The following is a 930,923-nucleotide window of genomic DNA, read 5'->3' on the forward strand; positions in this document are numbered from 1 at the left end:
TTGTGTATCTCTGGTGGAGATTATATTTAATCCTTAACACTCTGTGCATTTACTTGGTACTCAGGATTTGTAGCATACCTCCTGATCGGTTTTATATTTCATGTTTTAATTAAAACTTTGAAAGCATGCTAAGGTTTCTCTCTACCTCTGAATGTCAATTTACATTTATGTTAGGGCATTGTGTTAGGCAAATGTTCACTCACTGAATGAGTGAACATTGTAGAATATTTTAGAATATCCCCTTACTCCTAAATACAGCTAAAAGGTTTTTGAGAAATAAAGGTAAGTTTTAAGAGACTTTATCCTCTACTTCCCTTGAAAACAACTTAGACTAACAGGATCAGTGTGAAAAGTTTCTGGCTGCCAAACCTATGCACACTAGATCATACACACTAAATCTGTCCAGGTACCATTAAACTGCACTTCCTCCTATGCACAAAGTGCAGCCCAGCTCACGCAGCCTGTCTGTTCTAACACCAGTGTATAAAAACCTTCAAAGGCATATGACTTTTCGCTGTCATGCCTGAAAAATGAGTGAGAAGGTCCATAGTTACAAAAAGGAAATGTAATCTTAGATTATAGTGGTTGTTTCTGCCTTCTTTTTCTCAGAGAGGGAGTAATAATTTAGCTAACAGTGAAGACTTAATTTTGAGTTAATCGTTGCATTAAACAATTGAATTACTGAACAAAGACTTTGAGAAATCAATTCTAAAAGGAAAATTCATATTTCTTTTCCACCAAATATCAAAATATCAGTGATTTGGACTGGTTTATTTCTTGCTCAAAGGAAGCATACAATTCACAGAAAACTACCATAATAAAACTTGTATTTTTAAATCTTTGAATGAATACCTTGCCAAAGACCTTGCTGGGATTATAAAATAAATTGAGCTTGTTCGAGAAGATATAGGAGTCATCTCACCTAAATTCATTCTTCCATAAAAAAACATATTTGGTCCAAGCTTGTCCAAACATTCTCTAAGTCAACTGTGAAACGTTTGTAGTACACGGCATTTTAATACCACCTTATGTGACAGGAAAAATGAAGAGCCCCCTGGAGATGCACATCCTCTTCAACTCACTCTAAAAAGAACTTAGATTATTAAATTACATAAGATACTGAAGTTTTTGGATAGTAAATAACAAGATCCATCCCTACCTAAGGTATCCAGCATGAGCTACAGAAGTAGCACTGCCTTAATGACCACAAGGAATTCCAAATATAATTATAATTATTAAAATTGTTTTTAGAAAGGTGTTTATTATTATTATGCAAGGAAAATAAATTAATGATAAATATAAAGGATAAAATTTTGCTGCCTTTCCAAGGTCTAGAGACTAAATAAAAAATATCGACCTAGCTGCATCTATGAACACAATTTTTTCCAATCTGTTGATTACAGCCAGCCAACTCTGCAGCTATATCAACCCCACAGCAGTAATGACTTGAGAATAGGACTTTGGATTGGTTATATTCATGAGGCCATGATTGGAACAGGAAAAGAAAAAAAAATTCAGAAACCTGTCCTTCCAGCTTCCAACAATTAACTTTGCTACAAAACCAATTTGACAGGAGCACACATAAATTCTTTCTGCTACCAACTGTAAACTTCAAAAAAACCCAAAAACATTTCCGAGGGATATTAATAGAGGCGTCCTGGATCTAAAAAAAAAGTTGGTGCATTTCAGATCTTTGCTAATGAAATTAATGAACAAAGTCATAATGTGTAATGGCTTAAATATTGCATTAGCAGTCCATTTCCAAAGGACTGATGAGCTTATTGCATGTTTCAGACATTATTTACAACTGAAAAGTAAGGTTGACTAACAATCTGAAGATCTGAACATGTCTCATTTTGTTTTCCAAAATGTAGTATAAAAAGCACCAAATCCACCGCGACCAACAAAAACAGAAGGTTTTTTGCTCATAAGTTCTGCTTGAAGCAAGACTACAAAGTTGTGCTGCCCCAGGATATGATTCAGTATCACAAATGCTTTATACAAAGGCTAATGAGCCTGTTGCCAGTACTGAAAACACTATTTGCCAGTGGCAAAACTAACAGTAATTCTATATTACTGCTAATTTGCTGACTATTTTTCTTCATTCAATATCTCATAAATTCCAACAGTGTTGCTTCTAGGGAAATATCAATTGCTATGAAAATGGCATGTAAAAGTGTCATAACACTAAGTGCTTTTGTGACAGGATTATTAATATTTGCAATTCATATTTATCATAGAAGATGATAAGTTAAAATTTTCCAAAATATTGAGTCAGGGAAATCTGCTTGCTTGGATATAGAAATGAAGAATAAAGAAGACTACATATAAATCCCAAACTGTTGTAATATCTTGAAGTGGTTTTTAGTTTAATTCCTTGAGAGAAGGAGGAAGAGCTAATGACTTGCCCACTTTAAACACAAAAGTGTGTTTGTGCCCACTATTGCAAATATATTCTTAAAGGGTAAATAAAACATGCATTTCTGTAAGAGTTATTTTTGTAAACTACTACTACCCTCATTGAAGGATAATCCTCTTAAAAAAAGTAATATAAAAGTTAGTGGCAAGAAGTTTTTTTATACTGAGTAACTGTTTTACTAAGGCAAAGTAGAAATTAGTAAACAGAGTTATTAGCATTACCCTGTACTGTATCTCCAAAAAGCTCTCTTCGTTAAACAGTAAAGATCAGCTTGTATAACAAGCATAATGTGAATTTAATGATACCTACTAACCAATAGATTTTTTATTGGAACAGCTTGTTTTAAGTCTAAATTTAGAGACCTGTCTCTGCCAAAACATACAGTTGACAGTGTGTTTTCTTCCTTACTATAAAAGTTAACCATATCTCCAGGAAATTTTTTTTGTGACATGTATTAACAGCTGTTGTCAAATGAGAGAGGGTGTGAGAGCAGGAAGGAGAGAGGTGAGAAGGAGAGGATAGAAGGGAGGGACAGAAGGAGAGAGGGGAAAATTGAGAGAATGGATGGGGCAGAGAACAAAATATGGAAAGACAGAGAGGAGGCAAGGTGAGGCAAGGAAGGCAAAAGGTGAGGAAAGGAAATAGTACAAAAAGAAGAAGGAGAGAGAAGAGGGAGAGGCGAGGAGAGGAGAGGAGAGGCGAGGAGAGGAGAGGAGAGGAGAGGAGAGGAGAGGAGAGGAGAGGAGAGGAGAGGAGAGGAGAGGAGAGGAGAGGAGAGGAGAGGAGAGGAGAGGAGAGGAGAGGAGAGGAGAGGAGAGGAGAGGAGAGGAGAGGAGAGGAGAGGAGAGGAGAGGAGAGGAGAGGAGAGGAGAGGAGAGGAGAGGAGAGGAGAGGAGAGGAGAGGAGAGGAGAGATTTCTCTTGACCTTCTATTTTATAATATTGTTCATACAAACATCCCACTCTCTGGATTTTGTTAAGATTTTGCCTTGGTGTTATTGTGAACAATAAATTCTACTGGTTGATTGTGCATTTCACAGAATCATAGATTCATCAAGCTTAGGAGAGATCTTCAAGGTCATCCAGTCCAACCATCAACCTAACACCACTATTCACCCCTAAATGCTCTGCCCAAGAGCCACATGCAGACACCCCTTGAATACTTCCAGAAAGAGTGACTAGGTCACGTCCCCAAGAAATTCATTACAATGCCTAACACTCAGTGATTTATTTTAATGTCTAATCTGAACCTCCCTTGGTGCAACATATGCCATTTCCTCTTGTCATTTTACATGAGACATGGTAAAGTAGACCTATCCCCACTTGATCAAAACACTTCCTTGATTTTAAAGCTATTGACACTTTATAGGCAACAGCAACCTTTATTTTCTTTACATATTTACACTGACAGAGAAAGGAGTAAGCCTCCATTTTCCTTTCTCTGCTGCCTTCAGAGGCAGGATAAGCCTATTAAGAATTCACTGGCACCTTTAATGTTTTTCCCTTTTAGATCTACAGTGGATGGCTAATGTTGCAAGATCTCAGGTAACATGGCACTGAGAAAACATATTGCAATTAAAGAGACATTTAAATAATATAAAATAAGGTCTAACAGCTTTTACAGAGCAGTTAGGACTATATTTAATACTTCGAGGATGAATTTAGCATATGTATTATAGTTCATAATCTGAACTCCTGTAAAAAGCAACCACAAAATCCTATAGCTCCCTAATGAAAGGGAAGCATAAAATTCTGACAGAAAATGCTGTAATAAAAACATTTATCCTTGGATAGTAGGTTAAAAGCCCCCTATATTATATTTTTTTCAAATAAAATGAAAATTTCTGCTGAGTTGCCCAACATCTTAAGCAGTGCATTTTGCCTATTTTCTGTTGACTTGGTTAAAGGCTAAAAAATATTTGTGAATCATTTTGCTTGGGTTTCCTGCATAGAATATATTGAGAACAGCAAGCTGTGTTGGATAACATGGTGAACCCTGTAAGTGCTCTCCATTTTGTGTAACCAAGATGTCCAGAGATTCCTCTAAACAGTAAGCTAAATGGAGATCACTGATTTGATTGAAAGCATACCTGGCCAAAATGGGCTACCTGGAAATGCATCACATGTGACACTGGTGAAAAATAGTGAAAACATTTCTTTCTCCATGGCTGCATCAGGTTTTCCACTGCTCAGCACACTTCAGTACATTCATCTACAGATCTGTGTTTCTTGGAAGAGCCAAGTGACCACATGGCAGATTAAAGATCCTCCTAATAAATATTAAATGTATCTAAGAATATCTTTCCATCAACTTATTTGTTTGTTTTCTAATATAGCTTCCTGGTTCTCAAAACATCTGGGTCTAACAATGAGGACAGCGTACATTTTGCAGAGAGATTCTTTATCCCTCTATTATCTGCATAATTTCCTTTCAGCCTTACTCTATTTTTTTGCTTAGTCTATTTTTCTGCTGATACATATCTGTCTCTATGAGATCCTGAAAAAATGAAATTTAAAACAAAATGAGATGCCATGAGCAAAACAATTAAGTTATGCAGTGACTGTGGGCTTTTCTTCCTTTTTTGTTTTAAATATTTTCTCTTTCAAGCATCATTTATAAGGAAAATTTTCATCCTGATTGTAAAGACAAAAGTTAGAAGTAAGTGGAAAAATAGAAAGAAATGGATTATTAGACAGGATATACACTGCCTTCCATCAAAACTAAACAGCTACCACATTTAGGATTTCCAGGACAGCTCCTCTTCCATAAAATATTTGAAAAATATTATTAAAATATTAAAAAATAATATTATTTCTAATTTGTCACATATTCAAATTATCTACATGCAGTCGCTCCATAAAAAACTATGTGGCATCAAGGCTGTTATATATTGTCTAATATATGTTTATGTTTAATAACTACAAATTAACACCTTTGTCACTATAAGCATTTCTTTAGTAGAAAATAAATGTTATCAGCACAATATACAAAATTAACATATTGTGATTTTATTATTGAATAGAAGACACAAATCAAGCAAAGTCAATCAAAAGCAATCGATTTTCAAATAATAATGATACACAGGAGGATCAGGTAGTAACAGCTCATGGATCTGGAACAAATACTGGTATGTCTTCATATTCACTAATTCCCCTTTACTGCCTCTGGGTACATCTGTTACACTGCAAAAGGAAATCTCTATTCTCTGCCTGTCCTTTTATTCACTTATCAGAATATAGCAAGATATGTATTACTGCAGATATGTCTTGATTTCTGATGTACAAACATAAAGAAAACAGATTTTTTTGCCCCCCTTTCTTCCTTTTTCTCTATAAGGCTTCCTTTCCAAAAGAGTTCAAGTTGTGTCACATATCTTTTGTGCTTACCTCTACTTGCAGCCATAAGAGCTGTTTCTGGCAGCTATCCACCCATCACACATGTGCTCCCTTATGTAGTTACTCTTCAATAAAATATAACACAATATTTTTCTAAATATGTTGTTCAAATACACCAGCTTCTGGAATTTGCTTTGCTGTTTTATTTCAGTTGTACTATTTGCCCCATTTGCATTTTTTTCCATTCCTTACTTGTTCAACCTGATAGAGCATGATCTGCTCTCTTCCTGTCCCCACTGGCAGTGAGGTTCCTTGAGTGCCCCAAGCCCATGTGGGACAGTGTCTTGCTGGAAGTGCCAACCTCCTCCACATCTGCAACAGCACATTCTGTCTGCCTTCTGCATTTTGGTTAAACAAGCAGTGAGGCAGGTCAATTTGTTGATCCCCTGGAAATTCAACCAGCTGAAAACCAACACTTGCTTTTGGTCTCAGTGCTACTTTCTCTGGCAGCAACTGCTTTGGCAGGAACAGCACTTCAGACTTAGAAGCGAACAGTATCCCCATCTTAGAATGGGGTAGGTTGTAGCCTGAAAAATTAGGTTAGTAAGGACACTCACAGATCTTAAAAGACATGAAATTGGACCCTCATGGTTTGTAGATGTAGGAGTCCTTCAGAGATCAGTCATTCTAACTGCTTCATTGTCAAGTAAGAGTGAACACATCAGCTGTCACCGCAGTCTGTTTAGTCAACTGGCACCCACGGTGCATTTACCATCTCTGGCTCTTGAAGAGATAAAAATGTACACACACAAACATGTACACTGACAGCCCTACAGAACACTGGGATTTCTGATATAGCTCTACATAAAAGGCAGTTTCTTACACAATGTGTGGAATTTGAGGTCTTCCTTTATAATACATAGGGAAATTAGCTACTCAACAAAATCTGCAGTCTTAAATGTCAGGCTTTATAGAAAACATTTAAATCCCTATTTGAATATTTTACTCCAAGAACTTGGTGTTACCTATAATTTGTTTAATTTGTCATTCATCATATCAGTCCCTTAGTAGAATGTAGTACAGTTTTCTTTTAGAGCTCATTCAAAACCAGAGGGAGGAGAATGCATCACACCTAAAGCTCTAAAGGGTGCACCTATTTTCTGTCTTCAGAATTGTGATCTTTCCGTCAGCATCTATCTCTGGAAGTCTGACATGCAGACAGTAAAATTATGTTCTGGTTTGTCATTCGGAACTTGTTTTTTATCTTTCTGCAATATGGTCACTGACTACCCTAATTTAATTTCACATTCACTGTTTTTGAAGCACTCCACCTTCTCTGCCATCTCTCATTTTTATTTCTTTCTGTTAAAATCAGAGAATCTTTCTCCTGACACAATCCACTGTGCACGTTCTATTAAATAACATTCTGTGTTGCAAGAGCAAGCTGATAATAATCTTCTAAGTGACCTTCTTCTTTGTCAAATTGCTCCCTCAACCCCACTTACCCTGTGAGAACTGTTCTCCCTGCTAAGTGTACTGTTATGGGTTTCCATTGTCCATTACTTGCATTCATTGCAGTGAATGTACTTTAATGTTCTATACAGCAGTACTATAATGAATACATTTTTTTGCATGTCTTGGCTTTCTCTATGCTCACTGAAATCAGTATTTTTTTCTTTCTTTTTTTTTCTCTCAAAGGATTTCAGTGATTCAGCGAGTTTTGGATTAGGATTTTATGTTTGCTTTCCATGAACAGCAACTTTGTCTTTTGGATATGACATTTGCACTCAATGTACTATTAGACACTGGGTGCATCACCAATGAGGTATGGTAGGTCATCTCACTAGAGGAGAAGGAAAAACAAGGGAACAATTCTCTCCACATTTTGAGTGAAACCCTGTTAAAGAAATGGGTGTGCTTACAGGACATTTATAAAGGTCATAAAGAATAAAAAAGGGCTGCATGCTTAGTAAACACAGTCACTGGAAAACTTTAACACCACAGCACTTCAGGACTCTAGGAGAAAACTGTTCTGTAAAAGTTAAGCATCTTTTTGATATACCAGTCTGGTACCACTAAGTCTCTTCAGCTGTTCATTAAGTAATGGTGTTACTTTAAGTGTTGGTACTAATAGTCTTCCTCTAAGTGCTCCTGCTTGTAAGATTTCCCCATAAAAAACCCATATTTTGTAGAGAATACTTGATGATGTAAGCGGGAATTGTTACAGCTAAAATCATCACGATGATGAAATTACTAATTTAAGTAATTATTTAGCTATTATCTATTAATATTTTTATGAACTATTCCTTCCCCTTCCTGTTTCTTTCTCCTTTATGACAGCTATCATTTATTTAAATTGAATGTAAAGTAAAATTTATTGTATCCTGTAGGCCTATAACCAATCCCTAGTGAATATGATTGTTTATTCAAATCACTGTGTTTTCCTTGTCCATTTTATTTTGCACTCTTTTGGAACATTATAGTGAAAAATTTTCCTGGAGAGAGACCTGGTAATGTTTTATGAGACCAACAACTTCCAGAATTCCTTTTGAGCTATGCAAAATTGAACATGGGAAAAGAAAGTTGTCAGGTGTAAGAGCAGTGGAGCATTTTTTCCAGTCTGGTTTGGAGGATGAAACCACATGGTGCCGTTCTGGGAAAACTGATTTTAGTCACTGAAAAGTGCATCATTATTATCCAGTCTGATTGATCAAGGTAAGTATATTCACTTCATTTAGATCAAATAAAGTCACAGCCAAATTATTCTGTACACAGTCAGGTGCATGCCATCTATCTGATCTAAACCAATCTAATACACTTTTCAATTTTGTTATAAAAAAAGGTAGACTGGTTCCCACAGCACAGACACAGTAAGTGAATGATAAATAACTCAGTGACTCACAGGCTGTATGAGCAAGAAAAATTAAATACTAGGAGAATAAAAAAATAGAAAACTCTTAAATCTTGCAAGTCACATGGAAGAAAGGAGGCATTTCATATAATTTTATTTGAAATATTGCTTGTATCAGGTAAATTTAAAGTACGTTCTGCCAAACTGTTCACCAAGTTTTGAAAGCAGATGGAATATTTTGATATTATCAGAATGACTAGTTAAGAAATACTACAATGAGGGTATTTGGAAACAATCCTAATTCATTCCATTATTTTATTAGACAACTTTCAATGAGACTTAAAATGTTGTATGATTTGGCTTTGGAAGTGTTGAATTGGCTGGGCCCTGAAGTGCTGAATTGAGACACAAGCCTGACAGAGTTCAGGAAATATTTGGATGATGATCTCAGGCACATGGCATGGTTCTTTGGGACAGTGCTGTGCAGGGCAAGGGTTGGACTCAATGCTCCTAGAGGGTCCCTTCTGATTCAGCACATTCTTTGTGATTCTTTGATTCTGTGAATATGACTATAAGAGTTGAGAGGAAGTGACAAGCATGGTGAAACTACTGTAGTTTTTTTATCCACAGTGATAGCATTACTAACACCGATTACATTTTTTCAAGCATTCATGGACACATGCAGGAGTAAGCATATGTTTTCTTATGGATATTTAGGGGAAGGAGAACTTATTTATGCTTCCCAGTTTGGTCTGGTATATTCAATAAATAGTTCTCCTGTTTCCACTGTGAGAAAGATGGTGTGAGTTTGACAGGGAATGGATTCAAAGGGGCCAGTAACCAACCTTATAAATGCTAGAAGGTGTAGCCAATACACTTTTTAAAGAAAGTTGAGCAATATAGAAAAGTACAACCTTATTTATTCTTACCCAAAACATGAGAAAACAGGGAAGAACAGTATTTGATACTTTATACTAGCCAGACAGTAAAGGTAAAAATTAATAAATAAAAAGCTACTTGAACAATTAATTTCTGATTAGTCTAGTTAAGTCAAGAATACCTTTATGACCAATTTTATTTAGTGGTGTGTCCTGGTGTCAGTATGCATACAGTTAATTTTCCTCACAGTAACTTGTACAGTGCTGTGTTTATTAGGATGAGAACAATAACACACTGATGTTTTAGTTGTTGCTAAGTAGTGCTTATTCTAAGGCAAAGACTCTTCAGCTTATTCTATTGCACTGCTAGTGAGGAGGCTGCTTGGCATAAGAAGTTGGGAGGATCCATAGCCAGGACAGCTGGCCCCAGTGGGCAAAAGGAATATTCCCTAGGAAATGACAGCATATAAACTAGGGGGAAAGTTGACCAGAAGCTGCTGCTCAGGGTCGGGATGGGCACTGGCCAGCAGGTGGTGAGCAATCATCTGTTCTTCATCAATTATTTTGTATATGATAATTCTTTCATTGTTGTTTGCTATTAGTTGCAGTAGTAGTAGTAGTAGTAGTAGTAGTAGTAGTAGTAGTAGTAATTTTATGTCCTATTAAGCTGTCTATCTCAACCCACAGATTTTATTCTTTTTTTCTCTCCATATCCCACTCTGAGGCCAAGAAAATTAATGTGTGGTGTTTAGCTACCTGCCATGTTAAATCATGACATTGGGATATTAATGTTTCCCTTCTCCCAACATGGACAACTGGTTGTGATCCTTACACATTTTTTTTTCTCTATGGAAGTATTTAGTGTATCTTATCCTTCATTCCATGCAACTTGCCATAAAATGAAAGAAAAATAAATAAAAACAAACAATTGCAACTAAAAAAGGAACCCCCCTCAAAAACTTACGAAAGTAAGTTTGTATGGCCTATGCCAAAATACCCAAAAATATGTAATTTGCAAAAGCTGATCAATTATATACATGGCTTATGACAGATATTGTTTAAAGATTGACAATATTTCTATATTTAGTATTTCACTTAAGAGGAATACATAAATGACTTTTTGAATAATTTACATTTTCTTGATTTTTTTGGCATGACATGACAATTGTTAGATGTAGAGCTCCTATTAAAGGACTTTTTCATCAGGTTTATCATTCTGAGCTTGCTGCAGCAACTGCTAGCACTAGCACTACCAGTGAACAGAGAAATTGAGAAGGATACAGCTGATAGGTTTTACCCTTTATCAGCCTCATGCTGATTTAATGCAACACAGAATATTATTTGCATTACTTCAAAAGTAAAAAGATGCTCCCCATGGGATTACATCACTATCAGACATTTCTTGCTCTATTATGTGTGAGTCAACACAGCAGTCAAAACAGGGTTTGTACAAACTTCATTTGTGATAATAAACTTAATGAGCAGCACTAAGAAATGTCTGAAGAACTGAATTATGATGACATAGTATTTGCAAAATAGAGCTGTGTGGTTTTTTTTATAAAGACACACCAGCTTTTTTGGCATGAAATGGAAAATAAGAATAACAATGTGCATTTTAAACATCTGTCTTGGTAGGCAATCCCTGGAAGGGAAACAATTCTAAAACACATGTAAGAAGCAAAATTAGAACATTCAAACTTGTTTCTTGTAAAAGAAGATGGTTATAGTGTTTTGTGATGTTTTTTGCTGCCATCAGTAAAATTCCTCAGTTTTACTGTGCTTCAAAAACAGGGAAAGGGAGAAGTAAAATAAATATTGATTTATTTTGTTAGAAAGTCTAATTATAATAGCTCAGTTTATTTAGTACCAGTCAGAATGGCTGAAAATGCTGGTACACCAACCAAAGTGAATTCACCTAACTTGGTCATTAGAGAAAAAACCCCAGAAAGAACCACAGACAAAGTCTTATAAAGCCATATATGTACAGGCTGAATTTTGCCTGGTACTCCATAATCCTTATGGATCCAGCCCTGACAGGGATCCTCTCACACTGAAACTGTCTAAAGTTGAAATTTTTAAAATAATTTAGGCATTGTTTTTCATAAACTGAACATACTTAAACAAAAACAAAAACACTAACAAAAAAATTTAATGTTTGGTTTTCAGCATACTTTTTTTTGCTTATTGTGTCTGACAGTCTTCCCTCTGTCATTTCATTTTCTACTTCAATATTTATAACCACACTCTCACTGTCCCCATCCTTTTGTTCCTATTTCTGTCAGTCTGCTCTCTACACACATAAGCACATCATCACCTGTTTACTCTGAATGAAATAACCAGCATGGTAGGCCTTGGGGCTGTCAATAATTTATATTGCACAGCAAAAGGATTTGATAAATACTTGTGATCACTGTAAATCACCTTGAAAACTGATTATATCTAGGATGATAGAGATCAGAATGACCTGTGAAACTGGAAACTGCATTTGGGGACAGAAAGGTGAAAAGAGAGTTTTCCTAGTGTGAAGGACAAACCCATATTTTTTTATTTCTTTTCTAGAAGCGCTTGTGCAACTTCACCTGGTACGGCTTTTATTCCAATCACTTCCCTTAACTAATATTCTCCTCCTTCTATGGTAAGTCATCCAATAAAAAAAACAAACAAAACAAACAAAAAACCAACTAAACAAACACAAACAAACCCCAAGAAAGACATAAAACAGAGAATTATTTCAGACTGCATTGTTTACCTGTGGTTTTGTTGCTGGATGTTACATATTAATTTTTTCTAGTTATGTTTGCTTTGTTTCACAGAACTTTGACAAGGCTTTATGTAAAGGATCAGTGTCTCCTGTTCAATATCAAATGCTTCTGAAAATTACTCATTTGTTTTCCTTCGTTTGTTGAATCCATTATCTAATTTGCTTAACACAAATTGGTTAGTGCTGAAGACAATGAATTCTTGAGTGGAATATGCACAAGATAGTCCTTTTCTACTGGAACAACAGAAGGTTACAGCAGACATTCAATGGGGAAAATTCTAAAGAAGCAGTTGTGAATTAACGGAGCTGTGATCAGTGTGATCTTCTAAAAAACTCCAAAAATTATGAGTTATAAAGTAAAAAACAGAGTTGACACTATTGATGGTAACCACAAAACAAAAGCTAAAAGCTAAACCATGTGATGGGATATTGTTTTAATATTTGCTTCTCTGATTCAAGGTTGAGATAATTTGGCACATGACCCTTGTTATTTGTATCTTAATTACTCCTGCCCATGTTATAGCAATAAAAACTTTGATCTACAAACTTCTCATTTATTTCATCACCAGATTCCATCTCTGTCAAGCAAATAAAAGCCTACATAAATAAAATATCTACATAAAATATCCATGCTACTGCAAAAGACAGCTTTTCTCTGGTTGCTGTGTCTTGGTGAACACCCAAGCCATAGTCCAGCCACATATTAGGACAAGTTACCAGTATGTAAAAGCCTTGTCCTGTACTCCCAGTTACACCAAAGTGGACCTTTGGAGCACAGGAACCACTGTCTGTTAAAAGAGTGCAGGCCTGCTTGTCTAGGATGCAAGGCTTAGGAATGCAGCCACAGCTGAGCTGGTGACAGCCGCAGAAAGCTGAAGACAACAACCAGTGCTGGAAAAAGGCCAAAGCTTTCTTATTTCTCTGCATACACTCTTTGAGCTTACTGTAAGAGAAAGCGAGAGCAAGAGCACTTCAGATTTGATTACCTTCAGTCTGAAAACAAGCAAGTAATGGAGACAAGGTAACAAAGAGCAGAAGTCAATCTGTGCTACAGTGCAGTCAAGAACTGTAGTCCAAAGGCTGTCTCCTATTAATGAACTAATGATTTAGACTTCTTCCAAAATTTCTCTGGTATTTCTGCAGTGCATACTTCCCTAGGGGAGGCCTCCCATATGCAAAAAAAAGTGGAAAATATTCAGATGCTTTTTATTAGGTAAGAAAACATTCAAAAGAGGACGTGCTGTATCAATGTCATACCTATATCCTTAATTTTTCTGTAATGAGATTAGTTGAAAAATAATTGCATCCAGGTACAAATTTTTGCTATTCAATCAAGCAGTTATCATATTTTTTTATCCTAATATTTATCTGCTGTTTAATGTCAGTTGCTGAAATACTTCTGTTACTTTTTTGTACTAATATTCCTTTGATTTAATAACATGACAGCTGATGGTATGGATTATCCCTTCAGTCAGTTGGAGTCATCTGTCCCAGCTGTCCCAGCTGAAGGTGAGCTGTCTCTCACCTTCTTTTGAACAACCAGCCTTCTCACTGGCATGGCTGCATGGGAAACAGAAGAGGACATGACTCTGTACAAGCACTACTCAGCAATAGCTAGAGCAAAATTGGTTTATCAACACTTTTTTTCAACACAAGTCTGAAACAAAGCCCCATACAAGCTTCTGTGAAGACAACTAACTCTAGCCAAACTAGAGTTTCTTTGCCAACACCAGCACACCCCAATTTTTGAAAGCACACCATGCTTAGGGGGTGTTGTCATAGTCTACCAGTAGCTAAGTATTTCAGACTTATTAACTTCTTTGTTCAGCTTCAAACCTGGTTAGAGGAACCTACGAAAATCATCCTTTTATCTGTTATACAACTGATAATCATGGGGAGCTTTTTTTTATGTCTTTAACATATGTAGAACAACTTAGATAATCCTGACATGAAATTTACAGCAAAAAATAATGAAACTAATTGTTTAATTCTTGCTTTTGTTGAAATAATAAAAATTATACCCAGTAATTTTAATACCTCAGTTGATAAGTTTTTGCTTTCCAACACACCAACCCTTATATTGGAACATGTAAATATACAAATACTGAGCTAGACTGCCTCAGTATAATGCAATTCTGGGAAGACATTCAAATTTGGGAATCCTGTTTTACAATACCACCTCAAAAATGGACAGATAACTCATACCATACTCAACTAAGAAAAGAATATAACCAAGGAGTTTGAAGCTGAGATTGTGTTATATAAAAATGATGCAAGAGACTTTCATATCTTCTTACAAATAGTGCCATAGTTTGTATTCTTTGAAAGACCCTTTTCCATTTACAGTTGATTTATTAATGGGCAATACAGTTCAAACACCCTGTTATTCAGCCAAGATTTCTTCTACACAAATATTAAAGATTTGTGGACAAAAGCAGCACAAGACAGAGTGGTGTTGTCTACAGTTTCAAATTTGCCAGAGCAAAGCTGTAATTAAACAATGTCTCATTACTTGCAAAATCCTTCCAGTCTAACAGTCTTTCTGCTTCAGTAGTTTACTGATGTCCTCTTCCTGGAATCCAAAGATTATTTGAAAAAAGCAGACAGACAATTTGTCTTTGCAGGAGGAGTAGATTAGGGAAACCGTTTAGAAAATATGACCTCTGGAAGTGGCAGATTTGAGCGTCTAAAATAATATTGAAAATTGCTTTCCAGTGAAGTTTATGTTCTCTGGCTTCAAGAACATGCAGGGCAAGATGATGAGTGTCAGAAAATAATCATGACAACTCCAAGAGGGAGCCATGAAATGGCAGTAAAAGCACCTGATAAGTACAGCAGTACCCAGAAATCCCAGAACTTCCAAATCATAGATTTGTAACAACTGAGGAAGTAGCAAGATGTTGAATGTGCAGCCATTCTTTCACACATCTGTAGCAGGTTACTTGGCATGGGAAATAAGCTTCAAGTCAGGTTATCTTGTTTTTGAGCATTCTGCCTTTCTGATATTTGTGCTTGTATCGTACCCAGAACACAGTTCCCCAGTTCAGGTTACATTACCATTTATAGAGCTTTTATCAATGAATCACCTTAAATAATATACTTAGCTTTAGTTACAATATACACTGATTGCCAATGGTTGTCTTAAAATCCTCTGTTCAACCCTTAAACTACTTCTTGCAACCAAAAGGGTAATTTCAAGAGTAAGGTTCATTATTATACAGGTGGATGAAAATAATTCAATCTTCTCAAGTAAAATTTGCTCTGTGCAGATCACCCCTGTCAGAAGATGAAATGCACTAAATGGTGTTTTTATTACTTTTGCTAGCAATTGAATAAAATCAAGGCTTTAATCCAGAGAATAAAGACCTCCAAAACCATAAAGGGACAAAAGTGACAAGCACTCTATACCTAAAGATTTTGGAACAATATACCCAACATAATGCACATATGCACACACAAGATTCAAAACACTGTAGCCTCCAATAAAGATAAAATCTAAAGTGTTTCTGGGAGAAGTTGAATAGAATAGAAAATAAAAGGAAAGGAAAAAAAAATGAAACAGTTGGATGAACTTGATTCAAAACATCATTTCTTGTCACGGAGTTTAAATTAATTCAAATCAATTTCTGATCTCATCTTCCCATCATATTCTGTGAGGGCATTTTGAACCTGAGGCTAAAATTAATGGAACCAACAATTTGTAGAACAACTTGAATTACCTTTAAGAAGGTTCGTGCATATCAAAACAATCAAAAGATAAAGGGGTAGGGACAGAGATAGGAGAAAAAGGTAATAGGGCAAAAAGCAGTCTATTCTTTGGTAATGTCATTTTTATATTGCATTTCATCTCACAGAAATAAATGTCATTTAAAATATTGAAATGACAGGCAAGTAATGAGAAACTGTGCCCTGGGAATATGACTAAAAAAAGAGGTGAGGTGAGGTAAGGCAAAGAGAGGAAGAGAAGAGAGGGAAAAGGGACAGGGAACATGGGAAGGGGCGGGGGGAGGTTGGGGGTAGAAGAAGAGAGGGAGAGGAGGAAAGAGCAGGGTTATTTCTAATTCCACTTTCTAATTCAGTTTCTAATTCTTCAGCGCAACAATGTACATCTAATAATGTCGTTTCATGTACTATTTGAGACTATGGAAAACACTGGCCTGGTTAGAGAGGAAAATCAGGAATAAGACATCTGTATGTTGCATTTCAAGGTTAAGAAAACTGTAGCAGATTCTATACAGCAAATCATGGATGGAATATAATTTTAGCAATATAATACAGGTATTATAGTCAAATGGGAAGTATGCCAGCTACAATTTGAAAGGGACAGAAAGAAGCTGAACCTGAAGACTTTATTTCCACGTTAATTTCTGAGGAGTTATCTATATACTGCAGCAGCTATATATGAATATATATTAATTTAACTTAGGATTCTGAATTCTGTGTTATGAATCATCGAGTGTTCTGATAAGCAATGCAGAGGTGGTGACAAATGATAGGCAAATGCATATGCCTTTTTATTAATTACAAACTTAGAAAATGCATTTATTAATGAAAATAGATGTTGTCAGAAGGACTATATTTCCATCACTTAAGACCATTTATAGTGAAAGTTATAGTACAGAAGTGAAACATGACAAGGTATGTGTATCTTAGAAGCGCACTGCAGAATTAAATATGGGAGATAGCAAGTGAACTGAATTTGTTAATGGTAAAGGATATAAATGACATCCCAAGTGTTATTTTACATCAAGATTCTTCTTTCCCTCTCTCTTCCAAACTTTTCTTCAAAACCATTCATATGTACATTTCTGTACATGCTGGAAGAGGAGCTCCAAACTTTCCTTCTGGAAAGGACTTCAAGATGCAATTACAGTAGTCAAGATTATAAATTTGTGTAGACTAATCTGTTCCTGGAAACAAAACTTTTTTTGTGTACTGTGTACTTTGCTCTTGTTCAGAAATGTTGGTTTTATGTTAAATTTTAGCTGCCAGAAATGCCATTCACAGTATTGAGATGGTAGATTGGCAAAGAGAGACTGTCCCTTTAAATGGATATTATGGCAAATGCAAAAGAGATAAGATCTCTTTTGGAAATCTGTTTAGTTTACAGTGCCTGAGTATCTGATCCAATATAGAAATTTTTGTTTCTTTAATTTTGCATTTACTTTTGCTTGAAGAAGCAGAAAACATATGGGGAAAAAAAATTGGAAGTCACCCAGGCTCTTGTTTTCTCCACATGTTGCTCAGGAATGCAGAAGAAAAAGAGAAAGAAATGATTTGCTAGCAATAAGGAAATAGTACACAAAAAAACAAAACAAAACAAAACAAAACAATATTCCCATGAATCCCTGCTGCACAAGTTTGGCCTGGATACAAATTTCTGGGTAATTTGAGATTGAACAATAACTTCAGAAATCCAGAAAGAAACATCAAAGTATACTTTAGGCCATAGTGTTAATCATGCTACCAATCTCATTTTTACTCTTCTGTTGAAAAAGCTTTTATGGGAATGAAGTTATTACATTTTAAGAAACACATTTTAGGCTGCAGATTCAAAAGCAGCTGAGCTTACTCAAAATCACAAAAATGTTCTTCCTTTTTTCGAAAGAAGATGGTCCCTATGTCTTGCAAAGTTTTGCAATAACTAGTGCTAGAAAACAGAGGGAAATGTGGCTATGGGCAGAAAAGTCTTACACAGGAAATATCACAGTAGAAACACTTGCATAGTTCAGCATAACCTGTAAAACCAAACCCTAAAATAAGTAGAGAGAACTATCTTATGGAAGCGCTTAAAATTACCTAATAACTATAAAAAGTATGAAAAAATTATCTCGTTCAGATTTTGCATAGGATTACCTGAGCTAAATTTGGGGTTCAAAATCAAAATCAAGACTTAAAGACGTGATTTGCAACTGAGTTGCATATTTACTCTTTTTGTCCAGTAGAATCTGTAGATTTCTGTGCAGGCCATTGGTTAAAATGCTCCTTATTGAATCCTATTGAATTGCTTGTAATAATGGTCCATGGTGATGAAAACATTATGCAGTCCATTTTATGTTACTAAATTAGGTACTACCGTATTTAAAATATGAGATGCTAATGTGAGCCATGACAATCCTGATAATCTAACATTTCTGCCTAGATTTTTCATAAAGTCAATATACAGAAAAAATAGCTTTGATGTTTGAACATTTTGGAAATTAGACACCTAAATTAGATTGCTCAAATGGAATAATCTGGGCAAATACCTCAAAGAGATTAAAAATTCAGAAATCCCAGAAGGTATTAGATCTCAAACTCAAATAACGTATTTTGGGGAAAAACAGTTTCTTTGCTTTTTTATGGTTGTAAAAGAGATTCTATCACATTACTTAGGAATTAAAACATCAGTGAGGGACATGTTATTCCTTCATCAAGGTCTGCATCTTGGTGTCTTCTTGATACTGCAAGTTCTGCGTTGTGGGATATACAGGTATGCTGCTTCAGTGTATGATGTGTATGTAAGGGATACTCTGTTAATTCCTTTGGTCTGCAGACTGTCATCACCTAAGAAAAAAAATAAATAAATCTATGTTTCAGTTTCCTTGAGCACTTCTTAAAATGCCTGCAGCAATGAGAGACTTTTGAAGCAGACCAGACTATGTCTCAAGGGTAGATGGTCTGTGTTGTTACCCAGGGCTGAACCTTCTACATTTGACCTCAGTGCAGTCAGAACTATTTTGCCTGGATCTAGCCTACTGGAATTAATCTATTTGTTAGCAAAGCAACTGACAGTTCAGAATTCTTCTGCTAATTGGAGTTGCTCTGAACCCTTTTTAAGATCTTCAGCGATGTACATGAAATCTGATTTGTATTCTTTACCTTTTAAGAGATTGGAAGCATAAGCAAAAGAGTAGTCAGTGTCTCATTTTGGCCTGATAATTCTACAGTTGTTTTCCTCATCCACAGCAACAGGAAAGGGAATAAAATTTAAATCTCTCATGTTTCTCAAAGATTTCTCTAACATGGAAGATGAAATCACATTCATATATGTCAGAAAAGATCTCCAGAGGTCATGCAATTCAACCTCTTACACAGAGCACATCCAGCAGGCCACGTATAGTTAGTTCATTTTTAAATATCTCTGAAGATGCAGGTTCCACAGTCTCTCTGGGAAGCCTGTTACAGTGCTTGACCACCTTTATGACATTTTTTTCTTACATAGAAAGATTTTATTTCATTTTCTTATGTTATGTTCCAGGTTGTATCTGTTTTCAAACATGCATATATGAACAACTTTTATTGGTATTTTCCTTTAAATTCAGTGCAAGTAAGCTAGAATAGCTCAGACTCCTTGGAGCCAAAGTTTAATGAAGTGCTAGAGCTTACCCTAGTTTCATTATTTCTAAATTTAGCTCTAGTATTAAACAGCAAAGCAATGGGCTTTTCTTATAGCATCATATCTTAACTACTACTAAATAAATTATTTGTACTAGTCTACACAGAATGCAAAATAGAAAACTAAAAAAGTTTCCCTTTTACAAACCAGAATTAATTTTAATTAATTAAAATTAATTAATTTAATATTCTTTAAATTTCACATTTCTTTAAATGAAGAGTATTCCCATTTTGTAAGATTTCTGGATTGTGAATGTTTGCTATATTTAACGAGGTATGAGACTTCGTAAATTTTAGAATGGAATCATACAATCACAGAATGATTTGTGTTGGAAAAGACTTTAAATATTGTCTGTTTCAAACCCCCTGCTATGAACAGGGACACCTTTGAGCAACGTGGTCTAGTGGAAGGTGTTCCTGCCCAGGGCAGAGGAGTGGCAAAAAGACTGGTCTTTAATGTTGCTTCTAATCCAGGCCATTCTGTGATCTCTTGCTCTTGTGACAACTTAAGTGAGCCGTATACTTCCACAGTTAAAAATTCAGTCTGGTCATCTAGTCTTCCTGTAGGATTTGTACAACTTTTCTGTGAACAATATCACAGTTGCCCATTACTCCAGAGAAATCCAGCAAGAAATCAAGGGGTTTATAAAATATTTTAAAAAAAAATCATATCTAGACTGTAGACGCTCATAATCATAATAATTTACTATACAGTTTCTGTTGTCTTATTTATTTTAACTGACTCTACCTCTTTAATTTTTACCTCCATTAAAGTAAAATTTAAAAATATTAAACCCCCAACATTTTGGTAAAATCTGCTAGCAGCTCTATATCCCACATGATACTGCGTTTTGAACATTGGTTATAATTAAAACCACTAAGTATTGACTTTGCATTAAGTACTGTATTGATAATATTAAATATATCATCTATTATATTTGAAGATCTGCAAAGAGCTCAGACAACTGTAGAAAACTGAAAAGTTTGATTTAGAACTTAATACTAGTTGAGGGTACAAGGTTTTACTCTTCAGTAATAGGTGACAAAAATGTTTCATCAACAAAACTAAATATGACAAAAAATAACAATGCTGAAAACCTTGTTTACTACATCTGATTCCTACAAAAAATATTTGTATACTTGATTGAGCTTTATATAATCTCTAAGGGCAGAATTTCTTTATTCCTATATTCCTTACTGGACAGAAACATAAGGCACTGCCAGGTGATAACTTGGTCATCTTGTGCAAATGAAATGTCTACCCAGTTATTTCAGATGGCTAGGCTGAGAAACATCCTGTCTAATTTTGGGCAGATACTCAAGGTACTCCTTCTTTAGCTGATGATGATTCTTTCCAAGACTATGCCTGAAATAAACATAAACCTGATGCAAAGCCTATGGCTTTTCTTCAGCTCTCTGGACAGAAAAGGGGAGCCTAGAACACTAAATGCACAGTGGCATTATCTGTAGTCAAGGTTTGGCCAACAGAGCTCAAAAGAGTTGAATTTCTAGGAAATGAATTTCAAAAAACAATCTGAAATGAAAAAAATAAATATAATCTAAGTGTTCTGGCGCAAGAGCTTGATGAACTTGAATGTTAAAGGACAACTCAACTTTTCTTCAAATAATTGTTTCATGAGTATAGTTCATGTAGGAAAATCATGCATCTTCAAATGTTCTGCTGGCTATTAAGGTCAAAATTAAAAAGCTCTAATTCAAAGACAAACTGGTATTTCACAAGAACAAGAAATTAAAGAAGGCATAATAAACAATGGAAACATTTGGTTACACAGCAGTTTCAAAGCAGTAATTCTCAGACATGAATCAAATCCCTTGAGAGAAGCAAACTGCATTTTAGAAACACCTGTTTCTTCATCTCAGATTTGAAAGGACAGTTTGTTAAGTTCAGAAGGGAGACATTGTTTTGCAGCTATTCCATGGGGGTTACGCAGCTACTCCCACCAGAGAAATAGCTAAAGCTAGTTGCACAGTACTAAAACTCAATATTTAAACTTTGAAGACCTTAGTTAATGAAGTCAATGAGGAAGGTGAATCCTAAATACTGAGTTAATGATTCATGGTTGAATATATACATGTAATTAAATAAACATTGTGCTCTCTATATCAGATCTATTAAAACTATGATAACTGTTACTATGAAGGTGCTTAAATAATTAATATTCATACTGAAATGATAATTAATGTATTGAATTACTAATAAAGGATGGCCAAAAACCATTCAATTAATCAAACTGCTTTATTTATGAAAAAACTCTTTGTCCCCTTTTCTCTGCTGCTCTGTTTCAGAGGTTTCATGGAATTTCAATGTTTTTTCTTTAATTGAAAAATAAAATATTGAAAAAAAGGTGTATTTTGAGATGTAATAGTAAAAACTAAAGTAAAGCATTTAAAATTGCTAGTATTCTATGGATTGTTTACTTGATTTTAATATAATTATGTCAATTTTATTTAATACAATGTTATATTTTTTATTCTGCAGAAACTGCTGTCTCATTATTTTCAAGGAAAACATGAGTCAAGGGAGATTAGTACTAAATAAGAAATTAGCAAAAAGTAATTAGACAAATGAAGTATTTGTTTGGGGTTTATTCCCATTTCTGTTTCTATAAATATCTGTTTTTTTCAGAGCATTCTATCTGACTACAGTACCTGTTTGCTCTTGCTTTTCTCAGTCTTTGAGTGAAGCAAATAATTAGGCTTGAAATCTTTTATTTGAGCTGCTGTCATGGGATAGTCTACTGTATACTGCAAATAGCACTGGTTAAAATCCCACTTTTGTGGGAGGAACAGGAAGGCAGTTCCCAGAATTATCATGCAGACATACAATCTTCCCCTTCTCAGAGTTGGCATGAGGCTCTCTAAGCAAGTGTGTCTTATTGGAATATCGAAAGCTTGCAAAATAAATCTCTCTGTAGCTGAACATAGTATAAACTCAAAGTTCATTATTTCAGATCAAATTAATTCAAATTCTAAGCTAATTCATTCAAATAAGTATTAGCCTAAAGTTTCCAACTGAATAAGCCCTTTAGAGAATTTCAGCCTCAGTGACAAGGTTTGGGCAGAAGAGTCACTCATAGAATATTTTTTTTTTGCTTTAAAAGAATGCTAGTTCATATAATACTACATTCTTTCACCCATTTTAATACATATCATAATTCCAGATTTAGTATTATGTACAAAAGTATATTCTGAGAAAAATCCTATTGATTACAACTTGTTCTGTTTACAACATATGATTTAGGTACAAATGAATATATGCAGCAACAATTTATTTTACACATAAATTCGGTTTCAGATGTAATTCAGTTTTGTTCCTACAGCTGTTTTCAGAAAACATGTATGATGTTGCCTGAGAGATAGCTGATAAGGAAACTAGAGTCCAATACAGAACTATCAATTTGATTGAAATATCAAAAATCATTAAAAATAATATATGCATTATGTGTTCTTCATATATTTTCCCACCTTTAAAACCGTAAGCATCCAAGAAAACATCATTCAATCAAATATTTGAAGTCATTATTATAGTTCCTTTCTTCTCCTGGTATGTTTCCTTCTCTTCAAGTATTGGCAGTTCTTCAGTTATTGCAAACAGCATTCATGGCAATAGAGTGATTTGAACCTTTAATAACAACTCTGATTGCCCTTCTTACAAGTTATCATTCTTACATCTACAGAAAAAGATTTGCAGTTTCATGCAAGATGAGTCTAAAACACTGATTTATTTTTTAAAAGCAAAACTAACAATCTAAGGCATTCAAAAGAAGAAACATCAGTGAGGTCTGCCTTTCCTGTCTGAAAGGAAAAAAAAAATCAAAACAACAACAACAAAAAAAAAAAAAAAAAAAAAAAAACACCAAAAAAACAGCAACATCACTCACATTCCTTTTTAGGGCAAACAAGAAGTCAGACTCACTTCAAGACCTGGAAAGGTTATGGGCTAAATTGTCTAGGAAAACTTGTTGAGGCACATGAAGATCAAGGTATCAGGAGTAGCTCATATGGCTTTTCCATGAGGAAACCATGCCTAAACATCTATTTGGCAGGGGTGGCACCCGTAAAATCTCTGTACCTCCTACCACTTCCCTGCAAACAAGGTGAAAATGGCTGTGTGAAATCTTTCCACAGGGCTAAGGTGACAGCCAATTATCTTTTATTATAGGGAAAATAATTTAACTTTTAGCATATTATCATATGTTACCATAAGAGACAGAGAATGCAGAAATTTGATTTGCAAGTTTGTATTTCTGGTTAACAAGACCCAGTAACTGCAGAGCTATATAAGCTATTTGAGAATGGGTATGGGAAGACCCCAATCCCTTATATTAATCACTGCACTGATATGATGAAATTCTCCTTTATTAAAACCTGCTAAAAGTTCAGGTGCTATTTTGGATTCAGGAACAAAGTCCTATCAAAAACTTTTTCAATTTAAAAAAATAATAAAATATAAAAGCTTTATTTCCCTTTCTTCCCCCCCCCCCGCCCCCCCGCCACCTAAAGTAGATAGTAAAGCTGAAAGAAAATATTATCTTTTTTTACTGCTTCATGTTACAAAGTCTCCTACAATATGCTAGTCTTGGTGAAAACCTCTTACACAGAAACATTTTGTGAAAAACTGCAAAAGAAAGTCCTTTTCATCACTTTTCAAGATTAAGCATGGGTTTGAACTAGAATCAAAATGGATAAAATTCTTATAAGTGGGCATCATTAACTTCTTGATTTCCTCATAAGTCCCTGTAGTTTATAGGTTTCAATACAGTGGGAGCTCCTGACACATCTTGTCTGATCTTCAGAGATACTGCAAAAGCAAAACCAGTGTTTCAGAAAGCTCCACTTTGTTCTGTGAATGAACTTTTTCAGATAACTTTGGAACAGTGATCAGAACATAAGACAAATTCTGTTCATACCATGAGTAATTAAAAAAAAATTGAAATATTGGTAAGGAAAGAGTCTTATCTGAGAAGGTATTTTTCTAGTGGATTTTGGAATGAAATCATCAGTAACAATTTGGACATCTGAAGATTTGTCAGTACCTCAGCTTATTTCAAGAAACTCCTCACCTCCAGAAAGAAGCAGTCCAGGAAAAATCTCATGTTTTTACTTTCTAAGGAGATGCACTAAAATGTGTATACTTATGTAATAGTTTATCAAACTTTATATAAAATCTGCATAATGCATTAAGGGAAAACAATCTTTTCGATCATATATAACTCAGCAATGCACTCATTGAAATTTGCATTACATATAGAAATTTGCATTAGATATAGACTTTGTTTTCTATCTATATATTTGATTATTTTTCACCTTATTCATCGAAGTGCCAAAATATTTAGTTTGATTATATATCAATAATATATAATTATTATATTTAATTATATTGATTATACATCAATAATTGTGAAGCTGGGCTCCACTATTTACTTTTTTTTTTCCCTTCAGCTATTGCCAAAGAAAGGATAGGAAGCAAGATAATCTTTAACCCAAATCTTGAAACTCCAGAGCTTTCAGAGGAACTATGATAATTGTGATGTATACTGAGAACACACAGATTTATTTCAATGACTCACTTCCTGGCACACTGAAAGAAATTATTTCCTGTCAGGAAAGATCAAACAACTTTATATAGAGAACTACATAAGGCAAATACAAAAAGAGAAGAAAATAGTGTATCAGGTGTTCCTCTCCCCACAGTAGTTAGAAAAGCACTGCAGGAGCCAGGAAGAAAACACATGTCTTTAGGGAAAACAAAAAAAACAAACAAGCAAACAAACATTTTTTTTAATAATTAAGTAATTAGCTAATCATAACTATTCCATTAAAAATATAATGTTGCCAGCAGATATTTCCCACATACGACACTGAGATTTATGAGAAGAAGCTGATGTCTATGTTAATATAGCAAATACCAACTCAATGACAAAGTTCTTTTTTTGCATCTCATAGAAGTATTGTATATTGTGACATATGAAAGAAATATCATAAATGGAATTAGTCGCAAACTTTCACGTAAAATTTTTCGAATTAGAAAGTCATGATTTATTGAAACAATCTCTTAGTAAAATTGTCGCTGAATTTTCTGGGTAAAAATAAATTTATGACTGTTAAAGTTTTATAGCTTTTCAGAATCTATTTTCAGGTCTTCAGAAGAAAACTGCTTTTAATACCAAAACATAAATGAATTTATAAAGAGAGAAATAAAAGCCAAAACTGAGAAGAAATATTTTAGAAATCACTGAAGCAGAATGTTTTGATTAATCTTTACAGATGTTTTTCTTTCTTGCGCTTGCATTATGACATATTTCTCATACATTCAGTGTTTATTCCCAACTCAGAAAAAAGAAACTTGGTTCTTTAAAAGTGGGTGACTAATGTCATGATGAATGCTGTAATATTTTTTTACAGATATTTGCATGGAGCTAGAATCATTTAAGGAGAGGAGCAGCAGATGGGTACTTGAAAGAGCTCTACAAGTCTACATTTAGGAAACTGAATCCTGCTTTCTGAGACCCTGTAAAACAAAATTACTTTTTGTATATATGCAAACCCATCTTTGTATACAACTATGTCACTTCTGACTCGTTTGCTTCTTCTCAGAAACCAAGTGTAAAGCTACCCTTTCCTTAAGTGTAATGCTATATAAACAAGGGAATTTGCATAAAGATTACCTACTTCTACTGTGATCAAGTTAAAAGAATGTTTCAGCTGTTTGATTGTTTTTAAATACTTCATTATATTGATCCCAGGTTTTGATGCGCAGAACATGCAAATTGAAACTTTAACACCTCAGAGTATTATTCTCTACAAAACAAGAGGAAAAATCAACAGGAATTAAGGAGAAAAGCTAAATGCTTTGGAGAGTGTTCTGAATTTAGATGTTATATCAATCCCAAATTTGATACTATTAAATACAAAATTTGATATTATTAAATACAAAATACACAAGGAAATCAGCTATTAGACTTTTCTTTGTTGTTTATAAGAAGAAAAAGTAGTAAAAATATTGCACAAAATCAAATAACTGGCATTTTTGTGCTTAGTGGTTTGTGTTCTGATCCTCAGTTCACAATGTTTTCCTTATGAGCATCTGAATTTAAAATTGGAAAAGTTAAAAACTATTTTATGCTTACATCAATGCTTGCTACAAATAAATACTGCCTGAAACCAAAATTCATAATTCAGCCATAGCAAAATACAGTGAAACACAAATATAACATTAATTCTAGAAACTTGTTTTCATTTTATCCTTAAAGCTAATTCGCTTTTAGTTATTTATCTTTTTGATTTATCTAACCTCAATTTTAAACAGATCTTTTCTTGGATATATATGTGTCCCAAACATAGGTATGGATGTACATATACTGAATCAGCAAAACATCTGCTGCCAGTGCAATCAGAAGGAGTTAGAAGAGTACCCTTACAATAACTGGAACACTCAGGAAAATAATATAATTACAGAGACCAGCATTATAGTTCTACAGAAATAGAGAAAATAGATAAAACCATGAAAAAAATGTGAAGAATTTGGGGTTTTTTCCTTCCCATTCCTTGGAAAAAAATATTTTGTACCTTCAACTTTTTTTCTTGAACAGTTTGAGAAGATCCTCTGAATTATGCACTGAAAAAAAATGTGCATCCTCCACATTTATTTCGTTCAAATTAATCATTTCTCTGAAGCAAAATACCAGATCTTAATATATATTTATCTTCACTTTACATAGAACTACAACTTGGCTGTATAGTTTCTAATCTATATCACAGGCCAACCCACAGCTCTGTATCTCAGCTTTTAGCAGCTTTGGACAACTGAGAACACAGAATTTCGTAGGGCTAATCTCTTTTGCAAACTGTAAAATACTGATATATTCAGATACCTTCCCTAGTTTAGAACTAATAAAAAAGCAAGACATGTATTTCTGAACTAAACTAATAAACGTTTTTTGTACATATAGTGCCTTTCCAGTCAGAAAAGCAAAGTTCCAAGCCTACTAGCATTTATTACAGGTTGGACAGAAATAAAAATAGCAAAAATTCTTGACTGTTTTTAATAAAAGGGTAAATGCTTCACAGTATGTATCATTATATCTGTAATGACAAACAAATGCTTCTAAAAAGGCACTAGAACTGAACTAACTTGTTGAAGAACTTGAAGGTCAGTTTGAGACAAGGGACCTGGTAAATAAAAGTAGTCACATCACCAGACAGAGTTGCCCTGTCATACAAAGTACGACATTCCAGCACCCGAAAAAGTCTTTTCCAACACAATGCATCCTTGATTTGTCAGGAATGTGACACGCTCTATTAGAAGAGGATACGGGTAAGTGTCTTCACAGAGCACGTTCTGCAAAAGTGTCACATTTTGTTAGAACTGCTACCCTGTCCTCACCTGTCATTGTGTGTGGAACACTGTACTGGATGGTATCACTTAATGAAATTAGTGCTGAAAATGAAACTAAACCCGAGATTATTGCATGACAATGACATAATACATCTTCCTGCTTTAGAACGTGTTACAAAGCAAAGGTACATCTCTCATTATTTCAACTGGCTTCATTGTATTGTAATTGTTTTTGATGTACTTGCAAATCACTTTAAATGGCTGTGGAAGGAATATTTTACCTTTGTTATTGAATTTACACAAACGTGTCTGAATTTACTATTCTCCTTTCTGTCTCCTTTATATTTCCCTGTCTTTTTAATCTCCTATTGTGACTTTTTAGACACAGACTTCTTCCAGTATTTACATTCCTTGTCTATACTGGCTTGAATAATCTAAAATGCTTAGGAACTCACTGCTACTACTCACAGTATACTAAAAAGTAACAACCTAAAACAAAGGAGAATATAATGCAAAATATAGGAGGGTCCATAATACAGTTCTAGTCACACTGAAATTTTTCCACCTGAATATTCCATGTAACAGTTTCAGAGACTTAATTCTTGAAAGAAGGGTCTGTCACAGTGGTGTCTGATAGATCATATCTAAGACAACATTCAGGATGGTTTTAGCATTGTCAGAGTGTGTTACTAGAGTTTCTGAATAAAGTGGCCTTTATCAACTGCAGCTACTCTTTGCAGCATTTAGGCAAGGAAGTGTCTTCCAGCATTTTTAATGCAACAGAGGAATCTTGGGGGCATACAAGGGAATCCACTAGTTGCCTAAAATGGGCTGATGTGTACAATCTTTCTAAATGACAACTCCTACTGCTCTTGGATTAAAACACAGAGCAAAATGAGCCATTGGTTTGACTTGAGAGAGGATTTCTTACATTCCTGTGAAGCCAAAATTCACCCAAATAATGTCATCTTTCCTCTACCCCACACTCAGTATGAAAGACATAAAAGGAAGGACAAACATGGAGAAGATTTCCGGTTGAAAATGCACCATTCAAATGCTAAGCAGAAGAGATTTGCAAGATAAAAGGGATCTTCAGTTCACAGTGTAGTGGATAAAACACTTTGTCAGGCTGTGGAGTCCTGGGTAATGCTCCCTGTTTTGTTTTCTATATTTAAGAGTCATTGATTTTAAAATACCCATAGTAGTTTAAAAGAGTGTCTCCCATCTGGATTTCCTAGCCATTAGGATAGTTAATAATGCTTTGGGGCCTTTAGTTATGAAGATGGGCAATGAGGTATTCTGGGACTCTTGTTAAATAATGATATAGGATCTTTAGGTTTTAAACTTGGATCCTACATGGCTCAATCCTACTGAGATAATAATTTATGATAGTCATAATCTTTGTTATCATCATGCAATTAATTTCATTCTCCCCTTAGCTCAGCTCTCACAATTATAACTTTTATAATGTAATTTTAGTCAGTATTCGGCAGGACCTTCTACACAAGGGCATACAGGGATGGGGAAGAAGATGTAATATAATACAAAAAAAATCCAGCTTTATATTCCTTGGTTGTTTAGTTCACTTCCTTTTCTACTCAGTCAAGATATGTAATCTGCTGGATGTGTTTTCTCTCTTAGTCTTAGGTAACATGGGAGGAAAGTAATTTCACAGTGTACAGCATATTTTCATTTGTTGTTTCTCAGGTAATGAATGAAGTTATGCACACTTGGCATTTATCCAGCTCATATGTGTTAGATTGTACTTTTTGAATAATTCAGTATTCTCCTTACACTCCTGTAGAGAAATCAGAGTAGGTAAGGAAATCTGTGGAGAGATGTGCAACTGCTGATGAGTTGCTGTCATCTGAGCAGAGGTTATGAACGAAAGGGGGCCTCTAGTAAACTAAACATGTAAAAATGGTGCAGAACTGCAAGATCTTTCCTATAAAAGCTATACATCAAGGGACTCACAATATGAAAATTTCATGATGCAATTCTCTCAACAGAAAGGTCATAAGAGATTAAAAGATGGCACTACAGAAGCACTACACTACAAATGTTTGACCAGTGCCTCTCAAGCACAGCCTTTTTTAATCAGAAAGCTAACTGCTGTTCTAAAAATACAAAACTTATCTTGTGCAATGTCGGAAAAAATGTTTTGTTTTTTTTTTTTTTTTTATCTACAACCCATGAAAAAAACTAAACTTAGCATGGGATGCTCAAATTTTATTTTTTCATTTTCCATTTCATTGCCTGTATGTGAACACATGCCATTTCATGAACCAATTGCTCGAATCCTATGGATCACTGGCAATACAGAGACCATGAGTTGAGAAATAGCCTTAGATTTGGCTATTCCTGCACCTCCTTTGATTTGTCCTACTTAGATGAAATGTCACAAGTAACACTGGCTGATGTAAACCTATAGGAGTTATTTTGGTCCTTGCTAGAAGCTGTCTGATGAAGCAAGGGACCAAGATCAGTTTTCTGCTAAATTGTTATTGTGTACTGCTCATCTTCACACGGATACACGTGAAGGTATCTCACAATGTTTTCTCTTGAAGTTTGATAGAAGCTGATCAGTTAAATAGGTGCTCTTTGTGACTTGGTCCTAAAACATTAATGGTCTCTTTGAAGGTGCTAAGGGTTTAAAAGATGTAAAATGCATTCGTATCACACCTGATACCATCATCAGAAGAATATTTCTGCAACCATGAAATCTGTGATTTTTTACAGACTTCATGGAAACTGAACTGTATTCTTATATCAAAGTAAGGAGAGTTAGCAGAAAGATTGACGTTTATGTGAATTCATAGATGACTGGAAACTAATAATTATTTCATTCTGTACTCAATATATTATGAGATGGACTTTTGTACTGTTTTAAGCATTGTGCAAGAAATAGCATGACATGAGGGGAATATTCCCTGCTAAAACCCCCACAGAGCTCATTATAAAGATGAAGTGATTGCAATACTGAAAAAGGAATGAAAAATTAGTCTGAAAACAAAAGTGAATATCACATGGGGTTCAGCCTTATGTTTTAGGGCTTCTTTTTAATATGCTTTTGTTTCATTGTATTTTGACTTTTTTGTTACTTGGTTATCAATAAAAAATTTTTTGTGGTGCCAGAAAACATTTGGAAAACAGAAGAAAGGCTGAGAGAAGTGTTACAGAACTCAAATAGTTGAACTGGTGTTTTGCAGGAAAGTGACTTTTCATGTTGTTCTTCAATGAAATTTTTACTTGGTAATCCTATAAAACAAAATCTTTACTGCACTCACAGTGTCAACATATGAGGAAAAACAATAGGAAAAACAAAATAAAAGTCCTACAAAATTTTCCAGACACAACACTAGATCTCAGGTGGCAAGAGCAAAACATTTATAAGATTTTTATTTCTGTTTGTGACTTTGGTTATGAAGTCTTGGAGAATTGGCTCCAGGTGACCCTAATTGAGCAGTGGGGTTACACAGGATCACCTTCAGAGGCCCCTTGCAACCTCAATATTTCTAGGATTCTGTGGTTAAGAACATTAAACACATTTATGTTTGACACAAGTCAATGAACTATAGATTTTTAATATTATTATTATTATTTATCTTTAGATAACTGTAAGGACAATTCAGAGGGAAGTCAAATTTGTGTCATTCACTCTGTTTCTTCGGAAAAATGTGAGTAGCTGGGGAGTGTAGCAGAACTCATTGTGAAGATGCCTTTCAATTCCATAAGAAATGGAGCTGGTATGATAAAAAAAATGTTTTCATCTCAGTAAAATAGTGAAATATTCTTCAATGAAGTGAAATAATTATGAAGTCCAGAATTTCTCTGCCACATTTCCTTGCTTCAAACCCTTATAATGGCTAAAGTGATCCCTGAATTGCTGCAATGTATGAGAGAGAAGAAACAGTCTTACAATCCACTCATAAGACCTTTGGGAGGCAAACATAACCCTCATCTATATTAGTAGATTAGTAAGTCAAATGAACTCAGGTACTGTTATTCTAATGATTTTTCAAGATATTTTCATAGTGAATATATTTTTAAAAATATACATATATATTAAAAAGTATTTAATGACCACGTGTAAAAAAGGTAAAAACATTTTGACATAAATTATCCACTATGACACTATGAGAATATTTTGCTCATTTTCAAATACTTTTTATTAATTTCATTTGAAATTCTGTTTATTATACTGTATTACACTCATTCATTTATGAATTAATATTTTATTATGCTTAGTAATATCTATATTCAAGTGTGTTTTTTATTTCCTATCAAAATTAATTCCCTTTAATCAGTATGGAAAACCATTATAAATAAGATCAATTTGCATTAACATATTAAGAATATATTCTGTGTAATGCAGTAGTATATTCAGGCACAGCATCACCAGCCAGCCTGTTGAAGGTGATTGTCCCAATATGTTCTGCCCTGGTCCAGCCTCTGCTTGAATATTATTTTGGGCACTAAAATGTAAAAAAGACATTGAGCTCTTGAAGAGTGTCCAAAAGAGGGAAACAAAGATGGTGAAGGGCCTAGAGGGGAAGCCGTATGAGGAGTGGCTGAGGTCGCTTGGTCTGTTCAGCCTGGAGGAGACCAAGGGGAAACCTCATTGCAGTCACAACTTCCTCATGAGGGGAAGAGGAGGGAGAGACACTGATCTCTTCTCTGTGGTGACAGTGACAGGACTGAGGGAATAGCCTCAAGTTGTGTCAGAGGAGGTTTGGATTGGATATCAGGAAAAGGTTCTTCCCCCAGAGGGTGACTGGGCACTGGAACAGGCTCCCCAGGGAAGTGCTCACAGCACCAGCCTGAGAGAGCCCAAGAAGCGTCTGGACAGTGCTCTCAGGCACAGGGTGAGATTCTTGGGGATGCCCTGTGCAGGGCCAGGAGTTGGACTTAACGATCCCTGTGGGTCCCTTTGAATTCAGCAGATTCTGTAATTCTGTGATATTAACTCCAAAATACAAGTATTGAAAGATTTCATGTAAATGCAAACCATATATTTTTAGAGTGAGGTTCAGTTACCAAACAGACATCATGTGCCATTTGAGCTTCTTTGGGATAGTCCTCCTGGTCTACAGACATTTCTTTAAAAGAGCATGAGCTATCCATAGATCTATCAGCTAGCCCTGTGTAGGTAGCTGAAAGGGCCATGAAATGAATATTCAAAAGGTCCAGTTCCTCTGTACAGGCACTCAAATCTTAATCTAAAGTTATTATTCACTTAAGCATCTACCTTTACATTACACACAGAGCTGGTATAATTTTGTCAGTTGGACCATTCTGTAGGTTATTGGCCGTAAAGCAGTTGAAAAAACATTGATGACTGATGTAATTTGAAATACCATACTGTATTCTATTCATCCTTTACTCCTGCAACAGACATGGGGCTTCTGGAGACCTTGTGTAAGATCTGTCAGTGTATCTGGCATCTCAAAAGGCACTAAGAGCCTTTGAGGGGGCACCTGAATCAAAACTAAAATCTTCTAAAAATACAGTGGAATCTTGGATACTAGCTTGCAAATGGACACCTAAATGTAAGTGTCTACATCTTTGCAGCATGTCCACATTGGCAGTTGTCTTACTTTCTCTATAAAGGTGAACACAAAACAGCTGCTTTAAAATTGAAGGCATTACATTTAATGTCCCTACAGTGCACAGTGTTTGTGTTACTCTTCTATAGTCATTGGCTAGAAGTCCCTACAAATTGAAAATAGAGCATCAACTCACACTACACGAAATTACCCCTAAGAAAAAAGTTATTGTAGAATGAAAAAATAATCAAAACTGTTATTAAAACTATCTCTTTTTCAGAAAAAAACTTCTTTGTAATGTAATCTCAATTGAGATGCTGTTAATTACAGATGCAAGATTACAAGAAGCATTAAACATGAAGACCTTCTCAAATAATTTGCATTAAACTTCTAAATCACTTTGCCTAGAACCCCTTGTTTTTATCACACAGCATGTGTGCTTAACAGCATTTTGTATCTGTTGGATTAAAAGCAAAAATATTTATTTCCTTTTTTATTTAAATTGTCAAAATACAAAAATTAATTTATCAATTCAAATTTTGAATTTCTTGTGCACTTTGAAATAGATAGGAAAGTGAATTTTTAATTCATTGTTAGGTAGTCACCACTTGATATGCACCACAACTAAAGTATAGTAAGTACCTGCAGCTGTTTTGTAGCAGATGGTTATAGTCAGCATCTGATATTTTTTTACTGCTAGCAAGTGCACAGCACTCTATTCAATGGCCCAATTAACAGCAACAAAAACAAACAATCAAAAAAAAAAAAAACTACCTGAAAACCCACAGACCATTTTAGAAGATAATATGTCTTTTCTCTTCTTTCTCCTTGTAACTGCCCTGTAGCTTCATTGTATTATTTCCTCATCTTAGTTAAGATTATTTTGGCATTGGCATCTTTCAAGACTCCTGCTTGATAGTTTTTAAATTAGCATTGTATGTGCCTCCTGCAGACATCCTCTCCTCTGAAAGGAACTTATGCTGATATTCTTAAGACTTCATTTCACAGCTTGAAAAAACTTACAGATGTTTCAATCTTGTTTGGAGAAGAGCTGGGAATCTGGAAGGTAATAATCCTGTCAGATTTTTTTTCAAGCACATTATAAACATAAAAATGATACGTTTTCTCTGAAACACTGTGAAATTAGTACAAGCTACCTTGCTCAATTCCAGCCCCATTCCACTTGGAAGGAAGGTGGGACTCAGATTATGAGAGGTTGTTCTACAGCCTTCTTAAAAAATAGTCTGTAATCAGCTATAGATCAGTAATGAGAATTAAAGCTGATAAAAACTGTACCATCCTCATAACTTCTTTTTTAAAAAAGGTTTATATGCAAGTGTCTATAAAATTGTGTATCTTAATTGCATGTCTCTAGTTTCAACAACATCTTTTACAATAATTTTAAAGTTTTTTTGAGAATTTAGTTATTCTTCCCCTTCCCACCCAGTAGATGAACTAACCTAACACAGGGAGAAGTCAAAATCAGGATTCCATTATGGAAGCTGCCATAATATATATTATATAATATAATTTGCATATATAATATAATAATAAATTTGGGATGCGCTGCTTTTAAAAACAGTTGTCTTACTATCACTTGGAAAAATGTGGTCCTTCTTTGAGTTGGATTTTTGGGAAAATGAACTTCAGAAGTCCTTTTCAAGAAAATAATTTTATGAATTTGTGATTCATAAAAAGCCGGTTTTATCTTTCAAGGAGTTTGTGGCTTAACTGAACAAATCACAAGGGCCCATTCTGGAAATAAAGTAAGGATCAGAACAGTACAAGACAAATTACATCATGCGATGGTCCTCACATGCAAATCAGGGAGAATGCAAGGAAAACGAGCCATAAGACTAATTTGTTCAGCTGGAAAATTACACTGATAACGGTTCCCTGCTTAATTCAGGGCTTATGCACAGCTGAAAGAGGGGCAGACTTGAGTGCAAAGTCTTGTGACAGCACTACTGAGAGCTGTCATGCTTGTTACTTCACAGACAAATCCACTGAAACTCAAGACTGCCGCTTCCAAATATGTAAGTACCCTGGCAGACACCACTGCATTGGGTGGCCTTAGTACAGGCTTTTAGTACCTTCTTAAATGTTGTGTGGGTTAGAAAGGGGGCATAATAAAGGAAGGTTATTTTCCCTTCTCTTCACAGCATTCTTCTGTCTTCTTTAATGAAAAGTGGATGCTTCAAAAATCCTTCAGACCCAGAAAGTAAGACCTAAGTTTAAGTTAAATCTGCCCTTGGAATTTCAAAACATGATGAATGTAATAGAAATATTTTTTCATTAAAGCACTTATCATTTTTATGCTCTTCTAATATACAGGACATAGTTTACTATCTTGCATAACAATACTAAACCCCATTGATCTTGCATTGTATCTTCCATCACTGTCTAGTTAAGAGTAAACCAAATAATTTCATTTGGTAGGAGCAGACTTACTTGACTATATTTCTCTGAAATTGTTATGGGTGCTTGAGTGATAATGATTGGATGACCTACCTACACTCTAATAATGAACAGACTATAGAAAGTAATACAGCATATTAAATTGAGGATATAAATCTTTTTCTATTACTACTGTCTTCCTCAACACTAATGGAAAGTTCAGCTTTTTATGGCAGCTTAAATAAGAACTGGAAAATCATGGAGCAGGCAAGATTAATTTAATACCCAGGAGATGGGCTGTTGCTGGTCTACCTCCTCCTGTTGGTCTCTTGGACTCACCTTACAGTACATCTGTACATTCACCCTTTATTTAAATTACATATTTGTGGCAGGTTTGGAATAAGGGTTTTATGCCTTTTTGGACTAGATTAATTTTCTACAAACTTCAGGGCGCATTCTTTTGTTAACATTACATGTTTGTATGTAAACCTCAGAATTTCCATTTAGAATACTTCCTCACTTTGTAACTATGATGAATCAGCAGTGTCAGACTAAAAGTTTTGTTTCTGAAAAAAAAGGTTGTGGTGATTCTGTGTCCACTAAGAAACTGTGTCTCAAACTTCTTCTTTAACCTCAGGTGCATAAACTTCAACAAAACTTAATGTTCTTACATTTACACTAAATAACATCCCATCTGATGTGCATATAAATAAACTCTGTAAAAAAATACCCATTTGTAAAGTTTAAAAGAAACGACTATATTCAATGCTGCCAGTTTACTGTTTCATAGAAGTCTTTCTGATCTTCCCCCACCCCCCCCCCCCTCCGCCCCCCGGGTTAATTTGGTTTTATTAATAAGAAATAAAGGGGTTTTTTGCCTTATTGAACTCTTTTGTTGTAGTATATTGACTTAAGGTTTAACGCCAACAGTCAAGGTAAAAGTTAATTACTATTCAGTAGCTTTAATTGCAAGCTACAGTTCAAATACTTCAAGACAAGGTAAAGCAAATAACACTTGTCACCAGTAATTACAGCGAGTTTTCACCACCCTGCCTTAAAGGCACTGAGCTGCTTCTTTCTTAAGAGGTCACAAAAGATAAATGACCAAAAAGATCACACTTCTCAAACATCCAAACAATACTTCACTTTGATAAATCTTTTCTTTAGCTGCAATTATGCTCGTGTTCACCATTAAAATTAAGACCCAAAAAAACGCCTTTCTATTGCTTTCTATTCTTTCTGTTGCTGCGCATTCCAGGAAGTCTCCAAATAATTAATTTTTGCTTACTGTGTAATACTCACATACCTCACCAAGGTCTGAGTTTAGGAATAAGGGAGTAGTTGTGTTTCTTTTCTTTTTAACAAAGTGCCATAAGGATCTAGTAGGTAAAGAACACCCCTATAAAAAAATCCACAAGAGAAAAATAAACAGAAAGCTGTATAAAATGAAATGGTCAAAGGGAGACTGGCGTAGTTTCTAAAATTCACAGATACCTCCGTTTTCTCCTATGCAGCATATGTGAAAAACATAAGCAAGTAAATGGAAGAAGAAAATTTACATCAAGCTGTTTCTTAATTGAGCTCTAATGGATCCCCTTTGAGACTCATCATAACAGAGAAATTCGTATGCAGTCTGATTTGCATCTGTGCCCTGAATTGGCTCACAGGTGTTTACCTTTGCTGTCTAGTAAAAACAGGCAGTTTTTAGGACTGACTTGCAGTCTAAATCTTCCTCTCATCTCTTCTAAGCAGCACTGCCAAAAGCTTTAAAAATAAGTTTGCTGATTACTCTCTGTGAAACATATTTCCCTTTAATATGTGCACCTAAGAAGTACAGTTTTTAATCTTTCCTCACAAGGTATCTGTGATGTGTAGGTGAGTTGGATAGTTAAGAGTAGAAAACAGAAAACAAAAAAAAACTCTGCTGAATGGTCCCTACCACCACCAACAGCTCTAGCTGCTTACTAGTGATTATAAATTGTCACTGACAGAATTGTGTGGTTCCAAGGTCAGTGTCCATCGAAATAGAAAACATTGTAAATTCACATTTGCAATGTATTTGTCATTTTGTTGCATGTGTGGGTGTGTTTCCATTGCACACACAGCAATGTAAATTGTTCTTGTAATACATTGAACTGAAATATTCATCCTGTTGGGAGAAGAAATACTGCAAAAGGGATAAGTAGAGCTGATATTGTCATTGAAACCACTTCATGTCTAAGGAGAATGCTTTTGTGTTCTGAACTTCCTTCACCTATGGACCACAAACTATACGAACTTCCTGGAATTACTGGCACCTTCCTATGAGGCTCTTAATTGACTTTGTTCAGATCATTTAAGTAAGGTATGGTCTGCTAGGACAAGCTCTTAAATGCTGCTTACATAAAAGGAAACTTACCTAACTTTTGGACTGGTCAGCACTCATTCCCCTGGGTCATTTATTTCCCTTGAGCTTTCAGGGGCCCCCTACTTTCTCTGTACTAAGAAAGGAGTTAGTTGCAAAGCAGTTTAAAAGGAGTAGCAGGACATATTGGCAGATTTAGAACCATAATGTCCTCTTCTTATATGAGATGTTTTGAGCACTTTTATTCAAGCTTCATCATATAACTTTATTTTGATATGATTTAGGTACCTGTGACATTCAAATCTATAGTTAATACTTTGATAGAAAGGAACTAATTTCAGTCAAATAATCCCTATGAAAGTCTTTTCAATGAAAACATAAATTGAATGATCACAAGAATTGCTATACTTAAATTAATTTCCTAAATATAGGACTAACAGTGATTTGGAGTTATGGAGCTCATCAAAATTATATATGCATGTATAATCTTAAATATGTCATATCTGTATAATCCTTTGATTTTTCTCAACGTTTTCAATTAAAAAAAAAATAAAAATGTGCAGAATTGTCTGGAGTCAGATTCCTGGGGAAGAGCACATGGGAAAGTGTGGAGAGAAAGGGGATGCCTCTTTATCTAGGCATTCCAACTGTATCTTTGTTACAGATGCAGAAGATGCTTATATGTCAGGCAGGAAGTATTTAAAGTTTATTGAAAGAGTTTTCTTCTAATGGATTGTCAAAAGCAAATAATAATTTGTTTTAACTGCAGAGGACAACTAGCAGTCACAGCTTCCTGAGAGGTCTGGAGAGCCCAAGTATTGAATCCCATGAATAGTTTTCATTTAAGTAAAAACAGAATCACAGAAATGGAGATGGCAGCCAGGAGTTTGAAACTAAATTATGTGACTGCAAAAATTTTGTTTTCAACACAAATAAATGAAGATGCTAGCCCCAACTCCAGGCTGTAATCTGTGTACAGTGTGTTCAGGTGCTACTAAGGTTTTATTATAATGCCTCTGCCAATTCAATCCTTAGATTAAAGGTATCAGATCATTGCTTTCTTAGTGACTAAAGTACATGAAAAAGACACCTTTCTCTTTCAGTAAGGTGTACCACAAACATGTTTTTAGAGACCTGAAAGGATCTTGTTTCTCTTTCATCTTCCTGGCTTTTTATATAGAGGCAATAATGCATAAATTGTCCAAAGATTTGGACATAGATTAAGAGAACAAAAAGATCTTTGAAAAATATCAGGATTTAGGATGGCAAGCTAGTCTCAGACTATATCTTAATTTTTATACCCTGTGAGTTTTTATGCTTCCTTTCACTGCATGAGACTCTTCAGCACCCACAGCAGGTTAAAACTTATGTGGTGCTGACTGTGCACCAAATTTGAGCAGAGGAGAGATATCAACAAATCTGAGCTGATGCCTTCAGTCACTGGTTTGGTTACACCAAGTATTTGTCAGCAGAGCCCCCAGCGTACCTGCAGAGCATGGCAGCAAAAAGTGTTTTTCTGCCATCATCATCTCACTAATCCTCTCAACGACATAAACTAAGTATGACAAAGACTCTGTCAGCATAAATGTCTCTGCATAAGGTATTTTTCTAACATAGCAGTGTCAATAAGGAGTGAGATTTTTTTTTTTCACATCCTCAGCTATGAAAGCTCTACTGATCAAAATTCTGTGTGTAATTTTGACTGAGATACAAGACTAAGAAATCAACCATAAAATGTCTAAGAACACTTTCCCCCTTCCATCTGCCCAGAGAAAAAACTGAGATGGTAGGAGCAGGACTTGTGAGCCACAGAAGGATCAAGATGAATTTTTTGTGGGGCTGTAAAATTACATGGTTGTGTCACCCTCGTTCAAAGATGATATCAAGGAGTTTGGGGAGAATTACATAGTGTTTGGGGACTGCAGTGGTGTTAATCTGTGATGTGGTTATAAGGATGACCCTTTCTGTACCCTGTTATACTAGAAAGCTGTTTTTAGGAAATTGTCCAAATAATGTACTCTTTTCTGTAGGACATCACTGGGCCTGTTGCAGTTGCTCTAAGTATATTGCCAGTAACAGTGCTCTGTAGTATAAACTGAATTTCTTATGAATAATAATAAGAAATTATTATAAGAAATTATGTAAGAAATATGAAATATTTCATATTTCCATTCTCAGTTACCAAAAGTGTGTACTTTATTGGGTACATGAAAATATGCACAAATAATGTATGTTATATAACATGCATACACATAGAAATCTAGATAGACTACATACTTCTATATTATTTATAGTATATGTAAAGATGTATATATGTGTATGTATGTATGTGTATCTATATATAAATCATGCCTTGAGATGTTAAGATTTAGCTGAATTTTTAGACTAATTCAGGTAAGCATAAAATGCAATTTTGCTGGAGAAACTCTGATATTCTACTCCCTTAAGTGACAGATTCTGATGCCATTAGAGACACTTCAAGGTCTGATCTACAAAATTTGCACGTCACTTAGTGAAGTGTTTGTTTATAATTACTGTTGTACTCAGATATATAGCCTTGTACCAATGTATTTGAGAGAGTCAATTTCCTCACAGACAGGTTCTTCTCATTTTCTACATTTAATTTTACACCTGTAAAGTATCCTGCTAAGATGCAATTGAGAGATATCTCCACCCAAATTAAGGGGCAAACAAGGCCATATGCTGAGGCTAATGGTATGAATTTTATTTAACAGTAAATGTGAGGTACAGAGATAGAAAGAAATATAAAACTAGAGGTGGGGGGTGGATGGGGGGGAGAGAGAGAAAGACAGAGAGATGGAGAGAGGGAGAGAGGAGGAGAGATCAAGCAGAAGATGGTTGGCTATTCTTCACCCTGAGCTTCCTGATTGCGGTGGTCCTAAGGCTGTTCAAAACTTTTCACTATTTATACATTTTTGAAAACAAAGGACTTAATGGTCAAACATTTCTCTTATTCTATTGGCTGAATGATTCCCTCACTTCTACTGCTAATTAATTCCCATGCTAAATTTTTCTCTTCTTGTGAGTCAGTGGGTTTCTGAGTCAGTGGGTCTGTGCTTGGCAGTCGCAATCTACTCCTGGTTAATTACCTTATACCCAGCCTGAGCTCATTTCAGCACCCAGTTACTGAGTCAACTTTCCTTTTGGCCCATAAATTCTGCATTCTTTAGGTCCATTTTCCGTGATACAATCTTCTGTCCCAGATTTGTGAACCTTCCCCTAGGTCTGAGTCAACAAATGGACAATAGCACCACCTTTATCTTGCCTCAAGTTTCTGTCATGGTGACTGAACTGACAGCCCGGGTTCCAGGCATTCATGGAGGCATATTCAGGTGGGGAGGCCTCAGTGGCTGCAGATGCCATCTGTCCCATAACGTGGTGTAATCTTTGTTTGCCTGGTGATATGTGTGTGAGCAGTTGCTGCTTTACACAGTTTGCCACAGTGGGAATTTTTGCCAGGGTGCATTACCCAGGATGTGTCAGCCAGACTTTGCCTCAGCCAGGCCTGGAGTCAGTGCCATCCAGTCACTCCATTCTGTGCTTATCTCATGGCAAAGTCCTCCTGTGGTAACAGTGTTTGAGACAGGAAACGGTGTTCTTTAAGTCTTTACATATCACTGGAATAATTCTAGCAAAGTTCAAGCATTTTGCCCTCATTGTCTGCAATTACAGTTCACATTTAATGGTTCTATTAAAAGGCATTGCTTTATTCATAGCATTCACCCCAGTTTTCAATTTTCTGCCTGTTTGCCTTTGACTTCAGGTGCTTTGTATTAACTATTTGTATTTATTTAACTTGGCATGGCTGTTTTATCTGCAATTCATATACACTTAATTACTGCAATTAGGTGATTGAACCTATGAACTTGAACGTATCACATGGGTAGTAAGTAACAGATTTTCTGGCTTGAGTGCTTTTTTCTTTGAGTGTTTTCTTCTAGACTGCCTATTATTTAGACTGCCTAGATATTTATTGCCTGAGTAGTTGTTTTATTCATTGTTATTCTCTTGAGAGTCTTCTGACACTACTGCCACAGGTTCATTCACACGCAGATATGACTTCTATTGCCTGTTCGCTACGGACCCTTCATTTCAGACAGTGTCCAGTAGCATAGAAGTTGTTTTTACACTCAGACTTCCTTGCTGCTCATCTCTGGCTCAATGTTTCTTGTATCACAGGTTACAGATGTAAAGAGGTTTTCAAAAGAAGAACAGGAAAGCTCTGTCTTCAAATACTCTTTTACTTAGGGTAATAAGGTAAAGAATTTCTTTCCCCTTTGGAGGGGAAAGAAGAGACTGAGACTCCTCCAGGGAAAGCTGATATGCCAAATGTGGAAGCTTAGAGTCTTTGTGAGTTATTTCAGGCACTTATTCGTTCTCTAGAGCATGAATAGTAGAGAATAGACTGGAATAGACTAGACTAAGCTAGAATGCAAATAGAAGAGTTTGGGTTGGAAGGAACCTTAAAATCATCTAATTTAACACATCCAACCTGGTCTTGATCACTGCCAGGGATGGGGCATCCACAGCTTCTCTGGGCAATCTGTTCCAGTGCTTCACCACTCTTAATCTGGTATAAGGCAGTCCTTTCTGTTGGGTGTGGAAGGTCCTTCCTCAGCTGGAGGATTTGCAGCATTCTCCAGAGGAAGCTACCTGATCTCATAGCCTAAATACCAAACCTCAGGTCTAAATCATCAGCTAGTGACAGTTTCCTCATGAATGTGTCTAGTTAGAAAAATGAATCTCACTTTTGGCTGATAGAATATACAATAGACTGTCGTTTAATGAGGCACTTAACTGTAGTATTCATCCAGTTAAATTAATACATTGCTGTCAAGAAATTATTGCCTTTAAGAAAAAAATGTATGATCTTGAATACAATATACAGAAGCCTTTAGTAAAATTTTTATTTTACTGTTGCAAATATTCAATCTGTAACTTCACTTACATTTTTTTTTTGTTGCATTTCGTGATTTAAAAATGGGGCTATTTTAGTCCTCCTCTATACTTAACTAGTGAAGTAATTTAGATAATACTACTTTTATTGCTAATATATAGTTATGGAATGCTTATCAACACTCTTTAAATTAGCAAAGGCTTAGCACTTACAAATCTTTCTTCAGGGATGTATAGGTGCTTTCTTTTCATTAGGTTTATCAATGATTTTTACATCAATAAAATCTCAAGTGCACCAATATTTACACCAAGTTGCTAAGGCCTGCATTTCAGGTCCAGATTTGAAATTCCAGGAAAAGACAACAAGGGTTGGGTTAGTTATTTTAGAACCTGATGACAAAAGGAAAAGGGAAGTGCTGTCCTTGAGTCAGCCGTTCCTGGTGTTTGAAGTCTGCAGAAGCTTCTGCTGCAGCTTTAAAGCACATGAGCACAAAGAGTATATACTATACATTATTCATCCTCTGAAACAGAGCTGAACAAAAGTGTCCTCCTGAAGAGCTCCTCACATGAGTAAGCATAATTTGTATTTGCACAGCACAGCATAACACAATGCCAGGCAGGGGAAGTGTCCCAGCTAGCTCTGAAACTGGAGGCACCTTTGTGCTGTGCCTATGCCTGCCAGGGGTTACCTTAGTGCACTTATGTTGCTTCCAAGGTCTAATGTAGCATAAATCTGCATTCAGAGTATGGTACTGCACTGTGCAGTCACATTGCATCATTTAGAGCTAGCTGAGGTGCTCATAACACTGTGGTATTACTTTTTCTAAGCTTGTCTTTAGAGCTCTGAAAGCTTGGACTGAAGACAATTCATCTGAGATACTTGACACCTCTATTGGTTACAATGACAATGTTATGCCAGAGTGTGATAGTATTGCTGAATGCAATTTCTTCCTAGAAAGTAGAAATGTCAGTTCTGTGGATGGACATTGCTCTTGGTTCCCTAATGTACCACATTATCAGGAATCTTGAAAATCAAGGACTGATAGTGCAACTGTGGCTTCCAGACTATGCAATAAGAGTTTGAAAAGAAAAACTAATCTAATAGCTTCCCTATGAATACGAACAAGCAGATTTTTAATTATGCTTCAGTAATTTCTCAAGAATGTGTAGATTGTTTCTTTTTCATGTACCTGTAGCTGTAAGATCACAATTCCATCAGCATGTTTTATATTATATTTAATAGACCTTATTAGACTCCATTTTCTGTCTGTTCTAACCAGTTACAATGCCAGCCTGCCTGAGTGTTTTGATTTGTATCTTCTAATCACAGGTTTCTGGATGGTGTTCTTGTTACAATATCTGTACATGAGGTAGTCAGTCAGTATTTTCTTGAATTGCATCAGTAAAACTTCAATATTCGGTCTCTCATTTCTTATAATAGTTACTTAAATAAATATTCTATCCTAGAGTGGAATTAATTCTAGAGTTAACTATGGGGTTTTGATTTATTTTCATCCTTGACAGAGTATTGTTCTCATTCCACTAGTGTTGGAAATATAGTTCCTAACACTTTCCTCCAGCAACTGGAATTTCTACACATAATCCAAAAATATTATACTGATGATCATGTAATAGATTTTTGTGTGTATAGTTTCAGGCAATAAGTAGCTTAACAGCTAATGCAACCTTTATAAAACTTTCTTGGAATTGTTTCTTGGAATGCCATGCAGCATTGCTTTTAAATTAATATTTTTCAGGAAGCTGAATCTTTTTCAATATGTCTAAACATCGACAACTGCTATCCCTTGAGACCACATGAAACTTTTGCACAGAGCTGGCAGGCAAATATGAAGGTAGAGGATAGGTGCAGGCCTGTGCTTCTGGAGTGGCAACAACAGGCTGGGCATTATGCTCCTTGATTATAGAGATGACATACCTTAAAACACCTGAAGCAATCCCTAGCTGCTCTTTTGCCATGTGGTTAAAATTTTTGAATAGCTGTAGTTTCAAAACAAGATTTAAGAGTTAAAATCCTTTACAATGAATTGTAAAATTCAAAAGCAATTAAAAAGCATTACCGCAGAGAAAATTTTATAGGCATTTTAAATTAAACACTTTTTTTCCCCCTATGGATTTCATTCAAACATGCAGGGCAATGTGTAGCAGGGCCTTGCGTAAATGTATGCATTAGCCACTTCATGGAAAAAATATGTGCAGATTATTTCTGCAGTAAAAAAAATTATGCATCTAAAAAAATGTACACACCTTTGAAAATTACACACCTTTGAGATAAAAATTATGTATCAAACAGTAACCATTTAAGCCTGTGCAGCTCAGCTTGTATAGGGACAACTGAGAACAAAGTCTTTCTTGTGAATGTTAGTTGGAAGGTGATGAGATGCGTTATGGATTAAATAATTGTAATTAACTTCTTCCAGCAATTATAAGAAGTCCTCAGAACAACAACAAAAAATCATTTACTACAATAAATTCAGTGTTTGATGTTGATGTCCGAATTCTGCACTGAATTAAATTTATCATTCACTTAGCACTTCTGAAATGAACCATTTATACATGCAACAATGGTCTGTAATTAAAGTATTTCATGATCTCTACTATCTGCCTTACAGAAAGGTTCAGGAGAGTAATTAATACTCTTCACAATAGCAGAAAGAGTTATTAATCAACACTAAAATAAACACATGGAATCAATTGTAAATTAATAAGTTTAGAAATTAATAGGTTTGTAACATGAAGACCAGCAAAATTTAACAGCTGTTTAAGAATTTACTGTAAAAACACTGAAATATTTTTACATTCCTAATAGCAAAAAAACCCATAATTAGCAAAGGTGATCCTAATAGAAAATTCGGACCTACTAGACAAGTGTCTTGTCTTAGGTAGCTACAGAAACATTTCTGACTTAAAATTTAAAGACAAAGTTGAATATCTGGTTTGATAGCACTGTCTCAGCTGTTTTATTTGTTAATAGAAATTATAATTTTGAATGGTTCATATACCTCTCAGTAGTTACGTGGGATTTATAATATTTTTCAACCAGCCTGTAGATACAACTGTAGGTAAAATGAATATATTAGAGAGTCCAAATTCTTACTTTACAGGTTTAATTTCTATTATAAAAATTATTTTTTCTAGGGTTTTGCATAAGGTCATAGCATTTTTAATCTAAATTGTATGGGTGGGAGTGTTTCTGAGTTCTTTGCTTGGATTTTCTTAGAGATTTCATGGAATGAGGGCAGAAGATAAGCACTGTCTACTTACTGTAAAGTGCCCTTCCTGCACTTTAATGCTACCCTGAGTTCATTGCCCCTGCCATGAACATGAGCCATCGTTTCACTAATGATATGACTGGGAAAAGACCGAGGTTGGCATCATGGGGCTGAATCTTCAGGGGCTCTGTAGCCCGCCTCCCTTCTAGAGGTCAGGCTGAGTGTGCTCAAAGCCAGTGTTGATGTGGTACAGCTGCCTAATCTTCCAGCAAATCACTGGGAGGGGTCTTTGGGTGGCAGAAGGACCTCACAGAGGTCTTGCTGGAGGGCTCTACCCTAGGGCACCGAGGCTGCAGCTCTGCTCAGCCCCACAGTCACGACCTTTGCCACAGGTATGGCCATGCAACCCTGCTGGCTCGACTTCATGTGTCCACTTCAGACTGCACTCCTGCAGACACCACAGTAACTACAGCACTCATCTGACCATGGGGACAATCAGTGGTCCTGCTCTGCTCTTTCTGTCACATACTATTGGGTGCTTTCCTCCCCAGCAATAACCCACTGCTCTGACCACCTCTTTTTGGATTTGCCACCAATGCAGGGAGCAGAGGCATAACCTTCAGAGGAGCCACTACTCCTGCTCTCACCACTTCTCTCCCAGATGGCAAAGTTTTCCTTGTGCAGGTGTAGAAGGACAAGGGCTTAAATGTAGCTCCTGAACAATGAAATGAGGACTGCTCAGTGGACTACCTGGCAGGTAACTAAATCACTTGTCCAAAATTGCAGACAACCTTTTCTCTCACTAATGATTTACCAGAACCACTACCTTTTTTTTTTCACCCTTTATTGAGGATTTGTGCTTGTTTTCTCTTCCTCAGGATAAAACAATCTGTTACTGTTGTTGGCATGGTGTTGTCATCCTCTGGCTTTCAAAAATTATTCTGAATCAAAAGGTAAAAGCAGCTCTCTTAGTTCTGCTTTTGCCTTTGGTCATCTTGATTTATGTATTAAAGTTTTTATGTCCAATATTTTTTTAATTTCATGTTTTCTTGCCACTTTTTGGTTAGAAGCTCACATTCTTAGGTAATAGTACAGAAGTGAGAACATAGGAAATGAAACTAATTGATTTTATGAAATCTGGTGAGTCTGAGTAATGGTTTCATGGACTTTATTGGTGTAGCAAGTTTGGAAAAATCCTTTACACAGAATTAAACATTGCTTCCCTATCTCCTCCATGTCATATTTTTAACACTATTTTTATTTTCTATGAAAAAAAAGTTTTCGTTGAAGTACTTGTCTCTCCTATGCACTGGCATTCAGCTCACACAAAGGTTGATACTGTAAATGATTCTGTATTTCTCTGAAATTGTTCGAAAATAAATCAGCTGAGCAGACAATGTTTACGTAGACCAGCCGAAGATGCTGGAACTTATTTTTGCTGTCTACCTCAACTCACACATGAGTTAGCAGCAGTTCTGCCAGTCGAGGCAAATGTCTTGGAAAAAGATGTAAAACTGTCAGTTCACACAACAAAAGTTGCAGTTTTAAAAGTCTGTCTGTAAGCAACAAAAAGTTAAACACAGAATTAGATGTTAGATAGGTTCCATTGCATTTTTTAAGCATGCAATGTATCAGTTTTATTTCCGTGGAGCAGGATAAAAAGAAAACATAAAACAGTTTTAAAACTTGGACAAATATTCTAGATATAATTGCTCAACTTTGTGAACACCATTATTATCCATTATGAGCATGGTATCCTGAACAAAGCATTCAGTCTCTTTTTGATGGTGTGGTTTGGGTCTTTTTTATTTTACAGTACAGGCATACATTTCACACATAGATTCATGTTGTTATAATTGTGCTTTTATGAACAAATAAGTGCTCAAACATTTACTTAATCACAAAGAAGTAGGAAAATTATTAGGGTCAACAGCATATCTTCCACAACATCTAGAAACTTCTTCCTCACTCATATTTTATTTTTAGCGGTAACTTTACTCCAGTGTCCTGGGGTGGTTTGGGAGATCTGGGTTTGAATGTTCAGGGAACTCAGAGGTCCACACCAAGTGCACAAGTAGTAGGGACAGGACTGAGAACAGAGGAACTTCTCATTCTGATTCACTGGTGCACCCATTTCTCCAATGCCCCTGTTACCTATGGAGTGTTTCTCTGTTGCATAATCCCAAGTAGCTGAATATCAGGGTTATTTATGAAATGCTTTTATTTTAATTTAGAGAATTTTGCATACTTTTTCCTCTTCTGTATTTTAAACTTTATTTGGTTTTGTCAAGAAATTACCTAAAAGCAAGATAATACTAATGTGGAAGTACAATTGGGAAATGGTGGGAACAGTTTTTTCATTTAATACTTGAATTCTTTTTTTCCTTAATACAAGTACAGTTAACGATTAGGCTCTAATGAGTTCAATCTGATTTAAATATGAATGAGAAAATTTTTGGCACTGTAACTTTTAAAAATATAATCTGTGTGACCAATATTCCTAATTTTCATTAATCTCTTAAATTTACTTTTATTACCAGAGAAGTTGCTTTGTTACAATTAATAAAAAAATTTGGGATAATATAATCTCTTCTTTTACCTGGATATCTTTAATGATTTACTTCCTTGAAAAACAGTGGATGACAGAAGATTCAAATGAAAACCATCAATCTCTGTATAATGCTTGCTGAGTTTGGACTGTATCCAGGAAGTATCTTACTTAAATATACTGGTCAAGACAAAAATCTTTGAAAATTACTGTTACTGAGTTTGGAATGCAATAAAATAAGAAGTAGCTGTCCCATTCCTACAGGTTACCGGAGAAAATGTGTCTTTCCAAAAATCTTCATGTCTAAATTCAGGTTTAAACTTTATATGTTGATATCTTCCCATTTTACCCTAATTATCTTGCTTTCATAAAAAATGGATGAATAAACAGTTAACAATAGTAGTAAACAAGATCAAAACTTGTACAGCAGATGCAGTAATGCTCATTGTTGCAAATAATCATCATCTGGATGTTTGTATTGAGATTTCTTTATTTCCTGCATGCTGCATAAGTCCATTGAATAGGTCTGCCCTTGAATAGGGTGTTTGTGGGCATTTTTGGATTTTTGTTTGGGATTGGTAATTTTATTTTTTTTTAGATTTTTTTTTTTCACTTATTTCTCTCATAACTCTGTAGATCAATGCAAGTTTTCTGTTCCCAAATATCTCACGTTTATCTTATAGATACCTGATTTTTAGGGTGTTTCTGACTTCAGACATTGCATCTTTGGATTTGACATTATGCATGCATGCTCACATTTCCATGTGCTGTTCCACACATGTTTTATGCTGTCTTCCTGAGAGCAAATGCAGGGGGCCAGTATACAGGTTTTGCTCGAGTGCAGTGCCAATGCAGTTGGACTGTTTCTGGTGTATGAGGTAGGTCTTTCAAGCTGGGTTAGGTTTGTTGTTTTCTGGTGGGTTTTTTTGTTTTGTTTTTATTTTTATTAATGGATATTTAAAAAGCTAAAATGGCCTTGGGATTTTGTTCTTATTCCATTTGCAGCAGTCTAACTTGGACTTACAGCAGAAAATTTATACCTACATGTACTATTTTTCTTTCCTAGCTAGTGTTTTCTTCCTTTCTCCTTCCAAGTGTATTCCTGACAGCCTTGCAGTTGATTTTTCAGTGAGAAAACTCCATAATGCATTTTCATAAAATTTTTCCAGGACTCTGATAATTTTTTTAAATGTGAAGTGGTCCCAGAATTTCTGTGAATTAATACACTTAGTTCCTCCATTAGCATCACTAATTCCCTAAATTCACTGAAATATAACCACTTCAAACCAAAAATATTTGGTAACATTTACAGAACTCTTTTTTTTATTAATATAATTAATTTAAATTGACATTAAAAAAAGTTATTCTCCATTAAATCCTTACAACGATAACCAGATTAGTATAAAGTTAGCACGGTTGATTTTTATTGACTTAGCAAAGAAATCTGCCAGCTGTCAGAAATCTGAATAGCCAACACTATTCAATATTAATGCCATTATCAGTTGCATTTGTTCTCCAACACTTTATTTAGGAAGTTAAATACTTCTATAATGATACTGTTCCCAATTCACCATCTGTTGAATGATGATAGGTCTTTATCCAACAGTTACAGCTAAATTAATTTTGAAGTTTTCTATGGTGATTAAAAAATTGCTGTTTCTTGAGACATCAGCTATACAGTTTCACAAACATGTCTTTATAAAGATAAGAGTGAGAAAACAGCTTAAAACCTTTGAGGAGATTGTAAACAAATCAGACATTACTGTAGAAAATGAAAATCAGGAAATGCTGGTAAGAAAAAGCTAGAAGACACAGCCTAAAAAATAAAGAAACAGTAGGATTGCCCAAAAGCCAAATAACAGAGAAGTAGGAATGAAATTCTTGTAAAAGCAAGTTGGATACTTCAGATTAAATACGTTAGAAAGAAAATGAGAGACAGCACACATTCCTAAATTAGCTAAGAGACAGTGAGGAATTTCAGGAAGTACTTCAAGGATTATCTGCTTTTGCATTTTATTGCCTTAAAGTTTCTTTTGTAATATTTTTTTAACATAATGGTATTTTTTTACTTTTAATCCCTCTCAGGCACAGAGCAATTCTTTTGAGATCTGACAGCACCATATGGGTGAAAAAATGGTGGCTGTGTAAGCAGTGACCTCATTCTCCAGTTGAGGACTGATACAGTGCTCGAGTCTTTGCTTAATTAATTTATTTCTGTGTTCTCAGGCTTATATGAGAAAGGAGGGTCCCAGAGACCTGGCACATCTGCATCCAGTCAAAAAGGATCATTTTGGGTTGGGATTCCCAAATGTCTAAGTTTTAAATGTTGCTTTGACAGACAAAAAGAGTCTCAAAATGACTGTGATGTATCCAGTTCAATGGATGAGAACAGACTCACAAGACAAAACAGTAAAATCTCATTCATTATTTTTTATTCTTTTGTCCTCAAAAGATTGTCCACTGTGCTCAGATTCTGTGTGCTGATGCTTCTAAGGCAAGTAGGATTCTTGCAAGAGAGTTTCTGATAAAAGGAAACGTTTAACAGAAGCATCAATTGGAATGAGTGATAAAGGAACATCCATATTTTCAAGAGCTAAATCTTTTGAGATCAAAATTCCTGAAACAAGCTAATTTGTCTTCAAAATATGCATAAAACATAAGCCTGTACTATTTTCAGGACTCAACCTCTGTGTCAGACATAGATTTCCTAACCTGCTGTGATAAAGCAATTACCTCAGGCTTTGAAGTCAGCTATGAGAAAGTTTTTAAGGATTCCGTAGTCTGGTGGAGACATCTGGCTGGAAAACAGAAATTAGTGCAAATTTATTGCAGTAACCTAAGAAATATTTGAGCCAACAGCCTCAACAAAATGACTGATACTTATTAAGGCTGAAAATATATTTTAGAACATAGAATAAATACACTATAAATACACTGGATGTTCAGACCCTAAAACTAAATGACGTTATTTACTTGTTTTGAATTGTCTAAACCACCTCCTCTTAGGCAGCACAGCCACTGAGAATAACTCTTCAGTAAAATGTAAGTATTATTTTTTCAATTTGTCTTTTACCTCTTTTATTGGGTCTGACAGATGGAGTTAATTTTCCCCATAGCAGCCCACATCCTGCTGTGCTTTGGAGTGGTAGCTGGATAGGTGTTGGTAACACACACCAATGTTTTGGCTTTGGCTGAGCAGTGTTTGCACAGCATCAAGGCTGTACCTCCAGCCTTACTTTCTCTCCAGGAGGCTGGGAGTGGGCAAGATCTTAGGAGGGGACACTGCCAGGACATCTGATGCCAACTGGCCAAAGAGTTATTCTATACCATATGGTGCCTGCTCAGCAATAAAAATGAAGAGAAACTGGGAGGCAAGTGGGATGGCATTTGCTATTATGACAATTGACTTCCAAGACAAATGTTATGTGCACTGAAGCCCTGCTTCCAGGCCAATGGCTGGACATGGCTTGCTACTGGGAAATAGAGAATAAATAATTTGGGTGTGTTTTTTGTTTTGCTGTTGTTGTTTGGTTTTTTTGTTTGTTTGTGTTTTTTTTTTTTTTTTTTTTTGCTTCCACACTTCCACATGTAGTCTTTGTTTTTTATTTAGTAACCTGCCTTTATCTTGAATCATGAAGTTTTCCCACATTATTTTGTCCTCCACCCTGCCCTGATGAGGAAGGCAGTGGTAGCACATGCTAGTGGTCCAGCCAAAATCATCATACCACAGTCCTTACTGGCTCACAAACAGGGACATGGGGAATTTGAAATAAGGCAAAGGAATGTATTTGAGGTTTGTGGCAGGGTTTTAGTAGCAGGGTGGCTTCTGTGAAGAGCTGCTTGTAGCTGCCCCTGTATTTGACAGAACCAATGTCAACCAGCTCCAAGACAGACCCACTACTGGCCAAGGCTGAGTCCGTCAGGGATGCTGGCATGACGTATCTAAGAAGGGGAAAAAGTCCTGTGCAATTCAGCCAGAGGGGTGATAACATGTGAGAGCAACAGCCGTGCAGACACCAAGGTCAGAGAAAGAGGATGGGCATGAGGTGCTCCAGGTGCTGGAGCTGATTCCCCCATAGGCCGTGGTGCAGACCATGGCGAAGCAGCTGTGCCCCAGCAGCCCATTTCATTATCATACTCCGGCTTAATTGACAGTAAATTAAACTAATTTCTCCAAGTCACATCTTCTTTGCCTGTGAGAGTAACTGGTGAATGATCTCTCGTGTCCTTATTTCAATCCATGAGCTTTGTGTTATGTTTTCTTTCCCCTTTCCAGCTGAGGAGGGGAGTGATAGAGCTGCTTTGGTAAGCACCTGGCATCGTTCTTCTTTATTTTTATTAAAAGCAGACCACATATATTGATAACAGCATGAAAATTCTCCTCATTCAATGATTTTCAGGTAAATAGGTGGGATACATAAATCTGGATGATCTCTCTGTGCCTTGCTTATGAATGTAGTTTAAAATAAATAAACCCCAATTTTCAGGGAGTTAAAACTTAATGAGACAGATTTAACCTTTATGATTAATTTGATATTTGTAAATTTTTCCAGTTTTTCTTTTAGACTTCTATTAACATTTTGTCATGGTGCTTAAAACAATGCATCTTGATCTCTTTCTTTCAAAGAAAATTAAGTCAGATGATGACATCTATAGAAGGTAATTTTTATAATCTGCAACCCCCTTATTTACTAAAAATTACAAATGGTGCAAAGAAACCAAAAAACACCCACAATACCAAACTCCACCAAATAAAAGCCCACAATTGTTTTCTTAATCTGTAAATATGCTTGTATGGAAAACTGAAAGATTTTCCTGTCTTCACTAGCAGAGAAATCAACCATTTTATCTGAGCAAATGTATGGAAAAGATGAGATCATAGATGTAATCTGAAAGATTTCCTCTTTACCTTCAGATTTTAAACCTTCTTCAATCCTTAGTTTAATCCTAAAATTATAACCTTTTAACATTCATTTTCCATACATTTTTAACTTGACCCATTTTTTCCCCACCATGAATGACTCATAAAATAAATGTTACTATTTTTAATTTTAAGTTATCTAATCCATTTCCCTTCTGAAGGTTCTACTGACACTCAGTGATTGTGAACAGGACTATCCTAGAGCCTTCAAAGAGATTATTTCCTTTGGGTGGTTACCTCTTCACAAGCAGAATAGTTTAATCTTTACTTTTTAATTTAGTAATTAACTAAATAAGAGAGAAGTTGTTTTAAAGGTTGATTTGAAGTCTTAGAGTTGGTTCTACCTCCACCAAAATTTTTTTCCAATGAGCAGTAAATTATTTAATCACAGTTTTCACAGTTTTGGTGGAAAGTATTTTTTTTAAGGCAAAAATCTAGTAATTTAATTAAACAACACCCTCATAAGGTGCTTGTTTAAAATCTATATTTGGTGTTACAAGCCAATTGTATGAAACCGGTATATTATATGTGCTTCTTTTTTTTCACATAAAAACTGTTCCATTAACTTTTCTAGTGGAACTTCAGATCATCTATTTTGCCTTTAATCTCCACTTATACTGTTTCTGCTGGCAGAGAGAGTTGATATGCAATTAGCTGTTCACTTAGAGCACCTTTGAACTTATCACCTTGCTATCTTAAGAAAAACAACGTGATAATAAAAAAGTGCCATTTTTTCATGCTGTGCATAACTGGTAGTTACAAGAGAGGTGCACAGGCTAACAACTCATACAGAATCCTTATTTTCTGAAGTGACTCTGTTGACTTTGAAATATGGTGAACTATTCCTAAAAAAAAATTATGGACATTGAAAATAAATGTTAATCACTTCTGAAAAATCTGTGCTTTATTTTGAAGTGACTAATGTGTTTCCTTGAAATTAAAACTTTTAGCTCTCTGTATCCTTAATTTTTAACTGTGTGTGTATAGTGTGTCAGCTTTTAGTGTAAGTGATTCAAATGCTACTACCAGGCAGAGAAATACAAATAATCTACTATTATTTGATCTTTTTAAAGCACCATTCATTTTTAGATTAAAAAGAGCTATGTATTTTCATCATTTGTGGAGGCAGAATGTTATAAACTTCTAACATTTGTAAAAAAAACCTGTATTCCTCTGATTATTTGGAATACCAGAAATAAAAATAAATGTGGCAAAGTACTTCAGGACTAAAGAATTGACATCTAGCTTGAACTAAAAACATAGGTTTTGACTCTGCAATAATTTTTAATGAGAAATTGTATCTAAGTACTCCGAAAAAATGGAGAAAGGAGAAAGAAAATAAACATGGGCAAGGAGATGAACTCAAGATGATTAATACAAGCTTGCTTACATGGTTAGCTGGTCCTACAAAAGGATGAAAATCCTTTTGCCAATACAAGAGAAAAGGGAGTGCGCAAAGATGGTTGATAATTTTCCAGTATAAACGGATTCTTTTCCTCCCTTAAATGATTTTTTTCCTTAATTGCCCTAAATTGGAATTATTCTCTCCAGTAAAAAGCTGACACCTTTTTGTACCAAAAGAATGATTATGTACAGTGATGATACAAGCAACTTTTACTGTCTGACCTGGAGGTAATATTTTACAGAATAAGAGGTGAAGAGAGAAAAGCTTGAAGTGTACATAAAGACTGGAATCTGGGGAAGGTTTTTGACAAGTCTTACATATTTAACTGTGTGTTCTCTTTTGTTAAAAGACAAGTCTTCAGGGAATATCTCAATAGTGCTAACGAAGTCTAGTCCCTTGTATAATTGATTGAGAGAAAGACAGGATCCTGCTTTGAATCATCCTTTGGAAGAACCCAACTTTATAGACTAAATTAACAGCTGAGAAGCCTTTGTCTCTCTTCATTGGCTATTAAAGAAGAAATGAAGAGCAGTGTCTCTAAGAACAAATTAATCCTTAAGAAGATGTTTCACTTAATTAAGTCATGCCTCTAGATGATGCCACCTTGTAGGATGGTTCTTCAGTGGTTCCTTAATGCTGGCAGCCCTGTGTGACAGCTGGTTGTAGGGACAAGGCTGCAAAGGGAGGGGGTAAAGGGAAAAGGTAGCAGGCTCTATCATGGACTGTAAGGAAAGGATAAATGCAAGGTATTTCAGAATTATGAGAACTGACTGCTCTGGAACACAGGACTTACTCAAAAGCACGAGAATTTTCTTACTTCAGATTGTTAAGCCTTTCTGCAATTTTGCTCCCATCGTGTAGAGAGAAACAGGACTGTGAACATATTTTTTCAAAATAGTGTACTGAAAAAACACACAGGTTCCATTTCCAGAGGATCCAATCAAAGGTAAATTAATTGTGTATGCTTATAGCAAATATTTTCAAGACTGCTGATAGCCTAAAATTTGTGTTCAACGTGATTTTATGAACTTGGAGCTACATTGATTGCTTTCCTTCATGATTGGAAAGATTGAAAAGCTCTGCGTTGGATGTTGTTTTCTTCTGACACAGTTGGAATAAGATGCATTTCTAGTCAGTGATACAGGTATTTGAGACTGCACTGAATATGCATTCCATTGCACATAGAGAGATGAAGGCTGCTTTCAGATGGAAATTATTTTTCTCCAGTGACACTCAGTTCTGCATTTATATGAAAATACAGGGGTGAATGTATGATGTCTATAAGCAGTCTTAATAATCCATGTCTCTGATACAGATACAAAGATTTTTATAGATATTTTTCCCTGCTAGTGTATCCTGTCAAGACACTAATTACTTTCAGAAAATAAGCATTTCACTAACAGCAGAAAATAAGCATTTCACTAACAGCAAGGTCACTTGCATAGAATTTTTCACATTTGGTTATATCTATGCTCCTGCAGGCCAGCTCTAATACATGACAAATTCACCAGATCACTGTATCCAAGATTCATCAACCAAAATACCTGTCTTGTGAAACTGTATCATTACCAGCAAAATCTGAGAAGTTTTGCCTGCCAGACACCCTAACCAGACAGGTTATAATCATGTGTCCCACCATACCAGGCTGTGGCTTCCAGCCACCTGCTGTGGGAAGCAGAAGCAAAGACTGCAGCAGTCAAAGACTTAGCTTTAAGCTCTTGGTTCTGCATCAACTAGGACACCCCACTTCCCAGAAGTGAGCTTCTCTTTCTAGCTGGAAACAGGATTGCATCCTGACATGCTGAAGTCCTCCCTCCTACTGCACATTTTTTGCTCAGATCTATTAGCAAGGTCATTTTGTGCCAACTAAATAAACTCTTACAATATAAATTATATTGTATTTAGAACACATTTTTACCTATTTAAACTCTTAACTGCACAGGTAATAATATACATTACAAAATTATGATCCTTTTGATATCATCCAATAAAATAGCAAGTAAATCACACTTCAGTCTTAAGGCATGCAAATGATATAATTAATGGTGCTAAAGTTAATTACGATTATTTCATTGGTGTAGGAATTCTTATATTATACAGTTCTTTATGTTCTTCAATTTGTTTGTAATAGTATGTTTGCACCTTTACTAGTGGGGGAGCATTGTAGTAAGCAACAAAAACATAGTTTTAAATTTAATTTTTTTTGTCAGGAATACTGAGACAGACATCATTCTGTTCTAACATAGCTCTTTAAATAGTGAGCGCGTGTGTGTGTGTGTGATTTAGCCCAACAGTAAACATATTTTCATAAAGCATCTCCAGTAAAAATTTCAGTTATTAGTAATGCTTACATTTTATTACAATATTGTGAACTTTATTAATGTCTCAATATTACTGGAGTTGATCTGTTAATCTGAGTGTGTAACGATGGATAATACTGGGAAGCACGTCAAAAAAGTCTTTCTCTAAAGAGATAATGCTCATGAGTAACTAAGATCAATTAATTGAAATGTAGCACAATGACATTTCCCGAGTTTATTAATGAACATTGATTTGTTTAGTGGCTTCAAACATCTAATGCCCAGTCAGTTTCCAAGTAATTAAACAGCATTTGAATAAAGGAAAGGATTTTTAGACTATGAAAAGAAAAACAATAGACTAAATTCTGTGTATATGTTTGTATGACTGTAACTAGAAAAAAAGAAGAAAATAAAGTTAGGAATAATGTATATGGAAAGGAAAAATATAATGTGATATATGTTTTTTGGCTGTTTTATAAGCTAGGTGCCTAAGTCAAAACAAGAGTTGTGAAAATGAACATATTAAAAGTAGCAGTCTGTCCCATTTGTAAATTCCTATGTTAACATTTATATTGAGACAATCACTTTATTTCTAACTACTGAATTTTTAAAAACTTTGAATATACTATATATCCTAGCTCATTCTAAACTATCTTTGATTTTCATTGCAGCCAATAGGCAATTTTTTTAAGAATTTATCAGCAGAAAAGAAAATAAATATAAGAAAACCTGAGCATGTTTCAGTGGAGAGAAAAGACAAGTTATTACAACGAACATTACATTGAAGTAAATACAAATTCAAGTTATTTCATGTTGGACACACTTGAAAACATGCATGAGGAGCACTTCAGTCTCCACTGGGCTACATCCATATTTCAGTCTCTTTGAAATACGTGTGACAATAGTGGAGACATTGTCCCAAGTGTGGGCAGCTCCTCTTCACAAACTGAGGAGAAGTATTTCTATTTTCCATTTTAGGTGGCACAAAGCTGGGTGTTAACCAACAAATGGCTAACTCATCTATCATCAAAACCTTCCACTATTTATACATTTGAACAAACAAACAAACAAACACATCAGTATTTATTGGTTGCAAGGTACCTAACTTTTATTAATTGTACTCAAACCCCAGTTTACCGGCTGTATCTCTCACTTCTCATGCTAATTGGTCCTCATGTCAAGTTCTTTCTTCCATTTGATTCTGGAGTCCATTTTGAGTTGGCAGTTAATAAGTTGGTGGTTGCAAACTCACCTTCCAAGCTTACCTTTCCCCCAGCTACTGATCAGCTCTGCTCCACACTGCACCACACACTCCTAGTGGCTCTCATCCAGACAGCCCATTCATCTTGGGATTGTCTTCAGTCTTCCTTAAAACAAAAGATCAGCCAAACAGACGGTGTTCACAGTGCAACTGCTTTATCATAACTGCTCATCTATAGCTACTGATTAATAAATAAAAAAATTCTGCAAAGTTTGATCCAAATATTTAGGGGCCCAAATCTTGGGGGACTCGATATCAGAAGTAGTCCTTTTGGTACTGCTGCTGGGTATCAGTTCTCATACAATTGAAGTCAAAACAAACAGGACTGTAGCTCACCTGAAGACAAACCCTTTGCAAGCAACATTGCAATGCACATCAAATAAGGCCCTTATAAGGGATGACAATAAAATTCGCACATATCTCTCTGTTCTCATGTCTGTGCTGTGATTCAACTCATCCTATATAAGTGTCAAAACCAGATTATTTCTTCTTAAAAGTGTTCCACTTGAACTTAGACATCCAAAATTAAGTATATATTGCATCCTGTGTGAGTTTGAAACAAGTTCTGTTTAGGCTGTTCCTCTTGCTGAATATCTACCAACAAGGAAGCTTTTTTCAGTAGTGAAACGTTTTGTTCTCGTGGGTAGGATACATCTCACTTAAGTTTAGACAACTACAATTGAAGTAGTTTGCAATGCTTACTTAAGAGTTAATAGAGATAAATAGGCATCTTGAATCAGACTCATTGCCTATGAAGACAGTCTGGACAAATAATCAAATGTAGACATCCTAATTCACTTATTTGTATTTGAAATACATTCCTGATTGCAGGTACAATGTTTGCAGTGACAAACAAAGGCATCTCTCTTTTCTTTTTGTCTCTCCTCACAAATTCTTATTCCTCACTATATTATGAAGATACTTTGCAGTCCAATTAAGAGTGATTAAATACTAGTTTAAGTAGATAATCAATGTCTGCTAAGACAGATTACCTTATTAAACAGAAATTTAATTTTAGCCATCTCCAAAAACTGGGACATAGTATAGAATAAAAAACCAGGGCAACCGTCAAGGTCATGGTCAGAATGAAACATATCAGTTCAAGCATAAGCAGAAATAACTACACACAAACAGCCCAAGTAAAAGTAAAAAGCACAGACATAGGGGTAATTTATGTCTCAACACAGGCAGAGCAAGACTATGTTTTATGAATCTCTTGCTTAACTTTAATTGACCTCTTTGCTCTGCAATTAAATTATCCAGAAAGGAAGAAAATTTAATTCTTTATAACAGGGAATGATTTTATTGCTAGGCTCATGACAAGGCTTGTACTGAGACATCAGTTACTTCAGTTGACTGCTTAAATTCCAAGTATTTTCTTTCTCTCTGACTAATGGAAGTTACATTTTTCTTTTTTCTTTTTTCTTTTTTCTTTTTTCTTTTTTCTTTTTTCTTTTTTCTTTTTTCTTTTTTTTTTAATGTCTTCAGACATCATCTGATATGTTTCTTTAATGATGCCAAATTCATATGACATTTTTCTTCCTCTGACATACAGGTGGGTCCCAAAGAGAACTTTTTAATGAACCCTATTTTGTGCTTAAAAAGCAAAGACCAAATGATGGGTAAGAATTTGTGTACCATGAAACTGGAAAAACCCTGACATTTTCCTTGTTCGTAATCCTTTTGCGCATTAATAGTACCTTGATGTGGGCTGGCTGTAGGGGTTAGCATGAATGTTATAGCTGCCCAGACAGTATCCTCCTTGATTCTAATGGTCCAAAGGGAAGGATTGGATTACAGAGGACGCACTAGGTATTTAACTTCCAGCTGATCAGCTGATGGTCGTTGGCAGGTCTTTGCTTCTTAGCCTGTCTGAGCCCACTCAAGGGATGAGAACTTCTGCAGAAAGAAGATACAAGATTATAGAATCATAGATTTATACAATCAGAGGATCATTTACATTGAAAAAGACCTCCGAAACTGAGTCCAATTGTTAACACTGCCAAATTTACCCTGAAACTATGTCTATAAGTGTCACATCTCCACATCTTTTAAATTCTTCCAGGGATGGTGACTTCCCTGGGCAGCCTGTTCCAATGCTTGAGAAACCTTTCAGAGAACAAGTTTTTCCTCATATCCAATCTAAATCGCCCCTGGTGCAACCTGGGACTGTTTCCTCTCATTCTGTCACTTGAGACTTGGGAGCAGAGACTGACACCTGTATCACTATAGCTTCCTTTCAGGCTCCTGTAAAGAGCAACAAGGTCTCCCCTGAGCCTCTTTTCTGCTGAGAATTTTTGGACTTGATCATGACTACATTCAGTACCTCAAAATTTGATTTCCCTGAATTCAGATCTCCTGTATACCTCACAGCCTTATAACTTCTGCATCTGCAAATTGATGTGGCAGCAGATGAATAAGCAAAATTCAGGATAGGTATCTGTGTCGTTCCACCCATACATCACCTGAGAGTCTCATGTCTTTAAAGCTTTCCATGGAGAGCGTTCATGGATAGTTGGAGAAGGAAACAAATCTCACAGGACGGGATGACATTATTAGCCTATGGCTTCCATAGGCTACCTGCTAATTGATACTGCTAAAAATTTAGAAATAAGAAGGCCAGGTTTTTTACGGCAAGGGATGGCATACATGACCAAAATTTTTAATCCACAGCTTCCCCACATACTTTGGCATAGATTGCCACAGCATCAGACATTTTTATATGAACTAAGGCAACGTTACAAAAATCCACCTTTTGTCTCTGATCCTTGTACAATCATTCTAGAACAGAGTAGAAATCTTTAAAAGCTTACAGAAAGAACATACACAATTTTTTTGTATCTTTCTCCTACTCATGCCTCCATCTGCAGAACTACCACCTTTACACTTATTTCTGTGATAGAGAACTCTAATAACTGGCAGATCCTTTCTAACACATGTACAGATGGGACAGAGACTTTTCTTTTGTAAACTTAATGCTTGGAACAATATGTTATTTGAATTATACCAGTTTCACAGAATAATATGGCTATGTACACACTAGAGTACTGATATCTCCTTCTACTTCTTCTCCCTCATAACCAGCATCTCTCTAATTAATTCCTTTTTTTAATATACTTTAGTTATGTTGTTAAGATGCAGACTGTGTCTGCTTTTGCTAGGCAGAGGGTGGGAGAGGAGGAAATGACTCTATTTCTACAACAAACACGCACACAGAATGATTTTTCATGAAGTTATCAAAAGGCAACATTTGAACAGATTTTGGTATCATTTACGAGTAAAAGCATGTTGGGCAATAGGCAACTGTGGTCTGTTGTCCAACAAGTGAATAAGATAGAGGCAGATGGCAAGACATTAACTCTAACGTGTTTGTTCCAAGGCATCCAGTGCCAGCTGCACTCACCAGAACTTCCCAATATGAACTTCCTTCTCCTTCATTGCCACATGCCACCTGGCGACTTGACACTGAATCACAGCCTCAAAGCTGCTGACGCTGAGAATTACAGCGTGCCACGAGGACACGGGCTTGTTCCTGAATGCTTAAGGAGGTAAAACTGGCCATGGAAACAGCCACATGCACAGCATGAAGCACAGCTTTACTCTGAGAGCAATTTCTCTCACACACCACCACGGACAAAGAAGCAAAACAAACAAACAAAAAAAATCTGGTGTACCTGAATGATGCAAATTTTTGTCTTCCAATACTTGTGCCTGTGGAACACTAAAACAGAGATCAGGTCATTCAGACATTAAAATAACAACTACAAAAGCAAGACAAGATGTCTGCTAAGGAATAAATTCAGTCAATGTCTAAAAATAACAAACATTCCATTCTGACTTAGACTTCCTAAACATTTTACTAAACTTTCTTATTTATCTCCATATATTTTAAACCTTTAAAAGTAATGTTTTCAGTCATATGAGTTATGGGGGTTTCTTTTATTTTTGCATTCTCAGAGAACACAAAAAATGGTGAAGAGCATCTCTTCCTGAGAGCAATCTAAGGCCATGTTACAGATATGTTTCGCCTTTTGAACACATTATCACATTTCTTACAAAGAATAGTGGCATGTTTTTCTGTTGGATAAAATTAGAGCTATTTAAATAATTATTTTAGCAGTTATACCTGTAACAGAAACCATAGAAACTCACCTAATGATTTCCTTGCAATAGCTCTTGTGCTTGAGCAGGTAGTTCTAAGAAGAAGAGATGTGGTGATCTATGGATTCTTCCTGCTTAGGAACCAAAAAACCACAAACAAAATAACACTACAGGGTACTTGTGATGCTTATCAAAACACTGTGTCTGCTTTCTCTCAAGTGTATTTTGATTGAACACTGTCTGAGAGGTTCTTCATTACACAGGCAGTCCAGACATTAGAGATTCAGCATGACTTTATGTAATGCAGATCAGAAAGCATTTGATGGCAACTTAATATTTGAAATGCAATGAATAATTCACTATGTAGATCCAAGGCACCATTTTCTAACTTGCTACGTTAATAAAATTAAACTGCAAAGAATTATACTCTCAAGACAAAACAGTGTACCAGACCAAATCAAAATGACATTTATCATACACGACTGTTAAAATATCTTATAAATGAATATTGCAATATATTCTCCTTTGAGGGTGTGCTACTGTGTTACTGTGACTGGTAACATAATAATTATACCATGTTTGTGTATAATATTTTTTTCATCTGACAACTCCTGGCCTGCTAACCTAGAATCAGCATCAGGGAAGCTAAAGTCAAAAGAAACAAAGAATCTGTTAATTATTTTCCTCTTGCCTGATTCGCCTGCAACGGCATGCTATTCAAATCAGCCTGTATTACAAGATTTAGAAATTCAAGTCTGAAATATTTTTTCTTGCTCTTTGGACAGTTTTTAAGGTTCATACATACCATGACTCCACAGTTTTAATGATACAAGGTATTTCCTTGCCAAGCAGTTGAATGCTTATGGATGTTTCAGGCAGCACTCCATAAGCATCAGTATCCATAGTCTTATGTCCTGTCAAGATCAAGTGCAACTGCATTTTAGAATTTGAACACTTGGTCTTATTTGCACTGAATAGGACTGACCAAAATTCTTTTCATTATAGTATTTAACCACAAGTCTTCCTCATCTATGAAGTCTAAGTTTTACAAACATGAGTAATGTAATTCTGAGAGCAAATTTTAAAAATTCTCAAATATCTAAATATAAAACAAGTTTGTAATGCTGAAAACAAGCCTGAACTGGTGCTACACACCTAGCCTGGTGCTTTATCAGTATTGACAAAAGAAAGAGTGGGGGAAAGGCAGTTTTGTGAAGCTTAGGCACTGATGAAAAACATTCAAAATGCTTGTTTAATTCAGAGGCTAAATATTCTAACTGTTGGTTCTCCTTCAGCCTGTCATGGGCATCAGTCTTGATAAATGGGAGGATAGGAGTGATTCATCCTTCCTAATGCTGTGCTCTATAGCTGACCTCAGCCTCTCCTGTGAGTTCCCAGAGTCTGCTGAGTTTACTGGTATAACCTATGGTTCATAACAAAAATTTTGAAATAATTTTTACTGCAACTTAAATATGTTGTATATGTATGTATCTTGGTGAAGTGATATCAGAGAGGCTAATGAGGCCAAGAAACACTGTGCTATGAAGGGAATCTGCCTTTGAAAGGCTACTTGTTCATTTGGTATTTTAAACCCTTCTGTTCTACAGGAGAAGGCAGCAGCACACAGTGTAGTACACCACAGGCTGTCAATTCTGTGTTTGCTAGACAAGGACAATGCCAGTCTAATTTTAATGATAAGCTATTCTGGTTGAAGCTAGGAAGAACAGCTTCCTCCAGCTTCTTTGCAGGTGTGGCAGTTTGGAGAAAATCTCCGAGGGTCTGACAAACTAACAGAGTTGTTAATATCTTCCAGAAACCTCACAGAGAAAAAGGAGAAAGAGAAGAAAAAGAAAAAGGAAGAGAGAGGCTTTGTGTATTCATTACCAACTCTGGCAGGGGAACAGGACCCTGAGCTCCTTGAAGTCTATTTATCTACACATGGAAGAATTTTTCCAAATGATAAGCAGACTGTGGCAATTCTTGCCTGACATCTGTTACTTTTTGGTTCATGGCAGAAGCATTGTGTCTCACTCAGGCCCTGAGTGGGTTGAAAGGTAAGAATCCCTGTAACAGTTTGAAAGTGCATGTCAAACCTACAAGGGAATTAGCAAAGTTCAGATCTTTTTACAAATAGATAGTAGGTTAATAGCATGATTCAGGCAACCTGTTTTTTTTCCCTGAATCCTAAAGAAGAACTACATGTTATCTACACTGGAAAGCACAAGAGGCTAGGGAGCAAACTCAAGCACTCACTCCTGATTATCCCATTACATAATCAAAACACCCCACTAGCTCACTATTCGACTGTACCAGCCAGCTTTTTTCCAAGATTAAACCTGAGCTGGAGGAGCAATATAGTCAATTCCCAAACACGTAAGAAAAACTTATACTAGGATTGCTTTCCTTCTTTCTTCATATTCTCCAATACTATCCAAGGACACCTTGCAGTCTCAAACATAGCTGAAAGACCTTATCCCTTCCCCAAAGCATGCAAACAGCACCTTTCCTTTCTCTCTAAGACATCACTCTGGTGAGCTGCATCACAGCCCTACATTAATTCAGACACTCCTGGTGGGAGCAGAAGGGTGGGCAGTGCAGATTGTGGGTGAAGACTGTAGGTAAACTCCCTTGGACCATACCTTATAGGGAAGTCCAGTCTTCCCTTTTATAACCCATGTCCAGGACATTTAAAACAAATTAATCATGCCATATGTAAGGAAAATTGTCTTGTTTGAGCTATGCTGCAGCTTAGTGACGGAAGTGGAGGAGCCTAAATTACTTTTCAGCCTCTGGTGCTTAGGGTAAAACTGGAAAACTCCAAGCAAGTTCACATGAATTCTAACACAGCCAGTATTTTTGTGTAAAAAATACACAAGTGACACTGAGTAAACAGCATCAGAGCTGTGTGAAGAAGGCACGTCCTAACTAAGAGCTAAACTTTGTTCATATAGCAAGCTTGGAGTTAAAGAATAATGCACTCTATCACAAGTGACTAGCTACACAGAACTTGTATGTGAAACTTCAGCAGGCCGAGTGCTAGAGAAAGCATGAATTGAAAATGTGGGTTGTATACAACGTAAGAGTATTAAATTAGCTACTTCTAGGCTGACTCATTATTAATAGTCAATTTTATACCACTAATGTGTATCACTCTACATACACATTTTTAATCTAACACTGAACAAAATAATACAAATCAGCTAAGAACTTTAAATGAAATCAACATAACCATGAATATGAGAGGGATTTTTAAATGCAGTAGTTTAATGCAGTCCAGGCAGAGAAAATTGAACAGTAAAACATAGCAGAGAAATAGTGTATTAATTATGCATTTACAACCTATGATGCTTACTATAACAAAACAGCAGATTTCAAAGCACAGTAAAGGGCTTATATAAATGAACAAGTTGTGGTGCAACAGTTTCACACACTTCACCTTATTTGTGGTAGCTGCTTGTATAGAGGCTCTTATCTTATGCTGAAGTAACTATAGCTAGCTTGGCCTTGTTTCGTTAACTTTGTACACAGTGGGAACTTTTTTCATGCATTTGAACTTTTCCCTGACACCTAACTTTCAGATTAATGCAGATCACTGAAATATCACAGCAAGAGAGTTACAAAAGCCTACCCAGACTTGAAAACATGAACATTATTTTAACCTATACTGACTTAAAGAAGAACTCATGGGGTCACACCATCTTCTGTTTATCTAGGTAAAATAATTAAATCGTATGACAAAGAAAGTGAAAAAAAATCCAAAAGAAAGTGAAAATACTCTGCACATAGTTTCTAAACCAAGGGATATCTTGGTAAGAACAGTGCTCTCTAACTCTGTTAAAACTCCTTCACCTTATGAAGCTGTCTTCAAGGACACAAAAGAAAGACAGGATGCCGTCTAGAGGGACAGACTTGAGAGGTGAGCCCACAAGAATCTCATGAAATTCAGTGTGTCTAAAAACAAGAATCTACACCTGGATTGGTACAGTCCTGCATATGAGTGCAGACTGGGAGAATAAGTGATTGAGAGCAGTCCTGTGGAGAAGGTTTTTAGGGTTGTCATGGATTAAAAGCTGAACATGAGCCAATAGTGTGCGTCCAGAAGGAAAATCACAACCTGGGCTGCATTAGAAGTATGGGCATCAGGTTGAGCAAGGGAATTTTCCCCCTACTTTGCTCTTGTGACACCATACTGGGTACAATTCTGGGGTCATCAGCAAAAGAAAGATGTGGACCCATTATTTCTGGTTCAGAGAAGGGCCATGAAGATGATCAGAGGGATGAAGCACCTCTCATATGAAAACACATTGAGAGAGTTATGGTTGTTCAGCCTGAAGAAAAAGTGGGAGAGACCTCATTGCTGCCTCCCAGTACCTGAGGGGGTCTTCAGGGGTAAGCATTCTATAATGTATATAGTCTCAGTACTTTAAATAGCCCATTGTTTTTATATATTTTGAATAATTTATTTAGAAAAGCCAGCTAGTTACCTTTTATATTGATCTCTATAGCTTTGTTTTCTTCTCCCATAAATGCAGTCTTTTTTCTTTCTTCTTCCAAACTATTGCATCTGAAAATTCTTGATATATGGCATATTCCTCTTAGTACCCCTCAATCAAAATGCAAACTATCTCCAGATCATAATTTGAAAGGGCATTGTCTCTGCAGTAATCCTTAACTGGCATCTATTAACTACACAGAGAAGTCTTGAATTTTCCCAACAAAGCTAAACTATTAAAATATGTGATTTATAACTAAATTAACTATATTTTAAATATGCATTATTTAAACTCCTTCTTGTCATGATATCAAAAAATACTTTTAGAAGACAACAGGACTTCAGTGTTACCTCTGTAGAACATTTCTGTAGCTGTTACTTTAAGTAAAATGGGCATGGACCAAATGAAAATATTTATGTCTAAGCAGAACCTTGCAAAAATATGTTATGTATGACTAGGAAAGGAAAAATGAGCAGGGCTTGGAAGAATAACAGCAACAAGAGATACCACTATCAGAAATAAAATTAAATGTTGACAGGAACATCAAACAAGAATGTTGTATTATAAATAACCACGTCCCTAACTGAATTCATAAATCAGACTTTACTTATCTTTAATCTCTCTCTTGAGCATTGTAGATGTAGCTTCAGCTGCCTAACTACAGCCCTGACTGGCATTTGATCCCTGGGACAGTCCGGTCAACCTTGAAGAAATGCATTTTTCCCCACATTAATCCACACCCTGGACCAGATTTAGGCTTCATTTCTGCTCTAAGCCATATCTCTTTCCAGGCTGCTATCAAATGACTTTCCTGGTTCACCTCGAGGAAAGTGTTGAGGCTGTGCATTCTGCACGGTTCCTCGGCAATTGTCATGCAGCCAGCACAGTCCACCCTGGCACCGGCCCATTAAGGCTCCAGTCGTGCCTCCAAGGTCTGCCCCTGTCGGCATTTCATCTTCAGCTCCCACTTCAGCCCAACTGCCTCTGCCAGTTCCATGAGCCTTGAAGGTCACTTGGTCAATAAAAAGATCAAAAGTGAATAATGAAGCCTAAATGTACAAAAGGCAGCGGAAAGAAAGCAATACAATTGTATGACAGGAAATAACTGACACAACTTTTGCCAGAGAAGTGGATCTAATGTCAGTTTTAGCTGATAAATAGACAACTGCCTTTATTACTTACAGATTTCTTATGCATAATGTTTCTTAGCTGATGCCTTTCTTACCCATCTGCAAAAGAAAGCAAGTAAAAAACTTGATTTAATTTCTTCATCTCTCATTTTCACTAATGATCTTTTTTGCCTTGAAAATGGTACTATTGGCCAAAAATATTAATTCTAGGTGCTCTTGGAAAGTCCCTGCTTCTCTGAGTTCCTTATCTGACTGCCCATTCTTAGCTCAGATATAAGCTATTTGTCTTTCAGAGGAACACTGAACTGCATTTTGTGCTATCTTAAATACGTAGCTATCAATATATTCAGGCAACCCCCACTAAACTGTTCAAAATACCTTTATTTCTTAGCATTGTTAGAAGGTTTGTTTCAAATTGCCTGTAACTGTTAATTACTCTTGAAATACAACCAATTCAAAAATGAATGATAGAAATAAAGGAAAGCTCATGCGCAATAGAGCTGAAGAAAAATCAAACCCAAAGATTTGTCTCCTGTTGTAGATTACTTGTTTCAAAAATAAATAATGCTGACATGCCTTCTTTACATGAAAAAAAAAAGTCTTTGGTATAAAATTATTTGAACTAATTGCACTACAATTTTAATAGTACTACACCTATAAATAGCCACATTAAAATTAAAACAAATTAAATTAAATATGAAAAAAATCTGATTTATGAAGTCTCTAAGTAGTGAACTGCTATAAAGTCAGAATAGAAACAGTGATCAAGCTAATAAGTAAGAATGAAGTATGGAAAAGAGAAATATAAGATTAAAAAAGAATTAAATTTATACTACACCTGAGTTCATTAGTTCTTAATTTAAATTGATAAATACAACATGTGCAGATTTAAAACAATAATTTCCCCCTGTATAAGAAAAAATCTGGGTCCAAAAGCTATGCACCTCTATCCTTTATTAAAGACTCCTCTCTTCAGACCTGCCTAATCTGCAAACTAACTGGAATGAAAGTTCAAAAAATACATGGAACTCCTGGAGCAGGAGGCTCCAAAGATGCTGAGAGATCTGGATCATCTCTCTTATGGGCAGACACTGCTGAATCTGGCCTGTTTAGTCTAGAGAAGAGGGAGAGGAGGTTTCATCAATGCACATAAATATCTCAAAGGTTCATGCCAAATGGGTGGTGCCAGACTCTTTTCAGAGGTGCCCAGTGACAGGATGAGGAGCAATGGCCTTAAATTAAAACACAGGAAGATTCACCTCAAATGAGGAAGAGCTTCTTTACACTGAGTGTGGCAGAGCCCTGGAACAGGCTGCTAAGGGAGAGGGGGGAGTCACAGACACTCTCTCTGAACGCAGTCAAAACCTACCTGACACTCTCTCTGAACAGTCAAAACCTACCTGGACACGTTCCTGTGCAACCTGCTCTAAGCAACCCTGCCTGGGCAGGGGGATTGGTCTAGATGATCTTCATAGGTGCTTTTCAACCCTAAAAATTCTGTGCTTTTGTGATTCTGTGAATGAGGCAAGAGAAGGTAATAAATATTAAATCAAGGTATTAGGTTTTGACTACTGTTTTCAGCAGAAGTCATGTGAAGAGCATGGCATGTCAATGGAAGAATTTCAGAAACAAATGTAAAGAAGAGAGGCAATTCTCAGTCATCGAATCTTACAGTGTTGTGAATTGAAGAAGGATATACTACAATTAAAATCTCTTAGTTTTATCAAGCCAAGTGCAAATGAAAAAAAGACAAAGCATAATAGATGTGTACTTCAGCTTCATGGATCAAGATATAAATCCAGCATTGGGATTCCCCTGTGGATTAGCACATTATGCCTTTTGGGGATTCTATTTAATTTTATTTCAAACTTAACACAGTCATTTGCTTTCCGAAATAAAGTTGTGCCTGCATTTTGTGTATCTTCCACATAAAAGAAGACAAAAAATGCACTTTCCCAGTGTGTTTCATTATTATTATTAACAAACATTTATTCAGTGATCAGTTTTCTGCATTTTTTTCTAGAGCAATGTAGTGAGAAAGGCTGCCAGCATTTAAAGAAGTTCATCATTATTAGCTGGTTTTAAATAAATGAGCACAGGAAAAAGCTCTTGATGCAACTGAATACCTAGGGCTGGACACAAACTCAAAGTGAAGTGGAAGAATTATTTCAGGAAGCTAAGTGTCCACTAAGGACACTTTGACAGCAAGAATGTGGATATTTGCTAAATATGTAAAGTGAATCTTCACTTGTCACATATTCTATGCAACAGATACTTTGTTCTGAAAGGCTGAGTACTATGTCAGTGGAAATAAAACAGACTGGTCATCTGCCAATATAGTCCTATCTTTTGCAAAATATTTTTCTGCCTAAACACAAGTGGAAAAATAAAATTATTTTTCTAAATTTTGCTTTATTAGTGGAAAGTCTTGAATTGCCATTTAAGACAACAAAGATCAAGAATATTTGAGCCAAATAAATTGCCATATCAGAGAACTGCAAGAGTTAATACTATAATGAAAAAATGTATATAGGATTAAAGCAAGATTTCAGAAAGTTATTTGACAAGTGAACAAGAGTCAACTCCTGAACCTTGGAACTCGAGTATTGTATTTTCTGTCTGGGCCTTAACATCTATGACTGCTGAGCGCTCATTCAGTTCATTTCAGAAAATTCGTGACAAAAGACTAATTCAGTTCTCTTACAGCCACTTTTGATAGATGAATAGGTTTTATTCTGACACAGCCATTAAAATCAACTTGGAAAATAGAAAAAAGAGTGCTTTTAACTGTCGTATAGACAGCTGTTCCCTGATAGCTCCAATTCCAATTTGTGAACGTCTTTATTGCAGACCTTCAGTTTCCTTGCCATTTTATTTTGAAAATTAATTAACAAACACACGTAATAAATGCAAAATTAAAAATGCATTTGCTTTTATATTGCTGTAGATACGAAACTTGAGGAGAAAACCATAAGCTTATTGTAAATGTTATAGAACAAAAGGGTAAGCACATATTGAAATGTCAAAAATTATTCTCAGTGTGTCTCAAGGCAGTTTTAAATGCCTGGTCTTGTTAATGTGATTAATGTGCTAACTTTGAAAAGATATTCTCAGACAAAAAGTGTGGCAATAAATTTGGTTACAAATATCTAGAAATATTTCTGATTCTGTTCTTGATTTCCATTACCTATAATCCCTGACCAATATTTGTCCTCTAAAAGTTTCAGAATGCAGATCCTGCAGTTTCCTTAGTGTTTAAATTGAGCCATTTTCATATTGTAAAGTAAATCTCTTAAATTAAAATGAAACCCCACACAGTCTGTGTATTAAACAGATGGAAAATGTTTTTCTTCACATCTAGCACTCGCAATTGTACCTTAACTTGCTTGAACTGCATTACAGGAGCATTTCCTTGAAGGATCATTACAGCTGCAGCCTTCTGGACTCCCTCTACCTGGTGTTTATCTACTCTACAGTGCAGGTGAAAACATTTCTGCCACGACCACACAGAAAGGAGCTCTACTAGAAGAAGCCAAAAAGGTGTACACTTTGTGCCATTGGGACAGTTTTCCTGTTTATATTTCCTGATAATAATGATAATTACAGTTTTTGCAATTGCATTACATTAGTCACTGTTGTTTAGATTTGACCCTAATACATTTTTGCATAATGCTACCAAGGCTGTCATTCTTATTTTGGTGAAGTAACGCAGAATTTGGAGAACTGTGCCCTGTTTGAATTCAGGATCAGTTTCCAGATTATTTATGCAGTTTGTCAACAAAATTATGTGTCTAAATCTTATCTAACAGTGTGCTTTGAGAAACTCCTAGGTGATAAAGATACATTCTCTTCTATCATGAAGTGTTTCAAGGCATTCAAATTTAAACACTTACTGGTGAGAATTCATTTTTCCAAAGTGAAATATTTAGACAAGATTCTAAATAAGGGAGATAGAAAAGAACTTTTCTGAAAGAACAAATTAATATGTTGATAAATGATCAGTGTCAGTGCTCAATACTGGCAATTCTGCAAGAAGTGACACTTTGGAGTAGTCAAAATAATTTGCTATTTTAGACTAATTTAAATAAAAACATTAAAAGATATATCCTCTGAATGAGTTGCTTTGTCTTCAAACTAACATATGTCATATTTTAAATTAGGATTTTTAACATATTGTTTCTTTTGAATATTTATCTCCATTAAAACCAGAAAGAGCTCAATAACTTGAAAAGGAAACTAGTATTTCCATATCACAAAAAGAAAGTGTAGATTAGTCAGATTAGTAAAGTTATTAGTCAGATTAGCATAGTTATCATGTTTCAAAAAGAAAAGGGAGGAAACCCAGAAATTTGATGCATGAGAAACGTATTTCCCACACCTATTTAGAGAAACACTGAGTATTTAACAAACATTTTAAAAATACTATCGTATTTGTCTTATATATTGTATTTTCATTGTCACATCATAGTATTGAAATCAAAAAACTTCCATTCACATTTTTAAAATACTGATAATTGTAAAATTAGTATTTTAAGAGTTATATACTTGGTCAGAAACCATGTCAGATATTTTAAACAATATTTTAAATAATAGAGTTCAATTCTAGGATAAAAAGATTAAGGCAGACATAACTAAGATAACCCTTCATTTTCTTCTCTGTTCTCCCAATAAATAATCTGCTACTCCTACCTCAGAATAAATATCATAGTTAGTCAAATAAATGTATAAGAGATTTTACTGGAATAAATTGAAAATTAATATAATAAAATCAACCCAGTGTGCGAACACTGCTTCACCTCTTGTGACAAGTCTGATTTAATTACGGACTGACTATTCAATTTGGGATAGAGGTAAACAACAACTGATTCACCACAGCAGTAGCTAATTTCTCATCATCCGTTCCTTTCATTCCGTTTGCTTTGGTCTGGGAACTCACCTCAACACCCAAGCAAGTATCTCGCCTTCCACTATCACCACTAGAGAAGTGGGGGCTCTTTGGCAAATGACTCTTCCCTCTCACAAGCCCTGTCAGAGCAGAGACACAGCCATGCTGGTGACAATCCCACTGTGAGACCCAGGAGTCCAGCACCTTCCAGCTGCAGGTCTGGGACAGCATTAGGCACCTTCATGGCCCTTATAATTGCCATTGGGAAACTATTTTTTGCTATCACAGGTGCAAAAAAGGAGACTTCAGTAGGTTCTAACATTCTTTTGGTGAGAGGCTAGGACTGCAAAATGACCTGGGGAGATACACATAGCTCAAAATCAGCCACAGAAAATGCAGTCGACACATTAATTTATGCATTTAGTTTTATGATTTCAAGACAGTGCTTTGAACTGGTAAGAAAGTTTTTCTGCATTTACTAGTTTCAGATATTTGCAAGATGACTGCAGTCATTTGGTTACAGTGCAGGAGCACTATCCAGTAGTACTGATCCCTTGAGAGGCTGACCTAGAACAGAGGTCAGTGTTAAAGGAATAAAGTAGGTATTTACTAAAAGGCCTTCAAAATATAAACCTTGGGCAGTACAAAAGCCCGGCTGTGGCTCCACCCAAGATGCACAGTGTGTCATGAGTTCTCACACTTTTATAAGTTTTGGTGCATTTACATATTGGGATTAATTGTCCAATTACAGTTTCAAGTTATGAAATCACATCTTCCCAGATTTCTCTCCTCAGGTGGCTGTTTTTTATACTTTTTGGGCCTGAAGCTACAATGGTGGTTCTCAGGCTGGAAAAGGATTGCTTTGGCTAACCAAACTATGAAGACAACTTACTAACACTTTATATGAAGTTCAGAATTGTATACTAATGTAGTACAGAATTTGGAAAATATGAAAGTTAAAACTTACAGCATCAGTATAATAATTATCTCCAACTGAAATATTTGCTACAATTAGTTATGTGGTAAGAGCTGATATTTATCAATATTTTAGGAGACAAGTCCTAACATAAAGAAAAAGTTTCAGTACAGGTCTTCATCCCAACAACAAAGGTTTAGCCATGACCTGAGACTGTACATTTACTGTATAATACACAGGTAACATGTGGTTATTCCTGAGAGCAGCAGTCTGGGAGCTTAGAAACACACTGTAACTCTGTGTGGGAATAAATTCAACTAGAGTCTTGGTGAATTGATGTGCTGTTCTTTCCTGAGTACCGCTGATACTGACTGCTTTGAGCTGTTCTAAGGAAAAGACAAAGGATCATTTATAGTAAACCACCTATGGAAATGAACACTGTGAAATAATGAAATAAATTGCTGAATTCCTACATTTCACTTCTTAGATTTCAACAGAATTTTCTCCTGAATATACCATGAGCTACGTAAGAATTTGTAGCTATCATCAACAGATCTTATTCCCATATAAAAGCAGAACTATTTCCCATTATGATTTCCTCCTGGAAATACTCCCTGCAGGAGGATAAACATATGGTAAATGTGAAAAAGTTAATTGCCTATATATTGGCTGTAAAAGTTAATTAGCTGCATAGTCTTCCATATATTGGTATTTTAACAATTTACCTTCAGATGTCAAAACTGACGCTTTCATTTTCCTGTGTCTGTTACCTCAAAATTAGCTTTCAAGAAATTTTGTTGCAATAAGCAGATCTTTCTGTCCAGAGACTGCATCACTTAACAGAGCAGTTATATTCTTTGTCAGTCAACCCAGTGAAAAGAAGTTCATCCTTAGGATTCTTGCCATCTGATTGCAAATGGTCAGTCGAAAGCTAGACTGAAAAAAACACTTTTTAAACCAAGTAAGTTGCCTAAAGAAATTGCTTGTCTGGTCATGTAACCATAAGAGCTCAAGTAAAAAAGGGAGGAAAATAGTGTCAGACATGATTTGTGTGGCCCTAATCTGCCAAGAAGCCACAGCTTAGTTCTCATATTATGTTGTTACAACTACTTGCACTCGGGTTTAAGTTAATCTTGTATCCAGGCTTTGAGCAAGTGCCAAAACATGGAGCGTGTGGGAGAGAGGAGAGTTTCAGCTCCAAAGACCCCTTAGGACAGTGCATTAAAGGCCAAACTGAGATATGCAGACACCTGGTAAGGGCCACAGCCACACTCATTTTCTCTGATTCTCATGCTGTCTGCAGATACAACACATAGCTAATATCAGGCAGAAAATTATCACTCTTCTTCATTAGAGGCCCAGTAGGACAAATCAGTTTTTGAAATCCTGTACAGCTGAACAGAAACCATCTGTAGGTCCATGCCCTTTGATATGCCCTTTAGTTATGCTTCTGGGAAGGGCTGCTTATGTAAGAGGATGTGGATCCCACTGATTATACCAAATACTTGAAAATGAGGTGCAAAAAACACTATACCTCCTACTTGGTCTAGACCCTACCATTGTCCAGAGTCCAAAGTTTGACACAAAGTTGGTGTTTTTAAGTTTGGCACCATTCTGAATGTCAGACTGGTCAAAATTCTGGGCAATGCCAGCAAACCCTGTCAGGACAGAACTTGTATCTTAAACTTGATCATCTGTTTTAAACCAGTCCTTCTTGTCTTTTATGGACTGCTCCAGCTAGCTATTTCCATGACAAAACTGCTGTAGAGACAGATAGAATCAAGAAGGCTGGAGGCAAGACTCCATCATTTGGCTCTGATGTTCTCTTAAAATACTGTAAAAACTTGTAACAGTATAATAATCAATTGTTTCTCTTTTACTTACTGGAGCCTCTGGACCTATCAGTGAGGCCCCTGAGATCTTTAATTAGCAATAAATGAACAGCCCAGAGGAAGCCTGATAAAATTTGATCTATGGGAAGGTTCTTTACTCCTCTCTCTTTTGGGAAAAGGAAAGGTAGAAAGGGGACTGCAATGAAAAAAAAAAAAAAAAAGAAAATATTTTTACATTTTCAGTGTTTTTTTATGTGAGAACCTTACAGTAGTTATGGATTTCAGGTACGCATTCAACTTACATGTGGAAGTTCACCTTTCCTTTGTGGCTGAGGGTTAAGAAGATGTTGTCAATGGCAGAACATGCACTAGATCACCACACACTACCTGATGCCAGTTAACTAATTATTTCAGATGGAACAAAAAGCACTGGAAGGTACAAGTTTGTAATTTGGACTTGATCTCAACTTTCATCACAGACAGAACTTCATTTGTAATCAAACTTGTAAGTTAGTAGGAATTCCCCTCTTCAACTTCATGTCTATGATTTTTTATACTATTGATAAATGTTTCTGAAGTTATTTTTCAAATTAAAACTTCTTCCCATCAGAGTCTGAAAACTCGGAGACTGAGCATCTTTTCCATTCCATTTGCTGCCTTAGTTATCATGAACCTGGGGAAAATAAATTACTAACAGTAAATGACTGTCACTGACTGCCATCTCTTAACACCACTGCCTCTAGTCTGACTTAACTGGCTAGCAACTGCATGAAGAGTGCTTTCTGCACCTCTTAATTCCTTCTTTCTATGCAGATTATTCCCAAAGAAACAGTAAAATTTTCTAAAGCATGTTAACCCTGTTTATTTCCCTATATTTGAAACAATTCTCATTGGATCTGATACGCAATTCCAGTAAGCTTTTAAAAAATTTACAAAGCTGAGAAAATCTTTTTTTTTACTGCTCCTTTGGCAAATCTGAAGTAGTACAAAATAATCTTGTGATAGTCAAAAAACTGACCTATTTGTTCCATAAGGGTTTGTCTTTGACAAAGATATTCAGGACTATAAACAGTTGAGTAAGAAGAAAAATTTGGACCAGCACCAAAGAAAGGATTATTCTTCTTATATCAGTATAAGGCAAATTTAAATGCCCAGGTGCAAAATTAAGAGTTGGCCACCTCTACAAGCTCTTACAGGTGGGCATTACTTTGTCTACCTCTGATGGTTTCACCATCAAGTTAGCTCTGCAGCAACAGCAGCACTTTAGATCCCCACAAGCATGATAAAGTTGTGCTTTAAACACTTCTTGTACGCAGATCTTACAAAAGGCAAATTATTTTCTTTTTAGAATTCTAAGGATGAATACACCTGCTAGCTTATCAAACGGATGTAGGTGATCTAGTTTCCTCTCCCTCCTTCACACTAAGGAGTGATAAATCCACATCTTAAAGCTACTATTAAAGCATCAAGACAGAAACTAGTTTCCATTCTATACAATGAGGCTGTGGCAGTATAGAATATAAAGTTGAAGAGCTGTGGCAGTTGAAGGATATAAAGTTCCAGGGGCCAGAAAACAAGTTAATCAATGTATTCACTGTGAGATGATGCTCTGATTTAATTTTACCTGAGCAGGGAATAGAATCTGGGCTTTTTATTTTGTGGTTGAATTGTTTAATTATTTTGTAAATACAAGTCCTGCAAAGTGGAAAGTGTGTCACTGCCATGTTCTCCTGGTCCTTCATCAGCTGACTGAAGTCTTTCAGTCTGCCAACAAGAAATTTAGTTATGCCCTTTACAAAAAAACTGATTAAAAAAACAAACCAAAACAAAAAAATCCAACCAACAGATAAAAATGCAAGTTGCTATACCCTGAGATGCTGTATGTAAACACAAAGCCTCTAACTTTGAATAAAAGCTACCTGTCCTACAGGCAGCCTGAGAGAGCCTGTAGGTCATTCTCTTATGAATGTCTCCTCACAAATGCACTTGGAGGAGTCTCCAAAACACTAAAGGCCACAATTCTTGGATTGTCTTGTAGCTGTATGCATCAATGCTTTTTTTAAGAAATGGGGGCTGGCTCTATCTTTCCCGTAAGTGATGTAAAAGATTTTGTGGGTTTGCCAAGTCAATCTGGCCATCTCCAACATGAAGGAAAGCTCTCCTTCTGCTGCCTGGATGAAGTCCTCAGGTACTATGAGTTGTAGAGATTTATGACCGATGTCAGGGTCTCAAGCGAAGCTTTTTAGCACCTCACACGAGACAATTTTATTAATCTCTCCTCAGCTGGTACACATTTACAGAGGGCTACTGAGCCTCATTACCAAATCAGGCAGGCAGGCAGACAGGGCAGACAGCCCCAAGACTATCTAAAAGCCCACTATCAAAAATCATAGAGAATACTAGACTGGGCAGAATGGGAGAGAGAGAGATGCAGATCTGAAATGTTGCCTGAAGAAACCAGAAGCTATGGCATAAGAGAGTTTTAGTAAGCATTTATACATTTTTGTTTTGTTTTGTTTTCCTGGAACATAACTGAAGTTAGTAACATTACATACAGCTGGTCTAGTGCTTGGACACTGTGAACTTCAGAAAGCTGCCACTGGACTCCAGGTCTGGTATTTATTTCCATGCCCCTAGGTCCGAGTATAATGGAGATAGTGACACTTGCTGGTTTAGCATATTATGGATAAACACAATCTTACTAGAAACTGCAATTTATTTAGTTTACCTGTCTTCCCTGAGTGGAGACTGATCTTTGCTTTTTTGCTTTCCCTACTTATACTTCTACATGCTATGGGAGTTAGACAGTATGGCTAGAGTACCTGAGTTACTGAAAGTCAAATACTCTCATCCCAAGCCATCCAGCTGTAAATCTGAAAACACAGCTTGTATTTATGTTGATAAACACTAGCATATTCTTACATCTAAAAGCTTTAATTGCTGTAATATTATTACTCACCATGCTGCCATTTTAACTCCTATTTGTTGTTTTGTTGGTAGACAGTAGTGAAACAGCAGCACTGAACAGAAGTTCCTAATTTTTACATCCCATAATCACCAAAGTAAGCCTATTTACATCTAATTCTCTTCTTCATGCTCTTTTTGCCTATCATTTCTTTCAAAGCAGCTATGTTTTACAAAGACATGTAAATATAATGGCAGTAGTATTGATCCTCTGTTCCAAATTCTTAAGCACTATAATCATTCTAAGAAACAAGTTTAGATAGGAAAAAAATCTCTGCCACCCCCAATTTGATTTGGGGCAGGTAGCCTGGGATTGTTTTGCAGTTTAAGATGAAAAAGAAAAAATATCTGAAATAGCAACATGTCATGGATGTCTAAATAAAACATTCCTGTTCTAAAAATAGAATGTGCATATGCGAACTGAACAAAAAATAAAGAAAAACATGATTTCAATTCTTGTTAGGCTGACAAACTAAAAATAAGTCTCAAGCTAAAATTGTTTAAGTATTAGTTAGGGATAAAATCAATGCTGGACTGTGAGTAGCAAAACTCCAGAAACTCAGAAATAATTTGTTTTTCAGAGCTGAGGAGAATGGAAAACTGAAATAAGGTGTAGTTTACCATAGGAACAAATTTGTTTCAATTTTTTAAAATTATTTTCCTTTTACTTAGGTGCAAAAACTTTTCCACTCTATCTTAAAACTTCTAACCTTAGAAACTTGCAGAATTATTACAGCAGACTATTTTTTTTATTAATACTTTTTAAAGCAACTTTTTGGACAAGAAAGTGGTATCCACAGATACCACTAGGACTCTATTTGGAAATATATGAAATGAATATTATGAAAACTGTCAGATACAGGAAGGAGCAACTTCCTTGTTGGTGTACTGGTTTATCATTCCTTCTACTTATAGCTTTGTGAAAAACTCATTCTGTTTGCTCATAGAGAAATGAAAACAAAATTCCTAGGCTGTATCTATGAGATTACATATTTGACATGAAGGGAGTCAAGGTGTGCTTTGCACTTCTCTTGTTGAGTTTTGGCAGTTCTTACAGTTAGGATCAACAATTTTTTCCAAAATCAGCTTCTGGCACTCAGACTGAGTTTAGTAATTCTTTGTGGCTCTCTGCTGATTCAAGTTTCTGTGGCTCATTGATTGAACCCTGTGTTAAACATACTTGGTCATGCTGACTTTTTTCCCAGCTCCTTCAAATCATAATGTGATGTATGTACTTGTATTTACTGCCGTAGATTTAATATTTTTTATTTTATGAATTATGATGAGTAGGGAATTTATAAAACTAAAATAACAGACACAGGAAAGCAGGAAAGTACGTTTCAATAATGTTTTGAGATTTTGATTCAAATCTTGAAAAGAATGAAGATTTTGTACTGATTTTGTCATTTCTGAAGGGGAGTCAGTTTATTATTCAACATTCTGCAGCCAAGACCATTACTCTACACAATTTAACACATATGCACAAGAAATTCAGTTGAGGAAAATGTTATCTACCAGTTTTTCTGCACTTCTACTTAAAGGCAATGAATAAGCAAATAAGCTGACAAACTTCAGTGAATATTTCCTGATTATTTTCTTCTGTTACACCATAGAATTATTTCAATATAGATTTTTTTTCATGTTTTTATTTAGAAAGGAGGATATTGCTACATGCTGAATTCAGAATTCAGATGACTTCTAGCTGCTGTAAAAATTTGGTGTATTTTATTTAAAAAGTGAACTATGTTTATCCTTTGGAAGATGGGTTTTGTCAAATAATTTCCAATTATTCAAAATCAATTCCAAATGGGAAAAAACCGAAGATTTTATATCATGCTAAGATTACTTTTCTGTATATAGTATCCCCCCATATTACAAGACAAAATTATTTTTTAATATAAAGTGAATGTTTTTAATTATGTTTTCTGCTTTCGAAAGATAAAATCAGTCTAATCAGCATGCTGAAGTTTAATTTATAATCTGGTGATGTCCATTTTGCATATTTGGATACTATTTGCATAAACGATGTAGCTTCTATTATCAGCTTTTCCCAAGAGATTACAAAAACACTAATTAATCTAATTTACATGAGAATAAAGGTAGTTACCTGAGTGTATTTTCTATTTTCCCTTTTTTTTAACCATAGCAAAATGTTGTTTTTGGGTTTTTTTAAAGATTCACACTGTACCCTTACAGAATTGTGTTCTAATAAACATTGTTGTTTGAAGTTTTCAAAAATAGGACTCAATTCTCTCAAAATGGATTATTCTGTGATTATATTCCCTGGATATTGACTGATATGAGGTTCCCACTCAGATGAAAATAAAATCTTGGAGTCCTGAGCACTCTCGTCACTATAAATAACCTCCTTTTGGTCTTATATTCTCACATGCTCATAAATGAGAAATTTGTGGAACAGGTTAACCCCGCTGCCATGTTTGCCTTTGAAAACTAAATTTCTCCTCTCCCCACCCCCCCCCCCCCCCACCCCCCCCACTTTTGTGCTTCTGGATATTTCTATATTCATATTTTTCAAAAAGGAAGTGCAAGGCTATATTAAAATCTGTGTCAGTGAAAAGGCAGTGTTTGATAGATTTAAATCCCTGGATGATTGACAGGTACCTTCTTCACATTCAGCATCACTGCAGTCAGTGAGCTAGAGGATTTCAGAGAGAGTGAAAACAAAGATCATACCCAAAGGATTGCATCTCCCAGTACTAGCAATAATAACCCTGAGTTTTGTCCTCAGGCAACACAAATGTAAACACAAACAAAAACAAAAATAAAAAGGAGTATATAAATTATTTACAACTATTAAACATTAAAACAGCAAAGTGTTTTTTTTTAGGGGATTTGATGTGTCAATAAAATAACAGAAAAGGAATAACAACCTACTTTGCTTTGTTGTCCTACTGACATCCAAATTGAAGGGAAAATGGCAGGGACAGAATTTCTATAGATTCTCTGTGTGTAGTTACTTGAGTTAAAAATGTGGGTGCAAATATAACGCAATTCTTCTGTTACATGTGGTGCAACCTTTTTCCATTGGTACACAGGTCACATTGTCGTGGGGGTTTATGGAATTTCTCACTGCTTTCCCAGGTATAATAGAATCACTATGCCTGAATAAATTTTCCTGATTTTTGGCTATTGCTGCATCTCACAAATATGATGCAACTATCGATTTTCGCTGCAGAGGTGGAACAGTTGCACAGGGCTAAGCTGTGTCCAGTACTGTTTGCAGTGACACCAGCTACACATCCCTTAGTGTCACGTTTCCTGTTTTTGCTTACCCGGACAAGATCCCACAGCTCTGTTATTTTTGGGTCAGGCCTTCTGTGCCATCTCTTGTACTGTATTGTACATCCTTGTGGTTACTGTGATGGTCTGTGTCTGGCCCCTGAGATCCTGCAAGGATGCTGGAGCAGACTGATGAGACAACTTTCCTAATGCCAGCAGAAACAAGGTTTGCTAAGGATCTGAAAAGTAGGCAAACGTGCATGTCTACCTTTTCTTTCCTTGAAGTGAACAGACCCTTTAGACAAAGTACATTTTTGCCCAGTCTAGTTCTTATGGCATTCTGGACAATTAAGCATGAATCATCTCAGTCTTTGACCTTTTTCTTACCTGTAAAACATCAAAAATGTTTTTCTGTACAGCTCTTTTCAACCTGCAACTTATAATTCCTGTTGCTTTCCTGAAAATTCTGTGAGCTCTCTCCAATACCATGTACAGTACCATGTCATTTTCAGTCTTGGTCCTTCAGAGCTGCTGTGCTCTTTTATCTGTTTCTTCTTCCCTTACCCCAAATTTTCCCAGAGAACTTCATTTTGCTGGCATTTTTTAATTTTTTTTTTTTACTGGAATTTTGGAAAGAGAGGGAACAAGACTTCAGCAGGAACAGATCCCTGAATAAATAGGTTTGCTGCATTGCTTCTGACGGACGAATACTCAGAGGGGTAGGATGTGATGGAAGAATGATCAGGTTTTGGCAATTATCTTGCAAATAAACTAGTTTTCTAGTTAATAATTTTTCCATGTGGAATTGTGGAATAGCTCCATGTTTATAAAGAAGCTATTATCTTGTCTTACTGGTATAATTTACTAATGATTTTTCATTTAGTTTAATGTTGAATTAAAAAAGCTAAAATTGCTTTGGTTTAGAATAAATAGAGATTGTTTCATTGGAATAAAATTGCAGCAAGGATTTTAAGATGACCTAAGATTGGCTTTATTAATCAGCAATGCCTATTCATACAGCAGATATATTTTACATTCATCTGTTGTGTAAAGACTTATCTCTTGAGAATTGTCTCAGCTTGCTTATTGGTCTGCCACTTGTCTTGTGTCTTAAGCAGTGTCCTGATTTCAGCCAAGGACAGAGTGAATTTTTTGCAGTAGCTGGGAGGGGGTGGAGGCTGGAACCCTGCGGGAATGGCCAAGACCCTACTGTTATTAGGTATCACCTTATGACACTGCCAGGGCTGGGGAAAGGCACTCTCTCTCCCTTCCAAAAAGAAGAGCATTCCTTCCTGGTGGAGCAGGAGGGATGGGGTAACGCTGGTCCTGACTGGAAGGAGTGGTTTGGGTGGCATGGCTGTAGTAGGGTCTAGTCTCCACACTCTTTCTTTTGTACACTTCTGTTATTAATATTGTTGTTGTTAGTTTGTTTTCCTATCTTATTGCTGTTTCCAGTAAACTCTTCTTATTTCAACCTGTGATCTTTGCATTTTGTGCTTCCAGCTGGAGAAGTAGCAGAAGCAAGTGGTGGAGTGGGGTTTCCTTTAGCAGGACTACGAAGTTGGAGTTCCTAACACACAGGTACCTCTGTGAAGCCTCAGCCTGGACTACAAGGAAAAAACAACAAAGCATTTGAATCCAGAATAAGATGAATAGTATATTGTCAAATACCAACAAGGCAGAATAAGTTTTATCTTCAGTAAAATTAATATTTTTCTATTATTTTTAACCACAATTTGGCTTTAGTTTATTAGAAATTTAAAATGTTGGACCTTTTCTACATAATATGCTAAAATAAACCACCAAAAGGAAGAATCCTACATTTTTCATGATTTTTATAAATATTATTTGAGAAAAGGACAACCAACCAACCAACCAACCAACCAAGAAACAAAAAAAAGCCCCACCCAATTAAAACATCCAATCAAATCACAGCCCTGTGACTCCTTGGAGGAACTACAAATGTCTTAGTCATGTAGTCTTGGCTTTTTTATTATTATTATTATTAATGCTAAACGATAATGCTTTCTGAGTTTTGTCCTGTTTCAGGCCTTAAGGTTGCTGCAAGGTAGTATATAGCAGCACAGTAACCAAGGGAGGTTAGACCTTCAGTAGGTTCTCTAAAACTCTCCCTGACAATCCTGATGTCACCAGAAGTTCCTGGGAACTTGTCATTACCCATGTTGGTTGGACTGCAGATGCTCTCAAGGATGCAAATCCATTATGCCAGCAAATAATGCTGTGCTTTTGAGTGTGAACAGTAGAGCCATGAGCGTCCCTGAGCAGCAGCTGTAAGGAGAATTTCTAGAAGGCTTTGAGATACTGAAATTCCTAAAGATGAAATAGGAGCTATGTGTCTAAAAGTCAGAAAAAGTGCTTTGGTCTTTGGTCCTTGAATGAGGAGCATGGTCAAAACTAATGAAGAACGAACAACAGTGTTATTTTCACATTTTATGCTGCCTTAATTTTAATTTTGTTTACTCAAAATAAGACTTAAAGAACAAGTGAGAAAATTCAAATCAGCTATATACAACTTAAAGGTTTCTTAGACCGTGAGAAATAATATACATGCAAGCTTTTCAAAAACATCTATCAAGTATTCTTTCAAGAGAAAAAGACAAAAGAAATGCAAAATTAATTTTTTGAGTAGTCTTCTAGTCTTAAAAAAAAGAAGCACCCATTAGTGCCTTATTTCCTTATTTCAGTGGGATAATTTCATGTTGCATGTTACAGGTACAAACCACTGTGTGGCTTGAACACATGCATTTACTTGGAATTTAGGCAGAAATCCTGTTGTCAACTTGTTGACAAGGTACTTCTTACAGACTTGGTATATGTTGGGGAAGCTGCAGGTGTGGCAGCCAGAGTGAACCTTGAGCTTTAGAAAAATCATTGGTATTTTTGATTTAATAAGTTTGAGAGGCTTTACTTGGTGTAATGAGATGATTTAATAATGTATGTTTGCAATTAAAGACACAAAAACATAGCTCAGTGTTTCCAGGTTTCCTACCTGTCCCAATGAAAAATCAAGTCCTTGGTTTAACTCATTACAGATCCTGTGGTTTTTTTAATAGAATTTGCATTATGTAAGTAGGTCACCAATAACCTCAAAGTTTCTGTGCAGTTTGAATCCTGTTGTGTGAACAGAAAATGGAAATTCATATGAAGATATGTGATTTGCTAAAGGGGTTCAGAAAAATCATGAAATTAAGCTAAAGTTTTGTGCTGTACTGCATCCTTGTTTTATTCATTCTCTTCTTTACTGAAATAAGCTTGAATGGTCAGAATGATAAATTATCTGAATCAGCTAATATTAAATTTCTGTTAATTAAACTACTTCATAACTTTACCTACTGATTTTTATTAATGTCAGCTCAAGTTTTTCGTTGTTGCTTGATTAACATTCTATCTCTCCATTTACTAGCTCAACTACAAAATGTCAGTAAAAGGAAGTATTTCAAAGTAACCTGGTTATACCTTTAAAATCCCCCCCCTCCTCCCCCAGTCAATTTAACCGAATCCACAGTGTATTTTATGTCAATAAGTGACAGTCTTTACAACCTCACAATACAGTCAAGGATAAAAAGTTTCATGGAAATTAAGTAAATTGATTTGAAATATTGTTCTGTTATGGCAAGAATGAGTTACTGGTGTTTCTCTTAAGGGTTTGCTTCTGTCTTATGCTACCAACGTATTTTATGTTGTCTTATGCTACCAATGTTTTTTTACATTATGTACTGCCCAGTGAGTTGTTTTCTGTAATCCTCTTATTCCTGATTAAAATATAGCAAGTGCTGAGCTAAATTTTTATGATTTCAGACTGCATCAGGTAAGTGAATAAATAGTTTCTTTGTTGATTTTATTGTACTTATCACATATTTGAACCCCGAATTGCAAGAATAAGATAAAGAAATACCAGCCTCAAAAAATACTGAATATTTTCTGGAAAAAGTCATGTCTCAAAAATCAGAGTATCTGAGGCTGACCAGGTTGTTCAAGTCTGTCTCCTCTCTGCAGACAAAAGGGAAGTATTGCTATTTAGGATAATAAGGAGTAGGTGTGGAAAGATGTATAACAAGTTTTCTGATTTGGGATTGCTGAACTCTAAAAAAATCTTACTTGTACATTTTTAATGCACTCATTATCACACTTCTCTTCAGCTATTGGACTTCTTTGTAAAACCATATTTCAGAAACTGATTAATCTGATAAAATCTGTTTTGTAAAGCATAAGTACTCTATCTTTTAACTTATCTGTTTTAACTATTATCGTTAACTCGGCAAAGATTAGTACATTAATATGTGACACATTAATACAACCTGGTACTGCAGACTGCAGACACTGAGGTTACAGCAGGAGCAGAGGCTGCCCTGTAGGGAAAAGGTTAGGGAGGGAGCGTATCTGTGTCAAGAGAATGCTCCCTTTGCCAGACCACCCAGGGCAGGAGAAGAAAACGTGATACAGAGCTGGGTGGGAAGAGCAATTGTTCCCTCTCCCATTATAATTGCTATGGGCTATCATGTTTTGCTACTGCTTGGCATTTGTTAACAAAAGAGGAGCTCAGACTTTCTGGCTATGTGTGGAAATCCAGCTTATTTTAATTAAGATACATTCCCTTCAGTGGAGCATATGCATGTCTGCATTTTCATTCAAGTTTTCCTGGGTAGAAAAATAGGATGCAGGCCCACCACCTGCTATCCTAGTAGCCCTTTTCCTTGTTTTTACATTGTTGGGTTTCCATCACTTTTTTTTTTTCCCCAAAGCATGATCAAAGTTTGTTTTGTGACATTATGGAGCTGCAGAAGGACGTCATTTGGGAGAGCAACCTATGCTGGTGATCCACGGAGTGGAAATAGCATTAAAGTAAATGGTGTGGGAGTAATGAAAACACAGTGAGATATATTATTACATCCTCAGGATGGATGAAAAAGTGACATTTAAGAAAGATTTAAATATTTAAAAAGCCATACCAAGAATTTGTCCAAATTCTCTAAAGTGTACACAGTATGAAGAAAATAAAAACCACCTCTTATAGACATTAAAAAGTGGGACATCTTCCAGAATAAACCATACTATATCTGCCAGGCAAAAGCATGAGAAAGGACATTTAACTCTTCTTTCTGCATGACAATCACTTTGTATCATGCTGGATTGAACAGGTACAAAAAACAATGCCAAGAGTGCTTTGCTGCTGGGTAATGTTTACAGTCACTGGTGCTCTCACCTGCTTGCTGTGAGCATGTCAGACTTCACTGCATCAGGGAGAGAGAAGGGGCTTACATGCACCCTGATAGATCACTTGTATATGAGAAAATCTGTTTTCTGTCTGTAAAGAGGACTACTACCACTGGCAGTTTCTGCCACAGCTCAGTTGTACGCAAATAAAGGCTTAAAAAAGTGAAAGCAGGAAGATTGTTGCCAATGTAAAATTTACATTCTGTGTCTCCTGTATCAAAGAGATGAGATGTAATCACTGACACTCGTTCCTGTGTTGGAACTTTGAATTTGTAAGTTGGGATTTGGTGTACTAAACCACCTCAGATGAGTAATAAAATTGAGATGATGTAATACTATGTACTTTTGTTGGCTGCTTTAAATAGGTAAATATTTGTGAGTAAAACTGTCCTTTTCCAGCATCTGCAGAAATATGCTGTGATTCAAATGGCGTTATTCTACCACCCACAAAATGTTTTTTCTCAGAGATCACAGAGATTAAGATGATAAAAGCATATTCTACTAATAAATATGTTAGTGGACCATTTCTATTACAAGGATGATGCAAGTTACATCAGAACATCTACCTTAAGCACTTTTTTTTCCCAAATCAGATTATAGCCTTTTTTTTTTTTTGTCTAGTAAAGAAAAGGATTTATTCATCCTGCATAGTATTATTTCTGAAGAAGAAGTATTTTTTTCTCCATTCTCCTCCTGTTATCCAAGGTTGTGATCTCTTGATGTGAACATTCATTTTATATATTTTCAATTGTAATATTAAAATTAATCTTGTTATTAGTCTGTTAACATTTCATTTCATCAGCATACTCCTTAGTGAGAAATAGCATCTTGAGTGAATTTAACACAGTTAGTTTTAAAAGGATTTTTTTCTTCCTGAAAAGAAAAGCTACCTTTGTTTTGTTTTAAGCTGGTGTTGATGAAACAGATGTACTCTGTACCTTATGCTTTGTGGCATTCACAGAACATCATATATAAGAAAACTAGAAAAGGAATAACTCTGATACGATGAAGGGTGGCCTCCAGGAGGAATATTAGTTCCACATACATACATGCAGTCTTTTCCTTCACAACGTACCAGATTGGATAACAGATACTGGGAGTTTTATACAATGAAAGGCTTATCAGTTTATCTTTTGTGGGATGATTTAGGTAAAAATGTCTGGCTTCACTCTCCAGCTAAAATCACCAACATTCTGGATTTGACCATTTAGAGATTAAGATGTATTTTGTGACTTAATAGATAAGGTGGAATGGAAATATATGGGGTCACAGTGTGGGGTTGTAGAATATGTCACTAAAATTCCTTTAGCAATCATTTAAACTGAGGTCACTGTCTTCCTATTTAGACACTGTAAATATAATCTTCCCCTATTGAGCCTAAATAACCTAGTTACTTTCAAAAGGAACTATCGTGTAAAATTCCCAAGTGCTAATTCTTTAGCCAAGATTTGCTAGCTGCAGAGCATTTCACCTACTGCTATACTAACACGATCATAAATATTTCCCTGGTACAGGGCTGATGGTAATTTTATACTGAGAATATTTTTGCAGTGATCACTGTCAGGAGAGATAGGATCTGATTAACACTGGTCACCTTTGCCAGTTGGTTCTTTAATCACAGACTCTGCAATAAACAGAGAATGTAATCAATAGAATTGCAGATACTATGAAGAAATATAGGTGGGGACTAAAAGTCTATTGATAAAATGTGGTGATTATTTCTTATCAAGACTTTAGGCTGTTATCTTCTTTACCTGCAATATTTCCAAGCAGAACTGAGTGGACAATTATTAATAAACATTGCAAAGAAATAAACCCAAATGAAATAGATCTTCTAAGCTATGTTTCTTAAAATTTACTTTTATTTACTTGATGTATCTTTTTTTCCTGTATGTATTTCTTCTGCTCCTTATCATGGGATCATTTGGTAATGGCAAATGTGTTATGCAAAATAATTTGAAATTTGCACCTTTCCTCATTATAATTTTATTGTAACTTAATGTTTCAGGGGACCGCATAACTTAAAGCCTTTCTAGAAAGTGATCAAATACTTTCACTTAACAAAGATATTGCATATTTGTTTTGCTTTTCAATTAATAAATAATATTTTATCCTGTTACAGTATATAAACTTTGAATAAAATCACATTCCCTCACAATTTATAGAACCATCTGACTTCCCTATGTTTCCTTAAGCCTAATATTTCTTTTTCCTCCCTCAATTTTTTGTAAGTCTTGGAGAAAAGAAACCCCGACCCCAAACAGCAACAACAAAATCAAATAAAACTCCCATGTATTAAATGTGGTAAATGAGATTTTGACTTACAACTCTTTTGTTTCTTTTCATAGAAGTTACACGCAACTGTCAAGGATTTTCAGGGAAAGAAAAATGGAGACATGTCTTGACTTCTTTATTAGACAAAAATATAGTAATAAATCTCTCTATATCACAAATGCCCAAACTCAGATCATAATATAAAGAATATGTGCATCATCTATAGAATACATGTTTGAAAAGTCTAAACCTAAAGCATCACTTTAAAGAAGTTTATCATTCAAATCACCTTTGAAACCAAGGAATGGCACCATTTCTCTTGATGATTTGGAACATATTTTCTTGATTTTTAAATCAAATATAATAAAAATATGATAAATATGACTTTAGCTTCATAAATTCATGGTAAACTGTCATTCTTTTCTGAAAACAATTTATCATTGATAATCTGAGATAGCAATTTGAGCATAAACTTCTTAGGGATAAGCATAATTTCTATAAAGACAGTTACAGGAATATTTGCAGTATTCAAGGCAGTATTCAGTACTTTTTCATTAATTATCTTTAAAACAATATCCTATATATTTTAATATTCAGAAACCTGACACAGTCTCTGCAGGTGCAAAGCAGAATTCTTTCTTATGTTTTCTGTGCTTACTTCCACAAATACTTTAAAAAATGCGAAGTAAATCATGATTTTCAAATTCAGATGATTTGCCACTTTTATGAGAGTGCATAAACATATTTCTAGAAGCTCTGCAAAGGTATTTCAGGGATGAATTCAGGATGACAATAGAGTTAGTGAGTGAAATCTTTCTTACCCACCACAGCAGAAAATGTACACTGCATGGTATTCATCATGCTCATTTTCACTCCAGTAATCACCCTGTATTTCAAAATGCCAGTGTAACTTTATTACCAACTGACAAAAAAAAGAGAAGATCATGTGGTGGACAGATAGCATAAGGGGTATGGAAATGTGCTCTTCAGCTAAATATTTGCATGTGCCTTACACATCCCCAATGCTTTGATTTATGTTATTAAGTCTCTTGTTTAATCCCTGCATTTTTGCAAGATGTGCGTGGTTTGATATTCAAGTGATGTTCAGACTTGTAGATTACAGATATAATGCAGCGAAGCTCTGCCCTAAGCTTCCCTGACAAGATGGTATAAAGTTTTTAGGCTGCATGCAGATTTAGTCCTTGAGTAGATGCACAAAGGGGAATTACTAGGACTCAGACAGGACACAGACAAGCACAACTTCAGGGGCTCCTCAACGCTCTTGGCTGTAGCCCTGGGGATTAGGGGCATGACACTTCTTCCATACCAGAAACAAGGGGTGGACTGGTTGGGAACACTGCTTTCAAATAATCTGAAAGAGTGCAAAGACTCATTAGAAAAAGGAATGTGTAAATTCTTGCAATAGCAAGGAATATTTTTGCATTTTCCTTCATTTTTTGTTCTTCACACATTTTGTTCTATTGTCTGGTTAAATATCAAAGGTGCATTAGCCCATTCTATACATGTCAATTGTTCTAGTTGTTACTATCCATTGTTTGGCAATATGTTTTTGCCTGTTATTTGAGTTTTCACTGGCTGTTGATCTGGAATTTTTTAGCAGCTGGAGTCATAAGACTTCAGTAAATCTAAACTGAAATCCAGACAAAAGGATTCTGCAGGTGGATGATTTATGTATGCCCAAATATGATTTACTGCACATGGCCAGACTAACTATGCAACATTTAGCATATTCATCTAAACATATGCAATTTGCATACATCTAGTAAATTACAAGCAGGGACAGTATCTGTGAGGAAATCAATTGCAATAGTTCTACTGAGATTAGAGCATTTTGATATTTTTTAAACTCATTTCTGGAAGAGCTTTGCTTGGTTTCTCAAGCTTTGCTTCATTTTTTTTTTTTTTTTTTAATTTTGCATTTAAAAAAAAAGGTACATGATGTAGGAAAAGCATCATAAGACTATTCCGTCACTCTTCTCTGGAAGTAATAAATTTACAAAAGGATCTGCACAGTATATGCACCAAGATACCAAGGCTCACTTCAACTGACAGTAAGATACGTGTGGTTTCTAAGGGGGTCTCCCAAGGCACTCTTGAGAATTGTGAGATGTGTTAGCTGTGTATTTGGAAAATATTTATTTTGTAGGATTTAAACTCATTTTAACTTGAAAGCAAGCAGCAGGAAGCCTTTTTAGGTAGACAGAGGAACACTCTTGTTAAGGAAGCGTAAGAAGGGTATGAGCTAATGCTTCTTCCTGATTTGAGAAGAGTCCAGTCACTACATGTGCACTGAAAGACATCAGGATCCAATAAAATGTCTAGAAAGGGGAAAAAAGATACAGAAGATTGGATTCTAGGTGTAGATATCACAGCACTGTTCTTCTGCTCAGCCTCAAAGAAAGACTGTGAAGTCATCCCAAGTTTCAGTCACCCCAAGCCAATTTCATTGTTCCAGTTTCACAAGCCACAAGAAAGGAGCCATTATTGTCATGCTCACAGTTCCTATAGCTGAGACTTTTCCTATGGAAGAACAAAGAAATATGGAGCTGGGTACCAAGTTCTTTTCAGAAATATTCAGAATTTTTTTTCTTTGTAGAACTTCATATCTCACCCAAGAATTAGAATATCACATTGAGGACTCAGAGTTATAGAACAATATATGTTACAAGGCACCTCAGAAAGTCATATGGCCCCACCCCTACTGAAAATAGCAATACTAAAGTTAGGAATTCCAATTTTTTCTAACAATCATGGAAAATAATACGAATAGGCTTAATGGATTTCTGCATATTCATCAATCTTCATGTACAAAACTCCCACTGAATTACAGATAATACAGAAAAATCTCTTTTACATTTTTTTCTGTTTCTTCTTAAGGAATTGATACCTGACCTTCTGACTGCTAAGAAGCTTATCTTCAAAGGTTTGAGGCTGAAAGTGACTCCACAGCCACAGATTTCCACGCTGTCTCTTCAGCACCTTCTCTTGACTAGGGAATGAAGGGTGCAACTCTGTTGTCTTCACAAAGACACAACCCTAAGACTTTGTCAAATAACTTAAGTGTGTTAGTCAATCATCTCTGCCTTGTCTGATTAAGCAAATGGTTTTACAAAGGCTGCCTGGAGGCAACTGGCCACCTGTCATGCTGCCTTACATACCCATAGGGTCCTATGCTCCTTTGATGCCACTGGAGAGCAAACTATCTATAAGAAGTAGGAAGATTGATGGCTCCTATACAAATATTCATCCCTTTATCTGCTGGGTTCCCACAATCTCTCTGCTGTGTTGTATCTGCTTTGGAACTGATGTATTTTTAAGGGTCACAATTTTGAACTTGCTGCAGAGGAAACTGCAGTGGGAAATCAAAGTGTCCCTCTTTTTTTTCTTTCTTTTCCTTTTTTTTTTTTTCTTCCTTTCATTCTGCAAATAAACTTCTTCCCTCTGTTAGCACTTTTTTGAAATCTTAACATTAAGGCTGTGAGCTCTGGAAAAAAAAAAAAGAAGGTGGTTATATGGTTATACTAATGATAATTTTGCTGACAGAGGTGAAAATTATCAAAAGAAGATAAACTGCAGCACTTTGATGAAGGGTTCATGTAAGGATAATGAAAATAATCTCCAAAGAAAAAGGCATTCTCCTAAAACCTGTGAGCCTGGAAATAAAAATAAAGCTTCTGAGTTGTTTAACAAATACATATTTGATAATTAAAGCCAGATACTGTCTGAAGATTGGAGGGGAGACTGAATACAGTACCTAAGTTCCACAGAAGAGTTAAAGGTAATGCTGGGAACTACAAAGCAGAGCTGAAGCAGTACAGGAAAAGCTAGCTGCCACTAAATAAACCAACAAAGAATTGAATAAGGACAGATCAATACCCATAACTGATTTTTCTGTTGAACATGAGCATTGTTAAGAGAATACAGTCCTTTTCTTTGTAATATCTGCAAAAAGTTTTCTGAAGAAAGTGGGGTAAACTTTGCATGAATTTTTTTTGTTTTTCTCCTCGCTAAGATTGGATTTGCAGCTTGCTGAACAAGAACATAAGGTTATTTATCTGGGCTGTGTGCAGGTAAATATAAAAGAAAGTTTCTGTGAGCTTTCCTTAGGAGAAGTGATTCTTTTATTCAATTATATATGTGGGATTTAGTGTCCTGAGGAGAGAAAAAAACCAAAACAAACTAAGACTTTTACAGATATTAATAAAACCTTCTGAGTTTTGCCATTTAAAGGTCAAACAGACATGAGCTGTGTTGAATCAAACTACAAAATATTTCTTGGACTTAGGAAAGTTTTCCGTCCATGGAATTCCACTCAGTAACAAGTCAGAGGGACTTGAAAAGATGAGAGGGAGGAAATGAGCTTTCCCATGAAGCAAAACATACTTTTAGAAGGAAGTGGCTGTATTTGTCGAGCCAGTGATCTTGTAGAATATGGTAATTCCTGTGAACTGCCCTGACTGTGGGAAGTGGAAAGAAGAATAGGTTTTGACAACCTCTGTAACACTTGCAGGGTGTAGTTGGCAAGCTGGAGGTTTATGAGGGATTTACAGAGCATGCACATTCAGTGGAGCTCTGCACTGCTTCCTGCTGGAGCTCTGAATTCACTGAAGACACTTTATAAACTGGTACATTTTCCCAGATCCAAAAATATAAGCATTTACTTTATATTTAGGTTATCTTCTGTTCTAGGCACCTAAGATCGAAACCAAATTAAGAACGTAATATTTGAATGGTTGCATTGGCTCTGACCAGAGGGTACACCTAACAGGCTGCTCCTTCTCCAGCAGTGGCTCAAAGCACATGCCAATGCAAAGTACAGGAAAAGGCAAATGTTTACAGATAATCTCTCATCTTGACCATTTGGTTGCTGAAGTTATTCCTGAGCCAGTAGTCAGCTGTGTATTTAGAAATTCTTAGGTAATTTATCTTCCATTGCTTTGTCTAATGTCCCTATGGTCCCATGAAATCTGTATTAAACATCCACAGGAAAGAGACCATAGTAGCAATTAATTTACATGCTACACAATACTCAATTTTGATTATGGCATGTCATGCCCACTGCATGACAACAAGGTGATGACATAATTCTGTTTAGACTACCAAGGAAAGTGAAATTATATTACCTGTGCCTGAGGTGTATCTTCCTTTAATCCTCAGGTTTCTTGCCTGTCATTACCTAAGAATGTGGCTTTTCTTCTCTCACAGCCTTCGAGAACACGTGTGTGTACAGGAATGAATGCAACATTGCAACCTCCTCCCACCCTTCATTTGCTGATGTTCTAAAATATATTTGGTTTAGAAACCTAAAAAAACCCAAGAAGACTGACAAGGTAAGCATGCTAAGAAATAAAAGAAAATTTGCTCTCCAGTAAAACTGCAGCTATTATCGTAATGCATATTCCAAGTCAAGTCAAAGATGTCCCGTATTTTTGCTGAATGTGTCAGCTTGTGTGACTCGTTAGGCTCCCATTCATTATGGAAATAGACCAGTAAATTACAGCTTTTGCAAATGCAATCATTATAGCTGTAACTTACAAAGTATATTAAGCCCTTTGATCTTTATCAGAGAACATATCATATACTTTTAAGCACATTGCTCGGAAATGGCAATTTAAAAACTATAAACCTTACATTCACAGCTTTAATGCATATATTATGCTGTGCATTTATATCAGAAATAATGTCCATATTCTGTCTATTGCAAATTATTGCCTTAAATTCTAGCTGAACAGAAAAAAATATGATACTGAAAATTGTTAAAATATGAATGAAAATTGTCACCAATGGATACCTGTGGGTTTTTGCATTGCTCAGGACTACGATCTAAATAAAGCTAAGTTTTTTCTTCTAGTCATAATGCATTGCAAATTGAATATTGTTAACTCTTTGATTTTGCTTCTGTCTACTCTGTTGTTTAGTATTTTATATATCCGGGTTTAGCCAAATTAAATGGCACTACCTTAAATAAGAAGATAGAAAAAATATATTTTAAAATTGTTATTACAGCCCTGGATTGTTTGCTGTGGCCTCACCTGAAAGGAGCAATGGTTCTGTCCAGATATTTTGATTTACCCATTCAGTTGCTGTGCATAAACTTCTAATATTTGTTCACAAAAGGTTTCATAAAATGAACAGCTAATATTAAAAGCTGCTATTTGCCCAAAATAGCATAGCCTGCAGATTTCAAGAGCAACCACTACTGCTTACTGCTTATAATTAATATGACATCACTGATTACCACTTATAAACCATTTCTATGGGAGCCTAAGCCTCCTATATTATGCATAACTGAGCATATGGAATGTTAGATCATTTTTTGCCTTCTGTCTCTGAAAATTTTCAGAAGAAAGAAAGCTAGTCGTATTTCATTATTTGTATATTTAGCAGCTCTGTTTTCTTGGCCAGGAATCTGAAAACCTTTTCTGAGAGGACTTACCTAGCAGCTGTGTTGACAATTCTATTTTTGAATGCAACTTCTAGAGCAAGATGAGTTTTTCACACCTGTGCCTCTGGAGCTCACTTTTTGGAAAGAACTGGGCTTTGCATTAATTTTGCAGCAAATAACAATTCAGTACAAAGAAAAAACCCAACGTTTCCCCTTCTAGCACAGACTGATAAGGAAGAGCAGTCTGTGCTATGTGGAGAAAGTTTTTCTATAAAGACTCTCTCTGGATGGAACATGAAAACTCAGTTAAAAGGCAGTTTTTGATGCTGCAATGTATGCCTTCATTGAACTGCTCTTTGGAAAGTTTCATTGGAACAAACTCAGAGATCAGTTTCAATCAAAGTGTTACCTCATTACCATGCAATTAACTATTTCTGGACTTTTAAATAACAACATCCACCGGGAGTAGACACTGTAGACTTAAAAAAAAAAAAAAAAAAAAAACCACCAAGTACTTTCATATTTGTCCTCATGGTTTTGCAGGAAAAGGAGCATGTTTGGATTTCCCATTTGGTGTGAGCCTGGAGTGTGAGTGACTTGCTCCTCAGTATCAAGGATGTGTTCTGTAGTCTAAATACTTTGGCAAAAATATGTGTGGATGGATCTGTCCCTAAAATTAAGGCAAAATCCTAGAAGCCCTCCTGCCTCCAGAGCACCTGCAGTGGTGCAGGGGCTGTTGGTGTGTACAGAGGCAGCCGTCTGCCTGCAGAAATAGCTGGAACATCAGAACCACTTCACCAACAGAAATTCTATCGGACATCTGAGAATCTTAGTGATTATTTCCTCAACCAGTGAAACATTCCTGCTAGAAATCCATTATGTGAAAGCTGCAAAACTATGGAGTGCATAGGTTTAATGGAGAATCGAAAAGTCAGCTTCTCTTTTTTTGTGAAGCTGAGTTATGGAGCATTTTGACATTTGCCAGAGCTTTATTGTCAAGTCAGGTGAAAGATGCTTTTGTCTATTCAGTCCCCTTAATACCTATGACAACAAGGAGAGTTTTTTGATAACACCTGAAAATAAATCAGTGTATCTTTCAAAGTAACATAATTTATCTAGTTTCTAAAGGGAAACAACACAAAAACATGAAAAAAGGAGAAAACAATCCTTGTACAATCTCAATCTCATGCCTATCTACTACACAGTACAATGTTAAAGATCTATGATCATGTTTTTCCATCAAGATGATGGCTGCTTTGCAAATGATATAGTAATTCAATACTTATCTTTTTCCTTCTTGTTTAGAGTCCTTTACTGCACACCATGGAACTGTCTCACCCATGTGAGACAGAGTATTCCAGCAGAGGAAGGAAGTAATGCCGGCTGCTGCTCCACTTTCTATTGATGATTTTTATGATGATTGGGTGTGAATGATTAGTTTTAATTATTTTTTTATAGAAGTATTTGGAAACAAAGGTTAAAAAAATCATGTTTTCTACATTTTTTGCAGTTCTTTTGGAAAAACATTGCAAAAAAATCAGTCAGTAGAACTTGAATTGAGTGAACACCTATTTAGAATAACTGAGGGTGGAAAAAAAGCCCACTTGTGGTAAACCTGGCCAGCAGATGCATTGCAAAGTCTTCATTTTAACCAATCATTTATGGTACCACACTGAATGTGTTTGATGAAGGGGGTTCTCCAAGAGGGTAAAAGATTGATTTTCAGTCTGACTGCCAAGTATGAAAAACATTAAAAATTTATTTTCAAGAGCTATTATATATTTTCAGAGAAATATAAGAGACAGAAAATCTTTCCCTGGTGATCAAAATATTCCATATAACTAAAAAAATATATTTTATTTTCGTGCTTATGCAAATGAACTGAGTTGTTGAAAAGTGTTCTTACCCAAAATCAGTGTAGGGAAAGCCAGTGTTTTACCCAACAATTTAGTGGTCTAAGCTCTCTCACCAATGCACACCAACTCAAAATCAAGTCCATTGCTTCCAGAGAATGCTTTAAGTTGGAAGCCACTAATCACCATGTCAAGAAGGAAGGAAAGAAGGCTTTAAAATAAAGTTAGAAGTCTTGTCATTGGTTGTGAAACACCAGTTTACAGATTTATTTACAAGGTTCAGCTGGAAAAGGATGGGTGTGATGCGACCACCTCAAATAGCCCTCCAGTGTGAGTCCTGAAACAGGAGAGCTTTTAGCTCATGCCTGTGATGTGCTGGGCAGAAGATGTTATGTTTCCAAGGGATTGCTAAAGCCACTGGCTTAGAGTGCATTCCGACCTGGGCTTTCTTTGGAGCTCTTCTACTTCGTAGAAAATTAATTACATGCATACTGAGAACACAAAATGATTCTCCCATGTGATGAGTAGGAGATTTGTTGAAGCCGTAGAATTACCTGTGTTTAAACGTGAGCTCCTGGGAGAGTTGGGCATTCCTTCCACATCCAGAACTACAACACAACTGACTGTCTTAGGCCACTTGAATCTGAAGCAGGATTCAAAAGTGGAACTGAGCCTGACTTTCTCATAGCAAGTTTCCCATGTTATATAAAAGTTATATCATGCTGTCATTGTCTTATGTAGAAGTGCTAATTATACTAACAATGGTATGAATTCAACTGGTATTCACAACAAATGCAGGGGTGAACATGGTCCTTTTTTTTTTTTTCCTGGCATATTTGCATTTTTCTTTAAAAAAATTACCTAGAGGCACCCCTGAATTAATCATGGGATCTCTTTTTCTCTTTTACAATGATTTGTGCACTTCAAAACAGCTTGCTGATTTTCTTATTTGCATATTTGAATCTGTGTCAACTAGCTTTCCTGTAGGTTGGAGAAATGCTGAAGAGTGGATTGCGGGGGAGTGTGTGATGCACAATATGTGGTAAACTAAAGCTCAGCTTTGACCACCTCCTAGAAGACTGTTGGAGCAATCCAGAAGAAATGTGGTGTGTGTAACATTTGTAACATCCTTCTGATCCTATCTTCGGGTGAACTGTGAGTACCTTTCATGTATCTCACACCCTGAGATCTTACTTGCAGATCTGTCAAAACTTTTCCGCACAGTAAATATACAAACCTTGTGTAACTCTTCACTTATACGGGGCACTAGCATGTACTAACAGCTTGTTATTTGTAGTGGGCTGGTAAGACACTGAGGTCCATGTTTGTAGGTTGTTATAGAGGGGTTACTTGCATCCTGTCCTACGCTGGAAGAGGCTAGGTGGTAGCACTTGACACTGTTACACTCTACACAAACGCTACTTACCAGCTGTGTGCACAGGCAGCGTCAGAGCATCACCACCCGGTCACGGCGTTGGGGAGGAAAGGAGAGGGAAGAAGAAGGAATGACAATGTGGGAGAGGTAAACCAGGAAGGGAGGCTAGAGGAACACACAGCACCAGGTGGGACCAGGTGGCTGAGTATGCTGGCCCAGACCCAAAACTAACACTGCAGTTAATGTGACACCACAGCAGTATTGGCACCTAATAATTTCTGTCTAAATCTGAAAGTATCTTGAATTATGATAGTGTCATAATACTGCTCTGTGGCTCCTCACTGATAAGTCAGTTTTCAAGTTCATGGTCTTTTATTTCTTCTGTTGGGCATTCTTCACTTCATCCTGTGTCCGACATCTCTCTCTGTACTTTGGACAAGCTATCACACTTCTCTGTGGTACTCATAAAAAACACTGCAATAGCTTTCAAAACCGTAAATTTGGATTTTGCTATCAAATACTTTTTGAATATTTTCCTCTCTCCTTAACCCAAGACAAATTCACCTTGCAGGAATTATATTCACTTCACCCATTCAGTTTTTGCAGATGCTCAGCTGCAGAAAGGAACTTTATGGTTTTGCTCCCCTGCTCTCCTCTCCTAGGTTGGCAGGAATTATCCAGGTCAAGGACTATCTTTCTTGTTTTCTCATTCTTTGTGTGATGCACAGAAACATCTTTCCTTTTCTCTTTCCTTTAGATGATGGAGTAAACTCATTCTAGCTTGTCAGCTCAGGTATTTATGTGTGCAACAAATAATAATTAATGGGGAAAAAAAGTATTTAAGGCGCCCAGTCCAAACCTGGTACTAGAGAGAGCAGTACTGCCCAGGAGTAGTACCTTTTTAACGTCTTGCTAGAAGGCAATTTGTAATTCTGGATCTAGGAGCAGCTGGATTTGTGGTGGGGAGGAAGTTTTCGGGGCTGAGGGTGCTTTTCCTTCCTTCTGCCAGCAAACAGCGATCCACGCCAGGATTTGCTTTCTGCTCCTGTATTCAGTATTTCGGCGATGCAATGTGTAGCACGTTTCTCTCTCTCTCTCTCTCTCTCTCTGTGTGTCCGTGTGTGTGCCTGTGTCTGTGTGTCTGTGTGTGTGTCTGTGTGTGCGTGCATGTGCGGCTCTCCCTCGCTGTGTCTTGTCTCCAGGATTTCTCTCTGCCTGGCTCCGGAGGCTGTTCCAGCGCTGCGCGGAGCAGAGGTTTCCCCGGCTCCCGTAAATACAGGCACACGCATCCAGTGCACCACACGCACGCACACCACACACACACACACACACACACACACACACACACACACACAGAGGCACACAGGCACGCTCCGAGCCGCTGTCCAGTCCATCCCCACGCCGGCTCCTTTCCCCACCGTCTCCATCCAGCCCGGCAGAGGCGGCAGGCACAGCTCCGCGGCGGATCGCGCTGACGCTGCCCCGGGACTCCGCTCGCAGCAACGCGCCCGCGGTTTTAATCTTCACAAGCTACATTTTTACTCTCCTTTTGTCCTTTGCCTTTTTTCTTTTTTTTTTTTCTTTAATATATATATATATATTTGGTGGGGCAACTGCTTGTGGTTTTGTTTTTTTGTTTTTTTTTTTTTTTTCTTTCGGCGCGGGGCGAGCGCTCTGCGTTTGGAGAAGGAGCCGGAGGGATAAGGCTACCGCTCTTCTGCCCCCGCCGTGCGCGCATGTGTGTGTGTGCGCACCCATCTCCCCCCCGCCTCGCAAAAGTTTGCCTGGGCGGCCGGGGGGCTCCCGGGCCGCCGCCCCCGCAGCCGGGGGGCGCGGCGGAGGCTCGGCGGAGCGGCGGAGGCGGCGGCGCGGCACTTGCGCGCCGTGCGGCACTTGCGCTCCGCGCCATGCCGGCGGCGCTGGGGGCTGCGCGGCGCTGCGCCCTGGCGGGGCCGCTCCTGCCGGTGCCGCCGCCGCCGGTGCTGCTGGTGCTGCTGGTGCTGCCGGTGCTGCCGGCCGCGGGGACCGAGGGGAAGGCGCGGAGCTGCGGCGAGGTACGGCAGGCGTACAGCGCCAAGGGCTTCAGCCTGGCCAGCGTGCCCTACCAGGAGATCGCAGGTACGGACGGGGCCGGGCGCGGCGGGGAGCGGGCAGGGGCCGCGGAGCGGAGCAGGCGCTGCCGCCGCCGGGCTGCGCGCACGCCCCAGCGGAGCGGGGCCGGGGATGGCGGAGGTGTGCGCGGAGCGGAGCGGGGAGGCTCTGCCGGCCCGGGTGGCACCCGGGGGCTTCCCGGAGGAGCGTGTGTGTGCGTGTAGATAAAGATTAAAAAAATACAGAAACTAAGGGAGTGGGGGGTAAAAAAAAAAAAAAAAGGAAAAAAAAAGGCTGAGAATGACGGGGACGCAGGCAGGCTCAGCCGCGTTTTTGTTCGCTGGCTGAAACTTCTTGAGAGTTGCAGCCGGGCGGAGAGAGGCAGCGGTCAGGTCCGCAGTGGCCGCTGCCCCCGCTGCCTCCCTGTGCGGGGGAAAAAAACTTTGCCTTCTGCCCGCGGGTACAGGGCGTGAAGGATGCTGTGGAGGAGGAGGAGGGCGAGCAAGGCTGCCCTGCTCCGCTCCGCTGCTCTCCGCGCCCCTCCGCGGCCCCGGGCCGGCCGGGTCGCCCCTTGGAGGCGCCTCCGCCGCAGCACGGATCGAGCAGAGGCACCGGCTGCCGGGGAGAGGCACCCACACGCATCGCACACACCCGCCCCGCAGCCCCGGCAGCCTGTTACTTGGCTCTTCCGTCTGCTGAAACATGCCTACAACAGGTTATATCGCAATCCGCCTACGAAGGTGTTGGGAACGTTTTTTTTTTGTTGTAATTCTATTTCCCTGCTTTTCCATACAACCTTATCAGTATTTCATCTTTAAGACTGAATGAATAAAAATACTTTTGGGGCTGAGACTCATTTAGCAGTCAGAGAGCACCACAAAAAGAGAGCTATTATACGTGAGGGTATGAGCCGGGGCTGCTTAAATCGGACTGTTTGAGCCCTCGAAAAAGGTTTATGCTTCGCCACTGGCACTTTGCTGTTAGGTCCTGCTATTTTAGAGTGAATTAGATGCTCCTCGGTTTGCTCGCTTCCTCTTAAAAGTTGGAAGCAGTAGATTTATCTTCCTTGAGGTGAAATAATGCCACAGTTTTTCACTGTGCAACATTTAGCACTTTACATGAGGAATGATAAATGTGGAAAATCTCAGGACAGCGAGGCTGTACTTCACAAAGATACAGGGAAGGTTGTTCCATGTTGCACCTTCATCCCTCAGGCTTACTGATTCTCTGGTCTTTCTGTGCTTTTGCTCGCTGTAATTTATATTCAGGTTGCTCATCAGTTATATGAAATCATGAAATCTCTCCCGAGAGCTACAGGAGATCCTTTGAATATGCAGTCATGCTTTCCCTTTGCTCACGGTTACACTAGCTGCTTTCAGACAGAATGGCAGGATATCCTCTGTTCCATAAAAAAAAAAAAAAAAAAAAAGAAAAGAAATTCCAGTAAATTTCAGACTTCTAATAACTTTGGGTAAAACACTTGTTGCTTTCAGCTCACAGAGAAGTTTTGTTGTTTAGTATATTTTCAGTGCAAGGTCAACATGCAAGTAAGCCCAGCATTTACAAGTTTCTGTTGGCATGTGTCAGTACAGAAAGACTCAGATTAATTAAATATTTAACAGTAGTTCAATCCAAAATTACTCCACAGTTGCATAAGTAATTCCACTTTTATGATTAAGTACATGATTTGTGATGAACGAGTTATTTTTTTCTGAGCTTCCTCTTGAAGTAGTTTGGTTTTTTTGTGGTTTATCTTTCTTTTTTGCTAGTTGGTGTATCAACTTTTAAGCAGTTTTGTGCGTAGCTGTTCAAGTGAGTTGTTGTAAGTCTAGGATTGTTTTAAAGTGTATTTCTAAATTGCTGTTCTTGTACAGTGCTGCAGGGTGGGGTAATAGCTGTTCATATAGCATGGGCTCTTGTTAATGTTAAAGCTCTGTATTTGTTACCTGGTGTGATGTTGGAAGTGTAGTTAAAGCAATCAATGTACAGGCTTGAGAAGCTTTTTTTTTTTTTTTTTTTCCCCATTCTGTCTTTTTCCATCATTCTGACTTGGTTAAGGAAGCAATTTGTTAGTGTTACAAGTGTAGTCTATCAAAGGCCTCATGTTTTAGGGAGTTGGAAGAACTTATTAGAGTCATATTTCTGAAAAAAAAAAACATTGTGTTTTCAAAGATTTTACATCAATGTCATGATAATATGATGATAAATAGCAATACACAGTGTGGTTTTTGTGTTTTGATTTAACAGTAGTCATGTCTTTTCGTTGTCATTTGTTTAAAAGCTATTTTCTAGCTACAGCTGTTGACATGGATAAACTGAAGACAGTGTGTATGTACTGAGGCAAAGTGTGTATGTACTGATGTAAAGAGCTGTGAAGAATCTGTTTAAATTATAGAGGCTATGGACATAGAGGTATCTCTCTGTTGAATTGAACTGCAATGCACGAGACTTGTTAGCTAACTTCTGTGACGTTATTTATACTGTCACTCACTTTTGCACAGAGAAGGTAGAAGTGACAGATTTAAAAAGTTGTCAGTTTTTGCTCTGCAAGGGAGAGTTTTCCTACAGTATTTTGTTGCAGATGAAATATGTTGAAGTTGGCAGTAATGTGACTACGGTTGTTCACTGTACTTTTACAACAGTGCTGAATTGTTCCATGTGATTGTACAGAATGTATTTGTAATCACCCTTCTGTGTCTGACGTCTTGTCTGATCACCGCATTCTGGTGCTGTGACCTTCACTGGAGTACAGCACATAAAGTAGTTTTCTGACACAGTTTAGCAGAGTAAGTCCTCAATAAAGGAACTTTACCTGGGAATGGGGGGGCAGAGGAAGAAAATTGGAAGTATGCTTGATAAGCTGCTGCAGGCTTAATTCTGTGCATGAGTCACATGCAGGGCAGGTAGCAGGAGCTTGCAGTGTGTGCTGGGCTGTCTTTGTAATGGACTCCTCTCTGAGAGCTGCTGTGGAATGTCATGAGTGTTCAAAAGAGTTCTGCTCTGAGACTCAGGTTGCCATGACGCAGCATCCATGAGTGTCAGTGGAGTTCCTGAGGACCTTGTAGGAAATGTTTTGCCGTAGGAAAATCTGTCATTTGAAAGTCAACACACGAGAGAAAAATCATAGAACATATCTTTTGGCAGTACTTGTTTAACTACAACTGTGCCTCCAGTAACTTACATTGTCTTAGAGGAACATCAAAGTTACAGTTAAAGTTGGATTGTGCCCTTGCTTCATAATTTTCTGAATGAAAATGAATGTCTGACTGTTTAAAGTAATGGATGTGTCTGCTTTGTGCCTTTCACTTCCAAAGTGAAGAGTGTGGGGGCTTTGGATGTTGTAGTTTTGGTTGAGATATGTTTTTTGTTTTGTTTTGTTTGGGGGGGGGGGGGTTACTATTTGCTGAGTAATAGTTTATTTAGATAAAGACTAGAACTGTTCTGATAAAGCATCCAACAGTAAAGATGTTGAGTTCTAAGTGCTGTGAAAGAAGTATGTGAACTTTTATCTCCTGCACAGATGATGGACAAAGGGGCAGTCTGGCAGCACAGTCACCATAGTCAAAGTAACTGAAATGAAAGCAGAAGCAAACCCTTCATTTTGAAGGTCAGGAGTCACTTGAAATTATGCTTTGATGAATAGGCTTTATACTGGCATACTACAGAGATGTTGACTGAAGCAAGAGAGCATACGTAACGCAGTTGCTTGTAGGTCCTAAGTGGTAACAACAACAACAGCAACAACAACAATAACAATAACAATAACAATAATAATAATAATAATAATAATAATAATAAACCTCAGTAATCATCCATGCAATGCAGCTATTAGTCCATGTCAGATATTCCCAAGATACTCTTTCTGAATGTTTTGCTTTCATACTCTAAAATGCAGTAGTAGATTGACAGAATAGGGAAAATCCTCCTGACTGAGTCTGTATCCAAATACTTGTTCATTAATGCCTTCTTTTACTGTTTCTCTGCTGCTCTCACTGAGAACTGCATGAAGAAAAGGCCTGTAAACCAGGAGGTAGATGGGGATTCACAGACGCCTTGTGTGGTTGCCTCAGCAGTGTTAAAAAAGAGATAGCCTTACTGAAATAAACACTACATTCAGTGCAAATTTGTGAAATCTGTTTTGGGCCATTAGACATTAATACACTCCTGATCTCCATGATAGCAGTGAAGATGGACATGTAATTTCATGTAAACTTTGTATTTCCTTTTTGTTTTAGCACTGTTGTAGTTGTATCCTCCACATTGTGTGTGATCCCCCCACCTCTGTTTGCAGTTGCAGTAATTGCAGCATCAAGAGTCTCTCTGGTCACCTCTTCTTATAGCCTCCCTTACTTTCCAGTTGGGGGTGCATGGTGCATGTTAATGAATTGGCATGTGTGTGTGGGTAGGAGGAAGAGCAGTTTTCCTAAGACCTGTCTTTGCTGTCACTTCTGTTCATATTTATTGGTTTGTTTGTGACTGATGCTGTTAAAGGAAATACAAGTTATGTATGCACATCTAAAACCTAAAGGTAATGTTTGTAAGATCAGGGCCTTTGAGAAGAAATAGCATGTTTTTAATGCTTATAAATAATTCAATTTTGAATGAGAATTTTAAATCTCAGCATCTGGAGTTTCCCAGTGTGACTTCATGCTAGAGTATCTTGGAAAGAGTGACTTTAAAATAGAAAAGGCAATGTTTTAATAATTAATCTAATGATGAACTTCAGTGTATTGTCTCTAATAATCTCTTTCTGTTGTCTGTCTGATTTATAATCAAAAAGCTTACCTAAAGCTATAATATTTTTCTACACTTCTAAGTGCTAATGTGTTAAACTGTTTTAAAGCTGTATTAGTACTTGTTTCATCATATGCTGTTGTGAAATACTCCTGAGATTAGGTGGTGTTCAGACACCAGAGGTCAAGCACTATGTTAAAAGCTCAGGCCATTCTTTTTTATATTACTGCAATAAAGAATATATTCATTTCATTTATATTACCACTTGGCTCTCATAAAAGGTCAGTTTCAGCTGAATGTACAATTACTTGCAAATGGCAAATCTTATAACAAGCGATCAACAATAAAAGCTTTTCTGGGTAATTTGTCTTTAAAACTACTACCTGCTATTTCTTTTGAATGACTTGAGCATCTTGCAGTATCACTTGGATATCTCTGTCTTATTCCCCATGATACATGTAAGAAAACTGTGCATACTAATCTTCCCTTCTGCTTAGTAAAGTAAAAATGCATAATTACATTAAAATTTCTAGTTGAAATAACAGGCTTGGTGCTTAAAACTCCATTATGGTATCAAAGTATCAGCACTCCCATTACTAGCATAATGAAATTACTTTTCTAGTGAACTATGACTGTATGCCCCTTTTTGTACCTGGTTAATGGGTGCTATCTCCCTGTGAAGGGAACCCACATTCTGTGGTTTTGACTGTTTATGCTACCAGGCATAATTATTTTAGCAGCTTAAATATGTGTAAAAGAATTAACACTTCTTCAGAAATTCCTAAGAGCAGCATATAAAGGTTGGTGTTTAAAGGCAAAATTGTTATACTAAAGAGAGAGAATACATTATTAGATGCAAAAGGAATTTAAACTGTACTGCAGATGACAAGAAAACATATGCTGGTAAAATTCATAGCACTTGATTCCTCAATGTAAATGTGAAATTCCTCAATGTATGTAAAAAAGGCCTAAAACCTACTGAAACCAAGATTTGTTTTCTTCACTACTTATTGCTCTAGAGCTCCAGCACACATCAAAAAACAAAAAAAAAAAAAGAAAAAAAAAGAAGTACCTTCCTTAGTAAGAACATTTCTAGCTCTTATTATAGGAGGCTGTCACAAAGACCACCAGCTCTCTCCAACGAGCTTCTTTCAGCTAACGTGCCTTTTCCTTCCAGCAAAGTGGAACAGCAGCACTTTATTCTGCTGAGTGATTGTGAAACACAGGAGACATTTGGAGGCAGGTGCTGCCAAAGATGTGCTGGAAGAGGTTCCCTCTGACTGCACAGGTGACAGCAATTTGGGTCTTACTGTGACACCCACCTAGCAGAGGCAGTCTCTGTGGGCAAAGTCAGGGGTTGTGGGTAGTGCTGGAAGGGTTGCTGTCCTCTCCACACACTGTGAAACCTGGATGTGCAGGGAGAGGCTCTGCAGCACAACCCCAGCTCTGAGATGGGATGGAGCTCTGCTGGCTGCCTGTCCTGGTCCTGATTTTCAGGGTTGCATACAGGAGCTGCTTTCAGTGCATCAAAAAGAAGCAGCCAGGGCTGATATACTAATGCAAACAGCAAATTGCTCTCCAGCTCATCTGGCCTGTGAGGTCTGTCACCTTGTGCTTCTAATGGCCTTTTAACTGTGTCTCCAGCTGAGTAGCAGATGTAAAGGGTACTGAGCATCTCGAGCTGGGTTTTTTTTGCCTCCTGAAAGAAGCGTTTCTACAGATGCTCGACAAACAGTGGAACCTCGAACCTGCTTACTGACCTGTTGAGTCTAAAATAGCAGGGCAAATCTCCCCAAAATAAGTGGAAGTGTTGCCTACTTTAACAGACTCTGCGTAGTGGCATTAAATAAGTTTGCTTACGGAGTTGCACAAAGTATCCCTGTGTGTTCTTGTGTGTGCATGCAGAGGTAAAGTTACAGCTTTTACAGGAGCGGCTCCAAAGTCACATTTCAGGACTGAAAGAGCTAGAGAAATTGCACATTACCAGAATAGGTACTTGAAAACCAGGTTGAAATTTTGTTTTATGGGCCCATCTGACCAACACATGAATGCAAACATATGCACAATACAAAACACCACAGGACTCACTGCATATACGTCAGAAAGATCACAGGCTAAGTCAACCATGCTAATCCTACTGTCTGGGAAGTCCAATTAGTTCAAGCTTGATGCTTGACTAAGCAGTAGGTCGGTCCTATAACCTGTCCTGTAAGTCAAAGCCGAGACTTTTCTGTTGCCAGAAACAGTTTCTTTGCCCATCTGCACAGCTTTTGATGTGTTTATAATGACAGCAACATATTAATCTGATCATTTTAGCCTTGTCCCTCTGGCTCATGTGTGAGTTTCTTACATGCTAGAGACTGCAGGAGCACCCTTCTGGCATTTGTATGAGTTGGCCTTGGAGGGAAGGCAGTGCATGGGGTGAGGCTTTCATTCATCTTGGTGTCAGACTGTGATGTGCTATAGTGGGAGGTTGTTTGTGGATACTGCTGTGGCTGGAGAGCTGTAGAGGTAAGTGGAAGTACTCCAGGTCTGGCAAAATACAGTCTGTAAATATCTTCACTATGGTTCTCATGTCAAATGTCTGTGGATAGCTTTTGAGTTATTGTTGGTATCCCTTGCGACCTTGGAGTTTGTCTTTGAGTGCAGTAATTAATACAGGAAATTAAAACGGCTTTCTTAAATAGGATGTATATTTTAAGAAGTGAAGCCTAACAGTGGGAAACAGATCTTCATGTGCAGTTATCCTACCAAAAGTATGACAGTGGTGACTGATGGTCACGTGGCCAAGGAGGCTCTTGTCAGATCCTGTCTACATTTCCTGTAAGTTCTTTTCAGTTCAGAATTCAGGTTTCCCATCTGAAGGAAATGTTCTTCTGAGATGCTGACCTGAACTAGAAAACTGATCTTATAGAAAATCCATCAAAAATGATGTTGAAGCTGCTCAAGATGGTATATGGGAATGTCTACCCGAAATCATGATGAGAACATGGGGCTTACAATCTGATGGTGTCTTTCAAGTAGATGTCTTACTATTCTGTTGAAACTTCTAGAGAAAGACTGTGCATCTTTTCTCACGTGTCACTGAAGCGCAGTGTGGCAGTAGTATAGTGTTCTTAGCAGTATAGCTCCGAAGGAACTATCAGCAGCTGAACATTCTTGGCTATTATCCCCATTTCTGTGCTTGGCTTTCTAATTGCATCACCATCAACTTTACAAGCCATACTAGCAAAGTCATCTGTTTTCCAAAACTTATGGAGCTGAACACTTTCCAAGGAGGAAGAAAAGCACTGAGAGGACTTTACTACCTTAGGAAAACTCTTGTTTGTTACCATGTCAGTGTGTGATAGTTAATGTGGTAAGTTTAGTGGGTGTCTGCTGATTTCATGGCATGTTGAATTTGGGGGTTAGGAGGCAAATGGATGAGATTGTTAGACCTCATGTTAGTATACTTTTATGTATTGCTGTTTTTCTGTTTCAAATCTTTTCTATACTGGGGGTGCCCATTCCCAACTCTTTGCACCTTTGACCTTACAGTTGTGCTCACAGTAGCACTGAAACAGAGACTATTAAAAGAATTGGCAAAATGTTTCTTTATATGTCCTAAGTATCCAATTGTCAGCCATTAGACTTCGGAAGTTGAGCAATTTCTAAATGCCTTCCAGTTTCTAAACTTCCCTTGTTTTTAAATGAGTGTTTGTCCTTAAGAAGCTTAAACAATGCAGTGACAAATCAAAGGCAAGGACTGATGAACAGCAGTGTCCAGTGGCTCAACCTGATTTGTTTTCTATCTTTTCTCTTAAGCTGATGTAGCTTTTCAGAGAGAATGGAGCTGTAAATACGAACAGCGACTTCATCTTCTTTGCTTACACAGAATTGATTCACAGCATAAACACAAAATATGAATACTTAGTTTTCTGATATTAGCTTTTGGCTTTACAACTTTAACATATAAGTTAATACTGCATATGGGCAATTTAGGCTCCTTGGATGAGAATGGCTTTATATAATTTTATCTGTCAGCACTGTATTTGTTGTAGAAGTACATGGAAAATACCTCTTGAACTGTTTCTCATCCAGGACATTTTCCCATTAACCAGTTAGAGTCATTGTGAGTTACAGTATTCTTATCTGGTTCAATCTTTGCATAGCATGCATGTATTTAAAACTGTTTCAAGAATTTGATGCTGAAGATGACTCACAGTAAAACCTTCCTTAATAAAACAGTTTTTATTTTGTGAAGTAGTCTATCCTTGGCTAGCAGTCCTGTTGCAAAATAAAGCAGGGAGGACTGATAATGCAAATCAAAATTGCAAAGTAAGTAATGTTGGCTCAACAGAGGTTTAGGTGGTTTTGAGCAGAAAATGAAAATCTAATTTAAAAATGAAGGTGTTTAAAAGAATGGCACAGGGGATCCTTATTTATTGAATTGGTGACAAGCAGAATCAATATTCCTTGACCATTGCTGTTCCCAGAGATGGTCTTTGATTATGGCCTGGCAATAAACACTGTTAATGGAATACCTGGAACGTAACTAATATTCACTGATTAAAGACACACACCTGTCTTTGCTATGTAGCATGGCTGATGAAGTGGAAGGACTCCCAGAAAGGACTTCCTGAAACTGAATGCTGAAACAGTGATTAGCTTGTTCTTAAAGCTGATCTTCAGAAGTCCTCTTCTGTTCTTTGTATGAGAACTCCAAAGCCTCTTTCTTCTTTTACTACTGAGACAACATACTAAAAACCGTGTGTGAATTGATTGTAGTCAGATTAGCTCTGAGGCACGTGCATGCTTCTCATGCTTCTGTTATTAGTTTTTTTGAGTTAAGTACTTCCCCCCCCCCCCCCTTTGATTTTTACCTATCTCTCTCCACTGAATGCAGCCAATGGAGGAATTTGATTGAGAATTAATTGCAGGGGCTTTTTTTACAAAAGTAAATAGAGCATTAAATAGAGCAGTAAATGATCAAAATTCAAAATTGCAATTTAATTTTGAGAAGCACTGAAGAAATGAAAGGAAGCAGCAGTCCTATCTGCAAAGAGGTTCAATTTTGCATTTATGTCAGTATTTCTTCATGAGACTTACAAAATCATAATGTCATAGATATGTACGTACTGTTTAAACTTTACTCTGTTACATAGACATCAAACATAAGACAAATAAATCTGCTTCTTAGTTTTTTATTTGTCCTTCTAAAAGATGCCAGCTTCATATCCCGGTGAGATTCAACAGTAATTGATGGATCATTTGTGGATGCATCTTTGTATCTTGTTAATTAGTAATCTAGAGTTTGAGTTTGCTTCTTAAAGCACCTCCAGCTGGACACTGCAAATCATTGTTTTGAGCACAGTGTATGCTTGGTACAGAAACTGGCCAAACCACAAATTCTTTCCACCTTGTATACCAAAATCTGGTTGCTGGCAAATACTTAAACACATAAATACAGATCTCTTCTGAAGTAAGGTTTTTTCCATATCTGATAAATGTATTTAAATTGCTCTTCTCACAATCTACCCAATAGACTAATTTTGTCTCTTCAACCTAGAGGAATACATGGAAGTATTATGTCCACAGTGTATGGACGTATGTATATAAACCTTTGTACCCAAACAGCTCCTTACATTGTAAAAGTGTGCTGAGATTGTATCATGTTCTGAGGTATATGTAATACTGCGGATAAAAAGTGGATTACAAATTTGGATTATAAGTGAAGTCCAGTTGTCTTTTTGATAGTTGCATGATTTCCTATCATTGTTAGTTTTTTCTCTTCTTTGAGTATTCTAGAGTCATTTCCATTTTTCAGTGATGGGAGGGTCACTGCCATTATCTCCATGCCTAATGGACCTCCAGCTAAATCTGGTTTTGACCAAAGAGGAAATGCTACAGATGTTCCTTGTTTTTTTCAACTGCAAGAAGTGCAAAAAGCCAACTCAAGATGAAACAAATTTACACTTAAGAATGGATTAATCCAGATTTTATTCTGCAATGCCGAACAAATTTGATATCAGTCCATAAACTCCAGTTGGGTTAAAGAATCATGTGAGTCACTTTGCTATTGATTTATAAATTTTAGGTTATTTTTTATAGTCCTTTCACCATCATTATTACATTTATTATACAGCACAGATAAAAAAACCTTTCTAGAAAGAGTAATGGCATTGGAGAATTAGGAACATCATAATTTTAATGGCTGTTACCTAAGTGTTCATCATTTTGTTCTGTTCTGTGACTTGCCTGATGTTCAGAGTTGATCAACCTGTTGCATCCAGTGACTATTCTGATGAATCATAAGAAAAGGACAGATGTAGCAAATAAAACTTCTCAAAATGGATCATAAGGTTTCTATATGTTAATCCAACATACAGACACAGAAGCAAAATCTTAATTAGTTGAAACTGGCAAATATGAGATGAGCAGTTTAAAATTTTCAATAATCATTTTGGGAAGCTGATACTAGCAGCTAACAGCCACATTTTCTGATTAATACCTATTTGTAGTTTTGACGTGTTCATATGAAAGGAAAATTTGTAAACATTACCAATATTTATTCCACAAATATTTGTCTCCTTTTTATTTCACCCTCCTGCAATCTGCAAGTGCTAATCATTGGAACCCTTTGGAGCAAAGGAACTAACCAAGTTGCATTGGATATAACAGGAAGAAAATATTCCAACAAATTTTTGTGGAAAAAGTGTCTTGGTCGATCTAATTTTGCAAGTGCATGTCTTTCAACAGTGAGGAGTTAATATGCAAAGGCAACTTACAGAATATATTCTAAACATTTTCTCAGTTCCTTACCGGGAACTTCCCTCTTCCAAATCATTATTTTCCATTCTGTCCAGAACATTTCTTATTTATGCTACACAGACACATACATATATCCTCATTTCAAAATAAGAAAAAAATACAGATAATTTAATTTTCAAAGTTGCTTGTCATTGCTGAAATACTGCTTCCAGAAAGAGTTAGGCCACCATTGTTTTTACTGATACAGTCCCTTATTTTAATCATCTTCCTGCCTTGCAGGATAATTTTTCATACAGGTGGTTAAGGCTACAGGATACAATGCATGAAGGAAGTTAGAACAACTGAGTAATCAGCCAGTCAATGTGATGTAGGAGAAAAATCCTGTATGTGACACCTGCTGATGAGTGAGAGAGTCGAGTCCTCCCTCCACCTTTTGAGACAGCATCTTCAAGGCCCTTTTTTGGAGGGAAGCCTGTGATCTCTCTTTATGAAGCAATTCCACTGTGGATAAATTGTATCATATAATAACAAGAAATAAGAGAGGGAAAGTGGAGGGGGACCTTGTACAATATGCATGCAGTGACCGGACAAGGCAAAATGGCTTTAAGGTGAAAGAGGATAGGTTAAGATTAGATTTTAGGAAGAAATTCCTTAGTGTGAGGGTGGTGAGGCACTGCAAAATGTTGCCCAGGAGAGTTACATATGGTCCATCCCTGGAAATGCTCCTGGCCAGGCTGTATGGGACTTTGAAGAACCTGGTTTAGTGAGAAGTGTCCCTCCCCATGGCAGGGGGCTTGGAACTAGATAATTTTCAAGTTCCCTTCCAACCCAAATAATTCCATAATTCTATGATTCTGTGTGCATTGAGACAGAGAGGATGTTTTGTTTTGGGCCTGGTTTTTAACACATCAGTGTTTACTATTGGAAGTACACATGGTTGTTTGTTGAAGTTGAGTTTTGGGTAGGGTGTAGTTCCAAAAATGATTTGAACATTCCTCAAACATGTGCATGAAACAGAAAACATTCTTGGAAGATGTTTTTATTTTCCTGTTAGTGGGAGTGGGTGGTGGTGCAGAACGGTTCCTTATATACCCTGAGAAGAGGTTTAACATTTTGTGTTCTATAAATATAGATATATTTTAAGAATAATAATAATAATTTAAGAGTAATACTGTAAAAAAAACACAAAAATATTCCATGGAGACTCAGCAGCAACAATCTTGATGTTATTTGCTGAAGATGTAGCTGTTCTCCTAAGGTGTTCCACTAAGGTCAAGGTACCAGAGAGAGGTCTTGAAAGTCCTGTGGGTTCTGTCTGTTTCTACTCCAAGTTTTATTTTCTTTATGAGCCTAGATATAAACTTGGTACTGGGAATAGTAGCAGCTTTAAAACTTTCTCCTGGGGAAATTGTTTGACTTTCGAAGCACCTTAGAAGGCTGCAAAGGTATTGCTGGCCAACAGGCACAAAATAATTTGATATAAAACTGAGCTCTAGGTTGCTGTTGGAAACCACCAAGATAATGAGTCAGTTTAGAAAAAACAGGTTCATTATTTTTTAATTGGGCTGCTCATCAAAAATGCAAGAGGTGTTCCAAATATCATGAAGTTTAAGGAAATTAAGTTCTGATGAATTCCATATGCATAACATGATACATCTATTGATTATACACTGCTGACCCTCACAAGTGAGTTCTTCCTCCTTTTCAAATGTCTTCTCAGGTGAAAAACAACACAAACCTCAATTTAAGCAGTAAATAAATATGAACTGAAGTAAGTACTTAAAGTGAAACTTTAACAAGACCAAAAGCATTTTGGCAAGATTATTTCAGGGAACAGTTAAAATAAATGAGAACAGCTTTCCTTTGTGATTAACACCATTATATTCTCATTCATTTATGACATTATATTAATTCAGGATATTATATTCATTCAAGACTTACACAGCAATTTTCAGAGGAGCTGTGTAACAACAAAATGAGAAAAGCAATAAAAGACACAGAACTAATAATACATTTGATATTGAGAGAAAGGAGGATGCAGAGTGGGCTGAGAAAATTGGGGCATATCTACATTCAGCTTGCTGCAGAACTCTAATATAGGAAGATGTAGGAACTAAAGAAGCATTTCTTGTGCAGTTACATATACATAACCGTGGCAGAGGAGGTGGATATTTGGTGGAATGCTGATGAGTGGACTTACAAGGCTTTCTGAGATTGTTTTTTTGATTTCACTTTCAATATAAATTCTCTCCTTGTTGCCATCAATCCCAAAAATAATACCAGGATTAAAAGTCTCTTTCTAAGAATTCTGTAGTCTTACAAAAGCCCCATTATATAGGGGGTTAATACTGAACTCAAAAGTGACTGTGATGCTTCTATCACTTATCTGACTCTGTGCTCCTGAGTGACTAACAACTGCAGAAGGCTTGTGTGATGTCTTTCTGAAAGTGTCTCCCCTTAGGGTCTTGCCTTTCTCTTCCTTTGGCCCTTCCCTGAACATCTCCTAGGTTTCAGCATCTCTGCAGCCCCCCATTAGCACATCTCAAAACACCTGATATAGTCTCAAAATGCTCATGCTTCTGCACCCACCCTGTCAGAGGCTCCCATCAGCAGTCCTTTACCTCTGTACACAATTACCCTGTTCCATGTGCATGGCATGCTGGTGGGAGAGTTTCTTTCTTTGACTTCTTTTTTTGTTTTATATCAGATACAACAATCTCATCAAGAATCATTCTCCTTGGACACTCATGAGTAGCTGACTCAGTGTCCTCTAGTTTTCACTGACCAGGTTACTAGAATTCTTCCGCTTTTATTGTTTTCTTTGGCCCTTGAGTTAGTATTTAATTTGTATTGCCTTTATTATAGAGAAAATCTGACAGTAAATTTCCAACAGCTTCAGTCCATGTTACTGTTTTTTCCCAGTTTCCTGTTTTTTTTTTTTTTTTTTTTTTTTTTTTTTTTTTTTTTTTTTTGTTTTGTTTTGTTTTTTGTTTTTGGTGTATGTCCATGTCCTGGCACTACCCCCCGCTTCTCTCCCTTCCCCTACTGCTTTTTAAAAATTTCTCTTATTATTGTGCATCTGCAATTCTGTGCTTCTTCTTCAGACTGTAGCTTTAGCTGTAGCTGTAGCTTCCACCAAAAGAAGATATAATTTAGTGTGGTCTTCTTATATTTAGGATTTAGCCTCCTTTCAGTGAATTTTCTGTCTTTTCTTGCAGCACTCTCTGACTAAAACCTGTCAAAACTTTTGAATTTTAGAAGGGCCAGGACTTCTTTCTTTGCCCAGAATTTTATTTCTGAACTATTTATTTTGGAAGATCATTTTCTTGAAAGTTAAACCATATGTAAGAAACTCCTGGGGATATGGAGAGGAGTCCAGTCAGTTCAGTCTTTGAGAAGGAGCAAAGCAGTGAGGAACAAAAGCATGAGGCACACAACTATGGAAAAATAAAGAAACACAGGCTGAGTTTAGCAATATCTCCTGGAACCAAAGACATAGTAACAAAAGTAATCTTTTGTAATTTTTACATGTGTTAGTGCAGCAATTTTGCTTAAATTTGGACAGTATCAGAATCTTATTTTCAGAATCTAATTTTACAGCCCATCTGTAATTAGTGTTTTATTCTTACACCGTCAAGTTATACCCCGTGGAGTTCCTTTTTAAAAAAAACACTAGCTGTCCATCCATATTCCTGCCACATTCAAGGCTCCAAGAGTTTTCATCTAAAATCCTCATATGCTCACAAGAGCTGCTGCAGAGGCATCCTTTGTGAGCCAGCAGAGGAGGCATGTACGTGAGGGCATCGGGTAGGAGATGGCAACAGCTTCACAGTGCTCCCCTCACTCTGCTGTGAGTAATTAAAAAATCATGGAATGTTTTGTGTTTGAGGGCACCATGAAAATCATCTAGTTCCTTTCTTGGTCTGGGACACCTTCCCTTACACCATGTTGCTCAGAGCCCAAACTAAACTAGCCTTGAACAGATTGAGGGATGGGGCAGTCAGAGCTTCTCTGGGTGACCTGTTCCAGTGTCTCACCACACTGCTCCAGGGTCTCACTGCCTTCCCAATGAAGCATATCGTCCTAATATCTAATCTAATGCTAGATTAGATTAGGTATTTTGGTTTAAAGCTATTCTGCCCTTGTCCTGTTGCTATATGTCCTTGTAAAAAGTCCTTCTCCAGCTTTTCTATGGGCCCCCTTTAGGTACTGGAAGACTGCTATAAGTTTTCTGTGAAGCCTTCTCTTCTTCTTTAGATTGAACAACCCCAAGTCTTCACAGGAGAGGTGCTCCAGCCCTGTAATTATTTTCATGGCTGTCCTCTGGACATGCTCCAGCAAATCCATGTCCTTCTTATGAGCCATTACTGTAATGAGCTTTCCTGGCATCTTGAGTCCACTCCAGGCATCAGTGCCTTGCAGCCCACCTACCTATCATGTGCTGTGGTCCAGGTGGGCCAGGATGCCCTACCTGGCCTGACTTACATTGAATAACAGCACCTCTTGCCTTAGGGAGTAATTTAGTACTGTGTGCAGTAGAAGAAGTTGTTGGATTGGTTTGGACTGGGGAGTAGGACATTACTTCAAATAAAGATGTTAGGAATGAGAGGTTTATTGCATTTTTTCTTCCTCACTTTTGGAGGACGGAGAAATATGAATAGCAAACAGCAGCACAGATGTATTTTTGCTTCTCAATCATCAGCACTTTGGGAAGAGTACAGGCAAAGGATAAAAACAAGAAAAAAACAGCCACAAGATAGAAGTGGCGGGATGTGCAGAAAAGCATTGCCTTTGCCATTCTGCTATAGTCAGAAAAGTCAAAATCCACATCAGAATGAAAATGACAGGTCTTCTAGACTGAAGCCTGACAGAATTGCAGAGAATATAAGCTAGCTCCAAGCAAAGCACTGCTTATCTACCATTTATCATGATGTTGACTCTTAAGATGAAAAGTGTAATACTGTATTTGGGGAGTGAAATTTTTGTTTTTCATTATCATGGCAATTTTTAATCTCATAATTTCATAATTATTTCACAAAGTTTAGAGACATTTAGCATTGCCAGTAGATTTTTCATCTTATCAGATAGCACTGAAAAGGAGTCAACATATTGAAATCCAAATACAAAGTCAATATGAACTTACCAAAGATTTTGCTTTTTTGTTTGTTTTGTTTGGTTTTGATTTAAACAGATACACAGGCTTTGAAAGACAAAAAGGCTTTTAAATTAAAAAATAATTTTTAAAGGTACAGTTTTGAGTAATGTATGGAATAAGTTGCTGCTACCTAAAAGTGTGGAACACCAGAGGTAAATGCAACTTCAGTCTAAATCAGGACTGAGGAAGCACACAGTATGAGGCACCACAGGGCTAACTGATGTATTTACTGCTGCTTTAATCTGCTTTACTGGCCTGCACATGGCCAACAGGCACAAACTTTGTTTGTTGACATTTTTACGTTAACTGTGCTTTTTGTGGCAAATAAATCCAGAATTAGGAAAGAAACACCAAAACAGGTTTTTTCACGGAGTAAATAAAATGTAATTTAACATGGTAGCATACTGTGTGTATAACCTGATGTGAAAAGTATTGTATCAGCAAAATTATTCTTATGTTCTCTTCTGGGGTTAACATTAAATAGTTGATAAGGACTCAAGGACTGAAATTGTGAAATATCAATTGTTCATGATCCTGTATGTAAATAGTGATAGTACTCCTTGCCACTGTTTTTACCTGTGACTAATTTGCCTTAACAGTCATGATATAAAAACCCCACATGGTCAAGATATACAGCTATTTTAGTAACTCAGATAGGCAGAACAGCCTGGAGTTTTCCCTTTGGCATTATGCTGTAGAGCAAGGAGATAATTTATTTAAAAATGAAAAATCCATTTACTCATTCTTTACAGAAAGTTGGTAGTTACCAGTGATGCAGATTCTGGACATAAATGAAACAAATGCATTTAATGAACCAGGTATTGTGATGACTGTTGCTTAAAACTTATTTCTTACACTATAATTCATGAGCAGATACTGGTAGAGAAAGCATTACTTTGAACAGAACCAGAGCTGGATAAAAGCCAGGAGAGAGAAGTCTGTGAATTGGGGCTGAGATGTATGTTTGATAAAACCAGAGATTACTTTGTATTTTTGTATGATGCTAGGGAAAAGTAAAAAGGATGGATCCAAAAAGAGAGGTACTTGAAAGCCCATTGGCGATAGGATCAAAAAGAAAGCAAATGGGAAATAAAGAGGAGAGTGAGGGGGAAGAGGTGCTCCATAACAATGTGCAGCAGCCTGTGGAGGGAAGTGGAGGTGAAGGAAATGTCATGTGGTAGCTTCCCTTCAGATGTGGGTCTTTTATCTTTTTCTGTATTTTTTGCACATGAATTCTGTAGAATTTTATTTGCTTTTAAAATTTCATCAGGCACGAGTGCTTGTTGGAGTATTTCTGACAGTATTCCTAGTGTTTGAACTTCATAGTTGTCATTAGTTCCTTCAAAAATATTCCCTGCTGTTGCTTTGATTTTCATAATTAGTCACTCTCAATCAAGTACATATCTCAAGGACTGAAATCATGAAATATAAATTCTTCATGATCCCATAATGAAAAGACAATTTTAAAGGTTTTGTTTCACAATGTATGTTCCAGCTAAGAAAAGAACGTGACTACTTGAGAAAGAACAAAGAGCCGGGCTCCAAGATACTTCCATTTTAGGATAGTTTAGGGATTTTTTTAATAACTTCTTAAGGTATTAAATACCCAAATACTTGAAAAACTTGGAATAGATTTATGAAAGTTAGAAGTCCATATCTTCTTTGTGAGGTGCATATCTATCTATCTGTCTGTCTGTCTGTCTATCTATCTATCTATCTATCTATCCCTCAATGTATCTATCTAGAGGTGATTAAAGCAAAGCTGTTAATTTGCTGTGGAACAATGTTTCTTACTATAAATGTGACACCAGAGGGTTTCAGCATATGAAATGATGTGTGATTCTAGCAAACAGAAAAGCAAGTGAAGTGAAAGGTGTTGTTCTACTCAGAAATGAAGGCTATATTGCAAGTACTTTATTGCACGCAAGTCCAATGTTACATGTGTACAGAAATTATGAATGTGCAGACCTCCAAAAGGTCCTAGAAGGATTTTATGAAGGATTTAGATACTAAAATCTTAGAGAGCAGTTTGAGGCAGTGTCTTCTTAAGAACCCCAAGACCTCTGTAAAAAAACCCATTAAAAACAGCTCCCCTGCCCCAAGCAGTAGCATTGGCTATTTTGGGGTAGAAACTTCAACTTGCTTGCCATGAGAGAGCAGTGCTATTCTACTGTGTATGTTCATCACCAAAAAAAGAGGTGTTTGGCATTTTGAATCTTGCTGGATTTAGGCATCTGCTTAATCAGGTTTACGAGACTGGCATTCTGGTGTATGGATACCCTGCAGTTTCCCTTAGAAATATATAGATTTATATGGTTCTTATGTTTTCTTTTTCCTTGTTATAGTACATGACAAGAAAATAGATAGTGTGGGGTGCTTTTTTTATTTTTTTTTTCCTGTTGTAGTTACTTGTAGTAAATGGAGAAGGGAAGACTTCTAATTAAGATGTTCTACATCACTCCCTGGAAGCATTCAGGGAATATACCTGCATTAGCATTTCAGTATGAATTAGGAACGTGCTTTTGAAGTAAAGCTCCCCATTGTCTCTACTTGCTGTGCTTGGATTCACATTATAAAGTGGCCTTGGAGAGCATAAGATGGACTTTTTTTGGGGTAACCAGACAACGTGCTCCAGCCATCTCCAGATAATCAAATTCCTAGTCCCAGGTCAAAATAAATCCAAACCCTTTAATAAGTATAGTGTGGATGTCAGTGTCTCATCAGCCATGCATTACCCTAAGGAGTTGCTTCTATTGAACTGCTCCACTTGCTCCTCTAGGTGCAAGCACGAATTTCTTCAAAGCTTTCTCTCTTTTAGCTACAGGATGAGTCTGGGTCCTCAGCAGAGGCAGTCAGAATCGCTCTGCTGCAGGAAGAGGCCTACATTTGAGGCACTAAAAGCTCATATTAGCTGCCTAAAAGTAGGTGATATAAATACTGTTCATAATGTTTATATAAAAAAATAAAGCAAGGCAGTGCAGGCAGCAGCTGTGCATGACTTCTTACTTTAGACCCCTCTGGTGAGTTATTCTCCCTTGGGCAGGATGTGATGGGGATTGCACCCCATCTGTGCTAATCCAGCTCTTGACTATTTGTTCTTTTAGAGAGACGTGATAATATTACAAAAAATTAAACAATAGAAAATAGGCAAAAGACTCTTTTTTTTTTTTTTGAAACACATCCTTCTCCACACTTGCATTCAGCTGTTTGTAATCACTAGGCTAGTGCAAAACAAATACTTTGGTCTTGCACTAGGACTACTAAGTAAACCAGCTGAATTGTTACTAGTATTAACTCCTATTTTCTCGCATGTTCTCTCAAAAGCAGTTTGGTAAATCTTGTTTCACTGTAAATTTAGGTATTGTTTCTCCCTCCCAGAAAACACAGACCTCTCAGTTCATTCAAAGAATGAGTACACATTTCTCATGTCAAGGCCATAATAAATCAAGTATGGAAGGGTGCAGGCATGAGTCATACTTTTCTATAACTTTCTCATTCTCACATCCTTTGTAGCATGTATTTCTATTTAAAACACCAAAAAAATACTAGCTCATAGCTAAGATCAAAGAAAAAAAAATACTATATGCTAGATTAGTATTAGAAATTTGAACTGTAACATCAAAGGTTAAAAATCTAAGTAATTATGATTGTTGTAGGAGCTTTGTTTGGCTCCCTTGTACCTATGAGTAAATACAGCCCTAGAAGTATACTCATGCCCAAATCGTCATACATGATCACTTACCGTACTTAGACAATTAATTATTTTCTCTGTCTTATACTAGTTCTTATTCAAATTCTGTTCTGAAGATAAACTATAAATATTCTTATATCCTCTTCTCTTACAACCAGTATATCTAGAAACTTAATTAAATCCTTTTTCATAATTTTTCCTGGGCTATTATTGTCCTTTTACTACTGAGAAAGAAATACATATTTAAAGATTCAGATGTTCAGTTTATATTTTTAAAGTACACAGCACTTTGGATTTTCAGAATATCACTAACTGGCTTTAGCTCCAGTCTCCAAGCAGATCTTCTGCATAACAGGCTCTATTGTGTCTGGTATTGGACAGCAGAAAATGATTAAGGTAAATGAAGAATCATTTGTACAAGCCTAGCTGAGATACAGGAACCTATAGGAGGAAGAATGCTACTAAGCAGTTCTCCATGGAAATACTTTTGCTATGATACTCCTGAGATTATGCTTTCTCTAGCTGCAACTCTCATCTCCATTCACTAAGGACTTTCCAAGTTTGGCAAAAAAATAAAGACGCTTTTATCGGTCAGACTGAACAGTACCCAATCTTGCTTACACTAAACCTATACCACCCACCGTTGTGATGCAAATGCATGTAAGACAGTACGAATGATGTTACTGTATGAATATTTCCTTTCCTAACTTTTGTCATGATCTTTAAACAAGACTCCTTAGTTGCATAGAAAAGTTTCAGTGTAGGTGCTTGAATTTCGACTTTCGTATTGCCATGTCAGATTTTTGTATAAGTATAAAATTCACTCTGTATCTGTTTCCCTGTGGCCTTTGTTCTGACCAAAACACATCTTGGTTCCTTTTAAAAAAAAGTCCTTTATGGACCTTTTGTACAGTGATGAATTTTCCTGGTATTCATACAGTAGCAGCTTAATGGAACTGTAGTAAAATGAACAGGAAATATGATGTCATTCATTGAAAAATGTGAGATCAGATGCATCCTTAAGTGTTCTGTGACTTTGACTGGTTGATAGGATTGGAGGATGTGCTTCAAATGATACCCAAAACAGCACCACTGGATACACTATGGCCCTCTTGCCCTAGCAAGGTTAGGAGGAGCCCTAGAAGGACATCTACAGCGAAAGAAAAACAAAAAACCAAAACAACCAAACACCTGGTGTAGAGTTTGACTCTCTTGAGCATCTGACTTGGATTCAGGTCCACAAATGCATAAAGAAGATGGTTTGGGATTTGACTCACAGGTCCTCGTTTTCATGAGGCCTGTTCTGCTGCAAGAGTTTGTCACTGCAGGCTGAGGGGACAACTAACGTGAACAGAGAGTTTGCATGTTGAGTGGACTTGTCAGCAGGAAGACTAGGCAAGGCAGGGTTGAAAAACGAATGTTTGGTTTATGTCTGAGCTCTTCCAGAGAGAGGAAAACCACAGTTTGTTCAGATCAAGTGGCAGCTGCTGAAGTACTGCTGTAAGTGTATTCAAGTGCCAGGTTCATATGGGACGCAGACTTATTTTAAACACTCCACAAAAATGAGAACAGTACTTCAAAGTTGAAAGCTAAAGCGTTCATTTATTTCAAATGTTTCTCTTGGAACAATTTAGTAGACTAGACTCTTGGTTTACTATTGAGTAGTTTATTATTATTTCTGTTTCCTTCTGAGGGTTGCTTTGAATATTGTACTGAAAAGTTCAGAACTTCCTTGAAAATTGCAAGAGAGAGAGAAGCCTGGCTTATCTTCTCCTTGCTGCTTAGTGATGTTACAGCTATGATTGAAGTACGTGAGATGAGCAGTTGGCAAGGTTTAGGAGCCATACCATATTGTGATCCCCCTCACCTAATGCCTTTGACTTAGTACAAAACTCTCCAGTATTACTGATTACATTCCTATTTCATATATCTGCCTAACAAGCTTTTTTCCTATTATTTTTTTCAGCCTTGTAAAGCTTTTGTTTTCAGTGTTCTTGGAAACATTTTTCATTATAGCGAAGTTTGCAGCATACAATGCAGCTTCTACCCATATTACCATGACCTTGCACCAGCCAACAATGTGCTATCAGTAACAGGTGTCACTCATTGTCAACAGATGTTCCTCCTTCATAATTTTACCTGTCTCCACAGAAACTGATAGCTCAGATGGATTTCGCAGAAGCAGAGCTTTCGTGTTGAAGGCTTAATTTCAAATTATAATTCTAAAATGTGTGTGCTGCACACATATAATTCCATTTGTGCCTTGCCGGTGTGCTGAAAAAAATTCATCTTCTCTCTTCTCCCTCCCATCTTCTGACATAATTGTAGTAGCTGCTGTCCCAGAAGATTTCAAGGAGCATACTAGAGGCAAAAACACAAATAAACAAACAGAACAAAACAAAATAAAAAACACTCTAATATGTTTTCCCCCTTTAGCTTGCATCCTTAAGCCCTCTAATCACATACAACCAAAGAGACAGATATCCTGGAAAGGGAGAACTAAATCAGAACTAGATGGTTTACCCCAAGACATGCATACAGCAGACAGGATTCTTAAACTAAAATGCAAAGCTATCTGTTTTTTGTTTTTTTAATTCAAGCTTCTTAACCTATTTAATATTTTCAAAGATGAAGTTAACTCATTGTGGTCTTCTCTATACCTGTGCTAAATATACCGTCCTGTTGAAATTGTGCAGAAATTTTGCATTTAAGGTTACATAGGTTACATAGTAAATATTTTTCTCTTTTGGTCTATTTCTTGTTGCATAATAATTCTTAAACTTATATTTAGTTTTTAACAGCTACTGGACATGAAGAGCAGTAATCAAAGGGTTTAAATTTGCTATTAATACTAATGAAAGTTACAGCAGTACAAGGCTGTCTGTGGTTATGACTGTCCTTTCTTCCCCTGCATATGCAGTAACTAGTTTCACAAGTAACTACTTTGAATTTAATCTGTAATTTCTTTGCCAAGTGATCGAGTACTGTAAGATACTCATACAGCTCTTCAAAGGCAGTTTTATTTACTCCTGTTCCAGTTAATTCTTCGCTATCAGACTTTCTCTTCACGTACCATTCTCATTTCTCAGATGCTAAAAAAGAAAGTTCAGTGTCATGAGACCTGAGAGAAGTTGATGGGAATGCTTTCTTCTCTGTTTATTCACTCTGTGAATAGTGACCATTTTATTCCTAACATGCTTCCTGTCTGCTAGACAGTTACCAAGCCAGAAGACACTCTTGCCTCTCCTTCCATGACAGTCAGGTCTAAGGCTCTTCAAACTATGCTATCTGAAAGAAGGCTTTTGGAAATTCAGCTGCTTTTTTTGCAAATCATTTGCATCTTGTGCAAACTTTATTAACTCTTCCAGAGAAGTAGTAGCTTCTAGTAGAACTAAGACAGGACTTATTATCATGCATTTAACGATTTTCTGTTCATTTTGTTCATTAGGCAAAACTTCTGTTGGTGGATCTTATACAGAGGCTGTCTGCAGCCTTCTTCTTGATTTTACTGACAAAACCAGTTGCATTCTGTGCTTTCACATGTTATAGACTAGTTTGGAGTGCAGTCCAAGTTATAGGAGATAGAATCAGTGGTCTCTGAAGAATTAGGAAACCACTGTTTTGATAACTGAGCATTACCAGAGGTCTCATTCTTAATTCAGAGGAAAGTTATGTCAAACAGGAAGTTGAACTCATCCCAATCATGATTAGGCATAAGCAACGCACTTCTTTTTAGAAAAGTCAGAACTGTGTACTAATCACAATGAAAAATAAACAGAATCATAGTTTTCAGAAGACCAGTGGGAAGGACTTATGTAGCTACATAGGTTGAGCACAGGAGCAGGAAGTGAAATTGCCATCCTGCCTTCCAAGTATATTCAAAGAAAAGCTTTTTTTCTTAGGATTGCCAATATTAAGTTTACTGTTAGGTTTGCTTCATTTATTTCAAACTGGAAAAGCTAAAAACTTGTAACATTTATTCTTATAGAACCATAAGGAGCAGAGTGAGCTTTCCAGAGAAACCACTGTAAGGAGATCTGTTTGTCTAGAGAAGTATGGCCATGGTCTTCAAACAGACATCTTTTTAGAAGCTAGAAGCATTTACCAAAAAAATATGGGATTATACTATTAATTCCGATGAATATTTGCTGTAACTAATTTGAAAATCATTTTGGAAGTAAATCCAAATAGCTTTCTTCCTTTCAGCTAAGTGTCAAAGCTTTTGTAACAGCACTATCAATCTGAGGCAGAGAAGTCATGACTTCTATTTGGAGGTCAGTGGAAGTGAATACATGGCTACCAGTACAGCAATTTACTGTTTTGCTATTGGTCTTACCAGGTAGAGGAAAATAGAAATTGTATATTATACAGAAAGTTTGTTTTGAATTTTCATACTGGAGTAGGAACTTGCTTTCCAAGCAAGATAAATCTTTCCAAGCTCATATCTGTAAAAAATTGCTCTATGGTTGATTTATGAACCGTAGTGTGATGGAAGGTAGAAGTGTATAACTGTGCTTACTTGGAGATTTCCTATATTCAGCAACAAAATCCTCAAATCAGAATATTCTAGAATTGCTGTGTAGAAATATAGATATTTATGTTCTGAAGTATTAGAAATATTTTCCTTTTTCCTCAGTTCTTTTGTTATTTAGTAACATTGAATTAGCTGTGAAAGTGCGGATACCAGGCAAAACTTGAGGGAGTGAGACATGGTATCACTTGTTTGATTTTGCCCTCTTGTCGTAGGGACCAATCTGTGTCAGTCTTAAGAGGCTTATGATTTTCTAAGGGAAAATTCATTAGTTTTCTGTGACTTAAGGTTTCCATATTTTAACCCATTTATTAAGAAAACCCTTCAGGTATGTGTGGCCCACTGAATAGCCCGATATCACTCCAGTTCTTTTTAAGTGTCTGAAATGTTGGCACTGGAAGACATGCAACTTTCAAATGTATGAAACTTGAATATCTGCTTTCTCTGTTTCTGGGGGAATTTTATGACAATATCCAACTGTGGTGTGTTTGCTTTGTTGAAGTTTTTATTACTTTGTTTGCATGTATAGTATTTTTCCCCTGGACTTCCACCTTCCATCCTCACTCAATAATGTAGTATGTTAAGATGGGGATTTTGTTCGCCAGCATTAATGGTAATCTGCTTTCAGTGTTTTTTTATGTGGCCACATCTGAAATGCTGATAAAAAGTTATGAGTTCCACAAGATGAGGACATAAAAGATGCAAAATCCGATCCTCTGCCTCCTAGTCTTTTAATTACAATATTATCTGAATCAAGGACACTATCATGTGCCATAAGACCCAGTGTTTTTAAAGAGTATTTCCCAAAGTAATTCTGAAAGATTTGACAGATGAAATCTTTTTACCAGGTCATCACCTGCCAGGAGTTTTTAAGTACTTATGTATGTCTTAAGATAGAGTAAAATAGTAAAAGGGAGACCCAGCACTGTAGGTACTACAACTATCATGGTGATCTGGGCTCTAGCCTTTCTCAGGAGCTACAGCACAAACCAGTTAAAAAGCTACCACACCTACCAGAGATTACTGAAAAGCAGTTGCTGTGCCTTGTCTGTATCCTAGTACAGCAGTCAGGGATGTGTCTTAGCCTAACCCAGAAAGGTGTGTCATAAAGGACTCTAGTTAAGTTAATTTAAATAGTCTTGGAGCGAGATACTATTTAAGCACTGTGTAATTAGTGCTTTGCTACATTACATAGCCTTCTATTTTATTTTTAAAATTATTTAATTTAATTTAATTTAATTTAATTTAATTTAATTTTTTTTAAATGCTAAATTCCAAATATATGGAGAACACTGCTAGGTGATTTAGTGGCCCTAAATCTTTTCTCCTAGCACCAGCACTCAAATTTATCCTCCTTCCTCCACACTGTGATAGTGCTCCCCTCTCCCCCTTTCACAGTCTGCTGAATGCTCCTTTCCTCTCCGGAGGAAATACCTCTCCTTGTTTTGTTGTTTTTGTTTTGTTTTGTTTTTCTGTCAATATTAACACTTCCCCTGCAGTCTCTTCTTGCTTCGGTTCCTTTTCTGCCCTCCAGTAAATGTAACCTTGATCAGCATCTAGTCCGTTCATTTCCAAAGAAACTTCTCTCAGCTTACTCCTCAGAAACTTCTTTAATACCATCTCATGAAAACAGTTCATTGTGCCTTGTTCATAAGCTAAAATAATTCTAAAATCATTCTTTAGGCCCTGGGGAACAGTTGCCCTCATTTTCCCCATATTTGTGAGAGTAAAAGGAGTCATGGAGTGGGATCAGATATCCCTAGTGGGTGGAATCTTCACACTTGCCCCCAGTTTGTAAGGTCTTGGGACCACTAGACAGCCCTTGTATAAGCACTTGTCGTGAACCAAAACATCCTAGCCCTAGCCAGCAGGAGCACATAACTCTCTGGTTAAAATGCTCCGAATTGGTCACTGAAACTTAGGAATAGATATCTATAGGTTTGCATATGAATGCATACATACATAGACAAATATATGCATATATAACATATATTTGTGTATCTACATATACCTATATATCTAAGTGTGTATAGAATCAGAGTATCGTGCCTCTTCTATGAAGGTAGGCTGAGCAGATTGGGATTGTTCAACCCGAAGAGAAGGCTCTGGGATGACCCTGAAGCAGACCCCCGTTACCTAAAGGGGGGCACAGGAAAGCTGAAAAGGGACTTCTTGTAAGTGCATGTTGTGATAGGGCAAGGGGAGTGGCTTTAAGCTGAAAAAGGGTATATTTAGATCATATAACAGGAAGAAATTCATTACTCAGAGGGTAGTGAGACACTGGAAACATTGCCCAGAGAAACTGTGGATGTCCTGTTGTCACCAAAAACTGGAAAACAGACTCTCCAATCAGTCTAGGTTAGAAAGCTGATATTACTTTATTCAGCAGTAAGGTACATAGGAATTGCTCCACACAATATGTACTCCAACTGTCAAATTTTTAATTGTCTATACATTTTAGCAAACAAGGGAGTTAGTCTTCACTGGAATTAGTATTCACTGCATACAAGTTACAAGTTCTCTTGGTACTTAGTATTCTATCTTCTATTGGTTTATGATTCTCTTACTTCTCATGCTAATTTGTTTGCTTGCTCAGTTTCTCTCTTCTTTTATGTTGGTGGGTTTCCTGGGTCAGTGGTCTGTGGGTTCGTGGTTGCAGTTTCCCCCTGCCAGAATTACTTTTTACCCACTTGGAGCTGATTTCAGATAAGTTTCTTCCTTATTTTGGGAGTCCTGCCAAATGTCCCTGTTGCCCATAAATTCTCCATTCTTTGTGTCCATTATAAGAGTTGCATCCTTCTTCGTAAACTATGTAAACCTCCTCCCCTTGGTCTCAGATCACTGGACCATGTTGAGTCCTAAACTTTAATTTGTTTTTGTAATGGACATCAATTCAAGGTTGCTTTCTGAGCTGCTATTGGTTTCATGGACTAAATCTTCCTTCTTGTTGGTTAGGTCCCAGCATTTTCCCCCACTGCTGCATGGGCTCTTTTATAAAAGAAATAGAACTTGTTCAGCAACACCATCCCTGGGAGTGCTCAAGATGACACTGGGTGGAGCTTTGAACAATCTAGTCTTGTGGAAGATGTCTCAGTCCATGGCAGGAGGAGCTGGAACTAAATGGTCTTTAAGGTTCCTTCCATCCCAAACCATTCCTATGTTTCTGTGATATCATCATCAAAGGATAGTGTTTTCACCTGGGATACCTCTGGCCACAGATCAGAAAATTAGGAAGGACCTCACTCATCAGGCTGAGAAAATAAATGGCTAAAACCCCTTTTTATAAGGTGGGAAATATATGTAAGAAACTCCTCATTCTTTCCTTCTTTCTCCTAACAAAACTGTTTTACAGAGAAATCTGCTCTGCCCCTTTCTCTGATTCTGGTCCCTTGCAGTTTTCTTATCAGGCAGGCAGAGTTCCTTGCTGATTCCCAAAACCTTAGCAAAGCGTTTGTTGCAGGATTGAATCTGGCTCTTTCCCAAACTTCTTTAAGGGACTCAGGTGCAGTGCTTCACTGACCATTACTGAAAGCAAGTTAACTGTGGAGGATGGATCTTCTTTAGTAATGAAATTACCAATTTTCAAGCACATAAATTCTTTGAGAAGAAATTGTTTTCAGCTGCAGTGAACTTGTGAGGGACTGTGCAGGCAGAGCAAGTACAATGATGTGTTGTGTTCTCAGTGTAATAGTGTTTCATACACTGGACAGCAGGATGGATGCTACAGCTGGTGACTGCAGAGTAGTGTGAGGTCAAAAATTGAGTGAAACATCTGAGGTCAGGTAATGGCATTGAGATCAGAAAAATTAAATCTAGTTAGACAAGTTTCTTGCTAAAAGGCTGGACAGGATTTAAAATTCTTGGGGGGTGGGTGGATGGTGGAAATTGTGCACATCTCAGAATTTTATTAGCTTGTTTTAAATCTTTTGTCATACACTAGCTCAGCTTTTAAGTATGTTTACTATTTCTGTGCAATGTGCTGGAGAGATTTTCCTCCCTGTTGACAGGAAACTTGGAAAATTTTTCTTCTTTCTTTCCTGTTTTTTGTTGTGCTGATTCTTAAAATAACTCATTCTAAAAATTATATATATTTTTATTCTCTGGATGCCCTTGAAATAGTCCATTGTGGGGCTGGATTCTTTTAAGTGTTTCAATATATGTGTGACATGTTCGTTCATCAAGAATTTCTTCTTGTTTTTCAGGTCACCCAGACAATGTTTCTACTTTAAGATTCAAATAGAATTTCTTGAAAATATAAATTTGCAGAAATGGGACCTAAATACAGAATGATACATTATACACAGAATTAAGACTATGATTAATAAGAGCAATCTTCCTTGCCTGTTGCAGCCTCTCTGAAGATTTCATTGCTCTTGCTTTTTGTCTCTACAGACTCTCCCTCTATGAATTAAAGCTTACCTGCAGACCCTTTATCGTTTGCTTACATGGAAAAAATTATCTCAAAGTAAAAAAAAAAAAAAAAAAAATACAACTGCTTTCCTCCTCTGATATCCTAAGCTAGAGTGTTCTGTCTGTTTACTCGCTGAGGAAGAGGTGAAAGGATTACTTTACTTTCTTCCTAAGGTTCTTGGAGTAATGCTTCTGTGTCTGCTTACTTCAAAGTTGTGAACATAGCAGTGCCTGATGGAGACGTGTGCTTAATTCATAACAGAACCATTGCTAAGATAATTTATAAGGATTTTCCTGGGATCAATGCACTTTATTAATATGCCTCTCATTCACAAGAAAAGTGAATTTTGTGTCTTTTCTTTTGTATTAAAAACATAATGACTTAGCCCAATATGTGGATTTGGGGTTTCTTTTGGTCTTTAAAATTATATATCTTTAGCTTTTATGCACCTTAAAAAACAAAATGTTAAAACAAGTGCGAAATCTCAGACTGGAAAAGTTAAAAAAAGAAAAAGTAACAACAAAACCAAGAAAATCTGAATGTGTAAAAATCTGTGTAAATGAATGTATAATAATTGTGTAATAATAAATGTAGAAAAAAACCACAATCTTGATTAACTATCAGGGATGTAGCTGTTGTATCTTTCCATATTTTATTTCTGAATATTGATAAATCATTTTAGCAATTGGGAACCCTCACCTTCAGCCACGGTTTTGCTCTTCATATATCTGGGAGTAGTTCAGTAAATTAGGTCATAAAAGTTCATCCATTTTTGTCTGGCAACTCTTCAAAACCAGCAAGTCCACAATCACAAGAATACACTAGGAAGACCCTTATCATTGAGTTCATCAAGTTTGTGCATGTCATAATAAGCCACTTGGGAAACCCATCTTGCATCCCCTCCATATTTATTTAAGTTAGGCAGATGCTGGTACAGTTCAGCTGACTGCAGTAGATGAAGAAGGATTGCATGACTTTTGTAAAGGCTTTGATTTCAGCCAGTGAGTCTTTCAATGGCAATGTCAATGGACAAGAAATATTAAAACAAGGCGAAACAAAGCAAACTTCCTTCTCCACCAACAAAAACTATTTAGGAACACAGATTTCTCACAAAATTGGAGTGATGATCTAATGGCAGTTTTTGCAACAAGACGGGATAAAACATACCCTAGGTCTACCTTTAGATCCCTTTCAAAACTGCTAGAGAATGTGTCATTTCAACAGCATTTTCTGCAATTGCTCTCTGTGAGTAGACAGCACTGCTTTTAAATGGGAAAAAAAAAACAACTCTGTCCCTTCATATACATGCGTAGTTCCCTAAAAAAAGCAATGTCTCTATATAAAGGAGTTTCTTGAAAAGGTTTTCAGGTGCTGAGAGGCTTTGAAAGAAAAGATTGATGAACAATTACTGGTGACCTAAAAGCTGTGCTTTCAGGATGCAGTTTTCAAAAGTTCTTATTGGGGACCTCCATAAAAACTTGTGAGAACAAAAGTAATTCTCTTTTGAAAATCTGCCCTAAACACGTGAGATTTCCAGATGCTGTGGAAGATTGTGTTTGGACTGTCTTTTGCCCAAACCTGTGTGACCACTACTGCTATGCCCTTACTCTGTTGTTGGATATTTCTGCATTCTGCAAGCATTGCAGAAATGGAAGTTGCCACAGCATCCAAGGACTGTCATAAAATTAAAAATTAGCAATTGAAATAATGTGGAATCAACTCAGTTTTCAGTTGTCTGCTTCTGTCTAACAAGCAAAGCGTGTTATTCCTTCAAGAAAATGAATTTCTAATGTAATTGCTTAAATTAAATAGTACTAGATCACTAGCCATATAGAACAAAACTACTGCTATATTAGACATTCAGGGGCATACAGACATTCAAAAGAGCCCTGGGCAAAATTTGAAATCGGGGTCTTTTCTAAATTTGTATTTATTATTAGCATCATTGCACAAAGCTCACTGTGCCTCCTCAAAATATTGCAAACTGTCATTCCTTCTTCCTGAACATCATCTCTCAGGCAGCCCTGGGCTGTATTTATGAATTATTTTTTTTCTGGTTTGGTTGTTTCTCTTTGTTTTTGTTTGCTCCTTTGTGATTTTTTTTATTATTATTATTTACATTTCTCAGTATCCTTTTTCTAACTTGAAATGTAGTCTTTGCTCTAGAGGCAGTGGACTGCGCGGTGGAATGGGCACTTTTGGTTGGATTTAATAATATCTGGGAGGACAGTGTGAGGTCCATTTATAAATTATAGCAGCTTGAGAATCTTTGTGTAAGATAGCTTGGGAAATACAGCAAATGTATTGCCCATGTTCAAGAGCACTTGATTAAAATACTATCAAGAGAAACATACTTGCTAGAGTGCAGTAACTCTTGAGTCAGTGCTTAAATTCCATTTTCCTGACTGCTAGATCCAACTGTTGCCTCTCATTTTCTATATGCATCATAAAAGCTGCATGAATATGTTGCTGTTTCTCCCAGCCTGATAAAAGCTGGAGCCGTGGTCAGGGACACCAGGTTTTATCAAATTCTAGATAATAAATGTATCACAAAATGAAAGGAACAATCAGTACCTATTACATAGATTTTGTAGTGGTGCCATCTTTCATTTCTACACTATGCTTTCTACTTATGTTTTATCTTCTCATACTACCTGAAGTATTTTATCCTCTGCATTATATATTTGGTTTAAAATACTATATTAATAAGTATTTAAATATTTTATAAACATACAAGCTTTCTAGTTAATATTGTTCTTGCTCTTTCTGCTAGTTGACATAGATTATTTGCTCTTTCTAGACTGGAGAACACTCTGACTCAGGATTACACACATGGGCTCCAATGCTCAAAGGGGAACCACAAAATGCAGAGGAGGTTCCATGGATTTCAGCAAACCTGTTGTTTATTCATGGGGGAATGATGCTGGCTGTGGACTGCACATCAACACCCATCTCTCACCTATCCTTCCTTTTTAAGTAAGGTCAAATCAAGTATGCAGCAAGTTAACCACAGTATCCTGCAGGCCTTAGTGTCTGTAAAAATGCTGCCTGCAGATCTCTCTTTTAAGTACCACGGTCAATGTCACCGCTTTTATTCCCAGCAAATATATATTTTATTCCAAGCCTTCTGTACTTTTCATGACTGCTAATTTTGTCCCTTTTGTAATGTTGTTATCTCATCTTTTTCTTTGGATGGCTTTTTTAAGGAGACTGGAAATAAAGTTGCCTTTGCCATCGTGACAAGAATTAAAACAACTCAAGAAATCAAAACACCCACAAATAAAAGGAAGATTAGGCTACTGGATGCTGAGCATAGCCAGCATAGAAATTTTGTTAGCAGCTCTTTATCATGTACTGCAGAAAGTATAGGCTGCAAGGGTAAGAACTGAGTGCAGGACAGCAGAGCTGCTGGGGGACAAACACAGAGTGGAGGGATTTAAAACTGCCTCTAGGATATGTCTAGTTCCTTATGTTAATCAATTACTGAATACATTTCATAAACAGTTATGGCAGAAGGATCTGGAGCATATTTCTCTCACACACAGCTGGTCTATCCTCAAAACAACAGACTCTTGCTCTTTTTTCTTTCTCATCTTTACTAAGGAAAGGCTGGAGGGGGCTCTTTCCCAGCCAGAATAATGTACAACCCATTTGTGAGGATACTTTCCAAGGAAATTAGATGTTGCAGATAAAGCTTCAGCTCTCCCACCTCAATGAAGCACTGAATCCATTAGACAGGTGTATTTAGGAGACCTGAAAACATCAGATGGATTTTTACAAGTGCTGCCTGAAGGAAAAGCGTGATCCCAAGCACATTTTTAAAAGGAGTTTCTTCATTTTATGAAAGTTGCTTTTATATCTCTTTAGAGATATAGAGAGAGATATCACTTAAGATATATATGGGTCCCCTTTGCTAATTGCTGGCTACCTTTGGGCTACTTCATCACAATTCTCTGAGGTTAATTGGATCCTCCATCAGCCTGGATTGACTATCTACTTCTGTCATATACAGTGTACAGTGTAAGGAGCTGTGTGTCCCATACCTGATTTCTCTCTCAGGTCACATAGCCTGATGCTTTGCATAACCTGCAGAGTAGTAGGAGACAGGGGCTTGAATTGCAGTAGCCAAAGAAAGGAGCTGAACTGTTATGTCTGAAAATATCCTGAGTATGTCTTTGTATCAGAGTATATCCAATGAATGAAGATTGTGATTTTTTTTTAAAATGCTCTTCTGGCTGAGACGTATATCCATCCATAGCAAACTTAAGTCTCATTGATGATTGAGATGCTCTTAGTTATTCTTTATGGATTACACCAAGACAGTCTGTTCTTGTATAATGCCTGCAGACTACAAAGTGAAAATAGGCTCAGCTACATTCAGCTACTGAAAAAAAAAACTGGAACCAGCACTTTGTGTTACATTTTAAAAGTGTTGGTTAACACTGTACTTCAGACATGCTTGATCATGATCCAGGGTGTCATAAAAATATCTAATGAATTCAGCTGTTCATGGAAGGTAGGCAGGAGATTATTAACTTGATTTTTATGTTTCATTTTAGCTAAATGCTGGCTTCTCAGCATTCCCAAACCTGGAAAATATCTTTGGATGTATTAAAGGGACATTTTAGGCACCCAGGAACTTCTGAATAGTAAAAGTAGATTGCTTGAGTAAACTTTCATCTGAGTTCATTTCTTCTGGATTGCTTTCTTGACTAAAGGCAACTCTGATTTTTTACTGAGGCTAATTTAAGTGCTTGATATCCTTCTTCACTTCTTTTAGTTTTTTTCCATTTGGAGTGACATGAATTAACCTTAGAGCGTGCCTACAAATGAGTGAATTAATACCTAGACTGTGCTGCTAATGGTGTTGCATTTACTGCTAAACTAGGAAGGAGAATTAGGTATCTTAGTGTCTGGCTGTCTGTGATCTGGCAGTAAGCTTAATTGGACAGCATCAGCTCCTTGAATTAACAAGTCCTGCTGGCAGGACGCACCTGATTCCCAGCATGAGCAGAGGGGATGCAAGGGAAAAGAGATCTGAACAAAAAAAAAAAAAAAAAAAAAAAAAAAAAAAAAAAAAAAAAGTTGCTGCAAAAATGAGTGAAAACGAAGGTAATTTTTTCCATTTAAATTTTTTTTCCCTACATAATTATTTGGTATTGATCAAATATTAACTATATTTCAAGAGCTGCTAGCTGAGAAATACTTCTGAGATTTTGAAAATTTTTGGCAGAAAGCTTGGAATATGTATTTTTCTTGTGAAATCTTGGAACAGAACAGTCTTATTTATAGTAAACACTGACAAATGATTGGATATATAATGAACAATTACGCTACTTTGTGGAACAAATAACTTTTCGTACCACTTTCTCTAGTCAAAGCATGGATTTTGACAGTGAATCAGTGAGTATTTGGTGGTGGTTTTTTTATGTATTTTTGACACAGGCAAGGAGAAATTATGGCAAAGGTAATTATGCTAGACCATCTCAAATTAATCACTCAAGCGTTGCAAAAATGGTTTTGGTAGGGGAGTCCCAGTTCTTTAACCATTATGTGTTTCCTTGGCTGTGGAATATAGGAAATGAAAATTATTTTCAGCTTTATGTCATTTCTATCTACATGAAAGAGCTGAATCATTCAATATGTTAGTTAGTTGTAGCTGAATGTGATGCTTATAATCTCCTTCCTGTGTCTGTGTTTGTCTGTGTATGTGTGTATGTGTAGAACTTCTGAACTTGGTAAAATTGTAAATGTACTTATATGTAGGACATAACCTTAAAAGTTGTCCATCCTTATAGTATAGTAACTGATAAACTCTCTATTCCACCTATTTACTCTTTTGCTACAATATGGATTTTGTATGCTTTTGGTTTTCATTTAAACTGTTCCTCCTTTTTATTTGACTTTACTCCTCATCAGCCTGGTATCTTGGCTGTCTAGTTAAAAGAGAAAAGGCCTAAAAACCCCAAAATTGAAGAGGACCAGTTTCTTGTGGATTTATGTCCCTTGGTTAATAATTGAATTATAGAGGTCTTCTTTTATCTCTGAATATGCACGTATCCTAGTGATGGTATGCTGGCTGCCACACTTGACAGCAGAAATGGGCTGATAAGATTGTTAGCACCCTGCATGTTAATACAAGGATCCTGGTCTCTCTTCTCTCCAGCAGCTGTCGCTTTCAAAATTCATAAGAGTGTAACTATCTTTGAGACTTCTATCTCCTCAGTCACATTTACTTGAAAGCAGGGTACTTAGTTCAGAAATTACGAGGAGAGGACACACAGACTGTGTTATATTGTTGCTCAGTCTTGTTTCCATAGGAAACCAGGCTAAAAACAGCCTGAAAAAAGTCATCTTTTTCTTTTGCTAAAAAAAATATAATCCCCTCCCAATCTGAATGCTGTAGATCATAAGATAGTTGAGGATACTCAGGAGAAATTACTTTAAGGTAAATTACTTTTACTGTATGCCTAATCACACATCACCTTGTGTTAGAAAGAAGCTTTTTACCTGACCTGGAGCAGGTAGGAGTAATGCAGTTATGGAGAGCTTTTCTGCCCAAATCTTTCCATGCTGTCTCCCATGGATGAAGGCTGACATCTTGTTACATGCATCTATGAGGAGGAAAAGTAGATGAAGGAAGGGAAGACTACAGAAAGGTAAAACATTGTTTCTCCCCTACCTGCTGCTGAAGATACAGATAAGTCTTCTGCCTGCACTCTGCTTCTGTTCAAAGCTCCATTTCTCTACAGGTGTGCAGGGAACATTATTAAAGTAATTGGAAGTACATGATGAAATAAATCGAAGGTACAACCTTTCAGTTTTATGCTGCAGCAAGAAGCAACCTGGGTTGTAGAATTGAATATGATACATATGTCAAAATGAAAAAAGGAATATTTACCTAATCATAAAAGACCTATCAAAACCCAGCATATCATTGAGCGGCATGATTTGGGAAAAAGGAACTTCTAAGAACAGTTTCACCTCAGAATAATATTACATACAAAACAATGTTGAATTGTTTACTAACATGACTTTAGACATCGCCGATCATATTTTCAGGAAAAAAAACTGCCACTGTTTTAATGGTAAAAATGAAACTGAATTAAAAAGCAGTCAAAGTCTATTTGCCAAGTACAAATAAATCAATAAATTAGAATAGCTTAACCTGAACTGCAAAATTTGAAGACTTACGGCTTGGCAGGCTTGTTGGAAACTTGTCTAAGTGCTAATTTGTTCTGTTTGTTTTTTGTGTTTTTGGTTTTTTTTGTTTTTTTTTCTGGGTTAAACATATTTTTTCTGATCTGTTAGTGAATTATTGAGTCTTTGGGGCAAGCTTTGGTTACTCAGGTCTCATAAAAATAACACACATTTTCTGTCCATTACATATAACAGGCAAGCTGTGCGCACACCAGCTTGCTACCCACAAATACATGCAAACTAAAGGCTTAGTAAACTGAAAGCATCCCTATATTTTTAGAAATTCACATAATGTTTGTTTATACAGTAATACATTTGGAAGTATAAAGCTCTGAAAATGACCTAGTTACATGTAAGTGAAGACTCTCTTAAATTGAATGCAGCTATAGATAATCCACTTCGTTTGTATTGGATGGGCTGAGTGCAGTTGGTTGTTTAAGGGTTAAGCATCAAGCCTCAAGTGAGTTGCAGTTCCCTCAGCTCCTTCTGTAGGCAATGGAGAGAAAGGGGCATCTCCAGAGTGTGGCTCATCCTGTGCCAAGTGTGTGACTGGCATGAATGTGGGGAAAAGTGAAAAAGAGAGATAATCTCATTCTGAAGATAAGGAGTATTTTAAAAATTTGTCACTGATCTTAAAGCATATGTTTCACCTTCAGATCTGGACTTCAGACACATGGTGAGTTTTATTGCGACATTTGCAACTTGTTATATACAAAAAAAATTAAGATAAGTTTAGGCACTGGCATAGGAATTGTGTCAGGTAAGGGTCTTTTTTCTACAGCATTTTGCAAATGGACTAAGGTTAAGACAAAATGCAGGTAGGATATATCTTTCTCTCCAGTTTGCTCAGAGGTAGTTTGATTGGCTTATTGAGTTCTACAAAGCCTTTTTCTCTATTATTACTTAATCAAACTTAGTACTAGCAAATATATTCAATAGCAGTTTTACCAACTGAGGAGCAGAATCTGATTGCTGATTCCCATGGTAATGTATCCAAGAGATGATGTTATGACAGTCACCATTTTTATTTCATTGATTGAGGACAGTAATGAGGTCAAAATCATACATCTAAAACTGGTTCATTTAAGCCTCTAATGAGCTGTGTGATATGAAAGCTTTTTCCATGTCTTCCGGTATAGACACTGTGCAGTAGGAAAAATACAGATAAGCAAGACATCTGAAAGAAGTACATAATTTTAAAGTCTACAGAAGTAGTTATGTTTTGAATTTTTTAATTGTTCTAGTAAATCTGTGGTTGATCAAGGACTGATGGTGCAGTAACATGAGGCTGCAATGTCACACTGGCTTGCAGCCAGAAATGATTTGCCATCGTCACCCAAGGAGGGTATGTGTACTGCAGCATGTGTTTATGGAGTTTGTTGGTGCCCACTGGTTACGCTCTGTATGGTCAGGGGTCCACTGGAGACCTGGGAGGTGCTGATCAGAAAGCTATGCTGTTTAGATTGCAGTCTAATTTAAGATGTGATTAAAGAGGTAGGAAGTGCTCCTAGGAGGACAACTGAGGGCGGGAAGCTTCCAGTACCAGGGAAACAAAGACATGAAAAGTAATGCTGTGAAGAAGTATCACATGCATGTTTTTATTCATTTACTTATCTGTGTGCCATTTTAATTTTTTATTTTTTAAACTTTACTTTACAGGCCCTTTCTTTTTTGTATCTACCAAATCAATATGTATGTAATTTTTCAGGCATATCACTCTGCTCTTATGGGATTGCCCTCCCTTGGTGTGCAGTTTCTAATGGGCTGATATGCCAGTTATTGATACTGTACTTAAATACATAATCTTTAGTATATTGCAGTAGAACTCTAGATGTGCGTTACTGTCCTAAGAGCTTGTCTTGAAACAACCCTTCCCTTGGTTTGGTATCTTGCTTCTTGAATTTATGGGGTGTAAAACAGTCTGTGAAATTAATCACAGCTAAAAGAATTGCAGTTCAGCTGTATTGTGTAGGCTAAAACCTGCATTTATTCATGCAATATAGCAGCTACCCAGGAAGTCTGGCCTGCTAGTACAACATATTGATAGGCTCATTCAAATGTTCCAAATCCCATGAAGAACAAGACTAGAAATTAGTTTTATTTAGTTGATGGTATTTTGTCTTAAAAGTAAGAAGATACAAGAAGATCAGTATCTTTCCAGTCTTAATATTATAATAAGAATAATTTTGAAAAAAAAACCAAACCCAAGCAAAATCATCCACCAAACCCACAGGCTTGAAATTTCTCCAAGCAGTAACACTGTCAATGTCACATTTGCCCGATTTGTCTATAAAATCATTACATATGTTTCTAACCACAGTGTTTTATTCTTTATTCTCTTCTCTTCCTGTCACTGTTTTCCCCTGTCTTCTAAGGAGATGTCAATCTGCTTATCCAAACCTTTTTCTATTAGTTCAACCTGACATTTTTCTTTTTCTCAATAACTCTTCGTTATATGGTTTTTAAAAAAATGTGTTTCAGGTTGAAACACATTCTTGACACATGTTATTTCCCTCTCAAATGCCAGTAGAAGTGTAAAGAACAAATTAAAACCCCTTTAAGTTAATGTTGATAAATGAAGGTCAACAACTGTTTCCCTCACCTATATTCTTTGGATGATAAACTGTAATACAGAATATATTCACTGTTTCAGCACTGGGTTTCAAAACAATCTCATTATGTTCCAATCCTGAAACCTGCTTTTTGCATTTTGAAAAAAATCCCACTGAATCAATGCCAAGTTGACTGTATTTAAATATTTCAAGAGGTCTTCTGAAAGGGGAGTGGAGTCTTGCAGTCATAGACTGTCTTGCAGTGTAGAGCCAGGCTGTCACAGCTGTTTGTGTTGTACATGCCTCAGTGATTTTTGTGGGAACACAAGGCACTAGATGATTTCTGTCATCAGCATACCAGCCATGATTACAGGACCATTCTGTTGATCTCAGCCTCTTCCAGTGCTTTCTGTGTCCAAGTTTCCAGCCTGACCTGCCACAGACGCCAAGCAGAAGTCATCCCCTCTCCTCAGCAGAGCCTGTATACAGGGCAAAGGAAAGGGAAGCAGCCAGTGCCATTGTGACAGAAAGCTGCAAGACCAGAAAAAGCCTTGCATTTTTGTGGTGATGCTCTTTCCCCATCGCCAATTTTTCTTTTTGAAGACTTTTTAAGTTCATTCGCGTCTTTATCTTTGGCTCTCCACGCCTGGAAGAGGAGAGGGAAGATTATGACCAGTTTGAGCCAAGCTCTCTCCAGGCCTGAAGAGAGGTCCAGGATGACTACGGATAAAGGTGGATGTGTTGGATATGGATGTAGATAACCTGAATGTTCCCAGGTATGGGGGATCCACCACTTCTCTGGGTAACCTCTCTGAGTCTTCACTGCCTCATTATCAGGTTTTTTTTCCTTCTATTTAGTCTGAATCAACTCTCTTTTAATTTTAATTTAAAACCTTCACTCCTTGTTCTCTTGTTACAGGTTCTACTAATGTCCTGATTAACCACAGTGGCTTTGAACGAGGGCACATTCAGGCACTGAGGGACTTCTTGGAGCATCTAGTTGTCAAATCCATTTCCACAGTGTGTCAGGAGAGAAATCTTCCAGAAGAGTTTGTGTTTTGTTCAGAGGCAGTAGTTTTTTTTATAGGGACCACAAAAAGCAGCTTTGTTGACACATTTCAGTTTGCTGCTGCTCCAGAATGTGAAGTGACAAGTTATCTGATGAGACCGGAGAAGAAATTCCTAAAGCTATTGCATAGCAAATCTTTTCTGCCTTTTCTGATCTGATTTCAGTCTGGAATGGAATATCTGAAAAATTGTTGCATACTTAACCAACAGACCTCAACCAGATATTAAAGATTTTTTTGTTGAAAATTTATTGCCAAAATTTGAAATTCCTGGAAATAAGGAATGCCATAGAAAATTTTGAGTAATACAAAGACTAAAACTTTCCATCTCCATTAAATAGCTCCATGAGTGTGCTTGTAGCAGTGTCTCTAGAAATAATAAGAGATGGCACAGAAGATAAATGACAGTGCCATTATCATAGTGCTGATTATAACTGAATATACATTAGAATTGCTTCACATTGTGATCAGCTGTTCAGATTAGAACTATAATAGGTTTAGAGTTTTTTAATTTTAAAAAGGTTTGCCATGGTAGTTAGTTTCTTTCTGTGGCATATTTATCATAGGTTTTCCAAGATTTAACAGGGAAGTGATACAAAGAAATGTTCTTTCTTTATGTAGACTGCTGTTATTTCATTTTCTGTTTATACACTTATAAAAGTGTCAGAGCAGTACACCAATAAAAAACCCTTTTGTATCTTGCATGTTGAAGACATTTGTAAAATTACTGCATGCTATATCCCTCTTAGTAACAATATTTACCAGTTGAAACTAGATTATTACAAGGCTTCTGTTAATGATTAGCCCACTTTCCAGCTCCTTTGAACTTGTTTTTAACATGTGGGTAGGCACATATAAATGGGTATTAGTAAAATCTTTCTTGGTTTCTATTTGCTGGAGAGAGACAGAGTGAGAGAGACAGGTGCCTCTAATATTGTACAGGTTGTATTTGATAGTCACATGTCCTCCAGCACTGATCTGGGATATAATTTTTTAATGTATTCAACGTAATACAGGATAAATGTTTTTTTAATAAACATGGAAATGCTTTTATCAGATGTTTCCTTGCAGAATTTTAATTTAGTTGTTAGTAATTTCCTGAATCCTTTAGAAACCAGTATTTTTTAGCTACCATTAATCTGTATCACTCACTGTCTTCCAACTCCTGTTTTCCGAGGGGAGTTCAGAAACCCAGCAGAAAGTTTTAACAGCCTTATTGGAAAAGTAGCAGTAAACAATAATGTTTACCAAAGTGATACTTCATATGTAAAAGTATAAAAAACTGGTAATTTTTTAGTGAGAAGACACTATCACACAAACCCACTTTTAAATGGAAATACAATTCTTCAAAGCATTTTTGTTACTATTTTGTTGCTATTCGGAGAAATACAGGGAATGCATAAGAGATAAAGAGAATTTTAGACATTTAGACATTTAGAATTTGTTAAAATGCTGTATTACTAGGTCTTAGCCTCCTGAATAAGCATGTCCAGTATCTACCACAAAAGGAAGATTTTGCGGTCCCTTCTGTAAAAATACGGCAATATATTTTCAAAATAATGACCCCATTTTGCCCACTTACATTTTTTTATCCTTCATGTTATCCCATTGTCATGGTTTAGGAATGACACTCCAAGACACAACCTGCTCCTTCCCCACCCTCCTGTGGGAGACAAAAGGCAGAGATTGTGAGTTGAGGTAAGAGCAATTTGCTGGAAGCAGCAATGAGATATGAAAAGGAGCAGTAGGAGCAACAATATTAAAACAAAAAGTATACAAGGAGAGGGTGATTTACATGCAAAAATGCTCACCAAGCCTGGGACAATGAAAAACGGTGGTGGACAGGCCCTGCATGATCAGTTGCAAGCCATGCATCTTCTTCTTCTTGGGAGTGGGGAGTCCCTTTCTCCTGCCCAAGCACAAGATGCTGTCAGATAACACCCCATGAAGACATGCCATGTGGCTATCAGGCAAAAGCATTCCAAACAGGTTGCATTATGAAAAAGTACAGACTGTTCAATTTGATTTCTGGACCAGGTACTCCTAAGGTACTGCTAGCTTTTGTTTGCCTTTTTAAAAATTTTTTTATTTTTTCTGTGTGATCATATTGCCATCTCCTAATCTTCTGGGATGGATTTCATAATGAGTCACCTAAAAGGTGACCATCCTCTCTTAAACAGTAGTTGAAGTGGAGAGAAGATGAACATCTAGTATGTGTGATTCATTCCACCTCAGATTTCAGTTTTAGTTCAGTATGAATCATCAGCTAAAGATACTCTCCACTAAATGCAGAGAAATCCTTCATGACTGGCTGAGACTAGACATCTTTTAGATGTCTGAACTAGATCAGTTGCATGTGATGGTCTGTGATCACTTAGCACAAAGACTTTTTCTTGCTTCTCTTGGTCACAAAGAGAGCTCTTTTGTGCAAGGCAATAAATATACTTATTTAAAGTATTCTGCCAAGCAAAAAAGTTATGCAAGAGCCAGAGCATCATTGCCTTTATTCTTGCATCTCTGTTCCCTCTTCACAAGGCCATGCAGCACCAGCAATGCTGGAATTAAATGTGAGTCTACTGAAAACATGATTACTGTCAGATTTTGAAATAGCACACCACTCTTCTAATAAAATAAATTTTTCTGTATATAGAGTTTCCCTCCAAGATTAGTCTTGGGATAAAGTGGTGAATTTAACCTAACATGACAGCCTGCAAAGGGATACATGGGAAGATAGAATACTGTTATCATTCTGAATAACTGAATTTAATACAAAGAATCTGCATCTAGAACTCTCTGATGGTTTTCACGGTTTTCAAAATTTTCAGTCTTAGTGATGCCTCACATTGCAGAAACATTTATGAGTTTTCCCTGATGCTTTATATATTATTACCAACTTAAAAATACATTCTTTTAAACTTAAATAATTTTTAGACTGTGTAAAACAAGGTCTTAACATTGGCAAATATCGAATAAGTTACTGAATTATTTTTTTTTAACTCTTAGAGAGCTTTTCTTTACTGTCTTTATGAGCCTGGCAACTTGTTTAAGCACTGCAAGATGATTGACTAAATTCCCAATTAAAATCAACATTTGATAGTTAAATGCTGATACTAAATTGATAACCAGTTATGATGTGAAATGACCTTTCAGATTCTATACATAGAACAGTCTTCTTTGCACTTGATAATGACATGCTATAGTATTGCCATTCTAGAATTTGCTGTATTAGAAGCAAGAATTTTTATCTCAATATTGAAGCATTCATTAGATATAGGAATAATTTCCTGTGGAAATATAGTATTGCAGATAAAAACTGTAAGTACTTTAGAATTTGAATAGAGAATATAATTCTTTTGGGCAATATTTGTCTAGGTTATCTAAAAGTTGTACACATACAAATGAGTACATCTTAAATATCAGTTAGCCTTAGAGAAGCTCATGATAAGGTAACTCTAGAAATCAGCACTTACAAGAATAAACTTATTTCTTACACAGCAACCAAAAATAAGTCTTATCTATCTTACATTAACAAGAAATAATGATGTCCTGGTGTTTCCCTTTAATCTGGAAAATGCTGTCATTCCCACATTAAAATGGTCTCTTATCTATACTATTCTAATTTTCCACTAGTTTGCAAATACTTGAAGACAAGCACATAGTTAAAAAGTCTGTAGCTATGTTTCTTGAATCTTTTGTGCCCGGATGATGGCAGGGGATCAAGACATCCAGGCTTTGTGACTCTTGTTGTCAAGCAAGATGTGGGAAATCATGATGTCTCTATAACCACAGTCATCTGCACTTGTGAAGTAAAATACACAACCTTAAATCAGGGGCACTCAACCTTTCTAATTAGGAAGGCAATGCTTATTATAGGGCCCTAGTGACTTCAGTCAAGAGGCACCAATTAGGTGAACAACATTGGTAGATACTAGGACAGAAGAAGGCTAAAGAGATGGAGATGTTCTGGTGGCTATAGAATATGGTAAATGTTTGGTTATTCAGGTGTTTGCTTAAACCCCTTTGGAATCGATGATGTCAGTTTTAGCTTTTAAGTTTGACACCTGAGTAAAGCATTTTTTTTTCTGACTTTCCATCATTTTGAAGGTGCCAGCATCTGCTTCCAGGCATTTTTCTGTGGTGTCTTGTGCTATTCACTCATAGAAAATCCTGAGTTGGAAGGGACCCACAGGAATTATCAAAGTTCAATTCCTGGCCATGCACAAGACCACCCAAAAATGAATAGTGAAAACACCCATACAAACCTTAGTCTTTTTATTATATGTTAAATGTGTTGGCATGAGATTTAGCGTGAGCTTTGTGAAGCCAGTGGGGTCTGTATCCTCTGGGCTTTCCTGGCAGATCTGATCTCTTGGTTATAATTTCTTCACTACTATTGTTAGAGGATCACCTGTATTAAAGGTAGTGTGAGCATTCCTGTCCTGATTGTAAGGAGAGCAGTGTACATACACTGTGTACAAATGCTCTGTTCCTAGTCAGGGGTCATCAGCTTCTCTTTCATAGTGGTGGGGGGGTATTGTTTTGGTTGGTTGATAGTTGGTATTCATAGGAGGTGATCAACAGCAGTTCTGCAGTTTTTGAATGAAAAATTATATTTTTAACTTGTGCAGAAGTTTAAAATTTTTCTGTTGTAACTGACTTTTGCTATATGCAATTAAAAAGCTATACCAGAGTATGTTTATTTGAATTTCTTTTGAAAGTCCTAATTCCTTTTATGCTTAGAAAAGAGAACTGGTATGTTCTATGTACTAGTGGTATTTTCTATGTACTAAATCATGTTCATAACATATATTATTCCATATTGCTATTTCATGGAAATATGATATATTTCATGGAATTATGAATTTGTAATTTAATCAGCCACTCAGTCATCACTTGTAATTATGCACAGTAAAATAACTTCATGTATTTGCCTTTGCTTTTATTTATTGATATGTTTGTTGTTTTTTTTTTTATTCATTTGAGCCCAAGGATGAAGCTGTAGCCTCCATAAAGATATGTTGCATATCTTTTTAAGAAGAAGAATATTTAAGTTCTGTTTAGTTTTGGGGTTTTTTTTGTTTGTTTGTTTGTTTTTAAAGAGAAAATTGTAAATATAGAGGCATGCAGTTGGAATCACAACTTTTTCCTTAAAAAAGCTGAAGTAATGCATGTTTTGAGTAATCCAGAATGTCTGTCCAAGTGACTGAGAGTATTCTCAAGAGACCTGTTAGAAACAATTTAAAAATCTAACAAAGATGAATACTGTATTGATACTGAAAGGTGTAGAAACAACCCTATAAGGGAAAGCTGTCAGTGGACACTGACATGGGTGAAACTGCAGAGCACTTGTTTGCACTTGTTTGTTCCAAGTGTATGAGCAGGCAAATTACTGGTACCTGTGATATGGGACTGAGAGTCGTGGAGAAATATAAAATAATAGGGATCATTCAGCAGTACTTTTGTGGAAGGATGTTACATCACTGCGCTCTAAAAGTCTTCTAAAAGAAGTAAAGGAGCACACAGACAAGTTTTTGCATTATTAGTGATGAACAAAGAGAAGCGTTGTATCACCTGCAGGCAGGCCCGTGGACCTCATGAGTGATGTAAATTAAGCAGATATGCTTAATTTACAGATGTGTTTTAAAAAGAGCAGAAATGTCTCTCACTCCTCTGGGCAGAGATAAACTGGGCAGAGATACAGGACTGTCATTGTACTGAGGTTTGCATCAGAAATTCCATCAGAGAGGAATGCAGGAGTAGAATACAAACAGTTTAGTTGTCTTAATGAAAAAAAAATATTTGGAAATATTTTTTATTTCAGTTTTTGCAGTTACTTCTAGTAATGTAATTGCCATGATTTGCAATGATAAAATGCATGTAAAAGTTGGTGAAGATGGCCAAGGAGTGTTCTCTTGCGTCTTCATATGGTAGCTTACTGGCCATCCATGGTTTTGGATTAAATGGGGTTCAAACATAGCAGGTATTTTTGGTCCTGTAGTCAAAAAGCAACTGTTTTGGTGTAGCTGAAGAAAAGATTGATGGAGGAGGTCACAGGTCCTGTAATACAGGTTTGTGTGCAGAGCTCCTCTACCCTTGTACTTGCATGTAGGTGTCATGGAGAATGCTGCTGAGATGCCTTCTTTAATTCATTGCAGAGCAGCTTTTCAAAACAAATCCTAGCGAACCTGAGGCCACAAATATCACGTTTCTCAATGTTATGCCCTATGTTATTGTCAAAGGTTGACAAAGATATAGGAAGGCTTTCCCAAACTTAATACTTCTATAATTGTGTGATTCTGTGGTTAGGTCTGTGGTGGCTTAAAAAAAATGTGGTAATTAAACTCCAAATAAGCCATTCCCTTTCCCCTCTCTCTGATGAGAGAGGGACAAAGGGAGAGACTATGGGTTGAGATAATAATTTACTGAAAAAAAACAGCAATGGGATGAAAATCAGTATCGGCAGCAATATTAATAATGAAAGTATACAAAAGAGAAGGTGCGTTACACACAAAAGGTATTCACCACTGTAACTTTTTCTTCTCTCCCTTGTCCCTGTTATTCTTGGGCAAGGGAAAGTTACAAAATATTTAACCTTTTCCAGCCAGTGTAAAAAGATCTGGAGAGCAGCTCAGAATTTTTCAATGTCTGTGAAGGGGTCAGGCTACAAATCCAAAGATGGGGGAATCACACATGTAATTTTATAGGGTTTGGGGGGATCACAAGTAAACCAATAAAAAACAGGGTTAACACATTTTGGCCAACTACATTATCTTTCTTTGTTTGGGACAACCAGTTATAAAGAATCAAACCTAACCCATAATATTCTAAAAAGATAAGAGGAAGAGCTTACATTTTTTCTAGCATGAGTCATTCTAAGCAAGTAGTTTTTCTTATCTTAGAGAAAGTGCCAGGGGGACCTCACAGGAATGTCTGCAGAGGGATTCATCTCCTCTACACACCAACTCGACGTAGTTCTGTGTGACCACCAAGACAAAGACAAGATGGTGGATGCTCTCCATGGCTCGTGTTCCCTGTCCCCGAGTCTGAGATAATGAAAAACAATGATGAACAAACCTCCTAAAAGCCATGCTGCACATATCCATGCTGCAGCACCCACTCCTGGACTACTGGGCTTGGCTGTGGCTGGCAGTATTTGCCTTGGCTCCTCTGTACTCACCTCGGGCTCGGCTGGGCTTGGGCTTGTCTCCACTGCTCTCTGCTCCACACGGCTGTTTCCCACACTGATACCCCAGCACTCACCTGGGCTCAGCTGGGTTTGCCATTTAGAGCTGGGTTCTTCCCAAAGGAAGGCACAGGACTCGGGAGAAAACAGAATAAAATGGTGCCACTTCCAGGGTGTGCTCACCTTTTCTTCCCCCCGAAGCTGTGCCCCAGGGGTGACCGGGTACAGAATAGAAATACAACCACAGCCACACAGTTCAAGGCTGTGCTCCTTCTTGGCACCTGCAAGCAAAAGTAGGACAGGTCATAGATCATACCTGGTCTGGGATTAATCTTAGCAAACTCAATGATTGTTCCTGTATTTCCAGTACTCATCCATACTGTTAGCTGTATTAACCTGTATTCAAAAGTAGTATTCTTTCCTCATGTGTTTGTTCCTCCAGAACAGTGCCTATCAGGAAAAAAAAAAAATCTTCTTTAAAGCATCCTTTGCACTTCAAATTATTTTCTTGAAATTCATTACAAGATTTGTAAACTCTTTAATTGCAACATTAATCACTTAATGGATTTCTTGTTCCTGATCTATTCTTTTTGCATTTTTTGTATTTTCTTAGATTGTAGCTTTTTGGGATGAAATAATAGAAACAAAAGTTATAAATCGGAATGTCCTAATAAAAAAATTGTCCTAAAATTTTATTGCAAATAACGTGTAGTGGAAGAAAGACCATGCTTTTATTTTTTAAGGAAAGGACTGTTGAACTGTTGGCACCGAAGGCCAGTGTTTTCTTAAATGCTCCTTTGTTTCATGTGTGTACTTTTATAGAAATAAGTAAATAAGAACATTCACTTTTTATAGTATAAGAGGGAGTACAAGCCAAGGTAAAATTTTAAATTTTAAATTGATTATTTTGTGGTATACCATCATGAATTTACTTTCAAAAGATTACTGTGAGTGTTTTTACAAAGGCATAGCATACTTGCTAAAAAGGACTCTAGTTATATGCTGGTCTAGATTTTGCTGGGATTATTTTTTTCCCATAAATACTGCTATTTATAGAAATTGTATTAGTATATTGCTGTATTTTCATTTACATTTGATTTACTGCATGTACTCAAGCTAAATAGGTACTTTAAATTTATAATTAAACAGAATCGTCTGTTGTGTGCAATTTAAGCAAAAAAATGGAATTATTTCTAATCCTCTTTGGTAAATGTGTGCAAGTATTATTTTTCAAAGTGTAAGTTGCAACCCTGAAAAAATATTTTTAAAAAATATTTCAAACCTGATATTATGTAGATGTTACTGCTTTAAATGATGCTCTCTGAAAGGTGAACAAGTAAAATGCAGCAAATCTAGTTTCAAGACTAATGCCTTTTATTTGTATTTTTGTGATACATTGTGTTCAATTATATCAAACCCAGACTTTTCTTGGAGATTCTACTGATTTTCCAGGAATTTAGATTACATTCTTTAAGAACCAATTACTCTGAAAGCATTGACCCACTGCACTGGCCCATCCCTCGCTGACCCTTCTACTTATTTTTACGTTAGATTCAATTTGACCTGAACAACACAAAACAGATTTTATAACATGATTAAAAGTAAAATGTATTGGCAGAGAGGGAGGTTTGTGTTACCTGAAGTGGAGCAGGGTAAATAAATACACTGCTGATATCTCCCATTAGCTTTCACTGCTTCATGATTTGTGTCTTATGGCTTCAAAGAAAGAAAGAAAAACAGGCACAAAAATTGCCCCCTAGCAAGACCAAACGCTCAGTTCAGTTACTTGCATTGTGTAGTACAATAACAGTAGTTGTTGGTTGCAGTTAATGCTCCTAGGCAGCAAACACTCAACTGCCAGCATCTATGTTGGTTTGATGTAAGGCTAAGAACACAACTGCTGCTTCCAGTAACTGGAGAGTAGCTAAAATTCATAATTTCATTTCCTATGAACTATGCAGAAGGAATTTAACCTCTCAAAATCCCCTTGTTTGGTTTGGTTGTATAAAAGTAAACTAAACTTCTTTATTCTTGATTTTCTTGCATTACTTAGAGTTGTTGCAGGTTTTCCTTTTCCCCCAGCTGCAATGAAACACACTTGTTGAAATGGACGTTTGACCTGTGCACAGGATTTCAAGCCATCATGCTTAGCAACATGGTACACCAAAATGCAGGACCAGGATGATGTCTTGATGGCTGGTCCCTGAAGTTGGCACAGCTTTGGTTTATAGAAGGTAGTCAAGCCCACTAGAGGGCTCACAGTGTGTGAAGACACACAGCTTTCCTATCAAGACACCAGCTTTCCTGTACTTCCTTGCAGGATCTGACTGAGCTGAGAAAGAACCCTCTAGCACCTGTAATACAGGCATAGTGAGTACAAGTAGAGAGCTCTCAAATTGTTTTAAGGAGTACTATTGACTACAAATCCTCATTAGTTTGGTGTGTGCACCAAGACTCTGTAGTATCCTTGGACATTCTGCATGCACTGATGCATATGGCATTTCCCCTTGCCAGGAGCAGTTCAGTTTTCTGCTCTGCCTGTTAGCACACGATTGAAACAATAAAGATTTATTCGGCTTCAAACAGAAATATGAGTGTGAACCACAGGTCCAGGCTTCTAGTATAGAAAGCACACTTTTAGGCAAACCAGTCAGTATGGCTGGGAGCAGTAGCTGGGCTACAGTAAAGTTAACACACTGAATATGATTCAGCTGCCTGCAGTGGTCCTATCTAAGATGCTCTGATTGTTTACAGATGCTAGTTTAGCAGGTTATGTGTGTTCTACCTGTATCAGCTGCATTGGATTGGTTTGGATTGTTATAAAACCTTAGAACAAAACTCCAGAGGAGGCAGCTAAAGCAATTGCCTTTGGTCAGCTGAGTAACTGTTAGGGTTGAGTTACAAATTTCTAGACATTATGACTAGTAGAATGTCTATCTCAGTATGCATACAGTTTTTAAGTAAAGCTAAAGCAATTTCATATAACTTATTTCTACCCCTCTACTGCTCTCCAGAAAAAATAAATTATGCACATGTTTAATTTTTAAGCATGTTTGGTATAATTCAGTCTTTGTTTATTATCAAAGCAAAAATTGCTGCTGGTACAGAGAAAGGACTGGAGCTCCTTATCCCAACTATGATGGGCTGTCTTCCCCACAACCAGGATGAAGATAAGCTGTTCTTTAGAGAAGACTTCCTATTTCATTCAGGATCTCTGTATGTTAAACAGATGCAGTGGGTTCATCAGGACTGACAATACCTTAATACCTTTGTATTGTATATCAACATAGTTTGGCCCTCTTGACAAAGAAGAAGCATCTTTTGTAGCCAGAAAAGTCCTACATAACCTTTGAATAATATTATTTTGAAGCCAGTATTACCAGAATAGTTTCAAATCTCTCTGCTTCTATCTGAAAACTGAAATATGAGTGTTTGGAAAATCTATAGATGTTGATAAGTATCTAAACCTCGATATCAAAGTAAGACACAAAGAGCCGTGGTTAGTTTGTTCCTATTTATACTAATGATACTATTTTAATTTTTAATACGTTTTCTTTACAAGTGGCTGGTGTGTACTTAGAAGGGAACAAAACTTATCTTTAATATCTTCTAAAAATTTCCACTTGAGAAAGAAAAGGATTTCTAAGCCCTGAAAAATCATTTGGAAGCAAATGAATGAAGAACCAGAATAAAGTCAGGATAATCCTCTCTCATTTATTATGCAGCAGGTCAGATTAGAGGATCACTGAGACCCTTGTGGCTTTGTAATATATGATTAACATATTAATTTTTAACTGCATGCTTTAGATCAGTTCTTTGCAACAATGCATATACGTGTGTCTTTATTTGGAACAGGTGGAGCCAACACCAGGGGTTAAAATAAGGCAGATGTTGAAGTGCTTTGCAGACTGGAGCTTGACTCCTGACATTCTGAACTCTTAGTCTTTCAGAATGTTTCCATTGAAATGTATTTTTTTTTTTGAGTGGTGGTCTTCTTGACTTTCACTGTATTTAGAAAAATAAAAAGAAGTAAAAGTATTAAGGTTTAGTACCTTTTCTTTGTTTAAAAAAACCTATTTTATGAATTAAAAAAATATTTAGGTGGAATAATTTTTTCCCCTAGGTTTGAGTTTTAATTTTTTTTTTTTTCATTTTCATAGTATTGTAGAATAATGGAATACAAGTTGGAAGGAACTTCACAGGTTATCTGGTCCAACCCTTCTTGCAAAAGCACAATCTAGACCAGATGGCCCAGCATCCTGTTCAGCTGAATCTTGGAAGTACCCAGTGTTGGGGAATCTCCCACTTCCCTGGGGAAATTATTCCAGTGTCTGATTGTTCTGAATGTAAAACTGTTGGGCAGTATTGTCAGGGCCCATTAATTTGTAGGGGACAAGCTGCCACAGCAGTTCACAAACAAACTCCTGCTCCATGACAGTGAGTCTATGTTTGTGTCATCCTGGATTTTTGGTCCCAAGGTCTGGAGCCCAACAGAGAAGGTAAAGACAGAAGTGAAGAAAGTGTAGAGAAACTCTGCCTTTACAGCATTCTTGGTGATTAATTCACCTCTCTTGTTTAACAGCAGGTCAATATTTTCCTGCCATTTCCTTCATTTTCAGAAAAAATAATAAAAAAAAGATATCTCACCTGTAGAAATATTCTGAAAGTTCAGTTTTTCATTTAGAGAAACAGTAAGAGAATGTAAATTATGGAAAAATTGTCAGCCTGAATTATGTATTTCAGTATCTAAATTAAATCTATGAAGAATAACAGCACAATTACATAATAGATATTTATGTTTCTAATAACCTGTTAAAATTTTAAAAGTGGTAAATTGTGGAGGCCCATGGGCCTGCCCCGGCTCCCCCCATGGCCTTGCCCTGGAGGGATGTCCTTTGAGTGGGCTGTGATTAACTTGGAAGGATTCTCCTTAGGTTGGCATACCTTTTCTTGCTATGGTGAGCTATCCCACCATGCCATAGTACCCATGTTAATCCTTTGTAACCCATTGGTCTTACCCCCTTGGTACCACCCTTGCTATCCCCCATAAAAACCCCAGTATTTTCCCAGTTCTGGAGGGAGCAGTCGTTCCTGGCTCCCTTCACAGAGCTGCTGGATAATAAAGGAACCTCAAGATGTTAGCTTGCTATCATTCTTAGCTAATTTATTAAAAGGTAGCATTTAACTAAAATATTCTGACCCCTGAAAAATATACCTTTGACAGTTGTAATGTGTGACTTTTAAATATGTCCCTGGAGGTATTAAAAGACATGAAGATGTGGCACTTAGGGTTAGTTTAGTGATAGATTTGGCAGTACTGGGTTAACATTTGGATTCAGTGGTCTTAAAGGTCTTTTCCAAACTAAACGATTCTATGACTGTATTCTCCAGATGTGTTGGAGTTATTGCTCCCACTACAAAGTGCCTGGGCCAGTTGAAATCAGTAAATTCATAGCAATGTGGTGCAACTTGAAATGTATCAAGAAGAGAAATAATAAATACATAAGCAAATAGTAAAAAGGACCTACATCTTCCAGTAGGAAGTATTCATCTCTCCATCTTTCATCCCTTCTCCCCTTGCTTCTGTAGTTTACATCTCTCAGAATGCTTCTATTACAAGCAGAGTTATAAATGTAATTCATAGACAGCGATATGATCAACAAATTGCTTTACATTTGCTAAGTTTCTGTCAAGATTTCTGCCACTGTTTTGTTATTCATATACCCAGTACTTCCGCATAACTTTTTTTGTGTGCTGTTATCTGTCTTGAAGAATCTCAGATGAGCTTGGTTTACTGGATTCTCAGCAATTTTTCAGCTGCCATTCTAGCCACTGCCAGTGTTTTCAGTTACCCAGATGCTATGAGTAGGATAGCTGCATCTATTCTGGTGAAATACACACTTTCTGACAAACTTTGTCATTTCTGTCATCACAGAATTCTCTCACATTTTGTTTCATTTCCATTGGTCTCCTTTCCTGCCGTGCTTTATCTTTCTCCCAGTTCTCACTCTACTTTATCCCTCCTGTCTGCACTTCCACTTGCCACAGTTTTTCCTGAAACTTCATTTTCCTGCTTGCCTGTTAGATAGATTTGCATCTGTGTAGCATTTTGCTCTCTGCAACGCTATCTCTAACTGTTGACCAAAAACCTGTTGACTAAAAACTAAACCACCAGATAATGAGCAAGAGAATGAGCAGAATTTATATAAAAATGTAGGTGATTTCAGATGGCTGGCTGATTTGTAAAACCATCCTGAGAGTGTCTTATAACATTATGGCAATGAATAATTTTTGAGGTCCTGTTTCTCCTTGTGTGAACAAGTTCTGGGTTTTGAGCTGGTATGGTTGTCAACAGAGATGGACTGTTAGGACTGTTCACAGACAGCAGTGGGAAAAAAAAAAGTATAGAAGCAGCAAGAGTGTCTTTCCTGCATGCCCCTACCTTTTTGGCAAAATTGCACTTTTACAGTGGTGCTGTTGATTTGCGATTCTTAGCAAGTCTACATTAGCAGCCCAAAAGTCTACTCCAGAGCTAAGGTTGCCAAGGGCACTTTCAGCTCTTGTGTTCAATTACTTTAAACTCTCATACAATATAGTAGTATATTTTATAACACCAGAAAATGATGAATTAAAGCAATGTTGACTTCAGCTCAAGAAAAGCACTTGCAGGTATGCCCCAAAATAATCTAAGGCTGCCCTCCTGAATAGACAGGCAGTTACCGGAAAAAGCGGTAGTTGTACAAAGGTACACCTAATAGCAGTGGAATTACTTGTGTTGTATGCCAAGTTTTTCAGTTCAGCATATGCCTTGTTTATTATCCAACTTCCAACCACAGCATTGAGTTCAAATGTACTGAAGAGAGGGGGACTGTTTGAAGGAGCTTGTCAGTGTTGTGAATGAATATGGAAGCCTGAGGCTTCAAGTTATTGTCACCAAAATATGAGTATCAGCAAGTGAGCTTCACAAGCAAGGGTAGAACTGGACTCTGTTACCTCAGTTTAGGTGTTGAGTACTATTTGAGCTGTCCTGCCATATATGAGGCAAGAATGTAGGGCTAGTGAATGTGGCAAGGCCCCAATGGAGATTGGAGTAATGGACTCTTTTCCCTGTGTCTTTGAGAACATCTGGGGCAGAGTTTTTATCACAGGTCATAGTTGAAGTAACCCAGTTTATCCCATTGATGGGAATCTAATAAATACTAATGAAGTTTACAGGTCTTTGCAGAGCCTGTCTTTTATCATCTTTGTGCATGTGTTAAGGGTGCCACATAGCTTCTCAAATTATTTTAGATGCCTGTATTGAAGTATTCAATTCTGTCCATAACTATTTATAATGGTGGGAACTTGTTCATATTTAGACGCCTAAATGTACTTCGATGAACTGTGTATGTCTCACATTCAGTATTAAGATTCCATATCACTGATGAAAGTAGGGTGGCATGTATAAATTGTGATGGGAAACAAATTAGGAATGATTCAGATCTCTGCAATAACATAGAGGCAGTTAAGGAAAATATTCTTGAGCAAAGGAGAAGTGATGAAGTTTGTAAGGGCTTTTAGATGAGTATTAGATTTAGAGTGGAAACCATACTTAAAGGAGTGGCTTTCTTTTAGCTTATACCTAATGCACTCCTCTTAATTACACATAATGATTTCTTTTCCCATGATTTTTCTAAACCATCCTTCAGCATCTGTAGTGGAAATGTTCTGACCCCATTATTAAAGGAGGCAGAATTGAGGTTAACATTGTTAAATACACTTTCTTTGATTTTTCTTGAGGCTTCAGGATATTTTAGTTGAGATTGTGACATGATCAGGTGACCCTGACTGTGCATGAGCTGCTGGGTTAACTTTAGCCAGCAGTCTGATGCCCATCCCGTTCTCTTGCCAGAGTCCATTCCCTGCAGCCTCTCACATCTACACAAGCCTTGGGACCTACCCAGTACAGTCAGAAATAGTATATTCCTTTTTGTGTTGATGCAGGAAATATCGGTTCTTCCCTCTGTTCCCTGTAGTTGTTTGAAAATTGTTCTGGTGGCCAAAATTAACCCCTTTTCTGCTTATTCTATTATCTCTACTTAGTTTTTGACCTTCCTCTTCTGAGGTGAGGAAGTGCTCTGAGTACATAGGGTTTGATGAACTAAAGAAAATAGACAAGGAAATTACTGAGTGAGATGAGGGATGGCATACTATGTGCAAGAATGGAAGGGAAAGGGAAATCATCATGACAGGTACATCCCATGTGTCCAGTCTTACTCTCCTCTTTGTATTGTCCTGTGTTGTGCTGGCCATAACCATATCCCATGAAAAAATTGCTCACTAGCAATTAGAAGAATAAGGGAAATTTGGGGTTCTTTCCTCTAATCACAGAGCAACAAATGATTCTCACAAGAGATGCTGAAATAGATGCTGAAATTAAAAAAAAAAAATACAGACAGATAGTACTTCTAAACGTTTATCCATTAACAGTCTCTTGTCTGTTTCTCAATATTTGTAGGTTTTCCCTGCCAGAATTACCAGAAAGCAAAAGCCAGTTTTGATGGGCCTTAGATACAGAGTATTTTTTAAAATCTACTTCTTCATCATGACAATAATCATATTGTATTATGAGCCCTGCCTTGCAGCTTTGTGGGGAGTCCTAAGTCAGGTTCTCATTGATAGAAGAGTATTGTTGCATCTGTTTGTTGTTTGGAGTGATAGCAAGTAAAGAAGCAGGAAGGGCCTTTTGCAGGGGTTTTACAGAGATGTTTGTTTTAGCCACGCGTGTGCACTGTTCATGGTTCAGAGAACAAAAGGCCAAGAGGGCCTGAGAGGGTCCAGGTTAAGAAGTCTCAGTGACCAATTACCAGGGGACATGGAGGTATCACAAAGGTGGGGTTAGGGCAGAGGGCCAATAGGGAAACAGGGTGGGAGTGACCGAAAGGCTGATGGAGGGGGAGAGGGCACCCTTAATTGGGAATACCTTTCTGGGTCTCCACAGAGTATGATGTCGTTTTATCCATATGGCAATGGAAAATTATTATTAATGATCTCTTTTGAAAGTGCTTGTGTATAAGTTAGGTGTGTTTCTTTAAAGCATGTTCCTATACTTACGTAGTTTGTCTGTGGAAGGATTTTGAATTTACATACAAAGTATCTTTTGAGAAAAAAATCATAAGACAAATCTTTTTTTTTTTTAATCATCTGTTTAAAATGATACATTTCACATTCTTGAATATATATGCAATACTGAGTACTAGATTAGTTTGCATGTATAATCATCTTCTTTATTGCATTAATTTGGCTTGATGAGAACAATAGTTTATGTACATGTGGGAAAAGGGATAACACCCTTCAGTCTTAATCTAGAGGGGGAAAAGCCCCAAACAAACCATGTGAATACAGCTATAGCATATTTGCTGGTTGTGCATTAAAATACATATTTTCAATTACATCTTGCACTAGGGTATTTCAGCATCAGTAATATAGTTATTCATGCCAGGATACAGTCTATGGTCTCAAATGATAGCTGGCATTTTCTCCATTCTCTCAAGAGATAATACAGAGGACTTTGATCATTTACTTTTCACACAAGAAGTATTTTGCCATCGGTAGCTTTACAAGGTTATCTGATTATAATCCCTCCTCACTTCTTGAACATAATTTTGCTCTTAAGGATAATGCCAAACCTCTGTGTAAGGATTGTCTTCAGATTTTGTTACAGAGGTTTTAAGTAGGGTAATAAAATCTAGTGATGTGGTCATTGTCGTATACTAAAAGCCTAAGGTACCACAACTTCTGCCAGAAGTAAAATTGAAAGCATAATCAATGATGATGTTTTGTAAGGTAAGATGGGCTTAATAATGTTTTATAAGCGCAGATGAAGAAAACGTGTTAGCTACCTTTTCATTCCATCTATTCACTACACTTCCTCCATACAGCATATGTTTCACAGGAAGCTCTCCAAAGACAATATTTTGAAATTAATTATTGTTACAGCTTAGGTTTTTTGCTTTTTAAGAAACAGCACTTCAGAGAATCCTTGGATTTTCCAAGGGCACTGCACTTTGAGGCCCTATGATGCAAGGAGGTTTGGGGGACAGCAAGAATGCAAATTGTGCTTTTCCCTGTTTACAGACCCTTTAGAAGGAAAAGATCAGTGAAACTATTGTTTAACATCTGGTTGCTGGTTTGTCTAAATTGTGTCCCATGGGGGTAATTCCTATTACTTCTTGTTAGCAAAGAACTACTTTGGTGAATTTGATTTTTCTGATTTGGTGGTGCACTTCTTCATTTACTTATTCTCCTTCCTCCCCCCCAGAAATGCTAGGTCTGTTAACTGCTGTTCAGTGAATACCATTGTTACCTGTTTTGTGTTCTATATTGTAAAGCTTGCAACGAAAGATTTGAAATGCTCAGAAAATATGAACATTTTTAGCAGGGATGAAAGTCTACTAAGAACTAACAGAAAGTTAAAGCCTTGATTTTTCTTCTTATAGTTTGATAAGTGAGTTAAATTTTAAATTCTATATTCACAAAATATTCCCAGTGTGTTAGTTTATACAGTGCTCTTCAGGTGAACACCACCTTTGCCAGAAGTTCAGCTTCTGCTTGCTAAGCAGTATTGGTGGCAAAGTAGTAGGAACCCAAAAAGAACTCTTCTCACCTTACTTTAGATGGCTGCATCAGAGATTAACTATAAATGATATATAATGGAAAGCAATAAACACCTCTCATTTTTAGCAAAATTCCAGATTGCTCCAGTTGATCTCTGCTGATCTGGTCAGCATTAGGATGGGATGCCTTCTTCTCTTCTGTGACTGGAAAAAGTGCCTGCAATGAATTCCTTGAAGGTAGATGTGTATGGCATAAATATTGGGACAGATAAATTCCCATTCCAAACTTCACAACACTTCATTAATGCTAAATTATATTTTGCATAAATAGAGGCAAATAGAGATACATAACCTATATTTTTGTGTAATTTAGGAGATATTCTTCTTCTTACTAAAAGTTCTATTTAAAGATGAGTGCTTCTGAAAATCAAATTTCAGCTTGTTTATGGGAGGTTTGATTGAGTTGAGCAGATTCTGCATGTAATGACAGAAAAAAGTAAAATTGTAATATTTTAATTCCAACCTAAGCTTCCTTTGTAAAATACTTTAAATATGATTGGAGTGCAAAAGGAAGTTATTATTAAATGAAATGGAAGTGTTTTAGTGACACAGAAGAACTAGGCAGTAAGTGACAGAGTAAGGATAGGGAACTAAATCAAGATTAAAACTGTTTTCCAGAATATGTAAAAGATTATAAGCTCCTGATTTTCAAGAATGTATATATCAAGTTAAATGCAGTATGAATGCAAAAAAATTAGCAAAGTTTTTTTTTACTTGCATCTTCTGAAAATTTATGGCCATGTGCAAAATATATGTGGAGAAAATTATATGTTTAGCTTTGAATTTGAAAATTTTAATTTCTATTTTAAGTCACTTTTCTTTTTCCATACTTTTCTGAGGTAAAAAAGGGTTTTTTATATGGACTATTTTAAATTAGAATGTTTGAATCAAATGCAACAAATTAAATTCTGTGATACTATCTTGTATATTTCTTCAAACAGAGACTGTGAACCAAAACATGTTTTAGGAAAGCTCTTAAGCTTATTGGCAAAGCCATTCATGTAGATACCAGAAAATTCATGCTTTTGAAGTAAAAATTTGAAATTTCTCCAACAAGTTGCTGAGTTTAATTTTGTTTTATAAGTTGACAAATTCCAAGAGCAGAAATTTTCAAAATGTCTTCTGGCTAAGTGTGCAGCCATGGTAAAGCCTCAAATATCAATTATTAAGATTTCTTTATGGAGCATTTCTAATCTATCAGGAATCATCAGAACCCATTCTGCAGGGAAAATACCACATAGCTTCTCCCTGCTCTTCCTGGCTATCCAGGTTAAACTAGGTATGAGCTAAAATCCATGGAATTTATCAGAAGGATTCTCTTGTACCTCAGCACCTTGGATTTGGCTTGCTGCCTCTTGACGCATCAGAACTAGCTGCATGTTTTAATTAAGGTTTATTCAGTGGCAAGAGGCCTTTCTGTGCAATGGGGAACAGAAAGTAGCAGTATTACTACTTCTTCAGCATGGCCTACTTTCCTGTCCAAATCACGCTGTGCTTTTCATCTTTCAGGAGCTGTTTCCAAGCCAAGCAAAATGGTTGTAGTGCTGATGGAGGCATTGCTTTTCTCATCAGACTGAGATGTTTCAGCTTTTGGAAAAAGGAATAGATGAATGTGGACTCTTACTTCTCTACTTCCTTTGGACATTCCTTTGCCTTCTCGTTGCCATATGACAAGCTTCTGGGTTGGGAAGGAGCTTATGTGTAGAAATCAAACCTGACATTAATGGTTCATGTTTGATTTTTTCTCTTTTAAATCACAGAATAATACAACAGCACAGGTTGGAAGGGACCTCAAAAGACCATTTGGTCCAATTTTTAACAGAATCGCAGATGCTCCACTTGATCTCTGTAGACCTGCAATACTGATCCTTATCATAAACACTCCTATTGACTGATTTTTAACTATCACTTGTTGAAAAGACTGAGATGGCTCTCTGGGACAGCATCAAGGATCTTTTGACATTCACAGAATCCCAGAACGGTGATTTTCCACATGAACCTGACCCAACAAGAGTAGTTAGCGTCGTACAAGATTGTGTAGCAGCATGTGGCCACGCCACCATCAGTCTGAATCCTTCAGTGGGTCAGTTTTGTGCCCTAGCTGATAAGCTTTAGTTCTCCATTGCTGGTCTCCCCAGACAGATTGTTGCAGTAGCACCATTCTGCAGCTGGTGGTAAAACCATTCTACTTCTGGCACTGCACCTTGTGTGACTCGTGGCACCTGGCTTGAACTGGTCATTGAATCTTCCTTGATACTGGTATCACGTTTGCCTGTAGTTCCTAAGAGGTTTGCTCGTTTGAGGTGTGCTCAAGCATCTGTCTCTATCTATGCATCTGTCTCTATGGATGTTGCTCTTGCAGCTGATGGATGCATCATCGTCTGAGCCACTATTATTTTCATTAACAATTACGCATTGTAAACTGGCAATTTTGCATAAATTATGACATATAAATGACATATGTAAATTTATTACATAAATTATGACACTGCAAGTCTTTGACAGACCTATATCTAGACCTATATCCTATTTCCTAGTTAACATAGGAAACATTTATAATCCATCCTAGAGAAGTTTTCAGTTGAAGTAAAAGACCACAGAAAAACAAAGAAATCTGAAATCCCTTACTATATATATACACACAATATAAATATTTGAAAATAGATGTAAAACCAGTTTATATCCTTTGCAACAAATGAATGTTGAAATAAGAAATAGCACACTAGTCACAAACAGAAAGCTGTACAAGAGAAAGCTGATTATTAAGCTTATGTTTACCATAAAATGCAGGATTTTGATCCAGTAAGGCAAAGTCTAAAGAGCAAACAGTGGTATCCAATAGTGTGGTTTCTTGTGATTAGTGTGACATTCTGGTGACTGTAATATGCTCCTTACACAGTTTTGGGGAATATTTGCATAGAATATGTAAAGTGCAAAACAATATTGTATGGAGATAGCTTTCAGAAGTTATTCAGATCCTCTTTCTTACATGTTATTTATTTTTGTGTACTTTTATTAATTGCATAACAATAAAATTGGTCAATATTTCTCTAAATGAATTACAGAATAGTAACCAATTTTTTGTGCCAACTAATCTATGAATAAAAAAGATGGATTTACTGAGTTGAGTTGCAAATTGAACAATTACTTCTGATTATGAAAAATACTATGTTTTATCAGCATTGTTTGCCTAGATATCGAAGTGGAACACTTATGTTTTTTAAACAGTACATTCTGCAAATCCTTAATACAAACAAAAATATATAGCACAAAATTTTTTTGGAACTGATACTAAAAGAGATTGATAAAAAATTTATAGGATATTTAAGATACATTTACTTATAATTTTATTTCTTGATTATGTCATTAATGAATAGGATATAAGTAAAATTTTCTCCATGCAGTCTGGGCTACTGAATGAAAAATGTACCTGCTTAGGGTCATTCTCCCCCTCTCCCAACATCAGTCAAAGGCTAAACATTATTTATAGAATCAGATGTACTTCCTAATAATCATTTGCATGTAACTGTGCACTTTTTCACTTGATTTGTGTGAAGGTTCAAGCATGGATCTTGTTCATATATGCCTTGGTGATAAATTGGGTTAGGGATTGAAAGGAGCATCCGATCTCATTGATAAAAGCTTGTTGGTTTTATTAACAGCTGAATACTTCCGCTGCTTCTGATGAACACTGCCTTAATTCTCAGGCCATTTTACTGAAATGAATAGGCTTTCCTCCTGAAAGAAGATGACAAATATGGTAGAAAGCAGGCCTTAATTTAGCCTGATAAAATGAGAATATATAATTTATTTCATACTTATTACTCTAATTCTCCAAATGTTTTGGGAAATAGCAATAAGCCATACATCCTTTAACAGATTTTACTGGTGTGTGTATATGCTTTGCATGTATATTTGTGCAATTAGCTCCTGGCAGTGGACAGTAAAATGGCTATTAAGTACTCTCCTTTCCATATGGGTATGAATTTCAGAATTAAATTTAGCTTATTGCAGAGGAAATGTGCTGATCCACTGGCAGAAGAGTGTCATCTATACCAATGACTATCAGCTCCTCAGCAGATCAGGGGCAGTGGTAGTGCTGGCATGGTGGCCAACAGCAACACCTGAGAAGCACAGGAACACTGGCAGGAGAAAAAAGAGAGGCCAGGGAACACAGAAACAGTACTTATTCCCAGAGAGAAAGATGAGAGATTTTAGCGTGGCTTTTTTTCATTATTATTATTTCTCTTCTGAGATCACACATCAGAAGAAAAGTTAAAACATACTCAACCCTGAAGCAAAAGAAAGAGAGAGTCTACTTAACAGGCACCAATCTGCAAAGGGAATAGAATATGTTCTAGGACAAAGACGAGAACCTACTGGCATGTATGCATCCAGCCTCTGGTACAATGCAGGTCTCTAGTTCAGTGGCACATATAAAAGCTGATTCACTTTCCTTAATATTGATTTAGACCATATTGTGTAAATCTTGGCCTTCAAAAGCTTTTTATGCTTTTTTTTTCAGAACCTACTCCCTTCTCTTTTGTCAAAAAAAAAAAAAAAAACAAAAAAACCACAGTCAAAACCACACCTAATTTATACAGGTAACTCCTGAAAAACTCTCCTCTGTTAGGAGTTCTCAAGACAGTAACCTCTGCCACTGCTCCAACTAAATTCAAGAAACTGCAGTACTCTAAATCCCTCATCTTCTTTCTCTCAGAGGAATAGGAAAATGTATGAGTTTTATTCGATATTGTTCTAATATTTAAGATACTTCTGTAGAAATTCCACCTTGGACAAAAAACTTACTGCAGTAATAAGCAAATGGAAACACATCGGAAATTATGTGCAGCTCCAATGAAGGGGATAATAGTTTATCCCCATCCACACAGGAATAATAGTTTATAAAACTTCATCATGGTGTTACTTTTTAAATAATGAGTTGAACATTTGTGATGACAGTACTTACAGTATCTGTCAATAGAAATTCTGCTTTGATGCATCAAGACAGGCATGAGGTGGAGTGGCGCACAGGATTAGAAATGGGATAAAAACAGTAAACTTTGCATTAGTAATTCAGGAATGTTGTGTTCTTAGTACCTGTTATTGGTATCATATAATTTGGGTTTTCAGCTAATTTGCCATAGAAGCTATTGTTGGTGAGAAAATGTTCATATTGCAAGTCCTAAGTTTCTCAGGCAGCTGAGATCATTAAATCACAGAAATCTAAAGCTCAAACTGTCTTGAAGAAATCATCTAATTCATCACCTCTACTGAAAGCAGGATCAAGTACATCCATATATGACAGATGCTGGTGTATATTCTGTTCTTAAAGTGAGAAAGCCGTTCCTTAGATCAAACATAAATCTTCTTTGTTGCAAATTAAGATAATCTCTTTTTATCTGACATGGTCACAAGGAACAATTGATCATTGTGTTTTCTACTCCAGCTTCTGCTTACTCTACTCAAACACCTCTCCCCTAGCAGCTCCTTCCTGCTGCTGCTTCCTCTCAACTGCCCCTCGTGGGATCACTTTTGGTGCTTTTCTTCATTAAAATTGCATGTTTTTGTCTTTTAGTGTTTTCTTGTTTTCATTTGGGCCCTTCAATTTGTCTAGGCTAATTTGCCCCAAAACACTGACAGTCCTCTGGAAAAGGTCCACCAGTAATAAGTAAAAGAAAGTAAATATTTCCAGTGTGTCATATGAAGTACTTGTTAGTAAACAAAAGCAAAGTGACCCTGCTTTTGTTCTGTAGCTGTGGCATGTACAGATAGTGATGACTCATGCATTTAGGGAGCCCTTTTTAAATCCCCAGACCCTTTCTATCATTCTGCTGAGTGTCCAGACTGTTGTCATTTGATCATTTGGTGTTTTACTTGACACCGTGCCCCTAATCCCTCTTTTCTTTAGTATCACACTTGTCCCTATGGCAGTAGACTTATTAGGCTCCCCAGGTTCATGTGGCATTCTGGTTGTCTGCACAATTTTGCAGAACCTTCCCCATAGTTATGTGAGCGCTGTAAGCTGAGTTTCCTCTGCATCACTGCGGACTGAAGCTGGGTCTAGGACAGACTTGGGTAGTTGTGGTTGTCCATTGTCCTCAGCTCAATAAAGAAACACCAGCAACATTTCATGTGTTGTTTTTTCAATGTGCTTTGAAACACATGGTGATCTGGGGTTGCACTCATTTGTACCATGTAGACATTAGATCTTTTTGGAAGGTCCTGTGTTTTCTGCCAATCTTCCAAATGTTAGATTTTGTGGCCAAGCAGGGTAGGATGCTCCTAGTAGGTCTGTGTCATATCTGTGAGCCTTGTCTTGTGTATGGAAACTTAACATGTTTCAGGATACCTGACCCTATTTAAAAACAAACAGTATTTTCCATGAATGGCCTTTTGTTTTCTCACAGTGTCAAAATAAACATATGTATAATTTGAGAGATTTGGCATGTTTTCTTATTTTCCTCAAAAATGGATAAAGAAGCCTTTGCTCCAGAATTCTTTTCTTACATGCTTTGTTAAAATCAACTGGTAAAGATTTTCCATTATTGCATTAATTTCTTAGAGTCACATTATTTAAAAATGAAAAAAAAAGGTCTAGGTATTAAAAATGCACTTTGTATTTTATCTCCTCATCTGTATAGGGAAACTATGTTGCACAAAGCATGTAAGTAACTTGAATTATTGTTAGTCTGCAATGTCTTATGTACAGTGTTGTCACACAGAAGTAAGAGACTGATATAATTAATACAAGATAAATTTCTATTTTTCTGACTTTAATTATTCTTTATGTTTAGAAAGGATTAAGTGCTTTCAGAAGAGATCCTTTCAAACTATGTATAAACCCTGTGTTGTAAAGACAGTCAGCAAAGTTGATAAGGATAATTTTAGAAGTGAAGCTGAGTGGCTCAGTTTTTGCTGTGAAAGAGATGTAACTTCAACAAATGAGAAAATTTGTATGTGGCTTGTGGGAAGAACCTTTTGATTTAGTTGAGGCAGTTGTTGCTGATCTTACAGTTTAATTTCTTAATATAAATTGAAACATTTCCAGTAATTACATGTATGTTGATATTAAACCTTTCACTGAAGATAGTAATCATATTGATATAAATACATTGCACAAGGATAGTAATACTTGAAGTAGCTTATTTTATGGTAATCCAAAATTAATAGCTAGAAATAAGTTGAAAACCATTCATTTTTCAATGCTATTTGAAATAAGAGGGAAATTGTTTCAACCTTTTTTATCAGTGTGGTTCCAGAATACATGCACTAATTTTAAATCACTTTGGCAAGGATTGCCACAGGAAATTAGCATTTATTATTACATTGGCCTTATGCAGCTGAATAAAGATTGAAAAAACAAAGATCAAAAAAGGAAAAAAGTACTTTTTCTACTACACTTTCATTTTCTTCTCCATCTTTTCAGTGGAAATCATCGGTTTACTTCTGGTGAAATTGCTTCCTTCTGACTGAGCAGTGTTGTTAAAGTAAGTTTGGAATTAAATGAGTTAGCTATAGATTGGGTAGATACTGCTGAGACTTAGAAGTTGGATTCTTTTAAATATTTGAATGAGCTCGTATTATTGAACCTGAGAAAGCTTTGTCGAACATCAGGAATTACCATCCATATAAAGAAATTTTTACCTTCCTAAATCACTTTTTCTTTCAAGTGTTAAGACTCCATGTAAAGTAAGAAAAAAAATAGCAGTGGGACCTCTGAAGGTAAATTCATACCGTGCTTCTTGGTATGTTTTAAAGTATGGCTGAATTTTATTTGCATTTTCTTTATTGTTTCTCCTGAAAAATTAATGTTTACATACATTTTAAAGCACCTGTACAGCAGACACAAGCCAAAACATACTGTTGTCATTTAGCAAATTCTGAGGACCTTTCCATATTGTGCTGGGGAAGCATCATAGAAAACAGAGAACAAATGCAGTTCAAAGGATTTTTTCTGGCTGCCTTGGTGGGCTCCAGTCCTGATTTGTATTCAGTGAGCTGTAGTGGAAAAGTGTGACTTAAGACTGATGAAGTAGATTAATGTTGCTGTATTCAGAGGTTTCAAAAAATCATTTTGTCTGAGGAGGCAGTGGATTGTGCAGTCTGGCAGTTGGTGATGGTGGTAGCGTAGAGAGCCCTGTGGGATGCACTGTATCCAGACAGAGTTAAAAAGCACCACAGGCCATCTTCAAGTTACTGGGTCCAGTCTCACCCCTATCATTTGTTTTGACTTCCATTATTTACTCATTTCCAGTGGTTGGCAAAATACTTTCAAAATTTTTAAAGTTGTACATGGGTGAGGAAAAAATTAATTTCATGTGGTGCTTCCTAAAAAAAACCCCTTACTTTGGTTCTAGCATTACAGAGAAAAAAAGAAAGAAAGTTTGTTTTTTCTTTTACAAAGAAAAAGACCCCATCTTTTTATTGCAAAGGTAGTTGTCTTTTAGATATGGGTGCCTCAGTTCTACATTCTTCATGTGGAATTTTGCTGTAGAGGCTATGTTTTAGTGAAAGTTTTCTTTCTTACTTACCTACTTACTTGACTTGTGGTTTAGGTAGGAAGTTGTTTCTCTTTGCCATAAAAGGAATATATTTATTATGAATCCTAAACATATTAGCCCCTGGCAAGTATTGCAATTGCCTGGAGAAAATTTTTTGAAGTGTTTTAAAGTGCAGTTTTGTGAGTAGATGGTTTGCAGTATTCCAGTTTCCATCCCAAGCTTGACTCCAAAATGCACAGTGTTCTGTGCTTTTGCACAAGAATAAATGTTAATTTACATAAGCAGCTGATGTTACTCAAGTGGAGGAAAGGCAGCTGACAGGCTGGGGGGCATGGCCACATTTTGGAGGGCTTTCTCTAGACCAGGTTGCTCAGGTGTCCCTGCCCATGGCAGAGGGCTGGAACTAGATGATCTTTAAGGTGCCTTCCAACACAAACCATTCTGTGATCTATGATTCTGGCATGCAAATGCAGTTTTTGCCCCTACCTGTAGGACATTACAGAGAAAACAGACTTTCAGCAGTGTGTAATGGAAGAACAAAAAAACAGCTGTCACAAGCTGCAATGCAAAAGATTTCAGCCGAGGATAAGAAATAACAATAATTTAGAGCAAAAGTGGTTTACAGTAAGAAAAAAAACAGAACAGGGAAGTGGTGAAATAAACTTCAGTCTATTCCCTGGACAATTTCAAGTCTACTGGCTTGAAGCACTGAGCAATCTCATCCAGTTTTTCCATTAAGTGCCGTTTGGAGCGGAATTTGGAACTAATCCCCTCCAGAGGTCCCTCCCAGCCTCCATCTCTCTGTGGCTCTTTGAAGGCATCTAGCAGGAAGCCTCTAGAAAATGTAGTTGAAAATATAAAGGGAGTTTGCTCTCACTTTCTTTAACCTGCTTAGGGAGGACATAACATGATTTATTACATCAAGAAACAGAAAGTGCAGATCATAATAAAACCAATAAATTATAAGAGAACAAACTAGTAGGGCTGATGAGTCAGATCTCATTGCAAATAAATCTAAGAGAAAAACATTTACAAGCCCTGGCAGTTCCCCCTAGAAATTATATTTAAGGGGGAAGCACAAACCATCTCAATACTTGTGAAGCCTTGGAAGTAGCTCCCATAAGTAAGCCTTGACTGCAGTGGCCCAAAGCCCAGGAAAAAAAAGAAGCCCTCAGAAAATGGAAACTAGGTCAAATTTCCAAATTAGTATAGATGAAATAGCACTAATAGGAAGAGTGACAAAACTGGAAGGGCCAAGACACAGAATTATGTATGACATAAGAAAAAGGACATAAAAAGAAACTAAGTAATTTGCTAAATGCATTAATAATCAGAGCAAAGTAAATAAAAAGGTTAATATGCTATCAAACAGGGAAGGAAATAAATTGAAAAATGGTATTAAGCCTGAAAAAATGTTTAATACCTTTCTCACTTTTCCTTAATTGGAGCTCCTGTGCATTAATGCAACTACTAAGGCTGTGAAAGGGCTAAACTGTGAGATTGGAATGATAAAAGCACTTCCTGAAGAATGCATAGAACAATTACATATTTGAAAATAATTTAGGTTTAATGAAGTTTATTGTACAATATTTAAGTAACTAGATTAAGCCTTCTGAAGATGCTGAAGCAGTTCTCTGTTGTGAAGAATGGAGAAAGTTTCAGAAAATTCAGGAAGAGCTGACTCAGTGCCTGCCTTTATAAAGGAGAGGAAGGAAGAGCTGTGGAATTACAGACCCATCAGCATAATTCAAATGTCATTAAAAGAAACCAAAACAACTGGAACAAATAAATGAACTGTAAGCACCTGCAGAATAGTGGGAGATGAGTTACAGCCAAAATGAATTTATCAAGGAGAAATTTTGTAATACCAGTCTGATACCCTTTTGTGACAGAGTAACAATTCTTGGGAAGGTGATGAACCAGAAGATGTCATCTGTCTTAACAAGTAAATCTTCTGACATTATTTCACATGACATTTTCATAAGAAAGCATTAAAAAAAAAAAAAGAAAGGAAATTGCATTCATTGTGATCATATAATTAGTAAGGAAGCTCTGCAAAGTGTATTGTTCCCTGTCAAGCTGATGTATGTACTGTAGGAATATGCCCTCAATCTTGTACTATTGCAATTTTTAGTAATGGTATGGACTGTGAAATAAAGACTAGTTTAATGAAATCTCTGCCAGTGAATCAGTGGGAAAGCAGGATAAGATGAATCAGCAATCTGGATGAGAATTAAAAGATTTATAAGTTTTAAAAAACACCAAACCACTAAACACCACAATTCTGTGATCACAAAGGCAAGTTCTTATTTGAATGAGAAAAATCCCGATAGAAATACAAATGCAAACATGTTTAGAATTGATCTTTAGATGACCTGGGTTTCTCTCTTACAGTCACTAACTTTATCTCCATGACTGTAATGATAACTCTTCGTTTCATTTTTTATGAAAAATTTCAAGTAATGTAAATGAATACTTTTAGAGTACATAATTCATTATGAAGATAAATAGGGTAAAATTACATATAGATTTGCAATGTCCTTAAATTTGATCTTATTACAAGTTGATAATATAAGAGAAGTAGAACTTAAGCTTTTGAATTTTAGGAAAACATGCTTTGCCTTTTTCCAAAACTTAGAATCCAGTGCATTTTCATCCTACCCTCATAACATTTTGATTTCTAGATTATTATAATTTTTCCCGTGCTCATCTTGAACAATTATGACTGGTTTATAGTCATGGAGTTCAGACTACAGCTTCATAATATTTTTAATAACTAACAAAAAAAAGGTTCAGCTTTTATAATGTTTTCAATTAAGATTTTTCTAAAATATATTCCTGAGGAGTGTTAAGGGCCCAGAATTTTTATCAAAGCTTAACAGATACCCTAGAAATTCTCTCTGGTGGATGCAAACACAAATTTTTGGGCATGGATTTTCATCATTTTTAAAAGACTCTAATAATCTTCTACATAATTACAGTCTTTTACTAATTGAAACAGTATTAATTCAGTTAAAATTATATTTCTATATGTGTGGTTATTGTAGACAATATTGTTTATATTTTTCCACTTCTACACATAGAATATCATAGCATTTTTTGTCTTATTTTCATATTATAGCCAGCTTGAACAAAGTGTATGTCCAGGAGATGTCAGATATACAATGCAAAAGGGAGAGTAAAATTTGCATATTAAGCTCACCTAGACTGAAAAAGGTACATCAAATAAATATATATTTTATATAGATATAATTTGTTGGTGCTCTTTAATTTTATTAAGGGTTAGGTAACCCCTACTATAACATCGATAAACTAAGACAATTGTCAACCTAAGAATTCTGAAATCTCTGTTCAAAATAAATGATAAATTTAGAAAAGAGGCATTATCTCTGGTTCATATTTGCTATAAATACCACCATATTTTTTAAGAGGAGACAAAGCATTCAGTTCTAGTTCCTCCATATTTGAAGCCAGGGGAGGGAAAAAAGGGAGAGTCAAGGCACTTCCCTCTTACTTTCCTATTCCAGAATGTATGTACATGCAGACAGTTAAACATTTTTAAAAATCCTTGAGCAGGATATGCCAAAAACCAGGAAAGGAAACCAACAGCTCACTGGTAGAGTCAAGAAGAATTTTGTCAGATAAGTGATATTCAGGTTAGACTCTGGGGCCTGGATTTATGTCACCTAATTATAAACAGCTGGGTATCATACCTCATTTAAATCTGGCTGGCTGCTTTCAAAGGTGCAGTATAGAAACCAGGCATTCCCACACAAATACATAAACTAGTAGTGTTGCTCCACAATAACAACTTAATCATTGACAATTCCTTTGGAATTCATTTTAATAAAATTAATCATTAAGTACTCAGTTGGGATTAGTATGGATGAAGTACTTAAGGATTTCAGAGCTAATTGACCATTATACTGAAATGTCCCTACATGAATTTTGAGCTTGGGAGCATCAGCATAAAGATGACTTGGTTGTAAGTTAGCTCTAGAGCTACAGAGGTATGAGCATGTCATTTAGATCTGGGGATGGTTCTGCATCCTCACTGCACAAACTGAAATCCATGTGTAAAGTTCTTTGCAGTTTGTGTTGGAACTTAATTGAAGTTGCTGGATCAATTAATGTAGATTTGTTTAAGTCAGTGAGTGCCTGTGCATAAAGTCATGGTAAGTTTAACCAGCAGGAGTAAGGCATTTACAAATAAATTGCTTACATTTTGCAAAAGTTATCAACCCTGGGCTTTTGAGTGTTGCTCTGCTTTGGATAACTTTGTCTTGATGCTAAGCAACATAGAGTCAATATGGATATTTGAACTGTGAAAATTGCCCTTTTGATTCAAGATCAGCTTCTTTCATACTGAGCACCTATCAATGGGCAGTAGATTAAGATCATCTGAAATCAAAAGGAACAGTGGTGGCAGTAGCTGCAAATGGCTATCTTTAGGGTGGCAGATTGGTTTTATATCTACCTCCTTCTTTTGATTGTCTCATTCTCACATCTTAGTGAAAATACCATCTCTTGGATTGTGCAAATTTAAGTCTTTGTGAATGTGTGTTTTAATTTTTTATAGACTAGTTAAAGGCACTTCTACTGTGTGCAACAGAACATAGAACAAAGATTACTGACCTTAATCTGACTTGCATCTACCACATGTCACAGTGCAGTACTCTACAGAGGCACCAGCTGGCATCCCAAAATGCATATTAATGGCAACAGCTAAAATAGCCACCATTTTCAACAGAGGTATTGAAAGAGAAATGTGTTTTCCAGAAATGAGTTTGAAAAGGAGAGGAGAATACAAAAATAGTCTACCCAAAAATTTATACCTGCCAAGTCATTAAGGAGATTTTTGGAGGGTACTAGAGAAGCAAAAAGAAGAGGTTATCAGCCATTTTGCCCAGGAAACAGAAGGATTATAATTTTTTTCTCTCCAGTGTTTGAAAGGAAGTCTACAGTTTGTGTGTGAGCAAGAATATATGTGGTGCTCTGTGTTTTGGGTCTGAAGTAATGGAATCTGGCTTTTGCAATTGAAAAAGTCGGAAAGCAGACTAAACCCATAAAGCATTAGTGTTGCTTTGTTTTAAAATATTTTGCTTTTTATTGTGCAATTGTCAATCTTACTTAATTGACAGCTGAGAGGAAACCTGAGCAAAATTCAGCGCTTCCCATGTTGTAATTAAAAACTAAATCAGAAACTTATAATTTTAATTTATTTTTTTTTCAGTTATCAAAGTGCATGGGCAGAGCAGACTGTGCTGTCCATATCATCAATAGATTAAGCAATAAATACGAGTCTAGGCCAGGGTGACTAGCTTGAGTTCAGAAATTTTAGACAGTTAATTCAGGTCAGATCTGGTATAGTGTGAAATATTATTTAGGAAAACATAGAGCACTATTTATAGCTTTTCAGGTTCCCTACTTTACGCATTTTGCAAAACTCCTTCTCTACTGTAACATGGAGCAATAAATGTTTCAGGGTAGACTTTATGAAGAAATGAAGCGGTAAATTGCATTATGTTTTGTATTATCTCTGTCTGCCACTAAACAATGCAGCATCAAATTGAGCTCATATGTACAACAGCTTTTACTAGAAAAAAGCCTCGGTTCTGATAAACTCATTCTGTAAATGGCAGGTTTTCTGTCTCATGCAATCTCAAGTTGTTTTTTGCTGAACTTTGTGAGCATGTTGCACAGGACTGAGCCCAGGTCCATTAGTTTTTGAAGTCTGTGAAGACATTTCTTTTAGTGCATCAAACCAGTCAGTCCTTCAGTTCCTGAGAGCTGCTTGAGATGAAGAGGGAGGGTGCTGTGGTCCCAGTGAATCGTGCCTGCTGTAGCATTCCACTGAATGCCCTCTTACAGTATGGGCCCTCACTGCTCATGTGTGCTGTGGGCAGCATACATGTATATGTTGTGTATAGATATATATACATATGTGTATATATATATATATATATATATATATATATATATATATATATACACACACACACTCAGTACAGGCCTAAGTGCTAACAGCTTCAGTGCTGGATGTCTGCTGCAGCCTTCATCTTGTGTCAGGAAAGGGCTACAACCCACCATCCTCAGCTGCTGATAAGGAGACATGTGACTCTGGAAGTCAAAGCAGCTGAACCAAGAGTAAGAATTTAAAATGCATTACTTCGGCAATGCTAAGTCCCTGTTTGTTAAATTAAGTAGTCTTTCTTCTGAAGAAACTGGTCTATATCTGTCTGGTTGCATGCACATATGTATTCAATATATATTAAAGTTACACTCAATTGGCTTCATGTCCCATCTAGAAAAAAAATTATTTGCTGTGGAAAAAAAAAATAATGATATAAAGACCAGGCTGTTCAGTACTTTCACTAAGCCCTGAAAATGTCAGAGCAATCATAGAGCTGTTGTCTGGGGTTACTCCTTTATCTACCTCTAAGCTGGCCAGTCTCCCCAAACTGCAAGAAGACAAATAAATAAGAGGAGCTGGAATTAAACCCCTGACTGTGATGTACTGTTTAATATACACTCTGTCCATGGTGACTCACAAGTTAGAGATGACCAATTCCAGTCATCACAGAGTACATTATTCTTCATTACCACCCATTTAAAGATCATTACAGTGTAAGTAAAAAGGACTTCTGGAAAAAAAGAGAGATGACTGAAACTTAAAATGGTAAGCACCCAGAGGTTTTTATGTTTCTTTGCTCTGTGATACTTTTTAGTGGCCCTTAGGACACATTTTCTTCCATAAAGTAAATCACTTGAAAAAAATTTGCTACATCTTTCACCTCTGAAAATGAAGATGCAGTGCTCTGCATCTCAGCTCACCAAAAAAAAAAAAAAAAAAAAAAGACCTTGAAAGCCTTTTCTTGACCAAATGCTTTCAACCTGTGGGAGAGGACAAGATGAAAATGAATTGCATTGGTCTTCTAAGAAGAATTTTCCTTTTCACATGTCTTTCATCTAGGCAGTCATTTCCACAATTTCTTTATACATGTTTTAGAAACCTTTCTTTTATTGTTTTAGTTATTTCAAAAATAATTGGTAAAGAAGCCTATTAAGAGCAAAAATATTAGCCATTGTACACTTATTATTAGGAATTAAAAATCAATTTTTATAAATAAAAAGCTTGTAGCAAAATCATGCTCCAGAACCTGCATTACTTGAGCAAAAAAGCCTGTACAGATGGAACAGTTTAACTGTAAAACAGCTGTGTGCACTGATGGTTGAAGAAATTCCCATTTCAGCGTAACGGCTCATATTGTTGAAAAACTCCACTAAAGATGATGGAAAAAAAAGAACAGTAAATGTTTTTTTTTATTATAAAATATGATTAACTTTTCACATGATTGGGCCATATGAAAGAAATGGAAGAGGAAAAGGTAATTTAAAAAATAATTAAAATTGATATTTGCAAAAGGTTTATTACCTTGATTTTTAATAAGGTTTTCTACTAGCTGCTCTACTCCCTGCTGTTTCAGATTTTTCTGCTAGAAATCAGTCATAGATTTTAACAGTAATTCACCTGTCACCAGGAATTTTAATTGTCAGTGTGATCATTTATTAAAAACCAGAGGTTGATCTGCCTTCTATGCAGGGTGCATTTCCATAGATTCAAATTAAAGAAGTTGTGCAAGCATGTCTTACACAATAGAAATAATACTACAGGAAGAAAAACTGCTGTGCATAGATAGTTCTCTAGTGCTAGTAATGCAGAAGGTGCCGATACCAGTGAGGGGGTCTAGTACTATGGGCTATGGTATAGGCTGCCTTGGAGGAACTTCTTTTGTGCCACTAAGGATATTTGAAAAGTCTTTTCTCTGGAGGAGTCTATGTACTAAGGAAGAAAAGGGACTTTTAAAGAAGGCAGTTATGGGGCAGGAGTTGGATGGGGGCAGATTCTGCTCTCCTGAAGTAGTAAATGTTTGGGTTTGGGATTTGAAATCCACAATCTGGTCTAAGAGACCACATGGCTAAGTGTATATAGATTGTCACTGATAAAGGCTGGAAGTAAGTTATTTTTTGCAGTGATGCAAAAAAAAAAAATCAACAAAAACCAAACAAACCATAATGAATAATAAATCAAGAAAATAGGTTCTAGTAAATTGTAAATAAGATTTATTACTATTTAATAGTAAATAGTAATAGTAGCTTACTAGTTAGTAATTTATTAATTAGTAAATTGAGTACTAAATAGTAATTGAACAGTAAATCAAGATCTTTCATTTTCTAGTCTTGTTTAGTCATGGGAAAATACTGTTTCACCTTTTCCTATATGAACTAATATTTAAAATATGATTTTAGTACCTAGCCTGCATGTATAAAGAAACGTGAACTCTTAACTCTTAGTAGCACTTATTCTTAACTTTACTTAAGGCACCTGCTTGAGTCACTATGTCTAGAAGGGTGTTTTGCTGTAAGCTCTCTACCATTAGAGGAATTACAGCCTGAGATGCTCTGAGGAAGATGTGTGCATCTATCTTCACTGGCCCTAGAAGGAATCGAGGTCATTAGAATTCGAACTTGTACAGCTCAGATTTTGTAAATGTTGGTTTTATTGTAGCCACATTTGAGACACCGGACTCTGTGGTTCTGTATTGAAACTTTTATTCTCTTCATTTCCACCTCTTTCCTATAATTTCTCTTTTGTGATGACAGGAACAAGGATGAGGGATTAGAAGAATATATAGGTGAAATCTTATTTACCTGTCTCAAGACCATCCATCTTTATACACAGTGTTGACTCAAGGAAAACTGTGCAAGTAGTCTTCAGTGCAGAGTATCTCTTTGCTCACTAATGAATGGAGAAATTAGCATGCACTTCCAGCCATACAAAGACTGAGATAGACTCTGAAACTTGTTAATTTATGGAGATTGCTGGTTCTTCTTTCACATTCTTAATAAAACAGCCTTACACTGGTCTGATTCTGCTAAACCAAGTGGAATCACTGAAGTTAAACTGCATCAGCACGGGGGCAATCCAACAGTCTTTTGAAGTCATACAAAAGTACTTAATTAAAACAGAATAACTTCATATTAAACATGAAAATGATCAGTGCCCAAGAGTGGCGTATCTTTTACCATAATTCTCTGTACCTGTGGATGTTGTAACTTTCTATAGAAAAGGCTTCCTTTCATTGTGGACTTGGTGGAGTCCTTCCTAGAACCAGAAATTGAATATTGATATTGATGATATTGAATGCAAAGGATTAAAGCACTAATTGTCAATAAATGAGTATAGAAAGGACAAATAATACCTGAGCCAAGAGCTAGGAGAGCTGCTACTCAATGTCTTCTACCAGGAACATCATTTTTTGAGGTTTCCTTTCACCAGAGATCCCTCACATCTAGGAGAGGGGATTATTTAGGCACTAAAATACAACCACCCTATGAAAGAGAGTAAAACCCATCTCATGTCCTGAATTTACCAAGTTTTGTCTAGGAGGATATTTAAACTGCAGAGTTTAAGACATCCCTCCAGCAGAAGCTTATGTTAGACTGGCAAATAAAAAATACTACTCTGCAATGTGATGTCTGGAGCCTGCAGAATACAGAATGAGTTCAAAAAGCCGCTTCTCTCTTCACCTTTGGACACTAACCAGGTTTATGTTTTCCTCTCTGTTAGTGGACACTCTTTTTTTTGTTCTTTTTTATTCTTTTGTGCTTCAAAAGGTTTTTCTACAATATATACTGAGGCCAGGTTCACACATACTTGGGTGACTTCCAGGAACTCAAAATTTTACTTAAACACCAAAACTTAATCTAGTTCTGATCAGAAAAGTATTTTATTAATGGAAGTGGTAGTTTGGAATATTCGTTTATTAAACCCTCTCCCTTTCAAAGTCTGGGTTTAAATTAAAACCAAAGGATTACGTAAGCTATTTTATCATTTGTATGGAACATTGCTTAAGTTAAAATTAAAAGGAAATGCCATTAAATTAAGCAGCAGTCTAAGCAATTTTTATATGACTCCTAGCTCTTAATAAAAACATACCTGTTCATGTAATTCACTATGATGTTGGATAGCAATAAAATGTCTTCCTCATTACAATCAATACCTATGAATAACAAAGACCTGCAGTGTGCCATGGCCTTTCTCAACAGGCAGCCTCACTTGGTGGTAAGGAAAATTGCTATTGTCTTATATGAAACCATTTTAACATCACCCTGAGCTTAATAGAGCAGTCTTTCATTGCCTGTTAACAAGCTGAGCTATTGCCAGGAAGTGTTTAAACTGACAAATGTTGTCAACGCTCTCTCCTTGCAAAGATTAATCTTTTTTGGGGTGTGTAGTGTGTTAACATTAGTTTGATTTCTATCAAAACATATGTTGATTATTTTATTCGACAAACCTGTCTGTTAGTTCAGGAGAATACAGAAAGTCACTCAGTTACAAACAGGTATCAGCACACCAGTGATAAGTGGAAGTTCCCGTGTTTGTCCTTAAATTCATCATAATTTCAGCAGATACAAACGTTAAGGGCTGCACTGTGCAGCCCAGTCCTGTGCTCAGTAGTCACAAATTGTTCTGTGCAATACACAAGACTTTGCTACTATAGTGACAACCCACATATATCAAATGTGATGGAGTGACAGACGTCTCATAAAGGCCAGATGTGCTGACATTATGTAAGCATTTATAAGTCCTATATGTACTTGCAGCTGCACAAAATGCATACTGATAATAGCGTACATAAAGCAGGACAAATGAAGGTACACAATATTTATAGAGGTTTGGTGTAAGGTGAGAATGGTCACATAAAGAGTTTCAAGAAAAGGATCAGTGCGTTACTGTATTCTGGAAAGGGAAAGATCAATCCTAAAAAATTGTTAACAGGAGAAAAATGAAAAGTAGGCTTTTTGGGAACATTCATCAGTTTTATGATTTCATCATTTGGATGTATTCTTTATGCTGCAAAATCTTCCAAATTCCACAAATGGTCAAGCAGACGTTGCCCAACTGCCTTCCATTTCTGTAAAGCTTTACAGGCAGTTAGAGACAGTAAGAGGCAAAAAGTAATACTGAAGAAGAATATGGGCTGGTGTGTGCTGCTGTAGGCACCTTCCTTCCTGTTTTATTTTATTACAACTATAATTTATCACAAGGTAACCCCTTTCAACCCCCATGGCACAAAGCTGTGCTGTACTTACCTTGCTGCCTCTTTTGCTGAGTGCTCTTCGGGTAGACCCAATGGATGATACCTATTATTTTTTGAGTGTCGTAGAACCAGTAGTGATTTGACTTCTAAGCCTTACAGTTAGGATTTTACTTTTCAGTAAAATGGAGTTGGATGTGAAGGGGAAGGATGACTCAATTAGTTGTCTGGACATTCTAATTTCAACTGGTTTTCATGAAATAATTAGCAATTTCACAATGTCTCTTTATTTGAGCTGGAACATCATCAGCCATTATTAGGTTCTTCCAAGAAAATCTTCTATTTTCATGAAATCCAGAAGCAACAAAAAGCCCCCTTGAAATCAAGTAAGGATCTGTCCTTGACTGTTACTTTTTCATTCTGCTTTCCAATATAAACTTAAGTTGTTGCTTTTCTGCGACAATAATAAATAAAATAAATAAACAATAAAAATTAATAATTTTCTTATGCCAGCTGTGGGTTCAAATCCATATTTCTTGCTACTTTTCTCAAGATACGCAGACCTAGAAATAAGGTTTCAGAGTAAGAAAAAAGTGAAAATATAAAGAAATACAGAATCTCACAAAGCGGGGGATTGTTTTCTTTTTCACTTGAAAAATCTCACAGAATCAAAAGGAGGACAGAGCAGTGCTCTACAGTGCCCTGAAAAACAGTCCTCCTCTATATCCTGGAGAGGGAGGATTTTGCATCAAAATCAGGCTCATGCTACAGTAAGTCTCAATACAAGCACTGTATTAGTTGAGACATGGGGAAAATGAGAGGAGGGAGCAATCACAAGGAAAACATACAGGAAACTCCCACTTAATTTAAAACACTGCCAAATCACTAAGTTCCTGAAATAATGTTTGAGACAAGTCTGAAATTTCATGCATTCCAATTACATACCACAAAATAAGATAAAGATTTTTCAAGAATCTGTTCTTGATTTTCCCGTTCCATGTCTGTGAAATGCCAGTGATTGTTGAATGTACTGCCCTCCAGATCAGGAGGCCACGTTAAATTGAGTGCTGTCACTGCATAACAACAATATTCTTTTTCATAAAGTTTTTGTTATTTTGTGGGCCGAAGGTTTCCTGTTTCCCCAAGCTGTGGGATTTAGCACAGTTGTGTTAGTTCTGAGAATTTTATGCAGGAGCCAGTGGTTATGCTCCTGATATGATAGAGATATCCGAAAGTTCAACCTGCTATACTTCATGCAGCTCGTGAGAAAAATTTGGGCACATGTAATTTAATTTCTAGTTCTTTAAAGACAGAGTTTGAAAGACACTTTCCAATATGCCAAGCTGATTTGTGTTTTGGAAATAAAATATATTTTTGCTAATTTATAACTTTTTACCTGCGATACGTTATTTGAATATGTAAATGAGAAACAGCCTAAACCAAATGATAAAAATAGTGCCTATGGTTACACCACGCAGATAGAGCATACAAGGTTACTATATTCTAAAAAGTTTGCATTCCACTGGGGATGAGACCAATGTTTTTGTCATCTGGTCCTCATGACTATTTAAAAAAATGCATAAGACGTTTCTGTGCAATGTACCATAAAGCAGTTTGGAAGCAGAAATTTTTTTGTTCATAATCACATAATTGTACTTCTGTTCCAAAATATGTTTACCCATATTCTGAAGTTTTGGAGCCTAGCATGTTATAAGTTCTGGACTTCTGAACATTTCCACTTACTTTGAGCAGACTTTAATTTTTGTAGAAGATTCTAAATGCTAAACAGAAGCACTTTCACTGAAGATTGCATTTGCTGTAAAGGAACAGCAAATGGGTGTTAATATCAGCGAAGATATTTACACATGGAGACTTTTCTTGGGTTTTTTGTTAAGTTTGCATAATGTCTCTGGAACATTTCTCCCCTTATCTTCCTCCACCAATATACTAAAGCCTTCCAGAGCAGCAGGAATACTGTATTAGCATTTGCACTGTGTTAGTAAAATTATCATCAGATTCCTTTTGTTCAAGTAGATCTTATACAATCTTTCTGAATACCTGAAGAAATAAAATCAGCTTGCTGGCTGCAATAGGGAAGGATTTGCTGGGAATCAGAGGGTAGCCCTAGCAAAAGAGCAGTGCTAGGGGGTTTGAATCCAGATCAAATTGCAATCTTAAAAGTGTGGGGAACACGGACAAACACAGGAGCTCTGTCTTCTGAGAACTGGACTGAATCCCTTTATTTAAGTCTGCTGTGCTAATTGCTTAAGAAATCGCTTTTATATTGCTTTTGTCTGCATGCAGGTGAAACTTCATTAATAAAAAAAAAACCGGAAAAAAAAGCCCATTGTAGTTTCAAGTACTTTGTGGCCAGTCTGTGGTTTTTGCTGCTTTATGCGTTGATCTGTAAGCAAAATAGCTGGCTAAACAAAGGGCAAAAAATCCTATGGTTTGGAATCAGATAGCTGAAACAATATACATTTATTTTCCTGCTTCAGTAGTTTAGTATTGTTTGGAGAAATAATTTAACAGTGTGATTAAAAGAAAATATATGCACAATTTAATGTGCGTAACCAAGGTAATGCTGAGGTCTGCTAGGAAGGAAGAGGATTTATTTTGGAGCTTGTTTATAAAAATGTGTATTAATTGGTATCTCAGGATTGTGTCTGAAATTCAGTTTCCTGTTTTGACTTCCATTTTCACAGAATCTGTCTGTGTGAGAGCTGAATCTCTCCAAAATGCTGATGTTAATTTTAGGCTTTGAATCCAGTTTTGAAGGAAGCTTTTACTGCAGGGAGTTGAATTAAAGCCTATAAGCTGTACAGTCTGTGATGACACACAGAAGAGATGTGGTAGATTTTTATAATAAGGGCTTGTGTTTTCAAATACTTGACACTTCTTGAAACTTTATAAATGTGGTTTCTCTTCTCTTTTGTGGTCCTCTGAATTCATGCTGCCACATGCAAACTTTGCCTGCATTAAAAAAAAAGCCCAAAAATTTTCATTCTCTTTTCCCATCTGGAAATGTTGATTGGAAACATAAGGCAATTTTGCTTGTAGATAAGTGTCCAGGCTTTCAGAACAGGTTTCAGGGAGAAGTTTAAGGTCCAGCCTTGCACTAACAGGTTGAATTTAGTGCTGTTAAAAAGCATGCTATCCTGTTGCAGTAATAAGTTCCAAACTGTCTGCTACTTTTCTGCTCATTTTAATTTAAGGTGTCTTTTATCATGGCTGCCTCAAAATCTGTAGCTTGTGGATCTCAAGCAGACTTTTGCCCTTCCTATAGTTTTCTGTTTAGCTCTGATAGTATATGCATTAGATAGTATATACATTAGTTTCGTAAGAATACAGTCATGAGCAATGGCCATGCTGGAAATCCTTGGAACTGTGCATGGCATCTGAAATTGCTGTCTAAAATCAGAAATTCATGTGTAGTGTTTTTGAAGTCAGCCATCCGAAGCAATTACATCATTTTTCATTGATGCAATATTGCATTAGTAATATGCATATGTTGATGAAGTGTTATTGACTGTCATTGGTAGCTTGCTTTTGCTGCTGCTGCTAAAAACTATATATTTCTGCAGACTTCTTACAGCACATGTAAATGGTTTTACATAAAAATTCGGTGATCACTTAGAGAGTCACCTAGAGAGCTGCTTGCCAATATGTTAACTAATGATTCAATTGTGTCTCATTTATAAAATTTGAGAAGCCTTTTTTTGTGTGTGTTGTTAGATTATTTTTTTTAAGGGATTTGAGGAAATGAATTCACAATACTCAGTTCCCCTAAACGTACGGACATAAAAATATAATTTTATTTCAAGCACAAAATAAGTTGTCCACTTGGATGGGACGTAGAATGACCAGGTCTGGTAGGAGATGACCCTGTCTCCCTCAGCGTGGTTGGAACTACATGATCTTTAAGGTCCCTTCCAACCAGAACCATTCTGTGATTCTGTGATTATTAAACCCATGATTATAGAAAGGCAGTGAGAAGATCTTAATCCATCTATTAAGAAAGAGGTCCAAAACCAGCTCCTTGGACTTCTTTGGTTTCCACAAAAGCTCTGTTTCATAGTCACTGAAAGACACACCTTCATCCCTCAGCCCTATTGCTGAAAGCTCTGATTTAGGTATTTGCTAAGGAGAGACTTTTTTTTGTTGTACTTTGGATATTCTGAAATTGTGTGGAAGAGATAAAGCATTTGTTACAATGTCACAATACACAGTTATAAATCTGCTAAACAGTCCTGGACGAAAAATCCTGGCAAGCACACCTAGCTCAAATCTGTGTAAATTAAAAATGTTTTTAAAAGCTTGTTCCCATGCTGCCTACTTTGCATATTGTAAATGTTTCTAAAAACTGATCAGTAAGCAGAAGCAAAAAAAAAAAAAAACAACCAACTTTGCCTTTTGATATCAGCATTAAAACTGAAAGGTGTCTCTATGTCTCTATGCATTACATAGAAGATTATGCTTTCTACATACCATTCAGGTTCCTTTTGGGAGAGAACTGCTTCCAAGCAGAAGTGTTAGCTTTATAGTTAATCTTTCTTGAATGTCAGTAGGCATGTGGATAGATTTACTTGCTTTCCTTCACTTCCTCCTGCCTTATTAGCTTCTGCTTTTGTTAGTACCTAGTTTTACATTTCCTCCAATTGAAACAGGCATTTCTTTAAGGGAGCAAAAATAATTTTGATGACTCAGATATCAATTCCTGTGTTTGATGGTCACCTCTGAGCGAATGAGGTGGGCTCTTGCACTGCCCTCCTGTCTGGTGACCTGCTGAAAAGTGTCTCCAGCCAACAGACCTAATGTCTTCTATGTCCACTTATGTAACCTGTGAATCTGTGAATGCAATTGATGCAAATATGTATGGGAAATAATGTGTGGGGTCATTACTGAGTCATAATAGTTCCAAGACACAGTGATAGCTATCCACTTTGAGAGGACAAACAATTTATATCCTTGCCAATCTCCACACTATTTTTTCTAAATATACCATTCTGAATCCCATAACCCAGTAATGAATCTAAAATCTAAGAGATAGCTTTAAGGTTCGTAACACTCAAATGTGTGTTAACACAACATGTTGCAATTTTTGTACTGCTGATGTGAATAACAATAATTCAGTCTTAAGGTGTTGCAAATGTTTAGACATGAAATAAAGCCATAGTTTAACTTAAGTAGTGAGAGAGTGAAGAAGAGGGCTACTGTTGTCTCAAAAAGACAGATGAGGGAGAGTAATGCTGTACATACAGTAAGATTCATAATATAAATACTGTAGGATTCAGCTGGAAAGTGAAAGACATTACAGCATCTTTTGTTTCTGCTGTTCCTGCTTGCCTTTTTGCAGTTTTCTCAGACAGAGAGGTAAAACATGAGGATCCGTGTAGTGTACTGTGCAGCCCTGGGGCCCAACTCATGGAGCAGATTAAAGGATCCCATTAGTGCTTGCTTGTCACATCATCCCATCACCCAGAGCTGGTAAGCCTGGTTTAGTCCCTTTCCCTCTTTCAAGCTAGTTTGAAGCTCTGTCAATGAGCTATACCTATCTCCTGTGCTAAAGGTCTTTCTGCACTCTGAGATATGTTCATCACATCAGGTGTTCGTAGGCCAGGTGTTGAGGAGGTCATCCCATGGATATTTATCCTATTTGAAAAGTTACATTGTAAATGTAACTACTTTTTTTTTTTTTCAAAGAATGCAGTCATGTACCATTCTTAAGTAGCAGATGAGATTTTAATTTGGGTTTGGTGAGGACAATTTGATTATTACCTATGGGAATTGCAGACAAAGGTCATGTCTGACTACAAGTTTGGGAAGATACTTTTTGGATTTTGCTATGCCAGGAAAGCTGGAAAATGAATGAGCTAACCTAGAATTAGTTGAACACATGATTGCTTCATATTTATACATGAAGAGAGCAAGAAAGGAATACTTCTGGTGATCTGAGGGCTTTGAATTCTCATGAATGCCATCAAGTGCCCAAGTTTTTAAATTGCATACTTTAGGAAGCCAGTCAATCATATCCCAGTAGTGCTTTCTATCTGTACTTTTCACTTTATGCTCTAAGTAGAGGAATGAATTTGTACCTAAAGGATAACTATAAACATTCTGATTGCCTGTAATGGGAGTGATAGATTTTATGTTGTATATCATGTCAGAGAGTTTTCACAGGGACTCTCCCCCTCCACAGTATTTTAAGATTTTATGGATTGATTACTAAAGCTAAGAAAAAAAAAATAATTCTGTTTCATGACCATTTCTGCTACATCTTGCCCTTCTGTCAAATTGATAAATGGGCCATAGGACTTTAGTGGAAGGAACTTTCAGACGCATGAAAATGGACTGTTTGAACTCTTCCTTCCCTAGTGTAAAGTGCATGTAATTATTTTATTTTGTTATTTTTTACAGTGAAAAGAGTTATATTATAGAGAGGTGAATAAAGGATGAAGAAAAAGAAGTTGTACCAATGAAGGCACAGAGTCAGAATCTGAGGATTGCACAGGTTGTGTGTTTGGATGGGAAGGGCTGCATCTCTTAAAAAGTTTGGTGAAATAGTCTGCAAGGTGAAGATACATCCTGAATATAGGGAACTAGACACACCACTTGAGACAAGTTACAGACTTTATATCTGAGGAGGATGGAGTTGTTCGCAGATATAGAGAAAAGAAAGTAAAGATCTTCTCAGGCCAGAAAGTAAAATTAAGAGTTCTCTTTTGAGCCATTATTATCTTAGGCCAGTAGTTAAGACCCCTGTGAAATGTATTGGTGTTATGTTAAAGCAAAATTAGAGAAGTAAGAATAAAAGCTGAAAGGAGTGATCCCAGAAGCTGCAACCTGACTGTAGTTCGAGAGACAAAAACTTGTGCCAGAAGCATTTGAAGATTAGGAGGGTGAAAATTAGGCATTGATTTTGCTTTTGGCTAATAAAAACTATAAAGAATCTTTCTGAGAAAGTTGTGTCCATGGAATATAAGAACAGAAATCATGCTGAAGTAAAGAAGCTACAGACACTAAGTGTAATTAGAGAAAAACAAGAACTCAGAGATAATTGTTAGAAAAGAATATAAGACACTGGCATCAGGGAATGTAGGTGGTTGATTATGACTTGTTTCTGTAGTGGTTTTTATCAAACTGAGATGACTGAGCATTTGGACAGATAGTATCTGCCTAAAGAAGTTACCATATGAGTCTTTTGTCTTCAAATGTTATGAGGAGGACTGGAAATAGCTTATTCAAGTATTAGTTTCCTTCATACAAATATTGCAGCCCCAGGATCCAGAGCACTCTTAAGTACACTACTACTACTACTACTACGACTACTACTACTACTACTACTACTACTACTATTATTATTATTAATAATAATGATGATGATGATAATGATAATAATAACAAAAACAACTCTGTTGGCAATAAGAACATAGTGATAGCACTGGATCAATCTGAAGAGACATTTTACTATAATACTGTGCATCTGAGAGCCACCACTATCAGATGCTTAAGGAAGAGTAAAAGTTCTAGGGAGCATACAATGATGTTTGCATATTTGCCCAGCCTCCAGCAATTTATAGGTCTTAGAGTTTTGTTTTGGTGTTTTATTAATATTTCTTTAATTAATTTCTTCTGTGATTTAGGCAGCATTTAATTTCACATTTCAGTAAATTTGATGATGGGCCTAGCCTGACATAGACAGTCATTTTTCAATGGAAATCATAGCTAGAGGTAGAATCTGACATATACTTCACTAGTGGTCCTCCCTAACTTCTCCTTGCAGCACAGAACTTTCTTTTAAAGATGTTTACTCAGTCTATTTGTCTTCACATGATTACCCTGTGCAAAGTACTGTTCTTTTTCACTTACTATGATTTGCCATGTTCAGAAAAGGCAGGAGAGACAAGAAGATTTCAAAGGGTGACAAAAGATAAGGGTATTGTGGCTTTTTTTTTTTTGAAGATGAGAAAGTGAGAGATAGTTCTTATGTAAAAGATTGTGTCACTGCATGTTCTTTTTTGTCTATCTTTGTAGCTTTGGACTTTACTAACTGTGGTTACATAGCTAAATACCTGTCAGATTTCAAGAATTTGGTCTGAGAAGCAATATTTTAGTGTCGGACTTTAAAACCTGTTCCTCAAATCTCAGACCTTAGAATAAAACTCCTAAACAGTTGAATGATGTAAGATACATCATACTGCTCCAGTCTGGAAATAGGATGAATGTCCGTTGTTTCTTTTTAATTTTTTTGAATTTTTTATTTTACAGAGGGGCTTTTGAGAGTGTTACTTTAAGTAGCTTTAGTTTTAGTTCGTTAGTTTTATTTCTTAAAAATCTGTTAAAACTTAAGATGAGTCATTTCTCAGGAGTGACTTTCTGAGTGTTTTTTTTCAAGAGCAAGCTCATTCCTTTTCTTAAACCAGCTGGCTTTCAAGTCTATTCTACTGCCTAACATTCTACAGAGTGAAGCATCTAATGTGCTTTCTGAGCACGTGGTGCTTGAATATATTGTAACAGCAAATTTTTTCCTTTTTTCTGTTTTTTTTTTTTTTTTGACAGGGAAGTTTGATTTATTTCATTGAAAGAATTATATGGTAAAGACTCAGAGAGCTGAAGAGTGGTGTGTACTTTTGGAACTCTGCTGTGCCATCTTTACTGAATCATGACAAATATGTATCCAATGCTCCACATCCAAATTCAGGATATACTGACAGTGTGATGTAATTTCTTAAGAATTGCTTAGGATCTTCTGAGTCTTGTCAGTGAACGTTTTTGTGAGCTAAATTTAAAGAAGCTAAGTCCAGAAAACTAATCAATCCCTTTTAAGTAAGATGTGACAGAAAGAGCAGTAATCCATGGCATTGATAACAATAGGTCTGTACTTGAGTGAAGCTACGGAATTCACTTTGTTATTGATAAATCTAGTCACATTGATTATGAAATGTTTTCGAAGCCATACACTTCTAATTTTTACTTTGTTCCCACTACTGCAAAGAACTAATATGGCTAATGCATTCAGAAGTCTGATTGGTTTGGTTTGGTTTGGTTTGGTTTGCTTTGCTTTGCTTTGAACTCCCATAAATACTAATTCAGTTGTGAAATTAGAGGGCTGACTTTAGCTGAGTTATATCCACATACACAACATTTGGCCTAAGTGAGGTGGTACAGGGAAGCACCATGTTGAAGAGTAAATGGGTTTGAAAAATATCTCTCTCCCAGCAATGGCCAGACTGCCAGCTTTAATGTGTTAGTGGGAATCAGAATGGGAGACACAAATATAGTGGGACACAAAAAGCTTGCTATGGTTTACATTCATTCTTAAAGAAACCAAAACCCTCTTTTTGTCATTTCAGTGTAGGTATCTTTATTTTTGAGAAACAGTAACAGTAGAAGTATGGAGAAAGCAAATATAGTGGGACTAAGAAAATATATAGCGACTAAAGATTACCATATGAATATCATGACCTTCTTTAAGTGATCATGAAAAATACAACAGCCAAATTTTTCACTCATTTGAATGCAAAACAAGCTATGTAGCTGGAAAAATGCATTGCCAATAGCAGAAATAAAAATCAGTGCTGAAATGTAGCAGGCATTGCAAAATAATTCCTGGAGTTGTCGCTAACAAAGGATGGATAATTTCTACCATGTGTAGAAGTTATCTGAAGAGCCAAATGTTTGTGCATACAAGAAAAATTAGTCTAGGACCCATTTATTTCCATGTCTCTTAAGGTCATTCTTTATAGATACTGAATACTTTTCATTCTGTTCAGTCTGTTTTAGGGTATTTTTATGTTCGCTGCCAGACAACACTTAAAATTAGTTTAAGCAAGTTGATAACATTTGGTTGCATTTTATTCACATAATATGCTTGATTTATAACTAGCTGTTTTATTAACACCATGGCAGTTACAGCCTGTTTGCTTGGAGGGATTTTGAATTATAGAAAGCAATTATTTTATTTTGCCATATACAGAATCTGTAAAACTGCTAACCTACAATTTGAGGAAATCCTGAAATCACTTGGAAACTCCTTATAGGCAGCAGAGAACCTGCCAAAGCCTCTGAAGATTCTTACCACACATGTAAGTTGTTTCCTCAAGGCAGTCAGCTTTCCAGTTTTGTGGAATGATCTGAAACTGCAATTCTGGGAGATTTTGTGTTTGCTTATGCCCTTTTTGCATTATTTTGTAACCTGCAGGAGCAAAAATGGTGGTCTGTAGGAGAGTATTAAGGCCCCTGGCTCACATTCACAGATATTTTTCAGGATGACTAAAAATGTTTATTTTTAACTTTACTGCCATACGTAACACTCAGCTTTACTAATGTAAAGTTCTGTTACTTTTAACTTAGAAAATACACAGGACTGTATTCTATGTATTTATATATATGTATTTATGTATATGAGCACCAGTGGAATAGGAAGGTTTCCCTTTCTGCTGTTCCCTGTGTAACGTCCAGCTGTGAGAGGAGTGTACAGACAGGATGGTCCCTGCTTTAGCCCTTTCAGCACATCCCATTTGCAAGCATTCCCCCTGCAAGCCTGAGCCCTAGTTTTTAACCCCTGAAACACTGCTTTGGTTTTGAAAGGTGCTGAATTCTCAGGCTCTCTCTACTCTACTACACCGTAATCACAGCTATTGTAAGCAGTCCTCTGTTTCTTTCATTAATGAAACTTAGCTTTTCAATACAAAAGAGTCTTCTAAATGGTGAGTTTAGTTGCTTCTGCACATTTTCTGAAAAGTGTAATATCGCATTATTAAGGAGTCACCCAGGTGTGGAAGTGTTAGATAGTGCTTATATATCTCCATCTTAAAAAAGAAAATAAGCTTTGAGAAAATTGTCTGCCACCTTATTGTTCCTGTTTGAAATTGTAGGATGTGGCTCAAATATATGGGCCTATATGGGTGGAGCACTTAAAACGCTACAAATGGATCTTGACAAGCCAAATTAATTTGTCTTGGAGTCGCAAAAACTATCAAGTGCTATTTAAACCAATGATCTGAAAAAAGTAAAGAAAAAATATATGGGTCATGAGACATGGCAGAGAAATTATCTTCTGAGGTAAATTAGTTGCATTGTAATTTCCATCAAGAGAACTGAATGATTATTTGATTTCTGCATATTTGGGGATTGGTAAATACTTTATTTTTTTTCCCTAGTACCATGAAAGAATACCCATTTAAAAATATTTTATGCGCAGCCTCTTGTATGATTTTTTAGTTTTTTTTTCCTCCTAGACTGATACTTTTAAGTAGAATAAATAAAAACCTATAATAAAAAGTAAAGTAGTTCTGCAATGGTTTAATAAGAATAGAAAAAGAAACTATTTTATTCTACTCTGAATGTGCTGAAAGAAAAGTCTACTTTTGCAATACTGCATATATTTTTGCAGTACCTGAATAGATTCAGATTCTCTGAATACTTAAAACACATATATTTCCAGGAATTGCTTTATAGTTCGGTACAAATAGATGTTTCAAAATTAAAGGTATTGGTGTAAAATATTTGCATCAGACATGAGGATAAGACAGTCTCTAAAATTTCCTCCAAACATTATGGTGCCTACAATTTGTTCATCCTTGTGGTGCTGTGAGAATCACTGTGGGTTGGTTGTTGGCCATGTGCCTAAATGTTGTTTCCAATATTGCTGCTTTCTGATCTGATATATATAACACAATCTTAAAATCACTGTAAAGATGCATTTCTACATGACAGCGCACTTAATACTTCCATGCATACCTGTGAAGGAGGTGGTATTTTCAGTAAGTTATTCAAGAAGGGCATGCTTTGCATTGCCACCTGAAATAATCAAGTATCTTGTTTGTGAGTCATATCGTGTTGGATTTTTTTTTCACCCTTTTGCTCTTGGAATCTCAACTATATGTGTTATGCAGCTCATAGATCATAATACAGTTTTTTTGCTTTTTTTAAGGAACTTGGATTTTCTTTTCTGGATACAATAATGATTTATGGAGCATATGATAGTTGAACTCCTATAACTTTTCTTTTTGAGTAATTTTTAAATTATTCCATCCTTTTTATGATCAAAAATATGAGAGAATATGAGAGATACTTGAAAATAATTTATTCCTTAGCCGAATTTTGAAGAAATACTATGAATTAATTTCCCGTCTTTTAAACATTGTTCAGGTGACTAGCATGATAAAATCAGCTTCATTGCTGACCTTGATATGTGACTTTTAGGTGAAAGACCAGCAACTGTCTCATGTGGAAAGCTACAACAGTAAAGGCTATTCAATAAGGTAATTGAGAAAGGGACACTATCTGGGTGCTTTAGCACAATATGAACTTATTTCTGTACTTGATATTAAAAAAAAAAAAAATTATTTGGTGTCCTGGCCAGGTTATGCTCTGGCAAAGTCCATTAACTTACCTCCCACTACATGAACGAACCCATGCACCAGGGTGGTTTGCTACCTTAAGATCTCTGCCAGAAATGGATCTCAACATGCAGGATCTATTACCAGTAGCAATATCCTAGCACTCTTGTTAGTGCTTTCAACCAGAAGTTAAGTTCCCTTTCCAGCTTCTTTACTTGGAATTACAGGTTTCAAGCTCAGTGCCATCCTCCCTAATTAGGAGGCCCTGAAGATCTTAGCCTGAGGGCTGTTTGAGCAAAAGCTATTCTTCAGCACAAACATATTTTTATCTCCAATACAAGTCTGCTTTCAGGGTCTAACTGCAGTTAGTTATTACAGTCATACACATTTAGCTTTGGGCAAACACTGTGAGAAGCATTTGTATTCAAGACAATAGGCACTCATGAGTGTAAATTCCTGTCTGCTATGCAAGGTGCATCTTTGGATCTCTTAGGAAGAGCTGGAAAATTGGATGGTATTTGCAAAAGTCTTTCAGCAGAGCAATGTCAATAAAATAATCATGTTGAGACCAGTGTGTGGAATCGACCTCTTGGAGGGGCCACAGGGATGGTTATAGGTGCAGGAATGAGTTGTGCAGCTTTTGATTACCTAGTCTGAAGTTCATAGATGAGAAATTGTGCAAAGGCTCAGCATCTTCAGGCTGTATCGGTGTCTCATTTGACATGGCGAATTGAAGGTTTTGCCACTTTTTTTTCTTTTCTTTTTTTTTTTTTTAATACAGTGTATATGGATGCACACTTTGTAAATACTTTGCCTTCAGCACACTAATAAATAAATGAAGGAAACACTAAAATGCAATTGTACTGCTATGGATGGTGCATGTTAACAAATGGGAGTAAATGTCTAGTTTAATTTCTTACTGAAACATTATTTCACAGACTGGCTACCCACAAACACTTCCTGTGCATAGTTTTGCAAATCTGCAGTGTTTAATGTATCTCTCTACAGGTCACTGATCCCTAGACATGCTACTTCAATAAATAAATATTATTATTGTTACGTATTAATATTATTAATCTGTTGCATGTGTTTGTTGTTAAACAATTAACTTGAACACATTGCAGTTGTGGAGGGGTTTTTTTGGTTGTTTTTCTTTTTTTTTTTTTTCCAGTTCAGTGTATCTGTTTAGTTATAGGATGTATCCATTATCCCTTTGAGATTTTCACATGTGAGTTCTGGAATAGAAAAAGTTCATCTTTTTATTTTGCTTCTGTATGTATTAGGCAAAGAAAATTATTTAAAAATAGCAAAACCCAGGAGACACATAGTTTTAAAATTCTTGGAGATTTTAAAGCACCAGACAGTGTCATAAAAACATATTCAGGTGCATATCAGATTAGACCTAATATTCAGCCAATTCATATCTTGAATAAAATGGATTAGTAATAAGGTAGTGAAAAACCAAGGAATAGTCTAAGCTGGAAGCAGCATTGCACAGAAATTTTTCCAGGGTTTCCTGAGCCACAGTGGTAAGTTGGTATTTAATGATTCCAAACCGAGCTTTTTGTCCATTAATTTTTCCTGCTAATTTTGAAACACTGTAAAAATTTACAAACACTTTCTCAACTTAATTTGCTGTTTGATACAATTCATGTTTGTTTTTCTTCCTTGCTTTTTCTGGTGTTGTGGTTTTTGGTGGTTGGTTGTTTTGGTAGTAAGTCATTCCCTTACTCCCTGTATGAGAAAAAAGAATGAAGTCTGTATGCGCCTTCTTGAAACTGCTGAGAATTTAAGAGACCTCTGTTATATCTCCCTCCTCTATTTATCTCTCATCCAGCTTGAAGCATCCTTGACTGTTTGGAAGTTCCAGGTACAGAAAAGCATAAAGAAGACTAATATGTTAGGTAAAATTTAATCATCCAAAAAGCCAAAGCTGCATATTTTAAGCAGCTGAATTGGGAGATCTGTTGACTTTCTAGAGTTCTCCCAAGCTTTAGCTGGTATTGCTTATTGGAAGTTTACTCAGTACTGCAGTGCTCATTCAGGAAATGTATACATCTGTGAATCTGGTCTTTGTAGTTATTCCTAGAAATGGAGGTTTGATAATAAGACACAGCAGACCTCTATGATTCAAATGTAGTCTTTGTGATAATTCAAAATTAAAAATACCAGACAGAGTCCCTCAGCTTCTCCCTTTGACATGTGCATACCTAAATAGGGCAAGATTACCTTACATACACTAAAGTTTATTAACTGATATGGTGTGCTATTGACAGTGACACTTCCCGACTGGATGTTACTGACAGGGGCTTGATTACTTAATTCAATTTTTCAGCCTTCATGTTTTGGAAACATTTGTCTGATGGTTCCTGTGAAAATGTAAATGGAAATTAACAATGAAAGTAGAAGGACTTAAAAAAAAAAGATCTTAATTGGATTTTAAGGTTTGGGGGTTTTTAACAATACAGAGTAAAGCAGAATTAGGGAGATTACATTTGTTGGCAGATGCCATGCAGGATTTTCCATTTCCCAATTCCTAGCTTTGTGCTGAATCTTGTTAAATAAATACTACTAAGCTCTCAGTTTCCAAATTTGATCAGGATTTTAAACACAGTGTTGTCAATGTAATCTTCCAGTCGTATGGATCTTGTGGAAACACAAACTATGGGAAGGTGAGAAACACATGTAGTCATTCTGCAGTTCTCGTCTTGCTGTGATTCCTTACCACAACACATCCTTCTTGGGTTTGTGGTGGGAGAAATTATGTTAACAGTCTCCCCCAGCTCTTTGGAAAGTTTAGCAAGATCCACACCTTCTCTGAATGACTCTACTTGTTTGAAAAAAAAAAAAAAAAACCAACCCTGTAATACTTGTGTTCAGAATAAAATCACCCGAAACAACTGGGCTGGAAATGGGATCAAGAGTCCCATTGCAAGAGTCTTTGGTATGGTCAGCATGGACAAGACTCCGCAAACATACTGGCCTGTGGTACTACTTGGCAACCCCAGTGCATGCATGGCACATTTTCAAGAGCTATCTCAAACGACATAGAAAACATCTTCCAACCATTGAAAAAATGTGATCAAAAAAGACTGTCCTACAAGGACGTTTCTATGTCTGCAGCAAGTTTCTACAGGCTGTTTTCACCTGGCTTACCTACAGATGGTTGGATTAATTCCCCAGTAGGATCTGACTGGGACACTATACTCAGGACACTAATCAAGACATTTAAGCTCACAAATTGAGAGAAGCACTGAAGGAACTGCCTGGGGCAATCTCTACATCCCTTTAAAATTCCCATATGGAGAGCTCACGTATCTGCAGTTCTTCAGTCAAACAATTAATTGTGACAGAAGATGGCCCAAAGATCAGTGAGTTGCTTAGCTTGAAGTCAGTCTCCTGTCTCCAGCCAGTCCATTAGCTCATCTGTGTAAAGACTGATCTTGGAAGTCCCGGGCTTCTCAGGGAATTCATTGCTGGGTGTGAATGAAGGCACAGCTGTGTTAGCCAGCTGCACCACTGTTGCAATGGTGGACAAACTTGAACTTCATACTCAGAGTTAAACTTCAATAGCTTGTGCCCCAGAAGAACAACAGGGGGAGGTGGCTCAGCAGGAAGGGCCATGGAAATGCAATAGTCAGGGCTTTCTACTCCTTCAAATCTCCTGCAAACTGTTACCTAATATCGGGAATCACCTGGCCAGTCCTGCAAACCAAAAATACTTTGGTTTCTTCCATTATATTCACTAATGTGACTGTGTTTCTGTAAAAAGATGCAATTTCCCATAAAATTATTTCCTCAGGACCATCTGGTTTAAGGGAGAATTTTGGATTGCTCTTAATTATAGAGTGGCCGAGGTTGAAAGGAACCTTAGAGATCATCTAACTGCAATCTCCCTGCCATGGGAAGGAGCACCTTTCCTAATAGTTGCACTGGCATTATTGGAGGTCTATCTTCAGGTTTAGAGGATTAATTAGATAATGGCTAGAAGCGCTTTTTTCTAAATTAAGAGAGTGTTGCCAGTTATCAGCTTAGTGGGTGCAGAAAACTTTGAGTATGAGAAGCAGAAGTGAAGTCTTTTAGGTCTATTGCATTGTTGAGACCATGTCTCTTTGTTTGCCTTGAAAATCGACTTGGAATACTATATCCATTCTTCATGCTGGTTTTGGCTGGGGTAGTATTAAATTTCTTTACAGTAATACAGCTGTGAGTCTGTGGTGTGGACTTGTGACCAAGACAGTGTAACAAGAAAGTTAACAAAATAGCAAACATGTATTTTAGCTGCTGCTGAGCAGCTCTTATACAGTACCAAAGCCTCTTCTGCCTCTCTCCCACTCCAGTGAGCAGGCGGGGATGTGCGAGGAGCTGGGAGGGGACACAGCTGGGACAGGTGACCCCAGCTGACACAGGGGATATTCCCTTTCATATGGCACCGTGCTCAGCATGTGAGGCTAGGGGAAGACAGAGGAAAGGGGGGGCATTTGGAGTGATGGCCTTTTCTCATCCTAATCTGTTACATGTGATGGAGCTTGGCTTTCCTGCAGATGGCCAAACTCCTGCTTGCCCATGGGAAGTGGTGAATGAATTCCTTGGTTTGCTTTGTTTCTCTGCATGGCTTTTGCTTTACCTATTAAACTGTCTTTTAGCTTAACCCATGAGCTTTCTCAAATTTACCCTTCCAATTCTCTCTCCCATCCTGACATGATGGCTGCATGGGATTTAATTGCTGGCTGGGGCTAAACCACAACATTATTTCAGGCAATTGCCTTCCTACTGAAATTTGACCCACGTTTTATGTGGGATTTTCTGAAAACTTACAAATTCCCATTTGTTTGAGGTTGCTGCTTAAAATTATGGTTCTTTAACTGTTAGATTGGTGACAAGATGTCACATATGGAATATTTGTTATCTCAAAAAATATCTTGCAAGCCTTGTATTCTTCTGGGACTGTGAGCTGCTATTTACTACACTGAGCTTCAGAAACAGACTTGTAACATGCCACAGCTGAATTATCGTCAGACAAGAATGCTGTTAAGTGCATGCCTTCCTGTCAAGAATTTTAGTTGACACAGTAGCTTTTTTCTTTTTTTTTTTTTTTTTAATCTGAACAAAATTTAAGTTTAACATAACCTGAAAAGTTGACCTCTTCCTAATTGGCTGATATGCTGGAGAAATGCTGTAGCTTGTATGCCAGGAAAAGAAAACAAAGTCTGCCAATGAATATAAGTTGATAGGAATTACCACATGTGTTTGCATAGATTAAGAGTGGTCTGTGTAACAGTATGTCTGTGATATATTTAAGCAATTAGCTGTGTCTCTATTTCTGGTCCAAAGGGCCTCTATAACTTTTTAATTCTTTTTGTTTGTTTTTTCTTTGTGTTGTTTCATCTGACCAGTCTCCTTGTATTTTTTTATTTTTATTTTTAAATAGTTGATCCCAGTCTTGCTGCTGTGACACTAATTAGTTTTGTTGCTGAAGTAGCATGATCTAAGATAAAACATTCTGTGCTTGAAACAAGGACCTCTCACATATGCTTCACTATTACTAGGGACATACTCCCTTACATTATTAAAAACTGTACAAACCCTTCCTTTAATTGCCAAAATCTTTTGAATTAGGGCAGAATATATTCACTGGTCTGTGAGGCTTTTTTCATAATTGATATTTTTGTATAGGCACTTCTAATGACTGGTGGTGTAGCAAAATATTAAATCTTGGTGGCCCAGTTATGCAACTTGTTATACAAATGTTTCCAGAGTGTCTCACATTTCCTAACTTGGATAGTAATTTCTCATAAACAGTTTCAAGTTCACAGCCTGCAGATCAGAACTCTTTGCATCATTTTTTCCCCTCCTCGTCCCCTATTCCATATGGTTGGGGTCCTTATGTGTCACCCCTCCAACTCACCACCAGGTTTTATCCTGCTGAGGTGCAGCATCTCCTGATTTCCCACCTCTCCCTCCTCCATTCCCACCTCTCTCTCCCTTGGGGTTCCACCACCAAGGCAAGGAGCTCCATGTATGCCTCCTTCCCCCCAGCACTTTTTAAACCCCTCCCCTTCTATTTTCCCCTTCCCACCTTCAGGGGTCTTCTTTGCTCCCCTGTTGGGATGCCCAAAAACTCAGATGTACCTCTGTACAACAGCTTTCCCTGACAGATTCCTGAGTCTCCCTCTCTTGTGGAAATCTCCTATTCCCCACCTCCTTAGTGATGGTGTCCATGCAAAGTAGCCTTTAAAGGTTCATTCAATTAAAGAATGAAAGTTTTTCTTTGGACAGCTCCTTCTTTTCTGACACTCTTTCCCCCATTTTTCCAATGGGAAGGGGAAACCAAAGTCTCTGTTAGTGCCTTCTACTTTTACCTAACACAGTTCTTATTGAACAGAACTTTTTTCTCTATACAATGATCACCAATAATATTCACATTCTAGGAACAAAATTTGAGGTATAACTGATGAATCTTTATAGTAAGTTCTGAAAAGACATGAAAATTTTGGGAATATGAGCAGAAGTTAGGGTTTTACTTTCTGTCAGTGTATATTTTGGTTAAGCTGTTTTCACAGAATAGCATCATGAGAGTAATAATATTTGAATGAAGTAGCAGTTGTTTTTTATGTAGAAATGGAGGAAACCTGGTCTGGATTGAACAATCAGAAGAATACACTGGGTAGATTAAAACTCCATAAAGCAGAAATGCATATAGGGTGATAGGAATTGATCTGACACTTTTTGCCAGAAACATAAACATGAAAATGCCTCCCACAAACACATCCATACTTGCAAATACACCAAAGCAGATATGCCAGCATATAGAACAGAAGAAACTTTGGTTTTTTTAAATGATGATAGGGTAGCTGCTCAGAATATAGATTATCTCAAGTGCAATAAAGACATTTTTCCAAACCTAATCTAATCTTGCATTGACAGGACTGTACAACTATGCTGCATAATGGTAGCCACTGCAGAAATGCTGAAGCTGGCAACACGTCACACCATCTCTGGAGTCATGGGATGCAACATACAATGAAGTAATTTAAAAGCAATGCAACTGAATTTGTATGATGCCACATTCAAACTGTTTTCCTGCTGAGAAATCTTCTGTCTGAGGTGTAATGTTACATTTTTGCTAGAACATGTGCATCATGCTGAGCTACCTTGTGCAGACACAGGAGCTTGGTCAGCATTAGCTTCAGGACCTCAGTGATTTGCAGCATGGTGGAAGGATGCCCTGTGGAGCCCTTTGCTTATACATTAGAGTGCTTTCTCTGACTCTTCCAAAAAAGATGTGTTTACAGTGTGATAATGCTTCCCTTTACTTTCCTGTTTGCAATGACTTATAAGTTATCAATATTGTCAACAGTTAATTGCTGTTAAAAGTCTCGGAGTCATCTAAATCTGAAAAGAAACTTACTTTCTCTTCTCCAGCAGAACATTCATCTTTGCTCACCTGAATTTTGACAAGACCTCTGCAGTATTTTTCACTTTCACAGGGCTGTGTCTCACTGGGAGACATCAGCAACATAAATACTGTACTGGGAAAAAAAAAAGAGAGCTAAATTGTTGCTCCTTATGTAGATATCAAGCTTTGCATTTATCTTCTCCTCTCTAACTCTCTAATTTAGATTTCTGTGCCTGCCATCAAGCATGCAATGTACAGAATCCTGCAACACAGTGAACTAGTATGTGAATTGAGTTGTGCAGAGAGCCAGGCTTTTGTGATGGGAGAGTGGTTCCTGAAGGACATAGTAATTTGTGCATTGTGTTTGCATGTAATTCTGCTGTGACTAGACAGATGGGTGGCTATAAATGAAGTATCTTCCTATTCCCTCAGAGATGTATGTGGTAATGTCCTTCTTTAGATGTTCTGTCATGGCAGTGCACACAATTAGCTACAGAATATTAGTTACTCTGCAGGATGCAAATCAACATCTTTCTGTAAGTGTGGTAAAGGCACAAACCTATCAAATGGTATAAAGCTTGTATTAGTGATTTGGTTACTCATCAGCTGAGTCAGGGGAAGAGAGTATAACAAATGGACAGACTTAATGTTTGTCTGTAATGAACTACATTTTAATGTTTTCATCTCGTTGCCCATTTAAATGCAAAAGAGCACATTTCACTTTGCAATATACCACATACACTAATGTACAACTTCAATGAAATATTGGTTTCTTACAAAGCTTCTCATTGAGATGTAATAGCAGCATCACAGCAAGAATGACATTGTGGTTAAACAACAAGGATCTAAGGATCTAAGTCAGAAGTAAACTCTTCTTTAATGTTCTTTATATAAAGAGAAATACATTCTCTCATGCACTTTAATATTTTATCAATTGGGAGGACTTCCATAATTCTTTGTGACCTTAGCTATGCCAATAGATGTCTGACTGTTAAGGTACCTGGGGATATTGTTGTAATTGAAAAATAGATGAGCTTGATTAAACACCTTAATCTGATATGTTCATATAAAGAGTCACCTGATCTCTGCCAAAGACCATCAGCTGACTGTGGATCTATCACTTTGTTCTTAGACAAGAAGTCTTAACTCATTTATGTTGTTCAATCTGAATCTGAAATTCAATTTGAATGTTGAGTGGCATTGCAGTCCTGAGAATTAAACTCAACTGGGACTTGAAACCCAGGATATGACCTAATTTTGAAGGCTTTTGATGGCCTCTGTAAAATTTATACTTTTCTCAGTCATTGTGAAAATTTAGCAGTTCTGTTCACACTTACTTTATTGTGAGGCATGTTGTGGAAAGATCTAGCTCACTCTTCTTGCATCAGTTCTGTCTTAAAATGTTCAGTCATCTCACATTTCTCAGACAAAATAAAATTAATAACCCTCTGGATGAGCCAATTTATCTCTATTGATTATAAGGTAGCATAGGGATTACAGGCTAGATGAAAGTGTCTGAAGGCTTGTTTTATAAATTAGTTTTTAATAACCTTACCCTTGAATGCAGCAAAATCTTTAATGATAACAGTCTGTGTCTCCATAATCAACTTTCTGTTACCATTTCACACAACAGAAAAATGTATTTGTCCTAAAGCCTGAGTATGGCTTTTGGAAGCCAAGTCACCAGCAATTTTGAAATCACAGTACAATTTTGTAACTTTCTTTGTTAAAACATTTTTTTCATTCCTTTTCGCAACCCATAGGCCTTTTCAAAGCTTCCTCTTACCTACTCCTATATAAGACTTCTGAATATTTAGTTCTATTTTAAACTTTTTCCTGATGTGTCATGAATCCTTAGAATTTTGCATCCAAAAATTACAATTTATCTCATATTAAGCCCTTAAAAAAGAAAGACAATGTTATATTGTTAACAATCCATTTTTTCTTATTTCTACAAGAATTTGCTGATGAGTCTTGATGACATTGTAAAAGTAGGGGAGAGAAAATACAGCTGTAATATTTAAAATGAAAAGGCCTTTGAGAAATTGACTCTTCAGCATGTTATGCCAAGAAGGATCTTGATCCTTTACTCAGTACTTGTGGAAAACCAGAGAGCTGCTCTCCATATGAAAGCTAGATAGAGGCCTTTTATAGCAAAGCAAGACAAATTTTAAGACACTTCAGGGAGTCTGAGTGGATTAAGCAGTTCATTTAAAGATTTTAAAGATCCCTAGTACAGTCTCCTTTCCCTGTTGGAAATGTTGATTGTGTTACTCCTGGTAGATTAAAGTCACTGGGTTTTCTAACCTTTTCATTTTTTTCTTTTTTTTTTTTTTTTTGTTTTGTTTGTTTTGTTTTATTTTTTATATTTACTGACAAATCTATCTGACTTTTGAGGTTTTGTTGGTAGGTTGATTTGGTCTATTTGTTTCTTGTATGTCTATTTTGCAGTATACTTGTATTTGTTTTGGAAGAAGATTCTGTGCTGTGATTGTTGAGACAAGTAACCATATTTTCAGAGGCAAAAGTGTTCCTTCCAATGGTGAATTCTTTTTTTCTTCTACTTATAGTAATATTTGTGGTTGTTCAGTGGGTAAAGAAAGCTTTAGCATTACCCTACTTAGCTACGTTAATGCAACATTGTAAAATCTCCATTAAGTTCTTTCTAAGGTTCTTCAGTCAATAGAGTTCTTGAAGGAGAATAGAGCTCACCCTGGCCCTGAGCTTCTCCCAACACAGATAACACTGAAAGCAGTGAAGCAGTATATTAATTTAAGCCTTACCATAATTTTCTGTTGGATTTTCTTCCCAAAAAATCAGACAAAAACAACCAAAAAAACCCAGACAAAAACAACCAAAAAAACCCACCCAACAAAACCCCCCAAACAAAACAAAATATCTACCCTCAAATCTAATCATCACTTCCTTGTGCTGGTTTTTTTCAGCTCTAGAAAGATCTTGAAAGCAGGAATGCTGAAACAGAAGCACCAGCAAGAGTTCTCTTAATGCATTCTCTTTGCTCAAAACAGAAATGGTTTTTTATGCAGTCTGTGCTGAAATTGATGCAAGAATGGCAAACTCAAATCTACACTAGTAAGACTAGAATATGTAAAACTCCTCATTTCTGCAAGGATCCACTGAATGTCGTAATTTTGCACCACCTCAGTGTTCATTTTGCATGGGTGAAGTCAGTGTGAATCACTACTTTGAAACAAACTGGGTCTATTTCCATTCAGTTTGAGGAGAAGTTAATAGCCTCACATAATTTTTAAATATGTTGCTTCTAGTATAGTGTACATAAGCTTTGTCTAGGAATTACTAACCAGACTAAAAGTAGCAAGTCATCCAGTGATTCTTCATTTAATTCTTTGAAGGCACATAGTCTGGTAGAGATTATACCACGCTGAATTTGTCAGTGCAGCCTTCACATTCATTTCTGTTGCCTGACAGCAGCTTCATTGTCTTGCTTGGTCTTTGGCCAACTCAAATTAACTACTTAGACTGAAGCATCTATTACAAGGATTGTGCCAGATCTGCACAGTACTGGCAAGTTTATGGAGACCACCTTGTGCCCTAGAGGTTTAACATGTTTTACTGATTAGGAGTGACTGTTAGGAACCCCATTCCTGATCCCTACAACCATTTGTTCTGGCTGTAATTCAAAGAAAGCTCTTCCTCTAGTAAAAAAAAAAAAAAAAAAAAAAAAAAAAAAAAAAAAAAAAAATGAAAGAATGAAAAGAAAGAAAGAAAGAAAGAAAGAAAAAATGTTTCAGTTGGAACAGCATCATGTCTCATCCTTTGAGTGTTAGTATATTATGAATAGATGTCTTTTATAAATAAAAAATCTGTTAAGGAACTATTGCAAGCTCAATTTTCTATCCAGGTGACTGACTTACACTGTATTCATGAAACATGATTTCTGAGCTTTGAAGTTCAAGTTATAGGTCACTTCTATTAGCAATTTCAGAACAAAAGTTTGACTAGCATTGGTTACTTCACAGAAAACTTTTTAAGTTATGACAGGGAGTCTGCTGGTCACTTCATCAGTTCCTCTGATGCTTTTCTACTGATGCCTTTGATAACAGCTAATCCAACAAAGGTTTAACGGTCTTTTAAAAGTCAGCTTCTCTTTTTCTCAGAAATCAGCAGATGCTGCTTTGATCCCTGTTTGCACCTCTTGTCTTTTAGTCTTATTTAAAATTACTCTGTCTGTTTTGGAGTTTTTTTGGAGTTTTTTAAACATGCTGGCATCTGCTCTTTTGTGGCTCATCAGAAAAACCTGCTCACAGTTTTTATCTTCTTAAACATAAATTCCATGTCTCCTACCAGCATTTCCCTTTCTTGATGTGAGAAGCTAGCTAGTAATTAGAGTCCCGAAGATCTTTTGTGTTAGAGGAGAAAATGACAATGAGGTTGAATCTGTCTTTGTACTTCCTTTGGGAAATAAATAGGGTTGTGTCAAAGTACTGTTCCTGAAGCACAGTATGTAAGGAGATGTGCTTTTATTTGCAGATTCCATTCTTCCACCTGGCTGCTTTGTTGTCTGCTGCCTATGCTTCACTCTGCATTTTTTTAATTACCCTACCTCAGAGATGGGCAGGCCTTCATACCATCCAGCAGAGCTGTTGAAGCACCGTGTCCATGTCTGCCTGGCACCTGCCTTTGCGCAGGGGAGTGGCCTGGCTTTGTTCTGTCCTGAATCTCCTGTTTTAGCACTTTCCTTCCCAGGAACTGCTCAAGGCCTATCCCAGCTGTCAGGGTAACAGAGCTTTGAGAACAACTCTCCATTCCTAAGTCATTTCACCAAAGCATAACCTACCTGAGAACCTTTTTTAGGAATTGGGCGAGATGACCTGCAAGGGCCCCTTCCAACCTCAACCAATCTCTAATTCTGGGATTGTGATCAAACACTGTAAAGAAGTGGGAAATGTGGCCCTCAGCTATTCCCATAAAAAGTGAAACCAGATACACATTTCCAGACAATGACCTACTGAAGATCTAATTGCTCTTAGCAAAACACTGCCTTCTTCCTCATTGACAGCAGTGGAAATGTCCCAGCTACCGCCCTGTCAGCACTTCATTTAGCTTGTATGACTCTCCCTTGATCTCCAGTTGTAGATGAAGGTATTGGAGTAGTGCATCTGCATGAATTTGAAGGGATATCTGATTTCAGGAGACATGTTTGAATTATTCCAATTACACTATGAAACAGTGGATCTAGGAGCTGTCTATATTAATTTATCTTGTCATCCGGTCTGATGACTAAATAAGTACATCTTCATCCCCTCCTTCATACCTCAACTTTAGTCTTTGCTGCTAGAATATTTGTTTTCTTTTTCTGGTGTTCTGCACATCTTTTGGTATTAAGAAATTATCTTAGTTGGTTTGAATATGAGAGCAAAATAAAAACAAATACTAAACAATCTGTAGAATGTTAGAATAAAGATAGAGTATAAGCATATATAGTTTTGATGAAATTAATAGCATGAATTTGTTTTTCATAATACCCTATCTTGGTAATTTTAGAATAGAAAGCAGATTGTAAATCATTTACATTTTTCTGTATCTACAGGTAATACTTAAACCTTGAAAGCAAAGCAAAGACGAAAAAAAATTGCACTCCTAAGACACTTCTGGTATTTCTAAGCTTTTCCCAGTACTACACTGGAGTAAAATCAGTGTCTTTAGTATGAAAACAGGAGAATAAAGATGAAGTTATATGTCTGAATCAGGGAGAACAGCAGTATCAACCTGTCTCAAACATCACCTATGAGCTCTGTGACCAGCTGCTTACAGGTCTGTGTGTTGCACCCTTTCACAGGTGATCCTAACTTTGCTAAAAGCAACGCCTCATCTTTCTGGAAAGTTTCAGTTCTGCAAGCCAAATGAGAACTGAGTTTAGATTGAAAATTCCAAGTGCTTTCATCTGCAACATTTTCCTTTGAAATGCCAGCCTATATTATCATAGAAAAATGGGCATCCATGCTTTTATCTTTTGCTGCTTTTAAATACATTTTAAGTATCAGTTTCACGTGCTACTACCTGAAAGAAACACAAAACCAAAAGCTGCTCCTTCAAATTCCCTTTTGTAGCATCTCCCCAGTCTTTAACTGGTTTTAGTCAGTTGTTCTGTTTCCATGGAGCTGTATGAATTGGTAGACATCTGGGTAGGGAAACAAGAAAAGAGGTACAAAACCAGAGCATGTGTCTTATCTGACATTTTCAGAAGAAAAACACTGTGTTTCCTTTCACTATCAGGAGGGTAAAAATGGGCACATCTTGAGTGTTTTGAAAGTTTCAGTTACTCTTCAGGCAGAAGGATCATTACTGGAGCACTTCAGCACAGCTCTTTTCTCCCCATTGAATTGTAAGCTCTCAGCAGATTATGGCAGCTGCAAACAGGGTCTAGATTTCACTCCTTTTGTTGAGAGCAAAATAGTTCCCTTTCAGTGGAAATAGTATTAACAGTACTTCTCTATGTTGGTGATACTTTTATAATCTTTTTGTTGTTGAGGACACCGTTTCTCACATATGAATTTCCTTGTCATTCAGGTATGCTGTGGCATGATTGCAGGGGAAGGATTCATCAATCAATCAATCAATCAATCAATCCATCAATCAATCCATCCATCCATCCATCCATCCATCTCTGTATGCCTATGCAGTAACACAGCAGTTAATCAGTGTGCTTATTTAATTGCTACTTGCCCCTTGGCAGGTTAGTAAAAATGCTATTGTGGGCCCCATAAATTAAAAATAGTATTGTGCTAATATAACAGCAGTTGTGATTAATCATTCATACATTCTTATTTATGTGATTATTCTTCTGACTGTGATGTAAATGATATTTAAACCCTAGGATCTATTTTAGGGAAACTTAATGACAAAGAAGAGAAAGAACTTCAGTTTAATCTGAGGTGAATTGAATCTCCAAAGAATAAAGAGAGAAAAATAAAAGGAACTGTGATCCACATCCTATTCTTTTCTTCAAGTCCATGGACCATTACATAGTGAAAAGGTTAACAATTTACCTCTAAAATAACAAGCTTCAGATTTTTCTGCTTTTAAAATGCATTTTTCTCTTCTCAATACTTGAAACTACACAGATGTCTTTTATGTCCCTATAGCCCTCAAATAATACAGGGACCTACAGAAAGCAAAAGGGTGGGAGTTGTGCCTATTAAAAATAATTCAGGACAGAAATACCTAAGGAGAGGTGACAAAGTAAGACTCTCTGTCTGTGTATATTTATGCTTTTCAGTGATTTTGTGCTGATTCTAGTAGGAATTATCTCTTGTAGCAAGGTAGGGCTCTCGCTGCTACCCTGACTCTTCCACCCATGGAGGATGCAATGAAATCTAGAGGTATTTTGTTGCTGACACATATATAAAGGCGGTATACGCAATCTCTGTATTTCTGGGATTTGGAATAATGCCATCTGGAATGCTGGAAAGGTACTAGATTTTATTCAGGGTGAGAACTACCCAGGTTCTTTATTCATGTGGACAGTATGGATAATTTCTTCAGCAGTATTATTCATATGGACAGTGTGGATAATTTCTTCAGCAGCATAAGGTGCCTTTCAGGCCAGGGCATGTCCTTTGACCCTGAATCCAGAGCCCTAGTATAACTTTTCCTTCCAATTCCATTCTCCTTTTTTTTCATATTCCTCAAAGTAAAATGACCAAAGTTTTGCTGAAAAATGCATCAGCTGCTCAATGTGGCAAGTTTTAACTTCACTCACTTCTTAACTCTCATTAGTTGCTGAAGAATTGTATCAGAAATCCATGTTGGTGGAAAGCACAAAGTACTTTGGAAGAAATATTGAAATGACACATGCAGTAAAGAAAAGTAGCTGCTGGATTCAGTAGCCCTAAAAGGAGCTGAACAAAGGAAGATTTCCATCTGCTACTCAAACTTAGTTTTGCAAGCTCTCTTAGGGTGACAATCCACAGCATATTCCCTACATTAAAAGCAGTAAAGACCTGAACCCCAGGAGTATACTTCTTCTAAGAGCTGGCAAAAACTTTAAGTATACAGTAAAATTAAATCTCTTCTGCAGGAATTACCAGACCTATAATGGGTAAATGATTGTTATGAAGAGTCTGCAGAATCTTATCTTCTTCTTCTGCTTTGGGTTGCTATGATAAATGCATGCTGTTTTTCTAAAGTAAATGGGTAATATATGTTATAGGAAACGTTATAGGAAAAAAGCCCAGGTTTTCTCTTCCTGGTTAAAAACAGCATCTCTCACTTGTTCTGCACTGCCTAAAGTGCAATTTCAGGTCTTTCATACACTCTTTTGAATTAGAAGCACTACATCCTTTCCCATTAGCAGCATGAGAACGGTGGGGTTTTGTTTTTTCTTACTATCAGCACTAGAAAGAACATGGACTCTTTTCCCCCAGCAGCAATTTAAGGGAAAAAAATAGATATAATGAAATTACCAGCCCTGGAGTCTTTCCAGGATGCTGGGCCTCTCTTTCCTTGAATTCCTCAAAAAAAAGTGTTTTAGGACCATCTGATTATAAGCAACTAAGACCACAGTTCTGTATCTGACATGATGGACTCTGCCTCTAGCAACACAGAACATCAGTCTGTGCATTTCCTCAGAACTGACTCAGAAATGCCCCCCCAATGACTCATATTTTCTCTTGGTTTTGTTAATTTAAAGGTTTTTTAATATGTTTTATGAAGTATCTAGAGCTTGTCAAAATATCTTAATAACCAACATATGTACATTTTCCAATACACTCTTTTACAGCCAGTGAATCGAGATATACCAGTACATATAATCCAGCCTATGCTCCTTAGCACCATTATGGAATGTACTTACTCCTGGAGTGTGGAAAATTTAGGGCAATATTCTTTTTTCATGAAAGTTCATGTGATAAATGTAGAATGAAAATGGTATTTTAATTGCAAGGATTTTTAAAAACATTCATGTTCGATAAACAGTTACAAAGTCAACAGGAAAGAACTGTAAATTAGAAACAAATGTCCCATCATATTATCCTGACTATAAAATGTGTCACAGATTCTGTTTTAAAACATTTTGAGAAAAGCTATATCCACACTCCAATAACAAAGCTGATCAGCATCAACCAATAAAAAAAATTACTCCTGTGAAATTTGAATTTCCTTACAAATTTGGTATAGCAAGCCCTGTTACTTTTGTGCAAAAAAGGAAACTCTGGTATTTCAAAGAGGAGGACAATGAAAACAACCAACTAAACAAACAAAGAAGCACAAAATCCCAAAAACGCAAATAAAACAAACAAAAAAAAAACCTCAAAGGAAATTAAAAAGGAAACTGAGTGGGCTTGCTCTCTGAATTATTTTTACAACACATGTCGAATAGTTGACAAAATAGAATAAATAAAGCATGGTTGATGCATCAGTTCAATTAAATACCTTTGTAAATCCCTGACTTGAGGTGTCTAGGTGAAAGGAAGCATATATACGTGAAAATCTTCCCATCCTGAATCTAAACAAGTCTAGTTTACCCGCAAAAGGGGTAATAGTCTGGTAACAGAATATTAATGGCAGAAAGCCTAAAAAATATCTTTATTCACATACTAACTAATTAGAGGAAAACACCAAAGTTATTAGATAGAACGTGTACTTACTTATAATTGATCTCATTTCCATTAATATGCAGAGGATGTGGTGAAATCAATGATCTGCATGGGTAAACGAAATCAACATCAACATGATGACTTCATTAACATGAGATTTCTCTGGTTGTTTGCCATTTTAGAAATCATGCAATGTAGGTTTTCCTTCTCTAAATTTCCTGTCAAGCTGTAAACTATATAAAATAGAAAACTCCCAGTTAGTGGATGCCTGGAGAGAAGGAGATGGGGATCTCAGTTATTTTCCTCTCTCATGGACTGTGCTTAAGGAGGTTCCTTTCTTCATATGAGGAATCTGTAATGATTTTAATCCTCTGTTTATTCTACTTCCCTGACTATTCACTTTGGCTTAAGTTTGGCTTGGTTTTGGTTTACAGCTTCTATACTTGTAGGGCAATAACAACAAGCACCTGTGTAGTAATAATTTTAAACAGAAGTTCCATCACTTTTGGAAAACTGGTTTAAGACAGCTGTGGTAAGAATACTGTGCCCAGTAAGATTAGAGGTTATGTGGTTACCTTCAATATCTCTTGAGTTTTTGGCTGGTGCTCAGTGCATTGAGAGCCTTTTTGAAATGATGCTGAAGTGCAGTGGACATCAGTACCCTTAAAAACTGGTCACATCATCTTTGATTTCAGAATTTAGAAGGATCAGATCTCCAGAATATACTCAAAGTCCTTTAAAGAAGCTTGCATATATGAAAATAGAACAGAATAAGATAGTATTTAATCTAAATTTAATAGTTATTTCTGGCAGAAATTTGCTGTAGCAGTATGGTAATCTAGGCAAATTCTTGTCTGTTTGTCTCAAATAAATTTAGGTTATATTCCTCTTTGTGGGGATGTCAAGCTGAAAGCAGGTCAGGACATGTATGCACAGATATAATTCTCAAATTTTCAGGATATATCTAGATGGCCTCCTATGAGGGGGACTAAAATTTAACGAGCTAAGATTTAACAGATGAATAAAGTGGCATTCAGCAGAAATGCAATTATATGTTGTGTAAAACTTTTAATAATCTTGAAAAAGAAGCCTGACAGCATGATATTATAGGGATAATAATACCAAGTGCCTCCATATGTTTAGTTGAAGTATGGGTTGTTGTTATTACTATACTGCTGACTTTTAATCAAATTATAATATAGTTTTGGAGCATTACCACAAAGGTGCTCCACAGAAGGATTTACTGGAATAAAGATATATTAGGCCATTAATTGTTAGTGATTTAGTTGTAGTTGTGAAATACTACTTCACTGGATGAATGAAAGAAAAGGGCAAGTAATGGACGATGGGCTTTAATGAGAGGACCCACCTCCTCTTTTAGTCAGCCAATGGTTGTTATACCTTTATTTCCCTGAAACTTGAAGGCAAGTTCAGTGAACAACTGTGGAGACTATTCTGAGCTGTCATGGAGAATTTATTTGCCTTTGAATAGAAGGTGGGTGCATTATGGTACAGGTTGTGTTCTTCAAAATAGGTAATTCTCCTTTTGCTAGGTTTTTAATACTGTGTTTACTGTTTCCTAGTTCATCTCCCTAGACTGTTTTTTGTTGCCTTTGCTCCTCTTGTCAGGAATAAAATTTATAGAAGTGTGGCCCAGGAGAACCAATCTTATTTAGTGTAGTGACTATGCTAGCAGCCCACAGAGTCTTACTGGAGACTCACAGAAATCAGTAAAATCCACACCTCTTCAGAAGCTAAAGGTCTGGTGACATTTTTTCCTTCATTGCTGTAAAATGCAGGTAGTTGTGGTAAAATAGACTCTTTTTCCAGTGTTTTAACTCCAAAGCAAATCTCATAAAAGCTTGTAAAAGCCAATTAGTCAGCTAAGCTGTTACATCCCAGTTTGACGACTGCACTTCTGACTTTGTAGGAAGCAGTTACTTTGCTCGTGCATTTCCTGAAGTGTGATAGACATCTTGAACACACAAGAAAAGCTTGGTTCTTGTTTTGAATAATAGTTTATATGAACTTAAAAGGCATGAGAAAATACAATAAGTTAGAAAAGAGACTGACAGCAATACATTCATCCAGTTAAGAATTCAGGGGACCAGTGAAAGAACCAGTGCTGCTCAAAATGTGGAAGCAAGAGTTTTGTTCAGTGTTGTGAAGGTAGACAAGGGAGAGAGGGAGATCCTTTTTTAGGAGACAGTTGATATTGGATGTGAAAGATCTCTCTAATAAAGACACAATTTCTAAAGCTCACGTCACCAGTACTCTTATGTAATTCACATATCCTGTGGATGTATTCTGTTGCAGGAGTGTTGTGGGATGTATTTTATTTATTCTAAGTGAAATTAATCCTTGAATTTTGATCTGCTTTACAGGCATGCAATTTCCTTACCAGGAAATGCAAATGCAAATGTCTCAGAGAAAGAAAATTAAAACCCATAAATGAATATGAAAGTATCTGAAGATAAAAAGGTTTTCAGATACAAAGTCAGACAGTGACTGACCTCAAATGGTCATCTAGACCTAGGTCTGAATTGTGTGTCTCTCTTGATATGACTTTGGTTACCACTCATTATTCTAAATGTATGGGATATTATGGTGACATTGATACTATTTACACAAGTAAATATAAGTTGACATTTGCAGTACATTTGTGTGAATTTATACCAACCAACCCATTCTTCCTAATACTTTATCAAAAGGGGGATTTTTAAATGAATGTCTGTTTATTCACTATAAGGTGTACTCTCAGAATTCAAACACTGCTTTCTTTCCTGAAAAGTGTCGTGTTGTTGAAATATTGCTGAATGAATCTAAATTCTCTAAAACTTCTAGCTGAGTAAGTCACTGCTGACATTCATCTGAAAAAAACCAAAAAAAACCAGATGCACAAATGTCCTGGTTGGAAAGACAGGTATTTGCTAAGAAAGGCAGAAGCCTCCCTTTGAAATGAAGAGTGTGATCCCTCCTCCCTACAAATTATTATAATTTTGGAATTAAGGGAGCTCTCAGGCAAAGATATGGGGATAGGAATAACAGTTCTTTACTAATATATCTAACAAGACATATATCTCCTGCCCAGCAATGCTCTACAGTTACAACATGAACTGTTAATGAAGTTGATATACCAAATCTAGTCCAGACAGAAGTACACAGTTCCAAGTATTTTATTAAATGTTCAGCTGCATTCAATGAATTACAAAAATTCTGGTGCTATTTTTTTTCCTCTTAGTTGGCTTATTAAGAAGGATGAATTAATATGAATTTTCAATTGGAAATTTCCACAAGGCATGTACTTATTCCATTCATAAGTACCTAGACTTTATTTAAAACATTTCTTTCAACCACTGGCTTTTAAGGCATATACATTTCCATTCTGCTTTTCTTCTAGTTTTCCTTTATTCTTTCATCTTCAGAGTTTTAAACAATTTCTAGAGGCAGCAGCAGAGGTTTCTTGTGATGTTATTGATAGCCTTGAGGGCAGTGTACAGAACAGCAATAGGAGTTATAGTCAAAGGTAGAATGATAACTATTTTAAAATTTAAACAACTTGATCTTCCAAAGGACAAACAACAGTCATATGCTAACCATGAGTTATCAGTGGAAAGGTTATTGTGGTGGTTTTTAGTTCTATCCTAATCTCTCTGTGGCAAACAGTTACCAAAATGTATCTATGAAGCTCTTAACCTCTGTGTTCAGTTCTGGTGAAGAAAAACAATTCCTTATGAGCAATGTGCTCACCTAGGGGCAAATCATCAAGTCAGTATTGGGAGAAAAAAAAAGAGAAACTCCTGAACATATGATCAGGCATTATCTGACGCTCCCAAGTCATCATGAGTCTGAGCTTACCTTTCACATATTCATTTGTTCAGCTGTTGCCATTTGTAGGCTGCACCTGCAAGGGTAAATGCACATGTTCCTGAAGCACTCCCAGCTCCTCAGAGGAGTGCACGGTGGTCTGGCCCATGCCAATCATGGCTGAGCTCTGCTGAGGGTAAGTGATGATATCGTGTGAGAGAATGCTTGGCTGTGGGGGCTGTCTGAGCCCCACATGGTGCCCCATGATCCTGCTGACATTGCTCATACTCATGTGTGCATGTGGGAGGCAAAAGCTCTTTTCAGTTCAAAGTGTTGTTTTGCACTACAGTGTTTTTTTTAGCAACATGTAGAAGGTACAATGCTAAAAGCCAGGCAATCCTCTTGTTCTATATGTTGAAAGTAGAATCCAGTTGCTCACGTGCTACCGTGCATAACCCCTGCTAGAGGCACTGAGTTGCTTTCCTGGTATTTAAGTTTTAAAATAAACAACAGTGGACTGCTGGTACTCATGCTCATATTTCCCAGGTAGGCTGCTCCTTTACATACTTTACATACACTCAGTCCCACAGGGCATGATTAAGGACAGCAGGAGATGGCATTTCCCCAGTAACAGTGTGAGCAGTGTTGGAGCTGTTTGGTGAAGCTCATTGCCATCATTAACAGCAACCACAGTTTTCCTACCATGGCACAATTCCACTGCTGCTGTCCCTAACCCCTGTTGTGACCCTGCTCCTACCCTCACGTTTGTTTTACAGAGCTGCTGGCAGAACAGATGCATTACTTACACAACTGGCTCCTGCAGCTTCAATGGAAAAGGATGCCTTGTATGTGTTAGCATTGTCAAATAAATCAAATGCTTCTTTGTGAAGTGGTGATACTTTACTTGATTCTTAGGCTCTCTGGTGAAGCAAATCAAAGTGTTTCTTCCCTCCAAGGTGAAGCCAGGTGGAGTTCAGGAGATGCTTCTTCCTGAGGACAAATCATTCCTCAGCCATGACCATTCCAGATTTGGTTTCTTCTGCCCTACACAGTCCTCTATGCCATCCCAATGGGCCATGTACTTTGAAACACACCATATGTTCTGGTGCCATATCCTTCATTCCCTTAGCAGCATGCTGTGTACACACAATTCTGTGGTGACAGATTGCATGACAGCCTTCCTGTTATTTCAGGTATTTCAACTGAAACATCTTAAAGTCCAAACAATTATTTCTAAGAGGCAGAAAGATGGCATGAGCAAGTGGGACTGGACTGCGGGCTGTGGTACTTCCAGCCCAACCAAGAAGTTTATTCACTGCATGGCCTGGGGCACAGGAATGTTTAGCAGAATAGATGTTTTTTGGTCCCTAACTGGCAGATGCAATTAATCTATCTGCTGCAGGATATTTACTTTCACAGTGCAGCTCTGTTAGCAGAATGATGTGAAAAAGTGCATCATGTATGAGAGGGGGAACAATAGCCTTACAGTGGCTCATTTTTTTCAGCTGTCTACATTCCAGTGTCTGTAGCCAGTATTAGAAAGATCTTAGACCTCCTCACTTCCCTTGTATCAGTAGGAAGAAGTAGGGCTTGCAATCAAGACCTGAAAGAAGACCTGCTTTGAAGTCCTGCTCACACATTAGGCCTTTTGATTGCTTGATTTTCACAGAATGGGTTGCTCTTGCATGTCCACAGGGCATATCAGTGTCACTTTATGATGCATCATAGCCCCAAAGTGCACTCAGAGGGAAAGGCACTCATTGAAAAGATGAACACTGACTGCTTTTCAGCACCTATTACTATCAAGATGTCTGAAATATGCAATGCACATTCTTAATGGGTACTGACAAAGTACTTTAAAGCACACTGATGTTTTAGCTGTATATTTAGACTAATGAACAAGATGTAGCTGAAGATTAACCTTTTGAGTCTATCAAATCAGTGGTATAGTCCCTTCCCCCTCCCCCCCCCCCCCCCCCCAATTCAACTATTTTCTTTCTTAATATTTTATCCATACAGTATACATTAGGGAAATATTGAGGGTACAGCTCTCCATAAAGCATCCCAGATTATAGAGAGAAAGAATGATAATTTAGCAGGGTAAAAAAGAACCTGCGTAATAATGGCATAAAGGACAGATTATCGAAATTATGATTTTGACCCTGGCAGTGATTTTGCAGGAATGGCATTGTAGACTCCATATTTCATGTGTCACCCAGATTTTTCAGCTAAAACTTGCTTAGCTGGAGAGTGAGTAAAATCTTACTCTTCTAGACCAGCCAGCCCTGCTGATGCTGTCCCAGCTCTGTTGTCTCAGCTGGGCTCTCTCTGGCAGAAGCCCCCTTAGCAGTAAGAGCACTTAACCACCTGCTGATTACCATCCTTACTTACCACCACCCAGCCATGTGTAACCTTCCCCTAAGGGTTTATTTTCTGCAGTTCCTATAAAAGCCCACTGCAAGGTTGTGCTCATGCTCTCACTGCCCTTGATGGATGGGTATGAGCACAACAGGTTATAGTCATGCCTTGAGTAGGACTAGCAGGCTCTGGGAAGGTACAGAGAGAAGGGCAGGTAATAATGATGGCAAGGCATGATGTGAGCAATATGTCAGGGTTTTTTTTTTTTGTCTCTCTGGGAGAGACTGAGTGCACAATTTGTCCTGGCATGCAATCCACATGTACCCATTTAGTTAGAACAGAGAGCAGAACTTTGATTGCTTGACACTAAAAATGGAAAGAGAGCCTGTTCAGTCTGAAGTACTGTTGGATGTATCAGTCCAAAGGAAGAGTTCCATGTTAGAGTAATTTTGTCTAAACATGGGACTGGGGGAAGAATTCTCTAACTCCCCTAATTTCTTTTCCCTGTTGCTGAATGTTCAGTTGTTCTTGCAAATTGCTAGACCCTGCTTTCTGATAAGGAAAGTCCACACTTTACTGCCATGTGTTTGTAAAACAGACCATATTGTGACTTCCAGGCAACAGGTTCTAAGTCCTTGGATCACCTGTCATAAATGCATGATCACCCACCAAGACTGCATGATGTAGAAGACTGCCTGGATTACCAGTGATATTGGAGTGCAGACTACTTAGAGATAAGCCTTGAAAATACGTGACTTGGATTACAAGCTTTGTCTTCTATCTCTTGTCTTAATAGAACTTTTCATCACACCTAGCTTTAGGAATATTTTTGATATTCTCAAATGAGGAGGTTATGTGCCCTAGGCCTGCTTAGTAATAGCTGACAAAGACAGAAATTTTTAACAGACATTTCATGCTTAAATGTAAACATTAAATTTTGTATTTTCTTTATCACTGCAGAGAAAAATTAGAATTGTTTTTAGAATAGGCATTATTAAAACATGTGCCCTGGGGACTCTCATGCCAAGGCTTGCTGTGGTGGTTTATCTTGTATGCTTGAATTCTCAAAGATACAGAAGTAGGAGTTTTGTGACCTAGCTGGATCCCTCTGAATATTAGTAAAATAACTCACAATACATGAGTAACTGCTTTAACAGTATGGAGCTTTTACATTCATTGTGATAATAAAACATGAACATTCTAATTAAGTACCTAAACTCTCATATAAGTATACATGTGATGTTCTTATCCATTTTTTAAAAAAGCGGGGAATGAGAGAGGCCTCAGTAATATTGCAGCCACTGGATATTTGTGAGTTACATTTACAATATTGGTGTTCATTTCCAGTCTCTCACATCCTTAATGAATAGTTTTCCTTTTTGCAAATTTTTCTCTTAATCACATTCTTGATAAAATGCAGAAGATATATTGGGTTTCCTTTCAATCTCATTTGTGTTATCTTGCATCTTTATATGTTTAAGAACCAAAACAAGCAACAGAGAAAAGGGCCTCAGAGCATGCAAATTTCATTGCAAAAATATCCTATTGCAAGCCATGTCAGTGAAAGATTAACTAGTTAAAAATTGAAACAAATGAAATTGAAACAAATTGAAACAAATTGAAACAAATTGAAACAAATCATTATGATATTTGGATCTTTCAAATTATTCTCTTGCATTTTTGAAAAACTGTGGAAACCTGAAATTGCACTGGAACTTTGTAAAACAGTCATACCAGTACATCTTAATTCCTTTATTTTGAACTTGCACATGTTGTTTACTGATAAGTTTAATGTAATTTCTAGATAAATGTCCTATTTCAAGCTAGAAGTATTAGGCATTTTATTCCTGATACAAATGACCATTTACTTTACCAGAAACCAGTGTTTCTCATTTAGTCTCCTATCTTGTGCAAATCTGTGTGAAGTTATTTACAATCTTCCATACTTCATTAACTGAAATTATTACCTACAGGCTTCAACTCTTTAGTCAACTTTCTCTCACGATACACTAATGAATTGATCTACTTAGCATACTGACATTAACTGTCTCTTTCAGAAGAGCAGTCTTTATTAAATACCAGAAGATATTAATTTATTTTTTATTTACTTGATAATCTCTCACAAGATTATGATTTTTAATACTCTTTTGAATGCTAGGCCACATTTTGTTTGCATCTTTTTCTAAAAAGAAGCAGGCACTCTACTGTTGATTCTGTAATCTTCAGTACAGTATATATACTCACTGCAGAGGAAAAAAAAAATTATTCCTTGTGCTGAATAGATAGACAGAAAGGACTTTCAATGAAATGGGGCCCTTAATCCATGATAGTTGCATGAGTCAAGAAATGTGGTTTTGGTTTGATTTGATTCTAGGTTTTTTGCAACTATAAGCACAAAGACTGCTCTAATTTGTTCCAGTGTCCTGTCTCAGGAACTATAGACACTTCTCCTTTGTAATGATATTGCCCTTATACTCCTTCCATGATTTGTGACTTCATGGCATAACTTATTCTGTAGTGAATAATCTTTTTACAGAGTTATCCAAGTATCTGATCTGCACTCAGTGATTTGCTGCACTTAAGATTCTCCCTAGGGATTTCAGTTTCTAAGGATCAGTTCCTGAAAAATATCTTTAAGAGAGCATACAACTCCTCTCCCACTGTTGAAGACTGAGAGGGGAAAAAAAATAGCACCGCTCTGCTTGTTATCAATCTCTTTTAGATAAGTATTTCTTCATTTGAATGTCATCGTATTTTCTGAGGTGTATTTAAAAAACTCTCAAACTTACTTTGCCATTAGTTTCATCTTATTGTTTGTCTTATTAAATAGAGTAATCTGTGACATGCATTTTCTGTGATCTTCATTGCTCTTGATAAATCCATATGCCTGCACAGTTCTACTTTCTGCTTCAGGAAATAGGAAGAGAGGCCAATTGTTTCAGTGCTCAGCAGCAAACTCCTTATTAAGGAAGGAACAGAGTAAGGTAAAAGCATGTGTAGTAGTTGCTGTCATCATACCTCCATCTTTCACTCTTTTAAGTTATCAGTTCATTTCAGATATAATTTCCTCTTTTTGGTACAGTATCTTCTCTTACAATGGAGCAGCTCTGGATGTATATGCAGTTTGTTATCCTTAACTTCCTAATGGTCACTCAAAACCAGGCATCATCAGAAATCTTTAGATAGAAATTTCAAGCCTGTTGCCCAAATGATAAGAAACTAATGTGTGATTTATTTTACTCAGAGCCCCAATTTTTTTGCTTTACATTTTCTATTCAATGTGCCCTAACTGGGATGGATGATGGGGGGGGGGGGGGGGGTGAACTGTATCAAAAGTAACTGGACAGTTTAATGTCTTGACCAGTTACTTCTTTCTTTACCTCATCCCAGTATATGGCCAATCTGATCTGAGCTGTGACATTTACATGTGTTAAAACTGATGGAAGTAGTGTAGGTTGCACTAATATTTCTGAGGCGTACCAGGAGAGAAACCTTGAAACCCACCTGGGATCCCACAGGGATGTATCATGTGTAGGGAAGAGGCAGTAGGTTGAACCTTTCCTACTAACTCTGGCTCAGTCTCATTTTGGGCCTGAATTAATCAGTAATGGGGCTGCTGTGCCTACGCCTTGCATTTGCTCACTCTGCAAGAGAACTTCTGGCAGATCTCCTGCTGACAGGGGCCTTTGTTCTGATGTCACTAAGATTGAAACCTGCCTATAAATGTGACAAATGTCTCCCAGGCATCATTCCCCTGGCTTCAATAGAGTTACACAAGGGATGATTTTGGAAATTTTCAGCAGTACTTTGTGATTTTAGTACCTGTGCGCATGCAGTTTGGAACACGTATTTAATCTGCACAATCACTTTGATAGGTGTCCCAGAAAGATAAGTCACCTTTTGTCAGAATTACTGCTCTGTATATTCCACAGTTAAGAGACTATTAAATCATTTTCTCTAAAAGCTTAACATTCTCCAACTTTGAGACTTTGCTTCTTTCAGGAAAATATAAAGTCTAGTCCAGTATATTGTAATTTTTTTCCTCTTGTTTTTTAATAATTTCTTGAGGAACTAAATAATGCTGTAGTTGCTTTAGGACCTAAGGCAAATACAGTTTATTAAGCCAAAGACCAGAAATGCAAAAATTCTTTTTTTTTTTTTTTCTTGAAGTGCTCTATTTCAGGGTGTTTGTTAGACTGTTGTCTGATGTCCACCCCTCTTGTGACCAAATTACTGTATCAAGTCCTCTGTATGTGACCAGAGCCCAGAGTGAGCTAACAATTAGCAACTAAATGGGTGTTGAGAGTTCCTGTGACTGAGCTTTCTCCTTGCCCTCTTGTAGTTTGCAATGTAAATGTACTCAGTGATTCAATTACAAAAGCTTTTAAGCTGTGTCTGGATATGGTGTGCATTTTTAGGTCTATGAAGCCAAGTCTCAGGTTCAGAAATCCTTTTCGTGTGCCCTTCTATCACTGAATAGCTCTGCCTCAGCTCTGAAAAATAATTTCTGATCCTTCTTAGTCCTCCTAGAGGTTGCAGCCAGGTTTGTTAACTCTGGAAATTCAGGCTGATTCATTAACATAAAGATGTTAGGCAGTAAAACAAGGCTCAACAAAGGCTTATTCGTTGGTATTTTGCCCTTAAAACATCAAGACATTTTGTAGTATCCCATATCCTTCTGTTAGTGGCCCTTCAGTGAGTGTGATGATTGGAGTTCAGGCATAGGAGACACCAATCAGTCCTTGTTTCCATTGACAGCTGTGGGGCAGCCAGGGGTGCTTGGACTTGCCTTTACAGAAGATATCTTTCTTTATTACCAGCAGCTTTAAATTCGGGAATGCGCCAAGCAGTCCTATTCATAATATTTCCCGCACAGCCATGTATACAGCATATGCTTTTTTGTTGTGGTATTTGTTTGTTTTTGTTATGTTTTTTTTTGTTTGTTTTTCTTTGTTTGTTTTCCTTTTTCCCAGGGAGTTTAGTAGGGAAGGAGCAGCAGTAGCTTTCAGGCTATTTTGTAGCCTTTTCATACATGACCAGTGTGATTTCCAGGGTAGAAAAGGTGCATAATGTGTTTTCGAGGTTATATAGGCCTGTAGGGTCACAGTGTGCCAACACTCCCAAACTCAGACTTGCAAGATACAACACATATAAGGGCAATCTGTGCTGTAACATTTGTTTCTCTTCCTATCAGTGTTACAGGCTCTAAATTACTCTGAGCTGGCTGAAAAGCGGATGTACTTCACTTAGGTACAGGTTGTGACAAGTTAAAAAATGTATTGCTTTTAGTGAATTTCTGTTGGAAAACTGCAAGGGAATGGTCCTAGAAACATGATAAAGCACTTTAATGCACCATATGCATAAGAAGGCAAAGTTGTTTCAGCAGAAGTACAGGTTTTATGACCATTAGCAGCAGCAATGCTGACTATTCATTAGGGTCCTCCAGCTCACTGGTACATTGCATGGGAACAGTTTATTTTGTATTCTGGGTTTAATTACCGCATTAGACCTTAGACCTCTCAGCAAATGAAAGCTTCCTGCCATTCTGACAGATTATTTGATAGCTATGACTGTTAACCTTGAAGGCACCTCATATGACATTTGAATAGTGTTTATGGATTTATGCCGCTCATCGGGCTATTTTGCTCGCTTTCCATTAAACCAAACGAGACACCTCCAGAAGCCTGTATTGATTCTTGACCACAGATCCTGGCTCTGCAGGATACCAGTCTATTCTTCAGAAAGGTCGTGCTCCCTCGGAAGCCCTTTTTTTTTGCAGAAAACACACATTGCACTGCAGCCAGGAGCTATGCAGATGACCATGTAACCCAGTTTTAATGAAGGTTACTGTCCTTCTGCTCCTACTACATCAATAGTGCAACACCTTTTAAAAAATGTATGCATACAGGATTTTTTCAAATTCAGCTTTATTAGTCTAACAAGTAGCAGACACATTAAACCTGTGGTCATTTTGTACATGCTTCAGTGAGTTCTACATGAATTTTAGGAATAGAAATGTCTCACTTGAAGCTTTTTTGTCTGTTGACCTTTAGCTCTGCCAGGCAACACTTCCTCCTATGTCTGTAATCTTTTCCTGTTTATGTTCTATTTCTTTGCCCTTGAAAGAAAATACTGGGAGAAGCGACTACTCTGATCACTTTTGACTCACCTTACAAAGAAGAAATGTACCTTTTGAAATTCTTCTGTACTTTGGAGAGGTTTGAAGGGCTTTTCTGCATTAAATGTGCCCTATAGACATTTGCATCTAGACTTTCTTTACAATTAGGAGCTCCATGTTCAAATAAGTAGTTTCTGGAACATATTTTATGCAGCAACACATAAAAGCAGACAAGACAGAAGAAAACAGGCAATCATATTAATGATAAATAACTTCCTGGATTTTTTTAAAATTATTATTATTTGTCTGTATTCAGACTACAGCTGAAACTACATTTCAGCTTTGTAGCCTCAGCTTTTACTTCCTGTAAGGGACACTGCATCACCCTTTCAGACAGCTCCTAATATATGCCATCCAGTATAAATTTAAACCTCTCATTTTCACAGAAAGACATGACTTTGAATTCACTGTAAACTATCCAGACATTTCTGATGGACTTTTCAAAACACAAGTACATTTTTGGCTAAGTTATACATACCAGTCACAAAAATGAACCCTTCACTCATACGGCACAGATTCTCTTGCAGGTGTCTAAATAGGTGTCAAATTATGTGTCCAGTTCTGGGCCTCTCAAATCAGGAAGAACATTGTGGTGCTGGAGTGAGTCCAGAGAAGGGAAAAAAAGCTGCTGAAGGGTCTGGAGTGTGAGTCCTATGAGGAATGACTGAGGGAGCTGGGGTTGTTTAGCCTGAAGAAAAGGAGGCTTGGGGAGACCTTATTACATTTAACAATTACCTGGTAACCAAGTGAGGGTCAGCCTCTTGTCCCAGGCAACCAACGACAGGACAAGAGGACATAGACTCAAGCTGTGCTAGGGGAGGGTTATGTTGGACATCAAGAAAAATTTCCTCACGGAAAAGGTGAGGGTATTGGAATGGGCTGCCCAGGGAAGCTGTGGAGTCATTGTCCTCAAAGGTATTCAAGGAATGACTGTACATGGCACTTAATGCCACAGTCTAGTTGACAAGGTGGTGCTCAGTCATGGGTTGGACTCCATAATCTCAAAGTTCTCTTCCAACCTAATTGATTCTGTGACTCTGTGATAATACCATTTGCTAAATTATTTTATAATTCCACTGCACTAACATAACCTTTCAATATTCTGTCAAAACCAAATTTAGTTTTCAAAAGAACATACTAGTTCTTAAATGACTTGTCCCAATTGACTATTCGAGTTGGTGATGCCAGTTTAACTATTTGCAGTTCATAGAATATTATCTAGGGGACTGGAATTAGATGGTGTCACAGGAATGTAGTAGACTGAACCTCCAAAGACTGATGAGAAATCAGTTGGTTAAAACTCCAAGGAGAAAAAAAGCCAGACTCTGACAGCAGCAGCCACTGCTGCTTAAAATAGTATCAGGGAATGAGTAGCAGTACTCAGGATGTTGGAAGTTTGATCTTCAGAATGACTGCCAGGTTTTACCATGCATTATCGACATTTTTCATTATTATATTTTTTATAATACTAAACTAATTTTGACACACTTTATTTTCTTACAGCTGTACCAATAGATTTTCAACTACTTTGCAGCAGTGTTAATTTATGTATTATGCAAACAATTTGGTCTGCAAAAATGTTCTTAAATCTGCTTAAAATTGTTGTTAAAGCAGTATAGTGGAAAAGATCTTCTGTGGATGGCAAGGTGTGTTTAATGTAGCATTTTTGAGCCACCATGAGCATATTGCAGTTCCCTACTAGCAGAGACCTCTGTGACCTTTAAGTAGTGTTTATCAAGCCCAGTCCTGAAGTTTTGAAGTCTTCCTGGTGAAAAGTAGATATCAAGACTGAAGGTAATGATCAGAAGTGTATGGGTATTGATACATAAAAAGAAAAAATTTAAAAAACCCCTTAAATTAAAAAAAAGAAAAAAAATTACTAGGGAAGAAAGGAAACAGAAAAGCATTTCCTAGAACATGTTCACATTAGTTCTCTTATCTTGATGTTTTAGTCAAACAAAGGAACTCACAAAAAAAAAGATGCCTTAATTCTGAATACGTAAATTCATGGAGTTGGATGGAACACAAAGCAAGAAACTAGAAAGTTTCTAAAGTTATTTCTTCTTTAAAAAGTTATTCCAAAGAAAATTATTTTTGAACTGCAGTCTTCATATTTTGTGTCTGCTATCTATATAAATGTGTTCATTTGCTTTGATCCTAATGACATGATTTCCCTATTTATAACAATCTAATGTGATAAGTGTAGTGAACCATGAATTTTATTTCCTCAAGCTCTGGAGTCCTTTGTATGTAAACTGAAGCAGTTGCTGATATAAACAGAATAATCAAAGCTACTAATCTGAACATCAGGCCTGAATTAAGGCCATTAAGTAAAACAAAGACATTAGAGAGCTGAAACTATAATTTACTTTAAATTAAATTGAAAATGTTAGCATTATTATGCTGTGAGAAATTAAGTACTTGTACCTTCTAGAGATGCACAAATGCTGGTGAATTTCCCTAGTTGTTTACTGTTATTGTTCTAGGAAAAAATGCAGTGTAACACAAGTTTCAGAAAGTTATTATAAGTGATTCTTGCCTATTGAATAGCACTATTATAGAAAGGTATATGTATATTCTTAGAGAATATATTTCATCATATATCCTTAGAGAAAAAGGTAATTGTTTTCCTTTTCCACATACTGCTACTAATTATGGCCTAAAGTTAACCAGATATGGCTAAAAATTCCCGATTTTTGATTTGTTATGAGTTTATTAGAAAATGCTGAACTTACCTATAAAAAATATTTGACAAAAAATAAAAATAAGTTGGTTGCTCTTTCATATTCTTGTAAATGAAAATCTTTCACTTTTAAATCACAAAAATTTAAGTTATTAAATTATGAACTATAGGCACATAATTGCTTCTCTCTAACAGTTCATATCCTAACCAAGAATCCCAAGCATTTTCCATCAATATTTCTCATAATTAAGAAATTTTTTGAAAATGCTAGAGTTTCTCAGATGTTTGGTTTGGATTCTTTTATACTCTGAGGTATGGGTCACTATCTAATTTTGACACTAGCAACTGGCTACTTGGAAGAAAAAAAATATATCATTTATACGTAGAATTCAGAAACAAGTGCTTTGCTACTAATTCTTCCCAGGCTGTCCCTAGGGACAGTACCAGTGTAGATAACCTTTTCCACCATCACTTCTGTGCTTAGAAAAAGCAGTGAAACACCTTGGTCAAGAGGTTTGATCCTTCTGCTTAGAGTTCGGCCATTCTGCAGACAAAACATTTATGTGAGTTGGGGATAAAAACCTGTGGAGAGCACGTTGAGACAAAGGACTGTTCAGCCGCTATCACAGCCTGCTCTTGCTTTTCCTGATGACATAGCTGCTTGAAGACTACTTCTTCTCTTGCTGCCCCTACTGCAGTTTACATTGTGAATCTGCTTCCAGTGTTGCAAATAAAGCTGACATGGCCAGATTAAAAGGCACAGGCAATAACTAACTGGAAACACTGCGCGAACATTCCTGGAAGTGCTGGGTTGACAGTTGTACTTTGTGATCCTGGAGGCCTTTTCCAACCTCTAACAGTTATATATTTCTGTATTTCTATAACATGAATGTGGTGATTATACCCTGCAAGCAGATAAAGGCATATTTTCAGAGTTGAGACAATAGCTCGCTATTAATAACTGCTTTACTTAGTTGAATCTCAGTAAGAGTGTTTGGTCCTTTGTGCAAGGAAGGCAATTATAATTAGTGAAGGAAGCACTGACTTACAATATTGAAACTACCATCCATTGTATGCAACTAGTAATAAATGAAATAGTTAAAAATATATACATAAGGAAGAAAAAAGTAAAATGGAAAAAAACTATGAGAATAATTAATAGAAGCATCCTCTTCTGTTGCAGCAGACCTCTCTTTAAATGTAGAAATGAGCCAAGACACAGACTCGCATTCAACAACATGAAAAGGGTCCCAAGTTTGTTCTTCTTTACAGTTTTGCCATCCTGACTGTGACTACAGCAAGCTCCTACTGTAGGGTCCAACTGCAGGCTCTGACTGTGGCTATTTCCTGCTGGACTGTGACTGCAAGTATTGGTTTGCAGACTCTGAACTCAGCTTTCACCCAGCTCAGCTGTGACTGCAGGCTCCAACAGATCCAGAATGGCCTCACAGCAGATCTTTTACTGCAGCAGCTCTCTTCCTTGCTTGGCTCTTCTTTGTGCCTCTCTGAATAACTCCTTCTATCCTTAGGGCCCCTCTACCTCCTCATGGTCCTGTTCCTCCAGAATCCCCCCTAACCAGCCAACCCACCCCTTTTATCACACTTACCTTTGTTAGTCACAGCTGTGACCCATTAAAGTCAAGGCTGTTCCTCTTCTTCGGTAATTAGTACAGCTGTGACTTCTCAGGGGCAAGGTCACCTGTAATCCCTTCTTCTACACCTACCCTCTTCTAATAGTTAAATATTTACATATTGATTACTATGGTATAATATGAGTTTCTCAGAACAAACTGAATTTGTCTGGCCAGATAGAAATTAGTCTTCAGATGAAAAAAAAACAAAAACAACAAAACACACCGCACGTTATCTCAAAGAATATTTAATCTATTTATTTATTTATTAATTTCACTTTTTATTAGTCTTTCAGATGAGAGAAGCATGCAGGGTCATGATGCTCTGTGTATGCTGTTTCTACACACACATTGCACATCAAGCTACCCAGAGGCACTGGAGTTTGTGTGCAGCACTTGGTAGTCCTGTATGTTCAACCTGAGCATTTAGGAAAGTTGCTGGTGACATTTAGGAGACACAGTTTATCTCTGGGATCAGCAGCTGGAGGCTGTGAGGGTTTGGTTCCCTGGAACATGCATCAGACACATATGTGCAAGGAAGTGAACACTCGATTAATACTGAGGAAAAAGAACCATTCTTGAGGTCCAGGAATGTTCAACTTGTGGCTGACACTGCTTTGGGCAGGTGGCCGGACAGATATTTGATGCTCCCTTACAAACTGAATTATCATGGGATCCTATGAAAAGAAGTTAATTTTTGCTTTTGCGCTGGTTTCTGATTACAGAATATCTAGAGTGGAGATGTTCCTGAGATTTGGGTATTAACATAGAGTTTAAATTCCTAGAGGAGACTCTCCTAAAAGGCTGCCTGTCTTATTTTAGCACTCATGTTTATGCATAAGTGAAATTAGTGACTCTGAGATTATGCACGTATTCTACATCACTCTTGTCTCTTCTGCTGGGATACTGAAATGAATGGTTTGTGCTTTTCCACTGAGACCAGAATTATACGTTACAGTCCTTCCATTCTCTGTTGGCAAGTTCACCCAGGCACTGCAGAAAACACAAGCAAGATCTGTCACTGGTCAGCAGTAATGGTTTCCTCTGACTGCTGCAGAAAATTATCTCAGATAAACAGCTTGCTAACTCTATTTCTTTTAAGTGCTGAAAAACTTCCTGGAATGAAACGACAATAAACTAAATTGAGCTTTGCTCCTATCGTGAAAATACAGCCAATATGAGCAGTCAGATATGCTTAGTTAATTAATCACTGCTTGATGAATGGCATCCTTCTGTTAATTTCTTTTTAGCTGAGCAATAACTTGGTCAAGAGCTGACTGATATTTTCAAAAACACACACCTGAATTTTCTAATGTCTGTGATTCACTTGCAACTAAATTGTAAACTTATTTCTGAAAAAAAAACCCACAACAAAAACACCTCATATCATGCAAATAATTGAGCCAATAAAAGCAGCAAGAATGCTGCAACTGTAAAAAATTGAAACAGAGGGTCGTACATTGTGCAACAAGGCAGTAAAATGTCAGCAGAAACAAATAGTGCATACTTAAGTATTTACAGGGTAGAGGTGTTTCACACTCCTGGTGATTTCTGATTTCATCAATTCTGCCAAGATGTGCACAGAGGGGCTGTGTGGGGATTGCCATGCAGAGATCTCAGGAGGCCAAGAAGATAAGCTGGGTCATTTTAATGCCATGCATGCTGTCTTCAGAGATTCATTCTCATCTCTAGAGAATGGTGGGTTATGAAATAAGTAGTTGTCATCACCATTAAAAAAATAATAATTTCAAAATGGTGCTATGGAAATCTATGTTTAGTAGTTAATTAATCGTATGGGAGAATATTAAGGAAAAAAACCCCTCTAAACTGCTAGTTGTTATATTTAAGATTATCGAGCTTGCTCAAATCTTTCTCATAACTCAAGAGAAAAGCTTAAAATAGTTATTTATTTAAATAGACTCATCTTTCAAGTATTTTAGAGATTAATATTCCTTTTACTGAGAATTTCTAAAGGAAATGTTATAAGAATTTTTATTTTCATAATGATGCCAGAACTCTCTGTCCAGGGTCATATGGCTTTACTGTTGTGAGGTAGAAGTTGAAGATATGAGTGCAATATGATTCTTGAATAATTTTATTTGCTGTTCTTGGAAAAATCAGAAGTAATTTAGGACATATATATTTATGAATGACGTTGCTGCCTGAACAATTTTACAGAAGTACAGAAACTAACATGCCCTTTCTAGCAAATTATGACAATTTTTATTATTGACACCTTGTCATTTATCAGACAATTTCGAGCTTTTTTAAAAAAAATTCTAACGAGTAAACATTCTCATTAGTGACAAAGTTATATGTTTTATTCATTTGAAGTAAATAATTTGTAGTGTAAATTCGTTCTGGTGTGATTCTGGTTTTGCTATACCATAAAAAATATATGGAAGTAGAAAACTATTTAATCACAGATAGATAATTAATAACTAAGCCAAACTTGTTGAAATGTTTATCTTTTTTTTTTTTTAATAGACATTTTGAGCTCAGTGAAAGAATTCATTAATATGGTCAATACTGGTGAACAGTTTTCCCCAAGATGTAAAAAAAACATTAAAAACCCCTCATTTTCTTAAGACACCTTGAAGTTCCATATCAAAGAATTTTAGCCACTAACTAACAAACTAACTAGTTTACTTCATTAAAAATCTTTAAAGAAAACTTTTTAGGGAGATCGGTCACACCAGATACTGGTTGGAAATGAAGAATGTGGAAAAGGGCTTCAGTTGTGAAACTGGAGGCAAAGCTGTCATCATACTGAAATGAAAATTAAGCAGTACTTGGTTTTTCCTGGTTTCAGAATCACAATACTTAATACATTGAGCACTTACCCAGAATGTTCAATTAGCAGATCTCAATGCATCAAGTGAGGATTTAATTGCAATTACATTAATTCCACCAAATACCTCTTAAAATAACCAAGTATTAAAAATCTAAAAACACAAAAGAAATCAAGGAAATCTCTAATGAGACATTAGGTCTACCTCCTGAGGGCAATTTCTGCCTGGGACAAATTTTATGCAGAGATTTTTTCCAAACTCTCAGAAGCAGGGGAAAAAAAATCTTCATGTTTTGTCTTTTTAAAACCTACTTTGTCAGTGACTTCAGACAAGGCAAGCAAAGATCAAATAAAAGAGAGATCTGTGACCAGACATTTGGTCTTTAAGGCACCGAGCAGAAGTTACCTATGTAAAAGTAACTGTCTGCCCACACTGCACTGCTGAACATTCTCTCTTCTCTGTACTATTTTCTATAGTCATTATTCATCTTATTTACCAATTATGCTTGATGCTTGCAAAGAAAAGCAATCATTTATTATACCAGTAATACAGGTATTATGATTTTATGCTTGGACTGTGTGATCTCTCAGCACACAATGTTGGCAAAGGCAGGAGATCAAAGCGGGTCCAAGAGTACAGCACATACAAAATATAGCTGCAGAGTTATAGAAACTTGTCAGTTATGCTCTACTGTGAGAATAGTTTAGTTAAGCAAACCTTATTTCTGTGTGTAAATGTTGTTTGTAGAGATCTTTCATCCAGCTGCCATACGAGGGACAAAACAATTCAATCATGTCCTCTGAAGTCACATTCTAGACTTTGGCAGTGTGAAGACTAAGGCAAATAAAATAATGGGGAAAATTCAGTTTACAGCTAACATTTATTTTTTTTAAGGCACTCAAAGGCTAATTTACATTTGTTCTTAAAGCTTTTTCAGAGCCATATCTTTAAGTATATCTACACCGCACTGTTTAGCTGCTCAGAATAACTCTGTTGCCATTATAACTCAGTTAGCAAATATGTTCTTTTATTTCACTACAAATAACAAAAAATACTGCAAAACAATATCTAGGCAGAGAGTCTTTCAAAATATTATTGGAATATTAGTATCAAAGGTATTTTTTGTGTCTATTAGAAGCTTCAGTCACCTTCAAAAATCTAGCTTGATGGTATGTTTGTTGCTTCATTGCAGTAAAATCTTGATGAGTTCAAGATAACCTGATTTTAGAGAGCTCTGAAAGGAGGTTTATGCAGTCACACAGCTTTCACACTTATATCTGAAGCCCACTTGCTATTTTCCACAAGTTTAAAGTGTAGCAGAAGTCTGATAGTCAAATTCACAAATTTGGGGGGAAATTCAGTGCTACACAATAAGGGACAACCCAAAATTTATTACATTGGTGCAATATTGAAGAGAATTCAGCCTGGCAGTGTCTGGCTGTCCAGTTTTGCCATCTCCACAGCACACCAGTGGACATGGAGAAGGAAGTAAACTTTGCAGTGCTGAAGGAGAAAAGGAGAACTATTCTGTATTTCCTACTGTATGCAAAAAAACATGTTACTCTTCAGTGCTGTTTTTCCAGGGTTATCACAGAGGTGCACTTGGATCTAGTATTTCTGTGGAGTCTATCTATTGGAGTGTTAACTATATGATGGTCCATCATACAGTGGAGCACTCCCATTGAAGAGTGAAGTGGCAGCAGCTTACTAATTCAGGTGTGGGCAATTTAGGAAGATCAATAGGTTCCTGACCACATAATTGATTGTGTGAGCACCAAAACACTCTGCTCAAATAGTATTTTTGTTATCATCTGCCAATTTTAACAGCTTCTCTGGGTAGTCAGCTGAAAGCCTCTTTAAAAATAATGTATAGGTTTCATGCTCTAGGTTTTCCACAGGTGATCACCATTTGAAATCAAGAAATAAATTTCCTTGAAGTAAAAAAAAAAAGACTAATGAAGAAATAAGCAAGAAAACAAAAGTATTTTTTTTCACAATGATATTTTATATGAAATAAAATCTGTGGTGTATTTAGAGATGAAACAACCTTTGTACACAAATATTTTCACAATTGTTCTGATAGCTAGTTCATGACATTTAACAGAAGCAAGAAGCCAGTGAAAAAAATTCCTATGCCTCTGTCATTTATTGGAGATCTACCTATTGTGCTATTCATAAAACAAGCTTTATTGGTGAAAGAGGTAGTTACATATTAGGGAGCTCATAGCCTGAAGACCTGGTATAGAACTGTAATTAAAGTGAATACTAAATGAAGTTCATTCAGCTTACTTTATATACTATGCCAATGATTGATTTTCACACCTGGGCTAATAGAACAGTTTTCATCAGTCCTGCTATTACATTACTGTTAGAGCATTCTTAGATTTTTTTTTTTTCTTTTGATACTGTGGATTTCTGAGTCTCTTTTGTTGCTTGTAAATTTCAGTTTAATTGGATCATGAGATCTCAATATTGAAAATGCAACCTTTTATTCTTTGGAAATAGAATTGGTTTTTTGTATTTCCAGCTCCTCAACTGACTAACCTCAAAAGGGTAATAAATGCTTTTATGATGGCATGAAAGATATTTCAAGATACTTCAAAAATTAAAAATGGCTTAAATGCAGTCATATAAAAATAAATAATAACAAAAAGCATATAATGCTTTATGAGGATTAAAAAAATATTTCTCTGTCTTTTTAAATAAATTTGGAAGTTTGCACGATTGTATCAATTTATAATGAGAAGATATTTTGTCATGTTTGGTGAGCCACAGAGGTTGAACAAAAAGTATTTGTTTTCACCAGTTTGCTTGAAAACATGCTGGTTTTTTTTTCTTTTTTCTTTTTTTTTTTTTTTTAATAGCACAGATGAAATTGACCCATAACAGAAAGATATAAATCCAAAGCAAAATAAATTATTTCAGATTGATTAAAAAATTAGCAATGGCACATGAGATGTTATTGGCTCTGAAAAATCAGCAGAGCTGTCTCATCAATCATGTTGTATTGTCAGGTACATATAGGTGGAGAACCTGCATATTTGTTTACCAAAAAAGTAGCAGGAAAAATCCTGTTGCTGTGTTAGAGATTGTATTTCTGTTAAGTGACAGTCAGTGCTGGTATCTTTTAATGCAAAGCATTAAAAGCAAGAGTTGTCAAGGAGTTGCATAGTAGTTCACTGAAATAATGTTGAAATACTATTTTGATTTTTTTCCCAAAGCATAGGCATAATGAAACAAAGTGTTTAGAAGTGTTACCTGCGGTGTCATCACAATCCAAAGCATAGCTGGAACAACCTGCATGGTGCAAAAACAGAGTGTCTCCTTTGGAGTCACTTGATCTCTGTGGTTTATAAACCATGAAAGCCAAGAAAGGGCTGAATGAGAGGGCAATGTGTGTTGGCCTTGAAGATAAATTCTTCAAAGGGAATACAGATTATGGAGTGGCTTGTCTGAAACGTACAAATGATCACTGACAGAAAGATTTTCATATACTAAAGCAAAAGACTTTAGTATATTAAAATGTTGTTATTCACTCTAGTTACCCTGGCACTAAGGCCAGTGAATAAGAAGTAAAAAACAAAATTAAAAAATAGCATAGTCACATGATAATTTGTACAAGACCTGGGAGTAGGTTCTGTTTTCAGATAGATGGAGAGAAATGGGTCTCACTATGATTTTAAGATGTAGCCATGTAAATATAATGGGGATAATTTGTGCCATGTAAGTTATGTGCCTGGTGCAATAAACTAATAATCAGCTGTACATTTGCCAGAGGAAGTAGCATGACCTTTTCAGAAAGTATTTGGGTCTGCTTCCCAGCTGGTGAATCTCACAAGACCATCTTCATGTGTGTTTGCCGATTGTATTAGAAGGTGTTAAAAATTACAAAGAGGTCATTGTTTTGAAAATAAAGCAAAGTAATTTATTATTTTAATGTAAAAATTTGCAATTGATGTAAACATGATGCAATTCCAAAAGGTGCAATGTGAATGGAAATACTGAAAGCAAAAAAGTCAATATATGTTTTCAGTGATTGTATGCGAAAACTGGACATTGTTTGAGTTCCTTGGCCCAGAAAGACCTGTAAAATGATACAAGACAGCACAGCTGTTGAAGATGATCCGTGAAAAGGAGAACCCTTATCAGCCAGTTTTTATTTTTTCCGAGTTCCCTCATACCCATCTCTCAATTTCCACAGCTGTCTTCATCAGAAAGAGATATTGGTTCTCTAGCCAAGGGATACAGGGAGACTTTGTGTGCCCACTGATTTTGACCAGGAGGACTGTGTTGCTGCTGCAGAAGTGGCATCTGTGCCCTGGGACCTGCACACTTAGGTGCAATGATTGTCTCATGGATGTTTTCTGAAATCCCTGAAATAAAGTGAAAGCCTAATTGGAGCTCAGCAAAGTGCTGTTTTCTTAGTGAAATGGTCAGTGCTTCCTTGCCTGTCTTAGGATGTGTCCTGAGAACAGCAGTGGCTCAAGGTCTCGTGGTGAAATGTCAAAAGTGCAGTGGATAGAGCAAAGGAGCCACATCTACAATCCCAGGACTGGAGAAAGGGAGATCCCATCGACTTCACTGACAAAAGGGGGTCTCAGTGGAAGTTAAAGATTGCCAAAAAAAAAAAAAAAAACCATCAACATAGACCAAGAAACAGATTGCTCTTTGTGGATTACTTTTATAAACTGTAAAACTGTTTGCCACAGGCCATTACGGATACCAAGACTGTGCAGGAGTGCAAGGGACAATTTCATTAAAAAGTTGATGAAATACATTCAAGTATTTCAAATGCAGAGGTGTCATCCCAGAACTGGGAAATCCATGTGCTGCACAAGGACTGACTGAGTGTTCCAAGTGTCTCCCTGTGTGCCCACCTGAGCCATATAGTTTGATTTTAGACATTGTTGGAAACAGTTTATAGGGCTAAATACAATTGCTTATGCTGCTATGCTCAACTGTGTCAAGGTTTCCTCCTGTGTCTTTTGGTTCTTCAGATGGAAGTGACCTTTGTTGCCTGTGTTTGTTTTTTGCTGAATTTAAGAGGGAACTCCTTATCTACATGATCCAGAGGAAGATACCGCAGTAATTATTTAGGAAGAAGGGCAAACCTGAGGGCTGCACTCAAAAAGCTACAGAATTTTGAAACAGTATTTCTCAGTTTTCTCTGGGAAGAAAGAGATGTTTAAATCAGTCAAAAAAAACCCACGAACAAACAAACAAACAAACAAAACCCCCCAAAAAACACCTTAATGAGGAGCAGACTCTGGGAAAGCAACAATTGGTCAGTAACAACTCTAGTATGCCCTTGGGCAAAAAAAAGTGAAAATCTGCTTTCTGGAAGGTCTAAAATGAGTTTTAAGATGAGGAAAAGTAAAGGGAAATTAATTTTATGGAACATGGAACAACTAGCAATTTTATTATTGGGACTGAATTTCAGGAAAAGATCTCCCTATATGTGTTTTGCTTTAAATCAAGTATCTCAGTCATAATGTGGAAAATACAGGACATCCTTTAACTCAAAATATTTGTTAACAAACTTTTAAATACATTCATTGTGGTAGCAGTTATAGATTTAAATAATACTTAAACTTTGATGTAATGTTCAGTATTGATTAAAATGTAAAAGTGAAATAAGTTTCAGCAAAGGTCAGCTTGCGGTCATAGACCTTAGAATGTATTTTTTTCAAGCCATCCCAATAAATAAAAAAATAATAAGACAAAGTACCTTATATTAATGAATTCTGAAATATTCTGAATAGTTATTTGTCATAACACTGTGGGAATAATATCTATGTACAGCACACATGAAAATCAAGTGTCTTATTGAGGACAAAATTGCTTTGTATATTTTTCAGTAGTGGACATGTGCAGCTGACTTCAGAAAGGTTGGTAAGGAAATCTTTTTCAAAGTTTTATTCTGTAGTTAGGCATCTGGATATGTATAGTTGCCACTGAAGGACCATTAAAATAGTCAAAAGCCTTCTAAGGCTCTTAAGTATTAGAGTACTTTATTATAAGTACTCTAAAGTACTCTTGAGAGTTAAAGAAGGCATGATGTATGTGTAAAGTAATCCATAAAGTCAAGGTACAAGCATTTTCAACAAATAGTGATAACAACTGACATTTCATAGAATTCTAAAAATATTTCATGCAATGAATGTTTCTGAGAAAGTTCTAGAAACTGGAAGATGATTGCAAGACAGAACAAGATGGATAGGTACAATTAGGCATGGATAGAGAAGACAGTAAATTAAGGTCTATGTGTAGTTTCCAGAGCATAACAGTAAACATGGAGTAGACTGTCAGGGAGAATACCTGCTCTAAAAAATGTGAACTGAGAAGGGCTGGAACTAACTTTAATTTGCTGCCTCATAAGTTGAGCTTCTTTCAATATTAAGAGGATGTAGCTGTAGCTTGCTTTATTTTAGTTGAACATGCAGATGTTCAGATAAGTACAGTGAAGACTTACTAAAATAATAAATGTGCTTTTGAGGTAGCCATTTATTTGTGTATTTAAAAGGAAAACATGGATGTATAAAGAACAATAGATTGTCATGCAATTTTAATGTAATTATACATCTGTATTTGCAAGAAACCCTTACCAAGGGAAAAAAAAAAAAAAAAAAAGAGAAAAACAGATTTCTGAGAATACAATTGTGAGTACAAGCCAGGAAGGCTCTTTGGAAGCAAATGTGCCAATAAATGACAAGCTGTATTTTAAATTTTTTAATAGCTTTTTTTCCCTGTAAAAGTCAAAACTGTACATTTTTGAAATTTAGAAGACAGAGAAAAAGAAAGATGCTCTCAGGCAATGGGTCAGAGAACTAAATCTGGCTGTAAAGTATTTGCTATGCTGTCAAGTTTAACTGGTCATTGAAGCAATTTATCTAAGGTTGTTTTCATGTTTCCATTTTACTGTATTTTGAGTAATACGATTTAAAATCCATTCAGATAGTTTTTCTTTGACATCAGAGGAGGAAAGGCTAGGTAAACATTTCATATCCTAGAGGCTGGTATCATAAATTACAAGTTGTAGCAAGGTCCAATAAAACCCTTCATATTCAGACCCGGGTTCTGCATCTTCCTTCCAGCACTGCAATGTTGATAAGTTTTGAAAGTGCCTGCTTAAAAAATGTGTAGAAGTTAGTACATGTGAAATGTCCTTTTGTTTTCATATAATGTTAAATCCTCTCTTGGTGTCTCCCCAAACTGTGACATTCAAACTCTGTTTTATGAGGGCTCAAAAGGAGGGAAGTGTCTACTGGGGTGCAAAAGATCTCACAGAGTCAATGCCTTAAAGTGAAGGTATCATCTTTTCCCTTCTACCTTTGCTTTAAAGTTCTCATCTCTGAAGTCCTGGCAGATTGGATATTTTATGTCAAAATTAGTTGAGTATTTCAAGGTAGTAAGGGAGGTTTCTTTCCTTGCTCAGCAAGTGTTTGTTCAAATGCTTGTTCAAAAATGTGGTTCTGTGGAAATTATTGCCCACAGAACTCCCCAAGCCCCTTTTTTCCCCTTTTTTAAAACCCTTTGGGAAACCTGACCTCATTCTCTAAGACTATTTAGTATACTGAATTTAGATCTGTATTTTCAGAATGTTTAATAGCATGAGCTGAGCATCATGATTCAATTTTATTTGGTGCTGTAAAAACACAGATGGAAAAAGCAGGTCCCCAAAATATGCAAAAGACAACTACCAGATGGACAAATTTCAGTTGTGGAATACAAGGAATGAATTAGCTAATGCGAGTACATATTGCTGTCAGAGGTTTCAGTGCAGTCTTGGGTTAGACAGTGACTTCAAATGAAAGGTTGTTTCTAATCTGGAAGTGCAGTTGGTAGGGTGAATCTGAGGGTTAGGCCTGGGAATCTGAGTGCAGTTTCACTGCTCAAAGATTGTACATCTGTGCAGTTTTAAAATTTATTCTTTCTAAGTTTCTGTGGTCTTTTTAAATGTTAAAATGGTTTCCTTGCCCAAGTTTTGTATTCAGATTACTATGTGTCAAGAAATAATAGCAAAAAAGAAGAAAGGTGAGGGTTGCCTGAGTATTCTGAAGAAAAATAAAGTAGAAAATTAAAGATATTTATCTCCATTATTCTGTTTTAAACATATTATTAACAAATCTGAAAGTACAAAGAAATTGTTATTATTCAGACTGTGAGAGATATATTTTAATGGGAAAAAAAAATTAGCCTACTTCTTGCATATTGTGATCCTCTCTGTTTTTTTGCTGAAACAAATGAGATTGCAACTGTTCTGTTGCACATCCCTACCTATTCCAAGCAGTTTCTAGATGCTGTGATATGTTTTCATAGCAGACAGTACCATTTGATGCCAGGGGAGAGATCATTAATAACAAAATAAGACTTCCAGTGACATGGAAACATGAATTGCCTCACAAGCTCAAACTGTTAATGGCATTAAGCCATGAATTTTTCAAATATTGGTATGTGATAGGTAAATTTTAAAGGAAAAAAAGCAAAGAGACTGTAAAAATTATATTTCTGAATATGTTATGTGTGGGATGACATACTCAGTGCTGCTTCCCTTACAAGCTGCACTTGGTGAAGAGCTTTTTATAATTTGGTTGGCAGCTTTTTCTCAGCCTCAGAAGGAAAGCTGTAGACTGTTTCTCTGCTGTTGAAATCTCTAAGTCATGCTTGCTGGGTAGGTTTACAAACACTTCAGCGGGCAGCACACCAGACTGTCTCCAGGTGATGATTCCTCTGCTGCTCTGGTGGGATGTTCTGGCAATGCCTCTGGTCCCACAGGGACCTCAAAGGGAGCTGGGTATTACCAAGGAGTCTTCAGGGCATGAAACCAGGTCTCTCAAATCTGCTCTTTTTGCTTGCTGATTCCTGGTATTAACACTGTGAGTATTTGGTTCCTCAGTAAAGGAAGAATGCTGGTCATGTGGATTAGAAATGCCTTGATCTCCCTGGACTCAAAACCACCCAAAACTTTTCTATCTCTCTAGGCTGCACACTGTGCAAAAGGCCATAGACCATTGAAACAGAAAGAAACATAGACCATTGTCATAAAAACCAGGAAAGAAGTGCCATGTTTTATCAGGGCATTAGTATACATTTCTCATCTTTCAGAGATTTAGTAGTAGTTGCTCTTAAAATAAATCTGCTTGTTGTCAATTCAGCCATCTCAGCTGACATCTTCTTATCAGTGATCAGTGTCAACTGCCCAGCTGCAAACAAGCTTTTTTTTGGTCAAAACATCTATAAGAGTAACCCCTGAAAATTGTTTCAGCTCGTACTGTACTGATTCAATTACTGCATATTTTTCTTTTAAATGTATTTTGTAAACTTCAGTTATAATGTTCCATGTTAATATTTTAAAAACTACTCTAGACGAATTGTTTGTCATCGAGGAACGTTGGACTATCAGGTAGTCCTGATGGATTAATGTGTTTGTTAAAAGCGTAATGAAGCAGATTTTACCTGAAAAGGTTTTAATTACGAAAGCATCAGAGGTTTGTATAATGCAAAACCATTAATCTGAAAATGAAATTATAACAAAGCCATATGAACACACCTCAGCAACTAAAACCAAATTTGCTGTAATTATAGAAAATTACATAGTCTGTTTAATATATAAATTGCAAGATAATGAAATTAGGGATCATCTATTTGAATAACAGTGACTGTTTTTGGGAAAAAGGACAGAAGCACACATAATGTACTGGAAAAGGGGTTATGCTACAAGCTTATCTAAGAGTCTCTGCTCATGCTTATAAGCTGAAAAAGACAAACACGATCTTGAGGAATATTTCTAGAAAGACATTATATCAGAATAGTTGTAGATTATACTGCTGTGCTCACAGTATGTTAAATTTAAGAAGTTTTGGTAATTCAAAGACAAAGATGTTTTATAAAAGGTCTCAAAGCTCATATTCTAGAAATGGTTTTGCTTTATTCTGACTTATTCATAAAACGTACAATAGAAGGGCAAAAATTTAGCTAATGGAAGGAGTGACTTAGTGACCAAAGTAGCTCTGTAAGTAACTGACTTTCAAAGAGAAAGGCTAAATGTGTTAATGATAACAGTTAAAAGTGTGTTTGTTCTGTAAACTCAATATTGTTTACTTATTTAATGAAAACCATGTCTTTGAATATCCAATTAGATTGCAAAATAATTACTGTTCTGTATAACCAAGGGAGTTCAAAAGACCTGAGATAATTTGTAGGGATTTTTTTTTAAATTATCAGGGCTTGGCTATTCATGAAATTTGTTCTGTAGCTTCCATAAATCTTGTAGGCATTTTGGAAAAGCTGGTGTATTTTTCCCTGAATCATAGATCTTTGAAAAGTAATAAAATGTATTGTCACTTTTGCCCAGGTACAGAGACCTAGGTAAGACAAATGGTGCAGCAGGTGACCTCATACAAGGTTTTGGGACTTTCTTTGTGATTCTGATGCAGAGCCAGGTTCTGAGTCACTATTTCCTTTCTGCACTAGCCCAATGGTCATTGCCCAAGTCCAGATATTCTACAGCTTTATTTCTACTTCTGATATAAACCGGCTTTTATTTTATTTTGGAAGACAAGAGTAAAATTCAGTGTTGTCCCAGTGGATTAGCTATTATCAACATTGTCTAAACTTGGTAGTTTATTGAAAAGCTTGGCATAAAGCAAAGACTTTTGATATGTTTTGACCACATTCGTGACAAATTGTCACTGAAGCTATGTCAGCAGCTGTAATTCCACTATACAGTAAAGAAATGTGCTACATATTTGAAATTAAATCTCTGATACCAATTATCAGATTCCTTTTGTACCTTGTAAAGTGACAATGTAATTAGATATACCAGAAGCCAAGTCTTTGATAAGAATGCAAATGTCTTGAAAGGCCTGAGTTTCCTCTCATGCAGATTGGTGAATTACCTTCTCAAAGTACATGTTTTTCATCAGAGAGAAAAAGAAGCAATATTGTATCAGAATTCAATCTTTATACACAATTTTCCCTACTTTTAAAATGTGTATATATATATATATATATATATATATATATATACTTAGGCATACTTTCCTAAATCAAGAAGTAAAACCCATTAAGTGGAATGTGACATTTTTTGATATTACAATTGATTGATCAGAAGAAATACAAGCATGAAATCGAGAGACATTAAGAAGTTTTCTGAACTATGCAGTCTGGTTCTAAAGACATCACAGCAGCTGCACAAACATAATTGCATTAAAATGCCTTGACACAAAAAATGCTATCTCAGCATATTACTTTCTGAAGACCTCTTGCCTTGTAATATTGTTACAGAGCTGCCAATGCAGTAAGTTCTTTGAAAAATCAGCCTTACTATTCTGTATGCCTCAATGGTTCATATGCCAAATGAAATTACCATACATGCTGTAACAGAGTTGCAAATATATTATTCATAGAACTTTTTATGACAACACTGAACTGTATTTATTTCCAACTGCTAATTTTTTTTTTGCTTTCCCTTAGTTGATTCAAACCAATCATTCAAACTTATTTAACTTAGATAAAATGACTGATGGAAAGGAAAGGTAAAATGCTGAGATATGTCAATAAAATGTTCATATTATAATATCTTTAAAATGTATACATAAACATATGCATAAAATATGTATAAAATTGCACACATATACAATGTATGTGTGTAAGATGTCTCCTCTGAATATGTTGGTCAGCCATGCAAATATGCAGACAGTAGTCTAATGGCATTTCAGTTTCTTGGAACATCACAGCTGGTCTCCAGCTGCCAGTCTAGAAAGTCTTGATGCTCACATTGTACCTCTGTCATATCTGTGGCTGGCTCAGGTACTCCAGGACCTCTCAAGCAGGACTACATGTCCCTATTTAGGTAGAAGAATCCAACACTGGAGTTTGTAAGCTGGAGCTGGCGTTATTTTGACACACACTGATCACTCTTTACCAGGAGCAGATCTGTGGTCAGGCTTTCTAGTTTGGTCACAGATATGTCTGGTTGATTTTGGGGTGCTCTGTATCGTTTGTGTTGTTTTTTTACAGCTCCGTTTTTCTCACGGTGGTAGGCATGATGGAAGAACTTAAGCAGATAAGGGAAAGTAACAGAGTTACATCATGCTTGGGAAAACTGAGAAAATTGCCAGGCAGCTAAATTACAGAAATATTGAATAAACACAACTGCTTTGAAAAGGACTGAGATTTCTTGTACGTTTGTTCAGGTTGCCTGCTTTAGGCCTATAGCATTTATAACTGGTTAGATTATTTCATCCTGATGAACTTCAGTTTTATTTATAAGCAGTTATATTGTTTCCAGTTTTCTACAAACCAAAACACCTGAGAGACAGAGATGTTCAGGCTCAATATCATGATTTGGGAGGAATTTTGATTCTTCCAGTCATTAATGGAAATATCAAAGAACCCCAAAGAAGGCTTAAAATTGATACAGGATATAGAGTTGTTGCCTCTTTTTTTTCTCTGTTCAGGGAAATCAGGTACCTTTATATAGTGATTTATTTTTCTTGAGTACCAAAAAATGGGCCAGCCAAGGTCATATAGAAGAAATTCAAACATGTATTGGTAAGGAAGAGAGATAGAAGTGATATTTAAATTAAACGAGTTACTGTGTAAATGTAAATTATTAGATTTTTTACAAGTATTTTTCCTTCCTTATTAAGAAATTAAGAAATTGTCTCAGTTTAGAGACAAGCTCAGGAGAAAAACACTCTGGAATGTATGTTTCCTCTAAAAAAGAGTTCCAACAATCCTTTTCCACCAATAAGGAATGAATACTAGTGGATGAAAGTGAAAAAAACCCAACTGTTTATTGACAAATAGAGTACCCACACAGCATGGGGAAAAAGGTAAAAAAATGCTAGTTGTTGAACTGTCAGAAACCTCACACATACAAGCCAGAAAAAAAAAGAAAAACAACCCAACGTGCCAGGGATAAATGGCTGCTGAAGAGCCCCAAGGCTCCACCTGCACCCACCTTAAAGATGCAGCAACCAGTTTTGGACATAAACCAGACCATCAGGGAATACACTATCATTAAATCACTAGAAGACAGAAATTTCATAAATATTATAAGAAATCTTAAGTGCAAAGAGCTGCTTTAGAACTTCATCGCGTGCATGTTTGTCCCTGATGCCTTCAGGACAAAGTGTTAATCAAATGTATTAATGTTTATTGCTGCTTTAGTTTTTTTTTCTTCCCTCATTTGTGAAAAGAGATGTCTACTGCACACTTATTTAGTCTAATTCCTCTAGGCTAGTGACATGTTAGAGATGCTATAGAAGGGTAATAAAACATATGGGTTGACTGCATAGTATTAAACAAATTGATTTTTTTTTTCCTTTCAAATCAACCAGGGGATATTTATTTCATTATATTCCCTTAAAAGTTACATAAACAGATATTCTCAGTCTCAGATCTACAAATGGTCTGTCCTTTTTAAAAAAAAAAAAAAAAATTACTTTATTTCAGTCTGGACTGCAATAAAAAAGTTTATTTGGAAAAAAATTCTGTCTTTCTAGATGGTAGCTCTACATGCCTCATCTTTAGATTAAAAATTTATCTTCTCTTTAGATTAAAAATTTATTTTCTATTCCAGTGTACTTCTAATGTTAACTTTTCCATTAGAAGTAGGATTTTAGGTTAATGTTAAAGAAGACAATGCATCATCAATAATTTTAAAGCTGTTGGGTCATCTTAATCTTGTCCTTAGCAATGAAGAGCTTAGCACAGGTTGTAAACCTTGACTAAGAAGCAGATGGACTCTTCATAACGCGCTGTGCGTCATCTTGTGTCATCATGGCCTGAACTGAATGCAGTTGTAAACTACATCTTGGACTGCAAACCATACAGTTATTTTTTTATTTTTACTCTTTCTTTCATTTCTGTTTTCAGCCATCTGAAATTGCATAGCAATTCATATCCATTCTTAGTCAAGATTTGACAGAAAATATTGAGTCTCTTATGAGGAAAGTTTTTTGTGATGGGACCTGTTCCTCAATTAGCCTTCTGTACACCAGTTTCCTCCACTAATTCATTAGGGGTTTGCATATGCAAATGTCAGCCTTGTGTAACATCTACAGAAAAGCTGTGCACAGGTCAACCAGGGATGCATGCTTAGCCTTCCCTGTCAATCAAACATGGATAACTAGAACCTCAAGTGCTTCATGAATATCAGTATTGGTTCATACCCTTTTTACAATGATGTAAGTTTGCTTTCACAACAGGAATTGAAAACATGTCCCAGGAACAGCAGCTAAGAGGGGCTGCGTACAAAAATAGCAACATTTTAGAGTTTCCTTTCAGACCAAAATATTTTAATGTCTTTAATATTCCCCAAATGCCCTTCCCACTTTCCCTCTTCATGACAGTTTATGAAAAAGTCAGACAATTAAAAAAAAAAAAGAGGAAGGAATCAGAAAACAGTCTGTGTTCAGAGTCTTCAAATTTAAACCATTTGTGAATCTACATTCAGAAAAAATCACAGCAAATGTAAAGAGTCTAAAACACAGAAATGCATAACAATTAATGTAACTGTAATAGATACTGGAGAAAGTCAGGAATTTATGGCCCATTTGACGTCATGTTAGAACACACTTACTTGCAGAGAAGCAATCAATCAACTAAACAGCACAGTTCTTTGAGCACTCCACAACTTCACAGTACACACCAAAATGTGATATCTATCATCATTCAGATTGTTGTCTTTGTTTATATTGTTGTATTTATGTACATGGCTGAAAAAAAAATTCTATTAATAAACAAAATTATTTTGGGTTATTTCAGTGAGTAAAATATAAGAAACAAGTCCAGCAACCCTTCTAAACTCAAGTCTGTCTATTCATATATGCAAAGACTTTGCATAATCATGCAAAACTCTTTTTCATAATGATTAAGACATTTTATTTTATAGAAATTTTATACTAAATACACTAATATGCTACCATTACAGGGATTTAATGCGTTCAAGAAATGTCACAGAATGGTTCTGTATATTATTATTATTAGAAATAAAAATATTCAGAATGACAGGACAAGGCTGAAAAATAGCAAAACTGTGTGCAGTGTAGTAGGCAAAAAATGTGGGTTTTCATAAATTTGTTTTTATTTTTTCCCCTGATATTGTTCATTGAAAAACAGTTCTAAGATGCCTGAAATGTTGTCAAATGTAACTCACAAGGTCTGAAAGGTTTACCACAAGCTATATTTTCACATTGTTTCTTGAAGCTTCAGAAAATACTATGGATGCCTGTAGACAACCATCGTTTAGCTCTCCTGGGAGAGCAGCAAGAGTAGATCAGGTGTAGTCATAATGATGCTTTGTTGCCAAAGAAAAGCATATAGACAGACTTTACAGTTTCCTGGATCTCGGCAGCAAAAATATCTTTCATGATCTGTGTCAGGGCTTTCACACTGTCCTGATTGTTCCAGATGAACTGGGAAGATATTTGTATTTCATGCTTTAAAAGGGAGAGGCATTTTTTAACTTTTATTTTGCTAGCATCTCACTGAGGTTATTTGTCTGCTCACCTGGGAAAGTTCTCAAACCTGTCACTCATGAGACTCTACTTGGAAAGCATGATTAGACAGCCTTTAGAAATGAAAGATGTAAACAGTGTAAGAAAGATTGCTGTCTCTTGGGACATACATCCTCATTTTTCCAGAGGAGTGGAATGTTGCAGCTGGACAAGTGCAGCCCCATTCTTGCTTTCAACTGTGATGACTTGCAAATGTGGGAAATAGGGAAACTTGCTGTGTCTGGAGGGCACATAAATATGACCTAGTGATAATAAGCAAATCTCATTCGCTACACCTCAGAAATAGTTTTTCTTTATAAAAATTCATGGAGAGATAACAAGTGGCAAAATGCCTATAGCATGCTTAAGGATGGTACAGTGTTTTCTGTTTTTTTCATTTGCAGAGTGCCTAACAGAAACCCAGCAAATGAAAATGTATAGCTTTGCTATGTCTTCAAAATTAGAGATTATATGGCCTGTTAACTCTGATAGCTATTAATAGATTCAATATTTTTCTTTTTTCCTTCTCTTCTCAAAATTGTCACTTAAGTGATGTACCTTTAGTTTTCTAAAATAAGTGCAATTGCTGGAAGATAAAGGATAAAATCCTGGCCAACAGAGTTATCTGTGACTGCAGTTCCCCTAGGATGTACATTAAGTTGCTGAGTCTCTCTTTAAGGACAAAATTTAAATTTCTGAAGGAATTCATAGAGAACCACTAGGTATTAAAAAAAAAAAAAAGTTATTTGTTGTTAGCAACTAAACTCAATGCAGAGTTGTAGAATGCACCAAATGCACCAAAGAAAAATATCATCCAAACTTTAGATTTCCCCAGCCTTATCACTCTAGGTGATTTAAAGTATGGAGTTCTTTTTATCTTAGAGCATGTTTTTGTTTAGTTTTACCCTTTTATCTGAATGTATTCAACATGTTTTCAAGATTTCAGAGTTTGCAGTCAGGCCAAAAATCATGGTAAGTGCAGCTGTTGTTTTCAGCAACTGAAAGGAAGTTTTTTCCCATAAGATTGCAGAATGGATCGGAAGGAACCTTGAAGATCATCCAGTTCCAGCCTCCCCACTGTGGGAAGTGACATCTTCTATTATACAAGGTTGCTCAAGACCTCATCCAAACTGGGGTTGACCACTTTCAGAGATTAGGCATCCACAGCTTCTCTGGGAAACCTGCTTCAGTGCCTCACCACCCTTACAGTAAAGAGTTTCTGCATAATATCTAATCTAAACCTACTCTCTTTCACCTTAAAGCCATTCTCCCTTGTCCTTGTAGAAAGGCCCTCTCCAGCTTTCCTGTAGGGTCCCCTTAGGAAGTGGAAGGCCCCTGAAAGGTCTCTGGGGAGGCTTGTCTTCTGGGTGATCAGCCCCAACTGTCCCAGCCTGTCTTCATAGGACAGGTACTCCAGCCCTCTGATCATCTTTGTGGCCTTCTCTGGACACATTCCAAGAAATCCGTGTCTTTCTTGTGTTGGGCAAATTTTAATGCTACCCAGATAAAATGGGAATGCAAGCAAATTTATAGTTTTCTGAGAATATTCCTAGAAATTCTGACATATGAAAAATGCTGACTAGGATAGATTCTGAAAACCAGCAGGAAAGATTAACAGATCATTTTATAGAGAGTATCTTTTGCCAAAATATGACTAAGAATCAACTCAGCCTTAAACATAACTAGCTTAACTCTATAGGGAAAATAAAGGGAGTTCTAGAATTTATTTTGCACTTTCGTGATTCATTAAAAGATTTCAACTTGGTTTCATGTAGAAATATACCTGAAAAGATGATCATCAGAATTACAGCGCTGCTCAGATTTTTATAATTATGGCTTCATAATATGAGGGAAGTGTGTGAGTGTGTGAATCAGCACGTACAGGTAGCCAAGGCAACTACCAAGCCAGAGCTAAAATGTAAGGAGTAGATTTTTTTCATTACCTTGCTAGCAACCCTGGGCAGCACTGGGGACACATGGGGACACCAGCTCCTCTAGACTTAGTTCATCCTAGCAGGAAGCAGTGGGGAGAGGGAAGCCCAAGATAAAAAAGGGCTTCCACATGTCTGGGAGAATGTGTTATCTCTCTACAAGAATTCTGCTGCTCAAAACAGGCAGAGGGTAAACCACATTAAGCATAAAAAATGGAGTTTTCCCACGCCAACGTTTTTATTTATAGCATTTTTTAGCATTCCCAGCTGCAAGGTCAGTTTAAGTGAAACTATTCCCTCCTCCTCACCAAATCTTCCAGTTTTAACCCTTTTATCCCAATAATGAGGTTGAACACCACAAAGCTTTTGGATTTTCTGGTTTTATGTTTAGAATTGTAGTTGGATTTAGGACTTCTGAATTTGATAAATTAATAAATGACAAAATCTTGAGGTGATCTTTTCATATCTATCCATCAGCCTTAGGAGTGTTCCCACTGCTGCTGCTGTTCTGAGCTGCTTTGGGCAAAGGTTGGTTATCAGAGTGCCAGTTTGTGGTCTGTGAAACTTGAAGCAACCGAAGCAACATCAAATTCATCTTTACCTTTTTCCTTAGGGCTTAACCTTCACGCAGAAGTGGAAGTGGTATTGTCATTCTGAAAGTCTCAGCTATAATGTCACAAGGCCATTTAGTGGTGGAGACTCCATTTCCTAATATCCGGATCCTCTTATGGAAGTTAAAGCTTTATGCTGGTTTTCACTCACCCACAAAAATAAATGGCACAAAAAATAAACTCATTTTTTTTAGTTTAGGATGGGTAGAAAGAGATCTAAGAAGATCTTTTACACATTTATACTGTGCATAAAAGTGTACTCGTGACAGTTACAGATATCAAAAGGTTCTTAGAGTTATATTTTTTAGTGTGTGTGGGGGGAAATCACAGTAAATCCCTTACAGTTATGTATAGATGAAGACATGTAAAAAAAGACAGCGTTATATACAAGAGGAAAATTATTCAGGACACCATCAGCACACAAAAGTGAGCAAGATGAGGCTATTTACACTCTGAAATCAAGCGTAAGGTTTTTATTCAGAAGTTTCCAACTCCTCTCTTGAGTTACTCAACAATACTGTGGGTTGCCATTTATTGTCTGCCTTTCTTTTTTTTTATTCTCTACTGGGAACAGAAAAGAACTATGGAATAATTATTTTCATGAAACTGAACAGTTGATTTTTGTTCCTTTTTCTATTATATTGATCACTACAGTGATATATAAATAAAAATACTGTCCTCTAGAAAAGGCAGAATTTTAGAAAACAATAAAGACCCTTTGTTCAAATGAATGATGAAAATGTCCTTTTTGTCTGAAGATCTTAATGGTAAATCTTCTCTCTCTTCTTCTTTCTCTGTTCTTTGACATTTAGCTGCTAAATTCAATAGCTTTCATTAGGAAGAAGGTACTATTTCTGAAGAAGAATGTGACTCTTACCTTCCTTTTGCCTTAAGATTTGGCACTGGCATTATTTATACTTTTATCCAATAAAGAGAAGTTTTCTGGAAAGTGATTCATGTTCTGTCTGTTTAAAGAATGCAGTGGCATATACTCGCCTCAAAGGGAAAAAAAGAAGGATTTTTAGGTTTTTTTATGTCATGTCTCTCCTCTTTATATCATTTTAATGGTTCCTTCAGTTTTTATGAAATGAAGGCTTTATTGACTAGTCAGCCTGCAAACAGTGCTAAATATTATATACGAGCTAAATAAGTTGATTGTTATTTTGCCAACTAGATGTTTGAAAAATATGTAATTCCCCATTGTGATCATCTAAGGAGAAAACTCATTTAGTCTCTGAACAATCGATAGTGATGCTACATTTTGGTTTTGTTTGTGTTTATTGCCAGAAGTGAACTGAAGAAGTACAAAAAAATTAGGGGAGAAAAATCAATATTTTAGGAAAATTAATTATTGCTTTAATTGTGATAATAGCTCATTCCTTCCATGTTGGGGGTTTATTTTAGATGGACCTTCCTCCTCTAAAATAAACAGTGGGTTGCAGAGGCAAAATCCATGGTAAAACAAGAATTAATATTGGCTGTTTGCCTAATGTTTTTCTTTTTCAAAAACACCCCTTAAACTTTATAGTTCCTTGCAAATAGTTAGGAAATAACAAAAGCCTCCAGACATACAACATGCTAAGCTGATTCTAACTCTTGAGATACCGTATTTTTAGAATAACAACTGTAGTAGTCCTTAGGACAGCAAAACAAGGAAAAGATTTTCCAGCTAAGGAGAGGAAACTTATGCTAAAAGGCTGAAGGCTGTTCCTCTAAATGAACTTACTTGCAAATGGAACTTTGGTGTTCCTTGTGTGCAGAAAAGATTTTTAAGGTCTCAGTGGAAGAGTTAACAGGGTTAACTGGAACTGCAAGGTTCCAATGTTGATAAAGCTGGACATTTAGTTTCTGTCTCCAGAATCAGATTACCAGTCAACTAGAACAATTCTTTTTTTTTTTTTTAAGTTGGACCATTAAGAGGAATGTTTCCTTTTTAGGGAATTGAAATGCACAGTATCAAGTTTTGTATACAACTGAGTTGATTAATCTTTTCTTCAAAGAAAACTGCAGGGATTACGTAATTGTGTGACTGCAGATGCCAGTGGTTCTAAGGAAAACATTAAATACTATAAATTCCTGATAAACCCATGGGAATGACTGCCCTACCGCAGAGACTGTGAGTTACATCAACTGAAAACAGGAATTATCAATCAAAATCATTTGCTGAGCCAGAATATGCCTTATTCTTCTGAAGAAGGAAAAAAATCACCCACTTTTGCAGTAGAACAGGAGTGTAGGGAAAAAGGCCAAAGTTCACATGAATCCTAGAAGGCTCTTTAGGAAATCACAGAATATTTGAGGTTCAGAGGTGCTGATGGAGATCAACTACACCAACTCCACTTCTCTAACTGAGGTCAGCTACAGCACATAACTCATGTTGAGTTCTGAGGATGTCTGACAATGGAGACTCCACAAACTCACTGGGCAACATGTGCCAGTGCTTTGTCACCCTCACAGTGACAAAGTCATTCCTAATGTTCTGAGAGAACTTCCTATGTTTCACGTTTTGCCCATTGCCTCTGGTCTCATCACTGAGCACCACTGAGCAGAACCTGGTTCTGTCCTCTTCACATGCTCCCTTCAAGTACATCTATACATTGATGAGATCCTACTGAGCCTGCTCTTCTTCAACAGTCCCATCTCTTGAAGCCTTTACTTACATGAGAGATGCTCCAAAACTTTGGTCATTTTTGTGGCCATTTTTGGGCCTCCTGTAAGTAGCTTACAAACTACTGGGTATTTTTCAAGTATGCACAGATAATAATCAAAGCAACTCTATAAAGCTTATTGTAAGAGGAGTAAGGCTAATTACAAATGCTTGCTTTTTCAAAAATCAAACTATATTTTCATTAGCTTTAATGTACGGATAGACTTTGGGTGCTGTTAACCAGTCTTTAGTCATTTGGATAGGCAAAAGAATTGCAGGGTGGAATTGGTGAGAGAATCATTTTGTGTCTGTGAGGAAACAAAAATTATTAATTCATAAAGAAGGAGGGGCCCAGACTTAGCACCTTTGAAGCTCTTTCAAGCTATTTCTGAATTCCTTTTCAAGCAGTGCTGAGTTTTGGAATGAGCTGTGATGGATTCATGTATGGGTATGTGTAAAACTCGTATCAAGAGAAATGTTCATAGCTTCTTTAAAGGGCTTTGTAAAGCTTTGGTTCTTGCTTGGTGTTTATTTAAAGGGAGCTTAAAGTACTACTTTTTCCTGAGGTGAGCACACAGGAGAAACACAACAATATTCTCAGAAGGCTAAAAAGCAAACTTTACTAGCAAACTTTTGAAGGTCGTGAAGTTGGCAAAATTTAAAGCAAACATTCAATCAAAACAAAACATTTCACAAAGCATTGACTTAGCAAGCTCTAACCCATCCAACCTTAAGAAGAAATAAGGTGCAGAAAAGGACAGGAAGAGAAAGAGAGAAAAGCAAGATGCAGCTACTGCCTCTTGGATCCTAGCATGGATCATGGAAACAGTGCTGGATTTTATAAAGTGAAGATTTTTTTTGGATTAAGTTATCCAGATGTCTTTTAGCAAATCCTATGTGTGCCACAAGAATGAACTAGAATGAATGTGTAGTAAAAGCTTCCAAAAACTCAGCAGAAATTACTTTGTTCTTCAGAGCACCTTGTTGCAGTGCACCGAATTGCTAATGTAAAAGACAGCCCACAGTGCACGCACACATGCCCAGGAACTATTTTTTTTGTCATTCAGGGACAGACCATTTGAAGGTGGAAAGCCTCATCTTTTCAAGAGAGAAATTGACCAGGTGATGGATCATTTGTAGTAGCAAATTTGCTACTGGTGGTGTACATTTGGGGATATGGTTTGTTTTCTTTGCAAATGTTGACACTGTTAAACTACTGATCTGAGCAAACTTTACATATTTATGTGTATGAGTAAATATGCACACACACACACATGCAGTAGACACGTGCACACCAAACATGCTGCAGTGTTCATAGAGCCCTCTACTCTGCCTTTCTTCAAGTGTTTTGTCACTGAAATCTTGCTGCAGGAGCTTTTGCTGGCACAGGTGAAAAAAAAAAATCAACGTCTCCTCAAACAGCTGTTTCTATGTAAAATACATTAATGTAATTAATTAGTACTGACCTTTTAGAATATTCATCATGCCATTGCTTTATTATCCTGAAAGTTCACTTTAAAGGAGGTATAGCTGATCCTGCCGGGAAAGGCTGAAGGAAAACACAGTTGGGTTTTAATTTTATGCTAAAGTAACCAGTTTCTGCTGGATAGCCTTAATTTGCATCATCATTATACATACTATATTTATTTTGTGCTGCTGTAAACTTTCTTAGATTATATTATTCTTTAGATGGTTACTTTGGTAGAAAACAAAAGTTCTTTTTACTGAAATTGCTTAAAAGTCATACTTTAGCATATTTTCATGCAAAACCAAATATTTTCATCCAAATAAGTAAACCAATAAAGATTCTTCAAATACCGTCACCTGTCAATTGAAGAATAATCATCAGGATTACTATTAAGGGTCTATTTAATACCTTATGTGAATGATTTCTTATGAGCGTTCAGTCGCTTTATGTAAAGATGCCTAAGGTTATTGTTGCTTACTTAAGTGTCCCTGTTTTCTGTTAATATTTATCTGGAGCTCTACTGCACAGGCTTCATCTGCTGTGTCAGAGAGAAACTCAAACATTGATTATCTAATAGTAATCCTATCAAAAAAAGAGCTGATGCAGGTCATAGCCATGGATATTTTTTTATTTCCCTATTTAGACTTTCCACATGAAAATGAAAAATCTTTGACAAACTTTCCATATCCAAGTCACAAACAAGAGGTGCAGACAAATGACTGAAAATCTACATGGATTCTTATATACATATTCTTCTTTTTCATAATTTTCAGAGTGCTTCTCATTGCATTGGAGGCTTGCACCTTGCATAATGCTAGTCTGGATTTCTGCAGTTTTCAAATTAGTACTGCTGTATTTGGGTCATTCCAGTGCATCTTGCCTTACTACCTGGTGGCGCTGCTAAATTTTCCAGTTTTCAAGTTACTAACTACCAAAGATAGGTTTAAGGTACAGTCACTCCAAAACAACAGCCATCTCAGCAGAGTTAATTCAAGAGTTTCATATTTATCTATGGGGTCATATAGTGAAATAAACACATTTGTCTTGTTTTCATATAAGTATCAAGTGCATTTGATAATCTGCAAGCTACCATAGAAATGCATCTGATTTCATAAATGTAAACAGAGACAGTGAAATTTCTGCTCTGGCATTTTTACACAGGCTAGAAAAGGAATTATTCATGAGTCAAAAGGCTTGTAGTGGGTCACACACAAGTGCAGGAAGCAACAGTGCTCTGCCTCACCAGTGTTTCCATCTCTACGGCAGCAGCAGGACACACTTCCTTTGGATGGGAGGGCTGTCTTGATCATCTCTCTAATAAGTCAAAGAGTTAAATAAATGTGGGAACTGGGAAGGAATGAATATGTATAAAAATCCAAGAGAGCACACAGAGAAATAGTCTATAAACCCAGTGTGTTTAAGTAGGAACAGATGCTCAGTAAGGGCATACAGTGGGAATGGAGGACAGCAGGATTCCTGAGACTATATCCAGGAGCTGGATATACAGAGAAAGCTGTTAGATTGGGTGTTCACTCATATAGCTTAAATATGGGTCACTGTAAACGTTTGCAACTGTTTTCTATTTTATATTTGCTTTAAAGTTTTGTTTTGTTTTCTTCTACCCTTACTGAGTTAAAGAAAATGTTGAGATGTGTCAAAATGCTTCTCACTCATTTGGGGAAGAAGAAAGGCTTGAACACAAAACCTGGACTGCTGGAGACAGTTTTTTCGATAACCTGCCTTTGCAACAAGTTATTTTCAGGCTTGACACATAGGCAAAACTTGTCCCAGTCTGAAAATTAGCATCTCAGAAGCCAGGAAAGGGACTTTCTCACTCAGAGATTTGTGAGAGCTCTTTTAATGTGAAAGTAATAGAAAGTTCAAGTGAATGTCTCAAACCAGAAAGGTCCTTACAGTTGTTCATACTTGAAAATAGAAATACAGCCCTTTACTACGTGTATTTTCAAAACTTACCGCAGAGGGACCACAATTTACCCCTAGTCTCTCTGTGCTGCTGGTCTGCTGTACAAAACAATTTTAATGGAACCACATGAGAGTAGAAGTGGGCAACTGGGGCAGAGCTAGGCAGGTAAATGCAAGGATGCACAGAGATACCCATATTCCCCTGAACTATATTGTTCCTCAGTGTGTGGTTTAGATTCCAGCACCAGGCATCAAATACAGCATAATTAAAACTCCAAACCTGATTTTGCCACTGCTGTTGTTTCTGCTGCTGCCATTCATACTGTCGAAGGATAATTAATCTCATTGACCGAATGAAAGTACTTTTTAGAGGGATGAAAATTCAATGCATCTTACTCAGCCCTTGGTCTGTCATAAAGGTAAGCAATCTCTGACTGTATGTGGAGATTTTACACTTCCCATGGGCAGTAAAGAAGTGAATTTTTAACCAGTGTCATGCTTCTTTCTGTACCTGATGATTAATGTGCTGGTAAAAACTTCATGCACGCTTAATCATTCATAACCAAATATAACAGATTCTGTGCTGCTAAAAGCTTCAGCATTTATAATTAAATGACAACAGTGGAAAGAAACCAGTAAAATCTGGAACTAGACAGTTTGAAAGCTTAATAATAATGTTTAAATCTTCCTCCATATTGCGCAGTGGTATTTAAGGACATTTCTTGGTGGATTTTATATTGAGGAAGGGGCAGCTCTTTCACAGTATTTTCTTGGGTACACTCTGTTTCCTTGACTAGGGATTAAAAATAATGGGGCAATGCCAGAGCTGTCTAAACATCTTTACAGAAATATATATTTCAAAGTTTGGTTGAAGCTATGGGCATGAATTTTCAGCATGTAACTTTGAAGAAAATGCTCAGGAAGAAAGCTTGTTAGCTGTGAAGAATGTAAAGGGGAGTGGGGCAGTCTTAAGATTCTGCTTTCTCATCTAGGAACTCTCTTTTACTAAATTAAAGTGTTTGTTCATCAGAAATAAATTATTCTCAACATTACAAGCCCTATCAGTTCTTCCTTCACCTGCCTCACCTTAAAAGAAAAGGAAATTTAACTTTAATCTCCCAGCATGTGAGAGGGGGATTCAGACTCTGAAGGACTAGATAGAAGGATGTATATGTTCTCAGGTCACATGTTCCCAGCCTGAGTACATGCTTGGAGTAGAAAAAAAGACAGTTCATGAATTTTGTCTAAATTTAGATTGACTTGCTCTTTCTCACAAATTCAACAATATAGACTCATTATTTTTAAAACTGTTCCTTCCTGTGACCTTTATGATTTAGCATAGCTCCTCAAAAGTTGATTATCTTAGATAAAAACTGAATATTACCTAAAACATATATATGTATCTAAGACAATTTGCCTATTGATCTAAACTGTTTTCTGAGGATGATCGGTATTATACTTTTAGTATTTTCATATAATCTGATAAAAGAAATAAATAAACCCACTTCTAAATTCATGCCTTTAAACAGACTTTTTACTGTTTCACTCAGTCAGGAAGATGCCAAGCAGTAGTAGAAGGGAATAAATTACAAGATGTTTCCACCCTGTGGGGTTTTTTTTTCCTTTTTTTTTTTTGTGCTCCCCCAAAAAAGGTGTAATAGATAGATCAGTGGTCTAATTTATTAATTCCCTGAAGCTTGAAAGAGATATCTTAGGGCAAAAGAATGTGGAAGCTATCCAAAGCAATGCAGTATTCAATTATTTATTTGCCTCTGTTCTTAAAAACTGCTCTAGTTCCAGATCTTCCCATTTCTCTTATATAATTAATGGGGGTATAAAATACAGCTCAGAGAAACTTGGCTGGGCTTGAAAGCATAAGTACTTTTTGTCCACCATAGAAAGTACACAGGCATATGCATACCAGCTTCTGTTTGTTTGGTCAGTAAATACTTGACATATGTCATGTATTTCACTGTGTCCTGAAAGGGAAGACACCTTTCACCAAACACATTACAATTTGTAGGATTGTATCTGAAGAGATGTATAAATTATATGTATAAATTTGCAACTGGGTTTATTTATAATATATTTTTAGGCCTAAAGCGTTATTTTAACTTAGTTGTACTGAGATAGACCTCAGAAGGTGACATATTCCTATCAGTTTAGTCACCATAGGCAATGTTTTGCAAAAGGAACAGAAATCTTCACTCCAAAATACAGAATAGATAATAGATGATGGCATGTTCTTGGAAAGGAAAAGGTTTAGGCATGTTCTTCAGGCTGAAGAAGTGTTGAACCCAGATCTTCCATTTAAGGGGTAGACTTTAAGGTGAGAACCACCACTACATTCTTCAGGTGCTTTTTTGCTTCTCTTTCTTGGAAAAAAAAAAAAAGAAATCTACTGATTGCCTCAAATAAGATGTGCAAAATCATTGTGTGTCATTGCAGAAATTCCAAGTTGTTCATCCCTCCTATTCATAAATCCCCAAATACATTTCAGATCCCATCTCTCTTCTGCTTTTGAGTCTTTTTTAGCTTGTCATAATCAACAATGAATAAGCACCTTATTCCTAAACACTCTCTTTTCCTCACCAGTGGGAAAGCCCAGATGGGAATACGTAGCTACAAACTCACACAACCCATGCTCTGAACCAACTTGGCAGAAGATTTCTGAAATTAAAACTCTCAAAATTCAGTGGCAATACATCTGAAAGCATGTATGTGCCAAAGATTACTTTAAATCTCAGGCTTTGTACAGTGAGGACACAAATATCACAAATATCAGCTGAGTATGTCACTGTTTGATACCTGCAGAACTTTGGCTCCTAAAGACACAGGGGACTTTGAAAGACATTGACTTGTACATCCATTGACGGCAGTAAATTGTAGATATTTTTATGTTATAATAAAAATAAGCCTGTGTCAAGTAAGATTTTAAAAATATAGCAAATGCTTATGGGGTTTGATTTATTTTTTTTTTTTTTTGTTAGTTTGTTTTTTTTTGGGGGGGGGGGTTTGTGTTTTTTAAAAGCTGATGTTGGACACAGATAAATGTGATAAAGAATATTTAGAGCATTTTTACTAGATAAATCATGGGTGTCACATATATTATTATACATACTGAGAAAAAATGTGTGTGTGCATTTATGAAATTAATTAACTGATTTGTAAACTAAGAGTTCTCTAGGAAATATAAAAAACTAAGTTACACAGTTGAACACACACTGTATTTGGATTCCCTGTGTAGTTTTAAGATAAGTAAAATGCAATAAATATAGCATTTCAGGACTGATGAAGTCTCCAGTTTCTAGAAATCACCCATCTCCAGTAACTGAAGACTGACCAGTCCAGCTAGGGACACTTGTATACACTGTTTGCCACTACAAATATTTTAAAATGCAGCACATGCTTTTTTCTTCTATCAAGAAACCTGTGATAAAAGAAAATGTGCCCATGGATAAATGCATCCTGTTTCAGAGGATCCCTCTCCCAGGCTTGCTAGACTGATCTGCATAACTCACAAGATTCTCTCTAAGGAGACAAATGTTCTATTGAGGTCACAAGGACTACTGTCTCCTTAAAATTCAGGTCCTGTTTTATACTCTGATTTACTAATCTGAGGCTTTCAACGGGAGAACATGGATGCAAAAATCATACTATCAGGTATGGTAAATATTGTAACTTATAGGATTCAGCCCTTGCAATTTTCCTATACAGAGGTTACAAAATTACTTATTTCTCTGTGTCTGGGGCTGATTTAATACTAGAAACACCGAAGTAAATGCAGTTTGCCCTTGAAAAGCACCATGGTTTAGTAAAACAAGGCAGGACCTTTATTTTGAGAACTGCGTAAGCTCTGTGGATAACAGGTTTCACAATTTGCACACATTAAGTAGACCTTTCATATTGTTTATAATGCTTACTTTACAGTAACCCAGGTCATGATGTGTGGTTCTGGAAGCAGAGTGAATGAAAGCACAACTTTTCCTTCCCTTTGGTGAGAAACAAAAGAATGGGGAGGAGGGAAGTGTCTTAGCAGCTGTCATTGCCAAAGATTATTTAAAAGCTGTAAAAGCCTTCATTTGCCTTCAGGAGCTGTGACATATGGTCAGAAATGGTTTGAAGATTTATTGTCATCTTTGTTGGATGAGATTCAAAGTGTTCTTTAACAAGGATCTTGTCCCTCATCATCCTTGGAAAAATCCTTCAGAAATTGTAAAGCATACACAAAGCAGGCAGACCATCAGAGTTTTTAATGACTTTTTTTTCTTTTTTTTTTTTTTTCTTTTCAAGAAAGGCATTAAGCAGGGTTTCCAGATAAAAGAAAGAAATAATTCATGGTAAAAGTGAAATTTATTCTTCACTTGCAATCCATTTTTTTTTTTTCATGGGATACCATTTCATTGCATGCGTTAATGATAGATTGTTCCTTACACAGTTAATTAAAATTTCAGGTGCAAACTGTGCATGCTACATGTCATAAAGCCATCCAGCTGTGGTTTGAAGGCATAAAGCTTCTCCTTGCAATTACTGCTATCCATTTTGTATGGACCTCTATCCCCCAGTAGTTAGCAGATGTGGATTTCACATTTTGAAGGCATGATGAGACCTTTCTGCCCATAAAAGCCCATCAAAACATGTAAGACCAAGAAAGCAACAGGAAGGTACCAAATGACAGGCTGCTTGATCAAGCAGAGTAAAGGCTAATAGCAAAGGGAAGACAATTGCCTGAGCGCAGAAATACTTAGAACCAAAAATAGCCCCAATTGCAGGTCTGGAAATGGTAATGGACAAATCATCTCTAATTTAATTTTCCAGGCTGAAGGGACATGGAACAGTACTGTGCCTGCTCTCACTCCCACTGCCTGCTGCACCTGTGGGGATTTAGGATAAAGCCTAACACAATGAATATTGAAAGGCACATTGATCTCAAGGTATATAAGGTACCAGTGAGATATGGCAAAGGGCACCTTTCTCATCCCTCTCAAATTTTGCATAAGTCAGACTGATTTAAGCTTTAGCTGAACAAAATCCTTCAATCTTAGCAGGCTTGACAAGAATTTATTGTGTTCCAGCAAGACAATAACATGGAAACATAATACTCCAATCATATTTTTAAAGGTAACTTCACAGTATAAAGTTATAGTGCTTGCATGGTAGAATTATAGTTACTTTCAGATTCAGTGTCCTTGGCTGTTTTCTGAATAACAATAATATATCACATAAGCGGGAAGTGACTGTTTACTTATGTAAAACTTCTCACTGTCTCCTAAATTCAGAGTGCTGCCACGTTACTGCCCACGGTGGGAGGAGGTGAAACGCACCGTGCAAACCTTTCATATGTGTGTGACGACTGTGTGAGGAGCATGAGGAAAGTGATCTGGTAGTAGTGACAGGCAGAGAAGCTGAGTAAGTTCATTTTCATCACGGCTTCTTGGAGCACTTGGAAAAATGAAGATCAGTAAGGGAAAGACAGACTTGGTCTGACTCTTGAACAGGGAGTTTTATCACACCTTTGATTGTGTTGCTGTTATCACTGAAGTTTTCCCATCCTTTTGGTAGGAGGTAAGGTATCTGGCTAACTTCTTGTCATGCTGTTTGCTGTGTTTCCAGGTGGAGTGAAATCTCAGTCAGAATTACATAAAAATAAAATCACTCATTCTGACATCCATTTACCATCCAGGAAAAGAAAAAAAAAAAAGTTTGAACAAAAACTATTTCATTTAATCTTCTAGGTTCCGGCTACATGACTGATGACAAATCAGGTCTGGATGGGGGGCCATTGCACCTCCATATTCAGTTCTCTTCCTCAAGTTGTTGCTTCATGCAACATGCCCATGGGTGTAGTGGCTGCCCTGTGCTATTCATAACTCTGTTTTTTTCCATGAATGCCACTGCAAAAAGGAAAATGGTCCATAATTGTCCTGCTTTGGGGTTCTTCCATGTTTTTACCTGTTTTATTCTTTCTTCAAGTGCCCCAAACATTCTACAGAGCTTCATTCTTCCTGGCAGGAGCTATATTTTCCTGGCAGCAAGACCTTCCTAACCCTTAGACTGTATTTTTTTAGTCCTGATTTACATAAATTTGCAGAAACCCACCAATATAGGACTTCCCATCTGGTTGCACTATTATCTCTGAGTGGTAGGAATAACACAAATGTTCAAAACAGAGCTGCCAGACCTGCCTGAGATGCTCTCCTCTCTCATACAGGGGCTGCTGCACTGCAGCAAGTTGAAACCAGACTTCCAGGCATGAGTGCCACTCACCACTGTGAAAAACTCTCCCTTCCAGTCCATCCAAGGGTTGAGACTGACAAATGTGTTACTAGAGGAGCACAAATGCAGTGGGAATGTCACCATCAAGGAGAAGTCAAGCAGTATAGTTCCTCAAAGAGTGTGGTGGTATTCCTGAGTGTGCTGGCATGGAATTCCCTGCTGTCAGAGAAGCATGGCCATGCCAAACACCTGATTGGCAAGGCCACTGCCGTGTCCCTGGAGAGAGCAGTCTTCCTAGTGCCCATGTCCATGTCAGAACTGTGGGGTGGAAATCAGGAAGGAGTACACAGTAACAGAGATGTTTGCTGCGGAGTGGGAGGGTAAGCAGCCTTGGTAAGGAGCAAAATAAATCCTTTCCACACCTACATCTTTAAAAACTAGGATGAGCTATCCAAGGTGGCAGTGAAGCAGCCTGCGCTGCTGCTTTTCTTTGACGCCAGAAAGATGAATCAATGCAGGCCCATGTACGGTGCCTCAGAAATTGCTCCAACAGGATATGCCTCATGGTTTCTGAGATGCAGAACTAAGCCCTAACAGTTTTCTGAATCATTTGGGATTTGTTCCTTATTAATGTTAATTTAAATTTTCTCAAGAACATTGGTAGCGAGTCTGTCACAGGCAAAAAGTCATCCTTTTTATTTTTAAGGATGGAAAGATTATTCTTGGAAGGAAATCTAGTCCTTTTCGTTTGATTTTCACATGAATCACTCAGGTACCACTCCATGATTTAAATTAACCTTGTTGCTACAGTTACACAGATACTTGTGCTCTCTGATGGCTTTTAATTCCTTGTCTATCTTCAAACACCTGTTTTTGAACACAGAGACAAGGCATATATACGGCATATACCAGCTCAAATCTATTACTGGGAATGTCTAATAACCTGTCCCATGGATACTTATTGTCTCATTAAATAACTTACAAAAAGGAGTTTGAATTATCCACATTAAATGATAGCTAGGAGACCTGCATAATGAATTTATAAGTTTATCCTAATCAAATGCTGTTTTCCAGATATAATTTCTTGACTGAGCCTTGGGCTAAGGACAGCTCAGTAGGGGTCTAATTATAGTGATGTTTCTAGCATGAGAAATAGTTGCTTTCCCTTATGGGAAAGTTTCTGTAGACTACTAGGTCAAGATAATGAAACACTGTTTGTAAGTCTGGAAAACTGCAAGTAATAGCTGCTTTTCTTAGAAGCTGATGTAGATGGTTTTGAGGAAATTTGTGAAATACTTTGCAATACTTGTCATTGCTTCCAGAAAGTTAATTCCAGTGAGTAGGATGAATAGTTTACTGTACTTTATTTAACTGCATTGGAAATGTCAGCATGCATGAGAATAACAGATCATGTGGCTGAAGGAACTTATTGCTTCTAAAAGAAAATCAATATATAGCCATTAAAATAAAGTCTCTTTTCAGTATAATAGAGGACAACATTTTCAAAGAGCCTATAATATGCCTACAAAGAGCATTCACTCCAAGAATAGGTGCTATAACTGATCTTGCCATTCATGCACCATAAAACTCTTGTCTCTTACACAGTGAGCTGCAGGTCTGTAAATACAAATGAAAATGGGAAATTCTTTGTAGCTGTACAAAAATAGTGATTAATTCTATTGTTGTGCATACATTTTAGGAAATGAGCAGAATAATAGTTATACTCTGAATCTGTGGCATTGGGCATTTTGGAGAGAGCTAAATTATGTGGGTTACAGAACATTAGGACAATCAGGCTTTTAACTTAGCCCTTTTCTGCTGCACAACTATTAGCAGGTTGCATACCAAGGTCAGGGAATATTTTATCTTCTTTCTCTGGTGTGAAGACATGTGGTCTCAGAAGAAGAAAAGGGCAAGCAGATCTGTGTTTGAATCCTTAGGTATTGATTTGAGGCAGGGTTCTGCAATTATTTTGCATAGTTTTTGTTGCCACTGCATCTATTCTGTTTTAGTTTCAGTTTCGGGAATAGCTTAATATAGTGCTATCAGTAGATCATTTATTTACCATTAAACACTGCCATAATTTGGAGAACAATGTTTAAAATTGATGAAAAAATACTGGTATGTGGTTCTCTAGCATCAGCCATAGCTGATTATAGGTTTCTTAAGAAAATTAGGAAGTCAGTTAGAAATTATGAGAAAACAACATGATCTTCCCAATATGTAAAAAAAGTGTCAGGTAATTTCTTTCTTACCTTTAATTTGGCTCTGATAGACTCTCCCATATTTTTTTCTCATATCTCTTGTCACTGAGAACTATTTCTTAGAACTGGTTTTAGAAAAGTTGTCAGACTAAATCCTTCAAATTGTTCGAGAATATTGGAGTAATGTTGACGACTTTTGTCTAAGAAAATATTGCAAAGTCGGACCTTCAAGATATATGGGTTTCAGTTTCTTTTACCTGTTACTGGAGTGTGTAAAGAGAAAAAGGTTGATAAAATACAGGGCCATTAGCAGCTTTGAATTAAGGGCTGCTTTCAGATCTCAATACATAACCTGAATTGAATATAAGGAGAAGAAATGTAAAAATAGGAAATCCCATAAATACCATATAAAATATTTGATTATACTCCCAGAATTCCTGTTTTACCTTAGGAGTTCTATGAATTGACAGTTTTGCTTCTGTTTTATTATCAATGAAAAATATGCTTGTGAGAGTCAGACAAAAACCTCAGGAAAAGGAAACTGGAAATGCAGAACATGAAGTCACTTATGTTAGAGACAAGGATAAAATAAAGACAGACACAATCTTTGTTTTGGCATTTTTGATAGTCTTCCTAGGACTTCACTACAGCTCTGAGGGTTTCTTTGCTGCAAAGTTTTGACCACATGCAATTTTGAAGAATTCATACAGTTTACCCTTCACTGGATTTGAATGTCAGTAAGAGCAGTGATAACTTGGCATTTGACAGTTTATTTCAAAGAAATTAGAAGGTAATAAGTGTATATTTTTCTCCTTGTTGCCCAGGCACCATAACTGTGATGAGCTTTGGAGATACAGAGTTTTGAAGCAAACCCATTTTCATTCAACAGTATGAAAAACAAACTGATGTGTAGGTCACTACAGTACAGGCAAGGTATGAGTAACCCTGTCAGATTTACTCTTTCAGCATTCAGCAGACTACTTAAGGAAAGATATTAATTCATTTTTAATGTTATGAAAATACTGTCATTAAAAAGTAGATAACGTAAAATGCCAGAAATGCTTTTAACATTACACGAAGTGCACTACTTGCCTAAATAGCTTGCTACTTTTGGAGATCTGGATATGCTGAGGTATTAAATATTAAAATAGAGGTTGCTTTTTAAAATGCAGTGTTTCTTATCAGAAAAAACAGTTTGAACAAGCACTGCTGTTGTATAATGCATGATGCTGCTAATAAGAAAGTCTTGGAAAATATTTTTTTATGCTGTAAGAGAGACTAGTGTTCTGAACAAAAAAGATTCTTTCATTGTTCGTGTTCTTTTAACATATATATATATTTATATATATTATATATATGTTTATATATATATAGATAACTGTGCTTTCAAGCTGGTTGCAATTATAAATTTACAACACAGTCTGAGTCACATGGGGTCCATACTGGGCTTTTAACCTATTTTTGTTTATCTACTGGTTATCAGTTCTGTTATCTGGCCCTACATAACCTTGATTGGAAAGTCATTCTGGATGAATCGTTATCAGCACTTCAGTGGTGGTTTTTATGAATGTGTTGGAAGGGCTCTGCAGCATCTGTACTATGTCTGGTGTTATTTAATATTCATGGTATTGATTTGGATGAGACAATAGGAGCAATACTTACTGAATTTTCCAATTATACTAACCTGCACACAGTTGAACCTTCAGCATCAAAGGAAAAGATTCTGAAATGGTTGTGGAAACGATTGTGAAGAAAATAGGAGGAATATAAATGAAAAAGAGTAATCTAGAAGTAAGGGCAAGTGTAAGTACAGACTAGGAAAAGGTTGATTATGTAACATTTTAAAGAAAATATTTTTTTAAATTAAAAAAAAAATAGGAAAAGTCAAAAATTGCATGATATTGCCAAAAAACTCGCAAAGTATATAGTGAGATGGATGGGCAGAAGCACTTTGGGAAAGGTACATGCATATAAATATATATGTATATAATAATATACACATATATATATATCCCTTGTGCTGTGAGGTAGGGGCATTTTGTCCAGATTGAACACAACCAAGAACGAGCAGTTGCAGATAGTCTATTGCTCTTATGCAAAGCAATAAGAATTATGACACCTTTGAGAAAAGGGAAACTTAAATTTCTCAGTTAAGAGAAAGTCTTGGAATATAAAAAAGTATTTAATAAATTCAAATAAGTTCTCAAAATGTATGAAAGTAAAATTAAATAGGCATTCATAATCACAATTTTTCTAATACTGGGGCAACTGAAGCATTGGAATAAGACTTCATGAACAGATTAGAATAAAATCTTTCAATGAAGGCACAGACACTGAGAAATGGGAGATGGCTGAGAGCGGTGTATTTGATTCTGAGAGATAATTAATTGTCACAAAGAGCACTTCTGGTCCACCCCAGATGCCATTCTTCTTCTTACAAAAGACAGTAAGCCACAGTCTAACATCAGGATGGACTTGGAATTGATTACAGTGCCCAAAACTTCGACCTTATGAATCAGTGATATTTAAACTTTGTTGTGATTGTTTCATGGTAGAAGTACGTGTTAGTAAGAACTAAGTAGTGTAGGTATGTGGGCTTTTAGGGTGTGACTTTGAATTTGTATTCAAATGGAGAGATGAACACACTTATTAACTACTCACGTATTTTTTAAGCAAATTCCCAAGGCATTGGAAAACTTTCAGAAAAAGTAATAAGGCTTTTGAAACAGATGGGAATAATGTATTTGTTACTGTGAAAGTCTGTGTGAAAGATTTTGTTTTTTATTTGTGTGGTTTGCTTCGTCTTAGTGACAGCACAGTGAAATGGCTTGAGAACACATACAGTAACATTTTCACTCCACACTAACCTATAAGGGATCACTATTATGGAAAACTGAGAGGCTTCAAACAAGCCATAAGATAACATGGAGCTAAATGACTTGGGAGGAAGGGACATCAGACTGAAAGGATCTGGACTTTTTTTTTTTCCCTTGACTTGTCTCTGACTTTGAGCAAAATCTTTTGCCTAGGGTAATTCTTTAGAAAGTAGTGCAATGAGTGCATCTCACTGCATGTTCAACAACATGACCACCCTTGTTCCACTGGGTACTTAAGGGAACTATTATTATTTAATAACATAAACAATGTAAGTCTGAAAAGGAAAGGTTGTAAGGTCTGTATGCACAGCACACATGTAGTCTGGTTAAACATGAGGTTTTGCAGTGAAAGATTAGTACTATTCAGCCAGAACCCAGTTTTTACTTATTCCCTTTAAAATATTAATATTCACTTGCACTGTTATGCACAGCAGCAACAATAAAAATGAATTGAATAAGAAATTTTCATAAAATTGACTCCAATAGTCTGCATCTATTTCCTGTGTAATCCAAACCCTGTTATCTTTCATCTCTTCTAGTATTATATAACTCTTTTTCAATATGAACTTCAATTGACACCCAAACTTAATGCTTTAACTTTAATGTTAACATTGGACGTTGTGTGATAGCTCAAAGAAGGCAGGCCTATAATCTCCAGACCATTTTATGTATACAGGTCTATATTTACATTTTGCATTCATTCTTGCTCTGAATCAGACTTATTGATGTGGTAGTTCTTAACATGCTGTTTTTAAAGACTTTAATTCATAGTAAATGTAAACTTTCCAGTGATCCATTATTTTCAAGCAATGTAAGGGAAAATTTGCCTGCGTGTGACAGGGATTATATCCCTTGAGACAATTTTTGGGTAACAAAGGTTCCCTCAGTAGAAAATTCAAGTAGAAATAATTTTCTGAGTTATGTCAGTAAACTAATGATTCCAACCTAATCAGTTTTTCTCACTTGGGAGCATATAGTGAGTCACAGTCAGGATTTTCAGATAGGACAACATGTAGGACATTCTAGGAATCAAAAATATTCTGGATTCTGGTGCATTCTTGACCAGTACCTTAAGTGTAAAGCATCAGAATTAACCATTCAAGAGAATATTAAAGCTTATAAGATTGTACTAACCTTCTGTGAAAAGAATTCGAATTTGATCTGAACTATAATGAAAATAATTAAATATATTGGCCTTTATATAGCACATAGCATTTGGAAAGCAGAAAACGAATTCTGGAAGAATGAATTGTAATCACGCAGCCTGCTTTCATTTGTTTCTTTCCAAAAATTAGAAATACTGACACGTGGGATGGGGAGGAATGAAAAGCCTGAGATCTTTACTAATGCTTGATTGAATATTTACTACTGCTTGTATGTCAGCACAGGGAGATCTAGTATCCTACCTAGTCCAGATTTCTGCTGCACTTTAGGTCTGCTCACGACTTTTCATGAGGAAGGCAGGGGCTGACCTGCAAGTTCAATTTCAGCCTTCAACTAACCTTTCTGATTGAATGAAAAAAGAATGACTGAGGAAAACTGAACTTGGCCACACTGAGATACTGAGGAGTCGTGTTCTCTAAGTAGGTCCATTGACACTGCATTCAATAGGACTATATCAAAGTGGTAATGAAGCAATAAGGTTTTCAGATCTTACTCAGGATAAAGTCTTCAAAAAATAACAGATTTCTTAGGGGAAAATATATCTCTTTTTTAACATTTTGATGCTGCTTTTAAATTTTGGATGATACTGGTACAAGATTTTGGTACAACAGACTCACTGTTTCACCCATTTATAATTTAAATTGCTCTCAAACTTTTCAATATATAATAAAATTTCTCTCAAGATTAATGTTTACTTTCTGTGATGACCACATACTATTTATAGACTGTTTCAGCTCGGTACTTTTACATTCACATCAAGTCGCAGTTGTTTGAATAGTCTTGTATCTTGTAGTCACCATTAATAACTTTGCACCATAATTTAAGCAAATATAATTTTAGTAACTAAGCCTGAACTCCCGGCTTCCCTTTACAGTCAAGGAAAAGCCATTTCCAGGGAGTAATTAATCCCATTCTGAAATAGGAATCTGTGGGGGTCGAACAAATTTCCTTCAGGTGAAGTCTAGTTTTCTTCATTGTTTATGTATCCAAACACTCAGATGGGTTTAAATCTGAGTTTAACATTTAGATGTCTGAAATTGGAGGAGATAAACCTTAGCCCTTTAGACAATCTGTACTGCACAGAGAAAAATATTTATTTATTTATTTATTTATTTATTTATTTTATTTATTTTATTTAACAGAAAAGCCTTACCTGGAATTTCAACTGTTTTTCTTGGTGAACTCCATTACTCATTGGTTGAATTACTGATGGGATCATACCTTTTACTAAGAACAGCCTGCGGTATTCAACAGCTGAGGAACATTCTGATTTTCTGCTCTGAAGTGTTGGAAATCTCTTATTCCCAAGATAATATTGTATGACTGTGTTGCTGAAAATTATACAGACATTTTCCATGGCCGATTTCCAAAGATGAGAAAGTCATATTTTTGTTTTGTATCAACAGAGGAAGTAGTATTTGATTTTCTGCTCTTTCAATTGGTAGTCATTTACATGTGTGCCAAGAACAACTTTAGCAAGTCAAAACAGTTGGCTTTATGCTGCTCCGATCTGTCAAATCTCACATGCTGAACATGAGAGTCCTGCCCTTCTGTTCTGATTATTTTCTTGTGTTTCTTTACCACTACACCCCTTTACCATTACACTACTTTTGCCATCAGATACCGTGGTCTCTCTCCTCCTCTATGAGTCCCTGTATAAATGCTCCACCTCCTGGTCAGGGGTCTACTGACCAGCTACGTATACAATATGAGTCAATAAAGACATAAATTATTATAAAGTAACGTACTGCTGCCAGGGCATTTCTTGTAGCCTGGTTTTGCTTCAAGAGACTGACAAAAAGGCATTTTCCCTTTTTAGAGCCCTGTGTGCAGTTGTGTAGATGTTGTGATAACATATAGAATATTAATAATCTGCTATAATATTGTAGGAGAAAGATAAGAAAAGTGTACATTTGTCTTTACTGCAGAGATTAAAATGGCAACTAAAGGTGTAACAGAGACTCTAGTGACTCAGATCCAAACAATTTTTGGAGATTTTATGGCAATACAGATATAAAACAAATATGAAACAAAAGTCTTTGATTCTCTGTGAACCAGCACATTCAGGATGTTTTCTCATATCTACGTAGGAGTATGAGGCTAAAAGAGGCAATGAGATGTATGAAAATACAGCATAAAGAAATTGGTAAAGGAAAGACAAACTGAGAGAAGCCCCTCAATGCAAAGCAAAACTACTGCATAGTCACCTGAGACCCAAAAGCAAAACTCTTCAAAAGAGAAATCAGGGAAACCACTGCCTATCCCCTTCAAGGGGGGAAATCTACCCACACGAAAAAGAAATAAATGGGATGTTCAAATAATGGAAGAATCTCCATATTCATCACTTATATGGAAATGAAATTTGCTATGCAGTCATGATAAGACCTGCATTTCAGTAGCATTGATAAGTGAATGTCAAAATATACATTTTTAGGAGACAATGTGGTTACTTTGGCAACTCAAGCAGTATTAGTCACTTCTGATAAAACATCCTTCTTTCATTACCACCTGTGGCCTTTGTCACTCTGTTTCCTAGTAACATCAAGTTGTTTTGATAAATGTAATTAACATATTCAGTTGTAACAAGACAGTACATAAATTTGATAGTTCTTTATTTTTTCTTTTCAAAGCAGCATAATGAAATTGAAATTTGTTTTCTTTTTTCCTAACCAAGCTGAGAAAATTACACTAAATTACTGAAGCATCTATATATCGAAGCTCATTAAAATAATATAATTAGGTTTTAAAATGCTAGTTAGGATTGCTGCTTTAGATCAGGGGATATTTGATTAACAAGGAGTAAAAAATACCCTTGAGTTGTAATGAAATAAGAAATAATAATTTTGTGTATTTGAGAAAATTGCAACAATTCAGAGATCCAGAAAATATTTTAAAGTCCTTTCAAAATGAAATTTCAAATTATTTATTTTGTAAATTGCCTTATTTTTTTAAACCACATTTTAAAGTCCTGATAGTCCTAGGTCAGAAAAAATACTAACTTTTAAAAACTTCTATATAACAAATACTGTTATATTTTATTCAGGTGATTAGTCCTGCTGACACACAGAAAGAAAAAATACACATTACTGTGCATATATGTGTGTGCTAGGGACTCCATTTCAAGATGTAAGGTTCTTTTCTTGCTGGTGAAAAAGTCAAGCCAGAGAAACTATACCTCTGGTGGCAGCAACAATTCCCTGAATCAAATTACTGGTGGCCTCAATATATTACAGAATTGCAGAATGGCTGACGTTGGACAGAGTTTTAAAGATCATCTAGTCCATTGCCTCTGCTTCAAAACAGACTCAACAAGAGCAAACTGCCAAGGATAGAGTCCAGCTGGGCATTGGATTATGTCAACGTTGGAGTCTTCAAGACCACTCTGGGCAACTTCTTCCAATCACCCTTTCAGTACAAATTTTTTTTTACTATTTAAATAAAATGTATCAGTTTGTATTATTTGCCTCTTTTTCTACAATTGGACGCCACTGAAAAGTGTTTGGCTCAGTCTTCTTTACTTCCATCAAATTCACACTGAGTTCACCCTGAGTCTTCCTTCTCCCGTTAAACATTTGTGGCTCTCTCAGCCTCTTCCCCTATAAGACATGCTCTAAACCCTTAATCATCTTTGTGAGCATTTGTTCTACTCCCTCTTGTGTTTCCATGTTCCTCTTGTATTGGATAATCAGAACTCAACACAGCACTCCAGATGCGGACTCACCAGGACTGGGCAGGGGGCAAGGTCATTTTCCCTCGGCTTGCTGGCAACACTCATGATAATGTCCATGGAAGCTGTTGGGGTTTTTTTTGCTGCCATGGCACACTCCCAGTTCTTATTCAACTTCCTGACTGTCAGATGGTTGTCTGTAAAGCTTCTGGCTATTCAGCCCTAGTCCATACTGGGGCTATTCTTTCCCATGTACAAGACTTTATTTCCCTTTGATGAACTTCATGAGGTTCCTGTCAGTCCATTTCCTCATCCTGTTGAAGTCCCTCTGGATGGCAGCACAACCATCTGGTGTACCAGATATTCCTCTTTGCTTCTTATAATGTGCAAATTTCCTAAGAATGCACTCTGTCCCATCATCCACGTCATGTCTTTGCTGAAGTCAAGATAAAATACACCACTGTTCTTCCTTCATTCAGAATTCTAATCCTTTCACTCTAGAGAGTTATTGGTTTGATCAAACATGCTTTCTCTTCCATAGATCTATGCTGACTACACCCAGTCACCTTTTTGTTCTTCCTATGTTTAGAAATGGCTTTCAAGATTATCTGCTTTATCACCTGCCCAGATAGCGTGGTGAGACTGGCAGTTCCCTGGGTCCTCCTTCTTCCACTTCTTGAAGATAGAAATGACATTTGCTTTCTTCCACACCTCAATGCCCCCACCCCGTGTCGCCCTAACCTTAAAAAGATATTTAAGAGAAGTTTTGAATGGTGGCAGCCATCTCCCTCTGCACTTATGACTGCATCCCATCCAGATAGAGCTTGTCTCTGTCCATTCAATTTAAATGTTCCCTGGCTTGATCTTCCTTCATCAACCTTTAATTTTCCTTGTTCCAGTAAGTCTCAGGGAAGAGATTAATAAAGTCTGGTCTTGCCAAGATCACCTTGTCAAGGTTAAGAAGGTGTTGGACACCTCAGCCTTTGCCGTATCCTGTGTACACAGGTACCCATTCCCATTTGGCAGTGGGCCCACTTTTTTTCGTTTACTGTTGATAGACCTCTAGCAGTTCTTGTGGCCTTTCCAGCATGCATTCAAATTCAGCTTCATATGGGGTCTTGACTTTCCCAGAAAGACATGCCTTTACTTGAAAACAGCTAAAATCTTTAGAAGAAAAGGTTATGCAAAATATGTTAGTGTACACGTGGGTGTATATTTATGTGTTAGTATATGCGTATGCATATGAGCCTGTATATATTTCTGTTGGTAAATTCTAGTGACTATTCCAATATCAAAATTAATTTTGTCCAGTTCCATATACATCACAGATTTCAGGAAGCTAAAAGAAACCCCCAAAATTAGTGCAGATAAAAAACCTGAGTTTTGGCTGGCTGCCAGATTTCTGGAGCAGCAAGAAGTAACTACTCCATGTCCTTGAAACGTGACCTTCCTGCTCTAGAAAAATAGCTGTCATGGAGGGATTTATCCATATAATTCATTTGAAATTTAGATAAGTGTAATTCAATTTGTAATGTAGAAACAGCAACACAACTAATTAGCCAACACCTTATGTGTTAGGCACTATATTAATGGAACACAAAAATCAGAGAGTTTGTGTCCCTATATGAGTGTGATTTTGTACTTTAGTAGTCCAGAGAGTATTAGAGTGTTGCCAGTATATATCCCACTGATTATAATCCAATAGCAAAAGTAAATAGTGCGGAGAGTTGAGAGAAATTATTTTTCTTTTGCATTTTCAGGTATATTAAATATTTCTAGTTTGCCATTGTTTTGTTTTGAGAAAAGTGAGAAAATCTGAATATTTTTATTCATAAAATAAAGCACTCTATTAAAACATTATCAAAATAGCTACCATTTTATGATGTCGCATAATTATTTTTGAAAGCTGTCATACACATTTGTTTTTCCTTTATTTTTATTAATTATTTCCTTTCTTTTATTAATTATTTATTTATTTAAGATTTATTAGTTGCTAGAAAGTCCTGCATATTGTGATCATGGCATCTTCTGATCTACATCTTTTATGAAGACTCTGTGATTTTATCTAAGTGTCCAGAAAATTTTCAGTACATTCCTACTGAGAATCAGCACTTGCTGGGTATTGATATTGATTGTGGTAGCATTTTTTGGTCTGCAATTGAGCTCTCAAAGACTGCAAAATATTAAAAAACAAAGAAACCTGTGAATAGTCTATATGGAATTTAATCTTATGTTAAGTTCTCTGTACAATGGCATGGGGTAGAATAGGAGTTCTTTTTGATATTGACATTGAATATTGTTCATTTTTAAATACAATTGATTGCTATACTTCCTGTGTGAATTTCCATGTCATTGGGCTACTTTTTCTGGTTACCCTGGGGAACAAAAGTCTCTGTATTCTTTGGAAGAGTGAAAGGAAACAGGTCATTTTATGTTATAGGAGCAAGGTAATTGCTTGCTATTATCACTTTTATTTCATATTGATAATAATTTGAAACATAATGGTATTTGTAGTAGTTATTCCATTTCCTTAAAAAAAAAAAAAGACAAAGCCAGAAACATTTTTTCTAACTAGATATTTCTCATTTTGAACAACTGCTGCAATTGAACTGCAAAGAAGTGTAATGCAATTTGTGAATTGTGTACAAATGTTACACATTATTTCCAGAAAAAGAAACACTGAAATTTTAATTTTTCACAAGCTATTTCCTTCACTCACAAAATACAGTGTAAATTTCTAGTCAAATTTTATTTAAAATAGAAATATTAAACTCTCAAATCAGTCATAAATAATTCAAAACACAACAAAAAAATGTATTATGAACTTTCTGTAGCTCAGTCTTGATTGTTGTTGCTCAGACTTTGAGAAAAGTATGAAGCCTTCATGACCAGAGAAAAGGAAAATATTAATCAAATAAATTGTTCTTTAAGAGTTATTGCTAATCTATAGTGACATCATGGAGGATAGTTCTTTTTATTTTTCAGGCCAAACTAAATTCAGTGCATTAATATTTGAATTTGATATTCTGAATTAATTGAGTCATCATTAGGAAGGTCAATGGGAAAGACAAGATCTTGATCCTGGTATCTTGTACTTAAAAATAGACTGTTGAACCCTTTAAACTAGATTCTTTCCAGTCTAAGACACTACAGGAAAGGTTGGTGAAAATTCAGAGTAATGTAGTAGTGGTAAACATGGGAACACCTTCTATCTAGCAATTGAATCTAAAATGATGATGTTTTACATAGGAAAAAATCACTGGTTCAAATATGGCTGAGATTAGCAGAGGTCCTTACTGTCTGTAGAAATACTGACTTTGGGTCTGAAGCAGTAAGGAATGATTCAAGTACACACTAGCATATGGTCTAAAAGAAATATTTTTCTCATCTTATCTAGAAGTGAGAACTATGCTTCAATTCATCTAATTTCTAATTAATTTAAATTACTCATTTTGTCTAAGTTGTCAGATTTGTTTTTGCAGACAGGAGAGACAGTCAAGAACTTCTAAAAGCAACTAAGTTATCTCTGTTAACTACAGAGAAATTACAGTGATGGATGCACATATATATATATATATATATATATATATATATATATATATATATATATATATAAATCTGGTAGAAGAGAACCAAAAGATGTTCTACTGTGTTTGTATGGCCAGTTTTTGTTAGGGGAGGTCTACAGGGGTGGCTTCTTTGAGAAACTGCCAGGAGCTTCCCTCGTGTCTGGAAGAGTCAATACCAGCCAGACATATAATATGGTTGTTACTATGTAAGATATAATTATGGTTCAAGACTTAAAATTGGAAGCAAAAATCAAACAAACTTTTCAATCTCAAGCCAACCAATCTCAGTACTGAAAAGATGCTTCAGAAGGAATTCCATCCCTTTAAACTGAGAGAAGTTTGAAAACTATGTTTCTAACAACCACAGTTTTGTGGCAATAAATTCAGGTACACTTTTAAGTCAGTTACTTGGATAAGGTAGCAACTGCAGTACCTCCCTTTTCAAAGAGTAAGAAGATGGGGGAGGAATTGAATATTTATGTATTTGAGGGGAAATGTTATTAAAATTCCATAATTTAATATGTCAAAGTTAGTAATTCCTATGTTTATCCATTTGAAAATGATAATTTCTACACGTGTTCCTATAGAGGGCTGATTAAGTTACCTCATATGTTTGTAAGTGCTATTTCATTGAAAGAAATCCATTCAAATGTCGCTCTCTGTTGAAGCCGAGATTTGATTTAAAAGCTACGTATACTAACAGTGTTCAGGTTTTCAGCAGTAAAAATACATTATCGAAAAGAATATCTGTGCTTTGAAATGTTTTTCTTTCTTATTTTTTTGGTTTGGTTTGAATTTTGTTTAAATAAGTGAAAGTATCCCATGGACAATATTTACATAAGGAGAGCTGAAGACAGGGATGACATCAATATCACAAAAAAACATCTGAATACAGTTAATGCAGCAACATCACCTTGAGGTAGGGAGGCTGTATTCAGGGGCAGCAGGGTATAAGGACAGCAGAACTGTGACTGTAAGTAGTTTTTTAGAAAGAATAAGGAGTCTGGTAGGTAAACAGATACTGAGCTTTATTCTCCTGTGTCCCTGGGAGTTGATGTAGTGGAACAGAGTACTCTGCTAGGATCAAGGAGAGGTGACATGGCCATCGTGAGTAAGATCAGATGCAGCTGACTCAAGAAATTTCCTTTACAAATAAATCAGTCTTCCAGGCTAAGAAAATAATTTTGCAAATACTCTGACTGTCACTGCAAGAACACAATGTTCCTGCCTCATCTGAGGGTATGGTCAAACTCTTTGATGAGCAGTATCATTTATCTCTATTGACTGATAAACAGGGAGTGCTAGCTTTAGGAGGCCCAAGTGATGAAAAAGAGCGAAGGATGATTTTGGATGCCCCATCCCCGGCAGTGCTCAAGGCCAGATCGGATGGGGCTTTGAGCAACCTGGTCTAGTGGAAGGTGTCCCTGCCTAAAGCTAGGAGGTTGGAAATAGATGATCTTTAAGGTCTCTCCCAACCCAAACCACTCAATGAATCTATAAAGGAAACAAGAAATAAAAGACGAATAAGCTTTTGTTTGAAATTAAGTATATTATAGTTTTACTACTTCCTGGTTAGGTTCTGCTTTGGAATATTTCTCTACACACTTTTGAAAAACATGCCAGAGGAAAATACAACCAAAAGTGAAAAAAATTGAATTGCAGTTGAGTGGTGCCAGAACACCAGTTCATGGCTAAATGGCTTTCCTTTTTATTTAATTTTCCTTTTTTTCTTTCCTTGGGATGGAGTTAGAAGGAACTGCCTTAATTTCATGCCTTAATGCTAGCAAAAAGTGTTGTTAAAACTAATAGAAATTGTATACTCTCCTGCTTACATTTCCCCAGTTCAAGAGTAATGGGAGATGGCAAATGGAAAATGACTGCTTAGAGGTGACCTTCAAAGGCTGAGGTGGTTATAGAGCTGTTAGTTTGACTTCACTACTGGAAGAGAAGTTATAAAAATATGTATAATTGTCATAGAGAACTATTCATATTGTTTTTCAGAAGATGACAAAGTGATTTGTGTTTATAAAGGTGTGAAATATACTTGGTTTTCAATAACAAAACATCTCTCAGTCTTGTTCAGGTTTTCTAGGTGAGTAATAACTGTTTCAAGGATAGGAGGCTAAAGATGGGAATAAGTAGTCAGTTTCTCCAAAAGAGGTGAAACTTATGAAACTTGTGCTCTTTAACCTCTCTATGATTGAAGAAAATAATTAGAAAAAATATAGCAGAAGGCAGATAAAACTAAAGGGATAAAGTTGTCAATGCTTTCAAATGAGGGATGGTAGAATTAAAAGAAACCTATTTAATCTATATTTTACTTATAGCATTATGTAGTAATAAGAATATCAGTGCACAGTGATGGTCTACAGATTATATATTACTTTCCAGGAAAGAGTTTATTAGAGGACAGTTATTAAATCTCACCTCTCAACAGCGGTTAAAAAGACAAAACCTGTGGGATTTTTAAGAATGGCCAGTCAAAAAGAAGCTATCACTTCTTTCACTGTACTAGTATCCAAACAAAATTTTGCCTTCATTTTGAACATTCCATTCAATTCTGCTCATATCTAATTAAAAATAACAAATACAAAAAAATCCCAAAAAACCCTAAAACACAAAAAAACCAAAAAAGATAAACAAACAAAAAAATCACACCCCAACAACACCAAATCCAAACCAAACATAAAAAAATAATAAAAAATACACTGAACAACAAACCACCAAGAAAACACCCTAAAGATCTTGTAAGTGTGCAAAGGTGCTTGGAAAAAGATCATTAGAAATACAGATTCCCATGCAACCATAATTATTAAAAAGAGTAAGAGTATTCAACGTTGAAAGGAAATTATTGATTCAGGTCAAAGGACATGCTGGAGGTCTCTGTAATATATGGTGAAAACAGTCAGGTCATTGTGGGTCAGTATGTTTTATTGTACAAGGAAAAGTTATTGACATTCAATTAAATTGTTGGGCATGAAGTTGAAGAGAAACACAAGTACATTTCTCACAGTTGGAAAAGTGCTGAATAAAAGTATGGCTGTGCATTTCCCCTGCTCTTATACTTCTCTAGGTATCTGCTATTTACTCTAATGGCCCAAGGTTCTGAAGGTTAAGTAACTTATAGACTGGCTCATGTCTATTTTTGCACTAGTCCTTCCAGAACAGATTGGCTAAGTCTCTTCTCAGCCCTGTATGGTGCTCCTGTGGCCCCAGCACATAATTCTTATTTTGTGTCTGAGTACGTTTGTGGGTTTTTTACTAAGAGTGTCTGAAATAGCACAAAGACTGAGTTGTAACCTGCCAGAACATGCTTTCAGGTATACTGTGGAGAATATGAGTTGCATGATATCAGGTATGGAAAATAATTATTCTGTCTACTCTGCAAGGAGTAGAATGCTGTCCACTTTTAGGATACCCAGTCTCAAACAGACATTGTCATGTTGACATGCCTTCTACCAGGGCCCTGAAGCTATTATTGGAGCTGCTGCAGTTGCATGTTGTTGTTGCACTCCAAGATGCACAAGCTTGCTAATTTGTCTTTGCTGAATTTCATGAAGTTTATGATGGCCCTTTCTCCATCTCTTTCTGAATAGCAGCTCTGACCTCAAGCAATCAGATGTTCCCCCACCTGCCATTTGTTAATATACTGGAGGTTTGTTCTGAGTGATCATTCTCATCACTCTCAGAGTTTCATTGATTCATTCAGTTGGTTCATTAGCTTCAGAATCAACTCTTGAGAAGCAGTACCCCAAACAGGTTGCCTGTTAGACTTTGAACTATTAGCCTTGGTTCTAATTTGCACAGCCAGTTTTTCATTCACCCTGCAATTCACACATCTTTGCCCAGTTTGGTTACAAGGAGACATTTTAGAAGCTCTACTAAAATAAAAAAAATGTTGTTCAGTGCTTCCTTCCCACCAGCTCTGTGATCCACAGAGGCTGTAAACTTCTCATAGAAAGCAATAAGGTTGGTCAAGTACAATTTGTTCTTTGTAGATCTGTGATGGTTGTTCACAGTCACTTGTTGTCCTTAATGTGCTTGGAAATGGATCCGTGGGGACTTGTTCCATAAACTTCACAAGGCTTTTATATTTTCAGATTAAATGTAATCCAAAGGAAAAATTCTCTTCTAAAAATTCTTCTTTCATTCAGGTAGCACTGCTTCAGACTTATTTGAGTTTGCATTCATCTGTTTCTTTTTGTAAATGATGAATTATGCATAGAGTATTCTTGATAAGGTTAAATATTTTTCTTTACAAAGCTGCAGTAATAGTTTCCTTCAATTCTGAAAATGCATAGTGCGACACATTATATATGCATGTTGTAGCCTTCATTATGCTGGTCTTTTTCAGTTATCCTCTCTTCCATGAGTAAACCTATTTCTGTCTATCTTTTGCTATTCCTCTCAGTAACATTATTTCCTAATTCTATTACCTTTTTTCCAAATTCTATTATTCTTCAAGATTTACATCTCACTCTATGGTATTCATATCTTCCTGTCTTGTTTCTTGAAAACATTCTTTAGTGTATTTCTGCTCTTTTTTTGCCAAAATCATTATTTAAAATATTCTTAAGGAACTTATGAGCAACTTCCTTCCACCAAGGTATGTTGCTTTCCTCCCTTGTCTCCATCTAAATTATTGCAGTAATAAATGCTAAACATTTTTATAAAACTAACAATTTTTCAAGTGTTATCATATCTAATGCTTAAGGAAGTCTGAGAAAATACATCCGTATTTTCCAAAATATATTAATATTGTATAAACAATTTATTTTCTAGATATAAAATCAGTCTGGCATCCATTCTTAGCCCATACATATTATAACCTTTTTTCTTGGAAGCATTCTTTTAAAATATTATTTCTTTCAAAAATTGCCCTAAAACATACTTTTTTGACATTCATCCTCAAGGCACATACATCCTTATAAGTATTTTTTTCTCTTTCTTGTAGGTTTTAAGATGTCTAGTCATATGAGACACTGTGCAAGATACTGGCATTTCCTGCTAGACAAGTGAGATCATCACAAAAAAAAAAAAAAAAACAAAAACAAAAAAAAAAAAAAAAAAAAAAAAAAAAAAAAAAACAAGACAGAGAATTACAAAGTTTCTTCCTGGGATTAGAAAGGAGAAATAAGTGGGGCAGTTTGTCCGGGTGAGCAAGAGGAGGCAAATCTGCTCACAGACAACAGACTAGTCCAATCTATTGTGGAGCTTGGCTTGTTTTCACTTACCTTGAAAGACTGAGAACTACTCTAACTTCTTGAACCTGCATGATGGATGCACCTATTTGTCAGACCCCAGAGGAGATTTAGGGGATGGAGAGAGTGTGTGTGTCAAGCTTTTCTTACAGATGCCTACAAATGTAGCACAGTAGTGTGTTGAGGTCATAGCTAAACAGATGCTGGGTACAAACTGTGACTCTGCCCAAGATAGGACTGGTATAACAGCCCTCACAGGGCAGGTGGGATCACAGGGGTGAAAATATGCTGGATTGCAGATTTCAGGGATGTAGGGATGCTGGCATATCTCACTGAACATTAACACCTTAAACTTAACAAGATCTTGATCCACACTTACTAAACTATTACATTACTTGGCATCCCATGGCTATAGTAGCAAAAAAAAAAAAAGAACAAAAAAAACCCCAGTGGTGCAAGTATACCAGCAATAGAATTTTGTCCTTAATTAATTCAGGGTGAGTTTCACCATTTAATTCAGAAGCTAAGACATATCATGATTTTAAAGAACTCACCTGGCTCACTTTTATTTTCTGGAATTATTAATCAAGAATAACATGTAAATGATAATAAACAGAAAATATGTTAGAGAATTGCCTTGACTACACTTCCCAGATGCCATTTTCATATAAAAAGAAATCCTGAAAAAAACTCAAAACATTTCCTTGTGGCTTAAACAATATTATCTTCCTAGCCTTTCTGAAAAAATAGTAGCTTATCACATTTGCATTCCAACAGTGTTCAGATCAGCGAAGTGGAAGTAAAAGTAACAGGGTTATTGGGTCCTTTTATAATTGTGTGAAAGGAGCAGTCACGTCACTTTATGAACAGCAAGTTCTTAGGTCAGGGAGCATTCAGAGACAAGACATAAAATAAAGAGCAATATAGTGAGGATTTCAGTAAAATAGTAGAATCAGCACTTCTTACTCTATTTAACTGGAAAAGGATGAGGCCTGCCCTGGGAGCTAATGCTTCTTAAGAGTATTTGGGCAGTGAGCCAAGAGGAAAATGCATTTCAGAAAGAAAAAGACAGACCAGTAGTTGGTAGGATAGGTAAACATGGCAGGCCACCCTAAAGCACCTAAATCCAGGATTTTAAATTGAGCGTGAATGAGACTTTTAAGTCCTTGTGGCTGAAACTAGAAATCAGTAGTGTATTTATCAGATTACTAGTGAAACAGAAGCTTGAATTTTAGGGATTCACTTACGTTACAATGCAAAACTGAGTTTATGTAAGTAACCTAACTGGTTAAATAGAGGTGTTTTTATAAAAATACTGTTTTTGGTATTTAGTTAGATCTCCATGGGCTTTGCAAGATGTAACAGGAAGATCTATTGCTTCAGAGATGTGTCCATGTCTGTACAATGCATGAAGAGTTCAGAAAATCTAATTTGTCAGTGTGTTCCTGCTTCATTTTATTGTGTAGCTACTTTATTTGGAATTTATTATAAAGAGCAATCCATTAAAATAGCCTAAGTATAAATGCAGATTAATACCCTTCCATCATCTTCATCCTCAAGTTGTTTTCACCTTTAATCCAAGATTATAAGTGCTTTCATAATAAGAAGCAAACATAAGTCTTTAGGCACTTTAGGGATTTTTTTTTTCCTCAAAAGTAACTTAATTTCCAAGTTCAAACATATATGAAGAGCTGTTGGAACAGAAATCTGTGTTCATGCTGATGAAAATCTCACTGTAGTAGCAATAAGTGCTCTTACGATACATAAATAGCAAAGCTAACATCTGAAAACTGCTGTTATTAGAAAGAGTGACAATTGAGGAGCAAGATAATATTAGAATATTTGTTTCCTTTTAAGAAATATTTGCCATTGCTTTTGGCTCCCCAGTAGTGTTAGACGTTCATTAACTTTGACATCAAGACTAATTTTAGTTCTTACATGTTAGTCTTTTAAAATAGATCATGTTTTGTTTGTCTTTATTCATATGCCTGTAAGCAGCATACTCAAGAAGAAATCCAAGCATTTGCAGTCTAAATCCATCTTTGTATGCTATGGATGTTAAAAAGCATTTTAACTTTCATACCTTTCTGTCAACTAACTGCTCCCCCTAATTCATTGCTCATTTCTTTTAAGAAAGAGAGTCTAATGTGATTCTAGAAGTACATGTTTTTGCTGTTTTGATACAGAATATTTACCCCACCATTGAAAAGCCATGCATTTTTAAGATAAGACTTTTTAGGCATTCAGTTTGTAATAATTTATCTTAAAGCTACATCATTTTCTTCTATTGCAAAGTTATAACAGTCCTTCAGTCTGCTACCAATAGCTCTGTTTCCAGAGAGAGATGCAAAGAAATCTTGAATGTTGCAAATTCTCCAAAGCACCATGTTACCTCCTTAATACCTCAAACTGCATTGTATCTTATGCACACTCTCCCTGTGAGACAAGTCTCTGGATTTGTACAGACTATGATGTAATTTCTCATTTGGAAGAGAGGAAAAGAAAAAGCAGCAGCCAACATTGAAAATTTCACAGCATCTATAATATTTCTTCTACATGAATGTGCAGTTTTCCTTGTCACTGAAAGTGATCATATAACCATAGCTGTCACAAAAAATAGAAATAAATAGGCATATCAGTCATCAGTTGGTCTTCAGAGTTGAAAGACTCACAATACTCCAAATTACTAGTGATGTTTTTAAATGTTATTATCAAGTTCTGATTTTAGAGCTTGCCCTCTGTTTATTTAAATTCACATCCAAAGATAAAAAGTAATGCAAGCAGTTTCTTTATTAAATAACTTTTTGTGGGTTCATTTTATTATCTTATGATAGTAATTTTCATACTCAATTATAGAATCTATTTTCATTTTTTGGCAACTTAGCATCCACCTTACTCAAATCTAAATATGGTCCTTTGATTTCACTCTTTTGTGTAAACCTGCACAAGCACAGGCAGAAGCTAACATGCAGCTGTATCAGATACATGTAGGAGATAGTGGAGAAATCATTAAATATATTATGGCTTTCTTTTAGGAATGGTGCAGACATTGTACTCTTTGTTTTTTTCTACAAGTAACCAAAAAAAAAAAAAAAAAGCTGAGCAAGTACCTAGAAATTTCCAAGTCAGGTACTGATTTTAATGTTAAAGTAGATAATTATCCTGGGATTTTTGTCCCTCTGACCTCACTTAAAGAATACTGCATATTTTCTAGAGAAATATTCTGAAGGATTGACATGATTTTTAAGTGTGTTATCCCCGTATTCACTTTTATTTGTCTCATGGCTTATAAAGACTAGCAAGACTTGAACTCTTCTTCGTTTTGGGAAAACTATCAAAAGCTACTAATCCAGATCTTAGTAGAGGTCTTAAGGGATAAATGTACTTATCTCTCCTGATTTGTGTCATAAGTATGCTATAACCTTTCTTCTGAGATCAGCTGCTTTACAAGTTCATCTTTCATCATCTTCCTAAGTAAACCTTTAATGAAGCAATTGATCATGAGAGATTGTATAAACAGTTAAGTTTTGAACATTTTTCTGCTACCACTTCAGATGAGCTGTATGTATTACGCTGCTAGAACAATTGTGGAAAACAACAGGGTTTAACAACCCTTTTGACCTATTTTATTCAAAAGCAGTATCAAAATGAGTTATGTGGCTTTATTGTTATTGTTTCTTTTGCTTTGCAATTATTTTAAAGGATATTCAGTAGGCACAGAAATAGCATACAAAAATAGTCGTGTAAACAGTAGAAATTAGTTTCACAGCAGTCTTTTGCATGCACCTGTAGGAAAAATAAAACAATACTTTCAGCATGAGAGAAAATTGCAAGTATTGCCCATAAACATTTATTTAAACAAAAATTCACATTTTCTAAAATTGTCTAAATATTTTCAAATCAGTAGCCTTTTCTCCATAGGATTTCCTGTGTATTATAAACTGTGGTGCAGAACAAATGCTTGAACTCTGTCATTATCTGTCTTACATGTCTTACATATGTCAAGCTATTCCACAGAAGGTAGTTTTCGGAGGAGAGACTGATAGAGAAACAGTGTTTGGCATTAAATATCCTGCCTGAAATTCAACTCATGAAACTTTAGGCCAAAAACAGCCATTAAAGATTTCAGCAGTTAATAGGAAGAGTTAGCTGATGGCAAAGAAATTGAAATAGCGTAAGTTAAAGGACTCCATCCTAAGTGGTCATCAAGAATAGATTGCCATTGACAACTAACAATGCTTGTCCAGCTGAATATAGGCAGGATGTATCCAGAATGGATAATATGAGTACTAGAAGAATTTGGATCCGGTTCCCTCAGGCAGAGGTAGAGAACTGAACTTCTCTTTCATCTGGAGTAACTGTCCAGTTACTGACAATACTGACAAAGAAGCATCTCTTAAAGCACATGTTCACTTTAGTAATTTAAGGAATGTAAGGGAAGGAATACTGAATTTATGACCCCAGCAGTGATTATCCCTGGGCAGAAATCTGCCAGCTTGCTTTGCTTGGAGCCTGCAGTCTGAGTGAGCTCAGAATGGGAGGCCGTGCAGCTGGAAGCACATCTGTGGTACTTCAGAGCCCTGGGGAAGTCATGTACTGCTGGTGTTAGGAAACACTGATCTCTGGGTTTGGAGTGGCTTAGTTTTCAATTTAGGCATTTCAGAAAATGGCACCCAAATGCTTATGTCCCATTTGGGATTTCTGTGTTAAAGAACTAAATCTGTTCTAGCTCTTTCCTAAATCGAGTGGGCATAAAAAGTTTTTATTTGGCATATAATTTCTGATTTATTTGGATGGAAATATTGCCATACCTTATTCCATTCCCAAGGGACGATCATAAGAAACTATGTTCTTTAGTTGCTATTAAAAAATAACTGTTTTTATTTTGGTTTGTATTTTTTGTAGTTTTGTTTGTTTGGGTTTTTTAGGGAGGGGGGTGTGGGTTTTGCTTTTTTTGGTGGTTTTTTGTTGGTTTATTTGTTTCTTGTTGGCTTTTTTGTTGTTTTGGATTTTTTCGGGTTTTTTGGGGGAGGTGTTTGTTTTGTTGGGTGTTTTCAGGGGTTTTGTTGTTGGTTTTGTTTTATGATGGTTTTTTTTTTTGGTTTTTTTGGTTTTTTTTTTGTTAAAAAAGTATATCCAGAGACTGTGAATATATTTGAATATGTCTTTAATAAAGAAATACGCAATGGGGCAGCTCTTTGCTTTGGCCACTATAATGAACAATTGTGGTTTAGTCATTGAAATTGAGTTAATATACTTCCTATACTGTACATCTCTGTGTACTTTATGCAGTTACCTTTACGGTCTGAGTTCAGGAAACCTAATGGGCTAGTTTTGGAGCACTTGGGTTAGTCACTCAAAACTTGAAACATATCAGCTCAATGCTTCTGATTGCATCCCTTACTCTTCAGTCCTCAGTCATGGTTTTGGAGAAGGATACTGGGAGGTTAGGAATCATCACTTAACACAGGTTCCCTGTCTTGACACTTGCAGAATATGGCAACAGTCACATTAATGATCCATACTTTTTCTTCCCTCAAATAATTTCATACTGAGTCTTCAGAAGGATAGCAATTCTCTGGCTAATCATGATCTCTGATGTTAATTTTGGTCTCTGTTGCCAAGCCAAGGGCTATTTTCCTTGGCTACACTTTCATTAGTCCTAGTAACCAATAACAATAAAAAAATAAGTATGGGAAGGTGAGTGATAAAGAATAAAACAGCATACAGAAAACTAATATCTAGTGGAGCAGTTTAGATGTCAATATTTGATGCCATTATCTTCTCTCTCAGATCATTAAACAACTGATGATACTGAAATGGAGCAAAGAACTGCTTTGACAGTATTTTGTCTGTAACTATTATGTTTCCCTTCCTAGACCATTTGCAGAAGCATTGGTTGGAGTTCTTTCTTGCCCCAAGGAAAACTTACTTTACAATTTAATAAATAGCTATTAAATGCCCAAGAATTTTCAAACTTTATGGATATTTATAGGCTGAGTCACTCTACTCAAAACTTTACAAATGTACAGACATTTGTATGAAAGAAAGTTAGTGTTTTTTTCATCTTGTAGAGGAGACGGTATATAGGAAGCAACCAATAATTATTGAATAAAGCATGTGAGTTACAACATTTGACTGGGAAATGTGAAAACACTAAAGTACAATGGTAACAAAGTAACAAGAAAGGTAACACTATGACTATTAACTGCAATAGTACCATAACTAATGAACACTCGGTCTGTAAAGCTGTGATCTCATAAATAGAGTAAAAACTTACTTTAATATGGGCTTTCACAAAAGCCCGAGGTATGCAATAAAAATATATTTAGGAGCCTGTATGTTCCAGAAGGATGAAGTGCCTGGAAAGAACAATTATGCCAGGAATTTCAGTAAAATGCCAGTACCTTTTGGGACTGGATTTAAAACCACTGCTGGAGTGCATTTTAGGTATGCAGCAAAGTTTTAGAATATAAGTTTGTGCAGTGAAAAAATTATAGGATTCCTGACATATAAAGGTGGTGTTGTCACCTGAATTTCTCAAAATGTCAGTGGGACTGCAATGTTTGTGTCCTTCACATTCTCATGTGTCCTTTCCATTTTCAGTGAATGAGTACAACTCCATCATATTCTGTTCATCTTTCCTCTCTCTCTCCCATACGATGTTTTGGAAAATATCAGCTGGTTTGTTTCTGAAAGGTCTTTTAGCCTCATGCAGGTTACAGGTGATGCACTAAACAGTCTTCTAAGGATTTATGAATGTACCAAAATAATGATATAAGCAAGGAATTAAATAACAATAAACTGACCTGCTAGATAAAATTTGGAATAGACAAAATTCCACCCCAAATTCAAAATAAGGAACTAAGATGATAAAAGTGCAGCTCCTTGCTTTAGACCTGTTGAGCTGAAGAGATAAATACCAAAAGAGTCCCCCCTCCAGAAACCCCAGGCTCCTAGAAGGAATTTCAAAGGTTCATGTTCCCCATTTTGATCCAGCAGAATCCTATACTTGTAAAACTGCACATCTAACCTTTTAAGATTCCATAATTTCCACAGACAAACTATTCCCATATTCAAATATATTTACTCTGAGAAAATGTTCATATTTCTTACCTAAATTTTTTCTTGCTGGAGTGTAGTACCATTTTTCTTTTCTTATATACCAAGAACAGGGAAAGTATCTTTTTTCCTTTCTCTTTACAACTGCTTATTAATATTGGAGATCATTCTTCTATTCCAGCTTCAATAATTTTTCTTCTATGACCAATAAATCTGGTTGTTTCTGTAGGTTATGTTTATTAGACATCTGGGTGCTGCCCTGTAGGATCTAAGCGGCTGATTTTTTTGAAATCCAAGGCCTAAAACTAGACTCAGTAGAGAGAACAAACTTTGCCAATCCAAAAGAATTATTTCATGTGGCTTGCAAAAAGATTTTTATATGACTCAGTGTGATAGCCTTTTACCAGTTGGCTGGCATTGTCAGCTTACTGTCACCTGAGAATTCATTATATGCCTTAGATTTTTCCTTTTACAGCTGCCACCCTGCCTCTTGTTTCCCATCCAGTATTTCTGCAACTGTTTATTCTGCCTCACTGGAGAACATTGCATAGGGGACTTTTTTTCCATAATGAATCCCGTCCTGATTCATTTAGAGCACTTTTTCAATTCTTTGGTTTTGTTTTCTAGGCATTTTTTTTTCATTCTGATGCCTGTGAATTCAATAGATATATTCTCTGCTCTGTCACTATGTTGTCAAAGAAGTATGAAGACTATTGATGCAGTGCTGTATCTATATCTGTTGATAGTCACATACCTTCCAGTCCTACAATGAACTATTGATAACTGCTCCCTGAGTGCAGTTCTGAAACTGATATTGCACAGCTCTTAGAATAGATTTGTCTGTAACATTCTCTGCCTATCAAAATGTCTCTTGAAGCAATGCCAAAAGCATTTTTAAGTTAGTGTATTTTCTGCTATTTTGTTTTTTATAAGGCCTTATTCTTAGAAGGAAGATTGAATTGGATTTGTTCTTGAGAAATACATTTTGGCTGCTGTTCATCTATGTTGGTGTCTTTATGGTTTCTAAAATTCTTGATTTCTTCCAGTATTGTTTCAGGTACTGAACACAAGTTGAGTAGTTAGTTTATAAATCCTTGTCTCTTCCTTTTGCCACTTTCTAGTGATAAAGGTTGTGCTTGACCTTTTTAAATCTTTTGAATTGTCAACGTCCTCTCAAAATTCTGAAAGATAATTAGAAATGCTTCTGACTTTGTTGTAGTCAGTGTTTCATGTACTCTGAGGCAAGTTTCCTGAGATTCAGTCGATTTGGCAACATCTAATTAAGCCAGATGTTCCCTCCTCAGTTCTTTTTCTGTTCTCACCTGATTACATGTCCCTCTGTTAAAAACGTTAGTTGCTTGATACGTCCCTGGTAAATGCAGTAACCCTTTCTGATCTCTCCAGAACTGATGAGATAGGCTGGTACTTAGGAAATCAATACAGACTGATCTTTGGTGTCCTTGTATCTCCTTAATCCAAATCTGAACCCCTGCTTACACATGCTTTTCATGCTCAGATAGGACTAATCTCTCTCCAGAGAGCCATCAAAAATTTTTCTAAAAGCAGGCAGAAACTTCCTCAAGGTCCCTGATAAAACACTGTTGGTTTCATTTTGTTGATTTGTTGTTGTTGTTGTTGTTGTTGTTGTTGTTGTTGCTATTGGGTTTTTGGGGGATTTTTGTTTGGTTGGGGTTTTTACTGAAGTCCAGTCACTGAAATGAAGCATGTCTCTAAATTTCTAAATTGTCATTAAAGGAAGGAGCAAGACTGCGATTCAAGCATCTCCTTGTAGGGACTCAATCCACCTGCCTAACATAAATGCTCAGGTTTTTCTGATACATGCTACAAAATCCAGAACACCCTTTTAATGCAGGACTTTGGTCTTTGAGTGTCTGTTCAGTTCAGGTATCTGGAACCAGCTGAAATGTCCTACTACGTCCTGCCTGACTTCAGCTGCAAATTCAGAAGGCCACACATCTCCTTTATGTCTTCTCCCTTATTTGATAGCTCATGCAGATATTGCAGGCACTGCAAGATGTCTCAGATGCAGCCTGGCACCTACTTTAGGCACCTGATTTCCCCCCATACACACACACACATATAGCCTGTTAGTTGTCTGATGTATAACTTAAATCCCACTCTAGATTTCATAATAATAGAATTCTTACTGGTTGAAAATAATCCTACTTCTCATGAAAAGTGCTTGCATGCCTTTTCTTTAGAAACTGTTTAATGACTGCATATATATGATTATTTTCCTTTATTGTTTAGTACTAGGGAAATTAAATAAGACCACCCCTCCCCCAAGGTGTTTCTAAAACTTAATCTTCTTGCTGCTCCTTTATATACTGAAGTCATAATCCTCCATTTGTGACAACTAAACTGGTTGTCGTGGAAATAATTAGACTGTTGCAAACCTGATTAAGAGCTCAGGTACAGAAGCAGCTGGAGAAACAAACAAATTCTTGGAAATAAATATTCTACCTTACCATTAATATCCTTGGTAAGGAATACAGTATTAAAACACAAATATTTCTAAAAAGGATGTCTTTTTCCAAATTTCTCCAAGATATGGGACTCTTTTTTTCAGCCATCATCAAACTCTTTTCCCCCATAATTTTATGTAAGTATCTTTAATAAGATAAATAGAAACAAAACAGAGAATATCTTGAATACAATGAACAAAAGTGTTTCTAATATATATTCTGAAGTGGTAGAAAAAAATCCTTGAGCTATGGTTGCTGCTGGTATGAATTATTTTTCTCCTCTTGCTGCAGATTAAAGCATCCAAAAGTATTTTTCTCTTAATCCCTTTTTTTTCAGATTAGTGACTTTTTCTTTTTTTGAGAAAGCATATGGTTTTCTTCTTTTGTGATAAGCCTAAAATTAATATGAATTTAGAAGGAAAAATAAATAATTAAATAATTAATTAAATAAATAAATAAATTAAGTAAAACTAGAACACTTTAATAGTAAACTGCAATAAGGAGAAAAAAAAAATCTTAATTAGCATCCCAAAAGCACTTCTTCCTTTAGGGGAAAATGAGTAATGTTGTTCATTGATCATCATATGTAAATAATATTGTCAGGCCTATCTCTTGTATGCTGTGAGCACCACCGAACATTCAGTCACAGAGGTTGACACTAAAACACTTTGACAGCTTGCAGACATTTTAACCCACAGACAAGTATCTCTGTGTGACCACTAATGATTCTGATGCATGGTAAAGCAGCAATTGAGCTGAAACTGTAGGAGAATTAGATAAAGCTACTAAATTAGAACTAGCAATCAGATTCTTGAAAGCTTGGCTTGCAGTTTCTCTGAAGTAGGTGCACACACTAAATATGAAGCCTGAAATCCAGACTCCCAAGTGCATATGATTTATTTGTACTTAAAAAGTAAATCATGTTGATGTTCTGTGCACTACTTTGGCTAAATGGGTAAGTCAAGAGGAGATGAAGTCTGAGGTTTTGTTTGACCAGGTGAGCTAACCAAACAAAAGTTAGAGAATTAAAACTTTCAGTAACAGTCTTTAACACTTGAGTGAACTGGCTGATCAAGTGTAATTAACGTATCTTGTTTCATGGTGGAATCCAGCTTTAAATACACTGCATCCTCCAACTGTAAAGGAGTATTACATTTGCTCTTTGAGAAAAAGCCCTATTCAGCACTCCACTGAACATTAAAGGAAGCTCTTCCCAACATGGAGGAATTTACATTGCAGTCAGGTTAACTTGTTCTTGTTTCTTTGTTCCTTTCTGTTGTCAGCATCTTTGCTCCTCTGTACCTCTGTTAGTCTCCTGCTTCTGTGTCAGCACAGCTTCAGCTCCAGCTGCAGGAGATGTTTTGCAGACATGCACAAAGAATGAGGGATCTGAGAATACAAAGTGAAATGTGGAGGCTGGAAAGAGACAGAATCTAAAAATGTGGGAGAAAGGGGTTGTTATGAATCATCTGTGTTTCATCTGTGCAAATTTATATTCTGGACCAGTCATTAAATGCAAACTTCTGAAAATCATAGCAGTTTAAGCTGTGCTAGACTCACTCCCTCCCCTGTTGCTGGCCACAGCACAAGGCTGTACTTCTAGTCTTAGAGTTTGTGTAGCAGCACCTAATCACTATAAATCTGCATCTTTCAGACTGAACTGGCTTAAAAAAATCTCTCCAGCTTGCTGTGTAAATCACAAGACTGTAAGATTTATTTAAGAGAAACAAATTTTAGCATTCCTACCAATGCATATAGGCAATGTAAAATTTCTAATACTCATTGAGCAATAGCGACCACTCGGCTTTCCTCAAATTTTAACAGATTTCTTTCAGGAAATCTGTGTGTAATTGACCAAGGAAGCTAAAATGTGGAACAAATTTCAGCTTATTGACTACATTGGCAGTCAAGTAGTTTTGCTACACCTTTATTGGGAGCATGTTTGGCTGTGGAACACTTACAGAGAAGTAATAATCTGAGCTCGTTTTGATTTGAAAAGTGTAAAATCCTGAATATGTAGTAGATTTTGACTTTTCAATTCCTGGTGCAACAACATGAAAAGATTAGGTCAAACCTTAACATACATTACATTTAAATAAATTGAATTTGTGTAGATAAAATATATTTTTTCTTAAGTTGTATATCAAATTTTGATTCAGGTTTAGGAAATATTTGGTCGTTGCAACCAGCTTGTTTACACATACCTTAATTGCTCCCTCGGGATCTTGTCTGTAATTTGCAAATGCTGCCCCTGGTTGTCAGTGGTGCCTTTTAAATTTGTGACTTCTAACATTGCCAAGAGAACATTCATCATTACCTTTCCTATCACTGCTTTCATTTTGAACCTTCTGTTGTTTTTTCTTTTTTCTTTCATTTAATTTTATCAAAGTCAAAATGAAACTAAACAGCTCATTATTGGTTAGCAAGAAATGCAGTCCAGTAAGAGTGGATCTGTAGAGTGCAATAGCTGCTGCTGAGGACCTGATGTCTACATTATATGCATTTTCAGGGTGTTTATTTCACTTGGGCTGTAATGTTTCTGTGGACTGTATTTGTCTTAGATACTTAAGGTAAAGTCTTGGAGTGCAACTTTTCACTTTCTGCAGTTTAATTGGAAAGAAATGCAAATTGTGCCTGGTGTTTGACACATGACATGAACCAAACTATCGCAGGGGCAGAGACTGCAATATTCTCTTCAAAAATATCCTTCCTGGTCCAAACCAAAATGCTGAAGAAGCACACCTAAGGAATAAACACATACAGAAGCTCAAGGCAAAAATACCTGGGGAAGAAATGTTATTTTTTTCAGAAGAAAAGGGGTCCCATGATTGTTGATAAAAGCATAGGAACTCCAAAATGTCAGCCTATGCTCAAGGTGCTGTTCAGCTGTGTGTAGTCATCCAATAGCACAGAAAACTTGCTTAATTTTGTACTTGGTGAATGGTGTTCTGCTGTGCCTTGAGAATACCAGGAAATGTTTGCTAGTCACCACTGGAGAGCCATCTTGCAAGTAATGGTCATTAAGCAAATCAAGTAGCTAGGGAACTCTGAATCTTGCAGATCTATTGAAACTGAATTCAGGGTACTCAGCTTGAAAGAGAAAAGGACTTTGTGATGTGCTTGACAAAAACGGTACAGTAATGTGACAAGCATGGAATGACCTGTGCAGTGGTTAGATTTGCTGATAATCTGCAATCTGTGTGCTTTCTGAGCAGGAAATTGCATCTGTGTCAATATGTTCTGCAGACATCTTATTTGTCCAATAACTCCTGAACCCTTATAGAATTTTGCCACCCAAATAAAATGTACCAATGAGCCAAAAGAGAGTATCTGCTTTTTAAAGTCTCTGCTTGATTTAATGCTTTCTGGTTTTTGCAATATAGGATATGCCTTCCCTAGCAAGTAGTACAGTGGAATGAAAGTGAATATGTAGAATGAAATGATTCATGTTTGTCTTGGATGACCTGATAGCCTAAAATATGCATTTGAAAGGATTTTACATCAAGCTAACAGTAGTCTAGTTTTAGGCACACCTGTTAGTGGCAGACTCATTTTAGGTGAGTATATGGAGTGCATCTTTCAGTTTATTTTCCTTTTAGAGGAATCTATTTAATGTGCATTGAAGCTCCTCTATAGTGGGAACCAAAGAGGATATTTGGTTCAAGTACTCTCCATATCAAAACAAAACACTGATGTGGTTTCACATCACTAGTAAGAGTTCCCTACTCTTCTTTCTGCTATTTGTCATCTTCAAGATCTGCCTCACAATTTCCTCAGTAATCTCTTTTCCTAGCAAGAGTCCTAGTATATCTATTTCCTCCTTGTATAAAAATATTCCATTCCTTTTAAAATTTTTGTTGCCTTCTTACGTTTATTGTTGTCTTGGGAACTGAACTGAAAAAGTCAAATCCTTCACCACTACAAGACCTCTCTGACTGTGCTGCAGCAGGGTTAAAGAAGTGGATTGCTCTGCCTCACTTATGGGACCCTGGAGTCAGACCCTGGAAATGAAGGTTTGTCCTGTTCTTGTTCCTTAGCTTGGTACCTGGTCAGTGTGGAGTAGAAGGCTTATTCAAATACTGGGACAAAGTGGAGAAGAAGTGGAAGGAGGCAGTCAGGTAACTGTCAGTTTGCAGGACTAAAGAAATAGCAAAAATGACAAGGGGAAATTCGAGTAAGTTAAAGGTAAGGGAAATGGAAAGGAGAGAGCAGGGAGGTCTAAAGTCACATATTTCCTTTAGAATGTGGAAGAAAAGAAATATTCTTCTGCAAAATAGCTGTCAAACAGACTTACAAAATAGCATCCTGCTTGCACAATTGGTTCTGTTAGGCTGTGGCTATGTTCACTGCTTGCTTTGAGGCAGAGCTGAAATTGTGGGCAGAGCTCACAGGTCATCCCCATGTGTTGCATATCAGAGAGCTGAGTCACAGAGCTGTTTGTATTTGCAGAGGAAAGCAATAAAATCTTCAAAGCATACTCCCTTCATAAAAGTCTGACTCAGGCAAGCCAAATAGAGTCTACACCTTCTTGGAGAGTAGGGGTTATTACCAATGAGCAGTCTTTTGCATCAGTCAACTGCAAGCAGTCAGTCCAGGGAACTTGATTCATCTCCTCTGAGGTAAAATTCCTGTACCAGATATATCATTGTAGATGCCACAGTGCCATCTGTTTTGATCCTCTTCTCTTGCTCCAATTCACTTGTTAATATGTAAGTACCCTACAAAACCAACTGATAATTAGCTTGAATGTCCAGTGCATCTAGCATTTAGTGCAGAACTCATTATGGTTTCACAAAGCATATGTGACATTTACTTTCCTTTGTTTGTATACAGCAAAAAAGTGACTTTTAAAAGAGCATTATACTCCTATAAACAGGGTCTGGAAAGCCACATGCTCAAATGTTAGGAAATGTCAGAATTATGGCTGGCTGCAGACGTGTCCAGCAGTCACAGCTGCAAGTCAAGTCAATTAGAGCAATATGAGACATATTAAGTGTTAATGATCTTAAAACTCAGGTGCTGCATAGCTTTAAGAAAAAATGTAGGGTAATGTCTGGATGGTTCTCCTTTCTCTTTAGCAAAGTGCTAATTGCTGTTAGTTCTCCAGCACTTTCAAAGCAACTCTGGTGTCAGGGAAGTGAGCATATATTGTGGCATAGGCATAAATGGATAGCTCTGTGAGTTTTACCTTCTTGGTCATGGGATAATCTATACCAAATTGCAATCAGAGCATTTTTAAATTATAGCCAAGCTATTGCAGGAGTGAGAATAACCCTAAATAAAAACCAAGTTGTTCTGCTGTGCTGCTGTGATTGTGCCTGCCCTCCTGATACAATGGTGCACTAATGCTGTGAGGGTGCTGCTGATGGGTCCTGCTTTGTTGTTCTTCTGCCCCACGAGACACAGACTGCCCTGGCACATCCCATCCTGAGCCTGTCATTTCTTTTTCAGCAAAAAAACAACTTTTATCAGGACTCCCAAAGTTTGCCCATTGTGTTCATGCTTAAACATGCGATTTTCCCATGGTAATTTCTGTTCTAGCTAAAATGAGGGGAAGAGAAGAAAGAAACAGGGGAGGAACTGATGTTCTCAGATTCTTTGTTATGTCCTGATATTTTTTCCAGCACTAATATTATCAGAATTAAAAGTATCATCATGTCAATTTTTCAATCTCTGTTCACTGACGTATTTTGTTTTTTTTAATTTTGCCTAGCAATGTGATTAAGCATGGCAAAGTGAGCCAAGAGTGTTGGCTTGCAGTTCTCCCGTTGTCTGTAATTTTCAATTTGCATTAATGGTCCCAAGATGGACTTTGCTGTAGTGGACACAAATTAAAAATATATGGACACAAATTTATCTAAGTATTCTTTAGGTCTAATGGGGTTTTTGGAGGTAGTAAAATGCAGTCCACATCAGGTTATGAAGGGGCCTTCAATGAGAATTTTTAAACAGGAAACAGAAACATAATGTGCTTTTTCAGACACTTCTAAAAAAGATGTTTAAATTAATCTTTTGTTTTTGTAGTTTCAGAACAGAATTATAAATCAAATTGTTGTTGACTTTTGTAAGTCAGTTAGAAGACATCTAAATATATTTTGTGTGGAGATGAAACTTCTGTGATCTCATTTTAATTTGCCATAGTAAATTGACTCTTTTTTATTTGTTTCTGGTTTGCATAATAGTTATTCTGCTCGAACTGTTATCATGTTCTATAGGAGGATTTGCAGATGGCATAAGCACATTGATTTTTTTCATGACATATTGACTGAAATGATTTCATAAGGTAGCTTAAAATTAACATTTTGGCAAACACACTCATGCCAAAGTATCGGGGTGCTTTTTTAGAGTTGTAAAAATCTTAAGTGCTCTTTCATTGTGAATGTTCATTTATAATAATTAAAAAGAATCCCATAACTTGATTTTGTGTGTTTCTTCCCATTTTAATCCACTATGTGAACAGATCCATATTGAAAGGAAATCAGCTTTGTGCAAAAATATATGTAATACCCATTTGTCTAACAATATATAATCCAAGAGCCAGACAGTATTGTAACAAGATTCTACAAGAAGTTAACTCCAACAAGAAATATTTGGTATGTCCAGCATCATGCAAATTTTCTTGAATTATTTTCTATCTTTTGCTTTTTGTCTTGATGTGTTTCTTTATTTGTTATAATAAAAAGCTGATGAAAAAACCTCCTGTAACGTGAAATTGCCATTTAAATCAGCTTTGTTAAAGCACATGCTTTTTTAATTGCATGCTTCTGTTCTTCACAATCTCCTGACAGTTTGACTTTCACATAAATCTCAAGCCATGCCACCCCATCTTCATCAGTGATGTCAGTCCTAAAGCCCAGCTGCTCTTCTGTCACTTTTGTTGTGTCTTTGCATGCTCTGCAATGCACTGATTATGTTCCCAGTGAAACACATCAAGAACAGCCATCTGCTTATGCAAACACAACAGGAAAACCTCTCTCATCTTCTTGTCGCTTGAAGCAATTCTACTACCATGTCTGCTTCCTTGTTTGTGCAAAAAAAGTGAGTTGAAAAGGAACAAAATATCCCCAAGTTATTTCCTCAAAGTGTTTTCCAAGCTTGTCCATTCTTGATCCAAAGTTTTCATACTCTGAGTGTGGCCAGTCTGCCTCTCACCAGGGACTGCGCTGCAACTTGAACAGCAATTTATTATTCCCTTGAGTGACTCTGTAATATGTGTGATTCTAGATCAATCTCTTCATGTTCCCAAGTGTATATGCAAAATTTTACCAGCACACTCTGGTACAGAGTGTGCCATCCCAGCCATGTAATATTTTGTCTTGCATTGCTTTTTCTGGTACAACCACTGCCAATAAAATAAGTCATGTACCTTAATACTGTGGACAGAATCACCTGTATTTATGTTATGTTTAAAAGATTCCATAGCTCTCTTGAGCTAAAGAACTGCTAATACCTGAGACTGGAAAACATCTCCAACACAGGAAATCAGGGCATCAAGTTAGGCCCAAATATATTGCTATTCTGGAAGAGAGTGGTACCCCAGATCTCAGACGGTAGACCTCATTTATTTTCAGAAAAGTGGCTATGGAACTTCTAAAAGAAGTGTGTGCAGGAAGAAAGAAGTGAGAGAATTTAGATTTGAGGGAGCAGTAGTAGTAGATAGATGTCTTAGAGAAGATCCACAGAGGCACCAGCTATCCTGCTGCCATAGAGACATCCACAGCTGTCACTGCTTCAGGATGTAGAATAGAGCATCCTTAGGGACAGAACCCTTCCTTAATGGACACATGCTCTCTGTCCAAAAAGTGCTGCATAGAGGAGCAGTATTTGCTGTTACAGCACAAAAATGTCCATGCAGGAGAGTTATGGGGAGACCAGAAATCCCTCTCTTAAGAGGGCCTGTGGCCAACAGCTGCTTTGCCCCCCCACCAATACTTAAAAGGGAAAAAACGTAATAGTCAGGCTATCATCTTAGATGGACAGCTCAAGTATTTTGAGGGACAGGGTATGGCAAAAGAGAAGGGGGTCCATTAGGGGGATGTCCTAATTTCACCTGCTAATAATAAAAAACTTTAATGATATGATGAAGGAATTATCTCACTGTACAAAAAAAGACTTTAAATACAAGCTTCAGCATGCAATCAATGCACATCTTAGAGTAACCACTGAATTTTTTTTTTAAAACAGTGTAGTTTCAAATACTTATTTTTTTTATTTTATCTACTTCTCCACATTAATATTTCTTTCTGTTTCTGTTATTTTATGTAATCAATTGTATTATATCTAATTATGTTTAAGTGTAAGTACAAGTCATCAGAGGAGTAGACCTTTTAATTACAAAATAATTGTGAAGTTATTGTGCTGTAGAATTACATTCATCCTCATTAAGGATACCGCATGGTGTATACATAAGCAAAATTTCTTTTGAAGTTCAGTATTTTCATAATTTCAAAATGTCAAGAATAATTAGTCTAAATTATATTTTTCATTGCCTTAAATATACAGAATGCTTGCAAAATCTCAACATGAAACTGTATAGATTAGTTTCATTTTGGTTTCCTACCATACGAAAACAACCCTTGACACAAGAGTCATAATTTTTTGCCTTTTCCAATGTCTCGGTTTATATAATTATTTTCAAAATGTCTTTCAGGAGGGTCAAGTTTGCAACAAAATGGAAGCATATCTAGCACTCAAGATCATGAAATAGTGCATGGCTGCTATAGCATTTTATTTAGAAAACCAGTGTCACGAAGCTGCAGGACCAAACGGAGTGATGTGTGTCTGTTCTGTCGGCCCTGCTTTGAGATGCAGCCGTGTGCTGCAGTTCTCAGAGCAGTTATAACCAGGGATACTTCTCGGCAGCTTCAAAGAGCAGCTCCAAACCAGCCCACCAGCAGATGGGCTTGCTGGCTGGATGGGCAGAAGAGCCCCAGACCCCTGCAGCCAAAATTTGTTTTGTTCCTACCCACTACAATATTTCAGTCCGTGCTCATGGCTGGCAAAAAGTTTGCAGCAAGTGATTAGTGTTGATGAATGTTTCCTACTCTTAATACTTTGTTGCACAGTCTTATTACATCTCTGTTTTGGTGATTCAAGCAAACTTTTTAGTTAAAGATTTGAAAGGAAATTATTTGATTTGTTTAAGATTTGTTTAGGGTTTGTTTTAGTTAAAGATTTGAAAGGAAATGGGGTTGAAATCCCCATTTTGTTAATACAGACAAGTTTTGAAGCATGCAGGGTTGTAGCTTTGTTCTAAATGTGGGAGCAGCAGGAATTGAAAGTTTGATGCTAATTGCTGTCTTAAAAATCTATAATCTAAATAATAACTTGAAGGGTTTCAAACTGTAATACAAATGACCAAAAATAGCTGCAATAGTGGTATTTTTAATTGTCACACTAATTTATCTGCCAGGAAAATCTCAGTTTTTATTGATAGCGGTTTTCAGAATAGTAGCCTTCAGCTATCAATTTGAAAGAACATTTCAGCACAAACTTCAAGGAGTATTCTCATTTTTTGACCCTTTCAGAGAGAGTTAACTTGTTTGGCATATTGTGCAAAGAGATAAAGCCCCTCATTAAGGAAAATAAACCAAATTACCATATTCCTATTTCTAAGAATAACAATACAAGCCTTTCATATAGGACCCAGGACAGGAACATTATCATTTGCAGATATCAAGAGAAGAGTTTGTAACAAATTGTTGGTCACTGGAAATGAAGAAATTAGTGGGTTTTTTTAATGCGCTCTTACGTGAATGAGAAGCCTAAAAATGATCACAATATTACTGTGGCTGAACAACTGTATTTCCAGTTTTTGTGTCAAAGAATGAGAAATTAAATGCTCAAAAATGCAAAAGGTTCATTGAAAGAAGCTGGATATGAATCTGTCCAACAACAGAATGGTGATTTTTATTATGATTATGATTATGATTTTTGTTGTCAAACATTTACTTCAGTAAAAGTAGGTATGTAGGTCAGTGAGAACTGTATGACAGATTTGATCTAACCTGGGAAACACTCATGCTGTGCAACAAAAACCACCAGAGAAATAAAGTGAATGAATGAAGGAAAACTATTATTTCTCTTGTTCAGCTGCCAAATAAAGAAATACAGTGTTCATAATTCAAACATGATCTTTGATATTTTTAATATTCTGTACACACTCTACAGAAAAAAAAAAAAAAGTATGCTCTCAACAAATGGGTTTTTTCCGTTTAAATGGAATCTAGACTAGTTGGGAAACTGCCCTGAAGGTTACTGGTTAACATAGTGCTAATAAGAACAGGAGAATTTTGCATAACATTATTTCTCTTGAGGAAAAGCTGTTTTTTTCAGTGATCTCACAAGGGAAGTTCAAAGAACCATGAAGGAAAGAAAAAGTGAAATCAAATCCTTGAAGTGAAAAAAAAAAAAAAACAAGCAAACAAAACCATTAACAAAAGTCTTCAGAGTAGTTTGCTGTAGCTGTCAGTTGAGAACTGTAAAAGAAATCACCTGCACTAATAGTTTTGCACTTGAAAAATACATTATTTGGAGGAAAAAACCCATAACATACAAAATCACAATAGTGAAAGATATACCTGGTATCTTGGGAAATTCTTTACTCTGTAGAAAAAGCTGAAGATGAAGGATGCATTTTTTAATTAGCAAACACTTTTTTGTTCTGTTTTAGCTGAGCTCCTTTTTAAATTTAAGGCAATTGAATCTTACAGAAAAATCCCCAAACCTGAAAGCTTTAATCAGTCTTTTGAATAGTAAGCCCCATGTCAGTAGTATGAACCTGAGTTTTACTTATTTTAACCAGGCCTGCTGGCAGCTACAGCTGGTGAGTTAAAGTGCTTATATAATTCAAATTTTGCAATTTAAGCTGAGTACTAAAATGGTACCGGTAGAATTTTCTGGGTACAGAAAAATGTTTTTGCTAATGAGCAATCAAGCCTTTCAAAACATAAATACATTTCATGTAATTCTGTTTGTCTCCTGATACTTTTGAGTCTCTGATACTATCACTTAATCTTTTTGATAGTCAAAATTCTGCTACTCGACTTCTGACGGTATTAATACAGAAAAATGATTGGCAATGAGCTTGAATCTGCCACAGAAGTACAATTTGGTTTTTTAAATAATGAAGGAAAAACACATAATGAGCAAATATATTTCAATGTGCTTATTATTGCCCTAATTAGACCTAAAAAATTTTAATAGTTGTAATGAGAAATTGATGATATGGTGAACTGATTATCTTCTGCAAACAGTGCTTAATGGACCAGTTTTTCTTCAGTTTTCTGCCTCTTTCAACTACAAAACTTAGGAATTTCAGGCTGCTTTAAAAACCTTGGTGATAGAATGATAGAATTACCAAAAACTTACACATGAAGTTCTAGTTTAATTAGAGAATATACACATACACGTGGTTAAAGACAGACACAAAGGCTCACCCATATGTGTATACATACATGCATGCCTCAAGAAGCACGTATTTCTGTAATCAAAAAGGAATTAGGTTGCATCTATGATATCATCATCATGTTAATTTGAAGATAATAATAAAAGACTGCATTCAAAGGAAATAGTGTTTGTAATATCCAGACTGGTTTGGATATTGATGAAAGCAAAATCCCCACTGTTCAGAAGAGCATTTATTGATGGGAAGAGTTAAATGACTGTACAAATCTATTTGGTTTAGTTCAGCATCCCCAAAGCAGGAAGATGCACGTAGAAAAACTCCCTTGGAAGAATTATAAATAAAGAAAAAACGTTAACATTACAATCTTAAATCCCCAAAATCCATCTGAGGCACTCAGAATTAAGATGTACTGTACAGTTCAAAGATGCAATAAAGTTTGAACAATGTTAGCTCGAACACCTACAAAAATGTAGACCAAAGACCTATAAAAACTAAGATTCCTCCTATGCTTGTAAGTATTAATGTGTTCTTTTGCAATGGGGAATAAGTTGCACAGTGCAATATCTTTATTAACTAATTTTTTTAAAAGCTGAAAACACTGTGCAAGATCTCTTCATAGACCAGTCCAGGTATGCATGGAGCCCAGGATGAAAACTAGATGAGAATTTCCTGGCCAGAAATCAAAACAATAAATCAAGTTGAAGTCTGTTGCATTTGTGACAGTGGGAGAGTATGCACTTCAGAGGTAGAGAGAATCCATGTAAAAATGCATTTGAGCCTGCCTACACATTTATCTTGGCTTCTCCTTGACCTCTTCACCCCACAAGAGATGTGAGAGTTAAAAACAGAAACAGCAACAATTTGCTGTTTTATTAACAACAGCAAATATGCAACTTTGTGGATTTCTGGAGAGAGGAAATCAGAGTAGAAGGCTTCATCTAAACTTCAATTCTCCTGTTCCTGGACAAATGTCCTTTGCTCAAAGCACGACTGAAGCATAATGGAGAAATATTAGCTGTCTTCAAGGTCCAGCCAACAAATAGGGAGAGGCCTCCTTTGTAGACAGACACTGATTCTGCAATAATGAGGACATCAGCACAGATAGTGATGTTTTTGACAACGCTGTTTCTTCACTGTTTTAACTGCTGCTGCTGGCTGTTTCACTGCCATGCATAAAAGGCTGTGTTTATTTTCTTTATTTGTAACTGTTACCCTGCCTCCTGTGGTTAAAAAAAAATTCTCTGAGTTAATAACTTACATTCTTCAATGCACTGGAAACAAAACAAAACAAAAAAATAAATTGTAGATATCTGATACTTGCAGGCAATTAGCAGGTACTTCCTCTTGGATTTAGGGAGGTGTGCTGGTTTTGGCTAGGGTAGAGTTAATTTTCTTCACCATGGCTGGTATGGGACTAGGTTTTCTCTTTGTGCTGAGCACAAAGTTGATAATATAGAGATATTTTTGTTATTGCTGAGCAGGGGTTCCACAGAGCCAAGGCCTTTTCTGCTTTTGGTGGGGAGACTGGGGGTGCTTGGGAGTCTGGGCGGAGACAGAGCCAGGACACACAATTGACCAAAGGGACATTCCAGACCACAGAACATCATGATCAGTACATAAAGTGAGGGAAGAAGGAAGAATGGGAAGCATTTGGAATGAGGGAATTTTGTCTTCCCATGTTACACATGATGGGGCCTTGTCTTTCTGGGCCAAATTAATTCCTTGTTTTTTTCTGCTTCCCTGTGTGGCTTTTGGTTTTTTTCCTCTTAAACTGTCTTTATGTCAACCATGGGTTCTCTTGCTTTTACCCTCCCAGTTCTCTCCCTGGTCCCACTGGTGGTGGAGCAAACAAGCAGCTTCGTGGGGCTTGGATGCTGCCTGGGGTTAAATTGTGACAGGAACATGTTAAAGCATTTCTCTGGATAAAACACTGAGAATTTCAATGCAATAATCTCAACTGATATGGCAATTATGATGTTCTGGAGACAAGTGTATGTATATATATATATATATATCATTGTTTTCAGGAAAGTATATTTGTTGATTCATAAGGAAATAGAAAATAATCTGAAGGATCTGTTAAAAGTGTGGATGAAGCTTAATGTGGTAATCATACGTGTATATTCTGCAACCTTATGAGAGATCATGAAGGAAAGCGTTGTTCATCTGTAGCTCTGAGAGCGGAATTGGTTTGAGAGTTTGGTTATTTTTTTTTTCCCCTACATGTACTTAGAACTGGGTCAGGAGGAGAAACCAGTATTTTGCAATTTTGTAGTAGTTTTTGTTTCTAATGCCTTCATATGAAACTAATGTCACTGTTTACTGATGAGTTCTAGATACAATGCAAAATTGGTCGAAGTTCCAGCTAGTTCCTTAAGTTCCTTAATAATCAAAGCACAAACCTGAGAGATGTAAAAATATGCTTTCTATATTTATGTCACATAAGAGACTACTTTATTCTTAGTTAAGTTTTTTAAGACATTGTAGAAGCGTGCTTCATAAAGAGAAAATACCATATTGCAAAGAAAGTATTTAATATGCAGGTTCCCAGTGACTGTTTTTGCAGTAAACAAAATATTTTATTCCATAATAACCAGTGCCACTTTACAACAAATGTACTAAAATGTGTAAAATCACAGTTTATTATATTATCCAAAACACTTTTTTCCCTCATCATGTGGAGATTTTTTTAAAACTCTTATATATGATATGTCATGATTTCTTTGTAACTAATTATCAATAATCAGGAGCAACACAGTTACACAATACCTTTGGCTAACATGGATGGTATTTTATTTATTGGCAGGAAGAGGAAAAGCAGGTTTAGAAGGTAACTGATAGCTATATAGAAGTAGTTTTGGAATGTGTGTGTGGTTTTTAATTTTAAAATATTTTTGCAGTTATCTTACTATTTCCCAATTTTTAATGAAAAGTCCTAAATATTCAGAAGTTATTAATAGAATTTGGCATAAATTTTCAAGATATTATATATATATATAAAATATTTCCTCCGTTATTTTGCAGTGTGACTGTAAAACTCCATCATCAACACTCAAATAAGAATTCTAATCTCTAACACCAGAGAGCCATTGTCTTTTGTTGGGATAGTACAAATCTGCGGATAAGAACATTTAATTTTCAGTCAAGGGCTGTGTGCAGACTGCTCTGCACTGATCTACCGTAAGAAAGTCTAATATAAGAAAGCACAGTTTTAGTTCTATATTTAAACAGTATTGACAGTGCGATGTGCTGACAAGCAATGAGGTAGACTTTTAGCATATCATCATACATACTATTTCAAAACAGGGCTTAAAAAAATTAATTGTTAATGATGCTGTCTTTTTCTGTGTAATACTCTCAGTGAACATCTGTAATTTACCATGTTTTGAATAAAATAAGATGAAGTTGTTAAGGTTTTTAAAATAAAATAAAATGTTCAATGGGAAAAAATTGGCAATGTACCAATAAATTAAAAGCATAAATAATTTTCAGTTGTTCTCAAAAGTTGTTTTAAGTTACACTGTAACTCTTATTTTTTATCTTGGGAGTTGGTGCCAAAGTACCATTGACTTTAATGGAAGCAAAGTTGGTTTCACATCTAAGGAAATGCAAGTTAAGTAAAATAAATTAAACAATATCAAGAGATCTGACTTGGGAGTAATGTTGCACCAAGCAGAACTTTTCCTATTAAAAAAAAATTAAACCATAATTGGCGTTTATGTAATATCAGAGGGGCAACCTGTGAAACTGTCTTAACTGATCTTCAAATTTTTAACTTAACAAAATCATTTTTAAAAATTTATTTATAGTGAACTTTATAGCAGATGAGTGAAGCCAAAATATTCGTCTCAATTTTTTATGACTATTCAAATATAATTTCACATAGGTCTCAAGAGAGTTTTTTTAAAATTTTTCCATTGGATTAGCACACAGTAGCTAGCATCTACCATAAATTATTTATATGGGAGGAAAGATTTTTTAGCATTTTTCCCACGTGTCTTGCTTTCTTTTCAGCATTTTTATTTATACAGTTTATCCTATATTGTCAAAACAATGAGTACATCCCTCAAGACCAAAACTTAAACATGTCAGTAAAGAGCTGTTTATTGCCACAAATACCTTTGCCTTACGGTGTTGTCTCTTTTTTATCATCTACTGAATGAACAGGTTTTTTCACTGTTTCTTTCTGTACTGTTAGATGATGAGCCAGCTATGCACCGCTGTGCCTGAGAAATGCCAACAGTTTACCACAGATAGAACTTTCTGTTCTTCTGGGAATATCCAGGTTTGCATGTAAACACGATCTGAAAGAAGAACACATGTACGTCTCTCTCAGCTGCCAGTACTTCAGATTTCTAGTGCAAATTTGTTCACATTAGGTTTTGACATTTGTAATTCTGTATTCTTACCATGCCAATGTAAGTGAATATATGAACAATTGCCTAATTCCTGAGAAAGAGCAAGTTCTCAGAAAATATTTTTTCTTTTTTCTGTGTAACTCTAAAAGCAAGTCTCCACTTTTCTGCTAAGATTAACATCAAGGTTAACACAAATAAAAAATGTTGTCTGAAATTTTTTACAGAACTTGTTGTCAAAATGACAACACAAATGTATTTTTTCTCTGTAGTGACTGAGACATAATTTAATAGTTAGGGAGTAACTGGTGGTATAGTATGATTCCCAATCCAGGAAAGGAATGTCAAGGAAGCTTTGGGAGCTTCTTAAACTGTGTGGGATTCTCCACAGTTCTCTTGCAGTATACTTTTGGAAATGTTCTTCTAACTAGCAGGACTTGCATGTGTTTAAGTGTTTATTGAAAGTCTTCACAGAGTGAAAATGTAATCAAGTACCTCACAAATTGGGCTCACAAACCATCTTGAAATGAAATCATAACCTTCCTAAGTGCCATATATTCAAGCTGGGAAATATAAGTTTATTTTAAGATATGTTTTAAGGGAACATAGTCTCTCATTAGCTTCCTTGTTGATAGCATGTTTTGTGTCTTTAGATTTTAATTGTAGTATATTTAAATGCTCTTTCCACCCCTCCCCATTTATTTCTTCCTGAATGTTTATCAAAGACCTCCTTCCAGTGAAGGAATTTGCAGATTAGACAAAGTAAATAGACTTTATGGTAATGCATTTAAGCACCTGAAGGAAATTATATTGAAATATTATGTAAGATTTTATTTTTTATTTTAGAATAAAAATCATTTAAGTACCAATTTTAATACACTGCAAACTGAAAATATTAAACTTCCTTTCTTTCTTTCTTTCTTTCTTTCTTTCTTTCTTTCTTTCTTTCTTTCTTTCTTTCTTTCTTTCTTTTTTTTTTTTTTATTTTAATAACTTAGGACCAGTATTGTATTCTTGACAAAAATGCTTTGATATCAATCCTTGCACTTTGCTCTGGGAAGATGCAAGTCCTCATATATATAAATTTATCATTTACGAGGCTGTTTACAAAAAAAAAAAAAAAATAAAAACAACTTATCTATTAATCTTTTATCTAAACACTTCTGAGAATTTCCTGTCAATTAAATTGGAATCATCCAGAACTTCTAAGGTGTAGTGAATATGATACTTCAGGTAGACAATATGTGAAAACTTTGTAAGTATGATGCACTCTTTTTGTTTCAAGGACAGAGAGATAACACAAAAACAATAAAATAATTTTCAGCATCATGACAAGTATCCGAATATTTATGAGATACATAACATGCAAAGACATGAGCCCAGTAGACTAACACTTTAATAGACTGCTCATTTTAGTCAGATGTAAAAAAGTTTAAAGAGAATTGAAAATCTTCAGATCTCCCTATTATTTAAATGTTTTGCTTAGAATGAATTGCAGACCAGTCCCAAGTGAATATGCAAACTGTTGACTGTCTTCTGAAAGAAAAATGGAAACAGCACCATGAGTCAGAAAGGCAGATTTTCCAAGGTGGCATATAAGAAGTCAGATGCATATGGAAAACATTTGTGCAGAAGGGGTTTCATAAAGTTGCAGATCTCGAAAACTAGTAAGAGAAAAAACTTTTCAGTCTTTCAGTCTTGCAGGTCTTTCAGGTTTTCAAGTGAAAACTGCCAATCTTTATATCTGACATTAATTCTACAAAATTGATACAGACTAGAAAACTCTTTTCTTTCTATTTGCATTAAATATTATCCAGCAAAAAAAAAAAGTTAGTGTATTGAGAAGAAAAATACATCTTTATTTTCTCCCATCATTTCTTCGTGAAACTTAAAAGCATTTTAATTTAGTTTTTGAGTGAAGCATCCTGGGCAACATTGTCCCCTGAAGATTTCTGCAACAACATAGTACCAAAACCAGGACAACAGAATGTAAATCTTTGTAATTTGTTAAGACCCTATCCTTATCATGGATTGACAGTGAAAACTCCTGTCTTTATTTTGATTTCTTAGAGGCATAAGATTGTGATCATGGAAAAGCAATTTTAGTTTGCAGCAGTACTTAAGTGTATTATTTTAAAATACTGTATATTTAACTGTAGTGCTTTTACCCACAGCTTTAATGAAGACCTAGTTGCTTCAACTGTAATTTAACAGCTCAGCTGCTTGGGTGGTGTGTGGAGATACTTTTTTTTTTTTAGTGTCTGTCTAAAACTGAGCTTTAATTCATATTTTTAAAGTTTCGGCTTGCTACCCTTAGGTAACATACAATTTTAAAATAGTAATTTTCCTTGAATTTAGCCCATGTGCAAATTTCAGTGAGACTGAATAATCAGTTTTGAAGATTGAAGGCATATGTATGTAGGACAATATGAATAAGGAAGACTGTATATGAAGATTTTATCATGTATTTGAAGTTGTATGTATTTGGTTTCGTTATTGTGGTACAATGATAAATAGCAATACAGATTTAAGTGCAACTGAAGGCACAAGCATCAGTCAGTAAAGTTAAAAATATCTGAATGAGATTGTTTAAATGAATTCTAGAAATCTGGGATGCTATGGATTACATCTAGAAAAATTTCACCACATTTTTTAATTTTCATAGTTAAAAAAAAAAAAGATATTTTTTTATGAAGAGTTATCTGCTAGCTTTTCTTCAATGATTTCAATTCTTTTTCACACTCCATATGTCTGGTTTGTCACCCGTGTGCAGCTATACAATCATGTTGTTATCCTCTTTTGGTTGTTTTTTGGCATGGAAAAAAATGCTAATTGACATAACCTCTTTGAAGTTGCTGTAGAAGCCAGGGTTCTATGGAAAAATACCAATGTATTGCATTCACAGCAAAGCTGTGCAACACTGGGCAAAATCTTGAAAGCATAACTACCAGCTACAGTGTTTGTGGGTGTTACAGAGTGAACCTGCAGGAAGGACAGCTGTCGTTTCCTGGACATCTCCAATGCTAAGAAGCTTCTTTAAGATCCAAATCCTTCATCTTGACACTGGATCATACTTTCTTAAGAGCTATGTCTGAATCAGGCAGACGTAGAAGACCAGGAGATATTTTCTGCTTGCCTGCCTGGCTTAACCAGAAAACTACTAAGCAAAGGGGCTGATCTGCAGCCCTAAAACATGTGGTATAGCCAAGCTCATACTCACATTACTCTTCCTGTTTTGGAGCAGAAGCTGCCTTTATCCCACACTTCATATTCATTACCTTTCATTCCTCTGTGGTCCCATAATAGGGTAATGCTGTGGCATTATTGGTGCATTTTATTCGGGTGACATTATTTCAGTTCAAAGTATCTGAAATAATTTGAGGTTTTGTTCTGTCTAAATAATTAGTGTGATTTGCTTTTATATTCTATTTTAGTTGAGAGCTTATGAAAATTAAAATAGCAGTGATACGGTTCTTTCTGGACAAATGTTACATTATTTATACCCTCATTATTAATACACTTCGACTGTCTCTCTCTTTTCATTTCCCTTCCTTTCAGTCCCCATTTCCTTCTCATACTTCAAAAGCACTAAACCTTTGTTTGACAATTTAATTACACTATCAAAAATCAAACTAAGACAATCTGAGGGTTGTAGTCCAGTCCTGGGTCAGAGATGAGCCTCATAATTATGCAAACTTATGCATTGAGTAAGTGGGTAAGTAAAGAAAATATGACAAGTTTTACTGTTTTTTTAAAAAAAAAATTATTTTGAGGATTGTGGGATGCTTCAAGCTTGCAAAAGAGCAATTCAGGCAGATCAGAGCTGAAGACTGCATTAGCTTGACTCCATGAAACAAAATGGGTGAACTTTGTTCAGTTCTGAACAGCAGAAATAAAGTACAAAAATGATCATACCATGCTATGGGAACATTTAATAAAGTAAGATGTAGTCACTCAGGGACATCATGATACCATTGTATTTCTTTGATCAATCCCACTTTCACCATTGTGGATGCCCTTCCCTGTAGTACTTCTACTTTCCATCTAATTGACCTGTTCTGATGATACAGCCCCTTGAAAAGGGTATTCTGCAACATTCAGAGACCTGATTTTCTCATAAAATAACTGACACGATTTCAGTTTGATCATTTCGTATTTTGAGTGTGTCTTGTCAAACAAGTCTTAGGCGCTGTCTCAACTCTGAACGATGTATCAAATTATCATTAAATCACTGCTTGCTGCCTCTCTTTGGCAGTCTGTGCTCATAGATCTGCAGCTTGACATGAAGTATGCAGCATCTACCTTTAAAAATGCAGGGACCTCAGTTCTTACCTTCACTCTAGAATTCAGTCCTGAAGGAAACAGATTGGTTAAAGCTTTCAACCTATTTTTGTATTACTTATTTTGTCTTCATAGATATACTATATTGCAAAACAACTTAGAATTATTGAAGGACCTTACAAGATTCTGTCACTAGCATATGTGCTTAAGTCTTAATTATTATATGGCTACCATTTTAAAAATCTTTTTAACAGAATTTTTTGTTAGTAGTAATAGTAATAATAGTTTCAGATTGTTATAGGAACTTCAGCAGGAAGTTGATCACACAGGATTTCTAGTTTCTTGCTCTGTAAGCTCTTAAGCATCACTTGAATGAAGAAGGCGGTGAAGGTGCTTAATTTTCTGTTTTCTTACATATCTTAAATACCAATATATTAATGTTGTTTTGACTGAATTTATCATCTGATTATGTGCAAGTAGTCACGCATTTATAGGTTGTAATAGGGAAAGGTTGCATCAAAGACTATAATCATTTGATACATGAATCATACTACTTTATTCTACACCAAATATAGCTTTAACTATAAGCCAGCATGCTTGATTCATTTTGGATCTTGTTTGTCCAAATCATGAGTATGGAGCTCATGGTTATACCCAAATCATCCTGTATTTTTGGAGCTGTATAAAAGGAAAATCAATAATTCAATAATGAATAAATGATGAGTAATAATACAATTATACATTTAAATTCCAAATATCAATAAAAAGTACATTTTCCAGGAGCTTTTCCTAATGACTATTAATGTTGACAGTTTTTATGGATGAAGGACTACAGATGTGTAAGTCATCACACAGAGTTTAGTGGTACTTTCTGATGCAAAAGCTATTGCAGAATTTATCATTGTCATCATCATCGTCACTATTTAACAGTTTATTGGATGTTGTGGGTAGCTTTCATTTTTTAGGAAGCAATGTTATCCTGTGGTAGTTACTTTATGCGTTGTCAGATACTAGTGAATTATTAAATGGCAGCAAGGAGTAGCCTAGATAGCTGTTTTGTGACTTGCTTTTAATTAGTTTTTGTGTAGTTTTAGAAGTTGGTCTGAGACTACTCAGCATTAATTTTGTATGATAGCTCTATTGAGATAGAATTTATCTTTTGTGTTGGGTTTGCGTGGTTTTGGTAAGTAGGGGTGCTCAGGGGTGGTTTCTGTAAGAAGTTGTCTGAAGCTTTCCCCATGTCCAGCAAAGCCATTACTGGCCAGCTCCAGGAGAGACACTCTACTGGAAAAGACTGAGTCAATCAGGAATGGTGGTAGCACCTCTGTGATAACATATTAGAGAAGGGGGGAAGACGTTGCTGTGCAGTTTTCACGGGTGCCAGAGAATAGCAGAGTGAGAACATGTGAGCGGAACAGCTCTGCAGACACCAAGGTCGGTGCAGAAGGAGGGTCAGGAGTTGCTCCAGGTGCCAGAGCTGAGATTCCCCTGCAGCCCATGGTGCAGCCCATGGTGAGACAGCTGTGCCCCTGCAGCCCTGGGAGGATCACAGGGATACAGAGATCCACCCTCAGCCCATGGAAGAGACCCACACAGAATGCCCAAAAGATGCCCATGGCTACTCAAAAGAAGGTTGTGACCCTCAGGGAGGCCCATGCTGGAGCAGGGTCCTTCCTGGCAGGGATCTCTGGACCCGTCTCCTTGCACTGCTGGGGGGAGAAGGTAGAGCTGGGAAGGAGGGTGAGGTTAGGGAAAGGTGTTTTTAAGGTGTATTTTACTTCTCATTAACCCGCTCTGATTTTGTTAGTGATAAATTCAGTTAATTTCCCCAGGCTGAGTCTGTTTTGCCCATACTGGCAATCAGTGAGTCCTGTCCTTATCTCAACTCACAAATCCTCCCTTGTCCACTTGAAGAGAGGAGCGATAGAGCAGCTTTGGTAAGTGTCTGGCATCCAGCCAGGGTCAACCCACTGCAGCTCTAGATACTTTGTAACCATATTGTGAGGAAGGTTAAATCTGTTTAAATGTGCTATACAGATTTTTAAAAAGCATTCTGTTCTGCGGAAGGGGATTTAGAGTGTTCCTAAAGTGATGTTAAAAGAATGCTGGTAGTAATCTGATTCTCCCTTTAGGACATTAATCTTTTAACAGTAGTATCAGCTAAGATTGGCATTGATAATTCAATCACTCAAGTAGTTGAATTTGCATTTGGCAGAAAATGGTTGGAAACATCTGCAACAAGTGCTCAAAACTATTGTTGCAGTTCAGCAACTGCTGTTGCTGAACCGAAGTAGAAAATATCCATAAACTTTAAAACAATTTTCATTAAACAGAGTACTCATTAGGTAATTTGGGAACTGCACCACATTAATTACACTGCTTAGAAATCACCTTGAAGTAGGGACATTTTTCCTTAGAAAATAGTAGACAAGAAAATTTTTACAAAATGCTTTGGTATTTTCTGTTTAATCTAGATGTAAAGGATCTGCTTTTCCTTTTTTGCACATAGCTTTTAGTGAAGTTAATAGCACCTGCATTATATTGTTCCTCATTATAAACCTATAAATCTCCTTCAGAAACATAAAATGCTGTGAAACCTGTCAACTGGTAGTATATTGTATTTATTAGGATCATGAATCCCTAATTTGCAATTTAGAAAAGTGCCAGCTCAGTGAAGAGGTTATTTACTGGCAGGTGTGTATATATTGTATATGACTTTTTCATAAACCATTCTGACTTGCTTGCTGATGACTTCTTTTGCATAACATGATTTTTTGCCTTATCTCATAAGCCCTCTATAAGCAGAGTGCTCTTCATATTTTTGTCACAGAATCAGCCAAACCACTCCAATTTTTCAGAGAACGGCTTTCAACAGTTTCACAAGAAAAAAAAAAAATCTTCTTGTCACTCCATGCTTTTAATTGCATTCATAATGTTGTGCAAATGTTGATAACTTGTCCATACTTTTTCCAGTTTGATTGTGTAAATCACCTCCTCAGAGCAAAGTTACATCTCCTGTGTCTATTTATTGCCCATGAATCAAACCAGGAAAGAGAGACTTTGCAGGCTGATGTTCAAGAATTTTGACAGTTGTGCAGTAACTTAAAACACATGTAGAAATGACAGTGAGTGGAGATCTTCTCTTAGATGCTTTGCAGATTTTACCACATAACTTTGTTTGGTTTTTTTTCTCCTTAGTAATTGCAGACATTATCTTTAGTTGCAGACATTTACTTTGTGAAGGCTGGGAAAGACAGTTTGATATTTTTCCACATATAGTTTACTAGATGTATTCCTTAACTGAAACTTGTCAGTCATCTTTTATAACTCTATTTGTGATATACAAGGAAATAAAAGTATATATTATTTACTTTTGATAATCAATAGAGACGGTGATAAGGAAAAGGATAATGTGAGTTTCACTAGGACATTTTCTATTTTAAGTAATTGTAAGGACAGTAAACGTCATTACTGTTGCTGAAAATGTCAACTTTGTAGAGTTTAGAAATTACTCATAACTAATATTTAAAGAAATAGATTTTGCCTAGGACTATTTTCTTATTTACATTTTTTTTTTTTTTGCCAAGGTGAAGAAAACCAAAATATTCTGGGCCTAAGATTTTAGGCATATATTAGTCCAATAGAGCACCAGAAAGTGATGCAATATATTTACTACTGCTGCTGTTGAGTCCAGGGTTGAAATATACTTCATAGTTTATATTAAAAAAAAATAGTACCCAAACATTACTCTTTCCTAAATATATATGCTTCATATTGGAATTATGTACATGTTGACCTAGCTTTTATTTTACAGATTTAATCTTGCTGTTTGAAGAGATTTCTACAGATAATCACAGTCACTTGCTCTTACAAGTGTAAATGAGCACCACTTTTGCTCATATGGCACACTCACAGAGCCTCTTGACAGGGCCAGAGGGCTCTCTCCAAAGAAGAGGAGAAGGGAGGAAGGGAGTAAAGGAAAGCAGACTCAAACTGTTTAACCCAAGGCACCCAGGGAAGGCAATGGGCCCTTACACAGGGAATGAGAAATCCTACCATTTAGACCTTCAGAGATAATAATAATAAAACCTGGAAAAATCATATCTACATCTGCAATGCTCTCTTGCATGGGTTAATGAATTTTACAGTTGTTTTTTTAACAGTTTTTGGGATAAGGTGAGCAGTCATGTGAGGTTCATACAGACATCCTAAGAGACTTCCTTATATTTTTGCCTGTCATTACTGTGATACCTTCATTTGGCTTCTTCCATACAGCAGAGACCAGGGAATACTTTGTTCTGAGTCGCTTCTGAGACAGGGAACTAAGACAGGAATGTACTCAAGGTGATCTGAATTTAGACAGATGCCTTTGAGTCTTATTTATACTAAAGGCAAAAAGTACAAAGGACTTTGACACTCTTTGCCAACTTTCCTTCTGGCTCAATCTGCCATAGATCTGTGAAGAGTTTTCTCCAAGAGACGAATATTCAGTTTGGACAGTATCTGTCCATCTTGTGTCTGCCAAAGCACACAGGGTGAACAGTACCAAAGAGTGCCTAGTATTCTTTATAGGAAATAGCCCATTTAGTCATAATGAAGACGAATTATTAAACTTCTTCAAGGAAAATACAATGCCTATCACACCCTGAAGATGTGATTCTTTCAATAAATATTTTTTTAAAAAATTTGTGTGTTGTTTCAGGCGTTTTTGGGGTTTATTTTAAAGTGTGGCTTGTAAAATAACCACAGAATAATGGGAGGTTGGTCACTGCTGTAAGCTGCGAGTCAAAAGCTGTGATTGTACTGAAGAAATGGGTCCAAGAAAAAGGCATACTAAGAAGGTAAACATAATTTTCTATATGACTGGTAGCACAAGTATAGCTTATTACTTTATTCTTCTATATTTAAATGCGTTGATAAAGTCTATAAAAGTGCACCAAAATTAAGTTACACAGTCAAAAAAGTCCATTCAAAAATGTGATTGCATAAGAGAAGACTTTGACACGGATGGGGATTTCCTTTCAAGCAGATCTTTAATCATAAAGGTCAAACCTTTAACATTAAAACACTTGAAGAGCAAGAGGATATTCAGTTATTGATTTTGAAAACCCTGACCCTTACCAAGTGTGACAGTCCATAGAGGGCATTGACAGAAGTACATTAATAAAAAAAGTGAAAAAGAAATTGTTCCGACTTGTTTTGTGTCTAAATGCAGGAAAAAAAAAACAAACCAAAACCGAAACAAAAAGTCCCACATGAACAAAAAACAAAATGCCCACTCTGAAGGGCTAACAATAGATAAGATCTCTAACACTATTGGGAATAGTGGAAAAGGGAAATTGTTGTGGCTAAGCTTCTATCCTCTAAAAAGCTTTCTTTTTCCTTTTGGCTGTGATTGCTGTGTCTGGATGATATTATGGAAACATAGTTTCTGTTAATTAGAGTGAGCTAAAGGTTTTTTCATGGAAAACGTTGTTCTGCTGGAAAATATTGATTAAAAACACGCCATGATATAGTAAACAGGCTTTCCTGTCATTCATCCAGCTTTAACTTTTGGTGTATGTATATTAGTTATGGTATAACTTATCTTAAAGACTGGTTTGGGCAATACAGCATACCCAGTTAGTCCCAGGAAACCAAGTCCAGCACGCTCTCCTACTGCAACAGTATTTTGGTGAATATATGACTTAAGTGGTGTAAATCGGTCTCTGATACACCATGTGCTACAACCACATCTTTGGATTTCAGTTTTACATGGAGAATGTTAATTAAAATATTTATAAATACGTGAATATGTACAATCTCATCCTGCTATCTTAATCATAAAATTGTTCTGAGGGCAGATTAAATTTAATGCCTCCCTTGCATTGTGTTTTATGGTCACGGTAAAGCAATGTGCTGCTTGTATTCTACTTCTGACTATAATGCTATATAAGATATTTCTGCTATTATATTAGGGGACATAATAAACAGCAAAAATCAATTGAGGGGGAGGGGGAGTTGGCCACTGCTCCCAGGTGGGAGCATGCTTTGAAATCAGAAGATTGCAGCCATGTAGCCAGTGAGATGATGAAACTATCAGTGCTGAAATCACAGCCTTGCCATTTGCTTTCCACAAGGCACTGAGCACAAAGCCAGTAATACACTCTCCAAGAGGTAACTTATAAAGATTCTTCTCACAAACTGTGTTATCAAAAAACAATTTGTCTGACTGTGTATGCCTGGAAAATAAAATGATCCTGAGTGTTGGAGTAGTGGTACTGCTTTTAGTAGTTTAGTTAGGAATACTCGAGGGACTTCAGTTCTTTCTTTAGCTACTGTATAGTCTTAGTTTGAACAAGTTTGCCTTGGCCTCAGCTTCAGTAACTTATTACTACAATCTTCCCAAGGACAACAGGGTCAGGGCCTCTTGTAAATGAATGTTCCCTGTGGGACCTGTAATGAAGACACTGTTAACTAATTATCGGTCCGCTTGGAAGGAATTAATTTTTTAATTGACCTCAAAGAATTCAAGGAACAAAAGGAATCTGAGCAAAGATGATTTGAGTCCGATGCAAACAAATGAGTCAGTTTCTTTCTTGGGGTAGTTGCACAGGTTTATTGGAGTCCACCAGACATAAAAGGCTTTCAAGTTCAATATTCCTTTGATTAAAATTAGGAGAGCTGTGTTTGATGGCACGATCTGTGTGTTAGAGACAGGTTTCCCTCCCTTCTTCCAGCTGTCATTTTCTGTGCAAATATTGCTCCTGTCATCACTTGTCAGGCCAATATTACAATGGAATTAATTTAAAACATAATCTGTTTCCTTTTCGTTTGAATAGGAAAGTTCAATCTGTGACTTGAATGTCAGGTGCTGTTTTACAGAGGCTGTTTGCAGGGCTGTTATACCCCACAGAGAAGATAATTACGAAGTCAGAAGGAGCCTTAGGACTTTTTGATTAGAGAACAGGGTTTTGTCCAACAAAATGATATTTTAATTTTTGCTATTTGAATATTGCCTGAAATGCTAAAACTCATGTTTCTAATTTAATTTTAACTGCTAAATAAGTTAATGCAGAAAACATGATAGTGCTGCTAAGGTTTTTTTGTTGGTTTTTTTTTTTAATTAAAGATGATTGTCAGTTAAATTCTTCTACAGCACAGTTTTCTCTTAGCAGATGTGTGAGAGAATGGTGTAAGTGTATTGGAGAAGTATAGCTTTCTCTAATAGAAAATTAATAATGTGATCAGTAAGAGTTTCCTATGCTCCTGATTTCACCAGAAAACTTAAAATGAAAACTTCAAAAAGTAGTTATTCAGAAACATCATCACCCATACTGAAAATGATCCAAATCTAGAAACAGTGGGCAAGGGTTAAAGTTGAATGAGGATTTTCTTTTAACTCTATTCATCACAGTTTTCAAATAATCTAAAAAAAAAAATACAGAAAATTGGGTGGAAAATATTAGCTTAGAAACAGTAGTCAAGCACTTCCAGTCCTTTATAATTCTGAGAGGTAAGAAGTTCTGAAGTACCTAATTGCAGAACCACAGAAGTGCTCACTTTGAAAGGAATGCTGGCAGATCATCTGGTCTCAGGTACTGAGGGAAAGAGAGCCCAGACAGGGTTAACTAACACTCTGTCCAATCAAATCTTGAAAACCTCCGGTAATGAGGTATCCACCATGTCCCTGGGGAGGTTGTTCCAGTGACTGATTGTTCTCACCTAAAGAAATATCTTATGCCAAGATGAAACTTCTCTGGGTATGTTTTTTATCTTTTGCCCCTTGTCTTCCCCATGTAGGTCCTTGTGAATAGAGAGGCCCCATTCTCTTTGTACCTTTCCCTTAAGTACTGTAATACCTTGATTGGGTCCCTCCTGAGCCTTCTCTTTCTCCAGGGGAAAAAAACCTGACTCTTTCAGTTTTTCCTTACTCAGCGGGATCCACAATCTTTTGATAATCCTCATGATGTTTCTTTGGACTCTCTCCAGTCTGCATCTTTCTTGACTTGTGGGGACCAGAACGGGGCAAGGTGCTCCAGGTGCAGCCTGACAAGCACTGAGTATCATGGGATGATCATGTCTCTACCTCTGCTATTAATGCTCCTGGGGATGCAACCCAGTATCAGATTTACATCTGCTGCTGCAGGGTATTGTTGGCTCATGTTGGCTGGGAATGCACTAGGAGCTCCCATCATTTTCAGCAAGGCATCTCCCCAGCCACCTCACCAGGTGTCAGTGTGTGCTGGGCTCTTTGGCTATTCTTTTCCAGATGCAGGACTAGATACGTGTCTTTCTTGAAGTTCATACTGTTAATAAATTCCACTGCTTTCTCCACAAGTGGCTGAATATGAGCAGGTCTGAAGCAAGTATTTCAAGCTTCAAAGAGCACAGCTAGTGACAAAGCCAAATCACATCAATGTAACCTGCAAGATCAAGAATGCAGAGCTATCTTTTCTTCTTTTAGGCTCTAGTGATGCATACAAGGTGATCAAGTTTGAATGTACACCTTTAATTTGCCCCTTTTATTTAATAATTTTTATTCATTACTGGATTTATGAAGCAGGGTGGTGACTCTGGTTCTATTCTCCCCAGTCATACAGTTAGCCCTACCATTCATTATGTGAACAGACCACTATCAGATATTAAATTTATGATTAGGATAGGAACTATAAAATTTTGACTGCCTGAGAAAGAAGTGCTTCCAAAATTGCTAAACTTGCATCATAACCCATAAAAAAAATTCTGCCTGATGTTAAATATGTTATGTGACAGTACTTCCATTTCTAATAATGTAGCCAAGGTGTTCAGGAAATCTGGTGGTTAAATTGTTGAGGGCAATGCTATATTCCATAGGGTTTACTGATCCTTCAGATTGTATCTTCTGCAAGTAGAACAACTTACCATGTTCAGATCAGTTCTGGCATTTTGATAGGCAGTAAAAGCATTTATTCAGCTTGAGAGCTGTAAGTTGCGATTTTTTAAAGACTTCTGAGTTTTGTAGCACGTTTTAAGGACACCAAACAGCAATACATCTGAATATAAAACAAGTGCTTTATAAATTGCTTTATCACACTTCAAAGCAGCATTGCTAGCAGGATTGCCAAATTCAACTGCAAAACGTGCCAATTTGGATCATGTGAAGGCAGGTGTGAGATTACAGCTGTAATAAAACTGAAATTGAATACTGGTAGCTGAATTTGTAGTAGGCAATTGATTTGATTTATATAACATAAGCCACATAAGGAGAGATATGTAGGTCAGCATCTTCAGCTGGAAGCTGTGGTTAGAAGAGTTGCGGCAGGTTGCTGGGAATATTGAGTTAATAGTTGTTCAGCCTGGCAGAATGTTGGTGCAGTTTAACTACATTCATGTCAAACTTGTTTGGGGAGACACCATTTACAACAAGGAAAAACTAGTCGGTTATAACCGATGCCACTTGTGCCACAAAAATTGTTGCTAAAATTAAAATAAGAACCTAGACCATATGGAGTTTCCCAGGGCAAGAACTGGCACATTAGTTATGAGCACATTTTCAGCCTACAAAATACTTGAGGTGTGTAAATACACAAATTAGTGATTAAGCACTTTCTATGGTAATAGAACAATGTTTTACAAAATGCAAATGGTAAATGATCCAATTCAAAAAATCAGAGGAAGCACAATCAAATTATACCGCAGAGTTATTTCCAATCTAAACAGCCTCTTAGGTAATGGATTTGCACAAAAGAAGAAAAAATCCAAAAATAAAGCACACACCCCTTAATTAAAAATATCTAAACTAACAACAACAACCACATACCAAAAAAACCCCAAAAACCAAAACAAACAAACAAACAAAAAACCCCACAAAAACCCCCCAGCAAAGCACAACAACAAATGTCAATAAACAAACCCCCCATTTTTATGCTAAGAAAAGTGTATTCATTTATTTTTTTTAACAAGGAGTGAACTAATGACCTGGCAATTCTAACATTAGTTGGAGGTTTGATAAGAACAAGCACAAAATGAGAATCATGATTTTAAAAGAGAAAAACAGATTAAGTATACAGAAATTACTGTCAGAGTTTCCCTTTACCATTCCCAGGAAAGCGCATGAGGTTTTGTCCAAGTTATGAAAATCTGGAAACCGCAGCCAGTAATGGTCAGTATAAACATTGCAGGACTTATGAGCAAAAATTTCTAAAAGCTTTATTTTTACCAAATTAACTTGAACATCTTAGGCATACAAAGACTCCATTCGTGTTGACCAATGGAAAATGTTCACTTTTTTTGTTTGTTTTTTTTTTTTTTTTTTACTTTATATGTAGTCTGACCTGATTGTCCAGTATAGGAAAGAGAAAGAAGCAAAATCTCAAAAACAGAGTATGAAGAGTAGCACAATATTTCCATTATTATTTCCTTCTACTAAAATTCTGAAAAGGGAATATATGAACAGGGAGGAGAAGTAGGAATGTGTTTTGGAAAAAGTTCATTATTGTACAGGAAAATTTTTGTGATGATGATGGGTGGCTTGTATAGATTATTTAGGAAGACATATTATTGGGAGAAAAAGGCAATGAGGTAATGTAGAAGTTGTGAGTGCTTTTGATGAATGTGAGTTTCTACAGTAAAGAGCCCCATGAATGAAGGAATGACCAGTGAATTAAAAGGAAGAAACTTAATGAAAATACATGTATAAGAAAACTATGCAGTAGGAATCTGAATGGGTTTTTAGATGCCAAGGTGAGAAATAATTTTTGTAGCAAAGCAAAACTAAGACTCTAAATAAATCAGAGAAATAAAAAATTACTATTCCTCCAAAAATGAGTGTTCAATAGAATTTAATTTGTCATAATACTCAGCATACTACACTGTCTTAAAAAATTGAGACTCATGTCTGTTACTTACTAAGTACAGTGCCATGATGATTACTGTTTGTCCAGCTTCAAGCCAGACAATTCTGAAAAACAGAGCCAGGAAAAAAAAGAACTTCAGATGCAGAGAGGAAAGAAAAGTGCATTTTATAAAATTTCTTGGTTGCAATGTCACCAGAGGACATTATCATAATAAAAAGCATAAACTACCACTTTGACTGGAACTGGGAAAGTAGGTATTTTCAATAAGGAAAAAACCCTAGATTTATCGAGGAAAGGGTATTGCAGACATTATGGATGGGGTATTTTTTTGTTTAATCAAGCACACAGCACTGCTTCTAATGACACAATATTTCAGCTTTACTTTTCTTTCTGACATCTAATAAAAACTCACATTACTGTTACTGAAATAACCTTTATTGTTTCTTATTATGGTACCTCCCTTACCTGTTGAATAGTTGCAGTCTCATGTCACAGAGATGTAGAGAGTAAGGTGAGCATTAGTTTGTCACTATCTTTTATGTTTGACAGCAGCTGCCTCACCAGTCCCTGTATGTGCTGTTTATAGCTTAGATGTATGATTTTGAGGATGGAGAAGAATTAATTTCTTGTGGCGAGAGGGTGTAGCACACACGGGAAGCAATCCTTACAATATTTTGATGGTCATGGGATATAATTTTTTCCCAGGTTTATACAAAGTTTTATATCATAGTTCATTTGGACATGACTGGGACTTGTAGGTAGTACTGCCAAAGTGTAACTGATAATAATGAAATGGTCCTTTCTGAAGATGTATATGTTTGAGCTTTGAAAAAGTCCTGAGATGGCTAAAGGAAACCTCATGGCATAATTCATATATAATTAAGTCTTGAAGAAGAAACAAAGTAAGATAGGGTGAGGAGTCAGGGTTGAGGAATGACTAAATTTCAAATTAGAAGATTTCATTCGAGAACCGAAACATAAATTGAAATAAGGTGAGGGCAAACTCAACACAGTGTTTATTCTAAGCATGTGCAAACCTCTTTTTGATGCTGTCTTCAAAATGATGCAGCAGCTAAATGTATTATGCCCTTGGGAAGCATAAAACTTGGGGCCTGGATCTCCTCACTACATAATAAGAATGGTGAAAAGCAGCCTTAAAGTAGGTATAAATTCCATTTAAGTCTTCTTTACGGCTCAGCAGTGGTAGAAAGGAACCTTGATATAAATGAGAATCAGGTCCCCAGTATTTATTTAACCCTTGGGCTTTTTATATCATATTATTTGCACCTTTAAGAGATTTGCAGAGGGATTTTTAATCAGGATTTGGTGCACAGAAAGCTAAATGTTTTCACTGCCTTACAAGTAACTTTAATCATACAGGCAGATCATTCTCTATATTTCTCAAGAGGAAATGGTAGAATTTTCTGCCTCTGTACAAACCAAGCAAAATGTTTCTGACACTCATAGTACAGTGTCAATTGGAAATTCACATTTCATGTAATAACAGACCATTTTAATTTCATGAGCTGAAGAATTGGTTTCCACGTTCAAATTGTACTGAAGAAAGCAATATTGTCAGAAGAACTGGCAGAGTGCTTCAAGAGATAAATCTATTGAATTAAATAACAGGCTTTCATTACCTTTTACGTTGCATTTCCATATAACATAAGCATTAATTAAACTCTTCATTGCATTCTGCAGAGCACTTGCTCAGTCTGACAAGAAATGCTGCCCAAGAATACCTGTGGCGCCCAAACAGACTCATTAAAATACACTTAAGCAGAAGGGAAGGAGGGGGAGAAGGGAAGAATGTTTTGGTGCACTTGGGCAAGTGGGACGTCTCTACAGAAGTGCATAATTTCTCTTCTTCAGATTTTGACAACAAATGCATAATTTCTGTTTTGCAATTTTTGACAGCTCCAATGACTTGTAATAGGTCATCTCACTAGGTATTTCTCCAGGCAATTTTAATACAAACAGAAACCAAGCAATTGTTTTTCAAATTTGAAGTATGCTTCAGTGAACGTTGAAGGCTTCTTCAGTGTGGGAGAGCACTTCTGGTGTGAGGCAATTTTACTTCTTGAAGTATCACAACAACTCTGCAAAGTTGTCTCCTCTCCCCTACGAGGAATACCCTACTATAGCAAAGTTGTCCATACAAATTCAAGGTGTTTCCTGCCAAGCTCTCTAAGGCAAGCCTTAAAGAGCTCCCTGGGTAGCCAAAACTGAAGAGCCACCATGTATTTTTGTTTCTGGCACATTTCTATCTGTATTCCAATATTTCTAATTCCTTCTTTTCTTGTGATTCCAGGGGAACATTTGAGAATATGCCCTCAGGAATATACATGCTGCACCTCGGAAATGGAGGACAAGTTAAGCCAACAGAGCAAACTGGAGTTTGAAAACTTAGTGGAGGAGACAAGTCACTTTGTACGCACGACTTTTGTATCCCGGCACAAGAAGTTTGATGGTAAGCTGGATATAATTTATTTATTTTCAAGGTTATGGGATTTTAAACCCATAATATCCATAATAAATGCCAGTGTTCTTTTCTTTACAATTAGATATCACATTTGCAGTTGTCAGTTTGGCTAAGATAAGCGTTAATATGCAGCTGGTATGCTTATCAGCCTTGTGAGTATTGCCTTTAATTACAATGACATCAAGAATCAGACTGTTAAGTGCCTGCAGGCTTGGCTAATGTTGAAAAACGAGATTAGATATGCATAGAGGGGTTTATAATTTTTGTCTCCTAGTTTCAAATGCAAAATTTAGGTTTGTAATTATGTTCACTGTTGCAAGATGAGCTGTGGATCTCCCATGATTTTTGTTATTGCAGAGCAGTATTTGTATAGTCTGCCTTTTTATAGCCTTAAGGCTGTTGTTTTTTTCCTGCATGATTTTCTTGTGATGTACAGAGGCTCTAAGAGGACTTCTGGCTTCCAGACTCTAAGGCCTCAAGTTGTGTTAGAGAGAGATTATCATACAAGCCATTTAAGCAGTATTGAACATGTCATTTCTACCTAGAAAGAGACAAAAAGAACAGTTTGAGGGTTTTATTTCCTTGTGATCAACCTTTATAAGATCTTTTCCAGATCAAAATTACAGTGTCACAATTTGCTAAGTGTTTGTCTTTGATAATGAACATTAAGCTACTTTTGTGGTTGTGTCCACATTTTCAAATTGTGGTTTTATCTAAATATGAAATCTGTGTTTCTGTTGAAAGTGTCACCCTGAGCATTTCTGAATATGTGTAAATTGAAAAGGCTCTGGCATTAAGAGGTGTAAATCAGCATTGCAAAATGGATTGCAGAGCTGCATGTAGGTGGAAAGCCTGAAAACAGGTGGGTAAAGCTGGCTAACCCCAGGTAATGGATCACATTTGGGAGAATAGTGGAAGTGTTATCTCTGAAGTTGGAAGCTTGCTTCAAAACTCTTCGGTCCCATTCATAAATAAGTGAAGATGTCTCTAACTCCTTAGGGTAATTCTGTATTATTATCCAGTGAAAGAATTTTTTTTATTCTCTAATATTGATTCTCTCAATGTGACACAGAAGAAAAAAATTAGTTATATAAAAAGGGAATGGAAAAGGTATAATGTGAAGATGAGCTGGAGGAAACTCCCTAGTAGATCAGATGCTAATGTAATTTAGAGAATGTCCTTGAGAGGCGGGGATGACTGTGCCCTCCTCTGAATTGTGATGACTTCCCTTTTTAATGTGAAAGTGTAATTTTTTTATGTAGCGGATTTAAAAAAAAATTACTTGTCCTCAAAGGATCTAAAAACAAAAATCTAGAAGTTGTATATAGTATTACAACACAAGCGTACAAGCATAACAGACATTTCAAACTATCTATGGGAATGCACAGGCTTTTTGGGTTTTTTTGGTAGAATGAAACTATGCTGATCGCTGGTGTTCAGTGACCATGCAGCACATTGAAAATGCTGGGCTCATTGACCACAGAACTCAGACAGCACATTGCTAATTCTTTGTCATGTTCAGCCGTTCTGTATTGCACTGAAGTTCAGGACATTACAGCTTTTTCAGTAATCTGAAGTTCTGTGTCTTAATACTGATGGTAAGGTATGACTGAAAGTTCCTGATTGGGTGTAAATTTTCCACTCTGGGATCTGCTCCACAGAAATTTGGAATAAAAGTCTAAGTTGTTTCTTCTGTCTTATTATTCATGTTTTAAAGGGAATTTGCAATGTGATGTCTTATCAGAGAGCATTTGAACTTTATATATGCCTTCAGGATTTCAATGCTATTCTAAAGCTATTCAAAATTTGTTCACTGGTATGGAAAAACTGTTTCTTTCCAGAAGGGCAAAGACATTAATGGAAAAATATATTCACCTAACAGACTTTCAGTGTACAATCAGCAATATTTCTTGCAGTTTAAATTACGATGATGCTTTTCAATATAAAGCAATGTTAAGATTGATAGCTAGGGTCCATGTTTTAACTATTCGAGTATAATCCAGTTTTTTGTTGTTTTTTAATTTGGTACTGTGATTGCACAAAGCAATTCTGATATATGATTCTGCCATTTAATGCTAGTACACCACAAACAGCAAAACAGATACAGCCAATTGTGATGATTTTATATGGAAGTTTTGCACAGTACCTGTGTTTGTCAAGAGTATCATATGTAAGGAATAAAAGAATATATGAATATCTAAGTAATGTTGAGATAGATATCAGTGTTGCTCCCTTCAGGAGTTAATTTCAACTGTAGTTGCTGCCAAGCTGTTTTTTTTCAGACATTCATATAATTTTAAAAACTCTTGAAAGGACACCAAAAGGATATCTTGTAGATTTTACAGGATTTTTTTTTTAATGCTGTACTAGACGTCTTAGGGTAATACTACGTTTTGCAACATAAGACTTTTTAGAGTTATGTGAACGCTTATGAATTTTGGTCTGAGCTTCACAAGCCTTCTCTTTCTTGATTTGTTTTCTGTCCCACAATCATACACTTAATCATACATAGAATGATGTTAAAATTTCCATTTTGAGAGGCAATCTGAGATCTGTGTTTTTCAGGATTTTTTTCCCAGATTACTATTCATGATCAAATCTCAAATGAAACTCTATAACTTGAACAATGTTCAAGAAAGAATCTGCTGTAACTTGAACATTGTCTCTTTAGCCTCTGATGAGATAAATATTTTTACACAGAATCACTGAATCTGAGCATGGCTGAAATGTGATGGGGGTGGTTTTGTCAGCTCTCCTGCTCCAAGCAGGCTCAGCTACTGCAGGTCACCCAGAATCATGTGCAGCTTTATTTTTAATATATCCATGGATAGAGACTGCACAGCATCTTTGAACAGCTTGTGTACAACCATCCACACAATAAAGTGTTTTCTTGTGTTTACATGGAATTTCCTGATTTGTTTTGTTTTGTTTTTCGTAATTTATACCCTTTGCTGTCACTGGGCTATATATCCCCCCCAACAGATATTTTTGCACGTTGATGAGAGCCCCTGTGCCTTCTCTTCTCTGGGCTGAACAGTTCTAGCTCTCTCTGCCTCTGCTTTTAGAATAGGTAGTCCAGTGCCCTCATCATCTTACTGCCCTTGGCTTGGATTGCACTAGTGTGTCCATATCTCTCTTGTACTCGGGAGTGAAGACCTGGACCTAACTCTCCATGAGTGGCCTTATTAATGCTGAGCTGAGATGAAGATCCCCTCCATCATCCTACTGGCAGTTTTCCAACATAATTTCTGTGTCAATTTTACATTTTCTTTTACCTGAAGTGTGATACTTCCAAATCTGTACAGAAATAAATTTATGTAATAATTAAAAGCAATAGCAGTTAAAGATGAAATTTGTAACAGGAACTTTAGAAAATACTAAATGATTTGGAACCATCTATGATCAAAAAAAATTACACCTTTCTTTTAACTGCCAATCAATTCTTGCATCCTAAAGCCCTTTATAATCTTTCACTTCTTATTCATTTGTACTACACATTTCTAAAGGGCTGTCACTGTATTGAGACTTTTGACTGTTCCATTCTTCCAAACTCATTTATTCCTCATAGTATATGACGTTCAAAGATGTCTCAGAACCAAAGATCTGACAATATATTTTTTCATTCAGTTTCCATGTTCTAGACAAGTGGTGTGCATTGGCATAAGTCACTACACAACATAATGCCAGCTGCCAGTTGTTTCTTGGCTGAGCATTATGTACAGATTTTTACATCTGCACTGCCACCATCTGCATACTTGTCATTGCACTGACTTACTGGATGGTCATTTCAAGCAAAATCAGTATCTGGAATTTCACTAATAGGTGTGTGAGGATCCATAGAATCTTCTCCCAAGAATCTTGCCAAATAAATAAAGCCTTGAAATGAGAAAAATTCCTATGAAACAACAAGTGCTCAATGGTCCTAGTGAAGAGTGCAATACCTGTTTCGACAATGGGACACACGTACCCTTCCAAACCAGGAAAAGAAACAGAAAGCCTTTCCAGCAAATAGGAAAGACACAGGAAATGAAGAATTCCAGCAGATAAAAATTATTCTCTTACCTCAAGGCATTGTGTAAGACTAACCCATATAAGCAGACATATAATGATCAGCTGTTTCCTATTCCTAACAACAGACAAGTAATCATGCTCCACTTCTTGGACTTCCACCACATACCTCAAAGCAGCTTAAAATATATTGTGCTCCCAGTGTAGCTGTAATAGTATCATCTTATTATCACCAATTCCTTTGCATAGTGACATTGCTGAGCAGCTGTTTCACACACAAGCCAATTTCTTTTAAGTATTGCTCCATCAGCAGCTGAAACCAGCCTGGCCGGAAGGTTTTGTCATGAATGTTAATGAGGAGACAAGTAGCTGTTCAGTGACATTTTTTCACTAATCCTTTCAGTAAGGATAGGGAAAAATACAACAAAGAGTTTTAATTTAAGCTAAATAGATCTGAACCTGATAAAAGACACACTGTCTCCTCATTTTCATCAAAAATTACACTAGCAGTCTTAGCAGTGGTGTTAAAAATGAAAGAATGTCTAAGAATAGCTATCATGAACTTGAATGGATATGGATAGCCTTCAGCCGAATGTGTGAGGCATGATGCCTTTTAAGGAAAATAACCTGAATAGCCTAAGGACCAATCTGCAGCTGCATTGATCTATCGTAGAGTGCCATCATTCCCCAGGCTCCTTCTTTTTACAGTCTAGGAGAACAGTGATCCATACCCATTAGTGCCGCTCATATATATCTTACACTCATTACCAGCAGTAGTGGTGTAAATTATAGGGCAGCAAAGAAAGTTTCAGAGATGATCTCCCATAGTAATACCTATAAGAACAGCTAACATCCCAGACACCCTGTATTCCCTTTTCTTGCACACTTCATGAAAGACCTTGGAGAAAAATAGCAGGTTTGAATCTTTCCTTGATACTAGAGCTGCAAAAAATATGTTTTGTGAAGTCAGTTTCCAACAAAGTAAGAACTTTTCAAAGAGATGAACTATTATAGCCAGATATAACTGTCTCATTAAACTTGAAAAAAAAAAAAAGGTATGAAAAGTGAAATAAAGGAGGTGCTTGAAGATGGAATACACTGAAGTTCAGTTGCATGGCCAGTGTAAGTCTCCTGCCTTCTTCTCCCTTGCCCTCTTCCTGCCAGCCTACCTTGAGCTATATAGATCATGCCTATAGGCTCACTGACCTCTGTGGATTTCTATAGAGGAGAGGAATACAGCAACACAGAAGTACACTGTCGTGGTCAGTGAGTGGACTTCCAGAAGGATATTTTTTAATGCTTTGCTTTCCATGCATCCAAAGCGAGAGGGCATGGTTTCCACATGAGGATTTTTGGCTTGGTTGTTTGGTTTCTGGAAACAGGAAGTGATAAAGGACTGCCTTTTCCACAGACCTGTTTGGGAGGTTTCTCTGGGGCGTGGGAAAGTGAAATGCATATATACTTGTATTATTCTAGTGCTGCCATGTATGCTACACCATCCCAAAGCTGGATTACCAGATATTTTGGGGCTTCCTTGTGTACAAGGTGGTGGTGGTTTGGTTGTTTGGTTGTTTGGTTGTTTCCTTGTTTGTTTTACTCTTGCAATATTTCAGCATTGCTTTGCAACATATTTCAAATCAAATGCAAAATTCAGTGCAGGACAGGTGGATTTTTAAAATCCACAACTGCTTGGCTGTAATAGTGCAAGCAGGGCTACAGTTTACATTTAATTCATCTACTGGTTTAGTGCTCTACAATACTTCTATGTTTGACAAAATACAGACCTTAGAGCAAATAGAAGGCTTAAAGAAATGAAACATCTGTTGACTTGTAGCATGTAATGGCTTGCAAGCCTTATTGGACACCTGACATGAGTTTCCAGGAATTAAAGAGATTCCTAATAATGGATACCATACCTTAAATTTGACAGGTTACAAAAATTTGAGAATACAATATTCCACACCTGATCAAAATCCTGTCAGATCTGATAATAGCCTAAGATAAACCTCTATTGCCTGCAAACAATTTTAGGCTCTAATCCTGTAAGATTTGCCCTGAGTTTACTGTTTATCAATTTTGCATATTATGTCAAATTTTTGGAATTACATTAAAACAATTTTTTTTGTTTAATTAACCAAAAGAGGAGAGGTGGCGAGCCTACAAAACTTGGATAAGAATGATTTGCCTAGTAATAAGAATAGCTTCCAGTCAGGGATGCTAATTCCTGTAAACTGGCCAAGTTCAGTACTGAAAGGCAGCATTGTGATTTTGGGTGTCTTCCGCACAGTCCTTACAGTTGGAAATGCACTTTGTGTATTTGGATGGGCTCTGTTCTTCCACCGTTTCATTTGCTAAGTGCAGCTGGTCAGAGGAACAGTAATATTCTAACCAGCTGCATCAAATTTATGGAGCTGCAAAGCAAAGAACAAGCTGTTACCCCAAGCTGGAATAGATGGGCATCACCCACTCTCAAACAGGCCTCATTAGAAAGCATGCTGTCCAGGTGTAGCCAAATCCAAACAGACTTTGAGAGGGCAGGGGTATGGTGTTCTTCCCATGCAACAGAAAGCAGAATTTGCCTTGCCGACAATTAAATATCCATGATATTGAGTGTTCCTGTAGGTTCCCTAACTAGTCAACCAGGAATGAGGGGTGCAAGTCACATTAGTGTAAAGTTTACACCTCAAATAGGTCTGGAAAAATCTTTCCCTGGAGTACGTATTTCTCTGTGTGCGTTAGAAAGGGTATTTAGTTATGACATAGATGCCTGTACTTTGGATTTACTTATACATTTGTTCAGATAAATTCCACCCCAAGAAAACAGAATAAAGGAATGAAACATCTAAAACACTTTTGGAGGCTCTCTTCTGTGGTTTTTTTGGGGGTTTTTTTGTCTCTTTTGCTGAAGTCATCATTTTTTCTATTTTTTTTTTCTTTCTGTTTTTTGTCTAGTATTCTGTAGGGCAAAAGACATTTAAAATACTGAGATAGGTAAGCACTATAGAGGTCAGTCATTATCTTATGCTGCTTAAAATAACCCCACTATCCTGTCGAATTCAAATGGCATTTAATCTTCAGCAAAGCTCTAAACAGTGTATGTTTTTAGTACTTTATGATGAAAATTGTTCTCTAAGTGCCAAATCCTTTAAAATATCAACCCATAAGTGAAATTGCTGATTTACAAATACTAAACCCCCTGCGACTGAAGATGCTTCAGATGCATGTGGACAAGAATAGAATTAATAGAGGACTCAGCCTCAAGTCCATAGTACTGATGTCTTCTTGCAGTTGTCCAATGGAGACCCTGTTACCCCTACGTGATTCTTACTTTGATGGTGGGTGCTTGCCTGTCACATGCAACGCCAAAAAACATGCTGTGTGAATCAAAAATAGCCACTGCACATAAAACCCAAGCTGTGAAAAAAGGTTATTCATACATATTGTCAGCACTTTGGATAATGGGAACAGTAGCCTTATAATTTCCCATTTATTGTCCTCAACCCTCATTAAATGCAGAAATACTATTTTTTAGAATTATCTCTTGGCTGTAATAAACAGGCATTGTTATCTTTTTGCTGACCTTCTTTCCCTAATTCTTTTACCTGTGTGTCCAAACAACTGGGAAATTAAAAGGAAACTTACCATATCATGAAAAGGTTCCCATAATACTGAAAAATGATTTAATGAATCTCTGTCCCTGTTTCTCTGCTTACCTAAAAGACTTTTTAGAGTTTATTTTTAATTAAAGTTTCCTTTTTGTTTTTCCTTTTACCTCTGTTTTATGGTTTACAAGAAAAAGATGGAAGTGGATCTGTTGCTGGGAAGAGTATCTGTGAGAACTGTCACTTTTTCTGGGATGAGTATTTCTGGGAGGATGGTCACTTTCTGGCATGACTGTCACCTTCAGCAGTAAGATGGGGAGAGAAGGGAGCTATATGCCTAAATGCCCATGTGCCACAGGAATACTTTTAGAGAGAGCTTAAAAACAGGCATATGAAGGTCCATTTGTGCTATACTCCGTGTCAACTATGAAAGTTGCACATAGAAATCAGAGCTACCAGAATTCAGGAAGGAGATAGGAAAAATGTGGCAAAGAAGTATTGCTTCTCAAGTCTTCCCCGTTTGCCTTCCTTTAGCTCTCATTCTACACCAACCACTGAGAGGTAAAAATGAGCATATGCTGCCTGGACTCCCAGGGTGTAATCTGTCTTGTCTGTCTGAGTGCTGGTAGAAAGGAGCAGCCATGGTTCTCTGTTCGGGCAGCCCCACTAGGTGCTGGTGAGGGCTGACAAAGCTGGTTAGTGTAACACCACAGTCACCACCGAGCTGGTGTTAAATGTGATGCCACTGTGGAGTGCAGTTTCTGCTGGCCAGGCTGTCACGGGTAAAATAAACACAGATCACAAAGACACAAACCCCATTAGATTATCCATACTGCAGTGGCTCTTGCTTGTTTTGCTGTATATGGACATTCAGGTGTTGTTTCTGAAAACTTTGAACTTGAAGCACTGCATAGCACCTATATTATTGAAATACTTCAGTTTCCCTAAATACCTTGAAACTCTAAATTTCACTGATCCTCCATAATTTTTTTTTAGTGGATTATTTTCCTGAATATTTCGGATACAAGTCCCACTTATTCACATCTTAAGATTTTTATATAAACAGGAATCTTTATTTTCAACTGTCCCATCTTTTCAAAGTTATACTGAAATGGTTTTGCTTAATGTGTTTATTGTATATGCATCACATATTTACTCTGGGATACACATATATTAGTTTGTAAGCTTTCTCAGATACAAAAGTATATAATTTTCTTCTAGATGTAATCTGCGTGCTTTATGTATGCAGAATGACACAGCACTAAAAAGTCAAGTGTTTCAGCAGTGCACAAGTCAGTTACCTGTCATTAGCAGCAGATATTGGAAGGACAAAGCATGGAGCAGGAGATGAACTGGCAAAGGGTGATGGGGAGTGGGACAGAGAGAGAGGACCAAAAATACTGTGTCCGAGCTGTCCGCTCAATTGCAGTCATGTAAAGAACAGTATATAGCTTACAGGAACAATCTGAGAGAGGTAATGATGCAGCTTCTGTGGAAGAGTCTTCACACTGGTGGAGAGACAGAAGGTGGACCCCATTACTGCTTGAAGTCTGCTTTGAATCTTTACCAAGACTTAATAAAAAGAAAACCAAACCTTAAGACCTGAAATATATCTTCTTTAATATATGGCAGGTTCTTAATTTAACATTCCTGGCTGAAATTATTTACTTTAAATTGATCCTTCTTTTGTGTTATTATTATGGGAGCATCCAGAAGCCATTTACTCTTCCTGAGTTAGGAAATCAACTCACAGCTAAAAGGCTGTCCTTGCTCTTGAAGAGCTGACTTCATAGTGAAAACATGAGACATATGTAAAAAAGGAAGGAGGTGAAAAATAACTCATTTCAGCAATGAGGATGTTTTCAGTCAAAGAAATCTCAGCAAGATCATGTCCAGGAAAAGACAATAGCAGGTACTTATTGAATGCTAACATCAGTGAGTGGGTACAATGTATGTGAATTAATTTTTACCCTGATAAGAGCAACTGGTTTGCACAGGTGCTAAAACTGTGCTGAGGAAATCAATTCTGTTGTTATCTCCTTTTTCCTTCTTCTGACTTTGAAACAGTTTCACAGGGATATGTGGCTTAAGGAAGGCATCAGTTTATACAAGCTTGTTGTATAAAAGTTGAACCAAAGTTTGGTAGGTGGGAGATGAGGCGATTTGTGCTTGATGTGAACTAGTTTTTGGAGCATGTAAAATCTCTTAAGGGGAAAAATGCAAGAAGCTTTCAAAGCATAGCAAGAAATGAATGCATGTGAGGGTATGCAGACCAGGAAGTCTACTGTAGCTATTGAGACTAAGCAATTATAGACAATCTGGGTTGTTCAATTTTCAAAAGCTGGAAAAAATTCTTAAAGAAAACACCTAGTTTCAATCACTATAAAGCAAGAAGCAAGATTTGGAGATGAAATATGTATTTCATGTCAACAAAATACTATGCAAGTTTAGTTTTGAATTACAGTAAAATCAGGTATTTTGAAAGATTTCATTTGAAAGAATGAGTGAATGCAAAAGATTATTTTCAGCTGAAAACCTGAACATATTGCAATTTAAAATGAAGAAACAAATTATTATCAGATCTTTTCCAATGGTATATTTTGTAGTGCAGTTAAGTTCTGTAAATTTATGAAATAAATCAGCACTGCATTTTTAATTTTTTCAAGTTTCTGATGTTCACACTTGGTCAGCTTTACAATAAAATCTGAAACACTCCCATGAAAGCAGTGGGGTTTTTTCAGTATCTACTGTTGTATGTATCTCCATAACTTTCCAGGCACTTCTACAAGTAAATAGCAAATTAATTTAATCTCTCATTAAATAATTTGCAGGGGGAATCTTGTCTCACCTTCTGGAGTGCATAATGAAGTTTCAGGACAGGCCATGAGCTGAAGATGCTTTTAGGCTATGAGGAATGGATCCCAGAGCCTCAGACATCTCAGGATCATTTTTGAACACTACCCAAACCCAGCTAGCTGGGATCTGCTGCCTAGTGAGCTACAGCTAGTGGAGAGCTACAGCTTTGAAATTATTCTGCTTCTTAATTCAATGCCCAGAGACATCCTTTTCCTACGTGTAGTCGATATTTGGAATTCAGCTTTCTGTTTTCATACCAAAGCATATATGATACGACACTTTAAAAGGCCACTGTGTACCTGCAAGCATAATGGTATTCAGTTTCTAAAAGTTGTGATTTATTTATTCACACATTGAATTTTAAGTCTAAATAAAGGTACAGAGGCTGAACCATTCTAATCTAACTGTATATTAATGAGAAGTTAAATATCAAGTGCACACTAAGGAAATTTAAATAAAGAATTTATACAGCTTAAATTAGAAATTACCCTACAACAGGCTTTTCTACCCCCCACGTTTATAGCATCACCCTCCTTGATTAAGTATGGGCATATCTTTAATACTTTTAGCAGTTTCAGTTTCATATAATCTCCATACAGATGGGATCACTGGATCAGAACCTGTCTGCATACCCTTGTACAACAGCTTCTTTTTATGCCAAAACAAAACATAATAAAAACAAGAGAGATTTTGGAAAATGAAGGAAAACTAGAAAGAAGTTTCCAAATTTCTCATGAAGAGTGCTCTTTATGGAGGGAAGGAAGGTACTGCTGGTCTCGGGAATCTGAGTATGCCTGAATTCTCTTTTTCTTTAATTTTACACAGTTATTTGAAAAGAAAGAAATATAACTGTTTGTTCAAAGTAACAATCAACCAGTTCCAACAACAGAGTCAGTGAGACAGTACTATAATTGCCTGGATAATATCATGCTCAACTGTTCAAAGGGAACCCTAAAAGCATAGTGATTTATTTGGATTTTCTGGTCTCTTAAATTCCTCCATTTTCTTCCTTAATGTGACTGGCTTTTTGAACTGCTTTCTTTCATATGCATGGAAATGCACGTCTACGTAAAGCTGTAGAAATCCTTGTTCTGTTCTTAGCCCAAGGATAAGCTTGTGCTGGGCCTAAAGTATATGCGGGCTTAATGCCAGGACTTTGCGTGGGGATCAACTGCATTTTCAGCTAAGGCATTAAATAAAATGCAACAAGCCAGAGAAATGTTTTGCCCACCATTTACAAAAAAAAAAAAAGCCCTTTGAAATGAAACTCCTTATCCTCACCTTCACCTGGACTACGATTGAATTTATGTAGCTGTGTTGCTGAGAGATGCTTTTCTCAGGCGTGTTCTGGTTTTCTACTTACACATCAGTAATTTGCTTGCTGAAACTTTATCACTGTTGTAGTGCTGTGCCTAGGAGGAAATGGTTTTGTTCATCTCTTTCCAGAGAGGTTCATGGAAGAAGAGTGACACAGAAGAGGAAGGGAAGTTCAGGGGTGAGAAAACGACAGATGAGACCTGACTATAATTTCATGATGGCCTTAATCCCATGAAAGGATGGGTAAATGTTGAAACCTGAAGGCCACCTCAGCAAAGGTCTCTCACTGAGCAATCCACAGGGCTTTATTGCCCTTGCTGCCTAGGGATTTGTTTGTTTTAAGTGTCAGGTTCTGGTGAATTGTCTAAAGGTATGAACAGGAGTAGGCAGCTGTTGCCTGAGGATTGTTTAGCAGCAGGGAGTTGTAGTTGTTATGGAATATTATCTAGGACATAAATCTGCCCCCCTCCTGGCACCTGCTTTTCCTCTTCAACTCAGAAGAGACTGCAGAATGCAAGTATCTGTAATTAGGCCTTCAAATGCACAGCTTGAAAGGAAACTATCTTAGCACAGCATAAAGACAATAGCACTTCCCTGATTTGACTAAAATTTCTAAATGTCTTAATCTCCTTAATTTGCATCTCTAATGACAATTTTTTGCAAATTCCCTAAACAGAAATTGTATTAATATGCAGGCTGACACTGCCCTTATTGATACTCTTTATTGTATTTATTTATTTATTGCTATTTTAAGCATAGCCAAGAAAGCTATAATCCATATTTAATTTTGAAATAGCAGTGATGTGAGAGTCCTTTTATGTAATCTCTGGAATAAAAACATATTCAATATTGGGGGGGAAAGGACAGAATCAGTGACCATTTACAGGGATGATCTGTGCATCCCCAGTGCAGAGGTGTAGTTGTGCAAAACAACGTATCCCTGGAAAGGGAATTTGCAGTTCTCAAATGAAGACTCAGGTAATAATGTTGCTTGTGAGTTTGTGCAGTGATGTTAATTTTACCTAAGGAGATAAATATTGAACTTTCATTTTAACTGTTGCATCATTACTAGACCTACAGGCAGTAAGATAATTTTCTGTTAGCTAAAGGCTGCATAGATAAAAGGGAAAAATAAGTCATCTTGTAACAAGTAAATTTTAGATCAAAATATTAGAAGTAATTTAAAATAACAAACTTCCAATGAAAAGGGAAAAAATAAAAATATTTTTGCTTGCAAAGATTTATAAGATACTTCCTGAAGTTACTCTTGTTTGAGCCAATGACCTCTGTTTTTCTTGTCTAAAACTTTTGGAGAGTTTTTGAAAATTATATTTATCATCTCATTTTGCTACTCAGACCTGATATTGTCCCTACTTGAAATTTTCTTCATTAATGTGACAATCATGTTTAGTCTGGTTATAGTTAAATTCCTATTGTTCAAAACTTGTAGATGCTGAAGCTTAGGGTCAACCACAAGGCTACCTTACTGTGGTGGTCATGCATACCATCACTCAAATTTAAACCAACTAAACTGGCTTAGCTTGTAAAATCAGCAAAAATGCTCTGTGGCTCCTTCAGGTAAAAGAAAGGGGTGGAAGAGATAAAGAGACAGTGGTGAAAATTGAGTGGTTTGTCCATGTAACATGGCAAACTCTTGGAGATGAGAACAAAACGCGTTAAGGGAGTAACAAAATCAGGAGATCGAAATTTTGAGAAGGCGGGTTGTCAATAAGTAGGTGCTTATGTTTAGCTGTGAGGTAGAAACATCAAAGTGCTAATGCAGATTTCAAGCTCCTAGGAAAGGGCCAGACAATGCTCCCACTAATGCCTTAGCACTTGGTCTGTTTAAAAGACTTCATTAGACTACCCAGAAAAACAGCACACTATCAAATTCTCTGATAGACCATCTGCAAACAAGTGCAGCTAGTTCTGCAACAGCTAAAAGGATTCTTCTCAGCTTCTGTTTGCAAAACATGAGTGAGTTAATGGAGTATCACATTCACATGGTGCAGGGGCATTGACCTGGAGTCTCTTCAGGAAACAGATCTAGTTTTTATGTAGATGCACTGTGCTTTACAATGGGAACGGCCTACATTTTCTAATAAAATAATAGTGTTATTTGTTATATTGTTATAGTGTTATAACATTTGTTATGACAAATAATATTTGGTATGCTATATGTTACAATGCTGTTCCTTCTTGGAGGACAGGTATCTTTCAAATAAGTCTCATTTCTCTTTGCTTGCCAACTTATGTACCAAGTAAACCAGGGCCAGGGCAGCTCAAATAATGATGCCAGTTTGTGTGACTAGGGGAAAGAAAATAATCTGATTTCTTTCCAAAGAGTTCAGTGTCATTTGGGAAGGAATTTAGAGATTAGTTTAGAAATTAGCTCTAGACAGTAGAGCACTTCCAAGGCCACATTCCTTGTGAAAGCATGCTTCTGAGATTAGTCACGCAGATAGTGAAGAAACAATTACTTCTGATGCTTCTGTAAATCTATCTGTAATATTTTAACTGTTGAGTATAGAACACACTTATGGATTGTCAGGATTTCCTGTCAATGCCTTCATCTCTTCTTGGGTGAGATATGAAGAAAGGATGAAAACAGGTTTAGCAATTACAATTCAGTAGCTAAATTAACTTGGTCTGAAAATTACTGTCCCGTACCTAACCACTATCATAAAAGATTATTATGAGTTGTATATCCATTCTCTGTGCAACAAGGTTTCCTTTCAACTCTGCATTGTCTTCAACCTTCCTGGAATTAGACTCAAAACACTTTGCTGAAAAGAAAACTTGTAGTCAGATTTTGCAGTGCTGTGCTGCATTGTCATATTTTAACCAAATTCATAATTCTCTTTAGTCACATAGAAAGACTTCATACAGATTATTCACAGAAGGATGAATATGCAAAAGATCATTTTCCCAGAATGACGGAGATGGAAGTTATAGGTGTTAAATGAGAATGTAAATTACAGATCTCTAAATCTTTGAACCTTGAGGATGCTAACTTTCATACAGTTAAACCCACCCAGATCTTGGCAGATCTCTTGTATATAAAAGTATCTCAGACATATTTTTTCACTCCATTTATTTTCATTGTACCATTTATATTTTCTCTTAGTTCTTGAAAATAATAAAAATCAAGATTAGCTAACTAAAGTCTTCTTACTTCTCTGTGAAATTAAAAAAATTCTTATAATGTTCAAATAATTATAGAAGTGATAAAGAAACTGAGGCACCTAAAGGCATTATGACTTGCCTGATGTCACAAAATTTGGTTGTGACAAAATTGAAAATGGAACAGAGTCTGTTTTTCATCTGCATTTTCTCAGGCTTTATATATACCCCTACTTTCTTTATGTTAATGCCAAAAAACTTTTAGAGAATGACAGTTTTACTTAATTTTCATTGATCCAAACTTTTTCTGCAAGCAAACATTCTTCTTCTTCTTCTCTCATAAGTTTTAATTTCATAGGCTGTCATAAGTTTGAATTTTCTTTCTTCAATTACTTTTTTGTAAATCCCTTTTAGTTCAGATTTTTGCTGTGGAAACGTCCAGACCTATACAAAATATTCAGTGATTGCACCATGTTCCCATAAAAAAGGTTTCTCATGTACAATATCTTTTACTTTATGAAATGAAACTTTTTCTTTTTTCTCAATGCTGCAGCAGTGTTGCACCTTCACATTAAATTTAGGTAATTTTCCCACAGTCATTCCTGTTGATTTTTTTCTCATTAGTCTTTAATGCATTCACTTGCATTTTTCCACATAGAACCTACTTCACTAGTGACTGCCAGTTTTTATTTTCAGTCATTACAGGCTTTTTGTTTTCCCTCTATATAAGTCATTGTAACACCTCCCATTTTGAAATAACCTACAAATTTAATTATTGTGCTGCTTAGTCCTTCATCCAGGTGATTATTGGATGATTTATATGGGAAAAAACAAACAAACAAACAAACAAAAAAAAACCACAAAAACCAAAGCTCTTTGGGATATACTAGTAACATCTCTAATTAGGTTGCTGAAATTCTGCCATAACCTCCTCTCATCATTGATCTTTCAAAACAACACTGCTCTCATATCAAATTTCTGCTCTGCAACTTCATGACAGCTTCCCACAGCTGAAGCGGATCATTGAACCCCAGTTATTTATCAGACAAAGCAAGCATTTTTTTAAGATCTGTTACTAAATTGCAGTAGACTTGCAGTAGACATTTTAGATTCAGTTTTCATGAAAACATTTAAGGTTGTGTGTCACTAAAAATGTTTCCATGAGTACCATTACTGCACTTACCACTCTATTTTCTGGTTATTAAAGTGTCTAGCATATCTCTCAAACAGTAAAAAGCTACTCATGCTTGATTCCCTCAAACTTCTCCAAAATGTACAAATAAATGCATTATTTCACTAGGACTGCTGGGTTTTGATTTTAGCCAGTGAATTCTGCCCAAGGCACCAAGATACCATTCTGTAGTGAGCTAATTGTAGATTAGGAATATTGAAGTTAAGCATATTTTTCATCACTTCTTATCTGCTAGGTTAGAACTTCCTGACTGTAAGTTCTATAGGTAAGAATTCCACATACAGTTTCTCTTTTAGAAGTTTTGCTCAGTTGACAAATTCTTTATATTTACTATATTACTACATATAACTGAAAAACCAATCTTGTATCTAACAACAGTGTCAAAATCAGAACCTAATTTTTACTCCTCTTAAGATTGTCTTTTCCTAAAGGCAAGAGAGAGCTTCCTTTTAAGCTGGAAAGAGATTTTATGCTGCTGGTTTTCTGGTAGGTGCATGATTTCCAAGATCCAGCTTTGCCCATAAATTTCATAGGTTGAAGGAGGGTATTGCTTATCAACACATGCACTTAGTAAAGAGAAGGATATGTCTTTTATTCTTTCTCCCTCCTCTCCAACTAAGACATGTTATTTGTCCTCTAAGAATGTGTTCCCATACTACAGGTACTGAAAAATAACAGCTATTGCTAAATAGTGCTTTTTTGAATGATAAGGACACCAAGAGAAGTAACTATTACATTAATTGTTTTCTTGATGTGATATAAATAGTTGTGATTGCATTCTCAGGATGTCCACATACCTATATAAAACAAACAGAAAAAGCAGCAAACAAAAGGAAAAGAAAGAAAAGAAAGAAAAGAAAGAAAAGAAAGAAAAGAAAAGAAAGAAAGAAAGAAAGAAAGAAAGAAAGAAAGAAAGAAAGAAAGAAAGAAAGAAAGAAAGAAAGAAAGAAAGAAAGAAAGAAAGAAAGAAAAAGAAAGAAAGAAAAGAAAAGGAAAAATCAACCATATCATTTCCTTAGGACCATAAGTGAGTCCAGAGGCTAAAGCAGAGATGTACCTAGCAAAGCACAGGTGACCTAGTCCTACAGTAAGAAAGAAGAAAAATTAATACAAACAAACAGAAATATGGAAAAATGTATGCATTATTTGTCTTCAACAGATGGAGATGATAGGAAATTTGGTTGCAGATACTACGAATACACCTAAACATCCATTCCTTCAACTAACACCATAAAATTCACATTGTTAGTTTGTTGGCTGGCCTAGCACCTACCTGTTACTGCAGGTAATCTGAGCTATCCAGCATCTTAAAGCCCTATTCCCAGAGGACTGATGGGAATCGGATGCAATTTCCTGCCTTTTCTCTTTAAATGTCTGTGTAGAGAATACAAAGCTAAATGTTTTTCTATTCCTTGTACAGCTTGAAGATGGCTCATTAGTGAAATGATTGATTTATGCTTTGACCTTTACTGTTTAGTTACTGATCTCTTTCTCTTTGCCTCTGAAAGACAGAAATGAATGTCTTAAAAGGTAGCCCTGACACAATTTCAAAACATGCTGTTTTAAATGGAAACAATGAAACCTGGTATTTCAAAATGTTCCATGAAGGATATCTTAATAGAAGTGATGATATGAACAAAAATACCAACAGTAATTACTTGGCTATACCTTTATGTGACCTGGAAAACTGTCCCAGATGTAACTGTATTGCATATAGCTCTATAGTCTTGTAAACATGAGTGGTTGTTATCATTCACATAAAACTGCGGTAAAAAATGCTTTTAATCAGACGTCTTATAACTAATATTTAGAATATCTGAATGACTCTAAAACACTTTCTGTCTTTATTACTGAGTAGTTTCAAGTTAGTTTTATTTAGTTTTAAGGCTTGATTTTGGATATAGAAAGACACTCCCAAAGAATGAGATGTGGAGATATTAAAGAATTTAATGTTTCTGCTACTGCTCGTTAATTTGCAAGGATGATCTTCGGAGTCATTTGCTATCCCTAGAAACAGCACTCTGCAAAAAAGAAAAAAATAAAATCTGGGATGTCCTGAAGTGCAGCAGGTGTTGGCTGTGTCATTTCAACATCAGTTTGGGGTTCAACAGCCTTGCAGGACTGAGATTGTCAGTTTGCAGGTGTTAAATTTAAAAGACAGTGAGGCCAGCTGCATTCAGGCACTGCAAGTGTTCACGGCAGGCATTCAAGGGCAAATCATGCGTGAGCAACCTGATTGCCTCTACAACTAAATGACTGGCTCTGCAGATGAGAAAAGAGCCGTGGAGGTAATATACCTTGACTTTGGTAAGGTTTTTGACACTGTCTCCCACAGTGTTCTCATTTGATAGCTGAGGACACCCTGGCTGCCTAATCTGATTGCTATGTTGGTAGAAAATCATCTGGGCTATCAGGCTCAAAGGGCAGTGATCAGTGGCTCCATGGCCAGCAGGCAGCTGCTGAAGAGAGGGTACCCAACACGCCAGGGGACGAGTGCTGGGGCCCTTAGTGTTCATCTGCGACCTCGACACAGAACAAACTTTTTACATGGCACAAAGTTAAGGGAAATGGCTGTCATTAGGAATTTGAATTTCAGTCCAAAGGCTTATCATGACAAACCTGTCCATACTGCTCCCAGAAGCAGTTCAAACACTGGCCTGTCACTTTCTATTAATGAAAATGTTTATGTTGCTTGCTGTTGTTCTGCCTTCCTGATGATTCTCTTTCTTCTTTACATGGGACTTAAATTTTAAAAGTTAGTGTTAAGATCCAATTTTTAAAATTATTAGAGAGATGTCTCTGCCCAAATTAATGTAAAAATAAGACCATATTCAAAGTCAATAGTACAGATTTTTATTTAACTGTAAATGTGAGGTAGAGGGATAGGTGGGGAAAAGAGAGACAAGAACTGAGAAAGAAAGAGAGCAAGAGAAATACAGATCAAGTAGAAAAGAAAAATCACCACTCCATAAATTCTGACAACATCCCATTGGTTGGACAGTCTGCCCGGCACCAGGTCCATAGGGCTTGTATTATGCTGAGGGTAGGTGGAAAATGTCCCCATGAGTCTCTGAGCTCTACTAAGATGTTGCAGCCATCTCTTATTTAGGTCAGCTTAGTTGAGTCGATCATGGCCCATTACACCCCATCAGTTGAGATAAACACCCTCATCCTAAGTGTGAATGCCCCTATTCTTGGGAGGGGAGTAACCTGGGTGGTTACTACAAGGGGTCAAATGTTTGAGTCATTATTCATTAGCAGTCCAGTCTCTCACGGTCACCCTTCTGACACAAGACCTTTTCCCTTTAGGCTAGTTCCTTGTCCTCTATACTTTTAGCTCCTCTCCTTCTCTCTCCCTTTCTCCTCACTTTATCTCCCTTTCTCCCTCTCTTTCTCTCTCCCTCTCTCTTTCTTTTGTTTTCTGAATGGGGATGTCAGCCAGTGTGTGAATGACTTTGTCTGAGCAAATTGTCTCAACTCCCTTGATAGTCAGTGTGGAGAAATAGAAAGTCTTGGGGAACAGCATATTTCCTAATTTAGAATAGGCTAGATGAATACATCTTACAAGTGGCTCCTTTTCTCTATTAACTGTACAAGAAATGAAGATGAAGCCTCTCAGATTAATGTCACAGGTATCTAGAGTTAGGCACAGTGGTATCACAATATATCAGCCAGAAAGAATGATCTTGCCACTATTCCATGATAATAGAAGCTATTTCCTCTTCATGTTTTAAGGACATGTCAGTCCTTCCATGTTCGGAGTCCTCTACCGAAATTTCTGTGCTGGGTTTTGTTTTTCCTTTTTTTTTTAATTTTTTTTAATTTATGGCTGCCTTGTATCATCGTATGGAGACATTACTCTGCTTCTATTAGTGCATACATCAGGAGATTTCGGGTCCTGAAATTGCCACTTGTACTTACAAAAATGCTTGAAGGATCACATTACTGGATATCTCACTGTTGGATTTCCAGATGCAGATTTCACTTAACAGAAACAAAATAAATTAAATACTAATTTTCTGGTTATTTTCTTACAGTCTTTTTACATTCCAGTTAATGCATTAGCCTCTGTTATGTTGAATACTATCAATGCTCCACAGTCCGGGAGATATATAATGTATCTGGCTGGTACAAAATGCTTCTGCTGTGTTTTAAGTATAGCATTATGCAGCCAATGAGATTTTAATAGCTCTTTATCACAGCTGGACTCCAGTAATAAATGCATCAAGACTTCAGACACGTTCTCCTTATATGTGACTGAGGACAATGAAGGAATCCAAATACATGCGACATATAATGAGATTATTTTGCTCTACCATAGAATAGCCAATGCTGTAGCACTTTTTTCAAACTCCTCAGATTTAAACTTCACTCACTTCAGATTTTAATGCAGCAGAAAATTGATATTAGGCTAATTTTATAAATATAGCAGCAAACCTTCACTTTTTTTCTTTCCAGATATTCATGAAATCTCTTATCGTTGAGCTTTTTCAATAACATATGACAATGAAGCCATCTGCTTTAGAGATATAAGAGATCATCAGGTATCAGGTTTCCTATTCTTTCAGATTTCATTAGAACTATAATTTAAAAGAGGAGAAGTTGATGTACATTTTTTTTTTTAATTTGGTGAGTGACCTTTTTTTGTCTTTTTCTTTATTGCAGGCATGTTTTCACCCACTAAAAATCATCCTTACTGCACAAAGTAAAGCCCAAGTGATTTGCATGCATGTGTGAGCACAAACTTAGGTCTATTGTGAAATACCATTGTTCAAATATGAAGACATTTGTCTTTCACTTTTATTAAGGAGTATGGAATTGAAAAAGTAAACTTAGAGCAATTCTTGGCTTGCAAGTTATTGCATGTTTTAGATCATTGAAATAAAAGCCATTTTCAGTGACAGTGTAAACAAAGTTAAATTTGAAAAAGCAACTCAGATCTTTTCACACTGCATTTTACAAAATACCCTGATAAAAGCAGTTTTGTTCTACCTTTTATGAATTTTGTGTCAGTAACACACTCAGAGATGATTTCAAGTCAGAGAAAATACAAGAAATCTCTCATAAAGCAAAATTTCTCATCTCTTTCGGTAAACAGTAATAGCTTTGCCTCTGAGACAACCCTATTCTCAGTGTCCCATTCCCGTTTTACTCACAGAGATATTAGAACTAAAGGCTACAAGCCTCTCTACTTTGCATTTGGCTTCTTGGTAAAATGTTTGAGTGTGACAGTAGAAGGAATGTAATGAGCAGAAGGAATGCTGTAGAGTAATGCTGGATAGTACACTGGAGGTACTTGATCTTTCTCAGAAACAAAGATGTAGGTGTGTATTTGGGTTAGCCCCATCTTTTGGATACCCAGGAAGTGTCTACATTCATATTGATTTAGATTTTCACTACAGAAAAAAAATTCTCCTCACTTAGTCCTTTTTGCAGCATGCATATATGAATCTGTGTTCATCACTGCTCCATAGTAGTGTTGTCTGAATTAATAATTTCTGGGTTTTGTGATTTGCTTTATAGTCCTTTTTTTTCATGTACAAATGGTTCTCTAAAATGCACAGAATAAGTCTAGTCTACAGTATTTTAATGTTTCTACTTATAGTCAAATGTGATGTCCTGGGCATTGCTGGTGGCAAGTATTGCAGAATTTAAACCATTACTGCTGTGGTTTCTCCAGCCCATTCTGTCAGGAAGATTTCACTCTTCCTGAACAAGGAAGGGCCCTTATTCCTTGTAAGGGTGGTCTGCCTGTGGTAATGGCAGAACAATCCTTCACAGGCTTTGTGCTCCAGAACAGACACCGAATATTTTGAAGTCCATACTATAACTGACACAATGGTGAGTATTTAATGAGAGGCAAGGTGGTCAGTCAGTGTTTATAACACTGGTTTTATGACTTAATTGAACCAAGCTTCTGCTTCCTTGCCACTTTTAAAATAGCTGGGGTGCTTTCTATGACTAATACTCCAGTCTGAAGCCCATTTTCCCTTTCCTTTCTGACTGCAACATATTGTTGTAGTTAGTTTGGAAGTTATTGTTTAACCACAGTAAGGTGCTCCTCTGCAGCACACACAAGCAGGGGGGGTTAGAATATTTTTGAAAATGGTACTTTAATCTCTTACCCCTGGAAAGCATAATGTAAAAAAAAAAGAAGCTCTGTCCTGGCTGGAACTATCCATGCTCATTGTCCATAGTACTTATGGCATACAGTGGCAGTCTTGGTTCAGCGGCCAATATAATAAAATCTGATATTACAGACTCTTCTCACACAAAAATCAAATCCCCTTGAGGTACCTACACATCATTTTTCCCCATTTCTCTACATTACTCATAATCATGAGTGGCATGGAATGTGGGGGAAAATGAGCCAGTTTCGGGGGAAAATTCTTGCTTTATTGGTTTGGAAGTTCACTCCTGAACAACTACAAGACAGTTAAAGTGACAGAATATTTGCAAGGATATTTGCATTTTGGCCTTAAAGGAATTTGGGTTTTTTTTTTTAGTGAAAATGTGGATTTAGGAAAACACACTGTAATTAAATTGGCTTGTTATCTACTCTTTGCTGTTATGCTAAATGGTTATAAAAGTTAATCAAATATGTTTGAACTATTTTGTTGAGAAAGAAGTGCCCATGGTTAGCTTTTATTCTTTCAGGTCTCTGTTATTTCCCCTCCAGATTGCACGTGCTGAAATGAAGAAGGTAATTCACTCACCTTACAATAGATGTGTGCCTTTGAGATGTTTCAGCATTCCCAAGACACATGCAAAGGTTACGTAAATATTATACAGTCAGAAGGACCAATCTCGCAGGATTGAAAATTATGGCATATCTTTATATTTCAGCAACTGATTCATACCCTGACTGTCTGCTTATGAGCAACATTTTCTGATAAATACTCCTCATGCCCTATGAAACACCACCAGTTATTCCTCCTGGCCTTCATATGCCTCTTCAAAAGGGCATGGTTGAGATAGAGGTCCAAGTAAGCCTTATTAACTCTGTGAGTACAACTTAAATGTGCTAAAACACTTTAAATGGTACCAGACTCCTCTACATATATAACTGAAGTGAGCCATCAGATTTTTCAAGTACAGAATAAGCCTATGTCAAGGAGCTCTGGACTGAAAACTTAGGAATTATGGTTATCTTCAGGACTAATGGAAAATGCAGTGTCTTTGGTATCAAATGGCAAAAGAAAATACACAATGGTTCAAAACACAGTTGACAGGGGTTTTGAGGTGTCTGTGTAGTAGTCAGATGTGTCACTTGGCTTTACCAGCACATGGCAAACACAGCACAGTAGAAATGGATTGACGCTTGTGTTTTGGATTGGTGAGTGTGGTAGGTGTAAAAGTTTCAGCTGATGTCTACAAAATGATTATATGAATATCAAGGAGTCCCATGTTGAAAATGCTGCAGTGAATCCAAGCTGGAGTTGTCTAGGCTACATTCAAGAGCTGAAGAATCCAGGGGCATTTGTCTTCATGCCTTTCTTCATGTTGTGGAATATGGAGAGGGGGAAGTTAGATACTACTTTTAAACCAAGAAAGTAAAGTATGATCTCAGAGGTCCAAGCCATGGAGGTCAGGAGGATTAATAACTTAGAGCAATAAGCAGTAGGGATAAGATGGAGGAAAAGTAATGAGAAGACAAATTGGATGCTTTGAATTTTTTTTGCCTGTCAGTAAAAAAATAGCAATAAAATAAATCTTGGTAAGGTGGGGCTACTCATCTCTAGGAAGCTAATTCATGCTTTATTATACCTGACATTTCTTCTTCCTGAGTTTTTGGGGGGATTTTTTTTTTAAAGAATGTTTATTTTCCTGCTCAGATTTGAAATAATGCATTTTCCCTTATGTAAAAGCCAGAATCTGCATATAAATGGCAGTCCTTCAACATCACCACAGGAAAATTTCATTTTCTCATCCAAGGATGATATTATTACATACACTTAATACTGAATTAAGTGTAAACCAGAATATTTTATTTAAATGCAAATTTTGAAAAATGACTGCAAGAGTGTCTCTGAGTTCATTCAGTATCAAAATGCTGTTATTGGGTAAAATGGATAAACACTTCACCAAACAATAATTCAGTGTCTCTCTATATATATCTTCTAACATAAATTTTTTGAGCTAGTCTAAAAGCTAAGCTACTCAAAACATCTTTATTTATGAGAAGCAATTTTTGAACAGAACATAACTCTGTAAGTCTTTAATTTCATTTTGGATTCTGTTTGAGAAATAAAAGTATGAATGTTCTGTTCCCTTGTTATATGAGATATTTATCAAGGGAATTGCCATTGGTATGTTTGCCAGTACGGTGCAAGGACATTGCTTGTCTTAATCCCAATTTCTCCCCAATTAATTATTGCTACATATTTTCCTTGTTCTAGACATTTGATATTGTTTACTTGATCTTGGAGTCAATACACTAAGCCAGAAAGCTTTTTTTTTTTTTTTGTCTGTTGATGGATTTTTTAATGCATTTTTATTTTTAAAAAGAAGTTCTTTGACTTGTTGAACCCAAAAGAGGATTCAACGAAGAGCAAGAAAATGGTAGTGGTCCACTTTCTTTCTAATTGCCTTTTGCTATAAAAAGATGCTTCAATAATAGTTTCTGGTATACTAAAATTAAAGTATCCTACCACTTTCATTACTCTTTTATTGCATCTGAAGAAGAACAACAAAGCTGGTGAAGGGTCTGGAGCAAAAGTTTTTTGAGGGGTGGCTGAGGGAACTGGGGCTGTTTAGCCTGGAGAAAAGGAGACTGGTTAGAGTCCCTACAAGTCTCTACCTGATAAAAGGCTGTAACAAGTGGATCAGTCTCTTCTCCCAGGTAACAAGAGGCAGGATGAGAAGAAATGGCCTCAAGGTGTCCAGGGTAGGTTTACATTGGATATTAGGAAAAATTTCTTCATGAAAAGGGTTATCAAGCCACATATCCATTCTGCCCAGGGAAGTGCTAGAGTCACCATCCCTGGAGGCGTTTATTAGATGTGCAGATGTGACTCTTAGGGACATGGCTTAGTGGTGGGCTTGGCAGTGCTGAATTGATGGTTGGTCTCTGTTAAGGATCTTTTCCAAGCTAAATGATTCTGTGGTTCCATTCTTAACTGTGACACACATTCAGTGTGCTGCTTACAGTCTTACCTGGTGTTTCCTATTTGCCATTTTTAAATTGGTGTAGTATTTAGTAACTTTATTGAACTTATGACACACTTGGGCGAAAGCATCTGCTAAGTGCTGCCAATGTGTTTTTCCTGTCTTTAATGATTCAAGAACCACTTTCTGATACTAAAAAGAATGAAGATGCTGAAATTTGGTGCTTTACATCTGTAAACAGTAATTAAACATCTGTGAATAAGTGTACATTAACAGACTAACATTGAATTTTAAAAAAATTGAACAGTGTCATTAAAACACAAAGTGTAGCAATGAACAACTATAAAATTCTTCACTGTAAAATAACAATAACAAAAACTGGCTGCCTTTCAGAGGAATTAATGATGATGTCATTACAGCTTTCTCACTTTCTCTGTTTTGCAGTGACATATGATGGTCTACTCCCTTTAACTCTTCATCTGGCACCAGTACTGGATGTATCACATTCCAAGCCTCATAAATAGACATCCTTTTAATGTAAAATCAAAAAATCACTAGGTCCACCACCCATTCTTGCAATTAGAGACACATTTTATTTAGGAAACAAAGCCTTCAGTAGATGGCTTGGACAGCCTTTGTAAGAGTATCCTCAATTTCTTTCAAATTTTTCAAGGATGGGTGGATCAGAATCTGGCTCCATTAGATATCTGAGATGGTCCATTCCTTATTCAAGAAAGATAACTAAATATCTTGGTGGACCATGAGGGAAGTTTTACAAAACAATATAAACCAAGCAAACAAACAAAAAAATAAAGCTAGACCAACAGTGTTTGTCATAGTGAATATTGTGTGATAAATATTCTTCTTTTGGAGAACCACAGTATATATTATTATCTCCTGTTTGTATTTTATTTTTTTCCTTTACTTTTCCCTTATTCCTTTAGAAAATCTAAATCAGTGCTTGGATCAAATAATGAATGAATATATATGAATAGCAGTATTTGCCTAACTACAATTTTCAAGTGTCAGGTAATCTAGACATATTGCATTTCTTAGAAGTCTATTGCAACACAAAGAGTAAACAGAAGCAAAAAGAAATAACAATTATGCAGTGAAAATATATAAAAAATTGCATTAATGGATCTCTTTGGGCTAAATAGTGTTTTTCTTGAGAATTTGAGTCCAATATTTTTACAGTCAACAGGAGTCTTTATACTTATAACTTTGAATTATTTCTTGCTATACAGGTATGAAGAGACAATATTAAGGATACCTGTGCTTAGAAAGGGACCTTTCAAATCCATGGGTTTTGCTTTCAGTTTATTAGGATTGCACAGATTAATGTTTGAGCCAATTACAAGCTGCCAACAGAATCCATATTATAGAAAGTTCTGCAATTTATTGAAAAACTTCAAGCTTCCTAAGTTCTATTTAGCGAGCTCCTGTTCTGTTATAAATTACCAACTCCAATATTATTGCAAATCCAAATAAACTCCCTGGTGATTACAGATTACAGTCACAAATCCAAAAGGTGCAGCACAATATACTTTTCTTAGCTAAATTAATTATTTCAGTTCTAAGCAACTCAATAGTGAGAACTGAACCACCAGCTGGCTAATATGTACAGTCAAAACATTTAGCAGCAGGTTTTTACATTAGTAACAGCAAGAATCCATTTCACGGAAGACAACAGAGAATAAATGATTCTCATTTTAAGAGTCCTTAAGGCTAAAGTGCTTTATCCTCCTTAAATGTTCTGACTAACTACCACCACATGATGTCATCAAGATTAATTTTATGTAGGTAGTTTCTTCTGCAGGAATACTGTAGAAATGGGTACAAGACTGTAGGAAGTAAGAAAGACGGAGGAGAGCAATTAATGCAAAATAAAATTTTCCAGCCTTGTAACCAAGCCTTAGAAGTCTTTATTCTCTTTGGAGTGTGAAGAAATCTCCATTTTCTAGTTGCTGATGTTGTGATTGTAAGCTCAAAGATGGAAGGAACTAAAATCTTTCCTATTCTCAGAAATTTCCTTTTCTATGAGTCAGTATATATGCTAGACTTTTTTAGAGAGGAATTTGCAAATAAATGATGCAACTTTTTTTTTAGAAAGCATACAAAAGACAGTATGTCTAGGAATGTGCAGTGTTGGTTTTCTATTTAACTGGGCCATCAAAATACTTGGTATGTTGGTTTATGGAGGAGCTTTTTGGTTTTCTTCCGTTCCCACACTCCCCACCTCCCTGGAAACACCTTTTATCACGTATTTTGTGGAAACTACATTGCTTGTAAAAAACAGTCTTATTCAATGGCACAACCAGTAGTGCTTTAGCTATTTGAACTTCCAATTAAGTCAAAGGAGGCACAAATCTGTTATATAAGCATCAGTGTCCAGTTTCACTGGGAAAAGAAACCCTCCAGAATACCCAAAACTTACGTATCAGAGTAGTACATATGACATAAGACTTGTTAGAGACATGGATGAGTCTGATTTGTTTCATGTTGTTCTGTTTAATGAGATCACCGACCCAGGTTTGTTGCAATTGACAGGAATTTGTCCGTTAATTGTGATGGAAAGATAAGACACAGGACATTTAGGATTCCTGCATTCTTCTGGTGTGACAGAGGCTAGGAAGATTACAGCAATGCAGTTCAAATGACAGTAGTTGCCTGTGATAAAGAAATTGAACTGAATGCTTTCAAATTAGCCAAAGTCATCAATGGATGTTGTCATTCTTTCAGCCATACAGTGGGATAAACTGAGTAGCTCTCGGGATCCACTGCTTTGTCTGCGTGAGCATAACTTACCTAAACACGCATAGAAATATTGGACAACCATCTACCTGCCTGTGTCAAATTCTATGTGAGATGGCCTGTATGTTCCAGGATACATTCTCTATTATCTCAATGGTTTTAGCAACTGGTTCTCAGCAAATAAATTGAGACCCATAAACGTCCCAGATTTTCATTTAATGTAACAGGAGGCTTCCACCTTTCCAGACAATGTCACAGATGTGTTGGGGCATTTTGAGTTAGACCCTTTATTAGACACTTGCTGTGCAGGCATCTACATTTGTATTTCTCTTGTCTGCAGCTAACCTTGGTGTGGACACCAAGAGATTTAATATAATTTACGCAGGGCTTGATGTTCCCTAAATTTCAGCATAGTCAATGAGGAAAGTAAGATCTTCCAAAGATAATTTCAGAGTAGAAATATTAAATAGATGTTCTTTGCATGTTATGCAGGTAACCTGGAGATCAGATGGGCAGATCAGTTGTCCAGTTGGAGTATTTGAAATTCCCTACATTATCTGTCACATCATTATGAGTCTGACTGGTAAAGCCCAGGTACACTGGAAAGCAACAATATTCTTACATGGTAGGTGCAAGCCAGGCATAACATTTTGAGGGATGTCAAGACACTAGACAGATACTATGTCCAGGCATTCTTTCCTCTTACATGGACAAATTTCCCCTTCCAACCCAAGTTTTCTGTGATTCTCTGAAATTCTGTTGTACCCAGAGGGACGCACCAAAGAATGATACACACAGTTTAGAGTGCAAAGCAGTTATTTACTGACTGATACACAAAACAGATAACTGGGCTAGAACATTAACACAATCCAGCAATGAGATACCCTAAACTGGGTATCTCAGCTGGGTGATCATTCAGCATTTAGATGTGGGAGAGCTGATGCTCAGCATTGCTAGGTTACCATTTCTGGTTTTTGCCTTTCTGATTTAAAACTTCCTATGTCAGATTTTTTTCTTCTCAAGTTTTCATCATCTAAAAAATTGCTTAGCAATTGCTCAGCTGTCTCTGGTTTAGCTTTCATTATATTGCATGTTCTAGCTGATGAATTCTCTCCATCAGGCTAAGGCAAGCCCGTCTTGCCTCATAAAGAGCAGACTATCTGGGGTCAGGGTTAAAGATGTGAGTACAAGGTCTCCAGAAGAGTTGCCTTTTTCTGGGAAGGTAGCTGGAGGTCAGAAAGAATACCACAGTGCCTGAAATAATGCTGAGTTGGGGCAACTAGGTCCTCTAAAAGTCAATATGCTAGTTCTTTGATGAGTGCAGTCCTAGTGAAGTCACTAGAACTTTGTCCATCTTAAAACTGAAACTCTGATAAGTTGTGTTTAGAAATCCTAATTTTGAAACAACATTGATAAATTTTTATTGAAAATAGCTGTGGGAATAAATAAAGACTTTTCTTCTTATTTTTTTTTTCTGAAGAGCACTGTATGTATTTTAAAACCAAGACATGACACAGTAAGGCACATTGACGAAGAAGAAAATGAAAATATTTCTCTGTGCACAGGCAAATCTAAAAAACTATGTTCAAAACAGTATTTTCACAGTGTAACTGGTACTTGACGTAGCCCACATTTTTTTAACTATCCATGAAATATCTCTACAGACATTTTTTCTAGACAGAGGAGCTCTGCTTCAAATGGTCTGGCAATGTGGCACCAAGTGCCAGTGATTATGATTACATTTTCAATAGGAATAACAATAATCAATATATTATCTGTTTATTGTTTTGTAAACTTGCCTGTGTAATACCCAAATATATGTAGATTAAAATATTGCCAAACAAATCTCCCACAGTTAACCCACTGGCTATGAAATTGTGATAAATTATGATGTATTAAATAACTTTTTACAGAAAATTAGAAGAATCAGAATTTGATGGAAGCATTTATTAAAATATTTTTCTGGCCTACTGTTTGAATACATTGATTGCCAGTTCTTTATTTTCATCACCAGGAGAGGACATTCTTTCATTCCATGAACAGTGGAATGGAAATTAATGGGAATTTTGTATTTTGCCATGGTATTTTTACCAGGATTATTTTTAATATTGTCATAATGATGTTGATTACATTATGATCTTTTTTCTTATATTTTGTTTTAATCCATATGAATATGGATATGGCATAGGTATATTAAATAGACATCCAGATAGCTTTCAGAGTTGGGGAAATTAGGATGCTTAAAGATGTTTTGATTTGTGCAGGGACAAAAACATCTAGGACAGGATGCTGTGTTGCTTAAGCATGCACTTTTATCTCACAGAAATCAGCGGGCTGTGGAAAGGTGATTAAAGTATTGCTTGTATGCATTCCTTGAAGATGAAAGGTGTAATTCTGGCCTAGCCTGTCCAGTCCTATTCTAATCACATTTATAGTTTTCCATTATTTGAAAGCTGATTAGACAAAATATGTGAGGAGAAGGTGTATCAGCTGAACAGTGTATTCTTTTCTGTAATTTTTTTTATGAATTTGAAGATTGATAGCTTTAAAATGAAAATTTTGAATTAAACATTCTGTGGGGAAATGAAACATTCTATGGGGATAGTGTTTTAGAGAAATGAGAAAGCACAAAATAATATCAAGCTAAAATAAAAATATATCACTTTATTTTATTTTTTTTCCTTTTCTTTCTGAGTCAACTCATATACTTTACCTGAAAATCAAAGTATGGGTTTTTTTAGGTAAACCCTGTATTTTTCATGAAAGAAAACTGAATCCAGTGCTTCCACTTTTAGCACACTGAACTAGTTTGCCAATTTGATGGGTCAGTGTTTCAAATACTTCAGGGATTGAATCCCAAAGTCAATTTTCCAGATATTTGGGCAATAAGACATTGGAAGGAAATTCAGAGCTTCTCTGGGAAAGACAAAAAAAATCTGAAAATTAGTGTTGTCATTGAATGTAAAATATTTCCAAATATTGAAAGAGAAGATAGATGAACACCAGGTACAGAAAATCATAGTAGAAAGATGTCCAAGGCAAGAAAGTATGTGAAGTAGTTGGAAAGAGACTGCGGAAGGATACCCTGTCTACCTCATAACCTATGTGGCCAACATAATTCTTAAAGCCTCTCAAAGAAAGGCAGCTCAGAGCTTTTACTCACTTTAAACAGATTCAGTGTTTCCTGCAAAATTTTGTTGCGGGCAAACCCACACCTTTTATACCAAGCCAAAAATATATTGTGAGTGTGGTGCAAAAGTTAACCAAATAATTATTGCTCTTCCAGGTCCAGAAAAGAGCACAATCTTAGAAAAATAGCCCAATACTAATAGAATTTAAAATGTTACACTCCCAGTATTGGTTCCTGTGTAAATGTGCCTCTTTTCCCTGGAGTTATGCTTACGCTTCCTCTGCTCCTCTGGTTCTAAAGGCAATCAGCACTCATCTTCCTCAAGACTGATGGCAACATTACAGCTTTGTATTAGCAGAAGGCCACTGCTGGTGCTGGGCAATGCTTCCTCCCTGCTCCTGTTTTTTCTCGGGAGGATATTTGTTTGCAAGTTTCCCTAAATCTTCTGTTGAGTTTGCTTGCTTTTTCTTTGTTCACTAGCTCCCAAGGCAAATCTGTACATAAGATTCCACGTAAGTATTCCTGACCTTTGCTTGTTGCCCTTGAACTGAAGTCAGCTTTACTCATCTCCTGAGACTGTATCCTTGTAGTGACCAGGAAGAAGCCATTGGTGATTTATTTTTAAATCTGGGGCCTGTCTTATCCTCCTATATCAGCACCTTCACAGTCTCTGCCAATATCCTGTGCTTCCAACACTCTACATAATATTTTTTCTAGAGCCAAAGATACTTTGTTTTGTGCCACACATTTTTTAAAACCATGGATAATGTTAATTCAGTGTATAATTTACTGCTTGCTGTTAGTATCTTTTAATCACAGGTATGTGTATGTATATGTGTGTGTGTGTATTTAGGAGTAAACATCATGATAAATATTTCTGTACCACCACAGATCTAAAGGATAAACCAAAACAATGTCAAGGCTGGAAAGGTAACCCTCATCAAATAGAATAATTTTACAATCACTTTGCAAAATGAAAAAATTAAAATGTTAATTGTAATCTAATCCTGGACTTCCAGATAAACAAGATAAGAGACTGTTGTCCAATTTTGACTCCTCTGAAGAAGAATGTATCTCTATTTTGCAATTTTACTATCAGTACAGATAAATGGAAAAAGATTTTTAAAAATTGCACTAATAAATGTCAAATTAGCAGATGCTCAACTGGCAACTAACAGCAAATGTTGGAAAAATGTTTTCAGAGATACAGAGAGGTCCGTAGATCAAGGCAGTGAAGTCAGAGCATGGAGTTAGATTGTACTAAGGAAGATTTGAAAAAATATAACAATTTAGCACACCACTTATATAAATATTGAAGATTTGTAGTGTGGCTTCTTTCTCCTTCATATAATTGGATGCAAGTCTGTTACATGATGAATATTTCATATTTTTATTGTCTTATGGGATTATATGACACAATAAAATGATGACCACTTGGCCTCATACAGAAGGCAAAAATAAATATTGAAAATTTACAGACGTGGAGTCATTTCAAACATATCACATTGGTTTATAGAGAAAAGTTTGTTCTTTAAAAAAGGTTTAAGTCAAAATGAAAAAAGCAAAGGTTTATGCTATTGCACATATGGGATTTTGGTTCCTTTTCCATTGCTTAACTCAAGTATTTCATTATATAGGTTCGTATTTAGACAGTCTCACCTTTGGGTAGGAGTAGGAAGAAGGCATGGATTTGATATTGAAGGAAGAAATTTCACAAACATGGAAAGTTTACAAAGTAAAATCCCTTAAGCCATTTCAAAGGGCCATAGTACCTCAAACTTCAAGAAGTTTAAGCTTTCTGATAGTTTTGACCTTTTGGTTGTATTTCTCCAGAGTGTTATCCCACTGTGATTTGTTTTAAGAAGGATAAAGAAAAACAGGAATCTCATGCAGTTCAGCAAACACAGGTGTAGAGCCCTGTGCCTGGGGAAGAACAACACTGTGGACAAGTACAGGCTGAGGAAGGACTGGATGGAAATCAACTTTGCAGAAAAGCACCTGGAGCTGTAAGGCATGAGCATACTGGAGCAAGCCCAGTGAGGAATCATGAAGACGATTAAAAGGCTGGAGCATTGGAGATATGTGAAGAAACAGAGAGAGCTGGGACTGTTTTGGCATGGAGCAGAGAAGGTTTGGTCCAAGGGGAAGATCATATTGACTTGTACAAAGTTGAAGAGAGGGTATAAAGAGCATGAAGCCAAGCTCGTCTTAGCGACACGGCTAGAGGTAATGGGTGGAAACTGAAAGAGAAGAGGTTCCCTCTGGATATCAGAAACACTTTTTGACTGTGAGGGTAATCAAGCACTGCCACTGGGTGCCCATGGAGGTGGTAGAATGCTTGGAGATACTTAAAATCTGTCTGGACACAGTCGTGGGCAACCTTCTCTAAGATGGCCCCGCCTGAATAGGGAGGTTGGTCCAGTTGACATCCAGCAGCCCATATAAACCTCAGCTGTTCTCTGAAGTTGTGATCATGCTGCTTTGATGTTGGTGATTTATGCAACTGTCTCTTATGCCATGAAAGAAAAAGGAGTAAAATCTCTGAAGAGCTTTTAAAAGGCTTTGTATAATAAGTCTTTACCAACAGTAGACTGTGAAAATCTGTGATAGTGAAGGTACAAAATGAAGTTGCTATAAGAGATCAGAATTCTGGGTACAGCTTTACTTAGATGGAAGTGTGTAGTCATCTGGTAGTCTTTCAGTACTTAGAAGACTAAGTACAGCTTCCATCAGCATTTTCATTTTGGACAAACAGCTTCAGAAAATGTGGTTATATGGCCACCAGTAAAGATTTCTCAGCAGTATTCTGTACTAGAATTGCCATTTTGTGCTGGTTTTTTTTCTGTATAGCTGAGATTTTTGTCTGATTAATTTGAATTAAACATCTGTTGCTGGGTCAGAACAAGCAAAGTCAGAAATTGAATCAGGTCCCTTCCATCACGCTGTGAAATACAAGTATTCTCTTTCATCTTATAATTTAAATTCTTGTGGAAAAAAAAGTTCCAGGGAAGTAAGAAATAGATGTACTTCTACAGAAGTACAAAGTAGGTACATTTAACTTTGAATGTCATGCAGCAAAAATGCTTTTCAGTGTGTCTTTCAATTCATGCCAATTTGCATTAGAAAAGTGTCTAAGTAGTTAACTTATTTAAATAAGAGCTTTGAAGAGAGGCTCAAAACTCTGCATAAAAGATAGGTATTCAGCAGTGTTTACTGAATTAAAGAAATTATCTTTTAAGAATAAAATCTATTTCTTCACATATATGCCTGAAGATTTTTTATGGAGACACTATGCTGAATGGTTGAATTTCAGTTGATAATTTACAGAGACAAACAGCATAAAAGTAAACTTTAAAAAGGCTGTGTAATTAAGCACATCAAAAGCAGCATGGTAGTATTTGGCTTTATATTTGTACCTGTGTTTATTCATGGAAATAAAGGTTGCTGAGAAACCACAAGACTTTAAATTGGGATTTTAAAATCTAAAAAAAAAAATAAAATTAAAAAAATTTATTTTTTATTATCAATCTGACCATAGTTGAAAGTGCGTCTCTGAGACACCAACTTGTATCTCATAACGATAATTAGCAGAGCCCCACCAGTGTATATTAAATATCTGTGTTAGAGCATCCACTTCAAATCAAAACACTGTTTTGAAGAAAAGCATGCAGACTGCAAGCAGATGATATACACATTTGATTGTATCCTGTTGACCCCATTTTGATGGGACATTAACTTCCATTATGCAGTTCACTTGTGTTTCACCTGATATGTCAGCTGCAGTCCACAGTAAAGAGTCAAAGTTTCACAGAGTATTCAGATAATATAGGCAAGATTTGCTGGCAGATCAAGACGAAGTATTTTCTCTGAAGCACAAAACGGAATGGTTTTAGTGTAAATAAAGTTGTGCACAGAAGCATGAAATTGAGAAAGTTCTTGAAGCCTCTGGGAATGGAGGAGCTGGTGCTTCTGCTACATTTGACACCCTTAGTTGGGTGATTTCTCTTCCAAATGGGGTGAAATAGGATAAGAAATCAAGAAGTGCCCATTATGCAGACCCTTTAATTTCTTAGGTTATAACATTGAGAGCCAGTAAAATGTATGGCCAAGGGAAAATCTATTTTGTCAGTAAAATGTTACAGTGATATGAAGTGAGTGCATCAAAAACTTCACTGCAGTTTAGTTTTAGCTGGTAGATGTTTTATTGTTTGTTTGGGGTTTTTTAACAGAATATATTTTATTACTAGCAAAATTCATTATTATTAGTGCTCTTTTGCTTTAATTCTCTAAGGCAGTTCGAAAGGAGTACTTATAAATTGTCTCACAGAGCTTTGAATGGATTCCTTGTTGACTAGGCGTGTGGCTGCAGCTTAGCTAGAGCATGCAAGAAAGCAATTAACCTGTGTTTTCCAATAGAAGCAATTTTAGAGTGAACAAAATGCATCTGTGTAAAGTGTTACAAGGTAGCAAATGGGCAGGGTGTTAGTTGAATAGAGTTCATCCAATTGCAGATTTAATCTCAAGAGATGTTTTGAGGTCCTAACATGTGATTCAGAATGGATAACAAATAATTCTAGATAAATTAATTCGTATTAAATGGGAAAATTTCAGTTTCATGTATTTTAATAAATTGAGCTTATATTCTTAATAGTTTTGTTTAGAAGTCAAGATAAGTATAAATTTATTGCTTGCCTTCTCTATAGGTTTTCTGTCTATTTTGGAACATTTCCCTTCTTGGCAGCTAGCCATGAATGATTTTTTGGGGGCTTCTAAACTAAAACTTCTCTGATCATGCTGAAAAAATAAAATGTAGATGGTTTAATTAAAGAACCTATATATAGTCACCTAGTACCATTTGAAATACCATAGGATACCTTTTTCATCTTCCAGCTGTTACTTCAGAAAAGCATAGGCCTTGGTCTAAACCATGACGTAATGTCTCATGTCTTGACTATCACAGAATATTCCAAACAATATGAGATATTTTTATTGAGTGTCCTGAAATGATGCTCTTGGAGAAGGACAGAGTTGCTTGTGCTTAGGGAATGGTACTCTTTGGGTGGGAACTTGGTTGCAAAATAGAAAAAAAAATTTAGTTGTGTACTACACAGGTGCTTGCAAACAAGCTAAGTGTCTGACTTCCCATCCCAGTCAAAAGATGTCTAGCAAGAACCGAAAATACAGTCCAACAACCTATTTATCAGTATCAAATCAATGCCCATACCTGACATCTCAGAAGTTAATAGACACTGCTTTGGTAGTTGAGCCACCATCAGGAATTAGCTCTTAAGGCCCTGACTGAATTGGCCATGGACACCTTCTGTTTCCCAGACACAGGTGTTGAGTGTTGCTTAAGCCACCGTAGACTTTCTGGGACATTTTTTCAGGGCTGCCATATACAAGAGACCATTTATGTCACTTCTGGAGTAGCTGCTGAAGGGCAGGTGAGGTGCATTACTAAATTCAAATGGTACTCAATACTTAGGTTCAGAAAACTTAATTAAGATTTTCATCACTGATGATGATAGTAGGAGCCAGGGCATGTAAATAAATGTGGGTATCTTTGTGTGAGAGTTGAATCTTAGCTTTCATGTCTGGGGTTTTTTAAACTAGTGTAGTTGTCTGTGCCAGATGAGATTCTCTGTCCTTTAGTTGCCAGCCCAGAAGGATGTGAATCTTTCAGAGATCTTGCATTGCTTCAACCAGGATCATGCCAATATCACATACAAAAGGGCATATTGAAAAGCCCTACACACTTTAGGCAACTGTGGGAAATCTTTAAATATATATGTCAGTGAAGTGATCATACTTCAAGAGCTTCACAGTCTGAAAGTGACCCTGAATTAAAGTATAATGGCAAGTAGTTTGTAAGCATCAGTCTGTTAAGACCTCAGAGTATTCAGAAACAGGAGAAAAAAAGTAAAACCAGTGTTACATAACTACACTTCAAAAATATTAATTACAGTTCTTGCTTGTGTTATAATTTCAATAAATTAGATATGTCAGGTGTCCCCTAAGAAGAATTTGCTGAGATTTTCACAACAGAAATAGGCAAACCATCACACACAATAGATGTGAAATTCACGTATTTGTTTACTGTGTAAACAACCCAAGATTCTATTATCTGAGAAATAATCAAATCAAAATACTAAATCCCTGAAAGGAAGGAGACTATTATTCATTACAGAAATGTTGCTATTTAAAAAAGTTGAGTGATAATCTGAAATACTTAAAGAGCACAAGCTGAGGAGTAGAAGGACAGGTAATTGTTTTCCCACCAATTGAGGTGTTCAATGCTGCCAGCTTCACTCTTGGCTGTATTTGCTGTAGCAATCTCTGTCAAAGTACTTAAGCAAAGACTTGAAGCTTCTCTGGGAACATATGAGAAATGAACTGTGACTTTCTTAGTAGGTATTGGAAAGGCAGAGCACTGATATCAGTGACTTTTATAGAGAGAATAAAAGAATGTGTGTTGGAACAAAATGTTGATACTTGGGTACAATATTTAGTTCTCATGCTGTTTTATCATGTTTCCTGATAGAGTTGGGCCTTTGTAGCAGCATTGTCAGTGGCATGGCGTCAACTAACTGAGAATAATGTTTTTTCCTAATCAGAGACTTTAAAAGAGGAAATGAAGATAGAGCATTTCTAAAAGGAGAAAAAGAAAAGCAGATGTTGATATGCATAAAAATAGATTTGAGTATAAGGACATTACTTTTTTTAGGTTCAGAGGTCTATGTCTTTTACTTCAAAAATACTTGCTGTCATAAGGAACTATCAAGATGCTAAGACTCTGGCAGCATGAATTCTAACCTTAATCATTTTTTTCCTTGTGCTGGTACTTGGAAGAGTCTATGGTTTCATTGCATTCCAGCACAGAGCTACTGAAATGCATTTATAACTCATCCATTACTCATCATTTCAAATTGCTGCCTATTTTTCTGCTGTTAACCTGGCACAAAGTGCCTCAGGTTCTTGACAATCCCTTGCCTTTCCTGTATTTCTGGCTTTGATTGATTGGCTAATTGCTTTCCATGCTCCCATGTCCCTGTTGGTTTTGTTCCTTTGAGTCTGTCATGATTTCCCAGACTGACTGTGGTAATGATTTGGACTTGATATCTTTCCTGTGTGTCCTGAGGTTTCTGGCACTCAGCATTTAGCTTGGTGCAAAAGCTTGGTTCCTAACAGCAGCTCCCTCCATTGTTCAGATAGGATTCAGCTACACGTAACCGCTTATCTGCAGGTGACTGTAGACTCTGATAGTTCATAATAAACTGCATGGTTTACAAACTGTACATCTGTCTTCAGATAAAAAGTATCCTTTTTATATTTAGGCTACAACTTATTTTCATTACTTATAGCAAAATTTTTATTGCAAAACTGAGGAAAAATAAATCCTCTGTTTGACTACAGAGGGACTAAAATAAATCCGCAGTGTTTGGCTCGGATGTGATAATTTTCCATTTGTGTTTTGTTTTCATTCCCTTAAATTGGCTCTGTTTAATACTGAATTAATGGGCTGTCTCTCCCTTGGTCCTAATTTCTGCATCAGAAATTCTGTTTCTAGTGCCATACATTGTTGTATTTCCAAACTCCTGCTACTCTGGCAGATGTGATTTGATACCATGTGTGAAGGACTTGGATCAAAGTAGACTTTTATTTATACAAGACAGAGAGACTATATCCAGTGAGACTCAGAGGCTTATCCTTATTCATTTAGTTTTAGTTAAATAATTATGCTTTGATACACAGTCTTTAAGACTCTTTATTCTTAAGTGGGAATTTAGAAAACCATGCCTAAGCAACTCAGCAGCACGTACATTTTCTGCTTTTTCTTTGCCTGCTCTGCTTAGGAACAACCTATAGCCCAGTTACCTGTGGCTGGAGTCTCACTGTTTGGAGACTTCTGCTACATTGCTATAGAAAGCCTGACTCCCCTGTCAGCTCACTTTCCACTACAAGGATTCTCAGGAAATGGAAGCATTGATTATACTAAGCCTTCTTGATCTCTTTCATAGCAGGGGATGACTAAATAAAAGAGTATGTGAGCACCATGAGATGTCAAAAATGTGTAAGCCCTTCCAGAATGTTTAACCCTGTGGTGATGCAATAGAGCTGCTGCTGAAGAGAGACTGGGGTGTTCTCTGCAAGCTCTGCATCGAGTGCGCAGGTCTCACATTTGTAAGTGAATGGAGATACCTATTGTCAGCTGTAACGAACTCCAAAATGTCATCTCTAATCTTGTGCAATTGTTTTGTTCTGCTTTGTATTGCTTTGCTTTGAATGGTATTTTTTAAAGCAACACCACCTGATATTCTTTCAAGGTACAGAGACACAGATGGCTGTGAACTGATCTTGTTAGACTTTGTTAAAATAAAATAACAGCTGTACTTTAGAAATTGAATACAGGTGCTACAAACAGAAAGTTATTACTTTGTATCTGACTTTGTCTGAAGACAGCTGGGGCTACAACTTGTTGGGTTTTTTTTTTTGTTGTGTTTTATTTTTTTTTTTGTATAATGGGAATTCAGGCATTTTATTTATTTTCATCTGGTAAGTAGCTTTTAAAACATAGTTAAATGACTCTGAAGATGGTATCAACTGTAATAAATGAAAAAGGATTTGATTCTCAGAGTTTCCAAGTATTGTTCAGTCACAGAATCATAGCATGTTTTTGGTCTGAAGGAAGCTTAAGTACCATCTAGTTCTACCCACCCCTGCCATGAATAGTGACACCTTCCATAAGACCTGGTGGCTCAACACCTCATCCAACTTGGCCTTGAACACTTCCAGAACTCCCAATGATTTCAGTATGTTTTTTTTATTATTATTTATTTTGTTTTGGTGTTTGTTTTTTTTTTATTGAGTATCTCAAACAAATGAAAAATTAAAGTGAAATAATTTAGTTCCAAGTATTTTTCTTTATTTGCACCTGATTCCAGGCTAATAAATATAAACTTAGTTGGGCATAATGCCTATATATATTTCACAAAGGAGGGGTTTTTTTATATATTAAAATATTGAAAATTAAATTCTTCTGTACATCCTTCATGGTACTTCATATCATATCTTCAACTCCCATTTAACTTTTTTACCCTGAACAGAGCTAACTGCAAATTAATACCTTTTGTTAAATCAATTCAGGAAGATTTTTTAGGATTGTGCACCCATACATCATCACAATTTAATCAGGACAAAAATTAAAAATAAAATTAGTGTCTTTTGTTAGATTGACTGACTTAGCTGAAATGGGGCACTAAAATATGTTTAGATGAGAACCAGAAAGAGAAAAGTGAAATATTAGTTACCAGTTAGAAGCAGTTGTGTGTGGTTGTATCATTTTGCTAATCAGTAAAGCAATTTGAGTGAAGAGGGTGTATGACAGTTGATGAAAGAATGGGAAGTTAATAAAGTAGAGGTGGGAAGATCATTATTCTGCATGGAACTGACAGAAGCAGGTGGTGAATGCCTAAGCAACATTCAGGGCTAGTTGGCAGGGTGTCACTGGGAAAAATGGAATGTGCAATTCAGTCCATAACTTTTACTGTCCAGTATAATAATGGGTTTTAGCTTCCAGGCTCGTATGTTTAAGGTGTTTTATAGGTCTCACTTAAGGGACAGAGAGAACAGTGGGAGATTGTTCCATGAAAAAATGGTTTCTGATGACAACAGGATGTTTCTGTCCTCTGCCAGTTGGCTTTTCCCTTTGAGATGTAGCATTCATTTGGTTTCAACTGTATGGCTTCTAAAGTGACATTCTGTGCAGTGACTTAAATGTATTACAGTCTGGGATGAACTGCTGTAGGTCGTGTAGCTTTTGGTGACTCAGGTGTCCAGCTATTTAAATGTTAGCTTAGAATGTAAATTGAAAGGTTTTACTCCATAATGGTCTCATATCATTAATATTTGTTAATTTTGGGCAATTTATCCCTCTAATCATGTTAGATAAAGTTAAAAGATGCTTTCTAGTGTAGGAAAAGGCAGAGTGCAGGAAATTTTCTTGTAATGCATGCATTTTTCTTCTAAATCACTTGTAACAGCTTATCTTTTAAAAATATGTTTCAGAGAAGAGTCATAGGTAACATTGAAAATGCTCAGTTAAACTTGTTTGGGAGTTTTTCATGGCAGAGGGCAGTAGCACAAGGCTATATAGAATTAATGTACAGCTTTGGTCTGTTCCAAGATGCAAGCCTGTTTTGCCAGGGGAGTACTGATTGAAGGTCATCTTCTAGTTATTAGAGTCACGGAATCATAGAATGGCTTGAGTTAGGAAGGACTGTAAAGACCATCTAGTTCCAATCACCCTGCCATGGACAGGGACCCTAAATCAGATTGCTCAAAGCCCCATCCAACCTGGCATTGAACCCTTTCAGGGATGGGTCATCCATAACTTCTCTGGGCAATGAGTTCCAGTGCCTCACCACCCTCATGGAAAAGAATAGCTTCCTGGCACCTAATCTAAACCTACAGCTTAAGCCCCTTGTCCTGTCAGTATATTCCCTCGAAAAAGTCCCCCTCCATCTGTAGACTCCCTTCGGGTATTGGAAGGCCACTCCAAAGTCTTCTCTTCTCCAGGTGGAACAATCAGCCTTTCTTCTTAGGAGAGGTGCTCCACCCCTCTGATTAGCTTGGTGGCCCTCCTCTGGACTCAGTCCAACCAATGTCATTCCTATGCTGGTATCGCAGACCTGGATGCAGCACTGCAGGTGGGATCTCAGCAGAGCAGAGCGACAGAATCCCCTCCCTCCCCTGCTGCCCACACTGCTTTGGATGCAGTTTAGGACACGTTTGGTTCTCTGGGCTGTGAGTGCAAGTTGCTGGGCCATGTCCAGCCTCTCATCCACCAGGACGCCCAAGTCCTTCTTGGTGGGGCTGCTCTAGATCTGTTCATCTCCCAGCCTGTGCTGATACCAGGGCCTGTCCCAACCCAGGTGGAGTACCTTGCACCTGGTCTTGTTAAACCTCCTGAGATTCTCACTTCTTGACCTTATCCAGGTCCCACTGGATGGTATCCTATCCCTAAGGTATGGCAACTGTATAGATCAGTTTGGTGTCCTCTGCAACCTTGCTGAAGGTGCACTTGATCTCTTTGTCTTTGTCATTAATGAAGATATTAAGTTTCACTGCTGCCAGCATGGACCCCTTAGAGACACCATTTGTCACCAGTGTTCGTCGAGACTCTGAGCTGTGGACCACTACCCTCTGGATGTAACCATCCAACCAATTCCTTACCTACCTAACTGCCCACCAATCAGAGCCACCTATCTCCAATTTAGAGAGAAGGATGTTTTGGGGAACAGTGTCAAAGGCTTTATAGAAATCCAGGTAAATCCCTTCTGTAGCCCTGCCCTTGTCCAGTGTTGTGATCTCTCCATTATAGAGGGTCACTGGCTTGGTTAGGCAGGATTTGCCCTTGGGGAAGCCATCCTGGCTGTCTCAAATCACCTCCCTGTCCTCCATGTACCCTAGCACAGCTTCTGGGAGGATCTGTTTCATGACTTTCTCAAGCACAGAGGTGAGACTGACAGATCGATAATTCCACAAATCCTCCTCTCTTCTAATAAGGTAGTGTTCTTCACAAAATCAAATGCTCTCATGTTTGAGAACCTAATTGTATGTAACTTTTTCTTGGTTTTGTTGGTGTGGTTGCTGATACTCTAACTGCATAATACTCCAAGAGAGGCTTATATGCATTCAGCTGGGCACTGAATTTAAGAAACATCTTATTGATGCTTCAGACCTCATGGCAAATATATAACTAGTTAAAATGGAAGCTTCTAAATTGATCAGTCCTCTTTGAAATGTAACAGCTTGCTCATTAATGCACTAAACTATTTAGAAATTAATATATAGAAATAAATTGTGAAATGCTTACTTTGTGAAATGCTTACTTTCTTGTATTTTATCATTTTGCAAAAATCAATATCACTTGCATTAAAAAATTAAATACTCTTTGTATGAAATGCTGAAAGTTCTGAAATAGTAGTGAAAAATATATTCTGGTCACTGAAATATCTTTGATAATGATCCTGGCAGCTCTGGGTAAAATAATACTTTTGGGATAGTGCTATGTCTCACTGAGTGTTTTAATTAACGACTGGAATTAGCAGAGCTCTTTGAAGCACTGGTAATGCAATGCCTGTATTCATATAGCACAGTAGATAAAAAGATCCCAGAAGTTATCTTCAGTTTTCTAGCTAGGTTTGGTGTAAGTGCTACAGATGAGGAATTTCTGTAATGGAAGGGAGCTTATCAGGAGCTTAGTTTTTTTTGTTTTTTGCTTTTTTTTTTTTCAATTCACGATGATTCATTGGAAGTACCTAGAATCTGTAATTGTTAGACATAAATAAGTGGGTTGTGACCTATTATTTAGTTTAACTGTGTTTTTCAATCCTGATTCATAGTTTTTATGCTGGGAATAATATTTCCAACTAGATTGAGGCAAAAGTTTGCTTTTAAGCCTGTTCATTAGTCACTTTGAATATTCTTTGTTTCTAAAGTGATGGCATAAAATCTGTTTCCTGTAAGGCTTTTAAGTATAAAGAGTGAAACTGATTTGTCAGTAATCTCACACAGTTCTTAGTATGTGTCTGAATTGCACTGCACCCAGCGGCTGAAGACTTGCTCTTTGCAGTTGCTGTTATCTTTCCCATTACCCACAATTGTTTTAAAGAATTTAAAGGAATGAATATTAGTAACAAAAGCACAAAAAGTAGTTTACTTTTTGAAAGTGATAATTGAAAAACCCACCATTCATTTGAATCCCTAAATTATCAAAACTAATATTTCAATATGGCAAATCTACTGTGGTGAAGGTTCTGGATATTAAGAGAGGCAATGCAGTGCTGAAAAGTAACCAATGAATGAGGAGCTTCAAGACAAGCTCAAGGAGGTTACAGAGAGATGCATGTTCAGTAACTACAACTAGTACACTTCAAAACTCTTGATCTCTGTGAATGATTAAAGTGGCAATAAAGGCCTGATATAGGCCTTTGATAATAATCTTTTAAGTGTCATAGATAAATGGCTAGAGAAAAGGCTTTTGAGTTTTTTGAGTCTCTTCACTGCAGTATATGTATATGTATATGTATATGTATATGTATATGTATATGTGTATGTGTATGTGTATGTGTATGTGTATGTGTATGTGTATGTGTATGTGTATGTGTATATCTAATGGCTGGAAAAGACATTTATCAGTTGAACTGAAGGTCAACAGTACTGATTCAGACATTCTTGTCCCAGAAAACCTTAGCCAACTGGACAGAATTCACACCTTCCCTTTCCTCTAATTTCTTCTAATACAAGGATGAGTTTGACACTGCGTTCAATAACTTCATTAAAAACAGGAGATTCTGGAGTCAGAGTAGAGTTGCCCCTAGCATTGAGATTATGCCAGTATAACTGTACAGGTTTATATCTCTATCTTCTTTTGTATGAACACAACTCTTCCTTCTGGGAAAGTCCCTTGAATTCCTTAATAATGGTCTCCTCAGACTGTGGTTTCTGGACTCACAAGAGTTCTCCTTCTTATGCTTTGATCTGAAGCCCTCAGGAATTGCTGGAAGCCCATTGACTTTAAGTGTAATTTCCATTTGACTCATATGCTGTTATAAGCCTTTGTGTAAAGAAATCAGAACAAGCAGTTATTTGTCATTTTTTCAAATGTGATGACTGTCAGCAAACTCAATTTCAATAAAAAGGAAGACTGCTTTGGGAGTGAGATTTGAGAAAGCCAGGTGGACTTAGGTGGTCTTGAACCTTATTTTTTTCCTTCTTTTACTCAGCCAGGATAATTTATCAGCTACTGCTCTTGCCTTTCTCGAATATGATACCGTGACCGAAATGCTGAAAGGCTGTATGCATACTGATCTAGACCATGACTGTTGGCAAATCTGTCTTACTTTTGTGGAATTTGAAGATTACTTTGGAGGAAAATATGTCTTCACTCATATTTTTCAAACGGTTTTCCTGTTTTTTTTTACTTTGCCTTTTCCATTTACCTTTTCTTCCTCTGCTCTCTTATGCAAAGCCAGGAAATTTTCTTTGGTCGTTTCATATTTCATTAATTGTGACAGTATGCCTCGGGAGACTGTGTCACTTCAGGTAATTTTATCAGTGTCAAAATGGATGTTAGCCAGTGGCCTTGACACTGCAAGTTAATCTTTTATGAAAGATTTAAGCAGACAACAATAAGGCATGGGGTGGTACCTTTATACTTGACTGGGGAGAATTCAAATGTCAAAAGCGGACAGCATTCTCTTTAGTGTTTTTTCAAATTTTCTTGAATTTCATTTGCAACAAGAAACATACTTTGAAAAATCAAAGCTGCAATGGTAATTTTCAGTGAGTTGTCAAATTTACATTTCAGAATCTCTCTCTCCTCTTGCTTGGATGTAATAAAATGCCATAAAGTCTGACAGTCATACATACATACTAATATATTAAGTGCCTGAGAAATAAACCCACAAACTTTAAAGTGCTGACTTTTATTTCTGTGAGTTCTGTGTAGCAATCACACAAATGCAGTATTTTATTTATACAGTAAAAAAGCTTAACTTAGTATATTAAATGTGACAATACTGAAAACAATTCTGTGTCTTTACAATATTTAAAAGGAAATGTCATTAACTATTACCTGGCTTATGTAATTAATGCAAAAGATAAAAATGCTTTTACAACTGAGATGCCTGTGATGTGTGTTGCTGGAATTTTGAATTTTATTCTCTCCATTTTGTAACAAAAATGCATCCAAATTGTGCTTTAACATTTCAGAACATTTTCAGTAACAATCTGATTTTTTTTAATATATCCTGATAATTCTTTGGATAAACAAAGAAACAAGTGATCTCAAGTTGAATGAAAATATCAGTGTTTTTTTTTTCCCCTACACTTGGATATTTTTTTTTAATTAAGTTTGTTTTCCATAATAATTTACACTAAGTCCATTAATGATAAATGATCTGGGTGTGTGAATAAGAAGTTACACAAGTTTATCTGGTTACAGAAGGAAGCTACAATATTTTTTTAAAGAAACTCACTACAGGCTAGTTTTCTTCTTTTTAGGCATCAATAAATGCTGGATGTGCAGTCCTCCCTGATTAGGGCTACAGAGGCAAAAAAAACCCAAAAAAGTTAATATAGGTTCGAGATAAGATATTGTTTAAGAAACAAGTTTGAGCTTTCAGTCTCCTAACTAGGTTCTGTTTGTATATCTTAACATTATATCAAGAACTATCTAAGATTTAAAGTAATAATTATAAACTATCAAATTATAGAAAAGTAGTCCAGATAAACATTAACTATGTTATTTAGACAATTGGCTTCCAGGGGGATCTCAGAAATGTGACAGAATGGTGACTGGAGGAGCACTTTATCCAAGTATCATCTTTTGTATCTGCTGTGTTACTTTATGTTTTGCAGACTTGATTTATATACTTAAAAAGAATTTTCTTTTCAACAGTTTTGATTGCAAGACTAACTTTAATATGGGATCCCTGTTTTTGATGAGTTAATAAGCCTCCATCTGTTAGAACTATTGCTGTTACATTAGTTGGTTGCCATGGAAAAATTGTCCACAGCCTGTCTAGTCCTAAAGAGTGGTATATAACCATTGCTTATTTGAACAAATCCCATCTTTTAATCATTTCCCATAGCACCCAATAGCAAAAGCACTGTCATCTTGTATTGGAATCTCGGTTTTGGTTATTTATCCAGTAATTCTGTAGTCTCCTGTTACACCTTCAAGCACAGTTATGCTACATTTATATCCCTACTTCTATTACCTTAACATGATCTTTAGATAATTGTATCAGTGTTAAGGGCATCAATGTACAGTAATGACCATTTCTTGTAAAGGAAGGGAGTTTTTGTTTTGGTGGTCACAAACCAGCAAGAGAGCTTCAAAGTATGCCATATGTATTTTGAAAAGCAGTATGTATTTGGAGTTAGCCCTTCCAGCAAAGTGGCATGTGCTAGAAGTGTGTGAGGATACAGAACATGGCAATTCAGACTGAAACCCATATCCAACTCACCCCTTGAGCTGTAGAGCCTGTTGACTGACAGATGAATGACAGCAGTGGACAGGGAGCATTTTTGTCATCAGGCCATTGCTGGGGAATTATTTTCCTTTGTAAGTCTATTTTATAACTAGATTTGCGTAAGACTGGGCAAATAAGATGCTGTTGCATATATTTCTTCCTTGGAATTATTTACTTCCAAATATAGGCAGAGGAACATTACTTGTTGGTATGTGACATGTGTGCATTTGCAGGCTGTTTGGTCGTTCTGGATGAAAGACATCTCAGTTAAATCTTTATCTGTATAAGTTATAATAGTACCAAGGATATATTAAAATTTACTTTTAAATAATTAAAAACAAGGAAAAAAAAAAAGATAATTTCAAATGGTATGGAGATAACCCCTCACTATGAAGCTGCTGATTCAGGTATTGCTGACACCATGCAAATCACATTCTGCCTTCCCATGATGAGTTCCAAGCTGATCAAGAGACAGCTGTAAAAGGAGTTTTCTCTCTCCAGTCCTCTCCTTCTATGCATTTCCTATATTGAACTCTTAAATTTTCATTGTTGTGGTTTATCCTTTCGGCATATTTATGTGTGAAAATAGTACTTTATTCTCTCAGGTACTGGAATTATATTTACAATTTTTATATATATATATATATATATATATATATATATATATATATATATATTAATGATGGAAAGAAAGACATGGCAAAACAGTGATTTTTTTAAAGAACAGGGAAAATGAATAGGTGTTCCACTTGTTTCTAAGGGTGTATTGAATTTGGAAACAAGGATGGAAATACTTCCATGTGTTTTAAACACAAAGTCAGGGCAAGAAAAACCCAATAACAAATAAACAACAACAACAAAAAACCCTTGAAAGAGAAATTAATCTGCCCAGCCTTGACAACATCCAAAGCACAGATGTGCAAATATCAGCCAGTTCCCATGGTTTCTTTTAAAGTCAGCAGAGATAAACATTCCAGAGAGTAATTTATCTTACTCTTCTTAGATGCCTTTCTTAACATGAGATTAATTTCCCTTTGTTGTTGATTGTAAAGTGAGACTAGAATGACTTGTTGAAACTTAAAAGCCCAATCTGGAGATGTCTGAACTAGGGCTAACAAATCTGTCCCATCATTTAAAGCAGAAGGTAGTGTTGGACAGTTTAGTCTGAATTCCTGCATATTGCATTTCACACGGTAACTGAATCAAGAGACTTCAGATAAAGCTGAGATAAAGCTGAGCCAATATTCAGGCCAGCTTTAGCTTATTTATTGCAGAGAGTCTTGTCATCATGTACCAATCTGAATTCCAAAACCTGTATTATAGTATGTGCTTCCACAGGAAATGCATGGGTGAACTCAGCCTCCTACTTCTCTATCTTGAAGAACTGCAACATAATCTGTCCCCTATGCAAGTGATCTAGGTTTTCTGATTGTAAGTGATGAATGCAGCTACTAACACCCTCTTTAATTCTAGTTGATTGTCTTGCCTGTCACCTGGTTCCAGACTTGAAATCATTGCTTTGCTTCAAACAACTTTTTGTCCATTGCTTATTCAGCAGCTTTGTTCACTTCCAGACAATAACTTTCAATATCCTCTCAATATACCATTTCCTTGTATTAGGTGTGAAAAACCCCTCTGAAAGCTAAGGATTTAAATCTATTTTTTAGAATCTGGTGCTTGGTGCATCTTAAGTTTCATTTTCTCACCTTCAAAATATTGCCATATTGAGAATGAGTTAATAACAAATACAGTAGCTTAAATCCTTATTCATCTGTCTCATTCGATGACACCTGTTAAAAAATTTTCAGTAGCAGCTTTCTGTAAAAAATTCTTACAGACTTAAAGGTGGCTCTTTTTCCCCCCCTTACAAATGTTTCCACAATAGTGCTCCAGGTGTACTGCGGCTCTCTGACCACTTTTTACCACATATGACTAGTTTCCATACAGGTAAGTATGGATCAGACTGTTCTTTTAAATGTCCTCATTAACAGCTGGATTTAGGTTTTTGCAGCTATGACTTTGGCTGTAGAGTTAGCCTCTGATCCAAATTTAGCAAACTGATACCATCCTGTGTTTCCAGTCTACATTTACAGAAGGTATGCTGGAGGTATGCTGGAGATATTTAATGAGTTTTTAGCCTGTCAAGTACAAAGTGTCTACTGTAAAGAAAGCCCTTGAAATCTGTGATTTTAGTACTGAGAACATCTAAGATTTAATTTGTGATGTAACTGTAAGCATTAATCAGACAGAATCACATGCCGTGTTTTTGGGTTGGTTCTTAAAACATGTACAGTTTCAGTAAATCATGGACTTTGCCTTGTTCCTGAGATATGGGAAATTGAAAAAGGTTGACTGATCATCTAGTACTATTGTCTCAATATATAGGATAATTTAAAATATGCAACAGTTGCAGTGATCTGAAGGTGTTTTCCTATGTCTTTCTGTCTTGTTTTTATACTGGACTGCCAGTATGACAACATTTTTATTTTCCTATCAAACAAGTTCAATCAAATTCTGATTCCTCCAAACAGAGTTTCACTACCAGAATGGGCAAACAGAGTTTCACTACCAGAATGGGCAGAAAAGTTATCTGCAGACATCTATGCAAATCTCAGACATGGCATTCTGGCTTTGCTTAACTAGGATTTGATTAACAACATAACTTGCTCTTGTTCAGCCTCCTCTTCATCCGTTCAGCCTCCTCTTCATCCTCTGGCTTGCTCATCTTTCACAGGGCAGCATGGTCTTTCTCAGTCTCATCAACCATCACTGCCACATGTATACAAAGTAATGCAGTGGTATTTACAGCCCTTTCACCCCTGGTTGCTATCCAGCTTGATAAATATCGACAACTCTACACACTTGGAGTCATGGAGCTCATCGGGGCTCAGATTTCTGCCAAACTTGAGCCCTGCAGATGGTATTTATGTGAGCATTGCAGGACACAGAAGAGAATCATTTAATGAAAAAAGTTTCCTCCTCTTTAACCTTTACAGTATCTTGTTTACTGTTTTCCTCTCCCTTTTACTCAAGCTCTGATATATTTATTCTGACATAAAATAAGAACTGCATCTGTCACAAAGCAGTCACATTAGCAGCCTGTGACATGGAGGAAGAGGGGATTTCCTGTGGCACCTGATAGTAGAAAGCTCTCTCTTTGAAGACAGCAGCTTTTGCTTTCCACCAGCATTGGCTGGGGCATTGGTGGGAAAAGTAGATGCATAGTTATGGAGAAAAAACAAGGTTCTACATATGAATAAATAAGAAATATAGAAGTTTGAACCTTCAAGGTCTGTGTACCTTCAGAAGTCTAAGAAATCCATACAGCCACATATACAGCAAAATCCCAAGTGTCTGGGGAAAGATGGTGGTGGGCAATAACAGGTAGAAGATAACACATACATTCAGGAATGAGTTAACAAGAGGATGGCTGTCGGCTGGTCTGGTTAGTTCTTATTTAGCTGGAATAGAAGTACCTGCTACATGTAGGAAGTTTGGTTGTTTTCTTTGACACAGCAGTTCCCTCTTTCTACCTATCAGTGTATTCTGACTTCCTTTTTAACTTTATTCATTTGCTATTTATTTATTAATTCAAAAGACAATGTGTTTCATACTAACCAATAAGAATGGCAATACAAAAATATCTCTTTGTTTGTTTATATTTTGTAATATATATGCTTTACATGTAAATGTGAAAACACTTCAGTAAAACTATAGTAGTGGACATCATTGGATTTTTATTTGAAATTAGGTTTTGGAATACCTAGCATTAAGGAATGCTTAAATTAAGGTCTACACACATGAATGATAATACAGTCTTTGCTTTTATGATCATATACATTTTTAACAGAAGCCTTTATCCAATGCCTTGTTCTCTCAGGCTGCACTGAAAGAAAATGCTCTCTATAGGATGTCTGATTCATTTATTTCTGCTTAGAAGATATGTAACACTAGAGATGGAGCTGATGGCTGTGAAACACAATGATACCATCATTAATGTAGTAGTATCTCTACAAGTGGAAAAATTAGACAAGCTTTCAGGGAGATGAGCCCTTTATTCATTCTTAAATCGAAGCAGAAAATTTTAAAGTTGAATACCCCTGTTGAATTTGTACTATTTGTACAATTTCTCAGATATCTCTCAGACCACCTCTGTAGGAAGAGGAGGCCTACAGAGCAGAGAGCCACAAGAGGTGGTAAAGTAGTTTTCTCTAAAGAGAAAGAAAGAAAGAAAGAAAGAAAGAAAGAAAGAAAGAAAGAAAGAAAGAAAGAAAGAAAGAAAGAAAGAAAGAAAGAAAGAAAGAAAGAAAGAAAGAAAGAAAGAAAGAAAGAAAGAAAGAAAGAAAGAAAGAAAGAAGGAGAAAGATATAAAGCATAGCAGAGTCTGGAGGGTATAAAGAGGAAATTCCTGGAACCTCCACATAAATTTCAAAAATATATTTTTCATCTAAAGCGTGATGTTTCCATCTTTCTGGGTACACCACGAAAAATATGGGGTCAGATTTGAAGAACTGTTGTGTTTCCAGTTGTATATAAAAGCAATTAGAACTGCTCTGAATTATGACAATGTTATAAATTAGTCAATGAAGAAGTCAGGTCTCAAGTGAACAAAACTTTATACCCAAACCTAGTAGGCATCTTGGTACAACTGTTAATATTCAAGCTGAAAAATGACTGTAGCAAATTGAATCTTAGGAATTTCTAGTTATGGACTTTTTATTCACCATTCATTCACTACAGCTAACCCACCATGAAACAGTCCCAAAGAAAATAATTTTGCTTTCAATTCAAGCTTTGAATAATGTGTGCTAAATAAGGTATGAGGTCAAACAAACATCAAATTAAGGAAAGAACAAGAAAAACTACCTTGAATAGCAACAAATACAACTAAAGATTTAGATGAAGGAATATAATAAGTCGTGTAACTAAAATATTATGATGGATGTGTCAAAGTGGCTATAAAGTTGCACATGCATAGGTAATTTTTCTGATAAACTCCTGTGTGCTTGAGTACATAACTATGACATTCATCTCTCAAAAGGGAGAATCATACTGCAGATTAATAGAATTCTGCATATTTCTAACTTCTTAGAAAACAGTCTGCATCTGATCAGCTATAACAGAGTTGGTAATGAATTAGGATCATCAGCATTTTTCCAATCAGTGCCACAAACTGCTTCAGCTTCAGGCAATAGAGTAAGAAGTAGCAGTAGTAGACTATGCCTCATCTATGCACCAGCTGTATGAATAATGTGACATAAGGAATCCAAAGTATAAGGATAATAATGATCTTTGAAGTTCAGTTACAATTTCCTTAAGGAAATGTACCTTACTGATTACAGGCACTTCTGCCCATATAATGTTCTTATGCATTTCACACCTCTTGTTAATCAAAATCAGATACTTCACTGTGTTAATCCTGTGTCTTGTGATGAACATTCATTGTGCTTAAAACCCAGTAGACTAAAATCTCACTCTGAACTCAGATATTTGACTCCTGATTACAGGTTGCATGAGAATGTTTCTTCCAAAAGTCTTGGAAAACTGGACACTCTATTTTGCATTATGTTTGGTACTAGCCAGTCATTCTGGGAAATCTGTTTCTCCCTCTTTAATCATATAATCCATCTCTCTCACCCCTCTTAATGGGTGAGATACATGCAGATTCATGAGTATTTTATGTAGGTTATTTTATGGAAGGAGGGAAGTTTATTCTCACTTCCTTTATATCCAATTTCTATTTGTTTTACATTGCTATATTTAAGCAGGAAATTTGTTAACGTGTTTATTATTTTGTGTGCTATGTACCCTATATATTGAAATGCAACTCATGATGCAATGAGACAGAGACAGAGTTTAATTGAGAAAATTATTAGATATAACAAATGCCTAAGGTAATATTCAAATTTTTGTCATGTTTGAGTTTCATTTTCTTTAGTGATACAGTCTTGATTCAAACAATATTATAAAAAGGGGAAGTAACCAACAGGAATATGTTACCTGTAGAAAATATTGTATTAAAATTTTAAACTAGCTAACTAATGAAATAAATAAATAAATAAATAAATAGAGTAACCATTATGTTACAAATCCCCTCAAATGAACTGTTATTTCTATAATTAAGAAGGCAACATACAGACATTATTTAAAGTCTGCTTAACTGACTCCTAAATAAGTCTATTTCCATCAGTTTAGCAAAGTGCCACAAATCCCTAAAGTTACTGAACCATGAAGCAAAAGAGTTGTCTCTGTTATGGAATAGAGATATGTTGCTAGCATCAAATGTGTAAGTTTTGATAGAAAAGGAGGTGGCAACTATTACCTGTTATAGCACGGTGTATAGACTAAAGTATCACAAAGTTTAAGCCCACAAAATTCAGTTAAATATCCAATCTGGCCTTTAGGTCTCTGTCTTGGAAATATTTGAGCCTTCAGTAGAACTCACAACCTCAAATGCAGTGCAAATATTCATCTGTAAAGCTGTATGAGCTGTATAAAACCTGTTCAAGGCATTAGTTGGATAGAAACACTCAGGAGACTAGGCAGCACGCCAAAGGAAGAATGCTGTGTGCAATTAGAAGTGCATCAAAGGAAGTAGATTATTTAGATGAGATGTGCAAGATTTCATTGTGGCAAATATTGCCTTTTGGAAGAAAAGCAGAGGGGAAAAAAATCCAAATTCTTTACCTAGAGAGGGGAAGAGATTCCTTTCAGATCCCAAATTTGTAACCAGTACAATCTTGATTGTTTGGGGGGCATTTTTATGAAATGTCAAGCATCCTAGTTATGATAAGCCAACAGTACTGTATGGAGAAACTCTTCTCCTGGCAGTTGGTGGTAACAGCCACCTAATATTTTCCAAAAGAACCTGAGGTGGCTTCATGATTCCCTCTGTGTGTCTAGCATGAGGAATAGGTGGTAGCAAGATACTGCAAATTCCAATAAAAAAGGGAATTTAAAGTTGCAGACGTGCATTAAATCTGCACTCTCTTTCCTGTCCTCCATGTTGCACTCATTTTCACTTACCATGATATTCTGCTGGATGAAATTAGTCTTGTTGGAGATCATAGTTACTCAATAAGAGAGGGAATTTTAAAAATGCTTTGCAAAATTAAAAAAATTTCCAGATTTGAAAGTAGCTCTTCAGGGAACTTGTGTGTGATGGAGTATTAAGAAAAGAAGGTTACAAATGTGTTTTTCCACAGGTCTTCAGTACCCTTATGAACCGTTCATGTTTTCATTTCATTTCAGAACTGTAAAGCTGGGTAAGTCTGAAGAAGTTTCAGGAAGATTTCCAAACCCCTGACATTTTTGCTATGGTCTCTGAATCCAGGTGTAAATGTGCTAGTGTGTGTTGGCTCTTCCAGACTTTTGACAGTGTCTGGGATTAGCTCAGTTCCTCCTCCTGTGTATATACTGGCAAAGCCAGTGGGCTGGGCAACCATATGCTCCTATATTAATTTTGGCAAGGCTAACATTGCTTCAGTGCAAATTCCACAACACATTCATAACGTAGAACCCTCTGATGTCCCAGTGGTGCTGCTGGTGACATTACTTTGAAATCCTACAGGTAAGGCAATAGGGGTTTTTTTTATATTGTTGGAAGGGTGACAGTAGTTGTTTTTTGTTTGTTTGTTTTGGTTTTTTTTTTCCTTTGCTAGTTATTTCTACCAAACATGAAAATTCAAAGTCTTAGTTTTTGCCTTTGGATATGAAGTATATGACAAGTCAGTGCAGCTGAAGCTATACCTTGGCTGTCTGAGCCAGTAATGTTAGTAAATTTCCGCGAGTTTAAGATAGAAATGGTTTAGAGTTTTACTGCTCATCCTTGTTCCTAATAAATCTGAACCTCTTCCTTTTCTTAAATACCCTTTCATACAAAATAGGTTTTGTCCTCATAACTTTGCTAGCTGAACTGTGTTAACTGTTGTTTACGTAAAATGATAAAAATAAATCTGGAAAAAGAATTATTTTAACAATATTTCACAACGGAAAAGCTATCTAAAGAGGTCAGATGGGTCAAAATATTTTTTTTATTGATGAAAAGCCACTATATCTGATTCAGGAAGATTCCTCATCAAATAATGATGAAAATTGATACTTTTGCTAAATAATAATGATTTCTGAAAGCAAGTTATACAGCAGAGTGTGGAAAAATATAATGGACTAAACTGTTCTTGCAGATTTTTACTTTTACTGAACAATGTTGAACATAAAAACAAATTCAGATTGACTGTGGGAACTGTGGTTTATGAATTGGTCTCTAGGTGTTCATAGAAAGTGTTTGAATAGAGCACTTTATTTTAAAGGCATTTCATTCTTAGCATATCTCCTTGCAAGGTAGTTTTTATTTAAATAAGAACTGTCCATTTTATTTTATTGTACATGCAGTTAAGAAAAAGGTAGCATTTTAATTCTGTATGAAATGCAATGCTACTGAGAAGCTGAACATATACTTGAAAAAACTAGAAAAATCTAGTTACTGAAGCATAATTATTTTACTTCTTGGCTTGGCTTTTACTGGAATGTGGAGAAACCAGGGGCATTTCTTAAAACACTGTGGAGCAGTAAGGGATGTCTTGGAAGTCACTCTTCTCTACGGAATCACACTCTTTGGCAGACTTATATAGTATAAACATTTTCCTGGTTACTTGACTCACTTCCTTCTCAGTAATTGAAGGTACAGACTGTAGCTATCAGTTTGGTCAGAAGAATGACCACTGTGGAAAAGCAAAGACCATAGCAAAGAGGAAGCATATTCTTTCTGTTGGAAAAAAAAGATATTCAATTGCATGGTTTAGTATCCATGGTAATGAATATTTAAAGAATCTTTCTGAAGTTTCAGAAAGAAAAAAAATCCACACTGTATTTTTAAAATGTTCATTGTTTATTTATTCAGCACAAAACATTTGATTTTAGTTTACGTATAATACGTGGAAGGAAATTCACTCATCAATCCTCTGTTGAAGTTGATCCAAATTGCTTCATTTGTGGAACAGCTTGGAGAGGAAAATCTACCTGACATTTTCTCTGCAAATTAATGCAAGATTTCGTGTAGTTAGACAAAATCCAGTTTCCATATATGCCTTATTAAACTAAGAGGAACTGTAGAACTATATTTTCACAAGTGTAAAAATGTCAAAGCAAAAGTGTGCAATCATGCAGAGGGGAAGAATATATCAGTCTGTCATTCATAAGAACATCTAGGGTAAGAACATTATATTGACCTTCCTTCTCTGTTAGGATTTAACACCACAGACTTCCAGCTGACATTTTCTTCTTTTTCTAGTATTTTAAGCTCTGGCTGTTAAATGGGTATTAGCTCTTAGGAATACAGCTGTAAGAATTGCAAGAAAACTCTTGCTATCGTCCCTCCATTGCATAAGCCCACTTCTTTTAGTTGTTTTTATTTTCCAGCAAATAGCAATGACAAGGACTAATGTGAAATTCATCCAGATATATGTGCTAGATTGGGTGAATATTTGAAAGAAAGGCTTTGCAACTACAACTGAACCAGTAATTTCCTATTAAGCTTGAATTTTGATTTCTATTATGAAGTAAATCTTGACACATGAGCATTGAAAATGAGGTTGCACAGGAAAATATTTGCTAAGATACATTTTCACTAGTATTGAGAGCAAAATGAAGGTAAAACCCATTCTCTATGGCTGGGTAGCACTGTACAATATAATGAGTTTGCAATTTGCAAAGCCATGACACAGAGGAAAAAGGAAATATAAAATGCCTTATCAAAAACCAAATGGAGTTCATCAAAGAGAGGACAGACTGCATAATATTTTGTGACTTTACAGGGTAGAAAGGCAATGGATAGGTGACAGTTTCTTATCTGTAAGGTTATAGATTCAGAATAGAATGGTACCCTTCAAATTGTGCTGAATATCTAGTGTGTAGCTTATGAAGAACAAAATTACCCACACTCAAGTTTCTTGCAAATCATTTTAGGTTATTGTTCAACTGCCTAATCTCTAGTAGTGAAGCAATTTAAAAGGTAATATATTAGGTGCAACATTCCCTTGATATTTTCTTTCTCCTTGATTCTGTCCTTATAATGCTACTGTTGGTTTTCCTTCTTTGACATTTATTTTATTCCCTTTGGTAGTTTTATAATTCTGTGAAGAAACTAACAGGTTAACAGGTTGCCCCTCTTAGTTTCATGCAGTATTATATTTTACTAACAGCACTGCTGATTATTTGCATGAAAGACATTTATCTTGCTTCCTACCCAGAAAATGAGTGTTAGCTAAATGATGGAAACCCAGAGGGATAAGCTAGTCTAATTCTCAAATGTTTATATTAATCCAAACAGGTAAATTTACTTAAGCATGGTGATGCATCCACAGCCTCAAGTTAGGAAGAATTGGGACCTTCCTCTAATTAACAATGACCATAAAAGTCTTTATGTTTAAAAATGGATTAAACATAATGCACCACTGTAATGCTACACTCAATAACACAGATTCTGTTCATGGCAACTCAGAATAAAAGTGGAAATGATACAAAACACATTTTTTATTTAGTTGTTTTAATAACATTGAACATACAGAGTTCTAAACTTAATTGGGAGATCTGGAGGAGCACAAAGATGTTTTTATTTCCAGTAGTTTGACTGAATTGGATTACCTTTTTTTTCCTTGCTTTAAATTATCTATGTGATTCCATATCGACTGCCCTGTGAGTTTTCAATTAAAATACAAGCAAACAAACCAACCAAAAAAATTAACCATTTGGTTTTCTCTATTTAATTTTCCTATGGTTTAATCTTAACACTGGATTTTGGAAGTCATAATATTGACTTCCAAACCTCAGAAGGCATAATTTTCTATTGAAATACTGTATTTTCCCAAGTATCTTATGTAGTTAGATTTCTCAAAGTTTCTAAGTGTCATGAGTTGGTTTCTTTTTTTGTGTGGTTTTTTTGTTTGTTTGTTTATTTGGGGGTTTTTTGGTTTTGTTTTTTTTTTGTTTGTTTGTTTTTTGTTTTTTTGGTTTTTTTTTTTGGTGTTGATGTTGTTGTTTTGGCTTTTTTTTGCTTGTGAGGGCAGTCAAATATCTATTTTCTTCTATGGACAATAAGGAAAGGACAGGGTGTCCTGATTTTGCATTAAGTGGCATTTAGAAAAGGGCATCCACAGAAGTATTATCCTTGAGAACTTCCTGTATGAGTTGATGGGACCAGCTGGAGGCTGGTTTGGTTATTGGCAGCCTGGGAGACCAAGTGGAAAAATTGCTCCACCTCCATGAATTAACATTTTGAAGCGAGCAAACCCCAGGAACAGTGCTTTTCTCTTCCAGCAGGAGTGCAGGTGACAGGACCTGAGCTGGCAGGGGACAGGGCTGAGCCCCCTGTCTTGGAGCTGGCGTGTCCTGGCAGGGAGGAGGGAATGACCATGGACACCGGGTGCTGCTTCTGAGCCCAGGGAGTCTGACTGAGATCCCAGTGGTCCTACCCACCCTTCCCAGAACAGCCGCTGCTGTTTCTGGATTGCTGGATTGAACCAGCCCTTCCCAATGCAACCTGAGTGTCCTGGCACAGCTCCAGCATGGCCTGGCCATAGCCAGCATCCTCCATGTGGGATTTTAACCCTTCCAATGCTCAGATAAGTCTTGCAGACCTTCAATCCTCCCTTGAGTGAGAGGAAAAAGAACTGAGAGGTTACACCAAAGTCGGTAAAGCAGGAGTCAGGTTCTAGATGGAAGGAGAATGAGGAGACGCTGTGAATTTGGACTGAAAATCCTTTTGTAAGCTATAGGGATGGACTGTACTACACTAAAGATTCCTATAAATCGTGGAGAAAGACATGGGGGGCTGGACTGTTCCATTGTAGATTTTTAGCAAAGGCACCTACCTGTGTTGAGGACCCTTTGCCCTGAGGGAAGAAGGGGATCTCTGTTCCTGGGTATGAAGCATGAACAGAGAGAAAGAGAGATGAAGAGAACTTTTGCTTTTTGAACAGTTCATTCTTAAAAGAAGATACTCCATGAGTTTGACATGGCCCAGAAGCACAGCTCTGGGAAAGCTGTGAAGATGGGAGGAGTTTGTGGAAAGTGAAGCCATGAGAGAACTGTTTTTTCTTCTTGTGGAGTAATCCCTATGGCCTGACAAGGGGAGACTCCTCTCCCTAGAGAACTGCAAAACGATTATTTAAATTGGTAATTGACTGAAGTGTTTCTCTATGTTGTTTTTAAGAAGGAGAAGAAGGTGTAGGAAAGGGGAGAAGGGGGGCCTGAATATTTTATTTTGAATCTATTATTTCTTTATGGTGTTAGTAAAGTTTTCTTTATATCCTTTAAGTTTTAGGCCTTGCTTCTGCTCCTAGTCCTATCTCACAGCAGAAAATGAGTATATTGAAACTGGCAAATCTAAACCACTACATAGGGGAAAAGGAAGAGGAAGGAAAAGGAAAGGGGAAGGTAGTTTTCAAAGAAAAATAATTTTATGTGCTTGACATCTTATTTCTTTTACCAAGGACTATAAAATATTTAGAAACTCACCGTTCCTTTCATAAAAACTACTAGAGGTACCTCTGTGTTTTGTATTTTGCAGTGAAATGGAATCTTAATTCAAAGATAAATATTCTAAATATAGTTTTGAAGAATTAATGTTGATCAGCATCTGCATTCTTCCCATCTGTATATTAGTAATCTATTTAAAAGAATAGGCATTAGCTGTCCATTTGTTGAAATTTTTATCTACTCTCCTTTAATGTATAGAACCCATTTCTCAACTGCACTATAAATGTATTTGAAAATAGGTTCTGAAATGAACTACTGCACTTATTGACTCAAACATACAGATATTCTAGTATTTGAAACAAAGTTCAATGAAATATTTTTTATTTATGTTCTGCTTCCTCCCCTTCTTAATACATAAATACATCACTGAAAAGATTTGTTTATTCTCCAGTCACTCTAAAAGTATAGAAAGTTATGCTACTAAAGTTTTCAAAGAAGAAGATGAGTTATTGGAAGATTTGAGTAATTTTCTGAGCTCTGACTTCCTGAGAGTTTCAGTTGTTGGTATTTTAGGCACATGGGAGAGCTACCAGTCACATACAGCAAGCTGAAGGAATCTCAGTGTCAGAGAGCAGAGAGCCTTCTTTGAACTGGCTCCCTAGTCTGAAATTGTTCAGTCTGTTTTAGCTCCTTACAGCCTGTGCAGAGCAGGGTCTTTATAGGCACGTATCTCCTCCATATCTAAACTCCATAAATACACCTCGATGTCTGATGGAGAAACAAAATGTTTTGCAGAGACTCCATATTCCTTCTACCCTTAGAAATTCTCAGAATATATTTCAAGCACAGATAGGTATGATTGGTGATGCATAAATGTGTGGTAGCACCTTTTATATAACAGTGAAGATTAGCAGGAATGAAGGTGTCAGAAGAGGGAACAAAAGCTTACTGGGATGTAGGCAGGGTGTGGAAAATTTTCACTCCTCTTAGAGTACTTTCATTGTTAAAATTTCTTAAGTGCTATTAAGCTAAAGAAAGGATAGAAAAGGAAACATGAAGCTGTGACACAGCAATTAAGGAAAGAATCTCTAATAAAGGACTTAAAATGGTGCTTGGTGCAAGAATTAACTTTTGTGTATTGCATAAAACAATCATGGAAGAAAATATAAAATCAATAACCATTTCTAACCAGTTTAAAAGAAAAATAAATTCTCTGAAATGTTTGCCAAGGATATATTTGTATACTGGTGGAAGCAAATGAACAAAGAGCTTTTCCCAAAGTCCAGAGTATAGTACCCATACAAGTTCCATACAAGAAAGGATGAGAAAGTACTGCAGAAGTGCCACTGCACAGTGTTTCCCATAAACTGGCTATGACTAAGCTTCAGCATATTGGTTGGCATGGATATCCTTGGCTTTTAATGCTCTAATAAGATGAATTGTTATTAGAGGACATTATTATTATTAGGACAGCAAAATTGTCCTTAGGAAATAATACATGATGACATCTAATATATAGGTACCAAAATCTGTTAGGCTGTCATCTTACCATTGTTTGATAGGTAAAACTTGCTAGAGCAGATGGCATATCTAAAAACCTATGCCTACAAACATAATTGCTTATTTTATTTCCCTTTGTGGAAAGGTCTTAAAGAATATTGAGATCTGGGGATTAAAAAAAAAAAACAACTACAAGAAAATATAAAACATAATTAATATATAGTGGAATTGGACCATAATCCTGCAGTCAGATTTTCATGGCTACATAGATGCCCCTATAGAGATGCTTCTGTACAAATGACAATTTGTCATGGTATAACTGCAAAAGGCATCAGGGTATTTTTTAAAGAAAAAAAAGTTTTTCCCTAATTTGATGAAGTGATTGAATGTAACAAAATGCATCTTTATGCCATTGAGATTGCTATTACAAAAATCAACAAAAATAATAAATGAAGGTAGTTATGTAAAACATGAGATGTTGCCCATTTCTTTAAATAACTGAAGTTAGTCATACCATGTATGGGCACAAGCTTAGATCCTGTAAGAAGAAATTCCTGATACTGCAACCAGTTTAATTGCAGACTGGTGTACTTAGAAAATTACGTTCATTTTGAATCTCATTGTCATCTGTGTCTGGTCTCTCTAGTACCTCTTGACCCACCATGTAGGAAAAATATATTCTTTCACTGAATTTTGGGCCAAGGGATGTACTTCTAAACTTGTCTTGCTCACAGTATAGGGGATTAAGGTTGCTGTGGCTTGTGACTTCTCTCCAAGGCAGAGGAAGATATTGCAGTAGCAGGAGGGTTTCAGCATGAAGGTTGCTTTGAAAAAGCATGGATGGAGAGTCCTGTCAAATTACTTCCAAGAAATGGACAAGCAGAAGGGCTATAGTGGTTCTCTTACAAACGCAATTTATTTTTAGAAAACATTTTTTTTTGGTACTAATAAATTTGGAAATAGCATTTGGATGACTTAAGTGTTACAAGAGTGGTGTCTTATATAATGGATGGTGTGATTCTACATTATTCAGTACCTTTTCCCAATCTGGGAGAAAACTAAACAGGAAAAAAGAAAAGGAGAAAAAAAAAAGAGAGAAATACAAAATAAAGAGAAGAAATAACCATGGAATGATCAGTTATCCTTGGTCTTATAACTGCAGTATTATTTGAGAAGTGTTTGCTATAGTACAGTTAAGTATTTTTCTAAAATTGCTTAAAATTAACACTAAATTTTGTTCTTGCTAGATGTAATGACACTCATGTGTAATTGCTCATATGTAATGACACTGAAAATGATCAAAGGAAAAGGTCAGACTTGAAAATGAGTTACCAGTGTAGGAATTCAGAAGGAGTATTACTTACTATTCAGCATCTGTGACATTGTTGGCAAAGCATTGTTGCACCAAGTGAATGTTGGTACATTCAGTTATGGTGATGAAGCTGTTGATGGCAATGAATTATGAGAGCATTAAAAGAATGGTTAAATTCAGATTTATCTCTCATATTAGGAATTTAAAATAGCTTTCTAGTTTAACAAATAGAAAGTGAAGGAAGTCTCGTTCTAAGGCTCCAAAAGAATTTGATCCAAATTATTTCAGGCAATAAACAGCTCTGCAATATAGCAGAAGTAAAAATAGCATGTACATGGAAACTGAAACTTCAATAAAAATCAGTCTAGATAAAGGCAATACACTTTCACATGAAGTCTCTGGGAAAATGTGTTCAGAGATATGGTAGTTACACCATGACTTCAAATTAAAGCCACCACATTATTCTCAGGCACATACAAAAACTCTAACAAATGAAACCCTTAATTCCTGAATTACTGCATGACTTTTTTATAGCCTGAGTTATGAAAAGACCAGATGACTTTAAGAGTTACATCTGGCCTTAAATCTTAAACCTCCGTGAAGAGGACACTGAAAGAAAAGTTCTCAGTTTTGGAACTGACAAGGGAATCTGGACCCCATGAAAAAAAGTGAATGAAATATTGCTCTGCTGAAAAATGCAAAAATTCCCTCGTATATGCTAATTTCATCCCACATGTCGAAGCTTTTTAATTATAGCCCAAATACATACAAAAAATTACTTCTATTTGCTGATCAGCAGAGTTCAGGAGTATGTAATGTTGTCATCTAATTAAATTTGCTTCTAGATCTGCCTTTATTACTTGTGTTAGTTAAAAAGAAAACTGGATTCCTATTTTTAAGAAAGTATGGCAATTATCAGATGTTAGGTGGAGGTTTTTTTAGTTGAAATAAATAATTTCATGTTGAAAATTTCTTAGAAAGGTGAGCTGAGCCATTGAAGGTTTTGTCAGGAAGATAAAGCTATCTGGTCAAACTTGCACTTTTCAGATGGTGTTGCTGCTGTATCTAGCTATGGTTTATGCAGGAAGAATAACTAAGTTTTTATTTTTTTGCTCATGATACATCCAACATGAACTTAGATGCTGTGAATTGATATTTCTTACATAAAACCAGACAAGTTGTATTTATTTTCCTAATTCCTATATTTGAATAAACTACATAAATACTTAAAGCATTAAGTAAGCCTTATGAAGATGAGCTGTAGTTTCTCCAGTAGCATCACAAGTACTGATGCAAACCAGGAAAGAGACTCCCATTTTATGCTAATTAAAAATCACCTTGACAACTGAAGAAATCCCTTTATAAACTTAGAATTCATTTGCATGTAATTAATCAAAATGCTATTTGAAAAGACTTAAATTCATTTCAAGGAAATATACAAGTGTTATTTTTTCTTTTAAAAGTATGTTTGAAGCATTGTATGAAATGCAAATTTTCTGCTACTGACGCAGGTTTCCAAAACTTCTTTTCTGTAGCAAGTGAAAAGGCAGTGGGATGTTTTTGCCAATGATATTTTAAAAATATCGTTAATTAATAGCTATTTTCTCTCTTATGGAATACTTTTAGCATATTTAATGACAGAACTGTATACACAGGATCATTCCAAAGATCGTGCTATTCAGATAAGCATATTAAAAAAAAATTAAACCTTCTATTTATTTCTTACTACAGGAATTGCATTCTGTGCCACTTGTTCACTTTCCACAAGCCCACAGTCCACAAGATTGAAAAATCTATTGAAAGTCACATGTGAGTGAACCCACTAGCCTTTAATGTGCAAGAAAACTCATCAATCATTTCTTTATCCCTTCTTTGTTCTTGTTTTACCAGCTAGGAGTGAGTGCTGCATGAGTATTGCCATACACATTGCTGTACCTGTTTCAGTGGCTGAGCCCCTCAGAATTAGCACTGCTACATGAAAGCCATGCAATGCACACCCTTCTGTAGTTTTGCAGCTTTACATGTTCAAAGTAATGTCTGCCCATCCCAGCTTAATTATTTGTGTGATAATCCAAGAATTTTTCATAAAGCCTAATTAATTTTATGGTTGGATATTGAATTAGTCTTTTGTTGTTCTCTAGAAGCAAGGCAGGCCTTCGCGGTGTCAGAAACTATTTGAAAGTCTAAATCAGGTGTAATATAAACAAATAAGATGAGTCAAGAAAGTGGAACTAAAGCTTATTGGAGAGAATATAATTTCATGTTCTCTTTAATGTGTCTAAAGCTTTATTGTGTCAAAAGAAAGAACTACACAGCCATCACAAATTGGGTATTCGTGGAAGAATAAAAGTTGCTTTATGCTCTTATAGATCAAGTTTTTGCAATACTTCACTTTGTTTCCCAACCCTGTGATCCACAATCAGGTACTACATAAGAGGAGGGTATTGTCTTTGCATTAAGTCACTTAATAGATTTCTATTCCACCTATAGGGTTCTTTTGATGATAAGTAAAATTGGGTCAACAGGTTCTAAAGAAATGCAAATGAAGGATAGCAACCTCCCAAGTATAGGAAGCAGAATTTAGGGAAACACTTTTGAAAGTTTTCCCTTTTGTTCCTACACAATACTAGTGACCTTTCAAAATGAATTAAACATATAAATATGAAAACTAAATATAATCATCTATTGTACCTTCACTGAAATGTGGCTATTCCAGCAGCTCATGTCATCTGTATGAAAAGATTGGCAGGAACACAGGAACACATTGAGCTGCAACCAAGTGTATTTGCAGATACCAAAGGCTAAATTCCTGTGTTTGTCTATGATACAAGAGCTGATGCCTTTAAATGAAAACATGCAGTATAGTTTTACTTAAGCAAGCTTGGCCAGGTCAGGGATTGTATTTCACACCTGACATAAGACATTCCCTACATCACCATCCTGGTGCTGCTTTCTGCATCTGACAGGTGTTTTATCACAACAGAGCAGAAGCCATACAGCTGAGCTCAGAGGTCTGTCTAGCCCAGAATTTGTCTTGACAGTTGCCAGTAATGGATGATTAAAAGTATGGGACAAACAGTGATCACTCACTACCTTGTTTAGGTTTTAGCCCACCACAGAAAATAGCTGTACTGCAGACTAACATGCCGCATTTTGACATATTTTAAAGCTAGCGCTTTAGAAACCACAGGTACCACTTCAGCTGTTTTCTTGAGCAGTAGGAATGCTGACAGCAGCTGTACACTGAAACCTGATCTAACCGCTGTACATTCTCCCTATTTGGCACAGTGTTAGCTGCTGGTATTTAGGGACTCCTCGTTTCTATTTATTTTTTATTTGATCTGCTTTTGTAAGTGGGCTAGGCTGTACACTGAGTAATTTTCCCCCCACAGCTTCTAATGATAAACACCAGCTGTCAACAGTGAATGCAGTGACATGAGAAGCATACAATGATTTTCAAGACAAGGTCAAATGACAGGTAGTTAAATAATGTAGAAAAGATAATCTTCTGAACAAGCAAAAATCTGAGGCTGGGGCAGTGTTTTTCACAGAATTTGCAGTCACCAGATGGCAATGCAGAGGTCAAGCTCCCAGACAGAATATATCATGTAGCTGAATAAATAATTTGTGTATTAATGGTACTCCATGAAAACTAATTTTTTCTATTGAGATACCTACCCAAACTTGCAATGTTACTGTTAACACTCTTTAAATTGTCATCTGAGGTTCTTTATAAGGTACTACTTAAAGTCATATGTTGCTACTAAAGTCCAAAATTATATTATTATACACGTATAAAGGTCTCATTATTTTGAAACCAATGGCTTTGTTTTCTGTGATGGTGTGTGTACTTAAAAGTGTCTTACAATGGGGACATGACAGAAATCATATTCTTGAGAATTTAAACAAAAATTAGCTGCTTCTGGGATTTTATCTGTGCCTTTCCTTGCCTATTCCTTTTTCACTTATGCCTGGCTTCCTGTGTTTCATAGTGTCTCTTTAGAGGTATTCCTTTACATTGTCCAAAAGCCTACATTTAACTGGCTCGTAAAATGTTTTATACCACTTTAGAACTTAATTTCAATTTTCCCTTAAGCATAAGGTTCTTTAAATTTCTTTAAATTAAAAGCATCACACTTATTATGAAGAAGTTTAATTGAATTCAGTAAATATCTTTTCATTACTCCTTTAGAGTAAAAACAAATTGTTTCTCTAAAGTGAACCTCTTATGTATGTTAAGACATGCAGTAAAGTGATAATCTAAAATCAGTATGTAACCACAGAACACACAGTGAGCTGTCACAGACATAATAATATAACACTAGAAGATTTTTTAATGGAAATGTCAAATACAATTGTATTAATAGGAAGTAAGCTCCCTATGACAATGTAGGTATAATTTCATTTTTGCTTGGGAACTTAAAACATTCCTTTCCCTTCGTAGATTATATTTTAATAAAGGAAATTAAAATATCAATCCAAATCTATGCTGAAATCATGTTGAAGTTTTTGAGGACCTAGGCAATGTAGGAAAATTCAGAGATAAGGCTGCCACAATACCCAGAGATTAAAAGCAATGAAACAACCCCGAGGAATTGCTTGCCTTCCATGAATTGTCAGTTGATGATGAGAGATGAGGTGATAGCAAAGTGAAATATTTCTTCCCAGTGAGCTGAAGGTGTGATATTGACTTTTGAAGGTGCAAAGATAACTTGATTAGACTGAATTTATTCTAAATTTGCTTTCTAGTTTTAAAGAGACAATCTCCCTTTGAGTTAATGGAATACTAGTAAGCAGAGCCACATACATTATATTGTTTCCAACATCCAGAACATTCTCCAGAAGTAAGGAAGGATTTGCAAATTAGTGCCACTACGCTGATTTCAAAGATTACAAAAGTTTTAACTGCCCTGACAGAGAAGATAGTTTTGGAGATGGGCTTCATAGCTGTCTTACTGTTCTGATAGTAATTCTATGACCTTGCTTTTGAAAAGGAAGCATGAAGAAGTGGTGGAGTTTATCTCAGTAGCCAAAATATAAATGATACTGCATTCTTTCTGTGCAGTCTCTTCATACTAGTCACATTCCTTCATTTAGCCAGAAAGTATGAATAAACTGTAGGATTCTCATCCAGAAAAATAAGCAAAAAATGAAATTATTGAAATAATTGAAATTATTGAATTGTTGAAAGCTTGGATATTATAAAAATTACTGGCTATGAAAGCCAAGTATTTAGGCAATTTAGAGGAAACTTGTTGCAAAAATGACATTTTACTCCAGTTCTGAAGCAGCTCTTCTCCAGTACCAATGTTAGCTGCTACAACTTGTTCAAAAGCAATTCATTATTATTTTCCTTTCTGTACGATTCAAATAGGAAGAGCAAGACCTGTCTCTTTTCCTTTCTATAGGATTCAAATAGGAAGAGCAAGACCTGTCTCACTGAAATAAGAATTATGAATTATATTGTAATGTTATATACACCAAGAGAAGAATAGAAGGTGCCATCAGGATTTAATACTACTATTTCTGGCATTTGAAGATGACCTGTAATAGTTTAGCATATGATATTTTTTGTGAGCATTGCTAGCTGGAAGTAGAGAAAAATTTTTATATATGTCCCTCTCTGCTGAAAAGGTTTGAGACTTGGAATTGGTTTTTACTTTATCATACATACTTTTTGTCATTGAACTTGTTGCACAATTCTTTCAAGATGAAAAAACCGAGCAGTATAATAATAATAATTTGGTATTGGACATATATTTACATCAACACTTTTAAAGGATCTGCTTATTAGCATAGACTGAAAATTATTGAAAATCATAGCTGTTGGAATGAGAAGGGAATTCTTGTAAGCAGTACTTCTCTTTGCATATTTTCCTTTTATGATCTTAGTCGCCGGCTGACACAACTTGTGTGTTGTTGACAATCCTAACCTGGTAAAAAGCAGCTGGGACAGGAACAAAGGGGTTCAGCTTGTGAATTCTGTATCTTGGTCTTCTCATTAGAAAACAGTTTTAAAGAAATGTATTTTGTCCATGTAAAATACACGCATGCATAAAATACATGCAGATCACATTTTAAGCTGTAATAGAGGTAAGGAATCTTTATCTTTTTTTTTCTTTACTTCTATATCTTCATATCTATTTTCCAACTGAAATTGGCAATGATTATTGAAAAAAGATGAGCCTCTGTATTTTTCCTCATTTACACATTTCGATGAACCTTATGCTCCTGAGCCTTCAAATGATAGTCCTAAAGAATGAAGTCTTCTTGTAATTACAAAATACTTGTAATACAGAAGCAAAAAACATGTAAAACACATTGATTGAGATTATTTTCTCTCCTTGTAGTACCTGCTCAGAGCAGTGAGACAAAGCAACAGAAGGAAGGTTAAACCCAACAGTGCATTGTGGTTAGTGTGGCTGTGGGTAGTTAGAGCCTGATGGAGTGCTTGCTCTCAGCTGTTAGCTTTTGTAAACCTTCCTTGTATAGAACTGTGGTGAGGGGGATATTTGCCTTCAATTTTGCAGATTAAGTTTGATACATTTTTAGCATCAAAAATGTTAGAAATTGTGCATTAGAAATGTTAGAAGCATTTTAGCATTAGATTGCCACAGACATTTAATCAAGTAAGTCAAGTTTTCTTGATTGGGAAACAATCAAGAAAACATTTTGATCTGAGATGTCAGGGAATTCTTTCAATCCAAATCTTTCAATCACTGCCTTATAACTAAACACTAAATATTGGTAAAGCCTTTCTGCTTCTCCAAAGCAGATTCTCTAATACTGCCAGTTGTGTAAAATTGCTCTGGAAGTGTCAGTCTTTCTCTCTTGACTTGTTATTGAGTCTACATGATCAGTTTTGGGTGACTACCATCAGTTATAGGAAAAGTAAAATTAGCAAAAAATTAATCCAAAACTTTGTTGTTAATCAATGTGCACCAATGCATTCTTTTGAAACTTGAATCTCACATAGGAATGATGTTTTCAAAAGAGTGATTATTATCCATATATGGCACCTTTCCTTAAGATACTATTAGAACACTTTATGACACTGTTTTTAATTATAGAGATTTATCTCCCAACATTTATGATATTGTTCACATTTGACTTTCACTAAAATTCTTTTTGGATATATTTTTCTCAAGATTTATTTTTCCTTTCATGGAGCCATACATTAACTTCAGATATAATGGTTCAATATCATGGTGGAAATTACAGAAGTAGCCTTCCAATATTGTAGTCGAGGTTTTACATCATGTAAGAGAAAAACATGAGAGCAAGAAAGATGCTGTTGCATGATGAGTTTAATAGGTATATGAATTCCTGGATGTTTAAAGAATACAGCAATTTAAGGTCCAACCTACAATACAAAAGACAAATCTACAAAGAGAATTATTTGTTTAGAAAGACAGTATGACAAACAATGAAAATTGTTAAATCAGGCTGATTGGAAAGGCTAAGAATAATCAAAATAAAAATAGTTTCATATGAAAAATGCAACGTGAAAAGTGGGTAGGTAGGCAAGTGTTGCATTTCTTGATGTGCTTGTTAAAAAAAAACACTTTGCAAAATTAAATTAAAGAAGAAAAATATTTTTATGGCTTTTGTTTCTTTCAATTACCACTTATTCAAATGAAACTGAATGAAAATTAACTTGAAAGCAACTGAAAACCACCAACAAAGAAACACAAACAAACAAAAATTTTTGAAATAGATAACAAAATCCAGCAGTTTGTAAGCAAAATCACAATACCATTTTGTAATCCTGTAATGAAGCAAAGATTAACAAACCTAGTAGCATCCTACTGAAGTTTCTGAGGAATGCTAAATTCAGACTAGAATACAGTTAAATATATGCTGGGAATTATCAGGAAAAGCCTTTCTTTTACTGTTTTCAGAATATGGCTCATATATGCTCCATTTATGCTGATTTACAAGGTAGGATGTTTCAGGAACAGCAGCCCTGTCCCACTGACATTTCATCTGTCAGAAATATTTGCACTGTGTAGTGAAAGGGATGTGGTTTAAGCTGCATAAAAGTCATACTTTTTTCCTTTTTCCCACAGAGGAAACTCTACAGTCAAAGTACAATTTCCATCTTCATTTTCTTCTGTGGTGAAATCCTGACTAAAACGTGGCTAGTATTTTACTTCATCTCTCACTCTGGGACCACTATCTGGAGTGTAGGAGATAGCAAGGGAGAAGTATGTAATTTGTGGTGGTTATGATTCTGTATTTCAAGGTAGTCTAGATGGAGACATGAAAGGATGCAAGGAGGAAGTCTCAACTCATTTCATACACTAAACCCTGTATTCACAGTTCTTCAGAAGCAAAAAGTTTCTATCTGCTTATCTACCTCTAGCACCAAGTGGCTAAACTGGCTAAAATTTTAACACATGCATGGTATCACCTCTAACTGAATACATTCTGTTTGGCAAGCTGCCTTCACATTCTGTGCAGTCGCATTTTTTCTATGGTTTAAGTGCTTTTAGTTGTGCATGGAGAACATTTATGTACAAAAATATCCTTGTAAAATGGGTAGGGTTCTCTTCTATTTTTATTCCTTTAAGACATGCTAAATATAAATGCACAAAAAATAGAAGTAAAAAGGCACAACGAAATAGAAAGCAAGTTAAAAATACTTTATCAGCAAAGAAGATAGTGAGTCAGAAAAGTGGAAATTATACTTCTTGTCATACGTCACTCTGAATCTTTGGAGAATACTTAGATAATATTGTGATGAGCATTAGCCTAAGAATACAAATATAATTGCTCTTAAAATCCATCAGTGTGGGAAGGACTCACTTTATATAAGAAACTCTGGATTAATTTATTAACAGTTTCTGGGGTAATAAGGAGGTAAGAGAAGAGAAAAGAGAAAACTCCTTTTCTTCAGTCAGCATTGAGTTGGGGAACTGAGCAAAGACACACACTTCGTTCCTATTTTCATTTGTAAATATGTAATTACTAAGTCTTATACTGTAGTTATTGGTACATCCAAGTAATAAAATAGTGTTAGTATCTCAGAAAATCAGAGCATCCAAGGGTGTTCTAATTAAACAGTTCAAAGAAGATCTGAGGGCACAGATCTAGGACATGATAAAGGTAAAATTTATAATGGAAGCATATAATCATATGCTCGGGATCCAAACCAACGTAATTGTCATTACATGCGTAGATTTCTTTGCCTGATTTTTTATATGTTCATATGGGTTGCATGCAACTGCTGAAAGCTATATACCTTCCTTGTTGATTTGAAACAGTTAGTCTGAAACTGAGTCACCACACCTGGTGCATTTATACTTCCCAAACCAGCATTTACAGGAAAAACTGCAAACTTTATCTAGGCCACTGTCAGTAAGTGATGAATGAGGTCAGTGGTGGAGTAACCCCAGTTCTTTTCCCATGGGTGCAATTGGATCCCTTGGAAATATTTGATTGCTGGTTTCAGAATATGCAAGGGTTCCTACCAAATATCTGTAGAATAATAGCTTTTGCAGGGCTACTGAAATGTGGTCTTGTCAACACTGAATTGGGAATATTTGGAACATTGAAGGCAGAAGTGTACTGTTTCCAAGATGTTATATAGTACTACATGTTGTTAATAGAGGTAGAAATTATTGCTTGTTAATGTATGAACATGTAAAAATTCCCTCTCCTACCAACTTTTAAAACTATCATCTGCATTAAGTAAATCAGAAATTTGACATTTGAATAATTTTGAAGCAGTCTGCTAGCTGCCTCTCATGACTTTTTGAAATACCAAGTTTATGCTACAATCAACCTAGATGTGATAAAAATTGCAGAGAGTAACTGATATAACAAATTTCCCATAACATTAAGTAATGTACATTTTTCTCAGCTGTGAAAAGTAGGAATTAACTATCCAATTTTATATATGATTTGTGAGTTCCTTTTTAGTAGCAAAAGGTTGTATTTGTGCAGTAGCATAAATGAAGTACAGGCTAATACAAAATTTAGTTTGCATTTTGCCTTTAGTCAGATCAGAGTTTAAAAGAGCTTAAGAGTTGAAAGGTTTTAGTAGCTTAGGACCTTAAATATAACTCTCCTTTGTTGTGTTGATTTCAGATCAGTGTAATTCTCTCAGTGAAATGGGTATTTATCTCCAGAACAAAAGAAGATAAAATGCCATATTATCTTAGAAGTCCTGTGCTGGAATAATGTATTTAATGTTTATAAAATTTAGGTGCACATAATGTGTCTAAAAGGTATCAGTAGTGTAAATAAACATACAGAAATAAAAAAGCTATGTTGATCTATGTTTATGTGTAGTAAACACATCTAAATTCTTGTGATAATCAACTTTTTATTTACCAATGGATAGCAATGCTCCCTAACTGTGCTCTACTACTAAGAATGTTTTTATCATTGTCAAAACCATAGCTTTACAAGAAGAAAACAAATTAGATAATAAAAAAAAAATACATTCATATAGTGGCCCTTTTTCTCCCTACCAAAGAAATCAAGCACCTGTTAATAGTACTTAGACAAAGAGGAAAAGGGAGTGAAAAAATGTAATTTCACTGCACTATCCATTAGAAGGAGTTTTTAAATCATCACCAGAAAGATGACAGTACCTTTTGATTTCTTCCATGCCTATGCAGGAAACGAGAAATTTACAGTGAAATCAATATCTCTGTTTATATGGTGATAATATAGATTTTTAAAAGGATATACCGTTATCATCTTCATTCCAAATAACAAAAAAAAAAAAAGCAATGCAAACAAAACCCATAAATCAACATTAAAAAAAAGTACTGATTTTTACCAGGCCGATGAGGGCAAGAGTAAGTTACTTTAAAGTTATCTCAAAAGGCACACGACATTTTAGCTCCCACCCTTTGTTTTGTAATATTTTTGATGCTAAGAAAAGAATGAAAAAATAAGAAAGAGAAGAAGGAAGGCAGACATGACTGGCTGGAGGTCTGGGCTACGTACTGTATTTCTGGAGCCCTTCTGACTGATTCTGGCAATTAGTGACATGTGCTCTCTATCCAGCTAACAGCTGATCTGCAGCAGTCACCAAAATCTCATACTCCGGTACTTTTGTGCTCTGTAATGCATAAGGGCAAGTATGATTATGTTGTTATCAGTATCAGCAGATTTAGATGCTAACTGACAGAAATAAAGTGAAGTATTATTTTCCATGGCAAAATAACAACAGGTTAACAACAACATCCTTTAGTGATGCTGAAAATCGCATCTTTCCACCAACTTTTAATACATTCAGAATCATTGACACTTTTTTATTGCTGAACTTGCCTTGTTGGTCTTATTTTCTTCTGTGAAAATGTAATAATACACCTTACCCTCTCTTTACAGGAAGTTTGTATGTTTTGACAATGGAAAATCCCTTCCCATTCACCTTGCCCCCCCTGCCCCCCCCTTCCCCCCCCTGCAGTGGCAGAGGGCTTTGCTTCAACATCCCAAATTTTCAAAATATGGTCACTGGGAGATCTTTGTCTTCGTTTTCAGCCTCCTCACTTTTCACTCAGTTCTGAGTAGTAGCAAGTATTGATGGCAAATAGATTTGCTGTTTACTCTATAAAAAGAATAAAATTCATATTCTCAGTTTATGTGCTGTTTTGCCTAAGAAAATGCTCACACTTTTGTGCTGTTTACACTGGCGTATATATGTATGTATGAAATGTACAGTTAGATGGAAAGTACAGAACTGAAAGTCCTTGTTCACCAAATGATGCTGAAGATTAATGAAAAGTCCACTATTCACCTTCGTTTGTGTTATAAACGATCTTAAAATTACATATTCTGACATCTAGAATGATTTTTAGTTCTATTTTTTATTGAAGAGGAGACCTCATAATTTTAAAATTATTCTTACATTTTTTTCTTCTAACTAGCCCTTTTGAATGCATCTCTTTCTTCCTGTACTCAGCCGTTTTGTAGCAATAGTCCCTTGAGTCAGAAAGAACCAACATGACCTTGAACACATATCAAAGCAGATGTAGTAAATTTACATAGTATCATGCCGTTTTCCTTGAAAATATATCACCTAGTGAAAAATGGGGACATACTTATGCCCAGACAACATGAAATGAAGGATAGCTTTGGCCAGAGGTCTTTGACATATTAAACTGTTCTTTATGAGAAATTACAACTTTTTGTGCAACTTCTTTTCCCCTCTGAAACTGAAGTCAGTGGGTTGGTGTATTGAAAATGTGGTGTTGAGCGAGACATTCACACAAGGAGGAACCATGCAGTTTTGGCAAATCTGTGTGCTATCTGACCTCAGATTTAAAAATCAAGTGACTTAAAGTAGTCCCTTTTTCCAGTTCCTGCCCCTTTGCCCTTAGTGCAACATGCACACGCCAGTATCCAAAGTTGTTTTTTATATTTCTTTTCATGTTCTTTTTAATTAAATGCAAATATGCTCCTGTATATTATTCATACTGACCAAAGACAGTAGCAGCAGACTGACATCATGATGTGTGCTGGTGCATGCCTACCAGCAGGCCTTGTGAAATAAGTTGGGAAAAACCCTACATATTTTCTGTGTTAACCCCACTACACCACATGGCCTATATACAGTAGACAGTAGCTGGAATCCTTCTAGTGTCAGAAAAGTAGAAAGAAGGTCTCTTGTGGCTATGCATGGTATCCCAGAAGTACCTCTGAAATCCACTTGTGTTTTAAAGGTTCAGATAGGTTGAGCTGGCTCAAGTCTGTCTGTTATTAATATTATTAGTAGAAAGTGATCTGTCTCCCACTTGGTCTGATCCCCATAGTTCATCGGATATTTGGAGAGAAGGAGAAAATATGAAGATCTCACAGGTGGTTGAACAGCACTAGATGCAGTTGGATCAATTCAAAGAAGAATGCTAGCTTTGACACAGTGCAGATATGTGTTACCTCAATGCAATACCTCAGTCAGTTGAAAGTGTAGTTGACAGAGGATAACAGAATGAAATATCTACACCAGGTTTTTTATTTATGTGCTTTGGCTATAGTAATGAGAAAACAGAAACAGGCAATATTCAGTAGCTGAATTGTGTCATGCAAAGCTACAGTTAAGCACTGACCTTCAATTTGGTAACTGTTGTTTTTTTCCCCTGTGGGCAGACTAGAACTTATCATTTTGCAAAAGGGAGTGTGGAAACTGCTCTTTACACTTCAGGTCTTAAAAAGTGAAAAGCTGATGTATTGTTATAGGTCAGTGGAAGCTGTCAAGATTTGTGACAGCCAGTACCATTTACAGATGTCTTGCTCCTGTCTTTGCTGTTGCTTTATACTATATTCTTGAAATAGTAGGCAACCAAACATAGTAGAGAGCTCGGACTTTCAGCCAACATAGTTGTATTTGTCTAGCAAGTACATTGAGCTGCAGCCGGTTATTCCAGCTGGATGTAAGGGAGACAAAATTAGTGTTCTTCTTGAAGTAGATTGGTACAGATGTTTCTGTGTTATAGCTAAAACACCAAATGCCAAAGTCCTTTGAAGCCAACAATGCTTGTTGAAATTCTACATCAAGTAAATTGTGTACCAATAGTAGAAGCATGATGGGAGTCTGAGGATTATTAGCATATATGAACAAATAATTTCGTGTTTCAACATATTTAACTATGATATGGTGTTTTCCTGGGCAGTTTCTGAAGTAGATTAACACAGATAGGGACATGAAAAATGCATTTAAAATTTTATGCAAGTTAATATGACAATGATATTTTATGATGTTAACAAACAATTCAAAACAGAGAGTAAGTTGGTGCTGACTAATCAGGTATGGTCTACATATCAGGCATATATTTCTTTTAAACATGTAATTCTGCATTCTTTTTTAATCTGGTACTATGAAATGGTTAGTTCTGGCAACAGTATTGGATTGTCTCTATTCTTTAAGGATCTGATCCAATACCTAATAAAGACTAGGATGAGAGACTAACACAAAACTGGCTAGCTCTCCCAGGACTCCATTTCTGTAAGCAGCATCTGAAGAAATGAACCTGAGTTTATTTTCATGGTTTTTAGGGGCAAAAAAAGCACTTGGTAATTTAAAAAAAAAAAAAAGGGAAAAAAAAGAAGAAGAAAATGTGTTTTGTGTCTTATTTTAATTTTCTCACAGAAAACAACTTAGAAATTCCTACCAATTTAAAGATTTGGCAACTTCATAGAGATATTGGAAACTACGGCTGTTTAGCAGTTCACAAACTTTTCATGTTAATTAGTTCCTGGGATAGATTCCTTTTCATGAGTTGCTCTTCACATAACTATTTTTCTGGTTTATTTATCTGCCAGCTCTTATTTTTAGGCTTCCAAGGACCTGAACTTCTATGGTAAACTAAGCTCTTATAAAGGCAATATACTTTCATATTTATCTTTTCTTTAATTATTTAATCCATTTAATCCAAATTTACTCCTACCATAAGGGGTCTCCACTCTTAACTAGAGAAATCTTTAAGACAGATTGTGCTGGCCAGAGAGTTGCGGCTGGTTTTGACTTTAAAAGGTCATTTTTTTAGACAAAAATCCTTAGGAGAGACATGAAGACTTACTTTCCTTATTGCAGGGAATGGATGTGTGAAAACCTCTGAACTTCATTGTTACTAGTGGGGGAGAGGAGGAGGAGGAGGAGGAAGAAGAGCAATTTCAGCATCTTTGTTCATAAACTTAAGTAATCCTGGATGGATGTCAACTTAAAACTGTGAAATGAGAATCCCATGAGCAGTTGGTCAACTGCTCTGAAGAGAATAGAATTTAGTCAAATTCTATCACATGGAGGCCATTCTTTATTAGATTTATGGACAGAGCAATACCAGGGCCAGAGCTTGACAAGTGGTGGACTGGTGAGAAATGGCAGGGATGGGCCATCCTGTGCCACCCTGGCCTGCTGGAGAGCAAGGTAGAGCCTTACAGACAGACCATGATGGCTGAATCAAAGAGAAGCACTTCTTGTCCCTGAGAGCAAGTGACATGGACATCCTCACAGCTATACTGCCTATGACTTCACTACCTCCCACACCATTCGCTTCTTGCAAAAAGCTGTTTTGAGCAGTCCAAAATGGAATCAGAAAGTAGACTGATCTCAACAAGACAAACTAGTGTCTGATGACATGACTTCCTTGACCCTTTATTTATGCCCTTACTCCTGGCCTCAGAGGGACCCTAATGTTTGTTATCTGCAGCTGCAGCTGGCTCATCCATTCAGGCCTTCCCAGAACCTACTCTTCTTCCTAGGTAGTCTCTTTGCCGCATCACATCACTTGATGGTGCACATCCCTACCTCATGTACTTGGACACATTTCAACAGAGGAAGTTTGGCTGTTGCTACCTTGACAGCTTGACTGTAGCAACTGTGATTTCATTTTGTGAGGCTCCCTAGTATCTGGGTGTATTTCACCCTCTGTGTTTCTGTACATACCCATGCTGGTGTGCATTTCCATCTTACATGCACATTTCTGGCTATGATGTCTTAAGGACTCTTTATAGAGCCTAGAGTATACTTCATCACACTAGAAAACTGGCTAGATTTGGTAACCTACTTAGCCTTTCCCATCTCTCTTATTAAAAAGCAAATCACCATTTTCTGCAGCTACAAGTCTGTGTTCACCTCTGTTGATAATGAAGACCTGTATGAGCACCCTTCTTTGTCTTGTAAGTGTTTCTCAATCATCAACGACAAAATTATTGCAATAAAAGGTTAGGACAGAACCAGATGTTTCCATTTGGAAGAAATCTTGTTACGTAGCTCTGCCTGCAAAAGGACCTTCTATATCTTCAATAGCAGCACTAGTCTCGTAACCTGCAGATACGCGAATGTAAAGAAAAAATCCTTCCTCTACTACACACCTTTCTTTGGGACAGGGAATTATCTTTTAAGCTTTAAACATTGACATTATCCTTTAGTCTTTTGTGTTGCTAACATACTCATCATATCAAGTGCCGTGTACTGTGCTTGGAACAACACAGTTCAAGTTCATTCCACAGTTCTTGGAAATTTTCTTCCAGGTAGCATCACTGTTCCTGATCTCACCTCCGTAGTCCAGGACAAAAATTTTACAGTACAATTGATTAATCTAAAGGGTCTAGAGCATCTCTTATGCACATCTTTGTAGACCTGAATGACAGTAAGACCTGCTAGGCCTGGCCAACATAGAGCTGTTATGGGAAATCACAGTTGTGCACTCACAAAACTGGCCAGAACTCTTCCAGTCTGTGGGTTAGTGGTGACATGTAGAGCATTTTGTATAACCAAAGACAGACAAGTTCCGAATCTGCCTCCAGGGTCATCAGTTTCATGAGGATTTCTGCAACTCAAGGGTTTAAGGAGCACTGTATTACTTTTATGGGTACTGTAGCCAATTTTTGCTGGCCAGTAAATCAAGAAATCCAGCAGTTTTCTCTTATTTCCACCCACACTATTTTCCAGCACTGAGTTTTTGTGCCAGGAAAATCTATTGCCCACCAAATATGAACAAGTACAGTTGTTTGCTTGTTTTTTTTTTTTCCTTGAGAGAACTCAGTGAAAGCATACTGAATGTTTTTCGACACACATAATAATAAGTATATGTAGAAATTAATTAAATTATCTTTCTGAATAGGATACTAGCAGATTAAAACATAATTATGAAGTCAAATATAATTTTCAGTATATAGATCAATTTTTAATTGCTAGACTAATTACAGAAAGACAAGAGACCTTTGAAATAATTTCACTGAGCAATTAATCAAATGCAGGGTTTGCATTTTTCCACTCTGGTCCCTGTTATTTTGCAATTAATACCAGTCTTCCCATAGTCATATAATAGAAGCTTTTGATTTAGTCATTTAGAAATTTAACTTCTTGAATAAGACCAATGAACCATTGCATTAATATGCTAATTGATACTGTAAGGGGTCTGGAAATTATTAGTCTTAAAATATTTATTGCTGTTTTGCTTTCAGACAATGTAGGAAGTGAGCACAGAGTCTAAGTTTAAAGATTTGTTTGTGAAAAAATTTTAAAATGGGAAGACCTTTTAATAGTATTACAAAATACATTTTTGAATTGAATATTTCAGCCACTTGAATATTATTGACTGAAATAAGACATTCCCTGTTGGGTATAATTTCATTCTTTTGGGATGTTTTTGCTAATAAAGCCAGCTGAAATGTGAGATAGTGTCATGCAGCACCTCAGACTTTTTTCTATGAAAAATAACACAGAATGTTAAGGAATTACATTATCTTTTGTAGTGCCAGACTTTTTCCTCAGTCCATACATGAGAGTCTGTGGGGCTCTGCCATAACTCATGCACATCATAAGGTATCAACATTATACAGAAGGAATTATATCACAGAGATAAGTTTGAACATAAAATATTTTACAGCTATGGGAAAAGTAGCTGCCTTATGAAAATCAGGATTAGATTGAGTTTTGAATTTCTTATAAAATGTGAAAATCGGATTCTATTTTCTGATGATAGATTTTCAGTAATCTGTGACTTGATAATAAGTTGTCCTAGACAGCAAATAAGTAGTTAAATGAGCACTGTAGGACTCATTTTCATTAAAAGGTACAATGTAAGGCCCCTTAATCTAGTTACATAATACCATCCCTACAGGACTGTGTCCTTTCTGAACCTGTTTGAAATTGCACACTTAATATACATGGAGCATGCTGCAGATCTTGGTGGTTTGTGAGTGATGGTGCCTTTTTTCTGAGGGAGATACAGGTGTGCTGGATTTCAGATTACAGAGGGGGAAGTACAAGAGACAGATGTTGACTGTGATAAGGAGATGATGATGTATATATGATTAATATATCACTAAGTATGTTTTGGGACAGTCTGTATGACCTCTTTATTCAGATTAAAATCATGTGCTTTAAATAACAGTAGGCTTTTAATTTAATCAGTGTTTGTCTTTATACTGCCAGAACTCAAATGAAAATGTCATGGGCATTTAGTCTGATGGGACCTTGCAGCTACTATATCATTCTTGTTATGACCAGTAAATGCCTACATATTTGATCTTTCCAGCTGTATCTAGTTACAGTGTAGATAGAAAAATTATAGGTGTGTAAATGTCGTTATTATGTGCTTTGATAATACAAATCAAATTGTATGTTTTGGATATCAACTTCATTGTTATTATTGAATGCTATCATTTGTTGTTCTCATGAAATCATAACCCACCCTGCTTTCATGGGACTAAATTTAAATGTATATGAAGAATATACTATTTAACATAAATACTGCACATCAATTATGAGTGAAGCCAGGTATCAGAAGTCTGATATCCCAATTCCAGTTTGCTTATAAACTCAACAGAAATTCCATGCCTTGGAAATTAATTTCCATGTCTACAAATTAAAGTCCTGACTTTTATTGAAACTGAACATAAAAATAAATTACAATTATAAGACTTTATCTTACTTCAAAACGCATATAAGAGCATGTTGTACATGATGAAATTTTGGGATTTGTATTTTTTATTCTGAGATCGTTCAAAATCTATCTTGATAAACAGTGAACTGCAGTCAGCTTTGTAATACATACTGAGAATTATATCATGATATATACATAATGCAAGCAAACTCCCTAATTTTTCAAGTGCTAAACATACTGATAGAGCTCTGATGCTCTAGTAGAAGTCATCTATGTGTGCACCTCTGTGACAATACAGCCTGCTTCTAAAAACCTACGTGACAGCTTCTGCAGTCTTGTAATGCATCACTGCCTTGGAAAAATGGAGGTGTCAAAAAGTAAATGCACACTTTTGAATTAAGTCAAATCTAAATTATGTCACAATTAATCCAAATCCAGGAACAGTTCAGTTACCTAACCACAGGATCAAATGCCACATGATCAGTTCTTTGATACCGGCTCTCACACCGGATATTTCTCCAGGGTGTTTTTATAGATCTTGAACCATAGTCTCATGTGACTATTCAGGATATGGCAAAGTTTCTCAAATGGCATTGGAAGCCCGTCTTTATAATGAAGAGAGGTGACTCATCTACTTTGTTGTGGAGAAAGGATCCCTAGTAATGTTTCCAAAGCCAATTACTAGGAAAGGGCAAAATAGGAAATATACATGATAAAACCACACAGGGACCTACATTCTGGACAAATTTCTGGAGGTATAATCTATACCTTCTGCTTTTTTTCTCTTCTTCTGACAGACAATACATGCCACTGCTCTAATAATTTGTTTTCCAACCCAAGTTATAAAAAACATAATGATTGTTGAAAGAATTGACTTCATACCAAGTGGGGTTTTTGCAAAATGGAATTTTTCTTCTTCACCATCAAATTTCTTTTAAAAACTATGCTTATGCAAATCAGTTTTACTTATATCTGCTTTCATCTACATGGCTTTCATTTGAAAACCTAATGCAGATAAAGAAATATTTCAATCATGATGCACTGTGTAAAATTTCAATAAGAATAGGAAGTCAAAAGGAATTTAAAATTGGACTACCAATCGTAAGACATTAGCTACTGAGAATATAAATTCACTGATCACAGAAAGGGAGAACAGGACAAATCGCTTTTCTGTGTTAAGAGTCCTCAGAGGTAAAAACAGAGAGGAGGTTTTCCCTGGCCTTTCTGCAGATAAAATTTTTTCTTTTATATATAAAACATGTGATTTTAATGCTCAATCCATTTTTCCAAAGTAGGGTCTCCTGAAATACTTCTGGGTTTCCTCTTATCTTGAGATGATGTACTAAGTCACTGTGGGTAAAGGTGCTGTCAAAACACTGTGCCAGAAGTATAGGAAAAGAGACTAAATAATGAAATGTCTGAATATATTTAATATATATTTTTCAAGAGACCAGAAAATATACTAGAAGTAACTGGAGTTTTTAAACAGTCTTATAATAAAGTTCATGCAGGCTTAAATTATACAATCTTTCTGTGAGCATTTTCAGGCTAAATACTACAGTAGGAGGTAGATTTGGGGTTTGCATTGATTTTCGTTTTTCTTTATTTTTTTTTCTTACTGTGATAACATGAAAGAAAAATTTATTTAATAAAATATAAAAGTATGAGTTTATGAATGTCAATTAATTTCTACTTGAAAATTTTGTTTTGTGTTATTTATTCCAAGAAAATAATCTTCCTAATTGTGCAGATGTATATACTTAATGGTAAGTTTAAAGACCAAAGACCTCTCTAAATTTGCTTATATGGATTTCTCTCTTCAAATTAAACTTGGACTTGTATAGTATAGAGAAAACTTCTGAGGTCTTGTCAAAATACAATAGAACAGATGCAAGTTAGATACAGATCTACTGAAAATCATGAAAATACTCTCTAAAAAGACAAATACCATATGTCTGTATCAGCAGTTTGAACTGAAGCTATTCCTTTTAAACGTTCTCATTATAACAACATCTTTAATTCTATTACTGTTTGCAAAGTTTAGTTTTTCATTTGCTGAGTGAAATCTCCTAGTTTCTTTCCTCCCATGCTCTTGAGTTGTGATAAAAATGAGAGTAAGCATGTGTCTGTGTTGGCTTAAAACAATTTAAAGAGGTGGACACTCTAAAAAGAGTTACCTTCCCTTAGTTTCACCCAATACCACTTTACCAATAAGGAATGAATACAAGTAGATATAAGTGATAAAATTAATAGTTTCCTAACATGCAGAACAGCAACAGGAAAAGAAAAAGCAGCAAATAATTGCTAGATACAAAACTGCTAAATCCCAGGAAGCCCATAGGAACAAAGAGACACACAAAATGTCAGAAATACCCTTTCCAAAAAGGCAACCCCCACTGCTGACTGTGTGTAGGGAGGCAAAGGGAAAATGCATCAGTATAAGAGATAGGTCAGAGTGATAGCAGAGTGATGATGTCTGGCTTATGCATCCTGCACCCATATAAATGCAGAGTGCATACCCACATTCATAATAAAGAGCAGATCAGAGTAACTACTTCCTTTCCTGCTACTCAAACCATTCCCTTTCCCTCTTCTGTGGCATCATCTTACCTAACCCTGTATCCTCCATCTATCCACAGCTAAGTTTTCTAGAGCTATACTAAGGTTATACCAATTATTGGCTTCATACAGTTCTCTCCTTTTTGGCTAACTTTCTTCAGATCTTGAGGAGAGATCTTCAGGATGGATCTTGATTTACAGCAATTGAATTTTCCAGCTGAAGAACTTACAGTCGGAAGTGCATTCTATATTTTACAAGATGAAATAAATATTGGAGAAATAAAAGTAGAGGTCTAGAATGTGCTAGTTTCTAGTTTAGGAGTGTATTTGATGAACACAGACTATATCATCTGGAATATTTGTCTCTTGCTAGGTTTTGGTGCAGTGGGGCTGTTTGCTGTGCTTGTCACTAAGCTTTCTTCTGCCGTACAATTAATGATGGAGCAGGGAACTTCAATGTAGAACTGACTTAACTTGTTACACAACTGGAAGCAATACATTTGTGCTGGTATAGAACTGAATCCAAAGTCATTGAAACTCCTCCTACACAGCAAAGTTATCTAGGACCATGCTAATGAATTTAGAGTGCTTTTGGGACTTCAGGTGTCAGGATTTTTTAAAATTTTATATATTTTTAATATATATGTATTTTTTTTGAGCTGGTGCTACACCAGTTTCATTTAATCCATCTCCGTTAAGAATGCTTTGTATGCTTCTCTACCATGCTCCATTTTAAAATACAGATATGCTAAATGAAATAGGATGAATTGAGTCTCACAAATATGTTTGTCACTGATTAGAATATCAATGGATGATGAAATACTGCTTTAAGAAAAATAAACAGGGTTCCTCTGTTCATTAACTAAGAGAAGAAATGTTTTTGGCTGATTCATGCAGCTCTAGAATAACACCCAGATGTGTAAATGTGTATGTGCACCACTTGTGGGTGAATTCATGTAACTTTACTGAGCTATGTAAAGTATAGATGTCTGCATCTGAGTTAATCATGCTTGCTTCCTCTTATAATCTGTGGAGAACAACAGAACTTCTCGAGTGTGATTCACTGCATTCTAAAATAGTCTTCTAAATCTGACTACAGAATTACACTGCCCTTTTCTCTCCATAAACCATATAAGAATCCTACAGTGACTAGCACAGATATAAATTACATTGCACATATTGTCAGTCAAAATTCCCATCCTAAATCACCAGAATAGATTCTCTCTTAACACATATAAGGATCTGAGTATCCCTGGAAATAATGTGATAATGAATAATCAGTGTTGGCATGAAAATAGCTAATTAACTCTGTAATGATAACATGCCTGCTGTGTGTTTGGCAAAGTGCTTATAAAAATAAGTGCTTTTAACATTTTCTTACATGAATTAGGTTTTCTTCAAATTGTATTAAGAATTTTTCAAAGCAAAATATCTGTACCATATTGTGTCAATGTGGTATTGCCTACAAACAATTCAGGTGGGTCAGCTTGAGTGAATCTGAGTGCTTGCAATCATAATATTAATAATAATATTAAAAAGCCATAAATGGTAGGAAAATTAGAGGAATTGTTATAAAAATGGGGTAAAGGACTATGTGATTTTTTTATTCATGTATCTGGACTAAAGGATGACTTCTCTGTTTGCAAAGATTCCTGACTATGCTGGGGTAACCTAGGACTGGGCCTTTTCCTTTCTTTCCCTTTTTTTTTTTTTTCTCAGCCATACCTTCCCAGTCTTTAAGTACTTGATTCAGGGATGGGATCACCTTTATGAAGAGCAGCATGGTTTTATCAGAAGAGACTGAGGAAGAGTCTTTACAGAACACTTAATAGAGTTTATGAGTGTATTGATAATTTATTTCCAGTATGCAGGATTATCTGATTTGGAGGTATTATTCCAAATTTATGAGAGGTATACATGTAAAGAATTTAAGGCATAATTATAAGGCAGGTATGTCTAAAAGAACTTCCCTCTTTGAGCCCTTATTTAAGAACAAATTCATTTCCTTTTAGTTCAAACTATTTGTCTGCAGAGGGTATGAGGAGAGTTTAGGTTACTAGTTTTAAGTGGGTAGTATACATGTCCCTATTCACTGGAAATAGCATGCCCAAGGCATAATTTAGGTGCCTTTAGGCCATTCAAATGAGTAGGAGTCAGCTCCACACTCATTTTCATATGTATTATCACTTTCCTCTAGAAACCTGAGATGGGAAACCTTGAATATTATGCCAAGAGCAAAGTGATCAGACTTACAGAACTTAGGGTTATAAATTATCCAGAATGGGGTATGAACTACCCCTTAAGGCAATTGTTTATATTAGAGAGTATCTTGTGCTACTCCATCATAGGCTGGAGGCTTTATTCTTTCTTTTTCTGGTACTGAGCTCTTTCCAAGTTTATCTACCTTCATCTCGCTGTGAGCTCCTTTTCTTTTGCTGAGTGTAGTTAACATAATTTCCTGAGATCCTTTTTTATAAAGGAAAACATTGTTGTTCTATATACAGTCCAGTAGTGATTTTGTGCACTTGAATTCAAGTATCTCAACATCTTATATCAGTTGAGGTTTTTTGTTGTTGTTGTTGTTGTTGCTGTTGTTGTTGTTTGTTTTTCTTTTTTGTTTTTTTCAAACAGCAAAAGTGGCCATTTTAGACACTGCTTGTCATACTGGAGAAATTAACACTGAAATTAAAAACAAGCTCTTTCTCGTGAGTGTAAATCTCAGGGGGTTGAAATATGTTATCATAAACATTGCATAAAAGAGAACGATGATGATGATGATGATGATAAAAGAAGCCTTGGGAATAAATGATAGCTAATATGATTTTAATCTCTGATGTTAAGTATTCTCTCAATACCCCCTTTTAACTTTCTTTCTCATAAATCCTATACACCGCTTTGGTGCAATGAGGTAAGAACATTTTAAAAGCAAAAAATTCTTTGGCTGTAACTGATAATGCAATAAACAATGATGGAGATTGTGTCTTGTCCAGTCATGAGACCTAATATTTATATTGCTTAGTGCCCAAGCAGGGAGCATGTCAGTTGAGTGAATCTTCAGCAGAAATCAATAGCTGCTTTGAGAGGTAAATAAAAAAAGGGTTACAATTAAATAAATAAAGTGAGTACTAGAAATTATATGGTTTCTGGATGAATTTGTTGCAGTCACAACAGTGACTACAGTGGTGCTAAAGTTTCCTGTTACAATCAGTGTTTTCAGTAAGTTGAGTAGTTGTGAGACGTATAAGAGAGATACTAGCCTTTAAAATGTTTTATCAAGCTTTATTTATAGCCCTTTCCATGCCTTAATTTCTTGAATTTGAGGTATTACTCTCCTTATGAGAAGGATGAAGGTGTTCTTATTTTCTTATTTTAATAGAAGCAAAATTCAGTAAGTGGTAAAATACCTTATAGATAACAATCAAAATATATGCAGTGTTTCCTATGCACTTTCCTACTGAAATACCTAAAAAACATGAACATTTGATTTCAAAGGAAAAAAAGTATGTAAAAATGTTGTTATTAAAAATCTATGATGTCAGAATATTTTGCTGGATTCTTTCCTGAAGACTTGTAATATAATTTATACACTGAACCAAAATTTACTTTTTCTTTCTGAAACCACTTAATACCCTTTCCCCCTCTCTTTCACTCTTTTAAAATGTTTATCTTCAGTAAGTAGATTCTATAGACTTTTTTAGTTTTGCCTCTGTTTATCAGGCTCTATCCTTGAAGTTTTAAAGGATGGCTGCAAGTGCAGTTGTGCATTCTTTCTGCTACTCACACCTTTGGAAACCTCTAATAAAGGGTTTTCATCATTTATTGCAGCTGATATTTCACTGCATAATGTTACAGTAATAGAATTGCATAAATAGGAAGATCTCTTTACCTGGTAGTAGATGGAAATATTAAAAGTAAGGCTTGCCTTTTGTGTTAAATAAAATACTTTACTGCTTCACAAAAGCTCCTGTAACATTTGAAGGATGAGAAGACATTTCATCTGCTAACAAAGGGACTTTACTGATACTATAAGTAAAAAGGGAAAAATACACTGAAGTATTAAGAATACTAAATGTCTTCTGAGAGATCAGCTTACTCATCTAATGATACTTGCGGTTAACTTTGTAAAGAGAAATTAACAAATACCAAATTATTCTGTAAACTGAAGTGGCCCAGAAATAAATGCTTTCTTGTGGATAGAACTCATTCTTTTAATAGGAAGGAGAAACAGCTCATTCTGTAGTGTAAAGATGCCTCTTCTGCCCAAGTGGTCAGTGCTGTGTTTCTCTCATTAACTCTTGCTGCTCTTCAGGTATACTGTCTGAACAAGGGACAGAACATCAGGTAACCTGCTTTCTAAATTTCATTTGTTCTTCTGTTGATGTTGTGATATCCTCCCTGATTTCGGTGGTAATGATAAATACTGATTTTTAAATTTTTTTTTAGGGAATGAAGGAAAAATTCTACAGACAGATTATCTTCTTATACCAGCCAAGCCAGACTAAAATATGAATTGTTTTATGGAGCACTAAATTGAAACTGTCTTCACTAAAATACAATCAAATGACAGTGCACAGGCATGCTTTATTTTAGTTCATTTCTAGTCTGTCAGAAAAAATTGGGGATATCAGTCCTCCTCTCTCTTTGATTATTCCATTATCAAAAGAATGGGGAGTGCCAGAAACATGCATGTTGATTTAGTGTTGCACTGATGAAACCATTCTGTTTGTGTGATGTGTCATTTTTCATTGCTCTCTTATCAAGGTGTTTCAGCTGCACCCATCCCAGGTCTTGTAATTGCTTCAGTTGCTTGTGGCAAAGTTATGTCAATGTCAATTGCTAAATAACTTTTGACTGCTCCATGTTGGATCTGTTTAAAGAGAAAGATGGTGCAAGATGGACTTTTACATGCTGGTGTCAATCTGGATTGCAAATGAAGGTTTTCTACCAAAGAACGTGACTGCTAGTAAACATATTAAATGTAAAGTATTAAACATGAAACCCTGGTAGAGTGCTTATTGGAGTGAAAAAATACCTTTAAGTTAAAAAGAGCTATGGAGTCATGTGGGAGTCACATGACACATCCACAGAAAATCAAGTAGGAATCTGAAGGCAAACCTTGTTATCCCTATTAGGTAAAACCCCTGAATTTCAGCAAAAGAGATGTCCTCAGTTAAGACTCAGAGGACCCCCACAATGGGCGCCCAAAGGCAGAGATTTGAGTCCTGTCCACAGCTCTTCCTGCACTGCTTTGAAATGAGGTGGCAGTGCCAGAGGATGGGGCTGTGCCTCAGTGGTAATTAGCAGTTACTGGAATGTGAAAGCTTGTTCCTCCTGCTGTGTAGGCAGCTGCTGAAACAGATTTAGGAAGACACCACAATTTTTTCTGAAGCCCATTAGGTACAGATTTCAGATTCTTGTATGAGCTACACATTATTTTAAAATCATATATCAAAATTAAAATGCAGAAAGTCTGAAAAATAAGCGTGTCACGTGTCAGACAAATTAACACAATATAATATTTCTCTCTTAAAATAGTTATGTTAAGTATTTAATGTACAAAAATACAAGGATGTATGTGTACTTGTAATATATAAGAAAGAGAGAAGAGCAACTAACTGGTTTGCTACATGACAAATTTAGATCTAACAAGTTGACATCAATTCTCAACTTATATTTTTCACTGACTTTATGTCAGAAAACAAACTGGAACATATTACCAAAAATACCGTTTTTGTACCACTCTGAATTTTTCATACCTATGACATTTACAAATTGCTACAGCTCAGGTAAAACCAATTTCTGCTCAAGATGATTAAGTTTGGGAACCAAAAAACTCTGACATGCCAAGAACTGGGGTCCAAAGCTGTTGTGGAAAGATGCAGCAGAGGCAGATACAGGAAATCTGTGGGGAGAAATGCAGTGGGGGGAAAAAAGGAAGTAAGGGACAATATAAAATCGATTTTCAGTATCTGCCTTTGCTTTGAAGGTGTGCTTTGGAAGTATATTTGGTTCTCTGAAGTCAGAAGGAGAGAAAGATTTATTGACATCACCACCACTGGTGTGACCATCTAGCACCAGTCAGAGACCTTTGCAGTAACCGTTCAGATTTTCTCTACATTCTGGGTTTGGCATAGCTTAGGACAGAAAGCTGCCTAGTTTTTGCTTCAGAGAACCTGAAGACAATAAAAGATGAATCGCTAAGTTGCCAGGCTGATCACAGAATAATAAACAGATAATACTACAGAATTTCTTGGCCTCTCTGAACCCTTGTTTGGGCAGGAGCGTGATGTTTTGAGCTCTTGTGTGATGGAACCTACAGGGCCAGCTGAATATCATTCTTCCTTGTTTTCTTCACATCCACTGGGAGACACTACATTTACAAAGTAGCTCTTGTGTCCTTACACTTACTGTGAAATTTGGGACCGATTAAAAATTTTGGTCCCAGGCCATCCAGGGGCTCTGTCAGTATGACAGCATGTCCTTCTGTGTTTGTGCTTAGCAGCCCACTGCTGCTGCACAGAGTAGGACAAGTGGTCTGATTGCAATTTCATGGTGACACCAGAAACATATTATTCTTAATTTCTCCAAAACAGTTAAGCCTTTTCTAGAATTCACTAGTTTTTATGTAACCCACCCAGAGACCCATTTGAGTTTTTGCTGTTGTTGTAAATTATTATTGATATATTTGGAGCATATGTTGTCCCCTAAAGTAAAATCACTAGGGCCACTGAAGATACTAATGTAAAGACATAGGCTGTGTTCAAGATCCCTGAGTAAGGATCCATGTTTGTGCCCTTTTGAAACAAAAAGGAATTCTTGCAATTTTTCCACACTGGAACAACATTCAGGATCCAGTTGCTGTAATAAATAGTGCCATTTCCTACTTAGATGATTTATATTTCCCAAATTAACATGAAAAAGGCCAATAGTTTCTGTTGCCAACTTGGCAGAAAGTTAATTTAAACTTTAATTACAGGAAGGCATTTTAAAATTCCTTTAAAACTTTTTTTTTTTAAATTGTTCTGAATTATAGGCTTGTCATATTCATTCCAGACATGTGGTTATATAAAGGATATTCTTCAGGTTTTAACTGAATAGAAAATAAGTATTTCAGTCTGTCTTCTTTGGCAGGATTTCATTTTAGATTGTTCACTTAACATTTCTTCTTAAGTCTTCAAAAGTTCCTCCTTTCTGATCCATGAGAAGCCTTCAGAAACAAAGCAAGCAATGCCAGTTGTATCAATGCAATGCAATATTTCTTTTTTTGTATGTTATTTTTTTCAGTATTTTCTTAAATAACTATATTCTTTTAGTCCCAGAGTTCCATGAAACTGTACTTTTCAAATTTTAGAGCACTTAACTTTCCCATACATTGATAGTCTACATGTGCTTCAGTGACTTCAAGGCTAATTTTGTGTGCTCCATTTTCTTTTGATTGCTTTTGATACATTTTTATTCACTTAAACCCAGTTAATAGTATTGATTTTATCTATTAATTCAATAGTTTTAGAAGGACACATTTTCAGTTCTTGCTTGAATAAACATATTTTTTCCTGGAGATTTTAAAATGCCACCTTTTCTTTGATATGCAAAAATGCTCCAAGATGTCTATAAAGATTTTGGAGACCAAGAGAAGATGGGAGATGTAAATATGTCTCTCTAATCCTCATGTGCTTTTAAGCTAAAGAAACTGTCAGGACAATTAATCATATGTCTTGTTTCTTAGATACATTTCATTCTGCATTATCAATAGTTTACATACAAGCAGTGACAACACTTTAAAATTTCAAAAATGTTGAAAACATTTTGTTTTAGTTGCCTGTCTTTTACTTAATATGAACTTCTCAGCTCTTCAGAGTGGTTGATACATATTTCTGCAGCAGAGGACTGAATTTCTCTTTCCTTTTAATGGTTACCCCACAGGTCCAGTTAGCCATCATCCTGTTTGTGAGAAGAAAAAGTTTAAAAAAGGTGTAAAATGCTGAAAGATGTGGACATTGAAATGCTTTCAATAACCATAACTGAATGAATAAAACTTTTCTATAAATTAAATATTAACCCTCATGTATAAGATTAATAAATATAAAATATCATTATAACTTTATTTATAACATCCTATTTTTAAAAGAGGAGTAGCAAATTTTTAGATATTGTGTAAATTGCATAGGAGAAGATCTTGTAATTGTTCCAAGAAGAAAGCAAATTATAGACAAATACATATTTTATTGCATATTGTAATGAAGTCTTGAGGGTGACTTTATAGGATTTTAATTATGATTGCTGTCACACTTTTTTGCCTTCCTTCAGGATCAGGCAGGAGGGATGTTTGACGAGAGGAATCAATTATGCCAGTGCTATGAATTTATGCTGCTGTCACAGAAGCTGCATCTATACTGTCAGTTTAAATCATTCAATTTTTCAATCCAGAAACCTGTTCTTCCTGGCTGTTCACACTTCATGCATGCAGAATCACTCCTGGAATCCCTTTCAGAGTGGACCAACTGTGTCGCTCTGCAGATAAGCATCAGCAAGGTCTCTCTGCAGGCTGGCCCAAGGATGGCTCCAGCAGGCCAGGAAGGTTGCCATGCTTTTTGGTGTGCAGCAGTTACTTTCAGCTTCCAGACTTCAAATCAAAAACTTGACAGCTACCAACAAAGCAATTTAGTGTGTCCATTCCATATAGAAATATTAATTTTTAAAGAATTGCGAAAATATTGCTACAATGCCTCATACCCTAAAATTAAATTGACCTCAGATACGTCCTTTATGACAGCTGGTGTCACACAGCAGGAGAAATGCTATTCATGGTGTACTGAGTATCTTGAAAAGGCTTGTGAAATACCTATTACAGCCAACTTATATATAGCCTGAAGATGCATGCAGACTAATTCAAAAGGAGCAGGATGGGCTGGAATCATTCAGGACTCATTTTGTTAGGGGCAGGGTCACTCCCTGGAGCATATCACAGAAATCACATGACCCAAATGTGTACATACATCTATATATGTATATGCTTATAGACAGAAAGGCAGAGCTTGGTTTTAAAATTCTAGAAATGTGGCAGGCATGAAGAACTGAATGGCTATTTTCTTGCAGCAAGACTGAAATGTCAATTTCATGGATATCTAAAAAATTCATAATATTGTAAATGTGACTTACATTTTTAGAGAACTTTTAGATGTTTTTCCTTCCACCTGTGATTTTGCTGTTAGTAGTGCTCATTTGCTTATCAAAGGTAACAATGAAAGTTTCACCAAATTCATTAACTTATGAAGATGCACTCATTTTATCTATGGAAGTGAGACCAGAATCAACTGTTAGACATCTATGGAGAAAATAATCTCTCAGGAAGTAAGAACATTGGTCTCGTCACTGGATCAAGAATGGCTGTTTTTTGCAAAAGCTTCAAAATTTAAGTAAAAATATATACTTTCTGTTAACTACATAGGGCTAACATTAGCCAGTTAATCTTAGCAGACTATTAATATTACTCCTTAAACACATTGCTAAGCAACAGCACTATATATCACCACTGATAACCATAAAACTGCTTTAAAACTCTGTACTAGCAAATAAAAAAAACACTGTATAGAAAAGAGTTTTATTAGAAGGCAAACAATAAGGGGAAGGCTGCACAGACCTTCCTTAGAACATGTCTAGGACAGTGGCTGCATTGTTCTGATTGTTGAGGAGATAGAATTTTTGGTGTCACTCTTTCACTTCATAACTTTACATTAGCACATATGTTCTTATGCATAGCCTAATGCCTTGACTTACTTATTTATCTTTAAATTTCACTAGACAAAGCATGATTTCACAAAATAAAAATCTTCCTCAGCTAACTATAACACAGTACATTCTTTTATTTTTTCTATTTTATATGTATGTAGATGCTTTCCATAGTAAAAAAGATTTCTTTCATAAAATGTATATGAAACTTGTTTTTTTTTCCTCTGGTAACAGATTAGTGAATCTTAATTAAGCATTATTCAAACTGTTGAAATGTTAATGGAGAGTGAAATTATGAAAATAAAAGCATTATACTGCAGAGTGCTATCTGTAGTGCTGGAAAAAGCCCAAACCAAATATTCTCACATTACTTGTTTATAGAAACTTAATAAAGTGGTGGATGAGGAGAATCTTGATGGTGTAATCCATTTTCACTTTGCAAGAGACTCCAATGAGAGCCTTCGTAAATGGATGTTAGCAGTAGGATATCAAGCATAAGATTCAGAAACAACCTCAGTGATGTCTGACTAGCAATTTAGAAGAAAGATTTACATACTTGAAGGTGATACAGAATTATTCATACAATGTAAAGCAAAACAAAAAAAAAAAAGAAGGGTAGAACCTCAAAGAAAGCTAGAAAGATTAAGGAAATGGAAATGGCATCATGGTTTCAGATAAGTTCACTGCTGAGAAATGTTAGGGAATCTACTTAAAGAATATGTGAAGTGTTTAACTGGCTCAAACTGAATTGCTTAGATTCAGGAAAAAAAGAGGAGACCAAAAGACCTAATAACTTCTGTTGAAGAAATCAGAAAGAATAATGGAATGGGCTAGAGCTGATAAAGCTATTAAATTTTTTTTAAACATTTTGAAAAAGAGCTACTCCCTTGAAACATTCAAGTGAAAGGATTACAACTCTGCAAAGGGAAAGGAAGAAGTGATAAAGACAGGTAGACTACAGGAATACCAAAATTTTCAGAACTGTGGATAAGACACAATGATCTGTGCTATACTTTAGAAGTCGCAAGCTTAAAAATTAGTAACATTTCATTGAAGCCAAAAATAAATATTCTCTCAGCCTAGAAACTTTATAGGTACATTTTCTTTCAAGTTGTCCCACAGCAACTTAATTTAGAACTGCAAAAACTGTGTGTACATGCTTACAGAAATCTTCACAACTGCAATGGTTGACCCAAATTCTTCTTCTCTCTGTCTTTGGTTTACCAGCCTGGGATCTCTAGCTATGTTTTGTGATGTTCATCAACACACAAGTAGAAAGAGCTGCATACTTTTGTTGCATGACACAGAATGAAGGTCATCATCTAATAGGTAGAGATATTTTTTTCCATAAATGTCCTCCCACGTTCTTATGTCATCCTAAAACGATGGATTTTATTTGCAGATAAATAAAAAGTGAAAGAAAAGTTAAATTTATTCAATAAATTATTCATTTTAAATGAGAATGCTTTAATGGTAAATCACCTTTATTCACTGAAATTACATGTGAACTGAAAATATTTTATACGAGTGGGAAACTGATAAAATTTCCTGCTTTATAGTTAGTTTTTATGCCTGTGCATTTACATATTATTTTCCCCTTCTCTTTCTTTCTTTCTTTCTTCCTATGTCCAGAAAGGACACAATACTGGGGCCCACCATCAGTAGATGTGGAACATTGCAATATTTCCCATCCTTATTTCAATTTCAATTATTTCTCGCTCTCTCTCACAACAACAACAACAACAACAACAACAAAACCCCGAACAAACACACACCAAAAAAAAAAGACCACAAAAAAAACCCCAAATCATGGTTGCTGGTCCTCTAGTCCTTTCAATAGTCCTTGGATTTTTTTTTAAATCTTAAGAGAAAACCTTAAATCTTAAGAGAAAACAGGACAGTGTATTATAAATACATAAAAGAATAAAAGAGACATTTGCATAAATCTGTCTATCAGTTTATCTCATTGATTTCTTCTTTATTTTTTCACACTGGTTTCAAAAATAATAAGAATAATTAAGAAAAGTCAATAGCTGAGTCCCCAGCTTTGCTTTTTGCTGCTTCTTCAATCTTGTCTGAGTTGAATTGGTTTCTTCTTTCTGTTTTAGGCAAATTTTACTGGTCTCTGTGTGATTGGTACAGGGAAAAAAAAAGAACTTTTATTTTGAAAAATTTGTTATGAGTTATTTTAAAATTAAATTGATTGTGTACACAATTCATATTTTATATGAACCCCAAAGGATTTATAGCATTAATTGCCTTCATCAGGTTGTGTTGTAAGTTGTTTGCTCCTGTTTCTTTTACACATGAACAGGAAAACTGTTGCGATGATGCACTCGTTTGTCCTGTTGTCATCATTGTGAATCACTGTGGACTATGTATGACAATGTACTCATGAAGAAATATGCTCTCCATCATTTCTTATTTATATGGAAGCATAGATTCACTTTTCTATTAAACACCTTGGAGCCTGAAGGGAAGGTCTGCAATTCAGTTTGCCCTGGTAGCCTCAGGAATGTACACCCTCATCTTTGCTTTAAAAGGTGGCATTTGCCCCCTTTGCCCCTCCTTGACACACACCTTGCACAAGCACAGGGCACCCTGCAGCCACCTGCAGCTGGGTCTCACAGGGCCTCAGCCTGGAATTTCACCACCAGGGGTAACACTTGAAGAAACCATTTTTGTCTGCAAGAATGGACTACAAGGCTATAGACCAGCTGTAGTTTCATTGGAAATTTTTACCAGGAAGGAGCCTTTTGTGTACCTTCTCTTTTATCTCTGAAAACACAAGTCTGGGAGCAGAGTCTTTTAGATATTCCATGTAACAGTCTTCTTTTTTGTTTTTTATTTACTTGGTCAGTCATTTGTATGTGCACTAAAATACAATTAAAGGGGTTTTTTATATTCATTACACAATCATTTTTCTTTATGCTGTAGATATTGGTGAGTTTGGGAACTATTTTACTAAAAAGGTCAAGTTTAATAAAAATGCCTTATTATTAAAATTTATATTTAAAATTTTAATATTATGCTGTTAATATTCTAATAACTGAGGATGAGGTATTTTTTGTCTACGAAAATGTATTCAAAAGCATGCAGCAATTTGCTGCCAGGCTTAAGGTATAAGAGTTTCTGAACAGTCTGTAAAGAACATGTAAAGAACATAATCCAGGGAAATGACTCATTCTTAAGCAAAGGTTCTTTAATACAGTTTTATAACCTCCTGAATATGGTAAGTGTACTTGAAAGGACAGAAATCATTATTTCCAAGAGACATAAATGTTTCTCTTGTGAAACAAAGAGTTTCTCTTTCTTGAGACTTGGAAAACTTAGAATAATTGGGGATTAATGGAATAGATGGGAAAGTCATAAACTCTTCTTTTATACACAGCTTAATTCATTGAACATGTTCATTAACTACCTGGAATGACTGTGGAAAGGACACATTTTTAGAAGTTAGAAGTTTAAATTAAGATGACCATTTACCATATGAGCTTGAAACACAGTAGTTATACATATCCTGATCTAGAAAGATATTTCCACTGAAGAAAACACATGCGAAGGTGCTTGAAGAAAATCTGACTTGAAGTTCAGTTAGAAGTAACTTAAGTGAAAGGATGACAGCAAATTCCTCTCTGGTTTAGGGAGGCTTGGACACCTCTGCTTTACACTCAAGTACATACAAAGTTTTTTTCCAAAGCAGGATATGTGAAACATCACATGCCTACACCAGGGACTGAAGTCTATGCAAGACCATTTTTTATGGTCTTATACACATAAATGAACTAAATTTATTTTGCTTTTTTTAGGGACTGACACCATGCATGAATAGGAGCTAACTTCCTAAAAAGTGCAAAGCTCTCAGATGAGACTTTCAACGAGGTAGCACTAAACTCACTTCCAAACCATGTGCTATCAGAGGCCATTTAATGATTTAAGAAGAGTTTTTCTTTTCTTTGACAAAATTTGTTCCATTTCCCTTTCCCATCCTGATGCTTGCCAAATGTTTCATATTCAATAAGGCAATCCTACAGAAAAGATATTACCACCTTATGAATGACCGGCCACTTGACTTTCTTAAATTTTTATACCTACAAATATTACTCCCAAATAGTAGCTGCCCTGAGAGCCATTAAATTTTTTTGATATATATGATAGGACAAGTAGTCCTCAGTTAAAGACAAAACTTATTTTTCTTAGACCAGCTTTGTTATTAAATAAAAAAATTCTTGAAAGGTGAAAGCTGTGCTTATTGAGATAGCATGTTCAGAGTGTGACATTTTATGGAGCTGGTATCACATACACTGCCTTTGACTGTGCTCACCATATGGCTTACCCCTTTGCTGCTTCATCAATACAGAGTGGCATTTGGGAGGCTTCTGCATCCATTTCTCCTGTGTCATTTCAAGCTTGAATTGAATTTAACTCTGCATTGTTTTGAAAATTGCTATCACCGGTACGAGGACGTCATAAAAGGGGGTTGTTAACATTTAGTGGAGGGCATTTAAGGTTTCTGAAGTGCCACTACAAAGTCTTCTAGAAATTGATGTACCAGTACGGCACCAGCACTATAAAGCTAATATATGAAAGCAAAGTTTAAGGCATTATTGGGGTGAGCTGAGCAAGTCTGGTGATGTATAGATGACAGACAGACTGGCAGAGAGATGTGTATAGCTCTGCATAAACATACGAGCACATTAAATATGCTAGGTGTCCCTTTGTGCATTTTCACTGTCGCAGTTTGTGCACGTCTCTCACCCCTTCTCTTTTTGACAGGAGCTTTTGAAGAGATTACCTGCAGAGAGACTACAGAAGCATTAGTATTTTCTGTTAAAAAAATAAAAATAACAAAAAAACCCAAAACAACAAGCAAGCCAAGTTTTTAAGCTGCTCTTGTCTTGATAATTTGCATTCTATAATTTTTGGGGGGATTTAAATGCAAAGGTGACTATAAGACTGCTGTGTGCAAGTCTATGATGTCTGTAGAGAAGAGTACTGTTAAGAAAACAGTAAGCAATGCTTAAAACTGAAAATAAAAATAACCCATTTTTTTTTCTTTATTTACATATTTTGGATTTTGTCTTGTTTCTTCATATTTGAAAATGTGCAATAAGTTTTGTTCCAACTAGAAGATCCTCATTACTATTTGAACCAGAAAAAATCAAATCAAACGAAAAGAGAAAAAAAAGAAAAGAAAAAAAAGAAAAGAAAAGAAAAGAAAAGAAAAGAAAAGAAAAGAAAAGAAAAGAAAAGAAAAGAAAAGAAAAGAAAAGAAAATAGTATTCTATCTAAGAGGATTTCCTTTTAATCAAAAATGGGCAATAATCTATAATCTCTTATCAGTTTCCAAATTTTTCAGGGTATAGAACAGGAAAATATTGATATCAGCCTTAACTAGTGTCTTCAAACAACTGAGGACAGGACAGACAAAGTATGTATAAAATATAACAAAGTCTGATCAAAACAATTGTTTGCATTTTTAAACATTACAATGCTAGTGATGGTGCACAAGTGGACCTAGTGTCATTTTCAAGTAAAGGGATTACTTGCACCCCTCTTTTATCATGTACTGCATATGTGAGACTCTCATAGAAGACATAAATTGTTTTATTGAGTCTGATTAATGTTGGAAGTTGATTTATTGGCTTTGCATATATTTTCCTAAGTATCTGTGTCTTTTTATTTCACTCTATTTTGTCAAACATCCCATATCTACTTCTTTCTTAGAAAAGTTTCTTCCTGCTTCTGTTTTTCATTGATTTACCCACAAGATTCACCCTGGTATCTACTTTTGACTAGTAACTATGTCTGTACTGTATAAAGCTTGGCCTTAGGTTGGATGTGAGAACTGGAGTGTTGCTCATCCTTACCACATGTTCCTGGCATGGTCTGTGCCCATACCACCATGTCCTTTCTTTGTAAGAGAGTGCCCCAGAGCTGTTTGTGGAGAATGCCTGGGGGGCAGTTCCGAATGCATGGTATGAGAAGGATTGCACCAGTCTGGCTTTCCATAGCCTACACAGTTCATGAGTTCCATGGCAACACCAGTAATGTCCCACCTGTCCTCATGCTGCCCTCTGGCACTGGAAAAAAAAATCAGAAACATAGAATGGTTGGGTTATTCTAGAGATCTAGATCTAGAGATAACTAGAGATCATCTAGTTGCAGCCCGCCTGATGTGGACCAGGACACGTTCCATTTGACAGTCCATAGTTTCATTCTTTGCTATGAAAATGTCACTCTAGATGATAGAACACCAGTGTGATATCATGCCGTTTGAAATTTAAAACCCCCACCCCTACAAATAGCCGTGTAATGTAAAAGGAACAGCAGCCAGATAACAACCAGTAGGTGGGGTTATGCAGTATGTCAGTTTATTCCACTTGTCCTTAAGGTCAGAGGACCCTTTGTGACCTTGTTTTATTCAGCAGCGTAGGTATTGTGTCTTTGCTCGCTCTTTCCACTCAGTGGAATTAATCCTGTTGTCCTATAAAAGCCTAATTTGGATTATCTGAATTTTGCTGCAGGGGAGGATATTAGCTGGGTTTAGTTGAGGTCAGTCCCACTCCAGGTGCTCTGGTTCTCTTGCTATATGTTTTTGTGTGTTTTTTGTTCTGTATGGAGGTGGGATTCCTAGGGGCTTTTACAAAGTCCTTTACGATAGCTATTTGGATTTCTCCTGTTGGGAAAACTGTGCTGTTTCAGAAGTGTACCTTTGGAAGCTACATAATATACTGAGAGTGTGTGCTGGTAACTGCTGTACTTCTGTGTTTGTGCAGAAGAAAGTTTGCCCTTGCTTGAATATGGGAAATTCAAAAAACAAATTTCCAATTGCACTGTCTCAGGTGTTGAATCTTATCTTATTGGAACAAATGTATAGATAAAACCCTATGGTGTGGTCTCAGGTTCAACAAACAGCTTAGTTATGAAAGTTAAGCAATGCTCCTGAGAGATATGCTAATGTCCACCTCACTGTTAACAAACATAGTTTGAACGTTTCTGCAGTCTGAGGACACATTGGGTTAGAATGGCTTGCACAGAGATGATTAATAGCTGTATCTAGCACTTGAAAGTACAAGAGTCTTTTGAAAAAATATTTTTAAAGAAGAGGTTTATTTAGCAGATATCCTACAAGAAAAAATGCTAAAATTCTTCAGGTTTACTTACTATGTATCTTGACATACATATAGTGTTTCTTACTATATGTTTCTTATTATATTTTACTTTTGTATATTATGTATATTTTTATTTATAAGTATTTGATTTAGCAATTAAAATATCCTGTGTTCTTTTCTTAGCCCAAATAAATACTGAAAAATATACAGCTTCATTATGAAATTCAAATTATGCATCAATTTAAAAGTTGGAAATATTTAAATACTGAATCTGGTGCAAAAGGTAAAAGATTTTCTAATACTTATGCTACGTAAGTGGAGATATATAAATCCAGAACAAAACTGTTGCAGCAGGTAAAAGATAAGTTTTAAAACTTTCACCATAATGTTATTGTGTGTCTTATCACAGAAAACATAACTACACTCTAACAAATATTGACAATTATTAAATAGCATTATTTTGAGTGGTAAATCTTTCTTTAAAATATTCTTGACTAAAGGGAATTACGTGGCAAATTTCTAGTATCTAATGAAGCAAGATATCCTTCTAGCCTGGAGAAAAGACAGCATGAATTGCTGAAGAGCAACCAAATCTTCAGTTGTATAAAGTCTGGATATAGATTAACAGTAGTTTGCAAAGAAATGCATAAGGGGATTCAGCAGTTGTCATGTCTGTTTGGTTCTTTCAGACAAGTTGGTCTTTTGCATAAAAACGAGGTAATTTTTTTAACTGTCAGAGATGCAGAATAACTTCAGTCTCCAGTCATCCAAATAATAAATTGTCTTCCTGCTGTGCACCTGTTGTCAGAAGGCAGCTGAGAAGTGGTACAAGTTTTTTTTCAACCTCCACAACTGTTGTACATCAGCATTACATATCAGTAATGTATATTATCACTCCAGCGTAACTGAGCAACACAAATTTTGTTGGCATGACCCACAACTTCTTTATTCTTTATGGATTATTTGCTTTAGTGACAGAGGCCTCTTTGTTTACAAAGGTGTTGCTTTATTACAGTGGAGAGAATTTTAGAACAAGCAGATGATGTCATATCATCATCTACCAAGAACAGAATATATTCAATACATTCTTCTCAGCAATACAGGTGATATTTTCATTAATTTATGAAATTTTGTTACCAGTGAGCAGACTGACTTTTCCTAAACTGTGGATCAAACTAACTGGTTTTGGACATATGCTCTAAAAGACAATAATTCTGCAGCTATTTTTTCCTTCCATCTTTCCTTAGCACATTCCTCACTGTGTGTATACCATTCTTTTCATGTTAACATGATATTTTCCTGAGCATTATTTATTTATTTATTTAGGTTTCATAAGAAAGGGGGCATGGGCTTGTGGAAGAAGGCATTAAACTAAAAGTACAGTTTCTTCTTCCCTGAAGAAGTGTACTACTCCTTGATTTTGTATATTATTTATCTACGTGCTGAGCTGTGCACTGAACAAACCATCCATTTTATTGATGCACCTTTTAAGAATGCTTAAGAACAGATACAATATATTTTCAGAAGGAGTACACAAGTTTCAGAAAAATATCTTAATATTCTATGCCTTGGGATGCTGAAAAGGACTCCTGAGTGGGGAGAGCAGTTAGCTTCTTCAAGGAGGCAGCCATATCTCCTCCAGGTTTATTTTATCAAAGGAGAACACTCACGCAGGCAAAGCTTAGAAGACTCATTTGTAGAAGATCAGTCAATAGCGCTAATTGGAATTTAAAAGAATGAACAGATGGTCTTTATGTGACTGGAAGTAGCAGGATAAAAATTAGCTCTTGCTTGCTAAGACAGCTCAGAGTCAAGAAAACACACCTGTTTGTTTTTCTGATAACAAAAATATTGTTCATACAGTTTTTATTTACAATTATCTATGCAGTTAAATTATTCTGCAGTGTTTTAGCACCTTTTGTAATCAGACAGATAATCAGCTTAAAACTACTTAATATTATTCATATAAGTGTTCTTCCCCACAGGCCCAATAACATTAATCATAACATCAGAATAGCAAGGTGATCTTTCCAGTTTCCTTAATCCTATTTACACCATATGGCAAACGCAGTCTGACTAGAAAGACAACAAATGCTATATCTTCACAACTGGGAAACAGAGTTTCTTCCAAGCAATAGCAAATGTTATTCCAGTTTGCTGTGGAAGGTATTGATGGTAGATCCTCATATTGCTTATTTTCCTGATGAAAATTCCCTAAAACCAAAAGAATAGGCATTATATAGCTTACCTCACCTAAGCCAAGTGGTCCTCTGACAAAAAGGTTCACCATGTGTCACCCTCTGCCTGCCCCTTCCTAAAAAGGTATCTGCCATCAAGAGATTTTCTACAGCAAGGCCTCAAACCAGGAATTTAGCAAGAAAGCCAATTCCAAGGATTTCTAAGATCATTTTGAGTTTCAGAAACCTGAAAAGTATGGCTACAGCAAGGCTTTGTTTGGGAACAAATTACCTTGTATGTTCAAATGTCCTTGTGTGTTAAAGTGAGTGAAAACAACTTGACTATACAACAAATACCAGACTTCTGACTTTGAGACACAATTTCAAAGAGGAAGATAAAAAGCATGAATTTCTGTGCCCCTCTCTGAACTCACTGAATGTCTTCCTTTTTTTTTTTTCACATTTCTGTAAATTTTGAGGGAATTTGAATTGTTACTACAGAGTTTTCTGAAACTGCACTTTCTTACTGAAATTGTTCAGGATATAAAACTCCTCTACTACCTTACACATGGCTTTTAAGAAATTTCTTCTAGTTGATATTTATTCTATAATTCAATCAGAATTTAACATTATTAAACCATACCTCTTATATAAGTGTAATTCAAAGTTTTCCTGAGCTCTGGGTTCTTTTGACATTGGTCTATTAGGAGGAAAATACACATGCATCATCCCTCTTTGACTAGAGAACTTCTCTGAATATGTTTTTAATCACATTTCTTAGTTAGCATTTGCATACTTAACTTCATTCATACTGCTCAAGGCGTTTTCAAATGCAATAGGCAGCAAATAATAAATACTGTGTAACAATAATAAAAATTCATAAATAAATTGTATCTTTTCATGAGAGTTGTCTGCCATTCTTGATAACAAAACAAAGTTCTAGTCATTAATGACTAGAATTATATAAAGATGATATCAGTTAGCTATAGAATTAACTGATTAGTCATAAGAGCATGCTTTTCCTTTATGTGATTTTCTACATTTCTTTTACCAGTGTCATGGTCAAAGTCCAGCTGTCTAAGTTCAGAGGTTTTTTCACTGAATGAAAACAACTTGATTCTTAATACAAGTATTATTTCTAATATGCTGCATATTTTTAAAAAATTATGAAAACCCAGTACTTTCCAGCTCACAGAAATTCCTCAGTAAGAAAACAGTTAAAATCTAATTTATAATTAGATAGGTATCAGTTAACATGGCAAAACTTCATGGTTCTTTGAATCACTGGTCCCATTTAAGGCAAACAGTTCAGAAATCAGGTGAGGAGCAAATCAAAAATACATATCATGCCTTCAAGCCAGGAAATATGTTTGCTATATCATTCACTAAACTTCATTAGGTTACTTAAGACCATAGGTAGGAAGCTGTAGCAAAAAAAAAAAAAAAAAAACAAGGCAAAAAACTAGAATAGAACAAAAGTAATTAGATGGCACTTTAGCCCTGCATATGCCCCACAGAGCTTAGCAGCTGGAGACCAGCCCACACTGTGAGTGAATCTCATTTAAGCTTCCTTATCTTGTTTTGAAAATTAGACAGTGAAAAAAAATATACCTTGTTAATAGACATCAGACTACATTCCACCCTGCTGAAAATTTTCCTTATCATATGATAAATCTTATTATCCATATGGTTGTCATTTAGGCCATAGCTAACCCATTTATTGTTTATTGTTCTTTAATTTTATCCATATATAAGAGAATTTCAGAAAACGTAATTCTTGTCATCTATCACTACAAGTAACAAGCATAAAATTAACTAAAGAAAACCACAGCTTTGCACAGATGGCCAAGTGCTGTTGGATAATGGTTCACATGTTGTCTTTCATCACCACCTGGATATATATTGCCTCTTAAGTAAAATATAAATACGTATGTATAGATACATAAATACTGAAATGTTCTCATCTGCTGGCCATGAAACTTGACTGTACTCTCCAGATCAGCTTCTTTTTTTTTATCCACCCTCCATCTACAGTTCTACAAAACACTTAAGTCAGGGATAAAATTAAGAATGACTCTATCGAATTACACATAGGATAGAGGCAAAATGTATTCCAAACTGGAAGCTTACCTTTGAAAGTGTTTGGATCTAAATGTGAATAGTGCCTGAGTGTTTTATTGGATCAGATCAGATCTGCTAGGGAGAGTTTCAGAGGGCAAAGAAGTGATTAAGTCCTTCTAAATTTGATAATGTAGCATTTGGTTCTACACAGCAATCATGATGGCTGGCAGGAATTCTTGACAGGTAGATAACCCATTCAATCAATTAAGTAATTATCATCTCATCACTCTTTGTTTCACTTAAAGCTCATTTTTCAAAACAAGTTTATGTTTTCAGTCTCTTTAAATGCTTTTAGAAGTGCTCTAAAGATGTTCTTCAGCAATTGCCCATGGGATTAATATGTGCTTTATGTATTATTTCCATGGTAACTTGAGATAACAGGAACAGGGATTTATGCTATGTTACATCCATCTTAATTTATTTTAGGACATGTTGTTTTTAGGGGTTTTTTCCCTATGGTCAGTTTTCATTTAACAAAATATTAAACGCCTGTAAAATGAATATTGAAAAGGCAAATGTCCTTTAATATAATACTGTACTGTAGTCCTTTTTCACAGTACATTTGCTTTGATCTTTCTTAGAGTAAAATAAAAAGAATATTTTTATTATTATTCTTATTTCTAGCAAAGCAGAAACTGGTATCTCTAGTAAATGTTCTGTGATGATTTGAAATTTATCTTAAATATCTTGGAAACTTGCTCCTTGACCTTTTTCCTATGCTATTCATAGTTTATGAAAGAACGAGTCATGGACAGAAGCAACTATTTCTAAGTGAATCCAAAGAGCTGATTGAATTGATAGATTTTCAGGAGAGCACTTCAGGAGCTTCTGTGTTTGTTTCTTTTGAAATTACAGTGTTGAAGCAGTTTTTCCTATCTGGCTATATTTTTGCTCCTATTCTACATATAATTACATGTATATATATTTCTGTGTGTGTGTATGTATCTAAATGAGACTCTCTATTCAACTACTGTTGTTACATAGCATTTTTGCACAGGTAATGTAACATTCTCCAGAGTCAGACTTTTTATTGGTTGCTTCATATTTATATCCTTTGGTCAAATGTGTATTAATTTCTAAGTAGATTCCACATGAAGCATTGAGATAAGGAAGAACCTGTAAAAGCTGCGAGAAATGAAACCAGCAAGTACTACTGTTGGAGATAGTGGCACGCTAGCAGGAGACATTCGGTAAAAGATTAGGTTTCATTTCGCTGTTTGCGTGTGTCGCCTCGCAAACATTAAGAAATGCTATGTCAGACACTATACAACTTCATCATGAATCTGTCAGGTAAAAAAAAAAGCACACTTTGCAGATCCAGAAATATACTGGATGGAAGGCATTTCTACAAAATATCAATAGAAAATATACTTCAGGGAACAGTTGTGCTGTGTAGAGACAGAATTACATTATAGCTGTCTCCATTAAGTAGTCAGCAGTCACCAATTGATTCCATGAAGTCATTTCCTGTTTGCAATGGGGAGAATAGCAATCAGCTGTATGATGGAAACAACTGCATTTAGTTATACATAATGTGAACTTACCAGCAGTTTAATACCAACCACCATATCTCAAGTATGACTTTAGAATATTTGCATATTTACTGCACAGTGGGGCCAGTTTTCATTAGAAACCATTGTTGGGCGTAAAATAAAATAACTCTTCATTTTGAAATTCTGTGTGATTTAGAATTTATGCCAGAATTGTTCAAGAAGGGTAAATGAGTTAAAATTGAAAAAATGTTTTAAAAGCATTTCAAACCAGAATATTTCTAATTCACTTCTCTAATTTTTCTAATTTCTGTAGGGAGATTACGCTGAAAATTCCTGCTTTGTTTATTTTCTTTTTACCATCTTTGAAATGTTTCTTTATGTTTCTTACTACTGTTGAAGAATGCATTGAATATGGCACATAGTTTCAAGCCTGGTAAAAATAAATGTGGCTTTGGCTGAAACAGGAAAACGTGAAGGTAGCACTTTGTAGGAAGTGTTTTCTGTAGCAAGTGGCACCTTCATCTGTAAAGATACTTCTGGCTCTCTTCATCTCCCTTTTCTTACTCCTTACATCCTCTTCTCAATCCTTGGTCGCACTGTTTCCTCAACTTGGTGCATAAAGGAGGCAATGGAAAGGCTTGAGTATATTTTTTTCTCATTATATGCCCTTTATTGTGTGTTTCCTTCTCATGCTGTATTTGGGGCTAAATAACGGACCAAAAAAGACAACTGACCTACAGGCTGACTTTCTTAAGGAAAAATGATCTCTCATGAGTAGCTTTCAAAGAAGGCAAAGTCAGGAGCTGAACTTCAATGATCCTCGAGCGTCCCTTCCCACTCAAGATATTTCAGGGCACTGAAAGCAGAGTTATTACCTGTCCATGATCGTGGTTTTGGAAAAGTAGACGAAATAATCAAGACAATCAAGATAATTATCAGTGGATGCACCACATTCACGTATTGCATATCACAGGACCCACAAGGTATGGGTATCATGGAAAAGCAAAAATACTACTACCTGTGGAACAGAATATCAGAGATTTTTATTTTCTTTTTGAGTCCTTGCTAGTAGGTCTACTGCCTGTCCAGAAAAAAAATATCATCATTAATGTAGTGGAAGAAGCATTGGTGTAAGAAAGAAAAGAAAGGTTCAGCATAAGACTGAAATTACCAGAAATGCTAGTATTTTGTTCCTTTACCTATAATGTTTGATTTAGCTGTCTCTTGGAAATTCTTGTTTTCTTGTTCAGGGAAAGGCAGACCAAGAATCTACATTAATTTTCCTCAGTTTTGTGAAATACAATTTTTGTTTGTCCTGAGTTTTTTATAAAATCATAGTTAGATTATAATGATTAACTTTTAACCTAGGTGTCATTAAAAATCCCACAACATGTGGGATTACATTTTCTTTGAAGTGCATGCAAACTGACTACAGACATCTTCCAAAGATCACAGGCTTGAAGTCATTTGGTTTGACATAATCTATGCCCTTCAAAATGACTGCCTCACTCTTTTCTTTGAAAAAGCCATTATCTCAGAGGAGGTGTCTGATGTCTTTTATCATAGAATCATAGGAGAGTTTGGGTTGGAAAAAATCCTTAGGATCATTAAGTCAAAAAAATCTAGCATTTAGGGTGTGGGATGGAAAGTGACAGACCTGAATCCCCTTACCTGCATATTCTGTGAGAATTAAATTTCATATTTCCCAGGTCTGGAATAAATTCTTCTTGAAGCTGAGTTTTGTATTATCAGAAATGTAAAGCATATAGAGCCATGAAGTGATGCGTCTGGAAGCCTGACTTGGCAACACTGTATGTATTTGGTGCAAGGATTGTGTGAAATACAATGTGCTTGCAGGTTTCATGATTATTGTACTGTGTAGAGACATCTTAGCCAACTTGGTACTGTCTGCAGGAGAGCATTATGCAAAGGAGACCTCCACAGTCACTCCCACCTACCCACAGCAACCCCGAACTTCAGCTGGAAGTTGAATTCCTGAGGAACTCTGCATTGTGTCATGTGAATATAGATTAAATCACCTGATAATTTAGGAGTCAAGAATCTAAGTATCCATTAAATGTACCAAAAAAAAAAAAAAAAATCAGAACCCTGTAATTTTGACTGAATGTGGGCAGATCTGTGTTAGCAGTAACAGAAATTCCTCACTGGCAGAGAGGCTATGCAGATTCCACTCCATGTCCTTGCACTAGGCTGGAAGTGGGATCTGGGTTTCCAGTTTCAACTTTTCTTCTAACTTCTAAAATTATTTCTGCTCTGTAATATTTTATCTTCTCTATCATCTTTTGGAGCCATTCTTACCTGCAGTGCAGGGTTTGTCTGCCAACTCTCATAAAGATATATTTACTATCATTTGCAAAAGTAAAACTATGCTATTAGCCCTCCCTTACAGTGTGACCTCATTTGTATATTGAGATGGTGCTGCTGCTGTTGCTAGTACTAGTGCTTTCCTCCTGAAGGTGACAAAGTACCTTGAAGATGCTAATGAAGTACAAGTCTCAACACCCCTGCATGATAATGAGTTAACTTAATTCTGCAGTATTGAGGGAAGAAGTTCAGGTGCAGAGGCGTCTGATGATTGTCTCCAAAGGGCATAATATTTTGAGATATAATAACTTACAGGGCAAGATTTGAACAAAGGCTCCTGTGTAGAACTGTTCACTCCTATAGTAAAAATATACTACTGTGGCACATTTTAGATGTAGGAATGCTTGTTTTCTGCTTTTCCAATCATCTCCTGCAAATTCAAATGAGTATCAATATGCTTCGAATTGCCAAATTAAACCTATTGCCATAATCCTTCTTCAGTCTAACTTTAATGAAATTATATAAATCTTGGTGGCATCTCCATCTGTGGAGATTTTCAAAACTGGATAAAGACTGAATAAAGCCCAGAACTTAACCTGACCTTGTGGCTTACCTTACTTTGAATAGGAAATTGATCTAGAGACCTCCTGAACCTACGTACCAATGTTTTTTTGCTGTTTACTACTAGATGTTGCATGCCTATGACAAATAGATACGTGTATTATTAGCACAATATTGTCTGTAGGAAATGAATATTTAAAATAGGGTTAATGGAGAATTCCATTTATTCTATTTATTCTTTTCATTCTATTTGTTGTTATATAATACCATGACACTAGGACTTCTTTGCCGTATTTTAGAACCTCTCCTGCATTAAATAAGCATATGATTTAATTATAACTAAAATGTTTCCCAATGAAAACAGAAAACTGTTATGGAAGCTAAAACTAGAGGGTGGCTCAGAAACTACTCTGGGTACCTGTAGTACATACCTTCAAGCTGATTTTAAAAAGATTAGAAAATGAAAATCAAATTATACTTCATTGATTACTTCCGTAATAATTGTAAAATATGTTTTATCTGTGAAGTTTCAAGAAGTTATGCATAATATTTTTGTAATGAGTGTAGATGAGTTTAAATTGGGTATAAATTTATCATTAGCTTGCATCATCCAAACCCTAGAAGCCTAGAGACTCGAGCCTAAATACTATATCCTTTCTGCAGATAAATGTATTAATTGGCACACAGTGTACATAAGCTTATTTATTTAATGAAGTCCGTGATCATCTCTGTGGATGAATGCATACATCGAAATATTGCAAAACACGGCTTAATACTTTTTCTTCCTTTAATTCATAGAATTGTTTTGTGTTAATTCTTGATTATTTTCTGAACTCTTCAAGCTTAAGGCTGAGCTAATCCATAATAAGGGAAATCCAGGGAACCTCTGGAGTCAAGGCTGTGCTCTCTGGTTCTCAACCTGGTTTGTGCTGTGTCAATAGGGAACTGAGAAGAAACTCTCATGACATTCTGTGAAGTTTCAGCAGATGAAGATGCTGCCCTTTGTATTTTAGATTATTTCCCCTTCTGCCTGCATAGGCAAGCTGTCTTAAAAGTCAGCTGTCTGAGGGTGAATAACTAGATCCACAGTCTTTTCACAGACAGGAAGACACAGGAAAAGACCTAGTGCCCCCATTTGAATGTACACTTCACAGTGCAAAAGTGCAGCTTGTCAATCTAGTGAGAAAATTCTGCTGGTGAAGATTGCTAGAGAAATGAGTGCAAAGAGACTGCCAGTACAATAGCTTACTCCAGAAAGTAAAATAAAGGAAAAGTTAAAGGAACAAAAATGTTGTAGCAGGACAAGTATATGTTTCCAGTTGCTGCAGCATGTTACTTGCAAAATTTTTTCACTTAGTGGTGACTACCTTTATGTAATATCAGGATCTGTTTGTTCTTCAGTGAAGGACTGTAAAACACAGCATCTAAGAAGATATCAGGGAAAAAAATAGGCTGACTCTGATATATCTCCACTTTATCATCCATCCTCAGTTGTCCAAGTAAAAGCAGAGAGCATTATCTGATTTTGTGTATACCAAAGAGAGTATATTTAGAAGAGCTAAAAGAGAAAAATAGAATGCAACACGGTTGCCTCTTTTGATTTTACTTACATGAAATATTTATAACTTGCATTCACTTTGTGATTTCTACTCACGTTGAAAGCGTACAACTTAATATTGATGTGAAAAGCATGGATGTTAGTATTTGTCATCTTCTGAATGGACCACAGTAACTATCTGAAATCTGACCTGTCTGTTGTCTGGTTACTTAAGCCGAACTGTTGTGGGACAACCCTGCATACAGAACAATAATTGAAATTCTCTAATTTTTTGCATGTCTTACATATATTTGATTTTCAGCAATACTGACAGGATTGTAAATACAGTGGATAAGTGCAATCCAGATCAGGGACATACAGCTGGAAGCATCTTTTTCCTAAAGGGAGATGTTTGGATGCTGTAGCTCCTCCAGTCAGAGTGTGCTCCACAACAGAAGGGCCATGCCACACTGAGGCAATATTTTGACTGCCCAGCTTGGGTATCCTATGCTGTTCATTAGATATTCTATGAGTACATCAGGAATATATGGATATTAATCTGCAAAGAACACATGCCTGTTTAACAGTTAACAGACTTTCAGGGTCATGTCCAATTAACTTAAAACCCTGGTGGCAGCTAGCAAGAACCTTGTGTTGGGGCATTGACCTTGAAGAGGTTGGCTTCACAGCAAGATTTAACGATTTTTTTTTTCCTCAGTGAAGAGCAAGATAACAGGAGGTGAATACAATTAATGACAAAATTAATCTTCAGCACAGATTCACTTTAATGTTTCTTCTAGCACATCTGCACCAGCCCAAACAAGGCTTTCTTCTACCACCTCTAGTTTTCCTCATTTTCTGTGCACAGCTCTGGCCAACGTGTTCTTTTGCCTTATCCAGCTTCTCTCTTTTGCCTTCCCCTGAACATGGGGAGGAGGTACAGTGACTTTCATTGGAAGCCCTCTGGATTTGGAATATGCAGCCTAAGCAGCCTCCTAGCTCCTGGTTGTTTGGTAGGTCTTCAGAGAGCAGACCAAAAAAAGAACAGCAGGAAACAGAAATCACTGGTCTTTACATTCCCTTCACACAAGGTATTAGGTCCTCACCTCAAACCTGGGGATTAGAGGGTTTTGTTGGGATAGGGATGAATTGAAAAAGTCCTTTCATGGATCTGATGTGAAGGCTGTGCAACCACACATAAGGATCCTGTGGTGGTGCATGAATCTCTCTTCACTTTTTTCTGTAGCAGCTGGCACTTATAATATAGATCAATAAATTTCAGTTAGCTACTGTTAGGTTAAAATAACCAGGCTTAAAATTTGTAGAGCAGCTTTTAGCACTTCCTTTTGTAATTTTTTATCTTAAAAGAACTTAGTGAAAGTGAGGTAGATGGTATTAGTATAATGCAATTAGATGGAAAAAAAAAATCTTCATTTAGTTTCTTTCAGTCTTTTTCACTAGTATGATTTTGGTTTAACAAGACACCACTGTGTTCCTGTAGAAAACCAGCATGCAAAAAGCAAGCAAGTTCTTTGCAACCAGCTGGGCTTGGTGGGTGCATTTCTGTTTTCTAATGGGATTAAACTGGAGATCAGACCACACATGGGCGAAGGTGAGGCTTTATACACAATAACTTGGACTTTCTGCTATATCAAATAAAGCTGATATTAAAGGTTTAGCAGTGACATTGCATATGTGGTTCTGTGAGAAGAGATTATTAGAGGAAGAGAATAGAAGAAATAACCAAAATCCAACATTTTCTGAGATGGTGGGTGACAAAACTAAATCTTTTATTTCATGGCTACTGGGAGCTTGCATTTATATCCTGGTCATACCTCTGACTTCAGGGACATTCTTATGAAAAACTTTAGAATTTATCGTTTGAAAAGCGATACATGTACAAATTTTGTTCTATTTTTTAGAACACCAACTTTACTGCTGGGCATCCTGCTCTTTATGAGATTTCCATAGTCTCATGGATCTGCCCATCTAGAGACTTTCAAAGGGAATGGGTTTCAGCACAATGGAGAAGGAGAATTGGTGGGCTGGGAGTTGTACTTTTTCTTTTTCCTAGAATGGGAAATTTTCCTTCTCAGGATTTATCTTCAGTACGATCTTTCTCATTGCTGAATATTCCACTTGAGTATGAAAGGCAGAAGTTTAAATAACCTATAGTAACAACAGTGTACTACTTAATGTGTATTTCTATTCTTGACACTTGAATTTATTTCAAAATTCATGTAACTTTACCATATGTCTAAGTAAGCTGTGGCATATAGAACAGTGGATCAGATCCTATCCCTTCTGAGCTCTCATCAGGATCCTGTAAATTTAAAATAATCCTTTGTTCTTAATGGGTTTTTTTTTGAAAACATAAAAAATAGGCAATAATTTGTTGACATGGATGGAGTACATTATATTGATGAAATATCCACATTAGCTGGCAAAACTGACATCAGCAAGTCACAATCCAATCTAATCTCAGGTGGTGGCAGGAATAAGAGTGGCATGGTATCCTTTTCTATCCTTACCCAAAATGCATTCCTCACATATTTTCAGTGGCTGTGTCTATTGATATTACTGTTGTTGCACAGTTTCTAAAACACTGGTCTCAGTACGCTGCTTTCCATTTTTAATGGCCCACAGTTAACTGAATGATCAATCATCAATCAATGATGTTCCCTTATCTTTGTTAAAAACATGCACATTGATATACTAGTAGTTATTTGTAGTATGGTAAATATGCTGTTTCTGAGATGTTTTGATTTGCCATGCTGGGTGAAGCACCAGTTGTTTAGAAAACAGTTTCTGCCTCCTATTGCAAAAAAGTCAGTAACACAGAGAACTACCTGCAATGTGTGGATAGAGGGTCAGTGATCAAGCCAAACTATACTTCAAATTCATGTCTCAGAAACTTTACTATTAATAATTTTTACTGCCACCTTTTAATATCAAAGAAGAAAGTACAGCACAGTGTTTTAACACACTCCAGAACACTTTATTAAATAGCAGGGCAGTATGCTGTTGTAAATTGAGGTCAGGAGGAAGGGTAGCAGTAGTTTACAGGCTTAGTAACTTGGTATTTTGGTATACTGCTGGGATAAGAGTCTCTTTTCCAAGAGTGTTTGCAGCTGGCAGTGTGCTGTGAATTAACCCCAGCCTGCAACTAAGCCCCTGAGAGCTGCTCACTCACTCCCCCATAGTGGGATGGGGGAGACAATCAGAAGGGTCAAACTGAGAAAACTCACAGGGTGAGATAAAGGCGGTTTAATAGGTAAAGCAAAGCTGTGCACAAGCAAAGAAAAACAACAAATTCTTTCACCACTTCCCATGGACAGGCAGGTGATCAGCCATACCCAGAAAAGCAGAATTCCACCACAGCTCATGGTGAACCAGGAAGACAAACTCCATCACTCCAAACATCCCCTGTTCCTTCTTCTTCCCCCAGCTTTATATGCTGAACATGATGTCATATGGTGTGGGATATCCCTTTAGTCATTTGGGGTCAGCTGTCCCAGCTGTGTTGTCTCCCAAATACTTATGCACCCTCAACCTCCCCATGGGTGAAGTGAGGAGGGAAGAGGCCTTGACTTTGTGCAAACATTGCTCAGTAATAATTAAAGCATCCCCTTATTACCAACAGTTTCCAGAACAAATCCAAAACACAGCCCCATACAAGCAACTGTGAAGAAAATCAACCCCATCCCAGTCAAAAACAGCTCACATTGCAATCAACAACTCCAGCTCATTATGACAATGGCAAGAAGAAAAAAATAAATTAGAGATATAGGTAAAAACAATGATTTTGTTTATCTCAAGCAATAAAGGCAGCCAAAAGGGATCCCTGGGACACCTGAGGGAAGAAACTCTAATGCTAATTGGCATGATTTAAATAGATGACTCTGTTATTGCCAACAGTCTAATTAAGTCATTATCTCCCCAATGTTGAGGTAATCACACCAGTTATAATTTTAATAGATGGATAACAAGGTATGCCTCAGTGTACAGACATATATACAAGAAAATAGGATAGAAGAAAATGAAAACAGCTTTCTAATAAATAGATTGTGTCTTTTTTATGAAACACCACTCCTTAATGTTGCCTGGTGAATGAGTTTCATTATATTTTATGCAAATATGTAGTAGCAATTTGTCATGAGGCCACAGAAAACCAGCAATAGAAAACAAAACTACCTATATATTGTTAATTTCACCATTTCTCAAATTAAAATGATTTTACTTTTAGAGAAAACAAGTAGTTGTTAAAGGAAAACAGTTTTGTGACTTTTTTCGTCCCTACATATGTTTGTTTTTCACCAAATGCCCCTATATTAGAGAGGTCTCTCTAGTGTTCACCCAGAAGTTGTCAAGGCTGTAAGAATTAAAAAGCAGATGTACTTAACTATTTGCTGCAGTGCTTTCCTCACGTCTGTTCTGAGCACACTTCCCACTCTGAAAATATCTCATCAGTATCATGCATTTTCACTAAATATTTAACAGAGTCCTGTAATGTTTTACCCCTGCTTTGACCAGCCTTTTTGCTAAATCACATGTCCTTCAAATGAAGAGTGAAGGAGTGGAAAGAAGACTATCTATACACAGAAATATTTGCTGCAGCTCAAGATATCCATTTGTCATAAGGATAGGCTTTGAGAGAGGAGAGTGCCTTTAACTTTATTAAGACTTGGGAGTGCACTCTGTTCATACAACACCATGTGCTGAAAGTAGCAGTAACTTTATTCCCATTAAAGAAGACAGTTCCGACCTTGAAACAGGATTTTCTTCTTCTTTGCAAGGGTTGTTCACGTCCTGTGTGACCCTTCTGCTCATACTTTGCTTGACATTTTTCAGGCAAATACAGGCCCAAATACCACTGATATTCTGACATCCCTAAAGAGAACATTTCATCATGGTTTGTTTGTTTCTTTGCCAAAAATTTTGTTGCTTTAAAATCAAGACTGTCTCCTTGTGTCACTCACGGAGCAAATATATGAATGAGAAGAGGAGTAGCCAAAAGCTTCAATGGCAAAATGTTCTTACTCCATGTAGAGATCAGAGGTTCAGTCTTTGCTTTGACTCAAGCAAGGTACAAACAGAAATATACACTAATGTTCCTGTTTCCAGATTTTTAAATGTAAAATTCTAAGAGGTCAATTTCAAAAACTAGAAGTGGTCTTATTAAACTAGAGGAAAAAAAATATGTCACCCTCAAAAAGACTGAAATTTGAAATTAAATGTTTAATTCTAATACTGTTACTTTTGTTTACACTTTATTTTCAGCAGAACAACATAAAAATACTAAAGATAAACTTTTGAAAGACATCTCTTGTTTGCTTAGCTGTTAGCTGCCAAGATTGATAGAATTAATTCACTTCCATGACATTACTACAATTTATCCCTGGATGGGATAAATGGGCTTTAGAAAATGACACTGCCAGGAATGGATTACGACAATTAACTTGCATAAGGAGTCAAATCACTGACCTCTACTTTGCTTCACCTCTCATGAGTGCCACAATCCACTGATAGAAAGATGGAAGTGATAACCTTTACAGTGTAGAGCAGATGAGTGCTCTTGTACAGAGAACAGCTTTTGAGGAGCTGGATTTCATGTGGGTCACTCCAGTCACAATTTACTGCTGTCTACTGCTGCAGCAATTTGCATAGGGGAGATTTTTATACAGCTTGTTAAAACAAGTGTAAGGGAATCACTGTCAGACAGGAGACTACACAATGGGAATGTTAACAAGCCAGCAATCTGTCATTTGCCTTCTGATAAACTTTCCTAGTAATCTTAAAGCGTAAACTAGTAATAACCTACTATGTAGAGAATAAGCAAGCGCCATACTATCTACACAAATACTCCTATCTCTGGAAGAGTGGCACTACTGTAAAAGGAGACAATGAGGCAATAGCCATGCCCATGTAGTGGTTTTCCATGTCACTGAAAAATTTGCCAGTGTGCTTTGCTGGTGCCTTCAAAAGGAGAAGGAGAAGTAGTAAGGACAGGAGGAGAGTTCTGCAACTGCAAACACAGTCATAAGTCAGGGCTGAATTTCCATGAGGCTCCCAGTTCTAGAAGTATAAAAATATGCACAATGTGGATGAAATAATAGTCATTTTAGCAGGAGCTTAAAAAAAAATCACAGCTGGATGTCAGCAAACCGTTTCTACCCCTTGATGTTAATACTTTTCCTGTAGATAGTGCATGTGTAACAGAGGGATGCAAAAAATGATGTGCTTTCTGATATTGGAAACATGGAATGCTGTGGCTAAGTAAGGAAACGTCTTTACCTCATGTAAGGGGAGATTTGTAAAGATTTTTTAATTTTTATGTAGGCCTGTAATTAATTTACTTTTAGTTTAGAAAAGGGATTGAGCTATGACTTGACTCTAACAGTTCTGATATTTGTAGTTGTATATCATGACAACTGCTGAATTTTGACTCCAGGAAACAGTTTCTCTGCTTATTGAGAACACTCGTCTGTTCTGCTGAGAGCAAAATTCCTTTCTATGGGCAAAGGAATCCCTCGACCTTGCTGCAAGTTCCCTGCCTAGTGGGCTCTCAGTGGCTCTAGATCACACCTGTCCTGCTATAGTTTTGCTTGTGCAACTGCTCTGTAGTACAACACAGTTTCTTTAGTGAGCTTATTACTTTATTTATCTACTGGAAGGAGAGCCATCCTCCACATTAGTGCTGTCACTGCTCAGTTGCCCTGTGACTGGTGTTCTTAGTCCTAATTTCCAGCTAAAGCAATGCACACCTTGTGTTGCATTAGCTGCATGCACCTGAACCTATCATTTAGCATATAGTATGAGTGGCCATAGTACAGAAACAAAATACTCCCCAACACCAAAGAAAATTCTAACTTGACATCCAAAGTTAAACCATCACTTCTTTCACTTATTTCATGCTAAGTCCCATAGATCAAAAATCTCAGACTTGATGAGAAGGGAAGGATATGAGATCACATTAATCTTCAACCCTGAACAATTCACTGCAGATTTCAGCTTTCTGGTGTGGGCACCACCTGTACTCTGCAGTTTCAAACATCTCATTGATCTTCTGGATAACCCACCCACTGCACTGCCTGAGTGCGGTGCAGCTTTGTCTTTTCCTAAGCAGACTTTAGGATTTGAATGTGATGTGCAAACATGGGGAATAGGTCACTTATTCACTTTTCAGAAGTGGTCTAATGCAATATAGCCACCTTAATGAAATGCCAGGTACTCTGGTCCTGTTATTGTCATAAAGAGTTAGGAGATGGTAAGAAAATATGAACTTCTATAAAAAGCTGTCTATATTATCTTCCTGGAGCTTGTATGGTATTGCTGATGATTAAAAGGGCAGAGAAGTGCTTTTGAGACTTTTTTTTAAATAAAAGTTCTTAATTGGGAAAGAATTAGAGCTCTTGCTTATATTATTCTTTGTTCAGTGCAGCCTGTAAGAAGACACTCATATCCTAGATGACTATTTTGAAGGACAAAATTTCCACAAAACTGCACTTCAAAAAACAGTTTTTCTGGACTGCTATTAAACAATAAAAATACATATTGCCTTTTTTTGATAAGGGGACATACTTTAGCGACTTCCTAATAGACATTAGCATAATACCTTCAAAATATGTGAAAGGTTGTATAGGCACGTAATAAATATTCTGCCTTGGAAGCTTAGCAATCTCCCTAATTTGTTACCAACAAATAAGGGTCTGAACAATACACTGTGCTCAAGGATATGCATATATATATATATATATATTTGCATTTTAAAGTTACAAACATTTTCTTACACTTCAAAGATCCATAATAGCATCCAAAATTATAATTTTAGAGTATATAAGGTAATGCAGTTTAATTGCTACAGTTAAAATACAGGCTTCTTTCTGAAAGAAGTCTAGTTATGACAATGACCTACTCCTTAATTTTTTTTTTCTCAACTATTGACATCAAGTTGTACCAGGGAAGGTTTAGACTGGATGTCAGGAAAAATTTCTTCAAGTAGAGAGTTGTCAAGCACTGGAACAGACTGCCCAGGGAACTGGTTGAGTCACTGTTTCTGGAGGTGCTTAAAAGACATGTGAATGTGGCACTTGCGGACACGGTTTAGTGGTGGACTTGTCTGTCCCTGGTTAACAGTCCCTGGGACTAAGTGATCCCAAGGTCTTTTCTAACTCAAATGATTCTATGATTTTACTAATATTTCAGATGTCACTGTTAGTACAGTGCCTATAACAGTCAGAGCCCCTACTCTGGAGTTATTTAAGCACCAGGAGAATTTATATAGTTATGCATGACAATTATAGAAGGTGTATGCTTCAGAAAACACGGTGCAACCGTTTCACAACACATGACCAGGGCACTGCCAGTGGTAAAACAGTAACAAACAAATGGGGCAGCAGCCTTGTTTTAATGTACTACATTATGAGATGCGAAAGATAAGCCTGAGTGCAAGTAGATAAACAAATCCAATACTCCACTGGGATGTTGTGCATCAGAGACAGAATGCAGAGCAGATCTCTTGAGATAAGAGTCGTCTCATCATATTTCTTGAGTCTCAGCAGAAAATGAAGAGCAGTACATTTAAGCATGCAGATAGATAAGCTGAATTTAGAAACTGCTTTGCATGTCAGCAAGAAGAGGGTAAGGTAGAAATATGAATGTAGGGAGAACATGATATTCTGATGTTCTCCATGCACATAAGGTAAAAGAAAATCTTACCTGATGGCTATGTTCATTTAAGAAATCATTTAAATTATTAAATACAGCCTTCCATTTATGTGAAAACCTGCAAATATTCGCAGACCAACTGCATCATTTTGGCATATGGTAGATTAAACCACATATTTATTAATAATACTTTTAAAACATTTTATTTAAACAATTTATTACATTTCCATTTGTGAGATACATTTGGGGGAAAAAAGTCCCTACCAGTTATACTTTAAATTTTCAGCCTTTGAAATTTTAGCTGATATTTGTTGTAATCCAATACAACTTCAGAATGTTTTAATGGTTTCATGAAATGCAGGGGAAAATGAAATAGGAAAGTAGTGACACTTCTTCACATTTTCCGTGTCATTTCCTCCATAAGAAGAAATTTGAGACCATTAGCTGTTAAAATGGCCTGCATATGATAGAATCATTGAATGGTTTGGGTTAGAAGGAACCTTAAAGATCTTTTTAGATCATCATATCCATAGGACCTGATACTTATTTCCAGTAAGACGCTGCAGATTATTCTCACATAAAAGGTTAAACATTTGCAAAAGTGTTTGCAGGAAGAATCTATTAAAATGTGCACTTCATGTGCCCCCCAGTAGCAAACCTTGAAGAAAAATGAGACAGAAAAATTCCATTCTTGGAATGGAACAGACCTTGCTGCTTATCTGGCAAATTTTAGCTGTCAGTTCACACAGCCAGTCTGGAGAAACACCATCGAACAAAGGGAGAGAAATCAGCCATATAATTATTTGGCATATTTCTTATCAAAACTTATAAAATTACAAAGAAACAATCAGGACCAACATCTCACTACTAATACATGAGCTGGCTCTTCAAGGTTGAATGCACTCTCAGTGATATCAGAGGAAGGATACTGAACTTCCTGCCTTTTGCCATAGGTTTGGAGAACAGGTGCTGTGCATTAGCTAACAAACTGTTGACATTCTTGCATGCTAAAGCCTGCAGATAGTGTTTTCAGCCCAACAGGAGCTATCACACAGTCCATTCTCACCTGCAACTAGCAGTTTCCTCATCTCAATTTCCCTCCTAAAACATTTTATAATCCCCAAATCCACTAAGCAAAATATCTTTAATTTTTTAATTTTGAAAATAATTAGAGGAATTCAAAAGCATGCATAGAAACATAAGCTACAAAAGCTCAGTTCAAATTGCCTCTGATTCTAGTAGGTATGATAGGATTTTATGTAAGTATAAATATTTTCACTGCTTTTCTTATTGTCAGATCATAAGTGGAAGATGGATCCTACCTCATACATTTCTGCCTTTGGAGTTCTCGTCTGAAGAAGGCTACAACAACAAAACACAGTAGTGTATGTCAGGTTAAAATGTTTGTTTTCTTAATTGCTGTGAAAGACTTAGTACATTGTACAGAAAGCATTCCAGCCTTCAGGTATTTTCCAGATACCTCAGTGTCCTAGTTTTATTGCTTTGTTTTATCTGGTTTGGCTTTGAAACCAGTCCTATGAAATAGCCTTTTTTCCAAGTTAAGCTATGACTTTGTCTTTCCACATCTACTTGAGAGATGTTGAGAACATTGGTTGATCTGTCTGATGAAATATCTAGGTAACACTGTGCTAATCTTTCAAAACACATCTTGTGAATCTGCATTTGCCAGATGAGGTTTACTTTCCCTTTGGATGCACTACCTGAGCCACCATAAATACAGGAGCATAACTTGACTGCAGGCACAAACTAGTCTGTGTAAGCTGCAGGGTCTTAACATAAAAAGACTAAACCCAGTGCAGCTGGTGGGGATTTTCCTGAGGCATTTACAGCCCTCATCATGCTAATATATTGCAAAACACTTAACAGCTTTATAGGCAGCACACTTGTTAGACACAGAGCAGAAGTCCCCAGTATATGAGAAGATGCCATATAGTTTGTGATAGCAGGAATGGGCTCAGCATCAAACCACTTTTCACACAGCTGTGCCCACACAACTGAGCAGCTACACCCACTTCAGATTCAAATACCAAGACCAAAGTCTCTTGTGATAAGCTGCCATCATAGAAGCCACTTTTCACCTTTAATTAAACATGATAAAAGAAAAAAACTCTCAAGTCTTGCAATTTTGGTGTCCTACTGATTTTCTAGAATAAAAAGTACTTTCTCCTCCACATTTTTTAAGTAATAATGTTGATAGTCATGACTGTTAAAGGTTAGCTGAGGAGGACAGCAGCATTCCCTACTCCAGTTCTGTCTAGTTTCCTAGAAGGCTAAATAAATCAAACAGATGCAGAAGTGAGAGAAACAGAGCAGAAAATACAGCATCAGTGGTGAGGGCAGAATTGCACTTCATTGCTTTTCAAAGAAAGACAGGTATTAGACACAATCTAGTCAGCTAGTCTGACACATGACAAACTTGTGGTAGTGTCAAACTCCTTGAGATATTATCATTAGCTGCCTTTCTAGTGATAAGCTTATTGCAATCGAACAAAAATAGAACATTTTGAGAGGCTAAGGCTAGCAGACTCGCAATGAAATGGATTAGGACCCATAATCTGCTATACACATCTATTTTGACATTGCCTGTTAACAAAGTGTGACCACTCAGCTTGTAGCTGTGGTAGCTGAAAAAGAGAAATTTCAACCATTAGCAAGAAACAAAACCCAGTATGCTGAGTGTTTCTAGCCCTCAAGTCTAGGAAGAAAATCCCTGCTCTTCTATAGCATTGTATTGTTTATCACATCAATAAGTCACTGTGTTGCTGAACGCAGTTGTAGAGAGCACTGGTCACCTCTTTCTCCCTTCTTGTTTTACTTGCCCGTAATTTTACATGTTTTCCACTGCAATGTTTTTCATGCTGATAGAATATATTAATCAGCGTCAATGGTGTGGCTCTGCAACTGGGGAAGTTTGAAGATGAGAAATAAGAGGTAAATATGAAAAGGATACAGGAGACTAAGTGAAGTTAAGAGGCAGGGACTGAGACAGGGAAAGAGAAGCAATCCTCTGCGTGCTTTTTTGGTTTTGATCTGATCAGGTCATTTCTAAGTGAGGGTGAGGAAGAACAGTGTTAGGCTGGGTAGGAGAAAAGAGAGAAGCAACTCCAGGAGGAGTCAGGATCTCTGGGTAATTCTCATTCCTTTACTGTCAGATTATTGAACCTGATGACTGGTACACTCCCTCCTCCTTTGTTCACTTATTAGATCATGTATTTTATATCAGTTTAAAGAAACTAATTTCATACTATTTGATGATAGATGTTAAAAATTTAGCTTTGGTTTCTTCTTGTAATTGCTAAATGACTTTAAAAATAACTTCATGCAAGTAGATATGTTGGGGACTTCCGTTATTTTGGACAACTAAAACAATTTTTCAGAAATATGGTCTCCTTTAGTTCTCTTCTGTGAATTTCTCTACAGCTTCATCTGAATAAAGTTGGAGTAGACAGCATTTCCTCTGTAGTCTCTCTGAAAGACTGGGAAATAATCCAACTAAACACAAGATAAAACTACTGAACAAAAAATAAGCTCAAGTTTAGCATTATAATTAGGTCAATGTAAAATTGACACAAACCCAGCATAACGACAGCCCCTAGGTATTGGATTCAAGACAGAAAAGTATGCCAAAGAAGAATGCTTGCTAAAACTGAAGACACCTAGAAAAATATTCTGCCTGTACTCTGAAGCACCAATGCACCAAGTCCTGCAGGAGGTCTTGCTACCTTGACAGGTGAAGAGTTCAGGAAAAATTATTGCCATTATAATCCCTCTGCTCAAAACATCAGGGAATTCTCATCAAATAATGTAAGAGAAGCCCCTTTGTCAACTTGAGACAGAGGTAGACTGAGGAAAAAGATTTTAGTTACTCTATATGATATACCCCACAGATCCCCTGTGAGGTTATTTGCAAACAAGTCCAGAGTACTTGCTAAACTGCAGAGAAGGGATAGACTACTATTTGCAGATAAGCAAAATGCTAACAGAAACCTGAAAGAGCTACAAAGAAGCTATCAGAGGGACGATTGAAATTGTAGTGTAAAAGAATTGTTTTAATTGTTATTCCCCTTGAACTAATATTCAGAGAGAGTGTCTGAAATTGAACATCATCATCCTTTATTTTTTTTTTTAATTAATTTGGCATTTTGAATTCTTGTTTCTATTACTTGTAAACATTTTATGCAATGGGACTTGGTTGTATAAAATACTCCTTGTCATTGCATTAGTACATATAATATTATTAAAAAATGCAACAAAAAAAGTCAATTATTTCTGGACAGGATGTTTCATGACAGTTTCAAGAATCTCTTAAAACTAAGAGTCTGCTGGGATTGAATGTAGTTTTTATCTCTTCCCCAAACCCTAGGACTGTTGTGTTTGAAATCCCTATTGATCAAATCCCTCTCTGCCCAAGCCTGAGACTTGCTTAGGAATGCACTTGATCTTTCTGCTCTCCTTGATATTATGTCTCCAGCTGCACGCAGTATTAAATTCCCTTTATAAAATCAATAATGATGAAGGAAGCATGCAAAGATGCATCATACATGTTTCACTCCAGTGAAGCACCCTGTCCTATTTTCCTGTGCATCACTGCCTTAAATCTCAACAACTTGAAGTGCCATGTCATAAAGGTATCAATCTGACTGCTTCTGTTTTATGGAGACATGCAAGATTTGTGGACAATAATGTGAAATCTGTAAGCAGAGATCCATGGTGAAGTCCAAGGATAAATAAGGATTTCTAACTGGGCTTTTTAAATGATTGATTTTGAGGGAGAAAATGTTCTCTATTAAAAAAAAAAAAAGTTTATTCTTAAAGTAAAAATAGGAATTTAATTCAATTTTCCTGGTTTCTGAGAAATGAATGAAATTATTTAATCTCTGGCTCACTGCAAGATTTATTACCCCAGCAAACATAGAAACAGGTTTTGGGGAAAATATAACAGTCAGTAATAGCTTACTCCTGTTTCTGTAAGAGTCACTGGAAATGCTATTCAATGTCCATTAGTGAATGGAATGTATAATTAATTAGTTATTTTAGCTTGGAAGAGATCACCTCTTTCTGTGACAGTTTTGACTGGAACCATCACACCACTAAACAACCTTCTGCTGTGAATGATTAACACTCAGAATAACAAGGCAAAAAAAAAAAAGCCAGAAAAACCAAAACAGCATGTTTTTCATAGCTTTAGCTTAGCATAGTAGCCTCAACCTACATCTCCTTTCACAGCAGGGCTGTATTTTTGTACTTGTAAATGCCTCACAATTTTGATAGTATTGTAACAACCATAATTCAGAATTTACATTTCATTATAAATTTTAAAAGCTTTTCAAAGGTGTCAAAATTTTATTGGATGCTTTCTCACTGTTATAAATAGATGGAAAACAAACCTCAATATTTTTTAATGCTTCCGTTATTTCTTTGAAACAATTGTATTGTGCATGACTGTGTAGGGCAGTATCTTTTCACCCATTTCAGCATAATTCTGTATGCTAGTTGTATTAATGTGTGGCTGCTCACAGCTGAAGTTATGGTTATTTGCTTTTTGTTGTTGCTTTAGCTTGGTTTTGGTTTTGTTGAAGGATAGTATCTTGATGTTGACTTCATGATGTGTACCCTAATAGGCTAGAGAGAGAAATAATGAAAAAACTTCAATATGAGACTATTGTCTCTGTTCAACACACTGACAAAATAATCTTTCAATTAGTACATTTTAGTAGCATTGTGTCGTTAAGGTGCTATATGTCAGTAATTTATGAACACTCACATATTTGTGACATATGAAATTATTTTCATCTGGGAGATGGAAAAAAATGTGTTATTCTGCATCACTTCAGCATCTAGACCAGTATTACCATCTTTAAAATTCAATTAAAATTTTGGGACATTAAAAATTGCAGATTTTGCCACTGAGATAAACCAAGGCAAACATATGTGTATTAAGAGGATCTGACTCCCAACATAATCTATCCATATTGCTTCATTAATTGAATAAAGTATTAAGCATTGCAAATTGTGATGGATTTTAAAAGCTACCCTAAAATGGCAGTATTATATTGCAAATGGTGACATCTGTCCTTCAGACTTCAATGTGTGTAATCTCTAATGCCCAAAAACATTTAATTGAATTCAGCTCAGCAACTCACACATACAGATTCTGTATTGGCTGAAGTTCTTGCTGGATCAAACCATTGTTTGGCTTGAATTGCACATCCAAATATTTGTCATTTTGTTGCCAGCTTGTTTTCCCCAGTTCCTACTAAGATATACCCCAGAAACACTGACCTCATTTACTGACTGCTTGCCATTTTGCCCATTTCACATCAAATCAAATGTCATTTATGTAAGTTTAAAATATTTACACTTCTTAAAATTGAATTTTGCTATATGATGTGACTCTGTAGAACTTTATCCAGTGAATAAAATTGCAATGCTCAAAGTTTAGATGGCATACATGAGTGCACTCATAACATCAGGCTTGGTGTTTGTTCTTGTGACATGGCATCATGGTATGGAATAACAGTACTTCTGTTTGCTGACTTGTGTTTGAGTCACTGCTGTGCCTATCAGCAGGGAGCTTGTCTAATTATTCTCTAAATTGACATGATTTCCATTATACAGCTGGTAGAAATTCACCACAGCAATATTGTAACATAGAGGCATTATTTTTAATAATAAGTTCAAATCAAGTTCCCTAAACCACACACATACCCGCTTCTTACAATCAAGCATTCCTGTTGCCAAAAGACAGAATTCTCTTTGCTCTTTATTTGTTTACCTGGTCCTATCACACTGATATTTGTAAATATTTGTGAATCAATGGATTCCTTGTTTACAAGTTCTTCCACTGAGCTTGAGTGTATATCTTCTTAAGTGATTCTTGGCAAATTATTACACATTGTGATAAGCATAAAGATTTGACTATTGTTCATTTACACTGCAGTCATCTTGCAATCTACTAGACATATAGTAAAAATATAGTAAAAAGCGAGGTTGTAAGGTCACAGGGTTCATATTGAAAAAAACCCATATAAATTACAAAAGAGCCTGTAGCTGTGCAAGATCTTGTGATTGAGGTAGCTTTGAGGAGATCAGCCATTACCATAGAGCATTTGCAACTTGAAACTTCATTTTAGTATGGTATCTTAAGGTTAATCTGTACAGAAACTGGGTTTTCTTCAGCTAATTGTTATTCAGTGAATGGCCTGACTTGTATGCTGAAGAATCCTTAATCAAGTCGGTTTCACATTCCAAGTCTAGATGTGAAAAAGAATTGGTAAGGTTTGAAGAGGAATTTTAGGTGATTTTCTCTCTCTTTTCAGGACCCAGAACAGGGAAATAGATTATTCCTAATCACATCAATGACTGTGACAATTACCGCCAAGATAGATACTTGCAGTGACACAGTTACATTATGACTGTTCCTTTCAAACCTGCTGCAGAAATTTGTGAATTAATGCTCAAATCAATGCTGTAAACTCTTAATACATCAATTTGTATCTGGTCTTAATGCTTGACATCAAATTGGTCCAGGAATTGTTTTGTGCATACTAGAAGGAGGTTCATGACAAAGTTCTATTTGTTTATTTTAGCTGGAAAAATCCAATTAATCAAAACAGAAACTCATCATTGGTCTGCGCCATTATAAAAAAGCTTCTGCTGGCAGAGTATTCTCAGCTCCACAGTGGAGTTCCTGGTCAAAAGCAGTAGTGAGAGAGAAGCCAGATTGCATGTGTAGCATTGTGGTCTCCAGCAGGAGAAGAGAGTGCCATGATGAACAGGTCATTCGTTATTCTAGATTAGTTTTTCCAGGTTTTTCTGCTGGAACTGTTCAAGTTGATGTGCCTAATCAGGTATTATTTTTTGAATCAGAATCATAGATGTGCCAAGTAACTCCCCTGCCTACTGAATTTATCCTTAATAAGTTTATTCAGCATAGAAGTTCTTCAAAAAGGGATAGACATAATAAATAAGACAGTTCCAAACCCAGTAATTCATCAAATGGAGCATCATTGAATGGGAAAACAAAACTGGACTTGAGCCAGCCAGAGGCTGCAGGAAACACTGGCATCACTCAGATCATATTGATGGCTGGAAATGGCACATCCTGCAGTCATCAGAGCAGTGATGGCTGTAGGAGTGAAGCAGAGAAGTTAACTCATGTGGAGATAATACTGTATGATACCTGAGACAGCAAAAATTAAACTCGATTCAACACTGTTCAAAATTAGTCCATTTAATCAGGATTCCTACGCAATGCCTTTCCAGCCTTCAGCAATGACTGCTCTAATAAGGATTGCTGACACATATTATGCCCCCAACTTAATTTCTCCTCCTTCGTTTCTTAACAGTTTGAGACATTTTTATACAATCAAGGTTTTCGCTCGGCTCTCGCTCAACAAAATATGAAACAATTTAAATTTGGGGAGGTAAAGCTCGAGGTAATCCACTAAGTGGGTTTTAGCACACTGACTGCTGTATTCTGGCTGAGCTGCTTCCCCGAATAATGACTATAGATTAAATGTCATAATAACAGCTCTCAACAAGCAGTGTGCAAAAGAATTTTTTTTTTTTAAGTCACAATTAGTCAACAGCCTCTGCTCACTTCACATAACAGAGACGCGTTTGATGTGCTGTCTGTTGCCCTCCCACTCAGCAGTGCCACTGCTCTGGGCAGCACACATTGCAAGATGAGTCATGCAGCTCAGCAAAGCATGTTCTTCAGCTGTGGAAATGAATAAAAGTGATACCAGCATGCCGGCTACATGGGATGTACTAAAACTAGAGCTTATTCAGTTCAGCAGGAAGCTCTTTCCCTTTGCATTTGGGATTGGTGTTGGCAGGAGGTTGGAAGTGACCACTCCAGATAGCTTTTGTCTGTAATTGGCCTTTGATATCCTGACATAGTTGATCTCAGTGGGAATAATTAATCTTTCACCCACTTAGGATATTGACTGGGTAGTTGAGCTTAGAAACATCATCTAGAATTGCTCTGAGTCACAAAAAAATTGGCACAGGGAGAGGTGAAATGAGAAAGTATAGAAGTCTTCTACAGTCATCAATGCAAGACCATGCAGGGAAAGAAAACAGTGCATTCCTCTGCTTTCCTTACCGAGTAGCTGAACAAAGTGTTTTCTAAATAACAGTCTAAAATATTGGGTTGATTAGGATCTTTTGTACATGGAGAAAAAATAATTTGCTCTGTTTAGAAGGCAGATGTCTAATATTGAAAGGAGAAACATGATTTTCCTGGCTTAAAATAAGATAAGAGTTATCTAAAAATAGGTTGCCTGTAAGACAATTTTTAAAGAAAAACATACAAAACTCTTTACAGCTCCAGTAGTGTATTTTATTGCTTTTGTGTCTCTCTGCATTTAAATACTATAATTTCAAGTTTTTTAAAATGACATAAATCAAGAAATACAGTATTCTGAGAATGTCTAATATGCATGAGGATACACATTTTTATAGTGCAGTAAGAAATATTGATTCAGCTTCAATTCAATTCTCAAAAAACAAATGCAAGAAGAAACGTCTCCCATGTGTTGTTTCTCGTGCTCCCCATGTTCCAGTCTTACACAAGGAAATCCATTTTCAGGTGTGGGCATTACTGTTTTGGGCCCCTGCTACATTTCCTCAGGTGCTGTAAGCAACTAGAGGTGGCTAAGAAGTGAAAAGATGTGTTTTAACATTTAGTTATTGCTGGATCCCAAGGATGAGGCTACCCAGCACTGCAGGGAGTGGTGCTTCTTTCTTCTGTCTGAAAATCTTGGTGGGGCTGTGGAAATCAGAGCCACTGTCCTTCAGCCTGAGTGGATCAGGACACACGGTACTGATTGCCTTATGTTAAAATTCTATTTAACTCTTCATAAGCTAGTGGGACTTCCTTACAGATCTAAAAGCAAGAAGAAAAATGGGAGTGGTTGAGTGAAAAAAAAGTTTAACTGCCTTCTTCGCTTCTAAAATTTGAATGCGTCCATAAGTCCTCATGTAGCTATGGGAATTTGGATGGAAATTTAGTCAAAAGTTTTCTAAAGCAACCTTCCTGCCTGAGTAAAAGGAATTTTCTATACACAGAGTTTCAGGAAAAGCATCTTAACAAATAAAATAAAACTTTTTAAAAACAAATTACCATTCAGCTTAAGCATACATGACAGAGTGTCTTTTACTTAGTTCTCTTCTTTATAGATAGTACATCATTATGTTGGGTTAAAATTTGGGGCTGGTCCTAAACTGAAAATTTTTTTCTGAATTTCTTCAATTTTTATTCCAAGATAATTTTTCATTTATATTACTTATATTTTTATTTACTGAAATTTAGAGTTAAATTTTTAATTAGATCTTACTTTCAACATGAAGTATATTTTTCCTTGATTAAAAACTAATGAAATAGTCAGTAAAAATATATTTTTTCATTTTTTGATGTGATTTGATAGCAAAGGACAAAGGTATTTTTTTGCCAAGCTCCAGTCACAAAATATTTAGTTCATCCTACATTAATAGTAAAACATGATTCTTTACTTTATTGTAAATTTGGTTCTGAATGCATTAATCTTTATTTTTCCAGGCAAATTTCAAGAGCTTAAGTGCAAGTAAAGTACTATGAGCAATAGATATTTTTGATTTTGGTTTGCCTCATTTAAATATCATGGTCCTGCTAACTAATGCTAACAAGTTAACAGACACTAATAGGTTTGACTTCGGGAGGGTTGTGGGTGGGAGGAAAGGTTTTATTCCCAGACCTTACGCACAAATTTTTATATTTTTTAAAATTTATTTTAAACAATTAAAAGATTCAGTCGAATGATGAAATAGTTAAATCTTCTGCATTAACTCTCAACTCAGCAAGTATGCATAACACATAGGTGTAGTTGCATGCTGGATTCATGTATTTTGTTTGTGAAAACCTTACAATCTTCATAAAGTAATAGAAAAATCACAGAAGGAACAACAGGTACCTAAAAAAAATCAACTACTGCAGCAACAATAAAAGAACATACAGGTCTATACAGAATTCAGTTATTTCAATTTATATAATGTTCTACTCTATTTCTGCTTCTCTAAGTTCTGATCAATAGAATGCCTAAGAAGTGTTATTATTTTTAAATCTGTCCAATTAAAGAAAGGTATATTGTTGAAAATTCAAGAATTTGGTCAGGTTTGGACGTAGCTCGTGAAAATGAAACTTCACCTCTGATATTTTTTTGAAGTCTTAGCAACATCAATTCTTACCTTTTTTGTCTAAGCTTCCTTGGAGATCTTGTTAAAGTTTCACAACTTGCTCCATCCTCCCTGCTGGGGTTTACTGTTTCTCTGTGCTTTTAACAAATAATGTCTTGAAACTCTGAGGTTTGTGATTTCTCTAGGGTATGAATTAAGGAATTCATGTTTCTTTCCAAAATCTTCTCGATGGACTTCTAGCAACTTGTTGCTACTGCAGCTTCATATCTTCCTTTTCCTTTAAAAACCAAGAATTTACTTTTATAGTTGCACACTATTAAAGTAAAGAAAAAAACGTGCTAGCAGATGAAAGTTAGAAAGCAGGTATGCCCTCTGGCCATGTCAAATCTATTAAATCTTCATCATAAAACTAATCTTTTGCTATTTTTCCCCTAAAGCAATAGACTGAGATATCATTGTGTTCTATAAAGTAAGAAAGATCAGGCCAGCCTCCCCAGTCTTTGGATGAGTGAAATCCTAAGCACTCATCAGTGGTTAGGATGATGCTGATTAAGTTAGTGCAGAAACAAACAAGGTCTAGCTAGAGCAGTTTGAATTTACTGTTCACAGCTGCTTATTGATGCTTCTCTAGGTGATCATTACAGCCCCACAGCTGAGGCCCAATAACAGCTTGTGGGAGTCCTCCCACTCTGTTTCAGGGCAAACCAGCTGTATTAACTTAAGTCGGTGTGGAAGATGGCTCAGGCTAGCCCAAATGGTGACTCATTAGTGCAGCTCAATATGGGGATAATGGGGAGCAACTGGTAGTCCTGAGAGCTAAAGCTTCTACTGCTGCCTTCAAGGAGAGCACTTTATGGCTCTGGAGGCTACACTGCCATCAAAAAGTAATGGCTGGAAGAAGTCCTAGAACACCTCAGGCTGTACTGGGAGATGCGATTCTTATTCTTAAGAGTTTTGGCTCTCTAAACAGGAAAAGGGGGCTGCTATGTAGTTAGCAGTGTTAGATGTTCTGGTGGGTCATATAGTAAGTATAATGCTTTTCTTTGGGTTTAAAGAGTGGGACCTCTCTTTGTCTCAACTTAAAAAAAATAATTGAAAGAGAAAATATTTTTAACTAAAATTAAAATTTCTTAATTGATATTGCTTTGGTTTTATAATTATTTTTCTCCATGCAAATGAAAATTATCATTGTTTAATGAAAAGAGTAAATTTAGTCCATTTCTTGAAAAAACAATTTTATTTTATTTTAGGTATTTTCTTTCCATGGCTAATGTTAATTTTCTGATCAAATTTGGACAGAAATGCAGTAATTTTTTGGGGTTTTTTTGGGAAATATCCAACTTTCCATAAATGGAAAAATATGTTTATTTTTTCTTTAACAGTAATGCATACTACTGTTGAATGCTATTAGACAAAGCCTTCACTATCAAAGACGTTTACATTGCTGAATAAAAGAGACCCAGGAAATCAGCTTGAATATTCAATCCCTGTTGATCCCCACCATTTATTTTTAGGGTAGTTTTCTGATTTCTTTAGGACTTTTTTAACTTGCTCTTTCTGGCAATCTTAGGTTGCAACCACAAGACTTAAGAACAGTAACTGGTTTCTTTTTCTTTCCTCGTTAAACACTGATATTTTAGTGTAAGCAACTAGCAGCAGCTATGCAATCAGTTTATCAAACTACTTGTGCATCTCTTTATTAAAGTTCAGCTATACCCTGTCATACAGCATCTAATCATCTTTGTTATTGGAGTTTCCTGAAAATCATCTCTTACTTGTGGTATCCATTGCCTCTCTACTTTTGAAATTATTACTTACAGAGGACAAGAAGGAGGAGGTGAAGCTCTTCCCTAGATCATTTGTGTGGAGCCAGGTACAGATGATAGCTCTTTTGACTCTTACAAATGAAGAAGTATATGCAATCTTTGCAGTAATATTTTAACATATTATTTATTATGTGAGAGAGACACCATGCCTCTGGCAAATGACAGATTGAGTTGCTGCCAGTACCGTCTTTCCTCTGGCCACTGCTGAAGGGCACATATTTATTTCCTCCCAAGCTATTTTTGTCAATGCTTCCTATGCAAGGAAACTAGAAAAAGATGTCTGCTAAGTCTCTTCTATGTGATCTCAAAGAACACTACAAGGAGGATTTCTTAATTCCATTTATAATGACTGAATTGCAATTTCTTAATTACTAAATGGTGCTTAAATGTACATATTTATGTGCAGATATATATGCATACACATATCAATATCCAAGTGTTTATCTCAGAAGTTTACAGAATCATGAGGTTGGGAGACCTTCAAGATCATTGAGTCCAAACCATGCCCTAACATCTCTACTAAACCATGGCACCGAGTACCACATCCAATCTTTCTTTAAACACATCCAGGGGTGGCAACTCCACCACCTCCATGGGTAGACTATTCCAGTACTTTATTATTCTTTCAGTAAAACACTTTTTGCTAATATCCAACCTGTATCTCCCTTGGCATAGCTTAAGACTGTGTCCTCTGGTTCTGTCAGTTGCTGCCTGAAGAAAAAGACCAACCCCCACCTGACTACAGACACCTTTCAGGGAATTTTAGAGAGTGAAGGTCACCCCTGAGTCTCCTTTTCTCCAGGCTAATCAACCCCAGTACCCTCGGTCATTCCTCACAGGGTTTGTGTTCCATGCCTCTCACCAGCTTCGTTCCCCTCCTCTGGACACGCTAAAGTGTCTTAAGGTCCTTCCTAAACTGAGGGGACAGAACTGGACACAGCACTCAAGGTGTGACCTCACCAGTGCCAAGCACAGGGGAAGAATGACCTCCCTGCTCCTGCTGGCCACACTGTTCCTGATCCAGGCCAGGATGCATTGGGCACACTGCTGGCTCACGTTTAGTCAGCTGTTGACCAGCATCCCCAGGTCCCTTTCTGCCTGTGCACTGTACAGCCACACAGTCCCCAGCCTGTAATGTTGTAGGGGGTTATTGTGGACAAAATGCAGGACTTGGCACTTGGACTTACTAAACTTCATCCCATTGGACTCAACCAACCATTCCAGGTACAGACCTGCAAAGCCCTCCTACCTTCCAACAGAGGGACACACACACTCCTAGCTTAGTGTCACTTGCAAATCTACTAATGAAAGACTTAATACCCTCATCCACGTCATCAATAAAAATATTGAACAGAACTGGCCCCAGCACAGACCCCTGAGGGACACCACTGGTGACTGATCCCCAGCTGGATGAAGCACTGTTCACCACCACTCTCTGTTCCTGGCCATCCAGCCAATTTTTAACCCAGCACAGAGTGCTCCTGTCCAAGCCATGGGCTGCAGCTTTTCCAGGAGTGTGCTGTGAGAGACAGCGCCAAAGGCCTTCCTGAAATCCAAATACACAACATCCACAGCCTTTCCTGCATCCTCCGGGTAGGTCACCTGGTCATAAAAAGAGATCAGGTTGGTCAAACATGACCTACCCCTCCTAAGTTACGTTGGCATCAGGGAAATAAATGCTTGGCAATAGGTACTGTCCCTTTTCTCCTAAACAATTTTTTTAAAAAAGTTGTAGTAGCATGGTTAATGCTGATATTCAATTAATGATGCATTTTAGAGCCTAGGTTTCAACTAAAATTCTGGTAATTTATTCTTATTTCTCTCAGACTGTGGAGAATGCCTGCAGTACTCTGTGGATCATTTTGTTCCTTTATTTTGTGGCACTGATGAACAGCAGCTCTATGATCCCCCTGTGTGGAAGGGTTCATACTAATTGTGATTCATAAATGTTATCCTCTGTTGTGCTATTTTAGAGCAATACTCAATCCAGGTAATTACGCTCTGTTGCCTCTGCTGCAAGCAGACACTCTATAAATCCTTCAGCGAAGGTGGGCTTGTCAGGCTGAGAATAATGTGCAGGTCCTCAGAAAGGATTTATATTCAAGGTCCATTTGATAGGTGTGTTTTCCAGTTTTTCATTTCTCAGAACTGATGACAAACTGAACTATTTGGTTATTCCCTGCTGATGCTGCTCCAGTGATGGAATGATAGAAAATCTGTGATTAATTTAGAGTAACGTGTATGCTAGTACTAGGAAATTTTGACAGCCTTACTTTCAGTATCGATTTCTTGTATAATTTACAAAAGAGAGGCATACCAGAGATGATGATGCTTTGAAAGTTGCTTGCATTCTTCTTGTAGACACATACCTCCCCACCACATCAGAAAAATCCCCGTGATATAAAAACCATTTGAATCAAATAGTCTTACTGCTGCTCCTCTGTCTTTCATTGATGACAGATTTGTTTAAAAATAAATTAAAGTGGTCTTTCAGCAGGGTATTAACAAGAGTCTGTACCAGGAAGCTAGTGTACTAGGGGTATTATGGTTTTATAAGACCTCACAGTCTTAAAGTCTGAGACATCAATGGATGTTTTTCTTTTTTATACATTCAAACAAAAGACCTTTTTGGTCAGCATAACTAAGGGACAACATAATGTCATTTAACAAATAAACACATATTAGGCTCATGTTTTAGGTATAGCAATTTTAGCAATTTTTTCTTTCCTAGAAAATGTGTAGTGTTTAATTCAGTTTTCTTGTTTTATAAAGTGTGGTTTCTTTTGAGATCCATGCCATTACTATATGGGGAAAACGAAAGATTAATATTGTATGAGAGTGTGCTGTTGGAGCACATGAAAATTCATCTGATGGGAGTGAAGGATTCTGAAAATTGTAGTGGAGAATTCAGGATATCATTTTAGATAATAACTTCTATTTAGAAGTACCTGAAAAAACAATGTGGAAGGTTTAGTGAGGCCTGAGAAGAAGAGCCTTCAGTACATGAAAATTAATAATGAGTCAGTTATGGGAAGGAAATGTTCCTCTCTGGTAATTGTGATAGATGGGGTGGGTTAATCTTCCCTGACATCTTCAAAATTGTGATTTTTTTTTAAGCAAATAGAAGAGATTAGTGCTGAAAATGAAACTAATTCACTTCCCTTTCTTATTACTGAAATCGTCAAGATATGTAATGTACGATATGTAGGATATGTTAATCATTTGGCAAAATAATTCCCTTTTGGGAAATTTGCTAAAATGTTTCTAGTTAGTTTTTCTGTTTAATTTGAATAATGTAATCATGAATCTCCATAATAACAAAAACAAAAAGACCTGTAACATTATATGAAAGAAATGGATGTAGTTTTAATTGAAGATGAAATAAATGTGCTGCTGCTAATATTAAAAACAATGACCTCATTTTTGTTCTGATTTGTGTGTTTTTGGATTCTCAAACTGCCATGTGAGACATGAAAAGAATACAGGAATAAGCTAATTTGGAGTGGTCTGATTGATTGTTTCTTTAATTTTTTTAACTTTTTGGCATCATTTTTAAGCCAAAGATATTAGTACCTATATCCTGCTGTTTTGCTAATATGCATCAAACTGTATTCCATGTAGTAAAATACACAGCTATCACACAAACAGCAGGTAAATATGCAGCTGTATATACAAAATAAAATCAGAATGCAATCTGCAATTTTGGATGGCTTGATCTGCAATCAAACCATCCAAACCCATTGAGAATAGGCATATATTTAATGTGATCTGTAAAGCTGACATTTTCAGCAAGAAATATTATACATTTTCAGGAAAGATGCAATATATGCAAAAATATCCATCTCATGGTGGATTTGCCTTGTGACTGGTTTTGATGAAATTTTCTTTTACCTGTTCTTGACCAAAGTTAAGGCATCAGCCACTCAGCTGATGAGGATTGTCCTCGGTGAGGACTGCTGCCTACTGCAGAGACTATGTTCAAAGTATGTTGCTGCAAGTAAGAAAAGGTCCCAGAAAAGAAGCTAGTGGCAGGATGGTGGTAACAGAATATTGTGATCATGGCTTTCATTGGTACAACAGTTTTTTAACTTCTTTCCTAAGTGTGAATTTACCTGCTGCTCTCGCAAACATTCAGATTTCTGAAGTTCTGCTTTACTCCACATTCAAGTAGCCTCGACTCATCTGTGCAGTTTTGATCATCACAATATTAAAAAAATATATAGAGCTCTTAGAGAGCAGCCAAAGGAGGATCTATGAAGATGGTGAACAGGCCAAAGGAAGCCTTATGAGGAATTTCTGAGGTCACTTGGCTTGTACAGCCTGGAGAAGAGCAGACTGAGGGAAAACCATATTGTGACCTTCAGTATCCTCACCAGGGGAAGCAGAGGGACAGGAACTGTGACCAGTGGTAGAGGACCCAAGGGAATGCAATAAAGCTGTGTCAGGGAAGATTTAGATTAGATATTAAGAAATGCTTGTGCACTGCAACAGTAGGAAGCAGTGGTGGCACCAACCTTGACAAAGTTCAAGATCGTAGTGGTTTCCTTCCAATGCAGGATATTTTGTGACTCTATGATCTCAAGTGACCAAGGCTGCGCCTTTTGTCTGTGTGGCACAAATGGAGGGTAGACTCAAATATTGCTCACTTTATTTGAAAATATTGTGACAATTCCTGTGTTACAATGGTAAGGAAGGTCCTACTTTATGCATATTTTGTTGTTCATTATCTATTATATCAACTATGTTTCTCTGATCATGTCACCATTTGTTGTCTGGCATGATCATAAAGAGAACAGCACTGCACGATATTGTAAACACTATGGAAACTTCTCAAAGCAATAGATTTATGTTATATTTATTTTAAAAGGACTTTAGTCATAGGAATCCTTATTATTTTGGTTGATGCACTGGAGCCTAGATTAAGTCTAAGTAATTTAGGCATCTTTCCAGAATAGGGAAGTCAGAAAACCGTTTCCCTAGAAACCCACATAGTCAATGAGGAGAAAGAGATGCACTTCCAGATATCCAGATCTTATATTTCAGCAGATTGCAGAAACTCATATTGTACACAAAATCAACAGAAGTTATGTTCTTCATTTAAACTCCTGAAAGGTGGGTGCCACTGGTGAATCTGGTGCCACTGTATAATGATGTATTTTGAAGACCCATACTTGTATAATTATAGTAACTGAAATAATTTGTAGGACTTATCTGAAAGTCCTCTCAGTCACAATGAACATAAGATTTGTGTCAAAATTCTGAGGCAGACATATCTTTATGCCTCATAAATTACACTGAAGAAATTTATATGTATATTCAGTTAGCCAACGTATGGTGGCCTTGAAAGTATCACAACTGAATGATCACTAACAGAAAGGTCTGTTTAAAAATGTGTATATCAAACTTTTCAGAGAAAGTGACTTAAACTGTCAATGGAATTGTATTTTATGTTATAAGGGGGTTCATGGAATTAATGAAGAAATGAGCAACCTGGTTGTTGATTTCCAAGACAGAACTAATATTTTTCTAGCTCTATCTAGCAGATGCCTTTCTTTTTTATCACAGCCTACTTGTGAGTGCTGGGCAGCTGGGTATGGGATTTGCATAGGAAAAGGAGTCCAAGGGGAAGCTAAGACAGCAGTGACCACAACAGCATGAACATCCCAGGCAGGGAATTTCATTACAATGTAAGTTCATATTTAGTGCTGTTCCAGAATGTTTTTATTTTAGCTATTCTGACACCTTTTTCATATTAAAGCAAAGGAAATCATGAGGGGGTTTTTTTTTGTTTGTTTTTTGTTTTTTTTTTTTTTTTTGCTTGTTTCTTTATTTCAAGTCTGAAAAAAATGGTGAAATGGAAAAGACACCGTTTAGAAGGAAGATGGGATTGACAGGAAGGTTAAGAAGGCTTTTATCTTCAACATGGGTACAGCAGCAAAGGTATTTAACACATTTACCATAGTATGCAAGTAGAAGTCCATCTGATTGCCCAATAATGAACTGACATGCAATATTCTGTGATTGCCCTCAATTACCCTATGCAAAGCAAGAATTAATTACTAACATTGAAAAAATTCACCTTTGTCCCTCATTTCAGGCTCTCATTTATAGTGAGTGTTTCTCAGAGGGTATTAATAGAGGTCCAAGTACTTGATAGCTGGGGTATTTTTCATTCTTTTTCCTTGTAATGGTGTCAATCCTCTTATGTGATAACTACAGTCTAATCAATCAGTGGCTGAATTAAGCATTAAGGTATATACAAAACATTTTAAAAGTGCTGAACCCACCCATGTACTGTTTGGCACCTTGCTGTCCAAAGTTGTAGTACACAGGATACTTAATTTGATCCATTTGTTTTGCAACAAAGACTGCCACCACAAAGTTATTTGAATGTAATGTTATAAATCAACTTGAAGGCTGCATTAAAAAATAAATAAGCCAAATAAAACCAACATAGAGATTTATCACATTTTGTCTGTTTTCCCTCGTTGAATCAAGAGATGCATTTCTAAACAAAAAGCAACGCTAAATGATCATTACCCAAGATTCCCTTTTTTTCCCAAGTTGCCAATATAGTATTACATTGGAAGGAACTGTCTGCTTGCGTATGATTTTAAAATACATTCTGTCTGTGCATATTTCGTACAAGTCTAGTCATAAATGCTGAGCCAGCACCAGAAATTAATAGAGAAATTACTCAAAAAAAAGAGAGAATAATATTTCTCCATTTCATATTTATTTTATAATTAGTTCTACTCTTTATTGAGGTCTAGGTTAGCACATAGAAGTTATGCTGCAGTAATAAAAGAGAATGTCATAATACAGAAGAATGGACACTACCATCTTTATTTGATTCTAGAACTTTTCTTCCAAATCAAAAAGGCTTAGGAGGTATGTATCCATACAGTTATAAATGATTCTGAGTTACACTAAGTTTTTTTTTGCATACTCTGGTATAACAGTGAGTTGAATGCTAAGACAGAAGACAAGCGCATGAAGAGGAAAGGTAGATGAGGAGAAATCAGTTCCAGAGAGTCAGTAACTGCAATTTCTAGTCCCTAATGTCAGCTGGAGAGTGCTAGTAGTAAACTGCTGGTGAAGTGAGAGCAGCTTCCGAAATCAGTTGTTCAAATTAACCTGCTTGACTCTACTGTGAAAGGTACTGTAAATACTCATTCACTCAGGAAAGCATAGGAGGAAATTTCAAAAGCTCTCTTTTCTCTTTCAACAAAAATCCATGGAAAGAGGTCTCTCATACATGTAGGCATCTCTAATGTGTTGGCACTATCTGAAGTAGTCATTCAAGGTTCCTTTATAGAAAAAGAATAGGTACTTCTGAAGTGCCATTCCCTTCTTTTTTTAGGTAGAGATCTGGTACAAAGCACTTTAATAGCTCTATAAAAGATCCTACTTCTCACTAACACACACACACACAAATAAAAGGCCTGGAAAAACAAATTTGTTGTATATGTCTAGAGTGATCTACAGGTAGATGAGATAAATCCCATCTCCGTGACTTAAGAGTGCTTCAATTCCATTTGGTGTTAAGTCAAACCAGCTATTTTGAGTTATATATGGAGATTTGGTAGGTTTATCCTAGCCATTCCCAACAGTTAGAGATTTCAGCTGAAAAGAATTTAGAATAAGCTTTTCACCTTTGCACTGAAGGAGAATGAAATCTATCACACACCAGGTGCATCTCCCACCAGGGAAGCTGTGTTTTACTGTAACAGACTGTGTGGGTATCCATGTCAATTTGGCATATTAACCCAACATGTTGTGAAGGAGTTCAGGACAGACAGCCAACTCGCCTAATCCTATAAGTGTGCTTCTAATCACTTTCTAAATAAACTCTCTCAACAAAGGTGCTTCAGCAACACTAAAACACAATCAGGCACCAGTTGAAATCACGACTCCATCACTGAAGGCTCACTTCATTTTATGTATATACTGCAATTTGTCTCTTCCTTGGCATTTTTTTAGATTAATATTAGTGAAAGATATCATAAGAGTTTGGATTTTTTTATTTTTCTAAAATCTCTGTATTTTCTTCAAATTCTATCACCACACTTTCTTACATTTCAAGTTAAGGAATTTTTTCAGGATTTTTTTTTCTGCTGTGGGAAAATATTGTTTTCTTTTTAGAAAAGTAGAAGTATATAAACCCAAAGGATTATAGAAGTTAGGCCACAACTCTGGAGTTGAGGTTCTGTTTTCATGGAAAAGAGGATTAAAATCCTTCTCTTTCGCACATAACAAATTTAAGTAAGTTTCTAACCAAAACTGCAGCCTTCACAAAAACAGGGCACAGCTGTGGAAAAAGACAAGCTCAGTAGCTGTTCATGGGGGTTTTGTTGTTGTTGTTGTTGCCTCCCCTTGTTTTCTACCTATATTATTATTAAGCTAAATGGAGACAATATGTGTCTGAGACTGTGATTTCTTTCAATGAGTTGCAAACACTGCAGGAGCTGCACTGACCAGCTTCACAGATAGACACATGAAGAGCTTTGCTGGCAGCATTTTTAACAGAAACACTGACCCAGAAAAGTAAAAATATAGACAGAAATAACTTAAATCCTTGGATTTTGTATGCCTGTGGCTGAATATCCCCAACACAGTAAATTGTTATTCTTTGCAAGAAAATCATGGGTCTAAGTTTTTGGGTTTTTTTCCCTAACTTGAGTTAAAGAAGAGCACTGAGCTTGGTGAGAGAAGCAGGCTGGTACAGTGGTTGATGTAGTTATGTATAGGAGTAGTGCTAACAGAGACCTTTGAGAGAGGAGATACGATGGGTATCAGCAGAGGATCATGTAAGAACACAGAATGAGTCAAAACCACAGAGCCTTCTCCCTGGGCAATCCATGGTGTTAAAAGCTTCTCTTTAAAGAGAAAGGAGTGAAAGGGGAGCAGCTGCCTATATTCACAAAAGCATGTGGCTTAGTGTGGTAGGCCAGTGGAAGCATCTCACTTGTTCTCACCCTAGAAGTACAGAGATGCTGAGAGCAGTAAAGACCCTCACTGAAAATCTGATTGTCTTAGTATCTGAATTATTCCTTTTTTAAGACAGTATACAGTGGTAAAAGCTGGAGGATTTGTAGGATTCAGATGACAAATAAGTAACAAATTGTTGGTTATGAGATCATTATGGTATACAGGATAAAGAACAAACTTGAAGCATGGTCCTGAAAAAGCAGTATTTATCTGCCTTTCAGGATGAGGCTAAGAGTAAACATTAGGAGAAATTAAATGTGTCATTGTGACATTGTTAATATCTAATTATATTACACCTGTAAATGCATAGGCTTCTACAAAGACAACTCGTAAGAATATAAATTGCTGAAATAATTAGATTTGTTTTCCATTGGTTTACAGGAATCTTTATATTCAGTGAAACATCCCTAATGAATGTTCAATCTGAACACAAAACAGTTAAATTACTGAAAGTTAACAGTGGTAAATTGTGGGCTATATTGATTTTCTGACCTGCATACACAGTAAATTTTTCACATTGAGGCTACCCACAAAGTCTTTTGTTTTCCACTTCTCAGATTTCAGTTTGAAATAACTGAGAGAAAGCTTTCACAATCTTCTTTCAGAGCCATCTTTTGAGGTGACCTTTGACTTGAAAGGGACAGTTAAAGCAGGACTTCAAGTATCAGAAAATTACATCATTTTCAGGAATCTTTTACTCTTTTACTCTTTTTACTCTAGTAGCTGACATAGTGAAAATACAGTATTAAAATAAAAATTGCCTGGAAAATCATTCATTACTTGGTTTTAAGATTTCCTGGATAATGATTGAGGAAGAAACTAGAAATGCAACCCTCTCACTGAAAAATCAGGATCCTTCCAGTTTTTTTGCATTCATGGTCTGCATGTCACTGACACAAGGTTCCTGTACATAAAGGTTTTGATCAGGTTATAGAGAAGAATGAAACAAAAATAGATGTCAAGGCAGAAAACAAAAATTTTTATAAATGCTTAATTTTTCAAGAGAGGCAGCTATGTTCTTTCCAAAATAGCAGATTTTTTAGTTTTGTAGTTTGTGAATAGAATCCTCTCCAAGGGATTCCATTGCATGAAAGCTTATAGGAAGGCAGGAAGCTTTTTGGTCTTCATACTGCAAATAACCAATTTTAATGCAACTGTTCAGATCCAGCTATTGTGCTGTTAAAGTTTTGGGTAAACAGCCTGTCATTTGCATTGCTACCTTAAGATGAGAGTTTTGACAAAATTACACGCTTTCAATATTTTTCAGCCTTCAATTTTCTAGGAAACTAGATTTCTGGAATTTCTCAAAAAGTAGAGAAAAGGAAAAAAATAGGACTAAAACTGAATATTGAGTGCATTACCTCTCTGAGAAAGCTCTTTCCTGTTCTGTAAAAACAGGTGATTATTGAGACAGCACATTTTCATGCATGTACACTCTGTTTTGGTGGAAGAGAACAGTTTGAGGGCTACTCTGGTATTTAGTTTCTCTCTAGAAGAGATTGAAAATCTAATTTAGGGCTTCACTGTCAACAGGTGAGTTGTTATGAGGTAACTATCACATATCACGCAAAGTGTAATATTAAGGTGAAAACAAACCAGTGGCATTTAGTTCAGAACTAAACGGAATGCTCTAAATGACTAATAATTTAAAAAAGAAGGAATTTAATTATATGAGGAAGTTAAAGTCAGTTAGTGAGTATGTGAGCAGTCCCATGGTAAGGAAAACAAAATCTTTATTTTATCTAGAAGACAGGATGGAAATTTATGTTAGTGTTGCTCTTTTTTTTTTCTTTTTTTTTTTTTGACAGGCTGCACCTATACTGCCATTCATAGCAAAGTTCAAGTTTTGCTTAGTTCCTCAAAATGCCTTCCATTCCATGAGGGAACATTTCCACTGAATTAAAAGGAAAATGTTTCTTGCAGCCATGAAAACATTCCATTTGGACTAGACGATCATTGTAGGTCCCTTCCAATTGAAATAGTCTTATCTATTCTATTTACTAGGGAATTAATATTTTTTTTCCTCATGGCCATATTTTAAGGTGCTTGAAACCTGTGACCTGAAGTACAGTCTCCACCCTCCGGGAAACAGCTGCTAGCAGGATGATCCCTTCCCTTTACCACTCCCAGTTCTGATGGAAGATTCAAGCAGAGCCTTGCACCTTGGTTGCATTTACTGTTAGCTGGTTTTTGTTTCCAGGTCCATATATATTCAGTTGTTACTCTCCTGGGTTTGCACCAATATGGAATTTAAAATTGAATAATTCTTTTCCAACCCTCTTTGAAAGTATAGAGCCATATACTGTAAACATATTACTTTTTGCATATACACTATTTATGTGTAGTATAAAGAACAAAAATAGATAAATTTTTCATGGTAGGGGGTTTAAAGTTTGTATGGCACTTATATTAATCATATCTAGGAATTAGTCTGCAGCTACCAATCAACTGTTAGCTGGTGACTAATTTATGCAGCAGGGAATCTTATGTGTATTTGTTGTTCATGAATGGCACTTCAAAACTACTTATTGTGCAGAAACAGTGTTGCTTTTGTCCTGGTTAACTTCTGAAATGTGTATCTTCTCTGGCTCTGATATACCTCTGAGCCATTTGGACTAAGTCCAGGTAAAAAATTATCAATTCAACAAATCAGCTTCCTGCTACTGTACATCATTTTTGCTAGGAAGTACTGAAAGGTGCTCTCATACTTGTAAATAACAATAGATCATATGAAAATGGCTCATCGGTAATAGAAGACTTCATGTAAACCAAATTATTCATTTCAATCTTTGCATACACATGGTGAGAATTGAAGCATTTAGACAGACCTGTTAATAGAGGTATGAAATTCTATGGATTATAGCTTTAAATGTAAAGGTCATTAGATGTTACTTTTATACTAAGAGTCAGAACTTCCATGATGAAAATTATATTTAAGGAATACAGAGAAGCAGGTAAAATATGTCTAGAGCCATTCGAAAAGACAACAAGGAGAAGATGCTGGAGTTTGGCAGCAGACTTTTTAAATATAAAATTGTACTCTTTTGACATTTCCAGTGACTGTACAAGAGGGTCTCAAAGGCCTAAGAAGCTCCAAATTTTGATAAAAAATATTATGAAGAACAGTTTATGACTTTCACAGTACTCTTTCAAAGTAGTCCTTTTTTACATTAGTTCTTTATTAAATTGATGGTATCATATAAAATAAGGAGAGCAAAACAAAGTGATTTTCACTTGAAGATACAAACCCACTGGTGGAAGTTCATTATAGCACTCTATGCCCACTTATAAAAGATATGAATAATTACAGCCCCCAGATGCAACATACTTCAAGATGGTTTGGGTTTTTTTTTTTTTTAAACCAAGATCCAGTAAAAGGATTTGAGAGCATTTAAGCATGTGTGTTAGAAATTTGATTCTGAGGTTTTTACATGATTTTGCTGCCCTGTACTGGGAGAAATAGAGCTTCTATCACATACATTTCACTTTCTGACCTTCAACTTTTGGACTTCCACACCCCTCAAAACTGCATAGATTAAATTAGAATCAAAGAACATAGGTACTCCTCCAAATCACCAGAAGGTGCAGATAATGGTTAATTGTGGAGCATCCCTAATGCCACCTATAGGATGTGGTTCACCCAGAAAGGCCGTGGTGATTTCTGCTTCAAATCACAGTGCTTGTGCTGTAACACTTGATAGCTGAAGCACTTTCCTAGAAAAATCTACCTTCTGCTCCTACTTTGGCATACAGGTCTGTGTTGCTCAGGTCCTGAGGATATTGGTGTTTCAATACCAGTGGACTGGTGTTTCTTCTCTGGTTGTACAGAGAAACCAGAAAGGAAGCCTATGTATAGGAAGGCTGAGGTATAAGAAAGGACTGACATTTCAGACTCCTTTCATTCTTCAACATCATTCCTGTGTGAAGCATTTTCTTAACTATAGGGTTCTCATGGTGTCAGAAATCCCACTTCAATTCCAAATTTCCTGTACTCAATCTTCTGGCCTTGGCTCAGATGTCTCAAAAGACAGATGAATACTGCCCACTGGGCTTGCCATTGATTAACCTGCTGCTGAGTAAGGTAATTGGGATATGTGTTTTGCATATAATTTACCAGAGGTGTCACTTCTCCCACTGTGAGTAGATGGGTTTTGGATCTCTCCACAAACCTTCACAAGACCCAGCTCTTAGAAAACCTCTATCTAGTGCATTCTCTATTCCATAGGGCTGAAAAACAGAAGTGCCCACTATTATGACAATTTACCTGCATTTGGGATTTTCTTTAAGGGTTTGGGTTTATTTAGGTTGTTTTTGAGAAAGGGAAGTTGCTCATACTTGATAGGCACATTTTAAAGGTAATTACGTTTTGGCCTGAATAGTTGACATTTTTTTTTAAATAAAATGCTAGAAATAAACTTAATTTGGGTTGAGAGGGACCTTACCGTACTGTAACCAAAAAATAGTACTTAGCACCCTTTCTTAAAAAAAATGCTTTGCCATGATAAGCATTCAACAGGTATTATTTAATGTGGATTCTCTTCCTGAGTATGTCAGTCAGTTGTGACTTTACAGCTTATATTTATTAAGACATGGAAGCCTGTTACTAAAATTAATTTTTTCCTTTCTTGCTCTCTTTACTGATGAGAATATGAAAATCTCTGTTCACTTGGAGCCATTCTGCTGATTGCTTAAGTATTGCAATGTAGAGGTCATTCAATATTACTTTTGAAGTTAGATCAAACTAGCTTTGGTACTAAAACTTTTTTGCACGTTGACAGTGAAGAACCACTTATAAGGAAGACAGTACAAAGAAATGCTTCCAGGTAAAACAACTTCCTTTTGTTTTTGAATAGGTTACCTCTTCAAAGTTCATTTCATTGTTCTTATTACCCCCTTAAATGTATTTTAAGGAAATGAATATGAAATGAAGAGGCAGACTGAAAAAGGCCACTGCCAAGCACTTTCTGTCATGTTCTTTTAGAACAGTTGGTTTGAACCTTGAAAAGAAGAAATATTGCTCTATGCCTTCACCTTTTGATAATATAGATGTTTTATAGTATTGCCAACCACGTATGAAGAAGAAATATTTAAGTTATTTGAATATTGAATACTCTAGGGCAGACAAACATATTGACATCCAAGACTGAACCCATTAGATTAATGTACTTAAAATGCTATATCACATAACAGTAATGTGGTAGAAATTGTTGTTACTCTTGCAGCTCATATCTGTTCTTGTCTATATCAAGAATCTTGCAGCTCTCTCTGCTGAGACTTGATTCATAGCAGTGAAGGAAACTTTCAAATTGATGAGTATCTCCCTAAAACATCACCTTGCACCATAAACTTTCCTTGGTGACAAGTTGTCATGGTTTTAATCCCAAATGGACATGAAATACCATGCAACCACTTGCTTATCTCCCCTTTATCTGACCCCCACCTCTACCTACCCTGGTGGAGTAGGGGGAAGAACCAAAGTAAAACTTCTGTGTTGAGACAATAACAGTTTCATAATTCAAAATAAATTAAACAACTGTAATAACGGCTAATAATGCTAATGGTAAATTATTATTATTATTATTAATAATAATAATAGTAGTAGTAGGAAAAGCAAGTGATGCACAATGCAATTGTCCCCCACCTGCTGACCGATGCCAGTCCTCCCTTCCTAAACACAGAACAGTCCCCCCTCCCCTGGCCACCTTTCCAAGTAACATTCAATTCTATATTGTACGTGTCTGCATCTAGGTATTTAGAAGTTGGTATCTATATGCACCATTGTATCTCTGGCCTGATTTTAATCAGAAGAGACCTGAGACTTGATTCAGGTGCCCTTCTTGGCCATTTGTGGCCATTTGAGGTCCCTGAAGGCACGTGCAAGATTGGCAGATATGACAAAATAGCTAGAGCTACGTACAGCACTGTTGCTGTGACCAGAATTACAGTAGTGAGTAGACAATGTGAGATGCTATATGGTGTAGCTACATTCATGCATTCTTAAATTAGGGGCAGATAAATAAGAACCAAAATAAAGGAAGTTATTCCTGGTAGAAGTAGAGGTTGTCTATGGGTTGCTGTGGCTAAAACAGAGCAATAGGAGCAGCATACTTATGCTTCAAGACTTCCTAAAATGTTGAGATAACAAAATATGTGGAATGAAAATTAGTCAGTTTCAAGGGCTACTTGAAGTATGGCAAAAAAAATTTAAAACTATAGAGGTCTACATACGGACCAGCATTGTTTAATATATTCATTGATGACAAGGGGATCAAGGTTGCAGTGGGCAGCAAACTGAGCAGTGCAGTTGACATACCTGAAGGACAGGATGCCATCCAGAGGAACCTGGACAAGCTGAAAAATGGGCCCATGGGAATCTCATGAGGATTAACAAGACCAAGTGCAAAGTGTTGCATCTGGGTCAGGGCAACCCCCAGCATCAACACAGGCTGAGGGATGAACAGATCCAGAGCAACCTTGCTAAGAAAGATTTGGGGATGCTGATGGGTGAGAGGCTGAATATGACCCAGCCATGTGCACTCACAACCCAGAAAGCCAAACATGTCCTGGGCTGCATCACAGGAAGTGTGGCCAGCAGGGAGAGGGATTCTGCCCCTCTGCTCTGCTCTGGTGAGACCCCACCTGCAGTGCTGCATCCAGCTCTGGGGCCCTCAGCACATGAAAGGCCATGGACCTCCTGGAGTAAGTCCAAATGAGGGCCACCAAGTTAATCAGAGGGATGGAGCACATCTCCTATGAGGAAAGACTGAGAAAACTGTGATTGTTCAGCCTGAAAAAGAGAAGGCTTTGGGGTGACCTAACTGCAGTATGCTAGTATCTGAAGGGAACATAGAGAAAAGATGGAGAGAGAGTATTCCCAAGGGCATGTAGTGACAGGACAAGTGAATGGGTTCAAATTGGAAGAGAGGAGGTTTAGGTTATGTATCAGGAAAAAGTTCTTTAACATGAGGGTGTGAAGCACTGGAACATGCTGCCCTGAGAAGCTGTGAATGCCCCGTCCCAAGAGGTGTTCAAGGCCAGGCTGGATGGGGGTCTGAGCAACCTGGTCTAGTGGAAGGTGTCCCTGAGCACAGCGGAGATGTTGGAACTGGATGATCTTTAAGGTTCCTTCCAGTCCAGGCCATTCTGTGAATCTATGATTTTATTATTTTATGATTCTATTACATTTCTTGTAATGTACTTCATTCTTTTGTACTTTCGCACACGTTGTACTGTTATTGAAGGTTATATTTTCAAGAAAAAAATTATATTCTAATAAAATTCTAATTCAATATCTTATCTTAAATTGGACTCTTATTGATTTACCACAACTCAAAATTCTGTAAGTTCAAAATCCCAGTAAGTTCTCAAATCCTTAGAAAGTAGAGTTAGAACAGTTGCAATCAAAGAAATCAGCATTTTTCTTCACAGTAAAGAAGAGAGCATCTCTGAATGCACAGCCATGGGAGCTTATTTCAGGGTTACTTTGTTAGATGGTTTGCTATCAGGTTTGATTGTCATCCAGCATTTGATGTGGCATATGATGTACAGCTGGGAATGCTTTTGTGCTTCCTATTTTGTAGGATTCTTGCATCAATAGCTACTTTGGGGGCTTAGTGTCCATTTCACTTCTTCCTGTACATATATTTCAGCAATTTTTACATTAAAGAAAAAAAAATGAGTGTTTTGTTGGTTTGGGTTTTTGTTTTTGTTGTTTTTTTTTTTTCATTGTTTGTTTGGGTTTGTTTTTTCTGCCTTGGTAATTTTCTGGTTTCCCTCACTCAGGAAGTCTTGGTGAAAGGAAGAAAAAGGGAATTATCAAAACCAACTCTCAGTGGGTTCAGGTATACTGAGGATCTGAGCTGAAAAGGTTTGCATGGAGAAATATTTAGGGTTATAGAAAGATGTGTGATAATTTACATATAAATTGATTTTTTTAAAGGAAAAGGTTAGCTTTCAGGAATTTGATGGAAGAGTCATAATGCAAATTATATTTTATTGACTGCTGAACAAGCTCAAAAATTAAATTACAAAAAATGAAATTATAAAAAATGGAAGACATTTGGGAAAACATGTTCACACAAAATACACAGAAATTAGTTGCTAAAACAATAGGCCTTAAGTTGCAGAACTTTCACAAAAGTAGAAGTTCAGAATCTTTCATGCATGTAAGGTTTCAGAAACTGTGAGGAAAATATTCTAATACTGGTGAAATGTGCAGTGGATAGCATTTTGTTTACTGTGAACTGTTAGATTTCTTTTCAATAATACATGAAAATATTTAATATAGGTGTTCTGGATATGGAGCCAACTCTAACACAAAGCTCTCAGACTAATTTTGGGGATTTTGGGGCCTGTTTTGGTTTTGGGTTTGGTTTTTTGTTTTGTTTTGGATTCTTTTTGGGTGCTTTTGGTTTTCTGTTTGGTAGGTTGGGTTTGTTGCTGTTGTTATGTTATTATGGTTTGGGGGGTTTTGTTGGTGTTTTCCATCACATTTCTTTATTTAGGGATGTTGATTATGTTTCTGTAAAATAACACTTTATTGAGTATAGAAGGTGTTATATAACCTTATGGAGTATAGAAGACTGTTCAGAGGTTATGATATAGAAAAACTGATATCTCAGAACCAGACCTGTGTTCTTTGAGAAATGAAATAAAGAAGCAATATCCAACATATTAGTAACCCCTTTTTTTCCCTTACTGAAACACACAATATCTTCCTAGTCTCACTTTGAGAATCTGTGCCAAATCATGTTACGTCTTCCTGTACCACACTGTAGATTTACTATGATTAAAAGAGCGAAGAAATTCTATGTAGCTAAAAACATCCAGCTAGTCAGGTGTTGGAATAAATCAGCCAAGACTCTATTTTCTTCATGCAGAAAGCCAATTTTTTATTCACAAAGTTCATATTCGTAGGAAATATCAGAAGCCACTGTGTTAACTGATCAGCAATACAGTGAAATTCAGTTCATTGGTCACTAAGGGCTGTTGTACATGTCTATCAATTTTTTTCTCTCTAGATAAGTTTATATTTTTCCTTTGTGGGTTCTCATGGGACAAATCTTATTGTTTACACAGGTGCAATTGTTTTTCACCCTCAGAATAGACCTTTATGTTAAACGAAATTCTCATTCTCAAAATAGCTTCACATTTGAACTTGCAAATCAGCTGCACTTAGAAATGACAGGCCAGCTTTGGCAATTTTAGCAGAGAGAGGCCTGATTTCATAAGGCCTTTCTTTTATAATTCTTCTACCTGTTCTACAACAGTCAGGAATTTAGTGCATATTTTGAAATAAATTTTAGTATTTTTCAGGTCTTTGTTTCTAGGTTTTATATTTCCTGCAACTCTTGTTTCTTTTTTTGGTTTCTTTTTACATGCCACATTGCACTTCCAATTCTCTCCTGTCTTCTCTCCCACTGTCTGCCTCTCTCCCTCCTTTCTTATTCTTCATACAGAGCCTTCAGGGCATGGCTTGATATCTCTGCATTGTAATTGGAGAACTTCAATGAGCAGCCAAAGTCAGATACTGAAACTGGAGTGTGACTAGTTTTCCTAGGCAATATCCATGTGAAATGCCAGCTTTTACTGCCTTCTGCCTACCACCACCATGTCCAGAGAGGGAGCACACTCCTCTTTGCTGCTGCTGCCTAGCCAGGTTTTCAGTTTTTCACATCAATTGCTGGCCATCAGGTCCCAGAGAAGCAATGATCTTTTCTATGACTAACCTGATCCATCACTGAAAGCCATGCAATTCTTGCTAAGGATTGATAATAATAACAACAACAAAAACCACCTTCTAGGTTTTTTTGTGATAGCTCTGGAGCTACACTCCCTAGCTCACCCCTTAAAACTTCACATGTTCTTTCAACTTGTGAGATTTTAAGAATATTTTACTGAAAACCTGGGATAGGTCCTTATCCAGTATGCATATTCCTAAATTAGAAGAGGGGATTGATATTATACCAAGAGTTAGTTTTGGAGTTGTACGTAACAGGGAATGTGCCTGGGATTAGTTACCAGCTCAAACTTCATAGGGTAAATAGAAATGTCAACTTTATGCCTGCCACAGCTGTTTGCGATATGATGCTTTTCAGAGGGTTTAGGAAATCCTCACAGGCCAGTGATACTATCTTGGGAAAATTACCTATTTTAAAAGAGATTCACTCAGGAAATATGACACTAGAAGTTGCAGAGAAGCATCTCTAACACAGTCTAAATTAAAAACTGAAAAAGAAGTTTTCTGGTGGAGATGGTGACTATATAAAGACAACTAGTTTTGTAAGCAAAGTGATTTTTGGTGCTTTTTAACCCTGTGGTTCTTGCAAAATCTCCTGCTTTTTTGGTAAATAAAAGAGCTCTTGAAAGAAGCCCATGTCATTGTAGGTTTTTGTTGCTAATGCTAACAATTCCTCCCCACCCTGGAGTACAGTTTTTACCTACAGTTTATAGTTTAAGCCCTTTTAATAAAAACAAAAGTCCTAAATAACCACTTTTAGCTTCTCTCTACTGAGTAGTAGAAAAATAGAAAAGAAGATTCCTATCAGGGAAGGGTTGTAATGCAAAATGTAACCAAAAGTATGATGAAACCAGGTGTGGCAGTGATCTTTATCTCCCATGGGGAAGGGACTATCTTCTGTTAATGGGTCATCTGTTAAAACAGGTGGGGCAGTGTCCTTTTATCCTTTCCAGACCCATCCTTCCTCCAGGGAGATATCTTCTGTTAATGGGCCATAGAGTCCCACTGCATGACTGATAAAATTACATCATTCCATTGGGAAATGCTCAGCTGAGGGGGAGGAGCCAAACATTTCCTACATAGATAAAATCTGAGATTTGGAACATCAGAGTAGCATTGTTCCACTGGATTCCAGAGGAAAACCAGACCCTTCTACATCATCTCTTTGGAGGAAAACTGCACCCTTCTACAGGACCACTGCTTCAACAGAATCACATCTGTCACCCCAGGACTGCAACCACCATTTAATGAGACTGCTGCCAACACCCTTACTGATGAGGCATCAGGTTGTATTCTGACTCCATCAGTGTTTTGTTTTTTTGTATTGCTATATTTTTATTTTAATTTTCCTAGTAAGGAACTGTTATTTTTGTTCCCATATCTTTGCCTGAGATTTCCTTAGTTTCAAAATCATAATACTTTGGAGAGGGGGTTTTACATTTTCCATTTCAAGAGAGGCTCCTGCCTTCCTTAGCAGACACCTGTTTTTCTAACCGAGACAGGTTGTTAGTTCCCCACAGTAATTTTAAACATCATTTCAGAAAAATAAGTATTCCATGTTATTCTTTCTGTTTTCCAAGCTGAACCTGAGATCTATGTGTTGTTACTGTTGTACACATCTAATTTCAAGCAGGACAGCCAAAGTTCCTAGTTACCTGTTCAATTCTCAATTTTCAATTACACAAACAGCATGTCATGTTTCCCAGCGTGTAGCCATATAGGTCTTTCTGAACATGACAGGAATGAATATTCACTGAGAATTCTAATCTCAACAACTATGCAGCAGATCTTATTTTCTGTTCCCCCTTCAAAGCTTTGAAGTTTAGAATTGCTATTAAGGATAACAGGTTTGAGTTTTAAATCCTTTAAAGTCAGGTCAAGGAACCAGCACCTTGTAAACCCAAGATTAAAGAGCAAGTGATAATGTTTAATCCAATTCTGTTAGATTTTACAACAGAAGAAACACATAAGCAGTGGTTCGGCATTTTACTCCAAGGCCCAAATTTGTTTGCTGCTCCTTCCCCGAGCTATATTAAAATGTTAAAACTTGGCTGCAGTAAATGTTTGTATGGTGCTTAACTTTTAACTTCCTGAAGTATACCTTATTATTTCTGTTGCTATAATACATAAGTATTCATAGACTGGTTTGCGACGTTGTTAAAGCTTTCAAATCCTCTCTGAGGCACACACAGTCTGGTTAGCCCCATTACACTGAGTTGGAACTAAGCATAAAGTTTTGTGTAGATCTTCTGTAAGCAGACATCTCACTCTGCTGGGCCAACAAATAGTCTCCTCAGTTAGATCTTTAGGAAAAGTCTTTACGAAAATGTACTTCAGCACCTTGGCAACTGCTGAAGCAGAATGCAGACAGACACTCCTTGTCTCTGCTTGCAGGAGGTTGTATGCTAAGCTGCAGAGAAAATCAAAGAACTAGGATTTCAGCACTGGACACCTACATCTGAGGCTACATGAGCGCCTGATATTCTTTTTCTCTGGTGCTGTGTAAAATGAGGCAGGGGTATTTGCTTGCCACAGGTGGCAATAAAAATAGTCGTACAGTACTGAAAGGCAGCAATATGAAATGCCGCATATAATGGGATTTCCATACCTATGTGCATTAAAGGGATAAGTTGTCACCTTTTATGGTCAATACATGCTCTGGAACTGTACAGAAACATCCTTTTCCTCTTTGGTTACTGTGATTTCACTCTTTTATTATGTATGGTAGCAAGTCACTACCTTCTCCAAAGATAGTGACTCAATGGTAATTGAAATTACATATGGAATTGCATCATAAAAGGCCTTTCCGTGGTTACAGCTTATTTCTGAGACAAAATCAGTACACATCACCATTTCCTTAAGTTTTAAGCCACCATTGCTTACATGGGCTGCCTAAGTGCTTCTGTTTTTAACCACCCTGTCAGAGATCCAGCCTTTTTGGTTTCCCATGATAGTACATCAGAGACACTTAGTAATGATAAATAGGTATCTGTACTGAGCATCAACAAGCTGAAAAAATATTTCTTCAAAAGTGAAAATTTGCATACAATTAAACATATCTTATGCTAAGTTTTGACTTTTTGCTGTAGAAGAAAAAAAACAACCAAACCTAAAACCAAATAAACAAATGTAGAATTCAGGAGCTAATACATGTCTCTTTTCCCTCTTGTACATTGGTACATTGCTATTCTGTCTACATTTTAGTTCTTAGTAGCTTTTGTTTTGGGATGTATGTCTTTGGAAGAACCAGATGTTGCATCACAATTGTTGTTGATTTCTCATAAGGTATCACGCTGTTGTAAAATCCCAATTACTCATGTTTTCCACAGTTCCTGAAGCTAAATTATGGGATTTTTTTTTTTGCTATCACAACTTCTTTGTTTCTTTCTCTCTTGCATACTGTGGGAACTTTACATCTTCCAGCAAAAATGTACTTGAAATATACAAATTCAGTCACATAGCTAAAAAATTGTAAAAGGCTGTTTTCTTGGCTGAGGTCCAGTTACCAGCTGGAGCAGGTTAGTTATGTTCATGAAGAACATCTTCTGGTTTGGTCTCACTTCAAAGGACTCTAGTTGCACAGTCAGGCAAGACCATTCTGCAATATGAAAGAAGGTGTGGCTATGTGTATTGAAAGAGTATGCCTCACCCAAAATAAAACATCTAGGGTAGATTCCCCCCTGAAATGTAGATAACAGTCTCCCCAGACAGACACAAGCTTCCTCCTTCTGGAATCTACTAGATTATCACAAGTATTAACTCTTAATATAGTGGTGTTTTGGGATGGAGGGGAAAGTGATATCCTGACATCACCTACAAGATATAGATAAGACCACTTGAGTATGCTATCAATATGCTAAGTTATGTCAGAAAGTGTCTTAAGTAAATACTGTAGGGCAGGAAAGCTTGAATCTCATATGCAAAACAGATTACAAAAATATGACAATGCACAATGCAACCTGACTGAAAAACTAGTCAGTACTTGGACAGAATATTTTATTGAATGGCAAATTTTCAAAAATATAGTTTGCCTCAGTTACACCTACAAAAATGTGGAGGTTTTTATTTTAATTTTTTTTGTCTGTGAACCAAATATGTGAAATGTGTTATGTAAATTAAGGACAATTATCAGTGTAAATAAAGTCTGTGTTAGCACCATAAGTAATAGGTTAGAAAACTGGCTCCGTTTTAGTTGGAAAACCAGCTTAATTTTATTCTATGCATATTTCTTGTTGTCATAGGCAAATAATTTTTCTTGAAAATTATTATAAATATTTACTGGAATGGACAAAATATTTCATCCATTACAATTTAATGAGTAAAAAGATCTGGTTTTGTACTCTGTCTTCTCCTAACTCAAGGATAGGTAACTAGACAGAAAAATAGTCTTTCTTTCATGTGTGTAATATGGTGTTGCCGGTGTTTTCCAAATGTCATTATATTAATGGGTGAGGATAATTTATTTCTTTTAGCCATTTGCAATGGAATACTTTGCACAGACAGTACCAATCAGTTTTCCGTGTAAATCAAAATACTATAGGTCTTCCATATCTACAGGAAAAACTTCCCTTCTGCATCAGCTTTATTGTCCAATTGCTTTTATTGGAAATTTTGTGCAGAAACTCTATTCTGTTTAATAGAAATAATATGCTGTCTTATCTCATTCATGGAGAAGTTGTATTAATGGACTTTTGTTATTATGTCTGTTTTATCCAATATATTAAATACCTCTGTTTTCTCCCTGGTGTTTAACATTCATGTGTACTAAAGAGTAATCATATCTGGCCCTGATCCAACCTTCATAATGTTAGGTTAAGCATGACGTGCTCTTCTGGAGTCCTGCACTATGACAGCTTCTCTGTTCTTTTGCTTATCCCAATGATCACATGAAAATGACCAATGAATCCCTTGCTGATAATTTTAATTTGTTATTATATTTCTTTCCAAAGTATTGAGAAGACAACCATAGATAAATTAAATCTATTCATTGCACATTCCTCTCAATTGACCTTTCTGCCTGTCCTTATTTTAATAGAAAACCAGATTCCCTAACTAGCAAATAACCCCTGCACAATTATGACATTCATAAGCTGTGGTTATAATCAAATGAACATCAGGAGGCAGCTGTGATTCACCAGCTTGTTGCTGCCTACTGGGACTCTTTATCAGCAATCAAAACAGCAACTGCTTGATCCTTTCACACAAATGTAACTCCAGTACAAGTTTCACCTTATTTTAATCCAGCTCCAGAACAACAATTCCTTGACAGTTTGTTTCCCAAACTGCTATCACCTAGTATATTTTCCAGCTACGGGTCAACAAGGTCTGTTTCATGGAAAATCCCACAACTAATAGCTAGCCTGAAGTTAGAAACAATGTTCCCTGCAGGGAAAGGCTCGTGTCACAAAAGCAGATTTGCTGGTCAATCAAACCAATTACCACATGCTTACATGCCTTTCCTATCTCCCGGGATTTGCAGTGTCCTGCTATCTTGAGACATACTTCTAAGACTGCAACTGTCATTTTATAGAAACATTGACCAGAAGTGTGACTACAAGAATCAAAATCCAAATGGTAACGCCATAAAAAGTACAAACAACTGCCAGAGCTAACATTTTGGTTTGGTTTAAGTTTTTGTTTTGGTTTGGGTTTTTTTTTTTTTTTTCCCGTTTTAAGAAAGGCTTCAGAAGCTCCCTTAGTTGAAAATGGCTTTAAATATGCTTGAATGCCCTTGGAAGTGAAAATTTGGGAACACTTGGACTCTTAACATCAGACCAAGTTTTATCAGAATTCTGGATAGATCAAGTAAATAAAAGGGCTGAAGACTTTGACAGATAACCATAACCTTAGCTTTCAAATCGGAAGAGCAAAGACTGAGTGGGATTCACATGACCATGTACATGGTGGACATCTGCACTTCTCACTCTTGGTATTTTTACAGTCAATTAAGACAAATAGGCACTTCAGGGTGCAGTTTCTATGTCTCTAAATTGCATTCTACATCTGCATTCTAAGAAGCACTAACTCACTAACTAAATAGGGACTCTACTGTGAGCAATTTGGATACAGGTATCAGCACTAAGGGCATGCCAAGTGAGGTGATGTGAAACCAATCTTTTAAATAATTAAGTCACAAATCAAACCTTTTCCCAAACTCACTCTTTACCTTTTAGTATAAACACAGACTTGTTGAAATGAATGCTACATTATCTGTGCTCCTGTGTCGTGAATTGTGACAAAGTAAGGGAAATAGGAATTTCATATCAGAGAGCAAGTATATCTTCACTGAACTGTGCAGAATTAGCACAAGCTTCACCTACCTTTATACCTCATCAATGGAAGTGGACACACATGCACATTTCTTTCCCCCCCCCCCTCCCCGCAGCACAGTTTATGTTAGCTAAAGACAGAATCATAGAGCATTTAGGGTTGAAAGGGACCTTAAAGATAATCTAATTCCAACCCCCTTGCCTTGCCATGGGCAGGGACACTTTCCACTAGACCAGGTTGTTCTGAGCCCTATCCAACCTGCCCTTGAACACTTCTAGGCATGGGGCATCCACAGCTTTCCTGAGCAATCTATTCCAGTGCCTCACTTCTTCACAGTAAAGAATTTCTTCCTAATATCTTGCCTAAATCTACCCTCTTTATGGGTAAATTGTAACATAGAAAGGGAGGATAAAGGAAGGTTTGGGCATTTTTTATTTGTTAGTAAACCAAATATATTTTTACTAGCTTTTACCTCTACTAATTTTATCAGTGTTTTCTTTCTTGTTTACAAGCTGATCATTGTAACCTGGATTCTTTGTAGCTATAACAGATAAGCACATAGGGAAATGCTGTTCTCCATCACTCTCATTAAGTATTTCACCAGAGATAGTTTAGAAGTCCTGTATTGTGGAAATAAACATTCAGAATAACAAAGGAAAGGGTAGTTATAAGAGGTTAAGAACTCAAAGAAAATTTAACATTCAGTCAATGACTATAAAGGTATAAAGTACTATTATTGATGATGATGATGAATGAAGAAAAACGGCAGTCTAGAAATAAATCAGTCAGAAATTCTGATTTTTCATTTGTAAAAATAAACATTTTCTTGCCATTTAGACACTTTTATGGAAAGGAATTAATTTTAAAATTTTCTAGTTTATACAGTTAGAAGAGGCCTAGAATGCATGTCACTCCAGGGTGGTCAGTTAAAGATTTTTACCCCTATTTTTATTTTGTCATGAACAAGTATGCTCTTAAAGTTTACAAGTGTGGGCCACAAGGAACGGTAGTTTTAAAATGTGTCGATGAGTTGGTAATCATGTCTATTTTTACCAGTCATAGGTTTATTAATTTCTGAGGTTTTATGAAAAATATCAAGAAATATTCTGATTTATGCACAGCTCTGTATTTTTATGCTCACTTAATAAAGATTGCTGTGGTTAAGTACATTAGCATTTATAAAAATATGCAATACTAATTTTGGAAGTTATGTTTCTAGAATACTCATAGGCATCCCCACATGAGAGCATAACATGGAAGATATACAATAAGGTGATCAGTAGGATATTATCTGTTTTCTCCAAAGCTTTAGAGCCACATAATCTTGTGCCACTGACTTTACTGGGGTAAATTATATGTTAGGAGTCATACTGAGTGGGAAATGAGAAAGAATCAACTGCATTGATTCTGTCATTCTGCACAGTTCAGGTTCATTTGGGTCTCTTCCTCAGTTCCTGCATTCCTGGCTTTTTTTTGTTTATGGCACAGGTTTTTGTGGAGGTTATTTTTCCTGTGTGAAAAGGTTCAGTCACATGCTTCGTACAAAAACTAATCATAATTCTTCCTAATTGGTAGTGTTTTTCACTGATTTGGATAGTGATGAGTATAATCTTTCCGTCAAGGTTCCAGACTTCCAGCTCCTAAAGAACTGTGTGAATTATATTACTTCTACAATTTAGTATAAACATTGCATTTTATTTTCTAAACGCTTTTCTTTGTACTTTTATTTATGTGCATCTTACATTATGAAGATTTTTAGCAAACTTACATGGAAAAAAAACCCCTGTATGCTCTACTCAAAATTAATTCCATATGATCCCCTATGGCAAGGGGATTGGAACTAAATAATCTCTAAGGTCTCTTCCAGCTGAACCACTCTGTAATTCTGTGATTCTGTGATTCTGTATGTGTGTGTGTCAGTTACTATGCTGAGGTAGCCCTTAGTCCAAAAACCATGCATAATTCCATCGTATCATTAAGGGATACAGTGAAGAGAAACTCTATCTTGTTAGTTCTGTGGAGAATAAATCTTGCCAGAGGTCTGCAATGGTTGCTTTGTGTCTACATGGTGAATTGAAGAGACCATGGAAGCTTTGGCTCATATTACTGACCTTGTGGAGCATCTATTTAAGAAAACCAAATTCAGGTTGCAGGACTTGATGTGCAAATGAGAAGCAGAATGGAACAGCAAATGAGTAAAGGATCTGACAGCTTTGAAAGGTAGGAAACAGTTCTGGCACTTCAGAGGACCAGCATCTTCCTTTTTTCCTTCTCTGATCTTCATTTTCCCCCCAAGGTGCATAAGAGACAATCTCCCACATCACATCATTAAAACATACTCAGGAATTTGAAAGCATATCATTAGCAATTTCCTGAAATAGTGGCTAAAAACTAAAATAAAAATCAATTCAAATGCCAAGATCAATATGTTCTTAGACACAGTAGGAAAGAAAAAGGAATAGTTTTCAGAATGGTTTTTGGTTTCCTTCAGAAATGGCAGAATAATTTACAACAATGAAAGCATATACCCAGTTTGTTTTCTGAGCTTTTTTAAGCTGTGTTTAAAATGATCTTTAATAAGAATTGCTACAATTGCTTATATCGTAATGAATTTTTGTCATTTTGTAGTCCACTCTAGGATAAACATATCATTTGAGGGGCAGAAGTTTATAATCAAATCCCCATTTTTTCATTTGTTTGTTTATTTTCAGAAATTAAGAGGTTATTAGTTTAAGAAATATGGTTGGGGTTCTTTGGTTTGGGTTGGGTTTTTTTCTGTTGGTGATGTTATTTTACTACAGTTTTACCAGACACATGAGCCTTAGATGATATTTTCCTTAAGCACAAGTTTACCAGCAATGTGCATTTTGGTTCTGCATAACATTTTCAGCATTTGCTCAAATGCCTGTGGCCAAACAAAAAATTGATCTCACAATATTGCACTAACAAGAAACGTTGCCAAATGATAAAATATTAATTCTTTTATTTTACATGCAGATATGAGAGGAGCAGCAATTACCCCTACTTTAATTGTTTCATAGACAAGTACAATTATTATGTTATTCATTCCATTTGCGACTGAATGTAAAAAATAACATCAACATCATATAGTCAGCAGACAGATCATTCTAAAGTAAACCTTACCAATGTTAGATATATTAAAGCAATAAACCAAGAGATTAAAGTTTCATAAACTGTAAGAGCTCACTCTTTTGTAAATGGATGTATAACGTGTTTGTAGCTCAAATGAAACCGTAAAACTGACTGGGTGCTTTGGTCTTTCTGCAAACTTTTGATTTATCTTTTTAATCACTTGTTAGTTTATTTTTTTAATGGCAATTAAACACTGAAAATGGCTTCAGCCTTCTTGCTGCATTACTCTTCTCTCATTGAGCTGCTGTCGTTTCTTTATGATGACAAGCAATTTAAAGGTGCAAAACCAAGTCAGTTAAAGTATATGTAGCTCCTGCTGCTACAGTTGTTTGTTACTAATGAATGACGTGATAGCTGTTGTTGGAATAAGAGATTTATCTTTCTTTCTGATTTGTGCAGCAGAGAGGATAATGGGTTACCTTTGAAAAGCTGGTATGAAGAGTCCACAATCACAGAAAAGCTGTAGTTAGACTTTATATGTGCTATACCAGAGTTAATGTTAGGGAATATTAAATAAAATTTGTTAGCTAAATTGCAATTTTGAACTCTTTCTGTAGCTACAAATAAAATAATGCAATACAGCATGTGTTAAGGTCCATCCATTACAGGTATCTGTTAATTTTCCAAACAGGAGTTTTAAAACCACACCTAAAACTTAGATATACATAATTAAGAAAATGAAATATGATGAATGATAAAGGCCATAACTGCTCTAAAATAATTAAACATACTATAAAACTGCTTGCACAGGTACAATGTTATAATTGCTCAGGTAATGTTATACACATTGCTAGCAGTAGCTATACCTAGGATGGGAAGCAGTTCCTGGGAATCCCCATAGTTTTCTGGCTATGTCTTACAATCAATTTTTTTTTTTTTTCCTGAGGGAGGGAGGAAGGGAGGGAGGCAAAGACTGTTCATGCCTAACAAAAGTTACTAGTATATTCTTTGCCCCCTCTGTCATGTTATTGCTTCAGGGCTAACAGGACTAAAGAGTGCTAAGAATATATTTTGTCATTGAACAAATGTGTTGACTCAAACTGCCATTTTTTTTGTGGTGACTTCTAAGAGTCAAACAGCACCCTAGAGAAAACTACTCTCTGGAAGAAGAAAAGTAACAACGGCAGCAGAATTTCACTTCTCATTTCCCACTGTCATCCAGCTACATACAAATATTTTCTATCTCTGTACCCAGTCCAAATTGAGGAGTGAAAATTTAACCTGGGAATATTTCATTGCTGATAGGATTGAGTATTTCATATTTTTAAATGCTAAATGCCTACAGTGACTATTTGTTTCTTCGTTTGCTGGTAATGTCCAATATCTTGTATCCATTTTTTTATTAACGCATTTCTTGAATTTCACATTCATGTATTTAAAAAAACATTATTTTAATCTATCACATCGATTACTATCTGCATCCATTAATGATTTTTTTTTTGCCAAATATAATCAGCCTCGCTCTGCAAATAAGCATGACCTAAAAATAGACCAGAAAATTTACATCTAGATGTCATAGAAGGCGGCTGTAAATAGCATCAGCTTCAAATTCTGCTTCTTTAGATGACTTTCTATCCACAGTTTGCATCAGTCAGTCTGTGTGATGCTAGGACATCCCTACTGCTTGGTATTAGTTTTTAATAATTTTAGTGGTGTGCATTTTATATAAAATAGAGTGAACAAAGGACAGTTTCCGGGATGGGTCTGAGATTTTGGCTTTCATTTGTTTTAGCTGCTAATATTTGCATGTAGCTTTTGTGGCATAATTGTTTTTAGTTCTGCTGACATTGTGGCAGGATAGCAGCATGGATAATAACAGATGATGTTTCCTTTTGTGGAAGTTAAGAACTAGCTGATTAATTGTTATTGTGGTACACTCTAGAGGAAACATTGTAATTAAACCACAAAAAGCTACATTAACATAATGGTAGGGGTCTGACTTAATCCCAGGAAAGCAAGAAAATTCAAAGTTAACGATGAAGAGGGTAATGTTATGTGTTTTAGGCCAAGTGCTGTTCTTTGAAAAAGAGCTTAGTCTGGCTCTTTCTGACTATTGTGGTTGTTTCTCTGTGATTAGGGCAGTTGCATTTAAATCAAATTAAGTCCTTTGACTTTTCTTTGTGTGTTCTTGCTCATCAGGCTTAATTAAAAAAATATTATTGAGCAGTCAGTTGAGCAGTTATCTTTGGAACTAGGTCTGATGCTAGATTTCATGCTTCCACAGCGGGTCCTGGCTTTGAACCAGAGGATGTGCTCCTCAGTAATTTTTTTATTTGCAAGTATACTATATTTCCTGACAGCCTGCCAGAGTAGTATTTGTACTTTTATGGGGCATTTTTTTTGATTTGCTGTAAAATGTTATTTCTTTATGTGTAAAACTTGGAAGAAGAAACACCTGGTTTATTTGAATGACTGCTTTTCTGGAAGCAAAAATCCTCCAAGTTTTAATACATACTCTATTCAAGACATAAAATTATTTCCACAGTCACACTTCCCTGTCCTGCTTTATGTGTTTTCAGCTTTTTTATCTCCTTCACATAGACTGTCTGAAGATTTCAAAGCCTGTAGTATGCAGACATGCTATCAGGATGAAACATACCAGTAAAAATTCCATAATTAAAAGTTTGAGGCAAATCAGGGATTAGTCTGACAGGCTAATCACAGTGACTGCTTCCCATCTCTGCTTCCTCCATCCCAGCCCCTCACTGATGGAGAGTTACAGCACCTGCCTGCAGCCTGGGTTGCTAGTTGTCGCACTCATCCCCACAGCAGCTGATTGGGATCCTTGATACTCCTGAAAGGTCTTGATTTTATGTAGTCCCCTTTTGTGTGAACAGTTCAGGTAACACAGAACTGGTCTGTATGATCCTCTGGCAATTTAATAGCCCATTTTGCATCTATTATGGGGAGAAAATTACATGCAGGTTGATAGAGTTGGTAGTGAAGTGGCAAAGACAGATGATTGCCTGAAAAATTCATATCCTCTAACTAAAAGACTTCAATCCTCAAATATGGATTCCACCTTGTATGCCTAAAGATTACTTTTGATATTTCCAGAAAATTAACGCCTAAATCCTAGTACTGGGGCAAGAGAAAGAAACACATAAATGTGTAAGCTCCTGAATCGATCGCAGGGTTCATATGTAGTCAGTATATCTGGAATTTTTAAAAGCATATGCTATAAAATTGGTTTCAAGAGCTTCTTACTATAAATGACAATAATGACAAGTGAATTGTGTCTATGAAAACTTAATGAAAACAGAAACAGTTTTAAAATATTAAGAACTCATTAAATTATGAAATTTAAACATTGTAAATGGACTCCAGAGATATGATTGCAATTCTAGGAATAGATTAGTTTATGAGCTGTCATAGCTAAAACATCCAAAATGAGAATACATTTTTCACATCGTTCCAAGGCAGTAAAAACAACACTTGAACTTTATTTTCCAGTTTCCAGATTTCAGAGTAAGTCCAGTACACATTTTAGATGCACATGCCATGAAATCTGTCCTACTTAGTTATCATGCAAACTCATCAGCTACTGAATTTTATATACAGTGTAGTCATCCTTGTTTTGGGAAACTAAAAGCATGCAATCTTACCTCCAAAGGGTTTGTTGTTCTAAACTCACACCCCTATAACAAATAAGCAAGAAGCAAGTTCTCTAGGAAAAAAAAAAAAAAAAAAGATAGGGTTTAATATTTCTGAGCAATTTTGATTTATTTTTTTTTTAATTCCTAGAACATGCTCTTTCAGTGCTGTCCTGGATTGGGGCATAAAAATGTCCCTCTGACCTTCTGTGAGCATTCCTTGTTTCTCTTTATGTGTGCTTATGATGATTTTTCTCCCTTCTCTTTCTCTCCCTCCTGGAGAGAAGTCCAGCTGCTAGCATCAGTGCACAAAAACCAGCCTCCAAATTCCTGGCTAACTCACTGATGTGATGTAGCTTGTGTGCAATATATACACCTGCAACTTTAGTTATCTGGTTTATATGAGCCTTTTAATTATGTTTTTTTATGCTTCTCCTAAATGAAGGCCAGACATTATGCTCACTGGTTTCAATTATATTTTTTTTCTCTAAGCAGTCTAGTTGTATTAATTTAATTTTGCCCTATTAAACCACAGAGCTAGGTCAATTGATATATTTAATAACGGCAAGTTACAACGATAGAAGTTGCAGGAAACTTCACCTATTTTGCCTTCATGGTATCCTAATTCCTGTATCTAAAACCACGGCTGTCATCTGGAGGAATCTTTTTTTAGCACCTGTAAGAGTCTTCATGCCTATAGATATGAAGATATCCGAAGATATGAAGATACCCGACTTAAATGTTTGATTTATAAACACTTTTTCATGGAAGGGTTTGACAAGCACATTAAAAATGGTTGCTCACAAGCTACAAATCTCTTAAGTTACAGCTACTGCATATATTGCACAGCTGGCTGTCATGATGCTAGCAAGATTTTTTTTGCTCTTTGATCTAACAGGAGTTTAAAATTCAAAGTGTTCAAGATGTTTATCAAGATTGTCTGTGCATTCCTGAAAATGGTAAGAAAAGCTTTCCCACCATCCAAGCACCGCCCTCAGAAGATGAACTTTCAGTGAAGTTGCCAGCTCCATGCTGAATGAGTTCCTTGCTATTTTTGCTGAAGCCAAGACCTTTGCCGAACTCTGCCGGTTGGTGCCCACTTAATATGAAATACTTGGAGCACTGCACAGAAGCCAGATGCAGAAAGACACAAAAACTACATTGGCAAATGATCTGTCAAGTGACCCATGAACAAAATCGAGATTGAGTTGCCCTTTGAAATAAACCTATTTGAATTTTATTATCTCTAGAGCACCTTGTGTCTCTAATCTTGTGAAAGGTTAGTATTCAATCCATCAGAGCAAGATTAGAGCTCTAGTTGATGCCTGTGCTTGATGATAACTGAATGCAGCATTTGGGGATGGAGGAAGGAGATTCATTACCATGAGCAGTTCAAAGAAAGATTGGGTAAACATGCTCAGGGAAGCAGGTTTGTGTTATAGACCACATACAATCCAGGTCAGGATAGCAGAAAAGAAAGGAGCAGAATACCACCAAAGATTTAAACCTATTAACAAAATTAAGCAGTATTATCTTATTCCCATCCTGTTATTTCATGTCACAAATTAGCCAACCCAAATGGCTGCTGCCTCCTAAGCTGCAATGTTAGCCACTTTCTCAATGCAGGTCTCAAGAAAAAGCTAAGACTAAAGGAATAAATGAGACAACAATAAAATAAAAAGATACAGGGCTTGTGACCCTCGTATGCATAGATAGAAGTGAAGAATGCAGATTCTGTGATTAAAAAAAAAAAAGTTATGTTTTTATTAATTCAAAAGTTCTCCCTCTCCTACATCAGTTAAAAAAATTATTTCTCAACTTTTATGATTTTTTAAAGCTTACCTGACATTTTGGAAAAATCTTTAGTGAACAGGCATATTTTTTCCATGTCCTTGTTTGCCTGAACTTTCTAAATTTTATATTATGCTCTGAATTATATATGTGATTAAGTTAATAGCAGTGATGACCTTACTTCTCGTATTAAAAAAAGAAATATGTTTAAATTCTTCATTGTTCTGTGTCAAGTTCAGGCCTATGCATTGCTTCAAGAATATAGAGGTAATTCAAAGGATTAAAATCTGTGTGTTTTTCTAATTCTTTAGTTCCTCTTGGTGGGTCTGGATTTGTGCCTCTGGCTTTTCTATCCATGCAGAGCCGACCATGTATTTATGTTTTCACGTTTGGCTTTGAAGGATAACAAGAGGCCCTTTGGACCTGATGCCAATGTATCAGCCAGCAGCAAAACAACATGAGACTGAATTTTTTATTTCCTGTCAAACTTCATAACATCACAAAGGAAAAAGAAATAGAGGGTAGGTCTGAGATTTTCCAGAGACAGAGGTATGTTAAAGTAGTAGAAATAGTTGCTCTGCGAAGTAGGAACCTGTTTAGCTCTTAGGTAGTACCCACAGTGCAGTAAATTTAAAAACAAATAAATCCCCCCCAAAAATCAACAAAGCAAAGCAAAACAAAATAAATTTACATTTTTAGTAAGTTATGTTGATGCTCAGAGTATAAGAAATCATGACTTTCAGATAGATTAGAATTACTCAGAGCTTGTGACAGGTATACAAATTATATGGCTCCTCAGAATAAGTAAAAATGCTTTGAGGAGGCCAATTTTAAAGTAAAACCAGATAGTAGCAACAAAAAGAAAAAAAATTCAGGGTGTTCATGGTGTTATGAAATATTCAGTTCCAGACACTGAAGTGATTCCAGAGACAAAAGCTGCAGTTTCTATGTAATCAACTAAAAAGATATTTTAGTACCCTCTACAGTTACATTTTTAGCTACATAATTGAGTTTTACTGTATTAAGGGACTTACAGTATAAACTATACCTAATACATGATATTAATTAATGTTCTTAATGAACAAATATGTATTAGGTAGGCAGTATGACACCTATTGCAGTTACTGTGGCTTTAAAACATAAAATTAATTGAAGTGTATTATATATGCACATATTATGGGCAAGTCTGAGTGAACATATGGTCTTTGCAAGAGAGGAATGTGTGACTAATAAAATAATGCTTCTTCAGTGAAAATGGAGAATGTTTTCTAGATAATGGGTATACAATTTAATGCTGAACTCTAAAATAAAAGTCACCTATTGAAAACACATTTCTAATTATCTGGTTTGTAAATATGCAAGCACTTAAAATATAAGGCCATCCAGGCTACATAAATTTATAATGTACTTATGAAGTTTATTATTATGGCAGAGGAGCACGGTAATTAGTCTCACCTAACATGTAACATCCCTAACATTTACATTTTTCAGAAGTGTTTATTGTAAGTTTGAAAGTCCTTCCACAATTATTAATGTCCTCATTAAAGAATGTTGAATGGTGTCTCAATTAAGAAACAGAAAGTTTCTTATGTCCTTTTCAAATGGAATCCCCATTTCTTTGAGCTGTACTATTTAACCCATATTCTGTCCAATGTCTTAATGTTTCTCCCAAATGACTAAGCATATATACATTACAGAAACTCAAAAAGAAATAAATTATTGGATAAAATATTTCACGACAATCTCTTAAAATAAGTATTCATTTTGCTTCTGTATCCCACCAGACCACTCAAAATGTTAGACTTTCAGATAATGCAGTAAAGGAAGACTTAAAATCACATTATCAAGCAATAACACATATTCATACATGGATTAAATGCAAATACTAGACCGAATCCAGTGGGGTTGATATAAAGGACAGATTCCTGCAGGGTGTGAAGGGGAGCACTCAGTTTAAAGTCCAAGCCAGACTTTTGATCTAAATTGTTCTTTCTCTCTCCATGGACAACATAAAGGCAGAGCTGGAGCAAGGCTTCATGCCAAGGTTCCTCAGTTGGGTATCTGAAGCCTGAATATTTAGCCTGGACATTCAGTTTCTGAGACCCTTGTTCTGCCTGTGTGTTCCAGGGTGATGGTCTTGGCAGTATTGATAGACTATGTCTGAAAATCATCTGGAAAACTAAAGTTGAGCACTCTTCTTATCACTTTGTCTGTTTCATTCAGTTGCCATTTCCCTGTTTCTCTATCTTCTCTCCAACTATTATTGTCCTCTCTAATTTTGCTTTCCTGTTTCACCTGTACTGCCTCATTTACACTTATCCTCCCATATTTTAAGATTTCTGCAGTAGTGTAGTTCAGGAAAACAAGTACAAGGCCTTTAGTCAGCACAGGTCACCCTGGCTCCTTCACTACCTGCTACCCAGTAGGATTATTCAGCTTTTCAACTTGTTCTTCAAATCTCATCTCAGAGGGCTGTAATTCTCAGCTGGCAAGCTTTATATGAGAAAAGCAGTTTGTGGTGTTTTCTTCCCAAATGTCCCTGCCACAGTGTTAATGTTGTGGCCAAACAAGCTGGGGGAACACCCAAATATTACACAAGGAAATAGTGTCTAGCAACAGTTCTAGGGACTGAATGAAAAGACCTTGCCACCAGAAGTGACACACAGTCTCCACTTCCAACTCAGGAAGAAGCACTGGACACTAATCAGGAAAACATGCCTATGCTTCCCTACCAAGCTCTCAGGTAAAAACCATGTAATGTGAGGATTACACATGTCTGAGTGAGAGGGATGAGGGCTGTATAGCAAAGAAGGCAAACTTTTAGGTCTGAAGATTGAAGACATGGAAGAAGCAGTAAATGCCAGAAAGCCTGGAATTCCTTTGATTTCTGCACAAAACCCCCCTACCAACAGACAAATAATCAAAAATCCAGAAATAGTTTCTAAAGTTCCTACCTCCCACTGTGACACCCTATTTCTCACAAAACCCTAGGAAGCAGTCAAGTATATAGTTTGTTTGCTTAGAGTCAACAGCATGTGGGTTCATTGAAATATTCTTGTCATTATGTTCAATTTGTTCAGACACTTATCAGCACACCAGCAGCAGAGGCACAAAACTTTTGTGTCACTAAATGGACATATGCATTTAGGTGGAAACATATGCAGCACAGCAGCTAATAAATGGAAACAATTCCTCAAATAAACTTGGCCTAGGAGTTGTAAGGACAACTCGTGTAGTTCAATCAAATAAAAAGTAGATTATATTGTTTAAAATCTAACGTAATGCTAAATATATAACAATCTTGTAAAATTGGTTTTTCACTTCATTATGCTGTATGTAAGACATAAGTTTCTTTCTGACTGGAAAGCTTTCCCACTAGACAGCCTTGTACGAGAAAAATACATTCTCTTGAGAAGGTAGGTCAGATAAAAATCAATCATGCAGCATCTTGATCCAGTGAACTGATGTCTGTAGATGAAGATTTGTGTTGGCTTTAAAGCTATTCAAATACTGACTTTGTTTTTTAATCCCTGATCTTTGAAACACCCAGGTAGGAAAGTTTATTGACTTCACAATGCTCCATAGGGGACCCAAGGTCTTTCTACCAGCACATGAATACAGATCCAGGATCTGAAGACTGTTTTCTTCTAAAAGTAATATACCTATATTTTTTTTTTTACATTTGTAGTTTATTTGAGACCAGCTCTGTTATCCTTAAACTTAATCCTTAATCTTTTTCTTATTCTAGGATGTTATGCATTGCCTTGTTTTAAATCACTGGTTGCTCAGATCTGATCTCTAGGATCATTGCTGGTCCTTAACTTTCCTACTATTGCCTTGGAAAAAAAAGTAAAACTATCCCTCTAACATTTAAGACAGAACACTTAAACTGTCATAAAACTAAAAGGAAGTTTGTTGCTTCAGTGAAGTTTGAACATGTAGCACAATTTACAAGCAAGAAATTCAATCACATCAGAATTATGTCGATATAGTGTCCAAATAGCAAGAAACAACTGGGAAACCAGCTGGGATCTAATACTGCTTGGCCTTAATAGTACTTGGGGTTTCTTTGAGTGTAGGTGTGGAAAAATAGGATAAGCTCAAAATAGGTAAATTTTCTTGAATGTTGTTTTATATTTTTGTTAGTAGTGCTAAACCTTATCATAACTTATTAGCTGCATCCAGAGGTATTTAGAAAAGCCATCACCATTACTTCATTGCCTCTTAAGCTGCAGAATTATATAAAAAATTGATTTTATGTATATAATAACTTGCATAGGAAGTCAAACTTCATTCTGCTCTTACAGCAGACTTCTGCTGGTTAGCTCAAATAGAAGTCTGTGCAGTTATTTCAGTAGTATCTGTCTCAGGTCAAACATCTAAAGATTTTGGGGGTTTTTATGGAATAAAATGATTTCTTTCTAAATACTAAAATGAGCCTTCTTCAGAAAGGGGAAAAGGTGAAATGAGATTGAAAGGCAAACTGCAACAGATTTACAGCACTTACATTATATAAATACAACTGTGAAAATATGTTTTAGCTCTCTACACTTGCAACTGTGACATGAAAGTAGCTGCAGTTCTAATTTTAAACATATTGTGATGCAGCCAGTTTGACCTGTTTCAACCCCACATTTCCACACTGGGATTCAGACCTGCACTTCTTACTGGGTACTTCACTGAATGGATCTAATCCACACTGCTTTCTTGAAATTGTTTTCAAAAACCTCAATGACAGTTCTGCACAGTAGTCTATTTTGTTTAAAGTGGGAGGAAGAAAACAAAGAAGACACTATGCTAAAAGAGGTGAGCAAGCCCTCTTTAATCCCAAACGTCTTAACCCAGGCTGAGATTTCTGCCTTCAAAGCCTGTTGTCACTGCTGACAAGCTGTGGCTGATCACCCCATTAAAAATAAAAGTCTATGAAGGTTGCAGTGTTTTCCTCTGGCCAGCCAGAGGCTCCTTCCTCATGTGTGATTCCTCCCTGCAGTCTACTCCGAGAAGTGATGCGAAGACAAGCCGTGACTTCAGGGCCACATTCCTCCCCTGCACTACACCTGTGACCTCTGAACAGCACAGGAGTGAGTCTGGTTGTAGCAAATATTGCCTCTGATTTCAGACCTGCTTGTCCAAAAAATTGCTCTTTCTTTTTTTTTTTTTTTTTTTTGACAGAATATATAAATTATCCTGAATTAAATTTTATCTAGACTGTAGCAAGGCGATTTGTTGTTAATTTTCCCATATGTCTTCTGGTCTACCCTACACTTCCCTATATTAAAAGTCAACAAACTTTTAATACGTTTAGAAGATGGTTGTAGATTATAGGCATGGCAAGGAATTTTCATAAAAAAATTTAGATTGTTAATCTCTTTAACTATTGAATTGGGTGTTTAATAGCCTCTAGTGAGACATAGCAAAAAATGGTACAGTCTCTATATTTTAAAACAATTGTTGCACTGAGTCCCATGGTTTATATATTGTTAATATTTTCATGAAAGCTTTAAATGTTTTTCAGAAGAAACTGTGGTGACTCGTGAATCTTTCATGAGGTGTTATGCATTTTTATGAACATATGATGTAAAATTCATCATTCTGAAATTCACAGATATCCATGAAGTGCTACACGCCTCTCTTTCATCATGGATATTCATGACAATACTATTTCTGTAAGCATTTAAGTGCCCGTTCATAAATATTCTAGAACGTAACCTTCTGATGCCATGTAACATTTTGCTTACGTTTTATGAGTGCTTCACTTGGGCATTTTCCACTTGATAATGAAAGCAGAACCTTCAGGGACAGTTATTGGTATATACATAAATTTTGTGTAAAACTATCTCATTGCTTTGTTTTTATTCCTAGAATTTTCTTTCTTTGTTATTGCTCTAAGTTCAATGAATTCTTTGAGGGCATCTTGGGAATTTCAGGTTTCATATTTATAGCCAAGGATATATTATCAGTATAAAGTACCACATGCAACAGAATCAAGATTCTAGAGTGCAGCAAAGACTTCAAAAATATATGTAATGTCTAATACTCCTCGTGTGAAACTTACGTGCTTCAGCTAGTTGCAGGAGTGTCTGTATAGAATTGTTAGCAGGATGAAGTCTCCCTTTTATGCATACTCAAGTGTTGGCAAATGCAATGAAATAACAGTAGATTTAGCATTTGAAGGTTGCACCTGCATCCCCTGAAGTTGTTGATAATCTTCTTATTGATTTCGGTGTTGCAGAATAAAGTCTTATAAGCCTTTATCAATGAATGTAATCAGCTTTGAGTAGATGACAGATCCTTTAACTCTGTGTTAATGTTCATTTGTACAATAGATCCTTTGTGCTTTGGCATTTAATAATGCCTTTAATTCTTTGTCAAATTAGGTTCCCATTGTGATAATGTCATTTGATGTGTAAAAAGCAGCATAGCTTTTTTCTTTTCTCCTGCACCAGATTCACCCTGTCCAACCCAGCCCATCATAGATGTGTTTGTCTTTCTTCCCCATCCTCTCGTCCCTGATTTTTAGCTTAGGACAGTCCTGTTTGCATTATCTCTGTGCTTCACAGTGGGGAGTGGTTAAGGATGAAGCCTCAGTGGTTTCCTTTCCCCCTGTATCTCATTTTTTTCTTGCAATATCCTGACCCATAAAGGGGAAGAAGTCACAGACTCTGGATATGAGTCAGGGTGAAGATCGGAGTGAAATATCTGCTGTTACCACGTCTTGCAGTAGTCTGAGAAATGGAGGGATTAAAGAGGGAAGTGACTGTCATCTTTACTCACAACCTTTGAGACTGTACTGCTTCTAGAAAATGTAGTAGCATCCAAAAGATTTTTAAAAATCATTATATTTGCAGGTCTGGGACAGTCTAGAAAGCTATCTATTAGCAGCTAAATAATTTCACACATACCCAAAACATAACTGGAGTTTATAAATCGCCTATTGTGAAATTTGCAATTTTAGGGCACATTAATTATTGGACTTGTATTTCTTGGCTTAAAATACAATGTATATATATTCAAAATGAGTTTAAAAAGTAGAACAGCTTTCAACAAATCTCATCACACTGCAGCTTTTGTTTTTACTAATGGGAGATGAAATTTGTTTCCCAGTTGTGGCTGTTGAGTGTTTTGAAAGGTCAAAGCTATAAGGGAATTTTTAAATTAGTTATTCAGGCTGACTAAAAAGTAATACCACTGAACTGGTAGTCTTATGTAAGCAATCTGTTTACTCTTGAATATAAAACAAATGTAATGTCAAAACTAGGAGAGAAAAATCATCTGCTATAAATATTCTCCTACAGCAATTTTTTTCTCAATCAGGAAGTTAAATTGAGTTATTTTTGCTTTGTAAGGTTAGTTTTTGTTTAAAGAAAGTCTCCAGAAACCTGAAGCAGTTGGAAAATGAAAAGGCATAAAACCCAGAGAGGTTAATTTCACTTGAATTTCCTTGAGATAAATCACAACTTTCACTAATTGATGCCATCGCAGAATATCTTTAAAGAAAGAGAAAATAAAAGAAAAAAGCCTTTACAGCAAAAAAAGATGATGATTTCACAAAAATATTTTTGTTTCCTTAATGAGTTCCTGAACAAAGAAAGACAGACAGAAATAGGATGCAGGAAAAGACTGACTTTGATATTTGTAATGAATGCAAGTATCTATACCTAAAGAACCCCCAAAGAATCTTTCTCTCAAAAAGCATAGTCCGTTTACATGAATTCTAATATTCTCTTACCATCAGCCTTATTAGGAGTGGGACATTCAATGATTTGCAATAAAGTTAGGTACACTAAGTCTGCATAGGTTGTAAATACATGCACATCTTCACAGTAAATGGTAGATCACAGTAGAATGGTAAAGACTGGTAGAATTTACATATCTAAATCCTTAGAGCTCTTGGAAAAACAATGCCCCCACAAGAAGAATGAGATTATAATGGGGAACTGCCAGTAGGGTTTGGGTGTTGTTAGTCAATGACAGATGAAGTCAGGATGTCACCTTGAGCAGTGTTGTATATAAAGACTAACGTAAAATCAGGCATATATCTCTGTCCAGAGCTCTGTGCAGCTCAGCTGTTTTTTTTCTCAGCTAACAGTGAAACTGCTTGATCAGTGTATCAGATGCACCATAGTATGGCTTCAGGTCTCAAGTTCTGCTGAAAAGGAAAGCTATGCAGAGTATACAATAATTAAATGAAATTATCTTTTTGTCTTTCTGGTCTTACAGCACATGAATATATTTTTGGTTTTAGGAATTAAAAAACAAGATGTTTCTAGCTTTGCATCTTGTCCTACAGTCAGACATTGCTCTTGCTTAAATTACAGAGGAAAAAAAATTCAAGAGAACTCATCAGGCTGGGAATGATCATAGAATATCCACTCCAACGTAATAAAAAACTGTGTCTATAAAAATTGCCTCTAGGTATTTGTGCATGTATTTTGTTAAAAGCAATTATTACATCAGTCACACTGCAATATTATCTTGATCCACTGACTTACAGTGACAACTAGTTATCACTTTGGAAATAGAGCAGCTCCCATGTTGAATTGCATTATGACACTAATATACCTATGTCAAAATAGAGTGAGAATGGCAGCTTGCAGTTGGCAAAGTACTGTGAGAGCTAACAAGACATTATTTTTAATCTGCGAGCTGTTCCTACCTTTCAGAAATGGACTCTAGCAATTCTGCCCTTCCACTTTCTGACTGAGTTGCCTTATCATGGCCGAAATATTTTAAAACAATTCCAACTTCGTTTTCAGACTGTTGCTATCTATCATGCATCCTAAGGTTACAAAAAAAATGCATTAAAATGAAAGCTAGCTAAAGTGTGATCCATGGACTGGAAGCCCACCATTTAAGCCTATACAGAGCATGTAATGGCTTGCAATTGCAATATTCCCTCCATCTTTCCAGTATCTCAGTGTGCCTTAGACCTTATTCTTTTCAACTACCTCCAAGAAGTGAACAGGCTTCCTGAGACCCTCTGGTTAATAAATGAAATCTATTTAAAAATGTGCTGGCAACAAAAGACATATCCAGGACATATACTGTCATATGAATGAATCATCACTTAAAATTAGGAAAAATTATTTCCAACATTAACACTGCTCATGACATCCTATTTTGGCAGCACAAAAAATCACAAGATATATATTTTAAAACACTGCACGGCTCTGTCTTATATAGATTCTCCTCTCCCACCCTAGTACTTGAATGTCTTCCAGAAGCACATTAAGCAACATGACTAATGTCTGTCTCATCTTCATTCTTTTACTTGAAGCTGAAAAATTACATTATTTTTCAAAAACTACCTGCAAGTTGATGAAATATCATCTTTGCAATGAAAATAAAATTTTTAGATTACTGTGAAGACCATGGCAAAATTCAACCTTTGAAGATGCACATGCTGCATATACTGATGTAAGTGAACAAGTGCTCGGTTATGCCAGGACAAAGTTTCTATACGTAAGCACTGCAAAGCAGACTACCTTCTTGATATTTGGAAGATTTGCAGACTGAAACAGCAAGCAATCCTTCATAGGATCATTCATTTTGCTGGATGTGAGCTGACTGAGAAATTAGCACAACATGGGAGATCTCTTTCTGTCTGGAACTAAAAAGTCACCCAATCTTTTAGTTGCTGTTGATTTATTATTGTGATCCCGCATGGGGTTACTGATGCAGATAGCTCTCTTAACTGTCTTTTGTGTCAAAGTGTACAAAAGACTAACACTCCAACTTTTTAATGCCATAATTTACCTTTAGCAGTAGCTCTTGAAGGCTAGAGATCTGTAAGAAGACTAAAAATTGAGTAAATGTTCTGCTGTTTAGAAGACATTAGCTTTCCTACAGAACTGATATCTGTGGTGTCACATTTGGGACTAGCATGAAATTTAAGCTTGTACCATGTTTGTACCACGCCATAAATAAAGTTGTGACCAGCATGGATCACATTGTGTTGGATGCTGTACTAGCAGAGAATAAATACCTACTCTTCCCTGAAAAGTTTAGTTGGCTTCCAATGAGCTGACTGAGACTGCTAAATAATACACCCACACAAAGAAAAGAGCAAGCTAATAATCTCAGACAAGAGGAGCTGACAGCAAACTCAGTTAAGCTTTGCTGTGACTGACTTATGCAGTGGCATGATCCTTTAAGATAAAGAGTGGGATTCCCAGTATAGCTACGGATTGTGAGGAGCCAGCATGTGAGTCGTTTATAGCAGCCTCCCAGCATATATAGGCTTATAGCAAAGAAGTCGGGACAGCTGGATTCACTGGTTTTGTGTCTGTCTTTCCTTGTTGTCATTCAATTGCACTGGTGGGAAAACCTGGCTCCATCCTTAAAACAAATTTTAATTTGAGCCCTAGGTTCTCTGCCATGTTTTTGCTTTCTGGAGTGTGTGACTAGAGAATTAGATGTATTCAGCGATTCAGTCAATGTGCATTATTTCTAGAAGAAGAAATGCTGAATGTACAAAATAGTAATCATGGTGATTTAGATGCAAAAGGCACTACTAGATTAGAGCTAGCAATGAAAAACAGCTTTGTTCCACTTTTCTCTTAAACAGAAGCCTATATGTTGTGGACATCAAAATATTATATTTCGCAACAAATTTTTTCTTGTGGGTGCTTTTTTAAAGATTTTTTTCTTTTCTTTTTTTCTTTTGGCAAAAGCATATCCTTTTCCAAATGTAATTTATTCCTTATGAAGAGCTGCAGTTTTAATGACAGTTTAGACATTGATATATTTATTAGACTACATTTTCCCTTTAATAAATGCTTTGACGTAACAAGTATGTTCTCAGTGTTCTGTGTATACATTTTCATAATAACCCCTTTCCAGTTAACTGGGAGATCAAAGGCTGCAGCTCTGCACAACTTCTGCCAAAAATAAGAGATTCTTTTCTTACTGAGTCTTTGCAGACTGGCCCACAATGTTTGGTGTACTCTGCTTTCACCTGATCACTGTTGCGAGCCCTCAAATTTAGCATAGATTTTTTCTTACTTAGTCTTAATTTCTGTCCTGTCTTAAGCACTGCAGTGGTTCTACAATTGTATAAGTCACTGTAGCCATAGCAGGGCCCTGTGTTAAAAGAGTATTCACATCATAGCATTAGCCAAGAGTGTGAGAAGTCAGCATATCCCTGCAGTTAGCACACACAGATGTGTCTATGGGCAGCGACCACAAATTAAGAATCTGGTATCCCAGACTTGGTGTGTGATAAATCCTGCTTCACTGCAAATCATATAGTTGCAGCAAATACACATTTTGCCAAAGGTTTTGCCATCTCTGCCTGGATGTCTGCAATGCCTCATTTACAAGCCACAGCAGTTACAGCACTCTTTTCCAAAGGTGGTTTAAGAAAGTTGACAGCAAGTCTTGCAAGAAAAATAGGGTCTTCTGAAAGCCAGGAGAAACTGTGCCTGCTTCAGTCATCTGGGTTTAAAGAACTGTTGTACACGCACAGTGAATTTTTTGGGAAATCCTAAGTATCATATTGCAAAAATGTGAACAGAAGAAATGATTACATATTCTACTTCATCCCATGGGCTCAGTTTCCAGTAAGAATAATTTCCACAAGCCAAAGTTTAGAAATATTTTATGGTTTAGTCTTCAATAGATATAAGGCACCAAAGCAGTTGCCTGAAATCCTTTCACGAAAATCTTAAAGCTTGCATTTCCAAGATAAACAACTAGCACAGACTGGAATTAGTGGGATGGTTGTGACATGACTGGTGGAGGGTTCTAGCACTGCTTTTCAGTAGAATAAAAAATTATTGAAAATACTAACATTTTTTTACCATTACCTAGATGTGTGACACTTCTTAGAAGGACCCTTCTCATTTCCACTCAAGTCTCTTTCAAGTTCTCTACAAGAATATATGCAAATAAGTATTCAGATTTATTTCCATACTTTGCTTCTACATTGTAAAGACTTGATCAAAGTAGAATCTAATTCTAAGATCATAAAATTTTCAGTTAAATCATCATATTAGTGACTTTATTTTTAGCTTAGAAGATTTAGTATAATGGCTGTGGAGGGACAGGGATGGTTATGTTCAAATAGTACAAGAGGAAGTGGAACTACCCTTACTGAAGTTTTTTAAATGGGTTTTTCAGCTTAGTGTTATAGGTTCTACATCTTTATAGGGAATTCAGTTTGTACTCTATTTTTCTTTACTTATAAATAAAGCTATTTCCTATCCAAAAAGATGATTTTCACTAGTAAAGTGCTGTGTAACAACCCATTAAGGCAAATTATGATGAGTTAGGAATGCAATAAGAAGACCCTTCATTCCTCACTATTATGGCCATTAACACCTGCTTGTTTCCCCCCCCCCTGCAGAGTTTTTCCGAGAACTTCTGGAGAATGCAGAACGATCCTTAAATGATATGTTTGTGCGGACCTACGGCATGCTGTACATGCAGAACTCTGAGGTGTTCCAGGACCTCTTCACAGAGCTGAAGCGTTACTACACGGGAGGCAACGTGAACTTGGAGGAAATGCTGAACGACTTCTGGGCTCGGCTGCTGGAGCGGATGTTCCAGCTTATAAACCCCCAGTACCATTTCAGCGAGGACTACCTGGAGTGTGTAAGCAAGTACACAGACCAGCTGAAGCCGTTTGGAGATGTGCCCAGGAAGCTGAAGGTTCAAGTGACTAGAGCATTCATTGCTGCACGGACCTTTGTGCAGGGGCTGACAGTAGGCCGAGAAGTTGCGAACAGAGTATCCAAGGTAATCTAAATTTTTTAAATTTACTTAGCTCGGCTTTGTTCTCAGTTTGCCAGGCAATTGAAATCTGTCTGTGTTCTGGTTTTTTTTGTTTTTTTGTTTTTTTTTGTTTTTTCAGTATAAGGAATTGTGTTTGGTTGGTTTTTATGTCCACCATTTTACCCATCCTAAGTTCATAAATAGGGGCAACATTTGTTTTCAGTTCCTTCTGGGGATATTAAGGCACTATTGACTGGAAAGCATTTCTCTATGCTTAGGACACAGTGAAATACCAATATACATCAATGTTATAGCATGGTAGTGATTGTCATTTGTAGTTCAAAACTGGCTACATATATAAAAGTTGGGGATTAGCTCAGAATTTGAATGTTTTGAGCAAATGTATTCTCCTGTTCATTGGGAAAGTACAGCCCTCACAGCATTCATTCATCATGCAGCTGGATGATGGATTTTGTTAGAAATGTCTATTCATGTTTCTGATGAGAAAATAGACAAACAGTGACACCTCTGGAGCTTGAGCTTTCCCAAAGGATGGTTTGACTCACATTTATTTTAGTTTTAATTATTTACCTATGCAAATATTTATGACAATTATAATCCTTGTGGGCTTCACATAATTAAAGAAAAAAACACTCACAAAAATAACTCATCTGGGTGTTACAAATGTGCCTGAATGACTTTCTCTTATACAGCATTTCAAAATCAGGTATATTTTTCTGAATTGGTGTTCCAGCTAGATACTTGCTCTGTGATCTCACTATTTCACAGTCCTGGTAGTGTATTTGGAACTTGAATTCTGAAATAGTCTCATGAGATCCACTGTGAAATGCTCAAATACTCACTTCTGAACAATAAGTGCATGAGTGATTTGGATGCTTAGCCCATCTAGTACTTTCCCATATTTACAAGCCTAAGCCACATCTCTGCCTCAAGAGGACCATCTCATTTGCTTCATTTAAATCACAGTCAGAAGGTGAGGTAGAGCTGATACATTGTACAGTAGACTCAAGCACTCAACAAGATGGGGCTTTTAAACTTTTCTAAACCTGTATTATGTGATGTTTTGCAATTACAAGTTGAGAAGCCATGGAGCCAGACATGTAGTCAGGAAGAGAGAGCCTGATTTTATGTCTAGGAGGCTGCATGGGAGAAAAAGGTCATTTTGTACTTAAAATTCAGTGGATGAGAGATGTGATCCTTGTTAGTCAGCTAGAACCAAAGCCTCTTCCTCCAAGTGCCTTACTGAACTTGCCTTTCTTCTGGCACTGTCAGTTCTTGCAGTCTTTCTGAAGAGTGGCAGGGTATCCTCATGAAACCCCAGCCTAGTTTATCTGGGGGCAGATGCAGCCTTTTAGCCTGCAAATGTGCAGAATGCATATAATAACTGCAGCCCTGGATTTCCTCTGAAGAGTGATGATGTCCCCGTGGGTCAGGTTTTAAGTGAAATTACAGAGCTCTGATGTCACTGTTGTCAGCAGGCATTAGGTCTTGCTGGACCAGACTGTAGAGAGTAAGCTATGTAATTTTCATGTAATAGATGTATAATTTGTGAATCCCTCACAGATTAAGGCCTGAATTGTCTGCTGAGATGTCACTTTCCCTGTGTATGTACATGACTGTACAGAATGTGCAGGTGTCTCCTCTCTCACATATCCAGGAAATGTTTTCCTCTCAGCCTCTGGGCTTTGGGTACATAAGCCCTTTAAAGGAAAGGGTTTATAACAAGATTACTAAACGATCCTATGATCCTATAATGAGAACAGCTAGCCCTGCAATCATACAGTGCATCTTCTCTTACAGTCACTTGAAGAAGATAACCGTAGCTTAATAGTGCTTCTGTTTGTTTTTTTTGTTTGTTTGTTTTGTTTTTTTTTTTGTTTTGTTTTCTTTTTCTTTTAACATGAAAGGAACACTTGAAATCATCATTAAAAGGGTTCAGTGGGTGGTGCAAGACACAATAGTGTATTTATAGACACAGAGTAATACTCCATTAGACTACATCTAGAACACCATGTTCAGGTTTTGGCCCTTCCTGTACAAAAAAGGCATTGATAAACTGAAGCAGTTCAGTGGAGGCTGCCATCATGATCTGGACTGGATTACTTGTCCTGAGAGGAGGGCCTGTGGGACTGGGGCTTCTTCATTCTGGAGAAGTGCCCTACTTCAAGGGCACTTAGCAGTTGCTCTTGGTGCCTCTAGGGAGGTCATTAAAGAAATGCAGCAGAGCTCTTCATAGTGGGACATGGTGTGATATGATGGGCATGAGTTGAAGCATTTCCTCTTGTCCTATCATAGCAGGCCCTAATAAAAATTCCATCCCCATCTTTCTTATAAATGACATTTAAGTAATAGAAGTTTACTAATAAGATCTGCCGGGGGCTTCTCTGTCTCCAGGCTGAACAACCCCAAATCCCTCATATCTTTATAGGAGAGGTGCTCCAGCCCTCTGACCATTTTTCTGGCCCTCCTCTGGACCCAGTACAACAGGTCCACATCTCTTCTGTGATGCTGAGAATTCCAGAGCTGGATTTATTAATCCAGATGGGGTCTTCTGAGAGCAGAGTACAGGTGACATGCTGGTCTCATTTCATTAGGATTATTATCTTATGACCCTATTAAAAAACTAATAAAATCAACATTTTTGCTTATATGTAGAATATGCTTTAATGGCATGAGTCTCTTTGTTATTAAAATCACAGTGGCTGTATTCATACCCACAGCATATGCAAAACAATTGCTGGCGTTAGGGACTTCGTGTTACATGCAGCCTGGTGAGACAGATATGAAGAACCCCAAGTGTCACCAAATATTCAAGATTAATAATTGTCCTGTGGAAAGGCTGTGATTACTCTGAGAATGAATTTTTCATTGTCATACTGTAACTGTGGACTTTTATGCTGGTTTATCTACTGTAGAAAATGACAAATCATTTTCTTTAAACATAATTTTAAAAGACTACAACCATTTCTTAGAGTTAGCACATTATTGCAGTCAAAAATGAAGCAGGTAAACATCTTTTGTTGCTATTTTGAAAGCCATCCAAATTCAACACAGATTTCTTTCTTATTGTACTCTAATATTGAGAGATTCTGTGATAAAGATGCCACATCTGGGTAAGTCAAGAGAAATGAATAAAGACAGAAAATGAAAGGAAGAACTATTGAAGTTCTTCTGTAAAATCCTTTGTCCATTCTCTGCACTGGCTGGGAACAGTGGGGGCTCTTCTACGTGCAACATCACAAGCTAAAAGATTTTTTTTGCTTTCTATTTGTGGACCCATTATTTCACTGAACCACCATGGACATAGAAAAATGTTGAGCCTACACCTGAAACAGCATGAGAAAGAGAGTGACTAATGAGAAAGTTGGTAACAGCATTTCTTTTGGGCCTTTACTCTCATTGTCTTCTGGAACATTTCTGCTGAGGAGTTGGTGGGTAGCACACAAAGGATTTGTTGACTCTTTAATGTCAAGGACATATACTTTCTAAAGATTTTCCTCAGAGAGGTTGTAATGTCTGAAAACAATGCAGACGGTGAATTCCTTGCAAAGGAGCTACACTTCCTTTTTTTTTTTTTTTATGAAGTGTGCACTCAAGCACACTCAAAGTAGGAAACACATATTGCAAACATTTTCCTCTTACAATAGAATTTTATAGTTTACCAACTTGCTTGTCAGTGAGATTATCATTTAGTAAATCACACTTATATAAATGGGGAGGCAGGGTGGTTAGAACATCTTTTTAAATTTTTTCTAATATTATATTTCAGTTGCAAGCAGATATAGTTGCTTCCATATGCCTGAAGTTTTATTACACTGTTTTAGTTGAACAGTATTTTCATAATCTCCATGTTTAATTACAGATTCTAACCTTCAGAGATTTTTAAATATTTTTATTTGTCCTTCTAATGCATTAGATTTGTCAGTGCTATGTTGCTATGTTGCTTAAAACTCCACTCAGTGCAGTATATTTCCACTGGCTTGAATAGACCAGCTTGCTAAATTCGATATATATTCTAGAAAGTTGTATAGGCATATGAGAAAAAAGTAATTATTCCTTAAACTGAGAAATTTAATTCTAAATTTAAATCAATTTATTCATTAATATAGAAAAATTCCTAAAATATCTCAAGTTGGAAGGGCCCTGTAAAGATCATTGAATCCAACTCCCTGCTGCTTGCAAGACTAACTAAAAATAAACCATATGACTAAAATCTTTATCCAGATGCTCCTTGAACTCTGACAAGCTTGGTTCCATGACCTCTTTCCTGCAGAGCCTGTTCCAGTTACCAGCCACCCTCTCAGTGAAGAACCTTTTCCTTATGTCTAATCTGAACTTGCCCTGATGCAGCTTCAATATATAATATTCAATGTACAACATCAGAACTGCCATTTTGGGTACGTCAAAGGTCTGTTTAGTTGATTTTACCTCAGTGGCAGTAGTTTAAAGGTCAGTATAGGAGCAGAGCTTCTTAAGCTGTAGGAGCAGTGTGTTTTCTAAAATTGTAGGTAGTAGATGTTTATGGGCATTTTGAACTACAGTTTCAGAAATAATTAGTTAAATTTTTCAGTAAATTTTTTGTTTTTTCAGTACTTTGTTAAGTTCTAAAAATCTGGCTTTTCTTTGATACCATTTGGTAGAAAAAAAACCCAAAACCAGTTATGTCTTTCCATGTTCCTCTGTAAAAATATAGCATATTAACATGCTATTGTTCTTAAATTAACTTATCAACATTTTTTCTAGATAAAATAAATAAAAAAAGCTAAACAAAAACAAAAAATCCCCAAGGCTTCCTGACAAGCTGTGATTTAGTATCTAATGTTAAGCTGGAGAAGCTGCTGAAAAAAGTTTCTGAAATTGCACTTAGCTGTGATTACCAATAATGTGATAGAAAAGACATAAGCATACTTTTCATGCTCATCTTTTACAATGTCTGAGCTCTGGACACTGTGAGAAAATAATGCTGAGTTATTCTCTCCTGACTCTAAACAAGGCCTTCTCAGTTATTGTAATAATCCCTTTGAACTGTCGCTGAGTGGAGGAGAGTATAAGTAGAAAAACACGTGGGGAATTAAAACTTTTAAACAGGAAGGTCCAGGATTTCCAGGAGCATGTGATTCCTGAAATACTTTTCCCAAAAAAAGTATCAAAAAATCAAAAGCTGAATTGTAACAATTACAAGGCTAATTGTAATGGGATTTCTTTCTTTCATTAAATAGGAAGAGTTCTGAACCAAACATGGCATGGGTAAAACATGGCATGGGTAGAACGGAACCAGTTCCTAATGAAAGATTGAGCAAAGCTAAGGGTATTTCAATACTGCCAAAAATATTGTACTAATTGGTAAGGACAATACTCTAGCATGGGTGTTATCCCATCAGGTCAGCATTCCAACAAAAGGAAATATTTCCTGGAAATATTTTCTTTCCATATACTTCTAATGGAAAGTATATTATAGGAAACAGGAGAAAATAAACAAATAAACAAACCCACATTTTTTTTCTGTTTTCTGAGCCCAACTTCATAGTTCTGACTTGTGCTGATTCCATGCGTTACCCTGGGTGAATTCACATTGAGAACATGTGAGTTTAGCAGGAAAACACAAATGGAGAAGTATGGTTTTGGTCCTGTCCAAAAGCACAGCCATTATTCCAGTGCTGCCCAATCTCTGACTCCATCCCAGGCAGAAAGCTACACCTCCATTGCCTTCTGCATTAAACCTGCCTCACTAGGAACAGCAATTCAGTTCAGACTCAAACAAAATACTTTGATTTACAGAGATCTAGGTTTTTATTTATTTGCTAGTTTTGCTTTTCTCTAAGTTTAGCCATTTTGTGGTTTGGCTTTTTTGTCTGAATTTGAGCACTTTCTTCCCATTGTATACAGGGATAAGGACAAGAAGAATTATTCTGAGATGGCTTTGACTTTCACACTTGAAAATTCATGCTACCAGCAACCAAAGTAGCTTTTATACCAGGAGTAAAGTGAAACTTAGCTCAAGGGCATCATTAAGAGCAGTTAGTGATTTTGTTAGTGGCATAAACATCAAAGATTTGTGGCCCAGCCACTAAGAACTTATTTCATTAATGCATTTAAATATTAATTATCATTTATTACAAAATAAAAAGAGGCTGTTACAATACTTTTCTCATTGTATGGCATAGGCTATATATCTCCTTCTTTTTAAACCAATTAAAACCATTCATCCCCTGAATATTATTAAATTATGTTAATATCAGACTTCTTATTAGGGACCCAGTGATATATGAGCAAAGTGAAATAAATTCAGTAATACAATTATAAGGTTAAACCCAAGATTAGTAGTGAAAAGCAGTCTCTAGTAATTGCCTGTGATTACTTCTACTTGCAGAATGCCAGGCCACTGCTTTTCTAATACGCTGAATCAATATTCTTACAAACTCTGCTTTTCATGGTTTATAAATAAACATTCAACATTTTGTGCGAGGCATAAATAAAGGCCAATACTGAATGACACAGTGATTCAGAATGTAATTATTGCAGGGGGGAGGGAATATGACATGGTGATAAGTCAGGTAATTAAAAGCCAAAACAAATTGTACTTTAAGCCTGGAAAATGTGATTTGCAGGGTATGACAGATAAAGAGCTATGTGTCCTGTATATTTTAATTTCATTGGCTGAAGAGATTTGGCTTGTTAAAGCCACAGAGGGAAAGGAAATCTAAAAAGACTATAGTTTTCAGCAAACTTTAATCCTCAATTCAAACTGGTGGTTTAGAAACAGCCCAGCTGAACAAGCATAGCTTTTATGATTACATCTCTGTCTGTTGTTTTAAGTTTTTTTTTTCAGCTATTAGTTCTTTGAGTTTTCATTGAGTTAATATATATTTGCAAGAACTGGATCACACTGTGATATGAATGGGTCTACATTCTTTTTTTCTTCCTCTGCCTTGTTGTTCCTCAGGTGGGATGTCCAAGGATTTTCCAGCCAGGGGAGTTTCAGGGCTTTAATGTGTCTGTGGCACAAAAGCAGGGCTGAATTGTATTCACACTTGAGTTCTTTCTGGGAAGTATCCTTTGAATTGAGGTTCTTCAGCTGTGCTGAATATATTTCCTTTTTTTTTTTTTTTTTTTGGAAAGAAAAGGCACATAAACTGATCCAGTTAATTGCACACATTTCCAGATATCCCAGGCATACTGCAGCTGCACTGATCCATTTTCCACTTTGTGTGCACTGGAATCATCAGATGTTCCAGAAGAGCAGCTCAGGAGAAAAGGCCTAAAATGAAACAGCAGCTTCAACAAAAGGAAAAAGGCAGTAGGAGGTCTACAAAAGCTGTGGTCTATGTCCTACCTATGAGAATTGTCAGATATAATCCAGCCTGGCCTCTCCATTTCATAGGTCTTTAAATATCATTCCGCTACTTTGGTATTGAACTTAATAACCCAAGTTTAAGTGAGTCATGTTGCTCAGTAAGACAGTCAGTCTTGCTGACTATCCCTCTAGGCAGGTCTGCAGTTTGGTTTTATTCCTACTGTGTGCCACATCACATCTCAGAATCCGAAGCAGTCCTGTCTTTTTGGATTTTTTGTGTCGTTCATAAACAGGGATCTTCTGATTACAGTTCTTTTGCTCAGTTTCTGTTTTGGGTTTTGCTCAATACCTACTGCATAGCAAATACCCTTTAATTCAGCTTTTCATGAAACTTCTAACTATAAATTAAGAACTGTATTGCGAGTATTTTAATTTAACAACATTATTAAACCTGTCATGACCCATTAGAAAACTAATTATTTTGATCCAGGTTTTTTGCAGGATTGCTGAAATGTACACTTTACACACAATCCTCCAAAATTTTCACATCTGATGAAATTGCCACCTACAAAAGATGTTGATATGGCATCTGAAGAAAATACATTAAGAAAATATTTAGAACTTTTTCGGAGGCATTCCTAGAAAAGAGGTGCATCCTAATGCATATCAGGATACATGATCAACACATGACAAATATAATGGTAAAGAAACAAAGCTCTTTTAGGAGCTTTCTGACCCCACTATATTTAGAAGTTCTGCAATTAATCTTGCAGCAGGTTTTATATTTTTGCTGTTTTAGCACAGTAGAGTGAAAGAAAATTCAGAGGAATCAAATGGAAATAAGAAGGAGATTAAACAGTCTGAAGGTCAAGCAATGCAAGGAGATCAAGATCATCTTACAACCTGCTGACTTTTTAGAATTACTCTTTTTACAGACTGTCCAAACCTGTTTCAAATACAGCCTATGGAAGCACTGTTTTTCAATCATGATTTGAGAAAAGCAATTAATTTTACTTCTCATGTGAGCCAGAAGCAGAAAACAAATCCTAATAGGTTATTTGGCCTTTAGGCTTCTAAGGAAAACATTAGCCAAGAAACTATCTGATTTACCTAATAAAATAAAATGCATCAGGAATACTAGCTGCAATTTAAATTCATATCTTCTTAAGTGTTGCAGTCAACAAAGTCATCAGCAAAATAGTGAAGAAGTCAAATTTCTTTGAGACCTTCAGATAATTAAATCTGAAATCAACAATGTGGACCTAAGTTCAATTCTCAGTTATTCAGGGGTCAGTTACAATTCATTTCATTGTCTGCTTAAGTCTTGAATCTCAAAATACATCTCAGACATAAAAAAAAAAAAAGATGGTGTGAACATAGGAATACAAAATTAAGAATTTAATTGCCAGGAAAATAATTTTAAATTTATCCACATATTCCAGTGTCTGCTTCTTATAGAGATTTTATGACGCAAGCTTGCTGAGTTTTTTCCATAATGCTTTTTGAAAAAGATAAAATGTCACTTTCATTCAGTCCACATGTTTAAGAACATCACTGGTCTTGCTTCTTCTTCTCTTTTCCTCCTTCTCCTTTTGTTTTATTTTTAAGCTCTTAAGAAGAATTGAATTCTCGAGTAAAAATTAAAGTTACCAGATCAAACTGGGGGGAAAAATAGCTTTGACTAAGATAAGAGGATTTAGCTTATTTCAGAAGAACACCTGTCACCTTTAAGTGGACAAGAGCAGAAATTAAGAATATAAAGTGAGAATTTTAATGCAAGACATGCTTGCTTGTCCTTCATAATGTTTTGGCATCCTTTTGCTACTGGCGTAAAAGATTTTGCAGTTTCCCAATACTTTGGTGCAGTTCTAGCCTGCAAACAACTTCCAAATTCTTGAAAGTGTTCTTTCTTTTAAAACTGCCAGAGTTGTTTTGATGTTCTGGACTGTCCCAATACTGTTCAAGTCTGACTTCTGGTCTTTGATTTTAGAAGGTTTGAATACACCAGTGAAGAAAATGTTGGATTTCTTCAGGAAGCACATACAAACTCTCCACTTAACCCCCACTTCTGCGATCTTCAGTATCAATCAGCAACAGAATTGCATTTATACTTGCCTATTGTGTTTTCCATCCCACAGTTCTTTCATTCATGTTCATGTGTTGGCATTATCTATGGATCCAGAAGTGAGTGTGTATATGGCAATCTCTGGCAAGCTGACAAAGCTGAGCAGAGCTAGAGCACTCTAATTCACATTCCTGAGTAAGCTCATTGCATACTGAATTGTTACACAGAACCATCAGCAGCTCTGTGCACAGAGAAGCCACCAATCTAATCCTATTTCAAATTGAGGTTTTATGCATCTAATTGGTAGAGAGAAGCCTGAGCAGCCAAAGATATTATCTGAATTTCACAAAAGTAGCCTTAAGTGTTTAAGTACCAGAAAGCAAGAAATGACAAACTGTGTTCTTCTTCCCTCCAGCAATTTGCTGATTCAGGAGTATCACCACTTTCTGTTGATGTTATGGAACACCAAGTCAGCTGATATGTACCCTATTTATCAGATGTGTCCCAAAACAAGCGAATGCATATGGATCTAGGTGCTCGGTCATCTCTGTCTGGGGAATGCAGTAATTGACCTACTTTGGTCTGTGGCATCCAAGCTGCATTAAGTCACACCAGCTCAAGCCTAGGAGCCATGGAAATATGTATGGAAAAGCTGCTCATTTCAATGGCCATCTTCTTTTAGGTCTAAGGACTTCTATGGGAATTAGATTGGATTCAGCCATAATGCCTTTTATACCTAATTTCCTAGTCAATGAAAGCACTATTAGAGGTATTTATTTGTCTGATTTCTTCAGGCTAAATCTATATTTTGTTGTTGCTGGCTTTACTTGATTATATTAATATTAGAGTGCTGTTCAATCCATTGTTTATCTGAAACAAGTAATTAATTTTGTGTGCTACTAAGGAAAGGATAGCATGAATTGGGAAAAAAATCAGTTTTCCGCCAAACTGGATGTTAGTTTTGAATTTTCACTGACATTTTATTTGAATAAGTGGTGGCTGTTTTAACACTTAGCTTGAAATACGGCAGAGAGACAGCTCACAGAACATTACTGCCTTTGGTCCTCGAGATCTTAAGGTAAACTTCAGTGTAAACTGATACCACTTAGGGTATTGGCAGACAGAATCAAAACGTGTTCAGAAAGCACCTGGAAACCTCCCCATCATGAGTAACGTGTAGCTTTATAGGAAAAATAAGCCACTGTGTATCTTTCATCATCGCATATCTGTCCGTAAGTAACAATGCACATCTACTTTTCAAGGACATTGTATAGAAACCATAACACAGGACAAACTGCTGTCAGACACTTTCACACTGGTCCTCAAAACTGAAGTTCTCTCTCTGAATGTTTCCTGGCCATAAGTGCAAGGTTAAAAAAAATCTCTTAATACAACATTTTTATTGTTGCATAATTTTTCATATATATCATCAACATCTAAAACTATTATAGAATATGCCAAATGAAAATTAATGCATTTCAGTTTTTAACTTAAATAGGAGTTATAATTTTGGGTGAAGAATGTTTGCAGGTTTATTTGTACCCTGCAGTCTCCAAAGTTAAAAGAAGAAACTGGCTGTTAGGCTCTACCACTATACAAATACTTTTTCTTCCATATAGTTACAGAAATATATTAAAAATATTAGCAGTATGAAATAAATAATTTGTACAATAAATTTTATTCACAATAAGAAAAGAGGGAGAGGGACCCAAACAGTGAAATGCTAATACCAAAATGGCTCAACTGTCTTACCATTATCCTGATCCCAAAGAAAGCATCCAATGGCCATATCATATTTTCAGTCCGATTTCCTAAAACTGCTTTTGAGAGAAATGTCTTCTACACTTAGACTACTACTGAAGAACTGTGAACATACAAAATGCCTCTTTTTATAAGTAAAAGTCTATTCTCGATTTAAGATTCAGTGTGTGCCTCCCGCTCTTTCTCCCACTTTCACTTCTTTTGGCTGAATCAGCAAAAAGTACCTTAGCCATTGACTTCAATGTGAACTTGATTATGGTCTGATTGTTCAGATTTATATAAAATCAGGTTGAAAACAAAGATTTTAAGGCAAAGGTCTTTATAGGGAGATTGAAGAATTTACTGATGGAAACATTGCTGAGGAAACTTGGGTAGATTTTCTTGATTTTCAGTCAAGAAATTATGATTTAAAGCCATAAGAACAGCACTACATGTAAACATATATAAAATATTTATAAACAACCTGTATGTAGTATAATTTGCATTAATTCATAATGAGTGGAATTTCACACATGTGATATTTTACTTTAAGACACCATAGAAGTTTAATACATTTATGAATCTTATAGCCTTACCTGCCACCAGGACCATGCCCCAAACAAGGGAGCAGAGTGTTCACAGTTTCGAAGGGCAATTCCTGTGGTTGCCAGTGAACTGAATGTGGTCTGGCAGTGTGCCCAGGTGGCCAAGAGGGCCAATGGCAATCCTGGCTTGTATCAGCAATAGTGTGGCCAGCAGGACCAGGGTAGTGATTGTTCCTCGTTACTTGGCAGTGCAGAGGCCACACTGTGGGTACTGTGTCCAGTTTGGGTCTCTCACTACAAAAAGGACACTGAGGTGCTGGAGCAATTCCAGAGAAGGGCAACTGAGCTGGGGAAGTGTCTGGAGCACATGTCCTGTGAGGAGCAGCTGAGGGAGCTGGGGTTCTTTAGCCCAGAGAAAAGGAGGCTCGGGGGAGACCTGATCCCTCTGCAACCACCTGAAAAGAGAGCATAGCCAGGTGAGGGGCAGTTTTTTCTTCCAAGAAGAAATGGGATGAGAGGAAATGTCCCTAAGTTGCACAAGGGAAAGTTTAGGTTGGATATCAGGAAGAGCTCCTTAATGGAGAGGTTTGTCAAGCATTGAGACAGGCTGCCTAGGGAAGTGATTCAGTCACCATGTGGCACTCGAGCACATGGTTTACAGGTGAATTTAGCAATGTTAATTTAATGTTTGGAGTCAATTATCTTAAAGATATTTTCCAACAATTCTATGATTCTAAACTCTATAGACAAACAAACACACACACACACACAGAGAAAAAAAAATTAATAAGCCTTGACAGATATTTTGTATTAATAGTGCTGATGTCCTGAGGTAGAACTTATGCGGTGGGTTGTGTAAAGTTATTCTTGCTGCTGACTAAGATATGACATGGAAGAGATTGAAACTTATCAGGAGAAAGAAACATGTTAAGTAAATGTATTGGATTATTTCCTTTTTTTACTATCAAAATTATTTTTCTGGTGACTGTGTATTGGTCCTTAGTAGGAAGAGTAAACACCTATCAAAGAAATGTTAGATTTCTACAGTGGTTGAGCTTTCTGCTTAATCAAATGATAATCCATTTCAGCAGTTCTTTCTCTTGTCTTCACACTCCTGTACACACACACACACACACACACACACACACAGATTCCCAGGCGTCATATTGGCAGCTAAAGCAGTGGGAGAACTTGCTGTTCTTGTACGTGTAGGAGAGGTGAAGTGGACAATCTTCCTTTGCACAAACTCATAGCTGTTGAGGTTCACTCACCTGTGCTTATGCTCAAGTATATTTCAAAATACTAACAGAAAGAGGGGACTAAAGTGCATATCAGCCTATGAGCACCCAAACTAGTTGCAGGTAATGGCATACAAATGTTGCTATTTGAGCTTGTAATGGCTGTGTTATAGGTATTTATGTATGTATCGTGAAATGTTGATATATTTATACATAGATCACAGAAAGCACTACTTGGTCCAGTATTTTTGAAGGCAATCTTAACAGAGAGGAAAAAATACAGTCAACAAGTACAGAAAATTACGTTTTCTGTACTATGTAGATTTTGGTCTTTTGTAGCTCTATTTTTGCCTTTTTGGGTCAAAGCTGAAGCATTGTTCAGAGTCACATTTTCTTGCTCATTTTTATCAGTGACTAAGGACTGTGCTGTCAAGTTGATAACCTACAAAAACAGTAAGAATAAACAAATGCATTCTAATGGAACCATTTCTCACTATTATATTTTCACCTAAATGTATCCGCAGCATGATCCAAAAAGCCTCAGAAGTAAAATGTTTCCTAAATGCTCTAAGATAACCAAATATAATGCTGTGTTTAATGTGAAAGTGGCAAATGGACGGGGGGAGAAGAATGGAAGTTTTGGCAGGTGAAAATGCTTATAAATGTGTTTATTAGTAGGAAAAGTTAAGGGGTTATAATTCAGAGAGCATTGTATGAGTTGAGAAGTTGCTAAGAAACATAAAAGTTGATGGGGAAAAAGTAGAAGATGGTCTTGGAAGCTGAAATCAAGCATAATATTTAATAGCGAGAAACTCATATCACCTAAGATCAGCACTTATCTGAAGTAACTATATTAAAAATAGAGTGACCTGATACCATTTCTATGATCTCTGCAGAAAATTAGGAATATCCCAGGGAAAATCACATCTTGTGCACATTCAATCATGTTCAAAAGTGGACATTCTCTCACCAACAAAGGAGAGGGAACAGAGAGCCACTGGAGGCCATTTAATGCATGGACTGACCTTTAACTAGTCCAAGGTAAAACTGCCCAGTAATGTGGACATCCCATGAACTTAACAAAACTTCCACTAAATGCAAAGATGGGAATTGCCTTAGGTGTTTTCCATCTGTCACCGAAGTCCTGAATTCTTTCCTTTTTGCACAACTGTAGAAAACACATCTGTGCATTTGTGATTTTTTTAAGGGATTTCTAGTTCATGTTTTTAAATTACTCCATAAGCTCCATATTTATTTATTATGCTTTGGATTTCATTAGAGAAAGTCAAGGAGAGTGTTCACACTTTTCTCAAAAGCCCAGAAGGTTAGTTTCTGCCTGACATATAGGTATACTGGTATATTCTTACCAAAAAAACATGATTAAACTCAAAATTTTACTTTCTTTTCTTATAAACCATATTTGCCCAAGTATTCAATATCTCAGGGATCAGAAGGTAACTTTGCAGATGATGGATAAAGATTAAATAAGGCAGAATCAACCTTGATGTCTTTATATGCAAAATGTGGTGCTTCATAATTAACTTAGCGGAACTGCTGTTGAAACAAAATGGAAAATGTCCTCTTTAATCTGTTGCTCCCAGTGTATGTAGATTATTCATTACTGGAATAAGGAGACCTTGTAACTTAAAGAATAGGTGACACCACAAAAGAGCAGAGCAATGGTTTATATGGTTTAGAGAGTTCAGCTGCTATGCATACTTGTGACAGAATTGCAGTTTGATTTTCTTAGTAATCATTATAGAAAAGAATTTCTAAACTTGTGATATTAAAATATAACTGCAAATGCAATAGGCAAAAAACTTCCGACTGTCAGTTTGTACCTTGGGAGATGAGAAATGCCTGATCATAGAATCCCTTTAAGCATTAATATTATTTATGTACACTTTTCCAAAGATAGGAATCTATATCCTAGGTCATGACTAATTTTGTTCTGATTGCTGTCAAAAATATTTCCTGATTTTTTGGCATGAGGTAAAGGGAGGATTTTTGAGCCATCACATCAATTGAAATGGTGGCCAGAGAGCAGTAACAGCAGGAAAAGTGAAAATCTCACTTCCCCATCTCTTTAATGTGAATGAAGTAGGTCAAAAATAGACTTTGGCATGTATCAGCCATAGAGCAGCCAAGAACTGCCCTTGTAAATATTCAAATGGTAGCATTTGCTGATGGTAGGACCTGAAAACAGGTGTAATTTGAACTATTTGTAAGAGGAATTTTTTTCTAAATGTAGGATTCTTTAAAGCAAATATACACACTAAAAAAAAAAATAGTTCAGATAAATGAGCTACTTGAACATCAGTACATTTCTGCCTTGGTATTTTGTCTTTTGCGAATACTTAAACTCCATTTAGCCAGGTAGATTTGCCTTTGAATAGTATTCACTTGAAGGAGAGTGGTTGTTTTTAAACCTGGGACTAAAACTTCCTTTTGGTGTTTCTTTTGCTTGTTTGTTCACTTTGGGTTTGGGTTGTTTTTTTGTTTGTTTGTTTGTTTGTATAAGAGTTGATAGATTGCTGGGTTTTCCTTTTTTACGGAATATGAAATTAACATGGCAAAGGAATTACCGCTTCAGCAAATTTGAACAGCTATTTTTGGGATGTGCTTGGAAATTTTAGTGGGTCTCATCTCAAAGTGTGTGGTTCAGCTAATGAGAGGACTGACTTCAGATTGTTCCATAAATTGTATTCTGGCTTAGTCAGAAAGGTGTAAACTGATTTATTGTGAGACAAATCTCTTTTGCCTCAGGAAGCTGTGGAGATGGCAGACTCTGGAATATCAGCCACCATTTCACAGTGTTCAAAAGGCAGCTGTAGTTGGGGCTAACAGCTTACACTGGCTTGGCCAAACTGTGAGAGGGAAGAATCTGTTTGATCTTGTAGTTTCATCTCCACACCTTATCAGTCATCCCACTTCATAGTGTAGTGGACTAAAAAGTACTCAGAAAAGTTTTAATATTTAAATTGTTAGTATTTATTAAATATGTTAATATTATATTGTTAATATAAACTGTTAATATTGTATATGTCCAATAATATAGTTTGAATAATTTATTCAAGGGACTAAAACTTTACATTGCACCAAAACTTATTTTCTGAGCTAGAGATTAATTGGAAATGGAAAGATTTCTTACCTCTTTGTTTCTATAACAGGGGAAAATATGCATTCCTTTTTCTATTATACATGTTTTATATGCTTTATTCTAGCTTTTAGTGCGTATTTTTAATCAAAATTAAAAAAAGGAAATCTCAGTGACCTTACTAAGCTGAGAAACAAAGGCTTGTAGTTGAAAGCTGACCTTAACTGGCTTATTTATTTTTGTAGGCATTTATTCAGAATCACATTTCTTCAAACCTGGAGGCCCTCAGGTTGGCCCAGCTAGTCTGGCTCATTAAGCCAAAGTGAAAAGCACTAAGTTACCTTACGTAACAGAATTTCAGATGATCCTTACTTTTGGTGAACTAAGGTACTTAATGTTGGGAGTGCATTTGTCGTAGGCGTCTTCAAATAAGCAATGAGAAGAGTTAAGCATCTCCTAAAAGCAGTTCTCATTTCCAGTCACATTGATTAACTTTGGGACATTGCTGTCTTTCTTTAGCAGAGATAGAGAAGAAAATAACTCTTCTTTATATTCTTTATCTATATGCGTGACATTCGATGGGGGAAAAAAATCCAGTCTGTCGATATTAATGAGCAATATAGTATTTTGTAGCTGTTAAATTAGAGATTGTTAGGATTTTATCATAGGTACTTATATTAAAGCTGCTACTTCTTAATTAAATGACCTAAATACAATTTTTAATGACATTTCATTCAGCATTTATTGGTTAGTCATTGTGGAAGTTATTCTGAAAGGAGAACAGACCAAGGCAATGATTTTCTGTAGAAATTGGCTGCTTTAAAGCCAACAAATGTACAGTTTTAATGCAGTTTAATGTTCTGGTGTATTAATAGAGTTGACTGAATAGTAAAAAATAGATTGTTGAATATGTTTGAGTAAAAGTAGATCGATTTTCCTTTATGTAAATTAGTATTTCTGAAAATGCTCAGTTTTGTAAATTGTAAATGAGTTAATCACAGTATTTATGTGAGGAACCTGCTGTTAGCTGGTCAGCAGCTGAAGAATCTTGCTTTTACATAAGAGATCTAAATCCATGGCTAACTAGTCAGGCATAAAATTATCTAATTAAAATATCCAGTCTGTAAATAAGTAAATTGTGAACATAATTTTCTAAATTCTAGTTGCAAATACTACTTAATAATGAGGACATCAACATAAATAGAAAATTATTAGCATTAGAAAAACCTCCTTTCTGAATCTTATAACCTGTACAACTTGAAATGCTATTTCATCACCTATCCTAACACCACATAACATAAGGGCACAACATAAGGGTTATGATATGGAGTTTGTATGTGGTTCTACCCATGAAAGTTGTTGAGGAATGTATTTTCTGTTTTCATCATAGTCTGTAACTCACATTCTCCATTGCTCCTCCACATACTAGATGACTTACAGTAATTAAGCTGCCTTTTTTTTTTTTTAAGAAAGGACCTGATAATTCAAATTAGATGAATTTAGATGGCTTATTGACTGGAAGCTCAGTTACTCAATCAGCAGTATGGATATAAATCATGTGTAGCAATGCTGCAGGTAAGTCATGAAACAGATCGAGCTCAAGACATGAGTTTATGCAGTACTACTGCAGTACCTGACTTGTTGATCACATTGGATGTGCTTAGATTTTATTCATCTTTTTACTGCTGGCTTTTGCTGTGTTCATGGTTAACACTGCAATTAGCACAGAGGTCTTTGCACCACTTACATTAAAAGCATAACATTAGCATGAGTGTTAAGTGTCCTGGGAATACAGTTTGTGTCTGTACAACTGAAGAATTTATATTGCTGGAAAGGCTTTTAAAACCCAACTTTAGAGAGTTATGTAAAAAGTTATGTAAGTACATAAAAGGATACATAACTTTGGTCGGCAGAAAGTCATGACCAATAGGAACTGGAAACATGTCTAAGGTGTGAATATTCTATCTACTGAAGCCTTTTCTTGATACCTAGTATCCCATAATCAGTCACAGCATGAGCTTAGAAATTTTTCTCAAGCAAATGGGATCTGTGAATTGTGTTCTTTTACTATATCATATCAGTGCTTGAGACATTTTTCTCCCATAAATATACGTGCATGAGCACTTGAAGATTGTGCCTTTTTCTGGATATGCTGGATACCAGTGTTCTGCATGGGCTGCTCAGGGTATCTACAGTATTTCACCCTCTGGCAGAGTGAAGTGTCTGAAACCACCACATCATCCTCTCCTCTATTGTTGCTGCATCTCATTCTGGCTTGGGCCCTTGGCACTGGTGTGCCACACTCTGAGAAAACAATGTTCTTCATACAGATGGGATGTCCTTGGCAGTGCAACGTACCCTCACCACCTCAACCCACAGTTGACTGGCAGCTGTGTCCTGGAAAACTGGCATGTTACCTTGCAAGGGGCACGTTGCCATCCATAGACAATCAGGCACTTCAGCAGCAAAATGATCACAAATGAATATCAGCTGTTAACGTTCAAGGACTGATTCCAAGTCATTTGGGTTGGCTAGAAGCATGAAGTCTTTATTCCCTTTATTGCTAAATGCAGAAGTCTCTATTGCACACTGCCTGCTGTCTTTCCCATAAATAAGTCTAAATTGAAGAGTAATTCTCCATACAATATTTACAGCACAAATATCTGTGCTCTTTCATGAATACATAGAGATAGGCAGTTTTCAGGAATATTTTGAATTGAAGAATCAGAAAATATACTGAACATTTGTGGCTTTGATATCGTATCTTCCCCATGCTCTGAGAAGCAGTCTGTGGTCCGTAGTGAACTACACTGTTCTCAAAGTTAATAAATGAATGTTTCATACCATCTATCTTTTCAGAACAAAAGGTAGGACAAAAATGAATGTTGTGACTGTTGCCCATAGTCATGAGTGCAGATCATACCTTTCTTAACCAGGAAATCAGCTAGTGCAATGAAATAATGCAGTGAAAAGCATATACTAGGAAAACTTAGCTACTATTTTAAAATGTGATTTTGATCTGAAAAATGTCAGGAGACATTTTGAATTAATTTTTCTTCATAGATTTATCATATTTTAACAGACTTCCTAAAATAAAAGGAGCTTTGAATTAGGAAATCTGAATGTCAAAAACAAGCTCAGATTGGCTCATACGAAGATTTACTGAGCCAAGGTCCCTACATAGTTCTGCCTTGTCTCCAACTGAATGGGACATTTGCAAAAAAGTTTAGGATGGTACACTGGACTGTTATGGAGATCTAAAAGCAAGAATAAAACTGAATTCATTCTCATATATTTCTGTACAGCTTGTAGGGATAAGAAGAGTGAAAAAGACTGGTCTTTGATTTTTCTTGCCAGACACTGAATGCATATAGCTGACTGGAATTCTAATACCATGATTACATTTTTACATACTGTATTCTCAGACTAGAAATGAATTCTGATTTATCACACAGGTTTTAGGGCAATTTTATTTGACCTTTTCTAAATACTACCTCCATTTATCCCTGGGCAGCTGACAAAGTTTCTTTTCCCTGTTACATGGTATTTGGTAGAAAATATGAAAGTTGAGGTTGGTTTTCAATTACTGGCTTCACATAGTTTTATTATGAAAGTGGCTAATAAAGTGCCCTCCCCATCCCAACTGTTCAATATCGTTGGAACATTTTAATTTTGTGATTTTTTTTTTATTGCCTCATTTTTTCCCAGGTAATTTTAGCCAAGGTACATGGATAAATAGAAAGGGATGGGGGAGTGAACCTTGGGTTCATAATGGCACAGATTAACTCACATTAACAGGCTCCTGTTACCATGTGGAGTGAATGATATCTTACACATATATGCACAAATTAAATTTCTTTTTTTTTAATAGGGGTGAGTAACCTTGGATCCTGGCGGGGGGGAGAGGAATGGTATGTGCTAGTCTTCAGCACCTCTGTGTCCTTTCACAGCAAAAGGTTATCAGGATCATCATGCTGAATTTCGGCTGGGCTTTGTGTTGTAACTGCCAGCAGAGTAGTGATACTCAATAAGCTGTCTGCCAGCTGGGCTGAGAAAACTCACAGTAGGGTGGGCACAAGAACAAGAACCCCATGTGGAAGGACACATCCGAAATACGGCTCTCATCCAGCTGCTCTGAGGATCTCTGGAGTGCAGTCTCTCCAGCTGCAGGTTTCTCACAAACAGTATGAAATCTTTGGGCATTCCAGTAAGCAACAAATTTACAAAGAAAGAATATGCTGTCAGTGCTTTGCTCAAAGCACATTGTAAGGTTATGAGAAATCAGGCTTAAAAACCATGGGACTGAAATTTTTTGAAAATTACTGACATTTCAGTATGTGGAAGTGTTCAAGTTTATGCCCCTTTGTTTTATAAAGTCAGCCCACATTACTAAGCTCACAAGGTGAACTCACTGTGAGAATTAGCATTCAGTGTTTGCCAAGCTTTCTAGGCCTTTATTTCAGGGAGCAGAGATGGTGCTAATTGCAGGGAGTAGGGCTATGCACCCAAGGAGACATGGGAGTGATACTGTGTGAAGGTACCTATTCCCCATTCTAATGGGAAGGTTAAACATTCTCTGCTCCCATCATGATAAATCCTTGTCAGTCTGGACCACTGGGCTGCTCCTCCAGGAGAGACACCATGCCTATGTATAATTCTGGCAACATTTTACAGCAAATTAGAGTATGGCTTTATAGCATTTTCCACACTATCCTCACACAGGAAGGATTATAGATGTCAATTATTTTATCTTTTAAAGAGAGAGATGAGATTCTCTGTACATTTCTTGATACACTGCATTGATGGAAATGCTGTTATGATGAGTTTACAAGACCTCTAAAGCTGATTAATTGCACATAAAATAGTAGTATGAGAGATTCCTATTAAGAACAAAGAAACTATAAAATGACCCAGATGCAGCTGCATCTCAACATTACTTCGTATGCTGGCTGTTAAACATCTTGCAAATGCTGTTGACTCCTCTTGAATGCAGTTCTTGTTAACTGTACACTAATCCCATTTGTATTCAGTGGCTATGTAAATTTCTTTTTGTAGGGTTGTTTTTTTTTCTTCTTTATTTCCCTGAAAAATTGCACTTGTGTACAAGAGATTCTGATGATATTCATATGAGGAACCAATCTATTGCACACTGAGAGACAATCAATGCAAAATAGCATTATGAATCTCAGGTGGATGTCTGAGAATCTTATAGCTTAAAAGCAACAGAATCTCTTTATAAACTTATTCTCTGAATATAACATTCAAAACATCTTATTGCTCTATCCAATGAGCCTTCTGTAGCATTTTGTACTTGCTGTTCTGTTATTGTTTGTGACGTGGCAGTATGTTGACTTTGTACATTAGCTCTGACCTGGCAAAAAACCTAAAAACATACTCATCTTTATAGCTGTGATGCTAATTCAAAACTGAGAGCATCACTTATATACTTTTTCTAAATCAGAGCCAGAATCTCCACAAATAAAATTTAACATGAATATTGAATTTGCAGAAATACATTTTTCCCTTTTAAAGAGAATGAGATTCATTACTTTTATACAATACTTTCAGAGAGTTTAACTATTTAGCAGAAAACACATAGAAAGAATAAGTATTTTTTTCCTGCAAGCAGTGATTCATGTCTTTTAGCATGCCAGTGCAAGATGGTATTGTTATCAGAAGTAATGTTAAATACTTAGTACTTGGAGAGTGCAGTCATGCTCATTGTTATGGCCGATTAGTAAGGATTAGAAAAAAATGTACTAATTTATTATATAGATAAAAAGAAATAAGACTACCATGTCTAAATCCCTCCTATTTTAAACTGTAACACTTTTTGAGGTTAGTGTACTCAAGAATTGGGACTCTTATAATACTTACAATGTAATGATTGCAAATACGCATGACTGAATTATGTAACCTGACATTTTGATTAAAATGTGATTTTTCTAGAGTTTGAGATAAGGCTGCATCTCTCTAATAAAATGTTTTGCTCTTTCATTGTGGCATGCTTTACAAACGGTTCTTCAACTTAGTGCTCCACTAAAACCATGGTGCTGCTTTCTCCCTCTCCTTGTCCCCCCTTCCCACAGCGAGTGGTTGGAGAATTACACACACAAAAGGTAAAAATTATGGGTTGAGATAAGAACAACTCACTGGAAAGAGCAATGAGGTAAGAAAACCTCATAATATACAGTTATAGAATAGTGACAGCAACAATATTAATAATGGAAGTGTACAAAAGAGCAAGAGTGCAAAACACTCACTTCTGAGCCCCAGCCAGCCACACTACCCTGACTGGAAGAGATTCTTTTCCTCCCACCACTGTCAATAACTTGAGGTGGAGTAGAATAACCTTTGTGTCATAGCCGTGCCCCCTCCTGGCTACTGCAAAAAATTAATCCTGTCCTGGTTGGAACCAGGACACATTACAACCACAAACTTAAGATTTGCTTTTGGATATTACACAGATGCCATTGAGGCTAAGAACATTAAAACAGAGAGAGATTCGGGTTATGTTTGACACCACTGAAGTGGATTTCACTGCATATAAAGCTAGTCGGTTTCTGAAAATTAAGACATTGAAATGCTGTTTCTCTGGGCAGCTGGATCTTCTAATTAAATTACTAAATTACTGTCTGGAGACAGAGGTGACTTTTTTCTAGAATAAGCAAACCTTGCATTAAGAAATTCCAAACTATCTAGAGTACAGCCTTGCTCCAGATCTATATTTATTTCACTAGGACTTGCAAGCTGACTTGATACTTTGGGGGATTCTCTTTCTCCTTGTTCTAAAGTTTTGGTTTTTTTTGTATTTACCCCTAGCAGTCTCAGAGTATTCTTCTCCCAGAACAGTAACATGAACACCATGTTGGAGTGTTTTGAGAACCAGCAGCCTGGTGATTAGAGGGGGAGGATCTTAGAATAAAGCTAGTTTCAACAGATGTGTCCACTCTAACTGCTTCTTTGTTTCACCTACATCAAGCCAAGCTAAAAACTTATAATGCCTATTGACTAGTTATGAGCTGTCCTACCTACAAAAATCAGTCTGCTGCTGTTGCAGCAGACCTGTCCTTAAGAGTAGAAATGAACCAAGACACAGATTCTCACTTAACATCATGAAAAGGTCCTTTACAGTTTTGCCATCCTGACTGTCACTACAGCAAGCTCCTACTGTAGGGTCCAACTGCAGGTTCTGACTGTGGTTATTTCCTGCTGGACTGTGACTGCAAGTATTGGTTTGCAGACTCTGAACTCAGCTTTCACCCAGCTCAGCTGTGACTGCAGGCTCCATCAGACCCAGAATGGCCTCACAGCAGATCTTTTACTGCAGCAGCGTTCTTCTTTGTTTCATTGTGTCACTCTGAATCACTCCTTTATTCCCAAGGCGCCTCTAACCTCCTCGAGACACCTCTTCCCTCAAGAGCCCCTTGACCACCCAACCCACCCCTTTTATCACACTTACCTTTGTTAGTCACAGCTGTGACCCATTAAAGGCAAGGCTGTTCCTCTTCTTTGGTAATCAGTACAGCTGTGGTTTACCAGGGGTGAGGTTGCCTGTAATCTCTTCTTCTACACCTACATGCTGCCTGTAGAAGAACGGAGCTGGATCTCTATAGACAGAAATGTTATGAGAACATGGTTACAGTGAAAGAAACACAGATTTTCCAATGATTGTCTGTAAAATACAAAGAAAAATTGAGAATGAGCATAGGGCACTCCTTTCCTAAGTGAAAAGTGCAGAAATTAGAATTCTATTTCTAAAGAATAGCTTTTAGCAACTTCCTGAATGAGAATGGTTGCTCTAGATGAAAAAGGATTGAGTATTGACAAATAAACCTCAATTGATCATAAAATGAAAGGACAAAATTGCTTAGACATGAGTTGGTGCAACTGGATTGTTTTTAGTCCAGTATGAAAAAAATTTGAGCACATCCTAGATTGATTTGAAAAAGTGTTCCCAGTTTCCATGTGTCCACAATCCAAGAAAGATACTGAGAGTGATGAAGAATGTCACAACAATATTTAGGAGTAATTAAAATATGTCCCACAGGAAGAGAATGAAGGACTGAAGTCTATTTCTTTCAGGAAAAAAACAAATGGATAAGAGGTGGTTTAATCACGGATTTTACACGCACAAGTGTGGAACAGCATTTTGATGATGGAAGAGGTTTTCTCTTAATTGACTAAGACACATAAAGATCCTCTGGCTGGAAGCTGAAACTACGCAAATTCAGGCTCTATTCACTACACACATTTTTAATTGCAAGGGTAATTATCCATAGAAACAGCTATTCAAAGGCTATGATGGCCTCCCTAGCACTTGAAGTTTTGAATATTAAATTGGATATTTTTTGAAATAGCTTTCTCAAAAACCTCTGCTGTGTTTTTAACCTAGTTATTTTTGGCTGTTTTGCTAGTCTTGACATCAGATGGCTGTAATGACCCCTTCTGGGTTTAAAATTCTACCAATATAAAGGGAAAGTACAGAACTTCAATAAGTGAAAACTTAGTCTGATCTAACTAATTTGCTAAGTAGTATGGTCCCACTTGGAGAACCTAGATAAGATAGCACAGAATAGGTTCAGTGAGGGAGATTTGTCTTGAAGTAATTTTTGTAGCATTTTGACCCTACATTCAAGGGAACTGAAAGATCCTCATAGAATAATTTAACACGTAATACAGTAGAAAGTATGTAAGCTGTGTAGATGGCCTGATAAAATTTTTATTATTATTAATCAGAAACATATCATGCATTGGGTTGAAACAGACCTTAAAGATGATGTAGTTTCAATACCCCTGACATAGGCAAGGACACCTTCTATTAGACTAAGTTGCTCAAAGCTCCATCCAGCCTGGCCTTGAACACTTCCAGGTATTGGGCATCCACAGCTTTTCTGAGCAACCAGTACCTCATCTCTCTCACAATAAAGAATTTCTTCCTAATATCTAATATAACCCTACTTTTGCTAAGTTTAAAGCCTTTCCCCCTTGTCCTAGTGCTATTTGCCTGTATGAAAAGTGCCTCTTCATATTTCTTTTAAACCCCCTTTATGTACTGGAAGGCTGCCCTAAGATCCTCCCAGAGCCTTTTCTTCTCCTGTCTGACCAACCCCAACTCTCTCAACTCTATTAATGCTGATAATGTGTAATTTTATAGTGTGTATAACACTTCAGTCCTAGACTACAGAACTCATGTTTTGGGTACTTTACAAATACACATTTTTGTTTCACAGGCTCTGTGTGTAGAGTTACATATCTCCATCTTACTTTGTCTGCATACTTATACCAGGACAAACCATGTCTCTTCAAACCAAAGCCTATGCCTCATGTTGTTTCCAATTCAGGGATATTGTTTTCCATCCAGGCTAAGTTGGTTTTAACAGCTGTGCCCATGACCCATGAAATAAAAAGTCCCTTCCTATTGTTTTTAATTTCATGATGTAAAATAGTTCTTTAGATCATGGAGAACATAATCTCCAAGACCTCATCTCCAGTGTAAGCCTGGTGATAAGATGTAGGGACTTCCTGTTTACTGAACAGGAGCTGTGGAGCTGTTCCACAGAGTATAACCTCGATTTATGCAGCAGAATATCCTGCTGGGAGTTTCAAAGCTTGCACAGGTTTGGATAGTGTACTGTATTCTCAAAGAAAGCATTAGAACAATAAAAACTTTTTGATTTTGATATAACCTTTGCTTGAATGAAAAGAAAGAACAATAACTCCTCTTTCAGTACAGTTCCAACAGTTCAGCTAAATGGGAAATGTCTTTATTCAAATTCCTCCCCTCTTCAAGGGGGCTGGTTAAAACCCTTTTTGTTGGAAAATCCACCTTGATACTTGAGAAACCCCTGTGCTAACTGAGGTATACATATTTCTTGTTCAGTGAGTCAGTTCTTGCAGTGTTAGGTGCACAAGCTGTGCTGGAGTTAAAAGGGTAGAATGATTATGGAGCCAACTGATCTGGAAAGATGTCTCCATGGAAGGCAGGTTAGTTTAAAAGATACTTTGAATATGCAGTTAGCATCAGTGACTAGTCAAGCATAGATATTTGAATAAGAGGAAAAAATTGTTATTTATAAATATCAGATTAAAAAAATAATTTTCATTTATGACACTAAGGTTTAAACAAACATCAACCTAAATGTATGCCTGAAAGTCCTTATGAGCATTTAAATAAATGATGCCATCCTTGGTACTACAAAAAACCAGGTCACTTATTTTTCCACCACTAATGATATAGGAGATTTGAATAAGGCATTTTTTATTGAAAAAATTGCATAGGGTATTAAAATTACTTATGTAAATGGTATTTGCAAATACACAGAACCACAGAACGGTTTTAGTTGGAAGGGTCTTTAAAGACCATCTAATTTATTAAAAATAAATGTAATCCATACTGCAATGTGTTATGCTGTATCAAGTTGAACATCTTATTGCATTTGCCTGAGTAGGAAGCATGTAAAACTTTTTCTCTGTTTATCCCTTTTAGCACAAAAAGTACATAATAAGAAAATGATAGTATTTATTTTTTTTGCAGAGAGAGGGTTCTGTGGGAGACTGTAGAGTCTGAATTATCATATATTTGGAAATATTCAATAATCAGTTGTGTACAGACTTCTCTAAAGCTTTTGTGAATGCTCTAGGTGCAACACCAAACAATTTTCAGTCCTCTGCTTGATATAAAAGAGAACAAAAGGTTGAAATTACTGAAAAATATGCAGTTGGCTTCAAAACAGTTACTCTTCAATGTATTTAACAGACAAGTATTTGAAATGTCATTAAATATTAGCAAAGTAAAAGACCAGTTGCTTCTTACAGGCTCCTTCTAAAGTAATCCACACAGAAACAAGGTAGGGAGAGAGGCAAATAGGTAACTATCTTAAAGTACTCAGATAATGTAATTTCAGAAACATTTATGATCATTATATGTTTGTTTATTTTCTTCTGCATTTTTAAGTTTGAAAAGTAGCTCTACTGAAATAAATGTTGATGTAGGGAAGAGATGCTGATTTGATGTAAATGCTTCCAAACATATAAATAAAGCATATTTATAAAGCAAAATTATAAAGCAAATAAACTTTGTTCTGTGCTAGTTACAGCGCTTGTGGGGGCTTATGCCAGCGCCTTAAAAAGCAGAATTGCCATGTGCTGTCACCTTGTCCACTGCAGAACTTGGAAACAATACCAGGTGACCTTTAATACTGCAAGATGTGATTGCAGTGGTCCTTAATGAGGTTCAGGCTGAACTTTCTTATGTAACCTTGGGACCCTTCACTCCTAAGCTGTCTCTGGACAGGAGCACTAATTTTGTTCCACTATCCTAATATGTGGCTCTGTTTACATCCTGCTTTTCAGCAAAGGTTCAGCTATGGGCTATGGCCCTACCAGGTGGAAATGCATCCAAAGTCAGCAGGGAGTCAGATGGCAGCAGATTCTCTGGGTTGTGGCAACCATTAGTAACTGTCACTTTTCAGCTCAGACCTGCATAGTTTTCTGGTTCCAGATGGCTCTGTTAAAGCATTTGGGTTTGTTGCTGGTTAGTACTCAGGATCAGTGTGGGAATGAAACCTTTGCACAATGAGGCTGAGGTATCAGCCTGGGTGCTGTAAAATTCACTCCCTTCCAGGACAGAAGCCTGACAGCACTCTTCCACCCCTCCTCTGCTCTGTGCCTGAGAGACCTTTCTCTTTAGACAGTAGTCTCAGGTTAAAGAGGCAGTTAGCAATTGTCCCCATGAACAGAAATGCTTCTGTAGCCACGTCCTCTTCTCTATTGGGTAAAGACAGATCAGAGCTGAGGTCAGAGGAGAGCTGAGACTTTGCATCTACTCTGTGTATTAGAGCTTGATGGGTGGCAGGTTTGCCTTGTTGTCTCCAGGCATTACAACATAGATGCTTAATGCCTAGCAATCAAATGGCGTACACTCTTAACAAATTAGGATCTAAGCTCAAACTGTAATTATATTATACTGTGGTAAGTATTATAAAACTATAAATATATATAAATATTTATCTAAATTATATCGCTGCAACAGTCAGATAGCCTTTAGTTCTCAACCAGGACATTTCTCCCTTTTAAAATATTTTTTTCTTATTACCACTACCCCCTTTCCTATTTGCATGCTTGCATCATCTCATATGAATTTTCTTGGACATTGAATACTCTGAGAATATCCTTTTCCGTACCCATTTCATTAGCTGCACCCCTAGCCTCATCTCCAGCCTTTGTTATTTTCTCTGTCACTGTATTGCCTCTTGCCCTTGACTGCAAACCCTTTGTTTGTAATTGAAGAGTAGTTTGAAAAGTATCTTTCACACTGTGAATAAGCTGTATTAAAAACATTATTTTTCCAACATAATGTCCCTTGACACAGAATAATTTATGTTCCTGGAGTGTTTTCTTGCCCTTCCCTCTGTTTCTTTTCTGCCATCCCTCTTTAGTTAAGACCTTTTGCCCTCTCTCCCATTTGTTTCTTTCCATCTGGTAATTGGTCATTAGTACATTTATCCAATTAAATATCAGAGTGGCTTTTTTGACAAGTGGGACATCCTAAACTCAGTAACAGATTCTCTGATTTCTGTTCTTCCAGTATCTATACTATTATTAACATCGCCTTTAAGTCAGTGTTTCACTAATAATTTTTGAGCTATTAATATTACTATTTTCTTGTTTTCTACGTATATTTTCACTTAGAGAAGTTTGACTTTTTAAATTCCTTTCTTGTGGACTTCTTAAGAATTAACCTCTCAAGTTCTGGATTCTGCTCTTAGTTTCAAACACCAGATATCACTTCAGAGTTTACATTGTATCAGAATTCTGTGCTACAGATGCACTCTCCTCATGCTCTATAGGTTGTCAAGCTTGGTTAAGAAATCAGAAGGAATTGCTATTATCCATAGGTAAACTGTGGACTTTGCTTCGCTGCATTTCATCTGGTCAATTTGCGATAGATCCTCTTTCCAGAAAAATAATCCTACTGTCCTTACTGATCATTTTGTACAAGTGTTTTGAGAGGGACTATTATTTGTGGTTATCCGGTGTTGAAAACCACTGTGCTATTTACAGGTTCCTGTCTGGTGCTTTTTTTAAGGTTAACAAAAGTGAAGCTACTTAATTTCAGTCAGAAGAATAGTGAAGATAATCTTTCTTAACTTCAAGATAAAACTATTTTTACAGTATCAATGTGAAACACTTTTGGTCTCACTTTATCATTTTTTGCCTTTCTGCACAAGGAGAAAGGGCAGCTAATGTAGTATTGCTATCCTGTTATTCCTTCCTCCTACAAAACATCTATTTCTACTGGAGGTGGCAGTTAACATTGTTTGTCCCACTTTACCTTGATTAAAGTAGCAGGAAGAAATCATGTGTTCTGGGGAGTTGCTCTTTCTCTATTAAGCAAGTGAGTGGGTTGCACCTGGAGTTATAACATGCTTTCTTTCTTCTGCTTCAAGGTCAATGGGACTGCCTGATTGATAAATAATGTCTTTGTCCCCTACTGTCATGCAGTTCAAAATGCAACTTCTCAGAAGGGATGAAAATCAGGAGCAAATTGAGTCTGCTTGTCTTTTTCTTCATTTTTTTTCATGAAGAACAGTAAATTATTATAGTAACATTACATGACCATATGTTGTATTAGTGCTACTTGCAAAGCTGATCGCCTCAATAGGAATGGCAGAATATGATATATTATTTGTGGAGTGGGAAATAGATCATAGTCATTACAACTCTCTTGAAACAAACATTCTAGGAAGTAATAAAAGATACACAATGAAATTATGAAAGGAACTTACTCAGGCAAATAATCACAGAAATGAAGCACCTCTCCTATCAGGGAAGGCTGAGAGACTTGTGGTTTTTTCAGCCTGGAGATACAAAACTCTGAAGAGACTTTATTGAAGCTCTTAGGAATTTAAACAGGACTTCTATGAAAGATAGGGTCAAACATTTTAGAAGGGGCTGTAGAGATAGTACAAGAGGTCATGGTTTTAAACTAAAAGAGGGTAGGTTCAGAGGAGACAGAAGGAAAGAATTTTTTATTATGAGGGTGGTGAAATGCTGAAATGGGTTGCCGAGAGAGGTGGTAGATGCCTTATCCCTGGAAACATTCAAAGTCAGGTTGGATGAGGTTCTGAGCAGCCTGGTTTACTTGAAGATGCCTCTCCTCATTGCAAAGAAGTTGGATTAGATTACACCTTCCACTAAGGTTGCTTAAAGTGCCATCACCTTCCACTTCCACCAGGTTGCCATCCAACCTGGCCTTGAACACTTTCATCCACAACTTGTGTGGGTAACCTATTGCAGTGCCTCATCACCCTCACTGTAAAGTTCCTCCTAAAATCTAACCTGTCTGCCCTCTTTTAGTTTAAAATCATTATTCCTTGTCCTATCACTACATCCCCTCATAAACAGCCCCTCCCCATCTTTCCTGTAGACCCCCTTTAGGTACTGGAACGCTGCTTTAAGGTCTCCCTGGAGCCTACTCTTCTACAGGCTGAACAACCCAAATTCTGTTAGCCTAGCTTTGTTGGAGAGGTGCTCCAGCCCTCCAGTCATCTCCATGGCCCTCCTCTGGATTCATTGCAATGGGTCTTTCTTATGCTGACAGCCCCAGAGCTGGATGCAGTAGTCCAGGTGGAGTCTCATGAAAGCAGAGTAGAGAGAGATACTCTCCTCCCTTGACCTGCTGGTCACTATTCTTTTGATGCAGCCTGGTGGCTAATTTGCTTTCTGGGCTGTGAGCACACATTGTTGGGTCAGCTTTTCATCTACCAACACCCTTAAGTCCTTCTCTGTTCTCAATCTACCCATCACACAGCCTGTATCCATGTTTGGGATTGCCACATCCCAGCACTTTACATTTGGCCTTGTTGAAATTCATACATGAAGTTCACCTTTGCTCTTGAAATTCACCTGTCCAGGTGTCCACCTGTCAAGTCTACCAAGCTACCAAGGCTGTCAGGATGGCATTCCTTCCCCCTGCAGTATGAACCACACCACATAGCTTGGTGTCATCTGCAAACTTCACTGAGGGTGGACTCAGTCCCACTGTCCATGTCACCAAAAATGTTCAAAACAGCGCCGTTCCCAGTACTGACCCCTGAGGCACATCACTCCTCCTAGTCTCCACCTTAGCATCAGGTCATCCATTAAATCCATGTCTCTCTATTTTAGAGAAAAGGGTATTATGCAGAGAAATGTCTAATGCTTTACACAAGTCCAGGTAGATGGCGTCAGTCACTCTTGTTTTATTCAACAGTGCTGTAACAGTGTCATTGAAATTTGCCATAGAATTTGTCAAACACCATTTGCCCTTGGTGAATCCATGTTGGCTATCACCAACCTGTCACGTCTGTTTTCCTTATGCCTTACCATCATTGCAGGGAGTTCTGCTCCATGAACTTGCCAGGCACAGAATTGAGATTGTTTGGTATGTACTTTTTATTTTCCTTTATAAAAATGGGGTTACACTTCCTCCTTTTCCATCAGAGGAACTTCACCAACATGCCATGACTTCTCAAATATGGCTAGTGGTTTAGCAGCTTCATGACAAGTTTCCTCAGGATCCTCAGGTGCATATAATCAGGTCCCGTTGGCTCTTACACATTCAGGTTCCTTAGATGGTCTAGAGCTTGATCTCTCCTATGGAGGGCAGTAATTAATTCTGCCAGTACCAGTCTTTCAGTTCTTTGAATTGGGTGACATGGCCAAGGCGTGTGCCAGTAAAGAGTAAACGGAAGATAATTTTTGAGTCTGCAAGGTTTATGTCCACAATGGACAATAAACAATTCCAGTGATGGTTTCTTTTAACACACATGTATTGTCACTCATATACCTACTCACTGAATATCAAACTTCTGCAGTCTGGAGGAGGACCTCACCAACTTAGAAATAATTTTTTTGCAAACTCTATTTGGCTTGTTGATTGGATTCTGTGCTACTGCATCAGGAACGCTAAACCAGCTATCTTTGGAGTCAGTGCCCGTGTGGCATTGAAATTAAGGAAAACAAGCTTATTCATTTACATATTTTGCATAGTTTTAAAAACCCACCATTTTTCTGTATCATTAAAATAGTGGGTGCAGAGACAAATGAGCCTGACTCAATTGATTTTAAAGGACCTCACATAACTGAAACTAGCAGAGATTTTGGCCTGCTGTGATTGGCTCTGGTTTACACTGAGTCACATAAAGCCAGGAAACATGATCTTGCAAGTGCTTAGAAGTGCTTTAAATGTTTACTTGAGAAGCTTCTGCACAACAGTGCTAATTTCAAGTCTGTGAAACTTTACAAGCAAAAGAACTGGGATTAAGCCAAAGAAGCACTGGACCTATGAAATAAGCCTTAAAATTATTTCTAGCACAGAGTATTGGGACATAGCTAGTAAAACCTGTCACAGGATCCGAAGTTACACTGCTGTGGCCACTGCAGAGGTGGAATGGGACCTCCAAGATACATTTCTGCTGGAATATTATTTCTTGATTTATTTTTCATCTTCCCCTGCAGCTGGAGACTCTCCCTCAGTTTTAATGAAAATAAAACCACAGCTGGGTAGGAACATGATCTCCTGGAAAACAATGAATTCTTCACACTTCATGGAACAACATAAAAAAAAGGAGAACCCACAGTAGGGTATCAAAGATTACACAGAGGAGCCAGTGACTGACAGAAATAACGTAAGGAGGTCTGGCTGAAAACACAAGCTTGGGGAAACAGTCTCACAGGAGGTTTTTCTGAGGAATAATGAGGGTGGCTCCACGCACAGTTTCCTGGGGAGGGGATGAGGTGAAGTGTGTAACTCCAAGTGCAGTGGTGTGCAGGCTCATGTTGTTCTGGTCACCTGCCAAAGCCAGGATCCTTCTGAAGAATGTGATAAGGGATTCAGGAGTGATAGCTGTTGGCAACCAAATAACCGATCCTCGTGGACTTTACTGCAGAAGTTTCCATGTGCAAATATGTGAATGTATATGTTCATTGTATACAAGCATGAACGCACGTTCCTATTGTTTGTATGACTAGCAAAGGTTTAATTTAAAAAATAGGTGGAAGTACTGTGTTAGTGATGTGAGTGCTTGATTTGTTAATAAATGTAAGCATTGTTTTTGAGGACAAAACAACAAGTTTTATCAACTTGAAATCTCACCTGCATATCAAAGTATTTTTGCAGTTTAAAGGCATGCATTAAGATCTGATAGCTATAAGGTAAGAGAACTTAAAATATTTCATCTCTTTTTCTGGTTATTTTAGCATGTGTGGCAACATTTCGTATATAGTGGGTTTCTCCAGCTACGCAGTGTCACCTTTAGTTGTAGAGATCTTGTTCAAAACAAAAAGAAAAATCATTCTCAAGGGGAAAATTTTTGTGTCTTTCTGTCTTTACTACCTGTCCTTGATCCAGATTTATTTTAAAACCTGTTTCTAAACATAAGTATAAAAAAGCTGAGGAAAATTATATTATTTGCATGCTTCAAAAAATAACATTTCTGTATAAGGCTCTCCTCTAGATCAGGCCCATTGCCAGGGTAATTAATGGGCAGATGCAGTCCTTGGAACTACTTTTAACTCATCTCTTGAAACTGATTCAATTTTAATTTGATGATCTCCCTTTTATGGTGCTTACTGTACAGTCAGTGCTAGTTAATAGGAGTGCTCCCTTCTTTGCCAGGAAATGGTTTCACATAAGATATTTAGGGATATCTCAGGCCTCATGTCAGATATTATGATACATGAGAATTTAATATTATCTTCTTAAATGCAGTAGTCCCTTGAATAAAATCTGTGAAAATTGAAAAAGTGTTGCATTATTTTTTTAATATGTGGAGATATCACAGAAAGAAATAGCACTGTCATTACAGGTTTAATAATGCAGCTCACACTTCTTCCATTTTTACAGCTGAAAATGAGCCTTATTCTATGATTATGATATCTTCTGATCCTTTTTATATGACAAAAGGGCATATTTAAATTTTATCCATCATGATTAACTAAAGCCAAGCCTCAGGAAATGCTTCTATCTGCTAGAGGTGACCTTTGGTTTATACCAGGAAGAAACTGCAGCTTTGGTTCTCCAAGGGTGGATTGCCTTTTGGAAGCAGAGTTGACTCCATACAGCTGTGTTTAAGATCTGGTTTTAGTGTGGTAATGATTCAAAAATGTAGAGGAAAGGAGGCAAGTGATTCCGAGAAGGAAATGGACTGAAGTTTATTTTTTCTTGTAGCAGTGTGAGATTTGGCTCTGCTCTGTACCTCCACAACAGAACCTTTATTATGCTCTCAGGAGTGGTAGTTTTACTGTCAACTTCCCAGACAGTTTTTCAGCAACATCTCTTGTTATTTTTTTCTCTTCTTTCTCATTTTTAATGACTCTTTAAAAGAAGACTACTAACATTCCCAGCCATATTTAAAACTCTCAGGTCAAAGAATTAGAAGAAATTATTTTTTTTCTCCTAATTATATTCCTTATATTGAATTTATTGGCTCAGTTTAGGCAAAGTCTTCCCCAAATTATGGAATATTACAGTGTTATTTGTAAATGGAGCAATTGTAGTTCATCAACCAATTTGTTGCAAGCAATTTGTTCAGTAAGACTGTGGGAGGAATGACTGGAATAAATGAGCTGCATGGAAAAGAGTAATGGGAACAGACTATGAATTACTTCACTGTGAACAGAAAAACTTCTGTTAATCTCTTCAGGGGGAAAAAGCAGTCTGTCTACTTTCTATACTTTCTATATGGTTTTTTTTCCTTTTTTTCCCTTTTTTTTCTTTCTCTTTTTTTTTTTTTTTTGAGATGTAGTTCACATCTCAGAGACCAATTGCCCTCTTGGCTTTAGTCAATGTCTCTATTTTATCTCTGCGTTTAAATAATTGACAAATCTCCAGAGATCAGGGGAGTTAGGAAGGGTCTTGAACTGCTGCTTCAGCTTGGCTTCAAAAGAGTATTAGAAAAGTGCAGCATTTCATTACATAGCAGTCAAACTACTGTCAGTCAGACAAAATATGAATTTAATGTTCCATGTTCAGTTTACATAATAAAATGTGCAGAAAATAGGAAATATTTTTAAATTATATTTATTATTTAAATGCATATCTTAAAGGCCTGTTTTCTTCAGCAGATTCAAAATATAATTTATACATTATGTTTGCTTTATAACATTAGGCTGCCCACAGCAATAACAGCCAACAGCTGAAGTAAAATGTGTTGTCAAGCAAATAGTGAAAGACGGAATTAAAGGGAACACCTGTGTCTTGTTATTAGAAAAATCATATCCATGCTGGACTTGTAATATTCTAAATAATACAAATTTAGCTAGATGTAACAAAGCAGATGGAAACATCTGTATATTGTATGTGATGACAGTTATTGGTAGAGTATCTGGCCCCAGTTTTCCTCTCAGTAAACATTATTTGCATAGTAGTTTTCATCCTTTGCATCCTTAATTTGTGAAAAAACTGATGTCTGATGAAGAAAAAATGGTTTATATTAGAACATCAGTACAGGGAGACAGTCTAGACCTCATACAAATACTCAGTACAGATGTAAGTCATGTAAATGTCCAATACAAACCTACAATGAACATCCTAATGGGCATAGGTGGAAAATATTTAAACTTTCTTGCATATACTGCCTTCTCACCAAGCAAAAAACTTACAAAAAAGTGTTGCAATGCCAGGGATTGCTGAGATGCCAAACAGCACATCAAACGCAGCCATAAGTGAAAGTCAATGGAATTTATTTCTCCCTGACATCAAGTGTCTATTCAGGAGGAAGAAGTTTCCATGCAAGGAAACTGTCCCATTCTATGCTGCAGGCAAAGGAGTGGGGCATCCATTCATCTGGGCAGGTGTCAGTGTCTGTTTTGGGCTGATCTCAATGTGTCTGCAGCCTCCATCACCTGCAGTACTGACTAGGTCCTCCTCTGGCTGTTATGGGAGCTTGGACAGCCTTCACTTACAGACACATAGTCTGTAGACATTTAGTAAGATATTTTAAGCTGAATCTCTGAACCCTAAAGCTGAATCTTACTTTTGTGGCTCCTTTACACGCAGATTTAGTTCCTAATATGACAGCATTTGCAGTATAATGCCACCAAAACTCCATCTTAACTTCTAAGAGAACTCAGATGTCACTTGACTATGGTTGGAAAAGATATTTTTCTACTAGTTTTTTTTGTACCTACACATTTTTTACCTTTTTTATTTTTTTTTATCTTCTCCAGCCATGCTTTCCTTGGAGAATAGAAAGAAACCCAAAAGCTACAGTAAAAACAGATTATATGCAATGAAAGAAGCATACAGGACCTTTAAATTAAATTTATGTCTCTTTGTAAAATCAATTATTGTGAAAATTCTGCAAAGGAGAATTCTTAAAAGTCTTCTCTCTTTATAAAATACTAAAACAAATCCATTACAATTAATCTCTTAGACTCAGATTTTCTTTTTCATCCTTCTAAGATGTATCATAAAGAGGAATTCCTTTTTTCAATTGGAAAGTGTTCCGTCAGCAGGCTGAGATGTTTGGACACAGGGTACAGTGGGGCCGAATATCTCTATGATATTGCAATAGTAGATGCTAAACCAAACTTTGAGATAGATGAAGTTAACAACATATGGAATTATGATAAAATACTTTTCTGCAAGTGCTTGATGACAGGTATTGGGATGTGGAATTTTTCCAATATGATGTATTTGGAGTGTCACTCAGTACTGACTTCTTGCCTATATGGAAAAGTGAAGCTTTTAAATTGCTATTCTTCTTCACTCTAGGTGGTTTACACTTTATGCTTCCAAAGAAAATGTTCCCTAATGCACCTATCCACTTGTGCAACTTCTGACAAAATAATTTCTTCCTCAGATCATCCAGGTAATCCATTATTGCTTCATCTTCCTGAATTCATTTCTGTAGCTTTTAGAGTAAATGTAATGTTTTCAGAACTTACTTCTGTTCCTGTAAATAACAAGTCCTTTTTCAATTGTCCCAGTGTAGTTTTCTCATTGCCCTCTTACAGATTATCTAAAAAGATCCCTTTTCACTTAATTTGATGCTTCCAGCTGCTACTGGGGATATCCTTGGCTAAGCACACTCACTGTTAAGAGATTCTTGTGATGCAAGAACAGTAATTGAAATTGCCAAAACAGTATTTTTTTTCTTTTTTTTTTGGTAGCTTTTCTCTTAATTCCGCTCACTTTATTAGTAAGAAAGTCACGCACACTTTTATTCTTCATCCGGCTATTGAGTATGTTATATAATAAAACGAAAACATTCTACTAATGAAATTACATTTCTTAACACATTATTCACCAATCTCCGGGGTTTTAATGCTATTTTGTATTGCTAAACACTTACTGTATTCATTATTTAACATGCAACAAAAATTCAGATAAACCAGGCCATTTGGGTGGTCAATCAGAAGGCAGAGAATATGAATCAGCCAAGGAATGTCTTTTGATATCAAATCTTACTGTGCTCTTTCACCAAATTTTCAGAAACTCTGAAAAGACAAAGTCTCTGTTTAAAATAAAACAAAACAAAACAAAAAGCCTTGCACCTGTTGTATTCTTCCCCATTTAGCATCTTCCTCGTTTGGAAGGTAGCCATGACTCTCTCCCATCATTAGGCTCAGAGACTACCTCTCTTACTCTGCATGTCCAAGACACTAAACACCTGGATAGATCTCTTATTCGCTGCATATATGTGACTCATACATATCAATTATTGCACCAGAATCATAGAATATGATGATTTGGAAGGGATCCATCAGGATCATTGAGTGTAACTGCTGGCCCTGATCAGGGCACCCCAGGAGTCATACCATGTGCCTGAGAGTATTATCCAAATGCTTCTTGAAGTCAGACAGGCTTGGTGCTCCGACATTTTTTTGGGGAGTCTGTTAAAGTGCTCAGCCACCCCCGAGAGAAAAACCTTCTTCTGATATCCAGCCTATACTTACCCCAACTGAGCTTCATGCCATTTCCTTGAACCTTGTCACTGGTGATGAGACTGAAGAGATCAGGGACTGCCATCCACTTCTCCTGATGAGGATGTTGAAGACTACAGTGAGGCCTTCTACCAGTGTCCTCTTCTCCAGGCTGAACAGACCAAATGACCTCAGCTACCCCTCATACAGCTTCCCCTCCAGAGCCTTCACCATCTTTGCATGGCAAATGAATGCACTAACACCTCTGGCTTGTCTCTGTCCCTATTTACAAGGACACCTTATCCTGAACAGGCCCGATGTTATTTCCACACTGCCTTTCAACATTAATGTATTTGAAAAAATATTTGTTGATAGTTTTCTTCCTGTAGAGCTCGGAATTATATTTTATTCCTCTCTGTGCCCTTTTCTGACCCTCATGTGTTTCCTAAAATCCCACTGTTTGTTGACTGGTGTGTCAGAATATTAGCTTTCACCTGAAAATATTTTTCAACCTTTGTAATTAGTGGGGAAAATGAGAAGGAAATAACCCCAAACCACAATTTGTGGCCACTGTAAGACCCAGGTATTTCAAAATTCAAACAAGAAGAGCCCAAAGCACTCAGTGTTTTACCCAAATGCAAAACATAAAAAGCTGTTGAATAAAAATGAGTCTTATTTTAGAGGAACTGACCCACAATTGCTGAAGTCTCCTGGTTGTCAAGGCATCCGTGGGAGCATCTGCAGCAGAGCTCCTGCTGTGCAGTTAGCCTACTGCCATTTTTTTCCTGTGTGGTGGTACCAGCAGAACCTGCAAATGCTCCACTGGGATTCCTTCTAGGTAAGTGTCAATGTATTTCATTTTGCAGATGAGCTTCAGAGCAATTTATATTATCAAGGATTCCCAAAATGGGTATTTGGAAGGACAGCATTTGAGCATAAAGATGGATACTGCAATGGGTATGCTAATACTTAATTAGATAGCCTACTTACAGACATCTCTATAGCACTCATTACCAGAGCAGCTGTGATCTGATTATATCAGCAATCTGAACTTTATCAAATCATTAACTTATGGTATTAGTCATTTCAGAAGAGAACCACAACATAAAATAGCTGGCATTGCTGTTTTTGTAATGCATGACATAGCACAGTTGCAACTGATAATTAACCGTGTGATCAATCCTTATTAAGACTAACACCTGTATGTTTGTTAACGATGGAGCATTAGAGTTTTAAATAACTCAACACAGGATTTGATACTCTGACTGAACTATAATCTCTTGGGAAGACACTTTATAACTGTGAATAACACTCTTTGGGAGACAAAGTGCACTGCATGGGTTACCATGTACCTTGTGATATAGTTGCAGTTGGTGCATGAAATAACAGGGCCCCTGTTCGGCAATGTCACCTGGAATAGGTGCCAGAAAAATATGTGCTTAGAAGTCTGTGAAAGAGCTCACACAAACCTGGTGGGACTCATGTGTTCCAGAAAACATCTAAAATGTGTCTGACATTGCTATAATTTAGGAAGCCTGGAAGGAAGTGGATTGGAAAGCACACTTCTATTCACTTTCTGTCAGCTGCAGTGAAGAAGTTGTTTTATTCTGTGCTGATGGATAGTGCACTGGACTGGCACTTTAGAAATTCTCGTTAGTACCTACTAGCATCAGGTCTGGAGGGCAGCACTCAGATAGGGCTACAATCTGGTGTTTGTTTCTCAAAATCCATCGTGTTGTTATTCAAGAACATTATTTTCTTCCTCACTGGAACTGAATTGCATCATTTAAGGTTACAAATTGAGTCAGCTTTCTGCTAACATTGCCTGAGTGAAATGTACCACTTCTGAAAGAGTGTTAGACTAACAGCAGAAGAAGATGAAGCCATTTGCTTATCCACAAAAGTTTCTGTAGAATCAGTGTCACCATATTTGGTAACACATGTATCTAGTCATGGTTTGATGTTACTTTTTTACACTTGAAAAACACATCTGGACCTGTTTTTGGTTTTTTTTGTTTTTTGGGGGTTTTTTTTGAGTGAAACAAAATAAGCTGGTTTATTGAACTGAGACCATCAAATAATTTTATGTACATTCCCAAACATGCCTTGCTCTCAAATATCATGAGAGAACTAACCTTGTGAAGGATGAGTTACCACATTATTTACTGTCCTACTTCAGCAGATTCAATATTTTTCATGTTGTCCTCTTTGTAGCCTTTCTAAAAGAAGAATCTGAAAAGGACAGCATGATTGTTAGCATATTCCCAATCTACATCCTCATTCAGCTCTTTTTCATTTCATCTTTAATATCTATTCTTTTTATCCAGAAAGAGACTTTCTTTCCTGTCTGCACTTTCTGAAAGATATTAATTCAAAATCACATTATGGCAAAAAGCCCAGGTCACTGAACAGGAATAAAGATATGAATTTCCACTAATCACATTCTCTCTTCCCAGCACTGTGGTTCCCCAGTGAAATGGAAAGAACTAGACATCCCACTGGGTCTTCCATAAAGCTGTGCTAACCTTACATAATCCCAAAGGCACAGGAAAATGTGATAAAACTGTAAGATAAAGCCTGTGTTTTATCTGTTCATGAGAAATCCATAGGTGTCTGTGACACTCATTCTTTTCTTTCAAGCTTCAAAATCCTTCTGTCCTTGGAATTTAACAGAAAATTTCTGACTATCATTTTGACACCTCAGTGTCCAACTGAAAAGATGACTTCCTTACACATCTCAGGCTGGCAGAGCTTGTTTTTTTGGTTGACCGTTCAAAAGTGCTGTCATTTGTAAATTACCTATCTCGTGCAACAAATGGGGGTCTTGCAATTTTGTTATTTTTAGTGAGCATTTTGTGAAGGTTCTTCAGTTTAAGTGAACCAAAGGCAGTGACTGCTCAGTAGGTGTTGTGGTGTTTGCAATGATGCTGGTAGTTTTTCATGACTGGGTGACATAAACATTCATATTAGAGAAACACTTAATGGCCCTGAGCCAATAAAATGTTAATAGGATTCTAATAGTAAGAGCCAACACTGGTTTAGTGATTTCAATGAGATAATGCCACAATTAATTGTTTTATGGACTGAGATTAGAGTGGATTGCTGCATATAGATTAGACTGAGATGCATTCTCCATAGTTAATGTTTTTTATTATTTTTTTCATTATCAACTATTTTTTGTGTACATTTCTTGGGAGTGGAGAAAATTTCTAGATGTCTATGCAAACATTTTGTTTTACCTAATATATTTTCTAAGAAAGGAAGAAAGATCATAACTACCACATCCCAAATTTAATTTGCAGTTACTATTAAAAAAAAATGCTAAAAAGGGTAACTTTCTGTGGTTTTACCTCTCAATCAAAACCTAATCCCTACTCTGCCCTATGAACACCTGTTATCTCTTCATGTGGAGTAGGTGATGAAAACCATGAAATTTGAGGGAAACTATTTTAAAAAAGAAGGAGGATGGTAGATTGCAAGATTCTTAGTTCCGTTCAGATGCTATAAGCAAAAAGAGAAATAGTATTTATGTTCAGACAGAATATCTCTCAGTTTACACTCCTGAAACTAAGACCATGCTCCTCTTCACATTTCATTAAAAAAAAAATCAAAACCTAAACCAAACAAAAAACCCACAAAAAACCCCAAAACAAACAAACAAACAAACAAAAACCCCAAAAGAGTGAAAGTCATCCATTAGGAACACTAGGGACAGAGTAGTGTCCCTAGTGTCCCTTGCAGTAAAGTCCAACTCCAAGCAGGCACATTCCAGGGAGTACTTTGTGCATACAGTTATTCCTATTAGCAGAATAAAATAAGGTCCTTAAGGTCACAAGTTTAATACTGTGCTAAATAGTTTATTACTTTGAGTCAAAATCGAGAATATTTGAGAATCTCTTGAACAGGATATGGGAAAGTCTTTAAGTTTCCTTGCATCCCATGAATGTTCTTCTAAAGATGGCTCCAGGATCACTGAGGGACATTGTAGAAAATGTAAGCATCCAAAGTGTGTGTTGAGTACTGATGTCAGGGTCGTGCATGGACTCTCAGCCCCCTTCACACTGATCAGCTTCAAATTCTCTTTATTTTATGGTTATAATAGGAAATAAGTTCACCACATGCTACCACAGCAACTGATTGGTCTGTTTCATAGTCTTTACTCCAAAGAGGAAAAATTAATCATCTTGGAATAAAAATGATAGCTGCGGGTGTGAGTTCTCTTTAAAGATGTTCAGACACAAGAAATGTTGAGCGCCATTGCTTTGCGACAGCCTTTGTGGATCTTCTTCCCTTCTAGCGTTTGTATTTCTCTTGTTAGTCTGTCATCCATCCCGGGTGCCACTGCAGAAATGAGCAGTTTGTGACTGAGGAAAAAAGAGAAGTTATCATTAGGGAGATGGCACAGAAATGCAAAAATATGGAATAGAATAAATGGCAAAATCTTCTCTTTGTTTACAGGCCAAATTCTAACTAAGGAAATCAACTGCAGCTTTAAAAATATTCTGCCAGAAATTTTCTGCAATCAAATCAAAATTCAAACCTTGTCTTGGAGACATTGTGATTTTATTGCCACTCATGTGCATCCCAAGTAAGCCACCAGTGTCTAAACATTTCATACACCAGCCAATTTGTCAGATTCTGAAGATGACACCATAATTCCCATAGCATATTTTTTGTAATGTTTTGTGCACCTCAATCAGTACAGTGTGTTCTGCATACAAGTAAGCTCTAACATTAAATGCTTCAGTGAAGTACTTGTCACCTTATTTGTAAATAACTTCAGAACAATAGGGACAGGTGGCTCTGAGTAAGGGAAGGAGCTTCTGTTTCCAGTGAGTAACATGAAAAATGTTATCATCTCCTGGCTTGTTGCAGACAAACAAATTTCCTGTCACGTTCTCTGAATACCAACTTTGAGCAATACTGGTACTGGTACAGGCAAGGCAGAGCAGAAGACCCCAAATAGTAGATAGGAGGGGACAGCTCCTCAAAACTCCATTAAAAGTGGGGTTTTTTTTCCCATGTGGAGGAATAGATGGGTTAAACATCATAGAACTGCTGTGTTTGTTCCTATAACTGATTCTCAAGTTTTCAGTCAGTTGAAATATGACCTTAAGACAGCTCAACACTCATGTGAATGGAACATAATTGAAGCACATTTTGTAGTCTGTTGCAGATATCTTTGGTTTTGGGAGGGTTTATGTTGCTCAAATTAGGAACCAAATTTTAGAAATACAAGGAGAATTAGGCATAGGGCATTAATATATCTAGTTTTGTAATGAGTTTCTCCAATATCCCTTTCAAATGATGTCATAAATCTGAGTTACCTCTGTTAAAGTGTGAAAATGAAATTATTTAGCCTCATGACTGACCCACAAGATGCGTCTTTGCATTTTATCATGTTTCCAGCAATTTACCCTTCTACCTTGATGTGAGGCAGTTGTAGGACATGGGCACATTTTCTTCTTTCTTCCTTTGAGTAGAATAAAAGTCACAATTGTTTTAGAACTTATAAGTAAATCACAAAATTATTCTTTCAGATGTGGGAATGTTTTCTTGCCAGACTACAATAAAGGAAAGTGTGTAGTCTTCTAAAATTTACAAGACTGCTTATTGTAATTTAATCTATTCAGATTATCCTAAATAAAATTGTTTTCCTATATTCTAATATCAGAAACAATTAGGAATTGTAGCTGCTTGGACCATAGCTATGTACATATAGTGTTCTAGTGGCATTTAGTTGTTTTAAAAGATGGAACATCCAAATGGTTCAGTATTTCATATGACACAGGTGGCAGCCTTCTTAAAATGTTTTGCATTCCTTCAGAAAGTTCTGGTAGGTTTTGAGACAAATCTGCTCAAAACTTTGCACACGTAAGTAGAAATTAAAACCAAAGTGCTTACAGTAAAGTACACTGTGCAGAGCTGAAAAACAAAAGGTTAATCTTGTTTGTGTAGGAGAGCTTTAAAAAACCCTGATGTTCTGTTGACCAAAAATGTTCCCATTTTGTTAATCTGTATATTTTAACAAATAACTCCTCTGAGGATGGCAGTTTTGTAAATTGTAAATAAAATTATTCATAATGAGAATTAATGTAGTATATGTAGTTACTCTGGAGACCATTTGAGAATAGAGGAATTAAAGTATAACTTTCTTTTTTCCAGGAATTGAAACAAATGCTTATGAAAACCTTTAAAGGAATTCGTTCAACTGCAGTACTTGAAATAATTGTGTAATAGAAAATATGTGTCTGCTTTTTCACAGAATTCACAAAGTGAGGAGATCTTGGTGACAGAATTGTTTTGGTGGTGGGGAAAGTAGGCATCTTTTATTTGTTGTTAGTCCACAGAAGTCCAGTGTTTGGAAGCAATTCACTGGGAGAGATTTAACAATGCAAATAATGTTTATAGGAAATTGTATCTGGGACTATCTCCAAAGCTCATTTATTTGCTGGATATGTATGACTGCTATGTGCACTCTAAGAAATTCCTCTAAATGTATAAAACCCAACAGTTGGAAGAAAAAAGATAAGCATTTTTTGAGGCCCCTCTAAAAAATTTGTATGCTTAGCTTGTCCTTAGTCAGTGGCAGAAGAGGTTGCAAGTAGCAAAATATGTCATTTTACTTTTTTATTTTCTCATTAGGCTTGATAGAGAAATATCCCACTGTTCACTGGGAGCACAGTGTGGGAACCAGTAAGTAGTATAGGGAAGGAATACGTATCTGAAACCGACACATGCTGTTATGAAATACAATTGTGTGAGAAGGGAATTTGGAGAAAAAAATATAAATAAAAAAAAAGAAAAGGGAAAGCTATAAAAAATGCAAGAGTGAAAGTAAAAAAAAGCAAAGAAAAAGGAAGATATAAAAGTTTTATTGAAAGCTATTTCAAATCTTCACTTCTGCAATGGTAATTTCTAGTCTTCATTTGGTTTTGATTCTTTTTTCAATGGACTTTCTCTGTGCCATTTCTCTTTCTTGGCTGTTCAAATAGCTCAGAGATGCTTCTCTCAATTTTTCTTATTATGTTTTCTTCACATTTGTCATCTCTTCCCTGAAGAAAAGACGTGACTCCTGAGGGTATTTCTTCACTTGTTTTTCAGGATTCTGTTAATGAAAGGATGGTTTCTTAGGAGCTCTGATAACCAAACCCGACTGTTCCTCTGCCCAGTTTTCTAGCCGATTTTCAACATACTTTCACTTTGGAGGTTTTTTGGGATCTATGCTACTGTTATTGAGTGTGTGGGACTGTATTTTCTGTTCAGGCTAGTTTAGCATCTTTATAGTCCTACAGTCTTACTAATTTTGAAGAAGAGCTGGGTAAGAGTGCCAACCTTCCTTATTTAAAAGTCACATACTGAAAATTTTAAGCCCGTCTTCTGGTTGAGACATAGCTAAAGGCCATGGGCACAGCCCTTATGGGGCAGGGAAAATGAATCTCCACAAGGGGAGAGAGAGAGAGAGAGAGAGAGAGAGAGAGAGAGAGAGAGAGAGAGAGAGAGAGAGAGAGAGAGAGAGAGAGAGAGAGAGAGAGAGAGAGAGAGAGAGTGATTCTAGAGAGAGCTAGAGAGAGCAGTGATTCTCATGTTGTTATACCAGAATACTGCAACAGGTGCTGAGGATTAGGCAGGAGTTATTTGGGTCCAAGGATGACTGACCTGAAACACCATCATCAGAACCCTCACTGTCTCATGTCCTCCTACAGGTATAGGATGACTTTAAGCAGAAGCACATTGTGTAAATAAAGCATGGGAAAGCATCTTTGTGAGAAGTGAAGAAGACTGCATACAAAATACTTTATACTTTGGCTGAAGTTTCATCAGTTAAGGTACTTTTTGCCCACTTGTTAGATCAGTTGAACTGAACTGACCTTTAGTTAAACCAAGTCATATAGTTATGTATATGCTAGAGATCAAGAGTGTGCACACGTACACATGGAGTGATAATGACAGCTGAAACAGCAATAAGATTTTCCTTAGGTTAAATGTAATTTATTTTGCATTAACTTCAACATTTCCCATGTCATAAATGGAAACAAATTCAATTTAAGCCTAAATATACCACTTTAGTTACTTGGGTCACTAAATTTAGTCCTGCAGCTTCTTTATTTTTAATCTTAAACTAGGGTAGGTCAGCATTCTTTTGAGAACAAAATGATAGTCAAGAAGAAACGAATTGTGAGGTACTTGAGAGGGAAATAACCGAAGCTATCTATTGAAAGCATAGAAAAGGAAATGCAGCACAGCTGAGTGTGAGGTACTTTACATTCAAAGCAGAGACGAAAGCATTGTGAATTTAAATTAGTGCAATGACCTACAGAAACAACGTCAAGGTCTCTGGAATTATTCAGCCCTGGCAACCAGAAGGTGTTCAGATTTTATTTTATCTAGAGTTCAAATTAAGCCCAAGCACTGGTAGCAGTCATTTCATGCTTTTCATGAAGGGAGCCTTGTGGGGAACTTTATATATCTGAGTAAAGCCTGTTGCACTGTACCACTTTGTGCTGTTGGAAAAATGTGTTGCTCTGTTCTCTTCCCCTGCTTTCCTTTTTTTTTTTTTTTCTTTTTTCCTCTGAATTTTTTTCTGTCTGTTCCATTACTCTTTCCTAGAATCATGGAATCAATCACAGAAAAGCCCACAATGAAAGGGCCCCCAGTAAATCATCTGGTCCAGAAATCTGTGGGAAAGGGAGCCTAGCTGGGATTAATTAGCACTGGGTATATTCAGATCTTGAAAACCTCCAGCAATGGGGCGTCCACCACATCCCTGGTGAGGCTTTTCCATTGACTGACTCTTATCACTGTAAAAATTTATTTCTTATGTCAATATGAAACTCCTGGTGCAACTTCTACCTGTTGCCCCATGTGTTCTCCAGGAGACTCCTTGTGGAGAGAGGGCTTCTGCCCCCTTTTCCTTTTAATGTTAGAAGACTGTGATGAAGTCCTGACTTACATTTCTGCTCTCCATGGAGAAAAGACCTAACTCCTTCAGTTTTACTTCATAGGGAAAGTTCTGTAGTGCTTTGATGATCTTCATGGCCCTTCTCTAGACCCTCTCCAGGCTGTACACGTCTTGAATTGTGGGGATCAGTGTTCCAGGGGTACTCGACTTTCTTCTTTCCCTTCATTATATTACTGAAATAAAGAGCTGTACTTGACTATTATTCTTTAGTTTAATCTTTTCAGAGGGATAACTCATACTTCTAAATATCTGAAGGTGGATAAATAAGGCCATCCTCTCATTAATTTCAGCAGTCCACTGAACAATTGTTAAGTGTCTTAGAGGCTTTTTTATGTGGGTTGGAAGACTGGAGCGTAGTTCAAACAGTTTAAATGGATAAGGTTGGAAATATTGGGAATCAAACTTTTGAAATGTTTCAAAGAAGATGATATGTAATTTCTTATGATCTATCATTGAAGAAATATGAGAAATGTTCTTCTTTAAAATAAAGCAAAATATATCAGGCTGTTATGACAAAATAATTATATTTGCTTTTAAGCCTAAAAAGTGCAAGTTTTGCATTGTAATCAAAAAAGACATCTTGGTTGGGAAAAAATTTAGAACTTAAATTTGCTTCTTTTATAGGAAGACATAGGCCTGCATAACCATCATGTAATTAGCAGCATTAAGGGGCACAGTCCCCAAATCAGTACATATGAGCTGTTTGGGAATGATACCTACACTATTTGTGCATGTGATTAAGTTCTAAATTAGCTGTAATCTCTCAGGGAAAAGAAATAAAATGTCACCATGGACAGTTCAATGAAGACATCTGTTAAATGCCCACCTGCAGCCAAAGGAGAAATGTTCTGTGCCTTCTATTTCAGTGGAAGCCTTGCAGATGAGATAATGACAGGAGCAAGCTCGGGGTGCTGAACACCTGCTTGAGAGGTCTTGTCTTTGCTCTGGTAAGAGAGAGGATATGAGACTATGTGACCCATTGTTTTGTCCCAGGATGGCAATTTCTATGTTCCCATAATGACAGGAACAAAATCTTCTGTGCAAGAAAAAGCAAAGAGATCTGCAGATAATAGCCAATTAGTGGTTCAAAGGCTAATTAGGTAAGTTCTCAAATAAAGTTTTGAAGGTGATACAGTCAGCTAAGCAGGGAATTCTAATCAGGGATGGTAATGATGCTATCTGAACAGCTCAGGAAAGGACAATCAAATACCCCCAGTGACGCTTGAAATGGTAAGAAAAGGAAATATGCTTAAACATATTTTAAAAAATCCCTAAATCAGTGATTCTAGGAGTCACTGGGTGGAATTTGGACCAAATGAAGGATGAGACTGGTCTATTTAACTTAAAAATAACTCATTATTTTGCTTATTTCTTAATTGATTTGAGATTAATCAGCAAACAGTGGAACATGAGCCATTTTTTTAGTTTTAAATATATACAGAGACAGACATGCATGCACTGATATGCACACACACTCACAGGCACACCTCGCCTGTCGTTATTCTGAAGCTTATTATTTGAGACTGAAGTTCTAAGGCTCAGTTCACCCCCACATTAATTGCTAGATGATTGGGCAACATTTTAGAGATGCTCCGCTCAAACAGGAAGGTAACTTGCCGACTGATTTATACAACTTTTACAGAATCTTGCTACTTTAATGACAATACATCTTCTGGGGGGTGTGAATTTTGAGTGGAGGGAGGGTAATTCTCTTTGCAACTGCAAGCATTAAACATCCAGGCAGTTGTTAGAGGCAAGTAACACCGAAATCAATAACAAAGCTACAAAAAGAGCTCCTGCATTAGTGCATTGCCTTCCTTCACCTACACGAGCACAGCCTCTCCCAGCAAGCAAGGGTGAGCCTCCAGCTGGACTGGCCAGGGCTGCTTCAGAGCCCGTGGCCCCATGTTAGCACTGCTGGCACTTTGCTGCAGGGAGCAGACCGGTTTGGAAACCCGTTTTTTCTGAGGTTTTCCTCAGGGCTGCTTGTCAGGAAGCAGATCTGTGGTCATACAGTCATGACATCTTATGGCAGTACAAAATATATGATGGGAATCATCCACCAAGTCAGGGCTCTTGCTTTCTGCCTGGGATGAATTACCTTCAGCAAATCATGAAATATCACCTTTATGTGTTCTTCCTTCTTTAGCCTCCCAAATTTAAAAACTTTTGTCTTTCGCATACTCTGATTCCTTTTCCCTACATGCAGCCAATATTTGGATTTTCACATGGTAATCCCCTTTATAAGAAGCAAATAATGGAATATATAATATTTATGAGGTTTTATAGTCTGTCTCCAAAAGTCACCATGTGAATTAATGTCCCCTATGATTCAGTGCTACAGTATGAACTACCAAATTGTTAAGATGCTAGCATACATCAGCTTCCATCAAGCTAATAACCAGAGATAACAAGAAAGCTCAATTACACTCAAACATGCTGAACCTTTCAATGACTGGGATTTTTAAAAACTAAGTCTTTTCAAAAACTTTAGGGGTTCTAAAACTGCAAAATTTGATTTGTGAATTTTGTCTTTGTTGTTGTCTTTCGTTATTCACATCATTATTAAGTTCATTCCTAATTAAAGAGCGTGTTATATTGCAGAGTGTGTGGAATCACTATTCCTTCTAACCAAAGGAAAGAGTGCCACAGTCCTGGGTTCACCAAGGACAGACAGTGCCTTTACAGTGTGGCCTCCTGCATCTTGTCTAATGATCCTTGTGACTGTCAAGAGTAACTGCTGGACTGTGTGTTTTCTTTTTTTTTGTGTGTGGGGGGGGTTTGTTTGGTTTTGGTTTTTGTTGTTTGTTTCTTTGTTAATTTTTTGTTTTGGTTTGGTTTTTTGGGGGTTTTTTTTGGGGTGTGGGGGGTTGCTCATATTCATTCAAATATATGAAAGCATTTGGCATTAGGGAAAATTTACTGCCTGATCGCCATGCTTGCAAACTTGGCATGCTCAGAAGTATATCTACCACCAATATGATATATTTATCATATGCTTAATTTTTATTTAAAACACATAGTATTTTAGTATAGTTCTGTTTTGAGGTTGCTGTCTTGCAATCTGGGTCCCCGAAGGTGGAGTTAATGAAAAATTTATGGGCTGAATGTTATATCAATGCAGAAATTCTTCCCGTAAAATTTTATCCTACAAATTGCTTGTGAACATAGTGAGTACATATTCACATGACATATTCCAATGTACATGAGCAAAGTTATTCATGTAAGAGAAAGCCTAAATGTTTGTAATGCTGTGCATTCTTTATATGCTGAGAAACCCCCTAACATCTGTTTTGAGAATTTTAATGCAAATTATAACACCTGCATAAGTTCAGATGGTCCTAGCCTCATCCAGTAATACTACAAATTATTTGTTCACCCCTCTCAGAATTACAACAGGTGCACGGAATGTGCACTCTATTTTTCAAGGCCCTGCACAAACTTTTAAAAGTGAATTTGTGCACTCTTGAAGGTGATGCAACTGTGTGCACCAAGGATGTGCCATAAAAGATGCCATTATCCTTCAAAGTTAGATGTATTTTCTTGTCATAAGAAAAAGAGATACGTGGCATTTTTAATATGTTGCTCAATTCCAGCAATTTTATGGAGCATTGCAACTATTTCAGTGTAGTGCTATTTCATTCTGAAATATTGGTTTCTTCTTTATTAATACCTCATTGATGGCCTTTCCACTTCCACCCTCTTTTCTGGACCAGTCATAATTATACCTCTCTTATATGGAATGATTGCAACTATTATTGAGATATTTATGTCTTTAAAATTGTTTCTATTTTCTTAACCAAACATTTAAACTTCCTACTTTTACATGCATTATTTGAGCAAAAATAGAAGGGTGACAACTCTTATTTTTAAAGTTTTCTTTTAAAAGTGTTCTTTTCCCAAGTTTGGACTTAGGCAACTTCTCTTGCAAAGCAGATCAGAAGCATATAGCCTGAAATGAAAGTTAATATTTAAGCAGCTCAAGATATAAGGCAAAAGTGAAGAATAAAAGACATTGTTTCTACTTTGATTACTGGACGGTAATTGAAATTTTAGAGATATAGTGTAATACTATGCTAAGTTTACATAATAAAAAATTTATTTTAATTTGGCTAATGGGATCATGTGTTTTTCAGCTTTCTATTTAAAAGGAAAAATGAAGGTGGGGTCAAAAAATATTACTGCTTTTGATTTTTATTTCAAACAAGACATGTTGTTTATTTATTCAAATAAAGCATGTTGTAAAACACTGTTGGTATAAAGAAAAATTGAAAAATAAAGATAATAAATTGTTTCTTAAGACAGAAGGACATTTAAGTGAAAAGGAAGGAGAGCAAGGCAATTTCAAATCTTGGTTTTGGAGAAAAATCAATGATGTGGCTTAGGTCAGTGCCACATTACATATAGTCTAATGATCTGGATGAGAGAGTAGGCAATGAGTTGGATGTTTGCTAATAGCAGTCTTTAAGGTTTTTTTACTTAATTAGCATGATTTAGCAATTAAAATCTGGAGCTATGCAGATGCAGACACTCTGCCCCTGAGCAGCATGAGATACCTATGAAATTCAACCGAGTGTAATGCTCATGGGTGAAAATAACTGAAAATAACTCCTCTTTTGTGGGTTTGTTATGTAGGGTTTGGGTTTTTGGTTTTGTTTTTCTTTTTTAATCTGAAAGATGAGAAACCATGAAAGGATAGAGAGAATGGCTTTTCTATGGAAAAATCTTTCTTGTGTGAGTTTTCTGCTTGACCTTACTTGTGCTGTTTGTGACAGTTTAGCTAAAAAATAACCCATGGGATTTTCTCAAACAAGAAAATGAATTTTTAAAAAGACAGAAAGTGATAAAGTCATAACGACGACATTGTGAATGAAATAATGTTGCTCTCTTGCTTCATTATGTCTTATAACTTTGATCCTATGATTTTAAGACAAATGGTGCTGTAACTGAAACATTTGTCTCACAAAGATATATATAAAAGAAATAGTATCACCCAGGAATGCCTTAGTCTAATGAGGAGTTATTATATGCCTTAAAAAAAAGAAAGGAAACCAAACCAAGACTAAAATCAAATAAAGAAAACATCCCCTCACATTATTAAAGCAGTCAGAACTACGGAAAATGACAGGAAGAAAAATGAATAATTTATTTTCTTCAGTGGGAAGTGGGGCTGTTACCCTACCAAAAGAACAAGAAATCCTTTGGTAAACGACGAGGACACGGTGAAGGCAACAGAAGAAGGCACAGATGACAGTTTGCCTCAGACTGTCCTCAGATCCTGCTCTCACTGATATGAGTGGTTTTGATTTCTGTGAATATATGCATGAGCCGCTTCGCAACACTTGTTTTCACATCAGGGAAAAAAGAATCAGGTTGAATAAAGAGCATATGTCTGGTTTTACATATAAGAATTTCTGACTGGATATCTATTACTTCTTTAGTTAAAGAAGCAAAACCCAAGTCACAATAAAATCTTAAGCTTCAGGGAAATAATCCATCACCTTTGTGGACCACAAAGGAATTTTCCCTCTGCTACGAAGAATATTGCCTTGGGTACACCAGGCATACTTTGTCTTGCTCAAGACCATGAAGCATTTGATCATTGCCAGTGGCAGGCAGGCTACTGTGATAGACCAGTTGTCTGATCCAGTCTGACAAATGCTGTGTTCTAGGTTTAATTTATTCAGGTTTAAAGTTTGCTTATGAAGTTGATAGGGGCATAGCAACTAGCAAGACAATGTTGTTTAACTTGTCCTGGAGAAACCATTACAGTTTCAGAACACACAGACTCTAATTGGAGTAAATCACTCCTGATGGAATAAGCAATGTGAGAAAAAGAAGAAGAAAAAGTAAATGTAATTTCTAATGCACAGGGAGGTCTTGACTGTACAAAACCTGTCTTTAAATCTTAGGAGCTTTGCTTTTGAAGCAATAGCTAATAATGCAGAGCAAGAAATAAGTCTGATTAAGATTTTATTAGCAACTTTAACCACAAAAAATGGACTTTCAACAATAGCAAAGACCTGTCATCTTCAACTTAACTTGACAAAAATAAAAAGTAAATTGAAGCAATTAAAATGACTTTAAATAAATTAGGGTGTTCATTCTGTACATTGCTTATAATCTTCTTATTTCAAATAATGTTTGGAGATTGCCAGATCTAACTGAAGGGGACAGGGTTCCAGTGGCTTAAACATGTCGTGACACATTTATATATATATTATTCACCAGTTAATATTAATTCATATCACAACAATCTCTGCTGCACTTTAATGCAGCAAATCAATCAGCAATATCTACAACAAAGAGTCTGGGAGACATGCATTAGGTCTATTGCAAACAATTTACATCTGTATCCTTAAGGCCTTATTCCACAGGATTTATTTGAATTCATTGCACTGCATGAGGCAGTAGTTATGACTTTTTCTGCCCTACAGAATAATTCAATGTAAAGCTTGGATGGGCCACATATTTTTCTGTCTCGATTCTCATGGTACCACTACAGCACATAATTTGGAATGGATTTTTGAAGGCAAAGAGGTTTCCTTTTTCTTGTTGATTTAGATTTTGGTTTTCATATTTTTAGTGAAACCAATTGCTATTCTGTTAGCTCAATTTTGCACTGAACACAGAAGACAATAAGGGAAGTGACACAAGAGTGGAGAGAAACAATGCATGCAAGTGGAAGAGAATAATCCCCTCAAAACCTGTAATCAGTATATATCCAAAAGGCATAAAATTCTTGTGAGCATGCTGCTTCATTTTAGACATGGCTTTTTAGACATTTGGGAAAGACGAGAAAGATTTAGAGAGGCAAACTTTAAGAATATATTTATAGGCTTTTGTAGACAACTCACTTTCCTGTGCTGGAAGTTTTAAAAAGTTAAAAAAAAATATAAGAGGTTGAAATAGGTGGAAAGAAATGGAAGCAAAAATTGTGGATGTGGGTGAACACTAAAGTATTTATCACTGTGAGGTTTTCTTCCTGGGTATTGTTTTTTTCCCTTACTGTTTTACAGTTTTATGGTAGTTTTACTGTCACATGGGGTTTGCTCTCCATTTTTTCAGTAGGCTGGACATGCTTAGCTGATTCCCCTCAGTATTCCCAATTCCCCTGGCTGCCCATGGACCTCTCGTTTTTGTCTGGAAGAGGTGTCTGAAGGCTGAGTGGCAGGAGCAAGAAATCTGTTTTTGCACTCAGCAGCAGGCAGCTGTGTATTGATAATAATATATATATATTCCTCTTTAATGTAAATTTCAGGCTTTATATTTTATTTCCAGCTTTACATATGCATATTAGTATATTAACCTCACCAGGAACTTCTTTCCATGGACTTGCTGTGTTTCAGGTGGGCACTATGCTGACTCTATTCAAGTCCCCAGAGATAGGTTTGTTTAACCTAATCCTCCCATGCTCAAATATGAGCTTTCCTATCCAGATGTTTAAATCTGTGGCTTGAAACATTCAATAGGACCTTATAAATGTTTTTCCCCCCAAATATTAGCATTCCTTTTATTTAAATTGGTGTCAAGAGGGTTGTAAAAATACTGACTACTTCTGTTTCAAGTCATTAATTATTCAAGTTTCCTCCATTTACTTTATATTTCAGTCTGAAGGAATTCTGACTTCTCAATGAATAAAGGGATCACAAAAACAACCCCAGAACTGTTGGTATAAATCCAGTACATTTTAGTACTCAGGATTACAGTCCATTCAGAGAAGTGTGTGCAACTGCACCACCTTCCTCCTCCTAAAAGAATTCACAAAGCATACAGCCAGTTAACTGCTGAAATCTAAGTTTTTGTGCCCTGGTGTTTTTCAGCTCGGAATAAATGGTGTTCAGGAAGTGCATATGGGAATGTGATCATTAGCTTGTATATGTACAGTATGTGTATGCTGCCCTAGGGCTGGTGAAACTTTTGTCTGAGTCCCACAAGGACATTTTAAATCAAATATTCCAACTGCTCTCTAGTCTCAATCAACATCAGTTTTTCTCTTATATTAAGAATTACCAGTATAAATAAGGGTTTGCTCTACTTTCATATATCCTTATTTAAAAGATCAATTTGAAGCTGGAAAGCCAATAAAATTGAGCTGTTTTGACTTGGTCACAAACTAGAAGATTACACCTGCAGACACTGACCAAAGGCTGTGTTCTCTAGTTTTAGATTTGAGCTGGCATATCACTGCCTTGCCAAAAACAGCATTCTAATTTGTCAATATGTGAAGTTTCACACAGTGCTATATGCAAGAGTGTCTGTGTACACACTCTAAAAGTTCAAAGGTTATATTAATTTCTTAAGGGGAGACAAGTCGTATTCAAATGGTTATCCTCAAATAGCATGTTTTGCATTGTGAAACAAGGCAGTAATTCTGTATTCTGTCCTTGTCTATCTCAGTTGAAATGAGATGCTTGAAGGGAGTAAGATTTCTCCTTCTGACACCTCTTATCTGCAGATTTTTTAAACAATATTTTCCTCAGTATATTTTGCCTTTTGCTGCCAGCTTAGTAATAAAAAGAAAGACTATGACTGCAAACAGGCAAATCTGACCCAAAATCTTTAAGAATGCTGTGAGTGCTATATTGCAGAATACCTGTAGCCTAACCTGAGGCTAAAACCTGGATTAAATTATAGGTACTAACTGCACCAGGGAAAGGGGAGGATACAGCATCTGCAGATAATGCCCACTGCACTGACACTGTTTAGTACAATTATTTTTCTCTACCCCTAGTCCATAAACTACAGATCTCAGGGCAGGCTAATTCACACATTTCCTTCCTAGATCTCTAGACCTTAGGGCATGGAAATGTATATACATTGCTAGCAAAATATATATCTTTTGCACTATCCTACCCATAATGGAAGCAACCCCTCAAAAGACGAAGGGTACAAATGCAAGTTCAGCTTTAAACTTCAGCATTTAAATGAATACCTGGTGTTATCACTGAATCAATGATTCTGTCAATGATATTAAATGTTCAGACAAGAGGATTGCTATTTGGGCCTATTTCTATATTCCTTGAATAATGAATGCTGGAAGTCTCTTACACCAGTCCTAACTTGCAGTTATTCTCTCCAGATCTGATGTGCCCTGGGGTTGAAGTCGAGTGAAAGGAATGTTTTATTCCAACATTTCAGAAAACTAGGAGTTGGATTTGTTTCTGAGTTTGACCTTTCAGAAAAAGGAATTGGCTGTCCTCATTACTGACTGTAGGATTTTCTTAACAACATGGATCGGTTGGGTCAAAAGGTGAGAGATACCGAGGTATACAGAACATAGATGAAAGTCAAATACCTTCATTGGCTGCTTCTTTGGGTTCTATTGCCTTGAAAAAAGAAATCAGTCAGCAGAGAGTCTGTACAGTGCACAGAGCTACAAAATCCTGGAGCTATGCTCTTTCTATTAAATCAAATGTGGGAAATATGAGAGAACAGGAAATTCAGAATCACTTCCGTTGCCATCTTGGACGTGGTAGTGTCACCTAATTATGCCTTAAATAGTTTAGCCATTGCACTGGATCTGTTTGGATGGTCCATCACATTCCCAGAGGAGCTGAGATTATTTTTCCCATGTGTTAAAGTCAAAATATATTTTCTTTTATACTATAAATACACTCTAGGGTTGGGATTGCTCTGTAAATTATCTGGATTGGTTCTTTGAGCAAAGCAAGGAACCCTAAAGGCTGGTGTTAAGATTGCATTTTATGATGAATCCTGGAGCAGAGACACCTAGAGCCAGGAGCAACATGGGTGTAACTGAACCACACTCTGAGGTAATTAACCTATGGAAAGGAGAATGTCTTTCAAAGGATCACATACCATCAATTAGAGAAACACTGCTGGGTTTGTTTGTTTTATTATCTTATATATATATATGTATTGAATGTTTTTTTAACTTAGGCAGACACTACCTGTTAGTGCTTATATATGCAGTTCTGCAAGGGCTGTAGTTGATTCCCCACTGTATTCTCTATATCTTAACTCTGATAAAAGGTTTGGAAAAGCTTTTCTCTTCTGTTTGCCTCTCTTGGTGTTAATAGGATTGATCTTTTCCTTGCTGTCATTGCATTTCAGTCATTCAATGAGCAGCACTAAAGGCAGGGAGAGAAAGAGGACAGTGTTAAAGACATGAATCATTTCCTTCCTATGCCTATGGACAGACAAGCATTCTCTTGATGACCTGGAAGGTCTAATTACACTGGAGTCCAGTGAAAAATGTACCTCCCCTGAGGATGCTAGCCTTCTTTGGAAAAAAAACAATAAAATTTTAAGAATTGTCCTTAACACTCTCTCACACAGAAAAAAAAATACATTTTACCATTTAATAGAAGTAGGAGTTTCCATACTAAAATGTCCCTTCCCTCTCCAAGCACAAGGTAACAACTGATAGTTTTTCAGTGGAAGTGGAGAGCTGACAAATCCAGACTGTGGAAGTGACAAGTAGATTTCAAAGAAATCCAGCAGAAAGCCTTCCATAACACCTGCCAGTGAGCTATTTACTTTAAAATTTACTTTTTTTACTTTTCCAGATTCTTCTTTTGTAAGAATATGTTTATGGAATAATTTATTCTTGTGAACATTTGCAGAAACTTGTGTGATAGTGAATGTGTTATGCATAAAGAGCAAAATAGTATAAAGATTAAAAAATGATCATACTAGATTTGTGTGAGTAAAGACCAAGGAACCTTCCATAAAGTCTGTTGTTATTTGCGAGTTTCCACTTGTAAACCTTAACTCATAGATAGCAAAATTAATTATGCAATACCTAATAGAATGTTCAATTTTTAGTTTACAATTCTCCACTTAAATTGCTGAACAATTTTTTTTCTAGATTCGTGTTTTTCCTTTGTTGACCTCTGTCTGTGTGCTTTTCAGTCAATCAGATATTTATAATTCTGTCTTAATTATAATATCTATAATTCTGTCTGCGTTTTCTATAATCTCTGTATTTTATTTTTCTTTCTCATAGTTCAAACCAAAAGGAAATCTTTGCACTGGAGTTTAGTTTGTATGATCAGTTATTTCTCTTCTCTTGTTGACATATGTCCAGTGAGGTGATGCTATTTATGCTAGAAATCACTTAGCTCCCTAACCAGATATAGAAGAAATCCAAGAGAGATACCAAAGTTTCATTTCCTTCATGAAGGAACACATGAGGGGAGACCATAATTCTTTCTAGAATTAGTCCTAGCCTGTGTATGGTGCTTCTAACTGGCCACCAATCCATCAATTAAGCCTCATATTTGATCATGTCAGTGCTGACTTCTATGTGTCCAGTAAAGGTGTACCACCTGACAGGTTGCTCTGGCTGGAAAAAAAACAAGCAAGCAAGCAAAGAAACAATTTTTTAATTTTTTTTTTTAATTTCATTATCTCCTTTGGAGCAGCTAGCTCTGGTATGATCAATGCCTCGACCAAGGAGTTTAAAATAAAATATATACAGTGCCTCTAAACAAAAATCAAAGATGTTTTAGAGTGCCAATTGAAAAAAAAAGTTCTATTGAAATTCCTCACATAAAGCATAACCTACGAGGAGGAGTAAAGTGACTTGATCTAAAACCAATATTGGGTTTCCAAGATTAGTAGACGCTAAAGAATTTCCACTTATTTTTGGAGTTTTTCCTCTTCACTATTAAAAACTTAGATGCATTTTTCTTAGAAGACAAACTTGATTCTGAAAATGTTCAGGGTCATTTGTTTTCTGGACACAGCCATTTATTCACTGGGTAGTTTTCCAGCTGGTCACTTTTTAATCCAAGAGTGCAAAAGTAAATAAATGTTTTATTAGCTTTTTTATTTGTCTATTTCACCCACTGTGTTTGTTGATATGATGTAGAGAGTGTTGTTTGTTCAGTCTGGAGAAGAGAGGGCTTTGCAGGGATTCTCTTGTTGGCTGCTAATACTCAATGGGTGGCTGCAGGAGAGAGCTAAATTCTTCCTAAAGCTACACAGTAGAGCAAAGGAAAACAAACCCAGTTGCAACACTGTAAATTTTACTTATGCATTAGAAATTATTTCCCATGTTGGAGGTCAGCTCCAGAAAACATTTTCTTGGGAGATCTGGAATCTCTGTCCTTAGATATGTCCAAAATAAATAAATATTTTTAAAATAATTCCAATTGTATAATAATATGTCACCCTTAGTGACAAAACAGCTGTATCTTCAGTTCTATGGGCAACATTTTTAGGAGTTTGTTCTACAACATAGTTAGAGCTGCTTGGATTTCAAAATTATAATTTTATTAGTAGAAGTGAGCTAGCAGGCTTTGTTAGAGGTTCTCTGGAAATTAAATAGTTCATCAATTGATGCTTGGTGATTATCTTCAGGTCACTATAAATAAATAGACTGTACAATGTGATTAAATCATACTTTTCATGCATTATCTCCTTTAAACTTTAAGTACTTAGTTTACAGAAAAGGTGAGGGTTTATAACTTGCCAACAAAATCAGGAGTCACAGAGCATGCTGAGCACCTTTGCACATCAGTAGCAGAAGAACTATTGCAATACAAGGCAGACACCACGAGTGAGATTTCTCTAGAGCCATAATGGCAGTTCTAAGGAATTTCTTAATTTCATATAAAAAAGGAAGGGACTGCCAGTGGCAACTCTGCTCTTCATGTGAAACTAAACTGAGTTTAAGAATTGGGATTATTTCTTTTTGTGTCTTTCACTACTGCCTATTTTAAAACTGTCTAGGTAGGAATGTTTTGCTTTTAAAATATAGTCAAGTATTATTTACAGCATTGCTGCCAATAGTCTAATTTCAACAATATCCTTTACAGGGTCATGTAGTTGTGTGAATGGATGAAGACATGTATTTAAACTGGTCAAGCCCTGGTTCAAGCTGGTCCCAGTGTATTTATGCTTGTCCTGTGCAGGTTTCACTGATTCTGCATCAGGGTGGGTCAGTGGCTGTAATGAAGGTTTGGAAATCCTTCCTCTTCTTTCCTGTGCTGTCTGTATAATCCTGATGTAAGTGACTAAACAGAAAAATATGAGATGCTGCAGAGATGCCTTGGACCTTCCATTGACCAGACCCGATGCAGGCATCTACACTGAAGACATCAGAAATGAGGTACAATAAACTGGTACTCAAGGGAAATAAATAGATAAAAGTTTAATCAACCCTAGAAGCACCTGGCAAATGTGTCAAGCAGCCTGTTTTGCTCTATAAAGCAAACCAAAAACAGTTTGGAGGGAGAGGACAGAAGTGGGGAAGACTGGAATTAAAACTATTGGATCAAACAGTTCTAAGTAATATATATCACAAGCTCCACAAAAGAATAAAGAGAATAAAAAATAATCTGGAAGAGGACTCAGATTTTTATTTCACAGTACATGGAAATATAAGTGGGCTGTAGGCTGTTCTGTACAAAGCTCCATAGCTGTCTCATATATTTTAATCATATCTCATTTTGGAAAATATTATGTCCTACATCGAAATAAAACTAGCATATTCTTTTAATTAGCTGCAACGACTTTAATTGAATGAGAACAGAAAGAACACAAGACGACTGCTGAATTGAATCAGCCAAGTCAAATTTCTCTGGTACATTGCCACCAGTGTGCTTCAGTCAAAAGGCAGTCTGCAGAGAGGCAGGGGCTGCCCCTAATGACATGGTTTTCATCCCCAGGGCAGAAAGCCCTTCAACATATACCACATTTCAGGCAGTTGTGGAGGGGAAAGAGAGCATCAAAAGAATTGGTACGAATTGTTATGTTCATGTAAAGCAGACAGAAGCAAAAGTGGCCTTTCAGCTGCACTTTGGTTGTGGTCCTGGGAGACAGAGGTCCTGAGTGCCTGTGCCCTGAACTGTAACTGTAAAAGGCATCCTTGAACATTTAGTCCTTAAGTGTCCTTTCATTTCAGTGAGACTCCTTTTCTTGAAATGCTCTTCATGCATTATACATCATCAGTACTATTTTTGTTTAGACACATCAGAAATCATCCCACAGCGATTAAAAATCATTATTCCATTAACTTTCCTGCATAGAAAAAAATAATGACTCCATGAATCATAATTAAGTTTCCACTTCTTTCAGCAAGCCGAAAGCCAGACATTCAACAGACCTTTTTGTTATCTATTTTGGCTGTTCTAATGCTTTATTTGCTTTCATGCTAACTGAGATCTCCATGCTTTCCCTTCATGTTTGTTTCCCTTACGTGCTGTGAAGTTTGTTGAGCTGCAGAGCACAACTGATGAAAGAAAAGGTGACTGTACGGATAGGCAAAGTAATTTTGATGTTTTTCTAGTATTTTTTCTGAGTGTGAGAGAAAGGGTTTTTTGGTGTTTAGGGTTGTTTTTTGTTTTGGGTTTTTGTTTGTTTGTTTGTTTTGTTGTTGTTGTTTTGTTTTGTTTTTAATATCATTATATTTAATATTTAAATGTATGGTTGGAAGATTTTTGCTGTATTTTACCAGATGACCAGGCTGATAATTCATCTTACTCTTGTCCTGCTGCTTTTCCCCAGCAGCCAGTGTTTTACCAAATACATTTGTCAGCAAGGTCATAGTTGCATCTACTGAAAGCATGTGCTACCACCACCTGTGTATGAGCAGGCAGCCAGAAGCCTTAAAAAAGTATTCAAAGATACTGACTTAAAATATTTGCAGGTATTCATAAATATATGCAAATTAGTTAGAAGAAGCATCAACTAAATATTCATCAAATTTTTCTTGAAAGCATTTTGAGGAAAATTAGCTTTGTCTTTATCATACCAATGTAGGGGGAAAGCACGATAAATCCTAATCTGTATAATCACTTGATTTTCCATGAATCAGATATTCTTGAGGAACAAACTCTTGTAAATCGTTGGCCTTCAGCTGTAACCTGTGCAATGATCCTTTCCTCTTGAAACCTGCTTTCCTTTCCACTTCTCTGTTTACCTTCTGCATCTTCTACCATTTCCTGGTAGTCCTGTGAGTCCAGCTGCTTCAGCTTTCTTTGGGAGAGTCCCTGGTGAATGTCAAGCTCTAGTAATGTAACACCCAGTATGATGGAGGCCAAGACCTGCAGTTGCTTGTAAGTAATAATGCTGTGCTTCTGAAATAGTAAAAACCTGGAACTGATGGACCTGCCCTGCTGAGGAAGAATCAGGCTGTTACCTGCTAAAGGTCAACTTGCAGCTGATATTATGTTTTTCAGTTGCAATGTAGGATTTTTCCCCCTCAAACATTCTTAATTATAATGCACATATACATATAATTAAAATTATGATTATGAAAAATTTTCACAAAATAATTAGCTATAATAAGACATTGGTAATACTGGCAGAGATGGGGGTCTCTTCCTTGAAGTGTTTTTCATTGTGAATGGCAGGAATCACTCACTGTCTCAATTACCACTTTCTTAATGCATTTTTTTTCCCCTGTGTAGCAGATCAAGCCAAGCAGCATGGCAGAGGTATGGCACTACCCTTTGATAATTGTCTACTTATTTCTCTTTTTCTTCTTCATATCTAAGACATTTGTGGGTTTTTTTGACACTAACAACAGAAATCATTTTTTGAAGATACTTCCCTCTACTGAAGAGGAGAACCTCCCTCATATGCTCTGCTGCTATAAATCCTTTTTCAACATTAATTCCAAAGGAAGAATTGTGTTTTAAAAAGTGCCTCTTTCTCATCATTGTTTTAGTTGGTGGTGATGCAGGATTTTTTCCTGCAGTGCTCTAAGATGTGAATACAAATTATCTGTGTTCTTTTTCCCAGATGCCCAGTGAATCCACAGAAACAAACTCACTTTGTTGCATCAACCAGGAATTTACAGACGTACCTATGTAACACCATAGTGAGGGCTGTCAGCATCCCGGATTATGTCCATAATTCTTACTCTGGTTGAGGAGTTTTACAGAGACATTCAACATGCCATCCATAACTCTTAGCTCCTGAGTGACAAAGCACAAAGAGTTTGATTCACTTACCATCTGACAATACTTTTTATTGACAAGCTAAACAAATGTTACCAGCACATGGAATAAGTCAAACCACTCCAGTGTCTCAGTGAAGGTGTAGTCTGGTCACAATGCAGTTTCCTGGGATGTTTGGGTTTTTTCCCATCTCCACTGGCATCCATTACCATTTTGGTGGAAACCTGACACAAGGTTTGGCCTCTTCATCCCCTTTCCTGTTCTTCTCAGAAATATTAACACTGCTGAGAGTGATGTTCAGTGAAAAATCTAGTCTCAGCATTTTCTATAGACTTAAAAAAGGAATCCAAATTTATCAGATATAAAACCCAATAATTTATTATTGTCAAGTGTGGAAGTTAGCTGCTACCATAGTCAAATGTCTTTTCTATCATCTAGAGTTGCCATCACAGAACATTCTTCAGCAATAACTTGAATAAATATTATGAGCTGCCAGGTACAGTTTCTTTCCCTTTGGGACACAAAAATCTAATAAAGAACTTACCATATGTATTCCTAAAGCTGCTATTCTGAAGGGAACAATATACTCTAAATTCTTTGGAAGATACGACAATGGCACAAAATAAAAATTAATAGAAGGACATTGAAAGATTCCCCCATCCCCTGCTTTTTCTTCCTCCCCCAGTAAAACTGAACATTTTCTAATTTTCATCACAGCAGCTTTCAGCAGAGATGATTTCTTGCCCAAAGGCACAGGAAGATTAACCAACTATATCCAACTGCTCAACCAATAACTCATCTAAAAAGGAGTCTAAAGAGCATATTGTAAGCTTCACAAATGCAATCAGTTTACCAAGGTCAGATAAGGACAAGAGCCTAAAAAGATATAATTCAGGATAAAAAGTGAACAGATACTGATACTCTGAAATTAGAACCTAAATGAGGCTACCTGCTGCATCGCAGGGGTGAAATACCACATTCTGCAAAAATTCCCTGTCAATAGAACATACAGAGCCTGAAATCCCTGCTGATGAGGAGAAATTAACTTTGTAGTCAACAAATTTATCGATGCTTTCCTTTTACAACTGTACAGTGGAATTGGTGAGATTAGGAGGGAAATTGTAATGCATAAATGAGGAGCTTTTATGCACATTTTTTATCACATCAATGAAATGACAGTATGTCTCTGACAGTGACCTCTGGTATAGTCATCATTAGTGATGGAGCAAGATGGCATCTGCTGAGAGGCTGACACCTCACAGGTGAAATATATGTATTTTTTATGAAATTGAGGGTAACATTTTCATGGCAAAGATGCTGAATAGATAAAGTCAGAAAATCAAGTTGCTATACAATCTTGAATGTGTAAAACTGGGAAAGAAATAACCTATTGTTCAGAAGATATGAGGCAAGAAGGAAGGACAGGAGAGAAGAAAACCTAGAGACAAAAGAATGTATCATGGCCAATGTGCCATTCAGCAACTGTAGAAAACAACAAACAGGCGAAAGAAAGTTAAAAATATTTCTGATTTTTGCAAATCTTGTTTGTAAAAATTGACTGCTTTATTTTTTTCATTGTCACTTTTTAGTTTGTAACCCACAGGAACAGATGGCTTGGTAAGTCCTAAATGAAGGTCCTTATCCTTCGATAATATTTTTGCTGTAGTGTTGATTGTCCTTTGGGATAGTTGCAAGTGAACATGCAAGCTGTCAGTTTGCTGCGGTATTGTGCTCATATATGTGAGTCACTGGGACTTCAGGGTTCAAATTGCACTTCACTTACCATCACCAAAAAAATAAAATATCCCAAGGAATCTTTTCCTGTGGCTTTTTGCCTTTTTGAGCACGTGCGTGTTTTGTAGAAATGCACATGAGAAGCTGACTCAACATTTGAACCAACATTGTCTTTCTTCCACCCAGCTGCCTGAGTGCATAACCACCTGTATTCCCAAAGCATTTCATGATTTAGCAGAAAAACACAGCTAAAGTCACCTTTATGTGGTTTCATGAAGATTGCTGTGAAGGAAACTCCTCTTCAGTCCAGTGTTTGCTTAAAGGGTTTTAGAAAGTAAAGATGAGGTAACTGTTCACCAGTGCCTCTTTCACATTAGAAATGTGTGATAAAAATGAGTATATGGATAAAAACTTACCACCTAAAGACTGGCTTAAAATAATGTGACTTGTTCTTACTAATTAATCTTGTAGGCCAGCCATCAGTGAGTATAATCATAATCTTTTTTATTGCTTACCTATTAAGTTTCCTTAACTTTCTGGAAGCACTCTTGGTAACCCTGTGGTTTTCAGTTACAAGTTTTATCTTTACAGAACATGTTCTCAATCTCTCAACGAGAAACTTGCTGCATGAGGCTGTTCTTGAATGGTCTCCGGCCACATTTGTGTGTGCATACAAATTGTACATGGAGTACAGTGAGGCTGAGATTAGCCAGAGATTAGTTTGGCAAGAGCTTGTTGAAATCAGAAATGTAGAAGGAAAGTATTTGCTTTGCACTATTTTTTGGTTCAGATGCTCAATGTCCTTTCCCTGTCAGTAAAACCTAAGCTGTTACAACATTTTAGAAAAAAATGTCATTTCTATTGACATATCAGCTGCAGAAAATTTGATAGTTCTTCATTCAAAATTAACTTCTTACAACGTAAAACCATGTGAAACATGTTGTTATTCTGTCATTGAAAGTGTATTTGTAGACAGAGAAGACAAAATCTGAAATTTGGTTTATATTGCTGAAAGAAAAAATAAAGAAAACACTATGAAAAATAACTGCATATGGAATTTAGAAGCCCAAAACTGAGATTTTCTACATCTTTACCAAAAGGTGCAATCATAATGGGAAAGACATTCTTAACTGTAAATTCTGCATAGTTCAGTCAGAGGTTTGAAGATATCTCAGCTACATTTTTAAAACCTTCACACTTCAAAGTACTGGTGCTCTGAAAATTTTCATAGAAGCAAGGTTGTTTCAAATACTTGATAACATAAAGTGATAACAATGACTAGTTGCATCAGTGAAACTTACCATTGCTGTTAAGTTTTTATAGAATCACACTATTCACTTTCTGACCAAACTTGAAAAATGAAAAGGAAATTGTTTCTTGTCCACTGGATTAAAATACTTGCAAGCATGTATAGAAACTCTCGTAACCTTAAGTAAATTAATTTTTTGTTTAATTTAGTTTTGAAAATTCTAGATTTTCTAAGGCAAGCAAAAAGAAAAGTTTAATTGAATTAAGGTCAGGCACCATGAACAAAATAATAGGAATGTATTAGACCAAAAAAACCAAGAATATTTGGAGTAAACACATACTGGTTAGAAATACCCTAGCTTTAAAAACCTGCAAATCTTTGAATGTCTTCTCATTGTCACTTCAGCAGAATTGTGAGAGGAACACTGAAGCTTAGCCTTTCCTCTGCAGCAGGGGCAATGTTAAGAGCCTTTTTCTTTCTTTTGGTGCAGGTGCAGATCAGGCAGAGATAAAAGCAAAACAAGTATGACAGTTTCAGTTAATGATATTTGTGCAGTGGACCAATGCTGATACGATGGTACTCAGGTGTCAGACTTGTGCTGTGCTAAGAAAATCACTGCTATGCAGTGAAAATCATTGCAGTTCTGTACAAAAATGGTATATAATGAAAAAGTAATGTAGGAAACAGCTCCTTAAGTGCTCATAAAATTTGCAGGCACTGCAACAGCTACTGCTCAGTGTGCTGTGAAAAGCAAGGGTACTTTGGTGTCTGAAATAGATCAGGTCAGGGCACCCAAAGCAGACCTGGGTGAATTCTCTAGCAGCAGGTGATCAAATAGTCTTAAAAATAAAATAAAGTAACAGCTTAATCTAGATATTGTTACAAATTCTCTTTTATTATTATGACCATTTCTGAGGATTAAAGATTTTTTTCTTGTGCACAACAGGTATTTCATCCCTGTGCCCTACAACTGCTCTTTATATGAAGAGGAAAGGCAAGTTAAAATGTTAGGACCAAGGGTATAGATGCAAATAATGTACTATTGAAACTTGTGCTTAAGTTGGTGAAAAAAAAATTCCTTATACTGGAAAAAATTCGGACTCCTCAGTCCATTTCCCATAGACATTAAAGACAAAGCCAGCTCATGGAATAACATGGAAGAGGAGAGAACAATAACCTGAAGCTAGAGTTACGTAGATCTTTGTGGTAGGATTTTTGCCTTAATTTGTGCATATAATTGCTCTTTTTCCATGTTCCACTTCAAGTCAATTGAAGCTCCTTCCAGAGTGTGATTCATTATCTCTTAAAATAGATCTGATAAATTATCTAGAAAGAGAGCCTAAGGTAAGTCATTCACAATTAGATATCTAATTTTTGAGCAGCTGAATCTCACTTAATGATGAGAGTGAAGCAAGATCACAGAGTACATGCATGGCAATTTCCTTGTTCTTTCCTGTAACCTCTATCCCACTCTAATGAAACAGCCCTCATGAGAATGATTTTCCAAGCTGAATTATGCTATAAGGATCAGTTTTTGCCTCCTATCTTTCCCACACTCTTAGCACTTCTATCTTCTTCTTCTTCTTTTTCTTCTTCTTCTTCTTCTTCTTCTTCTTCTTCTTCTTCTTCTTCTTCTTCTTCTTCTTCATGAAATCTTTTCAATCTCTGCTCCCACATCTCTGTTTTTTCTTATTCTTTGCTTCTTTATTTCCCTTCCAATATACCAGTTTTAGCTGAAGGTCCTCTAGGGTCTGTAGAGTCTGTCCATTCCCACCTTCCACTATGCCATACCTCAGGGTAATCTCATCTAACAGCAATCTAATGTACCATTTCTTCTCCTACTGGGAAGGCATGTAATTTACTATCAATACCAATCCTCTTTCTTACCACTCAAGCTAAAACCTTGTTTCTCTGATACCTCCAGGTAAGAACATTGTCTGTTCTTAAGTTTACCTAAATTGCCTCTCTCTGTAGTAGCATCTCTCCTTTTAGAAGGTGTTTTATGAACTGCAGATATCAGCTTCTGTTTGCAATTTCTTACAGGCTACATCCAAGTATTTTAGACTAATTGTACATTATACCAAATAAACCTCTTTTTCTTGCTTTGACATACTTCTATCCAGGCTCCAAATGTCATGTGTCATCCTTTAATGGCGTTGACCAATGCAGTCTTGCTTCTGCTCAGCAGGCTTGCTAATGTTTTCAGAATGCTGTAAGGATTGTTTTTCCTCTGCTATTGAGGTTTTTAAATTTCCCTTTGTGGCTATCCATTGGATATCTTTTTTTATTAAATTAAAATAAGCTTTCTGTTAACTTCATAGCTCATCAAGTCATTTCAAACAGGCAACTGTCTCACAACCAGCCTCCATCATTGTTCTTGAGCTTGATTCTTATTAAGACCATCCTAAAGCAAACCTGTTCTGTCATTTTGCTGAAATGATGTCCACAAAGAAACAACAAAATTGTCATCATCTGTGCTATTCCTGTGCTACATATTTCTATTGTCTGTTATTCTTCCCAGTTTTAGTTTCTCTTCTTTTGAACAACAGCTTGTCTCCATTTTCCTATAATAATTTTCAGTGTGTATAATTTCTCCTGGTTTTTTTCTCCCACTCTTTTTGAATTACTGCTTAATTTATGGGGTCTTGATTTATGGTTAGAGTCATGGTAGTAATATTAATTAAAAGAAAGAAAAATAAGGAATAATTGCAGGATTTGCTGTAATATAAATTGATACACTGTTATCAAGGTGGGACTAGAAACTAATCTGTAGTTATTTTGCATAAAAACTTACAATTATTTACTTTTGATGACCAAGGAATATTTAAATGATGTTTCAATACTGTAGTTCCATTTTTCTAAATGAAAAATTGTGTTGAAAGTTTTTGTTGTCAGGAAAAATAGAATATTGAAAAAAGAGCGTATCCAAATGCATAATCTTGAAAACGAACGTGCAAGTTTAAAAGTGATCACATGTTCCTTTCAACATCACAAATTTGTCCCAACCCTCACAGTTTCTGAAGTGGCAGTATCCACTCTGGCTGGTTGACAGTGGATTCAAAATATTATTCTATACAGCTCAGCTGTGTTGTGTTGTATTATTATAACTTGAATATGTTAGGTGTTTGTGTGCAATGCTATATCGCACAACACAAACTCCTCCAGTCAAAGAGAGAGTTATTTCTGAATTACCATTCTTCAATAACAGAATTCAGCAACCATGCTTATTAAATCAAAACTTTGGAAAAGGAAGCATAAACCCAATAGTCCATAAAGATAAGAAATATGTTTCTCAATATTTGAATTGCTCAGATGAGAAAATCAGTGCAAGCTATACAATCATTCTTGTGTTTATAAAGGGATTTTCATAACCATGAGGTCTTACCAATTACATGGTTTATTTCTTCAGGATAACAATACTGACTAATTTCAAATTATTTTGTATAAGGTGAAAATATAAATGAGAAAATCATATATCCTATGAAGCACAGGGAAGGGTTCTATGACTGAAGCTGCTTTACACCAGTGTGCTACTCCATCAAATTAGAGAGGTGTTTTCACCCTCAAAATTTGGAAGGAAAATGTGAAACTACTTTGAAGTTTTGGCACATAAACCTGTAATAATTAGATACTCTGATCATAGGTGATCATTTCTTGGAATGGACAAACTCTTTTTCTCCACATCTAATTTAAAATCATAATTAAATTTCCATTTTTCTGTCTATTTTTCTTCTTTAAACAACTAGATTTCTACGGACATCATCTCACAGTATTATCGTGGTTAGAATTCCTTTGCCCTCCTATTTCTTTTCCCCCAGGCATTTTTAATATCCATGAAAAGCCACTTTGTATCTGAGTCAAGCTGTCAAACAACAAAATTTGGAGGGCCTTGGAAGACAAAACAAGCTAATTAATTTATTTCATAAACTGCCTATGAACAATAATTCTAGCACATGCAGACTGATGGCAGGAAATTATACAAATCTAGGAAGAACGTAACTGATTTAATCATGGTCTAAATTAGATTTGATAAACTATTTTAGCTCGTTTTTATAAATACTATATTTATTCTGTAGGCTTGTTTATATAAACTCCTATCTCACAATCAGAATATTGCAATGTCTAATTCAGTATTTTAGACAAAGAGATATCATTTAAATAATTCTTGTCATCTCCTCACTGCATTCTTTGGTTAGTTAAATACTTTGCTGTAATAATTTTGCTTGCCCATCTAAAGGTTTCTTTGCATTCACCACTCTTTTAAACCTGAGGACTCCTTAAAAAAACCAACAAAGAACCAACCTCTCCCAAAAAAGATAAAGAAAACAAACAACAAACAAACAAACAACACTCCCCACCCCTCAAAACAAAAACAAAACAAAACAAAACAAAAACAAAAGAGACAGCAAAAACCCTACATGGTAACATTCTCTAGGACAAAAATCGAGTTTAAAATTCATGTGCTTAAAATTAAAGGTTCTCATTGGTAGTGTATTCCCAATACATAGCTCTTGATAACCATTTTCTAACATATCTTATCAATACAAGTGCTTTATAGTAATTGAAGTTGCTCAACCACCTAGATGTTCACAATGAGCAAGCACCAAAATGCAGAGGAGCAGTGGGTGCGATAAAGGTTATATTCCTGCAGACACCCTATTCCAGTATTTCCCTCCTCATTTCCCTAGCTCCATGCCCTCCATTTCCCCAGCTGCTCTTCCTGACTAAAGTTCTTGTCAGTGAGCTGGGAAGATAGCTGAAGCCATCAATCATTGTGGAACATCAATCCCTAACCCTCTGTTATTTCACAAACCAGAGAGCTCAGGTGGCTGCCTCTCTGTTCTTGTAGCACAGCTGACCAGCTTTGCAGGAACAGGAAACATTTTCAGGGAGTGTCATGTTATAAGGTGGAAATGGGGATAGCAAATGAAGTGTGAAGAACTGCAGGGATAGCAGTTTTGCACTTCTGATGCATGAAGAATTTAGGAGGCTTCCCATATACTTCGTATTTTTCTACTGTTCTGGGCCTGTGAAAAACCACGAGTATGACCTGTCTTTTGACTGATGGGTTAGCTCATTGCAAACATAATAAGCAAACGTGTTGGGAGGACTATTGCAAGCAGATACGAAAATAGAGTACTTAACTTTGGGGTAGGTTGATTGCTTTAGAGAAGCTTCAAGTTTAATTAATTCCAATACCCTGAAAGCAAGCAGGAAATCACAAAACATCGACTTTGGTATGTTTTGTGTGTTTAGTTTGCCTGAGTCTTATGCCTGTGGTGTTTAAAGATGCATGGAAATGTTAAACCACAAACCAGCAAAAGCAGTGAAAAAGTCATTCTGAGGAATGGATGTCCTTTTCTTTCCCAAAGAGAGAAATGTTTTAAATTGAATGGCCTATACTTGAGTTCTGTAATTTGTACCATACTAGCTAACTACTGCTAGCAACACTGAATATTCAAGGGCATTTCTCTGCTTTATGGACTGGGTTGGGTAGTTTTCAGCTTATATTGTTCATATCTATAGACCAAATGTTGTAGGGAAAAAAATTAAGCAACCTAGCCAAAAGAAAAAACACCCAGTTTTGATTTAATCTGATTGTTCTTATGAATTTCTTCCAGAGTTTCTTTTTCTTTATAACAAAAAGTTTTTAATTCAAATTATTCATTTTTTCAATTATTTTAAAATTAGTTTCTAAACAAAGAGACAAACAAAAAACAATCTACAAAAACCCCTATCTTAAGATGCAGAAGGGACCACAAAACTTAGAATTTTCTAGATTCTTTTTATAATGTACTTGGACTATTGGTACTACTTAGTAAATAACATGCATAGAGGTTAGGTACCTACTGAAAATTTTTAGTAGACATATCTCCTCGTTAAAAGGTAACTTTTGGAATTGAGTACCAGTATATAGGAGGTTAATGTAGTATTTCTGCCAGCTATCTTGCCCAAGGATCAAGCAATCATGGGAACCAAAACCATTTTAAGGAGGAATTATCACAGTTGCTATACCTTCCATAAGAATAAGGACAACTGTCCCTTTCTGACATTACCCTGCTGGGTGACAGAGTATTATGTGGTTCTGAAATGCTGTGACTATTAAACTCTACAATCCTATTCTTACAGGTCACTGAAAACACTTTTAAATGCTTTTTTATAGTTCAGCCACAGATAAATGAAGCAGAAAATGTCTGTGTTAGAGACTTGTCAATTAAAGGAGATTAAAAAAATCTTTGCTTTTTCTGCCTTTGTTTTGACAGATTTATTTTCATTTCTCTAGTAGAGGATTTTTATTTTTTTTTAGAATTTAAAAGATTGAAGCTTATATGTGAAAATTAAGCCTTCCATTTTGAACAAGGGAATAGAATTTCTACATAGTACAAGCATGTGAGATTTGCTAAAATATTTTGCACTTCTCTCAGCGGAAGTGTTTTACCTCTAAATTGTGTTGCATGATGCATTAAGGAGCAAGGTACATGTGTTCTGTGCAGTTGCTTTCAATCTTTGCCATACAAATATTTTTAAAAATGTACCTTGGGCCAATGTCTACAGGGACATGAACAGGACTAAAAATGAAGAAAAAATGCTTGTACAGATAAAGATAACCCTCTTCTCACCTCTCCTTTTTCAGATTTTCTGTTTTACTAATTTATAGGACATTATAAATTAATTTTAGTAAAAACACTGACAAAACAGGCATTACTAGTGTGAATAATTTCCATTAACTGAACAAGTAGTTCACAGCTCATTATTTATGTTCTCTTGATAATATGGCAAACCCCTACACTTTCCAGCTTGACTGCATGGACTTGGACCTTGGGACCTTATGATTGAGGTTGGGGTACAATTTCCTTCTGGATTTTGAGCATGAATTGAAAATGTTCTGCATTATATGATCTTTTCACCAGATTGTCTGGTTTATCAGTTCCCTTTACAGTGAAAGGATTTTTGGGCCCAAGTTCACTGTTATTTGCCATGTCTAAAAAAGAATATTATTGGAAAGTCTGTTCTACTACTTCTAAGTCATATTCTGCTAGATAACACTGCAGTCAGAAGTCCACATATGAGAAATTTCTTTTTCAAATTAAGGCTTGAGGGATGCTAGTTACTACAAAAACAGTTACTGCAAGGTCAAGTTTCTGTATATTCCTATCTGCTTCCCCTTCTACAGTTTGTCCTATGCACCAGTGCAGTAAAAGTCTGTCCAACAGTAAATTGTAGGATTTATTAAGAAGAAAAAATATTCATTTCCATGTCTGATCATGTGTATTTTTTCATATATGTTTGAAGATCCTGTGATACTTGGCAGGATTTAGAGATTAAAGTCTCACTAGAGAAGTTCCACTGAAAACATGAAGGACGAGTGGGAGATTTTAGTCTCTTTTCAAAAAACAGAAGCTAACTATAGATGGGATTTACATATACAGTTTCATATGTTTTCTTTCAAAAGTTGGAATGACAGGCAGAAACCAAGTTTCCTGCAACAGACAACTATCTGTTTCTCCTCACTTCAGCCCATTTCTATCCCACTGAGGTTATGTGGGTGCATTATCTATACATATTCTGTATTAAGATATCTGTGTTCCGCATGTTTCTCTATCAAGGAGTGAGGAAATCATTTAATAATACTGCCTAGAGCTTTCCATTTAAATTTTCATTGCATCTGGGAAAGCTGCTAAGTGAACGAGCATTGACTTTCTGAGATAAAAATAAACCCATAGTGCTGTAATTTTTTTTGGCAAAGAACCAGCATTTCATAATTTCATTCTTTTGGTTTGTTATGGGCTATAACTCAACTTTAATGATCTGATTCAGTGAAGTAATAAAATCCCAGCTTCACTTCAGCTTTTTTTCTTTTTAATAGCCAGATTTATTGGTTCATACATGGTTTTTAACATCTGCAGGTCAGAAACTGTCAAATTGCTTAGACCGAGGTATGTGTTTGTTACTTGGGCACAACTGAACACATAGATTTCTGTATTAGAATTATCGAAAGACTGATGATCATATCACTAGCGATGGATGACTACATGGTTCTCTGCCAAGTTTTTTATTTACTTCTTAGGTACTGTCACCCATATTTTAGCGCATAAGAAAACAGTTTAATCAGAACCAAAAGGATGAAGTTTTTGAGGAACTGATAAACATTTATACATATGTGAGGAAGGTGAAGGAGATAATACACTGAATATTATAGTTTAAATTATGCTTGTTTAGGAAATGTGATAGAAAGTGATAGGACAATGTCTAATATTTCAGTCAGATATAAAAAAATAGATAAGAGGAAGACATTGAATAAACTGGTTTACAATCAAAATTGAGAGGGAAAATGTGGTTGCCAATATTTACTTCCCTCGACTAATTTTTTTTTTTTTTTTTTTTTTTTTGCTTTTATCCAATTAGGGGTAGACAGGTAGGGTAGAATTAGAGGGAAAGGGTCACGTCCCTTGTTCTGCTGACAATAATTTTCCTAATGAAGCCTAGAAGTCTGCTGGCTATCTTTGCCCCAGGGGCACATTGTTTCCTCATATCCAACTTGGTCCACAAGCTTCTTTGCAAAGCTGCTTTCTGCCTGTTAGCCTCCAGTGTATCCTGGTGCATGACGTTTTTCCTTCTTACAGGCAGCACTTTGCATGTGCCAAGAGGGTGGTCAAACCTGGAACCAGAGACGCTTCCCAGAGAGCTGGTCGATGCCCCAAACCTGTCAATGGTTAAGAGACATCTGGACAAGGCCACTTAAACTTTTAGTCAGCCTGAGGCAGTCACGCAGTTGGACTAGGTGCTGTCTCTTCCAGCTGAGATGGGAAAATATAGTGGAAGAGGATGAGGAAAGGGCTGGGATACTTGGTCTTCTTTGCCTCAGTCTTTAATTGTAAGACCAGCTGTTCTCAGGGTACCCAGCCCTCTGAGCTGGGAGACAGTAAGGAGTAGAATGATGCCCCCACAGCCCAAGGTAAAATGGTCACTAACCTGCTACACCACTCAGGTGTAGCAAAAGTCTGTGGAGCTGGGTGGGATCCACCTGAGTGTACTGAGGGAGCTGGCAGAGGGACTCATTGGGCCACTTTTCATTATTTACTGGCAATCCTGACTAACCAGGGATGCCCCAGCTGACTGGAGGTTAATTAATGTAACATTCATCTAGAAGAAGGGTTGTAAGGAGGATCCAGGGATATACAGGTTTGTCTGTCTGACCTCAGTGCCAAGGAAGATCATGGACCAGATCATCTTGAGTACTAACAGACACAATGTGCAGAACAACCAAGGGATCAGGCCCAGCCAGCCTGGATTTGTGAAAGGCAGGTATTACTTGACCAGTCTGATCTCCTATTATGAAAAGGTGATCCACTAATCAGATGTGGGAGAGGTTGTGTGTGTTGTACACCTGGACTTCAGGAAAGCATCTGACACTGTTTAATTCAGTGAATGGCAACATTCTCCTGGAGAAACTGGCTGCTCATTATTTGAATGGGTGCACTTTTTTGCTGGATATAAATTTGTCTGGCTGGGCCCAGAGAGTGATTGTGAATGTAGTTACACCCATCTGGTGGCCAATCCCAAGTGGTGTTCCCCAGGGCTTTGCGCTGGGGCCAGTGTTTAATATTTTTACTGACCACCTGCATGAGGGGATTTAGCATAGCCTCAGTCAGTTTGCAGAGGACTTCTAGTTGGATGGGAGTGTTGATCTGCTGCAGGGTAGAAAGGCTCTGCAGAGGGATCTGGATAGTATTGGATCCATGGCCTCAGACCAAAGGCATGAGGTTCAACAAAGCCCAGTGCATCCTGCCCTTGGGTCACAACAGCCCCATGTAGTGCCACAGGTCTGGGGGCAGAGTGGCTAGAGACCTGCCTGGTACAAACAGGACCTGGGGGTGTTGGCTGACAGCCACTGAACATGAGCAAGGGTAGGATGCCCTGTAGTCTGCCAGATCAGCTAAGACTGTCATCAGGAAGAGGTTTATGGTGACTTCCAGTGGACTACAGCATGACTGTGCTTTGCCTCTGAGTGGAGAGATCCCCATAGAATACCCTTCTGGATATGTTTCCACATTAAGCCAAATAAGCAGTATGGATTGAAAACTTATAGAGCCTGTGGGATTCAGTGGGCTTCAGTATACAAGGGGTTTCTCCAACATCAATCAGTTGGAACTGGCTTTGGTGGTCTGTAAGACACGGGGGTCAGCTGGGGAAATTTTGGAGTAATTAGGCAAAATGTGATTAGTTGTTTGGCTCATGCCTGATCCAAACCTGCTCTAGTGATTCAGGAATGCTTAGACTTGGTATTAATGTGCATGGAACCATAATCTTAGCCTCATCAAGTCTTCCCCTGATGCTTTCCATCAGGAAAAACAGCTTTCCTGGAGCACTAGAAGGTTAAATAATTTGCTCCTAAGCATCTGAAAGTACTATCCAAGAAAGTGTTGGAGTCACCATCCCTGGAAGTATTCAAGAAATTACTTGATGTGGCACTTAGTGCACTGGTCTATTTGATATGGTGGTATTCAATCAAAGGTTAGACTCAATGATATTTTAAGTATTTTCTAACCAAAACGATTCTGTGTTCATATGTCAAGAGATGAGATCATATTTACATTCCCAAGGAAAAAATTCTGAAAGGAAAAACTTAATGAAACACATTATAATCATACAGTTAATATGAAGAGGGGCTATGTTGTTTCTGTTCTTTTAACAAAGCAGTTCACTCGCCTGTAATTTCTGCTTCACAATATCCAGTTATGAAAAACATAATAAACATGGGCTGGGGGCTTTTTGCCCTGACTTGTAAGTAGCATTTGACCAATGAGGTTGTATGCCAGAGCAAGGACTGTGCACCACTGACTGTGTTTGATCTTCAGATGGTAGAATTAAATCCTAAAATCCATTTTCCTACAGCCAGTGAAAATCATGTGTTCAGCTCCTACTATCAGCATCTGCATTTCCAAAATTAGCAAACATTTTGAGAGAGCTACACGGACATCAAAAAATCGTGTGTCTAATATCTGTCTTTCATTGAGCAGTATTTTATTTTTAGCAGGCTATTCTTTTCTCTTTTCAGAAACAGAATTTCAACACAGAAGTCATAAAGAATCCCCATCTGACGGGTGCAGACACCTGTGCACTTGCACAGACATGCATATATGCATTTAACACACACTATGCACACTGCATACAATTTTTTGTCATTCAAATAAGAAACAGAAAAGAACATCAGGATGGATGTAGTTCAGTAATTGTCTATTGCTGAACACAGCATTAGGCTTTTCCCAGAACTTGCTCATGGATAATTCTCATCTACTCTGCAAGTATGTGAGTTCCAGTGATTTCCTTCTATGTTTTTGTGCACATCATTCTTTAAATGGGGGAAAAAACAGGTATTTCGGGAGTCCTTTTTGGGAGTCCATTTTTGGGGATTCATATTTGAGGAATCAAAGGTTTTTAAGGTTCAATTTCCATTTAAAATTAAAAGTCAGCTTCATTCTTATGAAATAAGTATTGATTTTCTGCAGAGTAATGCTAATCAGAATGATCCTGAAAAAGGAAAGGAAATTGAGTGCAGAAGAAAGGTACTGTGAAAGAAGATAGGAAATTTAGTGCCTTCTCTTTTTCAGAAGGGAATATTCTTCTTGGAGCTCTGAGTTGATGTCCAAGATTCTCTACAAAGCAAAGTGTATGAAAATAAATACTGAAATTTCAGATACTTTTCTTGATGCCATGATTCTGTAATAATGACATGCTTCGACCTACAGGGTTTATTGTAACTCTTGAAATTATGAATGTTTTTATGAGATTTAAGACCAAATCTAGTCTTCTTTCTCCAGGGGCTTTGCATAAGACCTGGAAAATATTAGGAATTCTTGTTTACTAATTCAAGAACATATAGGCAATTCACAGAGGGCGTTGGTCCTGGAGTCAAGCTTCCATAGAACTTACATCTTGTGATGGATCGAGTCCTGTTCAGCCTCTCCTTTCTCCATAGAGCAGGACATTTTTTTTTTTCAGATTACTTTCCAGAGGTCCCACCAAACCTTCTTTTTTTCCTTGATGCTATAGTAATCAGTGAAAATAAAGCAGAGTTGGAAGACAAACTTCCAACTCTGCACACCAAGTCTGCATCCTAGCTCCAACTTAAATTTTGGATATTCTTCCCTCCTTCCTCCATTTCCAACCTTTCCAGCTTCCACTTGTAAAGACCTGGTGAAAGCAGCAGTGTGATCCAACAAATTCCAGCTTGACAGGAGCTGGTTTTCTTTAGCAGAACTATGTTTGTCTGTTGACTGTTGCCCAAATATAATGTATTTGAGCTTCTCTATCTAAAAAATATGACTTTCCCAGTGGCTGTAGCTACACAGTGTTAGCAGTCACGGTCAGCAGCAAGGAAGTTAAAAGACCAGAAAAATGCAAACTGTCACTCCACCTCCCCCACCAGCAAGAAGCTTTATGAATGATCTTTTATGAATGCTGTTAGCTTTCCAGCTACAAGACATTTTAAATGATGGATGAACAAAGTCATCATCTGTGCAAACACTGGGATGTTTGAACCCAGAGGAAGGTTCAATAATTAGTCATGCAGAATATTAGTAACGCCCTTTGGTCATATTCCAAGTTCCTCCTGGATTACAACACAATGTCACAAATCATCAGCTGCTGCAACTGGTGTTTTCACAAAGGAAAATCTTCCTGGTGGTAATACTGAACTGAGGAATAACATTTAACTCTACATCTTTCCTAAAAACTGGTAGTGTACAGGGACCATTTCACTCTACAAACAGCTCTTTCTGGATATACTTCTGGAAATTTGTCATTTTTTTAATCATCTTTCCTTTCAAATCCTGTCATACTTACAGAACTGAATGTGTTCAGCAGTAGAAAGTGGACAGTTTTCTGTTTATGTCATCAGCATAACTATGAATAGTTAAATATGCAGCATCCTCTCTGTTACAGCTTCAAGCAAGTAAGAAAGGTATAAGAAGCACCTTTCCAGGCCCACTGTGGGCCCCAGCTACATGGAGGGAGGTAAATGAGGGCAGGATTTGAAAGCAATGCCTTGTCTTTTACAGTTGTGCCAGAAGGAAGCATTTGCCCAGCAGAAGGGTTTTCAGATTGTATGTGCATGTAAGAAACAATATCGTTTGCTTTCCTGACTCCTGGAAGGTTTGCAGAACAGATGCATAGGAAAAAATGACATTTTAGTCATCAAGTTAAGAAAATTTGCTCTGGAAATCATTGGGATATAACAAATAGATAACTTTATGCTACCAATTTTTTTCAAAAGCACTTTTAAAGTAGGACTGCAGTTTAAATCATTCAGTGTCAAATAGAACTAGACTGTAGGGATAGTATGGAGGTAATGTAAAGAGCAATAAAAAAAGTTAAAATGCCTTTCTCTTCAGCTCTAGGGTTCTCCAGCCCATAGCAGATATCACAGTCACTGTTATTGGCAGCTAAGGCCCATATGGTGTTAAAGATACAGTTCTGCAAATTACCTAAAAAAAAAAAAAATCCTATTCACATAACTTTCTACCTTTATACTGGATCACTGTGCACTTAGTATCACTTCAAGATAAAAGAAGCAGTTTGGGCAGACAGGTTTAAAATGGAGTTCAGTAAAGCACACTTTCCTGGATGAATCAGGCTGACTTCAATGTGCACATAGCTGAAACCTCCTGTGATTAAATACTGGGTATGTATGGCAAGGCATTCTGGCTGTGACTTCAACTGTCTGTTTTAAAACACAAGCCTCCTGCAGAAAAAAATTATTTAGTTAGCTAAATAAAGTGCTTGTTGAAAATCCAAAGAAATAATTTGTGTGATAAATAAGGTTGCTTATTACCAAGCTAGGATGATTATGGCTATTTTATGAAATTTTAATTACATTATGTGGCTGCTCAAATATTGGTTTTGAACATTAATCAAGTTACTTAGGAAGCATTTCACGGAAGGGAAAATAAAACTGAAATGGCTTTTTTACTTATCCCAATGTATTAAGAAAAAAAATTCAGTAGGGAAATCATGAAAAAGCCATCAGGGAGAAAGCACTGCCTAAAAGTGTTCACAATCAGTAGAATTCTGAAACAAATTTTCACTTCAATGATCCTTCAGTGCTGTCTCTGTAGTATCTCCATGCTCCAGACAACATGGTGTACTTAAAAAGCCACATGTATAATTTTATAGGCAACTTTATAGCCTAAAGCATTAAGATTTTTTACATATTTAGGAAACCATAAGATATTCTCATGTTACTAAATAAACAAGATGTATACCAATTTTGTAATTCAAAGTATAAAGCCTTCTATGGGCTCTGAAAAGTCCATAAAAATTCTTCAACAGAAGGAAAGTTTGCAGTGAGCAAAAGAGAATATAAGCCTGAATTAATTAGACAGATATAGATTGATGTTGAACTGATGTGAAAAGTGCCCATGCTTTGCCACTGCATATGTTTTCTGTCTCAGTGATTTATTTCCTGTAGTAAATTGTACAGGACAGAGATGTCACCTGAAGTCTACTGAATTATTTCATTTTACATTTTTATTACCCTTTAGAAACATTCCAGATTTGTATTAACATTAGCATCTTGAATAGTAGTTCAAGGACATTATCTGTGCATGCAGTTTTACTGGGTATGTATCAGCACTGATGGTAGCAAAAATCTCCTAAAGGTGCTTCATCACAGACATCCACAAACTCACAGATGTATTCAGCAGAGCCCTTTACAAAGAGATTCATAGGAGCATCTCTTCTGTAATGCATGACCCAACTCTGCTTTTCCCTCATCCAAAATTGGAAAGATGTGGAAAAAATTAAGCCTTTTCCCTTCATTTTCTCCCTTCGAGAAACTGAATAAAGGCCCAGATTATTTCTGCCCTGTCAGCCCAGGAACTGCAGCTTATTGTTTCCACAAGTCCAGAAGGAAGAGGGAAAGGATAGAAACAAGGAAGCAGATGCTGTTTTGCATTTCTGTCCAGGTGTATGAATAAAACATGCCTTGGGTCTTGAAGCTGGTGCTATAGTACACATGCTCTTTACTCATCAGGAACCTCAAAAGCTGTTGCTTCATTCAGTTACCTGCACATCCGACCCTTGGATATCCTTTTCCAGCCAAAGGCTCATTTAGAAACTCTACAGTAGGATACTGTTTGTATTAAAGGGATGGAACAACATGCAGTCAGAAATACAGCTAGTCACTCTGCAGTACTTTGGTTTCAACTTAAAAGAGCAGTGTTTATCTTTCCTGTGTAAATAGCTCTTCAAAGGTGGTTGTGGGTCAGCAAAAGTGATGACAAAATAACATCAAGGAAAGTATCATAAATTTTCTCACATGGTAAAATCTAAACTGTATCAAAGTTATTTCTTAAGGCATTTCTGTAGTTTTATTTCAAACTAGTTGGTATTTTAATTCAAATTGTGTTATTTAATGAAGAAATTTTAATACTACATTAGATTATTGGCAATCAGAATTCCCCATTTTTACAAGCCTTGTTCTCAAGCCCTTTAAATGTAAATCAGTGTTCTTCCCAAAGTATTTCACTTGTATTGTGTAATACATACCTTATCAAGATAAAGTATTTCTATGTATTGCTAATAACTTCAGTACTAATATCTGATATAATTTGTGGCATTTCTTTTCTCTTTGGAAAAGACAGAATTCCTAAGAAGAGAACAAATAAATTGCAACAATCTGGGGTCCAGACAATCAGATAAAACTTTGAGTCTGAATATTTTTGTTGCAGCAAAGGTTGAGATAGCATGCAAACCCAAGAGACAATCTATGTGTTCTCAGGATGTTTTCTATTAATATTAAACCCAAACTATTTAATCTCTATCCAAGGGCTGACTATCAGCTGCTTCTTTATTTAGATCAAAATATTATCCAGATCACTTCTAAATTGTTGGACATTTCATGTTGTATTTTCATTAAATATCAGCTCAGATCTTTTCTACTCTTAAAATTATGGTATTCAGGATTGAACAGTTGTATCACCAAAGCATGAATATGTTCAAAGTGGGGATAGTGTACCTGTGAATATCCAAAAACATACATTCTTTTTATTTCTAACTTATATAAGTTGCCTCAAACTGACTTAGCAATCACCCATCCAGCTCAGCATATTCTGTGATTCTGTGAAATATTCATCTTAAGAAGCCTTACCTATATTTAACCATACAAAAATTATTTTGTACTCATCTGCGTAAGCTTGTCTCTTTAGTGGTGTTTTAATTCCCAATATAAAAGTTTCAATTCTCTGAGATCCAGTAAAAAATTTTCTTGCTTTTGTTGATTTAGTTTTAGTCTAAATAGTTTTTTTGGGTATGTCAAGAAAACTCCGTGTACTTGCCTGGATTATTACCACTGAACATTTTGATTGCAGGAGGTGCAAAAGTTTTGAGCACTTCTGTGTATGTGTGTTTCAGCTCTTCATATACCTATTTAGACAAAGTGAAGCATGATAAATCTTGCAGGGAACACTAAAATAGATTTACTGAAGACTGCTGAGGGCTGTGCAGCATTTCATAACTTTCAAAGACATTATTAGAAATAGTATTTGTACCATTGCATTACAGCAGGGTATGCCTTAAATTAACTTTGAATAGATGGACATTGAGGGGAAAAGAAAGACCTTCAAAGAAAATTAAATTTTCAATGCAAGGACCATCCAGGTCCAAGGACATCCACATTTCTGTCCTTTGCACTTTTCAAAGTTCAATTGAATAAGAATTGAATAAGAGTATTTTATGTTCAGATAATTATGTAATTATTTTGTTTTATAATACCTTTCATTCTAAAGAATCCCATGAAGCTTCAATATCCCAGCAATGGAACTGGGAGATATTTTGCTGAAGGGTCACAGAGTATCGCTGGAAAAAAAATAGCTTTCTTCCAAGTCAAAGTTTCAAGATTTTAAAAACTTTCACCAGTCTTATCCTCTCGACAGATTAGTGAACTTATACGAATGAGAAAGACTGATTTGTAATCCATGTACTTTAGCCTACGCCTTCTTCATTCCAAATGAAATGCATAACCAGTGAGGAAAGGAAATTGCAACCTCTCCCACTGGAACTATTCCACCTTGGATAAGTAATGAACCCTTTTCTTGAAAAGGCATTTGAGCCTTTACTTCCACAATTCAAGATAATTCTAGCTTCTGAGAGTTAGAATTAATTTATCCTATGTTTTCTCTGCACTAAGGAGTGTTTAGGTGGATGTATTAACTACAAAAAAAGAAAAAAAAAAAAAACAAAAAAAACCACCACCGGGACAGAGATTGTCAGGACTGACTTAAACAGGCATAATCCTTGCTTTAATTTTACTACAAAACCTAATCTTTGCCCTCAAAATGTTCTTGCTATAACCATTTTATCAGTGTGATGGGTTAACCCTGGCTATTAACTCACCACCCACTCAGTCACTCATCCACTAGTCCTCCATCAGATTGGGAACAACAGTTTGAAGAGCAAAAGCAAGAATGCTTTTGGGTCAAGATAAAGATATTTTAATAGGTGATAGAAATATTTTTAAAAAGCAACCAAACATAAAGATTGAAAAGACAATAACTTCCATGCCACAGGCAAACTGATGCACAGGCAGTCTCCAAATATCTCTGAGGTCAGCTGTCCTGGCTGTGTCCTCTTCCAGCCTCTTGCCTACACGTGGGCTACTTGATGGTGAGGAAACATGAGAAACAAGAAAGTCTCAATGCTGTGTAGGCAGTGATCAGCAATAGCTGAAACTGGTGTATTATCAACACTGTTTCAGTCTCAAATCCAAAATAGAGTACTACATGGGCCACTGTGAAGAATTTTAGCTCCATCCCAGCCAGATCCATTATAATCACCTAAAGCAAGATATCTCAATTTTGACAACTCAGCATTTCCTGACAGAAAAGTAATTTACCGGGAAAAAAATCTCAAATTTGAGTAAGATCTCTAAACATTCCCCAACTTGGTAAGGTCTCAGTCCAATTGAAATTCAGTAGAAAATAAGCACTTCTGTATTTAAGATACTTCTCTATCTGAAGGTTTTGTAAGTGGTATTTCTTTTTAAGTTATTTTCCAAAATAGTATGGTGCCTCTGAAACGGGAGAGCGGTGATTCATAGTGACTTCCTTCCAGGCTAGAATTTTCATTATTAGGCTAATGAAATATACTAACACAGCAATAAAAACTAAGATATGTTTTCAAATGCTCCTAAAACGTAGAGCCAAACAAATTGCTAATCTGAAATAGTGTTTAGCGTGGAGAAGATTACTGAGATTTTCTGTCAGTTAATTTAGATGTCCTAATACCCAACTGATATATCAAATCTGTACATGTCCATCTCTCTCATTTGGCATTTAAACAGTTTCAGGTGTCTGAATTAACACTTCAAATTCTGGTGCAGTATCAGCACACAGATTTTGCAAAGTGAAATTCAGATTGCTTCCACTTTGTTGTCCCATGAAGTAGCCTCATTTCCATTTTAAGCAGTCTACTCTGAAATACTACTATCTATTTCAATATCTATTCTAATGACTTTTTTTGAGAAGAGTCATTGTATTTCCTTTAACTAAATGTCAACAAGAAATTCTTTTAAATTGTTCTTGATTGTTGTGTGAAACTTTGTTGGCAAAAAGAAACATTGATTCAGTGAGCCTAAAACACTCAGGGTTGTAAATATTTTATCTGAATGTGGAGAAATTCAAAGAGTGAAATAGATAATATCTGGGAAAAGGGAGACATGCGAGGACAGAGAGGATTAATCAAGATTCACATTAAAACTAATGTCCAATTTACTAATTCCCTTCTAAATTGTGTTTCTTGAAGAATGACATCTGTCCTTATATTTTCTCCATTTGTCTGAACAAGACAGTGGAAGGAAAATAAGATTGTAGCTTATGATAAAGCAGAAAAAATCCAAGACCATTGTGCCTGTTCACATGTTAAAGATTCATATTTGATCCTGCAATTTAGGTGGAGTGTGACAGTTATTAGACAACCTTATTTCAAGAAAATTGAGAAAACAGTTGAACAAGATGGTCTTAATAGCCTTTTATGCTACCTTAAGCTTCTAAACTTTTTCCAAATATCCTATCACGGTGAGTTCTTATGCCTTCAAATCTGACAGGGGCTGCACTTTCTGCCTTTTGAATTTTCCTTGCATGACCTAATGAAAGATGAGACAGCTGCCAGCCCAATACCTTGTATTTACTGGAGTAATGGACACTTTTCCAACAGCACCGCTTTATTTGTTCTCTAGAGCTGTAGTCATTCTCCTTGTAGAAAAGAAAAAGAAAATACTGTTCTGGCTCACTCGGATGGAAAGAGAACTTCTTAATTTAATTTATTTAGGCATCATGGGATGGATACACACATTATAACTTAGAAAGAGCAAACAGCATCAGTGATTCAGCATATGCTTCTTCTTAATCATGTAATTTATTCCCCTTGTAGTAGTTACATTTTAAACCAGCTTTACTTCCTGATTCTCAAGGACAATAAAAGTCTTATCCCTTTAGCTATATCTCTTATATTATATTCCTATTGTGAAAGGACATTTTTTTCTCTGTAAGAATGAATTCTTGAGTTTCTAGTTTGAGCTCCTTTATTACATTTGCATTTGCTCTTGTTATATAATCATATGCTGTATCTCTTCTTGGACCAGTTGATTTAATAAAATTACTTTTATTGTCTGAAGAAAACATCAAACCAGGAAAAGCAAAGTCTTTGAAAGAGCTTTCAGCAGCATATCATAGAAGGAGAATGCCTCACTCCTACCAACTTGACTGGATCAAACCACTGTGGGCAAGGATTCAATATTCAGCAGAATCACTTTGGCAGGTACTGATTGGAGCTGTAGATATTCCTTTTGCTGAGAAAATCGCTATGAACACATAATATAGGGAGGTAGAAGTTCAGATTGCATGTGACTGTCTCTACCATTTCAACTGGTTTTATTCCAAGTCTGTCTAGATCACATGCTTTTTTCCACACTCCTTGCTATTTCAGTTTTTATTTGTTCTCTGTTGTAACTTGTAAGGTGGTTTACATATATTAAAGACCCATTCCATATAGATCTAATTCATAAACCAATTAAGTACTTCTTAGTCAATTATGAATGAAAAAAAGAATTAAAAAGAATCTTGGCCTGTACAATAACAATTTGCTTATGCTTTTCCAAAATAAGATTTACTGTGAAGGTAAAGGACAGTATTTTATTACACTAGAATTTTTATAGAAATAGTGTTTCAGCAGATTTTCCACATAGTAAGGGTTTTATTTGTTTCCCTACACTCCCATTTTTTCTCTTACAGGCTCTTTAATTTTTCTTCTGTCACAACTTCAGTCATTCTTACAGCTCAGTTCAGGGTTGTCTTCAGTATTTATGGCTATATTTCATATTGTGTGTTAAATTTAAATGCATTTTCTATAAATTCCCAAACCCTGTATAGGTTCTTTTCCAATTATTTATAGACAGTCTTGCCTGGACAGTCTTCGTACTTTTTGCAGGACTTATATTTAAATGAGTGATAAAATTATATGAACAGGCTTTCAAAGATGCTGAGCTGCCAAAGTTTCTATTGCCTTCAACAGCAGCTTTGTGCAGGTCCTTAAAAAAAACCTGTCTGTCTGGTCCCAGTTAAAGAATGTTCTACTACAAGATGTTAAAAATATCAAGACCATACAGATGTAGTATTTGAATGCTAAGATACTCAAATAGATGATTCTTGTAGTTTGAGAAGGAGAGTGAAGCAGTACATATCTTCAGCAACTACAGTAACCACCAGAAATGAAATGGTGCTTTATTTATGTGAAATTGGAAGCTGGATGGGGTTTTACTGTGTATCTGTAAAATAAGTTAGTGTTATTGATAGACCTATTTTTGACATCTTTTTGTTGTTCATCTTGTTTCTCTCCATTTTGTGGCAGCCCTTGACAACCAAAATTGGTTTTACTTCATCCATCCTTCATATCAGAGAAATGAAATAGCAAGTACTGACATGTCCAAGACAAGTTTATCTGTGTGATATCACTTCTCTTTTCATTTTGGTCTGAAACTTTGTTTTCATTCCACACTCATCTTCACTCCCAATGAAGCGACAGACATAATGCCATAGTTCTGATGACCGAAGACAGAAAACTAAGTTCTGTCATCAGTTATGCCTCAACTAGATTCAATGATGAAACACATTTGAAAACATGATTTGTATTTCATTTTAAAATATGGGCGTTTTTTTCTAAATGTGTTTCATTTCCAATCTGCTTACTTGAAGACTGCACTTTGATAGGTTTTTGGCTTTGATGTTGGTCTTTACGACAGGTGAATTTTAAAGTTGGAGCTTATTGTTGAAGTCGTTGTATATATGTAAAGGAATTGTTATATATCATATATCTATGACTATTTCTTCTTTATTCCTAGATGTTTTAGGGCTGAATTTTCAAAACAGAACATGTTTGTGTAACTGCATGTTAGTGTGCACATGGCAGAGAGCAAGAGACCAAAACTGACCTACTGTGCACTATCTGACTGATGATAAATACTGCTAAATTTCTCATCAGTGAACGCCTTTTTCTTTTAGGATACTAACATTATCACAATCATAAATATTTTTTGTAGCATCCTTTGTAGAGAATTCAGCAAGGACAAGTCCAGTTTAGGTACTATTAGATATTAGATACCATAAACAGGCTTCAGTGTTGCCATATGTTCACAGTACATAGTTCATAGTACATGTGTTCAGAGTCAAAGTGACTGTTTTTTCTTTCTTTTTTTAAAAATTGATGATTGGAAAATTAATTTGATCTTGATAAAACCATCAGGTGTAGTCTTCAAAATTCAAATTGCATTAATAGTAATCAATATCTGTATGAGCAAAAATCATGTGCTAAATGTAAAAGGACTAGTTTGTGGCACTGTATTTTGTTAGTAGTTGGTATCATAGCATAATGTTGTGTCAGGCAGAGTGTCCATCCAGGAAAAAAAATTAAAAGTTTCATCAGAAGTTACTGAAAGAGAAATTGACCAACTTGCTGTATAAGTAGGACAGACAGTAGGAAAATGCCTTTGCAACAAGTTGAGGTTTCAGGTGGTTTGGGTTTGTTTTTTGGCTGGTTGTTGTTTGTTTTTTTTTCGTTTTGGTGGGTGTGGTTTTTGGGTGGGTTTTTTTTTTGTGGTTTGGTTTTGGGTTTGGTTTTTTTTTTCATTTGGTTTTGGTTTTTTTTTTTTTTTTTTTTTTTCAGGGGGAAAGGTTCAATAAAGTTCAACTGTATGCTATATGTCCATGTGAGCACATATTTCACTTTATATCCAAGTGAAGGCAAGTATAATTTTTCCACTCCTGTGCCACAGATCGCTTGAATAGTAGATGAAAGACAGATAGAAAAACTGGCATATATTTTAGACAATTTTATCACAAAACAGTAGCATTTATTTCCTGCTGCATTTGACAATCACCACGGAAACACAGTAACTATTTAGGCAAAAAGTTTTTTAGCCCTGGTCTTGCTCATATCTAAGCCTTTTGTTTAAATATAAGCACAAAGCACAGTTAATAAATAAAATATTTGCAACTATTGTATTGTCATTAAACCCCTCTTCCTGAGATTTTTGCTTTTGGAGGAACTCCTTTTGGCTCTACAGGTGCATTCCCCAAGTCAGTTAAACTATATTTTACCTTCTAAAGGAAGGCAAAAGAATAAATATGAAAGATATACTTTAGTCAGAGAAGGTAGATTCCTGCAGTGCTACTGAAATTACTTCAAGAGGTCCACTGTGCTAATTTATTATGGATAGTAGATTAAGTATATACTATAAAAAATTTGGCACCTAATTTAGAAAATAGGTTAGAAATGTTTTTCTATCACTGTAGAACCACACTGATCAAAACTTTACATTTTTGGACATTCACTATTACTTCTAGGACTGGCAAGGAGAACTAGATTTTCTTAACAGTTTACTTTCAAATGTGACAAGAACTTCCACATACACAGTAAGGGAAAAGGGAAAAAATATAAAGGTCATCTAGATAAGTACTGTTGCAGTAAGCATCCTGTAGTCTGCTCTCTGGAGGTGTTCTTGGCAAGGTATAGAGCTGTGCATTGTTCCTTTATTTGTTAAAAATACTTTGAAAATAAATGGAAGCATTATAATTATTAAAGCCTAATTTCTGCAAGTGCCAGGTGTGACAGGCACCGTGTGATGAAAAACATATCCCATATTTCCAAATGTCATGAGCTCTCATGATACAAAGTTCAAATAATATCATCTGTGGCTTTAACTGATGACAGAAATCCATACAGGAAATTTTGTAATTGCTGCTATCTTGGTTTTTTGACAGCTCTGCAAAAATTGCAATGATTAGAGATAGAGATTAGATAGATAGATAGATAGATAGATAGATAGATAGATAGATCGATAGATAGATGCAAAACCACAGACTTTTGTGTGTATGTGTTTATATTTTTTTATGCTGATGAATTTTATGTTGAGGAAGATAAATGTTTGCTCCTGGATCATCTCCCTTAACCAGATGGTATCTTTGTGACTGTTGTGACACTTCATTGTTGCTGCCGGCTGATGACTCACCGAAGGAAAATCCCAGCACACCCAGTAGGAGAAAATAAGGCTGCTTGGTGTTCTTTGCTACATCTAATTTTCTAACAGAATTTCGACAGATGTGACAATTTTGCTGAAATGTTGTCAAAATAATAGCAACGAGTTGACAAATCAAATCTGGCTCATGTTCAGTCCCCTGGTATTATACTGGTTCATCTGCAATAACAAGGGAATTTATATCAGTGTCATCCTTGACAACTTGATCATTTTAGATGGCACAATATCAATTTTTCATCCCTCTCTATGCCTTGTGTTTTTACATTTTTCTTATTTTTTTGTTTTCTGTATGCTACTCTCTCTGGCATTTTTTGCAAATAATTATTACCAACTGTTTCCTGACTCCCAACTGGAAGTAAAGAAATACAATAAGGGAATCATAAGCACAGGAACTTCAAATCTGACACTGAAATGTGAAGGAAACTAAGCTTTAGTAGAGAATTTTCCTGTGTTGTGCTGTTAACAAAAGTAGAACTGGGAGCAGTAAGACCAAAAATACCCAACACATGCAGTGGTGGAGTTCCACACTTGAAAAATGCCAGAGATCTTTAGGAATGCAGTCTAGCTATGGCATCTAATGAAATACATTAAATATGCTTTGTGAAAGAAGCTGTTTTGCTCACTCCACAAAGTATTTCTATGTAAAGGTATTTTTGTGTCTCCCTGATGAGAAATTTTTTTATTAATCTTTTTCCTCTTTTCTCGTAATGGAACTGATTTTGACAAAGATTTTGCTGAAATAACACAAGGTAAGGCATAGAAACCTTAGAAAAAAAGGATGGACGGTTTCTTTGAAGAATAACTATAACTTTGAAGAATAATGGAGATACCTGCTGTGTCTGAATCTGAACTCAGAGGCACCAAAATTTCACTATCCACTGCCTGAATAAGAGATTTACAATACATTCTCTGCTTCTTACCTTTGTAGCTGTTCTATTTTTTAAGGAAGATTAAAAAGTCATTAGGCAGAGGCAAAGAAAACCTTACTTCATAAAACTGATGGTCACTAAGGGATTTGAACCTTAGCCTTTCAGGCTCTGTATCTCAGGGAAATCTTCAGTTTCTTACAGGCTCAGCTATGCTGTGTTGTGTTGTACAATTGCTGAATTCTTCAGGTCTTTTTCAGGATGAAATCAAGAGTCATAAGTGCTGTGTGTGAATTCACAAACTCACAACGTCATATCTAAATGACTGGAAGGATATAAATCAACCAAAACCCCCCACATAAAGTACTATTGATCGATAAGACATTCTAAAGTATGAAATGAAATCCATATACTGGAAAGAGAACAGAGCTTTTATTTTTTTTTCCCTCCACTCATGTTGTATTGAGATTTCAGGGTGATGGGTAAAATAATCCAAACACCAGCCTGAAGCCTGAAGTGTTACTTGAATTCTTTGCCCAAAGCAATTTTCTTTTGAAAAGAGACCACTGCATTTGCAACCCTTTTTTGTTATTATTTTTTAGTAATATTTCTATGAATCCATTCAGGTAAGCTGTTAACTATTCTGCTGTCCATCCAGATCTCAGTGCATAGACATCAAGACCAGAAGTTGCACTAACAGGTACATTTGTTGTCACATTCTACAGACAGGTTAAAGGCTGAATAGCCATTTCTATTTCACAATCATAGCAGTAGCCTATTCTTTGAGGTATTTTGATGGATACACCTCATTGCAGCAGTGCAAACTGAATGCAAATTTTTAGAGAAAACTAAAAGTGATACTGTCAAATTTGACTGAGGCAAAAAGTATGCTATAGGGAAGCAAGTATTCTGCACTCAGATGATGTAAGAAGGGAATCAGAAAAAAATATAGGCATGTAGAGAAACTGACCACATTAAGAGTAAAAGTTAGTATGAACTTGTTTAATATGTGGTATAATTTCTGTAAACAAATAAAAAGCTAGTCGTCACAGCTGACAATTTATTACTATGTAAAATAAAGGTTTTATACATAAAATGCAAATGGAAATTCAAACTAGATCTGGTATTTGCCTTTCTGCAGCACAGGGAGTAACATAAAAAATATCCTTTACAGTGGACTGGCATCTCTAAATTCCATTACAGTGTACCATTTTCTGTACATTATCTTCTGATCAACTGAAGTAAATGTGATCCAGACTAGGTCGTGTGATGACAGTCAGCATACTAACAAAATTCAGAAGGGGGAAGAAAGGATTAAATCAGTAAAAATTAATCTGAAATATTAATTTTGACCCAAAATAGGGGTCTTAACTCTTTACATATACAGTATAATTCCCTCTTTATATAGTATTAATTGGAAAATGAAGTTTGAAACATGTCAGACATATACTGATTAAGATGTTTAAAATTAAATATCATTAAAATTTTAGAGATACATAAGAATAGGTTTGGGTTAAAATTAGTCCTGAATTTAAATCAGATTAGACTTTTACTGCAGCCATAGCTGGCACTGTGTGCAGCATTATTATCCCTGTCTCCAACAACTTCCAAAAGCCAAAGAAAGGGCAGGCCCAGCACTGGAGTTTCATGCTCTTTGTGTTGTTTCACCACTAGCTCTATGGAGAATCCAACAATGGCCTGGTGCATTTGGGCATTGAATAAAATTTCCAGAAGTGTTCCAGTGACTTGAATCTTAATCTCTCAAAATTGAATGGGTTTTAGATTCCTAAATTACTTTGATTTAGAATATTCTGAATGGTCTGTAGAATTTTTCATTGGATATTTTCAAACATTTTCTCCTTTTTTTTTGTTTCTCATGCATCACCTTCTTGGTCCACATAGAAAGAAACATCACAGACAGACCATTAATAGCAGCTTAAAAACAATTGCAGTGAGGGTGGAACCTTGCAGGACCTCAAGGACTAGAACTACAATTTTGTGACATTTTGAAAGCTTTAACCATTATTAGAAACAGAGAAAGATTTACGTGAATCACTGTGACTCACAGAACCTTCTGCTCTGGTCTCATGAAGCACGGAGGAAAGTGTGTATTTTTTTAATCTAAGAAAAAATAAATACTTTATTTTTAACATCATTCTTTTAAAATCTGCAGGAAATCATCAGGCTTCATTTATCAATTTTCTTTCTCTTTTTCCTTTTCTCTTCATCAGAAAAGAACAGTTATTGACTCTATTTATATTTATAGCTTGTGAATGACTCTTTTAAACTCCATCTTGTACCTTCTTCATGATCTTGATCATTTAATTGCAAGGCAATGTAGTGTGGCAGAAGATAATAGGAAAAAAAGAGTTAAGGCAACATCAGGCTTGGTCTCTTGAATTTTGTTTATGTTGGAAGGAAAATCTTCATAATAGAGGTGATGATCTGAGACCAGCTGAGGATGCTTTTTCCCTGCGTGGTAGAGCTGGGAGGAGAAAAGTGCCTGGATCATGACCTCTCCTCCTCGGGGTGCTGACTGTGTGAAATAAGAAGTCTTCCCTTGTTGGTTAATCCTTGAAGTAGCTGTCACTGCTCACAACAAAGTGAAATAGGTCAAAGCATTTGTGTCACAGAAAGGAGAACTTTAACTGACTCCTGATTGACCTTTGGGCCTCACCACAGACAGAGACTCGAGTCTGACCTGTAGCATCTCCATCTTCTTCTGTATGCCTATAACACGAGTTTGCTTTGTAAAGGTAACATTTCCCTTAATGGACGTACCAAAGGGACATATTTGCCAACGCCAGGGGCCGTGAACTTATCTGCCTTTTTCTAGTTCTTTACTAATCTGTTTTTTTGTAGTCTGGGCAGAAAAATCTTTTCAGACTTGCAGACTCATTTGCAGCATTACCATGTGAGCAGTATCATTGCATCTCAAATCTGAAAATTTAGAAGAAATGCAGATAGACATGTGTTAAAAGCAAATATAGAAAATGCAGTTTTGCTCCAAGAACTTGAAATAAAATGGGATTTCAACACAGAATTCTAGTTACTGCAGTTATTATTATTTTTGTACTGCATGCAATATGCTAGACATTTCACTACCCTCATGATTATAATCCCTGGTCCTATAAACCTGTGAAACAAATTTCAGCTATTACTCAGCAACAAAATGAAAGGAATGAAGTAAAAATAGGTAAGCAGAAGTGTGACATTAAGGGATGTAAAGGAAACAAGGATGCATAAGTCTGTATTTTTTCCAAAGCCCTAACTTCAGATTGGAAGTCTTAAAAAAGCAGGAAGTCCTAATAAAAGCATGACCTATTTAAAAATAGATGCCTTAGTGGTTCAATATTTCTGAGCATAAGCTCACTCATAAAACTGAACATCTAAAAAGAGAGGTATCCCAGTTCTACACTTCTTACGTTTTAGGTGTGTGTAAATATGGTACAAAGAGCTCCTTAATATATTACATTTTCCTTGGTGTTTTGTTCTCAAGTGGGAATGGAAGTGCTACCATGGAAGTGTTGCATGATCTGTTTCTCCTGGTTTGGTGTCACCTGAAGCTGTCTGGTACCCTTATAATAAAAGGTTATTTAGCTGAGATGATAGCATTACGCTCCCCGTTCCAGAGTTTATCTTCTAGCTGAAGAGTCCCTGTGGTCAGTGGAAAGTTGAATGTGAGTCAGCAGTGCCCTGGTAGCCAAGAGGGCTTGAAAAATTCCTGGTATATATCCAACTGGAATGATTTCACTAAATCCATGAACCTTTTCATGTTATCCTGGACGTGCTGTGGGCTTCAATTTATGACATCATCTTTCTCCTCCTCTCTTACTTCTTTTGCTGCCAGAATGTATTTACTTTTCTGCTGTGTATTAAGGTGACTTGTGTTTGATCTTAAACTGTAATAAAAGCATGTGAGAAATTAGTCAGAATGGGAGATAATGTGGAGTTGAACATGACAGTATTCTCATTTGTTTAAATCTACATCTGTCTGGAAAGAGCAGAAATTATAATTTTCAATCAATAATGACCTTGTTTGAGACACTTCTAAGGCAAATGGGTGCATTTCTCAAACCACTCTTTCCATCTCTGCTTCTTCTTTTTTTTTCTTTTCTTTTCTTTTCTTTTCTTTTCTTTTCTTTTCTTTTCTTTTCTTTTCTTTTCTTTTCTTTTCTTTTCTTTTCTTTTCTTTTCTTTTCTTTTCTTTTCTTTTCTTTTCTTTTCTTTTCTTTTCCTTTCTTTTTTTCTTTGTGTTTATTTTTTTTAATTGACATCTCCCAGCAAAAAGTGACTGAAGACTACTCAGAAGCTCCCCGGTGCAAGAGATCCATAAAATCCAGACAGCTGCAGGTGACACCAAATCAGAGGAAACAGCTCATGGAGCACTTGCCTGGTAGCATCTATGTTCCTTCAAGAGAACAAATACCAGTATGTCCCCAAAGCCCCCAGAAAGGTGCATGACATGAAACCAGGCACCACTGACCATCACCTACTGGTGCCCAGAAACAGGACGTGTCACAGACATTCCTCTTTCCCTTCCCACTGCATGAGCATGACTGTGGGGCATGAGTACTGGCTACCAGGGGCTGCCTCAGGCAGCCCAAATCCACTCCCTGCAGCAGGGCTGGCCTCCTGGGTGTCAAGTTTTGCAAAGAAGAGCTGTTAGTTTCCCTTACCATGCTTGAGCTAGGCACAGCAGGTAGAGCTAAGCTCCTCTATTTAAGTGTGTGGTGTTGCAGAATTTGCTTCTCTTACGGGGGGCCAGACCATTCAGGTAGTTTGGAAATGTCTAGAAATGCCCTTTTTTCCTTGTAATTATTGGGGAGGTTATAAAATGAGGAAGTAGACTAAGGAAGTCGATTATGATAAAATATTGTTTCTGTGAAACTGACTGCACAAATAGGCTCAGAATAAGGGAGCCAGGATCTGGCCATCTGGTGTTATGGCTGGTGAAACATGCTCATGCTGTTGGAGAGGTGTAAACATCTTGAACAAGTGTCATGTTTTGAAAGCAGCATTTCAAAGGGTTTGTAAAGTGGAGGGAACAAATTTGGGGTTCATTTGACATGAATATAGAGATAACAAAGATCTGGAAGGAAAATAAGCTGCAGGATAAAAGTTCTGACCTTTCACATCTGGAACCTCTTTCAAGGGGACACAGTCTGCTGTCAGAAGAAGTTAGGTAAGATAATTGGCAAAAATGCTTGGGAAGTTTTTCATCAAAATGCCTCATCCATATATAAGTAATATGCTGTGTTAGACAGTGTCACCTGACCTTGTTGTATTTTATTCATTCCTAATTAGAAATGAGGCAACCAGATGTGAAAGGTCATTATACTAGTTTCTATGACACCTATCACAGCATATTTCTGTCACCTAGATTTTTATTAGAAATGCACTGAACAAGCTCTTCTCTCTCTGCCATATGTTTATTGCCATGTTCAAGGACCTGCAGGTAAAAAGGATATTTTGTCTACCCAGATGGTTACTGCCATATTTTGTTTTAAACTTCCACAGCATCTCAAAGTGCTAATTGATTCACACTCTGATGCCAGTTTACAGAGATGTTATTTTTAGTAATAACACTATTGACAGCAATTCCCTGCAAGAAACATCTCTTTAAGGAATAAAAAGAAAAAAATAGGGTCTTTCCCAGCCAAAAGCAAGGTTCTTTTTTTTTTTTTAAATGCTGATTCATATGAAATATAGTTTCAGTGTACCCTAATTTAAGACTATGAATTGCTGGGTTGGGGTTTTCCTTTTTTTTTTCCTATGGTAGCTTTTTGAAAAGTAATTTCATCCATTTTTATTGAAGTGCTCAAAAGGAATACAGCAACAAAATTACTAAAAGGCTACATTAAAAAATATTTGTCTTTACACAAGAGCATTTATGTTGTTTTAAAAACCTTCATTTTGTATTTCAGCATATATAAAATGTCTAGTAGTCATCAATTTTTTTTAGTTTTTTTCAGTTATGGAAGGTGACTTCTGATATCCCATTTAATCTGAAGAGCTTCTTATTTGGCAACTAATACCATTAAAATCAATTGCACCACTTGCTAAAAAAGGCACCATTCCACTCCACCTGCATCCAGGGTAACAGAATCTGGCTCAGAACTGATACTGTCAAAATTGATTGATTCAGCTTTTGTCTCAAACTTGCTTGGATACACAAAAAAAAAAAAAAATCAGAGGCTTTTCAAAGTTGAATATCAATACAAATCAGCAAGTCAGCAAATTACTTATCAAATGTTAATTTAAGGGTGTTTTATTATGTTCTCTCTTTTCCTTAAAAGAAAGTTGGGGTCTGTTATCTGTAGGATTACCATATATCCATCTACCTTTTCCCAAAGTAACAGAATGTGATTTGTGACTAAATTTTCAGGTAATTTTCAAATACATCTGCATCATTTTCTTAAGGTTTCAGTATACATTAACATTATGATGTATATCAATACCTATTACAGTACAGCAGAGAGTCAGACATCCAGGCTCTTGCTGTGATAAAGTTTATATATTACATGAATCATATGTATATATGGCAACAGAAGCCTCAATGAGACTGAAACATGTTTTGTTCAGACAGAATCTACCCCAGTAGTTTAGCAACTCCACTGCTGAGTAGTATAAATGATAACATTGCCCTGTTTGCAGCTCAGTCAAATCCAGATTTTCCCAAAGACAGCCACAGGTATTTTTCTAATGTCTTCCAAATTTCAGATATTATATGCAAGCAGTAGAAGTATACAAAAGACTGCTTTTGAGGATCTTTAAATCCAGAAATATGTTTACAATGCCAAGGGTTGGGTAACCTCAACAGGATTTGACTGAATCAGTGATAGGGGTGTCGCCAACAGATATTTGTGATATTAACAGTCAAAGAATGCATCAAAGAAAAAGTTCTTATAGATTTTTCTTTCCAAACAAATGTACAGCACAATAAGTTGAGGGCACTTTTATGGATCAGTAGCTAAATGAACCCATATACATGAAAACCAAGGGGAAAAGTTAATATAAGTCTTAAGCTTAAAATTTAAAAATAAAACCAGATGTGATGATAAGGCAGAAACTCTCCAGCATTGGAAATGCCGCACAACCTTAATTTGATGCCTGTTATATGGAAAATTGGCAATTTCTTACCCATATGAATTGAACTTTTAAAATATAAAAACTTCAGCCATCTATTTTATTGTTAGTTACAGGAATTGCTCAGCTATAGGTGAAACTTGTGTTTTTTCAGTATTTGCTGTCTCCAGGACTGCCTTTCAAGAAAAACTGAACATTAAACTTAAATTTTACTTACCACAGATAAAGCTTGGTCTGAATGAGTGATTTAACTGAATAGAAGTTTTATTAGCTCTTCAAATAATGAAAAATTTCGTGAACATTATGCTATGTAGGTAGTCCATGTGAAATCACATTTTACTACAAATGTGAAAGGTAGTTATTTCTCTGAGCACACACTATTTGCATTAGTCTAATTTCCAAATTTGAGGATTTTTCAAATTTCTTGGTGTTTATTTTAAACTACTCATGTATTTTTAACAAAACCTGTTTAAGAAATCTCTCAGATGTCTGAAGAACTCCTGTACAAATGTTGAGTTATTGACTACAGCAGCTTCAGGGCTTTTTCAAATTTATTTTCAAACATCAGTTGGGTTTTGTAAGGACATCAAAATGTTGATCATTCTGACTGAAGTTTTCTTTTGCATTTCCTATTTCCCTGGGTTTTGAGGAGAAAAAAAAAAGGAAATGTGGCTTAAATTTTTATATTACATAGTGGTACCATAAGTATCTTAGTTTGTGGAGAGTGACATAGTACTTCTGAGTAGCCAATGGGTTATAATCACAGGTCAATTTTTTGGTGGGTAGGATGTGGGTCAGAAAGTTATTATTTAATATTAAAAATGGAAGGGGGAGAGGAATTACTGTCTCATTTATTGTCTTGGAGATTGTGAAACAAATTATGAAGGAAAAGAAAGGCTTTATTTTATTTTTTTTCTGTTATTAAGTGAATCATCTATATAGCAGTTATTTTCTCTGGTGTGGATCAGTTTGTTCTAAGATCGAAGGCACAAGACAGAACAAAGTCAGTATTTTTCCAAGATATATGGCAGCCTGGATTCACTTAAAAATGAAAATTGTAGTTCCCCTTCTCTTCTAGCTCCATTCATCTTCACTTAAAAGTGTGTTGTGTTAACACTGGAACTGGATCACAGTCAAAATACCGGATTTAGAAGCAAACAGGAATGCTAGATCTCCATGTCATCAAATACGTGACTTGAGGCAGAAGAAAATATTTCTTTTAGAGCAAGTTTAGCAGCCTCTAAATGATCATGTTTTACGTAGAATGTACATGTATACATTTCCTCCCAGACATGAAAGCAGAAACATAAGAAATAACTTGCTGTCTTTCCCATCATCCACCTCCTCATCAGCGTTATGGCAACTATCAGGGTGAGACTGGTTATGTCAAATGCCACAAGATTCACCATCAGCTAGCTTTGCAAAGTTTGTTAGGCTGTATGTGGAGACCTTAACATTTCCAGAAACCGGCACTGTAAATTGCACTTCTTCCTTTTTCAGTCTCCTTGTTATTAGAAAATAATTATTTTGCATGGGTTTTCCAGGAAGAGTGAGCAGTTCTCAATGCCCTAGAAAAATGGGAAGCTGTAGAGCATGTGCAAGATTTTCTACCTCAATCTAGATAAATTAATCTTTTGTTTCCATATATTCTGCTTAGAGACTCTTGAAGTAAAGCTCTTGTAAAATTCTTGTAAAATTCAGATTCTTGTAAATCTCTGTCCAGAAATTGTACAGAAGGATGTTTCTGTGATATTTTTCCAGAAAAAATTTTACAGTGATAGAAATGCTAAAAGTGAAGGTGATTAAAATCCTTTCAGTTTTTCATGGGACTAGTACTACAAAATATTTGGTAAGGGTGAACAAGAAGGCATTTAGCATTAAGAGATATATCAGTGTCTCTGGGCTTTTCATTATTAATCATTATTAATTGGTGTTATATGTCGTCATATTTTAACAGCAACTCTAAAATGAGACACCTTTCCTACCTTGCTCCATAATTCCCAGTCAGAGAACCAAAAAAAGTGCTGGTTTAGTGCTTCTAAATCCGTTCCCATCAAATCTCTACCAACCTGAAATAAAAATTGATTGAAATGCATTATAGGAAACTTAGTATGTTCAACAGGTCTTCAGCTACTCTCTTTGAAAACATTAACATATGACATATGTTATATATCTTTCACTCAAGATTTGGCAAGTTCCTGGTTAAAGGTGGTATCAGGTAGCACTGATACCACCTGTGGTGGCATAACTGCAAGTGTAGGACATTAGAGTCTGGCAAACAGGTGAGGAAATTGAATACAGAATAAAGAATACAACACAGGATTGGAAGGAACACATGTAGTAAAATTTTGGCTAATATTTTATCTCATTTCTTTTCTGGTTGTGGACTGTGCAGTAGTTACAGCAGCCATAGTTTTTTGTCCAGGTTTAAATGTTCAAAGATAAGATGGGGTGGGAAGGAAGGGGATAAAGGGTTTCTCTCTTATCATTGCACAAATGATATTTCATCTCTTTTTGTAAATAAAGTTACTAAGTATTTCAAATAATTTTAGAAGTAGGACAATGGCCTTCACTGGCATTTCTATTTCATTAGATCTTGATTATCATTACTGATTAGAAGTCAGGTGAAGAAATTGTATTTTGATGGCAGTCACACTGGTTAATTTCAAATTAAAAGATGTGTTATATGAAATTTATCTACTGATTCACAAAAATGTACCAGTGTGGGTTCATTTTTCTCTGTTCCCAAGTATATTCACTTTTTTACCATGTTAGAAGTTGGAAATGCTTGAGGAAGCCAGCAACAGACCTATTTTTGACCATGGACCAAAACTTCCTGTTGTCAATTGTGCAGAGTAGAAACTCTGTGTCACTGCGGCCAAAGAAAAAGGGTGAAATATATAAAGAAATACTATACTGTTAATGTTCAGCAGTTTTCCCATGGTATATCCTTCTCCTTTTCACATTTGAAACTGTGCATCTGTATCCATTATTTAATGAAATGGTCTCCTATCACCAGAATTTGAAATTATGAGCTTTTGAGCTGATACACAGCGAACTTGAAGATTTACAGTATTTATCTAGCACTTCGTAATTTCTTGGAGTTTCGCTTCAAATATTTGATAACTACTTCTGTACAGTGGTAGATGCCATGGAACTGGGGCCAAGACTTAAAGAAATAATCTTTGACATGCTTTATGGGCTATTTTTCGTAGTTATATTCTTATCTCATCAGTTTTGATTTAGGACTTCATTAATATTAAACTGAATTAATTTGCTTTTAAGTTTCTACCTAGTTTAAGTAATAAGTGGACCTCATTTTTTTCTTTCTGTGTTTAAACTAGCTGATATGCATTTGTATTTGCAAATAAATGTCTTTACAAATTAATGTTTTCTGAAATTGTATGAGCAAGTATTAAAACCAGCATTAGGATCCCAAAGAGGCTGTGGCAATCTTAATTAGTTTTATGGGCTGAATCCAATTATTCTTTATTGGAAACCGTGCTGTGAAATTCCCGTGCTTTCTCTTGGTAAAGAATTTACTTCTACTATTACAAAAACAAAACAAAACAAAAAAAGTAAATACTTGCAAGAGATTATCGAAATATTCATTCTACAACTGGAGAACTGTTTGCATGAATGTGATGCCTGTCATTTTGACAGAATGCCAGGGACCTCCAGGACTGAAAACTATAAACTGTCACAGTTTGAGTGGAAGAGCCAGGGTTACAGCACCGAGGACACTCGTGCCTTGTATCCCATGCAGACCAACCTGCTGTGGCAGCGTGCACTCTGCCGTGGGTCTCTTTTTGGCTACTCAAGAAGTGCTTTCTCAGCATTTAAGACCTACTGCTCACATAATCCCAGGTGATCTCCCAGTCAAGAGACCACCTGATGGTCAGCCCTAGGGGCAGAAGCACAGATCTCCAAGGTCAGTAGCACGGGTCACTCACTGCTCTGGGGTGTAAAACCCACTGAGGGTAGGAGGGGGTGGGGTTGGTATGAATTCCTGCCATCTGTTGAATAGCAGCAACTCCTGCCATCTGTTGCATAGCAAAACCAGTGGTTTATACTGAAGTTATCAATTCTAATGAAGAAGGTGCAACTGCATACATTTTAACAGATCAGCTTTGTTGTCCCTGAGTAGAGAGAATTCAATCTTTTGCTATTCAAAAACTAATTTAAAAAAGTTTTCCACTGATTCTAGTGATAATAAATTCACTATATCTCTTTTCTTTACAGGGCTGAATGTCTTCATATTTAATTACTGTTAACAAGACCTTTATGGGAAGAATTGAAAATTTCATGTACTGTAATAGCATTAGGATATTAAATGTAACCATCAGGTGGCCCTCTTAGGATTACTGCTTCTGATTGAAACCTATTCAGCTTTTTCTTCCTTGTCATTTAAACTTCATTAAGTATAGAAATTCTCTTTTTTTGCTCCTTTCCATGGCAGCCTTGCAGTCGAAGATATGTAAGCTTACAATTCGTTTGGTTTGATAGATAGAAATTTGATCTGATTGCATTCTGATTTGGAATGGTCTGAAGGGTGAGTTGGATTTTTTCAAAGACAAAATAAGAATAGAAGTGGTTGTTCTATGTAGAAACAAACAAATTAGAAAATACTGGATTTTTTTTTTTTCTTTCAAGGTATTCGTAGGATTTGTTTCTAGAATTTTGCCCTTAAGTGTACCATGTTTACTCTTGTGTAACTTTTCTTATAATCTGATTCTGTTTTGGAAGGGCAATCCTGATTAGCAAATGGAAGCAGAATTTTTAAAAGTCATTCTTAAGGTCAGAAAGCATGACCAAAGTTGAGATCCTACAGAATCAAAGTTTCTGTTACTAAGTAAACATATTTCAACCTTCCGGATACAGCGTCATAGTGAATTTCACTGCTTCTGTGGTTAAAATTGAAAAAAAAAAAAATAGGAGAAATTGCTTCTTTAAAAACACCGTGTAATATTCTCCATGCTGCACTAGAGTCAAGAAGCTTCTGATTCTTGGAAGAAGAGACCAAAACATCAAGAACACTTCTCTTTATAACAAGAGGTTACTTTTCAATTCTTCTGCCACTAATTAGTATCAACATCTTAACATTACTTTGCATTGCTTTATTTGGCAGTTCTACTATGATTAGCACAAAAAGCAGGGGATATTGTCATGCATAGCTGCTTAGGTATCATTTCCTCCAGTCTCATATGCTTTGCCAAACAACAACATATACCTTTCCTTGTCCTGTGGTGCAAGCCCAGCAACTCATATTTCAGGTGGTAGAACACATGCCAGTTTATAGCAATGGAAAATATATACCTTTTTTTTACATCTGATTTTATTTTTACAGCTCATGATGTTCCCTGAGGAAGCAGTAAATGCTTTGCTTTTAGGACATGGCAGCTTTGGAGCACAAGGCCATATCTGTACCAGGGAAGCATTCAGATGGGGCAGTGATGATGTACCAGCCTATAAAAGCATTGTGTGCACATGCATGAGGTCTTCGTTTCAGTGTAACAAAAAGAAAGCCCAAGCTACTGCAACGAGTATTAATATTTGATAAAGTTTCTCTTTTTTTCCTTCAGTTTGAAGTATTTGTTATTTAGATTGGGTCAGTTAGTGTTTGGTTTGGAGCTTTTTTTGCAAAGCAGCCTTTTCTTTCTGCAGTTCAATCTGACATTGCCATTTGTAGCTTTGAACTGTAGGGAAAAAAACATTTTTTATCCAAATGTATATATTTTATTTTGCAGAGGGCAGCAGCTGATAATTTTTTCCTGTAAATCTTATTTAAACTTTTTCAGATGTGTCAGTTTGAATAAAAAGGACAAAACTTAGATGGATAAAACAACTTAACTGAATAGCTAGCGTTCTATTCCAATAAGATATTGTTAAATAAGAAGGAAACAAAGATTGCCACAAAAACACTGATTTATTTCATGTGGAAAAGGCAGTGATTAGTATTACCTAGTTATTTTATATGACATGCCATCAAAACATCTCAGAGTTATTTCCCCCTGTACATGCTGGTGTCTGTTGCTTAGCTGGGCATTCATGAACATCAGACAGACCTTTTCCAATATTCCAGAGTTGTCCTCAGAGTCTTGGCATGGACACCAGGGTGGATGTGGCATTTCACGTTTTCATCATCATCACTAAACTTGGTGAAAGTGAAATTGTTTGAAAATCTAGCAATTTGGAGTATTTCTGCCTAAGCAAAGGACATTAATCATAACAGTGATATGATCCACTGGCCCACAGTACAACAGCCTGTGTCTTGGAAATACCCAAAGTCATTGGGGATTCATTTTTCCATTTTCCATTTCTTGGATTTTCATTTTCTTCATAGGTAGTGAATAAAACTCAGTGAGGTGCTTCTGTCTGCAAACAAAATGCACACAAATACCCTCACCATGACAGCAAAGGAAAAAAATATCCCAAAATGCTGATGTCTGCTTAAAAACCAGTGAAATTTGCTTCCCCTTTTTCACTGTAGAAGAAAAGGAAGGATTTGCCTATAGGGATCATTCTGGAAACTTCCTTATCTCTGAGCTCCTAAAACAAGGCTTCCAATAAATTTTGTTAGTAGGACCTATATATAATTGCTGGTTAAAAATTCAAGGGACATGAAAACCACCAATGTAGTATTGTGTTTTCCTAAAAAAGCACTGGAAAAAGGAGGAACAAATTCAGGTAAAATCATTCATGTTTCAGAAGACACTATTATGATAACCAAGTCAGTTCTATTACAAAAGTATCTTATAGACAGATTTAACACTTAGTGTAGGTGTCTTAGCCTGGGAGAAAGGCTGAGAAATAATTATAGCTAATAGAAAGAGGTTGAAAACATAGTCAAAAAGTCCTTTTCTAACATAAGGAAAATGAGCAATCACACAAATAAATCCAATACCTGGGCAAAAATGTTGAAATTATAGCTATTTCATGAAAAATAAAATTTTATAAATTAATATTTATTGAAAAAAACAAGTTAAATGAACATGAGTTTACTAGCTATGTTAGGCTGAAATGTCAAATGTAAAGAGCTAAATTTCAAGCAAAAAGATGAGTTATTTAGTAATTGTCAAAAGGGTATATAAACAAAGTAGGAAACATGACTGAGAAAAGGAAAGTTTGCTCTACCTCTTAACTAAAACTTCTTATCTAGCTTTTTACTAACCTTCCAAACATGGTGAAGAATTAATTTCTTCCTGCAGTAGAGTCATGAAGTGGATTAGGACTGAGGAAAAAAATACCTGGATTCTCAAGAACATGGGGTAGATGGCCAAAGGGATTTAGTCTTTAGCTTTAGAAGTTTTCTTGAAAAAAATATATTTTCAGTAAATTATCCTAAATATCTATCAAGTAATTTGTGATTTGGAAACAGTAGAAAACAACCATCCATCTGTAAATCTCTACTTTACAGAGAAGTTTGATCTGTAATTTATTTTATTCTATTTTATGGTTATTGCAAAAAACTTCAAAGCGGGAAAGATTCATTTCACCATCCCAGTATTCTTTGCTATTTTATCCCAACAAATTGAGTTGTAAGTCATTTTCAGGTGGTTTCTCTGATAAGCTTAGGCAAGTGTAATTTCATGCAGAACAAGTCAGACTTACATTCCTACTGTGGAAGAGAGCTCATCGGTCTGTCATCTGGGACAGAAGGGCAAAACTCTTCAGAATTACTTAGTGTCAGTTACTTCTTTTTTTTTTTTTTTTTTTTTTTTTTTTTTTTTTGTAGTGCAACATAACTCTTCCTCAGGAATGGAATAAACCTTGTGTTCATTTCCCTTTTTAGCCTAGATCAAGCAATGCAATTTTAACAAAGGTTCATAAACATTTAGAGAGCTACATAATTACAAATAGCGCCCATATTATTATCGCAGTGAAGTAAATGCTCTGTTCAGCCAAAGAATGAAGGTAGCAGTGAAAGTTTTTATATCTGTCGGTTTGAGGTTTTTTTCTGGAGATTGGCATGGGTAACAGACAGATTCAACATGCACAATAGGACTTTTCAGGTTAGTTTGCCAGCCAGAAGACCACTTAATGCAAAATGTGGTGGTGGTGGTGGTGGTGGTGTGATGAGCAGAGGTCTCTAGGTTGTCTCACGCTGGCCACCAAACAGCCGTCAGGTGCTGTGAGCGCTAGCCAGGGTCCTGCAGTGACGTCTGCAGGGAGAAAATGCTATGCAGGACCAGGACCATAATATGGCCATTATTAGTCTGCTTTCTCACTGGAGACTGAAAATTTGACAGTATTTATTTTGTTAGCAAAGCCCAAGATGGCAGGGCTGCTTATAGGAAGATTTTGTTTGCTTCTTGTAAATCAAACAAGAATGAGAAAAAAAGAAGTTGATCACTGGATTAGTCTTTAAAATGGTCAATGTTTGGAGAATTGTGTCAAGCTGAAACTCCTCCTTTGTTAAGGAGGAGTATCAACTAAGACGGTCTTTTGTAACTCATAAAAAAGGGAAGAGTTCATTCCATATTATTTTCACATTGTTACTTTATTTTTAATTATTATAATAATCCAAATTTAATTAAAATACTTCATCTTTTAAAATCTTTACTTTTAGAGGAAGGATAATAAAATCATAGAACTTCAGGGTAGAAGACAAGAATAACAAATTATGGCAGAGGATTTTCATTTTATGTTTTGATAGTATTTTGATTATCATGTGATTTGTATTAAGTTAGGTGCATTTATTGGAAGATTAATTGCTTTTCAGCCAATAGCCTTATAAAGACACAAGGTCAAAAAGATGATGTTATGGATCAACTATTCTGCTTTTGTCCTCAAACTAATAATCACATCATATTGAGTGAGTTTTCACAGATATATCCAGTATTGAATTAAAAAATTAAATTGAAGTCTATGAAAACTGTATTGATAGAAGAGCAGTACATGTTAAAAAATTTGAATTCTTTGCAGTTAACAAAGTTGATTAAGTGGCTCATTTACATGAGGTATTGGCAGGAGTGAGACAATTCTAAAAAAGGGAAGGGAAATCATATAATGAAAGAAAGACACAAGGTAAACACAGATAAGAGAAGCTTGGTAGGAGATATTGTGGCATCAGGGGATGGATTCAAAATATGAAGAAAGCTATTAGCAATAATTTTGTCATGTGGGTTTAACTTCTTTGTGCTCAGGAAAATGGTTTTTATAGACTTGTTTTAGCTGTTTGAAAATAGTTCTCAAAAAAAAATGTTAGTAGATTAAGTCCTGTAGATTAAGGGGCCCACTGCCACATTTAAACATGAAGACCACTACCTTCCCTATGCCTCACCCCAAAAACTTCTTATGTGTGCACCAGATGTATGAAAACAGCAAGGAAAGAGTAGTCAAAAAGAGGATTTGGAAGTTTTGGTGCTGCTGGAGAACCTAAGGAGGGCTTTTCACAGGTGATCCCCTTGGTTTCGGGGACTTGGGCGGGCGAGAGGGGTGGGGTTCTTTAATTTGGACAAAAAGAGATGAAAGAGATTCTAGACAAAACCAGCCAACTCTATAAACTCACATGCACTGCAGCTGTACTACTCACCCCTGCAACTCTGGAACAATTTCACTTTCTGAAAACTATTTTCCTTCTTGTGGCATAACCATACTATTACATACTGCCATTGATCACTTACCCCCTTATATATGTGATCACTTCTTCTACTGCTCTATTTCTCTCATTTTTCAGGGAATTTTTTATGAAATTTGTGGCATCATAAATGGTTGTTTCACTCAAAAACATTTTACCTGTGTGCATTATAATAGCCTGTTTTATGTTACAGCTCATTGCACTTTCAAGACTGTTGATTCTGTTAAGGCTGCATTTGCCTATTGCATTGGACACTACAATTACAGGATAAAACAGCAGAGAATAATTTAGACTAAAGTAGTATTTCTCCAACTTTATGTGAGACATCTATTAAATGTTTTCTCAGTTTTCTAGGAGAGTTTCTATGTATGTGTCATTCTTTGTTTTGATTTCCCTGGACTTTTAACTGATAGCCCTATTTTGATTTCTATAAACCAGTCAATGTCTATTCCAATGGATAAAAATTGCTTACTGGAAAATGTTGGTGTTGTTTATGTGTTTCCTGTTTTATTATAAGAGACTGATGGTTTTAACCAAAAATTTAGATTCTTAAGTTTGATTAACCTAGACTTCAGAAAGAGTAAGCAGTCTGTTCCATGCTACTTAGTAGGATTTGTTACATGCCTGGTCAGTTTGAAATGAGAAAATGACTCAACTTTGTTGCAATTTCTTAGTCATTTTGTCGGTTGTTTTTTAAACCTTGGCCTACATGCCAATCTCCATTTTTCACATAAATTAGGAGTTGCAATTTTATGGATAGCTTGCAATTTATCATCTGTTCCTCTTAACACCCACCTTGTCCTCATAATTTACAGATGATAATCAAAAAAGCACAAAACTTGGCATCAAGTGTAAAGAAAATCAAATATAAATTAAATAATACTAGAGGGGAACTGTTATTATGCCAGAGAACTAAAAAAATATTGGGCCTGTTAAATGAGATGAACTAAATATACACAATAGCACCCTCCAGACAAAGTGCAACATTTGCAAATCCTTTTTCTTGTCTTTGAAATGTAAGTGTATTTCACTTCAACAAAGAGATGTGCCTTTTTATCTTCTTTATTAGGTGTCATATGCATTGTCTAATGTTAATGAAAAATGGTACCATGTGGGCTCAAAATCCCTTTTTCTTTCATGCACATGACAATTTTGTTTCTGAAATCTAATGCAAATAAATCATTATGTCAATGAAAACCAGTAATCTGCACCCAAAAAAAAGAGAGGAAAAAAGGAGTGGTGGGGGTGGTTAGAATGTGCATCTTCATGAGTTTAACAAATAACAACACTGCTTTTTTCAGTTCTCAGGCTCTATTCCCATTTGACTCAGGAGGGACTTCTGCTTTAATTACATAACTGCAGAGCTCTTTTTTAATAGCGTAGGTGAATTTCTAAATGGACCTGGCAGTCTGGCCCTTGAGGCCAGGTGATGTCTTCCTCTCAAATTCACATGGACCAGGATTTGATTCTTAGAAACTCTTTGTTGCTTCTGGTAGTTTACATCCTCTGTGAGTGTGAGGACTTCCTGTTACACCTGTAGCATGCAAGTGCTACCAGCAGGGTTGCAGCTGTCTTTCAAAACCTGCATCCCCTTTCATTACAGCTGTTTCTGTTCTGCACAGGATGCTTATGAGATGTAATTTTTGGTATGTGTGTATATCATAGCTGCTATGTTTAATGGCTTGGAAAATACTGTCACTTGGTATTTTAATACTTGTAGTCCTCAGAAGTTCTCGGCTGATGAACTGTTAGGCATTTTTCTAATTCTTCTCTTAGCATTTCCCTATTGTTTTTGCAATTGCTTCCAGGTTGCTTATCTCTGAATCAGGAAATGTTAGTGTATGTTGAAGTTGTGATTTCAATCACAGCTTTTTTACTTACCAGACCCAATGAAGACTGTTGCATCACCACTCTTGCTGTTAACTTCTATGTATGTTCAACCTCAAGCTTTCAGCAACAGGTCATGTCAATCCTAGGGAAAGGGCTCCCTCAAGACAGTAGTCCATTGACACCAAAGCAAACTGCTGACAATTCCACCGTGAGACCTCAGTCAGGACAGATTGTTCTGATCCCAAATTCTTTGTCTGGGATCAATATTGACTAGTATTAAGAACTAGCCTTTTTTTTTTTTTTTTTTTTTTTTTGCTTTAGGTGTCAGAAGTCCAGGCTTATTGCTGATCTTATTTGTGATCTTATTTGAGCATGGCCATCAAATTCATGCCATAAATCAGACACTGGCTGCTGCATACAAAGTGAGCCAGCTGTGCATTTGGGGGGCATTTCAGTGTTTTCAGAGTTTGCCTTAGGTTTTCTGTCATGGGCTTGCAGCTTTTTTAAATCTGCTGTTGTGATGGGTTAGCCTGCTTATATAGCTATTATATTTGCTTCAGAGGGAAACATCTCCTTAAATAGCTTCCAGGCATTGGAAACTGCATGTTAGCTTGCAGGAGGGCTCTAGCTCTTATAAGTGACCCCAGAGGCATGCAAGAGGCTGGTGCAACTATTTCAGAACCTGATCTTCAGATCACAAGCAAAAAGGCATTGCAAGAATGAGAGCTTACAAGACACTGAAAATTAGGTCCTTCCTTAATGTTTCCTGAAAAAGGGTAGATTTACACTATTTTGTCTTCAGTGAGTAGTTCAGTTTTGTATCTGCAGAATAAGGAAAATGAAGATAAGAATGTGATTTTTAAAATAGAGTTTATGAAACATAAGTTATTGTGCTCAATTTCACATAAATGCTCAGATTAAAAATAAAAGCATGTTGCAAAAACTTTAAACTTACACATATGACAATCAGAAAATTATTGTAGTCACGTGTCTGTTGTTTGTTTTTTTTTAAATATTTTGTTAACTGAAAGTTTATAGCAGAAGAATTATTATACATTTAGAAAAGCTTGTTTGACTTGAAATCTTTATTTTGAACTTAAATCTTCTCTATAAAACAAGTCAAACATCATGTCAGTTTCACAGGTTTTCCCATTATAATTACCTTCTTTTGCTTTTCATGGAGTTGGTGTACATATAGCAATGGGGAAATAGACTCTGGCACCTATCAGTGGTAGAAGAAATGCATTTAAAGAACACAATAATGAGGATTCATAAGGATCTGAAGTAACACATTTGGTACAAGTGGTCTTTCCACAAGTTTGTTGCTTCTTGCAAAATAGCAGCCGCTGGCTGCCACACATAAGATGACTTCATGAAGAGTTCTAGGAGGGTTTGATTCATTGTTCTGGGTTTATTAATACAAAATCATGAACCTGAATTAACCAACCAATTTAGATAAGACCATCTGTTGTCTAATAAGATGTGACTGTAATTTGAATAGTGATTTTATAATAAGTGCATTATGGGATGAAGGACAAGCAGATATTAGCTTTGTCTCATTAGCTTCCAGAAAAAAAAATGTAGCTAATTTGCCACTATGGAACATGGAATATTTTTCTTTAAGTCTTACAGCAGTTCTGTGTACCAGCTTATGCCCCTGTCTGTATCTTGTCTACCATACAATAACGTCAAAACTAAAAAGAAAATAGGATTCAATGTACCTTTTGGGATAGTATTGTGGTACCTCCTTAGTGACAATAAATCAATTTTGTTCTTGCTTGGATCTTCATAGTGCTACTGGATACCCTGACTGCTGTGAAAATGAAAATTCAGGCAATCTAGTTTATTAAGATTACGTCAATGCCATCTGGTTTTGCTTTATTTAGTTGCCCTGTCTGGTCTATTACAAGAACAGAATGTCAGCTAAGTACTGAGAAAACCTGTCCTTTCCTGGATGTCTGGCAATGAGAAGATGGACAAAGCACATTGTAAAGTTGACTTGTCAGCTCAAACTCTCCCTAAAGCTTTCTTATGTTTTTATATGCATGTTAGATAATACTGTAGATTAAGCTTTACTACTGACTATTATGCTTTTACTGAACCTCTAAAACTGAATTTTATAGAACCATTGTCCAGTTAAATAACAAGGATAAACTTTTTCTTTGGTCACAAAAACCCAAGCATTAATCCTTATGAATGAAGATTAAGACAGAAATAAGTGCAGATTTGTCTGGCAATGATTTTCTTTAAAAAGAAGAATGTTGTGTATTTTGTATAGGTTCTGGTTGAGCTGTTGTTTCCTCTCATATCTGAGTGATCTTGTATGCAGGAAAGAAAAGCATATAATTAGCAAGGAATACAGTACTACTAACTAGAATGTTATGTTAAAACACCAGACTGACTGGTGTAGTCCGCGTGCTGGAGGCAGAGAATGCCATTTACATGGATATTGGCAGGTGTGAGAAGTGTGAACTTTGTGAAGTTCAGTATGGCCAAGTTAAAGGTCCTGCACCTGGGTTGGGGCAATCCCAAGCACAGATCCAGGCTGGGCAGAGAATGGATCAAGAACAGCCCTGCTGAGAAGAACACAGAGTGTTTGTGGATAAGAAGATCAACATGAGGCAGCAATGTGCCTTCACAGCCCAGAAAGCCAAACGCATTCTCTGTAGCATCAAAATAATCAAATGAAAAACCTTTTTCTAATATCCAACATGGACCTCCCCTAAGAGAGTTTAATGCCATTTCCTCAGGTCCTGTCACTTCTCACCACAGATGAGAAATCAGCAGCTTAAGCAAGGTAATTTTCCCCCTCCACTCTGCTCCTGTGAGACCCCACCTGGAGTCCTGTGCCCAGCTTTGGGGGTCCTAACATAGGAAGGATGTGGACCTGCTCAAGCAAATCCAGAGGAGGGCCAGGTAGATGATCAGAGAGCTGGAGCACCTCCCACATGAGAACAGGCTGAGAGAGTTGAGGTTGCTCACTTTGGAAAAAGAAAGCTCCAAGAGAACTTAGGGCAGCCTTCCAGTACTGAAAAGGGACCCACAGAAAAGCTAGAAGGGGGCTTTTTCCAAGGCCCTCTGATACCACAAGAGAATTGGCTTTAAACTGAAAAAAGGGTAGGTTTAGATTACACCTAAGGAAGAAGTACTTTACTGTGAGAGTGGTGAGTCACTGGAACAGAGAACTTGCCAGAAAACCTCGGGTGCCACATCACTGAAAGCGTTCAAGGCAAGCCTGGATGGGGCTTTAAACAGCCCAGAGTAGTGGAAGGTGTCCTGCTCATGGCAGGGAGTTTGGAAATAGATTATCCCATCCAGGGGTCTCATCCAAACCAAGCCATTGAGAAAAAAACTCATGAGTTCCTTGATATTGATATTATGATGTGAAAAATTACATCAACAGGTTTTGCACTTCCATATTTCACAACACGTGGATACAGGAACATAAAAGAGCAATTGAATACAAAGGTCTTCAATTTCCCTTTGTCTCTGTTCTGTTGCTACCACCTTCTCAGTCTGAATGCTGAGCTTCAGGGACAATGCTGTGTCTGAAACTAAGGCACTTTCTGGTAGTAAGCTGGCTATGCCTTTGCTTAGTCAAAGACAGAAAACAATCCAGTATCTTAGAGGGAACAGTTCTGGCACCAGGCTAAAGGTGAGCTGTAATGTGCAGGATAAGACCCTCCTTGGATATTGGACCAAGAAGGCAGAAAGGGCACACTGAACTTTAAAAGCCAGAGTGCTTTTAATCCTCCAGGAAAGCAAATAATTTGAAACTGAATCTTTTTATTAAAAGATCCAGTTATTGTATTGACTTTTTCAGAGAGGGCAGACAATGAGTTTTCTGTACAATTTAATGAAGTATCACCGGAGAAGAAATTACATAATATGAAATCTTTAGACAAGACTGAAAGAGCACATTTTGTATTTCCAGAATGGTAAGGATTCATTGCAGCTTCACATTTCCTAACAAACCCTGAAGTGAAAATGATGTCTCTCCATAAATCCTACTGTATCATTTGGACAGGGAGCTGCTTTATGTTCACATTCATGTGGTTTTAAAGCCATAAAATAGTATCCACAAAAATTTCTGAAGCATGTCATTTTTCAGTAAATCTGTACAGAGTTGTAAGGAGTAGGAAGCCTTTTGTATTTACAAGGGCAAAGAGTCTCAGGCAGCAAATACAATCTAAGCAAAAGGAAAATGTATTGCAGGTGCTGATCGTTGACTTAAGAGAAGATCAGAAGATTCTTTGCACATGAAAAAAATACACATCACCAGCAGGGCCACAAGTTTGAAAGTAATACTGCAGCATGTTAGTCATGTTCCGTTCATTTTCGCTGTGTCTCTGTATTTTTTTCTTTAATAACACTCTTTGGATTTTTGATTGAAATCAAAATGCAGTATTTTTTTCCAAGGAATATGCAAGGCTTAAAGCAAAAGGAAATTGTTTTCCAGCAAGGGCTCAGATAAGCTAAATATGTAAGAGTTTCATTTAATGGTTCTAAGTGGAAGATACTTTTGGGCAAGGCTTGTTACACGTTGCACCTTTTAAAATGAAATATCATGTCTTGTATACATGAATTCTGCAGTATACCATTAATCCCAGGAGGCAGCCATTGAAGCCTTTGGAAAGGGGAAGGTAAAAAAAGCTTCTATTTCAAAGGGAAGGTTATAGTTGAGGTTAATTCGGGATGTCATGAAAGTGTGTCTGTGACAAGATTTAGTGACAATGTAAGGCCAAATTAATGCAAGATCAGTGGCCTGACTATTGATTCTTATCATGGGATCCTGCTGAAATGAAGTCATTATTTAATTATACTTTTACTTACACTATAAATTGTTCTCAGAATAGACTTCACTTGATTTTGATGTCTGCATCTCCATCTTCACTCCTCTTTTGTGCCCATAAATATGTATGTAATTAAGAACGCCACAAAATTTTCTTTTATTGTACTTCACATGCTGACATTTTTCAAACATTTTGATTCTTCCATTCAGAACCGTCTGTGATATCAAATAGTTCTGGTTACAGAAGCCTTTGAAGATTGTGTAACCAAAATTTCTCTAGATTTGTTTTTAAAAATCAGTGTTTGAATGGTTTTCCTTTAGTTCTTGAGTGATTGAAAATACTTTCTTTTACTGTCTCCAGAAGCAGACTAAGTAGACTAAACTTACTGTTCATACAAAAATAAGTAACTTAACTGGGATTTAGAAGAAGCTAATAAATACTGTATTATGACTTAATATACAACTGCAAGGGCTTTGCTACAGAAATCTATATGGAAAGCTCAAGCACCTACAAAATATCAGCAACATTCACTGAACAGTCAAAATTGCATTGATTGCCTATTTCATATTATCAATTATCAATATCAAATATTTATATTTTATTCTCATGGTTCTGATTCAGATCTGTTTGGCAAATTTCTGACTAGTAAAAGCTTGCAATAAATTCAGGTTTAATTTGTCTTGTGGACCACGCCTCACATTTTTTATTTAAATTACACAGATTTGAAGACCCAAGAATTGAGAAAAATAACTGCAGTGGTTCTATGTTAATAGTTGGACTCTTACACATTTTTTCCAAGTTTAAGATGCCATGAAAATGAGACTGGTTGTTATTGTAATGATACTGTTTGAAAAGCAGAATGCAAAAATGGGTAGAATTTTAAATACAGGATTATGTTTGTCATTTTTAGAACATGGAAGTATCTACTTCTGTGCTAGTATAATGCAGTGAAAACACAGTCTTGCTCAAAATAAGAATCTTAATATTACTGAGGAAAAGAAATCTCAGCTTAGTGGAATAAAGTTTCATAAAAAGTTGGTGAGAGATTTAGAATCATAGAATATTGAGTTGAAAGTGACCCACAAGGTCATCTCATCCAGCTCATGATCTCACATAGGACCACCCCAGAAATCACAGCACATGCCTGAGAGCATTGTCCAGGCACTGTTCTTCTTGGGCTCTCTCAGGCTGGTGCTGTGAGCACTTCCCTGGGGAGCCTGTTCCAGTGCCCAGTCACCCTCTGGGGGAAGAACCTTTTCTTGATATCCAATCCAAACCTCCTCTGACACAACTTGAGGCTATTCCCTCAGTCCTGTCACTGCCACCACAGAGAAGAGATCAGTGTCTCTCCCTCCTCTTCCCCTCATGAGGAAGTTGTGACTGCAATGAGGTTTCCCCTTGGTCTCCTCCAGACTGAACAGACCAAGCGACCTCAGCCACTCCTCATACGGCTTCCCCTCCAGGCCCTTCACCATCTTTGTTGGCCTCCTTCAGACACTCTCTAACAGCTTTTTATTTTTCTTTTATTGTGGTGCCCAAAAATGCACACAGGATTTCAGGAGAGGCTGCACCAACTCAAAGTACAGCAGAAAAATCTCCTCCGTTGACCAGATGGTGATTCCAATTAATCTGATAAAGGGAGCAAAATTAACTTTTTTATTTTGATCAAAGCAATGAGTAAAATAAATCTGCAGAATTTAATCTGATTTTCATTGTTTCACACCATATTTACCAAAGCATCATATGCAGAACTGCTTTTTTGTTTTGTACGCTGTATTTCTGTCTTTTTAATAAAAGAAAATAAAACTATGTAATTTACAGAACATAAAAGTTAAATATGTAATGAAACAAACCCAGCCTCTGCAATACTGCACTGTAAGTAAGATATCCAACTTTTACTTAACTCAGATTGTGGAGTTTTCTCCTTGGAACATTATTCTCATTTTAAAACTTCTCCTATGAGAGAGAGAGAGAGAAAAATCAACTTATTAGATGAGTAAGTAATGAAATAGCTTTCTTTAATAACCATGCCTGGTTGTTGCTTGGTATTTAGGCATTCGAAAAATAAACAAATAAAATGCAGAGCATAAGGGGTTTGCTTGCACATTCAGTAGTAGTAGTAGTAGTAGTAGTAGTAGTAGTAGTAGTAGTAGTAGTAATGATTAGCCATTAAATGATAATATAGCAAGATCATTATGGTAAAACTTAAAATACTGAAGAAATTTCTTTTCTATCTTGTGCACCTATGTTCATAAGTAATAGTGTTAAAATTTTCACATTTTCAACTACTGCAGAGGGAATATATACATTTTACATTGGAGTGATAATATGTAAAGCATTCTGTTAATGTTTTTACTCTGAATGAAGAACACTTAACTATGGTGAAATTCTTTCTGGTTCAGCTTGTCTTTCAGTGCCCTTGACAACTGTAGGGTGAGAGAGAGGAGTGGGAAGAGAGCCTGATTCCTGTGTTTCAGGGTTTCAGTCTTGGCTAAATGTGTTTAATAATATTTTTTTCATTTCTCTAACTTTTTCTCATCCTAATAGGTGCCCAGAAGTTATTTTTGTTCCATCTCTAGCAGAAGCAATGTCACTTATCTCACCATTTTGTAAGCGTCCACACAGCCTGTCAGGAGTCTTATAGGTAGAACAAGAGATAGGAATGGGGATGAGATATATGGGTTGTGAAGGGCTGATTATAGTAAGAACCCATTTCCTGAAGTCATCTTGTACAAGGGAGTACTTCTGCAACATTATTTTGTATATTTTTGTTCCAATGTTGTTTGCCAAAGCTGTCTTTTTAAAGCACTGCTGATTTCACTGTGGTATTCCTGTTGTCTTCTTCACTCAGGGTGAATAATATTGCTGCACTGAGGACTTCTCTCCCATCTTGTGAAATACCTTTTGTGTTTTGGACACGACAGACTTTCCTTACTTTTAAAAGGTTTGGAAAGTGGTTGTGGTAGAGTAGCTGACAGTTCATCCATACCGGAGATGGTAAGGATGAGACATCATTCTGCAGGCATTATAAATGGATATCTGGCACCACGAGTGCCTTTATGCTTTGAGAGTGTTTATCCTTGTGGTTCTGGAAACCAGACCACTAGGTGGATTATATTGCTGTACATAAATTGCGTTCCAGCATGTTTTATAAATCAGGTGGCTTAATCAAATAAAGACAAATGGCAATGGAATAGCTTAAATACAAATTTACTACCAGGTATCCATTAAAAAGCATTATATGTATTTTCCCTTTACTGGATTTTCTGACTTGGCCAGCAATAAATTCCATAATTTTTCACTTAGAGACATGGGTCAAATTGTCATTCAGTCTGTGTGGTCTTTTGAGGTTCAAGATTAATGTGTTTGGTTTTTTTGTTTTTTTTTTTCATCCAGCAAGGACTGACATCTTATTTTACAAGCTGTAAATCTTCTTCCTCTTTCTTAAAGGAGAACTGGGCATGCTGAGGGAGAAATACAAAAATCCTTTTCTTTGTCTAGTTGCAGGTGGGGTCAGTCAACAGGACAGTCAAGACTGCCCTATTTTTTTAGAAAGATTGTGACAGTCAATTGGGAAGAATGACACCAGCAGGGACGAGGGCAGTCCCAGTTACAAACCTTCCCCCATATGCACTGTGTCTCAGACTGAGATTTCAGGAGTTCTCCATGGAGAACATAGCTGCAGTGCCTGCATCAGATCCTCAGTTGAGCAGTGGTATTGTGGCCACTGACTACATCAGCAGAAGATCTGTGGAGGCATGACAGACCCAGAGTCCACCTAAAAAAAGACAAAAGCACACAGGGTGGTTTTATGCATAGATATCACATCCTGACACGCGGTCACAATGTGACCACAATAGCTGGGAGCACTGCACTTCTGGGTTGATGCATGGAGTCGATGGAGGAAATTATTACTCCTTCCCATGCCTTCCAAATCCATTTAATATAAAATCTTTAAGCTGAGGGTGTATCGGATAATAAAGTGATAAGAAAAGATGATGCACGTGATCTTAGCCAACAGCTGGGAAGTGTGCATCTGGGACAGGGGCTTCAGTGCATACTGCAGAGCACTTCTGCCCACTGAGGATGATATAGGTTCACCACTTTCAGGGGCTGGTGACAGATCTAAAAGATGGCACATAAAAGAATGATTTCTTCACTTGAGAAAGTAAGAACTCTAAATCAATACAATTACAGTAGTTCATAGAGATAACTGAAATTCCTGGGTTTTAAATTACTCTGGCAAAATTTCTGAGCAAATGAAAATAATCTTGGGCTATATTGTTTACTTCCTTAATATCTTCTTTATTTTTCTCATTTATAAATCTGCTGGTCTTCGATACTAGTTGGCCCTATTCAAAATTAATTTTCTTGCTCAGTTTTGAGTAAAAGAAAAAGTAATTTGAATAACATCTTACCTTGTGAGAATTTATGAGGAACAAGATATTAAAAATATTTCTATATGGTTGTAGACACTATTTCTGGTTTGTACATCATCCTATAATTCATGGTAGGATAAATGAAGATTTAATAGCAAATTTCACATACAATCTATCTCTAAATAAAATAAAAAGTAAAGTCTGATTGTCAGATATATTTTAATAGATTAGGTTTGATCTGCTTCCTTCAGGTATGAACAAATAACCAGCTTAAACTTGGCAAATTGTTTTTTATTTGGTACTTCCTTCTTTCAATCCAATGCTACAATGTCCTTACTTTCCATTGGAATTATTTCCTAAAAAACTTCATTACCTAAAGTATAATATTACAATACCAGTTATCATAAAGTCAATTTGCTGCTAAAGTTCACCCTTCTGCTATCAGGGAAAAGACAATATGTCTAATTTTAGTTTTTTCATACACAACTTCAGGTTTTCTTATGTTTATGCGAATATGAGTGTGAAGAAGAAAGAAAATTGAATCTTTTACACAGGACAAGTTTGTTTTAATATGTAAAACATTCTCTGTGAAATTATATACTTGACTTTGTAGTCATCTAGTGCTAGTACTTCGGACCATGTTTTTCTATAGTGTACAACTCAGATACAAAATGCTGAGAAGATCGTTGTTCATAGAAACATTAATTCCCCTAACTATTCTTGTTTTAATCACCTCCTTATGTTTCTTTTGCAGTGTCTTGGAAGTATGACACACAGACACTAGTGAGGATCCCTCTGTTTTTATGTTTTATGTCTATAGGTATGGAGTTATGAGGAAGGGATTAAAAGGGATATAAAAGAAAATAAAATTATGAGATGGAGATTTACTCTCAGCTATGCAGTTCTAAAAACTGCAAGTGTGATACTCAGCAGAAATTTGAGCACACATCCCATAAACAGGTCATTCCAGACCATGGTCATCATCCCAGATGCACTTGAGCATCTGTTAAATATTTTATATATAGTACTTATATTTACAAGTAGTTCCCTGAAAACCTAACAAGAGTATTTGAAAGTCCATAAAGAAGGAAATGTTAACATGGAGCTGTAGGGTGATCTCACATGACTTGGGCCCACATAATGCAGTGGGCATTTATGGATCCTATTAATAGATGGTGAACTATTTTTAAAGAATTGCTCTGCTTCTGAATATATTACCAAGACATTGTGGTTGACTACTGGAACCCAGCAATCTGTCTGACTAGATCCATACTGGGATACCTTAAAGATCTGACATCCTTCTTCCCTCTAGAACTCAAGGAAATACCTAAATGTGTTTTGCTTCAACCTCTGTACTTGCATATGATTCACACAGAATTCGTTTTACTGTCCTATCTGTTGTGGTTCATGTTGTGCTTAATTCACACCATGACATTAAAAAGGAGAATAAGCAAAATATTATATTCTATTGTGTCCCAGAAAATTAACATCTTGCTTTGTACTGGGTTGTGGGGTCTTCAGAAAACAGTGTCTTTTTAAAGCAGGCTTTACATTCCTTAGTGCCTTGATGACTGTGTTTTGTACCTAATCTGTCTCTGACACTGTGTGACCAGCTTATTGCAAATAATCAGTGAATGTTTTGTTTCAAAACTCAGCACTCTTTATTTGGTCTTTTGATTTTCATGGAGAAGGACCAAGAACATGAGCAACTTGGAAAATCTTGTTTGATTTATATGGATGTTCCTTAGCCTTTTTTCCCCAGTAGCCCGGGGCTCATAATGAAATTTTACCATTTGAATTTACCTGAAAATTTTTCAATATAGGAATATGATGAGGCTTACCAAGTAGGCAAAGCCGTCAAACTTGGATTTTCCTGCTTCATTACTCCTACAATTTTATTTCTTTCTGTAGTAAAAATACCTTCCTTTTAGTACTAATCTACCCAGTTCCTACCTTTTGTCACTGTGAACATGCTGCCCAGACAATTCATCTGTTACACAGAAACAGCTGGAAGGAATCTACATATCCTTACTTGCTGTTTCTAGGAGATTGCTATTGTCAACATTACTATTTAGTGACCCCCTTACTAAAAACTTTAAAGTGTCTTTTACATCTTGACTCCAGATTTCTTAGAGCAGGAAGGAGCAAGAACAAGTTGGGTCAGTCTTTTGTCACCTGTCACCTCGAATTATTGCATAACTTATCATCAACCAAGACTGACGGTAGTATGTACGCGTTTATTTTTTTCTCATGAGTGTGTTGTTGCTGACATTGCACAACTAAGACATCCCGCAGCCCTTTCCACCACTCTGATTCATGCCCTTTTTAAGTCAGTGAAACAATTCACACATCAGTAGACAGTGAAGGAGAGGTACTTGTGAGTACTTGTGAGTGATCAGAGCAGTTTTGCCACTGCTCTCTCTCTGAGAGAACTGCTTTTCTTCTCAAGTGTTTTTTTTGTGGGCATGGTGAATCATAGGCAATCAGCAAGAATGCTCTCAGGTATATAGTCTGCATTTCAAACTTCATGGGTGTTGCAAGTAGGACTGACTTTGACCATTCTTCACATCACTTTCTTATCCAGACACTGCTGCACAAGACGTCTAAGAGCACGATTTGATCATTATCTCCTGCTGTGACAGCTCTCTTTCTCTCAGAGTTTTTCCTTCTGCTTATCTGGGGGTTTGATTTTCAGATTATCAAGGACTTCCCTTTCTATTTATGATTTGTACCTGGGCAATACTTAACCTACTTCTCTACAGAAGTTTTTTTTTTCCTCACAGGGAGCACGAGGCTGAAAGAAATGAGCACACTCTCTTTTAAGCGAGAGGCAGTTTAGATTTTTTTCTCTGGGAAGAAATCAGAGTAGCTACTTTTTATTAAGAGAGTGTCTTAAAGTTCAGGTTCCAGAAGAAATGGTGGGTTTTGAAAGCCTAACAGCTGTGATATTCTTTCTTTGTTTCTGTGTAATAGAAAATTTTTCATCTTCTAGGACTGAATGGAAGAAATTATTTCAGAGATTTTTCACCTTAGTGTTGTCCTTGAAATGCTAGGAAAGTAACAGATGGAATCTGTACCTCAAATTCTGTTTAATGTGGGATTATTCTAAAAACAGATGAGAAAGATAAATACTCTTCCACAAAATTTGCAGGGCAGATTTTTCAGCTCAGTGATATCTCATGAGATGTAAATCCTCGTGTCCTGGAGTATTTTCTCAGCTTGCGTGATTTTAAGTCAAATAAATTTTCATTTCCACTCAGTTTGTTTGAATTTAATTATGTTTCTGACAGGTAAAATGGGATTGAAGAATATTTTAATATTTATATCTGGGTAGTCAAACATTTTATTTGGTAAAAAAAAATCTTTAAAGTGTCATGCAGAAGTGAATTGAGAGATTAAAAACCAAGCTTTACACAAAATATCTTGTGACTGCCACTTTTCAAGTGGTTTTCTAAATTTAGATTTTCTGTATTCAGATCATCTGATAAGTAATTATCCTATTTTCCTAAAAATAGGAGAGGCTATACTTTTCCTCTGTAAATAGACCTTCAGCCTCGCCCAAGTAAACATCTGAACATTTTGTCCTTATCTTTATATTGCTCTTGATTTCTGTAGGGAAATTGTGAAGTTCCACAACTTACCTCTCCAATAGCTATTTATTATTTGATGTTAAACCTCCTGCTGTAATCTCATAGAGACTTCCAGACATTATTTTCATATGGCCACTTTCACAATTACATGTTGTGATAACTTAAGCAAATTATAGACAGGAGTGATGCCCATAGGCAGTGTTCAAAAATTCTGATGCTTAACTTTTAGGGGTTTCTACACTTAAATTCTTTTATAAATGTCTTGTAATATTTTGTGGTTTTTCATCTGCTAAATAGAGGGCCAATATTAGTACACCTTTCAGAATTATGCACATACACAACTGGGATGACGAAACAAGTAAGAAAAATGCCTCAAATTTTAATAGGCTTTAGAAAGAGAGGTAGTTGCCATATTTCTAATGATTTCAAAGTCATGGATACTGCAAAAGGGCATCTCAGTTAGACAAGAAAAATGGCTAACATTTCCTCTTCTTTCTTAGTGCTGCACGGTTTGTTATCAGATTGTAAATGTTTTATTTTTATTTTTACATTATAAAACTTATCTAGGGTTCAACTATATTGCCCTAATTTTTTCTAATTATTTAATGAACATCTTGAACTATACCTTAAGCATTCGCTAGAAAAATATTTTCTGTGATATGAATATATTAAAATTTAAATGACCATGTTTTGTCTCATCATATTAATGAAATATACTATACTGGGATTGTGGGTATCTTACAGCTGCTTAAAGGCCTGTAGTTTTCTATTTTTAATTTTATATAATTCAAGCACAAAGTCATAGGCACTAGTACAAAGCTACAGTAATTAAACTAGCTCTTCTAGCTTTCAGTCATCTGGGATGAAATTGTTAAAAATATAGCTGTTTTTGTCCTTAGGGAGTTAATATTAGACTAGACTTTTGGTTGATACAAGCAATATTCTCAAACTGACCTTCTACAGCATAAATTCCTGTGTATGGCTGATGCAGTACTTCCATTTTTCTATCAGTTTGTGCTATAAAAGCATTGAACTGAGGTCTCAACTTCTATGAGCCAGTCTTAAGCAATGAGAATGCTCTACTTCAATAGAGCATTCAAAATCTTATTAATATTTCTGTGTAGTTTTAATTGGATGCATACAGACATAATTTCAGCTGAAAATCACCGAAAATAACTTTCTTGATACCTTGACTATTAAATTAAATCAGCAATAACACACTGTTCATGAAAACAGACAAAATATGGACAAAAAGAAAATTTGATTACTTGGATCCAACAGTGAGCAAATCTTCCATGAAGAAAAGAAAGAGCAAAAGGAGCAAAACCATCACTACAAGCTAAGCTTTACCTGCTTTTCTCAGTAATAAAAACAAACAATAAAAAAATCAATAGGGAATTACTGTAACATGTGGAGAAGATAATGTCAAAGGTATATGGCAAAAAATAGCCACTAATTGGGCTGAAGTTTCATCATTGTCCTGAAGTTAATTAAAGATTAAATTAAGCAAAAAGCTCTTAGGATGTGTGATCCAAAGGTTTCTAATACTCTTGTGTGCCCTATAAAGTGTGCTTTGTGATGCATCTCAGTCTGATCCTTGTTACATCACTGTTACGAGTGATCCGAAGTTATGGGTTTTTTGCTTAGGAGAAATTTCCTCAGTACTAGCAGATTAAGTGTAATTCTTAACTAATGGTTTTTCTTCCTCCTTTTCTTCTGAAATCACAAGCATGAAAAACTAACCCTTATGTCCCCTTTGATTTTTAAATGGAATATTTGATAGAAATGCTAGAATTAAACTGTGGAAGACTTTTTGTACAGGAATCCCTAGAATTGTACCATGGAGTTCTCCGCAGATTAGCTTTCTAATCTGTAAAACAATGTGTGGACACTTCTTGAAGTTAGTCAAGACATTCAAATGTACAAAAGTTAAAATTCTGACCTGACCACACACATAAGCGTTTTATTACACAAGGATAGTGAAGGGCCTGGAGGGGAAGCCGTATGAGGAGTGGCTGAGGTCGCTTGGTCTGTTCAGTCTGGAGGAGACCAAGGGGAAACCTCATTGCAGTCACAACTTCCTCATGAGGGGAAGAGGAGGGAGAGACACTGATCTCTTCTCTGTGGTGGCAGTGACAGGACTGAGGGAATAGCCTCAAGTTGTGTCAGAGGAGGTTTGGGTTTACTTTCTTTACCCAGAGGGTGTTTGGGCACTGGACCAGGCTCCCCAGGGAAGTGGCCCGCTGTTTCAAATGAGAGGAGTTCCTTTGGGTGCACAGGAAACGTAGGAAATATGTGTGTCCCCTGATATGGTCTCAGCAGTGATTCATTTTGCTCATATTTTACAAATTTTATTTTATGCCAAAAAAATGACAGGATCTGGATCTAAGAATGTGTATGGAGTTACTCTGTGAGTTTAGGTACGTTCAGTATAGTTTTGGAAGAACACTCCTACCTTCTTACCAGACAACACATGCCAGCCACTTTGGTAAGAAATCTCCTATAAATAAAAGAGAAACCGTGTCTCAACATAATTGATCCTTCTAAAGATGACCAGTTGTTTATTCAGTTTCTCTGATTCTTTTATCAGAAAAAAAAATTTTTGTTCATATACTTGACAAAGCCAAGGATTTTGATTATAAAAGCAGGTCAAATACATAACAAAGCAGTCTGCAAATGCAGTGTTACAACAGAGTAAAATTTCCTGGCTTTCACCCAAGTAAGTTCTCTCCTCAATTATTTATATTTGCAAGTTCACCATTGCAAAATGTGTCTTCTAGATGAAATAATATTCCTCCTAGACTTTCCAAAGGGGGAAAACAAGTGTTCAGTAATGAAGCCCTGAAGAATATTGCTTTTGGGGGATTTTGCATGTATGCAAAAACATGCATTTAGGTAAAGCTGAAGCTGTCAGAAAATGTTACAAAATGCAGTAATGTAACATGTCCTGAAGCTACTAGGCTCAATCAAAGCTCAGAAAGGCACTTTTCTGATGTCCTGTGTTCCACAGATACTTAGGCTAAAATGAAGCCGTCCTAGTGAGTCAGGGAGACAGCATGCTATAATTTATGACTCCTCTATAGCAGTTTCCCCAGTTATGTCATTCAGTGTGATCTGACTGATTTATATGATTTACGTAGGAACCAGTTATTTCTAAACTTTGAAGTCTATGCAAATTTCACTGCTGCAATTATTTGAGAGCCAATGGCAATGTGCTTGAAAAGACAAAACGAAAAAGAAAATCAAGCTGTACCCATCCACATGTATTACTTACAGAAAAAGCATTGCAACTCCTGAGCTGAGAAACAGCTCTCCTCAGGAAATGCAGGTTTGTAGGTTTTGAATACCTCTGAATGAAATTAATATCTGCTTTTTGTCTGGTCTTCAGAAAAGTACTTAAGTGTGAGAGACTCTGAATATTACTTGTTTTAAGATGTAAATGAGAAATGGGGGTTTCAATATGCATTTCATAGCGTTTTCCAGCACCAAGGAGGTGGTTGAAAATCAGCTTTCTGTGGTAATCTCCAGATTTCATGAGCTCATAGCTTTCTGAAATACTCACACTCTAAGCTGGATTCTTTTTATATTTTATATTCTTTTTTGTATTCCTTTTATATTTTTATAAGATTTCAGAATCTTGGATCAAAATTTGACTAATTTTTGCATGAGAGATAATTCAGCTGTTGAGGGAAGAAAAAGGTCTAACTTTTTTCTCTGAAAAGAAAGCTACAGAAAAAACAGCTGAAGCTGAGAACTGGAATCTAGCTGCTCACTGAATACTAGGTTGGTTCAGTGCTAGAAAAGCACTTAACTGCTGTAATATACTATTTAAATTTTAGCCTTCAAGCTTCAAAAGTAGCTGTGCTATTGTTAATATTTTCCTGAGCCACAGTTTGTATTCCTAAAGGTGCATCAGTACTGCTAAGTGACAAGCAAATATGGGGCAGGATTGAGAACAGGACTCGCCCCTTGCCTGGGATTAATTGTCAGCCCTCTTCACAGGTGTGTTTTGGACCTCTTCACCTGTCTGTCCATGCAATATATTTCCGGCAGGATAGACACTGCCTCCAGAAACCTGCACAAAGCTATTTGTCTCGTTGTAGCCCCGTCCCTTCTTTCAATGCTGAGCAGAGTATAGTCTAAGCACTATGAAACTTCTGCTGTCACTTCAAAACACACATTATACTTAGTTTTCTTTTACTCCCATTGCCTGCATTACTGACTCCTATTATTCTAAACACTTTGAGCTGAAAAATAACCACACAAAATAATAATTGTCTATTTTAATCACTCAGGCACTAAGTGGAACCCAGAGGAGGTGTAGTGCCAATGAGATGTGGTGGTATGGGATGTGGCCAGCTTGGAGCAGAGGGTCCAAGCAGTAAGCAAAGTGAATGTCAGCCAGCAGGCACAGAAATTCATCTGTGCTTGTATTGTATGTCACCAGTGTAGCATATTCTGATACCAAGTTCTGCAACATCCAGCTTGATCAGCGAGGATCTGCTTATGTTAGTCTTTTTCAGACAATGACGTAGTTAAGTCAGATGCAGATATAAATAACATGACAGAGGCTTCTGTAGAAACCTTCCCCATCTGCTCTTTGCTTGGACCCACCTCTTGGATTCTTCTCTTAAAAAACATCACTTCTAACATAAGCAGAGGACCTTTCTTTCTGGTAAAATGCTATTAATGATGCCACCATTTTGTATGAGAGATATTAAGACACTTATGAGACACCTGGGTCCTGTCCATTCTTTTTGAGTGGCTGGAAGTTATCCTGACTACTTCACAGTGGAGTGTGACCAGAAGTACTCTGTTAAAGCAGTTGTGTAGTGTGGGAAGAACTGAAGATTCACAGGGCCTGTGATACTCTTAACTGGCCATTAGAGTTCTGTCCTAGCAGAACTGGGACATGATCTGGATCTCTGGCATCTCTGCAGAGTCATAGCATCATAGCTATTTTCCTCTCAGACTGCTCTTGTTATGAAATAAGGCCCACATAAATATTGGTGATATTTCTTTTACAAAAAGACAATATAAGAAAGGTAATATATAATATAAAGTCAGGGACCTCCTCCTCTCTTTTAGATATGCTTTTCAAGAATTAGACTGACAGAAAGTTTTTGTGTAAGATCAAGGTCTTATAGGTATATGTCAGTACAAGTACCAAAGTGGATTTGGGAAGGTGTGGATGGGAAAACTTGTGGATTCCAGCTGAATTTAGGGGTCAGCTAAGTGCTGATAACTTGGCATTAACAAGACTACTGGAACTGGGAAGAATCATAACTTTAAGCATGAAAGGAACCTAGCTGACAAAACTCTCAGTACTCACAGATGGAAATATCTCTGGCTTTAAGCAACAATTTCAATGTAAACTTGAATATCCTGTTGTTGACAGTAAATATAAGTATTCTGATTATGTCCTTCTTTGGTGCTAGTCTTTTTGCAAAAATTGACTTGTTCTAGGTTTGGAGGTATACAGCAGTTGGATAAGTGACTCTAAAATGTGGTTCTGAGCAGTGAAAATTAATAAAGTCCACCTTTTCTGAATTTGGATTTTCTGCTGTTCAGTAAGGTAGAAATTTCTCCTTGTGTTTTTTCTAACCAATGGGTCATACATAGGATCATTTTCAATGTGGATTCTTTGCTATCTATGAGGAATTGACCTCGTGTTTCACCCTTTTCCTCAGTAAAGGCAATAATAGAACCTCTCTCCTTTTTCTCTCAGCTGTCTATTTAAAAGAAAAAACATGTAGGGTCTTAATGTACTGAGACTTGAAGTACTTGGTTAAATTTGATTGAAACTGGCTGACAGTTCAAAAGCCATTGGAAAAGGATGGATAAATATACCTTCACACATATCATCGGTGTTCTGCTAGTAAAGATGCATTTCCTTAGGAAACTAAAGCAAAAATCCCTTCTGAGCATATTCAGAAGCATGGGCTGTATCTCAGAACCATTTTAATTTAAAAATGCCCTGTGTAAAGACTATGTGCTGTACAGTACTCCAAAAATCAGAAGGGAGAAACAAACTCCAGAGGAAAAAAAAAAATGAAACATAATTTTAGTGCAATTCTGATGATACAAATTACATCCGTCAGTTCAGCCTATACCACTATAGTGCAAAGTTAGATTCATGCTTTCAGCACGTTACCATAATTATGTAAAAAATAGTTTAAACCCTTGAAATTCCTATAAGTAATGTTGCATCTATTCATAAGCCAACATGATGAGTGAAAGGAGTGCCATTGCTTTGTAATCTCCGGTCCAGGAATTTTGAAATCACTGAGGAACCTGCAGCTCTTTGTCATTGCTCTAGATTGTCACTCCAGCATGAGATACTTGTGCTTCACTGTACTGTGACAAGATGCTAATGTGATGAGTACCTAGTGCACACTTTTAATCCAAGTCAGAAACTCTGGCATGAAAATGTATATTTTACTAGCACATATGACTTTTAAAGTCTGAGATTAGACAATTAAATACAGAAGTTCACATGTGCAGACATGTCGTGCTGATTCAAAAATTGAAATGTATTAGATTGTCTATAATGCTTTTTGTCACTTGAGATGCTGAAAGCATACAAAAAAACCCCAAAAACAACCAAACCCTGTCTGATCTCTTTATGAATTTGTCTAAGAAGGAAGGATATTTTTGTCTGAAAACAGAATTATATCCCTTTGGCATCGTGTAGTTCTGAATAAATTTATAGAAACTGTCAAGATTATCCTGGATTTACTGTGCTTTAATAAAGAGGAGATTTTAATCCAGTGCTGGTGTGACTGACAGTTCTAGCTCACATAGGAAGAGTGAGAAGACTCCTCAGGATCCTCCATGGTAGGATCAATCTGCTACTACCCAGCTAATTCCCTGGATGTTTTTCCTTTGCTTCTCCAGGAGATTTCATGTGGGAGGGCTGGGGAGGCAAGCACTGCAATCAGTAGGGGAGTGTTGATTTCTGCATTCCTGAAAGTCGCTGCTGTGCTATATGAAGATAATTGGCAGGAATCTATTAGTTTTATAGGAGGGTGTTATTAAGGGTTAAGCTCTTTTCACAAATTGCCCCTTCTGCACTTACTGCTTGAGAGGCATAATCTCAGCCATCCCGAAATTCACAGAACAGGAGATTGATTTCCTCCTTTTTCTTTTTCTTTCCCTGCCTTAAACTCTGCAGGTCAGTCCCACCCCAGGGTGCATCCGGGCGTTAATGAAGATGTTGTACTGCCCTTACTGCAGAGGACTTCCCACTGTGAAACCTTGCAACAACTATTGCCTCAATGTAATGAAGGGATGCCTAGCAAATCAGGCTGATTTGGATACTGAGTGGAATCTGTTCATAGGTAAGAAGAGTTTAAATATTAGTGGAAGGAAACTCTGACAATATCAAATCTCTGCAGGATTCTGTGAGGTTAGAAGGCACTGTTGGTCAATATTCGGAGTGAAGCATCTGCAGATGCAGCTCACTTTCTAATTGAACTTCATGGCTTGTAGTAAGTAATAACTGCTCACCCTGCCCTAAGCCAGGCACATTTCACATTTCCAAAGGAATGGTGTGGTGTTACAGCTCCCAAGCTGAATTATTACATGCTATGTGAAATGCTGAGAAAGATTTGGTTGAGGATTTGATAACAAGCTTAACATGGAAGAAAGAGTAAGTATTACAACTGAAAACTAGGCTTTTGCAAGCTGAGAGGATAATAATGTTGTATAGCATCAAGTCAACATAAATCACAATAGCTGCTGTTCTTAATTCTGGTAGTACATAGTCAAAAAGCTTTAAAAGTTTTATATATGAGAAATTATTAATTCCTCATTCTTGCTTAAAATATGTTAATATCTCCTAGTGTACTGAAGAGAAAGTACCAAACGTGCAACCCAATGTTAGAATGGAGCATAGAATATATGCTTAAGAAAAACTGCTCCCACAGTTTATTTACATAATTCTTCACTCAAGTAAACTAAGAATAAAAAAAGAAATGTCCCTTAAAGAGCCATTCAGCTATCCTGTAGCAAAACAAAGCAAAACAAAAAAACAACCAAATAAAAAAAACAACACCAAAACCCACAAGCAAAAAATAAAAACCTCTCAGAAAAGTAACATATAACAAGAACTATTACTTTTAAGTTGCTTTTGGTGATAGGCTAGGATGACAATTAGACAAGGCTGATGATAATATGGAAGGAATGGAACAGCTAGTTAGCCTAGACACTAATGAGCGTTATAGTCTAGACTAGATTTCAGAAAAGTAAATGCAGCTGGAAAAAATGGAATAAAACTTTCTTTAGTGTAGCTGAAGAAAGGAAATTTATTTTCTATTTTTGGAAAGATAAAATCTAAGCAGTCTCATTCTGCTTAATTTCAAACCCCACTGACCAATGTGACTTTGAAAATTTGACTCTGACTCATTCAAGGATTTTTGCTTTAGTCAGCAGTGGAAGATGGATAGGGAGAATAAAACAGGATGAAAAATGAATCAGAGTATAGAAAGTGAAAACGAGCATTGAGCGTGCTATAAAAATAGCATGCAAACAACAATATTAAACAAATGATGCAGATACACTTGCCTTCCCAGTCTCTTGTACTGGTTAAAGGAGTTGACATTAGAAACAGTGCTGTATGGAGGAATACCTATGGGATTACTGAAGTAAAAAGGAGAATCTGATCATCATCAGAAAGCTAAACAGAAGCTGATGGGAAAACAATGCTAAGCTGTTAAGGACATTGCATAAGATGCTTTCTCTGTCACTGAATAATAAGAAAGTGCTGAATTGCCACTAATTCTGATTAAAAAAAAAAAAGTAGGATTTTAAGAAAAAAAACCAAACATTTGAACTAAAGCAACAGAGTTTTTGTTAAGGCAAGCACCTGTTTAAATCAAGAGCTGGAAGTTAAGTTTTGAGGTGTTAGAGAAGATTTCCTTTTCTGGTGCTTTAAATTCAGTGAGAGTCCTGGACATGGTGAGACATGTTGGAAAGTATGGAAATGCTTACAGATTCAGGCTTTCAGTCTTTGCTGCAAAGCCCTTGTCTTCATCAACATCTCTCTGGTTTTGATTGTTCTTACTCTCAGAAAATAAAATCTGCCTGAAAGCTTGCATGTTATGTTAAAACATAGTGCTAATTTATTAAATACCATGTGAGGCAGGCTACTAAGCAATTATCCCTGCAGTTCCATGATGAGAAGGCAATATACAATACAAATACATAAGATCATATTTCCTCCTTCTTCTAATTTTACAACTTTCCCTCTGTAACTTTATGGGGAAGAAAATAGAGGAGATACAGAGATTTTCATGTGTTTGGAAAAGGTATTCTGTTTATCCCATTTTTATGGCCTCTGACAGCTTTCCTGAAGGTGAGGGTCCTTCCTTTATGAAAGACTGAAATAAGGCAAGTTGTCTCTGTCTCTGACAGCTATCAGAGGCTGTCTAATAACACATGCAATTCCCTTAGTGGTAAACATAACAAAGCTTCTACTCACTGAATTAAAACAGCAGCATTTTACAGCACCGCTGAGCTATGAAAGATTGGAAATTACGCATGAACAGTTTTTATCCCTGTTCCAATACTAGGAACCAAGCAACAGCGGTTAAAAAAAAGAAAAAAAAAAAAGAAAATAAAAGAAATAAAAATCATTTTGCGCATTAGCAGTCTCTGCCTAGGCAGGAATCCCAAATGTTAGTGCATATTCATGCACAAGACAATTTTGCTTAGCTCATAATCTGTGCATTGCAAAATGGTTTTGCTTAGTTCATAATGTGTGCCTTGCAAGGTTGTCTTGACAGAAGTTGATACTAGGAGAAAACTTTCAGATAAGTTTGTCAGTAACTATGTAAATCCTGTGGTTTGGACTGCATGTCTTGATATTGTTCTGTAGTTACAGCAATGGTCCAGCAACAGGCAAGATCTGCATGTGAGGAGGAGCAGAGGAAAGTAAATGGGCTGTTTGACAACAGGATGTGTTGCATGCTTCACCTAGTTTATAAATATAGAAGTCAGGACTGAAATCACATATATATAGCAATAATAAATCTTGCCTCTACTTTCAAAGCTAGGAAGAGTGGGACAACTTCCCCTAAACATCTGGTGCTTTCCATGATTTTATAGACTGTGAAAATTGGTAAGAGGTGAAACAGCTGCAGCAGCATGACACACAGCATATTATATATTTCCTGGTTTTGTCACCTTAAAGTCTGTGTCCTTTTTGTGTAAGGTTTCCTTATAGGCTTTCTGTATTTTGTTGCCTAAATTATTGTGTGACAAAAGCCAAATGTAGCATATCTCATTCTAGCAGATCATCTGCAACTCAGAATTTTGCCTGGGAAAGGAAGACAGTCATTAATACCATATTATAATTATAAAACCGTAATGAAAAAATGCTCCTTCCAGGTATCTATATAAAATATTTAAGAGATATTTAAAAGTAAACCTGCCACACTGACTTTGAAAATGTGTATTTTTCAAAGCTTGCTTCTGATGTTTTGCTTGTCACTTACCCATCATAATCTCCTTTGCACCCATCTCTAGCAAAGTTAGCAAATGCAAGATAAAAAGCATGAGCAGAGGAACTGTACTGCTGAGGAAGGAGATGGCCTCAGGGAGGAGCTGAGTGATTCTGTGGAGTGGGGAAAAAGGGATTTTCTCTGTCTCATGGCCCAAAAGATATAGTCACAATTATGCTCCTCTCCATGGAGCTTTACCAATTAACAGCAATAAGAATCAGGCATCTTACTGTTCATTCTGTCACAGAAACAGAAGAGATGGATAAAATTATTCCCACTAACGAAAATTTAAAACCCCTGTGTCTTAGGGAATGGCATTCAATTTTAGCAATACCATTACTCCTCTTTTTCTTACTAACCTGTATTTAAGTACCTGTTCCTATCTTGAGATTCTTTGACTTTCCTTAACCTTAGCTTTTCCTATAATTGGTCATTTATTTCCCTTCAACTGCTCTTTTTCTCAAGCAAGAATGTCAGCTGAGGAATGAGCCCACCTCAGTGGACAACACACTTTCTCTTAGTATCCTCATTCAGCTTCAGAATCAACAGCTGTAAAAAGATTATTTCCATGGAAGCCAGTGCATCTTGTTCTGACAGCTGCCTTAATCACAGGTTCAGGATGGCAAAGTGGCCATAACCCATTTGTTTCTTGGAGGATTTCTTTCACTATTAGCATTAGAGCTAAGTTTCTTCTGTTTTGTAAAAACACAGATGACACTAAACCTGAAAATCTAGCAAGACTGTGGGCTAAATATGATAATCCTCATATAAGTAATCCAGCGCAACAGAAGAGTAAAAATCCAGGCAGTTGTTTTAATCATAGCAATTACTGTACCTGAGCTTTTTTATTTCTGGAAATCGAAAGTAATTGATAAATGCTTTTTTGCTGTAGTTAGTGACGAAGTGTAATGCCTGTGTAGTAGTGTATAAAATGCAGTTCATGGAGGTTTGACAGTGCATGGCTATTTATAATAGCAGAAATTAAAAGTCTCTTTTTTTTCCTACAAATTATTTAATGATAAATCAGACTCACCTCGACCTTACCCCATGTTTTAATAGGCAGGAGATTGTGGAGAACAGTTCAAATTGTGGAAAACACTTCAGAAGTTGTGCAGTAGCAGAGACTGCATCCCTGTCTGTGTAAGGGAACCAAGAGTTTATGTCCACAGCCACCCTTCTGCTCAGAGTGGAGAGCAAGTGTCTTTCCTCTGAGTGTATTCAATATTTGACAAGCTCTACTGTGTAGTAAGGCAGATCAGCATGCAGTGTGTTCACACTGCAGGATTCAAAGCTGAGAGCCAGACACCTCTTACTGCCACCATCCTGCCAGGCTTCAACAGAGGAGAAAATCATATCTGCAAGGCTTCAGCAAAAGATCCTCCTGCCAGTGTTAAAATTATTTCTCTTATTGTCACTACAGTGGCTCTGGATACTAATTAACTTTCTTCTTGTTGTGCTTTAAAAATCCTTTTTTTCTTCCCATCAGTTTGACTCAGACATTTACGTTAGGAGTTCTCCTGAGGCAGAATATACCATGCTGTCTTTCTTACAGCAGCTAGACCATTTTCAGGAAAACTACTCAACAAAACTTTAACTACTTACTCCTAGTGAAAGTTTTAGTGATGAAAATATGCAATCAATTTCATTTACTGCTTGCAGAAATCCTCAGGTCTCTGTGCTTTCTCTGTTCCATGTGCAAGTACAAGGATAAACATTTTCCTTTTAATGCTTCAAGAGGCCACCCTGATTTGACTTTTTTTACTTTAATTAGAAGAATATCTGTGTCTTCAGGATTCACTTTGGTTCAGAGAAAAATCAGTCTGTAATAGTAATAGTAATCCTTTACTATTCTCTTGTGATTTTTATGAGGTCTCAAAGCAACCTTCTCTTCTGCAGGTTGAACACCCCCAACTTACTCAGCCTTTCCTGTAGGGAAGGTGATCCACTGTTCTTATGCACTTCTTGGTCCTCTGGATTTGGTCCAACCATTCCATGTCCTTATGTTGGAGACACCAGAGCTGGAGGCAGCCCTCCAGGTGGGATCTCAGAGGAGCAGAGTGAAGGGGCAGAATCCCCTCCCTCACCATGCTGGCCATGCTCCTTTTAATGCAGCCTAGGGTTCCACTGGCTCATGTTGAGATGTTCACCAACCAGCAAACCCAAGTCCTTCTCTGCAGGGCTGCTGTCAATCATCTCTCCAGCCAACGTGTAGGTGTGTCTGGGACTGCCACAATCCAGGTGCAGAACCTGGTGCTTGACCTTGCTGAATTTCATGAAGTTCGTGCAGACCCACTTCTCAAGCTTGTCAAGGCCCCTCTGAACCCCTGGATGGCACGCCCCTTCCCTCCAGCATGTGGAACACCTCATGCTGCTGGGAGCTTGGCATTGTCACACGCACACAGCCTTGGTGTCATCAGCAAAGTTGCTGGGGGTGCATTCAATCCCACTGTCCCTGTCACCAACAAAGAAATTGAACAGTATCAGCCCCAGTAGTGACCCCTGAGGGACACCACTCATCACTGGGCTCCAAACATGGACAGTGAGGCACTGACCACAACTCTGCATGTGGCCATCCAGCCAGTTCTTTTTCCACCGAGTGGTCCATCCATGAGACTCATATCTCTCCAACTTGGAGACAAGGATGTCATACCTTGGAGACAAGGTTTGTCAGTGTCAAACCCTTTGCATGAGTCCATGTAGATGGTGTCAGTTGCTCTGCTCCATCCACCAATGCTGTAGCTTCGTCATAGAAGACTGCCAATTTGTCAAGCATGATTTCCCCTTCATAAAGCAATACTGTTGTCACCAATTACCTCTTTGTTCTCAGTGTGTTCCAACATACTTTCCAGGAGAATCTGCTCCATCTTTCCCTTTTATCTTTGCATAGTACAGCGAGAAGGCTGGCAGTCTGTTGTAATGCTCAGTAGGCAAATGTCTTGTTCTGGCTTTATAATGGTTTAAGTAGGAGCTAAATCAGAGATTTTAGCAACTTTAATTACCTGAAACTTGAATATCTTCTCTCTACCACCCTCCTCCTTAATCATTATATGAAAGTATACTGTGCTGGTTTTTATATGTTTTCCTTTCACAAAGGCTCTGGGAGAAGAAATGAGGTCTATTATTTCCTCCATGGAGAGGCACCACAAACCATCCTGCAGCCCTGAGGTGCCATTACTCCAAATTCATAATTTCTGGTGGAAATCTATCAATTTTTGTTTGATAAGCACAGAATGGACACTTGAATACAAACACTAAAAGTTCGTAATTTCCACCTTGTGGAATTTGTGGTCAAGACAGCCTAAAACTGAAATCTGAAATATAAAGATTTATTTTCAATTACTGTATACTTTAAAAGTATTCAAAATTTTAGGCTAAAATCATCTTTTCTTGCCTTCTTCCTGAGCCAAACTTATCATGACGTCTCAAGTCAAACCGCCTTTGCCAACAATCAAAATGAAAATAGGGAAAATTATCTTAACCTAATGCCTTTCATCTTTTCTACTTACTTCTTTAAACAACTTTATTGCCTCCAGAGTTTGCAGAAGTACTAGTTTCTTTAAGTCCCCTCTCTATACATACCATAATACCTATTATACACCAATATCTATTCCTTTAGTTGAAATGTCAGGGTTTGGTGGATGGCTCTAAGTGTGTGAAGCCACATTGTGATTATATATGAAAAACTGGGATCCCTAGTTCAGAATTACTTTTTCCCTACTTTAGCTTTTTTCTACAAAAACAAGGGGAAATGAGCAGAGTATTCTGATATGTGATAAAACAGCAAATCTTGTTGCTCAGAGGTTGAGAACAAGATTTGCAGTTGTAAATCTAATCTTTTTTATGAAAACATCTTTAGCGTGCTTCAGGCACATTAGTCTCCATAATGCATAGGTAGCAACATGAAGGAATTTGCAGCGCTATTAAAAACACAGACTTAACATCTGTTAACAATTATGTCAGCTCAGGTTAAAAATATGTAATTGTACAAATGAAAAGTGAATTCAGCTTGACAATGTCTAATTAAAATATTACAGTACTATAATTTTTTAGATCTCCGGAAAGCAGTCACCTCCACGATCCCATATTTTCCTCTGGTTTTCCAGTAGTAAAATCACTGCCTACAATTTAAATACAGTAAATACAGATCTGATGGTTTAGAGTACATAGGAGCACCCCTAAAATAAAGGGGATATCATCATTCAGTAAGGTAAATAATATGTAGAAGAGGGGAACAGTATTTGTTATTTTCCACTGCTTTTCTTACCTCAGAAGTATAAAGGATAGGGAACCTGGGTGTGTAATTCCTTGGACTGAAATGAATTCAGCCTGAGAGAAGCTCTCTGAAGTTGTGGACTGCCAGCAAATAGCACCAGCCCTTGCCTGCTGCTTAAATTCTACTTATCCTGCCAAATCTCTATGCTCCCCCTGGGGCAGTGTAGATTCTTACAAACAACTCACAGCATCCATGGCCCTGTATGTTTGCTTTAGGATGCACCTCTGAAGAAACAGATCCCCTCATCTAGGACTATGGGGATTGTGCTCCTGTTACTGGATCAAAAGAGCTGGGACTCATCTGGCCTGATCTTGCCAGTGACAGCTTGTTACTTGGAGGTGCATCCTGGAAGGGCACTAATGGCTTCACTCAGAGTGACTCTTGAAGACTGCAGCTCCTAAAGAGGGACTGTGGATTTCTGAAAATGCAAATTTTTGGTTGAATGATAGCAGCAGACCTCTTAGGACCATGAGTTTTGATATGTCTTGTGGAAATCACATAGAGAGATTAACTATGCCATTCTCTTTAAGGCACAAAAGACATTAGTGCCCACTACCCACCATCATGTCTTGATTACAGGATCAAATTCAGCCATTCTAGAATTCTGCCCTTGGCATGCAAACACAATTCTCTTGAACTGTATGATTTCTCCACATCCAGGAAAAAGCTTCTCAAAACTTTAAGTGATATGAGAGTCACATAATCAGCATTTTCTCAGCAGGCTCTGTGTTGACTGCAGCACTTAAATGCTACAGCTTCTTTTGAAAATAGCAAGACTGATCAGCATTGTCAGAAAGTTTAAAAGTTTAAAAGATTTTATAATGAAACCATTGTACCCAAATGACGACTTTTTAGTTCCATTTTCATTCCTCATCTCCAACTCTGTATTATTTCACATCAAAGGGAAATGTCTGTCTAGTACACACGAGTGCAGTTTGCAAGTTGCAGAGAGCAGCAAATTTCTCTCTCTTTAGATTCAGGGGAAGTGCTGGGGAAGCTGTTTTGCCACTGCCCTTAAAATGCTATGAATTAACTCAGGGATGTTATGCAAGATAGCTCTAGAAACAGGACATATGTTCATTATTTATTGCTCGAATACTCTGTGGTTCTGGGACTATTATTTTGCATTTTTCCAAGTCCATAGCTATGCCTTCTCAAAGAACACCTTGCTTCCAGGTGAACAGTAAACAGTGCTGCTATTTCTGTCCTAGGTTACCATGGGTATTAGCACCTCAAAAGAGTTTTCTCATCAGTGGAGGATTTGATGTCTCAATTAATTGCATTTAATCAGGCTGAATCCCTGTTTACCTGTCGGGATATCCCTCAGGCACTTCACTGTGCTGATCTCCCTGTTTCACAGGCAAGGGACCAGCTGGAGAATATCATGCTTCTTACCTGATCTGGTTTCCCTTCTGGTTTGGGTGATTTGGGGCAGCAGGTCGCTCTGGTATAGGACTGTGAATGAAACACATGCCCAGAACTTGGCTCTGCTTTTACAGTTCAGTTCCCTGAAAGAGCTACCTCCTTGCACCTTTTTTCTCTTTCTCTCTTTTTTTTTTTTTTTTTTTTTTTTTGTTAAGGATTACCAATCCAAATAAAGAACATGTGAGTTTCATTTTATCCAAAGCAGGTGAGACTAAATATCATTTTAATTGGTCTGAACTTACTACTTTGGCTCTACTTAATTGAGGCAATGCTGTATTACACTAGGAATGGGGAAAATTATGTTATTTCTATAAACATATCTCCAGTTAAATCATCACTTGTCTTGGTCAGTATTGATAAACTGGAGATAATCTGAATTCTATGTTTGGCAAACACCCCTATATTTGAGGGAAAAAATAACTGCAATAATTAGAATGTTTCCCAGAGGAGTACTAACAGTTTTATTTCAACTTTAGTTGAAGTAAAATTTATCTCTGTCCATTTTTTGTATTCCACTGCATTTAAAATCGTGCATTTGAGGAAATTATTGGTTCCACTATGACACCATTTCACACATTTAAAATATTTTATCTTGGAATCTGCATCTGTTCTAGAAAACAGCATAAAAAAGAAACAGTTTCTATATGATGAAAATAAACTTGAAACTATGTAATATCTTGAATTATGTGGTTTTTTCTGACAAATTGTATTACTAAGCATTTCAGATTCTCTAAACTTCATATTAGAAACAAATTATTCAGGCAAATGCAATGGAGAGCTAAGTGTAACTCGGAGCGAATTTGTTCTACAAGTAACTATCAAAACACTTGGTTATATCTGAAAGTACTTTGCTGAGTTTATTATTAAAAGGTGATCCCTTACCGCAATGATGTCAAAGCAAAACTGACATTGATTTGCTCTGTAGTACAATTTTGAGTCATTTCTTGATGAGGACTAATCTGTTTGTGATAATGTCTTAGGTAGCATATAATCCATTTAGAATCACAGACTTCTTTTTGTAATATAGATACAAAGTAGTGTTGGCAACCAGCCTTAATTTCTTCTTACAAAATGCTGCAAATGAACGATACACACAAACACACACAAAAAGTGATCTTTGATTATAACTAGTCTTCCAGATTCCACTAATGAGAAGTTTGGGAGTTTCTTAGTATGGGTTCCTTATGCTTTTTTAGTTCTTGAATTTCAGAGAAAGTTTATATTTTGCATTTCTTGAAGACAAAAAATCAACCCAAAACTCACCTCATTAAAGGAATTCAAATGTGTAGACACTCTCAGTCTAAATCACTGAATTTTCTTTACTTTTTGACTGCTTGTTCAGGTCTTTTTTGAGCTACACAAATATTATCCTATGCTACCAAAAGCTCCAAACATTATTAGCAATGTGGCAAAACCTGCTCAAATGTGTAATAGTGCATTAATATTAAATATTATAATATATATGTATAATATATATTATAATATGCGTAATATTAATACAATATTAATGGAAACAAAAATGTTTTCTTTTTTTTTCCTAATGAAGCCATGTAGATATATTAGATTAGACTCAGTCATTTTACTTGTTTTGGAAAGACTTTTTAAATACAAGCTAATAGAAGAAGGTGAAGAGTGTTTGGCTGAGCTATAAATTTCTCATAACTTGGCAAAGAGACTGATAAATATCCCTAGGTAGTAGCCCATATCAGTGCCAGACTTAGTGGTGCAAAAACTTGAAATCATTAGAGAGATTAGAATTTTGGTAAAACAAAAGATTCAGGAAGTACTTATTTCTTTCTGATAAGGGTCCTATGGATTCCTTGCTTGTAATACATCAACCATCCATTTTTCTTGTAAATAATGTTTTATTAGAAGCAGGAAATATTAAGAGAAACAAAGATGTTTTTCTCCCTCCATTATCTCTGCTTTATCAGAAGAAGATCTTACCATTTCCAAAGTCAGGAGAACTAGTTTGATGGAGAGTGCTATGACAGAGCTGGTATGGGCAAAATTCATTGAGCATTTTTTGTAAGAGTGGTATCTAAAAGTGTTCTGATGCATTTGGGAAATTTCAGTATGTTTATAAGGTAATGTGAAAAACTCTGCTCTTATATTTCCTATTTCTCTGTGTTACTCAGTGTCACCTGCCCTGTAATATGACATTCAACATCCCTTAATGTCATTTATATTGCAAGTTAACCTAGGGGAGTTTAAACTCTCATAACATGTATTTTTCATTTAGCCACCAGAACTTCCCATGTCGGTAGGAACTCACCTTCATAATATCGGACTTCAGTTTTCAGCTGCAAAGAGCCTTTTTATCTGTCTTGTTTTGTTAACTCTTAAAATACATTTAACTGTCAATTAAAAAGTAGCAGCTTGAAAAATAAAGAACGCAATTTTGGTTTCGTTGGATATTTGTTGCTGACCTCAAAAAAGAGTCCAATTTTTCAACCAAGCAATGCATCTCACTGTAATGTTATAAAATGAGATGAAGGTCAGTCTTCGCTCTCAGTGTACAGGTTACAACAGCATCTTGCACTTAATTCAACTGTAGAATAAGATGAAACCATCACGAAAACAAATGATGGACCATGGAAAATGGACAGTGCCAAAAAGGCAAGAAGTTATCCTGAGCATGAGACAGTAAAACGTAGAGCACTTCACAAGATTCTAGCTTGGATTTCACAGATGAAATTATGCAAAAGGTCTTCCAGTATATTTAGCTCTTTTAATAAAACATGTAGGTTTGGATCCACTGGCCTTTAGTTCCGTTTCCTTATTTCCATATGTGGATGAAAAGAAGTAAATGAACAAGATAGAGACTCTCTCTCTCTTTCTCCTGTTCTCTGACTGTAGGAACAGGAGCGACAGTTCTGGCCACACATAGTTACAGTTTGTGATTTGTGTTTCATTTGTACACTCAGAAGAAAGAGTTTATGTATTTCTTATGACAAACTAAAAATTAATCCATTAATATTTTGTCAGCTGGAATTTTGTGGGTATCAGCAGTGCTGACAACATACTTTAAATCAGGTTCTCCTCTTTGTACTGCACTTGTTATTTGGTTAGCTTTTCATAAAAATTAGAAAATGAAATATTTGTGTTTCCTTTCTACTTTTTCCTGGGAGACTTCCTGTCAGAAAAATATTTCCGTGGAAGTAATAAGAGATGGCTGTTCCAAGTTACACTGATGATTTAAACTGCATTTCAGTAACAAAGAAGTATTTCATTCCAGATATTAATGACCAATATTCTCATTTTAGCATGTTGACTGCACCCAGATAAATCACTTTTAAATTATTAGACAGCTTTGAGGCATCTCATGATATTTAGTTTGTTTTCCTTCTCCATACACTATGAATAAATTCTTACAGCACCTTTCAATTTTTCATTGATACAATATATATATCAAATGTATATCTGGTGGTTTGTTTTTTTCTCAAATGTAATTACTAGAAAAATACTTACAGAGCCTAGTTGTCTGACTGATGTGTGTTTTGAAGAGTGTAAATATAAATTAATATTTTAAAAATTGAAAATAAGTAAAATTATGGTAATATGCAAGTAATTTTAAGAAGCCTCTGAAATTTCCATTCTAATCAAGCTTTTCTATAAATGCATAATAAAATGATTATAAATTACACAGGTCAAAATCAGGAAGGACAGCATGGCAGAACTTTGATGGAAATAATTTGCTAATGGAAGTATGTCAGTGAAAAATACATTAAGGTCTAATTCCACTTATACTGAATGTATCTATAAAGAAATAATTCTGAAATAACTTCATTTTGTCAAGCAACTTGTTACTGAGAGATGGGGAAAGCAAGTACTTATTTTTCTTTGCGCAAAAGGACTTCCAAGCTCCTCATCAAGTCTGTCAATTTCAAGATCTAGAAGAATTCTCCTTCCTTACAAAAAGAAATTTTATAGTAAGAATATCTAGTTATATAGGCCATGAATTCTAAAGCAGAATTACTGAATAAAGTCCAATGCATAGGGTAAGGGTAGTCTTGTATAATGTTTCAAGTTGGATTCACATTTGTTTGAAATCTGGCAATGTGAAACCCAAGCACAAGTCCTGAGAGAGTTGATGTGAAGATACCTCTCTTCCAATGTGCCTTGTTGCTTGTCCAAGCAGAAAAGGGTAAAGGGGCCAACCAATAGACAGCTACTCTTTACAGAGAGAGAAACCATCAAATCAATGTAACTTGATTTGGAGTTAACTCTTTAGAGAATAAACATCTCAGAGGGAAGCAACAGGTAACAAATATATTTTCACAAAATATTTGACACTGAATTTTCATTTCATTTTCTTGTCTTATTTGGTTCAAATGGTCCAAATTGTGTAGTCTTGTGGCTTTATAGTGCTCTGTAAGTGACAAGAATGCAGTCCTTTCCAGCTGATGCCAATGTATGTTTCATTGGTGTTTGTAAGGTTTTTTCCAGTTTTGTTTGCCTCTTAGTTTTCTAGTGTTCTACATAAATATGCAAAGCATATTGTACACAGGATTCTTGTAGTAAAACATAATCAGCATTGTAGTAAATGTGTTTCTACTTGCCACAATTCATCGCTTATTTTTCTAAAAGCATTCTATTTTGCTGACACTTTCACCTCTGCGGACTTCTGAAACAAATGTTTAAACTAAAATACATTGCATTTCTTATGCATGGAAATAATAAGCATTTATGAGGAAGGGTAATATATCTTTCAGGTTTTAAGTTGGTAACAAAACCTTTGTAATATCAGAAGTCTTTCAAATTTTTGAATGCCTCTCAATAAATCTACACCCAAGTTCGACAGAGTTTGAGAATACCATACAAAATAAATACTTCCATCTAAAATGAGTCTTCATTTATCTCATGCGTTATTTTGGTATTCCAGTTCAGTTTATTTGCTGACATCTTTTGCTTGGAAACTGACTCTCAATATATCCTACACATATGTGCTGAGCTGTTACAAAAGAGACAAAAGACACTCAGATCTCTGACTTACTGTGTTTCAGGAGAAGATTTTTTGAGGAAAATAGGGTAGATTTTTTAAAAAAATTTCCCTCCAGTTCATAGTATTTCTCAGGGTAGACTGAAAAACTTTCAGGCATAAAAGTATTATTCCAAGCATTGAAGATCCCTAATATAAATATGAAAAAACTAATTAGCTTTTCCTGTAGACCAAATTGCTTTTCAATATTTGTAAAAATATAAAGTGTAAAATAAAAAGTAATAATGGTATTGAATTAATAGTTAGTGGACGTGCAGTCTCTGCTTTTCATTACTTTATATGGAAATTGTATTGAAATTAATAGAATTAATAAATATTATATTGCCACAGAACACCTTGCAGAACACTTAGGATTCAAGGTAAATAGGTTAGTTATGAAATATCAATATTTTCAATGGAAAGTGGGTAGCTATTGAAATTTCTTCAAGTCTCAATTCCATAACTACTCAGAGCTTTGGTTATCTGTCGGATTCGTCAAATTTAAACAGATACAGATAAGACAGAAAAATTATTTTGTTTGATTTCTATTGGATGACTGAATATTTCTCTGAAGCATTTAAACACCATATTCAAGCAATTATGGGTCACTGTATTCAAGAACAAATAGGAGAATTTCTGTAATATTTATGAGAGAGGTAAGAGAAAAGGTGCATAGTTTAGCTATTCCACGTTATATACATGGCTGTCATTAATTTATATTTCTTATTTAGTGAATGAAAGGTTATGAGAGTTGAGTGAGCTCCCAGAAGTGCATTACACAACATTTTAAATAACAAAACTTTTAAATGGTAAAATGTTCTTATGTTAAAAAGTTGTATTTCAGTGGAGACAGCAAGCTGATGTTTGGTGAATAGCAGCTGTAATTTGTGTATTTGGGGGAAATGGAGCAAATGCCTTCATAAGTTTTAGAGAAGTGCCAAGAATATGAATGGGCACCATCCCAAACAAAACATCTTTCTACAAAACTATTGTTTGAAAGAAAGAATTAATCAACACTGCAAGTAATATGTGTCACCTTTTAGTGAGTTAAAGAAATGGAGACGGATGAAAAAAAGGCTTCTAGGCAAGTTTTTTCTTTAATTGACCATAGGCCAGTAAAACAACAGGTTTTATCCTGTTTTTTTAATGTGTAAACTAGAAAAATTTCACAGCATTCATGGAGTCATCTGGATGATCAGACCAAGCACTTGGATTAACACAAAATATTTTCTAACTATTGCAGCAAACTGTGGGGTGAATGCTGTCATTTGGGAATGCCATGGTGGCCCACACATCCCTTTTTACTCTTTGAACATTAAATGGAAGATCGTTTGCCTAGTGAGAATGGCACCTTGTTTTATCAACACATGTCAATTCCCAAAAATCTTGTTGGAAAAGAGGAGTTTGTGTGGGTTGAAAATTAAGACCACATCAAAAAAAAGCTTTATTGCTAAAAGAACAGTAAGTACAGATAGGATGCTTTGCCACATGTTTTGACGGCAATTAACGTGCATCTTGAGTTTTATGTTGTTTAGGTACTGAAATATGGTTTATGTACTAACTACAATACAAAATGGTAGCACAGATTTCAGCCTAAGCTTGCTATCTGTATTTCCCTGAGCTCCCAAGTGGGACCAATAACCTGAGTTCACTGATGGCCCAGCCACATCCATTATCTGTAAAACTGGAATGGACATTTCCAAGCAGAATACCATCTTCCCTCTGGCTGCAGAGACTGACTTTTTTAAGGAAAAAAACACACAGCAAGAAGACATGTTGAATAACAATCTTAATCCGTTTGATTTCCAATATGTACAATTCCTGCATGTATAAATCTGAAAAGAGATTAAGCATCACAGTTTGGAGTTTATGTTCTCATAAACTGCTACTAAGGAATCTGAAAATTCTCAGATATATTCAGACTCTGTCTCTACATTGCTAACTTTCAATCTGAAAAGGTTTATTCAATTCCTATTTTTAAAGGCCATAATTTTTAGATTTCCATGTGCACTCAGAGAAATTATCATGACTATCTGAACTTTCTAATCACTGTGGGTAATTTTGTCTTTAGGAAGCTCTCGCCTGAGATGAATTATTTTTCTTCTCTGCAGAAACTCACTGTGTACATGATATCTGTAGCAGCGATCCAAAAGAGCATAGGAAGCAAACAATACAGATCTCATGGGGTCTATGCAGCTGCTGACCAATGAAGATTGCACCCAAGCACTGGATTAGATGGGCATTTTTATGTGCTTTTTATGCAAAATTCTGAATGCTGCCTGAAGTGTGAATGAAGGTCACTATTAGCTGACCTAATGATGCTGCTTCAGAAAACAGTGATGACAGGCAGTCTTCCCTGCACTTTCCTGTGTTCCAGTCCCAGCACTGGAGGCCAGAGAGCTGATCTCTACAAAACGACATATGCTTACTTTTATACTTTTTCAATAGTGTGCTTAGCTGAGTTTGTTCTCTGGTTTGTCTCACTCGGTGACTCAGTGGGTTCTAACACCATGGCAAGTGAGGGGATGTGTGGTGAGCTAGGAGACATCAAAAAATAATAAAACAATGTCCTAAAATGCTCTGTGTTCTCAATGCTTTGTATTAGTTATCCTCATTTATCACCAAAACTCCCCTAGTTTTTTACTTTAAAACTTTTAATCCTTTTTTCTCACAACACCCAAACCCCCCTCAGGGATTCACTAGGTTGAGGTGTAGTCATAGCCCAGACACCTTTTGATACTCAGGAATCAGCACAGTACCTGAATACTAACAACTGAGCTCCCTCAGAGGAGACAAGGAGAGCCTGAAAGCCTCCATCTGTGGGTCCTGCTGGGTGAGGAGAGTGGAGCTGCCACTGCTGTTACTACTGGCTTCTGTGGGAGGGGTGATTGGGGCTGGTGCCTTGTTTTCTGCTAAGCATATGGTCTGGCACAGAGTGGGAAGGTGTGACAGAAAACACTTCTAGTCCTGTGAAGGCAGTGTGTGAGCAAGCTACATTTGGGAATCACTATCTGGTCATACTTTCACATTTGGCACCCACCTTACTTAAGGCAATCCCCACAGGGCAGCCAGCTGTGTTTGTACCACTGTGCCATAACAGTGCCCTGATTGTGAGTTCCTCCACTGAGACAAGCAGCTCTGCAAGCACTGAGCAGGGACAGGCAGCATGGCGGGAATGAGCTGGTGGGAGGAGAGTGTCAGGGAGACAAAAAGAGCTCCCCAGGCCAGTGACATCAATGAAATATCAGCCATGTTATGATTTAAGAGATTAGTTTGATGCTACAGAGATGTGAAAATATGGACAGATGCCATGAACAGGTCAATCACATTTCTGTCCCTCCATGGGTTTCTGCCATGCCTTTTCCAGCAGCAGTGGGGCAGCCAGCCTAGGGAGAGCTGGATGGGACTAGGACGAAGCTAACCCAGCCACAGAACTAGGATGGGCTTTCAGATGGGATAGGCTTCAGCTACCTGATGTAACTCACTATATCTAACGCCACTATATCAACTCACAACAGAAAGAAATAATTCAGGACAAGAAGTGGAATGCTAATTTCATCTTCATCAGTAGATCTTTAAGTGCATTTTGAAGTAACGTCCTTAAGGTGTAGGGTCCTGATGACCCCTGATGTAAGGTCCCAAGACCTGGAATCTGTCAGAATCAGAGAAATCGTTCCCAGCCGTGTGTTCCTTCTCCTTCCATTCTGCTGACCTACTACCTTAGCTTCAGCCTACTAACCTGGTAGAAAATTAACCACAAGGGGAAAGGTTGTTTGAAATTCTCCACCAAAGCAGCATCCATTCAAGGAATGGAACTCAAGCAGAAATGCAAATCCTAACTTTACATGAAATGACTGTGGTCATCATTGGTGAAAAGGTTATTTCTTCTCTATCCCTTTGACCCCATATGGCTGCATATTTGCACTGATTTCTTTGCACTCACTGGATGCTGATAAAGTGTTTTTCTGTACAGGACCATTGCCCAAGTATAAAATAATCATGCCTGCCACTTTTTTCTTTTTTCTGTAGTTTTTTGGTGGGTTTTTGTTTGTTTTGTTTTTTTTTTTAATATCAGTTTTGTTTTCAGTGTGTCCACTGAATTGTCTCGGCTTATACAAGGCATGGTAGGGCCAAAGAAAGAGCTGTGGGTGCTCACTACAGGGAAGGCAGATGGGGTGTAGGGTAAGAGAGTAGAATGTCCTTCTAGCCTTTTACCACCAGGTTGTAAATGCTCTTACCTGTTGCTCCATCTTAAGGGCTTGCTTTCAGTCTTTTATTAGATTATATGCAGCACAATGGTGAAAAAACACGCATCTCCTTAGAGAAAATAAACTGTCAAATACTTTAAATATATACCACTTCATTATTCTAGTTTTAATAATTGTTAGACAACTAGTTCACAGTTTTCCTTTTAAAAAGGAGGAAATAGTTATTTATAAATTTCTGCTTTTTCATTTATGTCATTTGTATTGCTTCATGCTTTATTCTAGTGTGAAGAAATTGTGATTTTGTTTTATTTTAATTTTCAAGTGATCTCATTAAAGACTTATCACTCTACTGAAAGATGCAAATGTGATGTACACTACATCCTCCTACAGGTTACAGCCAAAAATATTTTGAAGACTTTAATCAAAATGTCTTAAAGGCCTAACTATGTTTATAAACTAGAAATAATTAAGAAATAGGTAAGAAAACTATTGGAAAAAGATAACAAAAAAAAAGTTTTCTTACAGGATTTAGAATAGTGGGCTGCTAAGCAGGGATATATAGGAAAACTGACAGATGGCAAAATCTATTTTCTCTTTAAGAAGGCTTTTGCATGAATAACGGTAACAAAATGAAAAGAAGAAATAAAGCAGAGAATAAAAAGATATTAGACAGAATGAATGGTGAAATATGATGCACAAAGTCTGTGTGGCTCCTTGCAGTAAATGTGTCAGTTTATTACACAAGGTCAGCTTTAATCTGGATTTTGAAATTAATGCCATTTTTAATATATTTTCATTTCACTGTATCCATGAAAAATAGCAAAGTAGTTGTGAATACAGGTTAACAGTGCAGAAAGCTCTGTGAAATACAGCTTCAGCCCATCTCAGAACTTCAGAAAATCCTTTTTCCTTGTGTTTTTGAGGTGTTTTAGTGAGGAATTCAGAACCTTAATAGCAGGTTTGGATGATTGGTGCTGACAGCAAAACTGAGTGAAGGCATTGCTAAAGGAGCTGAAAATGAAAACTGTAATTAAACGCACAAGAAAAAAGGTTATAATTTAGAAAGAAAAAGTCCTTTCCATCTTCCATATTATTACTGTTTTGGGTAATGAAATGTTATTTCCTCATAGGTATGCTTTAAACAACTTAGTTGCTCTTTGCATAGATATTAGGGAGAACTAGAACACAATGACAAGTCTGTGCACATGAGGAAATGCCACTTTCGATGAAACTTACCCAAGAAGGATAAAGAACAATTTCCGGTTAAAGTAGACAATGTGCACTCCTGAGTAGTTACATTAACAATCTCTCCGGAGATCGTTAAGCAGGAAATGGGATTTCCCACGTTTTGTAGGAATGACCTAGACTATATTGATGCCTCTTTTCCCCCCTTTTTATTTACTATTAGCATATTTTCTCTTCACTTTTTAAAGCCAGAATTTCAGCCTGATTTTTAATAGGAAAAAATTTAACATTTCAAGGTTTCATTGAGCCATAGTCTGTCTTTAAAACATTTTGTATAACCGGTATGATGCTACAGCTTTTTAATTTACAGTAATATCACATTACATTAACTATAGAGAGCTTTTTAGAGGGATATTTTAGTTTACAGAGTGTTCTATGTTACCTCCTAAATGAACATGAGGTCTTCTGTTACTAGAATGTTGAACTGTAGCACAGTTCTGGGATAAGAGTGAGCACAAGGAGGACTGTAATTACAGCAATTATGGAAAAGTAATTTACTAGTTGTGTAAACTGAACAGCTTTGAAAGAGTGTGGATCAACCATAAAAAGAAGTTCAGTATTGAAAATAAATATTTTGAGATGGTTGTAATGAAATGGTTGTAATGTGGATAAGCAAACTGTAAACATTTTGCCTAAAGTGATATATTTTCATTTTAAAGGCTCTTATAAATATAACTTTGCGTTTTTATAAAAAGACTTAAAGATGTCAGAATTATGCATAGACATGCAGATTTGTCATTTCCCATCTGGTATATACTCAGAGCTTACGAAAGAACAAATAAATACAGCTGAATTGACATGCCTTTGGGAAAAAAGAATGAAACCCAAACTTACACATTTTGAAACAGGTAAAATGAGCATTCATTTAAAAGGAAATGGATAGGTTCATCCCAAAGCTGCAGAAATAGAGTTATCTAGAGAGAAATTTGATCTAAAATGTTTCCCAAAATGTAGATGGTTCAGAAACCAAACTGACATGTAAACAGTTATGTTTTAGCCCAAGAATATTCATACTTAGTTTTTCAATGTTTGGTCAAGAGAACAGCAGGGATTTTTCAGATGTTTCTGAAGACTCCACAGAATGGGGTTAAGGAAAGCAAGACCGCTTATCCCATATGAAATTTCTAAGCAGTTTTGTCCCTTCACCAAATGTCTTATGCACATTTTGAAGAGTATATAAATAGAAGTGTGAAAACAATATGCTACCTGAAGTTTTTTATCAAATCAGGCCCATGTTTGCAGTGACAAAAGCTAGGGCCATGCTGTGGGAAGCTGTGCTCTGCAGCACACCTCTCTACTCTGCCTCCTGCCAAGGTGACAGAATTGATCTTTGTGCCTTCATCCATCCTAAGAAAGTCAGATATTTGGGAAAAGACCTTTACATCTCCAGCCCATCCCAGATGGAGATGGTGCATAGATTGGCTGCATCCCCTGGGGCTCAGGGACTCTCCATTATTTCATGTTTAAGCAATATACTTGCAGTTTAAATGGCAGCATTTAGATCTCACCTGCCTGTCATGCCAGAGCAGCTCAAAACTTAATGTAATTGATTGGATAATAATAGTAATATTTCTTTGATATGAATCCTGAGAATGAATGTTCTGACTATCAGTTATTACCTGCACTTTGTGATTTTACATCCACATTTGTCTCTGAATAATAGCACCGATTACAAGCACTGGCCACATTCCACAGACAAATTAAATCACATGGCAATTGTATGTTCCATTACTTTGTAGTAAGTCACAGCATTTAATTGCATTTTCACAATACTAAGTCATTACAAGCAAGTCAGAAGGAAATAACAAGGCCTAAGTATTTATAGTCATTCAAGCTTTGAGAACTGTTACATGAGAAACTGTCACTTATGCTTTGCAGGGGGAAAGTTAAGACTTCTGTCTACAACTTAAATGCTTGAAAACTAAAGGGCTGGGCTAAAACCATTATAGAAAATAAACTGCTTCTGTAACAACCCTACTGCTGTAAATGCTTCTTTTTATATGAAGCATTTGACTTAAATGGATTGCAGTTACTCTTGATAGTATGAAAGAAGGTACCCTAAAACATCTTAAAAAGCTCTTGTATTCTACCTTTAAAGCTTTGGTGTATTAACTTGGCAGAAAATGGCTTATAAGAAAACCTTACTTATAAGAATGACAAAGCTGAAGAGGTCCGTATGCTGGGGAAAGTGTACATCACTTTGTCAGCGGGAAAGAACACAGTACCAGCTGGGGCTCATAAAATAAAGACAGAGGCTGCAAAAGGATAAAATACTATAACCCTTGGCCTTTATTTTGTAACATGTCCAGAATTTTTCACTCCTGTTTATAACACATGCTTTTAATATAGTGAAGCTGTGAAAAAAAGGAAAGAAGTGAAAAGGTTGCCTATTTTTACCTTGCTAACAATCCTCATTCAATAAATCTGATTTCTTAATTGCTTCTTTCTGTAGCAATAGGTGTGGAAGTACCAGGCAAGGCTCTGGTGAAATCTAGCAGATCTTTGTATGCAGTACTGAGAGATCCTACATAATGAGATCTGCAATATAATGTTCCTGGATTCAGCTGGAGTTAAATTCTATACTATAGAAGGTAAAAATGCAGTTATAAAATATATAGGCTGACTGAAAGCATTTATGATTATCTCAGAATGGAAATTCTTGTGTTGTCTTTAATGTATATGTGTATGATTTGGATTATTAACTTTGAACCTTCTTCATTCAAATAAACAATTAGAAAAATAGTTTTCTAATTAAACTTAAATAAAAATATACACCAGGAAGATAAGCCCAGCTCAAGAGTAGAAATAATCTTAAGTTTTATAAAACACATAGGCATAAATAAATATCCTTTCATACCCCAAAAATTTATTATTATGTTCATAGTACTATTTACTTAGGGAGTAAGTAAACATTTGATTTTTTTCCAGATGGCCAGGGCTCAACAGGCCAAAGGTATCCATAAAAAAATAGAACTTGAATTTCTCTTGAAGAACCAGAAAAATAATCCCATTATTGGCATCCTCTTCTAATGTTTAATTAATGTTCTTATTAATAAGTTTCTGTGATGGAAGCAAGTGAAAAGGATTGCTATGTGTTGTTTTTGTAGACCATGTTTTTGCATAAAATTCTGTATTTTTAGTCATCTAAAAATAAGGCACAAGTTCTTGCAATGGGGAATTACAAAATATTTTCATTTTCTATTTCTTCTTTAGGCAGGAGATTTAGTCTGTAAAATCCTATTAAAAGAACCACTAAAATAAAAATAATTTTCATGTTTAATTTGTTGTAGAAAGAACAAACAGTAATATGCCTTTCCATCATTTTACATTCAACGTTTTCCAAAACATTTATTTTCTTAACAAAGCTGAAGTGTATGTACCAAAAATTGCAGAAAGCTGTTGCAAGGTTAGTTTGAGGGTGACTAAACAAACATTCATTCATAGGATAAATTAGAAGGAATAAATTGAGTCAGGTTATTAGGAGGCACATATGAAGGTGAAAAAATTCTGATGAGGTTTAGAAAGGCATAAAGTTGATGAGATGGAAAAATGCAGAATGCTCTGGTAAATGCTAGCAGGCAGGGATGAGGACAGGCTGTGAATGATGGTGTAAAGTGAAAGAAAACAGTCTGATTTGGATAATAGAGGAAAGAAAAAGAAATTAAAAGCAAACATTTTATCTTAGTGTTGAATAACATGACACCATGATGAGCAAATCTTTAAGAGTAGCTGTGAATCTAAAGGTCACAGTTCATCTGGGATAAAGGATCTTACTGCTTTGTTTGGAATTAACTCTGATTATTTCCATCTTTTTAGGCTGGACAGGTTACTTCTGCTCCTTCTCCCAGACAGACTTTCTTTAAGAGCCAAAAGTCTACTGCTTTCTTTTTGTATAGACTTCCAAGCGACAACCTCCCAGCAGCCTGGGAGGCAGGTCGGAGCTCTGCATGGCTCTGAGGGTGAGGAGGGGACAAAGATGCAAGCCCAGGTTGCCTCCCATCCCAGTCTGGCAACTAAGCCACACACCTGCAGATGAAAAGGATTTCCAGTCCAGCAATATAGACTATACACGGTATGACACATGAAAAACTCAAAATATGGATGAGATTAAGGTTTTTACAGAATTTGTAGGTGACCTAAGTAAAAAAAGTTCATCTGTATATTGAATACACCATCAGAATAAGTAATGTGAGGGGGATGATACCCAGGTGATGCAGTAAAGTGGCAAATTAGAGGCAGAATACGGTTTCTAAACTATTTATACAGTAAATGCGCTGGGGGAAAGATTGTGCTTTCTAATGCAGTTATGAATTATCACCTTCCCTGCCATCGAATTAAATTTTGGAATATTTTTTTAAAAAATTATTAATAAGAACACCAGCATTTACAAGATGATTAAAGCACTCCAGAGGCATATAAACAATCAGCCAAAAGCCTTTATTTCTATAGAGTCAAGGTAGAAAATTTGAATATAGGAAACTCACGGTGGTTAAAAAGAGATTTCTTATACACTTCAGACTCGGTCAAGTTCATAAGAGTCACAAGCCGTTTCCCCAAGGGCTTATTCCCTCTAATGGAATTTTACTGAAGATTGATTACACTACCTTAATAATTAGAAGGTCTTAATAAGCAGTTTACCTTTGATAAATAGAATTGTTAGAAACTACCGTACTCTTGTAGTAAGCTAATAAGGTTGAAGTGTCAAGTTTTAGAATGCATTTTAATCTTGGTGTTACATGGTAATTAAAGGTAATTAATAATCCAGAAATAATCACCAGTGAAAACTCCAAACCATTTTCCTTGTTTAAGAAATTCTTTACAGAGGGTAGAGGAAGAAAAGACAGTTTCCCTCATTTTTAATCAGTCTCTGAGGGGAGAAATGAGCAATAAGACCATGACCAAGGGCTCAACACAGAAAGCTCTCTGGAGGAGCAGGGAGTGCAGGGAGACCCAGAGGCAGCAGGGCCATGGGCTAAATCCACACATCCCACATTTCAGAGCAGTGATGCCATGAACCACCTCCACTTGTACAAAGTGGCTGAGCTGCTGCCAGGATGAAACACTATACCTGACTTGCAGACTGTGCCAAAGACTTTCAGCTTCTCCTTAAGGTGATATATCTGTCTTTCTAATTTTGAAGAGGTAGAGGAAAATGTTTATCATCCTGTAGCTGTGTGAAATAAAAGTAGTCCCCTTCCTCACAGCCACACCAGGTCTCTTGTGCAGTTCATAAAGCAGGTAGTCACTTTTTGCAGTAATGCAATATATCTTGAATATTGAGTGAAAAAAGAATCCATTGCAAGGTAATTAAATATGCTAATTCCCCTCAGTGTCCCAAAGGGATTGATTATTACTCTTAAGTGGGCAAATTTCATTTGCCTTATTTAAAAGCAGATGCAGTATAATCAATGCTAAATTTCTTGATTAACCATAAAAGCTCGGTTTGAATAAGTGATCTTTGGCATTTTAATAGGTTTTGATATAACTACAGTGTGTAAGCAGGGTTTATTAATACCATAGGATTGGAAGCATAGTGTGATACCAGTAGAAATGGTTCCTGTTTTGAAAAATGTTAATATCCTGCATAGATGACCTCACACCTCCTTTCACATATATTTTAGCTCAAGGCAGCAAGCAAAATTTAAAGTCTAACTGCAAATACCAATGTGGCAGAGAAAGTAATTTTGATTTGTGATGAATCAAAGTAAGATTTTATGTCATTATGGACATGGATATATAATTACACTTCTTAAAAGCTTAACTGTGCAACAAAGATAAGGTAGCAAACATAAAAAGAAGTAGACAGCATTATAGTTTCACTAAATATGTGCACTAAATATACGCATAGTGTAACCAGGCAAAAAATTCCCTAAATCTTTGGAATTTCTGGGCAAGCAAGGCAACTCACTTTGCAGGTAGAGGGTCACATAAAAGCAGTTTCAATAGCAACATTTTATTTTAAAAGCTTGCCAATTTTTTTTCTTTAATGTTGCTGAGATGTACTCTGGGCAGCATGACTGAAATATAACAGAGCACATTGCTGTAAAAGTTGTTTTTGCCACTTGTTTGGGATGACCTACATAACTCACAAGTGACGTAGTGCAGTAAAACCTTTATGGCTCTCTGCACGATTACTGATTCCAGCCGTATGTTGATGCTTGCACTTGTGTGCACTGTAAAGCACAGGCCTTGCATAACCTTAAGAAGACAAATGTCAGTGGAACTTAACAATGGTGACAAACTTCACCAATATAAAATCTGCAAACTTCAGTTTCTCTGTATAAGGTCAGCTGGAAGAAGAGCTGAGTACAAATAGTTAAGATCAGTCTGGCCCTTGCATGGAGTGAAATGTTTAGGTAGACTGTCTTGAAAACCAGTTTATTTCCTCTTGCTTCCCCTACAAACCCTTCTGGCATTGCAGATAGAGTATGTATTTAAAAATAAAATACTTCAAATGCTAGCAGTCCTGTTTCCATTCTCACAGCAAAACTGATCCCAGGAAGATGTGGCATTAGAAGTGCTGACCTAAAGCTTGGCATGTGGAAACACTGAGGAGAAAGGATCTTTGACTCTCCATCCTCACCACAGAAGAGACTGCAGGAAGAAAACTTGCCTTCCCTAGAGTGAAACTGTGGTGGGGCAGAACATATGCAGCCCCCTCTTGTCCATCTTATCACTCCCCAGCCTCATTTATTACTAGACACATTAGAGAATTGGATGGAATTATTTTTATTGTTCTTTTAATCAACGTATGTTAGTTCATTACAACTGAAATGTTTTCTGGGAAGATGCAATTTTGCTTTAACCTGTACCAGTGTGTGTTCTCTCAGGAGTACTTATATCAGATATCAGGGACTGAAGTCCATAATTTGTAGAGGCACTTAATAACGTGATGGTTTTGTTCTTTTTCTTTCTCAGTGAAAAGTGACATGAAGTTTCAGGACAAACCCAATATGGAGTGATGAAATTTTTGAAATCATCAAATTTTACACAATGAGGAATTGATTTTCTATGCATTTCTGGTTACCTCTCCTCAAATTGCCCCAGGGGGAAATGATTAGTAAGGGTAGAGTTTTCACAATGAGGGATTTCCTTGCCAGTTGCATGATGACTGTGGTGATGAATGTCCTTAAAAGTGGATACATCTTTAATTAAAAGTGAATAAGTGAAGAAAATAACCACTTCTGGAACACTTAAAAAGGCTTATTTAAATATTCCTGTGTTTATGCCATAAAGCATCTTAGCTAGTGCTGTCACTTGTTACTCAGTACATACTTAATGACACAGGCAATCAGAGGAATGTAGCAGCAGCAATATGTTTCATCAAGATTATCAAGAAAAGTTAAGGAAAAGAAACCTGACTAAATTAATTGTGCATCTTCTAACACACCGAAGTTCCAAAGACTCTCTACCTTATGTCTTCTACAGATATTGGTAGAAGATTATGTATCATTACTAAAGGGAAAACAGGCACAGCTGATTTGGAAACCTGGAGAGCAAGAGTGAACTAGACTATAGCTAGGGTCTTGTTTTGGCCTTTCAGCATTTTTTTTAAGTACGTGGTTACATTAGGGATCCTTGCTGTCCTACTGGCTCAGTCTCAGTTATTTAGACCATCAGATCTCAAAGCCACCATGTAATCTAAGTAGAATGTGCCCAACCACACCACAAACTCATTTATTTTTTCTTCTGCCAGCATGCATATTGTGCTGGTTTTACCTTGAAAGCACCTGAGGGGAAGGCATACTAGGAAGTTTTCCTCCATGAGAACTTCCTCTGTGAACTGATGGCACCAATTGGAGGCTGGTTTAGTTGTTGACAGCCTGAAAAAACAATTGGAAAAAGTCGCTTCACTCCGTGAATCACATTTGAAGCAAGTAAACCCCGGGAAAGCTCTCTTGCATTTCCATCATTTCAAAAGGTAACACCGACCTGGCTCAGGCAGGGCTGGGCTCGGGAGCTGCCAGGCCCCGTTTCCAACCAGGAGCCCCGATAACCAAAAGAAGCCGAGCCCATTGCTGAGATCCTGGCCCTTTTCCCGGTGTGTCCGTGGCTCGGGGGGCCCTGCCCTGCCCTGCCCCGGCTCGGAGCAGCCCTGGGGTGGCCGAGCCCGCCCGGCCGCCCTCACGGGCTGGGGGGAGGCAGCCGGGCCCGGTTCGGGAGAGCCCCCAGGGCTTTGTGTGCTGGGCAGGGCAGAGGGAGAACCCCCGGGCTGCGGCTGGAGCTGGGGGCGGGCAGCGCCGGGGGAAAGCCATGGACACACGGCCTTGGCACCCATTTCTCCTCTGCCTGCACTTTGCAGTTCTCGTCCTGCCCCTGAGATCCTGACACAGCTCCGGCATGGCCTGGCACAGCCCCTGCAACTTCTGTGTGAGATTTTTTTTTCTCAATGCTCAGATAAGACAGACTTTCCATCCTTCCTTGGGTGAGAGGAAAAAGAACAGAAAGGATGCACCAAAGTCAATGAAGTAAAAGCTAAGTTTCTAGATGGAAGGAGAATGAGGAGACGCCGTGAAGGTTGGCTGAAATATCTTTTTGTAAGTTATAGAGGTGGACTGTACTACACTAAAGAATTCCTTTAAACCATGGAGAAAGACATGAGTGGGTGGGGTGAGGTGTAAAGTGTTTGGAAAATCCTTTACCCCCGAGGGAAAAAGGGGGGGGATCTCTCTTCCTGGGAATGAAGAATGAACTGAGAGCAGTGAGCTGAAGAGAACTTTTGCCTTTGAGTAGCTCATCCTTAAAAGTAATACCCTGTGACTTTAACATGGCCCACAAACACAGCTCTGGGAAGGCTGTGAGGGTGGGAGAAGTTCCATGATGGCAGATCCCGGGTGGCTGTTATTCATGGAAAAAGTGAAGTCAGGAAAAAACAGATTATTTCCCCTCTTGAAAAGATCCTTATAGCTAGACAAGAAGAAACTCCTCTCCCTGAAGTGAACTGAAGAAGATTATTTAAGTAAAGAATTGACTGAAGTGTCTCTGTATGTTGTTAAGATATGAAAAAGAGGAAGAAGGAAGTGGTCTGAAGATCTGCTCTGAATTTTATTATTATTTTTTCTTTGTGTTATTAATAAAGTTTTTCTTTATCTCCTGTTAAGTTTTAAAACTGATTTGCTTTTACTCCTAATTCTATTTCACAACAAATGGCAAATATATTAAAAAATTGGCAAACCCAAACTATAACACGTATGTACAAATAGTCAGAGTCATGTTTTTCAAGAAAATTAAACCAGTAAGGAACTGGTAAAGTCGGTCTTCTAGCTTTATGGTTTTGTGCACTCCTATATTGCATCCTTGGCCTGTGGCATATCTCATGTTCAGTGGGATGTCACACAAATAAGTTTAATGGAAAATAATGCCTTAGCAGAAGTAAAGAATTGTTGTATTTCCTAATTGTAGTTAATAATAGTGAAATTAGTGCATGCCTTAATCTTTGGCACAGTTTTTCTTTTCAGAAAAATTATATGCAAATACTTTTCATAAAATGGATGCTGACATGCCTCCTCTAACCCATTTACTAATTGATATCACTCCTTTAAAGGTTAGGGACTGCGGTGGGTTAACCTCAACCAGCAGCCAGACCCCCATTCAGACACTTTCTCACTCCCCCTCTTTGTCATGACTGAAGAGATGTGATGCAAAAATTGATGGGTCAAGATAAAGATGGGGAAATTGCTTACCAATTGTCATCATGAGAAAATTAAACTAATTTAATTTACTGACAATCAAAACAGATTTGAATAGAAAGAACCAGGAAAAAAAATTGAAACAACAAATTTCTTTCCCTTTTCCGCATATTCAGCTTCACTCCAGACTCCAAACTCCTCTATTTCCCCCAGAACAGCACAGCAGGAGGGAGGGGGGCTATGGTCCATGTAAAACTTTTGATCTCTACCCATGCCTCACTCTCATGTGCTTTGCCTGCTCCTGTGTAGAATCTTCACAAGCTGCAGTCCTTCAAGAAAAAGCCTTCTCCAGTGTGGGTCTCCCATGGGCTGCAGTGGACTTTGCTCCAATGCCTGGAGCACATTCTTCCCATTCTCCTTTTCTGGCCTTGGCCTCTGCAAAGCTGTTTTTCTCTTTGCCAAACCGGTATTTTTAGCCCTCCTAAAATCTTACCTGAGGTTCAGCAATCATAGCTGAGGGGGTCAGCTGTGCCCTGCAGTGGGCTGGTTGAAGACAGCTGTGTCTGGCATGGGACAGCCCCACGACACTTCCCACAGAAGCCACCCCTGCCACCACCACCAGCACAACCTCAATACCTACAGCCAATGTAGGTATAAAGCTGATGAGTCTGTTTTTTAGCTTGTAGTTTTCCTAAATGTTCTGTATAATCAATTGAGACAGATGGCCATCTCTGAGGAGTAATTCAAGTCTTGGGGAATCACACACCAGAGGTGTGCACATCTCTCCTTATTTTCTGTATTACTGCAATCATTTCTCTTAAATTGAACAAGGTAGATCTCCAGAGAAGAGTGCACAACACCTTCTGAGATCTATTTATCCATTGTAAATATTCAATGAAACAAAAAAACAAAGAATTATACACACTGAACTAATTGACACAAATATACCACAAGCTACCTTAATCAAGCATAATTATATCTGTATTTGCTTTAAACTTGCCTAAAGGTGTAATAAAATAAAAACATGTATGCAGTGGAGGGCATTTGTAATACTAGCAGGGATGGCAAGTGGGCTGTAAAAAACCCATGTAATAATTTTCAAAGAACTGAACCAGGTTAGCATGGATTACCACATTTGTTTAAAAACCCATGACAGAAGCCATTATAAGTGCTTGCTACGTCATCCCTTATTACATTGCTTATTTCTTCTATTGTACAAAGTAAGCATTGCACAAAAATAAAAACACTTTGTTGCATATTTCAGTTTCCCACAAAAGGAAACTGCTAAAGAAGATGAGGAGGTCATTGTGTGCAATACTGAAAATACAATAGTGGCATGTCCACAGTTTACAGTCCAGGTGCTTTTTAATGAGCACACTATGGAGTACTGTTGTGGATGAACAGAAGGGGTATATGTTCACGTTTTTTTCTTCTCATTTGAAAACAAAGAAACTAAGTATAAAAATATGCCATGAAGGATATTTAGAAAATTGCAGAATGAGAAGTATCAAATCACTTGTCATCAGAACGTAAGTTATTCATACCATCTGATTTTTCCCACCATTTTTCATCACAAACTTCTTTCCAAAGAAGAGTCTCATGCTATTCAGAGTGTGGGAGCCAATATGACCAAGGACAGCCTGTAGCAGCCCTGCTTCATTTGCTCTAGCAGTTAAAAAAAGTTCAGTATAAATCTTAGTAAGTATTTTAAAGGAAAGAAACTCTTTGAATAGGTGTGCTAAATATGTTATTGTTTCAATAATTGCACTAATTCACAGATTTTGATGCCTCAGAGCTGTTCTGGTAGGATTTAACCAGGCAAGTTCAAATGCAGGAGCTGTGTGTTCATGTAACAGCAGTAATTTGTATTCAGTGATTTTGTGTCCAGGCTAATAATCCCAACAAAAAGCATGGCCTGATGCTGAATGAATATTAATCTCTAGCATCCAGACTCAAGCTGACCTCAGGGTCCCAGATAAAGAGGCACCAAATGGCAGAAAGTAGTAACAGCAAATAAAAAAATTAAAAGTATGTTCTAGGTTGATTCCCCTTTTAATTGTTTCTTTCTATCTCAGTAAATTTATCTGTCTTTTTCCTGTGCAAGATGTCAGAACAGTGAATAAAGTTTCTGATATAAAGAAGATTCAGCACCCATGGTTTTGTAGTGAATACAGATTTTTATCTCAGTTCCACCAAGGTCTTCTTTCCCATTCAGCTCTGGAAGCTCACTGAAAATTTTCATATATCTGCAGGTATCAATTTCCCCATCATCCTGTCCAGAAATTCTGTAAACTAGCATTTTTTTCAGGTTCCCACATTTTGTCCTCAGATCCCATGTATTTGTTTTGATATCTCCAGATTTTCACAACAGAAATAAAGAGCATACACAAATTCAGCTCACTTTTCTAGGACGTGAGATATTGTATGTTATCAAAAAGCAGCAGGATCAATTTATAGAAGAAGAGTGATGGCCATGAAGTAAAAAAATCCCATCACTTCTGTATCAAGAAGTCTCAGAGTCAGACATCACTCAAGACCTAAATATTCTCCAAAAAATATTAAGATGTTTACAAAGACTATGTATTTATATCACTACAGGCTTTGCCTGTCCTCACAGACTGTCCTGTTGGCTCCCCAAGGTCAGAGACAGGATGCAAGCTTACAATCTGATCTGAACATCCTTCTGTTCATCACATTTGAAAGAAATGTCTCATGTCATAACACATGCCTGGCAGTCAGGTGGTCCTAAATTATAACCCTTCATTTACTGCTGAGCCCATATGTTGCCCACATAAGACTTTGTCTTTGTTCCTCCAGCTGTGAAATATATAATGTCATATTGGAGATTAAATGATCAGTCTCAGACTTCCAGGTTCCTGAGTGACAGGCTGAAAAGCTTGTAAAGGGTGACTTAAAATTTCACAAAAATATTTAACCACTTCCTGAGGGAGTATCTTGAACAATACCTATTGTGCACATTAGATGAAAGGGGCCTGCTCTGGGAAAAATAATGTGCGGGAATGGCATTAAAAATGGTCATACCACATGTGCACCGAGGGCAGCAGTAGATTTAAAGTTTTATGTGTGACTTTAATTATAAAATTTCCTCCTTTTCAAGTTTTTGCCTTTGCAGCTTTAATACTTTATTACAGAATCTTACAAAAGCAGAAAATTAACACAGAACCATGCCTTTAGAGTGTTGCAGAGACATTTTAGAATCAACACATGTAAATGCAGGGAGAACAACCATTTCCTTCAAGTGTGGTAGCATGGGTCAGTACATCACACTTAGGCCGAGGGTGTACTTCTATTTATCCTTTTCAGCCATTTATGTGACAGCTACAAATATATCTTATATCCTGAAGTTGCTTGGTACTACCTCCCGAATAAGGAAGGAAATGTAAAATTAAATTATGGTATAGGCAGAACTTAGGCCAGGCTGTCTTCTCTGACAGTATGTACATGAGCAGTAAACAAATATCTTTCCAGCAAGGTCACAAAGCTGGCCTTTATGTTTAAAACTAAGGAAATGTTTTGTTAGATCAGCCTGCTCTTTTTCTTTAAACAGACCCTCTCCAACTCGTCTTCATTCCTTTAGAAAGTTGTAAACCCCGCTTGCCAGTGCTGCCCATGTCGCATACCTCCTTTGTATCACTACTAGTGCTCTGTTATCCTAACCAGAGTGGTCACTTTCTGTCTCTGGCTCTTTGCCTCTCTTTGCTTTGCTTACAGATGTGCTACAACATCTCCATGTGCACCTTTCATATCTGTAAAATGTGTAAAATTAATTTCAAATACAATTCTGGAAAGGACCACTGGATTTTGATACCACTCTCCTATAATCTTTGGCAAACATTTCCTGTCATAGTCACAGAAATTAAGAGCACTGTCCAAGATATGTTCTTGGACTCTCTTGGTATGGAAAAACTGAAGAAAGAAAAGCTTTTTGGTGGAAAATTCCCCCTGTCCTCGCTCTGTCTGTAAAATACTCTCTCTGTAAAATGGTTTTCCTAGTGACGCACTTGGAATAGGTTTCTAATATTTAGTTGCTTAAATGCAACCATTGTGATAGACCTGTATCTTAATCAAGGTGGGTCCAAATAATGTTTTCTTCAGTTGCAAACATATGTATAATGACATCACAGATTAAAATGGGTGTTTGTTAACATGCATTAATCCACTTCCAACTGGAAACAAAGTTTTACTACTGGGGGAGGGAGCCCTGATGCTTCTAGGTTTTCTGAAAGCAAACCATGTTTCTTGACTTAGAAAAGGGGCTCATATGCCAAGCATTACTTTCCTTAAACCAACTTGTAGCTGTGACCTTGCACAGTATTTTGAAGTGCCAGCAGTCATATATGTTTTTGTATCACTGGGAAAAGCAAGAGTACTGGCAACAACAAAACTGTACTTTGACAAACTGTTGAAATTAAAATCAAAGCTCTGGTAACACCTGGTGCTTCACTACTGTAAACTAGTACTTGCTCAGGACTCCTACCAACATGGAGAACCTTGTTTAAAAGCACAGGCCAAAATTTTAAAAAGTGCTGCAATGTTTATAGAGTTCCTAGTAACATGAGACCAACTCATAACAGTAGAAACTGTATTACTTATTTTTCCAGTAAGAATAAACTAACTCTAGCACCAAAAATTGGGCTAAAGGGAACTGAGCTCTTAGGTTACTATAATTACAACACAGCGTATCTTTGGCAACACTTCTCTTTCCATCCCTGATCCTCTTTCCTTAATTCTAATACATATTTATCCTTTCACCTGTAAATTAATCCTTTTCAAAGGCATATTGTTAGCACTACATGAATTCTTCCCAGTAGGGCTTTTTTAATGTAAAAATGCCCATTTTAATTTTTAAAAAGTGGGTTCAGAGATCCAGTATTGCAAGTTGTAAATGGTTTGTCAAACTGAACCCAAACTTATAATTTTCTTTACTGTTCTCAAGATGAAGGAGTTTTAACTGTATTTATTTTACTGCTAGAGTCCTAAAATTTACAGATCAAATGTGTTTGAAAAAAGAGATATGCCTTAAGAAATTTTGTGATTACATTCAGAATGGTGATTTTCATTTATTGGATCCCTACTTTAATATTAATTTATGTTTTCTTTTGATCCTAGCCAGCAGCTAAGCATCCAGGTAGGAGCTCATTCCCTTTCCTATAGTGAGACAGGAGACAGAATCAGAAGACAAAAAGGGAGAAAATTTTGGGGTTGAATTAAAGACAAGGAAAGAGAAAAAATCCACCACAATTGTTGCAATGACAATCAGTCACCACTTCCCACAGGCATCCTGATGCCAGCCAGCCTCCAAGCAATGGCCACCATGGCAGACAAGCACACTCAGTTTTATTGGCAAGCACAATTAATGTGGAATGGGACATCCTGTTGGCCAGTTCAGATCAGCTGCCCTGCCTGTGTTGCTTCCCGTTCTCTTGCCAACCCCCAGCCTCCTCACTGAGGGGCAGACTGAGCAATGGAGAAAGCCTCACACTGTGCAGCCACTGTTCAGCCACGGCCAAAACTGTGGTTAGTGATCAGCACTAGTTTTAGTCCAGAATCCGGAATACAGCATCATAAAGGTTGTTACCAAGAAAGTAACTCCATCCCAGCCAAACCCAGAAGATTTAGGAATTTAAATAAATTAGAAATAGATTTATTACTCTTTCCTGATTGTACTTGGACACTAATTCCTACATTGCTTTTTTTTTCCCTCTGAAAAGCTCTCTTTTTCTGAGGCTAATTGGTAGCAGACTATATAACTAATTTGCTTAAACAGTCAGAAAAGTGTATCTACAGTCCCATCTGCAGCCTCAGCAATGGAAAGGAAATCTGTATGCAGCAATATAAATATTATATTGCATATGCACCAATTCTATATCATTTCATGTCCATGCATTACTTGCAGAAGTAAAACACAGTAAGAATTTTGGAAAATCATACAATAATTTAAAGAAATGAGACAGCAGAACTGCAGGTGTTTTATTGTCTGGCACAGGCACTCTAATTTTTTTTTACAGGTTTGCATTAATTGAGGGGAAAAAGTTATACTGGAGCCCTCATGTAAAAATGCAAATTTTTCATATCTTTGATGCAGTTCTGGTACGTCTGGTGGAAATGAAAGGAGAATCCAGAAGTAGAACAGCACAAGATCAAATGCTCAGACAAAGTACAGCACCAGGAAAGCACAGAGCACTTGAGGATTTTTAAAGTAACTGAGTTATCCAAACCTGAGGTAGTACAAGATTTGCAGATGAATTACTGAAGACAAAATTCCATCACAAAGATTGCTTCTATTACTAGGTGTGATCACTTCCCTCTTTTTCATTTTTTTCTCCTAAATTGTGGCAATATTCTTAGCAATAATAAAGAATTCAAGAAGACAAATAGCACTGAATTATACAAAAGTTGAACCAGTTTATATACAATAGGCTTCCCTGTTTGCCTGATGAAACTTGAATGGATTTCACTTCATTTGAGAAGGCCTTAGGGAGCTGAGAAAACAAGATAAGGCACTTATTCTCTGGGAACTCAGGAAATCTAGCATAATTTTATTGCTTTAGGGGTAGTGAAGTCACCTAAATCCATCCTTCATAATGTTTTCAACACTGCTGTGGCAGCTGCCACTTGTCCTTGTCCTTGCAATCAAAGCAAACTTCCATCGCATCCACTTGCAGAGAATCATGGCATTATAGAACCATGCAGATTTGAGTTGGAAAGGACCCACAAAGATCATCAAAATCCAGCTCCTGAAGCAGCACAGGTCAGCCTCTAGAATCACACCATGTACCTGAAAGCACTGTCCAAGTGCTTTCTGAACTGGATTGGTGCTGTGACCACTTCCCTGGGGAGCCCATTCCAGTGCCCAAACACCCTCTGGATGAAAAACCTTTTCCTGATATCCAACCTTAATCTTCCCTGACACAACTTCAGGCCATTCCCTTGGCTTCTGTCCCTGGTCACCACAGAGGAGAGATCAGTGCCTGACCCTCCACTCCCTTTGTGAGGAAGATGTAGACAGCTATGAGGTCTTCTCTTCGGCCTTCCAGAAGATCTCCTGATGAGAATGGGATATTGCCACTCAGCCCAGGAAGTGCATTTGCTTGGCTACAACAGTGAGGGGTAATTGTGTTGGCTGTGACATACTTACACAGTTCTCCCAGGTTTTACTTATGTCAGATTGGCAGGTTGTCCTTCTGCATTCTGAATTATCCACTCATTTTTGCGTGAGTCTTAACATTCTGGAAGCTTATTCAGAGTGAAAATAACAAATACCTTGCATGTCAAAGAGAATTAGAAAAGTGTCTCATGTTAAGTATTTTGATGAAATATTAGACACATGTCTGCATTTTTCTTCTTGGTGGAAAACTTCTTTGTAAGTGAAAAAAATAAAATAAGAAATAAAGGATATGGAAAATTTTCAGTGCATGCAATATTACCTCTGAATGATAAGCAATAAGAAAATAACACCTTTTCATGCATAACTCCACAAATACTGTCTGGACTAATGGTGTCTAAAATTGCATTGAATACATTGTAACTTTGAATTCATTTTTAAATCACTGTTACTATAAAAACTTCTTGGACCATGGCAATTATCCTAAAATGGACACTTTTTTCTCTGGTGTCTGCCCAGAGAGATTTTGCCATCAAACAGCATGGAGATACTATAAATTCTCACATGTTCTCCCTGTTTTCAAAGGCATTTTAAGCTCTATGTAACATAACAGTTTGAATCACAAAGCAAATATAAAGACATGAAGAAGTATTTAGAACAGTCCTGGCCTTGTTAAAATGTACAAAGAAATTACCAGATTTTCAACAATACTCTGCAAGCAATTTTTAATGCTCTTTTTAGGATTTGCTGGACATGTGAAATTAAATGATAGGCATTCTAGAGGTGATGAATTCTCTTCCATGTGGATGGAAGGGCTGGGCAAATTTTGGTGCTGGCTTAGCTGCCAAAGCATGCATTCAATACTTATATCAGCAGACTGGTTTTCTTCAAAGACCAATATTCATGGCCTCTATCAGGTCCATCTAACAGCTTTCAGACAGCTTGCTACTTCTGTGCATCACAGCTGTGACATTGGTCGGAGGGGTATTTCTCTTTTTAGCATCTGTAAATGGCATTTCTTTATCCAATCAAGCTTTTCCATTTTCCTGCCCTCCCCTCCAAATCAAGCAATCATTTTCAACTCAGACTAATAGGATTTTCTCTTGGATGTAGTGCTTGATCAATGTACGGAATCTGTAACTCACACCAGTCAGCAAAGGAGGCATCCACTTATTCTTAATCCAAACTCCAGCCTGGTGAATGAGCATTTGGTAGTGTATTTTATTCCTCTCAATACAAAGTATCAGTGCAGTGTGATCATCATGTAACAGAAAAGCAGGAGGACCAAAAGGATATGGCTGTTGGCAAAAGTTTTTTTTGGAATAGACTTTTTTAAAGTGTGGCATGCTTTCTAAAAATGCTATATAAAATTTCTCCTCATTAGATAATCATGGATTAATCAGAATCTGTGCTATCTTTTTTTCTTAAAAAATGAACTAATAAAAAAGAATTATATTCTTTTCATGCTAGAAGCTGCTCCTGTAAATGGAGATTCATCACATTGGCACATGCATACTACTGCTAAGCTGTCTTGAAAACCAAAGAAGACTCTGCATACAAGCCTAATTATACCAAGAGCAGTGTCAATGACACCAGAATAATCTTGAACAGAACTCTCACAAAAAAATGGAGGTGTTCTTCTGGGACCTTCGATGATATTAATAAGGGCTTCATCAAATCAAGAGATCTGATTAAAGAGATGTGCTGTATATATCTTAATGACAGACTATTTAGGAGCTTATCAGGATCCCAAATGAGAACAGTAATTGCCTTAATGGGATGCTGATTCTTTCCAGACACAAGACACTAGCTTTTGGAAGTAATGTCTTTGTCTCTTAGGTTTTTTTTTTACTTTCTGCAATAAAATAAGAAATGCTATTCCTGCTACTATAAAAATAAAAATAATTGATCCTTTAAAATTTAATCATTACAGTGCTCCATTAAAATATCTGACCTAAACTACTAGTTACCTTTTTTATTTAGTCTGAGTTGAGTTTAAATAGAAATTATTGGACGGGATATACCAGTAGATCGGTAGGGATATAGCTTCTATTCTGTTTAAATCTTGATTCTCTTAGAAGGACTGTCTTCTGCAGTAAAGAAAATTCCACTTTAATCCCAGGAGTATAATTTTTTTCCAATCATGTATAATATATGTAGTGAAATTTAGATTATTTAAGGAAATGTCACCCAAACCTGTGCTGGAGAGATATGGATATTTGCAGAAAAGGATCTGCAAGGAAAGAGGAAGACAGTGCTTTTTAAAGTCAGTTCACTAGTGCAATCTTTTCCTCTGATGTATTGTTTGTTGAAGCTATTACTGTTTTCCCAGCATTCAGTGAGCTTTAAAAGAAATCCTGTACAATACCATGACTATGCTTGGGACAAAGGAGGAAAATATTACAATTATTGCTGTAACAGTAAACACACACTAACTCTGTTAAAGCCATGTGTATACAAAATATCTTCATATCTAACCTTTAATTCTGAAAATGTACTAATTTTTCCATTCTTCTTCATTGTTTCTGAAGGCCTGAAAATGAGAGGAAAGCACCCTAATAGTTGAGAACTTGCACTGTTAAGCTCCATTTTGTTCTGAAGGATCTTCATCAGCTGCTGACAAATGAGGAGACCAAAAAAAGTTTCCTTTACATAACCCTTCATAACAGTACAGTATCTGAGATGGGGGGGGGGGGGGGGGGGGGAATGGTCTCTAAATATTTGTGCTAAGCACAATGTAACTACTACTTCAAAAATGTATGAGGTGAAAATGCAGCATCATTTTAACTGACCTCAAAAATGCCCTAATTTAGTTTAAACCAAATATTAGAAGTCAAGCAATTAATGATTTTTTCCCCATGTCCATGAACCTATTGACCTGTGACATGGTTTTTATTAGAGCATCATTTACATTTCATCCTCAAAATTTCACGTCGTCATTATTCATTAAAATATGGAAAAGAAAAAAAAAGAAAAAGAAAGTACTATCAGAAGAGGGAAGAGCATGTTTCTACTCCAGGTATTGATGAGATGAGGCGAACTGAGATCCTTTTCTCCTAATCCCGGTGTTGTCAGCTTCTGCAAGGAGTCACTGAATTTCTAAGTACATGAAACAAAACACAGTTCCTTTTAAAAATATGTTTGGCAGAGGAATATTCAAATCTGTAAAAAAAGTGTCATTTGCTCAACGTGGTTTATCCCTGCACTGCTGTCTTTGTGGACCATTCTTGGGCTTACTTCTCACTCAGTCCCGAGAAATAAAAACAGATGATAAAACTGTGTGAGGTCCCCAGCTTCTTCAGCTTCCTCCTCTACACTGCTAGAACTCTGCTTCCCTCTTCCCTCAACATTTTTCTCAGGAAGTTTTGTGGTTTGTGTATTTTTTATCAGCTCCTTACTTGATTTCACCAGCTTTACTGTTTTGTAGTGTGGTGTGATGGCTTTTTCTTCTGGAGTTATTGTGCATTTATTTTGAAGCAATGCAGAAAATTGGTGTGAATTGTTTTCCTTCACTCTCCTCTCAGTTAAGACATGTCTATATTGATAATAATGAGGAAAATGGATGTTGTCTGAGTTGTGGGGTTGGTTGGTTGGTTTGTTCACATATTTGTTTTTCTGATGCAACAGGCATCTGTGCATTGATGTTGTCGCAGCTCTGCTTAAACCTTTTACAGCCAGTAGTGCAGGCAAGATTACAGGACGGGTTTTGCACTCAGATAACCTATTGAGCTAAGCACCTATTACTTATTTGAAGTCTAACTATATGTCAGAAGTGCTGACTTGCTTAATCTAAAGACTATTCCAGAAATTTTGTGCTCCTTTGTTTGCTATACACACACTGACAGAATGGCTATTTCTACCTATTAAACCGGTACTGCTAACCTCACCTTATAAATCTCATGCATCCTTTCACAATCATTAGATATCATATTTACAATCTCTTGCTAAAACCAGAGGTTTTCCTGTATACACAGGATTAGATCAGTCTCTTCCATGGCCAACAGACAGAAATTATATTCTGGAAGCTACTATTTTATTATTTTTTTTTACAGTTGTTACAGTTTGGGTTTGCCAATTCTAGTATATTCACCTTTTGTTGTGAAATAGAATCAGAAGTAAGAGTAAAGCAGGCCTAAAACTGAAAAGGGAATAAAGAAAAGTTTATTAACAACACAAAGAAAAAAAAATAATAAATTCAGAACAGATCTTCAGACCAGTCCTTCTTTCCCCTTTGTCACAGCTTAACAACATACAGGGACACTTCAGTCAATTCCTTACTTAAATAATCTTCTTCAGTTCACTTTAGGGATAGGAGTTTCTTCTTGTTTAGCTATAAGTATCTCTTTCAAGAGGGAAATAACCAATTCTCTCCTGACTCCACTTTTTCCATGAATAACAGCCCCTGGAATCTGCCATCATGAAACTCCTCCCACTTCACAGCCTTTCCAAAGGCTATGCTTGTGGGCCATGGTAAAAAGTCAGGGTGTTTTACTTATAAGGACGAGCTACTCAAAAGCAAAAGTTCTCTTTAGCACACTTCTCTTTGTTCATACTTCATTTCCAGGAACAGAGATCCCCGTTTTTCTTCGGGGTAAAGGATTTTCCAAACACTTTACACTTCACTCCATGCCCCAATGTCTTTTTTTCATGGTTTAAAGGATTTTTTTTGTGCTGTACAGTCCACCCCTATAACTTACAAAAAGATTTCCAGCTAGTCTTCATGGCGTCTCCTCATTCGTCTTCCATTTAGAAACTTAGCTTTTGCTTTGTTGACTTTGGTGTATCCTTTCTGTCCTTCTTCCTCTCACTTAAGGAAAGATGGAATGATTTATCAAGCAAAAAGAAAAGTCTAGCATAGCAAGACATCACAAAAATCTGGCTGGAATATGTTACTAGTACTAGGACTTGATCAGGAAGAAATGCACAATTCCTTGCCAGAATTACTGTTTCTCTAACTTCTACAGATTGGGGTATTTTGCATTATTTTTGCCTGCAGCTTTCTGGGGGGGATATTTTGTTCACCGAAGGCCACTTTGATGTCACCCGGCTCATATGGTAATGACAACCATCATTTTTCTCAACAAAAAGTTATCATTAAGAGATTCTGAAAGTTGGAAAACCAAGTTGGAAAACTTCGTTATATTAATCTGTAAGGTGTTTGGTTCTTCATCTGTATTTTGACCCTCTTAAGAACCACTAGGGCTTTCCTGAAGTACGTTTTTGCTTATTTGCAGTGGAGGATACAATTACAGAGCAATTTAGCTCTTAGGCAGCAGAAAGATGTTGTGTAAGCAGAAGGCAACGACAGCTGAAGGTTTTTATGCGGTTCTGTAATTCACTAATTAAAAAAGATCATTCTAGCAAACAGAACTGCCTCTTGAGATAATGCTTAATGAACATTTCAGTGACTGGATACCTTTAAACTCCGGTCAAGATTGCTACAGCTCGTAAGATTGCATTCAAGAGGACTGAATGATACAGCTCACAAATTAGTTTTAGCTTTCATCAAAGAATTTTGAACTGCTTAGCATATTTAAATCTCTCGTATTTACATTTGCTGGAAAAAATTGAATTTATAACCACTGAAAACCTAGGCAGATCTCCTTAATGGTGTGCATTGATTTTTACACAATATCAATTTTACCTCATTAATGATAGTTTTTGACATAATGACTCCATATAGATTCAGTCTGTCATTCTTTTGGGAATCTGCTGTTTTGGAAGATATACTCCGGACTTCTTACAGTATGACATGTACAATGCCAACGACTGAATCTTAATAAAATCACCTTTCTATGAGAGCAACCAGCAACTTTGGGAAGGCTCCTTGAAGAAAATGCCAGGTAGGGTTTGATGAGGTTAAAAAAAGCCTTCTCATAACCACTCATAAAAATGACTGAACTTTCTTGATGATTTTTGTAGATTCCTCTGTCTCTTGGAGGGGGAATTAAGAACAATATGCTGCCTAAATTAAAAACAGAACGATATAATGCCAGTGGCCATTAATGTTCCAAAGCAGCTGTTCTTCTCATCATCTGGGATAGAGTCTGGGGCTCAGCAGCTAATTGCTGATACTGCATCACTACTAGAAGGAGCAAGGGATTTCTGTTTGTTCGGATTATAGAATTCCTATTTAGGACACAATGATCTTTAGCATTGAGGAGCTGAGAATTTTAATGCATCATGGACTGGTAGTTTTTGCCACAGTGGAGCCTCACCACATGCTCTGTCTTAGCAACAGGCCATGTAGGATGATGCATATAGCAAGCCTCCAGTGAAACAAATGTGGTGTGATTTACGCTTCATCAGTGGGGTTATAAAAAAACAAAACAAGCTTATTAGGCACAATACATGTAGAAATTTGTCAGATCAGAAGTGACTGAAGATAGCTGTTACGGAAATAATACGATACTAATGTAGTTGTTCTTTCTTTTACTGTCAGGATAATTGTAATACTTTAAAGAAAAAGCAATCTCATGGGTATGAAAGCAATGCTCCAATTTTAACGCTCTATTATGCTTCATCTATTTTTTTTTTCTAGAGCTCCTTGTGTCTGTTACTAGAAGGATTGATATAAATTTGGTATTCAGTCAGGAAAATAGCACATTTGAGATAATTTCCTTTCTAATTAATTTTGTACTAATTTTCATCATAAAGGTTGCCTTATTCCTGCAGTTTTTAAATACTGCTTCTTCCCATTCATGGAAGACGTGTACTGAAGGACCATAATCCCCATATTTTGCAAACCTAACAGTGAGTCTCACCAAAGCATACAGGTTAGGATTCTTGGTGTTTTTCACTCAACAATATGAAATTTAAGTTGCACAAATAACTTCAGTGCAGGAAGTATCATTATGTCTGACTTTCCGGTGTCGGGCTCCCGGGACGCCACTACCAATAGAGAGAATATAGGAAAAGATACATGGAGAAATACTCCTCATCAGCCAATGTTCTAGATGTCTGAACTCCCTGAGAAGCCTCTCTTTATGGGTAGTGCTTCTACATTGCATCAGGTTTGAGACTCCTCCTCCCTCCAATTTAAATGGACCATTAATTTCAATTGAACATGAGCATCTCAGTATCTTTTTTGGATTTAGGCCTAAATGGAAGAGTGTTTTTTTGTACTGCATGTTTTGCTAGATGTAAAGCGATGGCAGCACAAAAACTATTTGCCTCTGTGGTTTGGCTTTGATGGTAATATGGAACTAACATTTGGGTTTGAAGCCCCCATTTATTTTGGTAGGCCTTTTTTGTTTTTCTTTCCTGTCATATAACATTAAATCACACTCACTTAGCTTATTCTGCTTTTCTCTTTTCCTTATCCATGTATTCTCTACATGTCAACATTTAATAAAAAAATGCCAATTCCAGGCTTAAGAAAAGCAAATTTAGGGTAAAAATTCAGTTTTTTTAGTTTCACACAGGCTTTTAATTCATAATTGTTTCACCATGAATAATTTTAACAGAGCTGGAGATTAAATAGAAAAAATATTAATTAAAATGGTATCAAGTATAAATGCACACTGTGCCTTTATAAAATAAAAATGATGGAATAGTAATGAAATATAATAATTGGAAATTATTCTTTTGTCTGCTATACGAAATTAGTCCATTTTATTAAAGCCAGGATGGAAACAGTGGGAAACTATGTGAAGCAGTGAGCAGCACTAGGATCTTCTATAAAACTGTTTGCTCTGTTGGTGCTGCTTTTTGTTTCTCACCTTGTAGATTGCATGTTATCTGGGGTGGTGATTTCTTAATTGGGTGGGTTATTCTGCATTTCACCCAAAGATGGAGCTGACTTATTTAAATTAGAAGCTGAAATTAAAAGGGACAAGAACCACCCTTACATTGGTACTTTAGAAGCATGCAGAACCCAATCTTCTGTCTGTGTTTTCGAGTGATGCTTGACATGTGGGCAAAGCAACCTGAAATCCTCCAATGTGCATGATTTTATGTGTCTTTTACATAGCTGACCACTCATAGATTAGTGGTGTTCAGATCTGGTTTTTGCATGACAGGTGAGTGATAAAAAAGCCTGGATGAAGTAAGAAACCCTGCTTGCATTTTGCTGCTTGGGCTCAGGTACTGTGCTCCCTGTGCTGCCTCAGAGCATCTCTCCCAGGGCTTCCACAGGCCAGAGACTTTCCAAGTCTGAGGCTTGTGGACAATGGAGCACAGATTCTTAATTCTTGCCAGAAGCCTCCTTTGTTCTTCCTTCTGTGAATAATTTTTAATTCCCTGCTTTGTTGTATTATCTTGTTACCCACCCCCACGCCCCCCGCCAAAACAAAAAAAAAAGAAAATAAGTTTGGAGTTTTTACATTTTTTCCCCTTTAATAGAAAAGAAGCGGGGAGAATACTCTGCTACTCTGCTACCTAACTGGCCTCATTGTCTTCTGTGTAGACAGGGAGATCATTAAGGTTAACGACTCATCATTGTATATAATCTGATGAGTAATGCAGAGCTTTTCAGAAAAAGACAAAATTCCACATTCACAGACTGAAATTAAAAAAAAAAATCAGACTTTTTACAGTGGTATTAAACAAATGACTAGCTCTCATAACTTGCATATTGGCAGAATCCCAAATCATCAAAGCAAAGAAATTGGAAAGCATTTATCCAAGATAAAAGGATGCAAGTGATTTCTGCACTTCAGTTCTCCAGGGGATTTTGGGTCACTGGCCATTTCCAGTGTTTCCTGCCACCTTTTCTAGAATTGCATCTGTAAAATACCACAAAACGTATTTTGTGTGCTGAGCATAAAGTGGTGTAGTTAACAGAGTATGGCTGGGTTGATTCCCTTTTGTGGCAGGGTGCTGAATATAATTATGTACAGTGAACTTGTACTCAGCATATATAAATTAGGAGACTGAAAATTACCTTTGAGATTCATTTTAAACCTACAGGGTCTTGAGGGACTATACTGAGAAGCACTTGTTGGTCTCACAACATCTGCAGCAAGGATGCTTGAGCAGAAGGGCAAATTACAATATCATCTGAGAGTGTGAATGTATCCGAGTAGCTGACGAAGTATAGTGTTAAAAAATGCCTAATAAAATTCAAACAATTTGTGTAATCCATTAATCTTCAGAATTTGACTTAGTTAGGTCAGGATGAGCCCTCAATGTGCTGAATAAAAGTTTAGTTCCTTTGACTTGAAATTATGTGCCAGTGACCCAAGTAAAACAAATTAAGAAAGGCCTTAGTGAGCAATGTCTGAAGTAGTTTGGATTCTTCTTAGAATTTGGCAGCTTTCAAAGTTCACATCCTTTGTTGTTTGGAAAAAAATAGAAATGCTGACATTTGAGCTTGAAAAAAAAATCTCATAGAAGAGAACTGTATGCACTGTAAGACAGATTGATTGCTTGCACTTATCAGAGGCATAGTGTGTGGGATCTTTACCCTGGCTGCTGCTCCAGGGAAATAAGCCAGGAGAAGGGATTGGTCTAATCCCTCTCACCAGGGGCTGTCAGTGAGGCAGTTCCTGATGGGTGTGTGCTGGTCCGTGTGTGGGTCAGCCCCACTTGATGCTACCATTCCCTGGGACTGCAATGTGGAGTACAGGAGACATGGACAAACTGGAGCAAAGGGATGGTTAAATGTCTGGAGCATATCATAGGAGAGGCTGAGAGAACTGGGACTGTTCAACCTGTAGAAGAGAAAGCTTGGGAGAACTCATCAATTTATATAAATTCCTTAAGTGGGGGAAGTAAAAAAGTTGGAGCCCGGCTCTTCCCTCTGGTTCCTAGGCTTTTAAGAATAAGAAGAAAATAATTTACTATGACAATGGTAAAACACTGATACAGGCAGTCTCTATCTATGGAGATATATTCAAAACTCATCAGGGCAAGGTTCTGATCAGCCTGCTGCAGCTGACCCAGAGCCAGGTGCTGGACAAAGGGATGTCCAGAGGTGCCTGTCCATCTGAACAGTCCTCTGGGATCCACCTGAATGATTCCACTGGGAAGCACACGTGACTTCAAACACAGGTCCCCTGCAGGAGGGTAACCAGCCTCCCCTTCTGCGGTGTTATGGACAGGCTTCTGTCGAAGGGCAGAAAAAAACATTAGCAGCAAGGAAAGAAAGGTGCACAGGCACACATCCTCCAGGTGCTGCAAGTTTGAGCTAAAAAGCAAGACCTTTGGACGGATTTTGAGAAAGTACCAAAAAACATCACTTCTGTTTCCTAGAGAAAGGCTGTTGCTATTCACAGAACCAGTCTGTAAATATTTTATGCTAGGAAGAAAGCAGTGAGTTCCTTCCTTCTACTCCAAATCTCTGTCCCAAAAGAAAAACACTACATGTATAGGGGTTCTACACATACATACATTTTTCAGGTTGGAAAAAGTAAACATATCTTTGCTACAACAAAGAGGTAATGATGAAATCCTTAACAAATTGTTTCTTAGAGAGAGAAATGACACAGCAAGATCCAGCAGAATTCCTAAAAGAATAACTCAGCAATAAACATTCTGGGGCATGATAGTTATTTAAGTTTTAAATTTTAAATTGCTATCACAACTTTTTTGAAGGAAATCGCTTTCATATTTTCAAGCATGCTAAATAAATCTGTCCTGCATCTCAGTTATACATGCTGGAAGTGCTTGGGAGAAAATTTCTGCAGAAGATTTCCTGACAGGTATGGGGAATACAGGTTGTGATCAGTTCATCACACATTGTCTCTGCCACTCTTTTGTCCACAGGGGGAGAACTCCTTACACTCTCTCTCTGCTCCAGTATGAGGTCCCTCCCACAGGAGACAATGCCACACAAACCACTCCAACACATTCATTTGCCCCCCCACCCCCCCACCCCAAAATGAGCCTCCTTCCTTTTCCTCTCCTGCATCTGCCTTCTTCATGATTTATCCCTTGCTTCTTTCTGCAAAGGAAATGCTGCCTCCCTGCTCTTTGTGTCCCAGAGCAGAAGCACACACAACAACACATTTAAAAGTGGAAATAATAGATATGTGGCAGTGTCATGAAATAATCTGAACATCATTTGCCTACAAATTGTGAGTAAAATCCTAAAACTACTGAATGAAAGGAATTTTTCCCTTTGACTTCAGCTGAGCCAAGACTGTGGATCAGGTGCTCCCATATCCATTGGTCAGATTCATCACTTGCAGAGAGCCACAACCATTTAAATCCATTTTTAAAATGAAGGATTGACTATTTTTCCAAAGAAGAATACGAAATACAAAGCTATGACATAATAGAAAATGTTGATGGAATTGCTTTTTGTAGAGTAAGTTGAAGCATTTCAGTTTTCTTATAATTAATCATATTTCACTTTGGTCTGTGGATTTTGAATATCATTACTGAATATAGAAATCTTGGAGGTTTATGATTAATATTGCTTATTCAAAGCAAAAACAGTCCTGCCTGGAAATAACCCAAACTTAACAAGCAAAAGTTTCTCCCCTGTATGCCCTAGCTGAAGGGGAAATTATACTTTTAAGAGTGTACTATAATCTATCTTTAGTATAAATAATAATGAAATTACATACATAGTTAATTACTGTTCTTAATATTTTTTTTAAGAGCTGCTTTCTCTCACTCCCATACACTGTATTCATCTGTCATTTGTTTTTTTTGGTTTGGTTGAAGGCTTTTTTCCCTATCAGTTAGTGTGTGCAATTGGAGAACCTTAACCACCTCTGTACTCAGAAATTATGTTTCATATACTGCTGCTTTTCTACTTACAATAAGTAGGCCATTGCAGTGATCTGGCATTTGAATTGGGACAAATTATGCTAAATAACAAATATAGCAATTAATCAGACACTTCCTTAGGAAGCAAAAATTGAGGATAATCAATCTTCAAACATTCTACCTTACCTTGCAGTTTTCCAGTTTTGTTTAGCAAATGCACTGCAAACCCCTGTTGTACCTAGCAAATATGTATTTCCAAAGCAATCTAGGAGAGATTAGACAAAATCTCAGAGATATATATTTATTTATGTATAATTCAACACCTGATGAGGCTTCTGAACAGAGAGACAGGAATCTTTTTTAAATGTGAGTCACCTCTAAAGAGAAATGTGTTTCTAGGCTGTATTCCTAAATTCAGTAGGTTCCTACAAAGCTTGCTACAATTCACTCCATAAATTTAGTTGCAATAAACTTAGGACCATCTTAAATTATATTTTCAAATCCCATCTAGTCTCTGAATTTCAGAAAGTCACCTTAAAATTAAAAAAAACTGGAGGCTGATCCGACTGTAGAGATACATTTATTAAGCTTTGGACTAGCTTTCTTAAATGAGACTCAAGCATCCAAAATTGCCACAGCTGGAATTTCTGTTCTGCATTGTAATTTTTACTTGGAAATTGTGTAAACTGAAGCAACGTATTTAAGAAAAAAACTTCATCATGATGTAAAAGTTCATCCAGAAAACCTTTGTGAGACAGAAATTCATGGAAGTGTTTCCAGTGAGAGGAATTGAGGAAATGACCTTAAGCTGAGACAGGCGGCATTCAGATTAGATATTAGAAAAAAGTTTACACTGACATGGTGGTCAGGCATTGGAATATGTTGCCCAGGGAGGTTGTGAACTCACCATCCCTGGAGGTGTTCTAAAGAGGTGTGTGGGTCTGGCACTGGGCAGTATCACATAGTGGTTTTAGTGTTACAGAGGTCATGCTGGGTTAATGGTTGGCCTTGATGATCTTAAAGGTCTCTCCCAACCTTGGTGATTCTATGGTTCTATAAAGTGTTTATGAAATAAATAATTTTTATATACCCAGTTACTCAAATATGATTCATGCTTTACATCTTCTACTTTGCATATTACTCATTTTCAAACCAGATTTACATTCTAGGAGTTGCATCAGATTTCAGAAGCAAAATTGAGATTACTAATGCAATATTTAACAATCTTACCATTCTTTCCTTTAATTAAAGTACAAGATAATAATGATTCTCTTTTCAGGCAGCTGTGACCTCAGGTTTTGTTAGCACTGCATGATTTTGCTGAAATTGAATTGAATCTTTGACAGTAAATAATGACCTTCAGTCAAGAACATTCCAAAGTCTTTGCTAATGAGGATCTACAACTTATTCCTCATGTTAATTGTCCAATTTAGTGTCTTTATTTTCCATGCCCCACAGTTCTCTTTCTTAACTTGTGAGCTATTGTGATTTTTTTGTGTAAAATATTTTGGGTTGGTTTCTACCCCTAGCTTCCAAAAGCTGTATTGACTATTCATTGCTTCATGCCATGCAGTTTAATGCTATAATTCACATTTAGACATTTAACTGAGATTGGGAACCCACTGAGCATATATTAATACTTCTGTTTAATGCAAGCTATGTTATTTTCACTAAAGATATTAGTATTTGGGAATGCACAGAGCCATGACCATTCATACATTTAATGATTTTTTTCATCTGTTTTTAATGTTCCATTATTTTATAAAATGCTTCCAATTTTTCTTTAAAATGAGTGTTAGGGTTTTGTATACCACAGATGATATAATAAGGAATATAAGACGTTGTGACGGAGAGGAGGGCAAAGGAGCAGAACTCAAAATAACCAGGTAGGTCAGGGAGCTAAACCTGAGCCTATCAGAGCCTGTCAGCTTGCTGTAGTGTCCAAGACATTAGCTGTCTTTTCCTCTGGTGATGGAAAAAAAAATAAAAAGTTGCCCTTGACCTAAGAAATAACTTAAATAATTTTAATGAATTTGCTCAAATTGATTCTTTGATTCTTCACAGGAATTTTTTTGGGGGGAACCACATTTTCTGATGAAGCAAAACAGTTAAACAGTAAAAAAACCCTGGGTACTCCACATGGGGTATTAAAGAGAGAAGTAGAAGAGGAAAATCACCTTCCTTAACCTGCTAGCCACATTTCCTATGCTGGGCTGCAAGTGCATATTGCTGACTTTTGTCACCAGTATGCACAAGTCCTTCTCCAGAGGACTACTTCTTAAACTTTAGTTTGACCAGGAGATCCTTTATCAGCCCTGCTAATCTCCTGTCTTCCTTTTCTGATTTACTCCATTTGGGAATTGAGAGCTCTAAGAAAACTGTCCTCAAAGATCTGACAGCTTTGTTCATCTCCTTTATCCTGTGGAGAAATTCCCAGGAGGGTCCATCCACTAATTACTTTAACAACTTAAAGTTCAGTCTCCTAAACGTCGCAGTTCCGACTCTACTCTTCACCTCGCCCATATCCCTCAAGATTGGGATCCCTCAAGCACAGGCTGGCACCTATCTTAACCTTTCTAAGTAGTTCAGCCATGTTGGTAAGCAAATGGTTTCCTCTCCAGCGAAGACTTTGTGTGGCAAAGATGATACAACCAAAGGACTGAGAACTGAACCCAGAAAAGCATATTAAGAAATGTGGAAATACTTTCCTGCTTGTATTTTCTACATCTGCCCTGAGCTACATTACAGCGCACACCAGAAAAGCCTGGTCTCACAGCTGTGTCACTGCACCCTTCACCCCTGGGAGAAGATGGGACCTGTTCCATATAGCAGGTATAGAAAAGTGGCACATAGGATACATGACCGTACGTTGGATGTTTTCTGCTTATAGGCTGTTTTTAGTCAAGCTCCTGCATTATGTGTTTATCTCAATTTGTCTTCAGCTTTCCCTCAGCCTTTTCTCATTGAACTAATTTTTTTTTTTAACAGTTTGCACCCTCTCTGTATCTGAAGTCCACTTGTATATACTCTCCTCATTTTTGAAAGAAATTAATAACATCAATATTCCTTTCAAAACACTACATATCATTAGACTGCTTGTTCAGTCTCTTCCTACCTTCACCAACATTTTCTTTATCAAATCCCTTTAGAAAGGTAGCCAAGAAGTCCACCTTGACATTTTTTTCCTATTTTTTCTTTGCACTGTGTAGTGTTGAAGTTATTATTATTATTAATTTATTGCATGGGTTTTAATTTGTTTGCAATTACTGGCATTCAAATTGGTACCATGATATTATTAAAAATAAAAGCATTTTAAGTCATTAGTTGGAATTCAATTATTTTTCATTTCCTTGTATTACTCATAGTCCTCAAATTTTGACTTCTGTTTCCATTCAGTTGTGGTTTTCTGTTTTTCAACTTGCAAATCAGATTATGATTGTGTAAGGACTGGGCTGGCCAGAAGCCTGATACTTGAACAGTTTCAAAACTGACAGGCCAGTTCACAGGCATGTGCTACTAAGCATAAATAGAAGAGGCTTGCTGACCTTAAAAAAAAATATATATATATAAATTAAGGAATATTTTGGATATCTTGAAAATTATGAGATGGCCCAAGAAAACTAATCTTCAAAATAAAAGAAATATTAAAATGTGGAACTGATATGTCATCAAGATTTAGGTAAGAAAAGAGGTAGCAGGCATGGAAAAATGGGCAGTTTTATCACATAAGGAATTAGAGGGCTCTCATGTTTCACTGATCATGCATATTTTAATTTTGCCTCAAAGAATCAAATGAAAATCAGGATATAGCATTTCTAACTCACTCATTTAGGTAAATGTCTGACAGAAATCTGATCTAAAGAGAGTTTTTCCTCAACTTGCAAACAAAAGTAAAACTATGCAAACAAAATTAATAATAACAGCTGCAAACATTTAATAATAACCTTAAACTAAAATCTTCACCTAAAGAGGACAGACACTTTAACTTCATGAGTAGTCACATGGAGAAGACAAGAAGGAGTGGGTAAAAGTTGCGCTAGAAGAGGTTTTATGTTGGTGTAAGAATTAAATTTTTATGCTGAGAACAATCAGTCATTGGAACAACCTTACCAGGGAGGTTTTCAAGACATTTCTGCTTTTTTGTTTTTTCTTACATAATTAAAACTTCTGAAAACCCACAAACTTTGGCTTACCTTAATAATGTCTTATTCCCTTGAGGGCTCTTCCTGGGATATTGTCAGACCAGTCAGCCCTTGGCAGTATCTGGATGGAATATCCATTGACCATTCCAATTACGTTCAGTAGACAGGTAGTGGTGGGAAAAGAGAGACAGAGCCTGAGGGTGTGGAACACAGCACAAGGCACACTGGCGTTTAGAGAAATGACAGAAAGTAACTGATAGACACACTGACCTCATTAGTTCTGCTACTCATGAAACAACTCTTGATAGTTGGTATTTCATAGTAATGCATTGCTGTTGAGTTAGAGAGCTACACAAGAATCTCCTTGTTTGTTTCAAATTATATACAGAATTAATGAGTTGCAAATTGTAAAACAATCCAGCCTCAATAAATATCACTATGAGCAGCACTAGGTTTACCTACACAAATGTTCAAACAAAATTACTCTGTGACTACAATAAGATTTAGAGCAGTTACGCTCCCTAAAATATAAGTACTTAAGGAGAAGCTAACCATGTGTTTAAAATTATCTGTAGTTGCATTTGAGATCTTTGATAACAGTGAATATATTTTCTGGATTGTAGCACTTTAGAGGTTTTCCATTTTATTTTTATAGTGTTAGTGTAAAATTCACCTCTAGCAATTTATAGTAGGCCTCTAAAATTCAAATAATAGAGAGCTTCTCTCTATGGCTGTGAGAAGTAATTTAACTATACATTAAAATGTTCACTACAAAGAAGGCAAACATAGCTATTGTTGATGAGTTTAGTAAATTGTATTTGTGCTTCAATGAAATGCTAAATTTCAACTAGTGCATCCTGTTCTAGGATTATCAGTGCTGTTATTTTTTAAAATGGTGCATTTATGATAACATGTCTATTCATACACAACATGGGACTTTATTTTTTTGTCTGAAATCAACAGAGGAATGCAATGTATTGGTAATCTGCAGTTTCTAACTTCTCCAAACAACCTGGGCCTCTTTATAGTCTGGTATGATGCTCCTTCTCTTTGCTCTGGTAACTCTGCACAGAAGTGGAGGTCAGCAAACATTTCCACATGAACAAAATTACTTGTGAGTGCTTCTACTCCACAGAAAGACAGCTATTGCCAGAGAGAAAAATCATCTATCTATCCAGATTTAGCAAGGCAATGGACAATTTACATCAGTGCTCCCCGACTCAGTCTACAAGCCATCCATCTCATAAAGCTTTGGGGCAAGCAGGCAGTTGCTTGACCTGACTCCATCAGCATTTGCCATGCTCAGTGAGCTGTTCACTGCAGCATCACCTGAGCCTTGATGCCAGAGAAGCCTCTCAGTGAAAGAATACAACTCAGGAAAGTAAACTGTGCTGTACAAAGATCATTTGCTTTGTAAAAATGAGGTACAAAAGTAGATTTTTGTTGTTGTTGGGGGTTTTTTTTGTTTGGTTGGTTGGTTGGTTTAGTTTTGTTTTGTTTTTTTGTTAATAGCATCAATGCCAGTCTACATTGTAGACATGTACTTACCTCTGAATTCCACCTAAGGCAACCAAGAGTGTGCCTGAGTGGTACAGACTAAGAACATAAGGAAAAGTATCATCAGTGTGAGATCTGCCATGATTGCTAGCCTGGTTTCCAAACTGCCTGTTTCAGGTCTACTCAGTTTGAAACCATTCAAGAAAGATTCTGATAATTTAAAAATAAGAGTATGCAATATTTGGGAATTGCAAAGCCATGAGTTCTAGATGTTCTACTTTTTCACTTTTATTTGTATTGATACCACTATTGTACCACTTTTGTTTGTATTGATAAGAGCGTGATCTTTAAATATGTATTCTTTTTTGCCATTGATTCATAAGCTGCTAGGCTGAAAATGGCACTCTCTCATCTCACTGAAAAGAGAGAAAGGATATTTCTGATAAAGCATGAGGTCTCTTTAAAATACTCCGTTTTCTTCTATAAAATATCCAGCCATGTGTGACAAACCGATGTGGCAAGAAACTTTCATACTTACTTGTTTGAGATTATGAGTTTACAACGGTTTCCTGAATTTCCCTTTAAGAACCCATTGATCAGGTCATTACAGTTTCATTTCAACTGAACAGATTATGTCTATGTTCTATGCTATATCTTTTAATGTATTGTTCCTGAGCAAAGAGACATGCAGATTATATATGTATTTATAGGCACACCTTTATATTCAGGGGAAAATACTTTTTATTTCTGGTGCAACCAGACAGGGATTCTTTCTTCTCTAGTTAAATAACTTTATGTAAACTAAAGGTGAATTACCTTGTCATAACTAATGAGTAAGATTATACAGATATTACTGTCCACCTATGGAATAGTCTGTCTTCTATGCTTATCATCATCCCCAATATTCAATTCAGCATTGACCTGGGATTTTTCCCCTGGAGTATATGATTAGAAAGGACAGTATTCTGCCAAACTGTTTTTTAAATTCTCAGTTTCAACTTTATTGTGTGCTACCAGACAAGTTCAGAAATCTTTAACATCCAGTTTAAACCTTTATAATTGTTCTCTGTGAGTTTGAGTAGTTCTGTAGTTCTCTCCACAGGAATTCTTCAACATCCCAAGGGCCAGATTAACACATGTATTGATAGAAGTCTTCACCTGCCATAGTGTTTAATAGTGCCTCATCAAAATCAGAATGCGCAGTGGGATATTTAGGAGATTATAAAACGTTATGCCCTTAGGATAAAACACTTGATCTGTCTTTGGCTATACCTATAATGTCCTTTCCTCATCCCAGCTACCTAACTCCTTCCTGTGAGCAAAATTTTACTGAAGTTTTTCTTGGAATCATGCTAGGTACAAAATCTAGATTTGCAAAGTGTGTTAATTCAACTTCAAATCAAGCATCAGTGTTTGTCCTTTTGTTTATTTTCATTTCCCCCTTACTTCGTTCTTCATTTCAGAGACTCTCACACATAAGAAATTATGATGGTTCCTAAAATGCTAGATGACTTCAGTGAAGTGATTTTCATTAAAGTGTTTGTGCCTTCTGGCCCCTAAAATAAATGCAAAGTATAGAGAGGTATGTTCACTTTCTGATGAACAAATACTTTTTTAATATAAAAAAAAATCACAGAGTGATGAAAAAAAGTGAGCTTCACTCTCAATCCTTGGTGAGTCAAAGTAGACATAACTGTTTAGCTGTTCTGAAACCAGTGTCCTGGTCTTGAGTTACATTAAATTCCAGCAGCTTTAGTGGATTAGAATCTATGTTAAGGCAGATATTTATGTCAGCATAGTTCTGTTGGTGTGTAACTACTGTATGCATCAGGGTCTTGAGCTGCTGACTAAATAAATATGGTTTTAAAATCAGGTCCAAAGTGACTTATTCCCCAAAATAAGGGTTAAAATTGGAAGGATCTCCCATGAGCCCTACCTTAATACCCTCTGTAAAGTTTCTGCTTTTGGTCAACAGGATCTAAGTAACAGATTTTATTTTTTCATCACATTTTGTACTCTCCTGCACTTTTCTTCCCTGAAGAATATGAAAGCTCAGAAATATATCCACATTCCTTATTGTCTGAAGTTAAGAGAAGGTTTTCTCTTAGCATCCCTGGGACTTTGCTTTCAGGAATCCAGATTTAGGAAAACCATTGAAACATGATTCTGTTTTTCTGCATTATGATCCCCTTTTTCACCAGTGCTGGTTGCAAGCTATTTTTGTGGCATTTCATTACAGGGTCCTAAGGATTTTTATCTAAGAGGTGCTTTTTTGTGTGTGTGTGTATGTGTGTATCTTTTGGTTCCAGAGCAGACAGTATGAAGTTAAAGTGGCTAGCTTGGTGTGAATATTCCTGAAAGTCACATCCACTCTTGCCAAACTGAGACAATGTCCTGGTTTCAGCTGCAGTAGAGCTAATTTTCTTCTTAGCAGCCTGTGTAGTGCTGTGTTTTGGATTTAGGATGGAAATAACGTGGATAACACAGGGATGTTTTTTCCGTTGTTGAGCAGTGCTTATACAGAGTGTAGGACTTGAAAGTTTCCCACCCCACCAGGGAGCAGACTGGAGGTGCCCAGGAAGCTGGGAGGGGTCACAGCCAGGGCAGATGACCAAAACTGGCCAAAGAGAGATCCCATATCACATGGCATCATTGTCAGTACATAACCTCGGGGAAAGCAGGCTGGTGGCAACTGCTCAGGAACTGGCTGGGCATCAGTCAGCAGGTGGTGAGTTCTCTTGACAGGAACTCTTCAGACAATGCACTTGCACTGTGCATTGCTTATTTTGTAGTATTAGTGTCAGTGTTCATATTATTTTTCCCTCATGTTTCTGTCCTATTAAACTGTCTTTATCTGAACCTGCAGATTTTATCTTTTTTTGTTAGTGTTGTCCCCATTCTCTACCCTGTCCTACTTGGGGGCAGAAGTGAGTGAGTGGCTGTATGGTGTTTAACCACCCACTCAATTAAACCATGACACACAAGCATCATTTTTTTCAATAAAAAATAATGGTCTTAGAACTTTACACTGGCATTGATAACGAAGGCGAAAAAATCTGAAAATCCTGAAGGAAAATGTGAATGCATTAACAAAAGAATATATGGGAGGAATGCTGCAAAGTAGAGCTAGACAATACTCTCAAATGCAAGCTAAAGTGTTTGGACAGTCCCAACAGGTAAGAAGTCTGGTGAAGAAGTTGCTTTTATGACTCCTACTAGTTCTCCTTTGAGAAGTCATTATATAAGACTTGCTTCATATTCTTTTTCTACTTCTTTTTCAGCCAAAATGTTGTGTTGACTTATTTTCTATTTATGCTTTTTTATTATTTATTTTTACTTGGATGAGCAGCTCTTCTGGTTTTCTTAAATTTGTTTTCCCAGGTACATGAGTATCTGGACAGAATGAAAGGGACAAGGTTTAATTGGATCACAACATTGCTGTTTAATTAATTTGCAGTCTGTCAAGCAATGTATTTTCCAGTGCACTTCCTTTCTGACTGGCTTCCAGCTGGTAGAGCTCATCTGTCTGCTCACAGCCCACTGCCCTGTGTCCTTTCACAGCTAGACTGATCTGAAACCACTTTACCTTATTTCTAATTTTAAGGTTAACAAACTGAGGAAAGAAGATTATATCAGACAATGAGAACTCATCTCCTTTCTTGCCTTTTCTAGGGGATGCATTATCCCAAATCCACTGCTGTCAGCTAACAAAGTGTCTCATACTGAAGGCCTCTCAGACATGGGTGATGACCTTGAGTTCCCCTATGGCTCATTATAGCTTGTGGCTTCTGCTGTCTCCTACTGTATAGATTTATAGATTTATAATAGAGTGTTTGGAAGGGTTGTGATATTGTGGTTTGGAAGGTAAATGGAGTTGATGTTATATTACAGCGTTATCTTAATCAGGGATGGGGAAGCATAGGACAAAAGAAAAGGATTCAGTAGCCCGAGAAATGCTTTTCCAGATGAACACACCTCTATCAGATAAATGCCTATCATGAGCAATAAGACAGCCAGGACAACAGGGATCTCGATTTAAGTTACCACAGTTTAGCTGCTCTTCAGACCTTGTTATAGAGTGATATAATGGAAAAATCTATTCTTTATTATCAGGAAAATCTGTTGCAACCACTAAAAAGTACTGTGACCAGTAATGTCTCTTAGGATAATAAATACTTCATTATACAGAATAATGAGAGACTTTTTAGAGTATATTTTCTGCTTTGACATCCTCATGCTATTTTAAGCGTAATTTATAAAATGTAGATGTTTTCAAAGGGACCTATCACTCAGCATAAAAGATGCCTCAATTCATTCAAATGTCTCAGAGTCAGCTCAGAGCTTCTGGTCTTCTACAGATGAAACACAATAACACAGAAATACGTACATAATTTGGTAAAAATAGTAGTTGCAATAGTGGGGCTGTTTTCTACTGGCTTTGGTAATTATGCTCAAAAAATAGAATGTTGGATTTAATGATTAGTAAATACTAAATATCATTCCTAGTTTCCACCTTTGGAAAGCAGAAATTATTGACTTAGTCAGATACAAAACTATGTTATCTCAGAAATCCCCTGGCTGATATGTTCCTAGCAAAAGCTGCCTTATTCCAGATGTTACAGAACATATGTGTATATGCACAGTGCAGCAGAGAAGATTGGTACAATATGGCACAAATTACAGGTGAAGACTTAAAATTGCAGGATATCCTTTGACCTTTCTGATTTCATCATTAAATTATTTTAAGTGTCTTATTAGAAGGTTTTTTACACCAAGTCAACCCAGATAATTTATTTTGGGTTTATGTATGTACCTCAATATTTGACAAAAAGCCCTTTTTTTTTCTTTTGTTAAATTATAAATGCTACTAGAAATGTTAAGACTCAACTGCATTGCTACTCACACGTTAGGACTCTGTTTATTGTCTCAATCTGTTCATGGCAACACTTAGATTAATGCTTTTGGACCTGGTGATTTGGCATAAGAATTTTGGAGTTATTTGAGTACCTACAAGCCTATATACATGTAACTCTGTAGTACAAACACTTTTGGCTAGGTTTCCATCCCATTCACCATCTGTGTTTAGTCCAACTCTGCAGACACCTGTACACTAAGGTAACTTCTCACTCTGACCATTCACGGGCCCCCTACCAGTCACCCTTCCCAAGGCTGAGACCGAAGCCCCTTCCCAGCAGGCGGCTCCAGTGACCTGATGGGAGCTCTGCTTGGTTCCCTGCTCTCCCCACTCACACAGTCAGACCAGGTTTCCTGCAGCAGTCTCAGACGCCCAGTTCCAGAAAGCCATTTATTCCCAGAGCAGTACCACAGACACAGCTCAAGCTGGTGCCTCCGAGAAGGGACCTCGAACAAAGGACTCCCTGAGCTTTTATCCCCTCCAAGTCCAAGTACATCAGACTCTTGTTCATCTTCCCAAGTTGTTGGCACCTGCTTTTTCTCTCAGCATCCATTCACCTGGCTGGCACCACACATTTTCATGCCCTTTGTTATCCCAAAGGTTGGCAGCTCCCAGCTTCTTGTCTCAGGCTCCCACCTAAAACTCAGCCTCCATCTCAATATACATCTCAGTGTGCAGCTTGCAAGCCCATCTACCTGCACCGGGTGTATTTCTCAATATATAAGCCCCTTCCCATAGGATCAACAAGTAATTAAAGTAGTGCCTGAAAAACTGTATCTTCAAACAAGGAAGTAGGTGATTCTGAAAGGAAAATTTTCATACACCTATCACTCACCCTTTTCCCACACCCAGCCATAACAGATATATTTCTAATCTGGAAAAGTCCAGTTTCCTTCAGGACCTTCTCATTTTCTCTGTCCTTGCCAATCCACTCCCAATGACAAGAACTGCCTTGTTCCCAAGACACTGTAGAAAGTTTAGGTTTAAGATGTCCTACTTGCTCCAAAGTGTGAACTAGATGAAAATAAATAGTTTCCTAAACTGACAGCAAAAGCTTTATATTATTTCTTTTAAAATCCTTTTTTGTTGTTGTTTGTTTTCTTACTTGTTCTTTCAGATACCACTATGTTCTAAGTACAGGCATTCATCCCAGATGGTGCAGCACTGATAAATTGGAACATTCATGACAATTATTTTTAAAAACCATAACCCTTTTCTATATGTTTATAAAGATGAGAAAAAAAGTAAATTCATACATCTAAGTCTAGATATTTTATATTTTTCTTACTATGTAAATTATTTCAATAGTTTGTGAGCCTATTCCTTGGAAATTAGCTAATTAAATACAGTCTATATTTCTGAATCTGATTTTGATCCCATATTTATGGACAAGAAATCTGCTGAAGTGAGTGAAGAGTTACAGTGAAGAGTAGATAAATTTGATTACATTTTGGTCTCCAGTTCTCCACATTCACTTTATAATCAGTTAATGCTAAATTGCATCAGTTTATCTGCACAAGATAAACTTTTAATTTGAGAAAAGGAAGCTTCATGAATAATATCTGGAAATGTTTAATATCTCATTTTGTCTGAATGAAAAGGTAAAGCTTCATACAAAGCAGTTTAGCTCAAGTAGAACTGCTGCTTAAGCTCCCAGAGTGAAAGACGTTATTCTATGAAAATGAACTTGAAAGAGTTTTCCCTAAATACAGTATATATTGACAGCTACTGTGCATTATATTGGCCACTGTGCAAACATCTTAATACATACATTTAAGGCTTTGTTTCTTTCTAAGGGTTTGGAAATTTCTCTAAAGTAATTTTTGTGGACCAGACTCTACATTGTAGTTATATATAGAACTTGACTTTCTTAGAGCAGCTACTTTTACTGACAAATGGAAGAAATAGGGTTAATTTCAGCAATTAAATCAGTCATATTTCAAGTATATTTACTGGCCATTAGCACAAATTACACTGGACTGGGTACATTTACATAATAGATTTTTTTTTTTTTGTCAGGAGATTCCAAGAAGCATCTTATTTACTGGGCTATTTAGAGTAGGAAAAATCAGTATCAAAATGATATTTCATATGGAATAAATGAAATCCAGTTAATATAACTTGGTGACCAGTCTCTGTTGACCAATAAAACAATATTTTGTGTGTGCGTGGTGTTACTCTGGGCTGTTGAGTGCAGGGCCAGGAGCTGGACTTCAGTGATCCTTGTGGATCCCTTCTAGCTCAGGATATTCTGTGATTCTATAATTCTAACAGAGTAGTAACATGTTATCAAGTCACAATCCTACTCTGAACGCAGTTGTTGCAGTAAGTAGAGTGACTATTCACACAAGATGATTTGAAAATTTTCCACTGAAGCTGAAGATGTCAATAAGAAATGCTCTGAAATTTGATTGTTAGCAGATTGTTCTAGATTTAGATCTGCTGTACAAATACATTTTAAAGACTATGGTGTTATTAATCTTCAAGTAATGCTCTGTCTCTACAGGTTTTAACACAGCTTCTTAGCAACAACAAAATTTTGGAGTAGTAAACCTAATGCAGATAAAAAAGGTGTGAATTTACCAACAGATTTCTCAAATGATGCCAAAACAAAGCCCTAATAAAAGATACAAACCATGAAACTGCTCCAGCATCAGCCAGAGCCACTGGGAACATTTCCATTCAATTTGTTGGGTGTTGGAATCAAGCTCATTTGCAATTTAGGAGCAACATTAGACAGTAGCAATGTTAAATGAGTCAAGGCAGCTAACCAAATTTAACTAAGCCAGTCAGACCCCTTGGATGATAAAAAAATTCAGCAACAAACAAAGAAGCCATTGAAAAATGATCTGATTGCTGATCTCACTATGCCTTTCATTTTATATGAAAATTGTAATTCATTCACAACTCAAAATGCTTATAAATTCACATTTTATTTGGGAAACTAAGTGGACTAGCTAATTCTTCCTTTTAGATATTTTTCATGGTTTCTCTCACTTTGAAATTCTGATGCAACCATATAGTATGAAATGCTTGGCCTGACCTGCTCTTTTCTTGTCTAGAATATTGTATGTTATATGGCATTAAGTTGTCTTTCTTCCTACATGATTAAGTAGCATAATTTGAGACACTTAGAGGTCGTGACACATTACTGGAAAGATTAAAATGCAGTATTATTAATTAATAACATAGCTATAAAAATTAGCTTAGTTTTACTCTTGTTTTTGACCAAAACTATAAATCATAATATTTTAGCAGAGCTAGCACAGCTATACTAATTGAATTAGTATTAACTATATTTCAATTATCCTTGTGAAGAGAGATACATAAGAAAAAAGTGTTTCCTTTCCATGAAGTACTGAATGGTGTTAGAGCATAACAACTTCATTCTTGTGCCTAATCAATCAATGAAAATGTATAGACCTAGTGTAATAAAAGACCAAAGGTAAGAAAAAAGGTCATAAACTAATGAAACTAGTAATATTAACAAAGTATTAAGGCAATCAATTACTAAAAAGTCATAAAGGTTAACTGCCTGTGAAATGAACATACTAATTCAATGTTATTATCTGATGTACTTACAATTTGTTTCTGAATTTACTTCAGTGTCTCAGGAGAAAATTTACTAACTCTTACTTGTGTCACATTAAAAATACCTTCAGTTCAGATCTAGGGTAAGCAGATAGGCTGGTGATTGTGACAGCACCTTCTGTTAGGATAGAAGTATGTCCATATTGCTACCTCAAGCTGAGCTGCTTCCCAATCCCTTTGATATCCAGGCAGCCAAACTCAATTTTCTTTTAATTAGGAAACTAACTTTGTGTGAGGTGGATACAGGTCCAAGCTCTAAAAGCTTCCAAAACCTCTACCTGTGAGCCATGTTCCCAAAAAGTTGATCACCTTCCTCACAGCAGTAAACAGACTTGTAAATACAAAAAAAAAAGTGTCCTTAAGTAAACTTATCCTCCTGCATTAAAACTGAAATCACTTACAAAACTATTCACCCAAGTTAGTTTTATTTCTCTTTGGGACAAGAACAACTTGTTTGATTGCCCAAGTGTGGTTTTGTTCATTTTCAACAGAGATGCTGTTATCTCAGGTTTGTGAAGATTTATTCAAAGATGGGAAATGACAACATACAGTAAAATTGAAAAGCAGAAATTAAAATCTATCCTTGCCAAATTAATGAGGTATTGAAAGAAAGATAACTCTGCTGTGTCTGGCTGGTTACACAGCATTACCCAGACTGGGAAGGACCTCAAGAGGTCTTGCCCAGCCTCCTGCTCTAAACATGGCCAGCTGTGAGATTACACCAGATTGATTTGGGCTGTAAAGGGCTCTCATATGAAATGTGCTATAAACTTATGTTCTGGGTCCATAAAGAAAAATAAGTTGGTATGCATTATTGTGTAGCTACATGGATAGGTAAATACATACATGTATGCTAAATCAATGCAGCAGGTTTTTAGTTTGATCCTTAGTCAACTGCCCTTATTCTGAAGCCTGGCACTGCACAAGTTTCTCTGCTGAGGATGATGCATGGCTGTCAGTGCCGCTTGAAGGAAAAGGGTCTGCGCAGGGCAGGTGGGTACACACTTAATGGACCGTGGCAGATGAAAGGATGCAAAAAGGTAGGAACAGTTGCTAAGTTCAGTGTGAAAGGCAAGACTGTCATCCCTGAACAAGGAAAATATTTACACACTGCACCTTCTCTGTTATCTGAGGGTCATTAACTGGGCACTTAAGAAAATTAAGGCTTCCTGCATCTGTTTTCCCCAAAGATCTGTGGTTCTACAATTTTTGATAGCTTGGCTCTAATATTTTTTATCTCAAAAATATCTCAAAAATTAGATAAATACTGTCAAGGATGGTGATTAGAGAAGACTCCAGTGACTAGTGTACCTTTACCGTATAATAAGCTAAATTATTGCTTTGGCTTGCCTGTGTTTTTTTAAGGTACTTGAGAAGTAAGAAAACCAATGAGTGCTTGTGTCTTGGGGCTGAGCTGAGCAAAAATAGTACAGATTAGTGACAACTCTGGGAGGCCCATAGTTGCAAGTGGATTCGATTTTGGGTATCACCCATTAACAGCAGCACACATAGGTACTGTTGGTTTCATTTGCTATTTCATTACATGCAGTGGCCAAGAGATGCACCTCCCAGTGGCCACAGGTCTGGCAGCATTACCATTTTTATTGTTTTTCTCTCACCCTACATCTCACATATTAGTACAAATTTCCAGCCTGCACTAGCTTTCCTGTTTCAGTTCTTTGTCTGACTCCTGTTCCTCCACAGCAGAGGAAGCTGATTCCAATCTTCCTCAGGCGATGTCTGCTCAGCATTTCTTTTCCTTCTCTCTCCATTCTTATTGAGAAGAATTGGTCTTGGAAACTTGTTCATGTCTTGTTTTTTTTCTTTTCCTTTTTTGACTCACCACTTTGCCTCCTGATGTGGGTGCATTTCCTCACTCAGGTCTGGCCATAAGAGACATTTGTCCAGCTGAGGGGAGAGGCTCAGCACATCCCTGCATTGCTCCTGCAGTTTAATGGCAGGGTACTTGCCCCACAGGGAAGTTATGCCTCACCAGCTCCCTGCTGTCAAAAATTACTTGATTTGTATCCTGTCATGGGATAGCTCCACTACTACAAGCTATTTATCACCCCTACAGTGGCATTTTGTTTCCTGAAGCAATTGCCACAGAAGGTGCTTCTGCCTTCACTTCTCTCCCTCCTGGCTCTCGTTATTCATTTGGTCCATAACACATTCCTGAATTTCTCTACTTGACCAGGGAAAGGAAAAAAAGAACAAAAAGATGTGATTTGTGAATATGAGTATGTAAAATAAGGATAATCCAGTTTCTGGCAGGAACCAGCATCTTCAGCCTGCATTTCTCATGCTGCTGTCTCAGCTGTACTAATGCCTTCATAACTCCCTTCCTTACTAAGTGTAGAAACCACCAGATCTTTGAAAGCTGTTGCAACATGATTTGCAAGATATCATATTCACCCAGCTGTCTACCTACTGGTTATTGTTTGAAAATAGATATGCAAATCTGACAGTTATACCCTTTCCCAATTAAAATAGGAAGAGACCAGAAGTGGATCTTTGCTCTCTACATCTTTTATATTCTCACCTACCACAGAACTTTGCAGAAGATTCTCTCCTGCAAGTACACAGAGGACAGTGAGTTATTTTCCTCAAAATCTCTTGCAAAATTACTTTCTCATGACTGAACTATATAATTTTTACTGTACCAGTAGACCTGCTAGAGCCAAAGTCAACTCAATTAGTATGTTTCATCAGAGGTTGAATTTCCAATGCAAATACTCCTAGGTCTGGTAGTTTTTCCCATTATCCTTGTTTCTGCAGCAGAGACAGGTGGATTGCACAGGCACAGATGTCAGGCATCTGGCTTTAAATGTGTTCGTCTATTCACATCTGAGTAAGCAATGCATCCCAATGAATTGGCTTCAAAAAGAGCAACTCTAAACAGAAAGATTGACATTTCCTCCCATTTCATACTGCCACTGCCTACTGCAGAGATCACTGATTTGTACCTAACACCAAGGAAATGGCACAGGCAGGTTCTGGATGGTGGAGTTTGGAGCTACAGCCTACTGAACCAGACCTGGGATAGAAAAGCAGTGAGTCTCTTCAAGTTCCCCAATTCAGCAAAAACAGAACAATAAGTTAATGCCAGGAGAATAGATCCTTTGAAAGGAAACATCCCTTCAACCCCCCCCCCACCTAATAAATCTCTGATATAATCTGGCATTTGGCCTGTGACAGATTGTCAGCTGTCAGTCTTCTTGGGTTAGCTGTGGAAATTGCATGTTTTTTTCCATAAACTTAGAGGATCGGTTAGTTGGGCAGTTTTATGTACTAAGGAAAGCCTTTTCATTTGAAGTCAGGGGTTTCTATAAAAAGCCTGAAATTGTTTTTTTCCAACATATTTTTGACCTGTTCAATCAAAAAGTCCTTGAATGGCAAGAAAAAGATTGCTCAAAATGAAAGTATTTCTACTGTCATTGAAGTATCTCTGAGGGAGAAAAATAAAACTTACCCATATCTTTTCTGTTTATTTACTCCACACAGTGTTTACTCCGCAAAGTGTCCAGTGGGGTTTTTCTCTAAGAAGGTATGCCATAGGCCTTTTGTAGATATTTCAGGGAAAAAATACACAAAGGGGTCTGTTTAATTTCTATCTGATAAAAAGGTGTAGTTGCTTTAATAATGAAGAATGACTGCAAAACCAGAAGTGATAACTATTTCATGATAGTCAGGAGGTATTAGTTTATAATTCATAGCAGGATTTTTTTAATCAAACAAGTGAGGAAAATATCTAATGCAGTTCCTCCTGAAGAATAAACTAATACAAGATGGTAGTTTCAGATATCATCGGAAAACTTAATTATTCACAGGTCAGTCACTGTGTATTTGCCTCATACCCTGTAAGAAGCAGCTCAGACTAATTATGTGAAGAAGAGCGCAGGTGCAAGCACTGCAGTTTCACAGTGCTTATGGAAGAGAACCTTACCTTTGAGATGGTGCACCTATGCTCCTTTGCATATCACCTTTTGACAGCAACTGCAGAGCCAGCCAATGGTCTGACTTCTGCTCTAGTCCAGGAAATCTTGGGGACAATAAATATCCCAAGAGGAAAAGCTCTGAACTTTATCTAACCCACTGCTTGAATGGCAGATTCTAGTGTCTTCATCCTATGCCCCAGAGCTGAACAAAGACTTGTACCACCTAGACAAGGATTAATCTCCTTAAATTTCTTCAGCCATCTAAAACCAGGATATTCAATCTAAGGTGTCCACCTGGGATGCCTTCACAGTAAATGGAGATAGATGGGTGAGTAAGACTGATGAGATGGATCTGCCTATGGAACTGCCTGCTCCTCTGCTCCATTCTTCATTTTTTGCAGAGGTTGGTATTTTTGCACCAGACACAAATTTCAGACTACTAAAGTTAATCTCTCCAGAAAGAGTAAACAGTTAATATGCACAACACCAAATGGACAGTTGTTATAGCCAAGATTATTCTATTAGTATTGCAATATAAAATTGCCCTAAAAAAATCTTCCTCAATGTCCTTTTACTGTTTAAACCAGGAAAGCTTTATGTGACAGCTATGTTCTGTATTTTCCCATAGTAAGAAGAGTTTATATATGCCAAGAAGAAAATGGTAAGAATCCAAAGTGTCCATACAACCATCTGTGCATGTGCTGTCGGTCTGGTCTATACTGTATATGCACAGATCAGCTCCTGCCTGAAAGTCCAAAATGAAACCAGTCTCCATGTGGGCTGGTGTGGGATATATGCACTGATTTCAAAGTGTCCAGGTTGTGTTTAATTTGGTACACAGAGAACATGGATATAGTTTAGGTACAGATAGTGACTACTCATTCTGAATTCCTGGATGACCAGACATCCAGTGCATTGCACAGTCACAAGCCTGGTAGTTTGCTGCTGAAAGTCATCAGATGGTACATAATTGCTAAATGTAGTAAAACTGACAGTATATGTGGAAGAAAAATTTCTATCATCAGACAATAAAACTTTATGATAATAATGTTTGAGTAAAAAAAAAAAACCTGTGAAGAAACAGCACTTTGGAGTAGTAAGCCCTGCAAGAAAATGTTCAGCTGTGTACTGAAAGTATGTACAGTCTGTGAAGGGCTGCAAGGAATGACATGAAAGACCCTTGGTAAGTTTTTATGAATCCAAGTGGAAAAAATATACAACATATGCCAGGAGGAATATAAAGTCTGAGTGAAGTTTAGGTGCCAACTAGGCACAGAAGATAAAAAAATATATATATTTGCTGTCATTTTGCAAAAAAATTACTTCCTGTTTAGTCAGTTCAAGTCCAGCATATCAAAACCAAAGTAAGGCCACTTCTTAACACTATATGAAATGCAGAGTGCCTAAGTCAATACATGACCTTCTTTACCAAAAAAAAAATTTCAGTAACACCTCTTCAACTCATAGCAAATCGCAGAAATGATGACTTGTCCTAAAACAATTACTCTAAACTGATCAGTGGTCACTGCTGGGATTCACCAATTTACTGCAGCCATCTGAGGCAATTTGTGTTGCTGAGATGGGAAAGCCTATTGAAAAGGGAAGCTAAGAAATACTTATGAAGTGCAGTTTGGTGTGCTAGCCTCCTGTCTGCCCAACATGTCACATGGAACAGGTCAGGAGTGCAAAGCAGATGGCATGGGCAGCTACAATGGACTTGACCTCTGCACCCAACAGATGGTATCAACAGGATCCAAGAAAATCATTGGTGTCCTTGTGGGCCTGGGTGCACAACAGGAGTGGTTTCAAGTGAAGCACCAGTTAAACTTTTCCGAAAATACATTTTGAGATAATCTCGTGATTTGTGGGAGGGAGTGAAAAGAGAGATAATAAATAAAGTAATGAGAAATTAACTAAATGCAAATTATTTTGTAAAAACATGGTGTTCTAATTACAAAGATTTTAATTGCAAGTGTTGGTAATAAGAAAAATAATTAGTGGTGGAATTATGCCTGAGGATAGCAGTCAGAAGTTATCTCATGATGCTATCAGTTCACAAGATAAGACTTAGGATAAATGTTGGATGCTCAGTGTTTTTTGCTTTCCCTGCTAGTGAGGTGTTAAAACAACCATATTTACTGTCAGACCATATAGCACCTACTAAGGCTATTTCATATGCAGATCAAGAGGATAAAGATACAATCCCTGCCTCAATAAAAATAAGATCTACATTCCAGTTACGTAGCAAGTAGAAGGGTGTGAGGCTTTGTGTGCTTGGTAGATACCTTGAAATTACTTTTTGGACATGCAATTATCTGCATAACAAATTCCTGAAACACATTTTCATAGATATATGCTCACAGCTCTTCCCATCTAAAAGAAGTATGGTAGGATGTGTGGGTGTTCTTGGTAAAGGAAATTTGCATTTTAAACTCTGCACAGATAGATTTTATTTAGGTTTTTAAGTTCTCATGGCAATTTTTTTTATGACAAAGTGATCAAAAGTCACTTAGCAAAGTGGCAGTGTAGTCTCACATTGAACCAATGTATGAACAACTATAATATCAGGAGCAATTTATGCAGAGAGTCAAATATCTGCTGTTCTCTGAAAATTTTCAGGAGTGAATTCACCGCAAGACTATGATGGTCTTTGGTTCTCACTACAGCAAAGCCAGTGAGAGTAGCTGTACGTATGAGCCTTTCAGAATATCTTGGAGTCATGACTCTGCTCTTGGAAGTCTCTGTTGTTCTCTCACTCTGTGACCAGTTTCAGGTGGATAGTGTCCGTGTGGGCTAGCAGTGGAGCGGGTTTTTTTATAAATGCTAAGAGTAGTAAATAAGTAATAAGAGTAAAAACAAAGTTGTCTTTCTTACATCCTGGAAAAATGTTGCAGTAGTCAAGGATCAAAATAATCAGGGATCCGAAAGAAGAATATACGTTTTCATAGTTGATGCAGACATCTGTGAATATGGGGTATCCTCAGTTCTTCCATGACATTGGGATGTGTCACCCCAGTCACTACGACAACACTTTTAACACTAGGGCAGTTGAGACCTGCAAGTCAGGTTGTTACCAGTGGCCTAGCGCTCAAAGGGGAAAGAAGGGTGCTCATCTGCTGCTTTTATTATCCCCTGCACAGGTCTTGTTTTTCGCTGAAGTTCATTCTGAAATGCAAAATGCATCATCAGGTTTATGATTTTTATAACATCTGCCTTGACAAAAATATGACAGAGATGAGAATAATATGGCCATGGTGCCAGAACAGTAAGAACAGTAATAATAATAATAATAGCCTCACTGTTCATTATGATCATCATTTTATTCTCACTGTTACACCAAATAGTATAATTTATTGTAGTAATATGGCCTGGCTATGAGTGATTATATAAATACATATGTTATCTTTTTCAGGGGTTTTACATATTCATGCTTTCCTGATGAAAATATATTATTTACCAATGAGGAGAAGGTCTTATATGAGAAGGAAAGCAAATTTATTCTCTTTGGCAGTTATCCATTTCAGATCCAAGCAGGGTATGAGAAATGCATGCAAATATGACAGCTGCCTGTTGATACTAGGATTCCTATGGATCATCTATTAAAGCAGTAATTTATCATCTTCTGCATTCGTAGCCTGAACTGTGTGAATTTACACTTCATAACGGATGAATCTAACTTTAAAATATATCCAGCTGTTAAAGACAGAAAATAATCCCTCAGGTAATGCATCTCAAATATTCAGAGCAAAAAGAACCAATGTTGATTTACCATCTAAATAGATTTTAAAACGCTGAATTCTTTATGGTCTTTCTTAGAGTTTGGGGACTTTTCTTTCTATAAAGGAAGTCAGCAGTTGAAAAAAAATTAATTTGCAACTGAAATATATCTTCTTATAGCAATCTCTGCTTGGATTGCACAAGAGATGGACCCAATCTTGAGGGTGTTTGAATATCCAAGTAATTCTATTCAACGTCAAACTGTCTGCAACACTCAGTGGTTTTACTCAAATACTTCAGAAGCAAGAATTTTCACTTGATCAAGTACTTCAGGATCAAAGCATCTAAACTGAAAAACACCTTACTATTTTTTTAGTATAGATTTTGTATTTGTCTTTTGGAAGAAGTCAATTCTGATACTGTTTTGTGGACCAGAATTTTACAAGTTCATTTTCCATCTAAGAAAATAAATTTAAATTTTGTCTTTGTAATGCTCTTATCTATTGTGAGATCATTAAAATGAAGAATTAGGTACCTAGTGACTTCTGTCAAAATTCATGTTAATGCAGTACATATTCTAGGCTCTTCAATTATGTGAAACATTACATTTCTTGGGCACATAGACTCTGGCATCCAAAAGGCAGATTTTAAATATTTTTAAAGATATTTAGAATCTAGTTATACCTGACACAAATGTGTCAATTTCTTAAAAGTAATATCTGGAAGGTTACTGTATCACAGTTCTAAATTAAATGTAAACTACCAATGATAAAGCTATTAGGAAAGCTTCTAAATGCTGAGCTTAAACTGAAACTAATGTTTTATATATATGTGACTGCTGAATTTTGCTTGATTAATTTCACACTTACATCTGTCACTCTAGCAAAACATGTGTGTATTGTTCCTAAAAGAGAATTCTTAGTCAGGATTTTTGGGAGTTTTTTGTTGAGATTTTTTTCGTTTTGGTTTTGTTGGTTTTGGGTTTTGTTGTTGTTGTTGTTTGTTTTGGTTTGGTTTTTTTTGGTTGGTTGGTTGGTTGGTTGGTTTCATTCTTAAGTTTTAATCCTGAGAATAAAATTATGAACTTCTTGCAAATAATAGAACTTTGTTGCAGTCATAATTTTCAGGCATACTCGTCAAACTTTAACCTGATCACACTCTCGTTGTTGGGAACGGTAAAGCATTCACTGCAGCAGAACTGAATTGTGACATCACCTGAGAGCTGTTTTCCACTGAAAAAGATCAGTCTCCAAGTGGTGAAAGAAAAGTAAATCAGCTAGGTACATAATTGACCTGAAGTATTTCTTGAGGGCCTGGTAATAAGAGTAGAAATGGATGTGGCCCATATGTTAATTAATTAATACCTTTCTCTTAATTACACGGATTCCACTGAATCACAGGGTGATCAGAGAGGGGTGAGTGAGCAGCACTTCTTCCTGGGCATCTGATCCCTGCAGAGCATCCAGAGAGAGACAGAATGGCTGGGATGGAGGGTTTGACTTTCCAGGGAGATCAGAATCTTTCTTGGCTCCCACAAAGAGTCAGGAAAGTTTTAACATATCTTTTATGATATTGTAAAGTTAAACTGAAGTGTTTACAATGACAGTCATGTTTCCAGTAATGGACTCTGCTCTGTTTTCAGTTACAAACTGTCTCTCTTTCAGTATTCCTGACAATTTTTTTGTTGATGATGAATATGTTCCCTAACGATTTCCTAAGCACTGGAAAGGGAATAGTGACAGTAGCAATTTGAAAAGAAAAGAATGTCATACACTTTAATTGATATCTCTTTGGTTTTGGGCACTCAAAGTACTTCAAACTGCAGCTTTCACCAGGCCTCCTTTTTGGTCTTTAACTACCAGTAATTTATTGACTTAGTTTAAATTAATTAAAAAGTCTTATGAGTTATAGAACATAATTTATTGTGTTGAGATTAAAGGAATTATGACAAATACAAGAATTGGAAAAAATGGCACTCTACAATGCTTTCTCATTAAAGATGTCATGGGGTTTTTTTAGAACCTAATATAATGCTAAAAAAATAAAACTATGACATACTGAACATTAGCTTTAAATATTGATATTCATATAAACTGAACTTTGCTGATTTATAGTCATAGCCTTAGGATTTATTTCTATGTAATCACACAACTGCAAATACCAGAAAATTAAAAAACACAGAAGTAATGTTCTGCCATAAATGCTTATATAGACCATTATACTATTTAGAATACATCTGCATTTGAAATTAAGTAAACTGCTCCTGTAGAGAAAAGTTATATATCCTTTCCCTTCTATTTTAGGCCAGTGCTGCTGTTCATTCTAATTATTCTTCTATAGAGGAAAGATGCTGGGAGAGGAAAAATAATATTCTAGCCTCCAAAGAAATGTAGATGAAACACAAATATTTTTCATTTAAACAATGTCTTTTAGGACCTTTTCCTTGATTTTAGCTGTAGGTTTACACCCTCACTGTGCAGATCGGTAGGAAAAATAATTTTCCTCTTCTGCTTCTGGGTTCTTTGTGAAGGAAAAGGCTCTCCAGCTGACAGAGCAGGTCCTTAGCCTTGGGAAGTCAGGCTGTGGGATGTGCCATAGCACATCCTGACCTGTGGCTCTTCTTGTTTGAGTGCCAAGTCCCTGATTGCTTCATCTGGAAGTTAGCCTTCCCCTTTTTTAGCATTCACCCTGGCTTTGGTACTCCTCACTCAATACCAATAATAATTTTAAAGCTTCTTAAAGATCTTTGATAAATACATGATGCATCCAAGTGCCAAGAAACAGTCCCTAAATGAGTTCAGTTAAAGGATTTGATGGTGAACAAGAAAGATTTCAATTTGCATTGACATTTTAAGACCTATCATTTAGCCATCTTTAATAATTTTAAAATAGCCCTTGCAGAGCTTTGAAATAATTTTTTAATTAAACTGTCATGTAACGTCAAGTTAAATGCCTCTGTAAGTTTAATTCAAGTTTACCATCTTCGCTGATCTTATGACTCACGAAAAAATATTTAAATTTGACCTCCATAAAAGCACTGACTGAACAACTACAGTTCCATGTTTTAGCTCTTTATTTACTAGGTCTGCAGCACCCACATAATTATTTTGTCTGAAGTATTTTTGAAACTACGTTTCTTTGTATGTTTCAGCTTATTTAAAAACTGCTTAAATTTAAATAGAAGTGTCAGTTTCTGAATAGCTTCTCTACTTCTTTCCCCTCTTCCTTTATTATCCTTTTTATAGCCTTATTTATTTTATATTGCTAATTCAAATGTTTTTAATTTCTTAATAAAATTTTCATTTAAAGTATCTATAAAATTAGGGAAAATATGTTGTAGCATTGTGATTATTAAACACCACTTGTGAAAACTACAAATGTTTTCTAGTTAGAAGTTGGAGAAAGAAAATTTCAACTTTTCAGATTAATTGTGACCCTTTAATCAATACAGACAAACAATTGCTCTTTTTAAAGATATAATTGCTCTGAAAAATCTTAAAAGAAGTCTTTATAGAACAGGAATGGAATTATGTGTGCACTGTATACTTTTGCACAGGAGGAGGTTTAATTATATGGACTCTTACTAGGGTAACAAAACCTTTTCATTGCCAAAAATGCAGTCTCAAAGGACATACATGGATTTACATTTGGCATCAAGTTTGAAAAATTGCAGCTCTTCAAGTAACTTGTCACCACCTTTGTAATCTATGATGTGCTGCTTTTTACCTTCTTGGACAGAGATCATAATTGAAATTATGTCTTAAGGCACCTGAATTTTAAATCTGGAGATTAATATACTTCACTAAGAAATTTTTAATGTACTCTCTATGTTATTAAACATAATCGATGTTCTATTTATAGCTGTCATTAGCAGCAATAGAAGCTTGATTTTCACACTGAAAATTGAAGAAATCATGTGGCTTTAGTTCTGACTGTGTTAACAGAAAAGAGTAAATTATTAGTAGATAATGAATATCACTAGGAAAGGAAAAAAACACCAACATTTTCTTGCATCCTAATTAATTTTATACTTAAACCAATGTATTGATTTCCCTACTGCTTTGGTGTTTAATTTTAGTGCTGCAAAACTTTGACTTAAAATGTCTAATGTACAACAAGATAAACCTTTCAACTTTAGAACTATCTGTGGATATACTGAAGCAATACAAGATACTGTACTATCCAGCCACCTGAACACTGTCAAGTGAATGAAAATTTCATAGCAGGACTAAGTTTCAGCATTTCATAAAATGACTTCTCTATTGCTGTCATTTCCAGGTGACTTACGTGCACCAACTTTGGCATTGCACATTTTGCAAATATGTCGGCTCAGGATTTGTGATAGCACTTCTAAGGAAGAAAAATATGTTATTTGAGAAGTGGCATATGAAATTTCAGGGGATGTCACAATGAAATGCACAAAATCAAATCAACTTAGCATAGAAAAGCAGCTCTATTATTATTTGTAAATTGCTTGCCTATGGTTCAGGGTAGATTTTCAGAAGGTATCTTAGAAGACATGACTACAGACAGGGTGAAGAAATGCTCTTTCAAATTCACCATTTAAACTGTAGATAAAAGATCATCTCTCAATGTCAGCTCAAAAAAAAATCTTAACATATGCTTGGGCATTCCACTAATAATAAGTAGAAAAATTTGAAGATTGTGCTCACTTCTACTAAAGCATAAAGAAATCACTTTTTTGGACATGAAACATACAAAGTAAAAACAGTATTAAGAGGGGCAAAATTAATCTTACTGATAGTTTTGCCAATATGCCTCTTAACATACCAAGCCAAGGCAAATCAGTTTCTCTCCCTTTCACATAAATTATGAATTTTCTTTACTTAAGTCTTAAAAGGCACATTAATAGACCAGCTTTATTGACCATATCCTGAAACTGTTTTGTCCCCCCTAGCTCTAGACCCCTAAGTGGATAATCTAACAATTCAGGGTGTACTGTGGGTGCTTCCAGTGTGCAGTCCAGACCTTGGCTTTGCTAAATGGTTTTCCAGAGTACCAGTTTCTCTGCAAGGATAACTTCTCTTCCCTCTCTTGACTGCTCCTCTAAATGAATCCAGCTTACAAAAATGCTCCTTCCCTGGAAGTGTTCAAGGCCAGGCTGGATGGGGGCTCTGAGCAAGCTGGTCTAGTCAAAAATGTAATGTCCCTGCCTATGGCAGGGAAGTTGAAACTAGATGATCTTTAAGGTCCTTCCAACCCAAACTATTAAATGATTCTACAATTCTAAAATCAATGGAAAGCCAGAGGAGGGCTTACATTTTAAAACATTTTTATCTGCAAATGATTTCCTGGCAACTGATTCTGGTCACAATGGGGAACAGATGATGACAGACTGCTGAGGCGCTCTTCAGACACCCTGGGGCTTCTCCCTAAGGAATCTAACTGACACTCCAATGTTGGAAAAATAATTAAAAAACGTGTTGGGAGATGAGAAGAGAGGACACAAGCTGAGAAAAGAGTGGGAAAGAGAATATTGATGATTTTCCTGTGTTACCTTGATCTCAGTTGCATAACTGTCACCACCCAGCATGAGCTGATTGCTTTAGCGGAATTTGGGTGCCTCTGCTTGTGTACAGGTACTGTGGTTGCATATTGTGTAGACGTAACTTTAGTGATGGCTGCAGACTTTTGTAAAACAGGAATTTTAGAGGCACAGGCCTAATAGCATTGAGAAAAGGGAGTTCTTTGGCTAATCAGCAGCTATCCTCTTGTGGAAACCTTGCTGCCATTGGGTTAATTAGAAAACAGCTGGCACTGACTGGAGGGAAGTTGGAGGTGTAGGGTGGTAGAGTCTGCCGATTCCCTATAATGCTTTATAATCTTTAACCTTTTAGCCTTAATTGCCATTTTAGAAACTTAATGAGATCTATGTTTTCAGAGCTATACCCCTCAAGTGGTAGAAAATGGGTTTGCTTGGGTAAGTGTGCTTAATCCTCTGGGGTTTCTTTTGAACTATTCAATTTAATTGGATTACACCAGGGGTCTGACTGGGTGTGATGAAGGCCCTCTTCACAAGCCCTTGATTGCTTCATATTGTGTTCATCCTCTTTTACTTCAACCTGGTGAGTTGTAAAATGTGACAAACTGTATATCTTTAGACTTAGCAAAATGTAAAGTTTGCAACTAGGGCAGGTTATGCTGATTTCTAAAGGAAGACAGTTAAAGAGAAATTTGGATACATACAGTATCTACATTAACTGAAGTATCTGACAGAAGTATAGTTTTTTGAGCTTGTGAGCTATCACATTCCCTGGTGCGTAGAACAAGCATTTCATAGCAAGGATATGTGGAAAAAATGAGCATAGTAATAATAAGATCAAGAGTTCCTGGGTTTAGAGCTAGTAAGAGAGGACAGAGCAAGAAAAAAAAGAGGGAAGATGCTGAGGCAAGATCTTAATAGATACCAAACCACACAGAAACTTTCAGTATGATGGTCGAAGAGATGCTCTGCTGAGAGGGAAACCTGAAGAGGTAAAGAATTTAAACCTTTAGGAAAAAAGCACAACTGTACATGAGAAGAAACATTATGTTTCTTCACCAATTCATGCCAAAAATGCCTGCAGGTTACAGGGCTGTTAGTCTAACTTGCAATTATGAGAGATATAAATTTTTTAGAACATGGTGCAGAAACAGCTGCACTGAGGTACTGAGAACATAAATGGGCTGAGCTAATGTGGTGTGGACAGACAATATATCCAAACTTTGTGAGCAGGATTCCAAGGAGGAAATCACACATGTACTGCTTTCTTCCCTCTTCACCTCCCAGAGTTACCCCCCTTTCCTGGAGGAGGTCACTGCAACAAGGCTATCACTGAAAAAATCAAATATTAATAATTTACTACTGGATGGACTGGGTCTTGCAATTAAGAGACTACAAGATTTCAAATAGTTCTTAGTATTTTCTGAACTTCAGTACAATGCTGTCGCAAAGTAAAGTTGGCAATGAAGTTTCAGTTGAACTGTTTTGAAGTTACTGCATCAATAACTGTGAGGTTAAAACTGGTGTTCATGGGAAGCAGGCAATCCAACCTTTTATCTCATAATCTATAGGTCTTGGTGGCTGAAAAGTAACCCTAAGAAAAATGCAATAGGAAAATATTCTAAGAAATGGGACAGTTTTCTGGACTTTAAATCTTTTCTGGTCTTCAAAGATGTAATAGGTGAAAGAACTGACAGCTGAGTGGTTGAAGTGCATTAGCCTGAAATAACAGTAGGAAGAAGCTGAACAGCAAGAACAGTATGCTTGTGGAACCCATCTGCTGTAAGCAAGGGAAAGTTGCTTAAATGAGGAGGCAGAAACAAATATGAAGACAAAACACTGTGGGGGTTTTGTTGCAGCAGCTGTGCATAACCAGATGATCTTTGAGGTCCCTTCCAGCCCAAATCACTCTAAGCTTCGATGATCAAGAGTCATCAAGTGTTTGGTTTTGCCTGCTGGTATGGTGGCATTAAGTGACTGTAATTCAAATAGTCTTTACTTTAAAGCTCTACAATGCCCCAGAATATTTCTGATTTTTTTTTTTTATTTTGCCTGTACATGGCAATAACAATGACATTGTCACCATGGTGAAAATTTTCAGGTGCATACAAATAAAAAAGGCATGTGATAAAATTAAAGATTGATCAGATCAATGCTGGGAACGTTGACAAAGGATTGACATAAAAAGCTGAGATAAATTATAAAGTCAAAAGAGAATGAGAGAAGAAAAATTTCATGCAAGTGTAATTTGGAACAAAGAATAGGTTTTGAATAACCATGTAAAACAAATTTTTTAAATCTCCAATAACTAGAGATATTTTAAGTTGTAATATCTTTCTTAATAAAAGTGCAAGCATACTTTATGTTTGAAAATGTCACAGTAGAAGTAATTTTAGATTTTAAAATTAAACCAGAGGAAAAAAAAGAAGAAAAGGTAGACTAATTTATAGTTGTCATTTGAAAAACATATATAATATATAGGAGTTGAAAACACAACATTATCTACAGCAAATGTTAAAGTTATGAATTAGTACATTCAGACTCATTACATAAAATAAATAAATCAAGAGATGTTTAGTTCTGTTGTTAAAACACAGCACTAACCTATATATGCAGTGGGGAAAAAGGAAGAATTTAGAGGAAAAAAATCAATCTTTGGCTAGGTCTGTGTGTGGTAAATACAAAAGGATTGCAAAAGTGCAAGGGCTCTTTGCAATTGTGTTCATAACCTAATTAGGGTGGTAATTAGGACACAGGTAAAACCACAAAAGGGAAAAAAAAAGGAAAGAAGGATGTTAAATTTCAAAGAGTGAATTTCACAAGAATGTAAAAGCACAGGATGAAATCAAGTAGGATAAATCAATAGAGATAAAGGACACAGAGGGAAATGGAAAACATTCAAAGATAAATTAATGTATGCCCAAGGGTTGTGCATGTAATCTAGCTAAAAATACACCAGAAATAAAGAAGGCTAATGTTGATGAACAAAGAAGCCCAAACCTGAAAATACACACTCTAGAAATATCCAAGGGACCATATGAAATGAATATAGCTGAGAAGCAAAAGGTCAGGGATGAAGCTCACAGCACATTTAACAAATTTTAAGAGTAAATTTTCCATTAAAATACAACTCTCAAGAAAAAAAGAAAAGAAGAAAGAAAAAATACAAACAAAAAACCTCTTGAATTTGGAAGCAATCAGAAGAAGATAAAAAACAAAATAATTACTGGGAGAGATATATTAAGTGCAAGATGCTGAAAGAAGGAACAAAAACTGTCAAAGATGTTTCGGGTTCAAAGCAAAACTTGTCATGCTAGAGGACTGCAACTCTGATATTTGCTTTTTACAGTACTTCACAAGCATACTGCAAGGGACTGTATGAGTCCTAAAATTAGTTCTAAATTTCTCTTGTGAATTCGGTCATTTAAGGAGCCTATTTTTGGGTAGATTTATAGGTAGAAGGTATATTATTAGGAGATTGACCTCTTGCTATTATTGACTTCCATCCTAGTTTTGATCCCAACATCTTCATTAAAATAACAGTAGAAAATTACAGGTAAATAACACAAAGCCTCAGAATTTTACTGTATATATGCTTTCTATGTAACTTTGACTAATATCAGAAATTGTGAGAGCTCAAAATCTTCCAAAGTTTCAACCTAGAAAATAGACCAATACTAGGAAAATATAACATAAATTTCAAGAAGTGCCAGATTTGCCAGAACTGGAATTCAAAAGTGAATCAGTTATGTCTCTCTGTGGTAATAACCATGGCCAAAACCAAATCTGCCTGATTTAATTTTTTCCCGAAGGCATCCTATTGTCCAAATTTCCCAGAGACTTCCATTTCTTCTTCCCCCAAGTGTAAAGGGAACATCTGTACTGAGAAGACCAAAAGGATCACAGCTTACACACTTTACTGAGATGCCTAAAGGAGTGGGATGTTGAATCAGATCTAAATATAGTTTTATTACCATAATTGCAAAAAACAATTGCTCTCTATACAGAATAATGAAATGAGAAAATCGAATAACTAACTGCCTGAATTAAGTTGATAAATGCACTACAGTATAGTAGGTAGAATGGATCCAGTGAGATAGCTGGTTGAAAATGAGTAATTGATAATCATTTTACACCAGTAGTTCTCACTTGCTACAGCCCATAAACTGTTTGTCTGTAATTCTCCCAAGTATATGACCTTCTTTTTTTTTTTTTAAACCAAGTAAGAAAATATCTTGGCTTGACAGAAATTCTGTTCATCCCTGATAAAAAATAATTAAAAAGCTAAAGGACAGGGCAAGAAAAAAATTATGTTTCAGGAAGCAAGAACTCAGAAATCTCCCTAGCTGGAGGAAGAAGGAGAGAGAATCCAGCTTATGTTTTCATTTTGAGCCTGGCCCTCTTGGTCCTTTCTTTACCATTTCATGTTGATGTGTCAAAAAAATCGGATTTATCCTCAGATCTCAAAAAAACACCCCAAATTAAGCTTATTAAACTATCTAAAAAACCTAGGAAAAAATCAAGGTGGAAATGGAGCCTATTTAAAAACCCTTCCCAAGCGGCAAAATAATCCAAAATAACTATTCATATCACCTCATATTAAAAGCTCCAGATTCGTAATGTAATGTCTATGATGTAAATGTCTATATACATATGTGAATTTTGAGCTGCACCAAGGTTTTATCTTGAGACTGAAGTAACTCTGTATCCCTAAAAGAAAAAAAAAAAGAAAAGAAAAAAAACCCCAAAACACAAATAGCTTTTTTTTTTTTTTTTTTTAGCCACATGGTACTTTTCCCTTCACCATAAGATTTGCATTATCCACTCTAAACCTTAATTTTTTCACAAAATTTGACAGTTAAAAATCTGGACCACAGAGCTGAAGATTTCATACTTGGGTCTCTCCAAAGTACCACTAATGTGTCAGAAATTTGAATCCTGACCTCACTGCACAGTTCTTTCAAAATGTGTGATCAAACACAAATATTTCCTTCAAGATGTACGCCAGTATAGAACAAAATAGTTGTAAATTATTTGACTTTTAGTAGAGTCAACACACCTTTGATGACATAAACAATCAATATTTTCCCCTTTTTTTGAGCTGTGCTGCCCAGAGAAGAAATACTTAGCATTATTCACAGTCATAAGAAGTAGCAGTCAAAAACTAAGTGTAATTCATATACTGCAATGAAAAAGAAAACTGCACCCTGGGGTGTATTAGTAGAAATATTTTCACAGGGAAAAAATAAATGAAAGAAAAAGAAAGAAAGAAAGAAAGAAAGAAAGAAAGAAAGAAAGAAAGAAAGAAAAAAAGAAAGAAAGAAAGAAAGAAAGAAAGAAAGAAAGAAAGAAAGAAAGAAAGAAAGAAAGAAAGAAAGAAAGAAAGAAAGAAAGAAAGAAAGAAAGAAAGAAAGAGAAAGAAAGAAAGAAATGCAGTTTGTCATCAGGTAAAAGGGTCCAAAATGGAATATGTAGAGAATGGTTGAATATGTTCCAGCTCTAAGAAGAGTTACAAAAATAAAACCTGGAAGAGAGTAAGAAAATGCTTTTGTTGTCTGTCTTGGTACTTGGATGACCTTGGCCAACAGCTGAGCACCCACCCAGTCACTCATGGAAAAAGAATTGGAAAGAAAGCTGAAAAACTGTGGGTGAAAAAGTTTCACAGGAACATTAACTCCATCCCATCCAGACCCAACCAGTATATTATCTGAGAAACAAGAATAAGGAAAGAAAATAGAAATTTAAGTTGGAGGATAATGGCACAATATTTCTTTCTGGGACTTAAAGAAAGACTTTGCAAAATTAGAGCAGTGAGATTTTGGAATTCCTCTTCATTCAAATAGGAAGGACAAAATTAATTGCTTTTGAGGTGCAGCCTCATAATTTTATGAAAAGCTTTATATCATAAGAGTGTAGCAATACCAATCCTCAGTGACCCGCATCTCCTCCAGTCCATTGTTGTTTGTTTGGAGAAGTTTTCAATACGATATATTTTCATTAATAGAGTGCTTTTACTCCCTTTTCAAGAATGATAAACAAATAGTAAATCTGAAGCACAGTCTGCAGGTAATTTGGAATTAACTAAGATATTTTATATCTATATTCTCAGACACTTATAGCTGTTTAGCTGAGGTAGCACAGATAGGAACAGCCTGGGAAAAGCCACCCATCAAGAAAAGTAAAATATTCTGTTAGCATGTGCTGGGCTCCCTGCTGCTGAAGACTGCCACTAATTTAAAATATTTTAAGTGTATGTTCAATGGCTTCAGGTCAGATATAACTTAAAGGCAAAAGAGCAAAGGAACTTCCTTCCCAGCCAGAGTGTGACCAAAGCCCTCTTCCAGGCAGCTGAGGATAAGCAGCATACAACAAAAAGCTCCTTGAGATAGGACACCCTGGCACATCTCATTTCATCCCAAAGTGGGGGTGGAAACTAGCTTATTTAATCTTCTGAAATGGGCAATTTGTCTCCTGTCATTCTAGACAACTTCGTTCTGTGCATTCAATCTATTTACAGTAGTTCAAATAGGCTAAAGCAATTTAGAGTCTCTGTGGAAGATAGAAATTCCTATTCCTCATTGCAGGGAGAAACACTTCTGAGCTACCCCCTAAACTCTCTGACAGCCTTCTCACTCCTACCCATTTTTTCAATGGGAGGTAATTAAGCACATAATTTATAAGTTGTTCTGATGGGGTATCACACTGTTTTTAAGAGGAGATTTGCAGGAAGAGAAATCATTAGGGCTGTCTTGTGAGTGAAACTTGACCACCAAACTGAAATAACTCCACACATGGAATAGGGCTTTTTTTCATCTTTGTCATGCTCTTATATTTTTAGAAAGCAAATTTTGACAATAAAAGTTTACAAAGTCACAAAGGTTATATAGCTCTTCATCCTCTTGTTTTCGAGAGCTGAATTAAAGTGTGGTGGGAATTTCCTATGAAGTCTGTCTTCTGCCAAAGGACTTCATTAACATGTCTCAGACAAAAGTTTACCACTGCTATCTTAGAAAAGGGCATTGTAATACCAGGAGAAAATATATTATCACCATACTCACAAACAGAAAATAAGATTGTCAGTCTGATTGAAAACAAATACAACAGTCTTTTCCCTGGGATTCTCTTCTGGAAGATAAGCGCTCGCAAAAAAATATTTAGGGGAAAAAAAAAAAAGCTCTCTAAATTACTTTGAATTACCTTCCCCTAGCAGCTTTCCCTGTATAAATACTTTTCTCATCTAAGGTGCTACATGTCTTCACAGCTTTGGAAAACCTTCGCTGAAAGAATAAGAGATTCTGGAATTTGCACCCTGGCACTCTTCTAGACATGTCGCTGCTCCCTTTGCAGTGCACAAAGACTTCAGACAAAGGAATCCTCCTCTTCAATAGGAGTACCTTTAGCAGATACTCCCTTTGATGTTGCTAGTTCTTCACAGTCAGCATGAGGATTACATGCTGAGAAGGGATAAATCAGTTTTTGTTGACAGCTGGAAGAGCAAGGCTGAAAAGTCAGTCATATTCTAGAACAGATCATTCCAGAAACCTGAATTCATCAGGAGTGGATAATACTTCTAGAAGTGTCTTCTTTGTTGCAGAATGCATCAATTTCAAGGGGTATAAGTTTTACTCCAAAGGAAAGTTATGATATACCCACAGGAAGGAAAAAGGAAAAAGCCTTCTATATCTATCATAAACAAACACATTAGAAAGCTAAAATAAAAATTACAAATCAGGGGTTATCTTAGAGGGGTATTTTCTAAGGTCACATTTGTCATACAAACAGGAAGAATGTCATGCAGCACATTTGAGATCACAGATCTCTCAAGATATATGTAGAGAGATCAGTGCTGCAGAAATACCTAAAATTCAACATAATCGTATAAGATTCCCAAAGCTTCTTGTTCCCCTGGATGTGCATGTGATAGATACTCCAGCCTCTTATTACAGTAAAATTACATTTAAATGAATGTTAGTCTTTGTTTCGTGTAAACTTTCTGCTTCATATGTGTCGTTTATCTTTTTCAGCACTTATATAGGGCCCATCATTCACTGATTGAATTTTGCAAGCCTGGTTTTGAATAAAATGTTTTTTTTTAATGCTCTCTCAGCATTTCAGTGCACCAAAGACTCTCTCAGAAAACTGACTTTAGAAAAGTGAGGCATGAGAACTTTCCCAGCACAAAAGTTCAAGAGTTAACATACAGTTGTTTATGTGGAGTTTGATAGAAGAGTTTCATGCAGTAAGATGTAACCTTTAAGATTCTTTTCAAGTACATGCAGTTAATAATTTAGTTTGTCTTTTGTTCTTGTACTCCTAAATGGGCAGAAATGCTCATTGGCAGTCAGCAAGCATCAAGTTGTATTCTACTTTCTCTGGGTCTGCTCTGGCATGACTCATTTATCTCCAGAAACACAATAAAGACCTCCTGTCATATGCTCCTCTTCAAAAACATTTTAAACTTATTTTCAAAAACTAACAGTATAATTTAGAGATGTTTTAGGCTCTTGAGCAGCCTTCAGATACGTATTTGGGGTAGAGGAATGCAGACTTCCCTGTATGGTGCTGGGGATAAGGAGACTCCCTTTGTGGACTCCAGACCAGTAATGACTAGCACCCCTGAAGCCAGATATTTTATGCAATTATCCTCAAGTTACCCCTCTGCTAGACAGCTATTCCCAGGCAAGAAATATCACTGTCTATTGCCCTAAATCTGGATCCCTTTGATCTGTGGTGACAGTCTCCCATTAAATTCCCTGGCACAATTTGGCTGGGACACTCCACAGATTTTCCCCAATTTGTAGAAAGCACAAAGGAAATCTTTGAAGTAGCCCTTACTGTGTTGGATGGTCCCACTTACTGCTGTTTCAATGTCGTAGAAACTGGAAAACTGGAGTTTTTACTCAGAAAAAGCATTTCTTCCCCAAAAATTGTTGATAAGTATCCCCAAAACCCAGCCTTGTTTCAGTAAGGAATTTATCATCAGCTGACCACATGTAAGGAGTATAAGGATACATGAGATGTACAAAATAATCAAACAAGGATGAGATAAAAGAGCCACTATAATGTCTAGTGTAGCCAACAAGGCAGGTAGACCACAGCTGACTTTAGCAGAGCCCTTCAGGTGTCTCTGTCCCAGCCTCCCACTCCAGCAGTGTGCACCAGTTCAGGTACCACACTGGATCCATGCTGGCTCTGTACAGCAGTTCCACTCTGCATCCTAACAATAATTCCTTGGACCAGGAGCCTGCTGGAAAGCAGCACAGAGGCATGGAGAGAGAAAGCTCTATGAGCTATAACACAGTGCCTATCAAACTCTACCTCCTCTCCAAGTCAGCCGTGCCAGGCTTGGACCAGCTCTATGCAGAGATGTTTGGTTGACTCTGCATGGTGCAGGAAGGCCAAGAGATTTTAGTTTGGGCTCTGTAAACTGGTTCTGGGCCAACTTGATCCTGCAAACTGTAAAGCCACTGTCCCACAGCACTCTATAGTGGCATATAATACTTGCCAGACCAGAGCGGTCTGCAGGGAACCAGCTCAAGGTCCCTGTGTCCGCAGTTCAACTAACCCACAACTTGTAAACCACTCACAAATAGTTGAGAGTTGATGGAGTAGAATTCATTTCATCCATGTAAATTCTCATTAATCTGCAATTTCTAAGCAGGAAACTGGGGGCAGGGGAGGGAAGATAAAGGACATTTAACGGAAGTGAATCCAAGTGGGACATTAAGATAGTCATTACATTAAATTGCAGGAATAATACATGAAGCAGGATCGTTTTGGAAATTAAACAAGCCTCTGCTCTCATAGGCTGTGGTATGAATTATGTCTGGTCATTTTCTGTGTGGCTTCTTGGGTTGGGATAAGTGGAAGAAACTTACTACAAGGGCTGGAACAAAATGGATTCTTTATCACAACTGTCAAACCAAAAACAATCTGGCCAAATGCTGCCACTCATTTAACAACCGAAGTTCTGAAAATAATTCTTGGATTTATTATTGAACAGCCTTCTCTGCTCAGCAGAGCTGCTTTACACAATCACTCACTTATGTAATTTCTGCATGTGTATGGAAATAACCATTCACTCTTCAGTGGTCCTATTTATTCTCAACAGTGTATTTAAGTGCTTTGCAATGTCTTTCATCTCCGAACAGGGAACATACATACTTTTCATAGTACCTACTGGCAGTCCCTACTTGGTGTGGCATAACTTGCCAACTGGTTTTTAAGAAGTGGTGGTTGGGCAACTGTTCCCAAAAACAGTCAACAAATGACAGTGTAATTCTTGTTTCCATGGGAATATGGCACCAAAATTTTAAAAATTATCTCATTTGTGTCAAGCAACAGACATCAAATGGAACAGAAGAGAACTTCTGGGATGTTAACATGTAGAAGAGGATTGGCTAGAAAGGCAAAGCTGTGAATTATAAATAAGAAAAATTGCTTAGATTCACTGATCCTTTATGGGAAGTGGCTCAGCTGCTAAGAATATATCTGACATTTCATAGGACCTTGGTCTGTTTTTTCAGCATAAAAGAAAACAAATCTGTTATTTATACTAAAAAGCTTCCAAATGGCAGCACCTTTGTGCCCTAAATAAATTTTAGAGAACCTAAAGGAAATAAATATATTCCTCTTCTCATTTTTTCATGCTAGTTAAAAATGTCATTGCTGAAAAGAAGTGATAAAGTTGCAACAAACATTCAACTGTACTAAATTCCTGGACAGCATCCACTCTAACAACAAGTTAGTTCTATCAAGGGGGAGAGAAGGTGGATTCATTCTTATGTCAAGGTGTTGCCCTGTGAAGATGCAAATAAAAAGGAAAAAAAAGAATAAGTATAGCTTTGCCAGTACATATGCTGTAACTTTGAAGAGCAGCCTTGAAAATTGATTTTTGACATGTCTGCAAGACAGATTGCTCATGTTAAACTGAATCAAATCCTTAAAGACACCCTAAAAATAAATTACTGATTTACGTTCCAATCTTTCTATTCCCAATGAAGTCAATGATCAGACTTGTTCGTTGGCAGAAGATAATCTAAGCATATTTATGAAGAAAAAACATAGGTATTTTAGAAATGCTTTTAGAAATGGCTATAGAACTACAGATACCTGTCTTGATATCTTTGAAGGGATGAAACCTCCTGCTGTGGATTATGTGTGGGGCACTCATTTTCCTCTCTTTCCCAGAGGAAGTCTGCTGACATAGGGCTTGAGTGCTAATGAGTTCCTGCAATTCCCATAACTGGTATAACAGATGCAAAATCCCATCCAAATCAAACGTTTGGCTACAGGAGGATCAGGAAGAAGCATCTGGTTTTTGGCAAATGAAGCACAGCTCAGCATTTCAGTGCAGGGGGTGAAAAAAACCACAGTGAAACCCTAGTCTAAGGTATACTTTCATATTCAACATTAATGCACAAAAGATGTAGTTATTTTAAAGCAATGATAAGCAAAGCCACATACTTTAAGAAACATCACTCAATGCAACTGTGAAAATCCACTTTCTCATGCATGCTGACACTAAAAGCAAAACCTTTGGATTCTGTGTACAAGACACCAGCATGATGCAGCTTCGTGTTTAGACAATGCTGCTACTGACTGGAAATATTTCTGTGAAAATAAACAAAAGTGATGAAGGGGTAAAAAAAATAAAAAAAAAACATTTTGACTCATCAGACAATTATTTTTCAGAAGGATTATGACAACCAGGAAACAACCTTTTTTTTTACCTAGTAATTCCTTTAGCAAAAGTGTCATGACTTTCACATGAGCGCTGGGAAATGTATCATTTATATATAGCTCTTAGCATCTTTCACTTACTGGCAATACTGTCACTGATATCCTGGTGATCTGGAAGAGCAGAACACCATGCAACCTTGATTTATTATAAATTCAGCTCTGATGAATTGCTTTACTACCATACGACACCTTACAACACAATCCTTGCCAGTGTGGAATTTCACTCAATCAGAAGAGCTTGAAAGGAGACATATGAGGGCAAGTGCCTTTTAAAAAGTTCTTTGGTTTGCAATACAAGAAATTATTTGAAAAATAAATCTGTGGTTGCAGAGTTAATATTTGATTTGTTAGAACTTCTACTGATTTCCTGAACAGTTTGCTAAACCTTTATTGAGTTCAGTTGCTGCAGCTTTTTTTTCCAAATTCCTTTGGGGTTTTGAGTTCCTAAAGCTTCAAACAGAAACCTCTATGTATCTCAGTTGAAACTGGATATTCATTTTGCCATTTACTATCCACTTGCTGGTGATCCTGTGCAACCCAGTATGCTGCAGCAATATTCACAGCACGTACATTCCTATGTAATGGGGATCACTGGCTCTAGCATAGACAGGACTGTTTCTGCTCTGCCTAATCACCATAAAGCAGTACCTGCTCAAACTGCTTCCTATGAGCTGAAAGGAGAGGGGAAATGATGCACATAGACATCTACCACTGTCTGGTGTCCTCATTTAACTCTTCTGAAAGGGGCATTTACAAGGTTCAGTTGACTTAATGAGGGCCAAATCCTTTTGGTTTGATTTGTTTGCAGTGATATTACCCACCCTAGAACACCCATGCCTAACTGCCCTAATTTTCCCTTACAAATATATAGTGGAAAGCAATGAACCATTCTGCCACAGGGGATGAAGATATGACTGTGTCTGTACCCACTAGCTTGGCTATAGCTTTGATGATACTGCAAAAATGCTTTCTGTTACTGAATTACACTTAAATATATATATATGTTGTTTTTGTAGCATTTTCCAAGCCCTCTTCTGACTATCTGGCATAATTTGGAATCACCCATAACATATATAATAGAAAGTGCATGTTTGTGTGTCTCATTCCTTTATTTTTCCAGCAATAAATACTTGTGAGTGAGCACAGGTGGCAGTTCAAGGGCATGCAGTATTACAATGCAAAAGGAGGGAAATGAGAAATGAAATTTCATTAGTTAATTAATTCAGTCAGTGGTTTTATGTTTGCAGTGTCTGTAATTTCTTTGAGGCTGTTCCAGATATACAGCTATACCACAATTCCTCATTCTTTCCTGTTCTCTCACTTGCAATGCATTCTTCTTCTGTGAAATAAAGAACAAATACTGCTACAGCAGTAGATTTAAAACTGAGCTGGGGATATCAGACTCTATCTGCCTGAACTTTTAGGTATCACTAGCTGCTTGTCAATTAGGTACAACTGAACACCCCTAACACCCATTAATTTAACAAAATTATCCAAAAAGGACCGTATAATCTCTTGTCCTCAGGTTTCTTTAAGAAAATTTTTGTCTTTTTTGTCTCTTTTTCCTTTAGTAAGTAGAACTGGAAAAGCTAATTATATTATCACATTGAATCAAACTAAGTAGCATACTAAACTATGCCAGGGAAATACTAACAGATTGTTGGGGTTTTGTATAGGTGATGTAGATACACGCTTCCTCACCTTCTTCATGCTGAATGCTGCCTATCAAATGAAGGACTGCAGAGTATTGTTGCTAATAGAAGTCTTACCACTCATCACTGCATTTTGTAATGTTTGCAGATGCAGCAGACTTTTTGGTTGAACAGGTGTCCCAGACAGGCTATTCAGAACTCAGCTGGACTTGGTCCTTAAGCAACCCAAGCTACTTTTGAAGTAGTATCCATCCTCAAAGTTAGCCCTAATGACTTCTAGATGCCCCTTCAACTCTAATTTAATATTAGGACTAAAATCCTAGTAACGTGTGAATTAAGAAATTTCTTCTGGAATTTTAGCTCACTTAATCTCTGAGATTTGAGGGAAACTCAGGCTATTCAGGATGTTTCTGAGTCATCCTGTGGTTGGGTGTGTTTCATTTTTATGGATTTGTATGACATGACCTGTAGGCTGTAACTTTTAGTGCAATTAAGAGTGAGACGCTGTCAAGGGAGACTTGAAAAGCTCTCCATCTTACCTGGTCCTTTGTGTAGTTCTTTCAGATATGTAACTTGTGGCCTTTTCTACTCCTTAAAATTTCATTTTAAGAAGATGAATTAATCAAATTAAGTGTGGATTATTACATATCTAAGGTGGACGCATTATGCTTATTTTTAATATTTATAATATAGATAATTTTGGTAAAGATGGCTAAAATAAATTGTGCTTTCAAAATGCTTGTTTCTCTCAAATGATTGCAGATACTGCCTAGATTAAAAGTTTAGCTCAGCTCTTAATAGCTACATTACAGGTTCCTGAAGTTAGGTCAGACAGATTCCATCTAAGGTTCTGGGTAATGGTTAGAATCATGTGCCTCGAGAGAATATGCATTCTGTGGACATTTCTAAGCCCCATTGCTTAGTTTTTTGTAACTGTCAGGGTGATTCATTTTCAGTTCAGGAAGTCTTTGGCCAGAGGCCATAGCAAATCATGTCCAGGAGTAATTTTGCTAGAAAATTCTATTTTCCATTCCCTCCCCTGCTGCATATGGAGTGTTGCATGTTTCAGGGAAAGGACTTGATTTAGAGGTGCTGAAAACTGCATGCACTACTGAAGAAAGAGTTTGGGGGATGGGGAGGAGTAGGGGGAGGCTGGTTATTCAAAGGAAAAATATTCTGCATTCTGCATTCCTGGCTTCTGATGAAGTTTTCAACTGGAATTCAGGAAAATATTCTCTTTTGACCACTTTATTGGTTACATCTGCTGTGTGTTAGAAGAGTAAGATGTCCAGATATGGATTGCCTCATCATCATACACACAGTGTCACAGAACTTCTTATGAGAATCTTGATGTGGTACAGAAGGACTTAGAAACTGGCTGTCTGCCAAAATGATACTGTCTCGGGCTTGGTTTTGATTCTCTGATACATCCACTGTTTTTCCACTAAAAGCCTTACACAGTAGTTATAATTTCTATAAATGTGAATACAGTCAAACTCCTGAATGCAGGAAAGCTGGAAGTGTAACTCAATTTCTTGCTGTCTTTTAGGGTGGCGAAAGGACACTTAGCTCATCTGAAGAAGGTTGTTCCTTCATTCTAGTTTTGCTCCCCTTTTAGATTTCAATACATCCCTGTTCTATTTCTTTGCTTTTTATGTGCAGTCAAGACTGAAGCTGTGTAAATTCTTCACTGTAAAATGGAATGCATGAAAATTTCCTTGTTTCAAATTTCCTTATATTACTGAAAATCGAACCCAGATAAATAATAATAATAATAAAAAAATATCCTTTCTAAGTAAGGATTTAGTTTGAAAATTGGTCCAACAATACACCAATGGAAGAAGAAAACAAACTTGCTCCTTTCACTCAGCTCAATAATAAAAAGAAAAATTTGTTTGATGCTTCTGTTCAGGAATGCAAAAGGGAACAAAACAACTGTCTACCTCCCTGGAAACTGAATCCACTGAGTGTTAGAATGCTCTAATAGTCATCCCCCTTCCTTTTAGCTGCTCACCAATTTTATGTTTTTTACCTAGAAACATGTAAACAGCAGAAAATAAACATTTCATTTAGAATTTCCAATGCTAGATTAATTTGCATTTACTTCACTTCTTAACTTTTTTGTCTCGCTTCAGTTTTCTCTGTTGTGACAGTAACAGCAGTAGCATTAATACATAATTAGATGGGTAGGAATGTGCTCAAAGTCAATAGCTTGTAATAGCTCCTTTGGAGCCGTAGTAAAGTATCTCCTATAGCAAATACATGGTTATGGACTTGTTAAAACAGACATTAGTTATCCAGTAGTCCATTATGGCTCCTTGTAGTCTGCTATTTGAGTAGCTCTATATTTAGAGTCGTATTGATCAGTAATTAAGAGATAGCATGGTGGCAAAATAGAAATATATGATAAATAATCTCAAAGAAATAATTTATAAAATTGGTGCAATCATCAGGAACTGGAAAACACCTTTTGTACTATGTTAGCTTTCATATAGAAACCAATGAACCCAATAAAATTATTACTGATATTGTGAGATTCCCTTGTGTAGGCTAATAATTTTACTTCATCCAGAATTAATTTTTAAAACAAATCTATCAAAACTAGAAAGGAGTCAGGCAGGTCACCACCACGTATGCAGTCTTCATCTCATTGTAAAAATTAACAGTAGTGAATGTAAGCATTCACAAAGGGAATTCAGCCACTTTTAATTTTATTCGTCTGGAGCTTTCCCATCTCTCATTAGTTTGTAATACCATACAGGTGAGTTTATCCAATTTTCTATTTTACAGCTGTATTCACTGAAATGCAATTATAATAATCAACTAGTTACAAATGGTTAAGTCTCTATTAGTATATGCCTTGAAAAGATATTCAGGAATGATAATCTTTTGGAATACCCAAAGTGCCACAGTAGTACTAATTCCTTAAGGTTTTCCCATGATACTCAGGATATTGGGACACAATTACATATAAACCCAGAAAGAACAGCTATTCCTTACTTGTTTTACATTTCCCTCCACAAGGGAACTGCAATATTATTAGTTGTGTTGTATGTAATGGAATTGTTTAATTCACAATAGCTCTTGCAAATGTGAAGATCTAGTTACCATGCTTGTACTAACTGAGCATAAGAGGGCTTTTCTGCTGTGAACCTATTCTTCTAATTGTTCCAATCCCTGCATTTACATTAATTAGCAAATTTGTCTTTCAGTCTCTCCCACATGAGGCATGTTCAGTCAGGGTTTGGTCAGTAGGGAGTTTAATTAATTTATCAGCAAATTGGATTTTTTCACCAGGTGTCCTTGCTTTGGCTTTCTTTTGGTTGGTTTTGTTGTATTTTGTTTTTTTGGGGTTTTTTTTGTTTTGTTTTTTGGTTTTTTTTTGGTTGGTGGGAGTTTTTTACCCAAAAATTTTTGGTGGTTTATAAAATTAGAGGGTTTGTTTTTAATGTGCAATTCTCTGATGCAGAGGTTGTTAATGGAATGATATTAAATAGAAATGCTGCAATTGTAAAGAGTATCAAAGGAGAGGTACTGTCTGCCCTACTGGTAATTTGTAAGCAGGTAGTTCTGCTATAGTAAACTTTTTCCTGTGTAGAGTTTCAGTCTAGTGGGAATATTATTTTACAGTACACCTGCCAATAGCTGGATTTATAAATGCCTGATATTTATGGCTTAAGCAGAAAGGGTATCATTTTGTGAGAATTCAATTCAACAAGGCTAATCTCAAATGCAATTAATGTTCACGTTCTTTATGTGCCCCTATGGTGGACCTTTTGCCCAAGGAATTTATTGGAAGTGATACATTTAATTAAACTTCTTGAAACACTTGGGCAATGATATCATTTATGTGATAAGGCGCCACTTTTGGAAAATGGAAAGAGAAGCATCATAATTGTTATATACAATCTATACTGCTTTACATTTTGCATAAGATAGGTGGGTCCATGGAGGCTGCATGACAAGTGCTGCTCAGAAAATATGATTTCCTCATGTTCTAACAAATGTTAAATAATAGTCAGCAATGTTTTGGTCCTGTGCCCATTCTGTTTTAGCTATATGTACTGTGTGAACAAAGCAAGGAAATTTGCTGAACTTCTTGTAGGAAAAAAAAATGTGGCTTTCAGTATTTCATTGGGATTATAACTTTGCTAACATGAAAGTAAATTTTCTGCCTACTTAGCATCTATTCTTTATCTTGTTAACCATGAAGTTGTAACCACAACATAACCAGTGCCAGGACGATCATGGAGCAGATAGTTCTAAGTGCTGCCACATGGCACATGCAGAATAACCAGGGGGTCAGGCCCAGCCAGCATGGGTATGTGAAAGGCAGATCCTGCTTAACCCACCTGATCACCTTCTATGGCAAGGTGAGCCACTGAGTGGATGAGGGAAAAGCTGTGGATGTCATCTACCTGAATTTTGGTTGAGCCTTTGATACAGTCACCCACAACATTCTCCTGGGAAAACTGTTCATGGTTTGAAAGGGTGCACTGTTCTCTGGGTTGAAAACTGCCTGGGTGGCCAGGCCCAAAGAGTGGTGGTGAATGGAGCACCACTGGTGGCTGGTCACCAGTGGTGGTCCATAGGGTTCAGTATTGAGGCCAGCACTGTTTAATATCCTTCGTGATTATCTGGATGAGGGGATCAATGGCACCTTTGGTCAGTTTGCAGATGGCCCCAAGCTGAGTGGGCGTTGAGCTTCTAGAGGGCAGGAAGGCTCTGCAGAGACATCTGGACACACTGGATCAATGACCCAAGCCAACTGTTTGTGGTTCAACAAGACCAGGTGTCAGGTCCTGCCCTCGAATCACAACTCCATGTTGCCCTATAGGCTTGGGGAAGAGTGGCTGGGAAGCTGCCTGGCAGAAGATGATCTGAAGTGCTGGTCAACAGTGGCCAAACATGAGCCAGTGTGTGCCCTGGTGGCCAAGAATGCCAATGGCATCCTGGCCTGTATCAGCAATAATGTGGCCAGCAGGACCAGGGCAGTGATTCTCTCTCTGTACTTGGCACTTGTGAGGTCACATCTCTGAGTCCTGTATCCAGTTTTGGACTGCTCACTGGAAGGACGCTGAGCTGCCTGGAGCATACCCTGAGAAGGCAATGAAGCTGATGAAGTGTCTGAAACACTAGTCCTGTGGGAGCAGCTGAGGGAGCTGGGGCCCTTTAACATCAAGAAAAGAAGGCTGAAGGAGGACCTTGTCACTCTCTACAATTACCTGGAAGGAAGGTGAGGTGGGGGTCAGTTTCTTCTGCCAAGTAACAAATGATAGGAGACAGGAAATGACCTCAAGATATTAGAAAAAAATTCATCACTGAAAGGAGTGTCAGGCTTTGGGACAGGCAGCCATGGGAACTGGCGGAGTCACCATCCCTGGCAAAAATTCAGTATTTAAAGTACATGTAGATGTGGCAGGGACATGGTTTAGTGGTGGGCTTGGCAGTGCTGAGTTAACAATTTAATTCAAGACCTTGGAGATCTTTTCAAATCTAAATTATTCCATAGAACTTCAATTAAAGAGAGACTCTGTCTTGCTACCAAGCTATCTTCTATTCGATGTTAAAATGTGTGCGGTTGCAGAAATAAACACAAGAATTCTCATATAAATTTTACTCTATACTTTTCTTAGGCTTTTTTTTTTTTTTTATAAATCTAGTCTGTACTAGCTCCCTCTATGCTGATTCTGCTCAAGTGTGATATTCTAAGACAAATTATACGATGCAGTAAGTTATTGTCAATGTCTGTCTTTCACGGTGTTCTAAGAGCTCAGCATTAAAAGTGAAATTTGTGAAGTCTGGCTGGGTGGATAAAAATTTCTTTTGTGAACTGTATGTCTAGAGAAGTTTGGGACATTTTTTAATCCCCATAGCCTGGGTTTTGGCTCCCACTGTTTGAAAATGACACTTTATAGAAGAAAGAGAGGATAAAAATAGATATGTAGGTGGACCTCTGAAGGAAAAGAGAGGAAAGTGGAATTTTGGTTAATTATTTGCATGGACCTAATAGATTATGAATTATTTCAGAATTTTTCTACAATGACCCACATATATGAGGTGAGACATCTCTGTTGAGATGACTAGGAAATTTTGCTCTGAGACTATAACCCCTAATATAAATTCAATTCATATTTCAATACTATCTTTACAATTAACTTTTTTTTTTGAAATCACATAAAATAGAAAAACCAGAAAACATAAAATAAGAAGTATAAAAATTATTGATGGGATTCATGAGCAGAATTCTAATTCAAGCAGTGAATTCTGCAGTGACATCCATGTGCCAGACATATCCTTTCAGGTAATGAAAGCATAAGAATTGTGATATGTTGGTCATTTTTTAATAGAAGCATTTAGATTCAATTTCTGAAATGCAGATGAAGATACAGTCCCAAAATATTAATTGTGAGAACCATAAAAAAAGCTTAATCTCCTGAGTAAATGTAATTATTCCCCATCATCTTGTATGCATTTGTTTGTATCTCATTCAAAGATGTATAAAACATTAAATGTTAAATATATGCAATTAAAAAAATTGCTGATTTTTTCACATATATGTAAGCATACATATCAGGAAAAATGCATATGGAGCATTTAATGCTTTTAAATCAGAGTAAATAATGCTTTTTCTAGGTTGCTCTGAAGTGAAATTTTATATAAAGCATGGGAAACCCTTCAAACATCAACTACTGAATGGGCAGTCTGTCTTCAAGTGCAGACTCTCTTCAAGTCTGTCCAGGCTCGCTTGGAGAAGAAGGTTCTTGAATAATATGAAAGCATTCTCTTCTTTAGCCTATGTACATTCATTGTTTCCATGATACAAAATACCATGGGGAGCTTACTTTTGTTTTAGACACACCATATTTCTCCTGAAACTAAACACATGTTGCTGTTGGGGGTTATTCTTGTCTGTAGGGAAATAAGCTTAGAGAAAATTTTCATCTTTGAGAAAATCTCCTAATACTTGATTAAAAAAAAAAAAAAAAGTAATGGGGATTAAAGAGACAATAACAAATGAGAGCATGTATGCTAATCTCAGCACAAGTCGATGCATTTTACCAGGTGTGTGCCAGTCTGAATTCAATCTGCTGAGCTTCACTGACAGTAAGGTTGTAAGGTACCCTTCTGTCTGGTTAGTTAGACTGTTCATCATGAGGAGAAGATGGATGCTGACTTCAAATGAAATATTTCAGATACCCAAATAGGGTCTGCTGAAATTACTTTGACAGAATTTTTTCTGAAGTATTATTTTAATCTATGCAAAATCCTGAAAATTCGCAAAACATAACTTTCAGCCAGCTAGATTTGCTGTTCTTTCTTTCTCAAGGAGCCAGATCATAGGTTGGACCTCTACTAGGACCACCCTTGGACTTTTGTTGCATTTCTAGCCCAAGTGTGATTCAGATATATTTAAGACCCCCAAACATTTCACAAATTCTCTGCAATTTATGCAAACATTGGACAGAAAAAAACTTACCTCTCACTGACTTGATGAGGACTTTTCATTTAATACAGAGTCTTTGGGAGGACAAGGGTAATCACATTATCTTCTATGATGGTACTCTGGGAGAGCTGTTTAAAGTCACTTGTTCAATTTGTATAATCACTGGAGTGGTAAAAGAGTGCTATATTACACAAAAGAGACAAAGAAAAGTTTTACTGGGCTTTTTTTTTTTCCTTAGATAAATACAGATACATCTCACTGCCTCTTAAATTTCATGCAAAGACAATATCACTTACTTATTGGAGACTTTTAATGAAGCTTATCATTTGCTTCTGTGATGAAACGTAGAAGCATAATTATCCTGCCATTGTAGAAAGAGCATAACTCACCAAGCAGGAGAAATTCAGATATTACCCAGAAATAAGAGCATTCATGAAAATAAAAGTATTGGTAAAATTAACCTAGTAAATATCATCATAATGACAAGGCATCCCATCATGGAGGCAGGAGGCAGGAATCTCATTTTCGAGGGAGTAACCTGATAATTTGGAGATAAATCTGATTCAAGCCCTATGACTCAAGTACTCCTGAACACAGTCCAGCTGAGTCCAGCGTCTGAGTGCTGCACTTCGTGATGGCCTCTGCTTGGAGGGTGGAACATCATATACAAAACTAATGACTAGTTCTTCAAAACAAAATGAGAAACAGCTGTTATGAGAATTAAACTCTACTGGTAGATAAACTAGAGGAACATAAGTTTATATTCTGACTTTTCTGTAGCTGAATGCTAAGAGCAAGTAGATAAATGCTCAATTTAAGTAAATAAATATGGTAATGTGAAGAATCAGAATCTGAGGAACTTGGGTGGTAAATCATTCTCAGTTAATCATAATTGTGTCTATTACCACTGAGCATCATTTAATGGTATTTTAAGGTTTCATTTTCTATGAATAATAAATAAGAATTTAAGATGCATATGCATCTTGGAAAAAATATACTTTGAAAATTCATTGCTGGTTTTTTTATTACATGGCAATTTTGGAGTAGAATCTCTAAAGCAGACCCATACTTTTTTTTTTTAAAGCAGGTATAGATATCAAAGGTATTAATCATTGCTGGTTTTAGTCTAAATTCAGGTAATAAAAATAGTTGCTACCTGTTTCTTTAGTCAGTTCAGGGGCTGGGACATTGGTCACCTTGGCTGTGTCATGCATCCCTGTTGTTGTTGTTGCTCCTCCCCATGTAAGCAGGTTGAACCTCTTTTGTATTTAATCAGTGCTGTACTCTCCAGTGCTCTCAGACCAGCTGAAACAACTAGGAATGTGTGCTGAGCACTGACACCACTCCCTGGGCTTAAATCAAAGGTTTTTCAGTCTAAATGGTCTAGCTCTCCTCACGGCTGTACTAGTCCCTAGGAGGCAGAGGACACACAAGGTGTGAATGAGTGGCACTGAAATCAAAATCAGTTTGAACAGAAGGCTCCTGTAACTGGATAGAAAGTGGTGTATTTCACACCTGCTGGATATCACTCCTGCAGAATGGAAGATCACTTAAATTTACATGGAAGACGTGAGCCTGCATACCCTGTTTTTATCAGACCCAGATAATTTTGTGTTTTGTTCTTCTCCAGAGCGGTCTCAAATTGGTGTTGCAGGTGAGACAAACTCAGGACAAAGGAAATCTTAAGGTGTAACATAAAGTAGCATATCACTTGCAAAACAATCTCTCAGCATCTCATTGAAGAAAATAGGATTTCATATGCCATGAGAAGCTATTTATTCAAATTGATTATATTCTTGCTTTCACTAGGATTATTTAGAGCATTCAGGCTAACTGTTCCTAGATTTAAATACCAGAGAGAATCAATTATAATTGTGTTTTTGTCACCTTTTCATGTTCAATAATGACCCCAAAAAATAAGATTTGTTTTCCACTGTCACATGAGAGATCATCTGAAAATAAATGCTGAGTAACAGCTATAGGTTTCCTGAACAAGTCTGTTACCTCCCTCCTATGAACTCAGATAACACCACCTTTTCAGAGTACAAACAGACAGTGCTAAGATTTCTTCCACACAGGAGAAAGCCTTTTGGATAATAGGTAGTTAAATGAAACACCAACAGTATAAAATATGAAGTCACACTGAAGGTGTGATGTGTTTTATGAAACATATAATTGACCACACAGGCAGCAAAAAGCTCTAGCTACAAACTGCAGCTGCTCACATAAATTGATCCTGAGGTCTATAATGCCAGCAAAATAAATTTTAAAAAAGTAATAATTACACTGTGTCTCTACACACTTTATATTAAAGCAGATAGTTGTTCAGAAGCCTGTAAGTTATCACTCAGCTTTGCATCTAAGCTGAAATACTAGCTGATGTTAAATAGTCTGTAGAGCTTTGGCTTCCCCATCTTGAAAAAGCTTTAGTAAAACTAAATATGATATAGAACAGAGCAAGGAGAAATAGAAATTCTTCCATGCTAGGAATCACTCTGTGGACCAACACCTTTCATCTTGGAATAGAAACCTCTCCAGGGAGATACTGCAGTGACCAATAAAACCCCAAGAAGCAAGGGGAATGTGCACAGAGAAATTATTCTCTGTCTCTCGTAGTACAAGAGGTGATAAATATCTGATGAAATCAACAGATATCAGACTTCAGATCAGCAGAATGAAGTGCTTGTCCACATGTGTCATGGCTGAGCCTCAGACCTTAGTGCCAGATGGTGGTGTGGTTCCCAGAGTTTACATGAGTTCACAAAAGAGGTTAAGCAGACGCATTAAAGTAAAATCAGATAAGGGCTTTGAAATAAAAATATGCTTCTCAGTATGGGTCTGACCTGCTTGTCCATGCTTTCCTAGACATCTGCTGCTACTCACTGTCAGACCTTAGTAAATTATGCAAACCTTTGTCTGACCTAATACACCCATTTATAGCTCCTAAAACCATCTTAAGCATCCATGAAACTTAAAGCACCTACCGTGTATTTAATGCTACATAAATCAATGTAGCAATTATGTGTGTGTCATATACAGTGAGAAACAATATTTTTGTATCAGCTTTCATTTGCGTGAAATTTGATAACAGTCTTCTGTTATATCCCATCTCATTTTCTATTTTGTTATCATTTCAATAGATGTGATTTCTTCCATAAATAATAGTGGGAGACAACAATGTAAATCCTTGTGTTCAGGCACAGAATAGGTCCCCACAGCCTATTCCTTTGAAGAATATTATGACATTACCAAACTGAAGTAATCTTATAAAATATTTATTATGGATTGATTTAGTCTGGCTGGAATTCAGCATTAATGGTTTCACTTAGTGTTACCTAGGTTTTCAAAATTATGTCAGAAGGACAGTGTAGGAAGTCATAAATGGAGCTGAGGAATGTGTTTTAACTCTTCATTTCTAGAAACCTGAGGTCAAAATCCCATTGTTCCATGTAGACATGACAGCAGTGTCAACCTGTGCTCTTGTGAACATTAGTGTGGCACATAAAACTACTACACAAGGGTAGAAGTGAAGAGTGAAGTCTGCTGTGGGTCAAGAGTGCAGTGCACTGAGGAGAGCTTTGAAATTATCTATTTTATGAGTGGTTCTCAAATGAGTCTGAAAACTGAGAGCTCCTCTATGTGATGAAAAGTGAAACAAAATACCAACTTTGTCAGCATTCCCTGTTGTTATACTGGAGAATTTCCAAAGCAATTAAGCAATACAAAACATATACTCATGTTTCTTGTTTCTTTCCAATACTTTGTGCCATGAAATGGACAACCACGTCAGTATTGCAACATCATAGCTCCATTAGCAACTGTTGAAATAAATCAGACCCCTAAGTCTTGTTTTCTATGTATTTGGCTGAAATACCTTTTGGAGAAGAGACGTCCTCCCTTGTTCTCTCTAAGGACTTTCTCAGTAGTTTCAGTGGCACACAGACACAATGGGCAGCTTCACAATGTGGATCAGCCCTTCAACAAATCCAGACCATATTATTGCAAACAGATGGCTCACATCTTTTGTCATCCAGATTGGGGACCTGTGGCAATGCACCATGACTCTCATTTGACCATATCTTTGACTTCCTTTCCACAAAAATCAGAGAATAGAAGGGGGCCAAATGCAAGCCCGAGGTTTTTCCTAGTGTGCAGACATGGGATGCAAACCCAAACTTACTAAAGCAAGATCCAAAACATGGGAATTTTAATTTTGAGCCAGGCTTACTTTTCAGTCATAAGAATTAGAAGTGTGTGGGTTTTTGAATGGCATGTCTCTAAAAAGGAGCCAGGAGGCCCGAGCATGCATGACCTTCATTTTCATGGCACCAGGAATGAAAGACCTGTTATTCTTTCATACTATTATGCAAGTTAAACAGGAGTTTGTTTGTTTGTTTGTTTGTTTGTTTGTTTGTTGTGTTGTTTTGTTTTGTTATTTGGCAATCTCTTTATACCCACATAAGACCACACCATTTTTGTCAGTATAAATTTAAGCACATTACACAGGATTTAGGCTGAGAAGTGAGGAAAGCCACTAAATAAGGAGATCTAAATCTCACCTTATGAAATTTGTATGTTCATTTTGCAGATCTTGTTCTTTGTTATTTTAGTTCATAATTTTACTGTGTGTCTAAAACATTTGGGTTTCTAATACTGACAGTATTTTTTTACATATGCGTTTGTTGGGGGTTTTTTGGTACAGAAGTAAAATGCTCTAATACAAATCTGATTTACAGCCAATGGAAGAAAGATTAATACTTTTGTTTACTGTACAAAAGTTACTTTTGTTTACAAATTTACTGTATTGTCTTTAAAACCTTGCCATGGTGCAAAAGACCAGCTTTATAAAACAGTTAAAGCATTTGCGTAAAGGGAAGATTTGATGAGGAGTTTGTGGAACCAAATTGTGTCAAGTGTTCCTGTAGGAAAGCAAGCTCTGTAACAATGAAGAATGTATCTGAGAACATTTTTTAAGATGACCATATTTCATCTGCCCTTTAACATGACGTCTGCAAAGAAAATATGAAAAAGGAGGTATCCCAGCTGGCCAAGTATGCTGACATTGGAGTGTGAATTATTTCCTCAAAGAAAAAATGTCTTTACCTTACGTAAAAGTTTAGTTTAGCTCGGATATCTATGACATTTATTGGACATTTATATTTCAGTTACCTAGATGCTATTAAAATCAAATTTGTTTCCTTCTCTTCTCCTATAATTAGCATAAGTCTCCTCTAAATGTAAGAGCTAGCTTCCAGTCAAATATGAAGAAGCCAATAATTGAGACAGGCAGCTTCAATAGTAGTAGTCTAAGGCTTTAAAAATGCTTATGACTTAGTTGACAATTTAAGGGACAGGGAAACAAGATTTTTTTAAAAAAACTAACAATTTTCCAAGTACTAAGGTACAAATGCTCTGCTGCACTTTTACCATTAAAAAAGAAAATTTCAAAAAGTTTTTAAGCTCGCTTATATTAAGAAATATCTGAATGTGACATTATTATTTTAATATATATGGGTCTATGGAGTTTGTACTTCAACCTAAAATGTTGTTGGGGATTTTTTTTTAATCATAGAAAAAAATAATGCGGAAAGAAGTTATAGTAGCAATACATTTTAAATGTATTATATGCAATGAATTTTTCAATCTTAGTTTTTTAACTTTTTTGTTATGAATTTTCCATTAAAAGCAACAAAGGACAGCTTAAAAGACATTTGGTAATTAAATAGTTGTACTCAGTGTCATCATTTATCTTTGCTTTTTGCTTATCTTGCTCTTATAGAATGAATACTGTTATGTTACTTAACATTTATAGTGGAAGGATTTTTAAAAGCTTTTGATAATTAAACTGCAAGATAAAAAAAATATATTATTTACCTAGTAGGTCTTAATCTCATAAAACAAGCAGGGGCTGCAGGAAAAAGAACATTCTGGTTTACTTTTGTTTTTATTACAGAATTACAAATAAAAATAGACCTGTGTGGTTAATTGTGATCTATGGATAATAATTTCTTTACTTTTATTGCACATGTATATTACCCAGAAATGAAGCACCAGCTTTCTTGAAGAAAACAGAAGTTTAGCTGTTTGTTTCAATAGAGGGAGATTTGTATATCTACAGTTGCAGATGCTTTGTTTGTGATATAAATGTATAAAGGTTAGAGCACTCAGTTCTGAATTTTTTTTCTGTTCTTGCTTTACTACCTGTCACAGTCAGAAGTGACTCCCACCAAATCTCTCCTTAGAATTGTTTTCCTTGTTTTCACACCCTGGAAAATCCCATCCAAGCTATCTTAACTACTCATTAGATCCATAACCAATATTAATGGTCTCTTTTCACATAGCCTGCCTGGAACTGTTGTAAGAACTTTCTACTTTTCCTCTCCAGCCATGCAGGACAGCCCTTTGCTTCACCTCCTGTCACCATGTTTCTGTTATTTGTTCAAAACTTGTCTCTTCTCCTGTGTTCTTGGTGTTATCCCATTGTGTTTCTTGTCATTTTGGCACTTTATAAGAGATATTTAATGCCAAACAAAGTGCACCTATTTACTATTATAAATTCACCATTATTATTTTCAAGTAAACTTGGCCTATCCTGTTCACAAAGTGCTGGTTCTAACAAGAAGTCCTTGCTAGCTTCTTTTCATTAAAAAAAGAACTTTTAAAAGTGTTTTTCAAAGTGAAAGAGTCAAAGCCATTCACATGCAAATATTTCAGTAGAAAAATGTGATTACATGCATATAAAAATTACTATTTTTGCTTAGGAGTGAGTACACAGAGAGGAACTAGAGCCAAGCAGTTCAAATAAGTCTGTGCAGAAGAACTTCAAACAGCACCATTTTAGAGACAGAGAAATATCTCTAGTGCAGGCAGATTCCTTTGGATGGATAGACCAGCTTTTTTTTCAAATTAGTCTCTTTTTTATAGAGGACTGACTTCATCCTTCAAAAACCTCTTTCATAAGAATATGTTTAGTTTAGACCTCAATTTAAATTATAACAGGAACCAGCAAAATTTCTTCCTATTTATTTTGTTGCATTCCAACTAAAATAAAATAACTTTCCAACCTAGGTGTTGTACATGCACACAAACACGTCACCAATTCCCATCACTTCATCCAGTATAAATCTGCATTTACAGTCTCTGTCCTAGAAGTCAGTGCTGTGAGTTTCTAAATAGGTTGTCATTGGCATTAAGATTAACAACAGGACTACTTCCAGCAGTGGTAGCCTCAGAGAGCTTGTAAAACATTTTTTAATGACACAAAAATCCATATTTTGCAGAAAAATAGCCCTGTTTTTAAAAATTTTATACACTTCCAGTTTATAAGTGTCTGAGGACCACTAGTGCAATGTATTCAAATAACCAGCATGAAATGAATCAGATTCAAACATTGCAAATGCTACTTTTTTTTTCCTCTTAAAGAGCAAATTTGAAGTGCTTGCAGGTTACTTTTTCATAAAAAAATACTCTAATTAAAATATTTTAAAAATTGAAATAATAGCAAATAAGCACTTATTTTAAAGATTTAACTTTTAAGCTGAAAACTGCTTCTGCTGAAGACTCCTGAAGACAACTTGCAGCCAGATTAAAGTGCAGTCTCAGCTGTTTGATACATGTATGGTCAGTAATGTTATAAATTGTTAAGAGCACATCTGAATCAAATTCTGAAATGGGCATCATGTATATTTTCAAAATCTGAACTGCGCCTTGATATGTATTGAACAAAGAGTTTTGGCAACATGCACCTTACCTGCTCAATAAATGGCTCAGAAAACAAAGATAACATTAGTTCTGTAATTTTAGGACAAGTTACAGTAGTAGGATCCCATACATTTTTCCCCATGAAGGTAGAAAACCAGTGTCAGCATGAAAAGCCCACAAGAGCTCGGAAACTATTTCACCCAAAAGTTTAAAAGGATAAAAATGAGTTTATTCAGCTCCTGATGCTATGCTCAAAGCAGTCCTTTGAAAAGGTTGTTTCCATTTGTCTCTGTGATGAAATAAGGGTTTGCTGAGAAGCTATTTGTAGAAAATTACAATCAGTTAATTAGTGCATGTTGTTGATGAACTTCTACATAAGCAGTTGATGAAAAATTTAAATTTCAGTAACATTTGAGTTGACCATAGAATAAATACTGACTTAATTTATTATAGGCGTGATTTTTTTGTTACGTGCCCTATTTTCAGAGGCCACTCTCTCACAGTGAATTGTTCCAGTTCTCCAAGTTTTCAGAGGAATGTCCAGCTGGTATTGTACAGAGAAAAGAGAGACTAAATTACCTTCAGGGTAGCTCCTCAGATTAGAACCAACAAAGAGGTACTGTTTATGAAGAAATGAAACAGGTCTTTGATCATTTATTACGATTGATCATTTCTTATTGAAATGCCAGGACCTTAAAAGTTGGCTTCCCAGCCCCCATCATTCTTTGACAGAAGATCAACAGATCTGCACTCCAAAGATTCACCAACTTGAAAGACCTTTCAATATGTAGAATAAAAGGTCACCATCTCTTGATGAGCAGGCTGATGAGGAGAAAGAGGGTGTCTCTTTCAGACAAAATTTATTCTCTTTGATCATGTACAAAGACGATTTGGCTGCACATTGTTTTCTTATTGCCATTTCTCTGGTTAACTACAGTTGTCATCCTAGAACAATAATTATGATTTAGGCTTTGTGTAGGTAACTCACTTCAGTACATGGAGGAAAATCCTACAGCTTTGAGTGCCTACTTTGATGTTAATAGAGTTATTTTATGAGCATAAGTTAGGGAATAATATGATCCATTCTGTTTCATCTTCTGCCTTTTTAAGTGGATAGCAACTTAACCAGACCATCTGTTTTCCATAAAATATTTATATGTACATAAGAGATAGAGAAGAGGGAGAGAGAGACAGGAGAGAGAGACTGGAGAGAGAGACAGGAGAGGGAGAGGGAGAGGGACACCATGGAAATAGAAGAAGAGTATCTGAGGACAGTTTTAAAGTGCAACATATATAGAACTTTTTTTGATAAAACATACGTATGAATTAAAAGTAAGATGTGAAACCCTCTGAAAAGGGTTTTATTGTATGATCATCACTACGTGATAAAGTGAGTTTTTTCTTTTGAAAGGAGAAGAATTGCACTTATAATATTGATCTGTTGTGCCCAAAAGAGAAGTCAGTAGGAAGATCAATATATCAATTTTTTTTAAATTATCGTGTCTACTCAAAATAATTAATTGATTAAAGGAAGTTCAAAAGCAAAGCTGCCACCACTCAGTCAGTAAGGAAGCTGATTTCAACTTCATCGCAACTTGCACTCAAACTTTAGGTATTGATTTAGCTCCAGGCATAAACAGTTATATTCCTGATCTAGACAGTGAAAAACATGAATCTGAAAACATCCCAGGAGAAATCTTGCCAGACTGTTTATGATATATGGGTTTAGGCAGGCAGAGATCTCATTCCAGAGGCCTCTGCTGACACACCTCACCTTTAACTGAAGATCAAACTCTGTGAACAGAATCTACATTCTTCATCAGCCAGACGTTTGGACCAATAGAAGGAGATTTGCAAAGCAAACCAGTTAATGCAGGGGGTCTGCCATTCACATTCAAAGAATACACACTTCAAAGCTGTATCCTGGTCCCAAGCACCAGTGTCCAGTGACACTGGAAATGCATGGGAATGTGATCCTGAAGTACAGCTTCCCATACTGCTGTCTATCAAAGGCATGCAGTTTGTGTTTCCTGAGCCCGCTCTGCAAAGTGAACCCAAGCACTCTAAATGAGGACAGTCAAGAAATATACTTAAATGGAGTCATCTTGATCTGAACCAAAATGCCAGAATAAGTGTACCACTGAATTTCAGCTGTTTCACTGGACAGCAAAACTTTCTGTTCAAACTGGAAACCTAACTTAGGCTGGCATTTTCATGTATACATTCAAAACTAAAATTGTTGCTTTTTAATATTCAAATTCTAAAAAGTGCTCAAGAGATTCGACTTCTTACTTTTTTTCCCCTAGAATATGTTCTTATGTATTTTTGCAGCATTTTTCATATACCTTTATTTCATTGCCTAAGAAAAGGAGTGTCAAAATAGCATGCAGTAAGTATGATCAAACAAAATGGCCTTCAGTCAGCAATGGAACAATTTCCATGCCCATTTTACAGTAACTGAAATGAATAACAAAGCTTGCTGCTGCACATTCTAGAGCTTTGTTCTTGGGTACCTTGGATAAAGCCCTTACAGCCATTGTTATCTCTCTCCTCTATATTTCAGTATGAAGCATATTTAAGACTCTTCAAAAGACTACGGAGTGGGTTTATGTATTTTTTTTAGAAATTGTCTCCTACAATTTGCACCCATTTTGTAAAGAAGCCTCCTTGTACTACATTCCCCTGCAACCCCTCAATTTTTTCTAGTCAAAGCCTCTGCTTCTTATATCCTCTTTCAGAACCAATCATTCTAATAACATATCCAAGAAAAGCCAATTTTAGTCTTATAAGATAATCATATGTGATGTTTGTCCTCGTGATGGGGACAACAGAAAAAGAAGCTTCATCTCTTTCAGAGTTTCCGGAGGCAGCTGAATCTATAGCAGAAAAGCAAGGTGGTACATAAAAAATTAGATTTCAACATTTTTTTCTTTATTCTCAGTCTAGCCTATGTTTAAGTAACAGATCATAAATGCAGAAAAAAAGGGAGGGAGTTAACACTGAAGTTATTGGTAACCCAGTTTTCTGCAGCTCTTCCACAGAAACAGCTGTTTCTTAAAAAAAAAAAATAAGAGGTAACTAACCTGATGAAAGGAGGAGGGCACAAGTTTTCAAACTCGGATTTCACTTTACAATTTGCATAACAGATTAGCCTATGAATAAAAAGATCATTTAACAGAAAAAAAATCAAGTAGGCAGCTGAATTTCTGCTTGTCACTGCCTTGCTGAGCTGCCCATTCTCACAGCAGTCTCACTGTACTTCTATTTAGCTAACTTAGCTCAAGTAGGCATAGCACTTGGTTTATCTGCACAGCCAAGCATGAGTGCTAAATGATGACCACTAAAATAAACGGAAAATAGCCCCATGCAGTCATTGGTGACAGTGATTTTTTAATACACACGGTGATTTAGTCCAGCTTTAAACCCACATACTTCAGTTCAGTGCCTAAGTTAAAGCAGGATAAATCAAAGCACAAGAGAAAGGCAGAGATGAGATGGGAGGAGGAAGAGGTGTAAGAGGTTTGCACTCAGCAGGGGTGTGCAGGGAGGCACTGCATGTCAGCCATCCTGGAATGGGAACTGTCAGAGGCTGCCCACAGCCTCTCCATGCTGGGTGGGGGTGATGGCCCCGGGGCTGCTCCGAGTTATGGGCTCACACAGAAAAAGGTCCCTCCAGTCTTGTGGGAAGCTGGGCTTGAGCTGCTGGGGCTCAGCCATACATGAGGAGCGTGAGGAGCGCTAAGAAATTTCTGAGCATTGGCTGGAGAAGGGCTGGGGTCTCACTGCACCTGGTGCTCAGGAGAGTCACAGTACCACTCATGGCCCCAGTGCATGTGGGAAGAGCAGTGAGGGAGAGGAAGCCATGAAGAGATGTACAGCTTTGTGCACATTTCCCACTGCCAGCAGGAAGCCACTTGCTTTTCCAGTTAGTGAGTGTCGATAGTCAGGGGTGACACACCAAAGAGAAACACCCAGCAGCAGCTTTTACTGCCCTTAGACTCTAATTCTCATTTCATTGCTAAAGAAACCTACTTACCCAGTGCCTACACCACTTCAGCCTTGGAAGAAAATTAGTATTTATATTATACTAGTGACTTTAAAGTGCAAATAGAATAAATCTATTACTGATGAACCAGTTTGACATTTGTGTTGGTTGCACAGTTTTACTTTTGACTTCACAGAATCGCAGATTCTGTTAGGTTAGAAAATATCATTATCAAGTTCAACTCTTGTCTTCCCATTGTATATTGATCACAACTCCAGTTCCTGCTTGCATTGTCTTCTGCCTGCAGTTGGGAAAGTGTTGCAGAGTAAGCATTTAATTCATTTTGATCAAAGTCTGCACCTTGTATCTTCAATCAAAATGAAAGTACTTATCCAGATGCAGTGTTCAGTAATCAGTAGGGATAATGCACCAGCAATCCATCAGTGCTCGAAGCTGTTCTCCATGAGCCCTTTCATGGCCCTAAATTGTTTTTCATAAGCAGAATTGATGCATTACATTTTGTCCCAAACATTTCTAAAAAATAATGGAGTCATTTCTGGTATTATTCCAATATACCAGACCTGTACCTAGTTTTGAATCAAGGTTGTAGTGTATAGTTAGGGTTCTAATATTCTGCTATCACATAAAACAACTTCTGCATCCTCTCTGCAGCCTTGCTGGGAGACAAATGCACACCCATCAGTCCAAGGTTCTGCATGCACTGACACACACGAGAGCTCAGCCGCAAGGGCTGTCATTGCTCAGCTCACCCCTTATACTGCAGTGTTTGTTTTTTTTTTTACATTGAAAACCCACTGAAGTGGAAAAACTGCAGAACTCTACATTCTGTCAACTTCTGAGAGAAGGAGAAGTTAGGTGAGGACTTCTCCCTTCCCTGCCAGGATGGCTATTAATTAACATCCATAATGACATAATGGCTTAATTTTTACACATGCTTGGACATGGTCTCTTGAGAGCTCCACACTGGGCAGGAGTGTGTTGTTCAGCTCCCAACTGAATATGAAGAAGGCTGTCAAAAACAGCCCTTATGGCAAACCAGTTTGCAAAAAAAACACAAAATAACCAGATATGTCGCATATGGGAAGCCTGCCACATAAGAAGAGTCTTAGAGAGCTGGGTTTGCTCAACCTTGAGAAAAGAAGGCGTAGAGCAGACCTTGTCACCATGTTCCAATATTTACAGGATGGTCACAAAGACAGACTCCCTTTTTACAAAAAGTTGCGTGGAAAGGACAAGGAATAATGGGTACAAATTTCTCCGGGGGAAATTCCGAGTGAACACAAGAGAACAGTTTTTCACAATGAGAACAATGAGCCATAGGAAGAATCTTCCCAGGGCAGTGGTAGATTTCCCAATGTTGGACACTTTTCAGATTTGCCTGGACAGGATGTTGGGCCATCTGATTTAGATTGTGCTAATGCCCAGAAAGGTTAGACCTGAGGATTCTTGAGGTCCCTATTGTAAGATTCTATGATTTCATCTCCATTTCAGAGCTTTAACAGTTTGGATATTGATGTGCTTCATTCCATGGGACCCTGCTTTACGTGTGCAGTACTGGGATCATATACACACAAAAACATATGCACACATACACATTTCTAGGGTGTACATTAATCTCACATGGATTATTTGGCATGCAAGACTAACCTACATGGAGATCCTAATGCTACTGCAGCTTTTGCTTGTTCTCAGTACCAGGCAACTCATGATCTCCCAGCTCTAAGCAGGGGGTTGACAATATATGGATTCTCCATTATGAGAAAGGGAATATTCTACCATCCAGCTGCAGAGATTTCCCACTGCCCCATCCTGTAATGTGTGGAACTAGAGCAGATAATTGCTCCATTTTGCAAATTATGATGCTGGAACCATTAAATAATTTATCCCATTATTTTCTGTAGTGTTTTCCCTTTTCTGAGGGTAGTAGTTGTAAATCATAATGTACAAGCCAAAAGCACATTTGCAAAATTCTTGAATTATCCAGGTATGAAAACACAGCTCTCTGCTCAGTTTCTTTCCTGGACTTATGTGCTGGTCAGTTTTAAGCAGCATAAATAATCAGACCCTAAAAGCATATAAAATATTCCAGTAACATTTGAAGTGGGTAAATCTGTCTTGTCCTGTCCTTCACTTATTATAAATTTAACAAGATAATGGAATAATATTTCCTCCATTAAATAAATCCAAGCCAAATTGTGAACGGCAAGAAAAGTCACTAATTGGCCTTTTGAGCCTGTATTTTTACAGAGCTGGAAGTTTTTGTGAAAATTCACAAATGTATTGTAGCTTTTGAGTTTATTTGTCATAGCCTGGTACTAGCAGCTAGCAAACAGATGCTGGATTTTGCAGCCAGATATTCATCTGTGTGTCTGAAGGGTTTATTTACTTGCACTTTTCAATTCTGAAATTTGTATTCACATGTTGGCAGATGTATGTGTGTTTGCGCACATGTATGTAAACTGTTGTACGCATATAAAACACAGCCCTACAAAACACAGGTATATCTGCATCCAAATGGGTAAAGCTCCAAACTTCTTTTTAGAAATACTGTAAGAAGCCAAATCCTCTGTAATCTAAATTATGAAAATAGGTCTTGCCAAAGTCAATATAAAGAAGAAATTATTTTATCACCCTTCACTGTGCATTTTAAGTAACAAATAAATCAGAGCAGACTTTGCAATTATAATTCTTTGATCTTTTCCTTTAAAACAAATGATGACAACTGAAGGCAGGATCTTATGTGCCATTAATAGTGCATTATGGACAGCATGAAATATGAAATAAGAAAATCATTAAAACAAAGGTGTTAAGCTTTTAAAACTGTTACAAGAAGACATATGCCTCATTACTTGGGAAATGCCCTCTGTTCTGTAGTTCTGTGCGGCAGGATTCTTCATCTCTGATTAGAGAGATGCTTTACCTAACAGCTGCAAGACATTTATCCCCATAACACAGCCCTAATCCATGTTCTCTGCAGTTCTCTGCAATCTGCTGCATTTTACAGTATCCTATTCCATCCCTGGCTCTTTTGATGGTATTATTAAGAAGAGTGGAATAACCTTTTCTGGGAGATGAAGCTGACACATGGTTCTTTGGGCAGCCCTCCCTCCCTGTCTTGCATGAACTTTTCGTTTATCTGCAACAGAGAAAGATTTGCTATCCACATGTCTTGTGGTGCACTGTAGAGATGCATTTTGTAGAAAGCTTAAGGACTGGAAGACACCTGTCTTTTGCTATGAAAACAAACACCTTCACATAGTAATTCAGTAGCCTTGGATATGTGGCCTCTTATACTTCTCTACCATCTGGAATAAAAGAAGTATCTTTATTATCTTGCCTCAAACTCAGATAAACTCTTGTTAAATAAAATGTCTTTCTGATGGCCTCATCCAATTTGCGCATAATATTTGGGGAGAAATGGGATGTGAAGGAAATTGCTGTTAATTTTGAAGCAAAATTAAATGCACTGTAAACCTTCCAGTAATATCTAGGAGTTTTTCCAATGTGTGACCCAGGAGTTAAAAAAGCAATTTCCATCAGATACTTTTATTTCCCCCTAAACTATGAGTGCAGCGCTTGCTGCAAGAAACCAGTAGGAACAGACAAGCTGCACTTGGTGCACATGGTACACTTCAGACTGGGATATCATTATCTTATTTCCCATGCCACCAAGCAGTGGTTTGGGTAAGGTGGAATTGGAGATTGATGCTGCGTAAATTTGAGAGAAAGGAAAGAAATGCAAAGCACACAAAGACATATGGTGGTTTTTTATTAACAACTTATCTAAGAGTTCAGGGACAATGTGAGGAAGTGATTGGTATAAACTGGAGAGCTGAGTGTGAAACAATGAAACTGAATGTGAACAAGGGTATTTTATCTGATTCTCAAGAATATGCACAACACAGTGCAATCTATTTGGTAAGCAAATCATGAAACTACCTATCAAGGAGTATGCCCTAATGGCAAAGGGATAAATAACCTCATAATGGCAGTATTTATCTAAGAAATTAGATTCTTTCAAAGAGTATGAAGCTCTACAAAGCAATCACATATCAGAAACCCTTAAATGTATCATAAGTTACAATAAAGACAAAAATATGTCTTTAACTGAAAAAAAAAAAGTCCAGAATAAATATGTCTTTAATGACCTGTGTCTCCATGGATAAAGAATTTTTTTGTTCTTTTGTGTGGACTGGATTGAGATTCCTCCAGTCATCCTGTATGCTGCAGATTTTTTTTTTTTAAGTCATCTGGAAGGAGCCATCAATCTACTATCACTATTTTCCCAAGCAAATGAAGTTAAGGAGCTGAAAAGAACACAAGCTAGTACATAACTCATTATGCCCTTTCCAATCAGCACTTATTTTTATATTTTCCTGCTTCTCCAGAAAATAAAAAGAACTAAAAACCATCAAATGTTTAAACCAAGAAAGACTTATGGGCACATTTTTGTTTTAAAAACAAATCATTTTTACATATGGTATTCACTGAAAGACATATATTTGTCTTAACATAACAAGATGTCATTTTACTGTTGATATTTTCTTTTTAAATTGTTCTGGGGAGGCATTCAAAACTTCCTAAGCGTTTTCAAAGCACACAGTGGTTACCATAGAACAACAGAAGTCTTAAGAATAGCAGATGAGCGGAAGGGCCCAATTGAGGAGAAACGGGGTAGAACGTTTTCTTGAAACTGTTTTCACGGTGCCCTGGTGCCAATCTGTCAACCTTTTGCTGAAGGGTGGCCCCTTTATTGCAGCTGCTTCACACTGCTGTAACAGTTCTGACTTTGTCTTCTGACTTCTGTCTACTGTTTACAGCACCATGGCAATCCTCTATATTGGAACTTCAGCAAAGCAGCCTTTCTCCAGTATGCTGTTCCCACTACAAGGATGTGGTGGAAATGTTTCTGGAAATGTTTCTCCCTGCAGTGTGCACATCCTTTTCCAGAGCTGCAGTATGTGCTACAGAGGAAGTCAGTAGCACTCACGTGGTCAGAGCCTTCCAACACACCCAGTGTGCTTCATGGTCCAGGACTGTGGGCATCTTTTCCTGCAAACACCTGAGCTGGTGGGAGCCACTTGAGAACCTGACAGAGATGGCAGCACTACTCTGAACACACTAAAAGCCACTCTAATGCAAGCTGTCTTATGTAAGGCAATCTTCTTCCCATTCCCATCATCTCTTTTTCTGCTCTGCAGCAGATCATATCATGCTGAAAATGAACCCAAGATTGTTTCCAACCACCTCCATCCCTCCCTGAATCTGTCTCTCTATTCCATGAGCATCAGTGCTGCCACAGAGCAGGATGAAATTTTGTTCTCAGTGGTATGGAGGAGAATAAGCCCTTTTTTCAGTTGACTTAAATGTTGTGACTGTTTCCTGAGATGAGGAGCACAGTTGTCCTGTCTTCTGACACTGCTTTCTCATTTTTGAGCTCTCTTGGAAGTTATCCTCCTCCATGCATACCATCTAAGTCCACTTTTTCACTGCCCCACGTAGATATCCAGACTTTTTCATGCATACAGGATAGCAGAAGGACAAGAGAATGTGCTCAAGAACATACATGAACACTCCTGTGCTCCTCGTTGTTCCTTCAGGCAGCTATACAGAGGTATCCAATCACACTGTGATGACTGCAGTCTTTACTCACTGCATTTCAAAGACCAGCTTTTATAAGCAGAAGAGAATTTTCAGTTCTACTGAACGATTTACACTAAAGGAAACCACGAGTATGAGTTACAGACAATCTGCATGCCTTGTTGTTGTTGCAACTGTCCACTTAGTTCACAGCGCATGTATTGATTAGATATTCTAGCCTTCCAATAGGAATGAAGGAAGGAAAAGCTTTGTAGTAAGAGGTGTAATAGAGGTATGGAAATTTTTCATATTTTTCCTTGCCAGACCCTTTTCTATTTTAAATTAGTGAGATTTATTCTTATCAAACAAAAAGGACTGTCTTATTATATATCGCCTTTTTTGCATCTAAGTGACAGATGTTTTTATTAATTTTTTTTTCTGTCTCATTTCCATCAAGAAATGGTGGTCTTGGACAATGTGAGAAGGCTGAACAAACTCATCTGAACCACACAGTAATTTGTTCATGAATGGAAACTCCTCTACAGATATTTGTGTAAACTAACATTAAGCACACAAATATTTGCAGGAAAAAATAAACAAATTTTAAAAAAAAAGTGTAAGCAATAAAGTTAGGGCAAGGGGTAAATTGAATTTATTGGCTATTATGTTTCCAGAGAGAGAGAGAGAGAGAAAGAAATGTTTGAAAAAATCAGAGTGAATATTTCTGTTGCATGGTTTGAGTAAATACCACCAAAAGGACAGGTTTGTTCTAGTTCCATTTGTGCAACTCACTTCTGAAATGGGAAGTTGTCTAACTTGCTTTTCCAAAAGAAAATATCATAGAATAGTAGAATTATTTGTTTTGGAAGGGACCTTGATGACCACTTAGTTCCAGTGTCCCTGCCATAGGTAGGGGCACCTTCCACTCAACCTGGGTGCTCAGGATCCCATCCAGCCTGGCCTTGAACACTTCCAGGGGTGGGACATCCACAACTTCTCTGGGAAACCTGTTCCAGTTCCTCACTACCTTTCAATAGGGAAAATTGCTTCCTAATACCTATTTGAAACCAACTCTTCTTCAGTTAAAACCATGACCACTTGTCCTATCATGACATTCCCTTGTGAAAATTTCTTCTGCAGCTTCCTTGCAGGTCCCTTTAGGTACTGGAAAGCTGCTCTAAGCTGTAACTGGATCCTTCTCTTTTCCAAGATGAACCTCAACTTCATAGCTCTCATTTGGACCCACTCCAACAGGTCCATGCCTTCCGTATGTTGGGAGCCCAAGAGCTGGATGCAGTGCTCCAGGCTGGGTCTCGCACGTGCAGGGACCGCTCCTGAAGGTGGGATATATAAATGGTATCTGCCTGCTTTAGGGGAAAAGATGTTGCTAGGCTGATGTAAGTATTATAAAAGCCTTTTGGTTTTCCTTCCTGGTTGGTAGAAGAACATGATACAACCAAGTTAATCATCATTACTTATACTGTTAACTCTTATCTTTCTGTATAGAGCATGTGGGAAATAGTGAAGACAAAAAATATGTCTTAAATTTTCCTTTAACAGAAGCGGAATACACTTGACTTTGAAGGTCATTTTTAGGTACTGAATACCAGCAATGTTAAGTGTCCGTGAAAATATTTCCCCACAGAGCAGATAGAATCCAGTGTACAGTGCAGCATATATCACTGTCAGATGATGTAATTTTTACTTGAAAAATATGATGCATGTAAACAGGATTTAAAGAAAGGAGTAATTTCTGGTCATTTCTGTATCAGCTTTTAGAATAGTGTTTCCTGTTATTTTTTCTGTCTTCTCACAATTTTTTCTCTTCTGAAACATGGAAAACAACTTTCTCCATAGATACTATCCTGTTCCATTTGACAAACATTTATTTTTTTTCACCCATATTTTGAGCAGAGCCAAAACTGGCATGGCTTATCGTGTTTAATAGGAAAAATATCATCAACTTCATTACCACCTAATCCTGTTGTGCCAAAACATGCTCTTTTCTGTACAGTATTGTCCACAGATATTGGTGCAGAAATAGGAATAATAGTTATTTCTTTCCATGCACTGAGCCAACTGAAAAAAAAGAAAAAGATTGGATTTCTTTTTTCTTTTCAGAAAATTCTGAGAACAGGAATGAATAGTCTTCTCCAAAACAAATTGCTGAAAAGATGCTTTGAGACTTTATTATTATGCCTTTCTGTCCTGGCAGAGTCCACCAAAAACAGGTGCCTTCTGAGGCTGACCTGGAACAGAGGCTAGACAATGTTAAAGAAATAAAGTAGGTATTTATTGAAAGGCCTTCAAAGGATACACCTTGGGCAGTACAAGAGCCTGGCCGTGGCTACACCCAGGATGGACCCAAGATGGATGCAAGATGGACAACTGGTCATGAGTTCTCACACTTTTATAAGTTTTGGTCCATTTACATACTGGGGTCAATTGTCCCATTACAGCTTCAGCTTATGATGTTCAGTCTTCCCAAATTTCTCTCCTCAGTTCACCGTTGTTTACACTTCTTGGGCCCGAAGCTGCAACACTGTCCTTGGCTGGAAAAGGATTTTTTTTCTAACTAAACTGTGAAGAGAACTTGCTAACACTTTATATGAAGCTCAGAGTTATATACTAAAGCAGTACAGAATCTGGAAAATATGAAAGGTAAAACTTATGGCATCAGTTAGGCTCTGGGTCATGTCCTATTCTTGGTTGATATAAGTATTAATAATAAACTTAGTGTCTTCTTTAAAACATATAGCATTGAGAGGTTACATATTTGGGTTTACACTATCTAATTCAGAAAATCTGAAGTCAGTATTATTTTTTGACAGCAATAAACTGAGGTTACAATAACAGAGGACAAAGCCTAGCATTTTTTCCTTAATGTGCTACTGTATCTGTACCCTGTTGTTATGTCTGCAAGGAACAAGAAGAGATACAATGAAATCAGTCTTCATATCCTAGGGTTGGGTTAGTGATGGTGAAATTTCATCAACATTTGTTATTCTAGTAAGAAGGGGAGCTGTATTCAGAAGATGCACACAAAGATTAGGAATTTCATGGAGGCTGGTCTCCAGTTACAGACCAGTGACAGAGGAGGAGCTCAGTTGGACAAGAAGGGTGGGACAGAGCTGTGCAGAGGCTTGAATGCACAAAGCCGCTACTTTAGGCAGCTCCTGAAGAGGGTATGCAGTGTGAATAAATTCACAGCAAACTTAACCCCTAAATAAACTGGGAGGATGGAATATCTCTCCAGAGGTCTCCAGAACTGACTACATATCCACATATAGTGTTCAGGGACCCAGGGAGGACTGTTCTACTAAGTGCTTTGAATGGAAAGAAAAGGTTAAAACTCAAAACATCCCCATAGCTCCCTAGATTTCCTAGTCCATTTTTCTGACATACAGAAGTCTTATGGGGAAATAGAGTTAATTCATATTCATAAATCCCCATTGGATGAAACAGGAGCTGTTGGATGAATTTTTGTTGTTGGTTTTTTTTCTTTTGGAAAATGTTTATTTTAGATAATCAAAAATTTTAGAGGGAGAATTAATGCAATGGTTCCCTAGCCACTGGCCTGTAAGCCTCAGCAATGTGCAGCCAGACAGCAATCTTTCTGTGGAATATGCTAATTTTTAAAATTTTTTACTATCTATTAAAAGCATATTTTTTCCTGCTGCAAAAATTGTAGAGGGAACAGACTTTTTATTTTCTACAAAACACTGTTGTGTGTTATTATTAATATTTATGATGATTACAGCATATCAGACAAGTGACCTCATGATGAACATTAACTTTATATAGTACTTTGGCCTTCTTTAGACTGGACAAACATTTTTACTCTTGATCTCCCAGTCATTTAAAAGATTAGGACACAGATAGTTTGGAAGAATTAATGAGCTCAAATAGGATTGCTCAAGTAGGAGCATTGTAGGATTTTTACAATGTTACCCCTATCCTATTGATTAGTTCTGTTTCATCCCAATAATATAGTTAGTGTAGCTAAGCAAACATAGAGAAATTGTTCTTTCCTTTCAAGAGGAATGTCAAAACAAAAAATAGATTAGTTATACCACCAGCATTGATTTGTGACAGCCTTGATGTATGCAATCATTTGGGAATCAAACATTTATCAGTGGGGGAAAAAACCCAACATTTTTATTTCCTGCATTGAGACTTGCTGGGATAAAATTCTATTAAGCATCTCAAAATTCTCAGCATAGTGGCAGGCTTTTAAATGCAATGAGATATCTGCAGTTCATTTCCATATTAATCAATAAAATGAAAGGAAAAAATCAATTTTGTCTGTGCAACTGTGTATGACACCTCCCTGAGAGCTGCTCCATTGGGATGGATTCATGCCAGCAAAGATGGTCATAGGTTGATTGTTTATTTATGGCAAGGAAAGACATAAAGTCATCTTACTGACAAAGTAGCAGGAAAGATGTTACTCATAGGATTCTATTCAAAACCTGGCACTGGTACCTGGCAAGTATGTATTTCAGACCTCAATAGCAACTGTGGCTTCACACATGAAACAGAGGCAACGATTTTCTTTAATTCAGAGGAAATAAAGTTTGAATTTACCAAAGAAACTGAATATCATCCAGTTATTCTCTGAAAAGATGACATCTCTGAGAAATTTGCCATATATACTTGGAATTAACAAATTACCACTATTGCAACTTGAAGAAATTAATAAAATGTGATGCTCTACTTTTATATTCTACATCTCCTTTCCTGTACTGGAATAAGCACTGAACCTTAATAAAACCCCATGTCACCCACAACTTGACTGGCCACTGCTGCATTCTCTGGTAATTCTTCTAATTCAGGATTGTATGATGTTAGATTATGGATTGTGTCATATTTTAGAGCTTTCAATTAGCACTTCTTCTGCAATGTGCTGATGTTATTTTACTGTAGATGTGTTTGTAACTATAAATTTATTTTCTTTGGTGCTCTTTTCCTTTTCTAGTTATTCCAAATATTCAGTGTGAGGTTTTCTGATGATTGCTAAGCCAATATTACAGTAGCATGAACTGAAAAGCTTGGTTTTGAGTGGCAGTGGTAATCTCAAAACCCTTCATGGCCTAAAAAAATATTAGGACTTTTTTTGTTTCCTTATACTCATCACTTGATTCCATTTTCGTGCTCAGTGGTTCAGTATCATGAGGTCCTTCTCAGATTTTCTCGGTTCGTCTTCATATTTACGCTCCTGAAGAGTAACACTAGTGTCCATTTTCACCTTATTGTTTACCCCCAATCCTAGTTTATTAAAAAGAAAACAACGGGAAAGTCATGGGTTAGAGTCCTGTGGAATCTCTTAAAAATGTCTCTGGAGCAAAAGTTATCTCCAGTATTTTCACCATCTAGGTGGGCATCCACTGGACCCTTTTAACCCAAAGAATTGCTAAAAATTCACTGATAATGCAGCACTGAAAATGCATTACATATATTGGCATACAGACACTATGAAGCAGAAAAGATTATTCATAGAAAAGAAAAAAAATAGAATGATGACCAATGTTCTTCCATAAGGCAGTAAACTGCCAAAATGAACATCAGTCTGTTAGGTTTAAACTGGGTTTTTGCAGAAGGCATTGAAATCAGATACCACCACACAAAGTAGTAGAAAGATTATGAAAGGCAGAGAAAAACTTTCTACAAGAGCATGAAGTGACAGGACGAGGGGAAGTGGCTTCCAACCAAGAGAAAGCAGGTTTAGATTAGATATTAGGAAAACATTCTTTACTATGAGGGTGGTGAGGTGCTGGAACATGTTGCCCAAAGAAGTGGTAAGTGCCCCATCCCTGGAAGTGCTCAAGCCCAGGCTGGATGGAGTTTTGAGAAACCTGGTCAAGTGAAAGATGTCCTTGCCCACAGCAGGGGGTGGAACTTGAAGATTTTTAAGGTTCCTTCCAATCCATGCTGTGATAAGATGCTACAATAAGATTCTATGCTATGTGTACATTAGATACTGCTAAAGGGCAAAGTTATTCTTGAAATATTTTTTTTTAAAAAAAAAGCAAACTTCTTATAAAAGTAAAATATGTGTCAATTTTCCAGAAGAGATAATGGACAGGTCATTGATTATGCATTAAAGAAGGTACCATAAATTATCTCAAGGTTGGAAAAAGCTCTATGGCACAAAATTTAGAATTAGAAGTGAGGAAGAAATTGAAAAAACAGTGTAGAAATCATATTCACTCTAAATTCTAAATATAAGGAGACATTTGAAAAATGTGTCAGCGCTGACATGGGAAATATGAATTATAAATCAGTTGTGATGAAGGGGGTGAGGAAATCAGATACATCAAGGAGTTTTCTGAGTCAGACATATGGAACAAAAAGGACCTCTGCAAAACAACATTAATGAGATTCAACTCTAAAAGTTTAATTAGTTCTAGGCACCACAGTACTAGAGAAGTCCTTTAAGGGAAATAACAAAAACAGGAAAAGACCTGAGGAAATCACTTGTGAAAACAGAATGAGAAAATAAACATGGAAAATATGACCAAGCACAAACTAAAAGGCATCATAAATATCTACATATATCTGAGGGATGTAAAAAACAAGAGATAATAAAGCTGTTTAAGATTTTGTGAAGCACCTTATTTGAAATAGTTGATTTAAATTAAGCAGCTGAAAAAATATACCACATAGCTGGACAAATATTCTGATAGTCATACACAGCATACAAGGAAATAGCTTTTGTAAAAAAAGTCAAAAGAATGTAGCAAAAGCTATTTTAAAATTTTTCTGCACATATCTCTAGGGAATTTATACCTAGGAATTTATATCTAGGGCTGTAACTCTGCATGGGCTTTGGAATGGTTGAAAATATCTTTGAGGTTCTAATGTCTTTGACTGTATAAAGATATTGCAAACGATATACCTAGGAGATTTTTACTAAGGATATGTTTAAATGTAATAGGAAATTTCAGTCTATGATTTGTTCTTTTCAAACATTTCAGCCTATCTCATCAAGAAAGAGTCAGAAAGATAGACTTTTTTCAGTGTTCCAAGCTCCCCCATCTTCAAAGAATTATGCACACTACTCTGTGTTAATACAAATTTAAATTAACTATGGAAGGTACCTTACAGGCATGCATCAATGGGGGTTCTTTTATTTACTAATATTTCCAGTGACTGGCAATGAGACCATTTAGACCTCTCTTGGCATATGGTAAAAGCAACAAGACAAAGATTTTAGAAATATATTATGGTTTATTAATTGATGCATGTTAAACATTCAGAAGGAACCCTCAACATTTAGCAGTAATGTTAGCTAAAGGTCCAGTTGAGAAGAACGTCTTGCATTCAGCTGCTCTAGGTAGTGGAAGAAAAAGAATAGTAGACAAAGATTACCATTTTTCCTAGTCCTTGCTACTTTCTTTTTGCATACATGAACAAAAATAAGGCATGATCTTATAATAGTGTATAAATTATTTAGAATTCCTCAAAGTTATAGAAAGATGTAGAAGAAGAATAATTTTATCTTGCCATTTTTTTCAATACATGGAAGAAAAATGTATGCTATGTGAAATACTAAAAAAAAATCTAGTGAAACTGCAGTTCACCCAACAAAACTCATTTTGTTTCTGTCAGATGCAAAAAGATGACAATTGCATGTCAATAACTTTTCATACATATATTGTAATTTCTTGAGCTGCTCAACCTAAGAGACAGTTAGATACAATCCCAACAGCAGTAATAAAAAATCCTTTTAGTTTATTCAGTGTTCACAATTCATTTTTTCCTTTTTATTTTGAAGGAAGAGTAAGTGATACTGTGATGAACTGACATGGCTACATAGCTAATCAGAAATATCAAAAAGTACATATTAATCCTTAAATATGTACATCCTTATAATTAAAACATAGATAAAAAACTGGATCTGATACTCTACACTAGTTTTTAAAGTTTGCCTTTTAATTAGCTGGTAATTTAAGCTGGCAGGGACAATTCTGGATTCCAGTTCCTCCTGAAAGAACTGGTGACACAATTTCATTACATCATCCTTCAGACATCAGCCCTTCAAGGATAAGCCTGAAAACTGGATTCACCCCTTCTTGCCTTAAATATCAATCTTTCTGTTCAGAATAGCTAAGTATTCCATAGAAACAGCTTTAAAAGGAGAGCTATTGGGCACTTCAGAATAGCAGAGATAGTTAAGGTGTTTTTCCAGCAGGTAAAATTTTGAGCCTGCTCACAGCAGGAAAAGAAATTGAAATGGAGCTTTCTGTGTCTTGGTTATCTGTGTACAGTTGGGCCCCTTCAGGAGTGCACCCCTCTGCACTACTGCTTGGAAGAACTCGGTGCTCAAGGATGATGTGCAGAAATGACAGGCTCAGAAGGGATAAGAGAGTGAATGGATCCCTGTCAGACTGCCCCTGTGGCAGTTCATTTGGGAGCTGCATGCAAAGCCCTTTGCTCATACACACACATCTTGAACCAGCTCCCATGAACCATAAACCTGGACCTCAAGACCGTTCAGATTCAGTACCCAGACTAAACCAAGTGTCCAGCAGAAACCTCAGGTCTTACCTGCTGCTGGTCTGCTACTCACAGGATCACTGGCTACAGAGAGAGAGAAAATATTCTGCACAGCCATACTGTGATTCTCAACCAGAAAATGGTTAAGAATACAGTTTAATAGGGGTATAGAGCAGACTGGAGTGTTCAAGCCTCTGACAAGTTTGCTGACCAGTGTTTCTTCCAGATGACCTCTTTCATATGCCCTCTTCCAGCTATTTTCCCCATGCTTCTTTGCCCTTGTTTTCTCCCATGTAAACAATCCACCCCAGACACACTTTCCCCATTGCTCCCTGTTTTGTTCAGCTGCATATGCCGTCAATTTTTACCTCCAGAAAAATCTTACCCCACATCCAGCAGTTTCTCATGTTTTGCTCAGGCAAAGACGGACAAGTCATTTGTCTGCATTTATCCAGAGAGAAGTTTAACTGATTATTCTTAACTGAATATCCAAATAAAAATATTGACATCCCCTTTGCACAAGTGCAACATGAATTTAAAGAAAAGTGCCTTCTCCCATGAAACAAAAGAAAGCAGAAACAGAAACAAACAACCAAAAATAAAACTAACAAAAAAATCACAAAACCAAAACAAACAAACAAACAAACAAAAAAGGCAGGAGGTAGAAAATTGTAATGTTATTATGCCATAGTATAAAGTGGATGTGGAGCTTAATGATACTCAGAGAGGAAATCTATAAGGTGTCAGTTTAGCCTCATCAGGATAGAACCATACAGAGATCTAACATAACTAATAATTTGGACAAGGGATCACAGACCCTAAGGAAAACAGCTGTTTTGGCATCACTGTCATGCCTTATTCTGTTTTCCTGAAAAGAGTTCTTATCACCTCCCTTAAATGTGAGTTAGAGGTTTACTTTCCTCTTCTTGAATTTTTTTAGTAAATCATAATCTAGCAGTAAAAGTTTTGGCAGAGTATTACAGGGATGTATTTCCACTGATATTATATTTGTAAAAAGTCAATATGTACCCATATTTCACTTTTCAATTTTTAGTTTTTAATTTGTTTCATTAGTTTACCATCTAACGCTCTAAAGATTTTATGACCACTATTTATATTTAGTGTCATGATGGAAAACTCACTGAGTTTTACCTACACGACGTAGTAAATACAATCCAGACTCCTGCCTCTCCTTGCCCTTGGTCAGAAGGTTGGGAAGCTACCAAATGATCCCTGCCTTGCAGCCCAGCATATCAACAGTTATATCCTTTTCCAAAATATTCATTGCCACTCTCAAGGTCATAGTCAACTGCAACAGGTTGCTCACTCTGTTTAAAACTCTTTAATCTGCAATCCATGGTGTTGTCCATAAAAAAATCCTTTGAAGTTTCACAAATAAAAACTTACCCTTACTTTTTTTTTCACCAGCAGCTCTGGAAACAAGCACTTTGCAGTTCTCAATATTGTTAAGACCACATACCTAGAAGAAAAATAGAGAACTCTTAATAATATATTTAAAATAAGATCTGATTTTCCTCCTTTCTTTTCCCCAAAATAAAATATACCTTACAGTTTTGTGAAGGACATTCAATTTAGTTTTTTACCATCCTTTACTTCCATGAAGAAACAACATTTATATACTTCATCCATAGATTCTTTTTTGGATTTCCCTGGGGGAAGCTCAGCTGCTACTGGAATCTCACTGATAATTTTGAAGTAGAAGAGCAACAATGTGCATGAAAGGAAAAACTGATATCACAGCCAAATTAACAGAGACCGTAAAAATTCTTTACCTTATCAGCCTCACGAATTTTCCTATCAGACCCTCCTTGACTTTTCTTGATGATAGAAAGAGGGCAAGGAAAAGGAGACACTGATTGTTCTTGTGAGAACTTTGTATTTCAGCCTAGTTTTGGGGGAGTTTTGACTTGTTAGAAGTCTCATAAATCAGTGTCATTTTCCCTGCTCCTTCTATTTGAATCTGAAATTCACTAGAAAGTTTTCTGGGATACTGCCCCGAAAGAAATATAACACAAACAGGAGCTCGTCACTTTTGGTATCAAGATAATAAAAGGGTGTCTTGATGCATTTCCAAGGAAACAGAGGCAGATTCTCAGTTATTTGTATTGTTAGTCTATCCATTATTTTGCTTGGAGATGTTTAGGGCTCATAAAGTATTCCTATATTTTAAAATTCACCAAATTCACACCTGGTCTTCTGAATTTTTAAGTTATACAATAAATAAATTAGCACGATGACCAGTTTTCTCCTGTGCTTCTCATTAAAATGGCACCTATAAAACCGAAAAAAAAAAAAACCAACAAACAAAAAAAAAAGAACCTACAAAGTTTACCGAAAAAATTCTTCAGGATCTCTGATATACCGCTTAAAATGAAACAAATTTCCTAAAAGCCACTGACCACAATACCTGTGGTATTTCTCAATATGGACAATGGAATATAAAGCAGTTAAAGACAGCTGCTGTGCTCAGTTGGCAGAGATATATTGGGGACCCTTGGCTCACACCCTAGGCCTTCAGTAGACCTTGAGGGGTGACTGCACCAGGAAGGTTCCCAGTCCTGCTTTCAGCATCAAGGAGAGGCTGAGAGCAGCAGCACCAATGGTGACCCTGGTATGCTGTATGCTCTGCACTTTCTCAGGACCATTGGCAAGCCCATGTCCTCAAGGGAGCAATTAGTTACATCTATTGTTTCCAAGCCCCTGACAAAACCACAGCACAAGAACAACTTGCCTAGACTGAGCTCCTCATCCACTGGCAGCTAGATGCCAGCTTTTTCCAAATGCTGTAGTATATAGAGAAGGAAGAGATACTGAACCTAAGAATGCAGATTTGGAAAAACACAAAAGAAAAAAAGATCATATGTAATTGAACAATACAGTCCAACTACATTAAGATAAAAGAAACAGTTGAGTCAATCACCCAATTTTCAGATTTTTTATAGCACAAACAATAATTAATCTCCCAATAGCTACTATTTGGGGTGACTGAGAAACTATTAAGCCACTCAGATTTACACTGAACTCAGCTAGGCTTTTTGTCCAGTTGAAGGGTCTGTTCTTGAGAATTAGGACTGCAAGACTAAAGCTTCTAGATTTTCTGAACTGCATTTTGAAATCTTTCCAGCTTCTCATGAAATAATATTCACAACATTTTAGAAGGAGAAAACAAAAGGACTTGGGACAGAGGTGTTGTGTTTGTTAATACGCAATTATAGATTTGAAGAGCTACAGTCTGATGAGAACCATTGCAACATTTTGACTCTCCTGTCATAAATCTCAGATTATTACATTTCATCTGATTTTCACTATATTCAACCTCACAGCTTCCATTTCACTCAATTGCACAGGGTACCTGATATGTATGTGTTCATATGGAACTGTACAAGTGAATAAGAAAGTTTATCACTGTAATGAGAGGTTAGGGTTGGCAAAAAAGAAAATCCTACCTAATGACCTGAGAAAATATTTTCCAAGAGAGCAATTCACCTTAATTCACCTTAAACACTGTACAGTGTTTCTTCCTACAAATCAGTGTTATGGGTGAAAAATTCAGTCTTAATTTAAATCTGAGGTTAACTCAAAAAATTTGTAGTATGAAGCTAGTTAAATACAGAAGTAATTTTGTTCCCGAGGAGCCTGAACATTCATTCACAATAATAATAACAGCTTGTTCTTCAGGCATCTCTCAGTCCATGTCTGTCAGGTATCATCTCGGTATGTTTGATTTAGTTAGGAACAGCATGATGGTTAGAAAAAGAATAGAAGGAAGAGCCCAGTCAGACAGAGGCAAAGAAAATCAATTTGGCCTTCATAGAAGTGGCACTTGTTCATCCTCTTTTGCTTGACTGAGCTTGTAGTACTCTTACCAGAAGGAGACAAGAATAGCCCAGCAGCCTGGTCACTGCTAAGTCAGCCATGGACCCACAAAACTGCTGAAACCGAAGTAAAAATGAGTCCTCAAACATTAAATTACCATTTGTGCAAGAACTCATCTGAACTGTGCAACTGTCCAAGACTTCTAGTCTGATCTGATCTCTAAAATGAGCATTAACTGGAAGCACAATTTGTGTCAGCCTCAGAAATTATGTTGAAGGATGAACCTGTTTTACTTCAGCCCTTCAAGCATCTCTTGTCACTGCATTTAATCCATTTCTTAGACTCTTCTTCTCCAACTATGACCCTGTATAAGCCTCTACTTCAACATTGATCCTATCCTACGTCCTAATCCAAAAATGAAAATTCAAACTGCTGATATAAATATGTATCTGTCAATAAAGATGTGGACATTTCAAATTCTATTTTCCCCTTAACCCCTTGCTCCCCAGGCATATCCTTAAGATCCAGATAAATAAAAGATCACAAGACTCTAATGTCAAGTGTCAGTGTTGACTCATAGCTTCTCACTGCTTTAGGGTAGTTCCTCCACAGACTTAAGTTATGAATAGCTGCCTGGAGCAGTCCAGATTCATTCCAAGTCAGAGAAGGAGATAGAAATTAAAGAATATGGACAAGCAGGCATTTACTGTTTAATTTTTCTCTCCTACTTTTTTTTCTTTTATTTTCTCTTATTTTCTTCCTCTCCTTTATACAGAGCAATAGCATAAAACTAAAGCCCATATGATTGAAATATAAACTTGACTCTAACCTAACTTGAACCCCGTCTCTTGAAAGCATCATCAGATCTATACCATACTAAATCAGAGGAAGAAGCTCAACATAACAAAAAGCTCACCTTTGGTAACCAGGAATTATCCACATTCCTCAGCCTTTGCCCACCTCCTTAACAGTGACTAATACATATAGAGATAGATAGATAGATAGATAGATAGATAGATAGATAGATAGATAGATAGATGATAGATAGATAATATACAGATTAGATACATATAGATTAGATAGATAGATGATATAGATAGATATAGATGATATAGATATAGATATAGATATAGATATAGATATAGATATAGATAGATATAGATGATATAGATATAGATATAGATATAGATATAGATATAGATATAGATAGATAGATATAGATAGATATAGATATAGATATAGATTGATAGAAATATATGTATAAAGACTAAGTCTATGGATGGGCTTAAGGTTCAGAAAATAGAAGCCGATTAGCTGAAAGTTATCTTTCTAAAGATACAAATTGTGTAAGCCAGGAACCAATTTTTAATATGCATCTCCTAGAGCTATTCATTTTGGAGTTGAAGGCACTTTACTTGAGGAAAGGTTGTTCTTAAATTAAAGCTGTGGTTCTTGTTCAGTTAAAGGGGATGCACTTTTCTCTTCTGCCACATAGCTGAGATTTCACTTCAAGATTTAATTCAGAACTAGTGCCCCATGCCATCAGAAGAAGCAGCAAGTAGTCTTGAGCCAGTACCCATTCTCACAAGACATCTCCATCAATTATGTATTTACTGAACTCCACCTCAGCACACTCCCTGAACACATACTAGGGCTTAGCACTAGACTTTTCCAACCTTCTAAGTGCCAAAATAAAGTGGACTTATATAAAGAGGTACCTGTCCTTAACTTAAAATGTAGTCTGCTCCTACCAAAGAAAAACAAAAATAAACAAAAAAACAACCAAAATCTACCTCTTGACTTCTATATGCAGTAACCCTAATCTTAACTCTATTCCTGAAGTAAGCTACCAAAATCCATCCACCAAAACCTGTGCCCTAACAATGCCTAGTGCTGGTCGTGGCACCTAAGATTTAAGCTGATCACATTGCCCACTAAGTACTAAAGCATAAGTGTTTCATACAAGTCATTCTGAATATGAAAAAGAAAATATTTCGTAGGAGTCCACATTTACAAATTATTATTTTTTTTTTTTTTGCATGTGGGAAAACTGCTAACTTATTGCAGTAATCCATAAGTGTCTGTGTGTGCATGTGTATGTGTATATGTGTGTCATTGTGTGTATGAAAACTGATTTCTCTCTCAGGCGTAGTTCCCATTTTCACCATTTCCCACTGGACAAAGTATAAACTAAAGAATTTTGAAATAATGTACAGTCAAAATAACACCTCTGCTTGAAACCAATTTCCTACCATCTCATAATTTCTCGCAGTTAGCAACAAGTGCTATACACCTCACTCCAGATAACTGGCATTACACTCTTTCCAGCCTAAAAATACTGTGAAATATTAGATGTAAATTTGCAGAAGTGCTTAGGTGCTACATGCCAGGAAATTCCAATTTCAGTGGGATTTCTGGATATGCACTGACAGCAAGTAAACAACATAATGCAGTCCTAGGGTGAGGCTGTGCATGAAGGTGTGTGTCTCAGCTGATAGAGTGAGACACCAGCCACTTTTTCCAATACCTCCATGCATGCACTTGTGCCTTTATGGGGAAGGAGAGGATGTCCATGCTGGAACAAACCTCTCTGACTTGCAGCCAAGTGTGAAGCTAACAAGCTCTGCTGTCAAACCTATGGGGACCTCCATGGCTTCTCCACACAGCTGCTGTGGGACTGGTGCTTACAACAGAAAAGCAGTCATGGGTCTGTTTCAGAAGGAAGTCTGCTTGGTACTTTCTGGAGCTAAAGTCTGATATATAAAGAAGAGAGCATGTGAAGATTTTTGTTTATCATGTTAAAGTTACAGACATCATCTGCTTAAAGCTAATCAGTTCCTGAAAACTTTAAGTCTAACATAGGAGACAGGGATTGAATATGATGTTCAAAGGATATCCTGTAAATCCAGTTTATCACATGGCTATTGCCACATAAATTATGATATATTTGTGTCTGTGTATAGACAAATATATCTGATTATTGGCAAAACCTTTTTTATTGCCATGAATTTTGGTTCAGTTGCTTGGTTTTTACTTGTTAATGAACATAACAATATTAAATTATTTTGCAGAGGGACTCTAATGGAAGTCAAGCAAACTTTTTTGTTTTAATCCAAAACATACAAACAATATATGTTTTTGCATACAACTTACAGCTATGATTTGAAAATGTAGCAAGGCAAACATGGTTTATACCTGTATACTATGGCAGAAATCCAATATTCATCTGTTGTTCATATTGCAAGAAAATGAGATCATTAAGGTAAAAAGAACCAGTTACTATAACACCCTGATATACGATATAAAAATTTTGGTCATCTCACACAAACTGTAAGAACATACCCCAAGGATTCATTTCTATCATCCTGCTTTTTCTTGAGAAGGAGATTATATAGCACACTCCAGAGCACTGGCTGCTTCGAGAGGCCATGTCAAATAATTTTACTCCAAGCTCGATAATGCTATGGCAACTAATATTAATCTAGCTTTTAAAGTCTTTGTTCCTTTTTTTGTGGTGGCAGCAGTAAGGGAAGATATTTTTGGCAGCTGGGAAGCTGCCTTACAGGCTTCACAGAGCTGCTGCCACACGGCCCCCCAGACTCCTGCTGAGGAGTGCTCGGTATCCACACCTACATCTGGCAATGCTGGTCTGCCTGAGGAACCCAAAGGTATCCCTTCTTTAAGGGAATGGCTGCTTTGTGTTTTAACAGATGCTATGCTTCTGGTAGCGGAGAGATTAGAGGGACCATTCAACATTGAATCAGTCATGGATCCTATTGATGTCAAGATTTCTGAAGCCATCATGAACATGCAAGAAAACAGCATGCAGGTGTCAGCAAAGGTACTGTGTGAGTTGTGCCTTCTCTGTTGTTGAATGTCGCAAGTGGGGGGAAAAACATCTCCACCAATTTTTCTGTCTAGACTTTAAGAAAGATTGTCCAAACCACCAGAAATTACTTTTGCTTGTTCAACAGCTCACCAGACTGCCTTTGAATTACTCACTGAGTTAAACAAGTTCAAATTTTTCATAAAGAACTGGAAGGGAGAAAGCTACCATTTATTAAAGTTCAAATTAATAGATGCAAGAGATTTAAGGAAAATAGAGAGTGCTGAAAACCAGTGGTAACTCTGTAAGCATTATCCTGCAGAGTACATTTGGTAGCTTCCACTCGTGCCTCATCTGTGATTCTCCATATTAACTTCCAAACACATTTTGATTTATCTAGGTCAGACTGAAGCACAATGTGTTTCAGGTGAATGAATACACAAAATGTTCCATTTAACCTCCTTTAATAACCACTCTAGGGAAATACTACATTGGCCAGTCTCCGATTACCAGACCTCAGTTTGATAGTTTTGTCTGGATTCTGACACAAAGATAAACAGAGCTAATGATGCCAGCTTCCTCCTTTCCATTTTTAATGTGTGTGTGTATACACAGATCACCACCACCTCTGAACCTCATGTTAATAAGATTCTTCTAATTCAGTAGCAGGTGCTGTCAAGCCAACAGTCAACAATTAATGGCTTTGCCTTAATATTCATCAGAGCACTGTGGCTGAAATTCTGAAGTCAACAGTTTGCCAAGCCATCTGCATTAGGAGCTTCTATCTCTCTTTTAACTCCCAGTACTCAGTTAGGTGCTGGCCAGACTGCCATCTAAGTCAGTGGTTTTCCATTGCTTGGAAGGAAGATGCTGTAGCTGGGGGGAAAAAAAAAAAGTGGGGACAAAAAGCAGGAGCCTGAGGTTTACATTCTTCCTGTCAACCCAGAATTAGATGCTTTTTATGGCCCCAGTGCTGCAGGTTGCTAAAAGTTTCCTTCAATATGCCTTTTGCTTTCAACCTACATGACGTTCTTTGGATTTTAAAAGTAGTCTACATCCTGCAGGATGAGACTTTATTCTGGCACCAGTGATCAAGGTCTTTTAACAGCCAAATTCTCTCAAATATTTTGGGAATTAAAGACTAGCTTCAGAGACTCAGCCCTTACCTCAAAAAAGAAACAAAAAATATTTTCACTTAAAACTCACCCCAGGCCCAGGTGTATTTTGTTTTCCTTTTTACTTGTTTGGTTTTCAAAGTTTTTCCATTGGCTGGAAAGGTGCATCCCCTGCCAGAGTCCAATGATGTTTTGGCATGAGCTCATCTCACTACTTGTTTGTAGCAGAGCAGACTGTTTCTCCCGTCCTTCAAAAATATTTCATTTTCTGTAAAGATTAATAGCAATAGCATTTTCAATGCAAAAGTTTTCCTCTAAGAGAAACTTTAGACAATATTTTTTAAATCTTGCAGAACAGAAATTATATCCACAAAATTTATTTCATTATATTTTCATAGATAACAGCACTGTCTATCCTTGAGACCTTTGTATATTCTCTGTAGACCATTATTCTCCTGAAATGTGATTTCCTTGATCTCCCAGGTTATATCCATCATTTTTCATGTAAAATGGAAACACTTTACCCCATAATAAAAGGCAAAGGCTTTGGGTGTAGTGCTGTCCTCTTCTACGCCAGGCTGCAGACCTGCAGAGATGATATACAAGCAGACTTTGAATCTGTCCTCTGTCATCTAATTTTTCCCCCTTATACGTATTGACCACTTAGAGCTTTGGTGAAAAATGACAGATACCTCACCAGATGTAATGGGGTGCATGGAATGTGGGAGACCTAATGTGGGAGAAAAGTCACTCTTGTCAATTATTCTGAGATGCACTCAGAAAGTTTCAAGCAGGGTGCTGAAATCATGATCTTTTCTATTTTCTCATTCTTCAGACAATTTTGCACCTTTTATTTGACTGTACCTACTGAAAAATGTGGTGACTAGTAATCATAGCTATTTTTCCACAAGTCAATCAGTGTTTTTTTACAGTGGAAAAATGATGATGCACTAATAATGTTATGCCTGCAACATCCACATACATACAGATGGCTTTTCACTATTGACAAGCAGCCTTTTCTACCTAAAAATCTGATTGATGTCTGAGGGAAGACTCTGTGCTGTATTCAGTAGAATTTTCGGCCATAATCTTGGTTGTCTTTTAAAAGGAGCAGAAAAAAATTAAAACAAAAGGTTTCTTCCTCAAGGAGCTCTCAGTTACTTCATCCTCTCTGGAGGCAGAAGAACCAGACCTTATTTAACCCAAAACCCAGCACTCCTGTTTCAAATAGTTATATAAAATTTCCCTATTCCAAAAGTCCAGGAAAAAGCCAATGACTTAACAATTAATCAGTGGAGACAGTCAAGGCTTATTGCTTGAGTTCTGCATAAAACAAAGCATCTCTGTTCCTAGGCCATTAACTTTTCTTCTTTGTGTGATGATTGTAGTCGATTATTCCAGCACAGTTGACATTAAACAAGAGCTAGTATTATGTTAAGATCCTCCAGTTCATGCTGAGGCTGCGATCTTTCTCTGTTTCCTTGGTATTTCTCAGCAGTTTATATTGAGCACTGGCTGTCTATGAAGTCTGACCACCAATCTCTAGGCTTTTTGGCTGCTCACCTGCACAACTGTCATGTCCCTTAATGACAGGCACACACGCCCCTAATTTTGCCTCAGGGAAAGTCCCTTTCCTGACAGCTGTGACTACTGGAGATGCTTGTCAAAAAAGAGCAACTGTATAGAAAGTCACAACCCAAGGACTTTCTGCTGGAAGGATCTATGTGCTCTGAATATGCCCAAGGTTTCCCTTCTCCAAGAGAAGACAAGGACTGAGGAACATCAAAGCCAGTTTCCATAGATAGATTCACCATCTAACACCTGCAGCCATTCTTAGAGAGTTCCTTCCACAAACCAAACCACAGAGAGCGCAAAACAATGAACCTGGGCTGCCTGAGATACCTCCCAAGACATCAGTACCTTTTAAGAATAGGCTTTGCAGCCTGGGTCTACCCAGACTAAAGTCATGTTTCCTGAAGGTTGCCTCTGGCAGAGGTCAGGGTGCAGTATATTTACCTTGGATTTCTGTTTATAATAGCTGAGACAGGATATCCTCTTTATTGAAATATCTTTGTTACTCTCCAGTGACACCTTTTTGGTATTTGAACAATATAATGCCCAATTCAGTGCTCAGCAACATGTTGATTATTTCTCAGGCAAAATTTTTATGTTTTATGCATTGTTTCCCATGGTTCAGCTCATATCCAAGACTTAGTCTTTGCATACATTTACCTTATTTTCATTCTCATTCTCTCTGAGGTAATTCAGATAGTCATATTCAGAGTCATAACACATAAACATTCATTTCAGTCTTGGCCAAAACAAGCATGTTTTGAGATCCTTCACAATTTTCCCACAAGGCTGTCAGTACCAACACCTTTGATTCCTGCTTCAAGTCAAAAGGTAAATGCTACATCTGTTCTATTTTAAAAACATGAATGTTTTTGTTGATATCTGCAGAGATTGCTCATTCACAAGTGGAGGAAAACTCAAAAATCTGCACAAAAGATGTTATAACATCCTTTTTTTTTTTCAAAATGGAAAAAAATCCTAATCTGGTCGCATCAGAACAATCCTGTCTCCATTTCTGCTAAAAACATAGCAGTGAACTATTTTCTGCAATGGTCTGGTCCTAGACAGGCATGTTAGACTGCTGTAGGAGTCATTTAGCTGCCATGACCAGATTTTTCGACTTTCATATAGTCTATCCCATAACTGGGTTTCCCCTTAGTAAGTCTTAAATCTGCTTTTATCTGACTTGATGGATGTGCCATTTTAACCTATAAATACATGTTCCTTCTCAGCAATTACTTCAGCTAAATGGATGAATGAGCTCCATGGCATAGCAGACTACCTATGCATTATTAATAAGGAGGATATCTTCACAGAACTACATCCAAGGTTCTTCTTAAAATAATCCACAAGTTTCATATTAAGGAAACCTCTTCATTTATCTGTGTTCTTTACAGAGCTCTATGCAGGAAAAATATAATGGCATTTCAGGAAAAAAAATCAATGCTATTCTATCTGAAGAGTCAATGGAGCAGAATCATAGAGAGACACTCAGCTGGAAACACTGAGCACTAGCACATGGCTAAATAACAATATGACCCAAGGATTCACAGAGAACAAACTATGTCTTCCACAATAATTCTAAACTTCAAAGTCTTCTGGGAAAAAGGTTCTTTTTTCCACAGTGTGCACATCCTAGGCCTGAAGTAGATACTTCCATTTAGTCAGCTCAAGAGATTTAATTCTTCACTGGCTCTGTTGACTTGTTCTCATGGCTTGGTTCATATCCCTGACCACAGAGATTTGGTCCATTTGAGCTTTAACTGCAGTTCAGTGAGGAATGGGTTTGTGCTATAAAATCTTAACAGATGTCTCAGATATCCCAGAACAACCCAAACTACTGCAGATGCTGATGAGAGAGAAACAGAAGGAAGGTTTTGATCTCTCCTATTTTAGAAGTATAACTTAAACGTAGACATATACATAATGACAACTAAATTCAGGTTTCTTAATTTCAAATGGAATCCGCCCTGGCAATTCAGATGAAATGGACTGCACCAATTATATATAAAATACAAGTTTTTAGAGACTGGGTTTACACTACCAATTCACAGCATGCGTAATGAAACACCTGAATATTTTTCCTGAAATTGTTTGCTACCTCTGAGTATCATTGTAAAGCAGTATTTCAGGTGCTTTTTCTTAGGAAGCATTTGTCAATATTAGTTATCATCTTCACATTGTGTGTTCTGTCATTTAATAATAGGATGCAAATTTTAAAATGTCTCTTTTACACTCTAAATTCCATTACTGAATATTGTATCCTTACTGCATTTCTGTTAGGTCACTTAAAAAACAAGTTCTTTTTCTGTGATATAAATATTACTGTATAGTTTCCACTTCTGTTATTGTCTGGCTGTATGCAAATTTGTTTGTATAAAACCACTTGCTGCAACTATTTGTATGAAGATAAATGCTGCAAAATCCCTGTTGGGTTTTTTTTAGTACATTATAAGAAAGATAAAATATAAATTATGCAGACTTGCAGTTGCACCACATGGTCATACAAGTAGCTTAACAATCACACACTGGGACATTTAAGGAGACATGCCCTCACTTTCCTTTCTCCTGAGAATTTAGTTGTATGTTTTGGATAATTGTCGCTTGCTTTGTAGGCAAATACCCAGCTGCTTAATTCAGTAAATGGGATTTCATAGGCATCGAAATAAGCAATTATGTTTTTAGTGCATAACTTGTCTCAAGTCAGAAGAAAATTAAGTAAACTTTTGTATGTATAATTCATGCTCTTAACATATAAATTTCACCCTTTAAATTGAACACTATCTTACACAATCATGTGCAAATCTTGAATATTAATCTCCACTGAATTTTCTTCACAAAGGAAAAATAAGATTCTTTCCTGATGAAAGGTTTAGAGCTTTACAAGCTAAAATCAATTTTCTTGATTAAATTAATTTATTGTCCAATAGTCCCGAGGACTAGGGAGGCTTGGAACTCTTAAAACAGATATTCTTAAACCAGAACAAAGAGTATTCCACTCATAAATTAAAAATCCCAATGGCCATACAACATCTGACTTGCTGGATTTTGAACCAAAGCAGACCTGATGATGGGACATATATTTAGTATGAATCAGCTTCTTTCAACGAATTTTGAATCCTTTGGGGCCTCTAAATTAACATTAGGAAACCTAACTGAGAGCCAATTTAATGTACACTGAAAGAAAGAGAAGTTGCACCATGGACATGGGTCACTCTTCCACAGGACGCAGTCCTTCAGTCAGTCTTCTCCAACATGGGTCCCTTCACAGGGTCACAAGTCCTACCAGGAATCCTGCTCCAGCGTGGGCTCCTCTCTCCACAGGTCTACAGGTCCCTGCCAGGACCCTTCTCCAGCACAGGATTTCCCCCATGGGGTCACAGCCTCTTCTCAGGCCCCACCTGCTCTGGTGTGGGTCTGTTCCATGGGCTGAGGGTGGATCTCTATCCCTGTGATCCTCCCAGGGCTGCAGGGGCACAGCTGTCTCACCATGGGCTGTACCATGGGCTGCAGGGGAATCTCAGCTCTGGCACCTGGAGCAACTCCTGACCCTCCTTCTGCACCGACCTTGGTGTCTGCAGAGCTGTTCCTCTCACATGTTCTCACCCCACTCCTCTCTAGCCGCAATTTTGTCTGCACAAGGACATTTTTTCTTCTTAAATTTGTTATCACAGAGGCACTGCTATCATTTCTTATTGTCCCAGCCTTGGCCAGCAGAGTGTGTCTCATACAGCCAGCTGGCATTGGTTCTGATGGACATGGGGGAAGCTGCCAGCAGCTTCTCACAGAAGCCACCCCTGTAGTCCCCCCACTACCAAATCCTGGCCACAGAAACTAACATAGCCACACAAAAAGGTGGTCCTACAATCAAAACACAGCATCTGCATCCTTTTCACCCCCACAAAGCTCATTCAAACAATCTGTGTATGGCATCAGGATTTTGTATAATATGTCTTACAAGAAACTCTGACATTTAATTTTTTTTCTTTTGAATGGAGGCAAAATGATGAAACGGCCAAAATACAATGGTCACAAAACCAGAGGGGTGATTCGAAAACTGAAAAAGTTGTTATGAAAGCAAACACTAGGATTCTACTTCATGAGAGCACTTGAAAATTTTAACTCCATAGATATTCTACCTCTTTTCAGACGTGCCAAAATGCCACTGGGAAATATGCTTGATATCCAGTAGTCAAAAGTGTCCTCTGGTGTCCTTTAGTACCTTCCAGATACACAGTACTGAAACTTTTTTACCAGTGGAAGTATATGAAAAATTTCATAACCAGAACATTATTTTCTATACGGAGAAAACAAGTGTACTAGCAGAAAATAATTATCACTGTTGCTCACGGTGGTAGTCTGCCCTACCCTTCTTCTAGGGAGGGATTGGTAGGGAATGAGAAAGCTATCTAGTTACAAGACTACTTCTCTCTAAGACTACAAATAAGATTGCAAGGTAGAAAGAGCTGTAGGTAGTGATTATGGATGACCTATGATTCTGGGTAAATACCACATCTTAACAAAACTGAAAACAGTTATCAACTATGTCCTGCCACAAAGGACATCCTTTGTTACATTTTTCTTCCTGGAAAGACAGCAGTTAAGATACTTTCAGATGTTAATTTCTCATAATAATCCCCTTCTTAAATTAAGGGGCATTTAAGGTCCCTATATGTTTCTATACCTTCACCAAATGATTGATAATACTAAATTATTAACCTGAGCTTTTATGCAGGCCAAGCACTGAATTCACTAGTATAAAAATGTCAATCAAATCTTGTTTCAAGTATACAAAAGAAAGAATAAAGAGGCTAAAAAATACCAGCCTTCTTTTTTTTACGATTTTCATATAACCAACATATAACCAAGAATGTCTTTTTTCAGGTCTTCCAAGGATGTGGCCAGCCTAAACCAGCACCTGCCCTGAGATCTTCCCGTTCTGTCCCTGAAAACTTCAATACCCGGTTTAGGCCATATAACCCAGAGGAGAGACCTACAACTGCTGCTGGCACAAGTTTGGATAGGCTGGTAAGGCAAAATATTTTAAATGTTCAGATCAGTACAAAAGGCTTGACTGTATACTAGAAGGTGGTAATCTCCTGATTTAATAATTTTATGATTACTTGTTATAGTTTCATTGCCAGCTGTTCCAGCATTCAGTAAATTTTTTTTTCTCCATTGGAAATGGTATAGAATTTCATTGTAGGAGAGCAGTATGGTTCAGTTTTTATGTATTAAACTTTGCTAGAAGAGAATAAACTCTTTTCTAGAGGCCAAAAATCACATAAGCCTTTGCAAGTACTTTGCAGTATAAATTAGGTCTCGAAAGTGGTCTACAACATAATTTTATATTTTTTTTAATTTATAAAAGATTATTTATTAAGGCCATTTTTATTACCTAGTTCTTCAACTTAAGTCCTTATGCAGAGGCACCTTGATTTGTTTCACTTCTTTACTCAATTATAAAATTAACACTGCTTTATTTCCATCCATCTCAACAATTGACTTGAATCAGCTAAAATTTCAGTGATCATTAATCTTGCTTTACTTATTAAATAATTTTGGAAAAAAAAATACTTTAACATAAGATTATTTTCTTTACTACCAAACATTGGATTCACATTTCAGACTTCAATGTTGCTGCTATTTATACATCTATAGATTTATAGAGGGCTAATTACCACAGATGTTAGTTCCATCCCAGCAATCATCTCTAGGTAAAACCAATGAGTGAAACTGAAGAGCTTCTGATTTCAAAAAGCTGTATCACACACCCTCAGCTTATTGCTGCACACTTGCAGAGCGCTGGTCTGTCTTGCCAAAGAGAGCACCCAAATGTACCAATGCAGGTGAGGACCCAGATATCTTCTTGATGCCATCATTCATGTGATGGTCACAGTAGTTTCTCACAGTGCCAGGTCTTTGCAATCACTTCTGTCTATGCTGTACTCTGTGTACTCCATTCTGTCAATTTTCATGGCGACTCTATAGGAAAATAATATGGCATTTCTAGACAAGACATGGGATTACCCTGCAGCAAAAAGCATCTTTTGTTAGTTCTCTGCCCTTCTGGAAACAGTGTAACCTGGTTATCCTAAGAGAAGAAGCAGAGAAGATGCTTACCTCCATTGTAGATCCTACCACATCTCAGGCTGAAAATCTGTCTAGCAATACTCAGCCTATATTTGATGGGATCTTAATTTTACCCTTTCACTTTAGATTCAGAGAACCAGTCCTTCTGCATTGCTTGGAGCAGAGGCCTGGATCTTAATGTAGAATTGGCCATGGTGAAGTGAAAGATCACCAAAGCCTTTATGTTTCAATCATACTTTGTCAAATCTAAAGGTTGCAAACAGCTGAAATGGGAGAAAGAGCATAAAAAGGAAGGGACTGGAAGCACGTCTCATCTTGGATTAGTCTGATAATGTAAGAAGAGTTCAAGCATTTTTTAAATGAAAAAGGAAGGATTAAGATACATTATATATTGACATAAGAAGAATACTTCTGAACATATTATTTTTAAAATACTTATTTGCAAAATACTGAGCAACACACTGAATAAAGCTGAGATGTGTCCTATGCTGCTATCCTTTAAAGGCTGAAACTAATGAAAGTTGCCAATGTAGATAATTCTTTATAACTCCTAGACTTTGAAAGGGAAACATCTCCATACGATTTAACTACTTTTGTTAATGCATTATTTCAGGAAAAAAACAAGGAGTTTAATATTGTTGTTAAAATTCCTATTTCCTGTTCTTGCTGATGGCATTTAAAATAATTACTATTTATGGTCAGTTAATGATGAGTGTTGGTATCAAATCCATCTTCAAATGGCAGTGATGAACATGTTGTCTCCTTCTGGGGTGGGACCAACCATCTCTCAATTCAGAGATGGGTGCTGATCTCAGTGGAGCTAGGAAAGGTAGTTTATGTGGATTAGAGCAGATGGCCTTATTTCAGAGCTGTAATCCCTTAGCAGCTCTTGGGAAAGGTCACTGCCTGCATCTCACATCATCTTGGGTAATTTTATCCAGAAAGATATAAATGCTACATTCCTGCCTCACAGAAACACCATTTATGCTGTGTTAGAATCTCAGCTTTCCATGTGCTGAATCATTCCCTGAATGACGTATCTCTCTTCATTAACTATAGCCAGAGCTTGGAGGACCAGATTCATTTGGATACTCCTAACCCTTGCATTGTTAATGGGATGTAAGGAGGACCCCATGCACAGCAGTTTTCTTGTCTACACACTGATCATTTCTGTTGCTTGCTTCATATAAATACACTGCAATATTAGTGTTTTTTTGGTATTTTCAAACGCTTAAAGATCATTTTGATTATTATAAGAATCAAGTCTTGTGATTCAGAAGACTCTTCAGTGTTATATTAATGCTTTTAGAAGTCTATTCTGGAGTTTGTGTTCATGAAACACTGTCAGACCACTTAACTTTAAACTGTCACCACAAAGTCCAAACAAACAGTTACAAAAGCCTCAAAAGAAATGACAAACCATTCTGCTTTTGTCTGCCCTTGACAGCAGAAGAAACCCTCTCAAAAATATTTCCTCTGCACCTCAGTGTTCTACAAACACACAGCATATCTGAACCAAATTCTGTTTTAGTCCTGCTCATATCCCCACTCATAAACTTAATTCAGTTGGGCATATTTTATCAGGTATGTTGCACAAAGCAGCCCTCATAAGATGCCTACACTGAAATCACCAGGTACTGAACCCATGCGAGAAAGTGCTTCTGCATCCTTGCCTGAGCTTATGTGATTAATCCAGCTACTCCATTTTAAGAGGGAAAGTGATTTCTCTGTGTTATTGTCATAGCTGTAACAAGTAAGGCTTAACAAATAAGAAATAGATCAAAATTAATTATAAGAAATGTGGAAAATTTAAATATCCCCCAAAAGCTGTGATATATGTGGTTTTAAAACATCTGATTTATTTAGGAAGTTACGTAGAGCTTGAAAGACTTGTCTCAGCATGGATGAAAAGCATCATCCAAGACATCCTAGGGTACCTGAAATATAGGATCAGCAGAGTACTAGAGACCAGTACACTTCTAGAGCAGCAGAGGGGAGATGGCTTGAATACACTATAGAAACTCAAGCAATTCAAGATACTTATGCTCAGACAATTCAGTGACAACTTCACAGCACTGGGTCTAAAAATCAGGCTTTTTCTGAAGTCAATGGAGAGAGAAACACATGTTTGGAGAGTGATTCACCCCATCTGTTACAGACATCGCTCAAAGACTGGGAAATAAAAGACTCAGTTGGAATATCCACATGTAGATGGCCAAGACTGAAATGCCTTGGAGTATTTAAGTTAACTAACTGAGCTGAAAGACAGAGCAGTAATTTTAAATGCTTCTGCTCCCCTGAACTGGCAGCTGAATTTGGGAAAGAACGCCCTAGGGAATGTTCACTGTGAGGCAACCGAGTGGGAGAACAGAACTGAGCCCCAGCTGTTCTCTACAGGTTGCAACATGTGAAATTTAGCTGCATAAATACCTAATGATCTTTGAGATGCCTGTGCTCTTCAAGATGTCCAAGGTGAGGACAGAAGACCTGGTTGGAAGTCCGATGGAATATCTCAGAGCTGCTAAATTCACTTGCTCTGCCTAAATTTTGGTAACTGTATTCCACCTTATAGTGACTGTAACAGTAGCAAAAATTAGGATTTTCTGATTCAGTATAGAAATCCATAGTGCCGGTACCTAGAACCTGCTACCTTGATTTGAGCCCAGATGACTGTCATTTTTACTGAGAGAAATAAAGGCCTTCCTTCAGTCATCAAAGCATAGGTTTGGGCAACTGGTTTGAGATCACATATTTCTAATGCACAATTAATCTCATCCTAAAGTATACATTTGAACAGCTCAGAGAAATCTTTCCATATCCCTCTATTACAAAGTGCCAAAAAGAGACAATCTCAGTCCTGGCATCTAGTAAACACACCTGAAGATCAGTAAGTTTCCAAATTGTTAAAAATTAGTTTTAACCACTAAGCACACCTACTTCTGTAGACCATGATCTAAAGTTTCTCATTTAAAATCAACTGCTTATAAAGACTCGTTATCTTCTCTGTGGTTGCCTGTTTGGTATAACCTGTGGTTTATTTTGTTTTGTTTTGTTTTGTTTTTCTGTTCCCTGAATCTGTTTCCCTCTTGCTTCCCAGAGGACTATCTGGAGGACAATGCAACATGGTGTAAGCTTTGGTATTCTTATTCTTCACTTCATTCCCATTTGTATTTGTATGATGCTGGACAAAACACTTGTCTAAGTTTCATCTTTACCATCTTTACTTTGTGTGTGTCTTGTAGACTAAAATACTAGCAGTTCTTTCTGTAATTTTCCTTTCTAATTTAATTTTGCCAAGTGCCCAGAGCTGCTGTTGCCTTCCTGTATTTTTCTCTCACCTGAAGGATGATGCCTCATCCCCAGAAAGAACCTATGTATTCCTCCAGTGAACTAGAAACTGGTGTATGCATCCCCATAGTCTCAAAGTCCACAAGGGCATGTGGAGCAAATGCCTGGAGCAATGAAAATGAGCTCCTAGGCCTTCCTGGGTTCTCTCCCTAAAACTTCCCGTCTTGCTGGCCAATCTCCTTATGCTTTACAGCTTCATAAGTTTTTGTGGCTGTTAGAGGTCCCTGGTTCCAGACAGAAAAGCCTTCCTCAGCACAGCTCATTCAGCACAGCCCTAGGGGAAGGCAGGAACACTGCACAGATTTGCATTTAGTATGGACTTCTTAGCAGGACTAATTAGTCCACAGAGAGCACCATGCTGATACAGCCATGCTGCTTCCTGTGTTTGAGCTGCCCCAAGTACTTCTGTATCCACCACATCACTGAACAGCAGTGCTGTCTTAATTCAGCTGGAATTTCTCCCGAGAACATACTTCAGCCTGACCTGGCTGGACGTGTATAAAATAATTCCACGTTTTCTTTCAGGACGACACGGAAGTTTTCTTGATTTTTCACCAGGGAGCTGATGCACTATTAAACATAAAATACATAATGCACATGCATATTATGGGACAGGCAACTGAGAAATTGGCCATGGCATTCATGGGTGATTTGCATTCACGTACAGTACAGTGGCTGCATAGATTAGTGGATGATCATGCACCTGTCTGAGAAAGAGCACCTTTTGTGCTCTTTACCCTGGGGAGGGAATATACAGTGTCACACTTTCTGGGAGAATGTTCTTTTAGAGTCCCTTCTGATTTCTTTAAAGTAAAAGTAAAAGTCTCAATTTACATGAGGAAAATACCATGAACTACCCTTTTCAGGAATAAATGTACTCTCTTTTCAACTTTTTTTTATTCCATTGTGTTATGTTTTTTGTTACAGTGAAAAAATGTGATGGTAACTTAACATCAGTTGTAAACAACTTTTCCCCACTGCTCCAAAACAACATGAAATAGAAAGTATTACTTAAAAAATATACTCTGCTTTGCATTTTAACTATAAAAGACTAAAAGTAACAGGAATGTATTCAGATATGGATCTGAATAGGCCAGGGAATCCTCCAGGGCACTCCTAAAAGGGAAGTTTTCATTTCAGTTTTGTTAGACTCCATTTGGTCCACAATCATGAACTGTTAAATACATGCCATGGTAGCACAATTTTCCTGGGATAGGATTTTTATCCTCAAGATTTTTATTCCTCAAGAGTCCCTAGAATAAAATCCAGAAGGTATAAGTCTTAGACAGTTTAAAGTTCTGAGATTAATTTTCCAAAGATCTTCTGCATACTGAGGCCTCAGGATAAGGTACAAACAATGAGCCTGCAAAACACATTGTAGCTCTGGAGGTTTGGGTCACACTCTTAAGGCTGAAGATGATAGGCTTGCACAAGTGCTTTAGAAGTCCACTGGCTTCCCACAGGCTACTACCCCAAAACCTTTAGATGCTGTGCTGTTGGATTTAATAACCTTGTGTGATGCTAATCAGCAGATGATTCCTGAAATGTGCAGCTCCTCCAGTTTTACATTTTGCATGTTTAGACAGAGCCTTGTTTCTTATTAGCAGTTTGGAGGCAATATGCAAAATAAATAAATATGTTTTACCACATTCATAGGTGTTAGATTTAGGCTTTGATTGGTTCTTCAAAAATAAGAGTTTGCTTAGTATCAAGTTCTCTTTAGTCTCGGTTTCTGTCTCACAGCAATATCTAAGTTTAAGACTGCGCAGTCATTTTTCACCCCATGGTTAATACCAGTTCCAGGTGGCAAAAATGGATGAATGATGGTGGCTGTCAGAACCCTCCTGGGAGACCTGACAGAGTTCTGTTTTTAAAAATGGTGATATTATTCCATCCCCCAGGTGAATGGTTGTGCATGCTGCTGTATCTGATGCGCTGCATTTTGAATGTGTGTGAGGTGGTTGCTAAGACAGGGCTTTGTTACAGTGGTTTCCTCTGTCTTCAGGTGGAGTGGTCTGCCTGCTGCTCAGGCCCTGAGTAGCATGGGCAAGGAAAGGCTGTCTCCTAACAGTGACAGGAACCTCAGATATCTACCTTAATTAGTTGTCAAGGAAAATGCACAAAGCTTGACTGCCATGCAGTTTCTGCCTTGCCTGAAGTGTGGTGTCTTGTGGAACACAGTGCCTGCTTGATCATCTTCTAAAATGGACTTTTTAGTACTAATTGAACTTCCTGTACCCAATGGGTGTGAAGACCCACTGAGAGTCATCATCTCATTTCCAGGAAAATCTTAGGGGTGTGAGTGTGAGTGGTAGTATGGATCACTGTTAGAGGGGTGGGGAATACAAAACCTGTAGATAGAATCCACTCCTGGTGATTACCAGACTTTCGGGAAATAGTAAGATGAAGAAATGGCAGTCATGGGTTTTCACCTGGTGTATATTGAAAAATTATGTGATTGCTGAACTTGGCTGTTAGGGTAAAGAAAAGTAAGATATCTAGGCTAAGGTTTGCACATCTGTGCCCTATCAAACCAGATAAACATGAAGTGGGATATATTTGTCCTAACTTTTCATGTTTCTAGTGTTGCAATCAAAGTCTGAGCTATCACTTAATTTCTTTACTAATAGATGGAAATAGCACCTCCAGAGCTTGCCTAAAATATTCATTTAGAGAAGATAAGAATCTGAATTACCCCCTTCTCCCCACTGAGGGTGAATAGAATCTGGATGATTAATTCAAAGATCCACTTTGTAGATGTCTAAATGTAACCATAATTCTTGGTGTTGGAGCTAGGCTCTATGAATCAGATGTGCACAAAGGAGATTTTGGTCTATAAGATATATTAATACATAGTTCTTATCATATTGCTAATCATACTCATTGGCATGGTATCAATGGGTATCTAGAAGGATAGCAAGTATCAAAAAAAAATTGTGGATTTGAAGGCTGCATGACTTCAATGGAAATTTCACCTTGTAAATCTGGATTAAAATCTACTTCCTTCTATTTAATGTTTTAGCTTCTGCTCAATAAAGACTAGGGTTTTTTTACAATATACAGAAAGTTTATATTACCAACCTCTGGAAGATTAATCTAAGCAGGAAATACATTTGCACTGCTCTTTCAGCTGGAAAATAGATCACATTTCATTTCATGTGTCTGTGTATGAATCTGTGCAGAAGGAAAAGTCAATTCTTAATGTTCTTGTTCAAGATAAAGAAAGTAACTATATACACAACTTCTGCATTTATTGTTTTGGTATCATATTAGGAAATAAAATATGGTTTAAAAATTAGTGGCAGGGTTTTTGTTGCCACTTGCAGTGCATAAACCATGCTCATTTAGATGCTTCCAAGTAATATGACAGTAACAGTGACAGCTGTCTGCCTCCCTGGAAGGTGTTACACTGTGATGAATTCTTGCATTGTTAAGATGAGTGCAGCCAACAAGTTTTCATAAAAAATGGGTTTGTTATATATTATCTGTTCATCTACCACTAGAGAATTAGAAGGTCCTTTTTCTGCAAGTGACTACAGAACATAAAACGTCTTTCCACAACAAAGTCAGCTGTGTACAAATGTACATGCCAAGAGAGAAATTAAAGCTTTGGTGATTTCTAAATTAGTTGCAAATATTGTGAATCTCACTCTCCAAAGAAAAACATGTTTTATGCTTTTCTGGCATATTAGATTCCTCCAGCCTTTCCAGATTATTTTGTTGGACACATGGCTATATTGTGAACTCGTAACTGGAGTGTGCAGTGCTGGACTCCACTTAGAGCAAATAGCAGGTTACAGCAGACTGAAACTGATTTCCCAAACTAAACATCTCATATGTTTTTCTTTGGTTGTAACAGACAGAAAATTGTACTTTATGGACTTTTATGTGTATTACAGTGGCTAAATAGAGGTAAAATACAAGGAATGAAAAGGTTTATCTTCATTACAAATAGTGACCCTTTTGTTACCCTTCTTTAGTCAAAACCAAATATTTTACATTAGGAAAGATTTCCTTTATTTTTTTTCCTGCTCTTATCATCCTTCAATCTTTACCATCCCTCAATCATATCAATGTATCAATCTAGATTGTTGGGATAGCAGTACAGAATGCTTCTATAATGCAGAGCTGCATGTAAACAGTAAATCTTGAGTTATGGATAGTTACAGGAGTTTTATGGGAAAGTCAAGATGATTAACAATAGTGGGGAAGGAAAAAGCCCGGATTCATTACACCAAATTGTATCCGTCATTAACAGAGGACTATGACTGTGCATGTCTGAGCAAACCCAACAGCATTTTCTGCATCCTAGGTCTGGGTGTAGACCCTAGCAACCTCACACTTTCACATTAGGACAAAATGAGTAGCTATCATATTACCAATTGAGATGCTTAATCAACTTGGGAAATGGGAGAATACCTGAAAGACACTTCAACAGATCCCGTTCTGGACACTGCCCTGTACTGAGGTACACAGTAACAGAGAACTCTGCCTACAGGATTAGGACTGACTAGTATGGACTCCTTGCACTGCTGGTTAAGAAAACAGGCACTTTCAGAGGGTAACTCCCAGTCTAATGTAGATATCTGCCACAGATTGCATGAATAGCTCTGTGGAAGTGCCAATGTTTCTCTGTCAGCTATGAAGAACTTTAGGCTTGACAAGATATTTAGGGTACAGACAGCGAGAGATCAGTCGATCTAACTCCTTCTAAGCGGTCAATACCTGACTTCTCCCCAAACAGGCCTGCCAAAGTGAAAGTAACTAAAACTATTAGAATTAAGGACTCAGATGTAGTCAACTGGGGGCTGAGTAGAAGCTCACAATTTCACCGTGTTCCAGTGGCTTTGTGATCTGGTGGCAGCAATCATAAATTACCATCGTATTCTTGTCTTTGTCAGTTTTCTTGGGTCTTGCTGCTTCTGTACTGAATGTATGTCATGTAAATGTTATTTCTGGTACAAAAGAAATGGAATTCACTGTCTGATTCAGTGTCTCTAATACAGGTGCTCTGTGGAGTTGGATTTGTTGATCTTCCATGGTAGCAGTGGAGTCAGTGGGTTCAGTAACAGACAGAAATCACCTGCTGAAACACAAGTGTCATGATAAGTGACATGCCCTGAACTATCTAGGCATCTGCAAAGAGCTAAAAGATGTAATAAAGGCCTTACAGAAGGTCTTCCATCTTCTGGATTTTCTAGAGGACTTTAACACGGCATTAAATTCATATATATCTATATTGAATGAGGAAGCTGGGCTGTACTCATCTTAAATTAGGCCAAAATGAGACAGCTGGCAACTTGAATAACTGTCTAGATACCACTGCCTAAGAGATCACAGCCTTTCCAGAGAGTGACTTCACATGAGGGTCTCAGGAATGGTGCAGGACCTATTTGACATCTGTTGCAGAAGAGAGGGAAGGTTTCCAAAGGCAGTGGATATCTACACAGGCAATTGAACCTCACTCCAGGTCTCCACTGTGGTGGGTTCTTAGACACCCAGCTGACATGTCAACACCCATGCTGATATATTTAAATTCGAGCAGGACTAATGCACTGCAAGATCCTGATGGACAGCTGACATTACTGTTCATTTGTATGGGAGCAAACCACACTGCTGATGCTCAGCCATCTCCTAACAGTCCCTAGGATAATTGCTTTTGCTTTAAAGTGCTGAGAATTTTCCTTTTCTATTATATGTTTGGACAGCTAAAGTACTATATAAGAACCCAAATGAAAACAGACCAGAAGGAAAGTTCTTTTTTCTCTTGAAACATTCAAGGCCATAAAAATATCCAGTACATAATAATAAATGCGTTACCTAAGTAACTGCTAGAGAAAGTAAAGCAAAAAAGCTAATTGCTTAAAGTGCATTGTGTTTTTAATATAACATACCTACAATGCTCCTATATTAAAATGCGGTATATATGGAGAAATAACAGGAATTTGAGCAATGTATTTCTTCTGCTGAAAAAAGCATCAGTCATTTAGAGGAAAAAAAACACTGCATAATAAATGAACCTGGGCAAAACTTCTGTGATCTCACAATGAATGCTATTAGGCTTAAAAAATCAGGGAACACTTATAATACTGGAAATAATTAGTACATAAAAGTCTTTTCAACTCTTACTCCCTCATTCAGGCAAAATCCCGTTGACCAAATATGGGTATCTAACACCAGAGCCAGACAGATAATGTATCCTTTGGTGTCAGAGTGAAATAGGCACTTTCAGGACGCAGCTGATCTGAGCTACTTTAAAAATCTTTGTTGGATTAAGCAGCATTTGTGCTCTTCAATTCCAGCTTCTCACCATTGTCTACAGAAGAGTTTGTAGCTCAGACAGGAACACTGACATCATGTGAGATGAATTTCATTCACAGATTCTTCTTTCTGGAACTCATGGTCTGGACAGACTAGGAAATTGCTATTATACACCTTGGTATTTCTGCTTGATTTGGTTTGGCAGCAAGGGGTTACACTGTGCTGGGCATTGAACACATATTAAAACTCTGTTCCTGTCTTGAGCACCTTAATGAGCTCTATCTTTCAGACCTTCTCTTCTGAACTAGAAGATGAAGGATTCCCAGTCATTGCTCATTGCCTCTGTATGTTTTTCTAACCACTCATTTGCACTATGGGAATGAAATAATCCAGCAAAATAAATCAGCTGTTCCTGTAAAGCATGATATTTGTTATACCCAAGTTAACAAAATCTGAATTGCAACATGCATGCCTCACATGAGAAAGAGCAGAAAGTTTACATAGTCTTCCCTTGTCACTTGTGCTCAGGCAGTTCAGATTACACCAAGTGTGGAGCAGTAGATCTGGAATACTGTCCAGGGTGCAAGAGTCCCAGAGACTGGAAATATCCTCCTCTGTCAGGTACAGAGCATTTTCACATGTAGTGGTGTGACTGGGAAACCATGACTGTTCTTATCTGCTACCCATGTCTCCCAGATTATAATGCTTATGTAGCTGGGAAAGAAAAGAGGGCAGTTCCTGTCTCAATCCATCCAGATTCTTATTCCCAGTCCAACTTTAATTATCCTAGGTAAAGACCTTCACTCTTAAATGGAAAATGGATTACTCAGCTCCTTTCTGCCTGCACAGAGAGGGCTAGATTAATCAAGTCACCCCTTGTTTGATAAAAATCAATGTGGCAAAACCAGATCACTTAAAAATCCCTTTTATCATGAATTCAGCTGGATATAGACATATAAGGGGAAGATGAATTGGAGAAAAAGTACTGCCTGCAAAACATGCAGCTCACTTGGGAATGTGACTAGCTGAAAATTGACTTGGTGATGTTCTGGGACAAACCCCCTGGAATTCTCAAGCTAGTTGTGGAACTACTTTTAAGAAATCCTATTTTCCACAGGTTGTAATGTTGATTTATTTCTGTGCTAAAATGTGAAATAATAGGTCTGGCAAACACATTTTCAGAAATCTAGAAAATAGTTAGTGATATATAGGGACATATTCTTCAACGTCATTTGTTCTGTAATGTGTCCCCATGGCAAGGGCACCATAATCACTTCAAGGCCACTCATTTCCATGCTATAACAATCCCTCTGCTCTCAGCCCTCTGCTTTGTCAGAGACAAAACAGAGATTAGAAGGGCATCATTGTAGAAAGGAAGCTCTGAGCAAGATATTTATGTCTCATAACCACCCAAAATTAAACTCTGGCCTCCTAGACCAGGGTGACCAAAGCCAGACTCTCACTACAGGATATGAGCCATACTCTGCCATGTGGCTCAGTACTCAGTTGATGCTAAGGACACAAGCTAGTTGCTGAACTTTGCACCCAGAAAAGAGCCCACACACACTCTGGAAGCTCTCCAATAAATGCAAGTGAACTTATCAGGCTTTCAGGAAGGGCTCTGAAGCTGCATGGTGATCACACAGCTGAGTTTATATGCACACCTAAATATTTTATTCCCCATTTGAAGCACTAGAGTGTTTGGTGCTTAGATCCTCCAAATTTGTTTTGCACTTATCTAGTTAGCCATTCCCTAAATGAACAGGGAGTATTTTGTCCTTTTCTACTGTTAGCAGTAACACATGACAGGACTAACATAAAAGTTCTCTTTAGGATTTGTTGTACTTCTGAATGCAATGTTATCTGATTTTGAGACTTTACTCCTTTAGCTGTTGTCTTGCTGAAGTGTTTTCTAACAAAGAAAGTAATACACTATAATTCAGACCAACCACTAATTTCCAGCAAGGAGTCCAAGGCACAGACTTCATTTGCACAATTCACCATTTAATTTTAATGGATTAAATTGCATAGTTGGGGGGAAAGAGCAATGATAAGAGCATACCTGTGAATACTCCATTTTTGCTGCAGTGGTGGAAGTTGCCATAGTAACTTATCAGTATGAGTTAATCAAGCCTTGCCTGTTATCAGAAACCAGATGGAGCAAAGACTACAAACTATGGATCTTTAGTCAGATATTAAAAGTCAGATTGCTGTTCAGCTAGAGGTAAATAGGGCAAGGGTGCAAGGATCTGTCAGAGAGAAATTGTAAGCACAATATTTTGGTATAACAGATTTACAGAGGAAAATGGAGTTGCGAGGCACAGCAAGAAGCGTTTTAAATTTCTATTAATAATATTCAAATATTATTTTGTTTCAGAAAGTATGTTTATTTAAATAAGGTTCTGATATTCCATATGGTTTGCTCCATCCCTTGTATGACTCCTGTCATATTTACTTAGTCACAGCTATTTGTCTTCTCCACTCAGTCTTCCAGGGGTGAGCCAGCCAAAGAAAATCAAATTGTCCTATCTGTCTTTCATATGCCATAATTTATAACCTGGAGGAACCTACCTGTTTTTCTTTTACAGTACCTGTCTATGTCTGGGGGATCATTTGTGAAGTAGAAAAGCAGAATGGTTTTCATCGGCCAGTGTGGGGATCAAAACTTGTTTCATGGATCTCTTCACAACAGAGAAATATGCTGTACTTTCCACCAAGGGTGCACTGGAGAGAGGAGGGAGACACTAGGGAGAGGTCTGTTTCTCCATGTGTGAACATGCAGGCTGAGAGGTTCAAAATGGCCAGGAATTTCAGTTCTGGGAATTGGCTGTATGCTCAGGTACAGGTTCAGGGAAGATTAAAACTCCTGAGGTCTTTGCTTGGAAACACAAAGTGTGTTCTCCTCTCCTATTCCCAGCAGCCGAAAAGGGCAAGCAGTAAAGTTTTTACTTTTTCCCTGTACACAGAATTTTTAATTTGCCTATAGGCTTCAGGTATGAAAGGCCATGACAGTATGGGCAGTGCAAGACAATGCCTAGTGCCCTGCACCTGCTGGTCTAGGTCACAAGGGATGGCAGCATAAGCACTGCAGCCTGGCAAACATATCCCACGAGTTTAAGTGTGGAGAGCAGTACGCTGGCTGCTAGCAAGGCAGCAAGCTGTTACCCTGAACAGCAAATTCAGGGGAGGGAGGCCAAAATCATGAGACTTGTGTAGGCTTCTCAATATAGAAGAAAAGCCAATACATGCTTTTAACCAACACAACCACCAGCTTTTAGCCTTTGGGGTGCATAGTACAAGACAGCTTGAGATAACTTTGATCTTCATCAGAAGAGGTACTAGTCCTGAAAGGATCCACAGGTATCAGATGAATCTGAATTTCAACAAGCTAATCAGAAAACCCAAGGTTAGCCTGGCTTGAGAAGGTACTAAGCATCGATCTAGTTTCCATGAAGAGCACTCATATGCACATTTTCCTTTTGATAGTTTGCCAGGTTTTCCTAAGTAGGAAAATAAATGAGCTAAAATTGTTAAAACCACCTTGAAAGGAAGTGTAAACATCAGAGAGATTTGGCTTGCGTAGTACATTTCATAAAGGGCTGGAAGGCATCTGTGGTATGATGTGAGGCAAGTTATATCTTCGAAAAATAATTGAACCCAAGAAGCATAAGAGCATTAAAGGAGGATGGGTAATCTGGTTCAGATAAAATGAAAAGTGATTCTACCTTTTCTCCCACACCTCATTGAATTAAACTATTTTGTGCATTGAAAAAATCATGCTGTTTTTTTCTTATTTGTTTTTATGGATACAATTCTTTTTAGGATTCCTAACAAGAAGGAGGGTCTATTATCTAAGAGCTGTACAAACACAAAGCTTTGGAACCTAGAACTCGAGTCAGAAATTAATTCAGATCCCAACCACCCTGACTCTCAGCTATCAAACCATATTTTCTTTGAAAAACAGGCAGGGAATACAAGTAAGGCAGACATTTCTTTCTTGTTTCCTTTTTATGTGGGTTTGGTCAGGACTAGAAACAAATAAGCAAATAAACGAAGTAAAGCAAGCTTCTGACACAGTCTGCTATCTGAGGTTGCAGTAGAATTGCAGCTATATTTTTCAGATTTCAAAGGTTCAGAAACATGAAATACTTTGGTTTTGGGGTGATTCTTTAAAGTGCACCTTTAAAAGATTGTCATAATTGGGTATCTCCTTTCTTTGGTGCATAGCAGTGCAGAAGCTGGAACACATCTGTAGGTCTGTATAGCCCAAGCAAGAGTCCCAGGGAATGTCACTCCCATTTAGAGACAACTGCAGGGTTGCTCTGGGAGCAATCCACTGATTGCTGTGTTAGGGGAGCAGAAATAGAGAAGAACCAGAAAGGCTCTGCTGTTTTTCAGATTGTCTCCTTGCATATCGTAAGCCAATTCTTAAAGAAGTTGTAGTCAGCATGGTAAAGTTCCCCTTGACTTTAATGATTTTACCTGTAGGGTCCTTCAGGGGTTTTATTGGTGGCTTGGCGGAGGAGGGGTTTGGTAACTCGTTTGACAGAGATTTGCTTTCCTCTTGAACCTACAGAGGAGTTCTAGCCCTTTGCCATTTCCATCACAGGATGAAGTCACGCATACAGTAGCTGAGTTATAAATTCAGCTTCAGAAGCTGTTGTACTGTAGAATAAAGTAAGACAGGCAGAGCATCTGTAAGAAACAAAACTTATTTAGATGTAAGTGGTTTTGACCAGGAAATGTGGTAAGGGCATGAGGAAAATAAATAGGTTTGTCTTAAAATAGGACATAGTTTAAAGTCATTCCCAGTGTGAAAGTATTCTCTCTACACACCTGAAACAAAAATAATGTAAGATCAGTGTTAGATGTTGGCTGGTCTATTCTGAAAACAAGACTGTATAAACTGTGCAAATGCACGACCACCAATAAGTTTACTTTGTATGCCTCAAGACAGAGAAATTGAAAGAACATGTAAAACTAGGCATGAGTTGATGGAGAAATTAAACTACAAAATGACAGGAAGACAGGAGATGTAATGACCAGCATAGGCTGGCTCGACTGGTTGTTTGAATTAAAATGATTACATATGCAGCCTCAGGAAATAAAAGCTCCCATTCCATTCAACACAGTTTATAAAGTTTTGCTCCAGTAATGAAAAATGGAAATTAACCTCTCCAATGAATTATAGCAATTATCTCTCTTCTGGGGCAAGACAACTCTAAATCCACTTGTATTCCCCCAAGAAAAGAAGGACTGTGTGCTGTTATTCACCACACACCTCGAGAAATTCAACAACATTTTCTTGTTATTGTTTTTTTGAAGCACAAGGCTTCTGAGCTGCTGGCTCATGGTGCTTCTGGATTTCATACTGTGAGAAGCCTTCACTTACTTGAGCATGTTTGCACAGGGAGCTCTTTGTGTACGAGCAGCAAGCTGACACAGAATAAGGTTGATTTCTTACACTGCTACACGGCAGTAACTTTTTCATGGATTGTGAACCTGGTTAAAATAAAATCCAAGTTGTTTCTCATTTATGGACTTTAGCTGATTTTTGCAAAAGAAAAATGGTGCAAATCATATTTTAAACAAAAATTTTCTGTGTCACCTGTCATGGAAGAAAAGCAATGCTGGTATTTCCATGTTAGTGGAAGTTTCTCTGGATTTTCTGATTGGCATAAGAGATGTGTCAAGGTTAAATGACTAAGATTACTAAAAGTACTATGGTTATGTCCAACTGTACTTCATTTTACCACACATGTCCATTTTCTCACACACAACACATTTACATTCAAACTGGCTCAAATGCATTTTTGTTCAAAACCATTGTCTAAAAATTGGGGAATTTGCCCAGGAAATTACACTTGAATTGAGCAAAAAGTGAATTATTATGGGCAAATAACATTTATAGCAAGTTGGAGAGTGTGTTATTTCTTGGACATTTTTTTCCAAAGAAAGAGCATATTCAGTGTGTTCCCTCCTATAGAATTAAGTTGATGTCTACTTAAATCAATAAAAACTGATTATATTTTTTTTTCTATGAGATCACTATTGAGAGATTTATACAAGGTGTTCACTAGCAATGCAGCAGAGCTAGACTGGAGCATTATTTTTAGGAAAGAGGTTAAATCCAAGGCATTGGGAGCATCTAGGAAGTCTTTATCTGAATGTTTTCATGTGATAAAAACACAGATATATATGTACCATATAAGAACAACATATGTTCATATAGCTGAGTTTTTCAGACTTGCAGACTGAAAACTGCACATTCTAAACAGAGAAGTTTTGAGCACCCAGGAAGGAAATTTTTTAGCATCCCATGCCTTTACCTCTATTCAACTGAGAACAACCTCTGCAATTAACTGTTTAAAATGGACAGAGCCTGTTTTCTCTCTTTCTTTTGACAGTGACAGATTATTTGCATCATGAGCAGTCCTAGCTATAAATCTCACTTAAGGCCAAAGCTGTGCATTATCTCATTGTCAGTGTTCAGCCACAACACGCCGCATCCTCAGGCTCCGAGCTTGAGTCTCAGAATTCACAGTCATTCATAAAATCTGCATCAGGAGCTCTTGCCTTGACACACCGGGGTGACCCTAGGTTCAGGAAGCAAGCAGGTGTCATCCTTCAGGGTGAATGTTCCCAAATGTTGGCTGAGGGAGCCTGTGGCTACCAGCTAATCAAGAGGCTTACAAATGCCAGGGAGCAAAACAAAACAAGCAGGAGAGTTGTGAGCCTCGGGAGTCTGCACTGAGCTTTGTACTGTAAAACAGGGAGAGCTGGGAAGAATGAGACTGGCTAATTTCCAGTAGCTTCCGTGATACTTTATTGAAATGGAAAAGACCTGAACAGTGTAGAAGAGGAGTAGAAGCCTGAGGTTTCATCTGAGGAAAGCAGAGTCTTTCTGTGACAATGCTTCATCCTGTGGCTGCTGTTTTATCCCAGTGGGTCCACTTGTTATTACTGTCCATGAGTAATCTATTGGCAAGTTGCCATATCTTTCAGGTCCTTTTTTTCCTCTCCTCTCCTTATGCAAAATCTTTAATGGTTTCTGATCTCTCGTGGAGATATCACTGCTCTTTTCCCTCCCATTTTGAACTTTACAAGTAAAAATGTGTTACAGGTCAGCTCTGTGCTCTGCAGTAATGCAGCCTAAAAAGTCAAAAGCTAGCTCTGCATGAGCTGGGGTAACCCTGCCACTCACCATGCCACAGCATGGGAAGCTGCCAGCTCACATCCTGGAAGCAATAAAGATATTTTAGCATCATTCTGCAGCTCCTGACCTGCCTCTCCACAGGACTAATTCTTTCAATTAACATGTCTCTGCCATCCAGCCACCAGGTCTATAATGAGCCTGGTTGGGGTGACCTCAGGATCTCTGACTGCCACGCTGATGCTGCTTACATAGTAAGAATACTTATATAGACCTTATGGTTCAAAGGCAGTCTTGTAGAAAATGCAAAAATCTTGTACAGCTCTCTGCAAAAAGAAGCCCAAAACCTGAGAATGATGCTGTGGGGGCAAAAGTTTGCTGATGACAACTCAGAACATCTCAGTCTGCTCATTTTTCACCAAGATCAGTTCTGTAATCTAGCTTATTAATGCATCCCTGTTATTTTAAGTGACAACATACAGCATCCTGCTTTAAAATCTTCCTTTACAAAACATGGAGAAACATATATAAAAACATTAAGAATGGAGACAGATTTTTCAAGATGTAGAAGCACTTCCTATAATTTCAAAAAGAAGTATCTGGACTGACTAGATAGCTTACTGATCTCAGCAAATAGAGGGAATCACCATGTTTCCAAGCAACTGTGTTCTATATAACCCTGTGTTCCTGTGGAACTCTGTGAAAACCTGTTATAGATCTTGTAGCATTCAGTGTTTATGTTGGTAAAATTCAATATGAGCTTTGTAGGTAGCACAGACTGGCTCCATAATATATATTTGATAGAAGAGGATAGCCCAAGAGAGTGATCTAAATCACCTATGATTTTAGTCCATTTAGATAAAACATATCTTGATAGTGCCAGATACAAAGTCACGTGTATGGGAACAATGACTACCTGCCCAACCTAAAAAATGTGACACTATCTGGCAAAGGAAAGGCTCAAGGGAACTGAGGAGAACGAAGAGAACTGAGCAGGAAAAAGCAAGGCAGAAGTTTCCAGCTGCTATTGCAAGAAAGGTTAGCCACCACACATGCAATCATGAGGTGCAACTGAGGATTTATGTCTTTGAATATGGAACTGATGGGTCTACTTGGATCACTGAACAAAAAAGGCCAGGTGTGATCAAGGACTGGACCAAGGGTCACTTATTCTGCTTACATGGCTGATTCATTCCCCATCACAATTTTGGCCCACAACAATAAATATCTTCCAAGACATGGATGTCGCCTGAAGGATATCAGAAACCATTACCCAAAGCCAGCAGATGGGGCACAAAGTCAAACTACCTTTGATCTCCCAATCCAGCATACCTTTCCAACTCCATCTTATCATCTGCTATCCCAGTATTATCCTCAGAGTACTTTGCCCAGACACTTGGCACTCCTCAGGATATGTAACATACAGGCCATGGGAAACCCTGCACCAAGTACTCTGTGAAACAGATGCAAGGAGTTTCTGCCACTTGCACCAGGGCCAAACTCTTGAGATCGTTTCTAGAAAGAGGCATGTTCTACTTCTCTCATTTTCTGGTCATTTTTCATCTTTAGAAAACTATGGGGCTGAGGGAAATGAGGGGAAGTTCTTTTGCAAGATGTTAAGACTGTGTTCTGTCTCTCTATAACATCAACAAATCCAGGGCTGTAAATTCAGAAAAGAAAGAATATTCCTTCCAGCAGAATTGATAAAATTTGGACTAGATCTTGATAAAAGTTTCACTGCTAATATATTAGTACAGCAAACCTGAAAGCAATGTGCATTCTTGGCATAGCATTCAGCTTAGTAAGCAGTGAGACTGTGGTCATATTCCATGTTGACTCCTTTTTTCAAGTGAATTCCATATTTCACTCTAAATAGAGTACAGTACAATAATCCAGTCTTGAGCTCACAAAGGTACATGGTATGTTTTATTGAGGTGGAGAGGTTGTGTTTGCCTTTACAGGCAAAGACAGTTCTATTATTTGGAGTTGTAATTGCAAGCTAGGCATGCAGGAGATTCTTAAGATCTTATATCACACCTGAATTGCCACCTGCCACCTCCCAGAGCAAAGTCACACTCCTTCAGTTTTGATGCCGATCTAATATTTGATCAGCATCTCACCTGAACTTTGCAGTTCACTCAAATTGTCTCAGGTGATGTGTAACACATCTGCAGGCAGCTAAAAGTCTTCAGCAGCCTTGCTCATGGGGGTACTCTGTTAGTTAGCTCATTGCACCAGCTGGAGCCAATGGGACAGATATGGAAAGTTTCATCAACATGCTGTGTGCAGGCACCAACTCCCCCAGTTCCATTTTGAGCTAGCTCAGTTGTTTCTTTATTGTGCCTTTAATGTAATTCATTCAGAGCAGGAAATAATCCTCAAGTTAGAAATAAAGTGCTTGACTTTCATGTTTCAAGGGAGGGCTGCTAATTAGCTAAAATTCTCACACCATTTTATTTATATGGAAAGTAAATTTGATTTTGAAACCACTGAGAAGCAATAACCACAGAACTTTATGATGTCACTATTAAAGAGATGTTTTTTCAGGCTTTATTTATGACCTAATTTTATACAAAGCACCTGCAGTGTTGTGGGCATATAGGAATACCAACTAAGTGCAGGGAAATGAGAGGCCATTTGAAAAAGTCATTTGCTCAGTGATCCCCATGGGCTGATTCCAGTAGACGATTCAGGTACTTGTAAACTATGTCCCAGAAACACCAAACAATCAAGTGACTGGATCCCAGTGATGAGACAAAGAAAAAAAAAAAAAGGAAACTTAGAAGTATGATTTAAAATATGTGCACTGAGTAAGTGGTGAAAGCGCATTGACAGGTGACCTAATCTGGCCAAAGGGCTATTCTGTACCACAAAACATCATGTTCTGTATGTAAACTGGGGGGGAGCTGGCAAGAAGGGGCTGCTCATTGCTCAGGGATGAGTTGGGCATAGATCAGTGGGTGGTGCACAATTGCACTGTACATCACTCATTTCTCCTGGGTTTTATTTCTCTCTTTCCTATTCCTTTTCATTATAGACATTTTTAAAATAATAATAATAATTATTAGTATTAGTATTAGTATTATTCACATATTAAACTGTTCCTATCTTAAGCCAAGGGCTTTACCTTTTTCCAATTTTCTCTCCCTCCCACCAGGAAGAGGGCAGAGGGGAAGTGAGTAAACAGCTGCGTGGTACTTGGTTACCAGCTGGAATTAAATCATGCCAGTAGCCAAATTGCCTTCTGAGGGGAGAAATATACATTTGAGTCCACTGTCTCTGCTTGAAAATAAGTGCCACCTTGCCATAGAATCTACTCACTTCAGTATATAATACATACTAACAATGGCTCTAAATATACTAACAATGGTTCAACCACTGCCTGACAGAGTAGGGAACATACCCACTGTGCCTACATTTCTAGCTGGCTAGGTTCAGGGCACTCCACCTTCCCCAGTGTGGATTTTAGGGTAGCCTTTGAGACACACCTGGCTTTGTTGAGCAGTGTACTCCAACCAGTCCATCTCTCACTCACCTTTTCAAGTGCAATACTTTGTAATGCTACACTAGAAACAGCCACAGCAGTTCTCATCCAGATGCCTGTAGAAGCTCTTCTGGGGTGACTATGCCTCTTTTCAAGCAGGTCTTGAATTATTTCTTATTTTAGAAAAAGAGGGAAAGCAATTCTTTATGTGGGCAGATTTTGACAGGACAAGGGGGGAACAGATTTAAATTAAAAGAGGAGAAATTTAGATTGGACGTTAAGAAGAAATTCTTCACTGCAGGGATGACAAAACACTGGAAGAGGTTGCTCGGAGAAAATCTGTGGACATCCCATCCCTGGAATTGTCCAAGGCCGAGCGTGATGGGGCTTTGGGCAGCCTGGTTTAGTGGAAGGTGTCCCTGTCAATGGCAGAAGTTTGGAACAAGATGATGTTTAAGGTCCCTTTCAACCCAAACCACACCATGATTCCATTATTCTATTATTTCTGGATAGTTGTATTAAGTAATAGAAGAGAGATTAGTATCTTGATGAAGATTGCTCTCCCTCACACCCTAACTCCAAACCTAGGACCCACTCTCCATTCAGCCATTAGCAGCAGAAGGAATGTAAATGCAAAACATGCGGCTCTGCAGGGTGGTTGTACCATATCTCACAGCTTATTTTGGCTACCAGTAGCCTGTATGTCACACAGACTTCATGGAGTCAGCTTTCCTCTGTGTAAATTCTAAAACAGAGAACAGAGAACCTCTGGGAAGTGAGGTAAATTTCTCACAAGTACAGCATAATCGGAACCATGCAAAACCATCTCTTGATTTTTTAAGATCTTACCGTTGTAACCATTTTGCTCCTTTGGAGCCTAAAAAGTAAACACTGTCTTCAGACACTTCTCTTCTGGAAAGGCTTAAAATCCTTATCCCAGGAGGAAGAACAAGACATCCCCTCATCTCCATTCAGGGCAATGTTCAAAAGTTTTATTTATATATACATCAGCTTAAATCTTGGCTTCAAGTGGTATGACCCAGCTGCAAAAGCTACCAACTCCCAGATGTTTTTTGTTTCCATCTGTATACTTATCTCTGAGAAGACTACCCTGGGTTCAGGGGATGGCAGCCATTATCCATATTCCTTTCCTACATCCAAAGCAATCATTTTAAAGCTGCACAGTCTTTCTCACAAGCCCTTGTCTGGGTCTTGTCTAGGTCATATATTACTACTCCCTATGAAAACTGCAGAGTCTTGCTAGATTGACTATAAAATATCCTCAGGTTGCTGCAGGTTTTTGATTTGTTGCACAGTACTAGATGAAAATCCTTTCAGCTAAGTATGAATAAAGACTCTAGGTTTATATAGCAGCCTTGCAAGAAGAGAAGGTCATCATAACTCTGTCTTCTGAAAAGAAAATGAGGGCTAAAGGAGTGTAATTAAGAATTTTTCTGCAAGTAGAAAGTAAGCTCTATATTCAAACGGTTTGAGGTAGCGATGGCATCCACTGACACTTATCACACATTTGCTGTTGACAGGTATTTGGGGTGGTCCCAGCAGTAATTTTTAAATTTTTAAAAATAAATTTGACACCAGTTGACAAAAAAGGTCCATTATTACTGTTTTAAGAGAAAGGGAATGGACTGTAAATCTTTATCATTGTAAACCTGAGAGAAGCTCTGTGGTCTTCATTGTGAGGATTTGTCATCAGAACCAAGCACAATGTTTAATGTCATGAGAAACACCAAGCAAAGTGTGAAGATCCATCCAGTAACATAAACAGGTAACTAGGGCAAAGTTACTCCTTCCTAGGTAGGCTGGCAGCACAATTCAGGAGAGGCAACAGGACTCCCATCCAGCTGCAGTCCAACCACCCCCATGCAGAAAGTGGAGTGTTTCAGGAGATTTGTGCCTGAGTGTTTCTCAGGATCCGTGGCATCAAGGTTTCTGCCTGGTCACATGGATTTCTCCTACCAGAGATATTTTTTTCCAAGTTCTTTACCCCCTCCTTGTCCTAACACTCTTCTTACACAGAGAGACAATCTCAGATACATCAAAGAATAAATATTGCAGATTTGAGCTGGATTTATTTTTTTATAGCTGCTGTCACCAGCTGTGTTTGCTGTATAATCTGCTGGCCACAACCACCGCTCTGCTGAGCTACTTTTGCCCACCGACTCCCCACAGGGCTTCAGTTCTTTTAGAATTGAATCATTTCCAACAAGATTTTCATATAAGCTTTTCCAAGAAATGAGAAATTTCCCTTGCCCCCTTAACAAAAATTAGAAAGCAGCAAACTGACAGCCCTTCTAACAAGGACAGTCTCATCCTACTGATTAATGCAGCATATGGCAGATATTGAGGTGCATTTGTCTTGGCCTGACTGCCAATGTTTCTAAATGCACAGGCTGTGGCTCTTTTTCATCCCCTATATACCTCAATTGTCACTAAAGAAATAACACACCTTGTCTTGTCTAGAAGCCCGCAGACACACTAACACTGCTCAGAGAACTCTCTCCAATCCCTGCAAGAAATGCTTTCCACACACTCTCTTCATTCTTCTAAGGCCTCCAAGAAGTAGCTTACACAGAGTATAGAAAATTGTCGACTTTTCATGTCTCTAAAGCTCCTGCATGGTAGAATTTTCCAGAAAATATTACCAGCACACAGTAAATTTATTTCATTCATATATGGAGCTAAAATGTAGAGAATAAGTTAGGTTTTTTTTTAATTTCTGTTCAAATTTAATTTCTAGTTACAAAAGACAAGATGATTGTTATTATCATTCCCATGCAAAGATTAAGGCATGGTATTACTCCAGCAGCACATATAAACCCAGAAAACTCCTTCCATACCATATTTTTTTATCATCACCATGGCTACATAGAGTCTTTAATGGTTATTCAGCTATTTGGCTCTGTGAATTTGTGTACTGGACCTCCTTCTCAGAATCCCTTCAGAATTTTGTCATACAAAATTGTCAGAACATTTCTGAGATGCTCTTTTCATTCTGTGCATTTTCACTCTGCAATAAGTATGCTTGTATCCAGTTTTAGATAACAATGTCAAGTAATATCTGTTCCTTTAGTTTTTGTATGGCTATTTAAGGTTCCCCACATGGAGAGTGTGGTCTTTCCTCTAAAAGGATATAATGGACTATATCCTTCTCATCTGTTCCTGGTGTCAATCCTATCCAATATTGTTCTCCACAGAAACAAAGGGAGGAGTATATTTTACGTTTCAGACTCTAAGTACTTTGATTGACCATTTGAGATTATGAATAAGCACTAAGTAATTCTTCTGTTAGGTTAGGAAGTTTAGCTTGGAGCTCTTGTCCTCAAAGGTGTACATTTTCAGATAAATATAAATGGTTTTGGTATTATTTGTGTAAACATCTACACTTGTATCAGCTGGTACTTGTGGCCCAGGTGTATTTCCTAAGACCTGGAATTGGTTTAGTATCTAAGAGTCATTGTAAGGACTAATAGCAATCAACAAACAGATTCTTTTACACTTTTCCCTCATGATAAATGAAAAGTGTGCAAAACTCTAGAAGGCATTGGAGCAAAGCTTAATCCTTGGACACTATGCATATATTAACCTCTACAAAGACTTTGATCAAACCCTTAAATGTCATCAGCCCCCTTCCTGTTTCTTCCGGGCCATATAACATCACACACATCACAAGAATTGACCTTTATTGTTTGCAGGCATGCCCGAGGATATTTACATCATCCACACACAGCCCAGAAATACCAGTCTCTGCTCCTTACAAGATTTAAAGGACTGACGGTGCATGGAAAGCAGAATTATTGCATACCCATACAATAATTTAGATTAGAAGGAGCTCCTGGAGGTCATCTGGCTCACGCCTGTCACCTCTTCACATCTTCATTTGGTTCAAAGCAGGGACAACTTCAAAGACGGGTCTATCTTCAAGTCACATCAGGTTGTGCAGGAGCTTGCCTACATCAGGTCTGTTCCTACCAGGATAGAGAACCCAATTGGTTGGACATGTGAAAGAGCAGAAATTCCCCACAGCAGCATTTCAGTATCTAGCACAAGCAGCTTTCCCAACTTGTCCATCAAAAACAACATATTATGGACTAAAGCAAAACCAAACAACCACCCCCTAAGTTTCATGCTGAAGCCACTGCTTTGATACAAGTATATGCTCTAAGAGCACTCTATAAATGATGTCTCTGCTGCCCACAGAGAACAGCAGCTGGAAATCTCCAAAAGCATTTTCTCCACAGGACATGAATGGAAGACATGAATTTTGATTATTCTGTTCCTTTTTTCAGAGGTGGGGGGTGTCTACCCATGAGCTCATCAGGAGACAGCACAAGCACGATATGTCAGATTTTGCTCAGAGGGCATCAGAGACAGAACGCCTTTGTAATGAATGTCCAGGTCAATTCATATCTGCATCCCCAGTGGTTTCCATACTGCTGAGGGCTCTGAGAAAAAATAATGGGAGATAACAGCTAGTTCCTCCATTGTGTAGCTCTAAACCATCTTGCCTACAAAGTGCCTAATTCTTCAGTGGGCCCTATGGGGTTCCAAAATACACCTCATCTGCTTCCAAATGGAAATGCAAGAGAGCCAATTCCCATTCAAATTGTTTCATCTTTAAAGAAAAAGAACAAGGAACCTGCTTCACTCACTGCTCTTTGTAGATGACACCTCTGTCATTCTCCCCTGCCAAGCAGGCATTTCTGGGACACATCTCACATGGGCAAGTGCATTTGCATCCCTGTGTGCCGAGCAAAATGCACACAGAGGTAACACATGTCAAAGACCTTCAAATACTGAACACATAACTAACTTTCCTCTCAGTGCACCACATGATTGAGTCCTAATTGAGCATCACATTCCTCCTGGATGCAAAAGCAAACCATTTTGGACAAATGAGTCAAAAAGCCAAAATAAAAACCAGTCAGATAGCTCAAGCACGCCTGACAGAGCTATTTAAAGGATTCTGACCATTAGCTATCACTTAGATTATGTCACTTTTTCACACTGACATGAAAGGTGGCAGAGGAGCTATTTTCTCAGACTCTTGCTTCTTCACAAAAGGAGACAAACATCAGGCACAAAATATTCGGAAAAAATGTTATCTGTCTTTGTTACCATTTCATCTTCACCTGACTCTAATGTTATTATCTGGAATGGTGAGGGTTCATATCTGAAGAGCCAAACATTATTTTTAAGGCTTTCAAGGAATAGTCTGAATACAAAAAAGATATGTCTACATACGGATGAATACACTGGTCTTTAATGCTTTATCCCCGTATATATTTTGCTGGTGCAACAAAAAGACTTAGACCCAGGTATTTATATATCTATCTATATCTATCTATATCTATATCTATATCTATATCTATATCTATATCTGTATCTGTATCTATATCTATCTATATATCTATATATGGATTAGATATATATATAGATAGATTATATAGACATAGACATAGACATAGACATAGACATAGACATAGACATAGACATAGACATAGACATATATAGCATCTTTCCAATATTTATGTTTTATGGTTTTATGTATACCTGCCAGCAAGCTTGTGAACATCTTAGGCTTACTTCCTTTTCTGTTATCCAAAAAAAAATGCTGTGTTTCAAACCAGTGATAATCTGTATAGTTCAAAGCCTAGTTTTATGAAAAGTTAGGGAATGACATTTGAGGCTGACTTTGTAAGAAATTAAGCCATTCCTCAGAGTATCGTGTTATCTATCTTCCTTCATATACATGCACACAAAATTCCTCACAGTAATTCCTTTCCTTATAATTAAAAGAAGGACAAATACAAAGAAAAGTCTCTCACACATCCAACCAAATGAGTTCTCTTTCCAATTAAACAATTCAAGGACTGCTGTTTTCACTGCCATAGGAAAGAGGGGAGTTCCCATACAAACCTCCAACTAATTCTAACTGCAAGGTAGTCAGGGGGCTGGAGCAGATGGCATACAAGGAAGGCAGAGAAGTGGTGTTCAGGCTGAAGAGGTGAAAGAAAAAGACAGAATCTTATTGCTGCCTTCAACTGCCTGATGAAAGGTTACCAAGAATATGGAGCCATATTCTCATTTTGGCTCCATGGCCAAAGAATGACAGGCAGTGGACACAAGCAGAAGTACAGGAAAATCTAACTAGATTTTAGTTTTTGTTGTTGTTGGGGGTTTTTTTCTATTTTTTTGGGGGGGGAGGTTGTTGTTTTGTTTTGTTTTGTGCAATGAAGGTGTCTGAGTATCAGAACAGACTTTTGAGACAGTTTGTAGTACCTTCCTTTTCTGGAGTTATTCGAGACCTGATGTAGGCAAGGTCCTGCACAACCTGATGTGACTTGAAGATAGACCCGTCTTTGAAGTTGTCCCTGCTTTGAACCAAATGAAGATGTGAAGAGGTGACAGGCGTGAGCCAGATGACCTCCAGGAGCTCCTTCTAATCTAAATTATTGTATGGGTATGCAATAATTCTGCTTTCCATGCACCGTCAGTCCTTTAGATCTTGTAAGGAGCAGAGACTGGTATTTCTGGGCTGTGTGTGGATGATGTAAATATCCTCGGGCATGCCTGCAAACAATAAAGGTCAATTCTTGTGATGTGTGTGATGTTATATGGCCCGGAAGAAACAGGAAGGGGGCTGATGACATTTAAGGGTTTGATCAAAGTCTTTGTAGAGGTTAATATATGCATAGTGTCCAAGGATTAAGCTTTGCTTCAATGCCTTTTAGAGATTTTAAAAACAAATCACTTCCCTTATTTGACTCTTGGCTGAAGCTCCTCTTTAACTGAGGTTGTGTCCTCTCCCTCTCTCAATTTATATTCTTTCTTTTCTTCTCAAACAATGAGGTATTAAAGTCTTCATTTTCAAAAAATAAATGTTTATTCTTTTTGTAATTAAGCTCATCAGTGCTGCTCAATGGAAACACCAGTGAAACAACTTGAATGACAGTTTTGGGGCTATGTGTATCTATCTGTTCAATAGGACATGGCCCAGTGCCAGTAGCAATCTGCCAATGAATTTTGAATCAGATCTTGTGGAGCTAGATGCAAAAAGAGTGGACACACTGAGTGAGCCCAGAGCTGAATCCAAATCTTTGAGTCAAGCATTAGCATTACTTATATCTGGGGAAAGATTTGTGCCTCATGGTGAGACATGCCAGAAGTTCCAGAATTTAAACCAACAGTCTGCAAGCTTAGTCACAGAAACATGTAAAACAATTCCATTTAGAATTTTTTCAGCAATGTGTTTCTAAGGAAGAAAAATTACCCATGGGAAAGTAAACTTTAGCAGCTATTCGTTGGCTGAAAATATCTGGGAACCACTAGCTAGAAATAGCCAGTCATTGCTTAGGGCAGGCTAACATTTTAGATTTTTACTTCCTTGGCATATTTGGCATTTTACAAATCAGCACCAGGAAGCACCTCCTTATAACCTGGATCATATATTTATATATGTTCACCATAACATCACCTTGAACTACTAGCAGATGTTGTCTTCCAAAATGGACATCAAGCATGACAAAGCTCATTATGACAGCATTCACAGGCACATGGAAAGTGTAAGTTTAATTCCTTTCCCCAGCTGATAAGACTGCAACCTCCCATCTTCCTAGAAAGGGGCTTATCCATCACCTGTCGTCCATCCTGATACAGAACATCCTCCTTGATGAACTCTATAGCATGAAGGAAACATGTTGAAACATCTTGGAATAAAGTGTGGGAGTGTGAATGAGCCTGGCTGTGAAGTTCAGTGATTCAAATCTCCCATCCCTCCCAGTTAGCATTTAAGGTGACTTACACTCCTTTCACTTTCCAACTGTTGTTTGGTCATTGGTCTCTGTGCCAACAGCTTGGTTTGCACTTGATGTAAGAACTGAGAGCTTGAGCACTTGGACAATCCTTGAAAGCAGATTCCACATACTTTATTATCACCCCTTTTACATGTAGTATGGGGAAATACATCACAGCAAGAGAGAAAAATCCAAGTTTCTTTTACTGTTCATCAATGGAACACCAATTGTTTCAATGTTGTAATTAAAGGATATTAAAACTTGCCAATAAAGTTTCTTATTTGTTTGGGATTGAAAGGCAGATTAAATATGTTACTAAACTGAATGCATCATCAGTGTTGTCTATTCTGTTAGAACTAATGATAGGCAGAAAAGATACAAAAGCGTGGCATAAAAATTATATTGTCCGTTTTTGACAAATTGTAGCTTTATGGTTACTGTCATTTTGGAATGCCTTCAGGTTGAGGAACACTAAGATGAGGTCATTTAGATATTATTGACTCTGCCATTCTGGCATCAGTCATAAGTATTTAATGCATTTAACCCTCCATGAGGAGCTTTGAACTATAAAAGGCACTCTGTAATAAGGACAGCCTGCTGTTTTATAGCAGTGACACCAGATGTGTGATCCCTTTCATGGCTGTCTCTACTGCCACTGGAACTTCTGTGGTTCTCATGGTGCATGGAACAGCACTTTCATTGAAGACAATGAAACTATACCCGTATTAGGATATGGCAAGCATCTTTATATTTGACTATATATTTGAACTCATTCTAGCTCGATTGGACCATCTTTTGTGGAGTGATGTTAATAGACTTTGGAATCAGTGAGCAAACTAACAAATTATTGCTCCAGGTAAACAGGAGGTGCAGAATACATATTAATACAAGACATGACATTCCTTTACTAGAGCCCACAGTTAGGGCAATAACACTATACTCAGCTTTTTTCAGCAAACAGCCTTGTTTTTCAGCAGGCCTGAGCATTGACTCTTACAGTGATTTTGCAGGAAGCCTTTGCTCATTCATCCGAAGTGTGCAAATGTGGACATAGCACATTAACTCAGACACCCTCTTAAAACAAACCTGGGCATAATGTTCACAAATCAAACTGTACATAGAGAAAGAAACCTAGAGCCTAACATTAAGCTCAATGAGTTCAGTATAAAAATTTCCATTCATCTTGTTAGGTTTTGGGTGAGGCACAATGAAGATTCAGTAGGTGTTCAGAGCATGAAGTCAGTTTTGAACTTCTTGTGGTCTAAGTGTAAACCCCAAAGCACAAACAAAAAAGCTAAATACATTCAGTTCACTAAGATATTTTTTTCATACCACTAGCCTTTCCAATTTAAAATATACCAGCAATGAAGTTTTCATCCCAGTTCGCCTGAAGTAGGATTTTTTTACCATTTACAATTTCCAACTCTCTGTGAACTTCATAGTTCCAGCTTTCCTAATTGTGTCCATCTGTAGTCTGTACCCAGCCTGCAGACCATCTCTTCTGAGTTACTGGCAAAGAAGCACTTCTCAGATGCTGTTCATCAGTGTCAGAAAAGCATGAGATACAGAGGTGTGGGATATTTGAGCATTTAGAAAGCACCTAGCTTTTCCACTGTCAGAGCTCAATGCATTTGCTTACATATGGGACCTACTGCCATTTGTAATTATGTAGATCATGTGAGACACCTGCACCTGGCACAAGGTTTGTGTCACAGCAGTGCTTCAGTGTGATAGCAGCCATGCACCCTTCTGAAATCACAGCTGACACCCAGGTAGAGTTCTCTGGGGCACCTCCAACAGTAATGGCAACATTTGGGCAACTAGATCACATCTACCAAGTTAGGCAAAGGAGTTTCCAAATGTATTGCAAATATCAGCCTGGAGTGCCTGTTAGGGTATATTGATGCCACTAAACAGAGAACAGGTTAGGATATAATCCTGGAATTTTGAGGCTATGCAAACTGTGCCTTGTTCACACTGATGAGGATTCATTTCCACAGAAGCAAACTGCCTGCACCCACAGACCACACCACTTGGCGGATCATGCATTGTGTTGCTGTTTTCTTGTCATTGGAAATACTGATTTTGTGTGTGTGTTTCCAGTTTAAACAGTCTGAAATAATGTGAGAGATGTGCATGATCCATCCGTGTGCCAGCACTGAACTGAGCGTGTGTGTCATTGTGTCCTTGAACTTGGCAGGAAAGATGTATGCTGATGCAAGAGAAGGCAAAGCCTGAAAGGGTAGCATTAGAGCACTGTACTGAGCATAGGGTATCAAAAATACGCAGTCTCATGTGCAATGCCTGCTGGGAACCATCTCTGGAATGAACTGTCCACCGAGCCATGGCAGGACATTGTAATGGAGAAAGCACTTAGAGTGACTGAGCACAGTTCCAGGGAACATGTTGACAATTTAGCACCATGAACCACCTGAGGTCCCATGCTTGTGCTATTTCCTATTTTTATGAAGTAATGTAGATCTATCTTCAGTGTCTACTGGTTAGTATTATTGATACTAGGGTTAAAAATGTATGCTTATGCAAACATAATTACATTTATAACTCTTCGAATATAGAAGAAATACCAATTAGAGTGTGCTTGAAATTTTGGTAATATTTTATCCTGGACTTTGTCCAGGTTCAACAGAAGGACTGGGGTGAGCAATTCTGCACAGTCTTCCTGGAACTTAGCATGCCAATTTCCTTGGCAGACCTTATGAAGCACCACATTCAACAGCACTCCTGCCTAAGATGTGTGAGATTGGTGTATCCATTGATGAAACCTACACCTCATGGAGAGTAGATGGTCTGTGGATAATGTGTATGCCCCTCAAAAACAAGAGTCAGTGAGAATTAAGCACTTAATACTGGCTAAAAATCTGTTCCTGGCTCCAATAACACTAATCTAAATGAGTATTATGATGCACTACTACTTTAATTTTCAGCAGCCTTCCTGTTGTGGAAGTGAGAGTGCTCTGGGGAAGCAAATCATCAGGACATTGATTTAATATCAGTTTTGATTTAAGTTTCTTGGAACACAGTGGGTTATGCTGACTCTCAGCCTGTGTGTGCTGTTATTTGGATTCTGGATAAACAAAACAGTGTTCATTAGAAAGACATTAGTACTTTTGAGTTCTCAGGGCAGGAGGAAGAGCGAATATGCTTTATATTTGCTGTCATTTTTTAAATTTTGACACTGAAAATCATAGGTAATTTATATGCAATGTATTTCTATATCAGCTCAAAATACACTTCATGAATATTACTGCTGGTAGAGGAGTCATGCTTTCATATGGCTTTGCTGTTCATAAACAAGTTTTCTTTTCACAAGTGAATACACAGATCATTTTGTGATTACTGTATTGCAAGCTTCCCACAAACCTGAGTATCTGTGCCTTTCACAGTATCATTACTTTTCTTGTGGATGAAGCATCTCATCCACATGTCTGCAGGATGTCAGTATGTATTGTGAGTATTTTGCTTGTTATGAGGACATATCTCTTGGATTTTCTAGGATGCATTAGTCCCAAGTATGGATTACTACTATTTTTTTTGAATAGTACTTTTTTCTTTGCTGAGGTAAACACATAGAAATCATCTGTCTTATGAGAGAAAGTAGCTTAGCTTGTTGTCCCTAAGGACTACAACCAGAGCTATCTGCTCCAGTATTGTGTTGGGAAAATTCTGTTTGTGATGAAAATAACATTGGTCTGAGCTGTAATGCAAGCTACTACTCATTATATTCAAGCAAGACCAACTCTTGGTGTTTGGAGTCAAATTAATGCAAAGAGGAATGATTTCAACATACTATGAATTTAGTCTGTACAAAATAATTTTCTTCTTCATTGCACAGGGTTATATGTATCCATTGTACATTCATCAAAAGGAATTTTTAGTTCTATTCCTACAGTTGTCAGGAATGTCTTTCTTTCTGTAATTGAATTTATTTACAGTTTGCTTGCTGGACTCACTTGAGCTGGCCCTGTGCATTGTTTGACCTGTCCCTATTATTATAACATCTTGTTTCTCTTTTTGGTAAGAATACTCTGTGGATTTTTCATAAATCCATGTTATCCTTATGGGAGGTTGTTCAATCTGTTTTTTCCGGGTTTGTTTTTTTTTTAAATGTTTTCTACTCACTGAATTCCTTTGGAATTTCAAAGAAAAATAAAGATCCTAGCACTGATACCTCACTGTTGCCTGATTCAAAAGGAAATATTGACTCATCTACAAACAGTCCCAAGAATCTGAATCCAAATCAACCTAGGCAGCATCACTGAATCTAGCTTGTCAAGTTTTTAAAAAATAATGAAGTATAGAGATTTAATTTGCTTTTGTTTTGCAGTGAAAATATTTCTGAGAAAGTCATTCCAAGGTAGCAACTGTGACCAACATAGTGTTTTGGAAAAGCAGTTAACAGAAATATCACCAAGATTATGCTGCTCTGAAATTCTCTTTCAACTACTTTTTCATGATTACAGCATGATCATCCAATGAATTGTTATGAAAAGAGACACTTAGAAAATGTATTGTGTGCACTAAGGTTTGTGTTGCTCCTGGAAGAGTTTAAAAGTAGGATTTTCAGTGGATGTAGCTTCCAGCCATATTCAAGGGCACCTTGATTTTACTGTAAGCAGTGCCCCAGTGTATACTCATAGGGTTATTTCTGTTCTTTGGGGAGAAAATCAGGCTACAAATGCACACATACTTCATGGCAGAATATCTGTCTAGAGAGAGGAAAGCAGATATATGTATAAGGGTAAAAATCCCAAATATAGCCTCTAATAGGTGTGATAATTATTTTCAGGAGAAAGTGATAAGATGCAGTTTAAATCCATGGGGCACATTGTTCCAATGAACGTGCAGTGTATTTATTAGGGTACTCCAAGGATTTATAGCTGTTCCAAAGAAGTACATCTGCTCTATGACTACAGGCAACTTTAGTTTCTAGGGAAAGTTTCTCAAAACTTTTTAAAATATGCTTTAACCTCTTGCATGCCAACTTGACATACCTAAAAGTGAGGTGCCTCACACAGCCTGCACAGGAAAAGGCTGAACGACAGCATCCATCCATCTGCTGCAGATTCTTAGACTGGGCTAAACCTCTGGCTTGGCACCAGCTTCAAACTGTCAAGACGCAAGTATACACCTCCTAAAATTTTTGCAATTCTTGGTTTCTGGGATAGGAAATCAGGGTAGAAAGGCCGGATGAAATTCCAGTTTTTCCTGTAGTATCTGATTTAGACGATTTCAGCATGCAGTAGCAGTTAGGTATAGGGGAGTACATGTCTGTGTACACATATGGAATGATCTCCTGCTCCTGAAAAATGGGTATACATGGTGAAATAGCCCAACAAAAAACCATATCTACATTGCACAGCCCTACAGGCTTTAACCCAACAAATCTCCTGCCCTTTAGCTATGTTCACCCTAGCAGGCTTATAGTGTGGAATGCCAAGGAAGAGTCTCTTAAGCCACCTTGCATCCCTGTATGCTCAGGTGTTCACAGACCAAAGCTGGAGCTATTACAGCCCTGGGAGCTGGTCACCAGAGCACAACCTCCTCGTTGCCCCAGCCACGCAGGACAGACTGAGTCAACAGAGACAGTGGAAGAAGATGTGATGCACAAAGGAAGAAGAAAATGAGATAGAGATAAAATTGAAAAAGATAAAGGAAAAAAATATCCCAGTAAAATAAGAAGTAATGAATTTTTCATTACATTCCAATACAAGTTATTACCACTGTGACAAAAAATTTGAACTTCATCACCTCATAGCTGCTGAATAACTTGTCCTCCTCATATGTGCCCATTTGTGGCTCAAGATGTGAACCAGAGAGAATGAAACTGCTTGCTTGATATTTAGGGCAGGGTAGTCAACAACTATTTGCTCTGCTGGCAAATGACCTGTAGGTCAGGCCGTTGCTCAGAAATATCACAGGAGGATGTTGCCATTCAGAGTGCTGACTCAGGGAGAGCAGGAATGCCAAATGAATGAACAATCATCATGGTATTTTGTTTAGCATGGAAAACTCAATTAGAATTCTGTACTTCTGCTTCTTGCTCTTCCTTGTGGCAATCTTTTTACACAACAGCAAGATGTTAACAGTGCAGAATAAAAGGCATGCTAATAAGTATAATTTTTCTTTTCTTTTTTCTTTCCCTGAACACTGCATTTACTTCACATTCTTTATTTCATTTTACATAACAATTAAATAAAGAAAAGCTAGTACTGGGCTGTTTCTTTCTACAGGGAATTTAAATTTTTCAAGCCACTCCTCTCTGAGTGTTTGTATATTTGAGAGCAATTGTACATTTGCTCCCTTTCCTCCACAAACACCTGGTCCTCTCTAGGAACTGCTCTTCTTGTATGCAAGGACGTAAGAGCAGTGAATAGCAGTGGAGCAGTCCATCTGAAACCCATTTTCATCTGTTTTTTCTCTTTTTTATCCCAAGTATTATCTTATTCATTATAAAATATTTCTGTTCTTCTATTATATCTTTTCCTTTTCTTTTTTACTTTCTTCCAAATTCCCTGTGTCTACAGTTATTGGCTTTGATGGACAGACAATATATGATAGCCTGAGACATGTTTGATAGAATATTACTTTGGCCTGCATAAATTACTGTCAGGGAATTTTCAAGGAAGTACTGAAATAAATTTGCAGTGACTCAAAAATGTGTTATAAATTATAACATAATCCCCACCGCTGAATGAATTTTTGCTTAAAACAATTAAGTGAGTTTTTACTTTAGGTTAATTCTCATAAATTTCCTTATAGTTTAACTTCTCACACTGCTCTCACTCCCTTGGAGGAAAATATTTTACGAAGGAAATTTTCCTTCTCCCTTGCCAAAATTCATATTTCTTTTCTGTCAAGCTTGTGTCTCTACTCTCCCAGGCAATTCAGAGATGGCAAGGTTTGGTCTTTCCTCACATGCTTTTATCAACTCCTACAGGGGCTAACTAGGATCCTTCTACATTGTGCCACTACCTTCCTGATCCTTTTCTACTCCAAGTCACCAAATCCCAGCTTTTCAAATTGCATTCCTGAAATACTCCAGTTAAGAGGATAAGAAATGAAAGAGTTTGTGAAACTCAGGATCCTTATGGGATCTTGAAAATATTCTTCAGGCAGTGGCCTATATTTTATGCATTCAGAATCAATGGTAGCTTTGACTCAGTAAGAGTAATCTCTTCTGTCTGCTGAAAAGCTCCTGACTGGAAAATAACTAAAATAGACAGAAAATGTGAATGTTTCTATTATTATCTTGAGCTCCTTTACGACACTACCCTGTGTAAGGCTGTATATTTTTTTTTTTCCATTTTGAGTTTTTTTCTACACTGTGAAGAACTCTGGAGTTATTTTTATAGACAAAATTGCAAATTTTCCAGATTTTTCACTCCCAATCCTCTGAAACTGCTTTTCTTAAAACCTGCGGTCTTCACTCTTACAGTAAAACAAATCAATTTTCCATTTTTGTGACTATTACTAAATCCCCCAAAACATGGATTTCAAAGCTTCTAGATTTTGGAGACAAATAAACCTCAGCACTCATTACTTTCATGATATCATCATTTTTATGATAGACCGTGGGAACGCAACCTGCGACCACCAAACGCCTGGCGCGGCTGAAAAGCATCAGCGGACAAAGGTGGGGTAGGCACTTCGGGAAAAAAAAAAAAAAAAAAAAAACAAGCCAAGCAAATACCAGTGCACAGCTGCCTCCGTCATGAGGGGGCTGACACAGGAGCTGATCTGCTTTAAGCTCCTGTGTGCGAGGAGCGAGCATCGATCTTCTGTCCAACTCCTTGCTTCCATCAGGAGCGGAAAGCGGCGGGAGGCTGCCTGCCAGCTGTGGGCAGCTCTGCTGCTCGGCCGTACCTGTTTGTTCTCAGACACAGATGAGAGGAGCAGGCAGGATTGCCTGGGCTTCGAGGGAAGAATGAGACAAGAATATTTTACTGCTCTTTGTGATGTGACTCACTAGCTATCCGTTGCAGATTGATTGCTTTGGGTCCTGTAGCTTTCCCTGCACCACCCACCCTGCCCTCACTGCCCACGTAAGACGATGCAGAACAAATGCATTCCCATTTCCAATTTGTATTTGGAAATATTCCAGTGACAACACCCTTGTCCCAGCAGCCTGTCCTCCCTCTACAGTCCCTGTGGTGCTGGAACCTCTTGTATTAGCACTAAAGGGAAGGGGAAGGTGCAAGCACAGAACCTGTGCTCAGTACCTGTGGAGGGGAAAAAAAAAACAACATATATATATATATATATATATATATATGTGTGTATATAAAGACAAAATCGAGTTTACACACACAGCTTCTTCTTGACTCAGGCCTCTTCTCTTGGCAGCATCCAGAAAGCGGTGTGTCCCCCTCAGCAGTGTGGTGACATAGTTCCCTCCCAGTGTGGTGACATTGTGGTGGCAGGGAGACGGATGGCAAGCTACAAAGCCTGCCCAAGAGCCACAACAAATACTTGAGCAGTAACACCAAGTCTAGCTGCATGCTGTGCTTACCTGCTTGATTTAAATACAGCTTGAATTGTGCTATATTATTACTACTGTTAGGTACGCATGTCCAGAGAAGGGGGGGGAGACTTTTTACGTGATGCAGTATTCAAGAAGGGAAAATAGAGTTTTTCATTGTAAGGAAGGTACCAGAGATGCAGCGGAATGCTTTGCTTACCCAGTGACTCTCTGATTTCAAGTAATTTGCTTGGTATATTATTATTTTTCATCTCTATGGGGTATTCCTTTCTTCTCTTCATTTTCCTATGTGGAATAAAAACTCTTTGGGACAGAGAGCTCATTCAAATTCACAGAGTATGCCTCAAGCACTGTAAACTGCACTCATTCTTATCCATCAGTGTTTGCTCTTTAAATTGTCCAGATTAGATTTCACAAATGGTTTTGCAGTGTATTGAATTTATGGCAGAGGTGAGCTGTGCACCTTGAATTCATACAGCTCACAAGTCACAGAGCTCAGAGGGAGGACTCCAGATATCTGCTTCAAAGAGAACCAAAAAAGGGGTTCATTTCCTGATTCAGGATTAGATTGGGCACCAATTTGAAAGAATATCTAAATCCATGACTTTCCACCCAGCCATGGCAGAAAACAGGGAATCGATTAGTCTCATAGCTTCTTTTGCTGCGTTAGGACAAAATCTTATGAGAACACCCCATTGTTTTGCAAAACTTCAATCTGGACTTAAATTTTGTCCCTCTTTTAGACTGAGTCTTGAACACCAGCAGTAGCTGGACCCACACCCAACCTCTACATTTCCTGTCTGCATCTGCATCTGAGTCCCTGGCAGCCCTGGGGAAGCTGTGTGCAGCTGTTCTGTGAGGATTCAGTGATTGGGGTACTTAACCCTATAGTGAAAGGACATGAGTGCAACTGCACCTCAGCTCCCTGCTTAGTAGGAAGGCAGTGAAAGCCAATAGTATATTGACATAGCAGACTGACACTGCAAGGCTCTCTGACTCTGATTGTTTTCCTGATAAGCACTTTCCCTGCTGAGCCTACTCGCCCTGCCAGAAATATCTTTTTACATAACTTTGTGTCTCTGAAAACATTACCTTTTTTCATTCTCAATATTTTGTGATTTTCACTTAGAACTTAGATGTTTTAACAATTTGTATTTGCATGTGATTTAACACCAATTCGTTGATAACTTTCTCATCTCCAAAACAACTCTGAAAATGAAATTGTGGCATCTTCCTTGGAGAGTCTGGAAAGAAAATTTGGCAAAAAAAAGGAAAAAATACAAAATTAAATATCACTACAATGAGCATATGCAATGACACAAAGCCTTTATGTTGACTTTTAATTTTTTCCTGACTGTATATATTCACCACTTGCAATAATGCAGATTTGTATGTATTTGGATTAGAATAATCCAGAAGGAAGGCCATTGAAACCAAGCTTCAGAAGAGAATGTCTGGCAACCAGAAGTGTTAGGGGAGGGAAATCTAGCAGGCATTACTTTTGGATGGAATAAATCACAATGTTAGAACAAGCAGGAGTTTGCATGGTATGGCTGCAGGTTTGGGGTGTTCCCATAGACCTGGAGGGATAAGAGGGCCTGAAAAGTTTGGCTTTGAATCGTTGGGAGTCCACTGAGAACTTCTTCAGTTTGGAAAGCAAAGGAGCTGTGTGAGGAAGCAACTACTAGAATAAGTGATGTTAAATGTAAGGCTACTTGAAGTATGAAGTGCAATTATCCTTGCTCTGTTATGAAAGCACATACCCCAGCTCTTTCTGCCCTTTGAAATAGTACACTTCTCACAGCTCTTGGGAGGCTTCAGCTATTTTTCTGCTGTAACACATGCAGTTCCTTTTAAACCCTTGAGTTTCAAGAGAAGAAACAGCCACTACACTACAGATAACAGATGAACATTTCCAGGACAAATGAAAGTCTATATAAGCTTCAAATGCTCTATTAGTAATTGTTTACATTAGCTATTAACATTTTTGCTTGTAGAAATGAAGGACTGTTCAGAAAGAATCAGTGCTTTATTGTACTTGCCACAGAAAAGCCTCTGGCATTTTATCTTTAAGATTCCAACATATTTCTGTTGCTGCTTTTATACTTATCTGCAGTAAAAAGCTGATTCTTCCGAGTGCTTTGGATTTGCTTGAATCCGATTTATAGACCAGCTTTTTAGCACTGCTTCTAGGTATTGCAGGGAAGGGGAAAGCTGCTTCAGGTCCTACAGATTTCCATTCCAGGAAAACTGATGTTTCCAGTACCTTCTACCTTCCAAAAGCAATGTTTTTATTTATGGAGGGTCAAAGTGTAGAGTTTAAAGGGACACATTTATGGAAAGGACATTTAAGCCAGGATGTTCCACCACTGAACAGCCTTCTGCCCTTTGTCTCTCCCCAGCCAAAATGAATGTTGAATATGGGAGGAGTTTTGTGTCAGGCTCTACCTGCCTGTAAGCAAAAATATCAGTGTTTTTATTTAAAAAGAAAGGTCCATATGATGATGTGGGACAACGTTGCGCTCTCTGCAGGGCTGTGAAGACTGCTGAAGGTAGGATCTCCAGATGAGGGTTAAAACACAGAAAGGTAGCAATGCCACAGGCACATGCCCTCTTTACTTGTACTCTTTTGGAGTACAAGGCAGTCAGCTCTGAGCAGTGACTGTCTAGCCCCTACTTGAGCAATGCCACCTGCCCCTGGAGCACAACGTGACACCAGCATTTCCAGGCCACAGATGGCAAGGAGCCTTCTGCGAGATCGTGTCAGCCCTCATGCAGACCCGCAAATTATTTTCTTGAAAAAACATGCAGTAGGCAACCTGGATTGTTTTAAAATGTATGTTTCAGGTCAAAGCTCAGTGAAACACAATTCAACTAGGTCATCCAAGACAGCACCCTGGGCAGTCGTATATAAATCACAAATTACAAGAGACTTGCCCTGTTCACTGCAGGTGTCTCAAATGGCACTAGAAACTTAGGTGAGTCAGTGTTGGGTTTCTGGGGATTGTGATGTGAATGTAGATACAGAAGTGTAGGAGTGTTAGTGTGAAAGCTGAATGCACCTTAACTCTCTGAACTTATATATGTGTTATTCTGAGAATTCAGTAAGGTTAATAGCCATTCTTTACTGTTATTAAAGTCCTTAACTTTTTTTTTTTTGTCAAAGAGGTAATAGCTCTCAGGGATAATGACAGCAAAATATCCTTTCATTTTACTTTAAAATACTCTGATGAGAAAAGTCTTGCTTTGTAAAGTCATCTGGCTCATTTGTTTCATTTCACAAATTTCCCAGACACTCATTTGTGCTTTATAACTGGGATTCTGCATTAGTTCTTGATTAGAAGAGCTGTCATCTGCTTTTCTGCACATTCAGAAGCATGAATCATGAGCAGGCAGTTATTGGTAAAGCTCCGGATCATTTAAAGTCACAAAGTCGGAGGGAAAAAAAAAAAAAAAAAAAAAAAAAAAAAAAAGTGGAAAACCAAAAAGCATTTGTTGAGCAAGAAGGCCTGGGTGAATTCTCAGAACTTCTCTGCCCTGAGAAAGTATCAATAACCATAAATTTCACAGCCCCCTTTTTAGAACCGCAGCCTTAATGTTTTGTAGGGAAAATAAAGCTTTGGTTAACCTTGGCACTGGCAGACCTCATTAAAATAACAGCCTGTCACTTTCGAGTTTAAAATAACAGGGTTGTCAGTTTTATATTCAGCGGAACAATCTACGGTCTTATTCTCTGGGAAACACAGCGGGTGTGCTGAGTGGGGCTGGCAGCAGAGTAAAGACTGAGCAACACTGCCATCTCGAGGGCCCCCCAAATCCAGGGTGCTCCCCGGCAGCTGGGACAACATGATGCTCAAATCCTGCTGTCCATGTGGCACACACACCTCACTTTTTAAAAAGCTGAAAATAATCCGCCGTCAAGCGCAAGGTGGTTTGCAACTGCCTGGCATTTAAATTTATTTTGTGAGAAAATATGGAAATGTATAATGTATGAAAAGAAAAAATTTCCATATAGAGCAAATAAAGTTCTGCTTTGCTTGTTTTATAATCGGAGCAAATCACCCTCACTGAGGTACCTAGTGTGCATTGAAATTTTGGGCACCTAATGAGCCATTCTAAACAAAAACGTGTGCCTAAGCTCCCTACATCTAATCAGTGGAGAAATGGAGGTGCCTTTAAAAAAACCTCTGCAAGAGATCCTCTTTAGCTAAATAGATGGATGAGATAGAGAGAGCTCAGTTCAGTGGCTTGTACATCAGTGCCTAGTGCCTCTGAGATATCTCTATGAAGATGAGAGAAGTAACAAAGAACACACAGGAGACACATCTTTCTTGGGGAACAGCCCCTAAAACTTAGTTAACTGCTTTTCATTAAGTCCATTTTACAAGGAAAACTGTGTGTCTATTAAAATACCCAGCTGTCCTATACTAAACTGCTTGTGACATGTTTCTTGCCCTGACTGTGACACATACATGTAGCAGACATATAAACATAACAACTTAGTTGGAAACAGTATATAATATGTGCTTGCTAACCTAGTCCTTTTAAACAAATTGTTGGCTGTTATTCCTGTAATGCTTTCAGATTAAATCCCTAATGGACATAAATCGATGTATGAAAGGTTGGCACAGTTTTCTGCTGGTACAGCAGAGAACAAATCAGATGGTGGCGAACAGTCTGCTCTTCCTACCTGGCCATGCTCATGAAGAAGGGCATGCCTCTCACAATTCCACGTGCAGCTCAGGTGCTCAGGCACCATATTCACAAATCCATTATCCAACTGCCCACCATTATATAAGGTCTACATTATTTTTAATAAACACTTTAAGGGTACTGAATTCGTGGCTGGGTGTCTTAGACACTTCTAGGGCAAAGCAAGCAGCAAGCAAAAAAAAAAAAAAAGCTTGTCTGGTTTTTCACTGGAAAATAATGTTGTGTGAAGAAGTGGCATTAGTTGAATGTTGCTTATGAATGCAAGAGCAAAGGAGTCTGTGACTAAAGAAACTGCACAGACATGAACATGGCTTGTGATGGCTGTTTTCATGTCTGTTCTCAGACAAAATGTCAGACCTCTTTCCACTCTCTGTCTGTAGCTGTTCTGTCAGTGTAATACACTTGCCTGAAGTCCCTGAAATTACAGCACCCCATCACAAGCAGCAACTTGAAACATCTGCCAAGTGTCTTTGCTGCCATATACAACCCACAGTACCACATCTGGGTGGCACCCTGGTACCCCGGAGAAGCAACTTCCAGTGAACAACCAGAAATATTTGTACATTTTTCCAGGTCATAAAGGCTTAATTCTCAATGGACTTCCCATCAAGACATCTGAGCATCCACAAGGAGAATGTGTTGACAGAAAGGCAAACTGAATATTCTGCTTTCACTTCAAAAGGAAAATCTTTCCAAATTGCAGAATAAACAAGAAAAAAATGCAATTCAAAAACATCAGGAAAAAGAAAGAGAGGTTAATAGGAAACATTTCTTCTTAACATAAAGACTCCATATTATTTGATTTCATTTATTGCATTGAACCTACATCAGGTCTGTGTCAGGTCTTGAATTCTCATTTTCTCCAAATGTCCTGAAATAAAGCAAAGAGTGCTAGGGTCTGATTCCTACTGAAGTGGCAGGCTTGCTTTTAGCTCACTTCATGACTTTGCCTTGCAAGGTGAGCAAAGACAGAAGCAAGAGTCAGCCTTATTTACCTTGTAACTGAGCCCATGCTTTTAGGTCTGGAACTGAGCTCATGGGTGCCCTTCCAAGTTCTGCTGAGGAATTGCATGACATCCATGACTGATTTGGTTGTGTAAGCACTGGTAGAAATACAAAATAAACTGTGTTTCTCAATGTAGGGTGTGTAGCTATACCATTCCTGTGACTCTTGATATGAGTTTCTCTTTGCAAATTATGCAAATATTTAACTTTTCTCTCTTATGCAGTAATGCCTTTATTCTGTTAGCAATTACAGATTAAGACAAGGCTATTTTAATATTCATTTTTTATGTCCCAAATAAATTAAAAATTTAACCCTTTGCATAGTTCTTGCCATGTTTTTTCTTAGGAGAAAGTATTGTGATTCAGAAAAAGTTTCATACTTTCAAAGTAGCTGAAAAAAGGGTATTTCAATATAATATCAGAGCTATATCAGGAAGATAACTAAGGAAAATCCGGCTAGATACAGCCAAAGATATCCAATCATCTTAATCCCTATAAATCTCAGCTAGAGCAAGTGGAAAGAAAATATGTAAAATATCAAAACTGCACATGTCTTTTATTTAAATGTTTCCACAGAAGCCTAACCAAGCTTGAAAGTTAATCTTTAATTCAAAGATTAGGAAATACCAAGGAATCATTTACAAGGCCAGAGGTCACAAGGGAATACAGTAGTCTGATTTCATAAATCACAAGCAAGCAATGTTATCTTAGTGGGTTTTATCTCATTTTCAAGGGTCTGTACATCTGTTACATAGTTTTTAGATGCTGGTGGCAATCAAAACAATGTACAGAGAAACATGTGTAACCATGGGGACTAATAAGAGAAATTCTGTGGTCATGCTTGACAAGATCCCAGAACTGAAGCCTCGGAAATCCACAGGCAAAAGTTTAACATGTCATGGCAGTCATTACATCTCCTAATTCTATTCTGCATTTAAAGTTACATTCAAAGTACTCCCAAGTCATTGCCTGCCCAAACATTAATCTCACAGAAGTGTCCATCAGGCTACTCCCTAAAAGAGGAGGTGAATAAATCAGTGTTCAGAATTCCTTTAGCAAGGCCATCATACACCATACTGCACTTCCAGAAAGTTTCAGGATAAGGTTAAAGGAACCAGTTAGACAGATGTGCAAACTCCAGTGCTAAAAACTGAGGATTAACAGAGGTCTTCTCAGACAGCAGGAAAGGACAAGACTTCAGAGACTGAATCTACACAAGTTCTATAAAGCTCCATGGTGAAATAATGCAATAGGGACGTGTGAGGTGGGAGATAGCTGTGAAGGGAAATATCTGAAGGACATAAAATAATTTTAAAATGCACCTGAATCAAAGGCATCTCAAGAGGCTGCAAATGGTAACCTTTCCCTAAGCTGTAGTCATTTTTACTATTGCTACCTTTTGTGAGTCATATAAATGTCTGCTCCACTCTGGCTCTAAAATGGGAATAACACCTCAGGAGAATGCCTCTGAGATTTAATTAGTCATCATTTACCAACGATCCTGAGTAAAGTAAAGCCATCTTACTTAATCAGGTAGACTTCCTTAACAAAAATTAAAGAAAAAAATTCTGTTAGGAAATTTAATGATTTGCTAACTAATATAGAGTATACAGACACCATTTAATATCTTCAGAAGAGACTGGAGAATGGGAGTCGTCATTCTGATTTTCAGGGACTATTGGAGAGTATATGCAAGGTGTGAGCTGTGAGAACCTCTCTCCATTCTTTTGCTAGCCTCTATGAAAATGAAATGCTTCTACTGCAAATTACAGCCCTTAGAAGGGTCGGGGGGAGAATCATTTTCCAGTAGGTTTTTAATCACTGGCTGAAAACAGAAATCTGAAAGTCCTAGAGTACCAGCTCTAATTTGAATGTGGGCAAAATCTGAATGTAGCTCTAAACATCTGTGTTTTGAATAGCTTTATATAACTTCCAGCAAGTCATGAAGTTATTGCCCTGAAAGCTAATTACTCACCAACAATATCAATCAGATTACTTGTGTAAATAGTTATCCAGAAACAAGCAATAATAGGAAATCTATCCCTTTGACTTTCATATTCACCAAACTTGTATAAATGGATCCTCCACCCTATAATCTTTCTTCCTTACACTTTCTATAGAATCTCTCTATTCTCACTATGTCCGAGCAGGAATTTACACACCATGAACAATGGGCAGCTTAAGTGAGTTGCTTGTGCTGGTTCACTGTCCCAGTAGAGACCTTGGGGTTCTTACCCTCAGCATGGGCAGAAGGGGAAGAGGGATTTCTGTCTCCCCAAAATCCTGGTCCCAGGGACCAAAGACATCAGAAAGGGCAGGTATCCTGAGGCCATCTCCACTTCTCCCAAAGCCTTGCTCACAGCCTGTAAACTGGAATTTACTTTTTGGCTTGACAGGGCTCCCCTGTTGAGACTTTAAAGGCTTGGAAATGCCACTAGTATCTCATGTGAAAACAAAGCAACTAGAGCTTGGCAAGGGGTGTGGAGGAGATTTATAATGTGTCTATCATGACAAGAAACGCTGTCAACAACCCATACAGAAAAATACTGCCCTACTTATTTCTTGTGAGTGAAAATTCAAACAGTGCTTCTGAAATAGCATCCTCAGCTGTTTCTATCTCCTGGCTTATAAAGTGACATTCCACAGAGTTTAAGCTCGGCAAAGCAGCATAGGCCATTTGTGAGGAAAGCTATCATGTGCAGAGGAAAAAAAATAAAAGAGATAAATAGCCAAATACAACATTGTACCTTGACAACCTAAAAGACAATCTCAAAACTGAATGGAGGAATGGTGAGCTTTTATTTCTTGGTTTTTTAAAGAACAAAGCTTAGCGATTTCCTTTAAAAGCTATTCAACAAGCTCCCCTAAATCCTATTACAATTTAATGTGAAATGCATCTGTTTCCATAAGAAAAATAGTGACAGCATTCATCCTTTGTAGTCTGTCCTTTGGTTTTTCTCCCATCTATTCTTGTAGATTTCTCCACTCTAGTATACCATACACAAAGCAAGAACTTTATGATGAAATTTTAGTCAGACCATTTATTTATTGATACTGGAAATTTAGTTTGTTCCTGCTTGCCTCCCGAATCATGCCAAATAATATTATTGTTCAAGGAATTTATAAGGTAAAGAAACTGTTTTGGTACTGTCCAAACATTTCTTGCATGTGGATTCTGTGGATTTTCAGCTACAGATATTTATCTACGCATAATAGCAAAGTTGAATATCGTCTCTGCATGGCTTCTCACTGTAACTGAGATCCAAATGTACTGCAATGTATTCAGCCCAGGTATCTTAAATCAGTTCAGCATCAGCTCAGCCCTGCAACATTTTTTTAGAACCTGCACATGTAGCTGTCTATATAATATTTCTCTAAGACATGACCAAACTGGTGGGTTCATCTGATACACACTAGTTAACTGAATTCACATTCAGCAGACTGTGAGGCATATTAATTCTTAAAAAGGTGTATATTCAGAAAAAAACTTAGACAAATGGAAACTAGGAAGCTCAAGATGCAACATGCTTTTATTGATGCTTTGCCTGTGGAAAAAGGTGACTTTGTTTGCATGTTCTGAGCTCAAATGCTGGGTGTCTTGTTTTTAAATGCAGGAAATGAAGTTTTAGGATTTTTAGCTTTTTATGACTTTCACCATCATCCCCATTACAAATTTAAACAATGCATTGTTCAACATCACAATAAGTGTGGCTGATGGTTTTTAATCTGTTTTGCCTCTCGTTGTCTCTTAATCAGGTAACAGACATCAAAGAAAAGCTAAAGCTCTCTAAAAAGTTCTGGTCGACATTGCCCTACACAATCTGCAAGGATGAGCGAGTGACAGCCGGTCCGTCAGTGGAGGAGGACTGCTGGAATGGCCACACCAAGGCGAGGTGAGGTGGACCCCTCTCCACCCCACCCAGTCAAAATCCCCATCTGGCCTGAAGCAGTCATGAAACTGAGGGTGTTTCACAAAACTCTTTATGAGGGTGAAACAGAAATGGGGAGAACAAGTCGTCTACACGCAGTTTGTAGCCAAGATTACTTTTTTGTCAAAGTGCCATTAAAGCCAGAGTGTGAGCCGGGGTAAATGTGCACAGCATGTCAGCATGTGAAGGCAGAAAATGTGCATTGGTTCAGCTCCAGAAGGATAATTTATATTGAGATTTCAAGGAGCTCTTTAGGTCCATTTAGCATCCCTGTGTTGGGACTGACAGCTTGTGAAGCAATTGCACTCTCGGGATATCATACTGGGATGAAACAGAAATTGGAATTTCAACTCTACTTGCTATTGGCTGGCAAAGCTTAGGGTTATTTACTAGGGGGCAGGCAAAAAATGAAAAATAACCTCCAGAAAATAAATGTAGCACTCCTACTTATCTTGTTAGAAGATATGACCTTGTGTTACTTCTTCAGAGATAACTGTGGTCATCTGCCCTTGTTTGTGATGAGTCTTCTGTGAGTTTTAATTTTGAAGTTTACTTGGCCCTCATTGCAGCAGAGCAGAAGCCAGCAGATGAGCAGGTGTCTCCAAAAGTCCCAGTGTGGATTCATCAGCTGACAGAGAGGATCTGATTATCCCTGCTGAGAGGGGGAGGAATTGGCTCAGGGACCATGCCAGGGGCATGGTTTCAGGTGCACAGAGGCATCCTGTGCTTTTGGGTAGACATGAAGAGTGGAGAGGTTTGAGTGCCTGGTGACAGCTGAATCTCTAGAGAAGTGATACTTTCTGGCACTCAGGGACTGGAATGTTTATTTTCCTTTTACCTGAAGATACATATGAAGACAGAATATAAAAATGAGCCAAAAAGAAAAAAACACCAAACCAATCAAATAAACAATAGAAAAATTAGTGAGACAAGCGCATAAAATATAAAAACTGTGAAAATAAGGCAACATGGAAAAAAAAAACTTAGAAACATGCTCAGTGTCATTTTACATGGATGTACGGATGGACAGATGCATAAATAGATTGCACTCACCCAACCATCTCATTATCTGATCATTTTGGTAAGGAGCATAGTTTACAGGGAGATATCTCACACTGAATGCACATCATTTTTTCCTAGCCTTACTACATAACCTTCAAAGGAATTCATTTTGCAGACAAGAGAAGGAGGCTGTTCGGAATACTGCTAGCCTCTTGAATCCACTTTTGAATGAATGTAAACAAATCTGTCCAAATGCACGAGCCACTGCTTATTTTCTAAATCCCAGATCCAGAGAAACCCCATGGGGATTCAGGGAAATACTAGGAGGAGTGACTGGCTATTACAGGATTCATCATACAGGAATGGTGTGAAGAGAGAAATAAAAATGTGCTGTTTCTCTTTTGCTATTTTATCCTTTCTTGTTATTGAGCTTTGAAAGACCTGAGCCCAGGCCAGTGCTCTGCCAGTAGTTAAGTAGAGTTTCAAGGCATCTGAGCTAAATGCCACGAGCCACATCAGAATGCATGCATCAGTAAGAAATATATGCTACTCTTTCTACAAAAAGAGCAGTCAAATCCCTTAATATCTATCCAATCCTCCTGGTTTCCATGACCAACACTAGTGTGTGTACCACATCTGGCAAATATTTGGCAGCTCTCTTCTCTCCTGCACTGAAGAGTTTGGCACAGCTTCCACATTTGTTGGGAGTAAAGGAGGTCCATTTCACGCATACAGCTTTTCACCCTCCTTTTGCAGAGTTTATCTTATGAGAACCCTGGGTTTTTTCATTATGCCTTCTGAGATTAATGTTCTGGAGAGAGAGGAGCAGTTCTCTGTTAATAATCTCCTTAGTAATTGAACACAGATGTTTCACTGGATATAGAGCGACAACTTCAAAGTATCACCTGACTTCAGTAGGTCCAGCCACTGCTCCTCTGCCCAGTTTCTGTTTAATATCCATTCACAAAGGAAATGTATAGTCATAGTCTTAGTAACAGAATTCAATAAATGCTTCAGGTGGAGACAATAGTAATAAATCAGCGAAACATCACAGAATGTCATGGCTGTATATGAAATAGTATTAAAAACAACTTTGAACATAACTAGCTCTTAATGCAAAATCACCTCTTGGCTGGTGGACAAAGACTTTTACTGCAGCATTTAAAAAAGAAAAATAAAGGTTTCCTTGATCAGACTGATTAGAATCTGATATCAAATACTAGCTCACAAGAACAAGCATAGCAAAATCTGACCAGTATTCATATTTATATCTCTGTGTTCATTGCATCAGCTGTCATAAATACCCCTGTGCTATACGAGGAGCTGCATGTTGAATTCCAGAGAATATGACAAAAGCCTGTAATTGAAAAAAAAAAAAAGAAAAAAAAGAAATTTAGCCACCTCCTGTTTTCCTAGACATTAATACTGTAATTAAGAAGACATCATGGTGTTGGCTACCACTGGGAAAGGAAATTATTGCTGGGGTTTTTATCAAATCCTGTTTTGGAATAAAGAATTAGAAACTTCAAATTGCCAGAGAGACATTATGCCTTATGTTTCACTTTACACATCACCTTTTGATGCTGCTTTTACTGGGGAAAAGAGTTACAAACCTGAGACCACAGAGAATGAGAGCTTGGCTTTCTCCTTAGAGAGGCATTACACCAAGGTCATTTGTGGTTATTACACTCCCTAAATATCACTTTGCTGCCATGATTAATTTACAGTGACACCAGGTCGCCAACTGAAGGTCACCAATTCACAAGTAATCATGGGGTAACAGAGTCATCCATTTGGTGTTCTGGAAGGGTGCACTTGGCTCGTTGCTGATCCTGTACGAAGAACAGTTTTAATCAGGTCACATCACATAGAAACCAAGTGCTGTGGAAATGGGAAAATATTTATTAAATGGATGAATCTCTTTTTTAAAAAAATCCATATTAGGGATAATAATAATAGCTACTTCAGACAAAGTGCCTTTTAGAGAGATGCCCAGCAGGATTTCTCAATCGTATTTGTATTCAGAAAAGAACATGAGCATAATTTTATGTTTAAAGAATTAACATCTTCTGCCAGATGTGCAGAGACAGATTTCTGAAAGCTATTTAGGATCTAAAGAACAACATTAAGATCAAACTTTGAAAATTTATCTTCTTCCCTACATGCAATTAAATTCTTAACAACAGCTGATGCAACTTCACTAATAGGTATTCTCCAGAAATTAAGACATTTTCCCAAGAATGATGTAAAATCAGGCTTTAAGACTTAAACCAAGTCCAAGGTATTAGTCCTTGAATATATGACTTTTACTCAAGTAAGAAAAGCAACCAAATCTGGAGCCCTCTGATGTTCAGAAGAACAATCGTGAATTGCTCCAACCAACTCAGTCAGCCCATTCCAACCAAAGTACCTGAGAGACTGTGCTCATGCACTATCATCCTGGTGCTCAGGCTCACTAGGGCTACAGACTGACTAATATGTCTTAGCTCTGAAAAGATGTAATCCATGGAATCGATGAGACCTGCATTCCTTTCCACAAGGAACCTGTCACTCCTCCAAACAGAAGAAGAAATAGAGTGATATATGAGACAGAAAAACAAAACAAACAGAAAAACATAGAGAAAGGTAAGGAATAAAAGGAAAAATGAATACTGTAATTTTCAATATCTAGCTCAAAACTACAAAATACGTCACCAAAACAAACACAGGATAGATTCTCAGCTGTCCTGACATTCTCTTCTTCTCCTGCCACACATATGGGAGTGTCTAGTTCTGTGGCAGAGAGCTTTTAATTTTTGGTGAAATTCAGGTGGGAAGACTCACCAGATCAGTGTTTGCCCTGAGAAAGTTTCTCACTGCTGTGCAGCAAAGTTTGCAGTGACAATGAGTTGAGTGTCCATTAGCTGGAGGTAGGCACAGATAACTGTTTAGCACCACTAGTGAAAGCAGGAATAAATCACTTCTCAGTAAGTGTGAAAACTGCCTATTTTAATTGACGGCTCTAACTTATTTTTATATCTTCCAACAAACTGGCAGTGAGGCATTTTCTCCCTCTCCTTGTGTCTGCTCAAGCTTTTCTCCAAGATGGAGGAAAAAAATTTCCTGAACTGAAAATATCCTCTGGGGATTACCTCCTGAGCAAACAGATTCAGAAGAGGTGAACTAGTTAGCCAAACAAGCCAATTTTCCACTGCACTTATCATTCTGGACCAGATGTGACTCTCTAAACCCAGCCCAGCCTGAGTAAGCCTGTGCTGTATTCTGTACTCTATTGCCTACAATTCTGTGCACCTGAAAAACTCCAGTACTGCCTAGGTGTCATGCCCCAGTTGTACTGTAATCAGCTGCTGTGGAAACAAAATATGGAAAATATTGCCCTTTAAGACAGATTCTTTTAAAAATCAGAAGACTCATCCTTTCATACTTTCTTTTGTTGTTGTTGTTGTTTTGTTTGTTTTGGTTTTGGGTTTTTTTGTTTGTTTTTGGTGGGGGGTGTCAAGCCTACAGGCTTTATATATATGACCTGAAAGATTCATCCATCTCTTTTGGACTTGAAAAGGAAGCAGACACCATGGAACATTAATGGGTTATTAAAAAATTTAAAAAAAAATTGAGGGGGAAAAGAGAAGTGGTTTTAAATAGGCTTTGTGGTACTTGGCTATGATGTGCCAAAAGACATCTTTGCTGTGTCTGCTGAGACAAGCAAGAACTGTGGGAAAGCTAAGAGGAACAGAAAGCATTAATATTTTAGAAAACAATGTAAATTATACTAAAATCCTGACATAGCTGAGCAAGGAGCAAACACCAGAAAACAAACAGTATTGTTCAGCTTCTCTATACTCAGAGGGCTAAGAAAGCTTGCTTCTCTTTTTTTTTTTTTTTTTTTTTTTTCCCCCTTTTGCTAGAAGGATGCAAAGAACAGACACTGATTCAGGCTGGCACTTCTTTTCATTTATAACGGGCATACAGTTCTTGTAATGGCCAGGCCTACAAAGAGATCATTAAGGAGAGCAGAAGCAGCAGCAAAACTTAAAATTCACAAGGGTGTCTCAACTTACGGAACTGCAGCAAAAGCAGCTGTGTTCAACAACTTTGCCCAGCCAGCAACAAATCTTCTGTCAAATCATGGTCCCAAGATAAGATATGGCTTCCTATTCAGTGTGTCTTAACCCTACCCCACACACATCAAAATGCTTTTGTCAGAACTTGTGTCAGACTGCCTCTCCGAGGCTACCACTCACAAAACACTTTGGTCTGCATGTTCCCATATCTGCATCAGTCCTTTAAATAAAGGAAAACTATTCGAAGATATTTCATTCAATATAGACTTTACTGACTTCCCCTCCCCCCCACCAAAGAAGTAGGTGAACTAGCTGAGTAATGAGGGCAGAATCCAGCTACACATTCAAACATGTAAATTCAGGTACTTAAATATGGGGTGGGACAATGAGAAGTGTGTTGCCCATGCAGTTGTAGTACCATTGGAAACTCTCTGGGCCATCTGGGATGAGTGTGACGCCGGACACCACCTCCCCTCTGGACCAGAGCCTGGGCTAAAATTGCTTGAGCATTTTTAAAAGCACCAGTATTAAGGTGCCTGAAAAGACCCCCAATATCCTGTCAGTGTACTTAAAGAGGCATTTTTCCCCTGCCTGAACACACTTCCCTACTGCTATGTAAGATGGTCTAAGTAGTCATGACACCTTCATGAAACAGGGAAATTAGACCTTGGACCTACTGGATATTCAAACCCTACTAGAGTGACAGCATGATACAAAGTAGCCTACATCCTAGTGACTGAAGTGTCTTTCAAGACTCAGTTCAGCTGCCTTAAAAAAGATACACATTGTAACTTTAGATGCCCCAGATGTCCAAGACCTTGCCCTAAAACCTGCAGATATGATCCAGACAGCCTCACCTTTCAGAGCTCACCTTTCAGAGCTAGTGACAAGAGGAGGAATAACTAACAACACTCAAATGGCACCAGCTGTCTATGTTTATGCAAGGAAATCCCAGCAGATGAAATATAATGAACTAGTCATTTGGCCAAAGGCACAAGGGACTGTAACAGCTGTCCCTGCTCCACTGATGAATAAACTCCTGACTAGCTGTGACTAGATCTGGTGGTGGCTAGATCTGGTGAGAGTGGGACTCTGCTTATGCACAGACACTTGCATTTGAACATACAAGATTTGGTATATGTGTAAATCTAAACAATAACTTTCAGCCTTTCTAATGCTTTTGCTATTATGTACTAAATGCCAAGGGAATTTAAGTGCCCAACTAACTGTTAGTCAGTGTTAAGGCCATGGATTTCTTGTGACCTACATTAAGCATGTGTCACATACCTAAATGAGGTACACTTCCAGGAATGTTTTGGTAATCACCAGATCCTGGGCAGTTAAAGCAGGGTATGTGACAAAATCACTGAATGGACTGCCCCATTTAAAGTTAGATGATCGTAAGAAGGACATCAGATGCACACTAGCCACAGTGCAAAATACAAACCTTCATGAAATGCTCACACCAGAGCACGTTCTGATTGCTTTAAGTCAGTACATTCTTTTTTTATTATTGATGGTCAGACAAAATGAAATCAAACAGAAATCAGTCAAAGAAAGCCTGTGAGCTGCCCTTCAGAGCTATCCTTGGCTTATCATGGACAGCTTGGAATAAAGAGCTGCTAAATCTTCATAAACAAGGAAAGCAATCCACATTAATATTTAGCAATTTCAGATTACTTGTAGCTACAAACAGCTATGGCCATCATCATGGACAGGATACGGAGCGAGACAGTCATCCTCTCTGAGCCAGTAATTCAATTCTTACACTCTTGCTTTTTTTAATCAACTGCACCTTGAAATAACTGATTTACTACCAGGCTGAGTAATTTATCTACAGCAACCCTTTCATTTGTAGAGACATATGACAGATGGAGATGCTGCTCCTTTGCAGTCCAGAGCATCCCTGCCTGCCAAGGTCTCCATCCTACTGCCTCTAGGCAGCTCTGCAGAATTATTTCCTGTTGTGTCTTTAGTGATTCATAAACACTGTGGTCTGCACTCTTCCATACTGGGAGGCAGCTTCTGTGTTCTCACCATAGTAAATCCAACTGCAGGAGTTTGGATGGGATCCCCACAGCAGTGTTATTTCTCATCATGGTACCAGTGAAACAACAGGACATGCAGCTTGAGGCTGGGTATTTTGGCAATCATATTTTGTTCTTAGATGTTCACACACCCCTAGGATTATTCTCATGTAAGCCTTCAAAGGCCACTGCTGGCAAAAGAGTCTCATTGCAAAGGGAGGACCCACTACTCTGAGACTAAGCCCTTCCTTGGTGCAGCAAAGCATCTGTTGTCTTGTGAACCTCCAATAGCAATGCAGAGCTTATTTTCCCTTCACCATGATTTCAACAGAGAAAGTCCTTTCATCTCCCTTACTTGCACATTTATTTTTCAGATATACTTATTTTTCCAAATTAACGTGAGCAATGCTGTCATCAACGCCAAACTTCAGTGCTGATAGAGAATTGGGCACACACAAGTGACAGTGACATGAAATACTCTCAAACTATATTTTCAGGAATCACAAAATTTTGTCATTAGTAGGCTAGACAATGCTGTCGTTAATTATTGTCCAAGCACATACGCACACAAGGAGTCCCACAAATATCAGGAGGATGGTCTGGTATGCAGATTAATTACAAAATAGATCATATCCTTATAAAGAATGTAAACAAAGGGTAGATCTGCCCTGAATCCCTTGCAGCCTAAATATGAGACAAAGATAGTAGGTAAAGGCAGAGAAGAGAGAAGAGGGAAGATATGATACAATATTTTCTCAGGTACCATGCCAGCAAAGAGAAATAATGTCAACCCCTTTTCAGCCTAGCAGCTGTAAAATGCACAGATAATTCTTAACAGAAATTCGAAGCAGGAAAAAAATGTAGCTTTGCAAATGCCTACAAGGAGAGCTTCCTGAGGACAAAAAGCAGCAGGGGATGAAGAGTGCATCTTTAACAAAGGGTAATGGAGATTTTTACTGTAGGATGATTGGAGGTATGGGCTGCTTTTTGTAGGGGAAAGATGTGCAAAAGTACACTTGCTGCCTGTGAGCAGCCTAAGACTGCATTACTCAAGGTCAGAGAAATGAATGCTGCAGAAATCAAGAAATTATAAGGTAAGAGCCTGTATAAAATCATCAAATTTGTAGATGGATAGGAAATGCCATACCTTAAATGTTCTGCACAAAGTACACGAGAGATGCAAGCATACCCTGGTTTAAAGTAATAACAACCAAATCAAAGAGAATACTGGAGTTTGGTAACATTATAATGCTTTTTATGGGCCTGGATGTCATATAGGTTGGAGATGTTGTTCATGGTGGTCTAAAAAGAGATGCAAGGCAGAACTGAAGACAAAAATTAAGTGCTCTTTTAAACTAGGAAAGCCATAATGCCTCAAGATAGGCTTCTAAACTGTCTCAGAACAAATATGCTATATACAACAAAGGGCTTCATATTTTTTAAGCAGAAAGAAATAAAAACAGCAGAATGCACTGTTAGATGCTTAATTTAATGTGCAGCCATTCATGTCAGCAGAGGATATGAATATGTGGTGACTTACTGCTGGCTTATGAACCTTTTCCATAGTTCACACAGTCACTGTTCTGGCTGGGGAGTATATGGAGAGTTAGGAGGTTGAAAAATCCTTTCTGCTCCCCATGCAGCTGTGCTACTAAGCAGATCCTTTGGAATCAGTAAAATTAAAAACTGTATTTTTAAAACTGTTTTAATGACTCTGTTTAAGAGCTGCACATTGAATTTCTTAGCACATCATTTACTGCACAGTGTTTTATTTCTGGAATTACTGCATCTCAAATTAATCTTTCATTCTGCTGTATAGATACTTGCCTGAGATTATGAACGATGGCTTGACCAACCAGATCAACAATCCAGAAGTAGATGTGGACATCACAAGGCCAGACACCTTCATTCGACAGCAAATCATGGCCTTGCGTGTCATGACTAACAAACTGAAGAATGCGTACAATGGGAATGATGTCAACTTCCAGGATACGAGTAAGAAACCATTAACTGTCATTACATAACTGTAATTCTGGAACACATTCGTAAATTGGCTCTGTTGCAATGACTTTCTCTGGTTTTTGTGCTCTGCGCTGCTGACAACATAAAAAGTCTTGTTCTGTTCCATGAAATTCCAGTTATATAATTGTTTCTTTTGCTTCTCTTCCTTATCTTCATGTTTAATGCATCCAGACACTGAAGGCTTTCCATAATGCCAGCAGTCTGATCCTCTTTCAGAAGAGCATTTAATCACCTAATTAAGTCACAGTGGGTTTCATTTGGAAGCTTTACTGAATGAAATTTAGCACCAACACTTCCTCATTCCCAATGTGTTCATCCCCACTGGGGTGCTAAGTGGAAGGGAGGAAAAGGATGGAAACTTGTATCACTCACACTGTTTCCCTCACTCCTTTGCGCCAGGTGATGAAACCAGCGGCTCAGGCAGTGGAAGCGGCTGCACGGACGACATCTGTCCCACCGAGTTTGATTTCGTCACCACCGAAGCACCGCCTGTCGACTCGGACAGGAGGGAGGTGGAGGCTTCAGCCACACAGCCTGGCTGGTCACTGCAGACATTGCTCCTCATCTGCCTCAGTCTCGTACTGCAGAGACAGTGGAGATAATCCTGGATCTAGTCAGAGAAACTGTGTTTTGGCTGCAGAAACAGCCAACTTTCTTCTTTTCTTATCTCTTGGACTCTTGGACAATGGACCATACCACAAACACTTGCAGTTTTCTACAAGACAGCAGTATTGCAACCTGCTTCCCATTTTAGTTTTCCCAAAGAGTACCAGGTGCCAGACTGAACTGCTTCCAGCTTTTTTCAGATATCTCTGAAGACAATATCCACTCTTGAGAGAATTCTTTCTCAATCCTTTATTACGGGAGACTTTCTGAGCTTCATTTCCTTTTATGCTGCAAAAGGGAAGAAGGATCCTACAGTATGTGTTTTTCCCCAGCGAGAAAAAAGACAGGGGAAGAAACTAAGAAAGTTTTCTTTCTGAATCAAGCCTGACTCAAGGCTGCTGCATTTCAATAGAATATCAACAAAACAAAGAAAAAAGAAAGACAAGAAAGGAATAAAAAAAAATTCAACCATTCTTCACTGACAGGCAGGTTTCTTTTAGGAACTTCTGTAGAATGATTCAGGTCATCAGAATGATCACTGTTAGAGGGAGGAAGGCTGGATTTTTTTTGCCTCACACTAAAAAAGTATGTCTCAGCAGTGAATGTCTTGCACTCCATCTGCCAACCACATCAGATTGGTATGAAGGTAGAGAAGCTGAAAAATAAGTTTATCTTTTAGTATGGTAGTAGCTCCACTAGCTTCAGAACGTCATGTTACAGTTGCTTAGGATTCGAATCTTAATGCCCAGTAAAAATATGAGTAGTAGCACGATTTCACCTAGTTTCTTTTAGGATTTATCCATGTTACAGAGTTGTCACAGTTTTCCACTTAGCTCACCACTGTGAGCTCACCAGCCATGATGGTAATGTTAAACAACGCTCTTGACCCCTCACAGGTTCAGACAGAAAATAATCTCCTGTGATGTAATATTTTTCCTTTTGTTATTGTTCTGACATCGATTAGAACTTTTTGCTACTATGCCCATTACCCTACCAAGACAGTAATTCTCTAATAGACTAACAGCAACCAGATCAATAGTGTGTTTCACACCTAACTGCATCTCTCATATCAGTTAGTTTCAGTGTCACAAGGATTTCTTCTACAAAATTTCAGATCAAACAAATATATAGTACTGACATGGAGATTTCTTTCACTTTTTTAGTCTTAGTATGATCATCTATTTTTATATATATAAATATATATAAATCACAGATTTTAACTTCTTAATTACAAGCTCAGGGTTGACACTTCTTTATAAGAAAAAAAATGTTTGGTCAACCAACTCTTCTTTTTTTTGCTGCTCTGAAATGTAACCCTTTAATGACTGGTGAGCATGAAAATCAAAGAAGAGACTTTTTTACATGTGCAGTTGTCCATTTCCTAACAAGTTTGCAGGTTGGTGGAGAAAACCTCTCTCATGTGTGTGTATTTGGTGGAAGGGGGGTGGGACACATGAGTTTGTATGATAGACCTAGAGAAGGACATGAATGTTAATTGTGATGGTAATTGTACTTCAGATTCTTCAAGGATACATTGCTTCAATAATCATTGTCTAAATGGTTATGTTCTGGAATAGAGTTTCCCTAATTTGCATCTACTCATAAAATCCAAGATGGAAGCTGTTTAAATCCTGGACAAATATGTGTCAACAATTACACAACAAAATCTTCCTTCTCCTATCAACTACAGACAAAGGATTTTTGGGGCAATTCAGCCTGGTGTTGAAATTATTTGCCAGAAATTTATTTCCTGATTCTTACATTGACTCTGGAAATGGTATACACAAATTGTGGTAACACTGTAAAGCCAGCCAACCACGTTCCAATTTAACAGCAGAACAGGTAGATCCTATCTATTCCAATCGCTTTTTCCTGTCAAATTATAATTAGCTATCGATTTAGTCATGAAATTAAAATAGAAAACACACAGCACGTTAGAACAAAGTATACTTAAGCACTTTTACCAAAAAGTATTTACAATCTATTTATATAGTATGTCTCATAACAAAAAGCATAAGTTTTGAGCTACTTGTATGCAATTCCTTTTTTCCCTTTTTTTTTTTTTTTACTTTTAAATATAATGATAGCATCACAGAATCATAGAAGCACAGAATGGTCTGAGTTGAAAGGGTCCTTAAAAATTATCTAGTTCCATCCCCCCTGCCAAGGGCAGGGATGCCATTCACCAGATAAAGTTGCTCAGGGCCCCATCCAGCCTGGTCCTGACAGGTGATCTGTTCTTCTGGGCCCAGATAAGTATGTCACTGTCTAGATCACACGGGTCTTACATGGTCATAGCAATGCTTTCTGCTTCTCCAAAGGTTCCCTCTGGAGCAGGTCTTCTGTTTGAGCATTTATGGTTTATAGGAAGCTTAAGCCAATTCTCACAGGATTTTTCTTTTGCCCTGGCACAGCAGGTATCAAGCAGAAGGTCTTTTTTTTTAATTTTTTTTTCCTGAACTTGCACATGCAGCTTTCTAGAAGGAGATCCCTTTAAAAATCTCCCCTGATCCATCTCTTTCTACCCATCTCCATATCCTCTCTACATCCTCAGCAACTTTGTTTCAGGAGAAGTAAAGTTTGATTTTAATTTCTCTGGTTGTGTGCTTATTCAGTGATAAATGACTTAATTTCCATCTGATTATTCTGGATCTGAAAGCTTATTGACAGACAAAAATATCCAAGCCCTCTGGTCCAAGTCCTCTGTTGTACTTGCTGCACGCTGCTAGTGAAGGAGCTGACAGACTCATCAGGTTTTTGTGTTAACCTCAGCCCACATGTAGGTGATCTGATGACTGTTTTCAGCTACTGCCCTAAGGTGTGTATCCAGGGTGGTCTCATCTACTAGCAGACCCCCATGAACTTTTGGAAAAGTAAGAGAAAGAGGGATCCCTTAGAAATAGGGGTTCACTGAAGGTGTTCGTCACTAGAGGAGCTTGTCCTCCTCTTGTTGAATTGGATCTTATAAACTGCCACTCAAACAGCACACCAGCTTAATCTTTGCCAAAATGTGATTCTTGAGGGAGTTCTGCCAGAAATTTATGTCTCCTACATTATTATTTCTCCTCTTATTTTCCTACCAGGCATGGTGATATTTTGTCAGGAGATGGAGATGCCTTTGCAGGAAGTACTATCTATACATTTCTTTAATAGTCCCTAAAGGTTGAATACACTCTTCATACATTGCATTTTTCTGAGATTAAGAGAGCTATTAAATCTACAGACAAAATGAAGTTGGGAATGAAGGAGAGAAAAGAAAAAGCATTCATGTTCATAAATGTGAGAATCTACATAATTTCCAATTATTCTATTTGCACATCCTTTGCATCCAATAGCTCTTCTTCTAAGGTAATTTTTTGGTGTGCCACAATTTAAATATTTCTCTTCTGTTAGCAGCAGATAAAGTAAGAAATTATAAAGAAGACAATTACATGTTCAAGAAAAAGGAGCTAAGTCCTAAGGAAAAGTCTTTTGATTGTGTAAACCCTCTATGCTGTGCAATCTAGAAGTTCTTCACATGTAATGTTCTTCTAAAGTAGAGGCTAATGAAAAATTAGATGCAATTAATTACATAACCTTTTCTGTAGCCCCTGTGAGGGTTTTATCTTTTCAATATTAACTGAATTGCTTTTGCATAATCCCCAAATTTTGCATGCTTATTGTACTGCAGATTTTTTTACTGATGACTCAGTACAGAGTACTGTAAATGCAGTGCAGACTACCTGGACTCTGGCCAAACTTAGGCATTTCAAAAAAGGACAATCAGAAAAAAAATTTGAAATATGATAGAGATTTCCTACAAAAAAGGAGGAGAAAACTGTGCCACGGTGTGCCGGTAAGGGTTGATCCCAGTTCCCTAAGAGAGATCATAGACTTCTGTCCATGGAAAGCTCTGAAAATCTGAGTCTCAGATGCATAAATCATCACAGTTTTGTGGGATTTTTAGGAAGAATGATTCCCAGAGATGTGTGAATCAGTTTGAACTGCTTCCATGTAAAATGGCTTTACTGTGTATGTGGCTGGGCACTGGCACAGGTTGTTCAGAGAGTTTATGAAGCTTCCTTCACTGGACATACCCAAGAACCATCTGGACACAATCCTGTGCCATGTGGTCTAGGATAACCCTGCCTGAGAAGAGAGGTTGGACTAGATGACCCACGGTGGTCCCTTCCAGCCTAACCCATTCTGCGATTCTGTGATTCTGTGAGCTGGAGTTGTTCTTGGAGGTGGATTCTATATGCAGTGTCTCAGCAGGAAGCAGTTGCCTTCAGTTTACTGATTCTGAATCATTATCAAATGTAACTATACTTATTCACTGAAACTTTTATTACTCCAGCATAAAAAATAAATTACAGCACTGATGCAAGTTGTGGTTTTTGTTTTTAATTTGCTTCCAAAGATAACCCATTAAAACTGAATACGGAAAATTTTAGAATGATTATGCAGGTTTCTATAGATTTCATTATGGATATCAAGAAGAAATCCACATTTCAAAGACCACAAAACCATGTTTACTGTATTAACCCACAAAGGTTCAAACCTGCTAGAGGAGAAGGGATGGAGTTAACAACAATGAAATATTACACAGAATTGAAAAAGGCCATAATTTTAAAGGGAATTCAGCAAGAGCTAAGTCTTAGTGTCAGTACTGAGATTATGTTGTCAAAACATAATAGACTCAGCAATGCCAGCTTTCAAGAAAAATGGGGCAGGTGATGCACTAAGCATGGCAATGTTTTCATTACAACTACTCAGATGGACTGTGAGGATCATATTAATATATGTAATTATGACCCTTTTTGGATAAAATAATGATAAAGACCAGACTACCATGGTGTGTGAAGGATAAATGTTATGATAGTAACAATTTCCTCCTCTGTTAAACAGTATAGGAGACATAATGGAGAATGAAAATCTTTGATTTTTAAAATAAATTTCTAAGATTAGACAAGAGTGATGGTCTCAATTTAGTCAGAACCTTTTCAACAGTCTGTCCTATTCAAATTTGCTGAGCAGTACAACCAACCAATCACTTGAGGGTAATTTGCCAATGTAACATGAGGTGTTCACTTACAGTATCTACTTACTTTTTCTGAGTATATAATTTATGTTTCTGATTGTGCATCATATGAGGTCATAAACAGACTTGTGCATTGCACATGTGTGAAATCCTGGTGCCACGACAAAGCAAATGAGAGCTTTGTTGTTAACAAGGATTTTTATTATAATCAGGAAGAAGAAAATAAGTCCCCTTTTTCTGGAAGCTGGTCATATCTGGTTTACTTCTGAATCTTAATGAAACAACAACACTGTCCATAAAGGAAGTGACGTTAGTATTGTCACCTGTATGTTTTCAACCTTTACTCCAAAGTTGTTGCCGTCATTCTGCGTGGTTTCCCCACAGCCAAGGTCTCTGGACTGTCAAGGAGTTCAAGAAAGTCATATGTGTTTGTCCATTGCTTAAAGTCTACACAGTTAAATCAAATAATTTCAAGAAAATGGGTTGGTATTTCTGTCCGCTCTTATTTACCTTATATTCAATTATGTAGCATTGACAATTAAAATCATAACACACATGAAAGGCTTTTGTTTCACACCAATGAAAAAAACTTTCTTCCTTTTCCTCTTTTATTCTGGCACCAAGAAATTTGTACAGCTTAATACGTAAAGCAGTTGGCAACATCTGGTGCATAGTTTGTTTATTAAACTCAGAGCAGCTGCATTACTAAGAGGAGTTGTCTCTTTCTTGAGAGGGAATAGGGAAAGAGTGTGTCCATTTATCATTAGCAAAAAGGATGTACAGAATGTGGACTACTTATCTTAGATACAGTGGAGGTCCATCTGTCAGCAATTCTGAAGATGTTTTAAAGTCAAATTTCCGGGGAAGACAAATCTACTCCCACTGAAACATAAATCAGCATGGTTTTCTTCTATGAAAATAATACAGAATATGTGGCTTTCAGTCCCAAGCATTGAGAAAGTTAGAAAGAAATCTGCTTTCTCCAAAGTGGGAAGCTAGACATTTAGACAATTCTCCTTCTCTAATCTCCTGCAGCTCTTTTGTACCTCTCCTGGGCTCTCCTGAGCCCCCTCACATATTGTCTGAAGCAAGAGCCTCCTGGGAACGCAAGTTGTCCCTGCCAACAACAGAGTTTGTTTTTCTAAGGTGAATAGAAAGACAGCTGAGGAATGAGTCAGGACAGAGTGGCTTCAACAGTGAGACCCAGCAGATGGATATGACTGTGGAGGATTACCAATAAAATCAGGTGAGGGACAGCTTGAGCTCCTCACATCTTAGCTCCTCTTCTTTTCTTACATCCAACTCTTCTTTTCAACCTAGTGCCTGTGAATTTTCAGTGTTGTCTGATTATAACCATCTACTCATGGACATAGCAAAGGCACAAATATTGCTTCACAAGTCAGCAGTGGTAGTGTGCTGCAAAGTTTCTCTCTCTTCTCGTTCTCCTGGTAGACTGTCTAATTCTGTATCTTTCAGAGTCTGAGGAAGAGCTTACTACCTAAAACAGATTTCTGTGCGTCAACAGTCTATTTGTCATTTTTAAAAAGTGTTATTTAGGCAAAAATGTAGTTCACATGTCTTATAAAAATTACTCAGTTTCATTATGTATCTAGTGAGTTTTCTTCTCCAGCCTGAAAATGACACTCAGAGGAGGCTTTGGAAAAAGCCCAGACTCCATTAACCCTCTAAGTTTCTTAGAGGTCTCCCGTGTTCCACTAAATACCCCAAATACCAGGTTACAGGTTAACAGTGCTTCTTCTCATCCCTCCTCTCCTCACTCCTCACCACAAAGTATCATCCTGGCCTTGAAAATCTTTCAAAATAAGTATTTCATCATTTCATCCAGCACATTAAAAAAAAAAAAATCCCATATCTGTGTTTCCTGATGACAAATAATTCTAACTAATCCTTCCTGTGTGACGAATGTCCTAGCTATCTAACCAGCGTGGCTATGACAATTTTCTTCTTCAGGCTGAACTGTCTTTTCTGTCATTTTTAGCTCACCAGATTTTCTATCTCCCTTCACCAGATTTCTGTGCCTTTGGTAGAAAGTAAAGCTTCTATTTTCAGGCAGAGGAAGTAGGAACAGGGAGATTTGGTTCACTTATTTGGAAGTTTTCTATTGGGCTTTAACAAATCCCACCTTTAGCTTTTATTCGCTATTCTAAACGTGCTTGATTATATGTTTATTATATGCTTATTATATGTTTATATTATATTATATGTTCTTGGTTATCTGACATAAATCCTGGTGACTCTTTTTTTCTATCTATAATTAGAGCTTATAGATTATCGTTTGGGTTATTGATTCAGTTGTGGCAAAATTCTGCTTCTTTCTTATAACTGTAGGCTGAAATTTCTGTTTTGTTATTGTCTGGTATGCTGAGGAGCCAGCAAGGCCAATGCCAAAGAGCTTGTGGATGTTCTATAGCAAGATTAACTGAATGGGCAACAAGTTCTGGAAACAATTCATAATGCTTCTGTAACTGATTATTTTGAGGTCTGTTGTAGCTACTTTTTATTTCATTCAATTTTATTTTAAAATGGTCTTGTTTTCATTTACTTCACACATCAACGTCTTGTATACTACGTTGTATGCATGTAATGTAACTGCATATAAGTTGTTTCAGTCTTTAGATCACACAGAAGGTTTTTAAGCAGTTGGTTGGATTTAGGGGTTTTTTTTAAGAGCTACAGAGTGATGATCAGTCTCAAAAATTTGCCTGAAGAATATTCAGAGGACTTCAGATTACAGCTTCATGCTGTTAATTGAGTTTGAGACTCCAAGAATATTTTGTAAATAATTTGTGAATATGTGTGTATACTTGAGGGGGGAGAAGGCAGCATTTGCATCTCTGAAATATTCTGACGCTTCTTTTCAACTTCTGCCTAATCTGAACACAAATCTACAAATGAGGAATTCACATTCAGATGTTCAGGGAAATCAAACTAAATCGATTGAAGGACATTTATAGACAGACTCCCCGCATGTTACTTTTTTTTTTTTTTGCTGATGAGCAACATCATTTAATTTCCACTAGCAATTTTGTTACATTTATCAAATTCAAAGACAGGGTGTTGTTTAAGTAGGTCAGATTTCTTGATTTGGGTATCAATTGACATTTTTACATGTTTGTTAAACTTTTATGACTCCGTACATATGAACATTGCTTGAAAGCATGCAAATTGTTAGCTCTGGTTTTTATGCTATATTTCTAGATTAGTATTTAACATAGGTAAATGTGAAGTTACAGGGTTGATATTTGAATTCAAATCAAGTTTAGAATAGAATTAGTTTTAGACAGAAACAGGGTTGGGTTGAAAAATTATTATTAAACTTTAAACCTGATTTTCTACTGATCTGGCTCTAACATTTCAGCTTAATCTGGCACAACAAATACTGAGAACCAGTTTATAGCTCATACCTGAAACTAAATGGTAGTTTGAAATCTGGGGGTTTCCAATGAAAATGAATGTTAGAGAAAAATCCCAAGTTCTCCCATCTCCAAGCACTACTTGCAAAGATAGAATATTTAGCAGCATATGGCAGTGTGTGTATGTGTGTGTGTGTGTGTGTGTGTGTTTAGCAGTATATCAAGGCAGAGTTTGAACTTTTAAGGGAAAGATTCTTTATGGCTTTGTAACTTCAGAGAAGTATTGTACCACAGAAATAGACAGAAATAGAAAAATATATACAATCGTTTTGATACATTTGTGAGATAGGTTTCACAGAACCTGATATTTTTTGTGTAAAATGCCTTAAATCACTTTATGTAGGGCTAATGCAATTGAATTTATTTCTGTATATAGCCTTTTATAGTAAATACTTCGGATGCAACACTAGACTTTTCATTCCACTGCAATCATATACAGCCTTATGATTACTAACTATAACAGAGAGACAGTAAAAGCTCTGCTTCATTAGCTGTGAATGCACTTTTAGTCCACTTGTAGACTGAGAGCTTGGAAGCAAGAAGTGGTGACAGTGCCAAGAGCACCAAGACCTTCCAGAGGGACAATGCCTACATTCTCTCAGTCCTTCACAACAGACTCTTTCTTTTTCCTCTGATGCCATCTGTCTTCATGAAAATCAGCTGTGACTTAGGGCCTCAGATCAGCCTACCAAACACTTTAGGGAGCACATTGTCTTTGTAGATCTCTACAGTCAGTCAGCAGAGATGGGCACCTCCATACCTGGGAAGGGGCTTACTTCTCTTCCCAGCACAGGCTGCCTGGGATGACAAAGATTGTCATGCAGAAATCTCACTCAAGTTCCTGAAGGTAGATGCCACTAGTGAGATGAGAGGTCTGAACTTCACCCAGAACTCTCTCCTGTGCTTTTTTGTTGTTGGCCCAGTGATGCCTCTTCTTCACACCAGGGCTGGAGTGAGGAGCCTGGAGAGGAATTCCACCCAGAGAAGTCACAGTACAATGACTTGGTTTCTGGGCCAAACCAACCCTTTTGTAACCAGATGTACAACCAACATGCATTCATTTGTCTGACTGCTGCCTGATGCTGCTGTGTTTGTATTCTTACTTATAAGACATTGGAACCAGTCAAATATCCTGGTTTCAAACAGGAAAGGAGACTGCCTTCAATGAACAGATGCACAAGGGATGGAGCTCCAACAGGTCTTTTCTGAAATCCCAGATGTCTTTGCAAGGCTGGTAAAAGCAGAGCACAGGGCTAAAGACAGCTCAGACAGCAAGGATTATGATGCATATGGCCAAAGGACAGAAAACAAATTAATGCAGTGCCTCAAAGAGTGAGGAACTGCGATAAAGATACTCTTTGGGTTTAATCATTAATGCACTTAGTTGTTTGTCAGTCTCAGCCCTTTTTGCGTCAGTGAAAGGAAAATACACATCCAAGGGGTCAGTAGAGAAAGCAAGGTTAATACCTACAGGTTAATGCTGACAAACCATTAACACACATCTTAAAAAATAGCTGAGTTGTATGACAGAAATATTCATTAAAAGCTGAACAATAATTAAGCACAGCTTTATCTGTATCCCTCTCCATCTCTTGAGACTTCATAAGGAAGAAAATAATTTTCGTTCCCCAGAATACTTCTTGTGGGGTTGGTACTTGAAATGTGGCAGAAACGAAAAGCCCTAGCTGTGAAGCACCCATTTCAGTCCAATATTCTGGGCCTTCTGCTCTTCCACTTTGTTTTCCTTTTGCATTTCTGAGAATGGCATGTACACACAGTGCATGTAAGGATGCATCACTCTCCCTGTATGCACATTTACGTATGAATATACACACACATATGTATCTCTACAAATACAACCACAGACCAGTACATTTCAAGCACATATGCTATAAGAGAGTACTGGAAAGGCTCCATTTACCACAATACTTGACACAGACCTAATGAGAAGAGTCCTAGGCAGGGACTTGTGCTTTAAATGTTTATACCTTATGTCTTTATAAGTGATGCTGAAATTTTCTGAAATAACTGGAAAAGAGTGAACCTGAAGAACTTAATTTACCAACATCTGCTGCTACTAGTAAGGAACACATAAAACCCACAACTTTCCAGATAAAAACAGCAACCTAGATGGTGTTTTGGGGCTTTACAAATACAAATTACATTATTCCTCAGTTTCCATTTGTACACCAAAAAAACCTATAGAAGCTCACCAAGCTTTTCAGAACACCTACTTCCTTCCTTTCCTACACAATGATTGTTAAATGAGGACTTTTCTACATTTATGGAAGTATATTCTTTAAAAATGAGTTGGGTAGAACACCAGTGATCGAAACTGTCATCCTAGTTGGGTGTTTTTAAAAAGTTGTCTTGGTTTGAAATTGTAACCTAGAACAAAAGTGAATTCACAACGCATGGAAAGTGGCTCTTACTTCTAATGATATCACCTGCCCCCCCCAACTGAATCACAGTTTTATAATCATACTGCCACTGTCCATCACCCAAGAATGACATGACACAATACCCGGTGGATTACCCCTGCAGCAATTGGGTCTTTTTCATTTCTTTCTTCTCCACATACTTTACTCCAGGAAGTTTTGATTAGTAGAAATGAATTCAGATTTCCCTGTGGGTAAAAAGAAGGGAAGTGTTTGACATTTTCCAGGCAATCTCAGACAGTACTGCTCAGCCCATTGCTTTTCAAATTCCCCCTGAGTCTTTACTAAGTCCAGTGCACAACAGCTAATGTGTTTTTCACAAAACAGTGATCAGTAATGTAAATACCATTTCTTCCCTCAAGATTTATAATGAATTCTGTGTTTCTTAAGCTTGTTTCTCTCACAGTTTTTCATGTTAAAGATGATATTTGGAAATCACAGAACAGTTAAAATATAAAACTTTGTATTTCTATTCATTACTGAGAAAAGTTAGACTGCAGGGATATTTTGTTGGCAGAGCTGTATTGACAGTCATTTACATCCATATATATGTACATATATATGTGTAGAGCTGCACCTGCTTCTTTCATATACCTTAAAATTACTACCAGATAATGAATGTCCTCCTATTAAACTCTTTTTTTGTATTGCATCTTCCTGAAATATAGACATTAGAAGACTTTGCTGCTCAGCCAAGGCAATTTTGCCTGGTGCAATATTACGTTATTAGACAAAAGCATTTGAAAAAGCCATAAATTTTATTTTCTAAATCAATACTTCTTTTGCTGCCTACTGAAAAATCCTTTTTTAGTGCTTACAACATATTTGAGAGCTAGAATAGGATTGTAATATACAGTAACAGACTGAAACAAAAACTAGCATTCTTAAAGATTAATTTTATTTGACCTGCTTTTTGCCTGCAAAAGTTATCCACATAAAGCTTTTCAGACAGATTGTACCTTGTTAGCTTCCCTGCTTCACAGTATATATATATTAATGAATATGTATTTCCATTGGCAACAATGTAAGGCAAGTTATTTCTCTCACAGTGTTATTCTACTGTTTATTCATGTGCATATTTTAAATTTGCAATGGCTTGTTGGAAAGTCTAATTGATTGTCACTGACTACTAGCCAGAGTTTTCTTTTGTTAAGACACCATTACATGAAATTCTGATCATTACATGAGAGCTCACTTCTGATTGTTAGATCTAAATTATATTCTTTTCAAAATCACAGCAAAGTCCTTAACAATGAATCTTCACAAAAACATTGTGTTAAAAATGTCAGGAAACGCAGTTTTTCCAGTTGTCTTCATAATAAGAAATAAATATATTTTCTAAGTTAAACAAGAAGATATATTGACCTTTATATGAATCTTGCCATAACTGGCAAAGCATTAGAATATAGAACCCACAATTCACTAACTCTCTGTGCAGAGAGAGCAATAGCTCAGCTGAAAAATACTGGATTGCTCATTAGGGAAGTCTTATTGATGCAACACACCAAGTCATTTGCAGACCATTTACTATAGGTATCCCGTTGCAGCAACTACTGTGAGATGTGACATCAAGAAATCAAAGAGAGAGTCAAGCTTCCTGCTTCCCAGTGCCATGAGATTTCAACTGTCTATGCAATCAACAGACAGAAACAGGGAAACACATTCTTTCCACTGGCTGTTGCTGCACATACTGTATGTTGCTCTGACTTCTCTCTGTTGACACTAAAGAGTATTCTTGGTCTGGCATTATGGCATGACAAGCTCTGTGAATGATTCATTACCATCTTCAGCTTAGAAACCTTTTAAATGCATGCACAATGCCATAGTAGGTGGTTTGCACTCGGCCCATTAATCCAAGTATTAGGAATAGGTGATCAGAAGTAGTTCTTTTTGGTGAGGTAACTAAGTGCACGGATGAAGACTTCCCAGTGTAACTCATTTAAATTCAAAGTTCAGAAGTGTTCCAGCAACCTGGACAATGTAATTTATGCTATGTGAGGACTATGCAATGGAGGATCAGAAACACTTTCCCCAGCCTCTCTGGTCCTCCTCCCAGTGAAGCTAGTGAGAGTTTGCCATTGGCTCCAGTACCAGGAAAAACACATCTAACAAGTTTGATACTAACCATTTAAATCTGTGTTTATATCCTTGGTGTCTGTCTCTCAAACGACACTGGTGACACTTACTAGTTCATAATTACAACAGAAATAAAGTGTGGGACTATCTTTTACACTGTTACTTAATATTCAGTACTGTATGTATATATCTACTTGACACCTCAGTGAAGACTTTGACATGCCTTATTCATTCCAGTTATTTTTACAGTATTGGTTTTGTTAGATTGCTTTCCCATATAAAGAATAAAACTATAACTGTTCTGACTTAAAATTGTCCAATTCATTTTTATCCAAGTTTTGTTAAATCTAAATCACATTCACCTGTTCTTCTCATTCCCATCACCCTTCACTCACATTAGGAAGACAATGTATATTGGTGGTTTAAAAACAGGTATTTGATATTCTCTGATGGACTACAATAAATATCTGAAGTAAGTATCTCCCTCATGTCTTGTGGTTTCTTGTCTGCAGAACAAAAAGTACTGTCTGCAGACCAGCAGTGTTAATCTTATGATTGTCAGCTACTGGAGAATCATGAGGTAAAATGAATCTTTAAAACAACTTACGAGGACCTCATTCTACAGCATTCTTTTTTCAGCTACATTTATGTGCCAGTCATATTTCCCTAACATCTGCCAAAGAAGTGAAAAAATATTGTGGAACTGTCCGAAGTCATGACATCTAAGAATAAATTTCAGGCAGGAGTCCTTTGTTTATTCTTTTTCAAAAGGTGAGATCTTCCTATGCCTATACATAAAATACTTCTAAAAATTATATTTGATTTCTATTTTTACTTACTTATTAGCTCTAAGTCAATCATATTAGGAGATAATTTAATGGTAGTCTTTTATTGAAATTGTTGAGCACCTTTTTTTGTTTGTTTGCTTGCTTTTTGGGGTTTGTTTGTTTGTGTTTGGTTTTGTTATTGCATAAGACCACCCATGATCCAGGAGTCTTAAAACATAAATCAACCTTGGTCTTTAAGAAATGTGGGATCTGGCAAATTAGAGTGGTCTATTTCTCCTTTTTGTTTGGCTTTTTCTAATTCCTTCAGTGGAGTCTAAGATTTCATACTAGGTTTTCAAACTGTCAGTGAAGCCTCTTTAAAGGCTTGATTAAGTTTCAAGTTTAAGGGGTTTGTTCAAATGCCTACATATTGCTGTCTGGCATCACTTGAAACACTTTAAGTTAGCCAAGGCATCTGCCCAGAGCCAGCAGACGTGACACAGGACTTGCAGAGCCCTGCATCCTTCCAGACTGACAATTAGTCTTCCAGACGGGATGGTCTCAAGAACCCTGAATGAAACTAAAGCCCTAAGTTTAGGCAAGAGAACCAATTTCTTAAATTCAGGTGTGTTGAATCCCACTTTACCCTGTTACAAACCTAGATTTAAGCAAACTATCTCTCACCCTGAGAAGGGGTTTAGTTGCCTAAACAAAGGCAATGTTGCCATTCTGGGTATGGCAGGGTTTGGTTCATCTGCCTGTGTTTACGTCTCCTAGTCCCACTGCCTTGGATTTTCTAAGATATATCACAGAGCACTGGACACTTTTGTGAGGCTCATTAAGTCATAGTTTGCTTTGCGTTCAAGATATCTGGGAAATATATAGAACAGCAGGAAATCCATGTCTTTCTGGGACATCAGCTGGAGCCAGTGCATGGCACCCTAAGCATCTCACATTACCTGCCTCTGGCAACTGACACCAGCTCTCTAAGACAGAGGAAGCCTGACACCTTCTGGGCGTGTCTATCACTGAACTGAGAGAAACCAGCTCATTCTAAAAATTATTCTGTGAAGAAATTGTTTGGGTAGGGCTCAGAAATGTACTCCTTTCTTTAGAGTGGACTGCCCCGTCCTAGAACAAAACAGTGAGTTTTCAAGGAGGAAAAAAAATACTTTATGGTGTTCAGCCTCTGAAGAAGACTGAAGAATGATTTCCAGCTTCTAATAATTTTGGAGTATTCTTTACCTTATTAACATAAGACAAACATTGCTGTGCATGTTTCCTGATGAGATAAAAACAATTGCTTGTCGGAGAAGATTTTAATGAAATCAACAATTTAAAATTCTGGTACTTCCTTGAAGAGATATTATCTGAAGCAATGTTCAGAGTCTTCTGTAAATCATGAAAAATCTATCTGACAACTAATAGCTTCTTTTAATTATTATTCTTTTCCTGTGCACCTATGAGAAGATTCTGTTAATTAATAGTGCCTTGCTTTAAATCTTGCTGGAAAAGAATGAAAATGTGAATTGCCAGGGATTTCATTCTGTTAAGTGTCAAAAATTTACCTGCCTATTCAAACACCACTGAATCCTTTAGTCGAGAAATACTATCACAACCATTTTCTCTGCCAAACTTCTTGTATTTGTTTCATGACTGTATGAAACATTTCAAGTCTATTTTGATTCTTTTGTCTTATCAGAATGCAAATAAAAATCAGGCAGTATTGAATGTAAGAAAGTATTTTTAAAAGTGAAAAATAAAACCACCTAACTGTTTGAAAACAACAGATGCTTTTATTTCAATGTCAAGTAAAGGTTCTGGTCAGTTCTTTTACAAGTTAGAGATTATATTTGAACACCAGCCTCTAGCACTGAAATTATATTGATATACTAAATTCTGAGGCTTTGCTGAATTTATTGGCACTCTCTTGTTTTAATACACTATTGAACCTATTATTACATTTGCATCTGTGAAATGCATATCCATTTACCTGAATGTTTGGGTAGTGTCTATGGCAAACATTAATAAATCCAAACGACTGCTGACACTATTCCAGGGAAAACAGTGGCCTAAGAAAATGTTTTCTGAGGCATTGCTAAGCTTAGGCACACCGATGAGCCATCAGATACAGATTCCCAGCTAATATAAAGAATGTGCAGGTGTCAAGTTCTTGCAATATGAGGTAAATGCAAAAAAATCTGCCCTAGGATTTGGATCTGCACGAGAAATGATGTTGTCTTACAAAGAGAGGGATGACAGCCCGTTTTTGAGCAACACATGTGACAGATGATGCTCAGTTCTGCCATCAGCTTCACCTGTCCAAGCCCTGCCCATGAGAGGGAGCACAGGGCTGGGCAGCCCACGAAGGCAGGAGCTCTGGGGACAGGACAGTGAGGGAGCATGAGGGATAGGAGGGGCTTGGAGAAGAGACCAGCCTACTGTAATGAGACATCTTTGATACTTACAGTTACTTCAAATAAATTATTTTATGAGAAAAGGAGTGTGGGAGAAAGAGGAGAGTAAAATAAAAGTCCAAGAACAACAGAATAATGGAACTAAGAGGAAAGCTTTGAGCTGAGTATCAGTAAAAATATCCTTATGGCAAAACAGATAAAGATGCCTAGTCTGGCTCCCGGTTTTAATTTTTGTGATGAAGTTTCTCTTTTTTCTGGTTAATTATTATCTTCAATGATGCATTTATACCATTTAGATAGAGATATGAATTAATTCAAAACAATCAATAAAATTATAAATGCATAAGCTTTTCACACACTCTTTATTAGATGTTAAAAACTTCCGTCTTCCAACTGTAACCCTGACTATAATTAAAACAACAAATTATACAGGATACAAATGGCCAGTACATGTGAGACAGCTATTTGTGCCACTCAGTTTCAGACATTTCTTTAAAATACAGCCTAGGTTTAAGCACCATTCTACTTTCCCCCACTGGAATGAATATTAATAGAAAAGTTAGAGGAGGGTGAAATAGATATATTTGACAAGCAAGGCAAAGAAAGCCAAAAGGACAAGGAAAGCAATGTGGAAGAGAGGAGGGAGACTGGAGAAGTCTCTAGAGGAACAAACAGAAGTGAAATGTCTGGGTACCTCCCAGCAGAAACCAGAACTGGAACAATCCTGCACTGCCATGCAAAGATGCTAGAAATTCAGACTGGATTTTTTCTTTCCCCAACTCTTGTTCCCTGAAACACTGAAATATTTGAGTGGTTCCTCCCTGAAACAAATTCAAAGATCCTTAACCATGCCACAGGCACAACTGAAAACTAAGGGATTCTATTCTAGGACAAGCAACTACACATTCCATGAAATGTGTAAGGAAAAAAGTCTGACATTCCCTGGCTGCAAATTGACTTTACTGACACTTTTCAGGCAAAGGCAATATTCCAAGTAGTCATTTTGTTACTCAATAAATTCCCATTCCCATTCACTTTGCTCTGTAAAACCTGCCCTTACCCTGCTTCCAAATGAAATAAATCATGGAATATTAGAGAAAAGAAGAGAGAGCAATTTTGTGAAGTGCTACTAGAGATGGGTTTTCTAAATAAAAACCACACCAACACTGAGAGACTGACAGCAACTAAAGCAAAAATGAGCATGAGACAGGCTGTTGTGATGAGCTGACACAAATTCATCTGTCTGAACAGCACCATTAAGTATACATCACAAAAACACAACTACGAATCCCCAGACCAAGCTAAAAAATTTAGATATAAGCAAGACTGAAACAAGAAGTACCACTTTTTCCTTCCCTTTTCAATTGTAAGTGGAAATACACCTTTTATCTTTATGTTTGTCTGTCCTAGCACAGCCACCAGGGTATACTTCTTTCTTACCAGCAGGTAGACATAGCATAAAAGAGCACTGAGCACCGTAATCTCTCTCTATATGTGTCATCCCTGATCAAATATTTTTATTTGGGGGGTTGATTTGCAAACAACAAATTCTATATTAAAACAAATGCTCTCATTGCTTTTGCAAAATCAGCTTATCCTAAGATTATACGTGGAAAATGCTGGAGGAAAACAAAGAAGGGTTTTTCCTTCTGTTAAAAAAAAAAAGAAGCAGATTTTTCTTTCCTCAGGAAGGATTGTGCTTTGCCTTCACAAGTGTTGTTTTTCAAAGCTCTGAGGTAAGTTTTAAATCCGTGGGGTTTGGCACAGGAGCGAGGAGCAGGCTTTGTGCAGCTCACCTGGAGCGGCTCCCATCTCCAGCCTTGGGCAGGGGTTGCAGCCACCTCGGGATGTGACATGCACCCTGTGAACATCCTTGGAGCTGCTCTCAGTGAGGCTGTTTGCTCGCAGCTCTGCCGGACAGCCTTGCCAAGGAGAGCAGCACAGCGGTGCCGAGCAGGAGCGCACCTGAGAACCGCGCACCTGAGAACCACAAACCTGGGCAGTCCTGACACCTGTGAGCAGGTTTGATGTGCACCTGAGAACCACAAACCTGGGCAGTCCTGGCTGCTGTGAGCAGGTTTGATGTGCACCTGAGAACCACAAACCTGGGCAGTCCTGGCTGCTGTGAGCAGGTTTGATGCACACCTGAGAACCACGAACCTGGACAGTCCTGACTCCTGTGAGCAGGTTTGATGTGCACCTGAGAACCACGAACCTGGGCAGCCCTGACTCCTGTGAGCAGGTTTGATGTGCACCTCCAAGGGCTGAACACCCACCGCTCCTCCCGGCAATGCCCTGGCCCTGCACAGCCCACTGCAGCTCGCTGGAAAGGTCTCTCCATCCTCAGTAGCTACTGACCACGGGATGGCAGCATGAAAGAGAGTGAAAAAATGTTGCTTATACAAGCTGGTCTGGAGTTTGGAAGTCTCTGGTAAAAATGAAAAAGAAGCCCAATGAAGGTTTAATAAGCACTTCAGAGTCTATCTGGAATTGGTGGCAGCTAGCCCTGAAAAAGCCAGGCACCAGCCTTGCTGCTGACAAGAAGAGCTTCTGAGCAGCTTTTCAGTTAACCCAAGCAGAGGAGGCAACTATAAAACTCTTACAGATACTCGAACAATAATGCCTCCAATGAATATGAAGCCACTGAAAGATGTTTTCAAGTAGAAGGCATGCAGAGGGGGAAAAAAAATGAAAGATACCTCAGGACACCTTCTTCTAAGTCTGAAATAAAATCTGGCAAGAGACAGAATAGACCAAGCAGAGATGGATGGCAGGGAAACAGGCCTGGAAGCAGCCTGGGTGCAGCAATGAAATCACCCAGTGAAGGAAGCTGCAAGGGAGATTTTGTGGCCTTACTACTGAACATTGAAGCATTTGTCTTCCAGTCATAAATCCACATAACACAACTCGCCATTTCCAGAACAGACAGCTGAGCTCTCTGCTACACAGCCGCAGAAAATCAAGAGCCACAGAAGGAGATCCATGGCAGGCAGAACGATGGTGCTGGAAAGGATCTTTTTTTATCTTGTCTGTGAGAAAGCCTGAGGACAGAGAAAAGGGCTGAAGGACTGCTTCCTTTATTCAGACACTTGGAAGTGCTGCCAAGGGCAATGGCTGCAGTCCACCCATACTTTCTTTCCCTTCTGGCTGTTGAAGTTGCTCCAGGGTTCATCAGTTTGTCAACGGGACAGAGAGAACAAGGCATAAAGGGAGGAGAGATGAACAGGGATGGAGTAGGTGATGTGGAAGAGACCTGACTGCTTATTGTCTCTACTGAAAAGCTTGGTGTGTTCTCACAGTCAGATTTACTAGCTTTGTTACTATCCTGGAAAACCTGTCTGTCCTGGCCCAAGGACAAATGAGACCTCTCAAGTGGGAACACATCATTACAAGGGCAGATGGGATTCATTAAGATCAGGACAGGCAAAATAACCTGCGGATTCTGCAGTTTGGTGAATACCTGGAGCTTTCTTTTCATATTTCATCTATACCCTGCTGGTCTTGGAGCATGGTTTTGGATCTACACTCTGCAATAGTTTATATGTTGACCTAATTTGAAATCCAATGTAGGGGTACATTTGCTGTCCATGGAAGAGAAAGTGAATGCCCCTTCACAAGAAGAAGCTGTTGTGTAAAAGAGGTGGGCAGAATTGGTACCATTTTTTCTGGACACCCAGGTCTTGGAAAGCCTAGTTTCAGTAAAAAGCCCTGTATAATGAATATCTGCTGTCTCTCAGCTGCAGGAGCACTGAAGCAGAGCGGGATCATAGGCACAGCTTTGTTCATAACCTGACTTAGTGCAGGCACCTGTGTGCAGGCCACATCACTGGCTGCATGTACTGCACAACTGGGCACAGCCAGTATTGCAGGGAAGAAAAGTTTCCTTCCTGGTAGCTATCAGCCTACATGCCTAGTTCTGCAAGTGAATACCTTCCCTACTAAATTTAGCTGACAGTTTTTCAATCTGCTTCTTTTCTTTCTCTTTTCTGCCATCACAAGCATAGGCATGTATTTGCCCCAAAAGAAAGTCAGTAAGGATATTGCAACTTAAAATTTTACAATAAGAGCCACAAGACATGGTAGCTTTATGTCACTTCTTTCCTAAATCAGGGCAAAATTGGAACAATTTCCTTTTCAAGCATTTAGCTAAACAGGCAGGAATGAGACTTAATTTGATTCAGAAGACAGGTTCTCACTAATTCCTGAGGAATATTTTCATGATAATCATTTTCACAAAAGCACAGGCCATGACTGACAGAGATGATGTGGCTTTTATCAGCTACTGGATTGTCAAAATTTAGGAACCTAATCTACTGAGTGACTCAGAAAAAGGCATTAGCTGCCCACAGATCCAGTACAGCCAGATGAGAGAGCAATTAACTAGTGACCAGAGAGCATTAAACTCCTCAGAAAGATGATCCACTCAAAAGCCCTGCATGCCAAGCTGAAAGCTGCATGGATCTAGCTAAACAAAAAAGGCTGAGGAAGGGATGTTTTTTGAGTACTACTCCATAGCTCAAACATCTCATTTGTAACTCCTGTATGCATTTTCTCAGAAGAAAGCAGCAATTTAGTAGGAATTATTTTTAAGGAGGGCAGGGGTGATGATGATTACACCCATCTCAGCTTGAAGCCATTCAGCAGTGCACCTCCCATCTGTTAGCAAAGTGCCTTGAGTAAAAAACACACAAAGCCAGATGTGTTGATCCTTCATCTTTCCCCCTGGGCTGGGCTGGGTGGTTGTTTAATTATGAGTATGAAGGGGAAAAGTGAAGGACAGAGGTGGTCCATGGGCACCAGCTGAGGTTATGCTTTGCACTGATCTGTAGGATGAAAATCCCAGGGTGTACTGGGCTATGTGGAGATTGGGGATACTATGTTTTCAGTATTCTTTCCCTCAGTTTAGGCATCTGTGGGAGCCTTTGAGCATCCCTCTTCACCCCACCTCAGTAGCCTCAGGACGACTTATGAAACAAGATACCATAGATATTTAATAACATCTGCATAAAACAACAACAAAAATGCATCTTGTGTTGGATGGGATTAATGGAATATCAAAACATGTAAAACCAACGTTTATAATCAGACTTCTTGCAGGACATCCTCCATCCATTCTTTATAGTGGCTATGCTCGGTTTATTTTTAAGCATTTCATACAAAATTGACACGTGTTTCTTTCCTTCACCAAAGACACAGCTTTCTTGGTTGCTACAGCAATACTGTACTTTTTTCAAGAGGGAAAAAAAGAGCTTTCTGGTGTCACCGGTAATATTCCAGTAAGCCACGAGAGGGCAGGTTATGCTCTCGATACAGCTGCAGATTTTTACAAGCAGCTGTTAAGTCCGCTCACAGTTTTAAAGCCCTAATTACCAAACTAAGCTCCAGCCAGTGAAAAGAGGAATGCATGGGGTTTTGACCCTAGTACTTGTTATGTGTCCTCATTGTTTTTCTTCTGGAAAGGAGAAAAACATTCAGTTTACATGCAAGATGAAAACAACTCTTCTTTGTTTTACTCACAGGTACTTAAGAAAAAATTCTGTTCTAACAAGTTATCTGCTGTGATACATTTTTTGCATTTCTCCCTCTTTCTTTCCTTCCTCTACCCCACTGCCACTATAACTTGCTCATAAGCAGGGCAGCTTGCAAAGCAGACCCTTAGGACAGCAGCATCCAAACCTCCAATCTGATGAAGCTACATAAGCATGCTGTAACCCCAAGGAAAATTCTCATCCACTCTTGGAAATAGCAGTCTGGGGTGTCTCCTAAATTTCAACATTCAGATCCTATGAAGGACAAAAATGTGTCAATCTCCATCCAACAGCAGCTCTCTAAATCAGTGTTTAGCATGAACTGGCCCATGTTCTAAGTTGTTCAGCCTGGAGAAGAGAAGGCTCCAGGGAGACCTTGTTGTAGTCTTTCAATACTCAAATGGGGCTTATAAGAAAGATGGGGACAAAATTTTTAATGGGGCCTGTTGTAATCAGACAAGGGGTAATGGTTTCAAACTAAAAGAGGGGAGATTTAGACAGGACATAAAGAATAATTTTATTACAATGAGGACAGTGAAACATTGTCACTGGTTGTCCAGAGAGGTGGTGGATGCCCCATCCCTGCAAACATTCAAGGTCAGGTTGAACAGGACTGTGTGAAACCTGATCTAAAGATGTTCCTGCTCATTGCACAGGAGCTGGACTAGATAGATGATCTGCACCCGAAGTCTTCTGTGATTCTATATGAAGACACATAGTCTCATAGTGCTGGAAGACAGCTGACAACTCCTTGAGAAAGGCACATGGAGGTCTCAGACCTAGCTACCTTCTGACACAGATCAGGGTCAACTAATGTGACATGTGTAAGCTAGATATCTGGATCTCCATCTCATCTGTTGTCTTCAGCACCAGATCACACTGGTCCCTAAATAACAAACCCCCCTAAAGGCAGCCTGAGTGGGGAACTAAGGTACTGAGCTGAGCTGCTGTACAAAAAGTGCTTCAACCTTTGACATCTTTGCACTGGGATCCCCCAAAGGCACCCCAAAACAGCAGAAATGGCAGCAGACTGCTGTCCACCTGATGGAGCAAAGGCTATCTGAGTGTGTGGTGAGCAAATCACAACTTTGTTTGACCAAAAAAGTCTGCACTTTAGACATAAGTTTTGTGAGTTACACATATTCAAAGCTAAATATATGTGAAACCCATCTTCTTTCTAGTCCACATAGGTGGTATTAAGCAGGCCTAAAAGAAACGCCAGAAACTGTTATTAACTGAATGTTTTTTATTCAAGGCAACAAAAGCAAAGGTTTTATAAGACTCAAGACCCCACAATACACACAGTCTGAGTACTCCATTAACGTCGTATATCAAGCACCAAAGCTGACAGGAACTGTTCAAGATGTCATTCCTACATAAAAAAAATCCTGTTCCAAGATAGCACAGGTGAACCACACAAATGGGCTTCAAATCTCTGTCTAAAAGAAATATATAAGGAATATATAAAGGGATGTTTAGGATGGAGTCTAGCAACTGCCACATTCAAACTTGATTCCACATGTGCACACCTGAATAATGCAAGCCATCTTAGTCTTGTTACCTTGTGTCCTGCATCTTAGACTTTGGAAATTTGGAAGTTTAAGCCTAGATTCATAGAGCAGCACATCAGAGACAAAAAAGCTTAGTCCCACTTTCAATTTCTGTCCAAGGTCCCTAATAGAGAGGTAAAACACATGTGTATATCTAGGTATTAGGGAACTCCTGATCTTAATTTTTAGGAGCTGGAGTTTTGGAGTTTACCTATTGCTATCATCAACTTTATTGGAAATAACATACAGAATTGATCATGTTTCTGAAATAAACTGTAACCAGGGAGTTCCTATAGTATTTTGTCAAACAGCATGAAATATTTTGAACTTTAAAACAAGACTATGCTATTCAGAATATTTATTGATAACTGTAAAATAAAATATTATTCAAATATACACATAGAATTAATAACTTTCAGCACATCTTAATGCTGCTAGATGAAATCAAGAACACATTGAGGTGAAAATTTACCTTGGTTATCCAAGTTGGTTTTCTCCTATTTGGATTCTCAGCTGCCTTGAACTAAATCTATAGAGGATGATTTACAGGTGTCACACACTCCAGATAACATTTAGTAATGAGAAAAATTTAGCCTGACTTGGGCCTTGCTCATATGTACCCAGAGACTTCACACATTACAATTCACAAGATAATGGGAAAAACATGAATGAGAACAATTTAGTCAGCGGCCAAAGGAGTGTGTGATAAAGTCTCAGCTAAAATACCAGTAAGGCAATCGAGGTCACTTCCTACAAGAGCAAGCAAAGAAGGGAAGTGAGGGCACTAGGCCTCTCCCATGTACTTTTTGGGGCTGAAGCTCACATTCATCAGTGGTTCAAAACCTCTTCTGTGCCTTCGGTGCTGGAAAAGTACAAGCAGCAGAACAAGCACAGCCAGAGCTATAAGTGCTCCTCCAATTGTAGATCCAACCATGACAGACCATGCTTGGGTTTCTTCAAGGGAGCCTGGAAATACAAAATAACTGAAGTGAGGACAGCCCATAATTCAATTTTGCAAATTACACAGAAGGCATAATATTTCCTACATGCTGATAATTACGATTACTTGTTCAGCTTAGTGACCTACTGGCCACAAGCAAAATTCATAACACCCCATGTAACTGAGACACATACCAGAGCTGGAGATGCTTTCTGCCAGAGAAGTCTACAGATGAATTTAAACTTCAACAATTCATACAAATTAAAGTGTTAGGAATAGAAAATATTAACAGTGACAAGAGAAACAGATAATTCTTTTAACTAATTTGGCCAAAAATATGAATAAGCAATTATAAGCAATTCTTTCTATAGTGACATTTCAAGAAAGCTGCTTCCAAGCTATTTTGGTCAAGAGAAAACCCTCAAATTTTTCTAAAGATCACAAAGCAGCCTATTGTCAAACTTTTAACTGAAAACCCTTCTTAGTGTGGTTCTGCTGACCAGCTCAAGATCGCATCTGCTGATTTTGAACCACTTCTGAAGAACCACTGTCCTCAAAGATAATATTGCTTATTCCTATAATAACATTGCTCCACTTGACTGAATTTTTCTGTTTGCATCTGTGCTTTCAGAAGCAAAAATTGCCTGCTCTCCTTTTCTGAAGAATGCTACATATACTGAGAGGGCAATAATCACATCTGATGAAACAGTCACAAAAAAAAATACTCTCAAGAGGACTGCACATATTTAAAAGTTATCTAGATGTACAGGTCAGAGGAGACAGATGGCTAAGGGAGATGTCACACTGACTATAAAAGCAACTATAAGTCTTGTGCCCCAATCTGCAGTATTCAAAAAGGTTGAGTGCAAAATTAGTAAAGTCCATTAGTAAAATTAGTAAAGTTCATTAGTAAAAATGAATTGTTTACTGCCTTGCCACCTCTCAAGTAAGAACCAGCAATGTATTAATATATGTTTATTTCTAATATGACTGCCTGAAGTACAATTAGCAAGTTATTCTTTTAGCTGAAAGAGTTTGGATGTAAAGGCTGTATTGTCTGAACACAGGCCATGCAGACAGGGGTAGATACACTCCTTTATGGAGAGCTAACAATTTATTTAGGTGTGAGTCAGAAGCAACAGAGTCACAAGCTAGCCATGTTCCTCTCTGGGTGTCTCATGCCAAAGGGGCATCCATATTTGCAAAGCAGGAGGCGGGGACAGTAATCCAAAGGGAGGAAAACTTAAACTCCGTAAGAAGGGAAGTTTCGGTTTTGGGGGAAAATTCTGGGGATGCCCCTGAGAAAAGCACTGCAGGAGCAGCTAGCATGCCTCCACGAATCAGGGCTCCCCTGCATTAATGCAGCCTGAGGACAAGGGTTTCAATCTTTTGCAGTCTGTAGACCGTTAAACAGTCTTCACAGATCAAAAAGAGAGATATATGGCAAGCATTTAGAAGAAATTCTTGCCCCCAGGGGTTAGATAAGTACCTTATGCCTCTCAAAGTAATACTTAAATGGAGGAGGAAGCTACTCAGATTTAATCTTTGGAAAAGAAGCTGAAGCATGGTTTTCATGCAGATCTTACTCTTCTGCCTTTTACTAATGTTTTAATATCTTGTTGCAGAATTTGTATTTTCTGAGTAAATGTTTTGCTCTCTTGCTATTTTGTCTTTGTCTGATTTGTGTCAAAGGCAATTTCAAATGAACAGACAAACACTAAGGAACAGCCCAGCTAGGAATATGGAAAATCTTTAAAACTGGGGATTTACAACAAAAAACACCCAGGCGCATCTCTCCAGGCACCCAAATATTAATGTTGGGAAGTGGGCAGGTGAATAGACCCGTGCATTTTGTGAAGGGTTCCTTATTTTATATCTGCCTGTGCCATGACCAATGTGAGCTGTCTCATCAATTGGCCAGGAGCAGCATCCTGGGACATACCTGGCAGGTCGATGGCATAGGTGTAGCCCAGCTGCTCTGCAGTTTGGAAGAGCTCATCGTTGGTGACCGGAGGGAAGAAAGGGACCATGTTATAGAGCCGGTTGTGCCCGATGGGGGCCAGCTCCTCAGGCCAAGCGTTGTCAGGGGGTTTGAAACGCTTCATCCACTCATCAAAGATGGCATCAGTAAAGGAGTGAAGAACCTGCAAATACAGGTGATTTATTAAGTTCTTTCAGAACTCAACCACCTTTAAAACACTCAACAAGCACACGGGGTGGCTGGAGCTTTGGAAAGAGAGAGAAGCAGGTAATCTAATTTAGATGGGATATACAGAATGGGAAATCAGGAAAGCTCATGAGACGCTGACTGTCCTGCATGGGAAATTTTGCTTTATACACCCTTGTTGCTGCTTGTTCACATTAAGACCTTCCTCCAGACAGTTTAACATCGGCTGACACCAAAAGGGCAGGTGAATCATGGCAGATGCGGAGCCACTGAGTTCATTCAGGTGAATGTGGCTTTCAAAATTATTTTAACCCTTCTCATCTCTGAACAAGTGTGGAAAGTTGCAGAAATATTGACCCCATTGTGCTCATTTTAGAGCATGTGCCACCAGCTCCACAGCTCCAGGTGCCCATGACTTTGATCAGGTGAGTTTATAGATCTAAAATTAACTCATGCAGGAAAGTTGTTTCAGACAACTATTACAAATGTCTGAAACTAATTTCTAACGTACTCATGCTTTTTAATTACAGCCCTGGAAACAACTTGGAAAATATCCTATAAAAAATAATCTTTTGTACATAATTACAATGAATTTCATTAATTCATTGAAAGTTAATTAAAATTCAATGAAAATTAGAAATTAATTTCACTGTGTAAGAAAAAAACTAATGCAGGAATTAAAGAATTATTAAGGAAGCAATCTGAAGAACCACTACATAAGTATTTATTTGGACTAATTTCTCAAAAAAAAAGAGGTTGAAAACTTAAAATAAAGGTAAGAAAGAAATGTATCTACAAAATATACAGATATAATATATAAAGAATTTATATATGTAATGTAAACACTGTGGTTTAATCTACCAGAGAGGAGAATAAATTTGCATGAATTTACTAGGGGAGGCAGATGTACAAGCAGAGTCAACTACTGGCTTTTTATTTGCACAAAGCTGTTTGTGCTGCTCATGGCAGTGCAGCGCTATTCCAATGCACCAGTGAAATCACATTCTTTCTATTTCCCAAGAAACACCCTGGCATTAGATGGATTCCTTTCAGCTTGTAAATTTTGAAACAAGAAACAAACAACTGGATCTACTGCTTTAAAATAACTATCCCCAATTTCACCTTACGCCATTAGATTTAGATACCAGTTAATGAAATGATTCAAGGTGGCATGACTTGGAATAGCAGCTCTTCTCCCTCAAATCTTATTTTGTATTTTATAAATTACCCTGAGATCTTTTTCCTTTTTATTCAATATTTATGCAGGTGTGGCAGTGTTCAAGAAAAATAGAGGACTCCTGCTTCTCTATTTATAGAACTATTTTTTAGGGAATTCACTTTACTTGTTCTGTAAGTCCCATGTGAGAAAAGTGCCTTCGAGCTTCAGCCACTGTCAGTCATGCTGGGGGTAAAAGACATACCACAAAGATGGGATCATTGGCAGCTGCGTGAGGGAGAGCACTGGTTCCATTCAGGAAAGAGTGAACCAAATTATGAAGGCTCAGCATCGGCGAGTCAAGGGCTCCATCTGGTTTATCAAAACCCTCCAGCGCATTCCTGTGGACAGTTAAAAGTACCATCGAGTAACCACATTTTCATGACAAATGTGCTCATAAAGAAAACCAGTGACCCAGCCAGCTCAAGAGGAGCCGAATGACAAACCTGAAACTGAAACTGGAATTGCGGAAAAAGGGGGGTCTGTCGAACTCCTGCAGGGAAAGGCACCTCCTGACATCTTCCATGGTTGGCAGCTGCTCACTGGAGCCCTGGGGTGGCCTCCGCCGCAGCGGCCCCTCACCAGTCCCATTGCACAACGTGACCAGGCGGTTGTAGTCATCCAAACTGAGCATGGGACAGAGAGAAGCACAAGTCAGAAGAAGCTGGGCACTTGTTTGTTGGCTTTTTCTCATGCGGTGTAAAGAGGTCTTGGCTATTCGTGTGAGAGAGCAGAGGTTTGGGACGGACATCTGCTGGGGCAGCTCAGTTCACCTCCCACAGCCTGGGAGATGAATTTATTGCAGGACTGTCACTATTACATGGCTTTCTGTGGCCCTGCATCCTCTGTGGACCACCAGTCATTTAGACCAAGAGTTACCTGGATCATTGTCCACAGAGAGAGGATGATTTAGAAAAGGCAAGCACAACTCCCATTGTGGCTTCTCCACTCCCAAGGGCTTTGGAAGAAGTTTTTGTCAGGCAATGTAAAGCAGAGTTTTCAATTTTGAATTGACAAACATTCACTCCTAGGTAAGGACTATTTTTTAACTCAACAGAAAAGGGGAAAATGAAGGGAAATGTGAGCTGAGAAAATGCAAGAAATTAGGAAAAAACAGGTTTTCACTTGCCATGCCTCATCCCCTTTAGAAGAAAAGCAAGAGCAATGCATTGCATCCTATTTTTTCAGGGCCTTCAAGAACAATCTGCTATTGCAGGGTTTACCCAGTAACTAATGGGGAGAAAATCCTTTATATAAGGGAGATAAAGAGGGAAGGAGAAGGAGAAAAGTAGTGTAACACTTGTGAAACAAAAAAACTCTTTTCTATTTAGTGTGAAATGTAACAGCATTTTCAGAAACTTTTGAAGTAAACAAAAGCTCTTCTCAGTTTAACCTTGGTAAGGCCAAAGTTCAGTCATTTCAATTTTCAAGAAAAAAAAAACAAAGCCGTATTTATCTTTGAGGGAAAAGTAGGGGAAAGACTTAAAGCCAGCTGGTGCCTAAAGCTGGAATTTCAGGTATCTCTTTAGGTATCCAGAAAAAGAGACTCTTTTGAAAAACCCCGAGCTTTCAGTAACTCTGTCTGACTAGCTGCACACTGCCCCTGAGTTGAGAGAAGAATGATGTGTGGGTATTTGCAACCAACAGCATTTTATGTCACAGCACCCTGATCCCTTATCTGAATGCCCTGTGAAAGCCCTGCTCTCACACAAGTCAACATTCTCACATGGAGCTGGCAGCAAGCTCCTGGCTGGCTCTGTGCTATTTTTCATGAGAAATTTCAGATATTTCAAAGCCAAACCCCAAACTGCATTAAATATATCAGGGTTAAAGTCTCATCCAAAACAAGGCAGAAGACTTTCCAGCCTATCTCTAGCTTCCTATGTGCCAAAACAATTTTTTTTCTGCTCCTGAGGTCAGTTGGGTGTATGTTCCAGAGAACCAACACACAGGCATTTCTTTTTAGAAAGATGTTTGCCAGTAGGAAAACTCATCAGACTTTTGGCAGCCATAAATTGGCTAAATCAACTAAAATCCTGTCCTAGAAGAATCATCTTTAAAAAAATACACTTCCACAATACGAGAAAGTTTACACAGAACCATCTACACATAAACTGATGGCAATTTCCAGTTTTAATGAAGATGTCTTGGCTTCTTTCCTGCCACTCACACTGAGAGAGCAGCCCATGCTGTCAATGCTGAATGACAGCAAGGTTTTGTCCGTATGTGAGCTTGCCCTGGACACTCCCCTACCTGTTGCAAACTACTTGCCACCGGGAGAACCTGGAGCTCAGGTTGATCAAGCCTGGGTCATCAGGCCGTGGTGCTCCAAAGAGCTGGTCCGTACAGATGTCACACTCATTCCTGCCCGTAGCGAAGTTCCAGTACGGCAGTGCAAAGGACTCGTTGCCCATCAGGTGCTGCATTGGACAGAAGTGCTTTAGCTGGGAATCAGCTCCAAAGGAAAGAGAAAGAAAGGGGCTCCTTCAAGCTGTTTGACTGGTTATTTCACTGAATATTCAGCTTTTCATTCTGCATTTTAACTACCTGCATTTCACAGTGCCACACCAACTCCTTCTAAAAGATCGTGGCATTAAATCAGTCTAAGCAAAGACATTGTCACTAGTTTCCCTGCTGTGGGACTGTACTTCTTTTGGCCATGTTAGGCTGTCTGCCATCTCAGAGACCAGGCAGGAGACCAGGAGCAGAGATGAAATGAGCCTTAAGCAAGTAAGAGGCTTTGAGTGATGTAAGTGGGTAATGGGTAAAATTGTGCCTGTGGTTGGTTTTCGTTCCAGAAAACTGGCCCTGGGGAGGAATCAGAACTTGTGTTAATAGGGGGGTACAGTGCATTTGATTGTGCTTGCTTGCCAGATACAATTTCACACAAGCAAGATCCTGCAGCTATTTTGACAAGCAACCATTTTCATTAGAGATCTGTAAGGCTGAAATACAGCAACATTGCCAATATACAAGTCATGCAAATGGAAATTAGACTATGCTTCTGCAGCTGACTCTCAGGCATGTTAACATATATTTGTTTAAAAGACATATTGCTAAATATAATATGTATTAAATGTACAATAATGTCATATTTAAAGGCAGTAATATTTAGAGATGGTTTCATAGGAACAGTATCTTCAACATCAGTCAACAATATTTGTTACCAAATTTTACATGAAGGCATTGCTTCAATTTTATTAATAAATACTGTTATTTCACATCTTCTGTCCTCTGTTGTGGAGATGAAGGGAAAAAATCTCCATGATAACCTTCACATCACTGTTTATGGTGATTAACCATTCAGTCCTCAGCACTCAGAAAGCATTAATTTCACTTAAAACAAAACAAAAAAAAATTATCAAAGAGCAAATACTCCTGGGAGCTCGGGTGAGAAACTGCCCTAGGAGGTAGCTTACCCTTGGCTGGCTCAACAAAGTGACAGAGCAAAAGGGAGAAGCTGTGCAAGGAAAAGGAAAGGCTGTTCAACTAACCTGCAGTTCCCTCTCCAGCCACAGCAAATGGTACCTGTGCCAAGTAACAAAGGCAGGTCCTTGGTGGGAGAAATCAATACCTTTGAAGGGGCGGCCAGGACCTACAAAGGGAAGATAAAAAAAGTATTTAGGCATCAAATGAGACTGGAGAGAAACACAGCATGTCCTTTAATTGTCTGGAATGGAGTTAAACAAGAACCTTCAGCTCTGCATCTTTGAATAGAATGCACACATCAGAAGCTACATCACTTGCTTGGGACAAGTGATATCTGTGGATATTTGCTCCAATGCTTAACAAAACTTCACATTCCCTAAAAAGTTGGATATTGCGAATATTTCTTCTCACTTTAGTGGATTTTGCTTTTAAAAAGCTGTCTTACTTTCTAAAACCCTATCTCCTTGCTAAGATGTGCATTATCTCATTCTCTTGCTCAGCTGTAAGACTTACACCATGCATCTATCAAGAGAACCTCAGCATTTTCCATGCCAATAGTAATCCATAATCCTTTGCCAACTTTCTTCAAATTGTGCTTGTTATTTCTTGTATTGTACTTTTGCTAGGTGAGGGGTGAATGGCTTCAAACCACATATGGATTTGTTTATCACTGTAGAAAACTTCAACACATATATGCATTTATTTACTATTGCAGCATCACTAGAAGCTTCCCCTTTCCATTTCCACATGACTGTCCTGCCCCCTGAAGAATCTTTGCTCTTGCTAGGCCAGAGGCTGCTTCCCTCCACTCTGTAAAATGGAATTGTGGCAGAGGGGCAAACTGAATGATATCCACTGCAGAGTAGCAGTTGCCCTCCAGCCAGGAGACAGACATGGGCTGTTCAACTTGCACATGGGACTGCCAGGTAGAAAAGCCATACTGGTTGGTGCACCTCCTACAAGAAGTAAGCTGTGTGAAAGGGGTCTGGTACAGGTACTTCTGTCTAGAAAAGCAATGAGGCCAGGGAATCTGAATTTGGGAGAAAGCATGGGATTAGATATCCAAACTTCTAAGCTAGGTTGGTTTTAAGAGGTGACTATGGTTAGTCAGGCAAATCCCATCCTTGGTGACTTGCTGAAAGCCACAGAAAGCAGTAGCATTCTGGCCCCAAATACCTCTGCATGGTCTGTGGCTTCACCACTTCAGAGCCCCTTTTCCAACACCACTGCATCTACCTTGTCCTATGGACTGGGAAAATCATTTTGAAGTCAGTCACTGCCTGACCATACTTCAGTTCACTCAAGTGAAGACTGTGCATTGCTCCCTCTCAGACTGAAGAAGCACCAGGAGTCCAACTGGTGTGCTCTAGATGCCATGGGGTTTGGGGACCAGACCATAGCAGGTCCAAAGGACATCTCCCTTGAGTACTGATGGCCACCAGCTCTTCACCAACAGTTTCACTCCACAGCTCTGTGCCTACTACTGGGACCTTTGTACTTTCACCCTTTTCCTTACCTGTAGAACCCAATGGAAAAGAATAGCACTAACCCAAGAGTGTGTCTCTGACTGAGTAGTAATGAAGCCAGACAAAGTAGTTATAAATACTGCAGTTGGCAATCTGCGGTTCCTCTCCGCTTGGACCAAGCAGACTTCTCCAGTGCTGAGTTGCAATGACATAGTCCGGGTGAACGGTTGTCTTGGCACGGTCTAGAGCATCAAAGAACTGCTCTCTCTCATCTGCTGTCAGGGAGTGGATGTCCTTCCTGACAACTGCTGGCTTCTTCCTGTTGCATTCGGGGCCGGTCCAGCCAAACTTACATTCACCACAGTTGTAGCCACCAAAGTTTCCTGGATCAAGGGGGAACAATCAGTCACAACATCATTAATCAGGGAAAACTAACAGGGAAATGTTCTTTCTCCGCAGAGATGCCAGTTCCTGGAAAGGACAGCAGCTGAGCAGACTGGAAGCTTTGCCAATTTACTAACCAGGAGGATGGCTGGCTCGATTCCCAGAGCCACAACAAGGCCAAGAATCACACTCAGCCAGTTGGGGAAGTACTGGGTAATGGGCTTGATGCCCTGAGGTGCTCAGAGCTCTGCAAAGTCCTCAGGCACATGAGGACTCTCACTGAACAGAGAGCTGAGGAATTGAGTTTAAGCCAGTGATGAAGAGCTTTGCTCGACTGGCTCTCAAGTACTCCTCTACTTCCAGAATAAAACCTCAAAATAGGTCCAGTTCACATGGATCCTTAAGCACAGAAAACAAAGCTCTAAACAAAACAGCTCTCTTAAGGACAAAATTTATGTGAAACTAGTGCCTCTTAACAGTGTATCTGGGGCCCAACACAAGCCAGAACAAGCACCAGGGTTGCTGCTGGTCACACTCTAAGCATTATTAAATAGTGCTGCAATAACAGCCTAAGAAACACTGCAGTACTGTTGTTCCCTGTTGGCATTACTCCTAAGGCAAGTAATGAGGTCTGCTCTAGGATATTAGCTCAGACTCTCTGATGAGATGGAAGAGCCCAGGAAAGCAGAGCTTGATTTGAGTGTAGTCTCTTGCACGCTGTGGCAGACATCTGGCAGCAGCAGAAAGGCCCTACTGGATCCTGCTCCCCCGTTTCTGAGGGAGCCAGGGAACAACCAGCCATTCCCGAAGTACACACCTGCCCCCTGCTTGTGTGCTGGCAGGCTGCAGCAGTGTAGGACCCGGGGCAATACTCCCAGGGACAGGGGGGAGCAGAATGGCAACCAGGGCTCCTCTGGGATCTCCACGCTGCTATCAAAAATCTGTACTGACTCCTTAACCCATCCTCAACCTCCCCTCCAACGCCCTCACACACTCATTCCACAGCAACCATGACAACTGTTTTCCAAAATGCCACAAAATCTCACTGCTCACCACACACATTGGTGCTGCTAGACCCAGGACTAACGTGGGGATGAGGAAATGTCTTATGAAATGTTCCCAGATGGGCAGATGTCCCTAGGCTGTAGAGCCTATGACCAGAACAACAATTAGCATTAATGCAAGTTTTCGGATTGTCAGGGGCTACAGGGCTTATTACCAAATTCAAAGGACCCCCAAGGTTACAAGGGCTGTTACCAACAAGGCTCTGAAGCTTATGTCTAGCTTTTAGGGTAAGGGCTGCTGAATGGTAAATATCTGTGGCAGACCCCAGTGACACCTGCCCAGAAGATATGAGGACTCTTACTGCAGAGTTTGGACCAACTGTAGGTTGGTCACAGTTGCTTCAGAGCCCCTGAGATCTCTAAGTTTGCATGTTGTCATGAAGTTGAGGATCAGTGCTAAGTTTAGGGACCACAGGCATGAAGACTCCAATGAGGTTTTGGATCATGCACACCCTGATAGCATTCCATGAGGACAGTTTTCAGATATATGGCTTACATTTTGTCATGATGCAAGTAGGAGTAGCTGGGTTCAGCTGCCATGTTCCAGCTGTGAGGGAAGGCACCCAAAGCCAGGGGTTTGCACTGGCTAAAGGGGATGAATACATACACCAGAAAAAGCAAGTAGGTTATAGTTATATGAAACAAAGCATATTGTGTGGATATGGGGGGAAAGAAACATGGAAGGTCTATTTGATCACGGTATCCTCAGGGTCCCATCAGAACAGCACAATTACTGTTATCAGTTCAGTGTACTCCACCATCTGTGTCTTGTTCATTCTTCATGACTCAGCCTAGCTATTAGGGCCCATCATATACTCTAGCCTGAACTGACCCAATGACAAATATCAAGAATATCTTGCAACATTGCCTAATTAGGCCATGTATACTGCTCAAGTTTCAGTCATGGACCATGAACTTCTGGAAGGCATCTGTTGACTCCTCGCACTCAGGTACAATCCAACCCTTAAGAGAAGGAGGGAAAAGCGGGAATTAATCATTAAAAGTTCTGTCAACAACCTTTTTTGAGACTGGCAGTCTTTCCTCCAGTCTTTTAAGAGACCCCTCAATTCACAGTGCTGGATAAGCATCACATTGAAATACAGCACTAACAGAACCAAAGTCAGTGCAGGACCAGGTCTGTGCTGTCTGGGTTGGTACCAGAACAAGACACTCTTGGTCACTTGTTGAGGCTCTAATGGCTCCTCTCTCAGGAAGGGCCTTTTGAATTTGTGGGTCTTGATGGTTGAAATAATTTTATCAGACAATATTTGTATTTTAGGAATACTCTGTGCACCTCCTCAGGCTCTGAGAAAAAATTTGCAAAAGCCTGAAATGATGAGTTTTCTTCATGGGAAGAAAGCTTTTGTCCAGCTGTATTTATGTGGAGCCAGGTGGACCAATGACTGGTCACCTGTTTCCCTTGGGCTGATTATATCCAACTGGTGCTCTGCAGGATTTTCTCCCTTAACCACCTTATCTATGAAGGAATCCAAGGGCTTCATTCTTTCCATCACTTCCCCAGTCACTTTTGAACAGGGCGTGAGCTTTCACCAAGTGAGGAGGACTACAGTGGAGACTTGAAAATAGGAGAGAGTTTCCAGGCAAAGCAGTATTTCACACTGCAATATTTCTGCTGGTTGTGTTGAACATTTTTGTCACATCCTCTGGTCTATCTGGCATTGTCAGAAACACAAAAAACAACACTTCATGATATCAAAACTTGTTTTTTGTCATTTTCTTTCAACAAACTCCATGTGTCACAGGACTGCCATTATGCTGCAGCTGAAACGGCAAGAAAATGACAGAGGTCTGTGGGATTTCCCATAATTTAAAGAGAAATTACTGCAGTAATCAGACACAGCTTTTTTATGACCTGCCCAAACCACTCTTTCAGCATTTGTTTCTAAAGCACTCTACCAGGACACTGATCTGGAAATTATACATTACTGTTTCCAGAAAGTTCATTTACTGCCATGTGCACTTCCCACATGACAGCATTATGAAATGCTGGTCATTTACAATTTAACTTCCCTGTCTGCTATGCTAGTGATGGTGGACCTCAATGGTACAGCTCTATGAGAGAAGGAAAAATAATCTCATGAGAGCAGGGTATAGTGCACAGTAGATATTTTCAGTAAGGCAGCGAGACACTTTCAAGATACTTTTCACACAGGAATCCTAGCAATATGCAAGGATTCATTCCTTAGCATTTTTTCACCTTCAGCGAATAACACAAAGGAACTCAGTGTACAACCTTTCTGAGGCTCTGCCAGGGACAACAGAGATTATTATCAACTCTTGTGGTTTCCAGATAATATAGTGTGGGAGGTCATTCTGGTGCACAGGAAGGAGATCATATTACTGTTGCATGCTCCCGGCTTGTTCCACTGTTTCCAGGAATGTCCATCTCACTGCCGCCAGTCAAAAAATCATCTGTGTATTCTCCATTAACCCTTTTGTCTGGAGATGGGATCACATGCCTTGGGAGTTGTTTTCTTCTGTACCCAATCTCAGCAACACTTAAGGTGCTCTTTCTCAGTCAAGTTGGGTAAATCAGGCTGTTTCTGTAGGCACTATGGCCATGCTACTTCTCCCACTGGATCAATCCATTGGCATGGCACTGAAAAAAATACACTTCTCATGACCTGACACTCGATATGTGCTCATACACATCACTGGTGTAGCTAATACCGCTCACAGGCTGTAGGATGTGGAAGATCTGCATCTACACTGGATTTCATAGGGTCATCAAGGTATGGCTATAATTTAGTATTTCCCCGCAGACACATTACCCTATAACAAGTAAATTAGGTGTATTTTATAACCACTTCAGTAGTCCAATTTTTACCTCATGGGGCAGCCACCATATTAGCTACATGGCTTAACTGACAATTTTATTACAGCTAAAGAATAGGTGTTAAATCATCTGTCCCCAGCTTGAATATATTGCACAGGAATTAGAAAGGATTCAATGGATTCTTTTCTCTCAAAACAAATTTTATTAAAAAATAATGTTCAGCATATGCCCAAACATAAACCTTAGAAAGTGGAAGCAGAAAAAAAGAATTATAATTATGTTTAACTCCTCAGTGAACTCAAACTACGTCACTGTTTAATCACTGTCACAATCTGTACTAGCAACCACGTGACTGACTGCAGTGGTTTTTCACAATAGTCGTCTGTACTGAATTTTTAAAATGTTATATCAGATCTGTATCCCAGCAGCACAACGTTATCGTTTAGAACTCAAAATAGCATTTAGTTCACAAGTCTTCTAAAATAGTTTTCTTCTAAACTAAATTTATCTATCTCACTGAAATACTGCTTTGTTGTGTAAACAGCTACAAGTCTCAATATTCAAAGGCTGGATTCATGTATCCATCACTTGGTCTAATTCAACATGTTCACCTTCTTGAAAAACAAATTAGCACATTCCCCTTCACAAATGCTGCACACTGGCAGAATCAGGTAGTTTCAGTTCAAGAATTTAAATAAATTGAAAATGAGCGGCACCTAAACGAATTGTACAATACATGCAATGGATTCAGAACTGAAATTAGTCAAGAATTAAAAACTCTTTGCTACCTTCCAACTACAGTCATGCCATAATCCCATATTTCTTAATAGGGATTATATTTTTGCTGCAACAAACACATTGAGTGAAATGTGCAGAATCTTGACTACAAACCTGCAATTGTTTATTGACCTTGGCACGAAAAGTGGGAAGCCAAGCTGGATCTTTCTTTTGTTCTAATCTTGTTCTATTTGTCCTGTTCATCCATATTTGCATTTGGGGTTTTCTTTTTTTCTTTTTGGTTTGTTTTTGGGATTTGGTTGGTTTTGGGGGTTTTTTTGGAGGGGGGGGGTGGTGCTCCATGAATATTCAGGACCCAGACCTGGATAGATATGATTTTACAGTATTTTTCCTCAGTGAACAACTTCAACAAATGAAAAAAAAAGAAATCAGAGTTTCTCTTCTCCTTAGATACTGAGTTTTTAGCAAAAGGCTAAATTTATTGTGAAAACTCTAGAATCCCACCTTTGGAAAATCTCAGCCTTGTTTCTCACAGTTCCTCCAGTTTCCTATCATATAGCCATCAGCTGTGTGTCATGTTCAGTTGGCACTGTCTAACCAAATAATCAGCTACACGGTTGTTGGAGTTCCCATAGCTTATCATTCACACCATTTCTGAAATAAAAATTAAACTGTGCCAAGATACAACTGTTTGTATTGTTAAAGTGCTAGAAAGTCCCTTGGTGGGGTTGGAATTTGCACAATCCAGGAACCATTCCAAACACGAAGTTTGCACACAGCACTCACTTGGAAAATAAGACATCTTAATAGCAGAGATGTGCACTGTTCCATGTCCCTTTGAATGAGTATATTTAATTTCTGTTACTGTATGTTACCTATCATTATGTTACACAGGTAGCATCGCTCGAGATGCCTAATAAGTACCACATCACACCACTTACAGATGCTGTGGAGACAACCAACCATTGGATTAAACCAAGTGGAAAAAAATGTCACAAAAAAACCCTAATAGACACGGAGCCATGATCACCAGCATTGTAAAAACTTCAGATCTAATTCAAATCCCACACAGCTGTGAACTTCTTAGCATTCTTCCAGGAATGGTTTTGCATACAGCATCAAGCAGAGTATAGCCCAGGAAAACTTTCTGAAAATCATGCTTAAGGATACATTTTGTGTACTGTTTTATCATTGGTGTCTTTAGATTAAAAAACTGCAAGGAGAAAGAGGAATCCAAGGGATTTAAAGAGACAAGTGGAGCAGCCAGCTCAGAAGTAAAGCCGAAGGAAAGGACACTACATTCTGCTCACATAACTTGGGATCTAGTCCTGTAAATATCAAATACCAGTGCTTATATCTACTTGGACAAGTAAATTAATGTCCGCCTATGCAGAGCATGTCTGTCTCCACTGCTCTTCCATTTACTCCCAGATTTTGATGCTCTAATTACTTTAACTGTGTAAATATTGGTGCATGCCCATGTGCTCCAGAGTTCTTCTGACCCAGGATCTGTGTCTGTATGTGTTACCTGGCTTAAGTTTTGGAGGTATATAAGAAACTCTAAGAAAAACAAGTGTGCATCCAATTTCTTTTTTTTTTTTTTCCTAAACAATCTGGAAAAGTCCTTTCACACAAGCATTTGAAATCCAGTCAAAGGAAGAGATAAAAAATTATGTATACTATAAAGTCTATTATTATTTTGAGGGGTTTGGGTACCACCATGTATCCATTTAAGTCATCTGCCACTGCCTCTCTGTTTCCACTTCATAACTGCACTGGAAAACTTAACCTCTTTGGTTGAAATTCTGTGCAGTGCTGCCTTCCCAGATTGATCTGGGATTTCTTGGTAGTGTGAGCCAAAGTATACATTTTAGACAAAACAGTTCAACACATTCTAAGAACCATGCTGAAGCAAAGCAGTTTATTCTTCTCATATTAGAAAATTCAAACAACTTGATGTTTTCAACAAGAAGTCCCAGGTTTCATTTGAAATGTGCCTAGAAATAGACTTCAGTGCCTGGGATGTGCCTTTTGCCCTACTAGTGGTGCCATCTCCTGCCAGCCCTGCACAGAAGTCTGGGCTGAGGGCTGAGCAGCTCTTGCTCTTTTACCCCCCTTCAGCAAGGGCTGTGGCTAAGGGTCCTGTCACCTAATTCTGCCCTGAGCTCATCTTCTTGCTCATGCCTCCTGCCAGCATTAGGGAAGTGGTCTCATTAGAGCCTTATCCTTTTGGCCCAGCTAGCCTTCAAGCACATCTCCTCCCAGATCCATTTCACCTCCAGCACACAAACTCAGGAACCCATGTAAAGTCACAGTGAGAAGTCATAGCTGGAGATGAGGAAGAAAAGGATGGGATGGCCTCTTGGTGGCTTTACAGATACATTTTGGATCATTGTAAGATTTAAATTTAGTTAACAAACATGGGAAACACCCTGGCCTGACACTTGGGAGACTTTCAGTGCACTGAGCTACGTCAAGTTGCAAAGTGCTAGTCCATGAGGAATAAATCTTCAAACAATTCACACTGATCCAGGTTCAGTGCACTCGAGTAGCAGTGACAGAAGTTTGAAAGCAGCACTGAAAGGTCAAAAACTCTGTAGAGAAAGGGGCCACTGGCTACGGGGACAACTCCACCGGCAAAAAGGGAAACACGAAAGTTCACATGAGAGAAAGCACTTCTTTGACACTGCCGCTCTGAAAAAGTACTAATGGTGTCATGAATATGGAAGAACTTTTTAGGATAATGGTAATATTTAAAGCTTTCTCGATGCCTTATATCACCAGGAATGTCTCTGGCCTTTGGAGCAAGGTTAGCAGACCCATCCATCCCCATCCCCTCCCCACAGCATCCATCTCACCTGTGCACCGACAGCTGTGGTTGAAGAACTTGTGGGGCCACCGTTCCCGGTCATCCACATTTTGGAGAGTGTAGGGGCCACTCCAAGGCTGAGTGTCTGCCTGCACCCCCTCACACTGTCCCCTGCCCTGCAGGGACCCGCAGATATTGCCTGGCTCTGTCCCCAAGGCTGGGCAGCAGCGTTTCAGGCGAAGGGCTTCCACCGTCATGCAGACACGGGGAAACTGTGCCTGTGCCTGTGGGGGACAGCAGCAGCTCAGGTAGCCCAGCCCAGCCCAGAAGAGCCACCTCAAGGCTCCCATTACAGCTGGGTTCAGGCTGTGCCTCCCTGCTGGACCTGACTGCAAAGAGCAGGGAGATGTATACTGTGGGACAACCTGGCCTCACCACAGCTCCGTGCCCCAGCCAACCAGGGTAACAACTCCTGCTGCTGAGGATGCTGGTGTTGGGTGTTTGTTTAATCCCAGCCTCTAATTGCCTTGAATGCAGCTCAAAAGATGGGTGCTTTGACTCTGTGGTGCCTGCCCAGCAGCCACAGCTTTGAGCAGGGTTTATATAGAGGTTGGGAGAAGCCCTCATTAGAGGGATTAGCACGGTACAAATCCTCGTGTTTTGCACATGACATCAAGGGCAGAAAAGATGCCAGTGTGAAAGCAAGTTCTGCAGGCTCTGGCAGCTTGTCAAGAGAGTGAATGCCTCAGATTTATTTCTCCAAGTCTTTTTTGAGCTTTGAGAAATTGATGGTCTTGTTTTAGCTGAGCTGGCTGCAGAAACACATTTATTCTTTTAATCAAAACCCTGTAAACAGATGATAAATAGAAGAGAAAACCTCTCTTTTAGTACATTCACTGCAAGATAATACTTTCCATTAAAGCAGTATCAGTGGAAAACTAACTAGAAGCACAGAGGATAGAGATGCACCATTAACAATAATTAATAAATGTGGTAGTATAAATTTGGAATGGAGATTCCACCTGCCAACTGCTGAACTTCAGTGCTCGCACTGAGAACATCTGAGTGGCAAGTGGAGAAGGGTTTCCTTCTTAATAGCCTTTTTGCATACAAAATAAATTATTTAATTGTTTTTAAAGAGTGAGTGGTCCTTATTTGCTCTGTAGTCCTTTCCCCATCATTACACCAGAGGTTGTTGTAGAGGTGGTCTGGCTGTTAGACTTTCAGAACTGTCACAGCTGATCATTTATTACCCACCTGGCAGGAGACAGCCCAAGAGATCGATACACACAGCAGACATGCACTTAAGTGGTTCTGTTCAGCACCGACTAAAATATCTTTAAAAAGCTCCTAGTATGCAGCAGTTTTTGCCTTCAATGCAACTCCTAGAGCAATAAAGTTAATAAACAAAAATAAAGTAGTGATAAGTGATTTTGTGAGCCTGAAGCAATAGCTATTAGTTCAGGTCCACCATACTGAATAAAACTTGGCAACTCCCCCTGCTTCACTGAAAGAAAGCTTTCACTACCTTCCCCCTCCACCTTCCCCAGCTCTGTTGTTTAGCCATTTTTATAAGTATGTATAACGAAAAAAGCCAAGGTTGTGTCCGTGCTATTCAATACTTGCATGGATGTTCAACATTGCCATCCTGTCTCAAGAAGTTTTTGATCTATGCAGCAAATTATTGCCATCATGTAGCTGAAGGGTTCATCCACACTGTGGACACTGTCATCGGCACTTTCAGGTTCTCAGATTTTTATATCAAAAACTTACTCTTTGACAGACAAACTGAAATATGATTCTACCTCATTTATGGAGGCATAAAGAATATTAGCAATACCATGTATTCTGGAATGGGTTTCAACTCACCTCACTTTGGATTCAATTCAATTTATCTGGAACTGGCTTTTCTCTGCTGCTCCTGACACAGCACATGAGAAGGACAGAAAGTGTGAATAGCTGCTGAAAAAATATGTTGAAGAAGGTCAGGAGTTATAAATGGAAGCACTGGCCTAAAAACCCTCTGAAAAACACTCCTCCCCATCCTACTCAGCACCCAAATGCATCTCTCTGGTGTGTGAGGGATCTGTCTTTAAATCTATGTTAGACAATATCTTGTACCAAAGCTACCCACATAATATCTGAAAGTAATTAAAGTGAACACTGACTTATCAGGATCACCAAAATTAAATCAAAATATACAGACAGGATTGAGCTAACCAATTAAACACCTCAGCTGATGGGTCTGTATGAAAAATATATGTCCAAGCAGCCATTTTAATCAAAGCTGGATTTATTCAGACACTAATAGGAAGGTTTCTACAGCTATTTGAAACCCTATACAAGACAGAAAGAGTAAGCACAGAGAAAGGTGAGGTATTGAGGCAGGCAAGACAAGGGAAGGCAAGGAAATAGGCTTCTAATGTAATACATGAGGAAGGAGAAACCTGCTGTTTTCAGAGAAGCTGGAATGTGGAGAAAAGGAATAGCAGGTAGAGGATGACATGGAAATTACTTAATGTGCAGGGAAAATAAAACTGTGAGCAGAAGAGTGGCACACATGCAGCTTTTATTATTATTACTTCCCTCCATCACAACTGCATAATTCTGCAACACTGGGAGCACACTACAGCATGCAGTCCTGGCATAGAGGTAGCACTAGTCCCTTGTCCTCAGTAATGCATTAGCATTTTAGGAGTGCCTTCCCTGGCTGAGGGGGAACACCCAGACAAACAGAAAAAGGACACACAGATCCCACATCCTGGCGTCACTGTGTCGCCAGCAATGGTGGGTGTCTGCTGCTGCATGACACGTCATGAGGAATACACTGAACAAAACTACAAAAAGACAGTTGTCTTCCAATTAGCCATTGGGAGAACAGCAGGCACTGTCCATTCCTTAGTGTGTCACTGTTGAGAAGTTCCTCTGTTTTTCCCACGCAATCACACTTAAATAAAGGAGCTGTTGTTGGGGCTGCACAGAATCAGCACTATACCAGTTTACAAATTAGTATCCGGAATGACTTTCTATTTACTACAGAATTTTACTATGTCTTGAAAAACGGGTAGTGCTGTGTGTTGGTACTACTGCCCTGAGCCATCAAAGGACTTTTCGGGCAGCAAATCTGAGCACATGAGCCACACCAGTGATCCAAACTGTGATTGCACCACCTTATCCACACGCGCTGGGCTCGCATGCCACAGTTTGGAAGATGGGGAGGTACAGGGGTGGCTTCAGTGAGAAGCTTCTAGAAATTTCCCCCATGTCCAAGAGAGCCAAAGCCAGCTGGCTCCAAGATGGACCCACCACTGGCCAAGGCTGAGCCCATCAGCAAAGGTGGCAGCACTTTTGGGATAACAAATTTAAAAGGGGAAAAGAAATTACTGCATAATTGCAACTGCAGAGAGAGGAGAAAAAATATGTGAGAGGTACAGCCCTGCAGACAGCAAGGTCAGAGAAGAAGGTGGGGCAGGAGGTGCTTCAGGTACAGGAGCAGAGATCCTCTGCAGCCCTGGTGCAGCCCCTGGTGAGGCAGCTGTGCCCCTGCAGCCCTTGGAGGTCTACAAGGGACCAGAGACCCACCAGCAGCCTGGGGAGGACTCCGGACCAGGGCAGGTGGATGCCCAAAGGAGACTGTGACCCTTTGGGAAGTAGGCTTCTGGCAGGCCCTGTGGAGAGAGGAGCCTGTGCTGTAGCAGGGCTGCTGGCAGGACCTGTGATGCTGCAGGGACCCACACTGGAGCAGTCTGTTCCTGCATGACTGCACCTGTGGGAAGCCCTGGAGAAATTCATGGAGGACTGTCTCCTGTAGGAGGCACCCCAGGCAGAAGCAGGGGCAGACTGTGAGGAGTCCTCCCCCTGAGGAGGAAGGAACAGAAGAGAGATGATAGTCTAACCACAGCTCCCATTCGCTGTCACCCTGCACTGCTGCTGGGGAGAAGGCAGAGAAATTGGGAGTGAAGTTAAGCCCAGGAAGGGGGGAGATATGAGGGGAAGTTGTTTTCAGGATTTTATTTCTCATTGCCCCAATCTGATTTGACTGGTAATAAATTGTACTAATTTCCCTGAATCTGTTGTGTCCACAATAGTAATTGGTGAATGATCTCCCCTGCCTTTATCTCCCACAGGCCTTTCTCTATATTCTCTCTCCCCTGTCCAGCTGAGGAGGGCAGTGACAGAGTGGCTTTGGAGGGTATGTGGCATCCAGTGAGGGTCAACCCAACACACCACACATCTGAGCTACTCGATCAGGCTACCACACCTGAAACTGTTTTCCATTTTTAATTACAATATTTAGGATTGATGCTGGAAGTACAGGAAACAGTATTTCATCTAGCTTGTAGTCTGGATTCATGCATAGGGTGACCCCCTACAGAAAACTTCTCAGCCTGTCATCAAAGGCTGGCAAAGAAGTAAATCCATATGCCAACACATTTTTGGGATAAATACATTTACATATTTTTGAGGCAAGAGAGGAAATAAAGGAAAAGAATACTCGAAGGTACAGGCAAAGAAATCACTAAACACAATTCACACAAATAATACAGAATTCCTGAGTAGTAAGTAGGCAGCAAGTACACATTTTTCTCAATGACACTATTGTTTCTCAGGCTCCTTCTACTGTACTCAAGCACAGATTAGTATCAAGCCAGAAAAGTATTTAGCCTTTGGAATTTTGGAAAGAATCTTGGTCAAAATAAAACATTCTACATATAAACTGGTGTGGAAACCAGTATATCAACAGAAGAATAAATAAATTACATGATAATTCATAATGACTCCAGAGATAACAAGAGGAAAGATTATTTTATAAAGAAACATGCAGCAGATGTTTTCAGACACCTGTGTTTGTTCTAGGGTTCCTGAATTTCCTAGCAAATTTATGTCTTTGGGATGTCTCAGCACAAACTACTGTCCTGTCTCCACCTTACCCTTTGTCTCCCTGTCTGGTATGCGGGAGAATGAAGCCAAAGTCTGGGAATGTCAGAGCAGCTCTGAAGATCTCATGATCCTGCCATTGCACAGAAACCCTCTTCATATGAGCAGTCTCATCATCTCCTGGCTTCTCATATTTAAGTTATTTGTCCAGTCTTTTCTAATGCATGGAATTATTTTCCTGAAAACCAATTTATATGCTACAACATGTTCACACACAGTTAGAAGAGCAACTCAGAGAAGAACAATCTGCTCAGGTCTCATGGAAAATAGACCAGATGAATGCAGCCAGGAATTAAACCTAAATTAAAGACAGTTTCATGGTCTTCCATGAGTTTTCTTTCCTCAACAACCAGAAGACTGTTGTACTCATACCCTATCAGTCTGGATGCTGGATTACTCAAGCTTTCCTTCTGTCACCAATTTCACATGTCACCTTTTTGTGGATTTACCTGTAGGCCTCGTAGTGACAGAGAATGAAATTTATCTCACCTGATGTTAGACATCTCTGATTGCTGATATCTGCACTTTACAAGTCACTTATGGTTTCCTTTGTAGGATACTCTCTTAATTGAGAGAAATAGGTGGGTTTATTGGGGTGCAATTGGCCTGTTTTCTGTACTCACATCAAGAGGGGATGAACTGCACCACACAAGGCCTAGCCACAATATATTTATTTATTGCAAAGGGAGCCTTGGTTTCAGTGGTAGGTACACAGTATGCATGAGAGGTCTACATTTAGACAGACGGATCCCCCCAGATTCTTCATGGATTCCTCACCACGCCTTGGGGTCCAACTGAACTTTGCTCCCACAAGTCTGGAGCAGTGGGAATTCCTCATTACTTAAAGACACACACACACTTCCAAAACTCTGAATTTGCTGGCACTTTGCTTCTCCCCTCCCTAAGGACAAATGCTAGCTGAAGCATGTACTCTGCACAAGTTGCATAGGACGGTCCCACATTCATACACTGCTCTGGTACAGCACATCGCTGTGTCAGCTCTGCCAGATCTTTCCACAGCCTTAAAGAAACATTATTTGCAGACACATTTTTATACTTTTAAGTCAGGTGTTGCCTTACTATGGTTTTAGTCTATTCTATTCTGTCTGAGATAATGATTGAGCACTTCCATTTCTTTTGTAAGATCTTTCTTTCATCCTACTCCCTCATTCAAGATGTCTGAGAAACTTCTTCAGTGATCATGACTGAGTATCATCCTTTGGCTTATGAGACTCAGTACTCTGTCACTTTCTAACTAAACAAGCACACTTCTTCCAGTGTCCATATTACAAAGGAACATGGATATAAGATCAAGCCATTTATAATTTAGACAAACACAATGCTGACTGGCAGATTAAACTGCTGCCGTGGTGACCACCTACCCAAAGACAGTGTTATCTTCAGAATTATTTCATCATCATCTAGCCTGGGTGTACTATAAAGACAGTCACAGATTATAAAGTATGATTCACTTAAGGAAGCCAGAATCTGGAAGGCAAGAGAACTAAATCTCAGTTACCCTCATGTTCACCAGTACCCTATGAAGGGAAAGAAGCACTTCCAGGGAACAATGCACCCCATTCTCAGACAGGCATCTTGACAAGGTCTTCTGTCCTAATTTCTCTACCTTCATCTTAAAAGGAGGTGAGAGTGACTAGTTTAACTTCAGACAGACACTGAAATTCTAAATGTCACTGATATCAAATGAATGTCACTAAATGGCTGTGGTAGGGGAGGGCCTGATCTACACAGAGTAGATTTATGCCAGAGTACAAAATGTGAAGTGAAATAGGTAGGACAGAGACTCACGTCTCAATGATTCAGCCAGGCAACAAATTGCCCCTGTCACAGAGGAAGAAATACGAAGAAGGAAATCCAGATCTGGCTGTGTAACACATTAAAAAAAAAATCTGAAAGATAGGACAAGTATTTGAAGTAATATCTGAAATTATAGAGTCACAGTGTAGTTTGGGTTGGAACCCTACATTCAACTTTTCAAAGCCTGTTCCAGAAGACATTCTTCTCTCATAATCTTTATTCAAAAGACTAATGCTACTACTCATCTCAATAGAAAATAAAAAATGGAACAAAATGCATTCAAATGTACTCATCCCTCATGTCATGCGGTTTAAATTCCAAGAATACTGTTGGACAAAGTAATGAATGATCCCTTGCTTTAAGCAAGAGGATGCATGTACATTTTAAAATATATATATAATATTTCCCCTGGGGTTCACAGCGGAATAAAGATAGCATTGATGACCATAGCAAGACTGAAGGCTAAGGTTTCACTTAACTGCCCCAAATTTGCCTTGGTAACTGTACCATAAATTTTCTAGTTCTACATTACAATGGAATATGAGTTCTATATTCCTAGAAAAGCATAAAGTAGGAACCCTGGCATAAAACACTAGGGGAAAAAATAAAAAGGAGGAGGGGAAATAAAAAACAACCACAGCCCAAAAGTCCCAATGAAAGGGATCAGAAAAAGGCTCCTTTAAATGAGGTTCCTGAGCAGAACTCAAACAGGGTAAAGCTCTCCTAAACTGCTTGCTCACAGGGGGGGCAGGGGAAATAAAAGACTTGAATGTACACTATTGGATTCTAGAAATGCATCATCAGCTGAAAATTTTTCTTGTCTTTTTAACTGCATTTCTTTCCCAAAAAATTGTAAAACACCATTCTAGTTGTTCCGTAGGTTCAGAAACAAAAAAGACTATAACTAAGATTTGTTATTAAAAACATAAAAAAACCCCTAAATGTGACTCCTGACTCATGTTTTCTAAACCCCTTATATCTGTCACACTATGTAACTAAATGAGATTTACCAGATGTCTGTATACAGTGAAAGAGACAAAGTCAGAAATCATTCAGTCAGGAGACAGAAACAAATCTTCTCTATCAAACAAACCCAATTTTTAATCCAAAGAGATCAATATTTTATTGCTGAGAAGTAGGCAAGACAGTAAAAAAACATCAGGTGCAGAAATTCCTTCAGGGACAAGGAAGAGACTTTAAATTAGGTAGATGTACAGCTTGGGGGACACGGAGGGAAAGAAGGAGCATTTCGCTTGAGGAACGCCTGCACTTGAGCCTACTTGAACAGCAACTTCATCCCACCACTGTCAGAAATTCCAAATAGAGGTATTTCACCTTTAAGAAAGCTTTAAGCTTCTTCATTATGTGTCGTGTTCTGTGACTGAAAGTTGTTGCAGCCTGCAGCAGAGCTAGGACGTGGGGTGTGCCTCTCTCTGATCCTCTCCTCCTGCCCCAGTTCTCATCCACTTAAAACAGGAGCCAAGGACAGCCATGGAATAAGCATGTGAACCAAATCCACCAGATTTTGAATCTTTGCCTGAGGCTGAAAACTCATGATAAGGTTTTTTCCCTCTGAATCCCTGTGAGGTATCAACTTCAGTATTTGATGGACATTTAAAAAAGCATATGTAAGTATATCTGTAGGAGCAGAGAAGCTTCCCAGTTGCAGAGAAGGAATTTTGTGACTAAATCACAAAGGCCTAATTAGACAGCCTGTATTGGTGTCCTAGCAGGGGGTTCATCTTAAGGGAAGAAGCTGATAGAAAAATAAATGGAAATGTTTGCTGGCAAGAAGAGGCCTGGAGTGTAGAAAAAGAAGATTGTGTAAAGAAGGTATAGCTGAATGAAGAAATGCCTGAATATTCTGTGACAAGCAATTAAGCAGGAACACTTGAGGTTATTTTCACAGAACCTGCCAAATCACATTAGAAATGTGCATCAAGCCTGCAAAATCAAACAGACAGGAGTTTGAAAATTCCAGAATTGAGGTTATCTCTTAATTTTATCCTTTTCTTCCACATAAGACTTCAGGTCTTACTCAGTGTGTGCAACGTAAATCCCACCCCAAACAAAAAAAATGAGACTTTATTCTCACTGTCCCCATGGCTATCACTGTTAGTATTTCAGTGCATTTCTGTTTGACGTCACAAAATGTCTCCCAATTCTTCCTCAAAGTGCCATAAAAGTCTTTGATGAACAACTGAACACTTTTAGCCAAAAAAAAAAAAAACAAAGCATTTTTGATATCACACACTCGGAGAAGCTGTAAGTGATCATTTTAATATTTCCTTCTGTCCCTGAGAACTCAAGTCTGCAGTCTCAATGTTATTTCAAAACCTTAAAAATCTTTAGGAAAAAGAGCAATATAAGGAGCTTTACTACCTCTTATCTGTCTGATCAGTAAGGATCCAAGCAACACTACCCTTGCTTTTTACTGATAAGATACTCGTCTGCAGTGAAATTCCTTGTGTTGGACAAGTAATTCAACACCAATGCTTGTTGTGATGCTGTGATTAGAGAAGGACCAGTGACACCTTTTCATGAATAGATGACAGGTGCTGAACAGAAGAGTAAGGGACATTGTTTACTGCTGTGTTTTGCACTGGTGACATCAATATTGAAAGTCGTTTTTCTGTGTGTTTTTCTGGTGTCAGTGTATTAAAAATGTTATCAAAAAAAAATCCTGAAAGCAGGAGAAAATGTCTTGAAGACTCAAAGAATTTAATTTCTTTAGCTTACCAAAACAAAGGTGGGTGCTGACTTGATAGTTTTGTGATGACCAAATTCCAGGTACCAAGAAAGATCTCTGATCTAACTGAGAAAAGGTTAAACAGAGGGCAGGTCCAGATTAAAGGTAAATATTTGAAGAAATTGCAACAAATTACCAAAGTCAACCAATGAACTGTCCTCCTCTTCATGTCTTCAGATCAAAACCAGACTCCCGCCTTAAAAATATACTTCAGAGAATGCAATTTTTTTTTCTCAACTTACAAGTAAACAAAGGAACAGGAAGAATCAGATGAACGATAAAGAGTAGGCGACATCAATTAACCAGATTTCCTGGCCTCGAAGCTATTCCTTTGGCTTTCTGTGAAGTAAAATAGCTTCAGCCATCTATTGACAGTAGAGGAATAGTGAGGTCCGGGAAATTTTGAACTGTGCTTCAGATTTTGGCAAGAAGCAACCTCTAATGGTTCTGTACCAGTCCCCAGCCCCTAGAGCCACCTGTGTCCCTGTCTTCCCTTCCTTCCTTCCTTCCCGGTGATCCCGCTCCTCATGCAGTTTCACTTTCTCCTCTTTCCTCCCTGCCGCCGTGAGATGGCGAAGGGTAAAGGAGGGACTGGGAATGAAGCTCGCTGCTTTCATTTCTTCCATCCTAGATCAAAAGCTTCATCTTAGAGGAGCTGAAAATCGAAAGGGAAAGGCAGGGCAGGCTGCAGCAGGAGCGACACAGCCGGGACGCGCCCGGGTAAGAAACCCCGGGGTGCTGCACAAGCCCCGGGGCAGCCGGGCCGGCTCCTGCAGGCGGCTCCGAGCCCGGGGCCAGCCCGGCCGCAGCATCCGCTCGCCACCTCCCGGGCAGGGCGAGGAAAATGAGGAAAACGGTTCTGCCGAAACCCGGGATCGAACCAGGGACCTTTAGATCTTCAGTCTAACGCTCTCCCAACTGAGCTATTTCGGCTGCCGTGGTGAGCGTGCTGCAGTGAGATAGCACTAATCTGTTCTCCTTTACCTGTCACCCGGCTGCCCCACCCGATAAAAATAAATGTTACTAGCTACGCAGCACTGGATGCCACCAACGAGTCATTCATGGGTCTTCGCAAACAAAATTGTGCCGTAAGCCAAAGACAAATCAGCAGTAACACAAAATTATGTATATACAAACATCTGCACACAAGAACACACATGTCAGAATGAAGGTGTTTTAGCATCTGCAAGGTGTTTTATCTCCCTGGATTATTGGGGGAGGTAACAGGAACTAGGACATTATGTGGGACACAGGCGCATTAAATTGGCAATATCATAGCTTCAGTTGTCATGGATTTTATTTTAAAACCTGACAAACTGTGTGCAGAGACGATTGTGTCACAAAAAGATATGAACAGGAAGGGCACCCCCACCTTCTTGTGTCCATGGTCTTCCACTGGAGAAGCTCCCTGTGTCCACATAAATCACAAATCCTGGCTAAGCAGTGTAATAAGAAAAATAAGTTTACTTTCATGTTGTTGATTAAGCATTGATTTCAACAGGCAACTGGTTGCACACTCCTGTGGCTACAGGGAGAAGGGAGAGGATGCATCGGAGTACCCACATTAGCACCTTTGGCGGGCAATGACATCTCAAGTTTGTGTTGATTTGCACAGCCCACGGTCTGCGAAAAGCCACCTGTGAGGGCAACTCCCACTCACATTCTGCACACTGTGTGAAGGAAGAGAGGCTGCTGTGCAAAACTGTCCACTGCTGCTCCCTTCTGTTAGCAAAAAAACCCCAATACTCTCTTCCACAGTACTAGAGGAATTTGACAAATCCCTCCTTTTTCGAGTGGGGAAGAAGCAGCCTCAGCCAAGCCAGCCATGTGAAATATTTGGTAATATAAGTCACCCTGTTTCCTTTTCAGAGTGTATTTCTCCTCATGTTGTCCCCTATTTGTGGGCTCTTCAGGAGGCGATACGTTTTCAGGAGTCAAATACCTCTTTTCAGGAGTACAAAGGCTGAGGACTAAGCCAGCACTTTAGTGACTGAAAACAAAAACTCTTCAAAAAATATTCAGTTAAGGAGCTGTTAAAAAGCCCCACACGAACTTTGCTTAAGATGTATGTGAACAACACCGATACAAAAATCTCATTGTCTCATGATTTTGCATTGCCACTGGCAACGATTGTTTTGCTGAGAAATTATGAATGTAATCCCTTAACAAGTATGTTGCTGATGCAGCTAACACAATCTGTGATCTTTGGTGCAGATAAACTCCAAATGTGTCATGGCATGCACAGAAATGAAAACTCTTTTGACATAAGAGTCTTCATACATTACCACAACAATCAGAGGTACTGTGGAGCAATGGGTTATTCCAATTCTTAGTTTTACTAATCTTTCTTTTGCCAGGTCAAATGGAAATGGCAATGAGAAAACAAAAACTAAAGGTAATGCAAAACAAAATTAAATACAAGTGAAGGACAAGTCGGTCTCAGACATAGCATATTTAATAAAAGAGTCAGCTTTTCCCATAACAGAATTTGGCCGGGGGTTTATATTAAAAAGTTCTTCCTTCTGTAGAAAGATATTTGCATTTCATGCCTGTCTAATGAGCATAAGAACAGAGTTTCAGCAAAATGGAGCATTCTGAATCAAAAAAACCCAACTTCCAAAAAGAAAAACCACCATTTTTCACCCACAATCTTCGTCCTACATCAAAGGAAGTTCAGGGTGGACAAGTAAAAGGTATTTTCTAGTCCATCATCCTATGACAGTGTAAACCAGCCTCAACCACAGCTGACACCCCTTAATGCAAGCAGCACACAAATTTAAGCGAGTGCAGGGGTCAGATCAGAGAAAGCCTTGGAATAAGTAAGGGCTCTCTCTGTTGCACAAACTGGAGCTGGTACACACACACACACCACAAATGCCCCACAGGCACAGCCCACAGGGTAAGCTGTGGCTGCCCCACCTGCCAGGTGGGACGGATCTCTGTGTCCCTGCACGTGGCAGGGGGCTTGAACTAGGTGATCTTTAAGATCCTTTCCCAGGCAAATCACTCTGATCCTGTGACTGCAGACAGCCCTGCCTCACCTGCCCACTTCAATGTCTTCCACATCCTTTCACTTGATGCTGCCAAGGGATGCACTGAATAGCAGCTGTGGTACGCCAAGACAGTGAGGTAGAAATGTTGGTTTTCCCCAAAGCACAAGGGATTGCAGGAGCTGCTTCCCAAAGATCTGATCCAATTCAGAACAGTAATCCCAAAAAGAGATGCAAACCAATGGCAATCCCAACATAACTTCCCAGATTCCTGCTAGAAGCTGAATCAAAACCTTTGCTGAAGTCCAGGCCTTCTCCTTTAGAAAGTTTCAGCAGTTAAGTGACATACACGTTTACCCCATTTATTTTCTTACTGGTGTGGCCTCACTTTGTTCTGTGACACAAACCTTGAAAGAATGGACTGAAAGATTAGTCTTCACAATATTTTACATCACTACCTCTGCCTTCTGCAGAAATGCTTCCCAATAAAATTAGTGAGAAATAAAACCCAAAAGCATCACACTTCTCCACAATGACAGTTTAGTAGCTGATCCTTTGTCCTTTTCTTCCTACAGAAGTCAGAAGGCTAATGGCAAAATAAGCTGTTTTAACAGAAAATACTTTTACAAGTGAAAGAAATGCTCCTACCAGATCACTCACCTAAGAAAATCCCATCTACAGCAAAGTAGCTCAAAGCAAAAGCCTCATAAATATATATATTTCAATATTTTAAAATGTGCATGCATATATTTATTTATATATACATGTAATAACAAAAAGACAAAAATCTCAAACATTTGGATGAATTAAATCTTAAAAACATTATAATCTAGAACACCTCCCACTAAAACTTAATAGATGCTATTGAAAATCCACTCCAGGCAATATCACTTCTTTGGACAGTTGCATAAACATCCATGCTTGTATCTTCAGTATCTATAGATTAAGAACATCTTTCAAAAGTTCTCTTCAATAAACCAATCACCCCCCATTGCTTTCTTCTGTGTATTTCCACTAACACTATTTTTAATGTCCCAAAGACACTGTACCTATTTTCAAAGGTCTAAAATATTTTTAAATTAAGTTTTATTCACATTTAAAATAGTAAGATTTTAGTTATCTGTAACGTCTACTCTTTAAAACAAAACACAGCCAGTATTCCAGCATAAGGAGATGTGAAAGACATATTTTCATGCAACCCACTCAAAGCAGCTGTCACAGCAATCACAAATACACCTAAGACAGATCTTTCCAGCACTTTAGCTACTTCTGGTACTGACTTTTACAAAATACAGAACAGTAAGACGGATATCATATAGAAGGATGCACATTGTAAGGAAGTTATGTATCAAGAAAAGTATAAAAACTAAGGAAATATTTTAATGTTATCAGCAACATGTGTTTGACAATAACATTCCAGTAATTCATCCACTGAAGCACATCTGATAAGCCAAGTGTGCAATAGATCATTACGTAGGAAGTCCTCTAACTTCTACCTGTAGCAAATGTAGACTTTTACTTCCATTACACCAAGTATCAGGAGTCCAATAAATAGAACTGTCACACAATTCAAGTATAGTATTATTATCCCACTTTGTCACAGAAAACTCACCTTCAATAACAGGATCCAAGACTTTGAAACCCCTACTTGGCACTGCAGGAAGCCTAGAAACTCCCTGCTTAGCCTTCTTTTAGAGTGAATCTTGTCAAACACAAGTAGCACTTTATCAACAGCACTGTGCACCACACAAAAGCTGTGATGAAGATGGGAACACTTGTGTTTCAAGAACTAACTCCCAGTTTCTGAGATCCTTTGGAAGTCACAGCTTTTTCTGAGTACACCACAGCATCCCAGTCCTGTGCCACTTGCAGCTCTGCCCACAGCCCACAGAGGATCAGGGACTGTGTCAACTACAGATGCTAAAGTGATAAAACCAAGAACAGCCGTCCTTTTTACGTTTGCAACATTACCTCAAAGAAAAGTTAAGATAACTTTTTCAGGACAAAGGAAGAGCTAAGAAACACTTTGTTAAAAAAAAAAAAAACAAACTCAATCCACTTTTTCAGCATGTTTTTCTTAATTAAGAGAAACCAGTTACACTGTAATATTTATTACTAAATCACACTTTGAACAAGATTCACTGACATATTTCTAGAATTAAAGTTTTTCAAAATTTTATACTGAAACTCAAATATTGTTTTATCTTTAAAATGTTTATTACAGAAAAAATGGTGAAACACCACATTGATTAAGGTCTGCCAACCCACAATTCACAGAAAGAGATGTAAAAAATTTTCACCATAAGCAGCCTTCATATCACAGAAAATAAAATCATTGGAACATTAACCCTGTTCCAGTATTTCAAGTTTGTTACAATTACAGCTAAGAAAAAGGAATTAACATGTAATAAACAGCAATACAGTAACAAGAGGACAAAGTGTAAGGAAATGCTTCTGGAAATCTCAGGGAGAACATCTGCTACTTCTTGACATCTTTCCCCCATCTTGTTCCCTTTGAATAGGGGCATTTAAAGTCAGAGTAACTTTAAATTGTAAGTTTAATCAGCCATTAACAAAAGCTAATAGTGCACCAGCAGAGAAATGGACAGAACCATTTGTCAATCAATTTATAGTCTCCAAAAAAATACATAACTTCCCCCCTGGATTAAAAATAATACCCAACCCTCTGAAGTGACAAAAAAATTATATATATTCCACTGTAAAAACAAATACAGATTAATAATTCCAGAACTAAAACAAATTTAACTCCAAGTCCCAAAAGCTGCAATCACAGTTAATTATTCTTAATAAGGCAAATTTTACTTCAGTACACTAATTTATAACATTATAAATATTCTTCACTCCATACAGGGTTTTTTTAAGTCAATACCTAGTGAGAATAGAGTATTGCACTGAAAGCTGAAACTACAAGGTTCAACTCATAAAGTGCTGAAACCATTCCGAAGTTGTGCCATACTGTGGTTCTTTACTCATCATGGTTCTTGTATCTTGAATACATAAAGACTCCAGTGTGGCCATTTGATTGAAGGCTTTGAAGAAAAGACCACATGAGGTAGAAAAAACTCCTTCAGGCTCTGTGCCACACTATGGACCACTGAGCTGGGCAAATGGGTCTGTCACAGGAAAGGGCTCCAAAGCTTTCTCCGAGTTTTTCCAGTTGTGGAAATTCTCTCTGTACCATTCAACTAATGTGGAAAGAATGCTGATGAGTCAAGCTGATCAGAGATAACAGGGAAATCCAAATATTCCACAGATACAAGACTAACAATATGCTAATTGCTCTTTATGGAAGATTTTAACCCATAACATTACAAAAATCTAGTTTAAACTTCATAAGTTCTCTATGCAAGACTTATTCTAGCATTAAAAAGTGATTATCTTTTTTCTTTTATGTCATGTAAATTCACTATTAAGAAAGCAGTCAATTTTACTTAAAATTCAAGTGTTACATTCAATCTCTTCAGCTTCTCATTAACTAACCTATATGCCCATTTCCCCCTTTCCCTCTCCCTCCTCCCATCACTCCTAAATCAGTGTAAAAGTCATCAGTCTTACTTGTTTTCGTTATTCCTTCTTTCCAAGGCACTTTAGGTCTCCATCCTAAATTGTGCATTTTTTCTGAACTCATTGGGTATCTGAGGTCATTTGTAGGCCTGGTTAAAATTTTAGCACACAGAAAACAATTTGATTATACTACCTCATTAATTAGAGATACAGTACCTCACACTTTTCCAAGGAACATTAGATATGCTTCAATTTTGAAAATTCCCATCAACATGAACAGGTTGCATTGCCTTCAAAAAATAGGTGGCAGCTGAGTGCAGCTACAACAACACAATTCAGTTTGTACAGCCAACTACTTGAAATTGACTAGAATAAATATTAATTAGTATTCTACTGGCACAAAAATGAACAGAAAACTCAAATCACTGCCAACGCATTTGTGCAAATCAGTGCATTTGCAACACAGAGCCAGTGTTTTCTAATATTAGCATTTACATTTTTCATCCTGAAAACCCACAAATTTACACTTACTCCCGATTTAAAATACACAGGCTTCCGAAGAGGCATCATCTCAGTGGCTCATTAGCTACATAAACTTAGTAATACTGAATATGTAGAATCCCAAGGTGCAAGATTCAACACAGAAAGACACATCTGATATTTAAGCACGGCAGAAATTTTCACTTCCACAGTCTGGCAGATAGGTAGCCTAGTCTAGCAATCCTGCACTACTGGCACTGGCATATTGAATAGTCAAGGTACATGTGCAGGCACAAACCAACACTTACCACTGTTACTGTAACATTAATCTCAAGCAGGAGCTGAACTAATTTTTCCACAGCAAGTAACCCTCACGACCTTTAAGTCACTAATTATAGAATTATATAGTCATAAATTAGATATATTAACAATCATTTATATGACCTCAACACACCCTGAAACATGTAATCCTATGTGGTTAGTTTTCTCAAGTCCATTTATGTTTAAGCATTAGTAGACAGGGCCCAATACACAAGAAGAAATATCTCAAACTGAATCACACTGAGAACTCCTAAACGCTCACATCATGTGAGCCAAAGACATTTTGTTCAAAGTCCTGTAATATACTGAGATGGGATTCTGAGGAACATTTCCTTTAAAAACAAAAGTTAGCACATTTTTAAAGACACTTCAGTTGCCATGATAACAACCTAAATGTGAACAGAAAGTGGGAATTCTAAAGGCCATAATACTTAACTGCTATCAGTAGACACATCATTTCTAATCACTCTGGAGAGACTGATATCTAAAGTAAGCAGAGACTCATTGTTGCTGCAGAAAAGAAATGGATATAAAAGAGCAGAGCCAAACCAAGCCTGAAATTAAGGATGAAAGCACACAGCAAAAGCATATCTATAAAAGCTACCCATTTTTACCACTGCCTTAACTTTGGTACCTTGGAGCTTTACATCTACTTTAAAGAGAGCAGCTTCAGCTTAAGATGGAAATCTAAAGCTAACTACACTCCACAGGCACATATTTCTGCCTGTGGAGACTGCGTCTTACTACAAAGTACATCCAAGTCTCAATTATTCACATTACCTCCAAAATAGTAAAAGCTAAGTGAGAGATGATGGGATTCATCTCACTCAGTGATGCTGAATACAAAGTACACTGAATAAACTGTCCCAAACAACTGTACAGAAAAGATTTAGTTTTTAGCTGCTCTGTAAAACCTGTTCTCTTCCCAAAGCATACTTCAGTATTGAGAAGTATGAACCAAGTCTGAAGAGCGAATAGCATTTTATGTTTCCCTTCAAGAAATTCATTCTGACCAACAGATCCAAATTACAAAGGAAAATCCCATTCCCTATACAGAACCTAGAACATAGATGTCAAATCCACTAGCAAAAAAAAAAAAAAATAATAATCAAGGAAGCAAAACAGCTCTTACTCCCTCAAAAGTGTTCCCTCCTTTAGAGCAGAAACACTTCCACAAAAAACTATTTGGCTAAGAGTCTCAGAAAACCTTCAGGACAAAACTATCCTGCATGTGCAGCACATCCTGCATGTCCTCCACATTCTTCACCTGTCTTTGACATAATCCATCCAGTGCTCCATTTCAGACTCTGAACTGGTCTTCTTTATCTGTAAAGAAGAAAGACAAGTATCACTTCCATCCATTCTGGGCTGCCTAAACATATATTTTAAAAATGGAGGGTTTTAAACAAGACTTAAGTTTATTAAGAAAAAAACACCACCAAATAAAAAATGTAAGCCACAAACAGAAATGGTCCTTTGTATACTGAGTCTTCAAACCACCAAAGTTACCAAATTATCTAGAACAACTCCAACCTGTCTCCTTCATCCAGAGCACTGGTTTGATCCACAATCAAACTGTTAGACTTTAACAGTCCCATATTCGCAGACCAAAACTAAAACAGCCAGCATGGAAAAAAAAAAGGTAATTAATCATGATGCCAGTCAAGGTATGTTCCAGTCAGGACAACTGATGCAGCAACCCCATGCAGGATAGCCCATACTGCAAACTTAGTCCAGCTGCCACCGAAAGGGTAGCACATGATTCAGCTGCAAGGATCTTCCAATACCCACCGCAAGTCTAAGCTCTTTCAGAGCTACAGAAGGTCTGTGGAATTAATCATATGTGCAATAAAACTAGTAAAGGATAGCATCAGAACTGTTTACTCACTAAATGGATTAGCTCCTTAGCAAGCTGGGCAATGGACATCTCAAAGTTAGTTCCAATGTTATAAATTTCACCCGGCTTCCCCTCCTTCAGGACAGTAAGGAACGCTTCTACCACATCAGTTGCATAAAGAAAATTCCTTCTCTGAAGTCCAGAACCATGAATACAGCTTAAGACAAGAAAAAGACAGAAGAACTTTTTTAGTCCTCCAATAGATGCATTCAATTTACTGGACTGTGTTTTAAGCTGTTTTGCTGTTACATGGCTGCCTGAAGGTACCTTAAGTAACTGACAATCCTTTACTTTAAGGAAATCCTGTTACTAAAATAAGAGATTCACAACTTAAGTTACGTAACTATCATTTTACAATCTAGCACATATTTATAACTGCAATTACAGTTTTATAGCACAAATACTACCAAAATAATGTGAGCTACCTACCATTTTCTGTTCTGTTGCAAAAGAGATATAAACTTTGGAATAACCTAAGGAATTAAACAACAACAAAATTACTCCACTATTTTAGCATCTGTTACTCTACAAAGCGTAAGGAACTTCAACAGTTACATAGCATTAAGTATTTTTAGTAAGATCCTTTAAATACCTCTAAGTTTTATGAAGTCGAATGAAAGAATGTATCAAGCCTAGAAACTGCAAGGATTTTGTTTTGTAAGAGTAGATGCCTCTATTGTATCATAAATACTGTCTTTCTGGCTGTTACAAATGTAACATTTTTACAAAAATAAAAGAAGTTCCCATTACTTTTACACACAGCAGTGCATCAGTCTGACTTCAAATAATTATTGCCAACAGTTCGAAACAAAGTTTAAACATCCAGCAAACTGCAGTAAATCGAGAACCAAAGAGTTGTTAAAATAGTTAAATTTGGAAGAGAATGAACAGTGAATTTTAAAATAACATGGATAAACATAGATCAAGTGACAGTGCACTTGCTGCACAAAGATTTACATTATGTTCATCTACAAGCTTAAATCCATTCTTAATGCCCCAGACAGTTCTGAAAAATTGCTCCCACTATTAGTCCTTAAACTGAAGCCATTAGAAAACTACTCAAAGTACTTAAATTTAACTTCCTACTCTAAACACTGGAACAGAATACCAGATAAAACTGAAGATTCATGTAGCCCTGTGCTGTGTTTTCAGCAGTAACTAAAATTTGGTAAGTGAAGAAGAATATATGTAAGTCAAATATAAAGCAAATATATGTAAGTCAAATACATCCCCTGAATATATCCCCAACAATCATGCAACCTGTAAGCAAGACACAGACCAATGTAAAATGTATTCTAAAAGCCACTGCTTACCCACCTGCAATAATGTAGGTGCAAATAAATTTATTTGGGGGAAAAAAACCCCACAAATGGTGAAAAACTACTTAAATTAAAGAACACCTCAACAGAACTGTAAAATAGAGCTACATTTCCCATGAGTTCCAAACTCCAGAAAGTACACGTAATTATCACTTTCATTTCACCAGTGTATTTCCATTCACCAACCAAGCAGATTCTGGTACTGACTTTAAAAGGCAACTCCTTCTCACAAATAACTGTTTTAAATAGTAACCCTGCAAGGTCCGTATGAGCACATGCAAAGCTTTACAAGTCACTTTACACTACTTCTCACCTTATATATGAATGCTATAGCTCCGTCCTACTTATCTTCTGTGCAGGTTGGAACATCCCTTCCTATACCAGACATTGTATTCTCAGTTTATTTTTTTAAAGGTTTCCCTTAGTTATTAAATACCCAAACAATTACAGAACATGATGTGAATTAATGTGATTTGTAGGGGAACTCTGTCAAAATATCCTTTGAAAAACAGAAAAATTACAAAACAAAGTTGCTGCCACAAAATTAATTTAAAGTACATACAAGTCTCTAACTGAAGTTTTATCAACAACCAAAAAATATGTGATCAGGGTAAGACATGTTAGTGTAAGCTCAAAATACAAAATCACACATTAATTGCAAGGGTGCTTTTTTCAAAAGTCATCCCATGCACATGAGAAAAAAGTAGCATCACTGCAGCCCTGAATTCTGATACACTGAAGCTCAGAGAAAAGCACAGTTCAACTTACTTTTTCTGGATACTGATGTGGTCCGTAAACATTACTGCTCCGTGTGATGACAACTGGAAACTGAGAGCATTAAACATACATGATTATATAAGAAAGCATATACCAGTAAAAATCTGTAGGCTTCCCGCTGATCAATTAACAAACCAACACATGCACAGTGCTTACTCAAAAATCTGAAAGCCCTTACAAATGTTACTGAATAAAGCTCTCTGTATTTCTTTCAACAGGCAAAAGCCTCCAGCCTTCTCAGCCTGTTAGGAGCACCACAGGTGACAAATGCTTGAAATCTCTCTTGCTCTGGAACCACCGCAGGACATTGCCTATGTGTATCTGGTTGACTGAAGACTGACTAACTCCTACTTATTCCAGTATGTTTCGCAGGTCATGAACATCCTATTCTTGTTCACTTTACAGCAAAAACATCATATATCAAGAACAGAAGTCTAAAGTATCCAAAATAATAAATGTGTTTGCTTAAACAAATCTGACTAAAGGGGCTTTTAATCTTTTTTTTGCTTTAACTATAAGCCTAGTCTTAATACAATTTGAATGATGCATGTTCTACTTCTTTATACTTTTGTACTTCCTGCAAGCTTAGCACCAGTTTTTAAATTCCTAATGTTCTCTTTCACCATTTTATCAAAGCACATTTTCAGCTGATTTAAAAAACAAAAATTAAAAAACATCCCACTGTCTCGCAGTGTATCTTCACAACTTACTAGAACTTACTGGGGGAGATTCTCTAACACATCCAAACTACTAGACTACAAGACTAACAATAAGGGAAGAAGTGGCACTGTGTGGACTAGTACTGATTTTTCTTTCATATTCTTATGTACATAATAAAGACACTTAATTACAGGCTTCAGAGTTTGTGAAGCTTCCATAGACTTACTTGGTACCTTTCCCAATAAGACTGAACAAAACACTCTGCAGCTGCTTTGGAGGAGGCATACGGATTTGTCGGACGTTTTGGTGAGGATTCATCAAATTCCTAAAATGAAAACAAAAATTTGCATTACTCAATTTATTTTGCCCAGATAAGCTTTAAAGTGACAAAAGAAATAAAAATCCCTAAATATCCAAGCACATCAGTCTGACAAAGTCCGCTTACAACAGAAGGCCATAACAAAAGACAGCCTATTTATTGAACATAGGAGGCAGCCAGATTACCAGCAGTAATATTTTTATACTTGTAACAGAGTTACCTCACAACAGCAGGTCCTCAGATTTTTATCTTATTAAATAATCACTGCTGCTACAGGGAGGCTTAATATTTTTGGGTTCATATTGCCTCTGAGAGCAATTGGGGCAATACTAGCAAATTCACATTTCAGTCCTAAATAAAAGGGGCCCTTTATTAAATTTTTTCTGTAACTGTATTTCTGCAAAAAATGTAGAATTGCAACCCAAAAGCTTCCAAAGCTTTTACATGGAAGATACCAGGTCCAGAACAGGTATCTTCCAGCTAACCTGACACTTTAATCTACTTTTCACTTGAAGGGAGAAAAAAACAAACCAAAAGGAGGGATACTACACAAGGTGTGATTGGTAACAATCACCTTAACGTGATTAAAACACTCACTGTTCTTGTATGACCTTTGCCTCTGAAATGAAAAGGCATTCCTCCCCTAAAAAAATCTCTACAAAAATTTCTAGTGTGGTTTCCAAAGAGAAGAAAAAACAGATTAAAGTTCTCTTTTCAAGGCCCAGAGACATAAAAATTTCTCTTGAAAGTACCAGCCAAGCCACAGGTCTACACACAAGAAAACACCATCCTTGGGTATCATAAAAGCCTACAGATGGAAGTTGTGTTGAGGGAACTGATAAAGACACTGTGATAATAAGAAAGTGCACAAAACTCTTCTGAAGTACATTAATACTTCCAGGGACTATGGCAAAAGGCTCCTTGATTTTATTTATGTCTTTAAAAAGATGAACATGCATAATCTGCCTTTTAACTGAGCTAAATTACGTTTCCTGAATTAAGGTCAGATATAAATTCTCAAAAAACCAAGATCTGCATACAACAATAAGAAACATCTGAATATTTATTACAGTAATACAGGAATTGTCTCCTGTTTGAATTGTCACTACCTGTTAGTATTTTAGCTAGAATATAAAGCAGTGCCCTCCTGTCAAGCTCTCCATATTACTGAAGTCTCATGAATGCTCCAAGACAAAACCTGGATAATACACTGCTTTGATACTATCTCTGAGCAGTGTGACACCATTAATGACCCAAATTTCACTGCTTTAGACAATAAACATTCAATATAAAACAAGTTATGGGGGGGGAAAAAAGAAAAAAAAAATCAGCACAATTTTGATACTCAGCTTTCTAAAGCAGCCAGTGTTTACTTGAAGTCAAACATTTACAGAGGCCCAGGAAAGCTAAACTCAACTATTTTTCACTATTAAAAGCAGGTAAATTAGAAAAATCCTCATGCATTTTTAAACTCACCTCATCAGTGCTACCTCCATATACTTCATCTGTACTAACATAGACAAACTTCTCCACATTGGCTGCATGTGCAGCAGCAACCAGCACATTGGTGCCATAAACATTCACATAGGTGAATTCCAGGGCATGCCAAAATGAAAGATCTACATTAAAAAAAAAACCAGACAATTCTGATTAAATTTAGGCAAGACTGGGCTATAGGTTCCACTTGGAGGCTACAATATAGATCTGTCAGATAGCAAGGTCCTTATTAAATGAAAGCACCTTCTACACTTACTTGAAGACAAAAATCCTTGTTCTCAACAAGAGGCTGAAATCATGAGAAAAAGCTTGTTGGCTATGGACTTTTTCATCTAAAATAGCATTATCTAACTTTATCTAAGTGGCAGTACAATTACTTCCCATCTCAGGAGGAAAGGCTAAGTACAGTCAGAAAAGTGTCATTCAAAGACAGTTTACAAGCAGTAATTGCAAGATGCAATATGGATCCATGACTATTAACTCACCAGCAGCTATTTTGATTCTTACAACTGTTCCCCTGACCTACTGACTTTGTGCCTATCAAATCTGACAATTTTGAGAAGTCTTTTCCTGGTGAATTCTTTGAGGAGTGTTCTCATGAAAAACCGAGTATGGTGGGGACGGTTCTTACTAACAGTGATACTAAAAAGCAGCCATTTGAAATAGACTCTTTATAATTTATTCTCTCTCTTTAGCATGGAGACAAGATTCCAATGGGACTTAGACCTAATCCTTCAGCTTTCACGACGTTTTTTCATATGACATTGGAGCCAGTTACGTAAAAACTTCAGACTGCCTACAAAGCCCCTCTCCACTGTCTTTATGACTCCCTCAGTACACTGTCAGCTATGTGTGAGGCTAGATAGAATTTTAAAATGCAATGCAAAGAAAAAGGTACCTTTACGTGCAATGAAAACAAGACAACAGTTAGATGAAGCACATTTTAAATCAAGGCTGTGAATCCTTCTGAGTTAAAAAGGCCACCAGACATGTGATTTGTAGAGACAAACTGGATCCTTGGTTTATATGAAGGGAAAAAGACAAAAAAAGTATACTGGCACATATTTCAAGGAGGTATAGCCATGGAAAACAAATATCAAAACATGCAGCAATGCTCACCTACATGTGTTTGGGCTGCAAAATGAAGGACTATATCTATTTTCTCAGTTTCAAAGAGCTGCTTTATAAAATCAGGTTCACAAATATCTCCCTAAATAGGAAACAAACAAACAAAAAAAGCAAATTATTTTGATAGAAAATAGTCAACTTCCCTTTGTACCAAGTGTCACATAAAAACCATTACAAAGGGAACACAGGATACAAACAGCACTATCAACTAAGCTCTTGGCAATATATCAATGCCATGTCTAAAATAAGACCACGCATCAAATTTCAGCCATTTTTAAAAAAAAGTCTTCAACGCAACTTATTTCAGAATTTATGTAACTATTAACATTAGAAACAGCATTGTGTCCAAAAATACACATAACAAAAGTACAGTGTGGAGCTCCAACACTGAGGACGAAATGCCAAGTTCCCAGAGCAAGTAAAAGCTCCCAGTCTGGCAAGCAGGCAGGGACATCTAGTGGCACTGCAAAAAGAGAAGTGGATTCCCACTAAGGGGAATTAGAATATGTCTTGCAAGGGTTTTGCTGCTTGCTGTTTATTCTGGTGATTTACTTTTTTTAACTGACATATTTTTTTTAAATAAGAGACATTATTTTGAACTAATGGCTAGCACTAATTTTTTTAAACAGAAATTCAAGTTTAGTACATCTACGCTTGAACAACAACAGAAATTGTGACTAAAATGTATCTTTCATACAGTCCCTGAGTCAAATTTTCTAAAATTACTGTTCTACTTTCCAAAACAGACTTCCTTTCTACAGTACCACTAGAGAGTACATCCTTCTTGCAGTCTCTTAAGGTCAGTACCAGTGTTACAGTTCTAATTGTAAGGGTTGCACATCAGAGATTATCTTCTCCAGCCCATTTTTTCCTGTCAGTGTAAACTTGGTTTATGCTTGGTTGTTAAGCTGGATGTTAAGCTGTGATTAACTGCCTCTAAAAACCACCAGAAACAAACAAATAACCCAAACACACAGCCCAAACAAAAAAAAAATCCCACAGTGAAAAGTTGGAACTATTTATACTGATGTAAGTTTTGGAAAACATATTCCTACCCTTGTTCAAAAGCAGTATAGCCACATCATTCCTAGTTACTGTTCCCCTGCTTCACACAGGGAACTGACTGTTTAAAGGGTATCTTGTAGAACTCCAAACTCTCTCCAGTAATTAAATGTCAATATCTACCCAGGTAACAAGGCTTTTATACAGCATTCGTACAGTTCATACTGCACACTGGAAACAATCAAAAACCTTAGGAAAATAACCAAAAAGCCACTTTGATCATGCTGAAACTACACACATGTGCATGTCTGCATACAGGCTGTCCTTTTTCTCTCATGCAACTTTTATCCCAAAAGCTCAGATATAATCCCTTACTGAAATAAAGAGGTGGTTCATAAAAACATAAACAGTCATGGGGGTCACCAACAGGTCAGGGCAAGTTCAGCTCCCAGCCTTGCCTGAATCTACAAAAAAAGGCAAGTTTACATCTACTACCTCTGAGAAAGGAGCTGTTTCAGCAAACAGAACTATATGCATTTCCCAGATGTCCTGCAACGCTGGGCAGACCCCAAGACAGAGAGATGAGCACCAGTGCTGCCTTTTTTAGACAGGAGGAACCTCAGCATACAAGCCCAGCAAGTCCAAATATTGATCTGAACAATACATCAAAATCCATCTCCTGTCAGAAGACAAAACTGTGGAAGTAGTACACCACAAATCTGTAAAAAGTCACATTTTGTGGAAAGAAGGCTCTATCACCTGGATAAACTTGTAGTTTTCCTTCCCAGAGACAGTTTCAAGATTCTTCAAGCTTGCACAGTAGTCGAGCTAAAAAGAAATATAACACATCAGTAAGTGGGTTTCATGGAAGCAAAAAGGGCAACTCAAAACCAACCTAACCACTGGAAAGTCTGAGAATAAAGTAAAAACTTATTTCAAAAAACAAACAAACAAAAAAAAAACCTACTTCACAAGCAGATGTGAAACTTTAAAAGTACAAATCTCCAAAAGATACCCTAACTGCAAAAATTCTTAAACAGATGTTTAAAGCTTGAAAAACTTCATTATTTTTCTGACCACCAGTTGATTTTTTTTTTTTTTTTTTGCACAGGAACAAATGGAAAATAAAAAAAATACAAATTAGTAACTAACAATAAACCATATAAATTTCAACATTTTATAGACTGCATTATAAATCACCTAAAACAGTTGTCTATATCAAGAAAAAAACAAGCTATTACCTTATCCAGATTTATAATCAGATAGTTTGGATAGCTCTTCACAAGAGAGACAACTACATGTGAAGCACTGCAGGACAGAAGAAAAACATATTGTACAAATATATACTTGGCTTTAAGGTAATAAAGAAACGACAAATACCAAATAAATTCAGCATTTTTTTAAAGTCTTTGGGGAAAGGAGGGGATATATTCAAGACAGATGAAAGACAAATTCAAATATATTTTAACATGTCAGCATTATTCTAATATATATTCTATATATTATCTTAATATTTTATATATATAGTGCATATGGTTAAGAAACTAAAAATCAGAATAAAAGTTCATCCTATAATGAAAGAAATCAGCACTGCCCGCATTTAAAAAAAAACCCAAAATTATATGCTATTTTCAATTGTTATTGTAAAATACTTTTGTACTCTAAAGCTTACATATCAGGTATCAGGGAGAACCAGTCAACAAACCTAATCCACAGCAGTGATTCCTATCACTTAAGTCTATGACATGCTGTTAGGTGTAAGAAGCGACAACCAGGTAGCATTGCCCCTTTGACACAGTCAGGTGTACATGAAGTTCATTCTGAGAGTTCAGGTTAGTTCAGGGGTTATTCACACAGAGAAATTTAACCCTCTCGCAGCTTCTGACCCCAAGCACACTGAAGGGCTCATGCTTAAGACGGACCAGACCTTTCTCTGACTTAAACTGAGCCTACAGCACGGGGGGTTGATACGGGAAAAAGCAGCTGGCTCGAAGCCCTGCCGCTTTCAACCCAAAGAATCCATCAGGCTGGAAAAGACCCGAAATCATCGAGTCCAACTTATGACCAAACAGAACCTTGTTAACTAGGCCACGGCACTAAGGGCCATGTCTCGTCGTTTCCTGAACACATGCAAGGGCAGCGACTCTTGACAGTGCAGTATCTAATCACCCTTTATATGAAAAATTCTTCTTAATGTCCAACCTAAACCTCCGCCAGCGCACCTAAAGACTGTCCTCTCATTTGCTGCCTGGGAGATGAGGCTGAAACGCACCTGACTACATCCCACTTTCAGGGAGCTGAAGAGAGCGATGAGGTTGTTTCGCCTAAAGGCAAAACAACCCCAGCTCCTTCAGGCGCTCCTCGTAAGGCTTGCTTGTGCTCCAGGTCCTTCACCAGCTCCGCTGCCCTCCTCCGGGCAGCCCCGTCCCGCCTGAGGCCGAACACCGACTGCCAGCGCCGGCCGGCCCCTCTTTCACCACCTCGCCGGCCGCAGGCAAGGACTGCCGGGGCAGCCTCCCAGCTCGCTCCCCAGCACTTACCACCTCAGAACCCACGACAAGGTCGAGTCACCAGCAGCTCCCGAGAGAAAGTGGCCCGCGCCAGCGGCGCCAAGGACCCGGGCCCAGACGGGCACAAGGGAGGCGGCACCGCGGGACCCCCACCCGCCACGTCTCATCCGCGCCCCTGAGCAAGAGGCCGGCGGCCCGCTCCGTCCCCGCGGGGCTCACTCACATGAAGCCGGCGCCGCCTGTCACCAGGACCCGCTTCTCGAACACCGGCGACGACGCGGGGTCCGCCCGCCCCGACATCGCCCGCGCTTTACGGCACCGGCCCCTCACTCCCTTTCTCCCACGGCTGCGCGTGCACGGCGCGGGCCCGTGGGCTTCACGCCTACAAGAGGCTCATCGAAAGATCGCCTTCCTTGTTCCCCACGCGGCCCCAGGAGCGGAGTTGTCACCGTCTCAGAGGCTACCAACAGCGGGGCGGGCGCGGCGTGGGAAAAAGGCCAACGCTTCGCCTCCGCATGCAGCGGCGACTGAAGCCCACCTCTTTTACGACTCTGGCTCTCTCAACTTACGGCCGGACCCGGCAACGGGACACGTTGCCACAGGGGCGGGGCCTGGTCGCCCGGTCACGCCCCCAGGGGCGGGCACGCTCACTCATTGGCTCTCTCGCCACTCCCGCCCTCCCGCTCGCGCCTAACGCGGCGGGAGCCGTCACGTGACCCGGCGGGGCAGCCCGGGAGGAGGGAAGTAGGATCCCGGTGTCCGGCGGGTCCCGGCGATGCGGTGGTGGCTGTTGTGGCTGCTCAGCGCCGCCGCCTGCTGCTGCTGGGGCCTCGCCGCGGGCAAGACGCTGCGGGGCGGCTTCGCCAGCGCCGCCGCCCGCCGGGAGCCGTGGCAGCCCGTGGCGCGCTTCCAGTTCTACGGTGAGTGCCCCGAAGGCAGGAGAGCGGCTGTGCTGTCCTGGAGCGGGGCCGGTGGGGAAGCGGGCGGCTGTGAGGAGCCGCTGGGGCGCGGGGGAACCGGTGTCGGCCGGAGGGTCCGCGGCGGGGGAGCGCGGTCAGCCCTGCAGCTCTCCGTCCTTCCCTACTTCTTTCCCTTGCAATCTCCTTCCCTCTTTCCCTCCGCCGGGATGTGGAAAATGTCCGGTCCGGTGTCCGGGCAGCGCCGGAGCGGGGCTGGGATCCCGGCCAGCAGCAGGAGGCGGCCCCGGGTGCGAGAGTTGGCAGCAGCCCCGCGCTGTGGGTCACGGAGGGGAGCGGCGCCGCGCCTCCCTTCGCTCCCCGCAGCCCGTGCGGGCACTCCCGGCCCGGTGTCCGGGCGAGCAGAGGCGTTCACCCTGCGACACGCATCGCTCCTTCCCTCTTGGAACTCCACCAAATGGCAGAGGTGCCTACCGTGGCTGGGACCGGTCTCTGCGTGGTCCATGGTGACACCGTGCATCAGGGTGGAAAATTCTCATCTGGTTAATCCCCATGGCTTTTCTTACCCGTGTTAAAAACTCTTTGTTGGTAATAATTTCTGACTGTTAGTCAGTAATTACTTAGTAATTATTCCCGACTATAATCCTGCTGGAAGAGAGCCTGAGCGGTGGTCTACCGTGCTTCCTAGAGAAGTTTTACTGTACAGAAAAAACCGCGTGTAACCGTGACAAGTGCCACGTCCAGCAAGGCTGTGCTGGTCAGCCTGCTTTTCCAATGTGCTCAGCATTTCGGTAGCTTAGGCTGTTTTTCTTTCCCATTGAGCTTCATGGCAGAACAGTTCTGCAGAGTCCTTCAAAATCTAACGGGATGCAGGAAACGTGATATAAGCAAAATAGAGTTGGGGCGTGACCTTCCAGCACTGAATGAGAAATTATGGATAGGGTGGAGATAGCTTGTGAAGTGGCTTGAAAGCAGTTAATTATCACTGCCCTAGAAGAAGTGCTCTAAATAGATCTGAAGGGGAAAAGTGCACTGTTTAAATCTAAGAAAATATTTCAAAAATTCAAGCTGAGTGGTGTAGGTGTTCAGGTATAATTCTGTAAATTGATGTTGCGTATTTGCATTGGAATACTTCTCTTTCTGTGTGATTACTAACAACTGTTTTGGATCTTAGTGATGCTTTCTTTAGAGTCTTTTGTTATTATTTAAAAGTCTTGGCTAAACTGTAGTCCATACCCCATTTTACTGATTTTTCTTCTCCACTAAATTCTGCCTTTTAATCTAGGATACTCCTAGGTTAAAGAAGTCTGTGGCAGTGTATGAAAGAAATTATGAAAACAACTCTTAGGAATGTGGAATTACTCTGGCAAGATAAATTTTGTCAAATGAGCGAGTTCTAAAATACTAAAATATTTCTGCCTGTCAAGATGCAGCCTATAGTGTCAGGACAAGAGGGAATGGTTTCAGACTGAAAGAAAGTAGGTTCAGATTGGATATTAGGAAAAAATATTTATAGTGAGGGTGGTGAGGCAGTGGAAGAGGTTGCTTAGAGATGTTGTGGACTCTCCATAACTGGAAGTTTTTATGGACAGGCTGGATGGGGCTTTGAGCAGCCTGGTCTAGTGGAAAGCATCCCTGTCCACAGCGAGGGGGGGTTGTAAACTAAGTGGCCTTCCAACCCAGGCCATTCTGCCATTCTATGAGTCTGCAGACAGACTGACACATTAGAGGACACTCTTGAAGTTTGTTTTTCTTTGCATCAATTTGACATCTGTCATCTATGATTAAGTATTTTAGCTCTAATCCATCCCTAACATGAAAGTCCATTCACATAAGTTCTTCTGGTGTTAGGCTTAAGAGCTATCCTATGATGGTCATGGTCATGTCACAGAGGTCATGAAATACTAGACTTTTAACTAGTGTTAGTAGTTACTGTCCTTAACTTGAAAACAATAAAGTTTGGGGTGAGAGGGGGGGGAAGGAAAAAAACATTATCTAGAAGTCTGTTTAAAAAAAAAAAGGAGGAGGGAAGGCTGTTTGTAGTAGAGAAGTTTAATGACACTTGGGCTATGGTGAAGGTTTGTTTAAGTACCATCATAGAGAATTGTGCATTCACTGGTTTCTTAATGAGAGACATAAAAATTGCTTCTGAAAGACCATCAATTCTTTTACTTGGAAGTAGTGGTAAAAAATTAATGATAATGTGAAGCTGTATTATAGCTACTTATTAAAAAAATCTGTGCCACACTGTCTTTTGGCTTGTAACTGACATCAAGACAGAATAGTTGACTTTGTTTTTTAAATATCAAGGTGATCGTGCTGTTCTGTGTGTCAGAGTCAAGAATATAGCAGTAGCTGTGGCAAAAGCAGCTAGACTTCACCTCTTTAAAGCACAGGAATGGCAGAAGCTGGAGAACAGTGTCCAAGATCACAGCTGTACAGAGAAGTTCTCTAAAGCTCAGCTGACAAGTGAGTTGCTGCTTTTTTCCTCCTTATGGGGTTACTGGTGTACTTAGAATTCTGTTATCTATGTTTAGAATATTCATTATGGTGAATTTGGGCTTTGTATCAACTGGGACTTTGGCCTTCTGCAATTAAAAATGCTACAAGGAAGTAAAATTTCTTTCTTCGTATTACTTCAGAAGACTTTGCAAGTTATGATTTAATATGCTGCTGGAAAATGAAATCCATGGCAAACAGTGGATTTAGCCAAACTTTATGACCAGCTCCAGTTCAGTCTTTCACATGTTCACAACTCAGGGTACATACATGGCTGAAGTTTTAATTTGCTCATTCAGTACCGAGCTTTTTTTTTTTTTTAGCTCCATATGGAGTAAATGTCTTTATTTTTTTCTTTTAATCGCATATTTTACATAAAATACATTATATTTGGCATGTGAGAGAATTTGCAAAGAATACCATTGTACTGAGAACATGAAGAACTAAAGAATCTGAATGTTTGGGACAGTCAAACTTTTGACTTGTTTGTTTGAGTTGTGACTTGACTTGTAACTTTCATTGCAGTGGAATGAAAAACAAATTAGAGGCAAAGTGATGGAATCTGCTGCAGTTGCCTCTGAACTTCTGAGGCAAATGTTTGTAAGGTGGGAGTGTTTAGCCCAAGTACAAAGTAAAAGGGTAGTTTAGTACCTATAAATCTTTTCTTTTACTGCCTCATAAGAAGTCTTCTCTGCAAAAATTAATCTGCATCATTCTGCCTTACTTTATAATTTGCCTCTATTATAACTTAATGCTATTTCACCTTTACTTTTATAACTTGGTATTTGTCACTGAATCTTGCATTCTACTGTTTTTAGTATTTGAACTGAGAGTTATACCAGTATAGAATATGTAGATTGTCTTTTTGTCCCTTGTTTACAAAGGAACATTTCTCACTTGTCAGGAGGCTCCTGTTCTCCAGTTCCATGGAAATGGCATTTTTCAAAGCGGAGAAAACAAAAATAAAATTACATTTTCATGATAGCACAAATTTGTCATGCTTTGATGTACAAAACATGTTAGAAAAATTTTAATACAGTATCAAAGATGAGCTAATCAGAATAAAACTTAAATTGAGTGCCCATCTAAATGTGGAAGAACTGTACAACACTGAAGCATTGAGTTATGTAATTAGAAGGCAGACTGAAATAATAATTTTTTGTACCATTTGTTGATTGTAATGGTACTTAAAGCATAAATTTTCCTTTAAGAAATTAAAATAGTATTAGAAGCTTCATTCAAATGTGTTTTAAGTGACTTCAGTTTCTTTTTAAACTACATTTGCACATTTCCTTTGTGCAGTCAGAGTCCCAAGAGTAACAGATTGATCTCCTGTAGCATTTGTCATAATGAAACTTTACACAGATGTCACTTCTGGGGATGTGGTTTCCTTACACTTCATCAGAGCTGCACAAAAGTGCTGCTGGAATAACTGACAGTTGGTCTGTTGTTCCTGACTGTCCTAGCAGTGTACTCACTGTTTTCTGCTCTGTTACGTGGTGTTTGACCACAGGGTGAGTTGGATCTCTTTGCTGATCTTGGGCAAAATCAGTTGCTTTTTTACCTCTGAGTCAGCTTACAGATTTGAGAGGAAACTGATTAAACACAGTCTGTGTGATCCTTACTCTTGGTGCAAATAACAGTGTCAGAACCCAGTGAGAGATGACATAGGGAGTAAAGCCACTCCTGTCAGCTGTGGTTTGCCTTTCATTTGGACTAAGTACCATATGAAATACTAGTTTCCATGTCATCCAGATCTATACCTCATGACAGTTGCTGCAAGGACACATACAGTACAATTCCTTCTGGATCCCAATGTTGTTCAGTTAAGAGAACAGAAAATAACTTCTTGTAGTTGAAACATGTTTATTGGAATTACATAGAAGTTTTTCACAGGTAGGTTTCAAGTTAGAAATTTGTTCTAAGTTTTGTCTACAAAATACTTTGGGAAAACGAGTTTGTATGTTTGCAGCTCTTTTATTTAGAAAGGCCTTTCATAAAAAAATGTGTTTTGTGGGGTTTTTAATGAAATTTTTCTTCATCCTTAGCCATTGTCATCTTTACGTATTAAGGTGAATTATTCTGTTGTTGTTATTTCTCCTGCAGAGAAATTACTGAGCTGATTAGCACTCGAGTTCAGTAGTCAGTGTGACAGTGCTTGCATTTCTTGCAGTTTCAGCCAAACATGGACAGCCACTGGTTTCACTTGCATCAGGAGTTTGTTTTGAAGAGACTGTGCTTGGTTAATTGTTGTTTTTAGGCAAAAATAGTGCTAAGATAGCAAGAAAATGAAACATAGGTATCTTACGTAGTTGTTTTTAAATGTAATCTGATTTGAAATATGCAGTTGAGTTACACAATGGTTTCAGCTCTTAAGTAATGATTCAAATTCAGTATGTTACAGTTTGGGGAAGATCCTGTGTACTAATACTGATTTGCACCTTTAAAGCATGCGTGGTGTTCTTTACTGTGCTCACATGCAGCTCTTCGTGTTTGGTGCTCTAAATCTCTTTGAAGACTGAGTCAAACAAATTTCACAAAGCTATTTTTCATGCTGCAGAAGTATCTGGTGGGTAGTACAGAATAGCTAATCCTGTCAGTACAGAACTAGAGGATGGAAATGTGCAAGCAAAGGAGACAGCTTGCAATTCCTGGCTTCTGGAGGGAAGGAAGGAGCCCTCCCAGCAGAGCTGCAAGGTGGGATGCAGTGTCCTCACCAACCCTTACCCACACCTACTTGAAAGCAAAGCTGAAGTTGGAGGGCTGGTCTCTGGTGTTATGGATAGTTTTCAAAACAGTCTGTTTTCTACTGTGTATAGTTTATAACCTGTATATGATGCTTTGGATTTAAGTTTTGTCTTTGTTCCAAGATGTATTTTCTAAAACCAAACTAATCAAGTATTTACCCCTATTTTTGTGGTTTTTGTTTTCTTCCAAAGTGACTGTGAACCACACAGAGCAAAATCTGACAGTGTCCCAGATTCCTTATCCGGAAACATGGTATGTGTTTTATGTAGACAAGTTTACCTGCGAGGAGAATTATTCTGAATCCGAGGATATTCAGTTTGAAATGGTCTTACTAAACCCAGATGCAGAAGGGAATCCATTAGATCACTTTAGCGCAGGGGAATCTGGTAAGACTTTTTTTCTTAAAATTAGATTTGTAAGTTAAGGATCTGATTACTCAAATCAGTACTTTTACTGTGCTTGGAAAAGTATGGGGAATAGATAGCAGAGCCTCTTGTATTTTGTATTCTGTTTTTGTACAAAGAGTACATTTGTGTTCATTTTCTGTCGTCAGAAAAATCCTTTCCTTTCCCTAGATTGACTTTTCAAAACTTTCCTAACTAGAAGTGTAGATGCACAAGGAAAGTCAACGTTAGTCTGCTGATAGGTATTTTGGACACGTTGAAATTGTAATCTTCCGATTGAATATGATCTTAATACCTGATTTTGATTAATTGGTAAAATTCATTAACTGTGTGAAACCTGATTCTGTGCAGCAAGAGTACATACACGATAAAACCTTTTGCCAGTACAATTTCAGTTCACTGTTTAGATCTTTGTAAGTGTCTTAGTCACAGGATGTAGATAAGGTTTGTCAGGCCTGCTTTTGTTATAATTAAGAAATGTAATTTTAAATCTTTAAACATTCAAAGAAAAACTCAAGACAGCAACTAAGGAAGTGCCTACATAATATTGTATGCTTTGGACAATCCAACCTAATGTATTCTTGGTTGCAGTGAGTAGCATTTGATGAGGCTCTGGGAGGCCTCATCAACCTGGGTCCCTCACCTGGGTCTTTTGTGAAGGATGGGCCCTGTGGGCTTAGTCTGCCTTCCTATACAGAGTCAACCTGAATATGCCCAGGATGAGCCTAATTGCTGTGCTCACAGTCAAATGTCCTGCTGCCACTTGTGGTCTCAAGAGAATATAGTGGGGGAAAAAGGCAGCTCGGTTTTTGAAAGACAGAAAATATTCACTGGACTATTTAGCAGAATCTGCAAGAAAGTGGTACATTAATATCTGGATTTCAAGGCTCATAATCAGACTTAACCTCTCTCTTTAATTTCTCAAGTTCTACAAACTTGCCAGTTTTTATTTGGTGAATTTGGTTTTCAGAAGTGAATTCTAGGTTAATTTACTTACTCTCAAAGAGGAGTAATAGCTAAAGGAGTAATTGCTAATCAAGGTGCAAAGCAGCTGCACGGTGTCATATGGCCCACCAAAGTGATGTAGAGACCTCCTACAGAGACTTCTCAGCTCTGTATTAATTTTATAGGAAGACTGAGCACTTGAAGGCAGAACTCTGAATAGCTTAGGTGCTGAGTAAGGAGGTGTGTAAATGACCTGGATGTATGTATTTAGATCTAACAAGTAGGAGGCAAGGTGACCTGTACATGCCATGCCTTTCAGAGTTGCAGAGGAACACCTCTGTTGATTCAGAATTAAAACCTTCATCATTGCCATCAGTCCTGAAGCTACATACGCTGGTCTACTTTCAAAGAGGCAAACAGCATTACATCTCTTTCTCTCTGTTTTTAAATTTAATTTTTAATGCATCTCTGGGAAATAATCTTTGCCATTTTTCCCATAGAAACTTAGAATGAGAAGGTATCAGGGAGAAGATCCAGCTTTATTTCTTGTTTATTTCATGCAGCCATCTAAAAATTACATAGTTGCACAAGTTTTTAGTTAGGTCTTCCTTCAACTGAGTTACTTTAGGCTGTGGCCTCGCACAGGACATCTCAAAAATTGAATTAATAACAAGGAAAGCATGCGAAAGAACTTGAGGATAATTGAGAGAATTAGAATCTAGGATTTCTAAAAGCAGCTGAACAGGTAGCATCTTGAAGAGCTTTTAAGTAAGATATTTCAAATAATGTTTTACTTTGTCAGCTAGGTTCCTTGAAAGTCAGGAACCTTTGAGGAGACAGGTTGAAAATTGTATTTTTATCGTTGGTTTTCAATGTAGCTTTCTATTAACCCCTTTTAGTCTCAAACCAATAACCTACACTCTGTCTATGGTTGGAAGGAGCATTCTATCATAAATGCTTAGTGTTTGTTAAAAGCTAGTTGATTTTCCTGAAGAGTTTTCCTAGGGTTCTCACTCATCATGGTGATAAATAACTTTTACCTACCAAGTCCTTGCAAACTTCAGTGTGTATCTTTTGAAGCAGAAAGAAAGATTTGATCTAAACCATGTGCTTTTGTCATTGATAAGTAATGCTTATGTATTGGTGTACAAGAGAAGCTGAGTGGACTGGAAGTTTTAAGACTCTTTATGTCCCTATGTTCTTTTTATCTCATTTTCCTGTATGTATGTCCAAAATGCTTAATTTCAGTCACAGAAGCTATAATAATGCTAGCTACTATTCAGAACTTACCCAGTTCTAATATTTTTCAGCTCATATATTGATACGTGTATACTTGCTCTTCCCAGTCTCTGGGTGGAGCTGGCTGGAAGCTTTTAGCTTTTACCAGAGTTATTTTGCTGCTGGAGAAAAAGCTATTTTTTTATTTTTTTTTTAAGAATCTGATTCTATAGCCACCACTAAATTCCAAGGAAGGTTAGAGAGAGAAAACAAGTTTTCTGTGAGAAATGTTTTTTACCTTTTTGCTTGCATCTCACTGGCTTTGACCCTTTGGGAGTTCTTGATAGGTTGCAAAGCATAGGGACAATAGAAAATATTTCCAGGATCCGCGTCTTAAAGGGAGCATTTTACCAGTCTACTGCCAGACTGAAAATTAAAGGACTTCTGTTTTATAAATAATCATAATAATAAATATAATAATAAATAAAATAAATCTGGGGAATATTTTTTAGACAACCACCAAAAAAATGCATTCTAAGGACTAATTACTGTTTTCTGCACTTCTTTATCTATTAAAGTTTTTGGACTTGATCGGCTGTGCTTCTTGAGAAGCTTTATGCAGAGGAAGGGTGACACCCAGTGGTTAAAAAGATTAAATAGAAGTCTGTCTGGGGTTTCTCTCACCTCGGATTGTGCCTTTACAGAATGAAACAAATAAGCAAAAAGAGCTCAAAATTAGTCATTTAGCAAATATATTTCTGACCAAATGAGCTACAACTGTTTCGTGTCTATCAAGAAACTATGTCTCACTTTAGTCTGGTAATTGCTGCAAACCTCTCTGCTCAGGAGAGGTGTTGCTGATTAAAAACATTTTGTCAGATCAAATAATAATCGGTTCTCTCATAAAATTCTCCAATTTTCTTGGATTGAAGTGACCAGGATTTAGACATTTTATGTGTACTACCACGATTGCTAAGAATTTCCCAATTATTGTATTAAAAAACAACCTGCTGTCTTGGTTTGTGATTTTTTTTTTTGGTGTTTTTTTTTTTGTTTTTTTTTTTTGTTTTGTTTTTTTTTTTTTGTTTGTTTTTTTTTTTTTTTGTTTTGTTTTTTGTTATTAACTGCTAGTAACAATGTTTCTTTGTAAAACTAAGCTGTATCTTTTTTTGCCCACAGGATTACATGAATTCTTTTTCCTGCTTGTCCTAGCATACTTCATAACTGCTTGCATATATGCACAATCCCTGTGGCAAACAATCAGGAAGCGTGGACCTATGCATGGTGTATTAAAGGTGTTGACAATTTCATTACTGTTGCAGGCTGGTTCAGCTGTTGCCAACTACCTGCATTTCTCAAGGTACTTATGCTCCTTTTCTGCTTTCAGTCTTTAGACTTGAACAAGGTGTTATTATTAAGTTCATTATTTGCCTGGGAGGTATAGTGACAAAACATAGGACTGACTTTTGAACTGTATCATTGCCTAAATGGACTTGTGAGAGAGAACACCCATTTAAGACACACCTACTTAAAAATACAATCTTTCTATTCTTTTTTTCAGTTATTCTAGAGATGGGATAGGAGCTCCTTTTATGGGAAGTCTGGCAGAATGTGAGTAGGCCTGTCTCCTGTTTCTTACATACTCCTACCCATGAATCTGTATAATACATTAGCAAATGCTGTTGCTGGGCTATACTGTGATCCTGGATCACATAATTGGATTTTTAATATAAAATACTAAAAATTCCTCCCCCAGAAAAAAATGCTTTATGTGTGTACAATAACTGTATTTCAGGTTATGCATCTGTGATATTGTTTAGAATTTTTCAAAGGATTTTTTTTTGTCTCAAGATTCCTTGCTACAAACACTTAAAAACGTGACTATCACCTGAGCATGTTTTTCAATAGATGGAAGAGTTTTGTGGAGTTAGATCTAGAAAGCCAAGCGTTTTAGGAAACTTAGTCATATCTTATAGAATTTGACATTTCACTAACAAATGTAACAATTTTTAAATGGATTAGTATTTTACAGCACAAATTTTATGATTAGCATGATGCAAAAAATGCTTATGTGGAGGTTTGATAGTAACAGAATTGTTCTCCACTCTGTATAGATGTTGCTCACTGGAACTAAATTCCTATAGCATACCCTTCCAAAATGCACTAACTTAATCTTGTTCCATTCTTCATTCTCTGTTGCTGTTGGGTAGTTTGGGTTTTTTTCCTGCACTTCACATTTTAAGAATTGGGAGTTCATTCCAAGCAAATACATTTCCTTTTGACTGGCTTGAAGCACCCCAAGAAAGTAGCAATGCAGTGTGATAGTGTTGGGGTGTAACAGCCTGTACAGAGAAATATTTCCCTTTGTAGCGTTCATTTAGAAGGCTGCAGTTGGAATTATCAACCTCTTGATGGCACCTGGCACCACAATAATTGCCTCTTTCTTGTTTTAATCTTTTGAGCTGGCAGCTCCTTGCAGCCACTCCAGCACATGTTATTAAACTTTCCTTCTCATCTCATGAAATAAAATGGAAAATATGGAGGTAGTCATAACTCTGCCCCAGTGTTAACTGCCCAGAACTTCGGAGAGAATAGCTTCATGTTAGATTTTTTTTTTTGTGTATATGTTGTAGTCAAAAAGCCCACTTTGATTATGTTTGCTTATCTAAATAAATATTATTTCTTTGAATCAGTAGCTGAATTTCTTAAATTTGGCTATGAGAGTTTTCCCTTTCTTACTCTCCCTGAAGTTGGTGGCTTCCAAAACAGTGAAAGAGCCAAAGTAATAGAAATGTGGAAAGCTTCAGTGGCAACTACAATTCTGAAGAATGGTTGATGACAAGTAATATAGTTTGAAAGGGAAAGATGATACCATTTTTCTTAAATGGCAACAGAAATCTGAGTTAAAATTAAATGTCAAAATTTGTATTAATTGCAGTGTGGCCAGAAAATCTTTCTAAAAACCTGTTCAGATACTGTCTCAAGCAGTTTTTCTTTTCCTAGTACGATTCAGTTTTACCATGAATAAAGAGCTGATCCTCAGTCTAATTAACCACCTAACCTAATCGCATACATCACACATAAATAATGCTGGCACTCAGAAGCATTGCAAATGGTGTCCTTTTTACTTTTGGCAAGAATAAAATGTGAAAAGTCAAAGACTGTTTGTTTTTATGTCTGTTGAATAGTCAAAAAAGATGAACTGTGGTGAAATCAGACTGTTACGGTATCTGCTCAGTATTGTGACTTTACACTGACCCTGAATATTATGGGATCATCGAACTCTTTAAAATCATTCTCACATTTCTGGCAAAATGTATGGGATGTCAAAGATTAAAGCTTGTTGTTGATTTTTGTCTTACACGAATTTATGTGGGAATCCACTTGAATTGTTACCACACTGAAGCAGAGCAGTATCTATATCCGTGATATGATTGAGAGATGATGTCTGGCTATACCTTATAGGGCAGGTTATCTTAAGGAGTGACAGAAGAGAAAATGCTCGCTGGAACACACACTATTATTCAGTCATTTTTCTAGTTTGGATTTGTGACACTGGTTTGGCATGTCTTTAGTTCATATAGCAATTCTTTTTCCAGTGGGTACTGTCTCTTGATAAGGTAGAATTGGAAAATAATTCCATGATCACTTTTTTTTGCCCAAAATCAGTGCTGGTTGATTTTATTAAAGAATTATCAAGTTTATATTTACTAAAAGGTCTTGGCAGATCTTAAACAGCAAAGGTGTCTTAGTATATTAACAAGCATTTAAGCATGTAAACTCTGAGAAAAAGAAACATATCCCAGGAATTGCATTTTTATGTCTGTTTTATACCCTTATTTTGCTAGTATTTCTGCGTGTCGGGAAGTATTGGAGATGATCTCCTTTTGACACACTTCTCTTGTGTCCATATTAGTTTCTGTACCGTGGCAACACTTTCTGTGCCACTATTGTTAGTAAATGTGGTATTTACCTTTTTTAATACAATCCAGTTGTATAAAAGTAGAGCTTTGGTTTATTTTTTTGTGACAGAAATATTATTCTTGTATCCGATAGTGTAAGTGAAAATTACCAACAAGGAACAAATTTAATTGAATTAAGATATTAATGATGTGAAAAAGAAAGCATTGCTGTGTGTAGTACCCAATCTCTGGTTTTTGAACCAAATTTGGCATTTACATAGTGTAAGAATCAGTTTTCCTTTTACATCTCTGCTACGCCAGTACAATCAGTCAGATCCCAACACCAACTTTAAAATCACTCATCAAGTCAAAAACGTACCAAATCTAAAACTAACAATCACTCAGAAAGAAATCTTCAGGTTTTTCTACTGTCAGTAATGCTGCAGCAAGGCTACAAATAAAGGTTTTAATGTATTCTAGCTTAAAGTTTTCTTTATTCTGATGCAGCTTCAAACGCTAGTTTGAGACACTGATTAAGAATGCAACTTTATGGAGTATGTATTAATTGTTCCCAAACAGAGGTAAAAATGGGCATAGCAAAATGAGGCAAAGGTACTTTGCATTTAATAAAATGAAATACAGACAAGTTGTTGATCTAAATGAAGTTTGTGTTAGAGTTATTCATTATATTTTCCCCTTTGAGTATCTCAGAGTGGAATTTGTCCTATATACTTGTGCTTTCTTCTGGAAGCTACTACATCCTCAAGACAAAGTGCAATTAATTCAAAGTACAATATAGCTATCTGATTTTTGAACAAAAGTTCTACAGAGCAGAGAAAAGAGTTCATTTCATCATGTTGCATATTTGCACTATGATTAACATACATATGATTTTAGTTCTTTAGCATTTATAAGTCTATTTATGTAGATGGACTCCTGAGCCCAGACTACTCTGACACAAGAATGAGATTTGGAAAGACATGACACTGTTCCCATGTTCATGCATAACTGCAGGAAAGCTGATAGTGATCTATTTGGTCACTGAAAACTCCACAAAATAGCCGCATTTTGTGGCAAAGCAACCTCATTAATCTAACTCATCAAAATTAAAAGGTGATACAGAGGCATAAGCGTCCATCCTTCATTTACAGGTATATAGAACATTTCTCTGTGATATAGGAAAAAAACCAAAGCTTTGTTTTTGTTGTAATTTTATTCATTTTTCCTTTGTTTTTCAATAGTGTGTGACATAATCTCACAGATACAAATGCTGTATTTATTGTTGAGTCTGTGCATGGGTTGGACAATAGGCAGAATGAAGAAATCTCATGGCAGACCTCTTCAGTGGGATTCCAGTCCAGCATCTACTGGCATTGCTATAGTAGTTGTTGTTACACAGGTTTGTATTTCATATTCATTCTTACACTGAAGTACACAGCTGCTATTAAGTAGGACAGAACTGTGAACCAAATAATTTCAATATTTTAATTTTATGAGGGAGGGAGTATCAAGACTGGAAAAAAGCCCACAGCATAATGTGCACCCAGTATGTCTAATAGGTAACACCACCTTCTCTTTACTTAACAATTTAAGATGTAGCTCCACAGTTTTTGTCTAGCAGTAAAACCACTTAAGAAGTTCCCACAGTTTTCCAAACTCCTGATTGTGCCAACTCTTTGTAGCATTGTACAGTGAACCAGATTAGTGGAACAACCTAAACTGAAAAAGGGAAAAAAAAATTCTTTTCACAGTCACTTTATTGATCTGATTTGTAATGTGGTCCTATAAATAGTTGTAATCAGTACAACTGAGGCACTGTGAATTACATTATGCAGGTTGACAGCCAGCAGCATGGGAGGAAAGACAAGAAAAGCTGCTGTGACAGTCTTTGTCATGAAAAAAAGGAAATAATCAGTGCCCTCCTTTTGGAAGCACTCAAATAGAATGTCTAATGGTCCTTGCAATCAATATAAGGAAGAGAATTCTTGAAAGGTTCATGTGCAGGATTGGTCTTGCAAATATACAAATGGTCTGACACATAATTTCATTCAAATATTTTCCATTAGTATAAATTAGAACGTTAAGTAATCCAGTAACTTAAAAGTAAATTGTAATGGAAATCATTCAACCCTGGTGGTGCCTTTTGTAAACAAATTTTTTTAAATCACATCATGAAGACAAGAGAATCTGAAAACCATTGAGAAAGAGAAGAACAGGGAGAAACTGGAGACAGTAATGAGGAAGAAATTATACTGAAGATTTTTGTGCCATTTGGGTAGTATCTGTAATTAGTGCTGCTTCTAAACTGAGTAAGTGGACTCCTAGAACATTAAGAATAGCTGGGAGCTGGCATTCTTGCTAGTTAAGAATATAAACCAAAGGCTGTTTAGGTCAATGCGACTGTTGAAATTTAAAGATGGGTATCAAAGTAAGGTGGAATGAACCTATCCAGCACCAGAAGTTTTACATGCTGGTAGTAAAGAAGACTTCTAAAGTATTTAATGTCATTCATGCCTCTCCACTTGTGCATATGTATGGGTGTTTTAGTACTCTGCCACTTGGGACTGGAAAGTTTTTCATTGTTGTTTCCTTTTACTATACATAGAAAAGACACTCAGTATAAATCAGTTTGATCTTTTGGTTGTTATTAATGGTAAAAGGGGGGCAGGCATCATACATGTGAGCTGCTTCCCCCAGGACTCCTTACACATCTTTTGGCTGTTGGAGCAGCACTGGAGCATTAGCACAAAGTTGTCTATCTTACTTAGCACCAGTAAGGCACAGCTCTACCACACCTCCTGGTACCATTGAGAATGTCAGGTTTGGCAGGAGTCTTGTAGGGACACATTATGGATATTGGAATATGTCATTGCCTAAGTGGCTTTGCACCGCCATATCAGTATCTGCTGTCGCACACGAAGAGTATTTCTTCTGGAGAGAATATTTTCCATCTCATGGTTCAGTACATATGAAATACACCTTCTGCTAGATTTGTTCTCCTTGCTACAGAGTGCAGCTGTTGGGCTCAGGGAAACAGGATTCAGACTGTATCACCTGTGTCAAAGGTGGTGAGTTGAAGAGTTCATCTCTGGATTAGTCGATTGTTCACTGGTCTGTCTAGATTGACATGGGTGTTTGACCTGCTGTAAACAATTGATAGCTTTTAATGGGTAAAAACGTAGCATAATCTTTTTCCTGTTCTGATCTTTCCCAGAGATTCTTATGGGAAGCAACTTCCTCCTATGCCAGAGATTAGACAGACTTTGCCTGGATAATCAGAGATGTTCTGAGCACCTGCTGAGGAGGCTGCTGGAGTCTCTGTGCGTTAACCTAATGCAGCAGATAGAGATTGCACCGTGTTAGTTTTATTGACGTTCTCCCATACCTGTCCTCGTCCCATCTTCAGGGAAGTCAAGAAAGTGGACAGCTTGAGAAAACATGTTATTCTTCAACTTAAATGCAGTTTTTACTGGCAAGCTGTCTGAGCCTGTTTGCCTATTACCAGTTCAAACTACTCAGCAAATTTTCAGGAGTTCTTTTCCTCTCTGTACTGATGCTATGGACTTTTTTCCTTTTTTGTTCTTTCAGAAACCATAGCAATTTCCTAGGCTGTGTTTATGGGTTGCCTTCAGTGTTGGGTGGACACAGCCTCCTAGTCAGCAAATGTCTTGTGGTCTTTGCAGCTGCATAGAGGTAACATCTCAAAGGAGGGACAAGTCTTTTAGCATCATTTAGCATCTCCCTTTGCCTTAACTTGTTCTTTATTTCAGCCACAGAGCAAAAGATTCCCAGGTTGCTGTGCAGTCATAAAAAATTCTGCTTTCTGCTGCTGAGGCACAAACCTTGTACAAAACTTAGTTGATGGCAGGCCCTTCCCATCATATAGACCAGAGCAGTTCCAGCTTTCAGGGCTGACCAGACTGGAGGCAGTGATTCTGGAAAGATAGCTCATTACTCTGAACCTCATCAAGATGGCATAAAGTCTTACTGTTAGAACGTCACCCTACACAGGGTGTGCTCAAAATGAGCTCTACCTCTGACCTTAGATCTAAGCCATTTTTTGCTGTACTGGCATTGTGTGACATCAGATAACTGAGTACTAGATATAGTTAGAAACAACTAGTTTGCCTTGCTGCGCCTTCTCATTTCCCTTTTGCTTTCCCCTTCCCCTTGCGTCTCAGGGGTGATCTGTCCCATGAGAACCTGTCTTTGCTGGAGATGGGTATGTTATCTTGGCTTGTCATAAAGTCAGTGTTGGCATCATGAAGGGAAGGAGGTGTTCTACCATAATTGTTTCCTCATGACATAAAGGAAGGGTGTCTGGTTCTTCTTCATATGGATATTGAGGTTCAGCTTGTATATCTAGAACATCAGGATGATATCCGTGGCCATCGTTCCTCTAGTATTTGAAGAGGAAGGCAAGTACTGGGCAGTGGTTGGTGTCCAGGATCAGGGTTATATACAGATAAAGTCAGGCATTCTAAACAGTGTATTATGTAAACAAGGAGATGGTCATTCTCTTTCACCTTAAGAGGAAGCAGTTGTGACTTTGATGTTGGTCATAGCATAGTGTGTGAGCTCTTTAGCTTCCTCTCTCATCCAGTTCTTTTGTCTACAGCCTAAGTACAGTTGTTGTTCTGGATAACCATTTGAATTGTTCCCCCCTGATTTCTTATCCGAACTCAAACATAGTTCTCCTCAATACCAGCAATAGATGTCTCTGATGTCTACTTCAGCAGGTTGTTGTCTGGTGTTTTTAAGTTTGTTCCTGATAATGCAGCTAAGTGAGCTGATACTTGCCCTTCTGTGGTCAAAGTAAGGGACTTTAATGTTCCTTGATTTCTCAAACTTTTAAGGTTTTTTTTTTTTTTTATATTTCACAACTAAAGAGATTTTAATTCTAACACCATGCTTGTCTATGAAAGTTCTTCATTGAGAACGGATTGTCTAATCCGTTTTTACCTAGAAACACTCAATAGCACACATTTCTTCTATAGAATCCTGCTTTTCTCAGGTGAGTGAGAACAGCCCCAGCTGGTAGTAAGGGCAATGATACATGTACTTTGTCCAAGTTTACACAGTATTACACTGACAGTTCCATCTCTGCCTCTAAAGCATCTGCCTTCTGCTTATTTTGGAATAATCTAATGAAGCTGAAGGAAACTGGACTTCTCTGATCTCACATTCCAGTTGATCAAAGGCTGTATATGGTGACAGATGTTGTGTTGTTTACATTCTTTAAAGGGCTGGTCCAGAACACACTCTGCTGTCAGACACTATTATCCTATGAGGATTTGGGCTTTGTTCTCATGATTCCTTTACTCCAGCTCTTTGTCATCTTGCCATGAAAGTGGCTTCCTTCTTTGCTGTTATTCTTGGTGTAGACTAAGAAAAATTTAGGCCTTCACAAGCTTTGGTTTTTAAGGTAAGGTAGATCCCAGTGATATTTTCTTCATAGAGTAATATCACATTCTGTCTCCATCAGCCTACATGGCTTCCCCCCAGATGCTTGCTTGAGTCAGGAAGATTCTATACATAGGTTCAGGGGGTCTTTTATTTTCTCAAGCAAAATACGTACAGTCCAGGGAAGTTAAATATTTTGGCTATTCCCAAATGTTAATATCAAAAGGGAAAATGCTCACAAGACTGCAGTTATTCTGTAACTGGTAGAACCCTTCGTTGTCTGAGCATGTTCTAACTGGACTGAAATAACTTCTGTGACAGGAATTCATCCATTTCATGCCAAAACTAGTGCTGTAGACACAATGTTACCAAACACTGTGCTGTTTCTCAGGGATTCCAGAGCAGTTCAGTCTTACTTCAGTCTTACTCTTTGACAGAATTCTCCATCAAGCCACTTGATCATTTGAAGATGTTTGCTTGAAATTACTCTTTTTCTGAGCGTTGCGGTGAAAACATTTGAAGCCTGTCAGTCAGATTGTGTGCTAGTAGTCAGGGATGTTGAAGACACACATACTTTACATCTGTCCCTCTCCCATTATTCCATTTTCTGTCCAGGTGGTTGAGGAGTGACTGAAGTGACAGTAGCTGAGAAATGAGAGGGCTGTGTCCCCCCTAGGTAAGGGGAGGAGGAAAGCTGGAAAGTACTCTGAGGATATTCTAAGCAAAAATTATTCTAATACTCAACCAGTGAGACTCAAGGCCACCCACCTTTGGAAGGCACAGGTGGATTACACAACTTTTTAAAAGTTAATATTAGTAATCTTTTTTGTCTTTATGTAGTGAGAAAGCCTTTGAATGTATTCAGAAAGGAATCTGACTAATTTATATTTCTAAATTGAGCCATACAATGTCTGCTTCTGAAGACCTTCAGAGCTACTTCACTCATAAATCAAATTTGCCTACCTTTCTTCAGAAAGCCTACTTTATTAGGCACCAGAAGCCTCAGTGCAAGTTAGATATGTGCAGTAGGTGGACTATATTCCAGTGCATATTCAAGTTCTAAAATGCTATTCAGCTGCTACACAATGCTCTGAGAGTCAAAACTTTTGTCTACTCCATTTTATGATGTTAACAGTCCCGAAGTCTTGAAAAGGTGTTCTTCATCAAGACACAGGGTTTTTCTATGCATCTGGTTGGCTCCTGCCTTCTTCTCAACTTCTTCTCAATTTAAGATTCAGAAACCAGGCACTTGTTAGTCAGTTTTTCTTTTGAGAATATCAATATTGTTTCTCACAGTACTCCCAGAAAATTGGGAGTTGTACGGGAGATGGATACAATGCTGGGAGTTAAGGAAGGGGTTACTGTCTTTTATGTAGTTGTCTGGAGTGCTCGGCCAGATGTTGGAATGGCATTTGGAACCTGTGACACTCCCTTTTCTAGACCCTAGGAGGTTTCTGAGCCAGGTGCTTGCACAGTCAGGCTCGCTCTCAGTTTCTGACCTAGCTGATGTTGAATTCTTTTCTCCACAATGGCACAGCTTCAATAGAAGGGGTGGAGAGTGGCCCACCCAAGAACACCCTATAGCCTGGCAGTTGCAGCAGTCTCTAAGGAGGTGGGAGATGTGAATTGGATATCCTTTAGGCAAAGAAGGGAATTGTGGGAGATCCAAGTTCAACCTGGGTGAATGCTTGAGCCTTAAGGCTATTGTATAAAAGGGGCAGCAGCACCACCCTCTTACTTCCCCATCTTTGAAAAGAAAAGTGAATCCTGTTAGGATTTTGAAAGAAAAGGCGTAGTCGCCTGCCTTTGAAACAAGCTTTACAGGTTGTGGATCACAAGTGAAAGGAGACACCTCCCTGTAGCTCTGTGAAATAATTTCAGTGGTCTTCCTGCAGAGTAGGACGAGTGTGCTGGTGATTATTTCAGATTTTTTTTCTAAGGTGCTACATTCCATCTATCCAAATTAGGGGAAACTTTAACTTGTCCAGCCTTCTAAAAGTTACAGAGTCCAAGAAGTGGGACTCTGTTCCTGCCAGTTGCTGTTGCAGTAATAGGTTACAGCAGAAAGCATTTCAGACTAGGGTTTGTTAGATTTTTTTTTTTTTCTTAGCATGGCAGTCCCTAACAAGTAAAGTGGAGCATTATCAGATAACTTCATCTGTGGTGGGAAGGTTAGTTGAGAGTTAGTGTAACCTGGTTTACTCTAAGTGCACTTTGCTGTTGTTCTTTTTCAGAGCTTTTTGTTGATTTGGGAGCAGTTTGAAGATACAAATCACCACAGCTACCATTCACACCATGGCTTGGCGAGCGGGCTGCTCATCGGCCTCAGAGTCTGCCTAGCACTGTCCCTGGCTGCTGGGCTGCACCAGATTATCACAGTGGAGAGAAGCACGCTGAAAAGGGAGTTCTATATCACCTTTGCCAAAGTATGGGTTACATCAAGCAAACTGATCCCTTCTTCTGTAAATATAATTGTGGTATGCAGTTGACTGAAGCACTAAACTCTTTCCCTCCATAAGAAAGTTAAGGTGTCTGATTTGATTACATTGCACCCTGTCATCATACTCTGAGTAGGCATTTTAATTTGACAAGGGCTATAGAGCTTTTTAAAACAGAAATCCCACCTTTCATTGTGTGGTTTTCGTTATGTTGATTGAAAATTAAACAATGGGTTCATAAAATAGACAGAAATGTAAATGTAATTCCTGTAACTGTCATCTCTTTCTTCTAAGCTGGCATGTAGTCATTTTACAACTTATACTCTTCTCTTTTAGGCCTGCATTCTCTGGTTTCTGTGCCACCCATGTCTTGCAACCATTGCTGTAATATTCAGAGAATATCAAAGAGAAAAGGTATGTACAGGCAAGATAAAAGAGATGAAATTTGAATAGTAGTTGTTCTTCATGTTTAATGTTTGTTAGCAAACTCATGCTCTTAGGCTGTTAATCCTATGACCCCAAAGCAACTTGAAAAGTCTTAGTCACACAGCTCTCATTGATGCTAATGTGAGTCATATTTTACAAAGGCATACAGGGCTCAAATCATCTAAGGGTAATCATTTCTAGGTTAAGGGAGGGAGAGGGGGAGATTGTTAAGTCAAAGGAAAATGTGGAGGGGGTGTTTTGTTTTATTGTTTGCTTGTTTGCTTTTAATTAAAAACAGCTTGGGGATTCTTTTAACAAAGGGAGTAGAAAGATAAATCAGTGGATTTTTTGTTGTTGTTTGCTTTTTAGTCTTCATCCTTTAAAAGCTTTATGTGGCTAAATAGGTCAGGGAACCTGTAGCTGAACTGTGTTCTTTAGAGCAAGAAGTCTGTCCAAATATGTTGTTTGGTTTGTAAGCTCTAAACAGTTAAAAAGAAAGGTGGACTCACAGAGTTTCTCGGTTGCTTAAATGCATTGGGAATTGGAGAACTCTGTATTGGAGCCTGCCATGTTCAGATGAGGTGCACCACTATTCTCAGGTGATTGACTACCTCATTCCAGCATAGGGTTTGCTTCTTTTCTTTATGCTTATAGCCATCTGTGCATTTGTATGCAAATGTATTCAGAAAATGAGCTTTTATTTGTGTAGAGGATATGTAAGGGAAAGAAAAATTATTTATTAAATATAAATAATAAATTAAATACTGTGTTTGATTTACAAAAAAAAAAAAAGAAATCTAGGCAGAAAAACATTGATTCCTCTAGAGTTACTAATGAAGAGACTTTTTGTTTTCTTGATGAAAACATCCTCAGGGCAACAGGACAGTCTCTAGAGGCAGGACCAGTAAAGCAGTATTTTTGCAGTATTTTGAGATTTTGATTGTACTAAAGGAAGACTACAATTTCTCTGCTCTTTCATTTGAGTAACTTGAGCCATTATGTGCAGCTGCAGTTCCTACAGTATGATAATTCAGCTGTTTGCTTCTTCAAATGCACCTGAATAAAAAATGCAGTCAATAAATATATTTATTTAAGAAAAACATGTATTTTAAAGGACTGTCTGTACATAAACTGAAGACTTGTGCTTTTTCAGAAACAAGTTACACCTTTAGGCATTTGATAAATACAGCCTTACACAGCTTTTACAGATGAAGATACTTGAATGAAAGAGACCTGGCTAAGTGAGTTTGATAAAGCACTATCCTCAGCTCCATGACTATGCTAGTGCAAAGTGTTTCCAAGCTTTCTTTTTTTATTTTCACCCCCCACTCTGTTTGTTGTAAGAATAGAATATCTAAATATCACCTCTGCTTATGAAACTGCATGGGTGGTGAATTGCAAGTCTGAAATTCCCCAGAACAGAGACTGCCAGAAGGGTTATGTGACTTGCCCAGGGCTATCTACTGATTTAAAAACACCCAGGTGTGAGAGTCTGATTCCTGGACTTAAAATGCACGTTCAAATCTTTTTTACCTGCAGCAGTATTAGAAGGTTTAGAGTTAAACCTCAAGCACTCGTGCTGATAGTATTGTATCTTGTTTAGTGAGAAGATTTTTTTACTTACTATTTTTTTTCTCTTTTTTTTCTTGTCTCTAGATTATTACCATAGGTGTTATCCTCTGTCAGTCCATCTCCATGGTTATCCTCTACAGACTTTTTCTATCTCATAGTCTATATTGGGAAGTATCTTCACTGTCATCAGTGACATTACCACTAACAGTATCCTCTGGACATAAAAATCGACATCACTTCTGAGATGTTTAGGAAGAATGTATTATGTGATAAATGTGCAATAATGACTTGAAAATACAGGTATTTTTGTCACAAGTGTATGAGACATTGATTTCATTGGAAAACTGAGTGATAATATCAAAGCACTTCACAGACCTTTGGTCTGACAAGATTCTAGATTAATGTGTTAAAAATACTGTGGAGTGTAATTTGAAGAGTTTTATAGATACTGTTTAACAAGTGGTGCTGAGCTGTATCACAGAAGAGTACAATAAATCTTTTCTCTCCAGTTCCTGGAGACCAAAAATGCCCTTACTTTGTGTCAATACTAGGTTTGAAGGTCTTATAAAATGCAGTTCTTAAAACATCTACATGCTCAAACAAGTTTAAAATAGGCCAGTTGTGAAATTGGTGTGATGCATAAGGATGAGTACAAGGAATTTTTTATTTTCATGCTTTAGAGAAAATGCATTTTATATATCAGTGTGAAAGATGGGGAAAGAAAGGAGGGAGAAAAATCTAGAAAACATATGTAAAATGTTCACAACTGACTGCAAGAAACTTTCCTTTATCATGGATGTAAAAGAAAAGCCTTTTTTGCATCTAATGTTCATACTGGTTAAAATTCTAATGGGAATGTAAATAGGGTTTATATCTTCCTTTTTTTAAAAAAAAGTAAATGTAACTAAAAATTTCATCCAGTAATCAAGGTCTAAACAGTTTTTGAGGCTTAGAATACATAGCAACATAAAGGTAATTAAAACAGCAGCCTTGCATCTTTTAAAGGAGAAAAAAAAAGGCAAAGAAAATGGAATGGGTGATGTGGTACTAGAATTTTAATCCTGATATAATTCATTTCTGTAACATTGAGGATTCAATCATAATTAAGCCATATACACAGATTAAATTAACAGAAGCATTTCAAATAAATGTTGGTTTCAGTCATCAACTACCCATGAATTCCTGCCCAAGGATACTTAATCAGGATTAAATTTTCTATGAATAATTGAAAAACAAAATACTCACTGGATTTGTTATAATCCATGTTGGCACTGGGTTCTAAGTAGTTGCCATCTTCCATCCATTGTAATAAAGCCATTCTACTTTGTGATGCCCTAGCATTCAGAAAGCCAGTGTAAATATATACTTTATTGAAGTGCCTATTTATAGAGTATGATTAAATCATGCTGACACTTTTTTCTTATTATAAAAGGACATACCTATTGCCATCGTGAGTGAAATTTTTCTTTTCGGATTTAGCTTAGTTTAGACTTGATACATATGTGTTTCTTCACAAAATGAATTTTATTTTCTAGTAAATGAGTGTTCACTTCTTCTTAACAGTGTGTATTTGCTTGTCTCTGAAAATGTGAAGACACTGATTCTAGTTTTAAAATAGCCCTAACTTTTCCATATATCTTTGCCTCAGTTGTGAGCATAGTTGAAACATAAGTCTGTTCCATTGTAGTTTAGGGGCAAAACTAGATATTTGCCTTTGACTAAGGCAAAATGGCAACATGACAGAGTTGCTCATTAAATCATCTCCTTTCTTATTGTTTGTAATTCAGATCAAGAATGGCAGGTTGAGGCTGGAAAAGATGAGATATTATGATTTCACACAATCTTCAGAATGATTAAAAGATTAATTATTACATTCCTCTGATAACCACACAAAAATATTATTGGTTAAAACTTCAGTCTTTATTTCCCTGCTTATCTCTGTATTTTTCATCTTCTCAAGAAAAAAGCATCCTGTTTTTGATTAGTCTCCAATAATGTAGTAAAAGAGTTCTATCTGTCCTCATGTATAAGACTTCAAATTCATACATAAAATAGAATTTTCTGATAGACACAAGTACTGCTTTACAGTTTATGGTCCATCACGATAAAAGTTTTAATCTATGCAAAAAACCTCTGTGACTTTCAGCAGAGACACTCCATTTGTTTTATTCTCCAGGAGTACTGTCTTACTTCTGCAGTTCTTCTGACTTGACTTGGTCAGTATTATGATATCGTTTACCTCATTTTCACTTTATAAATATACCCCACAACAAATCATGGTTCATTAGTGTAAGCATAAAATGTAAGGTGTTGTCTCTTACATCTTTCCCGCATTGCCCCATACCTCAATACCCACATTCACCATTGCCCCAACAGGTAACATTAGTTTCTTAGTTTGGCATTGGATCCAGTTACTTGAAAATAGATTTTAATTTTGATATTAAGGTAACTGTAGCAGTGAAGTATCACTTTCTCATGGTAAGGGGTAGAAAGGGTCTCTTAGCCAGGTGCCCATGTCTCTTAGCAGATAACCAGTGCTTACCAGTTTGGTGTTATTAAATAATTAATGCACACTAATGTAGTATGTCACTATGACTGCAGTAATATTCAGTTAATTTAGTACAAGATCTCTTGGGGGGAGGGGGGAAAGTCTTCATGTATGTCTAATGGACAAAGCTTCATAGTTAACCTGTACTCAGTGAAACTTGCTGCCTCTGATCATGCCTGAGGAGTGGTTCAAGTATGTAAAAGTCTCTCTCTTCTTTCTAACTTAGATCTCCTGGGAGAACAGCTGATAAGACTTTGCTTTTTTCATGCTTATCCATGCTGTTACCCATTCTATCAATTTGATTTCATAAATTCATCTTAAAAAAATAGCTTCCAGCCTTTTTCCAGTTGTCTTCAATCCATGCATCCCAAGTTGAAAACTATACTTGTAAAACGTGTTGTCACAAAAAAATACAAACTAGTTTTCTGTCACATACTGGGGCTTTTGCGTACATCAGCAGAGCTGGTGCTGTGCCCTATGTCAGGTCTGCATTAGGTGACTGCAGTGGACAGAAGCACTCCTCCAGTGCCCCCATGGTCCCAGTGTGTGCAAGGTCAGGCTTTGTGCCTGCTGAAAGCTGCAAAGCTGCTGTGCACCTGGGGAATTTTCAGGGAGAGCTCCAGCAGTTCCAGGCTCCCTGATACCTCATTGCTGCCTGGGGCTGAAGCAGGGCACCCCCAAAGGCAGCATTGCCTCTGCTGACCATGGTGAGCAGCTCTGCAGATGTCAGAGGACAATGTATAACCTGAGAGTTTCTGTGCATTATGCAGTTCTGTTTTAAATAAAGTTGAGGTTACTGTGTCTGCTCAGTCTGTTGTCAGTGTGTTTCAGTGCTTGCAAAATAGGAGTATGTATTGACAAGACTGCAAACCGAAGTTGGTTGTGCTCTGAAGAAATCCACTTCTCTGGGCTAGAGGGCTTTGCCTGGCCAGCCATCACCTTTTCTGCTGGTGCAGATGCCAGTTTGCATCAGCTGTGATTTGTTAGTTGGGAGGGAGGGAGGATCTCAGTGCAGTAGACAAAAGGGTGAGATCACCAACTCAATCTACAAGACCCCCCCATAAGCTCTCAGGAGGGATCATCCTGAATTCCTCCTGACCAGCAAGGTGGAGGCTGGAGCAGTTTTGGGGCTCATCACAAGTCTCCTCAGCTATTCACTCCCATGTAGACTGTGTTTATTGTATATTTATTTAAAGTGTTTTGGGTAGGAAAATGAATATTTACAATTAAATATATGTAAATGGAAGTGGAAAGACTTGATTGGAAAAATACCAAGTTTCTAATACATATTACAATACTAAGACCTCCCACACTAGATAAATGTTTATAGCCAGACCTAAATTAATGTTTCTTTATGGTTCCTCTGCCAGTGGAAAGCCATGGAGGTATCAAAATCTTTTTGTTTGCATCTCAGTCCTCTACAGAATACTTTATTTGACTTGGCTGTAGTTTATTCTGTGCGGTGTTTTGCTTCTAATTGATAGAACAAATATCTATGGGGCTAGACAATGCTAGCCTTTCTGTGTGACTGCGCAACGCACATAGCTGGTTCTCCTTGCGAATGTCAAGTGTTAAAAGAGAAGCTATTAGCTAGGTTTTCAAAGAGTCCGTCTTTTCTAACTGCACTGATCTGACCAGGCTGTAGTTTTCCAGTGAAAGCTGGAAAGTTCCAATTCTAGTTTTCCTTAAACCACTATTTTCTGCAAATCTATTTCCTGCCTTGTGAATTCTTTCTCCCACTGTGCTCTCTCTCTGCCCTCCCCTCTACCCCTCTCTCATACATATGATTTTGAGTGTAATGGGTGTCATTTCTCTCTGTATCTCTCCATCTGTTCCCACGATCAGCACTTGCAGTCCAGCCCCTGCTTTGCATGTAGTATGTGTGTATTCTCTTTATCGCCAGCCTGTTTCCATTTCGCGCTTTTCCTGTCTCCTTCGCCCTCTGTGCCATATTTCTAGTCTCCATAGCCATCAGAGACCTGAGGGTGTGGTTTTGACATTGCAGCTAATTTGAGCTGTTGGCTGTCAAAAATTGTGTCCCTGTTCCCCTGGCTACACACCGCTGTCACTTCTGTTGAGCTGGTGCTGGCTGTCACCTCGCAGTTTGAGTGAGGAGTCGAGGAGTTAAACTGGCAAAAATATTCAGCCTTTAGCAGCAGCCAAAGAAAAAAAACAATTTGGTTCTCAGTGGTTTTAGCTCACCAAACCAAGTTCATCAAACTTTGTGGAGTGCTGGTGGCACTGCTGGGGATCAGGTAGGAAAGGCACACTGAAGAGGGGCCACCAGACCCCCTTTAGAAGGCTGGCTGCAAGGTTGGTAAGATAAGCTTTCAGCCTTGAAATTCCTCCATCTCTCTCTCCTCTGTTCTCTCTCTTCTGCTGCATTTTGCATGCTGAGCGTTGGACTGTTCCTGCCCTCAACTGCTGTCTTACAACAGGAGTATGTCATTAGAGGCAGGGGGGTTCCAGCAAAGGGCAAGCTGCTCAGCTGCTTTAAAGTATTTTAACTTGAAGTTGTGCCTTTGCATTCTTAAAAAGGAACTGGGAGGCATCACAAACAACCCCCAGTTTAAGGAAGTATTACTGAGGAGAGAAAAAACATGAAAACAGACACAACTGGAGTGGGTGCCATTTTTTTCAACAAATGGTAACACTGTGGTAGAAGGCAACCAAGGACATCACATGGCTTTTCACAAGGTCTGCCTGTGGGTAAGGAGAGACTTAATTTGAACATCTGCAACCCAAAGAGCAAAGGTTTCCAGCTGCAGGTACTCTGGAAGGCTGCCTTTATCTCTGAGCCGGTTAATCTGCTGAGGTGCATGACTTCGGGAGGCTCTCGTGGGATGGTGAGGATCTGTCTCACCCTGTGGTCAAGTGCTCCTGAGTTCGTCCAGCCCGGTGAGCGACTTTGGTTTCTAATGTTCCTGCAACAAACCCCTCTGAAAAATGAATTAATGGATCTGAAAACAAGGTATCTCAGGAATCTTTTAATACAGTAGCCGCAGCTGAAAGAGTATCTGTGCACCTTGTTAGTGTATACATTTTTTTTTGCTTAGTTTCTCACCCTTCCAGCCTCTTACAAAACAGTGGCATTATTTTCAAATCAAATTTTATAAAATGAACATTGGAGTTGTTAAGAAGAGATCAAAATTTACATAAGACTTCTATGTAACCTATTACCTATGAAAATTTACTTCAGGCTGAAACATGTTTTCCAAAGTTTATAGCATACAAAATAAATGGGGTTTTAAAATTTCTTTACTTATGATTACCTTAAATTGTGTTTTCTAAAAGGGAAGGGGGAAAAAAAACCTTGGAACCTTACCAGTTTAATTTGCATTTTGGCTCTGATGTAACTCAAAATAGATTAGATTTAAAAAAAGGAAATTTGGCAAGTGATTACTCAATTACATGATTTTACTGCTTTGGTATTTTGAAAATAAAAATGAACAGATCTGTTTTACTTTGAAAAGTGCCTGGTGCACGTGTGCTGTAACCACTTTTCAGAAACCATATGGAAGGTTCCCTACACTGCATATGGCAGTGCTACCCAGAGCTCAGATATGCATTCCTGCAATAGACTACACACAGGATTCAGTCGGATCAGGGAAATTAATGTCTACATTCAGATAGTGCTGTATGGAAGCACAGCAGGGTAACATGTTTGGTGTAAAACATGGGAAGGTCCCACTGACTGGGCTGCATTGCTCCTTTTTTCACAGAAAGGAACTAAAATTGCTCGGAGCTAGTGCCAGGCAGGGAAGTTGGGAGGAATTTTGAGAAAGGTTACAATTTATGTTTTGCAAGATAGAAAAGGTGAGCAGCATCAACAGATGCTTTCAAAACATTTAATCATCCAGGTTTAGGGTAGCTGTTCATCTCTAGCCTTCATGCCGAGGGTAGGAAGCCTTTGCTGACTCCTGGGAGACCAAGAAAGTGGTGACAAGCTCCCTAGAGTAACAAAGCTTTGATCCTCCACATGGTGAAGGATGGGGTAGTACTGTGTCTTAAGGTGGGTATCATCAGGATTATCTGCTATTCCCATCATCCTCTTTTCATTAGCAAACTGGTAGGAGAAGATGGACCATCTGTCTCTCCATCACTGATGTGTCCCCTTGGAGCCTCTAGGGATATTTGTGGCTTTTCAGGTCTCTGAGAAATACAACACTTTTACAAATGTTAGTTCAGTGCCATGATCTGATCATTTGCCTGTCCTGCTCTGTAGAGCTGCTTGGATTCTTGAAAGCTCCTCCACAGGCACGTGTGCAGCTTTCCCCTTAGTGCAAACATCATGGTGCATATCTGTTCCTTCACACAAAGCCAGCTTCCATGGCAGGGGATTTCACCAGAGTAACTGCAACTTCAGATGACAGAAACCTTACTTAGTGCCATCACTGCCCTGACAAACTGTAGTTCTTCCAGTTGATTTCAGTGAGGATTGAGATCTTCAGAACACTAATATTGGTGTAGTAATGATGATACAGACCCAAAGTCCTGGCACACAAAGAGCAGAATATGCTGGGGAGTTAGAAATTAATAAATTCCTTTTGAAAGAGTGGTGTGGAATGGAGGCGATGGGTTACAGGGTTTCACTGGACTGCTGAGCCTGCGGACCTTCAATAAAGAAGCCCTGTCTGAAGAGGGGTCACAATCTAGATGTCCCTTACACAGCTGGCCATTGCAGAGGGACAAGTGTTCTGCTGTTGCAGCAGGGAGATCCTGCTTCTATCCACCTCAGTGTATCTAAAGTTACATGGCATGTGAGACTTGGTTGTCCTCTACATCTTGGTTTCATCTTTATGCCCACTTATACGGTAACTGGGTTTGGGTACTACATACCTGATATTTAACAGACCTGATTCTGAGAAATCTGTGAGATAGATCCTTGCTGCCAAAAATAAAGTGCTCCTCATGACCCTGAATTTCCCTCCTGTCTTTACTTTTCTCCTGTTTAAATGTGAAGCAGTGGCCTTCAGGACCCTTCAGTGCTGTGCTATTGCCACTGATGTCATCGGTACATGAGGATTGTTGCTGTTTCTCAAGAATTGAATATATTTGGTTTTCCCCTCCTTTATACTTTTGTGGGGGCAAGGGATGAGCTCAAACCTGGTCTCCATCCCACCAGGTCAGCAACCTCTGTGGCACTGTCAATAGCCTGAGTCACCCCAGCACTGACAGTGGACAAAGCATGAAGCCTTTACTCAGTGACAGGAGAGAAGCTGAGAGCTGCTATGAGCCCGAAGTATTTCCAAGGGGAGAACGGCCATGTGCTTACCAGAAGGGTTGATCACCTTCAAAGAAAAGGGAAAATAAATAAATAAACAAATAAATAAATAAATAAAATTTTTAAAAAGGAAATAATAAAAAAACCCACGAGCTTTTTCTGCTACTGAGTTTGAGATATGTAGACAGTAAGTTTCAGTTTCTTATCTCTGAGGTCTGTTACCAGAGATGGGAATGTGCAGCAGTGTGCATGTGTGCAGATGTTGCTGTTGTGAGTTTGTAAGTTCTGTGTTGGGGGAAGAAGCAAACCTAGGGTTTCTGTTCTGGAGATGAAAATAGGATGATAGAACCAGGGCAGGAAGAAACCACTTCCCGGTCACCATATCCTGGTGGAATTGTTGCAATTCATGTATTATTCAAGGTCTAGATTTCGTGGCCAAGTCTTAAATTGGAGTTATCTGAAAAGTCTCTTCCCTGTCGATTATGAGGCTTTCCCAAGCAAAAGCCCGCACTCCTCACACACCTCACCCCCAGCCACAGGTGTTGGTGTTCCAGAGGGAAAGAAATGCAAGCGGCGTCGTGGCTGAAAAGCTAGCATGGAAGACTAACCAGGTTAATTCCACGAAGCACGGCTGTGGTCGTGCAGGGCCCGTGAGCATCCACACCTTTCCTCAAGGCCCGGGTCTGTAGCTACTGTTTCCCCCGGCGAGGAGGAAAGCCGGGGAAGGCGACTGCGGGCGGAGTCCCCGGGGCTCGGCGGGGCGCGGAGCCGGAGCGCTGCGGGGCCGAGCCGAGCCTAGCCGGGCCGAGCCGAGCCGAGCCGAGCCGAAGCGAGCCGAGCCGAGCCGAACCGAGCCGAGCCGAGCCGGGCCGAGCCGAGCCGAGCCGAGCCGAGCCGAGCCGAGCCGAGCCGGTCGGCGCCGCCAGGGGGGGCCGTTGGGCCGCGGCCGCAGCCCCGGGGAAGCGGCGGAGAGCGGCCCCGGCCCCGCAGGACCCGGCACGGCCGGGCTGGGCGAGCAGCCTGCCCGCCGTCCTCTCCTCCGCTTCGGGGGCCCAGGATGATTTATCTCTCCTCTTCTTTTTTTTTTTTTTTTTTTTTCTCCCTCTCTTCTCTCCCAGCCTACGGTTATTCCCATACACCTGACCCGCTATTTCACAAGCACGGGAAAACCCAGAGCGCGGCTGACACCGGGTCCCAGCGAGTGAGGGGGAGAGGATGTGAGCAGAGAAGTTTAGGAAGATAAGTGTGAAATAAGAACAAATAAAACACCTCAGCAACCAAAACGAACAACAAACAAAACGAGTCTTTAGAAAAATCCTGAATGTCTGAACGTGTGCGTGTGTTTGTGTGTGTGGTTTCCTTCCTGCCAAAGCAGGATGTCAAATACCGTCCTTTTCCCCTCTTTTTTAAAGCAGGCTGAAAGGAAAATTCTTCACAGAATCTTAAAGAACTTTTTGACACAACAGCTGCAAAATCTATTTTCTAAACAAAGATTTATACATATTTATACGAGCTTAATCCAGATTTTTTTTTTAATAAATCATTCTCAGAACTGCAGAGGTAAACTATATGTAAATACCTCAAGTAATAGGCTTGTAGTGCAAATCACATCATTTTATCTTCAATTTTGCATTCGTTTTTCTGGCTTAAAGGTGCATCAGAGATATGCATTTTAGCATATTCAGAACACGGGGCGTGAAATTAAATGTTTGACAGAGTGAGAAAAATATACAGACTTTGGAGATGCCTTAAAAATAGTAATTTATGCAGATCTAGAGGAGTGAAATCATTTGCAATGGAGTGACCCTCTCTCCAGGAATTTTTTGCTCAGTGTTCTTCTCTAATCTCCTGCTGTATCTTCATTTTTCATTGAACTAGCCAGTTTTCTGCGAAGCAGTCTTGTAGATAAGGGAAGTGCTAAAAGAAGAAGAAAGAAGAAGCTCAGTGGGTCCGTTTCCATTGCACTTTTACCCAAGGCAATGGGCAGAATTTAACGGATTCCTTCCAACATATGTTTTTGCCAGATAAGTAAACAGTGTGTGTCGGAAATGAAAAAGCATTTGCAATTTAATGACATTACAGCTCTCAGCTTAGGCTGGCGTGCTGCGAGGCGAAAAGCAGAAAGAGAGAGGAGAGTAGAAAGAGAAAAAGAACAAAGTTCATCTTCCCTTTTGTGCATTTTTATCAAGGAAAATATTACTTCTTTCCCCCTCTTGTTCTCTTTTCTTTTTCTCTTTGCTTTTTTGTCTCACTCATCTACATTTTTTTCTTTTCTCTCCTTTTGTCTCCTCTGTTCACTTTTACCTTTTTCTTCCACTGCCACCGACTCGTTTCCTTTCACCACCCCCCCCTTCCATTGTGTCGCCTTATTCATCTATTTGGCCCATTCAGTTTTTACCTATAAGGAGCTGTTTATCCAACAATGTATCTTTTTTTTTTTTTCCCCTCTACCGTGTTGTACTCCCGGCGCTACAGCTCACAGTCAACAGGATTGTTGGAGGGATTATAACGTTTCATTTCAAAGCTCGACAAATCTGCTCGCCTTCCCTCTGTCCCCGCTCTCCCCAGACTCGCCGGTCCCTCGCAGATGCGCGGCACCATCGGGGCCGGGATATCCCCCACATCCCCTCACCAAACCCCCTCTGGGCCACCCCGCCGGGGCCGTCCCGCTCGGCAGAGGCGGCGGGGGAGCAGGGGCAGCCCCCGGGGAGGGGCAGGGGGTACGGGCAGGGCAGGGAGAGCCCTCCGCTCCCGCCGCCGCCGCCGTCGGACGTGCCTGCATCTCATCCCCCCCGCTTTCCCCAGCCATTAGGTGAGGGCTGCAAAGTCACGGGCTCCCACCCCAGGCTTTCCCTGGAGCTCGGGTGTAATTGAAAAATACCTCCAGTCAGTGGCAAGTCCTATCTTATAGGCACATATCTGAAACGCTGTTAAAAACCAAAAAAAAAAAAAAAAAAAAAAAAAAAAAAGTGCTTGTCTAAAGATCCGTGCATTGGTTTGGGGTTGGGTTGGGTTGGTTGATGTGTTTTTTTGTTGTTTTTTTTTCTTTTTTAATTTTCATTTTATTTTTTTTTTACCATGAAATTACATCTTCCACATCTCCCAGATCCGGTACTTGGTAAGTAAAAAGGGAAATCTGTTTGGACATAAGGAGGTAAAGTAGCTAGAGGTGGTAATTTAATCATCCGAGGATATATTTCAATGTTTTTTCTGGTCTTCTAGGCATTAGCACTTTAAATTCATTATGTCTGTTTGACAGATATATGCAGCCTTAAGGATCTAAAAATGAAATCCAAGAAGTATAGCCTGCTAGAGGACATATATTGAAGTTAAGAGATTAAAACGGTCTAACCATTGCAAACAGAATGGAACATCTCGTATTTCTCATTCCTTATAAGCATGACTATTTTGCAGATGTTAAATACGGTCTGCTCTAATTATGAAGGAGGGGAGGGGGGGTACCCCGCTCAAGAGCCGAGGCTTTCTAACTTTTACATTGATGAAGTGGATATTAGAAAGACAATATTAGCTCCTGTGCCGCGTCTCGGGCTCGAGAAGTTTTACATGGGGGATTTTCTCTATCAATAATTTAATAAGGAGGGTGCAAGTAGCAGGAGCAGCAGCCTCTCCTACATGCTTTAAAGACTCAAGAATCGTGCATGAATTTCCTATAAGGCAAATAACAAAAGAGCCAAATGAGAAGAGCGGGTCTTTTTTCTGTTTAACTGGGACACTGAGGACTCTGTGTCATTACAGTAATTTAGCAATGTTAATGATCTGTAATATTAATACATCATACTTGAAAATGGGGAAGAGTTGTCATAATTAAATGCATTAAGCCACAATTAAAAAGTCATCTAAGCAGTTGTAAAGATACCAGCGACGATAAAGCTGTTCATTACACTGTGAACCTCTCTGCCCATGGAAGCTCTCCCTGGCAGGGCTGGTGCAGCAGCCCCGGCCCGGCGCGGCAGACTCCGCGCAGCAAGGCGGTGGGGCGCGCAGCCTGCGCGGCTTTATCAGCGCATCGCCTGCGGAGGAGGGGGGTGAGGGGGCTGGACCAGCGAGCCCTCGGACGGATCTGCCTCACTTCTTCGGGAAGGAAGGGAGACGGCACAGAAGCCGCATGCCAGGCATTCGCGTCCACACACACCGGCCACCTTTTCAAGGCGTGTCCCCGGGCGCCCTGGAGCGCACATTTGGGCCGCGAAGCCGGTGCGGGGCTCAGGATAAGCCCGGAGCAGGCTGCCCCCGGCCCGGCCGCCGTGCGCTCCCCGCCCGCCGCGCACACGGCGCGCCCGTCTGGGCGGGTCCTGCCCGGGGCGCTGGGACCCGGCCCCGCCGCCCCCGGCCTCGGCATCTCCCTGCTGCTGCCGGGAAGGGCCGAACCCCTGAGCCGTGCGACTGAGCTCTGAACGGCGCGACCGAGGGCTCCGTATGTGGGGCTGCCTCCTGGTCCTCCGGCCCTCCCTCTGCCCGTGGTCTGCCTTGCACTGACAGCTTCCCATGGTCTCCAGCGTGCTCTCTGCAGCGCGGCGAGCCATGCGGGTTCTTGGGGTTGAGGGGTGAGCAGACGCAGTCTGATACTGTGGGCTGTTAGGCCTGGCCCTTCTGCTGCCCAGGTGCTGCCAGCCACCCCACGGGGGCAACATCCCCATGAGTTTTTTTCTTCGTATAACTCGTGAGAACCTCATCCCCAAGCTAGTTTTGGTGAAAATCTCATCCCTAGCCTGTTCTGTCTGAATGATCCTGCTCTACAACAATCCATAAAAAAAAAAAACAACACATTCTACCAGATCACTGATGATAGTCAGAGTGTTTCTTCTTCCATCTCCGCCAGGTTTTCCATCTCATGGACACACACCGTGATTTTCAGGCTGGTTTTGTAATGGAGAAGAGGATGCACTCACTGACAGTGTGCTTGTGTAGGGCACTCCGGTGGTCCTCTCCTGAAAATGGCTTATCTCTTTGGACAAATTCAGGAAAATCTGTCTGAGGGAAGACAGTCTCCTTTATTATGGAAATGGGCAGTTGGGTTAAGGAGGAAAACCCAGTCTGGCGATTCCAGAGGGACAGACTCTTAACACCAGCTCAATCCTATGAATCAAACATGGAGATGAGTCTCCCAATCCAATGAAAAGTTTCAGATAGATCTTGAACATAGTTCAAATAATTTACATTTCTATTTCCAGCCATAATCCACAACTCCATGCAAATGTAGGCTGGCCCAGGGGACATACAGCACATGGACGCTGTCATCTATATAGAGTCCTGATAGGAGAGGAGTGCTGTGTACTGAAACTGGTTATACCTTTCCCTCTCCTGTTGATATCAATGATGAATGTGATTCAGTGATGAATGTATCAAAAACAGTGATGAATCAAAAATAAGAAGGAATAAAATTAATGCCAAATAAACTCCAAGACAGGAGTAAAGGATATTAAGTAAAAGCAACACAATACACAATTTACTCAATCTTCAGATACAGCATTTTGGTAATGTCAACTGTTTTGTATTTTGTTCTGTATTGCTGTTACTTCAAACAGTGTAGAAATGCACAAGATCAAGATATTGGTTTGATATTGCTGTTTACACTAATATATTAATAAAATAATTTATATACATAACAATTTACATATATATACAACTTTCATATATGGTTGAGTGTGATTCCTTGGAGGCCCTTACCTTCCATGGGAATGTTGCTTCTCTGAATGACAGCATGATGATGAGAAAGTCTTCATTTGGATTTGTAAAAAATCTACATGTAGGAAATAGATCTATCTTGCGGATAAAATGCAGATGAAATTACTGTGTCAAAGTGATGGTACTTTAGCTTTTGTGGGCATGGATTTCTTAAAGGGGTGAAGGGAGCTTTATTTCCTCTTCCTCTCCTGCATCCTTTGATACTGTACATCCAGACTCTGTGAGAGGGTCACAGCTGTGTGGCTTCCCTGCATGGCTTCCCATTCAGTGGATCCATTTCCCTTGTGTGTTGGTCCATCAGAAGAATTTCATGCACCCTCAGCTTCCTGTCTCATGGCTTTCTTGAGTTTGCTTAAAGCCCATGCTTAACCCCAGCCAGAGGCAAAATAACCTTGGACTTGAGCTCACACTTATGTCTGTTGTCAGAATTCCTTGAAAACACTCAAAATAATCTTGACTTAAGTTGGGAAGAAGCTCTTACCTTTGGAAATGGGAATGGGCCTTCAAAGGTCTGAGACCAACACTGTGTCTCAAAACCCTATTTGTGGTCCATTTGTCTAAACATGACATAAGCATGTTTCATAATGTATCTTAATGCAGAAGATTAATGCCCCACAAAGCTTATATGTGGTGGTTTCCTGGAGAAGACTTTTTCCCACTGTGAAATCCTGGAAAATACCATCCTTAGCATTCAGCCCTGAAAATATTGATCTGAACCCAGGCTCCCTATCTTTATGGTCATCCCCACTGTCTATCGCAGAGCTGGGATTCAGAGCCCAAGCTCTGGGGTCATGCCTTGAGGTTCATGGTCCTGGGCTTGTTTGGGTGGAGGAACTGTCTCTCAACCACAGGTTCTGGGAGCTTGCACAGAAGCAAAGGGACAGTGCCTTGACAAAGTCGATGAAAGAACAACATTTACATCAGCAGCTTCAAGATGCAAGGTACATTTTTTTACTAGGAAACATTATATTTTGGTGTTCTAAAGGGAACTTATTTCTCTAAAAATGTCCAGGCTGTGAAAAAACATTTTTTTGCTGAGAAGAAAGTTATGTATAAATATATATAAAATAAATCGTGTCCGTGCTTGAATCTATGCTTATTTTGAGTATTGACAAATGAAAACTGTGCTCTTCAGCTGGCTCTGCTGGGCATGCAATCTGAGACACTTTCCTGGCGCTGGAGAGTGACCAAGCCTGATGTGTGATAGCCTGTGCAAAGAGGATGAGGAAGTAATCACAAGTAACAGCCATCCAACCCATCAACTGCCTTGATTCTGTTAAGTGTTTCACTGGTGCAATTGGAGAAGTCAATTTTAAGGAGAGATTGGGGGGGTACACTGTACAGCTAACTTCACAGGATGCTCCTTACCTGAGAACTGGGCAAAAATGTAGATGCTTGAGAGGTAAACTAAATCAATGAGCTATAAAGATGTTATCAAAAGTACTGGAAAGGCAGAAGCTCCTAAAGCAACACTATAGTTAAGGTAAAAGATGCATAAGACACACAATTGTCAATGCCAGCACAGCAGTTGTGTTGAAACAGTTGGCAGCTGTGTGGAGCAAAGGAGGTGGAGAGAAGGAAAGCACAAGAGTAGGTGGTCATGTAGGCCAAGGACATGTGTGCACTGTTATAAAATGGTGGGGGGAAAATAGAAAAAATTATATTTGTTGAAGGAATTTACATTAAACTAAATTATGTAAAACTTGACTGGGGTTTGGTTTGGAGGACAAAAAGGGAAGGTCAAGATTCAGAGATGTGTGTAGGAATATTAATCAATGGAGGTCAGTGAAAGAAAATTCTCAAAGCCTGAGAAAGCAGGAGCTTGCTCTGAGCTATGCTGAATTAATGCTAGTATGTTAAAACCAGCAAAAGGTATTTTGAAAACAAGTAAAAGAGAGAATCTGACTGAGGAGTGATATTCCATGCTGTCACAGTGAAGGTGATAGATGAAGCCATCTTCTCCAGAGTCAACAGGGAAGCGATAGGTAAGGGAAAGAGGGTAAAAGAGGCAAGTCTAAAAAGCCCGAAAGAAATAAAGCCTGGAGAGTGTGGCTGCAGGTGTCAGAGGCAGCTGAGACTTTGAAGAGGATGACAAAAAACCGCGGACCATAAATTGAACAAGCTGGATGGAAAACCTTCAGAAGCAGGAACAGGTGGTATGTCCTAGGGAAGAGGTTGGCTGGAATATCTTCTGCCTCAACAGCAGGTATTTAGCAAGGTGGGATATTGGCTCCTGTTACAGCTGTAAGTAGTGTTTGTTTGGTACTAGATGTTCAGCTCTATCAGAGCTCTGTGGTCTGCTCCCAAGGGACAGGCATGTTTGTCAGAAGTATAATAACAGCTGACTAAGGCAGACTTGCTCTGAGATTATCACTACTCCATAGCCAATCATAAATAAATATTTCAGTAGAAGTCTTAACTCCCCTTCTAGAAAAGTAGCACAAGACAAATGAATGTTTTCTTTTAAACGTGAGTTTTGGAAACTGGCAAAAATTTCATCAGTCAACATTTGGAAGCAATACCTTCAAAAAGAGTGCCTCATAAAGAATAAGCTTTCCCTAAAACCTCACAATCTTACACCTGAGCCCTTCAAAAATGAGAGATCTTTTTCTTCTTCATAAGCTAGAGGTAAAATATTCTGCTCATTTAAAAATAACTTGCCTTGGGTACTTCTTATTTGATGTAATATAAGTTGTTATTGAGAATTCCAGAGCAAATAAATGAGAGGGGGGAAAAAGTAAATTTGTCTCCAGCAATTGTTTCTAGTAGTAATCTTTAAATAATTTGTCCTAGCTCGTCATCCAGGAACCAAATTTGTCATTAGTCCATGTCAGAAAAAGACCATTCTCAAGAATACTTGAGATGCAAATGAAAGACTAAATTTTCATTTAATCCAGTACCCTCTTCAACATTTCACTTTATGAATCAGTAAGGAACTTCTTCATGAACTTAAAAAAATGTTCCTAAAAATGATCCAGGTGCAGCTTCAAGAAGGAGCATGTTTTCATCAGGATTTATGACCCTCTGAAGAGTTTGGAGCCCAGAAATGAATAAATTTATTGCAACTCATCAACAGGAAAAAAGAAAAAAGAAAAAAAAAAAAGGGAAAAAATTAGGTAAGAGCCTGGTCCTGGTGAAATTCGTGGTAAAGATGTCATTTTCCTTAGTGTATTCTGGATTTGCCCCATTTTCCTTCATCTGTGACCATTACAAACCTGATGCAGTTGCTTTCTGATTGCTTTTACATTTGGAAATTTTAAGGTGCATTTAAATTGCTGAGGTTATGTTCAAAATACAGTAAAATATCAAACTTAACATTGCCTTTTTGTAGTCAGTTTTTCTGGATGTGACAATTGATTTTGATTTGTGCAAATATGTATGAATGGGCATTATTTATATGAATGTTTTGGTCAATATTGGCCAGCAATACTGGTTCCTGGACTATTCAAATGCTGGTTTGCTAATTGTTAAATTATGCTGATGATGAGATGCAGGAGCAAGTATAATTTATCCTGTATGCAGAATATTCAGGCCATAAAAACAAATTTCAAACATACCTTTATTCTTCGGTAATTACAGTAACAAGGTCAAGAAAGGCCCGTCAAGGAGTGACCATAGCCCAACCATCAGCCAGACTTGGGCAATTAGCAGCGATGCTAACTCTGTCTAGCCTCTGTTCCAGCTCCTCTGGGCATCAACAGCAGGTGTTAATGAAACCTTCTCGCCCAGCGATACTCGAGAACGTGCACTCAAAGAAGTGGCTCAGAAAGGCGGGGGCCAAAGCTGCTGATTGAGTCCACATCGGGATTTGGAAAGGAGGCTCCCGAGAAACAAATGCCTCTGACGTCCATTTCCTGCAGCTAGGTTGTAGCTGGGCATCTTTTTTGAAGCTGAGCATCAGAGCTTGAAATCACTCGTTTGACCCAGATCTGAAGTATCCACCAGAGTTCTGCACTCTGAAGAGTGTCTGTATTCTTACCCATAACTAGTAAGAGATATGGAAGTAAAACAGCCGTGGAGCAGAACCCCAGAACGGCTGCAGCAGGAGTGCCTTAAATTCACTTCTCTTCATCTCTAAGCTTTCCATCTCCTGTCGCTAGATCTCACCCTCCAGCTTACCCGTGGCCAGGTGGAGAAGACGGGAGGCATAAGCTGGAAATTCTGCCTACTACGGCATGGCCAAGAGGTGGACACCCATCTCCTGGGTGAATGCTTCTCTGCCTAGCAGGAGCAAAGCGGGGGAGCATACGGGGCTGATGCCTGATTTAGCATCTCGGGTGCTTGCAGGCAGGCTAGAGGTTGACAGTGCAGAGATCAGGTCACGGGGGGCCCCGACAGCTCCATGAAGTCGCGGCCAGGAGGGTGCCATAACAGGGGTTCTCCTGACCTGCTCCCACTGTTTTAGACTGCCACGCTGAATTTAGCTATTGAGAATCCTCAGCGGGTTCCACTGGGGAAATCCCAAAGTTATGAGCCCTCCTTTTTAGGGCTGCGTTAGGGTTTTGCTGTTTTGTTTTTTTATATTATTATTATTTCCGAGAAAATAAATCAAGACTATCCAAGGGATTGCAACCCCTGAAGGAGTGAGGGTTCTCCGGTTGTATCCGGGACAGCGCGGCACTCCCGAGGCGGGGCGGGGGTCACCATCGCGGCACGGCGAAGGCGGAACCCCGAGACACCGAATGCACTCCGGAGACCCTCAGCTGACCCCACAGCAAAGACCCACAGATCTCTGTCCTCGGCTTTCCCCGACGCCCCCGAAATTCCTGGGTCATCACGGTCTGTCGCCGGGGTGGCCTGGCGGGACCGGGGCTGGCTCGGAGGGGGCGGGAGTCACGGGGGGAGGCGGAGGGGCGCGGGGGCGGTGACAGAGCATCGGGGGAATGCACGGCCGCCGGTGCTCCCGGCTGCGGCACCCGCGGCCGCTGAGTGAGGCCGGGACGTGGTGGGGGGGGGGGAGGGGAGGGAGGGTGACACGGACGACACACTCGTACTCAGACTGCCACAGCGCGGGCAGCTGCTCTGACAGAGCCGGGGAAGGCTTAAGGCTTGGGGTCGGGGGGTTCCTGCTGCAAAGCCACGGTGTGGGCGACGGACCCGCAGCCGCCCCTTCGGGTCGCCCGAGGGGGACGCGCCCGGCGCTGCCGGGCTGTGCCACCCGCTTCGTGATGCCACGAAGCGCGGCGAGGGACACGGTCCGGTCGCCGAGCCCGTGTCCAGCCCCGGCGGGGCGGGCGCCTCTCCCCCCGGGATGCTCACCCGGCAGACGGGACGGACGCGGACAGATACGTTTGTGTCCCCTCCCAGCTCCACTGCTGGCCACAAACTGCGGCGTGGGATTGCGTGGTATTTCCTCAGCAGGTGTGAAACGGAGGGCCAAGGAGGGATAACTACCTCCTGGTGATGGGGACTTTTCCCAAGGTTATCCCGCTGAGGGTTGTCAGCGCCTCCTCATGCTGAAATGTTTCAACGTAGGAAGAAACGGGGTCGGCGCTAACGATTAACTGCCGAAGTATGCTGAAAATGCAGTGACACTTGTCTTTAGAAGGGCTTGGTTTTGTCTACGGTGCTAATTGATTTCTGTTCAGGCTGATCCCTCTTAAAACATGAACAGATTTAATGGTTCTTACTCCCGAGCTCTATGCTATTGAGATAATTTCGGTTATTAAGACGCATTAATAAACAGTTAATAGACACCCTTTTTTCCCCCGAGAGGTAAGCTCTTCATCAGTCCGTAATAAACGAGAAGCCTCTACCAATGCTCTCCCGCACTCGGAATCAGCAGTTAGTGCCCACTGGTGTCAAAAATACCCTACAGCTAAGGAAGTGCGGGTGGCTTGTCCTATAGACCCCAGCAAGTCCTTGTG

The 930,923-nt window shown here is 37.2% G+C and overlaps 4 protein-coding genes and 1 non-coding gene across 8 annotated transcripts; 2 read left to right on the forward strand and 3 right to left on the reverse strand.

The window, feature by feature from the left end:
* Nucleotides 1-101,391: 101,391 nt before the first annotated feature.
* Nucleotides 101,392-820,932, forward strand: GPC6 (glypican 6). The gene is made up of 9 exons (XM_062487801.1): nt 101,392-101,671; nt 319,652-319,810; nt 497,778-498,169; nt 626,766-626,931; nt 756,116-756,246; nt 763,803-763,946; nt 811,046-811,182; nt 820,128-820,303; nt 820,730-820,932. The coding sequence occupies exons 1-9, from the start codon at nt 101,461-101,463 to the stop codon at nt 820,930-820,932; spliced, it is 1,719 nt and encodes a 572-aa protein (XP_062343785.1). The 5' UTR covers nt 101,392-101,460.
* Nucleotides 820,933-844,950: 24,018 nt separating this feature from the next.
* DCT (dopachrome tautomerase) lies at nt 844,951-861,526 on the reverse strand. Its single transcript, XM_062514814.1, has 8 exons — nt 861,226-861,526; nt 853,468-853,767; nt 851,984-852,084; nt 850,743-850,909; nt 848,936-849,115; nt 848,695-848,830; nt 847,049-847,250; nt 844,951-845,132 (listed from the first exon to the last, which is right to left on the reverse strand). The coding sequence occupies exons 1-8, from the start codon at nt 861,524-861,526 to the stop codon at nt 844,951-844,953; spliced, it is 1,569 nt and encodes a 522-aa protein (XP_062370798.1).
* Nucleotides 861,527-871,541: 10,015 nt separating this feature from the next.
* TRNAF-GAA (transfer RNA phenylalanine (anticodon GAA)) lies at nt 871,542-871,614 on the reverse strand. The gene has a single exon. It is a non-coding gene; the product is annotated as a tRNA-Phe (tRNA).
* A 3,740-nt stretch (nt 871,615-875,354) lies between these two features.
* TGDS (TDP-glucose 4,6-dehydratase) lies at nt 875,355-889,626 on the reverse strand. 4 transcript variants are annotated; one of them, XM_062487802.1, is made up of 12 exons: nt 889,330-889,626; nt 887,838-887,904; nt 887,356-887,424; nt 885,586-885,676; nt 884,446-884,588; nt 882,877-882,975; nt 881,982-882,041; nt 880,324-880,367; nt 879,886-880,051; nt 879,265-879,323; nt 877,248-877,345; nt 875,355-876,877 (listed from the first exon to the last, which is right to left on the reverse strand). In XM_062487802.1, the coding sequence occupies exons 1-12, from the start codon at nt 889,404-889,406 to the stop codon at nt 876,777-876,779; spliced, it is 1,074 nt and encodes a 357-aa protein (XP_062343786.1). In that variant the 5' UTR covers nt 889,407-889,626; the 3' UTR covers nt 875,355-876,776. The 4 variants fall into 4 exon arrangements, 3 of the variants coding, with proteins under 3 accessions (XP_062343786.1, XP_062343787.1, XP_062343788.1); XR_009932977.1 differs by having other exon boundaries at nt 876,834-876,877; nt 877,248-878,481; XM_062487804.1 differs by lacking the exon at nt 875,355-876,877 and adding an exon at nt 878,434-878,481 and having other exon boundaries at nt 877,282-877,345.
* Nucleotides 889,627-889,881: 255 nt separating this feature from the next.
* Nucleotides 889,882-911,893, forward strand: GPR180 (G protein-coupled receptor 180). Its single transcript, XM_062514815.1, has 9 exons — nt 889,882-890,026; nt 892,334-892,492; nt 895,462-895,656; nt 899,017-899,197; nt 899,399-899,448; nt 902,981-903,138; nt 909,377-909,568; nt 909,917-909,994; nt 911,663-911,893. The coding sequence occupies exons 1-9, from the start codon at nt 889,882-889,884 to the stop codon at nt 911,819-911,821; spliced, it is 1,317 nt and encodes a 438-aa protein (XP_062370799.1). The 3' UTR covers nt 911,822-911,893.
* The last annotated feature ends 19,030 nt before the right edge of the window (nt 911,894-930,923 follow it).

Source organism: Cinclus cinclus, chromosome 2, assembly GCF_963662255.1.
Source record: "Cinclus cinclus chromosome 2, bCinCin1.1, whole genome shotgun sequence".
NCBI lineage: Eukaryota > Metazoa > Chordata > Aves > Passeriformes > Cinclidae > Cinclus > Cinclus cinclus.

Coding starts and splice junctions, on each gene's coding strand:
- TGDS (XM_062487802.1), bottom strand. CDS start 889,406: ATGTCGGGGCGGGCGGACCCCGCGTCGTCGCCGGTGTTCGAGAAGCGG. Junction 887,425..887,837: donor TGATTATAAATCTGGATAAG/GTAATAGCTTGT, acceptor ATTTCTTTTTAG/CTCGACTACTGTGCAAGCTT. Junction 884,589..885,585: donor TGCAGCCCAAACACATGTAG/GTGAGCATTGCT, acceptor TTTTTAATGTAG/ATCTTTCATTTTGGCATGCC.
- GPR180 (XM_062514815.1), top strand. CDS start 889,882: ATGCGGTGGTGGCTGTTGTGGCTGCTCAGCGCCGCCGCCTGCTGCTGC. Junction 899,198..899,398: donor AACTACCTGCATTTCTCAAG/GTACTTATGCTC, acceptor TCTTTTTTTCAG/TTATTCTAGAGATGGGATAG. Junction 909,569..909,916: donor TCTATATCACCTTTGCCAAA/GTATGGGTTACA, acceptor CTTCTCTTTTAG/GCCTGCATTCTCTGGTTTCT.
- GPC6 (XM_062487801.1), top strand. CDS start 101,461: ATGCCGGCGGCGCTGGGGGCTGCGCGGCGCTGCGCCCTGGCGGGGCCG. Junction 626,932..756,115: donor TGAGTGGAATCTGTTCATAG/GTAAGAAGAGTT, acceptor GTGTTTTAACAG/ATGCTATGCTTCTGGTAGCG. Junction 820,304..820,729: donor TGTCAACTTCCAGGATACGA/GTAAGAAACCAT, acceptor CCTTTGCGCCAG/GTGATGAAACCAGCGGCTCA.
- DCT (XM_062514814.1), bottom strand. CDS start 861,526: ATGGGAGCCTTGAGGTGGCTCTTCTGGGCTGGGCTGGGCTACCTGAGC. Junction 853,768..861,225: donor CCACAGCTGTCGGTGCACAG/GTGAGATGGATG, acceptor CCCTTGATCCAG/GAAACTTTGGTGGCTACAAC. Junction 850,910..851,983: donor GGCTGGAGAGGGAACTGCAG/GTTAGTTGAACA, acceptor TGTCCAATGCAG/CACCTGATGGGCAACGAGTC.